Source organism: Canis lupus, chromosome 12 (genome assembly GCF_003254725.2).
Source record: "Canis lupus dingo isolate Sandy chromosome 12, ASM325472v2, whole genome shotgun sequence".
In the NCBI taxonomy this organism is placed as follows: domain Eukaryota; kingdom Metazoa; phylum Chordata; class Mammalia; order Carnivora; family Canidae; genus Canis; species Canis lupus.
Genome location: NC_064254.1, coordinates 26,367,269 through 27,371,242, shown reverse-complemented (window position 1 = coordinate 27,371,242; position 1,003,974 = coordinate 26,367,269). Strand labels below are relative to the sequence as shown.

At 35.5% G+C, this 1,003,974-nt stretch overlaps 4 protein-coding genes, 2 long non-coding RNA genes, 1 other non-coding gene and 4 pseudogenes across 18 annotated transcripts; 5 read left to right on the top strand and 6 right to left on the bottom strand.

Moving 5' to 3' along the window:
- Nucleotides 1-950: 950 nt before the first annotated feature.
- On the bottom strand, nucleotides 951-77,937 carry PHF3 (PHD finger protein 3). 9 transcript variants are annotated; one of them, XM_025419147.2, is made up of 17 exons: nucleotides 77,486-77,615; nucleotides 76,821-76,970; nucleotides 66,849-67,115; nucleotides 35,182-35,343; nucleotides 28,451-30,233; nucleotides 22,655-22,964; nucleotides 20,205-20,388; nucleotides 17,409-17,556; nucleotides 17,170-17,326; nucleotides 15,396-15,512; nucleotides 13,545-13,676; nucleotides 12,406-12,541; nucleotides 9,786-9,981; nucleotides 9,131-9,278; nucleotides 7,179-7,268; nucleotides 4,874-5,069; nucleotides 951-4,654 (listed from the first exon to the last, which is right to left on the bottom strand). In XM_025419147.2, exons 3-17 carry the CDS (start codon nucleotides 67,090-67,092, stop codon nucleotides 2,526-2,528), a joined length of 6,132 nt encoding a protein of 2,043 aa, XP_025274932.1. In that variant the 5' UTR covers nucleotides 67,093-67,115; nucleotides 76,821-76,970; nucleotides 77,486-77,615; the 3' UTR covers nucleotides 951-2,525. The 9 variants fall into 9 exon arrangements, with proteins under 9 accessions (XP_025274932.1, XP_025274931.1, XP_048948171.1 ...); XM_025419146.3 differs by lacking the exons at nucleotides 76,821-76,970; nucleotides 77,486-77,615 and adding an exon at nucleotides 77,801-77,937; XM_049092214.1 differs by lacking the exons at nucleotides 76,821-76,970; nucleotides 77,486-77,615 and adding an exon at nucleotides 77,801-77,937 and having other exon boundaries at nucleotides 66,849-67,025.
- A 33,710-nt stretch (nucleotides 77,938-111,647) lies between these two features.
- Nucleotides 111,648-113,264, bottom strand: LOC125752301 (elongation factor 1-alpha 1-like; annotated as a pseudogene).
- On the bottom strand, nucleotides 111,648-870,227 carry LOC125752300 (elongation factor 1-alpha 1-like; annotated as a pseudogene).
- PTP4A1 (protein tyrosine phosphatase 4A1) lies at nucleotides 129,236-138,544 on the bottom strand. 4 transcript variants are annotated; one of them, XM_035698162.2, is made up of 6 exons: nucleotides 138,405-138,544; nucleotides 133,754-134,301; nucleotides 132,625-132,717; nucleotides 132,177-132,307; nucleotides 131,145-131,219; nucleotides 129,236-130,699 (listed from the first exon to the last, which is right to left on the bottom strand). In XM_035698162.2, the coding sequence occupies exons 2-6, from the start codon at nucleotides 133,856-133,858 to the stop codon at nucleotides 130,582-130,584; spliced, it is 522 nt and encodes a 173-aa protein (XP_035554055.1). In that variant the 5' UTR covers nucleotides 133,859-134,301; nucleotides 138,405-138,544; the 3' UTR covers nucleotides 129,236-130,581. The 4 variants fall into 4 exon arrangements, with proteins under 4 accessions (XP_035554055.1, XP_025274928.1, XP_025274929.1 ...); XM_025419143.3 differs by lacking the exon at nucleotides 138,405-138,544 and adding an exon at nucleotides 137,683-138,070; XM_025419144.3 differs by lacking the exon at nucleotides 138,405-138,544 and adding an exon at nucleotides 137,683-137,917 and having other exon boundaries at nucleotides 133,754-134,298.
- Nucleotides 169,307-214,940, top strand: LOC118350506 (uncharacterized). The gene is made up of 11 exons (XR_007401492.1): nucleotides 169,307-175,974; nucleotides 178,488-178,583; nucleotides 180,597-183,845; nucleotides 192,866-192,940; nucleotides 199,026-199,226; nucleotides 200,454-202,275; nucleotides 202,941-203,053; nucleotides 203,169-203,464; nucleotides 203,962-206,102; nucleotides 206,442-206,690; nucleotides 214,098-214,940. It is a non-coding gene; the product is annotated as an uncharacterized LOC118350506 (long non-coding RNA).
- Nucleotides 221,780-221,886, top strand: LOC112641894 (U6 spliceosomal RNA). Its single transcript, XR_003124880.1, has one exon. It is a non-coding gene; the product is annotated as a U6 spliceosomal RNA (small nuclear RNA).
- On the top strand, nucleotides 251,870-264,454 carry LOC118350464 (uncharacterized). The gene is made up of 3 exons (XR_004804316.2): nucleotides 251,870-252,199; nucleotides 260,371-260,439; nucleotides 262,798-264,454. It is a non-coding gene; the product is annotated as an uncharacterized LOC118350464 (long non-coding RNA).
- On the top strand, nucleotides 297,992-329,202 carry LGSN (lengsin, lens protein with glutamine synthetase domain). The gene is made up of 5 exons (XM_025419142.3): nucleotides 297,992-298,257; nucleotides 313,067-313,196; nucleotides 313,953-314,150; nucleotides 320,370-320,536; nucleotides 326,301-329,202. Exons 1-5 carry the CDS (start codon nucleotides 298,090-298,092, stop codon nucleotides 327,498-327,500), a joined length of 1,863 nt encoding a protein of 620 aa, XP_025274927.3. The 5' UTR covers nucleotides 297,992-298,089; the 3' UTR covers nucleotides 327,501-329,202.
- LOC112641872 (tigger transposable element-derived protein 1-like) lies at nucleotides 483,046-484,977 on the bottom strand (annotated as a pseudogene).
- LOC112641226 (translationally-controlled tumor protein-like) lies at nucleotides 778,080-778,816 on the bottom strand (annotated as a pseudogene).
- Nucleotides 870,228-873,628: 3,401 nt separating the features above from the next.
- LOC112641871 (39S ribosomal protein L9, mitochondrial-like) lies at nucleotides 873,629-890,213 on the top strand. The gene is given in 5 exon segments (XM_049092608.1): nucleotides 873,629-873,684; nucleotides 885,206-885,417; nucleotides 885,420-886,237; nucleotides 887,965-888,535; nucleotides 889,588-890,213. Coding segments are annotated over 3 exon segments (855 nt in total). The 3' UTR covers nucleotides 886,007-886,237; nucleotides 887,965-888,535; nucleotides 889,588-890,213.
- Nucleotides 890,214-1,003,974: the final 113,761 nt, after the last annotated feature.

Sequence of the window (1,003,974 nt, the reverse complement as noted above, 5' to 3'; positions counted from 1 at the left end):
GAACTGAGCTAGAATTCATTTCTGACAATAGCAGTCTAACCTTAAGCAAGTTTTAAAAGTTTTCTAAGTACAAGTTTCCTTTAAGGTGAGTCTTCACCTTTTAGGCTGACCACGGGTTATATAAAGCACCCCACACAGGATCTGACATACAGAGGGTTCACAGAGGATTACAAGAGGTGCATTTTTAAAATACTGAGACACTGCGGTACATTTAACTTAGTAACGTAATGTATAAACTGTCTTAAGATGGTTCTAAATTGTAAAAAGCATCAAACCATTTATACAGAGCAAGTTTTCCTTTAGACAGGAGAAACAAAGATGTACTTCATTTAACTCATCTTTATGTAAGGCTAGCTGTAGGTGAGACTTAAAGACTGAGAATAGCTTTGGATCTACTTCTCACTGAAAACTTTTCTTTTTCCCCTCTTTCCTCACAAGTTAAAACATTACTCCATACACCTATACTTCCCCTACTCTCTACAATATTTCAGTCAACCAGGAGGTTGAGAGACTTGGTTCTAACGCTTAGCCCTATAATCTCAGGAGATGGCCACTACTAATATGGGCCTCTATGGAATGGATCATGTTCCAATGAGGTATGAAGAAAGAACTTTAATCATCACAATATACACAAGAAACTACAGACTAAAAAGTATCAAAAACTAACTTAAAGGCTTTCTTCCACTGGTTAGACCATTCTTCTTTAGTTATAAAAATAAAAAATAAAATTCAAAAAACCCAGTGTCTGCTCTACCCCACAACCAGATAAATCAGAGAAAGCAGACTTACTACATACTTGAAATAAATATGCTAACTTTTTGAAGTGGGTTTTTGTTGTTTTCAGTAAAACCCTGAAAACAATTTCATCAAAATGGTGCAAAAGATTAGTGACCTTGGGTTTTGTTTGCAAACATACTAGTTTTCTAACAAGTTAATTTCCAAAAGAAAAGTAGACCAAAATTAAACAAACTTTATTTAAATACAAGTCCTCTGTTTCAGAACTTTTAGGATGATTGATTTCAGAGGATAAGGATGACAAAAAAGGGCTGCAAATGAGACAAAATGTTTGGTTTTGAATTCAAACTCCTTTTCTCTCCAGTGAGAACAGCAAAGCTGAATCAATTTCAAAAGCTATTTTTAACTGTAATCTTTAGACTTAAGAAAACAAACTATCTTTTTAATTTTGTGAAGTCATTTATATTTGTCTTCATTAATATAAATGAGTTCAAATACTGTTTTTCCCCCTCTCTTTTTGGGTCTCAAGTGTTAGTATCTTTTGGTAGCTATTTTTTTTTTAATTATAACAATCAATACAGTAGGTAATTTAGGGTTTAAATAAATTTAAATTTGGATTAACAATAGCCTCCATGTGCTATTTCAAGCAAAACTGGCATACAAAACTATATTCCTCTCCCCACCTCCACCAACAATCAGTTAATTACACATTTTACAGAGATTCACAACACGTGTCTCTTAAATAAGTTCTGTTTAACAATTAGTGTACCAAATTTTGATGGTATACAAGTTTTCAGAAACATACCTATATAATGCGTTATAGCTACACATTTGTTCATTGGTAGTTCTCAATTCTAACCTCTTTAGAACTGCATGATTTATTTCAATAGCCTGTAATCCATGATATAGAATTGTTTTTTCCCTCATCTATTGCCTGCACAGAGAGCTATTGTCTGTATGTTCTGGATGGAGAAAGAGTCTAGTATCTGATGATAATTAAAGCTTTAAAGAAGAAATACTTTTACTACTGAATTTCAAATCACACACACAAAATAGGTGAGAAATTCTTTTATCATATTTAGAATCAAAATATCCCTTAAAATATTTACATTTTACAGTAAAAAGGATAGCAAAACACAAGATCATGTACAAGCTTAAGTATTCAAGTTTCCAAAGAGCCAAAAATGAAAAGGAAAAAAATGGCCTACCACAACGTTGTAGTATATGGTAATAAATGCCTTCAATGAATGCAGATTAAAGCAATAAATGTACTCCTTGGGCATCTGATTCTTGGTCAAAACTGCTGAACTAAATGATTAATATAATCTGATTATGAAGTTGCTTGGCTTTCTGTTGCTCCTCTACAGTTTCTTTAAAAACAGTGCAATTTAAAACAAACTTACAGAGCACACATTACTCTCAAATTAGTCATTATATAAAGGACATTCACTAGAGGCAGTAAATATATTCCATAGTTAACCGTATTTACCAAGTAAGGAATAAAACTAAAATTTCTAAGCCTTTATTGCATATTAATAAAACAAATCTTTGAATATACAGCAATGTAAAACTTTTAAAAATATTAAATTCCTATAACTAGGGACAGTCGGTGTGAAAGGGACAATGGGCACTGGGGACAGAGAGCAGTCTGCACCAACACACAGATTTTATTGTTCTGCAAACCACCAATATTAAAAATTTAAAAGATGGCACAATCCTAGCAGGCAATTGTCAAGTTTTTAAGATACATTTCAGTTATTTAAATGTAATCTTGAAGCAGCCTGCAAATTTTACCTTTTGCTTTTAGCTCTGTCAATGTGATCCCTATCTTTGTGGTACCTATCTCTGTCCTTTTCTCCTTCTCTATGTTTACTTTTCTCTCGTTCTTTGTCCTTTTCATGGTCTTCACTTTTAGGTTTATCTGGTTTCTTGTCTGCATTCCTACTATCCCGGCTTGCTTTTCCATCTGCTCCTCGATCACCATGTGATAACCGTGCCCTCTCTTTATCTTTGTGCCCTTCCTCTCTGCTTTTTCTGTCTCTGTCCTTGTCCTGGGTTCTGTCTCTGCGTCTATGCCTTTCAGATTCTTGCTCCCATTCCTTTTCATGTCGCTCTCTTTTCAAATGGTGTGAATCACTATAAAATCTCTGTCGATCCCCTTTCCCCCTATTAAATGGCCTATCCAGTTGCTGTTGGTCTGGCCTACCCCAAGGGTCACTATGGCGCCTTTCTGGTCTTCGAATGTCTTTAACCTGGTAAAAATTTTGTGGGCCTATATATCTTGATGTTTGTGAAAGGGGACCCATCATACGTTGTGGCTGGCCTGTCAGATGAACAACAGGAGGCCAGGGAACCATGGGATTTTGAGCAAAGCCAAAGCCTGGAGGGGGAAGTAAAGGGGGTGGCAAATGTGGTGGAAATCCAAACATATTTTGTGGGGGAAAATTAGGAGGCCCTGGAAATGGAAATCCGGGAGGGCTAGACTTGAGATGCTGAAGGTTAGGCTGCTGTGGCCTCATGGGTGAAAAGTTTGCACTTGTTCTGGGGCTGGTGCTTCTGGAAGTAAAGTTGATGCTTTTAGAAGGAAACTCCGACTGACATGTGTTTCCAACTTCAAAATGAGATGATGTTGCTGTCGACCCTCTGCGAAATGGGTGCACAGTTTCGATATTTTGCATTAAAATATCCTCCTGTAAAGGTTTTGCTTGTTCTGTTTGAGATGCGTGTATGTTTTCTACTGATGGTGAGTTCTGTGCAACTGCTGAACTGTTCCCCTGCTGAACACAGGAGTTTTTCTCTACAGAAGCCAACTTTTCCTCTACACTGATTTGTTCTGTTAAGTGCTCCTTGTTGTGTGACAGACCAGACAGGGTGTGTTTTTCTCCATTCCGACAATTATCTCCATCTTTGCTTTCTGAAGCAGTTATCTGCTGACTTCGTCCTGCTGCTTGTCTAGGATCCCGTTTCAGGTTGATAAACTGTGGGGACCTTGTTGTATTAGCAACAAGGTTTTCACTGCAACTGACATTACTGTCTACGTTTCCTTTTCCTACATTAGACCTGCATGGAGAACTAGTACTTGAAGTCCGATTATCTTGCAAATTATTCTCTTGATCTTGTAGCAACTGTCTTTTTAATGTTCTCTCTTTATTCTCCACAGTCTCCTCCTGTTTTGACTGAATTGATAAATTTGTTAAGAATGCTTCTGTAGAAACATCTGGTGGCTTACCTCTGAGGCTAAGACTTGTCAAAGGTCCAGGAGAAATGGAAGAAGACCCCATTACTGACGTTTCTTCTCCTCCTACTACTGAATTACCTGCAGATTCTGAAAGATCATCTACTTTAAGCTTTACCTCCTTGGTTTCACCATCAGTTATTTCCACTTTATCTATTTTCTCTGCTTTGGGGTCAGCTTGCTCATTTATAAATGGAATTTCTTTGAGAGTGTTTTGTTCTATCACTGATTGAGCCTGTTCATATACCTGACCAGTAGTGCCCAAAAGGCTCTGAAGTATATCATCCACAGGAAGAGGTTTATTTGCTAATTCCAGAGTAGAAGGTTGATTTTCCCAGCCAATCAATACCCCAGGAAGGAATCTTAAAGGTTTTGGTGGCTCCTGTTTGGTGACTTCCACTAAAGGTTCAATCACTGTCGGAAGGTCTTCCTGAAGAGTCTGCTGAGGCTTATTTCTCTGCTTGTGTAATACAGTTGTAAAAGAATTAAAAAAGTCATTTTCTTCCTCTGGTGTTTCTTCTGTGGAAACGTCTATTTTACTTTTTTTATCAGGTGGCAAAGTCATTGGTACACTTTCAGAAGTCTCGACTGTGTGACTAGTACTAGCACTAGCACTATGTTGCCGCTTCAGTTTTTGACGGATAATTAAGCCCAACAACAGATTAGGTCTATGTAGTTCAAGCCCTGTATAAAATAAAAAACATCAATTAATAGTCATTTTCAAACATTACAATAAAGGGTACATTTCTGCATCTAACTTATTACAGCCTATTAAGTGGGCACCTGCCCCTTTCAAGTTAGCTCTAGAGGGCTGGATCCTGGGAAAGAAAGAATCCCTTCTGTAACTCTAGTCTCACCTCCCACTTTATTTTATTCATTCTTATTATTAAAATGTGTACCTACCAGGTCCATCAAAAGGCACAAGAGGGTGTGGAATTTTATCTGCAGCACCCAAAGGAATAAGGTACATATCTTTAACCTGCTTCATGTTGTTAGCAGCTACTCCATAGCGCTTTCTGCTACTGAAGTATGCAAATAGCAAAGTATAAGAAATTTGATCTTCTTCAGTTACGGGTGTGAAGCGAACGACACAAATTTCCTATTCAAGAAAATAATACAGGATTGTTTAAAATAACCTAAAGAATAGCTTGGTTTTAAATATCATTTCTCAATTAGTAATAATCTAGTTAATTTTATAATGATGATTGCCAAATAACATGATTTATAACTTGAATGTAGATAAAAATAATAAATGGCAGCAACTCTTAACAGAAGATCTTTGCTGATCCACTGATAGATTCATTTTATCTGAAGGTGTCCCATGAGACACTGAGTCCCAAGGTAATTAGTATGCTCAAGGTGACACAATTGTCAGTGACAGAGAACATATTTAAACCTAAGTTTTTTGGTATCTACACAATCTCATTTCTGATGTTATAGCCTCCACAAAAGGCTGCCTGTGTTTTCAGCATACTGAAAATATCACCTACCACCACCACGTACCATGTACATGTACACAAGAATACTGCCATGTACATATACACAAGAATACTTAAATCCACTGCAAATCCAATTTAAAAGGACTGGATACAGAAATAAAAGAGGCTGTGTGGGAGAATTAAAAAACACAGAGGCCATAAATTTTGTAGAATCATTTGGCTTACTTGGGAACTTATTTGTGTGCCTCTGGGTTCTAGGTTTTGTTTCCAACAGAAAAGGGTGTCCCAGTGTAGTATTAATTTGGTAATGTAAAAAACTGGATGCCTTTTCATGAAGGTACAGTCAAAATGAAGAGTGCCAGACCTGCGATAAAGTCTAAATTGATGTTAGATCCTAAAGAAAAATGTGCAAATGATCTAAACTATGGTTCTAGCTCTTATAAAAGGTATGTCATCTAAACTGTCCCCTTTTAGAGGTAACATTATAGTGTTTCAGTCAGTTCAGGAAGGAGGCATACTATAAAGTGTCAGGCAGAAATATATGGATAGATAAGAGTGATTCCCAAACTGTCCAAGGGTAATACATTCCCAATGCTTTCCCATGACTTTTACTATCATGAGAAAGTGAAGGCAAGTAAGTGTTTGTAATTTTCTTAGAGTGGTTCAAAGTTTATTTGTATTCTATCAATTTAAATTCTAAAATCTATTATTGAAAAATATATATTCTTTTTAGCTTGAGATCATCCATTTTGGATTATTTCTAATCTTACTAAACAGGTCTAGTCTTAAGATAAAAAATTAATGTTCCTTTATTCAAGATTTTTTTAATGTCTGTAATATGCTAGGTACTATCATCCTTGGAGGGAAAAAATAATTTCCTCTAATGATTAAGTTTTCCTACATAGTCATGTTCTACAAGTTAAAGAAATGATAGAAAATATAGAGAGAGAAAAGAAAAAAATAATATTGTGATAGAGGCTACTAATTATTACCAACTATCTATTCTCGTCCTTTCCTCTTATTACAAAAAGAAGCTTTTTAGCCAGGCACATCACCAACCAAGAGAGACAACATTTCGTGAGATTACATTTCCCAGCCTTCTTAGCAGGTACATAAGGCTACGTTACTAAAAAGTTCTTGCCAATGTAAGTTAGAGGAAGTGAAATGTTAACAGCAATTTCCAGGTCTTGCTTTTAAAACAAACAGGCATTCTTCATTTTTCCCTCTTGAGGTTGATAAGTCAGCTTTGACCATGTTTGACTGAAAAGGGCAACACTCTTGGAAACAGTCAAATAACAAGACAGAAGAAGCCTGGTCCCTGAATGATCTTGTAGAACAAGAGCCCCCAGAACTACTCTGAACCACTGACATATTAAAAAAAAAAACAAACCTCTATATTCTTTGCGCCACTATACTTTTAGGGTCTCTCTGTGCAGCAGCTTAGCCTATGCCCTAAGTGAACAAATGTCTATAATCAAAGCAAGGCAAAAATCCAGGAGGAATCTCAATACATAAACCTAAAACATTTCTTCCAAAACACTGACAGAAATCATTACGAAAGCATACCAGAAAGAAAGAAAAACCTACAAAAGGAATACTGAGCTGTTCTGAGCTTTTAGCAAATGGCTTTAGTTCAGTTTTGTCAGGCATACTATGTAGATTTATAATTTGTATTGGCTCCATCCCCCAGGGTACCCTGCATAAAGAACCCAATGATTTACTTCTCAAATACTCTCTCATGCTAATATAGCTAAAGAAATTTTCCTTACCTTGGTTCCTGATGCTTTAATTTTTTCAACATAATCCCAAACTGTCTGAGGCGATATCCTGCCACCTACTTGAATACTATCCGGTAGATCCTACAGTAAAAAATGAAGATGAGCAACAGAGACAGAATATCTTTATTATAATATTCATAATTCATTCAAATTTAGCTCTAAGACTAATTTCAAATGGTAATAAAAAAACAAGTGAATAAAAAGATTTGTATCATAAAACAAGAAAGTACAGGGGCAGCCATCAAGCTTTACACCTCAAATGTCAACTGCAAATAACTAACGTGGGTACCCAAGATACAACTGAGATAGAATCTGAGGTCATATCAGTTCTCAGCACGAAAGACAGGTAAAGAGAAGCAGCAGTGGCAAGCATATGACACATTGACAATCCAGAATATAAGAGATTTCAGAATATTGCTTTTCTTCTCCAACCTCCTTCTTTCCCACCCCCACCTTTGCTTGGTGGTAGTGGGTAAGGATATTACTTAATCATTAATAGCCGGATTTCAGAAGTAATCGAATTTAATTATAGAGCATATTTTTGCACAGTAAGGAATAACACTGTAATAATGCAAGTTCATATTTTCAAATGGTAGAATCTTTCTGAAAACAGATGACTATACATAAAATCAGTTAACTATGTAATTAAAAATATTTAAAACTAACCAGTATATTTCTTTTTTCTATGAAGCTGAGTCATAAAAAGTATAATTAATTGATATTAAGTTCAATTAAGTTTATTTAAATTATTAATTGCTTTAAACATATATTTGGGATTTTAGTCCTAAACTAAAGTAGAAAGTAGAGATAGAATTCTAGAAAGCAACCACACAGAAACTGGCCCAGAAAGGAGAATAGCTTTGTTTAAAATCAAGTCCAAACTGTTTAGGACTTCTTTCCCATTTAAAAGAAGAGTTCTCATCACCACAGACTGGTCAGACTACATTTCTAAACACATTTGTTTAAAAAGAACAACATCATGGGGTCCAGTCCATTTAATTCTCCTCATATAAAATCAATGTTTCTAAAATTATTTGCCAAGAAAACTATATGTGAAATAATTAAGTTATTAAAACATAATTATAACTTTGGCTTTTTCAAATACTGAAAGAATTTTGTTTTAATTTTTGCCTTCATAGTCAGCATACTGAAAATGAATGGAAAAGGATAATGTAAGATATGAACATAATAGAAAATGTAACCTCAACAAAAATACAGTACAAGTGTATGGATTTATTTTCTTTCTGCATCAACAGAAAAATATAACTTTCTTCAAAATAGTTCAAAAATGGCATACTTTCTCATATACCATAATATAATACTACAGCTGCTTATTTTCCGTAAATACTGCATAACAAGACTTGTTAACAAGGAAAAAATCTTCCTGACAGGCTAACACTGAAGAGCATACTAAGTAGGACAATCTTTTATCAAATCTATATTTAAAGAAAGACTTAGGCTCTCCATGCAGACTCTCATTAATTTTTAATTTTCTGACATAGTAAAGCACATCTTGGAGTATAGGACATGTGGGTTTAAAACTTTCAGAACACAGTTACCTATAGTTCAAAAACTCCATTTGTGGGACACCTGGGTGGCTCAGTGGTTGGGTGTCTGCCTTCGGCTCAGGGCATGATCCCAGAGTTTAGGGATTGAGTCCTAAATCGGGCTCCCTGTGTGGAGGAGCCTGCGCTTCTCCCTTCACCTGTGTCTCTGACTTCTCTGTCTCTCATGAATAAATAAATAAAATCTTAAAAAAAAAAACAAACCCTCCATTTGTGAACTCATAGTTTCATTAATTGAATGGTTTTAGGATCACTGTCTAGTTTTCTTATGAATGAAAATAAAATATTTTTATTATTTATAATATTGTTTTCTCTCCTACTGTTTTGAGAAACACATATGTCAATCCAAGCAGAAAAGGGTAAAAAAGTTCATAGTACCTCTGTCAAATAATCAGGGGAACCAGACACTGGATAGGCTTTGGTAACAAATTTTGCCACAGAAGGCATGTTGATAAAACCTTTCCAGATGAAGTTCAATCGAGCCAGGAAGGTAGACTCAACTTCAACAGTTCCAGGCATCTCTGGACTAAAATATAACATTAAAAATTTTTAGCTTAAAGATATGCTCACGAATAAATCTATTTTCTACTAAGTCATCAATTACTTCTATTTTAGGATATAAAGAAAGCCAAAATATGGAAAGACTATTGATCAGTTTATATTTTCACTTTATAAAACTACATTCGTATTTATGTGATCATGTTTTACAAAATCATCCTTCATGAGTGGTTTAGATGACGTCCAGAGAAGTACAAGCAATTTTTCTTAAATGACCTATCTCTTGCCTCTCTGGACCAACATAATTAAACAGAATTTTAAAGTCAAGTCCCCACCTACAGACTCAAATCTCTAAATTAACTTTGAGTCTTATTCTTTTATTTCAATTAGTTTAGTGTTTAAGAAGGTACAGTTACTTTCTCAAAAGGAAGGTTCCTGAGAAGTATGTTACTTTTGTGTTTTTGAAGACCTCCAAGCATAGTTTGGCAAAGATCTAGAATGATTATTATAGAAACTGTAGCTAAGAGAAAATTACCGTGGAGCAGGAGAGAATGTTGACTTCGGAGACTCTTGTTTCTCCTCTTCAAAGAATTCAGAAGCCAAAATATTTGAGGTTGAAGACAATGCATCTGCTATACTTTCTGCTTCATTATCTGAATGTTTACGAGATACTCCAACAACAACTTTAACTTTTTTTGGAGAAAGATCATCTACAGGTGGTGCCATTCGACCTAACACCAGATGACACCAAAATAAACCATTTTTGTAATCTGAAATTTCTGTAACTTCATCTATTTTTGCTTCTAAAGTTACTCAGTTTTTCTGAATCTGAAACTAATCTTGTTGCATAACCTTAGATCTCCTGGGTAATTTTTAACTATCATTATCTCTCATATTGTGTTATATTACATCTCTCTGATATGAAAAATTAGGAAAAGAGGATGTTAACTAACTTAGATAAGCTGGAATGGAAACATTATAACTAGAACCCAAACTAGGCTTCTTAATTCCCTAGCAATTTTCTTTTAACTCAACTACACCAAATTCCAAGTCTTCAGAACTGAGTAAAACAACTCTGCATCCTACTTTGTGTTACATACAGCAGCAGCTCATGACATAAATGCATAGTGCAGTGCCTAGTTACTAAATATGAAAAATATTAAAGTTTAAAAAATGACATTGATTTCAGGCTATAGCATCAACAAGGAAAAAAATTACTCAGACTTTCTGAAAATAGGTTAAGTGTAGTAGTGTTTAACAAACGTTTTTGTGTGCTACCATAAATTTACTGAAATATTACCATGGAAATGATTAAAATTAACAGAAATGATTAAGAATATTTTTTATTAAGACAGAACTAAATCTGTGTACTTAAAAATATTATCATACCATGGATGGCTTTCTTTAAGAATAACAAAGTCTAAAAACATTCTGCCCTTTAAGTCTTTATCACTGTACAGATTGTAAAATATGTAAACACAACTTTGAAAAGATAGGATTATTTTCATTATAGGAAAATTACTTAATTTGTAAAATAAATTTCATCTAGCCTCTAATCCAAAGATGGTGGACAGCAAATAGATTAACCTAAGAATTTTCATTTTACTGTACAAGGTATGTATCATTCCTTAGCATATTATAGTAAAATAAAATAAAACTTAAGAGCCATGTCTCCAAGGTTTACAAATTTCCTGATCCTCTATTTTTAAACAAACTGAATATAATTTAAATTCTTCCTTAATTACATCCCCATTTTTTTATGCCCTAAATTTAATCAATCTCCAACATCTATTAATATTACCTAATGTGAGTATCTAAAGCCTCCACTTATTTCCAATGACCACTCTAATCACTCTAATTAAAACTGTCATCTCCCACTTGGATTAGTGTAAAGGCTTCCTATGGAGTTTCCCTCCTTCCTCTCCTTGCTTCTCCCACTGTTATTTCTTCTCAAAGTCAGAGATATCTTCATAAAATTACAATCTGATCATGTCATTCCCTTGCTAAAAAACCTTTTATAGTCACTGTCACTGATCTTAAAGACCAAAAATCTTCAACGCAGCTACAAAAGTATATTTTCAGCATTTCTGATCATGATCTGTAAATATTTTATCCCATGATCCATATTTAAACACACACACACCCCTCTGTGGGGGTGTGTGTGCATGTGTGTGTGTGTATATATATATACACACACACACATATATATATACATGTACATATATGTATGTATGTGTGTATATATATTTTTTGTTATAGATACTCATCTTTATAAGTGCAGTCATTGTGGTATTTTCTATTTTGTTTTTGAAATGTTAATAACTACTTACTAAATTGATTTCACTACTACAAAGTCACAATCTCAAGTCTGAAAGGCAAAAAGATATTACAAAATGTGCTCTATAAATAGGTCTTCAAACAAATCATATCCCTCTCTCCTCTTCTCAAATTCAATTCAAGTTCATGCCATTCCCACTATTCAAAATGGTCTTTCTCTCCTTGTAGGCTTATTTTTCAACCTTCATGTCTCAAATGTCAATTCCTCAGCCACGTCCCCCAATGCCCCAGTCTACGCTAGGTCTTCCTGCTAGCTAAATACTGTACTTCTGTAACTCAAATCATCACCTGTTTGTCTTTCCTGCTAGACTATAGTTTTTCTTAAAGTTTGGATAACATCTGATTTTTTCACCACTATGTTCCCTGCACCAGAAACTGCTCAGCAAGAATTCAATATTTACTGAATGAATGACCAAATAGAAGAGTACTAGAGAAAAGGTATTTTAGGATTTGTTTCATTTGTTATATATAATTAAAAAATACAAATGCTACTTTACTCCTTCATTTAATAAATGACGGTACCATCAGAACTGCCCAACATTTCTGGCGCCTATTCTAATGCTTAAATTCTGGTCTTTTGTCCCCAGGGTTGTTAAGTTTAGATTATACATAATACAATTAATTGTAGACAATAAACTATACCACAGTAACAAACTATACCTCAACTCTGTAGACCAGTTAGTCAAAAAATGTGCTACTTCTCAAAGGGAGTGAACAGGTACCTCCCCTATACTGAAAAAACATAGCCTATCTAAATTACAAACACAAGCATCTTTCAAAATGAAAGCAGCATTTCAGAAAGAAAAAGTTCCAATTACCTATGCAAATTTTACAGTTCAGATCAAAAAGATGTTGTCTGTGTTGACTAGTGGTATCTTTGGACATAGAATCAATCTCTTCTTTTTGTTTTTCAGTTCCTTCCGTCTTTTCCAATGACTTGTTACTTGTAGGTTCCTTTAAAAAAAAAAAAAGTAAAAAGTTTTAGCAAAATTCAGCCCCAATTATTAAAAATCAACTTATATTTCATATTGATATTTCTCTAAAATGAAAACTGTTCCATTCATAGGTTTTTACTTCTTTTAAGATTTTATTTATTTATTTAGAGCAAGTGGGGCAGGCGGCAGCAGAGGGAAGGGAGGGAAAGAGAATCTCAAGCAGACTCCACTCCAAACAAGGAGGCTGAGATGGAGCTCGATCTCACGACCCTGAGATCATGACCTGAGCAAAACCAAGAGTCAGGCACTCAACAGATTGTACCACCTAGGTGCTTCCTTCACTATTTCTTTAAAAAATAAATGCTAAATGTTAATTATGACCTAAAGTAGAACAAAAATTCAAAACATTACTCATTCTTTAAGGCCTCTAAGGGATCCCTGGGTGGCGCAGCAGTTTGGCGCCTGCCTTTGGCCCGGGGCGCGATCCTGGAGACCCAGGATCGAATCCCACGTCGGGCTCCCGGTGCATGGAGCCTGCTCCTCCCTCTGCCTGTGTCTCTGCCTCTCTCTCTCTCTCTCTCTCTCTCTGTGTGACTATCATAAATAAATAAAAATTAAAAAAAAAATAAAATAAAAGGCCTCTAAGAAGATTTCATAAATTTCCTCACTGATATTTGAAAGCAAGAAAAGCTATGCCAAGCTCTCATATCAGTCTGCCTAAGAAGCACTTAGAGATTGACAGGCCTACTAAAGAATTCACCAAGTCACAGAGACCCCGGGAATCTACATTTTAACAAGTGCTTAACAGGTGCTTGTGATGCAGATAGTCTGTATAACTACATACAAGAAACAATATTGTAAACACTCTCAAAAAACTGTGAAACCAATAATATGAGCTACTTTAAAATATATGTATTTCTTAAAATTCTTCTTTCACCTTTAAGTACACTTTAGGCAAATAAATCTTTTCTGAATCTTCATGTTTTGAGCACTACAAAACATGACAATTTTATTATTTTTACCTGAATCTCCATGGCTGCTTCCTGTTCTTTCATTGGAGCATCACTCTCAATTTCAATTTCACCTTTATGAGTTATTTTTGTGATTGGTCGTCTTTCCACTTCTCTCTGCTCTTTCTCAATCATTTCTATGGTCTAAAGGAAATATTTTAAAGAAACATTTCACAATTAAAATATATGTATTTCCAAATGTACAGCTTTAAATAATAAGAGCTTATCTAAAAATGAAAGCAACATCACAGATGATTTTTAATTTTTAGGTGATCTTTCAAACAATAAATATATAATGAGTACTTACAAATGCTAGAGACTGTTTTAGTGCGGGGGGGGTCATAAGCCTTGAGAAGTTCACATGTAAATTAACCAGAAGCAACTGAAGTGCCATGTAATTTGCAAAGGGTTTCTTAAAACATTGTATTTAGTTGCTTTCTGATTTACTATTTTACCAGCTGCCACCAGGGAAATGAGAAATATCTTCCTCAGATTCCTAATTTGATGTTCTTAACACCTCCCAAAATAATGGAAGTTTACTTAAACACCAAAAATTCTCAGGTAGTCCCTTAGTTGTCTCCTAACTAAGCAGTGATAATTAGTTGAAAAAACTTGGCAACAAAGTATTAAGCAAGTGTAGCAAGAACTAATAAAAAGTAGTCAAGAATGGAATGGGTTAAGAAAGATAAACATGGGTCTGGTCATTAGTCTTGCCTTTGTTAAGTACAAATCATCTTTAAAGAAAGAAATCAAATACATGACCTAAAGAAAGAACAAGCTGGTCTCCAAAGCAGATGGTACTTGCAGCCACAGGGTTAAAGCAGAAGAGAGGCGTACACATATTTGGAATACGGAGGGAAAGAAGTTAAGGTGAGACTGTTTTCAAAATAAAAGGAAAATTTACAAAGGGTGAAAGTCAAAGAAATATATTAATAAATACATCATATCAAGGCCTTGTGCTTCAAACTAAATTTGGCAAAAGACCAACGTGGAGGATTTTAATGCCTGAGGTACAAGTATTATGGAAAAAGAACCAGGTAAACCATGAAGAATTCACATGAACTATAAGTAACCAGTATTTTCTAGAATAAAAAAAGCTAATATTCTGAGGATACTGTAATAAAAAGAGTAATGTGGTCATCCCACTATCACAATAACTTAAAGTCACATATTCTCTTAATTTTTAAAGGTATTTCAAAGTTCACAACATCCAAAAGAAAACTCTTGGCATTGGTGACTTCCAGAATTTTTTAGTTTTAAAAATGGACTATGGTGCACATACTATTTAGGTTACATAACACTTCAGTAGAGCTGGGACCTCATGAGCTACTTAAGCACACAACATTTCTGTATAATGAACATTTATACATGACAATTCAGATCAAGTTTTATCAATGAACGTGTTTAAGGGGAAAAAATCTTGTTTTTCTGAACTTTTGGCATTTGAAACTTTGAATTGTAAGGGATTATTCACCTATAAAATTTTCGTTCTGAATCTAGTGCTAAAAATTACCAATATTCATAATACCTTCAAATTGCATTTTTGAAAAGTACAGATCTGATTAAGATGGACCTATTTTCCCATCTTTCTGATTTACAAAGTATAACAAAATAAAGTTAATTATATAATCTGATAATTGGAAAAAAATGAGAAAAAAGCAGCAGAGATAAGGAAAAACAAAAGATTGAATTTAAGAACTTCATTAATGGGGGATAGTAATTTAGAAGACACACAGAACAGGAAGTTTGTATTATTGTGCACTCTGTATTAAATTACTTCTGTGTGTATATATATAATTTTTCCCCTATGGCTGAAAAATATAGGTTCTGATAATCCAAACACATATTCATAGATAATCTTACATGTCTATTTTCTCTCCGCCTCCATGCAGCTAACTCTTTAGAAGCCAGTTCTTCTGGACTCATTCTTATAAGATGATCAGGGGTTACTTCTCCTTTCAGTACTTTCTTAAATAATATCTGGAAATATTTAAAACAAGAATGAAAGAGAAGAAAAACATTTTCAAAATAAAGAGGAACTGCTGTATAAAAACTTGGAATAAATAAAGATGCAATTTTGAAACCTGATTTATAAATGTTTAATGATTTATATATTATCTACAACAGAAATTTATTGACAGCCCTGTATTCTAAGAACTTATCATCTAAGTCAGCAAAATATACTTTTTTTTTAAAAAAAATCCATGAGAGACAGGGTGGGGAGAGACACAGGCAGAGGGAGAAGCAGCCTCCATGCAGGGAGCCTGACTTGGGACTCGATCCCAGGTCTCCAGGATCAGGCCCTGGGCTGAAGGCGGCACTAAACCGCTGAGCCACCCGGGCTGCCCCAAAATACCCCTTTCATATGAAATCAACACATAGTGGAGAAACGTGTCCAGCAGAATCCTTAAAACGTCTACCCAAAAATTGTATGGAGACTGTTCCCCGCCCCCACCACCCCCACAATAGATTCTTAGAGTATTCCCAGGAACACACATTCAGTCATAATAGCCAACCTGTAGTATAGCTAGGTACTGCATACTACAGTGTAAAAAAAAAAAAAAAAAAAATTTAAATGTAAACTTTGCTGAATGTGGGGTCTTTCATATTTTTAAGATTTCATATGTTTAAGTTCTAACAAGCTTAGAAGGGACTCCAAAGCAAAGAATTCACTGCAAGAATGAAACCTAAAGGAAATAAATGTTTACTTACTGAAGAAGAGCTTCCTGACTATATAACTGAAGTATCTGATCCGCTGGACCATGATAACAGATTGTACAATGTAGATTTTTCTTAAGTGGCTGTTAGTATACCTCAAGGAAATACCTCATATCACACACTATATACTGAAAATATTATTATACAAATTGACCAACTTATTATGTAAAACTATTATAAAAATTAAGCAAATATATAAGGAGTTAGCTTTTAGATTTCCTCTAGTCCCAAACAAGAAATGCCAGGAAATGATTAACAGTTCAAGTAAAAGATACTTAGAATTAAAGTCATATTTAAATTAGCAACATGGCGGGGCACTTGGATGGCTCAGTGGTTGAGCATCTGCCTCTGGCTCAGGTTGTGATCCCGGGGTCCTGGAATCTAGTCGAATTCCATATCAGATCCCCACAGGGAGTGTGCTTCTCCCTCTGCCTACCTCTCTGCCTCTGTCTCTCATAAATAAATAAAATCTTAAATAAATAAGCAAAATGTTTTAAGTTGTATTCTTTTTTTTACTAAATGTATTTATTTTCTTAAGGAGTGTTACTCTGCTTTTAAATTTAGATCAGAAGTACCAATATAGTATTTGTTATGAATGCTGGCTTAACAGTGTTTTTAAAGAATACATATGAATGTATTTTTAATAAATTGGATTAAATAAGAGACAATGGGGAAAAATTCACATAAATCAGGTTAAGACAGACGTCGTATTTTACATTTTAAAAGACTCATTTTATAACACTAGTCACCACTATGCAGAATTCATAACTCAGTTCAGCAGCAAAAGACTATTAAAATGACAGTCTCATATAAAGAAATAAATTATAGATCTATTATAATCTTAAAAAGCAATGTATTTAGGAAAGCTGAAGCATAAGTAGCTATAGACATGAAGAAAAACATGAACAAAAACACTTACATTGTTTTTAGGATCTTTCAAATTGAACATCAAACTTCTGTATTTGTTCTTATATTTAGCATCGGTGTCCCGAAAAAAAGAGAAAAGCTCTTTTTCAATTTTTGTGGCAACTTTTGCTGCTTTTTCCTCTGGTACCTTCAAATTTGATTCTGTAAGTCTTAAAGTTAGAATAATTCAATTATTCTTCAAATATGTGAAGCATATATTATTCAATTTTGTATAATTATAATGCATGTTACCTTCTCATAAGAATGTCTTTGAGAGAATGTCTGACACTTTGTCTGATCTGATCTGCAGAAGGCTTAGAAGTAGAAGTAGTAGGAACATGCACATTAGGTATTCCCTTTTCACTTTTCTTCTTTTTTATCTCTTGCTTCTCATGAGCCCCTAAATTAAACAATTATCAAAACTCATTAAGTTGCTTTTAAAAAGTCATCTTCCTTTTTAATGCATTATGTAAGTTTACAAACAAAATTGACTGATTAAAAATTACTATTCAGAAATAAGATCAGAACCCATACTCCACACTGAAATATTTCAGGCATTAAAATTCTAATCTATGTATGGTGACAGATGTTAACTAGACTTCTTGTGATCATTTTGCAAAATATACAAATATCCAATCATTGTCACACACTTGAAACATAATGTCATATACTAATTATATCAATTAAAAAATTCTAACTTAAATGAATTTTAATTACAAATTAAGTGACTAAAAAGTGGCCCTAAAGCTATGAAACATACCCTTTTCCCATTTTATTTTTTCACATTTTTTAAAGTTTTAATTAAGTAATCTCTATACCCCACATGGGGCTCTGACTCACAACCCCGAGGATTAAGAATCGCATGCTCTTCTGACTGAGTCAGCCAGGTGCCCCTCTTCAACAATTCTTAAATCTATCATTTTTACCACTGATGTTCTTATTTTCCCACATAACCAACTTTGATGAGACAGTCCAACATTATTTACTACATCCTTGCATCCTAAACACCTTTATCCGCTCTTCTTTAAACATCTGCATTTGCAAAACCACAAGCACCAGTAAAGGCCAACTTTATCCTTCACCCAAATAGCCTACAAACAGCCAAGGGCAACTGGAGAAAAAAACTGATGCTAACAGATCACTTTAATTTTAAAACCACAAATCTTAAGTAGACAACAATCTGTTCTAATCCTATTGTTTTCCTAGTAAGTTTCCTCTCACACATCCCAAAATATCTATTTTACACTTTTTCTCCTTTCTTCTCAAATCAACAATACCTCCTTCCACAACTTCAACCTCGTTTGATTTTCTTCACTTCATATTTCACTAAAATGACTGCTATTCACATCTTCCCATCACCAAATCTAACCTACCTGCATTTATCCTCCCTTCTACCATACACAGTCATCTTTCCCTACTATTACACTGGTGTCTTTTTCTACGACCAACCCTTCTATGTAAATCCCATCCCCTTCTGTTTCTTCATGGACTTTGAACCCCTCAGTTATCACCTCCTTCTCCTACATCATCAAATTCTCTCTCTACTGGATCATTCCTGTAGTCTTACGAATATATCTCCCTTAAAAAAAATCCTTGACCTCACAGATCTTTCTAGCTACCACACCATTTCTGTTCCCTTTAACAGCAAAATTACTTAAAACAGTAATCAGTATCTCTGGTTCCTCCCTTCCCAGTCTTCCAGTAAAGTGGCTTCTATCCCCAGTGCTCCACCAAAACCATCCTATTCAAGGTCACTAATGATTTCCACTTCACTAAATCACATATGATCTGTGTCCGTGTTATTAGATGTCCAAACACTGGACACAAGTGATCATCCCCTCCTCCTTGAAACTTCATCATGGTCTCCCACAGACCACCTCTTAGTCTCCTTTGCTGGATCTTCTTGTCTTAACTTCTAAATGCCGATATGTCCCCTAAGAGCTATGCTTCTGCCTCTTTGTTATCAAGCTCTTTTTGTAGCTGTTTATATCTAAGTCTATGATTTTAAATAACTATGCACTGATATATCCCTTATTTATATACCACCTCCTGAAGTCTTCTCTAAACTCCAGACTCATCAGCCAAAGATTTACTTAAACACCTTCACCTGGATATCTAACAGGCTAAAAACACCTAAACATAATTTTTCAAATTTTCCTCCCCAAATCTGTTTTTCTCAATAAATAGCATTAACATTTATCTAATCCTCTGGTAGATTCTCTTTTTCAGCTACCTATAACTAATCCACCACCAAGTTCTGCCAATTCTACTATATAACATATTAGAATCTGACTACTTCTCATTCCTCTATTGTACCTCTGTTCCAAGCTACCATCATTTCTTTCCTCGGATACTACTACAGACTCCTAACTAACCTTGTTCTCTCCTATTCTCCTATAGTCTAATCTTCATAGGAAAACCAGAGTAACTCATCATTCCCTTGTACAAAATACTCTGAAGCTTTCCCATTACATTCAGAATAAAATATAAACTCTTTGCCATGGCCTCAAACTTTTTACGTAATTTTCTATGAACTCATCTTGGCCATCGTTCTCTCTCTCCTATTACCATCCAACCACTCCACGATAGCTCTCGTGCTCCTCAAATACCAAGTTTATTTCTACCTCAAAACCTTTGGACTGCACCCTGCCCAGTCCTCCAAAAAAAAGTTCCCATCCCTTCAAATCCTATTCACAAGTTACCTTCTCCATTCTATCTAAAACAAACTCCCTCTACTCTCTGCAACTGTTACTCTTCACCCCATCTACTTTTTCTCACAGTGCCTATATGCTGTATTTCTTGTATTTCTACTTATTGTCTTCTTCTCCTATTAGTGTGTAAGTGCCATGAGGGAGGGTTCTTACTAAGTTCATTAGTACTTCCTAGAATTTAGAGCAATGGTTTTTAATTTCAAGAAAGGTCAATCATCTAAGCTATTTTTATTGTCTTTAAAACATTAAAATAGCTAAATTTCCCTAAATATGATAATTGATGGTATATGGAATCCAACTTTATTAGTACATAATTAATCTTTATTGGTCTTACTACCTGGCTTGGAGCCTTTTTCTCCTGTGCAAATAACAGTTGTAGTCTCTTTTGGTATTTTTTCACTTTTTTCTTCTGAGGATCTCCGAGGTAAAACTGGTTGTCCCATCTTTCGAAGAGGAGCTAGCTGCCATTTTTTTATTTCACTGTCTCTACAGTCTGCTGAGTTTTTGCCTTCACCAGGTTCCTGGAAGAAAACAGTATTTAACTTATTAGAATGAAAACTACTAAAGCAAGGCTTAAGAGTACGTGGATGAAAAGAATTAAACCTAATTAGTATTACAAGATAGCAAATATCATATTGTTTAGCCCAATAATTATTTAAGTTTTTTTTTAAAAGATGTACAAAAATAACTCTCAATAGCAAAAAGGAGACTCATTCTCCCACTCAAAATCCACATGAAGCACCTATTCTGCAGAACACATAATAGCCTATAAAGGGAAACTAAAAAACGTGGATAACATTTTCCCAGTAATGATATTAGAAAACTATGTACAAGAGTTCTTTTAGTTTATGTGGATATGGAAAACAGAGGGAGAGATTGTGGAGAAATAGGTATCATGTTTTTCACTATTTCCTAAAACGTATGAAATCACACCCACCTGTAAGTGTCTCAATTAGTCTCATTGTATCAATTGGCAATTTTAACTCCCATAAAGTACAACAAACCATCAGAATACCTGCTACTCTCATCCTAACTATAACCCACCACAACGAACTCTAGTGAACTAGAATTCTAAGACTTTTTAAAGTAATGAATCACATCATGGTAGTGTTTGAAAGATAGAAAAACACTATGATATATAATCATAGGTTTTTATAGGTTGAAAGACACAGTACATACAAAAAACCTGATTTTCTCTAGACTTGGAATCCTCTAATTTTTTTAAATTTATTTTCTATCTCTCCAACTAGACTTGAGAGCAACAACATATTTCAATCAGCGCAATATACCCAAGTCTGGTACCATGCTTGGCACACAATAAGAACTCAATAAATGGTTCAACATAAAACCTAACAATAAGAAGTAGTATTTTAGGAAAGCAGATTCCATAAACTAAAATGAGAAAAATCCAAATAAGATTCAACAGTTCATCATCAAAAAGAAAAGGAAGCAGCAATCATTTCATTTGGGTGGCACATATATTTACAAAATCAGACTAACTTAATTTCTTTTCTGACATAGAGAATGAATAGAGTGGTTTCTCAAACATCTAATGTTTTATGTCTTTTTAGACAAGATGGAGACAACTTAGCTAAACAACAAAACAATGAGCTATATTCCTGACTGGCCAAGATATTACATCCAAGAAATGATGATTAATAGTTAATAATTAAAAGTCTTCCAAAGATGTGCTATGAACTGTTCTCAGTGGATCTCTCAATTCTAAATCATCAATTACTTTGGTGCTAATTAAATCAACAGGAAAAGGAATAGCAAATGTCAGAAAAACATAATCTGATTCTCAAAAAGTCTGAGCAGTCAGAAAATGCTGGATGCTACAAGACTAGCCAACTGAAACTTAATCCAGATTTGTCCTATATAGAGTATCTCAAAGAACTGAGTTTGTAAATAATGAAGATGATTTTGGAGAAAACATGCTTATGATTCTTTAATCTCAATGGCTGGATTACAAGGTTTCCAAAGTTCCTTCTAACTTTCCAATTCATGTTCAATGTCTTTTGGGTTATTATATTGATTAACCACATATATTTTGTTGCCACTGTTGTCTCTTCCCTAGTACTATAATAACAAATCAAAATAGAAAAATCACGTAACAAAAATGTTGACAGTGAAAATCATAAAATAGAAAAATGTAACAAAAACGTAGACAATGAAAATTTGAAAGTTTAATCAGATAAAGCACTGAATCTTCTGCAATTGACTATCTTGAAATTTCTGTTTAGAAAAATACATTTAGAAATTAGTTAAAAATATAAGATAAGGGAAAACTGACAACCTTTTTAGGAAAGAAATTATGAAGTGAAGGTTCTAAGCAAACACTGGCACAAAGTCAAAAGAATTAGGTCTATTTTTCCTGAAATAGACAAAGTAATTCTTCTACCTGAAAATAATAATGTAGAATGTGGCTTATGAATTAGTACATATTTATGGACTGAAAAGTTTTAAAAAGTGTATCAGCAAACACAATGTACAGCTTAGTACCACTTTAATATCACAAGATCACACACATGCTATCAAAAAAAAATCCAAATATCAACCTAGAGACTAGAAACTACACAAAACTTTGTAAGAAATAAGATCTACATTTTGTGAAGATTTCACTACTTGTTTTTTTCACCAAGATTGCCAAAGTATTTTAAATAAAATCCATCCATTTTTGGTAAAACAAATTTGAAAATGTACACTTAAAACAATGAAACCCAAAGAGAAATTTCAAGTTGCCAGACTATACAGAATTAAGTAAAAAGAATGCATTAACGAGCTTACCCGTTTTAAAATTTTGACCTTGTGCTTCACTGTGTCTTCTATATATTTGGTTTTGTCGTTTGTCGGTGTGTGCTTTGATAATCCAAGCTTTTCATATTCCATTGTTCTATCTTCACTCTGGACTTCAACTTTAGCCTGGTTTTCCAAAATATCTGAATCTACTATTTCAGTCTTTTTATCTTCCTCAGCACAACATTTCACACACACGTATTCTTTGTCTTCTTCTCCCATTTGTTGTGCTTGACAAAGACTTAAACCAACACAATCACCATGAAACCAGTCATCACATCTCCCACAGCCAACCATAAACCTGGGAAAAGGGGGGGGGGAAACTTTGATTCAATACATTTTTTAAAAATGTCAAAAATGAGCCTAAATTTTTAATCATCTTCTATTTGTTTTCCATCTTTACCCATTCTATTGGTTCAACATGGAGCAAGTTTTCAAAGAATATTCTATGAAGAAGGAACTTTTAAGAAGTCAAATATATTCCCTGTAGTATGAGAAAATACAAAAAAAACATAAAATGAAAAAAAGGGTAACTGATCTTTGTGAGCATACTATGTAGAATAACAAAGTATAAAGTAACATTTCTCCACTGAAAAGGGTGGTTAAGAGCTATGATAATCTGATCACAGATAATGCATGAAAGTTGAATTACATTTATCCCACAGATCTGAAATCTTATATAAACTGAAGAACCACTTATCCAATGAATAATTTTGAATGCCAAAGATTGGAATTAAAACCCAACTCAACAACTAACATAATGGAGACTCTCAGATTGTTTATTAACCATCTTAACTATGTCACTATTTACTCTTTGAGCTCAAAATATTCTGGTTCATGGTGTCACAGTGATTAAGCTGGAGAATTTTTCTTAACATACTTCCGAGTGCAGATTTCCTTACTACTGATCATGGTTTAGATAATAAACTTGTTTTTCTGAGCAAAAATCATTATATCTTAACATGAAGGTATTAATATTAAGGCTGAAATTTCTTTAATTTCCTATCCCCTTATAAAGGTTTCCCTTTACTGCATTTTATCTAAATAACTTCATTAACCAATGGAGAAAAAAAAAAAATCACGGGCACGAAATTTAGGAGTCTAAAAAGCTGGTTTTCCTAACTTAGAACTATCTGGAATTACTTTTGAATAAAATGATAAATCAGATGTACAAAGAGATAAGTTACTCTTATCTTCAGAGATAAGTTACTTTTTAAAAGCTCTTAACCCATTGTTAGGTAAACTAGAGAGCTCACTTAAACATGTAATTTTCCTTTCATCTTCAGGTTGGTAATTCATGGTATGTTTGAAAGATTAAGAATAAAAAGGACAGGAATATTCTTTAATGAATTAAAGACTTTCTGCTTATTTTGCTAACAGTGGCACCCAACAATGCCAAAACTCATTTTAAAAACCTGTGTCCTAATGGGAAAATGCTTTACGGTAACACAATGCGTGATAATGGCCAACTCTCTAAATAATTAAGAGGTTTTAAGGTTGAAACTATTTTTTAAAAAAATCACTTTCAAATCTTCCAGGTCTTGAAAAAAGTCACAGCAAATACTCATTCCTCAACAGCACATTTCTCTCTTCCTCACGTACCCTTCTATTGTGTATCAAACTACTGCTGTGCATTAAGGAAACTTGACTTTGTGTTTGATTCACCATTCTTTACCCTAACTACGAATGCCTGTGCTAGCTTTATCCAGTAAGTAATCACTTACCCAAAATGATGGGGGGGGGGGGGGGGGGAGCACGAAAGACACAAAACAAGAAAACCTCCTTTCTCATGTAAAAAAAAAAACCAAAAACACAATTGTTTTGGATTTGTAAGCCAGAAGGAAAACTCAAACCATATGGTATTTGCAAGATAAAAATGGTCTATCTAGGCTTGGGGAGATTTTAGATGGGTCCATGTTCCAATGATACATATCTTCTAGCCAACAGAGTTTGGAAAAATGCAAGTGCACAGTTTTTCTCTTTCAGGTTGCAAAGTTATAAAAACTATTTCTTGAGAGCGGGTGGGTACATGTATTTCTTTGAAATACTGAAGGAAAGCTAGCAGTTGTTTCCCTTTATTTCCACTATCAGAGCTACATTTTGATTCCTTCAAAGCAAGTCTAGACTAGTTTCAGTAAGACACTACCTAAAAACCCATACATCGTGGCCATGGCTATGTGTTTAACCCATATTCAAATCTAAATATCAAATTATAAAACGCGTATTAAAAATTACAAATTCTTAATCAGGAAAGTTGTTTTATGACAAAACTCACTAGGTAACTGTATTTCATCATGCTTTATTTCAAGTCTACTTTGGAAATGTTTCCTGAAACTTGAAGCTCTGAAAAGCAAATCTCTGTGCCATCTCCAGAGGTATCTTAATAGTTTAGGATTTTATAAAAAGATAATGCAGTTAAATAAAATTCTGAAAAATCACTGATAAAAATAATTTCCACATGTCCTAGGGAAAAATAAAATTCAACTTGAAAGTAAAACTGATTTGCAAAAATGTAAATATGGTTCATTTCTAGGTCTAAAAATTAGAAGTACTACAAATTTTACGAACTATAAAAAAAGGCCTATCACAAAGAATATTTTCTTCACTTTTTGTATTACTCCTCATGGTTTTAAAATGTGTGTGGTGGGTAGTATGAATCACATAGCTAACAGAATTACCCCATTTCCCACTCTGGCCTTGAATTTCTGATTACTAATAGGCAAAATCACTTAAGGAAAAGACTATAAGCTGGATGTTAAATATTTCACTTAAAAAAAAAACAAAAAAAACTAACGTTGTATGGAGTTTACCAATGGATCAGTTAAGTAAACCAGGCAAGCATGAATCAGTTAATTGGGAGAGTTCAGAAATATGTCATGTTCTTCTACTGCTAAGTGTTCATACACAAAATTTAAAAATAAAAAAACTAAGACTCTAAGACAAAAACTAAAATTCTAATCTTTTTGGCATAAACCAAAAAGAAATTTTCAAGTTCCTTCAAAGTAAATCACAAAGGCAAGTAACATCTGAGAACTCCTGTTCCTAGCAGATTTGTGTTACAATAATAATGCACCTGTTACAAGATGGGTCTTCAGTTCTGTTATGTGTGTGACAATCTATTACTGTGAATGTATATACATTCACGGGATTCTATTCCACATAAACGTTCACTGTTTTTGTCACTAACAATCTAATCTGCAGATAAAAATCCATGAATCCACCCTGCTATGGAGGATTTGTTTTTAAATTTCATCCAATGCACTAAATATCTACAGCTGGGCAAGAAACTGCACTACAAACTAAAAATATAAACACCTGGAGAAATACCAGAAACTGCAATAGGTAATATAAAAAGACACACTTCTTCCTTTCTAAAATGCCAATTAGCTTATGTAAACATAAATCCAAAGACCTTTTTTTTTTTAAAATGAGTACTAAGTAGTCCTGTTTTTTTAAATAATAAATATACTATGTTATAAGGCTGAATGAGGAAAATAAATGGAAGCAAAAACGACAGCTTGATGTGTAAATTAAGAGTCCATACCTACTGTTTTAGGATATATATAGAAGTTCCCTATGGTTAAATATTTATTACATTTGGTGATTCCATCAACAAATCTATATTTAAAAATATAATTTCCAACTGGAATCACAGACAAGGACGCTAACTTCAGTTGTAGTATGTGTAAAATGCCGAAGTTCTTAAAATAGTCCCTACAGAAGCAAAACTATCACAAGCGTTAGAAAAATGTCATATTCACACTAGCTTTTCAAATGGCTAGTGCATGAAATGGATGAAAATTATTTACAGATATGCCATTCCTAATAAATTCATAGTCTTACACATGGATTAAAATAGGAAATTTACATGCTGTATGCCAGGTATATTTTTTGAGTAAATTCAATGTATATAAGCATGATATATCAAAAAAGTAGTGAAGGCTAGTTAATATGTAAAGAAAAAACAATCACTTAGGCTTCTTTATTCACAAAATTGAAGTAATGTGAAATGTTGCTTCCCAAATTGATTGTTTCCAATGTCATTATAATAGTATTCATATTAACCACATAGGGTAAACTCAAAATCCCTACGTATCTAATATTCTAAATCATTTTCCACACTGAGGCAAAATAAACTCTAGGTTTTATAGAGCAGATACAAAAGGTGGCCTGGGAGTGGGGGAACCACAATATGGCTTAACACTCAATCTTCATTTTAGGAAAGTAACTGTTGATTGCTCTTAAGTTTGGAGCCATTGTTAAAAAGCCTGGGCAAACTCCTGAGGATCAGGCCATCAGAAGAGCTTATCTGCAACAAAGCTATACGGTAACATACTTAACATGACTTCCAACTCTAGGTCCAAATTTCATTTTAGAAACTCAATTCAAGTTAAGGCTCCTATTCCATATGTCAGTGTAATGATTTTTAGAATATTCTGGCAGAGAGAAAACTGCTGACTTAAAAGAATACTTAAAAGCACCACTCAGCCCTTAATACTGAAAATTAAACACGCCCATTTTAGCATATCTGAATAAGGTGCTTAAAAAAAATCTTAAAAAACACATATGTGAGGAGAAATGTAGCACTATATTCAAATAAAACACAAAAACTGGAATATGTTGTTATAAGGAGTAACCACTGACTAAAAATAGGACATGGGCTGAATCATAAATGAAGACATAAAGCTCTGTTATGTCTTTGACATAACAGTTGACATAAAACTTATTTTTTACAGAATCCCCCCAGGAACTCCCAACCACTCTCCCCAACCACCACCTCCCACACCAAAATAATCACACAACATACTTTACTAAATTGTCCCTACCTAAAAAGTTTCATTTTTATGTAATCTGATAGTGCTGGGAAAAGTCATCCTAATATTTACTTTCATGAGTAAGGATAATATTACAATGTGCAAGTTATAATGTTCTTTTATGTCAATGTTGATAGAAGTTCCAACAGCAATCTCAACACTTGAACAGGATAATCTTGTAGCTGCAAACTCCACTTCATCTCCTGTTTTCCTTTTCTTAAAAAGCTAGCAAATAAAAAATACATGGGGGAGGGTCGGGCAGTGTCAAAAAGCTATACAACACTGAATCTTAAAATCACAAGATTAGAATTCACAAGAAATCCTTCAAATCCCTAAAACGTTCAAAAAAGAAATACAGGTTTTCTCTCTATTCTGCATTACATAGACAATTCACCTGAATAATTTAACAGTTGTTTTAGCTACCAAACTTCATTCTAAGGTCAAGTCTGATAGTTATGAAGTGGTGGTATTTAAGTCATGGTAAATAAGCTTCATTTACAAAAAAGAAAAAAAAATCTTCAAAAGAAAAATAGAATTTCCATTATGACCTTTACACTTTATTACTAGTTCTGCTAATGCCAAATAAAATAATATATAACTTACAGACCCAAAGCAGTATAACAATTTTCTGATTAGCAGCAAGCTCTTTTTCTTCTTTCAGATGCAATAACTAAACCACACTCTCTAACTGGTTACAATAACAAAATATTTCCATATACCAGCCATTGGTCGAGCTATGCTTTTTTAAATGTTCTGGGATGATATATTTATAAATTCAGTGGCTTCAACTTTCTATCATTTATCCAGGATTGATGAGGGGTTTTTTTGCTTCTGTAAGTCTTTGTATGTTAAGTAATTTCTTTCTATAAAAAATTCTCACATAACCACACCCTAAAAAGCAATTTCTCTTTAATGTACCTCTCTCTCTCTCTCTCTCTCTCTCAGTCACAGACACACACACACACACACACACCTGTTGCCATGTGGTTTTTTGCAAAACCCACACTGCTTGCTGGGAGTCCACATATATTTGCTTTCAAGTGAAGAACTATGATCTGAGCCTTCTCTTTTTATAGTAGCTATGTTGTCTGGAATGAACAATGGTGGCTCATCCAAAGAAAAACTTTTGCTGCTTCTTCTTTGGCGGGGTTGTAGGTTCTTCTCAGGTTTTTTAAGCTTCAGTTTATCTTCCTCCTTAAAATGCTCTACACCACCTGTATGTTCAAGCTCTTCCTTCACATGACTATTGGTTTTCATTGCTGCAGCCAGCTGTTGGGGCTTATGGCATTGCTTCTGGATGGAATGTAATAAATGTCCAGTTTGTGTAGGATGAGGGGGTTCTTTAGAGCAACCAGGGTGACCATGAGGCTTATCACTCAAAGAATGAGTTAAGGGTTTGGAAACCTGCACTAAATTTTGATCTTGTGATGTTTTTTTCAATATAGAATGAGCTTGATTTTTCACAGATTTAACACCAGAATTGCAACTCTGAATTTTTGAATCTTTCTCAATTTGTTTTTTTCTCACTTTGACCGGCCTATGAAAATTTTGCTGAGATTCTGGTTCATCAACATTTCGCTTCACACTCTTGACATTAATTTTAGTTTTGTTATGTATTAATTCATGCTTTGCTGCAACAATTTTTTTCAGAGTATCTGTGGTCATGTTTTGCTTAGAATGAATTATAGGTTTTGTTTGTTTGGATTTTACAGTTTTTGACTCTAAGCAAGAAACACTACTTGACTGGCTGTTTCTGTCATCCTGAAGGTTTGCTATTTCATGAGGCCCCATTTTAATACTTTCAACAATATTCAACTGTTCTGAATTCTGGTCAGGTGCATCGCAAATAGCATTTTCTAAAATATTACTCTCTGGTTCAAAAGCATTAGTATCAACCATCTCTAAGTTTGAGTTATTAAATTCTGTGTTTTCCAACTGCTTATCATTAGACTCTGTGTCTTTACAATAACCCAATGGTTCTATTTCATTTCTTTGAAAGGAGTTCTTAGCTTTATCAGAAACTTCCATGGTATTCTTCAATTCCAAATTACATTCATTTACTTCATCCACAGAACAAGACAAACCTACAAGGTTCTTTTCAGTCTTATCTGGATTTGTACAAGCCACAGCATCAGAAAGAGAAGCAGAAGATGCAGGTTCCTCAATAATTTGGTCATCTTCATGGGATAATTTTATTGTCTCATTTGATTCTTGTTCAACTTTTCCCTTTTCCCTCACTTCTTCAACAACAGTGACATCTATTTTATCAGAAATAGAATCATTCTGTTCTTCTTTATCTGAAAACTTAAACAGTGGGCTAGTAACAGTCTTGACTTTACATTCCATCAGAGCTTCATTTTTCTTTTCTTCAATACTAACACAAGTCTCTGAAATGAGCGAACAATTTAATTCATGAGATGGCACATTTGCTTCTCCCTGATTATTACACTCCTGCTTAGAATCTAATCCAGCTTCATCCTTCATTTCAAGACAAGGTGACACTGAAGAATGACTTGAAGACACGGATACTTCTGGTACCACTTCAATTTGTCCAATATGTCGGCTGCTCCTTCTGCTCTCCTTATGGTACTCAGGTTTCGGTGACACAGAAACTTCTTTAATCTGACACCTTTCTGGATGTTTCACCCCTGCTTTAGGGGCAGATACAGTCTTCCCAGATGCCTTTTTTGTGCTATTTAAAGGTGCTGCATTTGAACGCTTGGCAATAGTGCTTTGTCGCAAACTTCTTACTTGTTCTATCACAAGGGAAAAAAATAAATAAAAATAACTTAGCTATTTTGCCATGTGTTTTTATTTCAATACAATTTAGAATATCACTTCTTTATTCTGAGCTATAAATTTGCATATTTCAATGAAAATGTACTGAATAGTTACACATGATGATCATCACATATTATACATACATACACACATACACACACACACACACACACATACCTGTTAAATTTTGTATTTATCAAAGTTCTATAAATTCTGGGGCAGGAGAAAAAACTACAAAATTCAGACTGATACACTTTACTAGAAAGCAAGAATGTTTATAACAAGTTTCTATAGTAACTAAGCTAGGAGTAAAATAAGTAAAATGAGCTTCCTTTACATTAATGCTCATCATAAAACTATCATACAGTTTTAAACACTAAATATCTTTTTTCTAACATTAAATACCTTTTAAAAATATATATATATTTTTTTTTAATTTTTATTTATTTATGATAGTCCCACACAGACAGAGAGAGAGAGGCAGAGACACAGGCAGAGGGAGAAGCAGGCTCCATGCACTGGGAGCCCGACATGGGACTCGATCCCGGGTCTCCAGGATCACGCCCTGGGCCAAAGGCAGGCGCCAAACCGCTGCACCACCCAGGGATCCCAAAATAGTTTATTTATACCGAGAGAGATAGAGAGAGAGAGAGAGAGAGAGAGAGAGAGAGAGAGAGGCAGAGACACAGGCAGAGGGAGAAGCAGGCTCCATGCAGGGAGCCCGATGTGAGACTCGATCCCGTGTCCTCAGGATCACGCCCCAGGCCCAAGGCAGCGCTAAACCACTGAGCCACCGGGACTGCCCCATTAAATACCTTTAAATAAATTAATACCGAACAAGTTCAAGTTCCAGTAAAATATGAACTAGACCACCTATCATAAACAGGATCTGTGTATTTCAAAACAGTCTCACAAGAACTCTTAACTCCTTTATATGAATGCTTCACTTGTATCACCATTTTAGCATACAAGCTATTCCTAAGAAATGAAAGAGAAATTACAAACAAAGAAATTTAAGTTAAGAAAATATTATCATGAAAGAAAGTGGGGAAAGTATGAGAATAATTTAATAAAGCTTCCCACCTTTAACAATATTCCTAACAAAGAATCCCCATGTGAGTTTTTCCTCTTTTCCCTATCTGGATACACCCTCCAGGAGAACATATGGAGTCAAAAGAAACTAGAAAGAAAGAGAGCTGAAGTAGATTCATTAACTAGAAAAACAACCCACAAACTAAAATACAGAATCAGCTATTTCCAACTCTATGCACATCCAATGCCTCCAAATAAACCCTGCATGAAAACTGAACACTATCAAATTTATTAAAAAAAAAAAAAATATGCACCAATACCTAAAACACTCACTTATTTGTCATATACCACTAAATTCTTAAAGAAGGTATCACATGTCTTCATTTGTCTTTAACAGTTCTAGGTGACACCCAAGGTCCCAATGTGATTATCAATAGCACAGTCTTTTTCTCTCAAAAGTGTACTAGTTTAAACAAAAAATTATTCAGTCATCCTAGTTTTAGAGACCCTTTCTAATTTCCCTAGAACTCAGCACAGCAGTTCATCATTAGGTACGTACTCAACAATTTTTTTAAATTAGTGTGGATTATTAACTGTTTATCACATGCTCAGATATGTAACATTTCTAAATAACTAGAAACTTAATGGTTTGTTAACATCTGGATATTTTTATATATTTTTTATATATTTTAAGCTTTGAAGCTGTCGCCTGTAATAATTTACAGCTCTACTTTATTTGTCTGCCTTGAAATAAAATAAATGAACTTGTAACACCCATTATCTAGGTTGCTGCTAAAAATGACGAATAGCAGATGCAACTATAAAGGTAATTAAAATGAAAAAAACGTTTTCCAATAGTAACTGATTTATTGAGCCAAAGATCAAGTTGTTTTTCTCCTCTAAATATAAACTGCCTTAGTTTGAATTCTGGTTGAATAGGCCAACATTAATCATTTGTCCATACTATTCATCCTACTCTTTTCATTACTCAAAGTCACAAGTATTACCAAATAACAGATTTTAAAAACTGATTAAAAATATAAATTGAGGGTAGAGAGCCTGGGTGGCTAAGTCGGTTAAGCATCTGACTCTTGATTTCAGCTCAGGTTGTGATCTCAGGGTCATGAGATCAAGCCCCCATGCAAAAGGCTTCACGCTCAGCTCAGAGTCTGCCTCAGTTTCCTTCCCCTTCCCTCTTCTGCCCTCTCTGCTTCTCCCCACGCTCACTCTAAAATAAATAAAATCTTCAAATACACAGGTGTGTGTGTATAAAAATTGAGGAAAAGATGATAAATACATGCATCTAACTTTAAAATCCACTTCTGAAAACCCACACTAAAGCTATACAAAAGGCATAACTCTAACATGAAAGGAAGAGGAGAAAACAGTGATAGTTTTGGATGCCAAACAAGAGATGCTCAAGAAGTAACTGATATAGGAGACCCCAAAAAAAAGACAAACTCTAAGAAGACAGTGTCAGCAAGAACCAATATCATTGATACCTCTAAAGGGTTAGGAATTGGTGACCCCAGGTGATTCGAAAGTGTGGATGGAGGCAGGCAGTTAAAATGAAGATGAGATGAAAGCTGTTTAAGAAGCAGTTAGACCCCTAGCTCCTTCTCTCCCACTCCATCTGCCAGACAACTGCCCTTTCCTGGTCCTAATCCAAGACTGAAAGCTTGCTTCTGTAAGAGAACAAAACAGGGTTTCTAGACTAAGGAACATCAGGCACAGATAAAAGTGGCAGTAAAGTACGCTGAAATTTGTGACATTAGGTGAATTTATATATATCAAAACCTGAGATACCCTGTCAACTTCCCTAAAAGGTCCCCATAACATGCTACCAATCTAATGAGCCTAAGGGAATAACCCTAATTCTGACATCAAAGATTCCTTAAAAAAAAAAAAAAACACCATCCCAAGAAGAACAAAAAAAAAAAAAAAAAAAACCCCATGTAACCAGATAATAAAACAGTGAAGCTCACAGTAGACAAAATCCAACCCACCCCTAGTCTTTTAAGTGTTAACCTTTTAGACAGTTTTAGTTCCATACTCTTGAACATGAGTAAACAATCAAGGATCACAGTTTAAAAAAGTCTCTAACGTGAAAGATGGGCAAGGGGGAGACAACATGGAGAAAAAAGAAACTATAATGATGAAAGGAGATTAAAAAAAGACAGCAGAGGATATTGTGTCTATGAAACAAGACCACAAGACTACAAAAAGGACAATTCCCAAAACAAAAAAATTCAGAAATTAGAAATATAAAATTTGATGGAAAAGCTGGAGGATAAACATGAAAAAACTTTACCAAGTAGAGGAAAAAGACAGAGGTAAAAAGTTGGCAAAATAAAGAAAATGGAAGGGCCAGTCCCTCCTAACACTTGAATAATGAGCTCCAGAAAGAAAGAGCTGAGAAAATAACTACCAATGAAATAATACAAAAAATTTCCCCAGAATTGAATAATAATACTTTTTGTGCTAAAGGATCCATGGAGGACCCAGAGCTCAATACTTAAAATACACTAATACCAAGACACATTATCAAAAATATCAGAGGTGCCTGCATGACTCGGTTAAGCTTCTGCCTTCAACTCAGGCAAGGGATCGGGGTGCCATCAGGCTCCTTGATCTGTGGGAAGCATGCTTCTCCCTTTCTCCCTCCCTCTACTTGCGCCTGCGCTTTCTCTCAAATAAATAAATAAAATCTTTAAAAAAAAAAATCAAAACACAGAGCTGAAGAGGAAGACTCCACAAACTTCAAAAAAGTAAATAACATACCAAAAAAGAAATAAAAGGAATCAGCATAAACTTCTCAACAACACTGAAATCAGAAGAAAGTAGAGGAACACTTTCAAATTTCTGAGGGAAAATTATCTCCAACCTTGAATTCTATGAACTATAATTCCAATGTGAGACCAGATTAAATACATTTGCAGACACACAGTTTTAAAATAACATGCCTCCATGTTCCTTTTTCATGGCAGAAGAAGTGTCACCAAAATGAAGGAACTAAGCCAAAAAAAGAGGAAATAAGAACTACAATGCCAAACAGAATCATCATCAGAATACTATAGGAGATCCCTGGATAATAGCTATGCATCAGGCTTTTTGCAGGGGTAACAAACCAGCACACATGGGAGCAGATGAGAAAGCTCCAGGAGACTTATTCTATAAAATGAAAATGACAGAATATCTGATATGCATAAGTATTTTTTGAAAGATTTAGACAACCAGCAAAGTAGTTGGGGTGTTATTACTGATATGTACACAGAAAACTGTGTACAAATGTACAAAACTATAAGCAAAGGAACAACAGAAACATTTATTAAATCAGAAAGACAAAAGGTTGTATAGGAAAAAGTAACTTTAGTTTATTAAATTGATTTCTAACAGCATACAGAGTCCGAAAACATAAATAATAACTACTAATCTAACAAAACTATGTATTAGAAGGATGAGAAAATGTACTTTTGTGTGATGTGGACAAGAGATCAAACACTGAATTCATCATCCAGAGTGGCAAGTTGATAAATACCTACACATTAGAATAATCAAAAAGTAGCAATATACATTATTACTTACAGACATGAAAGTAAATACCAAAAAATTAGTAAAACCAGCTGGTAGGTTAATAATGATTTCCTCTGGGGAAGGAAAATAAGCATCAGAAAGTTAAAGAATTAGTCAACCCTTTAAATTTTGTAAATATATAATTTTAATAAAAAATTTTAAAAATTAAACCAACAAATTGATATAATCTCAAAAATGATTATCAAAATGCTCAGACTAGTAAACATCATGAAAATATCTCTGCTTAGCAAGTTTACAAACTATCACATCTGTTCCTATACCTTTGATTTTCTAGCTCAACCTTCCTAGAAGGATTACCTTGTGCCATTAAACGAGGTGATTTTCTTGGTGACCTCACTGAATTTTCTTCTACTTTGTCCCTCAAATTCCTGTTAGGTAAAATCAGTTCTTCTTCATCAATGGTATCATTGCCACTTTCTTTACCGACTCCTTCGTCCATAATATCGTCAAGACCAACAACTAGAGAAAAAACAAAAACAAGAAAATTAATTTTAAAAATATTGAATACCTTAAGTATTTAAAGGCAGTTACAGAAAACATTGTGAGACATTTTAATGCAATACTACACTACACAGTCTTGAAAATCTAGGTCTGTTTCTATTATGTGATATTGCCACTATCAAGCTCCCAATTCAGCTTTACAAACTTTTTATTACTTTTATGAGGTAACTAGTCAGAGTAGCTAGGATTGTTCTTGATTTGACCTCCACTGTCACTCTCACTTTTTATGCACTGTACCTCTGTGAACATCATAAACAACTACACTTGAAATACTCAATTATCCCAATTTTGGTTAGAGTAGTATAAAAGTTTAATGCCCTGAAAAGCCTGTGATTCTAATTTGATGCTAGACCCAAAAGATTCTAGTCCTAAGTATAATTCTATTACTTAAAGATTTTATACTACATGTGCAGAAAGTAATATAAGTACACCTTTAAGTGGTAGCAAAAAAATATACACAGAGAGAAATGAAAAACATCATCTAACTTCCCCTCTCCCAAATGCTAAGAAGTAAAATGGTAGGTGCATAGCTATATAATTAAATTACCTTCTACTCAAATGAGAGAGCATTTCATTAAATGGGGAGGGAGAAAATATGGGAAAGGATCGGGGGACACTAAAGAAAATATAAACACTGTATTCACATTGTCATTGGGTTTATCTCTATATATAACAATTTTATTTAACTAGCTGACATATATAATTCTAAATATGCAGCTATATGAAATCTTGTAAAAAGAATGTGATTATTTAGATCAGAAGGCCTGGATTCAAATCCCAGCTAAAACACTTAAATAAAACTTGACCAAGTCACTTAACCTCTCTACTAGTTTCTTTATCTCTAAAATGAGAATAACAATACCTGTCCTACCTACCTCACAGGGCTGTTGTGAGGATCAAGTGAGATGATGTATGAGAACTCACTTTGTAAACTTTAGAGCACTATACAAATGTTAGTTATTATCTTCATCCTAGGGGTTAGAAGGAACCTCAAGAAGTTATCTAGTCCTCATCTTTGTATCCAAGAAGAACTTCAATTAAAAGAGCTCAACAAGATAGTGGTCTATCCTAAAATTTAAAGAGAACAAAATTCTTTATAAATATACTTTCAAATGGTACAATCTTTTTGAAGAGCACTTTGACAACAAACAAGAATAATGAAACTGCTTATATACTTTGACCAATAAATTATAAATAGAATAAATTATGGGAAAAAAAAGCTGGCTACAAAACACTGTGATCTTTGTTAGTAAAAAACAAATGCATGTGTATGTACATTTAGACAAACAGAAAAAAAGATTAGCAGAAAATAGATGAAAATTATGTTATTGTATAAAAGATAATATACTTTTTTCCTGTTTTCCGTATTTCCTGCTATATGCATGTATTACTCTCAAAAATAGTCTATGCTTCAATCACTATTCTACACCCTGAAAGCTTAGAGAAGAATACACTTCAGGAAAATGCATCAGGACTCACTTAAGATAGAATTAGAGGAGAAATGACCGGGAAGTTCAGTCAGAAGGCTCATCATGATGAAATACTTATGCTGTGACACATTCACACACATTCTCAAAAAATTTTTAATATTCATTCAAAAATGGAAAATTTAAGACTACTTTTCATATCAATTTTATATAAAAGCATATATACAATATATGCATTACAAACATACATAAATAGATTTAAGACTACTTTTCATATCAATTTTATATAAAAGCATATATACAATATATGCATTACAAACATACATAAATAGAAATGGATAGGGGAAAAAAAGCTCTGGAGTGTTATTAGTGATTATCTCTAGTGGTAAGGTAGACAAAGAATTTAAGTTTTTTATATCGTTTTACTGTCTCTGTGTTTTCCAACTTTTCTACAATCAGTGTGTATTTTGTATTATAATCAGGAGAGAAAAAGGAAAAACTCAAAAGAGGAAAATAGTCCAGGAGAAGAGCAATTGAAGCCTGATTAATAATGTTTGTTGACAGGGAGTGAAAAAGTATGTTCTGAAATTCAGGGCTATATTGCAAAGCAAAACTCAAAGGGAGTTAGAAAGCCAAATCCAAAGGTCAATTATTAGGTTTTATCCTACTCCATTTCCTAGTAGCCTCCCCGTGTAGCTGACCCATCTCCCCTTCCTGAATCCCTTTCTCATTTAGCTTTTGAACATCAACAACTTCCTATATCTCACTAGCTACTTCTCAATATCCTTTGATAGTGCTTCCTTTTCTTGAGGAAGAGATCTACACACTGGAGGACTTAAGGGTTCAGTCCTTCCCCATCTCTCTTCTTTATCTACACACAAAACCTGTTAAGTGATCTCATCCAGTACCATCTACACTTGGATGACTCAAAATTATTTTCTCCAGCTCCAAGCTCACATTTGACTTCTGGAAGAGTATATAATTTGACATCTCCACTAGCTCTAATGGGTATCTCAAGGTTAGCATACTAAAAATAAACACTGCTTCTACCCATCCCTCTTCAATAAAACTGCCCCTCTTAAGATATTCCTGGTACTGGAACCTCCATTTACCCTGATGTTCAAACCCATAACTCTAGAACTTAGCTCCTTTCTCCTCATATACCACCATCCAAATGATCAGCATATTCTGCTAGTTCTATCTATAAAACATAATCACTCAGGATGCTTGGGTGGCTCAGTGGGTTAAGCAGGCCAGCTCTTGATTTCGGCTCAAGTTACGATCTCGGGGTCCTGGGATGCAGCCCTGCATTGGGCTCTGCACTCAGCTGGGAGTCTGCTTGAGAATTCTCTCTTCCCCCCTCTCCTGCCCGCCCTCCACCTCAGGTGCACTCTCTCTTTCTCTCTCTCTCTCTCTCTCTCTCTCACACACACACTTTAAAATAAATAATTTTTTTAAAAAATAATAAATAAATAAAATCTATCACTCATCTAACCATTTACCACCTCCACAGCTAACATTCTACTCAAATTACCATTATCTCTTATCAAATCTATACGATAACAGTGTCTCAGGTTCTTCTACTGACAAACACTCCCCATACACTCATCTCTCTCACACACACACACAGCTTACTTCCCACAGTCACACTGTGATCCTTCTAAAACATGAAGTCATATCTTGTTATCATTCTTCTGTTCAAGACCCTCCAAACTCTTACCATGGCACTTAGATTTATATCCAAAATCCTAGCCAGAGACCACAGGATCTTAAGATTTTCCCCAGTCAACTTCTCTATGACTCACTCTACTCCAGTCATGCTGGCTTTTGCTGACACAGGAAAACCTAAGATCATCTCAGAGTCTTTGTACTTGCTATTCCCTCTGCCTAGGGTGCTTTTCTTCCAGATATCCATGTGACTCACTCTCGTCAAGTTTTACCCAAATATCGTCTTCTCAAAGAAACTTTTCATAACAATCTTAGCCAAAACAGCATACGCTCCCATCACTGCCTACTGACCATTAGTGTACTTTATCCTTTAAAACATGTTTCACACTACCTAAATATTTGTTTATTAACTATCTTCTCCACTAGGATGTAAGCTTACAAGTCACTCTCTTATTCGTTGCTGAAACTTCAGAACCTAGAATAATAACCTGGTAATACAGGAAACACTCCAGAAATATTTGCTGAGCATAAGAATTAGGGAAGGGGGGGGCAGGAAATTTTAAATGTCAATGAGTGAAAGAAAAAAGGTTCTCACCAAAAGAAAGAAGTTGGAAAGAATAAATATGGAAGTGAGGCACTGACTTCACTTTTTGGATATACTGATGATACAAAGAAAAAGAGCAGGCAAAAGAAGCATCAAGGTAATACAACATCACACACAAAAAAAGGCTAAGGAGAATTTCAATGAAGTACAGATCAGGAAGGTTATTGTTACAGAGAAAAACAATGGAAGGAGGAAATCCACTAATTTGACACACCTAAGCAGAGGATGAAATGACAAGAGGTAAAAAAAAAAAAAAAAAAAAAAAAAAGTAAAGAATGACAACTGCAGTCTTTTATTTTTAAGAAGTTTAATGGTAAAAGACAAAGGTGGACAAACAAGGAAGTTAAAGGGACAAAAGATGGTTTTTCTATGTAAATGACAAATGAGAAAGGGAAATGGAAGGAGGTGAGGCAAGGAGAATCACCTTTCGAAACAGAGATGAGGGAATGGGAAGGGAGAGAGAATTTGGAAAAAAAAAAAAAAAAAGAGGAGTGGGGCAGGAGGAGTGGGGTGGGAGATAGAGAAAATAAAGGGGAGGAAGGGAAAAATCAACAAAGATACTGCATGTTTGTATGTGCTAGAAAATAACTTAAAGGGTAAGTAATGCCTTGCAGTCCCATCATACAAAAACCCCCTAAATCAAAAACCTATGATTAGAATACCTAAGATTTCATTTGGGATATTTTTCAGAGTTGAAATTTCTAATATAGCCTTTTTTATACTTCTGCTCTACTTGGCAACACATTTCCTTCACCTTGAAAAGCCCATCTTTACATTAAATCAAGTTCTACATGGTCTCTAATATTTCCAGGGCTCTCATCTGAACAAGGCCCCCAACAAGTAAAGAACCTACTTAACTTCTCTGTGCCTCAAATTCTTCAATAAAATAGAGAAAATACTAGTGGGTCAGAGGGCTACTGTGATAATTAAATTAATATATATAAAACGCTTGGAAGTTAGGAAGCCCTCTATTAACTTGTTTCAGTCTCCCCCCCTTAGATATCCACTATCAAAACTTATGTATTCCTTCTTCCTCACTGCTTTTCTTCAATTCTCCCTAGAACGAATCAAATTTTTAAAAGTATCTGAAATTTCTTTCTTCTAATCCAATCATCTGACTAAAGTAATTCACATTGCAGAATGAACTCTGTGGCAAAACCCTCCCAATTAGGTATTTGTGTTTTAAACAGTTTAATCCAACTGCTTCTGCTAAGAAAATGAATAGAAGTAAAGGAGAATCTGGGCTGTTTTACCAACACTGCCTATTCTCAGGGACCTCCCACATCTCCTCCCTCCTGCCACAAGTATTTGATATCCACCTTTTAAATTCACTAAAATGGGAACTGTGGGTTATCAAAACAATGCAATGGCCCACATTCTTTAGGAGACAGTGTATGGTCATGCCATACAGAAAAAAAAACAATGTTTTTTCCTCCCTGCCAGATTTCCAGAATTCGATGCCACTCTCATTTTGAAATTTTGGCATAAAATATACCGTTATACTCAGAAATCCTTGAGTTTGCGTTCAGATCACATTAAAATTCCTCCCATCCTTATCCACAAATGGCCCTTATTAAATCTGCTGAGTTCTGGCGCCAGTCAAGTCTATGTGAAGTCCTCCTGACACTATTACTTTATTCCGGACTATTTCCAAACTATCTTTTTGGGAAGAGGAGGTAAATCAGATAAAATAAAACCAAATGATTTGGAGTTAAACTTACTGAATTTCTCAACAACTAGAATTAGTTTAAATCACTTTAATACCATATAAAAGAGAGAACCACAAATACAGTTAAGAAATTCTTCATTTTTGACATGCCTTAATTAATGCTGGCAGTACAAAGGCCAATCTCAACTACTTTTAGTTCCTCAACATTTACTGTATTACAAAAGTTGGCATTAAGTATCAGACTTGAGAAAAACCTAAAACCATGATGCTGCACCGTTGCAGCAAGAAGCTTTAGGGATCTATTTACAGGACTGATGAAGTAGAAAAAGAAATTATATGGGTATGTCCTCCTAACAGAGGCCCCACAGCTTTCTCCTCTAATACTGCAGAATACCACCCAGCCACTATTTAGATTCCTTTCAGTGAGAGTTACTTCCTTCACGGATGATACACCTATTCATTCCTAAAAGAAGCTGTGGCATGATATATATCAGGTTGTATGTTTACATAAAATGAACCATTTGGGGTAAATTTATCATTTTGATATTAGACATTCCTAACTTGAGAAATACAAATATTGCTACTATGCACATACATCTTTTTTTCCTCTTCAATTCCTTCTCTACAATAAACTTTAAAATAGGGACGCCTGAGTGACTCAGTGGTTGAGTGTCTGCCTTTGGCTCAGTATGATCCAGGGGTCCTGAGATCAAGTCCCACATCGGGCTCCCTGCATGGAGCCTTCTTCTCCCTCTGCCTGTGTCTCTGCTTCCCTGTGTCTCTCATGAATAAATAAAATCTAAAAAAAAAAAAAAAAAAAAAAAAAAAAAAAAAAAAAAAAAAAAAAAAAACCAATGACCTTTAAAAACATAGGTTTACTGAGTCAAAAAATGAAAATATACATATTTTACTATTTTATATATCTCATCATATAGTTTTCCGTAAAGATTATAAAGAATTTACAGTACAAAGAGCTTCATATTAATAACAACTCACTGGCATGCAGTTTCAGATTTTTAAAAGAAAGAGTTACTAAAGAACCTTGAACACTTCACATATGTGTACTGCCTTTTTGTATTTCTTTAGCTCTGCCTATTCTCCCACTCAGGTTTAAAGATGCTTTTCTCTCCAATGTTTATGAATTCTTTATATAATATCTATGTTACCTACCTGATGCAAGTATTTTCCCTTGTTTACCTTATTTTAGTATTATTTGATGTCAATCTAAGCTCATTTTTCTTCAGAATGCTGTCTTCAGTTACTCTAGTACTATCAAATTATCCATCCTTTCTAAATCATCAAATTTAGAATGTATAATTTAACACATTCTAAAGTCTTATATTTAAACATGCACAAATATTTCAACTTTTGCCAAACTCAACTTCATACTTTGGGTAAAACTTATTAGTATGTCTTGGAAAGGTGATTTTCTATCAAGCAAGTATAAAAGAGAGACACTGGGTTAAAGCAAATTAGAACAGTATTTTCCACTGCAAATCTTCAGTCTTCAGTATGCTAAACAGGCATTGTATGAAGGAAAGAACTGCAAGTGGTATAATGTAATTGTTTTCCAAGTTGTATATTCTCTTACACACACACGCACCCCAAACATACACCAAAATGCTAATAATGGTTATTTTAGAGATTTTTCCTTTTTCTTATTCACATTTTCCAATCCATCTCATATAAAATAGTTCTAGAAAAAGAAGCTAGAAAGATACACATTAAACAAATGCTTTCTATGTACAGGGAAATAGTATCATTGGTGCCACTTATTTTTTTTTTTTTTTACCAAAGTTATAAATGCACACGGTTTTAAAGAGTTGTCTCTAGTTTCTAAAAATTTATTAGGAAAAACATTAATGCCCAGGACCCACTTCTCCATTTCTCCCACTAAACTTCAATTACCTCACTGGGAAAATGAAGACATGAACTCTTCATTGAAAGATTGCTGTAAAAACTGAATTAACTACATAGCTTCTAAGACAGTGCATGGTATGTAAATAATAAGATCTTAAATGGTAGCAATTATTAATGTATCTTGGAAGATTTTTTCAACTAACTTTCTGTAGCCCTAAGTGCCCTGCATCTGACCCCTTCTCAACTGTCTAAATAATTTCTCTTATTGCCAAGATCATTCTATCAAGCTAATGTAAAAGTGAGATGGTAATCATTCCCTAAAAATTTAACATTTTAATTCCATCCTAGAATACTATAAATTACTTACCTTTCAGTCAATTCCTTTAAAAATATTTACTGAGAAAAAAAAAATATTTACTGAGTACCTATTATATGTCACATGTTGGCCTAGATTATTCTAGGTACCAATGATACAGAATAGTTAAGATGAAATGACCTGGTTTCTTCAACAAATGAATATTGAGAAAGGGGATGGGGGGGAAGGAACCTATATAGACTGATACATACTTGCATACTAACCAATTGGATGTATTAATCTTATTTCAATTCCAGTTCAAACTTAAAGAAAATGTTTAGGGAACTGGGTAAAAATGAAAGTTCAATTTAAAAATATTAAAAACTTTTTAAAAAAACATTTTGCTTATTTACTCATGAGAGACAGAGAGAGAGAGAGAGAGAGAGAGAGGCAGAAACACAGGCAGAGGGAGAAACAGGCTCCATGCAGGAAGCTGGACGTGGGACTCGATCCCGGGTCTCCAGGATCGCACCCTGGGCTGAAGGTGGCGCTAAACCGCTGAGCCACCTGGGCTGCCCAATATTAAGAACTTTTAGGCTGGGTAATAATATTGTGGCTATTTTTCTAAAATAAAGAATTTTTTTAAGATTTATTTTTTATTTATTTGAGAGAGTAAGCAGTAGAGAAAACATGAGTGGGGTGTAAAGGGCAGAGGGAATGCAATGTGGGGCTCGATCCCAGGATCTCAGGACCATAACCTGAGCAGAAGGCAGATGCTAACCAACTGAGTCACCCAAGCACCCCAATCCTTGTATTTTAAAGATACATGCTGAAATACTTACAAATGAAATTATAGGACTTCTGGGCTGTGCTTCAAATAATCTTGGGGCAGGGGGGTAGGTAAGGAGTAGGGTATAAATGAAATAAAACCAACTATTAACTGTTTAAGCTAAGTTACAGGTACATGGAGGTTGATTACACTATTCTCACTGCTTTGTTTGATGTTTTCCATAAAATGCAAAATTTTTAGAAACGGTTTCCATAAAGCTTCAGCTACATTTTAATAAGAGTGAAACAAGCATTTACCATATTATCTAAGTCTTAACACTTAAGAAAAAGAAGAAGAGTATGTGGAGAGGGGAACAAAGAATGGGTTTGATTTTTAAATAGAATACCCAAGGTCAGACGGGATGCCTGGGATGCCTGGGTGGCTCAACGGTTGAGCATCTGCCTTTGGCTCTGGGCGTGGTCCCAGAGTCCCAGGATCAAGTTTGGCACTGGGCTCCCTGCATGGAACCTGCTTCTCCCTCTGCCTGTGTCTCCGCCTCTCCCTGTGGGTCTCTCATGATTAATAAATAAAATCTTTTTTTAAAAGAAAGAAAAAAGAATACCCAGGGAAAGTTAGGGACACTTGTACTGGTTATTGCACAACAGCTTCTGACCCAAAGGTTAAAGCAAAGACTGAAATCTAGGCCCCCCTCTGCTGCTCTCCAAGCAGTGCACAGAAGAAACGGTGTCTTTTTCTAATTCCCAAAAAGGCACTGTATAGTCTAGAAGGGACTGGGGAGGACACTGCTGAGATGACTTCACAGCAAAAACCTACACCAGTTGTGGCAACAGCTTTCTAGAAACACTAAGACTGAAGAAGAAACAGCCTAGGATGTCAGAACAGAATGGGAGGCAGGTCTGTGTGGCTAGATTAGGGAAAGTGAGGGGAAGAATAGCAGGTAAAACTGCAGAGGTGTAAAGAGAAACTAAGAAGGGTCTAAACTACAAAGACTTTAACTTTTTTTCTCTGCGTGAAATAGAAAAGTTACCAAAAGCACTGTGAACACAAGGGTGGTATAACCTAACTTGGTAAAGGATTACTTTTGGTGCTCTTTTCAGAACAAGAAATCTCCAAGGGCAGAAGCTGAGAAGTCACTTAGAGACTAATGGGATAATCCAGGTGAGAGATGGTAATGGCTAAGACCACAGTGGTAGTGAAAAAAATGAGAAGTACAATTAGTCAGATTCTGGATATCCTGAAAATAAAGCCAACAAGATTTGCTGACTAACTGAATATGAAAATGTGAAAGAAAAGGATTAAGTAAATAATGACTTCAAACTTTTTTTGCTAAGCCACTCAAAAGAAGGACTTGCCATTTATACAGATGGGAAAGACTGTAGGAAGAAGTGGTACAAGGGGAACTAGGAGGTAGGAAAGTAGGCACTGAGTTTAGTTTTAGACATTAATTAAGATACCCAATAGACATACAAGTTTAGAAATTAAGAAGTTGAGACTAAAGATACATATATAAGTATATATATATATATATACATATATATATGCACACACACACACATATACACACACACACACACTTAATCATAAGGAGTATTTTTTAAGATCTTATTTTTACGTAATCTCTACATCCAACATAAGGCCCAAACTTAACCCCGAGATCAGGAGTCACATGCTCTACTAAGCTGAGCAAGCCAGGCACCCCATAAAAAGGTTTTAAGTAATAAAACTGGATAAAATCAGCACAACAGTTATAGAAAAAGAAAAGATATCTAAAATCTGAACTGAGATATTCCGATGTTTAGGAGTCAGGAAAATGAAGAAGAATATTAAAAGAAACTGAAAGAAAGAAGGCAGGAAGATGAAAGAATAAGGAAGAGAGTTACAAACCAATCAAGTGAATAAATCATTTCAAGGTCAGAGATCAAATGAATTAAATGCCACTGATAAAAGAAAAATGGCCTTGATATCTGGCAGAGTGATAGTAACTATAATCCAGTGGAGTTAGATAGGGCAAAATCAGAATTTGGAGGAACGATACTGGATATAGAGAGCACAGAAAATTCCTTCCAGGAGTTTTGCTGTAAGCAAAGAGCAAAAGAATACAGTAATGCAAATATATGACAAATACATATAAAAATGTATATAAAATGAACTTCCAAACCATGATTTATGAGAACGATGAAATTCAATTGTAAAGATCTGACAGTGTGTGTCTGTGTGTGTGTATGTGTACAGACTTCAATTCTACCAGAGATAAAACAAAAAGTAGAGTAAATGTCTCATTGTGTTAACATTACAAATCATGCCTATGGAAAACAAAAAAATAAAAACCTAATCTCAAAACATGAAAATTTAATTTCATAAATATCTAAATATAGGACATAAGGACTAAAATCATACCAAAGTTTTTTTTTTAAACTACCAGGAAACACTTATTATGAAATTAAGGAAGATCAAAATGCACATTAACAAATTTTCACATGAATTAGCTCTGTACCATGGTTCTAAAAACAGGCACAGAGAAGAAGCACTTGGCTACCCACTGGCTAACTGTGGAAACCTTACAGTGACCAGGTAAACACTGTTAACATGAGCTTGAGTGTTTAGGGAATACTGGGGAGTACTTAGTTGCTTAAGGACTGCTTCTGGTTATCTAATTTTATCTTTATTTCTTAGGTTTTTTTCTTTTTTGGTGGGATAGCAGATGCCTAGAATGCTATTAAAAATGACACCATAAAAAAAAAAAAAAAAAAAGAATGACACCATAAAACAAAAGTTGTTTTGAAAAAATGCAACTTAACCATCTTGTTATACAGATCTTACCATTATTTATTCAGTTTCCCATTTCAATGAATCAGATCTCAATTATGCACTTTGTTCTATAACCAGATGTTTGGTTCACTTTTACTCAAATATAAGAGAAAACCAAAAACAAATGAAGCCAAGAGAAAAAGTTCTTAGAGGATTACATATTTTTCAGTAAGACTTAATATTCTAATCTGTAACAGCGCAAGAGAAGATTTTTAATTTTACATAATAGTAAATAAAATGTAAACTTCATGAGAGCAGGAATTTGTCATTATGATACATCCCTAGTTCCTAGAACACACCTAGAATACACAGTCCTCAGCTTTGCGCACAGTTTGAATGAACTGCATGAAAGTACGTAAAAATGTCACTGTTCCCAAGTTTCCATTTCAAGATATTAGAATTTCTACCTTAAACTAGTCTCTAATCAGGAAATTATCCTTAGCAAGCAAAGAAACAGAATAAAACACCTCTATTCCATAACAGTAGTGTTGATTGACACCTTGCACTTCAACCTGTTACAGGACTCAGAAAAAAGAATGCTAACAGTTTAGAAAACAAAGATCAGATGTATCTTACCATGGAACAACCAAATAACAACATCAAAAATCTACTCACTCAAAAAGATACACAATAGGAGGGTTTTTTATCAGGACACATGCATAGGAACTAAATTCTCTGTAGAACTGATAAATGATAAAGTCTCTAAAAGTTTGGCCAAGTATACTATCACACAGAGATTAAAGATATAACCTTCCATTTACAATTGCTTAAAAAAAAAACCAATACTTAGCAATAAGTTTAACAAAGTATGTAAAAGATCTGTACACTGAAAACTACAAGACACTGATGAAAGAAATGAAGTTGACACAAATAAATGGAGAGATGTTGCATCATAGATTAGAAGAATTAATGTTAAACACTGAACTCCTGATCTCAGAGTCATGAGTTCAAGCCCTGCTGGGCTCCAAGCTAAGAATGGAGCCTATTAAAAAAAAAAAAAAAAAAAAAAATTAATGTTAAAATTTCCACAAATTACTCAAAGCAATTAACAGATTCAATGCAATCCCTATCAAAGTTACAATGGCATTTTTCCACAGAAATATAACAAACAACCCTAAAATTTCTATGGAACCACAAAAGACCTCAAATAGCCAAAGCCATCTTGAAAATGAAGAACAAAGCTAGAAGCACCACACTCCCCGATTTCAAACTACACTACAAAAGCTACAGCAATCAAAACAATAAAATACACACAGATCAATAGAACAGAATAGAGAGCTCAGAAATAAACCCATGCATTTACATCAATTAATCTATGACAACAGAGACAAGAATATGCAAAGGAGAAAGAACATTCTCTTCCATAGTGTTACAAAAATTGCATAGCTACATGCAAAAGAACAAAAATGGACCTTTATCTCACACCATACAAAAAATCAACTCAAAATGAATTAAAGACTGGAATGTAAGACACGAAAACATAAAACTCCTGCAAGGGCAGGCTCCTTTTATTAGCCTTGGCAATACTTTTTTGGATTTAACACCAAATGCAAGGGCAACAAAAGCAAAAATAAACAAGGGGAACTACATCAAACTAAAAAGCTTCTGCACAACAAAGAAAACCATCAACAAAATGAAACAGCAACCTACAGAATGAAGAAAAGATCTGCATATCATGTATCTGAAAAGGCGTTGATATCCAAAGCATATATCCAAAGCATACGAATAGGAGCGAATAGGAGCGGAGAGCACGTGGGTGGCTGTGCAGTGGAATATCTGTCTTTGGCTCAGGTCATGATCCTGGGGTCCGTGGGTGGCTGTGCAGTGGAATATCTGTCTTTGGCTCAGGTCATGATCCTGGGGTCCTGGGATTGAGTCCTGCATCAGGCTTCCCACAGGGAGCCTGCTTCTCCCTCTGCTTCTCCCTCTGCTTCTCTCTCTGTCTCTCATGAATAAATAAAATCTTTAAATATATATATATATATATATATATATATATATATATATACTCAATAGCCAAAAACAATCCAATAAAATCATGTGCAGAGGAAATGAATAGACATTTTTCAAAAAAAGACACACAAATAAATGGACAGGTATATGAAAAGGCATTCAAAATCCCTAATCATCAGGGAAATAAATGCAAATCAAAAACAAGATGAAATAATACTTCACACCTGTTAGAATGGCTATCTTCAAAAAGACAAAAAATAACAAATGTTAATAAGGATGTGGAGAAAAGGGAACCCTTGTTCACAGTTGGTAAGAATGTCAACTGGTATAGGCACTATGGAAAACATTACAGAAGTTCCTCAAAATACTAAAAATAGAACTACCATATGATCCAGCAATCCCACTTCTAGGTACATTAACCAAACCAAACGAAAACAGGGTATCAAAAAGATATCTGGGGATCCCTGGGTGGCGCAGCGGTTTGGCGCCTGCCTTTGGCCCAGGGCGCGATCCTGGAGACCCGGGGTCGAATCCCACGTCAGGCTCGCTGCATGGAGCCTGCTTCTCCCTCTGCCTATGTCTCTGCCTCTCTCTCTCTCTCTGGGTGACTATCATAAATAAATAAAAATAAAAATAAAAAAAAGATATCTGCACTCCTATATTTGCAGCATTATTTGCAATATCCATAATAAAGAAACTAAAGTGTCCATCAATGGATGAGTGGATAAAGATGTGGTGTGTATCTAGGTAGATATACACATACGCATACACACGCACACATACATACACAATGGAATATTATCCAGCCATGAGAAAAGGAGATCCTGTCATTTGGGATTACATGGATGGACCCTGAATACTATGCCAACTGAAATAAGTCAGGAAAAGACAGAGAAAGACAAATACTACATGGTATGACTTATATGTGGAATCAAAAAAAAAAAAGTGGAATCAAACTTATAGAGACAGACTAAAAATAATAGATGCCAATTGCGGGGGAAATAGAGGTTGAGGTTGGTAAAAAGATACAAATTTTCAGCTATAAAAGGAGTATGATCTGAGGATCTAATGTAAAACATGATGTCTATAATTGACACCACTTTACTGCAAAACTGAAACTTGCTAAGTGAAATGTTCTCATCAAAAAAATATGAATATGAACACAAATATGTCAGATGATGATGTATTAATTAACTACATGGGGGAATCCTTTCACAAAGTATATGTATACCAAATCACCATGATATTCAGTCTAAATATCATACAATTTTATATGCCAATTATGCTTCAATAACACAAATTTAAAAGCTGTAACTCAAAAACATTGTCAACTCTGCAATAAATTTAGAACACATATGAGAATTATTACAACTTGAAAAACACAACAAAAGAATTTTAAAAATACTGATAAATATTCCTAGGTAAAGGTCTCAATTTAATGAGCAAAACATGAATTAATACTTTAAGTATTTAGCCTTAAAGCAACTGTATATATAATAAAGCATATCTCATTCCATTTCATAATGTAGGTTTAGAAGTCAGTACATACTTGCTTATTTCAGTGAGTCTCTCTAGGCCTTTATGATCAATTTTGGACTGGGTGATTCCTTACCAAGTTCATTTCAGCAAAGAGTCTAAATCTAAAGCCCTTCCTAAGGAAAAGTAAATAGAGGCCTCAGTGAAAAACTACTTTAATAAAGTTTATTTTTTCTGTGATACACATACGTATCTTTGTTTACAAGCATGCACCCCCTTACTTTTATTTCATGTATTTTTAATAATCTCATTTTCCTGAGATTTAACAAAATACACTCAAAGCTTGGGAAAGACATGCTAATCATTCCAAAGACATTATTATTTTTAAAAGGAAAAATAAATCATTAAAATAATTTTTTTCCAAGTATATTGCCTCAGGTCCAATTACTGTAGAGACCAAAAGCCCTATCTACTAAAACAGTATCTAAGTATATCACTAATAATGATGTAATAGTTTATTTCCTAAGATAATTCAGTCAACAGTCACTAAATTCATGTTCACCGTACTGATGTTTAAAAAAAGAGTTCTGCAACACATATTAGAAAATGACCCACCCAAAATAGTTAAAATAAAAAAAGCATTTCAAAACTACCTCTTTCTTGGGGACTATCTTATATGGATAATTACTTTCCTAAATCATCAGTGTTTCTTTTTTTAAAGCTAATATCGGGGGCACCTGAGTGGCTTAGCTGGTTAAGCATCTGCCTTCGGCTCAAGTAATGATCCCAAGGTCCTGGGGCCCTGAGATAGAGGCCCACATTGAGCCCCAAGTTGGGCTCCCTGCTCAACAGGGTGTCTGCTTCTCCCTCAGCCCCTCTCTCTGCTCATGTTCTCTCTCTCAAATAAATGAATAAAATCTTTTAAAAATACCTATTTTAAAAAGCCAATACTGGGACACCTGGGTGGCTCAGAGGTTGAGCCATTGACTCAGGGCGTGATCCTGGAGGCCCGCGATCGAGTCCCGCATCAGGCTCCCTGCATGGAGCCTGCTTCTCCCTCTGCCTGTGTCTCTGCCTCTCTCTCTGTGTCTCTCATGAATAAATAAATAAAATCTTAAATAAATAGGCCAATATTGCTTGTCCAGTAGTCAAGGTCATTTATCTGACAATTCTCCTGTGACTAAAGTGTATCAAATTTGATTTAAAGCATTTCTATCAATCAATCAATAAATAAGTAAATAGTAAAAAAATAAAAAAAATAAAGCATTTCTATCAATGTTAAACTTTAAAACTAGGAAAATTTTTCTACCAAAACCTATCAACAGATCAGCTAACCAAAATGACCTCTTTTTACATATTAGATGTACTTTTGTGACATCTGCTTATGAGGAAATCTTTTATCAAGAAATTGACTGTAATTACACCCGTGAAATAAGAAAATATGCTTCTAAGGCCAAAATTTAAATATTCAATCCCAGAATGAAAAAAAGAAATAAGGAGCTACTCCACTTCTGGGATGCCTGGGTGTGCCTCAATGGTTGAGTTTTTTCCCTCTTTGGCTCAGGTCTTGATCGGGGGTCCTGGGAATCAAGTCCCGTGTTAGGCTCCTCCTGATCAGGAGCCTGCTTCTCCCTCTGCCTATGTCTCTGCCTCTCTCTCTCTCTCTCTCTCTGAGTAAATAAATAAAATCTTAAAAAAAAAAAAAAAAAGCACTCCACCTCTGTAACAAAGCCAATGTATATAAATTCTATCTACAAAAATGTATACAACTGGATATCAATACACACTAATACACTGATTACATCTGGGGCAATTTAAGCATATGAAACAAAAAGGACGATATGAGCATCAAAAAAAAGTATAACACAATGTGTTTTTTGAATCTGTGCACCAATTATGACAACCTAAAGACATACAAATACGCTAATATTTAAAAAGAAAAAAGTAAAAAAAAAAACTAAACAAAAGAAAAATATGGGTAAGAAACTAAGATGAAGTCAAGGATGATATAAGTACCCAGAATGAGTTACAAATATTTACATTTTATGAAGCTAGAAGTCAAAGTTTGTCAGGTATTTATCAAAAACTCTTTAAAAATATGAAAAAATGGTCAGTATTCATTAAAAAGATACTGCCTCTAAATAAAATACCATTTCAACAGATATCCTTATAACAACCTTCATCAGACTTCAAGTATATACTAAACAAATGGTCTCTTAAGGAGGCATACAGATCTAAAGACATACAAACAATCAATCTCTCTCTGGGAATGAAGTGCTATTACGTATATTAACTTACCTAAAAACTAAAAAGAAATTAAACTTCACCAATATTTAATCAAGCTGACACTAGCATCCTTGTCATGTCAGTCACAATTTATCTAGAGATATCCTGAGAGAAGAGTGAGAATTCCATAAGTGATGGAGTCAGCACTCTTAAACCACTTGTTTGCCTTCAACATTTTACAGTTACAGAATGTCATCAACAGTTTTTTGTTATTAAAAAAAAAAAAAAAAACCTTGCTTGGAAAATTGGACAGCCATCTGCAGAAGAATGAAACTAGGCCTTTCTCTTACACCATATACAAAGATAAACTCAAAATGGATGAAAGATCTAAATGTGAGACAAGAATCAATCAAAATCCTGGAGGAGAACATAGGCAACACCCTTTCTGAATTTGGCCACAGCAATCTCTTGTTAGATACATCTATGAAGGCAAGAAAACAAAAGCAAAAATGAATCATTGGGACTTGAAATCACAATAAAACACTTCTACACTGCAAAAGAAACAGTCAACAAAACTAAAAGACAACCTACAGAATGGGAGAAGATTGCAAATGACATATCAGATAAAGGCTAGTATCCAAGATCTATAAAGAACTTATTAAACTCAACACCCAAGAAACAAACAATCCAATCATGAAATGGGCAAAAGACATGAGCAGAATTTCACCAAAGACCTACACATGGCCAAGAAGCACATGAGAAAATGCTCCGCATCACTTGCCATCAGGGAAATACAAATCAAAACCACAGTGAGATACCACCTCACACCAATTTTCTGTCACTCCCAAAATGAACTTAATCCTAGGCCAAAAAGCCAAAAATTTTTATCAAGATAACCCAGTAAATCACAACTCATGAGAACCAAATCTATCACAGCAACAGACTAGGGAAGGAACAGAGCCTAGAATATGGAAAATATTTCTATGATCAGTAAGTAGGCCTAGGATGCCTAGGTCTATGATTTGGGGAATCTAGGTAATTAGGCTTTCCTAATTCTCTAAAAACTGAAATCTGCCACTACCAAAGAATTATGAAACTCAACTCCTCTGGCTGGCAGGTACACTAATCACTAGGACAGGGAAGGTAAGCCAGGATAGGGCCTTAAAACAAGGTAATCTCTCTCCAGGGTCACTAAAAGTCAGCCAAACTGTCTCAACATTGAGATCTCGTTAAGAACTGCAGATGCAGCTCTCACTCTTGTATCAGAATTCCTTTTGGTCAACATCCTCAAGAGATAGCAAAATCAAGAGACAGCAAAATGAGAGCTCATTATTCATTTTTCTTACAGATGGAAAAATCAGTAAGATTTAAAATTATAGGATTAATTAGACAAAGGAACAAAAGATCAAAACCAAAGCCAAGAAACCTTTGCTCAAGGATCCTTAATTTTCTTTATACCAAAATTACTGTTAAATTACAAAGTAGAATTCATTACCTTAAAGATTTAAGAGCTTCTCATAAACCATCTCATGTTATTAATAAGCTAAATATGAATGTTCACACATCTAGCATATATCAAATATTCTATGATTATGAGAAATAAGTATATTTAATCCAACTGCTACCACTTTAAACTATCAATTTAAGACTCTAGTCTTTTAAACTGCAAAATCACAGAATATTAGCATTTCTGCCCAAAGAATACTATTCATCATCCACACAGTTAAACTTTTTTGCCCACTACATTAGAATGCACAAAAATCCAATAACTATAAAATCATTTACATTAGAAAACATCCTCTTTTTGGGTTTTTTTTTTTTTTTCTCTTTTGGTTTTAGAAGGAAAAAAACCTTGGTGGCATCTTTATCTTGGACTCCTACTTTCCATAACTGTGAGAAAAGTAATTTCTGTTGTTTAAACTAGTAAGTCTGTGGTATGTTGTAATGTTATCCCTTGGAAACTAAGAAAAGTGCTTTAAAGATTAACAGAAAAAATTATATTTTAACATATTAAAAATAACAAGGTCTTATATGCAAAAAAAAAAAACCATTATTTTTAATAATATAAACAGTCCTGGAACTGTAACCAATCACACCTAAATCAGGCAGATACTAATGTGATAAGCTTACTTTGCTTAAATTATGAGCTGAAATCACAGACAAGGTGTAAAAATAAATTTTGATAATAGAGTAAGCAGTTAATTCTAGAGAAAAACTCACAGATAAAGGCTAAAAGGAAGTCAGCTGGGAAGAGGCAGAAAGGTAAGAGAATTCAGATAATAAAATATAAGAGTCAAAAACAAGCATATCACGTATTTTCAAAATGCACCAGGATAGGGGTGCAAACAACACTTCTCTTTCATACTTCTCCACAAAACCAGGCCTCAGAGATCAGGCTCACTTTATTATTTTAATTCAACAGAGTATACATTTAAAAAGCATGTGAAAGTTAATATGAAAATCTGACCATTCCAAACCCTATTAAATGAGGAAGGTAAATTCAAATTTGTACATCAGAACAGACTCCTTTTTAAGTTCTTCATTTTAACTACACTTTAACATAATTAGGATATCATTAATATCTGACATTATTCTCTTCAAAATACTGTGCCATCCAAATCTTATAAATTTTACATTTTTTTAAATAACAAAAGTTATTTCCTGTGATAAATATTTTAAAATTAAGACTATACTTAGCTCCAGGAAGAAAAAAAAAATACCTTGCCTTTGTGACTCAAAGTACAGGAGGTATTTTTCTCTTCTCTTGCTATGAGAGTACACCACCACTAGGTGATGGTAGTCCAATCATCTCAGACAGAAGTCTAGATTTTTGTTTTTTGTTTCTGAAGTCTAGTTTTAGTTTTTCAAGCTAGTAGTCTTCCAATGAGATTTGATAATATGACACATTCCTCCTATTTAATCAAAAATTATTAACATAACCACAATGTAATTAAATAATTATCAGGCGTAATTTTAAGTAAAAACATTTAAATATAAATGTAAACTATCCCAGTCAGCTGTCCACTCAACTTAAGGGGGCATTATTCACACTGTATTCCTGGATTGGTACCTACTAAAGTTGTGCAAGTCAACTAATGCTTTCACCCTAATCTGAGGGTCTGATTTCAGGAAATACCTTTACCAGGAAAAAGGGAATTAGATCAATTAGCTTAGAACAATTTTGGATAGCTCTCTGCTTTAGTAAATAAACTTCTAGTTAATCATCCCATAACAATTTACCTCTTTATACGTTTCGTAACTAATTACCATTCAAAATGCACTGTGAAAAAATATCAAAATTAAAGAAAGGCAGCATTTTAGAGAAGAGATGGCAGAGGACAATAGTAACACTAGCAGCTCCAGTTAAGAAATCTTTTCAAAACATTATCCGACTAAGGTAATACATACAGAGGAGAGAAAAGTACCCTACTTCTGTGCTAGGGTAGAAGTAGAAAGAACAAGCCTAAAGAGTTCCATAGGAATCGAGGCAGTAATAATAGTGAAAATAGCCACAAGAGATTATACAATCCTCCCATGACTAGAAGAGAACACCAAGAATAATCTAATCGATTGCAATGAAAGAGGGTAGAATCTATTATTTTTACTCAAGTTGCTACTTAAAACAAGGGCTATAAAACAAAAATTGTGCTATATGATCTTCATTTATGTCTGAAATTATGAGGCCTCTCCTGTTCATTTACACCTCACAGAGTATCCAAAAATCATTTTCTGAGGAAAATAATGGCTCTGACCTCCTCTGCTAGGGAGGGAGAGAAGCCTCTTATTCAAACAAATACTCCCATCAGAGCTCTTAAATTTACACAATCCCATACACAGCCCTGTTTATTTATAAAGTTTATGTCTATGCATTTAGGCTGGCAAAAAAAAAAAAAAAAAAAAAAGGTAATTGCATTCCCATCAGTTCTCAGACAGTATTATACAACTCACCTTCACATGAATACATTTAAAAATCTAGTGTAAGAAATGATATCCAAGGAATACGCTGTTTGAAAGTAGTGTAACATCTAACATAGGATTATGTCAGACCATTATTCTAGTCCTTGTGATACAACTCATACTGAGGTTACATATTGAGGGATATTATAAGAATAAACCCCCATGTTCACTGAATGTATGTTGCTAAGGAATTTTTAAGTTGTATCACACATTAGGACAAAACTTTGGATAATGGGACACCTGAGTGGCTCAGTAGTTGAGCATCTGCCTTTGGCTCAGGTCATGATCCTGGGGTCCTGGGATCGAGTCCTACATCAGGCTCCCCAGAGGTAGCCTGCTTCTCCCTCTCCCTAGAACTCTGCCTTTTTCTTTGTGTCTCTCATGAATAAATAAATAAAACCTTAAAAAAAAAAAAAAAAAAACTTTGGATAAAATTTCTTTCTAGTTTTAGTGTCAGAAATTTTCCTTTTCCTGGATATTGGATTTGTTTTTACTTTAAGACTAATTTTTCACCTTGAAAGGTTTTCCTATTCCACAGTGACTGCTAGAAACCTGAGAGCCAAAGCTGTGCCACACCTGCAGCAAACATTCTATTTGCTACCCTAACTTCTGGTCCCAGTACCTAGCCCCACTTTCTTCCTTTCCTTGTATGTCCCTTCTCCCACCCCCCCTCCATTAAAATTTACTGAACACCTGCTCTGTGCTAGGCTAGGTACTATTCTAATACCTGTATGAACACCACAACGTATATAGAGATAGAGCTATCCCTGCCTTCATGTAAGTAAATTAGTTTTCCATCTTTAATAATTAAAGTGCTTGGTAAGCCCTCATATTATCATTTCTGAACAGAGTTCAACATTCTGAGAACATGAAGGGTCTGGGATTTTACCCTACTTGCAAAACTAAAAAACTAGCCTATTATTGATACATGGTGTTGACAAAAGACTACTAGGTCAGAGACAAAGAATTCTGTCATCATAGCAGAGCAAGCAGCAAGACCAAGATGCTGTCAGTTCTCTTTGCCCCCTCCCCCACCCCCCCAAGTCCACAGGGGCAACAGGTGAGCCTACACAGTGGGCTGAGATACAGGAGAAGAACATTGTGGGGAATTTGTTTTCATAGTAAGCAGTAAGCAAGCCTGCAATTTGTCTGGGATAAGGGGGGAGTGGGGTGGAAGGAATAAATGTTATCTTATTCTTCAAGGTTGCTTGCTTCAAACACAACTCTAAAAAATGGCCCAGTTTCAGAGTGGTTAAGACCTTGCATTCTTGGCACACTCAGCAGGAACATTCAGGAACACACAAGACCCATGGTAGACTACCTCTCCCAGTAAGTGCATGTTAAATTAATAACTAGACTTATTAAGTATCCTCAAAACATCAGAAAAAATACTTCTATACTAAACCTTAAATGCCATTAAAAGAGAAACTGAGTTTTGTTTTACTTAACGTTATATATATATATATATTTCTACTGTCTGACACACTACCTGATACGAAATACACAATAAGTGACTAAAGCCAAAAACAACCCACTTTTAACAAAATTTCTTTAAGTAAATATTTACTTTTAAGTCTCAATTTCTTCAACTGTAAAATGAGGAGCGTTTAGATTTTTTTCTTATGTCTACTGAATACTAACTGAATACTATCCTAAAACAATACTCTACCTGTTAAAGGTTTGATGTAGCTTGTAGTACACTTCTATCTGTTGACACAGAGTAAAATCACATCCTTAGAGCAACTTTCTAGGATTTACAATTGACTAAAATCACTGGTTAAGGACTATCTCTCTCTAAAACATCTGGTCTTTAATAGGAAAGAGCTATATCAGGCATTCATAAATCTTTCTTACAAATCCCATATTCTTTGAAAGAAAATCTCCTTTTTCTTTTAAAAATGAAGCTTAAAAAAAAAAAGCTCCTTATTCTACTTTTGAATTATGAAGCCAAATGAAATTTGGGGTACAGTTTAGAGCCTTGATCTCAAGAGCACTCATGTACTTGAAGGCAGAAAGACTGAGAAATCTTATCTAGTGAACTTGGAAAATTACTTAATGAGACTCAAAATCTGTTTATTTAGCTGTAAGATTAATAATATTTACAGCTTTCAAGGTTTTTGTGAAGAGTTAATGAGACAATGCTGGCCAAGTACTTTTGTACAGTACTTGTTACATTAACATTCACACATACTAGCTATTCTATCAACTTCCTTTATATATAATCACTTACAAGAGAAAAGACCTAGGAGCTTTATAACCTACCTCTGCCTGCAAACTCCCCAGGAAACCACTTTCTCAAAAATCCTGAGATTAGTTTCGTGACAACATACATAAACTAGTACTAATAGTTCAAAGAATAATCTATCATGTTCTGACAGTCTGGTACCTTGCTCTGATGGTTAACTTCATTATGCCACAGAACCCAGTTACTTACAGAAATGCCTATCTAAATGTTACTGTGAATATATTTTTGATGGGAGATTAACATTTACACTAGTAGACTTTGAATAAAGCAGATTATCGGGATCCCTGGGTGGCGCAGTGTTTTGGCGCCTGCCTTTGGCCCAGGGCGCAATCCTGGAGACCCGGGATCGAATCCCACGTCGGGCTCCCGGTGCATGGAGCCTGCTTCTCCCTCTGCCTATGTCTCTGCCTCTCTCTCTCTCTCTCTCTCTGTGTGACTATCATGAATAAATAAAAATTTAAAAAGAAAAAAGCAGATTATCCTACATAACATGGATGGGCCCCCATTAAATCAACTGAAGGTCTTACGAAAAAGATGGAGGTCCCCCAAATAAGAGGGAATTCTGTCTTCAGACTCAAGATACAACATTAATTCTTCCCTCAGATTCCAGCCTACCAAACTATCCTGAAGATTTTAGGCTTGCTAGCCTCCACAATCACATAAACTAATTTCTTATAATAAAACAATCTTAATTTTAATATCTCTCTCTCCCTATGTAATACACAAACATACATAAACACAAACCCTACTGATTTCTCTTTCTTTGGAAAACTAATATACCTGCAAAGTCTGAGAAGTTTGTTAACAGCTTTATTACTAACAAAAAAACTAGCAATTAATACTACTAACAGTTTAAGAAATCTTAAAAGGAAGGGAACAATTGCAAACTGACCATGGAAGAAATCAAGAGGAGGATAAAATTCTACACTGATAAAGGCAAGATAATAATGGACAGGGCTCCAAAATTCTTAGGCAGGAATTACTAGCCATTAGACATTTTATCTGATTTAATTAAGAGTCATTGGCTCCAAGGGCAAACTTTTATCTCCCCTTTTTCACTAAATCCCACTAAAATAAGAATAAAGGAATAAAAGGCAAAAGCCTATAATAACAAAGTATAAGAGGAAGCCCAAAAGCAAATGAAAGATTTAACACATTTTTGAAAAATGAAAAGAAAATGAAACAGAAAAGATTAGTGAAACAAAGAATGAAAAAGTCACGGCCTAGAGACAAAAGGGAACAACTCCACCTGGCAAAGGGCATTGGTAATGACTGGGCTAGAAATATAGAATTAACTTAGGGACGAACATCCTGAGAAGACAACCTCATCCCTTCTACTGACTTTAATATACCCAGCAAGGCCTGAAGCCAAGCACTGAATTCCAAGCAAGACAGTCTTTTCTTAACCCTAAACTGAAACTAACTAAATGAACAAGCTGGAGAGACTAGAGCAGGTAACACCTAATGATAAAGTGCTTTTCACTCTGTTATTCAAAGATTCCCCCCAAATAACCGTAGGCTATTTAGCAAACATTCATTTATCCCACAGCAAACCTGACATAAATTTCCAATTCTCCCAGTTTAAACATCAACAAGCAACCAAAAATAATTAGACATTTGGAAAAAGCTTGCAACACCTGAGAAAGATCAAAATATACAAATACAAAAAACAATTTAGACTATAAAATATATCCCTATGACAAAAGAAAACTATTTTAAAATGGTATGAATAGGGGCTCCTGGCTGGCTCAGTAGGTACAGCATGTGACTCTTAGGGTTGAGTTCAAGCCTCACACTGGGTATAGAACTTAATAAAAAAATGTTCTTGAAATATTTCTTTAAATGGTATGAATAAACACAAGAGTTCTTAGAAACAATAATATAATTGTCAAAATTAAATATTCAAAGAGACAAAAATATGGCAGTGAACGTTAAAAAGACATAAAACAGAAGATGGTAAAGATGCAAGAAAGAGATTTAAAGAATTGGCTCTAAAAAAAGCCAAAATTGGTCTACTAGCAGAGAAGAAGAAGAAGGAAGGAGGAAGAAGAAGAAGAAGAAAGAGAAAGAAGAAAGAAGAAGAAGAAGAAAGAAGAAGAAGAAAATTTCACAAAGCCGAAGGGATCATTCTTCAAACACTCTTCAAATTGAAAAGGCCCGGATGCCTGGGTGGCTCAGTGGTTGAGCATCTGCCTTTGGCTCAGGGCATGATCCCAGTTTGGGGATCGAGTCCCACATCGGGCTCCCTGCATAGAGCCTGCTTCTCCCTCTGCCTAGGTTTCTGTCTCTCTCTGTGTCTCTCATGAATAAATAAATAAAATCTTAAACACACACACACACACACACACAAAAATGGAAAAGGCCCACCAAGTGTCCAACAAAAATGAAATACTAAACACCAAAAGATAAAGAAAAGATCCCAAAGCAGGGGTCAGGGATGGCCACCTAACAAAGCAAAACTCTCATACAAGAAATCAGACAACCCATCCACAATACCAGATGCAGGAAGGCTAAGAAGCAAGGTTTTTAAAATTTTAAGAAAAGGTGATGTTCAACTTTGTTTTGTATATAAAAGCAAATTATTACTCAAATATGATGCTATTAGAAAGAAAGTTACTAAGAATGTCAGTAAGAGGGCACAGATAAAGAAAATGAAATACAGGAAAACAACAGCTCTCTACTCAAGGAGCGCAATAAAGCTCAAGGATGACAGATATTCAACACAGGCCTGGAGAATGGCATACCTAGACAAGAGCAATACAATGACAGAGGGCCCTGTGAGGCACACATCCCGAAAAAAGGTAGATTCCACAGAACCAAATGTTCAAAGCCTTGAAAAAAGCAGCCTGTTGTAGCAGCATAGATGTGCAAGTTAAATAAAAGATTGAGTCAGCAACCCAAAGAATAAAAACTGTTCTACTCTTGATCCAAGGTTTGTATTTTAAGTGAAATAAGCAACGGGCTACAGGAATAATAATGAAATAAATTTTAAGTGATAAAAATGAAAAAATGAAAGACATTAATTACAGATATAGTGATGAAGACATGATTTCAGATTTTAAATTAGGAGGACAGAAAATTAAATGCTCAGTCAATGCAAAGAAAAATTAATACATACATGACTTTATATTACATCAAGCAAAGTAAGGTGAGCAAAAGTCAACTATAAAAAAAAGGATAAATTGATATCCTCAGGAAACTATTACTTGATATTTGGAGAACCCCAAGTTCTTTCTTTTAGCCAAACTGTAGCTCTAACTGCTATCAAATGGGTCTAGCTCTTTCCCATTATTCATTAAAAGGTCAAATCTCTAGCCAATGTGACAAACTTTCAAGGATTTATGGCTGTTAATATACTCTACTCTTTCCACCTTCCAGCATTCTCTCCTCCACTAAATTACATCTCTAACTCTACAAACCTTTCTACTCTTTTCTGTTTGCTTTCTTCTAAACATACCCACTTTTGACAAAACCCCTAAGAACTCAATATGATATTTAATATTAATAATCAATCTTAAGAAATCAAGTTATAAGGCTATGCATGTTCTGACAGGACTGATCAGTTACTCTAAAATTGACAGTATACACCAATATATTTCATCTTATTCGTATAACTACTTTACTTACATGTATTAAGTTTGTATTTTCTTGTTCAAATGTAATTCTCAAAAAGATCAACCACACAAGAGGTTCATTGACTTCTTGCAATGGCACAAGAAAAAAACAAAAACAAAAAAACACTACCACTCAGAATAATAAACAGAAACAGTGAAAAAGGACCCAGTGAAAATATGGAATGGATTTATATGTATAGTTGGACCCACATATCTAAATAATTTACACAAAGAGTTTGCCACTCCCACAAATAAAGTATGGACAAGAACAATAATTAAAATCTGAAAACAGGATTTTATTGGACCAAAGGTCCACTGTGTTTAGTTCAATGTACTGTTTAATTAGAAATGTCCAAGAGAAACATGAAGCCATAAAAACTTGCAAAGACCTTTTAAACACATCAAGTGATGCACTAAAACACCCATTATTTTTTCAAAACAAGTACACATTTTTCTAATATTACCTAAATGAATTCTGCCTCTAATGAAGCCCCAACTACAGAGCTATGATTTATTAAAAACCCGTGTGCCAAAAAAGGAACCAAATCATACTAGCTACAAGGCTTATAAAACCAGTCTTAAGTATTACAATACTTTGCTGAGAGGAAAGCAATACAAGCTAAAATTCTTATTAAACAAAACTGCTTGATGTCATGTATTACCAATGTCATTCATGATAGGAAAGTAACTATCACATGTGCATGTTAAGAGAAATTTTCCTTTATAGTTGAAAAAAAATATTTAAGTGAACAATATGAATCAACTATTAGTCAATATGCTAGATACCTGTAAAAATGTAATGACTTTTTAAGTTGTTTAATCTCTAAAAACCATGCAACAGGAGGGACTTTTTTTTTTTTTTTTTTTTTTTTTTAATTTAGTGAATGAAGATTTTGTTAGCCATAATGTAGCCTGGAAAGGACACCTTGATTATCACTGCAGGGTACAGTAGCTATGAGTGCTACTTGAATGAAGGGCTACTCTGAATACCCATATATCTACAATGTATCTATCTTCCTAGTCTTAAGAAAATAAATCAAATTACAGTCACTGAACTTTTCTTTTCTATATACCATGTAAAGAAATGGTCAAATCGAGATCTGCTTCACATTTATGAATCACAGGCATCTATGTAAAAGGGGAACATGGTTTTGTTTTTTTTTTAAGATTTTATTTATGTATTCATGAGAGAGAGAGAGAAGCGCAGAGACACAGGCAGAGAGAGGACCGGGCTCCATGCAGGGAGCCCGACGTGGGACTCGATCCCGGGTCTCCAGGATCACGCTCTGGGCCAAAGGCGGCACTAAACCATTGAGCCACCAGGGCTGCCTGGGAACATGTTTTAAAATGAGAGAGAAAGTATTTCTTCATGACACTCTATACTACCAGGTTTTCAAATACCATTTTGATTATTTTATATACATTCTTTAAGTGGTATATATAAATAATATATTTGGCATTTTGAACCTATTATTTGGGCAAATATTTTTATTTTAAGGCTAACAGGATTTTAAAAGAATACCAATAACTGGGTCGCCTGGGTAGGCTCAGAAGTTGAGCGTTTGCCTTCGGCTCAGGGCATGATCCCAGGATCCAGGATCGAGTCCCACATCGGACTCCTTGAGGGGAGCCTGCTTCTCCCTCTGCCTGTGTGTCTCTGCCTCTCTGTGTCTCTCATGAATAAATACATAAAATCTTAAAAACAAAACAAAAAAAAACAATAACTGGCTTGAACATCAAGACCAAACATTTCCCCAATACTTAATGATTTTCCTTACTGGAGTTAAAAAAAAAAAAAATGTTTACTGGGCAAATCTAAAAACCATTATGTAAACACTGCAATTATATACATAAAGAAATAATTTGGAGTCAAATGCATTAAAAAAAAAGGGATAAGAGGGACACCTGGGTAGCTCAGTGGTTAAGCATCTGCCTTCGGCCCTGGGCGTGATCATAAAGTCCTGGGATCAAGTCCCACATCAGGCTCCCTGCATGGAGCCTGTTTCTCTCTCTGCCTATGTCTCTGCCTCTGTGTGTGTGTGTGTATGTGTGTCTCACGAATAAATAAATAAAATCTTTTTTTAAAAAGGGGGGGGATGAGAAATCTACTGGTTAGCTCCCAAAATGAAACAATTAGCATCCTAACTTCTTTCCCTTGAACAGAGCCCTAAAAGTAATCTTCCATGTTTCTTTCCTATTTTTGTAATTTTTAAAGCTACTCTATGATTTCTGGAGACAACTGAAATATACACAAGCCACTCAACTATGTCAACAAAAAACTGGTCTTTAACAACTACAGCAAATCAACTCTGTTTAGCATAGCAGAGAACAAAACCAACACTTACATTGTTTTCTAGTTTTAACACTGTCAAAACCAAGGTTACAAAATAACCATAATCTATAGCTTTTACTGACATGAATATTGCCAGAATCATTTCCTTGCTAAAGGTAAGTCTAGATAATTAGTAAAACTATGGACCCACATACAAAACATCTGGATAAAAACGATATCCTTTTTTATTGTATAACTAAAAGCGAAGTAATATGTGAATAGCTAAAACTTATAAAAGTTGTCCATATAAGGTTTTCACTAGTTTATGTCTTCTTTCCAACTTTCTTTTAAATCTAAAATTACGTCAAAAAAAATTTTTTTTTAATTTAAATGATTTCCATTTTGCTATCATTAGGATATACACAGGTCTTTTACTCAACCAAATATCCCAAAAGGCAAAAGGAACTTTGAAGCAATCGAGATAAATGCCCTACCTGGTGGCACAAATAAATCTAAACAATCCTAGACAGAAGAACTTTATTATTTAGTTTATCCTCCACAAATACTCTACATAACTTAAAAACACATATACTACATACATAGTAATACAAACAGTTCTGCTTCAGAACCAAGATAAATTGTAGCATTTTAAAATTCAAAAATTTAGATAATAATTCTACTTAACTTCTCAAAAAAGTTAGTTTGTAACATAATAGAATCACAAATAATTAGTAATACCTCAAAAAAATCAAATATTTCAATAAAGATGTTCTAAGTCTTCTATTAACAAAAGAAATGTTCAAACTCAAGAACATCATTAAAATCTTTTCATATCAACAGAAAACAATTTTTTTTTAATAAGGGGAAGAGAAAGTAGGAATACTGGTCCCATAAAAAGGCTGTAATTTTTATAAATGAAGAAGTCTAACAAGATGACACATTTGCCAATTTCAGACCTATCATAACATACTTAAGAGTAACTACATTTCCAGTAACAAACACATAAGTACTCAATAAATGTTTTTCCTGAATTTGGAATGAACTGTGAAACTATGTATGCAACCAAGAACTGTCAAAAGCACTTGACAATAAAGATAATTAGGTACACTGTACTGACATAGGAACCAAAGTAAAAAAACTTGAACAATGCATACATAAAACAAAATTTTAAAAGCTTTATAACATTTAGAATACAACAAAAACAATGTAAACCTATGAAATAACACAATACAATGTATATAATTCGAGATAAACCATTAGCAAGCAATTCAAAAGACCTCAGCATTAAAGAGTTGTTAAAATGAAAAGATTCCTAATAGTCAGTGTTGAGGTCTTCAAGCAGAATAATCTGACAAATTTATGGATGAATAGCAGGCCAGCCTAATCCAAACTTTAAATATTATTAAAATATTAGGTAGAAAATATTAAAAGGAAACAAAAACTATACTGAAAAACTAGTGCAGAAGTCAAGAGGCATTGAAAGACAGATCAACATTACATAAACCTGTGAATTACTCTAGGGAACAGTGAAGGAAAGCCTAACTTCTCCACTTGAGGCTGATTTTCCTTTATTTAATTTTAGCTTACAGAATAGCTAATTGCCCCAAAGTTTGTTGTAATATTTGCTTTGCTTAATAAAAGAAAACCTACTTCTTCCATATATTAACATCTCTGAAGTAATTTCTTAAGAATTAGACTAGCCTTCCAGAAAGTTACTATCCTCAATCTTTCAGTTACTTCCACTACAGAACCCAGAGCAGTGCTATCCAATAGAAATATAATGCAAGCCACATACGTAATTTTATATTTTCAAGTAGTCACTTTAAAAAAAAAGGTTTAAATAAGGTGAAATTAATTCTATTCATGTTTTAACCAAAAGTATCTAAAATATCACAAATATAATCAACATTAAAAAACTGATAAAATATATTTCACATTCTTTTTCAATATTGAGTCTTTAAAATCTAATGTGCACTTTACAGCACATTTCAGTTAAGACTGGACTCCTCTCAAGTGATTAACAGTTATTATGTGACTAGTGGTTACTAAGTTGGACAGCACAAATCTAGAGTTCTTTCTCTGATTTTAAGATACATGTACAAAATGCCAAAATATCTGAAATGGAAGCACACAATATATTAAATTTGAAGGGCTGGGAGGGGCACTGAAAAAGGACAATTCGGCAGTTCCCCTTGACTCCAGCAGGCCTAGGATGACATAATGAATGTCCCAATTTCTTAGGGAAACCCCTTTTTCTAGGGAGAGTCCCAATTTATACTTTCTGTCATGATGTAACTAACTATTAACAGCACCCCTGTAATTCTAAAAAAGTATCCTCCTATGGATAATAAATTATATGATCATCCTATCTATATCCATAATATCCTTGAAGATAATTAATTCCACACTCTTTGGAAGAAAATTTAAAGTCTAATTCTGATTTCTAGAAAAGAAGCTCTAAATTCATATTAAAGAACCCTAAATTCACTACCCTCACCAAAAAAAAAAAAAAGAAAAAGAAAAAAAAAAGATGCTGCTGAAAATTTTTTATTTTAAATTGCAGACTAAAAAAAAAAAAAAAAAAAAAAGTAAGAATTACCTGTTGAACAAGGCATCTGGAAATTGGGATCATTGCTATCCAAAACAGGCAAACAGAACTGGTTACTTGCAGATCCTAGCATAGGATCCTTATCGCTGAGCATGTTCTTCAGCGAGTCCTCTAAGACATTTTGACTTGTACTAAAATCCTCACAGACTTCATTCTCCAGGTTGGATCCTAGAAATAGGGCATCATCTAAGTGTTCAGTAGGAATTAAATGATTAAATGTATCAACTATATCCATGAAGACTTCTGTGTCTTTCAGCCCTATAGAAAGACAAAAAAAATACCATAAGAAATAAAGCTATCAATTGATAATCACCTAAAACCAAATTATTTTAATAATTTTGAGTCTAAGAACACACTCAGGTATTTCTGAATTGTTTAAAAAAAATCCTCACTGTTTTTAGAATAAACATTTGGACATGTAGAACGAATCTTTACTAAATGTTTCTTCATCACACATGTAGAATATCATTTTACCAGAAATCCTATTAAATGTTTTACTCAATTCATTATTTTGAGGGGGAAAAAAAACCCTATGTATATAATCCATTAATTTGATACAGTTGAAAGAATGACATGGCTTAAACCACAAAAACCGTTTTTTAACCATAATCTTTTCATAAATGAAGAATGATGCTGCTTTTACAATAATCCATATAAAAGAATCAAAATTAAATCATTTAAATTACTGTTCCATAACTATTAAAACTGTAAAATAGCCTTGTTTTATTTACAAAGCATTTAAATCATTTAAAGAAAGGTAATATATAGAGAAAAGGTTGTTTGTAGGGATAGGAGGAAAAAATGGAAAGAAACTTAATTAAACCCAACAAACCAAAACTCAAAAAACTACACATACACAGGCAGAGAGATGTGCACATACACGCATTTTAGTGGAGGAAATTATTTCCTTTATTATAAAATGTATTATAAAATGAGATAAATGATAAGAAAACAATACATCAGAGATTTAAATTTATTTTAGTGAGTCATGTGAGGTATATACAGATGTCAAGCTAGTTTCCTACTGATACTAGATAGTGCTCAGAAAGGTCATCTAATGCTCTACAAGAGCCTCAATCAATCAAAAGTTTAATTACTTGCAATACTAGTTTCAGAAAAAAATGAACCAATGTATTCTAGATGATGGGGGAAGGGGAGGCATCAACAAAAAAATATCTAATATTCAGTTGGCTAGAAAATTGACTAACAGAGAAACATCTTGGGTTCCAAAATTCCAATTTTTTTGCTTGGCTCCAAATCTACCCAAATTTCCCCAAACTGTCTCTGATTCTTTCCCCAATAAAAATGATAAAGGAAGGGTAAGTCCAAAGACATCCAACAATTTACTGGTTATATATTATATGCTGCTAACCATTTTACCTAAATTTAACCCATGTATTTCCAATAATAATAGACTCTATATAAAAAGTACATGTAAATAATTTCCTTTATGAAACAAAATTAATTTAAACAACTTAAATGTTTTCCCTCCAAATCATAAAATAGCCAAGACTCAATCCCAGGTTCCAAAACTCCACAGCCCTCGCCGTATCTCCTCCTTTTTCACACCGAGCTACAGAGCTAGAAGTTGACTAGATCTGACTCATTAAAGGATCTTCTTTAAAAATAATTTTCCAGGGATCCCTGGGTGGTTAGGCGGTTTGGTGCCTGCCTGCCTGCCTTCAGCCCAGGGTGTGATCCAGTCCCACGTCTGGCTCCTTGCACAAGCCTGCTTCTCCCTCTGCCTGTGTCTCTGTGTGCCTCTCTCTCTCTCTCTCTCTCATGAATAAAATATTTAAAAAAAATAATTTTCCATAATTTTCTAACAAATGAGTAGTTGCCTGGGTCCTTGGATAACAGAAGGCTAGATTGCAAAGGGACAGGAAGATACTTTAGGGGATGATGAAAATGTCCTAAATCCTGAATGTATAGTATATACACCCACTGAAATTCATCAACCAGCTCATTTTAAGTGCAAAGTTTAATGCCACTCAATTTAAAATCCTAAAAAAAGGAAAGAAAATTTCCTCATTCTCACAAAAGTCAATCCCCTTCTTAACAGGATTTTAGCATCTCTCCTCAAATTTTGCAACTTATATTAAAATATTTTAAAAACTGAAATAATTATTTGATTGATTTGCTGGTTATTTTACACACATTCTTCTAATTATAACATTAAAAGAAAATTATAACTTACAATGCAGGTGAAAAGTCAGGAAAAGTTTTAATTCCCTAATGTTATCTGATTCTCATTACCTAGGAAAGGCTCAACTATCATACATCACCAATACTTCTACTCATATGTTTTTAGGGACCAAAAAATTTTAGTGTAATAAATTTCTGGTGATTAAAAATAATTTATAAAAATTTTACTAAATGTTTAACAAAACCAAGTGGCTGGACCTACAGATAAATTAGTTTGTCTGAATCTGTTGGCATCCAAAAGCTACAGGCCAAGACTACCTCCTTTTCAAAGTTGCATCCCAAATAGTAATCTTTTTTTCCTCAGATAAATCAAAAAGAAAAAAAGGACAACTCCAGTTCTAAAGGCAAATAGTTAACTTTCCTTCTACAAAAAAATATGCTGATTCTACTAAAAATGCACTCATTCCCAGAGTCTCAAAAGTAAATTCTACAACTTCATCTGGAGTCAGTCTGTTACTACGTGCTTTCAAGTGACAGAGACAATCAGAACATTCAGAAATTACGATCACACAGCCCCAAATCACAAAGCTATAGGAAAGACCACCCCATTCTAAATAGTGACCTAATTAAGCAACCTTTTTTTCAGTAACACTGCTATCGGTGAATCATCCCAATAACTCCTTTATAAAAGGTACCTTAAGAGCCTGTGGCATATTTTTTTATCTCAATGGTACACAATATTCAGTCTTTAAAGAAGAAAAGAAAAAAAAAAAAAAAAAAAAAGGTAAAGCATATTGTAAACAACATAGGTGAACCAAACTTTCCAGTACAGCTTTGTGGCCAAACTGGTATATAACATACAAAGTGTGTTTTATCTGAACTTAAATAAGCAAATCAGGGAAAAAGCTTCCATAGTCAAATGAGGAGGAGGACTTGGCATAACAAAGTTACATTTCTTTAATAATATCTTTAATTCATTCAAATGTTTACTAAATAACTGCCACTGAGATATTTTTAATATGCCAATACAGAATAGGGTATAAAGCATTCCAAACTTTAGGGTCCCAAGAAATGATTTCTACAGGACACATCACAAGATGAGTTCTCTTGTAAAATTGTTATAAATTAGTAAGACTAACTTTTCTTAAGCAGTTGCAACTGGCTCTGGGGGTAATTCCAAGGAAGAATTTCAAAAATGATGGTATACAGTCATCCCACAAGACTATCTTGAAAGTAACATTTAATGGAAGAATTAAGTAATTTATTTTTAAAAATCAGTTTCAAGTGTTCAGTATCCAAAATAACATTTCCCATGCTAAACTGAAAAACAAATATAAGCTGATTGTAAAAATATTAACTCACTTAACATGAACACACTCATCTACTAACTCGAAGTGGTAAACTTGATTGGATCATGGAAAAGAAAAAGGACAGTAGAAAAACCAATAAAAACAGAATAAAATCTGGAAGTTAGTTAGTAGCAATGTACTAATGTTAATCTCTAGTTCTGACAAAGGCACTAGCATTATGTCAGATGTAACAACCAAGAAACTGGAATGAGAGCATATAATAGGAACTCTATACTACATCAGCAATTCTTCTATAAATCTATAATTATTCTAAAATAAGTCCTTTTTAAAACACTAATCTACATTTAGAGAAGGGGCAGCTGGCTGGCTCAGTCAGAAGAGCAGGTGACTCTTGATCTCAGGTCATGAGTTCAAGCCCAACATTGAGTGTAGAGATTATGTAAATAAATAAACTTTTAAAAAATTATATTGTTGAAAACCATATTTTAAAAGCTAAAATGTGGGGAGATATCTAATAACGTGGATAAACAAAAACAATCAGATCTAATTAAGGAGAAAAACTGAGTTGATTCAGTATGTTAATTAAGCAGACTGCTTGAGTCAAATTCCTATCTCTTACAATGAAATTATACTTAAATGCTTCCTTATATTTGGCATTATAAATGTAATAATTAAAACAGGGGGGCAGCCCAGGTGGCTCAGAAGTTTAGCGCCGCCTTCAGCCCAGGGCATGATCCTGGAGACTGGGGAACGAGTCCCACGTTAAGCTCCCTGCATGGAGCCTGCTTTGCCCTCTGCCTGTGTCTCTGCCTCTCTTTCTCTGTCTCTCATCAATAAAATCTTTAAATTAAAAAAAAAACAGGGGCACCTGGCTGCATGGAGCATCCGACTCTTGATCTCAGGGTTCTGAGTTCAAGCCCAAAACTGAGTGTAGCAAGATTATTTAAAAATAAAATCTTCAAGGAGCACCCGAGTGGCTCAGTTAGGTGTCCAACTCTTGATTTCAGCTCAGGTCATGACTTCAAGGTTATGAGATCAAGCCCAAATTGTACGCCATGCTGAGCGTGGAGACTTCTTGATATTCTCTCAGTCCCTCTCCCCTCCCACCCCTCCTCCCTAACAAAAAAATAATAAAATAAAATTGGCAATAAATAAATAACATAATAAGCCTATCTAAGGTGTGTGCTAAGTGGCTAATGATATGTATATATACAATTAAATCAATACAAATATTTTGGGAATATATATGCTAAAACCAGAAATTATTTCTCAGTTCACAGTCACATCTCACGTTTACAGATGATAAAATATATCCAGCTAAGTCAGAGAATGGGATATTTCATTTAATTAGTTATCATAGGTACCAGTGAAACAAATGCCATTTTCAAAACTCAAGGAACTCACAATATAAAAGAGTATAAACATATAAACAAATATAACAACATGTAAACATCACAACAAAATATGAAAGTGTCATACTGAAGGACTGCAGACAGTATCAGAGAGGAAGGTGAAATTTATGAGGCTAAGAAAATCTAAGCAAGTAATATATGAGCTGGATCTTCAAGATCCAGAGGATACTCCAGGCAAAAGGAATAGTATGTGCTAATTATGAATGATAGAATTTGGTCCTAACAGACCATTTAGAAAGACTCAAAATGCAATTTAAAAATAAGTATTACTACCAACATTCTGAGTAAAATTTAAGCTGAGTTGAAGATATTTACTGCTTTAAAATGCTTGTTTTATCTTGATTCACAAAAAATTATACTGCAACCAAATTTGGTCTACACTGAAAAAACCAGCACGTATTGTTCCATGTATGAATAGAAAGCAAAAAGATTTGGAAAGCACCAACAGCACACACACACACACACACACACACAAATTACACCTCTTCAAAAATCCCCTTTACATCAAGAGTACATTAAAACTATCTTGACTCATCTTCAAAGTAAAACTATGTTTTATCATATTATCACCTTAAAAAAAAAACAGATCTAAACCTAACAATAAATTATTAAAGCTATCAAAGGCCATAAGAAGTTATTCCACGATGAAGCTCTCTCAGGCAGTCTATGCTCTGATTTATGTGCATGGGGGGGGGGGGGTACAAATATATTCAGGATATTATAAAATCTATGACAAAAAATTAAACAAGGTGATAGTGATGGGGGGGAGGAGGGTTTTTACATACAACGGTAAATTAAGCTCTTGTTTATTATAAATCAACATATAAGCCAAAACCTGGAAAGAGAGAGTGGTCCATGCAAAAATGGGGAAAAGCAATCCAGGCCAAGACCTAAATGCAGGCCCCTGGGAATGGAAACTTGGTGCCTTCTAGCCCCAACATTACAGTTTAAATTAAGCCATCAATTCATCAGGCACGATACCATGAACAAATTTCTAATAAGTAGTAGTAGTAGAAAAATAAAAGTACCACCACTAACAGTGATGAAAAATGTGAAATGAGGTTTTCTAATTTCACACCAGGCAATGTTCTACACGCTTCACATCAGTAATTCTCAATCAGAGGTGATTATGCCCCCTCCAGAGGACACTTGGCCATCAAAACGGGAGGGCAGGCTACTGGCATCTAGTAAATATACTACAATGCACTAGGAAAGCCCCACAACAAAGAATTACCCAGCTAGAAAACTGCTAACGTTAAGAAACTCTGCTCTACATTTATTAATTAATTTAATCCTCACAATCATGCTATAGTATAATCCATTAAACAAAGGAAGAAAAACACAAATGAAGGAAGAAATTAATTAGGATTAAAGAGATTAAATTACTTGCTATAGTAAGTGGTGGGGCTGAAATCTGAACCCAGAAAATTTCATTCAAGAATCAATACACTTACCATTACCCCATATTATCTGTTTATAAAGTAAACTGCATTAAATATTTATTATGTGCCACGCACTATGCTAAATCTAAATGTATGTCATTTAATCTTCACACCCACACAACTAGGAAGGTACTATTATTATTCTCAAATTGTAAAAGTGGGGCTAAAGTTTAGCAAAGTTACACCCTATATTACAGAATAAGTAAGTGACAAAGCTGGGACTCAATTCTGCTCTGACATAAAGGTCAGTTCTTAACCACCATAATATAACAACATTAAATAGGTTATGCCTCCAGGATAAAGGAAAATCACTGAACAGTTAAACCATGATAGTATGATCCAATTCTACAAAGTACAATTCTGTAGAGCAATGCAACCTAATCAACTGCTCTAAAGACACACACCAAATTCTATTCTAGTTTCATTGGTTAAAATCTGTAAGCAGCAGCAAGGTTCATAACTTTTCTGAATTTACCAGGTATATTATTCTTATATCAATATAAAAGAATCCAAAAAGTATCTGCCATACTAAAACTAAAGCCAACCTAAGAATCCAGAAAAAGAACCATCAAGTACAAGCTGAAACTGGCAAAAGCAGAATTACACTAGCCAACTGTACTGAATTAAAACTTCAATATTTACAACTATACCCTATTCATATTATGGGAAGCATTAACAGTGTGGATTAACCATAGAAAGAGTGGAAGCAGTTCATCACTAAAACTATAGCCTAGGTAGTAACAGACCAAGCTAAAATGTACTATAGTATATATACTATGTGCCGCCAGGCCATACGCTCAGTGTATTGTAATGCATTTTCTCTTTAGTTCCTCCCAACAACCCTGTGAGGCAGGTGCAATTATTATACCTATTTTGCAGATGAGCAAATTGAGACCCAGACCATTATGTAATTTGCCCAGAATTACATATCCAGTATACCCAAACTGAAACCCAGGCAGTGTGATTCCTGAGACTACACGTTTAAACTACTATATTTTATGCACTCTACTTACATTAACACCTACTTATGTTTCTGTTCTTAATGTATCACTAATGAAATCCTACAAATACTAAAAACAAAGGGACACACACTTCCTCCAAAATAAGTCAGAATATACACACTTAGCAACTCCCTACACATAAAACTACAGTGGCTATTCTATGTATAAACATCATTTTAGAAGTTATCAACTAAACTCTGCAATTTATTATCACAGTCTACAATTTTAGAATGTTTTCATGTGGCCAACTCACACAAATTATGAATGAACCAAAATTATTAAAGTTTAGCCTTTCTGTACAATCTACTATGCCATTTAAAACTTCATCTAATAAAGTTACATTGTGCAGATTACAATTTCTGGATAATATTTTGAAATTTTTATTAAACTATTTCTCTTCATCCATTCCCTCTCTTCATGTTACAAATAATCATAGAAACCAAAATCCCCTGACCATTAAAAAATGATCTAAACTAAGCACAAAATGCATAGGAGTAAGTGTCCCATCTATACATATGGCAATTCCTCACACAATTCCTTTTTTAAGTCTTGAAATTTCTTCTTTTAACTCTAATACAATGATTTAACATCTCATGTCTTTGAATATTGTTTCTCAACCTAGGCTTCTTGAGGGTACAAGCAGCACCTAGGTCTCAGATATTTTGAACCAAACCAATACTCTCAGTATCTTTTCCCAGTAATCAAAGAGCAGCAACTAAAAAAAAAAAAAAAAAAAAAAAAGGGAGTATCTTCTGCTGTTCAGCATGCAACTATACTGTGTCTAACAATCTGCCAAGTCATTTTTGTAGTTAAAAAATGTTTATGCTTCTGAAAAGATACTCCAGGATTCTCAGAGGTGCTCCAAGAAGAAATAAGAGAGAAACCGAGCACAAGATGTACTACTCCACACAAGAAAGAAACCCAGCAGCCACTTGTCAGAAAGATTTCCTAAAACATCAATGAATGAAAATATTTAGAAGTCAACCCTCCAAGAACACTGATACTTCATGACACTGGTGAAGTAGTTATGGGTAATCCACAAACCTAAGATGTTGATCAATAAATCTCATTATCTCATTAAAAAATAGAAAAGATCTTATCTTCAGACAAAAAAATTAGGCAAAACAGATTTCATGAGAAATCTGTGTAAAAAAACAAACAATATGGGAAAAAGTGCACATTTAAAAGCAAAATGTATCAAAAAGTGAAACACCATATTACCGAGGAAGATAACCATTATTATGTTTTAGTACTCAAAAAAAAACAAGAACAGTGTGATAATTTACATTCACCAGTTTTTTCCAAATATAATCCATACTCCATAAAAAAAAAAACTAAACTCTGGATAATTTTACAGTAATCCAAATTGCTGACTGCTGCCTCCCAAACTTTTATCAATAATAGTCTTATTAATATTCTATTACATAAATCAAAGATTATCAACCTTAACGAATTCCAATCTCAATACAAATTTTAATAGTATGGTTTTAAAGGATTTTGACATAAAGACAATTTCCTTTCCACTTTTCTATCCTGAAATTTGCATTTAATCAACACTAATTTTCACCTCTATTTATTTACACAGACGACTTTCTCTTAGATTTGACTTCTTTGAATATGCAACAGATGAGCATACATACCAAAGGATCAACTGAAGTTCTGCGAGGTCTATCCCAATAGGATGGAATGCAAAACTAACGCAGTGTGATAGATAAGGAAGTTCACTACCCTCCCAAAGGATGCAAAAGTAGTAATAATAAATTACATTTTCATGCTCTTCAATAAACGGACCTATAAACCATTAAAGAAACAGGGGGAACTGGTCCCACCAGTAGCTCATCTGTTATCCTTTCTGAAAAATCATGAGTACAGCTACCAAATAAAGCTTAAAATCTATTGTTGTAATTCTGAACACTTAAAAAGTGGCCCACGTCAGCTGAGACGTCTTTCTGCAGCTCAAGAATTGACTGAACCGTGCGTGGCTTAATCAGAGCAATAATATAGCTCCTATGTCCCTTCTTAAATTATATTTCTATGGTGAGGAAATGAAGTTTGTATTTTAAAACATTAATAGTGATAATGATGATGGAGAAAAAAATCCATTATTGTAATACGGGGCCAGTAAACAGAAGAATCGGACAGATAATTAAGAAAAAGTCGAGTACTAGTGGAGATAAAAACTATCCGAAATAATAATCTTTACATAGCTCTTGTGTTCTGGAATGAATACATAAATTCAAAAACAGAAGAACGCTGCAAAGATTTCTTGGTTCTTCGACTCATGTCTCCTTCCAACCACAAACACAACTACAAACATTTTCACAATCCCAAACACTTCATTGAAGAATCAAAAAATGGTAGGAAATGAATGAGTAATGGAGGCGTAGTTTTGGAAGATCTCAAACCACCAGTTAGTAAAAAGGAAGACAAGTTCGACCTCGAAATAGTAACTAAATAGAACAATGTACTAGGTACTCCCTAAATAGTTTACTGTATCTTTCTCTTTTTTATTTTTTTAAGCTTAAAAAAAAAAAAACGGTAGTAAGCATTTGTTTGGGAAAGGCTCAGTAACCAAGTCTCAGGTTAAATTAAGTATCTCTACACTTAATGAAGACTTTACAGAGGCAGATATCAAAGCGTTGTTGCCACTTACATTAATGATTATCCATGATCATAATCTGCGAAATGATTCCTGAATAGCACCAATAATCATGCATTCAAACTACCTTGAATCCTAGTCTCTAGGAAATGGCATTTAAAAATCCAAAGGTGGGAAAAGGTCATCGGACCCGGCAACACACTGCTGGGGGGAAGAAGGGAAACAGGGCTGTGCGCGGTACCAACATTCTCTCCCTTTCTCCCTCCTCCCCGCCCCCCCCCCCGTGTCAGGTGATCAGTTATTTAGCACCATTAACACGCACGTATCGACAAGTGGTTCATTAAATTACTCGTATTATCCGAAGGCCAGATTCTAGGCTTCCCATTTCAAACTAATGAAAAGGAGTCGACAGTTTGGGTCCCGAGCACAAAAGCGCGCGGTAAGCGGGAGGATGCACAGAGCGCCAACTCCCCCCGCTCCCAAAAGCTAGGACTGGGCTCGGCCTCGCCGGCAAAGGCCAATCCCGGCTGCCCAGACCTCGGGCCCAGGGCTCAAGGCCGGGCTGCCCTGGAGGGAAGAGGTCCGACAGGCCGGGGCCGGGGCCCTTGCAGGCCAGGCCTTCCTGGCAGCGCCCGCGGTGCCTCCGGGCCTGCGCGCCCGCCCGCCCGCCCGCCCGCGCGGCGGCGGCGGCGGCGGCGGCGGCGGCGGGGCACACTCACCACCCGAGGCCCGGGAGCAGGAGGCGGGGAGAGGCCGCGGTCCCGAACCTCCGCCAGGCGCCCTCGCCGCCGCGGCTCCCTCCCAGCCCGCGGTCCAAACGGTCCCGGGCGACAGAGGCGCGGCCCGGGCAGGCCGAGGACGTTGCGCAAGAGGCCGGCGAGGCTTCCCGGCTGCGCGGGAGAAAGGCGCGGAGTGTCCGCCGCGGGAGGGGAGGGGCGGGGCGGGGAGGCCCGCGGAGGCGCCGTGCGTGTGGAAGGGGATGGGGGAGGGGAGGATTGCCCGTCTCCCTGGCCGCGGCCGGAGCCGCAACTCACCCAGCTCCGCCAGACGAGCGCTACCACTGGCAGCAAGAGGAAGATGGTGGCCGCCGCCGCCGCCGCCGCCGCCGCGAGGAGGAGGAGGGGGCCCGGTGGGTGCCGGGGAGAGGGGGTACGCGCAGGACGTCGGCGTCGCTGCCACTGCCTCTTTTCCTCACCGGGCCGAGCGGCTGCTGCTGACGACACTAGCCTGGCTTCCGCGCCGCCCTCTGTAGCGTCTTAGCAGCCGCCGCCGCCCAGGGACCGAGGGTCGCTCGCCTCGTGGGGACCGTGCGGCGGCGCGAGACCCCGCAGCCATCGGCGTGCGGCGGCGGCGCGGGGGCAGGAGCCGGGCCGCGTCACGTGACCCCACTGTTTACCGTTCCGGGGACCGCGGCCTGCGCGCTGCGCCTGCGCGCTGTGGGCCCTCCCGGCCGCGCCTCCGCGGGGCCCGGGCAGCGGCTCTCCGCCGCGCTTCCGCGCCCCTCCCAGGGTGCCGAGGGCGCGGCACACCCGCGGGCCCGAAGCTCTCGGCTCCCCGGCGGCCGGCAGCGGAGGCGGCAGGCGCGGGTCGGCTTTTCTCGATTGCGAGAAGCACGCAGCCTTCGCAGTTTATGTGATACGGCTGATCAGATTTGCCTGTCCGACCGATCCGCGTCTTTACCGGGGTGCGCTTTCAAGAGTGGAGACCAGATGACCCCTGCCCGGGAGTCCCCGCTGGGCGTGCACCACGGAGCCGCCATCCGCCATCCGCCGCCTCCATTCTCACCTTGGCTCTAAAGAGCTGCTGTTCGGGACGCAGGCGGCGGCCTTCCCCGACGACGGTCGTTCCTGGTCGAAGCCAGCAGTTCTCAAAATGCATCAAGAGGATCCTCCGAAGGAAGGGTTCCCGGCACCTTTCAGAGGAGCTTCAGTCCTTGGACAGTGACATATGCAGAAGGCCGAATTTCCTTCATCTTCTTCAACCAAAACATGTAGCAGCTGGTTAAATGCAAAAGCGGATGGGAGATTCTAGCTATCCGCGGACGTTGAAGAAATGTGCAAACACCTGAAGCAATGCCACATCTTCTCATTCAGTTCTGTTGGAGAATGTATTTTTCATAATAGATTATTTACGGTAACGTGTAATAAAGTGTTACTTTGTTAATGTTTTGTGACTCTTAGGTTGAACTCCTGCGATGGTAAATAACCCATAGAAACAAAAGCTCTCGGAAGTCCCTTAGTAATTTTTAAGAGCGTGTAAGGGTCCTGAGACCGAAAAGTTTGAAGACCACTGGTCTGGGTTATGTGCTTCCACAGCTCCCACAGCTTGGGCTGACCTCTGTCTCAGCCCACTATAGACACTGTGAGGTAATTGTTGCTGGTCATCCCCATGACCAAAATGAGTCCCTTTAAGCACTGGGATTGTGCCTCCTTTTTGCAAGGACCATAACAGTACCCACTAAGGAATGATAGCCAGCACCTGCTGGGCTCCTCAGAAACCTTTACTTGTTGATTTAAGCCTCAGGCCAACTGTAGTCCACCTTGTGAGATTTGTGCAGAGTAGGATAATAACTCACAGGCATGTGGTGAAGAGCTTTTCTTTACTCTCTCCAGTCTTTTGGTATTTCAAGCACTTCCAATACCAAATGATCTTCCACAAGGTTTAGATTGTCCTAATTCTACTAGAATCCTAGAATTCCATCCCCTGCCTTGACTCATCAATCCCTAAAAACTTGGTTTTACAATCTTTGTTGTTTGTTTTTTTATGAGGTTTTTTGTTTTTGTTTTTGTTTTTGTTTAGAAAGGAAACTAGAAATGAGTGATCAAATTTTTTTTTCACTTAGAATGTCTGGGATGAATTGCACAAATAAGTCTTAAATTTATTTTTACTCTTCTGGACGTCAATGTGAAATTTGAAAAAGGTGTTAGGAAAGAATAAAATTATAAACAAAATCCAATCCTAAGGGATTTAATAGACTAGAACTCAAAGGGAAAATCATGAGATGGAAAATTTCCTCGAAAGAACTGGGGAAAATTTATCTTGTTAAAGAAATTTTAGTAAATTTATGAAAAAAAAAACCACAATGGAGTTCAAAAGAAAATACAAGAATGATAAGCCTGTCACATTCACAAAATAAAGATTTTAATCCTAAAAAAGCCAACAAGCTTACCACAAAGTATGATGTTTTGACTATTATTTTGAACCAGTCAAGCACCAAGGCTCACATTTGTTTATTAATCATCTTTGCTTTTCGCTTCCAGATATAAACACGATGTCTTTTGCCCAGTCTATAAAAAGGTTACTAGAAGGAATCATCAGTCTATAAAAACGTTACTAGAAGAGGAACAAAGAAAGTGTGATAATGAGGAACACCTTGGGTGGCTCAGTCAGATACATGCAACTCTCAATTTTGGCTCAGGTCAGTGATCTCAGGGTTGTGAGATCAAGCCCCCCTGCCGGGCTCTGCACTGACCATGGGATCTGCTTAAGATTCTCTCTCTCCATCTCCTTTTCCCCCTCCCTCCTATCTCTTTCTCCTTCATAAATAAATAAATAAATAAATAAACAAACAAATAAACAAACAAACAAACTCAGAATGGCTTTAACAGCATGAAGGACTCTGTTTTAGTTAAAGGACCTATTGGAAAATCAGATTGCATTGATAACATTGAAAACTCCAAATTAACTCAGGAAAATTAAATTTGGTAGAAAACAGGACAAGTAACAACAGCTAATACTTGTTTGACTAAAAAATGATGGAAAAATGAAAATTGACAAAGTTTGGATCTTGCAAAACATTACCCAGGAAAACTGAGCCTGGTAGAGAGTGAGGCCAAGGAAGGCAGCTCACAGTGCTGGTATGCAAGTTGAGTCTGATATGAAAAATGCTTGTCATCACTGAAACATCGGTCCCTACGTATCAGTTCACTAAAGATGAAAAAAAATGGGAAGAGTTAACCTCAGCAAACGGAAAATCGATAAAACTATCAAGTATATTTAATGGGTTTTTTTTTCTGGAAAACACTTTCTGCGTACACAGACACACTTTCATGTTAGTTTAGATAGATTGAAATGTTTTTATTCTTAAACATGGGATCAAAGCAGTGGAACCAAAATATTCTGAATTCATTTTACTAAGGTCATTGTGGAATTTAGGGGCTTCATCCAGAATACATTGGTCCTTCTGTCACACTTGCTCCCTTCCTACACATTTTTTTTTTTTTTTTGCCTACTTTCTCCAGAAAGATAGCTCCCAGCTAGCTACTCATGCTTTCAGCAGGAAACAATAGGTGAAAAGGAAGTGTCTGCCCCGACCCAGGGTAGATAATTTGCATGGTGTACCAAAGATCAGGGGGGCCTAGAGAGGCTGGGTCAAACAATAAAATAAAATTTCTCCATGCACCAGGTCTGCACAAGGCATAAAACACCTTTGCAGACTTCAGCAACTATAAGGTACAGGGAAGGATCAATTCTGCCATTAAGTGCTTTGACAGTGCTTGGCACAGAGGACATGTATTCATGCTTTACCTGGCGTGGAGAGGGAAAAAGGTATTTCTGACATACTGATGCCTACAAGGGCAAGAAAGTTCCAGAAAATCTGTGTGGTTCTGGAGCTACAAATAATTCATTATCTGGTTAACATATTGTGAGTGAAAATAATGAAAATATTTTAACAAAGAAAGTGTGATAATGAGGAACACCTTGGCTCAGTCAGATACATGCAACTCTCAGTTTTGGCTCAGGTCATGATCTCAGGGTTGTGAGATCAAGCCCCCCTGCCGGGCTCTGCACTGACCATGGGGTCTGCTTAAGATTCTCTCTCTCCATCTCTTTTTGCCCTTCCTTCCTATCTCTTTCTCCTTCTTAAATAAATAAATAAATAAATAAATAAATAAATAAGTGTGATAATGTCCCTCGGTGACAATGTCACCTCCCTACTTGAAATCTTTCCATGGTTCTCCAAAATAAAAAGAATAAAATCCAAACTTCTTAATATGACCATTAAGACACTTTAAGATTGGCCCTTGTCTATCTCTTCAGCCTCTTTTCTCACTATTACCTGCTGCTCTGACCATGGGGCCTCCTTAAGATTCTCTCTCTCCCTCTCCCTCTCCCTCTGTCCCTCCCTCCTATCTCTCTCTCTCTTTCTCTAAAAATAAATAAATAAATAAAATAAGTGTGATAATGTTCCTCAGTGACTTTAGGATTGGCACTTGTCCAGCTCTTCAGCCTCTTTTCTATTACCTGTTTTTTAAATTTATGATACAACAGGATATAACTTCTTACTGTTTCCTATACACATCCATGCTGTCTCTCAACCTAAAGTCTGCTCATACTGTTACTTCTGACAGGAATGCCCTCTTCCAGAAAGCAGGTTAGTGGTTGCTTAGGACTGTGGTTGAAGGGGTAATAGCGAAGTGATGGCTAAAAGTATAGAGTTTCAGGGATCCCTGGGTAGCTCAGTGGTTTGGCGCCTGCCTTTGGCCCAGGGCACGATCCTGGAGTCCCAGGATCGAGTCCCACATCGGGCTCCCTGCATGGGGCCTGCTTCTCCCTCTACCTGTGTCTCTGCCTCTCTCTCTCTCTCTCTCTCTCATAAATAAATAAATAAATCTAAAAAAAAAATAAATAAAAGTATAGAGTTTCTTTTCAAAATGGTAACAATGTTCTAAAATTTACTGTCATAATAGTTACACCTATCTGTCAATTTCCTAAGAACAATTGAATTGTACACTTCAAATGGATGAATTGTCTGGTATGTAAATTTTATCTCAGTGAAACTGTTATTTTTTTTAAACAGAAACCTAAATAAGGACATACTACTATGTTCTATGTAGAGAAAAACAATATAATGAAGATGTCAGTTCTCCTCAAAATAACCATGAATGTTTTGCCATTCGTTTTTTAATTTGGCAAGTCCTTTTTAAAGATTTTATTTATTTATTTGACAGAGAGAGAGAGAGAGAGAGCAAAGCGGAGGGAGCAGGAGAGGGAGAAGCAGGCTCCCTGCTGAGCAAGGAGCCCAATGTGGGACCCAATCCCAGGATTTTGGGATCAGGACCTGAGCCTAAGGCTCAACCAACTGAGCCACCCACATGCCCCGGCAAGAGAATTTTAATCTAAGAGAATGGCAGAGCTAATATAGTCATCAAAGTTAAAAAAAAAAAAAAAAGTAACCTGCAGGGGTGGGATATGGGGATTCAATTTGAGCATAAGAATATATAAACTTATAGTAAAAATGGCATGAAACCTTCTAGGGAACAGAGACATGGTCAGTTAACAGAATAAGAAGGCTAGGAACAGGGGGAATGAGGATTTGCTGTAATGGTTACAGAGTTTCCATTTGGATGATGAAAAAGTTTAGAAATAATGGGACATTCTGGATGTAATTAATGCCACTAAGTTGTACATTGAAACATGGTTAAAATGGCAACTTTTATATATGTTTTACCACATTCTTCAAAAATTAATCATATAGTATACCAAAAACCATTAAATTGTACAGTTTAGATGGGTTAGTTGTGTGGTATGTGAATTTACATCTCAGTAAAGATGTTGAAAAGAAAGTCCGGAAGCAGAAAAATAAACATAAATAAAATGAAAAATTTTAAAGATTTTATTTATTTATGTGACAGAGAGAGCACAAGCAAGGGGAGCAGCAGAAAGAGAGAAGCAGGCTCGCCCCTGAACAGGGATTCTGATGCAGGGCTCCATCCCAGGACCCTGGGATCATCACCTGAGCCGAAGGCAGACACTCAACTGACTGAGCCACCCAGGCACCCCATAAAATCTTTGTCTCTAATAAAGATGCCATCTCAAGTCTGTAGGGAAAGGATTATTTGCTTCATGGCAACAATTGGGGGAAAAGTTAAAGTTGGATCCCAATCTCACATTTTATGCTAATATTATTTCCAGATATGTTTAAGACTCCAGAAGAAAATAAATCTTTAACAAATGTATCAGAAGATGATCACTTCATATTAAATATCATCAGGCAGATAGGTAAAATATTTTAAAAAGTCACAATTCAGTGTTGATGTGGAATGGATAAACTGTCATATACTAAGGATGGAATACAAATTGATAATTTTCTAGAGAAAATTTTGGGAAAGTGTACCAAAAGCCTTTATTTTTTAAAGATTATTTATTTATTTATTTATTTATTTATTTATTTATTTATTTGAGAGAGAGAGAGAGAGAAGCAGACTCCCCACTGAGCAGGAAGCCTGTGGGGCTCAACCCCAGGACACCAAGATCATGACCTGAGCTGAAGTCAGCCACTTAACCAACTGAGCCACCCAGGCGTCCCTCAAAAGCCCTTAAATGTACACACTTTTTGATACAGAATTTACATTCTTAGGACTCTTTCGCTTGCTATCTCTTTCTCTCTCTCTAATAAATAAATAAAATATCTTTTAAAGAAGAGTCCTTTGAGTGATCCTGGGATCTGGAATCAAGTCCCGCATTGGGATCCCTGCAGAGAGCTTGTTTCTCCCTCTGCCTATGTCTCTGCCTCTCTCTGTGTGTCTCTCATGAATAAATAAAATAAATCTTTAACAAAAAAAAAAATAAAAAGAGTCTTTCGACAGATGAATGCATAAAGAAGTTGTGGTATATCTACAAATGGAATATTACTCAGCCAGTCATAAAGGATTAATACCTATCATTTACATTGCCGTGGATAGGATTGGAGGGTATTATGCTAAGTGAAATAAGTCAATTGGTTTCACTCATATGTGAAACATAAGAAATAGTGAAAGGGACCATATGGAAAAGGAGGGGAAACTGAGTGGAGAAAAATTAGAGAGAAAGACAAAACATGAGAGACTCCTAACTCTGGGAAACGAAGAGTTGAAGAAGGGGAGGTAGGTGGGGGGATGGAGTAACAGTGATGGGCATTAAGGAGGGCACTTGATTAGATGAGCATTGGGTATTATACTATAGGTTGGCAAATTAAATTTAAATAAAAATTTTTAAAAAGGAAATAGAAGTTGATTATGCAAAGATTTGTATACAAAATGGGATTTACTATCTGTATTGCTTTGTTTGCTTTTAAAAAAATCAGTAATATACAGTAAAGATTCTTCCCAGTTAATCATACAACTCTGTAATAACATTTATTTTTGTAATAACATTTTTAAAGGAAATATAAAACTTGGAGTGCCTGGGTGGCTCAGGTGGTTGAGCATCCTGCTCTTGATCTCCACTCAGGATTTGATCTCAGGGTCATGTGCCACATAGAGCCCATGCTGGGCTCCAAGCTGGGTGCGGAGCCTACTTAAAGGATATATTTATATCCTGCTTCTCCCTCCTCCTGTGTCTCTGCCTCTCTCTCTCTCTCTCTCTCTCAATCATAAATAAATACATTTTTTAAAAAAATAATGTTACTTCTCTGCTATGACCTTTCAAAGTTCCACCCTGACTAAAATATAATCCTATGTTTAATTTCTTAGCATGATTTGTAAGATCAGGCATGATCCGATATCAACTCACAAATATCTTTGACTTGCTTCTCATGGTCCAGCCACCAAACTCCTCATAATTCTGTGGTGCTATCTCACTCTTCCCTTCCTTTGTACATGCTTCTTTCTCTACTGGAAAATTCTGTTTGGCAAACTCTTACTCACATGTCTCTTTCATAAAATCTTTTCTAATTGTCTCCCTCCCAAAGCATAATACTTCATTATTCACTTTGCACCCTGTACACATTTCTGTTGTAGAACTTATTAGGCTGCTGTCTTTTCCATTTGAATCTGAGCTCTGAGGGGCACCTGGGTGGCTGAGTCGGTTAAGTGTCCAAGTGGCTACCTCTTGCTTTTGGCCCAGGTCATGGTCTCAGGGTCGTGAGATGGAGCCCTGAGTCAGGCTCTGTGCTCTGCAGGGAATCTGCTTAAGATTCTTTTCCTTTCCTTCTTCCCCTCCCCCTTGTGCATTCACTGTCTCTGTCTCTCAAATAAATGAATAAATCTAGAAAGAAAAAAAAAAAAAGGAAAGAATTTGAGCTCTTAGAGGACCAAGACATTTCATTTCTGTGTCCCCAGCAGTAAGCACATTTATAGCCTAGCTTATTTGGTTAATGTTGCTCCACACAGCACTGATCTTTATGTCACTTGATTCTGAAATATTTTTCTTTAAAGATATGTATATTTAAAGCAGCCATTAATAGACACTGATATATTTATGTTTGTATGCATATTCTGAGTGCTATTGCACATACTAAGACATTGAGAGCTAACTTTGGGTAGATGGAAAAGTAAACCTTTAGTTGATGTGCATTAGCACAAATCATGCTGAACCCTCTCTTGGGCGCTGTAGGTTCTGCTGCTGTTCTCATAATTATGTTCTACAAAGGGTATGCTTTGCTTTGCCGGAATTTTCTTTCTGTAATTTATTTTATGTTAATTGAGAACAGTTTTTTACTCATAGTGTCTAATAAAAGATGTGCAATTCATAGTGATGGCTTTGCCACATAAGAAACCAAGAAATAATATCAAGATTGAAGTTAAAAAAAAAAAAAAACTTGTTGATTTGCAGCTAAAGCTCCCTCTGTAGAAACAGAAGAAAGTAGATATTGAGACAGAGACAACGTGCATAGCAGCTGACTTGAAGTTTTATTGTTAAGGGAAGCATAGAAATGGAGCAACAGCAAGAGGCAACAGAGGTCTACTTAAAGGAGAGTTGTGTGTTTGTGAGTAGTTTGCTGGTTTATATGCTAACACTAAACCTTTGGAGGTTAGCATTATGTAGGCATAAGGATACTCTCACCATTTGAAAGGAGGGACGAGTGGGTCAAGCTACAGTTAAAACTGTTGTTTTTGTTATTGTGAGAGGATGAAGAAGTTCTTCCTAATGACTGACAGTAAGCAAAGGAGGCATATTGGAATATATGAGGAGAAAGGAGAAGCAATGAAGTTGATGTCTCTAGGAGTAGAAAAGCAAGCTTACCAAGGAAAATGGAAAAGATGTTTTAGTAGTGTTGGGCGTCTGTTTAAGGTTTGGGATGATAAAATGAAGCTATAATCAATTAAACGTCTGCCATCAGCTTGGGTCATGATCCCAGCATCCTGGGATGGAGCTCCACATTAGGCTCCCAGCTCAACAGGCAGTCTGCTTCTCCCTCTCCCTCTCCTTCTCCCCTTGTTTGTGGTCACTTTGTCAAATAAACAATAAGATTTTTTTTTTAATCCAAAATGGGGGCATTTAGGTGGCTCAGTGGTTGAGCATCTGCCTTTGGCATAGGTGGTGATTCCAGGGTCCTGGGATTGAGTCCTTGCATCGGGCTCCCGCAGAAAGCCTGCTTCTCCCTCGGCCTGTCTCTGCCATTCTCTCTCTGTGTGTCTCTCATGAATAAATAAATAAAATCTTTTTTTTTTAAAAGAATCTAAAATGAAGCCAGCTAGCTTAGTTGTATGATTTACCTCAGCAACAGTCTACTGCTCAGCAATAGGCATTGAGAATGTGGATAATTGGATTCAATTAGAGTTGAGATTTTGCCAGGCAAGTGTAGTGGAAGAAGAGAGAAGCAATAAGTTGTAGATAATTTTTAGGGAGTAGTAACAATGAACAATGAGTCAGATCTTGGACTATAAGCAGAGGGACACAGGAAGTAAAGACGAGAAAAAGATAATAGATAATGAGAAGGTAGCAAGGCTCAGTAGGTTGACATCTGAATGAGGAAGAAAATTACACTACTATGGATAGTAAAGCAAGGAAGGCCAGGCTGGTGATGAAACTGAAGATTTCTGAAATTGGAAGTAGTATAATTTCAGGTGATGACAAGTTTTCTGATATGACTCTGGGAATGAATACTTAAGGTGAAGTGAAGTGAGTGTCAAGGATATGAGAGTTCGGTGTATTAAATGAGTCCTTTACATGAAAACTGGATATTGTAAAAATTGCATAATGGTAGGAGTGCTGATGGCTGAGCTAGAAGCTAAAGGCAAGATGAAAAGACCATTAACAGATAGATGATGGCAAATGAAGAGGGCGATAGAGAGGTAGCAGGGTTTTTTCCCCCAGAAGGGAGAGAAATAAGTGATCTAGAAGAAGCTGCCATGGAGAAATGGAAAGCCTAGCCCAAGGTAAGAGGGGTGTGAAAAATATGTAGCCTCTACTTGAGAGGATTGCAGAGCAAATAAGGTCCTCAAGGAATAACCAGATTTCGATTAAGTCAAGGACATGAAGGGTATCTGCTGAGAGTCAGTTAAATATAACTGTCAACTAGTTAAAGTCTGATGTCCTATTTGCTAGAGCTGTTATTTGTACTCTGACTATAGACAACCAGATTCATCAGATATGATTAAGATAAGTTTTATGCTGCCTGCACTAGGCCCAGTCACAGTGGGAAGGCGAAAGGGTAGGTCCTTAGCCCAAAGGCATAGAAGGATTACAACTCTCTTCGTACCACGCAGAAGATAAAGAAGGGGATAGTAGTCATTCGTGAAGCTTGCAGTTTCCCAAGATGCACTGAGTCTATGTCACACAGTCCAGAGGTGGAGAAGCAACTTCAACAGGAAGCTTGGCAAGTTACAACAGAGCCTAGACCCATGAGGCAAGACTCCTTGGAACAAGGTATGAGGGACCTCTTTTTTTATGGTACTAAATGTAGTCATGACTTTGTTCAAAAGGGACCAATCTGGCATTCCTAGGCTAGGCTGACCATTTATAACCTTTTCAAATTATGTCACTGAAACTGAATAACTTGTTTATAACTCTTGTTTGAATTCAAACTATTGTTGAGGAAAATAAGCTACAAAATATTATGTACAACTTAATGTTTATGGATACAGAGCCTCAAGAAAATGTAGCATTTGCTATAAGGGTCCAGGCTTTTTCTTTTTTTAAAGATTTATTTATTTATTCATGAGGGACACAGAGAGAGAGAGAGAGAGAGAGAGAGAGAGAGGCAGAGACACAGGCAGAGGGAGAAGCAGGCTCCCTGCAGGGAGCCCCATACAGGACTTGATCCCAGGACTCCAGGGTCACGCCCTGAGCCAATGGCAGGTGCTAAACCGTTGAGCCACCCAGGGATCCTCCAGAAGGGTCCAGGCTTTATAAGAAAAGTTCTCTCAGGTATTCCATTCAATAAAAATCTGTAGGAAACTAAAAGGAAAAAAAAAAAAAAAGAAATGTGAAGGAAACTTAAAAAGTGAGGGTAAAAACATGCTGACTCAGTAGGTAGAGCATGCAACTTTTGATCTCAGATTGTGAGTTTGTTGGGTGCAGAGAATACTTAAGAAAAACAATCTTTTTTAAACATTCAGAAAAAAGTAGGTAGGAAACTTTCCTGATCCCAAGTTGGAATTTAGAACACATACTGGAAATTTTGAAGGGAGGACCAGGGAAAAGATTTCATCAGACAAGAGGAAGTAGTGATGAGACTGTGTGACAATAGACAACCAGGGAGGTCACAAAGGAAGAGTACTCCAGGGAATGAAAAAGCTAATTCAAGACTATGATGGTAATGAATTTGGGATGCTCTAGAAACAGAAAAGGCTAGTGTGACTGGAGCATATGGTGCAAGTTAGAAAGCTGAGAGATTGGCAAGAACCTAGTAGGCTAAAAAAAGGAATTTAGAATCTATTACAAACAAAATTGAAAGCCACTGGGGAATGTGTTAAGCAAGGAATGACATAATCTGATTTTTTCTTTTCTTTTCTTTTCTTTCTTTCTTTTTTTTTTTTTTTTGGTAACAGCTTTAGGGAGACATAATTCACATACCATACAATTCACTGACTTAAAATGTTCTGACTTAAAATGTTCAAAATGATTTTAATACACTCACAGTTGCACACCATCACCACAATCAATTGTAGGAGATTTAAATCACTTCAAAAAGTAATCTCAAATCTTTTAGCTATCATCATCCAACTCCCATCCTCCTGCCAGCCCTAAGCCACCAATAATCACTTTGACTAATCTAATTTCTGTCTCTGTAGATTTGTCTATTCTGGATGTTTTATTAAAATGGAATCAAGAAACTGTATAATTTTTTTGGTCTTAGCTCAAACATTGCTTCTTTCAGGACACCTTCTCTAACTCCCTATACCACAGTTTCTCCATTATATTCTCTTGGTTACCCCTCAACTTTTTCTTAACCTTGCCCACTTGTAACTATTTTATTAAGCATGTGTACATTAATTGTATAATGATCCTTCTCTCTTCTGGATTGTAGGCTTCAAAAGAACAGAGACCATATATAGCCCACATCTTGATCTCTAGCCTTTAGCACAATATTTGGCTCATGGTAGTAATTTGATAAACATTCCATGGCTTGATGGCTTCAATCTGCCAAGAATGGATTTGTGGGAAGGATTTTTATTATCTCATTGTCATCTTTTCCTCTGTCTTTATCCCATCAATGCCCCAATCACCCTGCTTCTGCATCCGCCAGGCCAGGGATCAAAGACAATGGGGTCTGGACAGCATATTGGTTCATGAGCCAAGGAGAGTATAATTTTGTCCTAATGCTTCCGCGGGTAGAAGCCAAAGGAGTTGTTTTCGATGAAGGAGCTCATAAAATGTGAAAATACAAAGCACCACTTCTTTGGTATCCGGAAGACTGAGTGTGGTATAGAAGGGGGGGGGGGGTCATTTCTCCAGGCCTGGAGTAGAACATAGACAGCTTTGTCACCTACCTTCAGGGAATGTGCTGCTTTGTTGGCACCTTAAGTGTTAAGTTTATGGCTCTGAGAGACGTGACCTTCACCCCCGCCACCACTATTTATACAGTGCTTCCTCCTAACCAAACTTAGTTGTAGTGACTTAGTAGACAATGAACATGAGGAAAGGTGGGGGATGGTAACAGGAGCCTGTGAGCTTATATGAAACCCACTAATCTTCAGATTAAGGCAAATACATCTAAACCAAAAATTTTAGGGGCACCTGGGTGGCACAGTCAGCTGGACATCCCACTTTTGGTTTCGGCTCAGGTCATGATCTCAGGATATTGAGATCAAGCCCAGAGTCAGGTTCTGTACTTGGTGTGGCCTCTGCTTGGGACTTTCTCTCTCCCTTTCTTTCTGCCCTTCCCCTGCGCTCTCTCTTTCTCTCTCTCTCTCTCTCTCTCTCAAATGAATATATAAACCTTAAAAAAAAAATGCTAGCCATTGATACTCCTTATGGGATCACTAGACTCTTGTCTGTGTCTCTCCCTTTCCCCCAATAAAAGTAGTAGGAGCGGGCAGCCCGGGTGGCTTAGTGGTTTAGCACCACGTTCCGCCCAGGATGTGATCCTGGGGACTCAGGATCGAGTCCTGCGTCGGGCTCCCTGCATGGAGCCTGCTTCTCCCTCTGCCTGTGTCTCTGCCTCTCTCTCTCTCATAAATAAATAAATAAATAAATAAATAAATAAATAAATATCTTAAAAAATAGGACGGATGTTTGGTTCAAATATGTGAGTACTAGTTAGAATAAGAGGAATTCAAATTACACTAAAGATGGATTGGAAAACCCCAATTCCAGCTGGGGTAGGAGGAAGCGGGCATCTCTTTCACATTACAATGAAATGAAATAAGTATTTAGTCATACAGAGGTTAACATTTTAGGCAAATGACAAAGAGCTGAATGGTAAAGTGAATATGCAGCAAAAACTGATGCCAAACCAAATGGTATATTAAAAGGAGAAACCTCTAGAAAACAATAATGAATCTAAAACTTAAAAAAAAATCATTGTTATTTTAAGTTTATTATTAAAAAGTATTAGCAGTTCAGTTTTAAGTTTGATTTTTAAAAATATTTTATTTTTAAGTAGTCTCCACACCCAACACGGGGCTCGTATTCACAACCCTGAGATCAAGAGTCACTTGCTCTACTGACTGAGCCAGCCAGGTGCCCCGACAGTTTGATCTTACAGCGCATGAAAAACCATTGTTCAACACACAGCAACTATGTTGCCCTTATGATCACTCTATGAGCGTTTGTGAGACTAAGTATCATATTGAAGTTTTTAATTTACTTTCAACTGGGATCTTTAGAGAAGCTACTTTTCTGAGTAAGTCTGTAGGTACTGCTGATGGTGATGTTGCTATTAAGAGGATTAAGCTTTCTCTCTTCTCAGAATAATTGACTAAAGTAAAGATTTATTTTTATTTCTGGATCGAAGATTTGATTGATACTTTTGATATAAATATAGACAATCCTATGATATAAAACATTCTGTTCTTCCTCAAAAAGATGTTCCTAGGAGTTCTTGTCAAGGAGAAATTTACTTTTTCTTTTTTAAATTTTTCTATATGAGAGATGGATATTAGTTCAATCTATTGTAGTAATCACTTTCAAACACATAAAGTGATTAAAATCAAACCATCATGCTGTACTCCTTAAACTTACATGATGACATATGTCAGTTATTTCTCAATTTAAAAACTGGGGGGCGGGGGATCCCTGGGTGGCTCAGTGGTTTAGCGCCTGCCTTTGGCCCAGGGCGCGATCCTGGAGACCCGGGATCAAATCCCATATCAGGGTCCTGGCATGGAGCCTGCTTCTCCCTCTTCCTGTGTCTCTGCCTCTCTCACTCTCTCTATGTCTATCATAAATAATAAATAAATAAATATTTAAAAAAATAAATAATAAATGAAAAATAAAAACTGGGGGGCGGGGATGTTCCTAATTATTTTTAGAAGCAGTCTTTTTAATTTACTATTTATTTTTATTATTTATTTACTTATTTTTAAAATACACAATCTTAAGATTGTTGTTCCCTTGACTATGAAGATACAATCTGGCAAATTCAGAACATGGAAATGCTACAAGTCAAGTTACCCAGTTTCTTGAGCAAATTAACATAATAATAATAATAAGAAGAAGAACAAAGAGAAGGGAGAAATATAATTAAAAGGAACTTAGGGATGCTTGGCCGGCTCAGTAAACAGAGCATCCAACTCTTTATCTCAGGATCTTATGTTCAAGCCCCACATTGGGCATGGAACCTACTTAAAAAATAAAAGAAAATGAAAAAAGAAACTTAAAGACATGTGAAACAAATACAATATGTAAATCTTATTTAGATTCTATTTTAACAAGCTAATAAACAACTGGACAAATAACTAAACCACAAGAAGACTTTCAATGTAATTGGTGAAAGTTGAACACAGACTGGGTGTTTATGAAATTTAAAAAACTTCATTAAGTGTGTTAACAGTATTTTTAAAGAATCCTCTATCTTTTAGAGACACATGGAAATTCATATGGGGTGAAACCATATGATATCTGAAATTTTACCTAAATGACTCCAGAAAATATAAATAAATTTAAAAGTTAATGGAGCTGAGTGAAGTAAGTCAATCGGAGAAGGACAAACATTACATGTTCTCATTCATTTGGGGAATATAAATAATAGTGAAAGGGAATATAAGGGAAGGGAGAAGAAATGTGTGGGAAATATCAGAAAGGGAGACAGAACGTAAAGACTCCTAACTCTGGGAAACGAACTAGGGGTGGTGGAAGGGGAGGAGGGCGGGGGGTAGGGGTGAATGGGTGATGAGTGTTATTCTGTATGTTGGCAAATTGAACACCAATAAAAAATAAATTTATTTAAAAAATAAATAAATAAATACAGGGAAATTGAAAAAAATAAAAAAAAGTTAATGGAGATTAGATAACAGAAGAGTGATAAAATACTGTTAATTGTAGATGCTAGGTGAAAAGGCCAAAAGGGTTTATTATACTGTTCTTTCCTGTGTATATTTGAAAAGTTTTATGATAAGAAGTAAATTTTAAAAATTTGCTTTTACATATACACATTTAAAAAAATATCTTTGCATCAACTATTTCCTCTACCCAAACATTTTGTGCTTACACTTTGGATTAAAAATGTGGCAGTGGAAGTAGATTTGGCTTTAAGGAAAATAGAATCACCACTGAATTTCCATGTCCTTCTCAGCATTCATTACAAGCATACCAATTCCAGCATCTTCTTAGAGTTAAATGTCAGGGGGATCTTCACACTAGGTATCATGTGAGAAAGGCTTACCTTCTCCAGGCACATCATTGTATTTCCTCAGCAGCAAATGAACTTCTTTTGCAGGTAATCAGTGGTTGTTAGTCAGTCCTGCTATGCTAGTACTATCATCTGCAAAGGACAGTAAAAAAGGCTATCTTTGATTCCTTCAGCTTTTTATACATGTGATAATAGATTTCCATCTTGCTTGGATAGTTTGTAAATGAGCAACTCCAAAATCTGAGTCGACAAAATTAATATTCTTTTTAGTTCCACCTCACAGAAGTAAAAAAATCCCAAATGGGATATTTTTCTTCAAAGACTTTTAAAAAAATTTTTTTTATTTATTTATGATAGTCATACACAGAGAGAGAGAGAGAAAGAGGCAGAGACATAGGCAGAGGGAGAAGCAAGCAAGCTCCATGCACTGGGAGCTTGACGTGGGACTCGATCCCGGGTCTCCAGGATCGCGCCCTGGGCCAAAGGCAGGCGCTAAACTTCTGTGCCACCCAGGGATCCCCAAAGACTTTTTAATATAAATGAAATTAGGAATTCCTGGGTGGCAGTGGTTAAGCATTTGCCTTCAGCTCAGGGCATGATCCCAGAGTTCTGGGATCGAGTCCCACATCAGGCTCTCTGCATGGAGCCTGCTTCTCCCTCTGCCTATGTCTCTGCCTCTCTGTGTCTCTCGTGATTAAAGAAATAAAATCTTCAAAAAATATAAAAATATATATATGAAATTAATAGTTAAGTATAAAATACAATTCTTTTTTTATAAAATACAATTCTTGAAGATTGTTTTGTTTGATGCTATGAATTCAGCCTGTCAAATGGTTCTACCAAAGTTCTATGAGATTATAACTATGATGATGATAAAATCTAATCTCTATTAGAGATTTATCAATCTCTATTGTTCTTTTGTTATTACTTAAGCTTTTATACATATCTGTGAGCTCAAAATGGATATAACCCACTCTTAAAGTTTTCTAGCAAGTATTTTCTCTTGACACAATTCATATGTTGAAACCTTAACCTTCAGTGTGACTGTATTTGATTAAGGTCCTTAAAGAGATACTTAAGGTTAAACGAAGTGATAAAGATGCGACTGTCATCCAGCCTGAGTGAGCCTTTATAAGAAGGAGAGGAGGAGCCCCAAGGGATGCCAGTGCACAAGGAAAAGGCACATGCAGACGCACAGCGGGGGCAGAGCACTGCAAGCCAAGGGGTAAGGCCCCTGGAGAAACCAACCCAGTTGGCCCCTTGAGCTTAGGCACGCAGCCTCCAGAACTGTGGGAAATAAATCGCCGGTGTTTAAACTCTGCAGCCTGCGGTATTTCGCTTTGGCAGCCCTAGCGGACTACAAGAATCGATCCATAGGGAATGTTCAGATTCTGTGACTCGCGTTAATGTCTATTATTTCCCAAGCCCATTAAGGGGTCTAGCACCTCTCCTGTCAGGTTCTCAAGACTAAAAGGCTGATCTATCTTCCACGTGTTCCTACCTGCAGGTATCACTTTATATGGTTTTCTCTTCTCTGAAGACATCCTCGATGCTGTATGCATTCCTCTAAATGGTCAGCATCGTGTTTTTAGAGTCTCCATGTGGTATCCCAACACCTGACGTCTCTGAGGATCTGTTCCCTGCTCAGAGTAGCTAGGTGTTTTTTTTGTTTTGTTTTGTTTTTTGTTTTTTTTTTTTTGAGGTGCCTGGCTATGTCAGTTTCCTGGGCATGATATTTGAAAATAAAACACTTTGAAGTTACTTTTCTCCAAAAAAAGTTAGCACTTTTGTCTGGGCGTGTTGTAAGTCCTGGACCATAGAAAACCAAATTCATGTCTTGAGTTTTCCCGGATGTCCCAGGGAATTTGAGTGGGCTATAACTCTACGTAGGCGCTTTCTCAGTTTGAAAGAAGAGTTCCTGTTTGGTGCAGGGATGATCCTTTAAAGCATACTCCAACCCCCAACCCTTGTTCCAGATGTGGATGGATTTATCTGCCTTGCGGTCCATATCAGTGTCAAATTCTACTCTCACCCTTGATCTTGGGGAAATGCCATTAACCAAAACGAGCTTCCTTTTTAAAAGTAACTCCCTAGGTTCTCGGGTTTTTTCCTTCAAATTTGGCCTAATAATTTTTTTAAGAGCTTGCTATTTATTCTGTACTGTTAAGAATATGTAGAAGGCAGACTGTTACGAAAGGGCAGTGTTCCAGAAAGGTAAAAAGCACCTAAAGGAAAAGTGGAAGGCAGAGGGAGGGAGTTTGGCTGCTGGTTCAGGCAGAGAGTTAATCAGCTCCATCTAGTTTTCCTTCAGTGGAGCTATGGTTAGGGGGTAGGCCTTTATGTCAGTGCCCTTTGAAGAAAATGTGGGAGTCATAGTAAGTAATAAATGTAAAATGAAAGGTTCTGCTATCACAGGACCAGTTGCAAAGGAGTGTGCAGACTTGTGACGCAGAATTGCATCCAATGCTAGCAGCATTGCATGATTCTTCGGTATATATATTTTTAAAGATTTTATTTATTTATTCATGAAAGAAACACAGAGAGAGGCAGAGACCTTAGGCAGAGGGAGAAGCAGGCTTCCTGCGAGGAGCCTGATGTGGGACTTGATCCCAGATCCCAGGATCACATCCTGAGCCAAAGGCAGACTCTCAACCACTGAGCTGCCCAGGCATCCCTCTTGGCATATTTGTTTTAAAAAAATTAAAAATTATTTGCTCTCCCAAAACAGCCTTCTGAGAATGAGAAAAATCTATAGCCCAACAAACCAATTTCATGTTAATATTGACACCTGATATGCACTTAGTAAATATTTGTAAAATGAGTAAATAAAGCTAATAGCATGAGTACACTTATTTAATACTACTTTCTCCCCAAATATCATCTAAGTGACAGTAAAGAAATACAAAAGAGAATAAACCCATAATAGTAAATAAAATGGGAAAGTGGTTGATTACTCAAATAGAGTTTTCAATGAATTTCTGAAAGATGGAAAATGGATGGTAGTTTGTTGACAAATGACACATGGAAACGCTTTACAAGGAGGAAAAAGCTGTAGTGTCATAGGATCTGAACTTTCTGGTAGAACCTAGAGAGGCTCTAGTTGTGAAATTGGCATTTGTAACAGGATAGTTATTAGTCCACTTCTAGAATAACTGTTCAGTTTGTCCTTCTGATTTTACTCTCTGTGTAGGAGCAAAGCAACTAAAAGCCTTACATTTATCAGTAGGGCTGAGTCGAGGCTGTTTTCTAAAGAAATTTAGAGAACTTCCTGCAAAGTACAAGGGTTATATCTCATAACAAAGTGCCCCCATCCCTACTCTGACTCTTTGGTGTTTCTCCAAACTGTCCTCTTGCTCTCTATTTGAAAAGCCTACATAAAGTTGGCCAACCTGTGACTCTAACACATCTACATATATGGTGCTACTAGTCAGTGGAGAGACCTATTGGAGAAATAACACACAACGATAGAAACCCATGCTAGCATAAATCAACCTAAATTTTAATAAATATAAAAGGACAAGTATATATTCCCAGAAATATGAAGAAAATTAACAGTCTAAATGTAAAAGGCCAAGGGGCACCTGGGTGGCACAGTTGGTTGAGCACCTGACTCTTCATTTTGGTTCAGGTCATGATCTCAGGTCAGGGTCAGAAGATCAAGCCCTGAGTGTGGTATGGAAACTGCTCTCTTGCTCTCTCCCTTTGTCCTCCCCATTTCTAAAAAAATAAAAATAAAATAAATGTAAAAGGCCAAGATGAACATGCAAACAGAAAAACTGGCAAAACAGAGCCAATGTGTGATAGAGAACTTATAACATTAATAAAACTCTCAGAATTTACCTACTGAAAAGTTCAAAATGATATTTTATTCATAAAATTATGCTATCAACTGCTAAAAATGATGAAAAATAACCAATCAGAAGACAACTTTTGGAAACAAAATATTATTTTATTTTTTAAAGATTTTATTTATTTACTTGAGAGAGAGAGAGAGAGAGTGAGCAGAAGGAGAAGCAGAGAGAGAGGGATTAACAGACTGCATTTAGTGTGTTGCCCCTCATGGGGCTCAATCTCATGATCCTGAGATCATGACCTGGTGGAAATCAAGAGCCAATCACTCAACGGACTGAGACAACCAGATGCCCCAACAAAAACTTATTTTTAAAAAATCAATAGAAGGACTATAAGAAAATCTCCCAGAATGAGAAGGAAAAAGATAAAGATGGAAAGATATTATATAAGAGACTCAATCCAGGAACTCCAACATTTACCTAACGTGTATTTCAGAAAGAGAGAATTGAGGAACTAGGGATAGGAAATATAAAAGAGAAGAAAAGGGACACCTGGGTGGCTCAGTTGGTTGTGTCTGTATTAGGTTCAGATCATGATCTCAGGATCCTGGAATGGAGCCCTGCATGGAACTCCCTGCTCAGCAAGGAGTCGGCTTCTCCCTCTCCCTCTGCCCCTCCCCCAATTTGTGCTCTCTTGTGCTCTCTCTCTCTCTCTCAAATAAATAAATAACATTTTTTTTAAAAAAGAAATGTTTGGGGACTGAAAACAACGTTTTTAAATTGAAAATACCTATGAAGGGGATCCCTGGGTGGTTCAATGGTTTAGCACCTGCCTTCAGCCCAGGGTATGATCCTGGAGTCCTGGGATTGAGTCCCACACCGGGCTCCCTGCATGGAGCCTGCTTCTCCCTCTGCCTGTGTCTCTGCCTCTCTCTCTCTGTGTCTTTCATGAATAAATAAATAAATAAATAAAATCTTAAAAAAAAAAAAGAAAATACCTATGAAAATTCAAGTGAGCTATATATGTATATAAAAATATAAAATTACATACATACATGTTCTCATTATATTGCAAATTACCATGGATAAAATTCTAAAGCCTCCATAAAGAAAACCCAGGTTCACTGCAGAGTAATGAGAAACCAACTGGCATTTCTCTTCTAATTAGTAGCACAGGATATGAGCAAATACTGAAGAGAAATGATTTTGAACCCAATATTTTATGCAAAGTTAAATAATCAAACAATTATGAGAGCATATAATACATTTTTAAATTTGTAATAACTCAGAAAATTTTCCTCCCAATCATATTTTTAGAGGACACTATTTGAATATCTAGTTTAGTAAAACAAGGAACAAAGTGAAAGATGAGGAAAGTATTAGAACAATGAAGCTAAGCCAAAGGAAAATCAGGACAAAGGTTGTCCAGATAGAAACAGGAAATCAGAAGGATCCTGGGGAAAAAAAAAAAAAAAAAAAAGAAGGATCCTGGGAGAGTAATGCAACAGACAGTAGTATGTACACAGTAGATATTCTTCAGGCATATGTTAAAGTGTTATGTTTCTTTTACTAGCAAGGCAAAAGAAAAGCAATTAGAAATACTAGTGAGAAATAAAAGTTTTATCAGAAACAATAATTTAAATATAGCAAATTGAATATGGAATGATTTGAGTAGATAGTTGAATGTGAGAAAAGAAAATATTTTATCAATGTTTGGAACATCATTTTTTTGACTGGTGCGTGGTGGTAATTATGTTGGACTTTAAAAAAGTATAATCATATTACCTGCTTCTTCTGTTTATTAAGTAATATTCACATCATGATCATAATGTCAATGCTATCTTTTGGGGGAGAGTTCAATTATCAAGATCATTCTATGCAAAACACAGAAACCTTAATTTTGGTTATAAAGCATAATTAATTATTGAATTAAATTAATAATTAAATTATTTAATTCCTATATATTTGGAGGTACAAGATCAAAGGTCAAATGGAAGAAAAGACAAGAATAGGATTTTGAGGAAGGAGCCAGTATATATTTTCTAAACTGATGGAATGAGAAATTAATATTTAAGAATATAATGTTAAATTTATAAACGTAACCATTTGAAGGAAAACAGCAACAAGTCATTACTTGTATAGTATTTACTATGTGTTAAGCACAGTTCTTTACATATATTAACTCATTTAATCTCCACAACAATCTTTTTTTTTTTTTTAAGATTTTATTTATGTATTCATGACAGACAGAGAGAAAGAGAGAGAGAGAGAGAGAGAGGCAGAGGGAGAAGCAAGCTCCGTGCAGGGAGCCCGACATGGGACTCGATTCCGGTTCTCCAGGATCACGCCCTGGGCCGAAGGCTGCGCTAAAACTGCTGGGCCACCCAATCTCCACAACATTTTATGAAGTTTTCAGATTTTCTTTATTTGGGAGTCAGTAAAACAGAGTCATAGATGGAGAGCTAACTGACCCGTGTTTACCTAGTGATGATGAATCAATAATGGAAATAAATCAACTATTTAATTTGGCAGAAGGTGTAGATTGGAAAAATAGTATGAAAAATATTTTGTATTAGAGTTCAAGATGTAGTACATATTAAATGAAGGTGATAAACCTAGAAATAAGAAACTATTTAGAGTTATGGTGTGATGAAGGTAATTATTAGAAGAATTAGAGGCAGGGCACCAGAGTATTTTCCATTTTAAACCATTTTTAACATTAACTTAATATATGCATAGTATTTTTCTTTCAATTTAAACTCATCACACCCTCCCAAACTTTCCACTCAGTTACATTTAATAGAAAGTCTCTTAACTGAAAGATGGCTTCCTCTCAATTTTAGATATTAGTATGATCATACTTGGGAAATAATAGAGGGTATTATGTTAAGTGAAATAAGTCAATCAGAGAAAGATAATTATTATATGATTTCACTCATGTGGATTTTAAGAAGCAAAAAAGAGAACATATGAGAAGGGAGGGAAAATAAAATAAGATGAAATCAGAGAGGGAGACAAATCATAAGTCTCTTATAGGAAACAAACTGAGGGTTACTGGAGAGGAGGTGGATGGGGGGATGCGGTAACTGGGTGATGGGCATTAAGGCATATAATGTAATGACTACTGGGTGTTATATACAACTGATGAGTCACGGAACTTTACCTCTGAAACTAATAATACACTGTATGTTGATTAATTGAATTTAAATAAAGTAAAATATATTTTTTAAAAAAGATCATACTTGGGAAGATTGCAGATAACAAAATAGAACTCATTCTGGTTGAACATGTCTCATTTGCCATGTGTCCGCATAGAATTTGTTTTATGTTCATAAAAGATGACATTAAAAATATGTTACAAAGCTATTGAAGTATGTTCCATATCACAAGACTTATAAAAGTAGTGTAGAGAAGAAAGATCTCATAGCCTTAGAAAGTAAAGATAATGGAAACATTACAGCAAGAACTAGATAGTAAAAATACTACAGAGTCAAAGATACCAAATGAAAGATAAATCAGAAGCAGAGTCATCACAGAGTTGTAGAAAGGAAGAGAATGTTTATTCACGCTCTTTGTCAACTAATATTTATTTATAGGTTCTTAATACATTTCAGATGTTAAGTGGTGAACATAAAAAAATTGAAAATGTAATTTGTTCTTAGATAGCTTACAGTTTAGCAGAGAGTATGAAGGATGTGTATATGAATACCCTTTGTATATAAAGGAAATTGATAAGTACCATCAGACAATAACAATTTGGTATGGTAACAAAAGTAAGGGGAAAATGATCCAGGGAGATGATAAAGAGAGCAATTTAGCGACTGTGTTAGTGTTATGTGCTCCATGACACATAGGAAGCAAGGTAAGGTCCATCCCTGGGGTTGACAATTACGGTTAGGAGATAAGGAATATTATGTGATACAGCTAATAAACCAATCAAATGCAAAAGTAACCATGTATTTCCTGGTAAGAGACCCCACTTCCTCCCAGTCTTTTTTTAGGACAGGATAGTTACCCACAACCCTGCTGGGAATGTGGCTCACCCAAACCTGGGATACTACAAGGAGAACAAGATGAGAAAAAAAAATACCATACTCTTTGGCAAAACTACACACTAGATTCCATGATTTTAACCTTGAGGTGGTCAATTTTCCGTCTTCTCTAATGTGTGTAGGATTTGATATTCTGTGGTGCCCCCAAAACTCCTACCCCCACTTCCTTTCTCATTCTCTGTCTCATGCCGTTGTTTGTCAGATTCAGAAGGACTTTGAGTCAGAGAGTGAGGAAAAGGGAATAGGGCGGTGCAGATGGGGAGGGAAGGGATAGGAAGGGATGAAGAACTTTATAGGGATCTTACGGGAAGAGAGGAAGAGAGACCAAGAGAAGGTAGCCTCAGTGCTCGCCTGCAATAGACTCAGGGCGATCTGACCCACAAGAACTCCACTCCCCGTTGGTGTTTGATTTGTACCTTTTCCTTTCTGGTAATGGCTCAGCTTTCTCTACCTCTCAAATATGATTAAAGCTTTAATATTTTATGGTGTAATTAGTTGCATTCAACATGTCAGAGGATTTTGGAAATCATAGGAGTGGACTTTAAGCTAGGAGGGCAGTGTCTGCTCTCACTGCACAGACTGTTTAATTTATACCTTGCTGTCCTTAGGGTGACAAAAGCTAGTGAGCACACCCTCCACATTTTGCACATGTAATAAAGGGAGAACTGAAATTGACAACAGCATGTTAAGAAATTACTGTTGAGGGGCACCTGGGTGGCTCTCAGTTGGTTAAGTGTCTGCCTTCGGCTCAGGTCATGATCCCAGAGACCTGGGATCAAGTCCTACTGTTGGGCTCCCTGCTCAGTGGGGAGCCTGCTTCTTCCTCTTCCTCTGTCTGCCACTCCCCCTGCTTGTGTGTTCTCTCTCTCTTTCCCTGTCAAATACATAATAAAACTAAAATATCTCTAAACTTAAAAAAAAAAAACAAACAAAACAAAACCCTTTCAGTTCAAATAGCGTATAAGCAATGGAGCAAGGTTCCAAATGGAAGACTTTCTTTATTATTATTATTATTATTATTATTTTAATAATAAATTTATATTTTTTATTGGTGTTCAATTTGCCAACATACAGAATAACACCCAGTGCTCATCCCGTCAAGTGCCCCCCTCAGTGCCCGTCACCCATTCACCCCACCCCCCGCCCTCCTCCCCTTCCACCACCCCTAGTTCAGTTTCCCAGAGTTAGGGGTCTTTATGTTCTGTCTCCCTTTCTGATATTTCCTACTCATTTCTTCTCCCTTCCCTTCTATTCCCTTTCACTATTATTTATATTCCCCAAATGAATGAGAACATATAATGTTTGTCCTCCGATTGACTCATTTCACTCAGCATAATACCCTCCAGTTCCATCCACGTTGAAGCAAATAGTGGGTATTCGTCATTTCTAATGGCTGAGTAATATTCCATTGTATACATAAACCACATCTTCTTTATCCAAATGGAAGACTTTCTGACTCTAAAATCCAGGTACATGCCATATGTTTAGAAAAGAACAGATACTGCAACTTAATTGCATTAATGTCCTATTTGAGATTTGATAAATTATAACTACAGAAATTATTTTGCAATGTCAGTTTGAGATAATTATACCAAAAGAAACATAAATGAATCTTCTAAAAAACACCAAACACTTATCTTTGTTAATTCTCTTAAAACACACAACTATTGACTACATTCAGATCTATTACCTGCTTTGGTGGACTTAATAAAGTTTTATACATTATTACAAAATACTGAATGGAACCTAAATGTTCAAAAGCATAAAAATTGACTGCATTGTTGAGGCTTATCAAAGTGCTCGCCCCATGCTCACTTAGAAAAAATATTCCAGGGGTACTTGGGTGGCTCAGTCTGTTGACTCTTGGTTTCTGTTCAGATGGAGATCTGGGGTCATGAGATAGAGCCCCAAGTCAGGCTCCACACTTAGACTTTCTCTCCTTCTCTCTCTGCCCTTCCCCACCTCAAATTAAAAAAAAAAAAATCTAAAAAATATATATATAAATTTTGGGATTAGAAGTTAAATATGTTCTCCTGAACTTTCTCTGGAGCTTGGGCTCCAATCTATGGTTAACATCACAGTGGAAAACACATTCATCACTTTTCATTGTGAAGCTATAGCTATTTAACTCTGCCAGCAGACAATGGGTTCCAACAAGGTTAGATTCAGGTCTTACTTATTTTTCTGTTATTATTACTTTGTACCCTACCAGTTTCTTTTCTTTCTTCCCATTTCTTCTTGCTTTCTTTTTTTGAAATAATGTAATAAAATGTTCCCCAAAGGTCAAAAACTACAATAGGAAGAATACCATAATTAAATACAAAACTTCATTTTATATTACATCATTGGTTTTTTTTTTTTTGTGATGCCAATTGAATTTTAAGTAGAAGGCTATAAGACAAAAGGTTTATAAATTAATGTAAGATGACTAATAAATACTATAATATAGAATAACAACTAATGGTTGCTGCAATCCCAGCAAGGGGAATACTTTTACCTAATTCCCCTTACATTTATCACGCTGAAATTTCAATTTAATGATAGCACAGGGAAATAGTTACAATGTTTAAAAGTAATGAACTAGGCTCAGTGGTTGAGTGTCTGCCTTTGGCTCAGGGAATGATCCCGCAGTCCTGGGATCGAGTCCCACATTGGGCTCCCTGCATGGAGCCTGCTTCTCCCTCTGCCTCTGTCTCTGTCTCTCTCTCTCTGTGTCTCTCATGAATAAATAAATAAAATCTTAAAAAAAAATTAAAAAAGCACACAATGACTAAAGAAATTTACTCTATTTTAAAATTTTATGGCAGTCTTCCTGTAATTCCTTACTAGTAGAAATATGGGCAAATATTAGCTTTATTTAGGATCAGATTTATTTCTTTGATATATACATATAGTTTTTGTTGATTGCTTCCCATGTTAGTTTCTTAAGAAACTAAAGAGTATTTTGAGGGGCGTTGTGGGTGATATTGAAACCCAGTGAACAAAAAGAGGCAGGGAACATGACTGAACAATTTTTATAAGATAAAAAGACATTCAGAACTCATAATGTGCTCTAGAGTAATTACTACTTAGCAGTTGTAACATTACAATAAACCAAATGTCAGATTTTTAAACATTTATTTTTTATTTTTGAAAGTTTCATTTTTAAGTAATCCCTACACTCAAAATGCAGCTCAAACTCACAGCCGGAAGATCAAGTCACATGGTTCACTGTCTGAGCCAGGCAGTGCCCCCAAATGCTAGATTTCATTTGTTTGCTTGTTTGAAACAGTGCACCAGCACATGAAGGGGTGGTGCGTAGGAGTGGGGAGGGACAGAGGGAGAGACTCTTCAAGCTGATTCCCTACTGAGCACAGAACCTGACCTGAGGCTTGGTCTACGGACCAATGAGATCATGACCTGAGCTGAAACCAAGAGCCAGAAGCTTAACCAACTGAGCCACCCAGGCACCCCGCCCCCGCAAATGTCAGATATTTAAATAATCAAATATATAAATGAACTGTTATGCTACCTGCTGTAATGATCTTAAAAATCGAGTAACTTTGCCACTATCTTGGTACAAAAGATATCATTTCTAGGGTTATGGATCACATTTTCTCCTCATAATGCCTATGTTTTATGTGATTAAGATAGATCAAGTTGTGGCACCTGGGTGCTCAGTGGTTGAGCGTCTGCCTTTAGCTCAGGGTGTGATCCAGGGTCGGGCGACCAAGTCCCGCATCGCATCGGGCTTCCTACAAAGAGCCTGTTTCTCCCTCTGTCTGTGTCTCTGCCTCTCTCTTTGTGTCTCTCATGAATAAATAAATAAAATCTTAAAAAAAAAAAGTCAAGAGAGATAAACAATTACAGTGTATTCCTTTTACAACGTTATTGATTTTTTTTTAATGTAAACTTGTATTGCAGTATAAAAGTTGACGTGTTAGGTAAGAAGAACTGAGCACATTGTGGCCATTAACATTAAAACAAAGAAATATTTAAGGTATTTAATTTATGTTTATCATCAGATTCTTTTTAGTATTGTTGGTATAACTTCGTAGGCTTTGGCCTCAAGATGACATCCAATCAGCTTTACTTCAATTATTCTTTTTCTTCAGCTACTTTTTGAATTATTTTTAACTTAGAATTTCTTCACGTAATAACAACAAACTGGAGTTAGGAGTTTTCCAATAGTCATTTCCTACTGAAGCCATAACAAATAAGTCCATTTAGTCACCATAAATTCTCACTTAGTCAAAGGAGGGCTATTTGGGAAATTTACTTTATACTTGACTCACAATTTAAAAATATTGAGCTCATGGGGCACCTAGCTGGCTCAGTCGGTAGACCATGTGACTCTTCATCTCAGGGCCATGAATTTGAGCCCTACATGAGGTGTAGAGATTACTTAATGTAAAAAAAAAAAAAAAAAAAGTTTTCAAAAAAAAACGTTGAGCTCATTTTCAGGTGGCTGAAGAATAGAGCATTTGTTTGGGCTATATTGCTGGTGTTTGGTGACAACATATTTGTGGGAATTGAGTAGCCTGGTTAGGGAAACAGAAGCAGTGTGGTTAGCAAGTCCTGGCTTCTAAGAGTTATGGAGGAAGATGTTAATTTTTAAGAGCAGTATAATCCATGAAGTGTGTTCTTCTTGATAGAGAAGCAGTCTGTCAACTGGGAATACAAACTCTAATGGTGATGTTTCCAGGGAGAGTTACTGGGACCCAGGACTTTTCTAAATGCATTGTTCTATCAGAGTCAGGGGGTTGGTAGACCAAATCAAGGAAGGTTGGATCCTAAGCTCAGGTAAGATTCAGTGGTTAGCAAAGTCCTGGAAACCGGACAGACTGTCAAACATTGCTTTTCACGACATTGTGGCACTATGCTGGATTGTCTGTTTACCTCTCTCTGCTTTTTCCTGGATATGCAACTAGATACCCAGCTTCCCTTGCAGTTAGATGTAGAGTGTTACTATTAGAACGGGATTAAAATGCATGTGCTTCATGCATTTTTCTCTTTTGGCCTGACTGGGATGGCAATGCACAGGGAAAGTTCGAAGCCACAGGTGAAATATGGCGGAATTCCTGCGAGCATGGTTACCCGAAGAGCTGTATGGAGCAGAGTTCCCCTCGCCCAACCGACTCTGCAAGCTGCCTGTATTCGTTCAAGTGACCATGAAGGTCTGAGCAGGTGCCATTCTAGGCTTTTGGGTGAATGAGAAGTAAATTGCTATTGAGTTGAAGCATTAAATTTTGGGGTCTATTTGTTACTGTAGCCTAGTCTACCTCAGAGATACATTTGGTAATATACAATATCTACATACCTAGTTGCCAGCAATTCTGCTTCTATCTATTCTCTATGAAATTCACTGTTACGTGAACAAGGATACCTGTTCAAGAATGTTGATCACTGGGGTACCCTCTTGGGTCAGTTAGTAGAGTATGTATCTCTTGGCATTGGGGTCCTGAGTTCAAGCCCCATGTTGGTTGAAGAGCTTAAGTTAAAAAAAAAAAAAAAAAAAAAAGAATGTTAGTTGTAGCACTCATGTTAGTAGAAATAAAATTGGGGGAAAACATAACTACTTTCACAGAGGAATGGGTAGATTGTGGTTTGCTCAATGGAATACTACAGAGTAGTAATTATGTAAACACATTAGCATGGATAAGGTAAGTAAAAAAGCAAACTCCAAATTAATTATGTAATAGCGCCAACCTAAATTTAAGACCAGCACATGATAGAATATTTATATGTACTCCTTATTTCTAGTGAAAGCATAAAACTAATTTTGTAATTCTGGGACTGCCATGAATAATTGTGCTCTAGGGGGCACCTGAGTAACTCAGTTGGTTAAGTGTCTGCCTTCAGCTCAGGTCATGATTCCAGTGCCCTGGGATTGAGTCCCATGTTGGGGTCCCTGCTCCTCGGGAAACCTGCTTCTCCCTCTCCCTCTGCCTGCCACTCCCCCTGCTTGTGCTCTCTCTCTCTCTCTCTCTGTCAAATAAATAAATAAATAAAATCTTTTTAAAAAATTGTGTTCTAGTTACACAACCCTCTGGGTCAACATTCATGTAAACTACAACATTTATGCAATCTATACATTTTTATATGGCAGACCTAAGAAGGGAGGGCAGAAATATGAGGATGATTTTTAAAATTGTGTTTGCAACTGATTTTGAGAGAAAGAAGGAGAGAGAAAGAGAGGGAGAGAGATGAAAAGAGAGAGGGAGAAAAGAGGAGAGCTAATATGGTCAGAGCTAATATGGTCAAAAATTAACAGTCTTGTGGTTCATTAGTAGATGCCTTTTTATTTTCATCTTTTTGATATGTATGGAGTATTTTATAATTTAAAATTAAAAATAAAATAAAATAAAAAAATAAAAATACAAGTCAACAATGTCCCAAGAGCTATTTTTAAAATGATTTCACTGTAAGGTATTTCTGAAAATGTAAGAATATTCAGAAACCATTGAAAAAATGAAATTTCTTTTTCATAAATGTTTTAAAATATTTTATTTATTCATTTGAGACAGGTAGATAGACATAGAGAGAGAGAGAGTATGAGCAGGAGGAGAAACAGAGGGAGAGGGAGAAGCAGACACAGCCTAAGTCAGGACTGGACATAGGGCTTGCTCCCAGGACCCAGAGATCATGACCTGAGCCAAAGGCAGACACCCAACCATATAAGCCACCCAGGCACCCTGAAAAAATGAAATGTCTATTTAAAATGTAGTATATTCAGTGATATAATTTTATGCTTGTTTGTTAGCTATAAAATTCTATGCATATACTATGGTTTGTCTATAGCATATGTGCCAGAAAATAGAAATATCAGAATACATAGGCTACAAAATGACTTCTATGGTTTGTAAAGGTCTCTACTCTACCAAAATAAAACTCATTACTTTCAGTTGCTTTTACATTGGAATAAAGAGGGGATTGGTGGGAGTTTGTAGATACTTTACTATGGACACTTTATCTATCATTTGCATTATTACTTGTTCATCCATATTTATAAGAGTGAAGGCAAAATCTGGTTTTAATAGCGTTAAGGACAATCCAGAAGTACAAAAAATGAAGTATGTATGAAGGGTAGGTGCAGTGTGGCAAATTATGTTTTCCAAAGGTGGCCACGACAATATCTCTCGTCCTGCCCACTCTTCTTACAATATGACTTTTTTTCTCTTTCCACAGATAAATGGATGGTGTCTAGGCTATGATTTCCCTCCTCCAGCCTAGGCAGGCCTTTGTGACTGTCTTAACCAAGGTGTATGACACAGGGTGCTGTGTGATTTCCAAGGATAGGTTGTAAATATGTTACACATGTTCATTTTCATCCCTTGGGGTGCTCATGTGAGGGTGTGCCACCCACATATAACCACTTCAAGTGCCTTGAGGCTGCCATGCTGTAAGGAAGCCTAAACCAACACACAGTGAAGGATAAGGAGGAACTCTGAGACTACTAGGAAGAAAAGTGCCTGACCTGCCCTCAGCTGCTCCAGCTCTTCACTGTTCCCACTCTGACTGCAATTGTAGTCAGCACCGATAGTTAAGTCCTTCCTGAATTCCTGAGCCACAGAAACCATGAGAGATAAGACTGATTGTTGCTTTCAGTCACTAAATTTTTGGAGTGGTTTTGTTTACAGCACAATATATAAGTGGAGCATGTAGAAGAGAGGATAGGACCAGTTACCAGTCCCCATTTTCTCAGGTTTCATAGTACCAATTTCTCCTTTCCACTTGCACAGTCTCCTGGTCTGGCCCCTGGCAGTGCTTTATTCATCAAGAGGGAACAATCAGTGTTTCTTGAATAAGTGAAGCAGTCTGAAGAAGCTGAGCACTTTCATCGCATCATCAAAACAGTTGAGAGAAACATACACACCCTTGCATTCTAGTCACTGTTCTTCCCACAAATAGGTCACACACTTATTTTGTAAAGTGGTCTGATAACTCACCCTTCTAGAGTTTGGCTTCAAAGTTTCACTTCGTTTCTTCAGTCATAGTGTTTTCTTTTCAGTATAAATGTTAATGTACTGTCTTCAAAATGCTAGCCTATTTATCTGAAATTTTTAAGCCACTGTATACTTGAAGAATGAGTTTAATGTTGAGGTATTGCATACATTATGGCCCAAGTACTTCTTTCTGTGTATTGTTACTTCTCATCCTTCAAATATGGAATAACGACCTTCAAAGAAAGGTCAGGAAGCAGAATTTCCAAGGAAAAAGGATTACAAATTAACTTTAAAATGATCAAATCAAACATTAAAAAAAAATTAAAGCATTAGTTAACTAAGATGTAACTGATAAGTTTCCAGAGTATTTGTCTAACAGGTTCATTATAACTTTTGTTTGTAAATCAGAAAATCCCAGTGTAGGGTACTAATTTAGGACAAAAAAGGAACTTGTTGGCTTGTGTAAACAGCTCCTATCAAGATGAGCAATACAACCAGCATCAGAGGTGTCTGGAACCAGAGACTCAACTGTCATTGGGGTCTCCTTCCCACCCTTTCTTCCTTTTTCTTTCTCTCTCCCTAATTCTTGGTTTGTTTCTCCTTGGTTGTTGATCCCCACACCACTCCCAAGATTGACTTTCTACTTGAGGCTGGGAAAATAGCTGTTAGTAGTTCTTGGGCTCACATTCTCAGAGAGAAAGGAATTCTCTTTTGATAGGTCCAATTACAGAAATCGTTTCTCCCTTTAAGTCATACTAGCTTCTTCCTTTTGGAAGAAATACTTTTCCTTCTCTTTAATTCCATAGTACTTTATCTGTTCTTCTGTAGCACTTTTCCATTCTGCCCTCTACTGCCTCCTTATAGAGCTGAGCTCTCCTAGTAGACTGTAAATTCCAAAAGGGTAGTGATTATGATAGGTCTTGGGTTTTTGTTATGTTTTATTTTTCTGGTTTCTAGAACCTATAACATTAACAGTAGTAAGAGGCTTAAGAATATTTTAAATGAATGTTTATTTCTAAGGCAATATTCATGGTTCAATCTATTAATCCAGGAGATAAATATTCTTCACATAGTTCTGTGAAGCAGCAACTTCATTCAACAGCATGGGGAAAGGTACATGCAACCCAGTTGGTGTCTCACTGCAGGAGAGAGTAAAGTGGACTAGCAATTGACCGCTATGTGGGGGATGGGAATGTCAGTGGGTTGGGATATAGATAGTTAATAGGGCAAAAACATCAAATCTATACTGAGTGATACAAAAAGAGGTTTCATCAGGGAGACATTTGGTATCATGGTAGAAGTCACTGAGACTCAGAGTCATGAATCTAGACCTTGGAAAGCAAACTGACAAGAAAAAAAGACCTAAAAAGAGAATGAAGGTGCCAGAGAGGTAGCCAAGGGTAACTCAAACTAATAAAATAATCTAGCAGAGAAATATCAAAGGGGATTTGCCAGGAATCAGAACTGGCAATGCTCGAATATAGTAACTAGTGGTCCCAGGAGCCAGAGGAAGGATTGAGTTTGAAGCTGGGGATGAAGGGTCTTCAGCTACGTAAAGATGGAAGCCAGGTTGGGCCCTACAAGTATAGCATAGAGGCAATACCCAGAACCAGGTTTGAGCAACAAATGGGTGAAACAAATGATACTTCCCATTCCCCTCTATTACACCTTCAGGATTTTATCTTTTATTATGAGTATGGAAATCTCATATGTAGTGTAATGAAATGAACAAATAATATTTCCATCTTGAGCTGCTTTTTATTCTTCAGGATAATTTTTTCTCCTAATCATGAACTCCATCTTGCAAAAATGGTATCTTCAATATATTGACAACTTCTGAATAGAAAATATCAAACTAAATGACACCACTGGTTGGTTTTTGTTTTTTGTTTTGTTTGATGTTCTCATTGCTCTTTTTGATTCAGAGTCTAGTACAGTGGCTTCAGAGATTGGTAAAATGTGGAATGTATTATCCACTTCAAAGACTGAAGCTTAATTTTTTTTTTCTCATTAAACTTTTGTTTTAAAGGGTCTCAAAATTCTGTGACAGATTTTTGGTCAAGTTGTTTCCATTAAAAAGTACTGATTTTAAAAACTAATAACTTAAAACTGCCACACACGCACAAAAACAAACAAACAAACAAACAAAACAAATGGTCCACAAAACATTCTCCTTTCCTTCTGAAGGTTTTACGATGCATTGTTATCATTAACCAGTCTTTTACTATTAAACTTAAATGGCCAATTGACACAAACAGTTCTGAGACCGTTCTTCCACCACTGATTAAGACTGGGGTGGCAGGTATTGGGGATAATATTCATTTAGCCTTCTGAGCTTTCTGGGCAGACTTGGTGACTTTGCCAGCTCCAGCTGCCTTCTTGTCCACTGCTTCGATGACACCCACAGCAACCGTCTGTCTCATGTCACAAACAGCAAAATGGCCCAGGGGAGGATAGTCAGAGAAGCTCTCAACACACATAGGTTTGCCAGGAACCATATCAACAATGGCAGCATCCCCAGATTTCAAGAATTTGGGACCATCTTCCAGCTTCTTTCCAGAACGACGATCTATCTTTTCCTTCAGCTCAGCAAACTTGCCAGCAATGTGAGCTGTGTGACAATCCAGCACAGAGGCATATCCAGCACTGATTTGGCCTGGATGGTTCAGGATAATCACCTGAGTCGTGGAGCCAGCTGCTTCCATTGGTGGGTCATTTTTGCTGTCACCAGCCCCGTTGCCACGATGAACATCTTTGACAGATACGTTCTTGACATTGAAGCCTACACTGTCCCCAGGAAGAGCCTCACTCAAAGCTTCATGGTGCATTTCAACAGACTTTACTTCAGTTGTAACATTGACTGGAGCAAAGGTGACCCCCATGCCAGGCTTAAGAACACCAGTCTCCCCTCGGCCCACTGGGACAGTACCAATACCACCAATTTTGTAGACTTCCTAGAGAGGCAGACGCAAGGGCTTATCAGTTGGACGAGTTGGTGGCAGAATGCAATCCAGGGCTTCAAGCAGTGTGGTCCCGCTGGCATTCCCAACTTTACAGGTGACTTTCCATCCCTTGAACCAAGGCATGTTAGCACTTGGCTCCAGCATGTTGTCACCATTCCAGCCAGAAATTGACACAAATGCTACTGTGTCGGGGTTGTAGCCAATTTTCTTAATGTAGGCGCTGACCTCCTAACGATTTCCTCGTATCTCTTCTGGCTGTAGGGTGGTTCAGTGGAATCCATTTTGTTAACACCAACAATTAGTTGTTTTACACCCAGTGTGTAAGCCAGAAGGGCACGCTCACGGGTCTGCCCATTCTTGGAGACCCTGCTTCAAATTCACCAACGCCAGCAGCAACACTCAGGACAGCACAGTCAGCCTGAGATGTGCCTGTAATCATGTTTTTGATAAAGTCTCTGTGTCCTGGGGCATCAGTGATGGTCACATAATACGTGCTGGTCTCGAATTTCCACAGGGAGATCAGTGGTGATACCACGTTCACGTTCAGCTTTCAGTTTATTCAAGACCCAGGCATACTTGAAGGAGCCTTTTCCCATCTCAGCAGCCTCCTTCTCAAATTTTTCGATAGTTCTTTTGTCGATCCCACCACATTTGTAGGTCAGATGGCCAGTCGTGGTAGACTTGCCCGAATCTACGTGTCCAATGACGACGATGTTGATGTGAGTCTTTTCCTTTCCCATTTTGGTTTAGGTTTAGCGGTGGTTTGCACGACACCTGTGTTCTGGCGGCAAACCCGTGGCGAAAAGGCCTGAAGCTTAATTTGAATTAAGTTCTATCAATCCTTGGTTATGTAACAGAAAATATTATTTCATGTCTCTGAAATGGGGTTCTTTATCTGTAAAATATGACTGATGCTAAATATCAGGTGATTATGAAGATGAAGTAAAATGGTATATTAATAGCATTCGATATAGCACGTATCTTAGACAAAGAGAATGCCGGCTACAAATAAATGTGTATGGAATCGAATAATTGTTCTTATCTTATTTTTAGAGACTATAAATTTAAACACTTGTTGGGTAACATGTTATTTTTACTAAATTCTTGGTAACTTGGAAACTGAAGCCACTTCAAGTACATGTGAAGCAGTGGGGGGGGGAGATGATTGGAGAATTTCTGCTTCAGGTACAGATAGACTAGGCCATTTTGGTCTTTCTTTTTCTTTCTTTCTTTCTTTCTTTCTTTCTTTCTTTCTTTCTTTCTTTCTTTCTTTCTTTCTTCCTTCCTTCCTTCCTTCCTTCCCTTCCTTTCTTCTTCTTCTTCTTCTTCTTCTTCTTCTTCTTCTTTCTTTCTTTCTTTCCTTTCTTTTTTCTTCTTTCCCTAAAGATTATCTATTTATTTTGGAGAGCGAGAGAGAGGGAGAGAGAGAGTGGGACCAGGGGCAGAGAGAGAGAAAGGGAATCCTGAGGCAGGCTTCAGGCTTGATCCCAGGACTCTGAGATCATGACTAGAGCTGAAATGGAGCATCAGCCACCCAACAGATTGCGCTACCCACGTGCCTCGTTGGTTCATCCTCCTGACTAAAAACATCATTGAAAGCTGAGGCTGATAGATGATCGATTTGAAGGCATCGTAGAGCAACAAAAGAAGTAAAAATTTGTGGATCAAGATCGAGGAGAGGAGGGAAGCCAAGAGCGGTGAGCCTGGCACTGGAGACTGCGTTCTTCCTTGAGGTGGTGGTCAGTTTCAGAAGCAGAAACTGAAAACCTGAAAAGTTTGGTTTTAAAATGAGTTTTGAATAGGTAACATATTCATATGGTATAACATTTACAGAATACAGGGAGAATCAGTGAAGGTTTCCTTTACATTTTTGTTCTTTAGATACTGTTTCCCTTTCCAGGAGGCAACCAGGGTTACACACAGGATATCTTTGTGTGCCTGAAAATTAGTAGGAAGCACTAGACAGATTTCCAGAGAGTTGCATGGCAGATCCTTCAGTGCCTGTATGTTGAGAGTTTGCCATGCAAATAAATCTAGTGCTTAGGTCAGTCACTTTCAACCAATATTTTTAAATATTTGTTTAAAATATAATGAGGGGAAAATAATTTTTAAAATTATTTATTTATCTTAATTTTAATTTCTAAAAATATTTTATGTATTTACTCATGAGAGACACACACAGAGAGAGAGAGAGAGAGAGAGAGAGAGGCAGAGACATAGGCAGAGGGAGAAGCAGGTTCCCCGGGGTGGGGACCCTGATGGGGAACTTCATCCCAGGATCCCAGGATCATGACCTGAGCCAAAGGCAGGCACCCCACCACTGAGCCACCCAGGTGCCACTATTTTTTTTTTAATTTTTAAAGATTTATTTATTTATTTATTTGAGAGAGAGAGAGAGAGAGAGAGAGCACATGAGTGGGAAAGGCAGAGGGAGAAGGAGAGAGAATCTCTAGCAGATTCTGCTCTGACACACTATACACCTTGGAACAAGGAGCCTATCTTGGGGCTTGGAACTGGTCATGAGGCTAGATCTCACAACCCTGAGATCATGACCTGAGCAGAAACCAAGAGTTCATAGCCCAACTGACTGACCTACTGCGGTGTCCCAGAGGGGAAAATAATTTTAAAATAAATATTGTATGTGGATATCAATTCACTTATTCCATTTATTAGCAATGCTCCAAAGAATTGTAAAACATTTGCTCTAAGTTTTGTAATTTTCTTCTACTGTTTTCTTTTATGAGCTTTCTAGAACACACACATTTGTGAAAGCCATGATGGACGCTGTGTGTGGGTCTTGCAAAAATACTCAGTGGAGGCATGTTGGCATAATGAGGACTTCTTAAAGCCTCCACTAGAACTGTTGGTTAGAGTACAGTCAATTTAACTTTTTCTTAGTGTTAGTTGCCTCTGAAAATCCAAATTAATTGTAATTTTTCTATTGATGACTTAATCCTTTTCTAGTTACTTTCTTATTGTTTTAATATCCTTATCTAAATGAACGCTGTTTTGTGTTCCTTTTTTGTATTTTTCTATTTTATCACCTAGCTTTAAAATTAGAGGTCTCCTGTTTTAATTTCCCATCCATTCTAATTTTCCTACCTATTGAGTGTTTTTAATTTTTAATCAACCTTTATTTTTAATACCAATCTAATTCTTTAAACTTTAATTTATTTTGGGACGCCTAGGTGGCTCAGTGTGATCCTGGAGTCCTGGGATCAAGTTCCACATCCAGCTGCCTTCATGGAGCCTGCTTCTCCCTCTGCCTATGTCTCTGTCTCTCTCTCTGTGTCTCTCATGAATAAATAAATAAAATCTTTTAAAAATAAATAAATTTTAATTTATTTCATTCTAAAAATTCTTCATAGCCTTTGAATTTTTAAAAAAGAAGGAGAATCAGGCTCCCTGTGGAGAGCCCAATGTGGAACTTCATCCCAGGATCTTGGGATCATGACCTGAGCTGAAGGCAGACATGCAACCACTGAGCCACGCAGGTGTCCTATTAGCCTTTGAATTTTGGTCCTACTCCATTATTATTTTTAGTCTGTGCTTATTATTGATTTATCTGTATAAAAGAGAAGTACCAGACCTTAATCAAAATGAGGCATGGATCTACCAAGTTTAAGGAAATTGATTTTCGTTTATAATAATTGGGAAAGTCAAAGTTTTGAAACATAGCCAGCTGGTATCATCATCCAAATTTGTTTATATTACTGATTTTAACCATTAAATTTAGACTTTCCAGAAGGATTACAGCTTGTTTGTTTATCCCATTTCTTGACTAAGCTTGAGACTTAGATTTCCCAGAATCCCTTCTCCCGCATGGTTCCAGGTTAGAATTGAACAAAAGAAAAATTTGTATGGGATTTGGAAATGAATGAAACTGAAGACTTTATGTTCAGAAGGTCATTACCTCAGACTGGGTGATGGTAAATATACCTAGTGAGTCCCACCTTGCTCTTTCTTATCTCAAAACAGTGTCTTGCCTCTCTTGCCACCTACTGGTCCTGCTAACCAATCGCAGCCTCTGACCCCCCACTGGATGTGTGGCTGCAGAGCCAGAGGGGATAGCTACACAAAGGTGACTACTTCCTAAAGGTGACAATTGGAAGAGAACTATCTGCGAATTCTCACTTTCCAGTCCCACTTTGGCTAGCAGTTGAGCTTGGTTTGTTGGATTTCTCTACCAGTTCCATTTTGTCTACTCACACTTTGTCTATTTTTCTGATTCTTTGACTCCCTTACCAGGCCTTTACTTTTGAAATTCTCCTCATATTTGTGTAAAGTTCAATTATAATAATAAATCACTAATTCTTGTTATACTTACAGTGGCTCTGTTTTCCTACTGATACACTTGGAATCTTTTGATCTTTCTACTCTGTTGTCTTTATTTATTTATTTCATTTTATTTTTTTTACTCTGTTGTCTTTTTTTAATTTTTTTTTTTTTTTAATTTATGATAGTCACACAGAGGGAGAGAGAGAGAGGCAGAGACATAGGCAGAGGGAGAAGCAGGCTCCATGCACCGGGAGCCCAACGTGGGTCTCCAGGATAGCGCCCTGGGCCAAAGGCAGGCGCCAAACCGCTGTGCCACCCAGGGATCCCCTACTCTGTTGTCTTTATTGTTTCAATCATATCTTTCCTCATGGCTGCAAAATGGCCACCACAACCAGCCATTATGCTCTCACATGACATTACCACAAGCAAGAAGCAGGAGTATTGGCATCTAAAATCTTTCTCTTTATATTATTCTTGATTTCAGAGAGGAAAAATTTACCATAAGCCCTTAGCAGAGTCTTCCTTAAGTCTTATCATTCAGAATAGTGTCATGTACCTTCCTCTGGTCAGTGACAAATGGAGTGGATTGCCATAACTGGTTTAGACCTGTGGTCCTGCTTCCTGGCTGCAGGTAAGGAGAATCTGGAAGCTTTTAGAACATATTTTCACCTGTGCCCAACTTGCACAGATTGTAATTTAATTGTTCTGAGGTGGTGCCCTGGTATTTGTAAAATTCTCCCATGGCTTGGATCAAACATGATTCATTCTCTAGAGCTGTTGCACAACAAACAAAACCAGAGTTCTGTACAAGGAAGAAGGTAGAAGTGCCTGTAGGGTAGGCAATCAAGAGTGTCTTAGGACTTTTTTTTTTTTTTTCTATTTTATTTATTTAAGTACTCTCTATATCCAACATGGGGCTTGAACTTATGATCCCAAGATCAAGAGTCACATGCTCTTCCAACTGAGGCATACAGGCAACCCAGGATTTTTTTCTTAATTTTTCTTATTATCTCATATAAGGATGATCTATAGAAGAACACTTGGGTGGCTCTGTTGGTTAGGCATCCAATTCTTTATCTCAGCTCAGGTCTTAATTTCAGGGTCATGAGTTCAAGCTCCACATTGGGCTCCATGCTGGGCATGTAGGACCCTAAAAAAAAAAAAAGATGAGAATAGACAAGAATATGACTAAAATCCCCATCATTTGCATCATATAAAATCATTAAGCGCTACTATATTTTATACGTTATTCAAAGCATATGTTCCATTTTGATTAACTCTAGGAAAGATAGTAGGACAGCTATTCTTCCATTCCTTAGTTACTCGAGGTAAATCCACCTTGAGTGTGCTACCAAACTATGCTGCACAGGGCTCAAGTAATGACTATTCCTTTGTGGGGCATGTAAGATTTTTAAAAAATCTATGCAAACATATAAGTCCCTAATCAGGAAAAACATTAAGTGATTTTCAGAAATTTTACCTAGTCTTGTCAAAGATTTGAGATGATATTTCAGTTAAATAAGCCATAGAACGCTAAAGACATTCTGAGGTTGACATTGATCAGAATATCTCAGGTCAACTATATCTTTACCAAATATGCTTTTGCTAAGACCCACAGAAAGAAAAAAAGAAAGTATAGCTTTGAGTGTTGTGTGTTCTAATATGCAGGCTACTTGAAGGAAAGGAAACACATCGGGTCCTTAACTTTTAGGATTGAATCCAGCTACTAAGAATATTAATCACTGAAAGACACATTTCAGAAATCTGCCAAATCTAAAGTATTGGCTTATTTATCCTGTCATTCATTAACATTATAGCTTTTTTTTTTTTTTTTTTTTTTAGGATTTATTTGAAAGAGAGAGAGGGAGTGTAGAGTGGGGGGAGGGGCAGATGGAGAGGGAGAAGGAGAAAAAGGGATTCTATGCTGAGAAAGAGGCGAGGCAGCTGATAGGGAGTGGCTTAATCTCAGGACCCTGAAATCAGGACCTGAGCAGAAATCAAGAGTGGGACTGCCCAACCTACTGAGCCACCCAGGCACCCTATAGCTTCCTTTATTAGAAGTTTATTTATTTATTTTTTTAGTAATCTCTACAACCAATATGGGGCTCAAACTCACAACCCTAAGATCAAGAGTTATATACTCTGATTGAGCCAGTCAGGCACCATAGCATCATAGCTTTTGATAGATTGTTCTCTAAGGATTGGCAAGCAAACTTGATCTTTTAAAACGAAATCATGCTTAATCATTGTCTGCAACTCGGAGAAGTTGCAGGCTATACTTTACTTAGGCAAAATGATGGTTTTTATCTTACAGAAAAAAATTGGTTTTAAAATTGTATATGTTTATTTTTAAATGTATTCACATGGTTCAGACTTTAAAAAGAGTACCTATGATGACATCTTACCAAAACCAAACAAAGAAACCTTGATTTGAACAAATCTTTATCACTAGCAATTTATAGAAAATACAACAATAACAAAACAGATAAGCATGTTGAATGATATCATGTGAATGCAGTTACCAACATCTGGAATATGGAAAAATCTATAGGACAAATAATCCAGCTTCTTCAACAAATAAATTACAAATTACAAAAAAGTAATTGAGAGAGAACCTATAAATTAAAAGAAACATGCCAACCGATTGCAATGTTTGGAATTTATGTGAATCCTAAGTTGAAAAATCTTTAAAAAAGACTCCTGGGTGGCTTGGCAGTTGAGCATCTGCCTTCGGCTCAGGGTGTGATCCCGGAGTCCCGGAATCAAGTCCCACATCGGGCTCCTTCCGGGAAGCCTGCTTCTCCCTCGGCCTATGTCTCTGCCCCCCTCTCTCTCTGTGTTTCTCATGAATAAACAAATAAAATCTTAAAAAAAAATAATTCACAGAAGTTTTGGGTATTTACCTTTCCTCAGGGCAGAGTCAGTTGTTAAACAGACTCTAGGGAAGATTTGAAGGAAAATTCACCATAAACGTTGATAGAAGAGTGGCAAAGTCCTTTCAGACTCTGAACTGTCTTAGATTTGGGAATTGGAAAAGATCATGAATCTCACTACAGGAACTTGAATTACATATTCTGGCCAGAAGACCTATACTAAAGTATAGGTGTCAGGTGGCACCCCAGTAAGCTGCCTATTTATTTCATTTCCTATTTCATTTCTAGGGATTCCATGATGTACTAGTTACTACCACAGAACCCAGAAACAAAACCCTAATTACTATTTCATCCCTGTGGCTTATTGTAGTAATTTCATCTATCTTATCTCTAACAGTCCAGCACTGTCGCCTGACCTCTAACACTCCAAGGTCTCATTTTTTCCCTTGGAGTTGGGTGATGCAATTCTGTTGTGGGATCCTGCAATATTATTATCATTCCTGGTATACAGAAGATGTCTACTGCAGGGCTCATCATAGAAAGTGGTGTCATCATCCCTAATCCATTTTTTCATGCCTTTGTAAATGGCAAGTCCTCTGGGTTACTACAGAAGCTCTGGTTTAGGTTGCGTATAGTAGATCCAAGTCAACATTCCCATTTCCTTATGCATTTGAATAGCTTTTTCTAAAGCAGTGGTTCTAAAAAGTTATTCCTAAGATCAGCAGCTACATCTGAGTACTTGTTAGAAATTCAAATATGAAAACTCCAGACTATACCTACTAAATTAAAAATTCAAGGGGGTAGGGTCCAGCAATCTGTGTTTTAACAAGCCCTCCAGTGATTCTGATGCAGGGTTAAGTTTGAGAATCACCATCTTAGTAAGAGTAGGTTAGAAAAACCAAATGACTATATGTCTAAGAATTTCTCATTATTATTTATTTTCAAAAATTGAAGTTATGGGGCACCTGGGTGGCTCAGTCAGTTAAGTGTCTGATTGTTGATTTCATCTCAGGCCATGATCTTGGGGGTCATGGGATCAAGCTCCAAGTCAGGCCCCATGCTCAGCAGGCAGTCTGCTTGGGATTCTCTCTCTCTCTCTCTCTCTCTCTCTCCTGCTGCCCCTTCTCTCACTCATGCTCTCTCTCCTTTCAAATAAATAAAATAAATCTTTTTAAAAAATTAAAGTTATAATTCAGAGAAAGTAATGCCAAAGAGCTAGAAAAATTATTTTACTTTTAAAAAATATTTTATTTCCTCACTAATGCCTACACCCAATATAGGGCTTGAACTCACAATCCCAAGATCAAAATTGCATGCTCTACTGGCTGAGCCAGCCAGGTGCCCCTACTTTTTACTTTCTATTGGGTTTGGGAATTTATTTTTGTATCTCTCAGGTAGGATAAAAAGATCACTCAAAGAAGGGCTGATTTCAAAGGAACGGGGTACTATTTAGTTTTGTGAACCCTGTTAACTGTACCTGTGCCTTCCACACCATGGTGGAAATGATTAGTCCTCTCAGGTGAGTACAAAGCAGTAAGTGAAGCAATTGCCTCTCTTTAACTTTCCAAAAGCTGGAAAGGACTAAGAAGCAAACTACATGAAAGTGAGGACAGTGAGAAGGAGAAGGATTTCAACAAAGGAAACCAAGTAAAGAATTTTTTTTCTCCTGTGATGAATTTGTAAGTGATATTTGTAGCCAATATGTCACAAATGCTTGGAATTGATGACACCATGTATTGTCAAGAAATGAAAAGTTATTAGTACTAGTTCTGCCTACATTTATAGTAATAAAAGAAATTTTCAAAGAAAGAGAAAACAAAAAGTCTAAAAGAGTCTTCATTGATTGTACCTTCAGAGTTGTTAGAACTAAGTCAGAATAGAATTTTTTCATCCATTAGGAGGTAGATTTGGTAGGCAGAATCATTTTCCAAGTAGAAATTGTTGGTAATTTTAGATTCTTTGTAAGGAGCAACTTGATTTGTACGTGCAACCAGTTAAGCAACTCAATGCCAAGTTGGAAGTTCACCCTGTCAAGTTTTTGCCGTGAAAGCTGCACTTTTGTGATGGGTTTGAGTATTTAGATGCACCAAAGAGCCCTATCAAGCCTGGCAGTATTAATTTTCATGCACAGCAGATGTATGAGGCATAACTACAACTATCATTATTGTTTAAATATTTGCTGTCTTTGAATCTGTGTTTTAATGACATTCAGCTGGTAGCTTCCCATGAAAATTATTTGAATATACTTTTGTGACAGAAGCAATATACTTCTTTTGCAATCCAGAACCTGTAGGGAGGGTTATTTTTGTTCAGATACACTTTTTATAATGCTATCCCCAAAAGTACAAGTTTAGATTTTGATCCCTACCCTAAATTTGATGAAGGCAGGGACGAAGTTGGTCCTCGTTACTTTGTCTTCAGTGCTAAATACATGGAACAAAATGCTTACTCAATGAATGTCTATGGAATTAATGGACAATTTCCTGATTCTAGTCAATCAAAAAAATTCAATAGCTCTTTCAAGGCTAGGAGAATTTTGTCTCTTCTTGCCCCTAGCCCCAACAACAAACCAGAAGAATCTCTACTGTGTTTTAAAAAGAAAAAGAGCTCCTTACCTTTGCTTTGAACTGATAAAAAGTGTTTAATAATTGCATTTGGCATTTAATACTTGAATAAATCTCAGCAAATATAAGTCATAAAATAGTAACTAGTAAAAACAGAACAATTTGTCTTATAAGGCTGTTTTCCTTTGCATGTTAATTTTTTAATGTGTTCTTTTTTTTTTAAATGTGTTCTTTTTTTTTAAAGATTGATTGATTTAGGGCAGCCCTGGTGGCTCAGTGGTTTAGTGCCGCCTTCAGCCCAGGGCCTGATCCTGGAGACCCAGGATCGAGTCCCACGTCGGGCCCCCTGCATGGAGCCTGCTTCTCCCTCTGCCTGAATCTCGGCCTCTCTCTCTGTGTGTGTCTCTCATGAATAAAGAAATAAAATCTTTAAAAAAATTGATTGATTTAGATCAACTGTGAGGGGGGAGGAGCAGAAGAAGAGGGAGAGAGAGAATCTCAAGTGGATTCCTGGCTGGGTGAGTCATGGAGCTTGGGCTCACAACCCTGAAATCATGACCTGAGCAGAAATCAAGAACAGGCCCTTACCCTTACCAACTGAGCCATCCAGGGGCTCTTAGTATGCTAATTTTTTTAATGATTGAATTCAAATTAGAGAAATATCTGGGCAGGGAGTTTTCTGAAACACTGTCCTTTGCAAAAGAAATAGTTATTTAAATATGTTGAAACAGGGTGCAGCGCGGGTCAGGGGTCCTAGTTGTTGTTAATAGTTGTTAAGTATAGTCATGTGTAGGTTTTGCATTATGACAATAACAAAAACCAACTGATGAGTTGTTTCTCTCAGGGTGAATTGAATTCTTGGCTGACAAGAAATGGGAGTTATTGGTGAAGTTCTTATCAACGGTTTGGCTGGGCTTCTAGTTTGAAAACTTCTAGTAGGTTTTTGATGAACACAGACAACTGAATAAAAGAATTATAGTGAGTCGCACCTATTCAGATCTCATTAGATCAAATAGAAGGTGAACTCTTGCTTATTCCTTCAGACTAGGAGCTCTTTTTAGCTATATATTCATTATTTGAGTCTCTATGTAAATTAAGTCCCAGGGAAGCAAAATACAGTATTTTCTTTTTTCTTTTAAAAAGATTTTATTTATCTATTCATGAGAGATGAGAGAGAGAGAGAGAGAGAGAGAGAGAGAGAGAGAGAGAGGCAGAGGGAGAAGCAGGCTCCATGCAGGGAGCCTGATGTAGGACTCTATCCCAGGACTGCAGGATCATGCCCTGGGCCAAAGGCAGACGCTCAACCACTGAACCACCCAGGTTCACCCTTTCTTTCTTTTCTTCTTTCTTTCTTTCTTTCTTTCTTTCTTTCTTTCTTTCTTTCTTCTTCTTTCTTCTTCTTTCTTTCTTTCTTTCTTTCTTTCTTCTTTCTTTCTTTCTTCTTCTTCTTCTTCTTCTTCTTCTTCTTCTTCTTCTTCTTCTTCTTCTTCTTCTTCTTCTTCTTCTTCTTCCTTCCTTCCTTCCTTCCTTCCTTCTTTCTTTCTTTCTTCTTTCTTCTTTTCTTTTTTTTTTTTTTAATAGATTTTATTTACTTGATGAAAACACAAGAAGGAGGAGCTGTAGGCAGAGGAAGAGGGGAAAGTAGGCTCACCGCTGAGCAGGGAGCCTGATGTGGGAATCCATCTCAGGACCCTGAGATCATGACCTGAACTTAAGGCAGACGCTTCACTGACTGAGCCACCCAGATGCCCCTGGGTATTTTCATTAATGAACATCCACTTATAAAATTATTCTACAAGTATTACTCCCTAATTAACAGTAGCATTGTGAATTACATTCCAACCCATTTGTTGGTCATTTTCTTGCCAGTGTAGCCAACAATACAATGTGAACATATGCAAGTGAAATTTATGTTTCAGGATTGTATGATGTCAATGAAAGTGCTTTCGGAGAATTGTTCAAATCCCACAAAAGTTATTATCACATAAGTTTCTGGTAAAGTTAAATCAATTAAAAATTGGAAAGAAGAAAATTTATATGGATGCCATGGTAGATGCCATAGTAGCTTCAAGACAAATTATCTGAATAACTGGTTAAGAAAGATCTTTGGGAACAGGTCTTGGAATATTTTTTCTAGAATGACCAACTCTGTGATCATAGTTTGTAAGCAAAAGTGAAATGGGACATTATGCTGTCCCATTTATCTTACCATTTTGTTGGAGAAATTATATTCTGCTCCCCCCAAAATTGACACTTGATTAAATTGAAATTGAATGAATGAGCTGTTTCATATTAGTGTAAATTCTTCCATTGTCACTTTTTAAAAAGTGTGCTCATATGTATTACTTCGGTTATCTATAAATGGACAATGTCAAGTTTTCTGAAAACATGTTCTGCAGAATACATAGTCCCGGGATGCCTGGGTGGCTTCAGTGGTTGAGTGTCGGCCTTCAACTCAGGTCATGATCCCAGGGTCCTGGGATCAAGTTCCACATCGGGCTCCCCGCAGGGAGCCTGCTTCTCTCTCTTTCTCATAAATAAATTAAGTCAAAAAACAAAACAAAACAACAACAAAAAACCCAAAAACTGTAGTCCCAAGCAGTCATCTGTAAAAAAAAGGAATCCACACTTGTACAGAATATTTTGTTTCCCCCTCTCTCCTAGCTAGTATCCCTTCTGCTCTGTGCTCAAATGGTCATCTTAGATTCCAGGTTCCTTTGTCCTCCTCTCTGCCTTCCTCTTGGGGTTGGGCTAAAGGGGAGGAGGGCTGAGGGAGAATGGGGAGATAAGCAGGACATTAAAGGAGATGGGGAAATGGAGATAGCTATTTATTCCTGGGTCTCTCACCTCCCTTCTGCAGGATCGCCACGAGTTAGTTGGCTGTCTTCCTACTAGAGTCACGGCTTCTGTGAAGCAGTCCTCTCTATTCAGCTGTTCTCTCCAGTGTTAACTGCTCTCCCCTCCTTTGCCTCTTATGGCCTGGAGATGGTAGCAGTACTGCATTCTCCCTTGTTGGTTTCCGTCTATTAAATGTTTCAATTGCCCACTGTGAATGTACCATCTGTTTCCTTCTGGGAGCTGACTTACTCAACAATTATACATTATATTGTATGCTTGGAAAATTTCAAAATTCACATTAACATATTAAAGGCACTAAATAATATAGCAGTAAATAATGCCTAAGTTTAGGTTAGTGTTTGCCAAACTTTTTTCATGGCACCATTTTTCTAAGAACATCCCTTGAACATTTTCTTTTTTAAGATTTTACTTATTTGTGAAAGAGAGAGAGAGAGAGGGAGGCAGAGACACAGGCAGAGGGAGAAGCAGGCTCCCTGCAGGGAGCCAGATGCAGGATTCATCCCAGGATCCCAGGACCACAACCTGAGCTGAAGGCAGACGCTCAACCATTGAGCCAACCAGGTGCCCCAAACATTGTAATTATAAAATTTCTTGCCTTAAAACATACAAAGCCAAATGTATGGTTTGCAGCTTGATGATTCAGGGTAATCAGAAATACCTGTAATTGCTCTGTGCTCTGTGTGAAACATTGAAGGACTGAAGGTCAACGGAGCTATCTAAGCCTAAGCCTAAGGCTGTTAGTTATACCATTGGTTGTGTCCCAAATGGCTGTGCTTTTTGAATCCAGCTGTTTTCATAGTTCAAGTCTTTTAGTATCAGGTTAACAAGTAAGTATATCTTGCCCATGTGCTTCTTTCCCCATGTTCTGCATCATATCTACTACCTCTAGTCAGTCAGGAAACCAAACTACCAAAGCTGGCTAGTTAATATAAAACAAGATTAAATAGGCTTAGATAAGCACCTTTGATTCCCTAATAAGCACACACTTGGATGCCTAAACTTCATGACATCTATTTTGGTTGCTCGAAAACTTTCTCTCCCATGCTTGATATTTCAGTTATGTGGGATGTTACTGTGGATATACTATTTAAAAACAAATTTACTGTGGGGGGCACCTGGCTGGCTCAGTGGGTAGAGGATGTGAATCTTGATCTCAGGGTGCTGAGTTCAAGCCCCAGGTTGGACATAGAGCTTACCTCAAAAAAAAAAAAAATTATAAACTCTGATGTGGTAGTAATTACTGCTGTGTGTTTCTAGCTTTCTAGCACAATAAGATTGCATTTTTTTGTGCTGGTGACTGTGACCAGTTCTGTCCAATGTGTTATGAAGGATTTCTTAGTCAAGAACTTATTATCAAAGCTTGTTTGGCCTTTTGTCACAACTAGCACTGTTCTAGAGAGAAGATGCTCCATCAGGTGGGGTCCCTACAATGGATATGAACTTAAGGAATATCTAAATTTTCTGTTTATGCAGCATTAGCTTATCCTGCTTACTTCAAAAGGGTCTTTTTTCTATAAAAAAGGGTAAAAGTTCAATCAAAATGAAAACATTTGCAAAATCACATGGTATTTTCTTTCAAAAAAGGAGTTCCATAGGCAGTTCGAAAACTCCTAAAACCTTTATTATTTTTTTAAAGATTTATTTATTCATGAGACACACACAGAGAGGCAGACTTAGGCAAAGGAGAAGCAGGCCCCCCGCAGGGAGCCTGATGTGGAACTCAATCCAGATGCTCAACCACTGAGCCACCCAGTCATCCAAAGAACTCCTAAAACCTTTAACTGATTACATAAATAAGGTCAGAGATATGTAGTCATAGCTGTGTGTAGTGTATAGTCACATGTTTGAATCCCTGCATTTTTGAAAGATTTTGAGAGTTGAGGGAGAGCAGAGGAAAACTCAAGCAGACTCCCTGTTGAGGGTAGAGCCCAAAGTGGGGCTCAATTCAATAATCCTGGGAGGATAACCTGAGCCAGACTCAAACTCAGAAGAGTCAGATGCTCAACTTGCTGAGCCACTCAGGTGCCCCAAATCCCTGCATTCTACTTATGATAGTCCCGTAAATGGAGGCTTATATCCTTTATGTATAAAATTGGGAAATACAGGATTTTAAGATATCAAATTATGAAAATTACCTGACAGTAAGATCCTTAATAAATATTAAATAATAGTAATTGGTTAACTTGGGAATATAGAATTGTAGAATTACTGTTAATCCTTCCATTTATAACTTACTGCACAAAACTGGCTTAATTCATTGAAGGCAAACATATTTTCCTTCCCGGGTTCTGGTGAGGCTAGTTACACCAAGCATGATGCAGAAACATGGTGTCAGACATTTTCAAACCAGTCTTTTAATTTTCGATTCAGGTGTAAGAATGCACCACACACACACACAATTTATTCAAAGAAATCAGGGAATGTACAGTATAAATGTGTACAGCAAATCCTACTTCATGTATTCTTTTCAAAACCTACTTTTAAAAGAACTTGTCTACATGTAAAAAAAAATACTTTATCCTGTCATTTCCCTTTGAAATTACATTGTCTTAAATTCCAATAGAAAGTGTTCTTAATTATGGAAAGGGCTGGAGTATTTATTGTAGACCAAAATCTGGTGACACCATCTTTGTTTTCTGCTGTACTTTTATGGGCCTAAAAACAGATGAATAGAATGACATTTAAAAATAAATCCCAGAGATCAAGATTCTGAAGCCAAGTTGATGGGGACATTATCATTTTGAAGTGCTCTGGCTAGAAAGGTGATGTAACCAGATGTGATCACATGCCTGGGCTGGATACTTCAAGGCATAGAGCTGTGTGAAGGTGTGGGAATAAGAGCACTGTTCTAGGAAAAAGGGGGCTTAGGAATAACAAATGGTTGCCCTGCACTGAAAAATGACCAACCTTATTTCTAGGTTTTGCTTTCAACTAAAAGACTGCATTGTGTCTTGTTATGATTCAGTACTCACTTTACTTGTCAGCATTATGGTTCCTATAAACAGGCCTATTCAACTAGTTACTATTTACTACTATGATAGCAGTTACTATCATCCTACTGAGGTAAATTGTTATCCAAAGCCAAGTAACCAAGTTTTCAAACATCATCTGATAACTTCTTATATTCAAGACCTCATTATTTCTATTTTATTTCTTATTAGATATAAGGAATCTCCCAGAATGTATAATGGGTATTTCTATAAGTAGTCATATTTACAAGACACAAAATATCTGGATAAAAAACAAATTTCATAATTTGTATACTGTACAGATGAGGTTTATAAATCGATTTTTAAGCACCATACACACACACACACACACACACACACACACACACAATCCAATACTGCAAACCAACAATGTTTCAAACTCGAGATGTTTCATTAATCATGATGGCATCTCCTTTCAATAAACAAATGCTGTTTTATGGGCTGTGTGATAATAGCATTATCAGTTATCAATTACACAAAATTATCAAATTACCCTCAGGGGTAGGCTGTTTAAAAAAGAACAAAACAGTAATAAAAAAACCTAGGTTAAATAACTAGCCCTGATTACAAAAGATCTAAGATTTAAGGAACTAAAGGATCCTCAAAGACCTTTTCTTATCTCTTTTGCCAGCTGTAAAGTTTCAACAATGGTGTATATTAAGTGCTAAACTGGCATAAAGAGACAGAAGCAAAAATCTTCTGTGGACTACCATTTTCTTTTGCATTTTACTCAGTTGTAACATATTAAAAATAAAAATCAGACAGACACATCTCTCCCTTTTAGATTAACATGAGCTATATGCAAAGGAAGTACTTCAGATTACCGAATGGAATTTAACAGTTATTAAGCCCTCACGTGCCAAACACTGTGTTCAAATATCAAAACCTATAAAGACATCTATTACTTGCAAATGAGAAAACAGGCTCAGAAGTTGCCCAAAATGGAGTTATTATTTGGTGGAACTGAGCTTCAAATTAAGGCCTTCCTCTACAGTTTCTCCATACAGCATAGTACATTGGTTCAAAACGATGTAAACCTTTAAGTCTATAATGGAAAGTATTTTTAATATTAAGCAGTTCTCATGACCTTAAATTGTGTAAAGAGCTTACTAAATGTCAACTTCATTTAATCCTTCATTTGTTAAAAAAAAGAGGTCATACTTCAAATGGCACTAAGTGAAGCATAATTCATTTATATCATTTTCTACAAAATAAGTTAACTTTAAGCCAAACAATTTCAATGATGATAAATGCATTTCATTATTTATTTAGATGTTTAAGCTCTCGCACTAGATTTTTACAAGCTGGTGAACACTGACAAATTATTTCTCCCACAGAACTATAACCACACATTCCCAGACAGTATAAATATATGGTTGAACTAACATTAATACACATCACCATTTTATCAATTACATAATAAAACAAATTATCAAGTATCCAAATATTAAGTTACACAGCTCAAAAGGCATATAAAATATTAGATGTCTGCTCAATTCATTAGCAGAAACCCACTTTTTTTTTTTTTGCAAGAGAGGTTGGGAAGAGAAAAAAAAATCACACTTCAAACAAAAATAAGTTGGTAAACAACTTCAGATAAGAAAAAAAAATACAAGAATTTCAGAAATTTTATGATTAAGAATTGTTTTAGCTACAATAACAAAGCATCTCTACGTTTTAAAAAAATATTTACTAAATTAAAGAGCATATTCTACATGTTCTGCACAAGACAAAGGCAACATTTACTAAAAATACTTAATAGCCCCCTCCCACTCTTTTTTCAGGCCCTCCCTGTAAGTTGCACCCCAAAGTGCAAACATTAAAATTAACTGTAAGGCTTTTTTGTCTGGAGACATTAAAGACATGTGCTTCTGTACAACGTAGATTTTCAAAATGGAGGTTTTCCATAACAGCACAAAATGAAGTTTGTAGAAAGACATGAAATAATCATTTAAGACTTAGTAAAAATCCCCCCACCCCCAAAAAAAGGAAAAAAAAAAAAAAAAAAAAAAAGAGAGTTGAGCAAACCTGATGTATACTGGTATAAATGTGGGAGATGTAAACATAAAGTGAGCAGGCAAATAACCATATAGGCCCTAATTTCTATGTTTGAAATGACTGAAGGAATAAACCACATAAGGTCCAGAGTGTTCATAGTTCCTGGGATTTTAGTTCTGTCTGATACTAAAAATATACAACAAGTATTGTGCTGGGTATTTTGGCACCTAATCTTTCTAAATTTCTTATATATTGATAAGATTCTGGCATGGGAATAGATTTAAAGACATAACTCAATACTGCATGATTTCAGGAAAGGTCAATTGGTACAAGTGATAAGCACATTTTAAATGCTGTAAAGCAAGAAACTTTTGCTAAGTGTCCAAATAGTTTGATCGTAACCCAAACATAGAGGTTGCAATTCCATCAAACTTGTGGCCTGATAAAACCGCTTTCCAATACTCCTATGGAAGCTTCATTAGACTTAATCACCAAGCCAACATATTGGCTAATATGTATATATGACAAATTAGGTCCTGTTTCAAGTTCCACTTCCAAGGCAATGACATCAGGCACCCCAGTTTTATTGAATGCAACAGTTGTTTCTATGACCATTGGAGTCTTTGAAGCGCAGCCGCATTTTAGGACGATACTTCTCCAAATACAAAAGTTGCTTGCTGTTAAAAGCTCCACGCCGCTTTCTGGATGAAGAGAAACAAAAGATGAAGTTACTAAAGCAAAATCCCTCCATGTTACTGTTTACTATGCTATACACCAATTATCATCTGCCTTGGCAATTTATCTTTTATTCATATGCTGTGACTTTATGCTTAATGTATAGTTTGGCACACATGTGTAAATGGAAAAAGGGTACTAAAAAAATCCCAAATTCTCGAGTGTTGGTTACAATAGTCAAAAATTTATATATCCACTTATATGAGAGCCAAGAAAAGACAAATTTATTGATTAGAATCTCTGTAATAGGAGCATTTACATGGAGTGCAAAAAGAGTAAGATCTTATTTCCTGGTTTTAATACTATCTTAAAAATGAACATAATGGATAGATAGGCTGTGGGAGAAAAAACTGGTTTCTCAATAATAAAATTCACTGACAATGCAGAAATGAAAATTCATTATATACTCACTGTCTTATGAACTGTACTGCATCTTCATATTTCATTCCACCTTCAATTAATGCTAGAGCAACAAGCACTGGAGCTCTGGTAAGGTAAGAGTTTTGATAAATCACTTTTTCAAAATCAAATCCTGAAAAATTCAATGCTCTAATAAACATTCATTCCTTAACCTAAAAGTACTATCATTTACTACCCTTCCTATGTAATACCTTATAGCAATAATGTTAAAAAACTAATAAAGCATCAGCATTTCCCTACCAAATTCAGATTTTTATCTAGGACCAAAAATGAACGATGATGCCCTTAATTGTTACAAATAATTTTAGTAATTAAGACTTGTATTATTTGAGGTCAACCTTGGGTGGGGGGGGGTAAATCTTGATAAATGCAGACAATTTTTTTCTGACTTTAAGCAGCGAAAAAAAATTTTTTTAAAGGTCATGAACTCCTTTTCCTAAAGATCTGGAAATGTCTGCTTCCTTTTTTGTTTATTATCAATGAGATTGTGACACAGTTGCATACCACCCTTTCCAGGGGCATCAATGTTCATTTTACTGTTTTTTTTTTTTTTTTTTTTTTTGCTGGTGGGGATGGTGGTAGATACTCACAAATCTGGATATGGCTATTTTGGCATTACGTGGTTGAGTTCCCACTGAGTTGGAATCTCCAGGATCAAGAGTGCTATCAAAAGCAACCCATATGCAGCGCAAACTACCTTAGAAACTGTTTTTAATTTTTTCCCCCAATGAGCTTGGACAATGATTCCAATATCATTGATATAACCTAGCACACACGATTTATTCTGTGAGCAACTGCGCTCACTGAGACAAGTATAAATTACAACTACAGCATTTGTTAGTTCCAGCTGTCCTGGAATACATTATTCTATTACATTCACCTACTTTTAAATTTAGTTTAATATGTAACCTAACAAAGCAAACTGACTCACAAAGTGATAACTGAATCTTTACTAGACCTAAAATCAAGTTTTTACTAGAATCACGACCAATAGCATTAAATAGATTTAAGAAATCGCCTTACCTCCCAAGGCCTGCAACACAATGGACAGCAATACAACAACCAGGTTCTTCACGAAACTTAATTTTTACAAGACTTAACCAGTCATCAACAATCTGGTTGGATGGTGGTGCACCATCATCAAAAGGCCAATCCTAAATCAAAAAATGAATAAACATTTTAGATTTTTAAATATAAATGTCAACTAATAATTCTAACACTCAAGTACCTTCAAAAGCATGTTAATATGCTTAAACATGTATTTTATGAAACCCCACTGTCCATGAAATGCAAATAAATGCTGATTCTTTATAAAGATCTCATTACTTCAAAGCTTTGCTTAGCTTTCATCTTTATTTAGAAATTAAGATGCTGCACACTTTTGTAATAACTTAAAAAGAAATCAAGTTTTTTGAAGTTGGTCACTTTGTAGCACTATCTCATAAACACATAGAAACTATTAAACACTTACGAGAACATGGATGCCTTCTTTCTCCACAAGAGTAGTGTCATAAGTTGCTTCACATACTCTAACTATTGTTGTAACTCCATACTTCTTAAGTTCCTGGATAAAACATACATAAAAAACACTTAACGAAGTCTTTTATAACTACGTTATTATTGCTCACCAATTGTCCAAAAGGTATTGCTAGTTGACAGAAAATCATGGAATGAATGGTATAACCTAAATGTATGTTTTATAGGAAAGTGAAATCTTTCTATTTTTATTTATTTATTTTATTTTCATACCCACCCACATTCATGACTCAACCCTGGGAAGTTAATTTTTGTTTTAAATGACAACATTAGAATAACATAAAAGGGGAATATTAGACATATGTTTAATAAATAAGAAGTTAAAAGAAAAAAAAAATCCTGTGGCCCTTCATATATGGAAGTTGTTTATAGTCATGGTAACACTGGCTAGATGGAGATGACAGAAGCAAATCAGGGACAAAGGTAAACAGAATCCAAAGGAATCACTCATGACCACAAGTAATCTGACTTGGCTTGATTACATTAACTCTTTAAACTTTTGCTCATCAAAGTACACACTGTAATTCAGAACCTTAAAAAGTACATCCAAAGATTCTAAAACCCTGTAAGTACAGTGAAAAAACCCCACAGCATTTAAAACTACAAGCCTTTTTAAGGTTCATAATCCATTATTACTAATTATAATTAGTAGCTAAAAGTCGGCTTTTAAGCATCAAATTGGGTCCAAGATATTAACTAACTCTGGTTACAGTATTAGTCATTAGACTACATAAATCATCTCTTAAGTGGCAGCCTTCCTCCTATAAATTTCTTGTACATGAGAATCATACTGTTATACTGCCCTTAATATAGATTAAAACAGGCAAACTGTGAGGCAAGAACTAGATGATCTTATTACAAATCCAAACTAATTCAAGTACATGTCCTTTTTGAAATGTACAGAATTATTTTCCTGTATAACTTAAAGAAGAAACTGGTATTTCATTTCTGGGACCTGAAATATAGGTATACCAGTAAAAATTTCCTAAACTGTTTAGTTTGATAAAAAGCCCCATCATAAACCGCAATCAGTTTAAGACATTAAAAAAAGTATCAAACCTTACCTCTATAAATTTGTTTAAGGTCGCATTGGTTGGATTGTGTGTAATAAGAAATCTCATGTTCTTGTATGTGACTTCCACAGGAGCTGGGCGGTTCATTCGAGCCATGTTAATTTAATTAAAAAACACTCAATAGGGTTATGAAAGAATTTAAAAAATTGAATACAGAAATGATGCAAAGAAACTGAGTCTACTTCAATATACTCCACTTGAAATTCTCAGTGCTTTGAGTATGAAGTTGGGAGTAATGGGAAATGAAATGAACCTCCTAACAAGAAGCAGCAATTCTTCAATCCAGTAATACTGAGGCAATAGAAAGGAAGTGCACTGAGGTTTACCCCATCCAGGTCAGAACTCTTGTAAAATGCTCTGTGGATTTCAATTCAACACTTCTGTGTCCAGGTTAACCACTCTTATGGGGGCTTCTTGGTGGAGTAGTAATGAATTTCTACAGTTCACTTGTCTGCATAGAGGTCGTGCTGTGCCTGGCAGTAATCTCCACTGCCCTTCAGAAACTCCATAAATGTGTGACCAAGAACACCACAGAACTGCTGTTTAAAAGAAAAAAAGAGAGAGAAGAAAAAAGTTGTTTTCCAATTCAAAGGAACACGTTATATGCTTTTGTAGTATTTAAGTGCACAATCACCTTTTCAAATTTGGGCCCAAGCCACCTTTTCAACTTTTACTTAAATCACAGAAATACAAGGGTGATTGCAAATTAAATCAATAACCATAAAACAAGCACCCACAAGTAGATTACTTTTAATTGAAATTAATGACCTAATACATAGACCCCTCGAAGAACACCGGCGTTATATTTAGACAAGATCACCTACACATACTGTTCCATTATTTATTCCTTTTAAATAGTTGGTGGCTTTACAATGTTATAAAATCTACAAACGTTCTACATTGATTTTTCCAATAAAATATTTCTACATATTGTAAACTTAATGAAAACTTTGCATAATTTACTTACACCTCTAAAGACTCAACCAATATACTTCTTTTAATTTTTAAAGTAATCTTCACATCCAATGTGGGGCTTGAACTTAACAACCCCACGTTGTACTGACTCAGCCAGCCAGGCACCCCTCAACCAATATGTTAAGAAGAAAAAAAGAAACTGGTTTTCAAAATGCTTCCACATAACACTATTATCTCATTTGATCTCTAGCAACCTATTAATTTATAATTCCCTTTTAACAGATTTTCCTTATCTGAGTCTCTGGAAGTTAATGAACTTGTGTGCGCTTAGGAGTAAAGAGAGAAGTAAGAAAAACTGATAGGTTAACAAGAGCACCAAGTGCCAGCCACTGCCCCAAACACTGTATGTACACTCAAGGGCAAATTACCAAACAAAATCTTTTAACGAAAGATTCCCTTAGTTTAAATATAAGCATTTCAAAGGCTTAAAGTTAAACTCAAACTATCTGCTATTTTCATTTTGCACCTTTAAATAGCATTTCGCACCATGCTAGTTACAGTTTCTAGAATAGTTTTGCTAGATTTCGAAGAATTTATATGGAGATCTGGCAGATCATTGAAAAACATCAAGTCAAAAAACCATTTCATTTTTCTGTCAAAGGAACTAAATCAAGAGTCATTTCTTACAAGGTTGTCTCAGAAGAAAGAGGACTTTCCAAATTCCAAATTTGTTCAAATGAGCCCTCTGAGACTGTACCTTCATGTACTCGCGAGCTGGATTAAAACATTAGTGACTACCATTAAGGACTGTGGCTCTATTACAGACTGCAGTAATCTGGAAAGTAATTTGTTACACTTTCACCTCAAATCCTAAATACTAACTTCCTCAGAATAAATGAATTTTGGCAGCCTTTCCGGGACACACAATGAATTAAAGAAGTCATTTGTGAAGCTGTTCAGTGCAAGGACTCGTAGCTCGGTATTCTGATTCACAGATTCTATCTTTATTCAATTGAAAGCAGATGTTTGAGAAAGACAGTATTTCACATCAGGACTTCCACGCTTAATAGCTAAAATTCCTGTTACAGCTGAATTTGGCCCTCTCTATTCACAGAGGCTAGTTTCATCAGTAGGCAGAGAAAGCAACAGAAATCACTTAGTGGAGCCATCCAGTGGCCGGGGGGGAACTTCCACCGACGGAGCAGTGACCGCAACTCCCTAACATCTGTTCTGCCCCAAGCATTCATTCCCTCATTACCAATTTCCTCGCCACAGGAAAAACTATCCACAATAGGCAGCTCGGAAATACCAAGGCATTTCTTTCCCTTCCCACCTATCATTGGATATAATCACAATAACACACGCGAGGGGGGAAACAAAGCAATTTCTGTGCAGCTTTAAGTCTGGTTCTCAGACTGCAGAGTCAAAGCCCTTAATCCGTATAATCACTGTGCGCAATAGTTGGTTGGAAAGTTTGCCCCAGATCTACTTAGGGTAACGCGTCTCGCCTAGAGCATACATACAATGCTGCTTTCCTCTTGGGAACTACCTAGCTTTTTTGGTTTTCAACTGATTTACTGCCATCAAACACAATTCGTAAAAAAAAGGAAAAGAGTAACAGGAAGCATTGCCTCAGAATCTGGATCCCAGGCAGGTCGGCGGTTCCAACTACAGCGCAAATAACTTAATACTCTTGGAATGGCAGAAGGCTTCCACGGAGAGAAGATAAACCTCAGAATTCTGGCTCTGGCCGGCTACTGTTGCCACAAGCCAAAAAAGCAGGCAAACAACACATTACACCAAGGATTTCGGGACCAGTTCTAAGTCGTCCCCGATTAAAAGGCGCCATCCAGGGCCCCCAGGATTGGCAGGCAAAGCGCACACTGGGGCCCGGCCGTGGACTCCCTCGCTTCGGTGCAACAGTAGTCCTGGCAGTTCCCAGGGCGCTCAGACCCGGACCATCTCTCTCTCCGCGACTCGCCCCAGAGAAAGGACAAGACTCGACTTGTTCCCATTATCCACGGCCCGAAGTGGGGCGTTAAATCCGGAACAGCTCGAATTACCAGGTGGAGGCTGAGGGCGCAGGGCGCAGGGCGGGGCGGGGCAGGGCAGGGAGGCGGCCTCCTCACCTACAGCGGCGCCGCGCTCCAGCCCCCGCAAGGCGGCACCTCGCGGAAAGCCCCCGAAGGCCGCAGCTCCGCGCCGGGGCCCGCCCGCGGCGCCCCCTGTCCGCGCCGCAATCACGGGTTCGCGCCGCGCCTTCAGTCAGGCGCGGACGCCGAGGCCATTTTGTCTGAGGCGCCGGTCCGGGCCACGGAGCACAGGGGTGGCCGCGCCAGGCTCGCGTCCCGCGCCGGCCCCCGCCCCCGCCCCCGCCCCCGGAGCCCTCTCGGCCGAGACCGTTATCAGCCTCGCCGGCCGCCCCGGCTCCGGTGCGACCCTGCCGCCGCGCCCTCCCCGTATCCGGCTCCGCAGTGACACGCGCAACCCTCGCCCCACCCCGGGCCACGTCTCCCGCGCCCCAGGCGGGCCGCTCTCCTTCGGCCGAACAAAGGGGCCTCGGGACGCCGCGGAGCCCGCCGGACCCGGACGGGCGCGCCAGACCGGAGGGCCAAGGGCGGAGGCGGCGGTCACAAAGCGGCTTTTGTGCCGCCCCGCCCGGCCTGCGGCGGTGGCCGAAACCGCCCCAGCCGCCGCGCAGGCCCGGCCCCGCCGCCCCCGCCGCCCCCGCCGGCCCCGCCGCCCCCGGCTCGGCACGGACGAGGAGGCCGGTGCCTCCGGCGGCCAACCGCCGACCCGCAGCGCCCTGGACCCCGGCGTCCGCCTCCCCGCAGCCGGCCCCGCCGTCCGGGCCCCCGCTGCCAGGGGCCGCCGGAACCGCGCGCCGGGGCGGAGGGGCGCGGACGCCGGGCTCCGAACAAAGGGGCCGGGGGGGCCGGGGGGGGGCCGGGGGGTGCCGGCCGCGGAGCCCCGGCCCCGGGGGCGGCGGTGCGACGGATACTCACAGGAATATGTTTACTCATTGAAGATTGTGGCCTAATCATACAGCCGGTCCCGAGGCGGCGGCGACACAGGCGGCGGCGGCGGCGGCTGCAGGGCAGGGGGTAGCGGTGGTCGTCGCGGGGCGGCGGCGGCTTCGCAGGCGGCGGCGGGGGCACCAGACTCTACCATGCAGTGAGCGGCTCCCAGAAGAGCGCGTCGCCCAGCCGGCCCGCAGCACAGGGAGCCAATACGCGCGGCGAGGCGCCCTTGCGTCACGAGCCCTCCCTTTTATAGCCGGCGCGACGTGCGAGCTCCCGGCCACCAATCAGGGCCGGGGGCCCCGGGCCGAGCGCCGACGAGCGGGGGCGGAGGCCCGTCCCCCGCGGACGTCACCGCGCGGCGGCCGCTGCCGGTGTGAACCGGTTGATGAATGGCGAAGTGCTGGAGTCGTAGCATCTCCCGGGCGGGGCGGGGCGGGGCGGCGGGGGGCACCCGGGGGCGGCTGGAGCCGGGGGTGGGCGAGCGCTGGGAGCGGGGTCGGGCGGCGGGGAGCTTCCCGCCGATCGGCCGGAAACCCGGGTTGTCATAGTTAAAGCCGCCGAGGGGCGCGCACAGGTCACGTGCGCAGCTTTGAAGTTGCCTCCACTTAAAACGCAATCCCTTTAGGGCTGCAAGTGTGTCTCCGCCGCGACCCTGCTTCACTCTGCCCGGAGTCAAACCACAGTCCTCTTTGCCAGCGGTTTACCTTGGCACCTGCGCCGCTGCCGTCTCCGTCATCAAACCGTATTTATGTCGCACGACCGACCGCTGGAGCCGGTGACTCAACACCGTGGATGCCGCGGCCCTAGGCTTGCGCTCGGTGAACCCTTGTCCCCGGGGGCACTTCCCAAACTTTTGCTGGGGGAGCGCGGGAGAGTCCCCGGTGAGGCGGACGAAACCCCACGCTCCCCGGAGTCTTCTTGTGGTCACGCCTCCATACTCCATACGCGGGCAACTGCAGTTGGCTCCGTCGTGGCGTTTCGAAATCACATGCATCCTTTGTACTGCTGCTCACTTGATGTGTTGTCACAGATAACGAAAGGTTAGTCATTGCTAAAAGGAAGCGTTTTAAAAATTAAGAATCTTTGGTTATGTCAAGGACTGCTGTAATCCTTTGCGTCAAAGCTAAAGCTTTTTTTTTTTTTTTTTTTTTTGGTTCATTTTCAGTTCTGTGGCTCCACTGTGTTCATGATTTAGGCCCTTAAGAAGTAAAGCCTCATCGTAATTGTTTTGTGCTACACAAGGGCAATTTTGTCACTTATGATCCGGAAACCCCCTCTCTCCTCTACTTGATGGAAGGGACCAAATCGGACTTTTACCTGGCTATGAAGAACTCGGGTTTTCTACTAACACTGAGGCCTTTTGTTTGCTGTTTTCACTGAGCAGTAGATTGATTGGAAAGGGCTTCAGGGATCAGGTTATTGTGTCCTCGGTCAGTGTACTGCAGCATTGTAGGACTTACTAGTACTATTATTTAGAGACGGTGCTTGGGTCGTTACTCAGCACTCTTATAAACATATACTCTGTACACAAAGTGAGCACTTTTGAAAAAAGGAATTGGGTCAGGCTTTTACAGAAGCAAAAGTAAAATCACCTTCGCTTTAAGGAAATTACTCGCTTAGGAAACTTGAATGCACCTAAATCAAGGAAAACTAAAGAGCTTGAGAAACAATGTCCTTTTACAAATAACTTTAAAGGAGTAAATATTTTAAAAGTGTTATGTCAGAAAGTTATGTGGAAAAAATCTTGGGGTGGGAGGGTCCTTCCTAAGTAGGTCAGAGAAATTCAAGTCACAAAGAAAAGGGCAGATTTCATTATATAAAAATTAAAAATTTTTCATAGGACAGAGACTTTTGATAAAGTTAAAATGTTAATGGGACACCAAGAGAAAAATATTAATAGTGTGTGTCATGGGCAGAATTAACTTCATAATAAACAAAAAGCTTGACCAACGCATATGATGGTGCAGCTGAAAAACATTCAATCAGCTGCTCTCACTCCAAAAGTTGGTCAGCACAGTGATGCTAATTGGAGTGGTGAAAGTTTTTCATGTAATGACTTTTCAAAAAATGAATTTGCTGGGACAAGATATAAACTCAACAAATGGTAAGCAGAGCCAAATCAGTATTAGCCAGTTTTCTTGTAGAACTTGTGATGCAAGTTGTGAGCCTTGTGATGCACACATCTTGTAATTACCACAAGTACTGCTGACATGAAGTATCCAGTCAGCTATGCTTATCAGGCTCTAAAAGCCAGGCTCAAACTCACAAGTACATTAGTCAGCTTCCAGAGGTCTTAGTCTCTCAGATGGTGTACCCTCTTCTTCTGCTTTGAAAAGGACATAGTTCTAGGATGGAAAACTAGAGAAAGCTTTTGCTATTGAGAGAAAGAACACGCTTTAAGCGAGGTACAAATATGGTCTTGCTGACCAGTTTGCTAAATTCTCTCAGGGTAGCTCTCGGCCTATCACTCTGGCAGCTGCCATGGTGGTTCACTACAGTGCTAAGGGTGTATGGTCTTCTCAGCCTAATAGTGTAAAGATGTTGATTCTCAGCAAACAATAGTCAATCCCAATACTGGTCAGGAGACTCCTGTGGTCTGAAGATCTACTAACCTCCACAGATTTTCATTTGGAGCATCAGCACCTGCATTTATTAGCAGAAGGTCTCCAGACTGAGCCAACATGTTTGCAAATAGTGGTCCAGACATCCAGAGGTAAGAAAACCCAAAGCTGAAATCCAGTGCTTATTCTAAGCTACAGAAGAAGCCCTGAGATGGAAGACTTCTCCTACTAAATAAGATGCCCAGCTGTAAGTTACTTTTCTCAGCAAAACGTATCCAACATGTCTCATCATGGTAGGCAGGACTTTTTATCAGCATATTCAAAATGCAAAATCCAAAAGTTGAGAGATAAAAATGACTATAAGACAGTTATGAGGAAGATCCTTAGGGAAGATGAAACACTGCAGAAGACAACAAATCAGTAAATTCTGATGATAGCAAATAGAGATATCCTTACAGGGGTGGCAGATCTAGTAAACATAGAATGATTCCAGTTATAATAGACATATAAAAAGAGTGGACGATTTCATCCCTTTCAATCTCCTCAGACTGATTGACACTAGAGAATGATGATTCGGGGCTATGAGGATATCTGATTAAAAAAATTCAATATAAAAATAAATAAAAATTCAATATAGTATGTATATTACCATTGCAATGATAGAAAGATCAAATGTGATGATATCCACCCAGAAACAAACAGACTGCAAGGCATAATATGCCAACTGTACTTTGGGGCAAATACCCTAAAGGGTGTCTAGGTGTCAGACAGGCAATCTTAAGTATTCCTGTACTTAAGAAGAAGTGTCCTAAAAATTTAGGGACACAAACACAGTTCCTATCAACATTGTAAAGGTCTATTTTTCTTTTGCTGTTATAGAATACCTTATTTTATGTCTAAAATTAATCTTCTTGTGTGATTGTAAAAAATGTTTAAAAATGTAGAGTACATTTACATTTCTATGAACATATAATGGTCAGTATAAATGCTTAAAACTAATGCTCAATGTTAAAAAGTCTTCTTCCCTTAAGACATTGATTTAAAGTTTTATGAAGACCTCCCAAAAAAGTTTTATGAAGCCTTTTTTCATATCTGTTTCTGTGTACTTATTTTACTGAGGTATAAATTATACACATCATATTAATTTCAGGTGTTCAACCTAGTGATTCAATATTTGTATACATTGTGAGATAATCACCCCAGTAAGTCTAGCTAACATCTGTCTCCATACATAGTTACATTTTTTTTCTTGTGATGAAGATATCTAGTCTTTTTAATAAGTTTGATGAATAATAAAACCAAACAGCAATGCTACATCATCATTTCTGTGGGAATTTTAAACACAGAGATCTCTAACAATTAAGCTTGTCATAACGTTCCAAGGACAAAGTCCATAGGCCAATAGCTGTACTTGGGCTGCTGTGTTTTGTACAGGTCAGACATAGGAACTGCCAGTTACTGACCCAAGTGGGTGCTAAAGATGTAAATATCTTTAGATAAATGAATCCTGCGGGATCAGAAGTCAAAATTTTATTAAGCCATCAAACCCAATCATTACAAGTAATATTATCTCAGTAAAATTAAATTTTTCAAACAACCTTAAAAATATTGTCCATTTAAAAAAGTAATTCTCTCCAGTTAATATCTATTATGTCCATTTTCTGTCTCTTTACTTTCATGACAAATTTTAATCGACTTAAATATAAGCCTGGAAATTGCATAGGTAAGTCTTCAAATCAGAGGAAAATGTGTTTTCACCTTAGAAATCTTGCCACTTAATGTAATATTTACTTCTGTGGAGGTTCAGCATGCACATTACAATGTGATGGACAGATTAGTCAAAAGAATAGTTCCATTTGCATGTTGAAAAGAACTGTTTCCTTGGGACACTGAATAAAGGACTTATGAACCTATAATAATTCGCCACATTTTCATAGCATGCCGTTATTATGACTGATTCACATATTTTTACCTGGAGGAATTTAAGAAAATTCTTATTTTTAGTGAGCTTTGAAAAATTTCTTTTGCTTTTCCAAAGTCTGAATGAAAATTACTTGGGAATTGGAAATCAGACGGGTTTCCATGTAATTATTTAGAACATATTGAATTATGCCACAGTCTGGAGTGAGTAAAAAATTGCTTAGGAAAGGAGAATTTAATCTGGCCAGAGAAAGGGAATGGAGTATAAATAAATTTTAAAGGTTGGTTATGCATGCTATGGCAAAGCTGTCACTTGACAGGTTTAATTTACAGAGTTGGCATTTAGGCTGCAGATAATCCAGATAGACACTGACCTAAGCAGCATTACTGGGGTAAGCCTTACATAAGGAGAAATGTTCTTGAACAGTTCCTGACAAACATAATAACATTTATTTAACTAAAAGCTATAGTAGCCATACTTTTTTTCCTACTCTAACACAATTTTTTTTTGAACTGGCCATGTTGAACAAACATTGCTATCTTAGTACATTTCTCATTGGATGACAGCAAATAGGTGAAATAAGTAAAATCACAGAAAAATGAATACCACATGATTTCACTTCTGTGTGGAATCTAGAAAACATATAAAAGCAGAAAGAAGCAGACCCATAAATATGAAGAACAAACTAGTAGTTGCTAGAGGGGAGGGGATGCAGGGGTCGGTAAAATGGGTTTAGGGGAATGGGAGGTACAGGCTTCCAGTTATGGAATGAATAAGTCACAGGGACAAAAAGATAAAGCATGGGTAATATTGTCGGTGGTACTGTAATAGCATTGTTTGCTGACAGGTGATAGCTACACTTGTGGTGAGCACTGCATAATGCATAGAGCTGTATAATCACCATGTTATACTCCTGAAACTAATGTAACGTTGTGTGTCAACTATACCTCAATTAAAAAAAACAAGAGGTAAATTAGTATAGAAGCATTTCAAGATTTCTTTTAATTAAAGATAGTTGTCATATGGCTCATGAATCCTCAGACATATTAATAGACATATAAATGTTTGTTTGCATATGATCAGGTTACTTTCTTACCTAAAATCCTTTTGGGGGCATCTCATTCCCAGTTTTCCTAAATTTTCTTTGTAGGCTGCTTTAAAGATGGTGTTCACTAGTTTTGTCCTAAGGCCTCTTGGCCCCAGTCTGCAAGCTCCCTGGGGTTTTCACCTGCTTCCATAGCTTTTAGCTGTTGATCTTCCCCTCCTCCTCAATACTTATTTTATGCATTAAATGCCTAGCATATACTAGGCACTCTGCTATCTTATGAAGAACATAAACATTGTTTTTGCCTCCGATAGAACTTATACACAGATGAGGAAAGAGAAAATAACAAGTGACTAAGCAAAGAATATAATTATAAGTTGTAATATGTGCTGTGAAGGAGGTAAGCAGAATAGCTGGCGGGGTGACTTACTTTAGACATGAAAGTCAAGGGTCTGGTCTCCCAGGAGACCCAGACCTAAATGATGAGAATAAATCATGGAAAGAGGGAGAGAGAGAGATATTCTTGGTGGAGGAAATGGTGAAGGACCTGAGAACTGCAGCAAAATAAGAGAAGAAAGCCGGGAATCAGCCTGGAGATCTGACAAGGATTAGATTACACAGGTCCTTGTAGGCCTTGGTAAGAATTTGGATTTTATTTTAAGGACTATGAGCAACGATGTATAACAGGAAATGCATGTTTTCAAGAACATAACTTTTCCTATTCTGTGGAGTATGGATTGGAAGGAGTCCTAGAATGGAATTAGTGTGATGGGGTCCAAGACTTGAGGTTTCTATCTTGCTAAATGGGGTACAACAAAAGGGTTGACTATCATAGGACAGCAGAAATGGTCAAAAGTGGCTAGACAGAGATACGGAATTAGAACTGAGAAGACTTCAATCAAAATATGCCCATGGCTTCCAAAAAATTTTTGTTAATGTTCCAACAAGAATATAAGGCCATTATTGTAAGCCTATTTTACGCTATGATGCTGAATGGTGGAGGCACACTGACATACAGTTCCATAATTCACATGATCATTTGTATTAGCACTGTGTTTGTGAGGAAGACACTAGAAGCTTAAAAGAAATAAAGGTACTCAAAGTATGCTCGGAGAAAGGCTCTATTTCTGAAGATTTTAAAGAACAGAGTGGGAACTCCTAAAAATTATATATTTAATTTGTTTTAGAGAACAATCAAACTCCTGTTATATAACTATAACTAAGAAAAGCTTGGGGTGCCTGGATGGTTAAGTGTCTAATTCTTGATTTTGGCTTAGGTCATAATCTCAGGATAGTGAAATTGAGCTCAACCCGGGTTCTATGCTGGGTATGGAGCCTGCTTAAGATTCTTTACCTCTGCCCATCTCATTTTTTTTTTTAATTTATTTTATTTATTTTATTTTATTTATTTTATTTATTTTTATTTATCATTATTTATTTTATTTATTTTTTTAGATCTAAAAAATAAATAAAATAAAATAAAAATAAATGAATGCAAGCTAAAATTTATTGTGCCCTTATTGCTTTCCAAGCTGTGCTAAATACACATTTGCATTTTTTTCTTGAAATTGTTAGAAAAATCAGACTGAGAGATTCTTTAAAGGAACCAATGCATAGTAGTAGTGATACCACTTGAGATATCTACATAGTGAAACATCTGCATAATGGCATATTCTTCAGATATTAAAAAAGTATCCTTTAATGACTTTAACATGGAGAAAATGCTTACTTTGTAATGTTAAATAAAAAGAAACAGAATGCAAGTTATATAATTTGTATAATTACAACTCTGTAAAAATAGAAGTTAAAAATAGAAAAAAGATAAGCCAAAATGTTAACCATGTTATAAGTGACATTTAAGTGCTTTGCAGGTGTCACTGAGAGATGGGATGAACAATTTTTTTCTTCTTTTCTATATTTTCTAATTTCTTTCCCAAAATGCCACTCTTATAATGGGAAGAGAGATCAACTGAGTGCTTAAAGGAATTTAATTACACCCAATATTATTTTTAAAAGATTTTTATTTATTTGAGAGAGAGGGGTGGGGGGAAGGGCAGAGGGAGAGGCAAACTCCCTACTGAGCAGGGAGCTCAACAGAGGGGCTTTATCCCAGGACCTCCGGGGATCATGACCTGATCCAAAAACAGACACTTAACTGACTGAGCCACCCAGGTGCCCCTCGTATCTAATGTTCTTAATGTTTTGAGAATTTCAGGGAATATTTTCTGAAAATGAGTGTCTAGAATGTTATTTACATGGAAGCAATTTGAAACATAGTTGCACAATGATTATTTTGAAGTAGAAGTGGCTTTGTCCAAGAAAAGGTTGTTCTGATAGGTCTGAAGCCTTATAATCTCTGCAGCAGAAATGGAGGCACCAGTCAGGTAATCCTGACTCCAGCTGTCAAAACATCACAAACATTCTTGTTTTGAGTACATGTTCCAGAGAATTAATCTCATTATAATTTGCTTTTAATGTAGATTTATTTTCCATCAGATGTGGGAATGTAATGCCCAACCAGTGAGAAGCTCTCTGGGAACTTGAAAAAAAAGAAAATATGATTGCCTTTGGAGAATTAAAATAAACACTGCCATAATGAAGGTGTTTATATCCATACTGTGGTTATAAACCAAAGGATTGCCTATAAATGTGTGACTAATATTTGGAAATATCTAAAATTTGAGTCAAGGTGACTCAAATGTGATCTCAGGGAAGTAGTACTGGAATGTGTAAGCTGAAACGCAATCAATTTTTTTGTGTCTGTCCAGAGGAAGATTGTGAGAACAGAAGGAAGATGATGATTAGGTACATAGAAGAGTAAAGTCGAAAGATTTGAAGGTTGTCAGTGTTTATCTAGCTCTATCTAGGGAAGAAGTACCAAATCTGTACACCATGAACATGTTGCTTGTTATAGAGAGATATATTATTTAGGATGGTATTAATATCAACTGACATTTATTGAATGCTTACTATGCACTGGATACTGCATTAAGCACTGTATTAATCCTTTGATAAATCCCTCCACATTGACATTACGTCCATGATAAAAATTAGGACATGGAGCCTTGGAAAGTTTCACGTCACACAAATATTGCATGATGCAGTTGGGATTCAAATCCTAGTGGCTTGAATGCAAGAGTCTCTGCCTCTACACTCTGCCAAGCTGTTCTCCTTGCCTTGAATACTCCTTTAAGGTTATTTCCTTCCTTCCTCCTCCTCCTCCTCCCCTCTCCTCCTTCTTGTTTTTTTTGTTTGTTTACCTATGATCTGGTTCTTTGCTCAACAAACTTGTATTTATTTATTTTTTTAGTAATCTCTTACGTCCAAAGTGGGGCTCAAACTCACTACCTCAAGATCAAGAGTCAGGTGCTCTTCCAACTAAGCCAGCCAGGTGCCCCTCAACAAACTTTTGTTAATTTGGATTCTCACATATTCTAATCCTAGAAGGGATTATCCCATTGCAAATGAATTTGCATTCTAGTTTGTATGTCATCTTTCTAAGAGTGTAGTATGAGTGAAACATAAAGTATGATTATATAGTAAGTTACTAAAAACCTCACCTCTCATGAATATTTCAAGAGAAATTGTCCTCTAGACCAGTGCTACTCAAGACGTAGTTCGTGAACTGGTGCCAAGTAAAGAAATGGTAAGTATAGAAGTTGAGAGTAAGCATTTAAAAACTTTTATAGTTAGATGCTTGGTGTGGCTCAGCGGTTGGGCGTCTGCCTTTGGCTCAGGGCGTGATCCTGGTCTGGGGATCAAGTCCCGCAAATTGGGTTCCCTGTGGGGAGCCTGCTTCTCCCTCTGCCTATGTCTCTGCTTCTCTCTGTGTCTCTCAGGAATAGATATATAAAATCTTAAAAAAAAAAACTTTTATAGTAATTTGATAGGGTAATTTTATGCCTATTTAATTTTAGAAATTAGATTTGTATTTTTACACACTTTAAAATGTTCTAACAGATGAAAACTATGGAAGTTAGTTATAAAAAGCAATACTGTGAGTATTTTCCTTAGTCTTTCATGAATGATGCCACTCCATGATGTTTTACAATATTGTTTATTCTTAGTCTATCCATCCTGGGTTGCTTTCACCAGGAAGAAAGAAACCATTTATACTCTTTCTCAGCTTCCTTCAGTAAGCTTTAAATAAGAATTATGGTTGTGGTTTTACAAATATATGAATGTATTTTTGTTACTACATCAGTGTTCAAAAGGAAACCGAAAAATTATTTACAAGAGATGACAGGAAAACTATGTCTACAACAAACTTATAGACCAATAATTACAATACTTTTTTACTGCCATTTAAGCTTTTTTTCCCTTTTATTCAATATTCATTGTGCAAAGTAAATTCAATGTTTAAAAAGTAATGGTGGAAATGGAACTCTATTGAATAGCTTTATATACTATTACTTCCCCAAATACTCCATTTAAGTCCTTGCTGTTTACAAGAGTCATCATGATCCTTTTCATTACTTTGGAATGGCCTTAAAAATTTGTTACAAAGGAGTATTTATAGTTATAAGATTATTTGTCTTCATTAGTGTGTTATTTGTAAATATGAATTCATTTTGATGAAACTGTACTAGTTAATTCCCCACTAATAGACATTATGAATAGCAATAACTCATCTCCTGTGTTCTTTCATTTTAAAAATATTTTATTTATTTACTTCTTTGAGAAAGAGAGGAGGGAGGGGCATCGAGAGAGAGAGAGAGAGAGAGAGAGAGAGGGAGGGAGGGAGGGAGAGAATCAAGTGGACTCTGCTGAGCATGGAGCCTGAGACGGGACTCTTATCTGACAATTCTGAGATATGACCTGAGCCAAAATCAAGAGTCAGTCACTTATCCACTGAGCCACCAGTTGACCTTCTGTGTTCTTTCTACTAAGAAAGGAATCAAAGTGAGCAAAATTATCCCCTGCACTGCCATAGAGTCTTAATTAATGCCTTGGATATTTCCTGCCCAAAACTAATCATCCTACAATATTTATTCAGTACTTACTACATGCTGGCTTTGTGATGAACACTTGATGAGCATTATCTGACAACCTACTTGGCACATAAAGAAACTCATTTCTTATCTTTATTTCCTTCTTGAAACTCTCTTGTTTCACCGGCCTCTCTAGGGGCTCCAGAGATGGCTTCTTCCTCTACCTTCCTGCCCTACAAGTGTCGGTATTTTTAAGAATATTTATTTATTTCTTCTCTGGCATTCTCTTACACTTTACAGTCTCAGAGCGATTTAGAGAGGACTTCTTTGGTCTCATCTTCCAAGACATTCAATGATAATTAAAATGTGCTTCTAGTAATGACTTCTCTCTTGAGTCTTGGATATATATTTCAATGGGATATACTCCAAGTACTTCGTACTCAGTATGGTAGAGCTGAGTTAATAATCTCTTTCCTTCTGCCATGAGAGCTGTTCATCTTACTTTGTTTTAATACCAGTAAATTGCACCTCTGCCCCTTAGGTTTTAAAGCTAGAAACCTAGCAGTCATACTAGACTCCTACCTTTTCCTCCTTTCTGTCGGATTGGCTACCAGTTTCTACTGAGTCTACCTACTATATATCTTGGAAATTGTCCCCTTCCATTTCTTTACTAGTAGGTCGGTCGGCCCTCCCTCCCCCCCTCCCTCCCTCCCTCCCTCTTCCTCGCTATCTCCTTTAATTCCTTTAATAAGATTTACTAAGTTGTATTGAAATAGTTTGATTGAATAACTTCTAGTCTTGTATCTACCTAATCCATCCTGTATTTTTGTCATTCTCCTATTTAAAATCCTCCAGTGGCCCTCCATTAAGTTTTGGAGAAAGTCTAAATTTTAGCAAGATATTTGCCTTATCAGCCCTACCTTCTGCTCCACTGTTACTCTTCTTGCCTTTGAAACCAATTGTGATTTCCAAAAGAATATATATACCATGCTTTATTAAACCACCATGGTCTGTAATTCCTTTAACCTGGAAAATTCTCTTTTTACTTCCCTTAAAACCTGCATATTAATTCTTTTAAAAAAATCTCATTTGAGAAAGAAAGAGCACAAACATGCATGAGCATGGGGAGGGGCAGAGGGAGAGGGACAAGCAGACTCCTCACTGAGCGGAGAGCCTGGCTTGGGGCTTCATCCCAGGACCTGAGATCATGACCTGAGCTGAAGTCAGATGCTTAACCAACTGAGTCACCCAAGTGCTCCTGAAAATCAATTCTTTTATGAAGTTTTCTTAACCTCCCCATCAACATAGATACTGCATCCCCTGTAGTTTCATAGTACCTTGTGCATACCTCAATTGTAGCATTTATTACATTATGGTAATCATTTTTGTAAGCTTCATCTGTCTCCCTCATATCCCATGAAGCTCTCCAAGGGAGAGGCCATGTCCTATTGATTTCCCTCTGCCTAACACAGTACTTGGCATATGGTAGGTATTTAATGAGCAACTAGTGTGTTTTGCGCTATTATTGTTTTGTGCCTGATTTAAGGATGTTTGGAGGACAATGCTGATGTTTGGTAGGCACAAAAACACCGAGAAAGAGGATCTGGCAGCAGACAATGAGATTAGTGAAATCAAGAAAGTGATGATGATAACAGGCTGACTTATCTTGGATAGTATCACCCAAGAGGACAGATTGTTTCCTATCTTTTTATTTTTATTTTTTCTGTATCTGAGAATTTCTCCAACAAGACTATAATTCGCTTTTACATTACTGTTTAGAATAATCTCACTTTTTATTCCTTGAAATGAATAACGAGGCAAAAGAACTGACAAATAGTATCAGTGACTCAGGAATAAATTATTGATTGAGTACAGATTCACCCAAAGTGATAGTGACATGCTGATCTCTTTGGCAGAGCCTTTGAACCGAGAATTCTAGACTTAACTTCCCCTCTAGTATCATCCTCCAATTCGTACACTATAAGGCAAACAGAACGTGTGCCCTGGAGAAATTATTTAACCTGGCAAGCCTAAAGCAAGTTTACTGTAATATTTCAAAATTGTTATATTGTATTAGTGATTAAACTTTTAGATTAGGAAAAATGTGAAATGGACGACTGGACTAACTTTTTGGAATTTTATGGGAAATATTTCCTTTGTCTCTATTTGTTGGTTGTACCAAAGAAATACTGATTAATATTAAAGTTTAATTGGGAAGAGTATGGCACATGTTAAGTTGGCTGTTGTGTAATGTTTATATACACTGAAATTGCTGATCAATCAGTGGTAGTGATGATTATTTAAGAAAAGATTTTACAGTATTTTTATTTTTTAAAAATTAAAACCAAATCAGTTATTTATTTATTTACTTACTTCTCTATGCTCAAAATGGGGCTGAAACTCACAACTCTGACACCAAGAGTCACATGCTCTACTGACTTAGCCAGCTAGGTGCCCCCAGATTTCACAATACTTCTATTAGTTTTCCACTAATTATGCCTTTTTTGAGTGGGAAAAATCCTGGCAGGTGACTATTGCACATATAGAGATTAGTTCACAATGGCAAATATCTTGGGAGTAGTTGCATCCTATTTAGAGTTTTATCCTGAAATCATGCACAAAATGTATAATATTATGGAAATCATTAAAAATGGCCCTTTGTGGTTCTTGGTTATTTTTTATTCTTGGACCCCTGGCTTCTACATAATAACCTTTCATTTTTAAGGGGCTTTTATCTTTTCAAAGCACTCTAACCACATGGCTCAGCCTCTTTCTCTGCTTGCCATGGTCATTGTAAGGGGGGAAATGGTGAAGTGTTTATAACTGCATGCTGTTTTGGAGGCACTGAGATTCCAAAGCTGTTAGAATGATGAAAGGCAGGAAATGCAGCAAGGGGTTGGAGAATGGAGTTTTTCCAAATATAAGAAGATGAAAGAAATTTAGAGCCATGTAAAGATAGAACTGGAAAGTCCTGGAAGATAATCCAATTATACCTCAGAGAACAGACCTCTAGAGCGGATAACTGACTCATCCAAGTGCTCACAAAAAGTGGCAGTCATCTCAGAGCCAAGGGGAAGTCCTCCTAACAAGAATGTACCTTACATTTCCATGCAATTTAGCTCCCCAAATAATTTCCTTTGTATTATCTGATCACATGTCTTACCTATTCTAGCAAGGCATTGTGAGGAGAATTGGCTATCCCATCTTACATAACTCCTTACAAAACTCACATAGTAAATGAGCCCGTCAAAACTGAAAACTGATCCCAGACTCATTAATCTTTCCATAATTCCAGAATCCACACATCCCTTAAATAATGCCCAAATCTTCTCTGATCCCCTGGCTCCCAAATCTGTTATAGACACCTAGACTGATTTTGATTATTTATAAGATAGGGTCTGTGAATCTTAAAAGCTCTCTGGAGCTGCTGCTCTAAGATAGCTCACCATTGCTGGGCAGAAAGGAAGCCCACCTTTGGTAATATAAGGTAGGTATATTACTCAGAAAGACAAAGTCATACATTTCTAGTGCAGTGGGGTACACAAACTTCTTTGTGGTTTCAAAAATTGTGATTGCAGTATCAGCCACAGCAGCAGTAGTAATAGCTCTGGTAACCCAGGTATTCCCCCCCCCCCCCCCCCCCCCCTGTCACTTCTACAAATCTGCATCTAGAGACAGGAGAGGAGGGCACTGGCTGACAGTAATTTCAAGGATTTTTGCCTCCTTTTGGTCTAGATCTACTCTAAGGAGTGTGACGAGAAAACCCAATTCTTAAATGTTCTGATTTCCAGGGAACTCTTCCAAGGCCCTTGTCTGTATTCTGAAAACTCTGACTCAATCTTTAATGATGGAGATGGTTGCCATGGTGAGTCATACCTGTACCTCCACCTATCTTGACAGCCTCTAAAGTTCCTGTGGAGCCTTTTCTCTTTGCTGAGCCAACTATGTTCTCCTTGGAAGAAGGGAGGATCAGTTTAGCACTATTTCTATTACTAGAAATAAACAGCAGTTGTTCTGAGAGTGAAGAGATTAAAAGAAATGGAGGTACAAGTTTTCTAGGAATACATGGAATAATTGCTGCTTTGCTTAGCTCTGTTCTAATATCAACCACAAGTTAACATCTTCAGCACATCTTCAGCAGAAACCACACCATTTGTTTCAGAATTGCCCACACTGCCCCTAGAAATGCTTTTCTCCTTATAGGATTCTGACAATAATTTCTGTTGGTATTTACCTTTTTTTTTTTTTCAATTTTTATTTATTTATGATAGTCACAGAGAGAGAGAGAGAGGCAGAGACACAGGCCGAGGGAGAAGCAGGCTCCATGCACCGGGAGCCTGATGTGGGATTCGATCCCGGGTCTCCAGGATCGCGCCCTGGGCCAAAGGCAGGCGCCAAACCGCTGCGCCACCCAGGGATCCCTCTGTTGGTATTTACTATGCATTGGTCTAAGAAATGGGTATGCAACCACGACAAAGATGCTCTCCTCCTCAAAAGTGACCCGTATGTAAACGACTGTAATACCCTGCAATAAAAGGTATACTGGATGTTTTCTGTTGTGTGCTATGGGAACCCGGCAAGGTGATGTTTTGCCTGGGGGGTTGAAATGGGGAGTAGATATGAAGTCAAGATAGTATTCCTAAGGAGGGACTAGAGACTAGAAACAAGAGTATAAGAATTTTTGGTCCCGCTGAGTGAAGTAAGTCAATCGAAGAAGGACAAACATATGTTTTCATTCATTTGAGGAATATAAATAATAGTGAAAGGGAATATAAGGGAAGGGAGAAGAAATGTGTGGGAAATATCAGAAAGGGAGACAGAACGTAAAGACTCCTAACTCTGGGAAACGAACTAGGGGTTGTAGAAGGGGAGGAGGGCGGGGGGTGGGGGTGAATGGGTGACGGGCACTGGGGGTTATTCTGTATGTTGGTAAATTGAACACCAATAAAAAATAAATTAAAAAAATAAACATATTTTAGGCTTTAAAAAAAAATTTTTGGTCCCAAATTTTAAACCACATACTCCCAGTATTATGGTAATTGGATAAAAAGGACATAAGTGGTTTTCATATATGTTGAGGTTTTCCAGAGGGATCAGAAACTTGACAAGAATAGAGAAAAATTCTACTGTAATGAAATGTACTTGGAAAAAAAACCCCTGCAAGACTGTATTGTAACTAAATACATTTCTGGTGAGAATTGTAAAGTCTTTTTATTGCCTCTGCTGAGAGAAGTCTGCCATCTGGTAATCTGAATATTTGTGCTTCCAGTATTCTGCTTTAAAAAAAATTAGGGGCACCTGGCTGGGTCATCTGGTAGAGCATGCAACCGTTGATCTTGCGGTTGTTAAGTTCAAGCCCCATGTTGGGTGTAGAGATTACTTAGAAATAAAATCTTTAAAAAAATGTAAATAACCGAATTACCAAAAGAAAAAAAAAAGGAAAAAAAAAAAGTATGGTCTATGGAAGTTTCTAGATTTATAACTGGAAATTTCCAGCTCTGCTTATTAGTTTCTTAAGGCCAAGGAATATGACATCACTAAATTTGATGCCCTACTATTATGCATTCTTATTTTTCTGCTTTAAACAACTGCAACCATTACCTTTTAAATATTTTGAGTTAGATAAGTTAGTTGTATCCCACTACAATTACATTCCCAAGCTGGACAATAGTTTTGCTTAGCTGCTCACACCATAATTTCTTCTTCCTTTCCCTTGTCCTACTACCCTTTGTGAATTTTAAATCATGCTTTACCTTTTCTTGCTCCTCTATACAAAAACACTGAATTCTAATCTCCTCCTGATCTAATCAGAAACAATGCAATCAATTATTCCCTAGTAAACTACACATTCTTTAGCTGTGATTCCTTAGTCGGGGTATTAAGATCTAAAATATGTGCTAAAGGCCAGAGAAGATTGACAAATCTAGCTACACTGTGGCACCAAAATAGCTGTACTACATGACAGGATTCCAAGCTGGCTGTCATTAACCTGTCTTAGCCAACAAGAACTCTATTTTTAGGTCACCCATGTAATTGGTTATTTATAAGGAGGAAGCACATTGACATTTGGTTTTCACTATGGAGCATAGAAACTAAAACTGTGTGTACAAAGCATTCAATTATCACAGTAGGTTCTACACAAACTTGAGTGACAATACCTTCTAAAATAAAACTTTGAAATCATCAAGAGGTTGCATTCACTAAGTCATAGCTCACTAATATTGGGGAGTTATGTGATTAGACAAAATACATAGTTTAAAGAAATAGTATACTTTGAGGAAAAAAATGGTTTGAACTTAATTAGTATTCTAAGATACATCTTTTCCTTACTACTTTGAACTTTGCAATCTGATAAATTTGTATGCAACTATAGAATTCTATGCGACGATTTATATTACATTTCCCAAGAGTATTCACTGAAAAGAGACCTTGGTCATGAAGCAATGTTAAGGATAATGAAGCTTATATGACATAATCTTATTTTTTTTTAATAATCCTAGTTTTGAAACAGAGTATTTGTATGTACAGAAAAAAATTCTAGAAAGAAATATATCGAAATGCACGTAGTGACTATTTCTGAAGTTGTATAAATTATGGACATTTTATACTTTTTCCTTATTTTTCCACTTATTTATAAGGCTTGTATTGCTTTCATATATAATGAGAACGCTATCAACAGTTTTTTAAAGGCCCAGGTAATTATGATTAAGTATGTTCAATTAGATTCCCAATGCAAAATTATTTTCAGGTTATAAAAATTAATTGTGGTTCACCTTTCAATTATCAGACTGATTTTTTAAATTATAAAAAAATACTAATTTTTTACATTTCCAGAGACCAGATATTACGTTATTACTTGACACAGCTCATACTGGACCTGGTTTCTAAGTTTGATAATCCTTGAATAATCAAGGATATAAATTTTGTGATCATAGTTTCCCCAATTATCTGGGATAAATCTGATGTCACATATTTATCCTATTGACTGATCTGATTATTTGGACTGTACAATATGATCACATGTATAATTTGGCAACCAGATTACTTCCTTACAAACTGAAACTTTTTTTGATTAGAAAAATAATCATGTACACAATTCTAAAAATCAAACAATTCAGAGATATTTAGAAACAAATCCCCCCCCCACACACACACACAAACACTTGTATCCCATATTTACTCCTCAGAAAGAGCCACTGTTAACAGTTTTTAAGGGCTGAGGAGCTCAGCTTTTGGACCAGTTGGTGTGGGTCCACTCACCTTCTCTCTAAGGTGTTCTCTTGGGGTCCGTTGGGTCAGTTATCAGAAAATTCCACAGTTTGTGGCTATATTGTCAGCTCTCCAAGTGGATCACCCAAGCCTCTCTCTACTCCTTTTATACTCCTCAAGGAGTGGGCAAATCTTTCCTCCTCTGTTGATTACATTATCTGTAAATACTATTGAGATTACAGATCTCACACCTCTGTTGATAGCTCTCCAGGAAGTGGCACTGAGAGCCCTTTGTTTTGAATGTATTCTGTAGATTCAAAAAGCAATCACTGTGGGTTATCTGTTTGCTGTGTGGTTCCTACTTCCCAATTTAAAAGTTTTTGTTGTTGTTGTTGTTTTTTTAGGCCTTCACATCTTGTCAACATTTGTCTCTAGTTGCTGGAGGGAAGAGGAGGGGGTGGTGGTCAAGGGATAGGCAATATGGGTAAAATGGAGTGGAAGATCCAGTTCCAGTTGTGGAATGAATAAGTCTGAGACTGAAAGATACAGCATAAGGAGTAAGGACAATGATAGTATAATAGTGTCGTATGACAACGAGTAGCTATACTTGCGGTGAGCATAGCAGAACATAGAAGTTGAATCATTATGTTGTATATCTGGAACTAATGCCACATTGTGTGTCAATTATACTTGATATCTATAAAAGGTCAGTTCTCAAAAGTTTTTGACAGAAAAATCAATGAAGGTCAGTTAGTACCACTTTAATTCAAAACTTTTAAAAACTTATTCCTGGGAATATCTTTTTGAATGATTTTTCTTTAATCACTATCTCAATCCATTTACCTTATGAGTCTTTTTCTAATTTAAAGATTTTATTTATTTATTTGAGAGCGAGAGCCCGAGCTCATATGAGTGGGGTGGGGGAGGGGCTGAGGGAGAAGCAGACTCCCAGCTGAGTGCAGAGCCACTTGCAGCCTGGGCTGGACACCCGGCTAGACACTGGGCTGGACCCGAGAACACTGAGATCATGACCTGAGCCAAAGTCAGACGATTAACCTACTGACCCATCCAGGCACCCCAATGCTTATGAGTCTTAAAAAACAATTTGGATGGGGCGCCTGGATGGCTCAGTTGGATGGGCATCCAGCTCTTGATTTCTTTTTTAAGATTTTATTTATTCATGAGAGACACAGAGAGAGAGAGTAGTAGAGAGAGAGAGAAGTAGAGTTATAGGCAGAGGGAAAAGCAGGCTCCTCACAGGGAGTTCGATGTGGGACTCGATCCCCATACTCTAGGATCACAACCTGAGCCAAAGGTAGACACTCAACCTTTGAGCCACCAGGCGTTTCCCATCCAGCTCTTGATTTCAGTTCAGGTCATAATCTCCAGTCATGAGATTGACCCCCAGGTCGGGCTCCATGCTCAATGCAGAGTCCGCTTGTCTCTCTCTCTCTGCTCCTCCCCCTATTCTCAAATAAATAAATAAATGAAATCTTAAAAATTTTTTAAAATTTGGATCACTTATTAAATAAATCATTATCAAGAATCAGATGCATGAATCTTGTGACAGCAGGGGAAACAGGGTTATATGGGACCATCTCCTGATTCAGGGAGCCTAGATAGATGTCATTCCTTACTCAAGAACACTTCTCAAAGACAAAAAACTCTAAATAAATACTGAACTATAGTCAGAAGCCTTGGTTATCTGAGTACTCTGAAATTACTTTTTGAATATTCTTTAAGAAAATAAGTAAATATATTTTGTATAATTGAACAAGGATTTTCATTTCCAGAAAAGAGGAGTTATAAATGTGGAACATGGGAAGGCTGGGATATTGGATTGGATTTCAAGCACACCTAATGTCCAGATTTTGGTTTCTGAAAAGCATTCTCCTCTAAAAGGAAACATGTCTCCTTGGAGAAATGAATGGTTCCTGGGCTGAGTCTGGGAAAATACAAAATGAGTCTGGAACATCTTGAGCTAGAAATTTAACAAGTGCTCAAAGATGAAAGGAAATATATAAACAGGAGTCAGAAACCAGCTTGAAAGGGGCTCCTACTGGCCAGATCTGGGACAATTTGGTATTAAAATAAGGATAATAACAGATTATAATCCATTGAATATAATAAGAATCCATGAGTCCATACTTAAATAAATATCTGAAGGAGTAGGGAAAGATTTCTTATTGCACAATGCAGTTAGTACATGTGGAAGAAACGGAAATCACCATTAGCAAATGACCATTTGGCAACTATCATAATAATAATTCAGGAAATAGTCATCAATGGATGCTAAAACTAGTGAGCGAATGTTTGATATGTAATTGGATATTTATATAGTTTCAAAGTATCCTACCAGAGATACTTATTAATTCCAAAGGAAAATATGGTTACCTTAGCGAGGGAAACCTGGTAGTTGCCACCTTAACAAAATGAGCCAAATTAGTATCATCAGTAATGGGAAAATCTGACATCAACTGCCTTCTGATAGAGTACACAGAGAAGAAAACAACATCACTTCATGGGTATTCTTGCCAAATATGCATAACCCAAATCTAATCAAGAGAAAACATTAGACAAACCCAAACTGAGGCATATCCTAAAAACAACTGCTTGTACAGTAGTCCCCTCTTATCTGTGGGAGTATGGTCCGAGACCCACAGTTGATGCATGAAACTGCATATAGTGCTGAACCTTATATACACTGTTTTTCCTATACATAATATATCTATGATATAATTTAATTTATAAATTTGGCACGGTAAGAAGGTAAAAACAATAATAAAATAGAACAATTATAATAATATACTGTAATAAAAATTATGTGAAGGTGATCTCTCAGAATATCTTATTGTGCTGTACTCACTCTTGGGATAATGTGAAATGATAAAATGTCTATGTGATGAGATGAAATGAAGTGAATGACATAGGCATTGTGATGTGAGGTTAGGCTACTGCTGACCTTCTGACAGTACATCAGAAGGAGTATCATCTGCTTCTGGAATGCAGTTGAATGCCAGACACTGAAACCCCAGAAAGTGAAATTGTGGATAAGTGAGAACTACAGTATTCATCAAAGGTCCTGAATGAAGTACTGTCAGGATTAAAGCAAGCATGACATGACAACTGAATACAGTCTATAACCTAGGATTTTTTTGTTGTTGTTGTAAACATTATTGGGACTGTTAGAAAAAATATGAATGTGTGTGAATTAGCTACTATTATTGTGTCAGTGCTAATTTCCTGATTTTGCAATGATGTAAGAAAATATTCTATTTCTCATTTTCAGGACTCTGGGGTTTAGGGCAATAAGGGATGGAGGGCATCATGTCTGCAGTTTACTCTCAGTTTAGAGAATAAAATAATATGCATACATACATATGAAATTTGATAGAAATCTCATTTTGTGTCTTTTAAAAAACCAAAACTAGGTTTTAAGATTTATCTGTGTTTCTATGTGTACATGTAGTCTTCTGTTTCTTCTAATTGCAGGAGGGTAGTTCAAGGAGTAATTGCTTCTACACATTTTGTTTATCTACACCCCCTCCTGCCTCCCCAATCATGGACACTAGATTGTCTCTGACTTTTATCACAATCTTCAAACAAGTCTCTTTTCTTAGGAAATGATAGTCAGGACCTCAATTGCAGGGGGCACAGCGTATACCAATACTGATTTGACCAAGAAACTAGATTGTTTTTTCGAAGTCTGCACCCATAGGCATAGAACTCCTGTCTCCCTCTGCACCTCAAACCCTCCAACACTTGGCATTACGCAGCTTCCTAATTCTTGCCCATTAAATGGATGTAAAGTGGGATGCCTGGGTGACTCAGTGGTCGAGCATCTGCCTTTGACTCAGGTTGTGATCCCGGGGTCCTGGGATTGAGTCCCACATCAGGCTCCCTACAGGGAGCCTGCTTCTCCCTCTGCCTATGTCTCCACCTCTCTCTATATGTCTCTCATGTATAAATAAAATCTTTTAAAAAATGGATGTAAAGTATTATTTCATAGTTCTTGAAAATCCTGTGTTCCTCTGACTTTAGTAAGTTTCAACATGACCTAATAATATATTTACTTATCATCAACTGGTAATCATCATCTTTTGAGTTTCTTCAGAAAGTAGCCTATTTATATTCTTCATCTTTAAAACAAACCTTTCCTGTTCCTTATTGATTTGCAGTTCTTTGAAGACCATAAAGAATCATGATTAAACATGAAGGATAATGATTACCCCTACATAAGTTGGAAGAGGAAAGAATCCAGGAAAGATACATAGGGGAACTCAACTGTAATGTTTAATTTCTTAGGTAGTAGGTCAAGTATATGTATTGACTTATGCTTTATCTCTTTGTAAATCTTATGTGTTATATAATTGTAAACAAATTGAAAATGCTAGAATTTAATCAGTATTCTAAATCAGTGCTTCTCAAAGTGTGTTCTCAGAGCAGTAGCACAGCATCACGAGAGAACTTAAAAATGCGAAATATACCTGCACTCCTGAACTCTGAACTCAGAAACTCTGGAGGCAAGGCCCAGCAATCTGTTTTTTCAAGGTTCCCAGATGATTCTGGGGCAGTTAAAGTTTTTGAACTATTGTAGGGAAAACCTAAGGCACATTTTGATGCTATCTTAAAAATAAGAAATTATAGTCTTGAGACCCCCAACTGTTCTTTTTCTATTTTTATTTTTTGAATACCATTTCTTGGTATCTTCAGTATTTTATATGCCTGGACCATATTTCAAAAAAAATTAAGTTATGTATTGCTTATTTAATGCCACAGCTTAAATACTAGGACATGTAACTTCATCACTAAGTGTCTTCAACTGAAAGTTAAACCAATTAGGGGCACCTGGGTGGCTTAGTTGATTAAGTGTCTGCCTTCAGCTCAGGTCATGATCTAAGGATCCTGGGATCAAGCCCCATGTTGAGTTCCCTAAGCAGGAGGTCTGCTTCTCCCTCTCCTTTTGCCCCTCTTCTTGATTGTATCCTCTCTCTCAAAGAAATAAATAACATTTTAAAAAAATAAAAAAATAAACCAATCGAATTTCTAATTTCTTTAACTCAGAATATTCAACACTCACCTTTTATAATTTAATCAATAAGTTATTGTCTCAGCTTTTGTATGTCTATTCTTTTTTATGAAAAATGGAGATCCTTCTAGCAATGTTTGCTAAACTTTCAGGATAATTTCTGGAAATCTTGGTGCTAGAGAAACTAGTAGAACAGGCCTGGGCCTGGGAGTTTCTATTTCTCTCCCTTGATTCCTGCTTCCAACTGGAAACTCAGGAAACACCATCTCTCTCTGTCTTTTTTAAAAAGATTTTATTTATTTATTCATGAGAGACAGAGAGAGAGAGACAGAGAGAGAGAGAGAGAGGTAGAGACACAGGCAGAGGGAGAAGCAGTCTCCATGCAGGGAGCCCAACGCAGGACTCAATCCCGGATCTCCAGCCAGGATCCCTGGGCTGAAGGCGGCGCCAAACTGCTGAGCCACCTGGGCTGCCCTCTCTCTGTCTTTTTGAAGATTTTATCCATTTCTTTGAGAGAGAGAGAGAGAGAGAGACCGCATAGTAGGGGTGCAGGGGAGAGGGCAGAGGGATAGGGAGAAGCAGATTACCTGCTGAGAGGGGAGCCCGACATGGGGCTCAATCCCAGGACTCTGGGATCATGACCTGAACTGAATGAAGGCAGATACTTAACTGACTGAGCCACCCAGGCACCTGGTAAACAGCATCTCTTGAAAAACCCATCATTTCTTTAGTAAACATCCCAGCTCCTATTCTGAGGAACCTTCCTTGGGAATGATTGGGCACAGTCCCGCTGAGATAGTGCCTGGAATTTACATGTACATTTAATGTCAGGAAATTTTTAAAAGTTTCCCCACTATTCGCAAGATAATTTCAGAGATAATTTATCTTTGTATCTGACTAATCTCCATTTGGCTGTACAAGGTTAGCCTCAGGTAAACTGATTGACGCTGATGAGATTTGTCTGTGACACCATATCCGCTTTTTATTCTTTTAATTCCCTGTCTGGGCCTGCTTGTACTCCTATAGGAGGACTCTCCTATCTTCCCCTCCACTAGGGCTGTGGCCCTTTCTCCAGATTCTTGGCTTGTTGAGGTGTCCTCACTGCACCTCATGGGTCAGGATGGTTCTCTTCTCTTCTTTTCATCAAATGAAGGTGTAGTGTCCTTATTGCCTTGGGGTTAGGAGCTACTGATGAAGATGTTCATGGATTTCAATAGAATGAATCAATCCTGACTATGCTCAGCCTGTGGTTTTCAAATTTAAGAATATCTGTCATTGGAAAAGAAGTAAACGGGTTCAAGATTCAGCTAATTCTGTTGAAGGAGTGTTTTGGAGCTCAGCCATTTGGCTTCTTTCTCTAGGGTTGAAGAAGGGCTAAGGCAGATTCTCTGCCCAACAATCAGAAGCACCTGGGGACTGTTGAAAACTATATTGGTGCCAAGGCCCCATCCCTGAAGATTCTGATATAATCGGTCTGAGATGGGGCCTGGGTAATGTTTTAAAAGCTCTCAGGTGTTACTAATATGGTTCTCCACCTTTATCATGCATAGAATCACCTCCAGAGCTTTGTTAAAACTTGATTACTGGTGTGCTTGCTTCGGCAGCACATATACTAAAAACTTGATTACTGGGCTCCACCCTTTAGTTGCTGGTTCAGTAGGTCAGGGACGGGCCTGATAATTTACTATTCTAACAAGTTTCCAGGGGATGCTGATTTGGCTTGTCCTGGGACCACATTCTGAGAACCACTGCTCTAGTGAGTGAAAAGTTGAAAATCATTGTTAGGTGACTTCTGTCCTGCCCATGAAATACTGTCCCTCTCCCTTTAAAAAAATACTTTTTATTTTTTAATTATTTTTATTTTTTAATAATAAATTTATTTCTTATTGGTGTTCAATTTGCCAACATACAGGACAACACCCAGTGCTCATCCCGTCAAGTGCCCCCCTCAGTGCCCGTCACCCATTCACCCCCACCCCCACCCCTCTCCCCTTCCACCACCCAGAGTTAGGAGTCTTCATGTTCTGTCTCCCTTTCTGACATTTCCGGCCCATTTCTTCTCCCTTCCCTTCTATTCCCTTTCACTATTATTTATATTCCCCAAATGAATGAGAACACATAATGTTTGTCCTTCTCCAATTGACTTATTTCACTCAGCATAATACCCTTCAGTTCCATCCACATCGAAGCAAATGGTGGGTATTTGTCATTTCTAAGGGCTGAGTAATATTCCATTGTATACATAAACCACATCTTCTTCATCCATTCATCTTTCGATGGACACCGAGGCTCCTTCCACAGTTTGGCTATTGTGGACATTGCTGCTAGAAACATCGGGGTGCAGGTGTCCCGGCGTTTCATTGCATCTGTATCTTTGGGGTAAATCCCCAGCAGTACAATTGCTGGGTCGTAGGGCAGGTCTATTTTTAACTCTTTGAGGAACCTCCACACAGTTTTCCAGAGTGGCTGCACCAGTTCACATTCCCACCAACAGTGCAAGAGGGTTCCCCTTTCTCCACATCCTCTCCAACATTTGTGGTTTCCTGCCTTGCTAATTTTCCCCATTCTCACTGGTGTGAGGTGGTATCTCATTGTGGTTTTGATTTATATTTCCCTGATGACAAGTGATGCAGAGCATTTTCTCATGTGCGTGTTGGCCATGTCTATGTCTTCTTTGGTGAAATCTCTGTTCATGTCTTTTGCCCATTTCATGATTGGATTGTTTGTTTCTTTGGTGTTGAGTTTAATAAGTTCTTTATAGATCTTGGAAAAATACTTTTTAAACTTTAGAATTATTATAAACATTATTCTTCATACTTCCTTCCATTTTATAATCATCAGTCCATGAAAGCTCCTCTCATTTTAGTTTTTAAACTTCTTACCTTAATTTACAATTCTTACTCCCATTCCTTCCTCCTTCACCGAAGGCACTCCATCTAACTTATTGATATATGACCTTTTGTAATAATGCAGAAATACAATCATTAAAAATGCTATTTGAGGGACACCTGAGTGGCTCAGCAGTTGAGCGCCTGCCTTTGGCTCAGGGCGTGATCCCGGAGACCCGGGATCAAGTCCCACATCAGGCTCCCTGTATGGAGCCTGCTTCTCCCTTTGCCTGTGTCTCTGCCCCCCGCCCCCCATGAATAAATAAATAAATAAATCTTTAAAAAATGCCGTTTGAAGTAGTAACAGTAATCCTGAGAGTTACAGTCACAGAGTTTGCTCAAAGGAGAATTTAAAATCTGGAATGCTTTGGCGGGGAACTTCAAGTTACAGAAGAGCACTATAATAGCTAAGACTGTTAAAAACTGTACACCCAAACTTTAAATTTATTATTACTTTTAAAAGGCATATAAATAATATAATAAAACTACAGTTGCTTTTTCTTGATGCTTATTTTTTAGAGAGTAGAAAATTTCTTTAGAACATTATTATTCTTGAGGATAAAACACAGTAACCATATATGCTACAGTGGGGAACACTGTAAATCATTTATAGCTTAAAACTGGATAAAATGATGTGAATAAAATATAAACAGTGATCTGTTTCCTGTGGGGTTCCCGAGTTCAGATATTTTCTAATTCCACTGTTTTAAACCAAAATTTTTTGTGTATTTCACTCTTTCAGCAAAGTTAATGAGACATCCTTAAGCTCTTGTGACTGGCTTTCAAATACCAGCAAAGCAGAGTAATAAAATGACTTATGAAAAAAATAAACATATATTGATTTTTAACTCTGCCATAATGTTTTGGGGGCTGTCAGCTGTCTGATCCTTTGATATGTGTGGGGCACAGTCCTTGTGACTGACTCATCAAAGCTACTCTAAGTGTGTTTGCGATGTTGCTCTAGGTATCAGGCTTATTTTTATAAATATTTCTATATTTATTTGTATTAACATCTAATTTACCTCAGGAGATTAATCTTGGAGAAATCATAATGACAGATATAATTGACAAATGCCACCAATTTGAATTATGGAATAAACAAAATTTATTTACTATTTAGTTAAGGAAGAAAATGTATATTATCATTGTGTTTTTAATCCTTTCAAATTCTCCTTTGCCCACAGACACCATGCCCTATTTATCTTATTGTATCTAGTACTTGGTACAGTGTTATATATAAATGTTTTGAACAGACCCCAATTTTAGGCCCCTTTGACACTACTCTGACATTCCTTCCACTCAGGGGAGAAATCTAACATGTGCAAAATCTCTGTAGTCAAATACCCTTAGGAAATAATTTTCTCCTGAATTAAAGTAAACCTTGATCCATGAGATATTGCATGGTACCAGACGTAGTGGGAAAATATATTATTTTCTGTTTCCTTCCAATTACACTGTTGTTAAACCACCTCCAAAATGAAGCATTTAAAAAATGTAATTGCTGTACTTACTGATGTGTATTCAATTTGTGATGAATAGTGGTTTCTGCATTTAAAAAATGTTTGTTCAAGAAATTGGTACATTTGTTTGTGTAGTTAAAAAAATCATAAGTGTACTTCCTCACACATTTCTCAACACAATTGCTCATCAGTCTATTTATATGACTCCTTTTCCAGCTTTCAAAGGTCATTTAGAATTCTAATCCTGTCCTCCAAAGTAATAACTACTTAGTCCAATTTGCTATTATCTGTAAATTTAATCATCATGTGCTCTAGTCCATCAACCACACAAGTGATGAAAATGTTAAATAGCTTTGAATCCAAGATGAAACAGGCACACTAAAAGTTGGGTAGACACTATTCCTTCCACAACATCAGTGTGAATCTCCAACCAAACTCATTTTCAAATAGTATCATGTCCTTTATTTTTTCATGTAATTAACGTGTATAACATAAAATCAAGATGTTCATAATGTCAACATATATTCATTTTATTGTTTCTTTTTAATCTATCAAGTATTGTAAAGCAGAAAATAAATGTCTATACATTTTGTTGCCCTTGTCGGGTCACTAGTTCTTCAAAATCAAGGCCTGGTGATAGATTTCTATGTCTGTCTCCTCCTCTCTCATGCCATTGAACGTGGGATCACATCAGGAATGTGACACATTAACTACTTATTAACTAGTTAACTAAGATGCATCTATAAGTTAATCATTACAACAAAAAAATGTATTGGGCACTATTTTTTTCCTAGATGATATTTTTGGTCACTTCTCAAATTGATTGTATTGTTATTGGACCTGGATACTGATTTAACATGGCCATGTTAACTCACATTGATTAGGACTGACTTTTGATTCACTCTTCAATCTCCCCTGCATCACACTTGCCCTTCAGGTGGGTGACATGCAGTGGTCTAGGGCATTTTTGAGATCCAACCAAGGGTATGGTGAATATAGAATATATTTGTTTGGGTTTAACAGGACATATTTACCTGGTTTGGAATTCTCCCCTGTGCAGTTAGCTGCCTTGGAATAAAAATGGCTTCCAGAAATCACCCATTATGTTGTACCAACAAAGGCATAGGATGTATATATGGAACCATGAGCAGGTCCTGTAATGCCTGGTGCTGGCAGTATGTGGGTAGTGGAGGAGATTTAAAATTTGAGAGGTATGCATCTGGAATCTAGACTGTGAAAGATTCTTTCAAATTTTAAAGCCATATATGAGAAAAAGAATTTGATAAAAGCCTACCTAAATTTGATAACATTCCTGAAAACGTATATAACATCACTGATAACTAACTGTAATGCTAAAAGAAAATTATTGAAATTATCAATATGAAAAGAATTTCAAATTCTATATGCCAGGGGCAAGATTGAATTTCATTTCTATTTTTTCTTTATGAACTATTTCACAATTGTCATAGGAAGAGGCAAAGAGTATGTGGCCAAAAAACTGTAGAAAAGGTGTAATGGAAATGTGTCAGGAAGTTAATGAAAAAATTATGTTTTCTAGATTTTGTGTTGTCCATGACACCTTGCATTTTAAAAAACTTACACTTTGGTTTTCTATTCCAAAAAATGTTCATTTTCATAATGAATTTGTATTTTTAACTTGTTTTACTGAAAGAGAGTGTATGAATTCTAACCCTCACAAAACATGTATTTATCCTTGATTCTAATCATTCCCCTTGGTGTAGCAGTGATAGGGTAAATCCTGATTAATCTAAACTAATCCCCTCCTCTTGGCTGTCATTGGTTTAGGGGTGGACAGTCTTTCTTTCCATTGGCTGTGAACCTGGAATCAAGTGGTTCTAGCTGCTGGAGGAGGTTTGAGGTCTAAACTGAAGCCAACCCAGAGGTAAACAGCATTGGGAGAACCCTGGAGCTGAGGGAACATTGCTGGAAACTTTTCATTTTGTATACACAGCTCTTTGTATTTATAATAAAATCAGGGCTTTCAAAAGAAAAGATAACGCTTAAATTTTATTGAATAGTTTAAAATGCAAAACTAGTTAAAATATAAACACATGTAGAAAAATAGTGCCAATTTTTCTAAAGGATTTTACCTCCTTGTAGAAACCATTCTAATCTTTACAGCTTTGACACTTTATAACATTGAAACTATAAATAGTGTCAATTTGGCTCTTTTAAACTACTAATATTAAATGCTGTTAACTGATTAAAAAGCTGCTAATTTAGTTAATGGAAAAATAAAGAAAATTAGGAATAAGGAAAAGTGAATTCAAGCATACTTCCAGAAACTTTATTATTTTGATATAGTTTCTGGTCATTTTTTCTATGTATATGTTTTATTTGAAAAAAAAAAGTCACTATCATGCTTTATTTTTAAGTAATCTCTACCCCCAATGTCAGGCTTGAACTCACAGTTTGAACTCAGGGCTATGAGTTCAAGAGTCACACTTTCCACCAAATGAGCCAGCCCGGTGCCCCTCTTGCCAAATTTTATGTATGATTTTATATCCTGCTTTTTTCTCTTATTCTGTATGACTCCAACAGGTTAGCACAGAAGGGCCTCCACATCTCACAGATTCAGGGGGCTCCTTTCACATTGTAGTCTCTGTGAATGGTGCCCCCTGGACATTGTGCAGTGAACAGCCTGTGTGCCCATGTGAAGCAATCTTGTGCCTGAGTGCCTGTCTTCAAGGTAACCGTAGTATCTTCTTGGGCCAATCATTTAAGCTATAGACTTTGCAAGGCAAACCTTTCCTGGCTGCCTTCCAGTAACACCATATAAATTCAATATTTAGCCTTTGTGCCCTTTTTCTCAGGCTGGCTTTGTCTGTAGCTATGTCCCACAGCTCTCGTCTTACAAGATTACACCTATATCTTTTCTTCATCTTGGGATAATCTGCTGACTCCCAGGGACAGAAAAGAGTGTTAAGTAAATTAACCTCACGGCTACCTTAATGATTGCACTTCATTGTTACTTCATTTTGCATGGTTCCAATTTGACTTCCTTCTGCCAGTTTAGATGGATTTTCTATCTGTTCATTTTCAGGAATCTATACTGTTATTATCTTTGTCCAATCTCTAGGAACAGTTAATCTTCATGATTCTAATTTTCTCTTTGTCAGAAAATGAAATATTGCTTATAATCCCATAAAGGCATCTAGATGGTGAAAAGCCAAAGTACATAATTATTTATAATGGTAAAATATAATATTTCTCTAGTAGTGGAAATACTAACTTATTGGTAATTGCAAACATATTTTTACACTTAATTTATAATTTTTAGCCCTCTCATAGTTCCTGCCAACTCCCCTGAAGCACATATATAGGTTGTGTGTGGATGAGGGATTATTCAGTAAAACCAGACCTAGTTCTCTGCTGATGGCATGATCTCAGGGACAATGGGCTATGCGGGAACGTTCATAACTCACCCTTCTACCCTTGGGTCACAAAACTTAGTTTTTTAACTTTTATTTTCTGCAAACAGGACTGGCTGCTTAGATAAGCTTGAGGCAAAGTGCAGCAAACAAAGCAATTTCTTTAAGGTTAAGTCCCTACTCCACAAAATGAAAGAAAATGGGGGAGAATTAGAAGGGACAGAAGTAGAAAGAGAAGACTGGGTGGTTAGGAAAAGGGTCAGGAGAGGCAAGAGCAGGTTAAAGAGGGGCAGAGGAAAGAAAGGTTAAACCATTGGGGCAGTTGACATTTAGAAGTTTGAGAGACATTGCCCACCTGAACTGATGATGTAGGAAATTAAGTTTTATTTGGTTTGATCTTCGTTCTAATCTAATATTTGTCTTGCAATAAGACCATCTTATATATCAAATATTCTATAGAAGATAAGTAGATACAGATTATAATATTTCTTTGAGACTCTAAGGAACCTGAGTGGGTACCTTTTGAAATTATCTGAAAGCTCTGTAAAGTTATTAACACATATTTTTATAAAACATGTTCTTTATTACAAGTCCTCTATTGAGAGTGCCACCAAAGGTATATACTAACCTTATTTTTCAGAGAGCTCAACAGGAGAAAAAAATATATTCAGTGTGTACTATCTGCACTATGCCCCTCTATGTTGCTAGTGTGTTTGAAATTTTTGAGCCAGTAAGAATTTCAGTAGCTCACTAGACTTTATGAAACAATACACAGGACTGGGTTACCCAGCAACTGCTCTAGTTTAAGATGGGAAGGAGGAGGACATGGGAAGCCACACTTACCTTTCTGTTGCCTGCCTTCCTCCTCCCATAGCCATGCTCCTGGCTGGGGTGAAGAGGTGGATGGGGATCCTCCAAGATCCGCAGTACTATCACCAGCCCATTGTGTTCCTTTCATAAACACATAGATACTTTTCTAAATCCAGCAGAAATCTGACTCCCTGGCCTGATCATTACACTTGTGGTCAGAATCCTAGCACATGAACTGGCACTGCTGCCGGGAACTGTGAGTCATTCCTTTCAAGTTGTTCCTGGTGTTGAAGGCGAGTCTCTGCAGAGGAAGAAGAGCAATCTGTCAGGTGAGCTCATCACCACCATCATCATCATCTGAGCACCAACTTTCCGAGGGACCATATCATATGTGTGAAAAGAGCCCTTGTCAAATTCCAGGAATATCACTGTCTCATTATGTGACCTTGGACAGGGTCACTTAAATTCTTAGAGCCTTAGTTTCCTTGATTAAAACAGAAAATAGTTCCACAGAAGTGGCACCAGAATTTTAAGCAGTTAATATGTGGAGAGTGTTATGCAGACTTAGACAAATGAAAACAATTATTTTATAACACTGTGGACATAGTGTAAGACATATCGATATTGTCTGTATCCTCTCCATTTGTAAAATAATTTGAAATAGCTATAATATAGTATAAGAGAAATGGTTGACTTCTAAAAAATGTAGATGACTATCATTAGGTCATTTATTCACTCAACAAATTTTATCAGTCACTATTCGATGCAAGGTCATTGGGGGCATTGCGAGGATACATGGCTACAGGATATATGGCTTGTTCTTAAAGAATTGATAGGTTGGATGTGTCTACAAGCAATTCAAAAGATAACCTTTGCTATGTATAAAATGTACTGCCATGGCAGTTCAAAACAGAATAATCCTGAGGAAGGCTTAATGTAGAAAGAAGTCAGTGAAAGCCATTTCCAACATGTGTTGAGTTCCCATTATGTATCCTGATCTAGATATCTGCATATTCAGTGAGGACTCCCAGGCAGAGAAAACTGCTTGAGCCAATGTAGCAGGGAGGCAGGACTCCAAACATAAGGTGTGTCATGGAACAGCTAGCTCAGGAGGAAGCAACACCATAATAAAGATGATTAAAATGAGTTTCAAGAATTTTGTAGGCATAACTTCATGAATGGCTTTAAATATAAAGTCACGGTTTGGCCTTTGTCTTGCAGATAATGAAAGTAAAGCTTCCAATGAAAGCCCTTAGGCAGAATGAATATTTCTTTTGATAAAATTTTTTGTCCTGCTCCCAGACTCATAAGTGGGCTACTCCTATATAAAAGCAGATTAGCTCTGAATCTGGGAAAGCTTATGTGAGAAATTTTCATTTTGAATTAGGAAGTTTCTGGAACTTATGTGCTTATGTGCTTATCTGGAACCCAAAGCTTCTGGAAATTTCTTAAGGCAATAGCATGTAGTAGTTGAAGCTCTTGGTACCAGTCTTTTATTTATTGCTCTCAAAATAGGAGTTTGAACAATTGATAAGTGAACAATCTCTTGGGTAAGAGATATGTTGTTGCCTCCTTAATCCCTCAAGTCACTAGAACTCAAGTTTTGTGTGTGTGTTTAAGTTTTTACTTGAACCTCTAGTTAGTTAACTAACATATAGTGTAACATTGGTTTCAGGAGTAGACTTTAGTGAGTCATCTCTTACATATGACACCCAGTGCTCATCACAAGTGCCCTCCCTAATACCAATCACCCATCTAGCCCATCCCCCACCCACCTCTCCTCCAGCAACTGTCAGTTTGTTCTCTATCGTTAAGAGTCTCATGATTTGCCTCCCTTTCCTTTTTCCCTTCCACATCTGTTTTGTTTTTTAAATTTCACATATGAGTGAGCTCATATGATATTTGTCTTTCTCTGTTTGATTTATTTTACTTAGCATAATACACTGTAGCTCCATCCTCGTTGTTGCAAATGGCAAGATTTCATTCTTTTGGATGGCTGAGTAATATTTCATTGTGTATATATACCACATATTCCTTATCCATTCATCAGTCAATGGACATTGGGCTCTTTCCATAGTTTGACTATTGTTAATAATGCTGCTGTCAACACTGGGGTGCATGTGCCCCTTCAGATCAGTATGTTTATATCCTTTGGGTTAATACCTATTTAATGCAATTGCTAGGTCTAGGATAGAACACAAATTTTAATATCTGTATCAATCAGGGTCCAACTCAGGAAAAAAAACCCTACCAGTTTTTCAGAGAATTTATAGAGGGAATTGGTTATATAGGTATCAGAGGTCGAAAAGGAACAAACTTAACACAGGGAAATTGCAAGAAGTAGTTGCAATTAGGCTGGGAGGTGGGGGAGCAAGGGGAAAAAGTTGGGTTGCTAGGACTTAGAAGCTTGGAGGAAGAATCCAGACTTCTGAGGTGAGGAAGCTGCCTGGATGGTGGTGGTGCCTCAGGAACTCAGAGGAGAGCCCAGTGGAGCTGGAACCCAGACTTCAGAAGATGCTGATGCTCAAAATGAGCACCACCAGCCTGGTTCTGTGAGATGGAAATGAAGTGGAAAATGGAACCAACTGCTACTAGAAACAATGAGCACTATTGGTGTGAAGGCTGTGACGGAGTGACACTGACAGGAACAATGAGCAAACTAGGAGCATGGCACATCTCCTTCCACCCAGCATCTTTGCTCCCTTCCTATTGGCAGAACCTAACAGCGAGCAGGTTGCAAGGAAGAAATTTGGTTACGAAGACTTAGTCGCAGCATCACAAAGCCAAAAAGAGAAGGGTGGGTTTGATCCTGATAGATGTTTAATAACCAAACACCACAAGTATACAATTCACCCAGGAAAACTTACTTACAATTGAGATTCCTGAATTTCTGATTTTGTAATGGAGTGTAGGCCAGAAATCTTAACATTTGAAAAAGAACCTGGAATAGTCTGATTCAGGGGATCTTCAAATCACACTTTCAGAAATGCTCCTCTAGTTTTTCCAAGCTAAATCCTTGAATCAAGTTAGGACAAGAGATTGTGAAACACTAAATTCCACTAATTTAGTTCTCTGAGATGATTATATTCATAAATGACTTTCTCTTTCTTGACTTTTTCCACTTCAAGAAATGCTAATATGAAAAGTGCCTGTAACAACTGCAGTTGAGTTTTGTCCATTATAATATTCATCATCTGTTATTTTGGCATTTACATGTAATTCTTGCTCTGATTTAATACCAGGAGAAGACAAATGTATCTTTTCACATGAATTTGTATACTTTCTTTTACCAGACAAAAGGAAGGAAAGAAAATAACACCTCGAATTTCTTTCTTGCTTTGCTGCTGGGAATCTCAGAGTCATTAGAGCATAATCGACTCTAGGGCTTTGCTTAATAATTTTGTTTTTCTATTTCTTGAAGTTATGAGTTACCTCACCTATTTTTCTCTTGTGATAGGTTGGACATATATAAATATAATAAAAATGATAACTGTTACATCTTTCAAAATACTTTTACATATAGTAATTAAACTTCCCCACTGATTAACTCAGGGTGAAACAAAAGCCACAGTTGATATCCTTTTAGAGGAAATGTGTCTGCTGTGGCAGTTTTCAGAAGGTATTGGGTTTGAATATGAAATCATTTTTCATATGAATGCACATCATTAAGGCCTCTGTGTACTTTATAAACCAAAACTAAAAATCTATTGGTAAAATTCTACCTTTTCTGTATTTAGTTTCTTTTTACTATTTTTATAGTTGTATCTTGAAAACCTGGGAATGACAACAAAACATTTTTATGCTAGAAGTGGACGATCTCTAAAAATTCAGAAGAAGAATGCTCTAGGCGGATAAGTTGTCTTGCCCTGTCTTGAGGGGGTTTATTGCAGATTGATATGGGATTTTACTTATAAAGATTGTATTGTTTAGAATACCTAAGAAAGCACATAATCAACAATGAAATAAAGTCACCGTGGACCCTTATTTTATGGCTATTTCTTGATGATTTTTTTAAAAGATTTTTATTTATTCATTTATTCTCATGAATTTGAATAAATTATTCATTTATTCTTCATGAATTCTCATGAATTTATTTATTCATGAGAGACACACACAGAGAGAGGCGCAGAGACACAGGCAGAGGGAGAAGCAGGGAGCCATGCAGAGTCTGACTTGGGACACGATCCCGGGTCTCCAGGATCACACCCTGGGCTGAAGGTGGCGCTAAACCGCCGAGCCACCCGGGCTGCCCTTTCTTGATGATTCTTGAAGTTGATTATCTCTTCTAAAGGAGATCACATAACTACCTTTATGTCAGAACCTCCTTATGTGGCAACTGAAGCAGACCCATTGCACTGAATCTTCTACTACAGCAAACAGTATCATGGTATTGCTCCTACTGTCCAAGGAACTCTGAATACATATATGAGCAAATACTTGTTTCCTGCCAATTATACTATTTTATTTTATAGTACCATTGTGTTCTTCTAACTAATACAAGTAGTACAATTTGGTAGACACTCAATTTATAGAGTCTTTTTTGTAGAAAAAGAGAAAACACTTCCCGCTGTTCTCTTTGCTTATCAGAAGCTTGTCTTGGAAGCAGTTTTGGTGAGAGTGACAAAGAGCTCTGACATATGACAACACCTCACATTATCTCATCCAAGTTATATCTAGGTTCTCCTAATGAGCATGATCTACTCTACAGATAGTTAATTTGTTGTTTATCGTTTTTCTCTCTCACTAGCAGCATTATTTACAATTGCCAAGATATAGAAGCAATGTAAGTGTCCATAAGAAGATGAATGGATAGGAGGATGTGGTATATATGCATAATGGAATATTACTCAGCCTTAAAGAGGAATGAAATCTTGCCATTTGCAACAGCATAGATAGATCTAGAAGGTCTTATGCTAAGTGAAATAAGTCAGAGAAAGAAAAATACCATATGATTTCACTTTTATGTGTAATCTAAAAAACAAAACAAGACAAATGAACAAACAAAACAGAAAGAGACTTATAAATACATAGAACACACTGGTGGTTGCCAGAGGGAAGTGGGGGTGGGGAAAATAGGTGAATGGGATTAGCTTCCACTTATAAAATAAGTAAGTCGTGAGAATGTAAAACACAGCACAGGGAATATAGTCAATAATATTGCAATAACTTTCTATGGTGACAGATAACTAGACTTATTGTGGGGATCATTTAATAATGTATATAAATGTTGAATCACTATATTTTACACCTGAAACTACTCCAATATTATGTGTCAGCTGTTCTTCGATGAAAACAATTTTTTAGCAGATAGGTTGTGGTGTTTCTACTTATATCATGGATATGGTTTTTGAACCTCTTATCCTACTCATAATTGTGTAAATTATTCAGCTAAATTCAAATAAATAATAAAAACAATAAATTTGTAGCATAGCTTTTGAAATGCTTTGGATAAAATGTGATATAAAACCTCATAAAATGGGCAGCCCGGGGGGCTCAGCAGTTTAGCGCCACCTTCAGCCCAGGGCCTGATCCAGGTGACCCGGGATCGAGTCCCACGTCGGGCTCCCTACGTGGAGCCTGCTTCTCCCTCTGCCCGTGTCTCTACCTCTCTCTCTCTGTGTCTCTCATGGATAAATAAATAAAATATTAAAAAAACCTCATAAAATGAAAAAAGTGTAATTATAGGATTGAGATGAAGAAATTGAAGAGCCTTATGGAAGACAAAGACTTAGCTGCCTCTTTGACAAAAGGTCTACGCACCTGTTGTGGTCCTATATGAAACATGATCTAAGGGAGCCTGTGGGAAAGAGCACTGGAGAGGGAGTTGGATGACTTGAGTTCTAGTCTGGGCTCTGCCACTCAATGTGTGCCCTGACCAAACCACTACTTTTTGGCCACCACTCTATTTTATCTAAATAATCAGAGAATTGGATTAATACATTTTATTATAAGATTGCCATTGGCTCTCTCTAAGTGCTCCACAAAATAACCCATGTAGATAAATTTTAAAGTGACATATTTGGTGAAGGTTATTTGGAATTCATTCTGTATTTGGATACTGGAAAAAGCAAACAAAAGGCTTGGTGGAGCCAGAAAGTGGGTGAACATAATTGAAACTGTTAATGAGTTACTGTAGGGGAGGCAATGAAAGGACAGGCACGTTCTGCTTATTTTTCAATTTATATAGGTCAAGGGGCACCTTATAAAATATGTGCTATTGTTTCCAAACTATGTTCCCTTAGGAAAGAAATGATTTTGGTGGTTAACGTGTTAATGGTAATATTTGTAGAATTTAGTTATCGCATTTAGCCATCTGTCTTTTACCCCTTTTACGGGTTGTTTATATGTCTTTTCTGTTTTTCATGTAATTAGCTACTTTTGTGCATTTTTACACAGGAGGGTAGCTGCCTCTTCCTGATGCTACATGAGCTTCTGTAATATAGAATTAGATTGGGGAAAAAATTGAATTGAGAACTGATTAAAAAAAGATTTGTTTTATGTTAGGATATGACAAGCCAGAAATTACTTTCTAGGCAATAATTGAGAAATTACTTTCTATTTTTTTTTCTTTTCTTGCTCAATATTTTTTTTTACTTTTTTTATATTCTTATTCAGTTTTAAAATGAATTGTGCATGCAACATATTCCCTGCAGCACATATCTAATTATGTGGTCTCTTTACTATCTGTTTACAAGGCAAAAAATCAAAAAGAGTAGTAGCCATTGTCACATTGACAATGATGCCATAAAGCACAGGCCACAAGTTTATTAAGGGAAATAATTATGCCAAAATAATTTTTAGATGTCTATGTCCATTTTTAGTATTTTACTATTTTTCCTAGTTCTTAGCAATATTAATTGGTAAGTCTCCTGAAGATCAAGGCCAACATATTTCAACACTTGAAAATAAAAATTCTACAAATATCTAATGGGAAAATAGTCTCAGTTGTAGAATCAAGGAAGACTGAAGATCAAAAGAGACACAGACCAGGAGGGAGAAGTATCAATGGAATCCCAGAGAATAACGAAGTAAGACAGTTAGTGGTTAATTTTTTTGGTGACTACATGCTATGTGCAAATTTATCTGTAGTTTTAGAATATGTTGGATCCAGGTATAGAGGCTCCTCAACAAATGACAGATGATAACATGTTAAGTCACTCCACAGGTTTACACAGGTACAGGGTAGAAATGATTGTTTGCTGAATTTTATTTTATGTATTTAGTTTTTTAAATCAACTCTTTATTTTTATTTTTTCGAGATTTTAATTTTAAGTCACCTCTACACCCAATGTGGGGCTTGAATTTACAATCTGGAGATCAAGAGTTTCATGCTCTACCGACTGCCAGCCAGGCACCCTGTTTGCTGAATTTTAATGTGCCGAATGTTTATTTCAAATCCAACTGTCAAAGGATGATAACAAATGTCTTTAATCTGAACAGAGATAGACCTTATTGGTACATTAATGATTGAATTTCAGGGACTAATAATCTATTTATAGTACTTCCTGATTTTCTCTATTGTTTATTTGCAAGTTAAGGGTAAAACTTGGAAGTTAAGTATAGTTTTAGCATTGAATTAGAACAGTCACACATTGAATTACTTAATAGCTTATCTGGATTTTAGTAGACTGACCTGTATTTCATTTTCATGGCCTACTTTTAAATTCAATTGAGTCACATAATAGACTGTAACTGAGTCACAAAACAGGAAACAAGCTTGTGCCAAATATATGGTACAAACTTGGCATATGTGGTGTCTTCATTCTGTTCCTGGAAAGACAATTCTGATAATCAGTTTGTCATGAGTATTTCCCTCACCTGGTGAGACAGGACATAGTATAGGTCCATGTCCCTTACCTGTAATTATGAAATCCAAAAAGCTATGAAAAGAGGAAGTATTTTAGGAACTTGAAGCTTGACCAGACCTGAACTCATTGAGCAATGAAAACTACTGAACTAACATGTGACTTTTATAGCTTTTATATATGCCACTTAGTGTGAATATTCATATGATTTACCACAGAAATATTAATGTGTTTGATAATGGGGTGCTTTCTAGATCCTACTGGAAGTGTAACATAATATATGGTATATGTACCCTTTTTTTCTTTCTAAAATCTGAAAGATACTGAATTCCAAAACATATCTGGCTTCAAGAGTACCTTTTCTTTGATCCAAAATCTCTTAATTAATATTTCTCAATGTTGAGTCACTTTTAAAAAAAAAAGATTTTATTTATTTATTTGAGAGAGAGAGAGAGAGAGAGAGAGAGCATGATCAGGAGGAAGGGCAGAGGGAGAGGGAGAAGCAGAGCATGGAGCCCCATGTGGGGCTTGATCCCAGGACTCCCGAATCATGACCCAAGCCGAAGTCAGACACCTAACTGACTGAGCCCCGTGAGTGCCCCTTGAGTCACTTAAAAAAAATATTTTCTGCAACTTCCCAAGTACATTCGTAATTATTGCATTACTATTCCAAATATTAAAGTCAAAATCCTGCTTTTTATCCTCTCTGTCCTTAGTATATTGTGGAGGCTGAATGGCTTGCTGAAAAGAGCCCTCACTATAGAGTTAAGTAAAATCAAATCTTGGTTTGGAGGCTCACAAACAAGCTGTGTGACCTTGGTCAAGTTATTAAGCATCTCTGAGCATTACATTTGTTTACTTGAAAAATTGTGATGCTAATACCTGTATCGCCTCCCAACTTCTTTTTTGTCTCAATCTCAAAAAAGTATGAATGGTACTGAGGTGAGAATGGTCCTTATCCTTTACCACTTTCAGATTCCATTGTTAGTTCTTTGCAATGGGGATGCCTAAAATGCTAATTGTATACAGAACAATTATAAAATTTACTTTTGCTTTTTCTGCCAGGGCCTCAAGATGCCTAGGCTATGAGTTTAGATACAAGTAACTAGAAAAGTAAATAAAATCAACAGAATTAGTATTGCAATTCCTAGGGAAAGTAAAATAATCAATCTAAAGTGTGTTCTGGAAGCAGTAGAATTATGGGAAAGAGGTAAAAATCATGTCAATGAATGCTTTGAAAAACTATTGTGTTGCATTAGAAACCTTTTTATGACATTATTTGGGACACAGTCTATGATTAGAGGTGGAGGGAGGGAGGCAGCTCCTAAATCTTCAAATTCTCCATCAGTATCTCTGATACATATGTAATTTCAGAGGATTCTTGACAAATTCTGATGCAGAAATCATATACATATATTTATATTACTTATTTATTATATATATTTTCCTAGTAATATTCCTTTTTTGAGCTTTTAGGGTTTATTTCTCTTTTCAAAATTGTTTCTTTTTTGCAAGGTGCTATTGTTGACAAATGAGGTTACCATTAGGAGGAGATCCATCACCAGTCAGAGGGTTTTGCTTTATAGCAAACTACATGTACATACCTTTATTTTTCATATTAAATTTCTCATTAAAATTCAGGATCCTTCAGACTGGGAACACTAGACAACACTTGGTATAAGAAAACATTGTTACCATGGAGATTGGGAGCTATTAACCTCTTTTCTTTATTGTAGGTAATTTATTCCAATAGCATCAAAAGTTGCTTTCCAGGATAGAATTTACCATTTGATAGATGTCTTTATAATTCCTTAGTGCCATTGGTCTGAAAGGTAAGCTTTTATAGATATATTTTTTTCTTTTGAATATTTAGCCCATAATATTATCTTTGAATAATAACATTAAGCATCATTTATTGTGCACTTACTATGTAGCTAACTCATGATCTCATTTAATTCTTAAGATCTTTTTCTTTTTTTTAAGGATTTTATTTATTTGAGAGAGAAAGAGCTAGTAAGAGTGAGAGAGCAAGAGTGGTGGTGGGGAAGTGGCAGAAGGAGAGGAAGAAGCAGACTCCCCACTGAGCAGGGAGCCCAACACAGGGCTCAATCCCGGGACCCTAGGATCATGAACTGAGCCAAAGACAGACACTTAGCTTGCTGAGCCACCCAGGTGTCCCTACCTTTCTTTGTGGTAGTATTATCAGTTAGGATTAGGGTTGACAGAGATAATTATATACCCTCAAATGATGACTTTAGTAGGTGGTTTATTTCTCTTTCCTGCTCAGGTATCCCAGAAATAGTCCAGGGCTGATATGACATAGTGGCAGGGATTCAATCTCTGTTTTATGCCTCTGTCATATGTAGCTTTCATTCACAAGATTGCCTCATGGACAAAGCAAGTGGTTAGAGCCCCAGCCATCATGTCCATATTCCAACTGTAGGAAGAAGGAAGGGTGAGAAGGTCACACCCTCTTTCCTTGAAGACACTTCCCAGAAGCAGCATATACTGTTTCCACATATATCCCAGAACTTAGACTAATAACCACACCTAGTTGTTAAAGAGATTTTTACAGTTATTTATCTGTCTAGCTAAAAATTAAGATTCTATTGCTAAGGAAGAAGGAGAGAATGGGTATTGGGAGACAGCCAACAGTCTCTGCTGCATTTGAGCTATTATCCCCATCTTACAAATGGAGAAATTGAGTCATAGGGAAGTTAAACTACGATCTCACATTGGCAGAGCCAAGATTCAAACCCAGATCTATCAAATGTTAGAGCCCTTAAGCACTACTTTGAAGTTCCTCAACCTTAAAACAGTTATTTGACTTTATTCTGTCTCTTCATCTAAATTAGTATAAAGAACACCTTTCTGACTAAGTCGCTAGGTCAACCCATTGAAACAATGGAATTCTTTATTTTACCAAGCGTTCTTGGCAGAGGACATAGTACTGGTATCAACTTGTGCAATGAAACCTTTACTTCTGCTGACCTTTTGGATAGGTGGATTCACAGAATTTAGTGACAGGGTTAGAAAATTGCCTAGCTGACAGATTAAAGTCTTATTGCCAGTCTCCTACTTGTTCAGGGTTGCAACAGGTTTAAATGTCATTAAAATATGCTTTGCTATCTTATTGATGGTTTAGATTTTAGATTTTAAACAAGGTAATAGAAACCAAGATTTCCAATAAGATTAATAAGAATAAATAGAAAAAAATATTTGCCATAGGAAAAAAATTACTGTATTTTTATGATTTATTCTTCAAAGATAAATTTTTAAGTCAATGACAGCACATTCTAGAATAAATTGGACCATACTTCTAAGTTATTTGAAAATTACTAACCACTGAGGTGGTTAACCAGTGATTTTCTAATATCTTACCTGAGTAAAAATCTAAATCATATAACACATTATGAATAAGGGTCTCTTCCTTCCTTCCTTCCTTCCTTCCTTCCTTCCTTCCTTCCTTCCTTCCATTTCATAGAGCTTTATTTTTTTAGCTCCAGTTTTATTCAGATCCTTGTTTCTGGCTAGTTTGTGAGGGTTTTTAATCTTTCTTATGTCTTCCCATCTCTCTGCTTTTGTAGCACCAAGAGAGAACATGTGAATGTGAATGAATAAATGAATAAATCAACAAACAAGGAAATATTTGTTTTATAAGTCGCAACTGAAATGTTGCTTTGTTGCTTAAACTTTCTAACATTTTATAGAATCTTTGTGTGTTTATCAAAACTTTTCAAGAATGTTATTAAAATTTATATATATATATATATACACATATATATATATATATCAGTTATTCAACAGAAGTCCTTTTTTTTTTTTTTTTTTTTTTTTTTTTTCAGAAGTCCTTTACTTAACCAGTTACAACAACACTATGGAGGCTGAGTGACTAATCACAAGCTAATGATTCAATGGTGTGCCTACAAGTAAAGAGACATTTTCAGTGCTGTGACTATTTGCAGAAAAGGCATTTCAATGTGAAGAAACAAAATTTGGGTTCAAAATGGTAATGTAGGAAAACCCTGCACTCCCCTCCTTCATGGGCATACCAGATCAATACCTGTGAATAGAGCAATTCTTCCTGAAGAAGTGAGAGCTGAGTGAACAGCTTCTGTACAACAATGGGTGGTGGGACCACATAGAGAATGGCAAGAGACAGAGACATGGAATGCATGGGAATCCCACCCCAGATGCTGTGACCTATAATGGAGATGGAGAGTACTGAGGGACCAAAAGCAGATTTATCCTCCTTGGGGCACAGAAAAAAAACCAAAAACCAAAACCAAAACCCAAAAACCAAAACAACCATGGTTTAAAATGGCACTTAGAATTTAAAGATCTCACTAGCCCCTCAGTGTCTACCAAATGATGGGGGGGTGTCATATGGGGTGCTCTTGAGCGTCAGAAGGACTGGTGAGCACCATTGTTTTTGCTCACCATTCATCTTGATAGCATAGACAGCAGCAGGGTCTGGGTACCCTAGCCAGCCTGCCACTTTAGTAAGTCTGGGCCCCTAGCCCCATACCAGCCCCAGTGTGACCCCCAGGGTAGCCCCCCCACACACACACCTGCCCAAGCTCCAGCCATACCACTAAGGTGGCCTTAGCACAGCACACACCAGAACACACCTGGACAGTAGCCTGCAGTTCCAGCTGTCTGGCTGAGACAACACAGGTGCCAAGCTCCCTGGGACAAAACTGGCCTATAGCTGTTTCAGCTCCAAATGACTCATCAGGGCACCCTCTGCATAGAGTCCCCTGAGACTGCCAGCACCAACCCACTTCAGGTCCAGCTATCCTGCCAGTCCCTCATGTGGAGCATTCTGAGACCTTCTGGCCCATGCCCATCTCAGCTCCAGCTATCCTGCAAGGCTGCTTCCTCCTTGGAGCACCCTGGACTACCCAGTCTGCACCCATTTCAGCTCTAGCCATCCATTTGCATGGAACACCCTGAGAATATCCTCCCCTAGCCTCCTGTCCTCCTCAGCCTGTACCTACTTCAGCTTCAGTTGTCTGGCATCTCTGTGTAGAGTGCCCTGTGACTCCCCAATCTATGCCTGCTATAGCTCAAGCCCGCCAGCCAAAGCCACCAGACACATACAATCTACCCAGAGATGTTCCTACAGAACACCATTCCTTTGAGACTGACTGGAAGAAGTGCTTTACTATTTAATTCATAGAAACATGGTTAATCAAAATGAGGAGACAGGGCAGCTCGGGTGGCTCAGCGGTTTAGCACCACCTTTAGCCCAGGGTGTGATCATGGAGACCCAGGATAGAGTCCCACGTCGGGCTCTCTGCATGGAGCCTGCTTCTCCCTCTGCCTGTGTCTCTGTCTCTGTCTCTCTCTCTCTGTGTCTCTTATTAATAAATAAAATCTTTAAAAAAATGAAGAGACAGAGGAATATGCCCCAAATGAAAGAAAAAGACAAAACTCTAGAAAGGGAACTAAGCAAAACAAAGATAAGCACTCTACCTGAGAAAGAGTTCAAAGCAATGGTCATTGAACTTGAGAGTAGGTAGATGAACTCAGTGAAAAGTTCAACAATAATATAGAACCAATCAGGCTGAAGAATACAATAACTGAAATGAAAAACACACTAGAGGAAATCAAAAGCAGATTAGAGGATGCAGAACAGATCAGTTGCTTTGAAAGATAGGGTATTGGAAAGCAACCAAGCTGAACAGCAAAAAGAAAAAAGAATTAAGAAAATAAGGATACATTAAAGGATCTCTGGGACAAAATCAAGTGTACTAACATTCTCAGTATAGGGGTTCCAGAAGGAAAAGAGAGAGAGAAAGGAGTAGAACTTATTTGAAGAAATAATAGCTAAAAACTTTCCTAATCTGGGGAAATCAAATAGAATCCAGATTCAGGTAGTGCAGAGAGCCTCAAACAAACAAGCAAACAGACAAAAACAAAAAACAAACCCATAGAGATCCAGACCAAGACACATAATAATTAAAATGTAAAAGTTTCAAAAAAAAAAAAAAGGTAAAAGATTCAAGATAAAGACAGAATCTGAAGAGCAGCAAGAGAAAATCAACTGTTAAGTACAAGAGGCTATCAGCTGATTTTTTAGCACAAACTTCGCAGGTCAGAAGAGAGTGGCATGATGTAGTTAATGCCCTAACAAGACAAACCTATAGCCAAGAACACTATTTCCAGCAAAGTGATTATTCAGAATTGAAGTTGAGAGATAATTTTCCAGACAAACGTTAAAGGAATTTATCACCACTAAACCAACCTTACAAGGAATGTTAAAGGGATTTCTACAAGTGGAAAAGAAAAGATGGAAAAGATCTTATCTTTTTGTAGTTACCTACAAGGAAAAAAATATGAAAGGAAAAAATTTCACAAGTGAAAGCAAACGCACAATAAAGGTACTAAACCAATCACTTATAAAGCTGGTATGAAGATTAAAAGACAAAAGTAGTAAAATCAAGTCTATCTAAGAATTAGTTAAGAGACTCACAAAATAAAAAGATGTAAAATACAACATCGTATACTTAAAATTAATTGGCTTTAGACTCTGTCTCCCTTTCTCTTTGCCCACCCCCCTGCTCTCTAAAATAAATAAATAAATCCTTTAAAAGGTAAGGAGGAGGAATAAAAATATAGTACTTTTAGAATGTGTTTCAACTTAAGTGACCATCAACTTCATAAAGACTGCTATATATTTAGGATGTTATATACAAGCCTTTATGGTAACCACAAACCAAAAACCTATAATAGATATACAAAAAAGATAAAGAGAAAGATACCCAAGAATAACACTAAAGAAAGTCCTTAATCAAGGAAAGAGACAAGAGAAGAGAAAAAGGAACAGAGAAGAACTATAAAAACAATCAGAAAACAGTGAACAATATGTCAATAAGGACATATCTATCAGTAATTACTTTAAATGTGGAACATCTGGATAGTGCAGTTGGTTCAACGCTCAACTCTTGGTTTTGGGCACGTGGGATCAAGCTTCCAAGTCATTCTATGAGATCAGCATTACCCTGATACCCAAACCAGGCAACACTACAAAAAAAGAAAACTACAGGTCAATAACTCATGAGCACAGATGGAGAAACCCTCAACAACAGGTAAGCAAGCTGAATCAGTATGTTCAAGGGATCATTAACCATGATCAACTGGGATTTATTCCAGGAATGCAAGGATGGCTTAAAATCTGCAAAGCTTTTGACAAAATTCAAGATTCATTCATGATAAAAATGATCAACAAAGTGGGTTTAGAGGGAAAGTACCTCAACATAATAAAGGTCATATATAACAAACCCACAGCTAACGTGATACTGGATGGTAGAAAACGGAAAGCTTTCCCTTTAAGATCAGGAAAAACAATGCTGTCCACTCCCACTGCTTTTATTCACCATGGTACTGGAAGTCCTAGCTGCACAATCAGAAAAGAAAGAGAAATGAATGGCATCCATACTGGAAAGGAAAAAGTAAAATAGTCACTATAACATGGTAAATACACATATGCAATGGAATATTAGTCATAAAAAAGAATGAGGTCTTGCCATTTGCAACAAGGATGGACCTAGAGTATAGGATGCTAAGTGCAATAAGGCAGACAGAGAAAGACCAAATACCATACGATTTTATTTATATGTGGAATTTAAAAAACAAAATAAAAATAGTAGAAAACAGACCCATAAATACAGGGAACAAACTGGTGATTGCCAGAGAGGAAGGGTGTGGAGGAAGGGGTGAAATAGGGGAAGGGGATTAAGAGGTACAAACTTCCAGTTATAAAATAAATAAATGGAATAAATAAGTTATAAAATAAGATTAATAAGTGCCTGGCCGCTTAGTTGGTAGAGCATGAGACTTTTGATATTGGGGTTGTGAGTTTGAGCCTGGCATTAGCTGTGGAGTTTACTTAAAAAAAGAAAATCTTTAAATATAAATGAATGAATGAATGAATAAATAAGTCAGTCACAGAGATGAAAAGTACAGCATAGGGAACTTAGTCAATACTACTGTAATAATGTATGGTGACAGGTAGTGACTACACTTGTGGTGAGCACTGAGTAATGTACAGAATTGTCAGATCTCTATGTTGCGCTCCTAAAACTAGTATACCATTGTATGTTAACTATACATCAATAATAAAAATTAAAAAGAAATGAAGAAAGATAATAAGGTGATACGATAAGAAATGCGAGAGAATTCATAGAAGAGATCAAGAGTCCGAACTCAGCAGAGGTTTTTACTTGTTTGCTGGATATCTCTGGTCTGGTTCTTTGCAAACTTTAAGCAGGTAGAGGACCAGTTTCCAGATGATGTGGACGAAAGAGCACAGATTATTAGTATTTAATAGATTTTCCACTAATCCTTTATTATTAACTTATATTTAAATAAGTAATACATTAATGCATATTCCTTGTTAAATTTTAAAAGTTCCATTTGAATAAAGGCAAAATCTTCATTTTCCAGTGTTTTTTTTTTTTTTTTAACAGCAATACCTTTATCATATGGCAAGGAGTCTGGAGATAGCTTGGGTTCAACCATGTCATTAAGAACCAAAGCTCTTTTCATTTCTCCATGCTCCCATTCTTGATGTGGTGGCTTAGTCCTCAAGCTCCACCCTTCATTTTGGCAAGGTGGCTGCTGCAGATCCTGACATCACATGAAACACTGAGAAGAGGATTATTTCCTTCTGTGGACCACCTTATCTTTCTTCAAAATCCCCAGCAGAATTAGCCCTACTGGCCCCAATTATCTCTCATGCCCAGGCATAAGTCCCTCAAACAAGACGGATTTTCCTGGGGCCGAGGAAGGGTCTGTCCTCCTTTGGATAATGTGTTGAAAGATAAAAAAAAATCTGGGGTTTTATTAGCAAGGAAAAAGCAATGTAAGGCAAACAAAATTTGCATTGCACATTGTATTTTCAGAGAAATTATACTCAAAATAAAAATTCCATATAAAATAAGTACAAAATCTTTACCACCCACAACTATAGGTATGATGCTTAGTATCTGATCTAAGATCCATTCATTCTTTATTCTTTCAACAAGTATTCCTCAACCACTTACTACATGTCAGCCACTGTTCTCAGTATTAAAATTAGAAAGATAAACAAGTTAGACATTTATCTGTATTAGGGTTGCCTCTAGCAGCAAGTAGCATGATAGTTCAAAGTGGCTCAAACCATAGAGATATGTAATATTTACATAACAGAAATTGAGGACAGGCAGTTCATAGTCCAGTCCCGTCTAAAATGTTACCAAGGATACAGGCTCTTTCTTCTCTGTGTCTTTAGCATACTAGCTTGGGTCTTTATTCTTGTCACCTCACTGCTCCATGGTTGCCATAGCTCCAAACATCTCATCTGATTTCAAATCCGAAAAAAGTGGTAAAGGAAGCTCTTTTCTTATTGTTGTTTTTACAAGCACTGAAAAACTCTCAGAAGCCTCTTAGCAGATTTCCATGAAATCTCATTGGCAGAACTGTGCTACCCTGTTATGCTCAACAGCAAAGGAGTCTGGAATGGTAATTATCTCACAAAGTACTATGGGCTGTACACATCATTGCCTCTAATGAAATCGAGATTCTGTTTATAAGGACACATGGATAATGATTAGTCTATTACAGTGCCTTCCATAGTCCCCTTTTTCATGGAATTAGCTCTCTGGTCACTTTATGGAAAGGTAGAGATAAAACATGAGAGTCTTTTTATACTCTAGTCTTTGAAATTATATGTGAGGAATTTACATAGTGTCTTTTTAAATAGTAGTGTTTGTTTTGCACATTCAGATAGAAAAATTATTCACTTATATAAGCTTGACATGACCAGGGGATTGGAATCTGTTGGGCTTCACTTGGTTTCCTCTTGTGGATCTAAGATGGTATAAAGAGGGATAGAAATGTAGAAACAGACACTTGTGTTAAGTATTAGTTGATGGTTATTCCTGGGGTAAAAAGTGCCATGGGCAGAGCATTCACTGGTTTCCATATAGTACCACCCCCAGCTTATTGCCATCATCAGCTTATTTGTCTGGCTGCCTCACTAGATAATGAGCTTCTGGAGGGAAGAGACTTATTTATTTCTGCCTTCCTAACCCTGCCCTGTGGATGGTGTCTGCACATAGTATGTACTCAGTGAAGGGTTGGAGGTTAGAGATTATCTTTTAGAAAGTAAAATGTGGAGAGGAAAGTTTGAACAGTGCATATTAAGAGCTAAAACTTGTAGTGTTTAGAAAACTAATTTAAAAAATGAAAAATAGGCAAGTGTTAGAAACAGGTTTGGCGGCAACTAGGACTTAGGAGTAATTTGTCTCTTATTTTTTTCTTTCTCTCTGGGAGGTATAGTTGAGGTCATGTGGTGTTTGTGCAAACTGCTTGGGTCTACATGGCAGAGAAGTGGGGCTAAAGTACGAAGGAGGTGGAACTCAGAAACAGTCTGTCAAAACAAGAGTGACTGAAAGCAGTTGCCCTGTATGTTGCATCATTTTTACTGCAATAAAAGCAGTAATGATGGACTTTATATTGCAGTCACAAGCTACCATTACTAAGTCAGATAAGTGAATTCAAGCAGGTCTTCTAGAAGTCGAGAGGCCTGTTGTCCTTTCTTTCTTTAAAAAATTCAAAAATAAAATTGCTCCAAAGATACTTTTTAACATTTGCTGTCTTGAACTGTTATTGCATTACAGATTTACATTTTATTGGTGATATTGCTCAATTATGCTCACAATACTCATGTTTTGAAAAGTCAGTAAAACTTTCCTTAAAGAGCAAGGCTTTGTGTTCATCTTCCATGCATGGCATACATCAGAGTAAGAGGGACATGAGAACCTTTCACTGAACTGTGCCCTGTCCGAGGTCCAAGACTAACTAATCCTGGACATTGGCCAAGTCAGTTAGCCTATCTGCTGTTTGGTTTCTACATCTGTGAAATAGAGGTGTGTGAGAAGATGATTTCATGATTTTTTTTCTAGCTCTAAGATTTTATGATTATAACATATTAAATGCCTACATTGACAGGAACTGAAGAGAGTTCAGGGTTAATACAAGTACTTGCCCCACAAATTAGGTTTATCACCTATCTTTTGTAAATCATCTTACAAATTATTATATTGGACATTTAAGGAAATATGGCAACTATATAAAATAATTAGAAAACTAAATACAAATAACACTCGGCATATTTATTTTAATGCCTATTTCTACAAATATCCAATGTACATATGCATAACTGGAATCATACTGTATACAGAATTGATGTCTGCCTTTTTCCTGCTGAATTTTATATTGTGAGCACTTTCCCATGCCACTAAAAAAATCCTTAAAACCCAATAGTTTTCTTTAATTTTTTTGTATTTTAAATATAACACAGATACAGAAAACTGTATAAATGAATTGTTGTAAGATAAGCACTAGGATAGCCACCACTTGACTCAGCCACCCCAGAAACACTCTTCTAACATGAACCACCTCCTGCTGAAATTCATTGCCTTAATGACTTTCACGGTAATAATATCCTTACTTTTATTTTTATTTTTACCACCCAATGTACATCCCTAAATGTTATCATTTAGTGTTGCCTAAAAACGTAATTTTTAGTGAATATTTATTATTCCATCATATAAAAATACATCAATACATGCACATACAGCTTATTGGATTATTTACTTCATTTTTGGACAGTTGATTGTTTTATCTTATTTTTTGATTTGATATCTGTTCATGTAATGCAAAAGTTTGAAGGCTTACAGGAATGTGGTGAAAAGTGTTCCTCCCACTTCTGTTCTCTAGCAACCTGGCTCTCTCTATGACAAGTTGCCAGGAAGTTGTTTTTGAGAAAAAAAGAGCCTAAGAATGGTATTGTTATGTTTTCAGTTTTAATGTCCAAAGTAGTCTAAGTAGGTACAAAAAATGTAATTCTTTCTAAAGCGTGAAAAATCCCTGTAATTGATTCTTTTCTATAATATCAACAGAGTTTCTGGAGTGGATATGTAGTTTCACTCCTAGGTTAAATTCATAACATTGAATGTTGTATGAATTGGATGTGAAATAACTGCAGAAGGAAGTCTAGGATCAAATGAGATGTAAATAGTATTGTGGTGTTTTACTTTGCTTTACTGTATAGGTGAGAGACTCAAGTGGCTTCGGGTCTTTGGCACAATGGGAAACTCAGTTTCTTACATTTTGCTCTGGCAGATCAAGAAATAATGTCATCAAGATAATTATGCTAATGCAAAAATACATAATTCAGAATGAAGGAATCAACTATATAACTATCTAATCTGACCTGTACACAATTTTTATGCACTAGGGTTTTTTGGTTGCAAGAAACAAAAGCAGACTGCTTAACTGAAATAAAAGGAATTTGTCAGATTTGTCAGAAGCGTTCAGGTACTCATTGACAGAAAGGCTGGAGAACCAGACTTTGAAATGGACAGGGCCAATACAACTTAAGAGGTCCAGGAATTGGCGATGACAACAATGGTTTCAAATGGTATTAAATTGGTTTTGGATATTTTATTAGATTCTGGTAGAAACTGTGTGCCTGATAATGGAACATCAGGTGACTACACAACCAGAACTGTCCATCATGATATTATCAGATACAATGTTAGTGCTAAGTTTGGGTAGATATATCAGCAGACTTATGATAGAAATGAAACATTGGGATCCAGCCTGAATATGTCCAGAAGGCATGAATATATTGCATGTACATGTAATTTGAACTCCCATGTCACCTGCCACTGCTACACCAATGGACCTCTCTCAACATACCTGGGATCTCATGGGGTGGAGGAGAGAGAATAGGTGATCCCCTATGACCAAGTGAGAGAAGAAAAGACAATTTAGGCCCAATTTACATGTGAATATTCACCATGCATTAGTGCTAGCAGAAAACGGATTGCCACCACATTACAGTCCTACCCAGCAATGGAAGGATAGTCTTGAAAGGAAATTCTCTCTGTAGGCAGTGTTATGAGTAGTACAAATGGCCATTGACTTAGTATAGAGAGAGAAAAATGTACTGAGATGTAGATATACAGAGGCTCTGGGACAGGTGGGAATGGCTTGACTGCTTTGTCAGGGTCTTGGAAGAAACAAAACTGGAAGATTCTCCTGGTAAGTCATCCTCATATTGGAGCTTTTATTTTTCTTTCCTCACTCTTCTGTTCTGTCACTCCCATTTCCCTGGGATTGTGGAAATACTAATAAAGGTAGTATGACATAAACTTTTGCCTCAGCCATGAGGGCAACTAGACTCTTGAAAAGTTCAGTGAAATATTTGTGGGCAATTCAGACTCCCAGACCAAATTATACAGGCTCTGCCCAAGCAGTGATATATATCTAGTGATGGCTCAAAGTATTCTTAAGACTATTTCCATTATCTGAGAAAGAAAATGAAGAGAAGTTTGTCCAAATTATTTCTGATAACTTTCAAGTATACTCAAGTATAAGTCTCTGAAAATCTCTCTAACTTAACCATTTATGAAATAATTGGCCTAGCAATCAGAGATAGAAATCTGTTTGTGAACAAAATGGATAAGAAAATTATCTCATCAACAAAACAAGAAGCTATGTCATTCTCCTTATCCTAAGAAAAATCGATATGTAATCAAAATTTTTATTTTTTTCTTGGAACTACTCCACAGGTTGAATTTGACTATTTCTCAATACTGTCAACTCTGCCAAAACCTAAGCAAAGAATGTAATTACCTTTTAAAGTATTTCTCCCACTCTGCTCCTTGAGGAGTCTGAAACTGTTAAACGACTGGCAACTGTTCTCCTTAGGTTAGCACTTGGCCTATCTCCCTTCTAAGGACATCTGAGATCCCCTGTATTCCACTAAAAATAAAGGATGGAAGGTAGAGAAGTGGGACACCTAGCTGGCTCAGTCGGTAGAGCATGTGACTCTTGATTGCAGAGTTGTGAGTTCAAGCCCCACGTTGGGTGCGGAGCCTACTTTAAAAAAAAAAAAAAAAAGAAAGAAAAAGAAAAAACATAGTAACATAGTTCCTTTGCCTCATTTCATAATGTTTGGTTGGGGATAGATATTAATAAAGTGCAGAAAGTTTCCAGCAGGAGTAAGGAAGCAACGGAGAGTCAAAATGTGGGATGAGGTGGGTGTTCTGGATAACATGGCACAGCAAAGGAGAAGGAAGGTCATGTCTGTGGTGTTGACTGACCAGTCACATATGGTGATGTGAAAGAGAAATGAAGCACAGCCGATCATATTATTTTGGGTGACATCATTCATACTTTTTAAAAAATATTTTATTTAAATTCGATATGCCAACGTATGATATAGCATCCAGTGCTCATCTCATCAGGTGCCCTCCTTACACCTTTCATGCTCAGTATGGTGTGACAAGCCACTTCCTCATCAAATCAGCTGATTGTGTCACCACTCAGCAATGGGGACTAAACTCCGTTAGTGAACTGACTATATCATGAACCCTAGAGCTTTCCACGATTCATAACTCCACCTTGAATAAAATCTACTTAGCTTCTCTTGTACTGCAATGACTGAGGTCATTAAGCAAATGATAAGGAGCTTCCTGGGTTTTCAGAATGGCTCAAAGAATTATTTTAATTTAACCATGAGTTGAAAATAGGTAAGGCAATTTACAGAAAATGGTTAAGGATGGTGTATCAGGCATCTTAAATTTATGACTGCCCAGCATTCGTTTCCCCCTCTTACTACCACATTTCTTCTAGAGAAATTATAATTGTATTATTATTATTATTAATATTATTACTATACTATTATTATTAGTTCAGCCTGATGGGATTGTACTCCAGGATGCCTACCTATACTTTCTTAACCAAAGTTTGAGTATATGATTGAAATTAGATCAATCAAACAATCATCCCCCGGAATTTAAATCTTGGGTAGAAGATTAAAGACAGAGAAAATGGTAGGAATTCATCTAACCCAGGAGTCAGGTCCTTAGATGTTTGCCACCATGACATCCTGTCATCCCTAGAACCTGGGCCTAGGGATACCTTGGCTCTGTACATTTTCCAGTCTGGTTCTTTAACCTTCTTGCCTGATAATGAGGCCTGGTATCTTTTAATAAGTTTTCTTTGTATAAAATAACTGGAGCCTATTTATTTCTGTTATCTACATCTGTAGAACTTTGGCTCATTCAGAAAGTGTACCTTAGCAATTAGGTAGGTTAAAGAAAAGTTGAATTTATTGCTATAAGATAAGTGGTATGGGACTGTAGCCAGAAGTAATACTATACTTAATTATTTAAACAACAATTTTTTAAAAATTTAAAATTTAAAAGACTTTAGAAAATATTTACTAATCATAATCACAAAAATTTTATAGAGAAAAAGACTAGAAAAAATATGCAATGTTGAACAAAAGCTAGGAAATATATTTTTGATAATTATGGTAAAAATATAAAAGAGATGACAATAGGTTTTTAAAAATGTCTGACATTGATTCCTTGATTGCCATTGACAGATGAGAGCATAGGTCTTATTCTAGCTGGAGTTATTTCTGATTACCACACTATTCCTCATTATTTAAATCCTACAGACATTTTCTGGCTAGGTCTATATTATTAGGTATAGAGGTATAAAATTTCAGGGCAATGGAACTTGATTTGACTCAAATCCTCCTAGAAGTGAGAATTGAATAGTGAGTTTAGTCAGATGGGATTTAATATGATCCAACATTCGGGATTTATTTATTTTTCCCTTTGAAGGTTCAGTAACACTGATGATTTGTGTGGGAAGAACGTCTTGATGTATCATATTAAAAAAAAGTGCAGGCCTGATTGCTTGTCACATTCCATCTGTATCATTATTATTAAGGGTCACCAGGTATAATCCTCTTTATCAACAGACTTAATATATTTTATTACCTTTCTTTGTTTTCCATGTGCTTTTTTTTGGCAATGGAAATGAAAGCTTATTTTTATCCTATGTCTGAATTTCATTCTCACAGAAATTATGTAAAATAGAACAGAATGAGCCATAGAATATCAAATATCATGACTTTTTTTTATTACAGAAGGACTTTGAGAATTATTGCCCTAAATAGATAACTGGTTAGCATAAAGAAAAGACTGAATGGGGTCTGATGTCACAGTTCCAAGACTTAACTCTCTGCTTTTTCTTACAGAAGCTAACACTTCTGCAACAGATACTATCTATTTAAGGAGAAAAGGTTCTGAAGTCTTTGCTGTCAAGGCCTAAGGTGATAAGTCTCCCTTTATCTGATAAGTCTGTGTGATTAAGAATTTGTGACAAACTGTACTCAGCACAGAAAATTTACAGTAATGTTTATTTATTTATTTTTATTTATGTGAGAAAGACCATGAGAGCATGGTGAGGAGGGGATGGGCAGAGGGAGAGGGAGTCTTAAGCAGACTCCAAGTTGAGTGTGAAGCAGGAGGCAGGGCTCAAGCTCACGACCCTGAGCCAAAAGCAAAAGACAGACACTTTAACTGACTGTGCCACCCAAGTGCTCCTACAGTAATGTTTAGTTAGTAGTCTAAGCTTTCATATAGCACTGACATCTTCTTTTTTTTTTTTTTTAAAGATTTTATTTATTTATTCATGAGAGGCACAGAGAGAGAGAGAGAGAGAGGCAGAGACACAGGCAGAAGGAGAAGCAGAGGCTCCATGCAGGGAGCTCAATGGTTCTGGGTCTCCAGGATCACGCCCTGGGCCAAAGGCGGCGCTAAACCGCTGGGCCACTGGGGCTGCCCTTACAGATTCCTTAAGCAGCAGGAACTTCCTTAAGAATGATCTTCTTTGGGGAATCCCTGGGTGGCTCAGCAGTTTAGCGCTGCCTTCAGCCCAAGGTGTGATCCTGGAGTCCTGGGATTGAGTCCCACGTCACGTTCCCTGCATGGAGCCTGTTTCTCTCTCTGCCTCTCTCTCTCTCTCTGTCTCTCACAAATAAATAAATAAAATCTTAAAAAAATGATCTTTGAAATTTGATTATGCTACTACTTTACTATATCAGGAATGTTTTCAGCTGCAAGTAATAGAAAAATCTACCAATTACTTAAAAAAATAGCACTTTATTTTTCTCACATTAGATAAAGTCTGGCAGCAGACTTCAAGGCTGTATAACAGCTTAATAAAGTCATCAAAGATACATCTCATTTGTATTTTTTTTACTCAGCCACACATTGCATATTTTCTTGTTGCTTCATAATCTTAAAATAGTTGCCAAAACTCCATATATCACATCTACATTGGAGGCAAGAAGAGTAAGGAGGTGGTGACAGTGAGCTCTCCTCTCTAGTTTTCTCCTTTTAAAAAGAAGCAAAGCTCTTCGCGAAGCCTTCTACCATACTCATCTGCCAGAATATAGTCTCACACCCAACCCTAAAAGCAATCACTGGTGAAGGAACATAGCATTACCGTGATTGGTTAAAACCGACTCTTATTCATGTCATGGGTAGGAGGAAGGAGGTTCCAGGGGCGTCAGCATTTCCTACCTAAAGGCATGTGTGCTAATTACCAAGACACAGAATCTGGTTCCTTCTCACTTTTTAAGTTTCTCTTTAAATGCCTGTCTTCAAAAAACCCTTTTGTAACCACATAATCTGAAGTAGGTCTCCTGACTATTTTTGATCACAGAAAACTGCCTATAGCATTCCTCTCAATTAGTAATTATGTGTTTTTAAAATTTATTGTCTCTTTTTTGCTCCCATTGCCCCAAGGATGATGCCCCTTTGAGGAAAAAGCAATGTAATAGAACCATGGTTTGCAGAGCAAAATGACATTCCTATTCCAGGGGCACCTGGGTGACAGAGTCATTTAAGTATCTGCCTCTTGGTTTTGGCTCAGGTCACTATCTCAGGTCATGAGATCAAGCCCCAGGTCAGGCTCCACACTCAGCAGGGAGTCTGCTTGAGTTCCTCTCTTCCTCTCTTTCTGCCCCTTCCCGCTGTTCTTGTATGTTTTTTCTCTCTCAAATAAATAAATCTTTAAAAAACCCCATTCCATTATTGGGGGACACAATTAATACAGACCTTAACCAATCTACATAATAATAAAATTTGTCTTTCTTTTGGGCAGAGGACAGATTGGCTAATTAAAGGGCAAAAATGATTTTTCTTCAATCTCTGTATTTCAGACAAAATCGGAGATCTGGATTTAGGGGAAGAGAAATGACAGTAATATCACAGGAGATAAATTAATCCCTAGAGCATGTTGACAGGCTGAGTGCGAAACAGGCACAAATAGTAGTGATAATGATAACAGCAACAACAACAACAATAATAGTAAACAGTTTCTGAGTGCCTACTACACATCAGGAAGAAGTCTAAGTAATATTTAAGGTGACTCAGTTAGTTTTCAAGATATTTTTGTGTGGTAGTTATCCTCTGAAATACCTAGATTTTAAATAAGCTGTCACAGCTCACTCTTTCATCCAGGTTATTTCTTGAATCATGCTCTCAACCACATGCTCTCAACCACTGCCTCCTTTGGATCAGGAATGGTTACTTAATAGAATTATGTTCTTCTTTTTTCATTATAATTTCCCTTTATATCTTCAAGTCTTCAGTAAGTTTTGTTAAATGCTATCACTTAATTTTAGCTGTGCTTCTTGAGCTTAGGAAGGGGCTTCTGTTAACATATAACAGGAGAATTTAGGTAGGCAATACTGGCTTATTAAAGTGACCTGCATGATGTGGAGCAGAATGATTGTCTAAAGCAATGAGGCACAACCAGCAGAGCCGCGAGGATTTGAGGAATATACCTTCCACAGAGATGGATGCCCAAGAATTTGAAGAAGGGATGTATCCTTGCTAAAGTATAGAATTATATGGAAGCTTAAATTATCACTACCTAGATTTGTTAATATCTACTCAGAAGACCAAAAACTTGGACATCTGGTTGCATGAGTCTCTGACATCTGGTTTCTAGTCCCCGGACTTTACATAAATTAGATATATGAACATAACCAAATCCCTTCTTTCTGCTAAATCCAAATACAACCCTCCATTCTACTCTACCTCCTGGCGTCCATGAAGAGGAGGTTGAATTGGTCAGGTGCATAGAGCCTAAAGGTGTCCTAGTAGTGGAAGGCTTTAAACAACATAAAGGATGTGACTACATGTCTCATAGGCAGGGTACAGAGAGAAACCCAATATCTGGAGGAAATTCTGAACTGGAAATTTTAGCGGCAGTTATGAAGATCTTTGATGCACCTGACTCAGGAGAGAACTCTCTTTTGTTCAAATGCCGTGAAAAGAGAGGGCTGCTTCTCTATAATCCAAAGACTACACTGTAAAGAAGTAGGAGAGATTGAAAGGCTCTTAAAACTGCATTCACAGCAGCTGGATAGCTTTTTAGGGATCTAATGTTATATGATAAGATAGCTAAATTTTGAGCTATTATTATTTGCCAGACATGGTTTATTTGATTCTCACGACTCTATAAATTAGGGATTATTCTACTCTCCATTTCATAGACTCCAGTACAGCATTTCTTGTCTGACATAGCACAGCTGCTCAGTGGTAGAACTGGGAGAGCTGGTACAGAACCCACTGACCATGTTCTATTTTTTTCTTGCATTCTTTTTGGCTTTTATGTAAATTACCAATGTTCTCTTCCAATGGGAGGAAAATTATGCATGTGAAAATTATGATTCAAATGTATAAAGGAAAATTCTGTGCATTGTGGATATATACAGGGCATGGACAGATCATTAAGCAAGCAAACCAGAACTGATTTATCTTTGGATGTGGCAGGGAAAATTCCAGAACCAATATGTACGCAAAATAGATTCACTTGATTTTTACAGATTAAAAAATTCCTAAAAGAATATAGGATGTAGCAAAGAAACTCTAAGGATGTTATATTTAATGGGGTTTTTTTGATAAAGCACTTGTTTTAGGTAGGAGCTGATAATAGTTCATTTAATTTATTAATGTAAACTCAGTGTGGACTCAGATAGATAAGTACCAAATGACCTTTTGGTATACTGATGCTCTCCCATTTGCTTTCTACATCTCCGTTACCCTACAATCTTCCTGGCATTACTCAATCCAAAACCACTTTTCACTGTTGGGAAGAGTTTCCCATAAAGTCCCCCAATTAATTCCTGTTTTCTTTCATTCCCTGCCCACATTAACTCTTGTAAATGAGCAGTTATCTCCTAGCCAGAACAGTGGGAGGGGGAGGAACCACAGGAATGCATTGCTCCGCTGTCCTGCACTTTTTCAACCAACATGTCCTTTGTCCGTGATGAGACTACAGGCTTTGGAGATTTAGGTTTCGTTCATTTCTGCAACAAACCTTGAGTGAATACCTACTGCTATAAGGTGAAGATTAGAGAATGAGACTGACCCCAGACTCTGCTTTCTTAGAGCTTATATTCCAAGGGGAGCAAATAGAAAATAAATACAATGTAGAGATATGCCATAGGAGGGATAAGCACTCTGTTGCCAAAGACAATACGAGATGAGATAAAGAGTGATGGAGTTGGGGTGACTTCAGTTTGTGTTGCCAGGTAGGGAAGGTTGCTCTGACTGGGTTTCCTTTAAACTGAAGTCTACATGATGAGCCAGATCAAGCTTTGTCCTGCTTGGACACCTATTCAGGGGAGAAACCGCTGGCAAGTCCCTAAAACTCTGAGTCTCAGTTTTTTCCTCTCCAAACCAGGGAACATAACAACTTCTAAAAAACTGTGAAGAACAATGAAATAATTTGTCATATAACTTCGTATATGGGTAGAGACTTACTATATTCAGTCACTGAATTCAGAATGTATGTTAATTACCTGGACTTAACAATATTCCCACAAAAGTATAAAAGGCTATATAAAGGCCTGTTGCTGTAGTTCTTTTTATTATTATTAAACTTCCTCCCCCTTCCTCCAGGTCAGGCTCCTTTCCCCAGATGCCTTCCAGGGAGTGTTCTGAAGCCTACTTAAGCCGAATGTGGAAAAAAATAGCACAACTGCTCATTTTTCCTTTATTCTTTTCCCATCTCAACTTTCTCTCAGTGTTAGGTAATGCTAGAACTTTCTGACATTCCACCCAAGAATCTTTGTCATAACCTTTGAATCATTGTTCTGGTAGCCATGTTGATGCTCAAAGTGCTCTCAGATCCTCTGTTTGGGCAAGGACAGAACAAAACTCCATGAGTTCTTGTGGCAAGGAGTTCTCTCCTGGGTGATGTTAAAATATTTACCTCTTTGTGTTTCATCTATAAAGTGGGAAGAAGGATAGTACCTACCTCACAGGATTGTTGTTATAAAGCATAAATGGCTTATTACCTCTATAGCACTTCAAACAGTAAGTTCTCCATAAATGTTGTTTATTTTATAACCCACTCATTGACTCCATCCATTCTTTTTCACTCGTCTTATCCAGGCCTTGCCATCTTACTTCAGCTACTACCACTCCACACAGCCACATGCAAAATTGTCTTACTTGCCCATAATTCCTTCACTCCTTCCTTAATTCCACAAATGCTTGTAAGGCACTTACTGTGTGTATGTCTTTGTATTAGGTCCTATGGCAGGTTCCTAAAATAGAAAACACAGTTCTTCATTGGTAAGGTCAGAATCCAGCTGAAGAAAGGATTCATATACATGGAAAATCCCAAACAACAATATGGGTTAAATAGCCATGAGATTAATACAAGAACAGTCACATGACATTACCTGAGTTTCCCACTTTGCAAGCATGCAGGCATTCCTTTACTGTTTTAATAATTTGCACTCATGTTTTCAGGTGTATGTAGTATTTATTATATTTTTCCTTTGGTCCCTATACTAATTCTCTCAGTAGACTGAATACCTTTGACAAGAGGGAGTGGATCTATACCAGAGTTGTTAGTACATAGGCTCCAGGGGCAGAAGAATCTCTCCTCTGCTGCTAACTGTGAGGTGTTGGGCAAGTTGCCCAGCTTCTTTGAACCACCTCATTTCGTCTTCATAAAATGGGGATAAAATAGTACTTTTTGGGTTAACATGAAAATTGAATAATATAATCCATGTAAATTCTTAATGCAAAGCCTGGCATTTGTATGTGCACAATAAAAACAAGCTATATTCATAATTGGTTTTTATAGACTTGTTATAAGTGAAAGTCAATATATTTCACAAGGTGTCTAGTATGGTGCTTTGTAAATAGTAGATAATGAATTAACTTTGTTATTATATAGGTTATCAACCATGAAAACTCTCTTATCTTCACCCTCAAAAGCTTAAAATGTATATTTTAATATTTACTAAAATAAGGCAAACTTATGAATGTAGGAATTGTTGATATTGAAATGAGTAGCTAATGTTCTTTTTTTTTATTTTAAAGATTTTATTTATTTATTCATGAGACAGAGAGAGAGAGAGAGAGAGAGGCAGAGACATAGGCAGAGGGAGAAGCAGGCTCCATGTACGGAGCCCAACGCTGGCCTCGATCTTGGGTCTCCAGGATCATGTCCTGGGCTGAAGGCAGTGCCAAACCGCTGAGCCACCTGGGTTGCCCAAGTAGCTAATGTTCTTCCAGCACAAGGTAAAAGTTTTTGCCTATAACAACCTTCTCTTTAAAAGTAGAGCAGAGAATTCAAAAACTCTCAAATACTATTTCTCTTTAGAAATTAGATGATGAGCCTTTCAGTAATTGGTGGGATGTCAATTCTCAAATAGCTTCAACTATGGATCTATAACTAAAATCAGAATTTTGATTTACTCCTCTATTGCTTCCACGTACACATTCTACTTACTCTACATATTTTACATTGAGACTTAGTGAATACATAGAATTTGTAATGATAAATTGCTATAGGCTACTGCTTCTGAAAAAATATGAGGATCCAAGGAACCATGGGATGGATTCGTTCACTCTCCCTACTCCAAAGGAGCCTGAAATATAATGACTCACCTTTTCCATTGTTGGAAATTCAACCTGTCTCTGAAAAACAATTTTAGCTTTATAAAGCCATAGTTTATAGAACTTCGGAAACCATTCCGAGGGACCACTTGAAAATGAGTCATCAAATAACTGATACCTGAATCAGAAGGAAAGATCATTCGTGGGGCTTAGGCATGTGAGGCCAGCAGGCTCATGATTTTGCTTTACAAGAGGCAGGGCAGAAAGAGATGGCTGAGGAGTCCATGTTGTTGTATAGGCAAGGGTGAAGGCTCCCCCTCGAGAGACGATGGAGTTGCCTTCCGCAAGAGAGACCTGAGATCTGAAGTACAGAATGACTTAGCATCATAGGGGATGGTCTGAATGTTTCCACACTAGGATTAAATATCAGAAACCAAGTTATCAGACTGAAAACAGAGGAGAGGGTCTTTTAAAAAAATATTTATTTATTCATGAGAGACACAGAGAGAGAGAGGCAGAGACACAGGCAGAGGGAGAAGCAGGCTCCCTGTGGGGAGTCTGATGCGGGACTCCATCCCAGGACCCTGAGATTACGACCTGAGTCAAAGGCAGATGCTCAATGACTGAGCCACCCAGGCACCCACCCCCAGAGGAGAGGTTCTTATAGACGTGCCCACACCAAAGTATCAGGGTTGAAATCTAAGGAATATTTCTCCCATCCAACTTGAGGAGTTGTGGAAAAAAGGTGGAGGAAAAAGGGCTTTGCAGCTGAATCAGACTGCTGATTGCATTTTATTAAACTTGGGTAAGAAATCTATGTTTTGTAAAATCTTTGCTTTCTACACTTTTGCATTTCCTTTACTTCTCCTTAGTTTTATAATGAAAACAATTTTTATTTCAAATTCACAGGAAGTCTTTGTGACTTCACTTTTCTAAGACTAATTTCTGTGGAAGGAACCAACCAAAGCAGCTATACAGAAAAAAAAATATGATGACAAAATATACCAAGTTTCTCATCAAACCTGGAGAAGTTGAAAAGGAGTTTGGGGAGAAGAAATAAAAGCCCATGAGACACTGGAGAAAAGTTAATTAAGAGCACTTCATAAACATAACCCAAAGCAGATATTCTGTAAAACGTGATGTTTTAGAATCAAGTCAAATCAGCACTTCAGGCAAAAATGATACTTCTTTTGTGGCTTTATGAGACAGAATCCTAAAGGTCACACATACCTTCAAATATCTTTAAAAGTGCAGTCATTTCTCACAAGTAGTTGGTCTGAAGTGTGATTTTAAAGTTGTATTTAGATGTAAAACTCAAGTCATTAAACCTGTGTGTTTACTGAACTTTTTATAGATGTCTATTTACTGGGCAACCATTGATATTGTCTTCGGTGAGTACACACTGTTCTGTGCCTGGAAAAGGTTTGCTGCCTCTGTGTGGTTGTCTTAAATGTCAAGGCTGCTGCTGCTGTAACAGCCCCTCCTACCTCCTCCTGGCTCTGTGCAAACCCACTAGCATGAAACAAGAAGCAAAGTTCTGGGGAAACAAAGTTAGGATAGTAAAATGTCCTTTTATGTACAAACCCTGTCAGAACTCTGTCTGTCTGGGTGCTGAGCTTGCTAATAGCTTCAAACATGTAACACCAGTTAATCACCCAATTGTTGGGAGCTGCAAAGTCACTGTATAATTACTGAGGTTTTCAAAGGAATTAGCATGTAGTTACTATGAAAAACATGTTCTATTTTGTGGAAACTATGCAATTAAATTGTCTTAGGCTAATAAATTAAGTATAGCATAAGCTCATATAACAGCTGGTTGAAAGGAGGGGCTGGATGGCGATGCATTTATTGAGATCACTTTGAACTCACTAGCCTCTATACTCAATGCAGAGATAGGCGTGTCCTGCTTTAGGGAAGTTATACACAAGCCCACATTTACTCCATAGATATTTTAGGAGGTTTGAACATACTTGGTTAGGGGATAGAAGGTGAGATAGAATGTAGCAGGAGGAAAAAGTAGTGAAAATGATGTTAAATTCTTAGACACTAATTTGGAGTTGAGATGGAATGGCAACATGACATATATGAACTGTCCTGCAAATCCACTCTTGCACATGACACTGCAGGAATTCAGTTTAAAGGCAGTTTATCATGAACATGTCTATTGCAATTGGAAATCCTTGTACCATGCTCAGGAAGTTCTTGCTTATTTACAATGGGTTAAAAAACATTGTAACTCTTCTTTTATGTCTTCTGCCCATTCAGATTTGATAATAACACTTGGCTTAGATTTGTTTGAAAAAGAAGAAAAAGTCCTCAAGTTTATTTTTCAGTGGAGGGTTGGAGAGGGTTCTGAAGGAATTTATTGATCACTTTAGGACCTCTTTTAGAATTCAGCTTTGGTGTATTTTCAGGAAAAGATCTAGTATAAGAATTGCTGGAACTTGAGGGCTGACTTCATGGTACCCAGATTTGAAAAGTCCAGGGCTAGAACTCTGAGCTCCCAGCCTCTAGACAGGGGTACTCTGCTGGTGTTGCTAATGTCAGAGAGGAGAAGGACCCCTCTGCCATGTGACAAAGTTCCTAACTCTGGTTGGGTTATGATTGAAGGTTAGGCAACAACTGGGCGGAAGAATGTTCTTTCCCTGTATCTTTCCTTGACTGGAAATCCTAAGATTGTATACCTTATCTCAACATCTGCCAGCAATCTCTCTAAGAAATGATTGTGGAGGTAGGTATCATACATTCTTATTTAGAAACTGCCCCTCCTTAACTTTCCTACAATTGCCCATCCACTCTCAACCTTACACAGATCACTAGTGAGAACATATGGGAAAAAGGTAAGACTGTTTCTAATCACCAGTGAGACCAAGTATTTTTACTTTTGATTGAACCTTCTGCACATATGTTGGAGTATTTTCTTATGTAACAGTATATGCCATAAAGTGTCATATCATATTTTTTCTACTAAAAAAAAAGTTATTTATTTGAGCAAGCGAGAGAGAGCATGAGTGCATGAGTGGGTGGAGGGGCAGAGGGAGAGAGAGAGAGTCCTCAAGCAGACTCCCCATTAAGCACAGAGCCTGAGGAGGCACTCAATCCTGTGATCCCAAACTGAGAGAAAGGGTCACTCAGCCTCCTGAGCCATCCAGGTGCCACTCATGGTTTTTCACTTAAGTAAAACTCAGTGGTCAGTCCAACAACAAAAGAAACAGATGGCATCTTCTTGATTATTTTTATATTTTAAAAGTAAAATATAGACTTAGTTTTTGAATTAAAAAGAACTCTTATTCCTGGCTAGTTAGACATAGCGGAATCCTAACCTGTATAAAGATGGCAAATAAAGCTCTTAGATCTTTTTTTTTAGAGATTTTTTTTTTTTTTTTTAATTTTTAGGGAACCTCTGTATGCAACATGGGTCTCGAACTCACAATCCTGAGATCAAGGGTGGCATGCTCCAGTGTCTGAGCCAGCCAGATGCTCCAAAGCTCATATGTCTTTAGCAAAATGTAATTATTGAATATATTCCATGAAATATTAATTTTGTAGAGCAAGAATATTCATTTAGGTTAAACTATTCTATGAATTGACTTTATAATCCATTTTCATGACTTTGTTATTCAGGTGTCCCCTCTGCTTTTTGAACATTTGTCTTACACCTCTTCACTTTCATGGAATACCTATATTAATACTGGTTTTTGCTAACTGAAAGAAATCTAAAGAGGATTTTCACTTTTCCAAGAAAAGATGCAAAAAAAAAAAAAAGATGCAAAGTGAAAATTGCATTTAGCATTTGTTTTGCAACGAGGAGTTATAGAGGCAGAAGACACCCCAACAGCGAGAATGGCCCTGCTAAGCTCTTTCCCTTGAGCCACACCCAGCATCTTAGCGTCAAGCTGCCATATCTCTGAACTGTGTTGGTGAGCATCTGTGCTTTATCTCGATTTATTGTGTGCATCCTCTAATAAGATGGTGTCCCAAAGTATCAGAAAAGCCTAAGAGATTATTTTTTGTGTCTGGGAACACTTGAAAAATTTTCCGTATGAATTAATGGCAAATTCTTCACTTTATGCCATTTCAGTTTACAAAAGTTTTCACCAGCAAGCCCTTTCAAATACTGGGGGAAACCTGTATTTTCAAAATGATTCAAAGATATACATTTTTGTTCAGTAGTATATCAACACTATTTTAATTACTCTTAGCAAAAAATTAAATATAAAATTTAACCTCTCTGGTGTCTGTTACATTTATTTGCTATCTTTTGTCAGTTCAAAACTGAAAGAGAATTTTTCTTCAAGTGACTTCTTGAAGAGTTTTTGTCATAAACATAAAAATAAGAATTACTTAATCTGTTCAAAGTTCTGTCAAGATTTAATACTTTGAATTTCTACCAGTTAATTCGCTTTCTTTATTGCAGAAGAGTCTTTTTGAATGAGAAAAAGGGAAATTCATGCCTCAAGTCACATATATTCTCATATTTCTTCAGACATTATTGAGAAAAGAAAGATGCAAGGAACTTATTGTTCAGAGAAGCTGAAAAGAGACAAATTTCCCTCTATGGTGAAAGCTAAAAGGATAATTGAGTAAAGAGGTGCTGGCAATGGCCTCTTGCTCCTTAAGCAGGGAACAGAGTTTTGAGGAGCCCAGGAATGGAAGTAGACAGAACTCAACTCTGCTTCCTGCTTCTTGTAGCATGTTGGGCAATTAGCCAGCAGCCCTGATCCATCCTTTTCTTACTTGAGACAGAAGATAGTACTCATCAAGTAGGTATGAAAATTAAGTTAAAAGATGTAAAATATCTAGAGGACCTCTTAGATCTTACCATTTTTGATAAAAGGTAAATATGTTCAAAAGCAAGCTTTTAAACCCTTCCCTAAGAAGAAATTATTTTCTGTTTAGGTTACTTATGATTATCAGTTTATCTTATTAGAAAAGCAGCTGGATGTTATTAATATGGATAAGCCTTCCTGATGCAGTTTGGTTAGCTGATTGGAAAGTTTAAGGATGATAAGAGTATTTAGAGTTTATAGGATTCAGTGCCTTCAAAGTCAGTAGTTTAAAAAAAAAAGTGTCCCTCAAGCGTTTCCATTTTCTCCAATGCAAAGAATTATTGCACATACTCTTGACAACTCTCTTAGGCAGAAAAAGTCAACTAGCAGAAAACATCACAGAAGCACATCACACCCTGTTAGGGCAAATGTGTGCAAATTTTGCAACTGTAAAAATTATATAATTTATATTTAGGTAATACTTGCTTCCATTTTATCCCTCCTTTGGGATCATGTTTTATTCACTTTTGTATACTAACAATATGATCTGATATTTAGTAGGTTATCAGTATTAATATTCTTGCTGAATAAAGTAACTGAGTAATTAGGTATGTGGGTGCAGCAGTGAGTACAATCCTCTAAGGCTACCCTTAGAGGCGTTTCCTATTACCAGAGACTAAACTATTTACCTCTATACTTTAGTGACTAATTCAAACTACCAGCTTTCCCCTGTCTCCACTAATGTCAGTAAGCATGGTTTTTCATTTATTCATACCTGTGTGGTCCCCTTCTTTCATTGCCATAACCTACCAACCTGCTCAGAGGGGCTAGTGGTTATAAAACATCAATCACTATTTCAGTACAGTGATGGTTTTCACCTCTGTTTTATGGAGTATGAGGTTTTGAGGATGCTCAGGGGCCAAATGGGGCCAGAATCTAATGCAGGGAATGTGAAGGTAAGGGTCTGAGGAGAAGCCCCAGCTCATGATGGCATCACCTCCACAACTCTGAGAGAGCAGGTCTGCTTTGATGTGTTTTGATGTTGAGGCTGTATGCAAGATTCTGCTTGAGATTAGGATACACCCCTTAAAAAGTTTGAAGCCTGAGTTCATGATTATACAAAATATTAAACAGAAAGATCTATCTTCTGAAGTCAATGAAAGAAGGCAGGCTTGCGTTCTTCTAGCACTCAGGCGAAATTTGAGTCATCAAAGCAAGGTAAATTAAAAGGTAGTGTTGAGAGATAATTCCAGCACTTCTGGATGGCTTCTAAGCAAAGAGAATCGACAATTTTGTCCAAGGCTGTTTGCAAAGTTGCTCCAGGCAGGGAGCAGGTTTGCTTATTCTCCAGGATAATGAAGCTAGTTCCCCACCCTCCCGGGAGACAGTCCGGGTTGATAAGGATACTATCTCCCTCTGAATCAGTAGGCAGATTTGTTTCCTGATCAGCATAGTAAAGATAACGTCTCTCTCTGTAGGGTGGATATACAGGTTTACCAGGAGCTTCTTTTAGAAACTGGGGTTTCTCTAAGCTCAGGGTTCCTTACTATGATCCAAACTCACCTTGTGTCTGTCTGGGCCTAACTCTTCTTGGATGCCATGGAATTTGGGATATGAAAGCAACCAATGTGAACGTGGAGCTCATGCTATCTTCTGTGCCACATGTAATAAGCTGTGCAAATCCATGTGGGCTCATCACCTCCTCACTGCTGAATCCAGGAAGTTTGGCAAATTGACCTAGCAGTTGCCGTGGTGGCTGCTGTTCAGGATCTGCTTGGCTGCTTGACAGGTAGGACCTTTGCCTTTTTTAAAAATCTTGACCAGGCATACCTTACTTGGAAGATAAATTTCCATTCTTACCTATGATTTTCACTTCCTATGAAAGCCCTTAGTCATGTGATAGACTTCGGTAAGAGTATGCATAATGACGTTTGGGTTAATGTGTGCCCTATGTACAACTGTGTTCAAAACAAATATTAACAAAATGTTAATATTTATTTTCCTGCTATCCCTAAGGAGCACCCCCATCTATCCACCAAAGTAAATGTTTTGGGTATGAGATCTTGATCAACTCCTAAAAACAATACTCCTCAAGTGTGTGTTTTTTAAAATTTTTATTTTTAAGTAGGCTCTGCACCCAGTGTGGAACCCAGTGTGGGGCTTTAACTCGTAATCCTGAGATCAAGATCTGAGCTGAGATCGAGTCAGATACTTGGCTGGTTGAGCCATCCAGATGCCCCAGAGTACTTCAAGTTTTATTATACATAAGAATCATCTGAAGAACTTGTTACAAAAGCAGACTACTGGGTCCCATCCCCAGGGAATCACCTTATGTGGGTCTGGAGATCCACACCGTCTGCTAATAATAAGAACCCAGGTAATTCTGATTTTGCTGAAAAGGCTTACATTTTAAGAAACAAGATTTTAAAATACCCCTAATATCTTTTTATAAATAAAAGGTGGATAAAATTCTCAACTTTTTTCAAATCCTGAAGGGTTGATTGGCGAGGCAGATGGGGAGAAACAGTGTGCTCACAAGCTGGTGAGTTATAACTCAACACTTTACCCCTACTTCTAACATACTGAAAACACTTCAGTGTTTCCTTTGCAAAGAGCCCACTATTTTTTTCAACAGTAATACCATATATTACTGATACAACTGGCCCAGAAGTTATTCACCTTGGCCAAGTCATTCTATAATATAATTAATGTCTTAGATCATCTTTTAATATGTGTGTTGGTGTCAAATGTAGGTTTGAGGTGTCAATTTGAAAGTAAACTAAGCCTGTCCACTTGCCAAAAAAACTGAAAACATACCTGTAAGGCTCTCTAGTTCCTTTACTTACATGTTGTCAATTAGCTTTTTTATCTGGGCAGTCTTCTGGGATTTTCTATGTGGGCTGATGCTCATTTATTTTAGGGTGGGTGTTTAGTGCCTGAATTACTTTTAAGATCTATTTTGTTGTTAACCCTACTTGGTTTGTAGAAACCTAGTTGGTTGTGTGCTATGCACTGCATTGTTTCCTGCCCTCCTCCCAAGATCATGTTGAAGCCCGAACCCCTAGTACCTCAGAATGTGACTGTATTTGGAGACAAAGTCTTTCAAGAGGTAATTAAATTAAAATGAGGTCATCAGGGTGGGCTGTCATCCAATATGACTGGTGTCCTTATAAGAGGAAATTTGGGCACAGACATATCAGAAGACCATGTGAAGACAGAGAGAAGACAAGCATCTACAAGCCAAGGAGAAGCCTCAGAAAAAATCCACACTGTGTACACCCTTTTTCTAGACTTCAGAACTGTTGAGAAAATTAATTTCTGTTGTTTAAGCCACCACTCTCTGGTGCTTTATTGCTAAAGCCCTAGCAACTGAATACATTGATTTCCTTTACGTGGCTTTCAGGGCAGGTCCCTCATCCATTAGAAAAAGTTTGCTTGGATTCCTTCTATCAGTGTTAGAGGGCATCTTCAGTAGGTCAAACCTTTAGACAATACCCACGTTACATTAATGTTCTTGTTTTACTCTGGTCACTAAGTCTTTTTTGGATAATTTCTAATAATCCTAGCCTTAGCAACAGAATTATTAGATTGTTTCAGTGGTATTTCCCTCAAATAAGGGATCTAGGTGGCAGCCAGATTTGGTATATGTAATTCAATAAATATTTTTTGGCTGCCTACCATGTGATAAGAATTATTGTATGTTATAGGTACTGGGGACCTAGCAATTTGAATTAAACAAAGTTCAGGCTTTCGTGAAACCTACAGTTAGCATGTGGAGTGTGTGTGTGTGTCTGTAATGTGTAGAAAATATACACTTAAATAAATATATAGTATGTTCAGTGGAAATAAAACAGGGTATGGGAGAAAGAAGGCTAGGATTTTATTTGGGGGGTAGAAATGGAAATATTTTACAAAAGATGGTCAGAAGAGCTTCTCTGAGGAGGTAAGCTATATGCAGAGTCTGCATGAAGTGGGAAATGTGTAGATGCAGAGAGGGGCCACCCAGATTGCCCTTCAAGGAAGAATTTCTGCCCCAGTTGCTGGTGAGCTGTTACCAGACAGCTTTCAATGTCAGAACTTTCAGGGTTTGCTTCAGCTTCAAAATGCCTCTTTCTTAAGGGCACATCCTTTCTGTGGGTGGCCCACATCTAATGACTAATCAAGGTGAGGGTATTAAAACTCAAACAAGACCTACCTGATGGGCAATTTCTGCTTCAGTGTCTCCCCCCTGGGGCAATTGAGTATGTTGAGCCCACATAGCCCATGCAGCATCCATTCCTCCCTTTCCACAGTTGATTCTAAGAATATCCCCTCACAAACATCTGAAGTGCAGAGATCTGTTTCAGAGTGAGCTTTCTGGGGAACACAATGTGACGGGGAGGCATCCATGTGGTCATCTGAGGAAGAACATTTCCTTGCAGAAGAAACAATAAGTGCAAAAATCATCAAACTGTTATCCATATGGTAATGACATGGCTATACAAGGAAGGGACAGAACAAATCTACTTTGCTTTGTGGGGTCATCCCAGAGGGACCTGAATGGGACAGAGATGGCCAAGGGAAGGGATTAGGGAGCAACTTCTTTTTGGGGGTAGTAAAAATCTTCCTGCGGAGAAGGAAGTAAAAAGGAGACACAGAAATGGAGGTGATTTTGATTTTGAATTAAAATGTTAATCCAACAGGCTTCTTTGGGACTTCTAAGACTCTGAGGCCTGTGGTTTCCCCCACCCCTGTATGGTCAGGGTTCTCCCCAATCCCAGGGATATGCTGTATTATTTTCAAGCCCAAATCCCATGTCTTCACTCCAACTCTCTACACACTTCCTCCTCCTCATTCTCTTCCTTCTCCTATTACCTACTGCTTCTTTTCCTCTTTGATTACAATCTTCTCACACATCTCTATTTTTCACATTCGAGGTTTTCAGAGGGGAAGGAAACAGCTTTGTCTAGCCTAGGACACTAATCAACCTATTAGAGCTTCAAAAATGCTGTTGTTGTAAAGAGATTATGGAAGCTAACTGTAGAAAACAAACAATAGTCCCTTTACCTCATACCTTCTGTCCCCAAGACAAAATAAAGCACAATGCCTTGAAACGAGATCAAGGAAAAGATGGTTAAAGAACCAAATTTTCTTTACAAAGGGAAATAATTCCAAAATCATCTCTTTATTTACATAGGATGTAGGGAAGAGGTTTGCATGAAAATTGGGACAGTTTGATTTTTATATGAGTAAACAAAAACCACACAGTATGTGTTCTGATTTTCAAAGCATTATTACTATTCTTTTCTGCTTATGTCTGTATCAGGGTGTCCAGCTCATAGACAAATAAACACCTTGTTTACTCAAGATTGTGTTAATTCTTGCAATTCCTTTTGCGGGAATAAGTTTGAATTCTTGAATATTTAGAGCAGAATGAACTATGATCATACATGGGACTGGTATGAGCCACACGTGGGGGTGGTGAGGTGGCACTTTCAGCTTGGGATTATTTTTGGCTCTTTGTTCCTCAGACAATTCTTTCCTTTTTGCTTATCTCTGACAAACCCACCAGGATGGTGCAACACAACCTATTTAGAATCAATGATTGGAAATGTAGGATTTCTTCAGATCAGAACAAATCCTAGGGCCCATAGGAGTTTTAGGGAAACCAATACACAAAGAGTTGAACTTCATTACCAGAACATTTTCCTCACCCCAAGAAGAAATCCTGACCCATTAACAATCATTCCCCATTGTCCTTCCTCCAGTCCCTGACAATCACTTATCTATTTTCTGTCACTATGGATTTTACCTCTCACCTACTATATATTTTAAATCTCTTTTAGCCTAATACTCTACCAACCATTTAAAATCTTCTCTCATTGCTTTAAATAGTTTTTTTTTTTTTAGTTGAATTTAAATGACTGTCTACTACTAACTCGAAACTCTTCTAATTTAGGGACGTTTAGTGAAGAGCCATAGATTCGATTCCACAAATCCTTGCAGTGAAAGTTATACAAAGCTTCATGTTTAGTTTTTCCCCTTTTATTGATTTTCTTCATTTCCCTTTAATATAAATCAAATTCAAGGGCACAGAATGTTTAAAAAAAAGGGAAAAGAAATTTGAGAAGCATATAGAGAAGGAAATGCAGAAGAGAAAGAGGAGGGGGAGAAGGAATATGACAGTATCATAGAAGAAAAGAAATTATATTGAAGAAACTAAAGGAGAAACAACCACTGACTGATTCTAAAAAAAAAAAAAAAAAAAAAAAACTTCTACTACCCCAAGTCTGTCAACAAAAAGGGATGAAGAAACAGAACCAGATCATACATGATGAAGAACATTTTTAAGTTTCACAGTCTAGGATCTGGGCCCCAAGGCAAGTTTGAAAGGAAGCCTCCATTTCCATGTTAAGCTCTAATTCCTTTCAATAAGGCATCTGATTTGGGGTGTGGATTCTAAGTGCTTTGTTAGCCATGAGGAAAGAAGATACAGCAATTTCGTCATTATGGGAAAAATAAGAACATCCTTTTACTCTTTGAGAGTTTTAGAGATCAGAAACATCTTTTTACATGGGAACAAAAGACAAAGAATTTGATTAAAAGTGATATTATAAGCCTTTATTGTATAAAGGTAATTTGAGATTAACTAGGAACAGACTACATAACACCAAGTGTACTAGAACAGCATGTAACAAAGACAAGTCTACTGCCTGTCTTTCCTGATTCTCAAGCTTAAGAAACTTTGTTTTGTATTATTTCTTCAAGGGAGATTAGCTGAAATTCTATACATTAAATTTAACTCAAAAATAACATTCCTGTCACAAACTGTGCACGAGAAATGTTGCTTCTCAAAGTTTTGGTACTGTAAAAGCAGTAAATTGAATGTTAGAAACAAATGAAACATAGAGAACATGCTTTCCGTACCTGCAGGCTTGACTTTAGAGTAAAGGATTTGAATTTCCAAACTTAGATGTGAATGAGTAACATAAGGTAGGTAGAAAAAGCAATTATGGAAAATTTATGGAAAGGCATTTATGGTGGATTAAAGATGGTAGCAAATTCTTTGATACTCCTTTTGTAGACTAATGGGATACATTGAATCGAGGCTAGTCTTAGTGATTTCCTCAACCAACAGAGTTCAGTGCCCATGACTTAAAAGCTGAATGACTTTTAAGGTCAAGTCAGTAGTCTTGCAGCTTCTTCCTTGGTCTCTGGGAATGCTTGCTCTCTGCACTCTTCAGACTCTTCCTCTTTAGATACTGCCTCTTTAAAACCGGTGGGTCTGCAGTGAGAAGAGCCAGCCACACTGAGAGACGGGATGTAGGTGCTCTCAGCTGGTAGCCTGAAGGAACTATTGGTTGTCTTGGACATCCCATCCAGCTGGCTTTCAAATTATTGTAGAGGCCAGCCAGTATCTGGACTGCAACTGTCTGAGGGTCTCTAAGGAGAACTACTCAATTGAACCCTTCTTGCATTGCTGACACCTAACACTGTAAACAAATAAATGATTGTTTTGAGCTGCTAAATTTGGGGGTACTTTATTATGCCACAAGAATTAACCAGAACTGTCCTGGTTTTGTCAGACTACTCTAGCAACTTCTGTGACATCAGGCTTTACATGATGAGGTTGTTGGATTTCCAAGAATAGCAGAACTCAATTTGAAAACTTGCAACAAACAAGTCCTATAATTATGAAGTAATACTCCTAACACCAAAGTGAACTTTTAATGATTTTATTGTTAGGTGAAGTGTTTCCTTAAGCCTCTATGTCTTATGTCTTCATTACATCTAACAGGAAAAAAAAAACCCTAAATTAATACTGCCCATCATCTTCACTCTTTTCTTTATCTGAATGATGTTAGACTGAGTTAGTGCTCTACCTACTTGAACTTTGCTCCAGACCACCTGTTCTCTCCCTCTTCAGAGAAGGATTGCCTTTGATTACAGCACTCCCTGGGCCTGCCAGGATTTCAGCAACCCTGCTCACAGTTGATTCCAGGGCAGACTGTCCTGAGCATGACCTGCTGGCATCACAATGCTGTGTGTGACTACATGCTGATCTACTCAAAATATTTTCTGACTTTCTTCCAGGCTGCCTACACTGCCACTGACTCTTCCTCCTCCGTATTGCCTAATCAGTGCTTACAGGATTTATTTAACTACCATTAGCCCAAATTTCAGAAATGTGTTCCTGCCATATCAACTAGCCTTTGTCTATATTCTATATCAAGTCTGAAATACTGCATATCAAGCTTGAAGCATATGCCAGTTCTTATTTCCATATAGCTCTGTACTGGTCTAGGACAGGAGATAAAACTTACCATCAATCTATATGAAATATCTAGTTGTATAATGTCTCAAATTTTGTTTCACCATTAAGTCACCGAGTTTTCCTATGCATCTCAAAGTATACACATATCTGTTCTTCATGATTTACAATCGTTATTAACCAGAAAAATACCATTTTGTTATGGTATTCTTAGATGAGAGGTGTGTTTGGTCCATGTGAGTTAATAGGCAGTTGGGTATCACTTCTTTTTATAGATTTTTTTTTTAGAGCAGAAGTTGCAAACTCAAAAGCGAGTGGGGTAGATCGGGGATAAAGGTAGGAGGTTAGGGTGTAGGGAGCTGTATGATGAGGTACATGAGTGAAGACAGCCAGTTTTGTAAATGCATTTCATAGCATATTACATTCCCAAACAACCCTGGCATCTCAGTTCCTTTTATTATTATTCATTTTTATGTCATCATACTTGTTTTTTTCCTTGTAGTTCTTTTTTTTAAAAAATATTATTTATTTATTTATTCATGGGAGACACACACAGAGAGAGAGAGAGAGGCAGAGACACAGGCAGAGGGAGAAGCAGGCCCCATGCAGGGAGCCCAATGTGGGACTCGATCCTGGGACTCCAGAACCATGCCTTGGGCCAAAGGCAGGCACTAAACTGCTGAGCCACCCAGGGATCCCTTCCTTATAGTTCTTATAGTGGTTTGTTTTATAATGATGTCTTAAGTTGAATGCTTTCAGCTTAAAATATGCTTTATATTAAACCTGTAAGGATATATTTTTTGCTCCTAACAAAGAATATACTCATCTCATTTTTGCAAAATCTGTTTCATTTTTCCACCTTTGATGTAGGCATAAATGCAAAGACATATTTCTGTGTTCCAAGAATATCAGCAGTGCAAGAATAAATGATAAATGGCAGTTCACACTTGGTTTGTGTGTTAGAGAGAAAACAGAAAGTGGTGATTACTGGATTGAATTGGAGAAAGGAAGCAGCATCTAAAGGAGGCATTGCCACTTAGCTCCAGATGTGTCATGTGGGAATGTCAGAATATGGGCCAAGCTTTGCCGTATCTTCCGATTTTTCATGAAAAGTTGGATATTTGAATAAAAATCTTTTTAAAAGATTTTATTTATTTATTAGAGAGAGAGTGAGAGAGAAAGAGATCATGAGCAGAGAGAGGGATAGAGGAAGAAGGAGAAACAGGCTCCTTGCTGAGCAGGGAGCCCAATACAGGATTTGCTCCTAGGACCCTGGGATCATGGCCTGAGCTGACGGCAGAGACACTTAACCAACTGCGTCACCCAGGTACCCACTGAATAAAAATCTTCTGATTTCCAAGTATGGGTTATCAGTAAACAAATGTGTGAGTCAAACAAAGCACAGTGCCAACAATATATGGCTTGAGGATCTTGGCTTAGAGCGTGCATCTATATCTAAATCTGGAAGGTTATGAAATAGAATTTTAGTTCCTGGCTTTTCTGCATAATTATGATGCATATTGTTATTTTCAGGTAACACTGAGTGATTATAACCAAGGACAATTTTCTGGAGTTGGAATGAGACTCAAATAGAGAAGTGACATCCTAAAGACTTATGGGAAACAAATCCATGTGGCATATACAGAGGACTAAATGGAAGGAGAAGGACCTGGACCCTGGGCTGGAAGACAGCAGAGACTCCTCTCACCCACATTGACGAATGATCTTTTCATCTGTCTTATAGTGATGAGGAACTAAAAATTGATATAAAATCTGTTGTGACCTGTTTCTCCCAATTATGTATGTGTGGGTATGTGGTAGGAGCAAGAGAGTAGAGTTGGTAGAGCTGAGATGTTAGCCCGGGACAGAACTTAAGCATGAGCTGGAGTTGGGAGTGTATCAGTTAGAGACCTTCTAATGGAAGGTCTAATGTGGCCTTCCTTGAATTGAGTCCAGGACACTGTGTCATACTTCCTTTCCTGGAGTACAGGAAAGTATTTGCTAGACTTGGCTAAACTGTAAGATCCTACCCTTTACCATATCTTGATTGGTAGAAATGCCAGCACTTGGAAAATATAGCCTAGAATTGAACATAATTTTCATGGAAAGAACTTCCCATTTGCCTCTGCTGGTTGGTGGAATAAGAGGCTTCTCCCAAAATAATGGGTTGTAGATATATACATATATGTAGTCTTGATAAGTATCTATGGGTATTTTATAGACTGATTCTTGAAACTCTCTGGGGACCTGGCAGAGGTAAGAGATTCTGTTGATACATGCAGGTGGTAGTTTTGAAAGTCTCTGTTAAGCACCCAGTGCTGCAGTGGTTCAGGCATCAATAAAATCCAGTTCATTTTGTCCTGAGGAACTTTGAAATCTTGATGCATTTCCCTACTTGCTCCCCATCCCCCATTTCTATTTTTGAATAAATTTTCAGCCAAGAAGGGGCCACGTCTGATTGAGTCAATTGTGAACTAATGGGCTAGAGTTCGGGATGGATTGCTTTGGACTGGGAACTAGAATATGGCTTCTCACTGGACACAAGAATTGATAAGACTGTGCACCATCAAAACCCATAAAAGAGTACAAAGAAGAGGTGAATTAGAAAGATGGCTAAATCTGTGGCTGCAGTGGCAGGAAGTTAGAAGTTGAGGATTAGAGATAGAGAAACAGAAATAATCCTGGATCACATAAAGGTGTGATTAGGTGGGAGAATAAGAATGATTCTGATCAATTGCTTAAGAGTGACCAAATCTGTCAGTGCGCATCACAGGAAAATATGCTGGAAAAACCTAGGAAGGTTCTAGGAGCACTTTCCTAGAATGTCCATTGTGCTTAAGGATAGTCTAAATTACATTACTTCCTACATCACAGAATCAAATGCAAATTTTGCATGAATTTTTAAGATAAAACCTAAGACTTCAAAGACAATTTACTCTTGTGTGGCTGCTAAAGCCACCGGGGTTGCATGCATAGTCTCTCTCCTTTGCTGTTATAAAGGATACTTCAGCGGCTGAGAAGCAATGGAGAGGAACATCAAAGAGTGGCCTGGGCTTGCTCTGATGGGCGGTAGATGCATGGTCACATGGATGGATGGGTCAACTGACTTTAAAGGACAAGAGATGAAACTTTTGGTATATTCTTTATAATTATTGCTTCATTGCATCAGTCTGTGCCTACATCAACTATTGAGCATGATCTTCAAAAGTGGTACTTTTTAGGAGTGCCTTTGGCTCAGTTGATTAAGGATCTGCCTTCAGCTCAGGTCAGGATCTCAGGGTCCTAGGATTCAGCCCCATGTTGGGCTCCTTGCTCACTGGGGAGTCTGCCCCTCCCCCATGGCTCATTCTCTCTCCCTCTCTCTCTTGCTCTCTCCCTGTCTGAAATAAATAAATAAAACCTTAAAAAAAACTTTTTTAGAAAAGTATTTTTTCTTTATTTTTAAAAAGATTTTACTTAATTATTCATGAGAGACAAGAGAGGCAGAGATAGGCAGAGGGAGAAGTAGGCTCCTTGAGGGGAGCCCGATGTGGGGCTTGATCTCAGGACCCTGGGACCCAGGAACCACACCCTGAGCCAAAGGCAGATGCTCAACCACTGAGCCACCCAGGTGTCCCTAAAAATTGGTATTTAAAAAAAATATTTTATTTATTATTTGGCAGAGAGAGGGGGTAGGGAACATATGTAGGGGGAGGGGCAGAGGGAGAAGGAGAAGCAGACTACCCGCTGAGCAGGGAGCCCAATGCAGGGCTCAATCCTAGGACCCTAGGATCACCATCTGAACTGAAGGCAGATGCTTAACTGACTGAGCTACCCAGGTGCCCCAAAAGTCATATTTTTTAAACAGTGAGTTACAGTGGTTTAACAGAGCATGAAAATGTTTAGTGGGATTGTTACTCATGTTAAAAAAGAGAGAAATAGAAAAAAATCACATTTTTAGCATTATTTTGTGAAGATTTCATTATATTTAGGTGAGTTCGATGTAAAATATATTCACTGTGGGTTGTTCTAAAAGATTAAGTCAGTATTCTAAAATTTTTTGGTTTATCAAGATATTAGTAGGTTATTTCATTAAAAAAAAGTATTCCTTGGTTAAGTAAATTTGACCCTTCAAACAAATTTTAAGTCTTTTAAAAAATTTAACTAAAGTACTTTTTTTAAAGCTTCTTTTTTTTTTTTTTAAGATTTTATTTATTTATTCATGGGAGACACAGAGAGAGAGAGAGAGGCAGAGACACAGGCAGAGGGAGAAGCAGGCCCCATGCAGGGAGCCCGATGTGGGACTCGATCCTGGGACTCCAGGATCATGCCCTAGGCCGAAGGCAGGCGCTAAACCGCCGAGACACCCAGGGGTCCTCACTAAAGTACTTTTTCAGAACAATAAATATGCTACTGAAAATTAGAAACAAACAAGCTCTTTTTTATTTTTAGGGTTTACTGCTTATTAGAGCAAGAAACTAGTGGAAATAAAAATGCCCTAGTAAAGCATGAGAAGTCACAAGTCTCTAGCATCTTTATGCATTATTTTTTTTTGGGGTTAAAATAAAAATATGTATTATATATCTCCTAAAGAATAAAGGAGTCATGTTTTCAACAGATAATTTTCTTAATACATTTTGTGACTTCCCATCGTATCTGAAATTCTAGTGGTCCTGCTCCACAGATTTTTTTTCTGGTTCTTTGATTTTTACTTTTATTTCTAACAGTGATGCTTGCAGCATTACCTCCCAGCATCTGGTTTAGCTTTTGGTAAGGATTATGTAGAATTTTTCCTTCCTGATTACCCTTCTTCTCAGTATCAAAGCCTAAAGATGCAATCAAAGCAGAATAGCAGCAGCCTTTATTTCTTGGAGAGGACATTTGCACTTCTGAAGACAGCACACTGGTGCATACCAAGTGCCCATCTCCTCTGCTCAACTCAGGAACGTTCCTTCCGGACACTTTCACTCACGTGCATTCCATATTATCATTAAAAAGTAATTTTAGGGCAAACCAAACATTCTATAATAATATTGACTTAAAGAGGATGAATATAACATTTACAGTATACAGTCTTACTTGAGAATTTTTTTTTCAAATGCTGTTAATAAAAACTGTCACTGATCCTTACAGACTCAATTGTGTCCCCTGCCCCCAGTCCCCACAAATTCATGTGTTGAATTCCTAACCTCCAACATGACTGTATTTGAAGATAGGAACTTAAAAAAGGTGATTAAGATTAATGAAGTCATAAGTGTGAGGTTCTAACCCAATAGGAATGCTCCTTAAGAGAAGGAGACACTCCAGGGTTGCTCATGCACAGAGAAGTCATTTGAGGACACAGGGAGAGGGTGGCAGTCTGCAAGCCAAGGCAGGAGGTTTCAGGAAAAATCAAACCTGCTGACATCTTGATCTTGGACTTCCAGCCTCCAGAACTGTGAGAAAATGTGTTCATCTTGTTGAAGGCACGCAATTTGTGGTATTTGCTTACGGCAGCCCTAGCAAACTAATACACAATTAATTGTGTTTCCTTTTTTGCTGTGAGTTCTAAAAAACTCAGAACCAAACACGGAGTTCATAGAAACCATATTATTATTTCTCATTGTTCACATGTTTTTAGTCTTTCTTTTGCGACACACACTTTTTCTATTTAAATTTTATTAGCTTATTATTTGTTTTCATTGCTTACCACCTCAAAGCTTTTGTAGGAAAGAACCAGGGTACAGAGAAATAACAATTTAAATGAATTCTTTGTTTATAGTTTCTTCTCCTATTTCACAAGCTTACCTTCTCAGTTTCCTGTGCTGGTCCTTTTTCATTTTCAGGACTCTTTAATGTTGGAGTGCTGCAAACTTAACTCTGTCCTGAGTAAACTTGCTCTGGGTAGGATCTCAGTCTCATGCCTTTAAACACCAGCTATATATACATTTAGCCTAAACTTTCCCCCTGAACTCCTCATACAAATAGTCAACTGTCTATTTGGTATCTTCACTTGGGCATCTAATAGGCTCCTCATATTTAAAATTTTTAAAAGATTTTATTGATTTTTTTCATGAGACACACACACACATACACACACACAGAGGCAGAGACACAGGCAGAAGGAGAAGTAGGCTCCATGCAGGGAGCCTGACATGGGACTTGATCCTGAGACTCCAGGATCAGGCCCTGGGCCAAAGGCAGGCACCAAACCACTGAGCCACCCAGGCATCCCTCATATTTAATTTGTCCAAAGGCAAGCCAAGCTCCAAATTCTTCCCACTCCTTTCTGTGGTGTTGATAAACATCTCAGTAAACCAACTCCATCCTTCCACTTGTCTAGGCCTAAAACCTTGGAGTCACCTTTGCCTTTCCTTTCTCTCATCACCAATTTCCCATCTTACAGCAAGTCCTGTTGGCTTTTCCATCAAAATGTATCTAAAAGTTGACCATTTTTTACGTCTCTTTTACTACCAAAGTAAAAAACACCATCATCTTGCCTCCCAATGATGTTTCTGCTTCTGTATTTCCTTCTGGTATTCTCCACAGCAGTGAGAGCATCCTATTAATATATAAGTCAGAACAGGTTACTTTATTGCTCATAACTTCCAGGGGTTTTCCATTTCTTCCAGATTAAAAGGCAGTCCTTATAAGGCACCAAAAGAGTTGGTTTTCTTTCCCTCTGACTTGCATTTTCTCCTGACTCCCCTGGTTGCAGCCCCTCTGGCCTACACTTGCTGCTGCTTCTGCCTAGAACACTCTTCTGCAGGATATTAGCAAGACTCAGTTTTATCTCCAAGTCTCTTGATCACTTTATTAATCAACTACTACCTTATTAGAGAAACTTACCCTGTAGTATGCTGGTAAAGGTTTAATAACTGGCTTTCTGAGGAAAAATGTGTGCTTATATTTACATTATAACACAATTTTAAGTTTCATCTGCATTGTTGACATTTTATTCATCATTTCTGAAGTTTAGGGTGACCATCAAACAATAAACCAAGCCTGATTTCATGCATTCATCAAATTTCCTGGTGTAAATATTCCCACCATGGTCAATTTCAGGCTTCTACAATGCTATTATTTAAGGTGGCATTGGGAATAGATGTGTAGTAGTAGCACTCCTTTACATAGCATTTCTGCCATACAGACGCAATAGACATGAATAACCTCAAAAGAATGGATAATAGTAAAACGTAGCAAAATAGGACGTGATTAGTTTTAAGTACTTAGTCTTTGTTTTTATAAAACTTGTTTAATCATAAGCTGATAGAATTTAATATTTAGTCATGACTGTTTTTCAACTGGCTTATAGAATTCCTGCAAACTTAATTGCTTTTGTGAGCTGGCAAGAGTAGGTTCTGGTATAGTACTGACTATTTTGCTTATTCTATATCAAGTGGCTATCCCCTTCCAGTCACTCTTTATCCCTCTCATCCTGTTATATTTTTCTCCATTAGCATTTAAGACATACACATACACTTTTTTTCCTTGCCACCGGAATTTAGGTGAAGTAAAGCCAGGTAATTTGCTTATTTTGTTTTCCTTTGTATTCCCAGTGCTTAGAACATATCTTGCACATCCTTTAGGTGCTTATTTATTGAAATAATGGGTGAGTCTATAAACATATTGTTCAAAATGGGTATTAGCTTGTTATGGAAAAAGCAAACAACTGGGGTTCAGGATACTACTCTGTGCAATCGCTGCCTACAATAGTTCCTTGCAGTTCGTCTGATTCTCACCACTTCCTTAGAAAGGAAGTACTCTTACTGTTACCATTGGGCACAGCTTTGCCCAGTGATAGCAGATAAAGAATACAGCCAGGATTCACACTCTGACATTTTGGTTGCAGAGACAACACTATAAAAGAGAGTGTTTTCATAATTGTTGAAAATTTAAAACATGTACAGAAGTAGATGGAATAAAATAATACACCCCAGGGTGGCCTGGGTGGCTCAGCGGTTTAGTGCCGCCTTCGGTCCAGGGCCTGATCTGGAGACCTGGGATCAAGTCCCATGTCGGGCTCCCTGCATGGAACCTGCTTCTCCCTCTGTCTGTGTCTCTGCCTCTCTCTCTTTGTGTCTTTCCTTAATAAATAAATAAATAAATAAATAAATAAATAAATAAATAAATAAATAAATAAATCCTAAAAAAAAAAAGATAATACACTCCAAATGTCCATCATCCAACTTCAACATTTATAAACTGGCCAGTTTTTTTTTTTTTTCATCTATGCTTCTTTTCCCAATTAGATTATTTTGAAGGAAATCCAAACCATTATTTTATTAATATGTCAACGCTTATTTCAAAAAGATAAATACTAAATCACATTCTGGTTGGAAATTTGGTATTACCCATTTTTGGCCTAGTGGTTTGTGGGTGTTATTTAATTTTTCTGAAATGAGGTTCCTTATCTGCAAAATGGATACACTATTTTTTCTCAGATTCTTTTGAATGTTAATTAAAACAATATATATAAAATACTTTGTTAAACTACAAAGTATTATATAAAGGATGGGTTTACAACTCATATGTCATTACCCACATTGTGCTATTGATATAGTTAAAGGCTCTACATCAAAGCCTAGCTTGGCTGAGTACAGACAAGCATGACCTGCTTTTTCCCAGCAACGTGGTTTCCCAAATAACAACATGCCTCATAAATACACCAGAGTTCTTATAGAGAGTCAGCAGTTACCTGGCACATATAAGTCCCTGCAAGACTGTAAAGCCTTAAGAGAAAACAATAAAGTATTACTTTTATATTGTAGTAAAGAGGAGCTGTTGAGTATCATAAATATTTAAAGACTATCACAATGTGCTTCCAAATAGGTGTATGAATGCTTCTAGACATAAGTAACATTGTACAAAGGTAAGAGAGGGAATAAGACCTGAGGACAAGATCCCTGTGGCACATCTTCATGGAGCCTCACTTGTTCTCTATCGTAAATGATTTAAAACGTTCTTTTAAGTAATAGTAACAATCATATCACCATACACTTATATAGTTCTTGATATGTGTCAGGCACCGTTTCAAATGCTTAACCTGTATTGACTCATTTAATCCTCACAACTTCATGAGGTAAGTGCAGTTATTATCTCCTTCTGGAACTGGGCAAACAGAGGCACAAAAAGGTTAAGAAATTTGCCAACATCACATAGCTAGCAGTGGGGAAGCCGTGACTTCAACCTAGCTGTCTGGTTTCAGAGTCTGTGCTTCTGCCTGTATGCTATCTGTCCTATCAAAAGAAAAAGCAGTGCTCCCTTTGGCAGCACATACACTAAAATTGGAACAATACAGAGAAGATTAGCATGGCCCCCATGCAGCGAGCGCTCAGAAGTTCGTGAAGCATTTCATTTGTTTCCGGATTGATACGAGGTTCAGGGTATTTGTGGTAGTAATAATGCCCTGTGGTTTTAAAAAGTAATTATTAGATTTAAGTCAGAAGATTGGGTGGGAGGTCCTGTGCTATGGTTTACTAAATAAATAACTTGGGTAAGTTTAAAAAAAAGAAAAAGAAAAAAGAAGAGAAAGGAATGAATAAAGCAATATCTTCCAAATGTCTGGATAGTCAAGTACTCCCTTTATATTTCCTATTTGTAAAAAAACATCCATGAAATCAACAGACTGGTCAGCTGTTCACATTTTGATCTACGACACACTTGAAGATAAATTCATATTTACAAAAATAAAAAAAAAAACAGGCAACCCTTGAACAAGGTGAGGGTTTGGGGCATCAGTTTCCACGCAGTTGAAAATCTGTGTATTACTTCTGATTCTCCAAAACTAATAGCCTACTGTTGACCAGAAGCCTTACTGATAACATAACCAGTAAGTTAACACATATTTTGTATGGTCTATGTATGATATACTGTATTCTTACAATAAAATAAGCTACAGAAAAGAAAATGCTATTGAGAAAGTCATAAGGAGAGAAAATATATATTTATTACTATAAAATATCTGCATGTAAGTGAGCCCTTTCAGTTCAAACCTGTTATTCCAGGGTCAATGGTTCACTTGTCTGTATTTCATTCCAGATGATCTTGTCTATCACGATCTTGGACATATTGGATTATGGAGTAGACTGTGGCAAAATTGAAACAAATTGATAATCAAAATGTCAAAATTTGAACTCATGGCAAGTATGTTGTATACAGTTAGGCCTTCTGGACACATTCTTCTACTGTCAGAGATGTGCAGGTGGAAGTATGAAATGAACTGCTTAGAGATGGAGGCTTAGAAAACAAAACAAAATCTAGGGATACGTATCTGTAAACAGTGGGGATTTATCATGGGGTTTCTCAGGAGTTCTTACTTCCTGACACTAGGGATATTCCCTGAATAACAATCCTCATTTTCAAGTACCTCCAAGCCTACTGGGCAAGACAGATGTGTAGATATTGTAAAGCAATGTGATAGGGACTTTGAGACAATTTTTTTTTTTTGACAAGTTTGAAAAAGATAGTAAGTTTACAGGGTAAAAAGTGTTCATGTTCTGTCTGGGAGAATTGGAAATGGCTTATTCATGACTTTGAGAAAAAAATCTAGAAAAGAAAGAAAGACTTTGAGGCTTGCAGAAAAGAAGGAAGGGAGAAGCCTGACAGTGCCAGGCCCTTTTCAATCCTGGGAAATAGTTATTAGTTGATTGTATGGAGAAGGAAAACTGATACTCAGGGATGTATGCCGGTATGCAGGACATGTGTTTGTCCATCCTTACTCTATGTCCACAGCTCCAACTCCTTTGACTTCTACACATAAGAACTGGAGTTGGAACTAGAATTGTATTTGCTTCAGGATTTATTGTGTCTGGGCACATCTTATGAAGAAGTGACGTGAGACCACCAATATTTTCTGACATGGATGCAGCATAATATGATGCTTAGGTAACTGCATATTTGGTATACAAATTACTAGAAAATAGAGAAGTCTGCATACTATATACTTCAAGATTGTGGGTACAGAGATCAGATTTAATTCTGAGTTCTATATCTTGTCAACTATATGATGTGGGGTAATTAATTTCTTGATGCCTCTGTTTTTTAATCTGTAAAACTGGTGGCACCAGGGAGGGGGTGTTCATCAAGATTAAATTAGATCATGTATCTGTAGAAACATTCTGGCAACAAAGAACTTCATGGAAAATAGCTTGTTTTGTGGAAAGAGAAAGTTCACAATATTGGTGAGAATAGTTTTGGTTTGAGAACAGTCAGCCAGTGTTTTGGGTGAGGAATTATCATCTGGTTTAGGATCCATGAATTTGGGTCTAAATCTCAGGATAAGGGAATACAAATGGAGAACAAGTGGAAATCAAAAGAGCAGAGATATCTAAAGCTCATGGTGGCAATGGCAATGGTACCAGTAGTTACCAAAGTTAAAGCTCTCTTGAGGCACACTCGGCCCCCTCAATACCAGGCATTCAGTGTAGACTTCAGTGGGCCACAGCAGTGTGCTTGCTTTTGTGTTACAGTAGAGACATCTTCAGTAAACATCATTCTGGCTATTGCACTGGATGTCAAGGGCTATAGGAGACATCAGTTCAGTAAGCTAGAACAGAAGACTACAGCCAATGGAATGAATATTCAGAAGAACACATTCTTAAGTTTTTGGGTGGCTGGCTCAGTTTTCTACAGAACATGCTAGGACAGAACCAAAAAAATCCTGATGCCTAATTACCATTGTGATGATTTTTTTCCCTTGGGCTGGCATGTTCTGGGAAACAGTTTCCACTTAAGTAATAGTGGAAGGAAAGGAAGTAAGGAAATTTCTCCTAATAATAGAAATGGATGAGAAAGTAACAAGTAATATTCAGTATAGGACTGGTCAGAAGCCAGCAATGAATATTAGAAAGTGTGATTTCAAGATAAAGGATTCTGAGATGTCAATTTGAATTCAAGGGTAGATTTTGATTATTTTGTAGTAAAATAACACATTGGGTATTATTTTAATACAAGTGAAATATTAGATATTATTAGGAAAGTTATTATCATGATAAAAGAAAGCATAGTTTTCTTACTCAAAAAAACGTGGTGTGTTTTAGGCAACATACCCATAGAAGACAATAGAGCTAAAAATAAATAAAGGTAATTGCCATTGGTAGAAGGTAATCAAAATTAGGGAATGGAAAACTTCCACGTAGAAGCAGATTTGAAAGCCTGGAATGTGATGTGGAAAAGGCCCAGAAGGAGATAGAATCAAAGTCCGTTGCTCAATAAAGGGTGTGGAGGGGGAGAGTGGACTTGGTCATCAAATCTCTAAATTCCAGCATTATTAGGTAATCATTCAAACTTCAAAAAAGTTAATTTAGGACAAATAGACAGTAGATCTACTTTAAAAAAAATGCATGATATACATATGGAATTCATCCTGAACAGGTTGAAAACTTAAATATTAAATTTAAAATTTAGAAGAGCAAGATAATCAATTTGTAATGAACTTCCGTAAACGTTTAGGCAGCTTGGGTGTTTTCAAGGCTTTCCTTAAGTCATGGGGAACAATGAAAAAGGTCTCTACCTATCCACAGACAGACTTGGGGTACTTGGTTGAATGGCAGTTTTTTCCCATCTTTTGAGAGAATTGAAATGGTTTGTCATTTTATGATCTCATAAGGCAGTGGCTGCGTTAAAAATATAAACTATATATATATATATATATACCCTGACATCGGACTTCCATTTTAGGACACCTTAAGGAACAGTGTCTATAATTCATGAGAACACTGTTGATATTTTGAATTATAACCATTAACAATATAAACAAGAGATTTTTTTTAAAGGTAATATCACCATCTTACACAAAGCAAAGCACTCTATTCTTAGGCAAATCATAAGCCTCTTAGTCTGAGAGCCACTTGCTAAATAATTCTCAAGGTGATATTTTAGTCTATGAATAAACAGAAGGCTTCACATATCATTATTGCTCTAGTATGAACTTTATGTAATAGTAACAAAAAACCCGAGTCTAATTAGTCTCTTCCAGTAAAAGTATTTGAGAAATTTTCCATTGCCCAATCCCTTCCCATAATGGAAAATACACTGCATGGGAGGTATGTGTAAATATTTGATTCGTGTTTTACTGATTTCAGTGTCACAACCTATCAATCATTAACACTTCAAAGAATATATACCTGGTTGGTTGTTTCCAAAGTACATTCTTTCTCTGAAGGATTTTTAGACTCTTAGAGAGGTCCCTGGTGAACACCTAGTCTAATTTTTTAATGTCACAGGTGCTGAAAATGAGACCTAAGAATGTTGAAGTGACTTTCACAGAGTCCTCCATCCAACCTCAACTGGCTCCTAAGGACCAAGACCTTCAGGCTCCCAACTAAGGGCTCTTCTTAAGATACTAAGGAGGACTTCTGTTCACCTTTTGTTCTGAAAGAAGGTGTATAGAAATACGTAACATTCTCATAGTTGTAGGAAACGAAGTGAAGAAATTTAGAAACTTGTAGGCCCTGGCATTTATTTCCAATGCTATGAGGTGGTCACTTAATACAATAAAGCAATAGAGTTGATAGAATTGTGAGAATGTCAGCTTGACAATTTACTACTATGAGGTTAAGATTCCCAACCTAGTGCCTAGCATACGGTCTGCTTGTAAAAGTGTTAATTAAGTCTGATTGGGCAACAATACGCTGGGCCTGACCTTGTGGCAAAGTAACTTTTTCTTCCCTTCTCTGCTTGATAAAAGGGCTTCTACATATCAGTTTCCAAACCTCTGTTCTTTGGCCAGTGCCAGAGTTAATGGCTCAACATCATATTTTCAGTTTCTTAGGAGCAGAGGCAATGGGGCATGGCAGATTAGAACCCAAGCTCCAAGGAGCTGCTGCCGGATGAGGATGTTCTGCTGAGTTTGTGGGGCAGTGTGGCATATCCTCACACTACTTACAGTGTCACTTTCTTTTGAGACAAACTAATAACTGGGATCCAGATGGTGCTATGGGTGGGGATGCTTTGGCTTAGTTTCTTAAATAAAATAACTATAAAAACTTCTACTTTAGATCTTGGTCTTAGGTTTATTATCTGTCAATAAATAACTTGTTAGTAACTGAAATAGAAATTAGTTGCAGTAAGGAAAACTTAACACTTTCTTCCCCCAGAACCAATTCAGGGAAATAAAAATATTTCAATCTATGTTTTTATTTTCCTCATGCACAGAGGTAATAACCTTACAGGGTTACAGAGTTCCATGATGATAGTTAAAAAAAGGTACACATTTGCATATTTTATTTATGTTGAAATGTAAGTGAAAATAATATGATATAGACATATTTGAGAAGTCACATCAGGAGAAGACAACTAGGTGCTTTGGAAACAGGCTTAGTGGAGAAACAGTGCAGGGTAGTCTTGAATATCTTAACTTTGTCACATAAGAATAGCAATAGTACCTAATTCATAGTTTTTTTTTTTTTTTTTTGAAGATTTTACTTATTTATTCATGAGAGACACAGAGAGAGAGGCAGAGACACAGGCAGAGGGAGAGGCAGGCTCTCTGTGGGCTCTCTGCAGAGAGCCTGATGTAGGACTCCATAGATCCCAAAACTCTGGGACCACGCCCTGAGCCGAAGGCAGCCACTCAACAGCTGAGCCACCCAGGTGTCCCTTCATAGAGTTATTTTGGATGTTAAATGTACTGACATATGTTAGTTAAAAATAAAAGGATAGAAAACAATATACAATGCAAACACTAACAAAACAAAGCAAAGCAAAAAATAACTGCGGTGGTTATGTTAATAACAGGTAAAGTAGATGTTATGGTAAAGGATATTACTAGGGACAAAGAAAGGTATTATACAATGATAAAGGGGTTAAATCATTAAGAAGACCTAATAGTCCTAAATGTATATGCACCTAAAAACAGAGTTTTAAAATACCTGATGCAAACCACTGATAGAACTGAAATGAGAAATTATTAATTCACAATCCTAATTGGACATTTTAACCCTCTCTCTTAGTAGTTAATAGAACAAATAGATAGGAAGTCAAGATAGAAGACTTCAACAACATAATCAACCAATTTGACCTATTCATTATTTATGGGAAACACCATGCAGCAGCAGAATATATACTTCTTTCAAGTGCACATGTAACACAAACCAAGACAGACCACATTCTAGTCCATAACACAGATCTTAATTAATTCAACTGGATTGAAATAAAATAGTACAAATTATGTTCTCTCACTACGAAGAAATCAAAATAGAAATCAATGACAGAAATATATGGAAAATCTTCAAATACTTGAAAATTAAACAACGTACTCTAAAACATGGGTCAAACAAATATCACAATTGAGTTCATAAAACAATTTGGACTGAATTAAATGAAAATATAACATATCAAGATTTGTGGGTGAATCTAAACTAATTGTCAGAAAGTTTTTGCATTAAATTCTTTTTTTTTTTAGAAAAAGATATTGTTCATTCATTTGAGAAAGAAAGTGAGTGTGTGAGAGAGCATAAGCTTGGGGAGGGGCAGAGGGAGAGCAAGAAGCAGAATCCCTGCTGAGCTGGGGGAGGGGACGGAGTGATGGGGATGGGGGGGATCGGGAGCCTGACTCAGGGCTCCATCCTGGGACTCCAGGATAATGACCTGAACTGAAGGTCATGAATTGACTGAGCCATCCAGGCACCCCACATTAAATTCTTATATTCAAAAAGAAGAAAGATCTTAAATCAGTGATAGAAGCTTCAATCTTAAGAAACTTAAAAAAAATCAAATTAAGTCCAAAGTAAGTCTAAGGAAATAATAAAAATAAGGAATTAGTGAAATAGAAAGCAGAAAAATATAAAGAAAGATCAATGGAATGTAACACTTGTTTACAATGGTCAATAAAAGTGATAAATTTGCAGCCAGATTGACAGAGTAAAAAAAAGAGAGAGAAAAAATTGCTTACCAATATTAGGAATGAAATAAGAGACACCATTACAGTTCCCACAGACACTTTAAAAAGACTAATAAGTATTATGACTAAATTTGTGCCAATAAATTTGGAAAGTTAGATGAGCTAGGCCAATTCTCTTGAAATCAGAAACTGCCAAAGTTCATGTAAAAAGAAACAGAAAACCTAAATAGTTCTATTATGTATTAAAAACCATAGATGTTACAGTGAAAAACTGTTCTATGAAGGAAACCCTAGGCTCAGGTGGCTTAATTGGTGAATTCTACTAATTAATTGATTTAAGGTTGGAGCAATACCAATTCTACACAAGCTCTTCCAGAAAATGAAAAAGGAGAGAGCACATCTCAATTCATTTCATGATGCAGCATTACTTTAATAAAGACATTGAAAGAAAAGAAAACTAAACTCCAATATCCCTCATGAACATAGACGCAATGTAAAAATCCTTGACAAAGTGTTAGAAATAGAATTCAGTGATATATAAAACATAATACATCATGATCAAATGAGTTTATCCCAGGGATTCCAGTTTAGTTCAAAGTGCGAAAATCAATCAGTATAATATAACTTATCAACAGCCTAGAAATCATATAATAATTTCAATTGATGCCTAAAATACATTTATTTCACTTTATGTTGCTCTTTTCACTTAGCTTTGCTTTTTTTAAAAATTTTAATCTATTTTAACTAATGAATACTTTTCAAATGGTATTATCAAACTCTTATAAAAAGGCAGTCCTCTGTCCCTTTTGATTTTTTTTTCACTTTTGGTTTTTTATTTCTTGAAACAATCACTTTCTTCTTTTTTTTAATATAAACTTTTTTTTTTTTAAAGATTTTTAATTTATTTATTCATAGAGACGGGGGTGGGGGGGTGGGGGGGTGGGAGCAGAGACACAGGCAGAGGGAGAAGCAGGCGCCAGACAGGGAGCCCTGCATGGGACTCCATCCCGGGTCTCCAGGATCACACCCCCAGCCTCAGGCGGCGCTAAACCACTGCGCCACCGGGGCTGCCCAAACAATCACTTTCAAATACTTTAGCTCTTTATTTTGGTATTTACCTTGATGTTTGTAGCTAACATGCTTCTTAAGGTTTTTATTTTTAGACATTATCTATTGCTTTTCTGAGGAAGATGATAATTTTGTTCTCTCACACACAGATACATACTTCTTCATATCTCACAACCCTTAAGAATGTAGTATTGTTTTTTTAAGTTCAATCAATGATAGAGTTTATTTATTTATTTGTTTGAGAGAGAGAGAGAGCACGAACAAGAGAGCACCAGCAGGAGGAGCAGCAGAGGGAGAGGGAGAAGCAGATTCTCCACTGAGCAGGGAGACCAGTGTGGGGCTTAATCTCAGGACCCCGAGATCATGACCTGAGCAGAAGGCAGCCACTTAATGGACTGAGTCACCCAGGAGCCCCAATCTGTGTTTGTATTATTATGTAACAATTATTTGTAGTTAAGTCACATAGTGTACTATGCTTATACCTCTTGTTCAACTTCTTGTATTTTCTGAAGTTGGTACTGCTCAGAGTTAGTGCTTTGTTTCTGTTGCTTTCAACCACTAATTCAACCACTAATTCAACCCCAAATTCTACCTATATACTTAAAAAAATCTCTTCGATTAGCTCACACATCATATATTAATTTTTTCCTGGATGATACCCTTTCTTTTGTCTCTTTCATCCAATTTGGGCTGGTTGCTTTCTAGGAATTTTGAACAACTGTAATCTTGGGGTTCCTATTCATTATTATAGATGTTTTTCCCCCACCTCTCTCTCTTTTTGTCCTTCTAGTTACTGCCTTCCCAGTTATCTTATTTTGGATCTCCTGTTTACTGCTGTCTCTGCGGATTTATCCACTTAAAATTTTGTAACTGTTGTTGTATAGGTACTTGGGTCAAAGCTGAAGATAAAAATATGAGTTCAATATGTAACTGGATAAAGTTGTTAACTTTCCATAGATTTGGCTCAAAATATCTCAGAAAATTGTTCCTTTGACTCATGCATAAAGATATTTAATCTTCCATAAAACATTCAGAAAATTCAGTGAAGTCATGGGAGATTTAGGTATATGTTAATTTTTAGTTTTCGAACAAATAGAAATTGCTGATTCTTTGATAAAGGAATTTAAGGTATCTAGATCTCCTATTTATACTTTCTAAGTTTTATTTATTTTTTCTTTGTACAACAAAAAAGTATTTAGGACATTGTGAAATAGCATAGTGAGATAGTAATGTTCTATATTTGCGCAGCGCCTTTTATCCTGAAGGTTTGCCAAGTACTTTATAACTTGAAGAAGAGATTGTTTTGTTCTCAATTTAAAAGCACCTCATTCTGTGATGAAATATTATTATGTCATGAGGTACAGCTATATAAAATAACATTTTAATGAAAGAAACGTATCTTTTGGGGAAATATAAGAATTGGATGACCTTTGCTGACAAGAATTTTCAATGGTTATAGCTCACCAGGCCCTTTCAATTTCTGTAGGATGGCATCTAAATTCTACTGGGGAACTTAGTTAGATTTCTTGTTTTGAATTAGGGATAAATGCAATCCATCATTTAGTTATTGGTAATATGCCTTATAGCATTCTATTACTAGAAGTCAGCATCTCCAAACTAACTCAAAAAGAATGTTCCGTTAAGACTGCCCAATGGTTAGAGGCATAAATAAATAAAAAGTTTTGATTATTTTATAATACTTATAGTTTCCAAAGTAGTAGTAATCCTAAGGTTTTACCAAGAATGTTCATATATATATATATATGTCTCAAATTTTTAATATCCCAAAGGAATCCTATGATTATAGAGCCATGAAGATGGCAAAACCAGATATTCTTTTTTTTATTTTAAAGAGTTTACTTATTTATTCATCACACACACACACACACACACACACACACACACACACACACACACACACACAGGCAGAGACACAGGCAGAGGGAGAAGCAGACTCCATGCTGGGAGCCCGACATGGGACTCCATCCCTGGTCTCCAGGATCATGCCCTGGGCTGAAGGTGGCGCTAAACCGGTGAGCCACCGGGCTATCCAAAACCAGATATTCTATTTTGTAGACTAGTATTTAAATTCTACAATGACACTGCTTACTTAGTAGTCAGACTTTTGGCAACCTCAAACCAAACCTGGAGCTGAGAACTTGCACATAAATATAAAAAGCATCTGAATGGTCACAATAGATGTCCAAAAAGCTGGCACTTTATTTGTAGTAGAGACATGTCAGCCCTCACATTTAGCAGATATTCCATTCCACAACTGTTTATAAAAAAGGAAAGGGTGCTATCGGTAGGTACACAGACAGCAGAGTCTATACTATTTTTAAAAGATTTCCAAAGATGAACAAACAAATCTGTTTTGCTAACTACTATTAAACAAAATAGTGATTCTTGTTGGACTGCACTTTCTCCGACCATACTGAAATTTTCTTGCATCAAATAAAATCCCCAACCGACATCAACTTAAAACTCAGTATTAGCTAAAAAGCTTGGGGTTATGTTCAAAATGCATCAGAACTCTTGGTATAGGGATGCCTGGGTGGCTCAGCAGTTTAGCTGGGGAAGAAATGTAGTCCTGAGACGGGAAGTACCTGTCATGTTCATTTTTAGACCATCTTCAGAACTCTTGCTTTTACTTGGAGAGAAATGAGGGGGTCGTGGTGGGTTTTGAGATAATATGACATACTTTAGAAGGATCCTTATGGCTGCTGTGTGGAGAATAGGTAATAGGAGGTTTTGAGTAGAAAGAACAATGTAGGCAGGCAACTGCAATAATTCAGGCGAGAGTTTATACAACTTCCACATACATTAAGTATTTTATTAAAACATAATTCTGCCATGGACACAGGACTTGTCCAGGGAAACTATTTATGCCCAGGGTTTGCAGTAGCTCCCTCCCTTCCTCCAGCCTTCTGTGGGTTGACTGGCTAGGGAATTGGCCCAAGGGCAGCCATCTGTAGCCTGCTAGTCTTCCAAGAGTGGGCCTGGGACAGGTAGGTTAACGGTGGAATGGTAGAGTAAAGAACTGTTATGAAGTCCTGCTCTTCAGATCCACAGAGAAGATTAGGAATCAGAAAGAACTTCTAGTTTCTGGCCCTATGTGGTTGATTCTACATTGTTCCTGCTTTTTTCGGGTTTCGACATATGTTTGAACTTATATTCCCATCCCTCCTCATCCCTTACACTGTTTCAGGTAAATTGAAAAAAAAAATCTCTATTTCGTACAAATAAATGAGCCTAACAGAAATTATAACCACTAGTGTATCAGAATTCTTGCACTCATGAACATATATAAATCAGTTTAGGCTATGAAATCTCAAAAAAGATGTTCGCTTTCTATGTCCTTAAGATGTAGGGGATAAGAACATAGATTTAGCAGCCAGAATGCCTGAGTTCCAGCTCCATCCCTTACCACCTAGGTGATTTTGGGCAAGTGATGTAACCAGCTTTTCTCAGTTTCCACATCTATAAAAAAGAGTTAACAATATCTCTTGGTGGTGTTGAGACTCTTAAATGTGTAAATATGGAAAGCCTTCAGACAATAACCCAGTATGTAGTGAGGACTCCATAGGCATCATGTCCTGATGATGAAATAAACTATTATTCCAAGGTGTTAAAAAAAATACTCCAGGTGACTGCTATTGTTTGTGAATTAACTGCTGTTACTAAGATAGTGGTATTTACTATTAGATTCTTCAAATAGTTAGACAATGTCTACACTCTATCTGGCATGTTTCAGCTAACAAACCTTTGTTAATGGCAGAGCAACAGTTATCTATGGGACAGAGGGACCAGGCAGGCACAGCTCAATGCAGGAAGGATCCTATATTTGGTGCCGGGGAAAGTGATACTGATGCTCAAGGAACTTAATTTAAAACTTACTCATGACTAGAATCCAAGCTCCATGAGAACTTAGAGGACTTTGTTTTCTGTTTTTTTTTTTTTTTTTTTCTGTAACTGCTACATACCAGCACCTGGAATATAGTAGCAGTCAATAAGTCTTTTTCGAATGAGTAAGTAAACATTGAATAAATGAAAAGTAATCACAATGAATAAGAAGGCAATCAGAAGATTTTGAAGTTAGGAGAGAGTTATAAATAAAGGGTTATAAAAACACAGAGGGAAGGATAATAAATTCTGACCAGGGTGTCAGACCACCACGTTGGACCACGTATATGGGAATGGAAGATTCAGCATCTGAATTGGACCTTGATGACTGGAGTTTTGCCAAGTGGCCCAGTGGGCTGGAGCTCAAAGGGAAAGTCTTCTCACCTGAGAGAATTCCAAGGGATCAGAGATGTGAAAGTATATATTCAATCTGGAGAACAGAAAGTGGTCTGGGGTGGTTGGAACTGAGAAAAGCTGGTGGAGGACAAGAGCAGTCCAAAGGATATGACTAAAGATAAGACTGAGAAGGTTGTTTGGAACCAGAACGTAAAATGACCTCCTATCTCATAGGTTGGATTTTATCATATAGGTGTGAAATTAAAACCAAAAGAGTTTCTATTGAATTACATACGTATAGTTCACAATATTTAAACAGTATCAAATATTCACTAGGACAAAAGAGCCCTAATAATCTCTAAGAATTTATTTTATTTTTTCTTATTTATTTATTTATTTATTTATTTATTTATTTATTTATTTAAAACAATATTTTATTTATTTAATCATGAGAGACGCAGAGAGAGAGGGCAAGACACAGACAGAGGGAGAAGCAGGCTCCCTGCAGAGAGCCGGATGGGGGGGGCAGGGACACTTGATCCCAGGACCCCAGGGTCACGACTTCAGCCAAAGGCAGATGCTCAACCACTGAGCCACCCAAGTGCCCCATCCCTGAGATTTTAAAAGGCAATTCTCATGGTAACATGGGCAGAGACTAGAGTAGAGAGAGGCTAGATTTGGAGGGACAGTTGGTTATTGCACTAAATCTTCTAAGAGAAAAATGTGTTTTTGGATTTCTGGAATTTCAACAAACTCCAATTAACTCCATTAATCATTTTCAGTTTCTGCCACAGTTTCTAAAATTAATAGTGCTTTTGAACTCCTTTTCTTCATTAGAGAGTGAATTCAAGAAATATATATTGTGGTTCTATTTAAGCATTGTGTACTTTGGAGCAGGCAGACTAAGAAGCTCCCCATCTAGTGGAAGACAGATCTCAGGCTCAGGCTTAAAGAGTGAGTTATCAAATGTTTAGATCTTTGATAATCTGATTGGTCAAAAAAAAAAAGATATTTCAATTTTAACTTCTTTTCTCTTCTTGAGAAAATGGCTATCCTTTCATATTCCAAGAGTTATCTTCTGAGAACTCTCTTCTAGGTATAGTCTATTTTGTCCATTTGGATTGTTGATCTTTTCTCACTGGTTATATATTAAGGGACATAGTTGCTCATATTATGAATTGCAATATTTTCCCCATTCTCTCACTGGCCTTTGTTTTGCAGCTTTTTAAATTTAGAATCTTTAAACATAGTCAGATATATCCACTTTTTTTTTATGGCTTCTGAGTTTAGTGTTATATTTAGAGTGGCATTTCACAGTTATAAAATGCTTCTATGTTTTGGTATTTTTATAATTGTATTAATTCATTTAGAGTTTATTTTGGTTTAACTTTTATTTTTTCCCCCAGTGGTGACCCAGTTATCTCAACACTGTTTATCAAATAATCTATAATCTATCTTTCCTGCACTGATTTGAAATTCCATCTTTGGTCTGGTCTATATAATTCTTATGGTTTTAGATTTATTTATGCTATTTGTAATATACATTTTAATGAATGTTACTCCCTCTTATTTCTTATCAATCCTCCTAATCTTTCCCCGTTTTTTTATTAGTATCAACTCTGAATTCTTCCCTTGATGATTATTAATTTTTTTTACATCATAGATCCTCTCTTTTAAGAAACATATTGGCATTTTCATTGTTTTAAAACAATGCTAAAACATGTATTTGGACTGAGTGCATATTTGATCTGGAGTCTGCTATTTCTCTGATCCTTTCTTCACCAGACTCTAGCCATCCTAGTCTTTTTCATTTTTCTCAAACACTCCAAGCTTGTTTCTGCTTCAGAGCCTTTGTATCTGCTATTCCTGTTGCCAGATTTCTTTTCTAGATCTTTGCATGGTTGATTCCTTTTCATTACTCAGCTGAGATATCACTAGTCTGACAAGCCTTCCATGATCTTCCTGGTTAAAGTAACTCCCACGCCACCCACTCTCATTCCCAGGTGCTTCATTTTATTTTTTTGCATGGGGCTTATCGCTATCTAATAGAATTCTTTTTTATTTGTGGCTTCCTTATTTATTTCCCTTATCTTTCCACTAGAGCATAAGTTTTATGAAGGCTGATACCTTGTCAATCTTGCTCACCATTTTATCCTCAGGAATAAGAGCTGTGAATGGCATATATTAGGCCACTAATATTTGGCAAATACACATTTGTTGAATGAATGAATTAATAAGCCCTTGCTTTTTCTAAGAATATCGTCTTATTCTTCAAAACTCTGTGGAGTTGCTGGGCCTCCAATCCCAATCAGCATGCTCTGGGCCAGTCTTCTTCTGCCTTTCTTGTTAATCCTCAGTCTTGATGTAGGGAGTGGTGGTCATTGCTTGCTTCCTTTTAAGAACAGGCAGGGGGACAGCCCTGGTGGCTCAGTGGTTTAGTGCCGCCTTCACCCCAGGGCCTGATCCTGGAGACCTGGGATCAAGTCCCACATCAGGCTACCTGCATGGAGCCTGCTTCTACGTCTGTCTATGTCTCTGCCTCTCTCTCTCTCTCTCTCTCTCTCTCTCTCTCTCTCTTGTCTCTCGTGAATAAATAAAATCTTAAAAAAAAAAAAAAAAGAACAGGCAGGGTCCCTAGAAGACCAATCTGCTGAAGGAGCAGCAAAACCTAGAGTTAGAGGGTCCTTAGTCACAGGGGCTAGCATACTTGCAAATGGAGTGGACCAATTCACTTATTCACTTATTTTGAAAACAATTGGTTTTAATGTAACTTCTTATTAATAACCCATGCTGTATGTTTGCTTTAAGAAATAAACATTATTTATTTATTTAATTTTATATTTTTAAAAGATTTTATTTATTTATTTGACAGAAAGAGGGAGAAAGAGAGACAAGCAGACGCAGTGGCAGCCAGATGGAGAGGAAGAAGCAGGCTCTCCCCAGAGCTGAGAGCCTGAAGTGGGGCTCGATCCCAGGACCCCAGGATCATGACCTGAGCCAAAGGCATACACTTAACCAACAAAGCCACACAGGTGCCCCAAGAAAGAAACATTTTTTAATATATATAAGTGATGAATCACTATATTCTACTCCTGATACCAAAATTACAATATATATTAACTAACTAGAATTTAAATAAAAATTCGAAAAAAATGAAAAAAAATTTTATAGGTAAACTTTAAAAAGAAAGAAATAACCTTTTCTTCTGTCTCTTAAGACTTGCAACAAATTGCATATACTATGAAATTAATTGTTTTCTGGTTGATGTGTTATTAAAAATTGCCACATGCTTAATCAGTGTAACTAACTGGATTTCTGAAGTGAAAATGTTGGAATAAAGTTGGATTTTTGAACAAGGTAGGCTGAGGTAAGAGTCCAAGAATTTTAAGAGTTGAAGCTTGGCACTAAAGATCTGAGATAATTGAGGGTTCTTGCTGGTCACAGAGGAGGCTTTAGCTGGTTTTGGCCTTTGAAGTAGTATGCTAAGGTCTGTAGAAAGTTCTTCTCAGCATCTCTTTAAGCCCTCAGTCTAGGCAGGTTAAGGCAGATACTCATTCTACTCTCTTCTCCAGACTACCACCCGGCTGGAGCCTCACCTGCCAACAATCTCTCTTGATGTTGCTAGCAGTAGGTGGAGTCCTAGAGGCAGCAGTGAGACAGGTGTGCGTATATGTGTGTGTATTTGGGGTGGAGAAGAGAGCTGTACAGCAGGGGATGGTGAGAAGCAAGGTGGTTCCTCGAGAAGGAAACTGGGTCCTTTGTTAGTTCCAGGGTCCTCTTTACATATCATTTTTTTCAAGTCCATCCCTTTACTTCATTCTTTTCTCCATCTATTCCATTCATGCATCCAATAGATTCACTGACAATTTTTTGAGCCCCTATTATTCTAGGCATGGGGATAGTGTGGTGAACACAATGAAGTCCTTATTCTCATAGAGTTTAATTCTAGTAAGGAGACAGATAAAACAGACAAACAAATATGTGTTTCATTTGTTAATAAAAGTCTTGGAGAAAATTAAGTAGGGTAAAGAAAAAGAGAGTGAAGATGTTGGTGGGTTACTTTATATATGGTGGTCTAGAAAGTTCTCCCTGGATATGTAACATTTGAATTCAAAAACAATAAAGGGTGGCCTACTCATGGTTTTCTGGGCAAATTTATTTCACGACCCATTAATGAGCTGCGATGCATGGTCTGGCAAATTCTGATAAGACTTTGAGAATTTGGCAAGGTTGGAATTTTATTGTAAATGAAATGGGAAAGCATTAAGAATTTAAAGCAGAAAAATAACATGATCTGACTTAATATTTCAAAAGAATTGCTTTTGTATGGATAATAAATAGACACTGTGGGTGGGTAGGTTGGGGGAATGTAAAGTTGGGACACCTGTCCACTCAGTCCTTGCTATAATTTTATTTACTTCTCATCATTAGAATTTGTCAAACTTCCTTTATCAGATATGCTAAAAATCGGTCAATAACAGCCAGCTTTTAAATAGAACTTTCAAAATTTGTGTTTTTGGATGAAACGATGCATGTGAAACCTGACAGAATTGGTGCTCAGTAAACTTCAATTTTCTCTATCTATCCTGCAGTATTCATTGAATCTTCTCCTTGGCTGAACAAGACTGATCTGGAACACAGTCCAGTTTCTCTACAAATCTCATTTAGTTGTTGCATCTTGGTTGGCCTCAGGCAGGCTTCCTTTGATGCCACCCTTATTCTCGGGATCTCCACCTGCACAGCCAAAGTCTTCTGACTCAGCTGGTGTATCTCCACGGTGGATCGGAGCTTTCTGTCCTTCATGAATGGTTCAAGGCACACGATAACTTTGCTCTTGCTGCTGATTGTGGAGAAGCTCTTTTTTTTTTAATTTTTATTTATTTATGATAGTCACAGAGAGAGAGAGAGAGAGGCAGAGACATAGGCAGAGGGAGAAGCAGGCTCCATGCACCGGGAGCCCAATGTGGGATTAGATTCCGGGTCTCCAGGATCGGGCCCTGGGCCAAAGGCAGGCGCCAAACCGCTGCGCCACCCAGGGATCCCTGGAGAAGCTCTTAATTGTGTATATCTTGCCCTTTACCATGAGTAGCTAATGAATGAGAAACTGCCTTTTTTTTTTTTTTTTTTTTTAAGAATTCCTTTGCAAAGAACAGATAGTGGGAGCTCTTTTATCCCAGAATATACTTGATATTTCTTGTTTCTTTCTCCTTATTGGTTTTTTACATCCTACTTTAGTCTGCTTTGTGTCCCAGGAGGCTGACTTTTATGGATGGCAGCAAAGGCTCCCTCCCTCTCTGGTTTCAAGTTGGGTCTGGCAAACTGGAAACATCAGTGAAATCTGAAACTGAGAGGGGAATGGGTTTGAAGTATGTATTCTTTCAGCTTCTTTATGCCAGATGGCCACTGATGGTTTTGTCCCTCTGATAAAGGTCATACTTCCTGAGGGCAGCTCTCTGCTACAACCATAGGCATACCTTAGAGATATTGTGAATTTTGTTTCAGACTACTGCAAAAAAAAAAAAAAAAAAAAAAAAAAAGCGAGTCAAGTGAATTTTTTGTTTTCCCAGTGCGTATAAAAGTTATGTTTACACTATCCTGTAGTCTATGAAGTGCACAATAGCATTATGTCTAAAAAAATGCATATACCTTAATTAAAAAACATTTTATTACTAAAAATGTTAGCCCTCATCAAAGCTTTCAGAGAGTCATAATCACAGATCACAGATCACCCTAACAAATATAATAATAATGAAAAAGTTTGAAATATTGTGAGAATTACCAAAATGTGGCACAGAGATGTGAAGTGAACAAATGTTGATGGAAAAGTGGCACCAAATTGTGCCGATAGACTTGTTTCAGGCCGGGTTGCCACAAACCTTCTAAGTTGTAAAAAAAAAAAAAATCACAATTTCTGCAAAGCAGAATAAAGTGAAGAGCAATAAAAAGAAATAGGCCTGTATAACTTCTCTCTATGATTTCTAGTAGCTCTCTCTAACCCTTCAGAGCAAAGGCGGGTAATGGCTCCTGATAGTTCCTAGTACCAGGGAGCTGCACCAGCCTTTGTGGATTTCTCTGAACACTGCCTGCTCCCCTGTAAATAATCTCTTCAGTTGTCCTGTTTCCTGTTAGTCCCACAGATGGATACACAGAGGTTTCTCTGTAGGAGTAGCTGAGTTGGCAAGTACAAACTTTTGTACAGAAAAATACTCAAAACTATTCAGATATCAGAGACAATTTTATCTTACTGTGATACAAAATTAGCCTATCAGTTAGCCTATGGGCATCAACACACTTACACTTATGGCTGGTGTGTGGTCCATTCAGAGAATTGGCATGGGGGCACCTGGCTGGCTCTGTCAGCAGGAGCCCGTGACTCTTGATCTTGAGGTCATGAGTTCTAGCCCCATGTTGAGGGTAGCGGTTACTAAAAACAAAACAAAGCAGAGAGGAATTGGCAGAATTTTTTCAAGGGCCAAGTGTTTTATATTAAGCATTCAACAGCTACTTGTATACTTTCAAGAGCCACAAAGACAGGGCAGAAGGACAATTTCTTTATAAAGTTCTTGTCCAGGGCAGCCTGGGTGGCTCAGCGGTTTAGGGCGTGATCCTGGAGACCCAGGATTGAGTCCCTCGTCAAGCTCCCTGCATGGAGCCTGCTTCTCCCTCTGCCTGTGTTTCTGCCTCTCTCTCTCTCTCTCTCTCATGAATAAATAAGTAAAATCTTTTTAAAAAAAATAAAGTTCTTGTCCACTGGGAGAGAAAGTAACTGGATATGAATTAATAAGAGCTTTCTAGTGGTGAGACACAGTGAATACTGGTTCAATAGGAATCATGAATATTCAGTGAGAAAGGTTATTGGTTAGAGGAAGGATGGCATGGCATTTTAGAGCACAGAAAGTTGTCCTTTCTGGGTTCAAATCCTGCCTCTGCTATTTACTAGTTGGGAGGCTTTGGACACATTACTTGGTATCTCTGTGCCTCGGTGTCCCATGTTAACAACGGAAAAATAGGAGAACCTAACTTATAGTATTGTTATGAGGAATGAGTGAGTCCATTTATGTCAAGCACTTAAGAGAGTGCCTGGTGAGAAATGTTTAATAATTCTATTTATCTGTATTATCCTGAAAGTAGACATGAAGTTGCTGGGATAGGGACTGATTATTATTATTATATATATTTTTTACAAAAACAACCTTATTTCTTGCCTCCCCCCCGCCCCCCACCAATTACTCCTGCTTATGGGATGATGCAATGAGAACTAACGGATAGGCCTGTACATGGAGGTGTATGTTGTACTTAGGACAGGAATCCCCAAAATATGAACCTGGAACATATATAGAAGGATGGCTGAGATACTTTTCCTCCCTACTGTAAACAAAGTCTCCTTGGAAAGAGAAGGGGAAGGATCCTGGGTTTTTATTCTCTGGAATGTAAATAAATGTCTTCTGGGGAAGATGAGACAAGTGTTTTTAGGTTTACAAACTGTGGAATGTCTCTATGGCTTGGGGTCTCATCTGTCCCTAAGTGTAGACATGTATCTCTGTGGAGGGGAATTGTTTGTTATCTATTCAATAATATTTTAGATCTCAAAGCTTGTCTTTTAACCTAAGTCCCAGTAAAAATTTCCCAAAAAGCTGTAACTGTTAGACACATTAAAAATTTACTTCCTGACACCTGGCACATAGCAAACCTAGGTCACTGTCTGCTATCAGGATCTTGCGAATAGTTTGAAGCCATGGAGCTGTGTGGTAACTTTAGAGATTTATTCCTAGTAAGGGTTGTTTGATAAATCTATCAGCATTAATGTAGAAGTACAGAGAAAGCAGTTTCTTTTTTATTTTTTTTATTTTTTGAGAAAGCAGTTTCTTAATGAAAGGTAAAAAGTACATAGAATCCAAATTATTTATAATCATGATGATTATGAATGTGGGATGTCACATTTATTGAGTTAAAGCTAATCACTTTACAAAAATGATCTCATTTAGGCCTGATGGCAATACTGTAAGATGAGTACTTAATGTTTGCATTTTATAGAATAGGAAAATAAAGCTCACGAAGCATAAGTAACTTGCCCCAAAGTCATAAAACTAGTAAGCGGTAGAGCCAGGATTCCAATGCATGTTTATATGACTTCAAAACTCATGCTTTTTACTGATTCAATTGGAAGCTGCATCTGTATTTTTCAAGATAAACTGAGTTCTCTATTCTCTCTGCTAAACTGCATCTGAGAATCAGAGAAGCTGTGATTCTCTGATTCCTCTTTCTCTTCCGCACCACCTCACCCAACATTTGGGTTTAGTTTTGTGCCCTAAATCCATAGCCAGACACACTGCCTAAGGCTTAGCTCTGGAACCCCGATTTTGGAATTCAAACAAACAAACACCTCACTTTGCTTTAGAGTTCCACTACTTACTAACTGTGTGACCCAACACAAAATGGTCACTCTCTCTGAACTTCTGATAAGTCATCGAGAAAATGAGGATAAAAATGTCTGTCTTACCTTACTCACAGGGTTATTTTTGAGGATCGAATGGGGTAATGTATGTGGAGGCACATCGTATACTGCAAAGCTTTCTATAAGAGTAAGGAATTCTCACAAGTAGACATGTATTTTGTCAGACACTGAGTTAGTTGAAGAAAATAAATGAAAAAGATACTATTACTCAGGTTGCTTTTAAAATTATCTCTAATTAGAGATCATATGGTGTAGATAATGTTAGGTACCTATCAAATTGCCATAGCCCTGTTTTTTGTTTTTCATTTTTTGTTTTTAACTTAATTAAACATTTCAGGGTGCCCTGGGCCTGATCCCTGCTGCTTTTCCAGCCTCCTTTGCAGTTAAAGATTTATCTATGTACCTCAATTGGAGTCCTGGCTCAGAATATAATTTTACTCAGATGGTCAACTAAAAATGTTTCAATGATGGGTTTATTTACAGACATGGGGGAAAGGTTAAAGATATAACAAGGAACCCAGATAATCAGCTACAGTGACAGGCTGTTACCACCCCATGGCCTGAAAAGGCAAGAGGTGAAGTGTTGCCAGAGCCTAGACAGACCTAGAGCCATGGAGGAGTGTGCCCAGCAGGAGCTGTAGTTATGGGAGGATATGCCAGAAATGCAGTGCTGAAAATGGACAAGGGGAAGAAGAGGGAAGAAATTCCCTGACCTCTCTCAACTCACCCTCTCAGGGCTTTGCTTACATCTCTTACTTGTCCAAGCCTCATCAGGATTCAGAAGGCAAATGAGGTCATCATGTGACTTCATTCTGTTCAATAAGATGTATGTAATAGGAAGTCTGTTATAGTCATTTTCAGGAAATTGTGACTTTCCTGATAGAAAGGGTCAGGCATGGATGGCAGTTTCCCCTTATTTCTCCTTTCCTTCCTTGAATAGAAGACATGATGGCCAGAGGGCAGCAATTCATCTTGCAATCATGAGGCATCAAGCATGAAGGTGAAGGACAACAGGCTCAGAGTAGGAGCAGAATGATAGGAGGAGCATGGCATTGTTAAGCAGTTGAATAAGCTTCTATAATCACTGTCGTCAGACTTCTTTTGTAAATATATTTGGGTCTCTTTACTTCCATCTGGTCCAAGTCCTTTGCAATATACTGTATAACTTTCATGGTTGGTCTGAGGAGAGACAATAAAATCTGTCCTATTGAAAAACAGCCCAAAGTAGTGAGGATAAAGCATTCTCATGATTGAGGAAGTAAAACTATGGCATCTGGGTTCATATAGTCCCAAATTTTAAAAAGTGAAACTCCTATCCAATGGCACATTTTTTATTTTGTTTTTATTTTTATTTTTTAAAAATTTATTTAAATTCAATTAATTAACTTGTGTCATTGGTTTCAGAGGTAAGGTCAGTGATTCATCAGTCAAAACACTCAGTGCTCATTACATCACGTGTGCTCCTTAATGCCCATTACCCAGTTACCCCATCCTCCCACTGTCCTCCCTTCCAGCCACACTCAGTTTTTTTCTTATGATTAAGAGTCTCTTACAGTTTGCCTCTCTAATTTTGTCTTGTTTTATTTTTCCCTCTTCTCCTATGATCCTCTGTTTTGTTTTTTAATTTCCATATATGAGTGAGATCATACAGTTGTCTCTGACTTATTTTGCTTAGCATGATACCCTCTAGTTCCATCCATGTCATTGCAAATGGCAAGATTTCATTTGTGTTGATGGCTGAGCAGTAGTCCTCCAAAAAAACATTGTCACTACTACATTTTTGTTATGCCTCCCACTCTGTAATACATACCTGCTTGAAAGTTGCCTTTGGTTGGACTATAGGTTCTGTGCTGCTGGGGCCCTGCCTGTCATGCTGGCCACCCATTTCTAAGGCCTCCTGCACTGCCTAACAAAGAGCATGCTCCCAATAGCTGGTTATTGACTTAAACCCAAAGTGTCCAGAGCCGTTCAAGTCAAACATTGACTTTTCTCTGCTTTTCTCAACCTTTGCTGAGGTCAAGAACTTGCTATAATTTTCTTGGATTAAAAATTCTCTGAGTCCCAACTTCTCAAGCAAAATTTTATCTAGTAAGAGCCGAGACATCAGAGACTCTGATTTTCTCTACCAGTCATTAATAGTTGAAGGTATTCCCTTGACTGTGAGTGAATGAATAGGAACAGCAATTTATAGATAGTTTTGGGTCACAGGATCGAGTTTCTAGAAGCTGTTGTGCAGGCTGTGCTGGAATCTCTTCCTTATTTAAAAGAATTATGCCCCTATTTGTTTGTACAGCCCTGTAGACAAATACCTCAGATCCAAGCCACAAAACTAAAGGCAGATTTACTTAAGGAGGAGGATGAAAACTGGAAGACAAGCTGCATTTTCTTGGGGAAGAAGGTGGGTGGGGACCTGCTTTATTGTGAAAACATATTTTTATTTTGAGGTGTTATTAATAGAATTTGTTTTTTTTTTAAATAGAATTTGGTTACCAAAAAAAAAAAAAAAAAAAACCCAAAAAACAAAACACCTAGTGTAACTGGAATGCTGGTCTAAGTATGGGGGAAAAGTCACATAAATAATTTATTTTTTTAATGGCTTCCTTTTATGAAAATGACATAATCTAAATGCTATAATTTAAGTTCTGTTAAATGGCTACAATTACACATGAAGTTAAAAATGATTATACTAGTATTTATGTGCTATCTTGTTAAATACTAGAGATATAGAGATAATTAGATGCATGATATATCTTTTCAAATCAATAACTTGAAGAAAACAGGCCTCTAGTGTAGGCTATAATTTATTCGAGCTACTCATTATATCTCTAGTTTATTTTAGATAGGAGCAGAATTTTGAGGGAGCAAGAGTATTTTTAACAGGTAATTTGATTATTGGTAACAGTTCTCCATGATCTGGTCACAAGAAGACAGTGTTCCTTTTCATAATCTTATTTTAACCAAGCTATCCACAAAGAGAAAAACAAATTTATAATAATTTAGTAACTAAAAAAAACTCTGAATTGCAAGGAAAAGGATTAGAGAGTGTAAAATTGAAGGGAACTGATTTGACTGGCAAGTGACTAAACTCTGAACTGTTTTCCTGCTCAGCCTGTTTATTTTCCAAACAGTTCAGATTAGCACATAAAACAATCGAGAATCTGTGCTGAGGCACTTTACATTGTGAAGGCAGATCAGAAATAGCTGGTTTTCCTTTCTCTAATCTTTCTCTGTTTATAGTTTTAGTTTTCTACACCTGTGTGAGAAAAAAAAAAAACAGTTTGTAGAAGAACAATGACCATGGTATTTACTATCTTGGGAGAGAAAGGGTAAAGAGATAATTGCAATAAAAAGGAAAGGTCTGGAAATTCCCAAGTGTCCGTCCTTTTAGTTAACTGTTAGGAGCATTGGGCTCCTTATCTGAATATGACAGAACAGTGTCCACAAACTATGAGAGGGCATCTGGGTGGCTCAGTGGTTGAGCATCTGCCTTCAGCTCTGGTTGTGATCCAGGGGCCCTGGGATCAAGTCCCACATTGGGCTCCCGCAGGGAGTCTGCTTCTCCCTCTGCTTATGTCTTTGCCTCTCTCTCTGTGTCTCTCATGAATAAGTAAATAAAACCTTAAAAAAATTATGAGATGCAAAAACGCAGCATGTTGGTTTCAAGAGTTATTTTATGTTGTAGTAATTCAGAAAGTCAAGATAATGATTTGTTCCTGGCTTATACTTAACGAAGGAGAATTTAAAATCAATATCTTAATGCAGCCTGTGGTTACCTGGAATACACTCCCAGTACATGCATAAAAGAAAAGCACTTTGTGTGTGTGTGTGTGAAGGAGGGGGAGGGCTAGGAGGAGGTTGAGAGTTGAATAGTTCTAATATCAATTTTACAGCATCTCTTTATGACTATAATTGCTTTTATGGGGTTTAGCAACTCCCAGTTGGATCAGCTTAAATTCAATTTGCATTAGAATTGCAAAATTTGGTAAGGGAAACCAAATCCCTGTGGATCATAAACAATTGGATGCTAGGGAGTTAATACATCTTATGAAATACTGGGTGAAACAACCATATTTTGAGAAAAAGCAGGGTATCATGGTCCATTACCTGAAGGAGCTGCCACCTTCTTTCCAAGTAGCCTCTTATCATGTTGATTGGCTGAGAACTGTGGTCTTTTCCCTTGCATTAAAAAATATTTTTTTTTATGTTTTAAATTTTTTATTTTGGGTAATTGTAGACTTACATGCAGTTGTAAGGAATAATAGAGATCTTGCTTACATTTTACCCAGTTTCCTCCCCTGGTAATATCATGCAAAATTGTAGTACACATCAAAACCAAGAGATTGACATAGCTACAGTCAAGATACAGAACATTTCTATCACAACCAGAATCCCTCATGTTGCCTTTTATAGCCACATCCACTCCCCTCCCACACTCTATCTCCTTTTTAACTTCTGATAACTACTAATCTGCTCCCCATCTCTCTAATTTTATCATTTCAAGAATGTTATATAAATGGAATTGGTATGTAACCTTTTGGGATTGGGCTTTTTTCCTCCCCACAAAGTATTATTATCTAGAGATTTATCCAAATTGTGGCATGCACCAAAGGTTCAAGTCTTTTTATTACAGAATAGCATTCCATGATACAGATATACTACAGTTTGTTTTATCATTTACCACTGATAGATATCTGGGCTGTTTCCAGTTTGGGGCTATTATGAATAAAGCTGCTATAAACATTCATGTATAAGTTTTTGTGTGAACATAGTCTTCATTTCTCTGGGATAAATGCCTACGAGTGCAATTGCTGGATTGTTGTAGTAATTGCATGTTTAGCTTTTAAAGAAAATGCCAGTCTGTTTTCTAGAGTGGCTGTACCATTTTATATTTCTACCAGCAGTGAGTGAGATCCAGTTTCTCCATATCCTTGCTAGCATTTAGTGTCACTATTTTTATTGTACCCATGCTGGTAGGTATGTAGTGATACCTCACTGTGATTTTAATTTGCAATTCTGATTGCTAATCATGTTGAACATCTTTTCATGTGCCCATTGCCATCAATAAAATGTCTCTTCATATCTTTTGCCAATTTTCTAATTGGATTGTTTATTTTTTTACTGATGAGTTCTGAGAGTTATTTTTATGTTTTAGGTAATAATCCTTTGTTGCATATGTGGCCTGCAAATATGGATTTATTACTTTCTTTTCTTTTTTTTTTTTTGTACTGTGTGTGGCTGGTGTTGGTATCATGGTAAAAGTAGCTTTATAAAATGAATTGGGAAATGTTTCTTGCTCTGTTCCTTTCTGAAAGAGGTTATATAGCATTAGTGTTAATTCTTTAAATATTTGGTAGAATTTTCCAGTAAAGCCATTTGGCCTGGAGATTTCATTTTTAAGAATTTTAAAATTATAAATTCAATTTCAATGGTTATGAGGATATGCAAATGATCTATTTCATACTGGATGAGTTATGGTAGTTTGTGAGGCTTTTTTTTTTTTAAAGATATTATTTATTTATTCAAGAAAGAGAGAAAGAGTGCACAAGCAGGGTGAGTGGCAGGTAGAAGGGTTAGCAGGCTCCCTGCTTAGCAGGGAGCCCAAGGGGGGTCTCCATTCCAGGACCCTGAGATTGTGACCTGAGCCAAAGGTAGACACTTAACCGACTGAGCCACCCAGGCACTCATTTTTTTAATTAGTCCATTTTATCTAAGTTTTTGAATTTATGTGAATAAGCTGTCCTAGTAATCTCTATTATCCTTTTGATATCTTCAGGGTCTGTCTCCTGGTTGATCTAAAAAGAAATAAACCAAAACAAGCTCAAAATTGTCAAAACAATGAGCTTATTTGGGGATAACAGAAATTATAATTCAGGACACACAAACCGATTAAGTTATAGGTAAGTCCATTGAGGGTTTGGGGTAGGTTGTATTTATAGGCAGGAAGTGTAAAGAGGAGAAAGTTCAGTGAGAGTCTGTGAAAATCAAAAACAAATGGAGACCAGCTTTGAAAATTCCCTGAGTAGGCAAAAACAGTCCAATCATACAAATAAGGCTTAATTCAGTTTATTTTGTGAGATCAACCTGACTTGGGTCATTTCTTGCTTATGTCTCTGAAAACTATAAGCAAAAATTTCCTAAGATTAATATGAGGTAACCCTGACCAGCTCCCTGGCATTTAAGAACAATCTAACATTATCAGTTTTCTATAAATCAAACATTTGTGGAAAATCAGTCTCTCAGTCTTTAAGTTTTGCTTTTTTGAGGGCACATGTGTGAGATTTTCTATTTTATATCCTCCAGTTCCTTAATTGATTAATGAATTTTTTAATTTATAGGTTTATTCATTTTAGAAAGAGACAACGAGCAAGCACATGCCAGGTGAGGGGCAGAGGAAGAGAAATTCAAGCAGACTCGAAACTGAACCTGAGCTCTCTCTCAGACCCTGAGATCAGGCCCTGAGCTGAGGTCAAGAGCCAATGGCTCAACCAACTGAGCCACACAGGTGCCCCTTTTCCTCTTTTATTCTCTCCCTTTTATTTTTCTTCTCTTTTCCTTTTATTCTCTCATGAATAAATAAATAAAATCTTAAAAAAAAAAAAAAAGAAAAGAAGGTGTGTTCTTCTGTTGCTGGGTAGAAGGTTTTGTTTTGTTTACTTTTTAAAGATTTTATTTACTTATGAGAGACACAGAGAGAGGCAGAGGGAGAAGCAGGCCCCATGCAGAGAGCCCAATGTGGGACCCGATCCTGGGTCTCCAGGATCACGCCCGGAGCTGAAGGCTGCGCTAAACTGCTGAGCCACCCAGGCTGCCACCCTAGAAGGTTTTGTAAATATGGATTAGATCCTACTGATCAGTGATGTTGAATTCCTTAATATCTTTGTTGATTTCCTGTTTAGTTGTTCTATTAATTATTTAAAGAGAAGCACTGAAGTTTCCAACTATCATTATAAATTTCTTTGTTTTTCCTTTCAATTCTATGAATTTGTTTCATATATTTTGCACATCTGTTGTCTGGTGTAGTCATATCCTGCACTAAATGTTAGGATCATTATTATTTTTTTGGTGGATTACTCTTTCATTGTTATATAAAGTCCCTCTCTTTGATTATTTATTATTTCTTGCTCTGAAGTCTACTTTCATTGATAATAGTTTTGCCCATTCCTGTTCTCTCTTAATTAATGCTTACATTATACATCTCTTTTCTATTCTTTTACTTTCAAACTGTCTATTTGAAGTGAATTTCTTCTAGATGGCATATAGTTGGGTCATGTTTTCTTAATTCATTCTGTCAATCTCTGGCTTTTAATTAGTGTATTTAGACAAAGTACATTAATATAGTTATTGATGCATTAGGGGGGCATCTGGGTGGCTGAGTCAGTTAAGCACCCAACTCTTGATCTCAGGGTCATGAGTACAAACATACTTAAGAAAAATATCTATATCTATATCATCTATATCTATATATATAATAATCGATACATTAGGGCTTAAGTTTGTCATTTATTTTTTTGTTCTTTTTGTATTTTCTTCTATTTTCTTTACCCTATCTTTCCGAAGGTTATTTGCATATTTCTTAGAATTCTATTTTATCTATAGTATTTTTGAGTGTGTCTCTTCATATAGATAGACCTTTGAGGAATTATGATATATATGTATATATATATTTAGGCATATAAATATATATAGTTAGGCATTATGATATATAATATTTATATGTTTATTTGGTTTTATGGTATGCATATGTTTGATATATATGTTATATATTTATATATTTACTTATTATGTCATAATAAAACTTATCACTGTTCATTATTTATTTGAGAGAGAGAAAAAGCACAAGCGGAGGAGTGGGGAAAAGACAGAGAAAGAGGGAGAAGCAGACCCCCCACTGAGCAGGATACTGGACATGGGGCTAGATCCCAAGACCCTGAGATCATGACCTGAGCTGAAGGCAGCTGCTTAATCAGCTGAGCCACATAGATGCCTGTAATCTTCCTGTTTAGAAACACATTAGACAATGTTATAATTTTTGCTTCAACCCTCAAACAATTCAGAAAACCCAAAAGAAGGAAAATCTGTTGTATTGACTTATGTTTTCTTTTTTCCTGATATTACAAGAATACATTTTAATTGTCTTCTTTCTTTTAGAGAATTTCTGTTAGCCATCCTTTAGGGTAGGTCTGCTGGCAACAAATTCTGGCATTCTTCATCTGAAAACATCTTGCTTTCCTTTTATTTTTAGAGTGTATTTTCACTGTATATAGAATTCTGGATCCATAGTACTTTTTTTTCAGCAAGTGAAAAATGTTATTCTACTACTTTCTGACTTTATGGTTTTTTTTTCCAATGAGGAATCCATTCTCATTCAAATTGTTTATCCTTATATATAAGGTGGCATTTTTCTCTCATTTTTAAAATATATTTTATTTTTAAGGGCAGTTTTGGTTCACAGCAAAACTGAGCCTAAAGTATAGAGATCTTGGAATACCTGGGTGGCTTGTTGGGTCAAATGTCTGATTCTTGATTTTGGCTCAGGTCATGATCTCAGGGTGGTAAGATCAAGCACTATATCAGGCTCCAAGCTCAGTGGGGGAGTCTGCTTCTTTTCCTCTGCCCTTGCCCCTGCTTGTGCTCTCTCTTTCTCTATCTCTCTCTCTAAAATAAATAAATAAATCTTTAAAAAGAAAAGTACAGAGATCCCATATACGCCTTATTCCTATATACCCCATACATATAGACATAGCCTCCCTCAGTTTCAGTATCATGCATCAGAGTAGTACATGTGAGACACCTCTTGCTGTTTTTAAAAGTTTTTCTTTGTCAGGGGCTCCTGGGTGGCTCAGTGGTTGAGCAACTGCCTTTGGCTCATGGGGTCCTGCATCAGGCTCCCTGCAAGAGGCCTGCTTCTCTCTCTGCTTGTGTCTCTGCCTCTCTCTCTCTGTGTCTCTCATGAATAAATAAAGAAAATCTTAAAAAAAAAGAGTTTTTCTTTGTCTTTAATTTTCAGAAGTTTGACTATGATGTGTGCTTGCTATGTATTTCTTTGGTTTATACTATGTGGAATTCACTCAGCTTCTTGAATCTGTTGGTTTAAGTCTTTTGTCAAATTTGGGAACTTTTCAGGTATTATTTCCTCAAGTACTTTGGTCAGTCCCATCATGTTTCTCCTCTTGCTTTCTGGGACTCTGATAACAAGAATGTTGGAACTTTTGTGATTATCTCACAACGGATCTGTAAACTTTTGATTCAGCCTATTTTCTCTCTGATGTTCAGGATGAATAATTTCTATTGTTTTATGATCTAGTTCACTGATTCTATTTCCTCCACTCTGCCGTTGAATCTACCCACTGAGCTTTTTATTTATTATTATATTTTTAAATTTAAACTTTTCATTTGATTTTTCTTTATATCTTGCATTTCTTTGCTGAGATTTTCTCTTTTTAAAATTGTGTCAAGTGTGTTCATAATTGCTTGTTGAAAAATTTTTGTGATGACTGCTTTACATCATTGATCACCAGGGAAATGCAAACCCAAACCACAATGAGATATCACCTCACACCCTTTGGGATGGCTGATATCAAAAAGAAAAAAAATAAGTGTTCATGAAGATGTAATATAAAAGAAACTCTCACGCACTGTTGGTGGGAATGTAATTGGTAAATTAAAAATTTTTATGATGACTGCTTTGTCAGGTAATTCTATTGTCTCTGATATATTTTTTTTCTTTCAGTTTGAGATCTTCCTGGTTTTTGGTATGATGAATGATTTTTGATGGAAACTTGGACGTTTGGCTATAAGACTCTAGTTTTTTTTTTTAAAGATTTTATTTGTTTATTCACCAGAGATAGAGAGGCAGAAACATAGGCAGAGGGAGAAGCAGGCTCCTTGCAGGGAGCCTAATGTGGGACTTGATTCCAGGACCCCAGGATCACAACCTGAGCCAAAGGCAGACACTCAACCACTGAGCCACCCAGGTATCCCAAGACTCTATATTTTATCTAAACTTGTTCTGGCTGGCTTTCTCTAATTCCAGTCCATCAGGGGAAGAGGACACTACTTTGCTACTGCCAGGTGAGTGTGGAAGTTCTGACTCCCTACAAGGCCATCAGTGATATCTCACCCATGGAAGGGGTACTTGCTAATCCACGGGAGGTGAGCTGCTAGGTGTCAGAGTAGCCCATTAAAATAACAAGCCAAGTAACAAACCTTTAATCATTTACTGTGATAGTATAAGCAAAAATCTAAACTGGGAAGAAAGTTGGCTCCCCCCTTTTCTGTTTTACCCCATGGAGTAGGGAGCCAATTGAGGGTCAGGTTGATCAACACAGATATGGGGGCCTGGGTATAATATCACTGCTGAGTGAGCCTTGAAGAAAAGGCTACTACTGTTTTAAGGATCCAAAAGTCAGGAGGAAAGGAATGGGGGAAAGAACTAGGAGTAGAAAAATATTAAGTCCTCAGTCAGAGTAGAGAAAATATCTTCAGGTTTCCCAAGTATGGAAACTACCAAAATATGGAAACTTCCAATGGAAGGGCCCTGGGCTAAGGATGCAGCTAAGCATAAGAACAAGACCAGCCAGGTGGGCCTGAGTCCCTGACTCCCTTTAGAGTCTGCAGTGCATTGACTGGGCACCAAGTCTGGTGTAGGGAGGGCAGCTTTCCCTGCTGAGGCCTGTTCAGTAAAGCATTTTTAATTTCCTACAATCAGGTCTGAAAAATCACAATAAGATTTTGGCTGGGAGCCAGAATCCTCAGTTCCTTTCTCATGCTCTCTATGTAGTTTCAGCTGACACCATAGGGTAGGAGGTGGGGTGGGTAGAGGGTGTCCTCATTATCTCTGCTTGGTGGAGAAAGTCCTGACTCTTCTGGTAACCACCTCAGTGAGTAAGAGGAATGATGCTCCATTACTGCTGGGGGGTGGGGTGGGGTGGGCAGTGAAAGTTCTGATTCCCCACATGTTCTTCACTGTCACTGCTGCGGCTGGCTGGGGGTAGGCTACAGCCGTTTCTGTTGTGTTTGGCTGGAGAAGAGCAGCTATTGTCTATAAGTTTTCTGTCTTGCAAGGTTGACCCTCTCCTCTCCTGATTCTTTGGCTAGAAAGAGTGGACTTTTGTTGAGGTTTTTTTTTTCATCTGTGCTTATTGATGTTTCCTAGTAGCTGGCTTCTTCACTTCTATGTCTGGAATATATGAGGCATTAAAAAGACCCAGGAATCTCATCAGGGTGTTGTTCCTTGGGTCCTGAGGTTCCTACCCAGTCTACCCTCTCCCTACCTTCTCCAGTTTTCTTATGTTTGTCTTAAACACATTTGTTTTTAATTGTAATTAGTGGGAGAAATAGGGAAAAGTAGGATACTCCATTATTACAGAAGTGAAAGTCCTTTTCCCTGCATTTTTAAAATGCAAATTTGAACAGGTTAATAAAATATTAAAAATAGAATGGGAACACTTATGAGAAGGACAACTATGCTTTGTCCCGCTCCAGCACATCTCCAGTATTGTCCCTCAGAGATAAACATCTTAATCACTTGTATCTAATTTTGGGGGGTTCATCTTTATGTAGGTAAATAATGTGCTTATTCTATGACTTTTTATTGATCATTTCTAAACATCATTCTGCTCTGTTATAATATAATTTAATTTGCTTACACTTTATCTTCCATCTTCTCTTCATTCTGTTGTCATATGTCACTGGCCCTAGTTCTTCTACTGGTCACCTATACAACTTCAAATTATACTAATACTTATGCTACCATGGACAGTATTTCTTATCTTCCTACTTTGTCAGAAGAAATATTAGCCCTCCCTTCCTTTTCTTTACTATTTTTTCTCCTCACTCCATCCTACAATCTCTAACAATTACACACTTATTTTACCTTTTTTCATGTTTCATTTTACATAAAATTTTATTTTAAAGTTTATTTATTTACTTATTTATTTATTGAGAGAGAGAATGCAAGTGGGGGGAGGGGCAGAGAGAAAGAGAGAGAGGGAGAGAGAATCATCATTCCTGATTCTTAAGGAATGAGACTTGAGAAGTCTCAAGCCTACTCCTTGCTGAGTACAGAGCCTAAGGTAGGCTCCATCTCATGACACAGATCATGAAATCATGATCTGAAATCAAGAGGCGGTTGTTTATGGACTGAGCCACCCAGGTGCCCCCATACAGTTTTATTTCAAAACTATCTCAGTGTACTTAGTTTATATATTACCACTTTATATATGTTAAATTGTATCTTAGTCAAGGTCCAGACAGGGGACAGAAATCACACCTGATACCTAAACAGAGAAAATTTGAAGAATTGTTAACTAAATATCAATTTGTTGACCAGGTAACTAAAAGAGTAAAAAGTGAACTTTAGGGGAACCTGGGAGGCTCAGTCAGTTAAGCATTGGACTCTCGATTTTGGCTCTGGTTCATGAGCTCAGGGTTGTGGGATCGAGCCCCTCATTGAGCTCCACACTCAGCAGGGAGCCTGCTTGTGAGTCTCTCTTTCCTTCTTCCTCTGCTCCCTCTACCCCCTTCCCCACTGTCTGTATCTCTCTAAAATAAAGAAATAGATATTTTTTAAAAAGTGAATTCTAGTCATCAAGGAAGTAACAGCTAGAGAAAGCAGCTGTTCATAGGATTGAGAGAACAGTGAAGACATTAGAATTACAAAAACTCAGAAACTCAGAGGACAGTTCCTGCAACGCTGCAACTCAGACTTGAGTTGCTCAGCTAGCTGGTGTGATGCTTTGTGGTGGAAGGATGTGCTGAGGCTGGTTCTGAGACTCTCGGAAAACCTGCAAACCATCAGCTGCATCCATGGGAAGAAACTCTTGCTCCCAAGATGAAGAAGCTTTAATGGGGTGATGCTCACAGGAATGGAAAACAGACAGGAAGAAGCACCTTCTTTCTTCTTCCTCTTGCCTTGTAGTCTCCTTCTACTCCCTCTAAGAATCAGCTGAAAAAGAAGATGTGGGGTCTCCAGAGTCCTAGATCCAGTGTCACAAAGCAGAGAACAGAGGGTGGTTTGGAGCCAAGAGACAGTAACTTAATAACTGGCACTAGATGTACTTGAGAATTATTTTAGTGTTGTTTGATAGAAGCTTTTCACAAAGACTAGGCTTTTCATTTTTTTAATATAAGTTCAACTTTCCTTTAAAGTATATACTCATCTCAGAAATGATGGGTACAAAATACTGAAACTACTCTATAAGGAGACTCAGTTCACTTTAAGCCATATTCAGCTATTAAAAGAATTTTCAATTTCATTTGTTAGTGGCAGCCTGGAGGGAGTAAGGAGAGGTATAAAGCAGGAGTGAGTGACTTGAGAGAGGACAGGATACAGTATATCAAAAATATATATTCATTACTTCTCAGTTTGGCCCTCAATGTCATTTCATAGGTTTCCTTGGGCTATTGATTGTTCATCTGTACTCTAGGGAATGCTAAATTCCTTTAATATAAACATGTATTCCAGTGTAGAAGTTCTCTATCTTAGGAGCATCTGAGACAGTGGTAATGAATCCTGCTGCCTTGCGGTAATTTTTTTCAAAGATGAAGCATGGAAGACAACCCTAACTAAATCCTGCTCCATTTTTTCCCCCCTTCTTCTTTCTTTCTTTAATTGCATCATCTTTGGAAATGGAAGAAGAGATGAAATGTGAGATACGAATAAAATGACCTTGGCATAAAAACTTTCTTCTTTCCTTATTGCCAACAAAACAGGAAATGAGGATAATTTGTTTCATCTTGAATTTTTAATCTCATTTTTTTAGAGCAAATAAATGGCCTCACCTCTCACCCTAACATATACATTCTTCATGTATTTGATGAAAGTGGATGAAAGGATAAAAAATGCCTAGGTGAAACTAAAGAGAGTTCATACAACACTGTTTACCCAACATCTAGGGTAGGAAGTAAAATCTATTGACAATTTAGAACTTCATGAAGTAAAGGCATAAAATACCAGAAAACTCTTTTGACTTCTAGGTGTAGGAGCCCTCTAGCTATCTCAAGAAATGGAGAGATATTTATGTGTTATATATTATATGTATAACAACAAAAGTATCAAAGGTCTCACAAAATTTCTTGAAAGAATATAAAACTTGACATTTTTTGAGCACTTCATGTGCATCAGGTCCTGTGCCAGTTTATATCTATTAACAAACTTAACCTTCCTAAAAGAGAACAAAACAAAATGAGATAGTATTATTTTCTGCATTTCCTAAAGGCTAGAGTTGTACCTTGACCACGGTTACTATAGAGGCAGTGAAGGGTTTGTGATTCCAATGCCCACTCTTCTTAATTGCCCCCTTCTTATACTTATTACAGTCACCAAGACTAATAACAGCCACAAGACTAGCAAATCCTCTTACTTGTAATATTTAAGATAATTGTGATCATTTAGTTGGATATAAATGAATTACATGTACACACATGAAAGTTACTATATATTTTTATAAGAATTACTATCTTTAAATAATAATCAAAACTATTCTTTTTGAGCTTATGATCTTATTCTATTAAAGTTAAATCATTACAAGTTATTAAATATGACACTAATATAAACATAATTTTATGCTACTTTACTTTTATTTGGAGTAACTCATATTATTTAGATAAAGGAAGATAATCATATAACAGCTCTTATGCAATATATCCTGTAGATAGAAAATGACATTTTAGTTTTGATTACGATGATTTGAGATTCTTGCTAAGAAGGTTGCCTAAGGTCACAGAACTACTCAGAGCTAGAAATACAGCACAGGAATCTCTATTTCTAGTCCAGTGATCCACTTAGTTAAAACAGGGCTCATGCTATTCATAAAGCAATGTCATTTGTCACAGATAAATCTGGTTAAGTAAGAAGAGAGCAAGAATTAGATGTTAGGATAAACAATGATTTATGTAATAAATGCCAACTAATCTTATTTTGAACTCATTTTATAATATCATCTATCCATTTCTTAGAAGAAAGGTTTTATAGATTTAGGAAAAGTATATAACTATTCTTATTATCATCTGCCCTTGGTGAGATGCAGAAGTTGTATTGAGAGTTCAGTTTGTAAAGACCAAGGATGTCTTGTAGGATTAGATGCCAAAGAATTGAACATTATTACTAATTTACAGATCTCCATGCTAATGAGTAACCTCTGTGATGTATGGTGTTGCTTTATATTTTATTAATCAGGGTGTTCAACATTGATACTTTAATTCAGAAACTGTCTATTTTAGAGTTTTTGTAATGAGTTTTAGGGATTACAGTGCTCTCTAATATTTTCTACTCTCACTCCATATACTTAAACCAGAAAATAATCTTCTAATCAATACCTCTTGCCCCTAGTTTACCCTCATTTATTGTCTCTAAAAACAATCCTGAAAAATCACTATTTTTAGGTTTTCTCTTGGCCTTTACTATTAGGTTATAATAAAAACTCCATATATTCTTATGTGTTTTGTTTGTTTATCTTACCTGTGTTTCTACATAAAATATTTTCTTTTGGAGTTTTTAAATTCCAAATATTCATTGAGTACTAGAACATTTAATTATGCCTGATAAGTATTTTAACAGTACTGAGCATCTTATAAAGCCTCAATAAAAGATCATTTTATTATTCTTAGAACCATTAATAGCATAAACAATGCAATAGAACTTTAGATCAAGGGCCCTGTCCTCAACAAATCTAGAAATTCAACAATAGAGGAGTTATAGCATTTAGAAAGGAGATAACACACAAAACAAACTATGTCCTGATACATCTCATCTTTGATGCCCTTGCCTACGTTCTTTTTACTTACTATTTCCTTACTTGATATCTAACTTGAAACTGAAAACAATGGGGAGAGTGCCAGTGTCAGTGTCAGCTCATGCCATAATTCCTGGTGCTTGGGGAAATTCTCAATCAGATTTAAATCAAGAAAGTTTCGGAGATCCTTGGGGCAGTGGATATTATTCCTTGGAGAGTTGGTCAGATTTTTTGATAGATTTCAGGAAGTCCTCCCTGGAGTCTTGAGGCCATTCAGAGATATATTATAGTTGTGCATCCCGAGAAACACTCTGGATAGCACGAGGCAACAGCTACTTGTTAGCACATGGGGTTACTCTAAGATTGCCTTAGATCCTTTTGTGCCACTCAGTCCTAACAATATTTACTCAATGCTCACTAAGTGGCCAATACTATACTAGATATTTGGTAAGATATGCGTCATAAGGTTCTTGTCCTTGAGTAGCTTACAGTTTCAAAGGAGTGGGTTTTAAGCTGTTTGTTGCACTTTTTTGTTTAAAGGAGACTTCCGGAGCCACCATAGGGTTGCTACAATTTTAGAAGTGTACCTGGCACGTGACAGGTGCCCACTAAATGCAGCCTTAGGAGCTTATGATTAGAATGAGAAACTTCCCTTTTATTTGCTTTATATATTTGAAATTATCTATCTATCTATCTATCTATGTATCTATCTATCTATCTATCTAGTCTTCCAAGAGGAATTTTATTTGAAAAAAAAAAAAAAAAGGTCTACTGCTGAAGAAAGTTTAAAAAATTAATGGTCTCAGGTGCCTCATATTTCAAGATCATATTAAATATTCACATATTGATTCAATCAAGGCTACTCGATTTTATATTATAAAGTGATTAAATGACTGTCTAGAAAAAATAAAAACATTTTGACAAATATGTATTATGTACTGAGTTTTGGAATGGCCTAATTATAGATAATAGTTACAAATAGTTATAGCCTCCAACATTATGAAACATTGTATGTGTTAGGCATATATCAGCCTGTCCCAATGTTACAAAGGCTAATATTTATTGCATGCTCAGTACTAATATAAAATCATTTTATATATTTTATGTCACTTAATCTTTTTAAAGAAAATTTGTTATTGAGGCATAGTTGACACATGGTGTTATTTTAGTTTCAGGTGCACAATTATGTCATTTAATCTTAACCGCATTATGAGGTAGGTATTATTATTATCCTGTTTTACAGATGAGGTAATACTAAGACCAGAAATATTACTTAACATGCCCCAAATTATATAGTAAGAAAGTGGCAGAGCTGACACAAAATACTCTGTTTTCCAGAGCCATTAAGTATTATTATCCCAATTTTATAAATCAGGAAATTAAGGTACAAGGTATTAGAATTTTTGTCTTAGGTTATCCAACTATTAATGGTCATGCCAGAATTTAAAATAAGGTCATCTGTACTAAAGCCCAGTGGTTAAGAACTACCATAATAATTGGAAATAGTTCAAACTTAGCAAAAGATAAATTGGTTGTTTCTGACAGTTATATAAAATGATATGTGATCGTGAATATTAGACACATGTAAAACAATTTTAAAAAGCCTGAGAGACTGAGCAGGTAACATTTGATGGCCATTAATGTTATCTAAGGAAAGATTTTATCAGTCTACAGAGACATTTAGTATTATTTTGTCAGATATACCCAACCTAAGTATTCAATACTTTTCATATTATAAAAGATACTTTAAAAAGTTCCAGTTCCTGATTACTTATTGCAAGTATATGGAAATTCAATAGATTCTTTGTATATTGGTCATATAGCCTGAAATCTTGCTAAGCTTACATATTAGTTCTAGAATCTTCTTTGCAGATTCCATATTTTACCTATTTCTTCTTGGGTGAGATTGGGTAAGTTGTATTTTTCAAAAAAAAATGACAGTTTTATCTAAGTCATCAAATTCATGAGTATAGACTCATTCATTGTTATATTAATTATCTGTTGCTATGTAGCAAATGATCACAAACTCTGTGACTTAAAAGACACATTGATTGTATCACAGTTTCTGAGGATCAGAAGTCTGGGTCTTTTGTAGGGTCCTCTGCTTAGGGTCTTTCAAGGCTCTAGTCAGGATATAGACTGGGGCTGAGTTCTCATCAGAAGCTTGGTCAGGGGAGGATTTGCATCCAAGCTTTATCAGATTGTGGGCAGAATTCACTTCCTTGTGGTTGTAGGATTTATGGCAGCTTTTTTTTTTTTTTTAAAGCCAGTAATGAAGGAAGAGACACTCCAGCAATATAGTCAGGATACTCTTATATAATCATATCCATGAAATCATGTACATCCATTGCCTCCACTACATTCCATTGGTTAAAAGTAAATCACACAGCCTGTTCACACTCAAGGGGACAGGATTATATAAAGTCATGAACAGCAGGATGTGAAGATCATGGGGCACATCTTGAAGTTTGTCCACCACAATAATATTCCCCTATTTACTATCTGCAGAATCCATATGATGTTGCAAATGAGTCCAGGCTGCTCTGCTCACTGCACAACAGGCCAATGAGTTGAGAGGTAAGATGTGGGGTGCAAAAAATGACTTTATTTGGAAAGTCAGCAAACCAAGGAGGTGGCAGACTATTTTCCTAAAGAACTACCCCTCCCCCAACATGAAATACAAGCTTCTTTTGTGGTAGCAAAAGGGGGCCATAAAGAGGGGTTTGGGTCAAAAGGTGACAGATATCTGTAGACATATGAGGTCTACATTTGAGGGTCATGTAAGTTCTTTGTCTTTAGTCAGTTGATCTTTGTGCACAGGAGTCTGGTCATATCATTCCTTTAATTTTTTTTTAATATTTTATTTATTTATCCATGAGAGACACAGAGAGAGGCAGAGACACAGGCAGAGGGAGAAGCAGACTCCATGCAGAGACCCCGATGCGGGACTTGATCCCAGGACCCCAGGATCCCCACCTGAGCCAAAGGCAGATGCTCAACCACTGAGCCACCCAGGTGCCCCCATTATTAATTTATTAGTATATATTAATGTATCTTAAACATAGTCATTTTTCTACATATTTCCTTATCTCCTTGGGTAAGGCAGATTTTGGGTAAAAAGCAGTTTCTGCAAGTCTTAGCTGTAACCTGCCTATGTGCAAGGCTAAGCAGAAGTTTCTAAGTGACAAGTCACAGCAGCAAGGGAAATAGAAACAGCATACAGTATATGTGCTAAGTTTCTCCCTCTTCTGTTGTCAGCTCCCTCATTTCAGATATCGCTGATTTGTGCCTTCTAGCTTTTTATCCAATCAGTCTGGAGAGGGTTTAATTGACTTTACTGATCTTCCCGATCAGCTTTTTATGTCATAAATGTTTCCTATTGTCCTATTGTTTTTGTTTTCTATTCATCAATTGATGCTTGGATTTTATTATTTCCCTTTTATATTTACTTTGGATTTCAATTGATCTTTATTTTCCTAAATTCTTAAGGTGAAAAGCTGTGGTCATTGTGTTAAGACTTTCATTATTTTTTAATTTAGGCATTTAGTACCATAAGCTCCCTCCTAAATTCTTCTTCTATGTCATCTCACAGATTTGATGTATAGTGTATGTCTCCTTACTCTTTTCTGTCTCAAAAATAATCTGTATTGCATCCTTAGTATAATATCCACCTGACCTCAATCCCACCTTCCCAAGTATGTCATGGCTGTCAGCCCCAATGGCAAACTTTAAGGGTAATATCCATTTTTATTACCTATATTAGTCAGCATTCTCTAAAGAAACAGAAGGAATAGGACCTGTATAGACACATATACACACATAGAATGAATATATGTATACATTCTAAAAAACTAATCCTAATAGAGCTAATAGAATGATTCTGTGTAAAAATCCTATAAAATCTTATAAGTCCTATAGCCAGAGAATGCAAACAACTCTGAATGTATGCCTGTGCATAATCAGGACATTATTATAGAATAATTATAGAATAATTTATTGAATTTACCTGTGACCAGGTGGATACAAACATCCAGTTATGTTTACATATTCACATATTCACTGTGCACTTTAATTATGGCTTCATCAAATATTTAATATTGAATATTTTATTTCACATAGTATTAATTTTTCAGGATTGGATGACCAATAATGCCAGTGTAATGGAATCTCCATATGAAATTCCCCAGGACACAATGTCATTCTCTAGAAAGGTTACTAGAAATACATATGTATTTTCATTATAATGTTTGCAGAAATGGTATTTGTAAGAACAAGTCATGAATATGTTCATGTGGAACAGTTGACTGTATTTCATCTTATATTAAGATAGGAGGATGTCCACTACTGTTTAGCAAGATAGCTTGCTCATTAAAGGTCCTGGATGTCTACTTTTCCACTTTTTTGGTAGAGACTCTGCTATACTCCTACTCTTTCTGCCCCTCTCTCATTCCTAAAACCCTGAAGAAGTTAGCTGCTTATGAGGAAACGCTCTTGTCTCTCCATTAACAGTGCACTTGCCCAATAGACTTGATGCCCAGGACTCCTGCTCTTGCCAAACAGCTTTTCTCACTGTTCAGGCTTGAAGCTGAGACCCTCCTTAGTAAAATCAACCCAAATATTTTTGACATTATTGATTTGTTTCATGGATTTTATTTGATTAAACTTTTATTTAACACCTTCTATATGCCAGGCACTCTACAAGATGCTGGGCATTAAGAAGTAAACAAGATAAGGGCAAATTTTGGAATATGAAATCTATATAAAAATTATGTAGAAATATATTATCAGAAAACGTCTACATTGAGAGCAAGAAAATCCTGAAAATAATTAAGTAACCACCACTTTTGTGTTAGAGAATGAAAACAGCGTTGTTGTTTACATAAGTTTTAAAAAGTGAATACCATTGATTTTTTTTTTTTTTTTTTTTTTTTAAAGAAGGCATATATGCTGGAGAAGAGACCATGCTGCCCTGGGTGCCTACAATACCTAAGATCCTCTTCTGAGAGGTTGCTATGTTCATAGCCTCATTCTGTGAAACAAAACAAAAGAAAAAACCAGCTAGCTCATCAGACAACCATGCTTTTGTGTCACTTGACTCCTGATATTATGGGTCAGTTGACTTAATTGAACGGATTAACCTTTGCAGCAATATGGAGAGTGTAAGTCCTGGCTATTAGCCCATGGAATGACCTGTTACTAAACTGTGCCCAATAATGGTGGTCAATATTGGGTGGTGACTAGCTCTCTTTGGAGAAAAACTTAAGGGGGCAGAAAGCTAGAGACCCACTTGAGGCTTCAGAAGTCATAGGATAATAAAAGCCTTAAGACAGTTACCTTGAGGCAAGAGAGGTTTAGAGGAGAGACCAAGGATAGGCAGAAATAGTGGTTGATCTTAATGATCAACTCAATCACAAGCTGAGATAGAGTCCTTGTCACAGGAAGCAACAAAAATTTGCTACTGGACAGACTTCTGTAGGTATTCCTGTTGGTTGTTAAAAGCTGCTGTTGGTCCTCCACAGATATTGTAGGTCCTGAATGAATCACAGTTTAGTGGCCTGGCTGAGCAGTTGATAAGATGCAACTTCTTGCTCCTTTCTTCCCATATGTATCTTTAAACCTACACCAACTAAGATAACTTGAAAATATGGTTTCTAGAACTCAAAGAAGATTGACCACTAAGAGCACCGCCATGTTGAAAATAAATCATGCAAGACAAATATGTCTGACAGTATTTAGTGAATCTATTTGTCTATTTAACTGAAGCTATCAATTTATTTCGGATTACTTCTAATCCAAAGTAAAAGTAAAAGTAGTGCATATTCTCCAACTCACATTGTTAGGATTCAAATACCTGAAAGGGAATTAAGAAAATGAAAAGATATGATTTGAACTCATTCAATTCTGTTTTCAATAAAACAATTTAAATTTGTCTGTAATATGTTCCCTACTTAATAAAAAAGCATAAGTGACATCGAGTGGCAAATTTGTCAGTAAATCATGTATCTTAAGGAGGTAACAGTTAAACCAAATCTACAGAATCTTTTTTGCCCTTTTTTCAACTATTCTAAATCTGTTTTTTTTTTTTTAACTTTAGATTTTTCTGCTTCTCTTTTAAAAGAATCCACCTGCAGCAAACACACTTGGGAGCTCAATAAATAATATGTAACAAAGTCTAAAGAGGCTTATTCACAAAGAAGGGGCCCAAATCCCTGAGCTTTAGAATTATTCTTTATCTTTATGCAGTTTCTGAGACCCTGAGGGTCTTTCCCTTCCTTTTCCCACAGTCTCCCTACTTAGCATTCACAGAAGGTATCTCTCCTTTAGGCTAGATTAATTTCAACATAAAAAAAAAATTTCACTTTTTTTTTTTGGCAGGGTGGAGGAGATAAGAAAAGGAGTTAAACTTGGAAGCGTGTACTTATCACTAATGCACTTTATTGCCAGAGAGCACCGACCAGATTATTTTTTATTGCCAAAAATAATGTTAAAATAATTACACTTTATGATCTTAACAATTTATTTCTGTATCCATCAACTTTGAGTATTCGTGTATTGAAGTAATAGTACTGACATGATCTTTTCCATTAATAAAAGTAGCCTCACAAAATATTGTTGTTTATTCACTGGTTTACATACTTACTATTGCAATGCAACTGTGTAGCAGTTTCCCAGCACATAGTAGCAAGCAAGAGTTCTCTACACAAATAAGATTTGAGGGAACCACAAAGAATCATTGTTCAAAACATAAGCCATGCTTTCATGAAGGTTAAACCACACAGTTCATTCAAATTTTCCTATTCCTTTCTCTCCCCCTATTATATCAGATTGTGTTTATTTTGCAATGGGGTCAAGGGTACAAGCAGAAGAAGACAATGGGTTGTTTTGCTGGAATAGGCCTGGCATGTTCTAAATCTAGTGTGTGTTACATTTGCTTATTTAAAAATGAACACAGAGAAATACAAGAAGATAAGAAATGAATCAGCCAATATCCTTCCCTCTCTATCTTGAAATGTAAAGCAAGATTAGGTTCTTTTCTATTCTGTTAGTAACAAAATGTGAGAGTAGTACTGGGAAATAAAGGGTTTTATTTTTATTCTGTATTTTTTGTGATTTTTTTCCCTTTATGGATCTATTATTTATTCTAGCTCTTCCACTTATTGTGCAACTCTAGGCAATTTGCTTAATCTCTCCATGATACGGTTTCCCCCTTTGCAAACTGGGGACAATAATATTAAATTTAGTTACTCATAGGGTGGTTCTAGAAAGGGGGTTAATGCTGGTAAGGTTAACTCTTTCCTAGCCCTGACTCCTCCTTCTTTCCTTTTTCTTCTTCATTTTCTTTATATTTTATCCTTGTGGGCCAAGCAAGAGTTACCACTTCCTGTGCATTTTGCTTAAATATGTGCTTTCAAAGATGACTTTTGAGTGAGTATACATAGTTTATACCAAGGATAAGAACATTTTCTACTCTGCTTTCAACTCATTGCCTTAAGCTGCTCAATGACTGACGGCATTTTGTCTGTTAGAACCACATTAGACTGATCATATGACGGCTATTAGCATGACATCAGCACAAATGGGAATGCTTTGACCAGGTATCCAAGAGCAACAGGAACCCACTTAAATGCATTATTGTCATGTTCCAATTTGGAAAGTTTCATTCACTTCTCAGATGAAGATCCCTGCATTTTGGCAGGCCACCTCTAGAATCTGATGGTTGAGACTCATTACCAGGCTGCCAGTTTCTCTCTTGTTTTTCTGAACCCTGTATCTCCAGACCATTATTTATACTATTTACGTCTAGTTCTAGACCTGTATACTTTGTAGGGGCTGCCACAGACTGAGCGGCTTGCTTCAGAAGTGTATCTTCTCACAGTTCAGGAGGCTAGAAGTCTGAGATTCAGGTGTCACCAGGGTTGGAGTCCTGAGAGGCCCCAGTCCTTGGCTTGTAGATGGCTGTCTGCTCCCTGTGTGTTTACATGGTCTTCCTCTTGTACATGTCTGTGTCCTAACACTTCTTATGAGGACATCAGTCACCCTAAGTGACCTCATTTTAAGTTAATTACTGCTTTAAAGACTCCATCTTCAAACATTCTGAGGTACTGGGACTAGGGTTTTACTATATAAATTTTGGGGGGATATAATTTAGCTCATAATAGGAACTTACCTTGCTTACTAAGAAGCTCATATTTTAATTTTCTGAGCAACTTCTGAAACTTGTGAAATTTCTTAAATTTTTCCCTTGGGGTGTTTGGGTAGCTCAATTGGTTAAGCATCTGGCTCTTGGTTTTAGCTCAAGTCATGATATCATTAGTCATGGGATCAAGCCCCATGATGGGCTCCATGATCAGCAGGGAGTCTGCTTGAAGATTCTCTCCCTCCCCCTTCCCCTGCTCATGTGCATGTGTGCTCTGTCTCCCAAAATAAATAATAAATCTTAAAAAGAAACCTTTTATAACTGAATACACAGAAGAGTCATTTTCAAATTATAGTCTGTACTCCTATTCTTAAAATTATTGATTAAAGTTAATCACAATGCTGATCTTTGTGGCACCTCCCCCATTAGTTGTCTTTCTCTATTGTTATGTTCTAATTTTTGGAACCAGGGCATTTCTTTATCCATGGTAAAATAATTTCTGTGAGATATTTGGTATAGAGAATTTAGGCTAACTAGTTATGGTTAGAAAAAGGGAAATCAATATCTCGTTGTGGATGCACAAATTAGGAAATGAGTTTGGAAATATGTAAGAATGTTGCCAAAATAGGGTCATGAAATAAGATGAGGAGTCAGTCAAAGCAAACAAATAAAAGCAAAATACAAAACCCTCTAGAAGTCATTGATATTTATTCCCAAATGGCTTAGATTAGAGTCAGTATGTTTGCCATCTAAGTAAGCTACAAAAAGGAAAAAGTTTTGCCATGATATATCTTTTCTGACTTAATTTTGACTTATAGGTTAAGCTTCATGTGTCCAATCTTCCCAGACTTACAAAGAATCTGTCATAGAGTCTTTTTGAAAGATTCCATCAAACTTCCAGCTAAGGAGGTAGGAGTCTATAATTCCAATGTGTCTTATTTATTTATTTATTTATTTATTTATTTATTTATTTATTTATTTATTTATGAGAGACACAGAGAGAGGGGCAGAGACATAGACAGAGGGAGAAGCAGGCTCCTCGCAGGGAGCCCAATGTGGGACTCGATCCCTGGGTCGGGATCACACCCTGAGCCAAAAGCAGATGCTCAAACGCTGAGCCACCCAGGCATCTCTCAAATGTGTCTTTTAATAAGTTATGTCCTTAAATATCTGGCTATTTGTAAAATTGATTAGAAATTTCTTATATTTCTGTAATGTCACCTTTTAATTCTTTCAAAACTGTTGAATGAATACTGTCTCGTCCCAACATATAAACATCTCATTCATTCATTCATTCATTCATTCATTCATTCATTCATTCATAAAATAATGGAAATAATGAAGTATTGAGTAGTTAAGAGAGAAGTCGGTATATGGAAGTGGATCATAATGGATAACCAGAGAAAACTGAGGTAAAAAAAGTTCCAAGGGTGGCTCAAGAAATAGTTATGAAGATCCTGACTTTCAGAACTGGTAGTATATTGTGCCTTAACCCTTTCAGAACTTTATTTATTTGTAAAGTGGGGATGGTAAAATCAATTATTTCACAGATTTCGAGGATTAAATAAGACAACTTAGGTGAAAGGACTTATGAAACTATCAAGTACTATACAGACATTGTAAGTTATTTTAATGTATAATTACAATATTTATTCTAGTTTTGACTTGTCTGTGTCCAGCACAGCTTGAGAGAGGAGCTTAGTTCAGTAAAGATTAATAGAATTAATATAATCTGTCATGTGTTTCATTTTTATTCACAAGGGCATAATTTGCACTGCAGTCATTAGATAGTGTGGGATATGTGGATTTAAAAAGCCCTGTTCAAAATGTTTGCCTCTAAATTCTAGTCTCGTCTGTTCTGGTGTGTACTTACACCTAGAGAATATGTAGTTTTCACTTTGGGTACATGCATGTGTGTACATGTGTGTATGTTAAGCAAGGGATATGTAGCTTTTTTCTGGATACGAACCTATGAGTTGGTTGATTCCTCTCTGCCTTGAGAAAGATGGGAAAAAATTCATCTTTTTTTAAATAGATTTTTTTAATTGAGTACAGTTGATGCAGTATTATGTTAGTTTCAGGTGTACAACAGTGATTTAACTTCTCTATTTTTTATGCTCACTACCAGTATAGTTACCATCTGTCACCATATAATACTATTACAATATCATTGACTATATTTCCTATGCTGTGCCTTTTATTTCCATGCCTTATTCATTCCATAACTGGAGGCCTGTATCTTCCACTCCCTTTTACTCATTTTGCTGATTCCTTACCTCCACTCCTCTGGCAACCATTGGTTTGTTCTCTGTATTCCAATTCTGCTAAGAAATCCACCTTTTTAAAAGGTACTTAAAATTTTAATTCTAAAGCAAACAAAAGCAGGCAAAGTTAATCAGTCTTTCAAACTTGAAATACATATGACTGTAACTAGTTCATTAATTAGAATGTGGGTCTTACACCAACTCATGAAAATCATTGACTCAATCTCTTCTGTTTGTTCAAGTCTAATGATGGTAATGATGTTGATTTTTTACCCACCCCAGCACTGTAGAAACTGCACAGTATGTAATTATTGCAATTCCTACATATAACCGTATGCTGTAGAGTTATGTCTCAGTTTGGGTTCCTCAGGAAGCAGAGCTTGAGACAAAGACTTGTTTCCAAACACTTAATTGAGGAACATGAGCCCAGGGAGCAAAGATGAATGATAGGCAGAGTAAAACAGGAAATAAGAGGGATGCAAAATGAGGATGTATTGTCAAGTAGATATTTCTACAGACAACTAGCTGTTCAATCACTTCAGCCACATAACATATCTCTTGGGACTGTCCTGTGATAGGACCTATTCGACCTGCTGTTGGTCAAATAATTGGCCTTGACCTTCTGAGTAACACATGCATGGATGCAAAACATGCTTCTGTTTCAGCCCACACAGTGGCATCAATGGAGAATGCCTGGGCAGAAGGCAAGCGGCTTCTGGGACTGGTCTGAGTCAAGGCACTGTCAAGGGCCACGTGCATGAAAATGTTTGAAGATACGTGGACTGATTGTTTCACCTGTGGATGGACTAAATGAGAAGTGAGCTGAGAAGAATCCAAAAGGGTACATAAGACATATCCAATACACCACGTATATATTGGGTATACGAGTAAATAATTTGGGATAACTAAAGCGGGTTTTGTTTTTTTTCAATATCAAGAGTCACATGCTTTACTGACTGAGTCAGCTAGGTGTTCCCTGGATAACTACAGTTTTACTATTGGAATAAATATTATTTCTGGGAAGGATTTATGGTGAAGAAATATTTTATATGGATGTATTTAGAAATATGAAGCTCTCCACAATGTGGATGGCATCCTATGTATTCTAAAATGCTTATCTACCCAACTTAATACATTTTGCAGAGGAAATACAATACTCATGGGTTCTGCTTTTTGCTTTCTTTTTCTTCTTAAAAATTGAGAGAAATAGTAATGATTGGAAAAGAATGACATTTGGGGAATTGCATTAACTTTTAAGTTACCAGACAATTTAACATACATGCTGGTAAGTCCACCATGAGAGAGAAAACATGATATAATATTTAAAAGCTATCATGTAGTGAGAAAAGAACATCTTTGGAATTAAAGACACAATATTATTCCTTAGTGACTTTTGGTAACATTCAATTTAATGTCAGATAGAGAGATTTCTGTTTTCCCAGATGACCTTATGCTTTATACCCTAGGTATAATTCCATATTCTGGAGCCAATGTCTAGGCTCCATTGCTTGTTTCTCTAGGTTTGGACAAGATGGACTGGTAGTATCAACTAGTCACCTGCACTTTAATATGATTTCTTACTGTAATTATAGTTATCATGGCCATATATTGATGCAACTTAAATTTTTTCTAGATGAGTGTGTTGCTTTGCAAACCTACTGGTGAAGAGGTAAATTTTAGTAACCTTTGTCTTTTAGGAACAACAAAAGTAGTTGTATTGAAAAGGCTTTCTACTGGATGAATTTTACCAAGAAAATGCTAGTTTGTTTGATATTACTTATCTGAAGAAGTTATTTCCCAGTTATTTCCCGGAAGAGTGGGGTCTAGAAAAGAAGGCAAAGTTTGTCTTGGTATAAATGTTTTCTTTCAGTACCAAGGTCAAATGTCTAATGATGTAATTAAGGGTAGTGGTTACATTTTGAGTGAGAAAAGTATTTTCCGATCCAGACGAGTATAGTGTATTGTGACCACCTACTTACTGCCATAAGCTCTGATTCAAACTATTTCCCTATGACACTGGCACACAGATTACTAGTGAGTTTAAACCAACTTATATCCACCTGCTTATTTTCCATTATAAAGTTTTTTTCTTAAGTTGCTAATAATTTCCAGGTATTTTACCCTCTCATACAACTATATGGCATATTTCCATCTGCCACAGCTACTAACTGGACACACATTTAAAGAAGGCTAAACTTCTTGCTTTATTATAATTATTGCATGCATTTTAAATGATAAAAGCAATCTTACAGAAGCTTTAGGAAATAGAAAAAAGACGTAAAAATCATCTGTAAGCTTGATGAAGTATTATTACTCTTTTGGGTATTTCCTTCCAGTAATTTTTCATGTATATGTATATAGGGAAGATATAGTTTACATTGAATAATTAAAGTCATATGTTCACATAATTGTTAGGGCTTCTCTTTTCCAGCTAAGGAAATTTGTATCTACTCTGCTAGTGTGAGTAAAACATGCTACTTTCTAAAGGGAATATTGATAACAGAAGTGACAAAAGACTTAAGATACTCATACTCTTTGGTTCAGCACTATCATGCCTAGAAAAATTTTGAAGATCAAAGATGTTGTCATCTTTATGAATATTAATAATGTTTGCCAGTGTTTTATAATACCTAAAGTTGAGCATGAACATAGTGATCCAAAAATATGAGATTGGTTAAATAAATTTTGGCATAACAACACAATGGACTAATTTTTAGCTATTAAAATTATGTTGTAAAAAAAAAAATAAAAAAAAAATAAATAAATAAAATTATGTTGTAGAAAAGAGTATATTGATTAGGGAAAATGTTTATGATCTATAGCTAAGCGAAGATTTAGACTAAAAACCCAGTATATTCTATACCATTCCATAAAAAAGCTATACGTATGCACATACATATAGATACAACTATAAAGGAAGACAATGAAAGATTAATAGTGATTACCTCTGGTTTATGAGATTACCATTAAAACAGTTTGGGCTCAGTTGCAGGTACAATATATTCTAGAAAGGAAAAATAAGAGAATTATGTGCTTACAAAAATCATTGTAAGAGCTAGAGAAGCGGGCTCTTGATTGACTGAACTTCCATAAATGACTCCTAGACTTGCCAAGTTGGCTGCTTTCTCTGCCATGATCTGGAAACTACTGCCATGATCGTTGGCTCCAGACTAGATAAACTCAGCTGAGATCCACACCAGCAAAATGGTGTAGCCACTAAGCCAGGGAACAGATACTATTATCTCTGTTAGCACTGTGGCAGAAAAACTAATGCCAGCAGGACTGTGCCTGACAGCAAAAAGTAGAAGTGTAGACACAACCTCTTTCCATCTTCCAAATCTGTGTGGGTATATCTGCTTGATGGAAACTAGGACATATGTGGACACCAAGCTCCATGAGTATATTAGTCTTCAGGTCTCCATGCTCCAAAAATGTCACAGGGGATTGGAATAAAGTTGTGAGCCAATATGCAACTAGTGGACCTAAAAATGATTTCAATTTCATCCTTTTTATTGTGATGTTTTCTAAGGTTTTCAGCATTGAGCATTTATTTGTGATGAAAAAAAAGAGGGATTCCTGGGTGGCACTGCGGTTTGGCGCCTGCCTTTGGCCCAGGGCGTGATCCTGGAGACCCAGGATCGAATCCCACATCGGGCTTCCGGTGCATGGAGCCTGCTTCTCCCTCTGCCTATGTCTCTGCCTCTCTCTCTCTCTCTGTGACTATCATTAAAAAAAAAAAATTAAAAAAAAAAGATTTTCTATTAGGAAGTCTCACTGTTATTATACAGGTTTAATACCCATCACTTTTAATAGCTACTTGCTTGGTACTCAACTGAAAAAGAAAATTCCTATGCTTTCCCTCTCCAAAGTGAGGTCCAATTCTAAATAGTTTCTGTGTTGATATAAAGTTATTGAAAGTATTTAAACTGTATGAGATTCAGAGCAAAAACCACATATGTGAAAGGCAAAAACTTGTGATCTGTAGAATGAGGATCAAGGGCACATGTATTTAGGGAAAAAAAAGAAAACAAATATTTTTCATCTTGATGCAACAATGGTACACAATTTTACCTTGTTGGCCAACTCACAACATGACAAATAAAAATGCTTCCTCATAACTTTCCTATGAGGACTCAAAAAAAATGTATCTGGAAAGTGAGTCTTCTTGAGTTAATCATGTAAGAGTCTACCTGTCAAACATGGCAGATTGAGGTTGGTGATACTTATGACGTCTCTACCAAAAAAGAGCAGCTTGAACATAAAAATAGTTTTGTGCTCTAGGGAGGAATGCTATTTCTTTCCTTGTATTATACATCTGCAGAATCATCTCTATCCAGCATATCAATTCGGTTTGATTTTATTGCTTTCTATTCTGCATTTTTGAAGTGTCTACTGGGTGCCTACCAATGTGCAATGTGGCACAGAAATTAAACAGTAGGAATAGGGTCTCTGATTCTTGGAAAACTTGTTTTTAGAGCAGTGAGTTGAGACACCCACATCTAATAAATAATGAGAAAAACTGAAGATTACTAAAATTCAGAGTAGATCTTTAGATAGAAAATAATTTCATGGCGGATTGCTCTTTCATTTTCATTTCATCTTCCAAGCCTTGCAAATTAAAAAAAGAAAATACAGCTCCATGGGTCTTACTCTGAGAATTTGGTTCAGTAAAATGAGTGCGTGACTGAGGACTGTATTTTTAAAAAAGCTTTTGGAGCTTTGGATGATCATTTAGATATTGACCACTAGACAAGAGGAGGCAAAGAGGACCTGCTCTAATTGGATTTGACACACTCACATCACACAGTCTCTTAATATCAGGCATTGAGAAAAACTAAAAAGACAGTTTTGTTGGCAATATAAAGAAAGAAATGACATCAACTACCCATCCACTTTCCCTCCTATTTTTCCTCCCAGATGCGAACATTCACCCCCAAGGAGGCTGTGACTGACTCTGGATGCTATGCAAAGTTCCTTCTCTCACTGGGATCTGATGGCACTGAATGTCTACTGAGGCTTGTGTCTAGAAGAAAGGAATGGACATGTCAGTAATAGTAGTTTCTTGTCAAGTTCAGAGCTCCGGACTCATGGTGCCTCCCTTACTTAGTTCTATTTACCAAAGCATGTCTGTGTGTGACTGACATCTTCCGCAGGGCTGCTACCTCATAGTAAGTAGGAGCTCAGTTTTTATGGGACATTTATTCCACAAGGCTCTCAAAGAAGCACATGTTTTTAATTGAGGGAGGGGGACAATTATTCTTTCTCCTGTTAGTCTTCAACATTTTTCATTCTCTAACAGCATTACTTCCACAACTTTTACTCTGAACAATCCCTATCCAATTAGAGGTGAGAAGGCCAATGGGGCAAAACCCCCAGCAAAACTACAAAAACTGATAAAAAAAAATCTGATCCTCTAATTAAAAAATAATTCTTCTCTGGCTCCTCATTGCCCTTAGAATAAGTCACAAACTACTTACACATGACTTACAAAGGCTATCAATATCATATCTACATCAAAGACACACTAAACATTCCATCTGCTCCCCTACATTTCTAGTTCTTTGCAGGTGGGGCAGTGACATGTAAGTCGTGTTAGCCAGTGAGCTGTGGGTCTACGTGACATGTGTCTCTTCCAGGCTGAAATATATAAAAGGCATTCAGATGTCTTCTTCCCTGTTGGAGTGGTGAAAAAAGCCAGCTGTTCCTGGTATTGCGACTACAAGATGACAAATGCCAATCATCCTAGACTCCTAAGTGACTGTGCACTGTACCACACCACTTCTGGCTTGCCTCCAACTTACCTTGGATATATATCTTGAATGAGACATGACTATTATTGAGTCAAATCACAATTTGGTATTTTGGTAATTATTTGTTGCTTGAGTATAACTTATATAATCCTGACTAATACACAGAACTTAACCTACCCTTCTCATTTCCTTTTTTGTCATCCTCCTTACACTTGAAGCAGCAGCCAGACTGAATTTCAAGTTCCTTAAGTGTGCCTGCCTCTGAGCCTCTGAGGCTGTTCCCTTTCTAGATTGCTTTTCTGTTTTTTCTTCATTTGTCTAACTTTTTATCCTCCTTTCCTCAATCAGGACACTCCTTCCTCCAGGAAACTGTTTTCTGATCTTTCAAGTCTGCATTAGATGCCCTTTCTATAACAACTTGAATTTCCCCTCTGCTTATCACACCATGAAGTGATTGCCTGTGTGGTTATTCTTATGTTCCATATCTAACTCTCTATGTTTTGACCACTATTTTATTCCTAACATGAAGAACAATACCAGCCACATGGTAAGTTCTCAATAAATATTTGTTGAACAAATGACAGAATGAACAAACTCCACCAGGCTGAGAGTTTGGAGAGCTAGGGCAAAAGACAGAGTGAGGCAGACAGCATGGCAACAATTGTAAGACTGCTGAACATTTGCCTTCAGGGCACGCAGATGATGGTTATCCATCTCTGCTCTACTGCCTGTGTGATTGCTGGGACTAGAGTGCTCCTCCTAATGTTGCTCTCTCCCTGTTGGCTTTCCATAATTTATCAAAGATATGTTAGTGTCGATTGCCAAAGATTAAAAAAAAAAAAATCCAACCGGCTCCTGAATACTAAGTGGCAAATGTTTACTATAAGCCAGATGAAGACAGGCTGTTCCCTTGTTATATTTTGCTTCTATGTAAAAAAGAAAATTAATCTAAAATTTGATTGCTATAATGTCAGAGGATCAGTGCCTATCTGTCTGATTCTTTTTTGAAGCATCCTTTGCAATTCAAGTAATTTTCTTAAAATGGGAGCATTCTGTTCCAGGTTAGAAAAGCTGAAAGAAGGCACCCCACATAATATATTTTTCTTCTGTTTCTGTTTTTTTTTTCTGGGTTTGGCAATCCAGGAACACCACTTCCCTCCACTGAGTGATGTTGGGATAAAAATAGTGGCCATTTGTGAATGTATACCATTGTTAAAATGCACCCCATATGTTTTAATGAAAGTTATTCACCCAGAAATCTTGTTCCAGCTAGCCAACTGATTCAATCACTGAAGGTAGATGACTTGTTAAAAAAAATCAAATAAAATACCAATTTCCCATTTTCCTCTTCATTTTAAGCCTATTCACAAATACTACTTTCTCGTATTTAAAATTCTACTGGGCTCAAGTAAAAGGCAGTCAGATAATTAGAAAAGAAATTAAAGAGAAATGCAGTGGTTGAATGTTTTTTAGAAGCTCAGAAAAGGCTGAGTGTATCCATTGCCATTTGCTTGAGTCTATTAGGGAATTATAGTGCAGAATATTGAATCCAAGCATTGTGATTTTTCTAGATGTCAGCATTAGTAGCCAGAGGGCTTGCTCTTCATCAAGACAATTTTCACCCTTCATAAGCGTGGGCCTGAATAAATAGAAAGTATTGATTAAGAGAAGTGAGGATGGGGAATATTTTTGATGTTTCTTAGGTTTCAAATAGTATTCTTGGGTATTTGTTATTTGCATTGCTCTCTGCTGAGAGCCCCAAGGGAGTTTCTTCAGAAATGCTGTGCCCTGCCTTTTCGGTAAGTAAAACAGAAACAGAAAGTCTTTCTCTGCCTTTGAGGAGTATGTGAATGGTCAGAGAGACAATATGCAGAAAACTCAAGCACAATTAGAAAGCAGAAGGGGATACGGGTAAGATACTCTGGTATAAAGTAGTATTTATAGAATAAGGAGTCAGACATTGTGGAGACAGCACTGTGCGGTGTTTTAGAACATGAGATCCAACATTTTGGGTTCAAATCTCATCACTATATTTAATGTGTGACTTTAGGGAAGTCATATAACCTCTAGACAAAATAGGGACATAACGTTTGCCTCATATCATCCTCAAGATGACATGAGACATTAACAGAGGACTCTGTTTTATTCACAGTATCTCTTTTGTATGATAACTGTAACAGGAGTAGTAGCATAACCAGAGACATTCAGTCACAAAATTGCCTATTCATCTGTAGGAGTTATGTACACATGATTCCTGAAGTCAATACCTGAGGGAAGATGCAGGTTGGGGAGGATTCTGCAGACATCAATGACCATAAACATAAACTAAAGAGATTCATCCTGAAAAATGAGAGGACTTGGGAATACTGTATTTATTATGCAAAAGGAAAGACTAAGGGGAAATGTGTTTGGTGCTATAAAAAATATGAACTAGGAACAAGCAGGACTTTAACAAAACTACTCTAGGGTGTCTATCTTTCTCCTACTAACACTACCTTGGACATGAGAAATTTCATTGCCCAATTACAGGAACTTAAAAGGACCAAGTGTCATTAGCATTAGCTCATGGCAATCCAAATCGTTCCATATTTGGTGAATATATCTTTAGACTAATAAAACGGTATTGTTCTGAAGGCTGGTTCTCATTTACAGGTAAAGGTAGAAAAAAATTAGTGACTATTTTGGCAGCTGCAGTGAACAGAGAACAATTACTTCCTTCTCTTTTTGGCTCTTTTGAATTCTCAAGGAGGTACAGCAGAAAAATCAACACCAGATGGCTCTAAAGGAGATTACATTGATTTTTTATTTATGTCTTGTTTCTAAAAAGAATTTAAGGTAGCTCAAAGTCTCAAATCATTTGCAGAGTAGAAACTTCTTACTATTCTGGATGTAAGTCTCCCTAGAGGAAGATGTCATTTTCATTGCTTTACAAAGCAAATCTCATGGCTCAGTGGTTTAGATGTTGTCTGATTCTTGCATGATGAGGTTCTATGAATTTAATTGCTGTGGTAAAGACTCACCTAAGTCCTGCTCCAAAGCACCTAGAAAATAGAAATTATCTGAGGAAAACCCTCAGATAACAGAAAGGCTGTTCCCTTTCTAGATTGCTTTTCTGTTTTTTCTTCATTTGTCTAACTTTTCATCCTCCTTTCCTCAATCAAACATCCAAAACATGTTCTAGATTATCCTCTGAGATCTTAGACAAAACTGGATAGAGACATGCCCATCAATAGTTAACAACTCACATTATTGAAAAGAAACATGTTGACAGACATAAAGACAATGAACTAACAATGAAATAAATTTGCTAGGCTTTCCATCTCACAAAAGTAATCTATTTGTCTCATATTTTCTTTCTGATGTATGCACAAAAATTATGTAACATAAACATCTATGGCTCACAAGCCGCTATATAATTTGCAGGACCCAGTACAAAATGAAAATGTGGGCTCTGTTCAAAAAGCAGGAAGAATGCTTTTTCTTCTTTTCCAAGGTTTCTTTCACTACCCGTCATACTCTTTTGTATTAGCTATGTAGTAGCTTGCTCTCCCTGGCATGAAGTTACTTGCAGGGCAAATGAAGACCCTTATAGGAGCTCAGGGTCCTGCCCTGTGACTTGGCAAGCAGGGCATTTGCATCTGACCCCAAACCATGACCAGGCCCAAGTAGGGAGGGGGTGAGGGCCATAGTGGTTGCTGGTGGGTGAGGAGAGCATCCTTAGAAAGTCTACCTGAGGGCAGCCCGTGTGGCTCAGCGGTTTAGCACCACCTTCAGCCCAGAGTGTGATCCTGGGGACCCGGGATCGAGTCCCATGTCGGGGTCCCTGCATGGAGCCTGCTTTTCCCTCTGCCTGTGTCTCTGCCTCTCTCTCTCTTTCCTCTCTGTGTATTCTCATGAATAAATAAATAAAATCTTCAAAAAAAAAAAAAAAAAAAAGAGAAAGTCTTCCTGGAGAGAGGGGGAGGCAGGACCCTATGGGAGTCCAGGTTCTGAGCATCTAGTGCCTACTCCATTGTCCCATTAGACTTCACTTATCAAAGTGAAAGTCAAAGATAAAATTGTCAAGAATTTCAAGACAATGGCCACAAAGAATTACAACTGTGAACAGAGGGCCCATCAGAGTGTGGCCCTGTGAGATTCTACTGGTCACATGGCCTTGCTTGCAAGTCCTTCTGAGGTAGGTTCTGTTATCTTTATTTGATAAAGAAGGTAAACTGAATGTTCATGCCTGCTAAATGACAGAATTGGACATTAAACCCATGTTGGTTTGACTTCTGTGCCTGTGCTTGGGATACTGTGCCAGCACATCTTGCTGGTGGTTATTCTCTTCTGGAATCTATCTTAGGGCACACATAGCAGTTTGCTCCAACTTTGCAATGTGATTTTTCTCCATCTCCTTCTCCTTCTCCTTCTCCTTCTCCTTCTCTTCTCTTCTCCTTCTCCTTCTCCTTCTCCTTCTCCTTCTTCTTCTTCTTCTTCTTTTCCTTCTTCTTCTTCTTCTTTTTGAGAGAGGGAGGGGGAGAGAGAGAGAGAATCTTAACCAGACACCATCCATGCCCAGAGGGAGCCCTACGCAGGCTCCATCTCATGACCCTGAGATTATGACCTGAGCCGAAATCAAGAGTCTGACATAACTGCCTGAGTCACCCAGGTGCCCCTGCAATGTGATTTTTTTATTTGAGAGGAACGTCATACACAGTTCATAGAACGAATTGTAGACTGAAATAATTGCATTTCCACCATCATAAATGGTAATACCTATAATTCTCCATGTTTTCAAGAGAAACTTGACTTTTGCTTCTTTTTCTTGAATGTTTTTGAAACCCCTATTCCTATTAATACCATGTGCTTCTTGGAATAATTCTGTAAACTCATTATACAAGTTTAACCGTTCCCTTGGTTATTTTCCAGAGAATAGTTCTTTACTACATTGACTCTCTACCTACCTGCACATTATAATCACCTTGGAAGCTAAGAAAATACTTGGCCTTACCCTTCACTACTTAAAGCAGAACCTCTGGAAGTGATAACCAGGCACTAGTGCTTGCAAATCTTCCCAGGCGATTCTAGTTTGAGAATAGGTTCAAGCACCACTGCTCTACTTATAGCCCCAAGCAGCCTGATGAGGACTAAATTCTTCCACAAAAGGTGTCTTTTCTTTGTCAGGATAAATTTCAAGTCACCTAGCATCATTTCCATCTAATATGTAGTATTTACAATTACATTTACTTATGAACGTGGCCAAACGAACACCAAATTGTTTCACCCATATGTACTTACTCATCATAATGGACCTCTACTGACATTTTAAGAAGCAGCACATATGTGTGCAACTCACACGACTTATTCCATCTACAGATCATGCTGGATGTTTGCTGAAGTCACTTTAGGAACTCCCTGGGCCAATCTCTCCAAGTTTTATCTGGGTATGAGTTAGTTCATCATAACATAGTGTACTTAAATTGAGCTTCCCTTCCATATTAAAATTTAAAGACACACCCTAATCCCTTTATAAAGACAAATATGAGCAACACCAATTTGAAGGAATGTCTCTGAATTTTCCACAACTGTAACTGAAGATAGTGCTTGGTGTTACTTTAGATGTGGCCCCATCTGGGACAAGCTGATAGAGGTCAGTCAACTCTACCTTAGCACGAATAGAGGGGCTGTTAATTGTAAGTTTAAATGACTATGCTTGGGTGGCTCAGCGGTTTAGTGCCTGCCTTCAGCCCAGGGTATGATCCTGAAGACCTGGGATCAGGTCCCACAATTGGGCTCCCTGCATGGAGCCTGCTTCTCCCTCTGCCTCTGTCTCTGTCTCTCTCTGTGATAAATAAATCTTTATAAATAAATAAAATCTCTCATGAATAAATAAATAAAATCTTAAAAAAAATGATTGTTCCTTAAACATTCATTTTGTAGTTGCTCTGTGCAAGGCATGCTTCTCATTCCAGAGGACATTGCAGTAAATTAAAACAGATATAAAGTTTTGCCTTTATGAAGTTTACATTCCAATAGGGGGAGACGGACAATAAAATAAATAAGTTTAAAAAATTAGGTGACGATACAAGTTTTGGAGAAAAATAATGCAAAGAAATGGAAAAAAGGCAGTGAGGTGGCAACATGGTGGGGGGTTATTTTGTAAATGAGGTGACCAGGAAAGGCTTTACCTAGAAGGTGACATTTTAATAGATATTTGAAGGAGCTGAAGCAGCTAGCCAAGAATGTATCTGGAGAGTAGCAAGTGAAGGGCCTGGTGTTTCCTCAGGAAAAGCAGCAATACTATATTGTTGGAGTAGAGGAAGCCTGGGTGAGAGAAATTCCAGTAGATGGTGAAGTTGTATGGATTGTGAACTTCTGTTGCTAGAGGTGATGACACACAAGTTGGTGCCATTTTAAGGACTCTTATCAAAGATTCACTATCTGACAAATACAAATACTGAACCAGTGGGGGAGAAAGGATCACAAGTCAAACTTGGTTTCCCCTTTTATTGAAACTCATTGAAGGCAAAGAGTTTTACAGTTGTGTTCACTGCTTTGTCCTCAGGAGCTAAAAGTGTGCAAGATGAATATTTGCAGCAAAATAAATATTTGTTTAAAGAATAAACAATCACTATCCCCTCCATTCTTGCTAAAGATAAGTTAACTGAAAATCATTAGCTTGTTCAGAGTTAAAAAGAATTATTTGTGGTTGTAATACTCATAGACATTTCTTTTATAATCATGAAAATAGTTTCAGGAATGAAGACAATTGTTCACATTACAATTTTGACATTTAAAATCCCATAATTTCAGGAGGAGATATCTCTTCTTTCAGTAATCTGCATGATCCATTTTCTCACTTCTTTGTTCAAATCTCACTTTATTCAAATGTCATTTTCCATGACCACCTTATCTTTTTTTTTCATGACCACCTTACCTAAATATGCTTCCCCTCCCTTTCCTACTTTCTATTGCCTTTACTCTTTTATTTTTTTCATCGTATAGGTTATGAGTTGAATTTGGTCCCCATCAAAATGTGTGTTGAACCACTAACTCCTAACACCTCAGATTGTGAGCTTCTTTGTAAGCTCACAGTCTTACAAATTGTGGCTACATCTACATCTTTGTAGATGTAGTCACATTAAAATGAGATTATTAGGGTGGTCTTAGTCCAATATAACTGCTGTCTTTATAAAAGGGGGAAATTTGTGCATAAACATAGACATGTATATAAAGAAGAGTATATGAAGGGAGAGGAGGAGAATACATGTGAAGACAGAGGATGGAAGTGAGGTATCTACAAGCCAAGGAATACCAAGGATCGCTGGAAAACCACCAGAAGCTAGGAAAAGGCAAGGAAGTGTCTCTATAGGTTTCAGAGAAAGCATGGCCTTGCAGATGATTTTAGATTTTAGATTTTAGATTTTTATCTCTAGAACAGCAAGACCATAAATTTCCATTGTTTTAACTCATCTAGTTTGTGGTACTTTGTTGTAGCAGCTCTAGGAAATAAATTTATCACTTGACATATACCATTTATTTGTGTAACTTCGGCCTGCCCCCGCCAGATTCCCAGTTCCATGAGGAAAGAGATGTGATATATTTTGTTCACTTTGAACCCCAAGTACTTAGAAGAGTCCCTGGAACTCAATAAATATTTGCCAAGTGTAAGGATAAAATATATTTTTTCCCTATTCTTTTCCTTGCTACTATTTGTTCTTTCTTATCTAAAAATAAAACCAAGTCCAGGACTGGAGGGGTAGGAAAAAAATTTAATAACTGTAAAAGAGTATAGAGGACAATTTTACTTCATATTCTTTTTTTATTTTAAAGATTTTATCTATTTATTTGAGAGAGAGGGAGAGAGCACAAGAAGAGGGAGTAGCAGAGGGAAAGGGAGAAGCAGGCACTCTGCTGAGCAGGGAGACCGAGGGGGGTTAGATCATGACCTGGGAGCAGAAGACAGACACTTAACCGACTAAGCCACCCAGGTGCCCCTCACTTCATATTCTATTATGGTTCCCTAAAAAGATACTCTGTGGTAGGAACTAATTCTCTGGTAGGCAGAGTCTTAAGTATCTCTGAGAGGGTCCACGAAGGCACCATGACCAGGATGAAGACACTGCCTATCCAGGAGATTCTGTTGGGTACTTAGGATTAGGATATCCTGTGTGTTGTCAGCCTCTTGATTGTGCAACTCAAAGAAAGTGACAACAATTTCTGGCAGAGTTGCTCCATTTCCTTCCCCTTTGCCGTTACTGACCTCTGCTGTTATAAAGCAGCACCTCTGCTCACCTCTCAGGGCTGTGCTCTGATCTGATTTCCCACCAGGAAAATGTTCAGGAACAAATCTCATCGTTCTGGAAAATAAAAATACCCCCAGGCCTCAAAGATCACAGTGACTTTGGCCATTTATCTTCTAAAATGGCTTCTTAGGTTTGGAAACTGATCTGTGAGAAACCACATGCAGGGCCATGTGTCTTCAGCCTTCAGTGTTACTGAGAGTCCAACGTGCTCAGAAGAGAAAAGGAAACTTGATGCAGCTTCTGCCTTCCCTTGACCCCTAGATGTGCCTCTAGCAGCAACTTGCTGCAAACTCTATTGAGGTCACGCCATGGTGTTGTTTTTTTTTAATGTAAAGTATCCACGCTTCTCTTGATCCTCACTCTTATCTAATTCAACCACCTCATCTGACCAACTCGTGTGAGGAAAAAAACTCCATCCCTTCATTTAGATGAACAACCTAATATGCCTCACAAATAAAACATTAAGATTAATGATTTCAGTGAAGTCCTTCTGATAAGGCAGCAGCATGATATTCTAAAATAGAAAGAATAAAAACATAGAATATGTTCGTGCATAAATATCCCTTTTAATACATGAGTTTTGGAAAGTCCCACATTTCATGAATCATTAGCCTGTTTTATCTTGGTGTTATACAATCATTTCAAAAACAAGACTGTGTACATGTTGCCACCTACTGTTTGCCTGGGAACATACAAGTATAATTCACTTTATATAACCATACTCTTCCTTCCTACTGCATTTCTTTTTCTACAAAGACCATTTTTATCTCAATTCCTTCTTTTCTTAAAAATAATTTATTTAATCACTTACTCTTTGGTACTCTACAAAATTATCACAAGAAATCCTTCCACTGATACATTGAGAAATCCTGAGGAAGTAACCTAATTTTTCTTAAATCTTCCCCAGTATGTTGAAAAAAATTTTAGGTTCAAAAAGATATATAGTATGTGTAATTGAGACTCCATATTAAAAACATATTAGTCTCCAATCTAAGTCAAAGAAGTTAAGATTACTGATTGCTTTTAGTTTTAAGATTCAAATCAAGATATTTATAAGACAAATATGTGCTTTTATTTCCTGTAAATAGATTGAGATGTCACTGACTGTCAAATTCTTTTTATTAGGATAAAATACCAATTATTCTACTAATGAACATTTACTTCATAGTTCCATGAGGTACGTGTAGCACTATTTTAAGTATGATGTTGTTTCAAACTAGAAATAAAGTAAAAATTTTTAAATCTTTGCAACCCTATTTCAGGCTAATTTAAATGCACTGAGATAATCTATGGCTTGCAGACAAATAACTATTCCTGACCCAGTAATAATCATAATTAAAATCTGTGAACTGTTTTACAGTATATAATTTTTTGGTATATCTTAGTGAATTTGGTGCTAGTAACAATACTGTGAAGTAATTAGTACAGTAATTGTTTCCATATTACAGATAAAGAAAGTGAGACTGAAAGAAATCAAGATACTTGTTCAAGACTACATGGTCCAAATAACTATAAATCCAATTCTATTAACTCTTAGCTTATTCACTTATTATTCCTTGGGAGTTAGTTTAGTTAACTCACATGGTAGGTATTCAACTCTTTCAACTTTTGCTTGTTAAATGATTAATTTAATTTATTTAATTTAGTTTAATTTTTTATTTAAATTCAATTTGCCAAAATAAAGTATGACACCCAGTGTAAGTGATTTACACTTTTAAAAAATCATGTGTTTTAAAAAATCATGCCATTCACTTCCAAATCTTTGAGCAAGTCTCTAATAAATGAAGTTTACTGAAATGTATTCTTATCCTATTAAACTGACCTGGAAAAGTAGGTCCCAAAATGCTGCCTTCCTTAAGTGTGTGCTGAATACTTGGTTTAGTAAAGAGCAAATCCTTTAAAATGGTATAAAGTACTACATTTCATTGCTTGTACCATTTCTATTGCTGCTAACAAGTTACAAAAAACTTAGAGGCTTAAAATAACACAAACATATGATATCAAAACTTCTGTAGGTCAGACATCTTGGCAAGATGTAAGTGAATTCTGGGCTCAAAGTATCACAGGGCTGAAATCAAGATATTGGTCAGACTGAGTTTATGTGTGGAGACTCTAGGGAACAATCTACTACAAATTTATTCATGTTGTGGACAGAATTCAGTTCCTGTCTGTTGTTAAGACTGAAGACCCCATTTCCTTGCTGGCTGTTGACCGAGGGGCCAATCTTAGCTCTCCCAGAGGCTGCTGACCTTCCTTGCCATACATAACCCTCTCCATCTTCAAAGCCAGTAGTGGAAAAATTTTGCCTTGTTGAAGCCTCTCATGCTTTGACTCTAACTTTCTATGTCTGATTTCTAGACACAGATAGATTAAAGGGACTCATGTGATTCACCGAGGCGCTCCTGGATGACTTCTTTATGTTAAGGCCAGCTGATCTGGGACCTTAATTACATCTCCAAGTTCCTTCACAGCAACATTTCAATTAACGTTTGACTAAATAACTGGGAGAAGGGGTGTGCACACCAAGGTCTGAGAATTTGGGGGGACTTTAAAAAATTTTGCTGACCATGCTTGCCATCTGTGCAGCTACAAGCTTTTTCTAATTTGGCCTCTTATCTCCAGTCTCTGCCTTAATACTCCCATAAATTCACATTACAAAGTAGGACCCTCAATGAATCATTCTAAAGCACAGTTCTGATTAAATTTAATATCTTGCTTAAATTGATAATAAAACAACCAACACTTTGAAGGTCTCTCATGGGGTGTAAGTAAGGTCATTGAAAATAAAGATCTGTGCCACCTGTTTCTCTCTACCTTCCTTCATGCATCATTAAATTGAGAATTCACCCTGTTTGTCCTGTGTACAGCAAGCTCAGTGCTTCGACTTTTTCTTTTCCTTGCCCTCATCTTTACAAATTTCAAATGATGTTTCAAGGCTGCATTCCAATGCCAACTGTTCCAAAGAATTTTGCATTAACCTCTTCTCCTTTGAATGCTTTATATTTTTTACTTAATTTTTTAAGTAGTCGGTGCTCCACCTTGGGTTAAGGTAAATAATAAATGCCTTCTTGCTCATACTGAATGGCGAATTCTTCTAGGCCAGATCTGGATTTGATTCATCTTTGTCTATCTACAACACTAGATAGTACCTTGTAGAGATTTTATGTTGCAAAACCAGAGTGGGCCAAGAATTCATAGATCTTCATTGTAAACACTTAATTACATATCCACATCTTTGGCAGTTAGGGCTGATTGTCTGTTCTTTCTTTTGTGGTTACTATATTTCAAGGTCATTGACTCCAGAGCTATGGTCTTTTAGTTAAAATATATTCTTCAAAGCGTACTTAATATTGAATGATCAACTTATTGCTTTTCTTTTTATTATAAATAAACGTTTTTGATTTACTAGAGAAAAATGCTTTTCTGCTTAAATTTAAGAAAACTTTCAAGAACTAGGGACACACTTAGTCTTTTATCTTATTTTCTCATTCACAGAGAGTTAACCGTTATCTAATATTAGTAATATTTCTCTACAAGTCATTCCTTGACTAGTGGGCTCTGTTATATGAGTCATGTGTGACTCAGCGATTGTTCTGGATTTTCAAATGAGTTACCATTTATTTAAGCAGGTTTTAGAAACATGATTAGTCATTCTGAGATGCAGCTTGCACATTTACATGTTATAATTAATTAAAAATAAGAACAGGACAGATACTTGGTAACTTTCTGAATTTTCAAAGGACTTTGTCATTATCTAATTTTATTTCATAAAGCATGTATTTTATCAGCTGTGAAGAACGGTACCTTATCTTAGAGGTCCTTTTTTATTTATTTTTATTTTTTAAAAAGATTTTATTTATTTATTAATGAGACACAGAGAGAGAGAGAGAGAGAGAGAGAGAGAGAGAGAGACAGGCAGAGGGAGAAGCAGGCTCCATGCAGGGAGCCTGATGTGGGACTCAATCCCGGGTCTCCAGGATTACTCCCTGGGCCGAAGGCAGGTGCTAAACCACTGAGCAACCCAGGGATCCCCCTCTTAGAGATCCTTTTAAAGACAAACTGGAGTAAGTCATTTTGGAAAAACAGAATTAATTTGTGAATGAAAAAGGTGACGAACTTATGGAAAAAATGGATTATAAAATAAACTGAAGCAGAGAAAAATAAACTCTAAAAATGCACATTTGAACCATAATCAAAACCTTACAACTTAAGAACACAAAGAAGAGCCGAATAAATAGATAATCATGTCATTATAATAACACTATGAATTGTAAAGATGTCAGTTTTCCCTAAATATTCTACAAGTTGATGTGAATCCAAAGTATCAAATAGGTTTTTTTCTTCTTTTAGCCTTGTAATTCATCTGTAAGGGAAAATGCACAAAACTATTAAACATTTTTTGAAAAAGGAACAATAAAGTAAGATTTGACCCACTGTATATCCAAAGCGTACTTTAAATATGTAGTAAGTAAATCATGCAGAATTAGTGTAAGACTCAATAAATAGGTCAACAGACTGTAATATGGAATTCAGAAACATAGCATTTATGTTTGGAAATTTAAAGGGTGGTCTTTCATTAAATGGAAACATTTTGAAGCAAAAGATGTTGCATCAGATATTGCTAATTGGCCCATTCTTCTCTGCCTCTTTAGTTGTAGAACCATGATTTCCAGCTGAGAATATGGATGCCCACAGTAGAGACTTTACCTTCCAGCCTCACTTACAGCAGAGTGGCCATGTGATTAATTCCAGATCAATGGGCTGGAAGCATGAAGTTTGTCCTGTGATCTCAAAGTAAAGGGCATAGCCACCTTTGCCTTTCCTCCTTCCTGCTGGTTGAAAGGAACACAATACCTGCTATCTTAAAGCAGTCCTGGCCATGTGGAAAGAGCAATGGTTGTAGTTGGCAGAGAAATAAGATAGAAGGAACAGGCGTTCATGATACTGTGAGCACTAGCTTGCCTATCTTTAGGCTTTATTTTTGGAGAAAAATAAAATCTTACTTTATTTGTGCTGCTATTATTTTGGATTTTCTGTCATCTCCAGATGAACCTTGTTCTAGCTGTCACAGATATAAGGCTGTTATGATTATGCACTTAAGAAAGAAATTAAAAATCTACAAAAAGTAAAAAAAAAGAAGAAATAAAAAAGAAACCATCTTATTAAAACACATTAAAAGGGAAAGAAAAAGGAAAGAGAGATCAGCCAAGTTTCATCTCTCTACTGTTGATGTAATAATTCTTTAAAGGGATGTCTTTATTTTTGTGGGATAATGGTATCTATTCCAAAGTTCATTTGCAAGTTTCTTGATTGGAGCTGGAATATATTTTCAGGTAGAACTAAAGTTACGGATGATGGTTGGGTTCCCTCTGAGCCCATGCTACAGAGGACAATAGCAAGTTTGGATGAACACATGGGAGAAGAATCTATGTTCAAGCCTTTGTAGATTTTTGATGTAATTTGGTTTTCATTTATAGGATTCAGGCTCCCATTTTCATGCTAGAGCTCAGCTGCAGGTTGCTCACATTGCTTGTCAAGTGGCCTCTTCTATCTTCAAGTGAGCAACAAATGGTCCCCTGAATCTTTCTGGTGCTTTCCATCTCTGATTTTCCCTCCAGCTGCCTGGCCAGAGAAAATGCTCCTGCTTTTAAAGGGCTAATGGGATTAGTTTAAATCCATTTGGATAATCTCTATATCGTAAAAGTCTATGATATGGAATTTGAATTGCCTAAGCAAATCCTTTCATAGCAGTACCTAGATTAGTATTCCATTGAATAACCAGATGATAGACATCTTGAGGGGCCCGTCTTTAGAATTCGGCCTATCATAGTAACTACTTGTACTTTGGAGTGAACTAATTCTAGAGTTGCATAAATGAGTATATAACAGTTGGGGTACTTAGTAACAGAAATCAACTCTGATAGATTTAACAGAAAACAAACTTGCAAAGACATCAGATAGCTTACAGAGTCATCAAGTCATGAAGCTGATACTAGCCCCAGAAATTGGAGAAAAGCAGACTGAACTATGGCTTAAAAGAATGGCACAGAACTGACCGTACAAAGACACATCCACCACTGAGCAGTAGATGATGTAGCTTGTCCCTGAATTACTCACAGAACACCAAGCCCTGCCACTTCTGCCTCTAAAAACTGGATCTTTCAGCCACTGCTACCATGTACAGAGAAGTCTTCCCTGTCCCTGCTCCTTTGTCCAATAGCTTTGGACTGAGAGTTTTTTAGTTCTGTCTGATTGGCTGAGCAGAAGACAAATACCTGTTTCTAGATGAGGTGCATACAGGTTAACTGTAGGGTTTGAAATGTGAGAATCTAGTATTTTTAGCCTCTGTAGTGAGAATTGGTCTGTTGTTTCCACCAACATTCTCAACATAGGTCTCTTTTCCCCCCAAACACAAGATGTGTTTTAGATTCTAGGCAGTAAACAAAATGAAACAGAACAGCATCAATATCCATAAGAGGTTATGAGTAAACAATGCTCATTATGAATCTAACTGAATTGATAAAGCAAATAGCAAATTGAATATTTGTACTTTTACCATTCACTGATAATAGCATTTAAAATATCCCAGTTTTAATCATTTTTCTAAACATTGAATTCCTTTATGAGATTTCACATTATGTTCTTGATGCACTGGACTACTTTTGTTCTCTTTGGGGTTCTTAAAAAATGATGAGGAGATGGTGAGGGCCTGAAGAGCAGATGGCAGCTCTGGAGGGATCTGCAGGGCATCTCTACCCCTCTGCCCTCAGCTCAGTCACAGTGATATCACAGTGCTGCTCTCCATGCCATCTTGTTTATTTTTTAAGATAATTTTAAATTTACAAAGGACTTTCAAAAATAGTACAGAGTTCCAGCATGCTCTTCTCCAAGCTTCCTCTTATGTTTGCATCTTACATAACCATAGAACATTTATCAAAACTAAGAAATTAATCTTGGCACAATACTATTAACTAGAAAATTTATTTGTATTTCACCAGTTTTTCCAATAATGTCCTTTATTTGTTTCAGATACCATCTTGTGTTTAGGAATTCCATCATTTTATTTTTATTTCATTTTTTTTTATTATTCCCTATGCCCGATACACGGAAATGTTCTAATTCTTACCTGGGCTACTCATGCTAGGTGCTTAGTTGGAATTAATTTATAAGGTCAATTTTCTACTATAGGCAATTACAGCATGAAAGTGAAGGGTTTACATAAAACCTGGAATACACCACAGGGAGCATAAATACGGGAAGAATCTGAGACATCATCTTACCTCAATCCTCATTTTGCAAAGAAGCCAAGATCAAGCAAATTAGGTGATGTGCCTTTAAGGAACAAGGCTTTATTTGAACTCAGGTCTTTAATCTGCTGGCTGTTCCCTTATAGCAGCAGTTCTCAGTGTGGTCCAGGGATCCCCTCAGACCCTTTGAGGAGACTATGAAGTCAAAATTATTTCTGTGGTAAGATGTTATTTGTCTTTTTCATTCTCATTCTCTCATGAGTGTAGAGTGGAGTTATTCAGAGGCTGCATGGCATGTAGTACTGCAATGGAATGAATGCAAAAGCAGAGATGAGATTCTAGTGAGTTTTGACTTCTAGATATTAAAAAAGATTTGCAAAAATATAAAATGGTGGCAAGCTTCTTTTTTATGTTTTGGAGAATATAGTTATTTTTCTTGTAAATATATTTTTATGTTAATATTTAGCATGTTCATCACTATTCTATTTTGAAATATGCTAAATACTGAATGACATATCTACATAAATGAAAGATTTTAGAATTGCCAATAATTTTTAAGCACTGTCCTAATATTTGGAAGGACATTAGTAAGAGAAGGACACATGGACAACGCTATCAAATTTATTAAATTAATGGTGTTATAAAAATGTATTCTATGACACTGCCCTTCTTTTTCTAAATAGAGCTCTGGTTGTTTTGGAGTAATTTTTAGCTCATTATATGTGAATGCAAGCTCCTTATGTGCCTTGGAACTCAGATTTCATGCTCCTACATTCACGATCGACTTCATTTAACTTTATGGAGTTTGGCTAAATATATGAATAATAATTGAGAATGCTGTATTAAATGATTTTGAACTAGTTTTTTTTTTTAATTTTACCAACTCTACATAATTGTCATATACTTTTTTTAGGGAGTTGCATTATTTAGTACTTACTGCTTAATTGAATTTATAGAAGGATCAGATGATAGGAGAAATTCTTTTTCCAGAGTAAATGAAAAGGACAACAACAAAATCCTCCGATCTCCTGCTTATGTGTGTGTTTTTTAAAGATTTGTTTGTTTGTTTGAGAGTGAGCAAGTACGGGGGGAAGGGCAGAGGGAAAAGGAAAGGGAAGAATCTTGAAGTAGACTCCCAACTGAGTGTGGAGCCCAACACAATGTGGGGATTGATCTCAGGACCCCGAGATCATGACCTGAGCCGAAATCAAGAGTTGGCTATCTTACTGACTGAGGCACCCAGGATCTCCCCCACCCCGGCAGTGTGTTTTTCTGCACATTCATGAAATCACTGATCTTCTACTCAGCTCTACCCAAACTATTTATTTTTAATGATAGGTTTTAAATCTCAATCCTGTAAACAGATCTACTGTTTCTTTAGAAGATGAATTGTTTCTAGGCAGAATTGGGGAGAATTGGGGACGGGGTAGGTGGAGGGGACTACAGGAAGCTGTTCTGATCAGGAGTTCCAGAACTACTGAAAGCCCAAATATTGCTCTTCACAATATTTGGCCACATTCTCTTCAACAGGTACATATGAAAGAGGAGCAAACCCATGCAGCTTCTAGAACAACCACAAATCTGGAGAAAGACAGGTGGAAGTATCCTTTGTCACTGTTGTCAAGGCCTCCCGCTGACCCTAAACTATGATTTTGTGATGGATGGAGGTGGTAAAAAAGACTATTCTCTCCTCTGTATTCAGTAATCATTCTCACAAATCACCTAGGCCCTTAGTCACATTGGGCATGTTTTATTCTATTTCTTTAGCAGTTAGTGCTGGGAAGGCAAGAACTTTGTGTCTCATACATTGTCTTGTAACATATAATATACATAAACATGAAATGAAACCAGAATTATTATGGTTTTCATTTTCTCCCACTGTTTCTTCTACATTGAAAGAATAGGTTTGATCTTGTACTTAATTTGCATCTTTTGCTCCTCCAGTCCTGTTAAATAATTCATCAGAAGGCAGTAACTTAGTGGTAAACAACCCACTATTTCCCCTGGTTGGTACTTAGTAAACTTTAGCTTCTGCAATCTGTTCTCATAAAACGAATCCCATCATTCCTTTAATCATTTTAGCCACTCTTTTCTGGATCCACTCAATTAGATTACCTCTTTTTGGCAAGAGAAGTACTCGAGTTGAACAGTCTTCCCATATGTTGTCTCAGAAGAGGGGTAGGGAAAAGACTTGAATCTTACATTCATGGCTCAGTGGCTATAATCATTTGCCTGATATTGTAGGTATTGAACAAGTGCTTGTGAATGAGAAATATTGAATATGGACTTCTGACAATTCATTGCTTTTCCCTATCTATCTCTTAAACCTGTTACTAACATTTGGTTTCTTGAAAACTGATTTTTATAATAATAAGACTTTTAATGTATCTCCTGCTAATATCACAGGGTTGGTTATATACCATTTATCCATGCACAACAAGTGATTGTGGTAGCTGCCTGCATAGTTAGCCTGTGATGCAGCTATTCACCACACATGTGCTGGACTGCATCATGAATAAAGGGATGATTAAGTGGACTAGCAAAAAAATGAGAATTTTCCAAAAGGACGTTAAATATATGCACATCAATATGTATAAGGGAAATAAGAGGATACCAGCAGAGTTTCCTTTAACCCATAAGGCTCCCGATAGGTTTGCATAAATGCAAAGAGACAAGGATTATTAAAGATTCCTCACTTTAACTTTATGGATATATTAATGCTTTCTTGGGAACTGTGTTCTTTTAAGCTTGAGTCCCTTCCCATCTTGTCCTTGTGGTTGAGACTGTGGACTTTTGGAGCTATTAGAGTTTGGAAGCTGGTGTTGCCACTAAGGCTGTGGAGCTTCAGCAAGATACATAAGATATATGTACCTTAGTTACTCCATCTGTGAAATGGGGGTAATAATAGTAACTCATTAATTTTGGAGAGATCAAATGAGTTAGCATCTGTGAAGCACTTAGATTTTCGCTTGCACACACAAAGAAGTATATGAGTGTGTCTTATTTTATCTACTACAATGTTGTAGCAGGGTTAAACATTTGTAAAATTCCTAAAGCTTTTGTCATGATTACAAACTTTTACAACAGGAGTAGAGGAAACAATGTGGGCTCTTCAGCTTCATCTAGGTCACAGTTCCAAAGTAAAGAGATTGAAACGCACTATATCAGTAAAAGGGCTTTCATTGAAGAAGTGCAATTAGTGGGCCCAAAAAAAGGTATTTTTGGAAGGTTTTTTTTTTTTATTTGCTTCTTTTTTTAAGTATGTTTGCTTAATTAAAGACATATTACTTTATAATTTATGATGCCAGGGGATCCCTGGGTGGCTCAGTGATTTAGCACCTGCCTTCAGCCCAGGGCGTGATCCTAGAGTCCCGGGATTGAGTCCCAAGTCGGGCTCCCTGCATGGAGCCTGCTTCTCCCTCTGCCTGTGTCTCTGCCTCTCTCTTTCTTTCTGTCTCTCATGAATAAATAAACATGAGTTTATTTATATAAAATCTTTAAAAAAATAAAATTTATGATGCCATCAGAAATTTGTTTGTGATATACCAGTGCACATGAGAAATATACCATTTAGATTATCATCTTCCATCCTTTATAACAGCCAGAACACAATGGAAATCAAATTTTTGAAATGAGGTTTGGCCCTATTAGAGTCTACTGTCTTTATTTTTTAATATTTTGTATGTAGATTATAATTCTATCTATTTTGCAGAAAAAATTATTCATAAATCATCTAGATTCAAGGAGAATATACAACTTATCCTTAACTCTGTCTACTGTCTAGGAGGCAATGTGGTGAGAATATTGTGTTCAGTTTGTGAATCTTCTTTTTTTTTTTTAATATTTTATTTATTCATGAGAGACAGAGAGAGGCAGAGACACAGGCAGAGGGAGAAGCAGGCTGCATGCAGGGAGCCTGATGTGGGACTCGATCCTGGGACTCCAGGATCACGCCCTGGGCCAAAGGCAGACGCTCAACCACTGAGCCACCCAGGCATCCCAGTTTGTGAATCTTCTTAACTGAGTACCCTGTAGAGGTTCTCAACAAATCTGAAATAATACATATTATTTTCTAAAGCAGCAAACTGGTCAGAGAACACTCAAGTGTTTGGTATATAAATTATATGAAGGGCTTTGACTTTACCTAAAACATAATCATAATCTTGAATATAAATTGTCACTTCTGGGTGCAGATGTCTGAAAATAGATGTTTTCAGTCCTTTAATAGAAAGAAGGCACTCATGTTATCTTCAGTGGCTACAGTGAATGACTGGAGCATAGAGGTTATCATTTGAGACTGAGTTATCATAAAAATTTTATTTAGAATGGCAAAAGAGTCTATCTGTTTTTTTGGCAATATATACTTAATTCTCATAACAGGAGTGTGGCATTTTTTCCCTAAACAATAAACTCAGTCTCTCTCACACCTCATTCATTCAACAAAAGTATATTGATGTCTTATTATGAAATAGGCAGTGTTCCAGGTGCTCAAGTTACAAAATAGAATCCAAACCCTCTAGAAACTCACAGTGTAGATGGGGGATATAAAGACAGGTAAAATACTCTACCATATGGGAAACACTATATAAACTTACGTGAAGGGATAAAGTGACTAATTGTACATAAAGAAATTACATAAGACTTTTTACCAAAAAGCAAAAAAGAAGAAGAAAGAAAAATCACGTAAACACAATTGGAAGAGCTGCCTTTTCAAGAATGAATATCAGCAATTCACCCCTCCTCCACACACCAATTTTCATGTTTATTAAAGATCATGGATTCAAGCATCGAGCAGTTCCTCATCGCACTTCTGTTTCCCTTCCCAAGACATCTAATCTCAATTTCTTTAGCTGGATCTTTTTAACTCAGTATATCTAAAAATTGCACTTATATTACTGTTTACTCATCTTTAAGCTTTTGGCATTAACTATGGACTTCTCACTTTGGATGAATGAGGATTTAGTTCTCTCCTTTCTTCTCCCTAAATACAATTGAAATGCAAAATTTCAATTCCCACAGTTGTCCTAACAAAGCATTGTAATGTTATTAAAATCAATATTTCGTATCTACATTATCATGATTATGTAAAGCTATACACAGTTGAGCCATGTGATTTTTTTTTTTTTTTTTTTGTACTCTTGATATTCAGCTGTTGTTCTGAGATTTTACCTATCAATTTCCTGGAGATTCACTTTACTGTCTCCCATGTTGGATCTGCTGTTACTTGGATCTATGGTTTTCTACTGTATTGGTTTCCTCTATTGGAAAAATATATCCATCATTAGTTTTCTGAGAAAGGGTATATAAATCATATGTGAAACATGTGAAATATGCCTTAATTTTGTTTATTTGATTGATAGTTTTGATTCAATATAGAATAATGGGTTAAGTGTTTCTCTACAGAATTTCAAAATCTTTTCTCCATTGTTTTCTAGTTTCCAGTGTTGCCATTAAGAAGTCTGGGTTCTTTTGGATTCTTCATATATTGTATGTGTTAGAGTTTTGAAATTTTATGATAATGAGTCTTGATGTGTAGGAATTTTAATCCATTTAGCTAATTATTCAGCATACCTTTTCATTCTGGAAACTCATGCCCTTCAATTCTGGGAAATGATTATTTTTGAAGATAGGTTCCCCTCTATTTTTCCTCTATTTTCTTTTTTTCTGAAACTTATTATTCATATGTCAAACCTCCTAGATTGGTCATCTTTTTCTTTTTCAGTCCCTTTGATCTTATTCTTTCATTTCTTTGTCTTTTTTCTCTTATTTCTGGAAAGTTCTACAATGCACATTGCATTGTTTCTTGACTTTTCTCACTGATTATTTAGAATTAGCTTTCTGTGGTTTATTAAACATTTCCTACAATTTGTCTACATACTTTCTACCACCCAAATCTTTTTTCTGTTGTCCCCATTTCCATTTTCTTTTTCACTTATGCCCTTTAGTTAGATTTTCACTCTCTCTCTCTCTCCCTCTTTTTTTTTTTTTTTTTTAGCTAGCAAAAGTAAATGCAGGTGTTATATCTGGCATCTCTCTCCAAAAGCCCTCATCCACTTTTTAAAGAAAAGTTTGTAAAGATAAAGAAGATCTTTTATCTTAAACAATCAGTGGAAAATTGGTTGATTGATCAGGAAAGTCAGCTGAAATAAAGTACCCTAAAAAGGAGTACTTATCTGAAGATACTCTTTTAACTTAAGTCATATAATTATACATTTATCATCCAATCTATTGATTTGGGATAAATACCTTGTTTTGAGTATATATTCACTGATTTGAATCTCATATTGTCTTTCTTGCATAAACTGTTATCATAGTGCCTCATATAAGAATAATAGAAGATTATTTACTTATTTAGTGATGTAAGATCTTAGGATAAACCAAAAGAAAATTCTATACTTTAATAAATTATCTTATTTTTTTACAGGTGTATTACCTAAACAGAATTTAGCAACAATTTTTTATTATACATGTACTGCTATTTACTGAATCCTTCATGAATGGAATTAGTACCCTCCTAAAAGAGACTCCAGAAAGCTCTATTTGAGGATGCAATGAGAAGACTACCATTTATGAACCAGGAAGTAGGCCCTCACCAGACATTGAATCTGTAGTGTCTTGATCTTGGACTTCTTAGCCTTTAGAATTATAAGAAATATATTTTTATAATTTATAAACTACCTAGGCAATGGTATTTTTTTAAACATAACAAACTAAGACTTGTATCATTTTCAAGTCTTTGTAAAATGTTCATCTTAGCTTTGAAGCAATGTTAACTATCTTTATTTGTATTAGTTTATATAATATTTAATTAAACTGCATATTTGCAATAACTAGTGCAATTAAGATAAGAAATTTTGAAAATAACTATGATTAATTTTTAGTAAGTATACAACTAGACAAGTGGAAGCAGTCGTGGAGGCGACTTGTTAAAGTAGCTAATCTTGAGGTTTAGAGTGAGGAGAGTCTAAAGCAATTTGACTGGGAGGTCAGAAATGATGAGTTACAGGTCTACTGAATACAACAAAATTGGAAAGATGATCAATGAATAGATTGTCATTGGAAATTAGAATCTCTGAATTAAGATCTCTCTGACATATGGTGTGCAGTTTGTGCCACTATTGGGCAGGTAAAACTGCTTTGCATGTGACATGAAAAGTCTCATATAATGAATAATAAAGAAGGTCTAACAACTTACTAAGACTTAACTATTTATCTGACTTATTTTTCAGAAATGTACCAACTCCCTGTTTTATGATACAACAATATTTTCATTTTACCTTGTTTATTAGAATAAGAATTGATGATTAATTGGAGGGTTAAAGAAAGAGAGTATGGTTATGGATGTAAACAGTATGTAAGTTGTTATATTTCATATAAATAATATTGATTATCTGAAAATTTCAGCTATAATTTTTTTACTTTGTCTTGATTTATTAAAGTTTATTAAGAAAATTAGTATTGACATTTGGATTTGGATCAAATTATGAAAAATCAACATAAAGTAATTAGGTAAACAAGTCCAATTTGATTTTTTAAGTTTTAGGAGAGAAATGAAAAACTTTTTATATACTAAGTTTTGTAATTAAGAACAGAGAAGAAAACTTATCAGCAGTATAGCTTCTGTTATAAACAGTGTGTTTGAATTCTATCTTATGGTTTGATTAGAAGTAGACACAGAGGGCAAACTAAGAAGATACTGAAATTTATAATGTAGAAAAGAGACACAAAGATAAAGGCAGGTGGAAAGATGAGTAAAGAAATAAGTGAAAAAAAAAGAAATAAATGAAAAAGTAGAGTTGACTACAACAAACATAAAATAATAACTAAGCTATTGTGGAAATAGAACAAGGGAGTTAGGCCTGGATGCTGGGCTGGAGTGCTGGCCTGAGCTTCCTCAGGCCAAAGTCCAGGAATGAAGTGATCAGCTATGGAAGACTGTACACTCAAACATGGAAAATGCTTAGAAAGGATTTGATTTGATTTAGAAACACCCTCTACCCTCTTCCACCAACTTAAAGTCACAATTGAAGGCAGCAGAAATGTAATTTCATTGAAAAAGCATTCCCTGTTCTCTCTGACTGAGTTAGGATTGTTCCTAGGACCATATAGGGTAACCTGTAGATCATTGTATGTTCCCCCTGGCCAGCTGGGAAGGGCTGGGGTTTGTCAGAGGCTGACATTTGTAGAATTAGAAAGGCTAAAGAAAGATGGGTTTTGTTATATAATGAAGGACCAGAATTAATTTAGAGGCTAGAAGGGACCCTAGAAAAGAAAGGAAAAGAAAAATAGGAACTACAAATGAGTGGATCTTTGCCATTGGTACAAATCTGGGTCACTTACAGCTGTGTTTTTCCATTTGTGTTTTGTCTGTGGACCGTGATTGCATAGTTGTCTAATACAGGTTTCATCATCTGAATCTAACAATAGATTTCATTCTAGAATACAATTGTTATATAACAAAATTCAGTATGTTGGAGAAAAAGTCAATCAACACAGTTTTAAGCATTGTAATGTCCTTTGTTTGTAGGGAGTCAGGCATAAATGAGCATTTGTCATTTGACTCTTCTAGTGCATTTCCAGCATTTGTCATTTGACTCTTCTAGTGCCTTGGGCATGACACATCAGAGTCTGGTGTTTATCTTTTATTACCTGCCAGACCACTCTGGAAAGAGCCTCCATGGAATTCATCATCTGCAGTGTTTGTTTCAGGTATACATATAAATACATGTTGAATGCATTTGTTGGGCATATTGTGGTTTCCAAAGTCGACTTAAATAAAAAAGTGTGAGATGAATGATGAAGGGGACCTTCTGCAGGAGGTATGAAGTTAATAGTTAAAATGTTATTTACCAAAATACTGACAGTAAAGATTTTTATTATTCTATGTCATCTATTTGAGTGCCAGTATGAATAAGGGCAGCATGATTATGCTTGCTTTATGTCTGCTTTGGAGAAGTTTGTGAAGAAACTCTCCTCCACTATGTATTGAGTTTATAAATATAATAAAAACTAAATTCAGAATTTGCATTAGAAAAGCTCACTTAGTTTGAACGATTATTGAAAATAACTTCATTACGCACTGGGTTTCAGAAGCATAAGGATGCTATAAATTTCTTCTATGCCTATGTTGGTTGTTATTAAGAGCCCAATCTTTGTTTTTCTCAAAGCTTTTGTCTCATTGTAATAAAAATGCTTTGAGGTTAAGTGGCTAAAGGTGAAAACCCATTTTCAAATTATAATTGAAAAGCATGGCATTTTAAATAGTGATAGCCTCTCATCTGCTCTAGAATATATTAAAATACTCACTTGTCAACATGTAACATTTCTTGCTAGTTTTTAATGTGTATGTACCCAGCTTCTACTCTTGTATTTTTGACAGACCATTCTAAAAGACTGAAATGTAGACTGGGAGGCATGCTGTGGTCAAGTCTGGGAGGATGTGGGTTTTCTTTAGATGAAGTTAAGAAAATAAACTAGAAGAAGCACAACTGTTATGTGCAATGCATAGTGGTAGAGAAATGCACTGTATTTGAAATAGTGGCATAGAGAAAATAGACCTGATATCCACTCCTCCGTCTAGTGGAGAAGAAAGCTGGAAGATCAAGGAATAATGGGGTCATTGCTATGTTTAATGAATATGAGCAATGCTCATGGAGACAACAAATGCACTTTCCACAAGGAAACTAGGCAACAGTATGTGCAGCAGGGGCTCGCTGGAAAGAAGCTGTGGTTCATCATCCTGTCATTGTCTGAGACATCAAATGATGGACATGTTTGTTCAACAGAACAAGTTTATCTGAAAGTAAATTTGTAGCTGCAACTGATGGCTTTGAGAAAGTAATTAGTATGCACATCTTTACCTTTTTGAGATATTGATGTCTAACTATTCGACTTCTTCTTGGTCTAGGTTTTACTACTTGTGATCCTATGGCAAAACTGTGTTTCCTAACCCTACCTCCTACAGTTTTAGCCAAGGATCCCAGGTGACTCTTTTTTTGTGAAAATCCTTACGAGTCACAGTCTCCCAAGAGCAGTGTAGATCAATGTTGATTGGAGAATAGAAAAACCAGCAATATGGTTTTAAAGTACACGATTTTCACAGCAAGAGACAAACACTGTCTCTTGGGGAAAAGTTCCTTGATAACTGGGAGAGAACATTATATTTAATAGATGTAATAAGAGTAAGCCTTGGTGTCCACTTGACCCAACTCTCCACTGAATAGCTCTTGTGCTGCCCTGTGTAGAGTCATATTCTCAGGAAGAGAAAGAATGTGGGAGGTGGGAGGGAGATAGTGTGTGACATTCCATTTTCCATTAACTAGTATCTGGAAAAGGACAATGATTTTGTTCCATACCAGATGTTCTGGTAACGTGAGCAGCAGCAGCATGAGGTTAACTGCAAAAAATACAGCAGCTGAACAAAGGCTGGATAAATCAAAAGGTCAGACTGTATGTGTGAAGAAAACTCCCAGGATGATTACTTCCCCAACCTGAACAAATTCTTTAGTAGAGTCTCTTCAGTGAAAATGAATAGTTCCTAATCTTAGATTTAGTATTTCCCTAAAGAATATTTTACTGAGATTCTCTATTCAAAACAATGTCATAAAGTCATGTATCCAGCCAAATTTTTAGCAGTAGTGAACAGAAAATAGATAAAAAACAGTCTTATTCCCAAAAGTAGACCCTACAGGTGTATGAAGTTGCAAATTGAGGGGAAATGGCAGCACATCATAATAATTAAAATCTATTTGTCAAAAGCCATGTATGAGATACTGAGCAGAGTAATATGCCAAGTGAGTTGGGGAAGATCTGTTCTCTGCCCTGTAGATGATACTTATGCCTCAATACCTGTGAGGTAGACACAAAGGAAAACACCTGCACAGGTAGACACAAAGGGGTGATGTTTCCATACTGCAGGAAGAATGGATCCTATCTGGCTCAGACCAGAGTTTCACTCTGTTCTGCAGCCTGTCATCTGTGTGTGCATGCGTGCATGTGTATGTGTGTGCGTGTGTGTGTGTGTGTTGGAGCATTAAATGCAGCTCTGTGGGAGGCCATGACTGACTTTCTAGAAGCAGGACTCAAGGCTTGAGATTCCCCTATCCCAATTTACCCTAAATTTCCTTGCTTTATGCTTCTCTGTGCAACTCTAGAAAGATTTCCTGATTCTGTTTTTATATTTTAAATGTGTTTGGTCTCTTAAAATTCAGTTTTGTTTTTAGATTCCAAGGTTTTTAGTTCATTTTATATTTGTTTTTATTTACCTCAAATCCACTTTCCTTTATGTACGTCTCTTGAGGTTAAAAATTAGGTCTGTGTTTCATATGCAGTGGTTAAGAGTATATTCCTTGAAACCGGAAGGCCTGTGTTTTAATCTTGGCTCTACTACTTATTAACTGGGTGAGATGGGACAAATTATTGGATTTCTCTGTGTTTCATTTGGATGTTAATATTATCGACTGGAAGAGATTTTGTAAAGAGATTAAATGAGTTACTATGTGTTCAGTGCTTAGAATAGTGCCTAGAACATAGTGAATAACAGGAATTATTCATCATATATATTTTATTATGTTGTAGATGACCAGTAATAACTCCCCTAAGTTTTCATTTTTATAGCCTTGAAGAGTTTTGCACTTTTTCTTTTACACAGTAGAATTTTATTTGCCTTTCTATATGATAATGATAACAATTCTATGTGGTATACATTTATATAAATAAACACATATTGATCCACTTCTAGCCCATTAATATTTTCCTAGGGACAGTGACTAGAACTATATTTAGTATTCCAGCCATAAGCACATCATATTTTTCTAAAAGATGGAACACCTTTTGCTGTCACATTTAAAATCTTCTTTTTGATGAAGCCCAATATTTTTATCTGCAACAGCCTATTAGCTGATATCTTCACTGACAGTTCTATAATGTTTTTGGATCTTACTTCACACTGTATTATAGAACCCATTGCCATAAATATATATCATATACTATATGTATATTCAAATTTTTCTACAAATCTTTTCTCACCTTTGAAGCTTTGAAGCTTTTGTGTTGCTTTTCTGCCTATCACCAAACCTTCAAAAATTACTTTGAACCTATTTAGGGACAAAAATCTTCATTTCTCTGGAAAATATGGAAATTTCTTTTTCAATAAAAAAAGAAAGCCAGTACTAGCACCAAGCTCAGGGAATTGACCAAATATTTGATCCTTAATTATTTTAGCTTCGTTTGTTATTTAGCTTCGTATTGTGAAAATAACATGCTGTTAGATATTTATAAAATCACTATTTTCCTTCTCAAACTATTGGCTATGCACAATTTTCTCATATGAAATGTTCTGTTACAGATTTTGCATTGCCTTACCTCCAGAGGTGAGATTTGCTCTAGGCTTGTTGCTGCTGTTGCATATTTTGTCATCTTCTTGGAAACAGAAGTGAGATCCAGAGCTCTTCACATCATTTACATTGTGGGAACAGCCGCATCATTTACATTGTGACATTTCTTTCACATAGAAGCTCTTTATAACGATAGTTCTCCTATATTCTTGGGTGAGGGTGGAGATATAGGTGGAACAGTGTTCCATCTAACCTACCGACTTGGATTGAGGTTATTTTATTACAAAAGTGGTGTCTCTGGTGGAAGATCTGGAAACTATCTGAATCATTTCTGACATTTGACTCTCTCTAACCCCTCCACAGATGTGCTTGAGGATGAGAAACCTGACAAGTTTCCAAATAGCCCATCCCAGTTGTAGACATTCTATTAAGTAAAATTTGGATTCTCTGTAACTTCCAAGAAATTTACCTGTATTTACCTTTCTGTGCTTAGTTTTTACCTCAAAAGGCAGGGATGCTACTGAACTCTATACTGAACTGTGAAGTTAAAAAGAAGACATTTGAATTTCTTGCTGCCTTTTATATAAATCTGCTCAGTATTTAGTTTTTAGGCAACATTTTTAGTTTTCAGTGTTTTGTTGCCTATAACCAATGTAAGTAGGATAAAAAAAAAATGGAAGAAGAGTTTCCAACTACACGTTTGGACTCTGCTACTTTCTAGGTGTGAAGTCAGAAGAGTTACTGCAACTTTCAGAGGCTCAGCTGCTTCATCAGGAAGATGGTTCTAGTAGTAGCTTCCTCATGTATAGTATACCTATGCCCACTATCATGTATTATATTTATTTTCCATGGAACAATAAGTAGCTCATCTTTATTTCTCTTAGAGCATCCGGACCTATGACTGGCCTCTCGTAGGTATTCACTAAGTATTTGTTAAGTAAATGAGTGAATTTCATACAAAGGATGGCCCCAGTATTCACCCGTCAGCAAGGGGTATGAATGTACTGTATCTATTCCCTTCAATTACTACTTTTGGTATATTTCAAAATGTGTCTAGTACCAATCAATATTGACACATTAAATCATCACTAAAAACAATTCTTAAACTTATATCAGAAAATAAGCCATTATAAGAGTTATTTGTAAAAAAAAAAGAGTTATTTGTAGTAGTAGGAGATAAGTATTTCTGAAAATATTTGCTTGTCAAAAATCTAAAGGTTAGACGGAAACAGAGGACTTTTCTTGTTTTTTAAGTTTTCCATTTTACTTTATGAGTTTCTGACCTTTGAATTTTTACATTGAAGATTGTTACATTTGTAATAAAGAACAAATTATAACAAAAATCTCCAGAGAGTCCATGTATTTAGATGGAACTTCCTAAAATGCAATGCAGTTTAAGGATTAAAACTCTTTAAAAATATATAGATGAAGGTCTAGTGTTGGGGATAAGTAGATCTGTTGGTAAAGTCTTCCTAAAAGTGTCTCACTTTTTTTTAAAGTTTGGAAATGGTGCTCATTTGGGTCCTTGTCTTTAATGATCTCAGGGACTCTGATTTAATATAAGACTAACATAACTTTGCAGAAACAGCCTGGTTGAAAGAGTGAATCACTTACTAGACCATGAAGAAGTGTTCTAAATTTTCAAATAAGTTTCCAAATGATGCTTATTTATCTGGTTGGTGAACTAGAGAACTAAAAGGAAAATACTTCAGACAGATCTTAAGTAGGATAAACAACAGATTAAAATAGAAGAAAACATATTTAATTACCAAGACAACAGAAAACTGATATTTTGTAGTTTTGGTTCTTTTTTATTTCTTTTATACTGTTCCTTAATATTTAGAAAATTCTTTTGAAATATCAGCATGTTTTAATTATACTATGAGGAAACAGAAAATAAGAGTTTGTCTTAAAGGGAATAATTATAACTTGAAAATAAGGTGTGGCTTTTAGGTTAAATACAGTGAAAAAATATTGAAGAAAAGGTAGAATTAACGGCATAAAGGAACAGAGTCATTGTGGAGCATCTTATTATCAGCGGAGCTTCTTTTTCTCTTTGCTCTTCTTGGGAAACTAAAGGAGTCCATGTAATAAAAAATGTTTTGATTACATCAACCAATTGAATCGCCATCAGGTCCTTTTGGACATCCAAAAATATTTAATTTTGAATCATTTATGAAGGAAAGATCTGAGTCAAAATTTCCTTCTGGCCTTATATTTCAACATGGTAGGCGTTGGTTGTATTCATTTTATTAAAAAATATTTACTCAATTCCTATTTTATTCTAGTCAATATACTCAGCTCAATGATACATCTAAAATGCTACCTTCTAGGGCACTCCAATTTGTTGACTGGGTTCTTCTTATCAGTCTTTCCTGATTTCATTTTCCATTCCATCTATCTTGGATTCCATATTTCATTATTTTAGTCTTCCTTGTCAATATCTCCAACCTATTTTTTGTCATTGTCTTCCTAAGTTTGTATCCTCACAAAACCTCAATCCTGAGTTTTTCACATCTCTGAAAGAGTTTTGCTGGAGAAAAAATAATTTACCCTTGCAGATTGATGCCACTATAACTTAAAAGTCTCCAATTTCTATGGGGCACTCAACATTTTTTTTCCCCGAGTTGATTTTTTTCACATTCTCTGCTATGACAAATGGCAAACCATTTCCATTCTCTCTAAATTTTTAGTCTTCCATATTTCTACTGTCTGAGCACCTCTCACCTAGAAGAGAAAACTGGAAGTTCCATAACTGGCTACCTTTCTATAGATAAAGATGGAGGTTTTAAAATTAGTTTCACATTCAGATTCTGCCACTTACTGGGTGAACTTAATCGTCCATTCTGTCATCTGAAAAGCACTCATTAAATGTTGACAATTTCCTCCTTCCTCTCCTCTTAATTTTCCTTTCTTCCTTAAGTTTTCTCTTCTTGCTTTCTTCTAGCATTGTGTCTTCTTTTCTTCCTCTTATAGAGGAGGATATATTAAGGTTAATCCCTTCATTGCAACTCTAGTTTCCATCTTTTCTGCTTGAATTCAGGAACCTCACTTTATCCTTTTTCTTTCTCTCTTCAACATCTTTATTTACTCCTTTCTTCTTTTTTTTTAAGATTTTATTTATTTATTCATGAGAGACACACACACATGAGAGAGGCAGAGACACAGGCAGAGGGAGAAGCTCCCCACAGGGAGCCTGATGCAGGACTTGATCCCAGGACTCCAGGATCATGACCTGAGCCAAAGGCAGACGCTCAACCAGTGAGTCACCCAGGTATCTCTATTAACTCCTTTCATTAAGCATTTAAATGTGTGTAAGTCTGTTCTTCCTAAAAGCAACATAAGCTTTCTTAGACCTCTATGTACTTCTCCAGTGGTCATTGTCTGTCTCCTTCTTCACTTTTGAGTTATATGTCCGGACTGTCTCCACTTAGCAGTAGAGAACATTCCTGGTGTGCTTATCACGTGTAGACCCTGGATTAAGCACCTCTCATTCCTCCCCAGATCACTGCAGTCTGGCTGCTGCTCACATTCTTTTACTGAACCTGCCTTTACCAATGCCTCTAGTGACCTGGGTCACAAAATACAATGAACTGGTCTTAATACCAACCTTGTTTATCATTTCAGTAGTAGGCCTATTGGTGCTCCCTTCTTTTAAGACAGCTTTACCTCTTGCTATCAGTGAAACCACTCTGCTCCAAATTTTCTTTCCCTTTCTCATCATTTTTTTCTCTGATTACTTTTTGGGACTCCATTCCTATATTTACTTATTAGATATTGTTGTTTCCCAGTTCTATCTTGTTCTCTTATTTTCTCAATCTCTGCTCTTTCTCTTAATGATTCCAAGCACTTTCAGGAGTTTTCTTTCCTTCCATTTTATCTTTTGGGTTCTGACCCACATGGCCAATGCTTGCTGGATGCTTTCAGATGACACAATTATCATACATTCCATGCACTCAAAACAGAACTTAGCAACTCATCTCTCAGGTCTCCTCCTCATTCTAGGTTCCCAAGTCAGAAACCTGACTATCACCTTTGACCCTCTATCTCTTGCACTTCCTATATCAAGTCAATCTCCAAACTGCCAAATTTACTTCCCAAATATATCTGTAGTATGCTCATTTTCACCATCCTTACAGCCATTACCATAGTCTGATCAATTATGATCTCTATCCTAGATTGCCAAGTGCATTTTGGGTTATAAGTAGTTCCATGTTTTATAGCTGCAGTGATTATTATTATTATTTTTTAAAGATTTTATTTATTTATTCATGATAGAGAGAGAGAGAGAGAGCCAGGCAGAGGGAGAAGCAGGCTCCATGCAAGGAGCGGGGTGCGGGACTCGATCCAGGGTCTCCAGGATCGCGCTCTGGACCAAAGGCAGGCACTAAACTGCTGAGCCACCCAGGGATCCCCAGCTGCAGTGATTATTAATTCTAGAAGAACACCTAAACATATTCTTGGCACTTAAGGAACCATAATAGTTAGGCTAATCATTGCCTTTTGGTTGTGAGTCAGAGGAATGATAAAACTGGTTTTGCATGGATGGAGATAAAGTTTGTGCATAAAAATGGCCAGCTACGGAATCTGCAGGGATCAGTGAGACTGGCCTTTGCAGAGCCTCAGAGAATACTAATTTAAATTTTTTTCTGAAGGTGATGTAAAATTGTGAAAGTATCCCAAGCAGAGAAATAATAAGACCAAAATTGTGATTTAAAGAAGCACCGTGGTGGGGTGCCTCAGTGGGTCCGTCTGTTAAGTGTCTGCCTTCTGCTCAGGTCACGATTCCTGGGTCCTAGGATCGAGCCCCGAGTCTGTCTGGCTTCCTGCTCAGCGGGGGAGTCTATTTCTCCCTCTCCCTCTGCTCCTGCCTGTCTGCTCACTCACTCTCTCAAATAAATAAATAGATTTTTTTTTAAATAAAGAAGTACCCTGGGTAGTACCTTGAAGGGTGGGTAGAAGTGGAGAATGGAATGAACCACAATGTAACTATTGTGGTAATCCAGGTGACAAAAATAGGAAATGTAAGCATTCATTTTTAAATGGTGAATTTACTGAGTAGAACTATCACAATGTATTTAACTCTTCCCACTTCATTGTGTGCTGCTTTCAAGTTTTTATCATAACAAAGGTGGCATTGGATGCACATATAACTTTATATATTTTGTATTATATCCTTAGAACAAATTGCCAGAAGAAATAGTGGTAAATCAGTATGGATATTTTTAGATTAGTTGACATAAGTTTGCACTGTGTTCTTTGAAGTATCTCTTCTATAAATATTTTGAATACATTTTCCCCCCTTTTTCTTTGAAGAGCACACTTTAAGGAAACTGAAGGCATTTTCATATTCTTTTACATTTGGTAAACATCGATACTTTTTTCCCATTATTTCTAACAGAGGTTAAAACTTGATAAGATTCTTTTTGGCTTGCTCTCTTTGTCACACACCCTTATCATTAATGAAATCAGAATGTTTAGTAGATCCATTAATGATTATGCCTCAGACTATAGCCAGTATATAAGGGTAAAACAAAGGTTTTTAAAGTATTGATATTAAAAAGGTAGCCATTAGAAAAAATGAAAAGCAAATGAGTAAGTCAGTGATATTTAGAATCTAAATAACACCAGTTAATACATGGAACGGAAACTTATTAGGTCAAATTAGGGTCTAAATTTAATGGTTGGCAGGATCCCTTTAGGTGAAGCCTCTTTTAGTTAATTTGATCAAGCCACTGAGTTGAAATGCAAAATGACAAACTTATACTAAACCATATAACAGCTTTCAAAAAGAAACAATGTGATGAGGAAAACATGAATTGTGAAAAATTCTTGTGATATGAAACATTCTTTAAGGCCAGTCCCATGTATGAGACAAAGGAGTCCTCTAATGGGATGACAGCAGAAACATTTCTGAAGTGAGAAAAGCTTCTCCATTGGAAATGTCAAATCAAGTCAGGATCAACCTGTTGTCATAGAATTTTGAGATTGTCTAAATTAAACATGAATTAGATTTGCATATTTATGTTATGCTATCAAAATGAAATTGAATATCTGTGCTTATGCTTGTGGTTCTTCCAACCTGGTTTACTTCACCTCTATCTTCAGCTTAAGTGTCCTTTCTTCATTTTAAAGCTTGGCCTAGTTTCCTTGGCTGTCTGAAGACTATTTGTAAAATAGTCTGCCTGTTTAATAATAGCGGTGCTATAGAGTCTAAGCATGAGTATATAGGTCACAGCACCCTCTCTGAGGACCCTCAGACTGCTTGACATACCCTAATCTCTCTGAGGGGTTCCTCTAGTTTATTGTTCAGAATCTAGAGCTGTTTATTTTTATTTTAAGATTTTATTTATTTATTCAGGAGAGACACACAGAGAGAGGCAGAGACATAGGCAGAGGGAGAAGCAGGCTCCCTGCAGGGAGCCCCATGTGGGACTCCATCCAAGGACCCTGGGATCACAACCTGAACGGAAGGCACATGCTCAACCACTGAGCCACCTAGGTGCCCCAAATCTAGAGCTCTTTAGATAAGGGATTAGTGCTTGACTCAGTGAGAGCCAGCTCCCATGAGTCAGGGGCGCATGTGGTAACCTAGAATGAGATATCTTCCCAACAGAGATCCCCAGTAATGCACAGTGCCTCTGTAATAATAATCAGGATTAACATCTGTTTAGTAGTTACTATATACATCAGGCACTGCTTATCCAACATGATGGAGCAACCAGGAGATCTGTAAATTGGAACTATGTTATTGAATGCCTGACAAATGATGAAAAATTTATTTTTATTTTTTAAAAAAGATTTTATTTATTTATTTGATAGAGAGAGAGAGAATGAGTGGGAGAAGGGCAGAGGGAGAGGGAAAAGTTGACTCCTCACTGAGCAGGAAGCTCAACATGGGGCTGGATTCCAGGACCCTGAGGTCATGACCTGAGCCAAAGGCGGACACTTAATCAACTGAGCCACCCAGGCACATCTGGTAAAAAGTTTCTAAACTAGTTGGTAAACAGGTGCTGATAAGAGTCCCTTGTCTCCTCCCAAGCCTCCTAACTTCTGTATCTAGCCAACTAATCCTCTTGGGCCTTTGTACATTTTCATGATCCATCCACTAAAGAGTTAAGATCTGGCTCTGTAGGGGCTCTCTAGAACCTTGCCCTAGCTTCCCAGCACCCCAGCAGTGATGCAGGGATATTCTGATGGTACTCATTAGGGATACATTAAGTGCTTGTACTCTGGAGCCGATTGCCTGGGTTCAAATCTTTGCCAATTATGAGAAATGTGATTTTGAGCCAGTTAATTAGTCTTTCTTTGACTCAGTTATCCTCATAATCTAAAACGAGGATGAGAATATATTTATTTCAAGGGCTTGTTTTGAGACTAAATGAATTGATATATAAAAAGGATTTAGAAGAGAGATGACATGTAGTAGATATAATAAAAGTGTTTTTTATTTTTGTCAGCTATAATAAGAGTTAAATGTTTTGACCATTATCTCTTAGTACCACACTAGATACCAGTGCTAGGGAAAATATACGTGGCCACTGATGCTATCATTGTGACCAGGCCCCTGTAGATCTGCTGCACATTCTGAACTGTATTCCAGTCATTTTGAGACCTGGCTGGGTGGAAGTTGAGAAACTTTCTTTCCTTCTTTATTCCCTACTTATACTTTAAACATTTAAAAATCATAAAATTTCACCAAAATCCAGACTTTTGGCATTCCTTAGATTGCCAACACTGGCATTCTAAAGCTGGCAACACTGGGGCCATGTTTGTCACGGCAGTGATTGGCTCAAACCAAGTTAGGCTTCTTCCTGGAGAGATGTCAGCTTTGGTGGTCACTCTCCAGCCCTCTGAGTCTCTTTGTTTTCTGTCTGGTATTTGAGTTTGCTATCCCCGACCTATATCTCTTTCTTGGCAACGTGGAAACCTTCAATTTCTATAACACTTTATTGCCTGTACTAAATAGTAAGATTGTTTATGAAACATATCATGTTTTATTTATTTTATCTCTTTGACTTTGCCTTACCATAGCAATTTGCATAGTCCTCACTGTTTGGACTGATGAAATTTAAAGCTGGTAGTGACTTAAGGTTGTTTTAAGCCTTAGACAGAGAAGAGTTATAAAAAAATATGCAAATGAAAAAATCTGTAATTGAGGAAGTTGAGTGAACAAGGTTTTACCAGTTGTACAGATAACATTATATAATAGAAGTGAAATTTCCTCCAGTTCAACTGTCTGGGTACAGTGCTGTGGGAAGCTCCTCAAATAATTCCCATTCTTCCTTGGCTGTCATATGACCTTGAACAAATCACTTAACTTCTATGGACCTATATCTGCTTTGGCAAAATGTAGGCAATAATAAATGTTCCTTTGATGTTGTTGTATTAAATTAAATTTAAAATATTGCCTGATTATGAAAATACTTGTAAATTGTGAATATAATTGCTGGGTATATTTATATTTATAGCAGTGTTTACAGATGAAAATGACAAGGCTCCTGAAGGACTTGCAACTCAGTGGAAAAGTCAGAATTAGAATGCAAACTTCATGAATCTTGGCTAGTTGGCTTTTTTACTGATATATTATTCATATTGTAACCAAATATAATTGAAAGATTTAGGAGAACAAAAACATTCTACTGGGGTCAGGATAAGCCAAGGATCTAATAAATTTGGTTCAGCTGTTACAGCTGTGTCTATACTTTGATCATCCTTGTATATAAAAAATAATTCAAAGGACTGAACTAAATGTATTCTTAATTTGAAAAAAATTCTTTTGAGCATCTTTATGGAGTTAGAGGCATGAATTATGACTTAGTTCTTGGGCTTTAATTGGTAAAAATCTCAGGTTAGTAATGAGGTGAATTATCTTTTTTTTTTTTTTCTTAAACTTTCCCTTTTGATCTGGTTTATATGAAAGCAGGTGAACGTTATTAAAATGAATCCTCTCTAAACTTGAATCTCTGGCATTTAGGAAGTAGAATGGCATTTTGGAAATTAGAAGACCTGTTTGTAAACTGCATCTCATTCACTTCTGTGGCCTCGGGCAAGTTATTTTAGGTCTCACTTTTCTCATTTGTAAAATGGAGATTCTGTTACCTTAAGGGTTATGCTGAAAAATGTGCCTGACAAAGTGCTCAGTTTTAGCACATTGTTATTCAATTGAGGCTAGAGTTTTTTTTTTTTTTAAGATTTTATTTATTTATTCATGAGAAACACACAGAGAGAGGCAGAGACATAGGCAGAAGGAGAAGCAGGCTCCCTCCTGGGAGCCTGACGTGGGATTCGATCCCAGGACCCCAGGATCATGACCTGAGCGGAAGGCAGATGCTCAACCACTGAGCCACTCAGATGCATGAGGTTAGAGTTTGAAGCTGAAAGAAAGTCTATCTCATTTGATTCCTTTAATTTGTATGTGAGAGGATCCTTAATGGATAAAGTTAACACAAATGTTAGTTTACTCAATTTCCTTTCATATTTATATACCTGACCAAGTATTTCATTTCTAAACAAGACTTTTTTTAAGATTTATTTTATTTTACAGAGAGAAAGTGCACAAGCGAGGGGTGAGGAGGGAAGAGGTAGAGGGAGAGAATCCTACAGTCGACTCCCCACTGCCCAATGTGGGACTCTATTTCATGACTCAAGCCTGAAACCAGGAGTTAGAATCTTAAGTGACTGTGCCACCCAGGCACCCCTAAACAAGACTTCTTAATAAAGCTAGAGTCATTTATTTATAAAAACACTTAGCAAAAAGTACAATTATATAATGTATATTTCTGGCAATGCAATTTTGGAGATAGTGACTATGTACAATAAGGCCAGTATATCACTGTCAGAATTCTATGAGAAGTGTATTGGGAAAATATTTAAATAATAAGCTGCTAGAAAAAAATAACTATATCTTGCAAGAAGTATCACATCATCCAAATATAAAATTATCTGGGGTAAAAGGAACCACAATCTTCTAAGATGTGAAATTCTAAGATGACATGAAAGATTTTATCCTATGAAATATCTTTTTTAAACATAGTAACAATAATAACAATGTATCATAATTACATATAAATACAAGTTCAATTCTTTTTACTTATTTTAGCTTTTAGAGAGTGAATTGGTATCGACAAATGTGTGCAGCTGTTCCCCAGCAACCACTCTGGACGCATATTTATAACTTGCTCCCAGATGTGGAACCTTTCAGAACCTGCTCTTCAAAAAGACAATAGCTCAAAACATTTTAGACTACAGTTATTGACTCTATCCCTGCTCCTTTCCTCCTCCTTCAAACTACAAAAAAGGTTTGCAAAAAACAAAAAACAGCAATGTCAGCTTTTTTTGTTTTCTTTCTTTCTTTTTTTTCTTTTTTTTTTTTTTTTTTTTCCAGTGTTAGCTTTTGTGTCCTGGGACTGCAGGGACGATTCTTCCCACTGTTAGTGCAGAGATGCAGGAGCTCTTCACCCCTCAGCCCCTGCTTCACCACCCAGCTTCATGCTGGGAATAGTCCTCGACAGGTCTATCAAGGAATTCTGTCAAGGATGAGAACTAGATTGTAAAAGTTAGGCTATTTTTTTTTAAGGCTATTTTGTTTTAAAATGTTTTTTTAGGTTTTCCCAAGCCATAAAACTATTTAAGTATAATATTTGTTTTACACATACAAAATAGTATTTTATGAATGCAACTGTTTTTTTTTTTTTTCAAGTAAATATAGATACAATAAGGATGAGTGTAAGAAAAAAGAGAGAATAAAATCTAATTCTTCAGGTACTTGTGCTTCTGGCCAAAAGGTTTGAGATCCTAAAAAAAGATGGGAGTCATAAAAAGAGGACTTTGAAGCTGAAATGGATTTGGTAAAATATTTTTAGGAATGGATAATATAAAATATCCCAGGGTAAAAAATAAACATAGAAATCTTCACTAGTTGGACAAGATCTTAATTTATTTAATGACACTTCTATACCACATATAAAAGGACTGTAGAATATCCAGACTGTAAGCAAAATATTAGACTTTTAAATTTTGAATTATTCAAGAGCATATGGAAGTGACAAAATTTACCTCTTTGTAAAAATCTCTTATATTCACTTTAAAACTTAGCTATGCAATTGCCATGCTTTCTTGACATCCAAATTTAGTTGCGTGCATGATCTGTTATTTGGCCTTTTGTTTATTAATTATTACAGAATACGAGAGATGAAGGTAATGAGACTGAAGCCAGCAGGATGAGTAAATTAAGAAGAACAAGAAAGAAAGTCACAAAACAACATATTTTTTCAACTGAAGTAGGAGAAATGGATGTATCAAACTCAAAAGGTATCTTAGCTCTTATGATCTCTTAGGAATATATGATGTCAATGACAACCTCTATTTGGTTTTCTTTTTCCTAACACATTTTCTTTTCATCTAAGGGAGAAGCAAAAACAAGGGAATAAAATTTATTTCTACATAGGCAGTGTACAAGATACCAAATGTAAGGGTATAACGTAAATATATAAAAATAAGCAATCGAAATATTCAGAATTTAAAGAGGACAGAACTAGGAGGTAGTGGAGGTGGGGGAGCCGGGAAAAAGAATACAACAGAAGGAAAGTATGCATAAGAAGGGAAGCATATGTCTGCTCTGGGACTTGAGTGCAAGGATCATTACTAAGGACTTGGGAGACCACAATAAAGATGTGGAACAAGTTTTCATATCACATGCTAGAATTCCAACTTGACTCAGTAGATCTGAAACAGTGCTGAAAGTACAAATTAATTGAACAAGAGACCCAATCCAAGAACAGTGGTCTTCCAAGGCAGGGGCAGTAGGAATGGCCACTGTATGGTAACAGTAAAAAGCAATCAGAGCTTTTGTCGATATTACTATCGTTTTTAAACTTTCTACAGACAACATACCCCCTTCTGGTCCACAACTAGGGCATACCATTGCCCTTCATTTGGTATGTCACTGCCTAGAAATATATATATATTAGAAATATATTCTTTTCTTAAAGATTCCTCTCCATATCATGTTAAAATACAGTTGAAAACAATGGCAATGTGTTTTAACATTTTTCTTTATTATTAAAGAAAGGATCAGAAGCCAAATGGTGTGCCACACATTGGGGAATATGAGCAAACCAGTTGTGGGACCTGGCTCCGCAGACTCTCATCTGCCACAAGATGACAAGGACTCTGAGAATCAGACGACAGTGATAAAACCATCACCCCTCAAAACATCAGCCAGTGCTCCTTGTAGTGAATTTAACACAAACTCCAACCATGCTGGTAAGGACTCAGAAACAAACTGACATATGATTCTAGCCACTAATCCCAAATTTGTATTTGATTTACAGATAATGAGGCATTGATTGAGGAATGCCAGTCTGGGAGTCAGAAGAATTTTTAAACTATCATTTATAAAAGACTTTATAGTTTTCTCTAACCACTAGGCTGCTCATTTAGAAAATGGAAGGGCTTCAATGAATGATCTTTCTAGCCTTTTCTAAAAGTGAAATTTTGTTGTTTTAAGTTTCTGTGATAGTGATACAACTATTTTGGCCTATCAGTGCATTGGTTAAAAATCTCTGGGACTGAGTTAAGCGAAAACTAGTTAAAACGAGGTATTTATTTCACAAGGGAATCCATGATGAAAGGATTGAACAAACAAGGTTTGGAAAGGCAGAAATGCAGCAGTATGTGAAGTTAGGACAGGGTCCATGAGGCTACCCCTCACTACTAATATCAATTGGAAGTTAGGGAATTCCCTAAGACTAACCCTAGTTTTCCTATAAGGACTCACAGAACTCACTGAAAATTATTACTCAAGGTTATAGTTTATTACAGTCAACAAATACAGATTAAAATCAGCCAAGGGAAGAGGTCCAGTGGGGAAAATACAGGAAAGTTTTAAGCATGGAGATTCTATTTGTTTCTCCCAGTGGAGTCATGGACAGCACCACTCTTTTGGCAATGATATGTAGCAATATGCATGGAGTATTGACAAGCAGGGAATCTCACCTCAGTCTTGGTGTCTAGTTTTTTGTTTTTCGGTTTGTTTGTGTTTTTTTTTTTTTTTTTTTTTTTTTTTTTTTTTTTTTTTTTTTTTGAGGCTCTAAAGTGGGGCTTCATGTGGCTGACCAGAGTTTCCAGCTTCTCTGGGAATCAAGCTGATACCATATGACTCAAAGCTTCCAGGATAAATGACATTATTGGATTTTCTACTGTGGCCCAGAAGCCCCAGGTAAACAAAAACACTCTTGTCAGGCAGGATACTCCAGACTGTCATTCAGGAGCAAAGGGTAAAGAGGTCTTTTTTGGCAAGGCTAAATTCCTTATTACACACAGGGACGAAGGAGGAACTAGAGCCTGGGAAGTGAACACTGTCCGAATTCCATATGTATTTGTTTTCTATTGCCAGCATAATGAATCACCACAAATTTAGTAACTTAAGAGAACACAATTCATTACCTTGTAGTTCTATATGCCAGAAGTCTGGGTTGATTCAGCTAGTTTCTCTGTTTCAGATTTTGCAAGATTGAAGTCAAGGGTTGGATCTGGATTCTTATCGAGAGATTCTAGGGAGTTTGTTCAGATTACTGGGAGAATCCAGTTCCTTGGGGGTGTTGGACTGAGTACTGATTCCTTGCTGGCTGTCCTCTGGGGTGGCACTTAGCTCTTGGAAGCCTCTCTCTGGTCCTGTGTCTTAGGACCAAGATGATCCCTCAAATACCTATGTTTGGAACCTCTCAAAATTTTCCTTCTTCCATACCTCTTTTCTGCTTACAGCTGGAGAAAGTTCTCTGTTTTTAAGAACCCAGGACAATCTAAGACAATATCCCTATTTTGAGGTTTATGTCCTTACTTGCATTTGCAAAGTCCCTTTTGGCCTGCATTTTAACATATTCTGCAGGTTTCAGGGCTTAAGATGTGAACATCTTTGTGGGGCAGTTCTGCCTACCACAACATTTCCACTATTAACACAAATGGCACAGGGGCCAGGTAAATAATACAAGTGAGTGAGGTGAGCTGGCATAAGGAAACGGTCAATAATGCTGGCTGTGAGAAACTACAGCAGACGTTGACAAATGGCGGCCCACAGGCCAAATTCAGCCTGCTGGCCATTATTTGTAAAAGTTTGTGTATTGCCTATGACTACTTTTGTGTTACAATGGCACAGTTGAAAAGTTGCAACAGATACCATATGGCTTACAGAGCTGCAAATATTTACTATCTGGCCCTTTATAGAAAATATTTGCCAATCCATGAATTAGAGGATACACGCCCCATTTCGGGCCACCTCAGAGCACTAGCCAGTGGTTGCTATGGAGAAATAACCACCCAGTGTTACCAAATTTAATTTCTTCAAGAGAAGCTTGAACTCAAGATTTTTGTATGAAATATTCAGATATTTAAGTGTTGACTATTCTAAAAGTTTTCAAACAGTGGGACCACTAGTAAGAAAACATCTGCTGGCCACATTGGCTCTTCCAGTTTGTGACCCTTGTTTTATATAGTCTCTGCCATAACACTGAGATGAAATTGACCATTTCTTAGTCTTCAATCAAAAAAAATATGAAGAAGAAACTTGTGTCACAAACTCTCTGTACCAACCGACTGTGACTATGAGGATGGGCATCATTATTCACTTAACTTGGTTAATTCAGAAGCTCCCTCTTTGGCCCCAGGCTAGATTGTTTCTTAATAGACCCAAAGTACCAAAAAGTTTATAGCTTTAAACAAACCACTAATACAGAATTTAAACATGAATATGAAAATCTACTCCTCAATAAGTGTTAGAAATTTTAACATGGTGTTTTCTTCTCTGTGATACTTCTCTGATGTTTTATTTTTATTTATTTATTTTTTTTTTTAAAAAGATTTTATTTATTTATCCATGAGAAACACACAGAGAGAGAGGCAGAGACTTAGGCAGAGGGAAAGCAGGCTCTATGTGGGGAGCCTGTTGTGGGACCTGATCCCGGGATCCTGGGATCATGCCCTGAACCAAAGTCAGACGCTCAACCCCTGAGCCACCCAGGCATCCCATTTCTGACGTTTTAAAAAATATATTTTTTTTTCAAAGAAAAGCTCCTCCTCTCCAGTTTTTTACTGTTTTTGCTTTTTGTTCCTGCTTTTACTTGGTTATTCTGCTATTCAGGCTAACATGCTGTGACGGGAGGTGGGGTCACATTTGCTCTAAGAGGGTGTCTCTCAAAGCAGCCATGTGGATAAAGGAGAGCGGGTCCTGGGAAAGTAGTATGGCATATCATCCCGGGCATTCCATAAGCTAAATAAATGTGTTGCAGAGTATTTACTTCTGAATGCACTTTCTCCTTTATGGATTGATATTTCTGAATGCTCAAATGCCTATTCAATCTGCCTTTATAAGCGACCACAGCTTGTTTGCTGTAACTGAAATATGTCCTCATCATCACTGAACACAGGCAACATTTCTCCAAGGTCTTCTAGTTGCTATAGAGCTTTGAGGTTTTATTTTAATTTTTTTTTTTTTTAGTGTCCTCCCCACCCACCAACACTTACAGCAGGAAAACTTCCTCTATTAAAGCAGATTGATTTAATTTATTAGTCTTCTGAGGGGATGGGAAAGGAGAACACCTCCCAGGAACTATACTGTAAGAAAAACAAATGAGTCCCCAAACTAGCAATTATCTGCCTGCTATTCATCATGTGCATCTGGGAAGGTCTGACCAAAAGGTTTAATTGTAACTAACAAGTATGATTTATTTGAAGAAAAGAAATTCAGACAATGATTCAGTAAGATTGGTTGATTCCTTGTAAATGAAATTAGATTGGATAGAGTTCTCATATTTGGTGAAAGAATTAAACTTTCAAATGAATAAAATGATACTTAAGATACTTACCAAAATACGTGATGACAATTTCTATTTGTTAGACAAGGTCAGATCACCCAGGCTGTATTAATTAGTTAATTTACTCACAAACCCCTGGTTAAAGGGCTAGTCATTGAGCATCTATGATACTTTTATATTGCTGCAGGCACTGACAGCAGCAGGTGAAGCTGAGCCCCTATTCTCCTAGAACTGACCTGCAGGGGGAAAGGACAGAAAGTAAACATGTGATTACGCAATATGGTGGGTGGTGATAAGGACTCTGAAGAAAATGGAAATGGTATGATATATTATGGGCTGAATTATGTTTCCCCCCATTCATAGCTGGTTGGAGTCCTATCCCATCACACCTCACATCGTGACTGTATTTGGAGATAGGGTTTAAAAGAAGTAATTAATGTTAAATGAAGTCTATGGGGGGGCTCTAATCCAACATGACGGGTGTTCATACAAGAAGATTAGAACACCCACAAACAGGGAAGATCATGTGACGAAGATAGCCATTACCAAGCCAACAAGAGAGGCTCTCAGAAGAGACCAATATGGTTGACACTTTGACCTTAGACTTCTACCCTCTGGAACTGTAAGAACATAACATTTCTGTTTTAGCCACCTGGTCTGTGGTATTTATTAGGACAGCCCTGGCAAACAAATACAATAAATATATTGTCCAGCCCTAGATATATGTCCAAAATAAATAGTATATGGTAACCAAACAACATGTCTTGAGTGGATGCATATTTATTTTACAAACTTTAGAAGATATAGATAAGACAAAGAATTAGTAAGATTGGCTGTGATCATATTACTGGTGAGCCAATAAAATGACTTTACTCCTTTAATAGGAGATGCCTACTGATTTTTTTATGTTGTTAAAATATTTATAGCTTATATATAAGTCCTTATTATTTTTAGAATACTGCTTTTCTGAAATTTTCCATATTTTCAGGTGCCTGTAAATTTCATTTTTCAGTGAGGAGAATTGTTCAACTTGGCCAAAACACCCAATACTTCAGGATAGGTTGGGAAGACAGCAACTGCTAATTTAGCATGAAACATTGTAATTGCTACAGCTTAATTGTTTGTGTTAAATGGGAGGTAGTTATAAAGCCTCAGGAGTCTCAGAGTAGCCAAATGTATCAGTGACAGGACATTATCTCTAATATATTTGTATAGGTGGCAACTAGTAATTTGTTTTCCTCATGCTTCATGTACTTAAAATCTACTTAATCTGTGTTTTTTAACCTGTCAATCTTTATGCTTATTTCTAAAGCCAATTATATCTCAAAAAAGGATATTCAGGTATAATTTAAAATTATAGCTGCTCGTCATCAGTGATGTGACAGATTGATGGGAATTCAGATTCAGACATGATCATGGTACTATGTATGATCCCTAGTAAGGGTTAGAGTAATTGTGTTCACTTTATGTGTTTAAGAAGCACTTATATGGTGCTTAATGTCTGCCAGGAACTGTTAAATGACTTGCTTAATTGTCACAACAAACCTATGAAGTGGATAATATTGTATCAATGAGAAAGCCCAGGCTCAGAGAAGTAAGAAAGCATCTAGGGCACAAGCAGGATTCTGAGGGAGGCAGATGACTTCAGTGTTTGTGTTGAATCTCTACTGTCTGCTACTTCTCCGAAAGTTTGGACGGTAGCTAACATTTGTGACGTGTACTATGTGCCTGACCCTTTTATATGTTTTAGATACATTCATTCATTTTATGGTGATGAGTCACCCACTGGGAGTTAAGAGGTCTGGTTTGTAGCTTCAGTTTTGGCAATGAACTGAAAATAATTTGGACTACGTCACTGTACCTACCTCTCTGGGACTCAAGCTAGCAAGTCAGTTGGATTAGGTAATTTATTGCCAAACTCTCTTCTAGCTCTGAAGTTTTAGAATTTGTAGTCTATCTTTATATATATATATATATATACACACACACATATACATACATATACATACATATGTATATATATTTAGATTTCTGTTTTTAATATTGAGTAATCACTCTAGATTTTCCATTTCTTACACTCTTACCCTTGAAAAATAATTTTGTTTGCTCATTTATACTGATTTTAAAGTTTAAATTTGACAGAGACATGTAGCTGTCTTAGATTCAGCTGCTATCATAAAGCCCTTTTGGCAAACAAAACAAAAAAATGCAGATCTGCAGAAAATAAACAAAAACCAAACAATGTTGCCCTTAAACATACAAGAACTTTTAATTTAGGTATTACCAGTTAGTTCAAGAAACTCAGTTTTCTCAGTGATCTGCATGCAGACTTGTATGGTGCCCAAGCTGTCCAGTTAGGCAAATGTATCCTAACTTCCATAAGCAAAGGCATTTTCAGTTAAGTACTTACATATGATATTGCTCTATGCTTATGCAAGTAACGTCACTTTCACTTAGCCCCAAGTGCCAAACAATCTCTTAGGCTGTTTAGAGATCATGTTCTTGGGATTATGGTAAAGGCAGAGTTTGAAAGGTAAAATCTCCAATTGTAAGTCAATGACATGAGTATGTGATGATTTTGTCGACAATCATGATGATTAGACTACTCTGTGGCCTCCTTTTGCTTTTCAATTCATCATGATCTAATGTCTTAGGGCCATCTTCTATTCTACAGATAACACCTGGGAGGACACTCAAATTCCGACCACACCTCACCTCTCCTCTAGAATGAAGCACATTAAACAAGAGATGGCCAAGAATCACCTTCAATTTGTGAGATTTGAAGCCACAGACCTTCATGGTGTGTCCAGATCGAAGAGTATCCCTGCACACTTTTTCCAAGTGAGTTTTACAGATAGAGTTATGATTGAATGTAATTTCATGACTGTAAGCAAGCAAATGGTCCTTACTACTCTATCTTATTTTCTTGTAATCTATACAGTAACTAAAGGTGAAAACCAATAATTTATTTTGTTTCTCCCTTGTCCCTCTCCAAACACATCATTGCTCCCTAAGGAGCTGAACATACACTTTCAGGACTCAAACAGCAATTCCTTTACCCAATAGAAATACAAAACTAATTAAGACTGGTAATTTTAGTCTTTCTGCCTTGAATAATTTGCCTCCATAGAATTATCTTCTCTCTCTTACTGCAATTATGGAGATTATATTTTGTTTGACATAAGAAAATTGCAACAGAAGACCCAAGAGCAAATATAAAATGAGAAAAAAAAAGATTAAAATTTGCTAGGTAGAAAGCATATCCCTTTCAGCTTCTAATTCTGATAAAAAAATACACTATTGTTGTTGGATGACTTAATAAATACTATTAAGTTCTTAAAAATAATGATACCAAGAAATGTTGTCTTTTGAATATGTTTTGAGACTTTCTGAGATTTTTTTTCAGTTTATGTCATGTATTTATTTTATTGACTGATTTGTTGTGTCACTGAAACATTTTTTAGAAGGAAGGGACATCAGTTAGTATTATACAGGAAAATATAAAAGCTAAACAACCTCCAAATTTATTTTAATTGTAATTTTCTCATTTGTATTATGTTGGAAACATTGAGCATCATCAAAAACACTTTTTAAGATAATTCCAACAGTTTCAAATTTGTTTACTAAAAATGCTCAACCTCACTCATCATCAGTGAAATGCAAATCAAAATCACAATGAGATATTATTACCTCACACCAGTCAGAATGGCTGGTATCAAAAAGACAAGAAATAATAAGTGTTGGCAAGGATGTGGAGAAAAGGGAATGCTTGTGCACTGTTGATGGGAATGTAAATTGGTGTAAGCACTGTGGAAAATCACAGTATGGAGGTTACTCAAAAAATTAAAAGTAGAAATACCAAACCATCTGGTAATTCCATTACTGGGTATTTATCCTCCAAAACTGAAAAAGATCCATGTACCCCTATGTTTATTGCAGCCTTATTTACAATAGCAAAGATATAGAAGCAGCTCAAGTGTCCACTGATAAATGAATAAAGAAGATGTAGTATACATATATACTGGACTATTTCTCAGCCATAAAATGATGAGATCTTACCATTTGTGACAGCATGGATGGAACCAGGGGGTGTCAGGTTAAGTGAAATAAGTCTGAAAGAAAAAAGACAAGTATTATATGATTTCACTTACATGTGGAATCTAAAAAAGTAAAACAAATGAACAAACTGAAATAGAGTCATTAATGCGGAAAACAAACTGATAGTTTCCCAAGGGTAGAGGATGGGTGAAATAGGTGAGGGCAATGAAGAGGTACAAAACTTTCAGTTATAAATAAGTCATGGGGATGAAAAGTATAGCACAGGGAATATAGCCAACACTATTGTAATAACGTTGCATGGTGACTGCACTTCTCTTGGTGAGCACAGAATAATGTATACAATTGTCAAATCACTATGTTGTACACCTGAAACTGATATAACATTGTATGTCAACTATACTTAATAACAATAATAAAAAAGAAACAAAAATCCTCATATTTGTCTTTTAAGAAATCCTTTAGACCTGCCTGCAGACATTATTTTCTCTTCATTCAGGGAAGAATGCATGTTGGCTAATTTTGATAAGAAAATGTGAAATTTACTGTGAACTGGCTGAGAATCTAATTTATATGAATTTCTTTCAATCAATAAGAAAACACAACTGGCACTTCAGGCACTTGCCAGAGACCTCAATATAAAATTGTTTGCTATTCAGTTTTTGTCAAATCCTAATCTTCTATTCCACTAATGGCATCTCAAAGCTACATATTTGGAGTATTATTCTAGTTCCTCAAAGAAACTCTTATGAAAATATAATTTAATGTGCTCCCTCTACTTGCTGGGGATTGATATAATTGACATAGAAAGAAAATGTTTGCATTTCTTTTTTTTTTAAATACTATTGAAAATACTTTTCATTATCTTGTTCAGTGTCCAATATATTAGAATCATTTTTTTCCTGGAGTTTATGAGGGGAAAAAATTTTTCTATCATCAGAATTTTAATATATCTTGTCATACTTCCTCTCAATTGCTGCATTTATTTTTAGCCTTAGTTTGCTAATACAAGCTCACTTTCTCATTTCATTACCCAGTCATTATTTTATTTTTATTTAATGATCATATGGTATCTATTTTTTAACAAAACATTTTAAATTCATTTTGGAACTTGTGAGGTATAGGTAATAGTGAATACTGACATCACAAGTATTTGTAATTTAAAATTAAATAATTCATTTTGGAAAATTTATTGCAAATGGACATAAAAAATAAGTTCAGCCATGCAAAATAATATAAACAACATGTGTTTGTTTATAAACACAATTCTGTATGGGGAACTCATTAAATAAAGAGTGGAGTCCATGATTTAAATTTGCCTATAACTTAGTGAAAAGTAATTTCCATCTTCCTAAAGTAATTTTTAAACCTCTTACCATTTGTGGAAAACAAAATGTCAATTTAAAAATTATTGTTAGACACTTAAAGGGAATATAAGAGAATATAATCCATCGTCTTCATTTGTAGATGAGTGAAGTGAGGCCCAGAAAAGTTAAAGAAAGCTTTCTTAAAATTATACACATAATTAGAGGCAGAGCTGGGATGTTCACCTGTGATTCTTCACTTCCAGTTCCTATTCTCCTCCTCCTCCTTTTCCTCCTCTCCCTTTCTCTCTTCTTTATTTTCTCTTTCTTACTGTACCTACACTCTCCAGCTCAGCTTTTTAAAAATTATTTTATTTTTCAATAATCTCCACAGCCAACATGGGGCTCAAACCCACAACCCTAACATCAAGAGTTGCATGTTCCACTGACTCAGCCAGCCAGGTGCCCCCAGCTCAGCTTTTTTTTTTTTTTTCAGCTCAGCTTTTATATTTCTTTTTATTCTTTATTTGTGCTAAGTATCCGTTCTTATTTTTTTTAATTTTTTTTATTTATTTATGATAGTCACAGAGAGAGAGAGAGAGAGGCAGAGACATAGGCAGAGGGAGAAGCAGGCTCCATGCACCCGGAGCCTGATGTGGGATTCGATCCCGGGTCTCCAGGATCGCGCCCTGGGCCAAAGGCAGGCGCCAAACCGCTGCGCCACCCAGGGATCCCAGTATCCGTTCTTATTAAAAAAAAAAAACAAAACAAAAACAAGATTGATTTCTTCTTAAAACAAGCCACCTACTAAGAATAGAGGAAAAGACTGCTGTGTAATTGGAAAAAGCCAAATTGGGAAACTCTGATGGTATCTACTTTTCAAAGAAAATTTATCAGGTGCCTGGCACTGTGCTAAGTCCCTTACAAACATTAGCTGATTAAAACTTACCACCAACTTATATTGTCTCTGTTGCATCAAAAGACTAATTTCTATTTAAATTATATACAGATAATGTGGATTCTTTCTATCTTTGATCTAATCAAAACATGATATATTAGAATAGAATTTATAACTAATTGTTTGGTGGCTTTCACTGTGGTCCAAATTTCAGTTATCATACAGATTTGAGCTATTTTACATGAGTTTTTATTGAATCCCTGGTGAGCAACATTGGAGTGTAAAGTTGTCCTAGTGCTTTGTACTTAGAAACACATTTTAAGGTAACTTAATTTGTTGTCATGAGCAAGACATGTTTATATATATTTCCCACTACTAATAAAGAGTGGTTTGAATTCAGAATGTCCAAAAAAAGAATAAAGGAAATTACAATGTTAAAAAAGAGTGCTCAGAAAAACACATATTAAATAGTTTGAAGAATAAAGTGTGACTTTTTCCTATTCTTTATTTTTACTTTTTTTCTCTCTTTTTCCTATTCTTTAAATATGTGAAAACATAGGGGAAGGAAATGGTAACAACCGTTCCCTATTGTTCACACCCAGGTGAATACAAACACAGATTTCAATTGTAGGAACTTTTGGAAGTCTCACATTACCCTTCATTTTAGGAATATATAGAACTAACATACAGATTTTCAAACTAAAAAACTGAAAAGTAGGGAAATAACATTACTTCTTGCAGTAGAAATTCAAATTAAAAGATTTCATACTAAAGTCCTCTAGAATTCTATAATGCTTGTGTGTGTATGTGTGTGTGTGTGTGTACAGGTCCCTGATGGAATTGAAAAAATTAAGCAGGCTCTGAATAGTGCTTGACTTTCTCAGCTTTATTACTGGTAAAATCAGGATTGTATCAGCCAAGTCAAATGACATTTGAAAGTCTATGTATAGATGGTGGAAAGTAAAAGAGGTCATGGGTTACGGTCAAAGGCAGAAGAGTGACCAGTAGGTTATCTCTGTTAGTAATAGCTCCTCTTTGGTAGCCATACTCTTTGAGTTGGAGGTAACATAAGAAACAATTTGGCTTACAGATGGTTAGTGTGTTTTATAATATACATTGACATTATGGGAACCAAACTTTATAGTTAGCTTTTTCGCTACCATTAATATAACCTTTAACACATGAAGCCTTGTTCTATTATGATACAATTTCTAGAAATTGTTTCACATGTCTGCTAAACTTTATAACCTCATCATATCCCTGTTGTCTGGTACATAGCAAAAGTTAAATAAATGACCAAATCCACTAACCCCAAGAGGTATATGGCTAGAAAGTGCCTTAGCAAGCATTGAGTCTAACACTTGTTTCACAGACATGGAAGATGACATAGTCCAGTGATTTGCTTAACTTCCAGCAAGTAATTAGTGAAAGAGCTAGAGCTAGAAGTCAGATTTGATGACACCCAGTTCATGGTTGACTTGAAGGCTACAACGTTTTGGATCTATAGCTTTGAGGATATAGGTCCACACTCACAGGCAGTTTCTGGGACCTTGAGGCTGTGATGTATTCATTCTTACTGAGTTGTAAAAGTGAATGAAGAGAGGAGTGCAGCTTTCAGCAGATCTGGCTCCTCTGGTGTTAGGATGACTGTCGTGTGTGTGCTAGGACTAACCACAATCAAGTCTCTGGGAAGGACTGAGGACTCTCAGTTAACTATAGGGATTACAATAGAATAAGCCAAAATAAAACCTCTAAAGTATTAGCAACTATGCCATAAAATAAAAAGTGTTTTCAAAAAGACTAGGTAATAATCATTTCAAATAATTTCACAAGGCTTTACCTATGTCATTTGCTATAAAGACATTTTCTTTATCTTTGTACCTTCTATTTATGACGCTATTTTCAGATCTCAAAGCATGTAAAGATTTGAAGGCTAAAAATATTAAGAACTGTTTATAAAAGTAACCTGGGGGGTTATTTTAAAATATTTTAAATTTGGGGGCCCCTGGGTGGCTCAGTCAGTCAGGTGGCCAACTCTTGATTTCAGCTCTGGTCATGATCTCAGAGTCCTGGAATGAAGCCTGTATCCGGGTTCTGCATTCAGCAGGGATTTGGCTTGAGGATTCTATCTCTCCCTCTCTTCTCTGCCTCTCCTTCCCACTATTTCTCTCTCAAATAATTAAATATATCTTTAAAAAATAAAATACTTAAAATTTATTTGATATTAAGCTAGTGTTAACCAACGGATGTTAAACACATTTTTCCTCATTAGCAATGTTCCCCCCCCCCCCTTTTTGTTTGTTTTCAAGTTTCAAAATCTGATTGCTCTGTCTTTTCATTTCTTTAGGAAAAAGTGATCCATGGTGTTTGCATGCCCCGAGGTTATCTTGAACTGATACCAAATCCTAAGGATGATGAAGTGGATCACATAAGAGCAACATGTTTTAATAGTGACATAGTCCTAATGCCAGAGCTCTCAACCTTTAGAGTCTTGCCATGGGCTGAGAGAACTGCAAGAGTGATATGTGACACATTCACTGTGACTGGCGAGCCTCTTTTGACTTCCCCAAGGTACATCGCAAAGAGGCAGCTGAGCCAGCTGCAGGACTCTGGCTTTTCCCTGCTCTCTGCCTTCATCTATGATTTTTGCATTTTTGCTGTGCCTGAAATTATCAATTCAAAGACCATATCTTTTCCTGCCTCCACATTGCTAAATAATCATGACCAGCCTTTCATCCAGGAACTCGTTGATGGTTTGTATCATACTGGAGCGAATGTCGAGAGTTTTTCCTCCTCTACCAGGCCTGGTCTGATGGAAATCTGTTTTTTGCCCGAATTTGGCATCAGTTCAGCTGATAATGCATTTACCCTCAGAACAGGTGTCAAAGAAGTGGCAAGGAAATATAATTACATCGCTAGCTTTTTCATCGAGACTGGATTTTGCAATTCAGGAATTTTGTCTCATAGTCTCTGGGATGTCGATGGGAAGAAAAATATGTTCTGCAGTAGTTCTGGAATTGAAGAGCTCACGATCACGGGGAAAAAATGGTTGGCAGGACTCTTGAAGCACTCGGCCGCTCTCAGCTGCCTGATGGCTCCTGCTGTCAGCTGCCGAAAGCGTTACTCCAAGGAGAGTAAAGACCTCAAGGAGAGCGTGCCTACGACATGGGGATACAATGATAACAGCTGTGCTTTTAATATCAAGTGTCATGGTGAGAAAGGCACCCGGATAGAAAATAAACTGGGCTCCGCCACTGCAAATCCTTACCTGGTGCTGGCGGCGACTGTCGCCGCGGGCTTGGATGGACTTCAAAGCAGCGATGGTGTCCTGGCCAGTCCAGGTGACAGCACGGACTTGTATCCGTCAAAAGCTTCCGAGATCCCCTTGAAACTGGAAGACGCTCTTGTGGCGCTGGAGGAAGATCAATGTCTGAGACAGGCCCTGGGGGAAACGTTTATTCGCTATTTTGTTGCCATGAAAAAATATGATTTGGAAAATGAAGAAACAGATGCCGAGAGAAATAAATTCTTAGAGTATTTTATTTAGGATAGAACCCTTAACTATTCTTTTGGAGATGTGACTTTTACTTAAGTAGCTGATCTCCCAGGAAGAAAAGATTGGATTTTTATCATCAACAACAAAAAGACTACCTATGCTTTCGCTCTTCTTCGTCTCGGTGGAACACTTGACAGATGACATGGGACTGCCGAGAGGATTCTGGTAGTAGAAACAAACAATAAAGTTGTGGTGCAGCTGTAATATGCAAATTTCCCAGGTCTCGTTAGTCAGTCATCATTTCCTCTGTGTATGTTGACCTAGATTGAAACCTTCAGTTATTTCAGGCAACAGATACCTTCACACAATAAAAGAGTCTTAAGAATTACATAGCAAAATTTAAACGACTGAAAAAAAAAAAAAAAAAGAGAATTTCAATCATGCACATACATTGTGACTGCCAGGGAGAAAAAAATGCTTACTAATGCAATCTCACTAATCTCAACATATATAGGATGGATGCTCTATTTCCTGCCCTTCCCCCATCCTTCTGAAATTACCCTTCCTGTCAGCTAAACTGCAGATCATGAGGGTTAGGGTAACACTCTAGGGAATAGAGCCCGCAAAAGATGGAGTAACAAGGTGGAAGCTCTGCTTTGTGGAGCAAATTTTGCAAACATCATTGTGATCTTTCCAAATAATTGTAAAAAGTTATCAAAAGTAAGTCATGATGGCAAGTTAGCAGATAGTTTCATGTTACATCCCTTCTTTTTACCCTTCATTACTAGCTCCTGAAAGGCCTAGAAAGTTCAAGGCTATACTGTCCACAAGAAACAAACTCAGAAGAAGTAAGATTTGATGGGGAGCAATGAGGTCAAATATTTGAAAGTCATGAAAATTTTTCTTTAAACAATATCTCATATAGAACCCAGATATAAAACACAGGTGGAATGGGTATGTGTGTGGGGGTGGGTGGGCTCTTTGGGGATGGATGGGCTCTTTCTTCATGCTTTGTTCTGTTCTTTGAAGCTAAGATTTCAAAGACACCTGTAGTGCTTTGTGAAGTGTGAGAAGAACTGCCTATATAACCAGGGCTATGCTTGTGGCTTAAATTTGTATTAAATGACTGGTTCTGCTGCCCACAGAGGTTGATATGTCCCAGAGAATACTAAATGTTCCAGACCTTCATTTGAATGAGATAATATTGGAACTATCACTAAAGTTTAGCTTCTTTGGGGAAAAATCTAAAATCCACTGACTAGAAAATGAAAACCCTATTCTCCTGCTTAGAATCAAACAAGAGATTTTATCGTTCAATTAAACCTGACAGTGGTCTTGATTTAGATAGCAAACACAAAAGCAGAGGATTACACTTGGCTCAGATCCTCCTATTCAAATTCATAGTACCCAGTAGCTTAAATAGTAGAAGTCATCTGTCCTTTACTAATCATTCCCCTCTTTTCTCCTTTGAGCAGAGATGTGTTTGAATACATAAGAATAATGTTCTTGGTGTATTAAAAGGTAGAGGAAAAGACAGCGCAGGGCAGGTGGGGAAGGAAAGGAATCTGCCTTGAAACGTCTGAGAATGAAATCCCACACATTATGCCATGGGAAGGATAGTAGGGAGGAACGAACCCCATGGCAGCTCACTAGTTATTTACTATATCCATTCTCCGTCTGTTGTCAGGAATAGTACCTAAATGTGTCAGTTGGGAACACACTATGGAAAATAAAAATCACATTTCTGAGTTCCCACTGTGGCTGAATGTGGTTGTGTTATTAGATTCAGGCCAAAGAGATGGAAGTAGAAGTGTTGTATGGAAGCTCTGGGAAAGTTCTTTAAAGGACAGATACTCTATTTCTTGCCCTTTCTCTGTCCTGCCTTTGCCCTTCCTGTTGGCTAACCTGCAGGTATTGTGGCTACAGTAATGCTCTTGGGAATGGAGTCCACACATTATGGAGTAACAAGGTGGAAGCTCTGCTTAGTGTAGCTGAGCTCTGTTTGCCTACATTCAGATTTTTACCTGGAAGAGAAAGAAACTATCTCCTTTAAGGCACACTGATTTGGGGTCTTTGTTATTGTAACAAAACTTACTTTCCTTCCTACTTGTGAGTGTGACTGTGTGTGTATGTGTACATGAGTGTTTGTGTCTGGGTGAATGTGTATGTATGTGTGTGTGGAAAACATTTGAGGAGTTTGGGGATAAAAGAATAAAGATATAAGAAACAGTGAAAGACCACTTCCTCAATCTCCCTCTCCCTCTTTTTTTTTTTTTGAGAGAGACAAAGAGAGAGAGCAATTATGCACTAAGGAACAGGAGGGAGGGACAGAGGGAGAGGGAGAGAGAGAATCTTAAGCAGCCTCCTGCTGACAGTGGAGCTGATCACGAGGTTCAATCCCAGGATCCTGAGATCGTGACCTGAGCCAAAATCAAGAGGCAGTCACTTAATTGACTGAGCCACCCAGGTGCCCCTCAATCTTTTCACTTTTTGAGAAGAGAATCTAAATTAGAGGGATACACACATGTAAAAAAAACAAAACAAAACAAAAAACAAACAAACAAACAAAAACAAACCCTGTGCTGACTCCCACCCTAACAGAGCTGTATAAACACCCCAGTGGGAAAACAAAACAAAACAAAGCAAAACACCCTTGTGGGGCCTTCATGAAGCATAGCTAGCGCTTTGGCTTGGCTTTTCCACAACAGATAAAAGATGTTATAAAAATTCTGCTAATCAAGTTGTTTGTAGCCTCCTCCTCTTACATTATATTAGCATAACTTAAAAAACACAATATTCAGGATGGCAGTGTGAGGGAATTATGTAACTAGCAATAATACCTTCAGCATTAATTGTACCACAATGAGTTGACAGAAAATATTCAGCCGTGTGTTACCAATCAATAAGTTGATGTGACAATCTTCACAGAGACTTCCCTTAGGTGTGTGCTGATGTGTATTTTTGTTCTGTGAGGTAAACCCAAAGTAAACATGGGCCAGGAGTAAAGCTTAGGGCTAAAGAAGAATTGGGTAGATGTAAAAATTCAATTATCTGTTTCTTTTCTATTTCCTTTATCTGTTCACAAGCTTTCTATCTCAGAGGGGACTTTTTTTAAAAGATTTTTTTATTTATTCATTTGAGAGTGAGAGAGAGCACCAGAAAGCATAAGAAAGCATGAGCAGGGGGAGGCGCAGAGGGAGAGGGAGAAGGAAACTCGCAGCTGAGCAGAGAGCCTGAGTGGGGCTCCATTTTAGGATCATAACCTAAGCCGAAGGCAGATGCTTAACCAACCTAGCCACCTAGGCACCCCTCAGAGGGGACTTTCTGCTGATGCTTCTACCTTTTTAGTCTAGGCAAGAGGGTGAGACACTCACTCAACAGCATTTATTTAGCACATTTTGTGTGCTAAGCCTTCTGCTGGGAGCCAAAGTACCAGGCTAGACCCAGAAAAAGAAGATGAGCAGACAATGAAAATGTGTTGGATCTGTGTATGTTCAGCAGAACAGAATCTTTTTTTTTTTTTTTTTTGGTAGACCCAATGCTGAAAAAATCTATTTGGATGGCTGCTTTATGGCTTGAAAAGGATGCTTTATGAATCTCTTTACAGAAATTACTTTCTTATTTTCATTTACTATAATTGTTCTAATCAAAGCTTAGGGGAAAATGTGATTACTGAATTTAAAGTTGGTTATTAAATGAGTATACATAAGAAATGTAAATGAAAAACTGTAATGTTTTAAGACTAGAAACTAAAACATTAGTATCATAGTAAGAAGTATCTATTTTCAAGGACACTTTATGATCTAAAATTTCATTTTACAGTGTCTGAATAATAGCAAAGCTTGAAATGATGATTTGAAGGCAATGAAAGATCTAAAAACTTTAATATGAGTAAAAATCGAAAGTGCACAGTAAGGTCTGAACTTATCAGCAATGTACAACAGTTCATTAACATATCTCCAGTCTCCTGTTTAACAAAATAGACTTACCGATATGTTTTCCATGTAGGTATTATTGGACAATACCTTTAATCCTAGGTTTCCTACTACAAGTATCTCTAAACATTACATATATGCACAGTGCCCTACATCTTCCGTTAAAGTGTTTTTCATGTTGCCTGTAGTTAGCAGTTTATGGGATAGATTTCCTAAGTAGAATGTGAGTTCCAAGAATGAAGGGCACAGATCTTATTCATATTAGTGCTTATATTTCTTATTCCTTGCAGATGTTCTGGAATTCAATAAATGTTTAATCAAGTAATCAATGTATATAGCATCAGCATAAGTTCTATGCTTGTACAGTATGATACTGTCACACATGTTCACATGTCCAGAGAGAGTGAAAAGTAGAAATGGAGACAGCTGAGAGAATCAATGATTTGTGGTTGGTTATTGCCCTGAAATTTCTTTCTTTCTTTCTTTTTTAAAGATTTTACTTATTTATTCATGAGAAACACACAGAGAGAGGCAGAGGCAGAGGGAGAAGCAGGCTTCCCATGGGGATCCCAATGTGGGACTTGATCCCAGGACCCTAGGGTCATAACCTGAGCTGAAGGCAGGCGATCAACCACTGAGTCACCCAGGCACCCAGCCCTGAAATATCTGCCATTAGATGAACTTCTTTAGCTTCTCTATTTCTAGGAACTCTTGAGTAAACAATTTCCTCAGCTTGATGTGGAGTCGTCAAACACAGAGAGCAGAGAGGAGTGGTTATGCTTTTTGGCCACATCAAACCCTTGTGTAACTTTCTTCTGTTTATAGAATTTCTTTTGTCTCCTCTCATCCAAGCTAGAAGTTAGAACCTCAACTTTCCTGTTTTTCTGGCAGCCATGGTACAGTGTCTTCCAATCAAACACAATCATTTACCCCTCATGGACTCCACTCTAGGTAAATCTGAGGAGGCAGCAGTGACAAGTGGTAGCCTCCTGGGGTGGCATTGGTGGTACTGTTCCCAGTGACAGTGGCTTTGGAACTCTGCACAACAGTTGGTATACCTTCTAAACCTGCTTTTCTTACCCTCCCAGATTCTGTGACTTACCTAATATCTCTTAATAAATTCATTTTCTGCTTAAAATAGCTAGAATTTGCAAAAAGACTGGAAAACAGTACATAAGGATACACAAGGAACAAGAAACTTGGGTAAGAGGAAAAAGGATAATAGAGAATGCTCCCTAATTAGAAGAGTAGGAAAAATTCAATATTTGTATTAGATTTAGATTAAACAAAGGTCGACTAGGCTGCTTATACATGCATCATGCTGGCGCTCTCTCATTCACTGTCTCATTTGATGGTTTCTACAATTTCATGAGCATGGTGTGCTCATCATTTTAAGTGTAAGAGTGGCAGGATTCAGAAGTTAAGTGAGGCAGAACTCTATGCTATACTCAAATGTCATTTCCTACACAGTTCCAGCCAAGAACAATGCTGAAAATTAAGCTGCACATCATATTTCAATTTTAAGGCTTTGGAGCACCAGAGTGCAAGTAGGTACTTAAATAAACGTACCTTTCCTTTTTGTTACTATATAGTTTAATTTAATGTCATTTCATTGAGTTTTAGTCAATATGTTCAACTATAAATAAATTTCAATAAGCCAGATGTGGAATTGTTCAGGTAATGAATAGCTGATACCTCTATCCAGGCCAGAAGATCTCATCGCAGAGGAGTATCAGCTCACAACAGTATCTAATTCAGAACTTTTTTTCAGAGAAGAATAGTAATTCAAGCCTTAAATATTTTTATAATTTTTTGAACATAAAAACACCTGGTTGAAGTTTCTGACAGTCCTGGGAATTTGAACTGAAATTATTTTGTTCCATCTTCAGAGATATCCTTTGACAAGTGTTCAGCATTCACCGAGAGCATAAAAGATTTGATACTTTTCTCTGGCTGCTTAAGGAATAAAAGATAAGAGAAAGTACATTGATTTTTAAAAACAGTCAGCTTACCTGAAGGGAAAAGGTGTAAATTAAGGTGAAAAGAGAATCGGCTGAGAACCTGGCACACAATGGGGGAGCCTTTTCTTTTTTTTCCCTTTTTAAGACTTTTATTTTCTTTTAGAATATGATAAGTTGATTAGATGATCATTTAATCTTATCTGGAAAGCAAAGAAATGTATAACTCCAATTAATAGCTGTGCAAAGATAGAGCTTTCAGTATATCATTCATTGAAAACCAACGGATATCTGTTGATTGGACATATATGAGGGATTTACTGAATAAATTGTTATGTGGTGGAGAACTTTGCAAAAGTAAGCTAGAGGGCGGCAGTGTACCATCAAACATTCAGTATCGGTGGCTCAGAATTCATCACGAAACCTAATATTAAACATGAAAGTAACCAGATCTTAAATGAATGGAAATTGAAAAAAATGTATTAGAAATACTAACAGCAGAAATGCATTTCCAATCACATGACTTGCATTTGAATATCTTCAGGTTAACAGATATTAAGTACAGGCTCAATATCGGGGCAGGGTGGGGGAGAGAAGAAAAGAGCATTGGAAGGATATATTATTACTGACACTGAAGAGTAGATTCAAGAGCCATTAGAAATATGAAACCATGGAAACATTAGCTTCATTATGTGAAGCCTGAAATTAATCCAGGTTTTTAAAATTCTGGATGACTCTGCAATGGATTTGGAATAAATAGTTCTGAAAGGGACTAAAGAAGAAATGTTTAATATTTAACAAGCTATGAAAGGAATGATAAAAAACCTAGCTATAATTTGTCACTTGTTTGGAGGTTCACTTCAATGAATCAGATTATAAAAGCCTCTAAAACATCTACAAATTAAGTAAATCCCGCAAAGTGCTAGTTTTCTTTCTGAGATCACTAGAAAACACTCATGCCAACTCACCTTTTACAAGGTAAATCAGAAATTATGATACTTTAGTGTCAGAAGTGAAAAGAAATGGTGAGATTTCAGCATATGTGCTGCTGAAATGAGCAAAAGATGGTGAGATTTTAGATTGTTATTGACTTAGATACTAAACAGTATTTCTTTTTTTTTCTTTTTTAAAGATTTTATTTATTTATTCATGAGAGACACAGAGAGAGGCAGAGACATAGGCAGAAAGAGAAGCAGGCTTCCTGAGGAGAGCCTGATGTGGAACTTGATCCCAGAACCCTGGGATCATGCCCTGAGCCCAAGGTAGATGCTCAACCACTGAGTCACCCAGGTGCCTCCTAAACAGCATTTCTATCTAACTTTTTAAATGATTGTTTTTGAGAGTCTTTGGTACATAAATTACTGAAGAGAAAGGTGTAAAACTGAAGGGGAAGGGCAACACATGTTTCTCTCTCACCAAGAATTTTCAACTTCACTGAGAGAGTAAGACATGTTTATATATGTCTATGGACTGAGGACAGGTATGTGTTGCAGAAGAGAATAAAACAGCATAGAGGAGAATGCCATTGAGGAAGCAATACTAAAGTCTGTTTGTTTCTTGTCCTTGACTCCAACCTCGTTCCCCACTGGATGGCAGGGGTTATAGGGTTCCGTGTCTCCAGGACGTGCAGAAGGAAAAGATGTGTGGCTAGGAACAAGAGAAGAAACAGCTCTTCCACAGTTGCACTTCCTTCATCCCTTGACAGAGAACTGGCACTACACCTCTGCTTTGCCACGTAATGCAAGAAGCATCTCTTAGATGTTCTCAGGATCCCACTCTTCTGGTCTTCTCAGGCCCTAATGCTACCGATCACCCCTTTTCTACTCCATCTCCTGTATGGCCCATTCTTGATGTTTCTTTCCCATCAGAATATAAACATGTTGATGCATTTCCAATGTGTATAATACATGCACACACAACCTGAGAGGAGAAAAAACAACTGTACCAATCCCAAGAACCCTTCATACTCTCCTTTATTATTATTATTATTATTATTATTATTATTATTATTTTTAAAGATTTTATTTATTTATTCATGAGAGACACAAGAGAGAGAGGCAGAGACATAGGCAGAGGGAGAAGAAGGCTCCCTGTCGGGGGCCTGAGGTGGGACTGGATCCCAGGACCCCAAGATCATGACTTGAGCCAAAGGCAGATGCTCAACCACTGAGCCACCCAGGTGCCCCTATACTCTCCCCTTTAAACCAAATTTGTTGATTAGGTTATATACCCTTGCTCTTTCTACCTGTTGTTATTTACTATTGTTATTTACTCCTGACAATTCCATACCAATCTACTCCAACTGCTCTCACCAAGTTCAATAGTGACCTCTCTCCCTCTTGTGAGGCCCACTAGCCATGTCTTCTTTATGTCTCATGACTGCTAGGCAGGCAGGATTTGACATAGCTGACCTCTACCTTTTTGTGGAAATGCTTTTCTCTTGACTTGTAAGAGGCTCTGGGTTTTCTTCTCTCTCTGGCCACGTCTCAACCTCCTATGAACCTCTGTCTTCTGTCTGATATTTATTGTTGGTTATTACTATTGTTGATTTTTATTATTCAGGATCCTTCTCCTCTCCTTGTTCTAAAAACTGTCCCCACAACATCCTATCTCTATTATTGATATTACTTTTTATGAATTAATGCTTTTGGTTTGAAGTAACAGAAACCAAATTGAACTTGATTAAATGAAAGGAAAGTTGGTTTTTTTTTTTTTTTTTTTTTTTTCCTGGAAGAGGTCGAAGTGTGCCTCATGGGCCATGAGAGCTTGGGTGCAGCTTGGTCCCAGAAATGGGTCTAATTAGGGACCAAAGCACTGCAGATAAACCAGGATGTCTCTGTGCTCTCTGTGTTTCTCTTTATGCCAGCATTATGCTTTCTCTCTTGCCATAGCCTGGCTTTCTGTTTCTGTCTCTGTACAATGGAGAATGGCTGCTGGGACAATAGACCAAATTCATATCTTTTATGTGCAATAAGCACCTGCCTATAGCTGGACTTTCCAGTTCCAATTTCAAATTGGCTGGTTCAGTTGGCCAGTGTGCCCACTCCTCCTGCAGTTAACTGTGGCCTGTGAGGGAGAAGTCAGAGTGTACAAACATGGCTGCTTTCTCTATTACAGCATGGGTGGGACAGAGAAGGGGGATCCTTACAGGATTACATGAAAACCCAGTGAGTCCACACTAAGTCCCATCTCCCCAGTTGCCATCTACAAGCAGATGACTGCCAAAATGATTTCTCAAAATGCACTTCCACTGGAACGTCCCCCTGTCATCTCGAGCTCAGTATCCAGTGTTTAACTCATGACCTTTGGCCTAAAAATTTACCTATCAGTCCCCTGCTATTTCTTCAGTCTTTGCTGACCTCCTCCTAGGAGAAGGCCCTTGTCATGCCTGGTTACTGGTCATCAGCTACCATCCATAGTTTAAGCCCAAGAGGCCTGGTAAGACATGTGATCTCTTCTCTTGACATAGTCAGGGTTCCCCCTCACCCCAATTCTTCTTATCCACTCATGATAGTGTTGCTCCAGCTTCTTCTGGCAGTAAGGGCCCTCTGAGTCCCAGTCATGTCCTCCATCCACTGAAGGGCCTACATAGTACACTGGGCAGCTTCAGCTATAGCTTTACTTCATCCTGCACACTGGTTTGCAGCTGCCATTTCTCTCTATGCTTTTGGCATGTGATTTTGGGCAGGTAATCTAATTTCTTTGAGTCAGGTTTCCTCCATTAATAAAATAAGGATATCCTCCTTAGCCATAGCAGCAAGTCTTTTACAATAATTCTTCCTCCTGCCACCCTTTTTAACTTAAAAAGACTATAGGAACACCCGTGTGCTCAGCTGGTTAAACATCCAACTCTTGATTTTGGCCCAGGTCATGATCTCAGGGTCCTGAGATTTTGCCCAGTGTCTGGCCCCATGTTGGGCTCTGCACTGGGTGTGGAGCCTGCTTAAGATTCTCTCTCTCTCGGGATGCTTGGGTGGCTCAGTGGTTGAGCGTCCACCTTTGGCTCAGGGCGTGATCCCAGTCCAGGGATCCAGTCCCACATCAGGCTCCCTGTGAGGAGCCTGCTTCTCCCTCTGTCTATGTCTCTGCCCCTCTCTCTCTGTGTCTCATGAATAAATAAATAAAATTGTAAAAAAAAAAAAAAAAAAAAAAAGATTCTCTCTCTCCTTCTCTATCCCTCCTAGCAGCTCATGCATGCTCCTTCTCTCTTTCTAAAAAACAAAACAAAACAAAACAAAAACAAAAAAACAAACATCTGACTCTTGAGCTTAGCTCAGGTCATGATCTCAAGGTTAGGAGTTCAAGCCCTGTGTTGGACTTCACACTTGGTGTGAAGCTTACTTAAAAAAAGAGACCATAGATAAAGTCAGATCACATTGCTAAGAAGTTTCAAAAAGGAATTATACTAACCTTCTTTGGATATTCCTTTAGAAACATTACACTAAATGAATGATCATATGATGTAATCATCCAACAGTTACTGAAAACTTTGTCATGAGTTAGATGAGCAGAAACCTAAAGCTGAATGGAGAATAAAGAAATGTTTTGATTGAAATCCGCAGAGAGCATCTGAATTGGACCCCACATGCAATCTACCTCAAATCTTCTTGGTTTCTCTTTACAGTATGAAACAACACCCTAAGGATTCAATTGGCAAGGTCACTTGCCACAGTGGGAGCTCATAGAGACAGTGGGATAGAATGATTCTCTCACTTCAGGGATACTCATTTTTCATACTCATGTACTCAAGGAAGCCCCATGCTGCATGGTGGCCTTATAGTTTGTTTTGGTTTTTTGGTCAGGGCATAGTAATTGTTTTTGCATGTCCTGTGGTTCCCAGAGCTGTTTCTCTGTCTCACTGGTATGAAAGAAGAGGGAAAAAAATAGTGAGAAATTGAGGCAGCTTTGAGAATCACAGTGGTTAAAGGGATGCCCTAAAACAGTGTTGCTTGGAGATGCTCAAAGGAATCCTTGCAACAGCAGAAACATCACTTCTGAGCTTTTTAGAAATGCAAACTCTCAGGCTCAGGAATGTGTGTTCTCACAAGTGCTCTAGGCAATTCCTGTGCAGCTTAGGTCTGAGAAGCACTGACCTGCAAGATCAAGGCCTGTCCAGAAGTTCATGGAGATTTCGATAAGCCCCAAATCTAAGGGGAAAGCACACAAAGTCTCTGCTGCTTTTGAGAAGCTACTTCTGTGCTTCTAGTTTCTTGTGTCCCTGGGGCTAACATTTGCTATTCTAAACTGCTACAGAGCCAAACAGCTGTTCTCACACCTAGGATATCTTCTTAATACTCAAGAAAGGCTTTTACACGCTTCAAAAAAGTACATTATCTGCTGTGCTATTAGGTCCAATGTGATGACTATTAATCATGTTTGTAGCTAAGACAGTTAAAAGCTTCTTGACATGTGAATGATCTCACTTCAGTTCATCACTTACTCCTTTAAAGAAGGAGAGAAACTCTATCAAGAATAGTCTTTGACTGAATGGCTCCCAACTTACTGGGTTTGGGATATTTTTAAGAATACAATTTTGGCAGGACATTTAACCTTATTGAGTTATCTGATATTCCCAGGAGGCAAAATTCTTGCATGATCAAGAAGTCACATGGATTTGTTTGGTACTAGTTGGGGTTATGCAATGCCTCTTAATTCTCTTAATGCCTTTTAATTCTCTCTAATAAGCAGCACATTTTTTTTTCATAGGACAGGAACAACTGTGTCAGGATATATACTCACAGCAGGAAACACATTGTACACATTGCATTTGTAAAAGATTCTGAAATTTCTGAAATGCATTATTCACATCAGATTCACAGGCACACACAGACGTACACACATACACAGGAATGAGAGAGAAAGAAATGTATTTATGCACAATAGATCTAAACCTCTACGTAAAACAACACACAAATGTGTGATTTGGAAAGTGCAGTTATTATGCCTATTGGGCAGTCTAGTGCAGAGTCTTCGACGGTGCAATCTCTGGAATTAGACTCTGGGCTTGAGACCCAGGTCTATCTTTCATTATCTCTCTGTCCTTGTGAAGGTTTTGTAAACTTTCTGTGCACAGTTTCTGCATCTATAAAAGGAGGCTCAAAATAAAACCTCAAAAGTCAAAGTGAGGATTAAATTAGTTAATGCATGGAAAGCCCTTGAAATAGTGCCTGACATTTGTTAAACATACAGTAAATTTTGCAAACAAATTGTAATATTATTTAAGTTTTGTGACAAGAGAAAACGGGATTTCCTTTTACCCTGTCTATTTGGTTTGAGACCTTCCTAGCTGGGGGCTATAGTTTTAAAAAAGAAGTTCTTGTGGAGACATTTATCATGGGCTTGTACACAGGAGGCAAATTTAGGGATCCCTAAATTTAGGATTTAAGGATTAAAGCCAAAAACTTTGGCTTTAATCCTGATGTCTTCTGACCTCTATATTGTTCTCCTCCTTCCCATTGTAAATAATTCCTGGACAGGATAAGGGAGCCTTCTTTTTTCTTTTTTCCTTTCCTTTCCTTTCCTTTCCTTTCCTTTCCTTTCCTTTCCTTTCCTTTCCTTTCCTTTCCTTTCCTTTCCTTTCCTTTCCTTTCCTTTCCTTTCCTTTCCTTTCCTTTCCTTTCTTTCCTTTCCTTTCCTTTCCTTTCCTTTCCTTTCCTTTCTTTCCTTTCCTTTCCTTTCCTTTCCTTTCCTTTCCTTTCCTTTCTTCTTTTCTTAGTCTTTATGGTTTCTAAAAATTTACTTTATTACCTGTAATACACTTCACAGGTAATCTTTGACTGACAGGAAATATAATAGTATATCAGATTCAAGCAGTCCTTCAAACATTATTCTTTGTGGATATATTTTATACATATGTAAGAAGAAGACAGCTTTTGCAAATGGAAGTTCCTGGAAGAAATCCCATGTAGCATGGATTTTCACCTGCCTGTGAAGTTGAAAGGAATCTTTCTAGCATACTAAATCACGATGTGTTTCTTGAACAATACAAAGGACTGAAATGCAAGACTATTCATTCCTTTGCTTACTACCAAGTACAATTTTCATGTTAAGTCAAAGAAGAAATATCCAGGGTTAAGAGAAAGGCAGATTTGAATAATTTATATAAAGGATAGAAACCTAACATACACTCAAAATAATGTTTGACACTGGGGTTTCTTCTGAAAAGAGCTCACTTTATTAGATTTCAAGGAAAGCAAGCTTATTCTAAAGACTAATAAATTTATAACTTTTTCAACAAAAAATTATCTCAATGAGGAGTATCTATAATTAAATTTAGAAATCAAATATTACAAACTGACAACAGCTTTTGGACCAAGAAACATATAGTTTTATATATTTTATGTTTTTTCTATATTATTTTCAAATTTGCAAATCTTGGAAGACTTTTTTCCTGAAGTCTTAAAAAAAAATCATCCCTAGTATAGCAATCTATTGTGTTTTGTGCTACCTCATTTAGCTCTACATAGTTCAAATAGTGATTAAACAGACTTTTCTAAATGGAAAAAAATATGAGCAAATTTAGATATTCACAAGCAATCTCAAAGTATTTTATAAAGTATAGCTAATCTTAAAATGAATGATCACATTGTTATTTCTCCTTCCAAATTTATACTATGAACTTTGGTATTAAGACTTTTTTTGTGAGGATAAAATCTTTCATCCTTCTTACTAAGATGAAGATTAGCAACACATGTCTTATGCCAGAAACTGTTCTCCTGAGGTTGTTTTTTCATGAGTTCCATACAGAACACTGTGCTTGCTACTGTTCATGGTTGGTTAGAGCCACATCTCAGTCTATGAAGGGCTTCTACTGAGAAATTCACAATGAATTAATGAAATTTCAAGTTTTGTTACTATAGAGTGACACAATAAAATCCTCTGGGATCTGTATTAAATCAGAGGGTTTCACTACCCTCTGTGACTGAGTTGGTTTCATGCTACCGCACAATGAATAAGAGTCTCTCAATAAAGCCACACCATGAGCTTCTATATATTGTACAGTAAATCAATAGCATTTTACAACAGAATTATATGGTAAGCTTCCCTGTGCTTTACTCTAAATCAATGGAGATTCACAATAGGATTCACCTTTTAGCTTCTATGAATTGCATGGTAAATCAAGTAGCTTTATTTATTTTAAAACTGGATAGTTGCCATTACATTAGGCAATAAAGCTATAGGCATAACATTTCTGATAAGAATGAAGTCTTATTTCCAACACTTGCCCCAAGATAATGAGTTTCTCAAGAATAATGATAGGAGGTTCTATGACGTCAAATATTGGAGCTACTTGGACAAAAGGAGCAAAACTTACTGGAAGTGCAAGACAATTTTCTGAACCACAAAGTCATGAAGAAACCAAGGTCTAAGAAATCTTTCTGTTGGGAAGAGGTAAGATGAGTATGGGAAAAAGGATTTAGAAAGATTGAGAAAGTTGTAAGATGGAAGAGAATGGGATGCTTGTCAAACATTGACTGAAAAGTCCCATCCAGCAATTACTAAAAATTTTATTCTTTATTGCCAGAGAGAAATAGTTACTTGATTCCATGGTCTCTTTTAATTATGACATTTTAGGAATTAAGGAAAAATAATTTCTAGAGAAAATATTTTACTAATCTGGAAATGTTTTCTCAATTCTGAAAACATCTTGCCTTTTTAGTACAATGCTATTAATTTTCTACAGACTAAATTTAAGTAGGGTGAGTTCAGACTGGGTTTTAGTCTATTGTAGTGGGAGAGAATTATATGTATCAAATTTTATTTTAAAGCGATTTTCGCTTATGAGACAATCAAATAATGTAGAACTTTCAGACAATTCAAAGTGTGAGGCTTTTACGTAGATATAGAACCAAACACTTTAGGAATATGAAAGATATCAATTATCCCTCACCTTTCTTTTAAAAATGAGGAACCTAAGGCCCAGAAAGTTTTATACTACTTGCCTAGGGCTGTTAGTCACTGGCAGAGCCAAAATTGTATCAGGATCTGCTAATTTCCAGTCTAGTGCTTTTTTTTTTTTTTTTTAATGCTGTACAATGTCATCTTCTTATTATCCCATATTTAAATAGAATTTTTGTGCTGTCACTGGAACTTGTAAAATATTTTTACCCTTGAATCTGCCCTTTTATTTGCGTTTTGCCATGTTTTAAAGCCCCATTGGTTTTCTGCCTAGAGGAATTTTGAATTAAATTGCCTTTTGGGTTCTAAATTTGTTTTAAAACTCATTTTGAATTGGCTCATAAAACTGTGAGCTTGTCCTGCTTGAGTTTGGGCCCATCCCCTGATTTAAATTGACTTAGACATAAACTGGAGGTAATTTCCAATTTTCCTTTACTTCCCAATCATCAGTCAGACTTTTGCTATCCTGTTTTACGTTCTTATGACAGAAACTGAGGAAAGCCTCCAACCCTTGAGATGATTTAGAGAATCTTGGACCAGATTCAAATACATTAAGGGGGGAAGAAAAAGAGTAGTGGTAGATTTTAGATAAAAAGTATATTCAAACCTGTTCCAGAAAAAATGCCAGCAAGTGTTGCTGACTCATAGTCCTCCAGTCCTTTATCACCTCATTAGCTTCTGACTGTCTGACTCTGGATGCTCATGGCTATGTCAGTGCCGGCTTCTGGTTTCCTATTTGTCTCAGACATCTGAATTATCCCCCCACTCAACCTAAAGCTTTTACTGACAATATCTGGGAATCCCAGTAGCAGAGAAATACTGTGTAAACATACTGGTTCTGTTTTGTGCACCTTTACCTCTATCTTCAATGATCTTTGAGATTTTTACTTTATCTTCTTTGTGGCTAGTCCAGCCCAAAACTTGCAACATTCCGACCTTCCTTTCTTCCCATTGAAGTCTTGAAATACTCAAGGGGACAAAGTTTTAAGCAAGAGTTTGCAATGGACATTACATGAGTAAGCGCGTGTGTGTGTTTCAGAGTGTGGGTGTGGATGCAGGTAAACAAGTTAGAAATAGAAAATCATCCGTATATATTTTTAAGAGTGAAAGGTAATATTTACATTTAGCTTAAATATCTGTTGGGTAAATGAGTGAAATGAAGAGACATTTCTCTGGCATTTCAGTTTAGAATGTTTAAGTATTCTGATCCAGTGGAAGGCAGGTTAACTAGAAGCTTCGGACCCAGTTCTCTGCTCTCTGTTGGAAGCTACAGCCAAACTGGCGTCAGATGTTCACGTGTCATCACATTCAGAGTGATGACTCTATGACTGCAGCCGAAGAGGGGCGGGGGGAGAGAGAAGGCAGAGAGAGAGAGAGGTGAGCCGGGGAAACACAAAACCAAACAACTCTGACTGATTATTTCCACCCCTTAAAGCAGTGGTTCTCTCCTTGGCTGCACATTGCAGTTACCTGGGGAGCTTTGAAAAACCCTGATGCTTTAGGTCCCACCCTCAAATATCCTGCTGCAGTTGGTCTGGAGTGGGGCATGAACATCAGGATTTTTCAAAAACCTCCCAAGGTGATTATAATGTGCAGGGGAGTTGTTAATCTTGGCCTTAAGGAACTATTGACTATCATTTCTGCTTCTGATTTAACCAATAATTCTCAAACCTGCCTGTGAATGGGAATTGCCTTGGGAGGCTGTTAATGACACAGATTCCTAACCTTATCTTGCTTAACTAAACAGAATTACTTGAGGGCGGGTCCCAAAAATCTGCTTTTAAGAAAATACCTCCTCAGTGATATTTTATGCAGCCAGCTACTTGAGAAATAGAGAATTGCTTATCATTCTGACAACTACACAACAATTTCTACTGACTTGTGTCCTTAAAGCTCCATAGGAGTTTCTGCTGACAGTACTCTTCATAGCTGAGGAATGGGATGGTTTACAGAGTTTACAGAGAAGTCCAAGTTATGCTAGAAACACCTTCCAAGTGGGAAGAAGAATAGGAGGGAATATAGAAAAGGAGGAGAAAATCTTTGTGCAATTTTAATACTATTTATTGATAAACCTCTCTTGAGCTAGGTATAAATTGATTGAGTCTCTACTGATGCAAAAAGATCTGGATTTGCATCCTGGGGCAGCCACTTATTCTCATGTAAACTCGAGAGATCTGTGTTTTCAGCTCTGATGTTTTTACTTTCTATTTTATTTATTATTTCACAATAATCCTACATTTTTGGTGGGGTATTATGAAATAACATATGTAATGTGTCTAGTACAGTCATTGTGTGGAAGAGAGTAAGAGGCAGCCATTACTTTTATCACATATACATAATTTTTTTCTGAGCAATAATACATGTAGGGAGGATGACAAGGAGAGGATAATTAAGCAGAAGCATATCAAGCCTGGAACAATCGTAAAACTTAATTGCCATCTATTAAGAAAAACAAAAATTTCAAGTTTTTTTTTATTTGAATCTTATTTATTATGTTGCTTTTAAAAATGTAGGCAGTCTCAAAAATGCAATTGTATTTTGAAACATTTAATTTTAAGATCATTAGTGACTTCTATCTAATCAAGAACATATCTATCCAAGAATGTTTGCAATTATCACTGGTATTATAATCATCATCCATAGAATTATTATTTTTCTATCCTAGATATGCAAAAATAGCTTAAAAGATCAATTTTGGCTTCATTATATTGAGTTTTCTTTCTCTTCTCCAAAACCCTATTAGTTTCTTAAATTACAGGAAAACATAATGTCTGATATTATTAAATAGGATATCCATTTGATCTGATGTATCAATTTTAATATATTCAAGCCTCTCAATAGTCTATATTTATAGACAATACAAACTATGTAAATATGAAAAGCAGGCTGGCTAAGTTCCTTTGGCTTCCTTGGTAAAGCCTATGATTATAAACGGCAAGAAGACTTAAAATATCTCCTGATCTGGCAATGGAAAATCATCACATGTACTATTCTGATAGCCTAGTTTCAGAGAGAGAACAAGGAAGGTATGTTTTTACCATTGCAGGATTTCCTTTTTTTCTTAGTATGAACCCTTCACACAATGCCCTCAAGACCTCTGAATGGGTCATAATATAATTATCCCTTTATAAAAATATAGTACTGGTGACCTATTTTAAAAGTATCATTGGTAACTACCATAGCCCCAGAAATGCACAAACAGATGAATAGAAAAAGAAGACTTCCAAGACCTAGTGGTATAAGGATATGAGAACCATAGCCTTAGGTTCTCGAGGGGAGTAATTGTACCAGGAGAATGAATGGAGGATGTGGAATTCAAACAACAGCTTCAGGTTACGGAGTGAGAGCTTCAAGGTTCAAGAGATGAGATGCTGCAAAACAAACTTAAGAAATTAATGGTTTCGAAGACAAGGAAAGAGAGGCTTCAAATAGACTTCTCTAATGAAGGACATGTATAACATTATATAACATCATGATGTTGATGGGGAATAGCTTATGAAAAGTAATTCGTATTTGATCAGAACTATAGAATAATTAGCTTAAATGTGTGGTTTATTCTCCAGTGGCTCACCCCTTTTCTGAGATACTACCAGAGTGGGCTGCATCAGAGCAGTTATTATGCATGAGGGCAGGCCAAGAGTGCCAGGCATTCTTCTAATACCTGAATAGCAGTTGTTCATGGGGGCTTAATGTGTTTCTCATTATTCACGTGGAAGAGTAATATCTCCGAGGATTTGACTCATGTAATTAACAAAAAGATCGATTCTTCCAGGCTGGAGGACTCAGATCTTCTCAGTTGGTGGGTTCTCCAGAGAACTTTTCAGACAGAATAATAAATAATCCAAAATCCTATTCAAATTTAAGGTCTCACAGGGTGGCATACACCTAGTCATTAGGTGTAGGTAATTTAGGTGATCTAAGTATGAGTCCAGCCGTATGTCCCCTATTTTGTTCTCAGATGACAAAATAAGTATATGTCATCTTATAAACACTTTCATGTGTTGACATCTTATATGCAAGATATCTTTTTCTTATTTTTTATTTTTCTACTAATAATATGGATATTTAATTCTTCTTATACATGGATGAATCTTTTTGAAATATAGTTCAGATATAATCACTCCTGCCCCAACAGAAAACATTAGTGACTCACAGCTGCCTGGAAACAATATTTATATTCCTTAGCCTTTATCTACCCTCTGCACTCTCCATAGCCCAGCTAAACTGAACTATTCACAGTTTTTATTTTCACTTGGTGTTTTTGCATCAATGTGTCTGCTTTTTTTCTTGGTGTCCCTTTCATCTGAACTTCCATTTATCCACATCTTTATCTGTCCAAGTCTTGTATCCTTCACAAGCTAGCTACGATATTCTTTACCACTCCATCTCTTATTTTCTTTAAGCCACACGCAAAATTAAAAATACATTTTTTGAGCTCCTAGACTAGCTGGCCCATTAGCAGGAGATTTTATAGACCTCACAAACCCAATCAGGGTCTTGTGAGTAATCAATGTAATATCGAGACTCAAAGGAGTAAACATTTTCTCACATTTAGTATGAACAATTCCCGTGTTAACGGTCCAGTGTCTTTTCTAAAAGGCTTATTCGTTCACCTCCCTTCCCACAGCAGGAAAATCCTTGTTTTGACAAGGTCCATTATTAACAGAGCCAGAGGGGAATGCAGATGGAGGAAGCTTTTGATATTTCTCTCTACTCATTTCATCTGGTACTCTTATTTTGTAATGTCTTCTTGTCTTAGTCAGCTCAAGCTGCTGTAACAAAATGCCATAGACTGGGGTGGCTTAAACAACAGACATTCATTTGTTTTTCACAGTTCTTTCTGTAAGCTAAGAAGTCCAAAATCAAAAAAAAAAAAAAAAAAAAGGAAGTCCAAAATCAAGGTGCCAGAAGATTTGGGCCTTGGCAAGGGCTCTCTTCCTGCCTTGCAGATGGCTGCCATCTCTTGTGTGCACACATGGTCTCTCTTGATGCATGCCAGTGGAAAGAGAAAGTAATGTATTCCTTTCCTTTTAAAGGAACTAATCTCATCATGAGGGTTCCATTCTCATGACCTATTCCAAACCTAATTACCTCCCAAAGACCCCAAAGATTACTTCTTCAACATACGAATTTTGAAGGGACATAACCATTTGGTTAACACTATCTTAATATATTGCTCCTGCTAAGTTTCCAGGACAAGTTCTAGATGTTTTGGAGGATGTCTGAGTCTTTGGCCTGAAGTACTCTACTTAAGTTATTATTTGTTCTCTCCATATCCATAATCTATAAGTTATTAGAAAATGAGAACCCATCTTAGAGAAACTCTGCAGAACAAATAGGATAAGGGTAATGGAAGAGTAACTATAGTCTAATTACAGGCTGTAAAACATTTCCAAACAAAATAGAATTCAGAGGGCCTTCCATTTTCTCAGATGATAAAAGGTAGGATATTAGAGAAGGTGGTATTTATGCTAAAACCTTCCAACCAGGAACAACAAAATTCACTGTGATAGGTGAGTCAGGGAAAAGTTTAAGAACTCTGCATGTTCTGCTGGATGATTAGATGGATTCCATCCCATCTTCACATGTTCTCATTTGAAAATCTATCAGATAGTAACCTCTTTGAAGACAATTACCATATTTCATGCTTTATAATTCCTGTAGTCTTTGTATGGCCTAGGCACTCAGGAAATAATTACTGAATTAAAAAATGAAAACTGGTATTCTGTGTGGTATGTTGGAAAATGTTTAAGATTTTGAGTTGAGTTTCAGCTTGGTTATTTACTAGCTGCATGATATAGGTAAATCATTTAACTTGACAAGTTCTTAGTTCTTTAGTTTACTTATAAAAGTAAGTTATAATGGTATCTAATTTACAGTTTATTGCAAGGATTAAAGTTAATTTAAAAAATTCCTGTCCTCAGTTTGTATTCATTTATTCAACATACAGTTAATGATACCTGCTCTGCTTCAGACAGTTCTATGACCTTGGGATACATCAATAAATGGAAGAGACAAAAACTCCCTTATAGAACTTGTATTGTAGTGCAGGAGAAACAATAATGAAACCAATCAATCAGTTGTAGAGGATGTTGGAAGGCCACAAGTGCCATAGAAAGAAAAAAAGAACAGAGATGAGGGGATTGGAACTATGGTGATGGTGGGGCAGGAGCCACATCAGTGGTGGATAAGGTATTCAGAGGAGGCCTCATGGTGAGGGTGAGATGTAAGTAACAATTGGAGTGAGGGGAGCGTGTTAGCTAAGTAGATACCTGGAGGAGGATGGGTCTAGGGTTGGCCAATGTCCTCAGAGGAGCCAGCCTAGGGATTCTTTGGTGAGGTTGTTATCATATGAGCAAGTGGGGAGAAGAGCAGCAAATGAGTCAGAGAAGTAAGGGGGGATGTTGATAGCAGAACATTTGGGGCCTTGTAGGCCTCTGAATATATTTTAGCTTTCCTTTGGATCCAACTGGGACTTTGAGCAAAGATGACATGATCTGACTTCTATTCACATTTAGTGCATTGAACACAGTGGACATCCATTGCACATCTCATGATGTTTGTGAATTGAAATTTATATTTAGGTTTTTATTTATGATTTTCTTTAATCAGAATAAAATTTTGGTTGCATCTGTAGCATGCCAAAGTGATAAACAAAATACAAGGAATTTCTGTCAGCTTATTGTCAACCTTCTAGGATGACTAAGTATTATTATTTTTAAAGATTTTATTTGATTTCTTTGACAGAGGAAGAGAGAATGTGTGTGGGTGCAAGAGCACAAGCAGAGGGAGAAGCAGAGGGAGAGGGAGAAACAGCCTCCCTGCTGAGCAAGGGGGCCCAGGCAGAGCTCCATCTATCCTGGGACCCCCAGATCTTGACATGAGCCGAAAGCAGACACTTAACTGAACCCAGATGCCCCTTGACTCAATATTAATAATAATTATATTAATAAATAAATATATATATATATTTAAAGATTTTATTTATCCATTCATGAAAGGCACAGAAAGAGGCAGAGACATAGAGGGAGAAGCAGGCTCCTCGCAGGGAGCCTGATGTGGGACTCAATCCCCAGACCTGGGATCATGCCCTGGGGCTAAGGTGATTGCTCAACCACTGAGCCACCCAGGCATCCCTATTAATAAAATATTTGATTTGTGTTTGCCATAGAGTTATTTCTTAGAAAGTGAACATATTTTGGCTTTTGTGAAAATCAGTATAAAATGTCTTCTCTTCTTAAGTACTCTGGAAACTTAGGAGAAATTTTTGGAGAATTTAAAGCATTTTATTTTTCTTAAAAATAATACTCTTTTTCTATGAAGAGGCATTTTTCTGAACTATATCTGGTAGAAATGACAAGACAGACTTTCATTCTCTAGTAAGTGAAATGAGTTCACTGTGCTTATTGTACTGGTTGGGGTTCCACTACACTGCTTTTTCCTTTAGCTCAAACCACTAATCCAGGCTTCTCTGTTACTCATACTGTTGGCATTGTCAGAAAAAAAAAATCAGATTTAGCATTAGAACCTTCACAGAGCTTTTAATTTTCTTCTCTACTAGGGCCACTCCTGTCTCCCAGCAACTTGCTTACTTCTAATCAGAAGAAACCCTTTGAATCGTTCTTTTCTTATTTTCAAAGGGTCCTGAGGGTACAGTTGCAACAACTATACTAGTTACAATTTAATTAAATGACATTCTTTCCTGAATAAATTACTGACATCCACAGACATTTAGTCTTCAAACTGTCTTTAAAAACTAAAAAGGAAAAAGCCCTTTACGAATTTTGCAAATCCTCACAAAAGACAGGTTAGAATACTTTTATCTTTAAAATCATTTAATGCACTTTATTGACACATCTTAGGTCTGTCAAATGACAACATTCTCTGAAACTTATTTTATGCTATTTCAAAATACTGACGATGTATTTGATTCAATGAAAAGAATATTAAATTTTACTCAGTTGTCAAGAGAGTTATAATCTTGTTTAGGTCTCTGAATTTAGTTTCAAAGAAATAATATGCTAGTATATTACTTGGTAATATTTATGCTACACTCTGGTAGACAGACTAATGGCCCTCCAAAGATTCCACATCTACTATCTGGAACCTAGGAACATATTACCTTAAATTGCAAAAGGGACTTTTGTGATTAAGTTGTGGGTCTGGAGATGGTAAGATTATCCTGAATTATACAAGGATCCTTATATGGGGGAAGCAAGAGGATCAAAGTTATAACAGGTGATATGGTAAGAATAGAGGTTTGAAGTGAGCTGAGTCACAAACCAAAGAATGCCAGAAGCCTCCAGAAGCTGTAGGAGGCAAGGAATGTCCAAAAGGAAGCATCCCTGAAGACACCCTGACTTTAGCCCAGTGAGGTTGATTTTGGACTTCTGATCTTCAGACCTGTGAGATAATAAATTTGTGTTGTTTTAAGCTACCAAATTTGTGGTAATTTGTTACATAGCAATAGGAAATAACACACTGCCATATAACTAAAACAAATCTACATTTTTAGAAGTTGATAACACACTAATGTATGTGTTCAATCTTTGATAGCACACACAGAAAAAGAGTAAGAAGTATCATCCACTATTGTTTTCATGTAATTAACATAGAGACAGAAGTAGAGGACTATTCTAAAAATCTTGTGGACTATGCAGTTCCAGGGATAGCCAATAAATTAGCAGTCTATTAGGTTATCTTGTAGGTTACCATGCCTGGATGAGATGTCAGAGACACTTGTAGTTACAATTGGGAAGAGGGAAAACTCGTTGTTGATGTCCTTTGCTGGACACCCTTCTGGGGTCCTTTATTATTCCTGTGGCTTTCTTCATCTGATTCTGCCTTTTGCTTTATGTCCCACTTATCAAAAGTAAAATTTTTGATAAGTTCATACTGTATCATCATTTTTTGAATTTGTTGAATATAATCAGAGATATTTATCTTTCTGGAGATATATATATATATTATTCTATATATATATATTGAAATATTTATATATTTTGAAAAAACCCAAGGGAAGATTAAACACCCATGGGGTAATTTTAAGCATCAGGGCATCTTTTTTGAAGAGAAATTGAGTAGGACTGGGAAGTGGGGAGATGTGATGGTGTGTTACCATACTTTGCATAGAATAGAAATCTGAAACTGATATATTTTGAATTTTTAAAGCTTTCCATTTTTATTCAATATAGTAAACAATTTAACAGGTAGTGAAGTATATAAAATGAGTATTCCTACAATAAGAAATAATGTTAATAATTGCTAGTAACAGTAGTATTCCTTTCTGATATTATTATAGAGATATTTTTATACATCTGATGCTAAATTTTATATTTTTAATCTTGCTTTTTTCACTTAACATTGTATCATGAATATTTCTGCATGTCATTGAAAACTCACAAGAATTCTGCTATCAAGAAAATTAAAATTCTTTGTTGTTTTCTTAACTCAGAGTCACATTTATGTATTTTTATTTATTTTATTTATTTATTCATGACAGACACAGAGAGGCAGAGACACAGACAGAGGGAGAAGCAGGCTCCATGCAGGGAGTCTGATGTGGGACTCGATCCCAAGACTTCAGGATCACGCCCTGAGCCAAAAGCAGACACTCAACCGCTGAGCCACCCAAGAGTCCCTAGAGTCACATTTAATTAGCTGTTTTATAAAGAGAAAAATCTTTAGATATGTTCTTATTTCTAGATCTGCAAATCCTCCCATACTGGTTAGGTTAAACATAAGTAGATGAATGTAATCATAATAAATATCACTAAGTCAATGAATATAATCAATTTTAAAGTTTACACCAGACACCATTTTCTCTGACAAAAATTTTAACAAGTGGACTCTTCATTAGCACTCATAGAGTTAAAAAATGCCAAGAGCTCATGAAAACATAAAAAAAATTCAATATTAGAGAATAGAATGTTTTGATCCCTTAATTAAAGAGATTTAGAAGAGATAGACAATAAGAATAGTTTATTTTATATTTTGTTGTATATGTGAGGTGTATATCAACTCTTTCTGATTTTCCTAAGTAAACACTAATACATAATATTTTCCTTTATAGTCTCAAAAGTCCTCATGTCAGCAACTTTTCATTCTCATGTTTTCTGAAAAAAGAATACACTTTAATTTTGATAAAGACTGAATTAAAGACTTTGAGTGCATATAAATAGTATATATCCATTCTTCTTAATAGATTTACCATAATTTACTCAGCTCTTTCTCTAATTCAGACATTTAGATTGATTCCTATTTTTCACTCCTATAAATAATGCTGCAGTGGCTCCTTCATGGATGAAATCTCATTTATATTTGTAGTTTTTTCTTCAGGAGGGGTTTCTAAGTCATAGGTTATTTGCATTTCAAAAATTATACATAATGCTTATCTGCTTTGTAGAAAAGTTAAAATATTTGAATCTCTCATCAGCAGAGTATAAATATTTTTATTTCATTGTGCCATTGAGGAAATTGAATATTACTTAAAAACACTTTGTTAATTTGATAGGCAAAGTATGATAGCCTACTGTTGATTAATAGCATTGTCTCTTTGATTATTCTTGAGAATTAATTATCTTAGGAACTTATTTGAACTTCTTTTGTGATTTATTTTTTCATTATTAGGAAGAGGGGAGATTAATTGTTTTTTAATTTTTGATCTCTTTATGTAGTAAGGATACAAAGCACTTATCTATCATATTTATTGTAAATATTTTTCCAATTTCTCCTTTGTCTTTTATTTCTATTGTGTGGTTTTCCTGTGTTGAAATTCAAATTTTATGTAGTTCAATCCATCCATCTTTTCTGTTGTAATTTCTTTTATTATTTTTAATATCAGAGAGTTCCTCCCTCAAAATATTAGATATTCAGGGATCCCTGGGTGGTGCAGCGGTTTGGCGCCTGCCTTTGGCCCAGGGCGTGATCCTGGAGATCCGGGATTGAGTCCCACGTCAGGCTCCCGGTGCATGGAGCCTGCTTTTCCCTCTGCCTATGTCTCTGCCTCTCTCTCTCTCTCTCTCTCTCTATCATAAATTTAAAAAAAAAATTAGATATTTATATTTTCTTGTAGCTTGAAAATTTAGATTTTATTGTTGATTTTTTAAATTTATTTTACATTAAGTCCACTTAGAATTTATTTAGAAGTGTTTTGGAAGACAATCTTCTTTGAATCTTTTATGACTCTGCACATGTTGCATGAGAGCACTAACTACTCTGTTTCACACTCCTTCTTAAAGGATGTTTGTATAGCAAATAGCCTTAGAAGATAGACCTACTGTCTCCCTCCAGAGCAAAGGGCCGGCATACTTACTGAATAGTATAAAATATGAAGGTTCCCTAAATTCAGAGCTTCTCTCCTTTATTGCAAACCACTATGTGTACAGGCAGCAATCTGGGCCCATTTGTGTTCCCTCTGTGGGATACTTAGGGGCCAGGAAAACCAATGCAAGTATGCTTAGGCTCAGAAGGCTTGCCAAGCTGTGAGTAATAAAGTCTTTTTTCTTTAACACAGATAGCATTCATAGAACTGTGGCAAGCTAATTTGTTGCTTTGCAAATAGGGAATAATTTCAGATACTTCACTTTTCTTGATAAGTATACTATTTAATTTTAAGTAATGGTTGATGAACTACTTGCTCATTAAGTAGGTCTATATCATTTTATTATGTTTTCTAAATATACTTTAAAATATCTAAGGCATGGTATGTATTTTTAAGTCTATGATGGTGTAAATGTTCTTTTTTTATACTGTGAATGTTCTATTGAAAGAATTAAGAAATTATTATCTTATATCTATGTTTTTCAATTGAATTAGTATTTTGAGATCCATTTGATTGCATTTATAAAGAATTAATAAAAGTCCGTGTACCACAGTTTTGAGACATATTTCCACTTAAAATTGCTTGGCTAAGCAATAGGTTATACTTAATCAGGACAGCTAACCTAATGTTTTTTGGATACTGAACCAAAGCATAAAAAATTCATTTAGGATATCATGGACTAGATATTTGTAGTTGAAGAAAAAATTAATAAACATTTAGAATCTTACAAATTAATATGACACCTCAAGAGTTTTCCAAACTAATATGTATGTGTGTGTATATATATATTATAAATATATATCAAAAGGCAGTAACTGAGAGCTGACAGGAATTATGATGCTTTGACATAAAACTAATCGAAAGAAGTTGAAAATTTCAGCGGATCATTTTAATATTCAATATAAACAAGTGATGCTTAAATACTTTTCAATATTAAAAAAAGATGACATATATCTCTTTTGTTATGTTTAGAAACAAAAGATCATTCTCAATTTTTTCAGTAAAAAAAGTATAAAATAATACAAAATGTAATTTTAATTGTCAGCTTCTGCTGCTATAGTAAAATCCTAATATTTCCATGGTTTACAATAACAATATTTTTTTCTCTTGTTCACAATTGCATGAAGGCTTTGGATTTGGCTGTAGGGTTGTACTGGGCTAGAGTAGGTGCAAGGTCATAGGTCAGGTTTAGGTATTCTCCAAAAACCTATTCATCTTGGAACTAAGATAGTCCTCATCTTAGACTCTTACCCCCATTCCTCACAATTTATTTGAATACTTCAATTGTGCCTTTAAGTTTTTTGTAATGCCATAAAATAAGTATCTAGATGGTTTTTAAATGTATTCTTTGATGAAAATTATTTAAAATAAATATTACTGAATTATTAAAAAAAAAAAAAAAAAAAAAAACCTGAGACACGTTTTTCCCTGTCAGTGGGCACAGGAGCAAGAAAGACCAAGCCAAACGATGCAATTATATTTGAAACTTCTTCTCAGACATGACAATATTATATCCCACTTGTATCTCAGTGGCCAAAGCCTGTCATATGATAAACCTCAAACTTGTAGGCAAGGAAAGTGAACTCAGCATGATTAAACTGGCAGGAGAACGAATAATTGTGAGTAAATAATATCAATGCAGAAAAGTGTTCATGACACAAGGAATAAAGATATAAAACTCTTATTACTAAAATCTGTATAACCATTGATTGGATTAACAGTATATTGTTACTAAAACAGTATATTGCCACTATCAAAAGGCCCGTCTTTATCATTTCTCATCTATGGTTCTGTATTTCTGTTCTATCAATGTAGCTCTGTTGCTCCCTTTCTGAAATCTTACCTACAGTATGAGGTCTAAGTTGAAAAAGTAATCTGGTTTTATGTTGTTTTAAACTGTGGAATATCTAATGCAGATAAGAACCATGTTTATATGTAAGCTATATTACAATTTTCAAACTTCTTTCAAAAATATATATGGATGAGGGGTGCCTGTGTGGCTCAGTCAATTAAATGCCCGGCTCTTGATTTAGGTTCAAGTTATGATCTCAGGGTCATGACATCGAGCCCCATATCAAGGCCTGCATGGAGCTCCCCTCTTAATGGAGAATCTGCTTCTCTCCCTCTCCATCTGCCTCTTTCCTCACTCAAGTGTTGTCTCCCTCTCTCTCAAATAAATAAATAAATCTTGAAAATAAACCCCAACCATGTAGAAGACATTTGACATTGACTGGTCTAGCTGGACAGTAGGGCTTTTGTAGATCATTGGAATATTAATTTGGATAAATGGGTCCAGATTGTGGAGGCCTTTCAGTATTATTTATTTATTTATTTATTTATTTATTTATTTATTTATTTATGATAGTAACAGAGAGAGAGAGAGGCAGAGACACAGGCAGAGGAAGAAGCAGGCTCCATGCACTGGGAGCCCGATGTGGGATTCGATCCCGGGTCTCCAGGATCGCGCCCTTGGCCAAAGGCAGGCGCCAAACCGCTGCGCCACCCAGGGATCCCTCAGTATCAGTTTATCTAAGTTATCTGCAAATAGCCAAAAAAAAAAAAAAAAAAAAAAAAAAAATCCCATTCAATGCTCATTGTAATGGTTTACTAACTTGTAATTCAGGAAGGGAAATAAAAGTTAACTTAACCATATGCCTTCTCTGTTAATATCTTATCCAAATCCTATTCCTTCCTCAAGGCCCTGTTAAAATCTATGTAGGTCGTGGAAGCTGCCTCCAGGATATAACAATCTCTTCATTGCACTAGAGTCCAAGACTTTAAATTTCTTAGACCAAAGATTGTGCTTTGACCAGTAAATGGATGAAAGAAAAGAAGTTTGAGAAACTAAGAGATGTTATGAAATTATGTGTCTGAAGCCATGTTTGACTGACTATTCCCCTGCTTTGAGCACAATAAAGACAAAATATTCTTCCTGTTTAAAAGCCATCATTGTTTTTGGTGCCAATATTTTAGTAGCCCCACCAAAATATTAGATGGGATCACTGTGAAATTTATTTAGAAATATATATATTTTGGACATATATAACAAACATATATATCATATAATGTATACATTTATATCCCAGTATAAATACATACCATACACGTATACATATACATACACACATAGGTAATATATTAATGTCATCTCAGAAACTAAAAGGGAATTTCAGAATACTTATAAAAATAGGATATTGAGTCTGATAAAATTGTGGACTACTGTACTATAAGATTGTATGTGGAGGGATAAGTTTAGAGAAATATCCCCTAATATCTGGACTAGGGTGCATTACAAGCAAGATACAGATTTGAGACAAGAACAAAAGTGACAAGGGCTTGAACAAGGTAATTTTTGTATGTTTTATAGATTGAGAATCTTGAAAGGTGTTATCTGAACAGAGTGCCACCACTATTCTTAGTATTGTGACAATCAGTATTTAAAAATTATTTTAAAATTTATTAAAGTTTGCAAGAAAATTCAGAAATACAGAAACATAAGAAAAGGTACCCATGATACCTCAATGATATTTGATGTAAATATTTTTTTGAAATTTTTTTCTGTAAATTTTCTAAGCATTTAAAAAAAATCTCCAGAAATGATTTTTGAAATAACATAAATACCTCCATATACACCTCACCCCCAAATAAACTAAAACAGAAGTTTCTGACATGAAAATAAAGTCTCTCCATCCTCAGTACCAATTCCTTGATATAATTATCTTACTATTTTTGCAGTCTGCTTATGGATATGATAGCACAAAATACTTGGAATTCCAACTGATAGGGGCTACAATTTATGTGAGTGTGTATGTGTGTGTGCGTGTGTGTGGTGTGTATGGATAACACTGACATACAATAAACTGCATATTTATTTTTTTTAAGATTTTATTTATTCATGAGAGAGGCAGAGACACAGGCAGAAGGAGAAGCAGGCTCCATGCAGGGAGACCGATGTGGGACTCCATCCCGGGACTCTGGGATCACCTCCTGGGCCAAAGGCAGATGCTCAACCACTGAGCCACCCAGGCGTCCCATGTATACCTGTTTTAATTGAAGAAGGAAAAGGATTTTTAATTTTTTAAAGAAAAAATTTGAATATGGATTCACAACATATTACAGTCATTAAGTATAAATTCTTAAAAAGTCACACCTCATTCAGAGCTGCCAAATCCTCTAAAAGCAAACTGCAAGTAAATATAATGGTAACTTGTATTTCTTTTTTTTTTTTTTTTAGTTTTTATTTATTTATTCATGAGAGATACAGAGAGAGAGGCAGAGACACAGGCAGAGGGAAAAGCAGGCTCCATGCAGGGACCCCGACATGGGACTCCATCCTGGGTCTCCAGGATCACGCCCTGGGCTGAAGGCGGTGCTAAACCGCTGAGCCACTCCGGCTGCCCCTGTAACTCTTATTTCTAAAGCAACTTCCCAGCGGTGATAAGGCATGAGTCTAGGGGTTCAACTGTTATGTGGGTTTACTTAGTATGTGGCCACTTATTTAAACTTCCCAATGTTCTGTTTCATTATTTAAAAGAGAGATAAATAATAAATTCTCATAGATCAGGAGAAATAAATTAAGTATATAAAATGCCTAACCTCACAAATAATGAAACAAGTATTTGAGATTGCTGTCTTTCTAGAACCTAAAATAATCCTAAATATTCTGTATTCCTGGAATATGCGAGAGATGACCTAAATACTCCAAGTCACCTCTGTGAAAAGGATAAAAGAAGGTTTTGAAAGTGGTACCTCAGGATGTCTGGGTGGCTCAGTGGTTGAACGTCTACCTTGGGCTCAGGCATGATCCTGGGGTCCTGGGATCTAGTCCTGCATCAGGCTCTTCACAGGAGCCTGTTTCTCCCTCTGCCTGTGTCTGTGCCTCTCTCTCTCTCTCTGTGTCTTTACTGAATAAATAAATAAAATCTTAAAAAAAAAAAAGAAGAAAGTGGTACCTCTGGCCCCATGAATTTCTGTCTATATTGGGTGACTTTTAAAATGAGCTTTTAGTATTAGAGGCACATGGTACACTTGTCAAGACAAGACTTAGCAAAACAAAACTTATAGTCTTTTCCAGGTCAATAGGAGAGTGTGGAGTGGAGCATATTAGACTTGCCTTTCCACCTGGGTTGCCCTCCTTGGCAAATTTTCACCAACATCATGCCAGTTGGTGTCTTGGTTGGCAAAGACTGGTCAAGTTTACTCATGTCTGGGCTAACACATGGGGAAAGAAATGGTCTGTGATCTGGGACTGACTATGGCAGGCAGAAAATTTACCATGGATCTTCATACCAAGAGCACAGGTGGAAACTCTAGCTTCCACATAATTGCACCATGATTGTCAAGACCTACTTATGCTGATGGGCAAAGAAGATCACCATGGTGGTATGGTCAACAAGAAATGTTATAGGAATAACCTCCCACCTGTGACATTCCCAATACCGATTTCGTCTATCTCTTCCCCCGAACACTCCCCACTGCTTTGGACCCCTCTCCATTCCCACTTCCACAAACACTATTTTTATTTTGGGAGCCATTACCCTACACACTTTATCACTGCCAAAACCACATGAGCTAGGGGCTGGGCCTGGTGGACAGACACTTCCCCCCTACCCATACCCTTCCTGTATGTGGTTGGAAAAATTTTCTTTTTTTCTTTTTTTTTTCTTTTTTTCTTTAATAAATAAAACTCTAAAAAAGTGTGTGTGCGTGTGTGTGTGTGTGTGTGTGTGTGTGTGTATGTGTAGCATTCCATATTAAGTCTGTGGCATTTGAGTCCTAGTGATAGTAATGATGATGGTGATTCCCATAATATGAAATGTAATTAGCAGAATCCCTCAAAGTGTTCTTTCCCAATAGCACTTATATCCCTGTGGATTGGCTTCATATTCCTATCTCAAAAATGAACCTAATGGGAATTCTAGTTTCCTATCATTTTAAAATATAATATTTTTAATAAAACATAAATATGAGACAAAGAGAAAAAGAAAAGAAAAGGGAAGAGGCTGATAACTTAGGTCCTAAGCTACCATGTGTGAATTGGGTCAGTTATTTACCCTCTGTGGCTAGTTTCTTCATCTAGTTTCCATACTCAAGGGCTGTTAAGATTCAATAAGTTGATATGTGTACTTCCAAGTCCAAAGTAAGAGCAATTAGATATTTGCCATTATGAGCCTTGTTTTTTTTTGTTTTGTTTTTGTTTTTTATTTGTTTTTTTTTTAATCAAAAGTTGAACCATACCTCACTAGTGAAGGAGAGAAAAATACCTATCTTCTGCTTCCACCACATACAAAGCTGTGAATACCACTCTAGCATGCTGATTCTCAAATAAGGCAGGTTGCCCTTTTAAAAATTAATTAGAGAGAACTTTGGTGACAACTTATCTTTTTTTTTTTTTGACAACTTATCTTTAAGTAGCTTCATGCACCTCCTTTTTCTTGAGGAATTAGACATGAATCAGCAAGGTCAATTATTCCCTTTCAATAGAGCTGACAAGCCAAGCCCTATCTGCTGATATCTCTGCCCCAAGCATTTCCACAAGAGTACTAGTGGATGGCAAAAAAAATCTGGCGACAAAACCAAAAAACCTAGTTCTCTAAGGTATAGGAACATGCATTTTCATGATAACTGTGAAATGTAGGTTCAACGATGACACATAAAGCACTGCAAAAAATATTAATTTATGATGACCTTCTTGACAGAACATCTCCTATCCCCCGGGAGTAGGGTTTCTAGACACTGGGGCTATAATTAATTATACTAAAAATGATTATTGTTTATCTGAAATTCCAATTTAGTTGGGTGTCCTTTTATTTCTTAAATCTGTCAGCCTTATAGAGAGAGTGAGATATGCAGCGGTAAAGGATCATACAGCCAGAGGAATTAAAATGAATACAAATACATCTGGTGAAATGGACCCTTCAGGAGCTGCAGTGTCCCTAAGGTAAACTGTGTGGTCTCCTTTTGTATTGGCCTTTGTAAGAACCAGATAAAGTTCTGGGCAAACTTACTGACTCATTTCTTGCAGGCATCTGCAGCAGAATAGAAGAAAAATCCCTCTCATGGAGTCTGAGATTCAGCAAAGTCTGTTTTACAAATGTTCCCACCAGAGGTGGAAGCTCCTTCTGCTAATGCATTCCTCTTTCCCCTCAGCCCATCAGCATCACACCTCCTCCTATCCTTTCACCAGCCCTTATTATACTGTCATCTTTTGAATGCCAGCGTACCTACATTCATTAAGGAATTTAGCACCAGTTAGTATTCCATTTCTAGTGCTTGCCCATGTTTCTTTGCTTTCCATGTTGTGACTGCAAAATAATGTTCTCTTTCTGTTTATACATTAAATCATGAGCTCCACCAGCCTGGTGGCAAAATACCAGCTCCCTATCATGATGCCCTACCACCTATCCTAGTTTCCCAGAAGACTTTCTCACCTCTATCCTGGAAATTCATTGTTCTGGCTTCCTTGTCATCCTACCATAATGCTAACTCTGCTACTGTCACCTCTTGAGAGATTGCCACTCCTTTGGGACAGCTGTCCTCTGCCAGAAATAGCTAATTTTTAAGTAATTAAGTTAAATTAATTTATTTTTATTTTAATTCCAGTGTAGTTAACATATAGTGTTATATTAATTTTGGGTTTATAATATAGTGATTCAACAATTCTACACATTAGTGGGTGCTCATCATGATATGCATATTCTTAATCCCCTTTACCTATTTTGCCCATCCCTCCCACTACCCCTACCAGTTTGTTCCCTATAGTTAAGAGTCTGTTTCTTGGTTTCTCTCTCTTTCCTTTTGCTCATTTTTGGTTGTTTGTTTCTTATATTCTATATTTGCAATCCCATGAGTAAAATCATACAGTATTTGTCTTTCTCTGATTGAATTATTTTGCTTAGCATTATATGCTCTAGCTCCATCCATGTGGTGGCAAAAGGCAAAATTTTATTCTTTTTATGGCAGAATTATATATATATATATATATATATATATATATATATATATGTATACCACCCCTTCTTTATCCATTCATCTATCAATGGACACTTGGGTGCTTCCATAATTTGGCTATTGTAAATAATGCTGCTATAAACACAGGGGTGTATATATCCCTTTGAATTAATGTTTTTTTATACCAAAAAATATTATTACTGGATCTCAGGGTAGTCTATTTTTAACTTTCTGAGGGAACTCCATACTTTTTTCCATAGCAGCTGCACCGGTCCATATTCCCACAAACAGTACATGAGGATTCCTTTTTCTCCATATCCTTGCCAGAACTTGTTTCTTGTGTTTTTGATTTTAGCCTTTCTGACAGGTGTGAGGGGATATCTCATTGTGGTTCTGATTTGCATTTCCCTGATGATGATGCTGAGCATCTTTTCATGTGTCTGTTGGGGACCTGGATGTCTTCTTTGGAGAAATGTCTGTTCATGTCTTCTGCACATTTTAATTGGATTATTTGTTTTTCTGATGGATTTCTGGTCAGCATTCAGCTTAAGACTGGAGGAGGACCCACTTCGGATCTCTGGAACACTTCCTTTGCAAGCTTTCTCCTCTATGGTGCTCTGCCTTGAAAACATTAGCTGCCTTAACCTCCTCAATCTCAAATCAAGAGACAACTGACTTCTCCCTGGATTCCTCCTCACTGTACTGCAGGTTGGAAACTCTCTAGGCAGTAGCCTGGGGGAATCATAAGTTCATATCATTTCCCCCCTTTCTCTTAGGATTTATCTTTTGTTGCCTGATTTCCATTGTCTTGAAAATCAGTGTCTGATAAGTTTTGCCTGGTTTTTCAATTGTTTAAGGAATGAGGATAAATCCAATTCTCATTATTCCTTCTTGGTTGAAAGGAAAACTCAAGTCTTCTTTCTTAACCTAGGAAATTCTTCCTAAAATGATTTATTCAGGCAAATTAAAATCCACTTATGGATTATGGATATGGAGTACCACTAAGGCAAAGTGTGGTCTAAATCCAGATTAAAAAACAGACATTTTTTTCTGAAGGAAATATATCCCTAAGGATGAAACTGTTCTCCAACCATGAAATTTTACATGGTTATGGGGAGCCCTTTAGTTCCTTGAGGGCTCATTGATTTTATTCTCCCCATTTTAAGCAGAGGTCTATATCAAAGTATGCATTCAAACCTCAACTTCTTGGGGGAATAAATCCATTTGCAACATTTAAGGAAGTTTTTCAACATTCCCCGATCCAGAGTTTCATTAAGATCCATCTCGTTAGGGCCTCATAATCCCACCTTTATTCTAGGTTACTTAATATCTGTACAGCCCACCTGCATTTTCATGTTGATGTACGTTTATGGTCTCCCATCTCAGCTGGCTCTCGGCCTTCCTCAGCCACCTGTGCGTTTCACACAGGTCAACTCTTCTTTGAATCTAATAATCACATAGAATCATCTATTTTTCTATCTAATATTAATTATTCCAAATCTTTCTATCCTGAACTCCTTTGCCAATTTCTCTTCCTGTCCCAACATATGACCTTGAACTGAACCTGAATTCACTCAACTTCCAGGGACCCCTACAAAATGAGTTGCCATCTCACCCTTCTTTCCTTTTTGGTCTTCTGTGTAAAGGGAGTGGATGTCTCCTATGTCTAAGGTGAATCCCTTCATATGACCATGGGTGCTGCTCTCTTCCACCTCTCTGTGTATTTTCTCTATCAATTATTAAGAGCCTTCCTGATTCAAATCTGTCAGCAAATCATTATTGGAATGAAATACAAACTGCTGAGAGGACTGGTTGCCACAAATGTAAGTTTGTACTATTTGTACTATTTTGAATCATGTCAAAATGATCCAGGGCAGAATAAATTAGCAACACACATCAAATGGGCATTTTTGTTTCTGGCTTTCTATTTTTCCATGTAAATATACTCTAAATCATTCAGAGGGAAGGTAATTTACAGTGATCTGTGACAGAAATGAGACACAATGATAGCTGCCATTTGTTGAGTGGTTGTTTGGACCAGATCCTGTTGTAGATGCTTCATATACATTCCCTCTGTTAATCCTCAAATACCCTTTATAAATAACATCCCATCTGTAAATGTGATGAAAATGAGGCTTGTAGAAGTTAAGCAATTCATCTAGGTTCCCGAGGACTTAGTAAAGTCTTAGGCAAGGGTATTCAAACCAGTAGAATGTTTGAGAAGCGATGCCAAAAAAAGTGAAGAACAAGTAAAGCAGGAAAGAGAGAATGGGAACACAAAGGATACACTATTGGGTTGGCCTCCATTATAGGAGGCTGTGGCTACATCTCACCTTCTCAGGAGCCTTATGAAATATTTTGCAGAACTGTCCTCCCAAGGACATAAGTGTTTAATTATCAGTCCCCTTTCTCTTTTGGACAAGGGTGTCCCCACAGGTGTAAAGTTTCTTGCACCCTGGGTTTGCATGAGTAAGAGAAGCTGCATCCATGAGAAGCCATTTGAAGCCTGCATGGAACCGTATGCACAGCTGGGGGAAGAAATGGAGCCAGAGGGTTTGAAGTGACACTCTTGAGAGGTGTATGATACAATCCACTCTTATTTCATTCAGATCTGCTGTGTCTTCTTTTAAGTCCATTGTTATGGAGTCCCTCAAGGTGGTGACCAGATGCAATCTCTGCAGGGACTTATGACAAGAGGCTTCTGGAGCTGGGCCCAAGGCTTTAACCGATATTTATCATCTCTGTCCTCTGCCTTCCATGCTAGATTTTTCTCATTTTTGGCCAGGACCCTGCCAAGAGCCACCCTGGCATCTAAAGCTTGGCTTGAGTTATCTGGTTCTTATTCCTGACAGTTCTGAGCCCTTCTCTTGGCTTTGCTGGGTAGTGATTATGGCAATTGTTTGTTCATTATTATTGCTCTGAATGGACACACAAAGGCATGATCCAGTGAATTCACTGTGTTCAAACACACTCCTTTCTGCCCCATCGTTTAGTAGCAACTCAGCTCTTCATAGTAATCAGAGCTAATTATCCCTGCAACAGAGTAATTCCTTTCTTTGCCTACTGGCCTGCTGGCAGGAGAAGTCTAAGGTTACCAAAAGAGTTGCATATAGCTTCAAGTGGAAATCTTATTGGATACCCTGGTGAAAATTTCTCTCCCAGTATCTTCAATCCTGCTGTGCCTTTCCTCCTCCCTGACTGCCTCCTTACCCTCTACCTCCAAATCTGGCATAGCCTGAATTCAGGGGATTGAGGAAAAACAAATTCAGTGAATGTATCATTAGGAATTATGATGAGCAGAGCCAGTCCTTCCACCTTTTGATTCATAGGCTGATGTATTTTTGCATTGGGGAACACTTCACCACATATTAGCTGTCGGTTTAGTACATCCCAGAGGACAGTGACCAAGCTGACAGGGGACTGTCTCCAATCTACTGCCAAGGCTGAGTCTTTTACAGGCCCTTCCAATCTCTTCTATTTTGCTGCCTGCTTCTGGGTGATGGAGTATAAGGTAAGCGCTGTGGATCTTATGACCTCATGTCATTTCTCTCACCTTCTTTGCCCTGAATAGGTACTTAGGTCTGAGGCAATTTTGTGCAGTTTATCACGCCAATAGATTAGGCATTTTCTAATTCTTTGATTAGAGGAGCTGATGGAAACAGTGAGATCAGGGAAGGCAAAGGATACCTATAATAGGTACCAATTCTATGAAGGACAAAACACTGCCTCCTCCAGGGAGGAAGGAGTCTAATATAATCAGTGCTGGAGCCAGCCTTAACATTCCCCTCAGATGGACTGTGAACTTTAGAAAGCTTTCTTCCTGACTCTAGAACCATGGCCTCCTTTTTCTTAGAACATTTACTTTAGCAAACATAATAAGTGCAATTTCTTTCTGTGCTCCTTTGAGATGTAAATCTTTTAAAATCTTCTTGCCGGTTGTATAATCCAGGAAAGTTTTCATCAAGGACCTGGGATCCATCAGGAGGATTTCACCCCTATAACTAGGTCTGTGTGGGAGCACAGGGGCTTAACTTCGATAAGCACCAATTAGCAAACACAGAGGACTAATTACAGAGAAAAACATTTGCAAACTCAGGAATGATTCAATATCACAACACAGCTCATTGGTCCACTGCCTCCCGAATGTACAGTACTTTTCCACTAGCTCACCCTGGTGCTTAAAAACATTCCTGCCCTTTGCTTCATGGAATTTGAGTGTTGATTGCTTTCCTGTCTCTCCTATTAACATAGTCTCAAATAAAGTCTTTCTTACCTGTTTAATTTTGTCCAGTGTAATTTTTTCTTTGATGTCAGCGTGCTAGCAGTGGCTGGCTGGCCTTCTTGAAGATGGTGCTATGCTGAAGCTCGTCAACGGTCTCTGCTGCTGACAGGTTGGACAGTTGGCAGTGGCAGTAACTACAACTGTCTTAGTGGCTGTAGTGAGAGAGTAGGTACTGTTGGCTCCATGTATAGCCTCCATTCTTATGGATATGTATATTCTTGTGTGTGTATAAATATATATATATTTAATTTTTTTCTGGATCATTTGAGAATAAGTTTCATGCTTCATGGCCTTTTCCTTCTAGATACTATTTTTTTTTAGTTTTTTTTTTAGATTTTATTTATTTATTCATGAATACACACACAGAGAGGCAGAGACATAGGCAGAGGGAGAAGCAGGCTCCCCATGGGGACCCTGATGCAGAACTCGATCCCAGGACCCAGGGGTCATAACCTGAGCCAAAGGCAGATGCTCAGCCACTGAACCACCCAAGTACCCCTCCTTCTAGATACTTTAGTTTTATTTCCTAAGAATGTGGATATTCTCTTCTGTACACTGATTACAGTGACAACCTTTAAAAAACTTAACATTGATAGAATATTTTTTGAATCTGTCATTCATATATCAATTTTGTCAATTGACCTAATAGTGTCATTTATAGTACTTGCCTCCCAGGATTTGTATTTATATCAAATACTGAATTTAGTTGTCATGGCTCTTTAGTCTATATATTTTCTCAGCCTTTCTTTGATTTATGACATTGACATTTTTGAATAATGTAGTTCCCCTAACCCACCTCCCATTTAAAAATAGAATATTTCACAATTTGAGTTTGACTAATGCTTCCTCATAAGTAGACTCAGGCTATACATCCTCTGTCAAAATATTATAAATATGAGGTGTTATCTTTCTCAGAACATCACATTTGAAGGCACACTGTATTCATCTGCTCCTTGCTTGTGATGTTCATTCTGATCAATTGGTCAAGGCATGATTTCCCAATTGCTAGTTTTTTTTTTTTTCCTTTGACTAGTAAGTAATCTGTGGGGAAACATTTTAAGATTATACAAATATCTTGCTCTCCCCTCACAGAGGGCACTTGGGTTAAATCCTCCCTCCCTCATTTTTCCCTGAGGTTTTATTATTCATTTGAAATACAGTTGGGTTCATTTATTTCAGTTTTAGTTTTGCTTTAGATTTATTTGCTTTCAGTTTTAGTGCCTTACCCATACACTTCTCATCCTTGCTGATTCTATCTTTTTAAACTTACAGACTATTAACATGTTTCTAAAAGTTAAGACTGTGTAAAGTATTTGCAAAGAAATATCACTCCCAACCTGGACCATTCTGCTCCCTTCCATTCCACACCTTTTCAGTAACCAATGTTAAAGTTTTCTGATTTATCTTTCTAGTGTTTCCTTTTGGAAAGATAGGCAGATACATGTGTATATTTATATTTTCCTTCCTTTCACAAATGGTAGTGTATCCTGTTTTATACTGGGCTTTTTTCCACTTAGTAATATCTTCTGGAAAACACTACATTAATGGGTTATTTTTTGTCAATGTGCTAAACAAAATTTAAATGTTGATCAATTTTTTAAAAATATTGTTGTGAAACAGTAAGGAATACCTTGCATTCCAATTGAAACAGAGGCATCCATCGGGCTCCCGGTGCATGGAGCCTGCTTCTCCCTCTGCCTGTGTCTCTGCCTCTCTCTCTCTCTCTCTCTGTGACTATCATAAATAAATAAAAATTAAAAAAAAAAAAAAAAAGGGATCCCTGGGTGGCGCAGCGGTTTGGCGCCTGCCTTTGGCCCAGGGCACGATCCTGGAGACCCAGGATCGAATCCCACGTCGGGCTCCCGGTGCATGGAGCCTGCTTCTCCCTCTGCCTGTGTCTCTGCCTCTCTCTCTCTCTCTCTCTGTGACTATCATAAATAAATAAAAATTAAAAAAAAAAAAGAAAAAGAAACAGAGGCATCATTTAAATTAATTAATTAAATTAATAGTGCTCGAGATGGACTCTCAGGTATCTGGACTGACAGAGAGTGGTACAGTATGAGGTCCCTTTTTCTGGACCATTTTCTATTGGGAGTTGAAGATTTTTAAAGTGAAAAAATACCCAGTTCATTGCTTGTCAGCTGACGTTTCAATTGTTCAAATAAAATGTGCAATTTCAACATGTCAGCATATGCATATTGGTAAATTCTCATTAAAATTATCATAGAATTCATGCTTTCTGGGTTCATCTTTGTTTTTCATCTAAATTTACTGAATAAAAAATTCTTATGTATGTTTTTTTCAAATTGCTGGACTGTGGCACTGTGGGTTATTACAAACTCATGGTATTTCACCTGTGAAGAGTGAATATGTTTTTGCTCTCATGAAACATGTTGCTCAGGTTTTGAAAGATTTATTAAAAGGGAATAAAGAAACTTTCCTTTACAGATAACCTGCTTCAACTTGTTTTATTAGGATTCAGTGCAGAGGAATAATTTAGACATATTCTCTCTGAGTTCTTGAAATGAGATTGCGTAATCACCTAAATTATCTTCCTTAGGTCCAGAGAATATAATGCTATACAGGTTTAATATGAATACTGTAATTAAAAAGTTGAATGTTAATTTAGTACAATATCAAACTGCATCTTAAACTATTATTTCTCAGTGCTACCACTCAGTGCTTTTTACTAACACTTTCCAACTTGTAGGTGATGTGTTGCAGATTCTGAGATCTTCTAGCATGTAATAGTAGAAGGAACACTGGACCAGAGCCCTAATAGTTTAGATCACAGTCCTGGCTTTGAAAGATTTGACCATCTGATCTTGTTAGAAGATCTCTGGAACATTATCTAGTCTATTTCACTGGCTTATGGATTTTTCTAAGACAATATAAAAATTTGGGATACTGACTTTGGGTTGACAACTTTTAATTTTGCCAAAAAGGGACATTATAATACATTACAAGTAACTGTAACTTAAGGGCATAAAATACAAAAAAGAAATCATTTTAACACACATACATACATACACATTCCAAACAATAAATTCACTAGCACAGAATTAACTATGATAACTCAGACTGAATAAATATATAGTTCTATGGGGAAAAAAAGAACACCCTAGAGAGTGCAATGGGAGACCAGACATTTCTTTGTATCCCATCTTTTTTTTTCCTTATTCATCTCATCCTTGACAGCAAAGAAGGTTTTTTTTTTGTTTGTTTTTTGTTTTTGTTTTTTAAAGACAGAGACTATTCATATAAAAGCATATTGGCTTAATCTAGGAGAGACGATCAATATTAGCAGAAAAAGATTTGTTTGTCTTGTAGATACCTCGATTTGAAAGCCCTAACTTTCACCCAGAGATGTACACTGGGGATCTAAGGTAAAGCATTCATCAAGGAACTGGAAACCTAGGAGAAGAGCAGAAGAGAAGACAAGACCGAGGAGATCATAAGGGGCAGGAGGTGAAGGAAGGGAGAAGAAGGCAAAGGGAAATAAATTGAGGGAGAGGGGAATTTGTGGATGCTGCGGCAGACACTGGATTGATGTGGGGGAGTAAGTAGAGAAACCCTTTGGACTATGTATAGTCCATAACCATGTGCGTATAACACCCTAGACATGGGTCACTGCTCATGACCCATGTCTAGGGTGTTATGCGCATAGATTTAGAGCCATATAACTTATTTTTAACACTTTTCTCTTAGTTGTTGAAAACTTTATCAAGGACTGCATTTGAGATTCACTGATTCAAAACATTTCTTTTCTGCCAGAAACTCAGGATTTCATGCTTCCACATGCTTTTTTCCTCGGCTTCAGAGGTTCACTTGTTCCTTCTCCATCTAGATAATTTCTAGTTGTTTTTCATGATTCATTGCAAACAGTAACTCCTCCAAAAAGCTTTCCTACCCTCTCTTTCTAAACTGATGCCCTTCTTTGGTGTGTCACAGTACCCTTCTTACTTTCAGCTTTTTTATGACACTGAATCATACTTGTCTTGCATAATTGTCCTCTACTTATCTATAAGATTTCTGACAATAAGAACTGTATCTTAAGGTTTTTTTTTTTTTTTTTTTTTTGCACCTCACTTCATGTTGAATGAATAAATGCTGTTTTCCCTGATTATGATTCCTTTCTTCTTGTCTTTTTGGGAAACTTATTTCTTTTAACATTCTTCATGTTAAGTTGCTCTTCCAAATCTTTCTTGACCTTTTCTCTTATTGCAGCAGATTTAATCATGTGATTCTGTGTTTTAATTTTGTACCTTTCATGAAAGAATAATTTGCAAAATGATAAAATTACATCTCTTCACAAATTTAAAATGAAATACATGTGAACTATTTCATTTAACTCATAAAATAACAAGTGAACCAGAGGATGTGACAACTACTTTGAATGAGAAATGGATTTATATATTTGCTTGACAAATCCATTTGCATTGCCCAAAACAGGAGCTATTTACATTACTGTGGACAAGGAATACCTGTATCACCATTATTTTTCCACAGGTTAACTTCCATCTTGACAGAGCTGTAGAATATTCTAGTGAAAGACAGATTCTTACAGAGTCAGATAACCCCCAAAAGTCCACAAAAAGGACACTCAATAATCCTTTTGCTATATGACAGTCATTAACATTTTTCTTGACAGTTACAATAATCTATTACTAAATTTTCACTTTTTTGAGATTATTTTCATAACCCCCTGCTCCCTACCACAAGTCCTAGGAAAGGGACTTGATCCTAAACTCTTCTGTGGGCAGAGTAAATAATCTCCTATTTCCCTCTTCTGTTTGGCTGAAACCAGCTACAACAAGGAAGGTCAGTTAATTAGTAACTTAAAAGTAAAAATGTAACTTTTTTAAAAAAAGGTCTATTTGTTTATTTTCAGAGAGAATACAGAGGGGAGGGACAGAGTGAGAGGAAGAGAGAGTCTTAAGCAGTCTCTGTGGTCAGTGCTCAGTGTAGAGTCTGACTTGGGGCTCAATTTCACAACACTGAGATCACAAACTGAGCCGAAATCAAGAGTTGGAAGCTTTAACTGACTGTCACCCAGGTACCCCCAAAATGTAACTTTTAGTTTTTAAAATGTTTTATTTATTTAGAAAGCAGAGTGGAGGGAGAGAGAGAATTCCAAGTAGACTCCCAGCTGACCATGGAGCCTGACACAGAGCTCGATCCCACAACCCTGAGATCATGACTTGAATCTAAATCAAGAGTCAGATGCTGAACTGACTGAGCCAACCAGGCACACCTAATGTAAGTAACTTTTAAAAACTAAGTGTGAGAAAGCAGTGGAGAATTGGGAAGATTAGTAAGTGATTCTTGCACTGATCGTTCCAGCATCTTTAAATTTAATCTCCCAATGCTTATCTTACCAGTTTAAGCTCATTTCTTTTAGACTGAGAGAAAATTAGGGATTTATCTAGGAGGTAAGAGTGTGAGGAAAGCTAACAGAGAAGCCTATGACAAAGGTAATAGTGTTCAGAACAATAACTATACTTTTAGAGAATCCACCATTGACCAGGCCCTTTACAATGTAGTTTCTACTTTGGTTGGAGATTGAACCATTACTAGCATCCTACAGAAGAGTGGTTAAGTAACCTGTGGAAGACCACACATTAGGACTTAAATCCAGCATTCTGATCCAGCAACCTGAAATCCAGGTTCTGAGCTCATAAACATTAAGCACTCAGCCTGGGAGCAGCCTGAGCACAGGAATGTTCGCAGCAGAGTGGGCTGTGTGACATGGTGTTGTTTGAGGCTGAGTTCACCAGGGTGTTTTTAGCAGAAGCTACCTCTGTGCACTGTTTTAACAGTCAACTCAGTGAAACTAAGCAAATAACCACCCAAATACTTACCCATATGGTAGGTGTTGACTTATGAACTATTGTCCTCTATTTGGTGAGCACTTTATCATCTGTACCAATGGGGGTGGAGAAGGAGATGGGCAGCCACATTCATAATTAAGAATACTAGATTCTCTACACACTCTCATGTTTGCTTTTAAATACACTCTTGAAAGTATTTGAATACATCTGTGTCAGTTACTTTAGAAATCTTCATAACTTTTTTAAAAAACATTTTTATTTATGAGACAGAGAGAAAGAGAGAATGAACAGAAGGAGGGGCAGAGGGAGGGAGAGAAGCAGGCTCCCCGCTGAGCAAGAAGCCAGTCACAGGGCTCCATCCCAGGATTCTGAGATCAAGACCCGAGCCAAAGACAGACATTTAACCAGATGAGCCACCCAGACAGACACCTCTTAGAAATCTCTTTGAATAATATTGTTATATACTGCTTCCTTGGTTCTGAGTACTACTCCAGGTATTTATATATTGACTCATTTAATCCTTAGGACCACCCCTTGGAGTTGGTACTATAGCATTTTATGGCTAAGCAGATGGAGACACAAAATGTTGGAGCTGGGCTTCAAATACATGCAGGCTGGCTCCAACAACATATGGTCCTCACTGAGAGTTGCCTCCTGGTGAGACCAAACTCAGAAATGCCCATTTACAGGTGAGGAGAACACCCTCAGGAATGAAATTATACTTCTATTCTCGTCTTGTCACTCTTAGCCTGGATTTTCTATAGTTTATGTAGGCTTTGTTCTTCCTGAATAAATAAGAAGATTGGGCTTGAGAAGACACTTTTTTACAAAATAAATAAATAAAAGCTGAGATGTCAAGGAAATGACGCTGAGCAGAAGTCGAGCTATAAATAGTAAGAGCAGTTTACTTTACTTTTTAAGTGCCAACCTAATCAACTAGAAGCAAATACAGAGAAAAGTATAGTTAAAAGGGTAGCAAACTGCAGAAATGAATGTGGATGATTTTACAGACCAGCTATAAATCATAAATAATAGAAATAAGAAGTGACTTCTAGGAATTTAATAAAATTCATTGTAGCATCACAACTGGGTTCAGACATTTTTTTTTTAAGATTTTATTTATTTACTCATGAGAGACAAAGAGAAAGAGGCAGAGACATAGGCAGAGGGAGAAGTAGGCTCCCTGCGGGGAGCCTGATGTGGGACTCCATCCTAGGACTCTGGGATCATGACCCGAGCCAAAGGCAGATGCTCAACCATTGAGCCACCCACGTGTCCCTGGGCTCAGATTCTTATTAGTTGTGTGACCTTGAGCAAACTAACCACTGTGAGCCTTAGTTTCCTCACTTGTAAAATGAGATACTGAGTGCGGTGCCTGGTGGCGCAGTCAGGTGTCTGACTCATGGTTCCAGCTGGCGTTGTGATCTTAGGGTGGTAGAATTGAGCCCTGAGTCAGGTAGCACGAGGTCTGCTTGAGATTCTCTCTTCCTCTCCCTCTACCCCTCTTGCTAGTACTCTCTCTCTCTCTAAAATAAATAGTAAGTACCTACCTCATAGTGATAGAACTGAGATGTTTGTTAAAGTGCTTAGCATAGACCTGACAAATGGTAAATGCTCAAGTCATGGTAGTGATTATAAATGACTAACAAATGCTCTTCTGCAGCCACTGAAAATATCTTTGAGGGCACAGAAGATGGCTAACAGTGGAAGTTTTTACTTCACAATCAGGTACAAATGTGTGATACTCTGGATGCAGAAATCTTGAAATCATAGCAAGTCTTGAAATGGGACAAAGGAGGTATTTCAAAACAGCTAGGATAAACTGGCCTACAGTCACGTAGAGTCTAGCTATCTGTTACCCATCATCTGACAGGACACAGTAGAGAGACAGTGACAAGGACATAAAACATTTATATTTAGAAAATTTTTCATATGTTTTAAAATTTCCTCTAGTAAATAGAAAAATTATTTTATTAAAAATATTTACTTTGGGCATTTGGATGGCTCAGTGGTTGAATGTCTGCCATGGGCTCAGGTCATGATCCCAGGGTCCTGGGATGGAGTCTGGCATCGAGCTTCTGAGCTGCTTTTCCCTCTGCCTATGTCTTTGCCTTCTCTGTGTGTCTCTCATGAATAGATAAATAAACTCGTAAAATAAAAAAATTTACTTTAACTTATTCTATTAAGTAATTAAGGAAACCATATTCTTTTATTTGGTAAATAGCTTTATACTGTCTGTCAGAACATAGCAATGAGTATTGTAAAAATTCTAGTTAATTTTTGTTTTCTATCACTTTTAGGCTTATTATAATTTCTGTATTGGAATAAAGTATCCATTCAATGCCCACCTTGATCCAAAAGCTGTATTTTTAGCTCACTTGTTGGCATGCAATATAGCTGAGGTTACAATATAACTAAGCTGATTTTTTTTTTTTTAGTAATGTTAGAGATTCAAATGAATCTTTAATATCTTGAGAACATAGTTTTAATCTAGGATCCATTTTCAAGATTCTTTGTACTTGCTGTTTTTGGATTAAGCTTTCTCTGAAGCACAATTACATTCTTATTTTTGGTTCCCACTGGGTACATTTAAAGTGATGGCAAACCTTTCCAACGGAGTAAAAATATATGTGCAATTTTATTCTGGAGGAATATTTTCTAAGTAGAAGAATTTATTACTTACTTATTGCTTATTTTAGGCTTGTAAATGGTCCTGGGCTAAAGCTGTTACTTTTGTTGTTTTCACAGTAGATTGACTTTGCTGTTAGTAGAAGTAAAGATTTGGTGGAAATCATATAGTATAATTCTATGTTGTTAGAAACACAGTACAGTATATAAATTATTACAGGTCATAGAAAAAGATGAAGTTTTTTCAATTTGCTTTATAATACCTACATAACCTTAAAAAAAAAACCATGATGTAAATGGAAAACATAACCAAAATTTTCATACATACACATCATACACCAACATTTATAGATCCAAGGAAAGAAAGAGAACATTGTAATTTTAGGGCTAAAAGCCATTTTTAGAGAAAATTAAGCTTAACTTCTTTGAATTCCAAGGAATAAATGAGAAAATGTTGGCTCATTGAGATTAAATGATTGATGAAAAATGATGCAGCCAGTTGACCAATATGGTGTGCTAGAATGAGGAATTCAAAGATCAATTCTAATGTTATAGAAAAGTAACTGCAGGGGTTCCTGGGTGGTTAGATGGGTTGGGTGTCTGACAATTGGTTTCTGCTCAGGTCATGATCTCATGGGTCATTACACTGAGCCTCACATTGGGCTCCACACTCAGTTGGGACTCTGCTTGAGGATTCTCTCCTTCTATCCCTCTTCCCACTTATACACACACGCACACTCTGTCTCAAATAAATAGATACATCTTTAAAATAAAAGACAAAAAAGACAAAAAAACAAAAGTAATTGCATAGGAAAATAACTTTATCATGACACACACACACACACACACACACACACACACACACACACAAAAAGGAAACCCAGCAACCAACTCTGTTATGAAAAGGAATGATTGTTAGCATGTGGCTAAGTTGCTATACTATGTCACTGCAGAGTAGCCATGACTTTAGACCTTGCCCTTTAATTCTCAATTAATTTTGCTACTTTGGTGAATTTGATCTCCTAGTGTAACCACATTTTAGTCATTCAGTTAAACCAGGGTGTTCTTTAAATGACCACTTAACCAAATTAATACTTATTTTGGTACCTGGTGTTGAATTAACAGGTTACTTGGGCAGTTGTAATGTATTTTTTAAAAAGATATTATTAAATAAATGATTGATTTATATGGGTTAACAAACAAAAGATATAGTGCATTTTATTACATTTTACAAATTACTGGAAGTTGGTTTTTGTCGTAGTCCTCAAAACAGGCTGTGCAAGAATAAGTCACGGGAATAAAAGATAGCATAAGGAATATAGTCAATGGTATTGTAATAGGACTGTATGGTGACAGATGGTAGCCACCCTTGTGGTGAGCACAGCATAATGTAAACACTTGTCAAAGCACTACCTTGTACGCCTGAAACTAATGTAGCAGTGTGTCAGCTGTGCTTTAAAAAAAAAAATTTGAAAAAAAAAAAATTTGTACAAGTTCACAAACCAATCCTGAAAATTCAATGAAATAGTTGACTACATTTTGAATTGAACTGAAAATTTGTGCTATTGTAGATATTGCCTAAACCAGAGAATTATTTATTTGTTCTTTCTTTTCTTTAATCTTTCTTTTCCTTAATCTGTTCTTTTTCTTTTCTTTTCTTTTCTTTTCTTTAAAGATTTTATTTATTTATTTGAGACAGAGAGAGAAACAATTAGGCAGAGCAGCAGGCAGAGTGAAAGGGAGAATCAAGCTCCCCCTGGAGCAGGGAGACTGATGTGGGGGTCAGTTTCAGAACCCCGGGATCATGACCTGAGCCTAAAACAGATGCTTAACCAACTGAGTCACCCAAGAACCCCTAACGTGTTCTTTTTCTGAGTTGTTTAATCTGTGTAATCTGAGTTTTCAGTCTGAGAAGGCTGATATATTTTAAATTCAGACACATTACATTATTTCTTACAGTTAAAAAAAAAAGCTGAACAATGAAATATTCCCCTTCTTTAGCAATTCAATTATCAGCAAATGTTAATCAGTAGTAATCAAAAATGTTAATTAATTAAAAAAACACCAGCTAAAATGAAGCAGACAGGTCAGGTCTGAGGATCCAGAGGGGTTCCAGGACCCAGAAAGGGTCCGGCAGGACCAGCCAAAAGGGTCCTTGGTTTCTTGCAGGATGGAAATCAAACATGAGCCAAGAGGAAGAAAGAGCCGAGTTTCCTGAAGACAGACTGAGAGAACAGATATAGACAAGAGTGTCCAGGAGACTCGGGAAGGAAAAGGAGCAGGAGTCTCATCTTTCTTTGGCAGTCTGGAGTTCTTGTTGAGGTGAGTGGTCTGGCATACATGTCCTCTCAGGAATCCAGGAACTGGTTGAACAAGAATGAGTGTTCAAGTGTCTTCCACAAGTCACTTATGCCCTGGACACCAGAGGTCTTGGTGTTAAGGTGTTAGGAATCAGTGGTTTTAGAGTTTGTTTATGATGAACCTCACCCTGTCACTCCTTAGATGTTATCTGTTGTGCTGGAAGACTCTGAAGAAATAAGTTCCTTGATCTTCACAAGGAGGACAAGCATGTGTAATGGGGGTGTGCAGGTTCTAGCAAGAACGGAAGCAGGAAAAGGAGCAAAGAAAAAACTTAATTTTTTTTCATGGGGTTCCTTCAGTTTTCCTGTGTCAAAAACAATAGGAAATTGAATGCTAGTAAAATGAATTACACACAATGCATGATATAGTTAACATTTTCTAGTCTAATGTTTTGGGTAGCTTCCTATAAATGCAGCAATTTAGAGTACAATTTGAAGATGTGGCCAATTTGCAACAATTCAATCAATGTATAAGGCCCAAGAAATGTAAGTTCTTGTAATATTCAGGGTAGTAAGCTTTTCCCTCAATGAGTTCAAACAGAAAATCTTTGCATTACAAACATTGATGCTGTGGTTTAATGTTTTGGGATTCTCATGTTGTCCTTCCTGTCCTCATATTTCAACAGCATTCAAAGCACAACAGCTGGCCGATCCGGAGGTTTTTTCCCATAGCCATTGGCCACTGATTCTCTTTGTGTTCTTAATGGGTATAGATAGCTGCTAGGCCAGCATCTGCTTGAGACACAACTACAGTGAGAAATTCACAATCACAACCTGAAGCCTCTGGCTCTTTGTAATTTATACAGAGTTGGGGCTCAGATTGTTATGTACATCTGAAAAAAAATGAGTATCTGTTCACTAGGGAAAGTAGGAGAGAAAACGAGGAAAGACTAGGGAAAATAAATGAGAGTTTAACAGTCTGTTCATTTCATGTTACTGGACAGAAAACCTTTTTGAAACAGCATGAAAACAACATGAATATGGTTGTTTTTAGAGTTTTCAAGTTCAGGTAAATTCTCTAGAGAGTATGTTTAGCTACCGTACTCAATTTCAGGGTGTGCTGAAAGCTCTCATTACTGTTAGAGCTCTATGAATAGCAGACCCCCATATTGATTAAAAACCAATCACCCTGCAGTAGTTGTGTAAATTCGCTTTCATGTATAAATCTGCATATATGAATATGTTTGTATATATTCCAGTATTATATGGTACAAATGATAAAAAAATGTGGCTTATGTTTTTTTCTGTGAATTAATGGGTATTTTATATTGTGTTTGTACTGCATTAATGGATGTTTTAGTAATTTATATGAATAAACTATAACTTTCCACAGATTTCTGAAACATAGCAGTTTTATTGTTACTTTGAGGAAATATAAATAATAAGGGTGGCCATAAAATTGTAGCTGTTTGAAGCATTTGATTTTAATTTCTGTGGGTTTGAGCATCTGTTTCCCATCATGAACTAAGTTATATTGCCTATGTTTGTACCAATCATCATTTACTTAAGAATGAAAAATAAGGTCTGTAGGAAAGTTTAAGCACTTATTCCTATTTGATTTGTAATTAAGGCCAATGATCAGAAGTTTTTTGGGAAAAATGCAAAAAGTTAAAATTGTATTTGTTTAACAATATTTGTAACTCAAATTATTTATATGTAGCAAGTAGTAGCTTTAAAAGATATAAAGTATCCGAACACAGCTCAGAAGATAAACTTAAGAACACTTGGATGAGCAGTAAAATCTTTTTCTTATGACTACAATCATTAGTCATATTCATGTATATTCATCTGTATCTACTTGTACATTAGGCATATGTATCCATGATGTAATATAAGAATCATATTTCTGAATTTTCTAGATATGAAGGTATAGTCCAAACATCTACATAATCAATGGACATCCCCCAAGATAGTAACTATGAAGACTATATATTAGAAAGTAGTGGTAATCAAAACAACAGGTTTTCCCCTTTCTCTGCATCCTTGCCAACACTTGTTATTTCTTGGTTTTTTTAGGAGAACCCTCCTGCACTGTTAGTGGAAATGCAAACTGCTGCAGCCATTGTGGAAAACAGTATGGAGGTTCTTCAAAAAGTTAAAAACAGAACTACCCAAGACCCAGCAATTGCACTGCTAGGTATTTACTCAAAGAATACAAAAGTGCTAATTCACAGGGATACATGCACCTTGATGTTTATAGCAGCATTATCTACAATAGCCAAATTATGGAAATAGCCCAAATGTCCATCAAGTAACAAATGGATAAACAAGTGATATATATATATATATATATATATATATATATATATATATGAATATTCATATATGCATATGAATATTTCTCAGCTATAAAAAAGGATGAAATCAGTGTGCCTGGGTGGCTGAGTCAGGTAAGTGTCTGCCTTCTGCTCAGGTCATGATCATGGAGTCCCAGGATCAAGCCCGGAATTAGGCTTTCTGCTCTGTGGGGAGTCTGCTTCTGCCTCTCCTCACCGTGCCCCACCCCCTTGCTCTCTTGCTCACTCTCTCAAATAAAAATAAATAAAATCTTTTTAAAAAATGAAATCTTGCCATTTGCAATGACATGGATAGAGCTCCAGAGTATTATGCTAAGCAAAATAAGTCAGTCAGAGAAAGACAAATAACATGTGATTTTGCTCATATGTAGAATTTAAGGAACAAAACAAACAATCATAGGGAAAAAAAGAGAGAGAGGCAAATCAAGAAACAGACTCTTGACTCTAGAGAACAAGCTGATGGTTAGCAGAGGAAAGGTGGATGAGGGGATGGCTGAAATAGGTGACAGGGATTAAAGAGTGCACTTTTGATGAGCACCAGGTGTATGCAAATGCTGAATCACTATACTATACATCTGAAACTAATACTCTATGTTAACCAACTGGAATTCAAATAAAATCTTTAAAAAATATGAAAAAAAAGAGAAAGTAGTAGGAACAATTTTATAAAATAATCTTGGAAAGGAAAAAGTTACAAAGGAAAAAGAAAATAAAAGCTAAAGACAAATGAGAATGGCTTATTTTCTTTAGTATATAAGAAGCTCTTATCTTTAAATAAAAAAGGCAGGAGACTTGTATAGTCAATTCACAACAAAAGAAGCTAAGTAAGGCTCACTCATAATTAAACCTATGCAAATTAAAGCAACAAAAACTATTGATCATGTTCTTTGGAAAAAAGAGCTTGATCATACCCACATTTGATGAGAGTATGAGGAAATAGGTGGAACATATATTTCTGCTAGCTATGTATATCTGTTAACTTTTTGAAGTGCGGTTTTGCAATATCTATGTAATAGAAAGGGCACATAGTTCTGACCCAGTAACTGCACTGTTAGGAATTTATCCCTATTGATGTATTTGTAATCATATGTCAACACATGCACAAACACGTGCGCACATCATCTATAATATCAAAATAGAAATACTGGATATCATATTAGGTACACGAATATTAGTGAGCTACATGAGTGGAATTCCAAGGATTCCATACAAAAGAATGAAGCAAGCCTGTACATGCTGATTTGGAAATAGCCTCATGATATGTTTTTGGGAAGAAAAAGAACAAGTTTTAGGAGACAGTACATAACACAATGTATGTATTATGCTTCCATTCATGTAAACAAAATAATAACCAAGACATCCTGAGTATAGCTATATGCCAAGATTTATACTAATTGTTTTACAAACTTCAACATCAAAACAGCCCTTATCTTTCCATTTTGAGGATTAGAAAGGATTTGTAATTTTCCTAAAGTTATGCAAGTGGCTAAAGCCATTTACTTGAATTAAGTTCCAGTCTCAGTATGTAATTGCTAAGGTTGTTGGGGTCAACTATTTAGGAATGTTCCTGAAATTTAATAAATTGCAGTTACAGAAAGAATATGGGCACTACCTCCACAGAGAATTTCATGTAAAAATGAGAGTTCATTCCACATTTCTTACCATCTTATTTACATATCTATGGTAGTTTCTTCTTTTTTTTTTTTTTTGAGAAAAGCACGTACATTTGTACCCCTTTCCTTTGAAAACATAATAGTCCATTTTTTAAAATGTAGTTTTTTAGAATTAGTATAAGGTGTCCAACAGTCATATAGGGTAGGTGCTTTGGGCCTGAGGAGACTGGGCTGTCACGCGCAAAGCAAAGCAGTGGTCTCTTGCGGAGTTACATGGGTTCCTTACCTTTGACACCAGATGTCTTGTTTTTTCTCATCTTGAGACTCAATGTTTGATGTAGGGCATCAAGTAAGGCTCAAGGGCTTTACACCAAAGTGCTACATCAGTTCAGCAACACTCACTAACACATCTTAAACCGAAAGGGCAATTGTTTCTTGCCTTTTCTTTCTTCTTTTTCCCTTATGCATAATTCATACAAGATTATTCGTCTATGTTTATCATGCTACTGTATGATCTAACTGAAGATTAGAAATGAGAAAATAAAACTCTGTCAGTCACAGATTCAGAAATAATCTTTTGCTTTTAAATGTAATCAATTTATTTTGCTCTCTGAATTGAAAGTCTCATAATTTTGAAATCTGAAATATCTTTGTAAAGAAAGCAGTACAATAATGGTGAATAACAATGGAGTATAAATCTGTAGCCTTACAAATGATTTTGCAACAAGGAGTAGAGAACAACATATTTTTCTAACACTCCTAAATTAAACTTTTATAATAACTTAAAAAATGAGTCATGAAAATGGATGACCTAGATTAGTTAGTGTATGGGCTGAACTGTGAGAACAAAAATGCCCTAGGGTGGAGGGACAGTCAGCCAGCACTATAGTCCTCTTTCAGTTTGCAGTCCAGGGTGGGCTAGTGGCCACAGGCTGACGGGCCACTTTTCAATGCCTCTAGATGCTGGCCTCAAAACTATTGCAGCCGTTTCTAGCTGCAAGGAAAAGGAAAGAAAGGAAGGGGAGGGAAGCATTCGTAAAAGGCAAGTGATGCAGGAATTGACACTTCCCTTCCTTATGGAGTCCATTGGTAAGAACTTAGACACATGGCCAGTCATACCTCTGAGGGAGACTGGGAAATGTGGTTTTCATCTGGGTGGCTAGCTGAAATGTTACTATCACACACACACACACACACACACACCAGAACAGATGGGGGCAGGAAGCAGCAGTCTGTCATATGTACCTTTAATTATTTTATAACTTTAAAATTCATTTTACAATTGCATATAAATTCTAAAGAGGTAGAGATCAATAAAGCACAACTTGAAACTGCTACAATATAAATTAAGATGCATTTTAGCTCCAAGCATTTAATTTAAATGTGCTTTTACTTAGGGTGTTGAGTAATTAAAACTAAAATGTCAGGAGTCAATAGTTTAATCCAAGTCATTTGTAGGAGGGCCTATAAGATAAGCTACATTACCTTCTCTTCATGTAAGAATTCTACAACTGAAAAGTCATTTCATGTTCTTTTTTTTTTAAGATTTTATTTATTTATTCATGAGACACAGAGAGAGGCAGACATATGCAGAGGGAGAAGCAGGGTCCCTGCAGGGAGCCTGATGCAGGACTCAATCCCAGGACCCTGGGATCACGACCTGAGCCTAAGGCAGATGCTCAACCACTGAGGCACCCAGGTGCTCCTCATTCCATGTTATTACACTTCAAAAATTCTGTTACCTTCTAAGCAAGTTTCTTCATTTAGTCATTCAAGAATCTCTAAATCAATTTAATTTTCCCAATACTTCTGAAAATGTTACTATTGTTAACATGGCATCTAAATCCTTGGAGTTAGACCTGTCGTGGACTGTTGATTGTGGAGAGGATGTGCCCCCCACTTGATCTCTAGCTGACCTGGGCGGTGGGAGATGCCTCACCGTCTCCTGTCCTTATGATATTAAGCGCTCTGCTTGCCTTTCTCACGCTGGAAGCTGCCACAGAGACACAGCCTGGAGATAGTGATGTGTTGTTCAGGCTCTGTGGATGATATATGTGGCTGAACCTAATAGAGGTCTCTACATAAACTTTTAAGATTCTGGCAGGTAGATGCAGAGATTTACTGGTCTTGCAGCTGCCTAAGACAAGCCTCGTATGCAAGTATGCTTGCTTTATTAATCCTGCCACCTACCGACCTGGAACAATCTACCTCCTCTTGGGTGTCTCCTTACCCTCCCTATGAGGGCCAGTTTGCAAACCAACACAGACCTCTAAAACTTTTGCTTAAGTGAATTTACTGTTGTGCAGCTAAGTAGGGTACTGTGATTCTGTAACCACTCTTGTCAATTTACTGCAGGAAGTTCTAGTAGAGACACATGAAGCTGAATATTTTAAAGAAAAATGGCAGGATAGATAAATTTCAGAGTTGTTCAGTGTTTTGAATATGGACTCAGAGTCATTTTTTCTATGTGTTCTGTTATGTACTGTGTTAATTTAAAAGGCTAAAAGGTGCTTGGTATTTGGTTTATCAGAACAGATACAGAAGCAGTGGGCCAGCTTGACAATTCACAGCCCTCTTACACTGATAGAAACACTAGAGTAATCAAGAAAGTTTAAGAAACCAGCGAACATTCTTGAATACATGTTTATTTAACTCTTTCTATGCAGAAAGATAATATTTTTTCATTCTTTGTTGAATGTTGACGTTATGGCTATGTATCTTTCATTTTTATGGTTTTTAAAAATAATAGCAGAATTGTGAATTTCTCATTAACTTTTCCTCAGGTTAAATACATTTTGTGCAGCTTATGCTTGCCATTAGGGCTAAGAACTTCACTACACTTGGAATAGAACTACATTTGACTTACATTGCAAAATTTTTCGATTAGAATTCTTCTGATAATACTTCACACATTTCATAGCCATCTATATGCTAATATTTCCAACAAATTATTATATGCTATTTCTACATAACCTTTTTCTCAACAAATGACCTGTCATGTTCATAATGGCCTCAATTTTTGGTGGCAGTTTTAATTTTATCTAGCAAAAAATTGAAGGCCCATAAAGAAACTAATTACATAGTTTCACAGTTAATAATATGGTTTCTAGTTTTAAGACTTGTAATGTGCAAATTTATCTGGTTAAATTTTCTAAGATCCAAGGCCTTTATTTTAAAAAAGCATGTAGAAAGCTTTTAGAAGCAACATAGAAGTTTTCATACCATGGACATAGAAACATTGAATGTTGATTTTCTATTACTGTTATTTATATTTTTTGTTAAGCTTAAACTGTATTTCAGTTATACACATATGTCTTATTAAGGTTCTATCTTTGAAGAATTAATGGCTCTCCAAAATATAATCAGAAGAAAGGCACATCAGCTGAAAAATTCATGTGAATTGTTTACCAATAACATTACATATCTGAAACCTTGAGATTTATAGGACTCTTAAAGTATACAGTTCTTCTGACTCCTGACTACTGCTTCCAGGCAGGCAGTGGAAAGGAAATCCATGATGTGGAGGGTTGTTTCATCTGCATCTAGGTGATCTTAATAAAGACTCAATTAAAAATAAATAAACTGATACAAACTGTATATAATTTGATATAATTTTAAGAAATAAATATTTAAAAACCAGTATTAAAACACAGACAGATGAGGTGCCTGTGTGGCTCAGTGGTTGAGCATCTGCCATTGGCTCAGGTCTTGATCCTGGGGTCCTGGGATCGAGTCTTGCATTAGGCTTCTCATAGGGCGTCTGCTTCTCCCTCTGCATATGTCTCTGCCTCTCTCTCTGTGTCTCTCATGAATAAATAAAATCTTTAAAAAAATGTAGAAGGACTTTTAGAAATTTTCATTTGATACTACCCTTGATAACTTGAAGAAAGGATTTAAAATGGGAAAAGCAAAGCAACAGAGGAAAAAAGACAAAAGGAGATGATCTTAGAGAGCAAGAGATTCACAATAGGGACACTGAGAGAAAAACCTATGAAGAAAAACTATTGAGAAAAAGGAAGAAAAATAAAGGTTTGAATCGAAGTAGAGGTTTACTAAGCTTTTAGGTTAGGTATTCTGGTAAATGTTTTCTTTAACGTACAGAGACTTGAGTATTCCTTCATTTATCTATTGATCATAGAAGAACTCTGTCATTCATATGTCCATCTGCAGATACAGGATTTCCATATTGACACCAGGAAGGCTCTAAGCACATCTTGTCAACTTGCTGTTTTGCTTTCCAAATCTAATCTGAAAATATGCTTTCCTCCATTCTATTGCCTTAATTGCTTTCTCTCATAATTGGTTTGGTGAATGAATGACTTAAATGTATTCATTGTGTAATGGCATTGCACTACTTTACATAATTTATATGATTACCATTACATTATTTAATTATTTTTCTCATTTTATTTCATAAGGCTTTTGGGGCATAGCTTAGTTGAAAGACATATTCAAAAAAGCTCACACATATTGTTCTTTAATGTCAAATTACTGTTTCCATTAAGCTTAATGGTCCTTCAGAGAAATTGACTTTTGAATATACAAAACTATTTTATCATTTTGATTGAAATAGTTTTAATTTGGGCACTTTGTTGTCTACAAAGCATTGAATGCTTGCATGATTGGGCTTAACTGCACACGCGCACTCAGTGGATCTATCATAGAGCAAATTGTGTGTTTTATCATCCATTCTCATTACTACTGGTTGACTTTAGCATTTCAGACTCCAACAAGGATAGTGTTACTAAATGACTACAGCATATTGATTCAGAAGCCAACTTCCTAGTCCTTGAAAATTTCAGAAGGAAGCCCTATTCCTTTTCAACAGAAGGAATTTAAAGTGGAGACTGAAATCTCACACTACTTAAACTGTCATAATACTGTAAATGTAGTACATAATCCCACATTTGATGCTACTAAATTAAACCTTGCAGCAGTGATGAAAGCAACCAAAATTTTAGCTCTATATTGTGTAGAAGGCTGGGAAGATATTTCTTTCCCTGTGTCTGATTGACTAATTTGTTTAGGGGACAGAGAGATAGGAAGAAAGGCAGTTTGTAAACTTGATTTTTGAAAGGCATTTTCTTTGAGAATTTTTGTTTCTCTAATAAAAAGCAAATTACTGTGTAAATAACTATCCCATGTCTGGTTTAAACTGTTTGGCTCGGGCAGCCCCGCTGCCTGCAGCCCAGGGCACGATCCTGGAGACCTGGGATCGAGTCCCGCGTCGGGCTCTCTGCATGGAGCCTGCTTCTCCCTCTGCCTGTGTCTCTGCCTCTCTCTCTCTCTCTCTCTCTGCATCTCTATGAATAAATAAATAAAAAATCTTTAAAAAAAATAAACTGTTTGGCTCAAGCCCGTATCTTGTCTTCTCAAGTCCATGAAGATGGTTAACAAAACAATAGAGAAAGGAATCTTACTCTTAGATTTGCTGCTATAAATTCAAAAGTCTCTTGGTGAACAAAAATCATTGATCTTAAAGAATTTGAGTTCTGGTAGAGAGTGGTAGACAATAAGCATAATGAATTAGTAAACTAAGTCTTGGGTTAAAAGATTAACTGCTACGGGAAAATGGAGCAGGTAAGAGAGATGGAAGTGTTGGAGTGGTTAAGTCTTAAGGAGAGGCTGACGTTTGAGAAGAAGCCTAAAGAAAGAGAGTGAGCATGCAGGTATCTGAAAGAAGAGTATTCCAGGCAGAAGGAAAGTCAGTGCCAAGGTCCTGAAGCAGAAATTTGCCCTGTGATTTAAGGGATTAGAAAGAGCCCAGTGTGGTATGAGCAGGAGTCATAGGAGATAAGGCCAGAGAGATAATGGCTTTGGTTTTTGTTTTGAGAAAGGAATAACACATGACTTACATTTTTAAAAGACCTCTTTGGATGCTGTCTTGAGAATAGACTGAAGTGGGACAAGGCTGATGAAGAGCAGTCAGAGGTTATGGCAATAATTCAGGTGAGAGATGGTGGTGGTATGGACCAAGATCATTGGTTAAGGTTTGGATGAAGCAATTGAAGTATGGAATTTTGAAGGCAGAGCTAGAGGATTTCCCAATGAATCAGATCAGAGGAGTGAGAGAATGGAGTCAAGGGTGATTCCAAGAGATGTTGGCCTGAGATACTGGTGGGATGGAATTGCCAATTGTGAGATGGGGAAGGCAGTGGGAGGCACAGGTCTAGGATAAGATCATGGGTTCAGCTTTGGAACCATTAAATTACAAAGACCTATTACTCCTGTAATTGAGATGTTGAGGAAGTTGCAAGAAGAGGAGGTTCGGAGGAGAGGTTAATTTTTGAGATGATTGGAATGCTTGGAATGAATCTATCTGCCTATGGATACTTAAAGCAACGTTAATGAACGATGTTACCAAGGGGGGTGACTATAAATAGAGAAGACACACAGTCCAGGCACTCCAATCTATGAGAGATTTTTGGCTAGCTAACAACCCAGGGAGGAGTATCAACCTCAACAATGAAGTAGAGTTTAGGAAGATGCAGCCTGGACTATGAGTGAAGGGAACGGTGACTGACTTTGCAGCAGAACCCTGGAAATCTTCCCAATTTAGACTTTGCATGAGGGGAAAAGGCAGGCATGAGAAGGCTTATCACTACCTTTTAGAATTGCAGTTGAGATTTGTAAGCCAATATTTTGAATGAATTCATGTTTGTAAAGCATTTAGAAACAATGCCTCATATGGCATGTTATACTAATGTTTGTTAAACAGATACATTTACAAAATAGTCATCAGTTTCCCAGACCCTTCAATCCTTTTGCCACATCTCCATACAAAATGGCTTAGAGTCAGATTTTTATCCTCAGGTAAAAATATCCAAGGAATGTTCTTTAATTTTTTAATATGGAGGAAATCTTAATTTATTAGTAATAGATTTTTGCAGTTAAAAGACTTAAAAAATAATCTCTGCCCAATGTGGGGTTTGAACTCACAACCTAGAGATAAGATACATGCTATATGAATGAGCCAGCCAGTGCCCCAGTTAAGAAACTTTTAAAGCAGATGCTTTAATAAGCCATTTGCTGAGGGAGTGAAAACTTGAAAGGGCTTCCTTGAGAGAAAATAGATGGTCTTTGTCCATTGTGCTGGTAACTAGTAAACTATTATTTTGTAGAATGGGGTAAGCAAGCTAAGGGACAAACTGAACTGCTCCACACAATTTTGGGTGTTTCCTGGGAGTTGTATGTAGGAAGGAAGAAGAGAAGAGATTAAGTTGCTGAGTTGGGAAACAATCAAAAATAGAAATATTTAATGGGGAATTTTATTACATTTTTGCTGTGCAATACGTGACAAGAATGTTTTCCTCCCACCTCTCTACAAAATAGTCAGTAAAATCACTATGTTTTGAATGTGTTGTTGAATTGGATATTTCAATGAATATGATAAAATACCTCTTGTTCCACAGAGAATTTGAAATGATATCACAGATACGAAATGTTAGAGCTTGAATATTTTTCCTACTTTCCAAGGCCACATAGATTTTCTTGTTTCTGAACCTTGTATCTTTTGATAGCTATTTTAACATTTTCTATACATTTTCTGCAGAAACCAGTATGAAAGTGTTAGTAAGTATAACTTGAAAATATATGGATTAAACACAATTAAATAGCTGCTTTTCCTGTAAGAATTCTATATTATTTGGCAACATGAATCATCAAGCAAGGGAATATAACATACACTCTTAAAAAAAAAAATGTTTATCTCATAAGGTTCATGGCACACACTTGAAGAAGCCGTTCAATTGCAACTAATTTTTAATCAATTCTTATGTCTTGGTTTTAGTTTTTTTCCAGCTACAAAATCCCCCCCATGGCAACAAACTGGACCCAAAAATAGATTTGTGAATTGAATGGCAAGGTGACCTTGAGTTCTAGAAGATCTCAGTACTGGTTGAATGGGAGACAAGTAGGCCCAATCTTTGCTGTATTTTGGCACCATCTGGTGGCAGTTAAGTGACTCGGCTGAAGTATCATTGGGAAGGATTGAGTCTGTTACTGATTGGGACTTCCAGTGCAGTAGGGGAGATTGCAGAAATCTTCCAGTTTCTTGGTGCAGGAAAAGACTAGAAGGAGAAACTCCCTTTTGCTCTCTGCACCCCTTCTTGTATCCTGAGGTAGACCACCTGTCATTTTCCTGGGTTTATTCCCTTCTGTCCACAGAAGATTAGAACTTGTATCTGCCCCCATTTGAGTAATGGAGGTTAGGTGAAAGATGGGGTCCAATCACAATTGAGCCATTTTCAGTTCAAGTTATCATGGGGTTTTTCTATATAAGTTCTTAAAACTTAGAAAATGTGTGTCATATTCCGTTCACTCTTCAAGGAGGATTTGTTTTGTGATAGTATAAAATGAACAAAACTTAGTTTTTACCTTCATGCATTAACAGTATAGTGGGATGACTGTAAACAGATAATTCTAATAGAGCTAAAATAACGTTATATCATTATAGCCAAAACTCGGGACTGGCTACATAATTTGTGGAGCACAGTGTAAAATGACAATACAAGACCCTTTGTTAACAACTTATTAAGAATTTGAAGACAGCAATAGCAAGGCATTAAGACAAGCATAAGGCCCAACTAACTTCAGGGTCCTGTTCAATGACACAGGTTGCGTATCTAGGGGTTCAGGACTGCTAATTATTATTGAATTCACAGTATATTAGGAATGACTAGATGCATGCTTTACATATATTAATTGACTTAATACCCCTGATTTCTTACCCCAATTCATCCAATGAGTACTCCCTCTCTCTTCCCAGAATTCTGCGGTTTCTATGTTCCTATCCTCCAGAAATCTACATTTGGTGTGGGAAGAGAGAAAGAAGTTGACACACTGGGGTGGAGACTAGTTCATGGAGAAAGATGTATATTAAATTGTTAGGATAGTACCTGTTAAAGGAACAAGAGACTTATTATGATGTACCTACCAACTTGAAGGGTTCTGCTGAGTGGCTTAGATGGCCTGTCATCAGTCTTCTCATTTTTTAGAATCTTCCTTTGATGATGGAGGAGCAGAGACCTAAAGACGTTAAATGCTGAGTTGGTGGCAGATCTATGATGACACCCTCCATGTGTCATTGCCCATGTCTATGTTCTTTTCAGTATACCAAGAACCTTCTCTCTCCTCAAATCAATCTTTTTGCGAATGATATATCTTGATTAATAACAGCCAAAGAGGACTCATTTTATTTGACAAGATTGACAGTATTTTCATAGTCTTTTCTACTGGTTTAATTATTAATCCATAATGGAATGTCTAGATATTTGTAGGCTGAGCTGGTACAAGTGGAGAAGATAGTTCTATAATGTCTTTCTTAGAATGCCAATGGGAAATATTAAAAGTTGATTCAGTTTTGTGCCTCTTCCAGTGAATATGAACCTAGTATTTGGTTTTGGAGAGTACACGTGACATCAATAGACTTATAACATATTTACTTAAAATGAAGATTATACTAAAAAATAATTAGGAATTTATTCTCATTCTACTCCCAAGACAGTTTTGATTCATTTCACTTTCTGCTTTGACCAGAGAGTTTGGCCTAATCTAATTTTAAGTTGTGACTATAAAGTAGAAACTAACTCCACAAGAAGAAAGTTTGTATTATGACTTGTGGTAAACCTTTCTACTGCACAGCAGAACAGAGATCTACCAGTGTAGATATACCATTCTTATATAATCCTAACTGTAGGTTTTTCTTTAATTTCTTTTATTTTACTGGGGTCAATGAAAAAAAATCTAAATCACCACCCAAAAACTATGTGCTTATTTTAATATATTTTTTAAAGATTGTATTTATTGGAGGGAGAGAGAGAGAGAGAGAGAGAGAGAGGGAGACAGGAGAGGAGCTGAGGGGGATGGAGAGGGAAAGGGAAAGAATCTCAAGCAGACTCTATGCTGAGCATGGAGCCTGACGGGCTTTATCCCAATACCCTGAGATCACGACCTGAGCCAAAACCAGGAGTCAGATGCTTAACCAACTGAGCTACTTAGGTGCCCCATGTGTTTACTTTAATTTTGGAAATACAGGAAAGGAAATCATAACATATATTTTGATGTTTTTTTAATGGGGGCAATGCATTATTGCTTTTAATGATTTGTGGGAGGGACTATAAGAAGTTTGTTTTTGTACATTCTTCTTCATTCTCCTTGATGACAGGAATTAATAAATACTTTCATTAATTGTATTTACAAGCCAGAGGGTGCATAATGAAGTTAAAAGTATATATCATCAGAACACTCTAATTTCCTTGGGGAAGGGTATATTTATCAGATTAGAGTTTTCTTATTAGGCATTCGGTTTTTCATTCCACAAAGCTGTTTCCTCCAAAGAAAAATTGAAAAACATTAATTTAAAACCCATATGATCATTTTTATTAAAAAAATCCCTATAAACCCTAGAAATAAAAGTCAGCATTTCTCAGAGGTTTCAGTTCTGTTCTTCTCAGCATTTTATACAAAAGCCAAGTGAGCACATAGTTATACCTTTGATGAAAAAACAAAAATGAATAAAAGTCATTTAAATTCTGCCATCAGTCTTGAGTAGCCTTTGAAGGGGTAGTTCATATTTATTATGTGATAAAGATATAAAAAAGAAGAGACATTTTGCTAAGGTGATTGGTTTTTGAAAACATTGGCTGAAACATCAGATAGATTTAGAGCGCAGTGTTGCTGTAGAGAACCAGTAAGAAGATAGGTTATAAAAAAAAAAGTCTGAAACTAAATATCACACCTATAACATTTAAAGTAGACACAAGCTATCTCCTGGAGACTTTAATGATTATATTTCTTTTATATGCTGATAGAAACATTGTCACCTTTCTATAATGAACTCAATAGTACCTGGCGGCTTTTTAATCTTAGAAGTTTATAGTCATGCATCAGTGCTGAAATTGTAGATCTCACATGTTTTATGATTGAGAGAACTCTGGACACATGAGATTGGATGTCACTAACATTCCACTGAATTCCCTTGCTAGTGAGTTTTCATTGTAATTTAAACACCCTTATTAACAGAAGACGGTAGACTAAAAAGCAAATTCTAGATGACAAATACGCAATACAAACTTGACAAAAAATACAAAAAAACACAATTAAACCATTTAAATTATTGGCTCCACATTTACCACTTTAGAGCCCAAAGAAAGCAAATTGTAATTTAGATCAAATTAATAGGCATTTATCACTTCTATTATTTGTGAAACTTTGCTTTGACCAAATTTGCTGTTCATGAATGTTTTGTTTTTGTAAGCAAACACTTTGATATTCTATTGCAGTATAGTTCATCAAGCAGTAAAATGGAAATGGAATTTACTTGGGAAAGGGGAAGATCTTTCTCTTCAACTTCAGTGTTCAGTTTTAACTTATTCAAAAGTTTGGAGTAGCAAAATGTTCACTTATTATATACATCAAAACATTAAAGAAAAAAAAAAAAGAAACAACTCTGGCAATTAAAAAAATGGTAGAATTTACTGGTATAACTGGAGTGACAATTGTTTGGAATGCTTACTTCCAGATATTTCTGTTGGCTGAGTTAAGAGAGAGAAAAGAGGAAGAACACAGTTGCTTAGCATGATTTCAAACAACTAAATGCTAGAAAATCACTTATATTTTCTCTAATTTCTGAAGGCTACCTAGGACAGCTTGAATTAGGCCTTTTCTCTTTTCTCTTAATTCTTAACATTAGGGGTCTTCCAACTCTATATTGTGGAAATTTGTTGAATGTATATAGTACCTTCTGAAAAGAAGTGTCTTTATGGCAGTTTGTTTTTGCGAATAGCTTGTTAAGAAAGCATAATATTTCTTTAATATTCTTTAATATTTCTATAAATATTTCTATAAATAAAAACAATTATAGGTAAATAGTAGCAGATATCATTAAGGGCAAGTCTCATATTTTATGGAACCATATTAAATATTTCTATAAATAAAAACAATTATAGGTAAATAGTAGCAGATATCATTAAGGGCAAGTCTCATATTTTATGGAACCATATTAAATATTTCTATAAATAAAAACAATTATAGGTAAATAGTAGCAGATATCATTAAGGGCAAGTCTCATATTTTATGGAATCATATTTTATGGAGTCTAAGAAACAATCATAGACAATATTTAATGATTTTAAAAATTTTTACTTATTTGCACATTTTCAAGTTGACTTTTTTTATCATAATTTACAATGGATGTGAGGGTATAATTTATGGTATTTTGTAAATATTGATTTTTTAAAAAATAAAACTGCTGCACTTAATAGAATGTAAAGTCCATAGAGACTTTATAGTTGCCATTATTAATTTGAAAATGCATGAACAAGCTCTTACTAAATAGCCATAAATTTTCTAATTTCTTTTTTTTTATATTTGCGTGTTCAATCCACTCCCCCCATAAAATTTTAGATGAATGTAAAGTGCTACCTTTAATGTATAGCATTCCTTTTCAGATCATATATAAACATTTGCAACAAAAATATGTAAGTAAATTAAAATTTAAAACTAAATTTTCCATAGTCAATGATTCTGAATTATTTTATATTCATTAGGATACAATTGCTAATAATAACCTAAACAAATTCAAAATTTGCTAAGTAAATCTTATCTCATAATAATATGGTTGCAATTTAAAAAATAATTCTTATATCTGTTGATAATAAACATTACTTTTTGTTAGAATAATGTCCAACTTCAATTCTACTCCTGTGTTTCATTATTATAGGTAAGTACCCAGCAAACTTGTTTACATAAATGGATGTGAATGAGAAATGCCACTTGTGGCATTTTAGATATAAATGCCCTTTGTGCCCTTTAGATATAAATGAAAAATATTATATTATGACATGTTATTAGAAAATCATGTTTAAAGTTCAACCAGCAATTAGTTCCATCAGATTCTTCAGTTTTGTTGATCACCAAGAATTGGATATCATCTGACTAGCACAGAGATTTTTTTTACCCAGTTATTGGAGTTCAGTTTCACAATGATATTATAACTTTTTTTCATGGTTCTGGAAGTTTTAACATCTCCAACTTCAGCCCATGAAATATACTATAGTAAGATAGAGGATGGGTAAGATACATAATCTTTGTTTTGTAAATTGAAGGAATAGCTATTAAAGACAGAGTTGTACCCTGTGTGAATCCTATCAGAATGTTGCTAATAGACTATAAAAAGAATTTGTAATAAAAACCCTTAAATAAAAACAAACAAACCAAAACCTTAAGTAGATCTGTCTTAATAAAGAACCCTTATGTAACTATCCTTGAACATGTCACGTTTTCAAAATCATTGTGAACCACACAACTGCTTGTTTTATAGGCTTAGAAACTGAGAGATAGTGATAAAAACATAATGATAGAGCTGGTATTAGAAATACGTCTGTATGTGAGCTGGTCCATACTAAAAGTTCTCAACTTTGTTGTGTGTGGTTGGACTTACGGTGGATATAGTCACTACTTACATTGTGGTATAAAATAATTTTACTTGGGGTTGCCTGGGTGGCTCAGTTGGCTGCATCTGCTTTCAGGTCAGGTCATGATCCCAGGGTCCTGGGATTGCCTGGCATTGGTGTCAGGCTCCCTGCTCAGCAGGGAGTCTGCTTCTCCCTCTTCCTCTGAAGGCCTCCTCCCACCCTGCTCATGCTCTTGTTGTTGCTCTCTTTTTCTCTCAAATGAATAAATTAAAAAAAAATAATTTGACTTGGCTGATAATGACTAATGCCAAGCTATTAAGTATAGCTCTACTTCCTTTTTCCCTAGTCAATAAAGCATATTGAAAGAGAATTGAGTAATATGCAGGCTTCATATGCTGTAAATGATTAGTTAAATATTTTTTTTCTCTGTGCTTATATGATCTGTCTTGGGGTTCAATGATCGTTTCCTCTGTGCCTTTCATTTCCTCTTCAATCCCAAGAATTCTTTTTTCAGATTTTGTAATTTTCACCATTTGGTCCTTTTTAAAGATTCCATTTTTTTTTCTGTTGAAATTCTCATCTTTTTCTCTATTTCTTCCTTCACTTTCTCTACTTTGAAAACATTCTTACAATAGATATTTTTAAGTCGTTTTCTGGAAATTCTAACATCTGGATCTTACATGAATCTACTCCTATTGACTATCTTTTTTCTTAACTGTAGGTCATATTCCCTAATTTCTTATTATTTGCTAGACAGGGTGCATAGAAAAACCATAGAGAGGGAAGTAGACGTTATTTTCCTCAAAGACAGTCCTTTCTTTTGTCAGGAAGCTAGGTGAATGAGTTTATCACTTGGATGTTGAGCTGGATTAGGACTCAGTAGCAGCTTTAGTTAGTTTTAGTTACTCTGTGGTTTCAAAAGCCTTGAGGGAAAATCTTTACTTGGACTTTAATTATAAGTCTTTCTTTATCATTAAGATTTTATCGTCAAGGTGCTATGTTCTCTGTCTTTTCAGCCCAGCTTCTAGCCACGGAGCCATGAAATCAGCCACAGTCCCAAGGAGAATCTCAGAAAATGGAGAAAACTAAATGCAATGTGACTCTCTTTCAGATCAAAATGCATTATGCCAAACTATGTGGTCATTAAAAGCTATTCCAGTTTTTCCTTACCAAAGTGGGTCCCTCACATTATGTAAGGTCTGTCAGCCCATGCTCAGATTCAGCAAATACCCTCAAAGGGAAACCAGTCATTCTTACCTAGGAATGTCTTATTTCTCACTGGAATTTATTTTCTTTAAACTTCTTTGCAAGTCTTAAAGCCAATACAAAATATGATTTTACAGTTATCTGTTTTTCCCCCTGGTTTTATAACAACAGTAAACTACACCCTATCCAGAATTGGAAATCACTGTTTTTAAAGAACAAAAATTTGTTCTCGACAAATTTGACAAATTTTGGTTCCTGTTATTACAAGCAAATAATTTGTGACAGATGTCAGAATTAATTGTGATTTAAGAGATTTGAAAAAATTTTTATGCAGTTTTTATTGTTTTTATTATTTGTATTTAAAATTTTTTGAACTGTTCTTACTAAAATATACAATGATTTAAAAGAAAATCTAGCTTCTCTTGAGCGATTGGAAGCCCTGAGAGCACTGGTTTAGCATTTCCAAGAGTCAACCATCATCTACAGCTGGGCTGTAGTCTCTTTCTTTTGTTACAAGAGTGATATGCTTTCTACTTCCCTTTTGTCTTCACTTTATTCCAGCCCTGTCCTTATAAACATATGCCCTAAGGACAAATATGCAAATTAGATAGGTAGAGTAGAATGTTGTGGTGGATGTGACATAGAGTTATGCTCCCTTCAAGATAGATCTTTCTTCCTTTAGAGAACCTGCTGCTGAGAACATAGTTGTCTGACAGTCTCCAGCTGCTATACCTTCAGATTCATTGTGGCACTCATGTGTTGATTATTCTTCCTGGGTTGCTCCCAGCCAGTGACAGAGTTCAGATCACAGAGATACCAGAGGTACACCATTTCTGCTCAATATGAGATTCCCCTAACAGGCAACTTTTGCTTGGAGACTCCATTAGACTGAATGAGACAGTTTCTGAACAGCATTACTTATCAGTTGGCAAAGAAGCTATCAAGGAGCACCCCATTCTGAGTAGAATGTGTGGCATGGGGAGTCTCTGGAACATTGTGGCAGCCCAACTGCTGAAACTAGTCATGGCTTGGGATAATATCCCAGTGGAGAGAAATATCTTGCTGCTGTGATCATGTAAGCAACTGAAGGCAAAGGTTGAGGGTGGAGTTGGACAATGATTATAAAAACAGTAGAATTGGCTGGCTTTTATCAGGCTGTACTGTAGCCCGGTGGAGGGATATTGAGAAACTGAGTGTGGTTAACATGCTGTTAAAGGCTAAATGTGAGAGCCAAGGGACATACAAATATGTCCCTTGTGAATTATTTGTAATGTGAATTACAAATAGGCCCTTATTTCCTTCAGAGGAAGAATGAACATAATGAGGAATAGATGGACTTGATATGTAGTGTCACAGAGCTTCAGGGACATTTAAATGCTTAGTGAGGACAAAAAATAATTCTTAGAGTGGACAAGTCTTCTATCCTAAAATGAAATAAAATACCAGGTCTTTCTCTTGGTTGGGAAAACCTGGGGCCCTGGGATATAATCTTGGAAAATCTAGGTAGATGCTCCTGAAGAATTTGCCTTTGCAGACCTTTCCAAACCCTTAGAGTTTACAGAGGTACTCCATGCCTCTCTAGTTAGAGTGAGCATTTCTCCTGTATGAAAAGACACTGCAGGGACCTCTCCCTTGCAAAGCAACAGGTGTTCCACTCTGGCTGCCTCATCCACTCTCTTGGCTGCCAAGGGGCAAGTAGTTTTAAGTCACCAAATAAACCTGCTGTATCACATTGGACCTCATACTGGAAGAAAGAGATTATACTCTGAACAAGCTACAAAAATTAGGTAGTATGTACCAGCAAGAACCAGGGAATGGCACCGTTACTGGAATTTTATGATGATCAAGGGAGCCAGAACATAGGCAAAGTAAGGAAGAATTCATTAATTTGGGGACACTTTCTTAGGACACTGGGTTTAACACTCTGGCAAGAACTCTAAGGAATAAGGAAACTCACTGAGATGAGACCTACGGGAGCTCTTAGAAACTTTAAGAAAAGGATTATGGCCCTTTCTGAGCTGAGTAGAAATGACTTAGTTGTCCTTTAAGATGCTAAGGAATAAATGGGCCAAGGGAAGTAGATGTACAGGGATACATATATTACATGAGGCCAAGAGACCCACTAGAAATTTATATCTGCTGTGAGTTGTTAAAAATACCATATCTTAACCAAGGGGTTAGAAACCCTAAGGAAAAACTTCAAGTATTCATTGCCATTTTCTGGGATAAATGACCATGTGACTCTTGTTCCTTCACTGTTAGGCAGGTCACATAGAGCTTACCACTCAGAGCATAAGAAATACAGAAGAATAAGAATTTTGTGAATATGAATCTTTTTCTTCCTCATAATCCTCCTACTTCACCTTCTCTATATAGACAAAGCTTAAAACAATTTTGAGATTTACTTAGATGAAGGAATAAACAAGGGGTTAAATTTTGAATGAGTCATCTGCAAAGGCAAAAGGGATAAGAGAATATACAACGCAGTTGAGGGAAAGGAAATAATTCAGCTAACCAAAGAGAAGGAGTGAAGAAGGATGATAGATTAGACTAAACAGGAAATGTAACCAGATGCCATATCCTGAAGATGGTAGGGATTTGTATTTTAGGCATATATTTCTGGAAGCTGAGAGCTAGACAGAGCAAGAGCTAGGTGGGATATTACATTTTCTCAGGCAGTAAATGATGAAAATTTGAACTTGATTCTGCAAGTTTGGATGGATAATGTGATGGTTAATTTGATGTGTCCACTTGACTGGGCCATGGGTTTTCAGATATTTGATTCAACATTATTTCTGGCTGTGTCTGTGAGGGTGTTTCTGGATCTCATCCAGATTCACATTTGAATCATAGACTGAGGAAAGAAGATTGCCCTGCCCAATGAGGATGGACCTTATCCAATCTCTTGAAGGCCTGAGTAGAATAAAAGGCTAAGTAAGAAAGGATTGTCTCTTTGCTCGATTGTTTTCAAGCTGGGACATTAGTGATTTCCTGTCTTTGGCTCAGACTGGAAGTGGAATTTATAGCATGAGCTCTTCTCTTTCTTAGGCCTTTGGACTCTGACTGGAACTATACCGTTGGCTTTCCTGGGTCTGGACTTTTCAGCCTCCATAATCACATGAGTCAAATCCTTGTAATCTCTCTCTCTCTTTCTCTCTCTGTATATACATATTCCTTTGGTTCTGTTTCTTTAGAAAATCCTGATGAATATAGATTTTGGTACTGAGAAATGGAATGCTATGTAACGAGTATCTTAAAATATGGAACTGGCTTTGGAACTGGTAATGGGTAGAGACTGCAAGAGTTTTGAGGTGCATGTTAGAAAAGCCTAGATTGCCATAAAGGGACTTTTAAAGGTAATTCTGGAAGAAGAGAAGAAAGCTATAGAGAAAGGTTCCATCTTCTTGGAGAATACACAACTAAGCATGAACAGAATGTTGGTAGAAATATGCATAGTAAAGGTGATTCTGGTGAGGTCCCAGATGGAAATGAGGAACATATCAGTAGACGATGGAGAAAAGGTAATCCTTGTTATAAAACATCAAGGAACCTGGCTGAATTGTGTTCTAGTGTTTTGTGAAGACAGAATTTGCAAGGGATGAAGCTGGATATTTAGCTGAGGAGATTTTAAAACCAAAAAGTGGTTTGGTTCCTTCTGACTTTAGAGAAAATGTGAGAAGAGAGAAATGAATTGAAGAAGGAAATGTTAAGCAAAAAAGGAACTAGAATTTAAAGATTTGGAAAAATTTCAGCCTATATATCTATATTGCCAAAATGAGAAAACTTGTTCTGAAGAGAACCATACGAGTATGGCTGAACGATCATTTGCTAAGGAGTTTATCAGTGTGAATAAACCGCAGACCTACTCAGCTACCTGAGCAGAAATACTGCCAGTTTGAACTAAAGAGGACAGAGACAGGATAAAATGAAAGAAAGCTGTAAGACTTTTAAGGTCCTACCAGCTGGACCATAGAGTTATTTGGCAGCAAACATGAGCTATTCTTCAAGACAAGCCAGAAATGACACTGAAGGTGATTCAAAGATCACCAGGATTGCCTTCTCGGCTCCAAAGTGGGGAGGGGAGGGACATTACCTCCATTCCAACAGAATGGACAGCAGCAGCCTGGAGACCCATCCTCCGTAGGACTTTGGAGGCAGGACAATATCTGCACTGGGTCCTGAACACAGAGTATCAACCCAAAGAAAGTTATTCTTAAACGCTAAGATCTACTGGTGTTTACCTTGCTAGGTTTTGGAGTTGCATGAAGCCTGCCGCTCCTTTTTTCTTCTGATTTTTCCCTTTTGGAACAAGAGTGTCTATCCAAGGTCCGGCCTACTATTGTATTTTGGAAGCACATAACTTCTCTCTGGTTTTACAGGTTTACAACTGGAGAAAGATCTACTTCAGGGTAAATTGTACCTCAAGCCTCATTATTGAGATAATATTTAAATGCAAATATGGATTTTAGAGTTGTTGAAGTGAGTTAAAACTTTTGGGATTGTTGGGATGGAATGAGTGCCTTTTGCATCCAAGAAAGACATGAAATTTGGGGAGCCATGGGTGGAATATTATGGGCTGAATATTTGTGTCCTCTCCAAATACATTTTTTTAAAAATTTATTTATTCATGAGAGACACACAGAGAGAGGCAGGACACAGGCAGAGGGAGAAGCAGGTTCCATGTAGGGAGCCCGATGTGGGACATGATCCAGGGACTTGATCCCCGGACTCCTCAATCATGCTCTGAGCCAAAGGCAGACACTCAACCACTGAACCACCCAGGTGTCCCTCCAAACACATATGTTGAAGCCTTAACCTCCAATATGATGGTATTTGCTGGTAGTGCCTTTGGGAAGTAATTAGGTTTAGAGAAGATCATGAGAGTCAGCTCCCATGGTGGATTAGTGTCCTTATAAGAAGAGAAAAAGAGACCAGAATTATCTTTCTGCCATGTTAGAACACTAGAAGAAGATAGCTAACTGCAAGTCAGGAAAAAAAGCCTTCCCTCAGAACCATATTGGCTGGTTCTTTGATCTCGGACTTTCTAGCCTCCAGAACTCTGAGCAATAAATGTCTATTGTTTAAGTCACTAGCCTATGGTATTTTTTTTTTTTCTAGAAGCCTGAGCAGACTAAATCAGATAATGAGAGGGAAGATGCAATGATTACTTGGAGGTTTCTAAAAAAAAAAAAAAAAAAAAAAAAAAAAAGAAAGAAAGAAAGAAAGAAAGAGAAAAAAAGTAGTGGGATGGTGTCATCTCCTAGGAGAGGGATTTTTAGAATAAAGGATGTGAAAAATAAAGAAAAAAGATTTTAAGAGCAATGATGATTACTCACTTGGAACATATTGGAGTGGAGGTGTCTGTGGAGTTGAAGTCTTTAAGAGGAGAAGTTTGGAACATATTTGGGTATATGGATGGGTCTGGAACAGAGGAAAGCTATTTGGAATTGAAATGTAAATTTAAGAAATTTAGTTCATAATAAGAATATCATAAATATGTACAAGAAAATAACTTTACAGGAGGAATAAATTTTAAAATGGGAAAGATATATAAATAGTGTCCTAAAAATAAAAAAAAATATTATTTAGGCCCATCCTTGAGTTATGGGCTAAAAGAGACCATTATAGTTTGTCTAATCGATCATCATCTTGCCTCCCAGGAGCAAGACTCATTCCTGTCAGAACACCCAGTCACTTATGGTACAACAGAGAGAACCCAGGAAACAATGAGGTTAATGATTCCCCTGCCACTTCCTCTTTATTCCAAATTTGAACTCTTTTAGGGCACTCAAAGGTAAGAGGGCTCAATATGCAAAAGCTACAGAAGGAATGTTTCCTTTTGTTTTTCTTTTGCCATATCAGAAACCAGCAAAATTTTCCTATATAGGCAAAATCAATAATCTGCTAAATTCAGTTTTTTCTCATGCTTGACTTCTGTATATCATCTCATTGTGCAGTATTTCTCCTTTTTTATACCTGTAGAGATTCTCTTAGGTTAAGTCACTAGGAACAGAGTCCACTAAATTCCACCCTGGCTGACAAAGAAAAGGGTAAATGCTTTCAGAAAAAGTGTCTAGTGATTACGAGAATGCCCTCAGGTAATATCACTTGACCCATGGGTCATGGGCTAACCAAAAAGAAAGACTAACTTATTTCAACATTCTAGTATGGACCTATTTAGGTTATACCTATTGCTTACTCACACATTTCTTTCTCACTTAAGACTTTAAAATATTGAATTAAGGCCCTGGGAAAGCAATAATTTATAGAATATATAGTTCTATTTTTCTAGGTGAGGAAACAGGCACAAAAAGGTATAAATGACTGGTCCATTTAGGTTATTTATAAGCTTTTCACTCTGTCAACCCAACACTCTCCATTGCTATTGCTTCCTTTTTAGCATCTTGCGTTCTTTCAACACAGAACTTTCAGAAGTCTGCAAAATTAAATGAACACAATCCTGTTGGGTTCAACCTCCACAGAAGGCAGCAAACTATGGTAGTGCACAGATGGCTATGTCAGTTTGTATTTCCCCAGAAGCAGAGCTGGAAACAAGGACTTGCTGCAGAGAGCTTATTGGGGGAGATTATCTAAGGAAGCAAGATTGAGAGTTGGGAAAACTGAAGACAGAAGGAAAAGCAATATGATGATGTATGTATTCCCAAGGCTATTGGTCTGAGAAATGAAGAATATATTCCAATAGGTATCCTGAGAAGCATACAGGAAGCTTCCAAGAATTATCCATACAGAAAAATGAAAGGTATTTATTATCCACCTCATGTCCATTGTTTGACAGTTGCTGTTATGGCATTAACTAACCCATATTTCTGGGATGAAATTTTGCAGAACAATGAGATATCAAATAAGACAGACCTGAGTTCAAATGCTGGCTTCATTTTCAAAAGATTTATTATTATTACTTAGCATTTTGGAGATGTAAACTCATTTCCCCCATCTATTATATAGTATTATCTCATTGGACTGATATGAAAGACATTTGTTACAATGTGGCTGTATGCAGTTTTTTTCTTTGCATAGTAGAGTTGAGCAAATTACAAATTTATATTGGATATTTTTTCAAGCACTTAAAAATTCAACAGCAGAGACAGCACAACCTAATCATAACACTGTCATGTGGCTAGACTACATGAAGCCAAGGATATGTCATAGTGCAATTCCTGAGTACATTAAGGAAAAAAACCCATAAGTATATAGCGCCAAAATTAGTTTTCAGGATTTGGAATATGTATAACTGTGTTAAGAAAATGGGAAAGAAGTCCCTTTTAATAGAATGACAGTGGCTCATATTTCATGAATATTAAGAATTACAGGATGTGATAATGGGAAATTGAGAAGACTGGCAATTACCATGAGACAGAAATGCTGTTTTTGAAATTTATTCTTATTCTATGCGTGCCTATGTCCTGAAAAAATTACATATATCTGTATAATCCCCAAGGATTCCTCATGGTGTATTCCTAGCTCATATACACATGAGATCAGAGAACTTCAGTTGTTAGCAAGAGAGGAAAGCATTAAGTATAATGGATTAAGTGATTAAAATAGCAATGGATTTACACTTAGGTCTGCATGGAAAAATTGTTAGAGATTAGATACACCTTAGGTAGATGCCAGAATTGTTGCTAAATTGTTCTAAATTTCTTGATGATATAATGATGACAGTGTTCATTTCTTTATATCCTTGAGTGTGCTATGTAACTTGGAAATATATTTTAAGTTGAAGATTTAATCTGGCCTTGAAAATTTGGAATTCTCACATTCAACACTAGAATAAATGTTTGAAAAATTCCCTTTTCAGTTTGGAATACTTTGTGAGTAACAAAAATACATTGGTATCTCCTCTATGAAAGATACTTACAAAATTCATAACTCATAGTAAGGAAGATGAACATTGTAAGATATTTTTTCCCTCATCCAGTTATTATGGGACAGTATCATCATAGCAATTTTGTGCTAAACTCCTACTTTTTAGTTGTGAGTCCTGAGACACCCTTATCAGTTTTAAAGTACAGCTCAGTCTGGAGGTAAAACACCAGTCTAGTTAACTCCTTAAAGTCTTGATTCCTTCTATATTTCAAGATATTAAGTGGGAAAAGGGGAAGAAAGTATCATGATTATTTACATGCTATTTATAGTATAAGGACAATGAGAGTCAGGTCACATGTAATATCCATGATTTAGGCTTCACCAACATAGTAACATTGTTTATATCCAAATTAGAACTCCACAAACCATCTCTGGGTTGCTAAATGTAAATTGCTCTCAATGTATTTCTTATAATTTTTAGAACTAATAAAATGAGATTCCGATATTCTCATAATCCAGGCAGTTAGCTATAATTACTGAGGGCATTACTTTCTTCATCTTTTTCTGGTTCCCATCTGCTTGCATCAACTGACTGGGAAGCCACTTAGCCACTGCCTGCATTGGGAACTCCAGCGTCAATGTGAAATGACCAGACTCTGAGTGTTGTCTCAACGCTTCCAGTCTTGGAGTTTCCAGATAGTGGTCGGTTTCTATGAAGAGTTAGGGTAAATAGGGAGAATTGGCTTCTCTAAAGTTATTTACCACGCTTTGTTTCCATTTATTTATTTATTTATTTATTTATTTATTTATTTATTTATTTATTAGAAATTGTTTCCTCATCTTTAGAACACTTACATCTGTCTCACAATCTTACCAATCTACCAGACAGTTAGCAACTTGTCATCTAATCTCGAGTTTACCGGGTCTGAAAGCCTGCTAGATAATAGGCTCTGTTCCTCTCTTCAAGGAGAAAGAGTTGAGGAAGATTGGTGAGGGTGAGGCATGTTTCTTCTAATAACATTTGTGCCTCAATTAAGCCATCAAAAGCTGCCTTATTGCATCCCCGTTCTTATTTAACTCATAAAAATAAATAATCGCACACTTCATTTTATTGATAAGGAAGCAAATTGAACCAAAGTAACTAACATGATTGGGGTCATACAACTAAACCTGAACCAAAATCCGATCAAGTCTGTCTAAGACCATACAAACCGCTGCAAATATTAGGTAACTGAGTCATCAGAATGAAAACTTTGAGATATTAATGTTTGCTGTTTTCCTTGTTATTATGCCATTATGCAATGCAAGTAAAAAAGGAAATCTGATATATTTAGAAATGTAAAGTTAAAAAAATTTAGATATTCTGTCTTTCAAATTTCAAGACAATATTGTCCATTTAGATAATGCTGATCATTATATGCAAAGATGATAGCAGGATTAATGTCTTTTTTCCCAATTCTTTTTCATTGTGGTAAAATATGCTAACACAAAATTTACCATCATACCCATTTTTAAGTGTACAGTTTGGTAGTTAAATACATTCATAATATGCTACCATCACCACCAACCACCTCCAGAACTCTTTTCATCTTGTAAAACTGAAATTCTTTATCAGTTAGAAAACAATTTCCATCCCCCTTCCCTCTAGCCCCTGGCAACTGCCCTTTCACTTTCTGTTCCTATGATTTTGACTACTCCAAGTACCTCATATATGTGGAATCACACAGTGTTTGTTTTTTGTAATTGGCTTATTTTACTTAGCATCAGGTCCTCGAGGTTCAACCATGTTGTAGCATGTGTCAGAATTTACTTTCTTTTTAAGATTGAATAATATTCCACTGTATGTGTATGTAAAAATTTGCTTATACTTCATCTGTTGATGGATCGTAGGTTCTTCCATATTTTAGCTATTGTTAATGTCTTAGTCTGTTTGGACTTCTATAACAAAAATACCACATACTAGGAGACTTATAGAAGTCAGAAACTTATTACAGTTCTGGAGTCCTGAAAGCCCAAGATTAACGTGCTGGCAGATTCGGTGATTATCAGCTTTTTGGTTTACACATGGTCATCTTCTAGCTGTGTCCTCATGTGGTAGACAAAGCAAGAGAGCTATCTGGGGTCTTTTTAATAAGGACATTATTAATCCCATTCATGAGGAGTCTACCTTTATGTCCTATTATCTCCCAAAGATCCTATTTCCTAAACCATCATGTTGGATTTTGGAGGGACACAAACATTCAGTCCACAACAGTGAATAATGCTGCTATGAATATAGGTATATAAATATCTCTTTAAGACCCTGCTTTCAATTCTTTTAGGTATATACCCAGAAATGGAATTTCTGGATCATATGGTAATTCCATTTTTATTATTTTTTTTGAAGAATTCTCATACAGTTTTCCATAGCAGCTGTACTATTTTATGTCCCACCAACAGTGAACATTTTCCCCATATCCTCACTAACATTTGCTGTTTTTCCCCCTTTTTTTGATAGTAGCCATCTTAATGAGTGTGAGATAGACTCTTATTGTAGTTTGTGATTAGTGATTAGTGATGTTGAGCAACTTTTCATGTGCTTATGGGCCATTTATATATCTTCTTTTGAGAAATCTTTATTCAAGTCCTTTGACCCTTTTATTAATTGAATTATTTGGTTTTTAATTGCTGAGTTTTAGGAATTCTTTATATATTTTAGATATCTCTTATCAGGTATAGGATTTGCAAATACTGTCTCCTATTTTGTGAGTTGCCTTTTTTATTTTATTGATAGGTCTTTTGATTCACAAAATTTAAAAATTTTTGTTAAGTCTCTTTCTGCATCAATTGAGATGATCACATGGTTTTCTCCTTCTTCATTCTGTTAATGTGGTATTTCATCAATTGATTTTTTTTTCTTTGTATGTTGTAACATCCTTGCATTCCAGCAATAAATACCATTTGGTCATGATGTATAATCCCGTAAAAATACTTGCAAATTTGGTTTGCTTGTATTTTGTTAAGGATATTTTAAATCAATGTTCATAAGGAATATTGGTCTGTAGTTTTCATTTAGTGTCATTTGGCTTTGGTATCAAGGTAATGATGGGCTCAAAGAATGAGTTAGAAAGCATTCCTTTTCAATTTTTTGGAATAGTTTGAGAAGAATTTGTGTTAGTTCTTTAAATGTTTGGCAAAATTCACTAATGAAGCAATCAGGTCCAGGGCTTTTCTTTCTTGGGAGGCTTTTGATTACTGATTCAATAACTTTATTAGTTATAAATGTATTCAGATTTTCTATTTCTTCATGATTTGATCGTGTAGGAATTTGTCCACTGAATCTATGTTATGAAATTTGTTGGTGTACGATTGTTCATAGTACTCTCTTACAATTCATTTTATTTCTGTAAAATCAGTAGTAATACCCCCACTTTCAGATTTTAATAATTGAGACTTCTTTTTTTTTCTTAGTCCATTTAGCTAATGGTTTGTCAATTTGTTGATATTTTCAATAAATCAATTTTGGTTGCATTGATTTTTCTCTACTATTTTTTTCTATTCTCTATTTTATTTATTTCTATTGTAATCTTTATTATTTCCTTCTACTAACTTTGGACTCAGTGTGTTTCTCTTTCTCTAGTTCTTCAAGTTATAAGTCAGATTGTTGATTTTAGATACTTCTTGTTTTTTAATATAAGCATTAATAACATTTCTCCCTTAGCATTTCTTTTGCTGTATCTCTTAAGTATTGGTATACTATATATTTATTTTCATTCATCTCTAAGTATTTTCTAATTTCTCTTGTGATTTATTCTTTGATCTACTGATTGTTTAAGAATGTTTTTCCTGAGCAAATATGTGAATTTTCTAGCTTTCCTTTTTTTATTGATTCCCACCTTTATCTACAACATCCCATTGTGATCAGAGAAGTTACCTTGTATAGTATCTATCTTTGAAAATTGATTCAGACTTAATTTGTAGTTTAATATATAATGTGTCTTAGAAAATGTCCTATGTGTACTTGAGAAGAATGTTACCCTGTGGTTGTTAAGTAGAGTTTTCCATATGTGTTACATCTAATTAGTTTATTATATTGTTCAACTTCTCTATTTCCTTACTTAACTTCTGTCTTGTTCTTCTATTCATTATTGCGAGTGAGGTATTGAAGTCTCCACCTATTATCATAGAACTCTTTCTCACTTCAATTCTGTCAGTTTGCCCATATTTTGATGATTTTGCTTTTAGGTGCATGAATATTTGTAATTGTTATATTCTTGCTGCATCAAAACTTTTATTAATATGTAATGTCTTTCTTTGTAACTTTCTTGGCTTAAAAGTCTGTTTTGTCTGATATTAGTATAGCCATCCCTGATTTTTTTTTTTTTTATTTGCATGGAGTATCATTTTCCATTTTTTCCACTTTCAACTTACTTGTATCTTTGGATCTAAGGTGAGTCTTAGAGATGTACATAGCTGGATCATGCTTCCTAATCCCTTCTTCTAATCTTTATCTTCTGATTGGAGAATTTAATCCATTTACATTTAAACTAATTACTGATAGTGGGATATATACCTTAAATTATTTTTTCCCTGTAGAGTTTATATGCTTGCTTTCAATCATTTTTATTTAATTCACTTTTTAAAAAATATTATTTATTTATGAGAGACACAGAGAGGGGAGAGGCAGAGACACAGGCAGAGGGAGAAGCAGGCTCCATGCAGGGAGCCTGAGGCAGGACTCAATCCCGGGTCTCTAGGATCACGCGCTGGGCTGAAGGCAGCGCTGGACCTCTGAGCCACCCGAGCTGCCCTTAATTCACTTTTCAAGACCTTTCAAGACATTTAAAATTGTTATTGAAGATTAGCATTGCATTTCTGCATTTCCTGGCTATTGTAAAGAGTGATGTTAACTCTTTTGTGGCAAAATTAAAAAAAAAATTACTTTGAGTTGGAAAGTAATGAACGTAGTGAAAAGTACATTGTGAAGTATAATGGTGGGTGATTTAACAGAAATTTGGCAGAGAAGAGATGAACCACAATTTTCACATTTTTCTCCTAGAAACTCATCAATGTAGGTTTATAATCTAGAAATATGATACAAAATAAAAGAGAGGTTTATCAGTTCATATTTTGTGAGCCAATCAGCTACAATATTAGAGGATGTTTATTAACAAAGTATCAGAATTAAAATTGGGATTTTTCTCTATTTCCAGAGAGAATGCAGCCAGTTGAGAGAACACTAACAAATGTTCAAGAGTTTAGATTCTGGAACTAAACTCAATCTAAGCATGAGAGTCTGGGAATGCCAACATTATTTTATTTACTTGATTTTGCTGAGAATTATCTTGTTTTTTAACATATGTGTATGATGTTATTTTTAGAAATATTAAATACATTGCCTCATCAAATTTTATAGTGATTCAATCTTAAGGAGCTCAAGAAAATGTTAATGTGATATACAATGAGGAAAAACAGCAGATGGATCTGTGATACAATCCCATAGTGTTGGATGCCTTATGCTATATGTATTGTCTAATGGATCTTTCTAAGCCAAATTCAAGTGTACCAGCTTCATTCTAAATGCAATATCAAAGTTTTCTGGTTTGAATTGTTTCTGACAAGCTAATTTATGATATCCTCTAAAGTGGAATTTAAAGTAAAAGTGTGAGTTATATAATGTATAAATAAGCAAAGCGAAAACAGTATAATAAAGAAAGCAGTCCCCTTTGATTTAATCTACATGATGGCAATTTTATAAGGCAGGCATGTTGAATTTTCTAACAGGAATGAAAATGTATGAACAATACTTCCTTCAAGTAGTGAGTTCTTGGTTCCCTTAGGTGATTCATTTCTATTCAGTAAAATAGATGTCTTCAGGTTCTGAGTAATCAGTTTATCTCTAGAGAGAACACAAAGCATACTGGGGCATTATTTTTCAGCAGTATAGAGTTATCATTAATAATCCAAAGAATAATGGACGTTTTATTCAAAGGATTTCTGGGAACTTCTATCATTCAATATGATAACTTTCCTCGAGGCATTCTCTGATCAAAATCACTTACTTTTATTAGAGAGTTAAGATAAAATTCGTAATTCAAATAACATATGCAAACAGAATGCTGTCTCATTTTAGGTTTATCTAAGTGATTCTGAAAAAAAACCTCACTATGAGGCAGACTTTTTACTTGAATTGCTGAAGTACAGATGAATAAATCCTTAAATTTGTCTTTTCTTAAATACTGATTAGTTAAAAGAATAGTATTTAAAAATACCATCCTCCAAATCATTTTTCTTTGAAAAGGCAAAAATATCAATGCAAACATAATATTTTAAATGATTTTATATTTCATTTAGCAAATTAATGAAACAAGCAAATATGCCAAAAGTAAATCAACACTTCAAAGCAGTTTTCAAATTTGCACATATATTTGAAAATTAATGGGCACGAGCACGAAAACTATTGCCCTAAGAGACTATGGGCATTTCTGAAATGACAGGGAATAACAGGTTATAGCTATTTGTGTTTGTCTGTCTCTTCTCTTCCTCTTCTTCTTGCTCCTTCTTCTCCTTACCATTCTCCTCTTCCTCCTTTTTTTTCCTTGTTTTTGGAGGCTTGGAGGAGTACCTTTAAAATCCCCTCTTCCAAGTTTTTAATGAAGTAGACTCTTACGACTCCTAAATATTAAGAAGAACAGATGCATCATTGAACTGTATTTCCTAATTAACTATTATAAGATATGGATAGTCAGTGTGAGGTAATGGAAAAAAATATACATCTGCTCCCAGTTCCTGGCATGGGTCTTCTAAACCCTTGTAACTTCTTAAGTTGATGAGAGCACTTGGCACATCTTTTGTTCTAGTGAGAGGACTCCGAGTAGGCTCCTGGCTGACTCCTGGATGAGGACTGGTCACCAGAAAGACCAAGCCATGATTAGAAGCTTGGAATTTCTAGCCTACCTTTCACCCTCTGAGCAAGGGAGAGGAACTAGAAATGGAGTTAGTAATTGATCATGCCCATGTGTGGAAACTTACACAAAATCCCAATAGTATAGAATTCAGAGAGCTTCCAGGTGGGGAACATATCAATACTGGAATGGAGTACCCATGGGACGTACCCCAACTCCACAGGGGTAGAAGCTCCTGTACTAGAAGTGTTCTCAGACCCCATCCTATGTATCTCTTTATCTGGCTGTTCATTTGTCCTTTACTCTCCTTCAAAAAACTGGTAAATATCAGTTATGTGTTTCCCCAAGTTCAATGAACTACTCCAGCAAATTACTTGAATCCTAGGAGAGAGTCATTGGAAACTCGGATCTAAAGCTGGTTGGTCAGATGCACAAGTGATAACTGGCCTTGTGACTGGCATGGAGTGTCTGTGTATGTGAGAGGGGTGGAGGACAGTCTCCTGGGACTGAGCCTTTACCTGTGGGATCTAACACTATGTACAGGTAGATAGTGTCATAATTCAGTCAAATTATAAGACATCCGGTTGGTGTTGCAGAGAATTGCTTCTTGTTGGGGAAAACCTCCACACATTTGGTGACCAGAAGTGTCAGAATTGAAGTGTTCTGTGTGAGTAGTAAAGGAGACACAAGAGAAAAACACAGTGGGGAAGAACTGGGTTTTTACCTGCCTAGGAAGGAAAGTCTGAGTTTTTTATTTCCAGTCAGTTTTAAAGGAATTTGGATATAATTAGATATAATTCACACCATAAATCACACTATACAGGATTTAATTTGTGTTTTTTATTCTGAAGGGATTTAGTATCAACAGTCCCTTAGAGTCATTATAATAAACATTGTGTTTCGTACTTAAGAAAAAATTCTTACTCTCTGTACTTTGTAACAGCCTAGATTCTAGATGTGTGTGATTTTAGTATGTAAATACACCTCTCTGTGACTTTTGAAGGTTTCCCTTTAATATGTATATGACTTTTTTGAAAATTCTCTTTATCACAGGTTTAGTCTTGGGTTGTAAAGCTGTCCTGCGTTTTACTGAGCTATAAAAGTCCTTGCACACTGATCACAGAACGACAAAACCATCAGTGGATTTATCAGATTGACTTATCTATAATCTTGTAGTTTACTGGGCAATAAACCAGCATTAGGGTATGTTGTGTTTGTACCTCATTTTGGAAAACTTTGGGCTGGTAATGTTAAAGGTCTAGAATAGTCCTTTCTATTTGAGGATACTTTCTGAGTATTAGCTAAGAATTTAATGAAATATATCTAACTTAACATTTATAAATCCCCTCGTGTACACATATTCCTCAGAGTATTCAAAATGCCAGGCTCTGGGGATGTCAGTAATCTGATGCAGATTGCTATTTAGTTGTGCTTCTTCTGTTTGAAAGAAAGGTTTCAGTTTTCAGTTGGCCCCTCAGGACAATATGGTAGACCAGTTTCATTCATCTGTTTGAGAAAACAGTTTATAGATTTGTAGGTTATGTAGACAGGCTATGTTAAATATTAACAATATATTTTTAATGAAGTGAATTCTAATGAAGTCACAGTATCAGCAGAGCTCCTGAACTACATAAACCTAATGTGGAGAACACAGCTGCCAGAAAAATCGTGCTCACCCTGATTACCCATGTTAAATGAAACAGAAGGTGCTTATTAGATAAATGCTGTTTTGATTAAATTTCTATTTTCTCACTGAAAGCATTTATAAAGCCTGTCTCTTTGAGGGTGTTTTAATTTTTGTTCTTGGTTTAGGATGGAAATTTTCAAGCACTAACACTTGCAAACACTAAAAATTTCACCTGTAATATCCAACAAGAATACTTGAAATTGCAGCACATTGAGTTTTAAATTCTATGGAAAAAATTTTAAAATCAGAATTTGCATATAATAGCTCATTTGCTTTCAGGAAAATAATATATGCTGGCTTTTGTGATTGTGGCAATGCAGATGAAATGTAACTATGTATAAATCTAAAATTAGAAAAGTTGCAGTTAAAATAAATTTCCAAAAGCAGAAATTAGGGTTCTTATGTTACATCCATAGAAAACTCTTCTATATTTGTTCTTTGAAGAGATTAGAAAAACATGGAGGGGAAATGTTAATATTTTCTTCTGTAAATGACATTGAATAGAGATTTTTGGTCCAAATCTTTTGGAAACTCTGGTAATCAATCTGAAAACACTTTGGAAATGCTTTAGACATACATAAGTGTCTAAAGTGTTCTTTTGTGAAAAAGAAAAAATAAATAATAATAAACAGTAACGAAATGAGTAGATCCAGTTTTAAAAAATATATCATTAGCCTTGAAGTGCCATTGGTATCTCTGAAGTGCCTCTTCCTGCTCTCCTTCACCCTTCTTTCTCAGAGAATACATTACCCTGAAAACCGTGTCATTTCTGGCCTTCTTTAGCATTTATCCTACATATCTATTGATCTGTTGATCTATTGATCAATCCATCTATCCATCCATTCATCCATCCATCATCTAGATCTCTACTTCTCTTGCCAAAGTAATAAAGATATTGCTGAAATATTTTAACAAAATATAAAGGTTTTATCATTTATATTTAAGTCCTTAAACTTTCTTGATTTTTGTGCATGACATGAATGGGGGGATTCAGTTGTTTTTCTCTGATTCAAATTTCCAACTTATTGAATACCACTCTTTTTTACTTGATCTATAATGCTGCTTCTACCTTATAGCAAATTCCTCTTTTTGTATGAGTCTGTCTTAATGTTCGCTCTTCTATTATATTGAACTGTTTGCTTGTCGCCTAGGCTGATACCACACCATCTTAATTATAATAGTTTATAATTAGTTTTTGATATGCCAAATTACCTTATTAATCTTTTTCAGAAATACCTTGCTTCTTTTTTTTTAAATTTTTATTTATTTATGATAGTCACAGAGAGAGAGGCAGAAACACAGGCAGAGGGAGAAGCAGGCTCCATGCACCGAGAGCCCGATGTGGGATTCGATCCCGGGTCTCCAGGATCGCGCCCTGGGCCAAAGGCAGGCGCTAACCCGCTGTGCCACCCAGGGATCCCTACCTTGCCTCTTCTATAAAAATTTAAAATCAGCTTCTCAAATTCCATGAAACAATATATTGGGGTTTTTGATTGAAATTATATTTATTCTGTATTTAAAGTGATAGTATCTTATATTTCATGAATTTCTATGTTTCTCCATGTCTTTTTTTTGGGCGGGGGGGTCTTTCAGAGGTCTTTCATATTTCTACATGAAGGAGAGCTTTGTTTTTGTTTTTATTGTTAGATTGCTAGTAGTTTATATTATTTTGTTTCTAATCTTTCAACTTTTGTTGCTGGAGTATAAAATACAAGAGATCTTTCCATTTGATTTTATATCTAGAAAATTTGTTGACCTCTCATCAGTTCTAATAATTTGTAAATTATTTTGTGCATATAAACAACAGTGACAATTTGGTGCTCCCTTTCTAATCCTTATGCTTTTTCTTTTTTCCTCTTTTATTGTGCTGGCTGGGAACTCCAGTACGATCTTGGATAAGACTGCTGGTAGAGGGCAAATATATTTTATTTCTTTTCAAAAGTCTTTTAAAATTTTTACTCCTTTTGTATGCTATTTTCTGCATTTTTTTTGGTAGGTGAGTCAAGAAATGGACTTTTTATTTCTAGTTTGCATACAGCTTTTAAAGATCGGCGATAGAAATGAAATTTTATCAAAAAAATTATCTATGAATATATGGCAATAGATTTTTCTAATTTGGAATCATTACACATCACTGAATAAACTTGGTTTTGTCAAGATATATTACCCTTTTCATAGACTTTTAATTTTAGCTTCTAATAGTTTTGTGAATGAATTTTTTAAGTTTATGATTAAAAGTGGTCTATAATTCTGTCTTCATCTCATATCGGAATCAAAGTCACCTTACTACTGCTGCTAGTATATCTGCAATTGCAACTAGAGCTCTATTTGCCAGGGGGCACTTCTGAGCACTTCACATGTGATGACTCTGAGTTCTCATAAGAGCCATATGACATAAACACTGTCTGTGTCTCCATTTTACTTATGGGGGGAAGCAGAACATAGAGAGACTAGTAAGGGACCAAGATGGGATTTGAACTCAGCCGGTTTGGTTTCATGGCTGTGCACTTAACCACGATGGTATATTAATTTCACAAAATGGTTTGGCAAATGTGCAGAAAAAGGTTAAGATAGCAAGCCTGAAATTGCTATCTTTGGAAAGGCCTGCATGCAAGGTTGGCTCTTAGTTAGCATCTGAGAATTTGAAAGGTAAACTATTCTGTGCACAGGTATAAAACTTTCCCTAAATGATAAAAGCTGCTCAATGTACCTAATAGGGCTTATTCTGAGCACCTATTTTTCCTTTGGAAGCCTGGAATTTTGGCATGCACCAGGCGGATGATGCCTATATCACAAGCCCCCAATAAAATTTGGACACTGACTCTCTAATGAGCTTCTCTGATGGACAAAATTCACATGTTTTGTCACAACTTTCAGTTGCTGAAAGAGTTAAACACACTTGTGTAATTCCATCGGAAACAACTCTTGGGAATTTGTACCTGGTTTCCCCTAGATGACACCTTTTCCTTTTGATGATTTTTTTTTAAAGATTTTATTTATTTATGAGAGACACAGAGAGAGACAGAGACACAGGCAGAGGTTAGAAGCAGGCTCCATGCAGGGAGCCCAACGTGGGACTTGATCCCAGGTCTCCAGGATCATGCCCTGGGCTGAAGGCGGCGCTAAACCACTGAGTCACCGAGGCTGCCCCTCCTTTTGATGATTTTGTATCCATTTTTTTCCTACCCATTTCCTATAATAAATTATAGCAGCCATATAAGTATAATTCTATCCTGAGTTCTGTGAGTCCTCCTAGTGAATAACCAAATCTGGGCATAATCATGGGGACCCCTGTCACAGGAAATGTCCCCTCCTTTAAAAAAAAAAAAATTATACAAAAGAGTTGGTGTAAGATTGGAATGATCTGTTATTGACCGATTGATAAAATTTGTCTATAAAACCATTTGGTACAACCATCAGAATTATGTGTTACGTCCTTCATTTTGCAGATAGGAAAACTGAAGCTCAGAAAATGAAATAACTTGCCCAAAGTCATATAATTAGTAATAATCAGATGTAAGTTTTGAGCTCTGTTCTATTTGGTTCCCAAACCATAATCTTCACCAATTTAAGTGTGTGTTTATATTGTAAGTTTCTTATTCTAATTTTACTCAGCTTCCACAATCTTAAAAACATAACTTGAAATTTAAATTTAAGGTGAGCTGTTTCTCAACAGTTAGCATGAAGTAATTAAACTTTAATATCCCTGAATTTTGTAGCCCGGGAGAAAGTTAATGCTTATATACAGAACATGTCATAGTATCCTTAGTGCTAGTCAATGGGGATCTCTGTTTTCTAAAATAGCCTACAATTAAGAAGTTAATCTTCCAATCAAATGGGGTTAAAATATCTATTTTGGAACAGAGAGGAATATTTCTCTCTCAATAGTCCAGGACACAAAAATAGTTCACAACATTAATTCTAAGTTGCAGGCTCAGAAGGGCTGTGCAAACAGAGTGAGGCTATTCCTCAGGTAATAAGTCTAATTATTCAACATCTTCACAGTCCATTTAAGCTAATATTTGTGGAGTACATACTATGAGCCAACCTGTGCTGTGTACAAAGAGAGGGGTACAAAGATGAGTTACAGTCTGTGTACTTTAGGATATTATAGCTTAGAGGAGAAGACAGAGATGCAAACATGTTAAATGAAATATGGAAAGTTTATTGATAGAAATATGCATAGAGATCTTTAGCAGCAGAAAAAAGTAGAAAAAGAGGAGTTTCCAGAGAAGATAAACTTCAAGGACAAGTAGCTATTAGTAGGTGAAAAAAGTATGGAGAAGCATATTCCAGGCAGAAGAAAACTTATGAACAAAGGCTCATGATGTGGTATAATTAGAGCATAACTGGAAACTAGGCCATAGCAAAGGAATTTACACCAACAGGGAAGGCTGGATTAGGAAGAGAAATGCATATACTGATTTTCATTGTCTAGATGGTAAAAGCTAATGAAGACTTTAAGGAGGGAAATAATATGATTTTGAATAGATCAAACTCAAAGTGGTATAGCAAATAGATTTTAGATAGGCAAGACTGAAGAGAAGGGGATTGTTAGTATTGTATTCACATATAGACAATGTAGTCATACTCCCACTGACATAAATTAAAGTCCTCACTAACATGTCCTGGTGTGGTGACTGGAGGAAAGAGACAAATTTCACAAGTAGCAAGGAGGTAAAATTCATAATGTTTAGCATTGACTGCTGAAGGGGAGGGAGGAAGATGAATCCTAGATGACTCTCAAGTTTCTGACTGGGGTATTCAATGAGAAGCTATGAACTATGAAAGGAAACAATAGATTAGATAATATGTTTAGAGTTGAGGTAGTTAAATTTAGGTTTACTCATGTGGTATAGAGGTGCTCATTAACCATCAGGAAAGGCTGACTCAGATGCATTTGAATAAATGAATCTGAAACAGGGCAAAAATATGTTTTTTGGGTGGTAGTTAAAACCATGATAGTGGACAAGGTCCCAAATGAAGAATAGGAAGAATTAGGAGAGAATTGTGCCAAGGGCAGAACCATAGAAGCTTCAACTTTTTTTCCCCAGATTTTTATTTAAATTCAAATTAATTACCATACAGTGTAATACTGGTTTCAGGAGAATTTAGTGATTCATCACTTATATACAATACTATGATAAACATCAACTTTTTAAGACTTCAATTCTGAAGGATGACTAGAGAAAGAACCCATCATAGATAAATTTTTAAAAAATATACTTACTTTCTACCAATTTTCATGCGTGAATTATTAATTATTTTGTATTTTTGGGTCACTGGGCAGGGCTCTAATTATTATTATAATTGATTGTGTTAAAATTAAACATACAAAATAATATTTCTAATATTTATATGGGGTATCAATAATAATAATAAGAATAAGAATAAGAATTTTGTGTACTTCTCACCTATCTTAATAAATGAAAGTTTGCCATTACCTTTGAGACCTATGTGCCCACCCCAATTCCCTTCCCAAACCTACTCTATGCCCAAGGTAACCAATATGATGAATTTTATGTATATTATTTCCTTTATTTCCCCATAGTTTCATTATCTATGAATGTATATATTATTCTAAATTGTTTTTGAACTTCATTTAATGAAATTGTACTCTATTCCTTTGAGTCTTGTTTTTTCCCCCCCCAAGTCACATTTTTGAGATTCACTGATGTTGAACCTCACTGATATTCTCTATTGTAGTCCATTATATCAACATATCACATTTTATATACACATTTCAACACAAATGTATATTAGAGTATTTTTCTATCTCTCCCTTTTTTCGGTCTTTTATTTGCTGCAATGAATAATTTTGCTTGCATCTCTTAAGTAAGAGAAAGTGGTTTCTCAGAGCATATCACCAGATAGAGAATTATGGAGTAGTATTTAATTTTAAAAAGTGCTTGTACCAATTTATACTCCAACTAGAAAGGTTTAAATTGTTTTTTCTTCTTTCTTCTTTCTTTCTTTCTTTCTTTCTTTCTTTCTTTCTTTCTTTCTTTCTTCTCTCTCTCTCTCTCTCTTTCTTTTCTTTTCTTTTCTTTCTTTTCTTTTTTCTTTTCTTTTCTTTTCTTTTCTTTTCTTTTCTTTTCTTTTTTTTCTTTTCTTTTCTTTTCTTTCTTTTTTTTTTACTGTACATCTTCTCCAAATGAAGATAGCATCAGAATTTGAAACTTTGGTCAATCTAGCAGATATAAAATGGTATCTAACTGGGTTTTAATTTATGATTCCTTATTAATAATGAATATTTTTAATACACTTATTAGTCCAGTTTTCTATTTCTCTTACTGATTCATAAGAACTATGTATATATATGTACACACATACATACACACATATATACATACACATTTACACATCACGTGTACCAATATGACCATATATAACCATATAATCCTTCCCTACGGTGAAATAGATGTTTCCCCAATGAAGAGAGTAATTGGATCACAAGTTGACAGCAATATTATTTTCTAAAAATTTTATAGTTTTGTTTTATATTTAAACTTTTAATCTATCTGCAATTAATTTTTTAAAAAATTAAAAATAATTTTAACTGCTAAGATGTGCACAGAGAAAGCCAAAATGGTCCACTATTTGTACTACACAGCTATCCTTAATTTCTAAGATAAGAACTTTGGATTTAATATTGAGGTAGTGGGTATCTTTCTAATGATATTTCAACAAGAAAAAGATGTGCATCTGATAGAAATTGATCTATGGTAGTCTTTTTAAGGGATTGGAGGGGATAGGAAGCAATATTGGTTAATCCAAGTTAGTTGATAAGCTGACACACAATCAGACTCCCATGAATCAGAGTTTTTGGTATCAAAGTTTACTAAATGTGGGAATTCAAGTAATCAAAAGACTCAGAGGAAACAAGAAGAGATCTGGAATGTCAAGGGCGGCTTTTCAAGTCCTTTCTGTTGTAGAAATGAAATCTCTATGTGAGATCCACACGGTAACCTTACACAGTAGGAGCATTTAATCATAAAATATTTCCATTTTATACTCTAGAATGCTGTATAGCTTACTTGACATTTTCTAGGGAGGAATGCCTCATAGATACAGTGTTCTACTTACTATAGATAACCCTTTGCCAGGGACTTCCTGCTAATGACATTTCAGAGATAAAGCTTATTTCTAGCAAATATTATCAGTCTACTTATTCAGAGGTCCAGTCATTAGGGAGATCAGACTGGGAACTCTAGTGTTTTCCATTCCAACTCCCTGGGTCATTTCACCCAGGAAAACAATGTAATTGGATCACAAGTTAGCTGTGTTAGCTCCTTTGTCTCAAGTGGTAAAGTTTGGAATAGAAAGGGGACAAGCCTTGAAGGGTAAAAGGAGGATTAACATTACTGTAAACAAAAGGGAAGGAGAGAGGGTCCAGAATTTCCTCTCAGAATTAGAGCCAGACAAAATATCTTCTCTGGCAAAAATATGAAAACTTGAGGGACATTATATTTTAAGTAGGTTGAGTTTAAAGGGATGGGGGTGTGAAAGCAAAAATATTCAGTAAACAATAAAGAAGGAAGGCCAGGCCTGGAGCTATAGATTGAATAAGCTGAAAATTCAAACCTCATGGATGATTAATTCTTTTAGTAGCTTTGATGAAACATACAGGGCAATAGAGATCAAAGGATGAAATCTGTGACAATTATACTTTATTTTCATCACTGACTTTTGCTCCTATGTTGAAATGTCTTATAGAGCTTAGAAAACCAGGTTAGTAGAGTACCCAAAATACAGAGATTTTATATATATGTGTATATATATATATATATATATATATAAAGAAAAGAAGTATTCAAAACCAAAAGGGTTAGTGAAGGAGGACTTGGAAGGGATAGCTGAATAGATCCATTTGGAGAAATTGTTGATATTCAGTTGAACATATATCCTTGTATATAATAGGTTGAATAGTGGCCTTCCCAAAACATATGCCTATGTCCTAATCTCTGGAACATGTGAATATGACTTTATGTGGGAAAAGAGTGAATATTATTTTATAAGAAGAAAGATATAATTAACTTAAGCATCTTGAGAGAAGTTTATCCTGAATTATCTGGATGGGCACTAAAAATTGTAATAAGTCCTTATAAGGGGAAGGCAGAGGGAGATTTGACAGGCAGGAGAGAAGTCAATGTGACCACAGAAGCAGAAATTAAGAGTTTAGAGTGATGTGGCCACAAGTCAAGGAATGCTGACAACCATAACTAGAAGAGGCAGAGAATGAGTTCTCCCCTGTGTCTCCAGAAGAAGTGCAGCTCTGCTGACATCTTAACTTCAGAATTCTGGTCTCCAGAACTATGAAAATAAATTCATGTTATTTTAAGCCATGTAGTTTCTGGTAATTTGTTTCGGTAGCCTCAAGAAACAAATATATTGTATATAAAAATGTCTTTAAAGTAGAAACAAGTATTTAATATAAAAGTGGACATAACAAACATGCCATCTTGCTCAGTCTCTAAGAATTATCTCCTTTTTTCATAGGGCTGGATTCATTTCCCCATTGTAGGTCTATCTCAAGTAAGTGTTTTGCACAGAGAATTTGGACTTTTATACTATTGAAAAGAGGGTGAAGAATTATGTAAGTCATAGTGGAATGAGTTATCAATAAGAATGTCCTGAATTTTTTTATATTCCCTAAAGGAATGAAGACTTTTCAGAGAGAAAAATTATATTTGAGAAAGAGGATTTTTCTAATTTCTATGTCCAGAGCCAGTGGCCAAGCATGAAGCTGAGCAATGTCAGAGTGATTTCATTAGCAGGTGCCCCGAGTCAAACAGAGATGATCAAGAAGGAAGAGAGCTCATAGTCTCTCTGAGTAGCCTCAGTTTTAAAATGAGTGGTGAGAAGGGATGGAAAGTAGAATGCTATAGCCCCTCGCAATATTTATCTTTCCCTCTTAGAAAAAGGGAGGACAATTTATCACTCTACATATTGTTCTCAGGTTCAACCACTTCAAATCATTTGCTTGATTTCATTATCTTTATTGAGTTAGATAGTATTTCACTACTTCTGGACTTCTATTCCACTGAGCTTCACAAACCTAAGAGTAAAAATGTCTGTAATTCTATAGGAAAGACAATTGGTTATTTTGTTCAACTCAGTAAAATGATCAGTTTGGTAGCCATGTGTAGATCCTGCTGTGAGCATCAAAAGGCAGAGTAGTCTCCCTTACAATACAATGGTATTTTCATTATCGTCCGGATAAACATGCTGAAAGTTTTCCCTTGCTACAGAGAAATTATAATGGCCCATGTGTTAAAGTGTACTCATTTGCTGTAAAGAGGCATTTGTGGTTGATTAAACACATCAGCCTCATTTTGCATTTAATCAAATGCAGGGCCCATTTATTACTTTGAATATTCCAGTACCCTGGACATTAGCCCTTGACTAATCTACACTACCTAATTGAAGAGCATTTCAGGTGCAACCAATTATAATAGAATGAGTTTTATTCCTAGACTCTACTCCAAAAATTTCTTAATATATGAGCCTTAATGAAAATTTCTGTCCATCTAGGAAGACCGTGATGCATTTGATTTGGATAATCAACTTACAGCTGGCTTTACTGTAAAACTAACATTCAGTGCAATTTGTATTATCCAGTCCTTCTAATGTTAATAAGTACACTACATTTTGTGTTTTCTAAAACTAAATACACACAATTCTAGAGTTTTCAGATAATAAAAAAAAAGTGCATTTGGCAGGACTTTTTCTTGTTCTCACAATGCAGTAGTAGTCTCATGTCATTTTTCATGCAATAAAGTGGAGGTTATTTCTTTTATTTCTTCAAACTGCAGTTGTGAAATCTTTTACCTTCTATATTTTTACTATGCCCTTTCTTTAAAAATGTACTCTCTACCAGTTTCTTTAAAAAAAAAAAAAAGCACTACTTTATTGAGGTATGACTGACATGCAAAAAGCTGTACATATTTAATGTACACAATTTGCTGAATTTGGAGATAAGTTTGTTTGTAAAACTATCACCATAATCTATGCCATAAACATATATATCACCTCCAAAAGTTTCCTCCAAATTTATTTATTTATTATTATTACTGTATGTGATAAGAATACTTAATATAAAATATACTCTGTTGGTAAATTTTTAAGTACACAACATGGTATCGTTAACTATAGGCATTATGCAGTGCAGCAGGTTTCTAAGATTTATTCCTTTTTGTATAACTAAAACTTTTGTACCCTTTGTCTAACACCTCACCATTTCCCCCTCCTCACACCCCATGGAAAGCACTGTTCTCCCTGCTGTTATAAGTTTGACTATTTTATGTTCCTCACATAAACAGTGTCATGTAATACCTGTCTTTCTGTTTCTGGCTTATTTCACCTAGCAGAATGTCCTCCAGGTACATCCATGTTGTTGTAAATGACAGGATCTCCTTAATTTTAAAGGTTAAATAATATTCCACTATATGTATATACCCCATTTCTTTATCCTGGCATCTGTCAGTGGACATTTAGGTTGATTCCATGTCTTGGCTATAATGAATTATGCTGCAATGATTACGGGACTGCAGATCCTGAAATTCAATTCCTTTAGATATATACTCTAAAGTGGGACTGCTGGATCATATAAGTAGCTTTATTTTTCAATTTTTTTATGGAACTTCCATCCCATTTTTTGTAGTGGCTGTATCAATTTACATTCTCACCAACAGTATCCAAGGGTGTCCTTTTCATCATATCCTCATCAACACTTTTTTTTTTTTTTTGAGTACAGTTAATAGGCATTCTAATTGATGTGAAGTGATATGTCATTGTGGTTTAGGTTTGCATTTCTCTGGCAATTAGTGATGTTGAACATGTTTTCACATACCTGTTGGCCATTTATATGTCTTCTTTTGGACAATTGTTTATTTAGGTTCTTTGTCAATTTCTTAAAGCAATTTATTTGTTTTTATGTTATTGAGTTGTACGAATTTCCCTGTATATTTTGGATATTAACTCTCTATCAGATGTATAGTTCACAAACATTTTATTGCACTCTGTAGGTTGCTTTTTCATTTTGTTAATGTTTTCTTTTTCTGTGCAGAAACTTTTTAGTTTGATGTAGTCCCACTTGTTTACTTTTGCTTTTGTTGCCTTGGTTTTTGGTATCCTATCCAAAAAAAAAAAAAAATCATTGCCAAGACCAAACAAAGTGTACTGCCTATGTTGTCTTCTAGGAATTTTATGGTTTCAGGTCTTACATTTAAGTCTTTGATCATTTCGAACTGATTTTTGTCTATGCTGTAAGATAGAGATCTGTTTTTCCTTTTGCATGTAGTTATCCAGGTTTCCCAACACCATTTATTGAAGAGACTATCCTTTCCTCATTGTGTATTCTTGGCATGTTTGTTGAAGATCAGTTGACTATAAATGCATGGCTTTATTTTTGGGCTCTTTATTTTGTTACTTTGGTTTGCATGTCTGTTATTATGCCAGTACCATATTTCCTTGTATGAGGCACACTTCACTTTTAATCAAGACTTATAGAGCAAAGATATATTAAGTTAAAAAAGAAATATTTGGCATGCTTTCATATGCTGATTCTAAAAGTGAAGTGAATTGATTCTTTACTTCTTTAATTCTTTTGATTTTAGTTTACGTATCAATAAAAAGAGGACTTGATAGCAGATTTTGGTGGCCCTTCAAGCTGTAGGACTCTCTGATTATAAAAATCTTTCTTTTTCTTTCTTTTACTCTACATGGACAAATATACTAATTCTCTCTCTCTCTCTTTTTTTTTTTTTTTGCCTTGACAGCTCATTCTTGACTCCCTCCAAGGCTTCTCCAGGGTATTAACTGTATTATGCTAAGCCCATCCTTTGAAGTTGTCCAAATTTTTCCTTAAAATAGGCCTCATTTATGGTTTAATTAAAAAAATGACATTTCCTCTTGACTTAGGTCAAATAAGTGAAAAGTTTCCATATTACTAGAAATTTATAAATGCTTTTACTTTTGGAGTCCATGTTATCGTCCTTATTGTGTTCCAATGGCTACCCACACGGATGGCTTCGTGATGTGTCAATTTAGTTAGTGTAAACTACATCCCCATAATTTGCTTTCTTGTATGATTTCAGGTAGTGAGCTACAAAGGATATTCTCTAATAAGAGTTAGAGGACAGAGGGAGGCAGCAGCCATTTTGTGGCACAAAAACACCTTCTTCTGATAATTCAGACAAACACAACATAAGGTGCTGCTGTGAGGGGATTTCACAGGTATTATTAAAGTTCCCAACCAGTTGACTTTAGGTTAATCCAAAGGCAGATTACTGGGTGGGTCTGATCTAATTAGTGTGAAAACCTTTAAAGTAGGACATGGATCTTCCCTGAGTTCAGAGACTCCAAGCTTCAGCTACTGCTGGTGGGTTTCCAGTTTGCTTGTGAGCTTTCCTTCCTGGCTGCCAGCCCTACAGACTTCGGATTTGCTTAGCCAGCCCCTACAAAATTGTGTATGTCAGTTCTTTGTAATAATCCCCCTTTCCCTCCTTATTTTCATCTAGTCCTGCTTCTCTGATTAAAAGTGGACATACAAAGCATATACTCAGTAAATGTTAAGTGCCTACATATATTTTAGATCATTTCTATCAATTAGGGTTATGTTGATGAGTGACTAGCAAATGGGAAGGTGATCTGAAAAAATTATAAAAATTTATGGCTAGTCTTTCTTTGGGAATGTGAATATGTTGAGACGGATTTTGATCAGATGAATCTAAATTTGTATTTTGTGTTTATTTCTAAATTATTCATGCTGTTTCCAAATATCTTACAGATGGGCAAAAAGTTCCTTTAAAAACAAAAAGATTTATTTATTTGAGAGGAGGAGCAGAAAGAGAGGCAAAGAAAATCCCAAGGAGATTGTGCTGAGTGCACCGAGTATACACAGGGCTTGATCTCATGATCTTGAGATCACAACCCTGAGATCACAACTGAAGCCGAAGCCAAGAGTCAGACACTTAATGAGTCCACCACCCAGGCACCCCAGAAGTTCCTAGTCTGTAAAGTTAACAGATCAGTAGGAACATTTATTCAGCTAATATTTATTGAATGCCTACTATATGCCAGGTACTCATCAAGGCACTGGAGATTTATCGGTGAACCAAACGGGAAAACAAGCAAATATCCTTAACCATAGAAAGTTTACATTCTTGATATTAAGAACCAGTCAGTCAATCAGCTGTTAAGTCCTGACAATGCACCTTTTAGGAATGGAATTCAGTGTTGGTCCTTGACTTCAAAAGTAATAAAATATGGACTTAATCCACAAATTTGCTGATTACTGATATACATCAGTCATTTAAGTCCTTGTGTTCACAGTTTATGTGTCTACACACATTCTCTTTTTTTAATAGCTTTTGTTTTAAAATGAGATTCAATATGCTCTGTAGAGGACATAAATAGATACTTGGTATTGTCCTAACTTGCAGATTCCTTCAATGCCACAATTCTCTATAGAGTATACCAAATCTCTTATTAAAACATACTCATAAGACTAGTTACCAGCCACCTGTTCTTTTATTTGATAGTTGTAAAGTTATTACCCTGCTTGCAAACATATCCCTCTATTGATTTTCTACTTCTAGTTTATTGTTTAGAAAAAAATCTCTTCTATATATTTTTTTTCCTCTCTATTCATCTTATTTCTAATGTCTTCCTTTATTTACTGGGCATTGCTTCCATTTGAAAGTGAAAATAATTTTTGGTTAGAAAGCTGGGATTTTTCTCTTCTTTGTGTTTCTAATAGCATTTCCCCAGCATTTTACAAATAATAGATATGTACTAAAAGTTGGTTAATCATATGAACGATTATTGATTACTATATTTTATGTAACATTTTTCAGAGCGGTCTGAAGGATTTAAAATGCAAGCTGTAAAAAAATAAAAATAAAAATAAATAAAATGCAGGCCATAACTAAAGGGAAACATATGCTGTCTTTTAAAACTTAATAAGTAAAATAAGAAGGAATGTTACCTAACAAAAATTTTCAGATTGATCTTTCTCAAACCTCAGGAAATAATCAGGATTTTAAATATCAGAATTCCATTTCTTGGTAAATTTTGATATTTTTTAAACCTCAGGAAATTATTATGGTCCTTTAATAAAGCTACTACTATTTGAAAATATAGAGTCTGTGTTTAAAATGAAAAAAAAGGTTATGAGAACACGTGTGATAAGTATACACATGGAAGTAGAAATATTAAAACATTGCTTACATAATATCAAAAAGGCATTCAAGTGGTCTTTACATTTCACTTTCTCCTTACTCCAATAGAATACCTGATTTTTATTCTTTTCTTCCCCTACCTATAAATTTGGACCAGGATTTTGTATGTCCCTTGGACTGGCAAGGAACAGAACATTGCCAGTGGTTTTGTCTAACCCCAAAGCAAGAACTCATCCATTTGGAAATTTCTAAGGGCGTTCAGTGCTATAACAATAAAAAAATACCCAGGGGTTTAGAGATTATCTCATCTTTTATTAATTTGTCCATGGAGAATGTCAAAGATATGCCTAGAGGACAATCATAGCTCTTTTTACAAGAGTAGGATGAAAACACTTTTGCATTTTGGAGACTCCTGTGAGCTGAAGTGGAGCTCCAGTTGTTGCCAGGGAGTGTCACTTGTCAAGATATACGCCTGCCTATTTCCTCTTTACATTGTCATTTTCTCACCAGAGGCTTTGTTCTATCTTAGCTCTGATGATAGGAACTAAGAATTCAGGAGTTGAGGAGAAAGGGCGGTAGAAACCCCCAGCTGCAAAGGCAAGCTCCTGGCAGTAGAATGGCTAAACAGCTAGTGAGGATTTCTTTTGTGTGAACTGTAGCATTTAAGGAGTCTTTGTAAATAGCACATATGAGAGTAGATGCCTTACTGCACTGTAGTATCATGGGCTATGTTGTTTATGTGCAGTGGATATTTCTTAAAACAATTTTAACTAGTTTACTCGAGTGATTAAAGAAAACAATGCCTGATTTTTTTTTTCTCCCAAAAACATGCAATTAAGTTGTTGAATCTTTCTGTACTGGCAACCTAGAAACCTAGTGTTAAATTTGTTTCTGACATTCAAATTCAATGCTGCAACAAACATGTCTGATTTTTTTTTTCCATCAAACTAATTATAACACTTTGGATATCAGTATATTTAGAAACTAGTTTTAAAAGCCAAGTTACAAAGTAATTGGTTAATCACTTAACGTTTGCTGCACCTATAGTCTAACACTAACCCTAACAGCAGGGGTTAAATACTACTACTTTTTTTTTTTTTTAATCAGATTGCTCCCAAATTCTATGCTATTATGAGTAGATATATTTTAGTTGTTGAAAGCAGAAATTTTGGATGGAAAATTCCAAGTTACTGTCTCTATTTCCTAGCTTCAAACTGCACAGAAAATTCGTGATTATGAACCTAATAGCCTTCTTTAAGCAGCCATTCATCTGAATTAACAACATATTAAGTCTATTTCTCCCAGGAGGCACATAAAATCAAGTTCATGAGATTGTATTAAACAATAACAGTGAGGAGAGTGTTCATCTTTGTTAAAGTTGTTGTCAAGTGTCCAGATACCAACATTTTTCTTTTGTTCATTCATTTGGTCAACAAATATTTATCAGTTATCTACTATATAAATAGATATCATAATAGGTGCCCTGTCCCAGAGCTCATGGTTTTGTGTTGCTGACAGGGTGAATATACTAGAGGAAATAGATTGATGATGATGAATTTGAGGACTTGAAACATCCTTTTGAACAATCGGCTTATGGGGATACAACTCCCCTAATCACCAAACCCCAGGTTATATCACCTACCGATTCACTTCAATCTGAATCTTTTATACCGATCATAGTATACTGATCATATACTGATCATATTAGCTTAGGTGGCTAAATCTTCATTCTCAAACTTTTCAGTTCCATGTCTCACCTAAACTTCAGGCTTGACTTTGTTTCTTGCTTCAGTGTCTATTGGCTTAGACATCTTTGCTTTTACCATGATAAGATAATCAGTTTTGGCCTATATAATATCACTGAAGAGTCACTACTCGTATACTGTCATAGTTCTTTCAAAATACTTGTATTAAATACTTGCATTATCACATTTGGAAAAAAATTATATTTTGATCATTTCTGGTTGATAATATTGCTCATCTAAGATAGTTATGGTATTTTAGGTTTTTAAAGAATCTTAGAAGCTTACCTTATCTTATGCATCTATTCCAGAATATTCTAAGGTGTATTTGTCTAAAAATATTTCAGAAATCATGGATAAATGCTGCCGCCAAAAAAAAAAAAAAAAAAAAGATCAATGACTGGAGAGTAAAGTTCAGAACAGTTCATAGGACTGAAAAACACTATGCCATCATTTGTGAAAAGGGGATGTATATTTAAATGTACCTATGTATGCACAGAATGTTTTTGAAATGATCCATAGACTGTTTATGATAGTTGATTGTGAGGTGCTAAGAGTTTTGAATGGGAGGAAATCTTTTTTTTTTTTTTTTTTTTGAAGTTTCATTTGCCAACATATAGTATAACACCCAGGTCTCATCCCATCAAGTGCCTTCCTCAGTGCCCATCACCCAGTTACCCTATCCCCTCACCCACTTCCCCTTCCACTACCCTTTGTTCATTTCCCAGATTTAGGAATCCCTCATGTTTTGTCACCCTCTCTAATTTTTCCCACTCATTTTTCCTCCTTGCCCTTATAATCCCTTTCACTATTTCTTATATTCTCTGTATGAGTGAAACCATATGATAATTGTCCTTCACTGATTGACTTACTTCACTCAGCATAATACCCTTCAGTTCCATCCATGTCGAAGCAAATGGTGGGTATTCATCCTTCCTATTGGCTGAGTAATATTCCATTGTATACATAGACCACATTTTCTTTATCCGCTAATCTTTCAATGGACACGGAGGCTCCTTTCACAGTTTGGCTATTGTGGACATTGCTGCTACAAACATTGGGGTGCAGGTGTCTTGGCTTTTCACTGCATCTGTATCTTTGGGGTATATAACCAGTAGTGCAATTGCAGGGTTGTAGGGTAGCTCTATTTTTAACTCTTTGAGGAACCTCCACACAGTTTTCCAGAGTGGCTGCATCAGTTCACATTCCACCAACAGTGCAAGAGGGTTCCCCTTTCTCCACATCCTCTCCAACATTTGCTGTTTCCTGTCTTGTTAATCTTCCCCATTCTCACTGGTGTGAGGTGGTATCTCATTGTGGTCTTGCTTTGTATTTCCCTGATGGCAAGTGATGCGGAGCATTTTCTCATGTGCTTGTTGGCCATGTGTATGTCTTCTTTGGTGAAATTTCTGTTCATGTCTTCTACCCATTTCATGATTGGGTTGTTTGTTTCTTGGGTGTTGAGTTTAATAAGTTATTTTAAAAAAAGATTTTATTTATTCATGAGAGACACACAGAGAGAGGCAGAGACACAGGCAGAGGGAAAAGCAGGCTCCATGCAGGGAGCCCGACTTGGGACTCAATCCCTGGACTCCAGGATCTCGCCCTGGGCTGAAGGCAGCGTTAAACCGCTGAGCCACCCAGGTTGCCCTAGTAAGTTCTTTATAGATCTTCGATACTAGCCCTTTATCTTATATGTCATTTACAAATATCTTCTCCCATTCCGTAGGTTGCCTTTTAGTTTTGTTGACTTCTGCTGTGCAGAAGCTTTTTATCCTGATTAAATCCCAATAATTCATTTTTGCTTTTGTTTCCTTTGCCTTCACAGATTTATCTTGCAAGAAGTTACTGTGGCCAAGTTCAAAAAGGGTGTTCCTGTGTTCTTCGCTAGGATTTTGATGGATTCTTGTCTCACATTTAGATCTTTCATCCATTTTTAGTTTATCTTTGTGTATGGTGTAAGACAATGGTCTAGTTTCATTCTTCTGCACATGGTTGTCCAATGAATGAGAGGAAATCTTATATTTCATGACAATTCCTTTCTTAATCTTTGACTTGTTTTTTCTAACCACACTGATTAATTTTTTTAAATGGAAAAAAACCCTACAAATATATATGCATATATAATTTTTAAAATATATATACATATAATTTAAAGCTTTTTAGAAATCATCCATGCAAATCTCCTTATTTATTTTTTAAATTTTATTTATTTATTTGTTTAAGAGAGAGACAGCACAAGCAGGGGGAGTGGCAGATGGAGAGGCAGAAGCAGGCTTCCCACTGAACAGGGAGCCCAATGAGAGGCTCTATCCCAGGACCTTGGGTTCATGACCTGAAGTAAAAGCAGGTGCTTAACCCAATGAGCGACTCAGGTGCCTCAATCTCTTTATTTTTAAAGATATGAAAACTGATATTTAGGGAGGTTGTGATTTTGTCATAATCGTATATTCAGTAAGTGGTGGAACTGAATCTAGGTTCCTTGATGATACTCTTTCTCCTGTACTCTTCTTAGTAGAAGTAATAATGCAGAAGATATATTCTTGAGGAAATCATTCGTATGGGTTTCATTGCATATGCTATCATAGTGTGCAAAGATTTAATATTTTACTAAAGTTGTATATATTGTGAGTCGAATCATGTCCCTCTAAAAAGAATATGTTGAAATCCTAACCCCTAGTACTTTAGAATGTAATCTTATTTAGAAATTAGATCTTTACAGAAGTAAACATGTTAAAAGGAAGTCATTAGGGTAGGTACTAATCCAACATATCTTGTGTCCTTATAAAAAGAGATTTGGGCAGATTAGACATGGACATAAGAAAAATGCTATGTGAACATGAAGGCAGAAATCAGAGTGATGCATCTACAAGCCAAGGAACACCAAAGATTTCCAGAAAACTACCAGAAGCTAGGGGGGAGCCACGGGACAGATTCTCCCTCACAGACCTCCGAAGGAACCAATCCTGCTGATATATCTTGATCTTGGACTTCTAACCTCTGGAACTCAGACAATACATCTCTTTTGCTTAAGTCACCCAGTTTGTGGCACTTTGTTTTGGTAGCCCTAGCAAAATAATATAGCATGTATTCATATATCTTACATAAACTAAGTTTGTCTGGTTTATTATTTTTCATTTTTTCCTCTTAAATTAAAAGTATTTGAATGCAATGCTTCACAAACTGTTATGTATATATATTCTTTCCAGGTGATACAAATACATCTCAATTTGGCCAATTCTGCTGAAAAAAATAGTTATTTGAATCAATGTTATGAATTTAGTGTCATATTGATATATATAGTCTGTGAATAAAAGTTGATCATTTAAAAACAAATTGCTTCAAATAATGTTTTCATAATTTTAAGTTACTTTTTTTTTGAAGACATACATATTGGAAAGGATGTCCTATTATTTAGGAAGTGCATCTGTATTGTGTGTTTTACTGAGAGTATAAAAACTGGGCATGCATAAATAAATGGTGATGAAGAAATTCAAAGCATGGTTTGTTAACCGTATTGTTAATATCACATTTCAATACCACTGTTAATTAAGAATGTAGTCGTATTTGGTAATGTCCACAGTTATGAGAGTAGGAAAGAGATGGTTGCTTAGATACTGCTAATTTGAAGTAGTTATTTTAAAATTTCATTGGAAAAAGAAGAAATAGAGATAATGAGAATTGATACTTTTGTTTTCTGAATGTAAGAGTGATATCTTAAGAAAAATTGACCTTCTAACAAGTGTTTTTCTACTTCTTTCTCCCATCAGCTTTAGTAGTTGTTATTTCAAAAAATTATAAATCTTTATCTCTAACTGTGTTGATGTTTTTGGTAAGGACTACTAATTATAGAAATACATAACTTTGGCTTTAAGTAAGACAAACAAGGGGCTTACTGCAAAATTAAAATAATTTGTTCCTATGCATAATTTTATAGAAATGAAAGTAATATCATTTTAATGGTTATTGGGAGCACAAAGAAATTTTATTCTTAAAACTAAATTAAATCAAGGGTGGTGGGGGGGGACAGTCAGCTCCTCAGCATTGGATTCTTGATTTTGGCTCAGGTTGTGATCTCAGGGTTGTTAGATCGAGCCCCAAGGGGGGATCCACAGTCAGCAACGAGTTTGCTTGACATTCTCACTCCCTTTTCTTCTGTCCTTCCTGTTCATGCTCTCTCTCTCTCTCTCTCTCAAATAAACAAACAAATAAATAAATAATTCTTTTGGGATCCCTGGGTGGCACAGCGGTTTGGCGCCTGCCTTTGGCCCAGGGCGCAATCCTGGAGACCCAGGATCGAATCCCACATCGGGCTCCCGGTGCATGGAGCCAGCTTCTCCCTCTGCCTGTGTCTCTGCCTCTCTCTCTCTCTGTGACTATCATAAATAAATAAAAAAAATTAAAAAAAAATAATAATTCTTTTAATAAAAAGAGTAAAGGTGTACTCTATCAGAATATTTTGTATTAATCTCATAGAATGAATTAAACCTTTAACAAATAGAATATTTAAAACATTATTTCTACACTTAAAGTTGAAATGGAGCAAAGCAATTTGTTGTACAATCTGACCTATTTTGGTATTTCAATTTATTTCTTATTCTTTCTGTTTAAAAGTCTTGAAATAAATTCAATTCTAACTTGATTTGATTAAAAAATATTATGAAAAACTTAAAAAAATCACTTAGGGTTGAATTTCAGATTAAAAAGAGAAATATCCATGCCGGTTTGACATTTGCCATTTTGGTTTTAGGATCATTATTTTACTTACTATTCTGGTTTTAATGAATTCTGATCATTTTTCTGACACCGTGCCTATCATCTTCAACCCTTTATTCAGATAGGCATAGAGCATTGACTGATCAAAGCAGATGCTCCCAATCAAACACTAACCCACTACAAGGGATGAATAAGCCAGCTACTGGCTCTGAGAGCAACCAGTATCATAGCTGTCTTTGTCTCCTTTTCCATTGCCAGCAATCGTCCCAGCATCTTTGTCCTTTCTCATTGCTGGATCTGCTTCTTAATTGATGTCTTTGCCTCTAGTGTCTGTTCACATCACATATCTTTGTAAATCTATCTTTGTAAATAAATCGTGGTTAATCATTTCTTTGCCCAAGGGCCTATCTCTTATTAAGAACTTGATTAGGTTTTCAGAACTTGTCATCACCTCACCTTTCCCTTCTCACTTCCTTTCTTTACTTGGGGCTCCAACATGCTGCTGCAGGGTTTTGTGTACTTATTTGTGCCCCTTGGATTGTGTACATGTTGTCTTCCACTTTAAAACTGTGCTCTCCATCTTTCTTTGTTCCCTATATCCAAATATATCCAAATTCTGCTGTGTTTCCAGTCATCACTGAGATTTTCTTTTTAGCTGAATCTAACTAATTCCACCCATGCTTTACCTGTGGTTTTCCTTCCAAAAACATCTTGCAATTTATAGTGCATAGACAGTGAAATGTTTTACAGCTATTTAAAATGATAATTATGAAGACTCTAAATGTTAATAAGTATGTGTGAACATGTTAAATAAGGAAGATAAATAGTAGATGGTTTCCTTTAAATTTTTATGTAGTGTTTCTCAAATTTTAGGGTGCTTAAGACTCCTCAAGAACATTTATTAAAAATGCCTACCCAAAGATTCTTATTCTGTTGGTCTTGTGTAGGCTTTGGGAATCTGCATTGCCCTATCCTCTTCCTGCTCCCAGAGGAAAGACTGAGTATCTTCTCTACCCTTTATTTTAGCTTTTTTTTTTTTTAAAAAAAAAACTTTTATTGTGGAAAATGTCAAGAACGTACAATTGTAGAAACAATAATATAGTAAACCTTTATGAATCCGCCATGCAGCCACAATCATTTCTGCCATTTTACCAAACTGTTCATCTATCTCCTTCTCTACTTTTTGCAGTCTGAATTGTCACAAAGCACCCATCACAAACCTCCTTTAAAATTAAGAAGTAGGGACACCTGGGTGGTTCAGCGGTTGAGCATCTGCCTTCAGCTCAGGGTGTGATCCTGGAGTCCTGGGATTGAGTCCCACATTGGGCTCACTGCATGGAGCCTGCTTCTCCCTCTGCCTGTGTCTCTCTCTCTCTGTGTCTCTCATGAATAAATAAATAAAATCTTTTTAAAAAATTAAATTAAGAAGTAATGATGATGTCTTCTCACTGCAGCAAAGCACAGAGTCTGAAAAGTAAAAAAGCCTCTGATTAAAACCTCTGTCCAAGTGAGGCTTTTGCCCATGGCTATTCACATATGGAACCAACTGGAGATAAAGAGATTAGAAGGCTAATATATTTTTGAGAGAACTATCTTGCCAAAATCCTTCACAAATTCAGCCTGCAACAACCAGTCCTAAAACAACCTGTGGTCCCTGGGACGGGCACCAGCACACGCTGCAGCTGCGTAGCAACTGGGAAGGAAATGCTCCAGGTACCCACTTCAGAGGGCTGAGCCACAGGCTGCAGAGAACAGTAGACCAAGGAGAACCTCTCAGAAAGGTGAACCAGGAGTTTAAAAACTAGCTCACCAAGCATTCACTCCATTTTAGGACTGAGGCTCTTTCTTACTCTTGCCCAGCAGGACCAGGGATTATATTTCCCTACTCTCGCTTTTTCTGTATTGGCAGGGCCAGGGGTGGTGATGGCAGGGGAGGGGTGATAGGCTGTTTTTTTCCTTCAGTGTATTCTGTTTCATTGTAACCATTGATTATGAATGCTGGGTGTAGACAACCTGTCTTTTTTAGTCTATAGGTTACCAGACCATGAGGCATCTTCTCAGGACTCAATGGAGAAGACTGCAACTTGACCAGAGGTCCTGGACACTGAGATGGATGCTATAATCTGATGTGATTTTTGGGTTGTTTCTGTAGAGAAGGAGGAAGTGTATGTTCCTGTAGAGAAGAGAGAGTATGATTGTTGGTTGGTTGGTTCATTCTTCCTTTCATCATTAATATAGCACTAACATTTCTCAGAATATCATGAAGATAGAGGTGGTCAATGAGATGTAAATGTATATTTTGTCATATGACACTTGGAAAATCCTTCCTGCAGTTGCTTGGAAAATAGGCAAGATGATTTGAACTTCAGATACCAAACTTGAGAATAGAAGCCACTTGCCAAGGATTGCAGAACAGAAAGGAAGAGCCTGGATCCATGATAATATCCTAGATCTGGCTTAATAGCCCTTGACCTCCTGTCTCCTAATTTCTTTTCCATAAAAGGTAATTTCTTACTTTCTTAATTTTGGCCTCTGTTATTAGCAGTGAGATGCAATTTCTAAATGATACATCTATTAATTTTCATTCCTATTTTCCTACTGGTGACTCTATTGGCCTTTGAGAATCTTTCATATATTAAAGATAGTAATACTTTCTTGTTGTATATATTAAAAATATTCTCAGTTTTTTAATCTTTTAATTTGTTTTAGTACTTTGACATACAACAGTGACAGGTTTTTTGTTTTTTGTTTTGTTTTTAACAATGACAGGTTTTATTCGATCAAAACTTTTTTTTTTTTTAATTGCTTCTGTCTTTCAGTTCATGGCTGCGAAGTCTTTTCCCATGGACAGGTTTATAAAACTATTTAGCCATTGAATTACTAAGGATAGAGTAAGCTGTGCTGCAGTAACGAATTGACCTTCTCATCTCAGTAAATTAACACAATAAAAATTTATTTTTTCTTCGCATAAGTCTGATGTGGGTCAGACAATACTCAATTTTTTAATTATGCCACTTGGAACACGGAGCTTCCAAATCATTGAGAGAAATAGAGGAAGCACATTTTTGGGAAAGGCAATCTCATGCACACTGTCTTTTGACACCCCTCTTGTCCACGTAAGAATGGGTCTTGAGCCTTGAACACTTTTTGACCAAGAGATAAAGAATGCACATAGCCTGTGCTGGTGCATCTTGCATGGGAATATCATTCCCTGTTTTACGCTTAATGAGTGCTCTTGTTCTGCTTAAGCACATGCATCATATGGCCCTTAGGCAGCCCCACTGCTTTATCTGTCATCTGTGGGGAGGGGTCATCTTGAGGCACAAGAGAGGTGTGTGTTCTGCATCAGTTGCTAGGAGAGACTTGCTGGCCATGGGTATCAATACCCACTATCAAAGTTGATCTTTCTCTGCCTCTTCTCTATGTTAGTAAAGTCACAATCTAGTGCTTTATTGTACTGTATTTTCCTTGGTGACTTTGATACCAATATGTAATGAGAAGAAATGTTTTAACTTCCATTTTTGGTGGTTGGCAAAGTAATGATCTTTGCTATACTCCATGCAGTTGAAAGTCCTCTGGGATTCATACTGCTGCACAGTGTTCTGCTCTCTTGAGACCGATAACCAGTGCATAGCATTCTTCTTGACATACATTGACTTTTAACTGCCTTGACCTGGAAGTGACACAGCCACTTCTGTTCACATTTGGATAGCCAACCACGGTCATATAACCCGAATCTAACTGGGTGGGGAATTCTACAACATAGAGGATTCAATTGATGTTTAATGTGCACTGATAGACATGGCCTTTAACATAGCCTGTTTTTAAAATTTTCCTTTAATTCTTTAATCCACGAATGGTTTACTACAGTGCATGATATTAGGCAGGGATATGTATTGGTTGAGCAGAGCCAGTGAATATTTGATTTAATTCAGACACACTCTTGGAGATGGTCTTTCCTGTCACCACTTGCCTTAAATTAAAAAAAAAAAAATCATTGCTCCTCAACACTTCACTCTTTTGGGATTGGATGAGTTATGTAGACACCTGCCCATTTAGTGCTAATGAATAGGGACATTCCCTGTTCTGGAGAAACTCTTTTGTTTACTACTGTTCATTATTTCCCACCATAAAGGTAAGGCAGATCTGTCCAGCTAACAGAGATGTGAAGAAATTTTTTCTATACATCAACTTTCCTACCCATCTTGAATCCTTTTTTTGCCATATGAGGGAAAAAAACTAATTGTGAATAATGTTTACCACAACCCCTGTGTGTGTGCACTCAGCTTTGACACTGTGCTGTGGCCATCTACTCTCAGCTGGTGACATTATCTATGACCTTGATAAATGTGAGCCCTTCGCTTATGGGCAAGTGAGAAATAGCCATGATCCCATCAGTAGTCTTTGTGAATAATGCCATAGCTTGGGACAAATATAAAGTAAACTTAGCAGCAGATCCCTTTGGATTGTGTGTTTACAACCTAAGTCAGAGACCTCATAAATTTTGACCAACTACTTTCCCATTAAAATATAGCTAGAAGCTGGGGCACCGCAAAAGAGAATTTTCACTTTATTTTCTGTGAGGGAAGGAACTTTTAGGAAAAGCTGATGTAGTAGTTCACCCTCTAGAAAAGTGGCTCAGCACCGATCCTTTCCACAGTGGCTACTAGATTCACACTTGGTTATAAGATATGTCTTTTTGTTTTGGGCTACTAAACCCTCTTATATGGAAGAGAAACCTGGGAAGAGAGAATTGCCTTCATTTTGGAAATAGTGGACAGTATGAATTATATGAAGGGAGATACATGGTTAAATGCCCCAATATGTTTGAAAAAATGAGCTCATATCCCTCTCGGATTGTATGTTTCAGGCACAGACTGGAGAGAATGATTAGAGGTTAATTTCTTGACAGTTACATGTGGATGAGGAGCTCTACACCATCTCTGCAGGCTAGGGATGATAGCAAAACTCTTACAGGGATTGCTGATCAAAGGTTTTTGGAGATTTGGGGTATAAATTGGTCATGTGAGCACTGATACCTGTACAGTTCCTTATGCTACCAAGTAGCTCATTTCCCTGTGTCTTTGAAAAATAATATAAGTTTTTCATTGCTCCTTTTTTTTTCCTGCACCATAATATTTTGATTATGATTACATTGTGGTATGTTTTAACACTTGGGAGGACAAGTCTCCCTCTTTGCTGTTATTGTTTTTTCCTTCCAAATTTTTTAAGTTCTTTAGAAGAAGGACCACTTAAAGAAAGGTTAAAAAAATTGAAATCTAGCATTCATATTACTCTACTATGAGCCAGAGATTGTTATAAGCACTTTTATATGTATTAATTTTTTTAATCCTCACAAAAACTTTACAAGGTAAATACTTTTATTATCCCATTATACAGATGAACAGAAGAAAGCATAGAAAAATTAAGTAATTTGACCAGCTTGCTCAATTAGTAATTGATGTATCTGTGATTCAAATTCAGATCCTTTGTATCCAGAATTATCTATAATTTTAACTTTTGTGCTAACTTATTTTTTTTTAATTTTTTATTTATTTATGATAGTCACAGAGAGAGAGAGAGAGAGGCAGAGACACAGGCAGAGGGAGAGGCAGGCTCCATGCACCGGGAGCCCGATGTGGGATTTGATCCCGGGTCTCCAGGATTGCGCCCCGGGCCAAAGGCAGGCGCCAAACCGCTGCGCCACCCAGGGATCCCCTTTTGTGCTAACTTAAAAGGTTATTTTTTTCATTTTTGTCAATTCTTAGACATTTATTGTTTTACTTATTACTGTGTACAATATTTTATTTGATACTTTGTCAGTAACTTACATTAGTAAATATTTTCTCCCAGATTGTGACTAGTCTTTTAACTTTCTTAGTATTTTTTGTACTAATGTTTAAAATTTGAACAGAGTCGAATTTATCAATACTTTTACATGCAATTTGTACATTTTCTTCTTCATTTTAAGGTCATAATGATGTTCTCTTATATTTTCTTAGGAGAATTTAAAAATTACTTTTTGATCAGTCTTTAATTTCTCTTATAAGACTTTGTGGACTTTGACAGAACAAAGAAGAGGAAGGAGGAAAATTCTTTTTTAAAATTTAAAGAATATCCCTCAAAGGCCCACCCAATATTGTCTCATGAGAGACAGAGAGAGAGACAGAGACAGAGACAGAGACACAGGCAGACGGAGAAGCAGGCTCCCCACAAGGAGCCTGATGTGGGACTCGATCCCGCACCCCAGGATCACACCCTGGGCCAAAGGCAGATGCCCAACTGCTAAGCCACCCAGGTGTCCCCAGTGGCTATGTTTTCTACCAGGCCCCTTATCAATACATACAACTACAGAGGAAGGCTGCTGGATAGTATCAGTGACTTTGATTGCAAGTATTGCTAAACCACAGGATGTCAGTGATGAATATTTCTTTTTATTGTTCTCTAACCTCTTCTTTATCTGTTTTTGGTCAAAACAACCAGAAGATGGAGGGTAAAGATGCTCATTGATGCAGATCAGACAGTTCAGCCTCTTGTGAACAGAGAACAGTATCAAGTAGAGAGGAAAGTGTGTATCTTTGGAGGCAAACATGTACCAAATTCTTCAAAATGGTTCCCCAAAGGAGTATGGTTATAAGAGAGGACGAGAGAAAATTTTTTTTCTTTTTTTAACATCTCTTTTTTTATTTCAATTTAATTGAATTAAATAAAGCATTAAAAAGAGCTTTGCTGTGCAGGGGGTACATAGGGTAAAAGTTTGGGGAGCAGTGAAAAAGTGCTCCTAGATAACAAAGATTGCAACATTCTCTCTTTTCTCTCTACTTCCTAACTTCTTTTAAGCACTCTCCAATTATTTCCTGGGTTTTAAGGCACAAAGGTGTGTGGGTGTATATGTTTGTGTGTAAGGAGTAGAAACAAGAAGGGTGAAAGCCTGTCTATGGGAAGGCTATTCTTTTACTCTCACAGATAAGTCTACAAAAGGCCATTCCACCATTCTATAGTGCCACTGCTTCAGGAGGATGGGGAACCAGAGAATTCCATGAACAAGTGTCCAGTGCTGCACTTCTTTTGCTGTGAAGTGAGTTCCTTGGTCAAAAGCAGTGCTGTGTGGAAAACTATAATGGTGGATAAAGGATTCTGTAAGTCCATAAATGATAGTTTTGGTAGAAGTATTGTGCAAAGGGAAGGAAAATCTGTATCTAGTTTTATTCCAATATTTATCTCAGTATAAATATTTATTTCATAAGGACAAAACACTGTCCATTCTATGACAGCAGTGGTTCAGTGTACCTGAACCTGCTGCGATGTAGCTAGCTGAACACCCTGGGAATGATGCCATATCAGGAATTTACTGTTTATCTGTACTTCTGGCAGACTGGGCAGTCAACATTCATCATAGCCAGGTCAGACTTTGTGAGTGAAAGTCCATGTTGCCATGTATAACATCTGTCTCTGCCACCACTGTCACTTTGTTTAGAGCCTATTGAGTGATGACAAGGGTGGCTGAGAAAGTAGGCTGACTGGTATCCACAAGAATTGGCCATCTGATTTACCTGGTCATTAAAATCCTCCTTTGCTAAGATCACCCTTTGGTGACCATTCACATGGACACAAATATCTTCATTTTTTTTGTCCATTCAGAAATGTCTATCCAGATACCTCTTCCATAGTTTTATTTGTCACAATTTTTCCAATTGTGTTTCATCTGAGCCTCTACAACTCAAGTTAAACAATTGGCTACAGCCCATGAATTGGTATATAATTGCATGTCCGGCCATCTCTCTAAGCAAAGTGCACAACCAGCTCTACTACCCAAGGCTCAGCCCACTGAAAATATTTCCTTCCCCTCTGTCCTTCAGGGATATCCAAGAGACGGTCTGTCTGTTTTCAGATGGTGTCTGCATTTTGTGCAGAGAACCATCTGTAGACCATGCTTGAGTCTTCTCTTTCTCTTTCAAGGCTGGGGAAAGAAGACAGTGCAGCAGCAGAAGTGGGGACCACAAGCATTTAGGCCACTTCTTCACGTAACTTACTTATGCCTTCAGGGCCTATTTGGGCCCAATCATGTATATTCCACTTCTTTTTGATAATGGAATGCTATGCAAATTATGGACTGATGAATCAGATAGCATTCAGTTTATGATAGGCAGTTTGGGTCACATGGTAACTTGATGGCTTATGGTCAGATGTTCTGTCTCTAGTGGGCCCTCAGAAGGGCCAAAGCTGCTTCACAGAGGAACTAGTTATTTGCAGGTAACAGAGCCTTACTCAAATCCAAAGGTTTTTGAGCCACCTACTAGGCCTTGTGAAAGATTCCAGACAGCTCTGCTCTCTGCTACTGACACACACCATTGGATCTGCTGGATCACAAGCCCAAGTGATAGAGCATCTTGAATAGCAGCCTGCACCGCCTGCAGGGTCTTCTCTGATTCTGGGCTCCACTCAAAACTAGAAGTTTTTGAGGTCACTCATTGAGTGGGCCATAGTAACAGCCTTAAGTAAAGAGTATATCCAAAATCCAAAGAGGACAACTTGGCTTCATGTCTCTTTCCTTTTGTAGGAGTAGCCAGATGCAATAACTTATCCTTTACTTTAGAAGGAATATCCAGACATATCCTACACTACTAGACCCTTAAAAATTTCACTGAGGTGGAAGGCCCCTGAATGTAATCAGATTTATTTCCCACCTTCTGACACACAATCTTCTTAGTAATAAGTCTAGAGCCATTGCAACTTCTTATTTACTAGATCCAGGCAGCATAATGTCATCAATGTAATGGATCAGTGTGTTATCTTCTGAAAGGAAAAATGATCAACATCCCCTTAATTAAATTATGACATAGGATTAGAGAGTTGATATACCACTAAAGTAGAACAGTAAAGATTCTAGCCTTGCCAGCTGAAAGCAAATTACTTTTGGTGGACATGATAGACAAGTAGAGAGAAAAATACATTTGCAGATCAATAGATACATCTCACGTACCATGGGATGTATTAATTTTCTCAAAGAATAGAATCACATCTGGTATAATAAGCCAGAATTGGAGTCACCAGTTGGCTGTTATAATAATCAATTGTCTTTCTTCACCATCCATCTGTCTTCTGCACAGGACAGATATAAAAATCGAATGAGGATATGATGGAATCACCACCCCTTTATATTTCAAGTCTTTCATGATGACACAAATCTCTACAATACCTCCAGGAATCCTCTATTGCTATTTTCTTAATGTTAAAGTTCCTAAAGCACTACTGGCTTCCTCTTGGCTTTTCTTGCATTATAGCGCTTACTCTATAGGTCAGGGAATGAATGTATGCAATCTGCCAGCTTCTAGGTATGCACATTTTAATTATGCATTTTGGAACCGGAGAAAAGACCACAGGATGAATATGGGGATCCACTGGATCCACTGTGAATAGGTTTCAGCTACAACCTAGCAGTGAAGTGCTACTATAACAAATTCTTAAAAATGAAGAAATAGCTATGAAAGTAGGTAATGGGTAGAGGCTAGTTTTGAAGTACATGCTGGCAAAACCCTATAATGACATTGTGGGTGATTCTGATGGGAGCTTGGAAGGAAAAAGGGAGAGCTGAAAAGAAAAAGTTCTGAGAAAGCCTTCAATTGAGAAAGACTTAATCTTTGTAAAGATTAAGTGATCCTCAATAGAATGTTGGTAGAAAAATGGACATTGAAGGCTATCCGATGAAGTATCAGATGCAAATGGAGACTAATTGGAAGCTGGAAGAAGGATGATCCCTGTTAGAAAATGGCAAAGAACTTGTTTGAATTGTGTTCATGTTTGATGTTTTGTGGAAAGTAGAGCTTTTCAGGGATAGAATCATTTTAGCTGAACTTATTTCTCAACAAAGTGTTGAAGGAACAATTTCATTCCTCCTGACTGCTTTTAGTAAAATTTGAGAAGATATAAATGATTTAAAGACTGAATTTTTAATTAAAAAAAAGAGTTAAAAATGGGAATATTCTTAGTCTACCCATATTTTTAAAAATGAGAAAGTGTGATTGAAAGAGAACACTAAGGGTATGGCCAACAATTATTTGATAAGGAGGTTAGCTAGCCATCTTAATAAAAGCCAGGAGTGACAGTTCAATACAATGAAAGAATAACTCTGAAGGAAATTCAGAAATCATCATGGTGCATCTCCCTTCATAGGTTCAGAGTAGTTTCAAAGTAGGGGCAGTTAATGCCTGTGACATCTAGGGGCAAGTCCTGGTGCTGCTTCCCATTGCAGGTTCTGTTCCCTGTACTCCGTCGCTATCTTAGGTGTGGCTCCAGTGGCTCCAGTGGCCCTGTGTGGTACAGGCTGCAGTGGTCACTCCTCTAGAAGGCAAAGGCACCACAGCTACTAGTGGTGACTGTATGAGGTGTATGGGTGAGGCTACATCTGAGACTCCAGATCAATAAAGCAGCCTGCTCAAGATTCCAGTTCTGATGAACTGCAGAAATGAGGTCACAGTCCCAATGGATCTGGAAGGCAAGGCATCAAACCAAAGACAATTATTCTTAAGCCTTAAGATCTCATGGAGTTTGACTTGTACTTTGGACTTACTTGGAACCTGCTATCCCTTTCTTTTTTCCTATTTCTTTTGGAATATGTCTATTCTATGCCTGTCTATCCTGTCTATCCTCTGTATTGTAGTTTGGAATCACATAATATGTGGGTTTCACAAGGTCACAGCAGACGAATTTGCCTCAGGATGAGTGGTACCTTGAGTCGCATCCTTATCTCATTTAGATGAGATACTAACCTTTAAAGTTGATCTTGGAAGAAGTTGGGACTTTAAGAGCTATTGGGATGGAATGAATGTATTTTGTATATGAGCGGGACATGGATTTGGAGAGGGGCTAGGGACAGAAAGCTATTGACTAAATGTGTGTTACCCCCATGGCACTATGCATATAGTAAAGCCTAATCTCCAATATGAGTTGGAATTGGGAGCTTTGGGAAGTGATTCCATCATAAGGATGGAACCCTTATGAATGGGACTGATGCCCTTATAAAAGAAACCTGTGAGAGCTTCCTTGCTCTTTCTGCCATGCTAAGCCATAGTGAAAAGATAGCTGTCTATCAACTAGGAAGTGAGCTCTCCCTGGATGCGGAAACTTCTGGCACCTTAAACTTGGCCTTCTCAGCCTCCAGAACTGGGAGAAACAAAATTTTGTTGTTTATAAGCCGTCTAATCGTAATTACAGCAGTCTGAACAGACTGAGGCAATTGTATTTACTAATTATGCAGTTGAAAAATTTTTTTTTGTTTCAGTATAGAAAGCTGAAAATACTTCTAAGTTTTAAAATTTCAAATTCCAGACTTAGTAGTTCCTGAGCAAGGGAATTTTCACTGATAACTCAAGATTCTGTTATGCATCTGAGTTCTCCTTTCTTAAACTTAATTTTTTTTAGAAATGAATCTCAATCTGAATAGACTCAAGACATCCACCAGAAATGCTCTTTGCCATTAGTTGTATTATTTATTGGCTTCCTAGTACTTTATATTATAAAGTTTTAAAAAACAAGAAATAAAAAGAAAAATAAATATTGTTAAATAATGGCAAAAGATAATGACAGTTTTGGTATATAAAACACCAACCTTTGGGAGCACAGGCTGTTTGCTGTCATGATTCTTGTGTTTGTAGAGGAATTCAGCATAACAAATTAAATGATTTCAGGCAAAAAAGAGAGAGAGAGAGAGAGAGAGAGAGAGAGAGAGAGAGAGAGAAACCCACTTAGTGGCAGTAAAACATTTTTTTGTGAAAGCTAAAATCTATAAAATCATTTATATAAAGTGTGGACAGCCTTAATACTTTACTAGAAGCGATAAACAGCTAAGATTTGGTGATATAAAAATCAATTTAAAAAAAAGAAAATTAAATCAAATTCCAAAATGCCTATAGTGTGGCCAGTAAAGGCCCCAGTGTGCCTTTCTCAATTACATAAGGGGTCAAAAGTTCTAGATTTTCAGTAGGCAGACCTGGGTTTGACACTTTGGACATATTATTTGGTTTTACTAATAATTCATTTTTCTTGATCAATACCTTTGGAAAATTCAGTATCATAGGCTGCTGGTGTGTGTGTGTATGTGTGTGTGTGTGTGTGTGTGTGATCACCATTTGTCACATAGCAATCTTTTTTTTTCATCTAGAGGAATATGAGCTTCATGAAGTGTCACCAGTGTGCCTAGAATATGATACACTGCAAGGCAGTAAGACAAGAAAGATGTATGAAGTGTTCTGCAAATCTCTTATATTTCTTGCTTTGTGTCTTGGGATAGTGAGCATACTAGCAACTTTGTAATATTTCTATTAGAGAGTAGATGAGATCCTTTTATTAGCATCTTCTCCTTCAGGGATAGCTATAATCAAATGGTATCATTGTCAATCATTGTAGTTGCAAAATAGGAGGTCAGTGGTATGCTGTGGCCAAGTCCACACTGGCACATCTCTTCCCAACTCTGGGTTTAGTGACATCATGTGGTATCTTGCAATTGGACACAGTGGAAGTATTCCCACCTCAGAAATTGGCAAATGCTACAAATTATCCAACCCTCTCACCCCACCCTCCCAATTGGAAATCAGACTGGTTAACATTTAACAACACTCTACACAAGTGGATACATTTTAGGATTTTCCAGCCAGAGACTTAAATTCCTTTGGTTTGCCCAAGTCACCATAAACATTAGGGAGAAATATATTACATTTACACAAAGTCCAGATAGATGTTTAATTAACCAGTCTAAGGGGCTTCAAAAGTCAAGAACAAGCCTTAAGTTTAATAAAAAAAAAAAAGTTGAATAGAAATAATCAGGGCAAATGAAATCATTTAACCTAACTTGCAGAGTTCTGACATAAAGATATGTGAATTTCAGGTATTAGATACCTGGAACAGCATTATTTGTTATGAATTACCCAAAAACATTTTTTATATGTACAAAAGTTCATCATTGCTTACATGTGTTTAATCTCCATGCAGTTTATCCTCTTATAAAACAGATGAGTATTACAGATGTTTACAGATATTACATTCTAATGAGATCAGACATTCCATCATTTAGTGATCTATAAACTTACTGTGAATTTTTTCTTGTGAGACTACTTCCATTTATACCTCTATATCAGGCTTGAAAAAGAAGGAACATGCATAATATCCCTGTAGTAATGTGTGTTGGCAGCTTTTGCTGCATCGCCCATATACCCAGGCACACTACATCATGGTGGGTTACTAACTCTTTCCCTCCTTTCCAACTAAAAAGCACAGTGTAAATGGTTGCTCTTTTTCCTATAGAAAAAGAATCATCCTTGCTAGAATAGATTATAATTCAGAGGAAATTTTTTTTTTATTTAAAGATTTAAATTTATTTATTCATGAGAGACACACACAGAGAGAGAGGCAGAGACACAGGCAGAGGGAGAAGCAGGCTCCATGCAGGGAGCCCGATGTGGGACTCCATCCCAGGACTCCAGAATCACACCCTGGGCCAAAGGCAGGTACTTAACCACTGAGCCGCCCAGGCATCCCAGGAAATCGGTTTAAACATTATTATGCCCAGCAAGATAATATACATTCACAGGACCTCTTAGTTTTCAAGCCAGTGCAACCACCTACAGTTTACAAGGTGACTATATGACCCTCAAATAAAGTGCTCACTTTAGTGGTAATAGGTAGTCAACTTGAGGCTTTAGTAATTTTTAACCTTTTCATTTATTTAATTTATAGTGTTGAGTTGTAGGTAAGTTTTCATAATAGAATTTGAATTTACTTTTACATGATTTAGATATATCCATCTAGTCTAATGACGGATTTATGCTTTCTATAAACTTAAACAAACCAATGTGAAGGAATTATTTTGATAAAATATTCCTCTGTCCAATTCTATTCTGCCATTAATGCAATATGTACCTAAAGATGTACATAATTCTTTGCCAATAATATCTATTTCCTATTAGATTTTCTAATAATAAGGGTGTTTGTCCATGTTGAGTTTACAAAACTGCATGCATTATTGAGGGAATAATTACAGATTAGGAGAATTTAAAGGAGGGAGAGAGGGCTGAGGATAATAGGTGTGGAAATAGTGGGGAAATATGAAATTATTTCACTCAAATTTCCATATTGACTTGCTATATGGTTCAAGTTCACAGAAAAACAAACAGCTCAATTTCCATTTTTACTTGCTTGGCTCAAAATTGAGCTGCAAAAAGAGATGAGAAGTGACTTTGACTAAACTGCTTTTTACCTGCTTAATGAGTTGAGAATGTGGTGTTTATTATCTTTTCTGAAATCTAACTATCCATTGAAACTCAATGCCAAAATCACAAGTTGTTAATGTAGTGAGCATAAGGCTTTTACTTATGTTTTTGTAAGTATAAAGTTATAATAATTTGGGTGTATTTGAAGTCTTTTGTTTTAGAAAGAGATTAAATGCATCACTCAACAGTTTTTCAGATGTTCATATTGGTCAACAAGGAGAAATGTTTATTTGGAAACCTAATGAGAAATATACATACAATTCAGTAGAAACTGATGAAGTTTCCAGCTGAATGAAAGAATCCTGTTGGTACAAAATTAATCCTGAGTTATTGTGTTTATTGCATCTATATCTTTGTAGGCTGGCAGATCAGTACAAAACATGCAGCTATATTCTTCTTCTAGATGCATGGCACATTTAGCATGAAAGGGAAGGGTTTTTCCATTCCACAGCCTTTGCAAATGTTACCATTCCACAAGAAATTGATTGTGAACAACAACAAAAATCAATGAATTCTTTTTCAATAATACAAAATTCTTGATGGTACGGAACAACACTATTTCTCCTTTAGTAGGATACTAACATGATATTTAACTACAAAGAATATTGATGATATTCTTAGAGGACAACCAACTGATGGAAAAACACTTCAGCCGATAGTATAAGACAGACCATCAACAAGGAGTGTAAACAAGATGTAAGGGTTCATTATGTTTCGAAAAGTTAATCTTCTGATGCAAATCCCAACATCATAGATGTATATGTTTAACTGGAAGCAGCTTCCAACAGCAGGATTTGAAGGGTCGATATATGGATTGAGATGAAAGTCTATTCTTTATAAGTATTAAACTGCTTTCTTTTACTCTTCAAATCTCTTCTATGTAAATACTCTTAGACTCAATTCTTGTTTTCCCACATACCATTTTTGCCTTTTGGCTGATATATCTCTGTAGGCCACAATTTCCAATGGAAAGTTGTCATAATTCTTCATTATGAGGGCTGCCTCCCTTTGAAACATGGAACATTTACCTTGGGGAGAAGTAGTGCAATCTTACTTTGCACTGCATGTCTGTGAAATGTATATCTCCAATATCTATCAATGTATTGTAAATGTTCATTGAAATAGTAATAAATATATTAGTTAACACCTATTGAGCACTTAATACAAGTGTGCCAGACAACACACTTTATAGTCTTCTGAAGTAGAGCATGTTATTTTTATTCATTTTATAGATGAGGGAGTTGGAACAAAAAGTTTATGTAATTTGCCCAAGGTGACACAGCTATTAAATAGCAGAGCCTGGATTAAAATTTGAATACTCTATTCCCAGTCTCTGCATCTTAACATCTTGTAGGACCATATAATAATACACAGATGGAGAGAAAATTCTCAAACAACTGATGCTTAAGTTTTCTTTAACTTTATAAATTGTGGAACTTTCCATTTTTGCTAATGACCTCCATTATTTCATTAATCACTGAAGTCAAAACCATGGCCTCGTCTTAGATTCTTTTTTTTTAAAAAAGATTTTATTTATTTATTCATGAGAGACACAGAGAAATAGAGAGAAAGATTGAGACAGGCAGAGGGAGAAGCAGGCTCCATGCAGGGAGCCTGACGTGGGACATGATCCTGTCATCTTAGATTCTTCGCTCTTCATGCCCATACCTAATTAGCTGCCAATATCTGTACTTTTCTCTTTGCAATGTCTTTTAAATCTGGCTCAATCCTTCCATTTCCATTGAATTGTTTTGTAGGAATTTAATATCCTCATATGAATTATAAACAAGCAATTCTAGCTTCCTTTTATTCTAATCCATTTTCCAAAATGTTGTAGCGAATCTAGCTGTACTTTGCTACAAATAAGCAGAACTACTGACTACTCCCTAAATAGACTTTGCAGGTTCCCATCAATGTAGTTTTCACATGTTATTCTCTACCTGTCAACATCTTATATATAAAGACAAATCTCAAATGGTCACTTTCTTTGTGAAGGCTTTTCTGTAGTCTCTAACCAGATGTAGGAAGGATAATCATTTTAGATAATAGTATCCAATACAGTTTATTTTCCTTTGCTTGTGAAAGGGCATGTAGGTTTGGAAGTACTGTTGCAGCATCTTTGGAGCATAGTATCTGAAAAATACAAGTCTTTATTGTTTTATCTTTCACATTTAGATCATAATCCACATGAAATTATTATTGCAAATACTGTAAAGTAGAGTGAAGATACAGATACTTCTGATATTTGGATATTTAATTGATCCTTTGTACTAAAAGGACTAGCCACTCTGCTGTATATGCAGTGACTTTTTTTTTTCATAAATTAGGTTTTTGTAAATGTGTAGATCTGTTTCTGGACGTGCTATTCTATTATTCTATTTTCCATTCATGTCCGATGGAAGTCTGTCTTAATTACTGTTCCTTTATAAATCTTGCTCTCTGGTCATGTTAACTTTTTCTTTTTCAATATTATTTTGATTATTCTTTGTCCTTTGCATTTCTATAAACACCATAAAATAAGCTCATTAATTTCGTGCAGAGCATTTTCACTGGTCTGAAATAAAATAGTGAGAAAGCAATCAAGTTAGGATTCAAACTAATGTCCTCCTACTGCCCTGAGAACAATGTTTAATAGATACTGATATTTAGATATTTTAGCAAAAAAATCACTTCCTATATTCAGTAAACTGTGTCTAGAAAAATAAGACATAAACAAGTAAATTGTTTGGTGACAAGATTAGGTAACAATTTAAGGACTAGATATGTATTTGAAAAGATAACAGTCTAGGGATCCCTGGGTGGCGCAGCGGTTTGGCGCCTGCCTTTGGCCCAGGGCATGATCCTGGAGACCCGGGATCGAATCCCATATCAGGCTCCCGATGCATGGAGCCTGCTTCTCCCTCTGCCTGTGTCTCTGCCTCTCTCTCTCTCTCTCTGTGACTATCATAAGTAAATAAATAAAAATTAAAAAAAAAAAAAAGATAACAGTCTAAAGACTAAATAGGAGCTTTTGAAGAGGATGGTCGGGGAAAAATTCCTGGTATTAGGTTTGGAAATGTGTATTGAAAGACAGAGAGGGCTTTGGTAGGCAGAGGAAGGAGATTGAGGCATTGAGAGGAGATCCAGGGATAAAAGTAGGTAAGAGAAAGATATTTGGGTAGCAGTTAAGAAGACAGTTAAGGTTTACATTTTATCTAAGGAAACCTTTTGAAGATGTACAAATATCACCTATGTTATCATCTTTCAATGTTTTATGATTAAGTTGATGAGGGAATAGCACACTGGGAAGACATTGAAAAACATTCTTAATGTTTTTCAAGTGTCAAAGGAAGGTACATTGGAAGGTACAAAGGAAGGTAAATTTGGGTGGAGGATATAATATTGAGTAGAAGGTAACTATGCAGAATTAGAGAGAGAGAGAGAGAGAGAGAAAGAGAGAGAAGATATTTTGTGGGAAGGATTTAAATAAAGAAAAATGACCAAAAACTATAATGTGTTGTTAAAAACAAATTTTAAGTTATTGACATCTTTCTTCTGCTTTGACTATTTATAGAATTACTAAAAAATGTATAATATGCCATTAAAATATGATAAGAGAAACAAGGAAAAATGTGAAGTTAACATTTGTGGAGCATTTTCCATGTTCCAGGCATTATTCCACATATTTTATACTAAGTCACTCAGTGCTGTCTATGAGTTAGATCTTTTATTATTCTCATTTTACAAATAAAAAAATCTGAAGTTAAAAGAGTGACTTTCTCAAGATCTCTGTTGAGTAGTAGCTGATCTTGGGCTTTAACTCTAAACTTTGGATACATACTACCTCATAATACTGCAGCAGACGAATAATATAGAAGTTGAGATGATAGAGAATTCTAGGCTTTTTAAGTGAGAGCACTCTACAGGTAATATAATTCATCTGTTTTATGGCACACTTTGCTACAAGGTTGTAGTTTCATTCCAAATTAATTTTAAAAATTTTATCATACCTTATTTCATGATTGGATGCTCTAGTATTTTACCTACAAGACTAATAGCACTTGTCTGAATTAAGTTTGTACTTCACACTTAAATCCCTCTGATTTTCTGATTTAAATTTATTATGGGTATCAATGTCTTGGTGGCTGGGACTAGTTTGACCTTCACAAAAAATAAGCAAACAACAAATTCTCTTTGGTCAAAACAAAACCTATTTACTAAGGGAATAAATGTTAAAGTGACTTTTTTCTACATCCTGAAAAGCTATTGATAAATCTGTAGCTATGAGGTCCTGAAAAGATGTAAAATATCTTCTGAAATTTTCTATTTGGAGACTATCTGGAAGCCAACGTTTTCATTGTAATCAGTCACTATAATGTTTAAGCCCAGTAGATTCTTATGTTGGAAGAAAAAAATTGCAGTTGGCAATGGAATGTCTACAACTACACAACAGGCCTCCCAGGCTTTATTTTCTGAAACCTTTACTAATAATTCTAATTTCTAAAATTTTGTTTTAACTCTTCTTTAGTAAAAACAACAACAGCAATCATGACAATAGCAATATGAGACTATGAAAACTCTGGAATATCATAAGTGCATAGATTTCCTTGCTTATTTGAGGATTAAAATCTTTATCTGAACATAAAAATTATAGTGTGTTCTGCAGACTGTCCAAAACAAAGTTGACAAATCTTAGTTTTTATTTAACTTTATTATGCTGTTAAGTATATCAGATTATAAGAAATTCATATTGTAAAAATACATTTTGAAATACTGTGATTTTTCTTCATCAAATTATAAGTAAAATATCTTATGTTGTCAAATGATCTCTTTGCACACAAAAGGATCAATAGTAAGTCTTAAATTTCAAAGAAAATAAGAACAAGGCAGTAAGTTAATGAAAAATAAAAATTGTGCAGCCTGGGTGGCTCAGCAGTTTAGCACGGACTTCAGCCCAGGGCATGATTCTGGAGACCCGGGATTGAGTGTCACGTTGGGCTCCCTGCATGGAACCTGCTTCTCCCTCTGCCTGTGTCTCTGCCTCTCTCTCTCTCTCTCTCTTTCTCTCTCTGTCTCTCATGAATAAATAAATAAAATCTTAAAAAAATAAAAATAAATAAAAATTCCCTATTCTCTTCCCTTTATTCAAATTCAGTACATTGGGAATAAGACCCAGAAACCATATGTTTAATATATACCTCAGTACATCTCATGCAGATCATAACTGGTTGTATGGATATGTCAATCAAAAGATTTATGCCAAAGCTTTTAGACTTAGTACTTTTACTAATGGGAAAAAGACCAACCAGGACATTTGATATTTAAAGGTTTGTGTTTAGTATCCTAGCCTTTTTTCGCTGTTAAAATCCCAGCCCTGATTTTTTGAGTCTGGTAATCATGAAGTAGCTTTAGAACAACTAAAACCTGAACAAAACCATAAAATATCAGTTTGAACTCTGGAGTGCTACCCAGGCAGTAAGGATTGGAAGAGTTAAGATCTCAAGAGAAGAGAACAAAAAGATGAAATTGATATGTGGCATTGGTTTTCCTTTCATTGTTGACTGAAGGGCTGAGCATCTGAGCAGAATTCTCAGTAATATTATAGATCATGATAGGAGTGTGGAAATCGGAATTCCATGTCCTATGAGGAATAGAAGCTTTGGTGAACACTTATATATACACCTATATATCTGTTTATTTCTCTTGACTCTCACTTGATTAATGATACAGACTGTGGAATTAGAACAAATTGGATTTAAGTCATGGGAGTTTTGGGGTCAGTTATCTAATATATTCTTCATCAAAACCACTTTCCATTTGTTTATTCATTTAGTAAATATATAATGTGTGACTATCATATTCAAGAGAGTTTAGTGTATATTTTTAAGGATAATGCCTACTTCATTTGGTTGTTGTGAGTATTATAATTCCGTGATTTTTAGCATCTAGCACCATGACTCATATATAATGGTTCCCAATATATATGTGCTAAATAAAATAATTTATCAAAGCAGAAACATCAGACTTCTAATAGAAATCTCTTTTTTGTCTCATATATTTTCAATTACCCTAGCAAGAAATCTAAATGTCATACCCTAGCAAGAAATCTATTTCCTGATTAATTTTCAGAATATGAATATAAAGAAATTTGTCATAACTATTTTATTTTATACGTGAAAACAAAAAGTAACTTAAAGTAAGATGACAAGTTCATGATACTTGCTCTAAATCTTATTCAAACTTCTCATATTCTAGTTCCTTTTTGTTTGTTTGTTTTAGGCTAGATTCTTTTATTTTTACTGAGACATAATTGACATATCACATTGTATTAGTTCTAGGTATACAACCTAATGATTTGATACGTGGATGTATTCTGAAGTGATTACCACAGTAAGTTTGGTTATTTTCCATCACCACATATAATTGCAAAAAAAATTTTTTTTGTGGTGAAAACTTTTAGGATCTCTTCTCTTATCAACTTGCAAATGTACAATATATTATTGTTATCCATATTTTCCATGATGTACCTTACATCCCAAGATTTATTTATTATATAACTGGAAGTTTCAACCTTTTGAACATCTTCACCCATTTTATCCTCCCACCCCCAACCTCTGGCAACCACCAATCCATCTCTTTGTGAGTTTGTTTGTTTTTTAAGATTCCACATATAAGGGGGAACATACAATATTTGTCTTTCTCTGCCTTATTTCACTTAACATGATGCCCTCAATGTCCATCCATTGTTGCAAATGGCAGGTTTTCTTACTTTAAATGGCTGAATAATATTAAATTGTATATATAACTATACCCACATTTTTAATCCATTAATTTGTTAATGATTACTTAAGTTGTTTCTGTGACTTGGCTATTATAGATAAAGCTGCAATGAGCATGGGGGTACAAATATCTTTTAAAGACAGTGATTTAAAAAAAAAAATAAATAAAGATAGTGATTTCATTTCTTTTGGATAAATACCCACAAGGGGAATTGCTAGATTCTTGATACTGTCCTTCTGAAAGTTTTTCCATACTTTGTATAATACTTCTAAATTCAGGCCAAAATTCATCTTAAGCCAAGGCTAGGTTATCTAGCCTTAGATTCAATGTCACTCAGCGTGCTATCTAGCAAGATATATCTGATTACTTGACTATTGGAGTTCTGTGTAATGTTAGCTCTTTTTAAATATAAAATAAAAATACTAATTTTTGCTAAGTACACGTGAATGTTTTACAGAAGATTTAAAATAGGTTCTAAGATATGAATTCTAGGGGGCCATTGGGTGGCTCAGGCAGTTAAGTGTCTGCATTCAGTTCAGGTCTTGATCCCAGGGTCCTTGGATTGAGCCCTGCATCGGGCTCCTTGCTCAGCAGGGAGTCTGCTTCTCCCTCTCTTGTTCCCCTTGCTTGTGATCTCTCTCTCTTTCTCTGTATAATAAATAATAAATGAATAAATAAATAAATAAATAAATAAATAAATAAATAAATAAATCTTAAAAAAAATAAAGCATAAATTCTAGGAAGGAATAAATTGTCATTCTGAAAACATTTAATAAGAAAACTATATGAATTTAAAAATATTATTCCTGTGATAAAGCTGCTCCTATAAGGTAAGAATAAATTAATAATGAGAAGACAAGCACCTAGACTTTTTTTTTAAAGTCCTCTATTCAACTTTGAAAACTTTCTTAATTGGGATCCCTTGACAACACCCTTTACAAATAGAATACTGCATCTGCACTTCTGTTCATCTTTAACTCATAAATTGAGAATTGCCTTTATTTTCTTGGCAGGAATAGTTTTTTTCTCTCTAAATTGCAGTAAACTTTTAATAATGAAGTTGCTTAATTTTGATATTTCTTCCCCTCCCACTTAAATTGTGTTAATATCATTTTTATCTCCATGCACGAAATTTTAATTACACTTCATTTTTTCATTTCATATTCATTCTTTCAATATTTATTGTGTAGAGACAATTGATATCAAACTTGCGAAGTCCATGATATTCATTGCCAAGAATTTCACAGTCTATTGGGGTTTGGAATATTTAGAGATAAATGTAAAACTGATATATGAGAAGAAAGTCCTGTCTTTACAAATTGAGTTAACTCACAAGAAACTTCTGTGTATCTATATATCTACTTTAAAAATAATGGAAGAAATCTAAAGACTGATGAAATACAGATTTAAAATGCAACATATTGGAAGTTTCCTACTTGGGTCTGCATTTGAAAAAGCTTTAAAAGAAAGCAAAACCGAACAACTTGCCTGGATGTTTGTGTTCTGCAGACACAATTTGCCCATTTTTGAGTTAGGGCATATAGATCAGAGGTGCAAGTCTGCAGATGAACTTCATTTTTTGGCTAATTGACAAGACTTGACCTCCTAAACATCAAGAACTGGATCTTGGTAGGATAATATCACCAGGGCTTGACCTAGCTCTGACATATAGTAGGTAAATAAGGAAATTGTTGAATTATTTATTGGTTTGGAATTCATTATAATCAACAATAAAGAACAAGGGTTTTTGACTTGAACTTCATGAACTTCTATCCATGGTTAAATTTCAGGAAGTTGTGTTAAATGTTTGAAATGTAGGCAAACATTACATGGGCTTATGAGTTTTTATAATAAACTATTCTGGAGGTATATTTTATTATTTATACATTGTAAAATTCTATAACTCTAGCACCCTGGAGAAATAGTCTGAAGCAATTATACAGCTACTAAATTAAACACAGTTAAAGCATTGACAAAGTTGCATCATTAATAGCGTGATTATATTCCTCTGATGATTTGTCCACAAACATGCCATACATTTGAACTGGAAGGCTGTCTGATGCTGGCACAAAAATGGAAAGGGAAGTGTTATATGCTTGTATCTCTAAGACTCTGGCTCTAACCCGGAGCTCCTGTTAGATCACAGCAGGAAGTATGAATCATTTCTCAGACCTAAATGGGATCCATTTATGGCTCAGGGGCAATGTCTCTGAGACACCAGTCTTGTATTCCCAGCTTCTTCCTGTTTTGGAGGAATTGTTCTGAATGACAAGTGTCATAGCTCAAGGCAGTATATCTCAAACCTGTGCTTGTACAAATCCTCTTTCAAAGGAAAATTTTCTCATCAACTTCTAATGCAGAAGTGAATTCTTTTCATTACAGTATACCTTATAAGTGTACAAACTTAACAGTGTGTATTCATTTCTTATGTTTATGGTCCTTACACACCTTTGAAACAAAAATACTTACAAAGATACACAAATAGTAGAACAAAATAAAACAATTTCAAACTAATAATATTGATATTTAAAAAACATTTTACTGAAGTGCAGCAGATATACACACAATAAAGTACATGAATCAAGCTTCAAGTTGTATGAATTTTATACACATTATTTATTTATTTATTTATTTATTTATTTATTTATTTATTTATTTATTTTTTTTTTATGATAGGCACACAGTGAGAGAGAGAGAGGCAGAGACACAGGCAGAGGGAGAAGCAGGCTCCATGCACCGGGAGCCCGATGTGGGATTCGATCCCGGGTCTCCAGGATTGCGCCCTGGGCCAAAGGCAGGCGCCAAACCGCTGCGCCACCCAGGGATCCCCACATTATTTATTTTTATATTCATCTGAGTAATGACCTCAAGAATCAAGATATAAAATATTCATACTTCCCTAAAGGACTCTCTTGTATCCTTTTGCAATCAATACTGTCCATCATCCACCCCTTTGACACAGATGTAGGCACCTGAAGCTAGTTTTCTTCTTCCTGAAATTCACATAAATGGAACCATTCATATTCTTTTATATCTTCCTTCTTTCCCTTAGCATGTCATCTTTGAGACTCTTCAAAACTCTCCTTAATACAATTGTGATTGCTTTTGCTACTGAAAACATGAGCACAAATTGATGACCAGTGATATTGCTTTGTGGCTTTTGGCATTCCCAGACTAGCATGTGCTCTCTGTGCAATTTTCCCACCTTTCTTGTTTTGTTTTGTTTTAGACTATCATCATCACAAAAGTATAAAATTAAAAATTTCAACAGATCATCTGTGGAACTCCAGAATCTGTGGACTCTGTTTTGGTATGTTCTGATTTTTTTAAAAAAGATTTTATTTATTTATTCATGAGAGACACAGAGAGAGAGAGGCAGAGACATAGGCAGAGGGAGAAGCAGGCTTCCTGTGGAGACCCTGATGTGGGACATGATCCTAGGAGTCTGGGATCAGGACCTGAGCCAAAGGCAGATGCTCGGCCACTGAGCCACCCAGGTGCCCGGTGTATTCTGATTTAGAAGGAGGAATTATCTGGTACCTAATCATATAAGCCTTGACAGATATCTGAGTAATAGCTAATTCAGATGCCCTTTCATTGGGAAACTCAGGAGAAGCAAAACTTTTCTTTTGCCACATAGCTTGTTTGGGCACCGGTGCTGATTCTGGAAGACATTTGTTTTTTAGCTAATGAGTTGTTTCCTTTTTAGCTTACTTGGGCAAAATTTGAGCTTATCCCATTAATGCCGACAATACTCGAAGGTTCTTCCTAAACTGCATCTGTGTTCAGCATTATATTTCAGGGTAAGTTACAATGGGGACATTGCAAATAACTAGAACAATACCCATAATGTCAGGATAATGTTCTTCTTTTGAAACCAAGCGAATTGATAAAAAGGATTGACACTATCCTACCTTTGCTCTCAGGAGGGCTGTTAAGAAGTCTCTGTAATGAAATCGTGGACAATAAAAGGACCCTGTCATGCCGTTTGTAAAATTCTTTATAGCAGCCCTTGAAATTAAATGCATTCTTTATAGCTATGCTTATATTGTAGTTTTATTCAAGTACTTATTTGAGATCTTTGGGGAAGAGTGTTCTTACAGGCACGGAAAAAGTTGTAAAAGTGAGGTGAAAGTAGAAATAAATAAATGGTAGTGCTTAAACAATATTCCTTCAGTTTAGAATGCTCCAATAGAGACAATATAAACCAATATTTAATAATTTGTCAATTAGGGGATCCCTGGGTGGCTCAGCAGTTTAGCGCCTGCCTTTGGCCCAGGGTGCGATCCTGGAGACCCGGGATTGAATCCCACGTCGGGCTCCCAGTTCATGGAGCCTGCTTCTCCCTCTGCCTACGTCTCTGCCTCTCTCTCTCTCTCTCTCTCTCACTGTGTGCCTATCATAAATAAATTTAAAAAAATTAAAAAAATAATTTGTCAATTAGATAATAACTGTTTTCTTTATTTATGTGTAGAGTCAAACTCTTTTTATCTTGGAAACAAAGCATACATGGGCATGCTCAAAATCAGACTACTGGAGGAAACTACTTGCATGAAAAATATATTTCAATCGTATTCAATGCTGATCACAACAGTTTTACCACTTACTGGAAAATTGTAATGCAGATATATCAGAACAAACAGGTCAGATAGTTTTCGTACTTTAACCCTAATGGCCATGTAATGGAATAAAACCTCTAAATTTTCCTTTAGACTTGACTTAGCTCTCTTAGGTAAACACCTATGACTTCTCAGAGCAACATCTCTTACCACACCTTACAATTATTTTATGGGTTGCTAAGTTTGGGACATTATCTAAATCAAATATAAAACACAAACCAATCCTCCACATAAACAAACCAACCAACACGCAAACATATTTTGGTCCTAAAGTCTTTTGCCATGAAGGGTAGAAAATATTTGTTTTAATATGTCTGAAGGAGCTATAGATTTATCATGTAATAAAACTATATTTCTTGAATAAGAAAGAATGTAAAAGAAAGAAAAATTACATAAAATTAATTTTAAGTGAAAGAATGGATAATACCTTAAAATGTTTGGTATATACCAAAAGGGATCAAATCTTTTGTTACTTATGTATGCAGCTGTAAGGAATCACACTAACTCTAATCTTGTATTGTTCTATGTAGTAGTCATTAGTACTATTTCATAAATACTTGTGATTGCCTTTGAAATCTGTAGAATGGCAATTTTTTGCCTTTTGAAGTTAGCTGTGGCCATGCAACTTGCCTTATTAGTGAAAAATAAGAAGTAATATTGGTTATTTCTGGAAGACAGTTTTAAGAGCTGATTTGTGACTTGCCTCTCAGTCTTTCTCTTTCATATATTGACTCCAGACAACGGCTGCTGTATTAGCTTGTTTCCGACTGAGAATGACATGAAGCAGAGCCTCAGCTAGACAGGAATGGACTATGAGCATGAATGAGAAACATGACTTGCTGTTTAAAGTCACTGAGGTTGAGGTATTTGTGTTACTGAGTCTTCACTGAGGGAGTCCCATTTCATCCACTGACAATAGCAAAAATCAACACAGACAACTCACTCATCCACATGCTCAGGCAAGAGAGATATAGAAAGGAGAGGTGAGTTATGGTTAAGTGAAGAAAGGAAAAAGAAGAAATATTTAGAGAAAGAAAAAGGAAGACCAGAATATATTTTAATTATTATTATTTTTTAAAGATTTATTTATTTATTTTAGAGAGAGAAAGAGAGCAGAGGTGGGGAGGGGAAGAAAGAGAGGGGGAGAGAATTTCAAGCAGACTCCCTGCTGAGCATGGAGCCTGATGTAGGGCTGGATCCCATGACCCTGAGATCATGACTTGTGTGGAAATCAAGTGCTGGCCACTCAACCAACTAAGTCACCCACGTGCCCCTATTTTGATTATTTTTAATTTAATAATTGTTTTCCTAGGTATTAATTTTATCTCATGTAAAGAGTGTATTAGGAAGAAAGGAACTTGGAAAGAAAAGAATAAAATCTTATTTTACGTGAAATTCCATATTATTTTATTTCTATACACGTGTAAGATGATTGGAGAGTCAAAGCATCTATAAAATCTCATGGTTTAGCAGGAAATAATTGATTATAGTCTTTTTCTTTTAAAGATTTTATTTATTTAGGGATCCCTGGGTGGCGCAGTGGTTTGGCGCCTGCCTTTGGCCCAGGGCGCGATCCTGGAGACCCGGGATCGAATCCCACGTCGGGCTCCTGGTACATGGAGCCTGCTTCTCCCTCTGCCTGTCTCTCTCTCTCTCTCTCTCTATCATAAATAAATTAAAAAAAAAAAAAAAAAAGATTTTATTTATTTATTCATGAAAGACACACAGAGAGAGAGACAGAGACATAGGAAAAGCTCCTTGCTCTCCTGCAAGGAGCCGCCGGATGTGGGACTCGATCCTGTACCCTAGGATCACACCCTGAGCCTAAGGCAGACGCTCAACCTCTGAGCCACCTAGGGGTCCCTGATTATGGTCTTAAATGCTTCTGTTGAAAACTCAGAGACGACTGATTGTGACAGTTTGGCAAATGCAGCTGATGTGGATGAAGGTGAAGCATACTGAGGCTGTTTGCATCATGACAACCACCACAACACATGTTGAAAAGTGGGAAATTCAGATATTTAGAGCATTTTGTCTGAACATCATCAGTCAGCTGCATGGACTCAGTATTTATTTTGCTTTTAAGACACTGCTAAGAAGAACGAACATTCTAACTAAATAACTCGATTTGTTTGCTACTAAAATTACCCATTCAATACTAACAGAAGAGATCATACACATTATGCTGCAAACAGACAAAAAGAATCAAAACAAAAAGACAGATGTACGGAGACTCTTTCATTAGACTGTGAAGCTAATTCAATTCAAGAATCATTTAGTATTTGCCACATGCTTTGTTTAGGAACCTTGATGTATTGTTCACATCATTCAACAAAGCGAAATAACAACAAGAACACAATAACAACAATTAACTCTCTTAGAATTCTTACTAATTGCTGAGACTTTTTCTAAAGTGCTTTAATATAAAAATATAAAGTGCTTTAATATAAAAGCTATCTAATCCTTTCCACCAAACTGTTAGGTCGATATTACTATAATTCTGCTTTATAGATGAAAAATTGGGGCAAACAGAGGTTAAGGAACTTGCCTCAGGTCTCATGGCGAGTGAATAGAGAAGCTCAGAATCAGACCCAAATAATGGGGCCCCAGAGCTCATAGCTTTTCTACTTCATTGTTTTTAGAAAAGGGCAGCAAATTAGAGGAACCCAGTCGTAAAGTCAGAATCTGATTCCCAAAAAAAGGTGATTGGCTTTTATTTTGAATTTAAAATTGTAGGGATCCCTGGGTGGCGCAGCGGTTTGGCGCCTGCATTTGGCCCAGGGCGCGATCCCGGAGACCCGGGATCGAATCCCACATCAGGCTCCCGGTGCATGGAGCCTGCTTCTCCCTCTGCCTGTGTCTCTGCCTCTCTCTCTCTCTCTGTGACTATCATAAATAAATAAAAAAAAAAAAAAGAATTTAAAATTGCAAAATAATATTAGAATTGCAAAAAGCATTTTTTAAAAAAAGAAAATAAGCCATCTTTTATGTTCTCACTCTCCATGGTTACACAATTTTTTCCCATTGTTATTCTAGACTTTATTCAAATGCTTATGGAATTTTTTATGTAGTTGGAAGCATAATATATAATTTTATATTCCATTTATTTTGTCTTTCCCTAGATAATTCCATATATTGATGCAGTTTTTAATAATTATCCATTTTTTTAAAGATTTTATTTATTTATTCATGAGAGACACAGAGAGAGAGCGAGAGGGAGGCAAAGACACAGGCAGAGGGAGAAGCAGGCACCATGCAGAGGACTTGACGTGGGACTCGATTCCAGGTCCCCAGGATCACGCCCTGGGCCGAAGGTGGCGCTAAACTGCTGAGACATCCAGACTGCCTCAATAACTATACATTATAATGGCTGTTTAATATATCACATAGTTGATATATCAGAATTACATTATTTTTTGTCATTGGCTATTTTAGCTACTTATTATTATTATTATTATTATTATTATTATTATTACTTTGGTAAATAATGCTGCAACAGATTTTCACAAAATATTTCCTTAGGAAGAATATATTACCATAGATTTACTTATAATTCACAAGTCTCCTTATAATTCATGCATTTTATTGCCAAATGATGTTCTAATTATCCTGTCAGCAGTGTATAAATACAATAATGTTACTATGACTTTACCAGCCTTTGGAATTACCATTATTTTAGATTTTTGTTGCTTTAGAAGATATGAAATGGTATATGCTATTTGATTGGTTTCTTTGATGTAGTGGGGTCATAAATTGGTGCCCTATACTCTCATGTGCCAAGAAATATGTAGTTACTCTTATTTCCTATGTGATCTGATCTTTTTTTATGTGTCAGTTCATACAGTGTCTCTGTTTAAAGATGTAGTCTATTTGAAGTTAAATTCTTTACTAGAACTGATTTAGTTCTTCAAGACTGTTCAGTCTCAGGTAAACAGTAAATCTTAGGTAATGTTTAGGCCTAGGTAAAGTCTCATTAAGGTCCCTAGGGAAATGCTTAGTCTTTTACCGTTGACCCCAACCTCCTTCCCCTTTTCATACTGGATCTGGAAATCCTAGGGGAACTATTTTGTTCTTACAGTGAAAGGGCAAGAGGAAGCTTTGGCACGTTGTCTCCCAGATCCTCAGGAATTTCTTTTGAGAGGTGGCTGATTTGGGTTCTGCTTTTTGTACTAGTAAATACTCAGGTTTGATTGAGGCCACTGCTGCCTTCTGAACTTTTGGGAGTGACTCTAGGCACCTCCTACAGAAGCTCGTGCCCTGAACAGTAAATCCCAAATGCTTAGCAGCCACTTTATTCTGACATGAGACCCCTGCTTGCTCTGCTGTAGCACATGCTCTGCCTTCTCGCCACTCCCATAACCACTCCTCTGCTGGTGCTCCTGGTAACTTCTGGATCTCCTCCATAGGAAGCCTGGAGGGCTGCTTCACACAAGTCATTTTTCTGGACATCTTCCACAAACAGTGCAGCATAATTATCCTCTACCATGTTGATATTAATCACGTGAGGGATATCCTCTCCTGGAGACTTTAGGCTGCCCAAACATGTCAGGAAAGAATTCCAGCAGCATCTAGTCTTTCCAGTAGCCCTGGTCTCTCTAAACTGAGTTTAATATATTTTACTGGACATTCCCCCTTTGAGCTTCATTAAAAGAGGCTACACACAAGGATATGTACTGTATTCACTTCCTCTTACTCCTTTCTTTTTTTTTTCCTGAAATTTGCTAAGCAAGAAGGGACAGATTTTACTCTTCAGATCCTATATAATGTTACATCCTGTTTCTTCTAAAGTGTTACTCTGCCTCCTTCTATGAGGTTCAGTGGCAATTAGGACATGGTGTAAGGAGGGCAGTAGCTTGCTAAACAAGAAACAAAAACATATCTTTATAAACGTTTAAAACTTTTAAATTGAAGTGTAGCATACACACTGTAACAGGCACAAATCTTGGGGGCACCTCAGTGGCACATTCAGTTAAGCTCCTGACTCTTGATTTTGGCTTTGGTCGTGATCCCAGGATGGTGAGAACAAGTCCAGACTGGGGCTTTGTGCTCAGTGGGGAGGCTGCTTGAGATTCTCTCTCTCTCCCTCTCCCTCTGCTCCTCCTCCTTTCAAATAAATAAATAAATAAATAAATAAATAAATAAATAAATAAATCTTTTTTAAAAGAAGCACAAATCTTGTACTTTATGATTTTTTTTTAACATGGAGAAAATACCTGTATAACCACTATCTGGGTCAAGATGTAGAATATAAACAGCATCTCAGATATTTCCCTCCTACTTCCTTCCAAATACCACCTTTCCATCTCTCAAAGTTTGTGGCTAGCTGTGTGCTTTTTCCTTTTCTTTCTTCCTTTCTTTCTTCTTTCCTTCTTCCTTCCTTCCTTTTTTTTTTTTTTTTCTGCTTGAAGAAAAAAATTTCATGAAAGTTTGATGTCTTTCATCAGTTTTGGAAAATTCTTGGGTCTCATTTTTTTTTAAGGGGGAAGAGGCAGAGGGAGAAGGAGAGAGAGAATTTCAAGCAGACTCTGCACTGAGCATCAGAACCCAACCTAGGACTTGATCCCATGACCCTGAGATCCTGACCTGAGCCAAAACCAAGATTCGGTTGCTTAACTAAGTGAGCCACCTGGGTACCTCTCAGCTTTCATTCTTAATCATTTCTGTCTCATAATCTCTACTTCTGGGACTCTAAAGGCTTTCTCCATTAGTTATATTTAAGTATTTTCCATCTTAAAACCATCCTAATTTTAGCATGTCTAATCTGAGTCCATCAATTGAATTCTTAATTTCAGTGATAGTATTTTTAATTTCTGTCATTTTTATTGAATTTTCTATATAGCTTTCAATTCTGTGGTAGAATTCCTAACTTTTCACTCATCCTCAAATACATTAAACATAGTTATTTACAGCCCATGTCTGATAACTCCAATATCTCAGTCATCATTGGATTTGTTACTATTCAATATTTTTTGTTTTTAAGTTATTTGGTTCTGTATCTTAGCATGTATATATTTTAAAATCAATTCTAGATAGCATGTATAAAAACTGTAAAGTATTGATTAATATCTTCTCCCTTTGGTCTGAGTTTGTATGTATCTGTCAGACCTATCTGTCCGATACATAGTCAATGACTGTCAAAGACTGTTAATATTCTATTGGGTATTTAAAAAGGAAGGTATATTCTCTACTATAGTAATCAATATACATCAGTTAGATTGGTTTTATTAATTATATTATTCTTTTTGCCACATTTAATATTTTTGTGTTAAAATTCATGTAGTTTGATACTAAGGTAGTAACATTAATTTTTGTTTGTTTACAGTTGCCTATCCCTTTATTCTTAACTTTAAAGAATCACTTTATTTTATGTGTGTCTCTTAAATACATCCTAGAGTTGGTGTTTGGAATAGGACCAAGTCTGATTTTTTTAATATGGCTATATTTATTTACATTTAATTCTATAGCACATATGTTGGATTTTAATTTCATCATGTGATATTTTCTCTTTTTATACTTTTTTCTTAAAAATCTTTTACTCAATGGGCTGTTTTATTTATTATTTGTTTTTGTGGCTCTTTCTATAGTTAGGAAGTTTTCTATTTTTCTCTCTCCTCCCTTCTTTTCTTTCATCATTCAATTTTAGTCAATAGTATAATAGAATGCTTGTTCTTAGTGTTTACCTTTCTTGCTCTTAAATACTTCACTACTCTTTGCTTGATTTCTTTGAAATGATATTTTTCTTGCCTTTAGTTCTTAAAATGTATTAAACACCAATTTTATCCTGTATCCCAACTCTTTTCCTTCTGCTTTCAGGATTTTAAAGTTCCATTTTATCTAGAAATCATAAAAAATATGTTTGTTTAAACTCCCTTTCCCCATAATTTGTAGTCTTATTCAGTTATATATTCATTTTTGGTCTTTATGCTGAATTTATGTAGTCATATTGCAGTTAGCTAAAGTTAGGTATCTAGTAATTTCTTCAAGAAAAAGCTCATGAGAACAATATTAGCAGAATTTTTGCATGTTCAAAATTGTTATCTGTAGTGTATATAACAGAGATGAAGTATGGCTGGTTATAAATTTCTGGGCTCCAATGTTTTAACTTGAATACCTTGTAAATATTGCTCAATTACCTTGTGATATTGAATGTTGCTACAGAGAAATCTGAAGTCATTCCATCTTTTCTCTTTGTACATAGAGTGATTTAGTAATATATCTGCAAGAGCAAGATACTTTGGATAGAGAATAGAGCAATAACCAGACAAGATGCAGGGTAAACAGGTGTAACCCAGGACTGTCTTCATCAAATTGGTATGTATCATCTATCATCCCCCAACTTATTGGAGTGCTTTCACTTACATATAGCTGGTTTTATTTTCCGTAGGGAACTCAAATCATGTGAATTTTGGCTCTCTTTTGATTGTACATATTTCAATGATTTTATCTCCAGTACTTGAAACATTTAAGAAATTTCCATTTTACTTTCTTTCTCAATATCCCTTATTGTATTTCCTAGGCTCTTTTTACTTCTTTCAGTTTTGTCTTTATATAGCGTGTGTGTGTGTGTGTGTGTGTGTATGTGTGTTGGTCTACTTTTTTTGTATGTGTGAATTCTGCTAACACATTTCATTTCCACTTGTTTTCTTGCCATATTTTTTGCTAAATTCTTTTTTTTTTTTTTGTAAGCAAAGAGAGTCTTTTTATTGATCAAAAATAGGATACACATTAAAACAACCACCAAGGATGCCTGGGTAGCTCAGTTGGTTAAGCAGCTGCCTTCAGCTCAGGTCATAATCCCAGGGTTCTGGGTTTGAACTCCATATCAGGCCCCTTGCTCAGAAGGGGCCTGCTTCTCCCTCTCTTTCTGCCTGCCACTCCACCGCTGCTTGTGCTCTCTCCTTCTCTCTCTCTTTCTGTCAAATAAGTAATTAAAGCCTTTAAAAATAAATACATAAATAAAAACAACCCCCCCATAGTATTTAATAAATACTAAACCAGTTCTTGGAGATATGAAATAAGCTCACAAAAACAAATCCAGGATATATAGATAGTATATATCCATACATAGAAATCTACTTCCTACAGACAAGAATGTGTTTTATTTTCAAGTTTCCAGGTTATTACTAAGTTTTGCTGTGTATTATGGGCAAAATTTCAATAAGAACAAAATAGAAAATGATCCAGAACTCTTTTGCTGACCATAATACAATAAACCAGAAATTAGTAACCGAAGTATAAACACAAAGTCTTGGCAATTAAAGAAACTCTCTCTAAGTGACTCTTGGGTACAATAAAAAATTAAAATTGCAATTACAAAACAGAGAATAAGAATAATTAGTACATTCTTTATCAAAATTTATTAGATATAACCAAAATTACTCAGATAAAAATTCATAGTGTTAAAAGCCTATATTATTAAATGAGAAATAATAAAAATAAAGCAACAAAACTTTTAGCACAAGAGGCTAGAAAAAGAACAAAAAACTTAACTAAGGAGAGAAAATAAAAGGAGCAAAGACTTAGAATCAATATATTGGTAAAAATGATGGGATGATTCTTTGGAGAGCAAAATAACTTATGAAGTCAATAATTCAATTTTTTAAGAAGAGTTAATTTGCATGCTTTGAAAATTATTTTAGAGAATCTCAAAAGGTTAAGTGTTCCATTTTTTAAAAAAGTGATTAATTTTTGTCTAATTATGTTTAGTAATGAAGCTTACCCTGAATTGCCTTTAAAATCAGAATAGTTCCCCCAGCATTCTTACACTTCCTTACTCTGTTCTATTTTTGCCATGGCGCTTCTCACCTTGTTGGTGAGGATTTGGAGAAAAAGTAACCTTTGCACACTGTTGGTGGGAATGCAAATTAGTGCGGCCCCTGTGGATGAGTATGGAGCTTTCTCAAAAATTAAAAATAGAATTACTATATGGGTCCAGTAATTCCACTACTGGATATTTACCCAAAATGGATGCACCCTTTTGTTTATTGCATCATTATTACAATGGCCAGGATAGGGATATATATCTCTATATATAGATAGAGGGTATAAATCTAAGGTAAATAAGTCAATTAGAGAAAGACAAATACCATATGATTTCACTTATATGTGGAATTTAAGAAACAAAACAAAGAAAAAAAAAAGAAACAAACAAAAAACCTCAGACTCTTAAATACAGAGAACAAACTAGTGGTTACCAGAGGGCAGATGTCGGGGGATGGGTGAAATAGGGGAATGCAATGAAGAGTATACTTATCTTGATGAGCACTGAATAATGTATATCATTCTTGGATCATTATATTGTACTCCTGAAACTAATATAACACAGTATGTTAATTATACTTGAATAAAAAAGAAAATAAATAATTCTTACCTTGTAGCATACTATAGAATTTGTTTATAATGTTGTTTCTTTCTCTTTTCTAGCCTTGGCTAAAATGTAAGGTCCATAAGAATAGGAACTTGGTCTGGTTATTCTCTAGAACAGTTCATGGCATGTAGTACGTGCTAAGTAAATATTTGCTGAATAAACAAACATAACCCAACCTTCAGAGTAGCAATAACAATAAAATAAAATATACGGAAAGTATAAAAAGCACTTTATTGTTTATTCCTTCACAATTTACAAAGAGAAAACAGAAGGAAGAAATTAAAATGATTTCTCTAACAGCCCACAGTCACATAGATGGGACAAGAGTTATAGTCTCTGGGCCCCTGATTCACTTGTTGTTTCACCATGTATATGACCTTTCTCATCCCAAACCTAAGCAACTTATCATTATTTTCCATCTCACTGGCACATCAGATTCCAAATTTGTTCACATAAAAGATTAAAAACTCCAAAGCACGAGAAAATCAACATCCTACAGTAACATTTCACAGCTAGTTAGTAGAACTGCAGACTCCACCCCTACAGGTATCATTCGTGAGTCTCTCACTCTCTTTGTAAACTAGAAGAATAACCAATTAGTTGTGGTTCATCCACCAGAGTCTTCTACCTTTTAACTATAAAATCTTGTAAAGGGCTTGGGCATTGTGCTTCTTCTTCAGGATAAGGGTGCTGCTTTGTAAAATCTGCTACTGCTTCAGCCCTTTGACGCTCCCCATGGTATTGTTTGTGTGGCTTCTGCCATTCCTCAGATCTTTCTGGGAGTCTTAGGAATATCTTGAATTTGGTGGATATTTCTTTCTCTTAATTTCATTGAAAATGGAGTTTGTGTGTGTGCGTGTTTTATTTTCCATGTTGCTTTGTATACTTTCCAGGAACAGAAGGGAGAAATTCCTGTAGTTTTGTATGGATGCTGTGTTTATTTCTTTGGTTGTTACTCACTTTGGAATGAGTCAGATCTTCCTGGATCACTAGCCTAGAGCTGACTTCAGCATGTACAATGAGGCCAGAGTTGGTTTCTAGACTTTGTGACTCAAACGCTCCCTCCATACTGATGGAGCACTTCTGGGTCACCACAGCTCCTCTGATTCTCAGAAATTAAACTGGTTCTGGACCACTTTTGCTTCTCTCTCTAGATTTTCCCAGTTTTTTTCATCAGGAACACGAGTCCTGTTTTCCACAGTAGTACATGCTTTTCAAAGGTGACCTTGCTGGTGCTTCCTAGATCTGCTGCTTCTGTCTGCAGCCTCCCTTCCATGACTGAAACTCTGCTTCTGCCGGGACTCAAGATGGACTAAAGGCAGCCTGTGCAGAGACCTTCCTTCTCGGAATGGGGGCACCTTTTAGTTGGGTATCGGGCACCTTTAGTTGGGTATCAGGCAGCATGAGCAAGATATCTATCGCTATCAGATAACTTCATGGTTGTCTTTGCTGCAGGCTGCAGGCTCAGTCTTCTGAACGTGTTTTGCCTTGGTCATGAGTCTTAACTGCCAGTTGCCATGCACACATATAATTTGAAATTGGTGAGTTTTCTCTTTCTGTTTTAGTTAGTATGTTTTTCAGGTTTTTATCTTTTCTTTGGTTTGCCCCTTATGTTTTCCAGTAGGATAACTCAAAATGAAGCTACCATTTTCCTAGTAGAAGAAAATAGCTCTTCTTTGAGTTTTGTGTTTCTGCTTTATGGTCTTCCTTCATATCGGTTACAATTTAATACTATATATTAATCATATTATATTAGTTCATGTTGAAATGTTTATAACAGTTTCCATCTTCTTAATTATAATACTTTTTCTGTTCATTTTTTGCCTAAGGATATGTTTTATGCTTATTCCTCACCCACAAATTCCCTCATTTTATTGGTTCTATGTTATCTCCATTTTATTTTTTTGTGGCAGGAAAGATGAGCTTTCTTGGAAGAATAATTTCCAAGATATTCTTTCAGCCTGGGGGAAAAATCATTTCCACACCTTGTAATTATAAGTTCCTTCTTTTGTTGCCATGAAGATGGACTCTTTTCTTGATATGATGCCTCTCTGTATTCCTCTGGGCCAGCTGGATTCCTCTGTTTCCTTGAACCAAACCATACCCATAAGAATCTCTGCCACCAGCCATGTTTGCCCCATTCTCCCCATCACTGCTACAATCAAAACAATGACCTCTGAGTCCAAGGTCAGCCCCTCACTCTCAACAAGTAATTGTTAGTTCTGATATCTGCTACTGCTTCTCTCCTCACCTCCCACCAAGACCTCTGACAGTTCAATCTCAGTTCTGTTTGATCTCAGCAGATCTCACTGAAATTGTGGTGGACAAGGAATTCAGCATTGCGCTACCTCTTCAGGATGTGAGTGCCACTTTGGGATATCTGCTACTGGTCAGGCCCTTGGATGCTCCCTGTGGCATTGTGTTCATGGCTTCTGCCAGTTTTTAGAACTTTCTGGGAAACTTATGTATATTTTGGATTTGGTGGATAGTTCTTTTTCCTAATTTCATTGAAAATGGAGTTTGTGTGTGTGTGATTTCTTTATTTTCTATACAAAGCAAGTATGCTTTCCAGGAACAGAAGCAGGAAATTCTGATGCAAGTGGTCAACATGTTTGTCTCAAATAACTTATTCATCTCAAATAGCTTCATGTTCAATTTGTTCAAAACACTTCTTAGAATTAACATCTTTTCCTAGCTATCTTCTTGTGATGAAGTAATGATTATGCCTTTGGAACAGTTACATTCAAGTGGTCTGTTAACTTCTGCTTTTATTCATATATAAGATGTATTCTTCCAATACAATATATTTTTCCCTGGTTTTCTTTATATGGTTTATAATAAACTAACATTTAGTATTTATACTTTCCTCGTGGAACAAATCAAAAGCACCCCTGCTGGTAACATTTCTGTCGTTTTGACTTCAATAATACATCTGAAAAATATCATGTTTCTGACTTCAATTAATGGAAACAAAGAAATTTTGGAAAATATGTACTGATAGGCTATTCCTTAGTGATTTATTTAAGTCATAAAAGAGAATTAACTTTGGAAAGAAAAATATCATCTTTTTCTTTTTGATTGAAAAGAAAAATATAAAGAAATTAACCTAAATCATGTGTCCTGCATGCTCTTCAAAGAAGATTGCAGGGACAGGTATTATAACACAAGATGAAATTTAAGAAAAGATGCTTCTTGGAGTTCACCTCATTTTAGCAATCATGCTTTCATCAGAGTGAAGAATTGACCTCCCATAAGCCCCTATCACTTTAGCAAACACAAAAGGATAGCAGCCTGCTATGGAAGGGGAAAAGTTTATTGTCTGATTGCAGTCAAGTTATCTGACATTTCTGAATCTCTCTTACCTCATCTGTCAAACAGGACTGAGAAGAATATATCACTCAGTGGTGTTGGGATGATTAAATAAAATAATAATTTATGTATTGTGGCAAAGCAAGTAGTAGATTTTATTTTTTTAACATTTTATTTATTTATTCATGAGAGACACACAGAGAGAGGCAGAGAAATAGGCAGAGGGAGAAGCAGTCTCCCCTCCATGAGCCTTATGCAGGTGGGAGGAGTGTAGGGGGTGTGGGGAGTGTGTGGGGTGGAGGTGTGGGGTGGGGGTGTGGGGATAGAGGGTGGGAGAGTGGGGGGACTTCATCCTGGGATCACAACCTGAACCAAATGCAGACACTCAACCACTGAGCCACTCAAACGTCCCCATAGTAGATTTTAAAAATGGCAATTATTACTTTATGGAATGTGGTGAAAGAACATTTCTACCCATAAAAGAAGTGACTGTATGTAGTGGTTGCTCTCACATACTGTACAGCTTTGTTCTTTGTGAACGGAGCACTCATTCTGCCAGCTGCTGGGACCTTCGGCTGCTGACTGGTCATAGCTAAGCTCAGTGACTGACTCAGGAGGAGTCCAAAGGCACCAACCCATTGCCTCAATGTGGACATCTTTGAAAGATGGTCCTGGCTCCAGAGCTTCCTGCTGGGTTGGCTCTGGCCTCTGTTGCAACTGCATTGCACTTCTCTCTATCCTGCTTTGTTCACTCTCTCATGGGTGCTGCTTCTGAGAGCAGTTCCCAATAAACTTCCTTTAAGAAAATCTGTGTCAAAGTCCCTGTCCAGAGCACCCAACTCAGGATGGGGTGACTTGCAGAATGCTGAAATTTCTCCCCAGTGGTGCACTTGAAGTGTCCAATACTAATGTCCACCATTCTCACATTCACACCTGCTTTCTCTTCATTGAGGGCCTGCTACATGTCAAGTACTACTGTGTGTCCTTTTCAGAGTTTTCAGAAATGAGGCACTGCTCAAGCAAGAGCAAAACCTTCTAACCTGTTGGCGGCAGTGAGATTTTCTGACTGTCTGTTACCAATCAATGTCAGCTAGCGGGGACTGTTTTGTCAGGTTTACTAGAAAACATTCACTAAGTAGAAGAGGTATACATTGGATTTATGTTGAGAGAAATGATGTAGCAGCATGAATAAATTATGAAAATATGCTATTATAACACAGGCGGTACGTTAGAATAACAGATGCAAACTTGTTTTGTGAATTATGAGGTTATTCTCGAGTTATGTATGATTTTATTCTCAAGCTGTTCATTGCATCTTTTCTCCTATTTCATTTAATTTGAAAGCATGTTTTTCTAAATGGGGACTGGTTTATGTTCTAAAATTAGAGGCAGCAGGGTGAAATGAAAAAGAGCATAGGTTTTAGTGTAAAAGGATTTGGGACTGAATTGCTTTGCCACTTTATAACTGTGACCTTGGGGAAATCACCATTCTCTTTGAGCCTGGACTTCCTGGTAAGTTAAACGAGGATACCAAATATCTACTCCATCGAATTTTTAAAGATAATTAAAATGAGCTAATACATGTAAAAAGCACTATTTCACATAAAAAGAACTCAATAAATAATAGTAATTACCGTTATTATTATAATATCTATGTTCATACACGACACTCATCAGTTGACAAACTGCACTGTATAATTGATACATCACTAATATGTGGGAATTCAGGATTTTCTAAAGTGAGCATTTAATCTGAGAGGTTATAAAGAGAACACTCTCATCTAGACTAATTCAAATTTGTGAGGATTAGATGAGTTGATATATATATATATATATACATATATATTTTTAAAATTGTAATGCACATGATAAAAATCAGCTTTTTATAGTTGTTAATGAGCATATCTCTTAAATAAAATTTAATTAATCAGATAAGCACTAGGATATTTGTTAAACTTTAAAAAAAACATTTGTTTCATTATTAAAATTATCAATCTGCTTCAAATTACAATAGTATGGGCCTTGTAAGTTTTAGCTATTTACAAGGAGACCAAACTATTCTAAAAAAAGTGTTCTAACCTGGTCATGGAGAAGTAGATCTAGGGCTGTATCTATATATTGAGTAGTTAAACGTAGTAAAATTAAAACAGAAAAAAATATTGAGTGTATCTTCTACTTAAAACTTTGAGAGAAATGTAGTTCATATATTTTTTTCTGAACTTTCCAGCAACTGATACTTTCTTTAAATTATCATAGCTTATAGAAAAACTATCTTGAATATACCTCAGTTGAATCTAGACCAAATGCCCTGGCATAGGTTAAGAATGGGCTCAGTTTATTCCCATGATTCCAGATGAAAAAAAAATAGGTTCCTTTTTTTCTGGTCTACATACTTTGGGAGTTTTGTGATATTTCTTAGACCATTGATTGTTTCTAGAAAATGTAATTTAGGGCAAGGCTTTGATGCATTTTCATATAACTACTGTATTCAGACTGAACTAAAGACTTAGATATGGCTTCATGCCAGAAGGACCATCTTGAAATATATAACAAATGCATTAGCTTGGAGCAACACAGATTTATGTATCTTTATCTTCTAATACTTTAAAACTCTGCTGTGACTGTGTGTGGCATGGAAAGTAAATGACTTGATAGTAATCATAAATGAGAATTTTTCATTTTACATGGATCACATTTGTAATGGTTCCCAAAGAAGAAAAAATTACTTTATAATTTATGTGGATATATGGTGATGGCTTTATTTTCCAACATTAAAGTGATATTACAATGCTGATAAGTTTATAGCAAGGCAGCAGAGTCATCAGTAGAGAGGATGTTCTCCCCTATTCTATGATGTCAGGGAGTTGGGAGAGTCTTCTGGCAGATGAAGGGCCTGCAAATATCAGGGTTCTGGTTGTGGGCTAGCCTAGCCAGCAAAATGACCGTGAGGCCCACAGCAGGAGTCCCATGCAGTCACGGCTAATACAGGATTTGTCTGCCAGAGGCAATGGTTTCTTCTGGTAAGGTCAGATTTAGAGAGAAGGAAGGTAAATGTGAATCTTGAAACTGTTATGAGGGACGTCTACTAAATTTCTATGCTTTAGGCAAGTAACTTTTAAGTATCAAAGACCACTCTATCAAACAGGAGATGAGGTTTTTAAAAAGATTTTGAAACACATAAAGTGCTACATAAACATAAGTTATTACCAGTATAATTTAATTCATTTTTAGTGGCTTTTAAATGTCAAAGATATTTAAATATTTCCTTTTCCTCCTCTAGACTAACATAGTGTTGAGAACACCCTTTCTAAGGTACAAGGCAGAGGAGGGTTCTGTTTGCCTTGTCTAATCCCAGAATCCTTCTTTTTCATGAACAGTCAATAAAATGCTATTAGATAGGCTATGTGACTGGCTCAAATATCATTTTCACAGAACTTTTCTAAGGAGATAGTATGACAGTTATTGGAGAATCACCACCAATTCTATTTTTTAAAACACTACTGTTCACTGAAAACAAGAGTTGAGAGCAGAGATCTATTTATGGATACAGTAGAGAGGATTTTTTTTTTTTTTACTCTTTTCTGCTGCAGAGACCCCTTAATGAAGCCTGTTTCAGCTTCTTAGATTAATGCTGCTTCATTTCACATGCCCACCTTTCTCCCTTCCTAGGAAAATGAGAGTAGTAAGATTCATGAATGAACGTGTATTCATTTATTTATTTTTTAAAAGATTGATTGATTGACTTATGAGAGACACAGAGAGAGGCAGAGACATAGAGGGAGAAGCAGGCTACCTCTAGGGAGCCAGAAGCAGGACTTGATCCCAGGACCCTGGGATCATAACCTAAACCAAAGGCAGATATTCAACCACTGAACCACCCGGGTGCCCTGAACATGTGTTCATTTAAAAAGGCTTCTCCTTTCCCTCTGGCAAGACTGCTGGTTCTATGAACACAAAGAAATGGCAATGCCAAAAAGAAGTGGAACCAGTGAAGACTCTACAAGTGTGGCCATAAATTGAAAGAAATCTTTTCCATTATTAATTCAACAGAGGATATTGGCAAACATGGCCTGCATTGATGGTTGCCTAGCCATTCTTTAGACTCCTAGTTCTTGGCTGGTAGGAGAAACCTCCAATCATAAAAACTGTAAAAAGTCAGATACTTACTTTCTCACATGCTTGCAATAAGGCCCTGGTCATGGAATGTAAGCTGAAATAGAGAGAAGTCACTTCATAGGGTTTCTGGGAAAGCTTTGTAAACAATGCATCTCAGTTGTCATGACCCTATGCGCTTTGTTTTCTTCTGTCTGCCTATGATATGTAACAAGATGTCTAGAGGTGGAATGTTTGTAACCATAAGGACAAAATCCCTATCAAAACAGAGTGATTTGAGTTACCTTGATGGTATCAGTTCTGGACTATTTATTTGCCTTCTGAATTTCCTAAATGAGAAAAACAGAACAACAACAACAAAGAAACATAAAAATCTCAATAGACTTAAATCTTGTTAAGTTCTTTGTTATCTGCAGTAAAATTTCTTTGCCCCTAATACAACTAGATCCAATTTATAGTAGTGTCTGGGTTACTATTTTCACAGTATCTTCTTTGACCAGCCAATAGGACATGTTTGCTAACAGATGCATACTGCAGAAAACAGTAGTGAGTAAATTTGAAGATGGTCCTGTTTTAGGAAAGGTCAACTCCACCTATTTCCCTACTTTGATAACCTTTGATAAGTAGGCTCAACATGACTTTCAATCTAAGTTCAGTAGTTAAAGCTCTGCTTACTGAAAACTTGAGGAAACTTGTCTATAAATACTTCTGAGCCCCAATTTTTCCTTGGAGATAATTCTTTGATTATTTTTTCCATCTTTTCAATATTTCTGTTCTGTTTAATTTTCAGCTTTTTGTAATTTAGATGTTAGGTTTTATTTAAAATTATTTTTATATTTTTTAAACTTTAATAAGTATACTTCAGTTTCATTTATAAAAAATGAAAAATGTGCATAATTTATATAATTCTGATGTTGCTTTCCATTTTTGTTGTATTTGATTTTTGTGACTTGATTGTCAGGATTTTGTAAAACTGAATATGTTAGAAATTTCATTTGGCCTTTAGAGATAGAGATCAGAGAAAACAATGGCTTAAACAAAGTTTTCAAGGCTCTAACATAAAACAAATTCAAATAGGAGTAGTCCAAGTTTGTTGAGATAGGTTCACAATTATCAGGGACTCTACCCCTTTTAAAATTTCTGTTTTCTTACAGTGAGCACATAATTTTCAACCCAAGGGTTCCTTATAACCCAAGTAGTTTCTGAAAATCCAGGCTTCACAACTGAGTTCAAGGCAGAAGCAGGAATAAGAGGGAAGGCAACAAGGGTTTTCCCATTCAGTAAATTTCCTTTACATATAATTGACCATTCCTATTTGCAAGGGCTGTGGGGAAGTAGTTTTTCAGTAAGACACAACACTCAAGTTCTTTTAGTGAAGAAGGGGAAGATGGCAATTGAGCAGACAATTTTCAGTTTCTGTCACACTAAATATGCAGAAATTTTGTGCTAGTATTGTTATAAAATGCAAGTTATGGGAAAATCTACCGGGAAAAATACTCAACATAGTTTGTTCTGATTTTCAGTTTTAAAAAAATGAAATTAAGTTTGTCCAAAAGTCATTTAAAAAATTGCATTCTACTAAACTCAACTAGATAGTTCTGGTGCAATTAGAGTGGTGATTGCAGTCTGGACACTAAAATGATGTTACAGTTGTCCCCCATTATCCGTGGCTTGGTTTTCTGCAGTTTCAGTTACCTGCAGTCGAACACAGCTGGAAGCAGATAATCCGCCTTCTGTTTTGTAGTCAGAAGGTCAATAGTAGCCTAACACTACATCACTACATCACAATGCTTACACCATTCACCTCATTTCGTCTCAACAATAGGCACTTTATCATTTCACATTATCACAAGAAGAAGGGTGAATCCAGTTCATTGAGATACTTTGAGAAAGAGAACACATTCACATAACTTTTGTTGCAGTCCGTTGTTATAATTGTTCTATTTTATTATTAGTTCTTGTTATTATTTATTTATTTTAAAGATTTCATTTTATTTATTTTCTGAGAGGCACAGAGAGAGGCAGATGCAAAGTTACAGGCAGACGGAGAAGCAGGCTCCTCACAGGGAGCCCAACGCGGGACTCGATTTCGAGTCTCCAGGATCACGCCCTGGGCTGAAGGCGGCGCTAAACCACTGGGCTACCGGGGCCGCCCTATTAGTTCTTGTTAATCTCTTAATGTGTCTAATTTATTAATTAAACTTTATCACAGTATGCATGTATAGGCAAAGCATAATATATATGGGGTTTACTACTATCTGTGGTAGTAAGATATCCTAGTCTTTGTTTTTTTTAAATTGTTTTTAATTGCTTTTTGTTTCCAGTTGTGTGTCCTCACAAGTTTAGTTCTCTTGCCAATGTTAAAAAAAGTTTAAGTTCTACTAACACTACCAATATAGTATCTTGGGATAAGGAAGGGAAATATGGGTATCCTATGCTGCTTGAAATAAAATATAAAGTGGAATCTAATTAGAAATGTTTATCAACATATAGTTGATATACTTTAAATCAACTAAATGGGCTGATACTACTGCCAATGTATACAGACATATACACAGAGTTCAAATTCTCAGTATACTTTCACAAAAAGAATCTAAATTACATGAATTTTTGTTGAAACTGAGCCTTATCCCTATGTATGTCCTCAAAAAGACTGTCTTCTATGAAGCATTGAATTAAACCATTTTATTCTCAATGAGACAGGGGCAAGCCAAAGAGTATCATATTATGATCCCTTATATTGACTAAGTAAGTGAATTTACCATAATGCTTCTAAGTGGCCTATTAAAAAAAATTGCCTGAACCATTTATGTAAAAAATTTTAACATCTGTTGGCATCCACAAATATATCTTAAAAACACATTTTTAAAAATCTTGTGGTTAAAACTTGTTGATATAATGAAGGTCTTACATTATACTTATATAATTTATGATATACTCCGTATATATATATATAAAATTTATATATATATAGCCATTTCATTTTCATCACTTAATAGCTGTGTATCCTTGAAGAACCTCTGTTGTACTACCATGTTTATTTTCTTTTTTAAAGATTTTATTTATTTATTTATGAGACACAGAGAGAGAAAGAGGCAGAGACATAGGCAGAGGGAGAAGCAGGCTGCATGCAAGAAGCCCGTTGTGGGACTCGATCTCCAGGCTCTGAGATCACACGCTGAGCCAAAGGCAGATGCTCAACTGCTGAGCCATCCAGGTGTCCCTGCTACCATGTTCCTAAAGTAACTATTATACCTAGCTTTAAACTTCTTGTGAGAGTTAGATAAATTAACACAAAGAAACACATTCAGAAGAATACTTGGTTTATAGTAAATAATCAATAATTTTCTTCTATCATGTCAGTTACTAATATGATGATGATCATCACAGCTATTCATCCATTCATTAACTCATAACCATATATAGAACACTACACTTGGGTCTAGCTCCTTTTTTTGGTTTTTCCCTAACCTCATGAATAACATGGAGCAGGTTGCTTAAGTCTTCTGTAGTCTGTTTTCCTCATCTATAAGGTAGAACTAACTCTAAGGGTCTAATAGTTGTCCAGTAGTGCTTTCTGCAGGTGATACAATTCTATAACTATACTGGCCATACTGTACATACACCCACTAGCCACATGAAGAACTGAATTTTCTACTTAATTTTAATCAATTAAAATTTAAATAGTCCTATATATCTGGTGGGTACTGTATCAGAGTGCAGATTTATAGCATTCTAGGATTGTGAACTTACCCATATTCATCAACAAAATAACAATGTAACTGGAAAAATATATTTTTTAAAAGATTTATTTATTTATTCATGAGAGAGAGAGAGGCAGAGACAAGCAGAGGGAGAAGCAGGCTCTTCGCAGGAGCCCCACGTGGGACTCGATCCCAAATCCCGGGATCACGACCTGAGCCGAAGGCAGACGCTCAACCGCTGAGCCACCCAGGTGTCCCTGGAAAAAATATTCTATAGGTCCATGATATCCATTAATTCCCAGAAGCAGTCTGCCTTCAGGGAACATCTGAGGTGCTCTTACTAGGCTGAGATAGCTTACTTCTTTTAACTTATGTACATGCCAATTTATTTTTCCCTTATATTTGCATATTTTAATGATGACTGCTTTCTTATTAAAGTACGTGTTTGTGGTTTTCATTTACATATTTAAGATTTCTTAATATCTGGTGATCATACTGAAGTTGTCTTACAAAACCCCAGAGAAAGAATAAACTTATGTCAAAAATGAAAACTATAGGCTAGAATAGAAGGTTTTCCACCATGGGTGTATATTAGAATCACCTGAGAGGTTTAAAAAAATCCCACTCTTTGAACCTTCTTCCCAAAGATTCTGATTCAGTTGGTCTAGAGTGAGGCCATGCATTGGCATGTTTCCACATGATTCAAATAGGCAGTCAGGGTGAGAACCACTGGCTAAAACCTTTGGGGAAAAATAACGTGCCATTAATTCTCACAGCATCCCAGGAATTAGTGCCATGTGTTGTTATTCTCATTTCAGAGTCATATTTATCAAATTTCAGTATGCATAGAATTCCCTTAGGAGCTTCGTTTTGACAGGCACACCAGTGATTCTGATGCAGACGGAGCTTGGATTACATGTTGAGAAGTACTGCTTTGCAGAACACAGAGTTTATGCCAACTCGTTAAGCTTGAGATAGGAAATAAGAGAGAGAACTTTGACTATTGCAAAATGTTATATTAATATGAAGTCTTTTATATTTGTTAGATTCCAGGACATGGGTTAGGAATGAATGCAGTGTGAGAGGAGATGGTGGTGATGAAGCAGGGTGATGGTGATAGCAGAGACAGTAGATGTGGTCTGGAGGAAGATAATGGGTGCTTCTATTTGCCTCTTTGGTAATGATGGATGGTGACATCATCCCTTTTCCATCTCTGGCTGTCAGAATTTAGACAGGAAGGGAAGACTTTAGTTTGTAGCCCATAACAATAAGTTTTTGATTAGGCTACTTGTTGACTGTTATCACCATGGTAAATTTCAAATGACCTGATTCTGTTCTTTATATTTCTTTTCCATTGCCTTTAGTCCTCTTTGAGTGTCTCACAATCAGCATCCTGAGAGGGGTTATTACTTGATCTCATTCTTACTAAGAGAAAATACTCACATTGGGTTGGGTTCCTAGGTCATCTCTCTCTGTAAACTATTTGTCTTCTCTATGTTCAATTTGTTGATGGCTCCCTTTGTTAGAATGCTGGTCTTTGGTCATTTTTTTTTTTAAAGATTTTATTTATTTATTTATTTATTTATTTATTTATTTATTTATTTAATGTATTTATGATAGTCACAGAGAGAGAGAGAGAGAGGCTGAGACACAGGCAGAGGGAGAAGCAGGCTCCATGCACCGGGAGCCCGATGTGGGATTCGATCCCGGATCTCCAGGATCGCGCCCTGAGCCAAAGGCAGGTGCCAAACCGCTGCGCCACCCAGGGATCCCCAGATTTTATTTATTTATTCATGAGAGACACACAGAGAGAGACAGAGAGGCAGAGACACAGGCAGAGGGAAAAACAGGCTCCACGCAGGGAGCCCAACATGGGACTCGATCCTGGATCTCCAGGATCACACCCTGGGCTGAAGGGCAGCGCTAAACTGCTGAGCCACCTGGGCTACCCTGGTCTGTGGTCTTAATACAAAAGACGTGGATACTTGTGAGCAAATTTCTGCTTCAGTCAGCTTTCTTCACAAGAGGGTTGTAGACTGTCAGGTTTTAGTTCTTTATAACCTTTATAAAACATTCCAGGTCTTGCAGGGCTAGGAGCGAGTGTGTTTTTCTGAAATGCTTCATAACTCCTTCTTATATATTGATTTTAAAGTTTTAAAGTCTCAGAGAGCAATCTAATTTCCCTTATTTATAAGTTCTTGAGGGAATTGTCCCTCAATACTACCAAAGAGATTAAAATGGACCAACTTATTTTAAGCAGAATTGATTAATCTAGCAAGAAAGATGAGATATGAAATCTGATTAAAGTAATTAGGAGTCATAAAGAGACTACAAATATTTGTACAGAATCTAAGACATTTAACAATGGAAAATTTTTACAGTCATCTTAAAAGTTATGGTTATTATTTAGATGAATTTTCATATAAGATAATATAGTTAAGTTTACATATTATAGCACAAAATACAAATAACTGTACAAAATAAGAAAATGTGCAATTCTATTCATTAAAAGAAATGAGTGAATATCTATTATGTAATAAAATGTACTTCCTGTTCTTTATTAAGCTATATAAATTTTAAAGAAACTAGGATCTGCATGAATGTAACATTGGTATGTATTCTATATTTCATAAATATTAAATTTTGAATCCAAAGTCAAATGCTGCAAGTAATAATATTCAGTAAATTCTTTATAAATGTGTCAATTAAACTTTTAAAGGAGATAAATATTAATATCTTGTATTCATTGCCATTTGAATTTTCTCAAATCACTTATTAATTATCCTTCTTACAGATTTAATTTTTTCCAGTATATCTTACAGAATGTATGCCATGTTGGACAGAAAAATCTTCTATTTATGTTTAAAGTTAGATGATCTCAGATACTTGTATTTTTGACACTTGCCATCACTATAAAGCAATTCCAGTAATTTATTTAAGCATTACATAACTCAAGGGGTAAGAGGAAAAAATAAGTAAGTTAAACTTAATCTGCTTTGTATTTCACAATACTATCTTTTATATGTTCTATACATAAATGGTTTGTGTTGCTCTCTTATGCAGGTATAAATGACAATATAAGTAAATACTCAGAGTGTGAATCTAAATCTGGTTTGCTGTACATCCACATTATTGAGGATATGGTAACATTGAAATAAATAATTATTTAAGATAGAAACAGGAGGGATCCCTGGGTGGTGCAGCGGTTTGGCGCCTGCCTTTGGCCCAGGGCGCGATCCTGGAGACCCGGGATCGAATCCCACGTCGGGCTCCCGGTGCATGGAGCCTGCTTCTCCCTCTGCCTGTGTCTCTGCCTCCCTCTCTCTCTCTCTGTAACTATCATAAAAAAAAAAAAAAAAAAAAAAAAGATAGAAACAGGAGATGTTTTTCCAACCAGAAAAGGGGTAAAAGGCCCACAGAAACTGTCAATGACTTACACATGATTTCTCTGCTTTGTTAAGAAAATTTAAAAATGAGAAAGCTGTATAACTTTTAAAATACCTTTTGCTCTTACAGTATTTTTCAAAATACTCTGGTACATAAGTGTGTTAAGTGTACTATTTTGTGGTACATGAGACTAAATCTTTAAGGTCGGAAGTGGGGAAAACCTTGAACCACATATATCTTAACTTGCATTTTGCAGATGAGAAAAATGTCTCAGAAAGTCTTCAGTGCCTTGATCATAGTCGCATGTTTTATAGATAGATAAGCCAGGAAAGTTCACAGTACTGCAAGTCAAGAATTCTTTCCCTCACTCCAAAGCTGTCATACTATTGAATTCAAGATACTATTTTTAATCAGGTCTTCTCTAGGGGTCTATTTTCTATCCTAATTTTGTTACCATGCTTAAGGAGGTCAGTCTCTTAGGTTTGGTTGTACCATAAGATACTATTTAATAACCTGTGAATGGTGTAGAAAAGGAGGATTTGAAAGTAAATCTAGACTCTAAGACTTGAACTAGCCTCTTTCACAAATAGGTGGAGAATTTGAAATACTAAAAAAAAAAATATCTTGGAAACCTTTTCAAAGTGAAAAAATACTTGGGAGTTACCTAATCATTGCTTTAAAATGTCTTTGTGACTGAGGACTTAGAGTATTAGCAACATTATTGAACTTGGCCGATTTTTAACATGAAGGAATTCTTAAATCTCACCCACATGATTCTAGTATATTTACACAAACATCTCAAATCTTATCTCTTATCTTAATAAGAGTGAAATCTATGGAGAAAGGGACAAAGCAGTTTGAATTCTGAAAAACATCAAAAGTGTTTGATTTGATTCTTCACATAGTTGAAGTTCTCTTATTGGAAGGGTATGTATTTATGATTGTTAGATTCTTCTAATTTACTGAAATTTTATCATTATGAAATGCACCTTTTAACTTTCTGGTTATATTCTGCGTCTTGAAGTTAATATATTATTATAGCTATTACAAATTTTCTATATCGACTGTTTATTGGGACATTGATTTTCCATTTACTTACTTTCAACTGATTTGTTTCTTAACATAGGCATAACTTGGAGATATTGCAATTTCAGTTCCAGACCACCAGAATAAAGTGAGTATCACAGCAAAGCAAATTAAAATAATTTTTTATATTTTATAAAAAATAATATAAAAATTATATTTATACTATATTGTAGTCTATTACGTGTGCAATAGGATTATCTCTAAAAAACAATGTGTATACCTTAATTAAAAATACTTTATGGCTAAAAATATGCTAATCATCATCTGAGCTTTCAGTGATTCATAATCTTTTTGTGGGTGGAGGGTGTTGCCTGGGATATTGATGGTGCTGATTGATCATTGTGGGGGTTGCTGAAGGTGAGGGTGGCTATGGCAACTTCTTAAAATAAGACAATGAAGTTTGCCACATCAATTGACTCTTCCTTTCACAGGTGATTTTTCTGTAGTATGCAATACTACTTGCTAATATTTTACCCAGAGTAGAACTCTTTTCAAAATTAAAGTCAATCCCCCTCAAATTCTGTAGGTGCTTTATCAATTAAGTTTAGGCAATAGTCTAAATCCTTTGTTGTCATTTCAACAATCATCACAGCACTTTACCAGGAGTAGTTTCTATCTCAAGAATTTACTTTCTCTGCTCATTCATAAGAAGATACTCATCATTCATTAAAGTTTTATCATAAGATTGCAGCAATTCAGTCACATCTTTAAGCTCCACTTCTATTCTCTTGCTTTATCACATCTAGTTACTTTCTCCACAGAAATCTTAAACACTTCAAAGTCATCCATGAGGGTTGGTTTCAACTTCTTCCAAAGTCCTGTTTATATTGATATTTTGACTTCTTTGCATGAGTCATAGAGGATCTTAATGGCATCTAGAGTGGCGAATTGTCTCTAAAGCGTTTCTGATTTACTTTTCCCAGATTCATCAGAATAATCATTGTCTATGGCAGCTAGAGCTTTATAAAATACATTTCTTAAATAATAAGACTTGAAAGTTAAAATTACTCCTTGATCTAATGGCTACAGAGTGAATGTTGTGTTAATAAGCATGAAAACAACATTAGTCTCTGTGGGCATCTTCATCAGACCTCTTGGGTGATCAGGTGCATTGTCAATGAGTAGTGATTTTTTTAAAAGATTTAATTTATTTATTCATGAGAGACACAGAGAGAGGCAAGGACATAGAGGGAGAAGCAGGCTCTTTATGGGGATCCCAATGTGGGACTCGATCCTGAGACCCCAGGATCACGCCCTGAGCCAAAGACAAATGGTCAATCACTGACCCACTTAGGCATCCAGAGCAGTGATATTTTAAAATAAATCTTTTTTTTTTTTTTTTTTTTTTTTTCTGAGCAGTAGGTCTCAACAGTGGGCTTAAATATTCAATTAACTATGTTACAAACAGATGTGCTGTCATCCAGGCTTTATTGTTCAATTTATAGAGCACAGACAGAGTCAAGTGAGCATATTTCCTAAGGACCCTAGGATTTTCAGAATGGTAAATGAGTGTTGGCTTCAACTTTGAAGTCATCAGCTGCACTAGCCCCTAATAAGACAGTCATCTTGTCCTTAGAAGCTTTGAAGCCAAGCTTTAACTTCTCTCTAGCTTGGAAAGTTCTAGATGGCATCAACAGTTCACCTACAATGAAAACATGTTGTTTAGTGTAGCCTTCTTCATAAATTATCTCAGCTATATCTTCTGGATAACTTGCTACAGCTTCTACAACAGCACTTGCTGCTTCACCTTGCACTTTAATTTATGGAGATGTCCTTTTTCCTTAAACCCCATGAACCAACCTCTGCTTGCTTCAGACTATTCTGCAGCTTTCTCACCATTCTCAGCCTTCATAGAATTGAAGAGAGTTAGGGATGTGTTCTGGTTTAGGCTTTGGCTTAAAGGGATATTGTGGCTGGTTTGATCTATCCAGATCATGAAAACTTTCTCCATATCGGCAATAAGGCTGTTTCACTTTCTTATCATGTGTGTGTTCACTGGAGTAGCACTTTTAATTTCTTTTAAAATGTTGCCTTTGCATTTAGAATTTAACTAATGTAAAATGCCTAGCTTTTGGCCGAACTTAGCTTTCAACATGCCTGCTTCAACAAACTTAATCATTTCTAGATTTAGATTTAAATTGAGAGAAATGAAACTCTTCCTTTCAATTGAACACTTAGAGACCATTGTGGGGCTATTAATTGGCCTAATTTCAAAATTGTTTTGTCTCAGGAAATAGTGAGACCTGAGTTGGGGAAGATAAATGGAGGAATGGCTAGGTGGTGGAGCAATCAGAACATACACATGTATTAAGTTCACTGTCTTATGTGGGCACAGTTCATGGCACCCAAAACAATTATAATAGCAACATTAAAGATCACTGATTACAGGTCACCAAAACAAATATAATAATAATAATGGAAACGTTTGAAATATTGAATTACCAAAATGTGACACAGAGGCATGAAGTGAGCAAGTGATGGAAAAATGGCACTGATAGACTTGCTCAATGCAGTGTTGCAACAAACTTTGATTTTCTGTAAAGCAAAATAAAACAAAGCACAGTGAAATGAAGTATGCCTTTATTTAGTGTAAATTTTGAAAACAGCAGAGTTGGGTTTCATATGTTTGTTTATTTAAATCCATTTTGATAATCTATGGGTCTTAATTGGAGCCCTTAGTCAATTAGGACTTAATTATTGATATGGTTATATTTAGGTCTACAATTTCACTATTTGTTTTTTGCCTTCTCTATTTTTCTTTTTGTTTCCATTGTTGTTATTTTGCTCTTTTTCATTTTTTTCTTGCCTTGTTTAGAATTATTAAGTGTGTATTCAAATTTAGTTTTAACTTATCTATGTTTTCACTTATGCCACTTCACAGTTTTTTAGTGGTAATTGTAGGGATGTAGATCCTTAAAATCTCACAGTATACATAGAGTTAATATTGTACTACTTCACATTAGAAATCTGATTACTGTATAGGTCCATTTGACCTACCTCTTATGCTATATAGAGTTACATAAGAATTAGCATATTAGAGTTGGGAAGTGATACACCTCACAAAACAATATTTTAATTTTTTAAACAGTTGCATTTATTTTAATTAAATTTAAATAGAATAATAGTCTTTTGAATTTATCCACACAAGTATCATTTTCAATGTCCTTCAGATTTCTTGAAGATTTGAGTTTCCACCTGGTCACATATTCTTTCAGTGAACTTAGCCTTGCTTGTAGTACATGTCTCCTGGTGAAAATTGTACCGTTTTTTAAAAGCTGAAAATTACTATTTTTCTTCATTCTTGAAGGTTGGTTCTACAGGATACAGAATATTCTGGGTTGATGATTTTTTTGGCAGCAATTTAAAGATGTCTTCTGACCTCAGTTTTCATAAGCTAGAATACATTCAAAGATGTTTCTAAGAGATCCAGGTTAGACAATGGCTAACATTCTAGGGTACTCTACTTTATCAGAAACTTCCTATTTTTAACAGATTTTTGGAATACAAGACATTCTCAAGACAAAGAAGTAGAAATAATACTTTCAGATGTCTAGTTTAAACAGTGATTAAAAAAGCCAATTTCTGATACATCTCTTTGGCAATTAGTATTTACCTATCTTTAAAAATAAATCACCCTCAGGGTTCTTGGCTGGGTCAGTCAGTATAGCATCTGACTCTTGATGTATGACTCCCATTCTTTAAAAAAAAGTCACCCTTAATCTTTTATTTATTGCCTTACACATGCAGAATGACTTTACCTTTTTGTAAAAGATAAAATAAAATTAGTCAAAGTATCATCTTATAAGTTTAATCCTTTTCCAAGCTGCAAATGCTTTTTCCCTCTTCACTTGTCATCTTCTACTTTTTCTGTACTTCTCTTTTGATGTTGGTAATTTTCACTTAAAATCTACTAGTCTATTTGAATCACTTGAATGCAAGATTCATGTCTGGTTCATCTGTACCTCCATGTATTTACTTGAACACTTAAAATGTCTGTGAATATAGAGTATTCAGTAAATATTTTTTTATGTGAAAAGATTGCTTAAAACTCCTTTTATGATTTTTTTCCTATAGGGAAGGAGTGAGTTGTCAGCCTGTTTTTACTGAGGAATTACTGAAAGATATTATAATCTTTTCTTGGTAAAAGAGGAAAGCAATATTCATGTTGAAAGTGTTTGAATTTTGATAGTATGTATGTTTGGGCATAAATGTATATTTGTGAAAAAGTGAATTAGAACTCATTTAGTGGGGATCCCTGGGTGGCGCAGCGGTTTGGCGCCTGCCTTTGGCCCAGGGCGTGATCCTGGAGACCCGGAATCGAATCCCACATCGGGCTCCCGGTGCATGGAGCCTGCTTCTCCCTCTGCCTGTGTCTCTGCCTCTCTCTCTTTCTCTCTCTGTGACTATCATAAATAAATAAAAATTAAAAAAAAAAGAACTCATTTAGTGCAATTTAGTAAGACTTGGTCATAAAGATAGTCTAATTTCAGTGAATTATTCACTTGATATCAAAACAAAATCAGGCAGCTGAGCTTTTTAATTCTCGTTAATGGGAGCAGGTCTTTCAATGAAATAGAATAATGAAAAGTATACTAACATTTCTGATGTAATAAAACTGAATTATGAATCAGTGAGGGTTAGGTGTGTGATTGAAAGATGAACAAGAGCAGAAGTGGAGAGGTGGAGCACTATGATGCCTTGTACTTAAGGGGAGATCTGTGTATGCTTTTTGGAGATCCAGCACATCTTCCTAGCCTTCTTTTGATCCATAGTCAGATATGTTATCCATTGAGTGAGTGGTCCTCTTTCTTAGGTCTCCTTAACAAAAAACTTAAAGATGATCCAGGAGTAGACTAGCAAGTCCAAAAGGCGCTATTAATAGTCCATCTCCAGTGACTAAAGACCTCCTGTCAGAGTATCCTGCTCTATGCTAGAGGCAGTGGGAATTTGGTGCCATTTGTACTTTTTGTAAGTGACTGGCCTTAAGTTCTCAGACTACGGACATCACTGGAGAAATAAAATAGGCTGTTTTTGTTTTACCTGGCGAATGTAGAATCTATCTGCAGTATTAAAATAAATGGATGAACCAATAACTGTCATTTTCAACATTAAAAATATGCCACAGTTTACTTATAGATTACATGTGTAATTTAGGATGCTTTGGGCTACAAGTAAAAGAAATTTTGAATGTATTAGTGTTTCATATCTCACAAAGAAGGAAATCTAAAGGTACAACAGAATCTTGGCCCAATACCAGCAGGGCTCTGATTCCATTTCTCTGCCATTCAGTGTTTTGTTTTGTTTTTTTTTTTCCTTTTGGTCTTGATTTGGGCTTTGTCTTGGTCAGAAGATGGCTGCCAGTACCTACTGGACAACATGTGTCTGTTCACCTATGGTAAAAAATAGAAACTCTCTTCTAATTATGGAATGTTAAGTCTTCATCTTCAGTCTGATCCATATAGTCTCTCCAGACCAATAGCAATCTCTAAGAGAGTGCTATGTACCATTAGCTTACCTCTGGCTCTCTGAAAAAAACATTGTCAAAGATAAATAGAATAATCATAATACAGGTTAATTTTTTTAAAAGAGAGAAGGAAGGATGTTGGTCAGATAACCTCAGGATATATGGAAAGAGTACACCGCTATTGATAACATAATAAACATAGAAGCAGATATGTAAATAAAAACAAATGAATTATTGTATGTTCTATTTTCCTGCATTGAAATACTATTTAATTCCATGTTACTAATTGCATTTTCCCAACAAATCAAATTCAGCTTTTGTTCAAGTGAACAAAAAATGTGTTTAAAGAACAAATGTCATATTGAAAATGCCATGGAAATTAATCACTTTGCTTTTTAAAATATGTGAGAAAACACCTGAAAGCAAGGCAAGATAATCTTGCTCTCTTCAAGAAAGCCTAAAAGTTTGACATTCTTATTCTGAAAGTTTTCCTGTGGTTATTCTTTTAAAACTTTTAACACGTATCTCCATATTTATATAATTTGCAATAAGAAAAGATCTAATAGGTCAAATGTATGACTTATGTAGGGAAGTTGAAATATTTCAAATGATTTGTTTTTAATGGGGCTATTGTAAGAGGCTTACTTTGTTTAGGGACCCTTAAATCATCATAGAGCTTCCTCTGGGATGGAAAAATATTTCTTGAAACTTTTCATAATTAGCAGAAGGTCTGACACTCTGAATGACTATGTATGGCTAAAACACTATAAAATGCTTAACCTAAATTGGCTTCTCTGTCCAAAATTTTGTGTATTACAGGACAAAATTTGCACCTTGAACCATAAGGTGTAAATCTAACACAATACATTTAACTAATCAGGGCTCTTTTACAAGTTGCTACTGATTTGCCTAAATCTTTCAGCAGTCTGGTCTACACGCTCCTACCTATGGCTGTCACATTTCTCCCAGGACTCACAAATCTGCCTGCTGGCTCAGGAGAAATAACGGGTGAGGACGACCTTAGAAAAAGTGTAGGCAAAAAAAAAAAATTTCTTTAAAGTAAAAGTCACTTGATTTTTAATCAAGTGCTTAATTCTTTCATGGATTAGGAATTTTGCTCTGTCTAAATTCCAAACCACAATCTATGGCAGTAACTTACAGTCGTTAGGAAGCTGGAGACCAAAACTGACTCAGGAAAGGGAAGGGATGCCTCATTTTATCAAACATTCATTTGATTTCTGCTTAAAAATTTAATATGCACCAAATCTGTAGAATTGATTCTACAACTATTTTCACTTCTTAATCTGCTTCTAAAACAACTGTAACTCCTACTACTTAAAGGGGAATGAATTGAATAGAAATAGATAACAAGCAATAAGAATTCAGAAAAGATGTCTTTTTTCAGAATCACATAAGCTTCTTAGAAAGATGCTAATCAAATTTACCCATAAACATGTCAGAAAAAGAACTCAAATATCAAGGAACTTTGAAATTGAACAACAGTAGTTAAAATTAAATTGGTGGCCATTGTTTGTTCTATAGAAACTTAAATCATTATGGAATTAAAGTTGGCAGTGCTTTATTTTTTAGTGGGAGCTCCATAGAAAATATCTGATAAACATAGAATGTGTGGAAGATGAATACCAAAGGGATCCAGCTAAGTTTTTCTGGCTTAATGCCAATAAAATATATTGTCCTCATTGATATTTATGACATTTTATAGTAGTAAAAATAAGTTCTGTCAACTATCAGTAGACATAGCCAGAACCTTTAAACCAATTTAATCATTTTTTAACCAAAAGTCTGGTTTTCCAGATTATATAGAATAGTATTTACTAAATAAATACAATGAAATTAAATATAATTTTGATCATTAGAGATATAATGGTAAATATTTTCATTCTTAGGGGTAAAACATTCTCCAATATATAACTATTAACCACTGTATCAGTCTTTATTATTTCAAGGAAGAATTTATCAAATCTCTTATGAAGGTTTATATTTTTGTTTATAAATTAGTAAGACAAAGAACCTGATTCTTTCAAGTATTCCAGAAAGTTAAAACCTAAATTAAACCCAAGAGCAAAGACCCTATAGAATAATTTGTAAGTCTCTCTCATGAAACTTATTAAAAAGAAGGTGACATATTCAATAGTTTTTTTTCCATGTTACTATTTTAAGAGAATGACTATTTATGTGTATATTCAACACATAACCAATTTTGACATCAGTAAATATTAATGTAGTTTTAGTAATATATTAAATATATACCTAATATGGATTTAAAAACTGCTCTTCAAAGTCAACAATTATTATATTCCTTTTTCATATCTCAGAGATTTTCAACTAGATTATGGAATAAACAAACAAATGAATGATAATCCAGTAGTAATTTACACAAGAAGCAGCACTGAACACAAATATTTTTGAAAGTACTAATTTGGAAAACTAAGAGTCTGTTTCTAAATGTGTAACTGCTATTTCCTGTGATATAAAAACAGGCATAAATATTTAGAATTTGTGCTTTCAAAACAGATTTGTATCCGATATTGTTTCTGGCTCAAATTATAGTTAGGATTACATCAGAAAATAACTGTATATGTTTTCTTAAATAAGTTTTCTTCCACTATTTTTTTTCAAAGCAAGTGCAATGCTAATTGAGTTTCACTGTATTAGGTATGGAGTATTTAATGTACCTAGATGAATAAGAATTTATTCATAGCTTCTGGGAGTATTGATGAGTTTATACTGAAGAAAGAAAAAAAATCATGACTAATTACAAAGAGAGCCAGTAAGGGAGGGCAAAACATACCCATTTCAGCAGACATTCAGCAAAAAGAATGCTGTGTGTTCTCAGGTGACCTTTGGAGTTCTTCAATGCCAGTCCTAGGCAGCATTTATAATGTCTTTGTGAAGGGAATGATGGTAGCTGAGTGGCTGAATCAATAACTCAGGGTGAATCTATACACAATTGCAGAACTAAAAAGACCCACACAATTGATTCTTTGATTCTTAGCTAGAATACACACTGGGTTAAAATAAGGATAAACATGGAAGCACCAGCCTCTACAACTATTAAGACATTTTTACAAGTGTTTCTCTACTTCCATACCAATGCAAAAACCATAGATATATCCCTCAACAACCTCAGAGTATACAAGATATCAGAGAATCTAACAATCTAGAAGGACATAAAGGAATTGACTTCTAACCAAGCTGAATTGAATGATTCACATATTTGCCAGGATTGACTCTCTGCTAGTTCTTTTTTTTTTTAATATTTTATTTATTTATTCATGAGAGAGAGAGAGAGAGGCAGAGACACAGGCAGAGGGAGAAGCAGGCTCCACACAGGGAGCCCGATGTGAGACTTGATCCTGGACTCCAGGATCACACCCTGAGCCGAAGGCAGCCGCCCACCCACTGAGCCACCCAGCATCCCTCTGCCAGTTCTTTTGAACTTACTGAAAGAGTATAGCAGAATGGAAGATCAGATTTAATTTGAAAAATGGTTTTTTATTTTAATTGGTAAAATTACATGATATAAATAGTTTTGAAGCTATGGTGATCATGTTTAAAAGAGTGTATTTAAAAACATTATATGGATAATGTTCTTAAATGTAAATTGAACCTAAAGTATCATATTATTGACAAATCTAGACTTCTGTAGCTCCCTGAAAGCCATGCTGCGTTTTTAATTCTACCAATCACATCACCACAAAAGTGAAGAAAAACTACATTATAAGGTTTAGCTATTCATTCAATAAACAGTTATGAATCCTATATAGAGTGCCTGCGATGTGCCTATGCACATTGTGCAAAGTGGGGCAGCCCGGGTGGCTCAGGGGTTTAGCGCCACCTTCATCCCTGGGTGTGATCCTGGAGACCTGGGATCTAGTCCCACGTCGGGCTCCCTGCATGGAGCCTGCTTCTCCCTCTGCCTGTGTCTCTGCCGCTCTCTCTCTCTCTTATTTATAAATAAATAAAATATTTAAAAAAAACTTTCTAGTGGATTCAAGATTTTCTTTACTGTAGGTCCAGTGGCCTTCATTTTCTTAGGGACCCTATTCTCCATGGTCTGCGGGTGAGGAGAGTGGGTACCTTGTCAAGGACCTAGGAAATACTTAAACTCTGCTTAGATTCCCCTTGATTTTCTCTCCAAATCTGTTCCTTCCTTACTTGGAAAGGTCCTTGATCATCTTGCATGTACAAAGAAATTGTGTTTATGTTATATGGTGCATTCTGCCAAACTCTCTGATTAACTTTTCTAAATCCTTATCCTTGTTCTCCACATTTGGCCTCAGATTCTAAAGCTAAGTTCTTTTGAAACTCAAAAACCATAACAATAACATTTTTTCTCTCCAACTTTAGCATATTGCAAATATAAAATGGTTTGGCTTTGGACTCTCGTTTATGCTGTGACTAAAGAAATTCATTCACCCTTTCAATATTCTAGGCTGGTGTTATGCTATTGCTAGGGTCAAAAAATGAAGAGCCTTTGGGCCAGTAAGAAAACTGAAAATGGAACAGTGGGATTCGAGGTTAAAATATTTAAGTATTACCCCATTTTATAAAAAACAATTACTACACTCTTTCAAGTTCTGACTAAAATAGATATAACTTGCCATCAGAAGATCCTGACTTTGTGGGCTTATCTTTACATAGTTTATTGAGGAGAAACTTTAAAAGGAGAGCAAGTGAGTAGTCATTTGATAGTTGGATGAAAAGTTTGAATTTCATTGGTTGCAATCTTCCATTGCTCTTCATCAGTTCTTTAAAAAAATATTTCAAATGTTTCTAATTGTTAGCCATCCATGGAGGATGTGGAGTTGAAGTACGCTTTGGAAGAATACTCAGGTGTGGACATAAGTCAAAGAAAACAGTAATAAAATACATCAAAGTGAACTATTTATAGTAGAATATAAGTATTTCCTAGAATTTTGGTTCTGGTTGCAAATGCAGAGCTCCACCAATTTTGACATCCTCCTTGAGAACTGAGGAGCTGGGGACCCAATAGACTGTTGGGGGAGGCAGAGAAACATGGATACGTGTGTATATTAAGCAGAAAGCTAGGTTTCCCAACTTTCTTTCCTTTGCCAGAGAAACATCTAGCCTGGGATGGAGAAACTAGGGGAATAAATAATAAAGTGATCATACTCTTTTCTTGTATGATGATGAAGACTATCCAGGTGAGAGACAGAACAGGTGGATAAGGGTGGAGAATAAATCTGGAGGGGAAATAGGGAGAACCAGCATGCCAGGGTTTTGTGGGGTTTTTTTCCTTTAAGAATTTATTATATTAATTAAAGATACTTTATATTATGATCACTATTCTTTTTTACTTTTATAATTTTTTAAGATATAGAGCAGATAAAATTTTCTTTAGAAAACCAAGCCAACCTCTGTTTTGCCCACCACTCTTACCTAGCTTAAATAGTATGACAAAGATGTTACAATTTTGAGATACAATGACATCAGTGAAGTAGAGAATTAGAAGTCATACCTCACCATGCAGATTATGAAACTGAGTTCATTTGCCCTTGTGTTTAAAAGCAGTTCTCAGTGTGAGGAAATGGTTTCCATATTCTGTAATGCTTGTGCTATCTATGTGGGGTTCTTTTTCCCCTAAGACTGTTTTTATGCTCGAGAAAGTAACTCTGTTACCTCACACACACAAAAAATCAAATGCTGAATACATAGACATAAGGAAAATCATTCCTGACCCATGTAGGTGAATGGTTTGCATCCTGAATATAATGTTTTATTACCCATATCATTGTCCTAGCTTGAAAATATTTATGAGTGGTCATAAAATTAGCTATCCCTTTTCAAATATTCAACTCACAGGATGTATGTTGCCGACCTCCAGGGGAAGGTATTGCCCTGCTTGACGATTTTATACATCTTATATATTATTTTTAAAAAAGACTTCTTTTTATTGGCTTAAAATTTATCTACTTTAATTTTATTAAAGTTTTCACATTTTTTTACATTTTCATTATGATAAAAAATTAAAATTGAGAGCTTAATCAGTTTTCCTTGTATTCTTTGAAATTGTTTCCAAATACATTTTCATGCTTAACTGTTTCAGACAACTAAGCTTAACGGATATGCACACTTATAAAGAGAAAATCAGAAAAACTAAATTCTAAGTATAGTCTTAATAGGAAACTAATTTCACCATTTAGCAACATTACCTTTTCTGTAGAAGGAAATGATACCCTCAATCAAGGTCTTAACAGGGGGATTTGCATAATCGAGACTATGTCCTAAAAATGTAATAAAACAGTTCGAAATTCTGTTGTAATTTTATCCAGGTTCATTACCTCATGAAGGTGAAAAGTCTATGTAATACAGAGGAAAATACAAAACACTGTTGTGCTGAATTTTTAAGTACTGTATTAGACTTGTTCCTTTAGAAATGAAGACCCAAGGGCACATGCGTGACTCAGTCAGTTAAGCATCTGACTCTTGATCTTGGTTCAAGTCATGATCTGAGGGTCGTGATATCAGGCCCCACATTGGGCTCTTTGGTCAGCAGGGAGTCTCCTTTTCCTTCTCCCTCTGCTTCTCCCCCTGCTTGCTCTCTGTTTCTCTTTCTCAAATGAATTTTTAAAAATCTTTAAAAGGAAATCAAGTCTTGAGGCAAAGATTAAAGTGCTGCCACTTTCTTTGGGAAGTGCAAGCCTGGAGTGCTCCGGAATAAGAAAAAAGAAAGCCAGCCAAACAAAGATACGAAACTGGCCACTGAGTCACAATCAGCCAAGTGAAATAAGGCTTTGTTCAGCAAGCAGGCAGATTGTTTTCTTGTGTGAGACTTTCTTTGGAAGAACTATAAGGAGAAATCATACTTTAGAGAATACTAGGAAAGGAATAAGGAGAGGAATGCATCTGTTCCTCTTTCATACATCATTTCCCATTGGCTAAGGATAATTCCATGGAATGGAATTTCTTTAATTTCTGGGTTTTGTCGTCCTTCCACTTGGAAACCCATCAGGAAGATATAGTCCATGCTCAACAAAGTAGCATTCCATCTAAGTAAGAAAATGTCACACAGAGGTGAGGAGCTCAGTGTTTGTGGAGTGAAGCAAGTGGGATTTGAACAGATAGATTTGGAATTGAAACTTGGGACCCCAGCCAGTTAAGTGAGCTTATCAGAGGGAGGCTTCTTTGGAAAGAAAGAATTAAGGAAAAGAATCTGAGAAGGCACACAGTTAATGCAGGAAAAATAAGTTCATGGAAATGATATGAACTTGATAATGGCTTTGAAAGAGGAAACATTCAAGACAATGAAATAATAAGTAGTTACTGATAATCATGTTATATTAGAACTACATCTGTACTCTCTCTTCCATTGGATTGTGAATATTTTGACAGGATTTTTTTCTGATTTAATTTTATAATCTTTGTATGCTTAGACTTTGTAATTAGTGAACAAAAATATATTAACATATTTTAGTTACCAGGGTATTTCAAATAATAGAGTTTCAAAAATGTTTTGGATTTTGTATAAATGTATAGTCTCTAAAGGTGGTAATTTGGAGGCAAATTTTGCTTTTTTTTTTTGGTTAAAACTTTAGATAATATTTGTAGGGAACCTTATTGAAGAGCAGAACACCCACAAGATTTAAAAAAAAGTTGAAAATTTAAAGCCATGAATAAAAGAAGTACCATACATCATTTCATTTTACAAGTTCTTGGTTGGATACTAGTAAAAACTAGGATTTATTTTATTCATTAAAAATTTATTCCATAAAATTCATGAAATACCTTCTGTATTCTCTACCACTATACTGGCACTGAAGATGTCAAAATGAGTAAAACAATATTCCTTCCATAATCTTACAGTCTAATGAAGGAAACAGGCATATGAACAATTCATTATTCATTACAATAACTTTTAAGAGTTCCTTTAATAGACAAATAATGAACAGGGATTCCATAAACCAGCTTTTTACAGCTGCAAAATTACTCTGGACTAGTTCCACCTAAAATCATAGCAATGACAAATAGAAAATCAAAATGATCCTGAACATTTACAACACTTCCAACATATATAATGAAGTAAACAGAATGAAAATACTAGAATAAAATCTGGTGCACAGCACTAGCATTATATAATTGTAATTTAGTGCACGCAGACTGCTATCATTTTCTGTAGAATAAATCAAAATTTCCCAACATCAGTAGAAACACAACTATCTGTATATAAGAATCCCATATAGTTTATTGAGGAAAAAATGAATCTTATTGTAAATATCATGTGGTCTGAAGTTTTTCTGAAGGTTTTTTATCCTATATTTTGATTCTAATGCCTGAGAGCAAGTGCATGTAATTGAATAAGGAGAAAAGAAGAAATGCTAAATTATAGTCTTGATAATGTGGATTAAAAATTTAAAACAAAATATACCTACCCTGTTTCTTATTCTCCACCATCCACCTAAAAATATGTAAGGCAATTTATGAAAATAAATCAAGGATAAACATAGGAAATGAAAGGCAAAGGGAAAATAGGGTGGCAAAAATATAAAGTTTATTTAAGTTATTTAGATTAGTATATTGAATGCTTACCAGGAGTAGGGCACAAATGTGACATTAAACTTTTTAGCAGCCATGTGTATGTGTGTGTGTGAAAGAGATGCAAAGAGAGAAATTGTGAGTTCTAAAATTAAGCATTTATTAGATAAAACTGTTTCTTAAACAGATATATATTTATTCTTGATACTGAAATTCAAGCTATTGCTATAAACCTGGTGACATACTTCACAGGGCAATTTCTTAATATTAGTTGGTGGCATAATACCAAAGCACAAAAACACACTTATAGAAGTAAAACAAAACAAAACAGAGCAAAAAAGTAATAGGACTAAGGTATGGCTCTCTGATGATCTAGCTTATAACAGGGATAGATTTTAAATTATCTAAAGAGTGAATGAATTGCATATCCTTCCTGCTACATTGCTGGAATAATGAATTGAGTATCCATTAACTCCGTTTCTCTCTACTGAGCTTTTGAAAGCTTTCTATTTAGTGACAGAGCTTTTGAAGTTCTACTCCTTGACAAGTACTGAGGTGCTTGTATTCTTTATAAAATAAGTGCACAGCTGTATGTTTTTAATAGCTGATAGAGTAAATATTGAAGAACCACATAAAGAAAGTGGAGACAGTCTACATGTAATGCCATTCCAAGTCTTCATGGAAGTAAGCAAAAAGACATAACTGGAATCTCATTTCTGTTGGATTTTGGTTAATGGATTTACAAAGCAGATAGAGACACTTTTATTTTATCAAATATAATTTATATATGACATTATATAAATTTAGGGTATGTAATATGTTGATTTGATTCACTTACATATTGCAATATAATTACCACTATCACACTACATAATTATCACTTCTTTTTTGTGGTGAGAGCAAGTAAGGTCTAGTCTCTTAGCAATTTTGAAGTTTATAAATGCATTGTTGACTATAATCTCTATGCTGTGCATTAGATACTAGTTACAAGTTTGTTCCTTTAAACAACATCCCTCCAATTCCTCCACCCCCTGACTCCTGGTCACCACCATTCTATTCTATGCTCCAATGAGTCTGATTTTTTCTGATTCCACATATAAGTGATATCATGCAGTATTTGAAAAGACAGTTATTTTAGTTGCAACAAAAGCCAAAATAAATGCATGAGCACACACACAGCATTAGAGAATATTGAGCTTGGAACTATATAGATTACTTTTGTACCTTCTAAGATAAACTAGCGACAAAATGTACATATGGATGATTAATTGAAGTGACTTGAGAAATAGAGTACATTTTTTAAAATTTATTTATTTATTCATGAGAGAGAGAGAGAGAGAGAGGCAGAGACATAGGCAGAGGGAGAAGCAGCCTTGTGCAGGGAGCCCGACGAGGGACTCAATCCTGGGTCTCCAGGATCACACCCTGGGCTGAAGGTGGCGCTAAACCGCTGAGCTACCAGGGATGCCCAATAGAGTACATTTTTTAAGTTTTATTTGCTAACTTAAAAAATCCCATTTAGAGATGTTTATTCAAACGGTTTTGTTCATAATTATTCAATTGTTTGATCAGTAATATTACTGAATGTTTGAATATCAATGAATAATCGAATAATTATGAATAAAGTCATTTGAATAAAAAATACATATATACATACACACACACACAGGACTAGTTTCTGATGAAAGTTAGATAGCAGAAGCATCTATCTACCACAAATATTCCTAATTCATAATAACAACCTCATTTGATTTCTACAAAACATGTAAATACATATAATATGCATAGTAGACAAAGAACTTGCATTGGACCATCCAACATGGTAAGAAACAATTAAGAAACAAATGAAAAGACATGGGTCAGCTCCCATCCCTTTTTAAATGTAATCATGAGACAGTACTTTTGAAATACTGTGTTAAAAAATCCCACAAATTCATATTACTTTTCAGCTTTCTGCTCATTGAAATTGGGGCAGTCTTTGTTTTGGGAAAGGGAGATACAGCCAAAGGAAAGAAACAAAGAAGTTATAGGTAACTCTGATTTTCAAAAATAATATTTAATATCTTAGAGAAGAAAAAAAAATAACTCTTAAAATGTGGCCAGAACCCACTGTATGCTGGGATTGCAAATTGACTGCCCCTGTTTCCCAGAGCCCCTGAAAGAAGAGCCCTATACACTAAGGAGTTAATGCTGGCCTGAATGCTAGGGAGTGGGGGCTTCAGCCACTGCCAAGGGGATTCTGTAGGAAAAGAATCCTCAAAGTAGAGTCTGGCTGGGGGAATGTGGCTTTGTCCACAAGTTGTAGGTGTCACCAGAGCTTAAGGAGGACAGTGTTGGAAGGTATGTGGGTTTGAGTCGTTGGGTTAGGCCAGGGCTGGGAGGAGATGGGGCAGCAAGGGTGCCATCATTGTGCATCATTGCTCTGAGAGAATAGACTGTATCTTACACAGATCACAATAACTAAATAGCATGGTGGTATGAGGACAGATATTACTGTTACTGGAAAGCATCATATCAATTATATGCTATAAGAAATTATCTGACTCATATGGATCTATTCCTTATGACACTGGCTTGCTGAAATTTTATTGTAGTTTCAGGAGAATCATTGGTGACCACAGATCTACAGTGAGCTCATGGAGGTTAGATCATAACTGATTTCTGTCCACAGTGTCAAAGAACAAAGGAAGGTCACTGAGAGCTGTTAACAATCCTATGCACAAAATTTCTTTACAAGGCTCTACATAATAGAAGGGTGATCTTTAGCAGAGCGTTCATGCTTAAGAGCCATCTGCCATTCATATTATCCATTGTCTGGAGAGATTTGCAGTTTACCAAAAGCAAACTTTTATTTAGGCTATATTTTTATATTTTACCATTTGTTACAATTCCTCATTCTTCTGTGGTTTTTGAATACACAGAATATACAAGGTACTGATCCAAAAAGGTGCAAAATGGTATACAGTGAAAAATAATACTCTCACTTTTCTCATTTTCCAGTTGTATGGTTTTTCTCTCCAAAGGCAGCCGCCATGACTAGATTCTTATGTCTCTTTCTGCTCTTTTGTCCTTCAGATCAACCCAATTTAATCTGGTTTCTGGATCCATCACTTTATGGAAAAAAATATCTTAAGTCACTAAGTCACTAACTCCAATAGATATTCAAAATAGACCTTGTCCAGGACCTCTCGATGGCAATCAGTGTTGATTATTGGTCTTCTTGGCTTGCTCATTCTTTCTATTTGGAGAAGATTTGAAATCCTAAAGCTTGGTCTTAGTACTTCTATCTTCCCTTAGGTAAAATCATTCACATCTGCAGATTCTATTACTATCAGACATAGATGACTCACATTGTAACTCATGCTCAGATCCAGACAACTTTTCTAGATCTACAGCTAACTTTTCACTGGATACTTTCTGTTGGATAACCTAAAGCCATCTGAAAATCATCAAATACAAGGCTAAAGTCAGGGTCTTCTCCTTCAAAGTTGACCTTCCAGTTTGCACACCTAAGTAAATATCTCCACATTTCAGAATCCTTAGAACAATTTGGGACGTCTCTTTTTCTCTCTTTAGGAAGAACTAGTCCTTTTTTCTATTTATTTATTTATTTATTTATTTATTTATTTATTTATTTATTTAGAGATCTGGGAGGGGCAGAGGAAGAGGGAGAGAGAGAATCTCTGATGCAGAGCTTGATCCCACAACCCTGAGATCATGACCTGAGCTGCAATCAAGAATCAGACAGTCCATCAACTGAGCCACGCAGGTGCCCCATTTCTTTAAAACTGATTGTCCCTCTTCCTTTTCTACATTCAAACACAATTACTATTATCCAGGCTCTCTTCCTTTTTCACCAGCATTACTGCAATGGCCTCCCAAGTATTCAATTTATGCATGCTTTGAACTCTACTCATACTTAACATAGTGAAGTGTTATTTTTCAGATTAAAAACTTGACCACATCACCCTCATTTCTTGAAAATGTTAATGTCTTGCTCTTGTCCTTAAATGAAGGCAGGGTTCCCTAAAATGGCTTATGAGGTTATGCATGATCTAGCTTCTACACATGAAATCACTTCTAGTCAATGTAGGAAATTTGTGCAAATCAGAACAAGGTGCCTCTTCTGGGAGATATTCTACTCTGGGAATTTCTAGCTACTGTTCAAAGTGTTTTATTTGTTTATTCCTATTCACTGATAACACTTTATTAAATATCATCAGGTGTAGGGAAACCTGTTCCATTAATGGCTTTATGCATGGAGTTTTGTAGATTCAATTCACTCCCTAAGAACTGAGTATCTCAGATCCTCAAGTATATGTATGGTCGCAGTTTCCTTATAAGGATTTGACATATTTACAGTTTCAGTTTTGAATGCCCTTCTTATTTTTGGCACTTAGAAATTTTATGGCATCTCCTTCCAGAAATCTGCTATATATTTTAAGATCTTTGGTAATATTTTATACAGCATTAGTATGATATGTTTCCTTTGTCTTATCAATTACAAGTTCATTGGTAGATTTCTGGCATGGAAAGTTCTCATCCTTATGGGTAAATTCTGCTTGGACATCTTTTACTTAATATACTTTTGAACTTGGTCTTGAAATATTTAATTTAGTAATTTTCACCTGAATTAATAGGTGAGGTTAACCAATTATTTTATTTAGCTTTTAGCATATATTTTTGTAATAAACATTTTGTTTGCCTTGTAGAATTAGTTGGCTGTCTTCCACTCCACCACCACCCACATACTCTAGAATAATTTATGTAAGTTGGACTATCTGTTTCTTGAGCTATAGAGAAGTTTGTGCAAGTGAGGATATTTCTTTCTTGAACTTTTGATAAAGACATCTAGGCTTTTACATTTTGTTCATGTATACTTTTGGCTACCATTTCAATATCTACTGAAGTTATAATATTAATATTATTTCCACTTTTTAGAAAAAATAAAGTGATAAGACCAGGTTTATTTTTCAGCCTGCAACTACCAAAAACTGAACAAAATATATGAAGCAATGCTTCTCAGATATTGAACATCAGGCAATAAAAGACAGCAATCCTGAGAAATGGGAAATAAATGAAGGAAACCTTATAATTGTCACAACTTACTGTCAGAGAGCATTTTCTGAGCCTAGCACATGCAGGTGGAGCCCAAGCCAAGCCAGATGGTCAATCTGAGTTGAGACAGAGTTGGAAGGCCAGAGAGACAAGGGTGACTGGAGTTCACAGGGTTGAGTATTGGAGAGAGTTACAGAGGGAGGTGACAACACTATAGATTGTATAGATATTAAAAGGACAATAAAAGAATATTATGAATAATTTTATGCCAATCAATAAACTTAAAAGGCACAAACCTCCAGTTATAAAATAAGTAAGACTTGGAGATGCAATGTACATCACAGGGAATATAATTAATAATATTGTAAAAACTTTGTATAGTGACAGATGGTAGTTAGATTTCTGGTGGTGATAACTTCATAATGTATACAAATGTTGAATTGTCATGTTGTGGACCTGAAACCAACATAATATTGTATGTCAACTACCCTTCAATAAAATAAAATTTGAAAAGTAAATTAATTAACTTAGATAAGCAAGTTAATAAACTCAGATGGGAGAATTCCTTGAAAGATAAGCTACAATCCTTACTGAAGAATAGATAATCTGATTGGCCCTATACCTTTGAAAGAAATTTAATTTGTAGTTTAAAAATGTCCTGTAATGAAAACTCCAGCCCCATATGGCTTGACTGATGAGTTCTACAAAAATTTAAGGAAGAACTGTCAAATCTATGCAAATGCTTCTGAAAAATTGAAGAAGAAAGAATATATTCCCACTTATTTCATGAATTTGGGTCAAGAATTATACTTTATCTTTCTTTGCTGATTTAAAATGCATTTTGGGATTTCTCAGTAGCTTTATAGTGATAATTATCACCATGGAATATCACTGGCACTGTTCTGGTTACAGCTGTGTTTTTTGTTTGTTTGTTTTTTATGATATGATGTTAGGGTTTTATTTTAAATAAACCAAATGGCTCTTTCATTTAAGAATTTGCAGTAGAGAACTACATCTTGGTGGATCTGAATTTGAAATTTCTTTTATTGTCCTAAGTGTTTTGAGTTTGTAAAGCCTTTTAAATACACATAAGTATTTTTCTTATTTGTGAAAACTGAGATTAAACTCTATACATTATACAATTGTATGATCTTTGTTTTTCATAAGCTTCTCATCTTCTTCTTCCCATCATCTGAAATATTTAAAATAAATAATCTAATAAGGTAATATTCTCCCAAATTATTGGCCTACAAAATGCTGTCATCTGCATTATGATTATAATATTAAAATCAAGTAATTTTTTCCTGATAATTTAGGAAGAGAATAACCACATAGATTGTTCTCTCTATAAAAACATATGTAAAAATATCAATACTTGTATTGATTCTAAGACATAAATAGAAAGAGTTAGAAAATAGACAAAGACACACCAATACATATCAGGAAAATACCACTTAGGAGTACAGATTTGCCATTCTAGTACAAAACAACGAAGTTCAATAATGATTCAATTTGATGTCATGCTTTTTCCACAAATTCTCAAATATAATAATTTGAAGGTAATATGAGACTTTTTTGAGGTACAACTGACAAATATAATGGTAGATATTTAAGATGTACAATGTGATACTTGAATGTATACATTGTGAAAAGATTCCCCTACTGAGTAAATTACATATCTATTTCTCACATATTTATTTTTTGGGGGGAGGGGAATACATCGAAGTTCTACTCTCTTTGCAAATTTCAATTATACAATATAGTGTTATCAACCATTGTCACCATGTTATATATTGGTTCCTCAGATCTTATTTATTATGTAACTGAAAGTTTGTACCCTTTTACCGGTGTTTCTCTATATCCCTTTACCCTCAGCCTCTGCCAACCACTTTTATACTGTCTCTGTGAATTTGAGTTTTTTTTTTGTTTGCTTGTTTGTTTTTTGTTTTTAGATTCTTACATACAAATGATATCATCCAGTATTTGTGTTTTTCTGTCTGGTTTATTTCACTTAACATAATGCCCTTTCAGATTCATCCATGTTGCTGCAAATTATAGGATTCCTCTTTTCTCTTGGTTGAATGCTCTTCCATTGTATGTATATACCATATCATTTTATCTATTCATCCATTGATTGACACTTATACCTTGGCTACTGTGAATAATACTGCAGTGAACATGGGAGTACAGATAACTCTTTAAGATAATGATTTCATTTCTTTAGATACATACCCAAAAGTGTGATTGCTGGATCACATACGTGGTAGTTCTGTTTTCAATTTCTTGAGACATCTCCATAGAGGTTTTCCATCTTGAGTACACCAGTTTATATTCCCACCAACAGTGTACAAAGATTCCCTTTTCTCTACACCTTGTCAGCATTGATCTATTTGTTTTTTGATAATAGTCATACTAACACATGTGAAATGAAATCTCATGTGGTTTTGATTTGCATTTCTTTGATGATTGGTGATGTTGAGCATCTTTTCATGTATCTGTTGTACATTTGTAGGTTTTCTTTGGAAAAATGTATAATCAGGTATTTATTTATTTACCTATTTGTTTAGCTATAAAGTTGTATGAGTTCTTTGTTTCTTATGTATTTTGTATATTAATGTCTTACTGGATATGTGGTTTGCAAATATTTTCTCCCATTCCATAGGTTGCCTTTTCATTTTGTTGATGGTTTCCTTTGCTGTGCAGAAGCTTTTTAGTTTGATGTAGTCCCACTTGTTTATTTTTGCTTTTATTTCCTCAGCTTTTGATGTTAAATCCAAAAAAATATTGCTGAGATGGATGTCAAGAAGATTATACATTATGTTTTCTTCTAGGAGTTTTATGGTTTCAGGTCTTATGTTCAAATCTTTAATCCATTTTGAGTTGAATTCTGTGTATGGAGTAAGACCGGGGTCCACTTTCTTTTTTTGCATGTGGCTGCCCAGTTTTGTAGTCACAATTTATTGAAGAGATTAGTCTTCCCCACTGTATATTTTTGGTTCCTTTATCACCAACTAATTGGCCATGTAGTGCATGACATATAACATGAGAATTTAAGCATTGTACTGGTATTTTATTCTTGATTTGAATTAAGTTAATAGAGATAAGTTATATCTGACATGTGAACAAATGATATAACTGATTGAAAGTTTGGAAAAAGTTATTTCTGGGAGTGATTATTGGATGAAAATATTTAAAAATTCTTTTTAGCATAGTTTAGTATGTTTTCAAATAATAGACTTTGAGGCCTAATGTCCTAGTTTCTCCAGTGTCACGATGAGCCAAGCTTTGAAGAAACTTGTTTGTCATTAGAATTGGCATTTTTGAAGTGAAGTAATGAAAACAGTGGGCCTCTTCTGCTGTTTTTCCTAGAACATATCTTCTTTCTAAAAAGTGGTTCTTTTGAAGTATAAGCAACATATTTAGAAAGGATCAAATAACATCAATTATAACAATCAATCCAGGGATCTCTGGGTGGCGCAGTGGTTTGGCGCCTGCCTTTGGCCCAGGGTGCGATCCTGGAGACCTGGGATCAAGTCCCACGTCGGGCTCCCGGTGCATGGAGCCTGCTTCTCCCTCTGCCTGTGTCTCTGCCTCTCTCTCTCTCTCTCTCTGTGACTATCATAAATAAATAAATAAATAAATAAATAAATAAATAAATAAATAAATAAATAAAAAATTATAACGATCCATATTTTTAAGAGAAGCTAGAACCACATTTCAATGATTCTTTATATTGGGACTTGTGTAGAATAATTGTTTTTTAGGACTCCAATCTTCTCTAGAATTTTGTATATATAAAGCTATGTATACAAAGTAAATCATATATCAAATACAAATTAAATTATAAATCAAATAAATATTTAACATTAACGACAATAATTTGACATATAAATACATAATATATTTTAAAGTTGTTTATTTCACCTATTAAGATATAATTTAAATTAAGAATTTGGAGTTTAAAAATTGTAGCAAAGTTTTAAAAATAAAAAAATGTGCTCTGGAAGGAAATTTTGTGTTATTGATAACTTATAGTTTTGGTTAAAATATTTATTTAGATTCCCAAAGTGAATTTCTAAGGGGTAAAGTAGAAAAAGAAACAGGAACACACTGTTATTTATAATAGAAAAGCCACATTATTTCAAATATTTAAACACCTTTAAAATCTTCAATGGATTTTCAAGAGAAGTAGAAATAAATTGCTGTGCTAAAATTATTTATAGTTTAAGTCTTTCCATCTACCAGAAAAAAACAATTTTTTTATTATTTCAGGTAAGTGTATTTTTGATAAAAAATAGAAAATCTCTACAATCCACTCTATATAGAGGATAAGCAAACACTATTTAAAATTAATGATGATTTGTGTAAATAGATTATTAAGCACTTTTATGAAAATGTGAAGAAAAAATACAGCTTATAAAACATCCAAAATATTTTACTATCACGATACCATGTGATGAATCAAGCCAGAAAAATTAAAACCTTGTGTCATAAGATTGTTTTTAAAATTGCAAATTGTGGGCAGCCCCGGTGGCTCAGTGGTTTAGTGCCGCCTTCAGCCTGGGGTGTGATCCTGGAGACCTGGGATCAAGTCCCATGTCAGGCTCCCTGCTCCCTCTGCTTCTCTCTCTCTGTGCCTCTCATGAATAAATAAATAAAATCTTAAAAAAAAAATCGCGAATTGCCAGAAATTTAAAAGTACTTTCCTTTATGTTAAGTACATATCAGATAGAACAAGGAAACAAGGAAACAACAAACCATCAGATAGAACCAGGAAACAACGAACCATCCAACCAGAACATGAGTCAGTACTTTCCTTTGAGTTCTGTCTCAAGTTTTTCTAGCTCTATTACTATATTAAGTTCCATAAAATTTCTAATAAATATGGGTTGTACATATAATTTAATTTATAAGTTTTATAATTTATGTGCTTGCTAGTTTTATGTTTGTATTACAGTTAAAAAAATTTTTAATGTTTTCATTGATGGGATATTTGCTAACATTCTTTTGAACTAAGTTTATCCATACCATTCTTCTGATTAAAACATTTTGTACCCTCAGTTTGTAAACAATCTCCTACAAATTGATAAGTTTAAATGACCTATACTCTTCTTACTCTACAGTAGGCATATTTTGCAATGATAGCACTTCAATATCTCCTGAATAAGATTTTACACATTACCTGAAAGTAAAGATATTTGTATGGGAAAGAAGTGCTTAATTTCAAATTTTCATAAACGGAGAATAAGCAAAAAAGCATCCTATTTAGCCATTGCACATATTATAAATAGTATTACTTTCATCAGTTTTACTTGTAAAATCAGCTGTAAATGTCAAAATTTAGAATTATCACTGTAAAGTGGTATATTTTTATGTGCATGAGTTTTTTGAATGGTGAATGTTTTTTTAGTACTCTTTCCTATTGTAATTACTACTATGTATTTTTATCACTCAAAAGATTTTTTTTGTCATATGTTTAAAAATTTAAGTTTCAGTGGAAAGTGGGCAATATCAACTGGATGATGACAGTTCCCCAAAGAGGTCATTTTATATGTCGGGCAGATCGATACAGATTAATTATATTTTGAAAGCTGAGATAAAACAGATTAACAAATGTTAATGCAACAGTTTTGAAAGTGAAAAAGTTTCTTTTAATGACTGATTCAGAAGATTTCATTAACAAAAATGCACATTTAATTATGTATTTTGAGCAATATTGTACCCAAAATGGAAAAATGGTAAAACTCATTACTAGTCTACAGATGTTTTGTGCAATTTTTAAACTGTACACAAAAATTGATGGTGCTTCTTTGTCTATAAGCCATCTGGTCATATTTTATTAAGACATCTGTCTGTTCTTTGTATAAAAATATAATGAAATCAGAATAGATTTAACTTAAATACAAACTGTGGAAATTGAGATTGTAGCTATTCAAAGAAAAAACAATAAAACAAAATATACACTTTTTCTCTACTGGCAGCATACCTAAAAACTGACATAAAAAATTCAGAAACAGCGCAAGGAAATATATATCTTCTGCCTGGACTATATTTCTTCTTTTTCTTCACCAAATCTTTCCTTGCTCTGATCCCATATTGCTATGCCTCTGCAGAACCAAATGTACTGAATCTTTCTATTTTAATTACATAACAAAGCTAATTGGCAACTCCTAAAATCTTCAGTGATCTAGCTAAAGTGACAAACTCTTGTAATTATAGCAGTTTATTGAGGGGAAGCATTAATTATATAACGCAAGAAAAAAGAGCATTTAGCTGGTAGATCTCTTCTCTCACTAGTCTGTTTCTCATCTCAGATCTAGGATATGGATCCTCCTATTTCCCAAAAGGCTTTTGATGTTTTACAAGTAAAACAAGGCTGGTGAAACTCCTGGTCTGTTCTCTGTTGCTTTTTTTTTTTTTTTTTTTTAAGATTTTATTTATTTATTCATGAGAGATACAGAGAGAAAAGCAAAGAAACAGGCAGAGGGAGAAGCAGGCTCCTCAAAAGGAGCCCCAATGCAGGACTTGTTCCAAGGACATTGAGATCATGAACAGAGCCAAAGGCAGACAATCAACCACTGAGCCACCCAGGCGTCTCTGTTCTGTGTTGCTTTTGATGGTAACTGTTTCCAATCTGACCTATGGTCTTGTTATAAACTGAATGTTGTGTTCTCTTAAAATTCAAATGTTAACCACTACCACCACCAGCGCCCCACCCCCACCCCAACACCAAGTGTGATGGTATTAGGAAGTGGGGCCATTGAGAGATAATTAGGATTCGATGAGGTTATGAAGGTGAAGACCTCATGAATAAGATTAGTGCTTTTTATGAGTCACCAGGGAGCTTGCTTCCTTCCTCTGCTCTCTACCTGTGAGAATAGGAAGTCTGCAAGCCAGAAGAGAGCTCTCACTAGAACCAGACACACTAGCACCCTGATCTCACGCTTCCAGCCTCCAAATTGTAAAAAATAAATTTATGTTATTTGATAAGCCATCCAGTGTGTGGTACTTTGTTATAGTAGCCTTGACTCTATTGGCACCAACAGTGAAGTGCTGCTGTAATAAATGCCTACAAATATGGAAGTAGTTTTGGAACTGGGTAATGGGCTGGGGTTTGAAGTGCTTGATAGAAATATGGATGTTAAGGCTGATTCTGATGAGGACTCAGAAGGAAAAGAGTAGAACTGTAGAGAAAGCCTCAATCTTTTTTAAGCAATACATAAATAATCATGAATAGAAACTTGGTAGAAACAGAAAATATAAATGCCATTTGACGAAATCTCAGAATGACTTGTGCATATGAGTATGATCAAAGGCAGTTTAGATCAAAGTCTTTGGCAAATGATGAAGATAGATGAGACTTGATAGAAAAATATAAGGAATAAATAAAAATTCCAAAGGCGCACAGCAAAGGATATATCAATTGAGTAATCAGTGATTGAAGGCAAAAAGCCCATGCCATGACAGGCAGGTGTGTGCCTTCAGGCCATCTCAAACTAACCCTGCTACTTGATTTGTCCTTTGGAAGGAGGACAGGCAGTGGTCAGATAAGTCCAAGAATAACTCCTTCCACAACATCTCAGGAAGTTGCCTTTAGAAACCTGTTTGGTTCTATCATTAAGAAAGTCTCTATGACTGAGGGTTGTGGGTAGGAAAACAGGTAGCTTACATGTTTGTCTTCTATTGTTGGATGAAACATTCCAAGCAAAAGTCCAATGCTTTAAGAGCTTCTGATTTAGGTTTATCCTCAGTCAAGTGAGGAATATATAAATTAAGATAGATATAGAAAATGGTTTATATCTTTGAGAGTTAGAATTAATCTTGGAAAAAATTTATAATTCAGTTTCCATTAACTGTAGTGACAAAGAGTGTTAACCTTTCTTCAGTGGGCCAGTGGGTGGGTGGGACACTAGATCAACAGTATTCATTCTTATTTAACAGACTTCGAAATAAAAATCTCTGAGTACATATGGAGAAATCATTATCTTACTTTTAGGCGAGAGAATTAAGATGGGAAATGATTGATAAGATTCAGATGAGGTATCTAAACCCATTTCAAACAGATGGGATTGAGAGTAGGGGTTAATCTCCCACATTAGAAAAATGAACTGAAGTCAGGAAACCAAGCCCACCTTTATCACCAGGGAACATTACTGTGGAGTTAGGAAGAAAGAGTAGTCAAATGTTCAAGAGCTCTTGGATATATTTAAAGGAATAAATTTCATTCTGGGCCTCACTGAATAATTCATAAAATAGTTACAGGCTTGGCCAGGATCAGTTCAAATGTTGGCTAGGGTGATCCTACAAATGTAAGGTCTGATAACCAGAAAGAACTAGAGAAAGGAAACTTGACACTTGATATTCTTCATCTTATATTAAAAACTTCAACCAATTTTCAATCCACTTATAGTAGCTTCAAATGCAATTTGAAAATGAGAAATATTTTGATGTTCCCAGAATATCATAACAACACATATAAATATTTACTGTATCACCTTGAGCTTTTTTTATTGCTTAAGCATAATATTTGACCAAACTAAATAAGTGCCTGAAGGATTTATGACTTACTTTAGTAAGAAGTTATAAATACTGAATATCTTAATCTAACTCAGAATCACTTGAAGAGTTTTAATATTTAAGTTGGATTTGAAAATCACCAATTCTTTAAAAATATTTTCCTTAGTTTTTTTTTTTTTTTTATCCTGTAAATTATTCTCTTTTATGGGTACTAAAACCTGATTTTCACAGATCTCTCCTACAGGATGATCTCTGGACAAGACTGAAAGTCACTGCCATCCTGTGCAATGGTGGGCATTAAAAGTTGCCTGAATACAGAGGTAGCCCTGCTCAACTCCTTTATTTAGGAAATGCCTTTTTAGTACCTCTGTGTGTCATAGACTGTGTACCATGCCAGAAATAGAAATAAGAAACAATCATACGGGCAGCCCAGGTGGTTCAGCAGTTTAGCGCTGCCTTCAGCCCAGGGCCTGATCCTGGAGTCGTGGGATGGAGTCCCACGTTGGGCTCCCTGCATGGAGCCTGCTTCTCCCTCTGCCTGTGTCTCTGCCTCTCTCTCTCTCTCTCTCTTTCTTCTCTCTCTCTCTCTGTGTCTCTCATGAATAAATAAATAAATAAATAAATCTTAAAAAAAAAGAAAAAAAGAAACAATCATACTAGTGAAAGAGCTTGGCAAATATACAAGCCAATTCCTGAGTATAGGAAGTACTAAATGAAGCAAACACAGGGTACATTAGGAGCCTTCTCAGACTCCCTCCTCCTCTTCCTGACTGGATCAGATATCTCAAATAGGAAGGAGGTGAGTTCTGAAAGGTTTTCCCAAATATGTCTAAGCCAAAAGTTGAAACAAAGTAGAACTTGGCCAGATAAGGGAGAGGCTGTGGACTGAAAGATCATCTCAAGCGTAAGTAATAGCATAAACTCATTCTATTAGCATTAGAGAGCCTGGTCTATTTAGGAATTGATGCATGTTTCAGTAATGTTGAAAGATAGTGTAAGGAGGGAGGCACTGAGTGTCAGGTAGAAAGATGAGTTCTTAGTAAATAAGCAGACGCCTGCTTAAGGATATTTTCAAGCCAGACTATAACATAGCATTATAATTGGAACTTCCTCATTCATCTTAGTATGTGGAGTTTGGAAGAATTCTGCTGCCTGCTCATGTCTAATCCGTAACACATATGGCCCATCTGCTTGAATTCTGGTTTCTACTAGCATTCTGGTTTCTACTCTCCTGCTCCTCTGGAACAGAAGCTTTTTCTCACTTCTTTGTGGCTTACCACCCTCATTTTTCTGGCCCTCTCACGTGGTTTTCACATTTCTCTAAACTTGGTTGCCATATTAGGGTTCTCCAAAGAAACGGAACCAATAAGATATATGTAAAATAAGTGCATTGTAAGGAATTGGATTATGTAATTATGGAGTCTGAGAAGTTCTATGATTTGCTGTCTGCAAGCAGGAGGCCAGGAAAACCAGTGGTGTAGTTCTAGTTCTTAACTAATGGCCTGAGAATCAAGAAGCCGCTGATGTAAATTCTAGTCTAATCCAAAGGCTTTAGGCAAATGCTCATCTTCCAGAAATACCCTCATAGGCATAACCAGAAGTAATTTTTTACCAGTAACCTGAGCATCCCATGGTTTAGTTAAGTTACACATAAAATTAACCATCACTGTTGGATGCTCTTTCCTAATGTTCTCCAGCATTACGTCTCCTGGACTTCTCTGATCATTAGTTTACCTCCTCAAGACCATCTTGGATATAGTCTCACATCTGTTCTGAAGAATATTAATTCTTATGAAAAATGAGAGTTCCATAATCAAATATGTCAGGACAGTGCTGTGAAGGGGACAGCTCTTCCATGGGGTCCTGCTGAACTTGTATGTACCCACATAAACCACACAGGCGGGGGCTCATACAATGGTTAATCTGAGTCTTGGCTGAATGCCTTGTGGATTCTTCATGAGGACTGAGACACTTAATAAAGAGCTATTACAAGGTCATCTCCATTTGCTTGCTTATGTCCTCTGAAGGGTTATCGAGACAGTTTCTTATCACCTCCCAGGTTCTGATGAGATATGAGGCCCTCTTGCCTTAAAGCTACACAATATAAAACCACTTAGCTGCAGTCTAGAATTTGCTCCTCAGCAATGGAGTCCATGAAAACTCACTGTTGTTATCTGGCCCCTTTTATTTCAAATCCTTTTTGCTATGTGGAGATTGCAGGGAGCTGGTGCTTTTGGCTAATCTTCCTTTCACTATGTAAATAATAAACTGAGTCTAAAAGTTTCTTATCCAATCTTTACCAATCGTATTAGATGATTTTGCCTTGCCTTGTGTTGCATGTGTGCTGACTTACATCAGCCAATGTGCACCTCCTAGAAATTCATAAGGTAGGATCTTCAAGGATCTGATCAGTCTAGTAATAAAGGCATCTCTATTCAACTTTGCTCAAGTCAGTATTTCCTAATTTATTCAAATGCAAAACTTTGTCTTACAAAATCCCTACTAAAACCACATGGAATGCACTCTTAGAAGCAGTGGACAAAATAGTGCTTTAGAGTTAGTGTTATTCTTTCTTTGGAGAGATTTCTAAATTCCATTTATGATTCATTTAAAAATTGATATTTAAATTGTCTATAGATTCTCTTTTCACATTCAAAGAGAGAAGCTCTAATTCTCTAAAATAAATATGTGCTTTTTAAAAAGATATACTTATTTCAGACAGAGAGAGAGAGAGAGAGAAAAAGCATGCAGACATCCAGAGGGCACTGCAGAGGGGAAGAGAGAGACTCAAGCTGACTTTATACTGAGCACAGAGCCCAATGCAAGGCTGGATCTTTCACCCTGAGATCAGACCTGAGCTGAAACCAAGAGTTGGTCACTCAACCAGATGCACTACCTACGTGCCTCTAAAATAAATATTGCCTTTAATTCATTCTCTTCAGAATTTCTGTAAACACTTGGCAAAATGATACTGTCTGGAATAAAATGGTACAAGTTTTTTCCATTCATGTTCCTAAGTCTCAGATTCACAAGGCAAACATAATTTTGGATGGTGAATGGTTATTGAACTTGAGGCACTTGCTAGTTTCTCACAAACTGGTTTTCTTGGACAGTAGCCTCACCAAACAGTGCTTTGTACTGTTTAAAATGTTAGGTTAGCTGAGACAGGGAGGGACTGTTGCTATTATATGGACATATCCTATTCCTCCAGCCTCCTAAATTTTGTCCACTAGTACATGGTTAAAAACAGTCCACTTAATCTCTACATTTGAAAACCAAATTATCTTCTTTTTAAGCAATAAGTCATCAACTGCTTTTGAGCAGTTCAAGAAATAATTTTGGATGGTAAATGATGCCATAATTAGTGATGGCTAAAGAAAAAATGTATCTGGAAATATTTCCATTAATTAATCTATAAATAAAAAAGTCAACTTTCAAAAGGAACTCTCCAGAACCTAGAAAATGATATAAAGAATATTGACTACTTAATCTTAAAATCGCAGGTTTATATTTTATTTTTAGATGAATAATAAAAAGTAATAGAAAGAAGCAATATTTCAATAGTTGATATAACTAGTGAGTGGGCTTCACAAAGGCACATTGACATTTTACTCACTGACCAGGTTAGTAAGGACTTTCGGTTGGCATCTTACTGTTATGTGAATATTAACCAATATAAAGCTGTGAATACAATAATGGCTTATAATAAAAGCAGAGGCATAGATTTTTAATTAGTTATTAAATGTTTAATTATATAATCAGCACTTTATGGCTCAACTGATATTCAAGAATAAAAGCCTTGGGCTGTTAAAAATGGATATTATGAAGGTATATATGAATATATATATATATAAAGATATATATATATATATATATATATATATATATATCCTTAATTTGGAGAACTCAAAGTTCTTAATAGTTAATCAAATTTGATTTTATAGTCTGAAGTTTATAGATACTTAGTAGGCACTTCATAAAATATTTGCTAAGTGAGTGGATGATTTTAATATTGATAAGTCAATTCTACTAGGTGCTATTGAGTGAAATAAAATCTTTTAGTAATTTAAGAATTTATAATATTTCTGACTACTAGATCTTTCCTTCCACCCTCCCTCCTGCACCCACCTGCCTATAACACAGACTTTCAAACACAAATATATAACCTTTTGCACCTGAACAAATTTAATAAAGGATGCTTTAATAAGACATACAGTTAACTGAAAACAGTCTATTCACCTGATCTCATTCCTAAAGAGATGATGGTCCCTGGAGTCTCCTTAAGTTTGGAAAATATGGCAGATAGGGAAATGATGTAGACCTTTCAGATGTGGTCCTAGGACATCATAGAGAAGCAAACAAGTTTTTTTTTTTTTTTTTTTTTTGTTGTTGTTTTTTTAGGGAGACAAATCAAATTACATTGACATGAATGAAGAGTTTGTGTTGTGGTGTTGTAAAAGAAGTTGGTGAAGTGAGAATAGCTTAATATAGAATCAAATATTAAACATGTTTAAGGCTTATATAGGGAGAGAAAATAAAACTCTCTATAGGGAGTTCTCTCTATATAGAGAGAAAAAAATAGAACACTTCCAAAAAAAAAAAAAAAAAAAAGAACAATGTGCAAGTTACCTAAAGAAGGAATTGGGGATTATGACTTGTTGAGTATCTTTGCCTATCCATATTTGATATGATGAATGCTCAGTAGTAATGGCTGGAATCTGACTGGTAACTTCCTAGAAGAACACTGCATAGTACATAAGAACAGAGATTTGGGAACCTGGCTGCGTGGGTTCAGATTTGGGTTCAATCACTTACCAACTAGATGACCTTGGGCAATTTTCCCATTTAAGAAAAAGAAATGATTATATTGTCAAGATTAAATGAATGACTTTTTTTTTTTTTTTTTTTTGGTAAATTAAGGGCAGTTTCTATTAAACCCTAAGGGAACTGGCAAAGAAAGTAAGAAATTGATCTATTTTCTTTTTCCTGGAGTATTTCACTAAACGCTGATTGAAATCAGACTTATCAAATATGGGACCTAATTCACAGAAAACTGTGGTAAATTATTCCCCAAACTTCTTGAACAAGAGACTAAAAGATCACATTCCAATGACTTAAAGATACTTTTATCAGGTATACAAGTTATATATAGATGTATGTATAATGTATTGAACATGTTTGACTTTATATTTAATTCTAGGCAGTAGTAATAGAGTTTTTTTTTTTAAATGTAGGAACCAAGAGGAACCTCTATACTGTTTTCCAGAGTGTTTGCACCAGCTGCATTACCACCAATGTGCAAGAGGGTTCCCCTTTCTCTGCATCCTCACCAACACCTATTGTTTCCTTGTTGTTAATTTTAGCCATTCTGACAGGTGTGAGGTGATATCTCATTGTAGTTTTGATTTGCATTTCCCTAGTTATGAGTGATGCTGAGCATCTTTTCGTGTGTCCATTAGCCCCGATGTTTATAGCAGCATTATCAACAATAGCCAAATTGTGGAAAGAGCCCAAATGTCCCTTGATTGATGAACAGATAAAGAAGATGTAGTATATATACACAACTGAATATTACTCAGCCATAAAAAATATTACTCAGCCATTTGCAACAGTGCAGATGTAGCTAGAGCATATTATACTAAGTGAAATAAGTCAGAGAAAGACAGATACCACATGATTTCACTTATATGGAGAATTTAAGAAACAAAACAGATGAACATCGGTGGGGGGCAGGACAGGGGTGGGGTGGGAAGAGAGGCAAACCAGGAAACAGACTCTTAACTATAGAGACCAAACTGAGAGTTGCAGGAGGGGAGGTGGATAGGGAAAGGGCTAGATGGGTAATGGGTATTATGGAGGGGACTTGTCATGAACAGTGGGCATTATGTGTTAGTGATGTATAAGTGACTGGAATTTAAATAAAAACTTGAAAAAAATGTAAGAACCAAGAGATTCTTAGATTCTTTCATTTTCCAGATAATAAACAGAGACTCAATGAAAGTAATCAATATTTCAAAAAAAAACCACATAGCCACAAATTTGAAATAGATCCAGATCTCAGTGCCTTTTTCACTACAGCATGCTGCCATTCAATCACAAATCCTTTTTCTTGACAGTTAGTCCCTTTAGAGAAAAATAGATTTTGAAAATATCATTTGCTTTAAGTCATGTAAATCTTATTTTTTAACTTTTTAAAATAAAAATTTTGTTAGTTATATAAAAGTTCCAAATGTGTCCTATGTATTTTAAGCAATATAGAAAAGTACAAAAAAATCTTCCTACAATGAACTCAAACTCTATACTACAATAGTAATCATTAATAGAAAATGACTAATCTTTCATATATCTTTCTAAAGATAATAGAGATTCAAAACCAAATAGTAAGATACATAGAAATTGTTTTATGGAAATACTGTAATATTTCTTTGTATTAGTATATAGTGTATATTTTAAATTAAATTATTAAATATATTTAAATTTCATTTGTATTTAACTTGAAATATCAACAAATCTGAAACTAAAAGAATTGCTGAGTTATAGCTATCTTCTCAAAACTCAAGTTATTAATTTTGGTTCATGCTTTGATTAACCGAATTTCATTATTCCATTTCTGAAAGTTCTTGGTTTGTAACAATAGAAACTGACTGGGTAACATAAGGAGAGAATGAATTTATTCTAATGATATATAGTATCTCAAAGAATTTACAGGATTGTTAGAGAATTAGGCTCAGGCAGAGATCAAGAAAGGCAAGGCATGGACAAGATGCTGCCATAGAACCAGTATCCTCAGTAATGAACCATGTGACAGTTGGATACTTGACACTGCTTCGATCATTAAAATGGTTTGATACACATGGAAAGGATAATGGACTTTACTGCTTTTGCATATTTTTTCCAGGCTTTTGGACATGTATGTCCTTACAAAAACATTTCCTCTTTGACCCTGGGGTCCATGAAAATATCTCTATATCTTTAAACTGGATACTACATTCAATATTGAATAGGATTATCTTAACTACAGGCCAGCTGTCAGGGTATTGGGAAAAGGAATGACTAATATCTTATATATATCTTTCATCTGAGGAGGAGTCCTAGGACAGATCTCACCTATCTGGAATTCCTTCAAAATAGGTCATGGATTCAAAAGCTATACATTCAAATTGACAATTATCCATTAAATATAGTCAATGCTACTTTTTTAAGCATTAAAAAGTTCAATATTTTTTTAGCTCATTTTTGCTTAGGGGGTTACTTTTTGTTATTTTATACTCTCAGTGCATTTTGAGTTGGCTATTTGTAAAAGTCATGATTTACACTTGCCCTTCAGATTTTGAAGATATTGTCTCATTACCATCTGTCATCAAGCATGATAGTAATTCTTTCATTACAGTTTCTCTATTCAAGATGAATTGTCTCTTTCCCCTAAGTATTTTTTTGTTTATTCTTGAAAGTCAGTAACAAAATGAGAAAATGTTTCTGATATCATGATGATAAACATTATTTGTTTTAGAACTTAGTATACCCTTACAATGTGCAGATGTCATTTTTTTCTCTTTAATTCGGGCAAATATTCTCTAGTGGAAGTGTGTGTGTAATCTTTTTGAGAAGCCTTCGTTTTTTTTCTAAAATTTTATGAAATGTCCCATACCAGGGTTCAATTTACCAAATTGGAATATTAGCTTAGGCCCCTCCAGGATACTTTCTATATTGATTTATTCTCAATCCGTATCAAAATCATAATCACACTTTTTATAGAAATTTTTAAAAATCTAAAATTCATGTGGAGCCATGGAGATCTCAAATAGCCAAAACAATCTTAGGAAAGAAGAACAAGCTAAAGACATCACACTTCCTGATAAAAACATATTTTGAATATATTACCAAATTACAGAAATTAACCCAGAATTGTATCTAATGTACCTAGAAATAAGCCCATGCCCATATACAGTCAAGTAATCTTCAACTATTGTGTCAAGGAAACACAATGGGAAAAGGATGGTTCCTTCAACAAATGGTGCTGGGAAAATTGGATATTTATATGCAAAGATTAAATTGAACTCTTACACCATATACAAAAATCAACTCAAATGGATTAAAGTCTTTTTTTTTAAGATTTTGTTTATTTATTCATGAGAGACACACACAGAGAGGCAGAGACATGGGTAGAGGGAGGAGCAGGCTCCTCAAGAGGAGCCTGATGTGGAACTTGATGCCAGGACCCTGGGATCATGCCCTGAGCCAAAAGCAGACGTTCAACTACTGAGCCACCCAAGTGTCCCCAGATGGGTTAAAGTCTTAAACTTTAAGACTTGATATTATGAAACTCCTAGAGGACTATGTAGAAGAAATCTTCATGACATTGGTCTTGGCAATGATATCTTGGATATGACACCAAAAGCACAGGCAACAAAAGCAAGAGTAAACAAGTAAGACTACATTAAACTAAAGTTTCTTCACTGTAAAGGAAGGAATCAACAGAGCAAAAGGCAACCTACAGAGTAGGAGAAAATATAAGATACTTCAGAAGATGTACAAATGGCCATTGAAAAGATGCTAAATACCACTTAGTCCTCAGGGAAATTCAAATCTAAACCACAATGAGGTAATCATTTCATACCTGTTAGGATGGCAATTATAAAAAATAAATAAATAAAATGCATTGGGGAAGATGTGGAGAAATTGGGACTTTTGAACATTGTAATGAGAATATAAAATTGTTTAGTTATGGAAAACAGAATAGGGATTCCTCAAAAAATTAAAATAGATCTATCATGTGATCTAGCAGTTCCTCTTTTGCTCTTTTGTATTTATCCAAGAAAATTGAAATCAAGATCTTAAAAAGATATTTACACTCCCGTGTTCATTGCAGCATTATTCAAAATAGCCCAAATGTGAGATCAATTCTCTAAATACCCATGATAAATAAATGGATAAAGAAAATGTAGTATATATAAGTACAATGTAATATTATTCAGCCCTTAAAAAGAAGGAAATCCTGACATGTTGAGGGCATTGAAATAAGCTAATTACAGGACAAATATCGAATAATCCTGTTACATGAGGTATTTAAAATAGTCAAATTTATAGAAGATGAGAATAGGTTGGTGGTTACCAGATGCTGGGGGTGGGGGAAATGGAAAGTTCCATTTAGCAGGAATAAAGTTTCAGGTATGCAACTAATAGGTTCTACAAATCTGCCATACAATACTGTACTTATAGTTACAAATAGTTATGTTATAGTTATAACTTATAGTTACAAGTTATAACTTATAGTTACTTATAGTTACAAATACTGTATTGTACACTGGAAAATTTGTTCAGGGTAGGTGTCACTTTAAGTGTTCTTTTCATAATAGAAAAAGATTATATGGAAAATGGTAAGTCATATTAGTTTTTCCTTTCTGCGTACAGTTCTAGAAATTTTGTTAGTGTTAGGTTGAAGTTTACATCTTAATGGTTTCCCACTTGATTTTTCCAATGTTCTCACATTCTCAATTTTTTTCTTTCTTTTTTCTTTCTTTTCTTTCTTTCTGTCTTTCTGTCTTTCTTTCTTTCTTTCTTTCTTCTTTCTTTCTTTCTTCTTTCTTTCTTTCTTTCTTTCTTTCTTTCTTCTTTCTTTCTTTCTCTTTCTTTTCTTTCTTTCTTTCTCTTTCTTTCTTTCTTTCTTTCTTTCTTTCTTTCTTTCTTTTTTTCTTTCTTTCTTCTTTCTTCCTTCTGTCTTTCTTTTTTAGTTTTTTGGAAGGTATGGTAAAGAATTGCCAGAATTTTTTCTCTGTCTAGTTAAGAGTCATCTGCTGGCTACAGGCAGCAACTTTAACCATATGCATCTGAAGAATTCCACATTGCTTGTAACCTACAATCTTCCCTTCCTGATAGCCTGCCCTATGGGTTTTGGACTTGTATTGCCTCCTCCCACAATTGCATACACTGCTTCTCTCTAATATATCTTTCTGTGTGTGCTACTGGATATGGATATGCTCCTATGGTTAGTTCTGACATTTACAATTATGGTTCCTTTAGAAATTTTATGATACTGTCAAAGATGAACCAAGCTATGTGCCAAGATTTAAGCAAAACGGAAAATATTAGGACTATAGATTTGTCACTTTAGAAGCAGAATTTTAGGGATCCCTGGGTGGCGCAGCGGTTTGGCGCCTGCCTTTGGCCCAGGGCGCGATCCTGGAGATCCCGGGATCGAATCCCACGTCAGGGTCCCAGTGCATGGAGCCTGCTTCTCCCTCTGCCTGTGTCTCTGCCTCTCTCTCTCACTGTGTGCCTATCATGAATAAATAAAAATTAAAAAAAAAAGAAGCAGAATTTTAAAAGCTCAACTCTCTACTTGTTAAAGTAGTAATTTTAAAAACAAATTACAAAATAATAGTATTGTATGTATTTTTAGAGTTATGGAATTTGGAGGCAGCATCCTGATCACATTATCCACTGATGTTCAACATTCATGCTCTCTAAATCCAAGAGTGTGTGTGTTGGGGGAGCTACTTCCAGCACTACTAAGAGGAAGGGGCTGGAAGGCCTGAGTTGACTGGAATCTGGGCCCTCTCCTAGCTTCTCCCAGAAGCATTTATTTACTTAATTTACATGTATGTCTTCTAGGTACGGTTTTGTTTGAATAAGGAAATTGGTTTGAACGCTACTGGTCTAACTTAACACAATTTTTTTTTTTACTTGAGCAACACAGCCTAGAAAAATGAGGTGACTGGTCCAAACCTCATACCTGGTAAAGGTGGAATTAGTACCCATATCTCCTGATTCCAAACTAAGAGCACAGTTCATTCATTCCCCAGTGCTGCTATAAAGTTTAAGAATAAATTCCTTGATGTCAGGATCCAAGTGTTGTCCCTCATATACATACACCAGAGACTTTAAATTTAATTGTGGTGACAAGAAAGACATACAGATCCAAAACAGTGTGTGGATAACATGGTTTTGTAATGTAGGAAATAAATACTATTTACCTTCAGAAGAAGGAAAGCATCAGTTTGGGGTACAAGGCTTCATAGACAAAATTTAATTTGTATTGGGTCTTAAAGTTTTGCTGGCATTTTAATATGCAGTGATTAAGGGGCATGGGATTATGCATAGAGAGTACTATAAAACTATAGTGGAAGAAATCATTCATATTTTCCTTTTAACAAGACTTAACTTAGAGACTCCTATGTCCAGGTACTATACATGATGGGAAATGCACATCAGGCGATGAGTGCAAAAAAAGAAAAGCTCTGCCATAAGAAGTTCACATTCAAAAGATGTAATTGATAAGTACATTGCCAGATCTGTTGTGTTAGAGTGTTGAAATTTAAGGAGATGAAGGAATAAAGATAGAAAAATAGGTAGGAATTAGATTGTGAAGGATCTGGAATGTTTGGTTGTAGCACCTGAAATATTACCCTGACAATGAGGTAAAAACATGGATACCAACAGAAGGTAACTGCAATCTTAGTGAGGAGAAATGGCCAGGGAAAAATGCTCAGTAAATAAAGTGGGTCAAGTGGCATATTAGTTTTCTACTGCTGTAACAAACTCACATAAAATTAGTTGCTTAAATCACCACAAATGTATTATCTTGTAGTTATGAAAGTCAGGTTTTGACATAAGTGTCACTGGGGCAAAATCATGGTGTTGACAGAGCTGCATTCCTTTTTGGAGGCCCTAGTTTCCAGGCTCTAGAGGCAATCTAGAATCAAGACTATTCTCCACAGGGCATTATCTACTTCACACACTTGGGCTCTAGGTAGTTTCCAAGTGTATTCCCACACCTCAGACTCAGAGAAGATTCAGGGCAATAATGAAGCATATAGAAGTGCAGAATTGATGCAGGGCACTGTCAGTTTACATCTGGATAAAGCTAATAGAAGCCCTAGTGAAATAGTTGTTATAACAGTTTCTAGATTAACAGATAGGGCAAGAGGGTTTGATTTTGAAGTAATTCTTAAATGTGTGCAATACAGTACATATTCCACCATTTGGATACATTTATACCCTTCATTAGGTCCAGTCTATCACCTAGAGTCTCATTCCAGGTGGTAGCCAGCAACCATATTTATAAATACTTAATTAAAGAAGATGAGTAAAAAAGTTGCAGTCCCCATTGCTATAGCTGGTCCTGAGACTAATCACTTTAATCATCTGCTTCTTCCACCAGTGATGCTGGATATCCCTCACCTTCACATAGCTCTTGAGTGTTGCTGTCCTTATGTGGAGACGCAGACCCTCATACCTCAATGTTCTGGGCTCTTAGTTGACTCACCTCTGTAGTTTTCTTTAATAGCCCTCTAAACATTATCTCTGTACAAAAAAGCATGGAGAATCACTCTGATGAAGACCCTGGACACCATGAATACTCCCTTCCCTCATTTTTAGCAGCAACTGTGGGTTCTCATAGAAATCAGAACTGATTAGCCATCCATTTTAATGATTCCTCTCTTTGCCTGCTGATTCAAACAAGAATCCAGTGTTGGGACAGAGTCTGAGAACCAGGACAGAGCCAGGTAAAATACAGGATTGCAAAGACAAAAAGGAAAATTCAGCATTTGGGACATAGGAAGTGATGGTGAGAAGTCCCAATCATATTTTTTTCTCTTGGTTCTGGACCATAAAATTCTAGCTGCTTGGGGCACAGCACTCTGTGTTGGTGGTTGGTTAAGAATACACACTCATCATAGAGGACAGGGCTGAGGGTTGTCTCTAAGCTGTCACTGTAGCCTGAGACTTTAACAAAACATTTATTGTTCTATCACATTGGATGCTTCTGGGTAAAACAGTATGTAGTAAGACAAATAGACCCCAAGGGCATGCACCTATTATTGCAACTCCTTTGTTTTAAAATGAGTCCCTTGGGATCCCTAGGTGGCTCAGCGGTTTGGCACCTGCCTTTGGCCCAGGGTATGATCCTGGAGTCCTGAGATCAAGTCCCACATCAGGCTCCCTGCATGGAGCCTGCTTCTCCCTCTGCCTGTGTCTCTGCTTCTCTCTCTCTCTCTCTGTGTCTCTCATGGATAAATAAATAAAATCTTATAAAATAAAATAAAATAAAATAAAATAAAATAAAATAAAATAAATAAAATAAAATAAAATAAAAAATAAAATAAAATAAAATAAAATAAAATAAAATAAAATAAAATAAAATGAGTCCCTTGATTTGATGCAATATGGTGGGAGATATCATGACAATAAATCAGACATTCGGTAAATCTTCAGATGAGGTTCATCTTTTCAGGTAATTAATTTATATCTTCTGGATAAATTCATATCCAATCCCAAATGTACCTTTTCTTCTACAAAATAGATGCCTTCTGTAACTACCTTTATGACTTTTGGATCATATTGGGAGGCTTTAATCACATAGTTATTGATTCCTTGTAGTCAAGTGCTCAGTAACATTTTAGGAAATCTTTGCATTTGGAAAGTAACTTTCTTCTTATGAAGGTATGGTCTTACTCCAGAATCTCTGGAGTCTGTCCTGTGACTCTGAGATTTATTTCTGGGTACAATTTATGCAGTCACCGATATCCACAGAGACTCCCAAAACACAACGATTTTTTATTAATTGAAGGAATTTGTCTTTTCCTTAGAATATATGTCCTGTTAGTCTTCAGATCACTGGGTAGCCACAACTTCGCAGATGTTGCTTTACTTTGAATTGTTAGAGAGTTTATCTACAACCTTCTGGAACACATGTATCTTTAATGCTTATTCTCTAAGTAAGACCTGCAAACTTGAGACAAGATAGACCTTTGAGTCCTCTGTTATCAACAACAGTTTTGGTTCCATTATCAAACAGCCATCAATAAATCCTGATTACATTCCTTTTTCCAGTGCACAATTATCCAAGAAAACTGTTTTAAGTTTCTTGAGGAAATGATCATAAGAATATTTTCTGTAAGTATGCACAAGGGTATTGTATTAATGTTGGACAAGGGGACCTGGCTCTCTTTCAATCTGTTTTTGGGTTTATGAATGACTAATATCTAGAAACTGAGTAAGTATACCTTGGTGACTTGAGATAGACTAAGTAGAAAATACCACTGAAAAATCAAGAGAAACAACATTTATCTCCATATCACTAAAACAACAAAACTTATAGAACTATGTGTACCTTGAGAATAGATTCAAGAAGATCAATAAGGAGGTTTAGCAATGGTTTGAGCTGTCATTAAAACATGGTACTGAAGACTAATTCTTAGAATATATGAATGGAAAATGAAAATGAAGGGAATTGAAGTGAAAATGGGGGATCCCTGAGTGGCTCAGTGGTTTAGCGCCCGCCTTCAGCCCAGGGTGGGATCCTGGAGTCCCGGGATCGAGTCCCATATCGGGCTCCCTATGTGGAGCCTGCTTCTCCCTCTGCCTGTGTTTCTGCCTCTCTTTCTGTCTCTGTGTCTCTCATGAATAAATAAAATCTTTAAAAAAAGAAATGAAAATGTGATAATTTGTTGGTTATTCTTTGCATAAAAATTGCTGGGTCTGCATACTCTTAAAGTGTTTAGTAGAAATATTCAAAATCATGACATATATCTCATTTCTTAACTATGTGTACCAAGTGTAAATCTATACATCATGCTTATTTAAAAATATGGCTCAACGCATAAACTATTCTACTCAATTTTCCTCATTTATATTCTTGGACATTTCAAACCATTTGCTTTATTTTAAAAATGTGTACTGCACACACTTGGTTATGGTAAATTGTTTCTTGTATTTTCATAGTTTAAAATAATTAAAGTTAAACCTAGAACATATGCAATCAGTTATCTGCAAAAGTAATAACCAACAACAACACCATTCTGAGACAGTTCTTAGGCACGGGAAAAACACTTTCTTAAATGAAATCAAAATGAGAAAGTTATTGCTGAAATTTAGTCAAATAACATGGTCATCAACTGAGGAAGGCAGCACTGAAATATAATTGATGTAAAAAAAAGATATAATCTAATTCTGTGTTATTTTGGCATTTTGAAAGAGCAATAAGTATGTGTTAGGTGAAGATAGAAGTTTGGCATGGAGTTCACAAAAAGGGTAGTAAAAGAGCAAGAATACTTCAGAATAATTTCAGTACTGTCCAAGGAGAGGGACATATATTTCTGATGGTTGCCTCAGATGGTCACAAATTGGTAACACTAACTGTGACAATCATCTTCCTAATTGCCCTTGCTCACGAAGTAATATTCTGATTATCCTTGCTCCCATAAAGACTTTATTACTGTGGTTAGAATGTACTGACCAGCTGACAAGAATATTCTTGACCTTTGGAATTTCTCTCTCATTGAATTAATACATTGGCGATCTGTTTTATAGGTTAGTCTCTCATGAGCTTGATTAATGTGAGCGAGTCACTGAGCCTGACACATTGTGAGTATCCTGACAAATGTGATTTGAACCTAGAACATGGATTCTTTCCACAGTGATTCTGGCTTTAGAAGTCATTGCTTTTGTAGCTGTCCACTTAGACTTCTCGCTTAAAGGTAATATTCTGTAAATGCACATTTTCTGTCTCTCACTCTCATGTTCTTATTGGAAAACAAAAGTGTCAGGATCAGTGGACAATGCATGCATTCATCAAGAAAAAGATTGTTGAGCGTCCACAATAAATCTGGCATTATACTAGACATTGATGTATGGGAGGGAAAACAAGAAACAACAGTTACTCTTTTGTCATTGGGTCTTGGAACATGACCAGTGCTCCAGACTGAAGCTTTGTTCTTAAATTTGAAACTGTTGGTTAAGCTCTGGATTAATTTCATTGATTACACGAAGCATCATATGTATGGAACTTCGCAGGGTCCTGGCAGATGAATGCTAAATGTTGATTAGTTTCCTTTCTTTTCTTATCTGCATTTCTCCTTATTCGCAAATGATTAAATATTGGAACTTTAGATTTATTTTTTGAAATTCAGTCATTGTCTACTTAAAAGAGAATAGGATGATACATTGCCTGTATATTGGGTGATATTTTAAGAAAAAAAATTGAATATACTAGTACATTTTCACAAATATTTTAACTACTTGTGGATCAGTTAAATGTTCAATACATTTTATTTAACTTATCTTCACCTAAATACATAATTATTAATTTTATTCATATATTTTTCTGAAACTGTATGAAGGCTGATAATGTTTATTAAAATGTTAGTCCTTTATTTCAGAATTGCATGTTTAATTTTCCAATTATTCTAAATAAGTCAGGAGATTGAAGAAAAAGTAAAGCAAGAACATTTATCATTAAAACATTTGAAAATTATTTTTGACATTAGTACTATTTTGTACCTTAGTAGTTTACTAACAACTTATGAAAAAATTATAAAAGTTAAGGATGCATAGTAAATAATCTTTGTTAAAATTAGTCCAAGATGTCAATTCATGTGAAATGTGAAAATATAGCAAATAACAGGAAACTGAGAATTAGTATAGTATTAAAAATATGTGTCAACTCATGAGTCAAAATTAATTTTCTTGCTCTTTCTATGTCATGTAGTTAGTAACCCTTCAATTGAGGTAAAACGGATAGATAACAAACTGCATAAAAAGCGTACAATTTTGTAATCTTTGTATATGTGTATGCATATATTTAAAAAGGTTTCTCAGTTCTTCATTCATTAAGCAATGTCTTTCCATGTCTTTTCAATGCTAAATATGTAATTTTGAAAAAATCCAGTTGATCAGTTTTTTGTCTTTTGTGGAATGTATTTTTCATGCTGTAGCTAAGAAATCTTTGACAAACCAAGGGATACAGAGTATTTCTCCTATGTTTTCTTCGAGAAGTCTTATAATTCTGGGTTTTATATTTGGGACTGGATATATTTTGACTTAAAAATTATTACATGGTATAAGCTAGTATAAGTTTTGAAGTTTTTTTCATATGGCTATCCAATTGTTTTAGCACCATGTAAATTAGTTATTCATATATATGTGGGTTTATTTCTGGAATTTATCCTAGTCTCTTGATCTTATTGCAAATCTTTGTACCAATACTCTACTGTTGGTTTATAATAATGCTTGATATGAAGTAGAATTAGTCCTCTAACTTCATTATTATTTTTTGCAGTGGTTTTAGTTGTTCTTTGCATTTCCACAGAAATTTTAGAAAGAGATTGTCAATTTCTACAAGAAGTCCATTTGGATTTTAATAGGAATTATGCTGAATTTATTGATCAATCTGGGAAGAGTTGACTCCATGAACATCATGTATATCTCTACATTTATTTAGGTCTTCAATTTCTCTCAACAATTATTTTTAGTTTTTAGTTTACAAAACTTGCATAATTTTTGTAAAGTGTAGTGTGGTCATTATTAGTAAATGGAATATAATTTATTTTGATGTTAAGTTTGCATATTACAACTTCACTAAACTCATTAATTCTAGAAGCATTTTTGCACATTTAACCGTTTTTTTTTATTTTTATTTTTTATTTTTTATTTTTTTTTCGTTTTTTTTTTTTAAATTGATGATCATGCATCTGTGTGTGAATAAAGGAAGCAATTTTAATTTTTCCTTTCTGATCTGGATGCTATTCATTATTTTCTATTACATTTTTTCTTCATTCCATGGCCAGAATTTCCAGTATAATGTTAAATAAAAGTGCTGAAAGCAAGTATCTTAGACTTGATGCTGATGTCTGGTGGAAGTATTCAGTCTTTCATTATAATTATTATTTTAGAGAGAGATAGAGTGAGCACAGATGCATGGGAGGGTAGGGAGGAGGGTCAGAGGGAGAGGGAGAGAATCTTAAGCAGGCTTTAGGCCCAGTGTGGAGCAGACACCCTGAGATCATGACTTGAGCCAAAATCAAGAATCTATCACCTAACTGACTGAGCCACCCAGGTACCTCTTTAGTCTTTCATTATTAAATATGATATTAAATGTAGGCTTTTCAAGATGCCCTTTACAAGACAGAATATTCTGTTCTATTCCTAATTTGCTAAGAGTGTTTATCCAGAATGAATGTTAAATTTTGTCAACTGTTTTTCTGCCTTTATTAGGACATTCAGCCTTTGTTGTTATTGTTGTTGTTTAATATGTTAATATAGTGCAATATTGACTGAGTTTTCAAGTGTTAAATCAATGTAGAATTCCTTGGATAATCCCCCACATAGTCATGTTGTATAACCTTTCCAGATATTGTTGGATTAATTTGCTACAATTTTGTTAAAATTGTTTTGCATATGTTTATGAAGGATACTGGTCTATAATATTTTTTTTTCTCTTTTGTAACATTTTTGGGTGGTTTTTGTTTTGGTTTAATACTAGCCTCATAAAATGAACTGTGGAGTATAATATCTTCTTCAATTTTTCTGGAACAGCAAAAATTTGATATAATTCTTTCCTCAAATTTTCAGTAACTTTTGTCACTGAAGCTATCTGTGCTTGAAGTTCTCTTTTTAGTAAACTTCAAATTCCCTTCCTATAAGAGATATAGAATTTTTCAGGGGCACCTGGTGGCTCAGTCAGTAATGTGCCTGCTTTTGGCTCAGGTCTTGATCCCAGGGTCTTGGGATCAAGCTCCCACATCAGGCTCCCTGCTCAACAAGGGATCAACTTCTCCCTCTCCCTCTGCTCCTCCCTCAGTTCATGTTCTCTCTCTCACTCTCTCAAATGCATAAATAAATCTTAAAAAAAAAAAGAATTATTCAGATAACTGAATTTCAGACAATTATTTTTTTTAGTCTCTTCCCAGAAGTTATCTCTTTTATCTAAGTTGTCGAATTTGTTATTACAGTTACTGATGTTTCTTATTACCTTTTTAATATCTGTAGAATCTGAAGTAATGTTACTGTTCTCATTTCTAGTACTGGTAATTGGTTTCTTCTCTTGGGCAGTTTGCTTAGAAGCTATCATTTTTATTTATTTTCTTGGAAACATAGCTTTTTATTTCATTGACATTATATAATTGTCTGGATTTCTATTTCATTGATACCTGCTCCTATATTTATTATTTTCCCTCCTCTGCTTACTTTGGCTTTGATTTGTTCTTCATTTTCCAGTTCCTTATATCAGAAGCTGAGCTTTCTGAGTTGAGACATTTTCTTTTCTAAAATAGGCTTGTAGAACACTTGTGCTCTAAATATCACATCAGTCAGCTCACCCACCAAATTTGCTATGTTGTATTTCATTCTGTTCAATGTAGTTTCTGATTTCTCTTTTGCTTTTTTCTTTGAAACATAGGTTAATTTCTAAATATTTGGGATTTTTCCATAATTCATTCTCTCTTTTTTTTTTAAGATTTTATTTATTCATTCATGAGAGACACAGAGAGAGGCAGAGACATAAGCAGAGGGAGAAGCAGGCTCCATGCAGAGAGCCAGATTGTGGGACTTGTTCTGGGGACTCTACAATCATGCCCTGAGTCAAAGGCAGACACTTAACTGCTGAGCCACCCAGGCATCCCCATAATTCATTCCCTTATTGATTTCTAATTTAAGTCCACTGTGATAAGTGAATATAATATTTATTAATTTAATTCTGTTAAATGTATTAGGCCAATCCTGGTGAATGTTCCTGTGCATTTGTAAACAATATGTTTTCTGCCATTTTATGAGGTGTTTTATAAATGTCAGGTTATTTGGGTTATAGTGTTTTCAAATTTTTTAATTCTTACTGAACATCAATTGTTCTATCAATTATTGAGAGATATGTTGAAATTTCCAACTAAATTTGTGGATTTGTGGGTTTCTTCTTACTGCTCTGTCAATTTGTCTTTCTCATATTTTGAAGTTCTCTTATTAAGTGTAGAATTGTTTAAGATTGCCATATCTTTTGATAATTGACACTTATCATTATGTAATGATTCTCTTTATCCCTGGTAATATTTGTTGCTCTGAAATCTATGCTGATGTTCACATGGCTGCTCCAGCTTTCTTTTGATTACAGTTAGTATGATGTATTTTTTAATCCATACTTTTACATTTAAGTTATTTATATCTTGATACTCAAAATAGTTTTCCTATAGGCAGCATATAGTTTTTACCCAATATCTATGCTCTTTTTTTTAAAGGGAGTATTTAAATTATTTAAATTAAATTTGATTATTGATTTGGTTGTGGTTAAAGCTGCTATCTTGGCACTTGTTTTTATACTTGTATTTGTTTCAACTTGTTCTTGTTACTCTTTTCTTCTTTTTCTGTTTTCTTTCATATTAATAAAGTATTTTTAAAGAGTCTATCTTCTTTGTTAGCTTTGACACACCTTTCCTGTGTGTCTCAGTGGTTGCTTTAGGGTTTATAATATAAATCTTTACCTTATGCCTGTATACTTTCAGATAATATTAATAACATTTCACATTTCAAATCTTAAAATGGTATAATTAGATTTCTTCCTACCTTTGTACTATTTCAACATGTATTTTCCTTATGCAGCTGTTATTCTAATGCATTGTTAATGCTTTTATCTTAAACAATCATTTCTATTTCAAAGGGATATTAAAAATAAAAGTAAATCCTTTTAATTTATCCCTATTTTTATTTTTTCTGATTTTCTTCATTCTTTTATTCAGATGCAGGTTTTATATGGTACCATTTTCCTTTTGCTTAAAAGACTTCCTTTACCATTTCTTTTTTTCTTCAAGCTTTTATTTAAATTACAGTTAGTTCACATATAGTGAAATATTAGTTTCAAGTGTACAGTATAGTGATCAGCACTTACATACAATATCTGGTGCTCATCACAAGTGCCCTCCTTCATTTCCATCACCCATTTAATCCATCCTCTTGCCCACCTCCCCTCCAGCAACCCTCAGTTTGTTCTTCATAGTTAAGAATCTGTTTCATGGTTTGCATCTCTCTCCCTTTTTTGTCCCATATGTTCATCTGCTTTATTTCTTAAGTTCCACATATGAGTGAAATCATATGGTATTTGTCTTTCTTTGACTGACTTATTCCTTATTCCATTTCTTGTAATGAATATAGGCAGAGTTTGTGTGAGAAGACTTTCTGATCCTTGTTTCTCTGTATATTATGTTTCCCTTTTCTCTAGATGCTTTTAAAACTTTCTCTTTGTCATTGATTTTAAACAATTTTATTGTGATGTGCCTTGGTGTAGTTTTCTTCATGTTTCTTGTACTTGGGATTTGTTGAGCTTTTTGGATTTAAGTTTTATAGTTTTTATCAAATTTGAAAAAGAATGGCCACAATTTCTTATTTACAGGAATTCAAAAATATCCAACAAATAGCACTATGATAGTCACAAAGTCTGGCACCACTTAAAAGTGCTAGCCATGCAGAGAAACAGGCAAATTTTTGTTTATAATAAGAGAAAATACCAACTAACAGAAATGAATTCTGAAATAATATAGATGATAAAATTAATAGTCAAGGACATGAAAGAGTTATAAAAATATCGTATATATTCTAGAAGGTAATAAAAGACCTAATGTTTTAAGATGAGACAAGAATGACATTAAAAAGAACCAAGTTGAAATTTTGAGATGAAAAGTAAAATTCTATTAAAAATTTGTGGGATGTTGTTAATAGCATATTAGACACAGCAGAAAAAAATCAATTTGCCTAAGGACATACATCAATATAAAGTACCCAAAGAAGCAGAGAGAGCAAAAAAGGATGAATAAATATTGAAAAGAACATCAGTGAACTATGAGATAACTTCAAGAGGCCAATTATATATAATATAGAAATTGGGGAAGAAGAAGGAGAAAGAAATGTATTCCAGAGCTCTGTTCTGAGATGCAGTAAAAGTGCTTGGAAACAGTTTGATCAAATTTAGTTCTTAAAGTTTTTTCAGAAAGGACCAAAACAGCCTTTTCCTCCAGAAGTGAATCAATATCTTTCTGAGTACTCTAACCAATGCGTGCAGGAACATGTACTATTCCTTACCCTGTGTAAGCTGCTAGGAAAGCTTTCAGATGATTCTTTTCCCAGCTTGGGTAGTTCCCTCAGATGCCTGTGCTGATGCATCAGGGTGAAGCTGCTGACTCATGTGGGGGCCCCAACAGGTGTCCAACACTGGTTTTTTTTATACATAGCTCTCTCTTCTCTGATACTCTGTTCTGTGAGCTCTAGCTGTCTTTGATTCCCTGGATTCCCAGCTTCACCTTCTCAAAGTGTTAAGACTGCTGAGCTCCACTTGATTTCTCACACATACACTATACCTTGGAAACCCTCTGCAGCAGTGAGCTGGGAAATCAGAGGGCTCACTTCTTTGTTTTCTTACACTAAGGGAAAACTGTAGTTCTTCTATATGTCCAAAATAGGAAACTATTCTTTTGTACATCATGCTCTGTTTTTCAGTTGTTTTAAACCAGGGGTAACTCCTGTCTCATTACTCCATCTTGGATGGGAGGCTAAGTCCTTATATGTTAGTCCATATAATGTTCAATATGTTTATAGTAAATAAGAAAATAGCTGCACTGTGACTTAAAATGGAATGTATGTTTCTATCTTTTTATGCCAACTTTTAAAAACTGAAGCTAATGAGCAGTACTCTGTGACAATTATTTAATAAACTTTGTACCTGTACCATAACCATCAAGAAACAAAACTATTTAGGCTTTACAAACTTTCCATTTTATAGCAGAAAAATAGGCTCAGGTACAATTTTTTTGTGAGTATGATAAAGTTAAGAGTAGCTTTTTTTTTAAAGATCGTATTTATTTATTTATTTATTTATTTATTTATTTATTTATTTGACAGAGAGAAAGAGGGAGAAGCAGACTCCCAGCTGAGCAAGGAGCATGATATGGGGCTCAATCCCAGGACCCTGAGATCATGACCTGAGCCAAAGGCAGACACTTAACTGATTGAGCCACCCAGGTAACCCCAAGAGTAGCTTTAATATAATTTAAGTAGTTCTCCCAATGAAAAAGATGGTTGTTAGTTTGTGAATTACTCATTCTTTAGTCTTCTTGTCCTTGACATGAGCAAGTTAATATAGAGGACCAGTGGATATACCAGAAAGTGCTAGACTGTTTCTAAGCAAGCCAGATGGGATAGGGGATGATAAAAACGGAAGGGTCAGGGTATGTGAGAGAAAAATCTCCCACTTTGCATAAGCAATTGCCTACTTGAATATTCAAACACAGTCCTGAAGCTTATACAAGTTTTATGATCATGGCTTCGGTAACAACCTTGAAAAGCCTGAACTGATGTTCTCAAATGATATTCTATTTGTAAATTCTGGTCGAAGCTGTAGTAATAATTACACTGTTTTCAGTGAATGTAATATGAATTATACACAGAATCTATCAAACTTATCCTTTCTTATATATTAGTGTCATAATCACAATGAAATGTCTTTTATTTGTGTTTAGAAAAACAAATTTCAAAATTGCATTTCATTAGTTTGAAATGTGTATTTTTCCAGGGCTTATCACATACATATTAATTTACCAAATCTACTTCAGATTTATACTGACTTAATTCCAGTGAGATATAGGAACATTACACCTATATAATCCTCTTCTCTCTTATGCCTTTTTCTGCTACTGTGGTTATACCTATTACAACTATGTATTATAAATCCATCACTATATTGTTATAATTCTTACATTATATAATTTTATGAGAAAAGACATAATAAAGGAGAAACAGAAGAAAAAATGACTTAAGACATACAGAAAACGAAAAGTAAAATGGCAGCTATAAATCCTATTATATCAATAATAATATTAAAAATGAATGAATTAAACTATATAAAAAAAAAAGAAATGAATGTTTTTATGCATGTTGTTAAAGTAACCAGATTAGGCCCAAGAGTCACTCATGCTAAATCCCGTGTCAGTAAACCAAAATTTAACTTTCTGTTTGGCTCTTCCAGAAAAGGAAGGCCTACGTCAACCCATCAGCACTTGCCTACTCAAATAAGTGCCTAACATAGCTCTAAGACTTCCCTTTGCTCTGGATAAGAAAAGTCACCCTGAGAAATTTCCAGTAGAACTTCCTTCTTCCTGTTCAATTTGGTCTTTAAAAATTTCTTGCCTGTACAACCCTTTGGAGCTCCTTTCTATCTGTTACATCGTATACTACCTGATTCATGAATCACTGAAGATGAGCCTCCTAGATCAGTAAATCATCTGTGGAAAACTTTCTTTTTTAACAGTATGTACATTAAACCTTTCAGTTCAGTTAAAGCAGGAAACATTTTTTTTTTTTTATGAAACATGGCTGTCGAATCGTATAACTTGCATTCCTACTTAGAAATCATAGCTTTCCTAGATTTTCCTTCCCTTTTAATTTTAAAGCTTATACCTAAACTTTCACCTTTAATGTTTTGTGAAGCTTTTAAAAAAGAAGTGTGGTAGAAATTTTGGATTCTTCCTGGCAGTCACTTTGCTCTTCACTTTCTTCATAATAGCAGGGCAATGTACACAGTGGCTGTTGAGGACTTCAGTTGGAGTTTAGACAGCAGGAGATGGCTGCTGGAGTCCTGAGAGAGACTTGCTTTCACATGTTGAAGTCTCAGTAAAGGAAATTCTCTGTTCTCCAGATGAGGAGAATGCATTAGAATCACAATCATCTGGAAAACTTTGATAAAAAACAAATTACTGAGGCTTTTCTCTAGCTTGGTAGAACTCAATGTGTTACATTTCTAATAAATTATAAGTTATTGATATTGGTGCTAATATCCAAGGGTCACATTTTGAGAGCTGTGGCTCTGATCTAAGATCAGCACTCTGTCAGCACTTTGGAGATACCTGAGAGTTTATAAATACAGACAGTGTCCACCTTGCATGGTAGTAAGGCATCATAGAAATGACCATGCAACTTGAAACCATGCAAAGCAATCTTAACAATCATTAGAAAAATTATGATTGCTCCCTTATCTTTAAATATTTTTTTGTCAAAATATGATAAAGCTTTCTGTCTCTCTTGTGTGAGGTAAAAATTTTTAAAATATATTTATTTATGACTGTAATTTAAAATGTTGTAAATATTGAGAATAAGGTTTTCCTTCTTTGTAGAAAATTTATCAAATGTAACTTAAGCAGTGCTGGCCTTGTTATATACTATGATATGACTGTGCTTTTTTTTCTGTGCATCGGCAAATTTTCATACTCTTTTCTGAGTTTAGGTCAGCTTCTAACATTGTATACTTTGGCCTTTCAAAGTTGTGAAATATCTGTGAGAGTTTCTTTGGTGTGAATTTTTTTGCCAAAGTCACTTATTCAGGGACTTCATTCTTTTTTTCACAACCATCTTCCTTGTTTCTGTTGATAGATTTGCCTTTACTGAGTTCCTCTGGCTTTACATCTAGAATCTATCGAACAGCATTAATGTCAACATTCCCATGGTGGGCTCTTTCTTTCATAATTCCATTACTTTTGATTTGCATTTCACTTCCACTATTATCACTTTTTCTTTCTTTGGTGCTCTTCTATCTTTGTTGCCTAATTTCCTTTTCTGATTATCCATCTTTGTAATACATCACATGGATTTATCACTGAGGGATACACTCTGCTGTCAATGTGTGAACTGAGTAACAGATGCAGTGCAGTGACTAATCAGAGATGTGTTGTAAAAAAAACCCATGTGATTGGTCACTGATTCTAACGCACTTTTGTTATTTAAGTAGAGATTTGTGGACTGAGGAAGTAGTAATGAAGTCTATACTTCACGCAGTTACTGGCAGTTAATATGCCATCAACAACTGAAATTTCAACCATGTTGTTGAGAATTGGTGTTACTTCACCAAACTGTGAAATCTGCATCCAAAGCAAAGACTTCCTGAAAGAGCACTGCTTGGTCCTTATCTCAGACCAGTAAAATTAGACTCTCTGACATGAGACCGATATTATTTTTAAATCTCCCCCAGGTTATATTTATATGCAACCAGGTTTGACAACTTTGCTCTAGAAAAATGATTCTCAAAATTTAGTGTTTATAGAAATCATATGGAGGGCTTGTTAAGACAGATTTTTGGACCCCATCCCAGAAATTTTTATTCAGAGATTTGACTAATTGAAATATTACATGTTCCATTTACCTAACAATTTACCTAGGATTTGAATTTTTCACAAGCCCCTAGCTGATGCTGCTGATGCTGGTCCATGACCACACTTGGAGTAGTTATCTGAATGTAAGGCCTGTAATAGAGGCACTTACTTTCTCTACAAGGTAGAAAGCTGCAAAGAGGGCATACTTGACACAGGAAGGAAAAGGAAGGCAGAGGAGTTCCTGTGAATTCAAGATGGAAATCTGGTGACTTAGTAAAACCTCTGGACCAAACCACACCTAAAGTCCTTTCTTGGACTTTTCAATTATATAAGCCAATAAATATTCATGAATTTAAAGCAATTTTCAGTTAGAGCTCAATATTTAAAACACCGAATTCAGTCTCATGAACAGTTTGATTCACTGTTGTGTAAAATTTCCTTTCATTTTACTAATTCTGTTTTCTTTTTTATTACATTTTATTTTATTTTATTTTTAAAGATTTACTTATTTATTCACAAGAGATACAGACTGGGAGAGAGAGGCAGAGACATAGGCAGAGGGAGAAGCAGGCTCATCACAGGGAGCCTGAGGTAAGACTCACTCCCAGATCCCAGGATCACTACCTGAGCTGAAGGCAGGTGCCCAACCACTGAGCCACCTAGGCATCCCTTTTTATTACATTTTAGAAATGGGCAAAGTGTGAAAGACCTTTAAATCATATGTGAGTAGGAACTGAGAATACCCCATTTGGTTTTTCAATATGATCAGGCCCACTCGTGTCAGACTCTCCTCCCTCTAAGGGTGATTTTCAATATTGGGAGTGCAAACATTGTCCATGAATTTGTTTAGTAATCACTTAATTGATTGATTTTGAATGATGGGTTTTTTTTCTATGAAGTTGATATTAACACTTTCATTGATGAAAAATTATGATGAATATTTTAGTCTAATTTATTATAATCAACTAGCAGTTCACCTAAAATGTTGACTGGAAATATCAATTATCTGCCCTTTCCATTTCATCTAATTATGTAGGCCCAATAAACTCAATGAAAGCTTTCCATTTAATAGGCCTTATAATTAAACACATCTATTACATTGATACTCAGTATTCCATTGCCTGGTGTATTAGTTTGGTGGGGCTGCCATAACAATGTACCAGACTGGGTGTAGCTCAAATAATGTATTTTCTTACAATCCTGGAGGCTATAAGTCTGAGATCAAGGTATTGGCATGTTTGGTTTCTTTTGAGGTCTCTCACCTTAGCTTATAGATTGTTTTTTCCATCTTGTTTGTGCATGGCCTTCCCTTCTGTATCTGTTTTGTATTATCTTCTTTTTATAAGGATGCAGTATATTGGATTAGGGCCTGCTCTAATGACCTCATTTTATCTTAATTACTTTTCTTAAAGACCCTACTCCACATAAGGTTATATTCTTTTTTTTTTTAAGTTATATTCTAAGGTACTAGGAGTTAAGATATCAATACATAAATTATGTGAGGGAGAGGGACAATTCATCCCATAACACCCAGGTAATTTTAACTTCCTAGTCTATCATTTCAAGTTCTATTTTTTTTTTAAGATTTATTTATTAATTTTAGAGAGAGAACACATGAGCACAGGGGGAGGGGCAGAGGGAGAGGGAAAGAGAGAATCTCAAGCAGATTCCCTGCTGAGCACGGAGCCATGTGTTGCTCAATCTCACAACCCTGAGACCATGACTCGAACTGAAATCAAGAGTTGGAGGTGTTCAACCGATTGAGCCACCCAAATACCCCTTAGGTTCTATTTTATAATTCCTTACCTTCTTCCCTTTTTCTTTCTGTCTTTTCTTCCTGTCAATGTACTATAAATTGTTTTCCTTCTTAATATGTGGAAATGGGTGTTGGGTCTGATAATTTAATGCCCAATGATGATGGTTATGCTGTGCAGACTACAGGAACATTTACTTCTTCACAAATGGCACTGTGCATGTGAGTCCCAGTAAAGGTTAAAAATGTGTCATAGCACAGAATCAACCTCCAAAAACCATTTTCTTTTTTTCTAAGAGGAATGACAAATTACCTGTTCATAAAATGAAGGTAAATTTATACCAAGCCTTGCTACAAAGTTTCCAAAGGTGATGTGGGAATGTATGCTTTGACCTTGGCTGAATGTGAAACTTGTGAGTAATATAGCAAGGTGTGTTTGTGGTGGACATAAAATGACTTATTTCTGTTCTTGGCAAACAAGCATTTCCTGTGCTTGGTGCTTTATTCCACCTTTAAAATAAAGTTCTTGAAAATATAGCTATAATATACCACTAAATGATTGCTTGGACCGTGTTTGCCAGATGACATTATTAAAAGCTTATAGTCAGTTAATGTCTGTTGGTTAATGAATGATCTGCAAGGTAATGCATATTAGATTAACTTATTGTTCATATATGTATATATATCGAAATTCATCATAGAAATGCCACTGACAATTATTCTCCCCTCATGAAAAATTACAATTAAGACAATAGCAAGATCTTGTAATTCACCTATTTTTATTGAAAATTAATAGGAAAACTTTGATTTATATTTTTTTGATTTTAAACAAAAATATGCCATACATGTAAACAGTTCCCTTTGAAGAAGATTTTCAATTTGTTTTTCTAATCTATTTATTGCAATTTTTTTTACTCTTTTTTATCACAAAGATTTGTATTTCTTTCCTTGAAGTGACATTTTAAACAGTGCCTGTTTCCTTCAGAAACAACAATAAAATATTTTGTTCTGTATCTTTCTTGATACTAAAACCCTAATAAAAAGCAAGTAGTATACTTGAAAAGATAGTATTTCAAAACAATATGTAGCTTTTTGTAAAGGAGTGTGGTTTGTTTGGCACGCTGTGGTTCCAGGAGTCAGTGATTTTCAGATGTTTTAAATACAGAACACTTACATATAACTCCAGAATATATAATCATAAAAAGGCCTTTGTTCTTGTTGAAGCAGGCTTCTCCGAGGTCCTCTTGACTCCAAAGAAACTGAGAGACCATGAGTTTCCAATGACATGAATTTTAGGTCATTAGTTTAAGGTGGCACATGTCCTAGATAATTTTCTGTTCTTAGCATTCCTTGCAATACTTGCTTTATGGAAAGTCCAATCTCTTCCCAGGATTCTTATGTAATAAGATCCTGGGAAATATTTAATGCATATAAAACATAAGTAATTCATGATGGAGGCCCAAAGAGCAGACGGTCAAGAAAGAATTCTCGAGACATTTTATGGTCCAAAAAGGTGCTTTTATTCAAGCACCCGGAAAGGTCCAGTGGGCAGAAGGAGCTGCACTGGGATTGTGAGAAGTAACTGATTATGTACTTTTAGTTAGTGGGGATTAAGGTTGGTGTAAATCTCCAAGGAATTTGTGCATGTTAAACACAAGGCCTTCAGGACCTTGGAGGGGCCAGCTGCTGTTAAGATAAGGTTATTTACTACTGTCTAGTAAATTTTAGTCTTGAGACCCTTCAGATATATATCAATGGGCCATATTTTAAAAGATGACTGCTAACATATATATTGAGAGTGGGGGGTACAGTTATCAGAGGTAAGTAACATTAGGGAGAGCAAAGCTATGATGATCAAACATTAAGGGAAATCCTTGAGAGATCTGTAGGAGTGTTACAGCCTGTATGCCTCAGGAATGCTGCCTGCAAAGTCCCAGCCTATGGTCCTTCTCCCATCAGTTTTATGACAGATAAAGATTATATATTATATGTAATGATCTCACCAAACTTAATGCTATTAGATGAAAATTCACAGGTGCACAGAAAAAAGAAAACAAAACAAAACAAAACACAAAACCCAAAAAACTGACAGCCACATAAACAAAACTGGAGTGGGGAAGTGGTTGGGCAGTCCCGGAGCCAGCCTCCCAACTGCCTGTATTCAACCTAACTTCCTCTGGGAGCTAAATGCAACTCCAGGGAGTGCCATTGCTGTTTATCTTTCAGACATCCTTCAACTAAGGACTCTGTTTTCTATCTAAATGTCCCATTCACGTTGCCATCTATGGATAGGATTTGCTTGCCTACCCCATTTCCCCCAGTAATTTCCTGAAAAGCATCTGAAGGTGACCCTGTCTACTTGTTATTTCAAGGGAGCTCACACAGATGTTCTACCTGACAAAGTGAAGAGAAAAAAAAAGCCAAGTTATAATTTATTCTGATCAACAGATATTCCCTTTCAATAGTGTTGACTTTAAATTACCAGATAATAGAGCAGCTTTGTCTTTTGTTAAAATCTCCTTATTTGGATGTTTTGAGGTATATTCAGCTAAATAATGACTCATCTCTAGTAAGTCTTATTCATAACAGTTGCAGCGGAATCTTTCAAGAAAAGACGGGCAGCAGCAACTCTGGTGAACAGAAGATATCTCACCCTTCTGTACAATGATTCTCATATTAGATGCTTTTTCACATAGTTTAAGCCTGTAAACAGTGTAGACAGTTGCCAGCTGAGTTGATGTAAGACATTATGCTATTCAAATGTAAAAATGTATGTAGAGCAGATAGCTAAGAATACAGCTAATGTAATAGAGCATTTATTTATGAGTACACTGAGAGCCAGTGTTTGAAGATATTTGTGTGAAAGGGATAAAAAATTATGGAACCAAGTTCTAGCAACTTAGAAGGAAATCATTAAGTAATACTGGTTGCATAGTTAGAAAAAGAAATCCCTTCATTTTAATAATGAGACCCAGAGACCAGAAGTAACTCGTGTGAGGTTAAATGGCCAGTTCATAGCAAAGCCAGGGAAGAAAATTTGTCTTCACATATTAGAGCAGTGCTCTTTCCACACATCAAGAATTAAAGATTTAATAAACATAAATACTTACAAATAGTAAACATGACCATCTCTTTACAACACAGTATTACTTTAAATCTCTGAGATAAAAGTAATAGTGACTGAGTTTACATTTTAAACCTGCGATTAGACAATGGTGATAAGCTGGATTTATCCAAGGTCTAATGCTACAACATGTTCAGAGAAGAACCTGTGGTAGGGATCCAGGTACCTGTGTGATCTCACAAGATTAGATGCACAATTGGTTTAGATAAACTTTTGGTTCTGTGTTTCTCCATCAATAAAATATTGGATTAGGGAGGCAAATTCAAAACTTGCTGACCACTTCTACTATTTAGTCCTACTAAAAGCTGCAAACATTTCAGATTAACTCTACCTTTTTGGTCAAATAGCTGATTACCAGCCAGGATAGTTCAACAATGTCTACCTTGTATTATTTACTTCCTATCTTGATATGTTCACTAAAATTATCACTAGGAGTTAAACAGATTGGACCATACTGTTCCCAGTGATCATCAAGAGATGCTACAGTGGTACCAATCAGAGGCTAGCACAAGAGGGAAATTAGTACACTCTGAGTGAGAAGACCTGAGTCTTAGTTTCTGGATCCACCATTTAGTAGTCATGTGAATTTGGGCTAATCCATTCTTAACCTTTCAAATTTGTATGGATGTAAAACAAGGACAATAATTTTGTCTACCTTGCAACATTACAAAAATAAATGAAATAATGTATTTTATAACATGCTTTTATATGGAAGGTATTATTATTAATCAGTATATCATACTGATGGACCTACAATCTATTATGACTTAGTTTAGATATTTGAAGCAGGCGTTTACCATATTGTATCTCATATAGTATTACTGTACTTTTCAGAGAACAAAAGAATAACTTGTTATTTAGAAAATAAGATATTTTAATTGTCACAGAGGAATAAAGAGAATGATCATCACTTTGGAGGATGATTTAAGAAGAGAAAACTCAGTGACAAATCCCTATTACAATTGGTTCTTGATAAATTGTAATTAATTAATTTAGAGAAGAGAAAATAAGGAGGGTAATTATTACACTTATAGGAAGGCAAATGCAATAGAGCAGATTAAAAAAATTAGTTGTTTTATTGATGCATTCTTTCAAAACTTTTTAAAAAATCTAAAAATAAGCCTAGGGATCCCTGGGTGGCGCAGCGGTTTGGCGCCTGCCTTTGGCCCAGGGCGCGATCCTGGAGATCCGGGATCGAATCCCACATCGGGCTCCCGATGCATGGAGCCTGCTTCTCCCTCTGCCTGTGTCTCTGCGCCTCTCTCTCTCTCTGTGACTATCATAAATAAATAAAAATTAAAAAAAAATTTAAAAAAATAAAAAAATAAAAAAATAAAAAAAAATAAAAATAAGCCTATTAATGTATGTGAGGACTACAAATTCTGCTTGTGACCCCAGAGGATTTAAAATATACTGATCTAGGGCACTTGGGTGGCTCAGTCACTTAAGCATCTGGCTTCGGCTCAGGTCATGACCTTGGGAGTCCTGGGATCAAGTCCCACATTGGGCTCCCTGCTCTGTGGCGGTCTGTTTTTCCCCTCTGCCCCTCGACCTGCTCATGCTTCTGTCTCTCTTCTCTGAAATAAATATAAATAAATAAATAAATAAATAAATAAATAAATAAATAAATAAATAAAATCTTTAAAAATAAATAAATAAAATCTACGATTTGTTAAACCTGACATTGGTGTTTCTCAGAATAATTTATGGAAAGATCTGAATCTTGCTGGAGAGAGGATGTAAGTTGGAAACTTGGTTCAAGAGGATAAAAATTCTCTCTTCTTGTGCCTTTGCAGTGTGGTGCATTTTAAAGTGGACACTTGGGTACAAAAGACACTAACAACATCGAGACTGGAAATTGAATATGGTCTGATGGCTTGCAATGTTATGCTGTTAAAATAAGAGAGAAACCTGACACCTCACTGCAGGAAACCATTATGCATTTCTATTTAATATGCAATTTAAAGAACATATTTTGGCCTCTTCCTCAAATCCTACAATTTTCCAAAGATCATGTTTTCCCTCCTTATCACTTGGCATGCTCTCTTTGTCAACGTGGTATTATTTTCTACAACTAGTCCTCATGTTCATGTTTAAAACTTTTTAAAGTTTTATTTTTAAAATTTTACCTTTTAGATAGAATTTGAAATGGACTATTTCAGGAGTTAATTGTTATGGAAGGACTAGTTTAATTGCTCTGAAACATCAGGAGCATAAATAGTATGTATAAGCTTGTTAAAATGCAACTGTATATCCCCTATTCCCAAAGATACATTGCATAGTTGGAGGTCATGAATCTATCTATCATCCTCTATTTCCATGTTGATATACCTAAATATCTCTGTATATTTACAGGTGATCTCTGGATACACCGAGGAACTATGAACTTGATACATGTGAACATAGGTGAGAGGAATTTGGGATTTGGTATTCTGAGGAATTTAAAGACTTGTGTCAAGGGAAAGAGGCAGGGATTAATATTAATTGAGCAGGGGTTAAATCATTGTGCTAAGAGTTTTTTACATGTCGTGTCTCAGTCTTACCAAAACCTTCTCAGGAGTGGACATTATTATAACAGTTTTAGTTATCATCAATCATTAAGTAGTGGAGCTGGAATTTTTTTTTTAACATCAGTGTCTAACAAGATCCTGCTTTTTACTATAATCCATTAAAAACATTCAGACCTTAAAAAAAATCTCACAAATGCTGCTAAGTAAATCTGTGACTATTCAGCACAATAAGGGCAAGGCAAAAAAGACTTTTACAGGAAATACTTTTTAGAGATATTATGAATTAAATCCAAAGAACTTGTAGGATGAAGAATTAGTGAAGGGTAAATTGTTTTAGTCATTATGTAGGGAGGTGGGAAAAAATACAGGACGGTAGTTTCTTTCAATAATTTCCTAGTTTTGCAGGAGAGTGTGTTCCGCCATCCACAAGGGGGGTAATAACCATACAAAGAGACAAAGTTAGTTAGGATTATGAAAGGGGAACTGTTAAAAGCACTATTGAAATTCAGAGATTGGATACTGAGAAATGAGCTTGTACATCTCTTTTCCGCCAGTGGCCATGCCTCCGGGTCATGCTGCTTAGAAGAATGAAGAGGTAGAGCAGAGGAAGAGTGGTGGGCAGCAAAGCAAAGTTTATTGAGCGATAATACAAAGGCCTGAGGAAGGATGGGACCCCAGATGGTTGCCCTCTGAGTTTCGAAGCTTAGGGGTTTATATGGGTTTAGATAATGGGAACGCTCCATGAACCTGTCACCCAATCAGGTTTTGGTCCACATGCTCATCTACCTATCAGGTAGTTCAAGTTGGAAGCAGTGGAGGGCTTCGTCCAGGGTGGTGTCCCATAGCCTCAGGAATCAAAAGGGTTAAGGTATGCCGGACAACCACAGGCCACCAGATCAAGCTCTTTATTTAAATATTCCAGTGGCTGATGAACTGCCTCCCAGGCCTGGGTTAGGACACCCAAGGCCATTCCTTTCCTTCTGTCCTATATAAGTTGTAAATCTTCCCAGCAGGAAGCTGAGGCACTGAATAAAGTCTAGAATCAGGATGGGGACTTTTTCCTTTTAAGGGTGGTTTCCTCTTAGGATGGGGCCCCCTGTCCCAGCCTGCCTGCCTTTCTTCCAACTATCTACCATTATTTTCATGTAACATTATGTTTGACATTATAGTATTTGGCACAATAACACATTGTTATTGTATGGTGTGTGTTTGTGTGTGTGTGTGTGTATGATGGGGAGGCAGGGCAAAGACAGTGTTTATGAAGTAGGAAAATTTTGATGTTTATTCCCAGCCTTGAGCTGCAACTTTACTTCTCTTATTGATCCTAACTACTTTTGCCCAATGTTGTCTTCTTCGTCTTTTACTTTGTCTCTGGTCTTTCTATGTTAAAAGAAAAATCTTCAACAATTTTTCATTGTTGCACAAGTCACATTCTCCTCACCTCTCCATGTTTCTGAACCAATTCTCTTGCCTGTCTACCTACTCCAGCCCAATCTCTTTATAGGTCTGAAGTCCCAACATCCACATGTTCTCTGGACTCACTTCCACAACTCAGGTCTTTGGGTCCTTTCTGGGGCTCTGACCTGTGATTGACAAATTTTACATCAAGTGTAGGAATCATTTTGAAGTTCAACTTAATGAAGGATAGTTGGAAGAAAGGCAGGCATGGACAACAAGCCCTTGCCCTAAGAGGAAACCACCCTTAAAAGGATTTTACACCACCCTGGAAAGAGCTGTCCATCCTTTCCCATGTGACAGGTAAATGGCAAAAACCTGATTGGATGACAGGTACATGGAGGGTTAATCAGATTAAAACAGCCTGCTGACCAGCCCCCAAAACCCCCTAGATCTAACCACCAAATCAGCAGCCCTCTTGGGTCCCTTCCCTCTTTGGGAGCTTTGTAGTCTCAGTAAACTTTGCTTTGCTGCCCACCACTCTTTGTCTGGTCTACCTCTTCATTCTTTGAAGTGGCGTGACCCAGAACCACAGGTACTAAAGGAGAAGAAATCCTGTAACAAATGTCCTGTTAGTCCCCTTCTGAAATTAATTTAAAAAAGTGGTTTCCTCCCATAGCTTACAATTTGGATAGACTACTACCATGATTATTTAACTTGAAGACCAGTTCCATTATATACTTGGCTTTACCCATCTTTCTTAAATCAGAGTGAAAGAAAATCTCATAAATTAAATCAAACTTCTAAGAGGAAACAGTATTTTGAATATAATCTGACAGATTTAATTTTTCAGACAATTAAGGATGTAGAAAACTAGTGACAGATGATTTTATTAATGTTACTAAGCATTCTAAAGAAGTCACTGTTTTACATTTTAGGGACAATGAGCCATTATAATAAAATTTGCTTCTGTTAACCAGTGTATTAATAACATGAAATTATTACATATTTAAAAGGGTAAAATATTTTGAAACCGTGTATGATGGCATATTTGTTCTTGATTCAAATAAATACATGAAGAGAAACTAGTGACTTATTCGACCAAATGTTTATATAAAATAATATACTGTTTGTAGGGTTCATATGATCTAGCTCCCATTCAATTGTGTATTCGGAACATGAAGGCTACTCCAGGTAAATACAATTGGAAGCCGTATGGAGCAGAGAAGCAAGGGATTCTCCAGAGGACATCTGGATCATCCAGTAACAGCAGGAAGGTCCACCCAGTGAACTCAGCTACCTGTAATGAAAACATAAGCAAGACTCCATGTTCTCTCACAGCTGTTTCCAGAGACTAATCAATTCTCCTCTTCTGTTTTCCAAATCCAGCATGAACGATCCCAAGTGCCATCCTCTAATCAGAAACTGGCTGGAAAGAAGATCTCTGAAGGATGGGGATTATACTGATTGTAAACAAACTACATCTGAAATGATGAAATAACAACAAGTAGTCATTCATATGTTTTTGTGAAAATGTTCAGTAATGACCAATTCACAAACTCTCAAAGGAAGCTTTCCCTTTTTCTTTTTTGATAGCTCCAATTATAAGAACACTTACCTTAGTTTGAACAAAATCATACTTTTCTTTAGCTTGCATCCTTTCTTTCAATCTGCTGTCTGGCATGGAGTATGCTGTGTCTTCTCCCTTATTTAAACTAAGAGGCTAAACAGCTTGATTATAATTTTCTCACATAAAGTGGATTTAAACTGGAAGTGTATTTCAATATTTTGAATGCCCATTACAGAATACACCTTAGTTTTGATGTTGACATTCATGTGCTGAAGTGACCTGACCCATTTAGTCTTCAAAGGAAATCATAACTCTTTCTGTTAATTTCGCCCACTATTGCAAAGTATCTGTTTCTGACATCAACATTAACCTTGCAAATACAAAAAAAAAAAAATCTTAGATTTTGCCTCTTACTCATAATTTCAAATGTTATTTTGAATCTAAATGTAGAATGTTTCATGAATTTCTATTACATTTTATCTTGGTTGTTTTTAACCATTGTTCTAATCTGTCAAGATTTCTTGAATCCTAGTTTTTTTTAAAGGCTAAATTAACTTTGAGGGAGTGAATTAGGTGAAAAAAAATTTTTTTGTAAGAGTCAAGACATATTCACTCACATATATTTTGTTTTTCCTCCTTGTTTTGGTCTGAATATATCCTTCCAAATTCATATGTTGAAATTATCCCCCAAGGTGATGATATGAGGAGGTGGAGCCTTTGGGAGGTGATTAGGTCATGAAGATGGAGCCCTTTAATAATGGCCTTATTAAAGAGGCCCATAGAGATGCCTTGCTCCTTCTGCCATGTGAGGATACCATGAGAAGTTGGCCGTCTGCCATTTTGAAGAGAATCCTCACTAGAACCTGACCAAGCTGGCCCCTGATCTTGTACTTCCAGCCTCTAGAACTATAAGCACTATGTCTGTAAAGTTTTTTTTACTGCAAAGAAAATTAAATTTTATATCTGAGTATGAGATCTTAAAAAATCTTTGTAATTTACGCTAATCCTTTTGTCTCTAATTTGTGTGTAACTGAGTTTTAAAGCTTTTGCATAAACTTAATTTTACGCCATTTTCTTTTTAAATCTGTTTTATATATACAAGTTGATGGTATTATAAGATAAAAAAGAAGCAGTTCAGTTCTATTCAATCACAGTTCTTTTTTTTTTCTTTAAGATTTTTAAATTTATTTATTCACAAGAGACACACAGAGAGGCAGAGACATAAGCAGAGGGAAAAGCAGGCTCCCAGTGGGGAGCCTGATGCAAGACTGTATCCCAGGACCTGGGATCATGACCTGAGCAGAAGGCAGATGCTCAAGGACTGAACTACCCAGGTGTCCCCAACCACAGTTCTTTTCATTAGAATCCACTCTTTCTTCTTCTTCTTCTTCTTCTTCTTCTTCTTCTTCTTCTTCTTCTTCTTCTTCTTCTTCTTCTTCTTCTTCTTTCTTCTCCTTCTTCTTTCTTTTCTTCTTCTTCTTCCTCTTTTTTTTTTTTTTTTTGAGAGAAAGAGAGAGTGCATATGTATATGTATGAGGTGGGTGAGGACAGAGGCAAAAGTAGAGAATCCTAAGCAGACTCCACTCTGAGTGTGGAGCCCATGGTGGAGCTCAATACCATGACCCTAAGATCATGACCTGAGCCCAAATCAAAAGTTGGACGGGGATCCCTGGGTGGCGCAGAGGTTTGGCGCCTGCCTTTGGCCCAGGGCTGATCCTGGAGACCCGGGATCAAATCCCACATTGGGCTCCCGGCATGGAGCCTGCTTCTCCCTCTGCCTGTGTCTCTGCCTCTCTCTCTCTCTGTGACTATTATAAATAATAAATAAAAATTTATAAAAAAAAAAGTTGGACGTTTAACTGACTGAGCCACCCAGGCTCCCCGAGAATCTACTCTGTCAAGTTCAGGATCTGCATGTAGAATTTTAAGGCTTAGTTTCTGAAACTGGCAACAAAAAACCCAATGTTTTTTGTTTCTCTGATCACTATGGGTCCATTGATTAGAACTTCTTTTCTTATGGGCTCAGTAATAAATTTATGGGAAGATTTATGCTTTCAGTCATGGTAGATGGAAAATTCTCTTGCAGAGAAAAATGAGAAAAGTTGAGGACTATTTACTTGAAGCCATGAAGAAAAAAAAAAAACAAAAAACAAACAATCAGGTGGTGAAGAATGAGAAAGCTAATGTCTTGAAGAAGAGAGGTATGCACAATATTTGGGGCTGCTTTTGCCTGAAGAGTTTCTATGGATTTAAGATGAGGTAATTGAATGGCTGAGAAACTGAAGGGGTCTTTGAAAATGCTATGAAGCTGGAGGAACAAAAATTCAAGTCTAGGCACTGCAAGAGAGGGCAAATTAAATCTCCCATATTTGGTTGAGATTCTGAAGGGTTGTACACTATAAGTAAGGGTGCAGTCAAAATAGGTCACCTCTGTATAGGTTGGAACCCAGCTTTAAATCTTTTTAAGCCCTCACATTGGATGAAAGTGATCCCAGAATGCTCCTAGTCTACAGGAGGTAAATGTAAATTCTCTTCTGAGGATTGTATCACCATCATCTGAAACCTCATATTATTTCTACAGTTTCAGATTTGCAATGCTTAACACTCACTCAAAAATGGCAGGCATACTAGTATTTAAGACAACAAGAACAAAAATAAAGGAAAAACTAAGGACAATAGAAACATAACTGTGGAACTCCAGATACAGGATTTATCAGACACAGACTTTTAAATAACCGTGGTTAATTTGTTGAAAAGGACAACAGATGGACTTGGAGATTTTAGCAGAGAATTGAAAATATAAAAAAATCAAATGGAAGTTCTAAACTGAAAAAAATACAATATTTAAAATTGAGAAATCAGTGGCTGGGCTTAACAGTATATTGGACACAGTTGAAGAGAGAATTAATTGAGATATGACTTTGCAGAAGAATCAATGGAAACTGGACAGAATGGAATCTTTAAGATGCTGAAATAAAATTACTGCCAGTGAGAGTGCTAAGCCCACGGGATTTTCCTTTAAGATTGAAGAGGAAGGCAATTTTTGAACAACAAAAATCCTGAATTTATCACTATAGATGAGAAAAAAGGGAAATAAAAGATTGCTCTCTGATGAAAAGAAACAACTCCCAAATGGAAGCCCAGTAATGCAGAAGGAAATAAAAAATAATAAAATTATAATTATCTGAAAAAATATAAATACATATTAACTGCCAAAAAAGCAGTAATAGTCATTTCTAGGGTTGAAGATATACATAAAGTGAAAGAACATGACAACAATAACCCAAAAGGCACGGGATAGGACAAGAGAGTTAAATTGTTTTCATACCTTGCATTGTCTGACAACGGGATATGCCTGCCGATTAAACTGAATCCCACCCAGAACAGCTTATCCCTTTCCCATCTTTATTTTTCTGCATGGTATTATTAGCACCTGACTATTCACATGTACTATTTACATTTACTGTCTCTCTAGCTCGTCTTGAATGTAAGCTCCATGTAAGTGACTATCTTATTCCTTGTGACACCTGACATCAACAACAGAATAGTATGTTCCCCATAAATATTTATTGAATCACTTAATAATAATTATAATGGTAAATTGTTTGCAAATTTACTTTTAAAATAATGTAGTATTATAGAAACAATTGCTTATACATAGGAAATACTGTTGAAAACAATAAATCTTAAACGGGTCATTTGGAAAAGATGTGTCTGTCTTGCTCTGTCTTTTAGCTTTGACTTATCAAAATCAGCTAGGTTGGTAATGTTATATACTGACATAATCTAAGTCAACATGGCATTTTAATAATAGGCAAAGCCTGAAAAATGATGGTATGACTGGATCATAATGTCATGGCAAATATGATTAATGATTACCTTTATAAATGTTAATGTGTTTTATGCTGTAGAATATCAGGGCTATCACATCACTTGCCATATATATATATTTGCAAATTAATCTGAGGATAAGAAGTGGGTTGTCATCTTATCTTTATGTATAAAAATACTTTATTTATATTTTTAAATAATGATACAGTCTTCCTGAATATATTTGAAACTTTTCTCTCCACAACTATATAGAAATGTGACCAAAAAAATTTTATTGAATTAAGATGTTTGATAATTTTAAGTTCTCATGCCAACTGTTTATTTTTCAATTAACAAATCTGTGTCAAGAGGGATAAATCTTTTTTGAAGACAAAGTAAATGAATCACATTTCAGATGAATCATTTGGAGGAAGTAAACAAAACCTTAAAAATTCACCTATTTAAAAAATGTCTTGCATCAGTCAGCATCTTTGAAGGAGAATAATGACACATTTAAGTGAGTTCATTAAAGAGAATTTAATAAGGGAGCTATTTACAGAACCAGAGACAGGATATGGGACAAGGATAAAGGTTGATGGTATACTCCAAAACCAGCACAACAGGAAGCTCTGTCTGTTTCTAAGCTGAAGAAGCAAGGAAGAGAGTGGGTATGGAGAGGTCTGTATTTTCCAGGAGAGAATTACCCAAAGGAGACGAGGTCTTCCATAAAGGTATGCAGCCCTGCAGGTAGGGAGCTGTGGGAATCAGTGTCTCTCCTTGCTCTCCCCCTGCCTTCAGAGCCCCTCCTTGTGCTTTGCAATATCCAAACACACCTCGAAACCAGAGGGCCAAGGAGCCTTGGAGATCCAGTCCATAAAATTCAGTTTCTTGGAGGCCAATGAAACTGGAGAAGGGCAAGGAGTTCTTCTGGAAGGCAAAGGCAAGGTGTTCAGCACACACCCTCAAATCACTCAGAGATAAAAGTGAAATGAAACATAAAGTTATAAACATTGCATTGCATTTTCCATGTGCTCCATGATTCTGAAGTTATTCTATGTAATTATATGAGAGAACATCATGACATTTAAAGTGAATAAACAAATTTATCATGCAAAGAAAACTATTTTAGAGAAAACACATTCTAAAAGCTTGAAGTCAAAGTATTTTTCCCATAACCACATTAAAACCCATGTAAATAAAACCTTGTAATGCAACTGCTAATAACTTAAATCGAGATTTGTGGAGTTAATGGATCCTAAAGCAAAGAACAGAATACATTAAATGAAAATTGAATCATTTCACTGAAAAATTCTTTAAAAATATTTTTTTAATAAATTGTAACTTTTAATTACTTCTAGATTTAACCAATCCCTTGAAGATACCTCAAACCAGAAATTAATTCATTCATTTAAGCATTTGATTAGCACCTAATATGGTCCAGGGGACTACATTAGACTTTTAAGCTACCAATTAGAAATGAGCACAAATCTGTCAGAAATTAACATTGTACTTCTAGAACTCACACATATATTAGATATCTAAAATAAGTGCTTACAGTTTTGCATATTAGAAGCATATTATGTATTGCTGGAATTTATTAAATATTAATATTGGGAGTGATATTCTGATAAGTGCCTATGAATCTATCAGAAAATATTATACTCAGTGGGATATTAACTGACTCATTTCTTTTATGATAAACATTACCAAGCAGTATTTATTTAAGGACAATGATATACTCAAAAGGGAGATTTTTCTCTAAATGTTATTGACTTTCTTTTTTTTTTTTAATTTTTATTTATTTATGATAGTCACAGAGAGAGAGAGAGAAAGAGAGGCAGAGACACAGGCAGAGGGAGAAGCAGGCTCCATGCACCGGCAGCCCGACGTGGGTCGCGCCCTGGACCAAAGGCAGCGCCAAACCGCTGCGCCACCCAGGGATCCCTGTTATTGACTTTCAATCAACTTCAGAATCAACATGGAATATTGTACTAACATTAAAATCATTCTAAATAATGCAAATTTAAGAGTATATTAAAATAGAAACACTAAAATACGTTTAATGAACTCTTGCAGGTTTTTAGGTAGCAGATAATTATTTCTGAAATTATAATCATTCCAACACATTGATGCAAATTACCAAGAATTTCACAATTACAATATACATAAGTAATAAGATTGGCCTTACTTATTGAAAGATTCAGGGGTGGCATCATTTTCTTAATGTCATATTACCTCAAAATGAAATAAAGACTAATATGTTTTTAAATTCATATGCAATATTGCTTCCAAGTCATGAGACACACCTAGTGAAGAAAAGATGTTCTCCATAAAGGCAGATAGAATAGATTTTACCCCAAGAAAAACCTCATAGCATGTAAAATTCTTAATATGCTGAATTTTATCCTTATATTTGTACTTATCCTAATGGAATTATCCATGAAAATACTATAGAAACTCCTAGTGTATTATTCCAAAAGCAGACTAGTTATATGTATTGATAGTATAGGAGTCATGCCTGAGCAGAGGACAGAATCCACTGGGATGACTTAAATGAAGAGGCTTTAGTTGAGGTGTATGTACAGACACAAGACAGGAGCAAATAGGGATATTGTAGTATTCAGAGACTAGCAACACTAGGAAACTATTACCACATCTGGAGAGAGGTGAATATTTTACTGGAGCCCAGTGAAGAGCTATGAAGAGAGAGATGCAGTAGCTGTCAGAGTCAGTGTGCTGACAAAAGGAGGAAAGCAGAAAGAAATAGTCTAGTTTCTCTCTGCCTTCAATCTCCTGTTGCTTCTTGGCCCAAATTGCTCCAGGTTAGAGGATAAGGGAGTCCAGGTAATGCCTCCTACATTTTTTTTTTTTATTTATTTATTTTTTTTTAATTTTTATTTATTTATGATAGGCACACAGTGAGAGAGAGAGAGGCAGAGACACAGGCAGAGGGAGAAGCAGGCTCCATGCACCGGGAGCCTGACGTGGGATTTGATCCTGGGTCTCCAGGATCGCGCCCTGGGCCAAAGGCAGGCGCCAAACCGCTGTGCCACACAGGGATCCCGCCTCCTACATTTTAAAAACAATTGATGTGAGACCAAAGAGGAGACTAACTAGCAGAGTAAGTAAAAAGCTTCATCACCTCTATCTCTGCAAAAATACTAATTAAATTTATAGGGGATATATATATATATATATACATATATATATAGGCTGAAAATTCAAAACATTATTTTCTTAGTTGTTTTTCATATTGTTTTTACCATTTGTGGTGGTGAAGAAAACCATCTTTGTGAAAAGCAAAATACATTAATTCCTTCTTTTCAAAATGCTTAATTTCAAAAATAAATCTCAGAGCACTTCATAGGTATAAAAGAAAGAAAAGTTTATTAATGACTTCAGTTTCAAAGTATGTTTGATTAACTAGCACCAACTACATTGGGAGGCAAACTACTTTTTATTAATGATTCTTTTTATTGTTTCCATTATAAAATGTCTCTAATTGACAGCACATATTTTCCAAACTGTATGATTAGATTAGAAACCTGATGCTGTTCACATCTGGGTACCTGAGCAAAAATTAATTAAATTTAATAATAATGAAAAGAACCCACAGTAATCCATCATGCCACTACTGTAGCCTGAGCCATGAAGTTGAACGAGTGCCAAATTAGAATAGGAATCCATAAAAATATGCCAATTACTATAATCATAATAAAATTTCTGTCTCAATTCTAATGAATGAAAACCATGATCATCACCTCAAATCAAACTCCTTAGGACTCCATGGTTTCTAAATGTTAGAAACTTTCCAAATGCACATTTGACACAAAAATTGTATGAAAGCTTAATAAGAACATCAAAATCCTAGAGGAGAACATAGGAGAAAGGCAGCAACCTTTCTGACCTAGGCTGCAACAACTTCTTGCTAGTCACCATCTCCAAAGGAAAGAGAAGAGAAAGCAAAAATAACTACTGGGACTTCATCATATTTTGCAGAGCAAAGGAAACAGTAAACAAAACTAAAAGACAACCTATGGAATGGGAGAATAAATTTGCAAATGTCTTATTAGATAAAGGGCTAGTATCCAAAATCTATGAAGAACTTAACCAAACTCAATACCCCAAAACAACTAATCCAATCAAGGAATGGGTAGAAGACATAAATAGACATTTCTCCAAAGAAGACATACAAATGGCCAACAGAAACTTGAAAAAATGCTCAACACCACTTGGCATCAGGGAAATACAAATTTTAACCACAATGAGATACCACCTCACACATGTCAGATTGGCTAAAATTAACAACAGGAAACAACAGATGCTGGTGAAGATACAGAGAAAGGGGAACCCTCTTATACTGCTGGTGGGAATGCAAGCCACTCTGGAAAACAGTACAGGGTTTCCTCATAAAGTTAAAAATAGAGCTAACCTACAATCCAGCAACTGTGCTACTAGGTATTTATCCAAAGGATATAAACATAATGATCTGAAGGGGCACATGCACTTCAATGTTTATAGCAGCATTATCAACAATAGCCAAAATATGGAAAGAGCCCAGATATCCAGTGACAGATTGACAGATGAATGGATAGAATGTGCATGTGTGTGTGTGTGTGTGTGTGTGTATGTGTGTGTGTGTGAATATTATTCAGCCTTGAAAAATAATGAAATCTTGCCATTTGCAATGACATGGATGGAATTAGAGGGTATTATGCTAAGCAAAGTAATTCAATCAGAAAAAGACAAATACCATATGATTTCATTCATGTGGAATTTAAGAAACAAAACAGATGAACATAGAGGAAGGGGAGGAAAAATAAGATGAAAATAGAGAAGGAGGCAAACTATAAGAGATGCTGAACTCTAGGAAACAAATTAAGGGTTGCTGGAGGGAAAGTGGGTAGGAGGAAGTGATAATTGGGTGATGGGCATTAAGGAAGGTGCTTGATGTAATGGGCACTGGGTGTTACATGCAACCGATGAATCACTAAATTCTACCCCTGAAATTAATAATGCAGTGTATGTTAGCTAAATTGAATATAATTTTTTTTTTAAAAAAAGAACATACTTTCTTAAAGCAATCATAACCCCATTTGGTCATATAACTCAGTTAATGAAATTTACTTTACAAGTGATTCACTTTGATCTCTCCTGAGCCTTACTTGGACAAATAGAGGAATACCACCATAGAAAGTTGAGATGATCATACATAATTTGCTATATTTTCCACAATACTATATTCTTATCCAGACATGATATTATTACCATTTAAGTAAAATGTTGAAAATAATAAGTTAAAAATTACTCTCTTAAAAAACATCAATTTTGTATTTTAGGAAAAGATGGCTTCTTCTCTCTCCAATCTCTCAATTTCATGGATTTGTATTATTATTCGAAATTCATTAAGAATTTAATTAAAATACATTTTCCTGTATCTTTGTAGTCATAGCATGGAAACAAACTTATCATCAAGTTTTATTTATTGGCAGGAATAGTGGAGTTAATAGGAGAGAAAAGAGAATCTAATTGTGCACTGGTTTCCAGAGGCCCCAATATTTGTATCATGTGTTGCTGGCTCTGTAAGCACTGTTCCAACTTGCTTAATTTTCTTTTCTCAAAGCAAAGTACTAAATTAATCTTGTAGAATTCTCCATTTAATGTCAAGTAAAATATATAGGCGAGGGACTGAATTATAACTCTTAAATATTTAATTTGTGGAGGGAGAAAAATCTATCAGACAATTTACTACTAAAATAATTACTGCCTCAAGATGGAATTATGCCTATGTTCCTTAGAAAAGAGATATGGAAGTGGGACATTGATACCAACATGCTTGAGATTCCAGAAGTTTTGTTCACCTCCAAATAGATTTTCCATACTTACTGAGTTGTTTTCTAAGTATGCTATAAATGTTGTGTTACATCCTTTCCAAAGTAGTTTTTAAGAGGAAAGAAAGAAAGAGAACATAAAGAAATCAGAGATATCACCATTAAAAGAAGTGGAATGCCATAAGTTTATAAAAGAAATACACCTATTGTACAATTTCTACCAGGTCCAGCCTAGAGATGTCCCAAATCTTTGGCAGCAAGTGAATCACCAAAAAAAGTCACTCAGAAACAAGACAGATTCACTGGTAAATTGAGGTGTTTTTAAAACTGAACTCTTGCACCTTTTTTCTTGCTAAATATAATATGACAATTCTTTCATAATTCTGTACAGTATGCCTCCATTTATTATAAATATCAATTTTAAAGAATAAAAACTCTTGATTATTCTCATGTTCTGTGACATAGAAGTTTTTTTTTGTTCTCTTAACTTGGGCTGGCTGGGTATAGTTTAAGACATTAACTTTTATTTTCTTACTTATACTCATCATGTTTCCCTTTCTGCACAAGACAGCATGTTTTCTGCCTTCTGTGTCCAAAACCCATAGCCTCAGAGTGGGAGATGATAGACAGGAATGGTAAAGTGAACTAGATTAGATCACCAAGACTGGAGTGGTTCCTAGTCAAGGAGAATGACTCAGACTCGTGCAAGGTTGCTTTCAGTTTGCTTTATGACCAAAGTTTGGTTCTAAGGACAAACACAGGACTAGGATGTAAGTGAGTGGGCGTCACTATCTGAGTGCTTGTTTCTACATGAAGGTGTTTTCCTGAGTTCAGCGAACTTAGTAGCCTGTGTGAAATGAGGAATCTACCAGTTGAGAGGAACTCAGAACTGTGAACTTCGTTCCTCAATTCTATTCCAGGCCACAGGCTGGTGGGGGCAATGGTAGCACTCCAGTCTCCACACAGTCTTTCATGTGAGGGGATTCTTGCTTGGCCACAGTTAACTTCCAAGTTCTTTTTCTTACTACATACATCATTGGGCCTACTTGAAATTTTCATTCAGTAGTCTTAGTCACATGAGACTAAGAAGGTATTTTTACCAGGGAAGAGAAGAGATGAGATGGAGAGAGGAAGACAGAGAAGGAAGTTGATGAGTGCTATGCTTACAGTCAGGGGAGCCCACCAAGAATGCAGCATGATCCAGAGAAAAATGTCTATGTCAAGAATCTAATTCGATAGAAATGAAGAGCCCCATGTGTCAAAGACCAGCAGGGATTGTCTGGAAAGTCCACACTGGCTGTTGAAGCTACCCTGGGAAACATAGCCTCAGCACAGCATGGCCTTAGATTTCAGAATCATGTAACAGAAGTCAGTGTGGCAGGGTAGAGGCTATGCCCATAAGCAACAGATGTTAATTTACTTTTTTTTTTTTTTTTTTTACCTACTGAACAGAATAGAGGCTTAGAATCTAAAATTAAGTTTCAGAAAATAAAATTACATTTCTTTAACACTTGAATTTGTGAACTGAGTCTTATATGTCTTGTGCTCATTAATTATTTTCTGTATTATATCTATAGAGTTGACTTGCCCTGGAATTTAATCCTCTTGATTTTTTTCCTACTGACTTTCGAGGGTACTCTTTTATTTGATCTTATTATCTAAAGTTCATGCTGCCATACCTGATTTGTTGCTGCCAACCAGTCGAACTAAGCATAGCTCCTAGTCTATCATCCAGACATAATATACAAACAGGCACACAAATGTGTTCATTTCTTATAATGAATAAAACTGAAAGCATTGTATATTTATCTTTTTATTTTTTGAGAAATTGTATTTGATCACCTTCTAAATTTCCTTAGGTAATTATTTTAGTGTATATATATTGGATCACTATTCAAACTGGATCATTTAAAAAGTATTTCCATTAGGATACTATTGACCTGTTCAAAGAATAAGTAGAAAAAGTGAGGAAATTGGAACATCAAGCCTTTTCAGTCATATTGTACCATACTATAAAAAAAAAACCTCTTCTTCTTTGAATTGTTACTTTTTCCTGGCAAGAACAGTATTGTGTAAATGTCATCTTAAAAATATATTGCATACATCAATGTCAAGGCTGTATTACTTTTTTTTTCCATATGGAAGAGAATAAGTCTCATAAGTTACTCTCATTATAGATTCTCCAAGATGACTTGTGGCTGTCTGCATGGACCTATAAACTGAACATGAATTTTTTGAAATACTTTTATTGACAATTATACTGTGAAATCCTTGCCTTGGTTGTAATGATTGCTTTTTAAGCCACTTGGAAATATTTATTTCTTAAAGAAGTTTAAAAACTGTCAAAAAATTGATCTATAATTTTAAAGATAAGTAAATAAGCATATATATGTGCATAATGTATATGTGTGTGTGTATTTACAGAAAATATAATGTCAGGATGATGTCAGGGATTATTACCTTAATATTTGATATGCTGTGAGATTATTAGATCACTTACATATGCAAAGCAATATTTTTGCTATTCTCTTATTGAACAAAATATAATACCATGAGCTAGACATATAGGTGAATGTTTGGAAATCAAAAAATAATGTGAAATCCCAATGCTGAAGCGCTTCAAATTTTTATTAACTAGAAGTTCACAAAAATAAAATATTTGGATTCACTAGGTTGTTAGAAATATATCTAATATTTAAGAACTTTCTTGACATGAATCTAAAAACCTATGTAAATTAAACTGGCTGAAATGGAAGATGCACACAATGTATACATATCTCTATACTGAATAAATCTGGAATATTACCATTGGTCAGTGGTAATTTCTGTTGAGGGGAATGGGGTGGCTATGCTTTTAACAAGAATATATGTCTGTGTTCATTTATGTATGTGTCTAAATTTGAAAACTTTTCCAGGATTGTCCTATTTTAAAATATTATCCCCTTCTGTGCCCATGAGTTTATTCATATTTGTCAACCAATTTGTTTCCATTTTTGGTTTAGAAAAATGGTCACCACAGGTATATAACCTCTAGGTGAAATCTGAGAATCTGCTCTCCTATTATTGCACATCTGGTTAACATCTAGCATACAAATTAGATAGGAAACACTCCCAAAGTGAGGACTGTCACAGAATAGACACATAAGGTCGAATAAACATTTGATACCTGGGTCATGAGCACATGCTGTGCACCAGAGAGCAGGGAATCAATCATTGTGTTGTAGACATGAGTTTGGACCTAAGCCAAACAGAGTGAACTGAGAGGCTATCACATGGAGAGAGGTTTTAGGAAGATTTTAGTCTGAGAGCATTTATAAGTAAGCATAAAACATGTGTTTTGATTTTTCAAAAGAGCACTTTTAGCAACAGATCTCAAAGTAGCACAATGGCAATACAGTGTTTTTGTCACTTTGAAAAATCACCTTATTTAACAATGAATACAAATCTCTAGGTAAACAAAGCCTACTTAAGATAAAGCTAATGAGGCATTTAGTGAAGAAGAGAATATGCTAAAATTATAAAGAGCTGGAAAGAAAAGTCTTTTATTCTAGGAGTTTAAGTGGCACAGATTAATAGGTTAAGGATCTGCCTTCTGAGTGCCTCCCACCAAGTGTGCATCCTCACACAGGTATCATGCATCACATGCACAATTATTGGTTGGAAGAGTACAAACGAATGGGACATAATATTCTATCTTGGAAAGTTTTATCCAGAATCTAAGATGGCAGTCTTCATTCATTACATGAAAGGTACTCTGAATTTTTACAAGTCATGCTCATAGTCATTAGGAAACTTCAATTTCTGAAAGTATTATAGCACAAGTATAGAAGGTAAGTCATTGTCAATGGATCTTTAATAATTACAGTGCTTTATTTTTCAAAGCATCTCCCTAAAATGCAGAACCATGTTATTAAGGCAACAACAAGATCTGAAAAAGGTTAGAATCATCTTTATTTGGGTATTGCATGCAGGGAAAAAAAATGCTCCATGCATGTGGATGAAATGCTACCAAACAAAAATGTCCAAAAAACTGGAGATGGTAATAATAAAGTTTTAAACACACAGTTCCCTTTACTCCATAGTTAAGCTCCAGTACTGAGTTGGCTGCATAAACTAATGAAAATAAAATTACTATTACAGAAAATGGCCTGCAGTAGAATGTCAGAACCCTTTCTCAGAGACAGAATCACTAGAACAGGGAAACTCTCAGTTGCTTAGCACATTGTAGGTTGGTTGCATAAAACCTGACTTGCAAAATATCCCCAGATGGAAAAATAAAACACTGTAAATATTAGTAGGACTAAAATGTTTCTTTATATTAAAAAAAATATACGGTTACATCTAAAGGCCAGATGTATAAATGTTAATGTGACTGCCAACTAGATTGAAAAGAAAAAAAGGTGACTGCTCTCCTATTTTTATGTTTATCCCTTTCATTTTTTTCCATAAAACTAGCAGACAATCTTCCATTTGTTTACAGTATAGCATGATGAATGTTCCAATAATATAAGCATACAGAGATGTCGAATCTTAATGTGTTGAGGTAAAGTCCACATTCTGGGCTGTTAAAGAGCTTTTGTATTGAGATGTGGTTTACAGAGAAGGAATTTATTGTTCATTATATGTAAAAAAAAAAAAAACTGTTTTAATTCTTGGTTAAATAAACTCATTTAAACAACATCCAGGAGAGCCCCCTTAATTACAAAATTCAAGTTTATAAAGAGCATTGTTACTTCAAAATAGTACATATGAATCAAATGAAATTAATTCAAATATCAGTATATCTTCCAATACTGATAGATAGTAGACTGATGTAAAAAGTACCCAGAAAAATGTTGTTTAAAATGTTGTTTAAATGTTGTTTAAAATGAAACTCTGGCAAAATCAACAAGAGGAAACAATGTGGTGAATGGTAGGAAAGACCTTCAGGTTTTAGGATAGTAGCATAGATTCAAGAAAGAGAAAGACTAGTTACAAATGCCTCATTTAGTATTAAGTAGTATAAGTAGCCTACACATAGTTCAAGAGTCTTAATAACATTTTTATGTGTAGACACTTACTCATTTTTGTTTATTGTGTCTTGTCTGTCCCAGCCAACTAATTTTGTACTTTAATATCTTAAATTCATTCTATGTTCTATAGCTGAAGGCTCATCCAGGCACATTATCCTCCTGACAATTCCTTGAACCTGCCAAGCCTTAATGTTTCTGTCTGTGCTCTTTCTTTGGCCTCAGATATTGTTTCACTGGATATCCACAGGGCTTCCTATATAATGACTCCATGTTTTTTCTTCCCTGACCCCTGATATAACAAAGAATCCCATTCATCCTCTTACTCTGTCTAAATTTTCTTTTATATTCTAACAAGCACCTTCGCATTCCTCCTCAAATAATCGCATATCTTTCTGTGTTCAAAGTCTGCTTATTTCCTTCAAAAAGTAGGAACTACGTTTGTTGCAATATTCCCTGAGCCTAGAAGTGTCTGGTTCACTGTGGCCGCTCAATAAATATGTTCTAGTAAGTGAATAAATTTTAATGGATATTTCTTAACATTCATGCTAATGATGATGATTAAGAACACTTTAAAATCATTCATATTATGGGGGTACCTGGGTGGCTCAGTCTTTTAAGTGTCTGACTCTTGGTTTCAGCTCAGGTCATGGTCCCAGGGTCCTGAATTTGGGCTGGGAGCTCAGCAGAATCTGCTTGAGATTATGTTTCTTCCTTCTCCTGCTTGCACTCTCGTTCTCCTGCTCTTTCTAAAACAAATAAATAAAAAATTTCCCCACATCATGGGCAAGTTTTGTTTTATTCAAGACAGTAGATTAAGATGACCACATGGTAGTTTAGGAAAGGTGCATTAGGCACTTAACACTTTTAGGAAAACAGATCTCAGTCAGAAATTGCCCTGTTTACCAGTAGTTTTAGTTGAAAACTGAATTATCCAATCTCTTTGTATTTTTTGTATCCTCATTTTTGTCAAGCTACATATGATATAAAACAATAAGAATTTTGTTTTTTAGACCAGTGATAAAACTATCTCCTCCTTGAAAAGAGAGAGGTTAAATGGATCACTAACTGGAAGTTAAGCATTACTATCCATTCACAAAACTGCAGGAATAAACTCGTGTTCCCTGCCTGTAAGGTCAAGGGTAGTATAACTTGATCTACCTCAAAAAAGAGAATTTGTGGGACACCTGGGTGGCTCAGTGGTTGAGAGTCTTGCCTTCGGCTAAAGGCGCAGTCCTGGAGTCCCCAGATCTGGACAAGTCCAGCCTCAGGCTCCCCACAGGAAGTGTGCTTCTCCCTCTGCCTGTCTCTGCCTCTCTCTCTCTGTCTTTCATAAATAAATAAATAAAATCTTAAAAAAAAAGATAATTTGTGAATTGCAAACATCAAGCAGTTCATTTCAATGAAGGTATTTTGGCATAATCTCATCAAAATACTCTGGCTAATTACATAAATTTACTCTTTTGTTTGGTTATTGAGTCCATGTGAGCACAGATACCTCTTTCATCCTGTCTTTTTATTCTCTGAATTTCTTACTTTGGTTTGTTTTTTGTAACAAGTATTACCTTGTTTCAAGTCTGTTCTAGTTTGGGATAAGGGAAACTTCTTCACTGAACAAACAGAAAATTCAAAGGACAATTACTGTGCTCAACATCCTTCTACTGTTAGGAAGGCTTTCACACTTTGTTTTCATCCTTTGCCCTACACTTCCTAATGAGTCCTTGGGTTTGTTGAGTCTTTACCATGAAACCTATTTCCTGCCATAGCCTCTGATATTGGCTATCTTTTTTGATAGTTCCCTTTATCAAATGAGATAAGGAATCTGTCCAGAGATTGGAATCACTTCTCTCTTTGTACTCCTCTTCCAGTCACAAAGGTAATTCAAATTCAAAAATTCCACCCCAGAAAGACAAAAAAAAGTGATAATCTTGTTTTCATTTCTGCATTGCCAATATCTTTATCATGTCTACCACTGTTGAAAGAATACATGATTGAATAATTGAATAAATAAATGACAGTGATTTATTCTCCAGAAAATCTTCCAAACAATGGAGAAGTTTATTGAACACAAGACTTCATAGTTACTTTAGATTATGCAATGGGGAACAATTACCTTAATAGGCTATATGTTAGTTTTGCTCATGACAACTATAATACTTAAGTCTAGATTATTATATTATTATATTTCAAAAACTTAACACAGAAATATATTTTGAATATTTCTTTTCAGGTGACAGATTCCTTCCCCTTTCCAATTTATTATGTAAAATTACTAAGCCATCTTCATTAACATTTAATTTTTCCTCATTTGGGGGTAATAACATCAGATGGAAAAGCCATATCATTCATCTGCAGAGATAATTCAGTAGGATAGGAACCCAAAAGGAAGAAAATAGTTAGATAACTGATCGGAGGTATTACAATGTCTTACTGCTTTTGTTATTTGTTTTTTACAGTGTTAAATCTAGGAGTACCACATAATGGTGAAGAGTATGAGGTCTGCCCTGGGCTTCTATCCATATTCCAAATTAGAATTCTGACTCTGTTACTAACTAGGAGTATGAATCTGAGCAAGTTATTTCACTTCAGCTTCTTCACCTGTCACTGGTTTTACAACCAAATGGTTTATTCTAAGGATAATTCTTGTTGAGTATTCAGAATATTATCTACATTTAATACACATTCATTAGCATTTTGCAATAGTATTATTAATAAAATAATTATTATCCAGTAGAGTAGAAATCTCTAGCCATTAGGTGGAGAAGAGGAACAGATTTCTAACAAAACAACGATTGATTGCTATGCCATGATCAAGGATCATGCCAAAGGGACATAAAAAATGGAGTGTGCATGAACAGTGATTTGATACATAGAATAGGATGCTTTTAAATTGCTAGTCAAGAGGTAAAACTATCAAAAAAGCAAGAGCCCATTGAAGCAAATTTCTGCAACCATAAACCTACTATAATTTTGGTGAAACTTCTTGACATTCATTCCCTTCTTGTATCATTTTCCAACTTCACTGGCCAAATCCATGTTTCTTCAATCCCAAATTACAAATATTTACAAATCTATTACAAATAATATCCTTTATTTTTAAAAATATTTTATTTATTTATTTGAGAGCCAGAAAGAGAGAGAGAGAGAAAATGAGCAGGGGGAGGGGCAGAGGCAGAGAGAGAAGCAGACTCCCCACAGAGCAGGGAGCTCAACATGGGGTTCAATCCCAGGACCCTAAAATCACCACCTGAGCAGAAGGCAGACTCTTAATTAACAGCCACTCAAGCATCCCCAATATTTTTTAAAAGATTTTATTTATTTATTCATGAGAGACAGAGACAGAGAGAGAGAGAGTAAGAGAGAGAGAAGGAGAGAGAGGCAGAGACACAGGGAGAGGGAGAAGCAGGCTCCATACAAGGAGTCGGATGTGGGACTCAATCCCAGGACTCCAGAATCATGCCCTGGGTCGAAGGCAGGTACCAAACCGCTGAGCCACCCAGGGATCCCAGGCATCCCAAATATTTTCTTTAAAATAGTCTCTATCTCCAGACTCTGTCCATCAAATCTATTATGCTCATCAATTTGCAAATTAATTTTCAGAAAGCACTGTTTTTCGAATATCACTCTCAATCTTCAATATCTTCATTGATTTCTCTATTGCCTATAAGACAAAGCTCAAGTTTCTTAACCATTAATCAAAATGCCATACATTAGTCCCAATATCCATTTCTAAATCTTGCCTTGACTTACAATCCTGCATAAAATTAGGTTACTTCACTAGATACATCATTATATTCCATCACATATTATATTACATACTATCTTATATATGTAGTTATTTAGATTGTGTTTTATACATTCTTTGAGTCAGATAATATATTGAGCAAATATTTGAATTCCATGAGATACCTAACAGAATGCTTTGCATAATAAATATGTTCATGCAGTACTTTTTAAATACAGTGGCAAAATCTTATATTATTCAATCTCAGGTTTCGAAGTCCCTGAACCAGAGATTATAGAGTTAGTTTAGGCAAAAATAAGTCATCTCACACTCCCTCTTTCTCATCTTCAATGGTCATGGTAATCATTTTTCTTAAACACATTTTTATATCTGATTTTTCTTTTTTTCGTCTTCTTAGTCTTACCAAAATTCCCATCCTCCTTTCTCTGGATTATTGAAAGAATGTTCTAACTGATCTCTCTATTTCTAAATTGGTCTATTGCATACCATCTTGCTCACTGGTTCCAGATTGATTGTACCCAAGCTCTACTCTGTGAATATTCTTCAATAGCTTCTTACTGCTTGTAACATGGGACCCAAACTCTTTTACAAGCTATTCAAAATTAGTAGGTTCTGACCTTTATTTACCTCTACCCATGTTTTACAGTATATCTTGCTACTGGATGGAACTAGAGTACTTGCAGTTTTGCAGTACTATATGTTTCATGAGTACATCTCTTTGCCCATTATGACAATCAGAACCTAGCATAAACCCAGTAATTCCCAACTTCTGGTGGCCATGCCTTTGAATAATCCTTTTCCCTAGAGCATAGGTGGTAACTGATTTGCTTCTAATCAATAGAATATGGCAAAGTGATGGCATATCATTCCTGTGATAAATTTACAGTATATAGCAAAAGTAAAAGGATTTTTTCAAATGTAATTAAGGCCTCATATGAGTTGATTTTGAATTCATAAAAAGAGAGATTATCCCAACTTGGCCTGACTTAAGCAGCTGAAAGCCCTCAAAAGGGAGAGATTCCCCTGCTGGCCTTATCCATGTTTGAAATGCCATATGGAAGGGAGCTGGATGTGGTTTCACTACCAGGCCTCAACCTGGTGTCAGCTTCTAGCCTCCAGACAGTAGCAAGTCAGGACATCAGCCATTGGCCACAGGGAAAATAATTCTGAATGATCATGGAAGCCAATCCTTCCCTAATGGAGTCTCCAGATGAGAATGCAAACCAGGACAAACCCTTGTTCACAGCCATGTGTGACCTGGAGTGGATGACTCAGATAAGCATGCCTCAGCTAAAATGACACATGGAAACTATAAGATAATAAATATGTGTTGTTTTAAATGGTTAAGTTGATAGTATACATTATGCAGCAGTAGATATCTAATAAATTACACTACTATCTTCACCTGCAATATGCTTGCATTGTACTCTCTGCTCAGTTCTCCATTCCACTAAAATAATCCTTTAAGAATCAACCAAAATATCACCTCCTTCATGAATCATTTTCTTATTAACTACAGTTAGTGAATTATATCTTCTCATGTCCTTTCAGAATATTTTCTACATATCTTTATTAATACTAAATCATATAATATTGAAGTTTTATTTCACAGGTCTATTTTTCCTCCATGAACAATGACTTACTTGAAAGGTGAGCTCATGTCCAAGCAAACATTCAATATGTGCATTCAAATACATAAAATAATATATTAAATCAGATGATCTAATGTCAATTGGTTTATTTATCTGCATAATTTTATGGCTTCTTATAATAGTTTAGACTATTTCTATCTCAGAGTTTCCTGCTTAAAAAACAAAAGTGGGAATAAAATTCTTGCAAAAGGATAGGTAACAGAAATTGGGAAAGTAGTAAAATTCAGGGAGAAGGGGCAAAGTTTCATCTTAAAAGGACGATTTTTAAAAAGTGATAGTTGGGCATGGGCATACTAGTTCAAAGTAGGGACTTGATCTTGATGAGAATGATTTCTAAATTTTACAGTTACTCTGAAAAAAATGAGATGAATTAAATGGAAAGAAGAAGAAAATAGTTGCTTATATATTGAGTTCTAAAAATGTGAATGATGACGCATAGTCATAGTATCTGGTCTATAATGTGAAACTTACATAACAGATGGTTGGATTAAAGGGAGATAATGTATGCTAAAAGCTTAAACTAAGCATAAAGAGTCTGATACACACATGCTACAAAGAATGAGTGATTTGACTGGATTCACACATATCTCCAACACCATAGAGAAAGAGAGAAAAATTTGGTCTCTTCCACTGTTGGCAAGATTTTCTGAGATGGCAACATATTTTGTTAATCCAAAGAATGTAGTACATCACCGTAATGCAGAATTCCCTCTAATCAAATGTTCTACCTCTTAATATAACCAACCACATAAAATGTGAACTATCTACAACTGACAGAATGATGGTAAATGTTATCCATTATGATGATATCATACAGTCTATGAAGTGATTTATCCTCACATCAAGAATTTATTTTATTAGTAGAAAGAGAATGCAAAACACTTTCAGCAATGGTATAGGAACTCACTTCCACATAGACATTTTAAAAGTCATAAAACCATAAATCACATCAGATATCAATGCCTGTGTTTTTCAGAGTGATTATTTTTGTTCACAATTACACAGCTAGGATGTGGAAAAGCAGAACATTCCTCTCCAGAATGAATTCTGAGATCTTTTACTACATTTTCATTGGGCACATGCCAATCAAACAACATACCATACTAATCCCACTCCTGCTATGAGGTAGGGGAATAACTGTGAGCACATTTTCTATTGTTTCTGTACAGCTGGGTGATTCTCTGAATAAAAGGCAAGGAAGTAAAAGAAGACCTATATTAAGAGATCTCTTGCTTTGCCACAATTAGCTCTAAAACTGTAGACACATTACTCATCACTTCCAAGTCTCAATTTATAAAATCAGATCAACTCTTTCTTCCCTGCCTATATCACATTTATGAAGATATGATTGAATTATATGGATGATACTTATCTGAAGACTACATTATGCCTTGGAAATATATGCTACTATTTTCACCATATATAGAACTCATTCCTGAATATTTGAGTTGCTTATTCAGCAAAACCCCTTGAATCATGTAGAAAAGCAGATTGTTGAAGCTCTTTCCTGTATTCACCAACACAGACCATTCTATTTGATACTTCATAAAATATTAATTTCATTTATCCCTTAAAAGATCAAGATTAATTACTAACAAAGGGAAAAAAATGAAGTCCTTGTTTTTGGTTGTATTTCTCCATATGTAGGACTAGATAGCCCTCACTTAGCTGATTGAGATTGATCAAGTACAGACATAATTTTTAAAGATCCTCTTTCAGTATTTTTAAATCATAATTTTTATGTGTGGAGCACCTGGGTGGCTCAGTCTATTAAGCATCCAACTATTGATTTTGGCTCAGGTCATGATCTCAGAATCCTGGGATCAAGTCCCATATCAGGCTCCATGATCAGTGGGGAGTCTGCTTGAAGATTCTCTCCCTCTCCCTCTCCCTCTGTCCCTCCACCTGCTCATGCTCTATCTCTCTCTAAAGTAAATAAATCTTTAAAAATTTTATGTATATAATTATACATAGTCTTATAATATACTAATATATAACAGACATAAATACTATATATGTGTGTGTGTGTGTGTGTGTGTGTAGAGAGAGAGTGAGAGAGAATCTCTACCTTTGCTGGCCTTCAACATGAAATAAGGAAGCCATGAGCCAAGGAATGTGATAGCCTCTAGAAACTAGCAGTGGCCCTGAGTTTAGAGCCTACAAAAGTCAGAGACCTTAGTGTTATAGCCACAGAGAACCTAGTTTTGCCAACAACTCAAACTAAATGAATTTACTTCCTCCTCCCAGTGCTTCTAGAATGGAACACAGTCTGATAACACTTTGATTTTAGCTCAGTGAAACCTGTGCCAGATTTCTTCCCTACAAAACGGTAAAAAAATAAATGTGTATTGTCTTAAGCTATAAAGTTTACGGAAATTTGTTATGCCAGCAGTACAAAACTAATAAAACTGTATTGGAGACTATTTATACAATTACAAACAGAACATATTCTCTACCTTTGAGAACTTTATGATCTTTCAGTTACTAGGTAATGGTGGTCACTGGGCACTTAAAAAAGTGGTTGCATTAACCATTAGTGCTGTTCAGAGATATTCTGTTTCTCTTCCTAGGCACATACTAAGATTTAATATTTCTGTGTCCTTAAAGTAAAGCCTAACCATGTCATTTGACTTGACCAGTGGAAAGTGAGCAGGAGAGATGTGTATATCCAAGTGGAATACTGTAAAAGCCAGAATTTCATGTTCTATGTCTTTTTCTATCTTCTGTTCAGATCTTTGATGAGATCAAATAACAGCAGAGTCCCTATTACTCCAAGACACATGAAGTGTGAATAATGCAAAAAGAAAAAAAAATTGTTTGTTTTAAGTCACTAAGTTTGGGATTTATTTCCATAGTATAACCAACTTTATCTATACTGCCTGATACACTAACTAAAGAAGAGAGGAAAGAGATCTTTCAGTGTTTTGGATTTATTAATAATAGCTAAGTCCAATCAGTTTCATGATATAAACTTAGATTTAGTCATAACCAGAGGGAGTAAATACAATTATTTTGTTTTGTTTTGGAAAATTACACAGAAATATAATGCTGCAGACAAATTAGATAAAGTAATAAGAAAATCAAATGAAAAAGAGAGTTCTACTTTCAACAATAGTGGACTAATCCAAGATCTGCTTTGCTACTGAGAATAACAGAAAAGCTGAGCAACATTAAGAAATCAGTGTGAAAGAATCAAGGAACTACCAAGAGAGTAAATATACACAGGAGTTCAACATATGAAGTTGGTGGAGTCTAATTCAGCTGATAACACATATCACTGACCCAACAACTAGGCACTAGTAATTTTTACCAAGATACCAGGTCACAAATGCTTCGACACAGTCAAAAGAATTGGGAACACAAGTCAATTAAGCTAGCAATTCCTTCAAGAAGAAGAAACAGATCAATCCTCATTATTTGCCTTCATTATGTTCTATTAAGTGAACACTGAATAAATGGATACTGAACCATTGCTCCTAGGGGAAATATGTACACATATTTACAGATACCACATAAATTATATTATTTTTTAAAAGATTTTATTTATTTATTCATGAGAGACACACAGAGAGAGGCAGAGACATAGGCAGGGAAAGAAGCAGGCTCCCTGCAGGGAGCCCAATGTGGGACTTGATCCCAGGACCCCAGGTCACAACCTGAGCCAAAGACAGATGCTCAACCACTGAGCCACCCAGGTGCCCCTACATTCTTAAATACTAAAAATACTCACCCGAATAGGTTTTACTTCCTTTATTTTGCAAAAGAGAAAACAAGGTTCAGAAATCTTAAATAGCTTGTCAGGAGCTGCCCCACTAACAGGTGTCACAGCTGGAATTCAAATCCTGTCACAACTGCCCCCAGAACCAGAGCTTCTTGCACTATACATCATTACTCCTTACCCTGTCCATCTATATATATATGAAATCTGAAACAAGAAGGTAGTGTGTTGCATTCTGCTACCTTAGCTGGGAATATATGCATCAAATTACTCAAATTTTTGCCACACTGTGCAAGTCCACCATTGCCCAGGAAAATGGCAGGAGTACTGATTTGGGGGTTATAAATACATTTTAATGAGTAAGCAAATTCTTTTTTTAAAAAAAATATTTTATTTATTTATTCGAGAGAGAGAGAGAGAAGCAGAGACATAGGCAAAGGGAGAAACAGGATCCATGCAGGGAGCCTGATGTGGGACTTGATCCCAGATCCTGGGATCATGCCCTGAGCCAAAGGCAGACACGCTCACCTGCTGAAGCATGGAGGTGTCCCAAGAAGCAAATTCTTAAATACAGAATCTATGAGTAATGAGGATAGAGCATAACTAGAAATCTTTGTAAATATAGAAATTAAACAATATGCTTTTTAAATTCCAAAGGGTGAAAAAGAAACACACTGGAAATCAAAAAAATATTTTTAACATCATAATAATATGCAAACAGCATATCAAAACTTGTGGGATGAAGCTAAATTAGGATCTAGAGAAAATTAACTGCATTTAAAGACTTATATTAGAAAGGAAGAAAGAAAAAAGGCTGAGGTAAAGGTAATGGCTAAGAATGGGGGAAGATATTTGCAAAGGACATTATCAGATAAATGGCTAGTATCCAAAACCTATAAAGAACTTATCAAATTCAACACCCAAAAACCAAATAATCCAGGTAAGAAACAGGAAGAAGACATGATAGACATTTTTCTAAAAAAGACATCCAGATGATTAACAGATATATGAAAAGATACTTAACATCACTCTTCATTAGAGAAAAACATCAAAACCAAGATGAAGATACCACCTCACACTTGTCAGAATGGCTAAAATTAACAAAACAGGAAACAACAGGTGTTGACAAAGATGTGGAGAAAAGGGAGCCCTCTTACACTGTTGGTGGGAATGTAAACTGCTACAGCCACTCTGGAAAACAGTATGGAGTTTCCTCAAAAATTTAAAAATAGAACTCCCTACCACCCCAAAATTGTACTACTAGATATTTACCCAAAGGATACAGAAATAGATATATAAAGAGGTACATGCACCCTGATGTTTATAGCAAAATTATCAACAATAGCCAAATTATGGAGAAAGCCCAAATGTGCACCGATTGATAAATGGATAAAGAAGAAGTGATACACAAACACACACACATACACACATATATAATGGAATATTACTCAGCCACCAAAAAATGAAATCTTGTCATTTGCAACAATGTGGATGGAACTAGACTGTATTATGCTAAGCGAAATAAGTCAGTTAGAGAAAGACAAATACCATTTGATTTCACTCATATGTGGTGTGGAATTTAAGAAACAAAACAGACAAACATATGGGAAGGGGGAAAAGAGAGAGAGAGAGAAACAAATCATAAGATACTCTTAACTATAGAGAACAAACTGAGGATTGATGGAGGGAAGTGGATGCGGGATGGGCTAGATGGATGATGAGTATTAAGGAGGGCACTTGTGATAAGCATTGGGTGTTGTATGTAAGTAATGAACTACTGAATTCCACTCCTGAAAACAATACTGCACTGTATGTTAACCTAGAATTTAGACAAAAAATTGAAAAGAAAAGGCAATAGCTAAAAAGTAATTAAATTGGTCAAATATCCAGAAGAACTGTGGAACAGATTAACAAAACCAGGAGTTGGTTCTTTGAAAGAATTAATAAGGTAGATAAACCATTGACCAGCCTTATTAAAAAGAAGAGAGAAAAGACTCAAATTAATAAAATCATGAATGGGAAAGGAGAGATCACCACCAACACCAAGGAAATACAAATGATTTTAAAAACATGTTATAAGCAGCTATACGCCAATAAATTAGGCAATCTAGAAGAAATGGATGCATTTCTGGAAAACCACAAACTATCAAAACTGGAACAGGAAGAAATAGAAAACCAAAACAGGCCAATAACCAGGGAGGAAATTGAAGCAGTCACCAAAACCTCCCAAGACACAAAAGTCCAGGGCCAGATGGCTTCCCAGGAGAATTCTATCAAACGTTTAAAGAAGAAACCATACCTATTCTACTAAAGCTGTTCGGAAAGATAGAAAGAGATGGAGTACTTCCAAACTCATTCTATGAGGCCAGCATCACCTTAATTCCAAAACCAGACAAAGACCCCACCAAAAAGGAGAATTATAGACCAATATCCCTGATGAACATGGATGCAAAAATTCTCAACAAGATACTAGCCAATAGGATCCAACAATACATTAAGAATATTATTCACCATGATCAAGTGGGATTTATCCCCGGGATGCAAGGCTGGTTCAATACTCGTAAAACAATCAATGTGATTCATCATATCAGCAAGAGAAAAAACAAGAACCATAGGATCCTCTGAATAGATGCAGAGAAAGCATTTGACAAAATACAGCATCCATTCCTGATCAAAACTCTTCAGAGTGTACCGATAGAAGGAACATTCCTCAGCATCTTAGAAACCATCTATGAAAAGCCCACAGCAAATATCATTCTCAATGGGGAAGCACTGGGAGCCTTTCCCCAAAGATCAGGAACAAGACAGGGATGTCCACTATCACTACTGCTATTCAACATAGTACTAGAAGTCCTAGCCTCAGCAATCAGGTAACAAAAAGAAATAAAAGGCATTCAAATTGGCAAAGAGGAAGTCAAATTCTCCCTCTTTGTGGATGACATGATACTGTACGTAGAAAACCCAAAAGACTCCACCCCAAGATTACTAGAACTCATACAGCAATTCGGCAGTGTGGCAGGATACAAAATCAATGCCCAGAAGTCAGTGGCATTTCTATACACTAACAATGAGACTGAAGAAAGAGAAATTAAAGAGTCAATCCCATTTACAATTGCACCCAAAAGCATAAGATACCTAGGAATAAACCTAACCAAAGAGGTAAAGAATCTATACCCTAAAAACTACAGAACACTTCTGAAAGAAATGGAGGAAAACACAAAGAGATGGAAAAATATTCCATGCTCATGGATTGGCAGAATTAATATTGTGAAAATGTCAATGCTACCTAGGGCAATGTACATGTTCAATGCAATCCCTATCAAAATACCATGGACTTTCTTCAGAGAGTTGGAACAAATCATCTTAAGATTTGTGTGGAATCAGAAAAGACCCCGAATAGCCAGGGGAATACTAAAAAAGAAAACCATATCTGGGGGCATCACAATGCCAGTTTTCAGGTTGTACTACAAAGCTGTGGTCATCAAGACAGTGTGGTACTGGCACAAAAACAGACACATAGATCAATGGAACAGAATAGAGAACCCAGAAGTGGACCCTCAACTTTATGGTCAACTAATATTCGACAAAGCAGGAAAGACTATCCATTGGAAGAAAGACAGTCTCTTCAATTAATGGTGCTGGGAAAATTGGACATCCACATGCAGAAGAATGAAACTGGACCATTCCCTTACACCATAAACAAAGATAAACTCGAAATGGATGAAAGATCTAAATGTGAGACAAGATTTCATCAAAATCCTAGAGGAGAACACAGGCAACGCCCTTTTTGAACTTGGCCACAGTAACTTCTTGCAAGATACATCCACGAAGGCAAGAGAAACAAAACCAAAAATGAACTATTGGGACTTCATCAAGACAAGAAGCTTCTGCACAGCAAAAGAAACAATCAACAAAACTAAAAGACAACCTACAGAATGGGAGAAGATATTTGCAAATGACGTATCAGATAAAGGACTAGTATCCAAGATCTATAAAGAACTGATTAAACTCAAGAGCAAAGAAACAAACAATCCAATCATGAAATGGGCAAAAGACATGAAGAGAAATCTCACAGAGGAAGACATAGACATGGCCAACAAGCACATGAGAAAATGCTCCGTATCACTGGCCATCAGGGAAATACAAATCAAAACCACAATGAGATACCACCTCACACCAGTGAGAATGGGGAAAATTAACAAGGCAGGAAACCACAAATGTTGGAGAGGATGTGGAGAAAAGGGAACCCTCTTACACTGTTGGTGGGAATGTGAACTGGTGCAGCCACTCTGGAAAACTGTGTGGAGGTTCCTCAAAGAGTTAAAAATAGATCTGCCCTACGACCCAACAATTGCACTGCTGGGGATTTACCCCAAAGATACAGATGCAATGAAACGCTGGGACACCTGCACCCCGATGTTTTTAGCAGCAATGTCCACAATAGTCAAACTGTGGAAGGAGCCTTGGTGTCCATCGAAAGATGAATGGATAAAGAAGATGTGGTCTATGTATACAATGGAATATTACTCAGCCATGAGAAATGACAAATCCCCACCATTTGCTTCGATGTGGATGGAACTGGAGGGTATTATGCTGAGTGAAATGAGTCAGTCGGAGAAGGACAAACATTATATGGTCTCATTCATTTGGGGAATATAAAAAATAGTGAAAGGGAGTAAAGGGGAAAGGAGAAAAAATGAGTGGGAAATATCAGAAAGGGAGACAGAACATGAGAGACTCCTAACTCTGGGAAACGAACAAGGCAGGGTAGAAGGGAGGTGGGTGGGAGGTAGGGGTGACTGGGTGATGGGCACTGAGGGGGCACTTGATGGGATTAGCACTGGGTGTTATGCTATATGTTGGCAAATTGAACTCCAATAATAAATAAATAAATAAATAAATAAATAAATAAATAAATAAAGCTTTAAAAAATTGGTCAAATATGCAATAACTCAATCAAAAGAAATACATTTGACTTTCTGAAAACACTAATAAAATTGATAAAACTGGTGAACATTACTAATTTGATGAGGAAATAGGAGAAGGCACAATTAATTAAATCAAGAATGAAAAAAGTGGTATCACCTCAGATCCTGCAAACATTACCTTGTTCATAAGTTTTGACAAACTTTTTATTACCAGCAAACAATTTTATGGCAATAGGAGAGAGTAGATGAAATAAAAATATCCTAGAGGAAAATATCCTAAAAATACAATTTATTAAGAATAAAATGGAATATCTAAAAAATTTGATATATTTAATGAAGAAATTAAATCTATAACTTAAAGTCTTTCCATGAAAAGCACTCTTGTTCTGGTTTGCTGAATTCTCCCATACAATTTAGGACAAAATAACAGACACCCATGCACACACACACACACACACACGTGTGCACACACACACATTTTGCCAATATTATTAGGAAAAAAGAAGGTATTTCCTAACTTATTTTATGAGCCACAAGAAATCAAAGGAAACACAGGTCAATGTTATTCATGAAAATAGAGTTTAGTATAGAATACAATCTATAAACTGACCCACAATAACCTGGACACTTGGTTTATGAAGAAGGTATCATTGCAGAGGAGATGAGAAGGTTGATATTTTGATAACTTGTGTGAGGTAAATTGGATATACATGTAGAAGTATATCAGAGCCCTGCCTTAAAACAATAAATTTCTAATGGATAAAACTGCTGGATAACATAGAAGAATTTTTACATTACTTTGGAGTAGACAGATATCTCTTAAACAAATCTAAAATGCTGTAACTATACTTGGGAAAAAGATTAATACATTGAAGTATTCTAAAATGTAAGAACTTCATTTCACTATAGACATCATGAAGAAAGTGTAAAGGCAAATCACTGAGTTGGAGATGTTTAGATCATGTACACCTGAAAATGAACACATATCCAGAATAAACTAGGAAATCTTTCAAATAACTAGAAAAATAGAGACATTTCCATAGCAAAATGGGCAAGAATCTTGAACACTTCACTTCAAAGGTGAAGATTACAGAAAGCCAATAAGAACATGAAAAAATTCTCAGCTTCATTAATTACTAGAGAAAGGCTAATAATATCTCAATGAGCTACCATTATGCACCTTCTAGAAAACATAAAATGAAAAAGACTATATTGTTAATACCAAGTATTGGCAATATTGTAGTAATGGAGAATTTACTAGATGCTTTTGGCTGTGTGAATTATGTTCAATCCCTTTGGGGAGTCATTTGGCAGCATCCCATATAACAATATATTTGTGTAATTCAGCTGCTAGGCATACACAACTGAAAGATCTGAAATAGAATTCTTTTTTTTAATTTTTATTTATTTCTGATAAGCACACAGAGAGAAAGAGAGAGAGAGAGAGAGAGAGAGAGAGGCAGAGACACAGGCAGAGAGAGAAGCAGGCTCCATGCACCGGGAGCCCGATGTGGGATTCGATCCCAGGTCTCCAGGATCGCGCCCTGGGCCAAAGGCAGGCACCAAACCGCTGTTCCACCCAGGGATCCCTGAAATAGAATTCTAATAGCAGCATTACTTATAAAAACCCAATATACATCAAAAGATAAATACATAAATAAATTATATAAATGGGTAGAGACTATTCAAATGATGGTATATCACACAAAACAATGAAACCATGTAACCACATAGATTAATCTCACAAAAATAAGGAATCAAAGAAGCTTAACAAAAAAGTAATACTTATTGCACAAGTATTAAAAAGGTTTAAAAAACTGTAAAACTTTTCTCTAGTATTAGAAGTTTACAGATAAACTTGAACTGGGAGGGAACACAAAGGCTGATGCCGTGACTCTATGATGTCCTATTTCTTGATCTCTGAGTTTGCTACATTGGTAATTTTACTTAATGCCAAGGGACTGAACTGTTTCCTTATGGTTAGGTTAGTCTGCTCTTCTGTAGCTATGGTATAATTCAATGAAAAATTTCAAATAACTTTCAAATACTACAGTATTATTTTATTACTCAAAAAACAATGAGACAATCTAAGAATATACAGCAATTTCATCAAAGAACCTTTAGAAATCACCCTTCTAGGACTCTGCTTTTCTGGAAGAATATTTATAATATGTTATTTGGACTTATAAAATGGCAAAAAGGTTAATTATTTAAATGAGTGATCCAGTAAAAAAAAATCAATACAAATATTATAATATTTAATTTCACCCTGCTATCCTGGAAAATTAATTTTATAATTAAAATTGTAAATGTTATTACAGAAATAGACTGCTAGAGTTGATTTTCATTTGGGAATCTTATTGAGTACATTTTAATAAAGTAGAATAAATTTTGCTAGAAAACTCTGCCACTTTTCAAAATTAGCAGCCCCAATTTCACATATTGTTAATTATAACTCTGAATTACCTGAAAAAAGTCTTATCTAGTCATTTCCATATACTCTCAGTAATGAAATCCATATTAATGTAAATGCATTTTAAATAATTACCCTCTGAAATAGCTCTGAGGTTGGAAGTTTGTTCACTATGGACAAATCTAAGACAAAACTATTAAAGTTGACTCTATAGAATGAAGTATTAGTGCTAATACTTCTCTGCTGTGTAAATTATCTCATAGTTTGGGTGCTGAAGATCCAAATGTATCTAATTATGAGGCTTCAAAATAATGCTACCCTACCAAGCATGTAGTCATTTCTCACCAAGGTATTATAGTTCTTAAAATTACCACATACTAAGAATAAGGGATCAAAAGAATACACAGAACTTTTTATCCTGAGCCACTTTCACAATTAGTTTACCAAACATTTATCATAGCAAAGTATAATTATAATTACACATTTGATTGTAATGATGAACTCCTTTTGAATGAATACTCACTAGCAAACATTGAGAAGATTTATATCAGGGGTTAAAAAAATTAGCAATCTTATCACCTCTTCTTATTGGTAATCACTTTACACACACACACACACACACACACACACACACACACACACACACACACCACACAGTCCCTGTATCTTCTTTGGGTGTAGGCAGATCTTGCAGACTGGAATAAAGGAATAAAGTGCAGGAATAAAGTGCAGAGACAGGCAAAAGAGGGTCAGTAAATATGTGTTCATAAAGGCAAAATGGCCAAGTAATGATTAAGGGCCAGACTTAATCTAGTTATTTTTTATTGATAAAACAACTACTCTGGGCTACACACATTTTTAGTCTTTGCGAATTAAACAACAGATGTTCAAAAAGAAAGCCAGTTGTTTTTTATAATAATTTACAGTATATAAATTTCTTTCATATGCCTATTCTCATTGTATGCTTACAACAATTTCATGTACTTGTCAAGGCAGTTTTATAGATGAGTAAAAGATACCTCAGAGAAGTTAAAGGAACAACTCCAAGTCATATGTACTGATAAATGGAAATTGTAGCTAGAATCTTTTGATAAATCAAATCAATGCTTTCTCAGTATAGTTACTTTCTGCATTTATGTTGTCATATCACAAAAATACCAAGAAACATTATAATAATAAACAGATTCTTTCTGCTCGACACATAAAATATACTCCTAATGTCTTCAGTGAACAACGGCTCGGGATTTCTTGGTTCTAATCTTTTGTTGCTTTCAAAACTTCTTAGTATCTTCTTCAGGGTCTCAGCTTCATAGATGCGTAGATATTGAAAACTGGACTTTGGAAAACTTCTTAATTAATTGGAACTTAATAGTGAACTGAATAACTGATGAACTACTTGGAAATAATTTTTACACAACCAGTGGAGAGAAATGAGAAATCCAGTTCCTTTAAAGATCAGTTATTGAGAAATATTAGTATATAAAAATGGAAGATAAATAAGTAATAAGCTATTGCTTACATGAAAAAAAGAATTCTTTGTTTTAGAAAATATATGTATGCAAAGATTCAGTCAATGACAAACATTTTTAAACACATAAAATGATTGTAAGCACAGAAATTTAGTTCATAAGTTGCTATTTAGAAAAACATCTGTTTTGTAAAAGATGGTGAACCATACAACAGTCAACAGATCTTGGCTGTAGAAGCATTTCAGTGGTCCTATCCAAGAGCAAACAAACCAGAGTTTTAACTAGACCTATGGCATAACACTTTTCCCCCACTCCCATTACTCCAGAGAAGGTGACCACTACTGTTTCACTGTATAGCAGTCTTGCCAAAGGGGTAACACATGTAAGCTCTGGAGACAGAAAGTCCTATTTTCAAAACCTATAACCTATGTGACCTTGGTCAAGTTTATTAAACTCTTTGGGATTTGGTTTCCCTACCTATATAATAGTAATAATAAAACCTATCTTAAAGACAGGTGAGAAAAATAAATGCGAGAAAACACTTTCTCACAGTTCTTGTCATATAATAAGTACTTAATATATGATAGTTACTATTACCATCATTATTATTAATATTATTTGTTTCTTTTAGTCTTTTGATGTAACTGATACAGAACTACATCTCACGTTGTCAGAGTCACATTGATCTTGTATTTTAAGTTCTCTGATAAAATTAGTGATCTCTGAGAAACTAAGCTGCTTTATATTCCTTCTTATCCTTTCTTATATTTCCAATTGCTAAGGATGGATGAATCAACATGGCTTTTCATACCTGAGAACACAAGTGTCTCATGATAAGACCGGTCACTTTTTGTAAATTAATTTTCAACAGGTTGCTGTCTTCATTGTAATCTACTTAAACTCCAGAGAAAGAAAAGGTCTCAATCACACTTCACATTATTGCATTTTACTTGTTGGAAAAGTGTGGAGATGGTTTGGTTTGAGAAAAAGTTATTTTTTGAGAAGTTATAGGAAATGGAAATGAGAATTAAAAAAGCAAAATCAGATTTTAAGGAGTGTTTATTTAGGATATTGAGCTAAAAAAGATAGACCAATACTACAATGTCTATTTCATCTTTCTGGTCTACTTTGATGGATTATTAGAAGCTTTCAAATTTTCTGAGTTAAAAATTATTAAGGGCATATCTTGTCTTTACAGGAAAACTTACTGTCATCAATTATCCCTGTCTGTGTTGAAATATGCAAGAACATATGAGATGTATCTGCAGTACTGAGCTAGAATATGTAGTCAGATTCCAGAGCCCTTGAGGGAAGTCAGTTTGGTTAAGCTTTGTAGGACAGACTGAAGAGGCAAAGCTGAATCAGAGAGATAAAGAGGGTATTAAAACAAATCAGACAGATGAGCACTGGGTGTTATGCTACGTGTTGGCAAATTGAATTCCAATAAAAAAAAATACTAAATAAATAAATAAATAAATAAATCTATCTTAACTCAGGCAAAATAAATTAAAAAATTAAAAAATAAAACAAATCAGATAGATTCTTTACTATAGGTATATACATATATATTTAGGGTATATATTTTGTGAAGGTAGGCCTAGAAGACTTATGATTTCATTGAAGTATCTAAAACCACCCTACAGTCTTGAGAATTAGCACTGAAAAGAGATGTGTCTACCAGTTATCGTAGACTTGGTTATAGAGTATTAACAACCCACTCCAAAATCTCAGGGACTTAATATAGGAAATGTTTATTCCTCATTCATGATTATGTTCACCACATGCCAGCAAGGGATCTCACTTACTACACTCAAGGACCCAAACTGATGGAAATTCCACCATCTAGAAGGACAATGCTGAAGAGAGAAAAGACCACTGAAAAGTCTTAGATTGGCAAATAAATGTTCCTACGGAAAAGTGACACTTTAGCCAGGGTCACTGGCCAGACTAGTCATGTGGCCCTGCCCAACACAAAGGATTAGGGACAGTGAAGTAAAATCCCTCCATGTGCCTGGCAGCAAAGATGAAGCAGATATTAGAAAAAAATCTTTATTATAGTGTCATGGAAAAGACTTATCTGGCTTATAAGGTAACAGAGAATGTCAATATATCTGAAATGGAGAAGTGTGAGCCCCCTATGAGAAGAATTAATAATGATAACAGTGGTTGATAACCTCATCTAAGACTGTCAGATACCTTGTTGTATGTCATCATTTGATCTTCATAATAACTTCATTTGAGTGTTAGCATAGATTATTACTAATTATTGAATTGATATTGAACCTAAGGCTCAGAAATGTTAAAGGATTGGAACTAGTTGTATCGCTAATAAGTAAAGCAGCCATCAGTTTCCTATATTCAAATCCAGGAAAACAATCTCTTAAATTACTATTTCTCCAAATGCCCATGCAATTCATTTGGGGATATTATTAAAAGAAGATTCTGAGTGAGTAGTTTTTGGGTGGGCATGAGAGTCTGCTTTCTAACAAGCTCCCAGGTGATTCTTATGCTGCCGATCCACAGACTGTACTTTGAGTAGCAAGAATTGAGATGAACCACACAACATTTTCTGTAACGGCTCAGTCACCACAATCTAGGTTCCCACTCTGCCACTCTTCTACAAGGGCCCTTCGAGGCAGAACAGGAAGTGTGTGATAAATTACCCAGGTGTCCTTGAACTTCATAAAACTTTTAGTAAAACTTTCCGAAATGTACAGATGATAGGGGGAAGAATTATTTTTGAGACTATCATTTGATTCACCTTTGAATTGCAGTGAGATTTCACCTGATATGTGTACTGGTGATGTATGTTCTGCATTCTCAGCATCAGGTCTACACCCATGGAGGTGAGAGTTAAAAAGAGAAGGCAACTGAGTGCTGACTCAGTAGGAATTGTAAATTTCATTGTATTTATAACACATTGATAGCTATTAAAACTGGTGTTTTGTGAAAATTACATTTATTACTTTCTTACTTAAGTCTCCACAGAGAAATCACTTTTTGCCACCTGACTACACATTTGACATTTTGAAAGGTAGGTGTAGCTCTCTATCGTAAATAACATCTTGAGGTCACTGTGTGCTATTCAAGTCAAAGCAGAGGGGCTGAACCAAAAAAAAAAAAAAAAAATCATTGTGCTTCAAGGACAAAACAAAAGACAATTGACAGAAAGAATTTCTTTGGGTCTGGTTAGTCAGAGGGATTTTGGGAAAAATTTGTCTGAGACTTTGGTGATCAAGTTGCCTGCCAGACTCTGAAGGGACACATCAATCAGTTTTGACATATTGCTGATTGCACCGTTAAATCACCATCATGGTCTTGATTTGTCTCATCAGGTCAAGTGAAAAAAATTTGATAGTAAGGTCTTTTTCAAATTTTCTTATAGAAACTTCTCCAAATAAATCTGTACTTTGTATTGAGCTAAGTTAATTGACCATAAAGCTCTATCTTTAATAACAAGATATTTAGAGTAGCTCCCCATGCTTCCTTAAGCAGGGTAAAATTACTATTTTTATCAAACTGGGGGAACATTCATAACGCTAAATCTCCAGAAAGATATTTTAATGGGCTGCAGGTCATTTTTACTTTAACCAAATAGGAAAAGGGAAAGATACAGAGGTTATCATAGACTATTGGACAAATGACTAATTGTCCATAAAATCTACATCAGAATCCAGTTAATATTATAACTTAGCACTCATGGAGATTGTCATGAGTGAACTTTTGGTTTACATTATACTCTAAGTTAAATAACTTAAGATGCTGAATATTTATTTATGACTTATTAGAAACATAGGAGTATAAATATAATTTTTCAATGTGTGAAATACTAGCATACTTTAGGGATTCAGATACAATTATTTATTTATTAAGGGATAACAAATCTTAGATTCTATTCCATTCCAAAACATTAGATTAGGTACTATGGGTATAACAAAGAGTATATTGGTAATAATACTCTATCTTTATTATTGTGATAATCATCTTTCCTCTAAGATCTTAGATATATACAAAAACTTATCAATAACTATAATAAATAGGATGGTACCAATTTATATTGCCTCCGTTGCATAGAGACATGGTCATTTGATTAAACATTCATAAGTACTATACCATTATTTAACTTTTGCTAAGAGACAGAGAAATTTCAATTTGGAGAGGTTTTGGTTTTATATATGTTTTTATTTGTATTTATTTTGTGAATTACTTGTTCATTTCAGCAGACATCTTCATCTTTTCCTTACTTATTTAGAAAATGTTTTAAAATTAAGAATCGAACACTTTGCCATATTTGCAAAATGTTATTTATTATGTCAGGATATATAAAGACTTTAAAAAGTCTGTCAGTAAGACTGTTTTCAGAACTGTATTAGCTTCAATTTGGCCATACTGGTATAATCTGCAAAAACTGTAATGTCTGCTTTTATAGGCAAAATAGTGAAGGTTACATAAATTACTAGATAATAAGAGGCCAGATTTTAGAAGTGTGCTCTTTAAGCATTTAAAGTATAGATGATTTCAATCTTACAGAATGTCTATCAGAGAGTAGGAAAGGAAATAAAATTTCCTATTTTTTTGTGGTTTGAATAACCATTGAACTTAAATCAGACAAGGACAAGATAAGAATAAAAATCATAGACTAATTCCTTTATAAATATAGATGCAAAAGCTGTACTACAGGGTAATAGTAATGGTGTAGTAACTGTGGGAAAAACCCTAGAGATAAAAGGATTAAATGAGATAAAAGAAGAATAAAAAGAAAAATCATCTGGTCACATAAATGGAAACAAAAAATACCATTTGATAAAATCTATAACCATTCATGATAAAAGCTATCGCTAATTAAAAATAAAAGAAAAAAATACCTAAACATATTGAAGATTATTTAGTTAAAGGTTAGCTAGTAAACACTTATGAAATAAGTTATAATTAATGATAAAATATTAGAAGCATTTTATTTAAAATATGAAAGTAGGTTAGGATGTTTGCTATTCTTGATTATATTCAATATTATTAGCAAAGTTAATATAAATTAATAAAATATGTAAGGAGTAAGTAAAACTATTGTCATTTATTGGCAATGTAATTCTATATAAAAGAGAGAAAATACAAACATACATTTGGAATTAAATTTATGTGTCAATATAGCAATGAATTGCATTCTGACACAACCATGAAATTATTTAAAATGTACTTTTAAAAAATATCATTTATTATTGCAACAGAAAAAGAAATGAAAGCTACGAATAAATTTAACAAAATATGTGTATTACTTTAATGAAAACAACATAAGAAAGGATTACATGAGAATGAACTAAATTTGAAAAACAAATGTTACAATTTTTTGGAAGAAAAATGAATGTCTTTATGATACTTGGATAATGACTGTTTTTAAAAAGTACCAATTGTAAAGGAAAAGAGATAATTTGCATTAGAATTAGAGAAAAGGAATTTTGTGCATCTAAAATTGTGTTAACAATTTAAAAGATAATCCACAGATTTGGAGACTATATTTGTAATGCGTATAATCATTATACACAAAGAAGTTCTACAAATTAATAAGAAAAGACAACTCCATAGGAAAATGTGCAAAGGATTGAATGTTTAATCCACAGTAGACAAACTGAGTGGCTGAAAAATAAATTAAAAAGATAGTCAACCTTACCAGCAATCAGGCAGATGTGAATTAAAATAACAATAAAATGATATGCTTACCAAACACAAGAGACCGTTTAGTACCAGTATTGAGATAAAAGACAAACACTATGACAAACAGAAACTCTCATTCTCTTGTGAAGGAAGGGCAATAGAACTCTTTGAAAATGTGATGTGGCTATTACTTAAGGAAGTCAAAGAGGTGGCATCCCCCAGATCCAGCTATTTCATTCCCAAGTTTCTCTCATGTGAATATAAGGAAACATCAGTAGAGTCTGCAATAGTAAGAGCTAGAACAAACAGTAGTCAATAATGTTCTTGGCTCACCGATACCGGATTCTCTTTCCCTTTTGAGGTTTATGGAAACCACATGACTAGTTCTGGCCAGCAAACATGAAATTAAAGTGAACTGTACAATAATTCTGTTTCTTTCTCCGTATCTGGATGGGAAGCCATAATCACCTGGAACCCTGACAATTACAGGGAGCTGACCATTTTAAACTATAGCAGACTACCTGAGCAAAGAATACATTTTTTTTCTGATATTTTCAGGTTGCTTCCTATTGCAGCATAAACTTTTGATTCTCCTAACTGATATATAAATTAGATGTCATCAACAGGAGAATTAATAAATAAGTTGTAGAACACTAATACAACGGGATATTACATAGCTATGAAAATTAATGAACTAGAATCACATATCCATACACAAATAAATCTCTCCAAAATAATTATGAGCAATTGCAATAGAATATATAGAAATGAGTCACATATAAAATTAATAACTTGAAAGATGGTACTCTATATTGTTTAGTAATGCCATATACTTATTAATAAAGCATAATAAAATACTAGAAATTAAGAAACTCAGCTACAAGGTAGTGATTGTCCTCTCAGAAGGGAACAGAAACAAATTTGTCGAAATACCCAGGTGTTTTTATCTGTCTTATAATGCCTTATTTCCTATAGTTGGTAAATTTGTGGTGTTTGTTACATTTTTTCTTGACATTCACAGGTGCCTGAAATAGTTCAGCCTATTTTTTTTTTAAAGCTGACTTCTTTGAGATTTCTAGATAACTCTGAAGATATTTGTTTGGGAATAAAATGATAAGTTTTACTTATTTTTTTAAAATTTTTTTCATATCTCCTACATTCTGTAAATGCATTTCCTTCAGATTTGGAATGATTTCAAAACTGATAATCACCAATTTTGTCATCCAGAGTAGCAGCTTAGTTAAAATATTTTTGGTATTGACCATAATAATGACTTCTTAACCTTAAATCAAAAGCTATTCCTCAGTTTATGACCCAAAACACTCACAAATCTAAGCATGTTATGAATAACTTCTCTTTATCATACCATTTTGGGAGTTGGATTTGCTTTGCCTTCAAAAAATGTGAAATCTCTGCTCAAACAGTCAGCAAGAGCTTCTAGTTTTATCCTCTAAAGGGAAAAAAAAAGAATAGAAAAGAGAAGGAAGGGGGGGAAAAAGAAATATCTCTGCTGATGGAAGGAATATTATATTTATCTGCCATTTTTGGAAAATCATGTAAAAATTAGGTTGATGGACCTGATCTTTTTCATGATTTTTTGGAGATAGACAAGACTACATGTAGGTTATTAGGAGACTCTATTATCAACAGAGTGGGGCAAACTATCAGTTATTGCTTTTTCCAAATTAGGTCAACAAAACCACTTGTGTTTCAAGTATTGGCCCACTTATCTGTGCATAGGGCATTGATATTTTTTTTCTGATCTAAATTCTGCTTGTCAAATTTCAACTTGTTGATCACCATTACAGATTACAAAAGAATATTGTTAAATAAAAATTTTTCCCTGATGGAACCAAAATTCTCAGAATGAATGAAAACCAGGGGCTGGCTATATTGGGAAAGTTAATATTTTTATTGACTTACATGCCAAAAAAGTGTTATTGCTGTCAACTGACTTGCTTCAAAAGATGAGAAGACATTACCATTGAGCCCACGGTAAATGTTATTTCAAAAAGGTATTGTTACAATTTACTCTCTTTGCTCTAAGCCACAACTAACAAGGACGTGGCCAGGGTACATGGTTTTACCAAGAACTCCAATTGTGCATGACTTCTTTTGCTTGGCAGTGCAGAAAAGTAAATGTTTAGAGTATTTCAAAACTTGGCTCGTTCAAAACAGCAAATTGAGTTTTGCTCAAGTCCTATCCGTTTCAAATGGATCATTTTCAAAAAAGAAAAGAAAAGAAAGAAAAGAAGGAAAGAAAAGAAAAGGAAAGGAAAGAAAAGAAGAAAAAAGAAAAGAAAGAAAGAAAAGAAAAGAAAAGAAAGAAAGAAAAGAAAAGAAAGGAAAGAAAAGCAAAGAAAAGCAAAGAAAAGCAAAGAAAAGCAAAGAAAAGCAAAGAAAAGCAAAGAAAAGAAAAGAAAAGAAAAGAAAAGAAAAGAGAAAATCCACAGAGCCAAAATATTTTCAGGTCATTTTAAAAGTAAAAGTATATATAAATTTCTTTTTCTTTAATAATCTTTAATATATTCTAACTTAATTGACCTCAGAGAAACAAAGATATGTTATCATCAAAATGTTACAATAGCTTTTTAAAATTCCTTTCAAAGGGAACTATTTTAGGAGTGAAGTTTGGTAATATCAGATATTTTTCTACATTAACAGTATCTTTCATTAAATTATTTTGCCCTTATTAGAAAGATTTCAAAGAAAGATTCTGCTGAGAGAAAGAACATATATATTATGGATAATAATATTCTCACGATTATTTTTCAACATCATAGAAACACTTCTTCATAATATTATAAAGAAGTTATTCCTCGGTTTGGAGAGTGGTTGCATTCTAAAACATGCCTTAAAGATTTGAGGGCTTGTGAGTATGTTTAATTTTTACTTTATTTTTGAATACCCACTTTGTTACGATATTCATTTTTCCATGCCACTTGATTTACTCCAAGGAATTTAGCCTCCAAATCACTGTATTATTTTTATGGTTGTTTAAACAGAACATAAAATTAAATGCTTAAAAATGCTTACAGTAGCTGAATTTATGATTGACTTTCAAGTGTTTATAAGAAAAATCAGAATAGAAGACTTAAATAAAGGTGTTACATTCACACTGTATAAACATTTTCTTATACAAACATATTCAAACCTTTTCTTTTGAAGAAGCAAAACTGTACTTATTAAATACTTCTTGAATATAACCTGTAACTGATACTCTCACATAATAATTCCTCACAATAGATACTTCATATCTTCTGAAAATTTGTTTCTATCTTAAATATTTTATAGTCAAATTCCATCTTAAAACATTCCTTATTTTTATGTGTGAAAATGTTTATGGCTCTAGCTATTCCAACAAGATTTTAAAGTTTTGATGCAAATATACCATGGGGAATAGTAGACAACACTATAAAAAACAATGAACAATGTCAATACTCCATAGCAGCAATTTTTCAACAAGTGTTCTATACAAGGAAGGGATAGCAGATAAGCAAAAATGGTTAACTTCTGAAGGTTTTCAGTTCTTGAACAACTTAAAAGCAAAGAAAGTAATTGTTATTTAACATTAACAATCACAAATTCTCATTCTCTCATTTACTGTGGTGACATTTTAACTTTTAGGACGTACTTTTAATTTTTGGTGTTTGGTCATGCATGCCTTTCAAAGTCATTGACAAGTATAAATAAGCCTTTGAAGTAATGAAATATTTCGCTGTAGGAATAACAGTGATATAGCTTCAGAATAACTTAACTCTCTTTAACCAGAAGGTCAAACATTTTACATTTAATCCTTTAAATTGAGTTTCATGCCATTTATTCAGATTTTGACAAGGTCTTATAGTGCAAGTTTCTATATACTCCGTGTGAATATTGAATACTTTTGGATGTAGCTGAAGACTACAGAATGTTCACTAGTATTATGTTAGATTTTTTAAAAAGTACGTAGCATTAACTATTAAAGTTTTTATTTTGGCATACTTCCACCAGGGGGCACTACCCACATTAATGTAAAAGTAAAGTCCTAACTTGAAAATGTGCCTATCTGACAAATATTTATCTCCGAATAATTTACTTGTTAGTCTAAAAATTAGACTTTTGAGTAAAAATGCAATGCTTTATTCTAACATATTTACTTCTATAATTTAATCAGGCCAATAGGTTAAAACATGCCCTTTATGAAATCAGCATTTAGAATGCTTCACAATCAGCAACTAAAATTCATACTATTATTATGCCAACAGGAACTAATTAATTCTCCTTTGAATATTACAGAAAATATTTTTGCTTAATTGAAATAAATGGATTAAGTAATTGTTAAAATAAAAATTATATGCAAATTCAAATGGATTAAAATAATTTAGGGATTTTATTGAGATAGAATATATATGAAAAATAAACTGCATTTTTTCTTTTTTTTAAAGACTTTATTTATTTATTTATTTATTTATTTATTTATTTATTTATGAGAGACACAGAAAGACAGAGAGAGAGAGAGAGAGAGGCAGAGACACAGGCAGAGGGAGAAGCAGGCCCCATGCAGGGAGCCTGACTTGGGACTCCATCCCAGGTCTCCAAAATCAGGCCCTGGGGTGAAGGCGGCGCTAAACCACTGAGCCACCCGGGCTGCCCCACATTTTTTTTCTGTAGTCTATTCATGAGGCCCTAGATCCTGCTAGTTCCATTAATGTATCAAAATTCTGATACATTTTATTGTAAGTTATTTGCGTGATTACAGGAATTAAATACTTTTTTTACCATAAGATATATATTGTTAGTATCTATAGCTCCTAGAATTAAAAACATTTCCTACGTTTAAAAAAGTTGATTTTTCGGTTTGCATTTGGTTTTCTATTTTCATATTTATAAGAAAACGTGTAATTATGTTTTCTATGGAACAATCTGAAACATTAATTTATTAATTAGTGTTATTTAAAATTTAAAGTATTGTGTCAGAGAAAGAACCCCTATTTAAAATAGGGGCCATCATTTTTGTAATTTTAATAAAAGATTGTCAAGATGTCCTACAAAAGAAACACAAATAGTAGCAGATACACACTGTGTAAAGTGCAGATAATTGCATTGCTTGAAAGATCCATCTTAAGATAGTAAGTAGGAAAGCTGAACTCTACAGCTTAGATCAAGAGAAAGCATTCTCACAGTATTAATCTCTTAAACACTTAAAAGCCTCTATCACTTTTAAATGACAAATCGTTTATAGGGTCCTCTGTAAATCACCAGGCTGATAACCCTTTTGATTTCTTAATCTTTATAACATTGCTGTAACTGTAGGTATGAGATTAACATGGCCTTGTGGTTTCAAAATTTAATCAATCAAAAAAACAAGGGCTTATTGAGCATCTGGAAGACACCCAGATAATTCCACTATGATAGAATTTGAAAGTTAAGCTCCTCCCAGTCAAATCCTATTCTACCATTCCTATTTTGTACCAAATTATCAGCTTGCCTTTTAAAAGATATAAAAACAAACATACCTCACTTGCTTCTTCAAACGAGCAGTTGTAATTAATTTTAAGGGGACGTAAATGTATGTTTATTTCATATATTTTACATAGACAAGAACAGAGTAAGAGAGAGAAGCTGGAATATGGCAGTAAATGACCATTACGTATGGGTTAGTGATTTCAGAGTGCATTTTATGTTTATTCATATGTTCCACATTTTTAAAAGCTCATCATGTAACAAGTACTATGCTGTGCATTGGAGATACAAGGGAAAATAAGACAGTGTGTGTCTGTCTCTCAGGGGCATGTTAGCAAAAGATTTAGTGGGAAAGAGAGGCTGTGATGAGTTCACTTCTTTGAAAGGCCAAAAAATAATGTGCATTTCAATGGAATGCCATGCATCATCTACATAGAGTGCGCTATTGAGCTGTATGATTCCATCCTGGCGTTATCTTGAACTATATTGCAATTGTAAATCAGAGGTAATTGGTTGACACGCAAGTTTTGTCCTCTTTGGTAGAGGTCCAAATGACTTTCCACCTCCATCTTCTCCCTTACTTTCATCTGCATGGCAAAACTGGTTCTGCCTCTCTTTGCACATTTATTTCAATCTGTCTTAATGCTCTTTTTAATTTTTTTTGTAATTTTTGTCAGCTGGTATGATATATATAATGTCTGCCAGTTCTGGTTCCCTCTTGAATGAAATAAAATCTTGAACACAGAATCATTTTTCTCTCTGTGGGAGAGTCACAATTTTGCCTCATTTTTGAAAACTGTCTTTTAACATGATACATATGTGAGTTGGATATGAGACTTTGGCCCTCAGAAGTTTGCTGGTAGAAATCACCTGAATTCATAGGAGCAGATGACATCTCCTAGAGAAAGTGGATATAGAAGGGAGAAAAGGATAAAGAATCTTAAGAAAGTCTAAAATGCAAGAAACAAGCTTTTTGAAGGATTCCCTTATATCAAACTTTTTTTCCTTTTAAATTCTATTAAGTACAATTTTTTACTTCTCAATTCAGATTAAGGTTTCCAGAGCAGGAACACATAGAATATGTTGTTAGAGAAATTTAGAATGCCAGATTTTAAAAGCTAAATTTGCAAACCAGGGCACATCTAGGACAATAGTTTTCAACCCTGTCAACCCTGGAATTATATATGGGATTTTAAAAAGCTGATGACTTGATTCCATATCAAGAGATTTCAATTTAGCTGTTTCAGGGTGGGGCCTGGGATGTTTATAAAGGTTCCCAAGTAGTATACTGCCTTGGTTGAGAAACGCTGATTTAGATAGAGAGGGTAAGAATGCTAAGGATAATGAAGAAGTGATAGTGAGGAATGCTTTAGGGAAGTAAATAGGGAGGGGGGATGGAAGGAGTAAGTCAATAAGAAAGATAATTCAAAGGAAACATAGCTATTTTGCTTTATTTTTAAAGATTTTATTTATTTGAGAGAGAGAGAGGGAATGCGGGCATGAACACCAGTGGGGGGAAGGGCAGATGGACAAGCCGACTCCCCACTGAGCAAGAAGCTCCAAGGAGGTGGGGCTCAATTCCAGGGCCCTGAGATCATGACCTGAGCCTAAGTCAGACGCTTAACCAATTGGGCCACCCAGTACCCCGAAATATAACTGTTTAAAAATGTTTGAAGGGCTGTCAGGCAATGTTCTATTTTGCTCCATACATATAAAAATAGGACATTAAATGGAGATAGTTAGACTTACACTAAAAGAGAAACTTCAAAGAATTTAAAATGTATTAAAATAGTATAGACTGCTTTGCAAAATAGCTAAAATCAACATGTAGGCATTCAAGAATGTTTAGCATAGTTCTTTCTCTGACACAATATTGTAAATGTGTCTAAATTAGTCATCTTTTTCAATAACAAAGATTGGTTATCCTTAATGGCACTGTGAAAGAGAACTGAAAAGTCCTATTGAATATATTTATTATCTTGGGGATTTAATAGGGATTTAATACATACCTCATGTTCTCCATCCCAATCCTGATAAATCTAATGTTATCAGTTTTCCCTTTCTCAAGGTCAAGATAAGGTCGTTCTTATAATACACAGGTATCTCAGTCAGATTAGGGTCATTGGTTTGAATAAGGACTCTAGGGAAGAGGGGCAGAGAGCATGCCCTTGAGCAAAACATCCAGAAATTTTCAAAAGCACAGAAGTTATGATGGACTCATAACTTATGGCAAAGAGATATCCATGTAGCTTTTTTGTTCCAGGGGAATCCATAGCAAGCTAAAGACAAAGATGACAAAGAATTTAATAGCCTGCAGCACATCAAAAGACATGAACTACCTTGAGAAATCTCAGCAGACAGTGGGGACAGGGACATGTGGCACCATGTGAATCTTGGAACAAACACTCCAGGGGCAATAGTACAGATCTCTTCTGCTCTTTAATAGGTTCCTAAGTGCATGGAGTTGAAAGCCTTGTTGGTATATAAAACAGTTGTGTCAGTCACACCTGCTGCTCACATTCTAATCACAGTCAGTTCTGCTTCCCCCAAAATAAAAGACTATGATACCTGTATATCTGTTGCACAAATAATTTCTTTCTTATCTTCTTGTTTATTGTAAGCTATCAATCTTTTAAATGTCTGCTTTATTACAATAAGTAGTATTCTAAAAATGGCATTTTATAGTAAATTTCAAGCATAAGATTATTACTAACTATAGTCACCATGCAGTATATTAGATCCGTAGAACTTATTTATCTTATAACGGAAGGTTTGTATCCTTTGACCCATATCCCCCCATTTCCTCCTCCCCTCAGAACTGGCAACTATCTACTATCTTATTCTAGGAGTTTAATTTTTTTAGATTCTACTTAGAAGTGAGATCTTGCAGCATTTGTCTTTCTGTGTGTTTTTTCACTTAGGATAATGTCCTCTTGGTTCATCTACCTTGTTGCAAATAGCAGGATTTTCCTCCTTTTTAAAGCTGAGAAAGACTCCATTGTCTATTTTCTTTATCCATTCCTCCTTCATTGGGCACTTAGGTTGTTTCCCAAACCCTGGCTATGAATAATGCTGCAGGGAACATGAGCATGCAGATTCTCTTCAAGATACTGATTCTGTTTCCTTCAGACATATGCCCTGAAGGGGGATTACTGAAGCACATGGTTCCATTTTGAAAAATAAAACAAAAAAGAAAATTATATTAATGAGTAAAAAATAATAATAATGAGAAGATTCATAGCAAAGGTGATAGAAAGTAGAGCGGCAGTTGCAGTGACTAGAGAAGGGAAAATGGGAAGTTGTTTAAGGGATTCAGTTCTGCAAACTGAAGAGAGCTGTGTGCGTGGGTGGTGGGGGTGGTGCAGCAACATTAGTGTACTTTACCCTACTGAGCTGTACACTTTGGCAATAGGTGGGTTGGAAACTTTTACATTGTGAGTATTTTATCACAACTAAAATATGTAGTGATAAATTTTTAAATTTAATTTAAAATTAAACTAAGCAGTGAAAAAATAGAACAAAATTTTTAGTCTTCCCTCATAATTTGTTTCTGAATTTGTATTGATATAAACATTTTAGAGTCTTTTAAAATTTTACTTGCCTGAATCCCCAAAAATACCCTTTGTACTTTCTTTTTTAAAAATTTATTTTCTAGTCTTTTTTTCTTAATTGGACATTGTGGGTTTTTCTTTACAAAATCAGCTTTTGTAGTTAAAAGCCGGTGCTTATTGAGCTGTGTTCAGTTGAGAGCAACTGTCAAGACTTATGTTCAGTCCAGAGTAAAACTTACTAGACCAGCACTCTGGTCTTGGTATCTATTTTACTTTAGTTTAGGAAAATATAAATTCAACTCTTTACTCATTTTGGCAAGGAAGACAAACCCGTTACATATTTAAGCTCTGTCCTTTGGCTATTAAAGGATGTGGTTAGTAAAAATAATGGAATTATTGCTGTAATAAAACATTGTTAAGCCAGATTCTCTGTTGAATAGAATCAGTCATAATTTTATTATACTGTCAATTGGTTAAAATATTATGGGATGTTGATATTAATATTTTGATACTATTTCTACACATAAAATATGTGTTAAACTTTAATCAACAGTAATGTATATAGAACTGAAAAGTGAATAATCCTTTCTTACTGCCTCTCTCCCTCCTTTCCTGCCTTCCTTTTCCCTCTCCTCCCTTCTTACTTCCCTCCTTCCCTCCATGCTTTTGGATATACCTTCATTCCTCCTATAGCTTTGCCTTATTCTCTCATTCTTTTCTCTCCCTTTAGTTTCTACTTTTCTTCTTTTATGTCTTTGATTTGACTTAGATCAACTCTATAGTCTAGTCATCTTGAAGCCAACTTTTCCTTAACTGAAATATACCTATCAATAAAAAATTTAGAAGAAAATATTTATATTATGAATAGCTCTTTTCTGAACTGCTGTTTTCCTTGTTTTTATCTTCCTTGACATCTTTATGATATAGAGGATTATACTACCATCTCAAACTCTCTTTATTTTAGTAATTTCCAATATATAACAATTGCTTGTTCATTCCTCCCTACTTTGAAAGGTTTTCAAATTCATTCTTTTTCTCCTTCCTCGCATTTTCCTGTCTTCCTCTCCCCATCCCCGTACCCCAAAGTTCTCTTTTGTTTTCAATCTTTTAAATAGACTTAAAAATTCAACTTTATGACCAAGTAGTTTGTAATTTAATGTATCCTGACAATGTGTGCCTACTCCAAGTATGCATTTTTAATTACCCCAGGCTGCCCTTTGCATAACCCTTTATCTTTCCCTTTCCATGGAGAAGCAGGGTGTTACTAATCTTCTAAGTCTGTTTCCTCATTTTTAAAATGGAAAGAATAATAGTACCTGCTTCGTAGAATTACTGAAAGTTAAATCAAATACTGTTTTTGTAGCACTTTTAAAAGTGCCTGGCACATAGTGAAATCTTCAATAAATGATATCTGATGTTGTGGGTGTAGACTTCACTATCCTAGCATGGATTCCTCATTACCTTTGGCCTAGATTATGAAAGTATTTTTCTGGGATGCCTGGGTGGCTCAGTGGTTGAGTGTCTGCCTTCGGCTCAGGGCATGATCTCAGAATCCGGGATCGAGTTCCTCATTGGGCTCCCTGCATGGAGCCTGCTTCTCCTTCTGCCTGTGTCTCTCATGAAAGTAGTTTTCTAATTCTAATTTTTATTTCAAGTCTGCTGATTTATTAAGCATTGTATTTTAAAAATAATCTTCTAAAACATGTTTATCAATTTATTACACTCTACAAATAACTCAAAAGTTTACTGATTCCTGATTTTCTCAAGCATTACTATCTACATAAACATTCTCTTCTGACTATTATGAACTGAATGCTTTTCCCTCCTACCCACCCAAATTTGTGTGTTGAAGCCCTATTCCTCCCATTTGATGGTATTGGAGATGGGGCTTCTGGGAGGTGATTAGGGTTAGATTAAGTCATAGGAGTGGGATACTCATGATAAGATTAGTGGCCTTATAAGAAGAGGAACAGATATATCTCCCTCTTTCCTCAAGTGCATGCACTGAAGAAAGGGTCATAGCAGGAAGTTGGCCGTTTGCATCCTAAGAAAAGCATTTTCATCAGGAAGAAATTCGCTGGCACCTTGATCTTAGACTTCTCAGCCCCCCAAAACTAAGAGAAATATGAATCCAACCCAACTAAGACACTGACCATAGTGATACTTCTTGAATTTTAATTTTTCATCATGAGAAATTCTAAAATATGCATATCTGATCTTTGCAACTGTTCTGTACTTTTGAATTGCATTTTAGAGTAAGTTAGTACTAAGTCACTTCCATTGAGATTAATTATTTAAAAAAGGAACTAGTTGTTTGAAGAGAAAAATGGAGATGAAATATGGCACAGAGCAGATTAGAACTGTTTTTTTTGCAAAAGAGCCATAAGAAAAATCAAGTAAATAAAGTCAGAATCCCTTGGGTTCTTTAGGTACATTTTTTGTTGTTGTTTAGTTTTACTACTGTTTTATTATTATTTTTATTAAAGTATAATTAACATACAATTTTATATTAGTTTTAGGTGTCAACATACTGATTTGACAATTCTGTACATCACTCAATGCTTACCATATAAGTGTAGTCACCATCTGTCATTGTACAATGTTATTAACTATATCCCCTGTGCTATACTTTTCATCTCCATGAATTATTATTATTATTATTATTATTATTATTATTATTATTATTTGACAGAGAGTGTGTGTGTGTATGTGCATGCATGGGGTGGGGGAGGGAAAGAGGGCAAGAAAGAGAATCTTAGGCAGGCTCTACACCCAACGAGGAGTCTGATGTGGGGCTTGATCTCACGACCCTGAGATCATGACCTGGATCAAAATCAAGAGTCTGATGCTTAACTGACTAAGCCACACAGGCACTCCTCCATGAATTATTTATTTTATAATTGGAAGTTTGCATCTCTTACTCCTCCTTTTCTATTTCACATGTCCCACAACCTATCTCCCCTTTGGCAACCATCAGTTTGTTCTCTGAACTACATTTTTTAAGATTTTAGGAGAGAGACAACAGACCCACTACAAATAGCTATTTGGAATGTAGTCTAGTAAATCTGCTCATTAATTGACTTAAAAGTAGCTAAATCTAGGTGATATAGGATACTAAGAAAAAAATAGTGATCAAACCTGATAAACAATAATTATATTGAGGAGAGCAAACTGAATATCATACATCTTAAAATTCATTACAGACTAGATTGTAAGACACACCATTTTTTAAAGAAGAAACATCCTTCAATTAAACTATGAAACATGCTATCTTTTCATTTAGAAATTTAACATTTATTGAAAGATATTTTATTCTTTTTTTAAAAAGATTTTATTTATTTATTCATGAGAGACACAGAAAGAGGGAGGCAGAGACATAGGCAGAAGGAGAAACAGGCTCCATGCAGGGACCCTGATGTGGGACTCGATCCCGGGACTCCAGGATCACGCCCTGGGCTGAAGGCAGGCACTAAACGACTGAGCCACCCAGGCGTCCCAAGATATTTGATTCTTAATTTAAGTTTTATGATATGCTTTTGTGCATACATAAAAAAATAAGCAAGTAAACAGTTTAAAGTATTACTACATTTTGACATTCAGAGTCTAAATAGCTTTTCAAGTCATAGACAATGTTTATGATTTTTCTCACCATGTGGTCTGACTTGTCATCAGATGCATTGGTGATGCAGTAGTTCTTTTAAAATTCCATAAGCAAATTAAACTTATTAGTAGTTTTGCTCCTAAGCAAGATTTGCAATTATATAGAGCTAGCCTGTGTTTGACTCCTGCTTAAGTAGTGTTAATAAACATTCTTGATCACCATGTTAACTTGTTAACTTCTAAGGGTTAACAGATTACACCACTATTATTCCTTGGATATTTTTTTAAGATGAAACTCAACAGGCAAGATTTGACTCTGGATTATCTGATACTTAAACATGCTTCAATAATGAAAAATTGATAAGATTGTTGCCTTTCTGACAGTGATAGTAAAATCTATATATATAGATGCTGTTGATGAAAAGATATGACCTAACTGCAACAAAAGTTCAAAAAAAATGTGTCATCATGTCTATGAAACTTGTAGCTATCATTGAAACCTTTCTCCCATCTCAAGCATTTACATCCTTCTCCATCTCTGGTTGTTGTTACAATTCTAGAACTGGAAATAATTCCAAGTAGAGAAATCAAAAAGCATCACATACTTAAATGATAGATTAGAGAGCAAAAAATATATAAAATTTTCACACATTTTGTGGCTATCTGACTAAAAAGAAGAGAAATATTTTAATATTAGGAACAAATAGAACATATCTTCTTCCTAAACCTTTGGAAGTGAGATTAGTGATTCCTCAGTGCTCTGCTCTAAGTAATGTATAAGGCATTGGGTCAAATTTAAATATACAAATCACTCCACTTCTGCCTTCAGGAAACTTGCAATCCAGCATTCTTCTGTGGGGCACAAGAGGAAGATAACTAGAGTCTATGAAGGTCTGTGAGAATTCTACTATCAGTTTACATTATTAGAATCTTACCTTGGTTCCACTGGCTGCACTTTATTTTGTTTAAAATGACTCAGTCCAATTCTGATTTTAATGATGTGTGTCTAGCACCAGCCATCAATTGTTCTTATTAATCTACAGCTTGGTAGTGAACATTGACATATATGTTGGAAAAATAAGCAAGACTTAATGAATGTTTAAATTGAACCATGACCTTGAAGGGCTTGCACAATATCGATGATTTGTCATTTCAAAGTTGAGCAGTATCTTAACATAAACAAGAGCATCTGTATATGGAAGATAACTTCCTATTCCTAAAATACATCATTTGATGGTAACAACATTTAATAGACACACTAAGTTAATGACAATCATTTGTTTCCTTAAAGATGAGAAGGCTTCCTGGCAGGAATCATTGTTACTATGAAATTAGGTTTCCCTAAATTGTTGTTACTCACTTTTTAATTAGTAGTTGACTCTTATTTATTTCATGATAATCTATTATTTCATGAGTTACATGCTGTATCTGATTCACTGAGACTGTATTAGTAGCTTTGAATGCAGTTTCTATCCTTAGTACTCCAATGTGCCTTCTCACTGCATGCAGTAAATGTTTAAAATTATTCTAAAAGCAAAATTCATGTATAGTATTTTTCATGCTATAAGATTCTTCCAAAAAAAGTCAATTAAGTGCAGTAAGTTATCATTGAAAATTGGCTTCAAACTCAGTACTATATCAAGTAGGAAGGTCTGAGTATAAAAGGAGGTCAAAAGAAATTATTACCAATTGTAATTTACCCTCTCACTGGAGAGATAAAACATATATGTCACATATGTTCACATATATATGATGAATATATATATACAAAGCACAAATATATGTGTGTACATATATACGTATATATACATATTCATATCTATGTATGTATGAACATATATGTTCATCAGTTCAAGGTACTGAAAAAGTTTTTATTCTAAAGTAAATGTATCAGGGCTTTTTTGGTTTTAGGTTTTAGTTTTATTTTTAATGTACTGTATTTTGAAAGAGAATATAAGGCCAGGGTTATAGTAACATAACCAGCTTCTAGTATTCAAAGTTTTATATCTTTAATTTCTCTACTGAAAACATGAATGAAATGCTTTAATTAGAAATTTCATAGAAATAGTTTTTTAAACCGGAATACACAGACAAAATATTTATATAATCAAGGTACTTTCTGTTTTACTAACTTGTCTCCAAAATAAAAGTAGTTTTGTTGTGTAACTCTAACATTCTTGGGGCACCTTGGGTCAGTTAAGTGTCTGCTTACACCTCAGGTCATGATGTCAGGGTCCAGGGATTGAGGCCTGTACAGCAGGGAGTCTGCCTCTCTCTCTTCCTCTACCTCTCTCCCTGCTTGTGCTCTCTCTCTCTCTCTCTCAAATAAATAAATAAAATCTTAAAAAACAAAACAAAAAAAATTAAAAAAAACTAACATTCTCCACATTGAGTGCTAACATTTCTTATGAAAAACTTCTATCAGACTCAGAACACATGAATCATTCATAGCACAGCTAATTTTGATCCCCTCCTCCCCAAATCCAAGATACTGGTGTGGAAATGTAAATGGTAAGATGTCAGGTCTGAAACCGTGAGCTTAAACTAATGATAGACTCCTAATGACTTCATTAATCATAGTATTTCACACTGCAAGAGGCTTTAAATGGCTTTTCCTATAATGGATATCTCAAATTGTTAGGAATTCTTTAAGATCTCTCCCAAAAATTCTGCTCACTTGTCTGAATCCCACTTTTTATACATATTCTTTAAATGTTTGAAGACAATCATTGTGTCCCCTTCTATGTCTTTTTCTCAGACTAAATAAATCCTATTATCATCAACTCTTCATCATGTGACTTGTATCACCGATCCCTTCAGATGTCTTACTTAGTTTCCTTCCTGGGAACATATTTCAATTTGTTGATATCTCTTTAACATGGAACAAAACCCAATGCTTTGGTTTTGGCAGAGGATGGCTTCTGATACAATGAAATGATTATGTCCCCTTTTGGTACTTGTACTTGTGCAATATAAACTTGAATTGGGTTTTTCATGAATATTTCATATCACTGATTCTCAGTGTGCTTTGTGTCAAAATCCTTTCACATAAATTTACAGCAAGCCAAGATACTCCCATTTTGTAGCTGAGATGAGAAGTGAACAAAGAAGAGAGAACAAAAACAATGTGATAGGGTTAAAGAAAGAAGAGTGGCTCACAGAGCATAATTCAGCAAGAACATGGAGTAAGATGAGACCTGGAGAGAATGAGATTTGACCCAGGGAGATCAGTGCACTAAAGCTTACAATGGTAACTTCAGTACAAATGAGGTGATATCATACAGATATTAAGAGATTAAGGAGTGAATTCAGTGAGTATGAGAAATTTCTTCAAGGATTTGCCATTAAAAAGCAGGGAAGGATGCAGTTCTGAGGGGAAAAAAAAAAATGCTCCTGTGGTTTGTTTTTGTTTTGTTTTGCTTTTTCTCAGGACAGAGGAGACAGGAAACAAGTTTATAGCTATGGAGAAGGAGCTGGGGATTATTCTGCCTCCTTTTATAGTTATAGTTATTTGTGTGCTGACATTCTCTGTGCACTGTTATAAGCATCTTGAGAGTGGGACTGATTCCCATTCGGCTTCTTAGCACTGTGTCATTCACATAATAGGCACAACACAGATATTTGTTGAATTGAATTGTGTCATTTCTCCCAATGGGCATGTTTCTTCAAAGATTGCTGTGAGTAATTCTGCAATCACAGCAGCAACTTTATTTCATTTTCTTGTTTGTTTCTACCTTGGTCTATAAAAAATAAGAAATTGAAAGGAGAAAAAAAACAATTAAAGAAAGAAAAATTATGGAACCACAGCGACAAATTTTTGGGTTTTGGTACTCTTCAGCATCTGGATAATACATAAAGTCGAGAGAAAGAAAGGATTATCAAGGGAATGGATGTATATAGAGGAGAGAACAGAAGTGAAGAATAAGCCTCGAGGTGCTCCAATATTAAGAAGTGAAAGAAAGAACAATTAAAGTAGTTTGGAAATGAACAGCCAGTGAGAGAGGAAAACAAAGAGAATGTGAGACCTTGAAAGTCAAAAGAAGGTATATAGGAAGAGGAGGAAATGATTGCCATGTCAAGTAACACAATTGTGAACTGACCACTGCATTCAGCAACCTGGAGATCACTGGTGACTGTAAAATAAAGTTTCAGAATATCCAGATATTGCACACCATGGTGACAAAGACTGTGTGTTCTATTTTTATAGTTGCCTTGGGATTGGGTTACTTGACTCCTATTTTGCAATTTGAGCACTGTACATTAGTATTCTCATCAATATTAATATTTGCATTATTCATGAATTCATTTTCCAAATACTTGAGAAGCACTTAGTGTGTACCAGGCACTGTATTAAGCCTTCGGGATACCGCAATGAATAAGAAATGCCTGAGATTTGCTTTCATGGAGCTTATGGTCTATGGCAGAAGTTACTCATTTGTTGCTTACCCACAGACCATTCTCATAGTCCTTGCATATAAAGTCTTCCCTTTTTTAGCCATTGGACAGCTTTGTGTTGTACTCCTTCCAAACCACAAGAAGAGAATGTTGAATAGTTATAGCCCATGATGTTAATGCCATTTTTCTACCAGTGACTGATTAAAGAATGGGGATGCTGACCACCTATGGCCATCAGACCCAAGGGGAAGTCTGTGGATGGACTTCTGGAAAGAATACGCAGGTATTAAGAAGAGATCCATGAAAGTTAAAGGAGTTTCTTTATGCTTCTGGACAGGTGTCAATGATGGGGTTCAGGATGTGCTATCCCAAAATATGGCATCATGGCATATTGAATATTTTAAGCTGAAAGAGTTTGAGAGAATGGCAAAAGCAGGAAGGTCACTCTGACTCCCCTTCCCTTGCCATCTTCCCTGCAACAGGTCATAAAACCTTTATAGGAGAGGGTCCGGTATTATACCTGGAGAAGAGAAAAATCCTTATTTCCAAAGAAGAAGGAGTGCCAAGAAGACTCCAAACAGGCCTTGCTATAAGTTTCCCATCGTTTATGACAATTACCCCATACCCCTTAACCTATCATATGTCTACACGACTGCCCATTCTTCTCCAAACCTAACATAAAATACTCAGGTCTAAACAAAACCAAACAGGGACGCCTGGGTGGCTCAGCAGTTGAGTATCTTCCTTCAGCCCAGGGTGTGATCCTGGAGTCCTGGGATCGAGTCCCACTTCGAGGTCCCTGCATGGAGCCTGCTTCTCCCTCTGCCTATGTCTCTGCCTCTCTTTCTGTGTGTCTCTCATGAATAAATAAATAAAATCTTAAAAACAAAACAAAACAATATAAAACAAAAATACTCAGGACTATTTCTTCAGGTCTTCCTTTCCTTTTGAAGGCATCCATGTCATGTAGAGCTTATATTAAATATATTTGTACCCTTTTCTCTTGTTAATGTTAGAACTATGAGACTGAAGAAACCATTATAGGAAGGAGAAATAAAAATTCTCCTATGGGGAAATATGGAAATTAACCTGAAGCTTGCCTGAGTACTTTTAATATTTTGTTACTCAGGTTATTAAACTCTATTGTGTGGATACTATTCAGATTTGTCAAGTATATTCTGATGTTTATTTTGTAGCATAAAATAAATATAAATAAAATAAAAATATTCTCTGTTAGTTGAAGGGTACCTAGGAATAGTGATGAGGTAAGGGGAAAGTAAATGACTTTAGTAAAAAATAAAGGTAAACAATATATTTGATATATTGCAGGAACAATATATGAAGCAAAACAAGAGAAAAGAATAAAATCAGTTTTGAAAGCAAATTACAATCACAAATCATTTATGACAGCAAACTTATATAACACACCTGCTGGTCACCTTTCCTCTAAAAAGAAATCATATATTGGAGATACCACACAAGCAGACTCCATTTGGATAATGAATTCTAATATTAACCTGGAAATATAAAGCTAGATGCAAAAGATTGCTAGTCAATGTGTTTAGTGACCAAGAGCTAACAAATAATTCATTTATAGATTTTTTTGAAGCATGTGTGTCTTAATGTAACTTTAAACACTAGTTTAAACAATAAGCTTGGGAATCATCTTCAGTCTAGTTAAGTTAGAGCACAGAGGAATATGAATTCAAAATTAACCTATGAAAAATCTATCACAGACCAGGAAGGTGGAGTGAATACATTGGGGAAAGGTATGTGCATAAGTAAATGTACACATCAAGAAGGAAAAAGAAAAAGTAAGTAAGAGGGGGAACAGCAAGATAAAGTTAAATGCTGAAGACAACTAGAAATTTCACTATATCATTTTCTGAGGTCCTTGTAATCACTGTTAATTATAAGGAAGACCAGATGAGACCTTTCTCATGGGGACTGATTTTTTTATTTTTAAAATACCATTCAGGTTCTTGGGTATTTTGGCTCAGTTGGGTAAGCATCCAAGTCTTGATTTCAGCTCAGGTCATGATCTCAGAGTTGTAGGATCCAGGCCCATGTCAGGCTTTACACTCAGTGGAGAATCTGCTTGAGATTCTCTTCCTCTCCTTCTCCCTCTGCCCCTCCTCCACTCTCTTTCTCTCTCTTTTTTTCTCTCTCTTAAATACATAAATAAATCTTTAAAAAATAAAATAAAGTAAAGGGGCTCCTAGGTGGCTTAGTTGGTTAACCTGGACTCGGGTTATGATCTCAGGGTCCCAGGATGGAGCCCCACATCTGGCTCCCTGCTCAGTGGGGAGTCTGCTTCTCCCTCTCCCTCTGCCCCTTCCCGTGCTCATGCTCTTTCTCTCTAGAATAAATAAAATCTTAAAAACAAATGTCATTCAAATTCTAGATTAAGTCTCTTATTTCAACAGAAAATCTTTTTCACTTGTAAAATGGCACATCACTTTTAGGAAGCCTGCAAAAGTCATGTAGTGATCTGTTCTTAGTGTAAAATCAATTTTAGGATAAAGAAGGTTAAAAAAATTGCCATGTAGTCTAGAGATTTCCATCTTAATTGTGTTACAAAGACAATGAAAACATACTTCTAGGCTTTAAGATAAATATTTTTAATCTTCAGCAACTTCTAAATGGTTAGTAATAAACATCAAGTTTAAGGCAGTGGAGCACAGTGTATGGATGGTTTACAAGAATAAAGAGACATGGAATGTGATGGAAAGAGCTGAACAATTCAGAAGGTGATGCATCTAAAAATCACAAAGTTCAGTATTAGGGAAAAAAGACCAGAGATGTTAGAATACTTACTTTATGATTCAACAAGAATACTTTAAGTAGGAGAAAATATGCTTACATTCAATCATTGTTCTTCTAAAAGAATTTCATTATTTCTATTCTCATTTTAAAATTGTTCATATTAGAAGATTATATAGAAATTTGAACAAAGAGAATAGAAGTATTCTAGGGATGCCTGCCTTCAGCTTAGGGCATGATCCCAGTGTCTGGGGATGAAGTCCTGCATGGGGTCCCTGAGAGGATTCTGTTTCTCCCTCTACCTGTGTCTCTGCCTCTCTCTGTGTGTCTCTAATGAATAAATAAATAAAATCTTAAAAAAAAAAGAAAGAAAGAACAGAAGTTTCCTAGAGCATGCCCTACTTAAATACTACCAAATGTATTACCATCCAGGCTTGCAGTTGATCCTTAACTTCTTAACTACTCAAATCACATTCACAGAATTCAGAAAGAAAGTGGAGTAGAAAAAAATGTTCTTATCTAGTCCTTTCTTGGGAACAATATAAGCAACATTTTGTATATTATTTCCTTGTTGTATATTTAAAATAATCATGCAAAAACTCTTGTTTTATTTTAAAAATACTTTTTTAATTTAAACCTGCTTGTATTAAATAAATTGTGATATTAAATGTTGTATAATTAACTAGACATTTTGAAAAAAAAAAAAAAAAAAAACAGACTGCCATGTAGAGAGAATGATGCTTCTCAGCTAGATATCCTAATTAATTTTTTTTTTTACTATTTCTTAAAAGGGCATCCAAACTGAATGCCAAAGAGTCAGATTAATTTGGTCTGCTCCCCCATATGCAGGAAACCCTACTTTTGCTCTCTTACAGAACTGACTGAATTGTTCAATTTAAGTGTAAAATCTAAATGAATTTTAATTAATGGGATTAATGGGTACCTACAGGCTGAAAAGTCTGATCATCTCATTGGGCACCTTGATTACCATTATCACTTGATTGACATGTACAGGAATGGGTTACTGTTTTAGTCAAATCAGTTGAACTGATTGCATCTATGTGAGCTAATGTTAAATTATTAATTTCAAGTGGAAATGCATTAGCAACACTTAGGAAAACAATGCTGCACCTCCCTCAGTGTTCCTAGGAAATTGCTTAATCTTTCTGACAAGTAAAATATAATTTAGAATTGAAAAGATGAACAACAAATATATGATTAGGTATATCTGCAAATAGAAAAAGAGTCCTGAGTGTCTACTGAAAGATAAATACCAGCAATTCAAGTTTGGAGGAAATTTTGACTTTGAAGCAAACAGCACAACTGTAGTAAAATGAATCTGGCTTGAGAGATTTAATAACTGCAAAAAGAACCAGTATTTCAGAAGACATGGGGAAAGTAAACTAGCTTCTTTCATTGTGCTGCTGGTTGAGGACTAATAAAATAGAAACAACAAAAGCACTTTTAGAACATGATTCCAATGCAGCGTTCATATACAACTCGTTTTATTGAACAATTTAAGTGTGATGCCCAAAAGGCAGAGTGACAATATCTATTTAAATGGTCAGTTCTAAAGGTTAGGTGTAGAAGGAAAACAGGGAGAAAAATTTAAAGATAAGGCAAGAGATAGATGCTTAGGACTTTATTCTTTTATCTGCAAAACCTCTACACAGAGCAATTTTTTTGATTAGTATCCAATGTCTATAAGAATATTAGTCAAAACACATCAACAATAATGACAATTAAAAGGAATATTTGTGTGTGTGTGTGTGTACATGTGTGTGTGTATATAATATTATATACAATTGGGCAATTGTTATAGACTGAATGTTTCTGTCCCTACCAAATTCTTACATTGAAAACCTAACCCTCAACATGATGCTGCTGGGAGGTGAGGCCTTTGGGAGGTAATTAGGTTTATTTTTAATTTTTTTTTAAGATTTTATTTATTTATTCATGAGAGAGAGGCAGAGACATAGGCAAAGGAAGAAGCAGTCTCCGTGTGGGATGCCCGATTCAGGACTCAATCCCGGGACTCCAGGATCATGCCCTGAGCCAAAGGCAGATGCTCAACCACTGAGCTACCCAGCTGTACCAGTAGTTAGGTTTAGATGAGGTCATCAGAGTGGAACCCTGCCACCAGCATGATGCATGATAGGATTAGTGCCTTTATAAGGAGAGAAAGTGAGAGAAGTCTCTCTCTCTCCCTCTCCCTCTCCCCCTCCCTCTTCTTCTCCCTCTACCTCTTCTACTCCCTCTCTCTCTCCCCCCTCCCCCTTTCTCCCTCTCCTCACATGTATGCATTGAAGAAAGACCAATGAGAAAGTGGCTATAAGTACAAGTGGGGGGTAGGATTCTTACCATGAGCTGAGTCTGCCAGTACCTTGACCTTGGACTCTTCAGCCTCCCTAACTGTGAGAAATAAATGTGTACTGTTTAAGTCTACAGTATTTTCTATAGCAGCCCAAGCTGACTAGGACAGTTATGCTTATACAACCTGAGGTTCTCTTCTACGGTATCTGTTTGCGTGAAACTGAAGTGTTTAAAGGCAGTGCAAAAAACACAACCGAGATGCATTAAACCTGAATTCTAGGACTGATACTTATCTATCCACATAGTATAATACATATTTTTTTCACCTTACTTACCTGTTTTAATAAAGATTTTAACCAGATAAAAAAGAGGGTTTGAGTTAAAAAAAAAGATTTTCACAAATTTTGAACAGACTGTCCACAAAATATCATAAATTAGCTATAATTTTTTCCAAGTTTTTCCTTTTATTCTGCCAAGTGGATGTATCCATATATGACCAGTGTTAAGGTCACAGGAGGTTAATCCATGACATACCTATATCTGAACTTCCTAGATTTGTAACTGGCTGAGCTTTATTATTGATACAGTTGCTTAAAGGAAAAAGCTTTGATCTGTGGTCAAACCGGCTTTCTATTGTGTCCTTTCTGCTCCAACACACTCACCCCTTTACCCTTCTTATGTAATTTATTGGTGTAAATATATCTGAGATTTAAGATGAGTTTGCAGACCAAATGCATGTATCCTGAATTATTGCCACACAGAGGCTTGGGAAGAAGGATCATAGTTTGACTAGATTACCCTTCCACCCAAGTAAAATCATGGTTTGATAGATGCCACCAACAATCAGACAGCTAATATTTTTTCCATGTCAGCTAAGGATAAATAAAGGAGTGAGTAAAGAGGCCAGTAGAGTTACTTCCATAGATGTTGCTTGACATGAAAAAATGAGAAGTGGGTTAAGAAGTATTCTATATCTTCTGCTCAGCAGTAGGGACTCTTACACTGAGATACAGCTTTAAACGTTCAAGAATATCCTGAAAATATGTGCGTGTACATGAATGCATACATTTTTCTCAGAATGGGTCGAGAGCTTTGGACTCCATCTCAATGGAGTCAGTGGCCATACAATATTGACAAACCACAAATATGGGCTATTAAGTTGCACTATTTATTTTGTTGTTCAGCAAAATAAATGGTGAGAATGGGTTGTTTTCCTCACTGATCCAAATGAATGGATCAAAATTTTCAGTTATTTTGACATGGACTAGGAACTAATTCAGTGTATATTTAATTATCTGTCTTTAAATTTTCTTGGTTGATTTCAGGGAAATGTAAATTCCATGTAATATGCTTGGTCTTGCCTTAAATTTGTTTTAACTTTGTACTCTGCATCTCACATAAAGAGTGGAACACAATTATGATGTAACGATTAGCTCGAACTACCCATAAACATCAATATGAACTCAAGCACTTACAGTAATTTTAAACAGAACTCATTGGTACTTCTTCAAGTAATTGGTAAACAGCACATATAAGAGGTGGCATAGATGGGGTTTTGAGAGAGAAATGGAAGTTGAAGTGAGGCCAATGATTACCCTATTGATATAGTAACCAGTCATTGCTATACTTTCTCCCTCCACTGCTTTCTCCTCTAGATATCATTCCTCTATGCTCCTTCAGTATGAAGATATACTGAAGACTTTTTTTTGTTACATGAATTAATGTACCTTTCCTTTTCATATTAATGCCTGACATTATTTACATAATTTCAGATGTAATTTTTGTTCACTCATTCATCCAACAAACATTTATTAAGTACCTGTTAGGTCACAGGTGATGAGCTGGGTTTAGGAAATGCAGAAGTGAATCAAAGTTCATAGACTTGGGAAATCTGCAGCTCAATGTGTACATATATATACATTTATTTTACAGCTATATACATAATACATATGGCATATATGTAAAGATATATTTCATATAAATATTATTTTAATGCATTCATGTTTATGTTAAAGATTAATATTCCAAGTTAACACAGTCACTCATTATTTAAATTTAATGCAATAGAGATTCACAGAATTTTTAAAAATGTTAGTTGGGAGCAATGTTTTAATAATAAGACAATGGATACTCAGTGAAGCAGAAATATTTTTTAGTCATTGTCAAGTTTTTGCATAGGAAAAGAAAGAAAAGTATGTGCAATTTCTATGTAGTTAGTTAAGACGAGATGCAACATCTAGCTATCAGCAAAATTCTAATTTACCTAATTCTCCAGTTGAACTGAGGTATGAGGAAGCCAATTGATTTTCCAAGGTCAAATGATGAATCAGTACTTGGTCAGGAAATGGAAAAGAAGGCACTTTCGATTTGTAAATCTTCTACTATAACCACCTGATAACCTAACTATACTTGGCAAGTATACAATACCACAGTTATTGGCTTCCTATATTTTTCACCCAAATAAAGTAATAGTAAATAGCAATTATATTTCTGTGAAATCCTGCAAAATGTATTATTCTCAAGTCTACTTTCTGCAAAACACAAGCAATATAAATTTCAGAAAAGAGTAATTTCATTTGGTGAAATATCTGTTTTTTAGGGAAAAAAATATACACAGCAAAAATGTCACCAATATATCACAAGGTAAGACAATTTGAGAATACTGTGATCATATGGAACCATAGTGTATTATATGGATGGAATAGAAATATTAAAAATAAAATCTGACTACCATAAATAGAACATAAAATTAACAGAATTTTTCTAAATAAAAGAACCTATGAAATCTAGTGATCTAGATGATAACCATTGTATTTTATCTAATTTTCTAAATCTCAATAACATCTCCCTGTAGTAATGTTTTATTTCATACGATGTTTCAGTAGAGTCTAATAGACCTGTGTTGTAGATGAGAGAAGAGATGTGTCAAAGTTCAAAAAGCCTGCTTTTTGAGTATGATGAGGACTAGAAATAATGGTTTACTTTGTATATGGAATGTTCTCTTTATATGTACATGAAGGATAATTAAATTATCTAGCTTCTATGAACTATTTAATGATTCTAAATTATAGAAATATTCAAAATACTGTCAGAGAAACAAAAAGAAGTAATTAACTCAGCCCAGGGGAGCTGCACTGAGGAGGCCCTGAACATTTCTTGATGAAGTGATGATGGTCTGGCATCATATTTCTTTTTCTCCTTCTTCTTCTTCTTCTTCTTCTTCTTCTTCTTCTTCTTCTTCTTCTTCTTCTTCTTCTTCTTCTTCTTTTTTTGTATGTGTAGAAAGTATCATCCTCTCATTCCAATAATCCTCACATTCATTTCTTTTTCTCTCCTTCCTTCCATCTCTTTCTTCTTCTCTTCCTTTCTGTCTGGTCTATTTATATTTATATTTACCCATCTTCTACCTCCATCAATCAAAATTTTGAGACAGTTTAGTTAAGAATAGAGGGAAGTAAAATAACTAGATCCACGTCTTTTTTTTTTTTTTTTTTTGTATAGCATCTTGTGAATCCGGTTAGGTAATAATTCCACAAGTGATCATGATTGTCAGTGTGCTTTTAAGAATACTTGTAGGTGAACACACACTCTCTCTCATTCTCTCTCTCTTCTCTTTCTCTCTCTCTCTCTCTCTCACACACACACACACACACACACACACACACACACACACACACAAGAGGAGAGGAGCGTACCTAGGTAGGCAATATTCAAGCTTACTTTGAGTGAGCCTAGACGAGCTCCATCGGGGGCTGTGAGTGTGTTTGTGTGTCTGTGTGTGTGTTTGAGGTGAGGACCATAGGTACACATAGAAATTATATGGACCTCACCCGGTTCAAGGCAGAAAACCTCTTAAGTCCAGTAGTCATTTGGGTTTGAGTAAAATGTTCTGAACCTTGAGGAAACTTTGAAAATTAATTCCCTAGGAGTTGCATTTGTTTATTAATAGTGAAATTCAATCCATAAAGTATAAGTGAAGGAAAATAGTGTTGTAAAATTATAAAATTGCGTTTATTATACTTTTTCAGTTGTTTGCTGAGTTCTTGTGTTCATGACACCGTTCTAAAATAAAAGCGAAAAGACTAAGGTATCAGGAAAAAAATTATTTTCAAAGGTCACTAATCTAAGGGAAATAGGCTTTTTAGCATAGCAATGAGAAACTTTTGTACTAAGGAAATGGTAAGTTTGGGACATATGAAAAAGAAAAATGGTAATCAAAGGCACAGAAATAGGAAATTTTGCAGGATACTCAGGAAACCTTTCAAAGAAATTCAGTTTGCACGACATGTATGTTATAAAAAGATATAATGGGCAGGAGATAAATTTGGTAAGAGAGCTTAAGAAAAGTTCACGGAAGGCCTTGAAGACCAGACGTGGAGGAGTTTGGATTATACAGGAGAGTAGGCGAATTGGCTCTGAACATCTACAATAACCTCTGTTGTGCTTTCCTGTACAGTAGATGGTAGAAAGTTAAATATCATGTTTCCTCCTCCACCATGTAGCTAGGATTCTTCTTGAAGATTAGGTTCTACCAATTTGATGCATTTGTGTGAAATTTGGAACTGTGGAATTTTTCAGCAGTAATATCCAACTTTCCAGACTCAGGCTTCATGGATGCCAAGCAGCAAACAGTACGCCAAGCAGAGGACAACAACAGCTATCATTGCTGGAGCGGTGTGTTCCATGGATGGCTCTCAATTTTCCACCACCCTGATTGGACGGACTCCCCTGGTAGGCCAGTGTGCCAGTGTAGCTGTAGAGGTTTATCTCTTAAGGCTCTGCCTCTCAACTATACAAGCATATTGTAAGCCCCCAATTCTTTTTATTAAATCACTGTAAGACTAAGACATTTCTGAATCCTAAAAGAAATATTGAATTTGTTAGACAATGCAGAGATCCTGAGTGTTTGAAGACTTTTGGACGAAGTATGTGATATCTTATTCTGGATTGACCTTCTCAGTTATGTTTCACTTAAGCCAACTAAGGCTAAATTACATTTCACATACAGAGACAGCCCAAAAGTGTTCTGTGAGATGAAGAAACTGTGGGAATTAAAAATAGATGAAGCTCCAAATGCAATGTGTGCCCTGGCAGCAGAGTGCTCATTTCAGATTAGAAATCTTAGGGGCATTGTCTTCCTATTATAGCAGTCCATAATGGAAGAAAGAGAATATATAAGTTCTTCTGACCATGAGAACAGAGTAATTGAGAAAGTATCTTGATTTTTCCATTCTTACCTAGAAAATTATAAAGAATTTCTTTTGTCTGTAGACTATAAAGAAAATATAGAGCAAACCTGTGCCTGTAAAACATTCTGGCTTTTAATTGCCTTGTCTGGCTAATAAATCATAATAACGATGGGAAGAAACAACAAAAAATGGGTTGGAATTACTTTTTAACTGTTTAGAATCATCGAGAACAACATTATGTCTGAGAGAAACCATTGATTGTGGATTATGAATTTTAACTATTGTTAGTTCTTAGGTAGAAATGGTAATAAAAAAGTAGTGAGGTTTCCAACTCATCTACTTGAAGCAGGTTTATGTCCTTGGTCTCCTGGTGTGATCTGGATCAGAGCACATTCTTCAGCACAGCCAAGTGTTTCTTTGTTAGAAGACTCCTGCTAGGGTTTCTAAGACCTAGAAATACTTACCTAGTATCTTAGTGTTCACATATGGAAGAGAAAGAAATCCTGGCTCATACAAAGAAAATCTTGCAGAGATATTAAATTGTAACATTGTATTTTCAGAGTAGGCATGGGACCCAGGAGACTAAGACTCATTATGTTTCTATGTTCCCATTAAAAAGTTATATTCTTTAGACTAGAAAAGGGAAACCTTCAAACCTCAGGATAAAAATTTTATAAAAACTAAAATTACTTCAGACTAAGAAGAAGGAAATTGCATGTTAGTAATGATGGTTTTCACTGTTGAAAACAACCAGCCAAGATAAACAAGTTGGATGAGGAAAAAGTAACATAAACTCCATGGAAGTTTAAGAAATTCACTATTTAGTTGAAGAATATTCTTAGTATTTAGAAAATATTAGTATTTAAAGCATCATTGTCTTTCTATTAAAAAGAAAACTATAAAAATATTTACCTGTTAACTCATACCCAGTGGAACAAAAGCACAGAATCATCAAAAGGACTATTTACTGTGTGTGTGTGTGTTTCCATTTCAGACCTACTTCTAGGACTAAAAAATTAGCTACCATTTTAGTTAGGAAAAGTCTATCTATTCCTCTGTATCCAGAACAGGACTACCAGTAAGAGTATCTTTTCTTGTGCAATTAGCTATTTAAATTTAACTTTTAAAAGTACCTAGAGCGATCAGCCACCATAACCTAAACATTTTTTTCATGTTGTAATTTAAGGAGTTTAGCATGTAATAGTTTAATGAATTCTTTAAGGATGCAAGTAGTTGGTACAAGCACAGGATTCTTAACTTTGTGAATGCATGAGCTTTGGGGCCAACGGTAGTCTTGGCATTTCTCAGCTGGTGTCTTCATGTATGCTACGTAATCTATGTCTAATTTTTTAAAATCTGTACTTATATTCCTCTATTTCTTTTCTCTTTCAGGGATTAGTACAGAAGGGTGCAGAAAAATATCTATTATTAACCAATAAATTTGGACTTATTTATTTCCAATATTTGGTTTTCTAAAATATACAATTTAATGTGGCTATCTTATATTTGATGTTATTTTAAATAGCGAAAAGTATTTTCTTACAGTTATTGCAGCCTTTTTTAGTAAGCAAGGGAATAATTAGCTGAGTCTAGCTATGTAAACACAAGGAAAACCAAGCAATATTAATGTCAGTATATTTCCATTATTTCTACTGTTAACATCTTGTTGGTGTGATCCCTTTATCATTACATAATGCCCTTGTTTGTCTCTTAGTAGTCTTTGTTTTATTTTTTAATTTTTTTATGTCTTTTTTTTTTAAGGATTTTATTTATTTATTCATGAGAGACACACACACACACACACACACAGAGGCAGAGACACAGACAGAGGGAGAAGCAGGTTCCATGCAGGGAGCCTGACGTGGGACTCGATCCTGGGTTCCAGGATCACACCCTGGTCTGAAGGCAGCGCTTTACCGCTGAGCCACAAGGGCTGCCCGTAGTCTTTGTTTTAAAGTCTATTTTGATTGATATAAGTATAGTTATTCCAACTTTCCTGTGGTTTCCATTTGCATGAAATATCTTTTTTAGCCCTCTGCAATAATTTTTAATCAGTCTTAAAAATTATTTTAATTATAATTCCATCAAAAAATTCTAACAACAAAGAAAGTTTTTCTCGATGCAACGGTAAACAAAACAAAACAAAAAAACAATTTTACCATTAATTTTAATGCCTGCTGAGTTTTCTGTTATGTACCACTTATCAAGTTAGAGAATTTTCCTTAACTAGTGCTTGGTGAATGTTATTTATTTATTTATTATTATTATTATTTTTAAAGATTTTCTTTATTTATTCATGGGAGACAGAGAGAGAGAGAGAGAAGCAGAGACACAGGCAGAGGGAGAAGCAGGCTCCATGCAGGGAGCCTGATATGGAACTTGATCCCGGGACTCCAGGACCATGCCCTGGGCCTAAGGCAGGCGCTAAACCACTGAGCCACCCAGGGATCCCCAGTTTTTAATTTTTTTAATGTAAGTTTAGTTTTATTAGTCTTTTTGAAGTGTTTTTCTCCTTTTATTGATGTCTTAATAGGTACATTAACAACTTTGTTGTTTAACAATCGTTGCTTTTCTTGGATAAAACCCATTGATCAAGATATATTCTCCTTAAATATACACAGTACAGCTACATCCAATATGCTGATATTTTATCATATTTCAATTAGAATATTCTGTGTTCCCAAGTAAGAAGAGACTCTAGCTTGTGCTTTTGTGTCATTCCTGGTACCACAGTCATGCTGGCTTTAAATAATGAACTGGGGACTTTTTCCCCTTTTATTGCTTTGAAGCAGTTTCTATGTATCTAGGATTGATTGATAATCCTCACTGTTAAACACCACAGCCTGATGCTTCTATTATAAGATAATATAGCAGCAACACTTTCATGTCTCTATTACTGTTCAGGGTTTCCACTTTTTCTCAAGTCAGCTTTTAAGGATAATGTAATAAAATTATCCTTTTTATTTAGATTCTCAAATTTACTGGCATAAATTTTCAAAGTGCTGTCATAGTGAAAAAATAAATCAAAACAAAACTCTCTCTATAAGCATCAACGTTATTCTCATTCTTAATAATGCATACATGTGCTTGCTTTTTTTTTCTTGACCAGCATTGCAAACTAATTTACTTACATTTATTAAGACCAGTTTTCAGGTATGTCATTAATTCTAATAAGTTATTCTTTTCAATTAATTAATTTCTGCCTTCATTTTTCTTTACTGCTTTTATTTTATCCTCTTTGTATCCCTTTTACCAATATTTTTCTATTTTATTAAGTGAGAAATTGTTCAATTATTTTAAGTCCTTCTAATAGTCTTACATATGTATTGATGCTCTACCTTTCCTACTGAGTATCTTTTTTTTCCCCCGTGTCTATTGGTTTTGATATGTTGAGCAGTCATAAAACTTATTTCAAATAGTTTAACTTCCATTTATATTTACTCAATGCCAAAGTTATCAGTAGAGAGCTTTTAACTTTTCAAATGGATGGAGGGTTTTTTTTTTTTTTAATTTCCTCTTATTGTGTTTATTTTGTATTTGTGGAAAGTGACTCCTGTGAATTTTGCATTTTAGAAATTATAGAAATTTTCTTGTAGCTTACCAAGTGGTTGGTTTTAGTGAACAATTCATGTCTGTTTGAAGAGAATATGTATTTAGCATTTATGATATACAGATATATAGAAATATGGACCTGTAGATCTCTATTTCTATATATGTGTGGCAACTTAATTTTTGTCACATAATCTGTTGATTTTTTAAAACAATACTAAAAATCTGCTACTACCATTTTCTATTTTATTTTTATTTATTTTATTTATTTTTAAAGATTTTATTTACTTATTCATGAGAGACACAGAGAGAGAGAGAGAGAGAGGCAGAGACATAGGCAGAGGGAGAAGCAGGCTCCATGCAGGGAGCCCGATGTGGGACTTGATCCTGGGACTCCAGGATAACGCCCGGGGCCAAAGGCAGGCACCAAACTGCTGAGACACCCAGGGATCCCCCATTTTCTATTTTAAAACATCTCCTCTTGTTTCCTTCAGTTTTTACTTGAAATATTTGATGCTTAGTGTATCTTTTTAAAAATCCTGTATGGTTAGTCTTACTCTGTTGATGTATTTTTACTTGTGAGGTTAGGTGTTAGGTCTTATTAGATATCTTGCCTTGTGAAGAACACATAACTGGACATTTTTCCAAAGATTATGAGAATCTTTATGTTTAATAGTAAATCTTAACATTTTTCCAAAGCGTATTCACAATTTTTAAATTGCGAATACATTTGTACTTACTTCTACAATTTTATTTTACTTTATTATAGTGTTTTTTCATTTCTGCTATAGACTGAATTTTGTATTCCCACAAAGTTCATGTGTTGAAACCTAGTCCCCAGGATTATGATGTAGAGAGAAAGATGGAGCCACTCATGTCAAGCAGGGGCCTTGTCGGGCAATAATGCGGACAGTTAAGGGTACTGTGAAATATCACCGAGACAAACAGCAGCTGACAACACCCCAGAACTGATAACAAGCAGAAGCAGAGGAGGTCTGCAGAGGCCGAGACTGATTAAATCCATTTTAAAAGGGAGGATTTTTTGCAGCAAACTATCAGACTCCTCAGACACTGACCCCTCTATGTCTGACCACTTAAAAAAGGCAGCTGCCACTGAAGGTTCTGCCCAATTGATCTCTGAACAAAACTGAGATCCTTCACTACTTGAACATAATAAGCAGTAAGTGCCAAGAGCTGACCCAGACTGGGCAGAGGTCTTATCTCAACTGTGCACTCACAGACTGTTAACTTCCTATCCGTGTATCTTGTTTGCTGTGTGACTTGTCTTGTGTTCTGCTTTGTGCCAGGTAAGAAGCCAAGTTAATTACTTGGTGGAATATCATTGAATTTGGAATCATGAACCTGCTTTGTAGTTATGTTAACCTTGCTTTATGACTGAATAAAACTGACATTGTGGAAAGACACTACTGTGAATTTGCCTTCATAGTGTGCTAACGATACATGGTATTTGGAGATGGGACCTCTGGGAGGTGATTAGGTCATGAGGAAGGAGCCTTCATGAATGGGATCAGTGCCCTCATAAAAGAGATCCCAGAGAGTTCCTTCACCCTTTCCATGAAGGGAAGACATAGGAAGAAGACCTAAACTAGGAATTCAGTTCTCACCAGACTCCAAATCTGCTAATGCCTTCATCTTGAACTTCCCAGTCATCCAGTCTATCTATGATATTCTGATATAGCTGCTGGAATAGACTATGACAGTTTCCATTCTTTCTCTTCCCTCCTTCCTTTCTTTCTCTCTCTCTCACTTCTTTCTTTCTTTCTTTCTTTCTTTCTTTCTTTCTTTCTTTCTTTCTTCTTTTTTTCTTTCCTTTCTTCCTTTCTTTCTCTTTCTTTCCTTCTTTCTTTCTCTTTCTTTCTTTCTTTCTTTCTTTCTTTCTTTCTTTCTTTCTTTTTCTTTCTCTTTCTTTCTTTTTCTTTCTTTCTTTCTTTTCTTTCTTCTTTCCTTATTCTTACTCAAAGAGTTTTCCTTGGTTAATAATTATATAGTCACATAATTCTCATTTTTATATTATTAGGTTTATGGAATTCATAGTCTTTCCTGTGGCTACAGTTCTCATTTATACAATTGTAGTTCTAGATTCGAATATAGTTCATGTTCTTTGTTCTTTTACCACAACTACTTTTATTTTTCTTGAATTTATTTTAAGTCATCTTTAATTAGTTGTATTTTGTCATCAATACATTTTTAAACATCAGTGTACAGGTCTTTCATTATCAGGTTGAAATAATATGTCTATTTCCTTTATTCATATTTCTCGAATTCAAAAGCCTGGAAAATAAAAGGGATGTGTGTATGTGTTTGCATGATTAAACCAATATTATTCGCAGAAGATTCTGACATGAACAACAAAAGATTATTTATCATCTATATTTTCTGAGGGTGAACATGGATAAGTTTTTTTAAAGAAATATTGATACATGTGATGTTTAATTATAAGGTGTTAGTTAGCCCATCCCCAGTCTTAACCTAAGAAACAGAATAAGAATCATATAATCTTTCCAAAATCCAACAAATTCTGAATTATAAGGTGAATCTATTCTCAAAAGTTTTGGAAAAAGAATTGTGAGCCTATATACAAGGGACCATGTTTTGGGTAAAAAGCAAAAACAAAAACAAAAAAAACTTGAAGTATAGTTGTTTTCTCTTTGAATTTTGTAGATATAGTTTTAACATCTTTTGTTACTAAATTTTGGTATAGCAAAGCCTCAAGCCATTCTGATAATTTCTGTCTTCTTTGTGATTGTTTTTTCCTGCTTTAATATATGAAGAAGAGTTTGTTTTTAAATCAGTGAAATTCGATATTTATTGGGCTCATGTCTCAGTTTTTATTTCTATATAATCATTATAGGAGTTAACACTAACTAACTGTATAGCAGTTAGCCCTACATTAGCAGTAGGCCTTTTTTTTCTTCAAGTCTTCTGCCTATTTTAGAGAAATTTTCATTATTTAAATGAGATTCTGGATTTTTAAAAATTATCTGTTTTTTGTGTTCTCTAATTTAGGGAGACTATAATCCTTATGTTGGATCATCTTTATCTTTTTTCTTAATCCATTTTAATGATCTCATACTTCTTTTATTCCAGAAATTCTCTACTTGATTTCATCTCTAGTCAGTATGTGTTGTCAATTTAAAGTTACTTATATTTTTTTATAGAAATGCACCAGTAAACTCAGCAGTTTCTATTTCTATTTATGTCACATAAAAAAGACATGTCATGTCTTTTACATGTAAAAAGCTGTATGTATTTAATGTCTATAACTTAGTGAGTTTGGGAATAAGTGTATATTTGTGAGACCGTTATCACTGAACGGTGTTTGTAGCTAACAACACTCTATCATATGTCGTTGACCCTTGAACAACATGGGTCTGAACCGTGTGGTTCCACTTATATGAAGATATTTTTGATAAATACAAGACAGTACTCTAAAGGTATTTTCTCTTCCTTGTGATTTTTTAAATAACATTTTATTTTCTCTAGCTTACTTACTATAAGGATATGGTATATAACAAATACAACATACAAAATATGTCTTAATCAATTGTTTATTAGTGAGGCTTCTGTTCAACCATGGGCTACTGGTGTTAAAGTTTTGGGGGAGTCAAAGTTATTTGTGGATTTTCTACTGTTCAGGGGGTCAGTGCTCCTACCCCCCCCCCCACATAGTTCAAGGGTTAACTGCACTTAAAATTTTCTAAAAGGTTGGATCTTATGTTAAGTATTCTTACTACATGTGTTAGTCCATTTGGGCTATTTTAACAAAATACCAGAGACTGGATAGCTTATAAACAACACAAATTTACTCCTCATCTTTCCAGAGACTGATGTCAAAGATTATGGTGCTAGCATGATGGGGTCCTGGTGAAGGCCCTCTTCTAGCTTGCAGACGGACATCTTTTCCCTGTACCCTCACACAGTGGAAGGTGTGAGGGAGCTCTTGGGGGTCTCTTTCATAATGGTCTCTACTTCCATGACTTAATTACCTCTCAAAGGCCCCAACTCTTAATACCATCACCTTTGGGATTAGGATTTCAACATATGAATCTGGGGGAGGGGACACAAATGTTCAGACTATAATACCACTAACTAACTAACTAACTAACTAACTAAATAAATAAATAAAGGGGAGAACAGTCTGGTAGGTAATGGATAAGTCTAGACTGACTTCTCTTTTCTTATTATGTTTTTAAGATTTTATTTCTTTATTCATGAGAGACACACAGAGAGAGGCAGAGACATAGGCAGAGGGAGAAGCAGGCTCCCTGCAGAGAGCCCGATGCCAGACTCAATCCCAGGACCCTGGGATCACGCCCTGAGCTGAAGGCAGACCCTCAACCGCTGACCTACCCAGGCATACCTAGACTGGCTTCTTGATCAGTCTTTTGCTTGTTATATTCCCTTCTCAAATTGTTTTGGTACACTTAGTTTCCTTGCATGTTTTTTGTGCTATCTCTTTGCATCTTGCTCATACTTTGTGGCAAAGATTCATTCATCAATTTGTCTGATTTAATGATGATGAAGTCTCAGTGTCACTCTTCCTATTTTTTTCGAGCCTTATTTGTCTTCCTATCCAAGCTAGGGATTGAGGATGAAGTATTTTGTTCTCTCTTCATTTTAGTAGCCTGACAGCAAAAACAGTGGATAGAGAAATATCAGATGTGTCTTTTAGAATTCTTTATTGGAGAATCTATTCTTTTAGGATTTTTTCAGTCACTTCACTTTCTTGTTTAACTAATCTACTTCTGGGAGACTCTTTTCAAATTTCATGCTACCTTCTTTATAAAGAGGTAGTTCTGAAGTATGGTCAGTTTTTTGGCTTTTGCTGTTGTTTTTAACTTTTTTTTTAAAAAAATCTTCTGAAATGCCATGGTAGTAGAAGTCAATATATTTGCTTTTAATTCCTGTTTCTACATTCCTTAGCTGTATGATTTGGGGCAGTTGTTTTTCCCTTATTCAGTTTTCTTCTAATTCAGTTTTCTTCTCTGTAAAATTGGAAGAATAATAGTATTTATTCATTGTTCATAAGAAAACTGAATGTGCCAATATAGTAAGTACTTAGAGAGAGTAGCTATTTCATCTGTTGGGGAAATAAAAGTGATGTCAACAACCTCTCCACACTTAGTATAGAAAAAAATTGATTTCCTATTCAATAAACTCATCAATGTACATGCGTGTAGGTAGCCTGCAAAAGACCACAAAATCAAAATGAAGTTTTACACCTTTATAAAATTAACCAAAAGAAAGACTAATAAAACTTATCTTCTTGACAGACAAATGGTTACTTCAGGAGATAGATTCCTAAGTTATTTCTAGAGGGGTGTGACTACATTTCCAGAGATGACAAGATCCATGATGTTAGAACTATCGCTGTACTGTAAAATGGGAGCCTGGGTTTATATAAACTCTGGGGAGATTTACATTACAGAAGGTTAAAGACTCAGGACTATTATTTTTTAAAGGAGATCTCTACAATCAACAATATTATAATTATTATTACTTGATCCTCAATTTGTTTCTCTCGAAATGGTGCATGGGAGATGAGGTGAGATTATTATTTTCCCCTGTTCTGCTTCTGGCAAATGGGAGAAGGAATAGAAATCAGGCTAAGCCATATCGCACTTTATGTATGGGATTGTTCATCATTCCTAGCTTGTTGATGAATCGTTTGTTATTAAGATTCTTGCTTCTTCTTGCATTTGTTTTTGGCATCAGGAAGGGAAGCTCTGTGATTCATCTTCACTCTGCCATTTTATCTAGAAATGCCAACTTTAATTTTTTTCCCTAGATTTGTCTGTCATGTTAAATGTCACAGTTAACATTTTTAATTGTCTTTCATATTCAGACTTAATATCCATAACCTCACCTCAAAAAAAGTTAATCTTTACATCCCCATTGAAAAGGGTTTTCAAAGAGCTGAATAGTCTTCAAAAGAAATCGAAGAGACTGGGTGTAGGTACTGACATTTCTATGTAAACAATTGCTTTAAAGAGCATTGCTGCTGAAAATACTTTTTTGCTGCTGTCAGCATGCAGCCCTCCATTGTCTTCATGGCAGCGAATTGACATCTAAATGTTATTAAAAATGACCAGGACTGGCGCATCCCAGTTGAAGGCCATGAGCTGATCAGCCCAAATTAACGCAGAGGGTAATTGAGTGTCTACTGTTCTGTACTCAGCCACCTATAACTTCTTGCACAAACACATTTCTCACAGTGGTGTCATCACTAACGAAATTTAGGAGGGATGAAAGTCTTCAAATTAGCAATGCGTCACTTAAAACTTCCAGCTTACTCTTTTTATAGCCTCCCTCCAGAAGCTCATCTTACTTTCTGTAATCATCACCAGAACGAATCACTTGCTCCTTGTTAAGCCTTTATCTCCATGAAGTGAAGGTGACAATGAAACACTTTTCTTTAAGACCTTCTTGGCAGCTATCCCACGACGCCTGCTGGCCTGTTTTGATCCCATTCCATATGTCCACAATTTAAGCGGCAATACAACTCCCTGAATTGTATCATACAGCACTGCAGGGCACAATCTTGTGTTACCTGGTTTTGGAAATAATCTTTTCAGCCTATTTCAATTTTCACATTAAAGAACTGGCTGCCTGAAACTTGATGATTACAGGCTTGTAAGGACAGGATCACACAGAAGATGCTAGCAGGGAGTCAGATGTGAGGGTATTATTCTGCATGCATAATAGACTCTTTGTTCACTCTTAATAAATTTGAAGGCATTGGTAGTGTTATTGACTCAAATATGGCCCTGCAGTTAGCTAGTTTTACAAACTCACTCTAATGAAATGCTTAAGTGCAATACCTCATAGAAAAGTAATTTCTAAGGTGTACTAACATATTTATTGATTGCTGGAGAATTTAAAGGGTTAATGTATAAATGAGTTTCAATCTGGGAAACTTCCCATTTAATGAATCTCAAAGGAAAAAAAATGAAGTAATCAATTATTTGCCTCTTGATTAAAGACAGTGTGCATTGATTTTCTCATAGGAAGATTTTCATTTTCTTTAAATGAAATTAGTGTTAATGAACAGATAGTTATCCTTTTGCTTAATCTCTCAAGTGTGTTTGTTTTTGTCTGAAATCTTTTAGAATTACTCTTTGTAAATTTAGTAATTCTTTGATGATGAGACAATTTTTCCTGTCAGTATATTTATAAATGAGGAAGTAAAGATTCATGGCTATTATTAAGGATTGATTTTTCTGTTCACTGAAAAACAATTTACTTGAAAGTGAGTCCGCTCTCAGTCACTACTAGCTTAATAAACATGAATTTTTAAACTCAAACCTAGTAAAGTGAAAATTTTGTTAGCCTAACCTTTATATCAACAACTTTACAGTGTATTTTCCTCTTTATACTCTGAAGATATTTATGTGCTAATGACTAAAGAATGAAATTACTCTATTAATGGTTATAAAGCTTTTCATGACCACATCAGCAATTCATTTTAAATTTAGTCATGAAGGTATTTTAGTTCACTTTTATTGTTACCTCTTTTTCCTGATTGAAATGTAACTCCATTTGAAAAAATCCTTTGACTTCAAATTTTATCATGATGAAGGTTATGCAGCTCAAAATCTCTTCATAAACAAATTTTAATATCCATTTTAAACTTACTGGTACAGATAGGTAACTTGCTATTTTTTAAAAAAGATTTTATTTATTTATTTATTTATTTATTTATTTATTTATTTAAGAGAGTGCGAGTTGAGGGGCTGGTGAGGAGCAGAAGACTTCCTCCTGGAAGTCTGAGAGGGAGACAATCTCCAGCATCTTCCACTCTGAGCATTGAGCCCTAAGCAGGGCTTTGTCTCAGGACCCTGAGATGAGCAGGAACCAAGGGTCAGAAGCTTAACAGACTGAGCCACCCAGGTACCCTCAAAATTGCCTACTTATAAATACCAAGTTAGCTATGGCACACCCATCTTGCTTATCTTCACAGCTTATATCATGTTAAATTTCCCGAGTCCAAGAAACAATTTCTTATTCTCTCCAGCCTACAGATGTAACCCTGTTTTGGCAAAGGGTGGGCATTCAGTAAGTTGTGGTGAAGTTACTGACTAGAACAGGTGTGGCAAAATTGCCAAGGAGGCACCAAGCATAAATACACTGAAGGACTTAAAAAAACATCTGTAACTAAGTTAGGGTATGCTATTTTAACACAGACTTGATTTGTTATCACTCCTTTGTTCTCAGTTATCTTATCACTGAAAATTTTTCATTGCATACTTAATCTTTATATGAAACAAATGATAATATGAGTCTTCCCTGAAAACTTTTGATTTAACCTGTATAAATTTCCATTGTCATCAGTGTTCCGTCTGCTTTCCTGATGTACTGGAGTATTCAAGTGAAAGGTTTAAAGCTGAATTTCACTTATATTGTATATTTTCACAGAGATTTTTATTATTTTTTAATCACTTGCTGAAAATGTACTGAATACTGCTGTACAGTAGACTGTGAATAAAGCAATCCCTCTAATCTCATAAAGTTCACTTTCTATTCCTATGTTTTCTTTTCTTTTTTTTTTTTTTTTTAATACCAATTTTTCCTTACTTCTAAGGCCATTCATTCCTTAGATACAGGACCTTTTTGATGTTTCCTGTTGGATGGAGTGACTAGGGATGACATTTTTTTACATCTTAATTTTTTTTTTTGTCACATTTGCATTATTTCTACTCCCCTAACCTGCATGTTTAGCAACTTTACAATTAAGGGTCAACAGTAGGTATCTCTCCCTCTGTTTACATTATTTAATCTCCATGATTTTTTTAAAAAATTTTTATTTATTTATGATAGTCACATCAGAGAGAGAGAGAGAGAGAGAGGCAGAGACACAGGCAGAGGGAGAAGCAGGCAGGCTCCATGCACCGGGAGCCCGACGTGGGATTCGATCCCGGGTCTCCAGGATCGCGCCCTGGGCCAAAGGCAGGCGCTAAACCGCTGCGCCACCCAGGGATCCCTATTCCTATGTTTTCTTAAACAAAAAAAAGTAAAATATAGGATATGTAAATGAATGAAGGAAACAACTATAGTATTACAGAAATATAAAGTAACAACAGCAATAATAACTATCACATATTGGCTATTAGGCAATTTATATATATTTACTGTATTTATAGTAAACTATACCTGGCTGTTGCCATTGTCATTTAACAGATAAGAAATTTGGGACCCAGAGGGAGTATATCTGAGACTCTTAAATATTGAAAACTACGATCAAAATGAATGAAACATGCCATAAATGAACTTCCAACATAAAGTTCTAATTCTTTGGCCTGACATTGAATTCCTTTCACCATCTGCCTTTTGAATTACAACTATTGCTAATTTTCTTCTTCATATTTCATGCTATAATCATCCTCTCCACCACACTGAGCTGATATGAGATAATGGGAAGAACACTAAATTGGAAGCTAGTTCTTATGTGACCTTGGACAAGTCATCTCTCTTTTTTCCCCCTCAACTTTTGATTTAAATTCCAGATAGTTAATATACAGTGCAATCAATATTATTTTCAGGTATAGAATACAATGATTCAACACTCCCATACAGCATCCGGTGCTCATAACAAGTGGCCTCCTTAATCTCCATCACCTGTTTCATCCATCCCCCTACCCACCTCCCCTCAGGTAACCATCAGTTTGTTCTCTACAGTTAACAGTCTGTTTCTTGGTTTGCTTCTCTCTCTCTCTCTTTTTATTTTTTATTTTTTTCATTTATATGTGGAATTTAAGAAACAAAAAAAATGAACAGAAGGGGAGAAAAAGAGAGGCAAGTCTTCTCTAATCAAAATAATGCTCCCTGGAAAATGAGAAGACTGCATCATACATTCTCTAAGGCTATTTTCAAATATTATTATCTACAAATTTTCTTTATTTTCCTTTTCAATTTTACTTCTGCTCTTGGTATTTCTTTGTTTTTTTTTTTTTTTTAGCCCAAACTGTCTTCTGCCAGAACCCTCCTAAACTTCAAGTTTATCTCACTTCCTCTAATCTCCACAGATTGCCAAGCATACAGTAAGAGCCCTGATTTACAGTGGTAGGAACTCATATGCTTTGTGGTCGGTTCGGGTTCCCCTTCTGGTGTGGTGACCTGTAGCAGAGGAAAAGAGGTGAAGTGAGAAGCCAAATTGAAGTCAATGCTTACATGTTTGGAGTGGGAACTGAAGCATAAACTTTCAGATGAAAAAGATAGTGTGCAAAATAGTAATAAAAGCAAGTCAAGACTGTGGGATGGCAAGCAAATAATAATGAAGTGTGATTTTGGAGAGCTTAAAGGACAGGATGGTATTTGTGAAGGTGAATATACTGTTGCAGGCCAAGTTCATGACTGTTAGGAGATATTTCAGTGGGTCTGATATTTTTCTTGACTCTGAGTGGTCTCCAATAACAATTGAAGGTTAATCTTGGTGAGGAGGCTTGTGTTACAAATAGTGTAACTTTGATACTTTTCCATTCCCTGCAGGTCAGTGTCAGAGGCTTTTTAAATTCTCAATTTAAATTGTTTTATTAAATGTTATTTCCTTATGTTTGGGGCTCACAGACATTTCCTTTATTTATTTTTTTAATTAAAAATGTTATTTATTTATCCATGAGAGACAGAGAGAGAGAGAGAGAGAGAGGTGGAGACACAGGCAGAGGGAGAAGCATGAGCCCGATGTGGGACCTGATCCCAGGATCCTGGGATCAGGACCTGAGCAAAAAGCAGATGCTCAGCCACTGAGCTACCCAGGTGTCTCCAGATATTTCCTTTAAAAAGGAAATGACCCTTTTTTAGTCATTTCTTTAAATGTCTTCTATTGAAGGAATTTTATTATTTTATTTTTTTTTTCCTTTTTAAAACCTTATTTCAACCTAACTATGGTTACAGATATAGACTCATATTGGTTAATAGAATGAAATTTCACTTTACCTTATCCTACACAATTTGGACCCCAAACTTGGTCCATGGTTTAAGCTGCATCAATTATCATTATTCATACAATAATTCATGAGAGAATCTCTCACAAGAAAGGCAGAGACACAGGCAGAGGGAGAACCAGGCTCCCTGCAGGGAACCTGATGTGGGACTCGATCCCAGGACCCTGAGACCATCACCTGAGCCAAAGGCAGATGCTCAACCACTGAGCCACCCAGGTGCCCCTTCTCTCAATATTTTAATGATTCCATTGTCTTCTGGTATTACTATTTCTGACAAGAAGTCTTATTCTACTAATATATGTCTTCCTCTTCCTGTAATGTATCTTTTTTCCTCTGGATAAATTGAGGATTTTATACTTGGCTTTTGTTTTCAATAGTTTATATATGGTATATCCAGGTGTGTGTGTGTGTGTGTGTGTGTGTGTGTGTGTGTGTGTTTTCAATAATATGTATTTGTGCGTTTGTATTTATCCTATTTGGTGTCTTGTAAGTCTTAGACTTTTTCGTTGTTTGCTAGCATTATTTTTAAAAAATTCTCAAGACAGTATTCCTTCAAATATTTCTTCTGCTACGTTTTCTTTTCTCTTTCTTTTGTCTCGAGTTAAATACTTATCTGTCTCACAGATGTTGAATGTTGTATTTTTTTCTCTTCATTTTTCTGTTTGGATAATTATTATTGACTTATGTATTTTTTCTGATTCTTTCCTCAGCTGTGTTATCTGCTTGTAAAAATGACAAAGGCATTATTAGTTTTTGTTATTGTGTTTTTCATCACTCGCATTTCTGTGTGATTTTTTCCTTATATTTTACATGTTTTTGTTAAAATTACCACCTTTTCTTGCATGTTATATACTTCTGCCATTAGAGAGTTCAATACGTTATCCAATTCAAGAATTAAATTCATTTTAAATTCCCCATCAAAAATTTCCTTCATATCATACTTGACTATATTTCTATTGATTGTTTTGGCTCCGGGGTGTTTATTTTTCTAGAAATTTGGTATGCCTTTTGTTGAAAAATATACATTATCATATAGGACTGTAGAGAGTAAGACACATAGTCTTATGATTGGAAATGGCCTTTTTTCTAGATGTGAGGGATTATATTAGTCAAGTCAAGACTTGGGCTTGGTTTGAGTTTTTAATATTGCCATGGTTAGCTACAGTGCACATTTGGTTTAGTGTAAGAGCTGTTTGCCAAAAAGTTTTTCTGTGTCTGATCCACCCACAGTTTTTGATCTTTTGTTGCATCTCGGAGAGTGTCTGTGTCTTGTAGCTCTCCCACTAATATTTATCTATTACTTTTAGTCAGTGACTGTTTCCCTGAAAGTAACAGGGAGCTGTGCTCTGATGTTCTGATTGAGTCACATGCCGCAGATAGGCACTGCACTCCCAGGTCCCGGTACATGGTCTTCACAAGAACTCCTGCTTTTCTTCTGGATCCAGATTGGGATCTAGCACATACTCAATCTCTCCTCCAGTGGTGGAGTTGCTTTTATTTTTATTTTTTCCCTTGTTTCATTCTCCCAGTTGCAGTGAATTCTCACCAGCATCTAAGGATAAGATTTTCTGTTGCGTTGTCCTATCACAGGTTACAAAGTTTGTCACACAGGAAAGATAAGGGAGAAACTGGACAGAGTTCCATCTCACAGTGACTGCTGTTCCTCTCCCCCAGGTTGGTACCTTGAAGCAGGCAGTCTTTCTCAGGATTATCTCCAGGCTTCTCTCAAGCACCTGATGATGTTCAGAGACAGAGAGTGTCACTTGGACCCCAGGAGCATCACACTCTCTCACTGGCCTGCACAGTCTTTCAATATGTCTTTCACATTTTCTTATTGATGTTCAGACACATCGATTTCAAATAAGCAAATGTTTGCATCTCCTCTCTCCCTGCAGGTACCTGCTTCTCCCACGGTTTCAGGTTAGGTGCTTGTCTTATAATTTCATCTCTCTGAAAGTTTTTTAAAAAGTCACAAACTTGCATCTAACTCATCTTTTTTTTTCTTGGAATAAGAATAAGATCAATGATCTTTCCAGCCCTCCATTTCCCTGAGCAAAAATCAGGTCTTCGTGGCTGTTTAAATCTAGTATTTCTCTTGTAATCAGAAACTTATTTCTAACAACCATCTCGGGGACACCCCTTCATGACTCACACTTTCTTATATTTGCAGCTCTACTTCCTTTGTCATTATAGGATCTTCTTACTGTTTGAAAATATTCCTAAAGCTCCCTTTTCTTAAAAACAAACAAATTTAAATCTACTCACTTTCTTCTCTAGATATCATTAAATCACTTCTTTCATTCTGCTCTTGGCATCTGGTTCCTAACCTTTCCACAATTTTATGTATGGACAGTAAGTAATATTTAGTTCATTTAGATTTGATGACCCCACGGCCTTAAAGTATTTCTATATTTTCAGACATGGCATCAGATTATTCTCCTTTCTGCCTTATCCAGACTCCTAACTTTCTCTTTCTTTTTCTTATTTTTATGGTTTTTTTTCTTATTTTTATGGTTTTTTCTTATTTTTATAATTTTTTTCTTATTTTTATGGTTTTCCTTTTTACCAAGATTTGAGTATTGCATGCCAGATTCCCTGGAAAGCAGATTTTTGAGATTGAAGTGTGTATCCTTTTAGTCATTTATTTGGGAAGGTCTTGAGATCAATACCTGTGAGCAGAAACAAAGTTTGGACAGGGTGATGAGTTGGCCTGCAGCATAGACTGAACAAAGCCTTCAGCATTTTATATAGAGCTCTGAAGAGAGGATTGCTGTTTAGAATTGTCTCCACCATCCCTAACCCCTCCCCTGCCCCAAACAAACAAACCCTGCAGCTGAATTCATTAACGGATTTGAAATGCCTCAGAGGTTTGACCTTGGGTGTGGCAGCTCTCCCTAGCGAAAAGAATCTGTGAAGGGGGGTACCTTTCTGCACTCTCAAAATTGTCAATACTCACAGAAGCTGGAGGAATAAATGTCTCATTCCTGAAATGGAAGGGATTTGGGAGCACGCTGCAGTGTCTATTCAAGTGGATGATCTCATACCTACACATCAAAAATTTACCTCTTCTCTGACTGCCTGATTCGACATTTTCTACAAGTTACATAGTATCTATGTTTGGATTTACCACACTTATCTTTGACATGATGCAAGTTCAATGCTCAAGCCCATGTCATCCTCTGCTCTCATTGTCTTCTTAAATCTAATAATTACTATTAAGTCACTTCCACTCCTTGAATCTTTTGAATGACCCAACTAAAATTTGCCCTCCTTTTTAAGTTCATGTTTCCAACTGATAACCCAGTCTTCTAATATTTGAGGGGGAGTGGTGGGTGAAGTAGGAAGTCAGTTTTTTTTTTTTTTTTAATTATAAAAGTAATAAAAACACACACAAAAAAAGGAACTTGAAAGATACAGGAAAACTATAATGAAGACAAAATGACTTATTCTGTTGCCATTTAAAGAAAATATTGTTACAATTTTGTAGCTTTTACTTTGAGTCTTTTCTCCAAGCAGTAGTTATTTGATATCCTACCAGTTAAATTATTCAAACTTATTTTTTAAATATTACAATGCAAATACTTTCCACCTGTGCAGAGACTGCTATCCTTCTTCCCTGCCCCCTTCCCACCAAAACACATACTGTATTCATCTTCTTTTCTTTCTGATTTTTTTTTAAATTGCAGTTTCTATTTTGTATAGGCTTTCCTGGCCTGTCTTGTAGTTAAGGATGCTTAGTAAGTCTGTATGAGGATGTGCTATTTATGTTATATGGAATTTCAGGAAATTTCTTAAAAATGAATAGAGGCAACACTTATTCCTTTAACTTCCTGCTCATTGGAATATATAAGTCATAGCTGATTTCCTAGACAGCCATCTGAGACCTGAAGCCACACACTAAAAATAATGGAGCAAAAAGAAAGACCTAGATACCTGATAGGGGTTATGGAGCCACAATACTGGATCTAAATTGTCTACTTTGCACTTCTACATGTGAAAACATTTTTAAATCATATGTAAGCCACTTTTAAAAATGTAGCCCAAAGTTTTCTAACAGAAATGTCATGTTGTTATTCACTTTTGTAAGCTCATTTTAGGTGTCTGCTAAACATTCATAAGATGTATATTTTACCAGCTGCATAACCTATTTACAAACACTTATTGGATATCTTTTGCTATCAGTTATTAAATGACATAAATATCTATTACATTAAGATAAAAACACCTACGATTTGGTCCGCATCATTTCCTAGATAGATTGTCTGTTATGGAATTACAGGTCAACAATTCTTATCTGAAATTCGGTGAGATGTGTTTCAGATTTGAGAAATTTTTGAAGGGTAACACAATGTTTATATTATATATTAATGACATTGCCAGGGGAGTTTGAGACAGCATCCTCCTGCCAAATACATTTATATTTCTACAGTGCAATATAGAAACAATTACACTAAGTAGATATGCTTTGGTGGCAAAGATCTAAGGAAAAACTTGTTTCTCAGAGATTTTTGGATTTTGTAATGAGATTTTTGTTTGGTCAGGTTATTTTTATAGGCTGTTATTAAATATGTGCCCCATTATTTTTATAATATTAAACGTAAATATTGTTACAATTTGTGAGTTTTTTTCAGAAGCTTGATCCAATATAATCTTTTGTTAGCAGAATATGAATATTAATATGTAGCGTTTCCAGTGCTAGTATTTTCCCTTTTCTTATCTTCTTTCTCCTAGGTGAAAAAGGATATCTAGCTCATTCTTTCATTTTATAATTCTGTAATTGCTAGTAATGGTTATTTGCAGTTTCTATTTTGTTTTACTTTGTTTCAAAATTTTATTTATTTATTTGAGAGAGACTGGAGCAAGGGGAGGGGCAGAGGGAAACTGAAAGGGAGTAACAGACTCCCCACTGAGCAGGGAGCCCAACTCAGGGCTTAATCCTAGGACCCTGGGGTCATGACCTGATTCTTAGCCAACCATGTATCCCTTGCAGTTTCTATTTTGTAAGTTATCTGATCCATTATCTGTGCATACCTCTGATACTTTGGAGCTTTTAACATTTTGAATGAAGTTTAATATAATTTTTTCAAATAGTTGGTCTAGTTTATTATTTTTATTTTAAATTGTTTTATATAGTTTAAAAAGTAGAGATATCAAACACATTCATTTTGTCACTTTTCCCTTTGGATTAGAAAACTTTCTTCCAAAAGAGATTCATAAATACACATTCATAAATATTCTAAATTTTTAGTTCTGGTTTTAAAATATTTAACCCTTTAAATTTTCTGGAAATTCTTTTGGTTTCTTTAGTAAACATCTAAATTGCATCCTAATGATTTTTAACTGCTTCAGCACCATTAATTTTATAATTCTTACCATCTTCACGCATTTGTAGTGTTTTAATTATCTATAAAGTTTTATATACACAAGTAAAGAGAGATGACCTGCTGGTGATACATCTTGGTTCCCTCTGTCAGAAAGAATAGCCAACAAAGTACAAGAAGCATTTTTGATATCCACTTATTCCTCACCAACCCATGCTTCTCCCAGCAGATGTGCTGCTTAAGTATGGGGCCCATTAGAGAAAGCAAGTTTCATTGTTGGAACATGAGTATTTAATAAACTGATCTGATTTGTTTCTAGGATTGAAAAGAAAAGCCTTATTCTGGAATATGGAACACCACACAGTCACTGTCTCTTATACCTATAAGAGACCAAAAAAATTTTTGACATATGTATAGACATGGAGAATATTATAGGCTGAATTGTGGGCTATTGGGAGACTACTTTTAATTATTTCTTTTAATCTTTTAAATTGGTCTTTTGATTTTTATTAATTTTTATCCATTGGTCTTAAGTTGATCTTTCAAATTGTCCAAAAAATGGATATTTTTAGAATTCTTTGGGTCACCAGTTGATAAAATTAATAAATCTTAACTAACATAAGGAACCGAAAGAACATTTGGTGGATATTTGAAATAATATAGTAAGCTTTAGACAGCTAAGTATGAGAGATTCCTTATAGCTTATACTTGTCTCATTGTGAACCCAAGCTGCTGATGATAGAAAGCTTCTTTATATTACATATCACTTAGAATTAAATTTTTACTAAATAAGTGCTAGAAAAATGAAGGCATGTTATATTAAAATTTATTTAGGTTATTTTCTTATGAAATATGATATGTAAAATGAATATTACTAAACTAGTATAATCTGATTCCATACATTCAGGAAAAAACAGTTTTTCATTCCTTTCCTTAGCAAAGAGAAACTAGAAGTGCCAGATTTAATCCAACATAACTGACTTTTATTATTAAAGGAGCTTAAACTTCAGTAAAATGAAACTATTAAATATATTAGGAAACAAGATATGACTTGAATCTCATTTAAGGGTAGACAAGTGCTTCAAGTTACATATTTAAGCTCATCTATTTCTTACCAGGGGCTGGTCTTGCCTTTTCATTTCCTTTTGCAGCTACCAAAGAAATCATAGCTAAACAATAAATTGTAGTTTAATGTCTCTTCATTACTATCTATCCCATCATTCTAAGCAAAGCACTATAAAAAAATTGGAAATATTCCAGTGCCCATGAACATTGTGGAATCAGCTTGTGTTGTATCTCATAAGACAAAAGTAATTGAGTAAAATACCTCAGTTAAAGGAACTATTAAATTACCCCCTCAGTGCTGCTTTAATTTCAACATGTATCATTTGGTTATTTGTCACTCAGAGCTCTGTAAGTATGGTCTAAAACTTTTTGTTCCTGGATCTAAATTGTTTGACTAATAATAGGTAAAATATGAGAGAAGAAATACCTATGTCAGGCCACTGGACTGGAAGAACCATCTGATCCTATTAATCATACAGTTGCACACCTGAGTAGGACATAGCAGCAGATAAATAATAGATAGTCTTTAACATATAGAGGATAACATCTACCAAACAGTCTTTACAGTTGTCTAACACATGGCTTAACTGTCATCTTTAGGAATTCTTTTGCTATCAAATAGCAAGAGCAATACAAAAATAATAAATAAAAATGAGACTTTTAATCATCATATCCAAACTGTACCATTTCGAAGGACTGAGGTCGTAATAAAGAATGGAATATTATTTCAATGACAGATGTCTCAGGTATGTATTTGATACCACTACAACCATGAATTTGAACTATTTATGCACACTCAATAAACAGTTTGAAAAGAAAGATTAAAAAATTCAACATTTAACTTCTGGCGCCATTTTTACTTTGCTCTTAAGTCTTTTCATATTCATTCACCTTTATTCACTCTTGATCTAAGCAAAACACAGAGATTTTCATATAGAAGCTTTTACATACATAAAAGAAATGTCATTTAACATACCAACAGTATGATTTTTTTTTTCCGGAAGGAAATCTGTACAAATAGTAGTAGCATAAACCATTAAGTTAGCTTCTCTCTGAAATCACAGCTACTCTAAGAATGTCAGCATGTACAATGGCACCAGAAAGACAAGTTGTTTGCTTTCAAAGTATAACAGCAGCACCACCTAATTTTCTGTAACAAAGCAAGCCATTTACTCCCAAGCAAATACCAAATCAGTTACAACAAAATTTTCTGAAACATAAAAATTTAAAAGTTTGAACGATTTATTACATATTAACATAGAATTATAATATTTCTACATAATTCATGTTAGTAAAATGATTCTTGGCATATATCTAGTAATAAGAAAATACAGCTAGAAAAGAATTCACCACTTGAAAAAAATCTGTCAATATGGGGATATCATGCATTGTGATCACTGCATGTTTTAAATTGGTTTTCTGTACTTTTACCTTACTATTCTTCAAGATTTTTCTCTTCATTTCTTTCATTTGACAAAACATTTTGAGTCTAGATCTAAGATAACACATTCGGAATAGAGATATAAAATCATGGTGTATTCAATATTGTTTCTGTGTAATGCATTACTTCAAACATAGTAGGTTAACAAACATTTACCACTTTGTTTTGGGTCAAGAATCTGGACATAGCTTAACTCAGTGCCTCTGTCTCAGGTCTTTCAGATGGTTGCAGTCAAACTGTGGGGCTGGGATTGGGGTATTCTCTGAAGGTCAACCTCAAGGAGGATCTAACTCCAAACTCTCTACATGGTTGTTGCCAGGTCTTTGTTCCTGGCTTAGTGGGTCTCTCCATGGGAGTTCTCTCATGGCAAGAAGGTTGGATTTCCCCAGAGTGAGTGACCCAAGAAAGAGTGAGAGGGTGCCCAAGACAAAAGCCATAGTCTTCTTATAACCTAATCTATAAGTGACATCCTATTACTTCTGCCATACTCTGTTGATTAGAAGCAAGTAAACAAATCCAGCCTATTATAAGGGCAAGGGATGACAATAGTACATGACTACTAGGAAGTCAGGGTCATTCAGAATCACCTATTTTGGAAGCTGCCTTCCTTTAAGGAATTTATCCTATAGATATTTTCAACGTTAGATATCTTAGTACTTAACTTACTATGTTCATAGCATAACGTTTATTTAATGAATTGATTAAAGAATGAGTAGATATCTTATACTGCAGTAATTTTTTTATGGCAAACATCACATATTTCTTGGGAGATTTAGTTCTTGCAATATCAGATGCAGATTTCTTTGTAGTAGTTCCATTTCCAAGGTCTTCCTTAGCTTTCAAAATCATTCTGCACTAGCTACATGGGAAAGAAAGAGAGGAGTGCCAAACAGAGAGTGCTGTAAAATAGTCTGTCCCCTTTCATTTGTGTCTGAGCTTCCCACTCCATTCTAGTCTGGTTGGATAATTTAGAGAAACATTAGTTTGTTTTCATTCTCTTGATTTTCCCTTCTTCCACTGCAAGCAATAATCAACTTCTGTTTTAATTTATTAGCTTGGTATGTTGGGGAGAAAGGAAACTGTAAATGGAAGGAAGTTGGGTAGGTGTGTTGAGAGGACATCTGGGGATAATGATTGACACTAATTTCTCATCTGTATAGAAAGTTGTGGACTCGTGTTATCATATGGATTAAAAGAACAAAAGAATGTGATGATCTTTCTTACACATCTGAGCTACAGTCTCATGTTCATATCCACTTATGGAGCCTTAAAACTGGTCCTTACTTAGCTTTCCAAGGATGGGACTACAACCCAAACGAGAGAATTCTAGACACTGATTCTGTAACAAACTGGTTTGGAAAAAAGAGAAGTTTCAGCTACAAGAATAAGTTAAAAACATGAAGTTAACCTCTTCAGTTTTTTTTTTAAGTAAAATAGTCCTTTTTATAAAAATTTGTTTTACTATATTAAGTAATGTTCTAAGTGTGTGATTTGAGGATGATATTTTCTATGAAAATGTGTCAATTTCCTTCCTGTAGGAATTAGTAGAGTACAAAAGTTTTGAGACTGACATGGGAATTAGAATTGATTTAACAATGATGTGTTCTAAGATTTTTGCTTAAATAATATATGTATTTTCCCCCATAATTACAGCAATTGTAATTTTTTATGGTTGGATGGTAGTCCAAGAATTTCAGGTGCTAGATTTACTTTAAATCTCTCCTGCTGCTAGGCATTTTATGTTGTAGAATTTACTTTTTTTTTTTTTTTTAAGATTTTATTTATTTATTCATGAGAGACAGAGAGAGAAAGAGAGAGGTAGAGACACAGGCAGAGGGAGAGGCAGGCTCCATGCAGGGAGCCTGATGTGGGACTCGATCCCGGGACCCCAGGGTGAAGTCCTAGGCCAAAGGCAAGTGCCAAGCCGCTGAGCTACCCAGGCATCCCTGGAATTTACTTTGTATCGGGGAATCTGGGTGGTTCAGTCTGTTAAGCATTTGCCTTTGGCTCAGGTCATGATCCCTGGGTCCTGGGATGGAGCCCCACATGGAGCCTGATGTGTGGCTCCTTGTTGAACAGGGAGCCTGCTTCTCCCTCTCCTTCTGCTGCTCCCCTGCTTGTGCTCTCTCTCTGTCAAATAAATAAAATCTTTTTCTTTTTTATTTTTTAAAGAAAGTATTGGTCGAATATAACATGTTTTGGTAGATGGATTTTTTCCTCAAATAATTTTTCTGTGATTGCATGGATTTAATTTACCTGATCTAGTATCAGTATAAATTAAAGAAAGGAGATATTAAATCTCAAATAAGATGAAAAGAAAATACTGTAAATTTCTTCTTGATATCAAATCTACCTTTAGATGAAATTTGTCAGTGAGAGGTTGGAAGAAGAATTATTATAGGAAATATAGATAGGTATCAAAGATAAATGTGAACATAGATTTCCACAAGACATTCCAGAAAAAGCTATCTAAACTTAGTTAAATATAAAACAAATACTATCCAAGGAAGAAGTGGTTTAGCTTTTATAAGATTTGCTCTGCTCGATGGTCTCTGCAATAAGCATTCTGTTTTGAAAGTATCTATAAATGTATTTAAAGGAATGATGACTATGAGGAATTTTGTTGACTTTTTCTTAATCATTAATAATGTCAATGGCTAATTCAAAATACTAAGGGAAAATGCCATCTAGTGAAAATCAATAAAAGTAAAACTATTTATGAATACACAAGGTACATTACAGTCAACACTTGCTCACTAGGTAGCCCTCACAAAACATATCTATATCTATATCTATATCTATATCTATATCTATATCTATCTATATATGTGGATGGATCAATAGATATATAATATCTATCAAGGTTTTTTCTATCTAGATATTATATCTATCTATTATCTATCTATATTATATCTATTATCTATCTATCTATCTATCTATCTATCTATCTATCTATCTATCTCTTTCTCTTTGTATTCCCAGCCCAAGCCCAGAGAAAAAACAGGACATGTAACAAGCATCAGATAAATGGTTAGTGAAATCAGGGAGTAAAAGTGACATCACAGAAGACCCAAATTTTAGAAATCACAACTGCTATTTATGAGATCTTTCCAATTCCCTACAAATGTAAGTTTCTGCATTTTAGAGTTTTTATCTCATTTCAATGTCTCTCATGTAGAATCGGTATCATTATCCTCATTGCCCTATGTGCAATAAAAAAAAAAATCATTGAAAGTTTGCTCTATGTAATGTAATTCTTTAGAAGTTTATTAGGAGGCTAGGAATTAGAACATAAAATTATGCCATTGTAATATATACATAAATAAAACATGGATAAATTCAGAGTAAATAATACTGAATAGTTGGCAGAACTAAATTACTTATTTAACCTTGTACAAGAGCTTTTGCTGTTTAAAAATTACTTCCCTTCTCTTAGATTTGATTAAACTAAATTAGAACTAAACTCTTTTAAAATTGTATATTTACTTTGCACCTGCAGAGTAGACATGGATGTGGATAGCTAGGCTTTGACAAAAGGTCCAGAATTAAGCTTTGAGGTGCCTACTTCAAACATTAAATCCATTAACCTGATAATGTCAACATGAAAGAGTGCTCCTTGTTTCTGTGTCTCAAATAAAAATTAAAATATGAATACAAAAAAAGCTATAAAAGAAAATTTCAACATAAAAACACTTGTAATATCAAGATTTGAAATTCACTTTGTTTTGAACTATTTTTTGAAACATTGGCCTAACAAATCCTAACACTGTATTATTAAAATTATACTACAAAAAGAGATGCATAAAATGTCAATATTGTTGGTGGCACAGATGTAATGAAGATGTTTCCATGGATTGATCATTTCTTTAAACATTTGTGGAAAAAGCTAAGAAACCACTATTTTCTCTTCAATATAAAATAGTGGCTACCCTACTTCTTTATATCATGTTTAACTGAATTATGTAAGTGGATGAACTCTCAGTTAATTTTGGGTGGCTTAATGAAACAGATTTCTCTCAGGAAATATTTAATTAAAACATGATTACCACCACTGCAACACTATTACAAAGACATTACAGTACTCTTATAAATAGGTTTCTTGAATTATTCCTTGGATCATATAATAAGAATTCCTCTTACTGATTTTTATCCTAGATGCATGTTATCTGAATTTAAACTCACCCTTAATAAGGCATGAATATGAGAAGATAGTCTTACATTGGGCTACATAATTTTTGTAACATGTTCACTGGTCTCCATGTTAAAAACGGGAACAACATTGGAAAAGAGAGATGGACTCTTCATCATCTTTAAAAACACTTCCTCAAAGAAAATAACACAGACACAGAATCAGCTCTGTATTGCTGCCTATGCAATAGAAGAAATATTTTTAAAAAATATTTAAAATTTTATTTTCCTAAATCTTCACATCTTTCAAGAACATAGTGAAGTCTAACACTGGGGCTACAAAGATAGGCCTGTCATACATTTGGCAGTATTTGCCTAAAGACTATAAATCTTAAAATCTACCTTCAGTTGTCAATGAACATTCACCTTGCCAACATTCAGCAGTTTCCCTATTGATGAAATATTGGATAGAGGGTAAGGAAGATTAACTTCATAATAATGACCTAGAAACTAACAGATGTAGGAAGAGGTGGTTTTTTTTCTCCATTTTTTCATATACAAATATACATGCATATTCTGTTTGCTAGACAGAGAAAACAATCTTAAGTAATTGTCAGAGCTTTTCTTGCCTTCATTGCATCTCTCAAATCACAGAAACTGCAGGCTGATGAGGATATTACTAAGCGTGGATAGAGATATCAAAATTAAAGAGAGATAGTGTGGACATTTGTTGAAACTCTGAAGCATAATTTCTAGAATCTGCTTTTCAATAAAGAATTGTTCTCAATGTGCCTTAAAGATTAGCTAAACCTTCATCTTCAACCATTTATTACATGTACAAGTGGTGAGGGGAATTATTCAAAGAGGCTCAACTGGGAGGAGTAGGAAAAAGCTCCAGTGACCTTGACATATGTGTGGCTTCAACTTAGATTCTATTCTAGCCATTCTACATGTGAGTGAACTTCAGTGAAAGAAAATGAAACAATAAAAATTGGTGTATGCTTAACTAAGGCAGGGAGACTCCAAAGTGATCATTGGTTCCACTAGTCACCACTGAGCGAAACTTCAGCTTCACATGCTAGATCCAGCATTGTTTTTTTTTTAAGTTCTAGTTTTGTCACTTATCTGATTCTGTGCCCTTGGTGACTTATTACTGTGTTTCAATTTCTCCTGTGAATACTTAGTGTAGATTTCTCATGTTTCCGGCTATTGTTCTAAGCACTTTGAACTCAAGTCATTTAATTCACAAGATCACGCTAACATGTAGATAGTATCATTATGCCAACTTTGCAGACCAGGGAACTTAAACTCTGAAGTTGCAGGTAATTGTAGGTGCCACCTAACTGTTCGGTGGTCTAGTTGGTTGCAACTTAAGCAATTAATTTGGGGCAAAGCATGTGATCTTAACCTCTTCATTTACTACTTCTCTACTTCTCAATCTCTTAGCATGGATCTCACATAAAATGAACGCCTAGTCAGCCTCTTACAAGGGTAATCAATTTTTCTTTTTTCGTTTTGTATTTTATTCAATTATGTAAAAAATACATTAGAAACATCATGAGCCCTCCTATTCTATATTTTGTTACAAGTGGAAACAGTTTTACACAGTAACAGAATGAAAAATTACAATAAAATAGTAACAAAAAGTTACAATTTTATCACAGAGTGTATCCACTATCTAAAATACATAATAGAATGCTGATAATAATATCATGATTGGAAGCAACCATGCCATGACTTTTAAGAAATATTCATGTATAAATTCTGAGACTTGAAAGAGGAAGCACTGTCTGGTGGAAAGAAGATGGGCTCTGGCATCAAACTGATTTAGGCTCCAATATTAATTTACTAGTTGTGAGACCTGGAAAAACTATATAAGTTTTATATAAGACTCACTATGTGAGTCTGGGTTTCTTCATCCCTAATATCGGATTACTATTTAACTTTTAAGTAAAACTGATACATGAATTAAATGAACTAATATCGAGTATGGGAGTGTAAAGAGCATAGCACTGATTCTAAATATGTCTTAAAGTCACAAAAATAAAGTCACACTTAGAATGCCATACACTTCAATAAACACAAAACGAATATTACGATGTTACCATGCTTAATTTGTAATAGATAAATCAAAAGCAAAAAAGAAGAAATTGTCATATAGAAGCCCTACATTTCTTTTCCTAAATTCTTTCTAGAGCTTCTCTTGTTTTCTTTTCCCTTCCACCACTTTCCATCTTTTCAACTCTTTTAATCTTCTGTTTAAGTACAGTTAAAACACTGCAGAGATGGGACCAGATAGATGGAGAGTTGATTTGATTGCTGGTTACACTGGCTGACTTAACAGTTCACTCACTGATTCACCACATGGTAACCAAGTGCTTGGTGCAACATAGAGCTTCCTGACTGGTTTCTGGGAAAGATAGGGATTTTTAAATAATACCCCCCTTCATATAGCCCAAATAGAAAGGCAGTTTAATGGAAAAAACAACCCCAGTTAGTCTATCCTCCACTCTGTTGCACCAGAGACAACTTCTTTCTTTCTTTCCTCTCTTGCCTACTTGTCTTTGTTCAAATTAATAAGAATTTCCAGGTGTTAAATTCAACACCAGGAAAAGCTATACAATGCCATCGGTATATTTCAAATAATGATGCTGATAGTAAAAATCAAGTCAATTAAATATTTTATCTATAGTATTCAGAATCCAAAATAAAATGATGAGGGAAACAAAGGCAAGAGAAGTGTAGCTTAAATTAAATCTCCTTACAGCTTACAGCCCAGTGATAGATCCCTGAAATATGAAGTGTGTGACCTTCCTCAAGGAACTCATAGCTGCCTTAGTACCTTCATGTTTATGTTTTATTAAAGACTAAAAGTAACCTTATCTTAATAGCAGCTATCCCCTCAAGGTCCTGAGAGCCTGCTCCCAAATTCCTTAGAGACTTATGTTGCCCCTAACTCCCGCTAATTAAAAAGTACATAATCAGTCACTCCTCACAATCCCAGTGCATATCCTTCTGCCCACAGGTGCAGTCCCCATGCTATAATAAAATCACCTTTTTGTACCCAAAAGCTCTCAAGAATTTTCTTAGCCATTTTCTCATGGACACATACTTGAACTTCCAAATTTCATCAAAGGCACTGATAGTTTATATCAAATACTAAATACAAACAAAATTGGACAATTAATCACTTTTCTTATTGCTCCATGCTTACCATTTCATCCAAAAGTAAAAGCCCCCCAATACTATTCTGTGAACTATTTCTGGAAAGAAGCAGTCTATGAGAAAATATTATATTCAATTCCGATACTCAGTGAAAACAATATTCGCCTGTAAAAGAGCAAGCTCTAATGAAAGGGATGCTAGGATGACTGTTAGTGGGAAGTCTGACATCTGAGTACTACCTGCTAGAGCAAAGTCATTTGTGGAGAGCTACAAAAGAAATAAAAGAATGTTGTGTGCCATCATTATTTCCAGCATCTGTGAAATGGAGGAGAGTTAGTAGACAGAAAGACACTTACAGATACATTCCACATTTTTATGTGGGAGGGAAAGAGATTACATCACTTTCCCTGCCCCCATCCCTACCTTACACTCTAGCATCCAACCTTTCCCCTTTCTCTCACCATGCAGAGAAACCTACAGGGATGTTCTGTAGATAGCTCTGGTGTCTTTTCTTTCCTACCAACACATAGCACCAAAAAGTGTATGAGTAGGTAGCTGCATTCTGTAAAGTTGTTTTTCCATCACTCACGGAATGCTCCTCAACTCTCTTTGAGTTGAGGTTTACACCTAATACTTGTAAAACCTGTACAAAGCACCCCATCTGTCAGCTACCCCATAGGCTCCTGCAGCAATGCACCCATTCAGCTCTCTCCAGCCAGCACTGAGACACGGGTAGAAGGCTTTATCTTTCTGTCTACTTGGCTATCAACATTCTGAAGCCCTGGAGTAATTTAACACATGAGCATAAATCTTTGTTTTATCAAAAGAGATGCCATGTTTTAGCCAAAGAAATAGATTTGTAAGACATCCTTACAAAAGAACTCTGTGGAAACTATTTTATTATAATTATGGGAAAGTCTAACATGGCTCATGCCAGGTACACATTATCTCACTAAAATAAAATATATAATTAAACATTATTTGGAAATATTAAAACAACAAAGGAGAAAAAATATTGGTAATAACGCCATTCAGAAGGGATAGGCATTAGTTTCAATATCTTTTGTTAGACTAAAGGTATGTTTAGGGGGATCCCTGGGTGGCGCAGTGGTTTAGCGCCTGCCTTTGGCCCAGGGCACGATCCTGGAGACCCGGGATCGAATCCCACGTCGGGTTCCCGATGCATGGAGCCTGCTTCTCTCTCTGCCTCTCTCTCTCTCTCACTGTGTGCCTATCATAAATAAATAAAATAAAAAATTAAAGGTATGTTTAATTACTTATTAATGTTACAAGCTATACTGATTATATAAGTCTCTAGTTACATGTGCATCACAAAATTATGTCTTATAAAGCTTTCTAAGCAGAAGATCATCTTTCAGTTTAATTCATGAATAATTATCTGGTACTCAAGAGAAAAAAAATAAAATGCAATTCACATTCCTAAAAAAAAAAAATCCAATAGTTTCTTTTTCTTAAAATAAATAGAACAGCATATAAGTTTTATTTACTTTCACAAGTTGAGTGAGACCTGAAGCACATGCACAAATGAGTGGATTCTTAAAATTATATAAATCAGTTTGACTACATTGCTCAAGTCTTACATACTCTTATTACAAGTTTCATTGCACTTGTTCCCCCCCCTTTAAGTAAAATTGACAAAAATTGTATATAAGTGTAAAATGTGGTTTTTATGTGTTTATACATAGTGAAATGATCACTATAATCCAGCTATTAACATAACTATTACCTCACATATTTGCCTTTCTTTTTTGTGGTTATAACACTTAGGATGTGCTCTCTCAGTAAATTTCAGGTATACAGTAATATATTATTAACTCTAGTCACCATGCTATACATTAGATCTTTCCTCATCCTGCATAGTTGACATTTTGTACCCTTTGACCAATACCTCCCCATCCAGCCCACTCCCCAGCCCCTAGCAACTACCATTCTACCCTCTGCCTTTATGTGTTTGAATTTTTGAGATTCCATATCTAACTGAGATCATGCAGTTTTTGTCTTTCTGTGCCAGGCTTATTTTGCTTAGAATATTATCTTAAGTTTCACCCATTTTGTTACTAATGGCAGGATTTCTTTCTTTTTTTTTTTTTTTTTTTTTTTTTTTTTTTTTTTTAGATTTTATTTAAATTCAAGTTAGCTAACATATAGTATTAGTTTCAGGGGTAAAATTTAGTGATTCATCACTTGCATATAACATCCAGTGCTCATTACAAATGTCTTCCTTAATGACCATCACCCATTTACCCCATCTCTTCACCCACCTCCCTCCAGCAATTTTCAGTTTGTTCCCTATAGTTGAATCTCTTATGGTTTGCCTCCTTCTCTGTTTTTATCTTACTTTTTCCTTCTTTCCTCCTATTTTCATCTGAAAATTTTCTTCTTGTTAAAAGTTAAATAGTATCTATTGTATTTTTACACTACATTTTCTTTTTCTATTCACCCATCAATGGACACATGTCTTGTTCCCATACATTGGCTATTGTGAATCATACTGCAATAAACATGGGAGTGCATATTTGTTTTGGAAGAATTTACAGGTGAAGTCATCTGATCTGGGATTTTCTTGGTTGGGAGGATTTTGATTGCTGATTCAATCTCATTACTTGTTATTGGTCTCTTCAGATTTTTCTATTATTTCTTATTGAGTCTTGGAAGGTTGTATGTTTCTAGGAACTTACCCACTTCTTTTTGAATATTCAATTTGTTGGCATACAATTTTTTGATAGTAGTCTCTTATAGCCCTTTGTATTTCTGTAGTACTAGTTGTGATATCTTTTCTTCATTTTTAAATTTTATTTATTGGAAACCTCTCTTTTTCTCTTTCTTTTGTTTCTTATTGTTTTGTAGATTATAAATTGTGAAAAGATATATATAACAAAAAGGAGGGACACCTGGGTGGCTCATGAGCTGGGCTGTCTGGGTGGCTCAGGGGTTGCGCGTCTGCCTTTGGCTCAGGGAGAGATCCCAGAGTCCTGGGATCTAGTCCTGCATCAGGCTTCCTGCATGGAGCCTGCTTCTCCCTCTGCTTGTGTCTCTGCCTCTGTCTCTCTGTGTTTCTCATGAATAAGTAAATAAATAAAATCTTTAAAAAAATAAAAAAAATAAAACAAAAGGAAATATTTGAAATTACTTAGCTTTATTATAAACTTATATAGTTTTATGTGTAGGGATGGAAAGGACAGATCTAAAATGGACATGACCCTGACCATACTGTAGAACAGATTTTCAAAATTGTCAAACAGGGGTTATGATGCTTTAATCAGCAAATTTATGGAAAGATTATACCTTTGTGTAAGTATAAATAGTATCATTTAGGTAGAGTGCTAGCCTGTACTGAATGTTTTCACATATGATATGTCATTTAGTTCTCACAATAAGCTTAAGAATTCAATATTGTTATTAACATTTCACAAATGAAGAAACTTAGATTCAGAGACTTTTTGCAATTAACAACCACCATATATATATATAGCAAGTATTCAAACCTGAATTTCACCTATTTATTTCCTAGAACTTAAAGAGTTAACAAGACATATATTCTTCTCTGAGCAGGACACTACTTTAGTCTTTATACTAGGTGTTGCAATTACCATGATAGATTATCTCGTTAGTTTATTTTTAAATTATTATTATATGTAAACTTTGTATGTTGTAGACTTTTTTGCTAAGTCACACACACACACTCCATGAGGTAAATATTACAGTCCACCTGACTCTGTTTGCTACATCCCCAAAGAGACACTCAATTTTCCTAACATTTCCTTCCTAACTGACATTAAATTAGTTCTAGTCTCACTGATTGGAACATATATTTTAGGTTGTCTGATCTACTATGTACCTATAATAAGATACAAATCAGTATCAATTTTCTGCCAGTAGAAATATTTCTAAGATTTTATGTGCCCCAGCTATTTATCTTTCCATTGTAGCCTAAGTGTAACCAAAAAGCTATATATAAATGTGTATATAGATATATCATTTGTGTAATGTATGTCATTCCCAAGTGAAGAAACTTAGATTCAGAGAATTTTTGCAAAGTAACAACCACCACATATGTAGTAAGTTTCAAAGTGAATATTCAAAGTTAGTATCCAAACCTGAATTTCACCTCTTTATTCCCCTGAACTTGAAAAAATATGTATACATTTAACTTAAGATAGATCATTATATATATATATTCTGGCCACTACACCTGCATAGCATTGAATACCAAAGTTAATGTTCTTTTCTGAATAGCTATAAAAAAAGTTTTCTCCCATTCCTACTACTGCATCTTAATTTCTTCAGAAGATGTGGACTGGATAAAAGAGAAGATGAGAGACTTCCTAAATAGACAAGGGCATTTCTTTAGTTACAACTTTTCAAGTAACTGACTTTGATATGAATTTCATATATCAGTGTCTTTCACTAACCTTAACATTAAGGAAAATTATAACCTTAATATGTGCATTTCTGTCATAGCCAAAATTAGTAAACTTATTAAGTCTAAATAACACTAAAAATATCAAAGAATGAAAAGAGAATTCAAGTTTCAAAAACCTAATCTGATACTCTATTACCTTTGATTTCCTGAGTTTATAAAATTTGGCTGTTCAAAAAAATACGTGCATGCTTTTATTGAAGATTTTGTCTTGTTTTTTTTTCTGATATCCATTTATTCCCCAAAATAATCTCTTTGTATGCTTCCCATCTTCACAAATATGTGACAATTTTTCTACTCAAAGAATAAATAAGAAAATAATGTTATATGCTCTTATTCAAAATAAATATAAAAAATAAAATAAATGGAGTATGATTACAAATCATAAATATAAGGATTGTTTATATTTTTCCAACTGAGCAGAATGAACCATCTATTAAATGTCTGTTTTATTTATTATTTCCTTATTCCAAAGGGAGGATGTCAACATTAAGTCAACACCAACCATAAATTGTTTCTAAAAAAAAAAAAAAATCACATCTATTTTTTTTAACATATGGATAACAAAATTGACTCTAGGCAGGTTGAGAAAAAATTATCTTTTCTAATATGTATACAAAGATTTTTTTTTTGTAGAAAGAGAAAATTCCACAAGTTTGGATCTAAATACTATCTTCCAAATTGATCTCAATAATTAAAGCTAAGTTTATCACTTAACATGCAAGATAGCACAAATAATTATTGTGGCTATCTGTGTACCTCTAAAGAGAAATAAAGGTTTCAGCTAATTCCTGTGGAATATTATCTAAGTATCTCAATTTCTAAAAATCTACTCTTGTATAACATCAACAAGATGTAGGATAGGAATTTTCAGCCCTTACCATGCCCTCCCTATAGAACACTAATTTTTGCAACTACTCATAGATGAGAGCACCTTTGTAGGAATCCACCAGCCCAGCACAGAGGTCCTAGCACATATTGGAGCAAAATACCCAAGATTAGACATATTTTTTAAAAAAATTATTTTATTTATTCTGAGATTCACAGAAAAAGGGTCAGAGACATAGGCAGAGGGAGAACAGGCTTCCTGTGGGGAGCCTGATGCAGGACTTGATCCTAGGACCACGGGATCACCACCTGAGCCAAAGGCAGATGCTCAACCACTGAACCACCCAGGTGCCCCTCCAAGATTAGACATATTGAAAAGGTAGGACAAACAGCATCATCCCTTCCCCAAGGCAGTGAATTTTAGTACCAAAGGAGGTGAAAATGAGCATGTAGTGAACACTCAGTTTTCCCATCCATGTGGGATGCTGCCCAAAAAGCTCAATATTTTTTTTTTACCCCACCCAAAACACTGAGGAGATCAGAATGACTAGTTAGGGAAGCTTACAACAGGGAAAAGATGTGGGGACACATCTGAACTGAACAAAAGTTCTCAATTTCATTAACCACCTCATGGATTCCATCAAGAGGCTCAATCAGGAAACTCATAACATAGGTAACCTACAGACCACTAGCCCTCATATGACACCAGACTTCCATGAATCTCCACCCTCCAACAGTAAGCATGCACCTATCCCCCATAATTAGTACCCAGTCTATCTTACAGAAGATGTGATCAAATCTCTATAGATACTGCCCAGTCCTGCACAATCAAAAGGCCAGAGAATAATTCATAAGGGAAATCAGAAATTATCATGAGGCAAACAAAAATGGAAATATAGCCTATCAAATTTTATAGAATATAGCAAAATAGTTTAAGAGGGAAGTTTATTGTGAAAAATGTCTATGTTAAGAAAAAAAAAGATCTGAAATATGTAATTCAACTTTATACCTCAAGAAACTAGAAAAACTAAAAAAAAAAAAACTAAGCACAAAGGTAGCAGGAAGACAGAAATAAACAATAAAGGAGAAATAAATGAAATATAGAACAGAAAAACAATAGAAAAAAATGAAACTTAGAGTTGTTTTTTTTAAAGATAAATAAAATTGACAAAACTTTAGCTAGACAAGCCCAGAGAAAAGGAGAAAAGTTTGCAATAAATGAAATCAGAAATTAAAGAGGAGTCATCACAACTGGTATCACAGAAATACAAAGGATCATGAAAGACTACTATTAATGATTGTATGCTGACATATTGGATAACCTAAAAGAAATGAGTAAGTTCCTAGAAACATACAACCTTCCAAGACTGAATTATGAAGGAATAGAAAATTTGAAAAGATCAAACATGAGTAATGAAATTGAACCAGTGATCAAAATCTTCCCAACCAAAGCAAATTCAATATCAGATGACTTTGTGGAAGACTTTTACCAAACATTTAAAGAAGAATTAATGCAAATATTTCTTAAAGTCTTCAAAAAATGGAAAAGGAAAGAATACTTCCTTATTTGTTTTATAAAATAAACATTACCCTCATACCAAGTACAGATAAGGACACAAGGAAAGAAAATTATAGGCTAATATCCCCAATGAATATAGATTTAAAAACCCTTAACAAAATATTAGCAAAATGAATTCAGCAGTAATTAAAGAAGGATCATATATCAATGTCATATGGAACTTATTCCTAGGATACAAGAATGACTCAACACACAAATAAATGTGATGTACCACTTTAAAATATTAAAATATTTTTTAAAACCCATGATTATCTTAACAGATGCAGAAAAAGTATTTTACAACATTTTAAAATGTCCATACTACCCTAAATGAACTACAGATTGAATGCAATACCTATCAAAATTATAGTGGCATTTTTCAAAGTAATAAAAAAAACTTATAAAATTCACATGAAACCACTAACGACCCCAAATAGGCAATGCTCTTTTTAGTGGGAAGATCAAAGCTAGAGACATACACTGCTTGGTTTTTAAACTATCAAAGCTGTAGTAATCAAAACAGTATGCTACTGGTATAAAAACAGACACAAGACCAATGGAGTAGAACAACGAGCTTAAAAATAAATCTGTACATAACCAGGCAACTAATTTCTGACAGCACACTAAGAAAACATAATAATCTTAATAAATGGTGTTGGGAAAATTGGATATTCACATACAAGTGAAAAAAGTGATATCATATGACACCATACACAAAAACTAACTCAAAAATGGAGACCTTTAAACTCCTAGAAGAAAATATAGGGAAATATTTTGGATGTGACACCTAAAGTACAAGTAACAAAAGCAAAAATAAACAAGAAGGACTACATGAAATGAAAAAGCTTCTGTACAGCAAAGGAAAGAATCAAAAAATAAAAACCAACCTATAGAATGGGAGAAAATATTTCCAAACCATACATGAGAAGCAGTTAATGCTTAAAACACATAATGAGGAGGCACGTGGATGGCACAGTTGGTTAAGCATCCAACCCTTGATTGCAGCTCAGGTCCTGATCTCAGGGTCCTGAGATGGAGCCCTGCATCAGGACTTGTACTCAGAAGGGAGTCTACTTGTCACTCTCCCTCCCCCAGCTGTACTCTCTCCCTCTCTCTCAAATAAATAAATAAATAATAAATAAAATTAAAATTTTAAAATGTATAATGATTTCCTGTAACTCAATAGTGAAAAGAAACCCCCCAAAACAAGAAGTTAATTAAAAATAGACAAAGGACTTAGATAGATGTTTTTCCAAAGAAGATACACAAATGGACAACAAGTGTATCAGGCAGTGAAAAGGTCAAACTTCCAGTTAGAGATAAATAAGTTCTGGAGATGTAATGTATAATATGATGATTAAAGATAATACTATATAGTATATTTACAAGTTACTAAGAGAGTAGATCTTAAAGGTTCTCATCACAAGAAGAAAAATTATAACTATGTGAGGTGATGAATGTTAACTGAACTCTGAACTTTTTGTGGCAATCATTTTGCAATATATATATATATATATATACATCATATTATTATGTGGTAAATATTAAGCTAATACAATGTTAATGTCAATTATATATTCATAAATCTGGAAAAATAATGTAAAATAAAAACGTAAGTTTGAGACACAGAGAGAAGCCACCTCTCATTCTGGAGATAGAAACACTGATTTTCTTACCGTTATATAGTGCTTTCTAAATGAAAAAGAATATATTGTGGTAAATGCAAAGATATTTACCAATTCTAATTTGAAGGTCACTTTAATTTTATTCTTTTTTACTTTCTTTTCTTTTAAGATTATTTATTTATTCATGAGAGACAGAGAGAGACAGAGACACAGGCAGAGGGAGAAGCAGGCTCCAGGCAGGAAGCCGGATGTGGGAGTCAATCCCAGGACTACGGGATCAAGCCCTGGGCCCATGGCAGACGCTCAACTGCTGAGCCACCCAGGCATTCCTTTTTTTTACTTTCTAAAATGGTATATTATAAAAATAAACATATGTTTGATAAGCATAATTCTTCATCTGCTTGTTTTTATTAACCAACCAAGGACAAAAATAAAATATGAGGAACGCATGACAAAAAAGAATTCTTGGAAATTTCGAAATATCTCACTAGTCAAAGGATAAACTGTTAAAACTTTAAACTGATAAAAGATGGTTACATCAGCGTACCTCATAACAAGTTAATATTTTTATTTAACTTGATTTCATTATAGAATAAAACATAATTTCTGGTAATTTCTAAAGAGATATTATTTCATTAGCAATGTCTAATAAGATGTCTATAAGATGTCTAGGAGAAATCTTAAAAAAAAACATTAATTAAAACAAAAAAGGAAAATGAGATGTGGCTCTGCTCTAAATGAGTTTGCAATCCAGGATAAGGAATCAGGCAAATACAACAGAAACAAAAACAAAAACAAAACACTGCAAAAGATATCACCTCACACCTGTTAAGATGACTATTATAAAAAAGAGATGAGATTAGGAAAGGCAACCCTTGTGCACTGTTGGTGAAAATGTAAATTGGGACAGCCATTGTAAAAAAACACTATGGCAGTTCCTCAAAAGATTAAAAGTAAAACTACCCCGGGATCCAGCCATCCTCTTTTTAGGTAGATATCCCCCCCAAAATAAAATCAGTATCTCCAAAGGTATCTGCACCTCTATATTCTTTGCAAAATTTTTTCATAATAGTTATGAAAATAATCCAAGTATCTGTTGACAGATGAATGAAGAAAAGGTAGTATACTTGGTATCTATGCAAATATAAAAATAAGAAAATTCTCTTATTTATGACAACATGAATGAACCAGATGACATCATGCAAAGTGAAATAAGTCAGACACAGAAAGAAAAATACTGCATGATCTCACTTATATGTGAAATCTAAAAAAAAGTTGAACTCCTAGGGGATCCCTGGGTGGCTCGCGGTTTGGTGCCTGCCTTTGGCCCAGGGCGCATCCTGGAGTCCCGGGATCAAGTCCCGTCCGGCTCCCTGCATGGAGCCTGCTTCTCCCTCCTCCTGTGTCTCTGCCTCTCTCTCTCTCTATGTCTATCATGAATAAATAAGTAAATAAATATTTAAAAAAAAAAAGTTGAACTCCTAGAACAAGAGTAGAATGGTGGTTGCCAGGGGCTGGGTAGTGGGAGAAAAGGGACTGTACTGGTCAAAAGGTATACACTTTCAGTTAGGAGATGAATAAATTCTGGGAGTCTAAGTGCATTATGATGATTTTAGTTAGCAATATGGGTTGTATATCTGAAATTTGCTAAGAGGTAGATCTTAAGTGTTCTCATCACAATTTAAAAAAAAGTAATTATGTGAGATGATAGATGTGTTCATTAACTTAATTGTAGTAATTATCTCACAATGTATACATATACTAAACCATCATGTCGTACCCTTTAAAACATAAAAATAAACATTTGACAATGTTTATAGTCTTTGCTTTTCTATTTTCAGTTGCAATTCTTTTCACCCTTTCATTCTCACATCCTCTATCAACCCAACATAAGACATTTAAATGAAACTCAACTTCGTTTTGTCATTTGAACATTAAATGATTTTACACTTAGGTCTCTGATCTAGCATTTAGTAGGCAAAAAGATTTTTTAAAAGCACTTAGAAAGTGGAGAATAGGGCAGCCCGGGTGGCTCAGCAGTTTAGTGCCTGCCTTCAGCCCAGGGTGTGATCCTGGAGACCCTGGATCGAGTCCCACGTCAGGCTCCCTGCATGGAGCCTGCTTCTCCCTCTGCCTGTGTCTCTGCCTCTCTCTCTCTCTCTCTCTCTCTCTCTCTGTCTGTCTGTCTTTCATGAGTAAATAAAATAAAATAAAATAAAATAAAATAAATAAAGTGGAGAATATATTCAATTAAAAAAGAGAAACTAATGTAGGGAAAAAGAATATGGGAAACTCTCCATCTTTTAGGCTTTCATTTCCATTGTATATATTCAGAAGTTTTAGATGATTTTACATTTTTACTTTCAGCTATTGAATCATTATTCAGAAGAAAAGTGATTATTGTAAAGGAGCACATGAAAGTATGGCTGGGTAAATAAAAAGGTTGAGAAAAAATAGATAATGGAAGAAAAAGAGTTAAATCAGGTCAATTGCTAATGAAAAAGATGTGCAAAAATGTAGTAATGATTGGGAGATAAAATCTGGAGGAAAAATGAAATTAAAATTTGTTTCTGTTTGAGAACAAATGAGGGCATGATGAGAACTTATGGAAAACACTCCCCAGTCTTTTATTAGTTCATTCATTCATTCCTTTATCTCTTTACTCATAATTTACTCCTGAATTTATTTACCTATCTCATTTATTATGGAAGAAGTGTAGAAAAGTATTCAAGTGTAGGAAGAAAAATGTTTCAGTGGAAAATTATACACTCCATGACTGGAGCACATCCTTCCAGGTTATCTGCTTCTGTTTCTATGGGAGTGGTTTTGTAACTCTCTAAATTTAGATAACCAGTACCAATGCAAAATAATTATAACATGTAAACATGTAGTTCTAACAGGTGGAGATAAAATTGACTGCCCCCCCCCCCAACTATGGACATTCTCCTATGGACATTTCAATATTCTGGATCTACAATGTTCCTGTTTGGATTCTCCTTTGGATTGGTTATAATACATTATCAGTTTAGTCATTACTAAGTTAAATTAAAAAAATTTAACTAATGTTTATTTTTCTGTGTATGACAGTCATGGTTTATCTATTTTTGAATATTATCTTTTAACAGTCCTCTTATTTTGTAAATATTTTGGCTTTTAAAATTTTCTTTGGGGAATAAAAGAATCAGTGGTAGTGGTTATATGACCATAACATTTGGTGTGGGGGGTTTAGTATTTCAGTTTTAACCTCAAGCCTTAGTATGTCTTAGAGGATTTTGTTTAGTTTTGTTTTTGTTTTTTTGTTTTTAATTTAGCAGTTGACGGTGTCTTGGTTGTTTAACTTCTGAAGTAATGCATCAGTATTCCTATTATCAGGAAGGATATAAATATATGGGGACAACTGGATTTCATGGTACAGAGATTTCATATTTTATTTCCTCAAGCCAGTAAACATCTCCCAACTAAAGAAGTCTCCATGGTTCTCAGTGTCTTCCATTCTTTCTGATTTCTCCCATTTACCTGTAACCTTAACCAGCTGGGAACACCCCTGACTTACAACCATCTGCACACTACAGAACCATCTGATAGTGTCCTACCTCTTCTCCTGAGGGAAGAACAGCATTATCCTTTCAGATTTTCTTTTTTTTTTTTTCCGATTTTCTTTTTTATCCCTTATGATAACTTAATACCAAAGGCAACTTCTAGAGATATCTGTATTTTCCAAAAATACTCAAAATTCATATTAAAAATTAATATTAATGTAGGAATCATAGGCCTCACTTTGCACTATTCAAGGTGTAGGATCGACCATAATTTTATAGTTACATGTTAGAAAAAATGGATATTTTTGAAATATGCCTCTATGCTGGTTCCATTATAAAATTGACTTTGTCATAATGTCAGTAAAGTTACAAGAAAAATGCAAAAGAGATGAGAAAGAGAAGAGAAGGAGGAGGAAGAGGAGGAGAGGAAGGGGAAGAAGAACGATCAGAAAGAAAGAGAAAAGATATGAAGGAAATAAGGAAGGAAGCAAGAGAAGAAGGAAAGAAGGAAGGGAGGGAGGGAGGGAGGAAAGAAGGAGGGAAAGAAGGAAGGAAGGAAGGAAGGAAGGAAGGAAGGAAGGAAGGAAGGAAGGAAGGAAGACTTTTTCTGCTGCTCTGTGAGTAAATGAAGGCAAATCCACTCATCATTTTAAATCCAGAGGCAATTTCCTTCTGGTGGTTTATAAATGGGTCAAAGATTTAGTTATCATTTTTAAAATTACTTTAGACAGGGAAATGCAATATCTTAATATACTTAGAGTTTTTATAATAATAAAGCATTTTAGAAAAATCTTTATCTGTTTATGATAAATACATTAGTAACTTGTGACCTGCAGGACTAAACACTGGTTCTTGATTGAAACACACCGTTATACTGTTTAACTTCAAAACTGCTGAAAAAAAGAGAAAGTAGTACATTCAGAAGTACATTTTGAATGTTGTATTATTGATTCAGTTCATAGACACTCTTGTATCTAACTGGCTTTCATCTCATTTAATAATCCCCAAGCATCCTAGTCACGTTTTTCAAAGCTGTACCGAAGGAATGCTAACTTATCCATTAAGATAAAAGACACCAAATGTCACTCTTAACACAAAGCGATTAGGGTCTTCATATGTAGCATCACAACCCCTCTAGGCTAAGTGAGGAGACTGACACCGAAGTGATAGATGACCCCAACGTCTATTATACATGGTAACGCAATCCATAAACTCTGAGTCACAGCTTGAGATAACTTTCAACTGCACATGTGAATTTTCTTAATGAGACTACTTCTCCGGGTATCATTTTAAAAATAAGTTCTTGCACTCTTATTTCAGTACTCAGACTTCTATTTAAGCATAATACAGTACTTGATTTTATTAAGGGGTAAATTAGATTCAAGAGGTGGGAGGAGGTCAATCAAAAAGTTAGTGTGAAATAAAAGCCTTGCTTGAGAAGTACTTCAAAAAATCTAGAGGGTTTCTTCGTTTAATTTTTTTGTATCTCACATAGCTTAATATCTCATGTTAAATATTAACACACACGCGCACACATCACAAAAACAAACCAAAAACACACACATCATAAAAGAAAAGCAAAACAAAAACAAACTAAAACCAAAGGGACATGCAGAAATGTCTGGAGATGATGGATAGATCTCTCATCTTGATTTTGATTGATGATGGTTCCATAGAGGTATGCATATGTCCAAACTCATCAAATGGTATGTATTATATATGTGCAATTTTGTGTTTGACAATTATACCTTAATAAAGTTGTAAAGAGGACACCTGGGTGGTTCAGTGATTGAGCGTCTGCCTTCAGTTCAGGTTGTGATCCCAGGGTCCTGTGATTGAGTTCTGCATCAGGCTTTCTGCAAAGAGCCTGCTTCTCCCTCTGCCTATGTCTCTGCCTCTCTTTCATGAATAAATAAACAACTCTTTTTTAAAAAAAAGCTGTGAAGGACTTGTTTGAAACTTTTATTACTAAACTGTGTTCAGAAATCTTTAGATTAAATTATATATTAAAAAAAGACCCACAGAAAGCAAAAAAACAAAACTAAGGAAGGATATCCTGAACCAGATCCTCCATAGTTTGGCTGAAAAATCAGCTCATCGTGATGGCTTGAGCTTTAGTCAGTTGGTGCCCAGTGGCCAAAAGATTAATGAGTTCTTTGAAATCTGAAGAGACTAGTCAAATAACTAAAATAAAGAAAGCTGACTATTTTTGAGAAAATGCCCTCTTAACACAATTGATGATGATAATAATTAGCAAGGCTATTTTGGAAGGAGTGGCATTTTCCAATTTGGCTGAATGACAATAAATTATATTGGTCTTTGGTTAATTTTCATGTCTGGGCCTAGGATAGAAAGACAGAAAACTGTAAAGGCTTAGCAAACTAGAGATAGTAACTTAGAAAACTATTTGGAAATAGAAATTATGTTGATAGTGAACGAAAAATTCACCTATATACATTGAAGCCATGTATTTCAGATGAAAACAATACATATAAATGCTTATAATTTATACTTGTGATGGTATCATAAGCTATTGAAATGAACATGATGATTTTAATATGTATGTAATTTGTAGGCTGTTTTTCAAAGAAATCAAACACGTTTCACTGTTAAAGATAGGCATTATTTTGCTAATATGTGAAAATCACTAATGTAATTACATTCATGTATCATTATGATCCATAAAAATAATATACTTCTCTGCTAAGGCAATTAGATCAAACTTCATGAATAAGAAATTTGGCAATGTAATAAATCGATCTTCTGGGAGATGCTTATTTTTCTTTGTATGTTTTATGGCTTTGGTCTGTGTCTCAGGAATATTTTCATATTCGTTCTGAGATAGAGTAGAATGACAATGAGAAAAATAAAAAAAGAAAACATGACATTGGTACTCTGTTACATTTGTTGCTTGGCTATATTTGGATACTATTATTATGGTTTTACATCTTTCTCCATTTAAGTATTTATTTTGTACTGCAGGACACATACCTGGAGACCAAGTTATGCATTCTGTAATTTAATATTGAAATGATCATTTATGAAAGTGATTAACAGATGTTTTCTTTATTCATATTCTTAGCTTCGCTATTGTGTGCAATTACAATAGTCAGTATTTTTATGAAATATTGACAATATAACAACAATTGTGACATTATGTTACAAAGACCTCAGAAAAAACTAAGAGCAAAGTACCAATTAAAGTGTAAATCCCTTGGTTTCCAACTTAAATTTATAATTTATTTGTGTATAAAACAAGAATATGAATTCTGAATATAATATGTATATATGTATGAGTATGAAAGATTTTGATAGTTTTTATAGATGACTAGTAGTTTTGATGGTAGGGTAGAATTGTCACTTGTGTTTATCCATATGTGGGTCTGATTGCTTATAAGTCATTTCATTCCTTATAAAGGTCCTTGGCTGCTGAGTACCCAGGCCTAACCTTCTGCTGGCCTCCTGCTTCTGTGCAATTATTGGTACTAAAGTCATTTATTTTTATCATCAATTAGATTGAATTTAACACCTGGATAACATAGACTATTTTAAAGGCTAAAATTTACAATAAAGTTAAAAAAATAACCCAAATTTATTTAATATATTTACTCCAGATATTTATACTATTAGAAGATAAAAAAGCCACAGAAGTAAATACAGCATATCATCCAATTATATGAAGTTATGTTTTAATTAGATATAAAAGGGAACATTTTAGCTTTAGAAATCTGGAAATGAATTATGAGCTTAAAAATTTATAATACTTTTACAGCTTAAAAATTCCATTTTTACAACTCTAAGTTCTTTCTTTGATGCTTATATTATTTCAATAACTTTTTAACTGCTCTACATACATATAAGATCTTGGCTTCCTATCTTTAGGCTAATGCTATAGTTATTTCACTAAAATCCAAGTCATGTCATATTTCTATTCGTCACAAAAGGTTTAGTGGCTCTCACATAAACATATCGTAAAGTTATGTTTCTTAGCTTGCCTCCAGAACCTTCCACCACCTGACCTTAATCTATCTATTCACCAGCTAAGTTCTCAGTAAAGTATGAGCCACATCAGACTCCTTGCCTTCCTTACCGGGTCATCACGCTCTTGGACCACAGCATCTTATTTGGACATTTAGTTCCCTTTGTGTGGAATGCCCTGGCCCATCTTTTGTTTGTTCTCTCTACTCATCTTCCTAGGTCCAACTCAAATGCACTTTTACCTTGACACCTCTTTCTTCTCTCCAAGGTGGAATATTTCTTTCAAATGGAATACTGGGAGCATGTATCACGTCTTTTAATTACTGTATCTAATTTAGTGATAAAAAGCAACAATGATTAGTCACTAGAAGCATGAACTCTGAAGTCTTAGGATTAATTCATGTCTGCTCCTAAAAGGATGATTTTGGGGAATTTCCTTAATCTCTAAGCTTAAATTTTCTAATCAGAAAAATCAACAATAATAATATGACCCATTCTGCTGGTTTATTCTGAGTATTAAATTAGATCATGCAGGGACGCCTGAGTGGCTTAGCGGTTGAGCATCTGCCTTTGGCTCAGGGTGTGATCCTGGGATTCCAGATTGAGTTCCACATCAGGCTTCTTGCAGGGGTGGGGTGGGATGGGGGTGGTGCTGCTTCTCCCTCTGCCTATGTCTCTGTCTCTGTCTCTCTCTCTGTGTGTCTCTCATGAATAAATAAATTGAATCTTTTAAAAAAGTAAAATAAATTAGATCATGCATATGAAATATTTTGCATGGGGCCTGGCATATGTCCCCATTTTTATTTCTTTGCAATTATCATTTTGAAGGAAAAACACTGAAGCCTTGATGTGTCTGTCTCCTGAATCATATTGCAAGTATTCTTGACTCAAGGAATAGTGGTGATTCCGGGGCAGCCTGGGCGGCTCAGGAGTTTAGTGCTGCCTTTGGCCCAATATGTGATCCTGGAGTCCCAGGATCGAGTCCTGCATGGGGCTCCCTGCAGAGTCGGTTTCTTCTGCCTGTGTTTCTGCCTCTCTTTCTCTCTCTCTCTCTCTCTCTCTCTCCCTCTCTGTGTCTCTCGTGAATAAATAAATAAAATCTAAAAAAAAAAGGAATACAGGTGATTCCACACACTATTTTACAAATAGTGGCTCAAGAAATAATTATTGAAGGGATTAATCATCAAAATTTTACTAGGCAAAACATTTTTGATATCTTCCCAAATAATAATTCGGCAACATGTGTCTTCCCATCATATAAAAAATTTTATTAAAAAAATCACTGAATTAATAATCCGTGAGAGCATTTTATTTTTAAAATATTATATGTAAAATACCTTTTACATATGATAAAATATAACATTCTAGTAAGATACAAATAAAAAACTATATTGAATCTGATAAATTAACATAGACTCTTGAGAAAACATTTGATATTATCAGAAAATCTCTGAATTTTAATTTTAAGTATCATTAAGCATGAATAATGTGTAATATTTATATTGATACTAGTAATGATAATAATTATCAAATATTAAATACTATTTATCTGGCAAGCACTAACTGAGATAACCTTCATAATATTTGGGCACTACTGTTATCCTTATTTTATGGATGAATGAATCTACTTTAGGTTTATTTAAAAACATACAATTAATAACTTTAAAAATACAACAACACTTTTGTCAGTTTGACAAATGAGACACTGTTAAAAGGCCTCAAGCAAAAGAACTAGTTTTGTGGTAAAAGATATTCCAAAGACATTTCTGGGTTGGCAGAAGTAAAGGAAAGTGGAAGACACCTCCTGCCGAAACAAACAAATAAACAAAGCTGGAGCAAAAAGTCTTGAACTCTAAGAAAATGCCAATAACATCTGTGAGCAAGTGACAATACCTGCACTGTAATTGAATTCCTAGTTCTGGGCCACGAGGCAGTTTGTTAGAGCTAAGTCTGATACTACTGCTTTAAATTTAAAATCCTACGAAAGGATTAAAGTGCCCATGGTTGGCAACATCTTCAGGTTTCTGACAAAGGCAATTGTATAGTCAGTCTCTCTGAAGTAAGGGCCTCAGAATTGCCACTGAGGAAAGCTAGTGACATCTGAATCAGAGTAAGAGATGATCAAGCATAGAAGAAAGTTTCAACCATGAGTGAGAATCAGGAAGATTTAAATCTCTCAGAAGACATCAGATATTAGAGATATCAGAAGCAGAATATAAAATAACTACATATATGTTTTTTAAAAAGACAGGTTGGATAAAAAAAACCTGAGCAATAAGAGACTGTCAAAAATGACTAGGCAGATTTGACAAAGAACCAAATGAAATCTTCAGAAAAATAAATGAGATATTTGAAAAAAGTAGGGTGGGTAAACTAAATAACAGGTAAGAAGATATGACATAAAGAAAATTAGTGAATGGAAGATCTGAAAAAATATCCATAATATATTATTAGAGAGAAAAAGGGGAAATTTTTTTAATGTTAAAAATCATGGAGGAAAACAATATCTAACATTTGTCTAATGAGTATCTTCAGAGGACAGAATGGAAAGAAGAAAGGAGAGGTTGCTATTATTATAATGCTATGAAACTGAAGAAGAATAAGAATACATAGGTATTAAATCTTAATTCATACCAAACAGGTTAGAGTAAAGCAAGAATAAACACAGACAATTTTCCATCAGCCCCAAAGATATTTGAAAGACTTAACTATCTTCAAATTCATGAAATAAATTAAATGTCAACTTAGGATTTGTTACCTATAAAATATGTCTTTTCAACCAATTTGGGAAGTATTGATATTTTCACAATATTGTCATCAGATCCAGGAATATGAAATGACTTTTCTATTTAAGTTTTCGTTAAGTCCTTTTGACAAATTTTTGTGGTTTTCAAAATATGTTTTACATTTTGCTCTTTAAATTTATCCCTGAATATTTTATCCTTTTTGGTGCTAATATAAATGAAATTGTTTTTTTATTTTCATTTTCTGTTTGTTCATTGCTAGTGCACAGAAGTACAATACTTCTTAAAATTGATCTACAGATTCAAGGCAATTCTTATCAACATCCCAGATGACTTTTCTTTTGTATCATTTGGAAATATAAGAGAACCAGAATAATCAAAACAATCCTTAAAAAAAATAGAAGTCAGAAGATTCACACTTCTTAATTTCAAAACTTACTACAAAGTTCAGTAATCAAAGCAGCGTAGTATCACATAAGAACAGACATATAGATCAATAGAATAGAATTGAGACTCCAGAAATAAACCTCACATTTATGGTCAACTGATATTTGACTAGAGTACCAAGACAATGAAGAAAGAGTAATCTTTTCAACAAATGGTACTAAAATACCTATATGTCTATGTAAAAGAATGAAGTTGGACCAATACTCTAAAATATATAAAGAACTCTTTCACCTCAACAATGAAAGTAACCCTATTAAAAAACAGAAAAGGTTTAGAATAGACATTTCTTCAGTGAAGATATACAATTGACCAATAAGCATGTGAAAAGATGCTCAACATTACTAGTCATAGGGAAATACAAATAGAAACCACAATGGGATATTACCCCATATCCACTTAGGTTGGTCAGAATCAAAAAAGCAGTCATTAACATGTGTTAGTGAGGATGTAGAAGATGTGCATTGGTAGTGGGGCTGTAAAATGGTGCAGCCACTTTGGAAAAAAAGTTTGGCAGTTCCTCGAAATGTTAAATACTCTTAAGACCCAGAAATTCTACTCTTAAGTATATGTCCAATAAGTTGAAATATGTCCACACAAAAATTTGTGCATGAATATTCATATGATAGCCCCCAAAGTGGAAATAACCTAAATTTCCACCAATGACGAATGTCTAGACAAAATATTCCTAAGATGGAATATTATCTGGCCAGAAAAAAGAGATTAAACATTGATACATGGTACGATGTGGATGCATTTTGAAAATATATACTATGTCAAAGAAACCAGACACAAAAGGCCATATTTTCTATGATTCCATTTATATAAGATGTTCAGAAGAGGAAAATCCATATAGATAGAAGATAAATAGTTACTAGGGGCTGGGGAAAATGGATATGAGATTTGTTTGGGGTTGATGAAATATTCCAAAATTAGATAGTGGTTATAATTGTATACCTTCATGATTATATTTAAAAAACTAAATTGTATACTTTAAAATGGTGAATCTATTGCATATATACTATATCTCAGTAAAGCTGTTATACATATATAAATGTCTATGTGATAGTTGAAGGTACTTGAACACTGTTGAATAGTTGATGATACTAAGGAATCATTTTTAATTTTTTAAGGCATGACAGTGGTGTAGTGGAATGCTGTAAAACATGACCAGCTATGATTTGATTATTGTTGAATATGATTGATAGATACACGAGGTTTTATAATTTTGTTTTCTACATTTGAAGAAGGTAGTTATTTGAAGTTTTCCAGCAAGGCAGGGGGAAAAACAAGAGTAATATGTATAGATAATATATTTATCATCATGAAAAAGACCCTAGTTCTCAGAGAATTTCTTATAAATAATAAAAAGCATATGAAGTTGGTTGTATATAGGATCAATGTACAGAATATCAATTGGATTTCAATACAGAGGCTATAATGCAGTACAAAATTTAGGGCAGTAATTCAGGCTCAATATTTTGTTCAAAACAGAAGATTTTAAAGACAGATAGCTTCTTGATTTGATCATAAGATGTCATTAGGTCTTTAATGCACAGAGTTGATCACTGACTAATAGAGTTATCACATCGCCATAAAATTCATGACAGAAAGTGAAAAATTGCCTAAAATAACACCACCCTTTGTGAGAAAATTGCCAAGGATGTCAAATAATGCAGAAGACTCCATTCCCAGAACTGCTTATTATATCAGATATTCAAACATTTATCCTTCTAAATCAAAAAGCCCAAAGAGTAAATCTCAGATAAAAGTATTTGCTTTTCTCATGTAATATCAGTTGTCTCATATAACTTAATTAGCACTTTATCTCTTTTATAACCTAGTAGTTCTGGTTAAAAAAATGCTTTCTGTAAATCTGCTCTGTCTTATATAACATGTTACATTTTCAGCTTGACTTTGAGATGGGATTTTAATTTTACCTAAGAGATGAAATCCAGTGGTGGGTGGGAGGAAAATCCCTGTAAAATATCTCTTAAGGAACATTGAGTAAAACCAAAGTATCTTCTTATTTTTCACATAGGAATTTATTACTTAATTCTGTAAAAATTATTGGATGTTAATGATTAGGATAATGTAGTTCCAGCACATATTCAATAAAATAATGTTTACCACCACAATATAGGGAACAAATACTAGCCTACCTGGGCATAATATCTAACTGAAAATAACAACTAGGTGCTGGCATTTGTATATACAGGTGATTCCTGTAAATTCTAGACTTTCATGGAGAATTATAATGATTTTTCACTCTTAAATGGTTGTATCAGTATTTCAATTCTAACCAGATAGTACGTAGCTTTTGAAAAAAGCAACGATAGGTTCTGTCATAAAAAAGTAAACTAACAGGATTGAGTCATCTCTTTGAGTAACTCCATGAAATATTTCCATTTCTTATTGGCTGAATTAAATGAGATGTTTATTTTTTTATGAAACATATAACTGTTAGTAGAGAAGTTGTCTTCCTCAGAGTAAGACGTCAAGGGCAGTATGGAATTATTTATATAATTTATAAAGTATCAAAAGTCTTACATGGATTAGAATGAATATTCATTAATTCATAAATATGACTACATAAGCATGATGAATCTGATAATGGTGATATGTCATTTGAGAAGTGTTAAAAATCATGGAAACCTTCAACTTAATGACAAAATTTATAATGTATTCTGAGTATACTACTTACTGTTAATGAATCTATTACTAGCATGTTAAGCCTGAACTTCCTAATCTTTACTGGAACAAAGCTATAAAAGGCTTTAAAGTAAGATAGTAAGTTATTATTTATTCAACATGTACTGTCTTGTAATGAGTAGTGAATAGGCCACTGATATCAGAACAGATGCCTTGGTCTCATGCTGGACTTTTCAGACTCAGAATATTTGGTCATAGTATCCAGGAAAACTACATTTTAAACAAACTTCCCTGGTGATTGTTATTTGAAGATGATGGCCAGAAGAACACTTTGAAATTTCTCCATTGCTTTAAGGAATCTTTACTTGTAGTTAGATATCAAACCATGAAAGTCAGTGTCTTGTAATACAAGGAGAATATAATGGAAATTTTATTCTAACTCCGCACTGATTTATGTGACCTTGGGCAAATCACTTCTCTTTTCTAGGCTTTAGGTTCTCCAATTATATAGCATGAGGGATTAAGCTAGATGACTTCTGATAAGCCTTTTGGTTTCACAATTCTATTCAAATTCAGTAAGAAGAATGTTTATATGAACTTATTCCTATGCTAGGCTTAAAGGATGTCAACATTTCATCATACATACGGGCACACATAATTCCTATTCTCATTTCAAGTTAAAATTTTTTATGCTTTTAAATGTATAAAAATGAGAAAGAAGACATATGGAAAGATATATTAAGAGATATTAAGAGAAATAGCATTGTCATTAATCAGTACAGAGCTTCTAGAATAAATTTGCGGTAGAGTTCTGAAGCTTGGTTGCTTTCAGCAATATGGCACCTGGATTTGGAGTAGTTATGAAGAAATGGTGAAATTTCTTTTTTTAAAAGCACAATTTTCTATGGGCTCTTTCTCTCCAGAGAAACTGGAGAAAAGCTTAAAATACAGATCTGAGAACACTGGATTAAGTTTTAGTCTGAATCTATGAAAAAACTTATGTTAAAATATTCATTTAAAATTCATTGCATGCTAAAAAAAAATAAAAAAAAATTCATTGCATGCTATAAACAGGATGATTTGGGAGTGATAACATACAAATATTTAAAAAGAAAAAGTACCTGCATGCTTTCTATCATTGTATCTTCTCAGAGCCTTGGATTTCATCATGCATCACAGAAGAAGAATACAACTCTCTGGAGTACAATAGAGAATCTATCCAAAATATCACAAAGCTGGTATAGCCCAGGCATCAAATGATCCAAATGGCACTTACATTATCACATACTTCACAATCAAATGTTGTTCTCTACCTATTGTGAAAGATTCCTTCTGCAGCTAAGATCTATAAAATTCAAATCTCATTGGTTTCAGAAGCTAGTTGAACTTTACACACATAGGAACAAGGCTCTAGTGAAATAACTTCTTTGGCCCACATAAAGGATACTAGATCATTCACTCATTAAATATTTTTGCCTTTCCAGAAAGAGGCCTATGTAAGTATTCCTTTGCTATTCGCTGGAGAGCAACTGCACTTTCTGCCATTTCAGCTGTTTTTCTTTGAATGATGAAATTAAATTTCCACTTCTAGGCTTGTAAGAGCAGCTTCTGAATTCCAATGTGTTGATTCAGGTGTATGATTTTCCAAATGTCTTGTAGAGCTTTGGAAATATTCCACTCACATCTCTGAGCCCTGTATTTCTACATTTGTTTTCTTTTATTTGATTTCAACCTTACTCTGTGCCAAGAAAAAAAAGTCCAATATCTATTTGTATTTTGACAGCTTTTCTTCACTATAGACTGGGTGTATTTTTTCCATGTTTGATTGTGGATTTGTGAATTTTCAATTTGAGAGTGTTCAAATGATTAGTGTCAAGTGGGTATGCCATTTAGAAATCTCTAATATTTCTCTCTATGCATTTCTCATTGACTCATTGGAATTACTCTACCAAATTCTTAACATTCTTTTTATGATTTGTTTGATTTTTCTAGGAGTATTTACTCTTGTCTTCTTCTCTTACATTGAATAATTCCCAGGTACCCTTAGTTCAACTCTAACAATAAGAACCAATAAAAATGAACTAATCAATCAATCACATACATTGAGGGGAAAAGGTGACAATAGAGCTTGTGATGGAAGCAACTTGTGTTAGGTAAGCCAATAATAGCTCTTATAACTATACTCTATAACTAACACATTTGAAAATGTCAGTGCCTTTTTACAACAAAAATTTACTTCTTGTTTATTCAACTGTGTAACAAAAGTGTTCTATATTAGGGGCTAGGTAAGTTTTCCATCCTATCATTTAAGGATTAGTCCAAGAGACACTATCACATTCTGCCAGAAAGTGAACAGGGGAAGACATGGTGTAGGATGAATATTTTCTTATTATTCATTTTTACTTGGAGGTGATACTTGTCTTTTCTCTCATTCCATCAATGAAAATTAGTCACTTGGTTCCATCTAGCCTCAAAGGAATCTAGGAAATGTAGTTCCTGTCTGTACAGATGGCTCTTAGCAGCAGTTAACAACAATATGGAGAAAACACAAATATTTGTTAACTACTAGCTGTTTCTCCTACTTAAAGAAGTGAATGAAAGAGTCACATGAAATTTATGAATTCATGCTTAGTCTCCATTATTCTCAGCTATATATTCTTTCATCATAGGCACATTTTTGAACCTAAATACTTACTCTCCATTGCAGAGAACTGTGCTGTCTAAAATGCACAGAGCTCAAAGCAGCACTTATATTTTGAACTGTTTATGTCTCTCAAAATTTGGAAATATTATAATAAGCACTTATACATTAAGTAAAAACTGAATAGTGCAGACTTTTATTTTCAACAAACATTTTTTTTTAATTTTTATTTATTTATGATAGTCACAGAGAGAGAGAGAGAGAGAGAGAGAGAGAGAGGCAGAGACACAGGCAGAGGGAGAAGCAGGCTCCATGCACCGGGAGCCCGACGTGGGATTCGATCCCAGGTCTCCAGGATCACGCCCTGGGCCAAAGGCAGGCGCCAAACCGCTGCACCACCCAGGGATCCCAACAAACATTTATTAATTAGCTACCTGACCTTATGTTGCAATGGGTGGTCTTTTCATCATGCTGTGGCAACAGTGATAAAATATTTTATTTGCTGTGTGAGGACTTTATAAGTCACTTATCTCTCTGGTTCTCATTTACTCAATTTTAAAATGCTATTAAGAATACCGCTTCCAACACACTTGTACTGAGACTGCCATAGCAAGCAACTTTAAAGTTTATATTATATTTTCTTGCAAAAAGGAAAATACTTCATAAGTTCCTATCCTATTTAAGGAATTACATTTTCAATGAAAAAGAGAGGGAGGGAGAAAAAGAAATAAGGAGAAAAAAGAGAAAGGGAAAAGAAAGGGGGGAAAAAGGAAGGGAAAGAGAAGCAAATAAGCTAATGCAATTTGGTGCAGGTCTGTTGCCTTAGAGCTCTGGGTTCTGTCATTAGCACTTTGGTATTTAAAGCAGTGCTTAAATAGTGCCTCATACTTAATTGAGAGTTACCAAATGTTTATTTGAATTGAATTATTTATATCACATTCATAATGGGAAATGTATACTAAGGATGATGGGCAAGTGTATAATTTAGGTGTGTTATATACTTAAATAGCATTGTAGAAAGAGTTAGATAGGATTTGACCAACGAAATATTCAGAAAAAAGATTGTACTTCATAAAGTCTTTAAATTATACAAATAATTCTATAAATACGTATTTAAATTTAAAAAAGACATTGTATGAATACAATACAGTAGGGAAAAGAAGCAACTAATCAAGTTATAAAATTTTTCACTCTCTGAGCATTTTAGGCAAATTTGATCTTTAAATTAAAATGCCTCAAGTAAAAATTCACTTTGTATTAAAGAAACAGTCCAATCATTATCATAGGTCCTTTTCATTATATAATTAAATATTGCAATCTTATAAATAATCGAATATCTTAAAAAACTTCTAATTTAAAAAGTTGTTAACATATAAGATCTCGAGTTACTAAAATCACAAGGATATTCTTGTATGTTATTACCTCTTTCTCTTTTAAAAGGAAGATTTTTTTTTTTTTTTACACAGGGCAGAATGAAATAATTTACAATGTATCTCTTTAATATACAAAAATGGACCACAACTTTAGATATTTTGCATTAGAGAAATAATTTGAGCAATACATATAAAGATGTGGTCCACATAATATTCAAAGTGTTTTAGTTTTGAGGAGTAATGATTGTTCACTTAAAATTTAATTTTGAATATCAGAAATATTATCATTAGATTCTTTCCATTTCAATCAATGAGTCCTTTCCCTTTTGGAAATACACTTGTTCTCATTCTACAAGAAAATCTGAATGAATGCAGTTTCCCCTCAGTTAATTAAAACATTCTCTCTCAATAATAATTTCTCTTCCACACACACACACACACACACACATCATTTTACATTAAAAAATATAAGATAAATGAAATGAACAAAATTTAACCACACTTCTCTCCACTATACCTAAATTACTGAAATGCTTTCTTTTACACAGAAACATAGAACCTGTTTAACATACCTAAGCAGAGCAGTGCATGTATTTAAAATCTTTGTTCCTTAATTTTTTCTCTTCACATTTCCCAGGATTTATGATTCACTAGTGATAGATTTCAGGACAATTCACATCGCCTTAAAGGTTTTCTGGGGAAGATATTTAGTCTCCAAATTTGGATGCAAACACATAACATAAAGTATTACCCTAAAAAATGTTAAAAATCCATTTGTACAAATTGTTTACCTTTTTGTTATATGATTCAAATATTTTCTCTTAAGCAACTACACAGCTCAAGGTTGCATTAGATAAGTAATTTAATAATCACTAAATATTCAATGATAAGGAAATTACTTTTTTACTATTACTCTCAATTATAGCTCCATCAATTTAAATGACAGTTACTAATGTGTCATTTAGAATTAACAGTTTAGCCGGTGTTTCTCAATTATTCTGAGATTAATGTTTCCCAAAGTACTAGTAGCAGGAGAAAAATATATCTTGACACATTTTATGAGTAGAATTGAAAGCAAATTATGTCAAAAGAGGTTTGGATAGACATTTAGTATCTCCTTTCTATGTTAAGAACATAGTGTCTCCAGTTATTCAGAATTAAGATAAATTAATATAAACTTACACACACTTTTAGAAAAGAAAAATATATCCAAAATTAGAATCAAATAGTTTGAAATTGAAGTTAGCAATTGAAATAAGAGATAATGGCAGTTGCAAATTAGTTTTAAATATCTGATGTGTATTTTATTTATTTATTTGTTTTTGTTCACACAAGAAAAACTACATAGCACAAAATTGATGAGTAAGAAAATAAATGCTTGATGAGTTTGCATTTAAAAAAAGATGGAAAAACAGGAAATGCTTCTCACTTCCTTCACTAAGCACAATCTAGAGATGCTATAGAATCAGGATGTATTTTATGTATTCCAGTATGTAAAATAAAACTATGAGATAGGCTTGTGGAGACAGAAATGACTGGAGAATGTGGGAGGACCGGCAAATAAAAAGCTCGCATGCCACTGATGGAGGATAAACCTTGCTGGAGGCCCTACATAAGACATTCTGAGGATCACTGCCTTCACCATTACCACTTCAGAGCAAGAAGCTGAAATATCATATCAATGAACTCTGCTGAGAAAAAAAAAAGGATGGGTAAACAAATGCAAAGAATGATAAATATTTCAGGAATATGAGTGCCAAGACTAGAAGCGATATTTCTGTTTAATAAAAGCACCAAAAGAGGAGAAAATGACATGGAGAAAGTAATAATAATTTTAAAAATAATGTATCTGCACTACCATGTTCATTGCAACATTGTTCACAATAGCCAAGACATGCCCCTCAATTGCTGAATGGATAAAAAAAATGTGATATATATATATACACACACACACACACAAAAGAATACTACTCAGCCTCAAAAAGGAAGGAAATTTTGCCATTTGTGACAACATGGATGGATTTGGAGGGCATTATGCTAAGTAAAACAAGCCAGATATGGAACAACAAATAATTCATGATTCCAGTTAAATGAGGAGTCTAAAATCGTCCAACTCATAGAAACAGAGTAGAATGGTAGTGGACAAGGTCAGGGGGAGGAGGAAACAGGGAAGTATTAGTCAAAGGGTACAAAGTTTCAGTTATAGAGTAATTAGTACAGCATAGAAACCATAGTTAATAATACTGCATTCAGATGCAAACAGGATGGAACCATAATCTAATGTAACTGGTATAACCTAATCTGGCAACTGTACAATAAGAATGGAATTGGAGAAGCATTTGGAATTGGACAGCTTTTAATTAAATTTTGTTGCAACAAAATATAGCTAAAGAATTGTCACAGTCCCTTACCTGAATGACCGTAGAGCAATAGCTATTCAATCACTAACAGATTTACTCACTAGTACTGAACTACTAAAGATTTTACTTACTTACAAGAACAGTTTGGTATTGAGTATGGTACTATTTCTTTATATATAGTTGACATTTGGGGTATACAGGTTGAAATTTCTAACCCAAAACAATATTCACTAAAGGGTGTTAAATTTTCTCCTATATTGACATGGAGCAAACACGTCTAGATGAATACTTGTCATTCAAGGAGATTTAATTTTTATTCAAATGTTGCTATTGACATTGCAAAATATGAGAAATGGCCAATTGAATGGGGCAAATTGACCCTATTCCTTACAATTAACAGTTCTACATGTACCTTATAATGATTAAACTTTAACAATGGCTTGGTGTGATATGTGTATCTTATATCAGAAACATTGTATGGGAAGGTAGTACTACTTCCATTGGCCCTGGTTTAACCTGTAAGGATAATATAACGTATAATAATGGATATTCACGACAAATATATTGAGTTATGAAGAAAAAAATCAAACCTAAAACTTTAGACTAACAAGTCCCTAATGTTAATTATACATTATGTACCAATTGGGAAAAATGAAAAGAGCTAAAGAATAGCTATCAAATTGTAAAGTACTTGGAAAAAATAAGCTACTAAAACATACCAATAATCTGTAAAGTTTTTATGTAACGGAGAAACTTTACACATAGCTACCAAGAATCCACTTGAACTATGGCTTCACTGGTATACTTTCAAAAGCTATTAATCTAGAGCTAATATACTTAATTTTATAATTCACCCTACTAGAACATGAATCATTGTTTTCATATGTATGTTATGCATACATTTTTGGCCTTGTTGGCTACATAAAAATTAGGAAAAAAAGAAATCAACATTGCAATGCCAGTTGTGCAAAAAAATCTATTACAACTAGTATCAAAAGTTGGAATGCTTGTGGGAAATTTAATTTAATTTAATCTTACTGAAGAACGTTGAAGACTGTGACTAACCATATGTACTGTCAAGAAGATGCACTGTAAGGGGTAACCATAGGACATACTGATCAAAAATTTAAAAAATCATCTCAGAGTAAAAAAATGTAACTGTTGATGCAAATCAAACAGATACTATTTACTAATAGTACAATGATGTAACAACTGTAGCTTTTAATTTCATAAAATAGAGTAAAAAAAATTCACTTTTCACAAAAAGCCCATTGTGGGCTACCTTCATGCATTCTGTTTTTCTTTTTCCTTTTTTCCTTCCCCAATAATAAACTTAGCTAATCTAATTTTTCTGAATTGTCATGTTCTTTGGATTGTAATTTTTTACTTCCCTAGTATCTGCAAAGTTCAGTCACCATTTTTCAAAGATGCATTTTTCAAAGATGTCAAACCCCTCTTCATCAGAAAAATCCTTAAGATACTGTGATCCCAAAATATCAGAGTGGGTATCTGGAATGTTCAAATGTGGGGAAAAGTAATGTGCTTGTTATTGAGCTAGTCCAGCATCTTGAACAACTGAAGTTAAATCGTGCTGAAACCATTAGATGAGTTGTGTAGAATTTCCATTAGATTGCATTTCTGAGAGACAGAAGAGGGAAATATTTGTCCTCTGCTCTCTGTGAACACCCAATTTATCAAGTTATGACCTATGGACAGCTAACTCCACTGCAGTTCCATCTTCCCATAGGTGTCAGAATAGGCCTCCCATCCTGGCAGGAAAGAAGCGTTGGGCAGAAAGCCAGAGATAGATGGTACAGCTGAGGCAAGATCTGTCAAGTTTTACCCACACACAGCTGGTTGCCAGATTTGGAGTAAAAAGGTAGGCAGGTAGGAGGGTCCCAGTAAGCTTCTGGTATAATGCCTTCTCACTACCCATAAAATTATCATATACACCTTTATTGTAACAATGGGGTGAAACTTGTTAGTAAATGATCTCATGTACAACCATAATTACATTTCTCAAACTTTATTTGAGCATAATGTACAAATAATACATAGATGGATACAAGTAATTATTTAAGATACTTGTATCTATAACTAATGAGAGACACTTGTCTCTAGTTTATTTTTACTTATTTTAGATCTTGAGATGAGTGTCAGTTTCTTAAAAAAAAAAAAGCATGAATTTTTATTATACTCGGAAACAGATTAAATAAGAGATTTTACCTAACACTGATTTAAGACATATTTAATACTTAATTTAAAAAGTCCTTTGGAAAATTCTAATTTTGGTCCATAATTATTTATCTATGCACTTTTGTTATCTATTTTTGAATAAGGCTTCACAATTTATATTATTATTTTTTAAATGTGTTATTTTTATTAAAATGATAAAATTTAAAACTAACACTATATAGAGTTTTCCAACTTTTAGAACGTCTTTTGAATCAGTAACTACAATCTGTTAATATCTTGCTATGCATGCATTTTTTCCCTTAGATTAGAATTGCTAGAGGTTTTTGTTTAATTTATTAGGATTTTCAAAAATTCATGGTTTTTATTTATTAATTCCACTATTATTTTTAGTGTCTAATATAATATATAGCTGCTTTTATTAATGACTTCTGCCTATTTGTCTTTGAAAAATCAATACACTTTGCCAACAACTCACAAATCTATATAAAATCAATCTTTGATTTGGTAAATATAAATATTTATTACTATAAATTTCCAGATATACAGCTTTGGCCACATTTTATCAGTTTTGTCACATCTCAGAGTTTTTGTTAATTTATAAATCATTTGTATTAACGATTTTTATCTACTTTTTGAAATGAGGGTTATTTGAAGGAATAATGCTTGTATATGTATAGGAATAATTTTCATTGAACCTGTGAGAGCCATTATGCTTCTTCTCCAAAAAGTATACATATATATGCACAATTACTCAGAATTTTATAAGTAATGTCAAGATGCCTATCAATCACATCTATCTGAACTACTAGTTAGAAACTTACCATTAAAATAACTTTTTAATAATTTCTGCATAATTATACTGTATTTGGTTCTTTTTAAATTATTCACATTTATCTGATTTTTGTTACAAGATTTGCTTGTAAATTCCTCCCTTGGGGTTTATATTAATCAGTGGTTATTTGAAAAGTATTTTTCTGTATATTTAAGTATAGATATTAAGTATATAGTACATGGCTTATGTTTTAGGAAGTTAGTCATTGAAACTATGAATTATATCATTTAGATTTACTGTATAATTTTTACCTTTTTATATCTTATTCTAAAATATGCATGTTAGGGGGAGGGGCAAGACGGCAGAAGAGTAGGGTCCCCAAGTCACCTGTCCCCACCAAAAAATTACCTAGATAACCTTCAAATCATCCTGAAAACCTACGAATTCGGAGATTTAAAGAGAGAATAGCTGGAATGCTACTAGTGAGAAGAGTTCGCGCTTCTATCCAGGTAGGAAGACGGGGAAAAAGAAATAAAGAAACAAAAGGCCTCCAAGGGGGAGGGGCCCCGCGAGGAGCCGGGCTGAGGCCGGGGACGAGTGTCCCCAGGACAGGAGAGCCCCGTCCCGGAGGAGCAGGAGCTGCACCAACCTTCCCGGGTGGAAAGGGGCTCGCAGGGAGGTGGAGCAGGACCCAGGAGGGCGGGGATGCCCTCGGGCTCCCGGGGACACTAACAGACACCTGCGCCCAGGAGAGTGCGCCGAGCTCCCTAAGGGCTGCAGCGCGCACGGCGGGACCCAGAGCAGCTCGGAGGGGCTCGGGGGCGGCTCCGCGGAGGGGGCTGCGGGGCGGGAGCGCGAATCCAACAGCGCAGGCTCCGGAGCACAGGGCGCCGGGACACAGCCCAGGATCCGGCCTCCCCCGGGACAGGCAGAGGCCGGGAGGGCCCAGGACAGCAAGGACGCTCCTGCCCCGAGCTGAGCAGATCAGCGGCGCCGCCCCGGAGCCTCCAGGCCCTGCAGACGGAGAGCTCCGGAGTTACTGCAGGGGCTGAATCCAGGGCTGCAGAGCTGGCCCCGCCACTGTGGTTGTTCCTCCTGGGGCCTCACGGGGTAAACAACCCCCACTGAGCCCTGCACCAGGCAGGCGCAGAGCAGCTCCCCCAAGTGCTAACACCTGAAAATCAGCACAACAGGTCCCTCCCCGAGAAGACCAGCTGGACAGACAAGTTCCAGGGGAAGTCAAGGGACTTAAAGTATACAGAATCAAAAGATACTCCCCCGTGTTTTTTTTTTTTTTTCTTTTTGATTTCTGTTTGCTTCCCCCACCCTTTTTTTCTTTCTCTTTTTCTTCCTTTTTTCCATTTTTCTTTTTCTCTTTTCTTTCCTTCTTTCCCTTTTTCTCCTTTTCCCAATACAACTTGCTGTTGGCCACTCTGCACTGAGCAAAATGACTGGAAGGAAAACCTCACCTCAAAAGAAAGAATCAGAAACAGTCCTCTCTCCCACAGAGTTACAAAATCTGGATTACAATTCAATGTCAGAAAGCCAATTCAGAAGCACTATTATACAGCTACTGGTGGCTCTAGAAAAAAGAATAAAGGACTCAAGAGACTTCATGACTGCAGAATTTAGAGCTAATCAGGCAGAAATTAAAAATCAATTGAATGAGATGCAATCCAAACTAGAAGTCCTAACGACGAGGGTTAAAGAGGTGGAAGAATGAGTGAGTGACATAGAAGACAAGTTGATGGCAAAGAGGGAAACTGAGGAAAAAAGAGACAAACAGTTAAAAGACCATGAAGATAGATTAAGGGAAATAAACGACAGCCTGAGGAAGAAAAACCTACATTTAATTGGGGTTCCCGAGGGCGCCGAAAGGGCCAGAGGGCCAGAATATGTATTTGAACAAATCATAGCTGAAAACTTTCCTAATCTGGGAAGGGAAACAGGCATTCAGATCTAGGAAATAGAGAGATTCCCCCCTAAAATCAATAAAAACCGTTCAACACCTCGACATTTAATAGTGAAGCTTGCAAATTCCAAAGATAAAGAGAAGATCCTTAAAGCAGCAAGAGACAAGAAATCCCTGACTTTTATGGGGAGGAGAATTAGGGTAACAGCAGCCCTCTCCACAGAGACCTGGCAGGCCAGAAAGGGCTGGCAGGATATATTCAGGGTCCTAAATGAGAAGAACATGCAATCAAGAATACTTTATCCAGCAAGGCTCTCATTCAGAATGGAAGGAGAGATAAAGAGCTTCCAAGACAGGCAGGAACTGAAAGAATATGTGACCTCCAAACCAGCTCTGCAAGAAATTTTAAGGGGGACTCTTAAAATTCCCCTTTAAGAAGAAGTTCAGTGGAACAGTCCACAAAAACAAGGACTGAATAGATATCATGATGACACTAAACTCATATCTCTCAATAGTAACTCTGAACGTGAACGGGCTTAATGACTCCATCAAAAGGCGCAGGGTTTCAGACTGGATAAAAGAGCAGGACCCATTTCTTCGCTGTCTACAAGAGACTCATTTTAGACAGAAGGACACCTACAGCCTGAAAATAAAAGGTTGGAGAACCATTTACCATTCAAATGGTCCTCAAAAGAAAGCAGGGGTAGCCATCCTCATATCAGATAAACTAAAATTTACTGCGAAGACTGTAGTGAGAGATGAAGAGGGACACTATATCATACTTAAAGGATCTGTCCAACAAGAGGACTTAACAATCCTCAATATATATGCCTCTTATGTGGGAGCTGCCAAATATATCAATCAATTAATAACCAAAGTAAAGAAATACTTAGATAATAATACACTTATACTTGGTGACTTCAATCTCCTCTTTCTACCCTCAATAGGTCTTCTAAGCACAACATCTCCAAAGAAACGAGAGCTTTAAATGATACACTGGACCAGATGGATTTCACAGATATCTACAGAACTTTACATCCAAACTTAACTGAATACACATTCTTCTCAAGTGCACATGGAACCTTCTACCAGAATAGACCACATACTGGGTCACAAATCGGGTCTGAACCAATACAAAAGATTGGGATCGTCCCCTGCATATTCTCAGACCATAATGCCTTGAAATTAGAACTAAATCACAACAAGAAGTTTGGAAGGACCTCAAACACGTGGAGGTTAAGGACCATCCTGCTAAAAGATGAAAGGGTCAACCAGGAAATTAAGGAAGAATTAAAAAGATTCATGGAAACTAATGAGAATGAAGATACAACCGTTCAAAATCTTTGGGTTACAGCAAAAGCAGTCCTAAGGGGGAAATACATCGCAATACAAGCATCCATCCAAAAACTGGAAAGAACTCAAATACAAAAGCTAACCTTACACATAAAGGAGCTAGAGAAAAAACAGCAAATAGATCCTACACCCAAGAGAAGAAGGGAGTTAATAAAGATTCGAGCAGAACTCAACGAAATCGAGACCAGAAGAACTGTGGAACAGATCAACAGAACCAGGAGTTGGTTCTTTGAAAGAATTAATAAGATAGATAAACCATTAGCCAGTCTTATTAAAAAGAAGAGAGAGAAGACTCAAATTAATAAAATCATGAATGAGAAAGGAGAGGTCACTACCAACACCAAGGAAATACAAACGATTTTAAAAACATATTATGAACAGCTATACGCTGATAAATTAGGCAAACTAGAGGAAATGGACGCATTCCTGGAAAGCCACAAGCTACCAAAACTGGAACAGGAAGAAATAGAAAACCTTAACAGGCCAATAACCAGGGAGGAAATTGAAGCAGTCACCAAAAACCTCCCAAGACACAAGAGTCCAGGGCCAGATGGCTTCCCAGGGGAATTCTATCAAACGTTTAAAGAAGAAACCATATCTATTCTCCTAAAGCTGTTTGGAAAGATAGAAAGAGATGGAATACTTCCAAATTTGTTCTGTGAGGCCAGCATCACCTTAATTCCAAAGACCCCACCAATAAGGAGAATTACAGACCAATATCCCTGATGAACGTGGATGCAAAAATTCTCAAAGATACTAGCCAATAGGATCCAACAGTACATTAAGAAAATTATTCACCATAACCAAGTAGGATTTATTCCTGGGAGACAAGGCTGGCTCAACACTCGTAAAACAATCAATGTGATTCATCATATCAGCAAGTGAAAAACCAAGAACCATATGATCCTCTCATTAGATGCAGAGAAAGCATTTGACAAAATACAGAATCCATTCCTGATCAAAAATCTTCGGAGTGTAGGGATAGAGGGAACATTCCTCAACATCTTAAAAGCCATCTACGAAAAGCCCACAGCAAATATCATTCTCAATGGGGAAGCACTGGGAGCCTTTCCCCTAAGATCAGGAACAAGACAGGGATGTCCACTCTCACCACTGCTATTCAACATAGTACTGGAAGTCCTAGCCTCAGCAATCAGACAACAAAAAGACATTAAAGGCATTCAAATTGGCAAAGAGGAAGTCAAACTCTCCCTCTTCGCTGATGACATGATACTCTACATAGAAAACCCAAAAGCCTCCACCCCATGAATGCTAGAACTCATACAGCAATTCGGTAGCGTGGCAGGATACAAAATCAATGCCCAGAAGTCAGTGGCATTTCTATACACTAACAATGAGACTGAAGAAAGAGAAATTAAGGAGTCAATCCCATTTACAATTGCACCCAAAAGCGTAAGATACCTAGGAATAAACCTAACCAAAGAGATAAAGGATCTATACCCTAAAAACTATAGAACACTTCTGAAAGAAATTGAGGAAGACACAAAGAGATGGAAAAATATTCCATGCTAATGGATTGGCAGAATTAATATTGTGAAAATGTCAATGTTACCCAGGGCAATATACACGTTTAATGCAATCCCTATCAAAATACCATGGACTTTCTTCAGAGAGTTAGAACAAATTATTTTAAGATTTGTGTGGAATTGGAAAAGACCCCGAATAGCCAGGGGAATTTTAAAAAAGAAAACCAGAGCTGGGGGCATCACAATGCCAGATTTCAGGCTGTACTACAAAGCTGTGGTCATCAAGACAGTGTGGTACTGGCACAAAAACAGACACATAGATCAATGGAACAGAAGAGAGAACCCAGAAGTCGACCCTCAACTTTATGGTCAACTAATATTCAACAAAGCAGGAAAGACTATCCATTGAAAGAAAGACAGTCTCTTCAATAAATGGTGCTGGGAAAATTGGACATCCACATGCAGAAGAATGAAACTAGACCACTCTGTTGCACCATACACAAAGATAAACTCAAAATGGATGAAAGATCTAAATGTGAGACAAGATTCCATCAAAATCCTAGAGGAGAACACAGGCAACACCCTTTTTGAACTCAGCCACAGTAACTTCTTGTAAGATTCATCCGTGAAAAAACAAAAACAAACAAACAAAAAACAACAACAACAAAAAAGAAACAAAAAGAAAAAAGAAACAAAAGCCAAAATGAACTATTGGGACTTCATCAAGATAAGAAGCTTTTGCACCAGCAAACGATACAGTCAACAAAACTAAAAGACAATCTACAGAATGGGAGAAGATATTTGCAAATGATATATCAGATAAAGGGCTAGTTTCCAAGATCTATAAAGAACTGATTAAACTCAACACCAAAGAAACAAACAATCCAACCATGAAATGGGCAAAAGACATGAAGAGAAATCTCACAGAGGAAGACATAGACATGGCCAACATGCACATGAGAAAATGCTCTGCATCACTTGCCATCAGGGAAATACAAATCAAAACCACAATGAGATACCACCTCACACCAGTGAGAATGGGGAAAATTAACAAGGCAGGAAACCACAAATGTTGGAGAGGATGCAGAGAAAAAGGAACCCTCTTACACTGTTGGTGGGAATGTGAACTGGGGCAGCCACTCTGGAAAACTGTGTGGAGGTTCCTCAAAGAGTTAAAAATAGACCTGCCCTACGACCCAGCAATTGCACTGTTGGGGATTTACCCCAAAGATCAGATGCAATGAAACGCTGGGACACCTGCACCCCGATGTTTCTAGTAGCAATGGCCATGATAGCCAAACTGTGGAAGGAGCCTCGGTGTCCAACGAAAGATGAATGGATAAAGAAGATGTGGTTTATGTATACAATGGAATATTACTCAGCCATTAGAAACGACAAATACCCACCATTTGCTTCAACGTGGATGGAACTGGAGGGTATTATGCTGAGTGAAGTAAGTCAATCGGAGAAGGACAAACATTGTATGTTCTCATTCATTGGGGAATATAAATAATAGTGAAAGGGAATATAAGAGAAGGGAGAAGAAATGCGTGGGAAATATCAGAAAGGGAGACAGAACATAAAGACCCCTAACTCTGGGAAACGAACTAGGGGTGGTGGAAGGGGAAGAGGGCAGGGGGTGGGGGTGAATGGGTGAAGGGCACTGAGGGGGACACTTGATTGGATGAGCACTGGGTATTATTCTGTATGTTGGTAAATTGAACACCAATAAAAAATAAATTTATTATATAAAAGTAAAATATACATGTTAAAGGATACTGAATCAATTATATATAATCAGTTTCTTGGGTTTCTTTCCCTTTTTAATTTTATTTACTTCATTTTATTTATTTATTTGAGATAGAGAGAGTGCTTGCAAGATTGGGAGAGGTAGAATGGAGGGGGGGAGAGGATCTTAAGCAGACCTTGAGCTGAGAGTGTGAATCTCACCCATGAAGCTGAAATCAAGAGTAGATGCTTAACCAATTTTGCCACCCAGACACCCCAGTTTCTTAGGTTTCTAAGAGTTTCTATCCTATTATATTTTGCTGTGTAAATTTATGATTTCATGCTTTCGTTCATATACTGTCATCAATTTAAAGTAACTGGATTATTTTTGGTAATTTTTTTGTCTTCTGTTCTTCTTATATGATTCTTAAATCTCTGCCTTTTTTTAAATTGAATTTGCTTAATTCATTATTTTTGGATTTTATGAGTCATCTACTTTAAGTGTCCCTTGTATAACTAGTTCATACCTGGGGTTTGGACATTTAACCCATTCTTTTTTATCAAGATAACCAAAAGTTTTGGGGTTTTTATTCCAGCTGTAAGGTCTTATAATGTGTGTGTGTTTACTTATCCTCAAGCTATCATTGCATTTATACTCTTTGAAACATTAATTAAATTATATTTGGCTCCTTTCTTCTGTGATTTGGAATTGATTCATGTTTTTGTTCTAATAGTGATTGTCTCAACAAAGACAGAAAACTAAAAAAATCTAAATCTGTATACTTAAGAATAAAAAAGGAATAATGCATAGATATTGAAATAATGTCACAATATAAAGTAATTTTCTAGTCATCTTGCATTGTTGTCCTCCTACTTTCCAGAGTTTATTAAAACAATCTAACATTTTTAATTAATAGTATCATTATTTACATGATTAATTTTTTTAAATATCCTTTCTTAATAATGAAGAAGCTAGGATTACTTTCTGAAGCAAGGATTATTTTCTCTTTCTTGAATATTTAGATTTATCTTTCTTTACCAGACACTTATATTATCTCTTTATCTTTCAAGTTCAGATATTCTTCTAGAAGAAACTCATTAATATAGCTATGAAAAAAATGAAAGCTTCTGTGATAAAAGTAGGCACAGATTATTTGCTACTTCCTCCATTCAGAATTGTCCTATTTAAATCTTTCTTGACCTAGTGATTTATTTGATGAACAGAATATGCAGAAATGATAGAACTTCTGAGGCTAGAACATAAGAAACTTTGTAACTTCTACCCAGGCCTTTTATATAAGGGGAAGATGAAATTGCCAGATCAGAAGTCCAAGAATCCTGAGACCATCACACCGTGAGGAAACTAAGTTAGCTTGAAGGAAAGGTTATATGGAGAGAAATGAAATGTTGGAGTAACACCACCTCATCTATCGCTGCCTTCTCAGCCCAAGACTAGACACACAAATGAAGAAGCTCTGTTGCACACACGAGCCCCACCAGATGCTACATGAAGCAGAGAGGAACCCTTAAAGCATCCAGACTGAAGGCCCCAGATATAAGGTCTGAGTCAAGCCTTCAAATCCATTCAAACTGCCATAGCTGATGACTCCTACCATCATGGGCAAAGATTAATTACTCTTGCCTAAATTTAAAACCCAGAAAATTGTGATTGTGACAAAATGGTTTTTGCTTTCTGTGACTTAGTTTTAAGGTAGTTTGTTAGCAACAATAGAAAACCAGAACAATTTCAAATATAAAAACTAAAGATATTTTCTTCTTTCCCCCAAATTTAAGTGATACTACCATTTCTTTGATAATTACTTTTCTGGCCTTCACTGTTTCTTTTTTTTTTCTTTTTTTCTTTTTTTCCTTTTTTTTTCTTTTTTTTTCTTTTCTTAAAGATTGGATAGCTTAGATTTGCTCTCCATATCAATTTCTATATCCATTTTATATACTTTTTTTAGTCTATCTTTTCACCTTCCTTGCCTGAAAAAATTCCTCCTTTTACCTTTTAATTTGGGAATCCAGCTTTTTGCCAAATCTAATTGGCTCCTTACTGCTGTATTCAGGTTATTAGTTTAATAGTTATATTTTACATATCCAATAATTCTTTCCTTTCCCAAATTATTCCTTTCCTGTAAAAGCATTGTCATCATTTATTAACGTAATTCACTGCTAAGTTTCATAGTAAATATTGTTTGGATTGTTTTAAAATGCATTCTCCCTCTTTTAGGAAATTTGCTTCACTAGTCATCTGAATATTTATATTGGTTCTTTTGGAAGAAAATTGCTACAGTTTCTTTATTTAGTAAACACCTTATTAAATAAAAATCCTTAATACCTTACTCAGCCTTTTCTCTATTTCCTCCTGTAAAGTTGAATTCTATAGAAAGATTTCTTTTTTATAATGCTAAATAATGAAATTCCAGATCCTTCCCTTAGAAATTCAAACTAACAAAAGGAGTCTACGGAATAATGAAGGAAGTATAGTCTCTCTGCAGATTTAGGGGAGAGATACTCTTTTGCATCATAAAACTTGTTTAAATCATCTCAGGTGGTAAGGTGTTAAAATGAGAACTTTCCTAAGAATATCAATTTTATTCTTTTGTGTAAAATGGATACATATATGAATATTCATAACTGTTATTAACTGGTTCTGTTTCTCTGTTAAACACACGTGCCCATGATAATACATTTTGAACAAAGGGGTATTATGGTCTTATGAACCTCCGAAGACTTTAGAAATTCTTGCTACAATCTGTGAAAAAATGTTAAGATTGATTCTCATTCAGCTGTGCTTTTCTATTAACAACATTGAAATTGACACCTCAAATGACTAAATAGTTTAAATACTTGGTGTTCTCAGTGAAATAAGATCATTGGTACTTTCATTTTCTCCCACAGACACCGTAGAAAAATAAAAGCCTATGAGTCTTTTATCGTTTAACAAATAATGACAAAATTTCTGTTTTAATTAAGTTCTTCTTTTTTTACCTAATGAATCTTCTTTTGTTTCTTTTGATTTTCTTCTATTTTCATACATTTACAAAAGAAAATATTTATTGGTAATTGAGGAATACTACATAGAAATTGCAGATCTTAATAAAATTCTTTATCTAGAAACAATGTCCCTTTCATGTCTTTCCTAACACAATTAGAACAATTCTTCAACTGATCTACCCTCATAAGAACTAATCTGTGTTCTTGTTTCTCTCCAGACTTTTCCCCTCAGGGTGGTAGCAGTATATATGGACAGCAAGCAGCTTACTTACTCATGAACCCGATGTCTCCAAACCTACTCAGATATTTAGTTGAGCCATCACCAGCATTTATCCTGCATAGAGGATGCTGAGTTCTGCAAGGCTGGGGAAAGGCAAAGAAATAGGAATTTTTTTTTGTTCCTATCTCTTCAAGATTTCACTGAGTAATACATGAAGACTAGTTGATTCTATAACCAAGTTTTCTCTCAACTTCACACACACTTCCTTTGAAAGTTGCTGGAGGATTCCCCCTTGAATATGCACAGTGGTACTGAAATTTCCCAATTGTCCTGTTGGGTTTTTTGGGCAGAATTAATTGATAGAGAGGACCAAATATGTGAGCTTTATTGTCACTTCAATTTTGGCATTGCTCTTTTAATATTTCAATTTGTTCTTTAAAGTAACACTTTTAATGTCTGGCAAGTGAGCGGAAATGAGTATTTTTAACTTCTAAGAACATAACCTCAATTAAAAGGTTGCAACACATTTTATCTATCATTTATGTGCTCTAAAAAACTTTTGGTAAAATGATGTTCTCATTCAAATGTTCACATTTCTTTTGTATAATTTACCATTTTAAAGTTACTGTCCTTGATGCCAGTATCATATATGGAGCAAAATAACTGATAAAATAGAATTTAATGTTGAACCAGTATTTATTTCTGGATAAATTAAAACTAAAATGTATGCCCTTCAGATACATAATAAATATCTAAGTTATCTATCCATAAAGGAAATATTAAAGAAAATATTAAAAATTAAGACCATAAATACTAAAAACTATGTGAAAAAATATCACACAGATAAAAAAATAAGGCAACTTTGGAGTATATTTCCTGAACAAATATAAATATATAAGGAAGTCTTTTTAAATTATAGGAAAAATACTAGATAAACATAATTCATGTAAAATAAATGCTAGTAAACAAATACAGAAAAATTTCAACTTTCATGTATATCAAAAATTTTTAAAAACACTTAAGTATTATTCTATATCTATTAAATCAATAAAATTTAAAAACTATAGTTCCCAATTCTGACTACTGGCTATTATAAAATTGATATACATTATGGGTAACACTGTAGATTGTTACAATATCTTATAAGGTAATATTCTAGTTCATATCAAAACACCAAACACCTTTGTACACTTTGTCCAAGTAATCTCTCTTTTGGAAATTTATTTTTTTAAGTAGTCAAAAAAGTTAAATATCTATAAATCTATATACATGAAGATCTTCACAAATATGTTTCTTATAATAATGAATTTAAAACTATTGAAATGCTCTTCTATAAAAATTGATTTAGTGAATTATGGTGCCAAATTAAATGGAATATTTGCAAAAAGCTTAATATTTAATGGTTTCAAGCCACTAAAAAGATAAGTATGAAAAAGGTTGACAATGTGGTAACATACTTTTGTATGATGTTGAAAACAAACAGCAAATCTAAAAAGATGTCTATGCTATGCTTATACTCAGGTAAGATATGTTTTATTTACTAGAACAACTTGAAAGACTTGTGGAAGAAATGTTTGTTGTAAGGGAGTTGAGATTCCTTATAATTTTGTTTCATATAATAAAAAAATCTTGGAAGTCATGAAGGACAGTAGAATCTACCATAAATCTAACATTTTTTTTCTGATTATTACACTTGTAAATTTCAAAGAGTATAAAAAATTATAATTTTTGTATTTGTTTAAACAAAATACCTATGAATTGTAAAAATATGTGAAGTATTATGAAACCAAGAATTTTATAGTATAGAATAATAAATAAATAAATAAATAAATAAATAAATCCCTAATTCATGCAAAGCAACACAAATGATGTGTCACAAAACTGTTTGGACTAGTCTTCACACAGAAACTGTAAAGACAAATTGACTTTATTTTTTAAATTCACATTACTTTATTATTTCCAAACAATAGCTTAATTACTCGTAAGCCCTTTTAGCAGAGAGCCTATTGTTTCCCACTGTGGAAAACTGCCCTAGGAGTCCAGGTACTCCAAGGGATAATTTTTATTTAGTGTAGAGTGGGTTCTGTTCTCTTATTTTTTTAATACTATTTTTTAATTTAAATTCAATTAATTACCATATAGTATGTTATTAGTTTCAGATAGAGTTACGTGATTCATCAGTCTTATATAACATGTGCTCATTACATCATGTGTCCTCCTACATCATGTCCATCACCTTAAAAACTATGTCAAAGGGTTACCTGGGTGGCTCAGTCAGTTAATCGTCCAACTCTTGGTTCCAGTTCAGGTCATGATTTTAGAAAAATGATCTCTAGCCTCACGTATAGCTTTGCCCTCAGGGTGGAGTCTGCCTGAGATTTTCTCTCTCCTTCTGAACCTCCTGCTGTGCTCTCTCTCTCTAAAATAAATAAGTAAATCTATTTAAAAAATTAAAACTACATTAAAACTGTTTTATGAAAAAAAGACTGCCTAATCCTTAAAGCTATAAGGCACACTTAATCTTTTTAGATATTATGATGAGGGAAATAACATTTTATAAAGGTTGAATTATTTTATCTCAGAAAATAATTGTGAACTCAAAACACCAAATTTAAAATATTATCTATTTTTATCATGCAAGAATCCTAATTAACTTGAGGTGACTAAAGGAAAATGAATAATGAACACATGATTAATGAAAAGCTGATGAAATTTTTATGTAAGGCAGATACATATACCAGTCATGCTACTGTTAGTCCAAGCATGTGGAGTGGCTTACTCTCTCTATATAATAACTGCCTTCTATTGGAACACGGAACACATGTTCTCTACCTGTACTACACAGGGTGAAGTTTCATTCTTTTGATCTTTTAGGGAAGAGTTTTTCATTTTCCACCCCAATGACTTACTCTCTCTCTTTTTTTTTTTAAGATTTATTTATTTGAGAGAGAGTGTGTGTACTTGTGCATGAGGAGGGAGGAGAAACAGAGGGAGAGAATCTTCAAGCAGACCTCTCACTGAGCATGGAGCTCATATTGGGCTCAACTTACCACCCATGAAATCATGACTTGAGCCAAAACCAAGTTAAATGCTTAACTGACTGAGCCACCCAGATGACCCGCTTATTAGTTTTTTAAATTCAAATACTTAAATATGTTATTAGGATAATTATCTTGTTTAGTTTGAGGGTTTAATATTTTACTCTTGAAAATATTTATGAGCTTCAAATTCTGTTTGAGAAATATGAGGCTTGGGACAAACTGCACATAGGTAGGTAGGAGACTGATTTAAGAATATAGCTAAAATATTAACTAAAGTACAATCTCTGTTTATTTTAAGATTAATCATTTTCTCCAATGTCAACCTGTACAGTATTGCATGTGTTGTTGACACTGTCAAATATAATCTAAATCATATACTGACACCCTTCTTCAAGGAAATATAGCCCCCCAAACCAACTTTATTGTTTTCTTAACTAATTTGATATGTAATATATATAGCTGTTTATCTTTTGTCAGGATTTTCTGTTATAAATTCTAACTACTGTGGGTAATATATTATGTTTGCCCTTTATATAGCTTCCAAACAATAACTCTTGTACTCCCTCTGAGAACAATACATTACAGAGTTATCACAAGTTATTAGGCTTCTAATAACCTTTTTTTAAAAAAATCACACTCCTAATGTTTTCTAATTGAACTTATATACGTGTGTGTGTGTGAATGCCTATGGGTATATGATAGGGAAATTGTATTACTAAAGAGTTATACTTTATTTTCCCAATTCCAAAAGACTCATTAAGTATACACATTTCACAATTTTTTTCTTTTTTTTTCTTTCACTTCACAGTTTTCTGACAAGAGTTGTTTATTAAGGAGTAGGGGTAGTTATTTGGTAGCATCAAGTTCTCACTTGTGATTCTATTGGTCAGCTTATTTTCCCGATTGAACTGTCTCATGGGGCTTTTGGCTTTTGGTGTTAGAGCTCTCACTTTATATTAAGAAAATCCCAAGATATCTCTATAAGTGGTTGAACTTTTCTTTATAGAAAGTTTAGCTTAGTGGTTAAAAGAAACATAAACTAGATAACTCTAATAATGAACCTACAAAGAATGAAAAATTTGAGGATTTGAGTTTTTCATCTAAGAATCTAAACACTATCAAGAAATAGTGGCTGAATCTTCTAAGTACAAACTACTTGATCTTTTAGAGTAAAAGCTTTCATTGATCCTAATTTGTGTCCTCAAGTCAAAAAGGAAGACTACTTTTTGTGATTCTAAAATCTCATTGAAATAAAAATCTTAACAAGTGATTTAGAGGCACCATTCTGACCTGTTTATAAACTCATTACTTTTGCCTCACAACAAATGCATGTGCTTTCAAACACGTATCAGATCCTGTTGCTTAGAAAACACTAATATTCTCTACATGGACAGTGAACTGCTTACAGCTCTTTTGCATAGCCTATGCTGATTCTCATTCCTTTCATTTGTTCATTCTCATATCTATGCCTTTCTCCTTCCTGATCTCTACAATGGCTATTCCTCTTTTAAGACTCTGTTCAGGAGTTTCTTTCACCCACAGGAACCTCTTATAGTCCTTATCCACACAGCAAGGTGTACTCAGTGAGATCCCCCCTCTTGTTTCAGTGTTTCTACATGAGCTCTTGCAATTCTCTCACTTTAGGTGGCAGCATGGTGGGAAATAATGATTGGGATCATTTTTTGCCCCAAGTGATTACATTGCAGGAATTACTATAGAGAAGGATTCCAGAGAAAAATTAATAGAGTCTCCAGGGACAATTTCAAAAATGGCACATTTCTTGGCATGCGATTATCATGCTCACATCCAGTAGTAAGAGAAGCTGAACGATTTGTCTACTTTCTTTTAAAAGATTAAAACATGGAGTGGAGAGAGTAAGAAGGGATTATTGTTAAAGATGAGAGAAATGGTACCTGATTGGTTCCCCCTCCTTAAAGCCAATAAAGGAAAATCTCTGCACAAACCAAAGACTGACATGTCATTCCTGAGTGGGCATGTGTTATGCACACGGTTTATTGACCTACTTCATGTCACTGGAGGCAAGGGGAAGGATAGTATCAGGTGGAGATGCTTAGTGATAAGACCAGACAGAGAATGTAAAAGAATCCACTGACTTTCCAGTTCTGAAGCAGTACAGATGGTGGATTATGCCCATTTCTACTAACCTTACTACACCTGGAATGGGAGGCAAGATGTGTGGATCAGAGGTAAACAGTTTAAGTTGCCCACAGAGGGCAGCAGGAAGATAGAATTGTTTTCCAAAGGATCCATACCTAGGGAATCTGCTTAGGTTGGATTCCCTCCTCAGCAGGGCCTGCAGGTCTTTCACAATGCCCCTTCAATCATAGACAACAAGCTACAACAGTGGTGAAGACCAACAGTAAAAAGGTAGCAACCCTGGCAGGGAAAGCCATGCAGAAGATGCTTTTATGCTGCCTTCTCATGTTTTCAACCCTAGAGGGTAAGTATAATATAGAAAGTCAAACAGAGTACAAAAGAGGGTAACTGCATGCCCTTACTAATTTCCAAAACTAAGCAAAGCTCGAGTGAGAAAGGGAGCTTCAATTTAAATATGATGTCTTTATTACACTCTTGAAAACATACTCCTTTTGTTTGTTGTAATTCAGTAATCTAAATAACACATACAGCTGGGATTAAAATATTATAGAGAGAATTTAAAAGGAATAAAATCAGGAAGGAGACAAGCGGATTATTTTACCCAAAGCTACTGCTATATAGAGGATATATTTGGTCATTCCCTTGAAAGGTAAAGAAAATAGCTGTAGGTCAATATTTTAAAGCAGTAACCAGCCCAGAACTTTGTTTTTTCCCAAAGAAAGTAGGGAATTCTAAATCACTACATCCATTAGGGCTGTAGCAGAGAGAAATTGCTTTTAGTATGCTACATTGGCAGGTGATTTTAAAGGCAAATACTAGAGACTTGAATATAAATCTCTGATTCCTCAAATTTCTACAGATTTTTGCACTGATGATGGGAATAGAAATTATTTGAACTATAAAAATGATAACTTCAAATATAACTCTAAGGTGACTTTAAATTCTTAACTTGTAGTAATTACAGACAACAAAGCTAAATGTGTTTTTTGGAAGCTGACCTGTCTACTCAGATCCCGGGAGCAAATGAGTAGGTGTGAGTTGGCAGTGTGCCCAGAAGAGGATGGGAGGTCAATATTTAATAAGGACAACAACAACAAAAAGCTAAAATCGGAACTGAGAAATTTCTATTCGAGGTTTCTAAACTAAGGTTTTCTCCCATCAGTAGAGATTGATATTTCACAACAGAACCACAAGGAAATTCACAACACACACACACACACACACACACACACATATAATCATATGATACCATAATATGATACAATATATTATCATATACATATATGTGTATTTATATGCAACAATTTATACACACAGAGTATTTGTGGTTTATGTATGTTTAAACTGACTTTTTTGAAAACCACATAGTTTATTTTCCTGCTTTCTATTCAATAAAGTCTTTGGTTATACTCATTTCTAGATGAAATAGTTGCTTCAATTATTGTGAAAGAGAAATATCTCTACTAAATGAATATTTACAGTCCAGATTAGAGCACTGACAGTGGGCAAGCAATACACTGTCGTTCCAAGTACTATGATAACAAGCACCAGGAACTGACTACCTTGTCATGAAAAATAAGACAGTTTTTGGAAGGAATTTAAAGCAATGTTCTCCCTCCCTGCCAAAAAGATGTAAACCATAAAACTAGAGAAGGCAGGGTTTTGGTGCAGCTGCAGAGAACTAAGTAACATTAATTGAATTCTGTTCGCCATTCCTCACTCCCAACTGAAAACTTTTCATGGAATTATATCAATTGAAGTGCACCTTGAAGAAGGGTAGAGTCTTAATAAATAAGAATAAAATAAAATGAAAGGGCAGGACTCCATTCAAATCTTCCTCCCAGGTTGTGGTATCTTTTCTCTAGGGATGTACACACCTACACATACACACATGCACACACACGCACAGGCACTCATATGCACATGCACATCTATTTTTAATAATCAGTGAAATGTTAATAATGAAAATTTTGAATTATTTCCCAATCATATTTGTATTCACCAAGTTGATAATGTTTTTCAGTTACATTCAACTTAAGTATCATATAGTTAGGTCTTTTTTATCTAATCTGACAACTCTCTTTTAATCAGGGTGTTTAGTTAATTTATATTTAATGTGATTATTGCTAGTGGTGAGTTTAAAACTACCATATCATTGTTTATTTTCTGTTTGTCTAATCTTTTGTTTTCCTTTTCCTCATTTTCTGCCTTCTTTTGGATTTAGTGTTTTATTATGATTCTATCTATATATTTTTTTGGGCTTACTAGCTTCAAAAACTCTTTTTACTTTCTTTTAAATAGGCAATCATCATTTGGGATATTTTAAAATATTAAAATTTAACTTTATATTTATTCACACATTTACCATTTTGAATGGTTTCTATTCTGTTAGCATAGGCCATTGAGTTCTAACAGGAACCTGAGGCCAGCAATGAGCAAGTGATGGCTGCCATCAGGAAGTCAGAGGCCAGCCATTAGGAAGTCAGGCCAGCTATCAGGAAGTCATGGCAGCCACCAGGAAGTCTTGGCCACCATCACGAAGTCAGAGGCCTGCCCTGTGTCCTGGCCACACTCCACAAGGAGCTGGATCAAATCAGACAGGTCCAAGATGTCAGCCAGCATGACAAGATCCCCCTGACCAAATTAGGGGAAAAAAAGCACAAAGCCCTGCTTCCCACTCTAAGTAATAAACAAATGTCAATAAAAGATAGAAACCCAACTCCCTAGAGCAAGCATCTCTCTCTCTCTCATTTGCCAGCTCTAATGCCTCAAGAATATCCTTTTCACTTTAATAAACCTAACTGCTTGTGTCATCCATCTGCTGTGTTGCATGTCTGTTCTCAAGACAAGACCAAGAACCTTTGGTGACTCCTTTGAGATGAGCTGGGTCAAGGCCCCAGGGCCCTGGGTCTCTCCAGTTCACCTGGCAACAATTCCATTGTGTAGATTCAGATTCCATTTGATATCTTTTTGCTTTGATCTGAAGATCTTTTAATATTTCTTGAATAAGCTTCTGATGAAGAATTCTTTCAGATTTCAGTTTGAAAAGTATTTCACCTTTGTTTTTAAACATATTTTTGCTGGATATAGAATTATAGTTCATACCTTTTTTTACCTAGTACTTCAGAGATACATTTTTTATTTCTTCATCTTTTGGGTTGTTTCTTTTAAGTAAGAATCTATTGTCATTCTTTCTTTCTTCCCTCAATATATAATGTGTTTCTTCCCCCACAGTCTGGTTCCTTTAAATTTTTCTCTTTATCACTAGTATCAATTTGATTATCATATGTTCAAGGTTTGTTATGCTTCCTGGATTTGTAAATGATAGTTTTCCCCAAATATGGAGAATTTTCATTTTTATGTTTTTTTCCTTTCTCAGAGATCAACAATTCTAACAGTTATTACCCAATGTCTAAAACTTATTATTTAATATGTTTTATCTCATTTTTTAGTTGTTTAATTTAGAGTTCAAGTTTGGTATCTGTTATTCCTACCTGACTGGATATGGAAGATGAGTCCAGCAGTATTTTTTAAGATAATGAATATTGAAACTATTTCAAACTTACAGAAAAATTGCTGGAACAGTACATAGAACCCCAATATACCTTCACTCAATATAGGGAATTTGTTAGAAATGTATAGGATTTGCTTGCTACCTCCCCCCGGCAAACACACATATACACCTCTCACATACTTCCATATACATTATTATTAGTCTGTTTCTGAATCTTTTGAAAGAAACTTGCAGACATAATGTCCATTCACCACAGACACTGAAGTGTATATTTCACCATATATATTTTACCAAAACTTGAACACTCTTTTATACAAGCAAGGCATATCCCCCAAATCAAGAAATCAGTATTAAGGGATCCCTGGGTGGTGCAGCGGTATAGTGCCTGCCTTTGGCCCAGGGCACGATCCTGGAGACCCGGGATCGAATCCCACATCGGGCTCCCGGTGCATGGAGCCTGCTTCTCCCTCTGCCTGTGTCTCTGCCTCTCTCTCTGTCTCTCTCTCTCTGTGACTATCATAAATCAATAAAAAATTTTAAAAAAAGAATTAAAAAAAAATCAGTATTAATACATTACAACCATTTCCATACACAGAACTCATGCAAAGTTTTCCAACTACATCAACGTTTCCTTTTAATTTCTTTAGAATATGATGATCTAGTTGTATGTGTTACATTAGATTTTTAAAATCTGAAACAGTTTCTCAGTCTTTTCCTGTGTTTTATAGGCATGAGAGCTTTAAAGAGTACAAAACCTTACATTCTGGATAAGGCCACATGCCCCTCAGCCTCTACCCATCAATTGTTTTTTCACAATCAAATTCACTTCATAAAGTCTTAGCAATAATATTATTAAAATGATGCTATAAACTTCTCCCTGCACTGTTTGCAGCACATTATCATGCAGTCACTAGTGGTAATCTTATTGACCTTGTCATGTTCGTATCTGCCAGGTTTTCCCACCATATTTTCACTGTTTTTTTTTTTTCCCCTTTCAGTTGATTAGTATTTTGTGGGAGGTGTTTCACAATTACTAATCAAACTTTTATCCATTGGTTTTATCTATTGTTGATTGAATCTCATGTGAAATAATCCTACATATAATGGTTGACTAAGAGGAAGAAAAGGGAAAAGAAGATGAGAGGGAAGGAAAGATGACTTGGGAAGAATAGAGAGGCAGGGAAAAGAAGATGGAAAGTCATGAGAAGATGGGAAGAAAAGTAGAGACAGGGGATCCCTGGGTGGCGCAGCGGTTTGGCGCCTGCCTTTGGCCCAGGGCGCGATCCTGGAGACCCGGGATCAAATCCCACGTCGGGCTCCCGGTGCATGGAGCCTGCTTCTCCCTCTGCCTGTGTCTCTGCCTCTCTCTCTCTCTCTCTCTGTGTGACTATCATGAATAAATAAAAATTAAAAAAAAAAAAAGTAGAGACAGAGAAGAGATAATGGGAAGGCAAGACAGAAGTACTGTTCTGAACTATTTCCATCTCTCCTTAAAAGAAAGCAAAATCAAAATGACTATAAAATACTTGTCTTTGGTGTACATCTGAGCTTCAGATTAGTTATTTATTATTTAAAATGTTGTCCAAACAATTGCTCTGTAGACTTAGACCCAAATCTAGCCACCAGTGAGAGATATTGGAATGTGAAAGGTCTGAGGGTTTGTTGAAGAACAGTTTAGCATGTTACATATGTTCATTATTTCATGAATCCCCACCTATGAGGCCAACCAGATTTTTTTTTTCAACTCCGGTTTTATAGTCTAGGGTTTGGGTAATGAATTTTAGGTATTAGGGAAAAAGTTGTGTGGCTGGGTGAAATCATTGGGTGACATGAGGGGAAAGGAAAGAGTGAAGAAATAGTCTTGTTCTTCCACAGCAACCCACACAAGTTTCAATCATAGCAACTATAATTCCTCATCAAACTTCTGGACTATGCATTTGCGTATATCTACTCTGTGATTTCTCTGGGGCAAATTCCTTGTCTTACTCATTTTTGTATGACCTGCACTTAGTGCAATGCCTAGACCATAAAAGGAATTTAACACATAATTTTTGGAGAGATAAATAACAATTAAAGTTTTGTGGTATACAGCTTGATGAATTAATAGGACAGTATCTGAGCTTGAAGTCTGTACAGAGCCTTCTGAATTTGTGGTATAGCCAGCAGGAGAAATTCATATAGTAACCCCTCTAACCACTGCTAGAGTAATATGGCTACCTTTTGACTTCTACTCGTTTTTTATACCTGCTCGACAGCCTTTTGCTTGGCCAGATCTTCAGGATTTGAACTGCTTTTGATGATCTGTGGTCAGATTCCTTGACAGTAGTTTCTTCACTGGCAGGGGCACTTTTTCCAAATAAAGAGGAGACCCTCGGGGAAAAAAGTACAAATCCTTAGGGGCTGAGATCCAATTCATTCTCTTCCCTGTGGTGATTAATCTGTGAGGCAGAATGACAGACGGTTAATGGTGTTGGCATCAAACAAACCTGAGTTGAACTCCAGACTCTGCCAAATCCTAATCAAGTAACCCTAAGGCAATTTACTTAACCTTTTTTATGTCAGTCAAGTTCCCAGCAGTCAACAATTGGCATACTTCAAGGGGTGTAATTGAAGAGACCAGACAAAGGTGTGCAGAATTCCGGAAGTAGCAGAGTGTAATGAAAAGCCAGAACTAGCAACAGCAGGAAGTTGTTTCCACCTGGGGCTGAAAAGGAAAGGAGAGGGAAAGGTGTGACCACATCACAGAGACAACTGGAGACACAGAAGTGGGACCACTAATTTGAGCTATGGTCGTAAAGAAGAGCAGTCTCTGCCAGAACCTTGGCAAAGTGAGTCAATCTCCTGATCTTTTCTCTTATACTCTATTTCCTGTTAATTCTTACACCTTCCAAGCCCAACCAGGAGTCAAAGGGCCATGGAGCCCAGGAAAAGAAATCTTTAGAAGTCAGACTCTTAGGGTGCAGAACAGGATAGAAAAACACAAAGAATAGATATGGAGAAAAAATAGAAAATAAAGATATCCCCAAATTATCAATTCCCCTTTCTATAAATTGGCTATTAAAATCATTTCCTCCTTGTAGATGAAGGTTGAATAGATAATGGATGCAAAGCATTTAACATGACACTTAGCACATTGTTAATACTCGTTAAGTATTAAAGTATCCTCTGAAAGTTGCGCAAGGCTCTAATCAGAGGGATCCTAACTCACAACAATAATTCTTCTCTAATTAATTTCTTATTTCAAAACACACGGAATAGAATCCAAGAACATGCCTTCTATTCTCAGGATATATGTAGACAGTTTATGCAGTTGTAAACATTCTTGGCATGATATCTGGATTCAGAAAGACCCAGGATCTGATCTGATCTCCAGTTTCTTTACTAACCATTTCATTTGACCTGAGCAATTGTGTATTTCATTTGATCTGAAGTTTTTTCAACTATAAAAATAAGGAAATAATAGCCACCACTTTACAGATGTGTATCAAAAACAAAACAGTCTAACACATGATAGGCACTCAGAAGTTTGTAATGGCATGCTTTAATATTATCATAGTAGCTAAATAATGGTATTGTATATTAGCATAGATATAATATAGGCCTTTATTTTGTTAGTGTTTTCTAATATTATGAAGAATGATTGATTGATTGAGCACAAGTGGGAGAGGCAGAGGAAGGAGAGAGACTCTCAAGCAGATTCCACGCTGAGCACAGAACCTGATGTGGCAGTCTATCTCACCACCCTGAGATCCCGACCTGAGCAGAAACCAAGAGTTGGAGACTTAACCGACTTGCCAACCAGGAGGTCCTCTTTCTAATATTATAAATAGTTATATTACATAGACAGTTCACTTTAAAAACTATCCACTGATTACCCCACATTAATATTTCAGTATCTGTGTATTGGAAACCATAAGGCAAATATCCTACCTCCAGAGATTGAGATTAATGTTACTATACAATCTACGAAAAGATAGCAAATTGCAATAACCCTCAAATATATTTTTATGTTCTCCATTACCGAGTAAAAAAGACAACAGGTTGACTCCACATGTTCTCAGTAAAATGCCTTCTTGTTCAACTTGACTTTATTTTCCTTAGACTAAGCTATATAGAGTCATTTTGGACAATTACACAATTTTCCTTGCCCTGCTTGGTCAAGATACCAGAGGGAAAATGGTTGGGGAAAAAAATAGAATCACTCTACCTTTTTTTCGAAGAAACCAGCAAATGTCACTGAGTGAGAAATGTTCCTGATGCAGAAGAATGCACCAGTGATGAGCATATTTACCATTCTTGATGACTGCATCAAGCCTCTACCACCATCAGCGTTTGGTACAGCACCAAGACCTGCAGGAAACCATTCTATTTCTAAAAGGTCAAACATTGGTGGCCCTAAGCTTTTGAAATGAAGCAAAGAAAACAATTTCAGAGCTATTTACTACCCTGTTCTCTGACAGCTTTTGTCCCAGCTTCCAGTAAGAGAGATTTGCTTTTATAGTCACAATCCTTTAAGTAAATATGATGCTTGTGGCTACAAAAATGCATTTGATTGCTTTCTTTGAGTCATAAGGCTTTTATCTTGGTTCTAAAATCATAAAGCCCACTAGACGTTGCATTTTTCCAGGAGTATTGACTGGTGTCCATCCTATACATTTATGTAATCAGATAAGAGTATAGATGATGATAGAGTAACTTTGGTAATGCAGGAAGGAATTTATAATACATGAAGACTCTTTTACAGGGGAAGTAATGTGCCTTTTGGAGGATAGAAAAATTGTTATTATTGTTTGGCTGTAACATTTTGCATTTCTAATATACTTCCTAACCTTTTTGTGTATTAACAAAATATGTTTGGAGGTCCTTCAGCATTGTTTAACAGAAGGAAATACATACACAAATTATCAAACTTGCTGTCATACCTTGAGAATTCTGCATCCAAATGAGGAGAGTTGTAAATATAAAGCAGACAGATGTTTATACAAAATCAGGTGTAAATTCCTATTAAAAATTGATAGTTGGAATATATTCTACATGTACTTTTAACAAAATAAAGACACACACAAAAACATTTTAAGAAAATGGCTTCTATTCAATTTTAAGATTATTTATATTTAAAGTGAATATTCTAATACATTTATTTCACATATTTTAAAAATCCAAGCAATCCATAGAGCCATCATTTAAAAAATATTATTAGCACTCTCATTTTATAGTGAGGAACTTAAATGATGATGTGACTTTCTTGAGGTCACACAATAGGTAGAAAAATTTTGCTCTTAGATAATATGAAATGAGAAAAGAGATGAGTATAAAATGGTGTATTCTCAAACATTTTCTCTAGACCTGTTTTTTATTATGCTGTAAATATAATAAAGAATTTTTTGAAATCTCAACTGCAATGAGCTATTTTAGACCAATAATTATGATATGTTCCAAAATAGTCAACTTTGTTCAGCATGTAATTCTACACCTGTTATATAACAAGCTTTGCTAAGCTATGGTTAAGAATGGTGACTAGAAAAGATGAGATTTTTTTTCCTTCACAAAATAAAAAGTCTTATAGCTGTACTTGAAGAAGTAGTAGAAGATGTTATTGAAACATATAGATAGGTCATAAAGTCTTTAGTAGGAAATTGTATAGGAAAACGAGATTAATAGGCAAAGAGAGCAAATGACTATGGTTGCTGAAGAGAATGAGAAGGCAGAGATGAGTGAGGAGAATAGCATTCCAGGTAAGGAAACAACTGATTTGAAAACTTAGAGTGAAATAGGTAGAAACGTGAGTGCACATAAGGAACCAAATGAGTCCAAGAAGTCCAGTAAGGCTGGATTATAGGAATTCTGTTGGAAAAAAGATGAGGCTTAAGGACTTAAAATAAACTAACTTGCATGAAGACTTATTAAATTAACTCAAAGAATCATATTGTCAAATCAGACTCTTAAGAATCAACAATCTTATCTGTAACAAGGTTTACTAATAATATTATAGATGAAAGTCATCTCAGAACTAGGCAAAATAGAGAAGTTTGGGACAACCAATGTAATTCCCCAGGTCTTTCCTGACATATTAAAATGTATTCTTCTCAAGCATGAACTATCTAAATGATGCACATGGTTATTATTTACACAAAAAGGAATTACTTTGGTCATTACACAGGTTATGTAACATCTTTCCTGGGTCATGTCCTATAAATCCAGAGTTTATGTTTCTTTGCCATTAACAATCCTATACAAACTTGGTACATCCTACTAAAAGCATTCTACACATAATGACTTTCTCACTAATAAATGCCAATGATGTACTTTACAGCAGATCTGTCAATTATGTATTTACAGGGAGATTTTAACAGGTCATCTTTCTTTCTATTTCCAAGGTATTCCATAGTGAAAATGTATCACAAGCCTGCTGTTAATCTTTTCCATCCACTTATAAAATGCATTACAGATTTTGAACATTATCAAAAAACAATGAAAAAGGATTACAAGACATTAAGCCTGATATGTAGACTATGGTAATATATTGAGAATAGATCGAAAAAGAAAAATATTATAGGCAGAAAAAACAGTTGAAAACTTTTGGAATGGTGAGCATGGCTTGGACTAGGGTACCCACAATGGCATCCAAGAGAAGAAGGCAGATGTAAGAGTTGTTCACTAGTCAGAGTTCATGGGAGTTGGTGATTAAATATATACAGGAGGTGAAAGAAAGAGTTAAGGATCACCTATATTTGAACAATGAGGTAGATGAGGCCATCAGCTAAATTAAACATTAGGAGTAGATCTGACAGTCAAAACTATGGTTAATTTTAGATATGTCAAGTGTGAGGTGATTGGGAAATGTAAAAGGAAAGGTTTCTAGTAGGCAGTTGGATAAATGGATCAGGACCTCAAGAAAAAGACCTGTGCTAGAGAGTTAAGGGTTACTAGTATAAAAATATTCACTGAGGTCATTGGAATGAATGAGATCAATTAGGAAGAAAGCCAGAAGAAAATCTAGCCAATTGTAAGGAGCACAATGTGGATAAGGAGAAAAGGAGGATCTTGGTATAAAATTAGGAAGCCAAGGGCTGACTTTTAGATGAGTAAATAAAATGTGTCTATTAAAGCTTCTGAGTGTCCAAGTAAGTGAAAAATGCTCATTTGATTTAATAATGTGGATAAGACACTGGAAAAAAAAGCCCAAATATGAAGATGGAGACATAGTGTGTAAATAGCTACTCACAAAGCTTGGTTGCCAAGTCAGGAGCAAGATAGGGCTATAAATAAAAGGAGATTTAGGTTCAAGAAAGGATTTGTCATTAATAGTATGAGAAAGTGAATATGTTTGAACACTGATGATACAATTTCAGTATACAGAACTTTAATATGGAAAGATATCTTAGCTCCTTATCTAGGCTATCTTCAATTTTGAGACATGTATCTTTTTCTGTATTTCCCCAAATCAGCAGATGGCTATGCATAAAGAGCCCAAAAATATTTTTTGAAAAGAAATCTTTTGAAAATTACTATCTGAATAAAAGCTGGGTCCAGATTAATTCTTTGTTGGCCAGATACAAAGTAAAACTTCTGAGTAGGACTTGAGTATAATTGTCCAGGGTGCCTTTGCAGCACTCTTTTTGTTCTTTGTTTTTGTCTTAATCTACTGAATTTGTTGAACATGTATGTGTTTAAGGAGTAAAATAATCCATTCATTTCAGCTTAGTAAAAGAGCTAAAAAGACAATCTGCTATACAACGTTTTGCAAAACGCAATCCTAATACACAGAGATGAATTTCATTGACTTACGATTTAATTATTCATACTACTTTCCCATTTTCTGAATAATGGAAAATAGTTACATTTTAAATGAAAAAGAACTAGTATGCATTAATATATTGATATGCTCATATAGGTCCTTATGATCTAAATACGAAAATGTTGGTAGGAGCAAAAGTATTTGTTTTTAGCTTGTAATAATAGTAATAATCTCTTGTTTTTAGTATATGTGCTGCCAAAGCGAGCACAAAAATCTCTTGTTTTAAAAGATCATGTCACTGAGTCATCATCAATAAGTTATTTTTCCTATAGGAGGATATGCATTTATACTAATTTATCCCTTGGTAATCACTGGCATTCACTTGAGAGATTGCTTATTTAATTTAGAAATCAATTACTTAAGCAGGGAAGAGAAGAAAATATTTGAATGTGAAGAGGATCACTAATCTTTTATAATATTATTTTTGATCAACTTAACTTATTAATACATCGTAGAATTTTCAAGAATCACTCTTAAGTAAGAAGAAATTGATATTTTACCTTTTGACTGAGAATTAGGCAGTTCAAGATTTTTGAATTCATCTAATCATCAAGGGCTACTTAGTGTCTAAATGCAGAATATCCATAATAATATTGCCTTTCAGTGAACTCACTAAAAGAAAAGAAAAACTGCTGAAACATAAAACAATTGCTAGGCAAGATAACATTTCTATTTGTTATAATTATACTGATGCTCCTTATTGCTTTCCATTGTGAACATCCCTAAAATGCCATCAGTTTTATGACTCTATAAATCTGGAAAATGCCTTACAGTGAAATAATGGTCATCTGTTTCTAAATTAAAATGGTATCATAACACTGGGGGCTGATATGTATAAAGTTGTTAACTCCTATAAGTAAAACATTAAACAAAGGGAAAATCCTTCTCAAATTTGGTATTTCTAAAATAGCTGTGCATATAAAGAATGTCAAAGAACAAAGATAATTTGTCTTTTGACACTAGAAAATAAATTAAGACGTAGCAGACCTTTGATCCAGTTGGGGCTGTAGAATATGGCTGGAGATAAACAGAGGGAAGTGTAAGGAATTCAGTCCTTACTTTTAAATGAATAGATGAATAATTTTTGAGTAGGCATTCCTGAACAGAGTGCTCACAAAATGAATTAATATGTATTGGTAGATGCTATGACCAAGGCCATGTTGGAAGAATGTGTATTATAACAATTGGATCAAAGTCCTGCTATTGAGTCCTTCTTTTCATAGAAAACAATGCAAGCCAACACAAAATGTCCCCCACAAACTGCTAACTACAGGTAAATGAGATATAAATTTTAGCTGAATGTGCCTTCTAACACATAACCTAAAAAAAAGGATAACAGCTTCCCCAGATCATAAATAACTCAGTTACCCACTGGTCTTTACACCTCTGACTCACCTGGCATGATATCTGAAAGTACTACTGTTAGTATCACTCTAAAGTTTAGGTATACTACATTGGCCTCTGAGAAAAAATATATTAATAGGGCATAGTGTTGGTGAAGGTCATGGAGAGGATGTGACCATTGGTTGACTTCAGAGCTGGGCGTGGGCAATCCAATTCCCCACCCCCCATCCTTGCAATGCACACTTGACCCACTGTATGGACAGTGGATGCAGACTTGAGAAAGCAATGTGTTGTTGATACCATCAGGATGGTATGTGTGAGCGAAGAACCCCATCAAGCCCTCTATATACCTTATAAAATTCTAGCAGGCAGACTTAGAGATCTACTTGTCTTGAAGCTGCTCAAGACAAGCCTTATAAGTAAGTTCTTTTGCTTATGAAACCTGCCACTGATCAGCCTGGAGTGGCCTCCCTCTTTCATCTGGCGCTCCTTTGCCCTCCGTGTGCAGGGGCCAGTTTCAGATTTTCTACCCAGGAAGTTCCCAAGGTTGTGAACCAACAAATAGTTTGATTAATTCTTTACTAGACAAAATGGAACAGATTGCACATTTGAATGTGTTCAAGGAATTCAATAAATATGTATTGAATTAATGAAGTGTCAGCAAAGAATAGAAAAAGACAAAAAAGAGACTGTGTACTCTATTTAATCTTACCATGTCTGAGACTGAGTATTAGCTACATAATTTGCTCTTATTACTTTCCGTTTTGTTTAGAAATCCTTTGGCGTGGTCCCCCTATCCTGCTATTCAGCTCTTTGTAAAATTGTATTTTATTAAGTGTGGTTTCTTTGATGTACCACGTGGAGTCCAGTTCCATTTCCCTGTTCAGAGTAATTTTGTTATTTTCTCTCTTTTGTGTGTATGTGTGTGTCTTCACCATTATATCTGCACTGCAATAAACTTTCTTACAGATAATTTTTGGGGGCATTTGTGGGAGTTCCTTGACTAGATAAATATTCCTCCACCTTTTCCGAGTATAATTGCTGGGTCATTGGTTAAGTGTAGTTTCCACTTTACTAGGCATTATCAAATGTTTTCCAAAATGTGCCAATTTGCATTTTTACAAGACATGTATTACAGTTTTTATTTCATCCTACATCTCCATCAATTCTTGATATTATGATATTCTTTAATGTTTTCTATTGTGCTGTTATATCATTCCTTACGCATCTATGCACATTACAAGCTCCAAAATTAATTGTCATTATTTATTTCTAGCTTTATTGAGGTATGATCAAAAATAAAAGTTGTATTATTTAAGTTGGGCAAATTTATGTTTTGATGTATGTGTACATTGTTAAATGATTACCATAATCAGCCTAATTAACATATCTATCATCTCACATAATTATCTTTTGTGCATGAGTGTAGTAAGAATATTTAAGATTTACTCTCTTATTAAATATCAAATATACAATCCAGCATTATTAACTCATTACCATACTGTACATTAGATCTCCGGAACTAATCCTGCATAATTGAAACTTTATACCCTTTGACTAACATCTCCCCATTTCACTCTCCCACTAGCTCCTTGCAACCACTAATCTACTGTCCATTTCTATGACTTTTACTTTTTTAGATTCCACATAAAAGTGCAGTATTTGTCTTGTCTGACAATGTAGTATTTGTCTTTCTGCCTCTGGCTTTTTTTTTTTAATTTTTATTTATTTATGATAGTCACACAGAGAGAAAGAGAGAGAGGCAGAGACACAGGCAGAGGGAGAAGCAGGCTCCATGCACCGGGAGCCCGACGTGGGACTTCGATCCCGGGTCTCCAGGACTGCGCCCTGAGCCAAAGGCAGGCGCCAAACCGCTGCGCCACCCAGGGATCCCCGAGCTTCTGGCTTATTTAACTTAACATAATTGTTTTCCAGCTTTGTTCATGTTGTCATAAATGTCTGTAATTCTTTCTCTTTTTTTAAAAGCTAATAATACTTTTAAAGGTAAGTAATAGGGCAGCCCCAGTAGCTCAGCGGTTTAGTGCTTGCCTTCCGCCCAGGGCATGATCCTGGAGACTTGGGATCGAGACCCATATCAGGCTCCCCACATGGAGGCTCCTTCTGTCTCTGCCTGTGTCTCTGCCTCTCTCTCTTTCTCTGTGTCTCTCATAAATAAATAAATAAATAAATAAATAAATAAATAAATAAATAAATCCTTAAAAAAAGGTAAGTAATAAAAAATAATAATAATAGAAGGTAAGTAATATTCCATTCTATACATATATATATCTTTATCCATTTATCCATAGATGGGCACATAGGTTGTTTCTGTATCTTGGCTGTTGTGAATAATCCTACAATGAACATGCGGGTGCAGATACCTCTTTAAGATCCTAATTTCATTTCCTTTGATTATATACCTAAAAGTGGGATTGCTAAATCATACAGCTGTTCTATTTTTAAATTTTTTTTGAGGAACCTCCATACTGTTTCCAAAATGGCATTAACAATTTACATTTCCACCAACAAAGCACAAGCTTTCCTTTTCTCCACATCTTGGCCAACACTTTTTTTTTTTTTTTTGGCCAACACTTGTTATCTTTTATCCTTTTGATAATAGCTATTGTACTAGGTATGGGTGATATCTCGTTGTGATTTTGATTTGAATTTCCTTGATAATTAGTAACGTTGAGCACCTTCATATATAGGTTAGCCATTTGTACATCTTTAAAGGAATGTCTATTTTGCTCATTTTCTAATCAGTTTTTGCTATTGAGTTATATGAGTTCCTTATATATTTTAGATATTGGTTTTTATTCTATGTATAGATTAGAAATAATTTCTCCCATGCCATAGGTTATATCTTCACTTTGTTAGTTGGTTCTTTTGCTGTGCAAAAGCATATGTGTTTGATGTAGTTCCACTCAACAATATTTGCTTTTGTCGTTTGTGCTTTTGGTGTCATATCCAAAGCTTCATTGTTCAGACTTAGTGTTAAGATGTTTCCCTAAGTTTTTTTCTAGGAGAGTTATAGTTTTGGGTCAAACATTTACCTCTTTAATTCATTTTGAGTTGATTTTTGTATATGGTGTAAGTTCAAGGTCCAATTTTATCCTTATGCACGTAGACAGGTAGTTTTGCCAACATTATTTATTAAAGAGATTGTCCTTTTCTCATTGTGTATTTTTTGTATCCTTTTTGAAGATCAGTCAACCATAAATGTGTGGATTTATTGCTGTATCTTTATCTGTTCCAATGATCTAAATATCTGTCTTTATGCCAGTACCGTATTGTTTTGATTACTGTAGCTTTACAATATACTTTGAAATCAGGAAAAGTGATGTCTCCAGCTTTGTTATTGCTTGAGATTGCTTTGGCTATTTGAGGTCTTTTGTAGTTCCACATAAATTTTAGGATTATTTTTTTTCTGTTTCTGTAAAAAAGTCAATGGGAATTTGATAAGGATTGCATTGAATCTGTAGATCACTTTGGGTAGTATAGATATTTAACAGTATTAACTCTTCAAGGTATGAACAGGAGATGTCTTTCTATTTATTTGTCTTTTTCAATATTTTTTTCCCAATATTCATTTATTTATTTTAGAAGAAAAGGAGAATATGAGCAGGGGGAGGTATAGAGAAAGAGGGAAGGAGAATCTCAAGTAACTCCCACTAAGTATGGAACCTGATGCAGGACTTGATCCCAGGACTTTGAGATCATGACCTGAGCTGAAACCAAGAGCTAGTCTCTTAACTACTGAGACACTCAGGCCCCCAGGCACACTTTTTCAATTTCATCAATGTTTTCTAGTTTCAGGTATAGATTTTATGCTTCCTTTGTTTGTAAAATATTAAATATACTAAATATATCTATATTAATATACTTGTATATATATTTGATGCTATTGTAAATGGGATGTTTTGTTAATTAAGATAGTTTGTTGTTATTGAATAATTTTTCTGTATTGATTTTTGTGTCCTGCAAATTTATTGAATTCATGTATTAGTCCTAATAGTCTAGGACCTTGGTGGATCCTTAATGCATTCTCTATTTAGGATCATGTCCTCTACAAATAGAGAAAATTTAACTTCTTCCTTTTCTAATTTGGATGCCTTTGTTTCTTTTTCTTGCCTAATTTCTCTCACTAGGACTTTCAGTACTATGTTGAATAAAGTGGTAACACTGGACATCCTTGTCTTGTTGATGATCTTAGAGGGAAAACTTATATTTCATTGTTGACTATTATATTAGCTATGGGCTTTTATGCAGAGATAAGTTCCTTCTGTACCAAATTTTTTGAACATTTTTATCATGATAGGATATTGATTTTTGTCAAATGTCTTTTGTATATCTATTGAGATAATCATATGCTTTCTCTTCTACATTCTATTAATGTGCTGTATCACATTTATTGGTTTGCATATGTTAAACCATGCTTGAATCTCAGGGATAAATACTTTTGAATCTGTTTTGCTACTATTTTGTTGAGAACTTTTGTATCTATGTTCATCTGGGATATTGACCTATGGATATGATTTTTGCTGGGTCCTTGGGCAGATCCTTGGGCAACATGATTGCCTCCAACCTCTGCTAAGAGGGAAGCTGAATTCAGGCCACAGGACTGTTTCGGGAAATATATAGTCAGATCCTAATTCTGCAGGATTGTTCCTGGAGATGTGTCTGGGGTCCCTGAGCAGGTCTCTGGGTAAGCAGGCAGCACTGCCATAGGACCTCAGTAGAGAAGGCAGGAACATAGTTGTGGGGCTACTGTAGGGACCACAGTTAGGTCTGAGATTGGCAGATATGTTACTCGAGTTATGGTGATTGTAGCACTTCTTGGTCCCTTGGCAGAAGAGGCTGGTGGCAGAATGTGAACAAGCAGGTCTGGAGCCAAATTCACAAAGAAACAGAGCTGCTTCCAGCCTACAACCAGTACCATGATTGGCAGACCTGACGATTGAACATGGGTTTGTCTTGTCAAAGCAGCCCTCCTCAGGCTTGGGCTCCACCAGTGTTTTGTAACCCCTTCTTGGATTCCAAAGCCCTCCAAAGGCACTTTTTTTTTTTCCCATGGATAGCTACCAAAGATTCATTTTTGTGGGGGGGAATGTGGGATAGAGAGCTCCTATTCCATCATCTTACAGATACTGCTCTTCATTGTCATTCTTTTTACTTTAAGCAGTCAATTACTTTTTAAAGTAATTCACACATGAGAAAAAATAGCTATTGCACTTATCCACATATTTGCCATTTCTGGTGCTCTTTATTACATTTTGTAGTTCATGACTTCAACTGGCATCATTTTCTTCCACCTGAGAAACAAAAATTATTTTTAATTTCACTTTTGAAATTTTTTTTTACTTCTTTTGCTGTGAATTTCAGCAATTTAAAAACTTCATTTCAGGGACACCTGGGTGGCTCTGTAGTCTGCCTTGGGCTCGGGTCATGAGCTCAGGGTCCTGGGATCCAGCCCCACATCAGGCTCCTTGCTCAGCGGGGAGTCTCCTTCTCCCTCTCCCTCTGCCCTTACCCCCTGAGCTCACTCGTGCTTTCTCTTTCTGTCTCAAATAAATAAAATCTTTAACAACTTCATCCAATGCCTTTTGGCTTGCACCACCAAAAGTCTAATACTTTGTTTTCTGTGTGTCTTGTGTCTTTGTTCTCTAGTAACTTTTAAAATTCTCTTTCTCCCACTGGCTTTCAGAAAGTTGATAATGGTGTGCCCTGATATGTTCTAGCATATTTTGCTGAGGTCTTATTGGGTTTCTTGAATGTGTAAATTTTATAATATTTATCAAATTTGAAAATTCTCCCCAATATTAATTTAAATATTTTCCCACTCTCTTTTTTCTCTTTCTTCTCATGGAGTTTCAATTACACATATAATATGCTAGACTATTTAATATTGTGTCCCTGGTTCCAGAATTCCCTTCCTTCCCCTTTGCTTTCTTTTCTTTTTCCTTCTCCATTTCATCCACCTCCCTCTTCTTCTCCTCACTCTCTTTCTTCCCATCTTCCTCCTCCTCCTCCTTATTATCCTCCTTCTTCCTCTTTGGCAATATTTTTTCTCTATGTATTTAATTGGATATTTTCTATTGCTATGTCAAGGTCACTTATCCTTTCTCTCAATGTGTAATTTTATGTGAAGTCTATCTAGGAGATTGCAGGACTCCTCCTATTTGTTTCCTTTCCTTATACTACGGTCCTTCACTGTCTCTGGTTCAATGTCTGACAGTAGTCGTTTTGCATATTTTGTCCAGTTTCTAATTGCTTATAGCTGAGAATAAAGATCTATACTAGTCATTCCTTTGTATGTGAAAGCAGAACTTTCAGGTATTATGTGTGTGTGTGTGTGTGTGTGTATATATATATATATATATATATATATACATATAGCATGTGTTTTGGTTTTTAAGTTACCATATAGTAAATTGGTTTTTCTGATGTGCATGATTCTTGACTCTTATCCTAATATTGTAATTGCCATCACAATCAGGATCCAGACATTGTCATCACAATTCACCCCCATGATATCCTTTTGCATATATATTCTTCCCCAATCTTTTTTTTTTAAGATTTAATTTATTTATTCCTAAGAGGCACAGAGAGACAGAGACATAAGCAGAGGGAGAAATAAGCTCCCTGTGGGGAGCCTGACATGATACTTGATCCTAGGACCCTGGGATCATGACCTCAGCCAAAGGCAGATGCTCAACCACTGAGACACCTAGGTACCTGTCTCTCAATCTTTAACCCTTAGTAACAACTAAGCTGTTCTCTATCACTATACCTTTATACTTTTGATCATGTCATACCAGTGGAATCTAAATATTTTCTAACCCTGTTTGAGCCCTGGGAATTCATCAGTGTATAGCTCCCCACAGTTGTTCCTTGCCCTACCTTATGAAGTTTTATTTTCACAAATGTAGGTTAGTATATGTAGAATAATGCAGTGTGGTTGCAATACAGTTTTTTTTTAAGATTTTTATCTTTTTTTGTGTGGTAAGATGTGGAGGGAGAGAGAGAGAGAGTTCCAAGCAGGGGCTTAATCTCATAACCCTGAGATCATGACCAAAACCAAAAGTCGGAAGCTCAACAGACTGAGCCACTCAGGTGTTCCCTAGTTTTTTGTTTTATTTTAAATATATTCACTTGTTGAAAGACATTTGGATTGATTACAGTTTGGGAGATTTTAATAGAATTTCTATAGACATTTACTTACAGTTTTTTTTTTTTGTATAAATACAAGTTTTCTTTCTCTTAGGGTATATAACAAGGAGTGGGATTGCTGGGTCATATGGTAGTATATATTTAATTTTATAATAAACTGCCAAAACAGGTTCCAGAGGGGCTATAATATTTTGTATTATTACCAACAATTTGTAAGAGTTTAGTATGTATGTACGTACATAATAATGTATTGCCAGTAATGTGCATATTGTCTATACTTTTTATTTTATCCATTATAATTGATGTGTAGTGATATCTAATAGTGGTTTTAATTTGCATACTCTTCATGGCTATTGATGCCAAACATCCTTTCATGTTCTGTAGGTATACTTTTAAAATAATGTTATGATATCATATAGTATCTCTGAGGAACATAAATATATTTATTCATAAATCATTGTTGACAGTTCTTACCTAATTATCCATATGGAATAAATTCATAATTTACTTGTATATTTTGGCAACTGTTTTTCTTAGCATTAAATATTTTCATATTTTAGTGTTTTGTTTTGCATTTTGAATGAGAGTTGTATGTTTATATTGTACTAGTAATTGCTGTTTTTCTCTTCTGAATGCTACCTGTCCAGTATTTTAGCAATTTTGTGGTTTCCTTCATCATAACACTCCCTGACCTACCTCTCTAGGTAGAGAACCTAGAGTTCTCTACCTCCATTATAGACTGTATTTCTTGTAGTGTTTTGGTAAATGTTGCTTATTCTATCTCAAGTGAAAGCTTTAATCTTGGTTTCTAATAGTAAGCCTAGCTTTCTGCTTGTAGCATTTTGAGTTTGAGCAAAATTTGATTCCCTGGCCTCCACTCCATTCCTGATTAAAGTAAGCTACTCTACAACTATTGTCCAATCAAGGTTTTGTGCTTTCTGCTCAGCTTATAATATTTTGAGATAGTCATCTTAATGCACACAATAATAACTTTAGTTAGCTCTTTTTTAAGAGAAGATTTTTAAAATTTATTTATTTGAGGGAGGGAGCATAAGCATGGGGAACAGCAGAGGAAGAGAGAGAAGCAGGAACCCCACCAAGCAGGGAGCCCAATATGGGGCTCAGTCCCAGGACTCCGGGATCATGACCTGAATGAAGATAGACGCTTAACTGAATGAGCCACCCAGGTGCCTCTAGTTAGCTCTTTTAGTATACTTTCTCTACCAATGCCATGATTTGGAGCAAAGATGTCTCCCAAATTTTAGGCCATCTGGAATTTTATATGCTAGCTTTAAAACTCTAAGATTAATACCTTTTTTACATAAAACATCAACTTACTGTATGTAGCATCTATCAATATGCATCTCATTCTACGATGTTACAGTTAATTTGAATATTTTACTTTAATAGAATTTAATTTTATATTTTATCATTTTATTTTATAATTGTTTTAGTATTTTTTAGGCCATAGAAAATGTTGGTATAAAGTGGTCATAACCAGTGTCCTCAATTAAGGACACTGAATCAGTTCTTCCAAATTGTCACCTCCCTAACTGGTATTAGGAAAAGTGGACAGCTTTCAGATTCCTAAAATTCAAGTTCAAATTAAGTTTGAGGAGTTAAATCAATGTAGGTAAATTGCTGAATAAAGGCTTTTTCTTCACATCTTAAAAGCTACTTAGTGTGGAAGTTGAGAAAAGAGTAAGAGTAATAAGATCAGAGCCCCAAAGTGACTTCAGAAAAATTATGTATACATAGGATCTTGTGTCAAAAATAGTCATGAGATATGAAAGACAAATACACTGACTTCATTGCTTTACTTTAAGACTAGAATTTGCTTACATGTGATACCTTGAAAATGTGTTGTCTACTTTCAAAGTATCACATGTAAGTATCTATCACATGGAAGTAAAAGAACTTCCATGAAATAAGTACGATAAAGTAATTTCACACCCTCTTTATGAGTCTTGCCATCATGAAGGAAGTATGGTTTAATGGAAGAATTACTTACCTAACTTTTAGACATTAATACATTAATACTGAAAGCTTGTGCTGAGAATTTTTCATCTAGAAATTGCTAAGACTAAAGACAAAATCTTATTATAAAGATTTAACAATGACTGCCCTAAAAGGAATTTTTTTCTAATTGTACTTTATTATCTTTTTAGTCAATAAAGCTCCGATTAAAGTCAGGGTCTCTATTTAAACATATTATTAATGATTAACACAAATTTTATCTGGGAGCAATCAGTATTTAAGCTCTTTTAAATTAAATTTTTTTTCTTGGACTATAGGTACTGGATAGCATACTCGGTACTTTTCTTACTATAAAATATATAATGCTCTTATTATATTTCATTTTATTTATAGCAGGTATATAAGAACCACTTTATGGAAACTTTTTACCAATCAGTATTACTTAATTCTTCAAAACAACACTGGTTAAGTAATTTAATATAAATTAGGAAAAACTAAAACCAATAATATAAGTATATGTAACACCAATCTTAAATTGGTGTTGGTGTTAAAATTTTTTTTCTTTCCAAATTTTTATTTAAGTTGCAGTTAGTTAACATGCGGTGTAATCTTGGTTTCTGGTGTGGAATTTAGTGATTCATCACTTACCTACAACAATCAGTGCTCATCACAAGTGCACTCCTTAATGCCCACTACCTTTTTAACCCATTCCTTGCCCACGTCCCATCCATAGCCATCAATTTGTTCTCTATAGTTAAGAATCTATTTCTTGGTTTGCCTCTCTCTCTCTTGTCCTCCCATGTTCATTTATTTTGTTTCTTAAATTCCACAGATGAGTGAAATCATATGGTGTTACAAATTTCTAAGAAAAAAAAATTACTAGCTCTCCCCTATTGAAGTAACCCATAAAATAATTTCCTTTTTATAGCCTCTTTATAACATTTTTAAATTTCAACTATACAGCTTAAGAAAAGTGCAGCAATGATTTCTGCCATGGGAGTCTAGGGCTAACTTTTATATTTTTACTGATTTTCTGTCTACTTGCTCTATCAATTACTGAGAGAGAGAGGTGTTGAAATCTTCAGTTATAATTATGGATTTATCAATTTTTTTCTAGTTCTATCAGTTGCTGCTTCTTGTATCTTGAAGTTCTTTTATTAGACACATAAACATTTAGAGTTATTATGTCTGCTTGATGAATTGAGCTCTTTAACATTATGAAATGATTCTCTTCAGATAAAATCCTTTGTTCTATTTTTTTAATTCTTTGTTCTAAAACTTATTTCGTCTGATTTAATATAGCCACTATAGCTTTCTTTTGACTAATGTTAACATGGTACTTCTGTTTTTATATTTTAAAAATATTTGGTCATTACATTTAAAGTGGGTTTCTTATAGGCAGCATACAATTAGATATTATTATTTATCCCATCTGACAATCTCTGTCTTTTAATAGGGGTGTTTAAACACTTACATTTAATGTGATTATTGGTATATTTCAGTTTCAATCTACTATAATGTTTTTTTTCCCCCACTGTTCCATATTTTCTTTTTTTCTCCCCCTGCCTTTTCCTGCTCTTTTGGGAAGATTAATTAGATAGTAATTTATGACTTCATTTAATTTAATGTGTTGATTTATTAGCGATAGCTCTTTTTTGTTAATTTAATGGTTGGTTTATGCTTTATAATATCTTTGATATCACTGCCTACCTTTAAGTGATATTATACATACTTAATGTATAGGGTAAGAATATTATAATAGTAAACTATGTTTCTCCCCTTCTGGACTTTGTGCTAATGTTATACATTTTATTTCACTATATGTCATAAACCTCAGATACATTTTTATTATTTTTGTTTTAAACAGTTGATTTTCCTTCAAAGAATTTTTATAATAAAATAAATATGTTTATCCACATGGTTACTATTTCCCGTCTCTCTCTCTTTTTAAAGATTTTATTTATTCATTCATGAGAGACACAGAGAGAGAGGCAGAGACATAGGCAGAGGGAGAAGCATGCTCTCCGCAGGGAGCCCAATGTGGGACTGTATCTCAGGACCCCAGGATCATGATCTGAGCCAAAGGCAGATGCTCAACCACTGAAGACACCCAGGTGCCCCTATTTCTAGTCTTTTCATTCCTTTCGCAGGTCTACGTTTCCTTCTGGTATTATTGTCCTTCAATCTGAAGATCTTTTTTTGACGTTTCTTATATTCAAGTCCATTAATAATTTTTCAGCTTAATTGGAGTTAAAAGATTCTTTATTTCACTTATTTTTTTTTCACCTTCTATTTTTACGGATACTTTCCCTGGAAAAAGAATTCTAGGTTGACAGAATTATTTCTTTTATACTTTAAAGATATTACTCTGCTGTTTGAACTTGCATTGTTTAGACAAGAAATCTGCTATCTTTGTTCTTTTGTATTTTCTGTGACTTTTCATCTCTAGTTCCTTGTATAATTTCCTCTTTATTAATAATTTAAGTGATTGGATGATTGTAATTGGTCTTGGAGTAGTTTTCTTCATTTTTTGTTGGCTGAGGTTTGTTCAGCTTCTTCCATTTGCAAATTTCTAATCTTAATCAAGTTAAAAAAAGTTTGACCATTAGTTCAAATACTTCTGGTGTCCCTGCTCCCTTCTCCTTTCCTTCTAGTACTTTATATCAGGAAGCTTCGAGTTGTTCCACAGCTCACTGATGCGCTCTTCAATCTCTTTCAGTAATTTTTCTCTCTGTGTATCATTTTGGATGGTTTCCATTACTATGCCTTCAGGTATATTTTCTGCAGTGTGTAATCTGTCATTTATCTCATCAAATATATCATTATTATTAGACATTGTAGTTTTCATCTCCAGAACTACAATATAGATCTCCTTTATATTTTCCATATCACCTCTTACTATGTGCAAATATCCTGTAGTTTCTTAGGTGCATGGAATAAATACATTTGCAATAATCTACTAATGTCCTTATATAACAAACTTACTGCATGTATCATTTTTGGCGTTATTTGACTGGCTGAGTTTTTCAAATTAATTTTGGGTAGTGTTTTTCTTCTCTGAAGGCCTGGAATTTTTAGCTAGATACCAACTATGATGGACTTTGCCTTGTTGGTGCTAGATAATTTGCATTTCTATAAGTATTTTTGAATGTTATTTCAAGATACGGTTAAGTTACTTGGAAATAATTTGCTCCTTTAGTGTTTACCTTTAATGATAAATTAGGTAATCAGGAGCAGAGCTCAGCCTCAAGTTAATTATTTCCCCAGATGAGACAAAATTTTTCTTTTTCTTTTAAAGATTTTATTTATTTATTCATGAGAGATACAGAGAGAGGTGGAGACAGGCAGAGGGAGAGACAGGCTCTTTGCAGGGAGCCCGATGTGGGACTGGATCCCACGACTCTAGGATCATGCCCTGGTCATGAAAGTAGACGCTCAACCACTGAGCCACCCAGGCAACCTAAGTGACAAAACTTTTTAAAGTACTCTTTCCATTGCATCTTGAGTTATGTATGAGATTCCCCCCCGCCCCCCCCCCCTCCCCCGGCTCATGGAAACAGTTGAATACTATTCCTTGGTGATTATTTCTTCTAATCTGTTGGGGTAGTTTTGTTTCGTGTTTTTTTTTTTTTTTTTAATCTGGCTTTGCACAGTTTCGTTAAAAGTGTGCATTGATCAGTACTCCGCTGAATTCTCAAATGGAAATCTTACTTATATTTGAAATTGTCTCTGTGCTGTTTTCTGTGAATTCTGGATATTTTGGCATTCCTGGACTTCCTATGTCAGTTTATTCAACTTAAGGAGACCACCTAACTCTGCTTTGGATTTCCCTTCTTGCAGTGTTGCTTGGAAACTTTACCTGGGCAGTTATTTTGGGCAACATTAAGGCTTAACCTCATTTATTTCCCATCCTTCAAGGAGTATTGACCTTTATTGCTTGATGTCTAATATCTCGAGACACTGTTTCATGTGTTTTGTCTTTTTTTAAAAAATATTTTTTAATGTTTTTAATTTTTTTCAGTTAGGTAGATAAATCCAGTTTCTGTTACTATATTTTGGCTGGAAACAATGGTTGTTTTGTATTCATTTTAATAATTTGAACTCAGTAAGCCTGTGGTATCATCTTAACTTTCTATCTTCTGAACTCCTTTGCTTCTCTAAAATACTGCATAATTGGGACGCCTGGGTGGCTCAGTGGTTTATTGCCTGCTTTCAGCCTGGGGCATGATCCTGGAGTCCCAGGATTAAGACTTGCATCAGGCTCCCTGCATAGAGCCTGCTTCTCCCTCTGCCTGTGTCTCTGTGTCTCTCATGAATAAGTAAATAAAATCTTTAAAAAAATACTGCATAATTTTCTTATCTCCTTGTTAACTAGAATGGAAAACATCTTATATGTTTCTTTATGGTGTGGAGCTAGAGTATAACAGTTCCTCAGTGAAGTCATTTTCCTTGAACATTTTATGAACTGTGAAAAATATTAAGAATCACAAGTCAAATCTTCATTTTGGTCATTCCACATATGTTATTCCACTTAATGCAGTCTTAATAGCAGACTGGATTATGTGAGCCTCATGGTTCTTTACACACCATACATCCTTCCAAAATTAATTGCTTTGAATCTTCTAAATGATATAAAAAGAAAAGCTAACATATACCTAAATATTCTTCAAATAGTACTATTTCCTTGTCTCAGGACTTCTCAGAGCCTTAAATGTGCAATTTTCCATGAGATAATTTGGTACTCAATACATCCCAAACATATTTGGATGTGATTTTTTTATAATTGTTCTGAGTGTACTTAGTAATATGTATTGGAAAATATATCCTTAGTAAATATTTTAAAAATCACAAAGTATTCTTCTACGATACTCATTCCAAAAGAATTACCCTACAAAGCATATTATTATCAGATACTTAAACTGTATTTTTTTCTTTTATTAATGCAGAAGTGTTATCTAAATAAAAATCCCAAGGGATTGAAAACAACATATCTTTTTGCTTTATCAACTGTGCCGTTCATTAAATGTTTTTCAAATTAATGTTAATAACACAACTACACTAACAGAATTAGAAAGGTGAGCATGAATATCATAGCTATCAAGAAATAAGTGTTTTATTTTATTAGAGAGGAACCTAAGTTTTTCCATTTGGATATTTTTCTTGGTATCACAACATGTAGAAATTACAGTACTTGAATTTAAATTCAATATTTTATAAATCCAAATCACTTCATACTACATACTAATTAATACTTGCTGTTTTCTATACTCCAAAGCTTTTAACAATTAATACTTCCTTTGGTATATTTTGTGAATTTCTTTCAATATTTTTTGTCTACTGTTGTTAATGCTAGACACCCTAAATTTTTAGGAATTGCAAATTTAGTCATTGGTTTGAGTCATCAACTTGAGTGTCAAGAGTGGCTTACCGTTGTTACATTTAGTAATAAAACATTAATTAACTAGACTACTTAATAAGGAGTCATAACATAGTCATAAAACTTTAAATACATTTCTTAGTTAAGAAATTGGATTATATTTGTAGAAAATGCAAAGTATTTCTCTTAATTAAATCTTTTGTTGATGATTAAAGGACCTGTCCAGCCTCATGGTCATCCTTCTAAATATCAATGAACTCTGGATTGTATTGTGTATAAATGAATGGGGCTGTTAGATGTCTCTATTCAAATTATGGGCAAAACCTAGAAATGCATTTGGTTGTTGATCTTGTGATTGAATTTTGACCTCAAAATCTGAATATGGAAGAAAAATGAGAAATAATTCTAGTTAATTGGTGATTCTCTATTATGCCTTTGTTCATGGAAATGTCCTTATTATGGACAATTTTTTTGTATTATATGAAGGAGAAAGTGAATGATGTTTATTAGTGATGCACTTTATTATAAAATAAGGGCTTGATAATTTTCCAGCTGCTATGGAGGAACATCTTGACTATATCACCTTAATTTATGTAATAGAAGGGGAAAATGAATGGGGAGTAAGGGATCTCTGCATTGTAGGTAGAAAAACACATTACATAAAACAGGTTTTATGTAGAAAACCTGTTTCCTTTTGTATTTGTTGCACCTTCTCAACTGTTTCAAAGAATACATAGCCACAAAAAGCTCATAAAATAGGGATCTGTGTTAAAATAATTTCTTTCGGTATGGATGCTCATGAATTAGTACAAATTCTAAAAATTGACCTCACTAAAGATATTAAACTTAATTTTTTGTTTATTTATAGGGGCACACAAATGTGTTTATGAAATTTCAATCTACATTGTGGAATATTTGTTTTTATAAAAAAATATTTTTAAAGACACCACCACTGCTTAAGCATTAGAAAATTATGGGTCACATTTTCTTATTTTATTCTGATGCCCCATTGAAAAAAATTTTTAATGAATGATCAATTTTTTAACTTCCCAGATTGTTCTTTCAAATTCCCACAAATCAGATTTGCTACTCTGCTTCCTTGCTTCATGTGGTCTGAGATTAATCTGCAGAGTGTCAATAAATCAAAAACTCTTTTATTCATGCACAAAGTACATTCAATCAATTTTACCCACTGCTGAGTTTCTGGTATTATCAAATCTCTGATCTATCTTTGTGCATTTAATACATAATTTAAGAATATGATATTGACTGATTATTCATTATTTTGAAGTACTCATGGACTATAGCAATATTAAAATGTTTCCAACTGACAAACATCACCTCAAGTTATTATTAGAGTACAATGTCTTAGAATTCATTTTCTTTTCTGTGGTACAAAGTTATTTTATGTAGTACTGGAGATATTATTTAAATTATTTTTTGGCAGCTGGTATATGTAATTGTCTTTATCTACTTTATATATAAAATAGTGAACTATCAACTATATTCTCCAATTACTCTTGTATATTCTTTCTTTTTTGGTTTTTTATTTTGAAATAATTCAAACCTACAGAAAATACAGTAAATACAATATATTGCTTATATTTTCTCTTGATCCAGAAATTTTCTTTATTATCTATGAAGATTATCACAGAATGCCAATCAGTTATAGATTCTTTTCTAGATGTATCAATACCACTCAATATAACTTTCACACTTTGAGTTGTACTCCAGGGCTTAGTCTTTAAACATTTACTCTGTTTTTCGGTGACTTTATCCAGTCTCACATTCTTAAGTGTTATCTACAAGCTCCTAACTCCCAAATTATGGATCCAGCCCAGATCTCTCTTCTGAACCACCTGAAGTTGTTCATCCAAATGACATTTAGCAGCCTCTACTTTGATAAATTAGAGATATGTCCAAAACTTATATCCCAAACTGAACTGTTTTTCTTTACCAACAATATGATATCCTCAAATGTCTCTCTTTCTAACCTCTGCTTCCATTGTCACTTCTCTGACTCTCTCATCTCCCTTTTATAAGAAACCTTTTGATTACCTTGGGCTCACAACTATAATCTAGGTAATCTCCATCTCAAGCTCCTCAATTAAACATATGTGGAAGGTCCATTTTCTATGTAATTAATCTCAACAGCTGTGTAGCTGTTCTATCTTTTATGTATGTTTGTATTTGTAAAAATTTCAAATTCACAGGAACTTAAATATGCAGTTTTAACAAACATATACACCCATTTAACTTCTATCCCTATATAGATACAGAATAGTTCCATCACCCTCTAGCAAGTTTCTTTGTGTACCAATCAATTCCTCAACCATTATTCCAGTTTTAATCTTTATACAATGGTTTTATTTGTTGTTGAAATTCATATAAATGAATCATGTAATATGTGCCCTTTTTATGATGGCTTTCTTCCATCCATATGTGCTTTAGATTATCTATGTCATTGTGTACAGGAATAGTTTCTTCCTTTATATTACTGAGTAGTATTCCATTGTATGATAATGCCATGATTTTTCCATTCTCTTTCTTTTATGAACATTTAATTGTTTCCAGTCTTTCATCATTATGAATAAAACTACTATAAACATTCTTGCCTTATAGATATGTTTTTATTTCTTTTGAATAAATAAGAGTAAATTGCTGGATCAGGGGAAAACTAGCAATCCTTTTTCAAAATAGTTGAAACATTTTACATTAAGAGGCACATTCTTGCTGATATTTGCACTGCCAGGCATTTCAATTTTAGCCATTCTAATTGGGGTGAAGTATAGTTTAAATTGCATTTTATGATGATTAATTATGGTGAACATTTTTTCATGTGCTCATTGGCCTTTCACAAAGTTTTTTGCTCATTTTTAATTGGGTTGTTTCCTTTTTTATCATCAAGTTAAGAGTTCTTTATATATTCTGGATATAAGCAGTTTGCCAGATACATGCATTGCAAATATTTTCTCCCAGTCTGTGGCTTCTCTGTTTACCTTCTAAATGATGTGTTTTGATGGTCAAGCTTCTTTTTTTTTTTTTTTAATGTGTTTGTGTTGAAGGGGTTCTTTTGAGAAAAAAAAAGTTTAAGTATGAAACTAATTTTATTGTTATTATTTTAAAACACTTTTGGAGGAGCAGTTTAGGGTTCATAGCAAGAATAGAGAGGAAAATACAGAGATTTCCCATATATGCCTCCCCCCACCACATGCACAGCCTCCCCCATGATATATTCCTCCACTAGAGTGGTACATTGCTTACAATTGATGGGCCTACACTGACACATCATAATGACCCAAAGACCATGGTCTATGCTAGTGTTCACTCTTGGTGATGTGCATTTTTTAAAAAAATTTTGATGAAGCCAACTTATCAAAAATTTTTGAACCCTGGTTATATATTCAGAAATTACTATTTCAGTATTTGAGAATTGGTAATCTAAAGAAAGTATATGAAATGCCATTTGAAGACATTCTACTACTTCAGGCAACAATATTTAGGACGATGTTTAAGATCAATTACAGTTCAAAAATATATAGTTTTATGAAGTAATATAAAAATATGCAAAAGAATGACTCTGGACTATTATCTTAAAATATACACAAAAATTATTTCAAAGCAGGTTGAAACCTTAAATGTAAGACAGAAAAAAAAAATAAACCTTCTAGAAGAAAATAAGGAAAAAGCTTCTTGATATTGGTCTTGACAAGAATTTTTTTGAATATGACACCAAAGAACAATCAACAAAAGCAAAATTAAACAAGTGAGACTACATCAAAGTAAAAGCTTCTGCACAGCAAAAGAAATAATCAACAAAATGACAAGGCAACCTATAGAATGGGACTTTTTTGCATATCACATATCTGATAAGGGCTTACAAGCCAAAATAAATGATTCATACAACTCAATAGCGAAAAGGAAAAAAAAGTAAAAAGGCAGAGGAACCAAATAGACATCTTCCAAAGAAGAAAGACAAATGGCCCAACAAGTATATGAGAGGATGGTCAATATTATACTAACCATCAGGAAATGCAAATCAAAGCCACAATAAGATATCACCCCAGACCCATTAGAATGCCTATCATCAAAAAGACAAAAATTAAGTGTTGATGAGGATGTGGAAAAAAGGGAATCTTTGTTCACTATTGATGGGTACAGCCACTATGTAAAGCAGTATGATGTTGTTCGTGTTTTTTTAGCAAAGGTTCCCCAGTTCTGAAAAAGTTAGAATTCTTAATAATTACTTGCTGCAGTGCTCATTTTGAATATTCTTACACTAAACAAAGACTGGAGCTATTTCTTGTGTTCTGGTGGATACCTATGACTTATGTTCATAGCTTACATAACAATGACTTTAAGTCTCCAAATTCAACAATATTCAAGAATAATACTACTATTTGATTCTTTTTTTAAATTTAATTTTTATTGGTATTCAATTTTACTATTTGATTCTTTACAAACATTTTGGAGATCACCATTTGACCATTGGATAGCACTGAGTTTACTCTTTCACCTTCAAAAGAAAGAGAGGATGAATGTAGCTAAATATTATTAGTATCCCCACTATTTTTAACTGGTTCACTACTACCATGAGTTGTCTTTTTATTAAGCCACAATATGGGAAAGTCAGTGAAATAGATTAAAGGAGCTAAACTTTCTCTAACCTATTATGTAAATGTAAACTGTTCTTTAAATGAATACATTTCAACGATTACTACTTTCCAGTATGCATAGATGCATACTAATATTTATGGGCAAATATTGGCATAATGACTGTCACTAAGTTGATATTATAGAATATATTATTTCACAGTTTTAAAGTATCTTTGTGAATTGATGGACTTTGTGATACACAGTTTATTGGATGAGTTGAAAGCTCTAGAAACTTGTCAATATCCTTACTGTCCATAATACGTTCTTAGCCTCAGAGTAATCTAAAGATTTACTCAATAGTTTAGTATTATAGTATCTGATAAAAGGAGTCCATAACTCTCAATTCTTATGTTATTTGTAACTATAATAAATTAATCAGAGCCATATAGTCTTGAAAGATGAAAGCTTCAATAAGGACTGTGCCATGTATTCTTGACAATAACCACATAGCAGTCTCATGAGTACAAACTTCCCAGTGGAAGCAAGCACTGCCAAGAGCACACTCCTGTCAGTCTTGTCAGTAAAACCAAGTCAGGATTTCTAGGACTTTTAGTGCAGAGGCAGATATCTTCAAAAAAGTAGACTACTAGCTAACCTAAAATGAACTTAACAAGAATTAATTATACAGAAAAATAAAATGAGTGAGGGATAGCTCATGAGATTGTTTGTAATATTATTGGTCTCATTGTTAAATTTTTATTTTCTGAAGGATGTATGAAAAAATCTTTGTCTTTCTTTATCTAATTCTTAATGTAGTTGGCACTGCTTATGTAAAGTGAAATGAAACATTCTTTGACTGATAGCTTAATTCAAATGGCCCCATTGAACTCAGGAAAAGTCCTAATATTGGCATTCTAAAGATTCTAAGAGGCTATGTAGTTAAAAAGTCATACTTAACTAAAAGTCCCTATAAGCTTATTCTTCAGAATTTATTTTTTTTAACATCTATTAACATCTTTTTGAACTCTAGGGTTACCAAAACATAATTGTAAAAATTACTGTAGACTTCATCTATCTCCAGATTTTCAGAAATTATTCATTTGACATGGATTTGGCCCTTAACAAGCTTCCCTTTATTTTAACTTTTAAAAAAGGCTTTGGGAGGGAGGGATTTCAGCTTCAACTCTCTATGTATTAGCAGAGAATTGCTATAAAATGTAATTATGAATTATCAGTGGGCTCAAATTGATGACTGGTCAATTCCAGCCTGCAGACATGTCAGAGTTTGGCTTAAGCAGCTCAAAAGAAACACTTGAGTCAGCATTTAAAAATCAGGAGCTTCTGAATAAAAATACTTATTTCTGGCACTGCTTGATAAACTGGCACATCTGCCAATGTTAGGAGTGCTTTCCCTCATGGCAACAATCAGTCATAGCTAAGTAGTAGTGCTCCATAGAGAAGGAGCTGTATTGAATGGAACCCTGCTGGTCCACATAACTTATGTTACCTGTCTGGTCGTTGCATTGAGTTATAGTCCCTGATTTCATAGTAATTGACCTTAGGTTTGTTCCTAAACATCTATTGAGTCTCTTCTCAATAAATAGAAAAGATTCAGAACAGAAAACATATAAAACTAAAGCTCATAGCCTGTGTAGAGATAATGAGTCAGTAAGAGCACAAAGAGTTTCATTTTTCTGGACCATGAATAGTATTAGAAATGTCATTAAAATTAAAATGAAGAAGCCCACTTCAATCAATCAAACATTTAGTAGGTATGAAGAGAATATCACAGCATTGCAAGGAAAAATTAGTAGCACTACAAAGTAAAAACACAATTCCATTATGTTAGCATAAGTTTTTCAGAGAGTAGGGTGAAAATTTAGATTCATTCTTTTTTCATTTAACAGGCATTTTTTACACACAAGTCTAATGAGCCAGATCCTGTGTGCTGGACACTGCTTGAGGACACCATCCTAAAGGAACTTGATTAGGTGTATTTGGAGGTGGATGAGAATGGAAAATGATGAGCAGATAATTTAGCAGCATAATCTAAAGTCACAAAAGTAGTCACCTATCAAAAATGTATAAGGAGTCCAAACTTAAATCATAAAATTTTGTGAATGAGTATGGAGCTAAAGTATTCATAGCCTGGAATTAATTCGTGTTCACTGAAACAGAATAAGTTTCACCTTTTGACTAATGATATATTTCCCCAAATAAAAGATAGAAAAGATAAGTTGCAAAGAAACATTTTCAATAATTTCTGTATGCAGATTAAGCTCTGAGAATCTCAGCTATGATCTGACATACTTTTTGGTTAAACTTTTCAATAAGGAAAATTACCCTTATTGAAAAACAATCACTGAATTTTTACTTTGATAGTTTCTTTCATCCAAAATACAGTAACTAGACATTAAGACTATGAGGGAATCTATAATAAAAATATGAAAAGATGAATAAAAAGATATTATGACACAGAGGTAGACTTGTTTCTAAATATGTTTTTCCAGTGTGTTCCATGAAGAATCTGGTTACCTTAATCCATTTTTAATATTTACAGACCATTCCAAACCTTTTGAGAACCTTAGCGCACTGAATGAATAGTTAGTCCCTTTTCTCACTTTAATCAAACATTTCAGCATGAATTCATGCACTTAATTCTAAGGACCATTTCCTCTGAAATTATCCATAAATCTTCTATGTCTTATGGTAGAGAAAGTGAAATTTAACATCATTTTTTAGTCTTGAAATTAAACTATGTTGAATTTTTAATGAAATCTTAGGTTGAGTATGACATCCACAATCCTTAGGGAGAGCTACTAAAATACTTGCAAAAATTTTTTGGATGAGACTGTCTGGTGTGTTGCTATATATACGTTATCAGTCACTCTAGTTCTTTTATTTCAAAAGAAATATTCTTTATTCTTTCAGAAATAGGCCTTTAATTTTTGGTAAACTTTTTTTTCCTTTGTCGTTACTATGTTTTGTAACTTTGAGCAAATTATTTACCTGGCTAGGCTTTTGACTAAGCCCATATATAATTAAGATGAAGAGTGTTTGAGCTTTATAAAGGGTCTGAAATTAATTATATATCAAATTTTTGGTAGCATGTATTTTTTTAACTTTTAATTTTGCAAAAAATTCTAGATCAATAGAAGAGTGACAAAGGTGATTTATTTAACTTCCTTTAATGTTAATATCTTAACATTGTTATATTTGTCAAAACTAAGAAATTAATATTAATGTAATATTATACTAGTATTATATAGTATATAGCATAATATATATAATGTTAGTATAAAACTCAGGCTCTGATTTCATTTCACCAGTTTTTCTACTGCCTTTTCTCTGTTTCAGGATCTAATCCCAGATCTCATATTGCATTTAGTTATCATGTCTCTTTAAGTCTCTTTTAAAACTGCAACAATTTCTCAGTCTTTCTTTGTCTTTATGACCCTTACACTTTTGGAAATACTGGTTAGGTATTTTGTTAAATGTGCCTCATATTGGATATATTTGATATTTTCTGGCAAATAGATGGAAGTTTTGGCTTTGGGGAGGAGTATCATAGATGTTACATATTCTTTTCATTGCATCATATCAAGGGTAACATGATATCAACGTAGCTTTTCATTGCTGATGTTTACCTTGTTCATTGGTTAAGATGGTGTCTGTCAGGTTTCTTACTCTAAAGTTACAATTTTGCTCTTTCCATATTCCATTCACTAGAAGCAAATCTCCAAGTCCAGTCTACTCTACAGGGAAGCAGAAATAAAGATACACCTACTAGAGGGATGAGTATCAAAGAACTTGTCATATATTAAAATCATGTCATAGTTAGCAAATTTGGGGCAGAAACTTTGGGACTATGCAAAGATCTTGTTTCTCTTTAAGGTTTACCTATGAATTTTTGCATTCATCAATGGATCATGCTGGCTGCAATTCCTTCTACATTGATTAATTAGAATTCCTGTGTGAGAAAGACTGTCTCTTATTTCCTATTGTTTTATTTATTCATTTATTTACTTATGTCAGTATATCCTTATGGAGATGTCCTTCATTTTTAGTGTGATAATCTGATATTATTACTTGTTATATTGTTTAAGTTGTTTTTGTCCTTGGGAACCCATTCATATTTGCTTGTGGGTCATTTTGCATGACCCATCATGGCTTTGTCTTTGTGTGTGTGTGTGTGTGTGTGTGTGTGTGTGTGTGTGTGTTCACTTCATTACTTTGTATCATCACTAGAGGACAATGCTGGATTCCTTCAGGAGGCTCAGAAAGGTAATATATTCCATCTCTCTCTCTCTTTCTCCTAGCTTCTGTTGATTCCTGGCAGTGCTTGGCATTCCTTGGTTTATATAAAGCTGCCTCACTCCAATCCCTCCCTGCCTGTATCATCATGTGTCTTCTTCCTCTTGTGTCTTTTTCTGCCTTGTTTTTACAAGGACACCAGTCATTGAATTTAGGGCCCAGTATGACCTCATCTTAAGTAATGACATTTGCAAAGCCCTTTCTCCAGATAAAGGCAAATTTTGAGATTCTGGGTAGACGTGAATATTCAACTTGCTTCAGTGTTTAGAAATCAAGATCAGGGCATTTTCATTTTAAGATGAAAAATCATTCATTCTGTGTATATGTGTGTGTGGATTTTTAAAAAGATTTTATTTATTTATTCATGAGAGACACATAGAGAGAGACAGAGACATAGGCAGAGGGAGAAGCAGGCTCCCCCGAGGAGCCTGATGTGGAATTCAATCCCAGGACCATGACCTGAGCCAAAGGCAGCCACCCAGGTGTATCTGTGTGTGTGTATTATATGTATAAATAAAAACACTATTTTGTAAGATGTTATAACCTACTTGATAATTGCATTGCTTTACTCTTTTGTTTTACGTTGTACTTCCAAGTCAAGAAATTTTTTTAGATGTGCTATTGAAGACACATTTAATCTCTGAATTTTCAGTATATAAATTTCAAAATATTTTGTAGAAATCAAATCTGTAGTTCTAGGTGATAATGATGTTGCTAAAAGAGCTTATTTTTAGTCTTTCAGATGACCAGAGAAAAGCCAAAACCATAAAATTTACATTGTTTCTATTTATCTAAAAGTAATTTAAATTCCACTGTTTAAGTTGGGAAATATTAAAGATATAGGAAAGGTACACCATAGTAAGCACAAGGTATTTACTACCAACATTTAACACGTGGTTTGGTAATTTTCCTAAAGACCAAGTAAATTATTCTAAAAAGAACTAAAATATTGGTATAAAATTGAAAGCCTTCTTTTTATCATGTGTATTCAAAGTCATACCTATAATTATATGTCTGCAAACATAGCATTGCTTTGTGTTTTCATATTTAAGTAAATGACATTCATCAATATTTATCTATGTTAATATATGTAGATATAGTGCATTTCAATAATCACATATTATATAAATTTCTGGATTTTAGAAAAACAGAGTAATTATTAATTCATTTTTCTATTCAAAATTTAGGTTGCTTATTTTTTCAATATTAAAAGAATTTTTCAATATATATCCATGCACAAAGAATTGTTGATTCTTAGTACAAGTGGATGCTTAGCTCTAGTGGATATTATTAAATTTTTCTTCAAACTGGTTATTCTTGTATACATGCCTATTGGCAATGTAGACAAGGTTCTGCTTTGCCAAGTGTATGCCTATTTGATGTGATCTTATATAGCTTAATGTATATACAACATATATTGCCAACAAACATTGCCAGTTTGAAAGGAGTTAAATTATATTTTATTGCTTTAATAAACATTTCCTTAATTTCTAATAATATTGAGCTTTAAATATTACTGGCAATTCAGATTTTCCTTTTATGATCAGCCTATTTAAATCCTTGGCTCATTTTATTTCTTTGTTATTACTATTTTTAGAAACATAGTGCATTCAGAAATTAAATATTGATTAGTTACAGGAAATACAAATATAGTTTTGTAATTTATGGCTTATATTTTATATTTGTTTTCGTTGTCATACAGAAATGTTAAATTTCAATGTAGTGAAATGAATCATGCTTTTCACTTGTTTCCTTTGTGTGTGTGTGTGCATGCGTATTATTTTAAAAACTCGGGCATCCCCGGTGGCCCAGAGGTTTAGCGCCGCTTTCCTCCCGGGGGCGTGATCCTGGAGTCCGGGAATCGAGTCCCACGTCGGGCTCCCTGCACCGAGCCTGTTTCTCCCTCTGCCTGTGCCTCTGCCTCTCTCTCTCTCTGTGTGTCTGTCATAAATAAAAATCTTTAAAAATAAAATAAAAAAATAAAAAATAAAAACTCTTCTTACCCTGAAGACATATAACTCTTCTTTTAATTATTTGTTTATTCCATCTGAATTGTATTTTTCATAATATAAGATACTCTTTTATATTTGTTTTTCCATTTGGCAGCCCAATGTCCATCATGTGTTAAATAATCCATTATCTCTTTAGTGATTTGGCTGTAAAATCACTATCTCTTGTATATGCTAAGTTGACATATCTGCATATATCTGCTTCTGGGCCACCTCTTCAGTTTTTATTTCTCTACTTGTCTGTGCCTAAAATTAAAATATCTTAATTTCAGCCTATTGTGCTATTTATTAAGTCAAATCTTTTCATTTTACTTTTCTACATAGGTGGTATAATGTACTGGTTTATCATGTAATGTTTGGAGATAGCATATTAGAGTTCAAATCTCAATTTTTTTCTTTTAGCAATATGACATTGGAAGGTTACTTGGACTTTCTGTGTCTCAATTTCTTCATCTGCAAAATGAGAGTATTAATAGTTTCTATATCACATTGTTCTTTCAAAAAATTAAGTGTTCTTATTCATGTAAAGCATTAGAAGGGTTCCTGACAAATAGTAACTACTCAATATTTAGTTCTGGCTTTTCTTGGTCTTATACTTTTTGTCGTGAATTTTAGAGTTAGCATTTCGAAGTTTAATAAACACTATCCAAATTTTTAATTGAAATTTCACTGAATTCATAGAGTAATTTATATTCTGTGGCTGTTTTTGTGAATCAACTTTGTTTGAGCAGCATTAATTTTTAACTCTGTTAAGTTGTGACAGAAACTAATGTGATGGTAGTCTTGATAAACTATGGGGATAAAGTATGGAGTAGCTTTGCAATGTCTTATGACTGTAAAGTAATTTTAGAGATGTGAGGAGTAGAGGAGTAATTTAACAATCATGTAAAATTAGGTCCCATGTTACAAATGAGGAACTTGAGGTCCTGAAAACTGTGACTTCTCATTGGGTCACAGGTGGTTTGGAGCAGTCCTTAGACTCACAACTGAAGTGACTCTCTGAGTATCCTGGAGTATCTTTTATCAAAAATAGATTGATTTAAAAATTGATGGATTCATTATTACAAGGAAATTAAAAATCATAAGACATATTAATGTTAAAACTCTACTCAACGTTACTTAGTGTGTTTTTGATAACTAACTACACTTAAGTATTTTAAAGTGGCCCCAGGTGAATAGGAACATACATTGATGCTTCAGAGAATATTTGAGATTTTCAGCTGAGAAAAATGGCAAAAAAAAATCAGCTTTTACTTGGTTTTCATAACTTACCTCAAAAGAACTCTGGATACCTTCTCTCTCTCTCTCTCTCTCTCTCTCTCTCTCTCTCTTTGGATACCTTCTCAAGCCATATTCTCTGTCTTTTTTTTTTTTTTCCTACAAAAGTCTATTAATCACTCACTACTCTGAATAATTAGAGGTTTGGAGCATGCTGATTAGCTCTGGTTCGTGGTTGGTGCAGTATCAAGCATGCACAGGGCTCACCAAGCCCTCTTGAACAGTGGTTTCGAAAGGATAGTAAGGGTGCTGGTTAGGTTATTTGTGAAAACACCTAGTTTCTGAATCACACCCACCTTATGGTAAAAATTGTATTTGATTGCAATTCAGGTTTCAATATCCTGTTTTGCTGTCATCTCTTCTGTGAAGCCATTTCTAACATTACCAGAGGAAAAAGAAAAAGTGTTTTGTAAATAACTTCATCTTTAAAAAAAATGAATGTAACTGTATCAAAAGTGGATAAAAGGCTACCAGATTACTCTTTAAAAATGTACTTCAAAGATCATGTACTTGGCACTGTCGATTGAAAAGCACAAATAAAAATCCTAGTGATGAGGTTAAAGGAGAAAAACTTATTTTTCAGGTAATTCTGCTGCTTAAAGCAGGCAAATTCTTGATTCAGTTTCTTGTTGAAAAGGGTTTTAAAGGGAAAAATTCTTCATTTGTTGTCTACTCACTGGTCCATTTTGCAGCAATTCACATTGAGTTTGTGATTTCCAGTTCTTTTTGGAATGCACCTATTCAGATGGATATGATTGAAAGGCACTTCTACTTCAAAGCCTCTATTTTCAGTAGCTTGTAACCAAACTAATTAACTGGTGAAATGAAATGATTCATGCCTATTGTCAGTTGAAAAGCAAATTTAGCTATATGGAAGCAAAATACTTGACGTTATTTTAGATGATCAGATTAAAACAATTACACATTTTGATGAAAATTCTTTGGTGATATGAGTCTACCTTGACTCAGTCATTCAGACCAAACAAGTAAATCTCTGTCTAAGGAACACAGCATTGTGCCTATTTTTGATTCTCCTCATCAAGAACATGGGTGTGGTCTCATCATGCTAAATAAGTAAATTTCATATGTTAAAAATAAAACAAGATTTCCTACAATCTTTAATACTTCATGTCCTATGCCTCCACAATGTTTGTCTTTAGGAACATATGGGCAAAACCAGTGCTGGTATTATATGATTAATAACCAGCCACATCCAAATTTGTTTCTTCACTCAATTCTTAGTAAAGTAACATTGAACAAGTTACTTAATTGTTCGGTACTTTTTTTATAAAATGTACTTTCCAAAGTTAGAATGATGTCTTGGTTTGTGCCTTCATTAACATTTACCATGTGGATAGGGCGATATCTTCCAGTGAGAAGAGATGGATACAACTAGATGCACCTGGCTAAAGGAAAGATCTAATTATATTTCTCTTTGCTTATTATCTCAAGATCACCTCATTAGTGTAAAATCCAATATTTTTATCATGGTATATAAGAACGAACCTAAGTGGACTCTATTATTCTAAAAATTGAAATAATAATTGATCTTTTAAATGCATTATTCTGGTCAGTCATCTTTGAAACAACATGACAATTATTTTTTCCCTCTTTCTTGTATCACGTGAGGAATTACATGGGATTATGTTAAGAGATACCTGTTTAAAATCCATCCTTCCTATACACTTGGTTGGAAGAATCAGACCAAATGTGCTCTTAAGTAATTTGAATATCTGTGTAAGACCCTGAAAAAAAAATCAATAAAGGGACACTACAGATTTGAGAGCCTTTGAAAGCCGCATATACTTGTGGGACGATCTGCTGCACGAGATTATGATGTCCCAGCAGTTTTCTAAACTTGAATGAGAACCTCATCTGCTCAGCAGTTATAGTTCTTGATTGAATATAAATAAAATAGCAATTTAGTTTTATGCAACCATTTCTGTGAACTTAATATGTGCCAACTCACAAGAGAGAAGCCCATTCAGTGGACTATCAAATTAAAAGACCAGATGTTTAGATTGTGGTGAACCTACCAAGGGATTGCCACTATATGTAACTGGCCCAGGGGCCCAGCTAACTTTTCTTGTGTTTCTTGTGAGATGTTACTTTAGATTATATTGTGCTCAAAATTTTTTCTTTAACTTCTACTGCAAAGGAATTTGCTGAGAAATTTTAATTTTGAATAGATAAATCTGTAAAAAATTCTAATAGCTAAATTTATTGTAATTAATTTCTTTAATAAAATTTAAGTCAATTTTGACAGTATATTTTATACTCTCTTAATGAAGCCAGTGAAATCTCATCTTTATTTTATTTCTTTGTTTTTTTATCCATTATTTTATGACATCTACTAGCTATGTTTTGGCCCCAACATGCATGCATGCAAACTAAGGAAAACTTAGTTTGAAATATAATAGCTATAAATAATTCATTCATATAAAATAACATTTTTCATGATGGAATCTTTACCCCCCCAAAAAAAGCCTAATTTTGTGACAAGTGGTGACAATTTACATTCTTTTTTGTTTCTCTTTTGAGCAACTGTTTAATCATATAATGCTGATATATTTATTAAATACAATGATCATTTCAACCATATCAACAGATTGAAAAGTTAGATAACGAGAAAATGCAGGAAATATTTCAAAACATAGAACATTATTTTCAAATTTCAAAGAAGTCTAAAGCAAAGGTCAATGAACTTTTCCTGCAGAGTCAGCCAGTGAATATTTTAGACTTTACAGGCCATATGGTTTCTGTTGCCACTCCTCAACTCTGGTGTAGCAAAACAGCTACAGACAATATGTAAGCCAAGAGGTGTGGCTTTGTTCTAATGAAACTTACAAACAGGCAGCAGGCTGGATTTGAGGTATGGGCCAGAGTTTGCTGACCTCTGAGCTTTAGCATTCAGAAATATAGACTTAAACTGGGACTGAAACATCAGTGAAGTGGCTGTACTGCTTTGGATCTCAGAGCTTTGGCATCTCAATGTGGACTTGATTCCTAGACAAACTCTTTCCCAACTCTGTGACTTTTGGCAAGTTACTTAACTTCTCTGTGCTTCAAACTCTTAAGCTGCAAATGGAAATGATATGGATAACTGTTTTGTAAAAATATTTGAGATAATTACCCTAGATAATTTATGTGAAGTGCTTAGCATCTTGGCATATGAAAAGCAGTCAATAAACCTTAGCAATGTTATCACTTTTCCCTCACTAAGATTCTATATTATATAAGCTATGTAATATAATACATACAATATGTACTTTATTGTTTGTCTCTTGCTAAAATTATATATTACATAATTCATAAAGTAAGTCATCTATGTAATACAACCTAAAATGGGTATTGTTTGTTTAAGAACAATTGATTTTGAAATTTTTGTTGTCCAATAACTTTTGGTGAATTTTCCCCCCTTAGTTTTGTATGTATGTTCCTTAAAATGTTTTGAAACAACTCTGTATTATTTTAATTGAATATACTTTCATTTAGTTAATCAATTCTATCTACAAGTTTGGGAATAGGCATAATAAGAAATGCTAAAGTCTAGACACATTGGAATTAATGAAACTTTAAGCACATTAAGATTAAAGAAAACTAGGGGGCGCCTGGGTGGCTCAATCTGTTAAGTGTCAGACTCTTGGTTTTGGCATAGGTCATGATCTCAGGGTCCTGGCGTCAAGCACTGTCTCACTCAGCATGGTCTGTTTCCCTGATCTCTCTGCCCCTCCCCATGCTCACATACATTCTCTCTCTCTTTCTCAAAAATAAATAAATCTTAAAAAAAAATAAAGCTAGATAATCTGTTGCATTTAATTGAAAGCCAGATTGACATTAAAAGAAGTTATTCAAAAGGTTTTCACTTGTTAACCACCTGTTCTGTGGAATACCAACATTATGAAGACATAATTTTGCTCTTGGAAGTAAGGACAAACGAGATATATGCCTTTGCTATTTCAACTGATACAAATTGGCAAAATCTAGATTTCATAAAAAATATGTGATCAACATTTATCATGAGTTATAAAAATACTTTTTAGTGAATTTATCCCTTACACCAGTTGTATATACATATTCATATAAATGTATATATGGCTATATAATTGCTTAAATATATTACACAACTTTCTGCTTCAGTAAGGTTTAATAAACAGATGTGTTGATCATAATTGACCTTCCCCTGATGATTCATCATCCTACTAAAATGAGCATAACTGTTGGGTTTGTATTTAAGGGCCCCCGGATGTTCCAATTATTGGTTTCATTTCATTTGGTATTGGAACTTCTTATCTTGTGTAATCTGGCACAAATCAATTAAAAGCATACTGTTTCATTTTTAATTTGCATATAATTTGAATGCAATAGCAGCCTGTCTTTGGAATTAAAGCTTTGTAATATCCGTGCTTAAGATGTCTATTTCTGTTTACTCCTATTTTTTAGAAAGATATGACTTCTGAACTTAATATGTGCACCCAGAATTCAATGAATTATCCTGCTTTCTCTAAAAATTCAGTAAGCTTAAAGTCTTGGAAGAAAATGGTGCTGTTTACTGAACTCCAAAGGTTATTTGAAGACAATAAAATTAGAAACACATTGCCATTGATGCTTAAATTTGACTATTGAAAGTTTTACACATATCAAGATTTTACAGAATAATTTCACTTAATTTTTGACAGCACAGGTAGTGAAGACATCCACCAACCATTTATCTGAAATCCCTCTCTCCCTTGTATATTAATAACTATTGTGATTTAAAATATTTATAGGACTTCATCACTGATAGAATATTTTAGAATTTGTCCATGAGCCCAGATAGTTAAAAAAAAGTTTGATGAATGACCAAAAGTCAGGTTATGGATTAAATAGCTCTCATTATTCTTAATTTCTTTCAAAGCCTCAGTCAGTAGGATGTTTATAGTGTTGCTGAGCTGGTCTTTTCTCATTTGATTCTAATAACTGTAAGCCAGAAACCAAGATGCCTAAGATGCATAAATATGTAAACATGTGGTTTACCACAAATGTTTAAAGTTCTGGAGTTTTACTAAGCAAAGACAATCTAAACTTAAATTAATTGAAAAATGAAGAAGGAAGTCATTAACAAAAACAACACAGGATTTTTTTTTTTAAGATAATGGTCTACTTCCAATCCCACCCCACTCCCACCAAAAGGATGAAATTTTTACTACATTATAACCTTCTCCAATACAAATCAAAATACATTCCAAAAGTGCCTATCTTGTACTTTTCATACTTTTATATGAGCTTTGAAATATGCTTCTTGAAAAAGACTAAATATAATTTTTCTTGTGGCTTATTAGTGATCTTAAGAATTATATTTATAGGTAACATTTTTAAGGAATCTGGCAGCCTACAACTAGCTCTAACGTTCTTGATTTTTTATTTTTAATTTTTATTTATTTTATTTTTTTATTTTTAATTTTTATTTATTTTATTTTTTTAAATTTATTTATGATAGTCACAGAGAGAGAGAGAGAGAGAGAGAGGCAGAGACATAGGCAGAGGGAGAAGCAGGCTCCATGCACCGGGAGCCCGATGTGGGATTTGATCCCGGGTCTCCAGGATCGCGCCCTGGGCCAAAGGCAGGCGCTAAACCGCTGCGCCACCCAGGGATCCCACGTCCTTGATTTTTTACCTCACCCCACTGAAGTCAATCCTTGAAAGGAGCAGCTGAAAACCTGTAGCAGAAGCCAATTCAGCAAAGTTAGTTGAAGAACCAGCCAATGATGTCCTGGAGGTTGTTTTCATCAGTTTAGGACAGCCAATTGTCCATATCTCTTCCCAACTCTGTGTCAGTGACATCGTGTTGGTAACCGAAATTGGCCATGGTAGGAGTATTACACCAGACAAATCAGAAAATGTTACAAACCAAGTCTTTGCATCTTTCTTCCTCCTCCCCGCCAACCCAGAAAGCAAACTCTTAAAGATTTCTGAACATACCACTGGATACAAATCATAATAGGATAGTTTCTGATAAAGATTCAAATATATTTTCTTTGGTTTATAAAAAGTACAGTGATACTATATCATTTAGATTGCTGTAAGTGGAATGAAGGAAATAAGAACAATGAGTCAAAATCAATAGTAAAATACCATTTTTTACTTTAGATGGTAAATGATGGATTATTTATTAATTTATTGACTTAATAATTTCTTGTTTTGTTCTGTCTATACTGTGTGCCAAACATTATGACTAGGTGCAATTGTTTTGAAGATGAATAAGAAACACATTGCACTCAAAAAGCTCATATCTACAGGTAAAATCACATAAATAAAGACTATGCATTAAATGCAGATGTGGAGATGTGCATGAGATATTATGGGAACACCAAAGAAGAGAACCCATAACAGGAATAATGAGTTCCTAGTGGATTCCTAGAGGAGGTACCACTTAACTTCTGAATAAAACTTCTTGGAATGTAGGTACCACAATATATACTATTTATTATATCAGTATCAAAGAAATGGATCCTGTCGCCTAAAATCTTGTATGAAACAGTACATATTTAAGATTCCTAAATCTAACACACACAAAAAAAATCTTTTCCTCAGTTGAAAAAATGATAAAAATTTTAAAATATTGCCAACAATGACACAGGCAGTGTCCAGACTGCACTAGATGGTTTCTGAAGAGTCCAGAAATGGTATTATTATGTTTGCAAACAAAAGTAATTACTAATAGAATCCCATAATTGTAGGTTTTATGTGAGGAAATCATTAACAATGGTAATAATAAACTCCATTTCAGACCTCAGACACTTGAGTACTGAAACCAGAGAAATCACCTAAAAATCTGAGTACTAATGAATAAAATGTTATTTGTCCAAATCTGAGACTACCCAACATAACTAAATATGAAGTGGTACTTATTAGGCCTGAGAATCACTGCAATAAGGCAAAGTCTTCAAAGTATGTTACATCATTAAATGCTTATTTTCATTAGTTGGTTCGTGTTGAGCATTAGTCGCTGAGGTGTCATTAGTAAATTCATAAGAATGTTCCTCTGAGGTAATTTTTTAGTGGTAAAGTATAAAGCATAGTGAAGACATAAAGAATCATTCTTAAAATTAAATCTGTCAGAGAATGATCTACTTTGTAGACTCCAAATAGGAAAAAATTAACATCCATGGAACTATCTGTATAGAGAAACATGATCAGGGTGTAATGGCGAAGAAATGCTAATTGGATCAAAAAGGATGGCTTAGAGGGCCAAATGGGAAGGCTACCCTAAGGAGAGGCAAATTTGAAAATGGAAATAATTGGGATGCCTGGGTCGCTCAGCGGTTGAGGGTCTGTCTTCAGCTTAGGGTATGATCCCATGGTCCTCAGATTGAGTCTCGCATCAGGTTCCCTGTAGGGAGCCTGCTTCTCCCTCTGCCTGTGTCTCTGTCTCTCTTTCTGTGTCCCTCATGAATAAATAAAATCTTTTAAAAAAGGGAATAATTACCGATAGCTGAATAATGCGTTATACATCCAAAATACTTTCAGAAGTAATATTTCACTTAATCCTAATGAATATTCTGTCAAAAAAAAGGATTTAATTTTATTACCACGCTGCATATAAAGCTCAGAAATGTTATTGAACTTGTTCGAAGACACAGGGCTAAAAAGAGCTAGAATTGAAATTTGATCAGCAATACTCAAAGGCCACATTCTAGATTTCTGATGACATGAGGCAGTTTTGTTTATTTATTTTTTTTTTATTTTTATTTATTTATGATAGTCACAGAGAGAGAGAGAGAGAGAGAGAGAGAGAGGCAGAGACACAGGCAGAGGGAGAAGCAGGCTCCATGCACTGGGAGCCCGACGTGGGATTCGATCCCGGGTCTCCAGGATTGCGCCCTGGGCCAAAGGCAGGCGCTAAACAGCTGCACCACCCAGGGATCCCCTGTTTATTTTTTTTTTAAGATTTTATTTATTTATTCGAGAGAGAGAGTGCGAAAGAGAGAGCGTGAGCACAGGGGAGGGGTAGAGGGAGAGGAAGAAGAAGACTCCCTGCTGAACCAGGAGCCCTGCATGGGGCTCAATTATTGGACTCCAGGATCAGGACCTGAGCCGAAGGCAGATGCTTAACCGATAGAGCCACCCAGGCACCCCACCATGAGATAGTTTTTTAAAGAGAATTCTTCCAGCTAAAACTGAGATGAATCACTTCATTATGGGAGTGGGCACAGTGGAATGTACCTCTGATCGTCTGAGCAATTGTCTTGTATAGCATGGGGATGGTGGTAGTGGGGTATTCTGACCCATTCAGAGTCTATCCTAGGGCACTAGGACAGAATACAGGGCCCCTTGTTGATATCCAATCACAAATTCCATTCCTCTCTTTTGAAATACAAAGAGAAATCTGATAATTTTCTTCCTAAAATTTTTTCAGGGAAGTAAAAGGCAAGTAGGTTTCTACAGCAAAAATCTTTAAGCAATTAATTTTATAGATGTTAAACTTCCATCTTTTATAGTACTAGTATGGTGGACAATTTGTAAGTATAGAGGAGGAAATCTTTCTGTGACAAAGAAAATTTACTACCTGGTAATGACTGGGAAATTTCCTTGAGGGTATTTAAGAATATCAATGTTATATAATGTAATTACTTTGTTTCCTGGTAGTTTTGAGTGAGGTCTGGCTTTTGAAAAATATATGCTAAACTGCAGGAAGTACGAGACTTAATTTCATTTAATTTACTGAGGACTGTTTATGTCTAAAGTGTTAGAATAGACAGAAGAGAACACAACCAGGTATCTACAGTGAGAGACCAGGAGAAGGAAAGAATGTTTTCACTGGGAAAGATATATGGAAGAGGTAGTATAGAAGTAAGATAAGAAATGGACAATTGGCAAAAATAGTGGTAGAGGTAACCTAAAGAAAGACATGCCTTGAGAGAGGTTTGGGATGGATAGATGAGACCAGCATAGAAGGATCCTGCCAAGAAGACTGAAACATGGAAATCTAAAAGACACGATGTTAATATAGAAGCCAAGACAAACAAGAGAGAAACTGTCTCTAAAGGAATTCAGATCTTTAAAGTGGCCATTGGTTTTGGCACATCAAAATCATATGTTCATATCCACAATAGTTCTGGAGTGAAAAGTGGTGGAAAAAGGTAATCTCAATGGATTGAAGAATGAATGGAAGTTATAGTGATGATGGGAGGTGGGGGTGAGTAGGTAGTATTTCTTTTTTTTTTAAGATTTTTTTATTTATTTGTGAGAGACACACAGAGAGAGGCAGAGACATAGGCAGAGGGAGAAGCAGGCTCCCAGCCAGGAGCCTGATGTGGGACTCGATTCCAGGACCCTGGGATCACAACCTGAGCCAAAGGCAGAGACTCAACCACTGAGCCATCCAGGAGCCCCAAGTAGGTAATATTTCTTAATGAAAATCTGCTGTTATAGGATGGAGATGCTTAGGTGAGTAACAAAGAATCTTGAAAGAGCAAGTTTATAGGCTGAAGGGAAGGAGCCAGAAGAGAGGGCTGGAAGAAAAGAAGAAATACGTAGGGGCATTGCCCTGGAGGAGACTGAATTCATCACTGTATCCTGGTGAAAATGGAGAAACTAGTCCTGAATAGGAGGGACTTCTTTAGCTGAGACTAGAAAAAAGAAGGAAAATATGGATAAGGGTATGTTAATAAGTAAAAGAGATGGGGAATTGATAAAGTACTCTCTGAATTACTTTGGTTTTCTACTTGAAGTCCAGTTACCAAAAGATTATGTGGCAAGATAAAGCTTGAAAAATGGAACCCTCAGTGAGGGGCCATGGAAGATAGAACTAAGAACAAATAGACATATTATTAGATAGATTTGAGGGTCCTGCTCTGTCTGAAAAACATTATTATTATTATTATAATTTTGTATCATTAATTGACATGGTTGCTTAGAGATTAAGCAGAGCTTAGGAAACTGCCTAGGTTAAAAAAAAAAAAAGGAAACTGTCTAGGTGAGAAAGGACGATGGGATTGAGTGACAATTGCAGTGTTGCCTGCCTTACAGTTGCAGTGAAAAGACAGGACTGCATTAATGGAAAGCATTAGTGAGCAGTATTTCAGAGCAGTAGGCAGATCACACAAAAAACAGGTAAGATCAGAACCATTTTACACATTAGGTGAAATGGAGGGATGGAGAGACTAGAGTTATGAAATGGAAAGGAGCCACAAGGGAAGTGATGTCAAAGAGACACAGGTGTGCACATTAGTTTGACTTTTCAAAGTTTTTCCCAGTTCTGAATCTTACCTTTTGTGTAATAATTCTAATTATTTTCAAAATACATATTGTATGATTGATTTCATGTTTAACTTCTAGATTCAAAGTTTTTCCTCTTAAAATAAAAATTAAATAATCATATAGTATCAGTGTCCCTACCACAGTACTGATCTGCGGGGACGTGTTTGGCAAGCAGCAGTTGCCTCGGATAGCTGATTCAGCTCGGGTGATAACGGTCGGTTCTCCTACACAGTGTAGCTATAGGAAGACAAAGTGAGCTTATCAGCCAAACTGTAGACAATTGGACATTCTCAGCAGGTGAGCTTTCCAAGTTTGGCCCCACAGATTTCTAACTACTGGAGGCTGCTTGATAGTCACTACTGCACTAATTGGAGCTGATTTATTATTGGACCAGCTACTGTACATGCATTAAGTCATAGATTTTTCTAACTGCTAAATTGAGGTCACTGTGTACGATGTAAGGGCTTTTGTTAGGCAATACTGCTTCTAAATGGAAGAAAATATTTAACAAAAACAAAATGTAAGTTTGTATACAATTAAAGTATAACACCCTAGGGTCTGAAACTGGTAAAAGGATATTTTAATATTAACATTGATTTAATATTGCATGAAATTATTTTCATTCTGGATGGAATACTGACATAAGATTTTGTTAGTGTAGAAAGCTCCCTTTAGCATTTCCTTAGTTTTCTGTTGGCCAGGTCACCTTTGTCTTCCTTGCATTTTCAGATATCTGGAATTATCCATGTGTAGTGTTTAAATACAGATAGGATATTACTGAGGGGAGATGGTTGTAAATGAAACCTGGGTTTTAATTCTTCATTCTAACAAGAAAAACATTTTCCAGGAACTCTCATAACTAAACAGTGAGCTTGCTCTCTTTTTGGTAAATTCACAGTCTCTTTCACTTCTATTCTTTTTCACTTCTAAGACTTTAATAATATATCAAAATCTGTATATATATTGAGTTCTTTCCATATTGCTTAGCACTGTTCTAGATATTTTGGAGCACAAAGAGATAAAATCCAGGTCACGACCTTAAATTCTGACAGTCTAATTGGGGCAGATTAGTATCGTGCAGGGAATAATAAGGATCAGGAAAACAAGATGAAATATGAAGTGTTAAATCATGCTCCTGATACTCATTTATTCAGCAAACAGCAATGGAGCACCTCATTTGCTGTACTCTCTAGATATTTTGCATACAGTATTGAACAAAACTGATTAAAAAAAAACTGTTCTCGAGTGGCTTACAGTGCAGTAGAGCAGACAATAAGCAAGATAAATAAGTAAATATACTAAAGAGTAAATCATGCTAAAGTGGAAATAATGAGGAGGAAAGGGGTATGTGAAATGTCAACAGGATGGGGTGAGGAGTTTTGATAATGTATCCAGTGAAGGGTTCACTGGATTGAAATCTAAAGGAAGTGAAGGAGCTGAACTGACTGGCCATGCAGATGACTGGAAAAGCATATATCAGGCAGAGGGGAGGTCAGTCAAGTACAAAGATCCATGGCAGGAGTGTGTGTGATGGAGGGGGCAGAGGAGTGGGAGTAGTGTGATGGAGAGAGAACATTGGATAACAAAGTAAGTGAGATAATGGGGAACAGATCATTAAACATACATAGATTTTTTAAAGATTTTTATTTGTTTATTAATGAGACAGAGAAAGAGGCAGAGACATAGGCAGAGGGAGAAGCAGGCTCCCTGTGGAGAGCTCAGTGTGGGACTTGATCCCAGGACCCCAAGATCACACCCAAAGGCAGATCTCAACCAGTGAGCCACCCAGATGCCCCAAACATATGTAGTAGATTCATTGTAAGAATGTTGGCTTTACCTTGGAGTAAAAGAATTTTGGAACGAGAACAAAGAAAAATCAAGAAGCAGGTAGAGAGAAAGGTTGACTCCAGGATTTCAGATTTGAACTGGGTTTCAATGGGTAGATAGAATTTGAATTATTGTACCATTACTGATAAATAGTTCCATATTAGCAAAGATACAGTAAAAATTACTTTAGAGGATAAGATGCCTAGTGTGCCTTGAGTAGAGAAAACATTCTGGGACTAGCTAATTGTGGTGGAACTAAATCATTAATGGCCTTGAAAGACATGAAAGGAATTTTGTATATGATAAAATAGAAAATACATAATCTTGGAAGTTTTTGACTATCAGAGTTCGAGTACATTGAAGAAAGACCAGAAAAGGATAAAAGGAAAACAGAAAGAGAAAAAGAAAATTGACTTCTCTAGCAGTTTAAACAATCAAACTCCCATTCCTAACTGCCAGCAGACTTTGAATTTCCTCCCATGGTTGGTAAGCATGGATCATTTTGAATGCACTTGTGAACAGAACCACTGATAATGTAAGAAATGTAATTTGAGATTGTAGAAGAGACTAAGAAGTAAAAAAGTTAAAGGAAGATAGGAGAGGTATGAATAGGAAAAAAGCGAAAACATATATGAGTAAGCCAGACAAGCTGGAGTTTAATTAATAATTTTTATTGATTTGACATTATGAATGTGTTAATGTATTAACATTTATTGCAGTATAGTAACCTACTCTTTAGGTTACCTCTCCCTGGTCCTCCAGCTGTCAACATTCTGAGATAGATAGTGCTTTGAAGCCTATTTTTCTGAGAGTAAAATAAAAAGGTACTTTAATGTTTGCCTCCTACTGCCTCTCTGACATGGAAAAATTTTCACACAAGTTGATACAGGAAGTAAAAATAAAAATTGCTTTTACTGAGCCACTGAACTGTGAAATGCAGTAAATTTCTAAATAGCACTAGAATGGTGTTTATGACTGTGGGGGATTTGCTTACTACAGGGTATGCTTTTAGGTGGGTTGGGAATTTGTGAAATTCTATTTTCTATATGTGACCTTTTGCAAGTATAGAAGATGGGAGAAAAATTCTTTTCAATCTTCACTGGCTCACAAAGTAATCTCCAATAATTGGGTTGTTGCTGCCTATGCATGGTTAAACTAACTGAAAACCAAATCAGCCTAAATATGTGAACTGAAGGTTCATGTTTCTGAGCTAAAATCAAAAAGGGATATGGGAGAGTTTTGTGAACACTGATAAAGGGCAACAGCATCTCTAGTATGTTTAATGAATTTTCAGTGATCTATTCATAGCAACACTTTGTTGTTCCTATTGTCTTACACGAGACAACCCTGGTATGGAAACATAAAATGGTCTAATTACCTAACATGTTTTATTAGTGCTGGCAAAGGAACAGGAAACAATGTTCTAAGACAGGGGTTCTCATACCAGCCTGTGGACTAAATCAATGCACTCCAGCCTCTCTTTGTAAATAAAGTTTTATTGAAACATAGTCGTATGCTTGATTTAGGCATGGCATATGGCTGTTTTTTGGATACAGTGACAGAGTTTAGTTGCTATAGAGATTGCTTGACCCCCAAAGCCAAATATATTTACTCTGTGACCTTTTATAGAGCAATATTGGGTAGCCTGGGTTGCTCAGTCGATTAAGAGTCTGCCTTAGGCTCAGGTCATGATCCCAGGGTCCTGAGATCAAGCCCCACAGGGGCTCCCTGCTCAGTGGGGAGTCTGCTCCTCCCTGTTCCCATGCCCGTCCCATTTGTGCTCTCACTCTCTCAAATAAATAAATACAGTATTAAAAAAAAACAAAAACTAAAAGATTGTCATCCTATTCTTGAGAAGCACTGCTTATGAGAATCACACCAGTTGAAGGTAATATAAATATTCCCTTAATGGAAGGCAAAGGAAACTGCAGAGGAAGTGAGTTATAAAGAACTCACAGCAGTAAAAGAACTCATGGGCCTCATGAAACAGCTTTCGAGTGCTACTGTCTATGTGCAGCTTATTTAAACCCCCCACATCATCCAACCTTTTTATTTTTTTTTAAATAAGAAGTTTTTTCCTCCAAATTCTGTAACACTACATTTTTCATTGCCTTAAGAGGGGGTGTTTGTTTTCCTTGTACCAAACTACTACAAACACAGCTAGGATGCAACATAACAAACAATTGTTAACAATTACGCTCCTTTACCAATAGGCCATAATAGGCTGTTGTCATTTTGTCATTCTCTGGCTCTTTCGGTGTAGAAGCAGTCAGCAGTCGTGTTGTGTTGAGGCTGCATGGATGAAAATTGCAACTTGCTGAGATAAAAATGTAAAGGCAACACAGATGAGAAATGCAGATCTACTACATGCCACATGGACTGCTATTTATTTAAAGACTAAAATTTGTTTTGTTTATTGAGGGGAATATCCATATTCTCTTTCTGAGAAGAGCTTGATAGCACATCTACCTTATCCACAGAAACTCAAGGGGCCGTGCACTTTATGAACATATGAGAAAAATGTTCCCTGTGCAACCGGATGATGGAAACCGATTTCAGGGGCTCTGCGAGCCAGCTACTTTTTGCTCCTGCTGTCATGGCTGATGAGGCCTGCATTGAAAACAGTGAATTGATAAATAATATTTTTATTTGTTTCAAGACAATTATTGTCAAATTTTTCTGAAGGAACTATGCCACTTTTCATTTTTATTATTACTTTTTAAAGATTTTATTTATTTATTCATGAGATATGCACAGAGAGAGGCAGAGACACAGGCAGAGGGAGAAGAAGCAGGCTCCACGCAGGGAGCCCAATACAGAACTCGATTCCAGGACCCCAGGATCACATGCTGAGCCAAAGGCAGATTCTCAACCACTGAGCCACCCAGGTGTCCCTCTTTTGATTTTTACAATAGACTTTAAAGATTTTATTTATTTATTTATTGTTTATTTATTTATGACCACTAGTCAGGGGAGGACCAGGAGGAGAGGGAGAGAGAGAATCCCAAGTCAAGCCACCACTGAGTGTGGAGCCAGCCTAGGGCCGTATCTCATGACCCTGAGATCGTGACCTGAACTGAAATCAAAAGTTGGAAGCTAAAACAACTAAGCCACACAAATGTCCCTTATGATAGATTTTAATTCCTCTAGATTTTAATGCTAACTTAATAATAGGCTAACATAGCAAGGATGTTTAAAATAGCATTTCTCAGAACACTTTCCTACTCAAAAATTTGTGAGGATTTTAAGAAGTTTTTTGTTTATGCAGGTTATATTTCTTATTGAAATGTATACTATCAGAAATTAAAACTGAATACTGTCAAAAATATTTATTAATTCATTTTTAATTTTGAATCGTAGGTAAAATACACTTAACATAAAATTATCTTTTTAACCATTTTTAAGTGTACAGTTTAGTATTGGTAAGTATATTCACCTTATTTGTATCATTAATTTATTTTTACATGACAGTAATAAACACTATATTCATGGTCACATAAATAATATATTTTTAATTCAAAATAGCTACTTATTTTTAACAAGAAAATTTGATTTTCCCCAAATTCTGTAAAAGTAAAAGTGGCATAGTTTTACATTTTTATAAACCTCTTTAATATCTGGCTTAATAGAAGAAGTCAGATTCCTATATCTACGTCTGCATTCCTGTTAGGATGTATGTTGTTTGGTGGAAGTATATGAAGAAATTCTGGCCTTGTATAGATATGTGGATGAAAAAAGAATATTTTAATAGCCTTTACAAATAACTGTGGATTCATCATGTAGCCTGCACTGTGCATGTGAAACAGAATAGCTATTAAGAAGGCAAATGACATTTTTGTATACTTGAAAATCATTTTGACCTTACACAGATCTCTGGAAAAGGACTCTGGCAGGTCCTCAGGCAGGACTTTTAGAATTGCAAGTCTAGATACAGTACCATGCAAATCATGATATGACTTCTTAGATTTCAAACACTGTAATTATCACAAAATCACATTTAAGTTTTTTTTAGTTGTGGTAAAAAACACATAACATAAAATTTACCATCCTAACCATTTTTAAGTGTATAAATCAGGAGCATTAACTATATTCACATTTTTGTGCAACAAACGTCTAGAACTTTTATTATTTTGCAAAACTGAACCTCTATACTCACTGAACAATAATCCCTATTTCCTCCTCCTCTAGCCCCTAGCAACCACCATTCTACTTTCTATTTCTATGAGCAAGACTACTTTAGATACCTTATTTGAATGAAATCATACAGTATTTGTCTATTGGTGACTGCCTTATTTTACTTAACACAATGTACCTAGGATTCATCAATGTAGGAGCATATGGGAGGATTTCTTTTTTTTTAAGGCTGAATAATACTATATTTTATCTATATCCCACATTTTGTCTATGCATTCATCCTTTGATGGACATTTGCATTGTTTCTACTTCTTGGCTATTGTGAATAATGCTGCAATGAACACAGGCATGCAGATATCTCTTATAGACTCAGCTTTCAATTATTTTGGATACATATCTAGAGGTGAGATTGCTGGATCATAAGGTTATTCGATTTTTAGTTTCTTGAGGAACCTCAGTACTGTTTTCCCAAGTAGCTATACCATTTTACATTTGCAAGCTGGAGTACACAAAGGTTCTAATTTCCCCCATTCTCCCAACACTTGCTATTTTGTGTATTTTTGATAGTAGCCATCCTAATAGGTGTGAAGCAATATCTCACTGTTGTTTTAATTTGCATTTCTCTAATAATTAGTGATTTTGAGCATCTTTTCAAATTTTGAGGGGAAATTGTACATCTTCTTTGTTGAAATGTCTATTCAAGTCTGTTTTTTTAACTAGGTTGTTTTTGATTGTTGAGTTATTGGAGTTATTTATACATTCTAGATATTATCATCAGACATACGATTTGTAAATATTTTCTCCTACTCTATAGGTTGCCTTTTCATTTTCACTTTGCTGATTGTTTTCTTTAATGCAAAGAAGTTTTTTTTGTTTCATGTAATCCTGTTTGTCCAATTTTGCTTACTTGCCTGTGTTTTTGGTGTCAGAGTAGTTCTGGTTTCATAAAATAAGTTCTGTTTTTTTTATGTTTGGTAGAATTCTCCAGTGAAGCCATTTAGTTCTGGGTTTTTTGTTGTTGTTGTTGTTGTTGTTGTTGTTGAAAGGTTTTTGATTACTGCTTCAATATCCTTAGTAGTTATAGGTCTGTTCAAGATTTTTTATTCCTTCATGATATTGATATTAGGTACATAAATATTTGTAAAAGCTGTATTTTTCTGTTAAACTGACCTTTTTTCATTATGTAAAGTCTTTCTTAATATTGTGACAGTTTTTGACTTACAGTCTATTTCATCTAAGTATGGCCACCTCTCCTCTCTTGATTACCTTTTGCATGGCATATCTTTATCCATCATTTAATTTTCAGCCTATGTGTATCTTTAGATTTAAAGTGAGTCTCTTTTAGATAGCATATAATTGGATCTTTTGATGGTTTATTTAGTCAATCTATGTTTTTGATTAGGAGGTTTAATCCATTCGCATGTAAAGTAATTACTGACTGAGAAGGACTAATCATTGCTATTTTCTTTTCGCTTTTTGTCTAGTAGCTATTTTGTCCTTCCTCTCTTACTGCACTTTTTTTGTGCTTCATTGATATTTTGTAGTCATATGCTTTGAATACTTTCTCATTTCCTTTTGTGTATGTTCTATAAGTATTTTCTTGCAGTTACCATGAGGATTATAAAATTTTAATTATATAATCTATTTTAAATTGATAACAACTTCAATTGCATAAAAACTCTATTCCATTCCATTTCTGCCTTTCCCACTTTATGTTTCTGATTTACAAATTACATCTTTTTATGCTGTATATTGTTGTCATAAATTTAAGTTATTTTTGTACTTTTATCTGTTAAATTCTACATCAGAATTAAAAGTGATTTAACCATCAGTGGCATAATATTAAAGGATTATTTCTCAGGGTGTCTGGCTGGCTCAGTGGTTGAGCGTCTGCCTTTGGCTCAGGCCCTGATCCCAGGGTCCTGGGATTGAATCCCACATCAGACTCCCTTTGGGGAACTTGCTTCTCCTTCTGCCTATGTCTTTCCTCCTCTCTCTGTGTCTCTCATGAATAAATAAATATTTTTAAAAATTAAAAAAATTAATGGATTATTTCTTTGTCTATATATTTACCTTTACCAGAGAGCTTTATATTTTTATATGCTTCTATGTTGCTATCTAGCATTCTTTTGTTTATCTGGGGAACTTTCAATGTCTCCATTTTTTCCCTCAGCCTTATTTCAGTTTTCCTCAGTTTATTTCATAACTGACCCAAAAAAAGGTATATATTAAAGGTGTACAAATTGATGTTTAATATGAATATACATTGTGAGATAGCGAGCACATTCAAGTTTATGAACATAACCATCTCCTCACATTATTATCATTGTGCATGTATGTGTGTGTGTATGTGTGCATGTGGTGATAATACTTAAGATTTGCCTTCTTAGCAAATTTCCAACATACAATGAAGTATTATTAACTATAATCAAATTGTTATACATTAGATCTCCAGAATAAATATCATACATAACTGAAACTTTGTATCTTTTGATCAACATCTGCCTATTGCTCTATCCCTCTAGCGCTTGGCAACCATCATTCTGCTCTCTGCTTCGGAGTTTGACTATTTTAGATTCCATATATGGGAGTGATCCTGCAGTATTTGTTTCAGTCTGGCTTATTTCACTTTGCATTAAGTCCTCCAGGTTCATCATGCTGTTGCAAATGACAAGATTCCCTCCTACTCCTTATTTTTTAGAGACTCAATAACATTCATTTATATGTAAACATTAACACTTGTTATCCTTTGTCTTTTTGATAATAGCCATCAACAAAGTTGCCAAGAACATATAATGGGGAAAGGACAGTCTTTTCAGCAAATGGTATTGACAAAACTGGACATTCACAAACACAAGAATTAAATGGAACCCTTACCTTTCATCAATTACAAAAATCAACTTAAAACAGTTTAAAAATTTAAATGTAAGATGTGAAGCCACAAAGTTAAGGGAAAAAAAAAACACTCTGTAAAATCTTCTTGACATTGGTCTGAGAAATGATTTTTTAAAAATACGTCCCCAAAAGCACAGGCAACAAAAGCAAAAATAAACAACTCGGACTTCATCAAATTAAAAGCCTTCTACACAGCAAAAAGGATAATTAACAACATGAAAAGTCAACTTATCGAATAAGAGAATATATTTGCCTAAAACTGTTCTAAAAAATAAAGTCTTAAAAAATTAAAGCAACACTATCAACAAAATCCATACCTCTCAGTATTTACTGTCTTCATACCAAGGAAAATCTTGGCTAATAAGCCTGGCCAGAGACTTTTGGGAGTATCTAAAACCTCTCCTGGGCTTAAACACCGAATTTCCCAGAGGTTTGCCCCTTCTCTGTATGCTATAATCTCCTACGCCCCCTGGTGACTACCGGCAGTAAAACAGCCTCTCTAGTGCCTCAAGAAAGGGTGCTTGCCTTTGCTCAGAGGCCCTTGGTCTGGCACTAAACTGCCAATTATGTCAGTACTCTGCATCAGTCAAGATACAAACTTGAGTAGGCTTTGAAAAAGCAGATCATTAGATTCGCAGTCCACGCTTCTCTTTCTTTCCTGAATGGAGGGAGAAGCCTGAGAGTTTGTGGTGTTTTCTGTAGATCATGCTGTGCCAGGGAGTGGGGTAGACTATGGTGGGTAAATGCAAGGAACCTTCTTACTGGCTTCTATCCAGCTCTTTCTGGCTTTGTACTTACCTGAGGTGCTGCATCTTCTTAATTGGTTTCTGGAGTTCTCAGAGAGGTAATTTGGGCCATATGTTATTGCTAAGTCAGGGTTTCTACAAGGGAACGTGAACCTGGAGCTTCCTATTTCACCAGTGCTAGAATCACTTTGGTAGGTCACTTTTGAAATAGAAATTTTTATAATATTAAACCTAATGTTATAATTGGGAACAAAGTTTTTAGGAGACGTTTTGTTAATTTAAACTTTCTAAAATACCCTTTCCTGGGAAAATATTTTGGCTCATTTTATCTCTTTTTTAAACCCTTAGTACACTTGACTAAATTTAAAAATCAGCAGACATTCTTTTATAAAATTTCACATGAGTTAATATGAGCATAACATTATAAATATCTTTTTTCAGTGGCTATGATTGGCTTTTTATTCTTTCTTTGCCTGTTTTACTGGTTAATATATCATCATGAAAGGAGGCAGTTTTCAGAAGCTAATAAATTGTGTTAAGCTTTAAGTGGCTAAAGTTTAAAAAGTAAAACTATTTCCTAATATGACTTAGTTTCAGGTATGCAGGTAAAAAAGGAGACAGCATACCGAAAACTCAGTCAATATTAATTCTCAATGGAATTGCACTCAATACAATTTGTCCCGCTTTATGCATAAAAAGGTAATGTAAACAAAATTAAGAAATTATGTATTTTTAAAAGAATTACAAATAAGAATTAAATAACTGCTTTTCTTCAAAAGGAGCATATCCTATTGGGAAATTCAGGGCTTTGATAATAGTTGATGAACATTGTGTTTCTTAGCCCAATTATAAAAATATCAACAGTAACATATTTATTTATTTATTTATGGACAAGGTGTTTGGGCCTGCTGGACACTGTTTTCCTATTTCTCCATTGCAATGACCAGAGAATAGAAAACTGCTAAAAACTTAAAAATTTCTTGATAAATAAGGCACATGAAGCTATTATTTCTAAGCATGACAAAGCACACAAATATTTTGTATTTAGAGTAAAATATTTCAAGAAGAAAACATCTATTTTTCAATAGTAACATTTATTTTCTGAGCGAAGAATGAGTCTCTCAAATGCATTTGCATTAGATACACTCAGAGCGCCACTTACCGCCTTTAGGGCTGAATCCATTGATTAAGTGTCTAGGAAGATAAAGATAACGGATAAAAATCTACTCTTGATTAATTACATATAAGGAAAAGTATATTTTGAAACCTAACAGGTTTTGCACATTTTTAGAAATTTTCTAACTCAAGATGGTTTCTCCAGAAAGTATCAGCAATAATGGACATAGATTTCTTTTCTCTGAACTCTTCCAAGGTATTATATCCTTTATGCTTCCTCACTTTACCTATCTATGTGTGTATCTATATGTCTGTGTGTTTATGTGTCTTTCAGTGGTCTATTCACTTCCAAAATATTTTTCAGAAAATTGAGAGCAAACATTTCAGTCAAGACACAAACCTGCAACAGTAAGCAGTGTGAGATATTTACCAGGTTGGAAGCCCTGATGGAAATAACACTTTAAATTCTCATGAACAGAATCCCTGCAATCTCCATATTCATTTTCCAAAAGCTAGAGCAAGTCTGACATACACTAGATGAAAACGTTATTTGGAGAACTTAACTGGGGGTAAAGAATAAGAGATTTGAGGTGCCTGTTTGGCTGGCTGTTAAGTGTCTGCCTTCGGCTCAGGTCATAATCACAGGGTCCTGAGATGGAGCCCCAAGTTGGGCTCTCTGCTCAGTGGGGAGTCCGCTTCTCCCTCTGCCTCTGTCCTTCCTTCTGCTTATTCTCTCTCTTTCTCTCATTTGTTCTCCCTCAAATTAATAAAATCTTTAAAAAAATGAGAGATTTATTTATATCTAACTTTTTCCTATGATTTTTGTCAAAGATCAAAGAAGAATGACAGATAGTTGAACTCTTCCTTCTAATGTTTTAGGGCATTCTGGATATCAAATATTATGTAAATTAATCACAGATTAAAATGAAATAATATAGGTAGAACACAGGAAGACTTTGAAAACAGTCCATTTCTCCAAACTGTTCCTCCTCCTGACTTATGAACTAATGTAAATGATATCTAAAACAGGATCAGCCTGATAACCATCCCCCTAAAGTGTTGGCTTAGCTCTTAGAATTTGCTCTGCTTGACTTTCCTTCTTCCTGCCCAGATGCTATTTCATTGATCTTCACCAATCCCTTTTACCTCATGTCCTCTTGACTCATCTTAGGCTAAGTGAAATATCACAAGACCCATCAGGATGAAATGTCATAATAACATTTACACTGTGAAATGGCATTACAAGACAACCTTCAACAATTGAAATGAATATCAAAGCAGTGATCTTACTGAACATCTTGATGGCTCATACTCTTCTAGTTTATTAGTGAAATATCACCTAACTCTTTGTGTTATAGCAATTTTGTCAGGCCGCCTGATAATCCGTGTACTATTGCATATCTATACACCTCTTATGGGTGTACTTGTTTAAACATTTTAAAAACACACAGAAATAATTTCCATAGAGGTCAAGAGTTTATGATAATTTATTAAAAAATACAGCTAGTCAGTGCTGTGAAAATTGGTAACTCTTTGAACTGCTTTATGATAAAGTAAAACAAAAACAAACCTGTCATTTTAAAGAAATATGGCTTGTCAAATGTATACGAGTTTGCTTTCATGATGGAATAATCAACATTTCCTGTCCAGAGTAATGACACATTTTAGGTTAAATCTTTAGTCTTTTGGCGAATCTGCTTCTGAAGAAAGACTAAGCTTTTTCATAAACTGTCTGAGTCATAAATAGTGAGGTAGATGCAGTGGGAAGGTAACTTGCAAGAAGTTACTGTAACTGAAAAAATAGATCACTAGCCCTGTCCTTTAGGCTATAACATATAGTTATTTCTAGTCCTTAGTTTACAAAGATTTTGTTATGTAGTTGAGATTAATAGATCAATACTGCAAAGAAAACAAAACCAAAACCAAGACAATTAAAATCACATTATTTTCTTGAATACTAGTAAAAGTCCTACATATACAAAAGCCATGTAAAATAGACATACTTGCATATATAACTAAAAACACACTATAGACTTAGAAAGGGCAATTATTTTTCTAGACAAGTTTATTGACTGACTACTGATGTTTCTTTTCTTTATAGTTCCTTTTTGAGCAAAGAAATATTATATTTGAAAATCCTAATTAATAAATAAGGCATTAAAATATTTGCAGTTGGAGTCATGAGCAAATTAAAATGCAGTGTTTTATACTCTGAACTTAAAAGATTATCACTTAAATTAATTATCCTCAAAATTAAAATGACACTTTTATCCATCTATTACAGCATTACTCAAAATTGATAAAGACCTTTCAACTAAATTTGAAATATTTGGGATAGTTTGGTTTAATTAAAAAAAAAACAAACAAACAAACACCTATATGGTACCTGTGAAACTCACCTGAATGGTCATTAAGGGACATTTGAAAATATAGTCATTCTGTAGAAAAGAAAAAAACTAAACATGAATTGTTTCATTTCTGAAGATATGATTATGTAGTCTAATGATATATAGGCTATGTGGCATTAAAATTCATCCATTTATATGCTAAATAACACACTACATGTTACATTCATATGTTTGAATGCCTAGAATAAAACAAGTTATACATTAAAAAAATAGGTTTTATATACCTGTATATAAATAGGTGATATATATATTTACATATACACACTACTATTCTTTTTATGGCCATTTAAATTATTATTATTTCAAATATGTTTTCTCACATATAGTTTACATATTATATACTATTGTACACATTATGCATATATATGTAATGTATATGTATATATAAAATATGATATCTTCTATCTTTCAAATTATATCGACATCCAGATCTCTCTGATGAGGCCCAACTTGAGCTTAAACTAACCAAAGAACTCAGAACTATTCAGTTAAAAAGGGTCAGTTGGAGGATCAGTTTCACTGTATTTGCCTCTGCCAACGTTTTCTTGGAGAACTGCTGAAAACTCTCCCTTCAATCATTTTTCACAGGTTTCAGCGTCTTTCACACATTTTAGTTCCCTGGGTTATAGGTTTTTAATCAAGACCCCTGCAGCCATTGTTCTTTGATCACAGCACTATAACAACGTTGATCCAAAAAATGGCACATTTTTTACCCTTTCCTAATCCAACCCCATTTCTTATGTGGATTTGCAACTCCTTCCATCAAAAATGAGGTTATTCTATCCTTTGAATCTGGGATGGTCTTGTCTCTTGCTTTGACCAATGGAATATGCTGGAAGTGATGCTACACCAGTTCCAAACCAAGGCCTCAGAAAGCTTTGTACCCTTCTTCTCATCCTAGAACCCTGTTGCTGCCCTTTGAACAAGCTCAGGCTTGCCAACTGAATGAAGAGTGACATGTCATCCTCCTTCACCAGACCCTATCGTGAGTGAGGACTCCATGATGAACTGGTCCCCACTCTACCTATCAGAGAAACTTGAGCAAGCATAGGTTAAGATTAGCCAGGCTTGCCCCATATAAGCAGAATCACCTAGAAGAACCACATATTTATGAGCAATAAAATGATTGTTGTCTTAAGCTTCTTAGTTTTAGGATGGTTTGTTATTTGGGAAGCTAATTAATGTACTACTTATTACCTCAAAACTTGAGAACTCTTCTATAGCATTCAGGGCATAAGGCCAAACTAACACTAGTTTTCTACATATTGAGTTTTCCTTTCTTTTCTTGCCAGTGGACAGTAATTTATCAAAAAAGTTTTGCTAATATTGAACTACAAAAGTGAAAAAGTTGAGGTCTGGACTCACTCCTCCCAGTAGGCTCTTTTTTTCCCTCTGCAAATTTACTGACTTGATCAATAGGAACTATTATTCCATGACAACAGGTATGACACAAAGGAACACAGGAAAACTTTTGGAGTTAATGGATATTAGTGCCTTGATTGTGGCGATGGTATTATTTCAGGATACTCAATAGCTTCTAAGTCCTTCACCTGCATAATCTCATTTTAGAAATATCATTTCCCACATTTTGAGTAAAGAGAAAACTAAGTTGTAAAAATAAAATAATTTGCCTAATAAATTGAGTAAATGTCAGATTCAGGATTTAATCCATGGTCTTTAGACCCAAGGCTCCACATTCTTTTCACACTATAATATTTCCCTTCATAATCAGCAAAATTAACATTTTGAAAGAATGTTGATATTTCAAATTCTGCATTCACTGGCAATTTAACAGCCTAAAAATGTCATTAAAAGTAATATGAGAAATTATACTTGCAACAAGTAGAATGCACTAATTAGTCCAGTTGAAATCTAGTGCAATATGCTAGTTATTAATGAATAAGAGTTGACTAGTATCACAACAATTTAAATTTTATTTATGTGTAAAAGAGATGACACTTTTTCTTTTTGCTGACTACTTTTTTTTGGGGGGGGGATGACTACTTTTTCTTTCCTACTTTCTCAGCAGGTGAGTTGAAAATGGTTTGCATATTAATATGTTGGTATAACCAAGGTGGTAAGGCACAGTTTTTTTTTTAAAGATTGTATTTATTTACTCATGAGAGACACAGAGAGAGAGAGAGAGAGAGAGAGAGAGGCAGAGACACAGGCAGAGGGAGAAACAGGTTCCATGCAGGGAGCCCAATGTGAGACTCGATCCCAGGTCTCCAGGATCACCCCCAGGACTTAAGGCGGCACTAAACCGCTGAGCCACCCAGGCTGCCTGGTATAGTTTTTTGTTGTTGTTGTTGTTGTTGTTTTTATGATAGTCACACAGAGAGAGAGAGAGAGAGAGAGGCAGAGACATAGGCAGAGGGAGAAGCAGGCTCCATGCACCGGGAGCCCGACGTGGGACTCGATCCCAGGGCTCCAGGATCGCGCCCTGGGCCAAAGGCAGGCGCCAAACCACTATGCCACCCAGGGATCCTCGGCATAGTTTTTTAATATGACTAAGGATTCTCTGCCCGTGTTTGTATCTCTGCCTCTCTCTCTCTCTCTCTCTGTCTCTCATGAATAAATAAATGAAATCTTAAAAAAAAAATATGACCAAGGACCAAGAACTGGAAGTATCTATTCATCATCCAACCTCTTGTTCATCCATTAATGTGTGACTTAATATAAAATTACCAGTGGGCCATTGTATGAATGTGGCACACACTTGTATCTAGAGAATGCTACATCTTTTTATGGATTTCCCCGCTTAGAAACTAAGTCTTGACTTCAAAATATTTGAGCTCTGAGATGTAGATTGGAAAAGTTAGCACAATATAGTAGAAAAAGATTTTAGCAACAGACAAACTTAAATATGAAAACTAGATCTGCCACCAACAAGATGGTCTTGGATAAATCATTTAACTTTTCTTAGCTCAATGTGTAAAATGAGAGTATTAGTTTATACATTCCATAATTGCAGATATGTGTAGCAAAGGTATATGCATAGAATCTGATACATAATTTCGGCACTTTATGCATGTCATTATGATTATCATCTGTTATGTCTAGATCTCTCCTGGGGTGCCTGTGTGGCTCAGTCAGTTAAGAGTGCCTTTAGCTCAGGTCATGACCCCAGTGTCCTGGGATCAAACCCTGAGTCAGGCCAGGCTCCCTCAGGCTTCCTGCTTAGAGTCTGCTTCCTTATTCCTCTCCCCCCATTCATGCTCTCTCTCTCTTTCTCTCTTTCAAATAAGTATAATCTTTTTTTAAAAAATAGACTAGATCTCTCCCTTTCATTGTTATAGAAGAATTGAGTTGCATTTTTAATTTAATTAAATCATTTTCTTAACTGAACTCAGAACGTTTCAAATTTAGGTACTAAAAATATTTTCTTATAAGTCGGTATATAAACCAATATTTTTGAGTACTTATTATGTGTCAGGCATTACATCAAGAGCTCCATGCTTACTGTGCTATTTAGAAGTGATGTTGCAAAAAATAAATAAAAGCAATGTTGCTAAAAATTATATAGTAGCTGATGCAATCGTTTATATTACTTTTTCAATATATTAGAATTTAGGTTAATTTGTTGAGGGTTTTGTACCCAGTAAAAGAAAAATCCAGTACTCACATTCAAGACTGATTGACTCATCATTTTCTGACCATATTTTATATTTAAGTATCTATGAGGTTGTATCTATATGAAATTAAAACACAGAAAGTAAAACACATAATAAAGTCTCGACACATTTGAATTAATTTGCTGATAATTTTAAAGCATATAAGAAATAAAGAAAAGCATTACTTTGAAATTCAATTTTACTAATAATGAAAATATGTGTTTATAGAAATAATGGTTTCCCACAGAAAAAAGAATACTGTCTTAATATTTGCAAAATCAAGGGAAAGGAATATTGGGCTATAATCCCATAGAGCCAAAGACTTTAAGAAAGAGTGTTTAAATATTTCAAGAGAAGGGAGCCATGACCTAATAGCATATGTATATATAAATTTTGCTTTTCCATAGTTTGTATTTACTCTACAATAAAAATATATTACTCTTACTATTGACAGCAAAAAGTAAAGCTATATAACATCCAAATTGAAGTGGTTCATATAGAAACAGAATTAGCCAACATTACAAAGATTTTAAGACATGACTGTGAGCTGGTTATAGTTGGATTCAAAGGTTAGCCCAAATTTTCAGTTCCCTTTTCCCTCTGACTTCCTATATCCATGAGTTGGTTTTATGCTATCCTAATCCCAACAGATTTCCATCTTCATACTAAATAAAAAGGTCACATTTTCCCAGTTTTTGTGATGTGACCTCAATGGCAAGTAAGTGTGTTCTACATTTGACTTAGTGTAAAACTCTTGCAGAGCATTCTGATTGGCCCAGGATGGGTAATGGGCTCATTCACACACCAAACACTGCAGCCTTGAAATAGAGTATTCAGATTGACCAGTATAGAACATGTTTTCTCCAGTGGAGGAGAAGTGTTTTGCTAAACTTCCCAGTTCTATAGAAGAGATGATTCCTTAAAGAAAGTTACATTGGGAAGTAAATAATATATGTCTACTATAATAGTGACAAGAAGGTGAAAGGCAAATTGGTAGAGAGGGGAATACAAGGCCTAAGGAATTCACATGAAATAAAATGTTACGTATGATATTTGTAAATTACCTAAAGCTAACAGGAACTATAAATAGAGTAGATAAGAAGACTGGCTTCAAAATGATCTGAATTGACAGAAATGAGAAACATAAGACAAGATGTAATTTCAAAGGAACAAATATAAATTCCTACATTTAGGTTCAAACAGTTGGCTTTATATAAATAAAAAGTAGAAAAACAGGATTTATAGCAGTTCTACTGAAAAGAAAAACATGAAGTTTTATTTAGCTTCAAGTTCAATAGGAACTGACAGCATGACACTGTTGCTAAAAACAGTAATCCAATCTTAGGTTGTAGTATGGTTCAGGACAAAGAAGATTATAGTCTCCTAGTGCTCTGTCCTGATCGTATTAAATCCAAATTACTGCTTCCAGTTTTGGATTCCATACTTTAAGAGTGACACTAACAAACTCAAGGGACTCCTGAGTGAGATGAATAGGGTCAAATAATATCTTAAAACAACAGAATAAACTGGTATATTTTTATCATGGAAGGGACAGCTTCAGAAGTATACAACAGAGCCTCCTTCAACTATTTTCAGATATATTTATGGAAAAGGAAGAGCATTAATTCTGAGGCCTAGAAGGACAGAACTACACTGATAGAATTCAAAATAAAATGAATTCTGGTTTACTAGGGAGTTGACATTTCTGACTGTGAAATGACTGTATCTCAAAGAAGTGTGTCTCTTTTACTGGAGGTGCTAAGCTATAAATTAGCATGGTGGAGTGAGAGAGGAGAAATCACTGAAGAAATGAATAAGAGCAGGAAATTCTGGACACTAGTCCCTGCTAAAACACTACACAAGTATTTAAATATATATATATATAGCATTTGTATTCTAAATTTTATTTGCCTTCTGCAATTTTACTTCATGCTACCTTTATGGGTTTTTATTTTTTATTTTTTTTATTTTTTTTAATTTATTTTTTATTGGTGTTCAATTTACTAACATACAGAATAACCCCCAGTGCCCATCACCCATTCACTCCCACCCCCCGCCCTCCTCCCCTTCTACCACCCCTAGTTCGTTTCCCAGAGTTAGCAGTCTTTACGTTCTGTCTCCCTTTCTGATATTTCCCACACATTTCTTCTCCCTTCCCTTATATTCCCTTTCACTATTATTTATATTCCCCAAATGAAGGAGAACATATAATGTTTGTCCTTCACCGACTGACTTACTTCACTCAGCATAATACCCTCCAGTTCCATCCACGTTGAAGCAAATTTTTAAATTTTATTTTTAACAGCTTTATTGAGGTGTACATGACATACAACAAAATGCACATAAAGTGTATAATTTGCTGTTTTACATATGTATGCACCTGGGAAACCATCATCACAATCAATAAAGAGAACATGTCAGTCAGTTCTAAAAGTTTTCTCATGCCCGTTTGGAATTCCTCTCTCCTAAAGCTTTCCTCACTCCAGCTGCTAGCATTCCTAGGCAAACACTGATCTGTTTTTTCCCCATTAATTTGTTTGCAATTTGTAGAATTTTATATCTGCCACTCTTTTTTTTTCTGTCTTGTGTTACACAGAATAATTATTTGTGTTTATCCATGTTAATGTGTATATCAATAGTTTAATCACTTTATTGCTCAGTAGTATTCCACTGTATAGATAGTCTATAATTTGTTCATATAGTCACCTATGCATGGACATTTGGACTGCTTTCAGTGAGGCTATTACAAATTTTGACATAGACATACTTTCACATCTATTGTGTAAATATCTAGAAGTCAAAAGGCTGAACTGTATGGTAAGTATATGTTTAACATTTTCAGACTTTTTTTTGCCAAACTTCTTTTTTTTCCCAAAGGATTGCAGCATTTTACACTTCTATAAAAACTGCATGAGAGTTCCATTATTTCCATATCCTGGTAAATCTATTCAACTGTAGACGTTTTAATGGATGTATAGTGGTATCATATTGTGGTTTTAGCTTGCATTTTCCTAATCACTAATATCGTTAAGCATTTTTTCATGGGTCTATTTGCCATCCATTTGTCTTCTTTGAAGTGTCTAAGTCTGCCTATTTAAACAAATTTGTTTTATTTCCTACTATTTCACATGATAAACACGTTTATATCAACTATATGAGTGCAAATATTCCCTCTCCCATCTGTAGCTTTCCTTTCATTCTCTTAATATTTTCAAAGAGCAGAATTTTTAATTTTAATGAACTCAATTTATCAATTTGTCTTATGAATTATACAATGTGCTAAAAATAAATATTCATAAAGATTTTCTCAAAAATTTTATTTTAGAAACTCTATTGTTTTCAGATCTTACATTAGGTCTGTTATCTCTTTTTATATAATATTTTATATAATTATTTTATATAATACACAGGAAGGAACCAAATCCATTGTTTTCACATATGGATAAGTGTTTGTTTTAGCATCATTTACTGAAAGGACAATTCCTTCTCTCATGAAATAACTTTACATATGCTTTATAGGAAATTACTTTTCCTTACATTCCTTTACAGTAAAGAAATATATTGCATGTTGTCTGAGAATAGCCTATGGAAATGTCATTGCTTTAATGGATAATATCCCTCACTCCACTCAGTGTTTGGGAGTTCTATCTCAAGAAAATGTCACAAATGCCAAATTATGAAAAGAATAACTAAAACGAAAATTATAGCTCTTCCTCTGTGCTGCCTGCAGTTGTGGCAGCCATCTTCCACTTAGCATCACAGCCACCCTCAGACCTCTGGTGAAGCCTAAGATCGTTAAAAAGAGGACCAAGGAGTTCATCCAGTATCAGTCAGACCCATATGTCAAAATTAAGTGCACCTGGTGAAATCCAGAGGTGTTGACAATAGATGTGCAGAAGATTCAAGGGCCAGATACCGATGCCCAACGTTGGTTACGAGAGCAACAAGAAAGCAAAGCACTTGCTGCCCAGTGGCTTCTAGAAGTTCCTAGTTCATAATGTCAAGGAACTTGAAGTTCTGCTGATGTGCAACACATCTTACTGTGCAGAGATTGCCCACAAGGTCTTTCCCCAGAACCACAAAGCCATTGGAAAAAGCAGGCCCTCTGGCCATCAGGATCACCAATCCCAAAGTCAGGCTGCACAGTGAAGAAAATGAAAAGATAGCTTATGTGCATGTAGTATTTGTGTTAATAAAATAATAAAACTACAAAAATAACATGAAATAAAAGAAAAATAAAATTCTAAATTGAATGACTTTTAAATTCAAAACAACTGATTCATAAGAAAATAATAGACAAAAAAGAAAATATTCTGGAGAAAGTTCCATGTGCACTTGAGAAGAATGTGTATTCAGTTGAGTTTGGATGTAAAGTTCTGTAGATATCTGTGAAATCCATCTGGTCCAGTGTATCATTTAAAGCTCTTGTTTCTTTGGAGATGTTGTGCTTAGAAGACCTATCGAGTATAGAAAGAGCTAGATTGAAGTCACCAAGTATAAGTGTATTATTACCTAAGTATTTCTTCACTTTGGTTATTAATTGATTGATATATTTGGCAGCTCCCACATTTGGGGCATATATACTGAGGATTGTTAAGTACTCTTGTTGGATAGATCCTTTAAGTATGAGATAGTGTCCCTCTTCATCTCTCACTACAGTCTTCAGGGTAAATTTTAGTTTATCTGATATAAGGATGGCTACCCCTGCTTTCTTTTGAGGACCATTGGAATGGTAAATGGTTCTCCAACCTTTTATTTTCAGGCTGTAGGTGTACTTCTGTCTAAAATGAGTCTCTTGTAGACAGCAAATAGATGGGTCCTGCTTTTTTATCCAGTCTGAAACCCTGCGCCTTTTGATGGGGTCATTAAGCCCCTTCACGTTCAGAGTTACTATTGACAAATATGAGTTTAGTGTCACCATGATATCTATTCAGTCCTTGTTTTTGTGGATTGTTGCCCTGAACTTCTTCTTAAAGGGGAATTTTAAGAGTCCCCCTTAAAATTTCTTGCTTATAGCAGCAATGGCCACAATAGTCAAACTGTGGAAGGAGCCTTGGTGTCCATCGAAAGATGAATGGATAAAGAAGATGTGGTTTATATATACAATGGAATATTACTCAGCCATTAGAAATGACAAATACCCACCATTTGCTTCAATGTGGATGGAACTGGAGGGTATTATGCTGAATGAAGTAAGTCAATCGGAGAAGGACAAACATGATATGTTCTCATTCATTTGGGGAATATAAATAATAGTGAAAGGGAATATAAGGGAAGGGAGAAGAAATGTGTGGGAAATATCAGAAAGGGAGACAGAACATAAAGTCTCCTAATTCTGGGAAACGAAATAGGGGTGGTGGAAGGGGAGGAGGGTGGGGGTGGGGGTGAATGGGTGACGGGCACTGGGGGGGCACTTGACGGGATGAGCACTGGGTGTTATTCTGTATGTTGGTAAATTGAGCACCAATAAAAAATAAATTTATTAAAAAAAACTACTTGAAAAAACAAACAAACAAAAAAGAAAATAAAAGAAGATGCAAACTACTCAACAACCATTAAAATGAGGATTTAGACATCCTACATTTTGATGTTCTGCTGCAAATACAACTTTACTTTCCACTGAATGTGCAAACCCCCAATTCTAAAGTTTACACAAAATTTATGGAGAAAGGGATAAAAGATCATTTCCAACAAGAAAAATGTTAGAATAAAAGTATTATATTAAGTTCCTTAGTAGGATAAAATGTGCAAATATATAACAAAGATATTATTCTATAAGCAAATGATGACCCATTTTGCATCAAAAAATCCATGACCTGATTAAGAGAAAACTCCTGATTAAGAGAAAAAAAAAATAAATAAAAAGGTGGTTTTAGAAGAATGAACAAAAGCAAATGAATTTTGTTATTCTTACTCTCTCTTTAGTATGTAGCCCAAAATAATTATTTTCTAACAAGGTTAAATAATATTGCTTCCAAATTTTATGCATTCCTACTTTTTTCTATTTTTAAAATCTTTATGGAACCCTGTTACCTCTTTTGCATTTAAAGCTCTTAACCATTTATTTGTATTTATCAATTCACCTCTTGATCTTTTATTCTTCCTTGTAAACTTCCCCAGTTGGATGTACTGGGATCATTAGGGTATATATTGATAACTATACAGTTAAAAATGAAACAGACATGAACTCATATAGATATTTGATAGTGCAAAGAGTTACCTCTTACATTTACTTACATGGTCTATAAAAAACAAATCACACTTGTCTTTTAGTCCTAAGAAGGGCATAGAATTTAATTTTACATACTATAGGTACAGAAATCCAAGTTGTAACTCACAACCCTTTTTCTTAAGTAAATGCAACTAATCTCAACATTTTCTTTGAATAGCTTTAGCTGTGATATTCTCTAGCACTGATCATATGGTCTTTGTGGCCAAAGAACATATCTTACAGTTGGTTGGATCCTACTCCAATGCTTAACACCTTCATGGGAGGTCAAGGTGTTAAGCATTAGAGTAGGATCCAACCAACTGTAAGATATTGTATGGTACAATCACATGAACTGAGTAAATAGTGCAGATGAGTGTGAAACTATGGGGCTCACTTAGTTCATTAAGTCTTTGTATGTAAAGTGATTTAAAAAAGAGAAATCAAATAGTCTGATGTTCTTTGGATATCAAGTAAAAAATGGCAAACTCTGACTTCAAAAGAAATGACTATACATCAACTACTTTTCTGTCTGACTTATCTGGAAAGTTAGTTTTACTATCTAAAAGCTGTAACAATTGTATTGGCTAAGCTTCCTTACTTTAAAAAATGACTCCATTTATAATATACATTAGGTTGTAAACCTAAATCTTGAACATGCCACAAGGCCATCTAACAAAAAAGAAATTATTATCTCAAGGTTTGATATCATAAAAGTTAATGTTTACATAATAATCTATCAATATTAACTTGAATTAACTTTCATCTCAGAAAATTTGCTTGACACTCTGGTTATACAGCTCATTGAGTTACAGTTGGAAATATAATAACAAACATTCTATTTTATTGCTCAAAAATATCAAAATATTTCTTCTTGGTGAAGTTCTTCAAAGATAAATTACAAAAAAGGGCTACATGTGAGCTAAAGAATTGAAAAATATATGTATTAACTTAATTATTTACATAGTCCTGTAGTTGTTTTCGTGCTAGTTTAATTATTTGGTCAACTTCTTTTCTACATAAAAGTCTAAGTGTATTTTCTATAGGTAGAGAATTAGGAGAAAAGGTGCAGAAAAAAAAAAAAACTAATCCTGCCAAAAAAGAAACAAAGGAAGAGTTAATTAAATGGGCAGAAAGGCATTCTCACAGTACTAAAAAAAAACTTAGGCAAGGAATTAAGTGACCTGGATTATATCCTGGACTTTGTTCAGAAAAAGACAGTGTTTAATAAATAGATTCTAAGCCAATGTGTACACTTTTTATATACATTTTATGTACCTTGCTATGTTTACAAAATTAACTCTAGGGTACACTTTTTATACATTTTATTGCAGTACTTGTTTGGTTACAAAATTATCTTCAAAGTAAATATTATTTTCTTCTTTAAATATGAAGAAATCGGATTAGGGAGGGTAAGTAATTTGGGAAGGGTCACACAGCAAGTAAGTTCTTGGCTGACGTCAGAGTTAGAGGATCCAATTCCAAATCCAAGTTCTTTCCATTTGTCATTAACTTATTTCAGACTCAGTAGCTTCAAATGTTAAAGGAAGGACCAGATAATCCTTTAAACTATGTCACTTTGTAGACACTACAAAAAAAATCAAAAGTTTAGTTTTAAAAAGTATGTGCATGTGACACAGAACAATGACTAAAATAGGAAAACAGACTGTCCACCTGTCTCTGTGGAAGCATCCCACTTCCTAGAATCTCCAACACCAAAATATTTTATCTGCACAGGTTTCACTGATTTGAGTAAAAAAAAAAATGAAAACAGTTATTATAGCCTGAAAAATTACAGCATTCATTTCTAATTCTAAAAAAATGATGCTGGTACACTCTTTCACTAAACCAGAAAATATACCTTCCTCTCTCATGAGTCTGATTCATATTTATTAATTCAATATGAGGTTCATAGAACAATGCATTTTATGACTATTAATTCACAACCCGTCTTCTCAATTTTCAAGTGGAACTCCCCTAACTGTGAAAAGAGTTTCGTATTAAATCTATAGTAGGATACGACCCATGATTTTGTGCCTCGAGATTTCATCAGTGGAATTATAACTCCATAATTCATGGTTAACTGTTTGTAACTTCCATACTTGAATAGTGTATATTTAAAGTATGTTTACAAAGCGTGGAGATGCAAACATTTCTGAATTAATTTTTGTGTTGGTATTATAGGCTGTTCCCTTGATATGATGCTGTTTTACTACAATTTAATAAATTAAAAGTGAAGCAAACTGGAAAACGAAAATGATGGAAAATACAAGTATAATGTCTTTGGGTACTTTCACGGATAAGTTTAGAGGGAATGACTTATATTTTTTATATTTCAGTGTGAATACACTCCTGATACTTTTGAGAGGTTTCATCAAATAAACTTTATTGCATCAATCAATCAATCAATCAATCATGTTTAATGAGTAATAACTAGATGCCAGACACCATCTTAAGCAATGAGCGACACAGAGAGGTGTCTTCATTTATGGGGGATGTAGAATGAGACTGTGGCTAGCAAAGGTAGATCGGGCCAAGATTCTCTGGGATGGGGAAATCAGACTGAAATAGAATGTGAGAAGTTCCAGGAGGAAGGAACAATAAGTACAAAGGTACAGAGATAGAAATAAGCTTGAGATGATAAAGGAACAGAAAGAAATCCAGTGTGGCTTGAAGATGGAAAGAATAGGAGGTTTGAAAGAAAATATAAATAGATCAACAGGAATCACCAATTAATTAATTGGATTCAGGGAAGAAGGAAGAGTTAAGTCAAGGGAACACTCTTGGATTTTTAACCTAATCTTACAGTTACTTCCATTTAACATGATGGAGAAGACCAGGAATAGGGTACAGTTATGGGTTTGGGATACCTAATGGGATGAAGTAAGAGTCCTATGTTCAATATGGTAAATGAAGTCACTATTATTTGGATAATGTTATGTGTAGAAAGCAGCTGGATATTTGAGTCTGGAACTAAAGGGAGGCATAGAGATGGATGCTGAAAATTATGAGTCAGGTAAATACAGATGATATTAAAGCCATAATCACAAGAAAATGACATAAGAAAAGGTTAAAAACCAAACTGTGGCTTAATCTAACATCTAAGGTCACCCATAAGAGGAGGATTCAAGAAAGGCAACTGTTGAGGAAGTAACAACAATTCAAGGAAAATCAGGGACATATTTTGTGAAATCCAAGAATGGAAAATGTTTCAGGGAAACAGTGGCATCTGTGCTGAGAGATGGAATAATATGAGGGCAACCAAGTGACCATTGACTTTGGCAAAATGAAGGCTAATGATGGGGTTGAAACACATTTTCAAAGAATATATTTGATAGAAAGAGATGGAGTGTAATGTTATAAGAAACTGAATATTCAAAGGCACAGAGTGGCTGTGAAGCTAAGTTTGCCAGAGACAAATTCCTGGTACTTCACACATTAGTGACAATAGAACAGGTAAAAAGCATGTCCTATTCTACATGGCTGGCTTACTTCTTTGACATTTTCTTTTCATTATATTCCAATGATGTTTATGACTCACTAATTAATTTGGCAGCATAGTTGTTTTTTTTTAAAGATTTATTTATTTGAGAGAGAGAGAGAGAGAGAGGGTGTGCACGAGTGTGCAAGTGGTGGGGAGGGGCAGAGGAAGAGAATCTTCAAGCAGACTTCCCACTGAGTGCGGAGCCCAAAACAGGGCTCTATCTCATCACCCATGAGATCACAACAGGAGCCAGACCAAGAGCTGGCTGCTTAACGAAACCACCCAGGTACCCCGAAAAGATTACTCTTTCTTCATTGTCTTGGTACCCTGGTCAAAAACCAGCTGACCATAAGTGTAAGGTTTATTTCTGGACTCTCAATTCTATTCCATCTATCTATATGTCTATTCTTATGCTGATACTGTCCTCTTTTGATTACTGAACTTTGTAGTAAGTTTTGAAATTAGAAAATGTGAGTTTTCCAAATTTGATTTCTTTTAAAGATTGTTTTGGTTATTCTGGTTCTTTTATATTTCAAAATGATGCAAAGAAAGTCATTTGGGATGTTGATAGGAATTGCCTTGAATCTGTAGATCAAATTTTGGGAAGCAGTGTATTTCTGTGCACTAGCGATGAAGAAATAGAAAATGAAAATAAGAAAACAATTTAATTTATAAAAGCATTAAAAAGGATAAAATACTCAGGGATAAATTTAAGAACCAAAATGTAAAACATTCTGAAAACCGCAAATAATTTTAAAAAGAAATTAAAGAAAACTTTAACGAGAGAGAGAGTAACATCAAGTAGGAGGAGGGACAGAGGGAGAGAATCTTCAAGCAGACTCCCTGCTGAGTGCAGAACCTGCTGTGAGGCTCAATCTCATGACCCATGAAATCATGATCTGAGCTGAAACCAGGAGTCCAGCAGTCAACTGATTGAGCTACCCAAGTATGCCTTGGCAGCCTAATTCTTAAAAAAGAATAAAAGTTTTCCAGTACTGTTTACCTACTGAATGTTTGCTACCTTAGTTACAAAGGCTTCTTTTCTAATTTTGTCTTTAGATGAACTAACTTTGATTCTCCTTTGTTTTTATTTTTTACTTTAATTTAAGAAAACATAAAAGGTAAGGAACAAATGACAGAATAATATTAAAATTTTAAAAATTAATCATCAGTTACACTATTATTACGTTATACTCCTTGATGGGGGAATTATGTCAAATATTGGAAAGAATTCCTAATTACCACTTAATATCTACTCATGCCAAAACTAAGCACAAAAGAACACATTACATATAACAAGGTATTAGTGTGTAATCAAGTTATGCATATTATAACTTAAAATTTTTCTCTTGTGGGAAAACAAGTAGTCAATTAGCTTCCTAATTTTCATTCTTTAAAATTCATGGGTAAAACAGAATACAAAGAATATCCTTTTGGTTTTTAGTAGAAAGAAAGTTAAATTTCTTCAAATTCTTTATAAATTTTAAATGTTTATACCACATCTTAATATAGAACAAGTGACAAAAAAGATCACCTATTTCATGGATATACATGTAAGCATATATGTACATAGTAAAGGCAAACTATAAGAACTTTATATAGACTGATAAGGTAAGATAAAGTTATCTTGCAATCTTATCAAATATCACAGTTGTATTATTTTCAATATTAAAAGTTATATATAATAAAGTTATCTGTTCACAGCTGTGAATATTTTATAATTAAATCTTGTGAAAAGATAAAATTGAGCTAGGGATTCTAAAAAATAATCCTCATTTAAAAAGTTAGCAAAAACTATACAATAGGTCACTTTAATTTCTTCAGATTGACATAATAAGCATGAAAAATATTTCATTTATAGGCAAAAGAATATAACTCAAGAAGTACAACTTGAGCAATTGTATGTGTTTAATGCAATGACAGTATTTTAAGAATTTAATTCATTTAGTAGTTTGAAAATAGTATTGAAAGGGAAAATTATCAATTAACGTAATGCCCACCTAAGATGAATAGTACCAATGTACTATTTGCAAAAGAAATGACTAAAAAAACAAAGTTTAATAATTAACGTGGAAATACAAGTTTTCATGCTATTATATTTTTTGGACAATTTTATGCTTATTTTCTGGTATTCAGTCATTATTCTACATATTCATGAACATTCTATATGATTTCATAATGAAAAATCTGTACTTTTAGTGCAGTCTGCTCTGCTCACCTTTCTGATAGGTTCTTCTTTAAAAAAAAAAAAAGATTTCATTTATTTATTCTTGAGAGAGAGAGAGAAAGAGAGAAAGAGAGGCAGAGACACAGGCAGAGACACAAGCAGAGGGAGAAGCAGACTCCATGCTGGGAGCCTGACATGAGACTTGATCCCGGGTCTCCAGGATCATGCCCCAGGCCGAAGGTGGCACTAAACTGCTGAGCCACCCGGGCTGCCCTCTGATAGGTCCTTTTAATACAAAAATTTAAATCCTTGTGAAAAGTATTTAATACTTTTATTTTTTGAAGTACTAAAAAATTTAAACATTTTTGTTACAAATGGCTATTATAGATGGCTGTCTGAAAAGAATAAGAAAAAATTAAAAAATGTAAATATCACCATTAATATAATACAGTCTACACAGTAAATAAAATTATGCTAATGATGAAAAATCTGACTAAATGATCAAAAGTACATCTTGAGAATTAATGTTTAAAACTTAAAATTTGTGTGTCTTGAGGCACATGGATGGCTCAGTCAGTTGAGTGTCAGACTCTTGGTTTCAGCTCAGGTCATTCATGATCTCAGGGTTGTGGATCGAGCCCAATGGGATCAGCATGGAGTCTACCTGAGAGTCTCTCTCTCTTTCCTTTTTCCTCCCCCACCTCAAATGAATAAATATAATCTTTGGGAAAAAGTAAAATAAAATTCATATGTCTAACTTAATTCATAAATATTTTTAAAAAATAGATCTTAAATGATTGCTAGCATGATAATTTTTTAACAAAATTATGAGCTTCTAAAAATACGTATCAAGAGATTTTAGTCTATTTTTATCAAAGGAAATATCTGTTGCTTTTAACTTCAATTAAATACATTTATTAAATAGATATCACATTCTGATTTGAAAAGATGAAGAACTAAATGTGATTTGTGAGTTAAATGATGCAACATTTGTTATTTATCCTGAAAAGATTACCTAGTAAGTCCATTACTTCTTGTCTGCTTTCTTAAATTGTTTCAAGACGTTACTACCATCTGCTTACATACTACCTACCTAAATAGTTTCAGACTCTAAAAAAATGGTAGTGGGCACATATCTGTGCTGAAAATGTTATGCCAGAAGCTCTTATCTCCTACACTTGGAAGTCACATAATGGGTTAGTGATTTTATTAGCTATCTAGCTAGTATCAACCATTTTTGGCCGATCCTTATGGGCCCATTTTCCCAGGTTACTTATAAGGACACTGACTTTATTTGGTAAGCACTTTCATTTGAGATAGAAAATATTTTTTCAATCTTTAGGCATCTATATGTGGAGTACATCAAATTAATGCTTTACGTGTTGAATATCTAAGGTATTATTGACTCAGGAAACCTAATTTTCCTAAATTAGGAAATACCAGCCCCTAAATTACAATACCAGCTTGGTAATTACTCTATCTTCTCAGGAAAAAAAAAAAAAGAAAAAGAAAAAGAAAAGAAAACTAGAAAACTAGAAAACTAGGAAACAAGACCAGATTGTTCTGGGTGGTTCAGTTGGTTAAGCATCTCTTTCAGCTCAGGTCATGATCCCAGGGTCCTGGGATCGAGCCACGCATTGGGTTCCTGCTCATCAGGGAGCCTGCTTCTTTTTCTCTCTCTGCCATACCACCTGCTTGTGCTCTCTCTTTTAAATAAATACATAAATACATAAATAAATAAATAAATAAATAAATAAATAAATAAATAAACAAAATCTCTTTTAAAAAGATAGGACTGTTCTACTAGAGTTAGAAATAACAAACTTGTTCAGGAAGTCTTTCTAGAAAGTCATAGCTTTCTTTTAGAGAAAATGTTTTGTTCATCTTTTTTTGAAAAAAAAATCATCGCATATTGATGTATTTAATTTCACCCTAAAAATTAGTACACATTATCAGCAGAATCTCCAATTTTTACTAGAAGAGGTTATTTCTAAGTCATGTGTTAAGCTAGTAACCTAGCTCCAATTAGAACTAAAGCTTGCTGATCATTTTCCCACAGCCCATCATGCCATACTCTGCAATTGTTCCTGAAGTGTCTCTTTTATATAATCACAACAGGAAAAACAAATCCTACCAAAGATATTTGTCTTTTGGCCAGAAATACCTACAATTATAAAAGCCCCTTACTCTCTAACCACAATGGCTGTGAGATTTATGAGATTCATTGGGAAAGGGGTTGCATTTTAGAATATTGCAATACTCTGTCAGCACTAAAAAATTAATGATACAAAAAACCGTCTGCAAGACAAAAAGTAATGGAAACACTCTATCGTTCAATAATCACTCCAGTATTTAGTATTTCAAGATGGGTAAGATGGTCTCCAATGTATCATTCTGCTGAAATGAAAGAGTGCTTAAAAAAAAAAAAAAAAAAAAAAAAAAAAGAACCTGAGGTGTTTCTTAACAAGAAATAGAAAAAAAGACCTAATACTGTTTAAGCAGATCAAGCAACAGTAGCCAGTTTTCCCTTAAACTGATATGCTGTGAGATGTATTATAAGCAACAGCTTTCTATAATAGTAGTATTCAAAAAGGCTAATTATTTAATATGTGTCACCCTTTTAAGAGACTTGGAAAAATAGAATTCAAATCAATGCCTCATTTCCTTAAATTATAGGGTTTTCTACTAATGTTACAAATAATGTTACATAAATTTTGAAAAATGCTACTATGCTATTAAATGTTTCATTTTTGTTTCATACACCTTAGAAATAGGGGACTAATTTACTATTGAGTATTTATGAGTTAAGGAGCCTTAGGAAAATAAAAGAACTCTCGAAAGCTTAGGAAATATAAAATATTTTTCTCATTATCAAAGAGAAAGATATATGTTCTGTGGGCAAGAGATCTAAAATAGTAAAGAAAATAAATATCTTGCCTGGACTCTGAGATACAACTAATTACAAGACACACATTCACCGTGAAAGATAAGATGTGGACAATGTACTTTCTGTAATGACCAATGAATGGCTCTTGTAAAAATATTGAAAAATAGTCCATGTATAATAAAGCTTCATAGATGATTGTGTAATTAATAAAAAAACTCATATGCCTTCAATAATTTGAGGGAAGGGCATGATTTCATAAGAATTCTTAGCATAAATGTCATTTTATTTCATTTTTTCTGCAAATATTTTATTCATCACCTACTATATTCTAGTTACTAGGCAATGGCTATCCAGATAAACAGGACAGATGAGGCCCTTTGTGGAGCACATACTTAGTGGGAGTGTAGAGAAGAGATGATGTCCAAGTAAAATGTATATAGATAATTTCAGGCCGTGCTATAAAGTAAAGACCATTGGTATCTGGCTGAGGTAAAGAGTGATGCATGGTGAGAGGGGGGCTTTTTTATTCAGGCAGATCAGTGAAGAGCTTTCTAAGTGACAGTATTGGAGCTGAGTTCTGAATGCTGTATTAGAACCAAATATGCAAGGCTATGAAAGAACAGTGATACTGGCTGGAGATCAAGTCTAAAGATCCTGGGGTAGAAAATAGTTAAGGTTCTCTAAGTGTTATCTGATATTTTGTTTGCAAACTGTGACTGTCATAGGTGCTCACACTGAAGAAAAGGCAAAGTTAATATTGTAAGTGTGAAAATTCACAGATTCTTTCAGCTACTGTACTCTTAAGTCATTAATTTCTCTATTTTTATTTCAGTAATTTCTATTAAAAATATGATCCAAATGTATTTTAGATTACAAATATTTTCACTTCAAGGACAAAATTAAGTGATGCTGTTGTCTTCAGAAGATCTTTAGTAATAAAACACAGACTATACTTGTATCATTTTTGCTTAAATTCATCTAATCTAACCTAACTTCCTAATTCCAATAGTGGAATAGAAACACCATGGCTCTAGTTAGCTTTAAACTTGAATTTAAAATATTTTTTTCCACTTTAAAGTTTCATAAACATGTTTTATGAAAAAAGGAACTTTTGTACATCAAAAGACACTATCAACAGAGTAAAAAGGCAGCCTATATTTATTCATGAGAGACACAGAGAGAGAGGCAGAGATGTAGGCAGAGGGAGAAGCAGGCTCCCTGCAGGGAGGTTGAGGTGGGACTCAATCCCAGGACCTTGGATTACACCCTGAGTCAAAGGCAGATGCTCAGCCACTGAGCCACCCAGGTGTCCCAAAGGCAGCTATAAAATGTGAAGAAAAAATGTTTGCAAATGAGTTAATATCCAGGTTATATAAAGAACTCCAATTCAACAACAAATTTCTATTTTTGGAATAGTAAAAATTCCTATTTTTGGTTTAAAAATAGGCAAAGAGGGTGACTCAGCGGTTTAGCACCTGCCTTTGGCCCAGGGCGTGACCCTGGAGTCCCAGGATCGAGTCCCGCATCGGGCTCCCGGCGTTAAGCCTGCTTCTCCTTCTGCCTGTGTCTCTGCGCTCTTTCTCTCTATGTCTATCATGAATAAATAAATAAAATCTTTAAAAAAATAGGCAAAGAACTTGGCTAGCCAAAAAAAAATATACAAATGACCAATAAGCACATGAGAGATACTTAACATCACTAACCATTAAGAGAAAAGCAATTAAAAACCACAATAAGGTCCTACTAACACGGACTATTATGAAACATGAACATACACCCAGAATAACAAGTGTTGCTGAGGATGTGGAGAAATTGGAACCCTACGCAGTGGTGGTCAGAATATGAACTGGTCCAGTTGCTTTAGAGCATTTTGCCAGTTCCTCAAGAAATTAAACATAGAATTACCATACGATCCAGCAATTCTCCTTGTGGGTATATACCCCAAAGAATTTAAAGCAGGGACTTGAACAGACATTCGTGCTCCCATGTTCATAACGATAGTATTTACAATAGCCCAGGAGTGGATGCAATCCAAGTGCCTGTCGAGAGATGAATGGACAAATAAAATATAGTATATACATAGTGGAATGTTGTTCAGCCTTAAAAAGGAAGGAATTCTGACACATGCTACGATGTGGATGGGACTTGAAGACATCATGCTAAATGAAATAAGCCAACCACAAAATGTTAAATACCATGTAATCTCATTTATATGAGGTACCTAGAGTAGTCAGATTCATAGAGACAAAAAACAGAATGGTAGTTGCCAGGGGTTGGGAGGAGTGGAGAAAATGAGGAGTGGTACAGAATTTCAGTTTCAGAAGATGAAAAAGGTTTTGGAGACAGATGGTGGTGATAATTGCACAACAAGTGGATGTATTTAATACCATTGAACTGTACACTTAAAATGGTTAAAATGCGAAATTTCATTATATATCTATATCTATCTATTATCTATCTATTTATCTATCTATCTATCTATCTATCTATCTATCTATCTATCTATCATTTCTACCACAATTTTTAAAACAGAAAGAAAAGAGATGTAGTTTTATTAAATGTTGTGGCGATGTGTTTTCTCTTTGTGATGGAGACTCCTTGCTTAATATAGAATTCTCAAATAAAGAAGCATACTTTTTTTGTTGCTTTGATTATGTTACATATTTCAAAACCTCTGGCATTGTCTCTTGTTAGAACAAAGTAACTTGAAACTTATTTAACAACAAAAATTCTACATATAAAGTTTTCCTCAAATTTTCTTGATTATAAATGATAATGAGTAGCATGCTGAAATGTGAGAAATCCAAAAAATTTTAATGTTATGTGCTGGCTGAAACTTATTTGCTATATATACTATATATAGTACATTATATGAAGAGACAAAAGTAGAAGCTACTATAACATATACTTCAAGTAAGTCTGTTGGCTGGAACATGTAATACATTTCATCACAATTTAAAGTGAATGCAAACTTCGACCAATTGTGCTGGAACCTTATCCTACTGGTTATTAAGAAAGTGATTTTTCTCTGGAGTCAAGCAATTTATAAGAAAGACCTGCACATTGTACATGATGCCATTTTGTATAATAAACATTTGTTTCTAGTAATGCCATGGTGAATTCCCAAAGCATTGCTTTAATTAAATGTTTTATTAATTAACGTAAACCTCATGTAGTGAGGATGAAATAACGTGCTTTCTTCCATCTCACTGAGATACAAAAGCATAAAGACAAAAGGTACCTTTACAATAGGGATATATAGAGAGATGAAAACCCGCAGTGCAGTTCTTATATTATGAAGTTGTCTTCCAGACGGAAGTTAGCCTCAAAATCATTTATCTTTAGTCAAAAACTGCAAAAGAGCATAACACAACCCCCAGCCTCATAGAAGGCATTCCTGAACAAAAGGAACTCACAGACACTTGGCAGCTGTTACTCTAGGGAGTGGCACCTCTCATCATTTCTGCTACGTACGTAATATAATAGAAGGTAGGGGGAACTAACAATAAAAAGACAATAGAAATGTGGTTGCTGAACTCTGTAATTGAGTACAAAAGCCTATATTTTAGCACATTCTCTGGTGTATTTGCATAACCTATTCCAACCTCTTTGTCTAGACCCACTCAGATGACTATGGCTAGAAACACAAACTCATCTTGATTCTAGACTCATGCTAAAACATAATCAGAAGTCTTCACATTGAACACTGCTCAGCAATCCTTTCTTGTTCCCACAATTTACTCTCTCTCTCTTCCAGATTCTGTATTTCCTTCTACCTCCTCAAAATTCCATCTCCCTTTTCACTTTCCTAACTCTTGAATGATGGCCTTTCTATTTCACTGAGAAAACAGAATACAGTTGACCCTTGACCCGCACGGGTTTGAACTACATGGGTCCACTTACATGAGGATTTTTTTGGTAAATACAGTACAGTACTATAAATGTATTTTCTCTCCTTGATTTATTAATAACATTTTCTTTTCTCTAGCTTACTTTATTGTAAGAATGTAGTATATAATACATAGAACATACAAAATATGTGTTAATTGACTGTTTATGTTACAAGTAAGGCTTCCCGTCAACAGTCGGCTACTAGTAGTTAAATTTTAGGGGAATCAAAAGCTGTACATGGATTTTCGACTGCATGGAAATTTAGCGTCCCTAACTCTCATGTTGTTTAGGGAGCAACTGCCAATCATACCAATGCATGTGCCTCTGCGCCTCCACTCTCTTCCTTCTCTCCTGGCTATGCTCTTGTCAAGGCCAGCACCTCTTTTTCTAGATCCCATACCCTGACTTCCTGAAAGAATTTCCTTTGTACTTCTTATCCCCTATCATTTCATCAATATTCCACCTCATCAAGATCATCCTTATGAGAATATAAAATAAATTCTCATTTTAATAATTTAATAATTCTCTTCTTTAAATCCAACTCCCTCTAATTGCATTACATTTCAACTGTATAGAAAAATTACTCAAAAGAGTAGACTATGCTTATTGTTTTCAATTTCTTACCTCTCATTTTCTTTTCAGATCATTCTAATCATGCCTTTGTACCCATCTGAAACACTCCTTCAGATGACAGTCTTGTAAAATTCCATAATAGAGGCTTAGTTTTTATTGTATAAAAATTATCAGCAGCATGGTGCAATTATTTTTTTTTTAATTCTGTTTCCTTTTCTTCTTTCTTCTTTCTTTCTTTCTTTCTTTCTTTCTTTCTTTCTTTCTTTCTTCTTTCTTTCTTTCTTTCTTTCTTTCTTTCTTCTTTCTTTCTTTCTTTCAAGATTTTATTTATTTATTCATGGGAGACACAGAGAGAGGGAGAGAGAGCGAGAGAGAGAGAGAGAGAGAAAGAAAGGCAGAGACACAGGCAAATGGAGAAGCAGGCTCATGCAGGGAGCCCGTCGCGGGACTCGATTCCGGGTCTCCAGGATCACACCCTGAGCTGAAGGCGGCGCTAAACCACTGAGCCACCCAGGGCTGCCCTCTTTTTCTTTTCTTTTCTTTGCTTTCTTTTCTTTTTTCTTTCTTTCTTTCTTTCTTTCTTTCTTTCTTTCTTTCTTTCTTTCTTTCTTTCTTTCTTTCTTTCTTTCTTTCTTTCTTTCTTTCTTTCTTTCTCTTTCTCTTCTTTCTTTCTTTCTCTCTCCCTCTTCCTTCTTTCCTCCCTTCCTCCCTCCCTCCCTCTCTCTTTCTTTCTTCACCAGAGAAATAAATTCAATTCAAAGATTAATACTGGGTGTTATTCTGTATGTTGGTAAATTCAACACCAACAAAAAATAAATTTATTATATAAAAAAAAAAGAGTTACTTGTGGGATGCCTGGGTAGCTCAACGGTTGGGTGTCTGCCTTCAGTTCAGGGTGTGATCTGGGAGTCCTAGGATCAAGTCCCACATCTGGCTCCCTGAATGGAGCCTGCTTCTCCCCCTGCCTATGTCTCTGCCTCTCTCTGTGTGTCTTTCATGAATAAATAAATAAAATCTTTAAAAAATTGGGGATCCCTGGGATCCCAATTGTGTGTGACTATCATAAATAAATAAAAATTAAAAAAATTAGTTACTGGTCTCCCTCATTATATCTCGAGATAACTAATGTTAAAAACCTATAGTCTAATCTTCTTCATGTTTCTCCATTACCATACAATCTTACATAATTTTTATACCATTCCATTTTCTAAATGGAATCATACTATATATGTTTATCCATATATAGAGTTTATATAGTATACTCTTTATATATGATTCTATATATATAGTATGGAATAATACCATATAGGTTTCTCCATAGTTTATATATACTTTTTGATTTATGTAGATTTAACTTAGTCTTTTTAATAGTTGAATAACATTTCATAGTAAGGACATCCAAAATTTTATTCAATTATTCTTCTTTTGCTAATTGTTTCAATTTCTCATACAAATAAGAATGCTGATACAATTTATATCTTTGTTCATATATGTCTGTGTCTGGGTTCACCAGAAATCAGAGCATTAATTAAATGGTTAAGTGCAAGCACTTTCCTAAGGTCTATCATTTAAAGAGCAGGAGTGAGAGAGGAGAGCGAAGCAGGAAAGACTGAGAGTTAATACAAATAGAAATGATATTCTAAATATTACCTCTTCACCTCTTATTCTAAGTTACCCTCACCTTCAGCCAGTACTTCAACTGGTTTGAGCCATTAGTTGCCTTGATCTTATTGGACTGTGGTTATGCCACCATTATCACTGGACACAGATGCACCCAGTAAATCCTATGTGTTCCTTGCATACTCATTCCTAACCCCAATGTGTAAAAGCAATGCTAGTTCTTCATGATAATCTAAACAGATTACCCCTCTCCCCCTCCCCCACTCATGTAGCAATTCCTTTCTTTTGGTCCATGAGCATGAGTAACCCAAAGTGAGTAAGTAATCCCAGCTTCAAGTTCAGGAGAAAATTATCTGTTTATCCTTATAAGAACTAGGAATGAAGGACTTCAAATCTGGGAGATCCTAATTTTGGGGAGATAAGAGTACTATTATTAGTGGGTCTATGAGAGTAAACAATTCTGTGTTCCTCCAATTCTTCATTCTATCCACTAGGAACACAGCAACCATCAAATATTGGTTGTTTATTCAGCACCTCTGCTACATATAACTGTTCATTGTATCATTCTATTAGGATTTATTTGGCTGTTCTGGATAATAGCATGCATGATAAGATATGGGGCCTTGTGGCTTTGTTTCCCTCTTTTAACTTATTCCCCCTAAAATGGGCCTGTTATCTCAGGCAACCTACTGCTTCTGTGGACAGTCTCACAGGCCCATCTGCATATCTCTTCTCCATGTTGCCTTATCCTAGATCTTTGAATCCCACCAGGAGCTCTTTATCAAAATATAGAGCATGAAATATCTATAGAATTCTAAGGACCAATATTTCTATTATCCTATTGAGGTTTTCCAGAAATCTATGGTATTTTACTATTATTCACAGATAACTCTAATTCCATTAAACCTTCTGCATCATATAGTCAGAAGGTTAAGGCAGCTTGTCCTATAGACTTGACTTACTCTCTTGCTCTGTGTTGACTGAAAACTGGACATCTCCTCAGTCCCCTGATGAGTGAGGAAAGGAGTAGTATTCCCAACTGTGGTATATGCTGCCTTAAAATTCAAAGACTCTCATGAAGCTCTGTGCCTCTGTCTTTCTTTTTTTTTTTTTTTTAAAGATTTTATTTATTTATTCATGAGAATGCACAGAGAGGAGAGAGAGAGAGGCAGAGATGCAGGCAGAGGGAGAAGCAGGCTCCATGCACCGGGAGCCCGACATAGGATTTGATCCCAGTCTCCAGGATTGCGCCCTGGGCCAAAGGCAGGCGCCAAACCGCTGCGCCACCCAGGGATCCCCTCTGTACCTCTTTCTTAATGGGAGACAGTGGCAGAGTTAATAACCACCAGAATGCTCTACAAATTCAATCCCAAAGTACTTTGGAAGTGGCAAGTCCTTAATTTTCCTAAGTGTAATTTCTAACCTTTAACATTCACGTATTTAACTAGAAAGTTCAACATTCTTGCCACTTATTACCAGCTCAACTTTGCATACTATCTGCAATATAAAGAAAAAGTATGATGTTCTAAGGAATGTTAAGTGATCAAGATTTTTTGGGGCTATAAGAAAAATTAAGAGGCATTATAGCTCTGGGACTTTGCTGTGAATATATGCCACTGTACTTCCATGCAATTCAAAACTGCACTTGATTCTTCCTATGGATGGATATTAAAACACATTTGCTAGCTCCATAACCCGAGCTCCTTTACCTCTTGGTTGGTGATTTGGCAATAATTTTAGTAAAACAGGGATTTTATATTCAGCCAAAGACTTTATATTTAGCCAAGCAGTCCATCAAGTAAAAAATTAAAAGCAAATAATATTGAATATGTAAGAACATAAGTATTAGAGCTGTGTTGTACAAAGTACAGTAGCCACTAGCTGCATGTAGCTATAAACATTAAAATTAATTAAAATTAAATAAAATTTAAAATTCAATCCCTCAGTCACAGTAGCCAGACTTCAAGGCACATTCACTTGTGCTACTTACTGAACAGCATACATATAGAATATATTTATCATGGCAGAAAGTTCTGTTGAACAGCACTCTACTAGAAGATAAGCATGATGGAACAGAAATGGTTAGGAAACCCCTGCAATGCTGGAGAAAATAGAATATATTTAATAAGTAGAATACATTGTATTCAACATTGAAATTATTATTCATATTTGGAAATAAAACTAAACAAAGGAAAGAATTAAGATGAAATGTTGCTCTGTAAATGGCATGCACTTTTATAAGGACTACATAATATCTTTTTTAATAGAAAGAATACAGAGAACTATAATAGAAAATAGAATAGAAATAATTGACTTCTATAGCTTAGGAGCAATAGGTGGGAGATAATATATGTCATTTAAATCTGATAACTCAAATAGTGGAATATCTAGTATATAAAAGGTAAACATTAAGGTAATCTCACTGAATCAAGTTGGGTGAGAAGGAAAAGTAGAGATAAAGAGTTAACAGGTTTAGTTTGTTTTGGGATCCCTGGGTGGCTCAGCAGTTTGGCACCTGCCTTCAGCCCAAGGCCTGATCCTGGAGTCCTGGGATCGAGTCCCACGTTGGGCTCCCTGCATGGGCCTGCTTCTCCCTCTGCCTGTGTCTCTGCCTCTCTATCTGTGTCTCTCATGAATAAATAAAATCTTCTAAAAAATTTAGTTTGTTTTGCTTATACTATGGAATTAATAGACAGTATCTTAAAAAGAGGCAAAATAAATTACATTACAGTATAAATGTAATCTTTGGAATAAAAATGGGAAATTTATTTATTTATTTATTTAGTTAGTTAGTTAGTTATTAGTCTCTCTTTATTCTTTTGGTAATCTCTTCCAGAGTTTACTACTTCCATCTGTAGGTGATGAAATATAAGGAATCCACTTCAAATGTTGGTCCCACTATGAGCATGGTCTTTCCCTTTACTTGAACTCAGAATTAGGACTTTTGGTTCTTGTTTTTTATATTCCAGTCCCATAAATAGCTTTCACTGTACAAGTTATCTGCAGGCAGTCATATGCTTTCTAGCAGTAGTCTACAATAAGGCTCTAGCTTCTTCAGGACACTACACAAGATGGATTTAAAAATGTATAAAACTAAATTAATTAATTAATTAATTTAATTTAATTTAAAAATAAAAAAATAAAAATGTGTAAAACTAGCAGGCATTCTCTCAAATGAGTTTAAATGCATTTCATTTTTAGACAACCTACATGACATGTTTTTTTCCTTAAAAACAATGCCTCCACTCCAAATAAATCAAGGTCAAAATAAATAAAGAGCTCAAGATGACATCAGTCCCATTTGTCTAAGTCCTGGTGTTGTGTGGATGAAGAGCAGCAGCCAGTTAGGACATCAGGTGATACATCCGAAGTAACAGTCAAGTTCATTAACATTTTTTCATTTCTAAACCATCCTTAAAGAAAACCATATATGGGGTCACACCATCCTCACAGTAGTCCAGTAGTGCAACCATGCCATCTGGATTCATGTTTTCACCAATAAAGAACTCCTAGTTTTTGAAATTAGCAAGGATGTGCTTGATTTGTTCTGCAGCCCCTCTCATAAAGGGCTTTACTCTTTCTGGTCTCTGTTCTTCAAGTTTGCCTTTGATTGATTTCATATCATCTTTGATGCACTTCTTGTAGGCTTCTTTTGTGAAGCTGGTTTCCTGCAAGTGATGGTTCCTGACGATATCAACACCAGTGATTACTGTGCTTTTTTGGTACCTTCGCCCTCCCGGCCTTCAGCGGAGGCATTTCCACCAATGAACAAGTCATCAATGTTACCCCCTGTCCTACTGACCATCTTCTCCTCCACCTCCAAGGAGAGCCTGTCCGCGATCTCTCGGATCTTGTAGATGTCGGAGAACATCTCAACTCATCATGGTTGATGAGGCCCGGGTAGATGATCATGACCATGGCTGGGGGGAGACGAGGGCGGCGCTGGCTTAGCAGGAGCCCGGAGCTCTGAGCTAGCGCGGTGCAGCGGAGCGGCACTTGGGGGAGGGCGAGCGGGTAGGAAGCTCGGAAACTTATTAAAGATTAGAACTCACATCATCATAACGAAAAGCAAACACGTAAAATGTAAAATTTAGAGAAAGTGAGAGTAATATTTACATATATGCTGATTATATCAATGATGTAAGTAAGAATGGCTCACCTGTTAGAATTATTTCCAGGTTGTCTTCCAAAGCAAAAACCAATTCTATGCTATAGTCATAGCTGATTAGGACATATTGAGTATAAACAAGTGACCAAAAGTACATAGGTAACTCCAAACAAAAGGAAAGTGGAGTTTTCTCTTATCAGATAGGCTAGATTTCAGGGCAAAACACTGAATGGAACAAGCTACCATTCACCAAAATAGTTATAACACGCGTGCACGTGTGTGTATACCAAATAGAATGTAATCTTTAAAGAGTGAATGATCTCAGTGCTAATTAAAATATCCAAAATACATAAAAAGGTAAGAAAACTTAAAAGTGATTTCTATGAAATGAGTATAATTGATACCAAGACTTTTTAATTATTGGAAGCAATTGTTACTTTGGTGATTACATTGCAAGGATGGCAGAGATTTCTCTCATTGGAGCACCTTCAATATATTGGCAATGGTGATGGAAATTTTGTGTTGAGAAGGATTCTGAGAGTATATCTGGGCATAGTGAATATCTTCATCAAGTGATATTTTCATCAGGAAAAAAGTAAGCTATCTTTGGTCAGATAATTATAATTCCCTACTTATGATAAAAAAAAAAAAAAAAAAAACCTGGAGCAGCGCGGGTAGTTCAGCGGTTTAGCGCTGCCTTCAGCCCAGGGCCTGATCCTGGGGACTGGGGATTGAGTCCCATGTCTGGCTTCCTGCATGGAGCCTGCTTCTCCCTCTCCCTGTCTCTGCCTCTCTGTGTCTCTCATGAGTAAATAAATAAAATCTTAAAAAAAAAAAAAAAAGATTTACCTACTTTAATTTTACTGAATTCTAGTCCTGAATTAGGAATTGATACAGTTTAATGAATAAGCAAGTCATGTATAGCACATTTAGCAAAACTACCAAATTTGGATTTCAATGTGGGTTTATACATACTGGACTAACTGCTTTTAAAAGTTCTATTCCGTTATAATCACTTGGACATACTACCAGAGTTTAAAAGGATGAAACATTTGATACTAGTTAAGAATACAAAATCTGAAATACAAGCCCTGCTATTTAAGCCTCCCTTTACTGGCTATGGAACCTTGGACACGTTACCACTCTGCCTCAGTTTCCTCACTGCACAGTAGGGATTATAATAATATTTATATCACAGAGTTGTAGGAAGATTAAAATGAGTTAATATTTATTATGTTCCTAAAATAATGCCTGATATACTAAATACTATATAAATGTCTGTGAATAAGATGTGGGGCACAAAACTGAATCCTTACCCTCACAAAGATAGCTATTTTGTCTCACACTTCATTATATCAACCTTTTCTGTGTCAAACAATCACAGGTAACTATCATAGAGAAAGGTAAAGGTATTTATAAATTAAACAATTTGAGAAAAGTATTATTTTTATTATTGATTACACATAGAAACATAATGCAGGTTCATTTGTTCAATAACAAAGTAATTTGATAAAATACTTCTACAAAACATAATTTATCAATGAGGGTTACTGAAGTCCTGGAAGCCTTTCACAATACATTTTAGCCTACGCATATTATATCTGTTAAAATTTTAATCCTGGCATAAAATTAGCCCTATATGTGGACAAATGCCTTTAGCAAGATTGAATAAATTAATTTTAGAATAATATTATTTTCCCAGCTGTTTAAGAGCCACACATATTGCCTATGGAATATCATTTTCCAATGCATTTTACAAGACTTTAGATACACACATAATTTTAGTTGAAATTTAGTTTTACTAATTTTCATTACTGTTCAATGACAAAGTATGAGGTGTCATTAATATATTCTAATACTCTATCACAGTGATCAAAATATAAGGAAGTAATTTATAAAACTTATCCCTATTGTCTGAGATAAAGGAAATTATCAGGAAAAAATACACATAATAACAACCTAGAGATGTTGACTTAAGTTGTCCTTTCAATAAAAGGATCTCTTAATTTTTTTGTATTTTATTATAGTTCATGAAAAATATCTGTATTACTGCTTTAAAAAAAAGTGTGAATGAATACCTAGCATTATTTCATCCCCTTCTCATGACTAGAAATTAATTCAAAATTATTTTTGTATGACCATCCCTCATTTCCCAGTTAAGTTACTGAACCTAGAATCCTTGGTTCATCCTTAGCTATACAGCTTTCACTTAAACTTCTTTTATTATTATCCAATTGACAACCAGAATCTCTCGTTTCCTATAGGGTTTCTCCTGTTTAATTAAGTGATTTAATAGTCCACACTGAAAAGCTTCTGCCTCACTCTGTTTTCATTAAAGAAACATTTCCTGATTGTCAATTGTATCAAGGAATATGAGGAAGGCATTTTTAAAAAGCCCTACAGTGATATCGGGAAGAGAAATACACATCAGTGAAACACTAGAGACCAATTAAAAGGCAACAAATCAGTAAGCCCATGATTATGTGGTATAATCAATATGCATGAGTATCAGGAGAATGAAAAATCAGGGAAAATAAGTCTGGGATGTAATTAGGCCTAATTACATTCTCTGATAATAAGCCTGATTGTCCGGTGGTGATTTTACATTTATTGTTTGAGGTCGTGAGGATATGGTTTACCCATTATTCATTCCATGCAGTAAAGACTTTGCTACAAAGGATTACCTTAGTCACCTAGAGAGTGCCTTTGATATTATTTCTCTCCCTGTGGCTAGTAATTGATATATTTTTGAGTTTTGAGTAAATGCTTTTGTATGTCCCTGTTATACACTTTTTAATGTCAAATAGAGATCATGTACACATAAGATCATTATGAGCATTATAGATTTAAAAAGTTAGCCATTTTTATCTTTTCATTTTAACTTTGAACTAGAACAACACAGATTAAAATGTATTTTTCTCATTAAATACAAACAGTAATGGAGGACCAAGAACTGATTCTCATACAGAAAGAAGAAAATCAATAAAATCTCATTACCTTTAGTACCTTTTAATTTTTGTCAAATAAGTAATATACTTAGATTATAATAAACAAAGAAAAAGTTTAAAGTAAGTCAAAATTTCCAGTCTTGTCTTCCCCTTCAAAAAATAGGATTCCATGTGAATCTAACTTTCCAGAGTAAGGGCATTATTAACATGTAGTAGCAATCCACAGGTGAAAACATGCACAAATGATAGATGTACTTTCATATTACATGTATTGCACATACAGATTTGCAACTTTTGAAAAACTGCATATGAATATGTATAAGATGATCTGATTTTACAAGCTCTGTCCCATTTTATTTAATGAAACTACCACCATTAATTGAACAAATTGAATAAATTTGCTATTTATGAACACTGGTTGTTCCATGGTCTTTTTGATTATGACAAAGAGCTACTTGTTAACATTTTTATCCTATATCCTTCAATATTTGTTTAGGTGCATTTATTCACAAAATATATGTAAATATATCTGTATCTCTATCTGCCCTGAAGTAAACGTGTTTGGTTAATGAGAAAGCAAAGTTAGGTGTTCTTTTGTTTGTATTTTCCCAAATATTTCTTTGAAAAAAGAATATAATTTTGTACTTCTGCCAATAATGTCTAGTGGCTTGTTTTGTCTTATTATATATTTTAAGTTATTTTAATATTTTATTTAGGTGAAGAATAATACCTCTTTGTTATTTTATTTTGCATTATTTAATTACGATGAGATTCAAAACCTTTCAAATTCATTGTCCATTTATATTTTGCTTTTTCTTAACCCATTTATATATTGAGTTTCAGTCCTTATTGATTTATAAGCACTTTTTGTATGTTAAACAAATTTAGCCACTTAGCTTTCATATTTTTCTCAGGTTCTTGTTTCTCTTAAACTTTTTTGTTAATTATTTTATTTGGAAAAATTTAACTTGTATAATCAAATTTGGAAGCAGTTCATTTTTAGAAATAACATTTTCCCTTACAAGCTATACTATAGCTTCATTATAGCCTTAAGCTGTACCATAAACAATTCCTTTACTAATTCATGACAAAAATAACAAAAGACTACCCAATAGATATACAATTGTTTATAGTTACATTTTGTATATTGAAAACACACACAAAATTGTAGGCTTGTTAGTGTTTTAAAGTTACAAGATTCCAGGGCAAATTGACACACATGACAGAAAACTATGCCAATTACTGAATTTTGTAAATTAGTGAACAAGCCAGCAAAACAGGATTAAAAATGAGGGAGACCATATCATAAAATATACTTTGTTCCTTTATCCTGGCAAATGTATTTCAGTACCAATTCTTTGATAATGCTTCAGGGTAGACTAGTAAATTTCTTCTAACACATTTTGTGAAAATAGTTTAGTGTGAGTGATAATGAGGTCTCACTCCAGTTCTTAGCTAATGATTTGTTGCTGAGAAATGGAGGAAGATGGCTAGATATGCAACAAGAATGATGGGGTTTGCAAGCTATGGAAATGATACTTAACAAGTTTCCCTTAACGGGGGAACTATTTTATCTTTTTGGAGTAGGATGCAATTTCAAGGCTGTCTGTAATTTTAAAAGCCTATAGTGAAACTGGAGTGTCACTATAACTGAAAATGAAATATTAATGAATGAAACATACTTAGTTGCAATAACTAAATATATCTATGACTGCAGAGAAAAAAAGTAACACAGCAGATGAAGGAAGTATATTTACAAGGGCTAGCTCACAACTTGATATTCAACACCTTTTCTTGGTTTTTCTATAAATTGAACTTTGTCTTTCTATTTCCATTTATATGATTTACATAAGAGTACCTGCATGAGGTTTGATACAATATGTTAGAAGTTCATAAGGAAAATAACTAAACAAACTTAATTTTGATCCAAATTAGAGTTTTAGGGAAAACAGTTTATAAGGTGCTCTAGGGTATGTATCACCACATGATTTTGCATATGATTTTGCAAAACCGTAGTTCAGTCATAAAAAATTTCTGATGAGGGCAGAATTAGGAGGGATGCTAACAAAAACCAGACTGACTAATAGTATGCTACACCGGCAAATTATGTGATGTGGGAGCCGTGGTTTTCATCCATTCCCTGTTTCCTGTTACACTCATATTTAGAATATATCAATCAGTTCCTTAAGGGAAACAGGGTTATATGGGAATATCAATTTCCTTAAATTTCTAGTCCTTCTCCAAATACCAATATCTCAGACTTCATCTTTTGAATAAGTGGTACATGGATTCTTAAACTTTCCCCTTCCCCTCCTTTTTCCTTTCTTTTTTTCTTGCTTTTCTTTGCTCTGCTTTTCCCCTATTTTCTTTATATTTTACTGTATTTTAATGCAGTAAATACTTGAAAGGTGCTAGGAGTCAAGAATTCAAAGATCTATGAATCCAAGATGGATGAATGCATGATCCCTTGTGAGCATATCATTTAGAGGAGGGATTTACATTCAGGTGTGCCAGGACAAGGACATTCATAGTTCATTCTTGCTTAGTCAATGTAATTATAATAGAACTTTCTTTGACTCTCAAAAGTTTCCCAATAGGAAAGATAAGTTATATGTTCACTCTGGGTGTTGAAAATACCAGAGTCTGAATCTTTCTCTACTTGATATCCTTTCAACCAGTGCTTTTACTTCTTTCCCCTCCATTACTGCAACCTCAAGAGACTTATCCACAATTTAGTTCAAGCAAGAGAATTCATAGATATAAAATTTTCAGCAATAAATGGGAAATTTCCAACTCAATAAGAATCCACTTAAAATTTTAAGAATTCAGCAATCCCTAAATATAAAAGTAATTGTTCCATTAGAAATGTTGAGATTTACTTATATTTAACTCAGAAAAAAATCAATAAATTATATAAAGAAAAACATTTATTTCATGGTTAGAGTTCTAAAGGTTGGCTTCTAATTCCCTTTAATATGTTAATTGCCTGTGGAAGCATAACATCTTTTTGTTTGTTTTATATTTTGTTTTGGTTTCTTTTCACAATTTGATGGAAACCAGATGAGAGAAAACCAGAAGGGACCATTGAACCAATTTTCACTAGTTTTTTGTCTAACAAGTTCAGATTGATAAATATAAAAAGTAAGGATAAATATAGAGTTCTTATTTTTGTAAAAGATTTTATTTATTTGATAGAAAGAGAGCACAAGCAGGGAGAGCAGCAGGGAGAGGGAGAAGCAGACTCCCTGCTGGGCAGAGAGCCCATTAAGGGGCTTGATTCCAGGGCTCTGGAATCATGACCTGAGCCTAAGGCAGACACTTAACTGATAAGCCACCTAGGTGCCCAAATATAGAGGTTTTTAAGGAAGATTTTATTAGGCTTACACAAGGATTAATTCCTTTTATTTGAGCAATATTAGATATTTGAATTGAAAAAATATTTTGGATACATTTCTGATTAGTTAGACATGTGCTTCAAAAATATATATAGTTAACTCTTGAAAATAGGGGTTCAAACTGTGTGGGTCCACTTCTATATGGATTTTTTTACAGTACAATACTTTAAATGTATTTTCTTTTCCTTATGATTTCCTTAATAACACTTCCTTTTCTTTAGCTTACTTTATTATAAGAATACAATATATAATACATATAATGTACAAAATGTGTGTCAATCAAATGTTTATATTATTAGTAAGGCTTCAAGTCAACAGTAGGTTATTAATTAATTTGGGGAGAAGTCAAAGTTATACACAGATTTTCAATTGTGCAGGGGTCAATGTTCCCAACCTCCATGTTATTCAAGGGTCATCCATATACTTCAAGGAAGTTATGATGAATAAAATATCAAGTGATGTTAGGTAATTCCCAGGGCACAGTACTCACTTTCAAAAGTATGACTGCTTGCTAATTATCCATAAACACTGAAGACAGATTTTTTTTAATTTAATTGCTTATGAGATACACAGAGGGAGAGAGAGAGGCAGAGACACAGGCAGAGAGAAGCAGGCTTCAGCAGGGAGCCCACCATGGGACTCGATCCCAGGTCTCCAGGATCAGCCCTGGGCTGAAGGCGGCACTAAACCGCTGAGCCACCCGGGCTGCCCTGAAGATAGATTTTACTTTACTGATGTAAAATGCTTCAGACTGCATCTTATTTAACATGAATTCTGTCTCTATACACCTGTCTATTATACACAAAATCAAGTATTATTTACATTCCTCTTAGGAGAAAGATTTCATTTACCATAGTGTTGTGGTTTCTTGAATTTATGTTTCATTACTTTTCATTTGTCTGATTTTGCTGGTTAGATACTGTCATTTATAATTTTCAAAGTGGGGTGCATAAGGACAATAAAATCTCAGCCTCGGTTTCTTATTTTTAGAGAAGCAAGAAATGCATATTAATCACTAAGCCAAAAGTGTTGTAGTGTTAGAATAAACACATCTAGACCACTATTGATTTATACAATAGATTAGACAGGAGAATCATAAAACTTAACTGAGCTTAGAGAAAGCAAAAGTGGAGTCAAAGACACAAATGGATTTTCTCAGACCTAGATGGCATTTATTTCCTAGAAAAACTCAGAAGGAAAAAATACAGAAAGAAGAGCTGTTCAACCTACATCCCAAGGAGTAAAGAAGGCACCTAAACCTGATCTTTGTTTTCTTCCCTGGGAAATATTTAAAGGAAAAAAATTAGTTTCACTGTGTCTATTGTGGTTCTATCAAATCTTGTTAGTTTCATAACATGAATGTAATGATAGACTTTATGAGTCTATAATTTTATATAAAGATGAAAGATTGCTTTTCCTAATTTTAGTAAATCAAATGCATTTTTATTGGATACGTTATATATATATTAAGTATTTTCTCCCCATTCATTCATTCTTAAGTGCATTTATTCATAATAAGAATCTACCACACATGTACAATTAGGTTCTGGTGAGAATTGCCGGGTGACTTATGGTTACTGACTTCAAGGAATTCACTATTTGTTCATTGCTTAGCAAACTATTTGTCATTCCAGGTCCTTTGGCTTGGAAAAAGTCAAACCATACTTGTTTCAATTATATTATTTGGAAAATTGTCTTCAATACTTAGTGAAGTTATTTAACTTTAGCAACAACATGACAGTTTTCACTTTGGATGGTTCAATAAGCAACCCCAACAACACAATTCAAATTTCAATTACTACAGTATATTAATTGTAATTACAGAAAGTATTAGCTTTACTTCTAGCTTTTCAGTCTATAAACTATTGCATAAATAACAAATGTGCATTACAATCAGGGACCAATCACATGATTTCTTTCAAAGGCTATCAGGAATAGGTCATTGCACTACTGTTATCAGCTCATACACAGACAACAAAGTGTGTAGTTGTGTTGCTTCATTTCCTAGAGGTGGAGAAATACTACAGGGAAATTAAAATTATAATTATAAAACTTTTCAAGCACCACTTCTGTTGAGTACTGCTCCAGGTCACCCTGATTCTCTGGGTTTTGAATAAAAATATGAAAATTTGATTTTTACCATCAAATGCAACTTCATCAATTCAGCTAGTGAACCAAGGAGTTAATTCAACATTTGAGGCCTATTGTCATGGACAGGTTAATGATGCTATGCTACAATGAAAGATCATAAAATCTCTTTAGATGAATTGTGGAAAAAATATAACTTAAAGCATACAGTGGAAAACATTCAAGCATGATGGCAGGAAGTAACAAAATAAAATACATGCAGTATGGCAGAAACTTGCTACACTGTGCAAATAATTTCACAGAATTCAAATAAAACATAAATGGGGGTGTGGAAGAAATAGCTGATCATGGGAATGTCAACATTGCAGCTGTTTGAGAGACACTAGGTATGCATCCAGAGGAACTTAGTGAAGACACATTTATTGAAATAAATGATGACAGGAAATGTGATGAAAAAGATGAAGATATCTCAGAAGTGATGTGGGCAAGAACTTAATATTAAAGCAATTCTCAGAGGCATTTCATGACTTTGAAAGAACAAAGGATAAAATGTTAGAAGTGGATCCAGACTTAGAAAGTAGTATGTCAACTTCACAAGACATTGAAAGGATGCTCACTCCATACTGTAAGTTCTAATGACAAGGAGTCACTTTTCAAACTATCACTGACATATTTTTACCAAGATATAAAACATCTCAATCCTCAATGTTCTTAATGTTTTAAATTACAAAATATAAAATAAAATGTGATTTTACTATTTTAAAAACTTCTATATACATTTATAACTGACATTTTATTTTATTTTATTTTTATAACTGACATTTTAAATTTTTGCCAAAAATTGCTGAAGGTTATGGGAAAATCATAAATTTCCCATTTGCTATTAATATTAAGATCACTTTGCACTCTTTCAGCTTGTACAGTAATTTATAACATGATAACACTACTGAGCAAGGCAAGGACTACACACATTTACATTATTTAAAGTAAAATAGAAAAGTAGATGTAATCAATACATTTTAATTTTTATTATATTTACTTATAATATGTAATATATTTATATTTACCTTTTATTCTTTCTTTCTTTCTTTCTTTCTTTCTTTCTTTCTTTCTTTCTTTCTTTCTTTTCTTTCTTTCTTTCTTTCTTTTTGGAGAACAGGGTAGAGTGGGGGAAGCAGCAGCAGATGAGGAAAAGGGAGATGATCTCAAGCAGGCTCGATGTCCAGCATGGAGCCCATCGCCAGGCTCCATTTCAAGACCTTGAGATCACGACGTGAACTGAAATCAAGAGTCAGATGCTTAACCAACTAAGCCACCCAGGCTACCCAACTTATATTTAATTGTAGAGATCTTTTCTCCTCATTCTTCTTCAAGATTCTGTTTTTGACAGAGAATAAGCTACATATGTTAATTACATAAAGCAAATAATAATATAAATTGAAATTGCATTTTTAAAATTATAATCTAAAACAATTTTTGAGAAACAAATAGCCAGTGACCTAATGTGTTTTTTGAGATTCCAGAGAAATAAAAGAAATAAGCATGGACATTAGGAGCTGTTGTTCTAATATTTTATTACAGTGGAGTCTGGCATAGATTTTTACATTTTGGTAAAGATTAGCCACCTCAAATGAAGGGGAAATCTAGACTAAGTACTATAAAAATGTGCCAAAATGAAGCTACCTAGGGATACAATTCAAATATTTAAAATATATTTTAAAGAAGGTAATATGCATATTAAATTGCTGCTTTTCACTTGTTAGATGTAAAATTTCATTGAATTTGTGTATGTATTTAATTTACACACCTCAACTTATATATATATATGTATATATATGTAAATATATATACATATATATATGTAAATATTAAGCCAAAATGTAAACTTTTTATTTCTAAGCTCCTCAGACCAAGGAGGAGGATCTAATTTTACCAATGATTAGATTTTATTCCAAAACTTGCACAATGGAAATATTAGTTTGAAGAAGAATATTTGACAACCATATGGGTGATGCCTCCTAATTGTCTAAGTAGTGTAAGCTCCAGTGCTTGCAATTCCTGTAATTACAGATTGCAAACAAATATTTAGGCCTACCTAATGATACTGTAACACTTATACATTTCCTGGACCATTACTATAGCTATAAGTCATGAAAAGAATATCCTTATCCTTCAGGTAAGAGAACTGATTTCAGTAAATATCACAACTGAAGATTAATTAGGTATAGGGTCATGCTGTTCATTCATCAATTCACTGTATTAGGTGCCAGAGATTGTTATTTCCCATAATTTTCTACACATAGTCTTTCCATTTATTCCCTCAGATTTTTCTGAACTTCCTCTGACATTTTTCTTCCTTTCTTCTCTCCTAACTCTCCAATTTTCCTCACTTATTCATTGGCTCCCCTTATGAGTACATCATTAGAGTAAGATAATAGCTTTATGTGTCTCCAATGTCAGTTTGAATTGCACTTCCTTAAAATAGCACAACGTTGTTTTTTTTTTTTTAGATTTATATTTTTAGAGAGAGAGAGAGCAAAAACAGGAGGGATAAGAGGAGAGGGATTCTCCAGTAGATTTTTTTTAAAGATTTTATTTATTTATTCATGAGACATGGGGGGGGCAGAGACACAGGCAGAGGGAGAAGCAGGCTTCATGTAGGGAGCCTGACGTGGGACTCGATTCCGGGTCTCCAGGATCACACACTGGGCCAAAGGTGGCACTAAACCACTAAGCAACCCGGGCTGCCATCTCCAGCAGATTTTGCACTGAGTGCAGAACCTGACTGGGATTCAATCTCATGACTCTGAGATAATGACCTGAGCAGAAACCAAAAGTGGGACACTTTGTGCCACCTAGGTGTCCCAAAATAGCACTTCTTAAAATATAGAATACTGCAGAGACAATGATTTATAGTATTTTTCAACTTCTAGTGTGATAATCATCACATAATATAAAGTGTTGCTGTAGATGAGATCCTGAGAGCCATTCAAAGAAACCAGAAATCCAAAGTGACCAGAAGTTAACACAATAAAGGAGAGTTTAGAGGCTCCTGGTAGCTCAATTGGTTGAGTATCTGACTCTTGATTTCGGCTCAGGCCGTGATCTCAGGGTTGCGAGACAGGCCTGCATTGAGCTCTGTGCTCAGTGTGGAGTCTGCTTGTCCCTTTCCAGCTCCTCCCCTGCTCTCGCTCTCTCAAATAAATAAATAAAATCCTTTTTAAAATTTAAAAATAAAGGATAGTTTACTCTACAAACGGTAATTGGCTTATATCTTTTTACCCGTGTTCCACAACTCTGTTCTCTTTGGTCTCCCTCTTCTCATAAACACACAAAAAATACTGTAAAGATTGTTTTCTGATTGCTAATTCTCAAAATTGTTTACATGATCTACAATCTCTGGGGACAAGGTTTAAATTCTGCAGTGGCTTTGGGACTTAAAAGTTGGAAATCCTAAAGGCTGGTTTTGAAAGAGCTAGCAGGGCTCCTGGTGTTCATAGAAGATTGTTAATTTATTATTCTGTCAAGTGCTTATACCCAGGGACATTTATAAAGCCCCATGTAGATATTTTGAAATATGAAATTTTGGTTGATATGTTTCTATATTTGTTTTATTTTTGTACAAGTATTTGAATCCTTTGTTATCCTAAAGAACAATGAATTACAAATTTCAGGTAGCTCAAAGAAAATTTATTTCCTTTGGGTGAAAATATATAAGAAAACCCCTATCCCCCCAAAAGATAGATTGAATAGCAGTTAGAGGCTGCATTCAAGATGGTTTTTTTTGTGTGTGTCAGTTACTGGGAAAACATAAAGAAACATATGCAGCCAAGTTACACTGGAAACACATTGCAAAGGAAATGCCACAGCTGATAAAAATGCCAGGGAATAGGTGACTCCCAAAGGAAAGAAGGGAATTGGTACTTAAATGCAAGTTGACAAAGATCTGCGGCTAAACCTTTAGCTGATCATGATCAAGTGGAATCCTGACTTCAATTATGGGAATCTTGACTTTAATTATGAAGTAGGAAAAAACAATGGTGGATTTAAACCATCTAAATATAACATTATGAGTGAAGCATAGAAAATACAACCATGAAATTCTGTTTTATCAGTTTAAACTAGATATAGAAGTTTGAGAAATCTCTATGACAATTCTAAGTACAGTATAATGAAATAGATCAGAAATACATGTGTGTTTCCCCTAAAGAAATCATAATGTGGAAATTGTTCATTGCCTATTTAAATCTGCCTATTTCCATTACCCTTATGTTTTGTGGTACTTAGCACTCAAATATTAGTGTGGAAAGGTGAAAACATTGAGGATTAGGTGGAGTATGTGTACATTCATTAAAAAAACAGACATTGAATTCTTACTATGTTTTATCTGGTTTTCTGTAATTCATTATAATAGTAGAAAAACAATAGTACCATGGATCTTACATGGAAAAAGGGGATCTGTGAATATAATAGAGGAAATACCAGACTTTTGATCAGTATCCTAGATGTCTGCATTTTAACCACACCAGGATGAAGCCAGCTTTACAGTGCTACTGCCTAGCACAGGAGAGTCATCGTGTCTGAGCCTGAACAGAGTTTACCATCTCATTAGCACTTTTTATGATATCATAAATCCCCTTTCTTTGGTGTTTCTCTTCACACTAATATGGTAAATGCTCATTGCTGGCTAACCCAACTATCTAATTTCCCTATACCTGCACCCCCAGCAATCAAACACTCCTAGAGAAAGTAAATGAGTTCAATGATAAACCTAAGATCAATAATGTTAAATGGAATCAAATTGGCAATTCTACTCTATTCTTTCCCTTACCTTGTCCTCCTAATTGTCACATATGTACACACACACACACACACACAAACTCTGCAGTTCTCTTAAATCTCAAGTCTTTTTTCTATCATATCCTTAAGTCTTTATAGAAGATATATAATAAATAGCATAGGAATTTTGCAATGCAACCATACAAAATTATCTATATTTGTGAATGCCCTGTCCTTTCTCCTTCCTATTATAAGAGAAGAAAGGCCCTTACTACTGAATGTACTCTAAATCCAATGTACTTTTCCCATTTTATATTCAACCTCTACCTGGATTCTTCTCATTGGATTTTAGACTTATTCAGGATTTTCATATTCATATCATTGGAAACAAAAACACCTCACCATGGTCACTCTTTCCTTATTCTTTTCCAGCTACTTTGGTAGCTTTCCCTCTTCCTCCTTTTTGTTAAGAAAAAAAGTTTTCTATATAAGCTGTCTCCATTTTTGCATCTTCTCATTTAATATTTGCTGTGTGCTAGTATGGCTATAAGCCCAGCTTCTACAACAAAGATCCAAAATTAGCAAAAGGCTAAGCAAAAGTGAATAATCTTCCTCTTATAAAAGTTGGAGCAGTTGTGGCATCACCCTTCTGATAAGTTTCAAAATCCATTTTCCTTCTCTCTCATTGCTCTGATATATATAAAGGACAAAGCTTGCCATCATATCCACATTTCAGTAACTGAGTGAAAGAAAAGGAGAAAGAAAGAGCATTATTAGTTAGTTGTGTTATGTTATCTATAAATAAAAAATATGACCATATTTAGCCATGATAGTAATTGAGAAATGTTGGCTTAATTTTAGAGGTCAGGTGCACAGATAAAAATTGGAGGTTCTATTACTCTGCAGGAGAAAAGAAGAAGGGATATTGGGGAACATACAGAAGAATCTACCAAATACTCAAATTTTATATTTCCTCCTCCAAAAAACTTCCACCAAGATTGATGATCATGTCCAAGATTTTAAATCCAATAGGTCTGAGAAGCTAATATGGCAAAGTAGTAGCAAGACTCCAGGCTTGCCTCATCCCTCAAACAGAGCTAAATATGAAATCATTCTGAATACCCAAGAAATCAACTGAAGACTGACAGAACAAACTGGACGACGAGAGAGAGAGGAGAACACATCATGGAAGGTAGGAGGTGTGGAGATGTGGTTTGGGGGAGAAATGGATCAGGGATGTGGAAAGGAAGGAAAGGGAGCTCAGGTCATGGAGACAGGGGAGGAGGGAAAAGAAGAGGGAGAAGGAGAGAGAGAGAGAGAGAGAGAGAGAGAGAGAAGCACACAGGGGATCACACAAAGAAAACACTTCTCCAAAGCCATTGTCTAGGGAAATGAGGGGGGCTGATTTTTGTAATTTTTTGCAACCAATGGGACTCAAAGGCTCAAAGGGCATGGGTGGTATGGAGCTGTGAGGACACTGAAGTGCTTCTGTGGAGACGGAAGGCAAAGAGTAAGGGAATAAGTGGCCTGATCTGAGGATCCCCTGAGACACACTGGGGGAGGTGGCATTTGCTTCTCCAAGGACAGAAGAGCCGGTGGGCTCCATTTCCCCCCCAGCCCCTCAGCATAGGTACAAAAACACCTGCTGTGTTGGTTAAATTGGACTTTGGCTCCTTTCTGTGCTTTACTCAACTCCAAACTTCTGTACTTGGTGCAAATGCCCTACTGGGATAAACCTGCATGAGTCTCAGCACAGCAAGATCCTCACCTAGATGAGAGTCCTGTGCCACCTGTAGTCTCTAAATTTTGGAGTTTTAAAACTCAGCTGGCCTACCTGGGATAGACCTGAAGGTGCTCTGTGTTGCTAGGTGGACAGACTGCCCTGTCACAGATAAGATTGATTTATATGCTACCTACAAGAGACTCACTTCTAGACCTAAAGATACCTGCAGACTGAAAATGAAGGGATAGAGGACAATTTGTCATGCAAACAGACATCAAAAGAAAGCTGGAATAGCAAAACTTGTATCAGACAAACTAGGTTTTAAACTAAAGACTGTAATAAGAGGTAAAGGAAGGCATTATATCATAATTAAGAGGTCTATTCAACAATAAGATCTAACAATGGTAAATATTTATGCCCCCAACTTGGTATCACCCAAATATATAAAATAATTAATAACAAACATAAAGGAACTCATTGATAATAATACTATAATAGTAGGGACTTTAAAACCCCACTCACAGCAATAGACAGGTCATCTAAGCAGAAAGTAAACAAGGACACAATGGCTTTGAATGACACACTGGACCAGATGAACTTAACAGATATATTTAGAACATTTTATCCTAACACAGGATGAACACATTCTTTTTAAGAGCATGTGGGATATTTTCCAGGATAGATCAAATCAGGCCTCAACAAGGATAAAAAGATTGAGATCATACTATATATATCTTCTGATTACAAAGCTATGAAATAAAGTCAACAAGAAAATATTTGGAAAGACCACAAATACATGGAGGTTAAAGAACATCCTACTAAAGAATGAATGGGTCAATCAGGAAATTAAAGAAGGAATAAAAACATAAATGGAAGCAAATAAAAATGAAAACATGACAGTCCAAAACCTTTGGGATGCAGCAAAGGTGGTCCTAAGAGGGAAGTATATAGCAATAGAGGTATACCTGAAGAAGCAAGAAAAATCTCAAATATGCAACCTAACATACCTAAAGAAGATAGAAAAAAATAAAAAAACAACAAATGAAGGCTAAAGACAGGAGACAAAGGAAAATAATAAATAAATAAGTAAAAACCCCAAGAGAACAGATTGATGAAACCAGGAGCTGTTTTGTTGAAAAAATTAATAAAATTGATAAACCCCTAGCCAAGACTTAGCAAAAAGAAATAGAAAGGACCCAAAGAAATAAAATCAGTGAACAGAGGAGAGATGACAACCAATACCACAGAAATACAAACATTTCTGAGAATATTATGAAAACGTATATGCCAGTGAATTGGGCAATCTAGAAGAAATGGATAAGTTCCTAGAAACATATAAACTGCCAAAACTGAAAAGGGAAGAAATAGAAAACTTAGACTAATAACCAGCAAAGAAATTGAATCAGTAATCAAATCTCCCAACAAACAAAAGTCCAGGACCAGTTGGCTCCCGGGGCAATTTTACCAAACATTTAAAGAAGAGTTAATTCCTATTCTTCTCAAAATGTTCCAAAAAATAGAAATGGAAGGAAAACTTCCAGACTCATTCTACAATGCCAGCATTGCCTTGATTCCAAAAACAGACAAAGACACCACTAAAAAAAAGATCTACAGTCCAATATCCCTAATGAACATGGATGCAAAAATTGTCAACAAAATACTAGCAAATTAAACCCAACGGTACATTAAAAGAATCATTCAGCACAATCAAGTGAGATTTTTCCTGGGTTGCAAGAGTGGTTCAATATTTGCAAATCAATCAATGTAATATGATACATTAATAAAAGAAAGGATAAAAACCATATGACACTCTCAATAGATGCAGAAAAAGCATTTGACAAAGTACAGCATCCATTCTTGATAAAAAAAAAAATACCCTTAACAAAGTAGGTATAGAGGGAATACACCTCAACATCATAAGGGGCATATACAAAAGACCTACATCTAATATCATCCTCAATGTAGAAAAACTGAAAGCTTTTCCTCTATGGCCATGAACAAGACGGGGGTGTCCACACTCACCACTGTTATTTAACAGTACAGGAAGTCCTAGTCTCTGCAATCAGACAACAAAAAGAAATAAAAGGCATCCAAATCATCTAAGAAGATGTCAAACTTTCACTATTTATAGATGATATACACTCCATGTAGAAAATCTAAAAGATTCCACCAAAAAATTACTAGAACTGATACGTGAATTCAGTAAAGTCACAGGATACAAAATTAACATATAGATCTGTTGTATTTCTATACACCAATAACTAAGAAGCAGAAAGACAAATCAAGGAATCAATCCCATTTATAATTGCACCAAAAACTATAAGATACCCAGGAATAAACCTAACCAAAGAGGTAAAAGATCTGTAGTCTGTAAACTACAGAACACTTATGAGATTGAAGATGACACAAAGAAATGGAAACCATTCCATGCCCATGGATTGGAAGAACAACTATTGTTAAAATGTTCTTATTTCCCAAAGCAATTTACACATTTAATGCAATTCCTATAAAAATACCACCAGCGGGATCCCTGGGTAGCGCAGCGGTTTGGCGCCTGCCTTTGGCCCAGGGCGCGATCCTGGAGACCCGGGATCAAATCCCACATCGGGCTCCCGGTGCATGGAGCCTGCTTCTCCCTCTGCCTATGTCTCTGCCTTTCTCTCTTTCTCTCTCTGTGACTATCATAAATAAATAAAAATTAAAAAAATTAAAAAAAAATACCACCAGCATTTTTCATAGAGCTAGAACAAACAATCCTAAAATCTTTATGGAACTACAAAAGATCCTGAATAGCCAAAGAAATCTTGAAAATGAAAAGAAAAACTGGAAGCATCACAATTCTGAGCTTCAGGTTATATTATAAAGCTATGGTGATCTAGCTAGTATGGCACAGGCACATAGATCAATGGAACAAGATACAAAACTCAGAAATGGACTCTCAACTCTATGGTGTACTAATCTTTGACAAAGCAGGAAAGAATATCCAATGGAAAAAAGACAGTCTCGTGTAGCCTGGGTGGCTCAGCAGTTTAGCGCTGCCTTCACCCCAAGGCGTGATCCTGGAGACCCGGGATCAAGTCCCACATCGGGCTCCCTGCAAGGAGGCTACTTCTCCTTCTGTCTGTGTCTCTGCCTCTCTCATGAATAAATAAATAAAATCAAGAAAAGAAAAGAAAAGAAAGAAGAAAAGAAAAGAAAAAAGAAAAGAAAAAAAAGAAAAGAAAAGAAAGAAAAGAAAAGAAAAGAAAAGAAAAGAAAAGAAAAGAAAAGAAAAGAAAAGAAAAGAAAAAAGACAGTCTCTTCAGCAAATGGTGTTGGGAAAACCAGAGAGCCACATGCAAAAGAAAGAAACTGGAACACTTTCTTACACCATACACAAAAATAAATTCAAAATGGATGGAAGACCTAAATGTGAGGCTGGAAACCATCAAAATCCTAGAGGAGAACATGGCAGCAACCTCTTTGACCTTGGCTGCAGTAACTTCTTACTAGATACGTCTCTGGAGACAAAGTAAACAAAAGCAAAAATGAACTGTTGGCATTTCACCTAGATAAAAAGTTTCTGCACGTCTAAGGAAACAATCCACAAAACTAAAAGGCAGCATATGGAATGGGAGAAGATATTTGCAAATGACATATCTGATAAAGTTCTAGTCATCCAAAATGTAAAAGAACCTATCAAACTCAACAACCAAAAACAAAACAAAAAAACAAACAAACAAAAGAAACAAACAAATACAAATAACCCAGTTAAAAAATGGGCAGAAGACATTAACTGTCATTTTTTTCTGGAGAAGACATCCAGATGGCTAATAGACACATGAAAAGGTGGTCAATATCACTCATCATTAGGGAAATACAAATCAAAACTACAATGAGATTTCACCTCACGCCTGTCAGAATGGCTAAAATCAACAACACAGGAAACAACAGGTGTTGGTGAGCATGTATAGAAAAAGAAATCCTCTTGCACTGTTGGTGGTATTGCAAACTAGTGTAGCCACTCTAGAAAACAGTATGGAGTTTCCTAAAAAACTTAGCCAAACTATGGAAAGGGTCCAAATGTCCATGGACTGAGGAATGGATAAAGAAGAGGTGGTATATTGTTGCCATTCTCAATGATATAGATGGAGCTAGTATGTATTATGCTAAGCTAAATAAGTCAGAGAAAGAGAAATTGCATATAATTTCATTCATATGTGGAATTTAAGAAATGAAACAGATGAACAAAGGGGAAAAAAGAGAGAAAACAAACTATTAACTATAGAGAACAAATTGAAGGTTGCTGGAAGGGAAGTGGGTAGGGGATGGGTTAAAGGGGTGATGGGGATTAATGAGGGCACTTGTGATGAGCCCTGGGTGCTCTATGTAAGTGATGAATCACTGAATTCTACTCCTGAAACCAATGTTACACTCTATGTTCAGTAACTGGAATTTAAATAAAAACAGAAACAACAATCCAATACGCCTTTTTTTTTTCATATTACTCTTATGCCACCTCTTAGCATCAATTGACACAATTTATTTATTCCCTTCTTGAAATATTCTCTTAGCTTGATTTCTATGACACAATAGTCTCCTTTTTCCTTGATTTTCCTGCCATCTACTTTGTGGATTCAATTTCTCTACCTATGAAATTCGGGGATTCATATAATTAACAGTACACCATTCTCTTTCTCTCTCTCTCTTTCTGAATTTGACCTCTTGTAGACAAATATCTTATAAGTTGATTTCTTCTCTGTGCTTCCTTGATTTATGCCAGCACCAATCTAGGTTATCTTCTAATGCTCCCCATTCCAGTTAATGAAACCAATATGTTCCCAGGTGGAACACTTCCAGTGCATAACATAATTTCTGGTTTATAGTAGTCACTTGATATTTTTGAGAAATAAATAAAAAATAAATGAACCCATAGACTGATGAGATGATAGCACGTCTATCCAGGAGAATCATTTTTAATATTATGCTATACTTTGTACTTATTAAAGATGATAAAATTGAGGCCTAGAAAGAAGATATTATTTTATTAGAATCATATAACAGAGAGAGGGAAGTGGGCTCCAAAGAAGGTTTTTCTGTCTGCAATGTATGGTCTGCCTACAATATTATGTTGCTTATTCTTGACAAAATCTGGAAAAAAAAAAACATTGCAGGAGGAACAGAAAGAAAAAAAAATATGAAAATTAATTTTGCCAGATATTAAATATAGGAAACAAAGGAGAAGAATGTGGAATTGTGAATTTGAGTCATTGAGAAGACTGGCACCAGGAATCCCTGGGTGGCGCAGTGGTTTGGCGCATGCCTTTGGCCCAGGGCGCGATCCTGGAGACCCGGGATCGAATCCCACGTCGGGCTCCTGGTGCATGGAGCCTGCTTCTCCCTCTGCCTGTGTCTCTGCCTCTCTCTCTCTCTCTCTCTGTGACTATCATAAATAAATAAAGAAAAAAAATATTAAAAAAAAAAGAGAAGACTGGCACCATGAAAAGAAAGGAGACATAATGAATTGAGCTTTTGATAGAATAACTTTTAAACTGCTGAGAATCTATGTAAGATTTCCAAAAAGTTATTTGGAAGAGAGATTCTAAATGTACATTCTAAAAGTGAGTACTGGAACCTAAATATAGGGTAAGAATGCCAGCAAAGGAAGTATTAAGCTGGAAAACACATTAACTGTCTAAGAATTTTTCTTTGTGATGCTTCTAGCTTCTTTGAGTATGCTGGCTAAAAGTCACACTGCTCAGTTTGTCATGAAGTTACTACCAGCCATTTTACGGAAAACTTTGATCACTTCTGACCTCAATAGCCTTATGAATCTCTTTTGACTGTGGTTTTTCCCAATGTTAATTATCCTGTTCTCCTCATTATCTATAGAGGTAGAGAATTCCTTCTCTGTAGTATCAGATCATTTTATCTTTACATGTTCAGCTATGATAGATACATTCATTTTATATGGTTCTTCTGAGTTTTTGAAGTAAATATTCAGTTTAATAAAGCAGGATAACTAAAATGCATGTTATCCTCACTTGACGTATACACTGGTCATTCTCATACTTTTTTCCACTTTGATCTATATTCAGATCTAAAAATTGTCCTTGAATACCATTAAGTCTTGACAGTCCTACTGCAAAACTATAAAACAGACTGTTAGAATAGAGAGTAGATAATGTCTGAATTCATTCATAAGCGTTGCTGTCAAAAGATTAAGAAAACCATGTGATCATATTGAATTCACTTTCTAGATTTGAAATTCCTTGAGAACTGGGAATATGTCATGTTTACTTTTGTTTCTTCAACATTTAGGCCATTTTCTGGCACACAGAAGGCACTAAACATTTTTGGTGATCGGGAATGAACTTAGATAGTCAACCATTTTACGTATGACTAAGAAATAAACATAATTCAAAGTTCAATTTTTACCAAAATAGGAAACTAGTTATCTATTGCCTTACCTGATCCATGGTTTAAAACTCAAAATGTTTTGGCTACAATTTTTAAAGGCCACAGAATAAAATGTTTGTTATCTGCATTTGCAAAGTTAAATCCTGGTGTCAGTATTTTCTTTGGATAACATAATTAAAAAGCTAAACAAAGCACACAAAAAACCAGCATGGATAACCCGCTTCAAATGGTTGCAAAATTGGGGGGAAATCTCTTGCTGTTGAACAGAGCACCACACAATTTGTCACGATTGTTGTAGTAATTGTGTCTGCCTTTAGGAAAAATCCAAAGCAGAACTGGGTATTATACTACCTCAGCGTGATCTCTGCAGGCAAATATATCACCATGTGGCAGAGTGCCATACTGAAACAAACTGCCCTGTGCAAGTCTGAAAAATGATAACTTTTAATCCCTGTATGATGTATGGTGGTATAACACTTAAACTGTTTTCCATTCCCTGGTTTTTAAAGCAATTATACTGTAGGCTGCAGGGCACATTGTTAGATGCATTTTTTCCTGTCCTCAAAACTTTCCTTTCCCTATTGAATATTTTTCCAACATGAACATTTCCTAAATTGCTATGGAAACTCAGTATGAAACACAGAAGTTGTAAAAGCAAATAGAAAGTCCAGGTTTTGAACCAAAGCAAGAAAGAATAGCTCAATCTGGGATTTGGTTGTGAAGAAATCATCCTCTCTCTTATTGACCTAAATACTCCCCTAATGATGTTTCCTTGCATGTTATTTTAATATATCTTTAAAAACTTGAATTTTGAAATCATTCAGATCATTGGCATTTATGAAGGATAGGTATTAATTAGGAATTCTCAAATTGCTTAATACCACTGTAGCAAAAATTTTTTCTCACAAAGTAAAATTAATTGAGAGGTATTTGTGGATTTACATAAATTTTTAATTATTAGAAAGTCACTTATAAATATATTTCAATGCAATTCCACTTGAATCATCTTTTATAGAGTTCTGTTTTCCTTATACTTCTCTTTATAAAATGGACACAAATAGTATGAAAGTTAGAGTGTTCACACCAATGAGTAAGGAAAACCAACCTGCATTGTAGTTTAGACAGGAGGTGCCTGGTCTATGGTGAAAGTTAAAAGAAAATCTTGCTCCTCTCTTCAGCTCCTCCAAATCTGTTACTCAGCAGAAGTGAAATTTAAGTACATGCCATGGACCTTTAAGTCTATTATAAGTTGACATGGAAAAATTCCTGCTCCAGAGGAAAGCCTGAATTAAATGAGGTCATCAATTTGAAAGTAGATGAATATGTTAACCCTTAATCTCCCCTGGTAGGTCCATTTGTAAACTCATCCATGCCTCCTTCAGGCTCATTAAATTTCTATGGCTGTGCTCATAGGTACTCTTCATTATTCACTCACTCATTCACTCAAAACAAACTGTTGAGAACTTCTAAATGTTCTGTACCAGGTGAACCACAGTGGGGTAAAGATGTATTCAATACCTAAGTCCCAAAACTACATTCTTTTTTAAAAAATATTTTATTTATTTACTCATGAGAGACAGAGAGAGAGGCAGAGACATAGGCAGAGGGAGAGGCAGGCTCTCTGCAGGGATCCCGATGTGGGACTCAATCCCAGGACCTCGGGATCACGACCTGAGCCAAAGGCAGATGCTCAACCACTGAGCCATCCAAGTGCCCCCCTCAAAACTACATTCTAAATATTGTGATATGTTCTTTGAATGAAACCTCAGGGTAAGAGCAGAAAGAATGATGAAAGGGGGAAATATTTAGATTGGGTGGTTTTGAAAAGCTTCTAATCTGACACAAGTGTAGAAGAAATGTTCCTGTTAATAGTTTATAAGTTGTTATTTTCATCAGAATACAAGCATGTTTTCTCTAATTGCCAAGGTCAGGATATTTTACTTTCAAAGATTGTCCAATTTGTTACTTTAGTCACACTAGCTATTTTCCTTTTTTTAGTTCTTAGACTGCACCAGGATCAAGTTCCTTTTTTTTTTTTTTAAGATTTTATTTATTCATGAGAGAGAGAGAGAGAGAGAGAGAGAGGCAGATGCACAGGCAGAGGGAGAAGCAGGCTCCATGCAGGGAGCCTGAGGTGGGACTTGATCCCAGGTCTCCAGGATAAGGCCCTGGACTGAAGACGGAGCTAAACCTCTGGGCCACCAGGGCTGCCCCCAGGACCAAGTTCTTAAGCCACATCAGGGCCAATCCTAAATTTGGGGGATTATAAATTATATACAGATTGCTATTCTGTTCAACAGAATAAAGCCTTTACTATATTATACGTGCTACAACCACATTCCTCCCCTTCTACCCTCGACAGATGCCTAAAATCCAAGATCGACATTGTTGGTATTATTGCCTGTAAGATTTCAGAGATAAGATTTATCTGAGATATTACATGCCCAAGTCAGTAAGTTTTTAAACCATGAAGGATAGTCAGACAGAACTATCACTCCTATCACTCCTGTCACTTTTCACCTGATTAAAAACTGACTACTGATCTCTTGTAAGATTTTGTTGGAAAAAAAATTTCTGGGTTCTATAGAAGCATAAAATCACTAATTTACCTCACTATTTCACTATAAGTTTAAATAATTTAAGGAACTGAAATGAAGACTCTGAGGCCTATGTAGCATGAGTGGCTCCTCTTACCACATACCTACTAATTTTCACTTGGCCAACATAAGTTATTATTTATAGTCAGTACATTTAAAAAAAATGACCCACACGAAAATGTTAGAAGCAGGAAATAAAAAATGTTGTGTCTAGAATTGGATTCCTGGGGCACCTGGGTGACTCCGTGGGTTAAGCGTCTGCCTTCAACTCAGGTCATGATCTCAGGATCCTGGAACAAGCCCTGCATCAGGCTCCCTGCTCAGCGGGGAGCCTGCTTCTCTCTCTCCCTCTGCCTCTCGACCCCACTCGTCTCTAGCTCTCTATGTCTCTCCCTCTCTCTCCTCTCTCTCTTTCAAATAAATAAATAAAATCTTAAAAGAAATAAAATTTGATTTCTTTTCCTTGGAGGCTAACATTTTTTTACTTTGTGCTGCCTCTCAGAATTGTCCCTGAATAAAATGCTTACAATGAGGCACAATCTCATTGGATATTTAAGGAAAAAACATCTATAGAAAAGCATTATGAAGTCAAATATACTTCTACTACCAGCCCAAAGACAGAACTATGGAGAACAAAAAAGACAGTGGAGCTCGATGCAGCCATCAACTTACTTCACTGTGCTTTTACTCTTCCCAAGGACTCAAACTAATTAAGAGTGCTCAGCACGTGTCAGAGACTTAAAAAAGGAGTAAAAGGTCTAGTTAGAATGTTGGAGCCTAGAAATCTTAGGCGAGTGCCTCAGACTGACACCAGAAATACTGCTGGGCAATTCAGGAGAAGACAGCCTATTGACCAAAGTCGATAAAATCGCCATGCTTGTGACAGTTTAGCAAAGGTAAAGAATTTACCTTTGATAACCTCTAACAGCTATTTGTCCTGTTACAATCAGGAAATGATAATAGATGGAGACATGGTCACTGCTATTTAGACCTGAGAGCATAGGAGACTTCGAATCCGTTTCTGGTCAGTGGTTTGTCAGAGGATTGGGGAAATCAAATATCAAGAAATGAATTTTTAATAAGCTTATGAGAAGTTTTTATATTGAATTGAACATAGAATTCAAAACAATTTGAATACACACTTTTTCTAATGATGCCTTTATTTTTAAAGATATTTCCAATTCATGTTATGTTTATTTTCATTGCTCATATTATAAAAATTGATAATTGCTATCTTAATTGCAGGGCAAAATTTCCTTTATTTTTCATTCCTGCTATATTCTACCTATAGTCTTGCTGTTTTTCTCACTGCAATTATTAATTTACACCAAAGTCAATTTCCAAAATCCCAAATCTTCTTCAACAGGTCTTCACTGCAGTGTAACTTTCCTCCCCAGTGTAAATATTTAAAATCTCATAGCCTTGTCTTCAGTCTTATTCAAAGCATTTTATCGTTTTTTTCTGTCTTGAAGTTGTTTGCCCTTTGCCTCCTATTCCATAGCTCTAGAATGTTCTTTTTACCTCTCTGGTATATTTCACTAGTTCCTTAGCACCTTCCAGTCCTCATATAGGTACTCCAAAATGGTCAATTCCGCTCACTGCTGGAATTTGAAAATCAAATAAATTCCATCACCGAGGATATCCATCATCTTTTTAAGCCTCGGTTTTTCTCAACAGTGGAATAAGTAAAATAATAATAGCTGGCTATAGTCAAAGAATTGTTGGAATCAAATAGGATAATGAGTGTAAAATTAAATAACAAATTTTAATAATTTATAAAGCTGTGTTGATCAGTGGCTAACCAGTTAGAATCACATTGACAAAGGCGTGCCTGTGATGCAAATTGGCCAATCAGAGACTTTGGTGGGACTTTTTTCCTGAGTCATCAGGGAAGACAATCTTTTTCTGTGATTGATAAACTGGAAGATACGGTCTAATTAAGTCCACCATACAATGAAAGATTGTCTGAGAAATAGGGAATGACAGAGCCCAATGATACTGCTTGAGTTTCTCGATCCAATCACATCTTTGGAGGAACCAATCAATTATTTTTTCCTTTATACCTGTTTACCTTTTATTTTAATCTGTCAAATGACCATATTTTTTCCTTTTGTCCAAATCATAGTGGACATGAGAATTCACTCTTATCAGGGTAGAATGATAACCTATTTGCATAAATACATTTATATGATTCATTAAAAAGCTATCAAGGACAGTACAGTCATTAAGCCTTCTCGAATTAAATTGAACTTGAGACCTCAAACATCCCCAAGTCCCTACCTTCTTGTTTGCTTACACTTACATATCCATCTTAAGTGCCTTCCCTCTTCCTAACACTTTGCCCTCTGTTGAAATAGTACTAAACACACTATGCACACAGCAAATGTCATTTCACTTTTAAAAATCCTGTCTTACCACTGTAAAGCTGTGTATCCTCTCTTTCTTCTCTCTTTTATGGTAGCCCTCTACTTTGGTTAACCAGATGCCTTTTAAATATGTCTTACAAAGGATACACTCTTTGAAGTCAGGGACTTTGTGTTCACCTTCGTAGTTTCTACAGTACCCACAAAGTATAGATAGTTGATTCTCTGTTATTATTGGTTTGATTGAGTTAAATCAAGTTCTTAAGGAAATGGAAAGAAAATTTTGAGTTTTAAAACATTTAAAATTCCCTTTAGTTACCCACATGAAAACAATGGGGATGATCATAAGATTAGTGTGTCATTTAGAAGGTATCAGAGCACTTTCTGCCTTTCAGATTGTTAATTGAATTGCATATACAATAAATTGAGAGAGTCTCTTGGGAAGAAACTGCCCGCTCTTCCTAAATAGTTTACTTTTTAGATATTCTCCTCTTAGTATGATCATCTAAACCTAATATACCTTCTGCAATAACCTTTAGTTATTCCCAAATCCTGTGTTGACATCAGGAGAACCTAAGTACTTCAAACTTTTTCAATGTATTTATGACATCCCTGAAATTATTAGATGGATATGAGGGTTCTCTTTAAAGTTAAAGCATTATGTAATTCTTTTAATATTTGATTCATAGCTTGGCACAATTTAATTTAAAAAACTCCAGTTGAACCAGGCTAGAAGCATTTAGCTTTCTATCCAAGCATGGGCTTTCTAGAGAGCTCCTCTTCTACCCAAAATAACTTCCTGCTACACTAGAGTAAAGCCTAGCATGATTCTTTACATTCCTCTCTCATACCATGTACTTTTTACTCTTTATTGGTCCCAGGACTACGATGCAGAAGCATTATTTATGGTTGTTTTCTTATGCATTTTTAAGTAACATCACCATTTATTCTATTACTAATATATTATAGTCATTAAGAGAACTAACTTTAAGATTCATACAAACTTGGAATCAAATGGAGACTAGTACCCACTAGTTTTCTGATATACTGTCCATTAGGTAACTTCACCACTCTGAGTTTGATTTCTTACCTGTAAAATGGATTAATATGATGATACCAAGCACAAAGTACATATTACATATAAGTTTAAAATTATGTTGTTAATAACAAGATTAAAAAAATCTGGCAATGAATTTGCCATGAAGCTATGTATAAATATTCAATTTTAAAATGTTGGAGCTGGGGCACTGGGCTGATTCAGTTGGTAGAGCATGAGACTCAATCCTAGGTTGTGAGTTCAAGCCCCACATTGGCCATGGAGCCTACAAAAATAATAATAAAAAAAGTAAATAAAATGTTGGAGCAAACCTAAAAAACATAAGCAACTTTGTTGAAAAGTCCTGCTTTGTCCTTTATAACAGAAGTAAAAGGACCCTCATAAGAAAAAATTTCTGTGGCTTGAATTTACATGCTGTTCATTTTTTTAGGCTTTACTGAGGAATAATTGATAAATAAAATTGCACTTGAAGTGTCAAAATGATGTTTTGATGTGCATATACATTGTGAAAGGATTCCCACAATCAAATAATTAATATACCCATCATTTTAAATATTTATCTTTTTTTTAGATGAGAACACTTAAATTCTATACTGTTAGCATAATTCACCTATATAATACAGTGTTTTCCAGTTGTACCAGTTTACATTCCCACCATGAGTGAAAAAGTGGTTCCATTTTCTTTACATCCTCACCAGCATTTGTTATCTCTCTCTCTCTCTCTCTCTCTCTCTTTTTTTTTTTTTTGATAATAGACATCCTAACAGGTATGAGGTGATATCTGACTGTGGTTTTGATTCACATTTTCCTGATCATTAGTGATGGTGAGCATGAATTCATATATCTTTTGATTAGTCATATGATTTCCTTGGAAAAATGTTTATTCGGGTCCTTTGCCCATTTTTATTTTTTAAGATTTATTCATTAATTTTTAGAGGGGCGAGGAGCAGAGAGAGAGAGAGAGAGAGAGAATCTCAAAGAGACTCCCCACTGAGCACAGAGTCCATCGTGGGGCTTATTCTCAGGACCCTGAGATCACAACCAGAGTGGAAATCAACTGTTGATTAAACAGCTGAGTCACCCAGGAGCACCTCCTTTGCCCATTTTTAAATTGGGTTTTTGTTTTGTTTTGTTATTGAATTGTATGAGTTTTGCACAAGCTCTTTCCAGGGAGATATTGGTGATTTGCAGAAAGTTCCTTTGAGAAGCCCAGGTATATTCTTCAGTTTCCAAATCTCTGGGGAAAAATTGCAGTCATTTGGGCAGCCCGTGTGGCTCAGCGGTTTAGTGCCGCCTTCAGCCCAGGGTGTGATCCTGGAGACCTGGGATTGAGTCCCACGTCGGGCTCCCTGCATGGAGCCTGCTTCTCCCTCTGCCTGTGTCTCTGGCAATCTCTCTCTCTCTCTCTCTCTCTCTCTCTCCCTGTGTTTCTCATGAATAAATAAAATCTTTTTAAAAAAATTGCAGTCATTTCCTAAATGTGTGCTAAATTAGAAGTCTGATCATCAGGCAGCAGCTTTTAAAGTATGCAGATGGCCTCTTCAGAGCAAGATTGGAAGATGAGCATGTTTTTTTCTTTTTTGCACCCTCTGCATTGAACCCTGGAGGAATAGCCATAGCGAGTTCTTATAAGTCCATTAAGAATCCTTTCAGGGTGCCTGGGTCAATCAGTTGAGCAATGGGCTTTGGTTTCAGCTCAGGTCATGATCCTGGGGTCCTGGGATGGAGCCCAGGATGTTTATTTAGGTCCTTTGCATGTGGGCTCTGTGCTCAGGATGGAGTTTGCTTGTTCCTCTCTTCTGATCCTCCTCTCATTCTCTGTCAAATAAATAAAATCTTTAAAATAGTTATTTGTTAACAGTATTTTGTAGCCCCTTTGGCTTTCAAAACTAGGTGTTTTGGGCACCTTTCCCTCAGGTGGGAGTCTTAAAAGTTGGGGTGCTAGATGTAGGGTTCCAACTCTTTACTCCTCAGGGAGAAGCTGAGAGTTAAATGCTCCCTCCAGATTGCATGGCACTATGCTGGTGGAGGAGTTTATGCTGTGAGGGTGTCTCAGCCTTTCCTACCCATTTTAATGTGGGTGATGTGGGTATTTTCTTATTTGCCTGATGTATAAGAGCTGCTTAGCTAGTTTTTGAATTTCTTGCAGAGGGAATTGCTCTGAATGTCAATGTCAATGTGTTCATGGGAGGAGGAGTTCAAAAGGCTCCTACATTCCAAACTTGGGTTAGACAAGTAGGCAGTTTTTTTATGGGATTAATTCTCCCTAACGTAGTAAGAGTGACATCTGAAGATACGAAATATTCAATAACTGGGACCCTAAGAGTTCATCCCAGAGAAGCTTGTTGGGAATTAGAACTATCTCTTTGTAGTCAGTAGCTTAAACTATGATCATTAGTCATAGGCCATTTCAAAAAAATATTTCTAAGCTTATCTTAAAGAGTATCACTGGGCCATCCTCAACTGAGTGACAACAATTTTGTTTCTAAGTTGCAGAAAAAGAGTGAGTAATAATTGTAGTCAGTAGCTTAAACTATGATCATTTGTCATAGACCATTTCAAAAAAATATTTCTAAGCTTATCTTAAAGAGTATCACCGGGCCATCCTCAACTGAGTGCCAACAATTTTGTTTCTAAGTTGCAGAAAAAGGGTGAGTAATAACCGGGGTGAACCCAATATTCAAAGAGGAGGAACAAAATAAATCCAAGATTGAGAGCGCTGAAATTATACTTGACATTTAGGTCACACTTACACATTTGGGAAAGAGCAAGTTGATAGGACTCTGAAAGCTTAACTGAAAGATAAAGATACAAATAAAACTGCTTACCAGATTCATGGGATAAAGGGCAGTAGTGGCTCTGGGTGGGGATTAGCTGGACTTGCTATAATAAGCAGAATTTGTATACGTGTGTCAAGAGGGCTTATATATGCATTATTAGTAATAAAAAAGTTGGTAAGAACAACTGATATTTGGTTTATAGCAAAATACATTTTTTTTTTAATTTTTATTTATTTATGATAGTCACAGAGAGAGAGAGAGAGGCAGAGACACAGGCAGAGGGAGAAGCAGGCTCCATGCACCGGGAGCCTGACGTGGGATTCGATCCGGGGTCTCCAGGATCGCGCCCTGGGCCAAAGGCAGGCGCCAAACCGCTGCGCCACCCAGGGATCCCGCAAAATACATTTTTAAGAAAGACAGTTTACTATTTTCAGAAGATAATGAAAAAGGATATACCACAGCAATAAAATATCATTACCTATAGCTAATGTCCTGGGGTCTTTACCCTACAATATGCAGAACAAGGGAAGATAAAGTTTTAGAAGTCCAACAATGTATTATGTGATAACTATTTGCATTAATCTACATATATTAATACAAAAAAATCACATGCTGATATATCAAGTTTTATGCAGTTTTTAGTCTTGAATACAGAAAAACAAAATGTTCAAGCATGTTGGATAGAGAGGCCTGACTGAATTAGGCCACTGGGAATGGAAACAGAAGGAAAGGAAAAAGGAGAAAAGAGAGGAAGCTGGCAGTAATATAGCCACTTACAGCAAGATTAGGTACTATTCATTTCCAAACCATTAGTATCACAGCCTATGGCATATAAAACTGTTGGCCTCCTAATGAATACTAAAAGCTCCCCTCATATATCTTACATATATATAATATTTTTGAAGTTAATTTACATTGACATCTTTTAACTCCATTTTTTTTTGCAAATGATTTCATGGGAAATTAAATAGGAAAGCCATAATTAATGCTTGAGCAAACTGAATAGTAAATATCTCCCAGCTGCAATGCTTCCACAGGGGAATGGCTCAATTTCATTGTTTTCATGGGAATTATAGTGGTTCAATGTTTAAATCAAACAAGGTATGCATTTTTCCTCAACTATAATTGGTGTCAGTTATTGTTGTTGAAAGGACTAGATTTGAGAATGTATTTTACACACCCTTAGAAGCACAAATTCTTACATTGGTGATTGATTATGCTATGCAGATTGAGTGTTCATATTTGCCTCATATTTAAGAAGGGGAAATTATTCTTAAACTGAGTTGTTTTGAAACATTCTTTGATGTTGGCAAAAATCAAAAGTTCAATTAAACGCAGAGAAACTCAGCTAAGAAATCTAATATAGTTCTAATATAGTTCTTGGGTTCTTGAAGAATCTTGGATTTGTGACATTAGATTAGCCATTATTAGCTCACCTAACTTTATTCTGTCTGAATGTATATTATCCAGGTGCCTTCTAGTTCTGATCTGCTGTAGCCTTATATTAGAATATATGAATGTGGCCAGATCTCCCTCCTGTTTCTTTTGTCTTATCATAGACACAGGGACCCTTCCTCCATGGCTTCACATATATTCTCTATTCCTTCCTCTCTCTCTCTCTCTCTCTCTCTGATTATAAGACCTGTACTTGTGCCTAGTTATGAATTTATTCTCTCTTCTTAAATTCTAATACATACTTTTTCATTCTGGCCAACAAACTATTTTTTCTCTAATCTTTGATCACTTTCTGTCCAGTTCTTGCGCACATGTAATTTAGACACATTTTAAATTATCTTTAATTATTAATAATTTTTAAAAATTTAGGGCAATTTTTAATTCATGGCAAAATAGAGAGGAAGGCACAGACATTTCCCAAGTACTCCCTGCCCTCTTATATTCATACCCTCCCCAATTATCAGTATCCCCCACCAGAATGATACATTTGTTACAACTGATGAACTTACACTGATGTACGCAACTGATGAACTTACATAGACCTATTATTTTTATTACCTGAAGTCAAGAGTTTACATTAGGGTTCACTGTTAGTGTTATATTTGGACAAATATATAACATACGTATTCTTAAGGTATCATACAGAATATTTTCACTAACCCGAAAATCCTAATCATGCTTCTCCCTGCTCTCCCAGTTCCTGGAAACCACTGATTCATTCACTGTCTCCATATTTTTGCCTTCTCAATAATATCATGTTGTCTGAATCTATAGTATTCAGACTTTTCAAATTGGTTTCTTCTACTTAGTAACATGCATTTAAGGTTCCTTCATGTCTTTTCATGGCTTATAGCTCATTTATTTTTAGTAATAAATAATCTTCAATTTTCTGAAGGTACCTTGGTTTACTTGTCTATTCATCTACTGACAGATATTTGTATTTCTTCCAAGTTTGGGCAATTAGGAACAAAGTAGCTATAAACATCATGTGCAAGTTTTTGTGTGAACGTAAGTTTTCAATTCCTTTGGGTAAATACCAAGAAGTACAATTTCTGAATTATATGGTAAGAACATATTCAGGTTTTTTTTTTTTTTTTTTAAGAAATGCCAAACTGTCACCCTAAGTAGCTGCAGCATTTTGCAATCTCATCAGTAGTGATTGAGAGTTCCTGTTCCACATCTTTGGCAGCTTTGGTGTTGTCAGTATTCCAGATTTTGGCCATTCTAATAGGTGTGCCGTGCTAACTTGCCATCTGTACATCCTTTGTGTCTGTTAAGATAGCCACTATTTTTTAATTGAACTATTTATATTCTTATTGTTGAGTTTCTGTATATTTTGGTCAACAATCTTTTATCAGACTTGTCTTCTGCAAATATTTTCTTCCAGTCTGTGGCTTCCTTCTCACTCTCTTAATATTGTCCTTCACAGAGCAAAAGTTTTTAATTTTAATGAAGTCCAGCTTATCAATTATTTCTTCTATGAATCAGGATTTGGTGTTGTATCTGAAGAGCCATCATCATACTGAAGGTCACCTAAGTTTTCTCCTACATTATACTTTAGAAGTTTTATAGTTTTGCATCTTACATGTAGTTCTGTGATCCATCCTGAGTTACATTTTGTGAATAATGTAGGATCTATGTGCAAATTCATTTTTTTGAATGTGGATGTCCAGTTTTGCCAACACAATATATGGAAAAGACTATCTTTTCTCCATTTATTGACTTGGCTCCTTTGTCAAAGATCAGTTGACTATATTTATGGCAATCTATTTCTGGGCTCTTTATTCTATTCCACTGATTACTTTTTTCTATTGTCTCAACAACACCACACTATCTTGATTATTGTAACTTTATAATAAGGCTTAATGTTTGGTAGTTGTCAGTCCTCCAGCTTGCTTCTTCTCCCTCAATATTATTTTGGCTATTCTGAGTCTTCCGCCTCTCTGTACAAAATTTAGAATCAATTTGTCAATCTCTACAAAATAATTTACTAGGATTTTATTGGGATTGCATTGAATCTATAAACCAAGTTGAAAAGAACTTACATTTTGACAAAATTGAGTCTTCTTACTCTTATCCACAAACATGGAATATCTCTCCAGTTATTAAGTTCTTTTTTGAATTTCTTAGCATTTAAAATTTTCTGCAAAAAGATCTTGTGCATATTTTGTTAGATTTATAATTAAATATTTCAATTTTGGGGTGCTAATATAAATAATATTGTTTTTAATTTCAAATTCTACTTGTTCATTGATGATATATAGTAAAGCAATTGACTTTTTTCTTTTGTTTTTTTTAAATAAATTAATTTTTTATTGGTGTTCAATTTACCAACATACAGAATAACACCAGTGCTCATCCCGTCAAGTGCCCCCCTCAGTGCCCATCACCCATTCACCCCCACCCCCCGCCCTCCTCCCCTTCCACCACCCCTAGTTCGTTTCCCAGAGTTAGGAGTCTTTATGTTCTGTCTCTCTTTCTGATATTTCCCACACATTTCTTCTCCCTTCCCTTATATTCCCTTTCACTATTATTTATATTCCCCAATGAATGAGAACATACACTGTTTGTTCTCTGATTGACTTACTTCACTCAGCATAATACCCTCCAGTTCCATCCACGTTGAAGCAAATGGTGGGTATTTGTCGTTTCTAATGGCTGAGTAATATTCCATTGTATACATAAACCACATCTTCTTTATCCATTCATCTTTTGATGGACACCGAGGCTCCTTCCACAGTTTGGCTATTGTGGACATTGCTGCTAGAAACATCGGGGTGCAGGTGTCCCGACGTTTCATTGCATCTGAATCTTTGGGGTAAATACCCAGCAGTGCAATTGCTGGGTCGTAGGGCAGGTCTATTTTTAACTCCTTGAGGAACCTCCACACAGTTTTCCAGAGTGGCTGCTCCAGTTCACATTCCCACCAACAGTGTAAGAGGGTTCCCTTTTCTCCGCATCCTCTCCAACATTTGTGGTTTCCTGCCTTGTTAATTTTCCCCATTCTCACTGGTGTGAGGTGGTATCTCATTGTGGTTTTGATTTGTATTTTGCTGATGGCAAGTGATGCAGAGCATTTTCTCATGTGCATGTTGGCCATGTCTATGTCTTCCTCTGTGAGATTTCTCTTCATGTCTTTTGCCCATTTCATGATTGGATTGTTTGTTTCTTTGGTGTTGAGTTTAATAAGTTCTTTATAGATCTTGGAAACTAGCCCTTTATCTGATACGTCATTTGCAAATATCTTCTCCCATTCCGTAGATTGTCTTTTAGTTTTGTTGACTGTATCCTTTGCTGTGCAAAAGCTTCTTATCTTGATGAAGTCCCAATAGTTCATTTTGGCTTTTGTTTCTTTTGCCTTCGTGGATGTATCTTGCAAGAAGTTACTGTGGCTGAGTTCAAAAAGGGTGTTACCTGTGTTCTCCTCTAGGATTTTGATGGAATCTTGTCTCACATTTAGATCTTTCATCCATTTTGAGTTTATCTTTGTGTATGGTGCAAGAGAGTGGTCTAGTTTCATTCTTCTGCATGTGGATGTCCAATTTTCCCAGCACCATTTATTGAAGAGACTGTCTTTCTTCCAATGGATAGTCTTTCCTCCTTTATCGAATATTAGTTGGCCATAAAGTTCAGGGTCCACTTCTGGGTTCTCTATTCTGTTCTATTGATCTATGTGTCTGTTTTTGTGCCAGTACCACACTGTCTTGATGACCACAGCTTTGTAGTACAACCTGAAATCTGGGATAGTGATGCCCCAGTTCTGGTTTTCTTTTTTAATATTCCCCTGGCTATTCGGGGTCTTTTCTGATTCCACACAAATCTTAAAATAATTTGTTCTAACTCTCTGAAGAAAGTCCATGGTATTTTGATAGGGATTGCATTAAACGTGTAAATTGCCCTGGGTAACATTGACATTTTCACAATATTAATTCTGCCAATCCTGGAACATGGAATATTTTTCCATCTCTTTGTGTTTTCCTCAATCTCTTTCAGTTCTATAGTTTTTAGGGTATAGATCCTTTACCTCTTTGGTTAGGTTTATTCCTGGGTATCTTATGCTTTTGGGTGCAATTGTAAATGGGACTGACTCCTTAATTTCTCTTTCTTCAGTCTCATTGTTAGTGTATAGAAATGCCACTGATTTCTGGGCATTGATTTTGTATCCTGCCACACTACCAAATTGCTGTATGAGTTCTAGCAATCTTGGGGTGGAGGCTTTTGAGTTTTCTATGTAGAGTATCATGTCATCGGCGAAGAGGGAGAGTTTGACTTCTTCTTTGCCAATTTGAATGCCTTTAATGTCTTTTTGTTGTCTGATTGCTGAGGCTAGGACTTCCAGTACTATGTTGAATAGTTGTGGTGAGAGTGGACATCCCTGTCTTGTTCCTGATCTTAGGGGAAAGGCTCCCAGTGCTTCCCCATTGAGAATGATATTTGCTGTGGGCTTTTCGTAGATGGCTTCTAAGATGTCGAAGAAACTTCCCTCTATCCCTACACTCTGAAGAGTTTTGATCAGGAATGGATGCTGTATTTTGTCAAATGCTTTCTCTGCATCTAGTGAGAGGATCACATGGTTCTTGGTTTTTCTCCTGCTGATATGATGAATCACATTGATTGTTTTACGAGCGTTGAACCAGCCTTGTGTCCCGGGGATAAATCCTACTTGGTCATGGTGAATAATTTTCTTAATATACTGTTGGATCCTATTGGCCAGTATCTTGTTAGGAATTTTTGCATCCATGTTCATCAGAGATATTGGTCTGTAATTCTTTTTGGTGGGGTCTTTGTCTGGTTTTGGAATTAAGGTGATGCTGGCCTCATAGAACGAATTTGGAAGTACTCCATCTCTTTCTATCTTTCCAAACAGCTTTAGTAGAATAGGTATGGTTTCTTCTTTAAACGTTTGATAGAATTCCCCTGGGAAGCCATCTGGCCCTGGACTCTTGTGTCTTGGAGGGTTTTGATGACTGCTTCAATTTCCTCCCTGGTTATTGGCCTGTTCAGGTTTTCTATTTCTTCCTGTTCCAGTTTTGGTAGTTTGTGGCTTTCCAGGAATGCGTCCATTTCTTTTAGTTTTCCTAATTTATTGGCGTATAGCTGTTCATAATATGTTTTTAAAATCGTTTGCATTTCCTTGGTGTTGGTAGTGATCTCTCCTTTCTCATTCCTGACTTTATTAATTTGAGTCTTCTTTCTCTTATTTTTAATAAGGCTGGCTAATGGTTTATCTATCTTATTAATTCTTTCAAAGAACCAACTCCTGGTTCTGTTGATCTGTTCCACAGTTCTTCTGGTCTCGATTTCGTTGAGTTCTGCTCAAATTTTAATTAATTCTCTTCTTCTGCTGGGTGTAGGGTCTATCTGCTGTTTTTTCTCTAGCTCCTTTATGTGTAAGGTTAGCTTTTGTATTTGAGTTCTTTCCAGTTTTTGAATGGATGCTTGTATTGCGATGTATTTCCCCCTTAGGACTGCTTTTGCTGCGTCCCAAAGATTTTGAATGGTTGTATCTTCATTTTCATTAGTTTCCATGAATCTTTTTAATTCTTCCTTAATTTCCTGGTTGACCCTTTCATCTTTTAGCAGGATGGTCCTTAACCTCCACGTGTTTGAGGTCCTTCCAAACTTCTTGTTGTGATTTAGTTCTAATTTCAAGGCATTATGGTCTGAGAATATGCAGGGGACGATCCCAATCTTTTGGTATCGGTTCAGACCCGATTTGTGACCCAGTATGTGGTCTATTCTGGAGAAAGGTCCATGTGCACTTGAGAAAAATGTGTATTCAGTTGAGTTTGGATGTAAAGTTCTGTAGATATCTGTGAAATCCATCTGGTCCAGTGTATCATTTAAAGCTCTCGTTTCTTTGGAGATGTTGTGCTTAGAAGACCTATCGAGGGTAGAAAGAGCTAGATTGAAGTCACCAAGTATAAATGTATTATTATCTAAGTATTTCTTCACTTTGGTTATGAATTGGTTTAAATATTTGGCAGCTCCCACATTCGGGGCATATATATTGAGGATTAAGTCCTCTTGTTGGATAGATCCTTTAAGTATGAGATAGTGTCCCTCTTCATCTCTCACTACAGTCTTTGGGGTAAATTTTAGTTTATCTGATATAAGGATGGCTACCCCTGCTTTCTTTTGAGGACCATTCGAATGGTAAATGGTTCTCCAACCTTTTATTTTCAGGCTGTAGGTGTCCTTCTGTCTAAAATGAGTCTCTTGTAGACAGCAAATAGATGGGTCCTGCTTTTTTATCCAGTCTGAAACCCTGCGCCTTTTGATGGGGTCATTAAGCCCCTTCACGTTCAGAGTTACTATTGACAAATATGAGTTTAGTGTCATCATGATATCTATTCAGTCTTTGTTTTTGTGGATTGTTCCACTGAACTTCTTCTTAAAGGGGAATTTTATAGTTCCCCTTAAAATTTCTTGCAGAGCTGGTTTGGAGGTCACATATTCTTTCAGTTCCTGCCTGTCTTGGAAGCTCTTTATCTCTCCTTCCATTTTGAATGAGAGCCTTGCTGGATAAAGTATTCTTGGCTGCATGTTCTTCTCATTTAGGACCCTGAATATATCCTGCCAGCCCTTTCTGGCCTGCCAGGTCTCTGTGGAGAGGTCTGCTGTTACCCTAATATTCCTCCCCATAAAAGTCAGGGATTTCTTGTCTCTTGCTGCTTTAAGGATCTTCTCTTTATCTTTGGAATTTGCAAGCTTCATTATTAAATGTCCAGGTGTTGAACGGTTTTTATTGATTTTAGGGGGGGATCTCTCTATTTCCTGGATCTGAGTGCCTGTTTACCTTCCCAGATTAGGAAAGTTTTCAGCTATGATTTGTTCAAATACATATTCTGGCCCTCTGGCCCTTTCGGCGCCCTCAGGAACCCCAATTAAATGTAGGTTTTTCTTCCTCAGGCTGTCGTTTATTTCCCTTAATCTGTCTTCATGGTCTTTTAATTGTCTGTCTCTTTTTTCCTCAGTTTCCCTCTTTGCCATTAACTTGTCTTCTATGTCACTCACTCGTTCTTCCACCTCGTTAACCCTCGTCGTTAGGACCTCCAGTTTGGATTGCATCTCATTTAATTGATTTTTAATTTCTGCCTGATTAACTCTAAATTCTGCAGTCATGAAGTCTCTTGAGTCCTTTATGCTTTTTTCTAGAGCCACCAGTAGCTGTATAATAGTGCTTCTGAATTGGCTTTCTGACATTGAATTGTAATCCAGATTTTGTAACTCTGTGGGAGAGAGGACTGTTTCTGATTCTTTCTTTTGAGGTGAGGTTTTCCTTCTAGTCATTTTGCTCAGTGCAGAGTGGCCAAAAGCAAGTTGTATTGGGAAAAGGAGAAAAAGAAAGGAGAGAAAGAAGGAAAGAAAAGAGAAAAAGAAAAAAAGGAAGAAAAAAAGAAAAAGAGAGAGAAGAAAAAAAGAGAAAGAAAAAGAAAGGATAAAGAAGGGTGGGGGAAGGAAACAAATCAAAAAGAAAAAAAAACAACAACACGGGGGAGTATCTTCTGATTCTGTATACTTTAAGTCCCTTGGCTTCCCCTGGAACTTGTCCATCCAGCTGGTCTTCTGGGGGAGGGGCATGTTGTGCTGATTTTCAGGTGTGAGCACTTGGGGGAGCTGCTCTGCTCCCTGCCTGGTGCAGGGCTCAGTGGGGGTTGTTTACCCCGTGAGGCCCCAGGAGGAACAACCGCAGTGGCGGGGCCAGCTCTGGAGCCCTGGAGCCAGCTCCAGCAGGAACCGGGGCGGGGCCACTGATCTGCTCAGCTGGGGCAGGAGCGTCCTCGCTGTCCTGGGCCCTCCCGGCCTCTGCCTGTCCCGGGGGGAGTCCGGATCCTGGGCTGTGTCCCGGCGCCCTGTGCTCCGGAGCCTGCGCTGGTGGATTCGCGCTCCCGCCCCACAGCCCCCTCCGCGGAGCCGCCCCGAGACCCCCGAGCTGCTCTCGCCCCGCAGCCCCCTCCGCGGAGCCGCCCCCGAGCCCCCCCGAGCTGCTCCCGCCCCGCAGCCCCCTCCGCGGAGCCGCCCCCGAGCCCCCCCGAGCTGCTCCGGGTCCCGCGGTGCGCGCTGCAGCCCTTAGGGAGCTCGGCGCACTCTCCCGGGGCGCAGGTGTCTGTTAGTGTCCCCGGGAGCCCGAGGGCATCCCCGCCCTCCTGGGTCCTGCTCCACCTCCCTGCGAGCCCCTTTCCCCCCGGGAAGGTCGGTGCAGCTCCTGCTCCTCCGGGACGGGGCTCTCCTGTCCTGGGGACACTCGCCCCGGCCTCAGCCCGGCTCCTCGCGGGGCCCCTCCCCCTTGGAGGCCTTTTGTTTCTTTATTTCTTTTCCCCGTCTTCCTACCTCGATAGAAGCGCTAACTCTTCTCACTGTAGCGTTCCAGCTGGTCTCTCTTTAAATCTCAGGTCGAATTCATAGGTTTTCAGGATAATTTGAAGGTTATCTAGGTACTTTGGTGGGGACAGGTGACTTGGGGACCCTACTCTTCCGCCGTCTTGCCCCTCCTCAGCAACTGACTTTTTTATATTAATGTTGCATACCACAACTCAGCTAAAACCCCCTTTAGTTCCTGATTTTATATTATTCCATACATATTTATATATGTTTATAAAAAGGTTATATATAATAGTTTTACCTCTTCTTGGAAATCATCTGAATGTAATCACTTAATATACACTTTTAGGGGCTTTGATTCGCATAATGTTTGTGAGATTAGTCATATTGTTGTTTCACGTTTCATACTTAATCCATTTTTTACTACTGAGTAATATTCAGTTGTATGAATATATCCAATGTATTTATTCACTTATTAAAGGACATTTGAGTTGTTACAGTTTGGGGTAATTAGGAAAGCAACTATAAATATTTCTTTACACATCTTTTTGCGGACATATGTTTTCACTTATTTTGAGTAAATATCTACAAGCAGAATTGCTTTGTCTTCACTCTAAAGCAAAGTCAAAGAATTATCCAAAATACATCTACCCTTATTCTTCTCCTTCCAGTAATGTATGAGAATTCCAGTGGTTCCATATCCTTGCCAGAATTTGATGCTGTCAGTCATTTTTATTTTACTCATTTTAGAGGGTATCTGACATTCTCTCTAGCTCTTCCTTGTCTTTTTTTACATCATCCTCCTAGTGACTAATTTCCATTCATTCTACTTCTGAAATATATCTCTAACACTCTACAGCTATTCCAAGTGTATCTTTGCTAACTTTAACTTTTTAAAGGCAATAACATTATTATTTCTTTGGTAGTGTGATTCCTTAACCTCCACACAAAAATTAGCACAATGTTAGACATCATCAGAGATTAAATGTATATTAAATTCTTAAATCATAGAATACTTGAGATAAAGGAGACATTTTCTTGGTGACTGCTTTACTTTACAGGTACCATAAAGTATTCAAACTGTACCTTTATAATGCAATGCTCAAACTACACAATAGCTGAGTTCATATGAGAAAACAAATCTAAAAAGAGTTTTAAAAGAGATTCTTTACTATTTTATTATTGTATCTCTTATTGTAACAGGTCTTAAAAAAAAGTACATCTCATTCCTTGGAAATTGTGGCAACCACTAGATGTTGTGATGCTCATCTTGTAATACAAAGGTAATACAAAGGTAATACCAAGTTTTATAAATACTCAAAAAATCTAGACAAATCAGATGTGGACCAACTCAATGTGAATTTCAGAGTCTTAAATTACCAGATCAACATACATTGCTATTCATATTTTTTCTAACTGCTTATTCATATCTTTTCACATATGATAAATGGCACATAAATAATGCACTAAAGAAAATTTCGGATATCTACATTTTAAAATTGGGAATTAGGAGCATTTTCTTATATTTCTATGAATTCTCTTCCTTTGTAATTATTATGAAGAATTCAGAGCATGTCAGAAATTATGGCAATGATTATCAGAAGCCTGGAATATGGGTAAAAGTTGCTTATTGTCATGCCTTGTTTTTTGAAAATCTGTTAACTATTGCCTTGATTTATCTGTCCCATAAATCTTAGAGAAGATATTTTATAAATATATTTTTTATAATTAGTGTATAAATACATGTCTTAAAATTTGGTGGAATATTTCATAACAACTAACCTCAGACACGTAACTCTTTTTCCCCCTAAATTATAAAGTAGGATCTGGCTATTCTTAAATATTGACAGTAGTTTCATTGCCTTACTTGTTGATGCCTCTGATGTAGTGAACATAAGATCTTGCAGTATTGTCATTGATTCTTACAAGTGTTGATCCTCTCCCAAAAAAACAAAGGTGTTACAGACTATTGTGTTGATAAAATTTTCTACATTTAGAGCCCTTGAAATTTTATTGAAGTCCTTTCTAGGAGATTCTAGAAGGCTGAAATATACTTAGCAGCACATTATGCTGAAAGTTCCATGGTAAAGGTAACATTTTTACCCATTATATAAAATATTTTCTCATTGTGTTAAATGACCTATACGAAAGCATATGGCAAGATATTGCTTGGTTTCCACTTAATCACCTGCTGTGGCACTGGACTCCTTGGGAATTACAATACTGTCCTGGAGTCATAAAGGCAAGATATGTTTTGTGGTTGGGAATCAAAGGCCAAATGCTTATAATATCCTTTATGTACAATTGTAGAATAATAGCAAACCCTCAAGGTGAATTTTTCTGCTGATGTTGAAGAACAGAATTTTTGTAAAGCAAAATAAACACTGAGAAAGAAACCAGTAAATTCATTTCATTACCAATGGCTTGACAGTTAAGGTTATAACAGGATGTTGGTGTGTTCATAGCACTGTGATTGCATATTGTGGATTCTCTTTTGATTCTTACTGTATTTTTCACAATATCTGAGAGTAAAAAAATTACAGGATTTAATGTTCAGTTTTTATTCATACTGTGGTATCCCAGAGGAATCATGGATAATCTTTCTAGTAACCACTAGTTTCTGTTACTTCTCTGCATTAGTGAAAAAGATCGACATTATAAAACAGTAATTTATTATCTTAAATGCTACAAACAACTATAATGTTATTCTATATGATATAACTATATTATTAAAAATGACTACATGCTCAATTAATTACAAAATAGTACTTAGTCTGAAGTATAGTTTTATTTTAAGGCTTCAGGGACTTAGGATAGATATGGGCCATTTATTTCTTGTGTTTTACAACTAATTACTGATGTGGAATTTAACCAGTCTATAGGTGGAAAATAATTACACTTGTAACCTGTGAGAAGTATTTATCAAGATATCTTTTAAAAAAGAAACAGCAAAACCTTTAAATTTCCAATGTCATATAGGTATGTACTGAAAAACTATTTTTAAGTAAAAGCCATTTAGAGATTTCACAGATGCATTTTTGAAATACTTTACTGAGATTTAGCATACATAAAATATACAAACACTGAGTGTACAACTCAATGAAGTTTTATGCATAGACACCTATAGAGGTGTATTTAATACCAAAATTTTAGCCCCTTGTTAAATAACACCACCAACAAAAATCTGGCTCTTTTCTAGCAGGAGAAATGGGTTAGCTAAGCAAATTTATTACTCATGTTATTATTATTTATTATGTTATTGCTTTGGGGGGTAGCTAGAGATCAGGTATGATGGTCAGTTTTATGTTCATCTTGGCTAGGCAACAGTACCCAGTTATTCACTCAAACACTAATCTATATGTTGCCTGTGAAGGTATTTTTTTAAAGGTTTTATTTATTTATTAATGAGTGACATACAGAAAGAGGAAGAGACATAGGCAGAGGGAGAAGCAGGGCCTTTGTGGGGCTCCCCAGGACCCCGGGATCACGCCCTCAATAGAAGGAAGATACTCAACTACTGAGCCACCCAGGCATCCCCCCATGAAGGTATTTTAGATATGATTAACATCTATAGTCAGTTAACTTTAAAAAAAGGAGATTACTTGATAATCTGGGTGAGGCCTCATCCAATCAGTTGTTAGGCTTGGAGAGAAGAATTGAGGTTACCCTCAGGAAAAAGATTCAACCTATGAACTGCAGTACCATGGAATGAAATGAAGCACTTTTCAGGAGCTACATTTTATCAAATTATAAAAGGTGATGCCTCAGCTCCACAATAACTTTAATCTCTGTTGTTCTTGATACTGCGGTGGAGTTTCCTTTGACCCTGAGTTCTCCCGATTTCCTTCATTTTTTGGTTTCTCTCTCTCAGTGCAGATTCCACCACAGGCCCACTCTCCTCTATTTGCCCCTAAGTGGTGGATTTGACAAGAGTAAATCTTAAACCCTTCTTCTCTCACTCTGTACTCTTTCTAGACAACTTATCCTTGATTGTGTGTGCAATTGTAACTATATGTTAATGATTTCCAAATTTACCTCATCAACCCAAATCCCTTCTTTGAAATGTAACATACACATATATAAATCTCTCTCTGACATCTTGGTTTTAATGTCTTCAAGTTGCCTGACAGTCGACAAAGTCAAAACCAGTTCTCAATCTTTTTCATTAATGCTCCTTTAAAGCACAGCTGTTGGGTCCTTCATCACCTAGGAGCCTTTGGAAATCACAGCAAATGCATATGTGCCAATGAAAGAGTAGTATTGAGGAATAAAATTTAGTCAGGAGAGTTAGCAATAACCACCTTTAGCCACTCCTTCCTCAGCACATCTGAGTTGTGAGACCAGTCCTTCTACTCTAAAAACCAGTCAGCTTTGTCGCAAGCACTGAAATGCTTTTATTTCGGAGTCCTTGAATATGCCCTCAAAACCACAAATAATTTTGTGTATAGTCATACACGATACAGGTGGCAACAGAGATCTGAATAATGAACCTTTTTAAACATTATTTTAATTAATTCTCCTAACAGTTCTTGAAATAGGTAATGTTACCCCTATTTTGTAGATAACACAATATAGGCACAGGGAGATCAAGTATTTTCTCCAAGATCATAGAAGCTAGAAGTAAAGATTTAGATATAAATGTATCTGGTTCAAAAGTCCATGAGCTTTCAACATCATGGATCTAGGAGTAGATACCCCGTTTGCTAAGCTTAAGACCTACATAATTAAGAATGGCTTAGCTAATAGCAATTTTCAAAAAACTCAGTGTAGTGTTCACTTTATATATTCCTGGAGAGTGTAATTTTATATAACTTCTTATATAACATAAAATGAGATTGAGATGGAGATTTATTTTAACTAAAATATTGTATTCTAGTACAACAACTCTCTCAGGCTTTTTAACTTAGAGTAATATGTGTGTCCACACACATGACTGTGTGTGTGTTTTTAGTATGTCACAATTTCTGTTTGACTATTTTTTTGTTATTTTGTGTCCTTAAGCTTCCACAACTGAGTTTTACTTTCATCCATACTACTTTAAATAAGGTTCTAAATTAGCTCATGTGAAAATGTTATTAACTGATTATTAACTTGTTCTTCCAGGTCATGATTCAATAAAATATCCTGTGGAGAAGAAATGTGAATAATACTTTTTATTTTTTCTTGCATAACAATTGAAACTTTTTCAATAAGATTTTTTAATAAAAAGGAGACATTTTCCTCTCAGTTTGAAAATTACAAACACCTCAATTCTTATTATAAAATAAAAAGTGTCATTATGTTTCTCAGTACAATGCCATTTGCAATGAGCAAGATTTGAATACTTTTGATTTTGAAAATGAGGGTTTTTTTTTTCCCCTCAGTCCTTACGGTTTCAGTGTTTCCTGACACCTATTTACATCTTCTTTATAGAATTGCATAATTATCAATCGCTTTATAGACTCTACTTTCAGTTGCCAATTGTCCTGGCCTCTTCTTTCACTTCTGGATAGCTCTAAGTAGGAGACCCTTGCATAAGTATGGCACAGCCAAATTTGTCCCCTACCCCAACCCCCATCACCTAGTACCTGCTCTCAATTCTATTTTTTCTTAGTGTCCTACTCCCTCCCACATTATCTCTGATTCTTCAAAAAGAGTTTTTAAATGAAGAAAAGAAAACACAGGTAAATGGGCCCATATACACCAGAAAACCCAAACAGATCCCAGGCATATGTATAAGAGAATGAAAAAATAATCTGTGGTCAAAACATTTATGTCTTTTATGGCACCTGGTGGCTCAGTCAGTTTAACATTAGACTCAGGTCATGATCTCAGGGTTATAAGAGCCAGCATCAAGTGGAGCTCCACGCTCAAGCAGGAAGTCTGCTCCAGATTCTCTCTCCCTCTCTCCCTGACTCTCCCACCATGCACTGGCATGCAAGCACTTTCAAAATAAATAGAATATTTTTTAAATGTTTATGTCTCTTTATGAAGTGAATTTAAGTTCTGTTAGCTTTTTAATATGTTACATTGGCTTAAAGAGGAAATTATTTTTCTTTTTTTTTTCATTTTTAAGCTGCTAAAATTTCAAAAAGAAATAGTAAAATGTAGTAGAACTATACTCATTTTAATGATTGAATTAGATTATGACCAAAACAGGACACTGAAAAAAATATTTAATTTTTTTATTAGATAATAAGAATGATTAGTATTAGAAAGCCTATACACAGCTTTCTCAACTAAAATTAACATATATTCTTTCTTTGTACTTCTCTCTCTCTTTTTTTCTTTCTTAATGCTTTTATTTTCCTTTACTTTGGGACAACCTGGGTGGCTCAGTGGTTGAGTGTCTGCCTTTGGCTTAGGGCATAATCCCGGGGTTCAAGATCGAGTCCCACATTGGACTTCTTGCATGGAGCCTGCTTCTCCCTCTGCCTATATCTCTGCCTCTCTCTCTCTGTCTCTCATGAATAAATAAATAAAATCTTAAAACAAAATAAACCCTTAATTTTTTGTACATTTCTTATTCTGTTAACTCTGATACTGAAAATATATTTCTATTTATTATATTTTAAATTTTCTGATTAAAAGTAGCAAAATTTCTACATAGATTGCATTAGTGACTGAAAGGTTCTTTAGATGTTGATGCCTTTTTTCTAACTTATAAATATATATAGTCAGAGTCATAATATTTTTCTATTGAGCTCTCTTTCTATAAACATTGCTAAAATGCACTTCTAGAAAATGGCATACTCAGCAAATCAAATCAGTTATCTCCACTAAAAATAATAATTTTCCACAGGTGATATAAAAAATGAACAAATGTTCATTAGCAATTAGTATAATATGTGATTCTTGGAATATTCTATATGTAGTAGGTCTTCTGGCTTTCTCACTTCAGAAAGAATTGAGTTAGCTTGAATTATCCAGATTCTACATCTCTTTGGTGTGGATAATTTGGAAAGTTTTACCATTTTAATAATTGAGTGTCTGTCAATTCAATTAGCCATGTGGGACTCTGGATCAACCATTTAGACCACACTCCAATTGAAGCACACTAAAATCCTTTTGTATGTGTTCAATTCTTTAAGCTCTCTGAGTCCCATCCCTGTACTATGCTTTATAGCCTGAATAATAGCAAAACTGCTTACTTCCTTCGGGGAAGGTGTTTTAATGGCTATAAAACGCTGCCTTGTTTTTAAATGCATAATTATAGGTTTTGCATTTGCCTGAAGATTTTAATAATTTAGAAGATGCTTTTCTAGTAATCAAAATGAAATAATTTTTCCTGATAATTACCTCAGTCAGCTTTTAAAGAGTCAATGATGAACATATTCATGCTGTGAGATATAAAAAGGTGATTAAACAGAATTTAGCATTGAATATATTTTCTCTCTGCCATCTATTGAAATTGCTATTTAAATTTAGTACTGTTGAGAAATTGGTATTTCCTTAATAGAGCATAATTAATAGCATCTTTTTCATTTCAGGAAAAATAAATTTTATGGAAGTTTTTTATTTTCATCGTTATTGATTGTAATGTAAGGGAGCACCAAGCAGGCATATGCAGAGGTATTCCCTGAGTCTAGAGGCTGAACTCATTTCAAAGACTACCTTAGGGTAGCTTCACAGACTGGACACCATCTCTAAAGAGACAGAAGTACCTCAGGGTTAATTTGAGGATAGTCTAAGATAAGGAAAATTTAAAATTATGAACAGAGCAGAGGACTAGGGAGTTCCCATGATAGCTAATACATAGGAATCCATTAAATGGAACTTGATTTTAATCTCAGCCTTCACACTTGGGTTAAGGCACAGAGCTAGTTTCCATTCCCTTAAAGAAAAGATAAAAGCAAGGCTTGGGGATATATCTTCAACCTACAGATTGGCATTGGGATATTTTTAGGTAAGAAGTAGGGGAATATAGAATATAGAATATAGAAGAGTAAGAAAGTATCTAGTCCTCTGGTTCTTTAAACTAAGTTGATGAGAAGGAGTGTATTTAGAAATAGGATTGGGTAAAGAATGGTGGTGGTGGTGGTGGTGGTTAAATATGACTATGAAATCATGTAAAGACTAAGATGTGTTCCTTGAGTAACTGAGTACAGGGTCTTGTAAAAATACACAGGATATCACTTTGAAGCATAGTGGTCATAACTAAACAGACCTCAAACATATAAATCCAGATTTTTAAATTCTGAGTTTGATTTGGAAACACCAGATGTTGTTATAAAAATACAGAGAAGAAAATATTAGGGGAGCAAGACGGGATCAGAGTCGTTTCCACAATGTTGTAACAATGTCTAATGATTCCCAGGCCTACTCTATCTCTTAAAAAACTTAAAATTAAATAATATTCCAGGATTTTCTTTTTCATATAATGAAGTTTCTCAAATATATCCTTTTTCTGGGCATAATTCTGCTCGCCCACAGAACTTCTTAATTCTGATTTATAAAATAGAATGTTAATGGATGCTGATTCCCTCCTCTAATGGTCATGTTTCTAGAACCTAAGACTTCAACTGAAAATCAGCTAACTGGCAACTGATTAGGAAGAATTGAGTAATCAAGGAAAATTATTGCAACTTTGGAAAAAAATAATCTAAATGTACATTCCTTTCCTGGAAGACAGTGGTGGTAATGTCTAATAATTCAAAGAATCCAGGAGTGGAAATATTTTGTAAAACAGTCTTATACTCTCATAGGTGAGGAAATTTAGATTAAAATATGATTTTTTCAGATTCTCATCCAATCAATATTCATTTAAAATATTTATATAAAGCTAATTATATATCAATACTATAATAAGAGGTAATTTACAATGATAATAAAAATAGTCACTCTGCATTTAAGTTTATAATATGGCACCTATGCTAATTTCCTACTTTGACAATGATTGAGATGTTACTATTAAGGGAAGCTGCATGAAGAATACAGAGGAACTCTGTACCACTTTTGCAACCACTTGTGACACCAACTATTTCAAAATTAAAGAGCAACTTAAAACAAAAACAGACTAGGTGGTTGTCCTCACAAGTGTCATGGCATGTAGTATGAGACAAGAATTAAATAAACAATCTCAACAATCTCAGCTGTCATAAGTGCTATGAGGCAAGATACTAAAACATAGCCTTGGAGATTTATACCAGTTATGTAACCAGGGAATATCTCTTTCTGGGAGTCTAGATGCTAAGTGGAAATTAACAAAGTGAAAGGGTTGGGGGGAACATATCAGGCAGGTGGGAACAGTCATATCAAGACTCTGATGTGAGAGATCTTGGCAAATACTTAGAGCTTAAAGAAGTCCTGTTCATCCTGAGGACACAGCAAAGTGGGGAAGGATGCTCAGTGTGACTAAGGTATTAGATAATGCAGTACTTGTAGGTTATGATACAGAGCATTCATTTTGTCTTAATTGCAATGAGATTCTTATGAAAGTCTTTGAAATGGTCTACATATTATAAGATAATTGATTAGACTTAAGAAAATACATGTGCTTTTTTATCTTAGGGAAGTGGACGTGTCTGCATGGCACAACAGTCTTTTGTCAATTCAGATATACGACTTATTATAGCATACAGGGATAGTTCACTATCTCAATGCTAACCTTTATTTGAACATTCATTTTTTAAAAACTTTTTATCTAACATGCCACAAATATATCACAAATCATAAAAATATATCCCCAATTTTCACAGTGACCCGTCCCATGTAGCCACCACCCCGGTGAAGAATTAGAGCATCAAGAATACTCAAAAAGCTTCTCCCAAGGCAGACACCTGCCCTTCTCCCAAAAGATGGCTGCTGTGCTGACTTCCATTCTGAGGTTAACTTCTGCTTGTTTGAATTTATGTAAGTGGAATTGTCATGTATTCTTTTGTATTTGCCTTCTTTCTTTCATTATTGTGTTTGTGATTTATCTATGTTATTGCATGTTAACAGTAGTTTGTTCATTTCCATTATTGTTATTCCATTGTGGGAATATTTGCTGATTTATCAGTTCTATACTTGATGGAAATTTGTGTTGTCTCTATCTACTTACTTTTACGCATAGAGTATGATGGTTTGGGTCATTACTTTAGTGTAGCAGGTTCATTTGTGAATTTTTTATATACATAATTTAAGCCAAAATACATAAATACATAAATACAATGAATTATTAATAACATAATTTAACAACAGAGTCAAAATATGCTAAGAATACTAGAGAAAAATAGAAATTTATGGAATTTCTTATTGATGAAAGAGGTTGAAATGAGTGGCAACAAAATTTATAGTTTGAGGGACAGGCATTGAATTAACAATGTTCAAATCAAACATTTAATTTTACATTTTGGCATATATAGTTATGCCAGACATGTCTTAATTGTATTTCTTGCAGAAATATAGTTATGCCAGACATGTCTTAATTGTATTTCTTGCAGAAATAGGAGGAACAAAATCTAGAATTATATAGTTATATAGTTTACAACTAATGTTAGGTTTCAAGAAATTTCTAAAAGCTTCGTTAACTTTTTTAAGAAACCCTGCTGTGTTTACCTATTTGCCCTACTCTCATTCACATACTTCATCTTTGATATGTATTTTAGAGAAAAAAAATGTCTTTAAGAACAGCTCCCTTGTGTGTTTGTTTGTTTGTTTGTTTGTTTGTTTTTGTGGGCTTATCTTCCAAAGGACAGACTTAGTTGTCATTTATAATTGGAATTGCCATATTTGGGTCCATGAATGTGATCTGGATATGGAAATGGGTTCAACCCTGGGAAATGAAAGAAATTATCACAATATTCTTACCAAGGAGACCTTCCTAGGCCTTCTACTCCCCCTCCTTCTGGCTATAAATATTAAACAGCAATCTTTTATCTAGCCTGTCCACTTTACCCCTAGGTATACCATGGTCTCATAACCATCTGCACAAATCCATGCTAGTTGAGCCCCTTGGCTGCCACTTTAATATTGCCAGTTGTGGTCGTACTCATCACTTGTACTCTATTAATAGGAGTTGAGGGGGGGAGGGAGTATTGTTTCCTGGGGTATTATGAGCCCAACTGCGTGATCATCTCTCCTATTATCATCCATCTCCTGACCCATCCCAGAACTATTTAGTGATACCCATGCTGTTTTCACTGGCACATTCCTGATAGCCTTGGTGAAAAAAAATGCACTCTGGGCCCTCCAATGGAGCATAATCCATTGTGGCCTTATATAATATGTTCATTCTGGCATGCCCATTTCCCTCTACCTCTTTATTCTCTCCTCTGCTGTCTACCAGAGCAATTCAGGCATTTCTATTGCAGAATTGGTTCTTGATTTCTTTAGGCTTCTAAGAGCCTATTTGACCTCATCCCCTGGGGTATTTTCCAAGTTATTAAGTCCTATGTCCTGAGGATTTGCCCTCAAGTTAATGAATTCTCACTTATCTACTCTAATGTCTTCGCTCCCTTGATCAAGCACCCTTAGTACTACTGTGGTTCCTGTCAATATATGCTGGGTAGTTCTTACAGCTCTTTTGGTATATACTCTCTTTTCTTCCTTATTAGGCATGGCAACCTCTTGGCAAGGTTATGTAGGGATTTTAGTGTAGTTATAGGTCTGTCAGCAAGGAGAAGAGGTAGGGGCATTCCTAAATAGGGATACCTGTTAGCTTGCAGGGAAAAGGCCTCTGTAGTCTTCCAGCATGGGGGAAGTGCTAGCTTTGGTAGGGAAGGGTGAGCCAACTGTGCAAGCTAAGGGCATCAAGGAGATCTGCAGAACCAACAAGCTCAGAGGCACATCAATGTCTCCATTCTACATTTACAGTCCCAGGAGTTCTCAACCAGGACCCTGACTATAATACAGGACATCTGCCTTGGATGAACTTTTAAATATCACTGGAGCTCTGTGACTAATTATCAGAACGTCAGTTCTACTTAGTTGCATCAGCCACACCACTGCAGGAGATAAAGACCTTTAATAAGCTACCAAAGACACATGAAAGAGATTTATAAGAGGAGGCCTATGAAGGAAAAAAAGGGAGAAAGCAAGAGAAGGTGGAAAGTGCCTTCAGATGTTAATGCATGTCCGACTCCTTTTTAAGCAGAAAATATAAAACCATAGTGCAGTACTAAGTTTGTTTAAGTCCACAGGGAGATCCTTGAATTGCAGCCATGTTTTTTTTTTTTTTTTTTTTTTTTTTTAAGTCCCACATCTTGCCCAAAAGTGCCTGTATTTGTACCTCTGCTGTGTTAATTGGCTTGGTACTGCCCTCCAGAAATATGGCACAAATACAGGGATAGATCCAGAAGAGAACCAGCTGAGGAGGGCCTCTACACCATCGTGTAGGCCTCTACAGAAGATCTAACTGAACATTTGCAAAGCCACCACAAACATATTTTTCAGGCTCCCTATCAACTGACCACCTATTAAGAAAATAGAAAGCATTGATAGTATATTGATAGAAGACAGAAAGATGCCAGGGACTGCATCCAGCAGCGACTGCACCTCTTTTGTGGTTTCATCTGAGAGGGGTTAGTTACAGCCCCTCTGTCCATGGTCCCTGCAATTTCTTGGTAGCCTCTGCTATGGTTCCAGGTTGTCCTTAGGACTCTGGCTTCTGTGCTTTTTTTTTTTTTTTTTTTTAAGATTTTATTTATTTACTCATGAAAGAAACACAGAGAGAGAGAGAGAGGCAGAGACACACACAAAGGGAGAAGCAGGCTCCGTGCAAGAAGCCTGATGTGGGACTAGATGCCAGGTCTCCAGGATCATGTACAGGGTTGAAGGTGGCACTAAACTGCTGAGCCACCCAAGCTGCCCTCCTGTACTCTCAATGGGCTTCTCTAATTGTCTCAAATCCCTGGGGAAGTTCAGTTGCCTGCTATATTCATCTCTGGATTCAGTCATTGCTCTCTCTGGCTTCACAATTTTTCCCTCATCTGAATAATCAATTTCTTTTTATTCAGTTTCTTATGATTCAAATAGTTAAAGTGGTTTTTATTTGCCTGCCTGGACCTTAACTGGTAGAATTAGGATAAATAATGTAGAAACTCATGTCACTTTCATAAAAGACTATCTTTTTGCTTTATATCTAACTTTCAGAAAATATGAATATTATAATTTTCTTAGAACATCTTCCCAAATTAATATATTAAAATTATTATCAATTTTAGGGATAGTCTTTTCCTATAACTTACATTTCTAATTAACATGTTCTTAAAATCACAGCAAAAGTGAATTAAGAAAGAACAAGAAATTACCTTCCATAAAACACATTTAATTGTTAAACATATACAGTATTTATACTTAAAGACATATAATTCTAATGCTATACTGCTGAACTAGACATTTTAAAAAATTTATTAATTAGTTTAAAACTAAATCAATACACTTACATTGCAAAATAGAAATGTGTATTAATTTGAATTTTTTTCTTCCCTACTTATTGAGTTTTAAAGCCAATAGGTAAGGGTAATAAAATGCTCAATGATGCATTTAAAATTGTTAATGCCTTTTTTAATGGACTGTCCAAATACAGATTTATCTACCAGATAGATTCATGTTCACCATTTAGGTTGAACTATAATGAACACATTTATCTGTATCTTGATCTCTACTGATACGTTTCACTAGACAAGTAACCTTTCTCAGTGTTTCTGATCAGTCTGCGTTTCAAGCATTATCAGTTAGCAAGACTTGCACAGTCTAACATCGTCTATGATAAAGAGTTCTTCCTTCAACATACACACACACAAAGGAGGGAAGGGAGGGAGAAAAAAGAAAGTAGAGGTCAGTGGAAATAAAGATTTTCTTTGCAGTTTTACTTTATAAACTAACTATTTGATACATAAGGAAAAATATGTAAATTGTGGACTTAGAGAATTATCTTGACTCTGTGGTCTTGTCTTCTGGACACTGGCATCCACCTTAAGGACTACCTCACCAGTCCTTTTGGTCACGCCTGAATCCTTACCAAGGCCTCATCATTGAAGCTCCCCCAGGGAAGTTTAGAGAGTATAGGGTTAAATGGCAATCTAATTAGGATGTTTTTCCCCACTCATCTCCTAAATAAATTCTCTACTATAATTGGCACAACACAGAAATGCTCTATACGTTAAGTGAACTGATTGGCTGTGGTCTGATGCTGGAGTAAGAGGATAAGCGTGAAAATCAAGAGGTCTTTGTAGATCTCAGAGAATTTCCACCTCTAAGATAAAATTAGCAAAATTTTCCTGAAATATGACACATTTGAAACCGCTTCAATTTTTTCAATCTAATCAGAACACCAACTTTTTTTTAGTTGGTCGAACTATAGGAAATTGCTGATATTTGGCTATATTCGGTCTAAAAGTTCACAAAAATCAGCTTCTAAAAGCTGAAATAAGATCACCCAAAAACATCTGTTGAGCATGTGAGACTTCACGTACATGTGAAACAACCTAATGCCATGTAAAAAATGAAGACATTTAGCAAATGTCTATAATCTGTGTGAATTCTCCAGACTGTGCAAAATGCCAAAACCAGATTTTTCAAAGCATCAACCTTTTCTCTCTACTGAACTAGTGATCTTGCAAGGTTTCAAGGTCAATGTGCCTGTAAAAGAATTAGTATAGCAAATCCATAAAGGTTCAGACTCTTTCATCCTGACCATCCCACTTACAGCAAAATGCTGTTATTGAGAGAGAAATCTGGGTGCTTTTTCCAAGTCACGAACTAGTCTTGTAAATTTTAGGAAATCACTGTCAGAACTATCCTTTCCATTTGGAAAGAAAGAGTATTAACCTGATGATTTCTGAGGTAATTTTCATTCTAAAAATGATTCATTATATGAATCAGTTCTTAAGAAGTGGCTTTACTGGCAAATTGCAGCCTGCTTTTGTCTCTTGAAGCATTCTTCTGAATTAAATTCTCAACTTATTTAGGGCATAGTAGTGTTTAATTTTACTGTATCCCTACAATTATAAGACCTGTTAATCTGACTTTATGTTACTGTGCCATTACTGGTAGGTTTCTTTTGTAAATTTATAACCCTGCAATGTTCGTTAAAATCTTTTTTGCTACTTTTTGTGTTTAAATCATATGTAAAAACTAGCAAAATGATTTTAACCAACATTATAGGGTTATACATTTAAGTGTAAGCTGCCTGTTATTGGTATGTTTTTCTATCACTCTTATTTTCACAGTTCTGTGACGGACACCTGCAGTCTACATAAAAGCCATTAATGCACCCACACACTTATGGCAGAAGCCTGAAGATCTGATTATCATCCACAGTTAGCACTGCCTTGGCCACAACCAGAGCCCATGAACACCATGCTGCCACGGTTGCTCTAGCACTCCTACCACTGTTGTGAATAGGACTCTACTGCTTGAGAAAGACTGTGAAATCCAGGTTTTCTCATTGCTGCTACTGCTGCCACTGCTGGAGCTGCTGCTGGTGGCCCTCTAGAAGCAGAAAAAGAATCACTTTTCTTTCCCATCTTTCATAGTCAGACCAAGATTTCCTATTAGCAGAAAGTAGCTAGGAGTCCATTGGTAAGGTAATCTGGGATATGTAGTTTTCTAGCTTCTAGCTCAGCAGAAAGCATGGAAGGACAAGAATGAATCTGAGAGCCAACAAATAGCTAATGGTTTGCCTCTATGGCTCTTGATCATCTATTCTTACCTTTGTACCCTATTAATCTTCCATACATCATATACAAAACCATTTTATATATTCACCTAAAAAGGGAAGTATTCTTTGTACAAATTAAGTTGCTCTCTGAAAAAGAGAAAGTACAAGGACCCAGAAGTCTCTATATCCATCTCCGTGTGGTGTTAATTTCTTTTCTAGTTCATTCAATATCCCTCCTCCATATTCAGCAATCTAAATACTAAATCAGAAATACTATCAGTACTCCTTACACAAAAGAGTAGGTGAAAGGGAGAAAGTGAAATGAGAAATAAATAACTAATGAATATACATAAATGCTCACAAATAATATACATTACAATTATAAATAATATACAAACAAGAAAATGTGCATAGATGCTACTATTTTCTTTTCTACACATGGTTGCCTAGCCACACTTGATATTAATAACTATATAGATAAGTAGATGTAGACAGTGAGGGAGACAGAAATGGAAATGGATACAAAGATGAAAACCATAAAGCATAAATACTTAAACATTAAGCGATATTTACTAATCAGTGGCTTGAGCATCAGTGAATCCTTTTTCCTTCCACAAACCAGTTTGGGAATCTATAAACATACAGACCCAACCCTTCCCCGCCCCCCCCAAAAAAATAAATGAGCAGGTACATGCAGTACTTCTCACACTGTTTCAGAGTGTTCACTGACTTTCTAAAGTCCATCAACCCACTGTCCATTTTCTTTTTTTTTTAAAGATTTTATTTATTTATTCATGAGAGACACACACAGAGAGAGGAGAGACATAGGCAGAGGGAGAAGCAGGCGCCTTGGAGAAAGCCCCAGGCAGGACTCGATCCCGGGATTCTGGGATCACGACCTGAGCCAAAGGCAGACGCTCAACCGCTGAGCCACCCACACGTCTCACGCATTATCCATTTTCTACATTGATCATTTCCAAGAGAACACTATATAGATATGCTCTAAAAAAAAAAAAAGAAAAAAAGAAACAAAAAAACAAAACAAAACAAAAAATCCTACCCAGTAATAGGGACATTTTCTATACTTCTAGGAAATGAGAACAACAAAATCTTTCCAAGATTAAAATGGCCACATAATATCAAAATCAGTTTGTTAGAAAATGAGTAGTCATTTGTTTTTGAGTAATTTCAAAAGATGTAGGGCTCTGTTCATGAATGCTACATCATCTTTGTAATATTGTAAATCTTACTTTTTAAGTAATGTAAAACTAAATTCAAATTATTCACTCAAAATTGCTATAATAACTCAAAAATCTTCCATAAAACATTGTATTTTATTTAGTTTATTTACAAACTTACTCATTTGGGAAACCTTTTTGTATTACAAACTAGCAAATAGAAGAAACCTCTGGTGTCAGAGAATAAGAAATATTTTATTGAATATAATAATAGTTTAGTGATTAATATCTGATATATGTAGAGGCTTAGTTTTGATTTTCTTTGAAAATACAGATCAAACATTTTTTCCTTAGTTTTTACCCAGTATTTTCCCTTTTTTTCAGATCGTGTTGAAAGCTTCATAAATAGGTATCCACTCAGTGTTTCTTCCACTATGTTCTTCTAATCATAAAATAAGGATTGAATTTGTTCAAACTCATAAATATTGAATGTAATACAATTGATTGGTGATGATATTAATGCTACTTAAGAATAGTTTGTTACTTAATTAACAGTAGGAAACATCCACCTGAAAGCAAATACCCAAGAAAAAATAATTGCACATTATTATTTTATTTAATATATAACCTTGAATAAGTTGTTAATTGCATTTATTTTTTCTCAGTATTATTTTCATGTTATTTTAGGGGGATTATGGAGTGAAGAAAAATAAAACTAAAATTTAGTTTATGTAGATTTATAATAATTGTAACTTTAATCAAACATCTAAAATTTAAATAATAAAAATATCTAATTCAGATAGTGAAATTAATTCCTTACAAACCCAGTTTGATAATTTCATCATTATTAATGTTCATCCATCTTCCACAATGGGTCTTACTTCACCCATTACTTGCTTTTAAGGTATCTGCTTTTTCCCAGGGACTACTGTTTCTCAGGTGTCAGGATAGGAGTTGTGTTGGTAATAACCTTAGTACTCCTCTGGATACTTCTCAGGCACAATACACAATTCATGGGGCAGGGCTTCACTACAACAAACACAGCACCAGTGTTTCAGAGACCCTACATTTCCAATTGTATTTCCTACTTTTATCCTTGAGAATTCTAGAAAGTTATTCCCATAAGTTGAGAACCATTGGTATTTGGTATTTGTTATGGAACCAAAAGGACACCTTCCCCAGTGGGTGTCCAACAAATATTTTTACCAACGTAAAAATCTGAGAAATCTCTAGCCAGCTCAGTCACATCAGCTTGACCTCTCCATGCAGGAATACTTTCATATCCTGCACACATATCCATTACCATCTCTCCTTCCTGTGAATTATCATGGTTGTTCTATTGAAGCTCTGAACTATCATGTAGATTAGATGGTACACCATTGTTAGTATTTTATATATATTTCTTTTGGTTTATTAGCTTTTTTTCTCCAATACAATTATAGACATAAATGTTAGCTGTGTTCTTCAGCAACCTCCTAAATCACCTACAATATATTTTCTTATTGAAAGAAACATCAGGGGGTGAATTGAATAAGTAAGTCAAAGGCATAAGCAATTGTAGATATTTATTTAACCCATGTTTATGGAGCACATGCTTGATGTGAGACACTACGCTTTTGATGCTGAGGATTCAAAGTGGAATAAAATAAAAAACATTGATCTCATGGAACACACTATATTGATGTAGAAAGGAAATCACACCAAAAGTTAAAATTTAAGGCAATTAGTACTATTGTAGAAGAACACAAGATGCAATAGCAAAAAAGGGGGGATGGTGTGTAGGTCAGAGTCTGGGAGAACTTGACAGAGGGTAAAGGTTAGAGTCTGAACTTCAGTTTAACAGAGATTTAATATGATTACTTTTATTTGTGTATCATAATCCCCGGTTCCCTGGTACTAAATCTCATTTAGTACATTGTTTTACCAGTGTGAGAGAACAATTTATTCATTGCTCAAGCTCCGTCTCTACTAAACGCAACAACACAGTTGAGGACAATTAGAGAGCTTTTAGGTATTAGTTTTCTCATGAAAAGAAAAACTAATAACATAGCCGCAACAGGAGTACATTTTGATTTCAAGAGCAGATTTATTTATCAATTTATTTTTCATCCTACCCACAAAGCAGCACAATCTGTGAGCTCATGCTTGCAGTTACTGATGTGATTGATTCAAGCAATACCAATGAGCTCGACCTCAGCTAGCTCTATCTTCTGTGTTCATTCACTCCAAGTACTCAACTTAAAAGGTAATCCAGTGTTGCCTAATTAAAAATTACACGTTTCATCTTCTCATAAGTTAGCAAAATTGTGCCTTTTACTTTCAATACTGGCTTGACATAGCAATTTCTTTATATAAAACCACTAAAAACTTTTATAGTCCTCATAATAAACATATGTAATTTCCTTAATATTTAAAAACAACTTTTAAAATACTTCTGAGCTTTCATTTTACGGCCTTGTTTTGGCCGGGCTTTAGGGTCCTAGAATATATTGTATTACAGTTTTATCTGGGAGATGTTGAAGTTTGGGCTCAAAGTTTGCTTTTTGGATTTTTTTCTTAAGTATGGAAACTGTACTCTAACCTGTACATGCCTGGCCTCATCAATCTGTAACCACACAAAGTCAAATTGTATTTTCTTCATAAAAACAGATTATTAGAGCAGGAGCCTTACATTAGCTTAATTGAAGAAAGGGATCCCAGATAGGTTGTCCAACTCTGTGTAAGAGCTGTGCTCTGTCCTTCCCCTCTCCAGATTTTGCATTCGACCATGGGCTGCCAGTTCTACAACTGCCTGGCCCTATGAGGAGCACGGACTTGGTGGGAAGAATGCTGGTAGCCACAGGACAGCCTTGGAGAGAGGACAGTGTCATTCTTCCTCACAAAGTACCACCGCGGCTGCTCTTAATGTTCAGGGCCTCTTGTGGTGGATGAGGGGAAGTGGCAATCAGCCATTTCAAACTCCTTCTTAATTGCCTTCCTTAACTGCAAGAGGCTGGAGAGCTGGAAACTACTTTGCGGAAACTACTTTGCGCAAACTCCCTTATATCCAGAGTTATGGATGCAAATTAGTGTCAGCCAATTAAATGCACTCTCAAGATTAGACATGCAGAAGTGAAGCTGCAGACAAGCTGCTGTTGCTGCAAGCAAAAGGAGCATGGAGATATGCAGCATGCCTGCAGTAGTGTTGCGGTCATGAGTTTTTGGGGTTGCTGAGATGTAAGCATGCAGATCACTGCTACATAAGTAGGTACCAAGCCCCAAAGTGTGAGGGGTAGCCTCCAGGTGCCCCTCCATCCTCACCGTGGCAGAGGTAGCAGCTCTTCTGGGAGTCCAGTTAAGTAGTGTGTTTTGGGGGTTCATTCCTGAACACTCAGCCTGTAATTCTTATGACAACGTCCTATTTTAAATCCCTTTCTCTTTAAAATAACTAGAATGGTTGCTATTTTCTGCAACTGGACTATGACAGATATTCATTATGAATCGCACTCATGGATGCCCAAACTTGCTTCAGAGACTTTTTCTGCCTCATTTCACTACATTTGCAGCTGTTGCCATAGTTGATGAATGGTACACTCATTTTAGTAACCCGATTCCCAAACTATTTTCACATGGTGAAGGATAGTTGGATATCATTCTTGAAATAGTTCTGGGACACATAATGTCTTATAATCAGGGACCTATGAGCTCAGATTACAGAGAAAGAAAGAAGTCCCCTACTTTACCCTAACACTGATCCAAAAATCTACCTCATCAATTGTCCTAGAAATAACCTTCTCCTGCATAGTTGTCACTGGAAGCCTCAATTCCTGTCAGCTAAAACCCAACCCACCACTCACAAGTTTTCCTATATCCTCAAGATAATCATGATAATGACATGTACATACTACCTAAAGAAAAAATACCTCTCTACTTTGTCTCTGTTTGCTTTATAATACTTACAATGATGATATCAGAACAAACTGTAATTGTAACCTTATACCTGTTGGCAAAATCCTAAGCCAGAAAAAGTGTAGTTCTTAGTAATATGACAAAAGTGAACATTTTTTATATATACACTTATTCTTATGTTTTCTACAATTGAAAAAACTACTCATTTCTCATTTCCTAAAGACCTACACACATTAGCAAATGTTAAAATCATTTTTTGTTTTTATGAATATTTTCACATTGGTCTTTTATTGAGTTTAGCTGAGATACAACAATGTACTCTCTTTGTACACTGGATGGGAGAGACTATGATTCACTTACATGCTTAATCCACTTTCAGATTCTGACTCCCCAAACCCATAGATAATTTGTTTGCCCAAATTAATATAGTATCTGGTACACTTGAGTGTATAACATTTTAACTTTATAAGGTAATTGTTCTGGGATTTTATTTTTAATTATATATATATATATTCACTACTTAGATCGTGACACTTTAGAGTATGCTCAGTATATCCATTTATTTATTGTACTATATTAAAGATGCCATTCTTCGCATTGACAGATGAACTCTTACCCTTGACATCAGGCTTGCCTTATGACTTACATATCTAATAAAATGCAGAAGAAGTGATGTCCTGGAAATATGGGGCAATATCATAACCAATTTTGCAGGTTCTACCAAGAATTTTTGGAACATTTGGTTTAGTGCACATCCTTATGGAAGTCAGCTGCCTTGAGGAAGTGTAACACTGAAACTACCATGGTGTGAGAAGTACAAACCACATGGAGATTCTCTGGAAAATGAGATATCATGTGGAGAGAGGAGAGATAAAAGAGATATTAGATAGATAGATAGATGATAGATAGATAGATAGATAGATAGATAGATAGATAGATAGAGGAAGAGATAGAGATGTAGAGAGAGCCCACAGAACTCTGAGGCCCAGAAATGTGAATGAAGCAGCTATCACAGAAGAGATCCTGAAGCAACCCATTGCCCCAGATTATTCTTCAAGGATCAAAGGTATAAACACTGCAACCAATCCCTTCACAAACTTATGATCTCTGAAATTGTAAACAAAATAAAATGGTTATTTGAAGCCACTGAATGTTGGGATAGTTTATTATGACATGAGAAAAGCACATTCAATAAATATCTTCCCAGAAAAAATGACTGCATATTGAGTAATAAAAAAATGGCCATATTAAGAGGGAAAAATCCCTAGTCTTAAATAAAAAATAACCTAGTATTGACAATAAAAACCAGTAAGCAAATAGTTACACAGCATCTTCATATGAGAAATATTAGAGAAATGTATGGAGTGTTGAGAAGAAGAGATGAAAACATACCTCATTCCAAGTGGGAGCTGGGGATGAGGTGAAGAATCAAAGAGAGGTACTTAAAAATTGAGTCCTTGTGTACTAATAGGAATCCATTTTGTAGATAAAGAAGTCAGATATTTAAGGTACACAGATATTTAACCTACAAAGGGAAAGTGAAACATGTTCCATCAATGGTATCAGTGAGCAGTTGTAGTATAGACCCATAATGATATGCACAGGGAGGAAGGTGAAAACAGATCCGAATGAAGAGAAAATCATGTAATTATGAAGTGCCTCCTGGGTCATAAATAGGATCTTACAGGGTAACAGAATTTTTAAAAAGACTTTATTTTACTTATTTATTTTTAATTTTATTTATTTATTCATGAGAGACATACACACAGAGAGAGAAAGGCACAGACACAGGCAGAGGGAGAAGCAGGCTCCATTCCATGCAAGGAGCCTGACATGGGACTCCATCCCGGGTCTCCAGGACCACACCAGGGACTGAAGGTGGCGCTAAGCCACTGAGCCACCCGGGCTGCCCAAGGATTTTAAAAGTAGTCCAATCACTATAACAAATAGATGCCCAAATATTCAGCAGTTCAAATGCAAGTATATTTCTTGCTCAGCTGAAAAGTCCAAAAACTCCACAGCAAGTCCTACATTAACTGTGGATGGAAAGGTGGCAGTGGGACAGTGATCTGCTCCACGCAGTCATTCACAGACCCAGAGCGAAGTAAGCTCCATGTCTTCACAAGTAATGTCCAAGGTCACCCTGAATGCAAACACAGCAGGCAGAAGGGAAAGGGTAAGGTGAATCAAACCTGCAATTTTTTATGAGCCATCCCTGGAAGTGTTACATATCACTTCCACCTATATTTCCCTGATTAGAGATCAGTCTTAGGATCACACCTAACTATAATGTCATCTAGTTCTTTCTAGATGACCAGAAAGAAGAGGAATCAATTTTCCTGAGCAGCCAGCAGTCTCTGTCACAGGGTAAAATTAATAGATCTTGACAACTAATTAGTGTGACAGAGAAGGTGTTTAGGCTGACAGTCATATTTCTCACATGGGCAATTTAGTAGGTACTCATGTATTTTAACTAGAATAAGAAATGCAGAAAGAAAATGTCACCTACTGGTTTTATTATGATTAAGCGATGTTAACAACAGGTTAACACGTTCTATCACATCTTAATTTTGGGGGTGATGAGGAGCCAGAAGCTGCGATGGGTTGAGTAAATTCCCTAAAGTCATACAACTATTAGATGAGAGGTCAGGGATCCAAGATCTATTTGATTTCATAGCTTACATTTTTAACTACAAACATGACATCTAAGTTAAAACATTCAGAAAACAGCTCTAAGTTACATTATAATGCACAGAGAATACTTGAAGCTGGACCTATTTCTGAGCTTGCCAAGGAGAAATGAGAGGACCAAAGAAAGTTTGCTGAAATGAGTCTTAGTCCTGGATGTTAGATGACAGCTCCACTGTGGCATGGCTGACGAAGCTGACAGGTCGTCAAGAACCACTTGTCTTTGAAAACTAAGAAAGGAGTCATAAGGGCACTCTAAATTTGAGGAACCCAATACTTAATGTCTAAACCAAGGGGCCATGTGAGGTGGGAGGCTAACAGTCTTCATAAATGTAGTTCTCAAATCCCCAATTCATAGTATAAATTGATGACCTACTAGGCAATACTAAAAACAAAGATCAGATCCTAGCAAAGTTTTCCCTGAGCACTAAAACATGCTCATAAAATTTATGTCTTATTGCTTCCTCTTTTATCAGGTTAACTCCCAAGTGCTGTCATGTTTGCCTTGTAGACTTTCACCATGCTTCCATTTAGGTATGACAGAGACTACCGTCTTCACAAAGCCTGTGTCCTCTTCCTCCAGAACCCACAGCTAGACTACATTTCTCAGACTTCTTCGAACTGAGTTTGGCTATGTGACTGAGTGCAACTGGTCAGTGCCATAAAAGCAGACATGATGCAAGACACTTAAGGGATGCCCTTGTGTATAGTAGCTCCCTTCATGCTCTTTCTCCATCCACTAACTGTACATAAATGATTCCAAACCCAGAGGCTGTCAGATCCCGGATATGAACAAAGCTGAATCAATAGGTAGACTGCAACATGAGCAAGAAACACACTCTTAATGCAGTTAAGTTAGGGTAATGTTCAGGATTGTTTGTTACCACTAATGTTACTTTAATTAATGCATAAAAGGATAATGAAAATTTCCTACAGCTCAGACATGAAGGCAGATAGGATTTTTTTTTTTAACAAAGGTGAACATGTCACACTGCAAGTTTTGGGGGCTTCTGGCCATTTATTATATTTCCAAATTTAGGCATTTGCCCTTATGATCTGCCATGCTAGCCCAATAGAATTCTGTAGAAAACATTTAAGTGGAGATCAGGTCAAGTCAAAGGCATGAAAAAGAGAAAGGAGTAGGAGAGGTAAGAAGAAAAGAAGGCAGATGGTGGCACAAAAGTCAAGTATGAGTAGAAATTAATGAAGCTAGAAGTGATCCAAAATTAAATGTCATATCATGTATTAGTTTAAAAAGAGAAAAGGAAAAAAGAAAGAAAAGAAAAAAACCCCTTGAATTTACTGGTTGAAGTCATGAGTGCCAAACACTCATTTTCAAATATGAAAATAGTTATTCAGTACTTAGAATGTGCCAGGCAACGTATTAGTCAGAGATGGAAAAAGAACTGAGGGAGACAACAATAGGCTTTCTTAAAGTTTGCATTTTATGAGTGGCTCCTAATTTGAGTTTATCTGAGGTAGATTAAGTGTGATTAAATACAAAAGAAGTGGGATCCCTGGGTGGCGCAGCGGTTTGGCGCCTGCCTTTGGCCCAGGGCGCGATCCTGGAGACCCAGGATCGAATCCCACATCAGGCTCCCGGTGCATGGAGCCTGCTTCTCCCTCTGCCTCTCTCTCTCTCTCTCTCTGTGACTATCATAAATAAATTAAAAAAAAAATAAAATAAAAAAAAATAAAAAAGAAGTAAACACAATAGGGTAAAGAGATAGAGGGTGAAGGGGCAGGCAGTGGAACAAGCTGCAAGAAGGTAGGTATTAGGTGAGCTCAGAGATAATAGAGGCCAGATCACATATAGCTCTATAAATAATGATAAATATTTGGAGGCATTTCTAAGTGTGATAAGAAATCAGAATTTACTCTAGCTTTAGAAATTCTAGCGTTAGAAATTACTTTGTTTTCTTTAAATATCTATATTTGAGTTATACACTTTTGGGGAATTTCTTTCTTGAGTTATACACTTTTGGGGAATTTAGGCAAACTTCAAAGATATTGCAGATTCAGTTTGCCAAGTGAGTATTACAATAAAATGTGCCTAATGATTTTTTTGGTTTCCCAATGCATATAAAAGTTATGCTTACATTATAGTCTATCAAGTGTGCAATATGTGTTTAAAAATATACATACCTCAATTTAAAGACATTTTACTGCTCCAAATTGCTAATCATCATCTGAGCTTTCAGTGAGTGATCTTTTTGCTGGTGGAGGATCTTGCCTCCATGCTGATGTCTACTGACTGATCAGAATGATGGTTGTTGAAGTTTCAGATGGCTATGGCGATTTCTAAAAATAAGACAACAATGAAGTCTGCCACATTGATTGACTCTTCCTCTCACAGTTTCTCTGTAGCATGTTTGAGATAACATTATACCTACAGAACTTCTTTCAAAATTGGAGTCAATCCTCTTGAAGCCTGCCACTGCTTTATCAACTAATTTATGTTTTATTCTAAACTCTTTGTTGTCATCTCGAGGAGTAGATTCCATCTCAGGAAACCACTTTGTTCATCCATATGAAGCAGCTCCTCAGCTATAAACTTTTGAAATGAATTTCTTACATAAGAATACTTGAAAGTTGAAATTACTTCTTGATCCATGGGCTACAGAATGTTGTGTTAGGAGGCATGAAAACAACATTAATCTTGTAATGCATCTCCATCAGAGCTCTTGGGTGACCAGATGCATTGTCAATGAGCAGTCATATTCTGAAATATAGGAATCTTTTTTTTTCTGAGTAGTAGTTCTCAACAGTGGGCTTAACATATTCAGTAAACTATGTTGTAAACAGATGTGCTGTCATCCAGGCTTTGTCAATCCATTTAAAAAGCACATGCAAAGTAGATTTAGAGTAATTCCTAAGGGCCCTAGGAATTTTCAGATTAGTAAGTGAGCATTGTTCCAACTTAGAGTAACCAGTTGCATTAGTCCTTAATGCACCCTGTCAATCTTTCCTTTGAACTTGAAAGCAAGCATTGACTTTTCTTCTCTAGCTATGAAAATCCTAGTTGGAATCTCCTTGCAGTAGATGACTGTTTCATCCACATTGAAAATCTGTGGTTCAGTGTGGACACCTTCATGAATTATCTTGGCTAGGTCTGAAGGTAACCTATAGCAGTTTCAAAAACTGCACTTGCTACTACTTCATCTTGTACTATAATATTAGGGAGATTTTTTTCCTCTCAAACCTCATGAACCAACCTCTAGTAGCTTCAAACATTTCTTCTGTAGCTTCTTCACCATTCTTAGCCTTCATAGATTTAAAGAAAGTTAGGGTCTTGGTCTGGATTAGCTTTAGCATAAGGGAAAATTTTCTTTGCCACATACCATAGTTTATTATATTAAATGATCTCTTAATATTCAACCAAATTTTCATTACTAGAATAAATTACACCTAATGAGTTGTATTATTTTCTTAGTATGATCTTAGATTTCTAACATTTTATCTAGTATTTTTGCATTAATATTCACAAATATGTTTCTGTATCTACCAGGTTTATTCATATAGAATTCATAAAAATAATTAGGGAACTTAATGCATTACAATTCCCTGAAACAATTTATAAAGCATTAGGACTATTTGGTCTTTAGGGTTTAATAGACTTTGTAAAAAATATCTGGGTCAGTTGCTCTTAGAAGGAAAAGGGTAAATTATTTAATTATTATCTGTATTTCATATATGAAAGTTGGTCTGTTTAGACTTTATATAATGGGATGAATTTTGATAATCTGTATTTCCATTGAAAGTTATCTACTTCAATCAAGTTTTAAATGTATTCACATAGAAGTAAATATGAGCAGTCTCATGATTCTTACAATTTCTTGTTTCAATAATTCTTCTTTAATCTATTTCATTCTCTTACTCGATTTTCTGCCTTTCTCAATGATCCTTATTAAATGATCACTTGAGTTAAGCCTCGCACATACACTTTGTAATTTGTTTTGGACATAATTTTTGTTTTTTTACACCTATTCCCTGACTTTCAACAATTCTTTTCATTCCTTACTTTTTTTCTATTTGTCTAGTTTTGTTAGTTTCTCTTTCAGCATGGTTTTTCCTACTGACTAATGCTTGTTGAAACCTATTTATTCAGTTAGGAAAATCTTTCAAAAGTTGAAGTTTGTTGGATTTCATTTCCAGTTTTTTTTTTGTGTGTGTGATAACTCAGAATAAGATTTGTCTCTATGTATTTTTTTAATTTCCTCTCTGATTTCTTCATTGACCCATTATTTGTTTAGTAGCACACTGTTTAGCCTCCACGTATTTGTTTTTTCCAGTTTTTTTTCATAATTGACTTTTAGTTTCTTTTTCTTTAGATTTTATTTTTATTTTACTTATTTATTCATGAGACACACACACAGAGAGAGAGAGAGAGAGAGAGAGAGGCAGAGACACAGGCAGAGGAAGAAGCAGGCTCCATGCAGGAAACTGGATGCAGGACTCCATCCTGCGACTCCAGGATCATGCCCTGAGCCAAAGGCAGATGCTCAACTATTGAGCCACCCAGGCATCCCGATTTTTAGTTTCATACCATTTGGCTGGAAAAGATACTTGATATGATTTCAATCCTAAATTTACTGAGGCTTGTTTTGTGGCCTAACATATATGATCCTCCTGAAGGAAACTCCATGTGCTGTTGAAAAGAATATGTATTCTGCTGTTTAGGGATGGAATGTTCTGTATATATCCGTTCAAACCATCTATTCTAAAAAGTAGATCAAAGCCACTGTTTCCTTATTGATTTTCTGTCTACATAAGATTTGCTGATGAATTGGTTGTGAGGGATGATGGAAAGAAGGAATAAGTATATTTTTGGCTTGAGTAAATATGTGGTTGGTGGTGACCTTTATTATAATTAGGAAGACTGAAAGGCAAACATATTTAGAATTAAAAAATTCTGTTTTGATCTGGTTAATCCTGAAATGTTTAATATGCATCCATTTGGAGTTGCAAGTTTGACAACTGGCTTTGTGAATCTGAACTTCTGGGAAGAAATCAAATGTAGAATTACCTTGTTATGTTGTTTTATCAATGGTCTTTGAGCTTTTATTTCATTGAGTTTTCTAAAAAATAAAGTATTCCAGAGAAATTTTCATCTTTAAGTTTCTTCCTCTAGATGAGTACTTCATCTTTCATTTATGTGTCATGTTCTTTTACTTTAATTTGCTTTCTTCTTACAGTAGCAGGTTTTGCAATGGCCACTATGCCTCTTCTTTACATCGTATTCATGTTGAATTTAGGCAGCTTTGTCCAGATAAGGAGAAAATTCAGCTGGAATTAATTCTGTACTCTTATCTGAGATTCTTTTTAATTGTTCTATGCCAGACTATTCTTGACCTGGTGGTGAATGTAGTCACTTATCATGAGGAGATAAATAAATTCTGATGGCTCCCCTAATTTACCAACAGATCCTAGAGGCTCTATTTCTGTCAGTGAGAGTCAGATACCATATTTCATTTCTACCATTTAGCCAGACTCTCTATGGCAACTATTTCTATTTTCACTCAATCATCCTGTGGCTTTCCACTTTTTCTAATCCTCATTCCCGAGTCAAGAAGGAGAAAAAAATAATATTCATAAACCTAATTACTTGCAAACATGAAGATCTATGTAAGAACTATGACCATTTTGTTTATTTAGAGTACAGCTTCTGAGGTTGGATTAGGGATACTTAGGAATAGTGTTACTCCACAATTTATCAGTTCTTTTCTTTGCTGTCACCTTTGAGGTTTACACCCTGAAGTCAAAATTCTTTTCTCTTTTTGTTTGATACTGGTGAATTTTTGCCTTAAATTTAAAAATTTTGCATGTTATCAAGCATTGGGGAAGGAAGATTTTATAATCTGATATCACCCTATCATCTGTATACAGAAGTCCTAAATTGATAATCTACATAATGTAGTAGTTAAAGGTCGGCTGCAAGAGTCTAAAGGACTCAATAGTAAAGAAGTGGAGGCAACAGGTTAGGCTATTTTTTTTCATTTTCCTAAAAAAATAATTTTGAAATTATAAAGAGGAAATAAAATCGAAGCAAGAAAAGTAGCAAGTTCAAATACTTTTGTTAGTTCTAGCACTGGAAAGATACATGCATGATGCAAGTTTGAACACAGAAAGGAAGGTGATTTTTATCATGCCTGTAAAAGTCACTTATATTATGAGCAGTGATTTTTAGCTTTTCACAATGAGTATACCTCTTATTTTTAAAGTGTTTCATGAGAATCAATGTACCAATGTCTACGAAGCACTATAAAACTGAGAATTCTTTTTATTGTTTACTGTGGCTTTTTATTTTTTCTATGCATTCTCAAATATTTGGCCCTTCCTGGGAGTTTTCCAGAGGTAAAACCTATGCAACCTGGGCTTAACTATCTAGAAGGAAGGCCAAATTATTCATAAGGGGTCAAAGAAAGCAGGTTCTAAGGAACTTACGGAACTTGTGGAAGGAATTAAAAACACTCTCTATGAGCAGACATTGCTTGTTGTTTTGAAAACCTGTATGCAGGAAAAAAAATAACCCATGAACCAAACAATAAAAACAAACAAAAACAAAAAGCCTAATGCAGGGATGGCAAATATGTGGTAGCATGTCCTCACTCAGTCTCATCTGCCAGTGATGGCCTTCTCTGGCACACCACAGCTCTTCTTTGTGCTGAACAGAATGATGTCAGAATCATTCTTGATAAAGCTACCGCTATTATCTTTTCCCACTAACCACTGGATTGAGTAAATAATTAAAATGAAAGTGAATTTGCCAGCGGTGTGTGAGATCACTGGTTATCACCTGACAGGCACCTAAAAACCACTGCTGCTTGCGTGCCATCCTGAGAGACTGATTTCCTGGTTCTAGAGTGTGGCCTGGGCACCACTGTCCTTTAGAACTCCCTGGGTGATCATAATATGTAGCCTGACAAAGCCTCAGATGCACTCGTCTAGGAAGCACACACTGCATATTCAGCCTGTGCTGACTTTCATTTGGGGAACTAGATTTTTCTTCCTTGGGGCCACCACAGCTGCTTCTGTAAAGCAATGATTTTACTCTCCTCACAGGAGACGTTTCCTGCTGCAACCATAATCCTGCCTCAGCTGGCATGAAGCCCATCCACGTCTGAAGACCTCCTTCCCACCTGGCCTTTGTGCACAGTTTCTAGAGATTTTTAAAATATATATAATTAGTCTAAAAAAGTCTATGTCTTTATATACATACAAATCCAGCTCCTTATTTTAAAAAATTAGAGATATCACCTAGTCTGTTTCCTTCATTTTAAAGAAAAATATATTGAAGATTAGAGTAATCAATTTATTTACAAAAAGTAACAAACTTGGTAGAGGCAAGGCTTAGTTGAGAATTCAGTCCCCTGTTCTAATGCCAGGATGGTAGTTTTTTAGGTTGAGTATTTCTTAAAAGTAATGTTTACTTCCTTCCCTGTTTACTTTCTTTCCTGTTTACTTCCAAATGGTAAAATTGAAAGCATTGGCCACTTTTATTATAATCTGATGACACACTCAGAAAAATAGTAACAAACCCCACTCTCTAATTTGACAGAAAGATCCTAAGGAAAAAGTGCTCTAGTCAGTAGGTCTTATTTTCTTCCCTCTAAATTCTTACTGACTTGCAGTACTAAAGAGAATAGCAAGGTTTACTGGAGCCCTCCTTGCTAATTTCCTATGTCTCAATGAGATTTTTTCCTTCTGAACTTTGACAAATTACTCTGAACTTCTGAGTTTATTGAGACTCAGTCCTCATTTCCAGAACACATTAAGTCTCACACTGCTAAATAATTTACCCTGGAAAATAATGATACTCTAGGTAATAATTGTCTAGATGAATTCAGCAAAGACTAGAGAGATGTGATAGGTCTGAAAACCAAAGAAAACAAAACAAGAACAAACCTAAACTTAGAGAACTAATAGGGATAGCACAACTTAACTTCATATTTAACTAGTATGCAAATTAGAAATCTCTTTTCATGTAAAACCCAAAACCAATACATACTAAAAAATAATGAATTGATTTTTAAAAAGCTATTGTTGGAAAAAATTTATTATGGTAAGACTTTCATTATAACATAACTTACTACCCTAGAGAAGCACATCACCAAGTTTAAATTATATTCATAGATTAATATCAACATACAATAAAAGCTTGACATAAAACAATTAGTGCATGAGGCATTCATGAATGTTAGTGTTCTCTAAGGTAATCATATTAAAAGTATTGTGGTTGTAAATAAATATTCTTTAACTAAGGATGCTTTCTGGGAAAGGTTAGAATTCTTGTTTAAAACAATTAACAATTTTATAGTAAAAATATTAACTCTGAAATGAAAATCTTTATTATTCCTCATATATTTGAAACCTAGGTTTAGCGCTATCCATTCAGCAGTGTAATAGGCAGACAAAATAAGAAAACATACATAAACGATTAACAAACAATTTATAATAACAAAAATACATATGATGTCAAAGCACTTGGCTTGGATATTTATTTTTAATGAAGATCTGTAGATAAATAGTTAGAAAGGAATAACAAAATGATTACAATTAGATATAAAAGAGTAATGATTTCAATAAAATTTCATGTTCAGAAAGTAGTATGGTCTAATCAAAGGAAAAAATCAGGCCTCTCATTAGCTAGCTCTGTAATCTTAAGCAAATCTAATATTTGGGAAATGTGTGTGCTTTAACAAAGATGTAGCCTTCAAAATAAATTTGAGTAATTGGTATGGATTTGTAGGTTAAATAGAAGGACTTCCTATCACCAAATATTAGTATGTCCAGGCATCCCAGTGCCTGCTATTTTAAAATGATTTTCTCTCTTTTGGGTTCAACTTTATCTTATCAATGGCAGCCTTTCTTGAAAAAAGGAAAGATCTCTGCATAAACAAGGAATTCAATGAATGCATTTCCAGACAGGAAGTTGGTAGTGATTCCTGGGTGGAAAATTTCCTCAAAGAGGACAGGATGAGAATAACATGTCTCCAAAGAAGAAAAGAATGTCAAAGAGGGGAAAATAAGTTTAAAAGAAGACATGTATCATAAATCTAAGACATATATCACAAATTTTCCCAGGACACCTTTATTCATCCAAGAGCAATTTTACTTGAGGTAGAGAAAGCTTTCTTCATTGTCATTGAGCCTTTGGGTTGTTCTAGAACTGAATCAAGCAGAAGCCAGACTACATTCTAAACATAGTATCTAAATATGTTATTCAGATATATTAATTTCATTAAAACATACTGGCTTTCAAATGAAAACAACGTATTTCATCCAAAGGAAAGATGTATATATTTTAAAGACGTTATTTATTTATGAGAGAGAGAGAGAGAGAAAGAGAGAGTGTGGTTTCGCTGAGTTGGGAATTGGGGAGGAGTAGAGAGAGAGAGGGAGAAGCAGGCTCTCCTGCCAAGCAGGAAGCCTGAGTGGGGGCTTGATCCCAGGACCCTGAGATCATAACCTGAGCTGAAAGGAGATGCTTAACTGACTGAGCCACCCAAGCACCCCAGAGAGACTTAGTTTAAGAAGGAAATAGAGCATATAAATATAGATGGACAGATAAAAATTAACAAAAACAGGAAAATGAAAAATATCTACACTTTAAGCATTTTCCTCACCATTTAAAAATTTCCTGCTATTACAATGTTTCTGAGATAGCAGACCTCATCAGAACAGGATTTCAAAGAGATAAAAGGTCAATCCCACTTTTGCCATAACACTGCCAGCCTTATTGAAACGCATCTCCTTATTTTAAATGAAGTCACTATCCCTTTTTAATCTGTAAAAGTTGTATAGCAACACGTAGAAGTAATGCAGTAGCCTCTAAAAAGCTGAACCTGTACTAGCCAAGTTGGTAAGGCAAGGTACAGAAGAATTTGGGGTAGAGATGTGGAATGTAGTGCTTCTAAAATTCTGAAAAGCACTTTAAATTGCACATTATTCCAGAAAGAGGACCTTATGAATCAATAAGTTTAGGTTGAAGTATCTGTTCTATAAGGTCACTGTGAGATCTGCAGAAGTAAATGTAGGTGAATGACATAAGTCATTCATTTTGGGATAAGTACACGGGAAGAAGCAAATATTAATTATAGGTATGCACTTTTAAATTACTTACCAGAAAGAACTTTTCCTGGAAAATTTTTTATTACTAGTCTTGATAATCAATGAGGATGATGCCAAAACACCTGCTTTGAATATTTATTTTTAATGAAGACTAGTAGAGTCAAAAAGCAAGAGAAAGAGGATACACGAGCAGTTACTTCAACAAAAGTTCATATTTCAGAGATAGGATAGCCCAACTGAAAAATGTATATATGAGCTCTGTTCTTGTTCAGCTGTGCAATGTAAAGCAGAGCTTCTCATTTGGGAAAATGTGTGCTTTAACCACAATATGAACACTCAAAATTGTTTAGTCCCTCTTTGTGATCCCCTCACCTTGACAACCTGGTCAAATGCAAACCTTTGATCTTTGGGTCAAATGCAACCCTGCTGATTAGAGAAGCCTACTATATTACAGGGATTAGTTTCAATTCTTCTGAGTTGTTCAGGTGTCCAAAATACCTGTTGACTTTTCTCTCTCCCTGAGCATTCCAGGTGGTACAGCATATTGCTCTATTCCCTTACCACCTTTTAAATCTATTCATCCTCTCTAATGATGGGGTGCAGTAAGAATACATTGTTCCATTATTTGATGCTGTGTATGTCCTTTCCAATTGCAAATTTCTGCATGAAGAGGCACTCAAGCTACTATTCTAAATCAGAGGTTGGCACTTGCATAAATTGGATTTGTAAGCGGGAACCATTTACAGGTTTCTTTGCTTTTAGATTTTATCTAATGATGAGGAACAAACACATATTCAAAGTTACTTTATTGTTTCTACCAGAAGGGCACAACATGATGGTACAGTTAACTATGGAAAGACATGAAGTGAACCCTGACAGGCAGAGGGTCCCCAGGAGTATGATCTTCCTCCTTTGGTCTCTTAAGTCATCAGATGCCAATGGATGTTTGGTATCAGCAAAGCTAACGCATCTGTCCATGCTACATCAGCTCTTTGAGGAGAGGGCTAAAGAGATCTCTTATTTGGAAAAATGGTCCAGGCTCTTCTTAAAACAGCCCAAGTACTTGAGCATACTATTTCAACCCCCAATTACCCTATGACTTTCTAATTTAATCCAACTCTTATTATTGGATCAAAATTGATTTTTAGCCACAGTTTTACTAATCAGACAGGAATCTGGTAAGCATGTGAAAGGAACAACATTGCCTGCTATTTTCAAGCCCAAGAAAAGCCAAAGAAGGATTTTCCCCCCCTAGGATTTTATTCAAGCTGCAGAACAATGGTATCAAATACTGTTTTGTGCATGGCTTAAATAACCATAATGTTGATAAGCCCAATTTTTATTGTGTCCTGGAAAAGAGACAGCTGGGGTCTTATGATGTTGCATGAATGAATAGAAGTGAAGTAGATCTCAGCTTATGCACATCAGATGAGACCCCAGAGCCGACCAAAGCTGTGGAGAAGAGGTGGATGGATTGGATTGTGAGGATGGGTGGTAGCATGCAGAAAATACAAAATACTGAATGGAAGAAAGACCACTCTTAATGATTGCCACATGTGTTTTCTCTTTACTCTTAATGTTTATCTTTTTTATTTTATCTAACATAGCCATTTTCTTCAGAAAAAAAATGAAAACTACCCTGAAATTCTAATATTAGAAGAAAATACAGGATATGAAAGAGTAAATACAATGTAATATCTTAGAAATTATTTTTGTGTACATATAATCTGTAATTGTGTAAGAGATAAAAAGAATGTGCAGGAAAAAATAGCAGTAATTTTTTTTCATTGTGGGATTATACCTGTTTTTGTGTCTTTTTTTTTTTTTCTTTCTTTAGGCTCAACTAGCCTTTGTTTTAAAGAAACAATCACTTTAGGGCTTGTTTTCATTTTGAGAGAGATATATCAGTTTTCTTCTAGGGGCTCAGAAAATTATAGGGAAGCCTGACAAATAATGCAATCAATATAAATTATAAAAATAGAGCAAGGGCAATGACAGAGTCAAGATATGCTGTTATAGAGGAGAATATAGACTCACCTAGGAAGTGACATCTAGATTGAAATAGATGTAGAGGTACTTTGCAAAAGGTAATGTGTTTATATTAAAAAAGTTTTAAGATATCAAATTCTGAAGAAAGATCTTTCTGATGGCCCCTTTCTGAACAAGACACAAATAATTAATAGTTGATTAAAATAACTAATTATTTCTCAAGTTTGGTGTTATAATTCATTAAAGTAATACATTTACCAAATTAATATTATATTTATAGCAAGCCTGAATTCTTAAGCAATAAAGATATGCTATTTGGAACAAAAATGTAATATTACTTCATAAAATAAATGGAGAAATTTATCAGTATGATTTTAAGAATATATTCATCTAAGTGTAAACGGACAAATAAACAGGCTGATAATAATTTCATTAAGTAATAAAACCAGGATTAAGAAAGACCTGAAAAACTAATGTGATTCAGAAAGAGCTGCTTTCAAATTGTTCCTTCCTAGGGGTGCCTGGGTTGCTCAGTTGGTTTAGCCTCTCCTCTGTCCTTCAGCTCAGGTGATGATCCTAGGGTCCTGGATCAAGTTTATGCTAGGCTCCCTGCTCAGTAGGGTGTCTGCTTCTCCCTCTCCTTTTGCCCCTCCCTCTCTTTTGTGCTCTCGCTCTCAAATAAATAAAATCTTTTTTAAAAAAAAAATTGTTCCTTCCTAGTTCCATTATTCACTTCTTATATATATTTTGTTTATTCTAACTTTGAAATTGCTATTAAAAATAAAACTTATGATGAAAGTGTCTATGAAATGTATGGCTATAAGATGAAACTTAAAAGCCCCCTGATATCCAAGTCCTACTCCTTTGAAGTACATTCACTGTTTATGGGGGAGGGGGAGTTGTATATTTTAAAAATTTTCAATGGATAGACATGTGTATGTATACACATTCCACAGAAACACAAATACACTTGCACAAATTCATCTAAACAAACAGGATTGTATAATACATATAATTCTGTAACATTTATTAATTATTAACAATTTCTTAAACAGAAAGCTAATATAATCCATTTGTTAAGTCCACTAAGATTTATCTCCTTACTTTTTAATGGCAGCTTTGTATATGTGAATGTGCCACTACACTCTCCCCCTTGTTATCGTATGACTTGTGCACTGCTTCAAATGTCGTCACCTCCTCAGAGTTCTTTCTTGACCCCCTTACCTAATATGACAACACGGATGGATCTAGAAGTACTATGCTAAGTGAAATAAGTCAGACTGAAAAAGACTAATGCTATATTATTTCATTTATATGTGAAATCTTAAAATAAATGAAAAAACAAACAATAAAGCAGAAGCAGACCCATAAATACAGAGAACAAACTGGTGATTGACAGTGAGGTTGAGAGGAAGGGGAAAGACAAAATGGGTGTAGGGAAGTGGGAGGTATAGGCTACCAGTTATAGAATGAATAAGTCATGGGAATGAATGGTACCATATAGAGAGTATAGTCAATGGTACTGTCATAGCATTGTATGGTGACAGATGGAAGATACATTTGTGGTGAGCATAGCATAATATATAGTCCAATTACTATGTTTTACACCTGAAACTTATGTACATTGTATATCAACTATATTTCAATTTAAAAAATAAAGTTAATTTTTTTTGTTACACATCTTTCTACATTTAAATTTATTTTTTGGTGAGCTCGATGTTATGTATTTTAACCATTTGTCTTGTGAGTTATTAGTCTTTTTCTTGGTAATTTGCAAGAGCTGTTTGTACATTAAAGAAATTCTTCTTTAGGGCAGCCCCGGTGGCGCAGCGGTTTAGCGCCGCCTGCAGCCTGGGGTGCGATCCTGGAGACCCAAGATCCAGTCCCAAGCCAGGCTTCCTTTATGGAGCCTGCTTCTCTCTCTGCCTGTGTCTCTCTGCCTGTGTCTCTGCCTCTGTGTGTGTGTGTGTCCCTATGAATAAATAAACAAAATCTTTTTAAAAATTCTTTAGTTAACTATGTGAACTAATTTTTCTACAACTTCCTTTGTGTTTAAAAATTCTTTAATTATATTTTCCCATAAAGTGTTTAAAATTTATGTAGACAAACTTATCAATAGCTTCTAGGCCATTATTCATTTTTTATAAGTTTTTTTTATATTTTATTTATTCATGAGAGACACACAGAGAGAGGCAGAGACACAGGCATAGGGAGGAGCAGGCCTCCCTTCAGGGAGTCCAATGCAGGACTCAATCCCAGGACCTGGGATCACGACCTGAGCTAAAGGCAGACGTTCAACCACTGAGCCACCCAGTATCCCTCTGTAAGTGTTTTGTTTTAAATGATTTCATTAGGGCCAAACCATTTCCTGAAAGTTATTGGGTAAGAATGATATACATAGATGATGAGCAAATCCATAGTCATATACCCAGAAATCTAAGTCATAAATGTGAAGCTGAAAGTTAAAATGAAAATGAGATGAAAGTAGCAGACCTTTGAAAGAAAGATTCATACTAACATTTAAAACAGCTTTGATTTTTTAAAAAATATTTTATTTATTGTTTTCACACAAAGAGAGAGTGTGAGAGAGAAAGAGTGCACAAGTGAGGGTAGGGGAAGGGAGGGGCAGAGGGAGAAGCTGACTCCTCATTGAGCAGGGAACTTGCCATAGGTCTTGATCCCAGGATGCTTAACCAACTGAGCCACTGAGTATCCCTAAAATAGCCTTGATTATTAAAAATTATTTACAAATAAGAGAATGAAATTTAGTAATATCTAAAATTCAAGTGCATTTTTCATAAATGAAATTACACACAAATGTTCTTGAAACAAGCTTACTATTTTTTGGAGAGACATTTAAGAGAAAAAATAGAACTTTAAAAGCTGAGAGAAAAAAGTTTATTTTTTCTGAGAATCCATGCAGTGTAGAGATGGTACAGGTAACGCACTCAGAACAGTATTAAGTAAGTAGCTTACTTATATCCTGAGTTAATCCACAAAGGATTTAGAATGGCTTATAAATACAGAACCAACAAAATAGTGAAACATAAATAAAATATCAGGATTGAGAAAATATAAATTAGAATAGAAGGAACAGACCAAGGGGAAAAGAGAACACAGATACGCAGACATAAGGTCCAAAATGGTTGTTATAATTGAGACATAGATTTGTGTTTGATATCCCAAAATGTCAAAGCAAAAAGAGCAGTGTTGTTAGCTACATAGTTTTCATTATCTATGAGAAGGAAAAAAATTCAGATCTTTGGGAAAAGCAAACCTATTCCTAGATTAAATTTTAAAACGTATTTCTTATGTAGATAAGCAACATGTATTTTTTTGAGTTGCAACTTAAATCTTTAACTGGAAGTAAAAGTCATTTGTCCCACATGCAGTTACTTCCAGTACTATTCCACCTATGGTAACATGGGAGGCATGTTACCTCCCAGAGTCACTGATTTGTGTTTTCATTTATCCTTGGCAGACTGCTGCCCTCTTGGAGCTCATAGTCTAGTCAGGCAAAAGGAATCTTCAGAGGGAGGAAGCTTGAGGTTTAAATGGAACTGGAAGAACAGGAAAGATTTTCCTGGCAAGATCGGATTTGAACTGAATCTAGAAAAATCTGTATAAATCTTCAAGGTTAAAGAAAAAGGAAAGGTCAGTATCAGCTCATAAGATTATAAAATGAAGGCAATTTCACCGTACATTAAAAGCATACAGATTCTGGACACCTGGGTGGCTCAGTGGTTAAGTGTCTGCTTTTGGCTCAGGATGTGATCCTGGAGTTCCAGGATGGAGTCCCAGCATCGGGCTCCCCGGAGGGAGCCTGCTTCTCCCTCTGCCTATGTCTCTGCCTCTCTCTCTCTCATGAATAAGTAAATAAAATCTTTAAAAAACAAAAATAAATAAAAATAAAATAAAAGCATACAAATTTAAATAGCTTTATTTTTTTTTCTTGTTTTAGATTTTATTTCATGCAGGACACAGGACTCCATCTCAGGACCAGGGATCACGACCTGAGCCAAAGGCAGAAGCTCAACCACTGAGCCACCTAGATATCCCTAACTTTATATTTTGATCCAATAGATAGAATTAGTTTTTCCCATAAGATTCCTAACTCTGGGAAACGAGCTAGGGGTGGTGGAAGGGGAGGAGGGTGGAGGGTGGGGGTGACTGGGTGGCGGGCACTGAAAGGGGCACTTGACGGGATGAGCACTGGGTGTTATTCTGTATGTTGACAAATTGAACACCAATAAAAAATAAATTTATTATAAATAAATAAATAATAAATAATAATAAATAAGATTTTTTATATTTAATAGACCTACAGTATTTCCTAAAGTGAATCTTGGATAAATTGAATTAATAACTTTAAATATAAAATTGTATTGTATAAAAGTATCTTCATCTTTGTTGATCTTTCCCATGAAGATATTCAGTTACTGATATTCTACTGATGTTGAAAAACTGGCTCCACACACAGAAAACCTCTGTGGAAACTCTCCATTCATTCTCTGTCACATCACCTATTTCATTTTCTTCATTACAGTTCTGACTCTTTAAAATTATCCCTATTAGTTGTTGATTGTCTCCTACATAATGCACATTTCACAAAGGTAGAAATTTACAATGTGCTCAATAAATATATGTTGACTAAATAGATGGATTCAGAGGTTCATGATATAAATTTAAGTAGACAATTCTAAGAAAAGAGAAGAGGCAAAATCAGCCCTCAATGTAGGAAAAAAGGATACTATATCCCCTGGCAAATACTTATCACTAAAATGTTATTTTGCTGGCTGCTTTCCATAGCTGCAATATCATAGATTTTAAAGATGTCCATTTCTTTACCTATTTTGATTCCCTAATGTTGCTCAGGGCTTAATTTTTGAAGGTCGCAGCACTGAATTATATTTCCATACTGGAGGAAGGTATCAAAGTTGGAATAGTCTTTTCTCTAACCGCCAACATTTGTAAGAATTAACACTAAGAAAGTGAAAGTGTGTCTTAGTTGTTGAGAACAAACTTGTAGAAAAGGTAGCATAGTTATCCCATGTTTGCCAGTAGGGCAAAAACAAAAAGAAAAACAAAAAATGAGCTTTAAAATTAAAGGTAAGTTGAAAGTTGTAGGGTTGGTCACAAACTAAGGGGAAAATCATTCTTGATCATGAAAATCGTTTAGCAATATAAGGAAGTCTTCTATGAGGTCATGATTTGTAAGTATTCAAGCAGAGATCAGATGTCTGGTATGTAAACAAGAACTTTTATATAGTCTGAGAGGCTGGGCTGCACCTAAGGGAGGTATAGTGTGTTCATTAGTAGGGGATGTGTGACAAAAAATAGATTAGCCTATTAATTGATTTGCAAATTAATTGTGGGTAGGGCCAATGGAGCCTGGTTAATACATCACAGCTCAGAGCCTACATTAATTTGATTAAAAACCATATGTTGGGGATCCCTGGGTGGCGCAGCGGTTTAGCGCCTGCTTTTGGCCCAGGGCGCGATCCTGGAGACCCCGGATCGAATCCCACATCAGGCTCCCGATGCATGGAGCCTGTTTCTCCCTCTGCCTATGTCTCTGCCTCTCTCTCTCTCTGTGTGTGACTATCATAAATAAATGAAAAAAAATTTTTTTTGAAAAAAAAAAACATATGTTGTTTTTTGCAAATTAATTTTTCCATGTGTTGCTTTCTGGTATGTCAAGACATACCAGTATCATGTTTAAAAACTCCCGAGTTTAGTGCATGCTCATATCTTTGATGTTAAAAACAAACAAACAAACAAGGTTCTTACAGCTATTTGTAGTTGTACTTTCAGTACCTAATATCCCAGGAATCATTCTATGTAGGGGAATAGTTCCACGTTGGTGTACTGGTAACTTTCACAAGTCCACATAGATTATGTAGGCAAGGATTGACTAGAGTCTACTCCCAAGTCTTTGTGAAATGCCCTGTGATTTTTCTGGAATAGGGAAAGAAAAGGAGTTTGGTGAGGAGATGCCATGAGGCCATTTCTTATTCACCTCCCTATTGTGAAGGAACTGCCACAAGTTGTTTCTATTCCATCTCCGTAGTTTCAGTTGCACACAGACAGGAATTTCTACCTTATCTTCCTCTACAGCATGACTACAGATTTTTAAAACCTCTTGGCTTTGTGTTTAGAGTTGACTCTTCAATGTCAGAGCAAACTACCACCCATGCTGCCTTCTTCCGGGTTAGTATCTTCCTGTGGGTCTTGGGATACAGAAGCTGGCAACACATGGACCATGCTGGTGCTTTTTGAAAGTAATAAATTGTCTGAAATCATTTGGGACATTGTTTCCTTACTAGTCAGATCCATTGAAGTGTGGCAAGGCAAACTAACAGCTCCAATAGTAGGTGGTGGCCCTGGTAGTTGCCATATAGCTGTCTAGTGACTGTCTCATTGCTTAATATTTTATACTCAGTGAGAGTTATCTTGTTTCTTCTGCCTGCCTGAAGAACTATATAGTTCTTCATAACCAGGCTATATAGACTTTTGGAATGTCATGGAACTTAAACTGGAGATTCCAATAATATCCGCTTCTGATGTACCCTCTTCCCACTTGTGCATTATAACATGGTCAATTGATCTTGAACTACATCTTGGAAGACAGGTAGGACAAGGTGTTGTGGAAGTATAATCTTTCTCTGACATCTGTGTTACTGCCTGAGATACTCATGCATACATGCATGGAGATGAGTTATCTCAATTTTCTAATGTGAGCTCCACTTCGAATTAAACAAACTTTGCTTTTGGGTTTTGTGTAAATATAATCCACTGATTCCCTAGTCTTTCTTATTTTAGTATTATAATGAAATGTACTATACATTTCAAAAATCTGCCTCTTCTAACAGCATAGTGATTCTTCTATGTCTTTACAATTTTTGCAGCATGAGAAATTTACAAATATATCACAGTTTGATTTTCTAAAAGTATATCATATATGCAAATATTAGAACTATCAGATCCTATATTTTGATAAGGTTCAAAGACAAATCTTCCTAATGATTCATTATTTCAAAATCCACTGAGTAGGAAAAAGGTATTAAAGATGACCATTTTGCTGCAATCATTACATTTGTTGTTCATAGCAAAAGAAGAGAAAGTGCAGCATATCATGCCAGACAGGCTGTCCTGGCAGCATCTTAACAGGTGTGAAGAAGAAATATAACAAGAATCTAAAACTCTGTTTAAAACGGACACAAAGATCACCATGGCAACTTTTCTCCAAGAATCCTGTAATGCCTTTTGTTAAAAAATATTTATATATCTCTCTGATTAAAATAGCTTTACACATATATGCATATTTATTGTATATACATAAATACACAGATCATATTTATTCACCATATTACTAAGTATATAAAAACAATTAACTAAATTAAGTGACAGATGTTTAGTTATTCCACAATGTGCATATAAAATATATAATTATATAGAAAAATGCTTATCTTATAAATGATAAAGCAAAATACAGTATAATCCAAATATGTATTTCACCTATAAAGATACACAAATATAGAGTAAAGGCTTTTTAAAATTTATCTAGCTGTTACTAGCTATTCATGCTATCTTGAGCAGGCAGTACTAAGAAGTAAGTGGTTTTTAAATATTTTTTCAAAATTTTTAACATTAGATGCATTATGCATTAATGCATAACAGATGCATTAACATTTATGCATTAACATGTATATTATGCATGTTAGTGACAATGCTTTTTAAAATATACACACAGTAAACTCATTCTTCTCCTCCCCCTGTCCCTCCTCCACCTTCTCCTCTCCTTCTTCCTTTCCGTCCTCCTTTTACTTCTTGTGATATATGGTTCTGAGTTTTAACACATGCATGGATTTTGGTAACTACCATCACCAAAAGAATACAGAACAATTCCAACACCCCCAAAGAATTCCCTCTTCCTACTTTTCTGTGCTCAGACTCTCTTTCTACCCCTCATCCTTGGCAGCCACTAATCTGTTTTTTAAGCCTATAGCTTTGTCTTTTCCAGAATATCAAGTAAATGCGTAACACAATTTTTATTTCCATCTTAAATGTTTTCATATTGTTTCAAATTAAGAGACAAAGTTTTTACAGAATTATTTATCTACAAAATGATTATTTATCTACAAAATGATTATTTCTAAGAAATGATTTCTGAACTCAGAATTGCCTATTCAATGGGCATACATTTTAATTGTTTCATATATATTTCAAATTGTTTTCCAGGAGTTCAGCATCAGTCTTTGCCTCTACCATTAGTGTACAAGGCTGCTCATCTAAGAAAATGCTTTGCTATCATAAGATTGAAAATATGATAGGTAAAAATTACATTTTATTCACCTGATTTTGGGGGCTTTTTTACTACCAATTTGTTGGATTTTTTTTTCTAAGCACATTATTAGTGATATATATTTTCTTCCATGATTCATTGGTTCATGTCTTTTGCTTACATTTTCTAGGTTATTAGTGATATTTTTAATTATTAACTTGTAGAGAGGCACGTTAGGTGGCTCAATTGGTTAAGATCCTGCTTTTGCCTCAGGTCATGATCCCAGGGTCCTGGGATCAGCCCCAGGTCATGTCAGGCTCCCTGCATAGCAGGGAATCTGCTTTTCCATCTCCCTCTGCCCCTCCCTTCTGCTTGTGCTTGCTCTCTCTCTCTCTCTCTCTCTCTCTCATTCTGTCTCAAATAAAGTCTTTAAAAAAATTATTGACTTATAGAAATTCTTTTATAATAGGCATATTAACCTTTTCCCTGTTTTATTTGTTGAGAATGTTTCCCAGTTTATCTTTCTATTTTCATTATTGTTTTGTTTTGTTTTATTTTGTTTTATTTTTTTATTGGAGTTCAATTTGCCAACATATAGCATATCACCCAGTGCTCATCCTGTCAAGTGCCCCCCTCAGTGCCCGTCACCCAGTCACCCCCACCCCCCGCCTACCTCCCTTTCCACTACCCCTTGTTCGCTTCCCAGAGTTAGGTGTCTCTCATGTTCTGACACCTTCTCTGATATTTCCCACTAATTTCTCTCCTTTCCCCTCTATTCCCTTTCACTATTATTTATATTCCCCAAATGAATGAGAACATATAATGTTTGTCCTTTTCCGATTGACTTATTTTACTCAGGATAATACCCTCCAGGTCCATCCACGTCGAAGCAAAAGATGGGTATTTGTCATTTCTAATGGCTAAGTAATATTCCATTGTATACATAGACCACATGTTCTTTGTCCATTCATCTTATGATGGACACGGAGGCTCCTTCCACAGTTTGGCTATTGTAGACATTGCTGCTGTAGACATTGGGGTGCAAGTGTTTTTTAATCTATTAAAGTTTCATATGCTTTTTGTTAAACCTATTGCTCTGGGACCTCGTAACTTTTTCTATTGATTTAATTTGGAGGAAAATATCACCTTCTTCAATATCAGTTAAATATTTATTTATATTTTTATTTTGAAAAAAAAAACAAAATGAAACAAAACACATAATTCTGTATTTTCTTTCATAGACCAAAATGTAGGTTATTGGATTTCTTTATTTTTGTTTTAAGTATAGTCCACTTGGCTGTATGTTGATCTGTATTTGGATAGCAGATTAAAATATCTGATTCCCAGTCCTCTGCAAATCACCCTCTATACTATTTCAATTCTTAGAACTGGAATACATTTCAGCAGCCTATATCAGCCACATTTAATTGCTTTCTCTTTCTCTTTTTTTTTTTCTTGTAAAAATAAAGAATCTGCTTTTTTTTTTTCTCTGACAGGCAATGTGCTCAGGCCTAAATGATATATTATAATTGGTTAAAGATAGTCATGATTGTATTCTTTGATTTCCCAACTTCCCTTGTAGTAGGGTAGGTGTGTGATGCAGTTAGGACTGCCATATGGACTGCAGGATATCCAGTTAAATATTACTCTCAGATGAACAATGATTAACTTTTATGTCCCAAATACTGAACTGGACATATTTAGAGTAAAAATTAGTCATAGTTTACCTGAAATTCAAATGTAACTGTATGCCTTATATTTATATCTATAAAATCTGATGCTCACCTATACCCAGTTCTGGCCAATGACATTTTTTTTTAAGATTTTATTTATTTATTTATTTATTTATTTATTTATTTATTTATGAGAGACACACAGAGAGATAATGGCAGAGACATAGGCAGAGGGAAAAGCAGACTCCCTGCAAGGAGCCAGATGCAAGACTCCATCCCAGATCCAGGGATCAAGACCCGATCGGAAGGCAGACGCTCAACCACTGAGCCATCCAGGCATCCCTGGCCAATGAAATTTAATGGCAAGTCTGTTGCAAGGCTTTCTGGGAAAGTTTCTGTCTCCCAAATAAAAGGGTCACATGGGACTAATCCCGTCTTTTGTCCATTCTTGAACGAAGATGCAATGTATGGAGGCAATGTATAGCCATGTCAGGATGAGTGTTACCCCAAAGCATTAGAAATGAAAGTCACATACTGAGATGGCAGATTGAAAAGCTACTGAAAGCCTGGTCTCTGGCATAAGGGGTACTGGAAAATGACTCCTGAATTTTTTCCTTTATAAGAAAACTTCTATTTAACAAAACCACTATAAGTTAGATTTTCTTATATTTTAAGCTGAATGCAATTCTAATGGTTTCATACTGCTTGGGGAATATTTCTTCCTATTTTTACACTAAGAGTGCTTCACTATAATGATAATAAATACAATCATTCATTTATTTGGCACTTACCTTTTGAGCACTGACTTTATGTTTGGGAAGCACTGATTTACTATACCACTCTCCTAACTGTCTGCCAATTATTTTCTGGAGTGGAAATTAGTGGTGCAGAAGTATAGAAAGTTGTTGGAGTGACTAACATACTTCAAGTTCTCAAAAAAAAATGTTATCTGCATGCCAGATACAATATTTAGGTCAGAATCAGAGAAAAGAAATTTGTAGTGTATCCTCATACTTTTTTTTTTTTTATTGGAGTTCGATTTGCCAACATATAGCATAACACCCAGTGCTCATCCTGTCAAGTCCCCCCTCAATGCCTGTCATCCAGTCACCTCAACCCCCTGCCCAACTCCCCTTCCACCTCCCCTTGTTCATTTCCCAGAGTTAGGAGTCTCTCATGTCCTGTCACCCTCTCTGATATTTCCCACTCATTTTCTCTCCTTTCCCCTTCATTCCCTTTCACTATTATTTTTTATATTACCCAAATGAATGAGACCATATATGTTTGTCCTTCGATTGACTTTCTTCACTCAGCATAATACCCTCCAGTTCTATCCACGTTGAAGCAAATGGTGGGTATTTGTCATTTCTAATGGCTGAGTAATATTCCATTGTATACATAAACCACATCTTCTTTATCCATTCATCTTTCAATGGACACCGAGGCTCCTTCCACAGTTTGGCTATTGTGGACATTGCTGCTATGAACATCGGGGTGCAGGTGTCCTGCCGTTTCACTGCATCTGTATCTTTGGGGTAAATCCCCAGCAGTGCAATTGCTGGGTCATAGGGCAGATCTATTTTTAACTCTTTGAGGAATCTCCATACAGTTTTCCAGAGTGGCTGCCCCAGTTCACATTCCCACCAACAGTGCAAGAAAGTTCCCCTTTCTCCACATCCTCTCCAACATTTGTGGTTTCCTGTCTTGTTAATTTTCCCCATTCTCACCGGTGTAAGGTGGTATCTCATTGTGGTTCTGATTTGTATTTCGCTGATGGCAAGTGAGGCAGAGCATTTTCTCATGTGATTATTAGCCATGTCTATGTCTTCCTCTGTGAAATTTCTGTTCATGTCTTTTGCCCATTTCATGATTGGATTGTTTGTTTCTTTGCTGTTGAGTTTAATAAGCTCTTTATAGATCTTGGAAACTAGCCCTTTATCTGATATGTCATTTGCAAATATCTTCTCCCATTCTGTAGGTTGTCTTTGAGTTTTCTTGACTGTTTCTTTTGATGTGCAGAAGCTTTTTATCTTGATCAGGTCCCAATAATTCACTTTTTCTCTTGTTTCCCTTGCCTTCATAGATGTGTCTTGCAAGAAGTTGCTCTGGCCAAGTTCAAAAAGGGTGCTGCCTGTGTTCTCCTCTAGGATTTTGATGGATTCTTGCCTCACATTTAGATCTTTCATCCATTTTGAGTTTATCTTTGTGTATGGTGTAAGAGAATGGTCTAGTTTCATTCTTCTGCATGTGGATGTCCAATTTTCCCAGCACCATTTATTGAAGAGACTGTCCTTTTTCCAGTGGATAGTCTTTCCTCCTTTGTCAAATATTAGTTGACCATAGAGTTAAGGACCCATTTCTGGATTCTCTATTCTGTTCCATTGATCTATGTGTCTGTTTTTGTGCCAGTACCACACTGTCTTGATGATCACAGCTTTGTAGTACAACTTGAAATCTGGCATTGTGATGCTCCCCCCCCCCCCACCGCCACTCTAGTTTTCTTTTTCAATATTCCCCTGGCTATTTGGGGTCTTTTCTGATTCCACACAAATCTTAAAATAATTTGTTCCAATTCTGTGAAGAAAATCCATGGTATTTTGATAGGGATTGCATTGAACATGTAAATTGCCCTGGGTAGCATTGACATTTTCACAGTATTAATTCCTCCAATCCATGAGCATGGAATATTTTTCCATCTCTTTGTGTCATCCTCAATTTCTTTCAGAAGTGTTCTGTAATTTTTAGGGTATAGATTCTTTACCTCTTTGGTTAGGTTTATCCCTAGGTATCTTATGCTTTTGGGTGCAATTGTAAATGGGATTGACTCCTTAAGTTCTCTTTCTTCGGTCTCATTGTTAGTGTATAGAAATGCCATTGATTTCTGGGCATTAATTTTGTATCCTGCCACATTGCCGAATTGCTGTATGAGTTCTAGCAATCTTGGGGTGGAGTCTTTTGGGTTTTCTCTGTACAGTATCATGTCATCTGCAAAGAGGGAGAGTTTGACTTCTTCTTTGCCAATTTGAATGCCTTTTATTTCTTTTTGTTGCCTGATTGCTGAGACTAGGACTTCTAATACTATGTTGAATAGCAGTGGTGAGAGTGGACATCCCTGTCCTGTTCCTGATCTTAGGGGAAAGGCTCCCAGTGTTTCCCCACTGAGAATGATATTCTCTGTGGGCTTTTCATAAATGGCTTAAGATATTGAGGAATGTTCCCTCTATCCCTACACTTTGAAGAGTTTTAATCAGGAATGGATGCTGTGTTTTGTGAAATGCTTTCTCTGCATCTATTGAGAGGATAATATAGTTCTTGTTTTTTCTCTTGTTGACATGATCTATCACATTGATTGCTTTATTGTGGTCTGAAAATATGCAGGGGACAATCCGAATCTTTTGGTATCAGTTGAGGCCTGATTCGTGACCCAGTATGTGGTCTATTCTGGAGAAAGTTCCATGTGCACTTGAGAAGAATGTGTATTCATTTGCGTTTGGATGTAAAATTCTGTAAATATCTGTGAAATCCATCTGGTCCAGTGTATCATTTAAAACTCTTGTTTCTTTGGAGATGTTGTGCTTAGAATATCTGTCATTTGCAGAAAGTGCCGTGTTGAAGTCTCCCAGTATTAGTGTATTATTATCTAAGTATGTCTTTACTTTGGTTATTAATTGATTGATATACTTGGCAGCTCCCACATTAAGGGCGTAAATATTCACAATTGTTAGGTCCTCTTGTTGGATAGATCCTTTAAGTATGACATAGTGTCCCTCTTCATATCTTACTACAGTCTTTGGGATAAACTTTAATTTATCTGATATGAGGATTGCTATTCCTGCTTTCTTTTGAGGACCATTTGAATGGTACATGGTTTTCCAACCTTTCATTTTCAGGCTGTAGGTGTCCTTAGGTCTCAAATGAGTCTCTTGTAGACAGCAAATAGTTGGGTCTTGCTTTTTTATCCAGTTGAAACCCTGCGTCTTTTGATGAGATCATTAAACCCATTCACATTCAGAGTTACTATTGAAAGATATGAATTTAGTGTCATCATAATACCTACTCGGTCCCTGTTTTTGTGGATTATTTCTTTGGGTGTCCTCTTTCTTTTACAGAGTCCTCCTTAATATTTCTTGCAGAGCTGGTTTGGTGGTCACCTATTCTTTCAGTTTCTGCCTATCTTGGAAACTCTTTATCTCTCCTTCTCTTATTTTTTTCTCATTAAACTTCTGTTTTAATGGGTCTCAAAATTCTGTGACAGATTTTGGGTCAAGTTTCCATTAAAAAGTACTGATTTTAAAAACTAATAACTTAAAACTGCCACACACGCACAAAAAAAAAAAAAGAAAAAAAAACAAATGGTCCACAAAACATTCTCCTTTCCTTCTGAAGGTTTTACGATGCATTGTTATCATTAACCAGTCTTTTACTATTAAACTTAAATGGCCAATTGACACAAACAGTTCTGAGACTGTTCTTCCACCACTGATTAAGACTGGGGTGGCAGGTATTAGGGATAATATTCATTTAGCCTTCTGAGCTTTCTGGGCAGACTTGGTGACTTTGCCAGCTCCAGCTGCCTTCTTGTCCACTGCTTCGATGACACCCACAGCAACCGTCTGTCTCATGTCACAAACAGCAATATGGCCCAGGGGAGGATAGTCAGAGAAGCTCTCAACACACATAGGTTTGCCAGGAACCATATCAACAATGGCAGCATCCCCAGATTTCAAGAACTTGGGACCATCCTCCAGCTTTTTTCCAGAACAACAATCTCTCTTTTCCTTCAGCTCAGCAAACTTGCCAGCAATGTGAGCTGTGTGACAATCCAGCACAGGGTCATATCCAGCACTGATTTGGCCTGGATGGTTCAGGATAATCACCTGAGCCGTGAAGCCAGCTGCTTCCATTGGTGGGTCATTTTTGCTGTCACCAGCCACGTTGCCACGATGAACATCTTTGACAGATACGTTCTTGACATTGAAGCCCACATTGTCCCCAGGAAGAGCCTCACTCAAAGCTTCATGGTGCATTTCAACAGACTTTACTTCAGTTGTAACATTGACTGGAGCAAAGGTGACCCCCATGCCAGGCTTAAGAACACCAGTCTCCCCTCGGCCCACTGGGACAGTACCAATACCACCAGTTTTGTAGACGTCTTGGAGAGGCAGACACAGGGCTTATCAGTTGGACGAGTTGGTGGCAGAATGCAATCCAGGGCTTCAAGCAGTGTGGTCCCGCTGGCATTCCCATCTTTACAGGTGACTTTCCATCCCTTGAACCAAGGCATGTTAGCACTTGGCTCCAGCATGTTGTCACCATTCCAGCCAGAAATTGGCACAAATGCTACTGTATATGGGGTTGTAGCCAATTTTCTTAATGTAGGCGCTGACTTCCTAACGATTTCCTCGTATCTCGTCTGGCTGTAGGGTGGTTCAGTGGAATCCATTTTGTTAACACCAACAATTAGTTGTTTTACACCCAGTGTGTAAGCCAGAAGGGCACGCTCACGGGTCTGCCCATTCTTGGAGACCCTGCTTCAAATTCACCAACGCCAGCAGCAACACTCAGGACAGCACAGTCAGCCTGAGATGTGCCTGTAATCATGTTTTTGATAAAGTCTCTGTGTCCTGGGGCATCAGTGATGGTCACATAATACGCGCTGGTCTCGAATTTCCACAGGGAGATCAGTGGTGATACCACGTTCACGTTCAGCTTTCAGTTTATCCAAGACCCAAGCATACTTGAAGGAGCCTTTTCCCATCTCAGCAGCCTCCTTCTCAAATTTTTCGATAGTTCCTTTGTCGATCTCACCACATTTGTAGGTCAGATGGCCAGTCGTGGTAGACTTGCCCGAATCTACGTGTCCAATGACGACGATGTTGATGTGAGTCTTCTCCTTTCCCATTTTGGTTTAGGTTTAGCGGTGGTTTTCACGACACCTGGGTTCTGGCGGCAAACCCGTGGCGAAAAAGAATGAGAGCCTTGCTGGATAAAGTATTCTTGGCTGCATGTTCTTCTCATATAGGAGCCTGAATATATCCTGCCAGCCCAGAAAGGGCGGGCAGGTCTCTGTGGAGAGATCTGCTGCTAATCTAATATTTCTCCCTATATAAGTTAGGGTCTCTTGTATTTTGGTGCTTTAAGGATTTTCTCTTTATCTTTGGAATTTGCAAGTTTCACTATTAAATGTGGAGGTGTTGAACAGTTTTTATTGATTTTAGGGGGGGACTTCTCTATCTCCTGGATATGAATGCATGTTTCCCTCCCCAAATTAGGGAAGTTTCCAGCTATGATTTGTTCAAATATGCTTTCTGGTCCTCTGTCCCTCTCGGCACCCTCTGGAATCCCAATTAAATGTAGATTTTTCCTTCTGAGGCTGTCATTTATTTCCCTTAACCTTCCTCGTGGTCTTTTAATTGTTTTTTCTTTTTTTTCCTCAGCTTCTTTCCTTGCTATCAACTTGTCTTTTATGTCATTCACTCTTTTTTTTTTTTTTAAGGTTTTATTTATTTAATCAAGAGAGAGAGAGGCAGAGATACAGGCAGAAGGAGAAGCAGGCTCCATGCAGGGAGCCTGACGGGACTCGATCCCGGGTCTCCAGGATCAGTCCCTGGGCTGTAGGCGGTGCTAAACCGCTGAGCCACCGGGGCTGCCCTGTCACTCACTTTCTTCTAACTCCTTAAACCTCGTCGTTAGGACCTCCAGTTTGGATTGCATCTCATTTAATTGATTTTTAATTCTGGCCTGATTAGATCTAAATTCTCTGTGGCAGAGAGTACTGTTTCTGACTTTTTTCTTTTGTGCTGAGTTCTTTCTAGTCATTTTCTCAATGCAGAGTGGCTAAAAACGAGTTGTACTGGAAAAAGGAGGAAAAAAAAGAAGAAAAAAAAAAAGGAGGGGTATCCTCTGGTTCTATACACTGTAAATCCCTCGACTTCCCCTGGAGCTTTCCAGCGCTGCTCAGTCCAGAACTTGCTCTTCCCCTGTCCTTCCAGCTGGTCTTCTGGGGGAGGGGCCTGCTGTGCTCTCAGGTGTGTGCACCTGGGGGAGCTACCCTGCCCTCTGCCAGGTGCACGGCTCAGTGGGAGCTGTTTACCCCATGAGGCCCGTGTCCCCTGGCGCCCTGCCTCTCCGAGGCACAGGGTGACACCAGGAGGAGCAACCCCACTGGTGGAGGCCAGCTCCCCAGCCCTGGAGTCAGCTCCCGCAGTAACCACCGCAGCTCCCAGTCCGCAGGGGCCTGGATGCTCCGGGGCGGGGACGCCAATCTGCACAGCTCGGGGGCGCCCGTGGCAGGAGCCTCCCCGCTGTCCTGGGCCCTCCCCACTTCTGCCTGCCCCGGGGGGAGCGCAGGATCCCCGCTGTGTCCCTAGCACCCTGGGTCCGGGGCCTGCGCCGCTGGCATCGCTCCGGGGCCGCGGCTCCCGAAGGCAGCAGGGCGCAGCCCCCTCCGCCCGGAGCCCCCCCAACTCCCGGCTTCTCCCCGAGGCCCCGCTGGGCACTCCAGCCCTTTACCGCGCTGGGCCACGGGGTGTAGGGTGCTGTCCCCGGGGCACCTCCTGTTAGTGACCCGGGAGGCTGGGGGCCCCACCGCCCTCCTGCGGTCCTGCCCGGGTTCCCAGCTGAGCCTTTCCCTCCGGGAAGAGTCCGGTGCGGATTGTTAAAGTTCCCGCTTCCCGTTGCGGGCTCTCTTGTCCCGGGGCTCCTGCCCCCTGTAGCCGGCTCCTCGAGGGGCCCCTCCCCCACTGGATTCTTTTTTATTTTATTTTTCCTCCTTCCTATCTTGTTAGAAGCACAAACTTTTCTCTCTGTAGCGTTCCAGCTGTTCTCTCTTTATTTTTTTTTTTAAGATTTTATTTATTTATTCATGAAAGACACAGAGATAGAGAGAGGCAGAGACACAGGCAGAGGGAGAAGCAGGCTCCATGCCAGGAGCCCGACGTGGGACTCGATCCCAGGACTCCAGGATCACGCCCTGGACTGAAAGGGGCACTGAACCGCTGAGCCACCAGGGCAGCCCCCTGTTCTCTCTTGAAATCTCAGGTCGAATCCATAGGTTTTCAGGATGATTTGAAGGTTATCTAGGTAAGTTGGTGGGGCCAGGTGACTTGGGGACCCAACTCCTCTGCCATCTTGCCCTACCCCCCATCCTCATACTTTTGTTCAGAAAACTAGCATAGCTCTTTGACATGAAGTAAAAATATATGGTCGCTTTTCTCAATCTCAATCAATAAGCTGTGAAAATTAGTCCTAAATTCTGGGGATAGGTCATCAGGCATGAGTTTGGTAGTGTGGCTTTTTGCCACTTGCTCTTTTGAGCATCATTTCATAATTGGGTTGCCTCAGGAGATACTAGATAATGCTTTTACAATCTGACATTCCTATTCTTGAAAAACTTGGCATAGTTGTAGTGTAGTTATGACTTAGATGCTGATAAATTTTACATCCATGTTGCAGCAAATGGTAATTCCTTCTAGGAAATGGCATATTTTTCCAATGTTACAGGCTTTGCATCCTATTGTATATTGATGGAAGAAGTGAAGCAAATCATTAATTAAGCACAGCCAATCAACTTCAATCTCAAACAGGTAATTTTCCAAAAATAAATCTAAATTCTAGTTTGCTTAATATTTTAATTACCATATTTAAAATAAATTTTATATTAAAAGAATATTGCAATGCCAACTACTCTATGAGACAGTCAATAAACTCTTTACTAATTGAGAAACATTAATGGCAAATTAATATGTTGATTTACATCATGTTGATATTTGAACAATTGGTTTCTGAGGAAATCTAATTATCATATGTCATATATTTGGTGATTGTAAAGCTGTATTAAGCTTTTCAGTGCCTTCTAATGAAAAAAATACATCTTTTTCAAGTAATGTTACTCAAACTTTACTCAGTTAATAGTAGTATACATGGCCTAAAAGCATAAACTTTGTATGGTAGGCTGAATAATGGCTTCCCAAAATGTCCATATCCTAATTCCTAGAACCTGTGAATGCTACCTTATATGGCAAAGGAACTTGTCAAGTATGGTGAAGATAAAGATCTTGAGTGGGTAGGTTATTCTGGATTATCCATGTAGAACTTATGTAATCACAAGGATTGTTTAAGAGGGGCAAGGGATCTGAGAGATAGAAGGCGATGTAAAGACAGCGGAGATTTGAAATGCTGTATTTCTGGCTTTGAAGATGAAGGAAAGGGCCATGAGCCAAACAATGCAAGGAATGTATCTCTGAAACCTAGAAAAGGCAACGAAGATGGCAACATGTGTCATTCCTGAATTGCTACCCTTAATAAGGAAAACTAACCATTATACAATAATAGGACACTACTGAGAGGTCCTAGAGTCCTAGAACACAGGGATGAGGCTAAAGCACAACCCTATAATACAGATAACAAGACAGACTGCATTAGGAAGGTGAGAGAAGGGGCTACCTGTTGACCATATTGTTCCTCCACAGGCCAGCACAGCACCACAAGGAATGGTCTTCCCTAACCATTTGGCTTCTCCAGTGGGGAAATAAAACCCACATGGGACAATTAATGTCATCCAGCACTTCTGGTCTCTTTGTGGGAATCACCAGTCTGATCTCATTCCACTGGGACTGTAGAACAATCTGTGGAACCCCACCACTGGGAATCTGACTATAATGGAGAAAGAAAGAGGGGCTTACAACAACCAGATCTCATATTTTAGCAGTCTGAGTTCATGTCTGCAGTGCCCAAATGGTAATCCCAACCAGCAGCTTTGCTCATCGTAGGCCCAAGCTAGTGGTACCTTCTGACCAGGGAGCTCAGCAGGGTGAAGATCTGCTGGATATGGATCTTCAAATGATGAGTTTTGTCAGCCCCAGAACCTGCGTTGCACACACCCAAGCAAGGAGCTGAGTCACAGTCCCATCAGTTGCAGAGTGTCTCCCAGCCACATCTGACGGAGGGGAGGGTAAAACACCTGGAGGCTGTATATCTCAGCATCACTCAAACTCAGAGAAGGGCTAGCAGAGCTGATAATTTGCAGAGCAAAGCCAACGGGCCTGTTCAACCAAGGAACTTGAGGTGCAGGTTGGTTTGAGTTAAGACAACAAACAAAGAGCTCTACTAGCCTTAGAGCTGCTTCTCCCACTACACTGGGGCAGAGAAACTAAATTTATAACCCTTCCTGAATACAGCCTCCAGAGCACACAGGAAAACTGATTAGATGGCTTTTTCCATCTGAGGTAAAATCAGTGGCTTCACCTGACCAGGGAATTCACCGCAATCTTCTTGATTGATTTAGGCCCCCAAACAATGAGCCATACAGGCCCTGGGTCCCATCCTGCTGCCCTGCCAGGACACGGAAGCTAATTCATAGTCCCATTAATAACTGAATATAGTACCTTTTCTTCTTTATTTGGTGACTGATGCTTACAATTTATCCTCAGGGGAAGGTATCTGAACCAAGGACAAATCTCTTGCCTAAGCAGGGGACTTTTTGGTGACTCTGGCCAAGCTTCATTCTTGACCTTCTTGTGTTTTAAATCCAAGAGACGATACATTCTCCTTTAAGAGTAACCTATTCTAAATTGAATTTCTGTCATTGGCATCTAAAGTGTCTGACAGATAAATCCACCTACACATATATCTTGTTATCCACCCATTTTTCCATTGTGTTTAAGCCTACTTAGATCATTTCATATTTTCAATATTTTGTGAGACTTCAAGCATTTCATTCCCTCGGCCTGAAATTCACTTTCTTTAAATATGTCTTAAAACATCTAAACATCTTAAGATACAACTTAATATCAAAATAAAATGTCTTAGATGAAGTTTTTCTTTATTCTCGTAGTTGCAAACTAACTTCTCCATGTTCTTATAGCTGGTGATTTCCTTCAAATTTGAACTTGCAAAATGTATACATCAGTCTGCACCTTAAACCTCCTGTTCCCCAGGATCTATATCCTTTTATTCATTCAATTCCTTCTCAAAACACTTCTCAAAAATTTTATTAATACTAAGGTGAGATTAAATGACTGTTGGTTACAGTATTATTAGTAGCTAATATTTTTAGATTAAAAATGACCCAAATAATAAGCATAAGTTGTTAAGTTCTAAAGGTAGAAGTTCAGATATTAACAAAAAATAAAAGTGATTCCATGAGTTTTTAGGCTATCATATTACTCTTGGATTTCTTGGGTTAATTATTGTGTGAAATACACTATTTAGTTAGTATCATTAGGTGTCTTATAACAGAAGGGTCTTTAGATAAACCCAGATATCTGAAGAAACTGTAGATGTTAAAAAAATCACAACTGAATCAGTATGTGTGGCAATGATTTTATGTTCTTGTGGTTATCTTTTTTAAATGCAATCATATGTATAACAACCCTCAACCTTAAATCTTTAAATGGACTGTTGGCTTTAAGACAGAATAAAGATACCACCTCTTTTTCTGTCTGACTCTACTAGATAACAAGAGGAATGAGGAAGAAAAATGAAAATCTGCCTTGATGATCAGAAAATAAAAAGAGATATAGAAAAAATACATATGCATATATAACATGCTTGTAGAAAAAATAACCCAGGGATGAGGATGAATGCGTAAAACATGTCTACTGGTACAGGTTTCATACAAAGGTGTTGGGATACTGGCTTTTCAAGGGTAGAGGGCTACTGTATGTGGCAAAGTTAGTGATCCCTCTCTTGGAAAAAGCAGTTTTGTTTCAAGGATGAGAACTCCTGCAGAAACTTCCCTCACATTTAGTTCATAGTAGGATCTTGCAAGGGAGAGTGAGAAAATCTACCATCTTTGCAACTGCATGGCAGAGTGAAAGAAAATCTGTGGGTGGGAAGCAGTTTTCAGCTAAAGAAAACCATGTGCCAGGGAAAAGATGTATTATGTAAAGCATAATATATATATATATATAAAGTAAGCAATATAAGTGTGTTTAAATATATGAAGGTAACCTCTAGAAAAGCCAGGAATTATATAAGCTACAGAATAGGTGGGACAATGGAGATTACAGAGGTGGAAGAAAGTAGTTATATAGGAATTTCAATATCACTTGCAGTAGAAAACCAATAGGCACTGGGAAAGAAATAGATTAATTCCACTAAATAAATCACAATTATAAAGGACCACAATAACTTTGAGAGAGCATAAACTTTTAAAATTATCAAAGGTAAATATACACAGTGAAAGAAACACAGACCTTAGTAAGAAAGAAAATAAATAAAATATATATTCTAGGAAAAAAACACAAATTTTTATCTAAATAACTTTATTGCTTACATTGATCTAATTGATTTAACTCAACTGAGCAAAGAAGATGGCAAAACTAAACCAATAATTAATTTCATCTCCATATATATAAATGAAGTTTGCTTATCTATTAAAATAAAAAATATGCTCACGTTGGATAATCAAGCAAAACCCAACTACATGTTATATATAGGAGATATAAAATAAAATAACTTGGAAAGCCTTGAAAACAAAAGAGAAGAAAAAACATAGCAGGAAACTGAAGATTTAAAAATATCAGCACATTATCAGATAATACATAATTCTAGTAAGAAAAGACTATAAAATAAACACTGATTCACAGTGAAAATTTTATAATCATGATCTATATACAAAATAATTGCATCAAAAATCAAGAAGAAAAATTCATTAGTATGAGCCACTCTCAAACTATAATAGATTGAATTAGAAAAAAAGATCTAAATAACTTTATTGCTTATATTGATCTAATTGATATAACTCAACTGAGCAAAGAAAGAAGTTACATTTTCCATATACCCATAAAAAGTAACAGTATTCGACAAAAAATGCTTAATAAGTCAAACAGTAAAAATACTAGAAACAGTATACTTTCTCTATAATGTGACAAAACAACAAAGTAGTCAGAAAATCAGTAAGACAAGCAAAAATGGATAATTTATATACTAATATTACTTCTCATTTACTCTCTACCTTTACTTCAAAGCATGTTTTAAGATTTAATATTTTTCAAGCTTAACTGTTACATGAAACAGCAAGGTATAGTATAGTGTTTCATTTTACATGTTTATGCTATCGTGTTTTAAAATTATGTTTATATATTTAAATTATAACATACATATTCTTGTATATGCAGAGCCATTTATGAAATTATGTATCAGAATTTGTAATTTTTAGGTAGTGAACTTGAAGAAATCAGAAAATAGTAGGATGAGACTTGCCTTTCTCTTGAATTTTTTATCATTTGCCTATAAAACCCATTACATATTATCAAGTACTCAAAGGGTTTGCAAAAACATTTTATATAGATACTCTAAGTGCAAACATACATAGAAAGCATACAGAAAAGTGTTAACTATTGTTATCTCTACCTAGTGGGATTTTAGATAACATCTATTTCTTGTTTATATTTCACCATATCTTATGTTCTCCCCTAAAGTATATGTCACCCTTACAATTGGAAAAAGCAACTATAAGCCTTTTTCCACTTCGGAAAACAACAGCAAGTCTACACTGAGATGGTCTCCCATGCTTCTGAGAAAAATTGTTAGCTCCTTAGTGTAGCATTCAAGGCTCTTCATAACACTGTCCCATTTTGTATTCCCAGCATTCGTTTCTGCCTTATCTGCCTCACACACCTGTACTGGGCAAAGAACGGACTCCAAATTTTCATAGTTCATTGATAATTCCATGCAATTGTTTATGCTGCTCCTTCTACATAGGATAAATGTCCTTTCCATTCCTATCCTTTCCATTACTATCAAACCCTTTATTTTATTTTATTTTATTTTTTTAGATTCATTTATTTACTTTGAGGGGAGTGGATGGAGAGAGAGAGAATCTCAAGTGGACTTCACACTGAAACCCAATGTCAGGCTGGATCTTGGGACCTGAGCCAAAATCAAGAGTCGAACACTTAACCAGTTGAGCCACCCAGGTGCCCCTCAACCTCTTCATTTTAAAACGTTCATTTAAATGTTACTTTAGTGATATTGACAAGTAAGATTAATCACTACCTCATCTGATTTCTTTTTTTATAGTAGAATTAAATACATATATCTTATATGATGTGCTATGTGTGTGGATGCATGAGCATGTATGTATACACACTTTGGGAAAATACTGATGGTATGGAGAAAAGAGGAAGTTGTGGGGGAGGGATCAAGCATCCAGGGTGATGGAAGAGTACTAAAGGAAGAGAAGGAGAGAAGGGTGTGGAGGGAAGAGAGAGAAAAATAAATGAAAGAGAAAAAGAAAATAAAATTGGTTAATTATAATTCCATTGAGCCCTCATCTCCAATATAATAAGAGATTTGAGTTGCTGCTGGAGACACTCAATTTAAACTTTTCCAACTATGAACAATTTTGTTTGCTCAAATAGAAAAGACAGGTGATGACCTGATCCTCTGACAGCATGTCATCGAGTTTGTGACTGTGGTGATTACTATAATGAAAATTTTCCTGTGCTAAGCAGGTGTGGAAATCTGGAGATTGTTGTTAACCAGATCCCATATTTACTGATAAAGCGGGGAATCAGTACAAAAGTTCAACAGAACTTTTTCAAGTAAGTCATAATTAATTCTGAGAACTTTGATAAGAACTAACTTAAGAACTATTTGGTAAGGAGTCATTTCGTTTATTTGTCCATTTTGACACAAATATTATAAGCATCAAAAAAGATGACTTAAACTGTGAGCTGCTTTGGACTGAATTTAGAAGAATAAAAACTTTATCCTGAATTAAGAATAACTTATTTTTGATCATTGATTTTGATGCCAAAGGATATTTCATATGGCTTCCACAGTGTTCTAATTAAAAACAAACAAACAAATAAAAGCCCAACTGTAGGACTTCTTTATTTATTGTTTATTCAGAACAACTTTTTTATTGGAATTTCTAAAGGATTTTAGTTTTGAGATATAGTTACATTAAAATGAACAAAAAAAATAAAATGAATAAAGCTGTATTTCTAAAAACTATTTTTAAATATAAATTTTAGCATATTTAGGTTATTCTGGAATTCTGATTATTTTTTTGGTTGAATCTAGCAACCTTCTGACCCTGTACAACATATCCAATTCCTGAGCCTCAATTACTCAATTAATAGTACTCCCCTCATATGATTCTTGTTAATAATTTCAAAGTAGGTAGTACAATAATGATTCCTATGTTAAGTTTCTATTATACTTTACTACTTTTTGGGGGTAAAAGAATTTAAAGACTATTTACATTTTAAATATTTTGAGATAAAATCTTTTGCATAATATTTACAGAATAAGTATTCAGTGCCTCAAATGGGAATGCAATGTACAACTGAAAACAAATGTGATTAATTAATAACAAAGCATTTCTACTTTTGACAACAGTGCAGTAGTTTGTAAGAGTCTCATCCTCTTATATATGGCTATTAAAAATTGTGTGAAAAAGCTGAAAAAATAATTATTTATGATATTGGAAAACAACCTAAGTCAGGCAGAACTGGAGGGTAGATGATCTCAGTAATGGAAATTTTCACTGGGTGATATTTGAATTTAGATGGCTTTTCACTCCACACTATGTTAGGTAGTTTGAATATAAGTGCAAAGTCAAGAGTCTAATTCTTTGAAAAGGTGAGACCAGAGTTCAGGAATACCAGAGGAATTAAAATGTCAGGGGAATATTGGCAAAAGGAATATCCATAGAGAAGACAGACCAAAACATGTCTATAAACTTTCCCAATATCCTTGATTCTTCCATAAATTATGTACATGAAGGCGCCCTGAAGATAGCAATAGATGAAAGGTTAAAGCACTAAGTAGACCTAAAGCAATCTATACATTCAATGCAATCCCTAGCAAAATACCATCAACTTATTTCACCAAGTTGCAACAAGTAATCCTAAAATTTGTACAGAACCAGAATAGACCCCAAATAGCCAAAGGATTGTTGAAAAAGAAAACCAAACCAGTGGCATCACAGTTCCAGATGTCAAGCTCTATTACAAATCTGTAATCATCAAGACAGTATGGTACTGGCACAAAAACAGACATATAGATCAATAGAACAGAATAGAGAACCAGAAATGGACCCTCAACCCTATGGTCAACAAATCTTTCAACAAAGCAGGAAAAAATATCCAGTGGAGAAAAGACAATCTCTTCAACAAATGGTGTTGGGAAAACTAGACAACCACATGCAGAAGAATGAAACTGGACCATTTCTTCACACCTTATACAAAAATAGACTACAAATGCATGAAAGACCTAAATATGTGACAGTAATCCATCAAAATCTTAGAGAACACAGGCAGCAACTTCTTTGACCTCAGCTTCAGTAATTTCTTTCTAGACATGTCTCCAAGGGCAAGGAAAACAAAGGCAAAAACTAACTACTGGGACTTCATCAAGATAAAAAGGTTTTGCACAGCAAAGAAAACAGTCGACAAAACCAAAAGGCAACCTACAGAATGGGAGAAGATATTTGCAAATGATGCACCAGATAAAGGCTAGTATGCAAGATCTATAAAGAACTTATCAAACTCAAAACTCAAAGAAAAAATAAACCAATCAAGAAATGGGCAGAAGACATGAACAGACGTTTCTCCAAAGAAGACATACATGAAACAAAGAAGACACATGAAACAAATGCTCAACATCACTCATCATCAGGGAAATACAAATGAAAACCACAATGAGATACCACCTCACACCAGTCAGAATAGCTAAAATTAACAAGTCAGGAAATGACAGATGTTGGAGAGGATGGAAAGGAAAGGGGAACCCTCTTACACTGCTGGTGGAAATGCAAGCTGGTGCAGCCACTCTGGAAAACACTATGGAGGTTCCTCAAAAAGTTGAAAATAAAGCTACTCCATGACCCAGTAATTGCACTACTGGGTATTTACCCCAAAGATAAAAATGTAGTGATCCAAAAGGGTCCCTGCACCCCAATGTTTACAGCAGCAAGGTCCACAATAGCCAAACTATGAAAAGAGCCCATATGTCCATCGAAAGATGATAAAGAAGACATGGTATATATATACAATGGAATACTAATTAGCCATCAAAAATGATATCCCGCTATTTGCAATGATGTGGATGGAACTAGAGGAGATTAGGCTAAGTGAAATAAGTCGATCAGAGAAAGATAATTATCATATAATCTCACTCATATGTGGAATTTAAGAAAAAAAAACAAGATCATAAGGGAAGAGAGGAAAAAATAAAACAAGATGAAATCAGAGAGAGAGACAAACCATAAGAGAGTCTCAATCATAGGAAACAAACTGAGGGTTGCTGGAAGGGAGGGAGGTGAGGGGACAGGGTAACTGAGTGATGAACATTAAGGAGGGACATGATGTAATCAGCACTGGGTATAATATGAAACTGATGAATCATGGACCTCTACCTCTGAAACCAATAATACGTTATATGTTAATTAATTGAATTTAAATAAATTTTTTTAAATTTTAAAAATAAACCACTGAGCAGGGATTTTAACTGCACACTTAAAAAAGATAAGACAGAGATTAGAATTTAAGTCTAATCAAATTCACTACCTGAAAGAATAAAACTCGACATTCTTCAGAGAAAGCTAACTGAATTCAATGTCTAAAATATAATATTCACAATGCCCTAAATACCAAAATAAAACAAAATACTAACTGCGAATTAGAAGGAATATATATAGGACCATTAGATAAGAGAAAAAGTGATCAGTAGTAACCAAATCTGAAGTTACTTAAATGTTGAAAGTAGAGAACCAAAAAAAAAACTAAAAAAAAAAAAAAAAAAAGTAGAAAACCAGACCTTTAAAGCAGGTATTATAAAAATGTTTGGAATTAAAGGGCAATATTGCCATAAAAAATAAACAGTTGGAGAATCTTGGTGGAGAAATATAAACCATTAAAAAATTAATAGATATTCTAATATTAAAAAGTAAAGCATATGAAATGAAATCAGGTATCCCTCAATGGCCTCAACAAGCTTAAGGAAGATGCCAACAAGCATGGTGAGCTTGGAGACAGAGCAATTGAAATTATCTTACCTGAAGAACAAAAAAGAAAACAAAATATTTTTAAATAGTGCATAGAGTCCACCCATCAGGCAACATCAAGCAGTCAAACATATATGCTATTATAATCCTCAAAGCTGAGAGACACAGAGAGAAAGGAGGGAGGGGAGGAGAGAATATCAAATAAGACAAAATACAAACAACTGGTCAACTGGAGTATAGGTTATCTAAATTTCTTTTATTCTGTTTTTACAATTGTTTGGTAAAATTGAAAATATATAAAAAGGAAAAGGAACTAAAAGAAAAACTATGCTGTTTCTCATAAAGTGCACTTTAAACATTTGATTCACCTCTATAATAAGTCAACACCTCTAGGCTATTAAATAAGACACTGTAGAACAAATTAAATTAGAGTATTTACAGTAATGGTTAAAAATTCAATTAAGGAAAAGTCCAACATGTATATAATCCATGATAGCAGAGCTAATTATTCACATTCATAATAATCTTAGAGAGAGACTAATCTTTCCATAACTTTATTTTCAAAGACAGAGTAATATTGAAAACAAAGATGAAGACTTAATTAAGTCTTAAAAATAGATTCTGAAAAATTAACTGCATTTGCTAATGAATTTGTAATGCAGAAAGCTGTTCTATTGAGTAATATTAAATAAATACAATTTCAGTGTGTCAGTGGCCTGAAACATTTATTTTTCAAGATTTAGACCAACCTGCTACTGAGAGTTTGGCTAATTTTAAAAAGAATTGGGAGTCTGAATTTGGGTCGGATTACTTAAGGATATTGTAAAGCAGAGCCTCTGCTTATCTTGAGTTTTATACTTTATGCACGGAGTCATACCTTCTTATACATACGTACATACATACATACATACACATACACAACTACAGACAATTAAACAGATTAAACAGAAAGGTTAATTGTTCTAACACAGAAAAATTATTTTCTTAAAGTTTACAGCTTTGTTTTCTCTGAGAACACATTAAGGAAAATGAAGATCCTTAAAGTGTCAAAAATAATACTTTCCTCTAATTTAGTCAGCTATATTTTCAACAGAATATATCACTCTATAAAGTATGTTTAAAGTCACAAGTAATTTGCAAATTTAAGATTGTGGTATGAAAACTATGGTAGTAGTGTTCTACAGCATTAATGTTAATAGGTTCATTAACTTGGATTTATTTGTATGTATGGTTATATACAAGTCAAAGCAACAGTCAGCAATAAGAGTAAATGTGAACAATGCAGAAAATAACATAATTTAATATAGTGAGGATTATCTAGTTTTTCCACTTTTTAATGTGTTTTGAATTATACAAATTATAGCTACATATATACTTGTTAAAAATGTCAAATTTACCAAAAATATAGAACAGTCTACCTTCACTGTGGCCTTGCATCTACTTTATTTCTTTCTCCAGATATAAATATGTTGACGTTTGTTTTTGTTTTTCCAGAACTTTAAATTATTATAAACTTTTATTTATGAATGTATGTATATATATTTGTTTCATGTATTTTCCCCTAATGAAAACTACTAAATATTATTGTGAAGAGTGTCTTTTTTACCTAATAATATAGACATGCCACACATATCCTAATATCTATTAAATAATTTCATATCTATATGCCTTCCCTTAAAATTATTGCTCAGTATTCCATCGTACAGATATAGCAGATGTTATCATTTTCCATTGAAAGAAATTCAAGTTATATGCAATTTTTACTATACAAACTTAAATACAGTATTCTGCTTCTTCATACATCTTTGAGTACAGGTGAATTGCAATGTCAAAGGCTTTGATAGATATTGAAAACCCGACTTCAAAAAGATCATTGATTTACAATTTCATCATTAGCTTCAAAGGTACTGTCTGCCATTCTCTTTGCAGCGTTAAATATTATAGAACTGTTTAGTATCCTAAGGTCAAGACCTGTATTTATTTGCATTTTTCTGTGATTAAGTATTTTTATTAGACATCTTTTCTTTCCTAATTTTTTTTTAATTTTTAGGACATTTTTCTTTTTTTTTTTTTTAATTTTTATTTATTCATGATAGGCACACAGTGAGAGAGAGAGAGGCAGAGACACAGGCAGAGGGAGAAGCAGGCTCCATGCACCGGGAGCCTGACGTGGGATTTGATCCCGGATCTCCAGGATCGCGCCCTGGGCCAAAGGCAGGCGCCAAACCGCTGCGCCACCCAGGGATCCCAATTTTTAGGACATTTTTCTACGATGTTGTTAACTTTGTTCTTACTTAGTTTTTAAGAATTGTCTTTAGTTTTAGTTTAGTCTTTGGTTAGAATTTATTTTCCTGAACTGTTGGTGAAGCTCATTATTAAAAATAAAAGCTTAATACTTATTTATTGTAAGACATTAATAATAATAATGAACTCTGGAAAATTTAGTCCAAACATTTATTTTTATATCCCTGAATCTAGAAACTTCATTAGGAATATGATAGGTATCCTTGAGGGCAAAGGGATGCTCTCTAGCAGGTCAATAAATTCTCTCAATATGTATGGAAATATTTGTGTTTGTTCATGTGCTTGCCTTTTTTTTTTTTTTTCCCCCTGGGGAAAGCACAGGTCTTTTCTTTCTTTTCTTTTTTCCTTTCCTTTCCTTTCCTTTCCTTTCCTTTCCTTTCCTTTCCTTTTCCTTCCTTCCTTTCCTTCCTTTTCTTCTTCTTCTTCTTTCTTTCTTCTTCTTCTTCTTTCTTCTTTCTTCTTTCTTTCTTTCTTTTCTTTCTTTTCTTTCTTTTCTTTCTTCTTTCTTTCTTTCTTTCTTCTTTCTTTCTTTCTTTCTTTCTTTCTTCTTCTTTCTCTCTCTCTCTTTCTTTCTTTCTTCTTTCTTTTTTTCTTTTCTTTCTTCTCTTCCGTCCTCCTCCCCTGCCCTCCCCAGCTCCCCCTTCCCTTTCCTTCTTTTCATAAGATTGCCAATTTACTGTAACAGGATACAACCGGTCGTGCGCCTGCGCGGGGAACATGGCGGCCGCCACAGGGCGGTGGCTGCTGCGCCGAGCGCTGCGTGGCCTGCTGCTCCCGAGCCTCGCGGGCTCCGGCCCGGCCCAGAGCGCGACCTCAGCCTCTCTCACAGCCGGGGCGCGGTCGTCGTGGAGCGCCGGTGGCAGGTGCCGCTGGCCGGAGAGGGCGGGAAGCCGCGCCTGCCCCGCGACACCGGGTCTACAGGCTGGTAGAAGACACGAAGCACGGGCCCAGGGGCAGCCTGGAGCTCATCCTCACGCGGTCGGTGGAAGGACTGGGAGTCCGGGGTGACCTGGGCTCAGTGAAGAAATCTTTGGGCCGGAATCGACTACCACCTCCAGGTCTGGCTGTATATGCATCCCCTGAAAACAAGAAACTGTTTGAGGAGGAGAAATTGCTAAGACAAGAAGGAAAATTAGAGAAAGTACAGACCAGGACAGGTGAGATGACAGTGAAATTTCTGAGACGCTGTCACCTGGAGGTGGGGATGAAGAACAACGTCAAATGGGAACTAAATCCCGAAATAGTTGCCCGCCATTTCTTCAAAAATCTTGGTGTTGTGGTCGCCCCACAGGCATTAAAGTTACCAGAAGAGCCCATCACACGGTGGGGCGAGTCCAGGTGTGAGGGGACGGTAAATGGACTTGACGCTGTGAGAGTACCCATGTCTGTGGTGAACTTTGAGAGGCCCAAGACCAAAAGATACAAGTGCTGGTTAGCCCAGCAAGCTGCCAAGGGAATGGCCCCCACCAACTCCCAGACGATCTGAACCTTCTCTCCCTCAAAAGCAGAAGAACAGATTCGGAGGAGCAGTGGAGCAACAGCGGGCCAGCGCCCTGTTACCACTCTCAGCTCTGACCAAATAATGAAACGTTAGAGAGCATATGGGGACATCAGCCTAAACTGCGTGCACACATTGAATCCTCTGTATATCCCACCCCCGACTTTGACCGTTATCACATCAGGCCTTCCTGGGACGGTCTTACTCAAGGAGCACCAGGTTGTAGGTTGGATAAGCTGAATATTAATAGATGAAATAGTCTAGATCCTGTTGAGCCTGGAATTGTGTTGGAACAAATGGAAGAGCTAGCTACTGTCTCTAGTACTGGTCTCATTCTCATATAAACTGAACATTTGTATCTCAAGAGGAAATAAAGAGGTTGTGTTCTTTTTTAAAAATAAAAATAAAAATAATAAAAAATAAAAGGATACAACCCAGGAACAGCCAGATGGAAGAGATGCCTAGGGCAAAGTATGTGGAAAGGCACATGGAGCTTCCATCACTTCTTCCAGTACTTTCTTTTTAAAAAATAGGTTATTTATTTATTTGAGAGAAAGAGAGAGTGCACACATGGATGAAAGGCAGAGGGAGAGGGAAACAATTTTAAGAAGACTTTGCACTGAGCTGGGAGTCAACAGGCTCAACACAGGGCTGTATCCCACAATCTTGAGACCACCACCTGAGCCACAACCAAGAGCCAGATGCTCAACTGACAGCACCGCCTAGATGTCCCACTCTCTCAGTACTTTAATATGTTTACCAAAGAGGAATCATCAGATTCTCAAAGGAGTTCCAAACCACAGGAGCTTATCACTATTTAGGACCAAACATGCAAATATTCTCAAAATTTATTGCATATGAGTCATCCAACCTTGATTCCAAACCAGATAGACTGATACAGAAAAAAATATGTCTAATGAACATAAATGCAAAAGTATTAAAGTATTCATGTATAAAAGCTTCCCATGTCTAAGAGAGATCGTATACCATCATAAAGTTCAATTAACACAGAAACTCAGTAGTATGATGGTAGCAAATTAGGAAATGTCACTCCCACAATAAATATGTCCTTCCCATTCTAATAGGCAAATATGATAACTTGAATATGCTAAGGCCTTTGGAAATATTATCAATAAAATAGCAAAAGCTTACTATCTTCACTTTTATTCAACCTAGGAAGTCTTAGTGCAATAAAACAAGGAGATAAACAAGGATTAAAACCCAAGACTATCATTATTTGCATATGTTTTGGTTGTTTACACATAAAATACAAACAAACCTATAAATAAGTTATTGAAATTAATAACTGAGCAATTAACAGTTGAATAAGTTTACTGGAGAAAAAGTATACAAAACTAGTTGTGTTTTTATTTACCAGAATTAAACTGAAAATAACAATAGTAATAGGATGTTATTGATAATAGGGTAGATTCTACATAATAGATGGATTCCACATAAGCATAATTACATTCTTGTAACATTCTGGGAATGTGAAAAGAGACTATTTAAAAGATATCATCAAAGTACATATGATACCACTGATATCAATTATTTAAATGCATATGATTATTGCATAAATATCTGCACAAGATTGTGGTGATTCAATAAGTTAATGGCAGTTATCTCTGGCTACCAAGATCTCAGATAAATTTTACTTTCTCGTAATACCAAGTATTCAATTTTGTCCGAAATTAGCTTTTGCTGTATACCTAACTAAAAACTAGAAAATAGGTATAATATCATTGCAAAGCAAAACTCAAAAACCTGCAAGGTACTGTGAAAATTTATTTATCATCATGACACATTGTTTCTTTTTTTTAAACTAAAACAATTTATGTGGTTAAATGGTTGCTGATAACAAGCACTGCAATTTATATCATTCTGAAAATAAATTTGTTCCCAAGAACATAAGCTAATGTTACTCATCCTACTTTGATCTGTTTCAGAAATCACAGCAGAGAGTGACATACATAAGAATATAGCAAAGTCCTTTGCAAGCTGAAAAAAATGAATTCCTTAATGAGGGGAGAGTAAACACCGGAGAAACCATCCCACCAGAAGGGTCATTTAAGCTGGGACACTGATAAAATTTGGAGAGTCACCTGTGAGAAGAGATATCTGATCCTGCCAAAAGAGAATACAGAAAGAAGACAGCCAAGGATAGAAACCTAGCTAATATCAACACTGAGAACCCCTAACAGAGTCATATATATAAAATCAGTAAGATACTCTTTTGTGGAAAGAAAACATGCCAGTGAACAAGGAGTGTAACTGAGTCCACATGGACACACAGCAAGCTAATAATCATGAAGCAAGATGCTGGTGTAAGGAAATCAACTTTATTTGGAAAACCAGGAATCTGATGGTGGAATATTGTCCTAAAGAACCGTCTTCCCTTGGCCTGAAATTCCAGCTTGTTTTATGTTAGCCAAAGAAGGAGCTGGGAAGGGGTTGGGATCACAAGATAACTGAAATCTCTAGACATCTGAGGAAGGTCGTATTACTTCTTTGGACTTGGTCAGTAGATATTAGGAGTTTGGTCATGTTGTGTCTGTAGATCTTAAACAGCATAGTTATATCTGTACATACTTCCTTTTCTCCTTAGGTGAGGTAGATTTTGCGTAAAAAAAAAAGTTTTTGTAAATCTTAGCTGTAACATGCCTTTGTGCAGGGCTAAGCACAAGTTTCAAAGTAACAAGTCACAGTAGCAAGGGAAATAGAAGCAGTATGGAGTCAGATGTGCTAAATTTCTCTCTGACAAGAGGAAGTTGTCACTGATCTGACTACTTCCTGTTGAAACACGGTCAACAGGGGCAACATTGTGGAATGGAATCATTTGACTTGACTTCTGAAATATTCTTTAGTGCCTCTTTTTGGCATTGGGGTCTTAGAAATAACCATAAGCATTTCTATGGAAATAAAAGACAAACGCAGATTAACGGTTGAAACAAATTATAAACCCACTGCTCTAGTCCTGAGTGTTGCCAGTGAGAAGATTTTTAGATGTTGGGCTCAAAGCATTCTCAGGTGAGAGCATGCAGTAGCATTCTGATAGATAGATTTTTTTCTGGTTTGTATTTCAAATGTCTCCGGTGATCCTTTTGAATGGCCCACACAACAGGCAGGAATATTGTCTATACATGAGCTACTGTGGCAATTTTTCTGAAGTTTACCTCAAATTGTCTAGCTTCAGTTTGCAAGACTTTAGGAGAAAGGGTAGTTTTTAGTTCTCAGTGATTTCAAGTGAAGAGAATGGGAGAAAAATTTAATTTGGAGAGTTATAATCAAATATTTGAGGAAACCAGAAAAATTCAGCATTCAGGTTAGTTTTGTAAGCAAACAACACTCAAAGACAATTAATGAGAATATAGTATCCACAAAGGTGTGTTTCTGAAACACAATTTTTCACTCTAAAATCATCTTCATTTTGATCCCAAATTAAGAATAATTTGTTTGCAAAATAAGTCCAGTTTTAACAGACTTGACCTACTTATTTATATAAATGCAGCAAGAATAGTGATTGACCATATAGGTTCTCTTATTTTATTTATTTATTTATTTTTATATAGGTTCTTTTAAATCTGCCTCATTGGAACTTTTTAGGAATTTCAGTTCAGACTTCTAACAGCCTTTTAAAGACAAGAGCCAAGCCAGATATCTGCCATAAGATTCGCCTGCAATACCTGTGTTGGTGATTTGAGTGAATCACTCTCTTCTCAAGGTCCCCAAAATATCTTGAGGTTCCTGCACCTGCCAGGAAGTGACATTCTCTACTCACCTAGTAGGACTACTGGGAACTCTATAGTAAAGTATCACACTGATTTTTTTTCCACCAGGCCTTATTTGGTTGCATAAAGGCAACCTTAGCTCCTTAAAGATGTCTGATCATCTCCAAGTCTGTGTATGTGTCCCACAAATATGACATTCCAGTCAAAACCTTGGTAATAAAGCAGTTTTCAGTGGTGTCCTGTTACAAGGAGAATAGTTTCTTATTGAATTATGCAAATGATTATAATTGCCATGAAAGAAAGAATACTCACTGAGAGTTTCTCAATTCTGGAGAGTTCAGGTAGGGAGAAAAGATAAATGTTTTAATATGTGCACAAAGGAATATTCTATCAAATTTCTGTAAGTCATAGATAGCTTAAGAGAAAGTTTCCTTAAATCTGAAAGAAGAAATATTAAAAAGTCAGCAATGTTTCAAATGAAAGTCATAAAAACTATCATTTTTCTCAATTTACTTAGTCCCATGTAGCTAACTAATTCTTGTTCTGCTTGAATGCAGGTTTTCCATTAGTTCCTGAAATCCCTAGTTCAGTTTAATGATCTTAAAGATAGCAGAAACCTGTATGTATCAAAAAGTCCTTTTCATGAATCTCCTTGAAGCTAAACACATTTGTAAAAGTATCAGGGAAACACTAACTGTAAATGACAAGACTCAAAAATGCCATGGGTAAAAATCTGATGAAAGATCATTATAATGCTGTTGACAAGGAAATCTGGTTATTTTTGTGACACACAACATTTCACTAATTAGAATTACATATGATGACATTATACCAGGACATATTAAAACTTTAGGAATTTTGTATAATTTCTGCAACAGTTATCACATTCACCCAGGCAATATAAGGTTTATCATCGTTTTACAACGCTTCCCACGTCTCTCAACATACAAAATAAACAAGCCTAATTAGTCAAAAAGACTTCATTTAGAATTTGAATTTTGGGGAATTCTGTTAAAAAATTTCAGAAGGTTCTAAAGTACATGCCTAAAGAGGATTACAGATTATTATAAAACTTAGTATTTAATTTTCCATCTAAATTAGATGGCAATAAGAGATTCTACAGGTTATATAGTTAACAAAACTTAGCTCTTTTAATATTGAGAAGTTTTAACTTTCTTTTTTTAAAGATTTATTTATTTACTTTAGAAAAAAATATTCAAGAGTGGGGAGAAGAGGTAGAGTGAGAGAATGCTTGAGCTGAATCCCTGCTGAGTGCCGAGACCAAGGCAGGGCTTGATCCCAGGACCCTGAGATCATGGCCTGAGCTGAAATCAAGACTTGGACACTTAACTGACTGATCCGCGCAAGCCCTCAGAGAAGTTTTAACTTTCTTAAGTGTTCAAAGACCCAATAAAGACAAAGCACAGAAACTCTGTTTCTCTGGTCCAATACAGAAAAAAACCTTATGGGCAATTTCTTATCAAGAGCAGACCAATAATCTAAGAAAACTGTCTTTTTAACAGAAAAACCAAATTCCAATCTCATACCACTGTATTTTTAAAACATTCATTCCAATCTTAGTCCTGACCATGCATAAAATTCTTTCCAAAGATTCTCCTTCATAAATCTTCCACAACTTTCTTTCTCATTCAGATTTTGTCCTAAGTTTTCACTCTCTACACTACCAGTCTCATTTCAGAATGATGCTTCCCCCCTTCAGCAAAAATTTATTCTTATTACTCATACCTTTCTTACCAAAACCACATCTTGTTTTCCTTATCATTTCTAACAGTTTTAATTATGTTTTCAGACTTTTAACTTTTAAGAAGCCTTAGTTTCCATTAAAAGCTAAGTAGTAACAAAAGGTGAACTATTATACCAGAATTATTTAGATTGGTAAATTTGTGCATATATTTCATAATTTTTAGAAACATGCATTTTTCATAGTACAACTTCCAATAGAGCATAATATACATATACCGATAACAGACCCAAGTATTTTTGGTTTCTCTGTAATAAAGGCATACAAACCTATGTTAAGTAATTATGTTTCAGTATTTTATCTTTTTTGGAAAAGACTTAAGATATTCAATGAATGCAACACAACTTATCATTTAACCGAGCAAAACTTCAGAGTTTTAGGTTCCCAAAGATAGTGTTCATGCTATTTAAAAGTTTACCTAATGGAGTGTCTGAGTGGCTTAGTCAGTTAAGCATCTTCCTTATGCTGAGGTCATAATCTCATAGTCTTCAGATAGAGCCCCATGTCAGGCTCCTTGCTCAACAGGGAGCCTGCTTCTCCCTCTTCCTGCTATTCCCCTTGCTTGTGCTCTCTGTCTCTGTCAAAAAAATAAATAAAATTTTTAAATAAGGGATCCCTGGGTGGTGCAGAGGTTTGGCGCCTGCCTTTGGCCCAGGGCCCGATCCTGGAGACCCGGGATCGAATCCCACATCAGGCTCCCGGAGCATGGAGCCTGCTTCTCCCTCTGCCTATGTCTCTGCCTCTCTCTCTCTCTCTCTGTGACTATCATAAAAAAAAAAAAAAATTTAAATAAATAAAAGTTTACCTATAAATCTTTTTTTTAATTTATTCATGAGAGACCCACAGAGAGACGCAGAGACACAGGAAGAGGGAGGAGAAGCAGGATCCATGCAGAGGACCCGATACAGGACTCGATCCTAGGATGCTGGGATCACACTCTGAGTCCAAGGCAGACACTTAACCACTGAGCCACCCAGGCATCTCTACCTATAAACCTTTTTAGTTATTTAACCCACTGCTCTTAACAATTACCTCTGAAAACTTTATGAGACAAAATTGACCATCATTTTAACTCATTTTCACTGACAAAGTGCAGTAGAGGTAATATGAGCTTATTTGATATTTAGTAAACCTCGGTAGAATAAGTTTTATATTCAATGCTGTTAATTCTAAAGGCATGTCTATATTAATTAAACCAACAACCTTGAATGAGCTTTAATATCAAAATATTGCCCCTGTGGCCACTAAAAAATCAATTTGTTCCCCTTTGTCCGTTTTACCTGGGTTTCTTTTTTTATTTAAAGATTTTATTTATTCATGAGAGACACAGAGAGAGAGGCAGAGACACAGGCAGAGGGAGAAGCAGGCTCCATGCAGGGAGCCTGATGTGGGACTCGATCCCGGGTCTCCAGGATCAAGCCCTGGGCCGAAGGCAGGAGCTAAACTGCTGAGCCACCCAGGGATCCCCTTACCTGAGTTTCTGTGGGGACGTCTTAAGTGGACAGTTTAAGTCCCTGGATACCTTCATGTGGATTTGGGAAGTGCTTCAGTTTGAACCTCAGAAGGAGGTGGCTCAACAGCCTGGGGTGCTCTTTGCTCCTCCAGACTGAGGGTAAGAGGAGCAGGAGCCCATGAGGGGCAGGGATTAGCTGCCAGAGCTGGTGCAGAAATCAGCGGCTCAGCAGCACAGCAATAGTGGTGAGAGTGCAGAACAGGAGGAGGGGGAGGAGGAGGCAAAGCTGGCAGGGGTTCAAAGTTGGGACTAGCCTTCCTCCATCTCCATCTCCTATCTCTCTCTCCTGCAAAACAGGCTTTTTCTCTGGTTGCTTTTCAGCTCTCTGCACCATTCATTCAAAATAGTTCCCAATGGACTTCCTTTAGGAAGAGAAGAAATATTCCCTATCTTCCTAGGCAAAAGTTCAGAAAGAACACAGAGGAGACACCACTATAACTAAATGAAGCCCAGAGTACCTCTGTGGGCCTTGTCCCTCCCCCAAAAGTTGGGAGTTTCACTGAACCAAAAAGGCTTCCTAGACAAGCTAAGAGAGCCAAGCCCAAACCCCCTGTTTGAGGCAACAGGGGAAGAACAAAACCAAGAGTCACTAAATATTGAAGTCCCAGTTTCCAAATATCTCCCTTTTAGGAAAAAAAAAAAAAAAAAAAAAACCTAACACAGCCACTTTTATCCAAAGATACCAAAAGCCGCAACAACAAACCAACCAAAGGCAAACGAACTGGTTCGCAGACAGATTTTGTAAAAGTCCAGCAAATATTTTTCCCTCTCCGACAGGGTTCCTGAGACAAATGCAAGCAAAGTGGCCTCTCCCCAAGGAAAAGCCCAGATGGGTTTTGAGAGAGGGTTTCCGGTCGCACAGGCCGCAGCGACTAACCCTATTTTCAACAGCCCAGCCCATGGCCCAGGAAGTGAGAGGAAGCCCGAGGAACACATGCTGTGGTTCCCCGCCCCAGTCCGGATTTACTGGAAGAATAGGGCTGGCGGGGGAGGGGGGCTGCGGCACTGGCTACCTGCAGCTGCTCCTGGCTGGCTTGCAAAATTGTAACGGGGTGCAAATGCAAACTCATTCTGCTCACCACAGGACAAGCCAGTAAATAGAGAAGCAAGATGTTGGGGTAAAGACAGCCAGCAATCCACAGAGATGGTGGGCTATGGTCCTAAAGAACCATCTCTCCTTGGCCTGAAATCCCAGCTTCTTTTGTTAGTGGGAAGAGGTTGGAATCAAAAGATGACTGACATCTCTACATGTCTGAGCAAGGTCATGTAGCTTCTTTGTCCCTTGGTCAGTTGATCTTTGTGCAAATATGGTCAGGTTGTTCCTGTGAATGTTGAGAATAGCATAGTTATTCCTGTATGTACTCCCTTTTCTCCTCGGATGAGGTAGGTTTGCAGTTTCTGCAGATCTTAGCTGTAACCTGCCTATGTGCTGGGCCCAGCAGAAATTTCTAAGCTGTAGGTCCCAACATCAAGGCAAATAGAGGCAATATGGAGTAAGATGTGCTAAGTTTCTCCCAGTTATAGGAGTAGTGTGGGTTGCAGATGTAAAAACTATATGGGGCCCTGCTCACATCTTCGACCTCTCTCTCTACTCACTTCAGTGACTGCTGGAGGATTTCCAATGCCATCTCCTCTCACCTAAGCCACTCTAAATGTGTTCATGATAGGCTGAGGTATTCCAGAATCAACACCTCTCCTGATTCCCGGATTTGTCCTCAATCAATACCTGTTAGCAGATTGGTGTATAAATATGCCAGTTCTCTCACCTCTTGGGTAAATAATTCCAAGGCATGGGTTCTAAACCACTTCCCAGAGCTCCCCATGTTTTTGAGTTGTTGCCACAGTGTTAGCTGAGTTAGTAATGTACCCATTATTCCTTCTCTTCTCTTTCTATCTCATCTTCCCATTCTTCTGCTACTATTACCTTCACTTCCTACATAAATCACTTGCACTAGAATCCTTTTCTCAAGACCTACCTCCAGAGGAATCCAGACCAAAACAGCAGAAAGTTTTCAAATAAACAGTAAGGACTTAGTTAGGAAAGGCACAGAAGTTGAGAATTTTCAGGTCATTATTGGCCAGAAGAGAGCTTTTTCAGATGTCAAATTTTAAGTCTAATGCTAAACTATAAAGTAGTCAAATGAATAAATGTAGAGGAAGCAGTGGAAACACAATAGGGAATTTTTTTGTAAATTTCCATGACCGAAAAGGGGAAAAATATCCTTACTTGCCATTCAAGATTCTCTGTTGAATGTCAGAGACCTTGCTGACCTCTGTAGATCAGATCACCTCTCCTTCCTTTGTACTGTATGTAAATAAGAAAATTTGTCCAGCTTCCAGCTGAATTTATAGTTGGCAACTGAAGCAGCCCCATACTGTGATACTGAAACTACAAGCCAATGAAATGAGGCGGGTGGGGACAGAGTGTAGGCAGAAAGTGCTGGAAGAATAAGTATAATTATTCTCAAAGGCTCAAATTAGAGTGATGTCATTGTAAACAACAGGTTAATTTCAAAATGTGATGTTAACAGAGATTTTTGTGACAAATTTTCTAAGTCAGAGATGATGCAATGAAGTCACACTGGAATCTGGTTGAAAGTAGCTATGGAAAATTTGAAGAGAAGGGACTCATCTTTTTGACATAAACCAGTATTCTAGTGGCCCTGTGGTAGGAAGAGTTTAGTACCCAAAATTAAAAGAGCTTTTTAAAAAAGACACATGCATGTATTAGATTCTTAAATTAGCAAAAGGAAAATACATAGGAATATCTCATTGTGTTGGTAAATGAATGACATAACTGGATTCTGACAGATGGCTTACCTTCTTTATTTTATTATTTTAGAAAATCCCTACCTGCTTTTAGAAAAATAAACAATGCTGTCCTATATATAAGCAAAATATTTTAAAAGCAGTGCAATAATTAAAATTTTTAAGTCTTTCTTAGTATATGGGGGAGAAAAAAAACAACGATTGCTCCTATACAGAAACTTCTGGTTTGGAGAACAATATGCAGATGTTGGTTCCAAAAAAGAATGTGTATTTGCAGTTTAAAGCTGTTGCTGAATTTTGAGACTAGTACTCAGAGGCACTTTTACTAAATAATGGTCAGTGCTTCTTTCTTAGTTCAATGACTTAAAGATGTTGAGATATAATATTTTCACTAAATTCTTAAGAGATAAAGTTGTATTATTTATTTGTCATTATGATGAAGTATGAGGCACGTTTTATGATAAAACAAAAATGTCTTAGTGTATTTTAATTTAATAATTGGGAATGAAATATTGCAACTGGCTTTGGAGTAGCTGGTAAATGACAGTTTTTACTATGAGTGGATTTAGATCATAATACCTTCAACTACCTATTATCAAAGCAGAAGCAAATCTTCACTTCCGGCAAATTCACCATCCTAATGGACCTCTTGGTTCGTATTCTCTCTATTCCTTGTCAATTTTGGGATACCCCTTAGAAAGTTTCCAACAGTCTGCCCTACCTCAGTAAGATGGAGAAGAGCAATATTAATTAGGAAAGAACCAGATGAAATGGTAATCTGAGCCATTAAAAAAATCCCTTTTTGAGAAGTAAGAGTAATATGCTATTGAACAAATCAAATGGGTGTTGAAGAGTAGAAAAGGTCTCTCTGTTTTATGGCTTCAAATGTGCTTGTTGAAAAGAAATTACCTGGAATAGCATAATCCACAATCCGCATAACACAATACACTGAACTCATGGCTCATTGCTAATTCCTCTTCTATATCACTTCTAGAATTGTGGTTCTGGTGACTCTATTACCTTTTTGATGACTACTATTTATCCTTGGCAGTCCACTGCTATGAAATCTGGTTGGCTTAACCTTATTCCATCAGCAATAAATTGTACTGAATGTGTGGGAAATGAGGCCACACTTATGGGGGCCTCGGAGATAAGGAGTCTGCTTTAAAGTATGGTGAAAATAATGTGAGATGAAATAAGCCTTCTCAAGATACAGTTTTTCAAACTCCATCCTTTGAAATCTCCAGAAGGAACTTATACTCCTGAAAATTGCCTGTCTGGAACAGAGCAATGTAGACTCTTAACACTCTTTGAGATAGATAGTTGCTGATTATTGCTCCTATATAATCATTAGAATTCTCTAGAAGAAAATGAGCATTCTACAATCATGCAGCAGGATTGAATGAGGCAGGATATTTTTTACCTTTGTGAAATGAATTTCTTCAGGTAAGTTTTCTCTAAGTCCTTGAAATTGCCAAAGTGAAGAGCAAAATACTATATTCAGTAGCTTCAAACTCTCCATGTGTAGGATAACATTACATCAGAGATGACTGAGCGAGACTTACCAAGAACTTCCAAGCAGCATGGCTAAAAAACAAATTTAAGGACACATTTAAAGCTGTTTTCAGTCCGGGCTCCTTGTTGCTTTGATGTTGGGGTTGAGTTGAAAATGCTTTAAAGGACACTCTGGTGTGTGCCTTAAGGGGACAGCAAGGATGAAAATGAAAACAGCTAGAGAAAATGAACAGATTCCAAAGAAAATGAAATACTCTTGTCACTCTTAAATGTCACTTGATTTCAGAGATCCTATTTACCATCATTTAACAACTTAGAAGAGAGTATGCCTTATTAAAATATTACCCATTTAAGCAGAAATCTTCAAAATCGACAAGGGATCATACTTAAATGCATAGCCTAGAGTGCAGTGCATTTTACATACTAGTTGATGCCCTCTCTTGGCAATAACAGTCAATGCTAGATTGCTTTAGGAAGAACTATAAAAATGTAAATTACTAAGACCTGATTTGGTCTTATTGCCTTAGCTAAGTTCTAACACTTAAACTTAAAATATATGGCTGCTGGAGCTAATTAATACTGGTTAATTTGCATATTCAAGAGTCTTCCCATAGTACTCCTTCTCTCTCTTAATATGAGATGACTCTTTCAAAGCTCATGAGTCCGTTTAAATAGTGAACTGGATTGAAATTTGTGCCTTCATTTAAAAATGTTTCAAATTTTTCTCGAGCACCATATCCCAGTTTGAATTCTATCTTATATTCCTTACTAGTTCTCCTCTCTAATAAACAGAAGACAAGGACTATTTGGTATCAAATTACACAATTTAAATAGAAAGCAATGTCTTAAATTAGCATAATAAAAAGTTTTGGAAGTGATTGTATACTCATAAAATAATTCAATCATGCATTTAAATACGGCAGAAAGCAAGCTTAGAATATATATTTGCAAATGGGTCATAAGAAAATATCTACCAGGGTAGATTCATAACACAGCAGAAATGAGAATAAAATAGTTATGTACTTGGAATAAAAGAAAAGTGTTATTTACTTGATATCAATATTAATTTTCTAAGTTCAACAGTTTCTGATTTTGAGGTTACTTGGTTTTTCAAATAAACGAGAATTAAGAATAGTTAATACTGAAAGATGAATAATTTATCACAACTTACTGAATGAAATTAGCTGGAGATACAGTTACATATTACTCACAAAATTCAAAGTATATATGCCATCTATGCAGAAAAGAAAGAGAAACATGAGAGTAACTAATGTCACATGCAACATCTGATAATGCAAATCTAATCCTTTATAATATTTTTTAACTTTTCTTGATAAAATCCATCAATATTAACATTCTTTTTTTTTGAAAAATTGAGAAATTACCTCCAAATTTGTTATTTTATGAAGTTATCATTAGCATTTACCACAAGACATTATGCCTCTCTTACTACATTACCAAAGTGTATGAGGGAAATTTAAGGACACTTTCATTACCAAAGCAAGTGTATGGTCACACCTGGTTGATTACTTTGCAAGGAAGAATACAATATCCATAAGAGCGTAAAGCCATGCATGATCTATAGATGGCTACATCAGAGATATGCAGCTGAATTTACCTTGATACACAGATAACATGTCAAACTTCATTTTAGTGTTCCAAATTTTTAGTACCTAAACCATCTGAGCATACCTTAAACAAATTCTAGAGCTAAGAAGAAAAGGGGAAAAAAATGAGACCATTGATCCTTCATTACAAGGCTTTAAATACAGTTGCAAGCTTCAGTTTTAAAATATGTTATCTAATGCACTTGGATCTCCAAACTGTAATTAATTTTTATGGTGACCTTCCTCTTAAAGGACAAAATGGCCTTTGGACATTTTATCCCTTAGCAAGTTATTTTCCTCATTCTTTACTGTACTGGACTATTTCTTTCAACACCATTTCAATGTCTAAAATGAAACACCTGGAATTTTCATGAGGCTAGGATCTCTCAAGTACTATTTTTAATTGAATATCTTAACATGTTTTGTATCTATTGTAGAAAGGGTATATAGTTTCCATAGAAATAATTTCATAATGCTATGTTATCCACGATAACAGAAGGCAAATTATCACTTGATGTTCTTCTGCCAGAATTGCATATTCCTTTTTTTTTTAAGATTCTATTTATTTATTCATGAGAGACAGAGAGAGAGAGAGAGGCAGAGACACAGGCAGAGGGAGAAGCAGGCTCCATGGAGGAAGCCTGATGCAGGACCAATCCTAGGACTCCAGGATCACGCCCTGGGCCGAAGGCAGGCGCTAAACCACTGAGCCACCTGGGGATCCCCCAGAATTGCATATTCCTAATTCAAAAGCATGAATGGGAAATTCAGTTAATTAGAAATTGTGGTGTGTTTTCAAAGTAAAAACCTAGTATACATATTAGAATGCATGAACCCATCACTTTTTAGCTTTCATTGCCTTCAGCGAGTACTTCCACTCTCAGCTATGGGAAACTTGTTCCTAAATGCAACAAGACCACCTATATCTTCTCTCTTGCTTCTACTCAACCCTGAACTGAATAGTACATGTAAGATTGTAGAAATAACAACTGATGACAGAACCCAGCAATCTTGAGAATTCAACTTTCACTGCACTTTCAGAAAACTGGGGGAAAAAAGTTGAAGATGAGTACTTGATTGCACATCTACAACTTCCACACTCAGTATCTGGCATCAGTAGTGGTTAGACATAAGAATGGTGTGTCTTTCGAAAGCTGGTATCATGCTTAGGGTATTGCTTAATGTAAGCACATAAAATACTCTATTTGCATAAACAAATTTATGATGAAAGCTATTGATTAAACACTGACTGCTCATATATTCATTTATAATTTTCAAAACAAATTATTTGTAGCTTATTTGAACTTTACAGTATGTCAAAAAGTTACTTATGAGCAAACTGAAGCCCCATAAAAGTAGGCAATATGTTTGATTCACACATCTAGAAAGTACTAGAGCCAGGGGCACTCCCAGGGCTCAGCAGAGTTGGCAAGGGGGCCTTGCCAGCTTCAGCCACAGAACGGCTTCAGACTTGGACAGTAGGTTCCAGCTACCTCACCTCTATGGGGCTGCCAGGGAGGATGAAGTGGGGGTGGGGGAGCTTGCAGGAGCATGGTTCAGGAAAAAAATTACCAGAACTGATATAAGGGTCTATCACATCCTAGTTTTTATTTAGATGTGTGATACTTCTAGGGATGGAGATTTCCTTCCTTCAAAAGGTGAATAATACCATTGTTGTTAGGAAGTCTACTTATTAAAAAACTCTTCCTTTTATTGAGCAGATGTGTAAATGAACAAGCCTTTTATTGACTATTATTAAAGGATATAGAGCATAACATTAAATCTGAATTCAATAATGAGTTTCTTTACTATTTGGAGACACAATGGTTTTGGTACTTCACTTTATGATGTTTCAACTAAAAGTAGGGATTCAATTCAATGAAATAAATACAAACCAGGCCTATGTAAAAAGTCTTGTGAGATATGAGCTAAGATTGAATGGTAAGAACATGCTCAATCAGTGTTTCCTCTCAATTATTGTCTAACTTAAACCTTGAAGAGATTTAGAATGACCTTAAAAATGTGACTGGAAGTCTTACATATACCCATATATACTGTTGGTTAATTTTAGATATCCAACATAAAGATGTTAAAGTAGTCACTTCTTGTCAAAGAATAAGAGTGTCACTATCCACTCTCAAACAGAAAGCCAATACACTTCAGCCAGGTGTCATTTGGAAGAATATCATGTAGACTACAAACCATGAGATGGCTGTGCTCTAGGCTAAAGCAAATCTTTCATCCTCTATTTTTTTAGACACTCTATCCTATTGATTATCTCTTCAGTCATCCGAATCTACAAACTGTATTTATTCCTTCCTGACTGTCAAAGTAAAAATTGCACCCTCAAAGTTAACAAGCCACCGACTAAACGCCTGGTTTTGAATCTTTTTCAATAATTACCTGAATATTTTCATTTATAATCCAAAGTTACATTCCTTATATTATTGAATAGATTACTAGGAGCTAACTTCTCTATCAACTGCATAATTATCTGTTTTGTATTTGAACTTCTCTATCAACTGCATATTTATGTTTCATGTTTGAGCAGAACACCAAAACATGGAATAAGTTAGGACCCTCCTCATCCCCACTACTAAGTAGGTCTGAGATATGCCAAACTTCATATTTCAAGTATCTGACACTCTACACCTTAGTAAATTAAAGCAACAACCATTTTATTTTTTTTTAAGATTTTATTTATTTATTTGACAGAGAGAGGAGAGCACAAGCAGGGGGAGCAGCAGCAGAGGGAGAGGGCAAAGTAGGCTCCCCACTGAGCAGGGACTCTGATGTGGGGCTTGATCCCAGGACCATGGGATCATGACCTGAGCCGAAGGCAGATGCTCAACTGACTGAGCCATCCAGGCACCCCAACAACCATTTTATTATGTGTCATAATTCTGTGAATTGACTGGGCTTGATTGGGAAGTTCTGCTCCACAAGCTGTCTGCTGGGGCTGCAGACATCTGGAAGCTCTACTGGGCCCAGATGTCTAACCAAGGTAGCTCACTCACATAGCTGACATTTGATGTTTGCTATTAGCTGGGACTGCCTGGTTCTAGTCCTACCTCATATCATGACAGTGGGTTCCAAGAGCACAAAAGCAGAGGCTTTGAGGGCTTTTAAGCTTTAGATTCAGAATTGGCTGAGCATTATTTAGTCCCAAATTGTATTGATTGAAGGAGCTCAGATGGTTAGCCCTGATTTAAGAGAAAGGAACTTCTATGTGAAGTTTTAAGTGATTTTTTTAAAGATTTTATTTATTTATTCATGGGAGACACACACAGAGAGAGAAAGAGAGAGAGAGAGAGACAGAGACACAGACAGAGGGAGAAGCAGGCTCCATTCAGGGAGCCTGACATGGGACTCGATCCTGGGTCTACCAGGATCAGGCCCTGGGCTGAAGGCGGCACTAAACCGCTGAGCCACCCGGGCTGCCCCTAAGTGATTTTGATTATTGTGAATTATGCCACTATAAATATCAATGTACATATCTTTGTATGAACATATGCTTGTATTTCTCTTAGATCAATACCTACGAGTGGAGTTACTTGGTCATATGATAAAGTTATGTACCAAAATTTGAGGAAATGCCAATCTTTTTTTTTTTTTCAAAGTGGCTGTACCTTTTTACATTCCCACGAGCAATGAGTGAAGATTCTAGTTTCTCCAGATTCTCACCAAAATATGTTACTGTCTGTCTTTCTTATTGCCATCTAAATGGATATAGAGTTGCATTTCTCTGTATTTTGATTTTCATTTCCCTGATGCCTAATGATGTTCAGCATATTTTGATGTGCTTATTCCATTTATATACACTTGTATATAGTTTTTGGAGTAATATCTATTCAAATCCTTTTCTCATATTTAATTGGATGATTTGTATTTTTATTCCTTACTGAGATGTAAGAATTTTTTATATGTTCTGGATACAGTCTGTTATCAATATTTGAATTGCAAATATTTTCTCCCACTGCATGGGTTTTCTTTTTATTAGTCCTAACCACTTGTTTATTTTTAGTTTTATTGAGGTATGGTTAATATAAAAAATGCACACATTTAATGTATTCCTTTTATGAGTATGGACATATGCATATGTCTGTGATACTATTTCCACAACCAAGGTACTAAATCTATCTCACCTCTAGCAATTTCGTTGTGTTCTTTTGTGATGTTCTTTCTAACTTTAGTAAAGAATACATGAGATCTACCCTGTCAACATATTTTAAAGTGCAAAATATGCTATTATTAATTTATAGGTACTATGTTGTATAGCAGATCTCTAGAACCTGTTCATCTTGCATAACAGAAAACTTCTGCCCCTTGAAACTAATTTCCTATTTCTCCTTCCCTTCAGCCGCTGGCAACTGCCATTTAGTTTTCTGCTCCTATGAGTTTGACTATTTCAGATTTAGAGTGAAATCATGCAGTATTTTCTCTCCTGTGATTGGTTTATTTCACTTAATGTCCTCTAGGTTTATTTATATTGTCAAAAATGGCAGGATTTCCCTTTTTTTAAAGCTGAAAATTTCATTGCAGGAGTATTCCACATTTCTTTGCCCATTTATCTACTAGCAGACATTTAGGTCGTTTCCATATCTTGGCTATTGTGAAAAATGCTGCAATTAACATGAGGGCACAAACAGATACCTCAAGATCCCAATTTTAGTTATTTTGGATATATATTGTCACATATGCTTTTCATGTCATATCTAAGAAAGCATTGTCTACCAATGGTCATGAAGATTTAGCCTAGGTTTTTTTCTAAGAGGGTTAACCTACTTTCTCTTGTATTTAGGTCAGTGACTAATTTTAAGTATATAAGTATATATGGTGTGGATTAGGGGTTCAACTAATTTTTGGATGTGGATATGTAGTTTCTCAGTACTATTTATTGAAAGGGCTGTACTTCTTCTTCATTGTATTATCTTGACACCTTTTCAAAAACCAAACCATAAACATCTGAGCTTATTTCTGTGTTCTCAATTCAATTCCATTGATCTATAGATTTATCCTTATGCCAGTAGAACACTGTAAAGATTATAGCAGCTTTGTAATAAATTTTGAAATTGGAAAGTGTAGGAATTCTAATTTTGTTTTTCTTTATTAAAGTTGTCTGTTCTGAATCCCTGGAATTTCAACAAAATTTTAGAAACAGTTGGTCAATTTCTGGGAAAAACTGTAACAGAAATTTTGATAGGGCCCATGTTGAATTTGTAGATCAGTTTGGAGAATATTACCATTTTCACTATTTTGTGATTCATGAGCTTGTAGTAATATTTAGATCTTTTAAAATCTTTCAAATTTTAATTGTACAAATTTTATACTTCTTTTGTTATATTTATGTACATTTTATTCTTTTTTGGTATTATTATTAATGGATTTTAAAAATTTTTATAGTTGTAATGTTCATTTCTAGTGCATATAAATGCACTTGATTTTTGCATATTGATCCTTTATTCTGCTAACTTGCTGGACTCATGTATTAGGGCTAATAATTTTTTTAGGAGATACTTGAGGATATTTTGTATATAAGATTGTGTCACCTGTATATAGAGATATATAGTTTTATTTCTTCCCTTAATGTTCTAAATTTCCTTTTTTTTCAATTTCCAGAGATTTCAAATGGTTTTATTAGTGTTTTATAATTTTATCTTGTTAAATATTTTTGTTAGGAAACAAGACCGCTGCCCCTTCACTTGACTCCAGAAATCAGTCTCTGTTCAATCACCCTTGGGTACATTTGGGCTCTTCAAACCAGGCAGATTGCCAAATTTCAGTCAGAGTTCTGGCAGGAAATAGATGGCACATTCTAGGGTTTTAGCCAGGGTATTAGCTGAGGAGAGTTTAATGAATGTGTTGAGAGTTTTGAGGAACAACCAATTTTAGTGAAGGACTCTGATGAGATTAGGAAGCCATTTTACTATATAAGACAAGAAGGCAAGAGAAGAAATTATTTAATGAAGGCTGTAAGGAGCTAAAAGCCTTGGAAACGGGGCCATCCAATGGGCTGCATCTGTAGATCCTACTTTTATTATTTCCTCTCTCTCTCCTGAGTTTTTAATCACTGAACCTCTATTGGCCCTTTCCCACCAACCAACACAATTCAGATGCAGGGAGAAAGTGAAAGAAACTCCAAATTATCTCTACTTCCACATTTCTATCTTCTGTTGTGCTTTCTATTGGGCTATTCTCATGAGAAGATAGAGAGGAAGGGAGCCTGATGATACAACTTGTAGAAGTCATTTCTTGTGCATAGCAATACAAGGAGAGGGAGAGAATGGATTTGGGGGGCAAGTAAAGACCAACAATCCAATCAAAAACCCAATTACTTTAAAACCCATTTGATAAGGAAGGTTACTACAGTCTGATACTCTGTGTCCACTACTACATCAGACTCCTTTAAGTATTTTTGCTACTGTGCATGCAGATTGAGATTGTAATTTAGCTTTATATACTATTAGTTAAGCTTTTTTTATTTTTTTCCCATTTGCACTTGGTAATATTTATTGCCCTAGTTTTAATTTCTGGTCCTCATCATCCCTACCAGCCTGCTGAAGAGGGCCTAGGCATTCCTTTCTCTACAATAGTATGACCTGTCCCTTGCAAAGTATAGATTATATATCTAAGGATAACCTAGCTACAAAATGTGCTCCTATACAGAAGATGAATTTAAGTGTGTCTTGAGGTTATTTATATACATTTTTTAAAAAGCCTTGCCATCAACAAGGTGATAATTTAATTTTGTAAAGTTAATGAAGATGTTCTTTTTCAAATACAGTAACCCAATAGAACCAAATGTTTTAAACCGTTTTTCATTTGAAATAATAAAATTATATATACGACATGGAGAAAAACAAATTGTTTTTTTACTTGCTATAGAAAGAGGAAATTCACCTAATTCATTGAGTACTGAGAAAAATAAATGTAATTGTAAGGAGTATGTCTTAAGGTACTATTAGATACATTACAATTTTTAGATGATTGTCTGAAGTGAAATTACTCTCACTACTACACTCACAATACTAATGTGCTCAGTACTCTGAAGCTTAAGACATTGTCGGGGTAGAAAACTTTTAGAACCTTCTAGGTTCTTTGGCTGGTCTGATAATTAAATTAATATAAGACAGAATAACAGAAGGAAAATGAATTTTTGTATGTATGTACAGATCCTCATAAAAAATATGAGACAATGAAGTGAACAAAGCAGGTGGCTTTTATACCTGTTAGAGAAACAATAAATTTCTGAAGAATTATAAGATAAAGAAGTTTAGGTTTGGCACAGTAACTTAGCGAGGAAGAAAAAAATTTTGTGTATCCAACTTTCTTAGTCCCAAATTTCATATCTCTGATGATAAGGATGCCTTCTACTCCCCTGGTATGGGAGGGACACTTTTCACAAGGGAGATATATTTTCTGCTTTCAAGGGGACAGAGGAGTGTCAGAATGTCCTTGTTGTACTGACTATTTCTTAAGTAACCTTAAATCAAAATAATCAATATGCCATTTTGGTTTGGCATATTCTACTTCTTTTCAATATGTATTAAGAATATAGTTTGGTCCATAGATGCTTTTTCTCAATAAATAAAAGATTAGTATATATTGCCTTTAGTTTTTCTCATTTTCCCATGATAAGCAAATAGAAAAAAACATTTTTTAAAGTTTGTTTATACTTCATGTAAAATAATAGTTTGAAGACTCAGTTCTATTGACATTAATTTTTTTTAAATTGGTATTATTTTGAAAAAATATTCCATTTGATATCTTATAGTATAACTGATTTAAAAATTTCTTTTTCTAAATGTCTAAATGATTATTATCTATGTCTTTTACAAAAGAAAGATATCTTATTGTTTTCAATTATGTAGTAGTGGAAGAGAAATAGAGTGTGAAATGCTTGAAGTTGGAGTTGATCTTCAGAACACCTTCTGAATCATACACAAAAGTAATTTGATGACAATTCTAGATGTTTACCCTATATTACCAATAATGAGCTGTAAAGCTGAGAGTAACTTTCTAAACTATCAATAATAAATTTTGATAAATTATGTTAGGGAAAAAATAATTTTTTATTCTTTCAGCTAGTTACCTTACAAACAAGCTATCAGAGTTTGCAGCCAACAAAATGTAGAAAAATTAGGTATTATTAATAGGATGGGCTAGGCAATTTAAATAATAAAAATGAACTGTTTTCCTAGATTTTGTAATGATTTTGATGCTTGTCAGCTTTAAAATTGTTATTCTTATGAATTCTTTTTCATTTTAAATATTCAGTTGTGTGCCTGATACTGTGTTCTGTTGCTAAAATACAGTATGACAAATTTTATGATTTTCATGCTCCACAAAACCTCGATTTGCTGCTTACTGACCATCTACCATGACCTCTTTCTAACTCTTCTCTGAACAGCTTCCCGCATCCTGCCACCAGCAAACACTCCCAAACAGAAATTTAGGATTGAATGAGGATAGTCTCAACCCCCCTCAAATCTGGGTAGAACCCTGTAGAAATCCCTAAAGTAGAATGCTCAGATTATGAAGTGTTTTTTCTCTGGGACCAGAGATTGATGGGCAAGATAATCAGGTAGGATGTACATTTGGGGTCACCCCAGATGTTCACTACTAAATCCCACTCATCCAAATACTAGTATTTCCATTATAAATGCCTGGAGTTAATCTGAAATTATTCCAATGGGTTAGACTTTTTTTTATTAACCTCTTCCCCCTTTATCCTCATTTTCAAGCTAATTTAGAAATCACTGACAACAGATTGTCAATGTTCCCCTTCTCTAGCAAAGGGAATTTAAATGTATATACTTGCATTTACCTAATATTAAATTTTCCTCAATTAGGCAAAATGAAAGACATATTTTCTAATTCTTCTTGGGAAAACTCACCTTTCCCCTTTTTATATGGTGCACTTTGTTTTAGAAAAAAGTAGTAGAGTCAGTGCTTTTGGAAATTACTTATATACTTCTCATATTATACCTGGATTTCTGTCCTGCATTTGCAAATCAAATTGACTAAATTATCCAATTGGTATGTAAACTAATTGAGGACAGAGGGAATATCTAAATTCTTCACAAAAACTAGGAGAAAAATATTTATTAAGGTACAGTATAATTTGATCTTCCCAATATTTGTGTCAGATTCAGAATAACATGACAGTTATTAGTCTTTGGTTACTTGGTATTGATGATATAATTACATTTGATATGAGAAAATCTTGGTTTCTTTGTTTTTTTGAATTATTCCTCTTTTACCCTGTGAATATTTATTCTAGTTATTTATTTATTTTTTTATTCATGAGAGACACAGAGAGAGGAAGGCAGATTCCCCATGGAGCTGGGAGCTCAACCTGGGATCATGACCTAAGCCAAAGGCAGATGCTCAACTGACTGAGCCACTCAGGTACCCCTTTATTCTAGTTTTGAATCTGTGTTTTAATTTTCAAGATTTGGTATCTTTTTTTTTTAGTTTTGATTGAATTAAACCAATTAATTTAATGTTAGATGTTGCATTTAACATTATCAATTATATGGGATTTCTTTTTAATGTTAAGACAGAGGACAAAATAATAAATATTATCCAATATCTTTCTACTACGCTGTTTATCAAAAGAAATGAAATCTTTACAATATTTAACTTCACTAGATATCACTACAAAATGAATCAAAATATTACTTTATAAACAAATTTTAATTAGATGCAATCTTGATAAAATATTACAAAATAACAGTATAACCTATATAAGAACAAAATTAAAAAAATAACGACTAACAAAGTTATATTAGATACTATCAGATAACATGAAATTCCTGTAGAATATTACCACTTTAGTTGCACATTTTGCCAGAGAATTAAATAGACAAGATTGATAATTCTTAGGAAAATTTCCCAATTGAAATGTCATAATGAACATAAGTTTGTACTCAATTTACTAGCAAGCAGTTAGCCCTTAGGCCATATTGATGCTGAGTCTATCATAAATAGCACACAGTAATCCAACTGACAGTGGAGTTAGTTCCTGAGAAACTCAGGAAAATCTGATGTTTGAATTGATAATTCTGTTGTATATTTTTAGAAATGAGTTTGTTAAAGGGCAGATAAAAATATTTAAACAGCTTTTGTTACATATTTTATTAACCATTCTAAACTATTTTAACTTAACAGCACTGTCTTAGAAGACCACATTCTTTGTCTTGGCAATCAAATTCTTGAATCCTGCCTTTAACAATGCTTCTTGCTTCATTTTCTTCCATTTGTCTTTCAAGAATTTCTTTGTTTTAACAAAAACCTCTAGTCTTGCAAATGTGCTGTCACCACTCTTTCTGGCAATTCTGTGGAGAAAGAAGAAGGGGAGATATTCTCTGTTTGTTCTGCCCATGTTAATTTTAAGTCTTTCCTTCCAGCTCAGGTTTCTCTTTCTCCACAAAGACTTCCAAGATTTTTTCAACCCATATGAATCTTTCTTCCCCTTTTGAACACTTTTTAACCACTCATTTATAAATTAATAGTGCACTGATTGTTTAATATTCCATATGGCTTCATACTTCTTCATGTCTGAAAGAGTAGACACAAATATTTTGCACTCTAATCACTGTTTACTGTATTTGACCTACCTACACCATCACTACCTATCTCTGATCTTTGACATCATCTAGACTTCTGAATAAATTTATTTTTCCCTAGTTTATCCACCTTGCTTTCCTCTCTTCCTGCCTTCATTGCCTGGATCACTTTCACATCTCTTGTTCATGCCTCAAACTTTCCTACCTCATACAGTTACCTTGCTGTACTCACTAGAAAAATCTGCCTAGATTAATATTATAGTCTACCTTCAACATGTACAATACAGTAGTCCCCTCTTATTCATGATTTCACTTCCCATGTTTTCAGTTACCCACAGTCTCAATTATCTGTGGTCATCTGCAGTCCAGAAGCAGATTATCCTCCTTCTGATATATCATCAGAAGGTCTGTAGAAGCCTCATGCTGTCATCACATAGATATTTATCATCTCACGTTAACACAAGAAGGGTGAATACAGTACAAGAAGATATTTTGAGACAGAGGCCCTATTCACATAACTTTAATTGTAGTTCATTGTTATGATTGGTCAATTTTATCCTTAGTTATTACTGTTAATCTCTTACTGTCCCTCATGTATAAATTAACTTTATCATGGGTATATGTGTATGGGAAAACACATAGTATGCATGGGGTTTAGTAAAATGCCTGGTTTCAGAAATCCACCCAGGATCTTGGAATGTATTCTTCCCTGGAAATGAGTGGAGGACAACTGTACCTAAAGGATTGAGTAACTGTGTTGGAATTGCATGACCATGTAGATCAATGCCATTGCACATCAGGACTTCAACCTCAGCTGCATCCTCAGTGATCTGTGAGAATCCTTCTGTGCCTTACCTGGCTTGTATATAATTCTTCAATCATTTCCTCAAGCTCTGCCCTTTTCTCAAGTATCTTTCAAAGCACTCACCGTGATTATTTTCGGGAGACTTTTTGGCTTTTTCTCTGACTCTAAAGGAATGGGTTAAGTAGATTAGCCGTGAACTCCTTCAAGTTCAAAGTAGTAATAACAAATTTGTTACAATATTCCTTTATTTTGTCTAGTCTCTGAGAAAAAGATACCCCTTCTCATCTTCAATTTGACAAATTCATCTTCAGATAATAGCTTTTTAATATCACTCTAATTCCTCTTACTAGTTTCATCTTTTCTTTTACTATATTAGCTCATCATTTTTTAGCTTTCTAGGGTGCTTTTCCTTGTACTTAGTGTTTTACTCCTTCTACCAACCAAATTCATTCTCTATATCACTGCCAGACTGATATTTCTAAAATATAGAGCTAATATGTCATTCTTTGCTCAAAATTCTCAAATGTCTTGTCTTTAATTTTGTTTGCAATCCAGATGTCTTAGCTTCAGTACACAGGCTCATGGTGAGTCTGGCTCATCACTCAACTTCCCATTAGGCACACTGAACTCCTTATAATCCTCATATATCTTACATTCTCTTGTATTTGTTTTTGTGTTTTGCTTTATTTCATTTCATTTTTGCCTCTATACATCTGGCTTCCTCTGCCTGGAATGCTTTCTCCTTGGAAAAATTTTTGTACGTAATTCATTTTTGCCTGATTTATAACATTTTCCTGGACAGCCTCTCTTCCAATCCTCTTGTTGACTCTCTTGGGTCTCATACCCTTCTTTGTGTTCTGTGGGATTGTGCTTACATTCTGCCTGTGTAGTGGGGGTAATATGTTCATTTACCTGAGATCACATTAAAGTTAAATACTAATTTTTCCAAAATTAATTTATTGATAACCGTAAAATGAGCCGTTTGTTTTGTCTAGTCTTAAACATCTTATAAAATAATGCTAAAGTTATCTTACCTAGACTTTAATATATCAGGCACAATGAACATACAACATACTATAATGTCACATTCACATTTCATGATTGGCATATTTTATTAAAAAGTAGGCGTTATTGAACAAAATACCTAGAATTAGCAATCCAATCCTAGGGATAAGGGACTAGGTGGAAGTGTCCACAATTTGTTGGCATGTGTTTAGTAGTGAAAGCCTGTCCAAAGAATGGTTTTAAAAGTATGTTTAGACATTTTGTTATGGGCACAGAAAAATCCCCATCATTTGTTTTATTGTTATTCATTCATTTATTCGTTCCTTCAGTATGTTTTTTGAAAGTCTGATAGGTGCTAGGCACTGTATTACTTGATGGTTATATTCTGGTTGCAGAAAATATTTACGGTTCTGACTCCATGATACTTAGAGGTTTTTTTTTTAAGATTTTATTTATTCACTCATGAAAGACACAGAGAAAGACAGAGAGAAAAGCAGAGACACAGGCAGAGGGAGAAGCAGGCTCCATGCAGGGAGCCTAATGTGGGACTCGATCCCGGGCCTCCAGGATCATACCCTAGGCCAAAGGCAGACGCCAAACCGCTGAGCCACCAAGGGATTCCCCAATACTTAGAGTTTTTAATCTTGCCATTCCAGTTATAAGTACAATATGTACTAGATAAGGATAAAGCAAAAACTCCTGATCTAATATAGCCATTTATAGGTGTATGACAAAAACATGCTAATGTGTCAACAGGTGATTAGAGCTAGAAGTAAAATTTCCATTAGATTTTACATAAGCTTCCATTTATTCTCTAAATGAATGGCTAGCCAGTAAATGTCTTTATTAGAAAACATGTATGAACCCAGCCAAAGGAAACTTTTTAGTTACTAGTAGAGATACTAGGTCAGAAAAAAAAAGTAACCATCTCTTATTCAGAAATAATTGAGGAAAATAACCCTTTCCAAATACTGCCATGAGTCAGTGTGCTAGCCATTCCCGTATGATATCCCATTTCATATAGTAGACATGTTATTTATATTCTTACACTCATTTACAGAAAAGGGCTCAAATATTCAGAAAAGATAATATTTTTTTCCAAAGGGCACACATCCAATAAATATCAGTTCAGAATTTTAATTCAGGACAGTGCCTTTTTTTTTTATTACGTAGGTACTATATGATTAACAACACTAAAGTTGAATAGGTTTTCATCTGACCAAGGACACAGTGCAGTCCAACAATTCCTTGCTGAAGATGTGTCTATAGAAGTAGTAAACCAGTGCATCAAGGCATTATGGCAAGAAAGCTTATTTGCTTTCAAGAAAACCATATCCTATAGCTAACAAAGTATAAATGTGAGCAAGAGTCAGTATAAATATCTCAGCCCTTAGTAGAGAGGACAACTGAGATGGAATTACACTTTTGAACAGAATGAATAATATCACTTAATGGAGATGTCAATGGGAAAGATTTAATAGATGAGGATATATGTCTATCTGATAGATTCTCATGACAAGTTTCCAGAGAGGATTACTTCAGGAAAATAATACTGTACTGGATGAATTAGTGTCAAGATCTAATCCTCATACTTTTTAGAATTATTTTGTAAGAATTAAAGCCCTCAAACCCAACCACGGAATTTCCTTTTTCCGCTTTAGAGCATGGATAAACAAGCACAATATCAAATCATATCAGTTTTATGTTTTTAAAATATTTTGTGAGAGTCCTAAATTGAATTTAATCCAAAAGTGATATTTTCTTCTTGAAACTCTTTGTCTTTCTTGGATCCCTTATTTGTATATAAAAAACCCCTCTTTAAATAATTCTCCGCCTTGCTTGTAGTTCTCTCTCTTTAAGATTTTATTTATTTATTCACGAGAGACACACAGAGAGAGAGACACACAGAGAGAGGCAGAGGGAGAAGCAGGCTCCATGCGGGGAGCTCGACGTGGGACTCGATCCTGGGTCTCCGGGATCGCGCCCTGGGCTGAAGACGGCACTAAACTGCTGAGCCACCCGGGCTGCTGGCTTGTGGTTCTCATAAGGAAGAGAGATTAGAAAGGTCTACGTCATTAGAATCCTGTCCTTTCGTGGTTATTAGTCAGAAGTTTTGGAGTATCTATTTTGTATCAGGCTCTGCCACATGCTAGGAATACAGAAATGCACAACAGATACGGTTCCTGCCTTCTTGGAGTAGCAATCTAAGGGAAAAAAACACTTCACAATTAATTTTAAAAACAACAAAACAAAAACAAAAACAAAAACAAAAAGGGTTCCTGAATGGCCCAGTTGGTTGAGCATCCAACTGTTGATTCCGGCTCAGGGCTGTGGGATCCAGTCCAGCACTGGGGGGCTGGGGGTCCGCACTCAACCGGGAGTCTGCTTCTCTTCCTCTCCTTCTGCCCCTCCCCTTACTCGCTCTCTCCCTCTCTCTGTCAAATAAATAAATAAATCTTTAAAAAAATTTAAATGAAAAAATTTACAGATATGTTCTTTCTTGATATATATTTTGAGATAATTCTTCTAAGATATATGCTAACAAATAAATCTTAGGAAGATTACTTAATTTGCTATTGGTTATTCTAAGGTTATTCTGAAGTTAAAAGGAATTTAGTAACCCTTTTGCAGATCTTCTGGAGTTTCTATTAAAAGAAACTGTCAGAAGTATGGACCATCTGTATTCCCTATACTGAAAACCTTTTTGTTTTGCTTTCATTATATTCATCTTTACCATGGTCTGGTAATATCACCTAAATTTTCCACGAGGAGTTTCTACTCTTCCATGCTACACAACTTCAGTGGCTGTCAATCAAGGTGCAGTGTGACCATTTCGTTAAGAAATAGACAAAGGACGCAGACCAGAACAATTTGAGTTTCTTTTCTGAGCATTTAACATGAAAACACCTATTAGTTAAAACTTATTTGTCCACTGCAACAAGACCCCAAAAAAAAAGAAAAAAATCCCATTCATCTAGCCACCGGTATTTTCCTGTTGCAGCTCTGTTTCCAGTCAAGCCCTACCCTAGGTGCTGGGGATAATATGATGAAGAAAACAGATGTGGTTTTTGTTCTCATCATACTCAAAGTACAGGATGGAGGCAGATGTTTGTCACATAATCACACAAATTAGTTAATTGCAAACCAACATAAATAAGACTAAGACCTAGCAGTTAGGTGCTTATTAGTTAGCACTATGGAAAGCCCCACCCTGCCACCTTTCCCATCTTTCTTGCTAGGTGATATTTTTGGGATTTTATTGAGCATTATAGTTTAATTTCGTTTGCATAGGTAGATAGCCATGAACTCACAATGAAAGCCCCAAGGAAGCAGAGGGAGCTAACAGACTGCGTCAGCAGTTTTCATTCTTCCTGGAGAACATGTTATAAACAAAAGAAGTTTTTTATTCGGTAGAATGCTGACATCATCAAAACTAAAATGATACGAATCAAAAAAGGTGAAGCAATTATGGCACTATTAAACTTATATGAAATGAATAAAAGGCACTCGACACTTCAACATTACATACTTAGAGCATAGGTATAGCTAAGAGATAATTGAAGATTATACGATGATAAAACATCTGTCTTTATGACTGTAGTAGATATTGCTTCACATTTGTAGCTTTTCTATTTAAGTGTTGTTTCCATTGAAACAAAGGCATGTTAGTATTTCTCTATAGAAATCATTTTTCATGGCTTAAAAAAAACAAAAGTAAAACAGACTGGAAAGTCATTACTAGAAAAAAAAATTGCTACAAGACTAAAAATACAAATTTAAGTGGAGAAAGGTGACATTCGAGGTTAAATATTTATTCATTTAGGTTAATCTTTTTCCCTAATATAATATCCATATAACAGCAAATAGCAACTGTTAGAGCTAATGTATGTTTTTTCTTAAACTCCTTATTTGGTTAAAAATATTTATTGGTAAGGTAATTACCTAATTGATGAATTTATGATATTTCTTACTGATCATTAAAATAGAATTCTGGTATAAATTTGTAAATATTAATAATAATATTAGGTATTCATCAACAGTAGTTATCTCCAGTCTAAGGGAAAAATTCAAATATTGATTTGCAATAAGAAAATATATTCAATAAGATGCAATAAGATGCATATATTCAATATATGCAATAAGAAAATATATTCTGACTTTTCTGTATATACTTGCACCTATGTTTTTCACCATTATCTTTTTAATTCCTCTGCGGAACACTTAATGTATTTACAGTCTTCAAGAAAATGATATTTAACAATTGTAAACTTATCCCTGGTTTATCTATGAAAATATAGTTATGGATCTGTATAAGGTTTGTCAGTTACTTGTCAGTGATATAATTTCAGTGTACTCTTTTGTAATCTGACTTTGTCATTAGACACATATTATGAATATATTTACATTTTATTAAATATTTTGATAAAGCTATTTAATCAGTATTATATAGTGAAATATTTCATATGTTTTTCTTTTTTCATTATGATAAAATTGCAATAAATATTTTTGCAAACATACTTTTTATGTGAATTAGAATTAAAATCTTTTTCAACTTGGGCTTGTATAATTTGGTTTTTATATTTTATTTTATTTGAAATTCCTATATTGTTAAAATACAGTATTATATCAGTTTCAGGTGTACAACATAGTGATTCAACAATTCCATACATCACCCAGTGCTTATCATGACAAGTACACTGCTTAATTCCCATTGCCTATTTTACCCATCCTAATATGGTATTCTAGAACTGATTTGTTTCCCTTTCTTTCTTTTGTTGTATATTCCTTACTTTGAAATGATTAATTTCATCCAATGTGTAACTGTATTTCAAACAATTATTTAGATGATTACATTCCCCATCCTTTTAGACCACAAATTTACATTCTTGAAATTTCTTTTTTACTCACTTTTCAATTGAATGGACTAAATGGATACTACACAGCCTAAACCCTTGCATATGAAGAGTGTCTCTTGGCATTATGAGGTGGCTTGGAGGGTTCCCCACTAATCTCTCCATTATCTTCTATTACTTAATAAGCAGAAAGTAAAACTGAAATCAGGTTACATTTTCCGTTAGTGAAAAATTCTGTCTATATGCTTATATATGCATATGTGCTTTATTTTACCTTATAATTAAATAATTTCAGCAGGATTTACTTAGGAATTTATGTTCTTTTTAGAATTTGGTGGTATTTGAAGGATTTCTTCCTATGTATAGAATTAAGTCTTTAGCACAGAAAATTTATTTTTCTAATCATCCATGTTTTTTTATTTCTATCCCATTTGTTCTTTCTCAAAAATACCTATTAACACATTTCCCTTTTTCATACTATCACTTTGAACTATTTTCATCTATTTGTCATTTTCTTTCAATCATTTGGTCACTTTTACTCCCATATAAATTATTTCATCTTTTTCGATGTCAGTTCTTTATGAGTACAAAAAGAGATTTTGTAATTTACCATTATAATTTTTGGTTACAATTTTTCTTATTTCATTCAGCTTTCTTTTTAAATGACATTTTATTAGGTAAAAGATTTTGTCTTCCTGTCTTTCATTGCATTCTTCATATAATCCATGTTTTCTTGAATTCGGCAGCTATCACAAAGCACATAATTCTTGAAATGGATTTCTTATTTTATTAAGACTCATTGATATTGTGCTTGTCTTCTATTTCAAATTTTATTTTTATTGCTATTTCCCCCCTAATAACCTCTTTTCTGTTGTCCATGCCTTGAATAGTAAAATGTTTATTGGCATTTTTTAACATATGTCACGACTACTATTCCATTTATCTGATCATATACAGACAAGCCTTATATAAATGTCAAAAATAAAATACTCAAATAAGTTTGAATATAGTCACATTTATTTTGACATTTTACTCTCTTTTCTTTTAAGATTTTATTTATTTATTCATGAGAGGCACACAAGACAGAGGCAGAGACACAGGCAGAGGAAGAAGCAGGCTCCATGCAGGAAGCCCGACACAGGACTGGATCCGGGGTCTCCAAGATCAGGCCCTGGGCTGAAGGCGGCGCTAAACCGCTGAGCCACCTGGGCTGTCCTGACATTGTACTCTCTCTTAATCATTTATTTGTATGTTGTCAACTATATAGAAAGATTTTAATATTATATATTTTTCTCTTATTTTATAAAAAGACATCTCAGAAACTGTTTAGATTTGGGATCATTTCGGTATTATCTCATCTGAACTGTGTTTGCAAATGTCTGGTGAAGACATTTGATTCAATTTTTTTAAATGCCTTGGCATTAGAGCTATTGTTCTAATATTTGACTTGTGCTTGTATATATGTATAGATCCTTATAAAGGGAATTCTTAAAGTTAAAATAATCTTTTTAAACTTCATGTTTAAACATTTGAATCAATGGACTAAAAACAGCTATTTATTTATTTTTTTTTTAATTTTTATTTATTTATGATAGTCACACACAGAGAGAGAGAGAGAGAGAGAGAGGCAGAGACATAGGCAGAGGGAGAAGCAGGCTCCAGGCACCGGGAGCCCGACGTGGGATTCGATCCCCAGTCTCCAGGATCGCCCCTGGGCCAAAGGCAGGCGCCAAACTGCTGCGCCACCCAGGGATCCCAAAAACAGCTATTTAAAATAAAATGCTACCTTATTTTTTCTGACATCTATGAAGCTCTTTTTCAGCTTGAACTTTTAAAAGATATGTATATCATTTAAGAAGTAAAGACAACTTTATGCATATATTTCTGCTGAAGAATAGATAAGCTCATATAAACATTATTTCACTTACCCAACTGTCAGCTTACAGTTCATTACCAAATTTTTATCAAATGGCAAGAGTGCCATTTTAATGCTCAAATGATAAATTATTTAAAGCATAGTTTTTCTAGAATTATTATCTTTCAGAAATTTTGAAGTCAGTCATTGATAAAAGGAAAGAAAATAATTACAAGTTGACCAAAATCATCCTTTTGATAAATACATGATTTCTTAGATTTATGTTGATTTATTTTGTAGCTAGACTTATATTCAGATCTGTCTGAATTTGTTCTATTTAATTCATTATCATGCCCAATGTCTTCTCTAATCAATTCCTTGCACAATTTATACTACTCCCCCAAACTTCTACTAGATCTTCCCCATTCTTGTGATAACCATACAATTTGCTCAATAAAAACTTAGGTAAGCAGTTCGAAGTGTTCCACAAGTGGTCCTTCCTCCAATTCACTTTTTTTCTTATGTAAGTTTGAGGACTCTACCTTAGCTAAGCAAAGTTATTTCTTACAGAAATAAAATTGATTTATACTCTAAGAGTGTGAAGTTATTAATTTATCTTCATTTTACAACTCTAATTAATATTATTCTCAACAAAATCTTTCCAGACCAATTCCACTATATGGTCTTTGACCTGAATGAGCTCCTGAGCCTTTATATTTCCTCACCTCCTTAGTCATTTTGTGCTTCCATAACCTTCAAGCGTTAGCCCCCAAAATGAGCAGCACTGAGAAAAGAGGAAAATTAACAGGATAAATTTGCTAATTTAAATTTAATTATGTACAATGAAAGAATAACAGATTTAATTTCAATGCTGGTTTATGAGTATAGATGGTCTTTCAAGAACATCTGTGTCATCCCCTGTGATTTATTTTGCTACAAAGTGTCTTTGCACTTAGTAAGAATGGCCACTAGAGTGCTGCAAGTATCCATTCAAGTTTGAGTCCTTGTTCTGTGTGGATATTCCAGGAGTCATTAAAACAAGAGGTTGATCTGTCTTCGGAACATATGGGCTTCTATCAGTAAAGAAATGCCAAAAATCATTTATACTGTGCATAGTTTTATTTGCTAATACATTTATGCTTATCACTCCTTCTCCGTTCATGCATTAGACTCAGAAGGTCTAGGAAATATTGAAATAAAATGTTTTAGTTAATAAACATTAGCTTCCATTTTACTATCTTATCATCAGCACTTTTACAATGTAGCTACTTTCTTTTAACATGTGGCTTGGGTATTTATATATATTCTTTACATAGCATTTCTTAATTTCTGTTCACTAAGAATATAGGCCATGCTGGAGATGAGCTTTGATTAATTTTCTCTTTTAAGTTATGCTTTTGAGTTTATATATCAATTCAAAATATCAATGATAAATTTGGGGGGGAAATCCTTTTTTTTTCTTTCTTTTTTTTTTTTTTTTTGCATGTGTAGGCTGCAAGGTCAGGTTGCCCCAAGATGGGCCACTTTGGCATGAAGATAATTATTTTGAATTAAGGCAATCAGGGATCCCTGGGTGGCGCAGCGGTTTGGCGCCTGTCTTTGGCCCAGGGCGCGATCCTGGAGACCCGGGATCGAATCCCACGTCGGGCTCCCGGTGCATGGAGCCTGCTTCTCCCTCTGCCTATGTCTCTGTCTCTCTCTCTCTCTCTCTGTGTGTGACTATCATAAATAAATAAAAATTAAAAAAAAAAAAAGGCAATCAAACCTCGGCAGATTCAGGAAAGGCTCTTTACCTTGCCCTCTACTCCTAAAAAGAATTTAGACAGGGGCTATGATCCAGAAAGAGAGTTATTATGGTAGATAACAACTTTATAATATGAACTAGGTATGGTATCATATGGTATCAACATTATGATATGAACTAGGAACCTAGCAAAGTCTGCTTGATCAAAGTCTTCTATGTTCTATTGTTTCCGAGTACCAGCAAACATTTGTTTACCAAACATTTTTCATCTTCCTGTGAATTGAATTCCTTCCCTTTGAAGTCCCAGATTCCTACCCACTTCTTAGTTCCTATATACCTCATTTTGACGGACCATCTTTGAAATTTCTGGGTGGATTCCCTGTGTATATAAAACTAAATTTTAGTTTCTCCTATTTATCATGTCAATTTGATTCTTAGTCCATCTAGAAGGACCTTGAAGGACAGAGGAAATTCTTTCTCTCTGACATGTTTTACTAGATATATTTAAATATTAAACTACAGCCTATTGTCTAAATGCATTTTTGTACTTAGAAGTGAGTTCATTGAGAACCGGGTACTATTTTATTCATCTTCATAGTTACAATGTCTATGTTCATATCTTTAAAAACAAATGTGAATATTGATCATTTAAAAACAGGAAAATAAAATTAAAAAATAAAACATTAAGAAAAACACCTGACCTGGCATTTATGTATTTTATTGTCTGTATTGTTTACTGATTTTTACACTTGAAAAAGTATTATTACTTTATATGAGATACCTTGGGATATTGTGATTAATTAGAAATATGTATTTGTTCTTCATCCCCATTTCTGGCACAGAGCTCCTAAAACTCTTAGAATTTCTCAAGTGATGATAGTGATAAAGGTGTCTTTTGTGATGTTAATGAAAGTTTTGGAGAGCTTCTAGGTCACTTAAGGATGGGGGCTGGTTTTCAGAGGAACAAACCATGTGATTAAAGGGTTGGGACTTTCAGTCCCATGTCCCTGACCTCCAAGAAGGGGAGAGGGCTTGAAAATGGAATAAATCACCAATGGCTAATCAATCTGAACTATGTAATGAAGCCTGCATAAATTATCAAAAAGATTGGATTTAGAGAGCTTTTGGATAGGTAAATACATGAAGATGCTGGGAGAGGGCTACACCTGGAGAAGGCATGGAAGCCCAGAGCCTTTTCCTCTTGCCTTGCCCTGTACATTGCTTCTCTCTGGCTATTCTGGAGTAACACTGTTTCGAAATAAACCAGTAATCTAGTGAGTAAGCAGGTCTCTGGAGTTCATGATCTGCACTAGCAAATTAAGTGAACCCAAAGAGAGGATCATGGGAACTTCTAATTTATAACTAGTCAGTTATAAAGTATAGGTAATGACCTCAAATTGCAATTGGCATCCAAAGCCAGGTAGCGAAGGCACTCTTGTAGCACAGAACCCTTAACCTGTAGAATCTGATGTTCTCTCCTAGTAGATTGTGTTGGAATGAAGTTGAAATCTTGAAATCCTACTGGTGTCTGACAATTACTTGGTGTTGTGGGGCAGGGTGGGGAAAATCCCTCGTGGTGAAGTTAATCCAAAACACCAAAAAGATTTTATTCCTTTTGTAGGATTAGAAGTATAGGGTAGTAATATTTTCGTTGTAAATAAAAAATGAAATCAAGGCACAGAATTTACTTCATATATTCAATTGATAATAGATATTATACTGAAATTCATATTTCCTGACTGAGAAAAAAATTATTTCTATCATATTCCTTGTGATAAAGTCTTGAACTTGCCAAATCTCTATCTTCAATCAGTTCTTATCTCAACAGTATGTAAATTACAAGTATATCACTACTTACCAACTAAATAGAATCAGTTAGCTTCAAATTAATTAAACATATTTCAGGTAAGACCAGGAACTAATATTTTCACTAAAGTCAAATGAATAAACAAGAAATCAGTCATTAAGATCCTATTTCTGTTCACTTGTGTCTGAGAATTACAGGTTGCCTGTTGTTCCCAGAAGGAACCAGTTGATGACACAGGCATTCATCTGAGTAAAACTCCTTGGCTTGCCACTGCTTGCAGGTCTCCAATCAGTTTTCCATGAAACTTGAGACAAACTTGTATTTCCAGGCTCATTTTCAATAAGAATCCTTCATAACAGGTACCCCCAGAATTTGTTTCTGACTGCATCTGTATTTATCATGCCCTTTTATTCTGAAATACCTTTTATTTTGAAATACCTTTTCCAAGATAGTTTAAGTTTTGGCTCATTTGTTATGCCTTCCATAAATTCTAAATTGGATCTAATTGCTTCTCTATTTGGATTCCCATAGAGTTTTGTTTACAGATCAACTTATAATATCATGGTATGTGTATTTCTCTTTGTTTTACTAATTGAGCCTTATTTTCCCTGATGTATTTCTCTCAGATAATTGAGTTATCAATTCATTCATTGCACCAGTATTTGATGAATACCTACTATGAGCTCAGAATTGCTATAGATCATGAAAATAAAATAGTGAACAAGACAAAATCCCTGCCTTTGTGGATTTGACTAGAATGTAGTTTAGGCAGATAGTAATAAATAAATGAAAGTATATAAATATGTATAGAATTGCAGGACATTTATCATATGGAAAATATAAAGCAGTTGAAAAGAATAATGACAATGTAGCTGGCCTCTGTGAGCAGAGGTGTGAGTGCCCAAAGGAGAGGAGCAAGACATGCCACTCTCTGAGGGAGCGATCTGAAGAGAGGAAACAGCAACTGCAAAGCCCAGGGGCAGAAGTAAATTTGGCAAGTGAAGAACAATTAGAGTTTAGCAATGGGGCTCTAAAGGAGAAGTTGAGGGGCCCCTGGGCGGCTCAGTTGGTTAAACATCTGACTTTAGATTTTGACTCAGGTCATGATTCCAGGGTCAGGAGATCAAGTCCCACATGGGCTCTTGCACTGGGCTTGGAGTCTGCTTAAGATCCTCTCATTCCCTCTCCATCTGTCCCTCCCCCCTAAAAAAAAAGGTGACACATTTAGAGAACAAAAAATAATCTGATCACCATGCCCTATCTTCCCTTGTTTTTTTGTATCTCATATTGCATTTTGTATACAGGATTTTCCATGGAGTAATACTCAATGGTAATGCAGTATAGTGATTTTGAAGTAAGAAATATTTGGGTTTGAATTAAATTTCATCTCCTTATTAGTTTAATGACCTTGAGCAGATTGCATAACCTAAGGCTTTATGTCTTTGTTTGATCAATGCTTTCACTTTCCAGTTGAAAACCTCATATTAAGATCATCTATTAAGAGAGAAAAAGATAAGTTAAAAAGGTAAATTCTCATAGGAAAAAAAATGTATATTTAGGATAATTAATCGAATAGAACTTCTTTTCCAAAATAAACACTCTGAAGCACATTAATACTCAAAAATTGGACAAAGTTGTTGGATTATTTTAACTAGTAAAACTCCTTAGAGAAGCTAGCATCTTCACTGAAGATCAGCTCCAACAGAGACTTTCTTTGCTCTGAAGAACAAAGCTCTTTAAAAGGAATGGGCTCATTCATCTGGACTCCATTTTTTTTTTTTTTTTTGCATTAAACTTGATCTGCATTAAATTCTGAATTTCACTCTATTTTCATTCTTAAGACAACTGAAAAAGATTAAATCAAATGATGTGAACTGCCAGTAGACAAACATCGTATTTTCCTATTTATATCTATGGTGAAAAATATTTTGAGATAAAAAAAATAGACAAATATTGCATTTTTCTATTTATGTCTATGATTAAAAATATTTTGAGATTAAAAAACAGGCATAGTCATTCTCTTCCATTTTCAATGGGCAGTAAAATTCAAGATCCTTCATTAGGGAAAATGGTTTTCCTCAAAACTGGAAAGCAATAAAATTGGTATCAATCTAGCCAGAATTGGTTTATTGTCCTCTTAGAGGTAGAAGAATCTTCTGATACTATCTTATGTCCTGTACTTACTTGAGCACCCAACTATCTTCTAATATATGTGAATAGAAAATATTGATCATTTTAAATGTGAACTGAAGCAGTATGTTCATTTACTTTTATGATACAATCTCCAGAGCTAGCTGCACACTTAATATGTTTCAGAAGCCTGGGATAGCTTTACCGGAAAATAATAAAATGAACAAAATAATTTTGTCTTTGAATACACTTACTTTCAGCATATACCCTGAAAAATTAATATTGCCTAATTAATTATAAGTTTGGTGATGAATTTCTAATTTCATTTCCTGCTAACATACTCTTTGTTTCCCTTCTTTTGTCCCTGGAAAACATAACTTGTTTCTTTATATCTCTGTAAGTTTGCATTTGTCCTTTGGTACCCTATTGTCCCTTTATCCTTTCTCTTTGAAAATTCCTAGTGTTACTAATTAAAAAAAAAAAAAAAACATTTACTACTATTTATATATGTCTTATTGATTAGCTATGCATTTGTAGTGACTTTACTCCAAAACTGTAAGAGCAAAAGAAATTAGTATTAATAAGCAAGGTTAGGCAAAATATTCCCTGGGAGCCAAATCCAACCTTCCACCTGTTTTTGCGTTGCCCATAAGCCTAGAATGGGTTTTCACATTTTTAAAAGATTACAAAGTAATCAAGAGAAAAATATTTTATGGCATGTAAAAATTGCATGAAATTAAAAATTCAGTGTCCATTAGTCAAGTTTTACTGGATAATAGCCATACCCATTTGTTTCAATATTGTCTACTATGGCAGCTTTCATGCTACCATAACAAAGTTGAATAGTTGTAACATGTGTGGCTCTTAAAGCCAAAAATATTTACTATCTGGCCCTTTATAGAAAAAGATTGGTGGCTCTCTTCATAAAAATCAAAACAAAACAAACACTGATAAAGCAAGATTGGATATCATAATGTTTGTAATCTTTTTTCAATAGCAGGATACTCTAGTCATTTCTCTACTCTTTCAATAGTGCAATCACACATTGTACAGGATTAGAGCTTTTAAGTTCCATGTATAGCAGTGATGTGTAGATTTCACCTGCAAGGGATTCAAATATCCACATATATTAAAACACATTCTAACATACATATGTACAAAATCAATACACTGTAAAAAGAATTGGGAGAATCGTGGAGCAATTTTATGCTGGGAACTACCGGGTTGGAATGGTATATTAACCTAGCACAGATTTAATAATTTTGAACATCTGACACAGGTTAAGAATAATATTTAAAATACTGAATGTTACTGATTTTACCTTTTAAAAATTTTAAAAATAAAAAATATACTAAGTGCTAATGTATTCATGTTCCTCCCAAATATTACACAAGTATATGATGAATTTTGGGTGAAATCATTTCTAAAGTTACATTTGATCATTTTAATTAAAGAAAGTACAAAGATTTTGTTGTGCTTCCTTAAATCCAAAATACTCCATTTGTCTAGAATGCCTAATTTTGAATTTTGTTCATTTCTCTGAGGACAGAGTCAGGTGACGAAATTTTGATTGATATTTAACAGGAATCTTACAATAGAATAAATTGAATTTCTCTTTTTAAAAACAAAATGAGGTTAAATAAATGCACTCATTTTAGCTACTTCTTTTCTCTTCCACCACAGACCTATCTCCCAATAATTTCTTCCCTCAGGAGTCAAGCAGACTCTAAGCAGCTAAATTTATAAAACGAAAGAAAACAGTTAAGCCACAGAGTTGAGTGGGTAATCTTCCTCTCTTAGCAACTGCATTTCTAATTGAGTCTTGACTTCAGTGATGAACTGTGTAACTTTTGCCAATTTAGCAATTGTATATGTCCAGGTTTGCACAGATAATATGGCATTGGGGGTCTACCACCATTTCTATTTCATTTTGTGTGTGTATTAATGAAGAAGTTTACCTTCATATTTACCTTAACTGAAATTTTCTGTTGCATTACAATAGGCATCAATTAATGGTAATTATTCCAAAGCTAGTTCACATGATTGTCAACCATACCACTATATGCTGGTTAACTTTAAGACACAGAGCATAATTTTAAAGCAGGCGAAGTGTTTATGACACACTGTCAGCTCCTTTTGTGAACTTATATATACTTTGTACATTCTCGCAGTGCCTCTGTTATACTTGATGCAAACTTCTAGCTTTCAAAGATCTCATTGGTGTTCCACCCTAACCTGTCCTGTGACAAATCCCCCAACTAACATTATTTTCCCTTTTATTATGTGATCACATATGCACCCATTTCTTAAAATTTCCATGCCATCATGTAACTTTTGGGAGGAATTAGGTTAAAATACACATACATATTAAAATAGAACATGAGTAATCAGAATAAATCTGTAATATTTGATTGGGTAATGATGACATATTAAGAAGAAAAATTCCCTGATATTTCTGAAAATACCAAGGTGTTACCATTAGAATTATCTCCACATGAGAGGCCATACTTTGTGAAAGTAGTACCCTCATAATTTATAAGGCTGCTTAATTTTTTGAGGTATTGTTGTATAGAATAAAGAGAAATGGTATCCAAGTACCAATCTTATTTCCATACTCCCTTACCATTGTCTGACTCTCTCATCTATTTAATTCAATCTTTAAAGTCCTATTGTGTTCTTACTAAATAGTCTCAACATTTGCAAGGATATAGGATGCCTGGGTGGCTCAGCGGTTGAGTGTCTGCCTTTGGCTCAGGGGGTGATCCATGTCCAGGTATCGAGTCTCGCATCAGGCTCCCTGCAAGGAGTTTGCTTCTCCCTCTGTCTGTGTCTCTGTGTCTCTCATGAATAAATAAAATCTTTAAAAAAATTTGCAATGATAGAAGTCATATATTTGAATATTTAAAAAAATAACTAAAGTCCAATATCAGAAGCTAAATGTCTTCTTAAAACAATTTTTATCCCATGTTGCTGGAATATTACAGAAACTGGTTCAAATTTTACTTTCTAAAACTCATCTTAAGTATAATACACTAAACAAGCATATTCTTTTTCCAAACAAATGAATGAATGAGTGAATGAATGAATGAATGAATGAAAACCAGAATTAACCACACAAAACCATCAAAACAAAAAGTCTCTATTAGGAAGAAAATTGAAGTGGAAGAAGGAAGAGGAGGATTTATTAATGATGGCCTGACAGACTGGTAGATGTTTCTCCTCATATTCTCTCAAAAACATCTTTAGACTGTGAATATAACAGAATGTCACTTGAGACATAAGTATAAATGACCCCAGCTGAAATCAGCAGAAGAATTGTCCAGGTGAGCCCATTTCAAATTGCCAACCCACAGAATCATAAGCCAAATAAATGGTTGTTGTTTTAAGCAACTAAGTTTTTAGATTGGTTTGTAAAATAACAAAGGCATAACCATGACACATACAGATGATTCTCGTTCTATCTATCTTCAGTCCCAAGCAGAGCAAGAGAGGAAATATGGACATATGAATACTTAGCTTATTTACATTGACTCCATTAAATCACAGAGCAATAATATAGGTCTGCCTTAACCAATGAGTCCTAAAGTTTTTATGCTCATTGCAGACTTTTGTTTAGGTCTCAACTGCATTTCACCATCACCTAATTTATAGTTAGTCCCCCAAGCAACCAAAACTCCACCCCAATTCTGCCTTCACCTCATTTCTTCTTCTGAGTGATTCTCAACTCATTATTTTCCTCATATTATTAATCTCATGAGAACCAGACCCTAATCACTGGACATTCTTAAGGGATATGTGTATAGTTTCATGTTAACTTGAATATCATGTCAGACTTTTTTATTTTAACCTGCCTCACATCTTTCTTTTATGCTCTAAAAAAAATTAAAGCATTTTTAGTGCCAGTTCTTTATGTTGTTAGATTCCTTCCCCCCAAAAAAAGATTTCCCCCCCAAAATTCCCTGAATTTATTAAAATATTGATGTGTACAAGATATCACTAATAACAATCAGTATGAAGGCTATTAAACATACACAATCTGAGAGCACCTGGGAGGCTCAGTTAAGCATCCGCCTTCAGCTCAGATCATGATCTCAGGGTCCTAGGATTGAGCCCTGCATTGGCCTCCCTGCTCAGTAGGGAGTCTACCTACACCTCTCCCTTTGATTCCCTCCTCTGCCCCATCCCTGCCTGCTCAAGCACTCTCCCTTTCTCTCAAATAAATAAATAATATCTTTAAAATAAAATAAATAATTATATACAACCCAGTAATTATACTCTTTTCAAAAAATCTAACCAGTTGTTTGAACATCTATTTCTTTGGACAACTGATAAAATGCTTAGCTTACCATATGATAAATTCCAGAATTGATTTAAATTTGTTTTTGCACTTTCTCATTCAGTTCTATCGAGTTATCTAGAACTATTAGTAAGAAATATCTTGAATTATTATTTTTAAACACATTTCAACATCTTCTAGAGCTTAATTGGCCCACTTGATTATTACTCTTTTCCAGTATCTAAATGGCCCTTTTCATAAGTTAATTTTTTTAGATAAATTTCTATTATTTGTCAAGTTTCACAATAATATTCTTGGTGCTTTAATTGGTATTGTTTTGAATTTTATAGAACAATTTAGGAGGACTAAATCATGTGATTATCTTCATACATAATAGAAAAGGCATTTGACAAAATTTAACACCGATTCTGTTAAATCATGTATATAGGAATTTATAGATACCCCCTTAACATAAGAAAATATGCATAAGTCAGAGCAGTTGCTAGCATGTTACTTACTGGCAAATAAGAGAGACTTTCTTGTTAACTCAAGAAAAAGATAAAGATCAATTCTCTGTTCTACTATTTAACATTCAGTTGAAGATCTTAGCCAATGCAATTAAAGAAGAAAGCAACTAGAGATTATAGATTTTATAACTATAGATAAAGTTATAGATTAAAGAAGTAAGAAGTATATTAACTTATATCAACAATCACATTTCAGAATCCTTTGTGGATACTTGCTTGATGAAATAACCAATTATGCAATGAGTGGAGAAATGTGAACACAGGTAATAAATAGTTTTACTATTTTAGGAGTGATAATAGTATTGCAAATCTATTTAGAGATGATTCTGGCATATTTTCAGATAAAATGATGTAATATCTCAAATTTCCTGCAAAGTATTCTGGGGAAAAGAGAGGAAGTGTAGATAAAACAAAATTGGCCTGCATTAATTGTCAGAGTGGGGAATGGTACATTGAAGTTCACTACACTGTTCTAATTTTCCATATGTTTGAAGTCCATCATAAAAATGTATGCACATGTACTCATTTTTCATTCAGCCTTTCTTTGCTTATAAAGATGTTACTCCCCTCAGAAAACAGTGTACAGTCAGCACCTTATGCCAGTCTTATTCACCCTCAGTGTTTTCTTGGGAGTTTTTTTTTTTTTCTTGAAGTTTTTGTATTGATTGGTTATATAAAGATGACAGGAAAGGAGGCAGGTTAGAAGAGCATATACTAACAGAACCCGACAAGTTCGGAGATCAGAGGGGCTGGAAGAGAGTAACAAATAAACATCTACACGAATTTTTTATTGGAATGGATCCCATGACTCAAGATTTCAAAAGCTAATGGGTCCTTTTACCTTTTTCACATTTGGACTCTCTCTCTCTCTATATATATATATATAGATAGATAGATATAGATAAATATAGATATTTTATAAATGTATCTATATATATGTAAAGGAAATAAGGTCCAGGCAAGTCAGTAAAAATAAAATCCCTTGGAAGAATAGTAGCATGAAATTTATAAATACACATATATATGTGTTTATAAATTATATATATAAATAAATAAATATAAATATAAATACATATATAAATATATATAAACTATATATATATTATATTTTATATTATATATATATATATCATTTGCAATATGTAGTTTTCAACCAAAAATCAGCAAATATGGGACGCCTGGGTGGTTCAGCAGTTGGGTGCCTGCTTTCGGCCCAGGGTGTGATCCTGGAGACCCAGGATAGAGTCGCGCATCCAACTCCTTGCATGGAGCCTACTTCTCCCTCTGCCTATGTCTCTGCCTCTCTCTGTGTCTCTCATGAATAAATAAATAAAACCCTTTTTAAAAAATCAGCAAATATACAAAGAAATAAGAAAGTGTAGTCAAAATTCAGGAAATAAAAAAGCATTCAATGCAAGCTGACTCTATTTGGGCTCCAAAGTTGATTTTAGCTCAGAAAAGCATCAAAGTAACTATTATAAATGTGTTCAAAGAATTACAGATTATGCTAATAAGATATAAATAAGAAATACCCATAAAGAAATGGAGCTATAATAAGAACAAACTGTAAATTATAGAGCTGAAAGTACAATAATTTAAATGAAAAATTTATCAGCTGGGAGTTCTATAAAACAAGCAGTTGCACACATGGCCCAAAGTCAGTGAGACACGGATAAATGGATGGATGGATGGATGGATGCATGGATGGATGCATGGATGGATGCATGGATTGATGGAAGAAATATAAGGTTCTTTTCTTCCTAACAAGTGAATTTACCATTTCTCTGCTTGAGGCTACATTCTCCATGGGAAAACCTTTGTATAATTCCTTATGCTGACCTTTGTAATCACCTGTAATATATTACATCTCTGTGCCCATTTCCTATCTCTTGAAAAAATTAAGCAATAATAGCATTAAACTATCTTGTAATTTATTTGGTAAGAATAATGAATTGATCTACATAAAGCACTTCGTTAGCATAATGGAGCATATTAATGTTAAGTACTGTGATTAATACTTCTGATTGTGATGAGAGGGTGTATGAAAGAGCTAGTAGAAATTTACAGCTCTCTAGAAATATCCTATAAACAAAATTCCCTAATGGCTCCTCTTAGTTCAACAAAGGAAAAAAAGATTGCCACTTATAAGCATTATCTAACAGTACCTTTACTATAAAAAATTCAAGTGCTAAAATATTTTAATTTTTCACTTCCTTTTTTAAAGATTTTATTTATTTATTCATGAGAGACAGAATGAGAGAGAGAGAGAGAGGGGGGCAGAGACATAGGCAGAGGGAAAAGCAGGCTCCTTGAGGGGACCCTAGGATCATGACCTGAGCCAAAGGCAGACTCAACCACTGAGCCACCCAAGTGCCTTTCCACTTCCTTTCTTCCAGAATTCTAAATTGAGTGTAAATAGGATAATTTTTAGAGATGGGATAATTTCAACAATACCATATCATTTGGACAAAATCTCCTTCTTAAATTTCCGAGCTCCCCAACTCTTCCTATTTATATACACCAAGGCACATATACAAAGGTAAATAAATAGAATGTTCCATTTTACTGTAATGAACTTATGAAAGTATCACTATTTAATACAATGATTTTAGTCCTATTATTTCTATATTAGTACTACATCAATTGAATAATACATAGTAAATATTTTTCTCATAATGAATTTTATGAAAGAATTACAGATTCTGTTAAAAATGAGTTACTAATTCAGGCTTAAACATTGGGAACATATGTTTCTTTCTTCTCCATAATGAGAATTCAATATAATGACAGAAAAGTGTAATTGTAAAAGGTATAAACAAAAAGAAAGATATAAACTGATAAAAAAAAAGTGAATGACATAGATATTGTTGGATGAGATTTCTATCAAATTTCTGGAAAAAGAAAATCTGATGGAAAAAGTTTGGTGAAACAGAAGCAAAGAAATATTATGCAGAATGACATGCAAAAGGTGATACATCTAAAGAAGGGACAATTTGTGGCAAAAGCTGCTAATTTTCCTTTCTTCCTTTTTGGTACTTAAAGCACGCTGACATCCAGCCTCCCATTCTATGACTCAGCTAGAAATTTTATATCCTAGTTTTCCTTATTTTTTTTCCCTAGTTTTCCTTATAACTAAATACAACCATGTGGCTAAATGCAGACCAATAAGATGTGAGCAGAATTTGATGTGTAAACTTAGTGTCAAAATCTTAAAAAGAAAGATGATTGTGGTGTTTTTTTTTGTTTGTTTGTTTTTGTTTTTGTTTTTCCTCTCTCCCTTTTAGATTGGCAGGAAAATGGCCACAAGTCTACTAGCTGGGAGTCTGTGGATAATGTCATGGAGTGGAGTCACTATCTGCCATGAATTACCCACAAACTTCTGGTCCTTTATGTTAGAAAGAAATTAACTTCTGTTTAAAGAATTCTATTTTAGAGTTTATTTGTTATAACAGCTTAGCTTTAACCTAACCAATACTATTTTATCTGAAAAAATCCCACACAGGCTACAGACCATGAGAAAATAAAATAGTAATGAGAAATTAAGCTTAAAAAAGTATTATTTTGAAAATTTTATTTTTTAAAGATTTTATTTATTTATTTATTTGTTAGAGACACAGAGAGAGGCAGAGACATAGAGGAGAAGCAAGCTCCTTAAAGGGAGCCTGATGTGGGGCCCAATCCCAGGACCCCAGGATCATGCCCTGAGTTGAAGGCAGACACTCAACCACTGAGCTACCCAGGTGTCCCTATTTTGAAAAATTTAAATAGAAAATTTGTTCCCCTTTACCCCACCTCTACAACATCCTCTTTTGCAACACCCTCATCTGCAGTCTGTTAAGCTACAAGGAGAAATGAAGTGTTGTTCTCTTTGGAAATTAAACCAACTCTTAGCGAAGTAAAGGACAGTTACATTTAGATTTATGCAAGGCTCCTGCATAAATCCTGCAAAGGGAGGCAACTTGAAGTTTGGATCCTATTCTATTTAAAATATTGACATTTTTCCATCATTGATTTTTTTGCATTAATTTTGATTTTAAAAATACTGTATTAAACTTATCTTGATTCCTAAGTTTTTTGTCACCACCCCAAATTCAGTGCCAGAGGCAAGTGCTTCACTCATTCCTTCTAGTTCCAGCCAAGGTTTTATCAACTGTCTGCCCTACAGATCATTTTGACCTGCCAAAGTTTTATTATTGTTTTCATTTTTTAGAAAAAGAGAGAAGGGGGTTGTGGCAGAAGGAGAGGGAGAGAAAGAATCACAACTCTGAGATCATGACCTGAGTGGACTTCAAGAGTCACATGCTTAATGATTGAGCCACCCAGGTACCCCAAGATCTCTGCCAATGGTAAAAATGACTCATTGACAGCTCACCTTCTCACCTTTAAACAAATTCTGATAATTGACAAGCTCAATACAAATGCACAAAGGTACTAGTTTTCTCATTCTTTGGTTTTTAATTATTTTTCATGTTTATCAGAATTGCCCAAATATTTTCAAAACCAAACTAACAAGTTTGTGTCCAAATGATTTGGATACCGAATATTTCTTATTTTTCAATTTTAGTTAAAATCTATTGATTTACTTATTCAATAATTATAGAAATTTAGCTACTCTATGCAATTTCCCAATATTCCCAATATAGTTACATATTTGTTTAACAATCATATTTATTTTATTTTTACTATGTGAACATCTTTCATTTTGAAGTGAATAGTCTAAAAAATTGTTTCCTTTTTACTATTTTTTTAGTTTTCCTTTGTTTACCATTTACATAGTTTTCTCTTCTTAAAAATGATTGATGGAAGCAATACTTTGGAGTCCTTAAATCTTAAGAAACGTATCTTAATTCTACAGGCATATTTGAATGATGCTCTGACAGATTATACGTTTTTAGACCAAAAATTATTTTTTTCCATAAATTTATTTATTTTTTTTAAATTTTTATTTATTTATGATAGTCACACACACACACAAAGAGGCAGAGACATAGGCAGAGGGAGAAGCAGGCTCCATGCACTGGGAGCCCAACGTGGGATTGATTCCGGGTCTCCAGGATCGCGCCCTGGGCCAAAGGCAGGTGCCAAACCGCTGCGCCACCCAGGGATCCCCTCTTCCATAAATTTAAAGGCATTATCTCCCAATTTTAAACCTGGAGATTTTGTTGACAATGCAGATGCCATTTTTATTTCCTTTTCTTTTCATATGACTCAGACTTTTTTTCCTTTTGGAATTTTTTAGGTTTTCCTTTATTGCTGCTTGTGTAAGATTTCATGATAATGTAACTTTGATGCAGATCTCTTAATTATTTGTACATTTCATGGACATTTTCAGTTCTGAAAAAATGTTCTTGCATAACTTCTTAAATTTTGATATTTTTGTCCTCACCATTTTTGTCTTTTCTGTAACAGCCTATTTTGTTATTGAACTTCTTTCTATGGATCCCTAATTTTGTTTCTTGTAATGTTATACTCAATATTTTTCTTTTGAGGTTACTTTTGGGGAGACTTCTTCGAATTCATACTCTTCTATTAAATATTTATATTTTTGGGTGGCTCACCCACCCTGAGCCTTAGTGGCTCAACAGTTGAGCATCTGCCTTCAACTCAGGGCATGATCCCGGGTGCAGGGATCAAGTTCTTCATTGGGCTCCTTAAGAGGAGCATGCTTTTCCCTCTGTCTATGTCTGCCTCGCTCTCTCTGTCTCTCATGAATAAATAAATACAATCTTTTAAAAATAGATTTTTTATACCTTAAGAATAATTTTCACAATTACATGCTTTCCCTCTTATAGTTTTTATGTTTTTATGGAAGTAATATTCCTCTGAAACTATTCATAATAATACCTTTGAAATTTTCTTAGTTCTCTGCATTAGTTCTCTAGGATTGTGGGTTTTTTGTGGTTTGTTTTGATTTCCTCTGTGTTGAAGGTTTTTCCAAAATCCTATAGTGATCCTTGATTCTCTGCTTTTATTTCAGAGAGAGACATTAAAAATTTGAGTTGTATTTCTATGTATAAATAAAAGAGTGCTTCTTGAATGATAAATAGCTATTACTATACCTTGATTACATAGTAATTAGGGCTTTTTTTGGGGAAAATATTCTTTCTTCTGGAATGTATTCTTCTCCCCCAAACAGGACACTTGGATGGATGGATGGATGGATGGATGGATGGATCGATCGATCGATCGATCGATAGGGTGGGTATGGGTAGAACAATGATAATTGTCTAGTAGCTTGCATTATAGAAGGAAAGCAAGAGAAGGGCCTTGTATGTCTCATTTGTTTTGTGAGATAATTAATTTCCTGCAGGGATTGGAAAGATAAATATTTAAAGTTAGTTTATTAGATAAAACTAGATTTCTTATTGCTTTTTTCTTCCATGTGGATGGACAATAAAGGATCCTAGACATTGAATGGAAGTCGGTGGCATGTTTCATTGTCCCTGATGCTTACTTTTAACCTATTCGTGGTTATATAGTTACCACGGATTACATAGGATTTATGTAGACAGGATTACATAGTTACATAGGATTTATGTAGACAGCAAATAGTTGAATCTTGTTTATTAAGTCTGGCAACACCTGCATTTCATTTCGTCTGTTTAGAGTATTCATATTTGATATAATTCTCAAGACAGTTTCCTACTCTTCCTTTTTATTTGTCCAAACAGTTCTTATGCTTTATACTTTTTCCTTTTTTCCTTCCTTTTCTGGGGATTCTTAGCTGTTATCTCTTCAAATATTTCTTCTGTCTATTCTCACCTTCTTCATCTGGGACTTAAGTTGCATACATACTAGGTGATTTAATAATGCTTATCAGCTTTTGGTGCTCTGTTCTGCTGTTTACCTCAGAAGTTTCCAGAATAACTAGAAATGTAAAACTGATAAATCAGAAATAAAAAATTACCTAGTATTTCCATTTCACTTTTTATGGTTTCCCATATGGTAACCTGTTATCCACTAGATGGGTTACTCTAGATCTCTTAACATAGTAATCTTACAGAATATAGCTCTCAGGAGATTTATGAAATACTATTTGGAAGTTATTTGAAGAAATATTGAAAATGTAATTGATCCAGAAAAAAAAATGTAATTGAAATATATCCAAATATTTTAAGAAATTAAGAAATGAAAGAATAAGCAATATGATTATGATATTCTGAATAAATAAAAGAAAGGTGAAAATCAGCAAATTGGTTTTGATTTTGCAATGACAATAATGTCAAAAATATATAAAATAGCAAAAACTAAGCACAGAGAAGAGATATTGGAATTAGCAAATTTAATGTAAATTCCTTAAATGTACATACAAATGTGAATGTGTATGTATGTGGGATGATTTTCTCAGGTCATTTTTCTTTTTTCTTTTTCTTTTTTTTTTTTCATTTTTCTTTATAGCTATGAGTTTTCTCCCTTTTAAGTAAGTAATTTTACCGTACTAGGAAAGATGTAGTAGTAAGGGAAGTACATGCTTTTAAAATAGGTGTACATACTTTTCAAACAAAACTCAATATGCTAGCTCTATCTTCTTAACTTTTTAATGTTATTAAGCTATCTAATTCTCTGATGTATAGTTTTGTCATTTGCAAAATGAAAGCAAAGAGGCTTTTTTTTTTTTTTTCAAAGAGGCTTTAGATTGTGTTTTTAATCTGGGAGATAACAGATGCAAAGAACCTAACAAAAAGAAACTTTTCAATGTATTGTAGTTGTTTTTTGGTGGGTAATGGGGAGGGACAGGATATAGAGGAAGGGTTGTTTTAATTTATAGGTATATTGAAAATAATAAAATTTAGACTTATTTTGATTTTATTTTTGTGACTAGTTTTATAATTTTGAGATACATATTTAACTTTAATGAGACTACTTTTTATGAAATAAAAAATCTATACTTTATAGTGTTACTGTGAATGTTAGAAAAATATTCATAAAATGCCTAAAATGCCTATCAGTAAACACACTCAAAAAAGAAAAGGTTATTGTTCTTATTAGTTGGTAATACTGCTATTATTATTTTGATATGTTTTTTTATAAAAATCATCTGTTCATAAAAATCATCTGTTCTTAAATATTAAGCCAAAATTTAAATTTTTATTCATAGGACTTCTATCCTGTTTCTAAAATGCTGTTTTACTCTTTGCACTGAAATTTCAACAACTTATGTTTGATGTGGTTTATTTTACTCTTAGCTATTGTTCTCTTAGGTAATCACTAATTTTAGGGTCTAAGCTTTCAGAAAATTCTTACCTTCATCCTTTTCAGACCGTCAAATAAAAATCTATTCTAGATCATCAGATATAGTTTATCTAAGTTGGCTTTTATCTTAGAAATGTGTCCATAATATTAAATTGTCTTGGACATATATGATTATGAATCAATAATATGGCTACACTTCCCATTTCTCTTATTCCTCTCCCTTTACTACTTAAGGAGACAAAAATTCACACAAACTACTTATCCCTTGACACTTTGTTAGTTTCAGCTTTATGAAAATACCAGTATTCTCAGGCGTGAAATCTTACTACACATGCTCTTAATTTCACAAATATTTTGGTTCTTATAGTCTTCGAAGTTTAATGCACTTCCTCTGTTTATTATTGGAGATTTTCTTCAAAAAATGTAAAGTTTCCAGTTTTAAAGAGAGTAACACAAAGAGTACCATTTTAAAATTTGAGGCTGATAACCACAGTTGCCACATTTTGAAAAGAGTCTCAATGAACTAGTCTAAACAATTAAAATCATGTAAAGTACTACATAATTGGTATTTTGAATAAGGTATAAACAGATGTCTACTAAAAAAAGACTGCCTAGCTTTTCAGAAAGGAGCTATAAGTAGTTTCACAGAACAGAGTTAAGGATTTAGTTTTTAAAAATGGCAGGCATTTTTCAGGGTAGAGAAAGGGAAGATTATTAAAAAGCAAAAGGGAACAGTACATGTAAAAGAAAGCAAATATAAAGTGTGTGATGCATTTATCAAATACTGAAATTTTTAGGTTAGAGTATTATGTGCCCAATTAATATATCTAAAAAGTTGAGCCATTTAATGTTTATCGACTAAGTGAATTAAAGGAAAGAAGGGAAGGTGGTAGGAAGGAAGGAAGGAAGGAAGGAGGAAGGAAGGAAGGAAGGAAGGAAGGAAGAAGGCAGGCAAGCAGACTGAGCCATACAAGGTAAGAAGATATTTCTTCATCTTAAAGAGAGGGAAAGAGGTACTTACAGATAGCATGTAGGTAAGTCTATAACTGATAGGATTAGAGGGACAAAAGGCATTTTTCCTATGATAAATCTGATGGTTAAGAATAAATTTATAGGAAGTTTATTTCAAAGTTACAGTAAGGGTGTCTATAAAAACTGATAAGTTTGAAGGCTTGGAAAGTAGCCTTAAGGGCCTTATTGACTCAAATCAGAAAACTCTCATCTCAAAATACTAGATTCATCAAGTAATTGGTTGGCAAAAGTGGAATTTAGGGTCTGGTTTCAATTTAATAGAAGCACATGGAAAGATGAAGTAAGATTATAAGCTTTGATTCCTTCAGCTTTCTCAGAGTAATTACATCTATCCTTTGGAGTTCCTGACTTTCCCTGTAAAGCTAAAGATATCAGTTATTCCAGTCACTTTCTAAGCTGGGCCTGCCATGATATAATGAAAATAAAGCTGAACAAAGAGTGTCACTTAATACATACATTTGATAAAACTTCAGAGCAAAATGTCTTCAACCTTTTTATTCTTCACAGAGGACTAGCAATTATAACCAACTTGTAAATTCACATAAGTAATTAGTAGCAGAATCTAGACCACAATCTAGGACTCTCAACACCCACTCCATCTATCATAACTATGAAAGGGGTACAATTTGCTTCTAGCAGTAAGATGACATTTAATAGGATGTTGTTTGAGAAGGTGGGAGAGACTCTTTTAGTCAGGAAGGTGCCATAAACTATATGAAGAAGAAAACCCTATATAATTATGTGTGTGTTGGGGCGAGGGGAGGTGTCATTGTGTAGAGATAAATTGCACAAGAAAGTTGAGTTATTGAGACAGGACACCAGGTTGTCAAAAAATACATATCCAATGTATTGGAAAAGATGTCTTTTGGACTTTGGTTCCTAGATATGAGCATAAACACTTATAAAAAAGAAATTTAATGAAACTTGTTGCAACTTCTGTAATGTAAGAGACGGCAGACTGGTACGGAAGTTACTTCAAGTGAGATAGAATCAAAACACATAAAGCTTAAATTTGGGACAGTAGTTTGTCATAAGCATGGAAGAATAAAACTCCCTGCAACCCTAATAATGAACTTGGATTTGGCCACTAAGAAATAGCTAGAAGTTCTGAAAGTGCCAGGCCTCCAACTATACACATTAGAAGCAGGTATCAGTAACAGAAAAAGAGAAACATAAAAGAGTAGGGTAGAGGTACACTGAGGGCAGGAGGAATAATGATATTGTAAATCACTGGCATGAACTGGGAAAGAGGCAGAGAAGGGTAGATATCCTGTCTGTGACCTAAGTCACTGATTAGAGGCAGGTGAAATTGGGGTCCAAGTGGAAATACCACGTCCGTGATCTTTAAATTAGTGGGCTCTCTGTTGTTTTATTTAGAGATTAGGGAATATACAAATGAAGAATAAGAATATCAAATTTAAAAAAAAAAAAAAAAAGAATATCAAATTTATTGTAACCAGTCTTCAAGTTGTGTTTCAGTTTAATTATACACACAATGAAATTTTAAAAGATAAGTCAATATCTCAAATGTGAAGAGACTTTCAACCTTTTTCTTTTGTGGTTTTACTAATAACAGGCCATTAAAATGAATTAATAATTCATTTGACAATAAATTAATATTTTCAAAAACCATATTTTGAGCATGTATATAAAGAGAAACAACAAACCACCCCAAAATATGGGATAAGGAATATCTTAAGCTAATTATTTTTAAGAAAGAGATGACAAAGAAGCTCTGAAAACAGTAAGTTACCCTTTTGTAAGAGACATTTACATTTATAAGGAAAATCTCCATTTGTAAGGATATCTCCTTCTAGGTACCAGGAAGAGGATGACTAAATGTCTCTAGAAACTCTTATGAATGGAGAAGGCAAGACAAATTTATATTAAAACTTTACCCTTATTTACCATGCTTTCCCTTCTAACTCTACATACATACATATATGCACAAATTTTGTTGTTAATGTCAGTAAGTACTTAGAGTTCCTTTTTATTAATTTCATTTATTAATTTAGTTTGAATTTAGCTTAGTTGTAAACATTTTTACCAGTCATAAAAACATGTAAATAATTGCAAACTTTATGTTCAGACAGGGAAAATAAGCTCAATTCTCTCCGTATCACTATATCCACAACTGTTTCTTTAATGAGAAAATAAAAACAATGTGCATAAATTATTGCAATTTTATTTCTCCTTCCAGTATCATATTTTTACTACCAAAAAGAATGAATATTCAGTAAATAGAATAGCTTTGAGGAAAATACACATAATTGTCCTAATCCTACTTCCAGGGGATTGGTTTCAAACCTCCTAAAATATATATTTCTCATAATCATCTTGTGTTTGCTTCATATAAAATTTTTGAAATAGAACTTTTTAAATTTGAAAATATTTGCATAACATATTTTATAAATTGTTTAGCATGATGTTAAAAAACAAATTCAACTGAGTGAATTTTAGAGATCTTATTGCTTATTCAATGCTTCATGAATTGAGCAACACCCAATTTAGCATATAAGAAAGAGTTCTGAGGAGCTGTATGAAATGAAAAACTTTTATAGGCAGAAGGGAGAAGGAACAAAGAAGTTATACTGACAAAAAAGCAGATTGGTTATGGCATGGTCATTTTCTTTTTGGGGATAAAATGGGTCTACCAGGCAGATTACCTAAATAGTGCTAATCAGAGAATTCCCGATTGAGTGGTTTAAGGTGTTGAGAGAGCCAAACTGTAATTAAGTCCAAGTTAGGTCACATGGGGCTTACCATAACTGACTCCATTTTGGACTTGTTGTCTTATTTTTTAATAAAGATAAAAAATAAATGAACACTTTGATTTATTTACGTCATTTATTTTTTTCATCCTTTTTGGCAGGAGTCCAAGTTTTTTCAATAAATATTTTCTGTATTAAGTAATTCCTTATTCCAAATGCCTTTTAACCTACTCATGTAAGATATAATTATATATTGTATCAAATCAAAATTACAGATTCTGACATGTTCTAAGTGGGATCTGAATATTTTATAATGAGAAAGAACTAAGCAGAACTTTGATTTACTAAAAATCCTTATTGAAGCAGTTACATTGTGGTTCTCGTCAAAGTAATCACCTTACCTTTTCTAAAATACCTAATTCTCCATGTAAATAAAGAGAAGAAAATGGACATATGCTCCTACTGGCAAGGCTCTTCTAACTAGCAGTTACTTAAAGTGGTATTATATCTGATAACAGAGCAGAACTTCTACTCTGCACCTTCACAATGGTCCGACCATTATTTCTTTGAATTTTCCTAGAACATATATTTGAGATCCTTTAATTCACATGAAACAAACAATAAATGATTCACCATATATTTTATGTGAAAAAGATATATAAGTATTTATGTATATGTGAAAATATATATTCCTTCTCAAAATGAATAATATCTCACTATATTTTTACTTTGGAATGATCCCAAATAACAATGCTTGAGATTTATTTTCTTCTAAAGGGTTATGGGGTTGTAAACCCTTTTTGTATATAGATTATTTAATATCTCATTTTAATCAAGCTTGTAGTTATCAGAGACATGCAGATTCTATTTTTTTAAATTTTTGTTTATTTATGATAGTCACACAGAGAGAGAGAGAGAGGCAGAGACACAGGCAGAGGGAGAAGCAGGCTCCATGCACGGGAGCCCGAAGTGGGACTCGATCCTGGGTCTCCAGGATGGCGCCCTGGGCCAAAGGCAGGCGCCAAACAGCTGCGCCACCCAGGGATCCCGACAAGCGGATTCTAAATAAGTAGTTTACTTGAACAGAAATTATATTTATTTGAAGCTTTATTGGAAATGAATTAATCTAATCTTAAAATTTTACTATTCTTTTGTATTTTAAGTTGACTTTGGCTCATGGTGATATCATCTAAAATTCTCTTGACATGGAAAGAAAGATATATGATTAAACAGGTAATTTTTGCCATCATCCATTTCCAGGAGCTGTTGAATTAAGAAATGTAGAAGATTAAATGACACATTTTTTCTTCATTTAGTTTCCTTTATATGGTCTTGTTATACACCCAGCTGCATGACTGAAACATCGTGTGTGTGTGTGTGTGTGTGTGTGTGTGTGTGTGTGTGTGTGACACACAATGAGAGAGACAATGAGAGAGAGAGAGAGAGATAGGAAAAAGAAAAACTAAGGACACCAGACTGGCTCAGTCAGGGAAGCATGTGACTCTTGATCTCAGAGTCATCAGTTTGAGCCCCACGTTGGGTGTAGAGATTACTTAAATAAATAAAACTTTAAAAAAGAAGAAGAAAATAAGACAAAGGAAGAGGAGAAGAAGAAGAAAAATAGGAGAAGGAGAAGAAGGAGGAAGAAGATAAAGAAAAAAGTATGGGGAGGAGAAGAAGAAGAGCAACAGAAGGGAAAGAGGGAGGGAAGGAAGGAAGGAAGGAAGGAAGGAAGGAAGGAAGGAAGGAAGGAAGGAAGGAAGGAAGGAAGGAAGGAAAGAAAAGATACTCACATGAAAAGATATGGGTGCAATGAAATAGAGAAACAAAAAACAGTGAGAAACATAGAGACAGAAACAAGAAAAAGAAGGTTTTACTAATCTTTTATTAATCTTTCTCAAAATGTCTATCTGTGCAGAATTTTTCACTTCTTTTGCTGGGCATAGGGTCTTAGAAACTGGCAGCTGAAAAAGAAGTTTCTATTGCATAGTAGTTCAGAACATGGGTTCTGGAGTTAGACTATCACACTGTAATTTAATTTCCACCATGTATTAACCATGTGACCTTTAAGGTACTTAGCCACTCCAAACCTCAGTTTCATCGTATGTAATACAGAAATAGCAGTGCCCACTTTTTTTGTAATAATAAATGGGTGGCTTGTACAATGCTTAGGAGAGCACCTGATACAAGTTAAATGCTCAAAGACATTATTATTATTATTATTATTGTAGCACATCAAAGGGATAAATATGAATCAAATGATAAATATTTTATATTTAAAAAGTATTTTTCAACCAAAATAAATAGAAAACAGCTTTACATCTACTTTACCCCATGGAAAAGTGATCAGTAAATATTTTACCTGAAATTATTTTAACCTTACAAATTTTCCAAGAAGATATTACCAGCCTCCATTACATGGCATTATTAACCATTGTAGCCACCAAAAAGCTCCAAACTTGTTTTCTAGATTTATTTTATTTTATTTTAGAACTCTGGGAACCTACCACAATGAGTAGTTGCAATGAACTTCAAATAAGGAAAGTGGAATTTTTATATGTAGTTGTTGGCTATAATGATCTGTTTAGTTTTAAAGGTTATTTAATAAAAATACACTCTTTTGGGAATATTTGACATAAAATATTTTGCATAAAAATAGATACCAAAAAAAAATAGTTAGATACCCAAAAGAAAATTGAGGCTGCTTTTGGTTTGTCATATTAAGATTCTTGTTAGAACTTACAAAACTGAATTCAAATAATTGGGCATAATTTCAAAAGAAGAAAGAACATCAAATTATCTATCTCTCACCCTTGCTGCCCTGACTGCACATTGCTGTTTAAATGTAGTTTGCATAAGATCATTCAGACTGAGTCCATATTAATTTCTACATCTTGACCCACAACCATACTTGTCCATATCCTAAGCTTGAAAGGGGCCAATCATCTACCCATACTCTTTGTCCCTCTTCAAATAATGTAAAAGACTGAGGCAGAGATTAAGAAAGGAATAAACATGTTTAATGTCTACCTGTTCTTCATGCATAACATTGGATTGGAAAGCCTGGACTCGTAATCTATGAATGCATAAAATAAAGGTGACTAACTAAGCAGAACTCCAAAATTACACAATGAAAACATTCAATGGGTCTTTAAAATGGAATTGCCTATATATTGAGTCTATCAGTTGAGATCTTATTTTAGAATTAGTTTGAAGAAGAGGTTGTGAGAATCAGAATTAATAGTTAAAAGAGATATGGATGCTTTTAGGGACAAATTGTTTTATTTGCTTTGATTTGAACTTTTAAATGAATAAATGAGAAAATATTACTGATGTAATTCAATGAAAGAAGAATTTAAGAATCATGAATTTTAAATATTTATATCTCTGGACTGAGTAGTTGAGAACTCACATGCAAACTATAGCTTTGCTTGTTTCACTCATGACCTACGTTTTAGCCTACTTTGTCTCCACCACCCCACCACCCCCGTCCATGATATGTGTTAAAACCTAGGGTGGAATTTCTAACAGCCATATGTATTTTTTTTTCCCTCACCTTTATATCCTCCCATATTTGGGCTGTACACACCAATATTCTCTGCCATGGTAGATATTTAGGAAAATAGTTTTTAATAAGAATGTAAGAAACTAAGAATTTCTTAGGTTATGGATGTCCTTGTGGAAATGTTTTCTAATGTACTTTTTTTTCACCAACACACAGTCCGAGAAGAATTATCCTCTTCTATTCTCATTATGCATTTCTCTGCTTTTAGCACTTTCTACATTTTGTTACAATAATTGATTTTCTCATCTATTTTTCTCCACTAGTTTATAAGTTCATTGAAAGGAGCTATTGTTACTCATTCATCTTGGAATAGTCAGCACATAGCATTTTGTGTAGTATTGTATTAAGAATTCAATCCATATTTGAAATGATGAATAAATGAGTAAATGAGTAAATGACATGAGTATAAAGGGAAAAAATAATGGAAAGACACATTTCTCACAGGAAATATTTAGGAAGAGAATTTTTAAGCACCTCATATGTCTCTAAGTTTTGCAGAAACAAAAATAGACTAAGTTATGGTTCATTCTTACCTCTTAAGATTTTTCTTGTCTTCACAAAATCTCTTGGAACATGCCATATAATATGGCTTTGTCTAAAGGAAGAGTTCGAGTAATTGGATTGGTTAGAAAAATGGTGAAGAATTTTATTCCCCTACCAATAGTTCTTGTTAAGATAAATGCATTGCTATGTTTTTTTGTTGTTTTGGTCTTTTCAGGTTTCTTTCTCATCATTATAATATAGGACCTATTTAATCAATGACATGTTTTTAAGGTTCAAGTCAATGGAGAAGCATAAGAAAATCAATTTGCAAATTTATAATTCATAACTCAGGCTAGAACACTGTTCTTGTTTACAGCTATTTCTTTATGTTGTTAACTAATTGTTACTATCACAGGGCTTGTAATAATTATTTTTGGTTTCTGTCTGTTGATTTCAATAAAATAGAGGTTGAGCACAGTGAATTTCAGTGTTTAGTTGTCAAAACACAGCATAATGTTATTAAGTAAACTAAGTCTAATTATGCATTATTTTAAATCAAACACAGAAGCTAGAGTTTAGCTCACAAACACAGGCATGAATATCCTTTGACATTCAAACACTAAATACTCAGGTAAATTTCTAAAACTTCATTTGTATGGGTACTTTTAGGGAAGTACAAAAAATTAAGAACACTTGTGAGGTTTAAAATACAGGCAGGTTCTGAACTTATCTCTTGTTGAAATTTTCTTGTTTATTTGTGTATTAAGAATTCATAGTAGAAAACCATGAATCAATGTTGAAATTAGCCTTATTGGATAGTTGATTTAAATCTTTGAAGGAATAATCAACTCTAGTTTACACTTTTCACATTTGCTGTAATAAATGATTACACTTTGCAGAAGGATATATTTAATTTAGCATTTTGATATATCTTCTAGAATTTTTTTATAAGCTAAAGCCAATGATCATATATTTTCTTAGCTCATGATCAGTAGTTGAAAGGATTTCTGAAGGTAGAATTTCCAGATGAAATACAAGAAACTAGTTTAAATTTTACTTTCAGGTGAATAATGAGTGAACTTTTAGGATAAGTATGTATGTAACATTTGGGACCTAATTATAAAAAGTTATTGGTCATTTATCTAGCATTCAAATTTAAATGGGAATCTTGTATTTTTAATTACCAAACTGGCAACATTGGCTATTAGAGTTCTTTTAGAGTGGATTATAATCAATAGATATGTACTAGATATTGTACTTCCTTTAGAGTGCCTTGCCCACTTAACAGTGTGAGCATCAGACACCATAATACTCTTATTGATGCCTAAGTATCAGAATATGAGAAGCTGTCCCATGGCCTTCGGAATATTTAGAAATTGTTGAGCCTTATTATTGATTAGGAGAAGGGAAAGAAGTGAATTGATGGTTAGGACTAGGGTTATGCAGATATAGTTTGCTTTTCTTTATGGCAGGAGTTTAATGGAATGTGATGGAAAACCACTAAAATGCTAAAGCTAGGACACACTTTGTTTAGTAAAGAGTTTAACCTTGCCCAAAAAGAGGTCTTTTTTCTTGGCTTCTGGGAAATAATCCCTAAGCCTTGGGAATGTTAGGCCTGGTGAGAGTTTGTTTGGCAAATAAGGCCTTTGCCTGGGGGCATTGGGCCAGCCGGATAGTGACAGTGTGAATTAGGGGCACTTCAAAAAGGTAATGTAGGGTGATGGCTTTGGGCTTTTCATGGGGTGTCGGCTCAATCTTTTAAAGGGCTGGAGACTGAAGTAAGCCCCTTGGACAATAAATGAGGCTTATGTGATACAACCCAATAAAGACTCCAGGTATAGACTGGAGAGTCCCAATAAAGACTTTGGTGAGCTTCCATAGTTAGAAGTACTCCATGTGTGTTGTCACACATAGTTCCCAAGAGGCATTACAACTGTCTGTCTCCATAGATAAAGGACATTTGGAAACTGCATGCTTGCATCCATGGACAATGCCTTATGCCTTTCTTCCTTTGGGTGATTTTAACTGGTATCCTTTTTTTTTTTTTTTTTTTTTTTTTTAACTTGTATCCTTTACCCTGTATTGCACTTTGATCATAAAGATACGTCTTTCAGTGAGTTCTGTGAGTTCTTCTAACAACTATCAAAATTGAGGGTGATTTTGAGAACCCTTCCAAACCTGCAATTGAAGATGGTCTTATATGGTCTGTATCCTCCAACTTCACAGTTGGCTAACTCTCTACCCCTCAACTCCATTTTATCTATAAAGTAATATCAATTTGATTGGTAAAAAATCTTTTCAAAAACAAAATAAATAGCAAAAGGAGTAATTTAATTTTATAATGATTATCTATTGCTGTCTAATAAACCAGATCAAAATTTTGTGACTTAAAACATCTTCCTGTCAGTTTTGTAGATGGATTGAGCTCAGCCTGGAATCTCTCTCCTCTGAAACTAGTTTAGGTGTGTCTGCAGCATGGTGGGCTCAAGGTAGTCAGGCTTCTTACAGTGGTCAGACATCCTCTGAGCAAATATTCTAAGACCATAGGAAAGCTGCAAGCCTTCTTTTGTTGTAACCTTTACAGTCACACAGCATCAATTCTTCTTCATTTTTTGAGTAAAAATTTAGTCATGTTGCTAATCCTAATTTAAGTGCAGAAAGTCATCTACATGAGGATTACAAATGATACAACGCATCATCCAGTGGGTGACCATTTTTGAGACCATAAGAACATATTCAATATGATGTCAGGAAAAGAGTTGTCCACTTGTAATAAACAAAACACCAAAATTATTTTTTAAATGGGGTTAAAATAAAGGTACTTTCACAAAAACAAAAACTGAGAGAGTATGTAACAGATTCTCAGTAAAAAATTTTAAATGAGTACTTTGGTTAGAAAGAAAATAATAATTCCAGATGGAAGTACTATGATATCAGAAGGATGTGAAAAAGATTGATAAGTTTGTTGGCAAATCAAATAAAAATTAACTGGGTAATACAATAACAATAATATGCTTTCTTGATAAGTGACAGATTAAGTGGACAAAATTTAGTAAGGATTTAAAAAATGATACAACACAAGACAAATTTGATAGACATATATAAAATTCCACTGAAGAAGTTGACAATATAAAGTGTTCTCAAGAACATACAAAACATTAAGAAAAATAATTTTACAGGCACCCAAGTGACTCAGTGGTTGAGCATCTGCCTTTGGCTCAGGTAGTAATCCTGGAGTCCTGTAATCGAGTCCCGCATCAGGCTCCCTGCAAGGATCCTGCTTCTCCCTTTGCCTTTGTCTCTGCCTCTCTCTCTCTGTGTCTCTCATGAATAGATAAAAACTTAAAGAAAAGTAATATTAAGTGTAACTATGAAATATGATTATTTGAAATAAGTTTAAAAAGCAGTATTTAACCAGAATTGAAATGTATAAATATATAACTGTAAGATTGTATAGAAGTATAATCCCTTTTTTATGACATTAAAAAATTAGTACCTCTTGTTGATTGTCTCTATGTCAAGAGTGGAAAAATATGACTAAACTATATTCTGAGAATGTAAAGCTTATTAAGAATAAACTAGGGGATGCCTGAGTGGCTCAGCAGTTGAGCATCTGCCTTGGGCTCAGGGCGCAGTCCCAGACTCCTGGGATGGGTCCCGCATCAGGCTTCCTACACGGAGCAAGCTTCTCCCTCTGCCTATGTCTCTTCCTCTCTCTGTGTCTCTCATGAGTAAATAAATAAAATCTTAAAAAAAGAGAATAAACTAGGAATATATAAGTCTGGATAAATCAACGCCATAGAATACATTGAAAACGTTATTAAGGAATCACCTCTTAAAATGGCTCTGGGACAAACATTTTTAAACTTGAATTATTTTAAACTTTTTAGAAATAGGAAACTTACATGTTATGATACCTGTGGTAAAACATAAAAAGAGAGACTGTTATGCAACTTAATGCTAAAACTGACAATGAGAACATAAAAAATGAAAAGCATAGATTAATGACAGTAGTTTCAGGTCTCATTCCAACTCTGACTCATTAGTAGTAGCTGCTGACAAGTATTATGTAAATAATGAATCATTAGCCTCATTTGATTTCACCAATTATGATATCTGCCATGAACACATGTGGTTCTACAGATGACAAGCATTTCCTATTCTTGCTATAAAAACTATTTTGAAATAACATAGATAGAAATTCCCATGTAACATCATCAGAATCAATTTCAACATTATAGTAGGAAGTAATAAGCCTGTAGCCCAGGTGGCTCAGTGGTTTAGCACCGCCTTCAGCCCAGGGCGTGATCCTGGAGACCCGGGATTGAGTCCCACATCGGGCTCCCAGCATGGAGCCTGCATCTCCCTCTGCCTGTGTCTCTGCCTCTCTCTCTCTCTCTCTCTCTCTCTCTGTGTGTGTCTCTCATAAATAAATAAAATCTTAAAAAAAGAAAGGAAGTAATCAGCTACTATGATTAAGATGTGTTCATCCCAGGAACCAAAGAATAATGTTATTTTTAGTAATCGATTAATATAATTTATCACATCAATAGATCCAAAAAGAAAAACATGTAAGTCTCTCAAATGATGGAATAAATTTAACAAATATTCTTGGTAAAGAATTCAAAATTAGTAATGCCAAGATCTTTCCTTAAAATGATGAAAGTTTTCTGACATAAAATAATAGCTAACCTTGTATTTTATGGTGAAACTCTATTGCTGTTACCACTACCTACACAGTATTTCATTTGTAGGTGTTTTATTTTGTTCCATTTAGGAAGTTCTACCTAATATAATAGACATAAAATTGAATTAAGTGGTTTAACTTTTAGAGTTAAAGAAGGTACAAAATTATCATCCAATTAGACGTTATAATGAAAATGATTATTTTCGTAAGAGGAATTATAACATGAAATAGCTAACAATAGCCTTAACTACAAATGCTTACACTTCTTTCAAATAGGATGTAGCAGAATGTGAAAGACATAAGACTGTGAAAGAGATTTGTTTCATGACAACAAGAAAAATATAAGCAAACAGTGACTATAGTATTTTTTTAAAGATTTTATTTATTTATTCATGAGAGACACAGAGAGAGAGAGGCAGAGGGAGAAGCAGGCTCTATGCAGGGAGCCTGATGCGGGACCACATGCGGGACTGATCCCGGGACTCCAGGATCATACCCTGAGCCAAAGGTAGGTGCTCAACCGCTGAGCCACCCAGGCATCCCATGCCTATTTTATTTTATGTGGCTAACAAAGAGCAGTAGACACAAGAAAACCTTAAAGAACTAAATTCCAGAGAAAAACAAGGCTTTCTTGTACAAATAACAGAGGCTACTTCCATACCTGGAGCAGGCATTTGGGCTCGGACAGGTCAATTGAGGAGTAGCCCTAACATAGAGAATATTTGCCGGGAAAAAGAGACATCAGCTGAGCCTTAGCAGAGTGAAGGGTAGATAGAATGGAATAAAATCAGGAAGACCCCAAATGCAGAAGCAAATCAAATGACCAATTTTCCCCTCTGACACACACTCAGGTTTAACCAAGAAAGTGCCATGGAGAAGGGGATAGATAACAGAGGGTAATTGCATAGTTCCACATATTCTTATGGTGCTGAATTCCAGGGCTCTGACAGAATGGAAATGTAAGGTCAACAAAAAATATCTCAAACTGCTACCCCAACACAATCCAACTGTGCTACTAGTAAGATCAATACCATATCCTGAAAAGATGATAGAAGTTTGGGCTTGAACACAGGTAAACACACTCCAACCTCAACTCAATTTGAATTGAGGAAAACCAGTTGTTACTGTAACTACTTGACAGAGGAAAAAGGGCTTGTATACGTTGGAAAATAAATGAACAAAATATTATTACAAAATATTGCTCTATTGCAAATTACCCCTAAACTTTAGGGCTCAAAATACCAATTTTACTATATCTCACAATGTATTGATATGAAGTTTTACACAAACTGGGCTTTCTGAAAATGTCTGGTGAACAAACAAATGTTAAAAAGAAATTGGCAAAAAAGTTTTTTCTAGGTTTATGCACAAAGACACAATAATTATTTTGCTCTTGTAAAATCTTTGAAAATTCCAAATGGAAATATTAAAAATCTATGACTACTTTAAATTAGGAATCTTGTCTCAATGAAAAGAATTATGTTTTGTTTTTCCGTGAACTGCTCCTGCTGAGCTCTCTGTAACTACCCCTTTTTTGTGTTTGGCATGTCCCTTAATGATATCTTAGTCTGAATCCATAAAATTCTAGTTATTTCAGTTATTGAGAGTCTCATTTCAGTAATTAAAACTTGATCTTGTTCATTTAAATGCTTCAATTTTCACATTTGATTCAAAGCCCAGCAGAAATAAGTACAAGTTAAAGCATGGTGAGTATGAGAGCATCTGTTTGGTTTACAATGTGGGGGGGACAGAAGAGCTTGGCATGAAGGGACCACAGCAGGCTCTGAAGGGAATGTATGTGGCCAAACAGGAGGGATTGGAGTCCAGAAGAGCCTCTCACAAATGACTGGAATGTAACTATTGAGATCCAAAAACCAACGTATCCTACAAAATAACAAGTAAACACAGAGATTTGAGGCAAATACTATAATATTTAGGAAGTGCCCAGCATATATAGAGGAAACAAATCATGGAGTTCTACCACCAAAGAAGAGCTAAATATCTTGCATTGTCATAATGAGTTAAAATATGTGATCTCTCTCTTGATTTGAACTAACAAAGCTATTATACCAACAAATTAGTTAGAAAATGCTACATTGTAAAGCCTTTGGAATTATGAGTTCTAAAACAGTAAATAAATTGAATTGCATTGAAAATATTTAAAAAGGAGTCAAAATATTCCTTGTCTCCATTTCTGACAATGTTAGGCTAAGAGTTGCACTGTGGAGATTAGAGAGAAAAGTGATCTGCCCTTTCATACCATGGACTTCCCAGTACTCTTCCTCTCATCTTGGGACAAGGAGAGAAGTGGGTATAGGCATTTCTTTGGGTGCTCGTCCTTATTGGACAGGATAATATGAGTAATCCTATGCATCAAGGATGGTGACAGTGTGGTGGTGGTGCTAATCATTGTTGTTTCTCTGCCTAATACCCACTGGCTGTTTGTTCTTTCTGTATTTTGTGTGTTTTAAAGTCATCTTCTAGTGATGCATTTACTGGTTCATTAAGGACTAGATCTTACCCACACATGATCTCCTAGCATGAGAGAGCCACTTGAAGTACAACCTTCTCCTTTTCTCCCTCACTCCAAGCCATGCCACCACGGCTGTCTACCTCATGGCCTTGTGCAGTCGCAGTCCTTTCCCAGAAGGTGGCCTTCTTGGAAGTATTGATGAGAATACTTAAAATGCTGTAACCATCCAAAGTATCTAATGGACTCATGGGAAGGCTGTTACTATTGCTATGTTAAGTGAAGGAAGTCTCCGCTCTAATTTCATCTCTGCCTCCTCTCTTCTGCCCCTTCTGTGCCCTAATAGCAGAAGACACTGAGCTGTCTCAGTGACTCAGAATTTTCTGATAAGAGGACATCATTTGTTAGAGCTGAGGAAAACATGTTTCAGGCACTTTCTGGTGAATAAGTTGGAAAGAAAAGAGAGGGACTGGTTGTTGCTTCAGAACTTCATTCTTTCTCACTATTGAGCTACTTATTGTATCTTTAGATTAGTTCACTAAGAGAGTCTGACCTTCCTTTAATACCAGGGAACATAAGAATTTTATAGGAAGATCCAGGTATTCTTCTGACTGGAGTATTTAGCAACTTTTCTGTAACTGCACTTCAATGAAAGCATTATTTGCATTAGTCACCCCCCTGCACCCACCTAAAATATAGATCTTAATCAATACCTCACAACCACTTATATAAGTATACTTCTATGGTGAAGATTTATGAAAGTAGGGTAAGTCATCTATGGGTTTTTTGATCCTCTGCAGTCATCTATAAGCAAAAATGTACGTAAAGCTGTATCTTAGAGCATTTTATATTGTTAAGGATGATATGGGTACATTCTACCCAAAAAGATGGATAGCTAATATTCCTTTTAGGCCATTTTCAGTTGCATAGTTGACATTTCGGCATAAATAAAATATTCAAAGTAGCATGAAAGGTGCAAATTAGGATTGGTAATAGCTCTGGTATCAGATATATTAATATCATTTTCTGAAGTTATTATCTCATACAAAATTCTCTTGAGAAAGACAAAGAATGAGCTATATAATTACACAAAATATAGGCATCTTACAATTGCTTCCTGTGATGGCTCTTAAAATGATTGCTCTCCATGTGAATATTTTAGTAGTTGTAACTATCTCTAATTAGAAATACTTAGGTATAGTAAATTAAAAAGTTTATTTCATCTACTCTAACTCTTGAATAAATCATAGCAGCAGTTAAGAGAAAGAATTCAGAAGTTTAAATCAAACTGAAGGAAAACATACCATTTTTTATTTTATAGTACTTTCTGAACTTCTTAGATTGACAGATTGTCATCACCACACCTATTCCTCTAAGGAACATGGCTGGTTTTCTCATTGTCACAGAGCAGAAAAGTGGTTTTCTGGTAGCAACACTAGCATTTCTGCCATCTCTTAACACCAAATTTGACACAAATGGAACACAACATCCTATAATTTTCCAAAAAGTGGCACCAGAGATGTGACACCATCTTAAATTACTGTCAGCTCTACTCCCTGAACTGATGGCTTACTGCTGAGAAAGGCAAAGCTGGAGATGAAATTCTCTCATGATGACTGCATGGGATCTTTGTCAACACTTGGAATTCTGGGAATTTTCAATACTCTGATTATCACTATGTATGAAAAAAGACAAAACAGAGATTTGAGCATTAAAGAAGATTAATGTTTGTTAGAAGGAAAATTTATAATCATAATATATGCTATATCATTACAAGTCACATTCATACAGTTACAAAGAATAGGTAGCTAAAACTCCATTGCAATGAGAGTATTTTATTTATAAGTTTAATTCTATGATAGAGGATTCATCTTTGTCTGATATATAACTAATTACAGCACACATTGTCTCAGAGCATTACAACTCCCAAATAACCTTGTGAGGTGAATGGTTTCCCCTTTTTGTAAAGAAGAGACTGAGACATATAAATGCTATTCACCTTATTTCAGATCATATAGCTAGTAACTTTCTGGCATGGAACTTGAAAAAGTCCACTTCAAGATCAATGCCTTTTCTTATACACAATAGTTGTCTTTATAGATAGCATGAAAGGGACAGGGGTGAACTGATAAGAAGACATACCCCTCAAAGTTTCAGCCAAATACAAGTATAGGACTCGGATTTGAAAAACATATAACATATTGGCTTTTGAACAATGTTTTCAAAAATTTTTTTAAATCACATGTTGATTTCATTATGGAGGCACCGATATGAACTACTTATCATGAAAACAAAGGCAGAAAGGTGGATGTTAGATACACTCATTATTCACTGCATAGAGCAGGAACTAAAACTAAAGCACAATCTAAAGGCAGGTTTCATGTACATGAATAGGTTGTCTCTTTTAGGACAACTCTATTTCTGTTTTGTCATTGTGACTTATGGCCTGTCCTTCTGCTTATAATGTCTCCAAAAAAATCAAGAGAAAATATATTCTGCTTGCAGAGACTTAAGAATTCTTTTCTTTTTGATTTAATAAGGAATTCAAGTTATATATAGAACCCCACACCCTAGTCTCTTGGAAGTAACAGTGTAAGCTGGCAAATCAGAAATGGACTTATCATTTGATTGACTAATTCATTGGTACTTGCAGCACTGTACTGATTAGTGAGAAGGCATAAATAGGAACCAAGAAATTCAAGACAGAGGAAGATAATTCTAGTTTAGGCTGCTGCTACCAAATACTATAAACTACAAGTGAGTGGCTTTGAGGCTTGAATGAGCACTGGCTGTCTGCTGTCGGCTGTCTGACCAAGGGGAAGGAATACCAACTTTGTGATCTCAAGAGTCACAACCACCCCTTGATTTCCCCTCTCTCTTATTATATTGCATGATCAGAAGATAAAACAGATTTTTAAGTCAATAAAATGTAAGAAACATTGTCAGAAAATTGGCAACTATCCAGCAATTTTTTCCCAGCTCTGCAATTTTTTTTAAGGGTAACTTCCAATTATAGTATAAAACCCTACTTTGACAATAAAGCCACACGGTCCTTCTGAAAATAATTCACTAGTGGCTCCATGCACTATAATCAGCACCAAATGCTAGGGAAATCCTGAAATAATGATGTCCTGGGAGGTAGTCAATGTTCTGACACTAAACAAATGTTCACATCCACTTGGCTTTGCCTTCCTTAAGCCAATCACAAGCCTGGCAGGCAGAGACAAGAGCAAATGGCAAAAGAAAGTACATTTTGAGCAAATGATAATGAGAAAATAGCAACAGTGGGTGCCAGGACTAGTGGGCATAGCAACTGGAGATGAAAAAGCTCAATTTGATCTAAATTATCTGACCATCCTTGAGGCATATTATGAGTCAACCTTTGAAGTTCAAACTATGTTAGTCATTTCCATCATTAGGCAGCATCTCTGTGAAGAGGTATACCACTGAGTAGACAGGGAAGAGTGTAAGGCTTGTAAAATACTTTGTGATAGTGACTCTTGTTGGATTATTAAATCTGTGTCCCATGTGATAAGCAGCAATTTGGATGTGATCCTGCACCTTCAAAATTACAAATGGACTCCTATTACCATATTTGAACTTAAGTTCATTTTTAAGGGTTAGGGCTTCATGTGAACATTGAATCAAAGGGAATAAGCAATAACAACCTGTCTTAATGGATAGTCAGGTCCAAGCCATTTTATCTACTGTTATTATAGTATACGTGGAATCAATTTTTGTGAACCTTTGCCTGACCTGTGTGATAGCCATGTTTTATTTTATAATGGCTCCTATTTTATTGATGCTATGTTTATTTATGTGCATAATTATGTATTTCATTTTTCTCATTATAATTTGTATGAAAATAGTCTTATAAAAATATTCCAGGCATGCTGGTAACATGTTTTATGCAGACAAAGACAGTAACAATCAAATAACTATTTTTAGTTAACCTAGTAACAGGAAGGGCCCAATGTCTGGAAGTGTTCTGAAAAGAGTCAATAGGTTTGACCAAAAGAATTCTTGTCAATTGATGTGAAAAGGGAAATGATAATATTTTTTAATTGAAGACATTTACTTAAGAATAACATTTCCATTTTTATTTAGGGTGTGGAAGTTTCCATGATGAAGTGTTGGGAACTTCACTGTCACCTTTATAACATGGAAAAAAGTGGATAAATTCTCTTCCATATAGAGTTACAAGATGACACATATGATGCTGTGGATTACAGTAAGATATTATTGCACTTATTTTACTTTTAACATTTCTAACTCATTTTGTAACCAACTTTTTCAACAAATGCAAACTTGCAGTCAGGCCCAGGTATAAAATGTATAATAATACACACTTCCCAGTATAGTAACGATTAAATGAAATAATACACATTAAAATATTTTAAAATTGTAAGTATTACTTATAGAAGTAAAACTTCTCATTGAACTCAAAATTTCTAAGTTAATGAATTTAACTTCAGTTTCCTCTTTATCTGGTTACAACTGAAATTTATTGAAGTATAATTTAGATAAACAGATTTTAAATGTACAGTACCATGAGTTTTTAAAATGTATACCACTTAACCATCATCAAAATCAATATAAAGGAAATTATCACAGAATAAAGTTTCCTTGTCCCAATTTTTGGACAATCTCCACCCACCTCCCTATTTTAGAAGTTAGTAACATTCTTATTTGTATCACCAGAGCTTAGTTTCCTTATTCTAAAACTTCATATAAATGCAGTTATACAGTATACACTCATTTGTGCCTGGCTTTTCTTTTTTTCTCAGCATAATTTCTCATTATCCTCAGCACAACATGGGAGGAAAACTGACATATTCACTTCTTGAAATTCCATTGGGTTACAAACCATCCAAGTGATGTCCTGGATTATGGTAGAATATTGTTGAATTTTTTGTTTCATTTTTGTAGCATTTCTGACTAATGGCATAGCCAACTATCTACAACAAATTGATCTTGAGGCCAAGAGAACTGTTTTTTGTCATTTACTAGTTAAATGATATTGGGCAATGATTTAAATTCTCTACAACTCAGTTTCCTTTACATACAAAATAGAGATGATAATAATACACAAGATTCAATGCTTTAATAAAAATTTAATAACAAATAATGTATGTCAAAATACAAAACTTCTGGTTTCTGCTTAGCATATAGAAAACAGATAATCTACAGAAAGTACAACTTTTCAAACCATCAGAGATCAGGTTATAGAGAAACTAACCAGTCTATAATCCAAGGACAGGCAGTGCTTTCAAGTAGAAGTGGGGTGTGAATGCTGACTTATGTAGGGCAAACCACAGGAGAAAAATGAAGTTTCTACACAAGGGGGAAAAATAACTCAGCTAAAACTTTTAATGAATGCTAAATGTTCAGTGTGGGCTAATGTGAGAGTTTAGAAGCCTTAAGAACTGCAGATACAAAGGATTTTTGCATTCATTCATTGGCACTTCTACAAAGAACTTCACTGACTACTCATGGACAAAGTGAGAGTAGGGTTGTTGACCTAAGAAACCACCTCAGTTTTGCAGGTTCGAGAAGGAGTGTTCCCCACCTCTGGAAAATTAGGAAACCTCACTTGGCTCCTTATTTTCTACAGAACAACAGCCTTCATTTTTTGGGGGAAGGGAAGCAAACTCTATACTGCCCCTAAAACACATGTGAAGACCCACTGTGCCTGAAGGAGGGAAATATGAAAAATCTCTCTATCCTTGAGAAAGGGACAGGAAATAGTACTGAGCCTAGGGCACTCAAAATTTTCTTCACCTGGAGGATGGACAATATTATTTCAGTGTTCCACCATGTGGGGCACCTGGAGGGCTCAGTCAGTTAAACGTCCACTCTTGATTTTGACTTAGGTTGTGATCTCAGGGTTGTGAGATCAAGCCCCTCATCAGATGCCATGCTCAGCCTGGAGTCTGCTTGAGATTCTCTCTCTCTCCCTCTGCTCCTACTTCTATTCATGCACTCTAAGTAAACAAATAAACAAACAAATAATCTTAAAACAAAAACAAAGTCCCGCCATGAAGACACATGGACAGAGCATCTGCTTCAGACTGAGACTGGATCAGAGCACTTGCCCTGCTTTGTACCACCAAGCTGGCAAATCCTAAAAAACTAGCATCAGCTGTCCTGTACTGGAGAGGAAGAAATTTTAAGAGAAATTGTTGATCTGCTAAAGGAGGTTCTAGAAACCTGGAAGTCTCATGGAAACATAAACTTAGGTAGGACAATTATTTTGGTAGCTCCATTTTACAGATTGGAAAAGTTCCTAATTTTTATAAACTTTAATTTTTCTAAGGTCGCACAGCAGGTAGAGCAGAAGCAATTACTCAAGAATTTAGAGGTGACTAGGAATAATTACATGGAACTAATTGAAGATGTGAGAGAATATTTTTTATATTTTTTGTAGATTTATGATTTTCTATTACAGAGCACATTTTGTGATATTTTATGGTATATATAATGATGATTTAAGATACAGTCTTGTGGGATGTTGGCAACCTAAGCTCTAGAACCGGATAGTCTAATTTTGCTTTCTAGCTCTGCCCATACTAGCCATGCCCATACTTGGGCAGATTACTTAACCCCTATGTCTTTCATGTTTCCTCTGTATGAATAGTGAACATAATAAAAGCATCTAACTGATAGGGATGTTGTGAGGATTTACCAAGAAAATGCATATTGGCTACTTAGGGCAGCAACTGGCACATAATGTCCAATAACAGCTAATATCATCACCATCATCACCACCACCATCACCATCATTAAGAGTAGAATTTGTCAACAACAGATCAAATAAAGTTTCAAAAATTAAAGTTCCATTAAAGTGTATTATAGACATGGTAGGGAAAAGAAAGGCATAAATTATATTTTTTTATTTTGGAGTGGAATCATCAACTTAAAATTTACTGTTTTATTTTAGTTACTTATGTATATGTATATGATGGTATTTACTATTAGATTTTATGTTCTTTGATTATTGGAAAGTTTTTTTAACTTCCAAGTTTTGAATAGTTCTATGCATGTAGTGGTTATTCAATATTTATTGGCTTACCACAAACGAATGAATAAAGTAATTGTCACCATTTATAGCACAGAAAATGGGAAATGAAGCATCATTCATGTTTAACAGAAAGTTAATTGAAATAAGTAGCTGTTTTTGATTAAGTACCTTTCTCAGTTATTTAAATCCTTTGGAAGCACTGAACTTGGTTGTAATATAACGGGATTACTTCTTTTGGGGACATGAATTAAGATACATTTGTTTGTGTTTAATTAGATGAAGACCTTTACCAATAGTAATTTCACTGAATTCAAATTACAACCTTATTAAAAAAGTGAATATTGAGTTCCCTTCTTGCAAAGCCATTAAACAATGGTCATCTCATTGCATCTTTAAGTTGAAAGGTATTTTCTTGTCAGTACAGTTTCTTATTTTGCTACTAATTTGATAAAACAAATAGAGTAAGTTCAATAAATTTCCAGAAAGAGATTTACAACATTTTGTTAAAATTTTCCCTAAATGATAAGAAAGATGCATTATCTTTTTTTTCTAGTGAGATAAAATAGATGTCTTTCTACCCTTCATTTTGGTAATTTATGCTCAAAGTTCATGGAAGAGTTATTTCCAAAAAATATTCTGCATTATAGGAGATAGTAACTAGTTGATTCATATACTAATTCCAAGAAGGCTACTCCTCATATGAAATTAATCTTCCATAGTAAAGATTCATCCTGGAATTGTTACCCACATGGGAGCATAATGTGCTTTTTCTCTATATTCCTGCTTGGAGTATATTCATATCGATTTGCAACAGTCAATACCATGGTAACATATGAGTGTTCACTCTTTCGTATAAAACAATTACACTTTGAAATAATCTTTTGAGAAAACTAGAAGGCATTGAGGTGAATGTATCTTTGAGTGTAATGTTCTGTGCTAATGAAAGAAGTGACCTATGCTTGTAGTCTCAAAAATATTTTGTGTAGTAAAATTAGAGATATCTTAACTATTCTGATATTTGCTTACCTACAGAAAAAAATAGTAGCATATATTTCTTAAGTAGATACAGACTGTATTGAAATGGCTGCTGTAAAGATAAAAAAAGAAGTAGGTTGCGACAGAGAGGAACTCTTTGTTTGAAAGTACAAAACCAATGTGTGTGTATGAAAGAGAAACTTGAGAGAGGTGTCTTTGAAAATTTAAAACTATAAAAATGAAGTCATCAATACATGTGAACAAGATGAGCAGAAAATTGACAAGCTAATATAAAAATAAGTGTTAGAACCTATTAGTCATGGGCATTGAAATACTTTGTTTTTTTTTTATTTTATAAGAGGACATGAAAAATATTTCATTAAGATGTTTTTAATAGGAAAATGATATCTGTAAATCACTCCCATATTTTATTAATTAGGAAAAGGATTGAAGAAGCAATCATTAGTGAAATTGCTAGTGGAATAATAAGCTAAAAATCTGTCTTATTAATTTTTTTCCAAACTTTTAGCTTCCTGCTAATTTAGGGTGATAAATATCCTCATGTAATACTACATTTTGTATATATACATATATATCAAGCATATGAATATATATAAATATATATTCATATGCATGTGTCTGTGTGTGTATATATACATTATATTGAGAAGAGTGAGGTTCTGTAAGCTATAAAGCATAATTTTATGTTATTATTACATTAATTCTGAAATGTTCACTCTACTTGGATATCATCAGGTCTAGCTATCCCTGTGCCTATGGACGTTAGAATTGTTCTACTTTTAATATCTCCATTTCTACAATTCTTCTCTAAAAACAGTCTTCATAGCTCCACTTCTTAACTACTTCCCTATTTGTTTTTTGACCAACTATAAGCAGCCTTTACCTATCCCTATGGTTCTGATTCTGAGCCTCTTGGGGAACCTTTCTCATTTCTTTTGTCCCTAAACCTGGTTTTCTCCCACTGTTACCTCTTTTTTCCTTTGATCTTGAGCTCCCAAGCCCTCTTGAGATCACTGTGAAATAATCTTTCCCGACTTAAACAGAAGAACCTGTTATTTTCTTGACAATCTTTAAATTGTTCTCTACTTGAATTTTTATTACATTATTCACAATGTCTTTACAATCTTCTAAATAATAAAAATAATGAAAATGGTTCCATAGTGTCCACAATGTGCCAGACATAGTCCTAAGCACTTTATATGTATTGACTCATTTAATCCTTACAGAAACATAAAGGTATTTAGGTGGGAAGATATTCAGGAAAAAGGATCAGCGATTACAAATGCAGGAAAAGGAAGTAATTATGGATTTTAATGTGATTTTCTGACCCACTTTTTCAATGAAATTCTTCTGTAAAGTCAATTCTCTTCTCTCATTAACCCAATTCAACAGCAGTTTTTAAGCATATCATCCTTGAGCACCCTGTAAAATGTAGTATTTGGTCAGACTTCCTACTGACATTTTTACTTTTCTTTGCTTCTCTGATATTGCTTTGATTTAGTTCTTTTCTTATCTTCAGACTATTTAAGCTTTCCTGTTTTCTTGTGCTTTCTTTCTCTTGTACCTGAAAAAAGGGCATTCCAAAGTTTATGCTTTGACCCATAGGATTGAAGCAGATGTCTCTCATAAAAGCATCCAGTGCCCTCAGCTCAACTCTGACTCAAATATGCATTCTGATAGACAGTTCAGAGCAACCTCAGTCTCATTTTGGCTATCAGTGTTCCACTTCAAGGGGATAATGTCTTTCAGCAGTCTGCCCCAGGGCATTCTCTGAACTGGCTGTTTAACTCAGGGAGCAGCCCAGAAATTCAGCAAGAATTAACCTCTCTGGGGGCAGTCATCAACCAATGGGTTATGGGAACTAGTGACTAAATGCCCTGGCCTCTCGCTTTTATGTGGATAATTCTAGGAGATAATTTTATGCTTTTTGCAAGTTCTGGTGGGACCAAGCCCAATTATTTACAGCAGTGGCCTTGATAATGCATCTTTATAATCAGGCTTTTCTTCCCTCTCTGTCCAACTTTTCCTCTCCCTTGCTCCTGCTTCCTGGGTCCTCCTCCAAATAAATGACCTGCCTTAGTCTTCCACTCAGATTCTGCCTTAAAGGGAATGCAAACTAAGTAAGTAGATAAATATTTCATGAGTCCTGGCACTTAATAGAGTTGAGTAGGGGCTCTCTTTTTAAACAAAAGAATAAAAATTGTTAGTTTTACAAATTTTACAAAACCATATGACTACATGAGCTATTCCTAGGGACCCTCCCATGGCCTTGGAAGGAACACATGCAAGTGATGGGCCCATTATCACTATAAGTATCATTGTCAGCACAAGAAGACTTGTGTCTTGGCTCTTGGCACCAATGCAATAAACAATTAGAGATCAGCGCCCAAAGTGAAAGCAGGTCACAGTTTTAAAGAACAGTACACTCCCAAGGTGAGAGACCATGAAGGTCCAGAGGTGGCAATTGCCCTGAGGCTAAGGGGGAGGAAGGCTCCCTTCCTTTTATGTGATGGGGGTCTAGTGGCATGGGTAGGGTGGTTTCTAATGGAGGCTGCTTCCAATCATTTGGGGGACTTCTCCCACAGGTTGGGAAGGAGAGTTTTTGACCCTCCAAGATTTATACAGAAACTGTTTTGGCAGCCTTCCTCCATGGGGGTGGTGGTGGCATTACAATGCAAATGAATTATAATGAGTGGAAAGGTAATCCTGGGGCAGAAGTGAGAGAGGAAAGTTTAGCAGGCTCTTGGTTTGTTAGCCTGAGGGCCTTGGGAGAAGTGCTCTTCTTAATCAACATACCAGTTGCCTATAAGCAACTGATTCTCAATTTAATATATTTAACCTGGATATTAAAAAAGACTCATTTATTCAACTGTCTAACCAATATATACAAGATATTCACATTTTGTGAAGATAAATTTCTCTGCTAATCTTGACAAAAGTCTTTCTTTCTTTCTTTCTTTCTTTCTTTCTTTCTTTCTTTCTTCCTTCCTTCCTTCCTTCCTTCCTTCCTTCCTTCCTTCCTTCCTTCCTTCCTTCCTTTCTTTCTTTCTTTCTTTCTTTCTTTCTTTCTTTCTTTCTTTCTTTCTTTCTCTCTTATGATAAGACCGAATTTTGCCATGTGTCCACCTCTGGACCAATACCATTAATCAGGAAAATGTCAAGCACTGATATGCTTAATATTGGAATCCTGTACCAGGCAAGGAGGAATGTATTAAAATGATTGATTATAACTAGTATCAGAAAATGGAGCCAGCTTCTTGGTGGTTAGATGGACTAGTTGGGGAAGAGATAAATATATAACTCAAAGTAGCATATTAACACTGTGGTAAAACAGAAGCTATGAACTATCAACAGGTTTCACCTTACTCATTTCCCCTATGGTTTGGATTCTTTAAAATTCTGTCCATCTCTTCTCCAATATCTGTCATTACTCTAAATACTTCTCACTCTATCCATCATTAATGTATGAGTCTAAGTCACCATCAACTCTTGCCTTTTCTGAACTACAGTTCCTTGTCTTTTATCTCAAGCAGCTTTTTTCAATTTTGTTGTAGTTGTAATTGTTAAATTTATTTGTTGTTATTTTTGTTGCAGTTGTACGATTCATCCTCTATGGAAAACATGTTGTATGTTGTTACATAAAAATTAATGAGAATGATATTATCTAAATTCCTCTTTCTTTTCAGGCTGACTATATTCTTCACCTTAATTATATTGATTTCCCATTCCCCATCCCTTGATTTTTGGTCACATCCCTACCTAAATACCATGATGGTTCCTTCCTTATTATTACCCATCTGTGACTTAAGCCAGCCATTTGCTGAATAATAGTGGTGGGATGGTGTGGAGAAAAGGCACTGGAGACAGCCACAGATTTAACTCAGGATTGTTGTCTGGAGCATGAAGTCTCGTATGTCCATTATCTTTCAAGACATGGCTTTACTAGGTTATTTACATTCAGCTGATTGATATAACACATAATAAAGCCCGTTAATTCATGGTGTCTGTGTTATGATAACTTTTTCCTCTCTCCTTTGCTGTAATTAATTTTGACAATCTCCTGCGATAAAAACCTGTTTTAAATTGAAAAAAAAAAAACAAAAAACCTTATAGGTAATATAGTCTCTCAGTTCTAATTTCCCCTGCCCTTATAATGTGATGAACTGAGGCAACACCATATTTCTTTCTATGACCACATGTCTATATTTTAGAGAATCACTGGACATGTTTTTTAGGTAAGTGATTCATACATTTAGGAATACCTTAACCCTCTCTTGCCTCCTTGTATCTATGGAAGTACATATAAGCTCTTCATGTACTTCTATATTTTGGATTAAATTTCAGAGTAACTTATTAAGGTTTTAACATTTATTTATTTTAGAGAGAGAGCACCAACAGGAGAGGTAGAGGAAGAGAAAGTCTCAAGCAGATTCCACGCTGAGTGAAGATCCTGCGGGGGGCTGTTCTCACAACCCCAAGGTCATAACCTGAGCCAAAACCAAGAGTCAGACACAACCAACTGCACCACCCAGGTGCCCCAACAGATTTTTTATATAATTTATACATTCAGGTTCTGATCTCTTTTCTGCTTCATTAATGAAATGTTTATTTGTTTATATTAGTTCACTTTATTTTATTCGATAAGAATCAGTGAAAGGAAAGAAATACCTTTATTAAGTTATTACGAATAATTTTTATAGCATTGATTTTTCTGAAACTAATGTGACTAAAACTATACAATATTAGGCTTTTACAAAATTTCTCTTATCCTACTGGAAATAGCTGGACTCAACTGCTTTCAATCTCAATTCCTAAAAATGCTCATCTTCATGTGATTTTCTATCATACTGATAGCACAGCAAAGTGTCTCAAATAAAATACTACCTAGGGAGTTGGACTTAAAATTTGGCTTCAAAAACCCATTTTTTTCTTCTTTAAAGGTCTTTCCTTGAAGATGTATTTACTTGGCTAAAATATGACTTGAGATTTACAGCTAATTCATGCAAGAAAATGTGTAGTCCAGCTTTATAAATATTCAAGACAGTAATAATGGGAAGAAATATAGGGATTGCCTTATATCTTATTAGTGGTCAGTAGTTCTTTTTACAATATTCTATAGATTAAATACCTTGTAGTAGACACAGAAAAAAAGAAAGTATTTTTCTTTGCAGAAATATAAAATGAATCCTAGTGCTTCTATTTCCATAGATTTATATGTTCCTTGTGTTCTCAGGATTTATATCAGGAAAATGATATGTTCATTTTCGACACACAGGACTATTTAAATATTTTGAATCTCTATGTTCCATCTGAAAACGCTAACACTTATAGCTTTTTTTTTTATATAACCTCAATTTCTAAATGTAGAATACAAAATAAAATTCTTTGTCACTAAATTTAGATGGTAAATATTAGGGCCTTGGTCTAGGATGCTTGAATATTACTTGGATTTAAATATATTTTTCTCAAATGACATCCAAGAGACATAAATTGTCAGATCACCAAAATTATCTCATTATCCCTGATACATGAATTCTAAAGGTATAGGATACTCCATGATGATTCTTGTTTAATGGCAGTACTATTGTTGCTGACATCTATTAGAATATTCTAACTAATAAGGCTGCATTCTGTAAGAGAGAAAGTATGCTTGCTTTATGTTTACAAGCTTGATCCTGCTTACGGCTTAGTTTTCTCCCTTTGCAAGAACCATCCCATCTCATATTACTAACATGCCAGCTTGGTCTGACTGTTGCTATGGTTTCCCAGCAGTCATTGGCTATGCCCTGTTGCTTGAAATTATGCTTAGGCATGTCCTCATAGAATTTCATCTTTCTACTGTGATTTTGGTTGTTCTCGGTTTTGCATAGAGCAGTAATCCATTTTTTGTAATCCATTTTTACACTGAGTTTATTTGACTGCAGCGGAATTGAATGTCTCAAAGATTTGGTTGGCTCAGGATTTATGAGGGCTTGTCTTGTTAATGGCAGACCCAAGACTTGTAATATCCATACTGCTCATGGAGTTGAACAAATGACATGGTCCCTGTATGTGCCTTAATACCCTCATGAATCTGACATGCTATTTACCTAAGATGAGTTTCAATGGTGACACAGATGTTGGTTTCATAAAAGGACTTACTTTTGTTCATTGTGACATGGTGGAAGTATTGACATTTAACAGCATCTGTGAAAATCTAGGCTTCATAGTCAAATTACAAATTGCATACTACTACTATTCTATGGGCTATTAGCTAGGCTAGGAGCATTTTGCTCCATTGGTATCATATTTTGTTAGCTAGGCTTTCTGGGAACATGCTGGCTTTCTTTATTTTGTTCTCTATTTCCTGAATATCATGCTGTTTAATATTTTGCCAAAATGGTAAAATTCAATAATCAACTTTTTTTCCATCTCCAATAAAAATTTTATGCTCTTATGCTATGATGTTGTTTCCCACTTAGATGGACTTCAGACTCATTATAGTTACTAGCATTATTGAATAACAATTATTAAACCCTCGTTAAAGTCAGATCCTTTTAAAAAGAAGTACAGAATCAAAAGGAAAGGGGAGAAATTTATTCTGATTTTTTTAATCATCATTTAATTTTTTGATAATATTTTTCTATTCAAAGTTAATTATTACATGATACTCTTAGAGAATTGGTAGAGAACAGAAAACAGGGAGGACACAGAGGAAATCAATTTAGGCTAAACAATGGTACAACTGGTTTGGATAGAATAATTAAAAATTATATGAAGTTATATACTCGCATACTTTGCACATTTACATTCATATTAAAGCTTTAAAAATGATTCTGATAAGACATATATCTGTTTTCAAATATGTCTATCTCCAATTCATGCTCAGTCACTCTGGAATACCCTAGATTTAAATTTCAAGGTTAGTTTTAGATGTGGAGAGACAAAATTACAATCTGTGTTCTTTAATTTAGCCATGACTAGGTAGTATAACTTCATTATTGGTCAATAAAAACCCTGAAAAGATAGACTTTTCATATAGGTAATTTGAGAGGACAACCCATAAGCTAGACAATTTATTCTCTCGAGGAACAGTTAAGAAAGAAGTTAGCAAATATTTATATATTACCTTAAAATTAAAGTTAAATTTAAAGGTATTTTGTATCTTAGCATCATAAATTTGAGTTTTCATCTAAGCTCATTTGGTAATTAGGACAAAGAGTTTTCCTGGAATTTTGGGAAAAAAATGATATGTATATTGTTAAGGATTATTGATTAATTTGAACTCTAGAAGTTATCAAAAGAAACATTTATTAGGATCTTTGTAATGTAAACTCATATTCACTCATTTAAAGTTTTAAACCATGTTTCTATATAGCCTGCATCTTCACCATGACCTTGGTGATAAATTAGCTCAATTTAGCTGTAACAAACCAATCTGTATAAAAAGACAGTTACAGAATTTCTTCCAGGTAGGAACATGGTAAAGTTCTATTTCTTCTCCTAGATAATAATTACAAGCAAAATAAAAAGTTAAGTAAAATAAAGATGGTCTTGAAAATAATACAAATTCTGAGTTCATGATCACATAGGATTTTGAAAATATTCAACAAGAGCACTATCTCCTAGACTCAAAATCTCAGTATTAATGCTGTTACTATTGATGAATTCCTGTCAATAATGCTGTTTTTATAATGTAAAGCATTTTGTATTGTTTTATATGTGCTTCTCTGCCTCTGCTATATTGAGCCTACTGGATTGTGGTCTTATTTCACCACTTGCTTTCTCTTTGGCCTTAAATATATCACTGCAATTTTCTGATTCTGTTATCTATAAAATGAAGAGGCATTTTGTGAGAATCAAATGGGAGAAAAATACATTTTTTATTTTAATCACATGGTACCCTCCTTAATTCCCACCATGTATTTCACCCCCCACCACCCCATCTTGGGTAACCTTCAGTGTGTTCTCTATAGTTAAGAGTCTGTTTCTTGGTTTGTCTCCGTCTCTCTTTTTTCAGATGGGAGAAAATTTTGATAAATATTTTATTTATTTATTTATTTATTTATTTATTTATTTTTAAAGCTAGCTTTTTTTGTTTGTTTTGTTTTTATTTATGATAGTCATCACAAAGAGAGAGAGAGAGAGAGAGGCAGAGACACAGGCAGAGGGAGAAGCAGGCTCCATGCACCGGGAGCCCGACGTGGGATTCGATCCCGGGTCTCCAGGATCGCGCCTTGGGCCAAAGGCAGGCGCCAAACCGCTGCGCCACCCAAGGATCCCTTGATAAATATTTTAAACTGTAAGGGCACCTGGGTGTCTCAGTGGTTGATCATCTGCTTTTGTCTCAGGTCGTGCATCAGGATCCATGAGGGGGGCCTGCTTCTCCCTCTGCCTATGTCTCTGCCTCTCTCTGTGTTCTTTCATGAATAAGTAAATAAAATCTTTAAAAAAATTTAAACTGTAAAATAACACAAGTGTTAGTTGTTCATTAGCAGTTGTAGAGGCCTATTTCATGGATTTCTGAAAATGTCATGTATTCTAAAGTTGAAACTGTTTTCTGCAAGTACATAAAACCGTATTTGTTTTATTTTAGATGCAAAAAATATTCTAGTCACTAAAGGAAATGCATGAAATTGAGGTGAATGAATATAAACATTTAATGAGAAAAATACCTCTTTCCTCAAAAAGTTTCCTTTGTTATAAGCAAGCCATTTTCTGCTTTTTACTTCTAGCCTCTCGGCAAAACTTAGTACATTCAGAATTTTTATTGTTTTAGCTTAAACACATTTCTCATCAGAGGAATTCATAAATATTATAATGGGCATAAAATACCAAAAACTGTAAGTAAGCTGATAAAAATAACCTGCTATCCCAAGAAGAGTAAGGACTAGAGGCTTCAACAAATTTTGGCTCAAATTCCAAAAATTCTTCCTTAATATGAGTTTTGATAAAAATTATTTAATTATTTTTGCCTTAATTTGCTAATTTTACAAGGACAATTAATCCATTTTTCTAAGATATTCTGTGTGAGTGATCTAAGATGATACACGTAAACTACTTTCTATAGGCTAGGGCATGGTATCTAAGTGCTTAAAAATGACAACTTTTATCATTACAAGACTCCCATTCCCTCTGGAACTATTATTTATATTATTTCTTTGCTTAATTAACATTTAAAAAGACTTTTAGCTGTAATAAAATCAGAAAAATTAACTATTGAAAAGACCACAAATATTATAAATCCTCCCATCTTTCTTTTTATATTACATGCCTGCTTATTCTGTAGTTTATAGTTTTATGTAATTTTTGCTTAAATAACTATTTCCAGGCATTTTTATTGTCTAGGTAAGTTTTTGTTTCTTAATTTCATATTCAAAATGTGGGTCCCAGAATTAGATATACTATACATTAAGTGGTTGGACTGGTGAATATTAGAATGGAACTAATCCCTCTCTCTGTCTGGATAACATGTTTCTATTAATAGAACTTTTTAACCAACTTCCACTTTCATCCTTAAACCACAAGGGGTGGGGCAGTCAATTAAGTGTGTAATTCTTGGTTTCAGCTCACGTCATGACCTCATGGGTGGTAGGATTGAGCCCCACCTCAGACTCCAAGCTCAATAAGGAGTCTGCTTGAAGATTTCTCTTTCTGCCCCTCCCCTTCTAAAATAAATAAATAGTTTTTTAAAAAAAAACCCACTCACATAAGAGGGTGACTTCTGGTGAAGCTCAAATTCTTTTTTTTTTTTTAAACTTTATTTATTTATGATAGTCACAGAGAGAGAGAGAGAGAGAGGCAGAGACACAGGCAGAGGGAGAAGCAGGCTCCATGCACCGAGAGCCCAATGTGGGATTCGATCCCGGGTCTCCAGGATCGCTCCCTGGGCCAAAGGCAGGCACTAAACCACTGTGCCACCCAGGGATCCCTGAAGCTCAAATTCCACTGAAGGGTCCTACCTGCCACCCCTCAAAGAACTTTTGTCTAATATCTATATTTTTAAATTGCAAATATAAATACAAAATTTTATATTTATTCTTTATAAACCTTATTTGCCTTGTTTTAGCTCAATATTCTAGCCTAATTTCATATACTTTTATTCTGATCCTTCCTGCTTTGCAAAATTGAATGCTTTATATATCTTTAGAAATAACTTGCCTTTTACAAAAGTTAAATAGAATAAAGCTAACATGTAATCCTATTGCATACTCACAGAGCAGTTTTCCAAGTTGGAAACATTTAATAAATATTCACTTTTTGAGAAAATTGCTCAAATAACCATTAGTTACATGTTTATAACATAATCTGGTGTCTATTTTTCATTTCAACTGTAATATTATGAAAATTTTCCTGAATATAAACTAAAATAAAAACATACTATTTATGGAGGAGTCAACTTCATCTATTAAAGACCCTTTCAGGATATAGTAAGACCATTTCATTTTTACATGATGCTTTTTTAGCAGGAATGGTAGTTATCAGTATTTTGTATTTCTTAACAAATCATTCATTTAATAATCTGCTATGCAATTTTTATCTTGATATCAAACATATTGGTTTGATATGACATATTACAGATTCCATTATTTTTTCCATTTATTTTTATTGTCCCAATTATCGTATTATTGTTTTTATTTTATAGAATAAGAAATATACAGGGAACACTTACCAGTGCTAAGGCCAGTGATGATGCAATGTTGAACTAGATAGATCCTTTCCCTCATGAAATTTGTATTATAGGAAGATAGACAATAAGTGCATCACCTAATACATAAAGAAATCTAGAAGGAAGTAGAATTAGAAAGGAAAAGAATAGATTGCTATGAGAGAGAATAATAAGACAGTTTTTCATAGATACAAGGTTAGGCTATGACTGTATAAGGGAGTCATACTTTAAATTAAAAGGGGGCAGCTGAGTGAAGAACCAGAAAAAAAGAAAATTTCTAGCTTCAGAATAATACAAAGACTCTAAAGGATAAGCATTTTCTTTGTCTTGAGTCTAAATAGAGCTCCAGGTGGCTGAAGTCTGGTAAACAGGACAAGAATGGCCTGAGAAGTTGGAGACCTAGTCAGGAGTCCTATCACTCCGGAGATTGTAAGGCTTCTGACAGGGGGATTTGATTTTACTGTGTAAATTGGGACTCTCTTAATCGACTCTAAATGGGCAGTGATATGATCATCATAGCATTCCAGAATGACTATTCCAGCTGCTGTGAATGGAGAAGATTGGTAGAATGCACAAGAACAAAAAGAGGAAGACTAGTTAGAAAGATTTTTAGATTCCAGTGAATATATAATGAATGAATTGTTTTAGTTCAATTTGTCCAAGAAAAAACATGCATCAATTGCGAAATTACTGAATCTCTACAAATAATTCATAAATATGCTGAATGATCAATATGCTGAGTGGTAAATTTGCCAAATTTACCAATTTACTGGAAGATGTTATTTATTCATAAAGTTTAGAGATATTTTGATTGAAATGAATGGTTTTAATAAACTGAAAATTTCTGAAATGTTTTAGTCAACAAATTTAAGCTTTAATTCAGTTTATTTTAAATTTATTGTAATTTCACTCTGGCAAGCCAAAATCTAGTGTATTCTTGATTGTTTTACTACTTCCTGGTTGGAAATGAGATTGTCTTATGCATTTTCAATGACTAGTCTTGAGTATATATTCAATATTGGTACTTTAAAATGAATGAGTTTCTATCTTCCAATAAATTAGAGTCATGAATTCATCAATAAGCTCAAACATGTTAGCACTTGAGAATTTCTTAAGGACCAAAATGTGAATCACTCCTAAAATAGACATTTAAATAAATTTCACCAAAAAAATTCACTGCAAAACAACTATAGTAAGTGATATTTACCAGTATTAAGACTATTTTGAATAAACTCATCTTAAAGATTATTTTAAAATCCTGAAAATCGGGCAGCCCGGGTGACTCAGTGGTTTGGCACCGCCTTCAGCCCAGGGCGTGATCCTGGAGACCTAGGATCGAGTCCCAACTCAGGCTCCCTGCATGGAGCATGCTTCTCCCTCTGTCTGTGTCTCTGCCTCTCTGTCTTTCTCTCTCTCTCTCTCATAAATGAATAAACCTTTAAAAAATAAAATAAAATCCTGAAAATCTCTTAAAATCATCCATGCCATACAATATGCTAAAGCTGTATATTTAACATAGATGTATTTGGGGGAACTTGCATTTTTATGAACTGGTTTTTAGACAATTGATTTTACACTAATTTGTTTATTAAAAACAAACAAACAAGGTTTTGGTGAATTGATCATTTAGCTGGAACCCTGATAGTGGCAAGAGCAATTGAGGGGAGTGGGTATGATATTCTGGTTGGAAACTACCCTGTTTGATTCTAGGCTGGACTTGAAGGATGGTGGAAAGGAGAGATCAATGATTACTCCTACAGTTTGGAGTTTGAAGACATGCCGAGTGCTAGCACTGTTCTCTGAGAATAGGGAAATTTGGCCATAACCATATTTGCTACAAGGGAAAGGAATTTTTCCAAATTGGTATTTTTAGCATAGTTGGGATTCTAATATAACCATCATGTAAAGCTGTTAAGTAGACAATAGAATATATCAACCTGGATCTAACGGGAGAAGACTAGCACGGAGACAAAACTTTAGGAGTCATCAGAATATAGATGGCAATTAAGACCAAGGATGGGAGAAGAAAGACACTAGGAACTAGAACTTCACTCCTGAAGTTCTCCAACATTTAGATTGTGTATAGAAGTAATATAGATGGGAAAGGAGTCTGAAAAGAGTAGCCACTGAGATGTGCTGCTGCTTAAAATAAGAGAATTTTCAAGAAGGATAGAATATTCAGTTGCATCCTATAAAACAGCAAAATTTTATTCATGTCATAACATTTGACTCCCCATTTTCCTTTTTTTAAGGGTTACATCTCATTTTATTCTCATACTTGCAGTGCTTTGTTTTATAAATACATATATACAGTCATACGTGCATGCATACATCCATCCATACGTGCATACACATAATTTCTTTGTGTGATTATGTCTATCATCCACTTCACTCTTAACCATGAACTTTTTAAAGGCAGGGACTCCGCCAATCATCTTTATATGCTTAGCACAATATCTGGAGAATGCTAAGTACTCAGAAATATTTGTTGAATTGCATGATATTATTTCTAGTAAGAACTTCATCTCAGTCACCATCAATACACAAATATAAATATTGATAAAACATGTAAGTGCCTCATGAGTTTTCAAGTCAAAACCTCAAGTATATTTCAGTCCTGACTGGACATTTTAATCTTCACACCTGAAAACCAAGTTAACTTTTTTGATTGAATACAAACTATTTCTTTTCTGTTTATCTCTAAGGTTCTTTCTTTGACTTTTTACGAACATCTCTTGAAACTACACAGTTAAATAGCTAATGCTGAGCGTGGAGCAGAAAATTTGCAAAAAGCCACGTCTGCTTGCTCCACCAGCTACCGATCTGAAACTGCAAACTGCACCTGTAGTGCTAAAATTGATTTTACTCGTCTTTGCATATGTCATCAAGATCAGCATGCATTTTGAACCATTACTTAAGATTTGTTATGAAATGTTGGAAGTTGCTGTCTGTGAGAATGATTGGTTTTCTGAAAAGCTTCTCTGCTCATTTGCACATAGACAAAGGGCATGTGTAAGCTCCTCAACAAAGCTATAAACCTGGCATTATGCCATTATATGAGCAAAAATCCTAAGATTTGTTTATTCCTGAGATTGAAATATTCACTGAAACAACATAAATGGGAATGAGTTCCATTCTGTGAGCTCACATAATAAAATAATAGAGAATGTAGCCTAGTATGTGTGAGAGAAATTTAAAAGAACAAAATGGAATGGGAATGAATCTTCAGAATCAGTAAGCATAATCCAGAGGATACGTGTTTAAACTGGCCTTAAAAAAAAACTACATGCAATAGATTTTCTCGCATTTCAAACTCATTTTTCAGGGTTCTATCATTATAAAACTATAGAATATCAGCAATAAGATGAATCTTAAGAAGTCTTACCTGACTCAAAGGAGGAAGGCCAAAGGATATCAGGCAATACTGGGGGGCAAGGGTGAGAACAGCTGCGTTCATGTCCACTTATCTTGTTTTTCTACCAAATCACGTTTCTCAAAGAAGAGATAAAAGCTCTTATTCCAACCTAGTTTAGTATGTTGAATGTTTCCAATAAATATGAATGCAAAAATATGATTGCTTGATGATAATCTGCTTTTAATTATACTCAAAATTAAAGTAACAACAAAAAACGCTCCTTTTTATATGGCTTTGTCATATATTTATGACTAGTAATAGCAGCGTATCAGCCAGCTGTCTTCACTGTGTAACTACACAATGGGATAAATGAAAAAGGCGTGCCAGGGGCATATTGTTGAGAATTCAAAAACTAGTGTTTGAAATTTATCAATCATAAAAAGTACCATTTCACATCAAAGTTTTTTTTTTAATATTTGGATTGTTGATTATTCCTCATCTTTTCCTATACTTTTGCAAAACAAAAGGAGAGGTTCATTCAAAGTGGGCAAAATGAAACCAACTTTTTGTTTATCTTTAAAGTATGAATCACCTATAATAACTCCATTAGCAGTAATGGAAATTTGCATGTAATAAATCCTTTTGCTGCCTAGAGAATATACCACAGCTCTTTTAAACTGTCTGGTGCTTTTACCCTTGGGTCTCTCAGAAGTGATGAGCCATCAGATATAGTGTTCCTGGAAAGGAATAGGAAGATAATTAGAGTATTTCCAATTTTCTGTCTTTGCATATAACGGTTTTTTTTTTTATCCCTCGAAGTGCATGCATACATATCTTAATACTCCCACACAACTATAGAAGAGCTCAGGAAAAAAAAAATACTGAATCACATGAAGAAGACCATGGTTATTACTTATGAGAATCTTATAAGAATTTTGTATATTTTGTATAATTACAGTTATAAAAGGAAATGCAAGTGTTATGTATACCTTTAAGGACCTGTTATCTGCTTAACTTTAAAATGACCAGTTGCTTCATTAACTTAAAAATGAGGAAAAAAATCTAACACACGCTTCGAGTGTTTGCTATTGTGTATACATGTGCCTCTCATCTTGGCAGTTAGGGTTTCTACGTATGAATTTTGAAGAATACAATTCAGTCCCTAACAAATGTGATCCAAAATTCATGTTTAGTCAAAACATACAAAACTATTGTATCAGAATTGATACAAATGGTAAATTGATAATAGCAATAATAGATTATATACATTTAAATAGTAATTATGTGGTAAGTAGGGATAGTGGTAATTAACTTTCAAGTATTTATTATTGAGTCTCTGAACAGATAAGAAAAGTCTGTATGGAGCTATACTTCCCAAATATGACTAATGCATTCCCCCCTACTAAGGATTAGTAATTGCCATATCTCTTTAAAAAGTATTCTGCAGGGATAACTAGATGGCTCAGAGGTTTAATGTCTGCTTTCGGCCCAGGGCTTGGTCCTGGAGTCCCAGGATCGAGTCCACATCAGGCTACCCGCATGGAGCCTGCTTCTCTCTCTCTCTCTCTCTCTCTCTCTCTCTACCTGTGTTTCTGCCTCTCTCTCCTTGTGTCTTTCATGAATAAATAAATAAAATCTTTAAAAACGAACGTATTGTGCAGTGGAAAATTCTTCTATATTAATGTGTCAATTCAAATTCATCTGTAATTTTTAATAGATATTTTAACATTTGCTTTTTAATAAAGCTACTTCTTCCCTAATAAACCAGATAATTAAAGGGCTTAAAAATAAACAAGCCAGAAAATATTTTAATGGGCATTTCATTTGTACATGAATTTCTTTTAAACATGTTTAATAACAATAAAATTATACTTAAATGTACTGGTAAAGATTGCCAACAAATCTTTTTGTAGAAAAGTCAGTATTCAAAGTGAATATTCGGGATCCCTGGGTGGCGCAGCGGTTTGGCGCCTGCCTTTGGCCCAGGGCGCGATCCTGGAGACCCGGGATCGAATCCCACATCGGGCTCCCGGTGCATGGAGCCTGCTTCTCCCTCTGCCTATGTCTCTGCCTCTCTCTCTCTCACTGTGTGCCTATCATAAATAAATAAAAAAAAAAAAAAAAATCAAAGTGAATATTCTACAGAGTATATAAGGTTTGTAATTCCAGTGGCCATGGTAGTTTTCTAGTAGCAAAAATTATTTTTAAAATAATACTTAACACTATAAGCATATGTACAAACAAAAATATAAAGGAAAACAACAGAATTATTCATAAGCCCATTACTCAGGCAATCCATATTGATTTGTTAAAATGAAAGTAAAAAAATCCATAAGATTAGAAAATTTAACAAATAACAAGTAAAACCGCATCCCCAAACTGCACATATTTTCTCTTCCAACTGTAGCCATTTTAAGAATTTCTTATATTATCTTACATTTTATTACATATAGAAGTGTATTAATTTGAGCCATAGAAAACTGATAATTGTTGACCAGCAATTTTATGACTTAAACTAATACATGTGATTCTATATCTTGCTTTTTACTTATTTTTTAAATATTTTATTTAAATTTAACTTAACTACATGTTATATTTTGTTTCTTAAATCTAAAAGTACATTTGAGTACTTTTTATATTATAAAATATATTTTACTTAGATTAAGAATTATCTTACATATATAATAGATTTAATTTGATTGATACTCTTGATGAAAATTTATGGATCTTTTTGCTATTACAACCTTTATAGGTATATCTTTATATATGTATGCATATATTTTTATAGTTAAACACCTAATAGTGCAACTACTGTATCAAAATGATGCACATTTAAAATTTTTATGGGTACCCTTAAATTACTTCTCAAAATTGCTCCCCCCTATAGCACACACACAATTTTGTCACAACCAGGTATTACTTATTATTGATAATAATTAGTATCTCATTTTATTTAGTTACAAGTGAGTTGAACACTTTTCATATGTATTCATTCATCATTTGTGTTTCTATTTCTCTTTCAGTATATACTCTTTCAGCAACCAATACAGATACTTGGTTCCTTTTTATTTTCTTACTGATTTGATTTTCATATCTCCTTGTACACTCCTTGTAAGACAACTGGTGCTTTATTTATGATATATCTTATAATTTTTATGAATTTTTTTACTAAAATAAAAATAAATTTATCCAGCTTTTGCTATTAGAAATCTTGAGTTCATTTTTAAATTCGAATCTTTGATGTATCTGGAATTTATTTTGATATAGAAGTGAAGATGACATTTAGCTTTTTTTTTTTTTTTGACATTTAGCTTTAAATTTTTTTTCCAAAAAGTATGTTGTCACTATTGTGAATGATCCATCATTCTTGTTAGCACACATCTCACGAAATTTTCTCATTGTTTTACATGGACTTTTTAACATAACAATCTTGGATTTCCCAAATAAACAAATATATCTCAAATAATGATAATTTTGGCAGATGAAACACCGACAACATTGAGAAAGAAATTTGAGAGTTAAAAAATATATTAATTCCATGATAATGATTGAATTATCTAGAACAGAAAATTTAAAAAGGATAAGTTTAAAGATTAACCTTTGTAGAATATCAAATATCAGTTTACATTTAATATTACAGAAGGCAAGAAAAACAAAGGGATTGGAAGAGAACTATGGCAGCATATTGTTGCATAAGTCAGAGGACTTAGAAAAATGAAAATTGAGACAAAAACTCTAAATGTGGTGAGAAAAGCAATTTGGGCTCAATTACATGCACAAAATTAACATTGGAGATCAAAGAGGGAATAGTAAGAGTAAAGGATGTTTGAGTTTGTAGATTATTTTTTCTAGAAGTTGGAGAGGCCAAGAAAAGAGAGAAACACAGCAGAAACCATCTTCAAATCAAACAAAATGTTTCTAATCTGAATTGAGATTTGTGCAATTTTAAAAGCAAAGCGAAACCATAAGAGACAGTAGGTGAATGAGAAAGTTTGAGAGCAAGAACTTCTCTCAGAAGTCAGGAAGTTTTAAAAAATGTGGGGTGACTGTAATTTTGAAAATAATAGAAGCAAATAAGGACAGAATGCCAAACTAAAATATGTTCTATTCCATAAATTTAAGCTAGGCATTTGGGAAACTCTAAGACAGCTAATGTGAAAATTAGTTGAATGACACTGAAACTATTTAAAAATGAATGCAAATAAATATTCTAACAAAGTCCCAAAATGTCATTATTACTTAGTAATATCCATAACATTCATGGGAAAGATAATAGAAAGTTGAGAGAAAACATTTGAAGTATTGCAAATGGGATTTAGGCAAAATTAAGGACAAAATTTGAACATACAGATGCTGTAATAACACAGAGGAGAGTGCCAATGAACTTACATTGATGTATATGAAATTCTTCCTTTGAGGAAATTTTTAAAAAACCAAATTATAGAGATTAAGAGCATTGGGTTTGTTATTTGTTAGGTATCTATGCATTTATATGCTGATAAATCATAGATTTTAATACAATGTCTTTTATCAGTAAATATATTCATTCACCTATACCTATCAGAACATTTTTGTATTCTTTGTGAGCACCAATGGGTTTTATTTCTTTCTAGTATGTATGTTATTGAAATAATTTAAAATACATCATGAAAATGTCCCAGAGAAGTCTTTTGGGAAATGCAGTTTCCAAAAATTATGTAGCATTTATCTTTTATCCAGAATAAACTTAAATGTTAATGATGGCTCTCAAATAATCATGGCAAAGTAATTTTTTTAATAATAAATTTACTTTTTATTGGTGTTCAATTTGCCAACATACAGAATAACACCCAGTGCTCATCCCATCAAGTGCCCGTCACCCATTCACTCCCATCCCCCGCCCTCCTCCCCTTCCACCACCCCTAGTTCATTTCCCAGAGTTAGGAGTCTTTATGTTCTGTCTCCCTTTCTGATATTTCCCACAAATTTCTTCTCCCTTCCCTTATATTCCCTTTCACTATTATTTATATTCCCCAAATGAATGAGAACATATAATGTTTGTCCTTCTCCGATTGACTTACTTCACTCAGCATAATACCCTCCAGTTCCATCCACGTTGAAGCAAATGGTGGGTATTTGTCATTTCTAATGGCTGAGTAATATTCCATTGTATACATAAACCACATCTTCTTCATCCATTCATCTTTCAATGGACACCGAGGCTCCTTCCACAGTTTGGCTATCGTGGCCATTGCTGCTAGAAACATCGGGGTGCAGGTGTCCCGGCGTTTCACTGCATCTGAATCTTTGGGGTAAATCCCCAACAGTGCAATTGCTGGGTCGTAGGGCAGGTCTATTTTTAACTCTTTGAGGAACCTCCACATAGTTTTCCAGAGTGGCTGCACCAGTTCACATTCCCACCAACAGTGTAAGAGGGTTCCCTTTTCTCCGCATCCTCTCCAACATTTGTGGTTTCCTGCCTTGCTAATTTTCCCCATTCTCACTGGTGTGAGGTGGTATCTCATTGTGGTTTTGATTTGTATTTCCCTAATGGCAAGTGATGCAGAGCATTTTCTCATGTGCTTGTTGGCCATGTCTATGTCTTCCTCTGTGAGATTTCTCTTCATGTCTTTTGCCCATTTCATGATTGGATTGTTTGTTTCTTTGGTGTTGAGTTTAAGAAGTTCTTTATAGATCTTGGAAACTAGCCCTTTATCTGATACGTCATTTGCAAGTATCTTCTCCCATTCTGTAGGTTGTCTTTTAGTTTTGTTGACTGTATCCTTTGCTGTGCAAAAGCTTCTTATCTTGATGAAGTCCCAATAGTTCATTTTTGCTTTTGTTTCTTTCATGGCAAAGTAATTTTAAATAAATGTTTCTTTTTTTTTGAATCTTTGAATAAACAATTTAAATTTTCCTATAGTCTATAATAGGTCATATTTATTTTCCTTTGATTAGATTGAAAACTGATTTTATTGCTCTATTTCCTGAACATATCAAAGTAATTTTCAGAGTCTAACTGAACAAACACATCTTATTAGTCTTTCCCTGAGCTGTAATAATTTAAATAATCCTATTTGTACTTAAATAAAAAGGAAAATTAAATCCAAAAGGGAAATGTAGCAAGACAAAGGGCCACTGTATTTTAAGAATTAGTTTCCCAATATCTGTCATTTAATTAAATAAGGAAGAAAACAAAACAATGAGGAACTTGGTAGCATTATCCCTTGCATTTGGTAATACTTGCCATAACATTAAGCTATGTCCTGAGTTAAAATTGTCGTTGCTTTCAATTCTCCATAGATGAATATAATGACTCCATTTTGAGAGACCACTTGGTCTGATCATAGTTTATGAATCTCTTGAAAGAAACCATGCTGGGCAGCCCAGGTGGTTTGGTGGTTTAGCGCCGCCTTCAGCCCAGGGCGTGATCCTGGGGACCCGGGATCAAGTCCCACGTCGGGCTCCCTGCATGGAGCCTGCTTCTCCCTCTGCCTGTGTCTCTGCCTCTCTGTCTGTCTGTCTGTCTCTCATGAATAAATGAATAAAATCTTTAAAAAAAACACACCATAAGAAAATAGGTAATTTTGACATACCCCATATATGAACTCTTTCTCCTTTTATAATTTTACATTTGAAAATAAAATAAACTACATGTATTCTAGAATGTGTCTTTTTATCAACTTCTTAAATGTAAAATAATTCTACTTTTGGTCCTTTATTATATTCATGATTTGGGGGTTTTAAAATGTTGTAGAATATCTACCCCTCTCTCTGTGGCTGTAGCTTTCTTTAGGACAGACATACTAGAGTCAGCCTTAACTTCTAGAGTTCTCAAGGACCTTTCATTTAAGAAACTGTATTTCTCAAAAAGAAAAAAATGCAGCATGTTTCATCTTTTATTCCAAATAAACCTAGATATTAATGGTGGCTTTCAGATAATGTGACAAAGCAATTGAGCCTAGTTTTTTTTAGAAGAATACTTCAACTTAAGAGCTTTGTTTGTTTTTTAAGAAATGATGAAAACACATTGCTTTGATTAATAATCTACATGAGCCTCCTAGGAACTTAGTATGCACGTTCAAGTTTTTACTGACAAGGGATTTCCCACTTTTCATTTTAAATATAATTAATTATTTCCATGTATATGATGTTAATATTATAACACATTGTGTTTCTTACTGAAGAGACCGTTCAATGTTAGGCTTTTTCATATTTGCCTTTGATCTTTATCTTAAAGAGCTCCTTGTAGCAGAAGCTTAATAATTTAGAGCCACGACCTTGACAAAAATCAGGAAAAAAATGAAATTAGAAGAGATAATAAAAGGATGGAAATAAATAAAAAGAGTTACATACTTTTCTTAAATAATAAGCTCTTGGGAGTTCATGGTTGAAGAGATGATGCTGGGAGTAGTAGAAGAATTGGAGATATATCCTTACAATTTATACACTTCAGAGGAAACAGAGACAACCTACTTCAGAATTGGGCCCCAACTGCCAATGTGTGGATTTGGGAAGTACAGATAATGAGGACTAGGAAGAGGGAGGAAATACTACATTTCAGGAGTGCTGAACTGTTCAAATTCTTTATGACAGCTCCTTTTCACCAATATCCAAACTAAAATCCCACTTGCTCTTATCTACAATGGACAGATGGGAGATATTGGCAGAAAGGAGGCAGATAAAGGAAATCATCCAAACCCTGAGGTCCAAGGTAGTTTTTGGAATTCCAGAGAATAATCTTTCAACTCAAACATTTAACAGTAATTTAACTCAGCCTTGAGAATGGAGCTCAAAATAAATAAGCAGATTCTCTGGACTACAAAGTTTGTTTGTTTAATAATGTATGGAATAGGGAAAAAATAGATAAAATGAAAATAGAAAAGGAAATAGGATTATATGATATACTCAGAAAAAATTTCCTACAATGAATTATTCAGTAATGTGGTTCCTGTATATCTTATATTTAGCAAGAAATGCAGCCAATAATCTTCATTTATTGAAATATTTTCTATTATTGATATTATTCCCTTGATAATTTGTCTTTCTAAAAAAAAATCAAGCAACTAGAGTAAATTACTTCTCTATGATACTTTTAGCTTTTTAATTTAAGATTTTATTTATTTATTTATTTATTTATTTATTCATGAGAGACAGAGAGAGAGAGAGAGGCAGAGACACAGGCAAAGGGAGAAGCAGGCTCCATGCAGGGAGCCCGACATGAGACTCGATCCGGGGTCTCCGCCCTGGGCTGAAGGCGGCGCTAAACTGCTGAACCACCCATGCTGCCCTACTTTTAGCTTTTGAGTTAATCTAAATTTTGTATTCAAATCATATTAGCAAACCGATTGTTTCAATGTATACCAGTTAATATATTCATATATTCCAAGAATCAATCCTTATTCTTGAAAACATGAAAAGATTAAAAGTTAATTCAGAACATGAGTTCTGTCATCCACTAGAAAAAAAAGAGGAAGGGACCGGAAAGAGTTCCTTGCAATTATTTTCTTCCTATCAACAAATAATCTTTAAGCACTGATTGTATGCAAGGCAGTTTGTTAGATTCTGGAAAAAAAAAAAAAACAAAACAAAACAGCTCCTATTCTTAAAGAATATTGTCTCTGACCTAGTTCTGATTGCCATCTATTCTTACCTTTATTATTAAAATAATTGTGTAATTGTGCCTTCTTTATCCAGTTCTTTCTCCTTTAAATCTGCCTGTATTCTCATCTCATACCTTTCTCAAATTTTTCCTATTTCTCCCTTAACCCTAGCTGCTTAGCCTATAGTCCAAGATTTTCCAAATGTGATTCTAGTCATTCTCTCTAGCTTTACCTTTGCTACATGTCTCCCATGTACACTATCTACCCACATCACCAAAGTATTCATTCTGCAAGAATTTTGATTTTGTAGCTTTTCCCTTGACCTGATATGCCTTTATTCATTTGTATTCATATCTTGTCCATCAAATTCAAGTTAAAATCCCACCTATTCCAAGAAATCATCCTTTATCTTTGCCTACCTTGAAGGAAATATTTCCTGTTCTGTGTTCCAACACCACCTAGTATATTATAGTATTATTTCATTTTCCTTTTGCATCATATTTCATTGGTTTTTTGTCTCTTATTCGTCTTAAACTATTATGATTCTAATTTATTTTTTCTTTATAGATGTTCATTGAGGATCACTTCAAATTTTTTTTTAATTTAAATTCCAGATAGTTAACAATGTAATATTATTTTCAGGTGTACAATATAGTGATTCAACACTTCCATACAACACCTGTTGGTCATCACAAGCGCCCTCCTTAATTCTCTCTTACCTATTTAACCTATTTCCTTACCCACCTCTCCTCTGATAACCATCAGCTTGTTCTCTGTAGTGAAGTGTGTTTCTTGGTTTGCCTCTCTCTTTTATCCTCCCATGCTCATTTATTTTGTTTCTTAAATTCCACAACTGAATAAAAATCATATGGTATTTGTCTTTCTCTGTCTGACTTATTTCATTAGCATGATACTCTCTACCCTCCATCCATGCCATTGCAAATGGCTAGATTTCACTCTTTTTTATGGCTGAGTAATATTCCATGATATATATGTATCTCATTTCTTCTGCATCCATTCATCAAGTAGATGGACACAGGTTATTTCCATAATTTGGCTATTGTAGATACTGCTGCCATAAACCTTGGGGTGCATGTATTCCTTTGAATTAGTATTTTTTGTATTCTTTAGGTAAATACCTAGTAGTGCAATTGCTGGATTGTAGAATATTTCTATTTTTAACTTTCTGAGGGAACTTCATACCGTTTTTTAGAATGACTGACCAGCTGCATTCCCACCAACAGTGTAAGAGGATTCCCTTTTCTTCATATCCTGCTGTTTCCTGTGTCGTTGATTTTAGCCATTCTGACAGGTGTGAGGTGATATCTCATTGTACTTTTAATTCATATTTCCCTAATGATCAGTGTTGTTGAGCATCTTTTCAATGTTTGTTGGCCATTGTATGTCTTCTTTGGAAAAATGTCTATGTGTGTCTTCTGCTCATTTCTTGACTGGATTATTTATTTTTGGGGTGTTTAATTTGATAAGTTCATTATAGATTTTGAATATTAGCCCTTTATCAGATATGCCATTTGCAAATATATTCTCCAATTCTAGGGCTGCCTGTTAGTTTTGTTGATTGTTTTATTCACTGTGCAGAAGCTTTTCATTTTGATGAAATTCCAGTAGTTTTTGTTTTTATTACCTTTGCTTTTGGAGACATATCTAGAAAGAAGTTGATACAGCAGATGTCAAAGAGGTTACTGCTTGTGTTCTCCTATAGGATATTTAATAGCTTCAGTTTTCATATTTAGGTCTCAAATCTATTTTGAATTTATTTTTGTGTTTGGTGTAAGAAACTGATCCAGTTTCTTTCTTCTTCATGTGGCTGTCCAGTTTTTCCAACACTATCTGTTGAAGAGACCATCTTTTTCCTGTCCCGGATATTCTTTCTTGTTTTGTCAAAGACTAATTGACCATATAGTTGTGGGTTCATTTCTCGGTTTTGTATTTTGTTCTATTGATCTATGCGTCTATTTTTGTGCCAGCACCGTACTGTTTTGTTATTGTTTTTGTTTTTGTTTTACCATACTGTTTTGATCACTAGAGCTTTGTATTATATTTGAAGTCTGGAATTGTGAGGCCTCCAGCTTAGCTTTTCTTTTTCAAGATTGCTCTGGCTATTCAGGATCTTTTACGGTTCCAAACAAATTATAGGATTATGTGTTCCAGCTCTATGAAAAATGCTGGTGGCTTTCCGATAGAGATTGCATTAAACGTGTAGATTGCTTTGGGTAGGATAAATATTTTAACAATATTTGTTCTTCCAATCCATGAGCATGGAATGTCTTTCCATTTTTGTGTGTGTCATCTTCAATTTCTTTCATCAGTGTTTTATAGCTTTCAGAGTACAAGCCTTTCACTCCTTTGGTTAGGTTTTTTCTAAGATATCTTATTGTTTTTAGTGCAATTGTAAATGAGATTGATTCCTTAAGTTCTCCTCCTCAGCTTTATTATTGGTGTATAGAAATGCAATAGATTTCTGTATGTTGATTTTTTTTCCTGTGATTTTACTGAATTCCTTTATTAGTTTTAACAGTCTTTTAGTAGAGTCTTTTCCGTTTTCCATACAGAGTATCATGTCATCTGTAAATAATGAAAATTTTACTTCTTCCTTGCCAATTTGAATGCCTTTTTTTCCCCTTTTTGTTATCTGATTGCTAGGCTAGGACTTCTAGTATCATGTTAAAAAAAATGGTGAGGGAACGCCTGGTTGGCTCAGTGGTTGACTGTCTACCTTCGGCTCAGAGCATGATCCTGGAGTTTTGGGATGGAGTCCCACATCAGGCTCTCTGCATGGAGCCTGTTTCTCCCTCTGCCTATGTCTCTGTCTTCTCTCTGTGTCGCTCATGAATAAATAAAATCTTTAAAACAAACAAACAAAAAAACAATGGTGAGAGTGGACATCCCTGTCTTGTTCTCGACTGTAGAGGAAAACTCAGCTTTTCTCCATTGAGGATGATACTTGCTATGGGTTTTTCATATATGGCCTTTCTTATATTGAGGCATGTTCCCTTCAAATCCACTTTATTGAGGTGTTTTTATTTTTCTTTGACGGTTTTTTTTATCATGAATAGATGTTGTACTTCAAATCCTTTTTTTAGGGGCACATGGGTGGCTCAGTTGGTTGGGCAGCTGACTCTTGATTTTGACTCAGGTCATGATCTCAGCATCCTAGGATCAAGCCCCATGTCAGGCTTCATGCTCAGCGGGGAGTCTGCTTGAGGATTCTGTCTCTCCTTCTCTTTCTGCCCCTCCCTCTGCTCATGCACTCTTTCTCTAAAATAAATAACTAAATCTTTTTAAAACTCCTTTTTTTTTTTTTTGGAGGCAAAAAGATTATGTCCATAAATAAATGTCTTTTTCTCTAGGTTGGACGCTAGATAAAGGCAGTACCACATCATGGTTGCTTTTGCTTTAATCAATAAATATATGCTAATTGGATTGAAGGTAATAGAAATTGAAATTTTTTAACAGCAATTAAATGGAAGATGCTTCAGAAAGAATTTTTATAAATAAGGGAGAGAGCTGAGGTTTGCTATGCAAATTCATACTAAATGTAAAAATACTTTGAGTCATAAGTCACTTTGTAAGTTTCATGTTTTGTCAGACACAATTTATATTTCAAACTATGGAGAATTTGAAAGTTGTAAGAGTAAGAATAATTTCTGGTATGATAAATTATTATCAAAGCAAATGTTTATTTTATAAAGAATCAGTGAAGTTATTTAATCCTAGGTACTTTTGTTTGAACATTATTAGTTCTGGTTAATGAATGAAAAACTAATAGAAAATAAAGGAGCACAAGTGTACACCAGACTTAAGAAATGCCAGAATGAGAAACACCCATGGTTTATCTAATTAAACCATGTGTGTTGGTTCCAGACACACATGGTGGCAGGAACATTTGCCTGGAGGGCAATATTCTTTTTTTTTTTTTTGAGGGCAATATTCTTAATGAAAATATTTTAATGCATCTATGTTTCTTTATTCATTTTTATAAGCCACTATGTCATTCGTCTATGTATTTTTCAAATATTTCTTGAATTTATTAACATTTTCAACTTGTATCACAGCTTTAACACATTCTGCATACTGACTCAAGCCAATCGAATACAAATAATATTTGCCAAGTGCCTATGATAAAGCAGCCTGTATTCTGAGCAATGTTATTCAAAGGCATAACAGCAGACTTTGTTTTAAGAAGACTGACTAACATAAACACTGTTATAAAAGAGCATGATGAAACAGTCAGCAGTAATTCTACACAAATATTAGAGGAGCCCTGAAGAAAAGCTCCTAATCTGTACTAGTAGGCCTAAAGTTGGCTTTCAGGAAAAATTGAAGACTATAAGAAAACTTGAGGTAGAGTGACACAGTTAGAAGATAGGGAAGTTGGGAGAAGAAATGGAAATTCCAAGCAGAAGAGAAATTGTAAAACCAGAGAGAACCATGAATCAGTAGAACTGGAAACTGCTGACAGTTCAGGGTTGCTAAAAGATAAACCATTCTGAAACTGGCATGAAAGGAATGACCAGTATTTCTAATGTCCTAGAATTTGGTCAATAAAACTATGGTTACTTTCTTTTTAGTATTACACATCTTTAAAAAAAATCTGACCTTTTAGGACAACAGTCATAATAGATATGATAATAATGACATGTATCATATATGATTAGATATTACAGATAAGTATTTATTTTACATAATATAATATATAATGTATTTTGTGTAATATATAGTATCCACATATTATATGTGTATATATAATAACATGTATATATTATATAGTTACAACACATAATTATATATATAATATATATAAAATTTCTTAAAAGCTTATGTGCCAGACATTGTGCCAAGTCCTTTGCATCACTCATCTAACTTTATTCTCACAAAATCATTTGAAGTGCATAGTATTATCTCCATTTTACAGAATGAAGAAATGAACTTAGCTGTCCATGTTCTTATTGTTACCAATATTGGAATCCAGATAATCTTAGATGTCTTCATTGAACACTTGAAGTTTCGCTGTATCATTTTGAGGTAGCAACTATATTTTTGTTAATTGCATTTTAAACAAAGAACTTTTTAAATGACAAGTTTTCCATTTTAAGGTGTGGCTCATCATTTTCTTTTTTCAGAATGCTGTGGAATTTCCTATGGAAAAACTCAGAACCCCATTTATCACTGATTTTCTTTGAGTAATAATTATTTTGGTTCCTCAAAGGTCTTTACCTCTCTACTCCACCTTTTTGGCACTTTCTAAATTATAATTATCCATTCAGTCATTCAGGTTTAGATCACAGTTATTATATTTTTTAATTTGTTCTCTCTCTTGTCTTTGAACTGGCAAGTTTCTTAAAAACAATGGATGCACTTTTTCTACTTTTTGAAGGAGATGATGTACCTAACACTAAGACAACATCTATACTGTGACTCCTTCACCTTGATTAAATTAACTTCCTATTCTCAATCTACTCCATATCATATTTTCCCCTTGAACTCAGACAAAGTTAGTATGAATTTGTATTGTTCTTGTTTTTATACCTTCAGGAACTTTGAATTATAGTTCTGACACTTAAAGAGAAAACTATATCAACCAGTTAAGCAGCTTTCTTTTGTTGTGATTAAATCTCAGCTAGTCCCAGTCCAAATTCTTCCCTTTTCTGAATCTTTTTCAATTAAATAAAAAAATAGTTATGTGTGAATCTTTTATCTTGCAATGTAGGTCTTTATTTCCTAAGGTATTTTGGTTTTAAAACTTGAAAGAAATTTATTTCTATTATTATAAACTAATTTATTATTTTCCTTAACTATCTCAAGAAATCATGGCATCATGCTGTAAAAAGAAAATTCTAGTGGAGATTAAAAACTTCAACTCTCCATTTATTCCTAAGTCAAAGCCTTAATTTACTATGTAAGTAACCTGAATTATCTCTTTTTGGGGGCTCTCAAATGTTAGTGTGAAAAATAATCACTTGAAGAATTTGTTAACATGATAATTATCTGGTTCCTACCTAGGATGCCAGGGTTGGGATACAAGAACATTTGTGGCAAGTTTCATTATATAATACCGATGTAGAGTCCTCAGGACACACTTAAGAATCACTGCATGGCACTGCTACAAAACACTTTATCAGGGCTATACTTTTGCTAGGGAAGTTCCTCGACACACCTCCTCTGAAGCTCACCTAACTCATTTATTTTGAACAGTTTGATTGAGGTGAAAATTTATATGCAGTAAAATGTATTTGTTATAAGCATACAATTCAAGAATTTTTAGTAAACTTATTGAATCCTGTAATCATTACCACAGTCAACTTCAGGATATAGCCATTAGCCCAAAAAGTTTCCTTATGCCCTTTTGCAGTCTGCTGTTCACTTTCTGTCTCTACATATTTACTTTTCTGGACATTTCAATCATTGACTATGTGGTCTTTTTTGTCTGGCCTATTTCATTAAGCATAATGTTTTGAGATCTACATGTTATAGTATGTTTGTATCAATGGTTTGTTCTTTTTCATTGATGAATAGTGTTCCATTGAGTGGACTTATCACATTTTAAAAACATCTGTGCTTCAGTACAGAGACATTTGAATTGTTTCAAGTTTTTGGACTTTATGAATAATGCTGTGATAATTTATGTATGAGTCTATGTGGACATTTTTAACATTTTTATTTTACTTCATCTAATTGGTTTTTTAAACCAGTTGTCCAAGTTCAAATATTTTATTTCCATGATCAAAATGATATTAAAAATTGTTTATTCCTTAAGGAGAAATACAGATGTAAAGTTATTTACATTGCTTATATTACATTAAATATACAGTTTATGGATCATGTGCCAGAAATTAGTAGTTGTCTAATTCAAATTTTATGTTTCCTTCCTGCTTAAGTAACAGAATTTTTATTTTTTTGTTTGTTTTTACTGAATACCTTGTCATTGAATCAAAAGACTTCCCAATTTCCATTGCAGTTAAATGAAGCCATGTGATTAAGCCCCAACAAAAGAGCTGTAACTAGATATGCTGTTTGGAATTTTGGGGAAGACTGCATAGAACAAGTTTACTTATTAAGTTTGGAGGGACAGTTACTTAATTATGCATTTTATGCTTCTTATTGTGTTCATTGTTGATATAATATATGGTATTCCAACAGCCATTATGGGTCTTAAATTAACCTAAAAGATATAAGCCATATCCTTTGGTAAAACAAAAAATAGATGTTGGGTCCCTACCAAGTTAGATGGAACAGTCCACAAGAGCACGCTCACTTTTGATACCAATTGCAAATTTAAGAGTCTCCAAGATGATCCTTGGGTTAAATAACTTGTGAAAGGACTCACAGACCTCACTGAAAGCTCATAGTTGTGGTATATTACAATTAGGGGATATAGATTAAAATTAGCCAGGGGAAGAGGTGCATAGGACAGAGCCTGAGAAACAGAACCCAAACACAAAACATCTAGCTTGCAGCATCCAGTTTTTTACCCTTTCCAGATGGAGTTGTAGACAGCATTAATTCCTTAGCAATTATGTATGGCAATATGCACTGAGTATTGCCAACCAGGATGCTTACCAGAGCCTTGCTGTCCAGAGTCTTGATAGAGACTCGAGAATATCAACCTTGTTGGACACCCATAAGGTTGACTTCAGTCTCCATTTCCTCTGGAAATCCACTGATACCATGTGACCCAAAGCTCCTTTCCTGATCTGTCCCAAGTTCCCCAGCCTAGATCACATTATTGTTGTAGCACAAAGTTCTTACCCCAAATCACATTGCTACATATGACTGACCTAAGGCCCTGAGGTAAACAAAATTATTTCTAACAAACAGGGTACTCTAAGGGCTTAGAAATTACTTCCTAGGAGCCAAAGAAAAAGGCCAGATTCCCCTTGAATAAAGTTAATTTTTTTACTATAGGGACGGTCTACTAAGAGACACTCTTTAATACACTCTCTAATAACAACATGAAGCCACAATAACATATTTGGACTGCCTATCTCTAGGCTTTCTTAATGTGAGAGATTTTCATCTTATGTACGCCACTTCTGTAGAATAGATTTTTTTTGCTATATTTAGCCAAACATCATCCTAAACAACCAACATGGCAATTAGATAACACAAAGAATAGAATATACTCTATAACTTTTTCCTAATAACATATAAAATACTTAAGAAGAAGGAATGATTGATATTTTTCAAAAACTATGTTTTATCAAAAGATAAGCAATTGTGATTGCATGAAATCATATAATTATAGGAGAGCTATCCATATGTGAGAATGTCATGTAAAGAAACAACAAAATAAAGAATGGGTAACAACAACATCATAGAGGGGAGAATAAAATGCAGTCATCTAAAAAAATGCAGTCATCTACACCAATAAATAAACACAGTTAACATGTAGATGATAATTTTGAAAAATTTCTCCATGAGAAATCAAATCATCTTTTAACTGAGAAAGCATTGAAATAGTGCTTGTGAATTGTACATGTGTTGGAGGAAGACTGTCCTATAATTCTTAAATTATCAACCACAATAAAAGATGTTATGAAACTTTTCTCCACCTTTTGGATGATCAAGACATTCGATATCCAAATGGACTAAAATCTTAAGCTAAGAATGAGCATACAGATTTATAATAAATTTCTAACACAGAACACAGTATAGAAGATGATGGAATTTGCACACAGCAGAAATTTATTAATACCATTTTGACAAAATAGTAGTTTATCAGTTCAAAGACATCTGAGAGTAAACTGTCCAGAGCTGATGAAATTGCTTACGTAAATAAATAAGGATTGTGATTTATTCAAGCTTCTTGTTCTGCTTTCCTATGCACATTGTCCCATTGGTTTCCAGATGACTGATCTACCTCCAGGAATTGGTTCTATGTCCCAGACAGGATAAAAAGGGAAAAGTACAATGAGTAAAAAGTTACCTGCTAGCTAAGACTTTCCTCCTTGTTAAAGAAACTGTGCATTCTTAGAAGCCCCCTCTCAGTGGACATCTGTTTAGATCTTGTTGCACATAGTGAATTCTTAAATCCATTCCTAACTGCAAGGAAAAAGAGGGATATAAGCATTTTCACTGGGCATAGCGCCCTAAAAAAACCCAGCAAACTAACGATATTAATTAAAAAACTAGATTAAGATCTGTCAAAAAGGAACCTGGCAGGGGTGGGGGTGTAGAATCTGGTCTCAGTGAATTTAAGAAGATAATAAATAGAAATGATTTTTCTTGATGCGATTTATTTTTATACTATTTTTATACATTTTAAGCAATACTATCAGTGAAATGTGAAATAAACTGAGCTATTATTTAACCGAAAACTTTTTTTTCTTACTGTTTAATAAAGATATAAAAGAAAAAGGAAAATTTTTCAAAAACAATTTTAGTTCTCTTGTGCAACATAATGTTTTGCCAGGGGCAGCCTGGCTGGCTCAGCGGTTTAGCGCCACCTTCAGCCCAGGGCGCGATCCTGGAGACCAGGGATCCAGTCCCACATCGGGCTTCCTGCATGGAGCCTGCTTCTTCCTCTGCCTGTGTCTCTGCCTCTCTCTCTTTCTGTGTCTCTCATGAATAAATAAGTAAAATCTTAAAAAAAAAAAAAAAAAAAAAAAAAAAAGGAGGGCACTTGATGGGATGAGCGCTGGGTGCTATATGTTGGAAAATTGAACTCCAACAACAAAAAATAATGCTTTGCCAAAGTATGATGAAATATCAATGATGTAAACATGGATACTATTTTATTAAATTTTAGTTTTTCTTACTTTAAAGTAACCTGCTTTTGATATCAAATATTTATTTCTGATATTTTTGTAAACAAAATTTAGCATAGATGTCAAAAAATCAGGTTTGTTAATAGATCATCTTTGAAATGAGTATTATAACAATTTACATGATGATCATCCAAAAAATTTCAATTTAGAACTTATTCTCCAGAGTGAACTGAGATGAAATGAGAGGTAAAAAGTCATGATATATGTTACGATATTCTTCTTTCTGATTCTGTCTTTAGAATTTTTCTCTGAAAATTGAGGAATATCGACTCAATTACTGTAAAATTTTGCATTTATGTAAAGGTTTGTCCCTCATATGCATATTGTAACTTTCATGACCATTAAGTTACTACGGTTTTTCTTATTAAATAAAATATTTTAACTATTGAAATATTTAAAAATTATATCAGAAATGCTTCTTAAGTTTATCATATGCTGTCATGACTAAGTTAATAGTGAATATAAGTAAATATTTTCTCTTTTTAAAGCGGATTTTTAATTTTCAGAGAATTTTAGATTTATAGAAATTTGCAAAGATAATAAAAATTGTTCTCATATACCTCACCTCCAGTATCCTTCATTTTAACTTGTTACTTTACTGTGGTACATTTGTCAGAACTAAGAAAGAAATGTGGTATATTATTACTATTAAATAAACTCCAGAATCTATTTGGAGTTCATCAGTTTTTCCATTAATGTCCCTTCTCTTTTCCAAGATTCAATTCAAGGCACCCCAGTGCATTTAACTGTTAGGGCTCCTACTCTTCTCTGGTCTATGACGTTTTCTCAGTCTTACCTTATTTTTCAAGGCTTTGTAGTTTCGAGGAGTCTCGTCCATGTGTCCTGCGGAATTTCCCCCAATCTGGATTTGTCATGTTTTTCTTATGTTTAAGAATGTAAGGTTACAGGCTCTGAGGGAAGAATAACAGAGAGTGAAGTGTTTTTCTTGTCACATTACATTAAGAGTACATGCTGTCCACATGATATCACTGACAATGCTAAGCATCGTCAAGGTAGTATTTGCTGGGTTTCTCCACTGTAAACATACATTTTCCCTGTCTGTACTCAACTCTTTGAAAGGAAGTCATTAAGTCCAGCCTACCTCCCTGAAAGGAGTATATTTATGTGCATGATTTCGAACTCCCTTGTAAGTAGGGTTTGTATTTTCTTCCTCATTTATTTATCCAATGTAAACATTTTCTTTATGGCAAATTTTTTCTTTAGGTAATGTATTCTACAATATATTAACTTTAGAATATTGCATGATGTGTCAGTCAGGGTTCTCCAGGGAAACAGACCGGTAGATTATAGATATATATATTTACATATACACATACCCATACACGTACATGTACATATACACAGTCAGAGAGTGTGTTAGTTCAAAGAATTGCCTCATGTGACTATAGGGGCTGGAAAACCTGAAATAAGGCAGGCCAGTACGCTGGAAGTTCTTGGGTAGAAGTTGATGCTATAAACCTGAGGCAGAATTTAGTCTTTGGAAAACTTTAGTTGTTGCTTTTAAAGCCCTTCTATTGGATAAGGTCCACCCACATTATCAAGGTCAATCTCCTTGACTTGAGATCAGCTGACTGTAGATATTAACCACACTTACAAAATACTTTCACAGTGATAACTATAGTAGTGCCCAATTGTATAACTTGATATAATAACAAGATGACTTATAAAGCTAACATATAAAAAAATAAAGGTAACATATGAACTATGAGTTAAATTTGTGTCCACACAAAAGAAGACACTGGTGCAAATTTTGAGGTCTTTTTCCTCCTGAAGTATGTTTAAATTAACTTTATTTCCCATTATTTGCCTTTTTAAAGAAGCAAACAAACAAACCAATCAAATAAAATATGCGGAGCTGTACAATCACCTCAGTAAAGGAACTTTGGTCATCTTCCAAGAAAGAAGGAATTACAAAGAAAAACTAGTGCATCAAAGGCAAAAACAAGTACTCTCTCTTAGCCTAGGTTCCCCCAGAGCAAAGCCTGAGACAGTTAATGGAAGAATGTAATTTTAGGATGCAAGAGTGAGGGACAGGTGAATAAACAGAGAAGTTAAAATATAAGCCTGTGTCTTTCGAGATCTACCCTATGAGTGATAGGTACTCAATCTCACAAGACCTTCTGAAGAATCTCCTAAGATGTGTTCAGAATTGACTTAAATTGACCATTTTTGTAAGGTAGGCACCCTGTGAGTGCCACATGGGTTTCTAACAGACTGATGTATAAAGTGAGAGACCCCACACAGGCTCAGGTGAGGTGCCGTTGTTATTGGCTTGTAAGAAGCTGGCAAGCCCACAAGAGCCGGCAGCTAGTGCAATGGCTGGAGCGAGAGGTAGGTGGGCAAGTTATGAAGAGGTGCATAAAAGACACAGAGATGTACAGACATGCTCCAAGCTTTTGTGATCATCCTCACTGTGAAAGTCATCCTCATTCAGTAAAGTCATCCTCACTCTCTACTTCACTGTCAGTAGGAAAACCTGTGTCCTTAACACAAGCAAGCACAACCATTTCCTTATTAACTTTGGTAGAGACACTTAATGGCTGAAGAGATATATTTTTCAAGTATAAAAAAAAATGAGGCCATTTTAACCTAAACACTTGAGGATTCATTATTTTAGCCTAGAGCATGGTTTCCCTACTGAGATTCCCGACTGCAGGGTGTCTCTCATCTGATGCCATAGGCATTCTCCTGTCAGAAACATCTGTTTATTCCATTCTTTTTGAGAAAATTGATGCATCTTACTGCAGCCTTAGCTAATTTTGAGCCTTAGCACACTGCTTTCAGCATTTGAATAATTCCCAGAACTATCTGTCAACTTGTAATGTTTCTCTCTGAGAAGTAAACTATTAATTTTATTTTCCTGATATCATTATTGGTATTCCCATGGTCTATTGAACCACAGTACCTCAATATGATAAAATTTCAAAACCATCTGTTTTAAAAATAACACCTCTTTCTTGGCTTGACATTTTGTCCATGAGCTATTGGTCCTGAATATATCCTGCCTACATTTTTTTTTTAATTGAAGAGATTTAGAATTTCACCAAACATTTTCTCTGAATTTCACAAACATTTCTCTGACAAGTAATACTATAAGTGAACGAGTTTTATGCATATAATTACCAGGAAATGGAAATCAGAAAGAAGAGCCTTGAGTCAATTTTAAGCATTATTGCAAAAGTTTAAACAGAAATGTGTATTTTTCTGATTTGTCCATCTCTTGTCAAGTGTGAAATTTTTTCCTCAATAATTACATTTAATTACATTTTAAATTACGTTTAAGCTTAATTACATTTAATCTTACATTTTAATTACATTTGCTGGATTCCTATGGATCTCATCAAAATAACTGCAAATTTTTCAGACTCATTAGCATTTCAAATTATTGATTAATAATGACAAAGAAATCTATTGTGTACCTACCATGTGCTAAATATTGTGCAATGTACTTCATCTATATTTCTTCATTCAGTCCTCACAAAGATCCAACCAACAGATGAGGATACGGAGTCTCACATAGTGGCCTGTTTGTCTAAGACCACAGAGTCAAAAATAAGAGTGAAATACAGGTTGTCTATCTCTATAATCAATGTGACAAACCTAATTTCGGAAACCTTTCAAGAAGCTGGAATCACCTTGACAATATTTTTCATTTATGCCTCACACACATTATCTTCTCGATTTTCATTCTTTGTGCATTTCTTACACGGGGCTTCTAAGCTTTTCAATTTTGACAAGAGTTTCTGCAACTTTCTCACAATCTCAATGTCTCTCTTAATTTAAATAGACAGAGTCTCCTTTTTTTTGACTACAGTGGAAAAATGCATCTTACCTCTCTACTACTGTTAAATACTACCACCACTACCACCCCACCATTTCTTTATGGCTTCTGTCTCCTTTAATACACTTTGTTTTGAATTCTTCTTTTTCTTGTTTGTAACCTTAATTGCTTTCTTTCTACTTTCTTCTCATCCACATAAAGAAATGCTTAAATGTCTCCTATTCTCTTTTTTATGCTATTTTGAAACTCATGATATTCCTTTAAAAACGTTTTGACTCTTTGTAGGATTGGTTTGGTGATGAAAAGGAGACTGCGTCTTTTTTATTGAATTATAATTGACATATAATATCATATAAGTTTCAGGTGTGCAACATAGTAAGTCAATATTTTTATACATTAAAAAATGATCACCACTATAGGTCTAGTTACCATCTGTCACCATACAAAGTTATTAAAATGCTGTTGACTGTATTTTCTGTGCTGTATTTTACTTATTTTATAACTAGAAGTTTGTTCCTCTTAATTTTCTTCATTCATTACCTACCCCCTTCCTCTCTGGCAACTACCAGTACATTCTCTGTATCTATGAATCTGTCCTAATGTTTTGTTTTCTTTGTTCATTTTTTTTTGTTTTGTTTTTTGTTTTTTGTTTTTTTACATTCCACATATAAGTAAATCATATGGTATTTGTCCCCCTCTGTCTGACTTTTATTTCACTTAGCAAGGTATCTTCTAGTTCCATCCATGTTGTGGCAATTGGCAAATATTTTTTTCATGGCTGAATAATATTATATATATGTATATATACATATATACATACATATGTGTGTGTGTGTGTGTGTGTGTGTATCCCATATCTCTTCCATTCATCTAATGATGAAACTTAGGTTGCTTCAGTCTTGGCTATTGTAAATAATGCTGCAATGAACATGGGGGTACATACGTCTTTTTGAATTAGTATTTTTGTTTTTTCCAATAAATACACAGAGATGGAATTGTTGGACCTGTATTTTACTTTTAATTTTTTGTGGAAACTTTCTTTTTTTTTTTAAGATTTTATTTATTTATTCATGAGAGACAGAGACAGAGACAGAGACAGCGAGAGGCAGAGACACAGGAGCGGGAGAAGCAGGCTCCATGCGGGGAGCCCGACGTGGGACTCGATCCTACGTCTCCAGGATCACGCCCTGGGCTGAAGGTGGCGCTAAACTACTGAGCCACACGGGCTGCCCTGAGGAAACTTTCAATTAAGATATCTGTGGTCCCATCTGTGTGGAACTGATAAGGGCTGAGACTAAAGAAGGCCTGAAATGATAAAGGCCATAAAAACAAAGTGGAGGTGAGATTAATAGAGGAAAGGAAGGGGCGATTTTATTTTTAAGTAAGTCTTTTGCCCAATGTGGAGTTTGAACTCACAACCCCAAGACCAAGAATTTTGTGCTCTACGGACTAAACCAGCCAGTGACCCCAGGAGAGGGCAATTTTAGATTAAGGAGATAGAGTGGTTAGAGGAGAACTGGTGCTGGCAGGTCCAACAAATAGTAAAGTCATTAACCTTCATAAGCAGAGAGACAGAAATTGGTCTTAGTTCATGAGAGAGCTTCAAATTCTATCCAAGGGGCTAGAATAAAATTCAAACACCTGGAAGAGATATGCTGGATCCTTGGTGAGGGGATAAAGAAATGAAATGGTGTTTCTGAAAGATGCTTCAGGTTATAGTGAAGAGAGAACTATAGTGCAGACAATCTAGAGGCAGAAATACTGGCTGAAATATATAGCAATTCAACTGATATTGTAGCTTAGGCTGATAATTGCTGAAGTAAAGTTAAAAATGATTCTGAAAATATTGTTGTGGAAACATCAGGAAAATCTAATACCTAAATTGATACTGGGTGGAAGGATGTACCAGCAGGATGCAATAAAATATAATAAAAAATAATTGCAAAAGTTTGAGGATGATGGACCTGGAGATTGACAGTATTTATGGAATGGTATGCTTTCTGGGAGAAGAAGAAAAAAAGTAGTACTTACAGTCACAGTCTCGAATGCTAGAAAATTTCTCAAGTTCTCAGAAAAAAAATGATATTCAAAGATCAATTTCATAGTAGTTTATTTTTTAAATTAAAATTCTAGGGACATACACATTAAAATGTGGAAATTATTTCAGGTTGTGATGCATTTAAATGCACTTAATTTGCGTAAATCACTTGTGTATTCAAATAGCTGACCTTTTGTGACTAGATCAATAGTCTCAAGGTGATCTTTAAATATCAGCCACACTTTCTGAATATCAACTTTTAGCTTTCCAATCAACTTAATTTTTTTAACTATTAGAAAATTAATTGAAGAAAATAAAAACATGTTGTATCTTGCTTTCTGGTATTTACATATTTTTTCCCTGATCTTGGGTTTTGATTCTGAAACCAATGTCTTACTTTGACTTGTGAATACAGGTAGAATCCAACTTTTACATATCTGATTAATAGATGAATACATCGACATGGACTCACCTACTCATTTTAGGCTTAGTAGACTCAGTAGACAGTAGATTCAGTAGATTTTTCTGCTGTTTCTGATCTGCAATCCTGCAGGAATTTTCTTTTGTATCACTTGCCATTCACTAGTGTATTATTCATTGAGCACCTAAAAAGTGCTAGCACTATTAATCCAGCAGTAACACAACACTTTGGGAAATTATATTCTAGTGGGTAGAAACTGACAATAAGTAAGTAAATGAGTGTAAGTAAATGAATAAATAAATGAATGAATGGTGTAATTTCTGATTATGGAAGTTGCTATGCAGAAAATAATTATGGTATTGTGATAGAGAAATATGTGGAGAGGAAAGTCAACATTAGATAAAGTGATCAGCAAAGACCTTTCTGAAGACATGACTTTTGAGACAAGATCTAAAGAATAAAAGATCTAACCACATTATGAACCAAGTAAGAGTGTCCCAGGCAGGGGAAATGAGAATTAAAAGCTAAAACTATAAAAGTCTTAGAAAAAAGCATAGGCATAAATCTGCATGAGCTTGGATTTGGGAAAGGATTCCTAAACACAACATCCAAGTATATGCAATAAATGAAAAGAAATGGATAAATTGGACATCATCAAAATTGAAGTTCTTTGCTACAAACAGCACCAGGAAGACTGTCAAAATACAATATACAGAATGGGAGAAACTATTTGCAAATCATATATCTAATAAAGGACTTGCATATGGGATATGTAAAGAACTCTAACAACTTAGTAATTAAGAGACAAACAAAATGCTTAAAAATGGATAAAAGTTCTTAACAAACATTTGCTCAAAGACAACATACAACAGGTAAATAAGCACATGATAAGATGCTTCACGTCATTGGTCATTAAGAGAATGAAAATCAAAGCCATAATGAGATGCCGTGTCTTATCCAGTAGGATGGCTATAATAATAATAATAATAATAATAATAATAATAATAATAATAAAAGTCAGATAATAACATTTGTTGGCAAGGATACGGAGTCATTAGAATAGGAATGCAAAATGGTGGCCACTCTGGAAAACAGACAATTTGTCAAACAATTAAACGTATAGTTACCATATGATCCAGCTATTCTGTTCCTAGATATACATGGGAAATGGAAACATGTCTTCACAAAAACTTGCACACAAATGTTCATAGCAGCATTATTCGTAATAGCCAAAAGTAAAGACAACCTAAATACCCGTTAATTGACAAAATACATAAACAAAATGTGGCATATCTATAAAATAGAATATCATTTGGCCATAGAAGGGGATGAATAATTAATACATGCTAAAACATAGGTGAAATTTGAAAACGTCTTGGTGAAAGAAGCCAATCACAAGAGACAACATGTAATTCCATTCATACGGGAACCCAGAATAAGAAAATAAAGAGAGAAAAATTGGATTAGTGGTTGCTGAGGGCAAGAGATGAGAGACAAGAGGACAGTGGAATGACAGCTAAAGGGTTCAGGAATTTCTGTGAGGTAATAAAAATATCTAAAATTGACTCTGAAATACATCTGTGAAAATATTAAAAACCATGGAATTGTGTTCTTTAGAGGGGTAAATTAAGTGGTATGTGAATTATATCTCAACCAAGCTATATATATTTTTTTAAAGAAATTTAAGTCTTTGGGAATGAACAAAAGGAAAGCTGCATGGCTGAATAAGAGTGACATAAATTGCAGATGGAGAGGGAGGCAAGGCCAGATCTCAGAAGGTCCAGCAGGCCCTCTGGAAGTTAACTTGTGGGATTCCCCTCCCTTCTCACCCACACCGATCTCAGCAGCTGCTGGCCTGAAAACTGGGAATTACCAGCAGGTCCGGAATAGCAGTTGGAATTTACTTTCATGGCCTTCTCCATGATATGCAACTTTTATCTATTGGCAACACCAAACCTCAGCTTTCCTAGAAAAGTGAGTAGTAAAGATGAACCCCATACCTCGGGCTGAATGTGTCTGTTCTTTTTTACTTAGGTTCTTCACATGCACATCTTGGGAAATGCTTCTCATCATCCCTGCTTACTTTTTAATCCCTTTTTTCTGCTTTTACTTCTGCTTCTCATGGGAAAACAGTTTATTCTGCAGGATTCAGAAAAAAAGGGCATAGCCTCCCCTGTGGGTCTCCACTTCTAGTAGTTAATTAATTAAAAGGGCTCTCTTTACTTGGATATGTAGCAGTCTCATTATAGCCTTACACAAACATTGCACCTATGTGGCCTGAAACCCACTCATCATCCTTGTTTCCATTTTGTCCATTGTGACATTGAATAATAATGAATGAGAAGTGTAAATTATATAGTCACAATTTTATTGGAAATAGTGAATACCTTGTTTGTAAGTAAGGGGAAGTGAGGAAAAGGACCGTTTACGGAGAACCTGTGATATATAAGACCTAATACTTAAAGCACACGATATAACTTAAGCCTCTGAACAATCCTATCCTTTAAGTATAGGTCCAAATTTATCCTGGAGAAACTGAAACTCAAATGCATTGTTACCTATCTACGTGGCTACACACATGTCTGTGGGGCCTTTCAAATTCGGGACAGACCTGGGAAGTGGCAAGATCATGGACTATGATACAGTGCAGAGGGGGGTGATGCTCCTCACACTTCCACAGCGAATTCTGAAATGCCCAAGAATTTTAAATTTGAACGTCGACTTCCAGGTTGCTATGAAACTAGGATCAGACACATTTATTTAATACTGTGAGTTTAATTTATAAGTACATATTTAGGCACACAGTGCATGCCCTTCTTTGTCCTCTTGTTTCAGATCTTCAATGTTGGGGACAGGCATATGTCTATGATGGATGTGAGTGTGCAGGGATTGCAGTAGAAGCATAAGGGATGGTGGGTGGTAGGTTATGGAACTGAAATCATATTTGTAAAAGGCAGTACATGAAGATGAGAGGTTAACATATTGTTCATAGAGTCTGGAAGAAATTATTCTGCTGTATAGAGAATGCTTCTCTAATAAGTTCATCTCCAGAGAGGAAGAAAGAATTGACTTGCTCCCAAGTCCAAAGATCAGAGCCTTTATGAAGCTATATCTAGCTGGGAGTCAGGGTAACAGTCAGGAGGGTATTTACTGCTGACCAAAATGAGGGCCTCAAAGTGACCTCTGGTCCTTGCCTTCTGAAACAGTTCTCAACAAAGCAAGGCTGTGGCTAACTTCCTTTGTGTTTCTATAAGAGGTATGGATTTCTATGGGAATAAGAAAATTAACCCAACCCCCCACCCAGACTGAGACCGGGTAGAGAAATGTCTCTGGTTGAGAATATAACAGAACACATGTAAGTATTCATTTCCACTTTGAGGGTGTCAGAGTGAACCCAGTGAAGCAGGAACTTGTGTACTATTTCTATAGTTCTGCAGGGGCCGATTGAAAGGAGTATAGGGGGAGGTGAAAGAAGCGAAAGAACACTGATACTCATTGCAGTGGTATGTGCAAATCCACTGCAAATAGGTAGCCTGATTGCTTATATGTTAGTAGGAAGATATTTCTCTTTTTAAAAATGCTTTTACACCTGGGGTTACAAAGCATCAATTCACAGATAGAATTCAGCTTGGTGGCATTTTGCTTTTTGTGCACAGTGCATTAGAATGTGATGCACTACTTATTTATTTATTTTAAAGATTTTGTTTATTTATTCGTGAGAGACAAAAAGGGAGAGGCAGAGACATAGGCAGAGGGAGAAGCAGGCTCCTGTGGGGAACCTGATGCAGGACTCAATCACAGGACCCTGGGATCAAGACTTGAGCCAAAGGCAGACGCTCAACCACTGAGCCACCCAGGTATCCCCAAATATGATGCATTTAGATGAGCATACGTTCTCCAATTCTCTATGTCCAAAATTTTATGTTATCTCTTGTATTCTATAATTACATCACCTACCTGGCCCTGGCAGCATTTGAATTTCTGGCCTCTGGCTTAAACTGTGTTGTCTATGGAAGTTAATATTTGTTCTTGGGAGATGTGAGTTTGTGTGTAACTGTGTGTATATTTAAGAGAGAGACATAGAGAAAGAGAGAGAGGTAGGTGGAGAGAGAGATAATTTGAGAAAGACAAAGGATAGGCAGACATAGAGAGACGGAGATACAAAGTGACAAAGATGATAAGACAATGTCAGAAGGCAGAGATTGAGCAGAAAAATCCAGGGAAATCTGTGCACTCATTACTGTAGCATTCACTGATACAGAAACCTCATAATGGTCATAATGATCCAGATAGAGTACCAACTCTTCCTAGAATTTCTAGAAGACTGGAGCTCATATTAAAATGGAGTAAGACAAGTAAAGGTGAAACATACTATGGATTGAACTGTGTCTCCCCAAGTTTATATGTTGAAGCTCTCACCCTAATGTGACTATATTTGGAAATAAGGCTTTTAAAAGGTAACTATAGTCAAATGACGTCTTAAAGATATTGTTGTAATCTGATGGGATCTGTGTCCTTCTAAGAAGATGGAGAGAGAAATCTCTCTTCAAGTGCATACACTGAGGGAGGTCATATGAGGACCTACTGAGAGGGCAGCCATCCATAAACCAGGCAGAGAGCTCTCACAAAAGCCCAACTATCCTTGCACCTTGATCTCTTTCTTATTCCAGTTTCCAGAACTCTGAGAAAATAAATTTCTGTTGTTTAAGCCACCCAGTCTATGATATTTTGTGATGGCGATCCAAGCTAATACATGTACTGAAAAGAAAGGGCAATGGATTTCACAGTAAGCTCACCCCAATGATAACAGATGAAGTTTCCTCCCAAAGGGATCAGAAAAAGAAAGTGCTAAACAGTTGCATTTTGAGAATAGGGTAGGAAAAATGAGAAATGGTATATCTATATAAAGTTCAACTTTGAAATGCTTTTCTCTTGTACTTTGGGGAAGAGTGGTGTTTAGACAAGTGTGATATTTTTCCATCCCCTTTTGCTATGAAATAATCTGCAGCAACCTCATCACTTAGGTAAAATTTGACAGATTCCTTTGATGTTGCTTGTTGTTATGGAGAATAAAGGTATGAAGGTATCCCATAATTTTTTGTTCCTTGGGAGAAATGGACCAAAGAAGAAAAAAAGGGGAGAGCGAGCAAGCCAGGTGATGAGCACTGACTCTGGCTCAACTTGGGAAGAACCAGAGAGCATAATTGTTGAGGAGTAACTGCCTAGTGGATGACAGGAGAAGCAATATGAGATAGCCCTTTTTTTCCCCAAGTTAAGAAAGAAAAAGTTAAAAAGTTAGATCTCAACAGGATCTAAAGGGTTTAGAAAGACTGACATTAGAGTAATTTAAGTAATATGTGAGCTACCTAGACTAACAAGACAAAATTATCTTGCAAGAGAAAGATGATACAAAGGCACACCTGGAGTGAATTTGCTTTTACCATATATATATGGACTGGTAATTGGCTATACCAAGAGAATAGAAGAGACCAAAGGCAAATCATCACAGTCATTTCCACAGTGTCTGGCCCTGGGGAGGGTGTGCAGTGATAGAAATGGGGGTAGAGCTTTTTAAAGGTATATTTCTTACTTCCCTTCCTTCAGTCCTAGAAATTCTGGCATCCATCTTAGATGTAAAGGGTGGCTCAGCATATTGACAGATGTTGCTGCATTGCCAGACTCCTATTATCAATGTAT

Excerpts from the sequence above, each read along its gene's own strand:
- PHF3 (XM_025419146.3), bottom strand. The coding sequence starts at position 67,092 with ATGGATATAGTTGATACATTTAATCATTTAATTCCTACTGAACACTTA. Across the intron at positions 22,965-28,450 it reads AAAAAACCACATGGCAACAG|GTTTATGGTTGGCTGTGGGA; the intron begins GTGTGTGTGTGT and ends CCCTTTTCCCAG. Across the intron at positions 15,513-17,169 it reads TGAAAGATCCTAAAAACAAT|ATATTATTTAAGAAAGTACT; the intron begins GTAAGTGTTTTT and ends AAATATTTCCAG.
- LGSN (XM_025419142.3), top strand. The coding sequence starts at position 298,090 with ATGAGCATTTGTCATTTGACTCTTCTAGTGCATTTCCAGCATTTGTCA. Across the intron at positions 298,258-313,066 it reads ATCTGCAGTGTTTGTTTCAG|AATACGAGAGATGAAGGTAA; the intron begins GTATACATATAA and ends TAATTATTACAG. Across the intron at positions 320,537-326,300 it reads TCCCTGCACACTTTTTCCAA|GAAAAAGTGATCCATGGTGT; the intron begins GTGAGTTTTACA and ends TCATTTCTTTAG.
- PTP4A1 (XM_035698162.2), bottom strand. The coding sequence starts at position 133,858 with ATGGCTCGAATGAACCGCCCAGCTCCTGTGGAAGTCACATACAAGAAC. Across the intron at positions 132,718-133,753 it reads CCTTAAACAAATTTATAGAG|GAACTTAAGAAGTATGGAGT; the intron begins GTAAGGTTTGAT and ends TGTTTTATCCAG. Across the intron at positions 131,220-132,176 it reads TGTGTTGCAGGCCTTGGGAG|AGCTCCAGTGCTTGTTGCTC; the intron begins GTAAGGCGATTT and ends TTACCTTACCAG.